A 1153433-nucleotide genomic window follows, 5' to 3' on the forward strand; every position below is an offset into this window, starting at 1 on the left:
ATAAAGGTGATGGAGCTTGTTTGCTCACAGTCCCTTTTAAGGCAAGAGCTGACGTAAAATAATAATAATAATAATTTTTAAAAAGAGCTGACAAATGATAAGTCCAAATGTCCTGAGGCTGCCATTCTGGGAGGAAGTCCAGACAGTAAGGAGAGACCCAAGTTACTGTCCATATCTATAGCCCCAGCTAAAGTCCCAGTATCAACAACCAGACATTTGAGTGAGAAATGCCACCAGATGATGCTGGCCCCAGCTAAGTCGTACCCAGGAATCCAAGCCCAGGACATCATAAAGCAGAGACAGGTATCCTCACTGTGCCTTGTCTGAATTCCTGGTCCACTAGATCCATGAACATAATAAAATGGTTGTTTGAAGCCACCAAATTTTGGAATAATTTGTTACATAGCAATAGTGACTGGAGCATATCCTTATGAATTGTGTCCCCCCCCCAAAAGATACGTTGGCCTCCAAACCTCAGAATGTACCCCAGAAAGTGACTTTATTTGGAGACAGGGTCTTTGAGGTAATCAAGCTAAAACGAAATCATTAGAGTGGACCAAAATTCAGGATGACAAGTGTCCCTATAAAAAGAGGGAATCTGGGGACTTCCCTGGTAGCTCCGCGGTAAAGAGTCCGCCTGCCAATGCAGGAGACGCAGGTTCGAACCCTGGTCTGGGAAGATCCCACATGCCTCGGAGCAACTAAGCCCCCGCGCCGGAACTACCGAACCCACGTGCTGCAACTGCTGAAGCCCATGTGCCTTGAGCCTGTGTCCCGCAACGAGAGAAACCCATCCGCCACAACTAGAGAGTAGTCCCCGCTCGCTGCAACTGGAGGAACACCCAGGCAGCCACGGAAACCCAGCACAGCCAAACATAAATAAGTAACGTTAGGTTTGCTTGTTTTGTAAAAAAGAAGACATCTGGGGACATCCCTCGTGGTCTGGTGGTTAAGAATCCACCTTCCAGTGCAGGAGATGTGGGTTCAATCGCGTGCCATTAGGCAACTAAGCCGGAGAGATGCAGCCACTGAGCCCACGGAGTCTGGAGCCTGAGTTCTACCGCTAGAGAGAAGCCCGAGGTCCCCAACAAAGATACCATGTGATGTAACTAAGACCTCGCGCAGCCAAATAAACAAATAACAAAGAAAATGAGCTAAAAAGAGGAAATCTGGACACAGAAATACATAGACAGAGCACTCCACGTGAACATGAGGTAGGAATCAGGTGATACTTCTACACCCCAAGAGACACCAAAGGTTGCCAGCAAACCAGCAGAGGCTGCGAGAGAGGCGTGGAGCAAGCATTCTTCCTCAGCCCCCTGAAAGAACCAGTCAGCACCTTGATCTTGAATTTCTATCACCCAGCACTGTGAGACAATGAATTTCTGCTAAGCCACCCAGTTGGTGGTACTTTGTTACAGCAGCCCTAGCAAACTAACAGTGTTAGTTGCTCAGTGGTGTCCGACTCTTTGAGACCCCATGGACTGTAGCCCGCCAGGCTTTGCGACCCCACAGACTGTAGCCCACCAGGCTCCTCTGTCCATGGGATTCTCTAGGCAAGACTATCAGAGTGGGATGCCATTATGGAATCATCTAAAATTTTAAAGAGACACTTTGAAATGAAGGAGATTTAGAGGCAGTCAGAACTAAAAATCTGAGAGTCACCCATGGAGAGGAGATCTGTGAAAACTTGGGAAATTACCCATAACCAGCAACTGTAAAGAGGAAAAGCATGGAGTTAAGGCAGGCTCTTAGGAAGAAAAAGTGTAGCTGGTGGACAGAGAGAAGTTACAGGGAGGACCAGGTGAGAAGCAGGAACCAGTCTCAGAAGAGAGGGAGGAAGAGATTGGCTGGTAGTGCCAAATCTGTAGCATTATCAAGGCATCTGGGCCTGGGGACTGGAGGTGTGTCTGTGGAGCAGAGAGTACAGAGGATTAGAAGAGAGTAGGTGATGAGGAAGGGAGGGTGCAGACATTTGGAAGTAGATTAAAAAAAAAGGAGGATGGATTCATTAGTGCAGAAGGCAGTGCCACTCAGATTGGTACCCTAACTTACAGCGTTGGGTACACAGCTGAAAAGCAAAGAGGAAACACAAGGAAGAGAGTGCGGGAAGAGAGCACAGCAAACAGCAAGGAAAGACTGCTCAGATGATAACTATGGAAACGGATCCATTTTTATGTTTGAAAACATTTTTATTCTAAAAGTACTAGCATATTTAAACTTTTTTTTAAAAATTTCCAACCTCCAGATGTACCAAGAAAATTAAATCATAAAAATGATCTTGGAATACGATAAACATATCCTTTCATGTAAACACCCCACAGTGTGTCCCAAAATGGTATTTGCTTTCTCCTGAGTCTTGCATATTGAGGATTTCATATTTTTGCTGTCCCGAAGAGTTCCCACATGCATGTTCAACTGCTCTTCTCACTTTCTTTGCAGTCAGAGAGTCCCTTTTCTTTTTTAGTAACTGTTATTAGCAGTTGCAACAGTAAAGCAGTATGTGTTTACAGTTTAATACTTTTAAGAATTCAAAGACATATAACAGAAAAAATTTAAAACCCTCTCAAACCTAGATCCTTTCCCTAGGAAACTCAGGACCCTTAGGTTCTTTCCCCTCTCAAGTAACCCACTGATGACAGTTTCCTGTGTGGCTTTCTGGTTGTATAAGGAAACAAGCATGATGTGCTTCTTAACTCTCAGTACCACCGAGAGCTGAGGATACAAGCAGTTGCCCAAAATCTACTTGGCGCTGACCTCATGCAGCTTAGCTGACGTAGGCAGAGACATGGCATTGTATCTCTCATGTAAAACAGAACAAAATAACTGAGTGGTACTGTGTTTACTGCTCTGCTCCCGGCCTTTCTCCAAGAATATGTCCTGGAGTCCTCCACATTCTTTTTAGTGTCTGCCTAGCAGCAATTATTTACATGGATGGAGGATGGCATGGCACCCCACTCCAGTATTCTTGCCTAGAGAATCCCATGGACAGAGGAGCCTGGCAGGCTACAGTCCATGAGGTTGCAAAGAGGCGGACACGACTGAGCGACTAAGCACAGCACACATCAGAATACACTTAACTGATCCTCTGCTGACAGACACCCTGATTGTTTCCATTATATTTGCTATAACAAATAATGCAATAATAAATTTCCCTTTAAGTATACCCTTATTCATGTTTATATTTACCTATAGGATAAACTCCCAGGGGTAGAATCCCTAGGTCAACGCTCCTAAGTATCTCTGAAGCAAAATATAGGGCTGGATGAAGCACAAGCTGGAATTAAGATTGCCGGGAGAGATATCAATAACCTCAGATATGCAGATGACACCACCCTTATGGAAGAAAGCAAAGAGAAACTAAAGAGCCTCCTGATTAAGGTGAAAGAGGAGAGTGAAAAAGCTGGCTTAAAACTCAACATTCAAAAAATGAAGATCATGGCATCTGGTCCCATCACTTCATGGCAAATAGATGGGGAAACAGTGGAGACAGCAGCAGACTTTATTTTCTTGGGCTCCAAAATCACTGCAGATGGTGATTGCAGCTGTGAAATTAAAAGACACTTGCTCCTTGGAAGAAAAGCTATGACCAACCTAGACAGCATATTAAAAAGCAGGCATTACTCTGCCGACAAAGGTCCATCTAGTCAAAGCTATGGTTTTTCCAGTAGTCATGTGTATATGCAAGGGTTGGACCATCAAGAAGGCTGAGCCCCGAAGAACTGATGTTTTTTAACAGTGGTGTTGGAGAAGACTCTTGAGAGTCCCTTGGACTGCAAGCAGACCAAACCAGTCAATCAATCCTAAAGGAAACCAATCCTGAATATTCAGCAGAAGGACTGATGCTGAAGCTGAAGTTTCAATAGTTGATCTACGTGATGCGAAGAGCAGATTCATTAGAAAAGACCCTGATGCTGGGAAAGATTGAAGGCAGGAGGGGAAGGGGGTGACAGTGGATGAGATGGTTGGATCGCATCACCGACTCAATGGACATGAGTTTGAGCAAGCTCCGGGAGATGATGAAGGACAGGGAAGCCTGGTGTGCCACAGTCTGTGGGGTCACAGAGAGTCAGACATGACTGAGCAACTGAACAACAATCTCTGCAGCAGACACCTGCCTTTCATTCACAACTGTTCTGCATCTGAAATACTTTTCCATGTTTGGGGAAAATAAGAATCTTGGTGGGAGACCTCCCCTTACAGAAGACAGGTGGTCCAGATACTGTCCCTTCCCACCCCTAACACGTGGGCATGACTGGGCTCCCCCTCAGACTCTGAATCTGGACTAAGCACCTGCATCCCAGAAGCAGGGCATCCCAAAGATCTTATCACCCAGGGCAGTGGCACCAGGCCTGGCTTGTCTCCATGGAGCTCTTTTGGCTGTGGTCCCCAGACACCTGGCTTCCTGCTTATTTCCTAAGCCTAATCCCCCAACCCAGCTAGTGATTCTGTGAGCCCCTCGATGTCTTTTCAGGAAATTCTCCTTCTGTTTAAATCAGTCTGCTTAGATTCTGTTACTTGCAATTAAGAATCCAGACTGATTCTGTAGTAGTAAGCCTCCACGATGGCTCCCGGCGTTTCCTACCAATTGGACTGGACTGTGTAACCAGTAAGATACTGTGGGAATGACAGAGCATGATTTCCAAAGTGAGGTCTTAAAAGACATTGTGGGTGGCTTACACCTCTAGTATCACTTGCTTTGAGAGAGACCAACTGCCATGCTGTGAGGACACTCTGACCGTCCAGCGGAGAAGTCCACTTGGCAAGAAAACAGGCCTCTGGCCAACAGCCAGCACCAACTTGTGAATCACACAAGTGAGTCACCTTAGGGATGGGTCTTCCAGCCCCAGTCAAGCCTTCAGATGGCTGCAGCCTCAAGTGACATTTTGACTGTTTATAAGAGACCCTGAGCTAGAAACCAGCTAAACCACTTCTGAATTCCTGACCCTCAGAAAGGGTATAGCATAATAAATGTTAATTGTTGATTTCAGCCACTAAGTTATAGGATGATTTGTTAAAGCAGAAATTAATGACTGACACACATACAACTCAATTAATTAATTTACTTGACTGCATCAAATCTTAGCTGCAGCATCAGTTCTTTAATTGTAGCATGTGGGATCTAGTTCCCTGACTAGGGATCGAACCCAGGCCCCCTGCCATGGAAGTGTGGAGTCAGCCATTGGACCACCATGGAAGTCCTCACAATTCTAAATTTTAGCAGTCTATCAGATTGCCCTTCAAAAGGACCACAGCAATGTGTACACCCACCAATACCATGTGGCAGAGTGCCAAAAGTGATTGGTTTTGGAAAGGAGAGGAAAGGAGCAGAGACCCTGGATAATGTCCCCTCCCCAGTGCCTTCCTAAGTGGGCGGAATTATAAGTTTGGTCCCCTACAGCACCCCCATCAGTCAGGCTAGTGGGCAGGGATGTAGCCAGAGTCTGGCCTGGTGTACAAGCAGGGGAAGAAAGGAGAAATCTGAGCAGGGACAAGGCCACACTTGTCAAGTCACATGATCCGGCCAGGGGGGATCAGCAAGTGTCAGCTGCAGGGGTGTGGCAGGGGAGCGGGCAGATAGGCAGAAATCTCTCCAGGCTGTTTGGGAAAGGGGACTTAAGAAAATAGAGAAGCTGGGTAAGTAACTGCTTGGGGCCAAGGCAACAGCCAGGACTGAGCACTTCCAGGCAGGAGACAGAAGGGATGTGGATTCGATCCCTGGATTGGGAAGATTCCCTGGAGGAGGAGATGGCATCTCCCTCCAGGATTCTTGCCTGGAAAATCCCATGGACAGAGGAGCCTGATGGGCTACAGTTCATGGGGTTGCAAAGAGTCGGATACGACTAAGTTTCTGAGCACATACAAACTAGCCTGGAGTCTCTTGCACGTGACCTTAAAGACCCAGAGCTCAGGAGGAGACAGAATTGTAGCAGGGGAAGGTAGAAGCTGGAGAGGGGACCCGTATGTCCTGAGCACTAAGTAAATGCCAGACATAGAATCTTCCAGGTGGACAATTACGTTCCCATTTTACAGATGAGGAAACAGAGACTCAGCGAGGATACAGTTCCGGCCTAATTAGTATCTGATTGCAGCTCTTATGACATCGCACAGTCTCCAGGGCAGAGGCAGAGCTGACTTGTTTGCTGGTGTCCCCTACCGCTCAAAGGAGAGCCTTGGGAGTAGACTTGTCGCCTTTCCGTGAGACAGACGTCTGCACAGTCTCTGCTGTCCTGACTTTCAGAGCTGTCCCCTCCGGCTAGGCTCCCATGTCAGGCATCCAGAAGGTCCCTGAGTCAGTGGTAGTGGCCCTGTCTCATCCATCTGCTCCAAAGAACCCGGTACGTCCTTGTGAAACAAATACGCATGGGGTGGGTGGGCGGGGTCGGGGGGACGTGCTCTCACATGCCAAGCAACATGTTAGGCTTGCAACAAAGGGTAAGGCAGAGTTTCTGACCTTCAAAGAGTTCACAGTCCAAAGAAGGAGGAAGGAGGAGGGGGATGGGATGAATTGGGAGGTTAGCAGATTGGGAGATTGGGATCGATATAGATACACTATTGATAATATGTATAAAATAGATACATTAATGGGAACCTGCTGTATTTCTCAGGGAGCTCTACTCAGTGCTTTGTGGTCACCTAAATGGAAGGAAACCAAAAAAAGAGGAGTTATAGGTACAGGTGTAGCTGATGCACTTTGCTGTCCAGTAGAAACTAGCAACATTAAGCAACTATATTCAAAAAAAAATTTAATCTTTAAAACAAGGAGGGAGAGAAGTAAAGAAAAGAAAACTGCACGATGTCATAAGGATTACAGCGGAGAAAAACTTAGGGTAAAATGGGAACTCTTGAGACCGGGTACCTTGAAGCATCAAAACGCTTCTTGAGGATCATCTCTGAGCTGAGTGACAGTGAGAACTCACTGGGGAAAGGAGGGTGTACCAGGCAGAGGGAACTGGAAAGGTCTGGATGAGTGGCCCTTCCTAGGGATCACTGAGCAGGGGCCAGATCCTAAAGGCGGGGAGCCAAAAACTGAAGGAAAGCTGCCTAGAAACACTTTACAGTTTAGAAAGTTGATTCTAACTCAGGGCAAAATGAGGACAGGGAAACCAGTTATGAGGCCACTGTCGAGTCCCAGGAATAAATCAGTGAAGGCCATGACAATGTTGCTGACGAGGGGAGCTGTGGACGGCAGGCGTGAAGGGAACACTGTTTACAGGACTTGATGATGAAGAGGGGGCAGAGGAGACCTGTCCCTGGTCTTCGTAGTCCCATAACCCGACAGTCGTCCTTGTTTCCCTCATAAGTCCTTTTGTGTTTCATTTTCTATCATTTGCAAACAAGAGGTCTTAGCTCTCACATGGAACTAGAAGTCCAAGGAAGGAAAAGGGCATTTGAAGTATTTAAACTGTCATCTCCCTTTCTTCCTTCCTTCTTTTCCCTTTGCTTTATTAATAGACTTTATTTTTTGGAGCAGTTTTAGGTTTGCAGATAACATTGGCGGAAAGTTGAGTTTCACATACCCCTCTCTTCCTTCCCACTGCCTTTCTGCCTGTTATTAACATCTTGCATTAGTGTGGTACATTTGTTACAACTGATGGGCTCCCACTGACACACTATTATTAAATAAAGTCCTTGTAACCTTAGGTCCCACTCTTTGTTGTATATTCTACATGGGTTTTGACAAATGTATAATGACCATTGTAGCATCATGTGGGCTTTCCTGGTGGTTCAGTAGTAAAGAACCCGCCTGCTAAAGCAAGAGACACAGGTTCAATCCCTGGGTCATGAAGTTTCCCTGGAGAAGGAAATAGCAACCCACTCCAGCATTCTTGCCTGGAGAATCCCCATGGACAGAGAAACCTGGCGGGCTGTAGTCCATGGGATCGCAGAGTCGGACATGACTGAGCAACTAAGCACAGCACAGCAGCAGCATTCTTGCCTGAAAAATCCCACGGACAGAGGAGCCTGGCCATCGACATTTCATGGGGTTGCAAAAGAGTAGGACATGATTTAGCAACTAAGACAGTAGCAACATGCAGAGTAAGTTTCACTGCTCTAGAAATCCCCTACTCATCCCTCCTTGCCCACCCCAACCCGATAACCCTAATCTTTTCACTGTCTTCATAAGTTTGCCTTTTCTAGAATTTCACATAACTGGAACCATGTACAATGTAATCTTTGCATATTGGCTTCCTTTACTCAGCTCTATGCACTTATGTTTCCTCCATGTCATTTTGTAATTTGATAACTCATTTCTTTTTTAACACTGAATAACATTTTTTACCGCTTAATTAATACTCCATTGTATGGCTCGACCACAGTGTTAAAGATTCACCTATTGAAGAACACTTTGGTTGCTTCTAAGTTTTGAACTACGAATAAAGCTGCTATAAACATTCATGTGCAGGCTTTTGCATGGACAAAAGATCTCAGCTCATTTGGATAAATACCAAGAAGCATGATTGCTGGATTATATGGCAAGAGTCTTCCCATTCCTCTCAGTTCCTTTTTCTCCATTTTCTTTTCCATGTCCACTTCCTCCAGCAGGGAGGTGGTGGGGTGACCTTCCATGGAGAAATGATGCCATAGAAGTGTAGGTCTTAAATTTGTGTAGAAACAGAAATTGTCCTCCCTGGGGAGTGTTCTTTAAGGCCAGGGATCCTTACCATATTAAGGTCCACTATATACTGTGGAATTATACATGGGAACAAGGGGTCACTGGCCCTCATCAGAATTTCAGGGGGTCTAGGAAGCAAGGAAATGGCAACCCACTCCAGTATTCTTGCCTGGAGAATCCCAGGGATGGGGGAGCCTGGTGGGCTGCCGTCTATGGGGTCGCACAGAGTCGGACACGACTGAAGTGACTTAGCAGTAGCAGGAAGCAAGAGAAATTAAGCTACAGAGTTCATCTGCAGCTGAAAGAATCCTTAGTGATAGGAAAGGGAAGAGCAGGAGACAGACAATCTTCCTATTCAGAATGCCCTGGAGGGAAAACCAAACTTCTAGCCTTCACTTTTAAAAATAATTTTACTTATTGATTTTTAATTTATTGATTTTTGGTTGTGCTGGGTCTTCGTTGCTGCACAGGCTTTCCTCTCGTGGCACTGAGCGGGGAGCTCCTCTCTCGCTGGGGTGCACGGGATCCTCGCTGCAGTGGTTTCTCTTGTTGCAGAGTACAGACTCTCAGGCTGTGGCTCCTGGGCTCTAGAGCACACGCTCAACTGTTGTGGCGCATGAGCTTAGATGCTCCAGGGAGCTTAGCTCCCTCCTGGATCAGGGATCGAACCCATGTCTCCTGCATTTGGCAGGCGGATTCTTTCCTTCTGAACCACCAGCGAAGTCCCACAGGGACCACTTCTAACTCTACTTCAGGGACTCGGTGTCAAACAGGAGCCTGGGCTGGAAGTGGCCCACACAGAAAACATCCTCCTCTCTCCTCCAATTCAAAGAAGACAAGAAGCACGCTGATGTGATGGCTAAGCCCACTTGCACCGTTTATTTAAAAAGAATAGCTGTAAGGTAAAAATGCAGATGTTTTCTTCATTGTAAAAGACAGCAGTTAAAAAAGGGAAGAAATAAATATGACGTTAGAAATTATTTTATCATGTACAACAAACCCCTGATATCTGGGAGCAATCCCAAGAACTCATAACATGTACAAATTTGTGCTGAAGAACAGCTTCACTTTGAACACCTTAGAGCAGATGTTGGAAACTGGCTAGATGGTGAAAATGGTCATAGCTTTTCAGATTCTGAAAGACTCTGGATTTGTTACTCGGTGATGGCAAGGGTCTACTGTAATATAATTTGCATCGAGTCAGAGTTAATAAGAATTGTTCTACTCATTAATATGTTTGTAATCATTCTTTCATTCCTACGGTTAAGTAGCACAGTATTTAGGAGAAGGGGGAAATGGCTGAGAAGTGCAAAGGGGAAGGAAAAGGGAGGGACCTAAGTGGAATGCTAAGGATAAGAGAAAGGTGATGGGGAGGACCAGAATCTCCCATCTCTTCACTCTTTTCTGTCACCTCAGCAGCGTGCTGTGGCCCACTGTGGAGAGGGACCAGGCTGTGGTCCAGCCTGGCCTGCCTTAAACCTCACCATCACCAAAGGGCAGACGATGCAGGAGCATCTGGCAGCATCAGGCGAAGAATGAGAACAAGGAGGCTGGATGAGAAAGAAAGGAGAGACACAGAAAAGGATGACCCAAGGAAATGGATGCTGGCCTCCTGCGGCTCTCTCCTCTGAGGACCACCAAGGAAAGAAGTATCTGCACGAATTAACACAGCAGACCACTCTTTGATGTGGAGGGGAAAAGAGACAGGAACAAGCAGAGGTTGCCAAGTCGAGGCACGTTCTGGCTACAGAGAAGGGTGCAGGAGAGAGACTCGAGGAGGGCAGTGGGACCTTCTGGGAGGGGTTCCCAAATGGGGAGAGCTGCCCCTGCCACCCCACGAGGCCAAGGAGTGTGCACTGGGTGATGGGTGTGGAGGTTGGCTGGGGCAAAGGGTCAGCAGGGGTGAGGGTGTCTGGCCAGCTCTCCCCGGAGCATCTGTGAGGCACAGCTGTGGTCAGAGGTCAGGGTCAGCCCCACTAAGCACTGAAAGCGGCCTTGAGCTCCCGGAAGGCTGCTTGGCGGACCTTCCTCTTCTCTTCCTCCCGCTTCCGCTCATCTTGCTCTGCTTTTAGCTCCGCTTCAAACTTACTGGCACAGGACAAGGCTTGGACCTGCAGAGAAACAGTGAGGGGCGGATCAACAGAGTGAGAGACAAAAGAGACGTCTGGAGAAGGAGCAGCCCACCAAACAGAACTCGGTGGTCTCCAGCCACATGGCCTGGGACCCCGGCCCCGCTGGAGGCAGGCCCCCTGAGCCAATGCGCCCTGCCCTTGGTCTTCCGATGTTTGCTTTCTAACAGCGAGGATATCAGCATTTTACGTGCTTCTGTGTTACAGATGCTCCTTCCATTCTGCTGGGGTTGCCTATTCCACCTGAGCTTCTTTTTCTTTTTTTTCAGCTTCTTTTTCAGGACACTTTTTTTTAAATTAATATTTATTTATTTGGCTGTACTGGGTCTTTAGTTGCAGCATGTGGGATCTAATTCCCTGACCTGGGTTCAAACCTGGGCCTCCTGCATTGGGAGCATGGAGTCTTTGCCAATGGACCACCAAGGAAGTCCCGGGATACTGTTCATATCCATGCCCACTTCTACTTACTTTCCACCTTTAATTTCACAATGGTATTCTTTAGTTCTAGGGAAAGTCAAGAACAAAATGAGCTCCCTGTGGGCATTTTGACTGGGACTGCATCAATCTGCCTGAGGCAAAGGGATATTTTTAGGTGGTGGTGTTTGGTCACTAAGTTGTGTCCAACTCTTTGTAACTCCATGGACTGTATGTAGCCCACCAGGCTCCTTTGTCCATGGGATTTCCAGCCAAGAACACTGGAATGGGTTGCCATTTCCTTCTCCAAAAGATCTTCCCGACCCAGGGATCAAATACCTATCTCCTGCATTGGTAGGCAGCTTCTTTACCCTTGAGCCACCAGGGAAACCCTATCTTTGGGTGTACGCTCTTTTTAATAAAAACGGCTAGATCGCCCTCCAAAGAGCTGCTCCAATTTGTACCCCACAATCATGAAATGCAAGGCTCATTTTCCCATAACCTTACCAACACTTATCATTAACCTTTTTCCTGTTTGCCAATCTGATGTGGAAGAAAAATTGGCACCTTCTTTTATTTCTTCTTTGATAAACTGGAGAAGGAAATGGCAACCCACTCCAGTACTGTTGCCTGGAAAATTCCATGGATGGAGGAGCCTCGTAGGCTATAGTCCATGGGGTCGCAAAGAGTCAGGCACGACTGAGTGACTTCACTAACTTTCTTTCTTTTCTTGATAAACTATCCATTTATATTCTTTGCCTATTTTTTCTATTCAGTTAGTGTTTATTTTTCCTTTAATTTGCACTAATTCTTTACATAATTTAGGTATATATTTTTCAGCTAATTTCCTCCAGTCTTTTTTTTACTTCAAAGAATCTTGGGTCATACATTTAAGTTTTGATGTCATCAAAAAGTCCACTTATTTCCTTTCCAAGTTGGTACTTTATATCATGTTTAAGAAGTTCTTCTCTACCACCCAGGTTCTAAACCCATTTTCCTGTAATTTCTTCTCATACTTGTATGTTTTCATTTTCCCATTTGGCTCTTTAAGTCCCCTGCAATTTATTATGTGAGGGAGCCTAATGGAGGGCTTTACTTCGTTTTCCTAAGTGGATACCCAATTGTCTCAACACCTGTTACTGAATAGCCCATTATTTTCCCACTGATTTGAAAATTATCTTTTCCATATACTCAATTCCCACATGAAGGAGACCTGCTTTTATTATTTTCTACCCCATCCCGCTAACTGGTTTGTTTATTCCTGTGTCCGTACTACATTAGTTAATATTACTGCCTTATAGAATGCCTTAATATTTATAAAGAGAGTAAACCTTTCCTTATGTTGAAGAAGCGTATTTTCTTATTTTCAAATGTGTGATTATGAATATGTATTAAACTTCACCAAATGTTTTTGAGACATCTACTTGCAATGGTCACATTTTTCTAATTTAACCTACCTATGATATGAGTATATTTTAAAAATTATCCCTGCCATCTTAACATAAATTTCAAATATTTTAATTGCATTCCATTTCTTAATGTTTTAGGATTCTTACAGCGATACTTATTAGATGGATATATAAATTGTTTGGTGTTATTTTCATCTGATTTTGTAATCAGAGTCATAATGGCTTTAGAGAATGAATGTGATATAGCCTTTTGTGTAAGTTTCAGGTATACAGCATTACAGTTCAACATCTGAATACCCCACAAAGTGATCACCACCATGAGTCTCATTACCATCCATCACCCCGTAGTTGACTCTCTTCATCCATTTCTCCCATCTGTCCCCCACCTTCCTTCCCTTCTGGTTACCAAATCTGTTTTCTGTATACATGAGTTTCTTTATGGAGCTTGTAATGGTTTTAGGCTGATGTATCATCATCTCTCATTATTTCTACCTGCGGGCATCATCTCCTTGATTCCTCTGTCACTAGCTTCCTTGTCTCACTGTCGCATCAGTCTATCCCTGGTCCACTCACTTCTCTGCAGTGCTGCAGCTCAGATTCACCATTCCCTACAATGCTTTTTATTTAGTCCATTCTGTGTTCATCTCATTACATCCATGGCTGCTGCTGTTTAGTTGCTAAGTCGTGTCCAACTCTTTGCAACCCCGTGGACTGTTGCCCCACCAGGCTCTTCTATCCATGGAATTTCCCAGGCAAGAATACTGGAGTGAGTTGCCATTTCTTTCTCCAGGGGATCTTCCCGACCCAGGGATCGAATCCCCATCTCCTTCACTGGCAGGCAGATTCTTTACTGCTGTGCCACCGGGGAAAACCACATCCACGGTAGCCCAATGCTGAGTCTCGTATTTCAGTGAAAAATCATAATATCCTTTTCAAATCCTCCCTGTACTTCACAAGGGTCCATTTTTGAAGACAAGATACCAATGACATTATCAGTAGGCAGTATGTATTATATTTTCACTCTTTCTGAATCCGAATCCCTAGGGATAGGGTCAAGGAAATTATGCTTTCCAAACTTCCCCCACCCAGGTATTTCTCAGGCCCTTGGGGCCCTGCTCTGACCCAGCAGTTCTCACCCCTGGCTCCCTATGTCAGAGTCCTCAGAGACTGCTCTATCTTGATCTTGGCAAGATGTCCAAGTTGGAGTTTACCATCATCTACCCAGCGTCTCCCCCAAGTATCCCTAGTGGTTGTAGAATCCTACAACCTGGGTTCAAGCTCCTATTCCCTAATGGGCTGGCCTCGCCTTTATTCACTTTCTAACCCAGAACAGATGCCTGAACAATCTTCACAACAGCAGCTGCCACATAGCCTCCAACTGCCAGGACCTGCTCTTCTGCCGGACATGCTCCACCTCCGCCCCCTACTCCCAAGTCCCACCTTTGGCCCAGGGACGTTGTCTGCTCCTGCTTGCAGGCTGAGAATGTGTCTTTCTTAGAAGCCTCACCAGGACCCACTTAGGGTGAGGATTTCCAGTTTGGGCTGGTCCTTCACTGAGGCTCTGCCCTCCTCCCAGCTCTTTGCCCACAGTGGTCAAGCTGATGGCTGCATCCTCAGGGACCCTGCCACCCTGCAGGCCATCTCCTCCCTCGTTTAGACAACACAGAGGAATGCGGTCTGTCCACTCTGGACTCCTCGCCCACCCTCTTCATCCCTCCCCTTTTCCCTGTGCTTCAGGGTGGGCAGGAAGCAGACCCTGGGCGCATCATTGAACATCTCGGGGACCAGAGGCGCACTAGCTGCTACCTGCTTGCAAGCCAGTTGTTTGATCTGCAGGAATTTTATGAGCTGGTTGCTAAATATGGTTGGTGGTGGTTTAGTTGCTAAGTCGTGTCCGACTCTTGCGACCCCATGGACTGTAGCTCACCAGGCTCCTCTGTCCATGGGATTTTCCAGGCAAGAGTACTGGAGTGGATTGCCATTTCCTTCTCCAGGGGATCTTCCCAACCCAGGAATCGAACCCAGGTCTCCTATATTGCAGGCAGATTCTTTACCGACTGAGCTATGAGGGAAGTCCAAGCAACTGTTAAAAATTAGATTTATATACGTTCACAATGAAATTATGTTACAAGCCAAGGTAACACACACTTACAAGTCATCAATTTCTGGTGACTGTGCTTCATTGACTACTATCTGTGTCCTCAAGGTTATCTGCGTCTGTCACGTCTCTAAGGGGGAAACCGTGTATGATGACCTGGTACCATGAATTGTCCCAGCTCCATGTTCAAAGGCATCCTGTGGGTAGCTTCAAAAGCAATCCCAGGAGGGGGATTCGCACCTTGGAAGAATAATGCTACAAACACGGGTTTGATTCTTCTTTCAGTGACTGTCTAAACAATCTTTTCTTAAGAAAGTGATGGCAAAATGTCAAAAATGCAGATTAAAGGTAAACATGTGTAGCGTCTGTAGCCTTCACATTATAAATAGCTCCAACATGGAAAGGCTGTTCTTCCAATATTTAAAAGTGAAAGTGAAGTCGCTCAGTCGTGTCCAACTCTTTGCGACCCCATGGACTGCAGCCTGCCGGGCTCCTCTGTCCATGGGATTTTCCAGGCAACAATACTAGAGTGGGCTGCCATTTCCTTCTCCAGGGGATCTTCCCAACCCAGGGATCACACCCAGGTCCCCCGCACTGTAGGTAGATGCTTTTTACCGTCTGGGATGTTGCTCATGTCATTGAGGAATGAATGAAGTTCTGACACGGCTTTTTACTTTTTTCTTATAAATTATACAAAATACTAACCAACATGCATGTTGGAACTACATTCCTTTGTCAGTTGCAATCATAGACTGCCTACAGACACAAGAGTCCAGCAAAAATCAAGGAGTTATTCTTTAAGAATCAATAGCCTATAAGGGGGACATCCCTGATAGCCTAGTGACTAAGTCTCCAAGCTCCCAATGCTCAGAGTTCAATCGCTGGTCAGGGAACTAGATTCCACATTCTGTAACTAAGAGTTTGCATGCCACAATGAAGACCTGGTACAACACAATAAATAAAAATAAGTATTTTTAAAATACTTTGCTCTTCAGCCTTCCCTTGTAGCTCAGTCAGTAAAGAATCTGCCTGCAATGCAGGAGACCTGTGTTCGATTCCTGGGTTGGGAAGATCCCCTAGAGAAGGAAATGGCAACCTACTCCAGTATTCTTGCCTGGAGAATCCCATGGACAGAGAAGCCTTGAAGGTTCCCAGTCCATGGGGTCGCAAGAGTCAGACACGACTTAGCAGCTAAACCATCGCCATTAAAAAAAAATAGACTATATGAAATCTGCAATAAAAATAGTGTATATTTATTATTTGTATATTGTATGCTATGTATCCTTTTTATCAGCAAAATCTATAATAAACTTAGGCATACATATATATATATGCCTTCTTATATATAAGAACTTAAATATATAAGTTCCCTTCTCCAGGGAATCTTCCCAACCCAGGGATAGAACTCAGGTCTCCCACATTGCAGGCAGATTCTTAACCAGCTAAGCCACAAGGGAGGCCCAAGAATACTGGAGTGGGTAGCCTATCACTTCTCCAGCAGATCTTCCCAACCCAAGAATCAAACTGAGGTCTCCTGAATTGCAAGCGGATTCTTTACCGACTGAGCTATCAGGGAAGCCCATATAAATATACACACACATTATACACACACACACTCTTTGTCCAGAGAGCCAGTTGTTAAACATCGATCAAGTTGTTAAGCATCAGTCTCCTCATCTGCAAAGTGGGATAATAATGCCTACCTGCAGAAAGCTTGTATGAGGATTAGATACAACCTGAATCTGAAGCAGTCAGCAGAGGGTCACCATCAACACTCACATGTTTGGTAATCACCCCACCTACCCATTCCTGGCCAGGTCAGAGGAAAGCTGGGGACCTGTGCAATTACTTTACTTGGGGTCCTTGTCCTCCACTATAAAAGTCCACCTCTCCTCTTGATTATATCATCTCTGAGTACTTGTCCATCAATCACTCCACTCTTTATGTTTTCTTCTCCCTGGATCACTTCCTTGTGACCTAGAAACATGCCAACATCTATCTTCTCTAGGCTAAAAAAAAAAAGTTTCTTTCCTGATCTTAAGCTACCATCCCCACTTTGTCTAGGCCTCCTCTGCCAACTTTCTAGACAAAAAAGCCAGCTATCAGGGCTCTTTCCCCCCAGCTCCCACCCACCCCTTACCCTGTTACAAGCTGCCCTCCCTCCATAGTGAACCTCATCTCTCAGAATGAGTCTCCACTGACCCACTTGCTGGACCCAACACCTCTGCCCCAACCTCATCTGATTCAATCTCTTCTTGAAATTGCTCTTGTCCTCCATATAGCATTTCTCCAGAGTTTCCTTGTATCTCTGATTATTTCCATTCCCACTCTAGTCACCATGACGTTCTGCCCTTGGTCAGTTTCCTTTAGTTCCCAGGTTTCAGTCTATATCCCGTGAAGACAGCGCCTGTAGTCTGTGTGGCTGGTTGTCCAGGAAACATCCATCCTCCCCCACTTTCTTTCTATGAGATGCTTCCTTATCACATGGCCCAAGGGCCTAGGGGAGACTGGCTTCACCCCTGGGCTCAAGGAGAGAAGCCAATCAGAGAAACAATATTCCAGCCCTCGCCAGGAGTCAGTTCAGGAATGGACAAGCATGGAAGAGATTATTCCATGACTACAGTATCTAGTATGCCTGTCTTCCTTAGTATCAGAATTGCAGCTGGGCACATGGATGCCCAGGAAAGAAAAAAACGGCATTCTGTAGCCTCCCATTTAACGGGGTGTGGCCAAGTTCTGTCCAATAGGGCTGAGCAGAACCTAGGAGCAAACAACAGTGTGCCCTTCAGATAAAGGGGCAGGTCTTTCCCTTGCCTGAAGTCACCTAGGACTTAACAGTAAAACCCAGCTTATCGCTTTTCCTCCCGAAATCATTCACATTCAGGGACAGGGGTCCTGTTTTGATTTTTCTTAGTATCACCAACCCCTGGCCCCACAGCTCCAACAGTTTTGTTGCTTTTTACTTTCCACCTCCAATCACATGGTCATGAACACAGAGTTCTGGTTTGTTTGTGTTTTTTTTTTTTTTTGCTGCAGTGTGCAACGTGCAGGATCTTAGTTCCCTGACCAGGTATCAAACCCATGCCCCCTGCACTGGGAGCACAGAGTCTCAGCCACAGGCCCACCAGGGAAGTCCCAACACTGAGAGCTCTAGGGGGTTTGGGATTCATCGCCACCTCCTCTCCAGCCCACTGTCACACTCCTCGCTGGACCTACAGTTCTTCTCCAGGCGTCTACGGAGCCTCCCTGAGTCCAGTCTCTCCCCAGGCAAGTCTGTCCCCGTTGTACCCAAGGCTGATCAGAGCAAGGCCCTGCTCTCCAAGATTGGCCATGCACTGAATCCTCCCGCAGAGCCCAGGGAGAGTTGGATGAGGCCTGGGAAGCTGGTCAGCAGATAATTCTGGTGATCCACAGGCTGGGGAAAGCCTGACCCTCAGGGGAACCCAGAGCTTCCTGTCCAGCTGCGTCCAGTACAGACGGGCCAGCCTCCAAGCCCTCCCTGCCCCTCCCCACCCCATGCCTCAGAGCCTTTGCTCTCACAGTTCCCACGGCAGGAACGCCTTCTCCTCCCTGATTACAAGGTGAATCCCCATTCATCTCTTAACATCTGTCGCGAATGTCAGCTCCTTTATGGCCTTCTCCCAAATTCGCGCGATGGTTTCCTCCATTTGTCATCCATGCCAGCACTTCTTGAGGGCCATTATTAGCCAGGCACTGTAATTACACAGGTGACACACCTAGGCTGCCTTTGAGTCTGCGGGTGAGGAGGCAGACGAATAAACAGAACAAGTTCAGAAAAATTTATTGTTATTCTTTTCATCTTTTCTCCCGTTGTAAAAATAATGCACACATCATAAACCCTCACAAAACTATTTTAAAAAGTCAGTCCCTCTGACATCACTATTACCAATACCTTGGTATAAAATTATCCAGGTTGTATTTACTATTTCACAAAATTGGCTTTCAAGCATACTGTTTTGCCTAATTCATTTTGGGCATCTGTCCACATATAAGGGGATGACAGAGGACAAGATGGTTGGATGGCATCACCGACTCAATGGATATGAGTTTGAGCCAACTCCGGGAGATGGTGAAGGGCAGGGAAGCCTGGTGTGCTGCAGTCCATGGGGTCGCAAAGAGTCGGACATGACTGAGCAACTGAACAACAGCCAAACATAAATGCAGCTGCATCTCATTCTTTAAGAGCTGTAGCCTGTGTAAATGTGCGGGTGAACCACAGTGGACTCAATTCCCGGGTCACAGACATTTCCGTTACGCTCAGTTCTCCTCTATTACCAACCTCACTGTATGAAAAGCTTTGTCTATACATATATGTGCATTGGCACGAGGGTCTCTGAAGGATAAAATCCTCGAGGCAGGGACTTCCCTGGTGGTGCGATGGATAAGGGTCTGCCTGGGGAGGGAGGTGCGAGGGGGGTTCATGTTTGGGAACACATGTAAGAATTAAAGATTTTAAAATTAAAAAAATAAAAAACTAAAAAAAAAAAAAAAAGGGGGTCTGCCTGGAAGAAAGATGCTGGACTCCTATCTCCATGCAGCATCATAGAGCTGCAGAGAGAGCACGCTGCTTTGAGGCCTGAACAGGCTGGGCTGTGTCACCCAGGACACTCTGTTTCTGGGCAAAGAAACTCCTGGGATAAGCCAGGAGCGGTGGGGCTTCCACGGTGGCTCAGTGGTAAAGAATCTGCGTGCCAGTGCAGTAGATGTGCGTTCAGTCCCTGGATCAGGAAGACTAAACAATCAGCACAAGGGGTTGGCCCCTGGCTGGAGCTGCAGGGAGTCCAAATAGCTCATATCATGTACAGAGTGTGCTCAGTGAGCCAGGCACTTGCTAAAGGCTTCAGACGAAAGAAAGCATCTCATCCTCGTGGTGATCTCATTATCAGCTCCAGGGTACAGATGAGGAAACTGAGGCACTGACAGGTGACAGGTAAGTGGAGGAGGCAGAATGTGAACCCAGGTGGTCTTATCCACTGCACCCCTCCACCCGTCTCCCCAGCCCCACCCGCTACCCCATCCCACCCCCGACCCCCACCCGCAACTGCAGAAGGACGTTTGGAGTGTTTTCCTGATCTCTCTTTCTGCCAGCGTGCTCTGTGGAGAGGAAAATGACAGCACCCAGACTGAGATAAAATCTCCAGAAACGTTCAATGACCGTATGAACTCATGAATGAACAGAAGCACCCAGAAGGGCTCCAAGACCACATGCTGGAGGATCCTTCCCGGCTCCCTGGCGTCGTCAACGTTGCACATAACGATTCTGATCCAGGGCAAGCCAACAAGGCAGCCTTCTCGGGTCACTTGTTTACACACAGGTGTCTAAGATGCAAACACGAAGGTAGCTGTTCAAGTAACTCATGTGGTTTGGGGTAGAGAGGAATTCTCTAGGAAAGTCTGACTCCAGAGTCATCTGGGACCATTGCACCAGCAAGCCTGTTTGAATCTGATATCAGGAGCCTCCCTGATGGCTCAGTGGTAAAGAATCCCCCTGTCGATGCAAGAGACATGGGTTCAATCCCTGGTCTGGGAAGATCCCACATGCTGCTGAGCAATTAAGCTCATGCACCACAACTATTGAGCCTGTGCTTTAGAAAACCTGGGAGCCACAACTCCTGAGCCCCCACGCTGCAGCTCCTGAAACGCGAGTGCCCTAGAGCCCGTGCTCCTCACGAGAGAAGCCACTGCAGTGAGAACCTGCACCCCACAACTAGAGAAAAGCCCGAGAAGCGATGGAGACCCAGCACAGTCAAAAATAAAAATAAATCTGAAACCAGGATCCAAAGCATTTGCCATCAGGCCATTTCGTTTTTAATTTTCAGATGGCACACAGACACACACTCTCCTTTCCCTACCATCTCACGTGCTCAATCGAGTGCCGTCTCCCTTGTCCTGATGAGCTGGTCGCCGGCTGGGAGCTCGGCTGGGCAGGGTGCAGGAACAGAGGGGCTGTGCCACGCAGGAAGGAGGCACCTACCTTGGCTTCAAAGAAGTCCTTGGCACCTCTGACGCCCTCCAGGGCAACATCGATCTCAGAAAGCTTCGCCAGTGCCATCAGCCCGCTGTCCTCCTGCAGTTCTCCTGCAGCGGCCTTGTGGAATATAAGCAGGAACTGCGGGGGAAGGTTGGTAAGGGTCAAAGTCAACGTCACCAGGAGATTTACGGTTCCCTCTGACCCAAGCTACAGTCATTACCGCCATGCCTATCACAAAGGGTGTATGCAAAGGGTGTCCACATGACAAGCTATTTACGTCAACACTGGAAACGTGGGGAAACTCCCTGGAAGTCCAGCGGTTAAGACTCCATGCTTCCACTGCAGGGGATGAGGCTTTGATCCCTGATAGGGGAAACTGAGATCCCATATGCCTCGAGATACAGTCAAGAAAACAAGGTGCTTCCCTGGCGGTCCAGTGGTTGAGCCTCTGCCTTGCAATGCAAGGGACACCGGCTCGATCCTGGTCTGGGAAGACGCCACGTGCCAAGGAGCAACTAAGCCCGGGCACCACAAGTACTGAACCTGTGCTCTAAGAGCCTGGAGGTTACAACTGCTGAAGCCTGCTCACCCTAGAGCCCGTGTTTCGCAACAAAGGAAGCCACGACAATGAGAAGCCTGTGCACAGCAACAAAGAGGGGCCCCCGCTAGCCGCAATTAGAGAAAACCCACATGCAGCAATGAAGAGGCACGCAGCCAATAAACAAACAAATACACAATTTTTTTTTTTTTAAAAGACCTATCTTCCCACAGGGATGTAGGGGAAAGGGCACCCTCATGTTGATAAGAGTGTAACCTGAATCAAAATTTTTGGAGGGCGTTTTGGAAATATTTACCAAAGATAAAATGCTTTCACCCTTCTAATCATTAATTCCCCTGCTTGGAATCCATCCCTTAAAACATGCACATAAATGCTATAATCACATAAAAACATTACATAAAATGGTTTAAGAAGAAGCACTATGCATAAAAGCAAGAAATTGGCAACATCCTGCTTAACAGCCATGAAAGAAAAAGTCCAGTAGATTGGTGCTACTTTTAAAACTGAATAACGTAATATTTCTGACATTTTAAGAAGCCATTCCTACTTCCTATTTGTGTCCCATTTTGCTGTTAAACTATTTACCTTTCTCGGTGTTTTCTACTTTACCTCTGTCACTTGCCTTTCAATTTTGTTTACGGTGGAAATGTTTTTCAAAAGCTATCAATCTTTGCTTTTCTCTCACCAGTGTTATCCTTAGAAAACCCTCCCTTGCCACCAAGGTTACAGAAACAATCAAAAACCTGTGTTTTTGTCTACAACTTTTAGGACTCTTTAAAAAAAAAAAAACCACATGTAACTATTTAATCTCTGAAATTTATTCCGATCTGTCATGTAAAGGTGATCATTAACCTTATTTTCTTCCACATGGTTAGTTAGTAATCCCCACACCACTTATTGAATAATCCATCATCTTCCTGAAGATTCAAAATGTGACCTGAATGAATCTGTCTTTAAAGTCAGTCTATCCTAAGAGAATACAATACGTACAAGACTCTGGAGGATACATTTTAAAATAAACAAATAAGTCAACCTGAAAGAGCAGTCCTTGCTCTATCTCACCCCTCGCATGTCCTTCCATCACCCCCAAGGCAGTTTTATGGCTTTTTTACTTCTCTTCTTTAAAATTTTTTTGTGAATTTGTCAAACAGCTTCTATACCACTTCCATAATTTATCCATCTAAGAAGAATAGATCTTCTCAGGTGGCTCAGTGGTAAAGAATCCCCCTCCCAAGGCAGGAGACATGGGCTCTATCCCTGGGTTGGGAAAGATGCCCTGGAGGAGGAAATGGCAAACCACTCCAGTATTCTTGCCTGGAAGAATCCATGGACAGAGGAGCCTGGTGGGCTACAGTCCATGGGGTTGCAAAGAGTCAGACATGACTTAGCATCTGAGCGCATACACACACAAACACACACACACACAATATGTATGCCTAAAGGGAAATTTCAATTTTCCTCTAAAGATTGTCTTCCCCAAGAGGAAAGAACATTTTCTAAAGCAGAGTGAGAGTAAGACAAGCTCAATGAACTTTTTCCAAATTCCAACTTGAATGTCTCTTAACGCCTAGAGGGAAGCGTGTCTCATTAAGTGAAAGTCTGAGCTTCCACCATCACCACCCCCGAAAAGCCTTGCCGACAAGTCCTTCCTTGTCATTCTCGCTTCGAGGGTCCTAACTCCGCTGTGGACTTCGCCAAAAATAAAGCAACCGGTGAAGCAAGATGTTGCAGGACTTTCAGCTTCACGGAGGAGGCCGCCACCGTGGTCAGCTTGGCTCGACAGAAATGCCACGGTCACCCACCTGCAGCTTCAAACTCTCTCACTAGAGGCCGGCAAAGACTCAGTTTGCAGCAGACTCTCAGAGCCAGAACACCGGCTCCAAAGAAGACTTGGAAATCGAGCCTGTTGAAGGAGGAGAGGTTCCCCCAAGAAAAGGATGGGGGACAAGGGGGCTGGGGGATGGTGGTGAGCGGGCTCTCATAGAAGAGACTGAAGATCCCTGCACACGTGAGCCTCAGAGAGAGGGAAAGAGTAAAACACCCAACCGTGCCTCGGTCCCCTATGTATCCTTAAAGCACTTAGCAGAAGCCACCCTCCTTTCCAAGTCTTTATAAGGAGGACACAAAACAGGTTGCCCCTCCGGAGCTTAGGAAAGACGGAGCACCGCCCCCAGCCTAGCACCAACCCTAGTGACCTGGGGCAGGGGAGTCTCTTCTGTAAAATTCATTTTTCTTACTCTGCAGCAGAGATGACAATGTAGGTGTTTACAGGAGGGTTTGGGAAGATCCTCTGGAGGAAGAAATGGCAACCCACTCCAATATTCTTGCTTGAAAAGTTCCATGGACAGAGGAGCTTGGTGGGCTAGAGTCCATGGGATCACAAACAGTCAGACACGACTGAGTGACTTAACACCACCAGCAACAAAAGGGCTTAAAGTATTCCTCAACAGTCCTTTCCCCTGAGTGGATCCCAGCCACAAGTGCTCACTCTCAACTTTGCCGGCTCACAGGTAACCACCAGCAGCTCTGTCACAACTTAGGGGTCTCCCTGCCCCAGCCAGTTAAAGAAAAAAGATCCAGCTCAACTCGAAAATCTCCAGCTTTCCTTAGAGCATGCCAGACTTTCCCATTTAATGTATCACAATCACCAACCCCTGAATGACAATTTCTCCAACTGCCCAGCCTTGTTTGTCTTCCTATTTATAGTCCACAAAGACTGGTATGTTGTAGAGAATTGGAAAGTGTCCTAGCTGTGACTCTGAGCAAAGAGGGGGGAGGGAAGGAGAAGCAGAAAACAAAGAAACAGAGAGAACTCACAAAGCTAAAAAGCAGTTCCAGACATGAGCTAGCAAATGCTTGTGATGAATTTAAGGGAATTTTTAATTTTGTGGCTCTGACTGGTGATACAAACACTTGCCCACATTAGTTGGAGCTTTTAGGTGGCGAGTGACAGAAACACACTTGTTGGCTTAAGCAAAAAGGAGGTATTCATTATACAAATAGGATATCTCAAAAGCCAAGGGCAAAATACAGTGGTCTGGATGAAGATTGGAATGGGGAGAGCCAATGTGTTCAAGACCAGAAGCCACATTCTCTTTCAAGCTCTTATGTCTGGACCACATGGCAGAAAATGGCCAATCCGCACTGAATTATCCTTGCAGGAACAGCCACCTGCAGAGCCAGTGTGCCAAATTCCAGCCCCAAATTCCCAGATACAGAATCCAATTGACCTAATCTGGCCACAGGTCCATCCACGGTCCAATCAACCATAAACAGACAGGGGTGCAACCCAGGACAGCCAGGGCTGCCAGGGACCCTCTTAGGGAAGGTAGGGTGGGAGGAGAAAAGAAGACCTACGTTTCCAGTGCGTGCTTATGCGTGCATGTGTGCTTGCTCACTCGTGCCTGACTCTTTGAGACCCTATGGACTGTAACCTGCCAGCCTCCCCAGTCCATGGGATTTTCCCGGCAAGAATTCTGGAGTGGGTTGCCATTTCCTCCTCCAGGGGAATCTTCCTTCCTGGGTCTCCTGCACTGGTAGGTGGATTCTTTACCACTGAACCCCCTGGGAAGTCACCCAGTTCCCAGGACTGACAGGTGATATAGTAAACCCCTTATCCAGCCTTTGTACAAAACCACCACATGTCTGGTCTTGGAGCAATTCTGCTTTGAGACAGATGTAATGGAGTTAGTAAGGACTACAAGAAAAAGGGAGGAAGATATTAAGGTCTCTCTGTCTGCCTCCAAAGGAGACTGAGGTGAGGAGGCCTAGAATCTGATTCTAGATCCCTAGAGCTACAGAGATAGAACTGCTAACTCCAGTGCATCCTGTGACTTCTCCTACATGTCTGTACATGTACATAAACTATAAATGCAAACAATTATCTTTTACACACAGTTTGGAAATATGCTTTTGTTCCTGCTTCTCACACTGTCAACATTTGTCCTCTGGTCATCAAACACTGTGCTAGATCATCATTTTTAAAGGCTCCTTGTGTGCCATTTTGTTAAATACCCCGAATGTGCACATATAATTTTCATAATTGGAAAACAAATGGTTTAAAAGAAAGATCAATTCCCTTGAACGTTGGGGGAAGGTAGCAAACTGGTGCTTAATAGAAACATATTTTCTGTATCAAAGGGCTTTTCTTTAGATGTAACTCACTTCAGTCAAGTTAACCCAAAAAAAAAAAAAAAAAAGAAAGGGAATATGAACTCACCAAGCACCCACTAAGCATCAGGTCAGGAAGGCACTATAGAAATGAGACATTTTGTCTGTCTGGCAGCTCCTGCCACATATGATGATGGTGGTGGAGCGGTTTTATGATGCCCTGTGGCACATGACCTGAATCTAACCAATCACAGTATCCTGGATGCAATGATTGGTCCAGGAGGTGGGCATGTACCCCTATGAGGGCCAATCAGAAGCCTTCTTCTGAGACTGCTATGGATTCTGGGATGAAGTAGCCCTCCATCCCCTGGGGCAATGAAGCCTGGAGCTGCCAGCAACCATCATGGCAAGCACCAGGGACAACACCCTATTTGGAAAGAAAGGATGTAGAAAAAAGCACAGTCAAGGTACAGCAAGAGGAAATTACTGATTACTTGTGTCTAAAACACTTTCACTTCATCTCCTAGGTATGTGAACCAACAGTCACCTATTCTTTCCTTGTTTAAATTAGTTAGCATTCTCTTTCCATCACTAACAGTCAAGCATTCTAACTGATAGAGGCATAGAAAGAGAACTTTGTCCTCAAAACAGTCCCGAGCAAAAGCTGTTAACAGCCCTATTTTAAGGACATAAAAACTGAGGCTGAGAAATAATGTGTTCCAGTTACGCAGCTCTGTGTGGAAGATAGAGGCTGGAATGTACACCTCTTTTCATTACACAAACTCAGCATCAGCCCACTGGTGGCTTACAACATGGGTGGATACCGGCAGAGTGAAATCCTAAGAGCAGGAGTTCCAATTCTGTACCTCTGGGCACAGCTCCTAGAGATGGGGCCACAGTGGGGCTCTGAATTGACAAAGGACTGAACATGAACACCCCTGAAGACCTGTAGGTGGGTTGAGTACCCACAACAAAACCCTTTGGAAATGTCCAAGCCTCAGATCGAAATGGCCAAACCAACAGCTAACCAAAAGCTAACTGAGCATCTTGGAAACAGAGAGGGGCACATGCAGGAGGATCCTGGGTCAAACAGAGGGGAGGGATTTTCAGTTGGTGACTTGCATAGATGTCTAAGCACCCTCGATTTCCATTCCCCTGAGGTTAAAACTTTGCCACAGAAGTTCTTTCCCCAGCAGTGCCTCCAAAGCTTCACCAAGGCGAAATCCTTTACTTTCTACATTGCAGGGGCACCCAGATTATTGCTGTTGTTATGTGTGCTCAGTCATGTCCGGCTCTTGGTGACCCCATGAACTGTAGCCTGCCAGGCTCCTCTGTCCATGGGATTCCCCAGGCAAGAATCCTGGAGTGGGTTGCCATTTCCTCCTCCAGGGTATCTTCCCAACCCAGGGATCGAACCCACGTCTTCTGCATTTCAGGCTGGTTCTTTACCACTTGAGACATTGGAAAGAAAGAGCTAATGCCTAGCATGATGCATGAATAATACAAAGGATTGATATTATTATTATGATTAATAATTTGTAGTAATACAAATGAGAGGCAAGGGCACCAGAGAGGCAGCCGCCAAGTTGAACGTGGTAAATGATGGTGGCAGGCTGTCTCCCAGGCCCAGCCCTGAGCCGGGATCTGATTTCAGGCAAGTGCTGACCTTCTCGGTCTTCTAGCTCCTTGGCTCTGAAATGAGAAGTCTGGCAGCAGATTATTCTGAGGGTTACGCCCAACACAGGTTTTCCATGATCTACCTCCACATCAGCCAGTTGAGGAAAGGAAGAGATGGGGGATTCTGAAGTTGATCTGTGAGCAGCGAGAGGCATGGTCAGCTGGGGAAGGGGCTCACGGCTGCAAACTCAGCTTCAGAGAGAACCGCCCCTGGCCCCCCGCCCCCGCAACCAGGAAGCGCAGCCAAAGGCCCTATCTAGCCTGGACAGACCAGTGTTTGGCCAAAGTTCTCACCCTCAGAAACCAGGATGCCAGAACTCCACTGTTTCTGGAATAATCAGGGTTAAACACCAGAAGACAAGGACTGTCCTCTCTTCTTTCAGCTTCCAAGGGTCCCAAAAGAGACACGACTGAAAACGAGACCACAGCAGCTGGGCTAATGTCCAAACCTTCAGCCTGGATGGTCTTGCCAAAGTTATTCTAATACCAGGTCATGGATACATCTAAAAACCTTTCAGTAAAACTCAAACACACAAGACATGCAATCCCCTTCCCTGTGGAGCTACATTCTTGCCATGGAAGAAACCCAGTGGCCTTGAGATTTATTCCCCAAAGTAAAAATGGCTGAGGTTTTCACCCATTGGGAAATCAGGTGGATCTATGTGTATTCTTCCAGGAATATATCTATATGTACACAATTTTGCTCACAATTCCAGGGGTCCAAAGAACAAAAACCTATCCTGGACTTGTTTGGAGGAGAAGGTTCAGGGGCAGAAAGTAAGACCCTTTGTTTAATTGCTTTAAAAGAAAACTACTTTAAAATGCTTATTTTAAAAATTAATGGGCTTTCCAGGTAGTTCAGTGGTAAAGAATCCATCTGCAAGCAGGAGATAAGGGTACGATCCCTGTAAAAGGAAGATCCCCTGCAGAAGGAAATGGCAACTCACTCCAGCATTCTTGCCTGGGAAATCCCATGGACAGAGGAGCCTGGCGGGCTATATCCATGGGTTTGCAAAGAGTCGGACAAGACTTAGCGACTAAACAACAACATAAAAATTAACAGTTTAAATATATTTTTAAAGTGTGAAACTAAAAACCACCGAAACTTTGCACCCACAAACATTCACTATGAATGTTTTAGTGAACATCCCTCCAGATTTCTCAATACTCACCATTTTACCCAAAGGAGGCTATCCTCCCCAAAGTGATTTTCAAACTGCTTGCTGAGCATTTTCTCATGCCAGCACTGTGGTTCACTAGCTCCTTAAAGATATGTTAAAAAGCAGAACTGCAGGTTAAATATCCAAGCAGCTCTCCAGAAGGGCCCAAGACATTGTGTAGTCCAGGGGACGGTAAATCAGCGGGTCCTCTCAGGGACCCTCACCCTTCAGGGGCTCACGGCCAGGACGCAGGTACCTCACGGAAGCTGAGTTTGCCATCAAAGTCCTCGTCCACCTCCTTGATCATGCTCTTCAGGCCCAGGTGGGTCTGGGGGGCCCCCAGCTTCTCCATCATCAGCTTCAGCTCCATCAGGTCAATGAAGCCATCCCTTCCAGCATCATACCTGTGGGGTAAAACGCAGGGCGCTGGTGAGGGATAGCCATGGCCAGAAAAGACACTTGTTAACCTACCAGACGTGAAATGCTTTTGGCTTTAGTTACTGAAAAATGACTCAAACTACTCCTGCCTTGCAGTGGCCACCAGGGTCACTGTGTTGGAAGGGTCCCTGGCCTCTCCTTCAACACCTCTGGACTCTGCAGGGTCCAACTCAAAGTGGGTCTTGGACTCCAGGAGTGTTTTCCTATCTGTTAATGCCTTAATTAGGCTGTAAGTTTCCTGAGGATGAAAAATATGCCTGTTTACCTATATTTTTCCCCGTTTTAGTCAACAAACATCCACGGAACTCCTAACGCTGGACAATGGGAGGGCTGCCACAAGGCACCCTATGCACCCGCTCTATTACACTGATGGTTCTGGAAGCTTCCTTCGGTCACCGGTCCCTGGGTCCCCATCACCCCATTTCCATCTACCTCTCCTCTCGTCCGCAGGTCTCCTGTCTCTGGAAGCTGCTTTCCCGACCTGGCACTCTGGTTTCACGCTTAGCCCTCCAGCTCCCAGATACCCAGTCCCCAGGTCTGAATGGTCACGCCCGGATGTTACAGATGAGCCGGGACTTGGCACAATACTCTTGGCCAAGTTTCGACACAGGGCCAGCACCTCTGCTGACGGTGCCCCCAGCCCCCAAGCCTCCCCACGGCAGGGATCCTGGCCCTGCCCTGTGCTCCCAGGTGCCTGGGTCAGCCCTGTGGGACCCTTCCTCAGCCTCTGCTCTCCCCCCAGCCACTCCACCCAGCCCCACCCCCAGCATCCTTCTCGACACTCTTGGGCTGTTATGGAGCTTCTCGCAGACTCCCTGGCTCTCCTAGCAAATCCATCCTGTTCCCCACTGCCCAGAGATCCCTTGTTACTGCAGCATGAACATCAAATCCACTCAGAACAGCCCACTGCCCAGAGATCCCTTGTTACTACAGCATGAAAATCATGCGTTAAAATCAAATCCACTCAGAACAGCCCAAAGGTGGGAACAACCCCAGACTCCCCTGACGGATGAACAGATAAGCAAAATGAGGTATATCCACACAATGGGACATTATATGTTCACGCAGTAGCATATTATTCTCCATTTTAAAAAATGAAATTCTGGTCTTCCTTGGTGGTGAGGTGGATAAGAATCCACATGCCAGTGCAGGGAACATGGGTTTGATCCCTGGTCCAGGAAGATCCCAGACGATGCAGAGTAGTTAAGCCCAGGAGTCACAACTACTGAGCCCGTGGGCAGCAACTGCTAAAGCCTGGGCACCGAAGAGCATGTGCTCTGCAACAAGGAAAGCCGCCGCGATGAGAAGCCCACGCACTGCAACTAGAGAAAGCCCTTGTAGCAACGAAGACCCAGCGAGGTAAAAAATAAATAAATAAAATTATTTTAAAAATGAAATTCTATACTTTGCTGACAAAGGTCCATACAGTCAAAGCCACGGTTTTTCCAGTAGTCATGTATGGATGTGAGAGTTGGACTATAAAGAAAGCTGAGCGCAGAACAATCGATGTTTTTGAATTGTGGTGTTGGAGAAGACTCTTGAGAGTCCCTTGGACTGCAAGGAGATCCAACCAGTCCAACCTAAGGAGATCAGTCCTGGGTGTTCATTGGAAGGACTGATGTTGAAGCTGAAACTCCAATAGTTTGGCCACCTGATGCGAAGAGCTCACTCATTTGAAAAGACCCTGATGCTGGGAAAGAACGAAGGCAGGAGGAGAAGGGGACGACAGAGGATGAGACGGTTGGATGGCATCACCAACTCAATGGACATGAGTTTGAGCAAGCTCCAGGAGTTGGTGATGGACAGGGAAGCCTGGTGTGCTGCAGTTCATGGGGTCAAAAAGAGTCAGACATGACTGAGCAAATGAATTGGATACATGCTACAACACAGATGAAACTTGAGAACATTATGCTAAGATTGAAATAAACCAGACACAAAAAGACAAACCTGCATAATTCCACTTATATGAGATTTCCAGAATTCCTAGAGTAGCTACTAGAGACCAGGGGGAAGAGGGATAGGGTGGGAGTTACTGTTTCATGGTTTAGAGTTTCAATTTGGGATGAAGAAAAGGTCCTGGAAATGGAAGGTAGTGATGGTTACACAAGAATGTGAGTATATGGTGAGCTCAACACTTAAATGGTTAAGATGGCAAACATTATGTATATTTTACTACAGTTAAAAAAAATTAAATACCAACAAACAAAAAAACAGACTTCTTGACTGTCTGTCCTGCCCACCCTCAACTCCACAAAAGAAACCACCATTGTTGGGGAGCACACCACACCCGTAGCCTGTGGGCATCCAGAAATCCAACCATGTGGGCTGGTGGTATTTTGAGGCCCACGTGGTCTTGCTGGAGATGAAGCCTAGTACTCCCCAGGGTGCTGTGTTCCAGCCACAGTGGCCAGCTCATGCCGTTCATCCCACCCACAACATACTCCCACCCCACCCTCCTTGGTGGCCTTTTCTGTCCCCTGGAGCCAAGGAGCTTGCCCCACTTCCTCTGATCTCCAACAGCACGGTCTGCCCTCTGTTATTCAACAGAAGCCACCTCCTCCAGGCAGCTCTGTGCTCCCCCTGGACTCCCACCACCTTCTTGGCTGGAAGGATCATGTTGCAAAAGTTCTGTGCTAAAATTCACAGATGAGTCCCCTGGAAGTTCTTGGTGGGCTCTGAGAACCCTGAAGGACAAGACAGGCGTTCCAGGGCGGTTTCCAGGTGTGCCAGCGTTTCCAGGAAGCAGGCAGAGCTTATAAATCACAGATGGACTGGCTCAGGATCTAGTATCATCAACATGATTTGTGAGCACCTAAAAGAGGAAGCAGTGATTGCCAGGGGTTCCCTAAAAGTGATTCAGGGATTGGCCATATTTTCTTGGTTCTTAGCTTAAAATAATAATAATAATAATAGCTTTATGATTCTTCCCTGGTGGTCCAGTGGTTAAGAATCTGCCTGCCAGTAGAGGAGACACAGTTTCAGTCCCTGGTTCAGGAAGATCCCACATGCCTTGGAGCAGAAGCTAAGCCCGTGTGCCACAACTCCTGAAGCCCGAGTGCCTGCGGCCCCTGCTTGCCACAACTAGAGAAAGCCCACGCACAGCAATGAAGACCCAGAGTAGTCAAAAATAAATAAATAAAAAATTTTTAAAAAGAACTTGAACATTGAAAATAGCACCTTTATTGAGATACAATTTATATACCACAAAATTCACTCTTTTAAATTGAAGTGGAAGTGAAAGTCGCTCAGTCGCGTCCGACTCTTCGTGATCCCGTCGACTATACAGTCCATGGATTTCTCCAGGCCAGAATTCTGGAGTGGGTAGCCTTTCCCTTCTCCAGGGAATCTTCCAAACCCAGGTCTTCCGCATTGCAGGCGGATTCTTCATCAGTTGAGTCATCAGGGAAGCCCAAGAATACTGGAGTGGGTAGCCTATCCTTTCTCCACCAGATCTTCCAAACCCAGGAATCGAACTGGGGTCTCCTGCATTGCAGGTGGATTCTTTACCAACTGAGCTATGGTGGCGCAGTTTAAATTGCACACCTCAGTGATTTTTAGCATATTCACAATGTTGTAGAACTATCCGTCACTGCCTAGTAATAACTCCTCAACATTTTCATCACCCCCAAAAAGAGCTCCATGCCCTGCAGCCATTCCCCATCCCCTCTTCTCAGTCTCCTGCAACCACCAGCTTGCTTTCTGTCTCTATGTGTTTGCCTGTTCTCGGCATTTCATACAAACGGAATCATTCTATATGTGACTTTTTGGGTCTGGCTTCCTTCACTTAGGGTAATGTTTTCAAGGTCCACCATGTTGTAGCACACATCAATCACTATTTTATTCTTGTTATTTATCGCTGAATAATATTCTATTGTATAAATATACCGTATTTTGTTTATCCATTCTTCAGCTGAGAGACATGTAAGTTGTTTCCACTTGTGGCTATGATGAATCATGCTGCTATGAACACTTCTGTCCAAGTTTTGTATGGACATATGCCTTCATTTCCCTTGGGTCAATAACCCAGAGCAGAACTGCTGGGTCACTTGCTTTTGAAACAAGATGGTCAAGCGGGTCCACCAGAACACCAGGACTGACTCTATCAGAATCAGCAAGGCCCTCTATCAGGCTTCTGGAGGGAAAGATAAACAGGGGTAGATGCCCATGCAATTCAGTGGCTGGCCTGTTAGGTAGGTATAGGTAGGCCACCTAGGAAGAGTGCTGACTGTCAAATTTGCTGGGGCAGGGCTTCCCAGCTGGATCAGTGGCAAATCCGCCTGCCCAGGCAGGAGACGCACATTCAACCCCTGATCTGGGAAAAGATCCCACATGCTGTGGAGCAACTAAGCCCACGCACCACAGTGAAGAGTGGGCCCCATCACAGCGTGAACGGATCTTGAAGACGTTATGCTAAGTGAAAGTAAGTCAGATGCGAAAGGACAAATTCTGCATGATTCCAGCTGTCTAACATTCCGAGAATAGTCAGATTCACAGACAGAAAGGAGAATGGTGGTGGAGAGAGTGGGGAGTGGGGAGTTACTGTTTATCATAGTTAGCATGCTAATTCCCTTCACTTGTGAATGACTCTGAGACTCTACGGACTGCAGCCCGCCAGTCTCCTCTGTCTGTGGGATTCTCCAGCCCAGAACGCTGGAGTGGGTTGCCAAGCCCTTCTCCAGGGGATCTTCCCGACCCAGGGAAGGCCGGCTCTGAGCGTTGCGAGCTGCAGTCCACGGGGTCGCAAAGAGTCGGAGGCGACCTAGCGACGGAACAATACCAAGGAAGACCTTCCTGGCAAAAACAGCTAACACAGGACCGGAGGCGAGAAGAGCTCTTACAAACGGGCCGGAGGGACGGTCTCTGTTACAGGGAGTCCTGCTCCAAGTGAACAGGCTTCTCTAGCATGGAACTTTCCAAAGCCTTCCATACGGTCATGTGTCCGAGGGCAACAGCGCTCGGGCCACACGGTCCTCTGCGTTCAGGGACTTTCCACTGGGGGGAGGCTCCTCTAAGGAATCATTCCAAGGAAAACACTTGGGGAAACAGCTTCTCAGAGCAACACTACCTCAGAAAGGCGGCCAGGTGAACGGCCCCTGTGCTCTGCCCTCCAGGCCCAGAGTGTGGACGGGTGTTCCCTGCCCTCTGCTCAGCACACGATGCCGGTCCCAACAAAGTCTGCAGAGGAAACAGAAGCCAAAGATGGGGTGCATCCAAGATACAGATCTTCCTGGGCAGAGGCTGAGGGTTGGGGTCCGAACCCGGAGAAGAAAGGGAGGGAAATGAAGGGAAGACAAGAACAGCTGAAACGCTCAAGGGTGAGGAGAAGGGCCTCGGGAACCGGAGATGAACTGGGACGAGAGAAGAAAAGGTCAGGGAACAAGGCAGGAGTTTGTCCTCGCCCAGCAGGGGCAGGGAGGACCAGGGCCACCCCCCATCACCTGAGCCTGCAGCCAGCACGGGCTCCCCAGCCCAAAGTGCCTTCAGGCTGGGGCTGTGGGCAGCGAGGGGCTCGGAGACCTTACCCCTGCATTTCTCCGGGGTTCTGACTCAGAAGGGCCATGAAGGGTTGGAAAACTTCTCTTAAGCCCTCAAGCCTGAAACACTTTCCAGGCCGAAGAACAAAGGCCAAATGTATGAGAAACAGCCTTGGTGAAGGCTGGGCAACAGGTGAAAGGAATTCACATTTCTTTAAATAGGCAGGAAATTGGGGGTTGACCATAGTGGGTGTAGAAGCCTACCACCTCGGGGCGGGGGGGGGGGGGCAAATCCCAGGAGGAGGAAAGGGCCCGCCATCCGGCCAGAGGGCCAGTTTGGCCCAGGAATAACGCCCGTGTGTGGACAGAGAGGGGACGTCTCCGAGGGAAGAGGGGCAGGGAAGACAGGGGTCACGAGCCAGCCAGCGCCTCCACTCCCAGACTGCATCCCTTTGTTCCTGCCTGAAGCACCAGCCAAGCACCATGGTTAAGTCCCGGCCAGACTAGAAAGAGACCACATTAGTGGTGTCCCCGCCCTCCCCTTGGAGCTGGGATTCGTAATCCTGAAGCACACCCTTCTCCCTTTAAAGTGACCGTCTCCCAGGGTTGGTCCACAGCCACCTCCTCCAGGGCCTGCATTTACAAGGCAGGCAGAAAAACCCTCCCAGGTGGCCCCTCATCATCTCACGGTTTTATCTGCTCCTCTCAAAGCATCCGATGACCGTCTGCCGTCGGCGCAGACAATGGGGTTCAAAGCACCTAGTAACTACCACTGGTCTGCTTTGCAGCTCACACACATTGTCTCATACAGGAACCCTTTCAACTTTCCTATGAAGAATTAATAATAGACGCCTGCGTTTACTCTTTATTGAGCACTTCCTAAGTGCCAGGCACTGTGCTAAGTCACCTTATTTAATTCAGCAGGGCTGTGAGGCAGTTATTAGTCACCCCCCTTGACAGGTGGTGATGGAGTGCATACATGATATTCCAACAAACAGACCACGAGTTAACTGCGAGACTTAGATGTTTTACAGTTTGTATCTGGTGACGTTGGCAGAGATAACAGGAGCAGCGTTGCTGAGTCCTATTGGCATCCCCTTAAGTCCTTGGCTCCTCCTCTACCAACATCTTAGCTCCATTCACCAGTTTTTTTCCCCCTATAATTCAAATTTTAACCCACATTTTCCCTCTTAAAGGCAGTCTAGGATATTAAAAAGAAAAGCCACTCATGGTCCCAAGACACCCCCTGCCCCACCCCAACCTTGTTTGTCTCCTGGGGCTTCTTTCTAGCCCTCTTCTGGATTGGTGAGCTTTTTCTCTTGCTTTTGCTTTGAAAGGTCCACATTCCCTTCCTCTTGCTATTCTCCAGGATCTCTGAGGGGGGACATTCCAGTCCCGTCAGAGGTGCACATGGCCCTGCAGACACAGGCCTGGGTGCAGTCCCAGCCTTGCCATTCATGTGGGAGAGATGGGCTAGCAAGCCCACTGCAGACTATCACTGAGCTGTCTGTGCCTTGCAGAGCTGTCGAGGGGCCAAAAAAGATAACCCACCAGCTCTGGCCCCTGTGCCTGGTAAGCGTGCGGTGGGAGGGAGCTATATTTAAAAGTAGGACCTGTCCGCAGCCATGAAGAGGAAGCAGACAACTTCCAGGGCTGCTGCTGAAGAGGTACCGACACTCACTGGCCTCAAACAGCATCCAACACCATTAGCATTCTGGAAGAAACTGCAGTCCACAGCCTGCTGCGGCCCCTTGGGCTGAATTTCCAGGAAGCCCTTATAGAATAACTCTTGTCACCCAGCCTGTCCTGATGACAGCATCAGATCTGCCCTCCAAGGCCTCACTTGAAGGCTTCCTGACTCTGACTGGGGCCATCACTGGCTGGTGGAATGGGGTGGAATGAAGCAGGATGGTCTGAGGTCCCCAAACTGGGCCTATGACCTGGGAAAGCCCCCAGCCTGGCCAAAGGGGCCTAAATGAGCCCTAAGTCTCACCCTGCCAAAGGCCCTGCCAGTAAGGGAGAGAGGCAAGGGGGCAGGGCCAGTTTCCAGCATCCACCCAGTGCTGGTCCATGAATGGCTTGCTCTCTGGGCTCCACTGTGCAGAGCCCCTGGGTTTTCTTGGGTTTCACCTCCCCAGAATAATCCTGCTATCAAGGAAGAAAGAAGCGGGCCAGCCTTTTGTCTGCCTGGGGCTTGGCTATCAGAAACCACCCTGGGGATCCCCAGAGGGTAGAGGGTTCTCAGGAAATGGCAGCACCCCAGAAAATGCCTTACTCTTAATGTTGGGGGAGGGGTGCCTAGGCCTCAGGGCACCAGGAGCTCGGAACACCTGGCTTTCCCCCAGAAAATCCTGGTACGGGAATCACGCGCTGCCTCTTCAGACAGGCAGGCTCTGGCCACTCAAAGTGTGGTCCCTGGACCAGTGGCCCAGGATTGTCTAAGACGCAGAATTTCCTGTCCCTCCCCAGACCTGCTAAATCAGAACCTGCGTTTTCACAAGGTTCCCCCTGCTGGCAGGCTCTTTCAGGTAGGAGAAGGGCACTGTACCAGACCATGCCCGAAGCATATGGCCTTTCCCAGGGCCTGCGGGTGTCCCAACAGTGTCTACCCAGATGAGCTCAGCCCCCTCCCCCAGGTCAGTTCATTTCATTCACTCAGTAGCGTCCGACTCTTTGCAATCCCATGGACTGTAGCACACCAGGCCTCCCTGTCCATCACCAACTCCCGGAATTTACTTAAACTCATGTCCATCGAGTTGGTGATGCGATCCAACCATCTCGGCCTCTGTTGTCCCCTTCTCCTCCTGCCTTCAGTCTTTCCCAGCATCAGGGTCTTTTCCAAGGAGTCAGTTCCCCCAGGTCACAGGGCTGGGTTCCTCCTCCAGGCCTCCCTTGCCTGCCCCTTCTCTGAGGCCCTGGTTTCCTGTCTTTCGTGCAGTAGTACCCCCAGCTCTCAAATTATCTGCCCTTTCCTCCTCCCTCCTTCCTCCTCTCCCTCCTGATTCACTGCAGACTGAGAAGCCCGTCTCCAAGTGTGTTACCACTGCAGGCAAACTAGGAGTCCGCAGGCTCTGAGGAAGGGGACTCTGAGGAATTAAGCACAAAAGCCTGAGCCCAGAGTCTGATTTCCAATCAGGCTGCCCCCGGCCGCCTCCATTCACTCAGTCACCACCTGGCTCGGGTCTACCCAGGGCCTCTCCAGAGATGAAAGAGAACACAGAGACCGGTCCCAGCGGGGAGGCAGAGGTACAGACGGCTGAGCTGTGATATGGCTGGAGCTTAGGCAGAGCTGGGTCTGACAGCAGCAAGGCTGCAGAGCCCTGGGAGGGAGCCCCAGTTCCCAGCAAGGTCCACAGGGGATAGGATGTCTCAGAAGTGGGCAGGGGGTCTGGCCCCACAGGCAATCTGGGAAAGCTGTGTCTTCCTAAGGGGGAATGGGGGCAACCCCCAAAGAGTATGAAGCAGAGAGGCGACATCAGATAGGTGCTTCAGAAAAGAGCTCTCAGCTCGATGTGCAGGATGGATGGGGAGGTGGGGGTGGGGAGGGGGCCGGTCATGGAGTGAGCAGACTAAGGCGGCTGGGGGAGCACACAGTACCCATCATGGAGAGATGTGGGGAGGGCGAAGGTGGGGTGGCAGTGGCTCTGGGTCAGGTGAGCACCAGCCTCCCCTGTCCCGTGCACAGCCCGTGCTGCGGGAATGCACCTCTGGCTGATACCCTGCTTCTTCTGGAAAGAGGCCAGCACATTTACCATCTCATCCTCTGCCACTGGAGGAGCTGGTTAGATAGTGCTCGATGGACATGAGTTTGAGCAAACTCCGGGAGATAGCGGAGGACAGAGGAGCCCAGCACGCTGCTGTCCTGTGGGGTCGCAAAGTGTCAGACACGACTAAGTGACTAACAACCACAGCAGCCGCACCTCGACAGGCTGCAGGAGACTAGCCCCCCGTAGGTCCATACACAGTGTCTGGAAGCTTATAATGAAAAGGAGGGTGGCAGAGCAGAGCTGAGGCGCCACCCCCACCCCTACAGAGCACCCACTGTGAGCTCAGGGCCCCGCCAGACAGCAGAGAGGATACAGAATCAGGCTGCTGCTACCTAGGGTGTTGAGAGAAGCAGGGAAACCTGCTTTGTCCCAAATGCCTGCAGTGGGAGAGCACTCTCCCCACCAGGGACCCTCAACATGGATTCAGAAGGAGAGGGAACCGAGGGTGAGCTGGGCTTCCCCCAGTCCGTGCTCTCAGGCTGCAAAAGGCTTCAAACTGGGAGGCTCTAGCTACACGCAAATTCTCTCACTGATGCCAGCACCCCAAGCCAGGCACCCCGTGACTACCCCCACCTCAGCCCCGAGAGGAACGTGCCAGTGACACCAGTTAACAGGTCAGGACTGCAAAGTGCTTCAGCCACACGCAGGGTCCAGGTGCCAAGAACCCTCTGGCCACGAGTGACAGGGTAGGGAGGGATGAGCCCTGGAAAGCTTCTGACGTGGCAAATGAAACAGGGCACAGTTGGGCCCACGGGAGCCCGAGTGGGCTCCTCCTGAGGAAGGCGGAGAATGGCAGGAGATGGGAGTGTTTCTGGTGTCAGACATCCCTGGTTCAAGGTCCCAGTGATGTTCTGGGCTATGTGTCCTTGGTTTGGGTTTTGTCTGGGTTTTGCCCCAGAGTGACTCCCTTCTCATGAAGATCACAGAAGGCAGATAAGCTCTCAGCTCATCAGCAAGGGCACCCCCTCTCCTTTTTATTTTTTAAGTTTTAGCTCATTAAGAGAAATGTCTCATTAAGAGAAAGACCGTAATTCTGGGGTCTCCCTTTTGTCCTTTTGAAATTGGAACACCTTTGCTGGGTTTGGATAAGTACAGGCGGCTGGGGACTCAGTGTGGGAACAGGAACAGAGTAAGTAGGCCTGGGAATTGAGAACCACCAGGCTATTCATCCAGAAAGGAGGGTGAGAAGAAGGGGTGTCCCAGGGGACACCTGTCGTGGGTACTCCCTGATGGAGGCCGTGGAGGCCACAAGGACACTCCTGGTCAGCGGGGTGTGGAAATGAGTAGGGTAGGTTCTTTCCTGTAACAATGGGGCGCCTCCCCTTGGTTCCCAAAACAGTGAAAAAAATTGAAAGTCGCTCAGTTGTGTCTGAGCGGCCCCTTGGATTATATAGTCCATGGAATTCTTCAGGCCATAATACTGGAGTGGGCAGCCTTTCCCTTCTCCAGGGGATCTTCCCAACCCAGGGATGGAACCCAGGTCTCCCACATTGCAGGTGGATTCTTTATCAGCTGAGCCACCAGGGATGCCCTTGGCTCCCAACAGCTCCCGTAAAAGCCATGGTGGGCTGGGAAACTGGGCCCAAGGGGGCCCCTGGAAACCTAGTTGTCCTGGGAATTCCCAGGAGTCCTGTGGATCTTGGGAGATGGGTGACCCCAAACCTAGGGGTTTCTACATCCGGACCCGGTCAGGCCTGCGGCAGCCCTGGCAGTAATGCAAACCCCCTTGACTCTCAAGCCCTTGAGTCAGGGAGGGACATTGGCCAGGGGGAGGCCCTGAGGGAGGGCGAGGCCAGGGACCACGGGCCTAGAGGAAGTGGACCGTGGGCGACTCAGCGGTCCCTCCGAACAGAAAGGAAGACACCCAGGCTGGCAACCTCTGGGTCCTCAGAGCCTCCGCCTCCACCCACCACTTCCCAGGCAGCGGCTCCTCCCTCAGGCCCTCCCTCTGGGCTGGCACCACCCTAAATCCAGCAGCCCAGCTGGGGGCCCAGACCTACAGCTCCCTCAGTGGAAAGAACCTGGGGCTGCAACCTAGGAGTGACCTAATTAAGGCTGCCACTGCACACCGAGTGGTCACACGATCTCGGGGACAACCTGAGAAGGTGGTCACTTTCCTTGTTCCACGTCTCACTTACAGGCCCGTCTGAGCCCATGTGGCCTGTGGTTGGTGGCACTGCCAGAGGGCCCTGCACCACCACAGGGAAGGCTCCCACTCCTGACATCCCTGGGGGCTGGGAAGCGCCCCTGCGGCCGTATTTAGAGCCTAGGGACAGCTCCAGAACAGAGCTCAGATCTCTCTACAGAGGTCAAGGCTCCCCCCTCCACCCACCTGGCCTGGGGTCCAGCCCTGGGGACTGGAGAAAGAAGTCAGCCATGCTCAGCCATGAAGGGCCGGGGACTTCCCTGGTGGTTCCTGGTACAGGAACTAAGATCCCACCTGCTGTGCAGCTACTGAGTCTGTGAGCCTCAACTAGAGAGGAGCCTATGCCCCGGAACAAAGAGCTGAAAATAAATATTAAAAAAAAAAAGAGCAGAGCCTGCTTTACCAGGATAAACACTATGGAGGGAGAGGGGAGCCTCCTAAGAATCAACAGAAACAGACTTGGAGATGGGGGTTGGTGGATGGGGGGTGGGGGAAGGTTGGGGACCAACAGCCCAGCGGGAGGGGGGTCCGGCTGGGGCAACCAGCAAGAGAGAAGAATGCAGTAGCCAGCTGTGACTGGCCTTAAGGGTCATCGTGAGAAGTCTGGACTGTGTTCCACAGGAAATAGGGAGCCACCAAATGTTGTAGGCTGTCCCCAACCCATAGGGCTTCTCAAGAGGGAAGCAAGATGAGATCTGGGCTCGGGCATGTAGGATGGATCAGGGGCGGCCACATAGGAGGTAGCAGCCCCCGGCTGGGAGTGGGTGGTCTCTCGAGACCTCGAGGTCAGGAGGCCTGCCATGCAGGGCCCCGCCTGGCTGTGCAGGGGAGGGTGTCGAGGATGGCTGAGGGCTTCCCTGGTGGTCCAGTGGTATAGAAGTGAAGTGACATGGAAGTCGCTCAGTCGTGCCCAACTCTTTGCCACCCGGTGGACCATAACAGTCTATGGAATTCTCCAGGCCAGAATATTGAAGTGGGTAGCCTCTCCTTTCTCCAGGGGATCTTATCAACCCAGGGATAGAACCCAGGTCTCCCACATTGCAGGTGGATTTTTTATACCAGCTGAGCCACCAGAGAAGCCCCAATTCAAGCTGCCAAAGTGGTAAAGAATCCACCTGCCAAAGCAGGGGACAAGGCTTCTGTTCCTGGTCCAGGGAGGTCGCACATGCTGAAGAGCCACTAAGCCTGTGCCGCACAACCACTGAAGCCCTCACGTCTGGAGCCTGTGCTCCGCAGCAAGAGAAGCCACCGCAATGAGCAGCTTGCACACAGCAACGAAGAGCAGCCCCTGCTCACCACCACTAGAGAAAGCCCGAGCGGAGCAAGGAAGACCTCTCTCCAGGGGACCTTCCCGATCCTGGGACTGAACCCGCATCTCTGTGTTGCCTGTACTGGCAGGCAGATTCTTTACCACTAAGGCTGCCTGGGAAGCAAGGAAGACCCAGAACAGCCAAAAACAATTTTTTTTTTTTAAAAAGGATGGTTGAGACTTGGTGGCACAGGGGACAAGAACACGGGCCACCTGGGTTCAAACCCCAGCTCCGCCACTTACGCAAAGTGCCACGTTGGGCAAGTCATCTAGTTTCTCTGCGCCTTGGCTTCCCCATCTGTAAACTGAGGGATGCTGAAAGCACCCACCTCCTCGTGCCGACGATGTATAAACGCTAATAACAGTGTTGCACAGAACAGCAGGTGCTCTGCTAGCAGTGGCTCTGATGGGTAGGAATCAATCAGAGTGTAGATTTCCTACAGTTGGCTCTTGCAGGAAAGGGTGGGGGAGCACGAGTCGTTTAGGGAGGGGACAGAGACCCTGTCACCGAGGCCAAGACAGACAGAGCTGCACAGGATCAGGGCCAGCACCTCGCCAAGGCCGGGACAGAGCTCACCAGGTCCCCGAGGGTGCAGAGTTGGGCTTGTCCTCAGCCAGACCTTGTTGGTAGAGGACAGATGGCCGGGGTCCACCGTCCCAGGCACAGAGTTCAGGGAGCAGTGCCAGGTGGGGCCAGGGGATCCCCGGGAGCTGATACCCCAGGGCTGGGATCAATCACAGCCCTGGGGTCCCTTGCCATTCTGACCAGGAAGGGGCGGCAGGGCCAGCCTTGGACACATGAGAGTTTCTAAGTCCTGAACTTCCTGCAAACCTGACCCAAGCTGGCAGAGTGCGAGGATGTATTGTCAACTAGAGGCAGCCTTGTGCGGGGACAGACCACCCAGCCCTCGCTTCCAAAAATCAAAGAACTGACTTTCGTTTAGCAACATACAGAGCCGCCAGGCTGAGACTGAAAGAAAGCAAGACCAGGTCTGGACACCCTCAGACACACACAGCGACCCACCCACGACTTGCACAAAGGCCTCCCCACAAAGAAGGGCCACCAGCAAGACAACATCAGACAGCCACACTTTCAAAGGGCGCAAGAGCCATTAGTGTAAGGAGACGCCCACCAAAGAGGGTGCTGGCCCCAAGCACTCCCGCCTCTCCACCTGGAGACCTCCTAAAAGAAGAAGAAATCAGAGGTGATAAAGATAACAAAGGAGCATGGCAGGGGGTGAGGGGTGCTGGTCTAAAAACTTGAGATGAAGAATGCCTCCGCTAACCACGGGGCTCAAGGAGGCAGACACCCAAGGCCCCATGGTGCAACTTTGTGCAACCAAGTTAGCTTGCACTTTCCTTTTCATCTGGAGTTTCTAAGCTCGCTCTCTCTCTCTCTCTTTTTTTAGTTGTACCATTCAGCTTGTGGGATCTTGGTTCCCTGACCAGGGATCGAACCTGTGCCACCTGCAGTGGACGTGCAGAGTCCTAATCACTGGACCACTAGGGAAGTCCCTAAGTCCTCCCCGACCACAGCCCGGCTCAAACACACCTTGGGCCACCTCTCAGAGGAAGGAACACCAAGGCAGCCCTTCTGGGGGCTCCCAGCTGCCCGGTCCCCCAAGTTGGCAAGAGAAGCAGACAGACCTGTTGCTTCTGGTCCAGCAACAATCTTCCAGAAGTGACTCTGGGTCCCAGGTTCCAGGCTCACTCTCCCGTCCACATCCACTTCTGGCTCCTTTTCCCCTGGGGGCTTGAGGTCTGCCCCAGCCAGTGAAACCCCAGGCCACAGGCAGGGAGAAAGGCCAAGAAATGAAAGAGGGGATGAACGAGACCACCAAAGACTCACAGGGCTCAGGATTCAGAAGTTTCCAAAACAACTGCCTTCAACAGTGGCCTACACACCACGGCCTGCAGGCAAACCCCGCTCACCAAGTTTTCTCTGGATGCGGCCATGCTGCTGAGTTTAGGTTCCTGGACGCACTCTCTGCTGCTACTGTCTATCACAGCGGCCAAGTGGCTCTAGGGACCCCACAAGGTCAAATATATTTACCACCTGGCCCTTCATAGACCAAGCTGGCCCAACCCTGGCCCAGAAGGAACCTTGAAGGTCATCTAGCCCACCCCCCAGCCTCCCAGGAACTTTCCAACCCTTCCCTACTGCAAACCTCTCACTCCATGAAGACAGACCACCCACCTTCCATCGGAACTCCCGACCAAGGGGCTTACCACCTTTGAGATCATTCCTTCCATTGCTCCACAGCTCCAACCACGAGAGTTCTCTCTTCTCTACACTGTGTCTTTCACTGCTGCTTCATTGCCCACCTTCTGCCCCCTAAGGTCGAGCAGGTCCCCACCAGACTTCAAGCTCTCAGCCCCCATCCTCTGGCTCCAAGAAACCTTTAGATCCATCACGGGCCCGAATCCCTTCCCAGTCCTGGCTGGCTGCTCCTCCCTGACTGTGTCCAGAAAGACCACGACCGCCCTCCTGAATGCAACATCCCCCAGGGTCTGCTAGGCTACACGGGATGTCTTGTACATGAGTGGTGGACAGCTTTCCTGGGATTTGAATCCTTCCCTGTCAAGCAGTATTGTGGTCAATCCATCCCACTGTTCAAAGTTTGTTGAGCGTCTCAAGGGCAGAAACCCATCCAGATCAATCTGTACAACCCCAGTACCTGGCATGTGCTTTGCTGAATGAATGAGAAAGCTGAATGAATGAATAGGTCATGACAGGAGGTGAGAAGGAGATTAATCATTATCACCATTATTACCACTCCACAGGAGCAGGCATCAGCAAACGCACAGACAGTGCTGGTCACGGGAGCCCAGGGGTGGGAGCACTGAGGGAGGGTCACAGAAGGTCCAGGCAGCCTGGGAACCTAGGAAGGATTTACCAGGGAGCCGCAGGTCTGCGTCTTGGGGCCACTGAGTACACGTCGGGACTGCAGAATGGCACAGTCCACATTCCAGTAACTCAGGTCCCCCTGTACACAGGCCTTCCAAGGAGCATCTGACTTAGCACCGGGGTGCCCTTCAGTCATCAACACTCAGGGGACACAGAAGCAGGGGGGAAGGCAGAGGTTTGTTCCAGGAGGACTCTATGATGAGGCCAAAGCTGTGTGTGAGAGAGCGTGAGTGAGCATGCCTCTAGGCACGGGTGAGCCTGCTAGAGTGCATATGATACACAGCTATCCTTGAAGCAGGCAGCTAATAGCGAGCTGTGCAAAAATCCAGCGTGAGGGCTGGGCTCCTCCACTGAGTATCTCTGCCCAAGAAGACAGGCCTGGGATCCACTAGCTCCAAAGATTTGATTCATGCAACACATCCTGAGAGATTCCCTGGGTCAGCTGTACCGTAAAACCACGCATGACGTAGCCCATGTCCACCAAACTCCCCAAATCCAGTGGAGGAAGGTACTTCTATTCACTAGTTAGACTAGGGCAGGGAGGTGTTATAGGGCTAAGGGTGTAAATACAGTTAGAGGCCCCTGGACCTTAAAGCTTTGAGCGTGCTTTGAGCGTCACTCAGTTGTATCTCTTTGTGACCCTACGGACTGTAGCCCACCAGGTCCTCTCTCTCCATGGGATTTCCCAGACAAGACTACTGGAGTGGGTTGCCATTTCCTCCTCCAGGGCGTCTTCCCGATCTAGAGCTCGAACCCGAGTCTCCTGCACTGGCAGGCGGATTCCTTTATCGCAGGCAGATTCTTTTACTGCTCAGCCGTCGGGGAAGCCCTGAAGCTTTGACACCAGGCACTTAATTTTGCATGGGAAAAAGACTTTTTATTTTTGCCTCATGTAGAATTTTAATAAGTCACTCAAATTCTCACAAAACAGGATGCTCTGTAACGAGGAGAGTGGAGGAGACGTCCCTGAGAGGAGATGAGGAGCAAGGAATAAAAAGAAGGAAGCTCTCTGCAAAGATGAAACCGCCAGAAATCGTGCCACCTCCTTCCAGCTCCTCCCACATCACACAACCAGGGCAAAGAAAACCAGTGCTTAAACCCCTGTAAGAAATACTTCCCAGTTACAGCATCTTTCTTCCAGAGACCAAGGCCTCAAACAGAAGCCGACCTGGCTGGGTTCTGGCTGACCACTCACCAGGAATTCACACAAGCCCTGAGTTCTCCTGCCCCACCTTCAACCAAAACACTCAAACAGGCATAATCCCCATGCAGGTGAGGGAATTTCGACTCTAAGGTGGATCACTCTGCACCAAAGACACACTCAGGAGAGTCAGAAGCCCTTGCCTTTCTCTACGGAAGGAAAAAGAAGCACTTAATGTCCGGTTATTTCCACCCACCTTTCTCTGGGTAGAAGGCAATTCACTGGAAAGATACAGATAAGAGTGGGTGGGCTGCCTCCCCTCCCTCTTCCCTAGCAAACCTTAACTCGGCTCCCTTCACCCCTTTTGGCAAATTCCAGCCCTCCATCTCCACATCTCTTCCTCCTTCCCTCAGAGAAAAATCTAGAGAGGAGAAAAAGCAACTGGGGATGGGGGAGACGAGAAATGAAGAATTCCAGGACAGCCCCGCCTTTTCGGAGTTCAGTGGTGACAGGGAGTCGGGTGCTGGCAGGGCGTCCATGACATCATCGTTTCGGATTCCGAATAAAAAGACAACTTTCCCATAGCCAAACGCTCCTCTCCCCACCCTCTCTGTGGGGAATTGAAACACAAGCTTTTAGTATGCTGCAAAAACATCACAGCTGCATTTTAAGATGCTGTATTTAGGTCCTGCCTTTAAGTGGTTCCCCTCATTACCTCCCTTTGAACGGGGCCTCTGGATAAGCGTAGGGTAATTAAAATTTCCTGTCTAACCTTGACCGCTCCACCAGCTCCTATTACAGCCCTGGACACACTCTGTAGAGTCAGTTTCTTCGGGGCCCTCTTCCTCTTCGTTTTAAAATCAGGCCACTATTCTCTGGGCCCAGGCTATCCAGTAACACGCTTGGAGATGGAAAGGGAACTTTTTCTGGCCGGGCTGGTGATGCCTCTGGCTTCCCGCACTCATTAGAAAATTCTCTCTTCTACAACACACCAGGTCCCAACAATATAAAGACAAATGACCCCCACTCCAAGGATCCACTGTGTTCACAGGCTGGCAAGAATCCAGGAGTTCTTAAAATCTTGAAAATGTAAGAAATCCCTAGGCAAAATACTTCTAAATAGTATTAAAGAGATCAAAGCACGTTTTGCAATGTCTATGTGAGTAGAGGCCCAGACAAAAAGAATGGGCCTACTCTGATCCGGTCAAGTCAGGTTCTGGGTGAACTCAAAGGCGACATTACAGTCTGGATCTAGAGACTGATTAGAAACGAAATTCTTGCTGAAAGTAAGTGCACTCCTGGCACAAGTAGGGGTTTTCTGCTGGTTTTGTTCATTTTTTTGCAGTTAGACGGCAACTCCATCTGATCCCCCTTCTGTTGGGGTAGGAATCATTCTGGCTTGGGTTACCTCTCAGACATTCCTAAATCACCTAAATGGCAGAACGTGGTTAAGACTCTGACGTTCCTAAACCTGAGGGCTCCTTGGAAGGGCCTCCCCACCACTGTACTCTCCCAGGAGGCCAGGACAGGACAGTCATGGTGCACACCAACTGGACACCTCTGCCCGCCCTCAGTAATGAGCTGAAGGGGGTCCCCTCGAAATTCACAGCCACCCAGACCTGCAGAACATGACCTCTGTGCTAGTAGGATCTTTGCAGACGTGATAAATTGAGTTAGGATGAAGCCATACTGTGGAATTCCCTGGCGGTCCAATGGTTAGGACTCTGAACTTCAACTGCAAGGGGCAAGGGTTTGGTCCCTGATTGGGGGACAAAGATCACCCACATCCCTGAGCCTGGCCACAACTCCTGGGAGTCACAACTACTCAGCCCGAGTGCTGCACTACTGAAGCCCATGTTCCTAGAGCCTGAGCTCTGCACCAGGAAAAGCCACGGCAATCAGGAGGCTGCGAACTGCTCGCCACAATGAGAGAAAGCCCGGCCAAAGCAACAAAGACCAGCACAACCAAAAAAAATTAGATGGTGAAATCACTGGATTCGGGTGAGCCCTAAATCCAATGACAGGTGTCTATACAAGAAGGCCACACGAAGACAACACACGGGGAGAAGGCCATGCGGCTCTCAAGGCAGAGACTGGAGTGATGTGTCCATAAGCCCGGGATGCCAAGGATTGTTGGCAACCACCAGAAGCTGGAAGAGGCATGAAAGCGTTCTTCCCTAGAGCCTGTAGAGGGAGCGTGGCCCAGCTGACGCCATGACTTCAGTTTCCAGCTGCCAGAATGGTGAGAAAACACATCTCTCTTGTTTTAAGGCACCGGCTTGTGGTCCTTGTTACAGCAGCCTTAGGACTCATATCCACTTACCCCGCAGTGCAGTGAGTGAATCCCTTCAACAACCCCCCTGGGTGCAGTCCCAGAGGGGCCAATAAGCCAGCAAGTGGCCATGCACATCCACGTCCATGTCCGCACTCCACAGCTCAAGCTGCAGGAGAAATCGGCTTCAAAGGATAAAGCAGCCATTGCAAAGTGTTCGCAAACTGTTTAACAAAACGCACAACACAGAATCTGCATGTCCACCCAAATTACAGCCGTGAAAATTAGTGCCGCAAATCTACTGGCCTCACCATGGGCCAAGCATTGCACTAACTGCTTCACACACATGAATTCATTTAATTCCCACAATAATCTCACAAGCCAGGTGCCATTCTATCCCCACCTGACAGAAAGGGAGACTGAGGCACAAAGCCTTCCGGCAACCTGCCTAAAGTAACCTTAGAAGTAGCAAGTGGTAGAGTTGGTTTGAACCCAGGGAGCCTGGTTCCAAGTTCATGTTCTTAACAGGCTCACAACACTGCTTCTGCAATGGATAAAGCATGGAAAGCACGGAAAACAAGTTAATGTGTCATGTGTTCTTTGAGATTTTTCACACGATTTTTTTTTCAGTTTAAGCATAAAAAGCAACGGAAGTAGAAAAAGGGAGGAAGAGGTATTTTTCCAGTAGTCACGTACGGATGTGAGAACTGGGCCACAAAGAAGGTTACGCGCCAAAGAACTGATGCTTTCGAATTGTGGTGCTAGAGAAGACTCTTGAGAGTCCCTTGGACTGCAAGGAGTTCAAACCAGTCAATCCTAAAGGAAAGCAATCCTGAATATTCATTGGAAGGTCTGATGCTGAAGCTGAAGCTCCAGTACTTTGGCCACCTGGTGCAAAGAGCCGGCTCATTGGAGAATACCCTGATGCTGGGCGAGACTGAAGGTGGGAGGAGAAGGGGACGACAGAGCATCAGATGGTTGGATGGCATCACTGACTCAATGGACACGAGTTTGAGTAAGCTCCAGGAGATTGTGGAGGACAGGGAGGCCTAGCATGCTTCAGTGCCTGCGGTCACAAAGAGTCAGACATGACTTAGTGGCTGAAAAACAACAACAACGAGGTACGCTTCAGGTGGAGCAGACACGTGGCAATCACCAGCTGCTGGCTGGATAAGGTGACGCCATAGCAACGCACTCACAGGGCAGGGAGAGGATGGGAGAGGGGTGGGCATGCCTAGGAGGCATAGGTACCTGGAAGACCCCCACGAAGTGCTTTCCTTGCCCAGCCCTCAGAAAGCAGCTGCAGAAGAGGTTCAGTGCAGGAGTGACTGGATGTGAAGGGGGCTGTGAGCAACAGTGAGGTTTTCAAGAGGACTTACCTAGATGTAGTGTTTTTTTTTAAGTCATGCAGTTTTTTTTTTTTTAAAGTCATGTAGGACAGCAGGAAGAGGGAAACATGAAAGAGGGCCAGCAGGAAAGCTGGGCTGAGCTGTGAGCAAAGCTGGGATCAAGGACCTCATCAACTGCAAAGGGCACCTACAGGAAGGTGGCAGTGCCAGGCCAGCAGGTGGCAAATCCCCAGATGCCAGGCCCCACAGCAGCCTTGCGGGTACGAAGGGGATGAGGACTGAAGGGCAGAGCTGAATCAGAGGGTTCCAGGTGACAAACTCTCCCTGGCTGGGAGCTCCTGACCCTGGTGGGGTCGGGGGAGCAAGAGTTCAGCTGCCTCCCAGGGGAAAAACTGGGCAGGAACCCCTGAGGGGGGGACCCCATCACGCTCAGGTGGACGCTCACAGGGGCCAGGGCCAAGGAGTCCCTGTTTGTGCCCATGTGGGTGGCAGCGTGGGGAGGGTTTTGGACATGGACATGGGGCTTGGAGCCAAAGCTGGGGAACGGCTTTCAACAGAAAGCCCCTGTTTCATGTCTCAGGCTGACTTGGCGCTCGTCACCCACTCCTCTCACTCAGTTCTCACCAAACCCTTGAAAGAGGGCTTTCCGGGGGGGGGGGGGGCTCAGTGGGAAAGAATCTGCCTGCCAATGCAGGAGACGTGGGCTCTATCCCTGATCTGCGAAGATCCCACATGTGGCAACTAAGCCGGTGAGCCAGAACTGCTAAGCCTGTGCTCTGGAGCCGGGTGCCGAAACTACTAAAGCCCCGATGCCCTAGAGCCAGTGCTGCACAACAAGAGAAGCTACGGCGGCGGAAAGTCCAGGCCCCACAACTAGAGAAAAGCCGTGCAGCGACGAAGACCCAGCACAGCCAAAAATAAACTTTAAAAATTCAGTTAAAAAAAAACTTGAAAGGAACAGCTGCCCCCATTTTACAGATGAAGAGCGAGACGTGGTTACGCCACTTGCCCACGATCACAGCGAATGACCCTGGAATGAGGGGGAGGGGGGCTCTGTCTGTACCTTCTCCAAACTCAAAATGGATAATTGGGTCCTGATACTAGATTTAAGGGGAGTTTCCCAGATGATGCTAGTGGTAAAGAACCCACCTGCCAATGCTGGAGACCTGGGTTCAATCCCTGGGTGGGGAAGTTCCCCTGGAGAAGGGCATGGCAACCCACTCCAGTATTCTTGCCTGGAGAATTCCACAGACAGAGGAGCCTGGAGGGCTACAGTCCATGGGGTTGCAGAGTCGGACACGACTGAAGCACTTACAGTATAGCATTAGATTTGGGGGGGAGGGAAGGGTTTTTCCAAACCACCGTCAGGGAAAGAATGATTCTCCCAATGGTCCCTGCCCCTGGCAGTCACAGCAGCTACCCAGCCCTCACAGGAAGCTGGTGATTTTACCACAGTGCACACACCGGCTTCCTCAGTAAAAGTCCCACTGCCAAGCCCTCTGCCAGTCACCGCAGGGGTGGGCCACGTGGCTCAGGCCCAGCCAATCAGAGCAATGAATTCCTCTGGCCACAGTAATAGATTCAGAGCCAACCAGAAACAATAGTAAAGCTACAAAAGACACACACACAATAAGGCCTTTGCTATGGTTACCCTTCCCACTGGACTTACTAGAGCTGCTGTGGCCACACCGCCACCCCCAGGGATAAGCCACCTGAGAATGGGGACCACACAGAGAGGAAGCTGGCTCAGAAAAAGACATGAGCCTCTGAGGGCATCATTTGAGCTCCCAGATACAACCATACCTGACACCAGCCCTTTTTTCTTAACTTCTTGAGCCCATTAATGCCCTTTTTGTTTCTGCCAGTTTTGGTTGCAAGTGGCAGAAAACCCCAGCTAGACTTGTGACTGACCCGGTAGCTCTGGAGAAAGAAGTCCCACGCTTGACTAGGCTGCCAGTTCTTCAGGACCCTAGAGCGCACACTGCCTGTCCTTTAGCTTGACCTTCTTTCAGCATCTGTTTCCTCATCGGTGCCATCTTGCTTGATCTCCCAAGCCCCCCTGATTGTGTTCAGTTCAGTCCAATTCTTTGCGACCCCATGGACTGCAGCAAGCCAGGCCTCCCTGGCCATCACCAACTCCCAGAGTTTGCTCAAACTCATGTCCATTGAGTTGGTGATGCCATCCAGCCATCTGATTGTGTGGACTCCCTTTATCACTGTTAGGCAGCCAACAAACAAACAGCCTTTCCAAGGCTGTTCTACAGAAAAAACATAATAAAAATAAAAATAAATAAATGAAAGAAATCTGAATGACCCCAAAGCAAGAGGAAGATGACAGTCCCTGCGATGCCCTCTCTAAAGCCGCCTGGACTGGGAGGAACTGCTGGGCCCTGGGAGCCGTCAGTCGGGGAAGAGTAGGCCAGGAAAGGCATAACCCCAAATAAGTCAAAGGGGTGCTGACAAACCGCACACGTTTCAGTCTCTGCCCCAGTCAGTCTTCCGCCTCGACTCAGCTTTCCTTGCTGGGCTGTCGCTTCAGTCATCTCTGACTCTGTGCGATCCTAGGGTCCGAAGCCCGCCAGGCTCCTCTCTGTCCATGGGATTCTCCTGGCAAGAATCCTGGAGTGGGTTGCCATGCCCTCCTCCAGAGATCTTCCCCATCAGGATCAGACTGCATCTCTTATGTCTTCTTTCCTGGAGAAGGAAACCGCAACCCACTCCAGAAGTTTTGCCTGGAAAATCCCATGGACCGAGGAGCCTGGTGCGCTGCAGTCCATGGGGTCGCTAAGAGTCGGACATGACTGAGCGACTTCACTTTCACTTTTCACTTTCATGCATTGGCGAAGGAAACGGCAACCCACTCCAGTGTTCTTGCCTGGAGAATCCCAGGGACGGGGGAGCCTGGTGGGCTGCCGTCTATGGGGTCGCACAGAGTCGGACACGACTGAAGCAACTTAGTAGCAGGTGTTAACTCCAGAGAACAGCCTGGAAGCGAGGGACCGGGAAATTAGGGTGTCGAGGAAGCCGAGGAGACGCGGTGGCTCCGGGTACCAATCTGCCGACCTTGGTGCCGAGGCTGGAGCTGGACGCAGTCCGGCCTCAGGAAGGGGCTCAGGCTCCCGCCACACAGTGCCGGCCACAGCGCCTTTAAATAGAACCTCCGCGGGTAGGACAAACACATTCCAAGCGCTTTTTAAAACGCCCCAAGCAGGACCTGGCCGGCGGCCTCCGATACCCCCAGGCATTTCCCGGTCTTGGCGAAATTCTCCAACAAATATTAATAGCTCAGTTGGGAGCTTATGGTGTGCAAAATACTTTCTGGCCTTAAAAGGCAGGATGATTTTTTTCTCCCCACTCTCCAGATGAAGAAACTGAGGCCCAGGGAGCTGCCAGGCTACAAGGCCGACTACTAGTACAGGCCACCAGGCAACGCTGCCTCCATCGCCCGGGGTTGGGGCTCCCCCGAGGGGCACGACCGGAATGAACCCACGTCGGACCAGTTGCCAGCTGCCGTGTCCGGTTCCTACGGGCACCTCCTGCCCAAGAGGCAAGAAGGGGGAACACGGCCAAGGCGACGCCCCCAGGAGGCTCCCCAAACGCGCTCGCTCCCGGAACGTACTGATCTTCTGCGAAGTTTAACAAACCCCCAGTTCTCTGTCTCCGCGGGTACAGCAAACCCCGCGCAGCAGCCAAGGATAAGTTTCCTCCTTTGTTTTTAAAAGATAAAGGACAAAGAAGGCTAATTTCTCCCTCGGGAGATAAAGTTGGCAGGTGAGGAGCAGCGCGTCTCGGTTTCCTAGAAGTTGCGTGCTGGGCAAAATCTTCGAGCCAGGCGGCGGAGCGGGCGGGACCCGCCGTCTGGACCCCTGAGCCCAGGATTCGGGCTCGGTTGCCCGAGCGGAACTTGTGAGCCAGGTCAGGAAGAACCGCAGCTCCTGCCCTCGGTGTCCCAGCCCGGCTGGATCACCCAGCACCACCGCGCCGGGATCGCTCGGGGCGTGCGGGATCTTGGGGGCGTTAGGGTTAAATGATAAAGAAACCGCTGCACTGGCCCCCTCCGTCCTACCCCAAACGGGGCCCGGGACTTTGAGAGACCGCCCCACCTCCCCCGCCCCTCCCTCCGGGGCTCCGGGTCCCCGGGGACGCACGGCGCGAGCGCTCACAGTTTGAACATGCTCTCCAGGTCCTTGATGAGGCGGCGGCTGAACTCCGGGAACTCCGAGTAGGGGTGGAAGACCCTGCAGCTGCGGGGCCGCGCCGCGCCCTCGTTGATGTCCAGCCGTCGGTTCAGCTGCGCGCTCAGCTCGGCGTCGGCTCTGGCGGTGGGCGCCCAGGCGGGCGGCTGCGGCTGGGGCTCGGCGTCTGGGGCGGCTCCGGGCGCCGACTGGAGCCCGCTGTCCCCTTCCTCCCACTGCAGTCGCCGCTGCAGCTTGCTCGCCAGCTCCTCGCTGGCCATGGCCTCGGTGGATCCGGAGACTCAGGGACTGGGCGGGCAGCGGCTGGCGACTCTGCGACACTTTGCCGAGACGGCGGGGACCCGGCGGTTGGGTGGAACCGTGGGCAGGCGGGGCGGAGCCGCGGCTTTAAGGAGGAGCTGTGGCTCGGGGACCGCCCGCCCCGGAGGCCACAGGTGCCCGCCTGTCCCGGGGATGTCGACCCGCCGAGCGCTTCCCGGGATGGGGCGCGGACCCTCGGATCAACCCTGAGCTTTCCGCCCGCTCCCGGGGGCCCGGGGACCTTGGGGTCCTCCGGGAACGGCAGCGGGCGAAAGTTTCACTACCGTTCTGGCGGTTCCTTTCTCGTCCCCTAGAAGTGCCCCGACTGCCTGCCGGCGCTCGCGGCCGGTGACAGACTGGGGGTGGGGGGAGCCGAGCGCCCCCGAGTGACACCCGCGCGCCCCCAGGACTGCGGGTGGCATCCTCGCCGCCACTGGTCTCGAGGTCTGGGAGAGGGAGGCGCCCTCAGGGAGCGCGGGGAAGGGCGAGCTGACTTTTAAATACTCACTCTAAAGACATGTTTCCAAAACACACTAAAAATACTAAAAACAAATAAGCAAACAGAAAAAAAAAAAAAAGCAAGCGGGCAGAGACGAACTCCTGGCTCTCTTGTGGTAAGACACCAGAGCCACTTCGGAGACTCTGACTTTTCCTGTGGAACGCAAGAAAGTAAAAAAGAAGCTTGAAAATAAAGAAATAAGTCAGCATTTTAACACCACGGTTAAAAAAAAAAGTCACTCCCTAAGGAAGGCTGATGTGGATGGCTGTTACGTCAGCCAAGCCTTGAGAAAAATCTTGTAAACACCGCTCTGCCCCTGAGGACTCTGCCTTGACTTTGTTCTGACTGCCTAGGGGCTGCTGCCCAGGGCCTGTCCCCACTGCGGGCTGTGGGCACCTGAGATCCAGGACCAGCCTTTGGCACTGGGGTGTGTAGGGCCCAAGGGGGTCCTGGCAGGGATTCTGAGCATCTGGAGAGGCCTGTGTGCTTTTTCCCTCAGTCCTGTAGGACCCTTTGCCGCCCCATGGACTGTAGCCCAGCAGGCTCCTCTAGCTGTGGGGATTCTCCAGGTGAGAATACTGAAGTGAGTTGCCATGCTCTCCTCCAGGGATCTTCCCGAAATATATATATAATTAGGGAAAATATTAAATTTTTAAATAAAGTGATCAAATAGAACCTTTTCAACATCCCTACTGGGAAGCCCCATACATATATATTTTTTTAATTAGGGAAAAATTAAGTTTTTAAATAAAGTGATCAAATAAAATCTTTTAAACATCCCTATTGGGGCTTCCCAGGTGGCACTAGTGGTAAAGACCCTTTCTGCCAATGCAGGAGACATAAGAGACACAGATGTGATCCCTGGTTCACAAAGATCCCCTGGAGGAGGAGGGCATAGCAACCCACTCCAGTATCCTTGCCTGGAGAACCCTCATGGGCAGAGGAGCCTGGTAGGTTATAGTCCATGGGGTCACAAAGAGCCAGACACGACTAAGCTACTAACACACACACATCAATACTACTGTGCAAATATGACCTATATTTTGTAAAACACATTTCTATGCACAGGAAAAAAAAAAAGAGAAAGGGACCAAATTATCATTTTAAAAAATAGTTATATTCATTGATCGGCTGTGCTCGCTCTTCGTCAACTCGTGGGCTTTCCTCCAGTTGTGGCGAGTGGCGGCCACTCGCTGGCTGTGGCGTCTCTTGCTGTGGAGCACAGGCTATAGCGTGCCAGGGCTTGTGGACTCAGTCCGTTTCAGCTACCATGCTCTAGAGCACAGGCTCAGTAGCTGTGGTGCACGGGCTTAGTTGCTCCACGGCATGCGGGATCAGCCCAGACTAGGGGTCGGACCCATGTCTCCTGCATTGGCAGGCGGATTCTTTACCACTGAGCCACCAGAGAAGCCCAGGATCGCATTATTAACTGTTGTAAACACTGGGAGTCCAACCATTTCCGTCAACTATTTTAATTCTCACTTCTCTGAATTTTCTACAATGACCGCACAGAACTGCTATAACAAAACAAATATGATTGCTTGCAACGGAACAGGGGAGCGATGTTAGCTGTGGAGCAGTTGGAAGTATTTTGCCTGTGTCATCCCATGAATGTGTTTCTTTCACTGACATTCCTGGGGGATGGCTACAGGAGATTTTACCTTTCTTCTGTCCATGGAATTCTCCAGGCAAAAATACTGGAGTGGGTTGCCGTTCCCTTCTCCAGGGCATCTTCCCGACCCAGGGATTGAACATGGGTCTCCTGCACTGCAGGCAGATTCTTTACCATCTGAGCCACCAGGGAAGCCCCTTTGCATTTCACAGGGGAAATCAAACGTGTTTTACCTCCAGGATTTCTTTTCAGTTCCCTGTTACTATGTAACAAACCATCCCCAAACCTAAGGCCCAAACAACACATTTACTTTGCTCACAAATCTTCACTTTGGACAGACCTTCATGGGGAAGTCCCTCCTCTGACCCACCTGGTGCAAGGTGGGATAGCTCGGAGGCTGGAGGGGAGAATCCATCTGAAGATTTATTCCCTCCCAGGTATGGACTGACGCTGGCTGATGCTTGGCTAGAACACCTACGTGTGGCCTGTGCTTCCTCCCAGCATGGTCACTGGGTTCCCAGGGCGGGCTTGCAAAGAGACAGAGGGAGGTAGAAACTTCATCGCCTTATGAATAGGATCAGAAATCACACAGCTCGACTCTATTGGTCAGAACAGTCATGAAGGAGAGAGGACGTACATCTCCACCCCTCGGGCTTCCCTGGATGGTGGTCCAGTGGGTAAGAATCCGCCTGCAAATGCAGAGCATACAGGTTCGACCCCTGGTCCGGGAAGATCCCACATGCTGCAGAGCAACGAAACCCGTGTGCCTTAACTGCTGAGCCTGGCTCTAGAGCCTGGGAGCCGCAAATACTGAGTTCACGCGCCACAGCTGCTGGAGCCCACGAGCCCACGAGCCCCTGCTTCGCAGTAAGAAAAGCCGCAAAGGAAAGTCCGTGCACCGCAGCTAGAGCACAGCCCCTACGCGCCACTAAAGAAAAGCACAGCAACGAAGACCCAGCACAGCCAAAAATAAAGAATCTCCACCTCTCAATGGAGGTGTGATAAAATCATCTAGAAACAGTGTATGAGATGGGATATGTCATTGTGATCATCTGTCTTCATTTGAAAAATCTATTGATTTTTTTAAATCGCTCATTTTGTTCTCTTTTCATAAAAAAATAATTATTTATTTGGCTACACCGAGTCTTAGTCATGACACTCAGGGTCTTTGATCTTTTCTGTGGCCCTCGGGATGTTTAGTTGCAGTATATGGGATCCGCTGACTGGGGATCGAACCTAGGTCCCACGCATTGGGAGCAGGGAGTCTTAGCCGCTGGACCCCAGGGAAGAAGCCTCTACTGTGACCATCTTAGGAAAATACAATTTGCCAGTCCTCCCTCTGAAAACCCCTGCAGGCTTGAGGCTCTCGTGGTTCTGTGGCATTCAGACAAGAACAGGTATGCCCTTCAGCCTAGATGGGTTGGCACCAGTCTCTCAGCCCTCTGGGAAGCATGGGCCTGCAAGCTACTAGGAAGTCAGAATGAATCCAAGTCCAGAAAGGGGAAAACGCTTCCAAGTGAGCAGAAACCTGGCTCTGCTTCCCTCTCTGGAGGCATGCAGTCCTGTGTATCTTGGCATTGTCAACCTCTTTAACAAGACAAAACCTCAGGCCTTTGATTCGTGTTAGAGGAAAAGATTTTGTCCTTCGCAAATGAAGTAACTGTTAGTGTCGTGTGCTCTTCCTAAGTCTCTTCATGCACTGAAAACATTCTAAAATTAGACAGTGATGATGACTGTACAACTCCATGAGTATAATACAAACCATTGAGTTGTACACTGCAAAAGGGTGAAGTCTATGCATGTGAATTATATCTCAACAAATCTGTTCTTTTTAAAATGACAGTAATAAGCCGTTACCTATTAACATAAATAGTATAACCGAGAAGTCCAATATTGTTTTACATTTCTGCTTGTCTTTCACACACACACACACACACACACCTTTCATCTCTGCCTTAACAGTAGACTTGGATATCACATCTGTTTCTGCATTAGATTGCTGTGATTTGTGCTTTCTTTGAAATCTGTGAAGAAAATCCAGGCTTCCAAAGACCACTGGGAATGTCAGTTCAGTTCAGTCGCTCAGTCGTGTCCGACTCTTTGCGACCCCATGGACTGCAGCACGCCAGGCTTCTCTGTCCTTCACCATCTCCCGGAATTTGCTCAAACTCATGTCGATCGAGTTGGTGATGCCATCAAACCATCTTGTCCTCTGTCGTCCCCTTCTCCTTTTCCCTTCAATCTTTCCCAGCATCAGGGACTTTTCCAGTGACTGGGTTCTTCACATCAGGTGGCCAATGTATTGGACCTTCATCTTCAGCAGCAGTCCTTCCAATGAATATTCAGGACTAATTTCCTTTAGGATTGACTGGTTTGATTTGCTTGCAGTCCAAGGGACACTCAAGAGTCTTCTCCAAAACCACAGTGCAAAAGCACCAATTCTTCGGCACTCAGCTTTCTTCAGTTCTCATTTCCATACATGACTACTGGAAAAACCACAGCTTTGACCATAGCTTTCACTACTGGACAAACCATAGCTGGGAATGTAGTTGGATGTATAAATGGAAAAGGGGAGAGTGGTTGTTTCATCTTTTCAGATAATTGTGGTTATCATTTTTCTTTGTTACTACACCAAAACTCCTAAGTGATAGTTTCCTGAAATTTAATTGCAACATGGAAGATGAAAGCATCCAGATTATCTGTTACTGTATGAGTATGGATGATAATCACTCTATCTTGCACATGTAATGGGTCCTTGAGTTAGGCATGTTACTTTGTACTGTTACAGGCTTCCCTAGTGGCTCAGTGCTAAAGAATCCACCCACAAGGTGGGAGACTCCAGTTGGATCTCTGGATCAGGAAGATCCCCTGGAGGAGGAAATGACAACCCACTCTAGTATTCTTGCCTGGGAAATCCTATGGACAGAGGAGCCTGGTGGGCTACAGTCCATAGGATCACAAAAGTCAGAAAAGTCAACTCTTTGGAAAAGACCCTGATGCTGGGAAAGACTGAGAGCAAAAGAAAAGGGCAGCAGAGGATGAAATGGTTAGATAGCATCACTAACTCAAAGGACACGAATCTGAGCAAATTTCAGGAGATAGTGGAGGACAGAGGAGCCTGGCAGGCTGCAGTCCATGGTGTTGCAAAGAGCTGGACAGACTTAGTGACTGCACAACATTGCAAGGAAAAGTAATGGAAGGTTTAACATGTAAACCGGAAGAAGATATCAACAAAGGCAACAAAGTATCCAGAACCTCACTGGGCGCTCCTACAGAGCAGTGGTTAAAAAGAAAAACAAACTGATGAGAACTTGGGCAAGGGTATGAGCAAACTTACCTAAGCCGGTTTAACCTAGTACAACTCAGACTTTACTTGGTTGGTTAGTGTATCGGTCAAAGAAGTTTAGAGGGGGTGTTTACTCCCCCACATTCTTGTTATCATATTATAAGGAAAGCCAGCCCCAGACCAAATTCTGCTAAACATAAAATTATTTATTATGGGAATTCCCTGGCAGTCCAGTGGGTAGGATTCTGTGCTTTCACTGCCAAGGGAGAGGGTTCGATCCCTGGTCAGGGAAGTAGTATTCCTCAAACTTCAAAGTGAAAGTTGCTCAGTCGTGTCCAACTCTTTGCGACCCCATGGACTAGGCTATGGAATTCTCTAGGCCAGAATACTGGGATGGATAGCCTTTCCCTTCTCCAGGGGGATCTTCCCCACCCAGGGATCATACCCAGGTCTCCCGCACTGCAGGCGGATTCTTTACCAGCTGAGCCACAAGGGAAGGCCAAGAATACTGGAGTGGGTAGCCTATCCCTTCTCCAGTGGCTCTTCACGGCACAGGAATCAAACTGGGGTCTCCTGCATTGCAGGCGATTCTTTACCAACTGAGCTATAAGGGAAGCCCCTAAGCATCAAGGCAAGTACAAAAAAAAAAAAAGATATTTATTAAACCAACATCCCCAGCAAGCAAACATAGAAATTTGATGAAGTCTCAAGTCCCAGCTCTTGACCATGTTTTAGAAAATCCAACCAAAGCCTTCACCAGAGGCCAGCACACACTCTAGAAACCAGATTCCTTGCCTTACTTATGACCATCACCAAACAACCAGAAGCCCTCCTACATCAGTGGCTGAAAGCTGGCTAATAAAAATCAAGCCTTAGGGGCAGGTTAGAAATTTTGGCGATATCTCATGTCCTTTGCAGTATGGAGGTGGGTGGGGGGGTTAAACTATTTTAAAGCAACCCACATACCTTAAAAAAACAGTACTTTTCATTTCACCAATGAGAGCCTGATTTGACCATTATTCAGTTTAGTCAATGAGCCGCTATATTCACCGATGCTTTTTTTAAAATTTCTGACATCATTAGCTTAATTAGTAATCATGTTTCAGTGATGATCCAGTTATGCATAACAAGAAGACTTGCATAAGCAACATCTGAGGTGAGAGCCTTCCAATATAATGCTGGCTGGTACATCTGGACTGTGTGCCCTTTATAAAAAAAGTTAAGGTAAAATTTGAGCTTCCTAGGTGGCACTAGCAGTAAAGAACCTGTCTGCCAGTGCAGGAGAAGTAAGAGACACGAGTTCTATCCCTGGGTGGGGAGGATCCCCTGGAGGAGGACGTGGCCTCCCACTGCAATATTCTTGCCTGGAGAATCCCAGGGACAGAGGGCCCTGGTGGGCTGCAGTCCAGAGGGTCGCAAAGTGTCGGACACGACTGAAGCTACTTAGCATGCATGCAAGGTAAAATTCACAAAACACACAATCAATCATTTTGAAGTATACAATTTAGTTCAAGTCAAGCAGTGTCAGAAATCGGGGATGAGGGTGGGGGGAATGACTGGGAGGGAACACAGGAGGGCCTTCAGACAGTGTTTTATTTCCTGATCTTGCTGGTAACAATACCAGTGGTTCATGTTGGAAAATTTCATCAAGCAATACCCTCATGATGGGTACTCAGGTTTTGTAATTTTTTGCATCTGCGTCTGTGGTGGTTTGGAAACATGGCCACAAATGATTTGACATCCCTCCCACTGAGAGGGTCTGTGTCCCCACCCCTTGAACTTGGATGGGCCCGTGTGGAAGGGCTTCCCTGATGGACCAGTGCAGAGGACAGATTCCTTCCCTGGTCTGGGACGGTTCCACATGCCTCAGGACAACTCAGCCTGTGTGCCACCACCCTGATCCCATGCTCTGCAGCCTGGGAGCTGTAACTAGAGAAAGCCCAAGAGCAGCAGTGAAGACCCAGCACAGCCAAAAAGAGGGGGAATATGGTGGAAGTGATGCAACATTGCTTCCGAGGCTAGATGAAGAAAGGCCTCTCTGTTTCCTCCTTGCCTTCTTGGAACACTCATTCTTGCCACCCTGAGTCACCGGGCAGGACGCCTGCTTACTCTGAGGTTGCCAGGTCAGAGACGCCCCTGGTGGGGATATCGTCCGTGGGCCCAGAGAAGCCAGTCCATCCCACGTGCCACACATGTGAGCAAAGAGGTCATCTAGGGAGTGGGCTCTGGGACCCAGGTCTTCCGGCCCCAGTCACCAGGGTCGCCCCTGGGGAGGTCCCAGGTTACCTGGAACAGAGAAGGGCCACCGCCCCGTGCTCAGCTCCTGACCCAGAGGGTCCATGAATGCAGTATACTGGTGGTGGCCGTTTCCCATCACTGCGTCTTTGGGAATTGTGGTAAAAACAACAGGGCTTCCCTGGTAGCTCAGTTGGTAAAAGATTCGTGCATCGGGAAGATCCGCTGGAGAAGGGATAGGCTACCCACTCCAGTATTCTTGGGCTTCCCTTGTGGCTCAGCTGGTAAAGAATCCACCTGCAATGTGGGAGACCTGGGTTCAATCCCTGGGTTGGGAAGATCCCCTGGAGAAGGGTGAAGACTACCCACTTCAGTATTCTGTCCTGGAGAATTCCAGGGACTGTATAGTCCACAGGGTCGCAAAGAGCTTGACCCGACTGAGCGACTTTATGAACACCACTGAGTTCCAGGTGTTTTGTTACATCACAGCAAAGACTGGAACAATGCTTGTGGTTCAGTCGTGTCCGACTCTGCGACGCCATGGACTGCAGCACGCCAGGCTTCCCTGTCCTTCAGTATCCTTCTTTTTTGACACCCGGAAGCACAGCTAAGGAAGCCTCACGGGGTTGGGAGAGCATGCCCCCCAATTTCTCAGACAGGCTGCCCCCTGCTGGAGGCCATGGGGAACCACATGGCAAATGGTTCCCTGAGTCACCCAGCTGGTTGGTGGGAACCCTCTGGGAGGGTGGGCCTCCTACTTGCCCCTTCTCTGGATGGCAGCAGAGGCTTCCTGTTGGCACATCGCTGGGACAGTTCGTGCCTCAGGGGTTTCAGATTTAGTTCTTGGAAGCTCTGAGGTTTAGGAGGACAAACAGAACTGCTCTGCCCAAGGGAGGGAGATTCAGACACAGAAGCGGCTCCAACCAGCCGGTGAGCAGCTGGGAGCACAGCTGGCCCACCTGCCACCCTGAGTGTCTGCTGCTGCATCCCAACTGACCGCCCAGGGTGCCCGCTGCGGGGCCGTGCCCGCGGTTTCTTCATTGCCCAGGCAACTGGAGCCCTGTAGTTATAGAAGGGCACGTGACATGCTTAGTCGCTCAGTCATGTCCGACTCTGCGAGCCCATGGACTGTGGCTCACCAGGCTCCTTTGTCCATGGGATTCTCCAGGCAAGAATACTGGAGTGGGCTGCCATTTCCTTCTCCAGGGGATCTTCCCAACCCAGGGATCAAACCTTCATCTCCCGTCTCCCGCATGGCAGGCAAATTCTTTCCCACTAGCCATCGGGGAAGCTCACAGAGGACCTTGTCACAGATGTGATACATATCACACGGGGAGCAGAGACTCTCCCAAGAAGCCCTGGGGGCAGGGTGCAGAGCCTTGTCCTGGCCTGGCTTTAGGGTTCTGGGTAGACTCCCCTAGGCTGCTGTCTTCTCAGGACGGACTCCCTCCATCCCCCCACCCCACCCCTCCCCTCATCCTGCCTCCCCTCACATCTCCAGGATGCATGTGCAATCCAGGGTCACTGGAGGCTCAGTGGGCAGAAGACGGGTCCTGGTGGAGCAGGTGGCCATACTGTTTCCTTCATCCCTGCAGGTGGGCTCTGGAGCCTCCACCCCCATGGTCTGCCTGGAAGGTTTTTTTTCATTCATTTGACAGTATTTACTGGGCATCTGGGATTCCTTGGTGGCTCAGATGGTAAAGAAGCTTCCTGCAATGCAGGAGACCCAGCTTCGATCCCTGGGTTGGGAATATCCCCTGGGGAAGGGAAGGGTAGCTCACTCCAGGATTCTTGCCTGGGAAATCCCATGGACAGAGGAGCCTGGCCGGCTACAGTCTATTGGGTCACAAAGAGTCGGACACGACTGAGCAAATAAGCACGCAGGCACACACTCAGCTCACTTCAGCTCAGTCCAGGCGCTCAGTCGTGTCCGACTCTCTGCGACCCCATGAACCGCAGCACGCCAGGCCTCCCTGCCCATCACCACCTCCCGGAGTTCACTCAGACTCACGGCCATCGAGTCGGTGATGCCATCCAGCCATCTCACACTCTGTCGTCCCCTTCTCCTCCTGCCCCCAATCCCTCCCAGCATCAGAGACTTTTCCAATGAGTCAACTCTTCACATGAGGTGGCCAAAGTACTGGAGTTTCAGCTTTAGCATCATTCCTTCCAAAGAAATCCCAGGGCTGATCTCCTTCAGAATGGACTGGTTGGATCTCCTTCCAGTCCAAGGGACTCTCAAGAGTCTTCTCCAACACCACAGTTCAAAAGCATTAATTCTTTGGCGCTCAGCTTTCTTCACAGTCCAACTCTCACATCCATACATGACTAACTGGAAAAACCATAGCCTTGACTAGACGGACCTTTGTTGGCAAAGTAATGTCTCTGCTTTTGAATATACTATCTAGGTTGGTCATAACTTTCCTTCCAAGGAGTAAGCGTCTTTTAATTTCATGGCTGCAGTCACCATCTGCAGTGATTTTGGAGGCCAAAAATATAAAGTCTGACACTATTTTCACTGTTTCCCTATCCATTTCCCATGAAGTCATGGGACCAGATGCCATGATCTTCGTTTTCTGAATGTTGAGCTTTAAGCCAACTTTTTAACTCTCCTCTTTCACTTTCATCAAGAGGCTTTTTAGTTCCTCTTCACTTTCTGCCATAAGGGTGGTGTCATCTGCATATCTGAGTTTTTTTATATTTTTCCTGGCAATCTTGATTCCAGCTTGTGCTTCTTCCAGCCCAGTGTTTCTCATGATGTACTCTGCATAGAAGTTAAATAAGCAGGGTGACAATATACAGCCTTGATGTACTCCTTTTCCTATTTGGAACCAGTCTGTTGTTCCATGTCCAGTTCTAACTGTTGCTTCCTGACCTGCATATGGGTTTCTCAAGAGTCAGGTCAGGTGGTCTGGTATTCCCATCTCTTTCAGAATTTTCCACAATTGATTGTGATCCACACAGTCAAAGGCTTTGGCATAGTCAATAAAGCAGAAATAGATGTTTTTCTGGAACTCTGTTGGCAATTTGATCTCTGTTTCCTCTGCCTTTTCTAAAACCAGCTTGAACATCAGGAAGTTCACGGTTCACATATTGCTGAAGCCTGGCTTGGAGAATTTTGAGCATTACTTTACTAGTGTGTGAGATGAGTGCAATTGTGCAGTAGTTTGAGCATTCTTTGGCATTGCCTTTCTTGGGATTGGGATAAAAACTGACCTTTTCCAGTCCTGTGGCCACTGCTGAGTTTTCCAAAGCTGTGAAGAGATACCCCATGTCCAAGGTAAGAGAAACCCAAGTAAGACGGTAAGTGTTGCAAGAGGGCATCAGAGGGCAGACACACTGAAACTATAATCACAGAAAACTAGTTAATCTAATCACATGGACCACAACCTTGTCTAACTCAATGAAACTAAGCCATGCCCTGTGGGGCCACCCAAGATGGGTGGGTCATGGTGGAGAGGTCTGACAGAATGTGGTCCACTGGAGAAGGGAATGGCAAACCACTTCAGTATTCTTGCCTTGAGAACCCCATGAACAGTATGAAAAGGCAAAATGATAGGATACTGAAAGAGGAACTCCTCAGGTCAGTAGGTGCCCAATATGCTACTGGAGATCAGTGTAGAAATAACTCCAGAAAGAATGAAGGGATGGAGCCAAAGCAAAAACAATACCCAGCTGTGGATGTGACTGGTGATAGAAGCAAGGTCCGATGCTGTAAAGAGCAATATTGCATAGGAACCTGGAATGTCAGGTCCATGAATCAAGGCAAATTGGAAGTGGTCAAACAGGAGATGGCAAGGGTGAAAGTCAACACTCTAGGAATCAGCGAACTAAAATGGACTGGAATGGGTGAATTTAACTCAGATGACCATTATATCTACTACTGCGGGCAAGAATCCCTTAGAAGAAATGGAGTGGCCATCACGGTCAACAAAAGAGTCTGAAATGCAGTACTTGGATGAAATCTCAAAAGTGACAGAATGATCTCTGTTCGTTTCCAGGGCAAACCATTCAATATCATAGTAATCCAAGTCTATGCCCCAACGAGTAACGCTGAAGAAGCTGAAGTTGAATGATTCTATGAAGACCTACAAGATCTTTTAGAACTAACATCCAAAAAAGATGTGCTTTTCATTATAGGGGACTGGAATGAAAAAGTAGGAAGTCAAGAAACACCTGGAGTAACAGGCAAATTTGGCTTTGGAATACAGAATGAAGCAGGGCAAAGGCTAATAGAGTTTTGCCAAGAGAACGCACTGGTCATACCAAACACCCTCTTTCAACAACACAAGAGAAGACTCTACACATGGACATCACCAGATGGTCAACACCGAAATCAGATTGATTATATTCTTTGCAGCCAAAGATGGAGAAGCTCTATACAGTCATCAAAAACAAGACCAGGAGCTGACTGTGGCTCAGATCATGAACTCCTTATTGCCAAATTCAGGCTTAAATTGAAGAAAGTAGGGAAAACCACTAGACCATTCGGGTGTGACCTAAATCAAATCCCCTATGATTATACAGTGGAAGTGAGAAATAGATCTAAGGGCCTAGATCTGATAGATAGAGTGCCTGATGAACTATGGACGGAGGTTCGTGACATTGTACAGAAGACAGGGATCAAGACCATCCCATGGAAAAGAAATGCAAAAAAGCAAAATGGCTGTCTGGGGAGGCCTTACAAATAGCTGTGAAAAGAAGAGAGGCAAAACGCAAAGGAGAAAAGGAAAGATATAAGCATCTGAATGCAGAGTTCCAAAGAATAGCAAGAAGAGATAAGAAAGCCTTCCTCGGCGATCAATGCAAAGAAATAGAGAAAAACAACAGAAGGGCAAAGACTAGAGATCTCTTCAAGAAAATTACAGATACCAAGGGAACATTTCATGCAAGGGTGGGCTTGATAAAGGACAGGAATGGTATCGACTTAACAGAAGCAGAAGATATTAAGAGGTGGCAAGAATACACAGAAGAACTGTACAAAAAAGATCTTCACAACTAAGATAATCATGATGGTGTGATCACTCACCTAGAGCCAGACATCCTGGAATGTGACGTTAAGTGGGCCTTAGAAAGCATCATGACGAACAAAGCTAGTGGAGGTGATGGAATTCCAGTTGAGCTGTTTCAAATCCTGAAAGGTGATGCTGTGAAAGTGCTGCACTCAATATGCCAGCAAGTTTGGAAAACTCACACACTGGTATCTACTATATACAGACAGAGTCATGGGCACCTGGGCTGCTAACCACTGGTCATAAAAACAATTAAAGCTCCCGATCAGCCAGCACTTGCTCTGTGCTGCACGTGGCACTAGGAACTTTCCATATACAGCCTCACTGGATTTCCCCAAAATCCTGCGGAGTCTTATTTAGTCTTCGCAGTAGCCTGGGAAATACCTTCACCCTAACCAGAATCAGGATCCCTGGAGATGGAGCCTGGGGATTTCTATTTTAGAAATTAGATGTTCTGGGGTGTCCCACGTTTGGAGTATACCAAGAAGGCGGATCTTGTGACCCTCACTTGAAAGATGAGGGTCTGTGCTGCGTGGAACTTGCTCAGGGTATCTCCAGCCCTATGGGTCTCCTCACTGGACCCGCCCCTCAGAGGAGAGAAGGCAGGTGAGTCAGGAGCCTAGGAGGAGGGACAGTGTGGGGACCCCCCCTCACTAATGTTCCAGGTGAGTCCGCTTCAGACTTTTCCTCCCACATCCCAGGGTTTCAGGAGACAGCCAGATCTTACAAGCTTTTAGTTACCAATACTCTCTTCTATGGAGAAGGCAATGGCACCCCACTTCAGTACTCTTGCCTGGAAAATCCCATGGGTGGAGGAGTCTGGTAGGCTGCAGTCCATGGGATCATGAAGAGTCAGACACGACTGAGCGACTTCACTTTCACTTTTCACTTTCATGCACTGGAGAAGGAAATGGCAACCCACTCCAGCGTTCTTGCTTGGAGAATCCCAGGGATGGGGGAGCCTGGTGGGCACAGATCAGACACAACTGAAGCGACTTAGCAGCAGTAGCACTCTCTTCTATACAAGACAAACTCGATCATGGATTTGAAAGCGAAAAAGTCGCTTAGTCGTGTCCGACTCTTTGCAACCCCATGGACTGTAGCACGCCAGGCCTCCCTGTCCGTTACCAACTCCTGGAGCTACAGAGAAGAGGATTTCAAATCTGCCGCCAGGCAGGGGATTTAAAAACTGTAAGTGCCACCCAGTGGTGGCAATGAAGAATTACCGCATCCTTACGCAGCTACAAGAAATTTGCTAGGAGAGTAGACCTTTAACCAAAAAAGAACGGAAAGAAAAAAGATAATTATGTGAGGTGGTGGATATGTTAATTAACAAGATGGGGAATGTTCTCACGATGTATACATATATCAAATCAACACAGTGTACACTTTATATATGTCAGTTATACTTCAATAAAGCTAAAACTAAAAAAGATCAGCAGAGAAAACCATGGACTTTCAGGATGGCAGGGGCTTTAAAGAACACCTAATAAAGAGTGTTGGAATTTTTATGGGAAGCGGTTATTAGTAGTTTACTTGCAGATCACTTTGATCCTTTAAGACTTGTTTTGAAGCTCTTTCAAAGTTGGTCTAGCTTTTCCTCTATGACCAATTTAACCCACTTGTAAGGTGTGGCATGTCTGTACTCTACCCAACACCCTATGCATTCAATGAAATCTCTTCACTTTGGCTGATGGGAATAAAATACAACTCCTCATGCTTCTGAGTTTGGGGAACCATTCAGCTCTGCAGTGATCGCTCCTTCCCTGGCAGTGTTTCCACCTGCCTCACAGCATTTCCCTCCATGCCTGTACAATTTGTATTTAGCCAAAGACTCAGGGAACCCCATGCAAAGCTCTTCATCTGCTTTCCCCCGGCCTGCTTGCTCTGTCCTGTCAGGTCTTGTTGTCTTGACCTCTGCAAGTTTCTATCTCTGACTCTAACTCAGGGAGATTACTGGGCTCTACTTGGGTTTCCCTTCTTTGTGCCAGTTTGGATTTTGCCTTCCTGGCAGAAAGAGAGAATAAGAAAAGAAAGTGTTATTTGCTCAATCCTGTCCAGTTGTTTGCAACCCCATGGACTGTAGCCCGCCAGGCTCCTTTGTCCATGGAATTCTCCAGGTGGGAATACTGGAGTGGATTGCTATTTCCTTCTCCCAGCCAGGGAACTAACCCAGGTCTCCTGCATTGCAGGCCAACTCTTTACCACCTGAGCCACCGCAGAACTCACCTCATTTCCTCCCTGTCCTCCTGCTGCCTGCTCCCCAAGGCCGTTCGAGCATTTCCTCCAGTTATCCAGTTGTTTCTGACAGGAGTGCGGGGGAGGACTGGGGGAGGACTGTCTGATGCTCTCAGGGCAGGAAGCAGAAGATTCTACTCTTCAACGGCTGGCAGTCCCATCCTCTAGCTTGTTTCAACATTTTAACATAAAACAGCTTCAAAGTTACAGAAAAGCTGCAGGATCGGAACAAAGAGGTTCTATACCTCCTCCAGCTGGAGACTATTCACCAAATGTCCCAGGAGCATTGTTTAGGGAGAAGGTTCCAGTTCAGTATCACACATCACAGCCAGCTCTCTTGCCTCTCCAGTCGCTTTCCATCCCAGTCAGCCCCTCAGTCTTTCTTTGACTTTCAGGACTAAGTATTTTTTGAAGCGCAGAGGCTGGTCATTTCACGGAATGGACCTCCATTTGGGTCTGCCCAGTGTCTCCTTGTGGTTAGAGTGTGTCACGTGCACTATGCCCTCTCTCTTGCAATCTGGTGGGTGACACGTGACGTCCCCCGGTCACACAGCTGGCGGTAATGGCTTGATCCACTTGATGAAAGCAATACGTGTCTGATAATTTCAATGTGAAGTTTCTTTCCTTCCTTTTGTATTTAATGCATATTTTGGGGGGAGATATTTTGGGATCATGTAACGAACGGCCTGTCCCTCTCCCCTTTCACCCACTCATTTTAGCAGCCTGAGTGTTTCTTGGTGGAATTAGTTTTTCTATAGTGAACAGAAGTGATGTTCTCATGCCTCATGTCTCCCATTCCTTCTATGCTGCTGTGTCACACACTAGATTTTAATATGTATGTTAAGATCATTTTGGGGGGGCTGCTGCTTGAAGAATCATTGAAAAGTGAAAGAAATTATCCTGCAGTCAACTGATGTCTCCTCCGCCCAAGAGTAGTCACGGAGGAGGGAGCCAGATGTCCAGAGCAGAGCGTGTTGGGGATGGGCTCAGTTTATGTTCAGTTCATTTCAGTTCATCAGTCGTGTCCAACTCTTTGGGACCCCAAGCACTGCAGCATGCCAGGCCTCCCAGTCCATCACCAACTCCCGGAGTTTACTCAAACTCATGTCCATTGAATTGGTGATGCCACCCAACCAGCTCATTCTCTGTCATCCCCTTCTCCTCCTGCTTCAATCTTTCCCAGCATCAGGGTATTTTCCAGTGAGTCAGTTCTTTACATCAGGTGGCCAAAGTACTGGAGCTTCAGCTTCAGCGTCAGTCCTTCCGGTGAATATTCAGGACTGATTTCCTTTAGGATAGACTGGTTTGATCTCCTTGCAGTCCAAGTGACTCTCAAGAGTCTTCTCCAACACCACAGTTCAAAAGCATCCATTCTTCGGCGCTCAGCTTTCTTTATAGTCCAACTCTCACATCCATACATGACTACTGGAAAAACCATAGCTTGGTTTAAGCCCGCTGAATTGGGAATGACAGTGGTATCTGTGTCTAGCGGGAAGGTGGGAAGGAGACGAGAGCCTGGATACCCCCACCCTAGGTGACAGCCATGTATGTCCACGCCCTGCCTGTCTCCTCTCAGCTGCCCCGAGTCGGGAGCCGCTAGATAAAGGGTCGCTGTCTTCTCTTTCGTCCTCAACCAGCGCTCCCTTTGTTCTTGGACCAGGCGTGGGCTTCCGTCTATGGGGTCGCACAGAGTCGGACACGACTGAAGCGACTTAGCTGCAGCAGCAGCAGCAGCAGGCGTGGGAAGAAATGCAGCAAAGCAGAGAGCGACCGCCAGAGGGCGCCGCCACGCCGCTCACATTCGACCTTCAGGCCAGCGAAGTTCTTCCCCGGGCATCCACCTTATCTTGGTAGTGATGGCGGCAATTCGTCGGTCCCCACCACGTCCCAGGCACTGCACAGGCTCCTGTGGACTTTAGTGTACTTGATGCTAAGGGAACCTCAGGCGGAGGGAATCGCTACCTTTCCAGAGGAGGACCCGAGGCTGAGGTCACAGCTTGTAAGCAGCGAAGCTGGCCTGACCCCCAAAGGCGGTACCCTCCCTCGCCGCTTGCCCTGCACTCGCTCTCCCAGGGATTAAACTCCCTTGTTGAAGGTGTTTTTCTAGACGCTCAAGAGTCATAGACAAAAAAAGAGGTAGAAGAGGGTGGGGAACTTTGGGGTCATCGTTTTGAGGACTTGGTCCCTAAGGCTTTAACATGCCCCCGAGACGGGGGAGTGGGGGCTGCAGCTTAGCGTTTGGGTCCCTGACTCTCCTGCGGAAGAAAATGGGGCGAGAGACCAAGGTAGGACCGTGAGACATCCAGGGAGCTGGGACACACTCTGGAGAGCAGGTCTGCTGAGGACTTCTGGGTGCCTGGTGCCTCCCCCCCACCTCTTCCTAGGCTCTGCAATTATCAGTAGATGCTCAGTCTGGTAAATTGCCTCCTTTCCTGGAGCCTCCACTTTCTCATCTGTAAAATGGGACCTCAGTTGTCTGGCTATCAGAGCTTGGACAGACAGAATGAGATTATGTATTAAGGGCATAACCACCCAAGAATGTATGGGTGTCCAGGGGAAGGGCAGCTATGAGAAGCATGTCCAAGGAAGGGTGCCACGGTTTCTGAGTCCAGTCCAGGCAGGCTGAGAGAGGGGTTCTCTGTCTTGAGGAACTGTGGGAAATAGGAAGCTGGAGATGAAAATGAGACATCTAGCTGGGAAAGTCCAAAGAATCAACCACCCCCTACAGACACACACACACACGCATACATACACACACGCATACACACACACACCCCCTACAAACTCAAGAAACTTTAGAACTAATAAGCTGGTTTTCAATAAAAGGTGGTTATAAAAGAGAAATTTACAAAAACAATACTTCTTCCCATCCCTGTATTATCAGTTTAAAACATAATGAAAAAAAAAATTCACAATAACAGCAAGATATAAAGTATGAATTATGTTAATGACTTTGACAAATATGAATAGAACCTAGATTTAAAAGTAAACAAAAATATAACTAAACAATGAAACTTTGCAGAGACTTAACAGAATTGATTAGAGAAGAATATTCACCATGGCCTTGAAAATAATGTATGTTATTAAAATTTTCAGATTTTAATTCCCTTAATTATTTTTAATTAATTAAAAATAAATTCTAATACATGTACAAAAGTAGTCAAGAAACTTTTGAAAGAGAATAATTGTGATAGCAGACTTTCTTACAGTTACTAAAATGTATTAAAACCATGTGTTATAGGCACAGAAAAAGCCATTCAGTGACAAAACACCTTGGGTAGTTTTCTTTGTGTTTTTGCATATTGTAAATGCAGCATCACAGGTAAATAAAATAATAAATTGTCTCTAAAGGTAAAAGGAAAAAAAAATGAATCATTCATATCCAAGAAACTTAACAGAAAATCCATAAATGGGCCCATGAAATGTGTGTTTTGAACTGTGGTGTTGGAGAAGACTCTTGAGTGTCACTTGGACTTCAAGGAGATCAAACCAGTCCATCCTAAAGGAAATGCGTCCTGATATTCATTGGAAGGACTGATGCTGAAGCTGAAACTCCAATACCTTGGCCATTTGATGCTGAGAGCAGACTTACTGGAAAAGACCCTGTTACTGGGAAAGATTGAGGGCAGGAGGAGAAGGGGACTACAGAGGGTGAGATGGTTGGACGGTGTCACCGACTCAATGGACATGAGTTTGCGCAAGCTCCGGGGGATGGTGAAGGACAGGGAAGCCTGGCGAGCTGCAGTCCATGGGGTCACGAGTTGGACACGACTGAACAACTGGACAACAGCAAAATAAGTGCCAAGGGAAGCAGTTCACGGTCTTGGGGAGAATGTTTAACAAACGGGGCCTTAACAAACCTGGCTACTGGGGCTTCATGGTGGCCCAGTGGTTGAGACTTTGCCTTCCAGTTCTGGGAGTGCAGGTTCCATCTTTGGTCAGAAGACTAAGTTCCCACATGCCTTGATGCCAACAAAGCAAAATACAACAGAAGTAAGATGCTAATAAATCCAATTAAGACTTTGAAGAAAACCTGGCTAACATCATAGACTGAAAATATGCTTAAATGCCTATCTAATATCTAAACCAAATTTATTCCAGATTTACTGAGATTTAAATGCAAAAGAAAAAACAAAACAAAAAGCAGCAGTTTTACTGGAAGAAAATACGCTTGGTTAAAAATTCAAAACTTTAAAATAGAAGAACTAAGCAAAAGCTAACAGCAAAAAGAAAAAACTGATAAACTTAACCAGGTAAAAAAAATTAAATATACGATAAAATTCAAAAGAGATGACATTCTGGGGGAAATATTTGCAACACCTATGACAAGAGAATAGTATATTTAATCTCTAAAGAGCTCTTCGGAAATCAATTAAAATGTTTATTTTAGTAGAAAAACTGAAAAAAAAAACTGGCATAAGTAGGCAATGTACAAAAGAAAAAATAGATGAATAACCAACAAATACAGTGTCAAAAATAGAATAATATAATTTCTTACTTATCAAATTGCCAAGATTTTAAAAAATGATAGTAAGACCCAGAGTAGGAGAATGTGTAAAAGATAGGTTTTTCTGGGGGGCAGTTTGCTGGTACATGTCAAAAGCCTTTCAAAGGTGTGTAGGCCATGCTGTGATTCCCGGTGTCCCTGACATCCCTGCCCTGTACTGTGAAGAAACTGGGGGAGAGGGGTCATTTTAGTCCAGCTGGGATAAATTCAACCTCTTGCCACAGCAAGTGGCCAAGTAACCCACGTCCCGTGGCCAAATGTCTGGTTTGGTTGGGCCACTTTGTCCAAATCAAGCCAGAGAGACTCAAGGGAGATTTGCTGGGAATACTGGGAAGGAAAATTCCTTGTTCTTTAGCCAGAGCTCCTAGATGTGTGCTCTCCATCCTTTTCAGGAAGAAATGGAGTGCATTGACAACCCAGGAAGTGTTCCAGCCACTTTGCCACAATGAGGGGCGTTGCCAAGCTGTCTTGAGGCAGGCAGATTGGAGAGAAGAGGATTGGGTCCTTGATGATGTTGGGGGAGCAGCGAATCACAGCAACCCTGAAGCCTGCTCTACCTCAGGACATTCTGGTTTTGTGTGTCAGGGAATCTCCTCTTATCCTTTGGTTTGGGTTTTCTTAGAAGCTATCCTAGAGCAAGGATTCAGGGTAAGTGGCTTATTTGAAAAGTGATTCCAGGCAACACCAGCAGGAGAGTGTGGAAGTGACACAGGGGAGGGAAGTATTGTTTTGTTTTTAAAATAGAATTTCATTTATTTATTGGCCACACCAGTGAGGCACTCAGGATCTTAATTCCCTGAGCAGGAATCAAACCCACCTTGCTTTCTGCTATTGAAGCATGGAGTCTTAATCCCTGGACTACCAGGGAGGTTCCAGGGAAGTGTGTTCTACGAAGCCACTTCAGGGAAGCACACCGAGTAAATAGACTTACATGTAACTGTGATTAAAATTTGTGCAAAAAATAAAGTTAATGCCTTTGGTGACAGCAAAAATGTTGGAAATAAACTAAAATCCAACTGCAGGGACTATCTTGTGCATTACAGCAGTTTACACAGCAAAGTATTATGTAGCCATCAAAGTCCACAGCTGCAGAAATGTAACCATTGGAAGATGTTCACAGTTCATTGCTGAACAAACAGAGCCAATTACAAGACAAAAAAGCACAATTGTGACATTGTCAGTTTCCTAGTTTTGTTCCTGTGATATCTTTGTGCAAAATGTTACCACTGGGGAAGCTGGGGGAAGGGCACTGGGGACCTCTCTCTACTATTTCTGCAACGCCCTGTAAGCCTATAATTATTTTAAAATGTGAAAACAAGAAAAAGATGCACTCCAGGTGATGACTGCAGCCATGAAACTGAAAAATGCTTGCTCCTGGAAGAAAAGCTATGACAAACCTGGAGAGCGTATTGAAAAGCAGAGACATTACTTTGACTCCGAGGTGCATATAGTCAAAGCTATGATTTTTCCAGTTGTCATGTATGGATGTGACAGTTGAACCATAAAGAAAGCTGAAGGCCGAAGAATTGTTGCTTTCCAATTGTGGCACTGGAGAAGACTCTTGAGAGTCCCTTGGACTGCAAGGAAATCAAATCAGTCAATCCTAAAGGAAATCAACCCTGAATATTCATTGGAAACAGTGATATTGAAGCTGAAACTCCAATACTTTGGCTACCTGATGCAAAGAGCTGACTCACTCGAAAAGACCCTGATGCTGGGAAAGACTGAGGGCAGGAGGAGAAGGGGAGGACAGAGGACAAGATGATTGGATGGCATCACCAACTCAATGGACATGAGTTTAAGCAAGCTCCAGGAAATGGTGAAGGACAGGGAAGCCGGGTGTGCTGCAGTCCATGGGGTCACAAAGAGTTGGATATGTCTGAGCTACTGAACAACAACAGAATAATCCCGTTTGTTAGAAATCTCTAACATGTATGTATGTATATAGTAAAGGTTTCACATACCTTGGTAGTTAAAATGTTTTTCTGAGTGAGAGAATGGATTTTTCTAGATCACCTCACCCCTTTTTGTACTTCCTGTAACGGAGCAGTTTTAGGTTTGCAGGAAAATTTGAGCAAAAGTTAGAGTTGCCAGATCCCCTTTACACCCTCCCTAACTTCCCGTGTTTTTCACATCTTAGTTAGTGTCATGTACTTGTCACAATCGACAAGCCAGTGTTGGTGCACTATTATCACACTAAAGCCCATGCTTTACACTAGGCTTCACTCTGGGTGCGGCACACCCTATGGACTTGGACAGTTGTATCATAAACTTACCCACTCTCACCCACCCTTACAGTATCATACGGAAGTTTCACTATCCTAGAAATCCTGTGTGCCTCCGTTATCCTCCCCTCTCCCCTGCAACCACTAATTTTTTTTTTTTTTTTTTTGCTGTCTCCATAATTTTATCTTTTCCCGCATGTCATGGAAACACATGGTACGTAGCCTTTTCAGACTGGCTTCTTTCATTTAGTGATATGCATTGTAAGTTTCCTTCATGTCTTTTCATAGCTCCATAGTTCATTTCTTTTTATGTTACTTAATAACATCCCTCTGTATAGATGGAGCAGTTCATCTATTGAGCACTTAAAAAAAAACAACCCTTCCTTAGAAAGGGGTATAAAGCACATTCAAGGGAGAATGAGACCGTGTGGCAGAGGCACCATATGATAGTGCTGTGGGCGGGCGCAGCCGGGCATTCTAGGGGGCAGGCGCCAGCTTGCCTGGGCTGGAGAGGGGACTGCAGAAGGAAGGGCCCCGGAGGAGGGGCTTCGCTGGCGCCCTGGGCCTCGGGGTCCTGGGAGAGAGGGTGGAGGCATGACAGGTGCTTCTTGTTGACCTGTGTCTTGAGGAATTTCCTGCCCAGCTTATGGTGGGTTTCAAACCACTCATCCTACCCCTTCCTAGCAGCTGCAGCCTGGAAAAGCTCACCACTGAGCCATCATTTTATAATTATGTGTAAGAGTTTCCCAGGAGGCCAGGGGCTCAGAGTCTGGACATTTAGCACCTTTGTGGCCAAACTGGCAGGCTGCTGGTTGTCACTGGGGCTGGGGTGTAAGTCACCAGCCAGCAACAGGCTGAGAGCCTGATGCCACTGCATCTCCAGAAGCAGGGTGGCTGTGGGAGCTGGCAGAGAATCGCCCCCTCAGTTCCAAAAGTGTCAGATCCCAGGAATGACTGTGGCCTTAAAGGCCATCTGGTCTACCCTGGAGTGTGCTATATCTTCATGGTAAATCCCCCAAACACATGATCTTCTGGCCTCTGCTCGTTCACCCGCACTGCCTGCACCAGTCACTCCATCTATAGACAGCTCAAATTATCAGGAAGCTCTTCTGAAACGGAAAGCCTGTCTCTATCTACCCAGAGGCCCTGGCTCCATGGCACAAGGCCACTTTTCCATAGTCAGTGAGCCATTTGGAGCCATTCACCTATGAACATTCCTCTCTCCAGACTAGAGGACTTCTGTGGCCACCCTCCTCCCTGCCAGACCCACCATCTGCATTAAGCCTGTGTGTAGTTAGCTAGAGTCTCTCTTCTTCCAGAGAACCGAATAAGGGTTCTCTGTCTCCGGCTGTCAGCACGCCTCCTATCTCCTGCCTGGCATAGGGCCGGGCATCCATGATTTCTGGGCTCTTGTCTGCTCCCATGCTGCTGGGCCCACCCTTTCCATGCAGAGGAGACAGTTCGATCTTCCTCTGACAATACCATCTTGCACCAATTGGCCCTTATTCCGTTTATGCTCAGATCCCTGGGTTTGGCAGATCCCGTGGAGAAGGGAAAGGCTACCCACTCCAGCGTTCTGGCCTGGAGAATTCCATGGACTGTATAGTCTATGCGGTCACAAACAGTCGGACACCACTGAGCAAATTTCACTTTCACCAATTAAATGATCCTTTCTGTTGCCCGTGATGTTGGCGGGCCCGCGCTCATTTGGGGCTTGCATCTTACCGATGGTTGTTCTAGAGGTCCGGTCTTGGTATGGAGCCCTTTTCCTGCCTTTTCCCTTGGTATGGCTTACCTGTGACCACCTTACCAAGCCTTAACTTGGGAAAAGACAGTCTTACCATTGGCCCATCAGCCGGTGGGGTGCCCCCTTCCTTTAGGCCTCCAGCCCCCTGCCTTGTGTGGCTCACCCAGCACCCGTGCAGGGCTGGTGGGGGGGATCTGTGAGGCTCTTTGACAGGAAGGGCTCTGCCTTCCACTTCTGGGGCTCCCACCTTGTCTTTCTGCTGGCCCTTCAGGAGCCACACCTGCTCTCTAGGGCCCCTTTCTTTACCCTCTGCTCCTTTGGGTCTTCCTGCTTCTCCCCTCCCACTGTGGTTAGGGTTGGGGGTGGTCCTGTTCAGCTTGATAAGCATTTCTTAAAATCTGGGCTCATGGAAATGTTTCCCTTGTGTCAAGTGGGGCTCAAGTTGATTTACCATCGGGCTGGAAACCTACAGCAAATGCAGGCTGGGTGCTGACTTAGGACAGGCATTGGGGAAGGTGGAGGCTGGTGGGTGGAAAACAGGCAGAGTTTCCCCGAGTAACAGGCCTGCGGGCATTCCCCTTGGTGCTGGCACTGATGGAACTTCTGGAACCTGCTCTGGGAGCAGGAACCCAGGCACCACCAAAGAGCAAGGTCTGGGCGTTCAAATCAAGCATCGCCCCTCGAGAAACTTCTTGGGCTTCTTATTTCGAAATAAATTTAGATTTATGCAAGAGTTGCAGAAATAGTACATAAAGTTCCCGTATACCCTTCTTCCGGCTTCCCCTAATATTAGCATCCAATATAACCAGGGTACATTGATCAGAACTAAGAAGTGAGCATTAGTACACTGCTTTTTTTGGGGGGGGTGTGCATGTGGCCTGTGGAATCTCAGTTCCCCTACCAGGCTTCGAACCTGTGTCTCCTGCAGTGGACGCACAGAGTTCTAACCACTGGACCCCCAGGGAATTCCCTGATACACTGTGAGTGTGCTAAGCCGCTTCAGCTGTGTCTAACTCTTTGCAACCCTATGGACTGTAGCCCACCAGGCTCTCCTGTCCGTGGGATTCTCCAGACAAGAATACTGGAGTGCACTGCCATGCCCTCTTCCAGGGGATCTTCCTGACCCAGGGATCGAACCCCCATCTCTTACCTCTCTTGCACTGGCAGGCGGGCTCTACCACTAATACCACCTGGGAAGCCCTCCCTGATACATTACTCTTTACAAAACTTCAGGCTTTCTTCAGATTTCCCCACGTTTTCCATTGGTGTCCTCTTTTTTCTTGTCCAGGATTCCACATTAATCAGTCATCGTATCTCCCTCCTCTCTCTCAATCTGACAGTTTCTGGATCTTTCCTTTTGTTTCATGATGCTGACCCTTGGGAATAGCACTGGTCAAGTATTTTGGTATTTTGCAGACTCTCAGTGTGGATTTGTCTGATGTTTTCTCATGACAGCCAGGTTATGAATTTGGGGGGAAAGACATCAGAGCTGAAGCGTCCTCGACACGTATCAGCACACACGGCGTCAACGTGAGCCAGTGGTGCCATGAACCTGGTTCACTTGGCAAAGAGGGTCTCTGTCAGGCTTCTCCACAACAGTTACTATTTTTTATTTTCCACACATTCCCTCATGAGAAGTGAGTCTTTACTTTTCTTCTCCTCCTTATTCTTCTGGCAGCACCTTGCAGCTTGTGGGATCTTAGTTCCCTGAGCACAGATTTCTACTTAGGCAGCTGGCAGATCATTGGATTTCTCCAGCCGGGTGCAGTTGAGCGCTGGAGGAGAAGAGACGAGCTCTGGCCTCATCTCAGCGGTAGCAGTGTGTTCCCGAAGCTGAACAAGCTCAGGCCAGCTTCCGTCCACCCTCAGACTCCAGCACCAGGTGAGTGGCATCCACCCCGAGGCGCCTCCTTGGTTTTGTATCCTTTGGCCTTGTTAGTGGCTGAGTCAACAATTCGATCGTATTGTTATGATAACTTGCCTGGTTTGTGTCTCCACTTGGACCGTGACCAATGGACAGAAAGGGAATTTCTGTCTATTGAAATGCAGTCTCAAACCTACATTGTTTCAAATCTTCTGTAAGGCTCTACAGTAAGTTTCATCCTCCCCTGGTATTTCACGTGGGCAATGGTCAGTGGAATGCCCCACATGTCCACCATCGGGCTAAATAAAACATTCCAGGCTAAGACCTGGGGTGGTTTCTCACTTCCAAATCTAAATCTTTGAATTCTGACATTCCTCATTCCAAATTCAGAATTTAAGTTATTTGGGTATTAAAAATGTAAATTGTTTTGGCAGTGATCAATATCAATTAGAGAACAGTTTTCTGACATTACATTCATGTAAATGATGCTGGCAGTGTCTAGACTCCTCCACATACTTTGTTCTGGAGCGCACTTAAAGACTCACGTGCTAAAGGGCAGAAGCAGGAAGCAGAACACTACTAGTGCCCCCATTTTCCATTGTATTTGAGTCCACAACCAGGTTCTTGCTGGTATTTTCCATTTATTACTGCAGTAGACAATCGCTCTGAAAGTGCAGCACTAAATCACTCGTCACAGCCTCTGCTCCTCCACTGGAAATTCATCCTTGGGGCATCGTGGACCACAAGCGTCTCCCTGGGTGGAAAGTTGTCACTGCAAGTGACACAGGGCGCGCGCACACACAGACACACACACACACACACAGACACACAGACACAGACACACACACACACAGACACACACAGACACACACACAGACACAGACACACACACACACACACAGACACACACACACACACACACAGACACAGACACACACACACACACAGACACACACACAGACACACACACACAGACACACACAGACACACACACACAGACACAGACACACACACACACACAGACACACACACACACACACACACACACACGGGAGGGTAACAGAAGAGCGCTGGCGAGGCGTGGGGCCAGTTTCTGGGGGTCCCGGGAGCAGCCCGCCTGGGCACAGAGGACGTCCCACCTGCAGCAGCCGTGCCTCACGCGTCTGTGGGTTGACCCTGGTGCACCTGTCTTCCTTTTTCTGTGGAAATGGTGATACCATAACTGCAACTGTGTCCTGTCTGTGTCACGGGGGTCCGTGGAGTCATTAGGAATTGAAAAGATGTCGCCGGCTAGTGTGGAAAACAGGTGGTTTGGAGAAACTGACCCTTCGATCTCTGATTTAAAGCCGTCAGGCAGAAGATCTGGAGAGTTTTAGGGTAAGATGCTGCCTAGCAGAAATAATTCTTGTTCTAGCCAGCATATTTTTGATGGGGGAAAAATAACTTTCAGATACTGCAAAGACAAAGAGGAAGGCGGGGGGCGGGGAGTGACATGAGCAGCTCTAGAAAACACAAGAGACTAAGAAATCAAAACAAGGCCCCCGCAAAATAAAACCCACAAATATGGACAACTAAGCACTCGGCCCGACAAAACCTTCACTCGCGAACATGTTACACACATACGCACCCACACGCACACGCTAACAGTCAGGTAGATGCCCAGAGGGCAAATCCAAACGTCCACTCTCTTTGGAATTTTCATGGCAAATCTGAGTTTAGGCAAAAGTGAAGACCTCCCTGGGTCTAAACTCAGGAGGCAGCCTTTGTCCCCTGTGCTGCTCCAGTACTTGTCTGAGCCCTTCACAACTGTCTGGGCACTAGAGTTTATTCTTCATACTCCTGGAGTTTAAATTGCTGCTAGACCTTCTCTGATCTAACTTCTCCTGCAATGGAAGCACCTCCCTTTTGGTCTCTATATGCCTCTGTTATTTTAGGAATAAGCACCCCAAGTCAGTGGTAATGAGACAGTGTTCAGAAGTCAGAAAGTAGGAAGAGTAATATCGATACCAGAAGGAAATGCCTGTTACTCTATGATTTCTGAGAGCAGGTGGCCAAGGCCCCTGGCCTGCAAGTACAGGTTTTAGGGGAGGCCTTAATTTAAGGTACTGTAATCTGTGCTCACAAGAGCCAAGTAAGATGGCGCTCCTCTGAGGCTGCCAAGGACTGGTCCTCGGTACTAATTCCAACCCGGGGTGCTCCCTGACTTCCCTGACTTCAGTCCTTCTGGAGTCAGATCACCCAGCTTCTCTGGCGTGTGCCTGGTCATTTTTAGAGCCTGTTTGCGCCAGCCCACAAGGTCTGCGATGGGCTTCCTGGATGAGCACACACCAGCTAACACGTTTACCAGGTGATGAGGACTGACAGCAGGTTTCACCATCACCGCAGACAGGCAGAGCCACGCAAAGAAAGCCGTCCATCATGGTCACCTTTTCTCCAGATGTCCCAGTTTCGAGATCATAGAACTGACCATGTTAACACCTGGCAGCAGCCAACTTCTGCTTCCCCTCCTCCATGAGGGGGATGCAAGAACCCACAGCAACAGGCTGGACACAACAGGTCCTACCCGTCTGGGAACTTGGGTCAGAAATAGCCCTCAGCTCCAAATCCTGTCCTTGGAACCTCTAGTATAACCTCGCTCCTCATCAAACTGCAGTTTGGTGCAGTTTAATTTACAATCATACCTTCTAAGCTGCCTCAGTGAGACCTGGGTGGCCCACTGGTTACAATTCTAAGTGCAGCAGTGCCTAAAAGGAAAGAGTCCCACAGGAGGGAAGACTGGAGGGCGTAAAGCAGGAGCCTACACAGTCAGTAACACACGTTCCGAAAGGGTGGTCTTGGGGGACAAGGGGTGTGAGATAAACAAAACGTCCCAATAATTTAATGGCAGATCTAGAAGAGAGCGTTTACAGCTATTGCGGGACTCCAACAAAACGCTTTTCCTGGATGCACAGACATTTGTAATACTGCTCACTCTCAGTCCAAGCTCTGGCTTGTACACGTGGTCACGATGCCCTTCGTACAGCAGAGGCGAGCACGACACAGTGCCCGGGAGGTACCTGGACAGCACACAGCAAGACCAAAGGCTGAACTCCCCCCCAACAGAACCCCGTTAAAAAAAGTCTATTACAAAGCCAAGTGTTCCGTTTATTCTGCTTTATAGTTAGTGATGCTGGAGGGTGTCTAGAGGAATCAGTCCTCCAGGGATGAGTGCAAAAGGGGAGCCCGTGGCTCGGGGACGTCCCTTCGCTGAGCAGACGGAGGGGCTAGCCGGAGGCCTCCCATCCGCGTCAGACAAACACGCACATACAGAAAAGGATTACTGCCAGCTTGGGTACTCTCACAAGGCGATTTCTGTATTTCAAAAGCTTGAATTGTCCCTGAAAGGAAAAAATGGGAGAAAAGAGAGCATGCAATACACAAAGAAGCAAGAGGCAAACAGTGTAAGGGACTGTTTTCTATGCCAAAAAATAGCCGATAATGAGAATGTCTGGATTATATAACTGTTTCATTTCAAATGAGCTTGAGAAACTTCCTTTTCTATCCTGCCACTTCTAACCATCTTTCCTACCGTTCCCCAGTGCTAGTGCTAATCATTTAATTCCCAAGCTTAGATCTCCACTGTTCTGTGCCCTTCCCTGCCCACCACGCAGGACATAATACAAGGAAACGTAAGATCCTCTACAACTCAACTCCTGTCAACTGGCTTCCTCTTTCCCTCTCCCCACCTCCCAGAGCAACCCAGATTCCCACATCTGTGCTATGTGCAAACAACACCCCTCAGCCTAAGGCACCATTCCTCCCACATCTGTTTCTTCTACTAGATAGAGGGGGCCCTAGATTGGTGTCTTATTAACCTTTGTATCCTCAGCAACAATGACAAGATGCTGGATTGATGTTAAATGAAAAAAAAAAAAAACAAAAACAAAAACAAAGGACGGAAGAAATGTCTTCTTGCCTTGTAAGTTTAGTCAAAAGTACATCAGGGGCTACCCTTTCAGGAGCAGTGAAACTACCCTCAGTGTTGTGTACTGGTTTGCTATGACTTCAAACTCACTTATTTCTGACTTAAATGAAGATGTTGTTTTGAGATAAGAATCAAGTGTCAGTTCAGTTCAGTTGCTCAGTCACGTCCAATTCTTTACAACCCCATGGACTGCAGCATGCCAGGATTCCCTGTCCATCATCAACTCCCAGATCTTGCTCAAACTCATGTCCATCAACTTGGTGATGCCATCAAACCATCTCATCCTCTGTCATCCCCTTCTCTTCCTGCCTTCAATCTTTCCCAGCATCAGGGTCTTTTCCAATGAGTCAGTTCTTCGCATCAGGTGGCCAAAGTATTGGAGCTTCAACTTCAGCATCAGTCCTTCCAATGAATATTCAGGATTGACTGGTTGGATCTCTTTGCAGCCCAAGGGACTCTCAAGACTTTTCTCCCAACACCACAGTTCAAAAGCATCAATTCTTCCGTGTTCAGCTTTCTTTGTAGTCCAACTCTCACATCCATACATGACTACTGGAAAAACTATAGCCTTGACTAGATGGACCTTTGTTGGCAAAGTAAGGTCTCTGTTTTGTAATACACTGTCTAGGTTGGTCATAACTTTTCTTCCAAGCAGCAAACATCTTTTAATTTAATGGCTACAGTCACTATCTGCAGCGATTTTGGAGCCCAAGAAAATAAAAGTCTGTCACTGTTTCCATTGTTCCCCATCTCTCTGTCACGACACTGAATGCCATAATCTTCGTTTATCGAATGTTGAGCTTTAAGTCAGCTTTTACACTCTCCTCTTTCACTTTCGTCAAGAGGCTCTTTAGTTTTTTACTGTCTTCCATAAGGGTGGTGTCATCTGCATATATGAGGTTATTGATATTTCTCCTGGCAATCTTTGATTCCAGCTTGTATGTCACCCAGCCCAGCATTTCACAGGATGTACTCTGCATAGAAGTTAAACAAGCAGGGTGACAATACACAGCCTTGACGTACTCCTTTCTCTGTTTGGAACCAGTCTGTTGTTCCATGTCTGGTTCTAACTGTTGCTTCTTGACCTGCATACAGGTTTCTCAGGAGGCAGGTTAAGGTGGCCTGGTATTCCCATCTCTTGAATAATTTTCCATGGTTTGTTGTGATCACAAGTCAAAGGCTTTGTACTGTAGTCAATAAAGCAGAAGCAGATATTTTTCTGGAACTCTCTTGCTTTTTCAATGATCCAACAGATGTTGTCAATTTGATCTCTGGTTCCTCTGCCTTTCCTAAATCCAGCTTGAATGAATGAAGTATATCAGGATAGTATGTGTAGTCATTCATAAACACTAGCCGCTCAGTTAGCCAAGTGGCCCCTGCTGGGTGCTCATCAATAAAACAGATAAAGAAGGAAGCATGGTGAGAGGATATTTAGACTACAAATACTGAGTGTTGTGTGAGGAATATCCGAGTTTCCAACTGAACAAAGCTGTCTTTTGCTGATCTTGCTCTCTGAAGATCTTGAGCCTCTTGCTCCTGCAGTGACCAAGGCGACTCTTTGGTGGGCAGTGGTGTTAAACCCTGCAGCCGTCTCTGAAGAGAAGGGACACTAGCTCTGCTGTGGTAAAGCTGACTCCTTTAGCAGTGGTGACAAAATGTTTAGCGGACCCGCAAAGATCAGCCTGCCCATCCACCAGTGCTGGAGTTTTCTAGCAACAGCTGACTTTTATTTTTGAGCTGGCAGCTGGACTTCAGTTCCTAATTGGCAAAGCCCTCTCACCCAGTGCCAATTCATGTAAAGGTACACCTGGAACTAAATTTGGACTTTATTCCTTTCATCTCCCTATGCCTAGAACAATACTGTGAGTAATCCATCACTGGTTTGGAGTATGTTACGTTATTTCTCTACTAGCTAAAAAGACATCAGCGTGCTACTGGCTTACGAAATTACTGTAACTCACACAGTGGACCTGTGTTAAATAAACTACTGGCAAAGAAAATCTGTCTCTGAGCATATAGTGTCACCCTCCAAAACAAAATATCAAGGCTCTTAGTGAACCTAAAATTCACTGGATCCAGACAAAAAGATAATAGAAGGTGAATCCACAAAGATAGTAAGAATGCTGTTTCGTCTAGAGCCGGACCATCAACTTACAGATCTTTTCTGAAATCACTTCCCTGGCCCTACCGAGTCACACAGAATTTGGCAATCCTCAGGACAGGTACCAGAAGTGGTCAAACTGTAATTCAGACACAGGAATACCTCGGAGCTATTGTGGGTTTGATTCCACTTCACAGCAATAAAGCAAGTATCACAAGAAATGGAGTCACACAGATTGTTTGCTTTCTCAGTGCACTTAAAAGTTATGTTGACACTACACTGTAGTCTATTAAGAGGAAATTAGCAATATGTTGAAAAAAAACACGTATCTTAATTCAAACCTTCAAGTGGACAAACTGCATATGTGTTGGGGTGCCCACTCTGCCCATTTCACAGCCCTGGCTGCAGGATACACTCCGGAGGTCGTGCACTGCACCACACCCAGCCCCAGCCCCAGCCCCTCCCTGGCCAAGGCAGGACGATGAAGGGTACTGGTAGCCCAGCCTGGCCAACAACCTGTGCCTCGGCGCCTCCCTCAGCTTCTTAACCAGGCTGTGAAAGATCTTACAAGATTCAGGAGCTGGGGCAGTCAGTCATATGAGTCACATGTAAGCCATGAGGGAATAAAGACAATTAGCAAAAGCCGAGAAGGCCAGGAGGGGCAAAGGGGATGGAGCAGATGAGCAGAGTGGGGAGGAGAATGGGGTTTTTCGTGACGCTGCCTTCTCTTTGGCTTCCCTGGAAGCCGGGGAGACCTAATGGTGCTTACAATAACTCCTTCCCCATTATGAAATTTCAGTCCATAGGGTTTCCTTTTGAAGAGGGGCCTGTCCTAGCATCCAAGTCCCACAACATTCACAAGCACACTGTGTGTATCAGATGCTATGGAATACCTGACACAGAGTCCTTTCCCTCCTTTTCATCCAGTGGTACCAGCCCACCTGCAGTCCCCAGCCTCACCCCTCCGTTGCGCTCATCACCTGGGCTCTCAAGGAGCTCCTCTTCCCCTACTTAACTTGTCCTTTAGGACCCAGACTAAGGGCCACTTTCTTTTGAAAATATTCCCTGATCTCTCTCTAGGCTGAGTTGGGACCCCGTCTCCTAAACATCCCATATCAATGTTTGCACTCGTCCTCTTCTGTCAGTTTTTTTGTCTCCTGATTACAAATATTTCACTAGTTTTTTTTCTTTTTTTACCGCTTAGGTCCAAGACAGCTCCTAATTCTCTTCTTTAGGGCATACCCTCAGGTATTCAAACCATTTCTCTCTTCTCAGCCCTCAACTTCCCACCATACCATTTGGGGTCCTTTCCCTTTCAACCTTGGTTGAAAAAGGTGCTAGAGCACAGTTGCTCTAGCACCTCACATTTTGCTAGCTCCAAGCAAAGCATGTAAGTTCCCTTCTTTTTAGTGCTTTTGCTGCTAACCACTACTGGGAAACAGAAAAATAATAACAACAATAATTATGTCAGAGAAGAAAGAATGCTATTGTGACCCCTGGTCCCCAGCTCCTGAATCCCTTCTAAAACAGCAACTAGAAACCCTAATGGACCTTCATCTAATGACATTAATTCTTGAGGGTAGAGCTAAGCAATCTCTCGGCTCTCCAGGACAACACTTAAGGCAAGTCATTTGCATCCTATCTTCAGAGGCTGCTCTTCCCAGCTGGATGCTGGATTTGAGCAAAGATACTATCCAGGTGGAAATATCAGTGCTCCTTAGGCTCAGGCAGGCAATGAGCATCTGAGGCTATCCATGCTGAGTGGTGCCTAATCAGCTCACCAAGCTCCTGCCCAGGTATGTCCTCATACTCTGATTAGACAGTTCACTGCAGGTAGGAAATTGGGCTAATTCACCTTCACATGTCCAGTGTCAGGAAACACGAGCAGAAAACAAACATGTTTAACACATGGATTTCTAAAATCAAGGCAATACAAGGCAGAATATAAGTGCCAAAGAAGTGGTTCAGATATTAGGTAAGAATGGGCCAAAGCTAACAAAGGGAGAACAGGGACAATATAAAATCTGGCACCTGGATTTGAAAACCAAGTTCAACCTAGCAGGGACTGCAGAAAGCATCTTAACTGTTTTACAGTTTTACCTGGAAAAACTCCAAGTTTCCCTCAGCAACAGTGGGTCACAAACTAAACTAAAAGTAATTCCACTTTACACGTATATCTCACTATTTAACAATTTACCAAGTACCTTTAAGCACTGGTGAATGCGATTTCATCCCTACCACACCCAGTGCAGCAGCAAGACACTAATCACTAATTCGGTTTGGGTTAACCTTAGAGACTGGGTAAATTTCCTGCTGTCAAATAATGGTAACTGGTGGGTCTGACACTGGAAGTCTAGGTCTTTGGAAAAGAAGATAGATTTACTGCTAGACTACTAGAAGAGAGCCAAGAACGAAAATCTACCTACAGATAGAATCACTGGAGGGAAATGTGCAAAACTATTATGCTCTGCACCTGCAAACTGATGCTGGAACTAGGACTCAAACAATAGATAAGATTTACCCGTTGGGCAAGAAACTGCGATCTGGGAGAGAGTGTTGGAAGAGGGGGAAAGGAGGGGAAGGATACTCAGGAAGATGATGAAAATTTCCTAACAGCGCAGCCGCTGGGCTAAACGCGGCAGTCACATTAAATCACTGCATTCTCGCAACTCTCTGACATAGGCTCTGTTACGGTTTGCAAATGAGAAAACAGACTCAGAGGAGACGTGACCTGCCTAAGCCAGAGGGGTGTGTGAAAAAAGCTGGATTCAGGGGCAGGGCGGCCAGGCTGCGGAAACACCCAAACCGCCGAGGTCTCCGCCACTCCACGCCGCGGTAACCCGCACGCGGGCGGGGCGTCCGAAAACCTCCTTCCGGGCCGCACGGCCAACCTCCTGACCCCCGGACACCGCACTTCGCCCTGGGTCCGTGCGACCCTGGGGTCCCCGAGACCCCCGCATCCCTCGTCCCCAAGCCCCTCATCCCGGCTGGCCGCCCAGCCCGCTGCCCGAGTCAGAGAGCGTGGCCCGCGCCTCCGCTTGCGCAGCCCGCAGTGCGTGCGCGGGTGGGCGCAGAGAACAGATCGGGGGGAGGCGGCGGGCGGCCACGCGCCGCTCACGCGTCGAACTTGTTCACCCTTTCCCTGCTAACAGCGTCACCGCCTCACGGAGTGGCTCCGCCAGGTCCCTCCGCCTTGGGTCCGACCACTTCCGGTTGCTCAGAGCACAGCGGACGGGTAGGGGGCGGATATCCCGGACGCCTTCCTCCCGCGCGGAGGCGCTCAGGTTTGGCGGCTGCGCGGCGTGAGATCGGGTTTCTGTTCCTGCCCCGGTCCTTGTTCCTGCCTGCCTCCCGCCCGGCTTAGCCAAGTGCGTCCTGTCCGTTTCCCGAGGCTAGCTCCGAGAAGGGCCGCTCCGAGTCGTTGTGGGAGCAGGATCTTGGTAGAAATCCCGACTCCACCCACAGTGGGGCTGCGCAATCCTGGACTCTCTCCTAACCTCCCTGACGGTGTTTCCTTGGTACTGACCATGCCATGCTGTAGTACCCGTATCTTCAAGTTGCCTTGGGGATTGATCGAGATAATCGGTGTCAGGCTGTAGACGAAGTAGCCCTCAAGAAATGGTAGCGATTGTTTATCTTTGCTTACTTGTGCCAGGAGCTACAGAGCTCCTCTCCACCTTCGGAGGCAGTCAGAGAGGGTGAGACACTCACCCCAGGTGGCTGAGCTTGTAAGACGGTTACAGGAACCAGCGGTGGTCCCTCCATCATCGAATTACCTGCTGCTCCAGACGCACAGCAGTGCGTGCAGCGCGCACACGCACGCTCTGGAGTAAATGCGGTATACCTGCTGATGAGCGATCCCGAAAGCCAGCAACCCTGGCCATTTCCGGGGTCTCTTCCCCCACAATGTCCCGTTGTCAGGTGTTTATGTGACACTGTAACATATTTTAAATCTTCACCAGCACCTTTGATCCTGTGATGAAGGTAGATAGGAACTGATATCTGTGCCCGTAGCAGATGAAGACGCAGGTTCAGGAAGCGCAAATGTGCTTGTGTCTTGTCACCAGTAGAACTCAGGGCTCAGGCTCCAGCGATACTCTCAAAGCATGGCCTTACCGACACCTCCCCCGCCTCCCTGCCCCAAAGACCAGCTAGCCACCTTGTTTCCTAACAGGCCAGGGAGGCTGGTCAGGGTCTCCTCTCAGCTTCCCTACTTCCCGCCCTTGCTCTTCCTTGTCTTAACCATCCCTTGAGGCCAGTGCAGATTCTCCAGCCTTTGAGAAGAGAAGGAAGAGGTGTCATTTTCCAAGCCATAGAACTTTCTTAGAATGTCTAAGATTGGGTCAGAGTTGGGAATTCTGAACTCTAAACCTTACTTATCCATCATTGTTCTGGCAAGCCCCTCCTACTCTAGGCCCCAATTTGCCCAACCTATACGTAGGGGAATAGTGACTCTTGCTTATCCATGATGCTATGAGGAGCTCTTGACAGTGAAAAAAAGAGAGTAACACTCATAAAATGTTTGGTGCCTACAGCCCCCAGAAAGCAGGCAGATGCCAGCTGGAGTGGGCTGCCTCCCTTCTTTAGAGAGAGCATTGGCCGCCACTCTTCACATCTCTCTTGACTCCCCTCCTTCAAGAGGCTGCAGGGAACTTGTAAAAGGGAAGGGAGGCCCAGGCCTGGAGGGCTAGGGCCTTGTCTACCTGGGGACAGAAGAAACAGAGTCCTTAGGGCTTCAGAAGTGATGGGAGTTGACAACACTTTGCTGAAGTCAGGGGAGTGCCAGGACGAGCAAGCCAGTGCTTCGTGCATGCTGATTACACTAGTGCGCTCTGCCCACATGCCAGCCCCGACCACTCCCAGGTTCCAGCTCTGTCTCTTTATTTCCCCAGCTTTCCTCACATAGCCCCCAAGGGTGTTTCCCAAAGCATATACTCGACCTCAGCATCAGAATACAGCTGATAAGACTCCACGTGGCTAGCAGCGATCTTTCAGCTCAGTCAGAGGAGGGCAGATAGGAGCAGGGGGTCCCCAAGAAATGGCAGGGCGGACACTCGGTTATAGTGGGCCATGAGGAAGATGGGATCGCCCACTCCCCGTTTTCTGCAGGCAGCAGGCTGGGGTGGGCACCAGGACTGGGGGTGGGTAGCCCACGGGACCCAGCTGCAGGGCAGCCAGCCTGTACCCACAGGAGTACCACTCTGCAGAGATGGATGCTCGATGCCCCTCCTGCCAAAACCGGCGTCATTATCAATGAGGAAGATCAGCTTTCCTGGGCCTTTGAAGTACATGCGTTTTATGGCTTACTGTTACTGTTGGCTTCCCTGGTGGCTCAGATGGTAAAGAATCCATCCGGGTTCGATCCCTGGGTTGGGAAGATCCCCTGGAGGAGAGCAGGACAACCCACACCAGGATTCTTGCCTGGAGAATCCCCGTGGGCAGAGGAGCCTGCTGGACTACAGTGCATGGAGTTGCAAACAGTGGGATACGAATGAGTGATATAAATGTTGACATATGGTTTACAGGCGTTTTCACCTTGAGTGACACGAGAGGGGGCGTGGTCTCGGTCTGGCCCCGCTCCCACAGCCAGGTCTAGGAGGAGCCTTGGATGGAATTACCTGTGAAGGCCTCAGGGTCGATGAAAATTCACTCGATGGTCTGACTGTCTTCTTGGCTCAGCTGCAAATTGATCTTGGTGCCGTAGGTCTGGGACCTGGGAGATGGGTGGGGAAAGTGCATAAACTGGAGTGTGAGTAGACTCACCCAGGAGGTCACATAGACCATTGCCTGAGAGCAACTGTGGGCAGTTTTGCCTCAAAAAGCGCAGTCAAGAATTTCTGAGTTCTCCACAAAACCTTGGCATGATATGGGGCGTGGCGGGGCGTGGCAGGGAGTCAGCTCTTCTTTGGAGTCTGGAGAAGTTTGAGTTGAAGGACCAGGAGCCTGAAGCTCCGGTGCGCCCCCTGGTGGCAAGAGCCCAGGTCCCTCTCTCCCACTGCCTCCCGGGCAGGAGGGGTAGATGGTGAGAACAGGAAATACAGCCTGTACCTCTCAGATCTGTTTCCCTTGTTAAAAGAAAAAAACCTGCTCCTCTGAAATACGGGGAAGCCCTCCCACAGACCGCCTTCCCCCCACTGATGGAGGAGGACACTGAAACAACCTCAGCTTCTCCCTGCGTCTGAGGGTGCAGTGGTCTAACCTGTGTGTGCACGCGTGTGCGCACGTGTGTCGTGGGCGGGCGTGTTCCTTCTGGCCCACCCACCGCAGTCCCGGATGGTCCTAGCACCTAGGTCAGAGCCTGACGCTCTGTGTTTGCTAAACAGATGAAGACACGAGGGCTGGCACCTCTTTTGGGTCCAGGAACCCGCACATCAGCTTCAATCTGTCCGAAGCCGTCCAGGATCTCTAGGTTCCCCGGCCCCTATGGGCTCTTCCCCATCGGCTGCCTTTCATTGTAGCGGGGTGCAGCCTGGTCTGCTGCCCGCTTTCACTCGGGCCCACGTTCACTCTGCCTGGTCTGTCCTCTCTGAAGTGCGGGTCTCCCCTGGAGTGCAGGTCAGTGGAGCAAGGCAGGGTTGGGGGTCGGTGGGAACCAGCACGTTCCACAGTTTTCTCTGAACCAGCAGGTGGCAGAGCTGGAGTCTCCCCCTCACCTCCTGCTCCCCTGTCCTTCCTTTTCTCCTCCTGGTTTTTCTGGGGCTGGGGGCAAGTTCTCCGTCCAGGCTGTGGGATGAGGAGGGGCTGTCAGTGACATCTGCGGCCCCAGCTTCCCCGGGCTCCTCTCCAGGCCACAGGCTCCTGCCTGCGAGGTGGGCCGGCCTTGTCTGCTGACCCTCCTGCCGGGCGTGCCCTCTGAGGTCACAGCGGCTCCACCTCACCCCTCCCACAGGTAGGAGCAAAGTCTCAGCCCCAGCCTCGCACCTCCAGAAGGGGAGGGAGACAACCTTGGACCTTTCAGTTGACCTCGGGAAAGCCCCAGCAGGCTCAGATCCGGAGGCCCTTGTGGGCTCTGGTGAGCTGGGCCAGCCCCGCAGCCTCCCTGCTGGCTCCAGGCCCTCTCTTGTATTCAGAGGAGGATGGGAGGGTGACCATGGGCCTCTGGAAATGGTGAGGAGAGACCCAGGCACTTGCCACCCTGGGCTAGAACCATCCACGCCTCCCCCGTCAGGCCCCTCCAGGCCATGGATGTGCTTGCCCCTCCCCTCACCCTAAACCACCCTGACTTTCTGGCCCTGCCAGGGGGTGGACAAAAGGGCAGCTGGGTTGGGGGGTGACTAACCCAAGGTTGACCAGGCCACCTTTGAGGGCAGTGTCCCAGGACGTGAGGGTGGGACCCACAACTATGCTGGCTCTGCTGGCCAAACATGGCCGGCTGGACACAGAAGCGGGCAAGAGCTGGCTGCTGACATATTGACATCTCAGGAGAGGTGGAAGCCAGGCTCTTCGGATGACAGGCTGCTCTGGCTGTGATTCAGAACTCAGGCCTTGGGATTCTGCCTGTACCTCTGGGTGATTTGGGATGAGTCACATTCTATTGAGGGTTGGATTGTGTTCCCCAGAAGATGTGTTGATGTCCTAACTCCCAGGACCTCAGAATGTGACCTGGTTTGGAAGCAGAGCTTTTGCAGAGGTAGACAGTTAGTTCAGTTCAGTTCAGTTGCTCAGTTGTGTCCGACTCTTTGTGACCCCATGGACTGCAGCACCCCAGGCCTCCCTGTCCATCACCAACTCCCGGAGTTTACACAAACTCATGTCCAATGAGTCGGTGATGCCATCCAACCATCTCATCCTCTGTCGTCCCCTTCTCCCGCCTTCAGTCTTTCCCAGCATCAGGGTCTTTTCCAATGAGTCAGCTGTTCACATCAGCTGGCCAAAACACTGGAGTTTCAGCTTCAACATCAGCCCTTCCAATACATACTCAGGACTGATTTTCTTTAGGATGGACTGGTTGGATCTTCTTGCAGTCCAAGGGACTCTCAAGAGTCTTCTCCAACACCACAGTTCAAAAGCATCAATTCTTCAGCGCTCAGCTTTCTTTATAGTCCAGTTCTCACATCCATACATGACTACTGGAAAAACCATAGCTTTGACTAGACAGACCTTTGTTGACAAAGTAATGTCTCTGCTTTTTAATATGCTGTCTAGGTTGGTTATAACTTTCCTTCCAAGGAGCAACCATCTTTTAATTTCATGGCTTCAGTGACCATCTGTAGTGATTTTGGAGCCAAAAACACAAAGTCTGTCACTGTTTCCCCATCTATTTGCCATGAAGTGATGGGGCCAGATGCCATGATCTTACTTTTCTGAATGTTGAGTTTTAAGCCAACTTTTTCACTCTCTCCTCTTTCACTTTCATCAAGAGACTCTTTAGTTTTTTGCTTTCTGCCAAAAGGGTGGTGTCCTCTGCATTTCTGAGGTTATTGGTATTTCTCCCGCCAATCTTGATTCCAGCCCAGCGTTTCTCATGATGTACTCTGCATATAAGTTAGTTGAAGATGACAAATAGGCAATAGGAGACGAAAGTCTGGAGCTTGAGACAGAAGTCAGCAGTGGTGATGTAGATTTGTAAACTCACTGGAAATAAATGATATTTTTAAATGGTGAGAATGGATGGAATCATGCAGGGAGAGAGTACAGAGGAGAGGCGAGAGAGCAGAGGCCTCTGGGAACAAGCCCTCATTAGACAAGTTTGAATGAGAAACAAGAGCCTGGGGAGGGCATGTCTTCCAGGGCTGGGGGTCCAGTGGAGCAGACCGTGGAGCTGGTGACAACCATACGAATTGGTGGAATACATAAGATTTCTCCAAGATCCTTGGGAAAGGGAACTCTGTAAGAGACCAGCTTTCCAGCAATCCTGCAAACAGGGTTCAGTTTATCGTTGCTTGTGTATTGAAAGGACCTTAACCTGTCAGCGGGAGAAATAAGAGGACCTCTGGGTCATTCCTCTTTTCATGGGCCTTTCCCTCTCACCTACCATGAGCCTCCCAAGGGTAGGTGCCCTGCGTCCTTTGCCTCTGTACCCTGTGCCCCCTCAGAACAGCTGTGGTGTGAATGAGGGAATAGAATGAACGTCTAACAGGCCTTGTACAAACTACCCTAAAAGGAGACAATCTGAATAACAAGACCTGAATGCCAGCAGGAAAGGGACACTGAGCAGCTGGGACCAGATGGCTCTTACAGCCCAGCCTGCGAGCCCTCTTTGGGCAGGAAGTAGAGGCGTGCTTTGCTGCTCCTCCCGAGCAAAGGGACACTTTTGCACCCCTCTCTAGAATGGTGGAGAGACCCGTTCATCCCCGAGGAGCATCCTGCAGTCTCACAACACAGACAGGGAACATACGCAGCGGGATTGCTCAGAAGTCCCCAGGGGAGGAAGATGCTGGCTTCTCCTCCCTCTGAACTCCCACCTCAGATCCTGGTGGAGGGGGTGGAGGGGTGCGGAAAGCATCCACACCAAGAGTGGGAGGGGCCCTGCAGCAGATGGGGTGGGCGGTGGGAGGGAGTGGGTGGGGGTCAACCAGAGCAGGGAGGGATGGAGCTCCCACCCTCTCCAAAGCCGGCCTTTGGGTTAGTTCAGCCTGGAGTTCCCTTGGGAGGGGGCAGCCTCATCAGCCATGAGAGCATAGAAGCAGAGGGTGCTGTTTAGGAGAAAGGTTTTGAAAAGTTGAAGTAGAGGTGAGAGAGAACCTTCTGAAAGGTCTCTGATGGCTCCCCTTCCTGACTTCAAGCCTTCCTCAGACCCGGCTGGTTTAGGGTTCCACGAGATACCCCCACCTCCCCCCGCAAATTATGCCTGGGGCCGTCTGAGTTGATTTCTGTTCTTGAACACAGAGAGAACCTCCACGAAGATAACGGAGTAGCCCAGGCCAGTCTTGGCCTGGCTTCCTCCCCTCTCCCAGGGGGGCTGGTGCCACAGCAAGACCACAGGGAGCTCTCCTCTGAAAGTTCTGTCCAGCTGCCCCTGGCCAGATGCCCGTTTGTTCTGTGTATCAGTGAAGATAGCTCCTCATCTTGAGACCCTTGTTTAGACCCTGCTGTCTGTCCTTGTGATGTTTGGGATAACAGGAAACAAGGCCATCCTTCGCTCAAGCCCGTCTGGGAATCACACCTGGAAACACCAAAGCCACAAAGGCAATAAGAAGAACAAAGGAAGTCACAGCCAAGCCCCAGCTGTCCCCTGGAAACCCAAATGCGGAAGTAATAGGGCAGTCTCACCATATAAAGAGGAAGAAACTAAACCACCCTGGGGACTTTGGAGGGGCCTGATCTTCCTCTGGGGCGTGTTGGTGGGGGTGGGAAAGCACACAGACTGGGGCACTGGACGAAAAGAGGGTGCAGCGTCTGGGCCATAGTACGTTCTCAACACATGTTAGCTGCTGGTATTATTTGAAGGGATTCTGAATAGTCAAAAAAAAAGGGGGGGATTCTGGGAAATAAAATACTTCTGGGTTTATATTATTTGAGGAAGGTGTAAAAAATGGTAGTCACCTGTTTAATGTTGGAACAAGAACCAAAGTGAACTCAAACAAGTCAAAGGCATTGGATTTGGGGATGGTGGAGCTGTGGGTCAAGTCTTTCTTCTTTTTGGTTAGAATTCTAGTGATGTTCCCTGAATGTGCTTATGTAACATAACCATCAAAAATTTGTTTATTAAAGGTTATATTTGCTGATTGCTTGGGTTTGTCTGAAGTCCATCTTCCAGAAGGACAGAAAAGGAAGCAGTGGAGACAGGATGGAGGGAAAGGGTCGGGGAGAGGGTCTGCTGAGCATGGGAGCAGGAGCGATGGATGAATGGAGAGAGAGAGGAGAAAGCCCCTCGTGGCCCCCTGATGAGAACAAGGGCATCTATTGTATTTTGTCCTCTTCTATTCTAGCCTGTCCTGTTCTATGTCAAGTCACAGTAACTCATTTCATTTGTTCACTTGCAAAGCTGGGTTGTCCATTCTCTTTTCTTCCTAGAGCACTTCTTGGGCAGCTCTGGCCAGACCGCAAGATGAGAACCAGTCTGACTTCAGCCTCCTTCCATAAACTCCTCACATCCTAGCCCAGGGAAGGGGTAGTGAGATCCCCATCCTGACTGTGTGAGAGGTGCAGGGGATGGCGGGAGGGGTCTTCTGGATTCCAAGAGCTTCACTTCACTTCCTATGCAGAGTGAAGGCTGCTTGTCGTCACTAACACTCCATCCCCACTCGACTCAACCGTGAACCTGGATATGTTCCCAGCTCTGCCACCTACCCTCTGCGTGGCCCTGGAAAACCCCCCTTCTCTCTGGGTCTTGGTTTTGCCATCTGAAAAGGGAGATATTGGATTGAGTAAACTCAGAGGGCCTCTCCAGCTCCGTCGGTCTGTAAGTCTTGGAGATTTCCAAATGACTAGGATAAGAGACTGGGGCCAGGAATCCCAGATCCAACCACCACCTGGGGAATTAAGGTAAAAAGTCATGTATGGATGTTAGAGTTGGACTATAAAGAAAGCTGAGTGCCGAAGAATTGATGCTTTTGAACTGTGGTGTTGGAGGAGACTCTTGAGGGTCCCTTGGACTGCAGGGAGATCCAGCCAGTCCATCCTAAAGGAGATCAGTCCTGGGTGTTCATTGAAAGGTCTGATGTTGAAGCTGAAACTCCAATACTTTGGCCACCTGATGTGAAGAGCTGACTCATTTGAAAAGATCCTGATGCTGGGAGGGATTGAGGGCAGGAGGAGGAGGGAATGACCGAGGATGAGATGGTTGGATGATATCACCGACTCGATGGACATGAGTTTGAGTGAACTCTGGGAGTTAGTGATGGACAGGGAGGCCTGGCGTGCTGTGGTTCATGGGGTCACAAAGAGTTGGACACGACTGAGCAACTGAACTGAACTGAGCTGAAGTTAATCTGGTTACTGCAACAGAGGAAAACTGAAGCAGCCCCGTTATAAGAGCTCCTTTTTACCTGACTGCAAGTGTTACTCTTCTCACTTTATTTCGTCTGTGCTGGGTCTTCGTTGCAGTGTGCAGGCTTCTCCAGTTGTGGCGGGCCGGCTTCGTTGTCCCACGGCGGGTGGCACCTTTAGTTCCCCGATAAGGGATCAAACCCACTCCTCTGAACTGGAAAGCAGATTCTTAACCTCTGGACCACCAGGGAAGTTCCCTTCTCATGTTCTAAATAGGGAAAAGGCGGGTGGGCAATCCACAAAAGGATATAGCCTATAATTTTGAGTTCTCAATGTCATGTGTGTGCCTGTTAAGTCGCTTCAGTTGTGTCCTACTGAGACACCGTGGAGTGTAGCCCGCCAGGCTCCTCTGTCCATGGAATTCTCCAGGCAAGAATATTGAGGTGGGTTGCCATTTCCTCCTCCAGGGGATCTTCCTGACCCAGGGATCGAACAGGGTTCTCTGAGTTCTTTACCACTAGTGCCACCTGGGAAGCCCATATGTCCTAGTGAGTGACACAGTTGGATGTGGACCCAGGGGCCACGTGTTTTATAGTGATCTGTTACGTCTCTCTCACTCACTAGACCAAGAGCCTTCCAGGGGCAGAGACTGTGTTACATTTGAATGCAAAACAGCAAAAGATGTTAGTGGTTGAGGGGCCTCCTTTCTATTCCTGACTTTTGAATCAGTTGAGAAGTATGCCAAATAATACACTCTTATCTCTCCTACTGTAGAGCTGGTGTTGGAGACTATGTCTTAGACGTGCAGCCATAATAGCGAACACTAGTTTCATTCATCCGGTTGGAAATGGCAGCCTGCTCCGGTATTCTTGCCTGGAAAATCCCTTGGATGGAGGAGCCCGGCAGGCGACAGTCCATGGAGTTGCAAAGAGTCGGACACGACTGAGCGACTTCACTTTCTTTCTTTGCAGACAGTGAAAGGAACACGCGCCTATCCCCACTGAGGCCTGTTCTCACAGAACTCGGTGCATGCAGTAGACGTGACTGTGAACCCTCAAAGGGGAGGGAGCGAGGAAGGCACAGGGCTCCACACTCGTGTTCTCTCCCAAGCTCACCAATAATTTAAGTCCTACTTTCTCCCTGCAGGAGGTGTGAGGGGTAAGACCCGAGAGTCTTCACTGATGGGTTTCTTTATATGAAAGAAGGTGTGGGTAAGGAGCATTCTCCCCAAGCACACAGTTCTCAGCAGGTATCATGAACTCAGTATGTTTGATGTAGTGCAGTGGACACTTACGTTTTTGGCTGTGCACGACCCACGCCTCTTTATGTTTCTTTATTCATGGTGGCCCTGGGTCTTTGTTGCTGCACGTGGGCCTTCTCTAGTGGCAGTGGTCAGGGGCTACTCTTCATTGTGGTGCACAGGCTCCTCATTGCAGTGGCTTCTCTTATGGGGGAGCAAGGGGTCTAGAGCACAGGCTCGTAGTCGGGGTGCACGGGCTTGGTTGCCCTGTGTCATGTGGAATAGTCCCAGACCAGGGGTTGAACCCATGTCCCTGCATTGGAAGGTGAATTCTTAACCACTGGACCACCAAGGAAGTCCCTCTATGCTTCTTCTTAGGGGTAAGAGTTCACTCATCCACAGGGAGGTAGGGCCTGCTTCTCACTAGCAAGACAAAAAATACCAGTGGCTTGCATCTCAGTCTCCCTTGATCTGTAGACTCATGGACTAGAATTACCAATCAGCTAAATCTGATTTCAAACCATAAGGTGAAAGTGAAAGTCACTCAGTCGTGTCCAACTTTTTGTGACCCCATGGACTATACAGTCCTTGAAATTCTCCAGGCCAGAATACTGGAGTGGGTAGCCTTTCCCTTCTCCAGGGGATCTTCCCAACCCAGGGATCAAACCCAGCTCTCCCGCATTGCAGGTGGATTCTTTACCAGCTGAGCCACCAGGGAATCATAAGGTAGGGACATTAAAAAGTAAGGATGGAGGAAAATGCCTTTTTGGTAATGGGAGTGGCCTGAGTCTGGTTTTCAAGCTCCCTTCTAAAGAGTCCATGAACTACCCCAAATCCTTTCTATAAGTTTCTTTTCTGCTTTAATCAATTAAAGTCAGTTTCTACTGCATATAATTAAAGCCTGACTGGTGTAGAGGGGTATAAAAGGAGTGGGTGGAGACAACAGACCCTCAGGAAAGGAAGAATCTAAGGACTGATTATTTGGGCCTGTTGGGATTAAGGGCAGTGAAAATCCAGCTTTAAAAAAAAAATCAGTTAGTTAATTTTGGGCAGCACTGGGTCTTCGTTGCTGTGCGTGGGCTTTCTCTAGTGCAGCGAGTGGGGCTACCCTCTAGTTGCAGCGGACACGTTCTTGAGTGTGGGGGCTTCAGTAGTTGCAGCTCATGAGCTTAGTTACCCTGCTGCAGTGTGAAATTTTCCTAGACCAGGGATCGAACCCGTGTCCTCTGCATTGGCAGGCAGATTCTGAACCAGTGGACCACCAGGTAAGTCTGCAAATGCAGCTTTAAGCAATGAAACTCTGACAGATCAGACATATGCTGGTGAAACAGTCAGCTAAATGAAAACTTCCAGTTGCATAAAACGGAGTGCCTATTGAAAGCAAGGCTCTAAGAGGCTGGCTGATGGCCATTCTATAGAGCAGCATGAGGGGCAGAGACTTCAAGCTCATTTACTAATTACTAGGCTCAAGTGTTCACCTGAAAGCTAAGGACTTTTAATGACCGTGATTGAAAAATCTCACATTTTTTGCAGGGGCAGAACTAGGGGAAGAGGTGTCTCCCTGGGGCCTAGCACCCCAAGTCAAACAGTGGGAAGCCAGAACTACAGCAGGTCTGTTGGAGCTGGAATCACGGAAGAGTTGCAGCTGCTGGTGGTGGTGATATCAAAGCAGAGAAGGAGGGGGGAAAATCATCCCAGCTTCTCCCTTTCTCCTGCCCTCCAACCTCTTACTCACACAGAAGTCAGAAACTGTAATTTCATTTTAACAGTTTACCTGTGACATGGAACAGAGGAGGGGAAGGAGAGGAAAGGATCTGAGGAACATGTTCAGACATGATGCAAATGGGAAGCCATCTTTTCCTGCAGTCTGGAGATGTGTAACTACTGTCAGATTCCAGTGAACTTGGAAGGCAATTACAAAGTCAAACCCAAGAGGAGAGGCAAATAAGCGTAAAGCTTTGTGGATCTGTGTTGGCAAAGTCTGAAGAACACATGTGGAAATAGACCTTGAGAGAGGAGACATTGACCCGAGATCCTTATTTCAAGAGGTTATTTTGAGTAGCCAGAAGAGTTCCAGTTGTTTGCTTGGTTGGTTGGCTGAGTCTTGGACCAAAGAGTGTCCACTAAACAAAGATAAGGTGTCATAAATTTGTTGGCATAAAATAGAGTTTGGAGAAGGGAGATTGGAATATTGAAGACATTTTCATATTCAATATTTTCCCCATTCATGAACTGTATTTCTCAAATGATTCCAGAGTGTTCGAGGGCAGAATACTGGAGTGGGTAGCCTTTCCCTTCTCCAGGGGATCTTCCCAACCCAGGGATTGAACCCAGGTCTCCTGCATTGCAGGTGGATTCTTTACCAGTTGAGCCACTAGGGAAGCCCCCAAATACTGGAATGGGTAGCCTATCTCTTCTCCATCAGATCTTCCTGACCCAGGAATCGAACTGGGGTCTCCTGCATTGCAGGCAATCAGGGAAGCCATGAGAAATACATGAGTGAGGGAAACACTGTCAGTTTTGAAAAACACTGTCATGGCTATTCTCTGTAAGGCCGAGGATAGTCACTGGATGCTGTGTTAAAGTGGGTTCCCTGATCTCAGTAGGGCTACCAGGATCCGACGGTGGCAGACTCTAAGCAGGAGCACTAAAGGCCAGGTGGACATGGTTACCAAACAGGCCCGGGAATGGAATTCAGGTGCAAGATGAATAATAAACGCCCACAAATATCTACCTCTTTGCTTGTCCATTGACATCTCTTTTTCCCAATACTTATACTTCAAAAGGAAGCTTCCAATAAAGCTTCCACTATAACACAACCAATCATTTAAAAATAAATTGGCAATGTATTCCAATCATCTTCAAAGGATTTAGTCTAATTCTCATCAGTAACTATGTTTAGATGAGATGGTTGGATGTCATCACTGACTCGATGGACATGAGTTTTGGTGAACTCCGGGAGTTGGTGATTGACAGGGAGGCCTGGCGTGCTGCAGTTCATGGGGTCGCAAAGAATAGGACACAACTGAGCGACTGAACTGAACTGAGCTGTATTTAGTTGCACGTCCACAGTCCGGGTAGGTAATGGTCACCCCTCTGACAACCGCTATTTTGTCTCAACATTCTATAATCTGAGCAGTAAATTGTAAAATTGACCATCCCAACACATTTATTAGATAACATGAAGGAAAGAAGAGAAAAATTAGTTGAAAATAGTTACATGACTGCATTTGATTGAGTCTAAGGATCAGTTGCTAAACAACTTGGCTTACAGATAAGGAAACTAAAGCCCGGGTGAGGGGTACGCTGCCCAGGACAACAGCAGAGAGAGACCCTGGACCTCTGACCCTATGCCTTGTCCTCACAAACACTACCTGTTTCCTCCCAACAGGGAAGAGAGACCTAGGTCCCACCTCTCACGAGGTGTCTTTCCTTGACCCTTGGGTCCTCAACTCTAAGCACCTCTGAGTCTGGCTCCACCCTTGCAGCAGTTCCTCAGCTTGGAAGCACTGTGGCCCTGTGACCTTGCTTCCAGGCCCTCCTGGGTACACTGCGGGGTATGTATCCTGTGGGGGGTTAGGAGTATTGTGTATGTATGTGTGCAGAGGGTGGAGATGGGTTCTGGGTTCCTCTCTGGAAATGGGAGGGGAGCAGAAATGGGAGGTTTCTGAATCTGTTTACTTGGTGGACCAGGCTTCATGCTGAGCTGGGTGGCACTTGCTGTTGCCTGGTCTCCTCCTGCCCCTTTCTATGACCGCAGGCTGGATGACTTCTGACTGCCTGGTGACTAAAGGCTTCTAGTTGCCTCTGATCTCCTGCTTCTTCCTAATCTGCCCCGTTGGGACTCCAGCCTGCCCCTCCTTGCTCATGCTCCTCGGTGACCAACCTGCCATGGGCTCTGGAGGTTGTGCCCCGGAGCATGGAGGAGCTGTCTTGCCAGTTCCACTTCTGTTCTGGGCCTGAATGCCGTCTTCCACTTCTCTGGGCTCAGGGTCCTGGCCCTGAGTCTACATCCCCCTCAGCTTCTGCTCAGAGCTCTCAGTGGCTTGGGATAGCTCTTCTTCACAGGGCTCTATACAGATTACCTACTCCCTGATGGCAACCAAGCTTCCTCCAGCACCTCTTTTTCTTGGGCCCCTGCCTGGATGGGAACATGGGGTTCTGGTTGCCTCCCAGTCTATGGCAGCTGAGGGTCAAGTCCAGTTGCCTTCAGAGTGTGGGGAAGCTGGTTGACATACTCCCAGACTCAGTGCTTGGCCCCTCCTTTGGTGATGCCTGGCCCCCAGTGATGTCAGAGCTGTCATTCAGCTGTTGGCTGAAGACGGCCAGTCCTGGGGCCCTCCAGGGGCTCAAGCTGGGGACTCTGCGTCTGGACCATATGAAGGTGAAAGTAGCTGCAGGAGAGGACTGGGGCTGCAGAACCTGGACACGCTGTCTGTGATCAGCACTGACACGGCCGAGCTGCCCCTTGCAGCTGCAGGAGCTGAATTTGGCAGCCCCCCTGGTGGGGCACACAGCACTGGAGGCCCCGGCTTCCTGCTGTGGCCTAGAGCCTGAGCCAGACAAGCAGTGGCCTGATTGACCTGTCGCCAGGTGTCTTGGCTGCTGTGCCCATCCTTCAGAAGCTGAACCTGAGCAAGTGCCATGCTGGGCACAAACAAGGCAGGGCCGTGTCAGGACTGTGGGCCCTGGCCTCATCCAACAAGGGCTGCATTTTCTATCCCCAGCCACCTTTCCCATTTGCTCCAGCTACTTCAGGGAAACCAGCTAATTTGTCTGAAGGGCCAGGCATTCCAAGGCTTAAGGGAAAACAGCTAATTTGTCTGGAGGGCCAGGCATTCCAAGGCTTAAGGAGGCTGAACTTGGCCAAGAATTTACTGGTAGCCCTGGGTAGGTCTTCCCTGGTGGCTCGGGGTAAATAATCTGCCTGCAACCCAGGACACCTGGGTTCGATCCCTGGGTCAGGAAGATCTCCTGGAGAAGGGAGTGGCCTGGCAACCCACTCCAGTGTTCTTGCCTGGAGAATCCCGTGGACAGAGGAGCCTGGTGAGCTACGGTCCATGGGGTCATGAAGAGTTGGACATGACTGAACTACTAACACTTTCTGGTGAGGGCTGGTTGGCTCTGCTGCCTACACTGACTACCTTAAACCTGCTGAATATCTGAATGTTGCTGAGCCCACCTGGGGCTTCTAGGGTCCAGCACATCTGCACGCCTTGAGCCGGCAGCCCCTCTCTGGCTCTTCTGGGGTACTGTTTTCCCTGCCCATGAGCTTGACTAGCTTGGAGTTTCACGAGGTCTCAGGCAGAAAGACTGGGAAGCTGGCTTCTAATATCTTTCCAGTCTTGTCAGATCTTGACTCTAACAGGCGGGGACTGCAGCTGGGGGCCTGGATGGTTACCAAGGTCTTTGCCCATTGTCAACTCTCCCTGCTTGGGGATAGCTTCAGGCCCTCTGGTCCCAGGACACCCCCAGTCATTTTCTCTGGCAGCTCTCCCAGGGTAAGGGAGGATGGACATAGCCCCAGGCCCTGCTGCATCTCAGGACTGGCTAGCCTACAGGAGCAGAAGCTGCAGGCCCCACCCAGCGTGGCTTGAGGAGCTGATGGGTGAGGCTCAAGGTGCTGCTTCTGGTCAAAGTCGCGTTGGAGACACTGTCCAGGGCTTGGGCAGTCTCCAGGTCTTAGTGCTAGACTGGGAGACAGGCCTCGAGCCAGGTGACAGCCTCCAGGAGCAAAGTCCCCAGGTGGCCCAGTACATGTGTATTCTGAGTGTGTCTTTGGCTTGCTGCTGTGCCGATGCCTGGGGCCCTGGCCTGAGTGGCCTGCCCAAACACACATGCACACAGTACCACACCAGTGAGAAGCTGGGGCTGCTCCAAGAATCCTGTTTTCCCCTTTCTCTGGAGTCACTGCCCTGAGACTTTGGACTTGGAACTCCTTTTTGGGCAGGTCTGTCTGCTGCTTCTGCTCCTCTCTTTGCCCTTCCTACAGGAAACCAGGAGCTCCATCTCTAGGCCTCGTTCAGGGGCTGGCTTCAGGGTCTGAGAAGTTGGAGGGGTGAGGGCAAGAGGCTCCTTTATGATGTGTTTGTGCCCACAGCAGGCAAGACCAGAACCAGGTGATTGGGACCTGCTGCTTACCCTGGAGGGCTGCCCTCCGCTGGGCTGGGGGCTGTGCTTCTGCCTCCCTGGGGGAGGATTTTGAGCCAGACAGAGATGTGGCTGACAAGTTGGCAGAGAGCATGGCAGGGAGCCAGGTCACATTCTATGAGTTGCCAGGCCCTGCATACCCACGCTACCGCCTGGAGCTCCTCCCGGCTGCCTCCCTCCTGCTGGCAGCCCCCAACCCCTGGGGCTGCTGCTGGTCTTCCCGGAGCCCATCTGTCTCCTGCTACTAGCTCCCCTGCGGCCGTAGGCTGGCCTGGCTGCTCCACAGAGGAGACTGCTGCACGGTGGCCCGAGGCAGATGAAAGAAAGGATGAGCTCTGGGCTTGGCTGGGGAGCAGTGTGGGGAGCCCGGGCTGGGCTAGCGTGGGAGCATGTGTGTTGGAGGATGGGAAGAGGAAAAGCAAGTCAGCCTCGCAAGGAGGTTGTAGATATGTGTGGGTGCTTGACACTGACCTTGACCTCTGGTGAGAGGCCAGGGTGCTGTGTGTGCAGGGAGGATCTACCTGTGGGTTTGAGGACACAAGCTTTGAGAAGGCTCCATCAGGAGATTTGGCAGATGGCAGGTGCTGTATGTGATATGATCTCGACATCTCCAAATCCTCAGTAAATCTATTAAATCCATGAAATTCTTGGCTTAACTGGATGTTTTCTTTTTGATGGAAACCCACATGAGGCAGAGAGCAAAGGGGCTACATTCATGGAAACCATAGCCGAGAGAGAAACTAACACTGGGGATTGATGGAGAGTATGGGAAGGAGGGCTCTGAGCACTCATAAGCTGTGGAGTGGGGTCCAGGCCAAGTTCAACTCAGTCTTCAGGGGGCAAACGGGTCCCCTTTGCCATCTGGGTTGTAGAGGAATTGGCAGCTGAGAACCAAAAGGCTAGGATGCTGCCCAAGAGGCAGAAGACTGATGGCCTGTTCCCTCCACACGAGCACGAAGGCAGAGTCATTTCTATCATCTCTGAGCCTCATACCAACACTGGGAGGGGAGCCCGCCCGCTTGACACTAGGGGCTCCAGCCATGCTAAACAGCTTGTAGTTATGCTGTTCCTTCATTCAAGAACACCCTTTCCTCCAATTTCTTTCCTCTGGGGAGGAAAGTAAAAGTGTTAGTTGCTCAGTCCAGTCAGACTCTTTGCAACCCCGTGGACCACACCCCCCAGGCTCCTCAGTCCATGGAATTCTCCAGGCAAGAATACTGGGGTGGATAGTCATTCCCTTCTCCAGGGGATTTTCCCAAGCCTGGGATCGAACCCCAGGTCTCCATAATTGCAGGCAGATTCTTTACTGTCTGAACCATCAGGGAAGCCCCAAAGTAATCTATAAGTATCCTTTAAAATTTAGTTTAGCCGTAACTGGAAGTCATCTTGATCTCCCAACATAGATAAGCTGCTGCCTCTGGGTTCCCACAATTTCCTGCATTTCCTTTTCTCCAGGCACTGATCACACTGCCCTCACAGGTCTGGGAAACGCTGGAGGAGTGGTCTTGAAAGGAGGGTGCACAAGATGAGCCACTGGAGCTTTGGAAGAAAGTGTTAAAACTTCTATTTCTTTTTGATCTATACATGTCAAGATATATATAGACTTAGGTCAAGCCTAATTAATTACTCTACAGTCTTCATCATATAAATGTTCCATGTTTTATTTATTTATCCCCTTATTATTGGACATTTAATGTCTATTATAAACCTGACTTTATATTCTCACATACCTGAATTCTAGAAAGAAGAAGAAAATATTATCACCATTTTACAACAAGGGAAGAAATAATCATAATTATCATAAAAACTTTCTGTTTTATTTTTTGGCTATAAACAGAAGTTTATTTCTCACAGTTCTGGAGGCTGGAAGTTGAACCAAGATCAGGGTGCCAGCATGGTTGGATTTGGTGAGCACCTTCTTCTAAGTTCCTGGTGCGCTGCAGTCCATGGGGTCACAAAGAATTGGACACAACTGAGCGACTGAACTGAACTTTTTCTAGGTTGAAGACTTCAGAAGCAGTCTTAAGACTTATTGTGTCAGACAGCAGAGAGCAGCAGGAGGAAGCAAGCTTAACTGTGACTTTTTAAAAAGAAAACCTTTTTGTTTTATAAAAATATAGTTGGTTAACAATGCTGTGATAGTTTCAGGTGGATAGCAAAGGGATTCAGTCATACATACACATACATCCATTCATTCTCCCCCAAACTCCCCTCCTATCCAAACATAACATTGAGCAGAGTTCTATGTACTATATGGTAGGATCTATCTTTTTTTAAATTTCACTTTATTCTGAAGCTAGACTGCCTGCATTTTAGCCATATGGCTTTAGTAATATTGTATAGTATTAGACCCTCCCTCAAAAGATTTTGAGAGGCCAAGTGACTTATATGTATAAAGCACCACTGAGAGCAGGATCTAATAATGCATTGTAAATGTTCAATAAAAAGCTTTTCATTTAATTATATATTTATAACATGTGTATCACTTATAAGTAGATAAATACACATATGTTGGGAGTGTGTGCTCACAAATGTTTTGCTAATAGGAAACATTGCTAATTTCCTAACAGAACACTCGACTGGGCAAGTTAGAGATCAGCCTCTGAGGACAGGGACTAGGTCTAATTTATCTCTGCATCCTTAGAGCCTTGTTATTGCCCCATACACAAAGGGTCATGATAGATAATTGTGGACAGAAAAAAATGTTGGTGGATGTTGAAGCAGAGAACTGGGACCTAGTCCAGGCTCTGTTGTTTATTTCCATACAACACTGGGCAGGGCACTTGTCCTCTTGGGGCCTTAGCTTTTCTCTCCTGTAAAATGCCAGACATTAATTAGACAAAGGCTAAGGGGTAATCATGGCACCCCACTCCAGTACTCTTGCCTGGAAAATCCCATGGATGGAGGAGTCTGGTGGGCTGCGGTCCATGGTGTCACTAAGAGTCGGACACGTCTGAGTGACTTCACTTTCACTTTTCACTTTCATGCGTTGGAGAAGGAAATGGCAACCCACTCCAGTGTTCTTGCCTGGAGAATCCCAGGGATGGGGGAGGCTGGTGGGCTGCCGTCTATGGGGTCGCACGACTGGAGCGACTTAGCAGCAGCAGCAGCAGCAGCAAGGGGTAATCAAGGAACAATTCCAGGCTGGGTTTAGGGTGAGGGGCGCCCTCTTGTGTCCTAATGGTGTTCTCTCTTTGCAGCCTCCCCTCCGTTCCTCCTCTTAAGGGAGGTGATCCTGAGGAGGATGTCCTTACCTGACCCTTGCAAAGCCGCCTTTCCAGCTTCAGAGCCTCACAGTCTGTGTCAAATGTCTTCAGCTCTCCTAGCCCCTCACACGGCTTCACTGTCTCTCTCCTCACTCAACTCTTCTTATGCAGTGTGGGGCCGAGAAGAAACCTTTGGAGTCAAACGCCCTGAAGTTCAAATCCCAGCTCATATTAGCTATGTGATCTTGAGCAGATCCCATCATCTGTCTAAGCCCTCATTTCCTCCTTTTAAATTGGAATAAAACCCACTTCTCAGGGTTGTGGTGAGATTTCAACAAGGAGTGCTTGTAGGTTGCTGTTAGATTCACTGAGGAAAATCCCATGAATTATTACTACAAATGAGCTGGAACAAATTTCACAGAGAAGAGCTTTAAACTGGGTCCTTAAAATTAAAATATAGATTTTTTCCATAATCTTAAGAACAGCTAACATGTGTTGAGCACGCACCATATGCCAGGTACTGTCGATTTCCCCTGTCTCATAACTATCAGTAAAAATAATAATGGCTAATTATTATCAGGGCTTCCCAGGTGGCACTGATGTCGGTGAGGCAGCAGAGAACAGGGGCATGAAGCGAGATCTTAATTCCCTGCCCAGGAATTGAACCTGGGTATCCTGGATGAAAACTAGGAATCCTAGCCTAGCAAGGGCTAGAGGCTAGAAGCTAATTTTGCCTGGATTTTTGCCCCGAGTGAAAAGTGCATTTATCACAGAGGCAGAAACTGTAAACGCAGGTACAAAGTTTAGTATCAGAGACATAGCAGAACAAGTGGGAAAGCACATAGAGAAACAATTTGTTTAGTTGAGATAGAAGCAAGGCAGAGATGCACACCCAGAGAGTAAGCGTGTGGGCATTCCCGCTAGTGAGGAGCGCCTTAAAGAGGTGGGTAAGTCATTTATATAAGGCAGTTCTTCCGGGTCTTGTCCTCCTTCAGGCCAGTTATCTGGTTTCTTTTTCTATAGCTGATGCACCCATCAGCCAAGATGGATCTCAAAGTGAAGGCTTCTGTTCTGTTTCTGCTGTTACTTCCATTTCCAAGAGCAAATGGGGGGCTGCTTGTAAATTTCTCAACTGGAGCCCACCTATCTCTTACCTCTGGAAATCCAAAGAGGAGGCTGGCTAATGGTAAATGTCCAACCTGGAGACTGTCTATCTCCTACCTCAGCACTAGCGGTAAAGAACTTGCCTGCCAATGCAGGAGATGTAAGAGATACGGGTTCAGTCCCTGGCTCAGGAAGATCCCCCAGAAGAGGGCATGGCCACCCACTCCAGTGTTCTTGCCTGGAGAATTCCATGGACAGAGGAGCCTGGGGGGCTACAGTCCATGGGGTCGCAGAGTCAGGCTCGACTGAAGTCACTTAGCACGTGTGCAGTTATTATTAATCTACTTTGCCAGATGTGACAGGTAGAGACATTATTGTAATTCCAGTTTCACAGGTAAGAAAACTGAGGCATAAAGAGGTTAAGTACTTTGCCCCAGGTTTCACAACTAGTGAAACCAACTACATTCTGCATATGAAAGTAAGAAATGTCAGACACAAAAAGTTTGACTTCAGAGACCTTGCTTTCCCTGCATTATTTCATCTATCTTCACAATACCCTGCAATGTAGGTTCTATCACCTACATTTTACCTACCAAAAAACTGAAGCCAAAAGAGACATAGTCATTCGTTCAAGGCCACATAGCTGTGAAGTCACTGGGCCGGGGTTTGGATCCATATCTGACTACAAAACCCACATTCTCAAACCCATGTTAGATTGCTCTTACTCCAAAGTATTCATAAGGGAGCAAAGCAACTGGATTTATATTAAAATTATTCTGGTGATTATTACTCTAATAACAATTAACACTCTTCCAGCACGCAGGAAGTGCCAAGCTCCCTACTATTTACATGATAATAGCTAATATTCTGTGTGTATTATTAAGACCCCGGTTCTGAGTTAGCCTTTTTACATGTATTATCCCAGTAAGTCTCACAAAAACCCAGCGACACGGATGCTGCCATCTTCACTTCACAGGTGAAGAAAGCGAGATTCACAATTGATCCAAAGATACGCAGCTTAACTGAGAACTGGAAATGGAACCTACCATTGTCCAACTTTCTCCCGCCCTCCAGGTGGGTCACCTCTAGTCACCCTCTCTCCTTATTATTATTTTTCTCCTTATTTTTTATTGTTTCTGCTTTGGTATACCCCCAGCCTCCGGCTCTTGCTCGGAGCTTCAATAGACTCCGCCCCTTCGGCTTGAATGCCCGCCCCCTGGGCGGTGCCGTTATTCCAGAGCCTGTAGAAAGGACCGGGATCACAACAGGCCCCGCCCCCATGCGTAATAATCTCTTCCGCTGGTGCATCTATTGGCTGAAGACACCTGCAAGACCGCAAGTGAGGAGGGGGCGGGGCCACACGCTGGCGCTCGCGCGGTTCCTTCTGGGAGTTGTAGTCACAGATGCGCCATTCTCGGGGTGGCGCTGTTCGGACTCCGCGTCCCAGCATTCCCTGCGCGAGCCCTGGAGCACTTCCGCCCTGTTGTGAAGTGGGTGTCTCGGTGGGTGAGTCCGGGTGGCTGGGCGGGGGCAGCTGAGACTCGAGGCTCTGGGCTGGAGGAGACTTAGGACGTGGTGGTTATCACAGGGGGTCGGGGAAAGGTGAGACGGGAGAAAGAAGCTTTTATGTGGGGTGGGGGGTGAGGGGCGGTCAGAGGATGAAGCGTCCGGAGATGGAAAGGGTCATAGAGGGGTCGGGGATAAGGAGGGAGGTAGAAGGCCCTGGTAGTGAGGAGATTCTTAGAAAGCTCTGTAGGTGACGAGTCGGGAGAGGTTCTGAAGGTGGAAGGATCTAGAGACCTCATAGAGAAGAAGAGAGGGTTCTGGGGCCCTGGCAAGAAGTGAGGGAAAAGGGCCTGAGCTTGAAGCCTGACCTTAAAGATAGTGTTCGAGCCTCTACCTGTTCATCTAAACATTTGATACCCCCATACACTTTCTCTGATGGTCATGACCTCTGGAACCCAGAGGGTGGGGATGGCTCTTGTGCTCTGCGCTCAACCTGCACCGCTTTCCTTCTGCCTGATGGAAGTGAATGTACCAGCATCCTCTTTACCCAGGTGCCCTCTGATTCCCCTTGCGTTCTTCCACATCCAGGGATCTTCAGATCTTTTAATTTCCTGAATGTATCTTGAGTATTTCCTTGTCAGGGATTTCGTTGAAACCTACACTTTGTCACCGTCACAGGTTGGACAGACATGTTGTAGCTGCTGTGATCTGTTGAACCCACAAATCAGATTAGGCTTTCTACTTAAAAACCTTCATTAACTCCCATCACCTATGGAATTAAGTCCAGATAATTTAGCCTGACGTTCAACACCCTTCATGAACTCCCTTTCCATCCTAGTCTCCGTGCTGGCGTGGTTATCACCATATCTTGGGGAGGCTGTTTGATCTTCCACCATTATACATGCTGTTCTCTCTGCTCAGAATACACATTCCCCCCAATCTCTGCTCAGAGACTCAGTCTTTTTTTTTTTTCCTAGAACCAAATCAAATGTTACTTTCTTCATTTAAGTCACCCCCTCACGCCAGCTCCCACAGACCTCTTTTATTGCATTTACCGCATTTGGTAATAATTATCTGTGAGTTTTCTGTTGCTGTTGTTGCTTCCACTATACTGTGAGTATCTTCAGGACAGGAACAGTTTCTGCATCACCTCCATTTCCCCACTGTCCAGCCCAGAGTAGTAAGTACTTAATGTAAATCAAGCAAATCAGTAAATGCTTGATGAGTATGTGAATAAAGATTGTCCAGGGTGAGCACTGCTGTACCAGACTTGAAGACTGCTGCTTCTGGTGAATTCCCAGGGGCTGTGCGCTTCAGTCTTCTGTCGGGGTTGTCTTTGCTGGCAGCTGATTCAGTGCCTGTGGGACTTTAAACCAGAGGCGGCAAATGCAAGGAATATGTGTTCCTTCTCCACCTCCTGTATCTGGCTGTCACAACTCACTGGTCACAGGACATGTTCACATGGGGTGCAGAGTCCTTAGCACAGTTGACTGTAGTTGGTGCTTTAAATGAAACCTGTTTGCTGTCCCTGGTTTAAGTCCTTACGTGTAAGCTCGGGCTGCTCTAAGCAGTAGCCTGGACAATCAGCCAAGTGAGCTTGATAGACTTCGGGAACTCCCAGTTTCTTTCTCTTTGGAGGTCACAGACTAGTCTTGACCTTTCCCAAGAGACAGGGGCACATCTTCTCTTGCAGCCTGCCGTTCACTGGGATGACGCCACTCCCCATGTCTGCGTGCACACTTGGGGAGCTGGGATGCCTCCCTGCTCCCCTGGGTTTATAAAGGGAGCCTGGCTCCGATGACACATCCTTCATTGCTGAGGGACTCTGTACCCTTTCTAAATCTTCCTGGCTATTGGAAGAGACCTTTGAGATCATTTAGATGAAAGGTGGCAGGGTAACAGCCCATGCTGAATGAAGCCTACCATCGCGCTCTAGTTAATCCTCATAGTGTTTGAAACAGTTTTGAATTGGTTGCCAGCATTTAGGAATCCAGAGTTCTGGCTCCTCTGAGAAAAGCTGGAAGGCCTGTGAACACGGGGCCAGTTGTGTTCTGGTGCTCTGTTGCTGGCCGAGTCCCTGCTCCATCCGTGTACTCATTTGCATTGCCTGACCCCGTGCCATGTACATTTGCAGCCAGTGGTTCTAGTCTTCCTGTCCTTTGCTATGCACCCTCTTACTAGGTGGGGAGCCTGGGGCACCTGATGAGTCTGGCTTCTGCAGTCTGGCTAGGTGGCTGCCAAGGCCATGTGACCTGCCCACATCACGCAGCTGGTAAAAGGCAGGAGTGGAGCTGGTACCCCGACCTGCTCACTCCTGTCTTCATGCTCTCTCCACTCTCCATACCATCTTCTCAGGGGTCTGGATGACTGGCTGAGCTGTGCAATGGTTAGGAGAAGTGACTGGAGAAAATGAACGTGGGCTCAGATCTCAACTCTGCCACTTGCTGGTTGTGGAACCTCACACAAATCTTCACAGAAGCTCAGTTCCTTATATGTAAATTGGGGATGTAGTGAAATCATATGTTACAAGGATAATTATATAGTAAAGTCAGCACAGAAGGTGAAAATCATATTTAGCCAAAAATCACAGTCAACTTGAAAATCCTTTTTGGCAGGAAGCCATTTCGTAGCCAACATGCTGTTTCTCAGTAAGCTAATATCACAGCCAGGTTTTCTTGGTTGAATGTTAGATGAAAGAGTTAGCTTGTGTTTAGGGACCACACTGTATGAAAGACATTCTGCTCACTGTCAGTGGAGAGGGAAGCTTGGGGCAGCTCAACCACCCTGGGGACCAGCAGTGTCATGAGGATCATCACCACGTGCTCTGGAATAGACACATAGTGAATGGAACTGGTTGCGTGATTTAAATTATGTTCTTTCATTCTCTTTCTGGTGTTTGTAAGTGTGTAACTTACAGATCAGTATAAGGCAACTCAACATTAATGACCCTTCAGCTGCTTGCCTGGAAGATTCAGGGAGATCTTGAATGTAGAACACTTTGCACCAAGCCTGGCACCCCAAGGGCACTCATAAAATGGATGCTCTTTGAGGTCGCTGACCCTTGTGAGCCCCCAATATTTCTGGTAGTCTCAGGACTGAGGAGGGCCCGTGTCCATTTTCCCTCTGTTCACTCTGCAGGAAGGCTGCTTTCCTGACTGTATTGACCTCCCTCTGTGGCTAGGCTGCTCTTCATATCTAAGTTGCTGCTGCTGCTGCTGCTAAGTCACTTGAGTTGTGTCGGACTCTGTGTGACCCCATAGACGGCCTCCCACCAGGCTCCCCCATCCCTGGGATTCTCCAGGCAAGAACACTGGGTGGGTTGCCATTTCCTTCTCCAATGCATGAAAGTGAAAATTGTGAAAGTGAAGTCACTCAGCCGTGTCCGACTCTTAGCGACCCCAGCCTACCAGGCTCCTCCGTCCATGGGATTTTCCAGGCAAGAGTACTGGAGTGGGGTGCCACTGCCTTCTCCATGTCATATCTAAGAGAGTAGCAGATAAGAGAGTAGAAGAAAAATCTTTCAGATTTTGTTCAAAACTAGCCTTTGCAACTTTCAAATCTTCCCAGAAGAAAAATACGTATTATCAGACTCTAGGTCTGGTGGGACTACTGAGTGCATGTTTTTGTTAATGTTTGCTCTGTGCAGGAGCGTATGCTTTATTTGCTTATCAACTCTCTCTCTCAGTAGATAGTAACTTTGATGAAGATGGAGACTGTCATAGTCACGGTTGGTGACTCAATATAGTGCAAGGTTTGTAGTGGGACTCTACATACGACTTAGTGAGTTAGGCTTCATGTGAGACAGTGATGCAAATGCTTTTGGACTAGTGCATGTTTAAGGCTGTGGTTTAAAAAGAAATTTAGTGACTTCCCTGGCGGTCCGGTGGTTGGGACTTCATCTTCCAATGCAGGGATTGCGAGTTCAGTCCCTGGTCAGGGAGCTGAGATCCCACATGCCTCACAACCAAAAAAAGAAAAAAAAAAACACCGAGAAAACAAAAACATAAAACAGGAACAATATAGTAACAAATTCAATAAAAGACTCTAAAAATGGACCATATTAAAAAAAAAGCTTAAAAATAGAAATTTCATGAAAGGTTAATCCTTTAGCTCAATATAAATTATGTACCTTCCATAGCCCATTAGGTTTTTGGTGTACTTGATTTACCGTTTTCATAAAAGGCAAAGCTTCCAGTGGTCCTGTTTATCAGACGCTAGGTTGGGCACTGTGGATACAGAAATGGGTAAGGTGCAGTAGTGGCCCTAGAAATACAGTCAGATGGGACTGTCAGACATAAGAACAGGAAACTACAATAGTGCCAGGTAACACCTGTGTTAGAAGTGCTTGCCAAGTGCTTTGGGAACCCAGGATGAGGGGAGTTGAGTTTTGGAGAGCAGGGAAGGGGGCTGGGCATGACAAGAATGTGTCAAGAAACTCTTTTAACAGATGAGGGGACTTTGAGCTTGTAGCTGAAGGGCAAGCAGGAGGCTACCAGGTGGCCATGAGTCCTCTTCCTAGCCACTCACTATCTGTGTGGAAGGGCTGAGAGTGCCAAGTAGACCCAGCTTGGTAATGAATGGATGTGGGGGATCTTGGAAAAAGATGATAACTACGTTTCTGGCATGGGCACCTTATTGAAAGGTGGTGCCTTTGCTCGATAGAGAGTTCCAGAAGGGAACAGGTTTGCAGGGGAAAATGATGAATTTAGTTTTTGACTAAATTTGAGTTGGAGGTGCTTATGAGAGTCAGATGGAAATGTCTTGTAGGTGGTTGGACTTTGGGGTCTGGAGACAGGTTCTGGCTGGAGTTTTGGGAGTCATCAGTTTAGAGGTGGTGAAAAATGGCAAATGCGTGGGATGACCAAGGGGGAGTGTAGAGTGAGGGATTTTGCAAAGAGAGCACCGAGAGAGGAAAGCTGATAGCCCAGGAAGAAAGACCTTATGGAGGGGGGTGACATTTGGAACCTAGCTGGAGGTGAGGCTGGACTTGGGACACGTGTGGCGGGAGGAAGGCTGAACGGGGACCAAGCATGCCAGCCTGGATGCCCAGCTAAGACATTTAGGGTGTCCCAGAGGATTTTGTACTGTGTGGTCTTCCTCTGAGGTTGCTGGCTGCTGGTTTTGGGGGCAGACTGTGGGCAGACTCCTCTTCCTGCTTTGGGAGAGGGCATCTCTTAGAAGCCCCGCCCCATGCAAAGCAGTGGAAGGTTTTGTGGAGGTGGGGAGTGGGGAAGCTGAGGCTCCTAATGCTCTTGTTCATACTGTCCCTCGTCTTTGTGCCTTCAGAGCAGGGGGAGCCTTTCCTCTTCCGAGGGCCCCTCGAGGACACACTACAGATGCAGGAAGACGCTGGACATGGAGAGCCCAGCTGAGGGGAGACGTCCAGGAGAGACCATGGCCGTAGCCTTAGAAGCCCGGGCCTCCCCGCAACAGGAGCCTGAAGAACTTGTGATTGTGAAGCTGGAGGAGGACTCCTGGACGCCAGTCTCGCAGCCCAAGAAGGACCGCGATCCCGTCCCCGGCCCCGAGGCTTCCCGCCAGCGCTTCAGGCAGTTCCAGTACAGGGAGGCGGCAGGGCCCCACGAGGCCTTCAGCCAGCTCTGGGCGCTCTGTTGTCATTGGCTGAGGCCGGAGATCCGCCTCAAAGAGCAGATCCTGGAGCTGCTGGTGCTGGAGCAGTTCTTGACCATCTTGCCCCGGGAGGTCCAGGCCTGGGTCCAGGCCCGCCACCCTGAGAGCGGTGAGGAGGCAGTGGCCCTTGTGGAGGATTGGCACCGAGAGGCCCAGGCTGCGGGGCAGCGGGTGAGTCAAAGAGCCTTCTCTCCAAGGAGCAGGCCTGGGAGGCAGTGGGGCTGCTACCAGGTGGATAATGGCCAAAACCACAGTAAAATGTTACCAGTCATCTGATGTGTACTGAACGCTGCTATATCCCGGGCACTGTTCTCAGCGCTTTCCATGTATCTGCTTATTTCATCCTTCAGCAGTTAAATGATGCCAGTACTGTTTATCCTAGTTTTACCCATGAGGAAAATGAAGAAAGGTCATTGGATCAAGGTCACTGGCCTCTAGAGAGGCAGGATTTGAATTCAGGCAGTCTGATTCCATACTCAGCATCTGTAACCGTTGCTCTAAGCTGCCTCCCAGCACCATAGTCACAGTACATTAATTTGTATTGTGTTTTATACTTAGAATCTTTTTTAAGTATGTGATCTCTTTAGTTTACAGCAGGAATGTAGGTAGACAGAAATAGCATCATTGTCCTTATCTCATGGATTAAACAAGGCCTCCGAAGTCAAGGCTCACAGGCTCAGTCAGTATGAACCAGAGCCTGAACCCAGGTCCTGAGGTTCCAAGTTGATTGTTTTTCCTACTATATAGCAGATGCCGTACCTGCAAATCACAGGAATTGAAATACCTCTGAGTCATGAGGCTCAAATGAAATATTAACTGACATTTATTGAGCATTCCCTGGGCCTCAGACACTCTTCTAAGCGTCCTGTGTGTATTCCTTATCTAATCAACCCAGCTGCCCAGTAAGGTACCCCATAAGGTAGGTACTGCTGACATGGCCAGTTTCAAATAGTTCAGCAGACTCAGGTAAGTCACCTGTCCAGATTTATAGAAAGGGTAGAGCTGAGATAAGGGACGTGAAAGTACTGTGGATTTAACATTCACGGTTTCAACAATTTGCAAGAGACTCTGAAAGCCCGTGAAAATAATTGATCATTTTACTACGACACAAATTTTGAATCCTGCTTCGAAGCTGGTGCTTGTAGCACGAGTCCTTCAGGCCACTGTGGCCTGAGCCAGCCAACCCAAACCTTCATCTCCAAGTAACCTTGCTGCGCTAACTTTGTTTTTGTGGATCTTTCTGTTTTACAAATAGGTTTATTCGTGTCATGTGTTGGATTCCACACATAAGTGATACTGTGTGGTATATGCTTTCCCTTTCTGGCTTAGCTTCACTTAGTGTGATAATATCTGGGTGCATCCATGTTGCTGCAGATGGCATTCTTTTGTTCTTTTTTTTAGGACCGAGTAGGATTCCATTGCATCTATGACCCATATTTGATGAATTCTTAATTCACCCTTACCCCAATCAATATTCTCCTGATTTTTTGCCTCCCCATAGGCACTTGAGTCTGCTGCTTTCTAAAATTATTGTTGGGTAATGGCACCCCACTCCAGTACTTTTGCCTGGAAAATCCCATGGACGGAGGAGCCTGGTGGGCTGCAGTCCATGGGGTCGCTAAGAGTCGGACATGACTGAGCGACTTCACTTTCACTTTTCACTTTCATACATTGGAGAAGGAAATGGCAACCCACTCCAGTGTTCTTGCCTGGAGAATCCCAGGGACGGGGGAGCCTGGTGGGCTGCTGTGTATGGGGTTGCACAGAGCCAGACATGACTGAAGTGACGCAGCAGCAGCAGCAGCAGTCCCTAGTACTTCTGTGGATTATAAGATTGTAACTATAACAGAGTTATTTTTCTCTTGAACACAAAGTTACTATTTTCTTAAAACATTGACAAGCAGGTGTTTTCTGTCTAAAAATGTCACAGAACATTGGTGGGTCTCCTCATTGGAAATGGCTTTTGATGATTACAACCCATCCTAATATATTTTCTCAGAGATAAAATTCCTCTCTGTGAGAGTGTATTTGAGTTTTCAGATTGGCCGAAAGGTTTTTTGGAGTGAGTTTTTGGCAAACTCATTAATAAAGTTTGATAAAGGTGAATATTATCTTGGATAAAAAAATAAGGGTCAAGGCATTGTATAATAATAGTTGCTATCTTTAATGTCAAAATGGGGAAAAAATAAAGAAACTCTGAAAGGCTGCAGAAAAACAGTGGTTACCTGTGGCGAGGAGTTGGGGAAGATACTGGACTGGTGGAATGGAGACAGGTGGAGTTTGGGGTATTTTCACTAATTATATCTCTGTGTGTTTTGTTTTTGAACCATGTGAGTGTTGAAAGTACCTATGGAAAAAGTTGAGCAGACAGTCCCACTTTGGTGGTATAAATGCTGGATTGTTTACTGAAGTCAGTCTGATGACTTTGTCATACTTTAAGCCATCTTTTTTTTTTTTTAAGAGCCTGTTAACGTCTGAACCATAGTTGTAACTGTAAAGAACATGCCCTACCCTACCAGTTATTGAACTTATGACTGGGAATTTTGGCCATCTCTGTGTAGGAACTGGAGCTGCGTGCAGAAGATACAAGGTCCTTAAAGACAACGAAGGAATCTCAGAGCTGCGGGCCCGAGGGACAGTCCCAGAAGCAGTGGGTGAAGAACTCGTGTCCTGACCTTCCCAAGTATCTAGACACCAAGATGGTGCCACAGCCTTTGAAGGAGAGTGGTGAGTACCAAGAGTCAGGGAATATCAGAGAAGAGGGCTTGGGGTGGGGGTAAGGTAGAATGCCTCAGGAGGGATGTGCAGAATTCAGTGCAAGGGATAGAATCGTGTCCAGTGGACACCCTGTGAAGTAAGAAGATGAAACTCCCACTGGTATTAGCAGGCCTCACTGTCGCTGAGTCCTGTAGCAGGCTCAGGCTGGGCCTGGGGCAGTTTGGTGAGCGTAGGAGTTCAGGGCTGACATCTCTCCTGGGGCAGCTTAGCAGCCAGAAACTCTCAAAGGAAAGTGAAAGCAGGAATCCATGTTAGCTACAGTGGAAGTCTCAGTGTGATCCAAGCAGGGCTTTAGGAAAGCCAGACCTGACAGCGAGGTGATTTTTTTGGGAACCAGAACTTGGGTTTCAGAGATGCTTTCTCCTTCTCAGCTGTCCTCACTCCCCGAGTCCCTGCTCTCCCAAAGACGGGGAGCATCGGAGATTGGGAGGTGACTGCAGAGTCTCAGGTAAGCTACCTTTTGCTCCTCCTTTCCCGTCATGATTCTCCTGTGCCCTGACCCCAGCTCCTCTCCTTTCTTTGTGGCCTGCTGTCGGGTGCAGGGTGCTAGTCCTCTGCCCCTCCTGCCCTGTGTATTGGGCCTCTTCTCTTGGGTTGAGCTGAGGTTGCTGACTGGCCTCACACAGGCTATTGCTGTGTCCATTATCCTTCCTGGGGCCTGGCGGGATTCCCAGGCTGTTTTCAAAGGTCGGTGACATTTGAGGTCCTCTGTTGTATGTTCCACAGGAAGCCCTGGGCCCCGACAGACACGCCGAGAAGGAATTCTGCATGGACCCCCCAGGAGACAACTGTGGGAACGGCTTGTCCCTGGGTAAGGAAATTGTGCTCTCTGGATAAGATATGGTTGGGTTTGGGTAGTCAGTTCCCAAGGCGCGTTTCCTCACTCCCTAAGGCTCTTAGCTCTGAGAAGTCTCTGGAATTTCAGACCAGGCGAAAAGACATGCTCTTTGTGGCCAGCATGGTGGCTGCAGGGAAAGGGTGTGGGGAGTGGATTTCTGGGCCGGCAGGCTGGCTGCCAAGAGCCTGCCTGCTCAGGGCTCATTATCCTCATATCCTCAGTACTCACCCTCATCCTGGGGCTTCGCCCAGCCTGCCGGCCCAGAAGAAACCCTACTGGGATGACCCAGAGAGATGGGATTGGGAGGGAGGTGGAAGGAAGGTTCAGGATGGGGAACACATGTACGCCCGTGGTAGATTCATGCTTTTTATTTTTTTAATATAAAAAATTAAAAAGAAAAGAAGAAACCCAGTCTTTTCAGCATCAAACAGGGTCCATCTCTCATAGCAGAGTCAAGTGAACTAAGCCCAGGAGATTGATGCGTTTAAATCACAATGCCAAAGAAATACCACAGGGCTCAAAATCCTTGCAGCCCCTATGACCAGCACAGACCCTTTCTCTGTAGGCACGTCTTCACGGGAAGTCAAGCCATAATGAACATTTCCCGGTAGAGTGTAAGATCAGTGAGAGGGGAGTGAGACACGAGAGCGGAATCAGGTAGAGAGTTGGTGCCAAGTCTGACTCTGGGCAGTAAAGTGAGACACTCAGAGCCGTTGGCTACTGCTGGGCAGCGTGTCCTTTTTACACATGATGAAAAGCATGCCTTTTTTTTTTTTTTTTTTTTTTTACAGTGATTTCTGGGGAAAATAGTCTTCAAAGAACAACCTTTGGGAAATGCTGAACTAGATAATCCTTAAGCCTCTTTCACTCTAAACTCTTTCATCTGGTTTTCTTCAAATATTTATTTTAATTAAAGGCTTCCTATTTGTTGGGGTCAGGAGCTCTTGGGACACTTGTCCTTTAAATCTGGCTAAGTGTTTTGACATCCACGGTATTGGATGTCCAGAGGAGGGCGTGCTCCAGCCGCAGTACAGATTGGCTTGGCAACACCACCCAGCAGACCTGGGTGTTTTCTTTCTCTCTCCCTCGCCAGCCTTTGTCTTAGCTTTGTGTTAAAGCTATTTTGTGTAGGTGCAAAAGGTAGGTGCCAGTGGCATTTGAGACCTCAAGTTTCAAGCTAAGAGAAACTCAAACCAGACACACATGTGCACACACAGCCTTCCTTCCAGCCATGAAGTTTATTTTGATTCGTCTTAATTTAGAGTATGTGCCCATCTGTGGACCAGTAACAGCCCCTCTTTTGTATGATGTATTTTATCACACCAACCAAAAAGCAAATAAACAAAGCGGGCAAGTCAGTATATTTCTGGGGAGGTTACCTCTAGTGACCTCTCCATTTCCTTTCAGTCCTTTTAAGGGAATAGCATGCAAATTTCTCATTAGTTTCTTGGAGTCAAATGATGTGTAAACGACTTTTTAGACAAAATGCTTTGCTTAACAGATCATTTCTACTTAATCATGGATCTTCTTCCTTTTGTATAGGAGTTCCGGTTTCAAAACCAACCATCATTGCCCAGCAAGAGCAGGGACCAGAGTTTTGGGGTCCAAGACTTGTAAATTCCGGAAAAAAGAACCCTGCAGATTACAGCTTGGATCCTGAGCAAACAAAACCAGCTCAGGCATTGGCCTGGAGGGACTGCAAGACCTGGGAAGAACGATGCCCGGTGCCCGTGGAGGATGTGAAAGTGTCAGGTGTGCACTGGAGCTACGAGGAGACCAAGACTTTCCTGGCGATTTTGAGTGAGTCTCCTTTTTCTGAAAAGCTCCGGACTTGTCACCAGAACCGCCAGGTGTACCGAGCCATTGCAGAACGGCTGAGGGCACGGGGCTTCCTACGGACGCTGGAGCAGTGTCGCTACAGGGTCAAAAACCTCCTACGGAATTACCGGAAAGCCAAGAGCAGCCACCCGCCGGGGACCTGCCCCTTCTATGAGGAACTGGAGGCCCTGGTCAGAGCTCGGACGGCCATCAGAGCCTCGGACGGCCCAGGAGAGACTGTGGCTCTCCCGCAGTTAGGGGACAGTGACATGGAGGTGGATGAGCAGCAGGAAGGGGGCTGGGAGCCGGAGGAAACGGCAGACGACTGTAACGGTGACCTGGCCACCAACGAGTCCATCCAGGGGCCCGGGATCCCAGGGGGCCCAGCTCTGCTCCAGAGTCGTATTGGTAAGAACTTTGGGGCTTAGTTGGATTCAGATTCCAACCCTCCTACCAACCAAACCTCTGCTGTAGTTCAGGACACAGACTGCCAGTCTGGATCGATGCTGCCGGAGCAAGGTCAACCTCAAGCTCTGATTCTCTCTCCTGTGGTCAGTTCTCCTTGTCTGAGTTTCCTTAGAGAAGCAAACACTTAAAAACTTTTTTTTTTTTTGGATACAGTTTTTAAAGGTTACTTTCTATTTACAGTTATTGCAAAACTGTTGGCTCTGTTACCATGTTGTACAGCTCCTAAGAGTTTGAGCCTGTCTTACAGCCAGTAGTTCGTGCCTCCCGCTTCTTACCCCTATATTGCCCCTTCCCCTCTCCACTGGGTAACTGCCAGTTTGTTCTCTATATCTGTGAGTTGGCTTTTTTGTTATGGTCACTAGTCTATTGTATTTTTTAGGTTCCACATGTAAGTGATATTATACAATATTTATCTTGCTCTGTCTGACTTATTTCACCTATCATAATGTCCTCCAAGTCCATCCACGTTGCTGCAAATGGCAAAGTTTTGTTCTTTTTTATGGCTGAGTAGTATTCTATTCTATATAAATCTATCTATATATATATATACACACCACATCTTCTTTATCCGTTCATCTGTTGATGAACACTTAGGTCATTTCCATGCCTTCACAATTGTAAACAGTGTTGTTATGAACATTGGGGTGCACATATCTTTGCAAATTAGTGTTTTTGTTTTTTGGTAAACACACCCAGCAGCGGGATCGCTGAGTCACTTGGTAGCTCTGTTTTTCGTTCTCTGAGACCCCTTCATGCTGTTTTCCACAGTGGCTGCATCGGTTTATTATTCCCACTAACAATGTACAAGGAGTCTCTTTTTTTCACATCCTCACCAACGTTTGTAATTTGTAGACGTTTTGATACCAGCCATTCTGACAGGTATGAGGTGATACCTCTTATTGCTTTGATTTGTGTTTCCCTGATGATGAGCAATATTTGAGTGTCTTTTCATGTGTTGGTCATCTGCATTTCTTCTTTAGAAGAACGCCTGTCCAGCTCTTCTCTTGCTCTCTTATTTATCGTCTTTGGCTGCGCTGGGGCTTCCTTGCTGTGCCTGGGCCTTCTCTGGTTGTGGTAGATGGGCTCTGTTCTAGCTGCGGTGCTCGGGCTTCTCTTTTCAACGGCTCCTCTTGTCTCAGAGCACAAACTCTGGGTGCGTGGGCTTTCGTAGCTGCAGCACGCGGGCTCAGTAGTCTTCTTCTCATTTTTTAACCTGAGTTACTTGCTTTTATTGATGTACGAGGTGTTCGTATATGTTGGATAGTAATCCTTCGTTAGTCTTCCCTGGTGGCTCAGAGGTTAAAGCGTCTGCCTGGAATGTGGGAGACCTGGGTTCGATCCCTGGCTCGGGAATATCCCCTGGAGAAGGAAATGGCAACCCACTCCAGTACTCTTGCCTGGAGAATTCCATGGACTGAGGAGCCTGGTAGGCTACAGTCCATGGAGTTGCAAAGAGTCGGATACGACTGAGCGACTTCACTACTAATCCCTTATTGGTCATATTGTCTGCAGATATTTTCTCCCATTCAGTAGGTTGTCTTTTCATTTTGTTGATGGTTTCCTTCACTGTGCAAAAAAGAAGCAAAGCCTTAAAACCTTAAGGGACCTTAAAGAGCTAATTCAGTGTTTCTCAGAGGGTATTAATAGTAGTATGGGGATGATCATAAGTGTTACCATGAGTAAACTTTTTAATTTTATGTGCATGAACGCATCAGCCTGTGATTTCACAAGTAGTAAATTTAGGTAAAGAAGGATATTGAGTGAAGTATTTCATTGGTGTAGCAGAAATCATGACTGTGTATACTTGAACAGCATATGTTGAGAAAACACCCAGTCACTGCAAAAGTGGAAACCCAGAAGGCCAGGCTGTGAAGTGTCATCTCTAAAGATACACAAGGACCAGAGCTCAGGGCTCCCGCCTCCACTCCTAGGTGGGTTTCCCTCCACCATGTTGCTTCCCTGGCCACATCCTTTACCTGCAGAGGCACTGAAAATGGGTCACCTCCTTTTCCTTCTTCCACCAAAGAGGAAGGGGCATCCTCAGTCAGATTGTCTTACAACATTATCTGAAGGGATTCTGTTTGTTAAAAAGGAAATTTATAAAGCAAGTAGAGGACATGTATTGAATGGATGTGGAAATACAGAGAGTCTCCTGTATCTTGGTTATAGGCCTTTCCTTGATATAGTCAGCTGAAGCCAGGGGACTGGTCACCTGGTATAATACAGCTCCTTAAGTCCTCCCCTTTAGCCAAGACTCTTAAGTATTTATTATTTATTTATTTTTTACTTCTGGCCATGCCCCACGGCATGTGGGATCTTAGTTCCCTGACCAGGGATTGAACCTGCACCCCCTGCGTTGGAAGTGTAGAGTCTTAACTACTGGACTGCCGGGGAAGTCCCAAGACACTTAAGTATTAATAGACTCTCTTAGGAGGAGGTGGGTGGGAAGCCCTGGCATAGCCTTTCGAGAAACAGGGGTGCACTGTTTGCTGGTGCCCTGGGCACCTGGGTAGTCTCCAGAGTGCCCGTGCTCTAGGTGTTCAGCAGAGCAGGTGACCCTGATCCCTGATGACCTAGGCAAATCTCATCAAGTCTCTCAATTCTGAACTCTTCACTCCTGACAGCAGGTGTGCACTGGGGCTACGAGGAGACCAAGGCCTTCCTGACCATTCTCAGTGAGTCCCCATTCTCTGAGAAGCTTCACACCTGTCACCAGAACAGCCAGGTGTACCGGGCCATTGCAGAGCGGCTGTGTGCACAGGGCTTCCTGAGGACCCTGGAGCAGTGTCGCTACAGATTCAAAAACCTCCTTCGAAGCTACCGAAAAGCCAAGAGCAGCCACCCACCTGGGACCTGCCCCTTCTATGAGGAGCTGGACTCGCTGATGAGGGCTAGGACTGCAGTTAGAGACATGGGGACCAGCAGGGAGGCAGCAGGTCTCCCTACTTCTGATCAGAGCAGTACCCAGGTTGTCAGCCAGGAGGCTTGGGACAAGATGGCAGGTGAAGATGTCATCAGACCTCCAACCCCAAGTCCTAAAACCTCAGACACTGGTAAGTTTTTGGTAATTAGATTGTCCACAAAATCTGCAAGTGCACGGAGACTGTGGGAGCCAGGCTCATTATCTTTTCTTTGAACTGAAAAAGAGAGTGGAAATGAGTAAGAAAAGGATTTGTGTTTTCCTGAGATTATCCAGTCTCTGGCTTACTGTAATTTCCCAGATGAAAAAAGCAGCTGGTCTAGAGTTTTACTTGGATCCATCTGGGCAGTTATAGAGTTCTTTCAATCTCATGTGACGCAGGCCAGACTGAATATACCAGGAGCAGGAGGTGTTCCTTGTTCAGCAGTGGAATAGGGTGGTTGGCTAAGGAGACTGACAGCTGGCTGCTTGGGCTGGGCTCAGTGGTTCCCTGGGTGGAGTTAACCACATCTCAGACTCTGTTCCTAAGCTTAACAAGTCAGAAATGCAGGTGTGCACCAAAACCTGATCAGTTTCATGTTGGTCACATTTATAAGACATGAGATGTAAGACACAAGTACAAATTCAGGTTAGCCAAATTCACAAGGTGCAAGATCCAGGTGTATAAATAGACAGTAACTAATGATTGGATTTCTATCCGTTCTCCAGGTTTTGAGATGAGGTGTGAGGATGAAGACCAGATTTCAGAGCAGGACCTTTTTGAAGATTTTCCCGGAGCCTTATCAAAATGCACTGCTGGGGATGATTGCTACCCTCACGATTGGGGGGAAGACAGTGAAAATGAAAATGAAAGTAAAGGACAGTGGGGAGATCCATCCCACGAGCAGCGGGAAGAGTGTTCTTCTGAAGAGGACTTGGAAAAGCTCATCGACCACCAGGGCCTGTACCTCGCAGAGAAGCCCTACAAGTGTGATATGTGCGTGAAAACCTTCAGCCGGAATTCACAGTTAACCACCCACCAGCGGATACACACAGGTGAGAAGCCCTACAAATGCCTCGAGTGCGGGAAAAGCTTTAGTGACCGCTCCAACTTCAACACCCATCAGAGAATCCACACTGGAGAGAAGCCCTACGAATGCCTTGAATGTGGGAAAAGCTTCAGCGACCTCTCCAATCTTATCGCCCACCAGGGAATGCACACGAAAGTAAAGCCCTATAAATGTGAAGAATGTTGGGAAAGCTTTACTCAGAGCTCAGACCTTCTGAAACATCAGGGAATCCACTTGGGAGGAAATCCTGACCACTGTCGTGAGCCTGGGGAAAACTCTGGCCAGAGCCCATCTTTCAGTACTCACTGGAGGAACTCCACCGAGGGGACAAATCCTGAACAACCTCACAGTGCCAGTAAGAATGCGAATTCTCCTGGACCACAAAGCACCCATGCAGGGGAAAAACTGTATCAGTGTTCTGAATGTGGAAGAAGTTTCTCTAAAAGCTCTGCCCTCATCAGTCACCAAAGAATCCATACAGGAGAGAAACCATATGAGTGTGCTGAGTGTGGGAAAAGCTTCAGTAAGAGCTCCACGCTGGCCAACCACCAGCGGACCCACAGTGGGGAGAAGCCGTACGAGTGCATGGACTGTGGGAAATGTTTTGGGGAGCGTTCCAAGCTCATCACACACCAGAGGGTGCACACGGGAGAGAAGCCCTACAAATGCCTCGAGTGTGGAAAGTTCTTCCGTGACCGTTCCAACCTTATTACCCACCAGAGGATCCACACGGGAGAAAAGCCTTACAAGTGCAGAGAGTGTGGGAAATGCTTCAACCAGAGCTCCAGTCTCATTATTCACCAGCGAATCCACACCGGGGAGAAACCCTACAAGTGTACAGAGTGTGGCAAAGATTTCAACAACAGCTCCCACTTCAGTGCCCACCGGAGAACCCATGCAGGAGGGAAGGCGTCATAGGAAACACTGCCCCCCACAGCAAAAGAGAGAGAAACCTATATTGAAATCTTCCAAGATCCTAAGATGTATGCTAGAAAGAAACTGTCTCAATTTTTAAGCTTGGTGTGTGCCCAGGGAGGTTATCATGGTACCATCGAGGTAATTTGGATGTGAATTACAAACACTTTAGGATCCAGATTTGAAGGCACTTTCTTTTAAGTATAATGTGTTTTTCTCCTGCAGAAAAAATCCCTACATAATCCTCAGGGTGTCCTTACATTCGCTGTTATGTGAGAGCTTTATCAGTCTTGGAGCAAGACTGGTAACTGAGGGGATTAGAGGTAAACTGGTGGCCCTGAGCAGTGATTCGAGACCTTGCTGTGCCTTCACACCGTCCCTGGGCACACATGCCTCATCAGTGTACATTGGCAAATTCTCACCCATGGCAGTTTTCCCCTGGGGCATAACAGCCTGGGAGAATTTTGAGACCTTCCAGTGAGAGGGGACATAATTGAGAATCAGTGACCTAGAGCAGGGGGGTGAGCTTATCAAAGGGTAGGAACAACTGTGACATCATTCCTAGATTATTATTACTAGTAGCAAAAAAGTAGCCAGTGTTCCCTGAGCTTTTCAGCAGGCTCTGAGCTAAGCACTTTATATACATCTTCTCATCTACTCACAGCATCCCCAGGAGGTACTAATATTTCTCTCATTTCCTGGAGAAGAGTGACTTGCTTGGGTCACACATCTGAAAATGGCAGAGACAGGATTCGGCCACATCTGCCTCCGGGGCCTAAGGTGCTCTCACTGCTACACCGAGTCCCCTTTCCCGTCGGGGCGGGTAACTCAGGTGCCAAAGCACTTTGTAGACCACGTTTTCAGTTAAAATGCCCTACAAATTCAGTTTTTAACAAATATGGACATAGAGAATCCTAACCAATCGAAGGACTGGGGATGTTCAGAACTGGCAATGTGCTTTGAGCAAGGCTGAGCTCTTCTTGAAGCACTTGATAAGACTTTCCATCTTCACAGTGATATGGGTGAGAGATGGAGGTGAGTTGAGATTGGGAAAAGTAATATAGTCAAAGGGACGTCTCTTCCACTGAGATACTGTTTGGGGTAAGGAAATTGGGTTTTTAAGAACTTTCCTTTTTCTCAGGAGATCAGCCCTGCTTCCCATTAGACTTGGCTCGATTGTAGGTTAAACCATAAGAAACCTGGGCTTCCTGGACAGTGCTTTCTCACCCCTGTGTGTTTGCCCCCTGGCTCCCTCCCTCTTGGCATGGAAGAAGCTTTGTGGCAAGGCTGAGGCAGAGGAGAGTAACAGGCGTCAGTGGGTGTGGAGCACCGTGGAGGGACTTTGGAAACTTGATTCCAGGCTCGTGGTGCACTTTCACTCTGAGCCACCTCATCCCAGGCCTGTGCGGCACTTTCTAAATGTTGCCCTTAAAGAGCTGCCTCCCACAGCAGCAGGCTCCGTCAGAAAGCTTCACACAGGATGGTTTTTAGTTCTCAGCACTTTGACCTCCAGGCTTTCTCCTTAGGAGGGTTTTTAAATGTTAGCCAAGGACTGTGGTTTGCAAAGGATTTTGAAGGAGGTTCCTTCTCCTAACACCCACCTATTGATACTCTGCTGCCACGTATACTCTGGCTGTTCATGAACCTGGGAAATGCTAGTAAGTTAGATAGTAGATGTGAGGGACCCTCGGAGAATGGAATTCTGTTCACATGTGAGGCAGTCAGGGAGACACTGATCATTCCTTAGCCCCTTTCTCAGCTTCCCAAGAACCAGCTCACCTCAGTCACTACCTGTCCCCCTCTTCCTGGCTTACCTTTCCTGCCTCACCTTACCTCTGAGGAGCAGGGCCCATGGGTGAGCCCTGGCTTTGAACCAGCAGATGTCAGTAACTGCAACAATAAGATGATGGGTAAGATGCCCCCTGAGCCAAGAGAGAGGATCCTGGAGGAGGGGCAGGGACGTCCAGGGAGAGGCCTGGTGGCATGAACTAGCATGGCTTCAGGTGGGGTGGGACCATAGCTTCTTAGGTACTATTGAGGCTTCAAACGGGAGATGGGAAGTGGTAGGAGCTCCGGTTGGAGGGATGCAGGGGGCAGGGTCATGGAGGACCTCGTGGATTCGTGGAGCTGGGACACCAGGCTGAGGGTGCCTGGTCAGATGTGCATTGTTGAAACCTAATAGCTGGACGGAGCTTGGACGTGCTACAGACTGTTGGAACACTATCGCGATATTCCAGTTAGAAGTGAGGCGCTAAGCTAGAGCCGTGGTGATGTTGAAGAGGAGGGGGTTGGATTTGAGAGGTTCCACAGGCAGAGTTGAGGGCAGCAGTGGAAAGCTAGAATGCGTGGGTGACTGTGGAGCCTGCCCTTGTTCAGGATGGACCACAGGAGGCGGTGCAGACAGGGCAGAAGAGCAGAAGGTTAAACTGGGGCATTTAAACTTGCACCTAAGGGACACCCAAGGTACGCCCAACACAGCAGCTCTGAAGGTGGGGGGAGGTTAGGACTGGAGAGTTACCTGTGTGTGTGGGAGGTTACATTCTTGTTCAATTCAGAGAAATGCTGGGTACAGACAGAACTTCAAGAGCACTGTGTGTAGAGGAAGATGCCCCTCAAAGGAGGTCTAGACCCCTCCCCAGCCCTACCACCTCGCAAGCTCCAGCCACCTTGCAAACGCTGCCTCAGTTGCTGCTGACACCTGAATCAATGTGGTTCTGAATTTCTGGAACCTTCCCTGTGGAAGCCAGGCTGAGCTCTGTAGAAGTGAGATGGTAGCCCTCTCCCCCTCGTCCCCCTGTTCTTGGAAGCATACTGGTGTCTCATGTTCTCAGGACAGTTTTGATGTTCGTGACCTGTGGCTCGTCTCTCTGAACTGTAGCTGTGAAACGGGAGGGCAGTGTGGGCCGGGAGAGAACGTGGCCCAGGGAGACCGCCTCTCCTTGTCCCTGACTCTGCCTCTGGAAGAAGTTCTCATTGGGGTGGCTCCCATATTTGGGGCCCACCCCATGCCTCTTACAGGGTGCCTAGCAACCTCCAGCAGGTCTTGGCTGCTCATAGAAACCAACAGCTGGTTTGATACACCCTGAGCCTTGTAGCCTCAAATCTGCTCTTGGGGAAGTAGATTGACTCTGAGGAATGGGCGGTTTATCAGCCTGCATGACCGCAGGTCAGACCCTGGTCCTGGGAAGTGGAAGCGGTGACTGTCTCCCTGGGACAGTGTCTCCTGTGAGCTGCATCTCCTAACTTGATTTCCGTACCCTCCACCCCAGGAAGGGTGTTGGCTCCTCAGAGGTGACTGAAAGGCACCACTTAGACATTCGTTCCACAGACCCCCTGCTCAGCAGACAGCTTTCTTACAGCCCGAAGGAGTGTAAAGCGACTCGGGTGCTCCTGTGCTGGAGAATGTAATAGCAGGGACCCCTGGGTCCCTGGGTTCTCCCTGCCTGGTCCTGTTCTGGGGCCCACAGTGCAGATGGCTCTCCACTTCAGGCTGCAGAAAAGACTTGCTTTTTAGTCAGTCTGTGGAGAAGAGTAATGCCTTTTGTGACCACAAGGTTTTGAAGTATGAATGCGGTGGCATCTGGAAGGGGTATGGGTGGCAGACGGTCCCGTCCAGGCTGCCTTGGGTCTCTAGCCCAGCCTTGGGGCCCAGGCCTGCGTCTCCATTCACTCTATTCCACCTGTGTGCTGACCACTGTGTAAATACTAACTCGGGTTGCTTGGTGACCAGCCCTCCTTGAGTCGATCCTGGGCCCCTGAGGCCCATGTCCACCCACTGCTGCCTTTTCTGGCCTCTTGGTCCACCGCTCAGCATGGGCGATCACATGCACACTCGGGCTCACAGTAAGCTGCCTCTGTCCACCGCCAGCGAGGTGTGCACATCCAGAGGCACGCTGTCCCTTTTAAGGGCATTTTCCAGTTGGGCTGTGTCTGCCCAGTGGCCTGGGAAGTCTTTCTCTGAACAGGCTCAGAATGAATCAAGTGGAACATCCCCTGACCTCAATTTTGAGCCCATCCTCCCTTCTGGACATGCCTTCGCCTCCCCCTCTTAGCAGCAGGTGCCCGTCTTATGCCTCTGCTGCCATCTGTCACAAGTGGTTAGTGCCGCCTGTAGTGGGAGGTTAGGAAGGCTTTGCCGGTGAGATTGGGTTCGGGTTGGGCCTTGAGATCTTCTGCCCATGGCTGCTTCTCTGCACACTCCCAGCATCAGTATTAACTCCAGCTTACCTTTAGCACCATTTCCTCTCCCTCTGGTTTCAGGCGAGTCTGGAATTACCTCCAAATGTGGTTTTCAGGGGCTCGGGTTTCTCATCTCTCCGGGGCTTCCCCCAGCCCACCCTGAGTCTGGATGAAGACCTCAGTGCCCCCTGGAGCCTTGCTCCCCAGATCCCAGTTAGGAACCCTAGTGACCCCCACCTGTGCCGCTGGTGGCGGGGGAGAGGGCAGAGCATGAGAGCCCCTGTTCTCAGCTGAGCTTAGGCTCCCACTTGTCAAGCTGAGAATTGCTTTGTTCTAGGAGCCCTGTGGTTAAGTCAAGGGCAGAATCCAGTTACACCATTTTATGTGAATTCACTGGAATAGCGATCCACCTAGATGTCGATTTTCTCATCGAGCCATGGCTAGTGGTCCTCTTTGCACGTGAAGATGATTCTGATCCTGTCTGCCATTACCTTGAACTTCTTTCTAAAGTCATGTTTATTTTGCACATTTTCATCGTAGGAAAATACTTCATAATCTGGCCATCCAGAGGGTAAGGGCCATGGGAGGGAAGGTGTAGAAAGTCAGTCTGCCTCTAGGCTGGTTCTGGGCCAGCAGTAGGAGACCATCTGAGCTCCAGCAAGAGAGTTGCTGCGGGCAGAGGTGGATGGAGCTGTGGTCACCGACCTCTTGAGAGTCTGGGGCTCAGGGAGCCCTCCTTTGGTGCTGGGTGACCAGTATGTACCTGGTGTCACACCCAGTATGACAAAGGAGGAAGGGCTCCTCTCCTTCCTCCTACACAGGACATGGCTTGGCTTTAGTGCTTTGGGGAATTCGTAGACCAGAGTAACTTCTTTGTGTTTAGAGGCGGCGGAGACCAGCAGGAGTTGGGTCATGGGGGTGCCCTGGAGAGGGTGGTGAGAAGCTCTCAAGGCAGGGGCCCAGGTTGGAGCACCCTCCATGGACAGCACCCAGAAAGGGCTGTTTCAGGATCACATGCAAAGTCCCCAACTCAACCCCACTCCTAAAGTTGCCTGGACATAGAGGGAGGAGGTGAGGCGACCTGAGCTGAAGGTCACGCTAAACCCATCTGGTATCCTCGGGGGAAGGGCAAACACACGTTATCTCAGGGACCTTTCGTGAACAACTAATTCCTTAGACATCTGTGTGACTGTAGCATTAAAATGGGATACATTTTGACCACTAGGAGGCTCAGAGATTAAGGTCCAAATCTAAAGACAGAACAGGCTCTTTCAATTTTCCATTTGCTACAATATTGTAAAGTAATTGGCCTCCAATTAAAATAAATAAATTAAAAAAAATTTTCCATTTGTGCATCAAGCCCTGTTTTCATTTTATTTGACTTTGTTTTCTCTTCTCGATCCTTTATTATTTTCTTCTTGTTACATACATCTCTTAAAATTAGTCAAATCCTATTTTAGGATGAAGTGACCCAATAAATTAATAAATTATGTTAATTGAACCATGAAACATAAAAAAAAAAAAAACTCGTCTTGGGTTTTTCTGGCATCTTCCTGGCTACATCAAAAGGATGGAGCAAAGGAGGAGAGGGGAAAGCCAATGAGCTCGTCAGGGGGGATTGGGGCCTGAGAGCTCACATCCCTCGTATTGGACGGGCATCTTCCTTTCACTGTTCACTGTGGCTCTTCGGACGTGAGTGGCTGTAGCCACCCAGGAGTCGTTGCCTTTTGTCCGTAACAGATGGCTCCTTGGTCTGCTGGTCTTCACACGTCTACTTTGCTATGTCCTCGGCGTCTCTGTGCTGGGGAATCTGATGTATTGGGGACCTAAATAATAACAAGGTTGATGAAGGATAAGGAGAAAGGAAGGTGTTCCCATAGGGCTGAATCTTACCTGACTCCTCTGATGTGTTTCTGAGCTCAGGACCAGAGCTGACACGCTCCACGCTTGAGAAGGAAGAGAGAGCTGGAGAGTCTTTCCGGGGATTCTTCCCCCTCCTTCCTCCACCCACTCCCTGGTCACATTCAGAAGGCGTATTTCAAGGTTGGGGATTCCTCTATAAACGTTTACTCTTTCATCCTGGTTGGATGGGGTATAGGCAATGCTTTGCCTTTTAGACTCTGTTATCCGTGAATTCTGATTGTGAATTAGAGATTGGGGAGGAGTGATAGCTCAGAGTTGGACACGACTTTGATCAGAATCCACAGGAAACCGTTTCTTCTTACAGGAGTCGGAATCTCAAGTGTGGGTTTAGTAGTGGCTGGAATGCACTGATATTCTGTACTTCTTGGGACAAAGATGAGATCTGGGAGAACGTGAGTCATGATCTCCCTGGAGGAGAAGGTCCAGCTCTTATTTACATGTTTTCACAGAACTTCTTTGAGCAGTTGCTCAAACAGTGGCCAGAGACACAAGGCCGGGTTTCCTGGAGGCAGGACAGAGACTGCAGACACTCCTCCTCATTCCCTTGCTGTTTGCAGGGCCTCGAGGTCAGTTACAAATGTCAGGGTCCCTAATGCTGACCAGCCAATCTAGGCAGGGATGGGAACTCTATCTATCTTGACCCCTGGCCAGGGTCAGCACGACGGAGAACGTAATACCTGAAGAGAAACCCTACCCGAGGGAATGCCTGTGGACTGGGCTGGCCCTCTGTGGGCCCAGCATCTACAGGCTGCTGGGTACTCCTGTTGCCCAAAGGTCTGGGCTGGACCGGGAATCTGACTGGCAGGGCACCTCATCTCCAGTTAGACAATAGGAATCACCAAGTGAGGTCTGGGCATCCTTCGGGTTGAGGTCTGAAGAGCGGGCATGTTGGATCTGATGGTTGCAGGGATCAGAGAGCTCAAGGTTAAAGGCAGGACTGAGAGCAGAGAGGGAGCAAATGGGGAAGAATGGTGAGTACCTGGGGAGGGCAGAGAGACAGGGACAAGGAGCGAAGGGGCAGGCAGGGGAGGAAGCAGCCAAGATCGGGGAGAGGAAGGGTAAGAGTAGAAATGGCTGGGTGGCCCGTGAGTGAGGGGGCAGGCAGAGCTGAAGAGGGGGGAGCAGGAGTTAGAGCAGGTGGAAGGGGAGGGAAGTGGGGAAACAGGAGGCAGCTTCTTCATGGTTCCCAAGTTAGAAATGGAGGGCTGGGCTGCTTGGGTCAATAAGCTGTATCCTTCCCGTGTTCCATCCTCCTGCGACCCAGACTCCATGGTAACTGAGATCAAGCGTTCTTATCTGCACTGTCCGCTATGGTAGCCACAGCTAGCTACACGTGCTGTTGAGTCCTCCAAACGTGGCTAGTCTGAACTGAGATGCACTGGGATGTGTAATATATACACCAGATTTGGAGTCCTTATATGAAAAAAATTAAAACTATCAGTAATTCTTATTTTGGTTACATCTTGATAATATTTAGGATATACTGGGTTAAATAAAATATATTATTAAAGTTAATTTCACCTGTTTCTTTTTGCTTTTATAATAATATGGCTACTAGAAAAATTGAAAATGCTCACACAGCTTGCATTATATTTCCCTTTTTTTTTTCATTCTGTTGTTGGACATTTATTTCCAGATTTTGGCTACTATGGCTTACACTGTAAACATTCTTACATGTCTTTTTGTGGACATAAGCCAATCATTTCTACTGGGGGTGTATTCAACAGTGAAACTGCTGGATCATAAATATACTAACTTAGCTTTAGTAAATCCTGCCTGTTAGTTTTCCAAAATGCTTGTTCCAATTTATACTTCTATCATTACAGTGTGGACACCCTGCTTTGTCCATGTCTTCACCAGTACTTGACATTGTGGTGTTTTTAAAAAAAGTTTAAGTCATTTTTGAATGACATCTCATCCTGTGCAGGTTTTTTTTTTTCCTTGGTGGCTGGCCACTTGGCTTGCAATATCTCAGTTCTGCAGCCAGGGGTCAAATTCATGCCCTAACAGTGAAAGCACCGTGTCCTAACCACTGGACTGTCAGGGAAGTCCCTCATGGTGGTTTTCTTAAAAAAAAAATTTTTTTTAATTGGAGCATAATTGATTTACAATATTGTGTTGGTTTCTGCCATCTATCAACATAAATTGCCCTAGGTATGTTCCCTCCTTCTTGAACCTCCTTCCCACCTTCCACCCCATCCCACCCCTCTAAGGTGGCATGGTTATAGGCCCTTTGAACAGGAAAAGAACCCTGAAAGCTTCATCTGATAGGTGAGGAGATTAAAGCCCCGAGGCTCGTTCACGGTCGCCAGGCGAATGCAGCAGCCCTTGGACCGGGAGCCGGGTCCCCTGATCCCTGTCACTGCGGGGCCTTCTCCAGAAGGTCAGGCTGGTCAGACACAGCCAGGCCTGCGCACAGGCGGAGCCCAGGTGTCACGTGAGAAGCATGCACGGCGTACCTGTTGCCTGCCGCCCCCCCCCCCAGCCCCCATCGACCTCTTTTACAAGCCCAGGGCCTTAACTGGCCCCATTATTCCTCTAGTCAGGAAGGTCACTGGATGACGGACTGTATGCCCGGGCCGAAAGCAAGCCTGACCTCCTCAGTGTGTTGTCACTGAGCACAGCTGAGTCCGGGAACCAGGGATTCTGAAACTGGAATCGTTTGAAGGAGAGACGTCAAAGTCACAGTTTCAGTCTATGTGTCACACCTCAGGCTGCAGAATCTTTTCAGAGTTCATCCCATTGAAACCTACTCATGTGAAGAGTTCAAGGGAAGTCATGCCCATTTTCCAGGTAAGGAAACTGAGGCTTAGAGTGGGAACTTGACCAGAAGTCCGTGATCCAATGAATAAAGATCAAGACTAGATCTGTTTCAAGCAGGCTTCCTGACCCTGCCTTAGTGCAGCCAACAGCCAGGTGGCTGGAGTTCAGGGGACTGCACTGCTGGATGCCTTTCCCGTGCTCTTGGTCCTAGTGAGGATAAAGACTCTCGGGACTTCCAGTAGGGACTTTCCAATGTTGATTGGCTCTTGGTCTCTGCCGGATTCTAGAGTGTGGAGGGTAGATTTCACTGACTACCAAAGACACACAGGCAGAGTTCTCATCCTGTCTGGCCTGTAGACTGAGCTGAAGCCAAAGGCCACGCAATGCTGCCCATCCTAGAGCGCCGACTAACCTGACTCAGTTCTCTTGCTCTTCAGCCTCTGCTGTATGGGCTTCCAAGGGGGCTACTGCTCCTCACCTGCTCCTGGACCTCCTCTTGCTGTCCACGGAATAAGAAATAACCATAGCTGAATCTCTGAGACTGAAGTGCTGGGGTCAGGACCGTCTGTCCTAGCCCACCTCACATCGCTGATTCTATTGACCAACCTCTCATATGCCCTGGGCGGCTGCTGCTTCCTTGAGTGGGCCTCTTCAGACTCCTGCCCTTCCCCGATGCTGTCCATCTAGCCCTTTAGAAATCCTGCTCCGCACTGGCCTAGAGCCTCCATCTCTTCACCTAACCCTTGCTGCACCGCTGACCTTGTGGAAGCCTGCCTTTCATGGAGGACTCTGCCTCCGCAGCCCTTTCAGACAGGCTGCTCACCTGCTCGCAGCCCCAGTTCCTCTCGGCGGGGGGCTGCAGTCCTCTTTGCTGCTGCCTCCAGATCATTGCTTCTGTTCCTTCTTTATAGAGAGGAGTCCGTGCTCAGTCCTGTCCGACTCTTTACGGCCCCGTGGACTGTAGCCCACCAGGCTCCTCTGTCCATGGGATTCACCAGGCACGAATACTGGAGTGGGTTGCCATGCCTTTCTCCAAGGAATCTTCCTGACCCAGGGATCGAACCCAGGTCTCTTGCAACTCCTACACTGGCAGGCATATTCTCTACTACTAGTGCAACCTGGAAAGCCCTTGTGCGTATAACCATTTTCCCCTTATGCATGTGACCAGTCATTAAGAGCTAATACCTATAAAAGCTCAGATTTTTAGCTGCCGGGGTCCAGCCCCGGTGGATCCAGGGTGATTCGAAGGGGAGACGGATAGGCGAGGAAAACTTATTTATTTAGAGATATAAGATTAGATTAGGAAGAAATAGTATAGTAGGAAATTTAGGTGGAGAAAAAGAGGCTGAATAACTTGGTTTACAGGGAAAACCAATAAAACCTCGAGACAAGAGGTTTGCACCATCTACGTTAGGCCACCAGCGCCCACTTAAATATCGAAGGGTGCCCCGCCTTACGCTCCCTTTCGCGTGGATCTTAGCAGCCAGGGCAAGTAAGTAGACGTGGTGAGCCTCCCTGCTCCAGATGGGAATTCAGCCGAAAAAGGGGAGAAAAGAACAACATGGGGAAGCCCAGCATCGGTGCAAGACTCCAAAAACTTTATTTTTCAAAATCAGCTTATATACCCCAAGTTGTACATAAAGAAATAATGGAATATGCAGAGTTATGCAGGGGCAGCAGTCCTGACCCTTATTGAGACCAGGCTTTCTTTTTGCATACCCTCCCGTATACAAAAGGTCTCAGGTGGTATACATTATCTTCTGGCCAAGAGGCCTGTTAACATTTTTATGGCTCTCTTCCTGGATAATTGTCTATCAACCAGAAAACTCCTTTTCCGTAGAAGTGTTTTTTCTTTACTCTCTACATCACCCTCAAAGTACTAAATAAAGTTACATTCCTGTAGAACAAAGGTGCAGTGGGTTATAACAAAGAAAGTACTTAACTCAAAGATCTAATGTTGCTAATACCAGGTCTACTACCTGTTTTTCTATATACCAACTATCTCTACAAATAAAAGATATGAAAATTTGGCAGCAAATATTGGCTCAACAAATGAAACCTTTGATCAGCCCTATTCTAATGATTTTGACTCCTCGGAAGCCCCTACATTCCTAGCATGTTTTAAGCTTCCTGTGCCTCCCGCAGTTGGGAGGCCTCAAACAAGCACGTGCGCAGCTGTACGAGTCCTGCAGGCAGCCTAGAAAGCCATCAGAGGGGTTTTTGGATTGAAACACCCTTTCAAATGCAGAAGACTAAAGCTCTGAGTTGACTTTTTCCAGAGTGTGTCAGGAGAGTGGAAAAGCAGAGTACAAAGGCTGGCAGATTTTTTTTTTTTGAGGGGGGGGTACCTGCTCAGGAAATACCAGGGGGAAAGCCTGAGATCTGACTCGCCTTGCCCATCAGATCTCTGCCGCATGGCCTTGTCACGGGTGGGATTCCTCACGCTGGCTCCCGGCAAGTAGCTGAGGGCCAGGCACTGGGTTAAGGATGGTGGATGATGTAGGAGATCATGTTGTTATTGTGCCAAATTCACAACTTGCCTTGGGTCACACACAAAACTGAGTAAGTGGAAAAGCCCAGAGTCTAAATCCAGTAGTTTGGCTCAAGAGCCTGCACTCTTTTAAAATAAGATAAACAAACAAACAAAAACACTTTGTTTTTTGGCCTCACCTTGTGGCAGGTGGGATCTTGGTTGCCCCACCAGGGATCGCACCCATGCCGTCTGCCTTGGCAGCCTGGAGTCTTAACCACTGGACTGCCAGGGAAGTCGCATGGGCTTGTGGTCTTAAGCCTGAGGCCCTGTAATCTCATTCGTCTGTATGATCCAGTAGCCTCTCCCTGCCTGTGCCAGCCCCACCACCTGGACATGCTCCTGCATTACTGAAGACTCCTTCCCCTGGCTGACATCTTCCTCTGCACCCCAACTCTTGCCATTGCCCTGGGTGACCCAGACGTCCCCAGGAAGGCCATGCGGGCCTTGACTTCGTGGGTGCCTCCTCCACTCCAGCTCAGTCACATTTGTCCTTGAACCCACCACCCCTGATGTCATCAGTCTGACTATCAGTTTACTAAACTCTCTCCTGAGTTCCAGTTATGCATAACACATTGCTTGGCCTCTCCTCTGGGCCAATTTCCCCAGCTTGCTCCCCAGCCTTCCACTCTTTTCATTTTCGTCCCAGGAAAGAGTATTGTCATCTGTCCAGTGGCTCAGGCCAGACATCTTAAGAGTCACCCTTGAATCTTCCCTCTCCTTGGCCTGTGTAACCTCAGTCCTCGGTCCTGTGGATAAATCTCCAAAAGAGATCTGGATTCACCCATTTCTCTCCACCCCATTGCTACTGCCCTCATCATAGCTAGCATCCCCCGGGCCTGGCCAACGGCAGCTGCCTCCTAACTGGTATTCCGTCTTCTGCTCTTAGTGTTCAACGCAAGCTCCAGAAGTTGCGTGTTTTTTCCTTACAGTGTAAATCAGGTCGCGTGATCCCACTTCCCATTACAGGTGCATGATTTGCACGCAGCCTCTGTCCCACAGTGGTTCTCCTGCTTTCTCATACCTTAGCCGCTTTGGCCTCCTTTCTGTTCCTGCAACAGGCAAGCCCTTTCCAACCTGTGTCCCTGCAGTCTCCACTTCTTGGTTTTCTTTTCCCTGTATTCATCATGTGATTTCTAATTCCCACTCATCTTTCAGGTCTCAAAGATCCTCATGACCCTCATCCAAGTCTGTTGTTACATGTTTATTTCTCAGCATCTGTGGTGGACACTGTGGGTTGCCTCCCCTTCCTGAAAGTACTGCAATTTTTGTTTAGGTAACTCGTGCCTCCCACGAAGCCCACATACATCCAGGCTTCCCCTACTCCCACTTCCAGACTCAAGCCTTCTCTCTCCAAAGGTAATCCCGTTCTCCATCAAGGAACACAATCAGCTAATCAGTGATGACATTCCCATGATGCCAGGGAATGAATGGACGATCAGAAATGGATGATCCAATTTGTGGCAGCGAGATGAAATAGCAGGTTGCTGGGGGTGGGTAGAAAATTCATTTCTGAACTTTACTACCTTGGGTCCAGGCTACCTAGAGACGCAGCCAGACACACAGCCTAGCTGAAGGAACCCGAAAGAAATGGAGCTGCAGATGCTCGCTAGTTCAGTTCAGTTCAGTTCAGTCGCTCAGTCGTGTCTGACTCTTTGCGACCCCATGAATCGCAGCACACCAGGCCTCCCTGTCCATCACCAACTCCTGGAGTTCACTCAGACTCACGTCCATCACGTCAGTGATGCCATCCAGCCATCTCATCCTCGGTCGTCCCCTTCTCCTCCTGCCCCCAATCCCTCCCAGCATCAGAGTCTTTTCCAATGAGTCAATTCTTCGCACGAGGTGGCCAAAGTACTGGAGTTTCAGCTTTAGCATCATTCCCTCCAAAGAAATCCCAGGGCTGATCTCCTTCAGAATGGACTGGTTGGATCTCCTTGCAGTCCAAGGGACTCTCAAGAGTCTTCTCCAACACCACAGCTCAAAAGCATCAATTCTTCAGCGCTCAGCCTTCTTCACAGTCCAACTCTCACATCCATACATGACTACTGGAAAAACCATAGCTTTGACTAGACGGACCTTAGTCGGCAAAGTAATGTCTCTGCTTTTGAATATGCTATCTAGGTTGGTCATAACTTTTCTCCCAAGGAGTAAGCGTCTTTTAATTTCATGGCTGCAGTCACCATCTGCAGTGATTTTGGAGCCCTCCCAAATAAAGTCTGACACTGTTTCCACTGTTTCCCCATCTATTTCCCATGAAGTGATGGGACCAGATGCCATGATCTTCGTTTTCTGAACGTTGAGCTTTAAGCCACTTTTTCACACTCCTCTTTCACTTTCATCAAGAGGCTTTTTAGCTCCTCTTCACTTTCTGCCATAAGGGTGGTGTCATCTGCATATCTGAGGTTATTGATATTTCTCCTGGCAATCTTGATTCCAGCTTGTGTTTTTTCCAGTCCAGCATTTCTCATGATGTACTCTGCATATAAGTTAAATAAGCAGGGTGACAATATACAGCCTTGACGTACTCCTCTTCCTATTTGGAACCAGTCTGTTGTTCCATGTCTAGTTCTAACTGTTCCTTGCTGACCTGCATACAGATTTCTCAAGAGGCAGGTCAGGTGGTCTGGTATGCCCATCTCTCTCAGAATTTTCCACAGTTTCTTGTGATCCACACAGTCAAAGGCTTTGGCATAGTCAATAAAGCAGAGATAGATGTTTTTCTGGAACTCTCTTGCTCTTTCCATGATCCAGTGGATGTTGGCAATTTGATCTCCGGTTCCTCTGACTTTTTTAAAACCAGCTTGAACATTAGGGAGTTCACGGTTCATGTATTTCTGAAGCCTGGCTTGGAGAATTTTGAGCATTACTTTACTAGTGTGTGAGATGAGTGCAATTGTGTGGTAGTTTGAGCATTCTTTGGCATTGCCTTTCTTTGGGACTGGAATGAAAACTGACCTTTTCCAGTCCTGTGGCCACTGCTGAGTTTTCCAAATTTGCTGGCATATTGAGTGCAGCACTTTCACAGCATCATCTTTCAGGATTTGAAAGAGCTCCACTGGAATTCCATCACCTCCACTAGCTTTGTTCCTAGTGATGCTTCCTAAGGCCCACTTGACTTCACATTCCAGGATGTCTGGCTCTAGATGAGTGATCACACCATCATGATTATCTGGGTCATGAAGATCTTTTTTGTACAGTTCTTCTGTGTATTCTCGCCACCTCTTCTTAATATCTTCTGCTTCTGTTAGGTCCATGCCATTTCTGTCCTTTATTGAGCCCATCTTTGCATGATATGTTCACTTGGTATCTCTAATTTTCTTGAAGAGATCTCTAGTCTTTCCCATTCTGTGGTTTTCCTCTATTTCTTTGCATTGATTGCTGAAGAAGGCTTTCTTATCTCTTCTTGCTATTCTTTGGAATTCTGCATTCAGATGCTTATATCTTTCCTTTTCTCCTTTGCTTTTCACTTCTCTTCTTTTCACAGCTATTTGTAAGGCCTCCCCAGACAGCCATTTTGCTTTTTTGCATTTCTTTTCCATGTGATGGTTTTGATCCCTGTCTCCTGTACAATGTCACGAACCTCATCAGGCACTCTATCTATCAGATCTAGACCCTTAAATCTATTTCTCACTTCCACTGTATAATCATAAGGGATTTGATGTAGGTCATACCTGAATGGTCTAGCAGTTTTCCCTACTTTCTTCAATTTAAGCCTGAATTTGGTAATAAGGAGTTCATGATCTGAGCCTCAGTGAGCTCCTGGTCTTGTTTTTGTTGACTGTATAGAGCTTCTCCATCTTCAGCTGCAAAGAATATAATCAGTCTGATTTCGGTGTTGACCATCTGGTGATGTCCATGTGTAGAGTCTTCTCTTGTGTTGTTGGAAGAGGGTGTTTGCTATGACCAGTGCATTTTCTTAGCAAAACTCTATTAGTCTTTGCCCTGCTTCATTCTGCATTCCAAGGCCAAATTTGCCTGTTACTCCAGGTGTTTCTTGACTTCCTACTTTTGCATTCCAGTCCCTTATAATGAAAAGGACATCTTTTTGGGGGTGTTAGTTCTAAAAGATCTTGTAGGTCTTCATAGAACCATTCAACTTCAGCTTCTTCAGCATTACTGGTTGGGACATAGACTTGGATTACCGTGATATTGAATGGTTTGCCTTGGAAACGAACAGAGATCATTCTGTTGTTTTTGAGATTGCATCCAAGTACTGCATTTCAGACTCTTTTGTTGACCATGATGGCTACTCCATTTCTCCCGAGGGATTCCTGCCCGCAGTAGTAGATATAATGGTCATCTGAGTTAAATTCACCGATTCCAGTCCATTTTAGTTTGCTGATTCCTAGAATGTTGACGTTCACTCTTGCCATCTCCTGTTTGACCACTTCCAGTTTGCCTTGATTCATGGACCTGACATTCCAGGTTCCTATGCAATATTGCTCTTTACAGCGTCAGACCTTGCTTCTATCACCAGTCACATCCACAGGCTGGCTAAGCCGACTACAACTCAGCCACCAGACTTTGTGATGAGAGCCATAGTTTTTCTTGTTAAGTTAGTCTTGAGCAGGGTTTTCTCTTCCTTGCAACTGAGAGAAATACACCAAAGGGCCTGTGGTCCCTAGTACTTTCTTTCCTTGATCCATCACCTCCTTCTTGTTTTCATATCCTTTTCTACCCAGCTTATGTGCTGTAAGTTTAGAATTTCAACTTACCCATAGCCTCGCATTTCTTCCTACTGTCTTTTGTTGCCTCTGCCTGGCATCACCTCAGTTATCTAAGAATCCATTAATGCAACTTCTTTATTACCTGCGTTCATGCCATTGACTTTCGCTGGAAGAAACAAAAAAGTTAGAAGAAAGATAGGTACCGTAATAGATTCATGGTCAATTAGGTCATAAACAATGCTCAGCACTCATGCTATGAGGTTGTTCTTGGCAGCAGTTTGATGATAAAACATTTTATAATCAAAACATCCAGTAAAGGGGAATGTGATACACATTATAGTAAAAGCAGGCAACAGAAAACCAAGCAGCCATTTACAATGTGAAGAAAAATACGCATACACAACACATATAAATATGACCGCAATAAATTGTTAGCGGATAAGAGTAATATTACGAAAGTGTGGGCATGAAACATGATGGAGGATCTACAGAACAATGTTACCATGGTAATCTCCAGGTGCTGGAATTAATAGATTTTTATGGTAGTCTTTTGTGTTTTTTATATAATACTCAGTGTTAATTTGTCATAGAACTTAAAATTATTTACAGGTTTTTAATCATCAAGATCAAAGACGATCTAGACTCCTTGCCAGGCTTCTAAAGTCCACTGCACACTTGTTTTTGTTCTTAGACTGCTTCCCACTGGAGGTGTATAGACCGGGTACTTACTGCCACAGTTAATTTGAAATAGTTCTTTACCAATATTATATATTGTTAAGTTCATTTATTTCATCTGTTTTTCAATTTAGGAAATTTATTTTTTCATAATATGAATTTGCGGGCATTTCCTTCCTTTTCTATTCTCTGGAATAATTTAGGGCTTCACTTGTGGCTCAGCTGGTAAAGAATCTGCCTGCAATGTGGGAGACCTGGGTTTGATCCCTGGGTTGAGAAGTTCCCTGGAGAAGGGAAAGGCTACCCACTCCAGTATTCTGGCCTGGAGAATTCCATGGACTGTCCATGAGGTTACAAAGAGTTGGACACGACTGATTTATATAAGGTTATGATTATATATTCTTTGAAGATTTGGTGAAATTCCTTTGTAAAATAGGGTAGACTTGATATTTTTCTCCTGACTTTTTCTTTTGAATAGTTTCTAACAGTTAATTTAACGTGCTAATAATGATATTGTTTAACTTAATCCACAGTATTTGAGTGTTTCCTTGCTTTCTGTCATGATAAGATGTCTCAGACCTAGCTTGTGCTTAACTTGCCCCAGATGTGGAATCAATAATTTCTCAAAGGAGCCCTGGTTCCTTTGAGTGGAGAATGGTATTTAGAAATCAAGAGGTTGATGTTTAGCGTGCTCATTGCTACCTGAGTGTCGTTGCTTTTGGACAGAGACAGGAAACAGATTCCTAGCCATTTCCTTCTCCAGGTGATCTTCCCTAACCCAAGGACTGAACCCTTCTATGTCTTCAACATTGGCAGGTGTCTTTACCATCGAGACACCTGGCAAGCCCAGGAAATATACACGTATTTTCAATTTCATGAATTCATGTTAATATTTCCAATTCAAATTTTTTATTATACAATTTAAAAAAAACATTTAAAATTTATTTATATTTACTTTTTGGTTGCACTGGATCTTTGTGGCTATGTGCGAGCTTTCTCTAGTTGCAGCGAGCAGGGGCTACTGTTTGTTGCGGTGTGCGGGCTCCTCACTGCGGGCTGGGCTTCTCACTGCGGTGGCTTCTTTTGTTGCAGAGCACAGGCTCTAGGGTGTATGGGCTTCCGTCCTTGCAGCATGTGGGCTCAGCAGTTGCGGCTCTCGGGCTTAGCTGCTACGCGGCATGCGGAATCCTCCCAGACCAGGGATTGAAACCATGTGCCCTGTATTGGCAAGCAGATTCCCATCCACTGTGCTACCAGGTAAGTCGTACTATACGATTTTTATTAACCTATTTTATTACCTATTTATATCTGTTTTACACATAACATCTTGGCATTAATTAACATTAGCATATCATTTGCTTTATCATAAAAATACAGAAAATTATTCCAACATTCCAATGTCAGTATTACTATTAACAATAAACAAAGTAACATTTTAAGATTCTTTGCAGTCTTTCTTATGCTTAGAATAAAAATATCAACTACATCAGAGTTCTGTGTTCAAAAGTGACTTTAAAAATAGTTATTTTCTCTATGTGCTTGTGTTACCATTTTGAGAAACTCTTAGGGCATTTGTTGCTGTTTGTATTCAATTTAAGGATTTTTAAAACTTTTGAATATTTGAGCTATAAGTTTACTTGGTATAAAATTTTGAAACTCTATAAAGGGCAATGTACAGAAGGCTTCTCTTTCCACTCCCACCATTCTCCATAAGGTAATACGGGTTAATCCTTTTTGCCTTTTTTGGCAAGAAAAGCAAATGTATATATAAATTATTTGCCCTCTTTCTTTTATAAAAAAGGCTTTTTTGCTATGGAGAAAATTAAGTATATACAAAAGCAGAAAATGCAGTTAATATTCGGCTTCAGTAATGCTAAACTCATGACTGATCTTGCTTTGCGTACACTGCGGGCTTCCCAGGTGGCGCTAGTGGTAAAGACCTCGCTTGCCACTGCAGGAGCCATAAGAGATGTGGGTAGGATCCGTGGGTTGGGAAGATCCCCTGGAGGAGGGCACGACAACCCACTCTAATATTCTTGCCTAGAGAATCCCATGGACAGAGGAGCTGGTGGGCTACAGTCCATAGGGTTGCAAAGAGTCAGACACGACTGAAGCAACTTAGCCTACATGCATATCATTTCATTCATAAATATTTTTGTATGCAGCTCCAAAAGATGACAATGCCTTTGACAATAAACATATCCACAATATTCTTTTCACAGCTATAATTTAAAAATTATTTTTAATATCATAACATATTCGGCTAGCGTTCACGTTTCATATGTTGTCTCAAAAATTTTAAGAATAATTTGTTAGAATCAGAATTTAGATAAGGTCAGCATATTGCAACTAGGTTTAGGATTAGATCACTTTTTCTGAGGAGTTTTTCAGACTCTATATATTGCTGTTGCTGCTGCTGCTAAGTCACTTCAGTCGTGTCCGACTCTGTGTGACCCCACAGACAGCAGCCCACCGGGCTCTCCCGTCCCTGGCATTCTCCAGGCAAGAATGCTGGAGTGGGTTGCCATTTCCTAGAGATGCCTAACAGTATACAGAGTCTGGATGTTTCTCTGTCATCTGCATCATCTGAAAACTGGTGTTTAGATCTGGAGTTTGGATCAGATTCAGATTTAACTTTTGTGATTTTCTAGGCAAGACTACTTCTCAAGTGGAGTTAAGAAGGCAGATAATGTCTAATTGCCTTACTTTTTGTGATATTAGCTATTATTGATGATCATTGCCAGGGTTTGTTTTAATAGGGGTTTCAAAATGGTGATACTTAACTTCTACATTTCTTCATTTTTTTTATAAAAAGAAACTTCCCCTCCTTAACTATGGGTTTACTCTGATACACATTTTACACAAGAAAAGCAGGATAAATGCTTACATTTTTCCCCCTGGCATTTACTGGTTATTAAAATAATGAGTTGGCCCTTTAGTATTTTTCATAGGTGACCAACAAGTTTTTTAAAAATGTTATTATGAACTCATGGATTCAAATACATTTACTATGTTCCCATTCATTGCCTTTATTGTTCTATTATCATTGTTATTATTATTGATGTTCGGATCGTCCCAAATTTGTCCAGGGGAGGCTTTTGAAGTTGACTCTTGAATTCCCTTGACGGGATACAAGTAGCCTTTGGTAGCTTTCTTGTTTTGGGGAGGATAAGATTTTCCATGTTCATTTTGTACATTTTCTGCCGCAGACCTGAAATCAGCTATTTCTCCAAAAAGACTTTATTCCCTTTACTAGAAAATATTTAGAGACCATAATCTGGAGGTTAGCATGTTCATTACAATTGGATTGTCCCTTGTTTATAGGCCTTTGCAGTAGCTATAACTAGGAATACCTACACACACATATATATTTTAAAGATAAAATACATCATGAGATCATCATGATATTTCCAATCCAGGACTGATAGGTTTTACTTACCCTCATCTATCTTAAAAATGAATCTCCTTTCTTCCCTGAGAAAAATCCCAGTTTCCAGCAACACCAACAAAAATATTCATATACTTTCTTCCCCCATAATACACAAAACTATACCAAAATAAAATACCAACACTATTAACATCAATGTGATTTCTGAAAACAGTTAATTTTTTTGCAGATCTTTTTGTCTTTAGTTCTATCCTGCTAGGGATGTAGAGTTAATTTACTATATTTATAAAATCATCTGAAATAGTTCCTCTCTGGTGATCATTTCAACTCTGTAATTAGGTGTGTTTATTTCATTTTGCTTTCAGTTTGTAAATTTAGTCCCCTTCTTAATATTTTATAATTTTATGTATTTGTTTCTTTTTGACTCTGCTGGGTCTTCGTTGCTACATGGGCTTCTGTCTAATTGCTGTGCGCAGGCTTATCACTACGGTGATGTCTTGTTTTGAAACACAGGCTCTAGGGAGTGAGGGCTTCAGTAGTTCAGCTGCCAGGCTCTAGAGCACAGGCTCGGTAGTTGCTGTGCACAGGCTTAGTCGCTCCGCAGGCAACGTGGCACGCGGGAGATCTTCCTGGATCAGAGATTAAACCCATGTCTCTTGTATTGGCAGGTGGATTCTTTTCACTGAACCAGTAGGGACGCCCTCAACTCCTCTTCTTACTATACAAAGAGTACCAAACTGTACACTCTTCTGCCCTCAGTCTTTTCCATGTAATATTTTATCTTGGGAATCATTTCATGTTAGCTCTTGACCAGCTTCCTCATTGTTTTCACTGTTGTATAATACTTCATTGCATGGATGTACCCTGGTTCACGCACTTGTGTCCTGCTGATAAACCCTGAAATTGTTTCTAGTCTTTCACTTTTATAAACAGTGCTGCTGTGAGCAAACTTGTGGATGTGTGGTTTTATCTTTGAGGAGGTATATCTTCAGAAAAAAATTCCTACAGGTGGGGTTGCTGGGTCAGAGGACACATTATTATGAAGTTTTGTTATACGCAGTCGAATGCTCTTCCCTCAGGGCTGGCCCCGCCATGTGCTGGAGGGCTCCTGCACATCTCTGTAAGCATACTGTGTTATGCAGCTTTCAGAGGTTTGCAGATCTAATAGGTGAGAAACCACATCTCTGAGGAGTGAAACTGAGCATCTTTTCATATATTTGACAGCTTTGCTTATCTCTCTTTTCACTATTTTTGACTATTTGCTTATGGTACTTTTAGTCTTTTTTTTTGTCAGTTATGAGGGATATGTGCATGAGGGTGTCACCCCTGCTTTAGAAAGAACCATATTCTCTAATCTTGGGTTGCACAGTTTGACACATGCTTATTACTAACTCGGGTCCCTGGACTCTTTAATCAGTAGAACTTGATAAGAGGGCAGACTAGGAATCCAGGCAAGGCTTTACTGGGACTCATGTTGCAGTAGGAGGGAATGAAAACAAGTAGGAGGTTCCTTCCCCTGAGCAGCGTGGGCCGGCTCCTTGCATGCGCTTGGGGAGGCGTGGGTCGGTGGGCCAGGCTGGTGCGGGCTCAGTGGTCCTCCCGCGCCCTTGGTGGCGCCGCGTGTGGGGCTCACGGGGAGTGCTCTGCTTTCGCTCCCAGCACGCAGAAGCGGCGGTTGGTTTGTGACATTTTTGTATCTGTTTTGTAGGTTCGTTTTGTACTTGTTTTTCATAAATTGCCCCAGCTGAGCGTGTGTGCAGTGATTTTTAGTCCTTTGTAGTGTCTTTCTATTCTGTTGTTCAAGAAGACTTTGTTTGGGTATCAACACTCCAGTAAAATGTCCCAGGTGCCCGTCTCATATCCACAAAACCTTCCTTATGGTTATTTTGTTTAGGTCTTTTACAACCTTCCTTGTTTGTTACCTTGATCTATTGTGTTCTGAGAGTGATGAATTAGAGCTCCTATTGTTGGTGTGTTTCTATTTCTCTTCGCATGTCTTAGTTTCTGCTTTGTTGGGGAAAAACAACAACAACAAACCACAGTGGCTGCTTCTTATTTGGTGAGTAGTTGATATCTGTGATGTCTTCACTGGGAATTGTGTCCTTTGGTATTATGAAGTGTCCTTTGTCTTGTTTAACGCCTTCGGGCCTAAGTTCAGTTGGCAGATACAAGATGGTGATCCCCGGCTTCTTGTTTGGACCAGCTTGTTGTCCCTCCGCCCATTCTTTTGCACAATTGTAGATGGTCATTCTCTCTTTTGAAAGACTAACAGCTGTAGCAGCTAGGTTTCCTTACGTTAGCCCCAAACCATGCCTCAGGTAATGCTGTGTCCTGAGCTCAGGGTGCCCATATCTGGCTCCAGAGTGTGGGTGTCGGAGCTCCCCCTCCCCCACTAAATGTATAAATGCCTTGGAGCACGCGGAAGCTATGCTTCTTCCTTTGTTTTTAGCTATTTTGCGTCACCTTGCTGCGGGTGTCTTTCTGGTGACAGCCCAGCACTGAGCTTTCCTTTGTGAGCTGATCTGAAGGTCTTCTTTTACAGGTAAATTAAACCTATTAAACGTTTCATAATATAAGGGCTATGTTTGTTTTCGCATCTGTCATATTGTTTTAAGTTGTATTTACTTTGTGTATTTGTCACATTTACCGGTTCCTTCACAATGAGATATTTTGGGTACTTTAAAAATACCTGTATTACTATTCAGCAAAATAGTTTTTATTTTGCTAAATTTTACTTTTGCTGATTTCCTTTATACCAGTGTATTTATGCAATGTCCTTAGCCCTCTTTTTCTCTTCTTCCATCTTTGCTATTTTATCAACTTTGTATCAGTGGTTCTCAGTAGAGGAAGAGTGTGTGTGTGTGTGTGTGTGTGTGTGTGTGTATGAGAGAGAGTGTGTGTGTGTGTCAGTTTTGCTTCCCAGAGGACACCTGGCAATGTCTGGAAACATTTTTGGTTGTTTCACAGCTTGGGGAGGGGAGTTATAAGCATCTAGTGGGTAGAGAGCTGGGATGTTGCTAGGCATTGTATATTGCAAAGGACAGCCAAGTCCTACAACAAAAAACCATTCTGCCTAAAATGTCAGTATTTCCGAGTTTGAGAAACCCTTCTTTATATACCATCATTTGACTCCCACCTATTATCTATGTTGTAGTCAATGAGTTCATTGAACATTCTCCTTTTCTTCCCTTTCTCTATAAGTTAAAGACTTTGAGTTCTAGAAAATTTTCTTAGAGTGTAATTATAAATATCATTTCTGTTCCATTTATTTATATTTCTTCCTTCAGGGATTCGGTACACATAAACTAGTTTGTCTTCCATACTTATCCTTTTATTTTTTAATTTTAGGTTTTAAATTTAATCTTTATTTTATATTGAAGTATAGTTGATTTACAATGTTGTGTTAGTTTCGGGTGTATGGCAAAGTGAATCAGTTATGCAAATGCATATATCTATTCTTTTCAGATTCTTTTCCCATAAAGGTGATTAAAAAATATCGAGGAGCATTTCCTGTGCTATAAAGTAGGTCCCTGTTGATTATCTATTTTATATATAGCAGTGTGTATGTGTTAACCCCAAACTCCTAATTTATCCCTTCTCCTTTTTACTTATTTGATTTTTATTTTCTGAAGTGCTTTAAGTTTCTTTCTGTATGCCTTTATTATACTGTCCTTCTGTGTCTATCATCCCTTGACACTTTGCAACCTGGGCTTAATTTCTTAATGGGCTTTTTCTCATTTTCTTTCTTTCTGTTACATGTCCATTTGTATTTCACGTTTTTGAACTTGTGTTGCACTGTAATATTTGCAGTTGTCTGTTTAATTATATTTAATTAATATTGGAGTTTTCTTCCTACAACACAAGAGATGGCTCTACACATGAACATCACCAGATGGTCAACACTGAAATCAGATTGATTATAGTCTTTGCAGCCAAAGATGGAGAAGCTCTATACAGTCAGCAAAAACAAGACCAGGAGCTGACTGTGGCTCAGACCATGAACTCTTTACTACAAAATTCAGACTTAAATTGAAGAAAGTAGGGAAAGCCATTAGACCATTCATCTATGACCTAAATCAAATCCCTTTCAATTATACAGTGGAAGCGACAAATAGATTCAAGGGATTAGATCTGATAGAGTGCCTGAAACTCTATGGACAGAGGTTCGTGACACTGTACTGGAGGCAGTGATTGAACCCATCCCCAGGAAAAAGAAATGTGAAAAGGCAAAATGGTTGTCTGAGGAGGCCTTACAAATAGCTGAGAAAAGGAGAGAAGCAGAGAAAAGAAGAGAAGCACAAGGCAAAGGAGAAAAGGAAAGCTATGCCCATCTGAATGCAGAGTTCCAAAGAATAGCAAGGAAGATAAAGCCTTCCTCAGTTATCAGTGTAAAGAAACAGAGGAAAACAATAGGATGGGAAAGACTAGTGATCCCCTCAAGAAAATTAGAGACCAAGGGAACATCTCATGCAAAGATGGGCACAATAAAGGACAGAAACAGTATGGACCTAACAGAAGCAGAAGATATTAAGAAGAGGTGGCAAGAATACACAGAAGAACTGTACAAAAAAGATCTTCATGACCCAGATAATCATGATGGTGTGATCACTCACCTAGAGCCAGACATCCTAGAGTGAAAAGTCAAGTGGGCCTTAGGAAGCATCACTACGAACAAAGTTAGTGGAGGTGATGAAATGCTAAATGAGCTATTTCAAGTCCTAAAAGATGATGCAGTGAAAGTGCTGCACTCAATATGCCAGCAAATTTGGAAAACTCAGCAGTGGTCACAAGGTTGGAAAAGGTCAGTTTTTGTTCCAATCCCAAAGAAAGGCAATGCCAAAGAATGCTCGAACTACTGCACGATTGTACTCATCTCACATGCTAGCAAAGTAATGCTCAAAATTCTCCAAGTGAGGCTTCAATAGTACATGAACTGAGGACTTTCAGATCTTCATGCTGGATTTAGAAAAGGCAGAGGAACCAAATTGCCAACATCTATTGGATCATAGAATAAACAAGATAATTCCAGAAAAACATCGACTTCTGCTTTATTGACCATGCCAAAGCCTTTGTGTGGATCACAACAAACTATGGAAAATTCTTAAAGAGATGGGAATACCAGACCACCTGACCTGCCTCCTAAGAAATCTATATGCAGGTCAAGAAGCAACAGTTAGAACTGGACATGGAACAATAGACTGGTTCCAAATAGGAAAAGGAGTATGTCAAGGCTGTGTATTGTCACCTTGCTTATTTAACTTATTTGCAGAGTACATCATACAAAATGCTGGGCTGGATGAAGCACAAGCTGGAATCAAGATTGCCGGGAGAAGTATCAGTAACCTCAGATATGCAGATGACACCACCCTTATGGCAGAAAGTGAAGAGGAACCAAAGAGCCTCTTGTTGAAAGTGAAAGAAGAGAGTGAAAAAGCTGGCTTAAAACTCAACATTCAAAAAACAAAGATCATGGCATCTGGTCCCATCACTTCATGGCAAATAGATGGGGAAACAATGGAAATAGTGACAGACTTTATTTTCTTGGGCTCCAAAATCACTGCAGATGGTGACTGCAGCCATGAAATTTAAAGATACTTGCTCCTTGGAAGAAAAGCTATGACAAACCTAGACAGCGTATTAAAAACCAGAGACATTACTTTGCCAACAAAGATACTTCTAGTCAAAGCTATGGTTTTCCCAGTAGTCATGTATGGATGTAAGAGTTGGATGATAAAGCTGAGAACTGAAGAACTGATGCTTTTGAGATATGGTGTTGGAGAAGACACTTGAGAGTCCCTTGGACTGCAATGAGATCCAACCAGTCCATCCTAAAGGAAATCAGTCCAGAATATTCATTTGAAGGACTGATGCTGAAGCTGAAACTCCAGTACTTTGGCCAACTGATGCGAAGAGCTGACTCACTGGAAAAGACCTTTATGCTGGGAAAGACTGAAAGCAGGAGGAGAAGGGGATGACAGAGAATAAGATAGCTGGATGGCATCACTGACTCAATGGACATGAGTCTGAGCAAGCTCCTGGAGTTGGTGATGGACAGGGAGGCCTGGTGTGCTGCAGTCCATGGGGAGGCAAAGAGGGACATGACTGAGCGACTGCACTGAACTGAATTCTGGAATTTAAAAATTTATTTATTATTTATTTTTGGTTTTGCTGGGTCTTCGTTATGGTGTGTGGGCTTCTTATTGAGGTGGCTTATTTTGTTGGGAAGCAGTCTCCAGGGTGCTCAAGCAGTTACAGCACATGGACTCACAGGCCGTAGAGTGTGGGCTAATTGCGGCACACCGGCTCAGTTGCCCCTTGACACGTGGAATCTTTCTGGACCAGCGACTGAACTCGTATCCCTCATATTGGCGGACAGAGTCTTAACAATTCGACCATCAGGGAAGTCCCTGGAATGTGTTTTAAAGAAGATTCTTCTTTGTTTTTCAGGGGAGTATTTTCATGAACTAAAATATTTTCCTACTTACTTTGTTTTGTTCTTATAGAAGCATTGTACATACATTCGGTGTCCCTTTTCTGTTCATGATAAAATTAGCATATAGGGTTTTTTTAGACCAGGAATAACAGGTGATCTTATTGGAGAGAGGGATGGTGTGACTTGGGTTCTTAGTTCAATGGCATGCTCTTTGGTCAGAGTTAGGTGATCTTACAGGAACAGCACAGCTTGTCTCACAGGCATTGTCCCTTTACATACTCAGGCTTACGAAATCCCGTCCACGCATGGCGTTTGGAAGTGTTCCTCATCCTAAAGGGTGTTTCGAAATTGTCTGCAATTAATCTTAGAGTGTTTCTATGCTGGGTGAATGTGTTCTTGAAACTTGGATGTAATACTTGCTCCTTTGCTTGCCCAGTTCCTAATCCAGCAGTTACCTGTGTTTTACAACAGTCCAATTCCTGACCCTGAACCCCAGCCAAGCTACCCGACATCCCTGATGGGAGGGCTGGTTCCCTGTGGCCGGAAGATAAAAACAAGGCATTACATTCCAGATGAAATGCCATTTTTCAGACTGGGAAAGTTCATGTAAGTCAGGTTGCTGAGGTGATTGGGGGATGAAGGGAGCCAGGACAGTGGGCATCGGGAACTGAAGGTAGTCTGGATGCATTTTCCATGAAAATGATGATGTGTAATACAGTAAACCCACTACATACTAGTGCATTCTAAGAGCATGTTTGTAAATTCAGTTTGTTACGTCCAACAAAGCTAGCCTAGCTACCCAACAATCACCTATATAGTATGGTACTGTAATACGTTTATAATGCTTTTCACACAAATAACACATAAAAACTAACAAACACAAAAATAAAGCAAACGTTTTAAATCTTACAATACAGTACAACTGCTGGCATACAGGGGCATGTTTGTATCTTTCGAAGTTCAAAACACGAAGGTTCCATATGTGGGGGACTTACTGTATGCATTTAGAGGAGAATGCTAGTTTTTACTAGCCTTTACTTTCCTTCCTTGTGTCTCTTTGGGTGGCTTTTGCTCCTGGATGACCCTCCTGATTTGGCCTTTCTCTGCTATAGATTCCTGCTGCCTAAGCCACCTGCCATTTAGACTGTGGTCCTTAGACCCTGACCTCCTCAGTCCAGACCAAGCCCCATCCCTGAAGGGGAGCAGCTTCTTTGTCCCCAGGATCCTGTCCTGAGCTGACCTGGGCATCACTATAATTAAAAACGTTATTATTTATGTCACTGTTTATGTACATATATATATATGTGTGTGTGTGTGTATATATATATATATATATATATATAAAACGGCAGTTTATGGAGCAGGAGAAAGTATTTGCAAATCATATATCTGATAAGGGATTAATATCCAGAATATATAAAGAGTTACTACAACTCACCATCTCCTCACATCTCCTTGAGGTGTGAGGAGATATATATATGTATATATTTAAATATACACACACATACACATTTTCTTTATCCATTCATCCATCGATCCATCAGTGGGCTCTTATTTTCATACCTTGGCTATTGTGAATAATACTGAAACTCATGGGAGTAAAGGTATCTTTTTGAGACAGTGATTTCATTTTCTTTGGACATATAGAAATGGAATTTCTGGATGATATGGTAGTTTTATTTTTAATTTTTTGAGGAAGTTCCACACTGTTTTCCATAGGGGCTGCACCGTTTTACGTCTCATCAACAGTGCACAAGGATCCCAATTTCTCTAGATTCTTACCAACACTTATTTTCTCTTTTTTCTTTTGATAGTAGTTATGCTAATGGATGTGAGGTGGCTCTCACTGTGGTTCTGATATGCGTTTCCCTAACGATTAGTGATGCTGAACATCTTTTCCTGTGCATATTGGCCATTTTACATCTTCTTTGGAAAAATGTCTGTCGGGTCATTTGTGTGTTAGTCATTCAGTTGTGTCCAACTCTTTGTGACCCCATGGACGGTAGCCCGCTGGGATCCTCTGTTCATGAAATTCTCCAGGCAAGAATACTGGAGTGGGTTGCCATTCTATTCTCTAGGAGATCTGCCTGAACCAGGGGATTGTACCCAGGTCTCCTGCATTGCAGGCAGATTCTTTACCACCTGAGCCACCAGGGAAGCCCCTGTCCAGTCATTTGTCCACTTTCAAATCAGGTTATTTGTTTTTGTTGTTGAGTCATAACTCTTTATATATTCTGGATATTAATCCCTTATCAGATATATGATTTGTGAATACTTTCTCCTGCTCCATAAATTGCCTTTATATTCTGTTTGTCCTTTGATGTTCAGAAGTTTTAAATTTTTATGAAGTCCAATTCATCTATTTTAGTTTGTTGCCTGTGGTGTTTTTTTTTTTTTTTTTTTTGCCATACTCTGCAGCTTGTGGGATCTCAGTTCCTAGACCAGGGATTGAACCTGGACCAAAACAGTGAAAACCTGGTATCCTAATCACTAGGCCACCAGGGAACTCCCTTACTATTTGTTGCCTGTACTTTTGGTGTCAGATCCAATAAATCATTGCCAAGTCCAATGTCACAAAGCTTTCCCATGTTTTCTTGTAAATATCATATAGTTTTAGGTTTTACATTTAGGTATTTGATCCATTCTGATTTAATTTTTGCATATGGTGCCTCCACTCTCACTTCTTCTGGGTGTTCCCAACATATACCAGAGGCAACACAAAGTCATTTAAGAAAGAGATTTCCATATTTTTCCCTCTTGGCTTTTAGTTTCACATATGTCTTTCCTCTCCTTCCCAAACACTTGCCCCTAAGCCATGAAAAAGTCCATAAAAAAATAAGAAAACCAATGCAAAAATTTATATTTTATTTGAATTCAAAAAATTTAAAATTGCTTTCAAATTCAGGAAAGTACCATAATGCAGGACCCCAGGGGGAAGCCTCATATACAGAGACAGATAAATTAAGTGTATATACTGCAGACAAGCCAAGAAGGTGTGTAGATTACATATTTACAGCACTTGATGTTTTCTGAAAACCATATTTATACATTTTTATTACATTTACAAAAAAGTCTTCCACTACCATTTACCTACAATAATGAAAAAAAATTTACACCTTTTTTTTTCTTTCTTTTTTGGTACTGTACAAACTTTGTATAATAAAAATATATCTCTGTACAAAAGATTTTTTTTGTTTGTTTTTGTTTTACTTTTTTTTTTTTTTTAACCTCATGGGATGGCGGTGGGTACATGGTGTGAATGGCGGGCGAAGGGCCTATTCTGCCCTGGTTGCTTCCAAGCCTCTGGAGGTGGAGAGAAAATGCCAGAGGTGGGAAAAGGGAATGCAGAGCAGAGTGCTGGGCGCCCCACCAGCATGTGCTCTGTGGGCATCTCCTGGGGCTTCACAAGGGGAGGGGCGGAGGCAGGGCTGGAGGAGGAGTCCACTGGTTGGTTTCCCAGGCTTGTAAGAAGTGGGGAGGGAGCAGCCAAAGAGCTTCCTGCGTTTGCTTCCAGAGAAAGAAAGAGATGAGCGTATGGGGGTGTGTGTCTGAACTGGACCTCTCTGGCCAAGCCCAGGGATGCTGTGATCCAAGAGCAGGTGCGGGCATCTGGGCTCCTGCCATTGGCAGTCGTAGTCACATCTTCAGTCCATTTACACGTGAGTCAGATCTCAGGGTTCCGACTCAGAATCTGCTTACATGCCAGGCGTCCCTCCTGTATGTTTCTGTCATTCCTGGGTTTGGTCTGTGATCTGAACTTCTGAGGCCAGCAGGTCACACATGCACAGGGGCTTGAGCCCACGGGGTCTTTCCCGAGGACAGAGACACTGACTCTTAAGTGCCGCAGTTTGATTTCCAAACTCATTAGCTTCTCAGCAATACTTAAATAGAATTCATCAATGACCCAAGCACAATGAAACGCGAAGTAAATCAAACCTGCTTGCAAGGAGCTGGAGAGGATGTGCCTCATTCACTCCATTCTTTTGATTTTGGAGCTTCTAGGGCTTCTGTCTGCTATGATGAGGGGCTGCAGGGAGCTGAGGGGCCAGCGGCAGCTCCAGGAAGCCTGGCGTACCATCCTTGCCCTGATGCTGCCAAGATGGAGAGGATGGAATCCAGAGAGGACACATGGGGCCCCTGTCTGGCCCACCAGCCCTGGCCACAGTTCCGCTTGGAGATTCACCCACTCTTACCCCCTTGGAGACCTGGGTTTCTGGCAGCTGGTGTAGTGGACTTTGGAACCAGACCCACACTTACTAACCATGTGGCTTACATTTCTTCACTTTCTGCCTTCTCATCCATCCAGAATACTATTTCTTACCCTCCCTGATTGCTGTATAGTCTAGAAATGATCTGCATAAAGTGTCAGGTGCAGAGGAAAAACTCAGTCCCTGGAAGCCATTATTTTTGAACCCTGGGCTAGGTTTGCTCTCCTGTCCCTTCCAGCACCAATCTGATGCCTGCAGACTTGCTGTCCCTGTCTGGGCTACGCTTGTTTCTCTTCTCTTTGTCAGTTACCAGCCAGACTTGACCTTGGGCTTCTGGCCGGCTTCCTGCTCTTACCTCCCCGTGACAGGCCCTACTTTTTCACTGTTGCCTTTGACCTAGGAGGACTTTTGAATTCACTGGGTTTAGAACTCAATAAAATTATCTTAGGAAAAAAAATAAAAGAAACTGATTTCCAAACGATTTCTTCCGATCGTTTCCTGCCCTGGGGGTAATCCTTGCTGTCTTTCTGCAGTTGGTCTCTGGGTACCGACCGCCAGAGGATGCTAACATCTCCACTGCATCGTCTTTCCTCTTCTCTGCGTTTGTGGGGGGAGCAGGGGCATCTTTCACACGCATTTCACTTTTTGAAGCTTCTGTGGTCTCTTCCATAGGACTCACATAAAGGAGAGGTGTCTGTTTGTGTGCGTTCAGGACCTACACACACGTGCACACCCGCAACATCCTTTGCTCTTTTCAATCCACAACTTCCTTCCTCCGGCGGCAGCCCCTCTTCTTTTAGGGCCCCCAGTCAGGGCAGAGTGGGCCTCCTCTCCAGGGTGGCAGGGGCAGATGGCGGCAGGGCGAGGGCCCAAGTCCCAGTGGTAGCAGACACGGGCGGAGAGACAGACGAAGATGGGCACTGGGCACTGTGCCAGGGGAGCTTACTTCCTGTCCCCTGGAGAACTGGGTGCAAACACATGGCACCAGAGTTTGCAAAACAAGAGGGGCAGTGGGTGGGGGATGGGAGCAGAAAAAAGGTGGGAGGAGAGAGGCAAAGCAGAGAAGGAATAAAGGGGAAAGAAGGAAAACAATTAGTTGCCTTGATCTTTACCTTTGAAGATTTTTAATCTTCCTGAACTGAGGGTGGGGATACAGGTAGGAAATGTACACAGAAAAATGTGTATCTTCCTAATGTCACATTTTCCCCAGGCAGGGCCGACTTACCTGTCAGCCACAGGATGTCCTGTGCCTATGGAGCTGCTACTCTTTTAGGGGCCCAGAAAGATGTTTTTAACTTCTTTCAAAATCAGAAGGAAAAAAGTAAATATAATAATAATGGCCATGTAATAATAAATTTATGGGCTTCCCTGGTGGTTCAGATGGTAAAGTGTCTGCCTGCAATGCGGGAGACCTGGGTTCAATTCCTGAGTTGGGAAGATCCGGTGGAGAAGGGAATGGCAACCCACTCCAGTACTCTTGCCTGGAAAATTCCATGGATGGAGGAGCCTGGTAGGCTACAGTCCATGGGATTGCAAAGAGTTGGACACGACTGAGCAACTTCACTCACTCAATAATAAATTCAGCCTGGTTTATATTCATCTTTATAATAGTAAAGTATCATTTTTAATATGTTTTTTTAAGCAGAAGAAGGGGTCCTTGAAAGTGATAGCATGGCCCTGCCCTCTGGTTCTTACTTGCTGAACCTATGGGCCTCGATGACTTCCCTGTGTGGGGTTATTTAATTGCAGCCGTTCTTGTTGGGCATCATTTGAATTTATCACTTTGCCACTCAGGTGATGGGTATGTGTACCTGTGCCTGTTCAGAGTGGTTTTTGGCAAATCGCCTCCCTGAGCCAAGCAGCACCTTCTCTGTTCCAGCTCTAGGTAGGCCAGGAGGGAATGAAGGGGCCTTGGGGGAAGCTGTGGCCTGAGGCCCTGGGTGCCAGCGAGGGGCAGCGTGAGGGCTGCCTAGGCTTGGAGCCACCAACCCCAGAGGACCCAGAGGCGAAACCTCATGCACGCGGGCACCTGGGACCCAGCAGAGCGCCAGCTGTGAAGCAGAAGGCGAGGGCAAGGGTGTGTACGGGTCACCGGACATCCTTGTTCCTTTCTCTCTCTCTTTTATTCTAAGGCATCAACGTTTTTTCTTGGGACACTTGTATTTCTGTCTCACGGATTTTATCAAGGGGTCAGAAATGAAGCCGGCTATCATTTCTCATGTGCTTGGTGAAATATATGTTACAGATATTTGGAATCTGGGCTTCCATGTAGTTTGCAACCTCAATGAAGTAAGCCAATAGTCTTTTTAGTCCCCAGTGAAGAGGGAGACCATACAATTTACCACCTAAGTTAGGACACTTTCAAGAGCAGAAGGGGATGATATTAATTATAATGTTGGAAAAATCAGCATAAACGGTCCTGCCCAAATTGCAACAACTCTACCAGTGAATATAACCTTTCTTTTTGTTTTTCATTGTAAACACTTTTTTTTATATAGTTGCTGGGATATTCTTGTTTCTTTTCTTTTCTGTTTAATAATTCTGCAACTCAAGGTTCAGAGTCACTACGGATCACCTGAGTCAAACTACACACTGACACTCGCCATGGGGACTTGCCGTCTCCCTCTACAAGGATGAAATCACATGCTGCTGCAGCTGCTGATTTTCAGCACTCCCAGAAAAGAGTTCAGGGTGGAGAGCGGACATGAGGCCCTCTGTACTCGAGGAAAGCTGGCAGGACAGGTCTTCAGATAGCTATTTTCAGAAGCTGATGTTATGAGCCCAATCCTTGTATCTCCTCATATCTAGAGAACCACTGAAGTCCTTCATGGTGACATTTGCTCCTTGCGACTAGCAGAAGCTTCCTGAGACTAGTAGAAACACTCTGGAAAGATGTGTGCTTGATGGCTTGTATCCCCGCTTCACCAAGATCACATGAATACTGTTCTTCCTCCACCACCTCTTTGGAGCAGTTCCTCAGAGCTATCTGAGGTGCTTTCTCCCAGGCTGCAGCCCTCATTTTGCCCCCAATAAAACTAACCCACAACTCTCACGTTGTGCATTTTCTTTGAGTTGACATCTGTAAGGCCTGATTTATGTCATCAGAGGGGATTTTGCTTTTTTCTTCTTTACATTTGTATGAGTGGGGGAAAAGGCAGGAAAAAGTAAAGATGGAGCAGAAAGGTGAAAACTCAGGACTAACTTGGATGTTTTAAAATGATCTCACTGGAAGAATTAACTTCCTTCTTTACATATGTGTTTTGGTGCAGAAAAACTCAATAAATTAATTATTTGTATTAATAGTTGCCTTTATATAGTCTGAGGATTCCCTGGTAGCTCAGCTGGTAAAGAATTCGCCTGCAATGCAGGAGACCCCGGTTCGATTCCTGGGTTGGGAGGATCTACTGGAGAAGGGATAGACTACTCACTCCAGTGTGCTTGGGCTTCCCTGGAAGCTCAGCTGGTAAAGAATCCACCTGCAATGTGGGAGACCTGGGTTCAATCCCTGGGTTGGAAAGGTCCCCTGGAGAAGGGAACAGCTACCCACTCCAGTATTCTGGCCTGGAGAATTCCATGGACTGTATAGTCCATAAGTTTGCAAAGAGTTAGACATGACTGAATGACTTTCACTTCACTTATATATTCTGAAAATAATTTTTATTTCTTTATGTATAAATTATATTAAGACCTACACTTTTAAGCTTAGGCTTAAGCAACAGAAATGATCTAGAGGAAAAAAGTGGACCCAGAGCGGGGCGGGGAGGGTCAAGGGCAGCTGGCAGAGAGCTTAAGGCAGGGAGGTTTGAGGGCAGCAGCCCTGACTGTGTGTGTGGGCTGGGACTCTGGCTGAAGTGGTGAAAATCCTCAGGGAGTTGGTGTGAGGACGAAAGGAAGCGACACACGTCAGGGAGGAGGCAGTCAGGGCTGGGTGGACACTTCACAATCCCTCTCACTAGTCTAGCTCCCCTGGCATTTCCAGTCCTGCCATTCCTGTCAGCCTACACGTTTCACCCTTGCCCACAGCGCCTGACCCCTCCAGGGATGGCCCATCACAAACGCTGACACAGACGGGGGCCTGGAAGGGAGAGCTGTCCCTGGGCGAGGCTCTGGTTGATGACTCCCGTGCCCTGTTGGAACCCCACCTCTCTGGAGCCCTGGGACACTTCTCTCCAGAGCTGGGTGTGCTAAGGTTGCAGAGGCACCTGAGAGAGGGCCCTGCCTCGCCCAGAAAGCAATGTCTGCGGAAGACGACATAGCACACCTCGTGGGGGCCCTTCCTGCAGGTTCTCAGCCCCCAGAGGAAGGGATATCAGTGAGAAGGGACATAGCGGGGAAAGAGGACACCTTCCAGATTCATCAGCTCCTCCTGGTCAGGCGTCTGTGTGTGTGTGAGTGTGAAACAGTGTCCAGTGGACCCTTAGGAGCCTCCGTGTGTGTCTTCCCCTCTGTCTGTGTAACGGGGGCCCATCTGTCTTGCTTAATGCCAAGTATGGTGTTGATCTGTCTATGATGTTCTAGGTGATGGTTAATTATCTATGCCAACCTGCCTAGGCTCTGGGGTCCAGCTGCTTGGTCAAACACCAGTCTAGCTGTTGTACTAAAGGAATTTTTTTTAGATAAACAGATTACCCTCCATAATCTAGGTGGACCTCACCAATTAGTTGAAGGCCTTAAGAGAAAAGACTATGGTCTCCTTTGAGAAGATGGAATTCTGCCTCTAGACTGCCTTTCTCAAGATCACAACTTCAACCCCTGATGCAATTGCCAGCCTACCGACCTGCCATGTGGACTTGAGACTTACTGGCCCCACAATCCTGTAAGTCAACTCCTGAAAATAAATTTCTCCTTCTTTATCTGTATCTATGTATACAATATAAATATAATATGTATATATATATACACACACACATCTTGAGACTTTATATATATATGTGGACATACATATGCATATATTGTATATATATATGTCTCTCTCTCTCTCTCTCTGGAGAGTTCTGACTAATACACCTACTTGGGTATTTTGCTGAGCCCAGTGGCTAAGAGCACAGTCTTGGAGCCCCCTGCCTGGGACTGAATTCTGATCCTGCCATCCTACTTCTTGCTAGCTATGTGATCTTGGCCAAGTTAATTCCTTTCTCTGTGCCTCAGTTTTCCCATCTGTAAAGGGGGTGACAAGGGTCCCTGTCCCAGGCGTAGGGAGGTGCCAGCCTCAGTGGCTGGCACAGGGCAGTAGCGGGCACTCCATCCCCCTCGCGCTGGACAAGTCTACAGGGGTGCGGGGCTCACCGGCTGCCGGAGGCGGGGCTCTCGGTGGCGGCGGCGATGGCAGCCGGGCCTGGGGGCTATACCGCTGTACACACCGTGCTGACTGTGAACTCCGCCTCGGTGGCCATGATGTCTGTGGGCTGGATGTTGCGGTCGTACATCGGGTTCTCAAACGTGGCCCGAACGTTCGTGTTCTCGTGGCCAGCGTAGCCATTGAACGGAACTTTGGGTCTTCTCCTGGGAGTGAGGTAGAGCATGAACAAGCTGTCAAGAGAGACTCAGGGCTCTAAGGGGGAGAGGGAGGCTCTGGGGTGGGGTGGGGCACCCGCTGTGGGGCCCTCTCGTCCCTGCCCCGTACCTGTGCTTGTAGAGATAAAGCACGAAGCCAGCAATGATGAGGGCGATGAAAGGCACCAGGATGGCGGCTGCCACTGAGCTGCTGTTGGAAGCGAAGTGGCGGCCGATGGACTCCGGGTCTGACTCCAGCAGCCTGAGGTCTGCAAAGTCCCAGAGCAGAAACCTCAGGTCACAGACACGGTGGCCGCTGCTGGGAAGCGGGGTGCGGCTCGGGGTGCTGCCCAGGGCCCACCGGCTGCCTCCCCCCCCAAACTGGGCCATCCCCTGGAGAAGGGTGGTCAGTCCGCACGTGCTGGTCAGGCCTGCGGAAGCCAGTCTGCTGGAGAATCTGAAACTGTGCCCCAGAGCCTTAAAAGAGTGCAGCCCCTTGGAAGTTTTCAAGCTTCTTTTGGCCCTAGAAGCCTTTTATCACGTGAAACCTTCCAAGGAAGCCAAACTATAAGGCAGATGAAGGTGGGCCCGCTCTGGAGAGTGGGAGATGGGGGAGAGGGTGCTCAGGGCCTCCCCCTCCTCCCCGCTCCCCCTCTCTGACTGGGAGGCCTAGGAAGACCACTGTGAGAGTGCCCCACCGAATGAGGGGGCTGAGGCTCCCTCGGAGAGGGGCAGGGTCTCTCTGGCTTCATCGGTGGTGCAGTCAGAATGAGAACTCGGTCTCCTGGGTCACTCCAGCATATGAGGGGACTACCCTCAAGTCTTCACAAGGCTGCTGTATAGAAGGGGGAGAGCTTTCACTCCTGCAGCTAAGAGGGCAGAGCTGAGAACAGCTCCAGGGGAGGAGTGGGGTGGAGTGGGAGCCACAGGGAAGCAGGTTTCCACTGAAGACCAGGAGGAGCTCTCTGAAGATCAGAGCTGAAAACACAGCACTGCCTTGGCAGATGGGGGTCCCAGGAGACTGGAGTGTCAGCATCCTGAGGGGGTACAGAGCTGACCCTCAAGCACTGGGGGCTGCCTCCTGTCTCCTCCTGCACTGCTTCCCAGAAGCCAGGACCCCTCTCCCCATTCGAGGCTCTGGGTCCAGGCCAATCTCAGGGGTGAGGATGCTTGACACTGATGATGTGTGGTGCAGGGTAAAGATGCTGGGCAGGAAGTAGGGAAGAATGCCTCCTTGACACTCAATATTCTCATCTGTAAAATGGGGACAGGGAAACCACCCTTCTAGGGCTGAGATGCCCCTGTGAGCCCCACGTGGTCATAATGCTTGGGGTGGGCTTAGCAATGCTTCAGGGCTGGCCAGGTAGTGTTGAGGACGGGCACATCTGAGGCCCAGTGTCCCTGAAGCTGGGGGCTCTCAACTCCAGGGCTGAGCAGGAAACGGTTTGGCCGTGGTTGCCTGTATCATGTACTGTGCTTGTTTCCGAGGAGGTATGTCACAGCTTCTATCAAAATCTCAAAGATATCCCTGACCCTAGAGAGGCTAAGAACCGCCCCCCCCCCCCAGACTGTTAAACTTCACCCATCCCCTGCTGTCCACGCCGATACACACATTTCCCCATCACACGCTCGAGCTCACACTCCAGGGACATGTGCTAGTTACCAAGTCTTTGAAAGCCGAACTGCCCGAAGCCTTGGCCCTTGACAGAGCCTTGGTAGACGAAGGTGCCTCCAGAGGACTCTGAGGAGACCTGTGAGGGTGGGCACAGAGAGGGTAATCTGGTTTATTAACACACATATGCACATTCATGTGGCTCCTCACATTCCACCTACACAAACCCTGGAGGGGTGCCAGAAGGAGCCAGAGGTCTTGCCAGCCAGGCCGGAGCTATGCCCACAGGTGCCCGCTGCCAAACACGCTGGCTGGTGACACCTGCCGCTTGTCACCCCCGCAGACATCGGCTCTCTGCCCACACCCAGGTGAGGGCGAGGCGCTGGGGACGGGGCAGGGCTCCGACTGCTTGTAGGAGGGAGGGAGATATTTTTACTTCTTCTGGTCCAGTCACTGAATCTGTTGGTGCCTCAGTTTCTCATTTTAAAAAGGGAACAATAACAGTCCCTATGTCATAGGGTTGCTGCGAGACTGATATGAGTCAGTACAGATAAAGCTGGGAAAGTGCTGCACTCAATATGCCAGCAAATTTGGGAATCTCAGCAGTGGCCACAGGACTGGAAAAGGTCAGTTTTCATTCCAATCCCAAAGAAAGGCAATGCCAAAGAATGTTCAAACTACTGCACAATTGCACTCATCTCACACACTAGTAAAGTAATGCTCAAAATTCTCCAAGCCAGGCTTCAGCAATATGTGAACCGTGAACTTCCTGATGTTCAAGCTGGTTTTAGAAAAGGCAGAGGAACCAGAGAACAAATTGCCAACATCTGCTGGATCATCGAAAAAGCAAGAGAGTTCCAGAAAAACATCTATTTCTGCTTTATGGACTATGCCAAAGCCTTTGACTGTGTGGATCACAATCAACTGTGGAAAATTCTGAAAGAGATGGGAATACCAGACCACCTGACCTGCCTCCTGAGAAACCTATATGCAGGTCAGGAAGCAACAGTTAGAACTGGACATGGAACAACAGACTGGTTCCAAATAGGAAAAGGAGTATGTCAAGGCTGTATATTGTCACCCTGCTTATTTAACTTCTATGCAGAGCACATCATGAGAAATGCTGGGCTGGAAGAAACACAAGCTGGAATCAAGATTGCCAGGAAAAATATCAATCACCTCAGATATGCAGATGACACCACCCTTATGGCAGAAAGTGAAGAGGAGCTAAAAAGCCTCTTGATGAAAGTGAAAGAGGAGAGTGAAAAAGCTGGCTTAAACCTCAACATTCAGAAAATGACCATCATGGCATCTGGTCCCATCACTTCACGGGAAATAGATGGGGAAACAGTGGAAACAGTGTCTCAGACTTTATTTTTTGGGGCTCCAAAATCACTGCAGATGGTGATTGCAGCCATGAAATTAAAAGATGCTTACTCCTTGGAAGAAAACTTATGACCAACCTAGACAGATATTTAAAAGCAGAGACATTACTTTGCCAACAAAGATCCGTCTAGTCAAGGCTGTGGTTTTTCCTGTGATCATGTATGGATGTGAGAGTTGGACTGTGAAGAGAGCTGAGTGCCGAAGAATTGATGCGTTTGAACTGTGGTGTTGGAGAAGGCTCTTGAGAGTCCCTTGGACTGCAAGAAGGTCCAACCAGTCCATTCTGAAGGAGATCAGCCCTGGGATTTCTTTGGAAGGAATGATGCTAAAGCTGAAACTCCAGTACTTTGGCCACCTCATGCGAAGAACTGACTCATTGGAAAAGACTCTGATGCTGGGAGGGATTGGAGGCAGGAAGAGAAGGGGATGACCGAGGATGAGATGGCTGGATGGCATCACGGACTCGATGGACGTGAGTCTGAGTGAACTCTGGGAGATGGTGATGAATAGGGAGGCCTGGCGTGCTGCGATTCATGGGGTTGCAGAGAGTCGGACACAACTGAGCGACTGAACTGAACTGAACTAAATATAGATAAAATGCTTAGAACACTTAATAGGCTCTAGATATGTGTTAACTATTTTATTGTGCAAAAAAAAAAAATGAGTTTTAGAACACAGTGGAACAAACCAAACCATGATGAAAACTTACTTCGCAGACTGAACATACTTTGGGGTATTCATCCCTATTCCAATAAGCTATTAATTTTGGAGGCGGGTAGCTGGGGACATAACTGCTTCTGGCTCCCTCTGCACTTGGCTTCTATGAGGCTTGTGTCCCGGACACAGACATGCAAACTCTGAGGATGTTTGTCCTACTGGCGTCCCTTCTGACTCCCGCTCCATCCCCAGGTGCAGCCCTCTGTCCACTGCGCTCCAGGCTGACCTCCCCTCCTGTCACTTCTGGGTGACACAGAAGTGGGTCCAATGGTTGGCTGTCATCCCAGGCAGCGGCTCTGGCGGTTCCTGGCCCTCCAGAGCACCCCTAACACCTATTCCCTGGCCTGCACTCCAGCTCCCAAGTTTGACCCTTGTTCTCTCGCCTCTGGCTGCCCTCCTCTCAGTATGGGGGAGTCTCTTGTCTTGGCACGGCAGCTGGACTTCTACTATTAAAGCCAGCCAGGACAAGGATACCCAAGGGCATCCACAGAATACTCTCGAGAATCCCCAGGAACTAACCCCATGCACCAGCCCCTGGAGAAGCCACTCGCTTCTCCTTTAGTGTTTATCAGCAAAGTCACTCAACCCTCAGCCCTCTACCAGCTGGTCTTAGCCGTGAGGGTGCCCCCTGACTCAGCTCTCTGTTTCTCTGGCCTCAGGACCTCCTCCTCCTTCCCGCCCCTCCCCTTCTAGCTCAGTAACCCAAGACAGGGAAGCTGACAGAGTGATGGGTGACTGCTCCACATCCCTGCCTGTGAAACTGAAAGGTCTGGGCAGAGAAGTATCCCCGGAGACCTGGATTCCACCTGAAGAAGGCCCGTGCGAGGAACAAGTCTTTCCCACAAGGGGATTTGAGGAGCCGCCTCCTTTCCCCAGGTCCTGGTGACTCAAGCTGTGCTGAATCACCCTCAAGGGTGTGAAGATCCTTAAGTGTGCAAAGACACTCAGTGTGTGCCTGGGACTCACCACCTTCTCCCAGCTCCCACCACCACCTCGTGCCTGACTTTACTCTTGGGCTGCCAACCTCCCATTTCTTCTGTTCTTTTCTTTTTTCATCTTTGGCCCGTTTTTTGTTTTTGTTTTGTTTTTAAACTTCTTACTTCGTATTGGGGCATAGCCGATTAACAACGTTATGATTGTTTCAGGTGCACAGCAAAGGGACTCAGCCATACATACACATGTATCCATTCTCCCCCAAGCTTCCTTCCCATCCAGGCTGCCACAGAGCATGGAGCAGAGTTCCCTGTGCTGGACAGTAGGTCCTTGTGGCTTATAATTCTGTTTTCTGCTCACACTTAAGAATCTATCTCACTCAGATACACCAACCTCTAGACTCAGCCTCCTGGCCCTTTTTGTCTTTTCACTTCACTAGCAGATGGGGACACCCTTGGTCCCAGTCCTGGCCCCATAGAAGCCCTCCTCCCAAGTTGCCACGTCGATCCTAAGAGTTTCCACCCACTTCGTCCCCCTCCTTCCGGCCAGGGACATGGGAATCAGTTACAGGGCAAGGAGGCAGGGAAGTCAAGGCCTGAGAGAGGTTCTGGTGAACTTACATGCCCATCTAAAGCCCAGTGATCATCTTTGAACTTATTCACAAAGATCTCCACAGGCCCTGTAATCTGGTAAACTTGAAGGAAGAGATGGAAATCTTCTTTCTTATAAATTCCTGGGAAGAGAAAGTTCAGAGGGTACACTTGAAAGATCCGGTAAATTTTCAAAACGCAAGTTTGTGGGTATGTGGGTGTGAGTGTCTGAGCAGGATTTTTTTTTAATTAATTTATTTGTTTTTGGCTGTGTTGGGTTTCTGCTGCCTTTGGGGCTTTCCTCCAGCTGCTGTGAGTGGGGGCCACTCTCTAGTTGCTGTGCATGGGCCTCTCACTGCAGCGGCTTCTCTTGCAGCAGAGCATTCTTGGTGCACAGGCTTCAGGAGCTGTGGTTCCCAGGCTCGAGAGCACAGGCTTAAGAGTTGTGGCACATGGGCTTCACTGCTCTGCGGCGTTTGAGATCCTCGTGGAGCAGGGATCAAAGCTGTGTTCCGGTGTTGGCAGGTGGATTCTTTACCACGGGACACCCCCGAGCAGGATTTCATGTGTAGGTATTGCTATAAACATCCACGTATAACTGGAGTTAGGTAAGTGCAGTGCGGCCTGTGAGTTTGTGTAGGCTGAAATGTGAGGATATGCAAGAATGTGCATATGTGTGCTAATAAACAACTGGATTACTGGTCTGTGGTTGTGTTCCTGTTTAGACATGCGTGCTTGAGGGTAAAGGGAATAGGGTTTTGTATATGGTAAGGGTCAGTTAACACATGGTGTGCTTATAATTCAGTGGGTGCAGGGGATACAGGAGGGCACGTGTACCAGAGCGTGCGGATGTGTTTAGGACTCCGTTTTAGAGCAACTGAGTGAATGTGAACACTAGTTGTGTTTGCGTGTGCACGCATGAATGAGTGTGACGCATGCTGGGCTGTGTATCCACATGTACTCATGCTTCTATCGATCTGCCCATTTATTCAATAAACTCTTGCTTTCCAAGACATTTAGTTTTTCTGATTGTATAAAATTTGAAAATTGGGGAAATTTTGGCAAATGCAGAGATGCATGAAGAAAGAAAATTCATTCCTGGTCTCATTTCTGAGAAATAACCACTGTTAACCACATAGGTGTAATTACTTTCAATTTTCTTTCTTACGAATATATTTTTTTCCCTTTAAAAACTGGAGTCAAATTTTAAATGCATTATAGTGGGTGTACTTTCTCCCAAATTGGCATAATATTTTATCCAGCAGACATACTATAATTAATATATCCATTTCTTCTGAGACAATTTTCTATTCCCAGGTGTTATGTTATACAATTAGCCCATTCTTTTTTCACAAATGTTTGATTCCCTCTATAACTATTTCTTCTGATAAAAATTCTTAGCACTGTAATTGATGGGTCCACTCATTTTCATGGCTCTTGATACAAACTGCCAAATTATTTTGTTCAACTACACGCTTTCATACTTGGACCAGTACTACCTTCACTGGACTAGCACCAACATTTATGGCTTAAACAAAGTGGAATAAGCGGAAAGTGACATTTTCCGCTTCTTTTGATTATTGCTAAAAATATTTTTCCATTTGTTTGTTATCTGTACTTTGGCTTCTGGGAGTTATTTGCCTCTATTTTAGGTTCGGTTTTTAGGGATATCTGTCTATCTTTCTTTATTTGTAAGAGTTTTTTTTTTTTTTCCTACTTTCAATTTACTAATGTTTGCCATCTAACCATTTACCTGTAGTCGGTGGTGCTTTTACCATGTAAACAAAGATGAGTGGACATTTCCTCTTCCCTGCCTACCAGACCAATCTGAGCCTTGCAGGACAGCGCAAGAAAGTGACGTTTGAGCGTGTGCCCATCGCCCTCACCATCTGGCAGGTTTCCCGCAGGTGGCCTGCACCTTACCAGACAAGTGCAGCTCCACGCCGCTGTGGTCAATCATGGTGGCATTGACCTTGCTGTTGATGGCCTGGAAACCAGTCACCCTGAGCATGGCTGGCTGCTTCTTCCCCTGGTACTCATAGGCCCCTTTCCATAGGGAATTCTTGGCAAAAACATCCCCAGGAACTACAGGAGTTAAGAAACAGATGTGAGAGGGACTTTCACATGTGCTGGCAGAACTGAGGCCCCCTGATGACTGACCCCAGTTCACGCCCTTAGACTGTCTTCCCCAGCGTCTAACATGCCGGGGTGGGGCGGGGCTGGAGTGCTCTGATCTCCTTGTGATGCTGTGTGTCTCAGAGTGGATGGGTGGAGGGAAAGAGAGGCAGAGAGGAAGTGGATGGAGAAAAGGGAAAAAATCAAAGTGTGTGTTTGAGAGAGAGAAAGAGAGGAAGGGAGAGAGAGAAGGAGGGAGTGAATGAACTAGAAGAGAGAAGGAGAAAAAACAAGAGGGAAGGGGTTGAAAAGATGGAGAAAGGGAAAAAGAGAGGAGAGAAAACCAGCGTTAGTATTAAGCTGTAGATAGGAACATGGACAAAGGCAGTCAGGCAGATATGGACTCTCACCCTGGCCTCTCCCTTATCGGTTGTCTGACCACGTGCAAGAGCCTCCACTTCCTCACCTGTGCAGGCCACACCTGTAGCTCTGTAAATGGGGGCCATCCCACTTACCTCATCAGGGGTTAAATGATTGTTAAAACATAAACGCATAAAATGAATGACAGCTACTAAAACTGCTATTTATCCTTATAGTAATTTTCTAAGGAGAGTATCATGAATCCTATTTTAATGAAAGGTCAACTGAAGCTCAAGAGGTGAAGGTTATTTGTCCAAGGACACAGCTGGTCAGTGACCAAAACGGAACTTGAATTGAGCTTGATGCCAAATCTAATCTTTTTTTTGTATAACACACACACTAATATGGTAAATAAAAGAAAATGGTTCAAAAAAGGATATGATAAGTCTAGAATAATTTTGCATTAGGCCCCACCTGTAGTTCCGAGCCCGTTCTGGACATCACACTTGGAAAGACACAATACCTGTCTTAAAAACATAACCCTTTCCAGCAAGCTCCCTCAGCAGGACCTGTGTCTGTATGGCCACACACTGCCTGGACCTGTGCCAGGAGGGGTTGGGGCAGTCTGTGGCTCCAGAGCTTGAAGCTCTGGACATGTTTCTAGAAGGCTTTGGTCTTTCTTCTGGATGCGTTTTCTGTTTCCCGCAAGCTTACTTCCTCCTGAGGTCCGCCTGGGGTTGGGAGGTAGACGGGGAACTCTGTTGGGCTCTGTAGACTGCTTCCATGCCTTTCCACTGAGTACTCAGAAACTCATGTGCATGTTCCTGGGTAACTAGATGAAGGAAGCTACACCAGTTTCTTGAGCCAAAGCTCTAGACATACCAGAAGCTTGGGTGAGTGGAGGCTCCCGGGCAGTGTTGATGGGTCTCCCACTGGGCCGGACCTCTGCTGGGGAAAGAGAAGGGAAGGAGACAGGTTCAGCCTCTAGTCTCTGCTCTATTAGAAAAAATAAAGGCCACCTCACCGACATTAGGTCAATGGGGTCTTTGAAATCTTGGACTTATCCTCTCAGACCAGGTGGTGGACTACTTTGATGATGCTAGGGACCCCTCTCAGAATGATACGAAGAGTTAGGGATTTCCCTGGTATCCATTGGTAAGAGTCCATGCTTCCAATGTAGGAGGCCTGGGTTTGATCCCTGGTCGGGGAACGAGATTCCACATGAATGAAGAACAGGAGGAGGGAGGTCTGGGACTTCTTGGTGACCCTGAGGGATAGGTGAGTGGGTGCTGTTTTATCAAGGTTATGATATGCATATATGCATAATGCATTATTCCAGCTTAGTGGAACATAAAGTTTTTCTCTGTCTGATGATTAAGTATAACCCTTAAGTAAGTAAGTAAGTGTTAGTCGCCCAGTTGTGCCCGACTCTTTGCAACCCCATGGACTGCGGCCCACCAGGCTCTTCTGTCCATGAGATTTTCCAGGCAAGGATACTGGAGTGGGTTGCCATTTCCTTCTCCAGGGGATCTTCCAGACCCAGGGATCGAACCCAGATCCCCTGCACTGCTGGCAGATTTGTCACCGACTGAGCTACAAGGGAAGCTATACCTAACACCTGGGGGGAGTGTTCAAGCTCAGGTAAAAAGATAAAACTTGGGATGGCTTCACTATGAGCTCTTTAGATTGCTCTGGTTTCATCTCCTAGACTCAGCACCTCAGAAAATCAGAAGCAGATTTTCCAGCCTCTGGAAATAACACTTCTTTCTTTTCTTTGGCCCTCTCACTCAAGCTCAGCTGTCCCCTTTGGCCTCCCACCCTGGAGAGGTTCACCGAGGGGGCACACGCACCCAGGCAGATGGGTGGTTTGCCTGTCCAGCTGCCATCTGCTTTGCAGGTTCGGTGCTCGGAGCCGCCCTTGAGGGAGAAGCCTTCCTGGCAGGAATAGATGAGCGTATAGCCCATGGAGGGCAGGTCCAGCGCCCCAACGTTGGCATGGCTTGGTGTCTCCGGCTGCTTGCAGTGGTGGGCTGGATGAGAGGGAAGACACTGCTGGGTAGGGGGAGATTGTGGTCTCCAGGAGGCCTCTCCCCCATGCCCCTGTTTCTCAATGGAACAGCCCCATCCTTTCCCTTATGGGCCTTTTCATGGCCAGCATCCCCTCCCATACCCCACCCCAGCCTTGATGTCTATGCAAGTGGTCAAGATAGAGGTCATATGGATAATGACTAAGTTGACCCTGAGGGAACCCAGGCACTTTTCCTGAGGGAGAGGGAGTAATTACAGTCAAAAGCCTGAAATTTTCCATCCTGAGGGTGGGCCTTGTCACTGTTGGTATCTGCAGCCATGGGAAAGTTCTTTTTTTTTTTTTTTCTTTGCTAAGGCATAGGAATTGCCTCTGAATACCAGAAAGGCTTTTGTGCAGAAATATCTTCTGGGGGTGGGAGCCCCAAGGGGTAAGGACTACAAAGAGATCACTAGAGTCCCAAGAAAAAGTTGTGAGCTCCCTGTCACTCAGAGCATTCAAGCACATCCTGGAGGCCCAGGTCGGGGAGGTTATGAGCTGCTGAGAGGAGTAATCTGGGAGCACTCACGGACACAGTCAGGTGGCGTTCCGCTCCAGGTCAGGTTGGGGAGACACGTCCTGGAGGTGGAGCCCTGGAGCAGGTAACCTTTCTGACAACGGAAGAGCACGGTGCTTCCAACCTGTGGCCGGGATGGAGGTTCCCAGGATCACCTTCCATCCAGCGATGCTTCACACCCATCCCTCGACTGCTTGCTTCCCCACCACCCTACTGCTACCCACCCTTCTGCTTCTCTGCCTGATTACATCTTGCTTATCCCTTGAGGCAGCTAACATTATGCCTCTTCCTCAAGGCTTCCCCCAGCTCCTTGGGCCAGGTCAACGCTCTTACGGGATATAACTCAGTCCAGTACAATGGACTGAGTACCTGACTCAGAATCAGAAGACCCTGGCTGTGAGCTCTGGCGTCCACTGGCTGCACGAAACTCTCTACATTTCAGCCCCTCTGGTGCAGACTTGGGATGAACGGCCCCGCCACAACTACAGTGGAATGTTGTGACGCACAAACGTGGGGGTGGGTTTGGAAGCATTTTCTAACATGTGAGGAACTGTGGGAAGTAGAATATTACTGGGCATGTCTCTTCCCTCCATGAACATATAAATTCTTTTCAGGACATGTCCCCTGTAGAATCTAGAGCTGCGCTTTGTAAATATCTCATGAGCAGAATTGCCACCCTCCCTGTCATCTCTCCCCCTGCTCCACCCTCACCCTCCACTAGCCCCTCACTGTCTGACTTGGTATTCCCTGCAACCACCAGCTCCATCTCTCCATTTCCAATCCACGGGGCTCAACGCTGCCAGCTCAGCTTCCTAAAGTGCATCTCGGATCACATTGCTTTCCAGCTCAAAACCCTCACATGTCTCTATGATGCCTGGGAGCAAATCAAACTCAAGGTGAAACTTAACTTCCATGGCCTGTCTCCATGCCCACTTTTGTATTTCATCACTTTATTCAACAAATGGCACCTCTCTACACCCAGCTGGGCAAATAAAAACCCTCAGGTCATTGTTGCTTCCTCCCTTTCCTTCCACCCCTCCATCCAATCCATCACTGAGTCTTCTTGGCTCTACCTCCTGATCCCTTTGAATCTCCACCTGATCCCTTTGAATCTCCCCCGATCCCTTTGAATCTCTGTAGGTCCACTATGTCCACTCTGCGTCCACTGTTGCTGCCCCCGCTCAGCTCAGTCTCACTCTCATCGTTCTCTCAAGATGCGGAAGTACTGTCCTTTCTAAGTTCTTCCATTCCTAACCCCTAATACCTCAGGGTCCTGAATGATAGTTCAAATGATGGGTCACATTAAGTCCCTTTTAAATGGTTTCCCATGACATGGAGAATAAAATCCAAAATGCTTATCATGGTCTCAAGGCCTGACCTGACCCAGTTCACGCCCCTCTCTTTTTAAAATTTATTAGGTGATATTTGGTGTGTAAGAAGAATATATGGCAAATATATAGACCTGAATAATCACAATAAAATGGACACTTTAAGTGGAGCCCACTACTCAACTTATGGGCTGGAACAGCATCAGTAAGGTTGTAACTATCTAGGTGTTCCTTATCTGTCATGTTGCTTGGCTCCCTCAGTGATAACCAGTCACTTCAATTTTGTGTTTTTCATTTCCTTGCATTGTTAGAAAGTAATTCTATCACATACGTGCGTGTGTGCATGCTAAGTCTCTTCAGTCGTGTCCAACACTTTGCGACCCCATGGACCGCAGCCCACCAGGCTCCTCTCTCCATGGGATTCTCCCGGCAAGAAGACTGAAGTGGGTTGCCATGTCTTCCTCCAGGGGATCTTTCCAACCCAGGGATCGAACCCGTGTCTCTTGCCTCTCCTGCATTGGCAGGTGGGTTCTTTACCACTAGCGCTGTCTGGGAAGCCCACTATCACACATGTGAACATATATATCTAAAGAGAGTAAGTTTTTCTTGGTTTCAGTATTCCTTGAAATAGTATCCTTTGACATTCAGCACTGTTTCTGAGATTCATCTGTGTTGTGTGATATGGTTCCTTCCTTCTCACTGCTGAGGGATGAACCATCCTGTGGCCACGCCATGGTTTTCCTCATTTCCTGGTAACATGTATGAGAGTGTCTCCGGGGTTGGTTCCTATGACTGGGGCCTCTGGGTCACAGGATGTGTGAATATTTAACTTCATAGGGCAGTGCCAAGTGAAGTGAAGGAGGTTTTCAAACCCAGGCTAGCACTTGGGCTTCACATCCTTCTCCTCTCTCGTTATCCTCTGGACCTGCTGGCAGGCCTGCTTTCTAGTCCCACAACCTGCCCTGGGGCCGACTCTGCCAGGTACGCCCGCCCTTCTCACAAGGGCACCACAGTCCAAGCTCAGGAAACCTCTCCCCTCACTATACTTCCTAAAACAGCACCCCCACTTCCCCGCCACACCCCTGTGTACTGAGCCGCGTGCAGTGCTTGCTGGTTGCAGAAATGATCTTGCTTATTTATCATCACCAGCCCTTAGAGGCACTTGGCTTGTTTTGTTCTCACTGTATTCCTAGTGCCTAGAATAGTTTACAGCAGTAAATATTTGTCAAACGTGGTCTTTGTGAATAAATGTCATTGCTTGGCTAGATCCTGACCTGCCATCTCCGGTGTGGTCCCTGATATTCCCCTGGGCACATCGGGGGCTCCGGTTCATTGTCCTGCCTTGAACATACCCCCTCCTTTCCTGCTTCCTTCTACTCAGAGGGGCCCATCCAGGTCCAAATCCTTTCCTTTTGAAGCTCCCTCTGAGATGTGTCCCTGGAGCCTGTATCTGGCTGGGATGGGCCAGCCTCCCATGTGGCACCTGCTTGCTCTGACCACCGGGTGTGGGCCCCATAGGGTATGGCTTCCCTGGGGACAGGAGGTTTACCTGTCTCACTCATTTCTGTATTCCTGTAAACACCCTGTCCCCATCACATGGGGCTACTGAGCAGTGTCTATGGAGCTACACGTGAATCCTGCTCTTCCACACCAGCTTCTCTGATTGGTGGAAACACCTGCCCATTTCTGCGGGTGGGCGGGGGGTGGGGGGGTGGAGAGGGGCTGCCATGCTGCATGGCTTAAAGAGACAGGCTGCTTCTCTCTTCAGGTTCCCATGTCTCGTCCACCCCCAGTGCTGTCCTGAGGAAGGCCCCTGGGTCCTCTGAGACTGATAGTGACCGGAAGGGACAGCAGGCACAGAGACCTGAGCTTGGTGGACCTCGTTACCTGGTAGCCTTGGGAGCTGTTCTGTATCCCGAACTGCGGCATGCCGGGGTCCACACATGTGGTCAGTGTGGGGTCTGGATTGCAAAAACAAAGAAACAGACCATGGTCACAGAAACTTTGGTGGTCCCTGCACACCCTGAGAAGCAGGCATGAGAAAGGGGATGGAGGCATGTCCTGATGACCCGGCCTTTTGGACTCTCCCCTCGAGTCACCCCCTAGCTGGCTATGATTCCCAGCAGCATATGAACGCTGGCTACTTCACATCTTGTTTTAAGGAGCTCAGAGGAGTACTTGCTCCGTTTTGCAGATGAGACAGGGAAGAAAATTCACCATCTTGGGCCCTAAAGAAGGATGTCCACCAGCAGGGACACCCTGCTCCCGGTCACCTCTCACCTATGCAGCTGGGCTGAGTACCACTCCATGTCCCATCTGACTGGCAGAACCTCCGTGGAGAGCCCACCAGCACCAGAGGGGGCTGGCAGGAGAAGGAGACAGACGACCTGTAGGAGAATCCTCGGTCCTCTCTCCTGCCTCGGGCTGGGACGCCAGGATCTCCGCAGAACACAGCTGGGGAGAAGAGGGAGAGAGGCAGGTCCAAGTCGCTGTCCAGAGCTCAGTCTGCTCGCCCCCCTTCACCGCCACCCAGTCACTGGTCTTTGCACTGCTCTCCTCCTGGCTCCCCTTGAACTCTGGCTGTGGAGAAGCCCTGCCTGAGCGCTGCACCTGCCTCACTGCCGCTCTGTGGCTTCCTCTCCTTTCCAGATTCAAATGCTTATTAGTCATCATATCCACCTAAAGGAGTAACATTACAGGAAGTTCAGACCATCGAGTGAAAATAAACTCACCCGACTACCCACAGGTTTTGCATTTTTGTGCTCCTTCCCTTCTAGCGTTTGTCCAGCTGTGTGGAAACACGTGTGTGCCTGCAAACCTAGTGTCCAGGTGCTGTTGACTTTGCTTTGTTCTCTTGCTATTCTGTCAACATGTCCCGTGTTTATGTCATTATTATCGCTTACCGGCTACACAAATCTGCAGTGAGATGCTGTACAAAATGATTACAGCTGATCACAACCCTCTTCTTAGGCATTTTCTATTATTACAAAGTTACATGTGGCTTTTGTTTAACTTGTATTATTTCCTTAGAAGAATTCTCTAGGAGTGAACTTATTATCTTTAAAGGTTTGAGCGTGTTTGCAGCTTTTGACCTGTATCGCCGAATGTCCTTCCAAAGACTGTGCACTTACCCTACAGTAAGCAGGGTCTAAGAGTGTCCATTTCATTTGGATCAGCAGAGAGGATCTTAAAAAACTGACTATGGAATTCAGAGTTCCCTAAGACATCACTTCAAGCCTGAGGAACATTCTTTGTGCTATGCTTGTGTGTGTGTATGTGTGTGTGTGTGTTTGTGTGTGTGTGTACCCAGAGTTAAGAGGTTGGAAATCAGATGCAAAAATCAAATGGAAGCCTGGTCCTGGAATCTGGAGAGCCTGGATGGACCAATCAGAAGTCCATGAAAGGCTGAGCTGATCAAAAGTCCCCACATTCAGGAAGCAGCAACTCTTGGATGACAAAGAAAGAGCAGCCCAGTTCTGCTAAGAAGCAATGTGATGCCAATTAACATCTTGCTGCTGCTGCTAAGTCGCTTCAGTCGTGTCCGACTCTGTGCGATCCCATACATGGCAGCCCACCAGGCTCCCCCGTCCCTGGGATTCTCCAGGCAAGAACACTGGAGTGGGTTGCCATTTCCTTCTCCAATGCATGAAAGTGAAAAGTAAAAGTGAAGTCGCTCAGTCGTGTCCGACGCTTAGCGACCCCATGGACTGCAGCCTACCAGGCTCCTCCGTCCATGGGGTTTTCCAGGCAAGAGTACTGGAGTGGGGTGCCATTGCCTTCTCCGAATTAAAATCTTAGATATCTTAAAATCTTAGACATCTTTTAAAACTTCTCAGGTTGGTAAATAATATCGGCCGAATAATATTGGCCAAATCAATTGTTTATGAGGGTGTGAGTCAAGAAATATTCTCATCAACTGCAGGTGGGAGTGTAAATAGGAATACTTTTTCTAGAAGACACTTTGGCAGCATGTATCAAGAAGAATAGTGTGCTACATGGCCCAGCATCCTCACTCCCAGGACTTTACCACAAGGGTAAAGAAATGCTCCTTTTGAAGCTGTTTATTGCAGAACTGTTCGTAACATGGTTAAACTGGAGAGATCCAAATTTATCACTGGTAGGTGAAGATTAGAATGGCGTGGCATCTATAATAGAGGAATTTTTTAAAACCATTAAAAAGGATGATGTATAGATTAGTGCATATTGACAGAGCAAGGAGCTGATGGCCTGTCAATGAACATAAGTTGTGAACAGCATGATTCAATACCATGTATAGAAAATTGCGTATATACTGCTACACATGCAAAAATGCTTAGTGATTGTGTGGAAGTGTAATGACAAGCCTAACTGGTTATCTTTGGGAAGTGAGGGTTCGGATGATTATTTCATTCTTCTTTGTATTTTCAGATATAGGACACGTTTAGAAATGATAACCATGATTCATTGTTTAAAAGCAATTTAGCTATTTCCCAAGAAAATGCAAGGTGTCCAGACTGAACCCGGAGACTTGCCATCCTCCTCATGTTTCCTGGAAGGGATGTCAAGGCCAAAAGGCTTAACCATAAAACTCATGCTGCCTGTCCTGGGTCAGCTTTTACTGGCCTTCATCTCTGCTGAAATTTCCCAAATTGAAGTAAAGTTTCAGAGGCCCCCAAACAGTGTCGTGAGTTATGTCGACAGTTTTCTGCAGCATTAGATAAATGCCAAGCAGAAAGAAAAAATAGGTCCTACCATTTGTCCAAAGCATGGGCACGGAGAAAACCTTCCAGAGCCCGATTATGGGGTAAGACATGAATAAGTGACCTGGAATCTCCTTCTCTGGGGGATGTGGTAAGAAACGAGCCCTGGAAAGGACTTGGGGCTCTTCAAGACATAATCAGGGCAGGTAGATAAGAAACGATCCTCTCGCTGGAAAATCTCAAGTGTCCCCGGGCAGGGTCTCATCCTTAAAGTCAGGCATGTCTCTAGCACTGCCCCACCTGCCCACCTCTGAGTCCATCTTTGGGTTCTATCCCATCCAGTTAACAGCTTTTCCAGTTAGGAAGCATCTCCCGTATCTGGTTTAATTTCCCTCCACTGTGATGCCACCCAGTGACCGGAGCCAGGGCTCAATGAAGATACTCTCACATGCTTCCTTTAAGATCCCTTCCTTTCTTAATAGTGATCTTTGACAAAGCTCCCTGATTTGGAGAGGGGAGCCTCATTCTAGGCCTTCCAGCAGCAGAGTTCTGAGCGGGGAAGGAGAGGAGCAAGCAAATGGGTGCCCTGGAGGCCCCCTGTGAGCGACTTACGGAAACACTGAGGCAGCTCTCCAGTCCAGGACCCGTTCCCCTGGCAGGTGAGCACCGCGGGCAGGGAGAGCTGGTACCCCTCCAAGCAGGTGTACGTCACGCTTGAGCCCCACATGAAGTCGGATCCCACCACTTTCCCGTTGGGGATGAGCTGAGGCGGCTTGCACATGATAGCTGGGGGAGACCAAGGTAGGCGGAGTGCTGGGGCTGCCCTGGGGAACCAGGGCTGCCGTCGGCACTGAGGCAACTGGCCTTCCGGGAGCCCGGGCTAAGTGAGAGCAATCAGGAGCCACCCCTCTTCCCTTGGGAGCTTGGTCTCGTTGCACCTTCCAACCACGTGCTCTTCCCTGCACCACCCTGTCCTCCAGGTTCAAGGCCCAGGACCTTCCCACTGCCTCCCTGCAGATGTTCAGGGACCACTCCCACCTCGCACACCCCCAGATAAGACGTTAGGGCTCTGCTTCATCACACCCTCCCTTCCAGGTGTTCAAAGCTTTTGTACCTGCTCCATCCCTGCGTCTACACATCTGTATCCCCCAGACACACCTTTGCAGACTGGCTTGGTGCCGTTCCACGTCTGGTCCTTGGTGCAGCTCAGCACAGACACCCTGTGCGACTCCATCATGTAGCCAGGGACGCACTGGTAGGTGACAGTTTTGTTGTACCTGAAGTCACTGCCCAGCCGGAGGCCGTTGGCTGGAACCCCAGGGTCGCCGCAGTTTATGACTAGGACGTGGAGACAGAGCCTCGTTCACTCCCAGCACAGACTCCTTCCTCCTTAGCATCCCAACACCATCCTGATCACTCCCCACATGTTTGGGAAGGAAAACTGTCAGAGAAGGGATGTCGTGTCTCCTCCTAGGTTCCCAGCTGGGGTGCCGTTCATTCTAACTCCTCGCAGCCAAGTCTCCCTGAAAAGGCTGTGCTACACCTCCGTCCTTGCTACACCATCCTCACACACCCCAGCAACTTGGGCTGGGAAACCCATCGTGTTCATGTAAAGCCCACTCCTCTAAGAGGAAGTATTCAGAGGGCTCCCTGCATAAATGAGGCTGGGGACCAGAGGGAGGGACGTTTCCAGGTTGAAGAGCCTAAGATGTGTTGATGGACCACATGATGGACCTAAGATGTGTTGATAAGACAGTTTGTCTGCTGGGAAGGGCATCTTACTGACTGCTCTTCTGCCCAGGAGGCCTCCGTGGGCCCGGTAGACTAGGAGCAGGGCCTTGTGACTGACACAGTGGTCATTTCTGTGTTATGGTATCAAGTGAGGGTGAGGATTGGTGAGCTCTGACCTCAGAACAACAGTAAAGCTGACAGGGGATTTCAGATGGAGCCTGGAAGCGCAGCTAGGACTCTGAAAGGGAGAATGTTGTATAAGATTCCCTTTTATAATCACTTCCTTCCATCTGGGCCCCACAGCGATTTGCTTTTCAAGGAAAAGGGTCTGGAGTTGCTCTTAGGAGAAGCAAGAAAGAGGAGCCAGGCTGGGGCGGGAATGGACTGAAGGGAGAAATGGAGCTAACAAGGATGACAGATGGCAGCAGCTTTAAGGTAGAAAGAGAATCAGCCTCAGCACTGGGGGTTTGCCCTGAAAGAGAAAAAGAAAGCCCCAGGAACTGGCCAGAGCCTGGAGAACAGCAATGGCACATTCTGAAGCTCTCTTGAGCCTCACTTGTCTCATTTGGGAAAGCAGAGCTAATAGTGGCTCAGCTGGTAAAGAATCCCCTTGCAACGCAGGAGACCTGGGTTCGATTCCTGGGTTGGGAAGATCCCCTGGAGAAAGGAAAGGCTACTCACTCCAGTATTCTGGCCTGGAGAATCCCACGGACTGTGTAGTCCGTGGGGGCACAAAGAATCAGACACGACGGAGTGAGTTTCACTTTCCTAGTTTCACAGGGGATTGCGATGAGCATCAAAAGATCCGAAAACAAAGCACTTTGCTCAGGGGCAGTCCCACAGAACGTGCTCAGTAAACGGAGGCGATCGGTATGATCCTCAATCTGGGTCACGTCCCTTAGCGCCAGCCAGTCTCCCCAGTCTCTGGCAGACGGCCCTCTCCTCTGGCGTGGAGGAGCCCCACTGCCATGGAGCCCAAAGGCTCTCACCTGTGCACTCCGGATCACTGCCCGTCCAGGTGCCATTGACCGAGCAGTGCCGGCTAAGTAGGCCTGTGGCATAGTAGCCTTCCCGACACTCATAGACGATGGAGCTGGAGAAAACCAGGCCGTCACTGAACAGGACTCGGGCATTGCTTGGAGTCCCAGGGTTCCCGCAAGAGATCACTAGGAAGCCGAAAGAACACATTAGTCATCAGAACAACGGCAGGCATCCCCTGGGGTTAGGCTAAGTCCTGCCCAGAGTGGAGGCCACAGGTTACATCAGAAGCCTGTGGATTGAAAGCATCCCTGTTGGGATGCTCCCATGTCTGATCATCTCACCCTCAGAAGGGGAGGAGAGACCTGGAGGGATTTTTAAAGATTTCTGAAAGTTAAAGACCATGTCTGTTTTGTTATCACACCTAAAGTTTTAAACGATTCCTTCGTATCACCAAATAGCCAAGCAGTGCTTAGGCTTCCTCAAGACTCTGTCTGTATCTCTTTTTTTAAATAGTTGATTTGTTTGAATCATAAAGGTCCACATACGACATTTGATTGGCATGTCTCTAAGACTCTCTGAATCCAGAGGTTACTGGATTACCCTCTCCTATAATTTATCTGTCACAGAAATCAGGGCATTTAACTGGTAGAACTTCCCACTTTCTGGATTTTACTAACTTGGTGAAAGAGGCATTGTTCAATACGCTCCTCTGTCATTACCGCAGTCAAGTTCTACTTCTTGACAAAGGTACTTTGCAAGTGGTTTTGTGTTTTTCTTATCACATCACATTAGAGGCACAGAATGTCTGGCTGCCTCCTTGTTAATGATGTTGAGGCTGCTCAGTGGGTCACGTCTGCCTGCCTCATCTGGCATTATTAAGCTCCTATTAGTTGCCATTTAATGGTTTCAGTAGAAAGTAAACATTGTTGACCAGATTCATTAGGGGATAGAAATGGCATCATTTTAATTCTATAATTCTTTTTAAATTAAAAAATTTTAAATTATTTGTTTAACTTTTTATTTTATATTGGAGTATAGTTGATTATCAATGTTGTGATAGTTTCAGGTGTAAAGCACAGTAATTCAGTTATTCAGACACATGTATCTATTCTTTTTTAAGTTTTTTTCCACTTAGGTTGCCATATAATATTGAGCAGAGTTTCCTATGCTAGACAGCAGATCCCTGTTGATCAATGCCACAATTCTTTCTGCTTTAGCTTGGGTTCTTTAGTAAAGAACTTGCCCATCATCAAATATTTGCTTACCCTGAAATAGAGTTCACACAGGAAGGTTGGACTAATGCTTGATTAAAAAAAATAAATCATATATGAGAATAATTAGTTGGTTCCCTAGCAAGCTCCAAAGGACAATCATTTGAATTCACAGATTTAAGTTTCTTTGTTATGTTGCCTTCTGTTGTCACTTTTATTTTTATTCACATTCAAACTATTCCGTCTCTGATGAATGGAAACCCTTTCAAGTTGGCTCCTGAGTTCCTCTGACATGACCCAGTTGTGTTTCGTAGATTCCTTGCTGGAGTGACAAGACTTTCCATGTTAATTTTGTGTGTTTCCTGCCCCAGTCCTGGAATCAGTCATTTCCCTAAAGAGCTCTGGTTCCTTTTAATGGACAATGGATTTAAAACCTACAGTCTGGGCATTAAGGGTACTCCCTGCTACGGAGCTGGTCATTGATTCTAGACTTAGATTGGGAAAATAACTTTTCAGATTGAAAATACATTATGAGTTTATACTGATATTACAAAGCCAAGTTTAGAATTAAGAGTTTTTCCTTAACTTTTTCATCTTTTATTTTAAAATCTTGGTTCTTAATGACAATAAATAATTTTAACTTGCTTTATCTATATAGAGTATGGTATTATATATGTAACAGTTTCAGAATTGTCACTCCAATTTGATTACCAGCAATATGATTGCTAAAACCATACAGTTTTAGAACCAGTTTAAGATTTCATTGCAGTTCTTTGTCCTTAGGATATATATACCATATTCAAATTTCATTTTTTCAAGTCAACTGAAATAATTCTCTGGGTTATTAAATCACCAGCTTGACACATAGTTAAGTTCATTTGTTTCCATTTTGATAGTTGATAGAGATTACTTGTTTCTAATTTTTCACTTAATTTTATTTTGTAAGTATGTATGATATTTACATGGTCCCATAGTCCCAAAATGATAAGAATCATTTTGCAAAGCAGATAAGCCCTAGTACCCATTGACTCAACAAGTATTGTGCTGCGTAGGTATTGGAAGTGCAGTGATCACCAAGCCATGACCCCTGCCTTGGAGGAGCCCAGTCTCTCTTAAGAACCTACCTATAAACAGATGAATTAAAATATGATGTGGCAGGTGCTACACTTGAAGGGAAAGAAGCACTAAGAAGGGAGTGGCTTACTGGGGCTGGAGATAAGAATTTGAGTAGAACCTTGAAAGGTAACTGGGAGCTTGTCAAGGGAAGTCACAAAGAGTTGTGTACATGTTACATACACACACAACCTTATTCAACAAATACTTGCTTCCAGGTTGAAACTCTTAGCCACCTACTTTCTGTTCCCTGAACCCTCCTGACATGGTGACTGATTCCATCCTGGGGTCTGGGGGGCAAGAAAGGGAACCTGGTCACAGCGGATATGTGAGAATATAGTAAATTCTTTCCTTGCCAATACACTCATTACCACAAGCTTACTATGCCTCTTACTATGCCTACAAAATCCTATAAAAACTAACTTTGCACCCCCAGAAAGGCAGGACTTTGGAGAGACAAGCGGGAGAGGGCACTGACCCCATCTGTGTCATTTCCTGGGCAGGTGTCCCCGAACATGGGCCAGAGCATCTCCCCTTGCTCTCCAGGACCATGCCGCAATCTCAAGTCCATACAGCCTGTTCTCTAACCACTGCCATTTATTTCTTTAGCTCACTCCCTCTGAATTTGTTTCCTGGTGATTGGGACCTATAATCCAATGATCTTGTCACTTTTTCATAGCCTCTTACTCCACTGATGATCCTATTCCCTCCATCCCCAGCCTAGACGCTAACATCCGTCACAAATCACTGCTTTGTATATATCCTCCTCTCCCTTGCCACTTTCTTTATGCCTTAGTTACCTATGCTTAATTACTAGTTACCTAGTAAAACCCTAACTACACATAATGCTTCACCTACCCTGTGTCCAAAACTATGTAACAAAATGTGCTTGAACAAAAACCCAGACTAATGCTGACTGTCACTTTAAGTTAATGGCGCTTACCTTAATGAACCCTTGGTGCTGCCGCCTGGTAATTATATATTTCCCTGTTTCTCTATTCCATTCCCACTTCTCCCTAGCTAGATGATGACTGTATATTGTGTCTTTCCTCTTCCCCTACTGAGGCCATCCCAGGAACCATCATTAAGGGCTTATATTACTTTTAAAGTGTTTTGTAAAATTGGATTTTGTATTTTTTTTTGGCACTTTGGACGTTTGTTTAATCTTAAACTGTAAGCTCCAGAGGGGAAAGTGTGTCTGGCTTGGCCACCACTGTGTCTCTAGCATATACTATATCATTTGGCACATGGTTGTTGAATGAAGCTATATGGAAACAAGTGAGCAACTATGCAAAACTTAATTTATCCTGTATCTTCCCTTCTGAGGTTAGGGTGGGGATTATGTTTGCCTTTGGATGACTAATGAGATGAACGTGAACTCTCTGTTGATGTCCACTCATCACCTGGCCAAGGGTTTAAATGGGGCCTTTGATTTTATCTGTGCAGGTGAGGGCAGGCGCTAGGGAGTAGGAAAACAGGGGAAGACCTTGGGGCAGGCAAAGGGGAGAAGCAGAATGGTCACATACATTACCTCCACACTCAGGCTGCACGCCGCTCCATGAGCCGTTGGGTTGACAAGTTCGCTCTGATGACCCCCGGAGCACATGGCCAGCTTCACAGCTGAAACGCATTAGGCTGCCCGGGGCAAAGCTGTCCCCCAGACGGATGCCGTGGGCTGGGATGCCAGGGTCACCACAGACTCCTATGCTGGTTCCTATGGACCAGAACCAAAAAACCCCATTGTTTTTAGCAGGGAAGGAAAGAGTGGCAGAGTGGAAGAAAGACGTTGGAGCTCTGTTATGGGGAAGCAGGGGGCCCTAAGAAAGAGGGCAGTGAGACCGTGTGTGTGCCTGAGTCACCTGAACAGGCTTCTGTCTGAGTACTCAGTGGCCAAATGACACACAGATCTGAGGTTACGCGTGAGGCCCTGGGGCCCGAACCACAAGGGAGGAAAGAAGGCAGACGGAAGCCTTTGTGCAAGAGGTCCTGCCTCCGTTCTTGGCTGATGCCAGTGTGGTCCAAGCTGACCTTCTCCCTTTCACCTCTTCTCCACCATCCGCTGAGCCGGTACCCTCTCCATTCCCCGTTCCACTGTCTTAGCTCAGATGCTCAACATCTCTTGCCTGAACTTGACTGCAAGAGCCCTGTAACGAATATGCCCTTCTCTTAAACTCTCCCTCTAATCCATCCTCACTTTCTCTTTAAATCTTAACAATGAACAACCACAACTATTTGATTTTTGTTCTCTCCTGCTGAAATACCTCCTCTGGCCTCCCACTGCTGAAAGAATAAAGTTCAAACTTCTAGCAGAGTTGTTGCTCAATAGTCAAGCTTGAATTTTGATCCTGGGCCTTTACCTGAGGCTTTCTTATTCACAGATTATGCAATACAGGTAAGCTCTGGATTAAATATTTTTGATCTCATTTCATTCTTTCTTTGCCCTCTGACTCCTGCCACATTTATGCATTTACCTGATTTGTGATCTTGTACAAACCCACCCAAGAGAGTTTTAAGGACCCAAGAGGTGAAGGAAGGTAAAGAACAGGAGATAAAGCTATCTACTATCTGTGGGAGCCAGCTCATCTCAGAATGCAGAAATTCATGGGAGACACCACTAGATCAGACTTGGTCATGGTGAGCTTGAGGAAGGAGAAAGAAAATTGAGGGCTAAATGGTAACTGCATGAGAAGATAGTTTCCAAGTGATGTGGAATGTATCTCCTCATGAATCCATGTATGTAGGCATCAATAGAAACATCTGTCTCAATGACCACATTTTGGGGCTCCCCTGGTGGCTCAGTGGTAAAGAATCTGCTTGTCAATGCAGGAGACGTGGGTTCAACTTCTGGGTCGGAAGATCCCCTAGAGAAAAGCATGGCAACCCATTCCAGTACTCTTGCCTGGGAAATCCAGAGGAGCCTGGTGGGTTACAGTCCACAGGGCTGCAATGAGTTAGACATGACTTAGTGGCTAAAGAACAACCGCAAGACGCATTTGGTTAGTCGGTATAAATAAGCGCTTAAGCCATGCACCTCGTCATCTACTGCTGCTGTATCTGCCTCTCAGTTTTGGGATTATTTCCTCTCCTAGTCTAGTTTCGGAATATAAGAATACTGCATAACCCCATGTTCCCCATTCTACTACCTACCAAGGAAGGGGGATTCACTCAGCCTTTCAAAAATATGAGAAAAGAGAGCCCCTCATATTTGGCCAGGTTTTCTTATCTTTTGACATTTTCCAGATGTAGTTCACACAACAGGCAGTACCGGGGCCGCTTGAAGGCAGTCCTGACGGTGAATCGCTCTGATTCCCTCCCTGGCTAGCTGGCCTCAGCTGGAGGCAGCACTATTGTACAACAGGCCCAAGGGTGGATTCTCTGGTCCTGGGCATTATCTGACAGAACAGCCTCCACTGAAGTGTTCAGCCTCGTTTCAACAATATAAGGAAGTCTGGCATAGAATACTGCACTATGGGGGCAGGCGGCGACTGTTGACTCTTTACTGAAGAGGTATGCCAGCAAGACGACGCTACAGAGATGGGCAGTTAACTTCCTGCAGTGTGTCTCAGATGCCAGAAATCTCGGCAAGTCCTCGATGGCCCAGAGACGTATGACTTCTGTTTTGCATCATCCAGGTGCACTGACTGCACTGAATGAGGCTCAAAAATTTGGCCTTGGAACTCCTGAATGTGTGTGTGTGTGTGTGTGTGTGTGTGTGTGTGTGTGTGTGTGTGTGTGTGTGTGTGTGTTTAGGACTGACAGGAGATGCTGCTGCAAAAGATATCTATGAGTCTCAGGAGTGGAAGAACTGCAGTCTGCTCACTAGGGCACACCTAGCATTACTTCCTCATCACCTAGTCTTGTCATCTCTCACTTTCTTATCTAAGGTAGTTAAGATTCATTCATTCCTCAGCTGCAGTATTTATGGAATAACTTCTAATCTTGTCCTCAGAAGTCTCCAGGAAAGGTCTGCCTGTGATTCTGGTCTCCTAAGTCTGTCATCCTTGAGGAAGACATGGGAAAATGGAGACTGCAAACTGTTCTTCAGAATGTTCAGGATCAGAGGTCAAACAGCTTCATGAAACACATTCTCCAATGAGTGGGGTTCGCGTTTTCTGAAGGTTCCTTTCTTGCTTCTTACTTTTTCATGTTCCCAAGTGTCAGCCTGTTTCCAGTCTCCCCTTGACCTGTGATGTGGCCGAGGAAAAGTCTCTTCTTCCAAATGCAGGATGAAGACTTAGGAAGTCAAAGAATTATGAAATCTGACAAGGCTTTTCAGAGGTTTTAAAGCTCAGTGGTGTAGCTTTGACAAGAATTATTTTTATATTTCTATAAGGTCATTTCCCAGCCTTTGCAAACACAACTTCAGAGAAGGACAATTACAAATTAGGAGAAAGGACTTTGGATTCTGGGCTTTGGGTCAGGAGACTTAACTGTGGTTAGTTACATATGCTAGTAAGTAGGAGATGCTGAAGGCTTTCTGGTTTCTTCTTCCCCTACCGCGTACTTCCTTTTCCCATGGAGAACAAGGATCCCTAAATAGATAATATAGACCCTAAGGACACCATTAGCCTTGTGTCCTGTAAAAGTGTCTAGAGGGAGGAGCTTTATGCAAAACACCAAAGAGACTGGGGCAAATGCATGTTTGGATGGTATTTGGATACAAAATGCATGCCTTTCCTTTTTGGAGCATTTCTTCCTCCTGGTATTTGCTCTGTGGATAACTTAGGAGGCCTCAATATACATGATCCTTGACTTCCCCATGCCAGCCTCCCAAGACACTTCCAACAGAGGTCCAAACACACAGAAGTCTGGGGCCTGGCTAACTGGCTAAGGGAGTCCCAGTGGCTCGTACACAGTCTTGCCAGTTCATGAACTGGGCAATCAATGAGATTAACAAGGGTGAGAGGCCAAAGTCTTGGGTTGTAACAGAGTGATGTGTCTGGGATTGTCCTGGGCAGCCCACAATCCTTTGAAACAAATTCCCAGTGCTTCAGGAATTTCTCCTTTCTTAGGAGACTTAACTAATATCTGGTGGGTATTCTGGTCTCATCACTTCATGGCAAATAGATGGGGAAACAATGGAAACAGTGACAGACTTTATTTCTTGGGCTCCAAAATCACTGCTGATGGTGACTGCAGCCATGAAACTAAAAGGTGCTTGCTCCTTGGAAGAAATGCATATTAAAAAGTAGAGACATTATTTTGCCAACAAAGGTCCATATAGTCAAAACCATGGTTTTTTCAGTAGTCATGTATGGATGTGAGAGTTGGACCATAAAGAAGGCCAAAAGCAGAAGAATTGCTGCTTTTGAACTGTGGTGCTGAAGAAGACTCTTGAGAGCCCCTTGGACTGCAAGGAGATCAAACCAGTCAATCCTAAAGGAAATCAACCCTGAATATTCATTGGAAGGACTGATGCTGAAGCTTTAATACTTTGGCCACCTGATGTGAAGAGCTGACTCATTAGAAAAGACCCTGATGCTGGGAAAGATTGAGGGCAAGAGGAAAAGAGAATGACAGAGGACGAGATGGTTGGATGGTCAATGGACATGAGTTTGAGCAAGCTCCGGGAGGTGGTGAAGGACAGGGAAGCCTGGCGTGCTGCAGTCCAGGGGGTCGCAAAGAGTCGGACACGACTGAGCGACTGAACAACAACAACATGCTGGCAGTGCCCTCAATTTTGGAAGACAGGCTCATCTGGGAATCTCAAACTGCAGGAGCAGATGCATGTCTTATGGGTGAGGTCCTACTTCAAGGAGAAGCCTTCTATATTAGAAGAAGGTCACCAGTCAACCCTGAAATTCACTGGAAGCTCTGATGCTGAAGATGAAGCTCCTATACTTTGGCCACCTAATGCAAAGAGCTGACTCATTGGAAAAGACTCTGATGCTGGGAAAGATTGAGGGCAGGAGGAGAACGGGGTGACAGAGGATGAGATGGTTGGATGGCATCACCGACTCAATGGACATGAGTTTAAGCAAACTCCGGGAGATAGTGAAGGACAGAGAAGCCTGGCATGCTGCAGTCCGTTGGGTCATAATCAATCGGACATGACTTAGCAACTGAACAACAGGATCCTTATGTCTCGAGGGCATCTGTGATGGGAAGGGGTAGGGGTTAATTTCAATGCCAAAGTGGGCTTCTTGAGAAGCATCAAGCCGCATGAACAGTTGCCCTCTTCGGGTGACATCCTATGTGGGATCCCTTCTTAAGGCCAGGCAAGCTCACCCCAAAGAAGCGAAAGCTGTGGGGTGCTAATTGTTTTGCCTTGGTGGCTTCTGTCATTAGTAGGACAATTCAATTTCAAATATTTTTGTTCTTTTATGACATTACGGAGGAGTATCTGGAAATATGGACTTGGGAGCTCTGTCAATTCCCTACATTTGCTGTGCTGATTACCTCTCTCCATATCCCCACAGAAATTAACAAGAAAATAAATTCATTCACAGGAAAAGTCTGGGGACTGGTGTGTTAAAGCTGAAGAGGAGAACTGTATTCACTGGGCCAAGAAGGAGACAGGACAGACAGAAGAAGTGATGATCCAGAAAGGGAAGCAGGCTGGGGTCCAGGAGTCCCACACAAGGAAGGAGAGAGCACCGGAGTGGGTTTGGATCTGAGCCAACAACAGGAAGGCTTGGACTGTTCCTGGGACCTCATGGTAATAAGTGTCTGGAGAGGATTCTGGCCATAGGTGACCTCAGAAACCATATCTTCATTGGTTCTGCAATCTCTTGGCTGTCTCAGCTTGGCCAGAGTCTAAGGGCATGAAGCTGGGCTTGGACCATCAAGGGATGAAGTCCCGTTGGGACCTCTGGGAGCCATGCTCCCTGACTAGCAGGGATGGGTTCAGTTCATTTCAGTTCAGCCGTGTTCTCTGCCTGGGAGGGATGGGATGAAGGTCCAAACGCTCTGCTTCCCACCCCTCCGTTTTACTCCCACCTCGGAGCTGCCCCTCTCCCACCAGCCAAGTGTTCCACTGGAACCCCTCCCCCCCACCAGCCCCTTACCTGAGCAGTGCGGGAGGGAGCCAGTCCAGTGTCCATCCAGCCCGCACATGCGGGTGGCGTTTCCCACCAGGGTCCGCTTGCTGGTGCAGCTGTAACGCACGACTGCCCCCACTGTATAGCTGTCCCCGGACATCTGGGAATGCGGCGGGGAGCCCGGATGGCCACAGGACACCACTGTGGGGAAGAGCAGACATCTCAGCAACTCTGCACCGGGATGGATCATCCTCACAGGACGCACGCTAGGCTTTTCAAGACGACAGGGAGAAGCTGGGGTGTCTACCGAAGCAAACCTCCTGCTGGCTCACCCACACGGTATCAGCAAACACTGACTTCCCACCTCCCTGTCCAGTTTTCCATATCTGTGAACTGAAGAGCAACGTCTGTTGTTTTAAGAGTGGAGTGAGATAATGGGAACGAAGCCACTCAGCACGTGGTAGGGATGCAATAATAGCCATTTCTTCTCTTTCTTGCCTCTTGTGCATACTAAGACGTCTCTGGCAGAAAGGTGGGATATGCCCTATACATAGTCAGACCGAGAAAGACAAATTGCATATCACACTGCTTTTATGTGGAATCTGAAAAATGATATCAAGGAACCTATTTACAAAACAGAAATTTCATCACAGATGTAGACAACAAATGTATGGTTACCAGGGGGGAAATCGGGGGAGGGCATAAATGGGGAGACTGGCAGTGACATACACACATTACTATATATAAAACAGATAACTAGCTACTGAGTAGCACAGGGAACTCTCTCTGGTGCTCTGTAATGACCTATATGGAAATGGAGTCTAGAAGAGAATGGATACACGTACATATACACGGCTGATTCACTTTGCTCTACACGTAATCAACTACACTCCAATAAAAAAAAATAATTTAAAAAAGGGCAAATGGGCGATCTCTCATCCTGCGGCTGTTGGGACTGGCCACAGGATCCAGAATAAGGGCCAGTTATAGTCCTTTCCAACTGCATCTGACAACTGCCCACGACCGTGTCTCTAACTTGTCCTCTTTAGCTGCGAGCTCCCTTTTCTGAGACAGCAAACTATGACTGGAAACTGGTTATGAGGTCAGAGTGTAGCCCTGAGGTGGACGGGCCAGGGCGGACAGTGCTGTCAGTGTTGCTGGGTTTGCCTTCCTGTTGTTCTTCCATGGGCTGATCCCAGGCTCCTTCACTGACTCAGCACATACGTACTGTGCCTGTTATTTGCGAGGCGCTGCTTTATGCGTCTGCGAGAACAAAGTCCAAGCGCTCGTGGAGCTGATATCTAGCGGGGAAGTGAAAGAGTTAGTTTCTCAGTCGTGTCTGACTCTTTGCGACCCTACAGACTGCAGCCCACCAGGCTCCTCTGTCCATGGAATTCTCCAGGCAGAAATATTGGAGTGGGTAGCCATTCCGTTTTCCAGGGGATCTTCCCGAGCTAGGGATTAAACCTGGGTCTCCTGCAATGCAGGCAGATTCTTTACTGTCTGAGCTACCAGGGAAGCCCTGTGGGGAAGAGAGACCAGGAATAAGAAAATACTAGGGGTTGCTATCAAGGAAAATAAAGCTGCATCAGGAAAGGGATGCTCAGAGGTGGGGGGGGGGGACTGTTTATGAGTAGGGTGGTCAAGGAAGATCTCCCTGAGGAGGTGATATTTGAGCAGTGGTCTGAGTGAAAAGACCAGCCATGTGAGATCTGGGGAATAGTGCTCTGAGGGAAGGGACTTCTAGTAGAAAAGCCCAGAGGATGAGCGTGGGGTGTTTGAGGAACAGCAGGAAAGCCAGGGTGGCTGAAACAGAACAAACAAGGAAAGAACAGAAGTGATACGGGTGGGGAGGTTGCTCGGAGCCAGATCATGGCATATATATTGGGTTTTATTACCAGCAGGATGGGACCCCTCCTGAAGTGATATGATCTGACTTACATTTTAACAAGATCATCCTGGCAACTGTGTGGAGAACATTCTAGGGCAGGGTGAGAAAGAGGGGGCTGTTGCAGTAGTTCAAGAAGAGATGGTAGTGATTTGGGCGGACTAAACCTTGGGGTCTGGTATGTAAAGGGGAAGGATATGTACTGTGGTGGCCAAAGGGCTGACCACCTGTGAACACGCCCCCCCTCAACTCTCCGCATCCTGGCCCAGGCCTGCCACTCCTCCCCCTCCCAGAGGCGGGGTCTCTTATTTCCTTCCTCCTTGAATCTGGGCTGACCTGTGACTTGCTCTCATCAATGGAATGTAGTGGCATGAGGTTTTAGGAATTCTGAGCTCTGGCTTAAGAGATCTTTTAACTTCTTTTTCTCTAGGAATTCAACCTCCAAGTAAAGAAGATCAAGTCAGCCTGCTGGAGAGATGCCACTTGGAGGAGAAGAGCCAGCAGCAAGTCCTCTAACAGGCTGTTATCATTCAGCTGCTCAGTTGTGTCCAACTCTCTGCAACCCCATGGGCTACAGCACGCCAGGACCCCCATGGGCGACAGCACGCCAGGACCCCCATGGGCTACAGCACGCCAGGACCCCCATGGGCTACAGCACGCCAGGACCCCCATGGGCGACAGCACGCCAGGACCCCCATGGGCTACAGCACGCCAGGCTTCCTTCCCTGTCCTTCACTGTCTCCTGGAGTTTGCACAAACTCATGTCCATTGAGTCAGTGATGCTGTCCAACCATCTGATCCTCTGTCACTCCCTTCTCCTCCTGCCCTCAGTCTTTCCCAGCATCAGGGTCTTTTCCAGTGAGCCAGGTTGGTGGGGCCATTTTGGACCCTCCAGTCCTAACTGAACCACGGGGGGCACAGGTGAGCCAGCTCTGCAGGGATGGTCCACTGTATGTGTCAGCTTGAGTAGGCCACAGGATGCCCAGATACTTGGTCCAGCATTATGCTGGGTGTATCTGTGAGGTTTCTGAATGAGACTAACATTGAACTGGTAGTCTGAATAAGGCAGATTGCCCTCCTCAATGTGGGTGGGCCTCGTTCAGTCTCTTGAATGCCTGAATAGAACAAAACGGTGGAGAAAGAGAGAATTCTGCCTCTGTCTTCAGTCTGGGATGTCAATATTCTCCTGCCTTTGGACTCAGACTTGGATGGGAATTGACATCTTTGGCTCTACATACTTCTCAGCCTTCAAAGCCAGACTGGAACTACGCCATCTGCTCTCCTGGATTCACAGCTTGCCCAGGGCAGATCAGGGGGTTTCACAGCCTTCAAATTTGTACAAGCCAATTCCTTATCATATAACTATATATTTCTATCTGTATCTATGTCTATAAGAAATTGGCTCATATGATTAAAATATATATTACATATATATATTTAGAAATAGATATGTAGATGGCTCATGGTTTCCTTAGACACAGATATATAGATATAAATCTTATATAACTATATCTATGATAGATATAGATCTTATTACACATCTATCTATAAAATACATGTTTATATATATATATATACATATATCCTATTGGTTACTGGTTCTTTTTCTCTGGAGAACCCAGACTAATGAGATTGCTAAGCCTCGTCTAAATTCTTGACCTTTAGAATTGTGAGACAACAAAAACAAATGCTATTATAAGCTTTGAGATGGCTTATTACATAGCAATAGATAACTGATTCAGTGAGTTTCGAGGTTTATACTATCCGTTTCTTAAGACAACCTTAGGAAGTAGGTGCCTTTTTTTTTTTTTTTTAATCTCCACTTCCTGATGACACAAATGAGGCCTAGTAAGGCAAAGTAACTTACTGAAGGTCCTAAACCTAATCAGCGGTAGAATTAGTTTTTAAAACCTGGCAGGTTGATTCCAGAGGCCACACTCTTAAGCACTATAATTGACTCCTTTCGCAGTGCTGTTTGGAGACTACCAGTGAATTCTCTCCTTGTGGAAGGAATGGAGTCCCTGATTATAATTTAAATGATTCTATGACTTTATTAGAAATGTTTAGATTTTAGAAATTGCCCAATTTTAACTCTCTAATGACATTTTAAATAAATTCTTTTTTAAATGGAAATACAAAAACACAATAACTGTGAGTATAGAGCTTAATGAAGTGTCACAAAGTGAATACACTTATGTAGCTACTGCCAAGATTAAGAAAAGCCCCCACCAGTGCCTCAGAAGCCCCTCTCACCCTGTCCCTATCCCTGCCTCTTTTCTTCCCTCCTCACATTAAACTACTCCCTTCACTTTGTACATCATTAATTAGTTTGCCTGTTCTTGAATCTTATTTAAATGAAATCTTTTAGTGTCTATTCTGCTGTACTGGCTCTTTTCACTTAACATTATGTCTGTGATATTTGTGCTCTTTTGTAGCAACAGTTCATTATCATTGCTATGTATCGGGAATTGGCAAACATTTTCTTTGGACCCTTTAAGGGTCCAGACAGTAATCATTTTAGGTCTCTGTTGCATATTCTTTTGATTGTCTGTTTTTTTGGTACAATATTTAAAAAAATATTTTAAAACCCTCCTAAGCTCAAGGGGATACAAAAATAGGACATAGGCTAGATTTGTCCCAGGAGCCAAAATTTGCTGACCTCTGCTATATAGTACCACTTGCGTTAGTTATCTATTGCTGTGTAACAAATTGCCCCAAAGCTTAGATGACAATAAACATTTATTTTGATGATGTGGGTCAGGAATTTGAGAGTGGCTTAGCAGGTGGTCCTGACTCAGAATCCCCCATGAGGCTGTAGCCAGGGAGACAACTGTGGCTCCATTAATCCGAAGGCCTGACTGGCTTCCCCCAGAGCGGCTGATCCAGGAAAGCCTGGTGGAGATGGCATTTATTTTATAACCTAGCTTTGTAAATCACACCACCTCACACAGACTAACCCCAGTATAAGTTAGGAATACTCTACGTAAAGGTATAAATACCCGGAGGTGGGGGTCATTGGGGTCATTTTCAAGGTTGACTGTCACAGCACTATGGAGATGTATATCACATTTTACCAGCTATTTCCTATTGATGGATGTTTGGGTTATTTCTAGTTTCGTACTCTTATGGATAATGCTGATAAGAACATTTCTGTTCATGTCTATTGGTGTACATACGTACACATTTATATTGGCTATCCATAATGATTTTTGTAATAGCAACTGATTGCTTTTTATGATGTTCTTGTTTGGTTTTAAAACGTTTCTTTGGGGAATTTGAGGATAGTGTCAAATTATGGTAATATTGAATTTGAGGATAGTGTCAAATTATGGTAATATTGAATAATCTCTGAAAAACCATATACAGTGCCTAAAATTATTTTTTCTTTTGTTACTGGCTTGATCTAGGCTAGTTGAATGTCTGTAAAATTAGCAACTAGAGTATACTCTATTGTTTTATTCCTTTCCCAAGATTTGTTTGTTTAAAGGAGGAAGAAATGAACAGTAATAATGCTTGGAGAAAAGAAAAATTACCGCCAGTACAATTTGGCTGCTGTGGATAAGAAAAAAAAAAAAAAAAAGAAAAGGACATATGATATAACAATAAAGAGAAATGACTTTCATTTAAGGTATGTTTGCATAAAAGCCTAAGAGGTGAAGAACAAAGACAAGGTGAATAGATATTGCTGCATTTCTCAGTTTGTCAATATAAAAAATTAATGTTTTCAATATTCATGCCATGTCCAAATGGGGTCTCTTTGGATCATTCCAGTTTCTGCAGTGGCTCTTTAGCTGCTTACTATGTATTAAGCTTAAATGTGTATATAAAAATAGGCAAGATAGATATTTGTTACTCCTAATAATAGCAGATTTCCCTGCATTACACGGAATAACAAGGGATTAAGAAAATATAAAATTGTAATTAAGCAAAAAGCAATAGTACAAATCAGCAGTTCATGCTTGGGTGTAGACTATGCTGAATCCCATGGCAAAATGAAAAGGATCTCCCACACTGGTTCTTAAATCCTAAGAATAAAATTTGTATGATTGGTTAGCCACCTCCAGAGCTTCCACTTTTTCTAAAGCATTTTATCAGGGAAACAGCATATAGCATAGGCCCAGATCATGCATTTCCCTTGGTACCTGCATATCCACACCAATTAAAGCAGTTTGCTGTCACCTGGAACGAACAGGTTGACTAGGGGATATGTATAGTCATCCATAGTTTGCCACAACCCTATTCACAGGTAATTGGATCTTCTAGGAGAAGGCAATGGCAACCCACTCCAGTATTCTTGCCTGGAAAATCCCATGGATGGAGGAGCCTGGTGGGCTGCAGTCCATGGGGTCACTAAGAGTTGGATACGACTGAGCGTCTCCACTTTCACTTTTCACTTTCATGCATTGGAGAAGGAAATGGCAACCCACTCCAGTGATCTTGCCTGGAGAATCCCAGGGACGGGGGAGCCTGGTGGGCTGCCGTTGATGGGGTTGCGCAGAGTCGGACACGACTGAAGCGACTCAGCAGCAGCAGCAGCAGAAGTAGAAGTGCAATTAGTCCACTAAAAAATGTTATGATGTTCCGGAAGCCAGTGTGAGGAATCCCGCCCGTGACAAGGTCATGAGGAAGGAAGCTGACATACACAAGGCGTGCTCAGACTTCAGGGACCCCTCTGGAAATTCCTAAGCATGTACCTCAACAAAAATCTGCCGGCTTTTGTGCTCTGCTTTTCCACTCTTCTGACATCTTCTGGAAAAAGTCAATTCAGGGCTTTAGTCTTCTGCATTTGAAAGAGTGTTTCAATCCAAAAACCCCTCCGATGGCTTTCTAGCCTGCCTGCAGGACTCGTACAGCTGTGCACGTGCTTGTTTGAGGCCTCCTGACCGCAGGAGGCACAGGAAGCTTAAAACATCCTAGGAATGTAGGGGCTTCCGAAGAGTCAAAATCTTTAGAATAGGACTGATTAAAAGTTTCATTTGTTGAGTCAATACTTGCTGCCAAATTTTCATATCCTTTATTTGTAGATATAGTTGGTATATAGAAATGCAAGTAGTAGACCTGGTATTAGCAACATTAGATCTTTGAGTTAAGTACCTTCTTTGTTATATCCCACTGCACCTTTGTTCTATAGAGATGTAACTTTAATGCTTTAAGGAGATGCAGATTAAAGAAAAACACTTCAGGGGAAACAAAATTAACATTCATTAAGGAAGAGAGCCAAAAAGTGTTAACAAGCCTCTTGGCCAGAAGATAATGTAAATCACCTGAGACCTTTTGTATATAAAATGATATACGGAAAGAATCTGGGTTGCAAACGCTACATAATTTTGTTACCCATTGATCTCCATATTTTATCAAAAGTATAAAAGGCCTTCTGAACAATAAAGGATGGGACCAGCTTTTCGGACCAGTTTCTCGAACTAGTCTCTCGGCCTGGTTTCTTGGGAATCTGGCTCCCCCCGTGTCTTTCTCTCTTTCTTCTCTTCTTTCCCTCTCTCTGCTCTTTACTTTAATTTCAGGCTGAATTTCCACCTGGGGCGCGGAGTCTCGCCAGGTCTACTTACTTGCCCTGGCTGTTAAGACCCGCGTGAAAGGGAGCTTAAGGCGAGGCACCCTTAGATATTCAAGCGGGCGCCGGTGGCCCAACGTAGATGGTGCAAATTCCTTGCCTGGAATTTTATTGGCCTTCCATGTAAACCAAGCTATTCAGCCCTCTTCCTCCACTTAATCTTCTTACTACACTATAGTTTCTTAATCTAATCTTATATTAATAAATAAACAAGTCTTTCCACGCCAACGCCGTCCACTCTTCGAATTCCCTGGATCCACCGGGGCTGGACCCCGGCAATGATGACCATGAGACATCAGTGAAAACGGTTTTACTGAGAGTCACCTGGGATCTAGAGCCCTACAGTCGGTGGAAGTTCCTCAGGGCTCGTGTTTCTGAAATAGTCTTACAAAATCAGCAAGCTCCAGGAGATGGTGAAGGACAGGGAAGCCTGGCATGCTATAGTCCACGGGGTCACAAAGAGTCAGACATGCCTGAGAGACTGAACAGCACCAAATCACAGGGAAAACGTCTAGATTTCCTCTCATCAACAAGTGAATAGCCTAACTAGGTTCTGATGCTAGTATATCCCTTTACTGGGAATCTTGCTGAAATTCATATTTAGACTAAATGATAAACATGGTTGTCTTTGAATGGGGCCTTCCTTGGAAAAACCTGCACCTGCTCCAAAAAGAACAGTCTGTCCCTTGGTTTCCATGTCCTTAATAACAATATAATGTGGCGGGCTTACTAATTAGTGTAAGTAGAGTTTGCTTGCTATTTATGCATGCTAAGCTGCCTCAGTCATTCCGACTCTTTGTGGCCCCATGGACTGTAGATTGCCAGGCTCCTCTGTCCATGGGATTCTCCAGACAAAAATACTGGAGTGGGTTGTCATGCCCTCCTCCAGGGGATCTTCCCGACCCAGGGATTAAACCCACATCTTGCATCTCCTGCATTGACAGGCAGGTTCTTTACCATTAGCGCCAGTTTAGCACCTTGTAAATCCCAACAAGAAAAAAAAGTGACCATTCGGTTCCTGTAATAAAATATATATATATATATATCAGCAACTGCTGGGCATTAGCCATTTTTCTTTTGAGAGATAATGCCTAGCTGGTTTTTAGACTTTGGTTTCTGTCAGACTGAGACCCTGGTTCCTGATTCCCACAGATTAAGAGGAAAGATCACAATGTAAACATAATAAAACAATGAGAAACAAATCACCAAGAGTGAGGACAATAGCAGAATTAGACTTGAAAAGAAAATGATATTGGAAGTATCAGATATAGAATAAATAGTAAGTACATTTAATATGTTAAATATGAAAAAGGAACAAGTTAATATAGGAACAATACCCTATGGAGATAAGTAAGCAAATGTGAAAAAACAAATAATGCATTTGTTTCTCAAACGCAAAATAAATAATTGGAAACAGGAACTCAGTTAAACCTCAGCTTAGACCTAGCTAAAAAGATAATCACTGTATGGTAAAAAACAGACCTTGAGTAATTTATCAGAGATGGAAAATATGAATGAGAATTTCAAAGACAAAGAGAAAATCACAAGAAGATCTAATGCTGGGGTTCAGAAATAGTAAAGGAGGAGAATGAAGGGGGAGACAATGTCTACTGAAACAGTAGCTAAGAATTTTCCCAGATAGCAGAACAATCCAGGAAGTCTAATGAATCTTAAGAAGGGTAAACAAAATATTTAAACATAATGCAGGAAAATTCAGAATGCCAACAAAGGAGAGAGAAGCTTGAAGTCAGTGAGGGAGAAAAAAATGGACTACCTAAAATAATTTAGACTTCAGAAGACTTATCACGAAAAATGAAAGTCAACAATAGTGCCAAAAGAAAATGTGTCAGCCTAGACCTTTGATCCAGCAAACTTATTATTTAATAACTAGGAAAAATTCAAAACACCAAAGAGAGAGAAAGACTTTACAAAGGAGTGAATGACTGACAGCTGGTTTTTCAACAGCAACAAAAGAGGTCAAAAGATAATTAGATTCCTTTAGTGGGCTAAAAAAATTAACTGCCAACTTGAATTTCTAAACATATCAAAAATATCTTAAAAAATGAGAGAGAAATAAATGTATCACAAAAACTGAGAATGTTTGCCAACAGCAGATCTTCACTAAATAAAATTCTAAAAGATGGTCTTCAAACTGCAGGAAAATAATCTCATATGGAAGGTGAAGATATGAGAAGGGGAATGACGAGCAAAGAAAGTGACAAATATGTGAGTAAATCTAAGTGAACAATAACTGCAGAGAACAACAACAACACATTGTGGGTTTTAAAAATAAAATAAAGAAGTAAAAATAAACTAATAGGCAGAACAAACAGAAAACATAAAATAAGATGGTAGATTTAAAACTCATCAGTTCAGTTCAGTTCGGTCGCTCAGTCGTGTCTGACTCTTTGAGACCCCATGGACTGCAGCACGCCAGGCCTTCCTGTCCATCACCAACTCCCAGAGTTTACCCAAACTCATGTCCATTGAGTCGGTGATGCCATCCAACTACCTCATCCTCTCTTGTCCCCTTCTCCTCCCACCTTCAATCTTTCTCAGCATCAGAGTCTTTTCAAATGAGTCAGTTCTTCACATCAGATGGCCAAAGTATTGGAGTTTCAGCACCCCACCCCCCATACACCAATAATCTGACCTATTTACAGTGATGAAAGCAAAGACTTTCAACCATGAAATCTATATCCAGCAAAGCTATCATTCAAACATGAAAGGGAATTTAAAATATTTCCAGAAAAACATAAACTGAGAAACTGTGTCAGCAGCAAACCTAGAAAGAAATTTTAAATGATAAAGAAATTCTAAAGGAAGTCTTTTAGGGTTGAAATGAAAGAACTTGAAGCCATGTGAAGAAATAAAGAACACTGGAAAAGGTAACCACATAAGTAAATACATGATATAGCATAAGCATACTTTTTATCTGTAACTCTATTTTCTTCCTGCTTGAGAAACTGCATTAAGCAATAATTAGAAACCTTTGTTGATAAGCATACAATGTATAAAGATGTAATTTGTGTAACAATAACAATAGAAAGGATATAGAGGCAATGGAGCTATATAAGGACAATGTTTTTGTATACAATTGAAATTCAGTTGGTATTAATCCAAACTATGCTGCTATAAGTTAAGATGTTAATTGTAATTTCCAGAGTAACTATTAAGAAAATAATTTAAAAAACATACACAGTGAAAGAAACAACAAACATTTAAAATGGCATACTAAAAAATATCTATTTAATGCAAAAGAAGCCAGCAAGAAAAGAAGAGAGGTCCAACAAAAAAGACACAAGATACATAGAAAACAAATAGCAAAATGGAATATATAAAACCTACCTTATCAATCATCACATTAAATGTCAATTAAACATGTGAAAGGCAGATATTAGCAAAGTGGATAAAAAACACGATTCAAGTATATTCTCTCTACAAATGACACACTTCAGAGCCAATGACACAAACAGACTGAGAATAAAAAAGTGGCAAAAAGATATATCATGGATATAATAACCAAAACATAGCTGGAGTTATCCTAATATCTAACATATTTTGCCTTGAAGACAAAAACTGTGGCTAGGCACAAGAAGAACATTCCATAGTATAAAAAGACATTCTATCAAGAAGATACACAATTATAAACATATATGCATCTAATAACATAGCCCCAAAATATATGCAGCAGAAACTAACAGAACTAAAGGGAGAAACAGACAAATCAGCAATAAGAGCAGGAGTCCCCAACACCTCATTTTAAATCATGGTTAGAACCACCAGAATATGGATAGATCAACAAGGAAATATAATAAACAATACTAGAAACCAACTAGACCTAACAATCATCTGTAGGGCACTCTGCCCAACAAGAGAAGAATAAACACTCTTCTCAAGTGCACATGAAACGTTATCTAGAATAAAGTGAAAGTGAAAGTCACTCAGTCATGTCCAACTCTTTGAGATCCCATGGACTGTATTCTCCAGGCCAGAATCCTGGAATGGGTAGCCTTTCCCTTCTCCAGGATATCTTCCCAACCCAGGGATCGAACCCAGGTTTCCTGCATTACAGGTGGATTCTTTACCAGCTGAGCTATGAGGGAAGCCTCACCTATTTAGCGTAGACCATATGTTAATCCATAAAATAAATCTCCATAAACTTTAAAAGACTGAAATCATATCAAGCGCGTTTGGTAAGCAAAATGCAAATGAAACAAGAAATCAACAAAAGAAGGAAATGTGAAAAATTCACGGATATATGGAAATTAAACAACACTCTCCTAAATAATCAGTAAGTCAAAGAATAAATCAGGGGAGTGATTAGAAAATACTTTGAGGTGAAAAAAAATGAAAAAATAGCATACCCAAACTTAAGAGATACAGTGAAACAGTGCTTGGAGGGAAATTTATAATTGTAAATGCCTACATTAAAAAGAAGAAAAATCTCAAGTCAACAACCTAAACTTCCCCTCTAATAAACTAGAAAAAGAGAGCAAAATATACCCAAAGCAAATAGAAGAAAAGAAATTAAAAAGGCTAAAGCAACGATAAACAAAATAGAGAAACAATAGAGAAAATAAACAAAATCAAAAGTTGGTCCTTTGACAAGGTCAAGAAAATTGACAAATGTGTCTAGTCTGATGTGTGTGTGTAAGAGAGAGAGAGAGAAAGAGAGGGACAGAGAGAGGGGGAGAGAGAGAGAGATACAGGGATGGGAGAAGAATCAAATTCTAAAACCAGGAATGAAAGTGGAGATGTTACTGCCACCTGAATTTACAAAAGCAAAACGCATTATAGGAGAATATGATGAACGTGAACGGTTATATACCAATAAATTAGATAAACTAAACAAAATGGAAAAATTTCTAGAAACACACAAACTACAGAAACCAACTCAAGAAGAAATGGAATATCTGAAAAGAATTATATCAAATAAATAGAATCAGTCAATAATAAAAAAAACTTTTAACAAAGAAAATCCAGGGCCAGATGATTTTACTGATGAAGTCTATGAAAATTTTGAAGAAGAAATAATACCAGTCTTTCTGAAACTATTCTCAAAAATAGAAGAAAAGGGACAGTTGCCAACTCATTCCATGAGGTCAGCATTGCCCTGATATCAAAGCCAAAGATATCATCAGGAAAGAAACCTACAGACCAATATTCCTTATGAATTCAGTTGCAAAAATCCTCAACAAAAATACTAGCAAACCAAATCCAGTAGCACATTAAAATGAATTTTACCGTGACCAAATGTGATTTGTTCTAAGAACACAAGCGTTGTTCAACACATGAAAATCAATCAATGTAATACACCATCCTAATTGAATGAGGGGGAAAAAGCACCACATGATCATCTCAATAGATGTAGAAAAATCATTTTAAAAATTCCAACACCCTTTCATGGGAAAAATGTCCAACAAATTAGGAGCAGAAGGGAATTTCCTCAATCTGATAAAGGAAAGCTGCAAAAATCCCACAGCTAACATCATGCTTAATGGTGAAAGAGTGAAAGCTTTTTTTCCAAAGGCTATTTTTATTTGTATTCTCTAAACACAAGAATCTCAGCTGCCACTGCTGTACACAGGTGGTGGTCCATTTCCAAGCCCAGATGATTCGTCAGTCATAAATGGGGCTGGATGGCCAGGGTGGGGTCCTCAGAGAAGGGAAGTTAGAAATTAAAAAGGCTAAAATTAAAAATGGGCAGGTGAGTAGGTGAACCAGCCTCCTACCATACCTAGAGGCTCAGGGGCATAAGGAGATGGAGTCATCCCGACTGAGGGGCCAAAGTATGCATGAGCCACCACAGATAGGTGGACTGCAGAATGGCCTAACTCAACGCCCATCAGCCCCTCTGGACTGCATCCTCACCTCTCCTATTAGGAAGACAGGAGACAGAGCAACCCACAGGGCTCATGGTTAGCAACAAGATGCGGGAGCAGGGGCCTAAGGAACTGTTTTTTCCTTCAGGATGTGAGGCTAGCAACCCGATGTCAGGATTCTTAGTGCCTCCCTCATCCTTTTCCCCCCCACATGTTGGCCCTGTATTTTTTCCCAAAGCAGTTATTGTTTATTGAGCAGCGACTAACTAGGCACTTTTAATGGGTGTTCTCACTTAATTCTCTAAGGCATTAGCATCATTGATATAGACAAAGAAACGGAGGCTCTCAAATCACACGGCTTGTTTAGGGGCAGAGCCAGAGTTCAAATCCAGGTCTGTCTGCCTCCAGGGTCTGCTGCATTCCTGCTTCAGTCCTTTAAAAAAGGGGGTCACGTGATGTCTTTCTGGAAAATCAAGGAGGGAGTAAAACGGGAGACAGGTTTCCACCAGGCAGCCAGGACCCCTGAAGGAAGGGAGCCTTGGAGACTGAAGGGGTCAGTCACGGCATTAGAGAGGAAAGGGAGTAAGCCTGTGGCCACGAGAGAAAGTGAGAACCGGTGGGCCATCGAACCCAACGTGTTAGATGCTCAGTCGTGTCCAACCCCGTGGACTGTAGCCCATCAGGCTTCTCTGTCCATGGGATTCTCCAGGCAAGAATACTGGAGTGGGTTGCCATTCTCTTCTCCAGGGGATCTGCCAGACCCAGGGATCAAACCCAGGTCTCCTGCATTGCAGGCAGATTCTTCACTGTCTGATTGACCAGGGAAGGGAAGAGTTGTACACGACTGAGCACACACACACACACACACACACACACACACACACACACACACACACACACAACTAACCAAAAGGAGCCCAAGATGGGCTCTGACATCCAGAGAGCAGTTTGAGTGACCGTCTCCGTGACCACACACACACACACACACACACACACACACACAGGAGGGCTGTCCTTTGACATGGACCATCCTGTCAGTGTGCTCGGGTGATCACTGTGAGTAAATGACGTCTACTTACAGAGACACTGCGGGCGGGGGCGATCCCATGTGCCATCTCCCTGGCAGCTGAGCACCGGGGTGCCTAGGAGGTAGAATCCGTGGGTGCACTGGTAAGACACAGTCGTGCCGTAGCTGAACCTGTGTGGGCCGCTGGCGTGGATCTGACGAACGCTGTTTTCTTGGTGCCCAGGATCCGTACAGTTGATGACTGCAATGGAACAGGATGATTAGATGCAGAGACCTAGACGTGAGGATTTTTTTTTTTATGCTTTTAAATGGGAATTCAGAAGTCCAAACAGGAATGTATTCCCAGTAGAGCAAAATTTCCAGACCAAGAGAGGCTACACAAAGCAGATTCCCCTCAACTTGGCCACCTGGGTAAGGGATTCATCCTTCTGTGTCCAGCTAGACATCACTCCCCTGCAGAAGCCTCCCCACCTCCTCCCAGACTGGTTAACCTCTCCCTCCTTGGTCGTCCTGGCATAAACCTCTATTGCTTGATGGTGTGTCAAACTTCTATCGATATGAATCCCTTGAGGGCAGGAATGCACCCCTGTCTGTGAACCCATCCCCAGCACAGTGTGTCTTCCACAGTGGAGCTGTGGAAAGGGGATGGGCTTCTCTAGAAACTATTTTAATCACTTTTATGAGTATTTCAGGGGGAAATCAATTTTCAGGGATCAATTTGACTTTTAAATGCTGAAATGGTTCCAAAGCAGCTTCTCAAAATCAGAGTGAGGTTTGAGAGTCATGCTAATACTGTTCATAACCCATGATGTGAACTTGGACTTTTGAAACACTTTCATATCTCTTGTTAACCTGAACCTCCTATGAGTTGTATGAGGCAGGCAGGGTCAGTACTTGAAACCTTTGATAAGCTTTTAAAGTGCGAGCTATTTTTAACTTCTGATGACCCTCTCTGAGGCTAAGAGAGGTTGGAGTCACAAAACAGGTAAGCTGCGTTTATTCACTCATGCTATTTACTGTGATATACTGAGTGTCAAGCCTCGTGCTGGGCAGTAAGGACATGACAGAATTTACAGTCTGGAGCGGGGTTTCTCCGCCTTGGCACTGTGGATATTTTGGGCTGACAATTATTTATGGTGGGGGCAGCTCTGCGCATTGTAGGATGTTTAACAGTGTCTCTGGCCTCTGCCCACTAGATGCTAATAGGAACTCTCCAGTTGTGGCAACCAAAGACGTCTTTTGACATCTGTCCCCCGTTGGAATAGGGGAGCAGGAAAATCACACCCAGTTAAGAACTGCTGGTCTAGAGAGAAAGGGACAAACCAGCAATGCTACTGTTTGGTAAGTGCTCTGATGGGGCAGCAGAGAATGTTCTGGAAGCACAAAGCAGAGCCTCTAGCCCAGTGCATGGGGCAGGGCAGGAAAGTCTCCCCAGAAGGAGCAACCTTCAGGCTGGCTCTTGATGACTGGGTAGAAGTCACCTGGACAAAGAAATGGTGGGAGGGGACAGAGAAGAATGCATTTGAGGAAGCTGTGTCTGGTGCCCTGAGGGGCTTCCAGGCACAGGGCCCCTGTGAGGAAACAAAAGAGGCTCGGTGTGGCTGGGACCCAAGGCAGAGGTGAGGCTGGGGGCCACGCAAGTGGAGAAGAATGAGGCTGGATCAGAGGCGGACACGACTGGGCGACTGAACTGAACTGAACTGGATCAGAAGCTGGGCCAGGTCCCATGGGCCCATAAACCAGCCAAGGAGACTATTATTATCCTAAGGGCAGTGAGAAGTCTTAGGAGGTGTTTCAAACAGGGAGTGACTTGATCAGATTTGTGTTTTAGGCAGGACATTCCATCAGGAGAATGAGCTGGGGCTGGGGTGGGGAGCAGGACCAGGGGCCACGATTTCTAAGATTTTACCCCAGTCTTCTGTTTTCCAAGACTGGCTCTTGAGCACAGCACCCTGGGAAGGGGCTGGGGTTTGGGGAGCTGAAGTTACAGGACAGAACATGTCTGGGAGAGAGAGCACAGTTCTTGAGGAGAGGGGATCATGGGATAACCATAGCCCAAAGCATCAGTCTCAACGCCTTCCTCCCTGGAGAGGTGATGGAAGCGGGGCACAACACAAGGTCATGGCAATTTCCCCTGCACTCCCTGGATTCTCCTCTCATTCACAATGGCACCTTGAAGTGTTGAGCGGAATGTTATTTTAAGGTTAGCTGTGAATGTATCTTGATTGATTCTAAAGCATCATTTGAAAAATTTGGTCCTTTAATATCAACTACAAATAAACTGTGACACATTGCACAGCCAGTCACCATGCACCGTCAACACTGGAGGAGGAGCCATCAACCTAGGGAGTCTAAGCCCTCACCCCTTACAGCTGCGAAGACTTGATCAGCCTCCACACTAGGGCAGGGGTTGCTCCTGTTCAGCCAGAATGACCCTCCACTCAAATCTCAGCGAGCTTACCAGGCTACTCGTGGGCAGAGGCAGACGGCCCCAGGGTCCCTTGTCGCTGGGTGTGTGCACGTGTGCTTTGTTGCTAAATTGTGTCCAATCTGGACTGCAGCCCACTGGGCTCCTCTGTCCATGGGATTCTCCAGACAAGAATACTGGAGTGGGTTGCCATTTCCTCCTCCAGGGAATCTTCCAGACCCAAAGATCGAACCCGCATTTCCTGCATCTCCTGCATTGGCAGGCAGATTCTTTACCACTGAGCCCCCTGGGAAGCCCTTCATTGCTGCGAGAAGCCTGTAAAAGCTTCAGGAGCTATTTCCTAAAGTCTGGGTGGAACTGGAATACCCTCCATGTCAGGTCTGCCTCTTGAGTCTTTAGTTTCTTTTCTTCTCCTCCTCTTTATCCCAACCCCTAGATTCTGCTTTTTATGTCTCATTTCAACCCTTCCTTTTTTTCTTTCATTAAGAATGGGGCTCTATATGATAATGATGAATCATCGGTTCTATGAAAAGTAAACAAAAGACTGCTTTCCATTTCTGTTTTTTCTATAACCAGTGAAGAATTTTGACATGGCTCTATCTTGGGGGAGAGAAATGCTCCATCTGTGACCCTTCTCTGCCCCAAGTCTTCCCTATTTGAGTCAATGTAGCACCAGGAAAGAGTCCCCTGACTTCCGCTCGTGGGTCACAGACACAGGTGGCAGCGGGACTGGGGGTGGGGGGTTCGGGGGGAGGAAGGGTGGCTCACTTCGACAGGTGGGCAGCACGTCGCTCCACTGCCCACTGGCCAGGCACTGGGATCGAGCAGCCCCCTCAGCCACATAGCCCGGGTTGCAAACAAACTTGACCACGTCGTTGAGGTTGAACTGGTTGCCCTGGGTGAGGCCGTTGATCGGGTTGCCTGGGTGTCCACAGGTAATTGCTGCAATCGAAACAGACGAGAGGTCAGCCCTCCTGTTGTTCCCCATCCCCAGTCTTTCCTGTCCTCACCTGACCTCTCTCATGCCCAGCAGCGAAGCACAGCCCTAGGTCTCACTTTAGTTTCTTTTGCTACACAACTCAGTTTTCGTGACGTCAGCATGGGGACAGTCCCTTTTCCTTGAAGGTGTGTCCACAGCGTGGACCGCTTGAGAGAAGTTGTTTGAGGACCATAGGGCATTAGGGCGTATCATCCTCCTCCTTCGCCCAGGCAGCTGGTCCTGCCTCAGTTCCTCTCCCCGATCCCTTCAGCTACTCATCTCCATTCTTTGCCAGATACCCTGGTGACTACCCTTCCGAAGAGTCAGACTAGCCTAAGTTCCTGGGCCAGTCTTGATGGAGCCAGAGTCAGTACAAACCACGCCTGTGCGGAGGGACTGGTCACCCCGACAGACCAGCGGGCATCGGAGTTCTTCGGAGGGCACAGTCCCTCCCCTACTTCTTCCATGTGAAGGGAGTTCAGCTCATAGACTTCCTGGCCTTTCCCTGTGCTCTCTTCTCTATCCTGCCTGGGGTAACCGGAAGTGGCCCCTCTGTGCAGTTTGGGAAGGACGAAGGCTCAGCCTTGCCTTCCTCCTCTTGACATGGGCAGCCTGCAGGCAGCGAGGCTCCCCGCAAGCCTCCAGCAGAGGCAGGTTCTCCCCTGCCTTCCCTTCCCCTACAATGGAGTCATGCCCAACCCAGGGCAGTGCTGCTCTGACTGTGAGAATCTACCCCTCCTGGGGTTTATTGAGCAAGTTCCGTCTGGCTTTCACTTTAAGCTACGGCTCCAGCTGAGACTTTATCAGGAATGAGGGTGGTATTCTGGTGTCCACACATGACTCTGTTTCATTGTGTAACTGGTTCAGCCCTGGGCAGGGAAGGGGGAGAACGCTTGGTGCTTACAGAGCTCAGGCTCACCTCCTCCTCTCAGGAGTGGAGTTCACTCCACCAGCGGCACTGGTCTCTTCGACTTTTCTTGAATGTACTAAACAAGGTCCTGCCCCAGAGCCTTTGGACTAGCTTCCTCTTGGCTGAAACAGTCCTTGGCCTCTGCCCTCATATCCTCAAGTCTCCCCTCAAATGCCACCATAGCAGTGAGGCCTGCCATTACAACCAGATAAACGGCCACCCAGCACCGCCAAACCTTCTTGCCCTGCTTGCTTTTCTATACGGCGATCGCCCACTCTGAGCACACTGCTTTACTCATTGCTAGTTTTTCTGCACCTGAATAGAAGCTCTCTGGGGCAGGGACTCTGTCCCCCTCCTTGCTGTATCTTCTGTGTCTGGACCGGTGCCTGACATATAGGAAGTTGTTGTTCAGTTGCTAAGTTGTGTCCAGCTCTTTCGTGAACCCATGGACGGTAGTTGGCCAGGCTCCAACTACATGGGATTTCCCACGTAAGAATATTGCAAGAAGTCCATGGGATTTCCCAGGCAAGAATATTGGAGCGGGTTGCCATTTCATTCTCCAGGAGATCTTCCAGACTCAGGGATCGAACCTGCGTCTCCCGCATTGGCAGGTGGATTCTTTACTGCTGAGCGACCAGGGACATACAGGAAGACCTTGATAAGTAATTCCAAAGTGAAACAAAAAAAAAAATGGCAGAGTGAACTAACAAATGAGTGTCATGAACGGACAGATGCCTGGCTTTTGCTCTGCTCCTGAGTCCTTGGTTCTATTTACTATCTGCTTGGTCCCTAGTCTCTTTGGGTGGGAATCTGACTTGATGCTTTTGAGGCCTCTCCCTTGGTTCTGGCTTTTCAGCTGTGAGAGGCTGAGGAACTGTGAGGAATGCTTTCTTATCCTAACACATGGATTTATGAGGACCTCACTCCAAACCCAGGGCTTCCCAGGTGGCTTAGTGGTAAAGAATCCTGCTAATGCAGGAGATGCAGAAGATGTATGTTTGATCCCTGGGTCAGGAAGATCCCCTGGAGGAGGAAATGGCAACCCACTCCAGTATTCTTGCCTGAAAAACCCCAGGGATGGAGGAGCGTGGCAGGCTATAGTTCCTGGGGTCGCAAAGAGTTGGACACAGCTTTGAGACTAAACAACAACATCCCAAACCCAAATGGTATGGATGGAGGTCGGGGAACAAGAATAAGTAGGATCCAGATTTGGCTGTAGACACCTCTGCTGTCTCTCTGGGCCAGTTCTCTTTTATAGATCTCAACAGAAGTATCCTTGACTCTAGCAGACAGCCTGGCGTGGTGGGATGAGAATGGATGAGGAGGCCAGCAGACTGGATTTACAACTCAGCTATGTCCTCTCCTTACTTTGGACCCCTCGCTCTGAGCCTCAGTTCCTGTATCTGTAAAGTAAGAATTTCAATATGCATTGAACAGGGTTGCTTTGAAAACAGACCCATCCTTTTGCTCTTCATTAAATACTTACTGGATGCCTTCTAAGTGCAAGGCACACTGCTGTGCACACTGATGAAATGCGAGGAGCTCAGGAGCTCATTTCTCAGCCTATCAGGAGAGCAGGCAGGGGCGCAGACTGTCACATCACTGTGGCTGGTGCTGGAGCAGGCTTCCGGGATGGGCACCTACCCTCCACCCGGGAGGGAGTGGTTAAGGAGGGTCCCCAGAGAATGTGGCATACCCTTAGCTGGGTCTCAAGGCTGAGCAGGATTTTCCAAGTCAGTGAAGTGGTGAGAGAGTGGAGGGAAGCTTCAGAGGGCCTGTGAATGCCCTGAAATTATGTGCAAAATATGGGGTGTTTCTGATCAGCTTGGGAGAAGATGCATTGTTCCCACCAGACTTACAAAGGGTCACGATCCACCTCCCCAAAGGCTAAAATACCTTTGTATAAAGGTGTTTAGCAACTTTGTATAAAGTTAGAGGGGAGGGCTGAGGGCTAAACCTTTGGGAGTAGTAACAGCTTTTGAACTGCAGATTGACTGAAATGCCAGCACAGGACATAGAGGGGTGGTCACCAAAATTCACAGGAGGTGGGAGTGTCACAGGCCCATGGGGACAGTTCATGACTTATCAGATGTCCCAGGGAGCTCTGTTTCTCTGGAGAGCTCTGATGGACTCAGACACAAGGGGAGAAGGGGAATACACTGATGGGAAAGAGAGGAGGGGTCCTGCTGGCCTGGGGCTCTCAACTAGACCTTGAACACATGTGCCAGCAGACCCAAATTTCCTGAGGGCCGAGATCGTGGTACATTTAACTCATCTTTATGCACAACACCATACAAGCACCTGGCACAAAGTAGGTGCTAAGGAAAGGTTTGCTGGATTCGGTCTTATAGGCCGAGGTAAATTAACAGAAAAGGAAGATGCGCAGTTCAGAGGAGAGAACTGAAAACAGACTAAGCTCACGAAGAAGGCAGAAGGGAAGGTGATCCAGAGACTCATGGAGTGATTAGCCTTGGGCTTGGAGAGACTTCTTGATAGGAGGTAAGGGTCAAGGGTGAAGGTAGAGAAGGACAGATGGACATGTGGGAGGGGAAGCAGGAAGCGGAAGGGGTTATTGTCTGATGGCTTCTGTTCTCTCTGCACAGTAGAAAGTGAGATTATATCATTAACTAAGAATTATTGGGGTCTATATGGTTTATTGCGCTTAATCCTTACAACCCCGTGAGATAGGCACCATCATTATCTTTGTAGGGAAAAAGAGGTTCAGAGGGGTCTGGGGACTTGTCCAAGGGGCACAGTTTCTAAGTGACCCATCTGAGTTCTGAACCTGGCTTCTCTACTTTCAGGCCATCCTCACTACGTGTTTTAACTATCTGCTGAAAATATAGCAAATGTGTCTCTGAGTAGGTAGACTATGGGTCTTCGGGAAGTAGGTGAGATTATGAAACAGCTGTGTGGGCAATAGACAAGGTCGCTGACTGAGGAAGTGGAGACAGGCAGCTGGAAAGTTCTGAGTCTAGCTGATATTGTAAAGCTTGAATTCATAGGTGATGGCATCTAACATGGTACCTGCCACCGAGCAATTGCTTGTAAATGTCCTGTTATTCTTGCCTTCCTACCCCAGGTACTTCTTAAATCTCTGTGCCTCAGGAGAGAATGGAGCTTGGTACAAAAGATCTTGGATTCAGTGATGTAGCAGGGCGGTGGTACATCGCCCACCACACCACCATCACGGGCCTCTTCACAACAGCAACAGCAGCATCTGATCAGTTCACATGCGTTCTCTCATTTAATCCTCGCAGTAGTCTCTGAGGTGCCTGCTTTTCATAAGTTAGGAAACAGACCTAGAGAGGTAAGCTACCTCATCTAACATCACACAGCAACAGGCTATGTCGTGGTAGACCTGGAACTGGAACCCAGGCAAGCTAGGTCTGGGGTGCAAGTGTCCACCTGCTTGACTCTGCTGCCTTTCTGTATGGACCAGGCATAAAATTAAGTATCTTAGGTTCGGCAGACATCTTCCATGAATTCAGAATCCAGCATTCTCTGTTACTTGTAACTCAAACCTTTTCACATGTGTAATGTGCCAATTTCTTGAAGGCATTTGAATTTTCATTTCCTGGATAAAACCAAATATATTTTGTTTAGAGACATCTACAAGACTGACTAAATGTGATAGGTCTTGCTTTCTGTAAACCTAGTACTTAAGAAGCTATTAAGACTAATTTTCATGCATTGTTTATTAAGTCTCACTATTTCATTATTTCATCTCATATAGGGAAAGCCAAGTGAAGAAGAATTAAAAACAAAAGCCTGCCTTACAAAAATTAAGACCAAAACACTGTACTTTACATAAAGGCTCACTTTATGGAACTTTAGAAAGTGAAAACTTTTCCAAATTACTTGCAGGCTAATTAGAATAACAGTGGCCATCTAAATCCAAAAATGCAGACTAATAAGAAGAAATAAAACCGTAGAGAGCCCAGGCCCGCAGCATAACTAGAAGACAGAAAATGCTATAAACTTTAAATTACATGTAAGTAGAAAAACAAACACTAAACCTGGGCAGAACTATTTCTCATGCTTCTGTTGCAAGGCTTAGCAGAGAGCAAGGCTGTATGGAAAGGAGATGAGAGAAGCAGGGGAATACTGATCCAGAGTCACTGCTAGAAAGAGAAAGCCCATCTTAAAGGTGAACATATTGAAAAATGACCCTGGTATGTCAGTGCACCAACTATAGGAAAGAACATAAATGTTTACAACCTTTTCTGAATACCAATACCAAAAGAAATGAAAAAAAGAGCAAAGCAAAGCAAAAAAAGCAAAGAAAACATGTCATACAGAGAAAAAACATTGTGTATTATATTTTATACATAATAACTAAACAAAATTAAAACTAAACATATAAATAATAATATATGTGAATGAATTTGACTAACCTATTAAGAGAAAAGATTTTCAAATGGACTCAGAAGGCAAGGTCCAACTCTATGATATATACGAGAGGCCCATCTAATTTGAATGATTCAGAAAGGCTAAAATAAAGTGATGGTTAAAGGCATACCAGGCAAATGGGAGAAGGATGAAAGTAGAGAGTGTAAGCCTAATGGTATTAGGTACAGTACAGTTCAAGCTAGAAAATATTAAAGTGATAATGAAGACATTTTTAAAGGCTAAAACCACAATTTTCAATGTAGATATAACAGTTATGAATATCTATGTGCCAAGTAACACAGCAATTATCCTTATGTAACACAAACTATGGGAAATACAAGGAAAAGTAAATAGAAGAACACTAATATGAAGCCAGGCTTCAACAGTATGTGAACTGTGGCTTCAACAGTACGTGAACTGTGAACTTCCAGATGTTTAAGCTGGATTTAGAAAAGACAGAGGAACCAGAGATCAAATTGCCAACATCTGCTGGATCATCGAAAAAGCATCCAGAAAAACATATACTTCTGCTTTATTAACTATGCCAAAGCTACTTGTGGATCACAACAAACTGGAAAATTCTGAATGAGATGGGAATACCAGACCGCCTTACTGTCTCCTGAGAAATCTGTATGCAGGTCAAGAAGCAACAGCTATAACCAGACATGGAACAACAGACTGGTTCCAAATCAGAAAAGGAATACATCATGGAGTATGTGATATTGTCACCCTGCTTATTAAACTTGTATGCAGAGTACATCTTGTGAAACGCTGGGCTAGATGAAGCACAAACTAGGATCAAGACTTCTGGGAGAAATATCAGTAACCTCAGAGATGCAGATGACAACCACCCTTACGGCAGAAAGTGAAAAACTAAAGAGTCTCTTGATGAAAGTGAAAGATGGGAGTGAAAAAGTTGGCTTAAAACTCAATATTCAGAAAACTAAGATCATGGCACCAAGTCCCATCATTCCATGGCAAACAGATGGGGAAACAATGGAAATAGTGACAGACTTCTTTTGGGGGGCTCCAAAATCACTGCAGATGGTGACTGCAGCCATGCAACTAAAAGATGCTTGCTCCTAGGAAGAAAATCTATGACTAACCTAGATAGCATATTAAAAAGCAGAGACATTACTTTGCCAACAAAGGTCCATCTTCAGAGCTACGGTTTTTCCAGTAGTCATGTATGGATATGAGAGCTGAACCATAAAGAAAACTGAGTGCTGAAGAATTGATGGTTTTGAACTGTGGTATTGGAGAAGACTCTTGAGAGTCCCTTGGACTGCAAGGAGATCCAACCAGTCCATCCTAAAGGAGATCAGTCCTGAATATTCATCTGAAAGGACTGATGCTGAAGCCGAAACTCCAATACTTTGGCCACTCATTGGAAAAGACCCTGATGTTGGGAAAGATTGAAGGCGGGAGGAGAAGGGGATGATAGACGATGAGATAGGTGGATGGCATCCCCGACGCGATGGGCATGAGTTTGACCAGGCTCTGGGAGTTGGTGATAGACAGCGAAACCTGGCGTGCTGCAGTCCATGGGGTCACAAAGAGTCAGACACGACTGAGCAACTGAACTGACTGAATAATATGAAACTTTAAAACACATCTCTCAGAACAAAACAGGTCAGGTAGACAAAAAATAAGTAAGCAAACATTAAGACATAAACAACAAAATCAATAAGGCATATCTTATGATTATATATAAAACTTTACACACTAATGCCCTTTTCTCTCAAATGCACATGGAAGAGTCATAACAACTGATCAAATATTAGGTCATAAAGGAAGCATCAGTAAATTCCATGAAGCAGAAATACTGATTATGGTGCAATAAATTAGAAATGAATACCAAAGTAAAAATCAAAACTCCCTTCCATCTGGAAATAAAAACCACACACTTTCATTTAAAGAAACTTCTAAGTGAAAGGGGAAATTAATATCAAAAGGACAGAATTTCTGATACATAATAAAACACTAATTTTTATAATCTGTGTGATATAATTAGAGCAGTGATCAGAAGAAATTTTATAGCCTTGCATACTTATATCTATAATAGTCAATAAAAATAAAAGACTGAAAATAAATGAATGAGATTTCTAATTCACAAGCAAAAAAGTGAACCAAAAAGTTAATTGCAAGGAAGAAAATAATAGAGGTGGAAGTAATAACGATGCAGAAAACTGAAAACATAGACATTAATGATTGTCATGAACAAAATACAGGAAATCGTCCCGTTAACCTAATGAAGACAATGCAAGGGGAAGTCCATTTTGCACTTGAGCTGGTGACTAGGGAGAGTGGGCACCATACTTACGCACACAGAAAGGGGTCTTGCCCGACCAGTGATGATCCTGCTGGCAGATGCGCACGGACATGCCGATCAGGCGGAAGCCAGCATTGCACTGGTACACCACACTGCCCCGGTAGCTGAAGTTCTCCCCGTTGACGTGCCCATTGACGATGGGCTCAGGGGTCCCGCAGTGTCCGGCTTTGGTGAGATGTGAGAAGAGAGGGTAAATTGCACGGGAGCATACAGAAAATGAGGTGAGGCTTGGTAGGGGGAGGGGGAGACAGGCACGATGGGGAAAAGGACCACCCATTGTTTTTCCCTCCTCCCCTGACAGTGGCATCCAGGAGTGATTTCAGGAATCTTAGACATGATAGAAAGTGTTGAAGATTGAAAGTGAAAGTTGCTCATTCGTGTCCAACTCTTTGAGACCCCGTGGACTATACAGTCCATGGCATTCTCCAGGCCAGAATACGAGAGTATTTTCCCTTTCTCTTCTCCAGGGGATCTTTCCAACCCAGGAATCGAACCCAGGTCTTCCACACTGCAGGCGGATTCTTTACCAGCTGAGCCACAAGAGAAGCCTAAGAATACTGGAGTGGGTAGCCTATCCCTTCTCCAGCGGATCTTCCTGCCCCAGGAATCGAACTGGGGTCTCCTGCATTGCAGGCAGATTCTTTACCAACTGAGCTGATTTGGGAATCCCACATCCCAAGTATGCATACAGCTGATTCACACTGTTGGACAGCAGAGACCAAGACAGTATTGTAAAGCAGTTATACTTCAATTAAATTTTTTTTTAAAGCCCAGAAAAGAGCTGGACGTTAAAAACAAATCCCAAGGTTGCATTCCAAATAGCTAGCCATCTTGAACTTTAGTTACTGGGTCTGTTCATGGGTGAGAAATGATTGCTCTTATGGCCCTGCCTCTGGGATCACCCCTCTTTTTCTCATCAGCATTTCTAGAGCGTCTGCTATACGGAGGGCACTATGGCCTACACTAAGGCACTCAAAGCTTGGTTGTGCTGAAAATGACCAAGTGAGGACAGGTAAATTCATCCTTCTTTCTCCTTGAGTGGCAAGGAACACAGACAATATAAACCTAGGTGAGTTATTTTCAGTAAATGGGATTTGGGTGGAGTATGTTCCTAGTGTTTCCACTAGCATTTGCTCGGTTCTGTGTAGACATAGCTCACGGCTGTGTCTCTAACAGAGGCCTGAGACAGAGGGAGGGCGTTCACTTAACACAGAGCTGTTCACTTCAGAACAGACCATCCAATCTATGTTGCTGGGTCTGTGTAGCTGGGACCCTCCTTTGGCTTTGCAGGATCCAAGAAAAGAGTAAGAGAAGAGACAACTTTAGAATCTAAGGTTTAGGCAGGGAATGGATTGCCCATGGGAGAAATGGCAACTTTGACTTTTGTAAACCGGGTAAGTATGCTTTTGTCCTACATTGACATATTTTTGTCATGAAACAAGCTAATGGCAAAAAAATTTATATATTATAATATATAATGTAGCACATATAATATAGTATTTTTATAAAATATTTATATCTGCAAAATTTGCTGTGTGTGTAGTCGCTCAGTCACGTCTGACTCTTTGTGACCCCATGGACTGTAGTCCGCCAGACTCCTCTGTCCGTGGGATTCTCCCAGCAAAAATACTGGAGTGGGTTGCTATTTCCTTCTCCAAAAATTTGCCAATATATAATATAAATGCTATTTTAGATGTGTTGCAGGGATGTGTCTCTGTAAGTTTCCCTGGAGGTAAAGACTGGAACTTCACCCATCATACAAGAGCCAAGAAGAAGGGAGCATCTTTTTTGATCAGAATGAAAGCCCCACAAAGGTTTGTCTCATCAGACCTGAAGTTTTCTCATTCTTTTGGATGCTCCAAGGGAAGCTAGTTCAGCATTTTGCTTATGGTAAATAGCATCTGACTCATTTGAAAAGACCCTGATGCTGGGAAACACTGAGGGCAGGAGAAGAAGGGGATGATAAGAGGATGAGATGGTTGGATGGCATCACCGACTCAATGGACATGAGTTTGGGTAGACTCCGGGAGGTGGTGATGGACAGGGAGGCCTGGTGTGCTGTGGTTCATGGGGTTGCAAAGAGTCGGACATGACTGAGTGACTGAACTGAACAGAAATACCCAACAGCTAGAGTTTAGATTAAGCATTTTATAATCATAGGTAAAATAGTACTGTTCAAAGATTGGGATCCAGCTTTGGAAAGATCTAACTTGTCCTGGAAAGGGAAAAATGGACAGGAGAGGCCCCGGGGTGGTCACTTACCCAGGCAGCGGACTTCGGAGCCACTCCAGAGTCCATTGGCCATGCACTCGCGCACCCTGGAGCCCACCAGCGTGTACCCGGAGTTGCAGGAGAAGATGGCCGTCGCTCCATAGACAGACAGGGTTCCGATGCGGTGCCCATTGGGCGGGATGGGGAGCTCTCCACAGGAGATGACTGCAAAGACCACAGAACGTCAGGAAGCCAGTCCCGAAAGACGGGACATGTGCTGCTTCTCATTAGCAAGAATAGTGACAGAAGGAAGATGGGTTCAACCTACTCTAATGGGACTCATGACCAGAATACGGGTCACCATGGTGACTGTCGCGCTATTACACTGCACCCATGATTCTCAACAGGGCTGTCACCAGAAGCACCCCCCGAGGAGCTTTTAAAATGTCCAGATCTGCGGTGCGCTCCTCGGTGTCCAGGGCGGACGGCGGGCACTCCCCCGTCCTCTCTGCTGAGCCGAGCAGCAGCCTCACAGTCTTGCTCCACAGAGCGCTGCAGACACCACTGGCTGCACTGAGACGTAAGCCCCTGCTTGTAATGAAGCTGTCCCATGCCTGTGACCTCTACTTGGTCACAAATACACCGCCGAGTCTGCACTTGGAGGGACAAAGGCCAGTGTCTTGCATCATGGGTGTTGGGAAGATACCACTCCTCATACCCAGTCTCAAAGATGCCCTTGAGCACTGACAAATGATGTCCTTCTGATCCTTCACAAACATTTACTTCCTCTAACACACCCTTCTGACTGAGTAAACAGCATCAGTATATCCCTATGGGTGGGCGCTGTGCTGACCCACTCAGAGCCCCCTTGAGGACTGAAGGGCTTCTTTCTCCAGATTGTAGCTGCTGGCAAACATCCCTTTGGTGTGAGCCCTCTTCAGATGGCCTTGGTTAAAGAGTCCTCACATCCAAGGTCATGCTCTCTTCCTCGGGCAGCTAGAACCCAGAGTTCGGTGAATGTGGAGGTATAAAGCCCCTCTGCCTTAACTTGTGGCAATTCTGAAGGGCTGCCCAGATTGAGAGCTCTTAGCTGGGTCAGCTGAGGCATCACCATCATCATCAGAGGCCACCTTCTCCATCTTCCCAGTCCTATTTCCTCCCCTCCCCTCCCCTTCCCATTCCTTTCCTCTTCCCCCTTCTCCTCCCCTCCCCCTCCCTTCCTCAGAAGGTGATCCCAAGAGCACTGCCTAACAAATCTCCACCTTAGAGTCGCTTCCCAGAGACCGTGACCTCTGAAACTATCTCAAAGAACCAAAGAAAAGCAATGCACAGTGGAGAAGGAGAAACAGGCACCCTTAGGTGGCCTGTCCCTTGCACTCTATTCATTCCTCCCACACACACTTCCATTATAGGTCTCATCACACTTTGGCATCCTTGCTTCTTTATTTGTCTGCCTCTCCAGTAGACTCTAAACTCCTGGTGGGCAGGAACCACAAGCTTTTATCCTCATACCTCTATACCAGGTACCATATACTACCTGGCATGAAAGTTGGATAAATGAGTTAGTGCATGTTCACCTGGACAGAGGCAGCTTTTTAATAAGACGGCAAGAGGCTGAGAAGTGCTTCCTTAAAGGAGTAGGCCTCTCCCCAGCTCCTGGTTCTAGGTGAGTGTTTAAAAAGAGGTTCACTGCAATCCCTGGCTATACCCTACTCTTCCCCCTCCCGAATTCAGCCCACGTTATGAGACAGTTCGAGTTGGAGGCACTGTGCCAAACTTGCCCACCCTTTCCTCCTGGGCTTACTTTGGCAGGTGGGCATAGAGTTGTCAAGGCTCCATTTGCCATTGGCCTGGCAGTGGATGACCCTTTGGCCAGTGTAGTAGTAGCCAGGGTCACAGATGAGCATCAGCTGGGCCTGGAACTGGTACTGCGTCTCAAAGATGAGCCTCCATCGACCGTGTTCCACACTGACGGAGCTGATGTCAGGACAGGTCACAGCTGGGGAGGTACAAAACGGAAAGGAAGATTCATTCATTAATTGTGGACGACACAGGCAAGAGCCCAGCGTTGGGGACTGGGGGACCATAACGCAGTCATGGTGACTCTCAGAACCTTCAGGCCCCAGGCACATGTGGTCTAGAATGAAGTGAGCTGGGTGGGGAATGTGGCAAGCAACTGGGGTGGCAGATCTGCCAAATTAAAAAAAAACTAGGGGGGAGCTGGCACTCTGTTGGTTTTGATTGTGGATGTGAGACTCCAAATTCCAGGTGGTCAGATCTACCTTTTCCAAAGGAAGCTAGAGATAGGATTTTTATGTGAAAGTCTTCTGATTTAGAAATGTTAGAAAGAAATTCAAACTATTAATTTTATTTTTAATCACAGGGTAATTGCAATATTGTGATGGTTTTCGCCATACATCAACATGTATTGGCCATAATGTTACAAAATATTTTTATAAAGCACTGCACAGGCCAAAGAGCCAAACCAAAACCAAAACCAAAACCCTCCTATCATCAGACTGGATAGCCCATTAGGCTGCCCACTGGCCTTCAAATACCTCTGTTGTTTTGGAGAAGGAAATGGCAACCTACTCCAATATTCTTGCCTGGAGAAGTCCATGGACAGAGGAGTCTGGCAGGCTACAGTCCATGGGGTCACAAAGAGTCAGACACGACTGAGTGACTGTCACTCACTTGTTCTGTTGTTTTAGAGTCTTGCGATCAAAGGACATTCACGTCGATTTTCTAATACTTTTTCGATCTAAAAGGAAGCGGACCAGTCATCCTGAGGTTCTGTGATGGTTTATGGATACATCTCAGGGAACAGTGGTCTGTCGATGTTTTGAAGCAATTTCAAACGGGAACCCAAATTGGTAGATGGAGATATCCATTTGTCTCAGATCTGAGTCCCAGCCTCTATGGGCATGTTTTTCCTATTTCGCTCACTCCTTGCAGGACTCTTTTCAGCTGCTTACCCAGTGCCCCTCACATACCCGCCTCCCCTACCCAAGCACTCACGGACACACTGCGGGGGAATGTTGCGATTGCTCCATAGGCCTGTCTCCAGACACTCTGCTGTGGCTTCAGCACCTGCCTGAAGATGGTAGCCTTCACTGCAGCTGTATACAGCCTTGGTCCCCACTGTGTACTCTTTGCCAAACACCATTCCATTCTTGGGGGCCTCAGGAAGCCCACAGGAAAGAGCTGGCAGAGGAGAAAAATGTCATGAGCCTGTCTGCTTCAAGATGGTGTTTCTGAGAACATAGTTTTATTTTTCCTCTCCCTTGAGGCCCTAGTAGAATGATAGTAAAGAGTAATAAAAGGGAAAAGCCTCATAACAAAGAAGAAAATGGGAAGATCATCAGCAGAGGAGATGGAAAAAGAAACTTTGGAAGATGAAATACGGATAGAAATGTGTCACTGGGTTAAACGGAGTTGAGAAGCTGCAGCACAAAATTTATACAGGAGGGAGCTATGAGGTGAGACCAATTCTCCATCCCTTCACACAAATACAGTGGAGAGGCAGCCAGGCAGCCATCTTCCAAACTAAATAGAGATGGTTTTAAACCGACTTAAGAAGAAAAAAAGAAAGGAAGGAAGGAAGAAAAAAAAAGAAAAGAACCCCCTTGAGAGAATCGGGGATGCTCAAGTAGGAGCAGGTATCCGAGTAAGCTCTTTTAATTCTTAGATATAAAGGCTCCCACCCTCAAGGCTGACCCTCTGCCTGCGTATCTCTGCCATATACTCAGTTTGATAGGGACAGAGTAAAGAGACATTGACTATGCTAAAGCCTTTGATTGTGTGGATCACAACAAACTGTGGAAAATTCTTAAAGAGATGGGAATACCAGACTGCCTCACCTGCTCCTGAGAAATCTACATGCGGGTCAAGAAGCAACAGTTAGAACCAGACATGGAACAATGGACTGTTTCAAAATTGGGAAAGGAATATGACAAGGCTCATATGGCCTATGACAAGGTATATTGTTACCCTACTTAATTAACTTATGTGCAGAGTATATCATGTGAAATGCTAGGCTGGATGACTCACAAGCTAGAATCAAGATTCCTGGGAGAAATATAAACAACCTCAGATATGCAGATGACGCTACTTTAATGACAGAAAACAAAGAGGAACTAGAAGCCTCTTGATGACGGTGAAAGAGAAGAGTGAAAAAACAGGCTTAAAACTCAACGTGCAAAAAACTAAGATCATGGCATCTGGTCCCATCAACTCAATGGCAAATAGGTGGGGGGAAAGTGGAAGCAGTGATAGATTTTGTTTCTTTATTTTCTGCAGACAGTGATTGTAGCCATGAAATTAAAAGATGATTGCTCCTTGGGAGAAAAGCTATGACAGACATAGAGTATTGAAAAGTAGAAACCTCACTTTGCTGACAAAGGTCCATATAGTCAAAGCTATGGTTTTTCCAGTATTGTGTATGGATTGTGAGTTGGACCATAAAAAAGGCTCCGTACAGAAGATTCGATACTTTCAAATTGTGGCACTGGAGAAGACTCTTGAGAGTCCCTAGGACTGCAAGGAGATTAAACCAGGCAATCCTAAAGGAAATCAACCCTGAATATTCATTGGAAGGACTGATGCTTAAGCTGAAACTCCTATACTTTGGCCACCTGATGTGAAGAGCCAACTTACTGTAAAGACCCTGAGGCTGAGAATGATTGAGGGCAGAAGGAAAAGGGGGCAACAGAGGATAAGATGGTTGGATGGTGTCACCAACTGAATGGACCCGAGACTGAGTAAACTCCGGGAGATGGTGAAGGACAGGGAAGCCTGGCGTGCTGCAGTCCATGGGGTTTCAAAGAGTCAGACATGACTTAGCGACGGAACACCACCAGCAAAAGGGACTAAGTAGGTGATTAAACAGTTAATCCCACTAGAGGACTGTAAGTAAAGAAAAACACATGGGAGGCTCCTGTAAGTTAGCGATCATTCGAGAAAGCAGGTTTGCTTATCCACAAAAGTGGGCGTACTTAGCGAAAAAACCATGCAACAGGAGCGTAAAGCATGCCCCCAAACAATAAAACTGGAGGCATGAGACCCACATCCTGCCCAGTAAGCTCAGTGAGTTAATGATTCCAAGGCCACGCTCCTCTGGGCACACTAAAACAAAAACATAAAGAAAAGGTGGCAGTATACTACAGCCTGAGATGATTTACCATTTTTAGTATAGATGAGTGCCTTTTTGCTCCTTTCCATTGTGCCATGACAGTCCCAGCTTGACCATGTAAGGACGAAAAATCTCCCCTGCTCACCATGGAGGAAGAGCTGATGATGGAAACGTGACATCTACTCAAGAATGAGGAAGAAGGTGATCTTCTCGCCCTCCCCACTTTCCCTTTCATTATAAAACTGTAGCCCACTAAGTTCTTGGGGCATGGCATCTTCTCACCTGCCTGCTTGTAAGCCTCAAAAGTGTGCTATTCTAATAAGCCACTTCTTATCTATCACTTTGCCTCTCGCCAAATTCTTTCTGCAGAGACATGAAGAATCAGAGCTCCTTGGAGCCCCTATGAAACGCCACCTCAGTTTAGTTCAGTTCAGTCGCTCAGTCGTGTCCGACTCTTTGCGACCCCATGAATCGCAGTACACCAGGCCTCCCTGTCCATCACCAACTCCCAGAGTTCACTCAGACTCACGTCCATCGAGTCAGTGATGCCATCCAGCCATCTCATCCTCTGTCTTCCCCTTCTCCTCCTGCCCTCAATCCCTCTCAGCATCAGAGTCTTTTCCAATGTGGCCAAAGTACTACCTAGTGGTTTCAAATTCAACTTCTTATTCCTGGGAGAGACCTAGTGGGCAAGGATGGCTGTATATAATAATAACAAAGGTAACTCACATCTTTGTCTGGAAAAATCAACCTTGCCTTTAAAATATGAGCAAAGATCACTATACGTATGAAGAAAACCAGCAGCGTGAAAGAGACAAACAAAGATAAGATTAAAAATAGAAAAGTCTCCTTTAGGAAAAAGCTAACTCAGGTAACAGCAGACTTATAGTCTTTAAACCCCTGATTAGCAGGATCAGATGCTCTAGAGGGAGCTCAGGATGGAGACCAATGGGCTGCCACCTCAGCCACTGAGGCCTCCCCAGCAGTGCACCATGAGGGGATCCCTGATGGGAAAGAACAGGATGCTGGCCCTAGATAGCTACTGAGAAAGTCAAGGTGACATATAATAACATGAGAAGAGTGCTTTGAAAAGAGAACAAGCTGAAAGTAAGCAAGGAAGGGCCCTTTTAAGTTAAAAACACCATCAACAAAATAAGCAATAAAAAGGAGTGGCAAGTGAAGACAAAGATATGGCTGCCTGGCACATCTGGAAACACAGGATGTTGCCATCAAGTCATCCACTCCTCCACCACTACAGTCACCCCCAGGGGTGGGCTCTGAGGACACTCCTGTTGGAGACAAATAGGCTGACCCCTCTGCCCCTGCAGCCACGCCAGTAGTGCACCCTGAGGGGATTCAGGATGGGAAAGAAGAGGATGCTGGCCCTAGATAGCTAAGGTGCATATCAAAGGAATGATTTCAATGAGCCCCGACTTCTGCATCTTCCCATATATAGAAGGGCTTCCTCCACCTGCCAACGCAGGAGACACAAGAGGCAGGTGCAATCCCTAGGTCAGGAAGATACGCTGGAATAGGAAATGGCAACCCATTCTGGTATTCTTGCTTGGAAAATTCCATGGACAGAGGAGTCTGGCAGGCTACAGTCCATGGGGCACAAAGAGTCAGATGCAACTGAGCATGCACGTACATAAAAGAACGCTAAACTTATTAACCTGGGATGCTTGGTTTTCTTTAATTAACAGTAATCTTTTGATGTTCTGACTACCTGGTTTTTATTGCAAAAACTCATATATTTCCTGGCTCCTCCCTTGCCTCTTCAGAACAGTCCTTCAGAGCTATCTGAAAGGCTGTCTTCTGAGCCTAAGTCTGCCATATAAAACATAATTCTCAACTTTCAGGTTGTGAAATAAAATTCATATTTTATGACAAGAAAAATGTAAAAATTTTCTCAGCCCTCTGGCTTCCTCTCTCCCTCCCCATCAGTGTGCATAGTGATCTGCCTTATGCATCAATGAAACCTCCCCCATTGCTCAATAAAGAGCAACATTCTCCTAGCATCAACAAGTTGTTGTTGTTCAGTCACTAAATGGTGTCCTACTTTTTGCCAGCCCATGGACTGCAGCACGCCAGGCTTCCTTGTCCTTCATTATCTCCTGCAGTTTGCTCAGATTCATGTCCATTGAGTCAGTGATGCTGTCTCATCATCTCATCCTCTGCTGCCCCCTTCTCCTTTTGCCTTCAATCTTTCCCAGTATCACTGTCTTTCCTAATGAGTTGGCTCTTCATATCAGGTGGCCAAAGTATTGGAGCTTCAGCTTCAGCATCACTCCTTCCAATGAATATTCAGGGTTGATTTTCTTTAGGACTGACTGGTTTGATTTCCTTGCAGTCCAAGGGACTCTCAAGAGTCTTTAACACCACAATTCGGAGGCACCAATTCTTCGGCGCTCAGCCTTCTTTATGGTCCTACTTTCATGCCCGCACATGAGTACTTTGGAAAACCATAGCTTTGGCTCTACTGACCTTTGTTGGTAAAGTGATGTCTCTGTTTTTTGAAAAAAATTAGAGACAAACATATGCTATCTATGTTTGTCATAGCTTTCCTTCCAAGGAGCAAGCATCTTTTAATTTCATGGTTGCAATCACTGTCTGCAGTGATTTGGGAGCCCAGGAAAATAAAATATGTCACTACTTCCACCTTTTCCCCATCTATTTGCCATGAAGTGATGGGACTGTGAAGGTGACTGGTAAATTTTTTTCTTTCTTTTTTATAATGCAGTACACAATGCTGAGAATGTGGGAGGAGAGACAACATGCCACAGTGGAATTATAAGAGAAGAAAAACTTTCTGGGTAGCAAGGAGTGTCAAAAGCTGTAGACTTTATATAGGTATGATTCAATAATTTCATTTCTGGGAATTTACTTTAAAGAGATAAATATGGATGTCCCCAAGGATGGAATTATAAGGATTTAAACAGCCGCACTGTTTATAGTAGCAAAAAGTACGGAAGTTCAAATGACCAACAATAGGTTGATACTTGAACAAGTGAGTTTTTCTACAGGACTACAGATCATTACAAATATTGATAACAAAGTGTATTTAATCATGTAATAAATGCTAACAAAATATGAAGAGCTTTGTACACCAACAATACCATTTTTATCAATAATTTATGAAAGACCAAAGGAAATGTTAAAAGTGGTGATTTCAATTGACGGGGTTATAGGTCTTTTATACTTTTCTTTTGCATTATCTATAGTTTTTTTTTCCTTCAGATTTCTTGTCTGAATGTATATTTCTTTAAGAAAAAAAAATACCACAAATGACCAAAAGCGATGCATGTGAACTGCCTGGTTATGTATGAGGTGCTTGATCACTGACGATTTCGCAGGTGATGCTCACTGTTCATTCTGGGTCCCCTGGCCGCGCGTCTTCTGCTACCTGGCATGCTCTTTCAGACACCATCCGTTGTGTGGCATATTTTGTGATCTCTCTCGTTGTCTGCGGTTTTGCAAATGCTCTTGCTGTTGCCTAGAAAGCTTTCCTTGCCAGTGCCTGGCTCTTGACTTCTCTTGTTCTATGAGCCCAAGTGACCCCTCTTGTGGGAATTCCCTAGCTGTCGAGGAGCAGGTAGGTCCCCTCTTACTCCCCCAACCCTGTTTGCACTCCTGATACAGCACTTCCTTCCTTCTTGCATTTCTGTGCTACATATCTGTCTCCTTAAAGACATCAGTCCTGAATATTCATTGGAAGGACGGATGCTGAAGTTGCAGCTCCAATACTCTGGCCACCTGATGGCAAGAGCCGACTCACTGGAAAAGACCCTAAGCTTGGAAAGATTGAAGGTGGGAGGAGAAGGGGGCGACAGAGGATGAGATGGTTAGACAGCATCACTGACTCACTGGCATGAATCTGAGAAAACCCCAGGAAAGAGTGAAGAACAGGGAAGCCTGGCATGCTGTAGTCCATGGCGTCACAAAGAGGACATGACATCAACTGCACAACAACAATCCATCTCCTTCTCTGCTCTGAAAACACCGAGGCTTTGTTTCACACATATGTATCATCTCTCGGGCTTCAGACATTACGGATCCTCAACACGTTTGCGGAAAGAATGAATTAATCATCCATGAGTAATTCCACATTTGGAAGTGACTGGTCCTGGGACAAGCCCAAGTTGTGGGTAGGACCCAAGCACCCTGTCACCTCTCTCCCACCAGCTTCTTACCTTGACAGAGAGGAATGGCCTCACTCCACAGGTGGTAGCCCTGGGGGTGCCGGGTACAAATGGCCATGCTGTGTCCCACCAAGCGGTAGCCGGCATTGCAGCCGAAGTGGATGGAGCCTCCGGGCTGGGTGGTGGTCTGGCCCAGAAGGAAGCCGTGGAGGGGAGCCCTGGGTAGGCTGCAGTAGGAAGCTGCATGGCAAGACGAGGGTCAGGGACCACGTGCAGCGGGAAGACAGAGGTGGTCCTTCTTCATGCAGCCCCCCGCCCTCCACCCCCTCCCCCTTGCTTCTCCCCCTCCTTCCCATCTTCACCACTGCCAGGTGGACTGCTAGTTAGGAAGTCGATACAGAAAAGCAATCAGTCTAGGACAGCCAAAGAAAGGAAAAGAGAAGGGAAGAGAAGGAAGAGAAAGAGGGGAAAGGAGAGGGATGACAAGAGAAGAGAGAAAAAAAGAAAGTTCTGTGAGGCACTGGGTCGCCTTTGGGTCTGGAGGCAGCACAGGTTGTGCAGCTAAGTTCACGCTCCCAAATCCTGCTAGCTCCCAAAGAGACACAGAAAACAACCTGATGTGGTTGGTTTCAGAAAGATGTGACTGCAGGGCTGAGGCCTCTGGAGTCAGGGCTGGGCTTGAGTTCCACTTCCCAACTTTCCACAGGTCTGTGACGTGAGACAAACCTCCCAGGCTCTTTTAGCCCCACTTTCCTCACCTGAACGTTGGGACTGGCAATGCCTTCCTCATAGGTTTTGGGATCATTTAAATGGGATCTTGTCTGTAAAGCCCCTAGCCTGGTGCAGGGCACTCTGTGCTCAGTAAATGGTCCGAGTCCTGCTTTCTGTTGTGTAGGGGGCGGGAGGGGGAGAGGCAGTTGTGGCAATCCAGGACGTGAAACCCACAGTCCTCATTTCCCCTTGACATACAATCTCAATTTATTTCATTCATTTATCCAACAGACAGACATCAAGTGTCTCTTATATGTCAAGTGCTATTCTAAGTGCTGGGAATATGACAGTGAAGAGAAGAGACAAAGAGCCCAGCCTCAGAGACACTGCAACACAAACCTCTGCCAGGGAGCCTCAGGGGGAAGTTCTGTGCGGTCAGGAAAGAGGCCTGACCAAAGGAGCGCAAAGGGCAAGCCTGTCCTTCTGCTTTCAGCATCCCTGGTGCGGGCTAAGTCAGGACAGAGGTGCCAGGACCCTTCCTGTATCCGCTGGCCTCCTACGTGATTACATCCCTCTGCTGGTGAAACTGATGTTCTCAAACCTCCCCTTCCGAGGCAGACACCCTCCTTTGCTTCTGCTTTGCCAGCTGTGTCCTGTTTATGAGGTACCCACAAGTCTACCTCAGTCACGAACAAGAATCTCAGTTATAAAATAAACTTAGTGATAGAGGCATGGGCAAATTACAAGATTCTCCTCTGTTTCCATTAAGGACTCATTGTTTCACCATGTAATTAATTCACTTTCTGCAGCGGCATATGCATTATAAGTGACTCATTACCCACAAACATGTGATTAATCTTTAAAAACATCAAGCCAAGGGCAACTCCTTAATGACTTCTAGTTCAGGGGGTAGCAATTGGCACAGTGAAATGCTACTAAATTACTTTATTTCTCTTTTGTGTTACTAGCTGCTAGGAAATCAGCCTGAATCTCCCTGACATTACCTTAATGTTTCTTTTCCACCAAGAAGAACTGAGACCAGAAGAGGCTGAGTGACTTGCTTAAACATCATTCAACTAGCGGGTGATGCAGCCCAACTAGCTGGAGGGCGTGAAGGGCCACCCTCCCTCTTGTGTGTATGTGGGGGGAAAGCAACTGGGGTCTACTTTGCAGAGGAAATGGACTCTGAGAAAGTAAAGCTCCTCCTCCTCCCAGGCTCCCTTCAGCTTTCCTGGTTAGCCCTCACCTGGAGCCATCCCTACTCAAGAGTTTCTTAAGATTTCTAGCTTTATATAGCAATAAAGCTAGACCAGCTAAGTTTGCGCTGGTCTTCCAAGTGGGCAGCCTGTGCAGAGATGGACTGAGATAAGAGGCAACTCAGGCTACGTTTTGACATCCCTCCTAATCAATATTCTTTGAAAATTTGCCCAACATTTGTTTGGAACACAGGCCAAATGCAGTTTCCACGGTGGCTCAGATGGTAAAGAATCTACCTGCAATGTGGGAGACCCAGTGTGATCCCTGGGTGGGGAAGATCCCCTGGAGGAAGAGGACATGGCAAGCTACTCCAGTATTCCTGCCTGGAGAATCCCATGGACAGAGGAGCCTGATGGGCTACCATCCATGGGGTCGCAAAGAGTTGGACATGACTGAGCGACTTTCACTTTTTTCAGGCCATATGCAGCCAGGGAAAGAGTGCTGTGAGAGGACCAGCCCCTGCTGGAACTGGCTATGGTCTTAGGTCATTTATTTCTGCCCCCAAGCTCACAGAAGCGGCCAGCAGTTCAATGGATCCACTACCCTGCAACATGGGCAGCAGGTAGTTTTTCACGTTTTCTTCCCAGTGATAGACAGTAGACCCCAGATGGGAGCTGTTAGCCTTGATTTTCTCTGCCTTATTACCTCTCTAAGGATAGTTTTGTGTCCTGGCAGATAGTTAGCTGGCGCGGCCCTCAATCTGACTCTGCCTATGAGGCGGCGCTCACAGAGCACAAGGGAGGCTCCTGGACTAGGAATACGGCCCACTGTTTGCTGCTTGTCTAATATCTGCCAGTTGGAGACCCACATCTTTAGGATTTTTCAGTTTTAAGGGACTTTTCCTAACATTTCAACAGTGTTAGGGACAGGACCACCTACAGGCATTATCAACTCATATACGATAAACTTATCTAAAAGCCACAGGTTGGCAGTGGGAGCAGCAAGAAGGAAGAGGTTAAAACTGGGGAGGTAGGGAGGGAGGAGGTGGGATGTCAAGGATGCTCTGCAGCTACAGGTGAGAGAGACTCAGCGGACGAGAAAGGCTGCCGGTCTCCAGGCTCGTGGAGAAGCTGCACTGCAGTCGAGAATGTGGCCCACGGCTTATTGTTTTGGGTGAGAAACTTAAGGGGCTCAGGGGCTGCGGCCCTTCCCATGAGTCCTTATGTTTCACTCACCTGAATACCGAATCTTAAAGCCCTTCCGGTTGTAGGCATGGTCAGACGACCAGCGCAGGTAGACGGAGTTGCTCGAGCTGGTGACAACCAGGGGAGCCGAGTAATTCCCACTGAGGGCTTTCAGCAGAGGACTCTGTCCCGAGGGCCCTGCGGGAAGATGGCGGACATGGGATCACAGACTATTGCGGTTACCAGAGATACTAACCTTGATGCCTTAAACATAACTGCCTTCCATTTCCCCATCCTCAAGAGAAGACGTGAAGATTCGAGACCGTAACTCAGCACCATCATTGGTCTGTCCACTCCTCTCTCGCATCCACAGGCCTTGCAGGAGGATATCTTCCTCCTGAACCCTAAAGCAGGGATCGAAGAAGTCCCTGCCAACACAGAGTGGTTGGCAGGTGAGATGACATCTATTTGCCATCCTGGGACCTGCCCAAGGTCAAGAGGCTGGTTAATGGAAGAGCTGGTTTTTAACTTGGGAACTTTTTCTACCTTACCATCTTACTTGTGCCTATTAAAAAACAGCTCAGGGCCTGCCAGATAGGAAAAAAAATATGAATGAACATATAGCAATAAAGCTAGAGGAAACATCAGGTCTCAGTGTCATAAATAACACAGCTCCCCAGTATTGCTTCCCAGGGCTCTTCCAGAAGTGCCTCCCTCTTCTTTGTTTTTTTCCACCTTAAATGCCTGGAAGTGCATTCCAAGAGGGCCGATTCAAGGGCTGCAGAGTACAAAGCTGGATAATGCCAAACACAGGATTTATTATCCTGCAAAGAGCCCTGAGTGATAGTTCTCATATGCTGCTGAGACAGCGCTTGGGAGCGTGGGAAAAGTAATGGACCGTATTACATATAGGAAAGTCATCAGAACTGCTGTGACAGCTCTGAAGGAAAGGGTCAAAGGGCTCAGAGAAATGGCATGCTGGGATAGGTCTGCTGATTTAGACCAGAACACCCATCAGCTGACTGTGACCTTCAGAAGGATCTGGGGGACACATAGTTTCCTAAAGCAATAAGAAATGCACTGTGGAGCGGGTGAGGACCAGCATCATCAACAACCTGAGTAATAGCTATCCTCTGTAGGCAGAAACTGATGGGAGGAGATGCTGTCACAGGGCTGAGCTTCCCAGTATTGCTGCGAAGGAGAGGAGTCTAAATGCAGAAGCCAGGTGGAAGCACTGAACAGTCAGGAGAAAGGCTGCAAAGTTGGGAGGGCAACCAGGAGGGCCTGATCTATAGGCTTTATGGAGATGGCTCACAGAACGTGATGTTCCTCAGGGCAAGATAGATGGACAGCCAAAAACAAATGAACATCTGAACAAAACAGATCATGAATATATAACCAAAAGGGCATAGCAAGTTCCAATCACTGGAATAATTTGGAGACTTGAGCCAGAACAATTTGGCTGAAGGAGAGGCTGGGTCCTGATAAACACGTCCTTGCAAAACACCACCAATGTATATAGTGCTGATTCCCCAAGTCTTTAATCCCCAAAGACCTACCACTAGTAATTCAGATAACTGAATACTGGAGAAAAGGGAATGTCTGGATATTTAGAAGACTTCTGTATACAGAGCATGTGAATTCGATGCTGCTACCCAGAACCCAAAGGACTCTCAAGGCTCCTTTGTTACAACGGGGGTATATATGGCTAGGATTGGTAAGAAATGGAGTCTTGTTTCCGCAGCTTAACCCCATGGAAGCCTCAACTGCAGTAGCTATGCCAGACATAGTAGCCTCATTAGAGTAGATTATCGTTGCCTTGGTTATATGGAATGCAGGTACTGATCTAGCAAGGAATTCTTTTCTATACCCACCAGGAAGGAGAATCGTAAGCAATTTGCATTTACATGAAACAGACAACAGTATACATCCATGTCTTGCCCCAGAGCTATGTTAATTCTCCTGCTCTGTCGTAATGTAGTAGGAAGATATGTGGACCATCTGGACTTCCTGCAGCATACAGCTTATTGATTTACTATGTGGATGACATTGTATTAACTGGATCTGATGTGCCAGAAGGAACCACCAGTATAGATGCCTTTGCAAGACAGGTACTCCAGAGGGTGAGAGAGAAATCCTATAAAGAATCAGGTGAACTTTTTAGGGTCCTATGGCCCAGGGCATGCTGAGACATTTCCTCCAAATTAAAGAGCAGGTTATTGCACCTTTACCCTCCTACCACCAAGAAAGAAGCACAGTGTTTGGTAGACTTCTTTGGGTTTTGGAGGCTGCATACTCTTCACTATGACCCATTTACTGGCTAGCATTCAAGGTGCCAGCTTTGCGTGGTGGCTAGATTTAAGGCAGGGTGTTATAGCAGGTTCAGGCTGCAATACCAGCAGCCCCACTGTTTGGATCATATAACTCTTCAACTTCTATGGTACTGGAGTTTCTGTGGTAGAGAAAGACCTTGCATGGAACATCTGGAAAGTCCTAACTGGGAGGCTGTGTCATAGATTCCTAGGGTTTAAGCCAGTCGGTACTGTGTGCAGCGGGAAACAATTTAATTTACTTACCATCAAAGATCTCAAACTCATCATACTGCTTCTCACTGAGAAAGTACTCCACCGTGATGGAGATGTTATATTCGGGCTCCACTCTCACCAGCCAAGAGCAGACCTGGAATTGGGGATAGCTGCCAGGGTAGCTCTGACTCAGGATCACGCCTGTGGAATCCGTCAGAAGCTCATTCGTTGGGCAGTGCACTTGGAGAAAGAAAGAGAAATACCAGGTGTGTGGGATGAAGGTGGAACAAATGCCAACACAATGGCTCGTCCCTGGTGTAGAGGACAACCCCTGGAAAGCCAGCCGGCATTTGAGCACATCAAGCAAAATTCCGACAGCCCTCATTAGACTGCTCCGTGGTGTGAGCTGGTCTCTGATTCCGTGTCAGTGCTGCTACACTGCTGAGACTCAGGCTTGGCCAGCTGGCTGGAATCACTTGTTAACTCACATGTGGGGATGATGCATGCATACAGACAACAATAAGGCAGCCTCTAACCCAAGAGTTAACTGGATTTGATCTGTACAGAGTATAGGGCAGAGGTGAGCACATGGGATTTTAAGTCTAGTCACGGCTATGGTTGTTCCAGTAGTCATGTATGGATGTGAGAGTTGGACTATAAAGAAAGCTGAGCACTGAATAATTGATGCTTTTGAACTGTGGTGTTGGAGAAGACTCTTGAGAGTCCCTTAGACAGCAAGGAGATCCAATCAGTCCATCCCGAAGGAAATCAGTCCTGAATGTTCATTGGAAGGACTGATGTGAAGCTCACGCTTCAATACTTTGGCCACCTGATGCAAAGAGCTGACTCATTTGAAAAGACTCTGATGCTGGGAAAGATTGAAGGCACGAGGAGAAGGGGATGACAGAGGATGAGATGGTTGGATGGCATCAATGACTTAATGGACATGCGTTTGAGTAAACTCTGGGAGTTGGTGATGGACAGGGAGGCCTGGCATCCTGCAGTCAATGGGGTCACAAAGAGTCAGACACGACTGAGCGACTGAGCTGAACTGAGCACCTGGATTTAGACTCCACCTCTGTCAATTACTACCTATGTGATCTTGAACAAATTACTGCCTTTCTGTGCAAATGCCTCTCCATTTCCAACCCAGAAAGAGAACCTGTACCTTACAGTGCTGTTGTATTACACCAAATGTCATATACATACATATATATGTTATGTTATATAATTATATATTAAGATGATACATTATATGATAGTATACATTATATGATACTATGTTATTTCATTATATATTAAGATTATATTATAATATACTATAAATTATAGTATTAAACTAAATAATATATGTAAAGCGTGAAACATATAGCCTCCATAAACTGTAGCAATGATGCCTGTGATTATACCAGGAACAGAAGCAAACAGCCTAGCATGCGGGATCTAGTTCCCTGACCAGGGATGGAACCTGGGCCCCTTCACTGGGAGTGTGGAGTCTTAGACACTGGCCCACCAGGGAAGTCCCATGAACTTCTTTTTAAATTCAGATTCTTAGAGGAATAATTTACGTACAATAAAACGCACAGTGATGCGAACAAAGCTAGTGGAGGTGATGGAATTCCAGTTGAGCTGTTTCAAATCCTAAAAGATGATGCTGTGAAAGTGCTGCACTCAATATGTCAGCAAATTTGGAAAACTCAGCAGTGGCCACAGGACTGGAAAAGGTCAGTTTTCATTCCAATCCCAAAGAAAGGCAATGCCAAAGAATGCTCAAACTACCGCACAATTGCACTCATCTCACATGCTAGTAAAGTAACGCTCAAAATTCTCCAAGCCAGGCTTCAGCAATATGTGAACCATGACCTCCCTGATGTTCAAGCTGGTTTTAGAAAAGGCAGAGGAACCAGAGATCAAATTGCCAACATCTGCTGGATCATTGAAAAAGCAAGAGAGTTCCAGAAAAACATCTATTTCTGCTTTATTGACCATGCCAAAGCCTTTGACTGTGTGGATCACAATCAACTGTGGAAAATTCTGAAAGAGATGGGAATACCAGACCACCTGACCTGCCTCCTGAGAAACCTATATGCAGGTCAGGAAGCAACAGTTAGAACTGGACATGGAACAACAGACTGGTTCCAAATAGGAAAAGGAGTACGTCAAGGCTGTATATTGTCACCCTGCTTATTTAACTTCTATGCAGAGAACATCATGAGAAACGCTGGGCTGGAAGAAGCACAAGCTGGAATCAAGATTGCCAGGAAAAATATCAATAACCTCAGATATGCAGATGACACCACCCTTATGGCAGAAAGGGAAGAGGAGCTAAAAAGTCTCTTGATGAAAGTTAAAGAGGAGAGTGAAACAGTTGGCTTAAAGCTCAACATTCAGAAAATGAAGATCATGGCATCTGGTCCCATCACTTCACGGGAAATAGATGGGGAAACAGTAGAAACAGTATCAGACTTTATTTTTTGGGGCTCCAAAATCACTGCAGATGGTGACTGCAGCCATGAAATGAAAAGACGTTTACTCCTTGGAAGAAAAGTTATGACCAACCTAGGTAGTATATTCAAAAGCAGAGACATTACTTTGCCGACTAAGGTCCGTCTAGTCAAGGCTATGGTTTTTCCTGTGGTCATGTATGGATGTGAGAGTTGGACTGTGAAGAAGGCTGAGCGCAGAAGAATTGGTGCTTTTGAACTCTGGTGTTGGAGAAGACTCTTGAGAGTCCCTTGGACTGCAAGGAGATCCAACCAGTCCCTTCAGAAGGAGATCAGCCCTGGGATTTCTTTGGAAGGAATGATGCTAAAGCTGAAGCTCCAGTACTTTGGCCACCTCATGCAAAGAGTTGACTCATTGGAAAAGACTCTGATGCTGGGAGGGATTGGGGCCAGGAGGAGAAGGGGACAACCGAGGATGAGATGGCTGGATGGCATCATGGACTCGATGGATGTGAGTCTGAGTGAACTCCGGGAGATGGTGATGGACAGGGAGGCCTTGCGTGTTGTGATTCATGGGGTCGCAAAGAGTCGGACATGACTGAGTGACTGAACTGAACTGAAAATGCACAGATTTTAGGCACACAATTTGCATTTAGGTAAATGTATACACCTGTGTAACCACTACCACAATCAGAATATAGATTATTCCCATTGCCCTGGAAAGTTCTCTCGAGTCCTTTTGCAAACAGTATGATCTTCCCCAATGCTCCAGGGAATCAATGGTGCTATTTCTATAAACATAGAGGAGTTTTGCTTGTACCAGAGCTTCATGCGAATAGAATCATATATGTATTGTTTTTTTGTCTGGTTCCTTTTGCTAAATGTAATTTTTGTAGGAGTCGACTGATGCTGATCTATGTATCACCTTTCCTCTGTTTTTATTGCTCTCTAGCAATCATAGGACAATTTGCTTATGGATTCTACTGAGGAACATTGGGGTTGTTTCCAGTTTTGGATTATTACAAAATTAATATAAAAGTCTTATTATGGATATGGGTTTTCATTTCTCTTCAGTAAATAACTAGGAGTAGAATTGCCCGGTGATAGGGTAGATGCGTTTATCTTCAGAAGAAACTTCTATCAGTTTTCTAAAGTGACCATAAGATTTTATATCTCAACTAGCAATATATGAAAATTCTAATTGCTCCACATTTTTTCTAACGCTTTGTATTGTTAGTCTTAAATTTAAGCTATTCTGATGGGTGCATAGTAATATTTCATTATGGTTTAATTTGCATTTTCCTTGTGATTAATGATGTTGAGCATCTTTTCATATATTTATTGGCCGTTCATTATTTTATTTTACAAAGTGTCTGTTCAAGTCTCTTGTATATATTTTCATTGGATTGTCTTATTACTCAGTTGTAAAAGTTCCTTACATAGTCTACGTTCAAGGCCTTTTAAAAAATATGCATACTCTGAATATCTTCTCTTATTCTGTAGTTTGTCTTTATTTTTCACGTTCATTCCTCTTGGCTTTTCCTTCATGTGTTTGTAATTTGCTTTATCATCTGCATATATACTTATACATCTCTCAATGAAATTAGCCTATTTGTCATTTTGAAATATCTCTATTTTTGGTAATATTTCTTGCTTGCAGTATTCTTTGAAATTTCTTTATGTTTCTTATGTTTACCATTTTTATGACATATCTTTTTCTCTTCTTTCATATTTCATATCTATCTGGTATTTAAAGCGCAACTTTTGTAGCAAATAAATAATTACTTTAAAGCCTCTAAACTTTGGCATGGTGTTTTGCAACAAAAATTCATTTATATAACTGTATTATGCAAATAATATGTTAATCGCTTATTCTTGGTCATTGACAGAGATGTTGAAGTCTACCACCGTAACTGTGAATTTGTCTCTTTCTCCCTGTAATTCCATGAATTTTTCCTTTATATATTTCAATACCATTGTTAGGTACCTAGACATTTATGACTCTTACATAGTCTTGATAAATTATGTTATCAGCATGAAATATTCCTTTATTCCCTTTGATGGCTTCTGCCTTAAATTCCATTTTGTCTAAGATTAGTTTTGCTGCACCAGATTTTAGAGGTTAGTACTTGCTATCTATTTTTAAAAAATATTTCGTTTCAGATCAGGGGTGAGTGATACTCTAGAGAGGCAAATGAAGATGTTCAATTCTAAGTTCATCGAAAGCCTATAACTAGACTTTGAAATTTTTACCAGTCCAAAAATCTCTGATCCCTAATTAGCAGTTTGATTCAATTGTATTTATCATGGTTGCCCATATATTTGCACTTAGTTTTGCAATTTCATTTTGCAATTTTTGTTAACCATGATTTTAAAAAAATTTCTCCTTTAATGTTTCCTATTGGATTAACCATAGGGCTTCCCAGGTGGCTCGGTGGTAAAGAATCTGCCTACCAATGCAGGAGCCACAGGAGTTGCAGGTTCGATACCTGGGTCAGGAAGGTTCCCTGGAGGAGGAAATGGCAGCCCACTCTGGTATTTGCCTGGGACAATCCCATGGACAGAGGAGCCTGGATGGCTGTAGCCCACAGGGTTGCAAAGAGTTGGACATGACTGAATTACTGAGATGCACGCATTGTATTAATCAAATTTTCTTTACTCTCATTATTTTTGATTATGGATTTAGAATTTATATATATTGTGGGCATACATAATTTAAGAAAACTATGTATGCATTTAAACATTGTATTTAAATGTATATATTTTTAATAATGTACATGGTTAATCAATATTTATGATTTTCCTTAGCAAGAAAGGGTCCTTAACTCATTTTTTCTTTCTTCTAAATAGGTTCTCCAGTGTAAGTTATTTGTCCAGTTGTCTTCTGAGTTTTTATTTTCTACAGTCTACATAAACATATTTACTTCTATATTTTACTGATTTCTTGTTATTGTTGTTCAGTTGCTCAGTCGTGTCTGACTCTTTGTGACCCCATGAACTGCAGCAAGCAGTCCATGCAGGAACACTGATTTCTTAGCTCACTGTTAATTTTTATATCTGAATCATTCTACCTGTATTCATTTTCTTGCTGAACACCAAAAGAAAAAAATGTATAAATTAGAATCATCAAAATTAAAAACTTCTGTGCTTCAAGAACCCCATTAAGAAAGTGAAAAAACAATCCACAAAATAGGAAATAATTCTGAAAATCACACATGTGATTAAGGACTTGTATTTAGAATATATAGATAAATCCTACCACTCAATAATTAAACAGATAGTTGCTAAATGTGGTAGAGATTTCTGGGGTTTACCAATATCACGTTTTCTTTTATTTCCTGAGCATAAAACTTCACTTTCCCTCCACGTGCCTATTTCTGGCCAATGAGATGTGAGTAGAACCACGCGTGGCACTTTGGGGCTGAGGCGGTGAAAGGCCCTTATGGGAATGTCCATTTCTGTCTTCCTTTGCTGCAGTGGAGGTTGGAAGAGCGGGCCTAGTTTTCAGACAGCAGCACAAGATTCAAGCAGCCTGGATCATGGAGTCAGCAGCTCTATAAAGCTATTGGGACCACAGAAAATTTTTTGAAGAAGATATAAACTTTTGTTGTGTTAAGCCACTGAGATGTGGGGATTGCTTGTCATTGAGTAATGCACTGAAGTGTATCCTTTAATTCTGCTTTTAGTAGGGCAGTAACTTAGTCCTTGTGTATCTGAAGATTTCATTAATTCATTCTCACTCTTGACTGGGTTTATCATTTCAGTTTACAATTGTATTTCCTGCTGCATTTTATCTTTTGGTAGGTATTATTTTTGATTCAATAGTGCTGAGTCTGATTTAGCTTTTACCCATGAAAAGATAAATATATATTTAAATATAATGCTTTCTCTTTATCCTTGATATTCTATAATTACACTGTGATGTTTTAGGCTTGAATTTCACCAAATTTTTTATGTTGCCATAGCAAGCCTTCAAGATAACAGAAAAATGTCTGATCCTTGTCAGAGGAGAGTAGGACTTCATTGGAAAGGCATTATCTGAGGCAGAAAAGAGAAGAATAAGCCGAAAGGTAAAAGAAAGTTGTACAATGAAGTGGTTATGAATGGAAAATCATCTCTGTTGAGGGAATGGAAGATAACATAGTTAAGATGGCAGTGAGACCCAGACTGGCCCATTGATTCAACTCAGTCTCTATAAAAATCTCAGTTCATTTCTTTGTAGATATTGACAAGTTGATCCTAAAATTCAGGAAATTCAGCAGACTCAGAATATCCAAAATAATCTTGAAAACGAAGAACAAAGTTGGAGAGCTCACATTTTTGGATTTCAAAACGTGTGACCAAGCTACAGGAATCAAGATGGTGTAGTTCTTGCATAATGATAGATTCAAGAGAATAAAATTGAGGATCAGGAAATAAAACTTTCAATTTACTTTTCTGTGTCCCTGGGGCTAGCATGGCATGGTGGATCAACTATACTCCAATAAAAATTGTCTTAAAACCCCAATTCATAGTCAATTGAATTTGACAGGGTGCCAAGACAATTCAATGGGGAAAGAATAATCTTTCCAGCAAGTGACGTCAGGACAATTAGATATCTATATGCAAAATCATGAAGTTGGACTCCTACCTCACACTATATATAAAAATGAACTCAAAACAGATAAAGTCCTAAATGTTAGAGCTAAAACTATAAACTCTTAGAGGAAAACATAGACGTCAATCTTGACCTTGGATTAGGCAATAGCTTCTCAGATATGATACAAAAAGGACAAGCACCAAAAGAAAAAATACATACACTGGACATCATCAAAATTAAAAACCTCTGTGCTTCTAAGAACACCACCAAGAAAGTAAAAAGACAACCCACAAAATGGGAAATGTTTTTAAAAAATCACACATCTGATAAAGGACTTGAATCTAGAATATATATAAAAACTCCTACAACTCAATAAGTAAACAGATAAAAAACAATCAAAGATGGGCAAAGGATCCGAACAGACTTTTCTCTGCGCAAATGAACAATAAGCACATGAAAAAATGCTGAACATCTTAGCCATCAGAATATACAAATCAAAACAATAATGAGATACCCACTACACTCACTAGGATGGCTGTAATTAAAAAGACAGATAACAACAGAGAGGACACGGAAAGATTGAAATTCTCATACACTGCTGGTGGGAATGGAAAATGGTTCAGCCACTGTGGAGGATACTCTGGCAGTTCCTTAGAAGCTTAAACATAGAGTTACCAGTTACCATATGACTCAGCAATTCCACTCCTAGATGCATACCTAGGAGAAATGAAAACGTAGGTTTCACACAATAACTTGTACATGAATGCTCATAGCAGCAAGTGGAAACAACTCAAATACCCATCATCAGTGAGTGTATAAACAAAATGTGGTACGTGTACAATGGAATGTGTGTGTGCTAAGTCACTTCAGTCGTGTCCGACTCTTCGCGACCCTATAGATTGTAGCCCACCAGGCTCCTCTGTCCGTGGGATTTTCCAGACGAGAATACTGCAGCGGGTTGTCATGCCCTCCTCCAGGGGATCTTCCCAACCCAAGGACTGAACCTGTGGCTCCTGCACTGCAGGCAGATTCTTTACCACTGAATCACGGAAGAAGCCCACAGTGGACTATTACTGGGCAAAAGATAGGAATGAAGTGTGGATACATGCTGCAACATGAATGAACTTTTAGAAGATTATACTACATGAAAGAAGTCAGTCACAAATGACCACACACTGTAGGAATCCATTTACACTAACCCAGAATAGGCAAATTCATAGAGATAGAAACTGGTTTGGTGATTGCCTAGATCTGAGGGGGCTGGAAAGAAATGGGAACTGACTTAACAGACTGCAAGAGTTCTTTTTGCGGGGGGTGGGGGAGGTGATTAAAATGTTCTAAAATGGATTGTGACAATGGTGGCAAAACCCTGAAGGTGCTAAAAACCATTGATGCATACACTTAAAGTGGATGAGCTGCAAGGCATACGAGTTATACCCTGACAAAGCTGTTATTACAAAAAAGAGACTACAAAGGGTCATACTTTGGGAAGCCAGCATGACACCAAGTCCCAGAGGAAAGCATGAGGCTGAGAATGGGGAGTAAAGCAGAAAGACTGGAGCCACGTAGACACAGAAACAGAGCCAGGGATGATGAGAAACTAGGGCTGGAGCTAATCAACGATGAAGACTAAAGTTCACTGTAATCGGGGGCTGGTCATTTGGTATGTGGGTGGGTCAGCTCAACCGAAATAGATCCTGAATTTCGCAGTGTATCAGCAGCCTAATTCTGGGGCTTGTGGTCCCTCTCTTCCTGGCTAACAATCCATATTACAGATTCTACCTACTCTTGTTTTCTGAGAGATGGGGGAGAAGCCGACCTGCTTCTCCATAGGCTACTAACTATCTGTTGGTGGCAACAGCACTGGAAGCAGTAGCAGAACTAGAGACTCAGTAACGGCCCACACCGAGCAGTTACTGCGTGCCAGGCATAGTTCCAAAGTGCTTTACACTGCTGACTCATGTATCCTCATAACAAGGCCATGGCGTTAGTAATATCCTTATCCTTATTTTACCAGTTAGGCCCAGGACAGTTAGGTGTCTTGCCCCAGGTCAGACGCCTCGTGAGTGGAAGGTATTGTTTTGGGGTGTTAGTTGGGGTGACTTGGTGAAGCACATCCCCCTTCAGTCAAGTCACTCCACTGGAATAAAGACGACCGTGGTCTCTTGGTTGCCTAGCTCAGCACACAGGGTTTTGGACACACCTGTACTCCAGTAAGGCAAGGCTGGTGTGTGAGCCTCGACTCCCACCAGAGGTCCCATGACCTCCTTCCATTTCCAAGGAGAGTCAGTTAGAGAAAAGGAAGGAATTTCCCTGGCAGCCCAGTGATTAAGATTCTGCGGGGTGTGGGTTCAATTCCTTGTCAGGGAACTAAGATCCCACCTACCTTCCAGCAAGGCCAAAATTTAAAAAAAAAAAAAAAAAAGCAAAAAGGACAGAAATAAACGAGGCCTCTATGGCCAATTCAAAGGCCTGGATCTAGAAGCAGAGCAGAGAACCTACCTGGAACACTCACTCACTCGTTCCAGCATTTGCCAAGTGACCTCTTACTTCACGGGCAGGGGCTGGGAATACAGAGAAAGGCAAACAGGGGCTCTGTTTGGGAGAAACTCCAAGGCACGGTTCACTGCGATTACCTTCACATATCGGGGGCGGCCCTTCAAACTGCAGGTACGTTCCAAGTTTGCAGGTCAGGATCTCATTCCCCACTAAGGTAAAGCCAGGGAGGCACCGATAGCGTACAATGTCACCTGTCAAGGAAAGATCAATATGGGGATTTCCTGGAGAAGACTGGGCAGGGCTGACTGGCACCCCTTTGTACCCATTTGAACCCACTTCCAGGCAAGATGATCAGCGGCAGGGTGTGTTCTGTTGAGTGAGCAACTAGCTCATCTCCAATCAAATGACACAGATGACCACGGCTCCCCTCTTGCAGCTCAGCCTTGCTGAGCCTAAGAATGGTCCACGTTCCAGGAACTTTTTATAGTGTCCTGTATGGACTTATTTCAAAAAACATCCTGACTTGAATCATGGAAGAAAATCTCTTTTCTAGCTCCTCTGGCTATGTATGGCTAAAAGAAAGAGTGATTGTATTTTGAGTGAACCTCAGTTGACAGACTGTCAACCCTTTTGCATTGAGTCTATTGTTTGTCTTCATGGACAGAAGAGAGAGATGAGCCCCACCGGCCAGAGCTGCCCCCCACCCCCGTCCCTCCTCCACAGCCCAGTCCTTGCTGGCGCGGGAGATGTTACCTATGTTGAATTCTTCATTCTCTGTGACAACTTCGGCATTGGGGAGGATGGTGGGAGGAGGGCATTTGGTGAGTGGATAAGCTGAAAAGACAAAGGCAGACAAGTTGATGTAAGAGCATCGCTCTTGGGACACACGGTCATTCATTAGTTCAGTGCCTCGTGTTTTCACTCCTCATCTGTCCACACAGCAGATGTTAACGAGTATCTATCTGCACACAGGAGAAAGTTAGCCGAGTACTATCTTGCTTACCTGCTGCCATCTTTTTGTTGGTTTGTTTGCTTTTGATGCAAAAACCAGGAACTAAAATATCAGTACTAATCATAAAGGAGAGAGGATATAAGAAGTTGGTGGCAGGGCCCAGTGCTGAAGGGAGGGGAGAGAAGCATTGCTGAACACCTACTCTATGTCACTATGTTGTAGATCTGTATAGTCAAAGCTGCAGTCTTTCCAGCAGTCATATACGGATGTGAGAGTTGGACCATAAAGAAGGCTGAGTGCTGAAGAATTGATGCTTTTGAATTGTGATGCTGGAGGAGACTCTTGAGAGTCCCTTGGACTGCAAGGAGATTAAACCAGTCAATCCTAAAGGAAATCAACCCTGAATATTCACTAGAAGGACTGATGCTGAAGCTCCAATACTTTGGCCACCTGATGTGAAGAGCTGACTCATTGAAAAAGACCCTGATGCTGGGAAAAACTGAGGGCAAGAGGAGAAGGGGGCGGCAGAGGATGAGATGGTTAGCTAGTGTTACCAGCTCCATGGATATGAACCTGAGCAAACTCCGGGAGATAGTGAAGGACAGGGAAGCCTGGCGTGCTGCAGTCCATGGAGTCCCAAAGAGCTGGACACGACTTAGTGACGGAACAACAACTGTATCTCAGGCACATTCGTGCTCTGCCACCTTGAATTTTCACAATAGCAGATTCCCCTGTGAGCTGTTCTCACTCTACTCATGAGGAAGCTGAGATTCAGAAAGGTTCAATTACTTCTCTAGGGTCACACAGGAAGTAAGTGGCACAGGCAGGGTTTGAACCCAGGTCTGGCTGCTCTCATATCCCATGTTCTTTCCACTAGTCACCACCTAAATGTTGTGTGTGGTCTAGGTGAGGGCCAGCACGACTGCTTATTTCCCTTTTGACCTTGGGCCAAGTGCTGTGGCTTCAGTGGATTTTCTAAGCCGACAAGCATCTCCCTCTGGGCAGAGACTGGCCTATGCATGGAGGGTATCACTGAGGCCAAGTTCAGCGTGGGCTTGTAACAAGGCTGCCTTTCATTATCTGGCACAGAGTCGAGCGCTGAGTGTGTTGGTTAGCTGCTGTTGCCACCACTATAGCTGTTATTCTCTCCGAATCACTTCAACTCCTGCTATGTTTTGAAAAATAGTACTCTCGTTTGTTTTTGAAATTTACTGCTGGCACCACTTGCGTGCTCAGTCACTCGGTTGTGTCCGACTCTTTGCGACCCCATGGACTGTCAAGCTCCTCTATCCCTGGGATTGATACTGCACCATAAACATTAAAGGCACGTTGCAAACTTTTCAACTTGAGATTGAAACCCTAGGCAGAAATACGGGCTAAATATGAAAGATACAGCCAGAAAGTGCTGGGGACAGTGCTAGGTGGCGGGGTGCCCTTCACGGTGAATATCACTCTAGGATGGCGTCACTCAGAGCCCGAGGCACCTGAAACACGAGTTCCAGATGCTCACAGGGCCTTCTGACATTCTGCCAATGCAAAAGTAAGCGGACAGTCCTTGCCTCACAGAACTTAGAGCCAGCAGAGGAAACAGTCACTAAGTTTTGGTGGTCCCAGTGCAGGGGACACGGGTTCAATTCCTGGTCTGGGAAGATTCCACATGCTTCGGAGCAACTAGGTAAGTGCAAACCAGCTAATGACTGAGGCTAAGGGCTGCATACTGACGCCTGGGTGTCCCAGAGCCCAGGGCTCTCCAACGAGACAGCCACCACAATGAGAAGCCCGCACCCCTCAACGAACAGTAGCCCCTGCTCACGGAAACTAGAGAAAGCCGGAGCACAGCAATGAAGACCCTGTGCAGCACCCACCCTGCCCAAAAGCTATAAATTTCAATCCTCGTCAACTTGACAGACAACAACCACTTCTTTTCTTTTAGTTGGCATTTGACAACTAGTTAGGCAATATTAATAGACTATTTGCATTTTTATTTTTAACTCTCTGTTCATGTCCTTTGTTTCTATTTTTCCTACAAATTTGAAAAACTCTATGTATATTCAGGTTGATCTTTGCCTATTAAGTATATTTCCCAATTTTTCATTTGCTCCTGATTTGTTTATGGCACTCTTCTGGTGTGTACAAGCATTCAATTTTTATTTAGCCAGTTCTCAGTGTTTTCCTTTGTAGAATTTTTTAAAAATTGATATCTTCCATTCTCAGCCTCATGCTTACCTTTAAAACATACCTTCTAAAACTTTCTAAGACACACTTTGCTTTCCCAGAAAAAAAAAAAAATCTTTAAAAGAAATCTCTGCCTAAGCACAGCCTGGGTATTTTATAGTTTGTGGTTACGGTTTGATAGACGATCAATTTCTCATTACATTTTAAAAATTAATTTTTTTAAATTAAAAATTTCTGCTCAATGCATAAAGCTGGTGGAATACTTAAAAACAATAAAACAATAATTCTCCAAGTCCCACTACCTGGGTATAACCATTGCTAGCATTTTAGTGTATGACTTTGGATCTTTTACAGACAACTTTCCTCTCCCCACAAACACACACTGGATCAGCCATGTTATGACTACAGACCTCGAGGGCAGGGGGACATTCAAAACTCCTCTGTTTCCTTTTGTCTGCATCCCCTTGTTCCCCTGGGGGGTGAGGCACTGACATGGATTAGTCTCCAGTACATGTTAACATGCCAATAGGTAAGCAGAGCCCTCAGCTCCAGCAGTAGACATAGTGGGTCATTCACTGCACATTGAATTCTTTCCCATTGATTCTCTTGATATATTCTTCCTTGGGCTGAATTGGCCTTACCTCTGATACTTTTTGGGGTTTCCCAGGTGGCTCAGTGGTAAAGAATCAGCCTGCCAATGCAGGAGACCCAAGAGACTTGGGTTTGATTCCTGGGTTGGGAAGACCCTGTGGAGTAGGAAGTGGCAACCCACTCCAGTATTCTTGCCTGGAAAATTCCGTGGACAGAGGAGCCTGCTGGACTACAGTCCATGGGGTCACAAGGAGCTGGACACGACTGAGCAACTGAGCATGCACACTGAAGCTTTTAAAGCCTAATTGGCTTAGAGAGAAACATAGTCCACGTGGTTCAGTTCATTTTACCTGATGACTCTGGGCTCTGCACTTGGATTTGGGGTCCAAGCCCAGCTGATATTAAAATGCCTTCCCTTGCCATTGTTCCTTGTATATATCTCTTTCTCAAGAAACTCACAAAGATGGGGTGGCTGTGATCTGTTAGGGATCCATAATCATTGCATCCTTTGGCTATACCACCATCTGAAAATGTTAGGAAAGTGTCAGCTGCTCAGTTGTGTCTGATTCTTTGCAACCCCATGAACTGTAGTCCGCCAGGCTCTTCTGTCCATGGGATTCTCCAGGCAAGAATACTGGAGTGGGTTGTCACTTCCTTCTCCAGGGGATCTTCCTGACCCAGGAATCGAAGCACAGGTCTCCTGCGTTGTAAGCAAATTCTTTAGCACCTGAGCCACCAGGCAAGCCGACCATCATCTGAGCCTTCCCCCCACCAAAAATCATATGCTTTTTTAATCCAACAATAGAAAATAAACATTTCCCTTAATCAGTGATTGTATTCCACATGAATGACTTTTAATGGCTGTATTTTCCTCTATTTGCATGTATGTATCATAATCTGTACACCCAATCTCCTATTACTTCACATTTGGATTGTTTCTAATTTACCTGTTACAAATAGCACTTCAAGGAATACCTTTATACACAAAATTTTGCACAGTTCTCAGAATTAGGATTGATGGGTCCTAGATAATTGTTAATTAGGAACCCTGGGTGTAAGTAACACAAATCAGCTCAGGGTAGAAGAAGAGATAAGAGAACCCAAGGGTGGCTTTGTACGCTGACTTCATAAAGGTAGAGGACAAGCAACTGTAGGCCCACCAGGAGTCCAGGAAACTTTCCTCTGTGTCTGTCGCAGTGGGTCTCCTTCTGTACGCAGGAGTTTTCTATTTCTCAGTCTCCATGAATGGTAGAAGACAGGCAATCCACTGCACTTGGCTTTATACCCTCCCTCTTCAGCAGACAAGCCCAGGTAGAAACAGAATCGCTCAGGTTCAATCTCGAGTTCCCGAGAGAGAGCATCTGGTTTCTCTCTGCTGGAATCAGGGCAGGTGCCCACCTTTAGTTTCAGTTCCCGTTCCTGGGGTTGGGGCTGCATGTGGAGGGGAGTCATGATGTACAAATACAGCCGACAGATGCCCGCGTGAGTGGGGAAGTTAAGGAGAGCATTATGAGCTGTGGAGATACCTGAAAATGCCTTGACTGTGGCTAATCACGTTGTGTTAATCTTTTGGAATGTATTCTCAGACTTCCCACCACTAAGTGGGCTGCTCTCAGCAACCTCCACAATAGGATTATCATTTTTAAAGGGTCATTACAGATTATTCTTTAATATGAAAGAATCCACTTTTTCTATCGAATGCTTTTGCTTTGAATTCTTTTCTTTGACTGTTATTATTGTGGTTATAAAATATATCACCACCAGCTTTGATTTTAAAGCTGTCACACTGTCTTAGTTGTACTCCTGATACGGAAAACTCTATTATAAAGTCTACTTATATTGTATTCAGCCTAATATAAGAGTCTCTGTGTTTTTAATAGGGAGTTGGGCTTTAATAAATTTTTATTTGTCATAATAATTGAACTTTTTTAAACTTGTGCTTATTCTGTGTTTTCTATAGCTTTGTTTCTACACAGCTCCCTTTGTTTTCTTCTTTTTATCTGTGAATTATGCTTTGCTTCATTTTTTTTTTCTTTTAGCAATTTGGAAGTACTGTAGTTGAGTTTTAATTTATTGATGGCTAAAATATATACTTGGAATCCTTTTTCTAATTATAAAATCAATAACTGAATAATATCTATTGATTCCTCTACCATGGAAGATGAAGACATTTACTTTTTCTTCTCCCTCTTCTAAAAATATCTGGCATTTGTTAATATGAAATGATTACTTTTAAACTTCTGGGAATTGTATTTGGATTGTTTTGAATCTATATTTTCAATTATTATTAGACCTAAATCTGTGATTAGTCAATTCATCCCATTTTGTCTTTTCTTTTATACAGTTTCTCTATAGAGTTATTTATAGTTATCTCTATATTGAGTATTTTGTTCATCCTTTGTTGGGTAGCTGCATCCTCAAGTTAACAATTCAAACTGAGACTTTGGTTGACACTCATCTTAAGCTCTTGTATATCTCATTTTAAGTTCTTGGATATCTGCAGATGACTATCTCTCGCTGCATATACAAAGCTCCCAACAATTTTTTTTTCTTGAACAACTCTAAAAATATCTCTCCTTCATTTTCTGGAATCGAAAATTTCTGGAATTTTCACGTAATCTGAGAATTGTTGATTTTGGCTTCTTGTAGTTTTCTCAGCCTGGGTTCCAGTAGCTTTCTTCTACCCTTCACCCTTATAAATTGGAAAACTTGCCAGGCTGGTTTTGATTTCTCCTGATACACAGTGAACTCTTTATCCTATATGCACATATTTTTCCTTAATCTCAGAAGAGTTTTATTTTATTATTTCTATCCCATCCATCAGGTTCTTCTCAGAAATGCTTCTTGTCAGTATGTTGGTTCTTTGGCCACTGGGTCTCTTTATTTACCATCTTCTCCTTTCTCATTTTCAAGTCCTTGTCCTTTTCTCTCTTCATATGGCGCTTTTCCGGTTTGGCCTCCACATCTCTGAACTGTTTTTCTATAGCGTCAATTCTGCTCTTTGCTGGTTCGTATGCCAGTTTAAAGTGTGCAACTTCATTTCTTTAAAACCTTTGTTTTTTATAGCTGGCTCCCCTCATAAATAAAACTTTTAATTTGTAACAATCACAAAGGTGTAGGAAAAGTTGGAATTATAGTTACAAAACTTTCTCCATGAACCAATTGAAACTTAAGTTGCCAACATGACATCCCATAACCACAGAATAGTTCAGTGGGTATTTCCTATAAATAAGCACATTCTCCCACACAATCACAATACAAGCACCAAAGGAGGAAATTAACACTGATACGTTACTGCCATCTAATCCTTACATTCCATTCAATTTCTACCACTTGTCTCAATAAAGTCCTTAATAGCTAATGCATCCAGTTCAGAAACATGCATTGCATTTCGTTGTTATGTTTCTTAGTCTCCTTTAGACCAAAGCAGTTCTAAAGTCTTGCCTTGACCTTCCTTGACTTTCACACTTTTGAAAATTATACACCAGCTAACTCCTAGTATGTAACACTGTATTACATTATCCTCAGTTTAGGCTGGTCTGATTCCTCATGATTAGATTCAGGTTGTGCATCTTTACAAGGAAGTGATGGGTTCTTTTCACTGTATCCTAACAGGTGGGTATGATTTCCCCTTCTATTAATCTCTCAGCCAGATAACTCTTACTTGGAGTCCACATTACCTAGACTATTATGCTAGAAGTAGATGCTTTCTAAAATTCGCGTCTATTTCCCAACCTGCATGTTTCTAAGGGCATTTTTCTCTGCAATTCAAATCCGATTTTGTCATTTTTGAAAATACTGTAGCATATTGTCATAAGTCTCCTTAAGGTACTTTTCTTCTTTTTGGTTCTTCTATGAATAGAAATTTATTTAGGGCTAATGTTTGCCTATAAAAGGGCAAACATTCTTTCCCCTGCTCCATTCCCAGTTTCTACTCTTTGCAAGTCTGGCTCCTTCCTTTTCTTTAGTTCTTGTCTCAAATACCACCTCTTAAGACATGTTTCCCTCAATTATTCTACATGAAGTAGATTCTCTATGCTTTTGTTTGCTATCTTATCTGTTTCTTTCATAGCATGTTTTACAAATCACAAAGATTTTGTCTAAACTTTTTTATTCCCTCTCTCCTTGGGGAAAGAAAGCTGTACGAGGAACAGACATTTCGGAGAGCAGGAAGCACGCATAGTCAACGATGATAAGAAAGAATGCTTACCCTCATCATCAACAGAAAAGTGAAATGCTATTCACCAGGCTGGCAAAAATTTAAAGTCCAGTAAAACCCAGTGTTTGCAAGAATGTAGTGCTACAGAAGCTCTATCTCCATGACAAGGAAGAGTGGGAGGTGTTAAAACTACTTTGTGAGGTGGATTTGGCCTTAGCTAGTGAAACTGAGTATGTGAATGCTTACAGCCTCTCAATCCCACACAGGCATGTACCCTAGAGAAACTCTTGTTCGTAAGAAGGAATGTGCAACAATGCTCATATTGTTTGAAATAAAATAATTTAAATGCCTATTAAGAGTAGACTAGATAAACCACTATTTTCACACAATGGGATACTAGACAGCATTGAAAAGTGAACCTAATCTAGTCACATGCATCAGCATGAATTTCTAAAGCTTAATTTTGAATGAAAAAAAGCAGGTCACAGAAGAACACTTACAGAACAATTCTACTTACATAACAGAAAAACCATGCTAAATGAAACAATATATATTTTTGGAGACAAACACCTATGGAGTAAAATCATAGTGAAAAGCAATGAAAGATCAGCAGAAAATTTAGCAAAATTCATAACCCTGATTAACTCTGGGGGGTTGGGCAGGGGGCGTATTGGAGGTGGTGCACGGGGCTTCAAGAGCACTGGTGATCTTTTTTGCAGGCTCAGCTGTGGGTGTTCATCTTATTTTTCTTCTTTAAATACACACATGTATGTTACACACTTTTTACATATTGCTAATATTCTACAAGTTTTCAAAAACCCAAGGAGTGGGTGGAAGGTGCCTTCTTGTTCACTTGATCCCTTGCAAAGAGTATTTCCCACCTGAACCTGCTGGCCTGTGTTGATCCTCTCACCCAGGCCCTTGCCTGCTCCTCTAGCCTGTGAGGCCTTGGTCTGAGCTGGCACTGAAGGGTCTCATGTCTTATCTGAGGGCATCGGGGGCACAGTGGCCAGGACACACAGAGGAGCAAGGGATGTCCTGGGCAGACTTACTCAGGAGAACTCGGGAACAAGGACAGCCCAGGGCAGTGCTGGGCCTCCTTCACCTGTGCCTGGACCAGGTGGGGATAAGAGACAGGAGCAGGGATAAGAAACCTGGCTTTAGGAGGAGGTGACTCCATACAGATCCTGTTACTCTCCAAATATAATAAGAATGATGATCATGACAATGATGATGATTAAAACTGCCACTTGTTGAGTAACTTTGCTTTTTACACAAATTTTATTTCTTAATTGAATTTTTTGAGATCATTGTAGATTCACATGCAATTGTAAGAAATAATACAAAGAGATCTCATGTGTTGTTTACCCAGTGATTCCTAATAGAAAACCTCTTGCAAAACTATGGCATAATATCACAGCTGGGGTATTGACCTTGATACCATCAAGATGCAGAACATTTCCATCACTGGAAGGGTCCCTCATGCCACTCTTTTATAGTAAAGACATCTACTTCCTTCCCATCCCTAACCCCTCCTTAGCCATGGCAATGACGAATCTGTCCTCTTTTCATATAATTTTTCAAATTTCAAAAATGTTGTCCAAAATTATATATGGTGCAAGAGTCACAGAATGATGGTGCTGCTCAGTTGCCAAGTTGAGCTGAAACCCCATGGACTGCAGCACGCCAGGCTTCTCTGTCCTTCACCATCTCCTAGAGTTTGCCCAAGTCCATGTCCATTGAATTGGTGATGCCATCCAACCATCTCATCCTTTGTCACCCTTCTCTCCTTCTGCCTTCAATTTTTCCTAGCATCAGGGTCTTTTCCAATGAGTCAACTATTCGCACCAGAGATCAAATTGCCAACAGTGAATGAAATTTAACAATACAAAGGAACAAAGTCCTATTACATGTAACCATCTCACGAGATGGTTAGATAGCATCACTGACTCAATGGACATGAATCTGTGTAAACTCCAAGAGATAATGAAGGATAGGGAAGCCTGGCATGCTACAGTCCATGGGGTCGTAGAACTGGACACATCTGAGTGACTGAACAACAATTAGTACATGTAATAACTTGGATTAATCTCCAGGATTATATTGAGTGAAGAAAAGTCTATTCCCAAACATTACACATTATTGAGTATCTTTAATACTCTCTGCCTAGAGCTAAGCATTCCCCTGCATGAGTTCATTTAACTCATTTAGGCACTGATAAGATTCCCATCTGTGGGTAATGAAGTTGAGGCTCAGAAAAGTCAAATGACAGCCTCATGGTCACGCAGCCAATATATGGCAGAGGTCTGAACCCAAGTCTATGATGCTGGAGTCCACACTCTATCAGTCTGTGGGCAAGTTCCATAGAGTCAAAATACCAGAGCCTTCAAAGCTGGGGTCCTGGGGCTTCCCTGGTGGTCTAGTGGTTGAGAATTCACCTGTCAATGCAGGGGATATGGGTTCAATCTGTGGTCTGGGAAGATCCCACATGCCGAGGAGCAATGAAGCCTGTTCATACAACTACTGAGTCAGCAATGAAGATAAGACAAAACCCAAAACCCTGGGTTCTGTTCATCGGGTGAGAGGTGTGCCCAACCAGGGGGGTGTGGGCATGAAGGCAGACTGAGAGGGCAGGGTCTCACCACCATGTCATGCTCACCCAGGCCAACACTCCTGGGAATGGTGCCTGGAGCTGCCCGTGCTCTCAACAGTGTTGTTGCAGTCTCTTTCTGCCTCAATTTCACTACCTCTCCCGAGGACTTGGGGCGGAATGCATTCAAATTTCGATAAATACACGTGTGAGGTGTTAGCACCACGTGGTCTCACCCCAACAGCCAGTGCAGAGCTGCAAGGGCTGGGTTCTCCTCCCAGTTCTAGCCGTGTGGTTCTGGGCAAGCCCTCCTGCCTTCCTTGGCCCTCATTTCCTCGTTTATAAAGTGGGGGTAATAATAGCTGCCTCACTAACTCACAGGATCCTTAGAGGTCATGAACTCCAAGCCCTTTGTTCTGCAGGTGAAGAAACTGAGCTAGGGAGAGACCTACACAGGTCAGACACTTGGTCTGAGGTGGAGCCAGGAATAAAGTCAAGCCTTCCTGATTTCCAGTTCATAGAGATGTAACGTTCTGCAAATCGTAAACATGGGGGCTTATTTCTCGGCTGGGCACAGGGCCAAGGAGAACTTCCTATAAGTTTTCCTAAGCTGTGTCCACTGTAATAAAAATGAGGCAATACCTGGGACCATAATCTTGGACTTTTACGAGAAAATAGGCTGTTGATAAGGACAGACACACCTTTCACTGTTCATGCTCCTATACTTGAATTTTCCCCAAGTTCTTTTGTGCACAGTACTTCCTGGGGGTCAACAGAGGCTCTAGATACCTTTGGAGTGAGACCATTCTCTAGAATGTGCTGAGGGATGAGGTGGGGCACAGGTAAATGGATAAAACAACCAGGGAGCTGATATGTGAAAGATGAATAAGAAGACTCACCCTGCTGCCTCTGAACTTGAACTTGGCACCAAGGATCAGCCTTGTGGGCTTCTCCACCCTACTAGTGTGGCAGTGAAGGAAAACTCACATTTATGGAGCCCTGTGCTGGGAGCTCTCACATTGCTACAGCTGAATTCTCATAACCCTGGGGGCACTGTAGGTTTTCCTGGTGGCTCAGATGGTAAAGAATCTGCCTGCAATGCAGGAGACCCAGATTCAGTCCGTGGGTTGGGAAGATTCCCTGGGAGAAGGGAATGGCTACCCACTCCAGTATTCTAGCCTGGAGAATCCCATGGACAGAGGAGCCTGGCAGGCTACAGTCTATGAAGTAGCAAAGAGTCAGACACGACTGAGCAAATAACTCTTTCTTTCTTCTGAGGATACTGAGATGGAGAAGCTATGCCACTCATCCCCAAACCCCAAACTGGCAAATGCAGGAGCCAGGAGGCAAGCCCAGCCTGGACTGAAAAGTCTGGCCCTCTTGTCCTTCCCGGACCAGGCTTTCATACTGACCAGAGAAAGCTACGGCGAAGATCCCGCCCATGGCTGACTCGTGGTGGAACTTGAGCAGGGCCTGGTTGGAGGAGCTGTGCATTGTCTTCTTGGCAAAGCTCCGGCTGAAGGCTCCAAGCTGTGGGGCTGTCTTCTGCGGCCCATCCCTGCAAGAGGAAAGAAGACCCTGCATGCCATGCGTCACCATGCCTGCCTGTTCTAGCTGGTGCATCAGTGGCCTTCAGTGAGCAAAGAGACACACCCATGTTGCCTTCCTGGGCCCAAGGATTTCTTCCCTGGAATTTCACCTAGTCCCTTCCATCTGATCTCAGCCATTGTCTGGAAACTCAGTGAGAAATCCATTCAGGGCAGTCAGGTGACAGTCACCCATCTCTGGGAATTTTGAGAACAGAATGCTACTATCTCCTACTGATTCCCAGAAACTCCAAACAAAGGAATTTTTAAAAGATATCTTTGTTTAGAGATTCAGCGGTTTGGAAAAAACTGTCGAGGAAACTGTGGTAACCGACTAGCAATTCACATCCACGTTTTAAAATTAACACAAGAAACTCTAACTGTAAAACTCAGCGCTGAGCCGTCCAACTTGGTAACCACTAGGCAACATGTGACTATTTACATTTAAATTATTTAGAATTTAATCAATTTAAAAAATCAGCTCCTCAGCCACTCTAGTCACAATCAAGTGCTCGAGGGCCACATGTAGAGAGGGGCTATCATATTGGACCACCCAGATATGGAACGTTTCCATCACTGCAGACAGTTCTGAGGTCAGCACCAGCTCAGCATGAGTTGCCAGCAGGACTTCATTAAATCCCACTGCACAGCTCTTGCCTTAGGCTGGGTAGCTTATCCGGTAAATGGAGAATTTTGGTTTGGACTCTGGAAATACTGAGAAAAGTCTACTCATTGATCCAGAGTCCCACATCCACTGGTATTTTGACTGACCCCCAGCAGAACTCCAGGTGGGGAACCTCACTGCCCTGCTAGTCCTTTCCCATCAAGGAGTCAAAAAGGCTAATGGAAGCTGAGCTCTTATGCCACTATGTTTGAGACCCAGGAGGCTGACAGCCATTTAAAACTATCCAGCCCTTGGTTTTCTGGACTAACAGATGGGTGACCCAGCTGAGAGCCCAGCTTGAGCCCCTTTCCCTGCCGACCCGGCAGCTGGCCCTACCAGACTGTGATGAAGTCTCCAGAGGGCTCTGCCTGCAGCAGGCTGAGGTTGAGGCGGATGCCGTGACCGATGGGGACGGTGATCAGCCAGATGCAGTCCTGGGAGCTGGAGTAGGGACTGGGGAAGCCCGGAGAGTACACCGTGCCATTGAAGGAGGTGATGTTCCCGCCGCAGGGGACTGCCAGGGAGAGGACACAGACACAGGAGTGCTCAGATCACCTCCCCCGTGGGAATTCAGGTGGCTTCCTGCAGCATGAATCCTCCTGCTCCAGGAGGCTGGGTGGGATGGGGAGAGGAGGCGGGGCCAAGGATGGCCGGGCCTGGCTTTTCCTGCTGTTCCCAACACGTCACATCCCGAGAGGCCCCCGATCTTCAGCACAGGTGCCTCTGTGGGCCTGTCTCAGCCCCGAACCCTCTTTTCTCTTTCTCATGAAAGAGACCTGTCCAGGTGGAAGAACACACCAGAGCTGCTGCCTCTTGTTCTGTAGGAACGCTAGAGTCAGGGCTTCACTACACTTACTGGGAAGGGGCAGAAAATTATGATGCTATCTCTTTATCTTATTATTCTGAGATTCTTGGATTGGTACTTTTGACCTCGACTTAAGAGTTGTGGATTCTTGCGACTTTCCTGGTGATCCAGTGGTTAAAAATCTGCCTTCCAATGCAAGGAACACAAGTTTGATCCCTGGCGGGGGAATTAAGATCCCACATGCCACGGGGCAGCAAGCCCGTGTGCCGTATCTACTGAAGTCTGTGGACTAGAGGCTGTGCTCCACAAGAGGAGCCACCACAGTTAGAAGTGTGAGCACCACAACTAGAGGCTCGTCCCTGCTCACCACAACTAGAGAAAGCCTGTGCACAGCAACAAAGACCCAGAACAGTCAAAATAAATAGCTATCAAAAAAGCAATTGTAGTGAGGTTAAGGTTGGATTCAAATCATGGCTCAACCATTAACTTGACTAGATAGCTTTAGATTAGTAAGGCAGTCTCTCTATCTTCACCTGAAAAATAGGACTAAGACCCCCTCTTCACAGGATAGTGGTTGACCATCAGATGAACTCATGCAGATAAGATGCTCAGCCAGTGAGGGCATGAGATGCTCACAGAGAGGGCCTCTGCTACACAGACATGTGCCTCTCCCCATCTTCTGTCTCCCCAGAGCAACACCCACTCTTAGACTCAGTCTGATCTAGGCTTTAGGCTGGGCTTCCCTGGTGTCTCAGATGGTAAAGAATCTGCCTGCAATGTGGGAGACCTGGGCTTGATCCCTGGGTTGGGAAGATCCCCTGGAGGAGGGCATGGCAACCCACTCCAGTATTCTTGCCTGGAGAATCCCCATGGACAGAGGAGCCTGGCGGGCTGAAGTCCACGGGGTTGCAAAGAGTCGGACAGGACTGAGCAACTAAGCACGCACACAAGCACATAAAGAGTCCTGGAATTCTCCATGGTATTTGGACTTGGTCACCCTGGAGGAAAACGAGAGATTCTGGGCAAAATCCTCCCGGTCCAGAACAATGAGTGTATTGGCTGGTATGGGTCATCAATCAGACTTGTGGATAGGGGCAGACTGACCTGAGAAGAAAGCGTTTCAACACCTCCAAGCAGAGGCCAGGGCTCTGGGCTCCGGCGAATGTGAGCACATCCTGAAAGTGGGCACGCCATCCCTCCTCCATGGACCAAACCACCACTCGCTGCCAGATGCAGCCAGGGGAGACAAAGGACAGCAAGGATACCACGGCATGTGATTCTGATCTGTGGCATCACAATCTCCCGGGACATGGTGGAGTGTACCCGTGTGGCATCACAATCTCCTGGGACACGGTTGAGAGTACCGGTGTCTCCCGCCCAGGGTGCAGCGTGCTGTCAACATGGAGTGTCGAGGGAACATTTTGGGGAGAGCCCCTTATCTGATCCTGGGGAGGGGGAGGGAGTCCTGGCAGAATTCACTTTTAGACTCAGACCTGAGGGATTGCAAGGGCTACACAGGTAAGGCAGGAGAGGAGAGCAACGTTCTATGAGGAGGGACCAGCATGCGCTCAGAACCAGGGGCAAGAGGGGCAAAAATGGAAAGCATTTCAGCTGAGCTGGAGCGAAGTGTGAGAGTGGAGAACACGGGGAGGTCAGCGGGGTCCAGGTCCCGAGGCACAGCGTGCGCTGGCTCCAGGGGGCTGGACAGTTACCCCAAGAGAGGTGGGAACAGCTTGCTAGCTTCTCAGCAGGGCCGTGTCTGGAGTACAGTAAGTCCCCTACATATGGATGAGTTCCATTCAGAGTGAGCATTTGTGAGTCCAATTTGTTCATAAGTCCAACAAAGTTAGCCTGGGTACTCAACTAACACAATCGGCTATATAGCACTGTTCTCTAATAGGCTTATAATACTTTTCACACGTAATACACTAACTAAAATGTTAAAAATAAACAAATACAAAAAATAAAGAGAACATGTTTAATCTTACAGTCTAGTACCTTGAAAAGCAAAATAGTACAGTACAATAGCTGGCACACAGGGGCTGGTGTGAACAGGCAAGAAGAATTACTGATGGGAGGAGGGAAGGGAGGAGGTGGGAGATGGTGGAGCTGAAGAATCGTCAGCCACAGGAGGTGGAGGGCAAGCCCAGTGTCACTCTTGCCGGCTGCCGATGGCACAGGTTCTGGCTCATTGCTGGAATTAGATGCACTTTCGCATGTTTGAAAGTTCGCCACTGTACATGAATAGCTTCAACGGCTCACCACCCTCCCCACACTGTGAAAAGTGGACTGAGGAACACAAGACTGAAGGCTGGGAGCCCAGTGATAGGCCTCATCTAAGTGACCTGGATTAGGGTGGAGGCAACGCATACGGACAAGTGGATGTATTTGAAGGGCAATTAGGATGTAGAATTAGCAAGACTCAGTGACTAGACAGGATAAGTGAGAGGCAGGCTACCCAAACTGAGTAACGAATAACCAGGGGACTAGAGGGGCCTTTCACTCTAGTGAGGATTTCAACGTAATGGCAGAAAGAGGATGGCTTCCATTTTAAATACATTAGGATTTCGGTGCTTCTGGATAAGTGAAGATATTTAGTAAGGAGCTGAATGTACAGGTGAAGAATCGGCAACGAGATAAAGGTTGCAGACACAGAGAACATTTGGAGATGTGAGGGAAAGAAGAGAAGAGAGGGTGGGAAATAACTTCAAAGAACAAAAACACTTAAGGGACAAAGAAAAAGATGACCTAAAAGTTAGCACAGGCAGAAAGATAATTGGAAATGCAAGAGAAAATGATGTCCTCGTCGAAGCTAAGGGGAGCGCTGTCTTAGGAGGAAGAAAGGTTCATGGCTAAAGATGTCTGATGGGGGAAACTGCTCTTCCCTCTCCTGTGACGCCATAAAAAGGAGCAAAAAGGAAACAAAAGTCCACAATGAAGCTTGTCATAGAGAGGGTGGCCAGCCAACAATTCCAGAATGGTAGGCTGATTATGCATGGGGATGATTTTGAAAATTTGAAAATCTAACTGGGAATTTAATAGTTTTAGCGGTTACGATCTTATATTCTAACACCAGAATAGTTCAGTTGTGCAAGCAAGGTGTCTTTATCTATGGAGAGTTAATACTTTTCCAACTCACGGATTTTGAACCAGTTACTGTGCTGGGCACTTGACATGTGCCATCTTGGAATCCTCTCAGCTCTTATGAAGAGAAGCCCCATCATACTAAGGAAGAAACTGGAGCTCAGAGAGGTGAAGCAGTTCAGAGGTAAAGCTCTGATTCCAGAGCCGGGGCACTTTCTCCTGAATCATACTGTCCTCCTGCTAAACCTTGCCCTTTCCAGAAAAATCTCAGCTTCTCCTCAAGGAAAAGGAAGGGAAAATGGGACGGAGGTGTGTAGACAGGGATAGAGACAGCATGAGCTCCTGGTCCTCCTCCACCCTGATTCTGGTTAATGAAGGCCCAGGAAAGTATCCCCTGTAGCTCTCTGATACCCTCAACTCAGATCTCTCTAGGTTCCTGCAGGAGAAGGGGAGTAAGTTGGGTATGAAGAGAGGAACAAAACTTTTCTAGGAAGATGCTTTCTTCTCTTCTCCCTTTAGGAAAGCACCATGATTGACTCTCTACCCCTCAGCATATCAGTGTCTTCACTTCTGACTGGGATATCTAGCCCATGAGGTTGGCTGTTCCCAAGGGCTGAGAATGTATTCCTTTGGCTTTGACCTGTGTCTCCTCCAGGTCCTCCCTAGTGTTGGCCCAGAGCTCAGTCCCATCCATATGAAAACATGATGGACAACGTTTGCTAGGATCTCCTAGCATGGGTGATCCCACGGAGCAGGCACATGCGTGAACCCTGTCCCGAGAAAGAATCACCAGGACTGACTGAGGAACATACCTTCACACCTGGGCAGGGGGTGGTCCCAGTTCCGGTTGGTGCCATGTTGACATGTGAGGACAGGGTGGCCCATCAGCTGATACCCTGGGAGGCATTCGAAGGTCACTGACTGTCCAACATTGTAGCCAGCTCCCCGAACAATGCCGTTGGCAAAGGGCTCTGGGTCTGGACATTCTTGGAGTTCATACGCTGGGAAAGAGTAAGAGAGAAGGTTTTTTTTTTATTCTCTCTGGGCATTTTCTCCCCATCTAGGTGTGCCAGGAAACTGGCAGGTAGCGCTAGTGATAAAGAATCTGCCTGCCAGTGCAGGAGACAGACGAGATGTGAGTTCTTATCCCTGAGTTGGGAAGATGCCCTGGAACAGGAAATGGCAACCAACTCCAGTATTCTTGCCTGGAATATCCCATGGACAGAGGAGCCTGGAAGGATACCATCCACGGGGTTGCAAAGAGTCAGATACCACTGAGCACAGAGACACACAGGGAGTTAGCAGAGTGCTGGAGAACCGAGGCAGGGACTCAGACAGGCCTTTGTCATTTTCTAGTTGTTGGCTCTGGCCAAGTGACTTCAGTTCTGTATGCCTTTGTTTACTTACTTAGCAAACAGTTACTGTGAGAATCTGATAGGATGATACATGCACACAGCTCTTCACACAGTCCTGGCACGTGGTAAGAATGCAATAAGCATGCTGTCTGTTATTGCTGCTTTCATGGGAAAGGGCGGCCCATGGAAGACAAGGTTAGATGGAACCATCATTCCTTGAGCACCTCGTTGGGGCTCAGCATTGACTTTGGCTCTTTTCTGTTGCTTATTTCATTCAATCCCGATAACCACCAAGATCACAAACACAGGAAGCAGTCAGATGAGCACTTGAGTGGGGTCCTTCTGACTCTGAGCAGTTAGAACCTCTCAGAAGGAAGAAACACGGGAGTAAGCCCAGCCTGTGGCAAGGAGAGGAACTTTCCGAGGGAATCGCTGGGTTAAAAGGAATGTGTGGGGACTCCCTGGGTGGTCCAGTGGTTAAGAGTTTGCCTTCCAATGCAGGGCCTGTGGATTCAATCCCTGGTCAGGCAGTTGGGATCCTACATGCCTCGTGGCCAAAAACAAACAAACAAAAAAACGTAGGACAGAAGCAACGTTATGACACATTCAACAAGAGACTTTAAAAATGGTCCACATTTAAAAAAAACAATAAAATAATAGGAATGTGTGATATTCGTACAAGGGAGTCCCTCCAAAGAACAAGAAAGTTGCTTCCCTGAGAATGGGTGTGCCTGCCTTGAAAGGAGAAGCCTTAATGGGAGCAGCTGAGCCAACAGGGAGAAGTCACTGAGGGGTTTGCCGAGCACACGTCAGACAGCCAGAGCCCTCAATTATTAATAATCGGATCCACAGGACAGTAATTGGACCCACTCAGCAGGGAATCAGCAGAGGGAGCGTTCCTACAGTGGGAATTCTCGGGGGGAGTGGTTGAGACCAATGAATGCTCGATGCAAGTCGGTGCCTCATCACGTGCGATAACAATGTAAAGAACGATGATCCCGGAGCAGCCCCTTCGCGTGATGTGTTTCCTCTCAGTGCCACGCAGGGAGGTCCCTGTGGGCAGAACTGGGCAGGTTTCACTGGGAAATCATGAAGGTAGGACTCCCCTGGGGGCCCAGTGGTTAAGAACCCATCTGCCAATGCAGGTGACTTGGGTTTGATCCCTGGCCCAGGAAGAACGCACATCCCGGGGAGGCAACCAAGCCCGCGCACCGCAACCACCGAGCCTGCATGCCACCGCTACTGAACCCTCGTGCCCTCAAGCCCGCGCTCTGCAACAGGAGAAGCCGTGGCAATGAGAAGCCCGCACAATGAGATGCAGAGCGGCCCCCGCCCGAGGCAACTAGAGAAGGCCCACGCAGAGCCACAAAGACCCACCGCAACCAAAAATGAACAAGCAAAAATTTAAAAAATAGGCAAAAGTTTTCTTTTCTTTTTTTAAAGAAATCATCAAGATAGTTGGGTGCGTTGAAAAATCGAGCAGTTCCGGAGAGACTGGGTGGGCTGGGCGGCCAAAGGGCCATGGCTCTGTCAGCAGAATCGGGTTTGGGCGATTTAGCAAGTCTTAGCAGAAGTGAGGAGCCTGTAGGGAGGTGACTGAAGGATGAGTGGGGCCTTTAAGGAGAAGTCTCAGTGGGAAGAGAGGGACCCAACGATGTGGGCGGGCCTGAAGACCGAGGGCTGGTGAGAGGTCACAAGCAGCCTGGAGGAGAGCGGCTGGGTCTCTCTCACAGGAATCGTTTCCAGGGGAAGGAGCTGGCTTTTCACAAAAAGACACTGAAGTCAGGGCTCCGGGACCACTTTCACAGGGAGAGGAGTCTCAGTCTCTTCCACCAGAGGAAGCTTCAGAGGGAGAGGTTGGGCCTTGAGGCAAGACAAGACCCCTGAGGAGTGGAGTCATTAACTTCCCCAGAAAAGGGTTCTGCGGGGAGAGGAGCAGTGGAGGCTACAATGCGAGCAGATAGTTTCAAACAAACACACATATTTAAAAAATCAGCCACGATGAGGCCTAACATTCTGGAACAAGGCCATTTTGCTACATTCTTAGAAACACAATCTCCTGAGAAATTTTAACGGAAACATTAAGCCTATCAGGCTAGGAGACCTGGCAGGAGTAGCTTGTGCTGCTACTAAAGACGCTACGAGGATATTTACCTGAAGAAGGAGAAAGAAAACTCCAGGTTAGGAAGTCCAGAGTGTCTAACAGGAGGGATTTTGAGGAAAAGTAAGGAGTTGTATTTCTTCCAAAGAAAGTCTGGGGACCACAAAGAGCTGGGACTGCTGGACACAAACGGCCTGAGTGGAGATGTAGGTCTTTTCATAAAAGAAAAACCTGGGGCGAGTGGTCAGGTGAAACTCCACGGGGCCAAGAACATGGGTCTAGGGGGCAGGGAGAATTATTTGGGCCTGACACATGGCGGGGGCCTCAGTGGGAGCAGCTGGGCCACCGGAACTGGAGACCACCTCGTCCGGAGGATGGGCCATCTTGAAGGAGAAGCCACAGGGCAAGTTTCAGAGGCCACGTCTGAGTGGGGGCGGCCACCCTGACACCAAGGGTGGCCCCACAAGCCCTGTCAGGACTGTGGCAGCGGGCAGGTGCTGAGGAAGCAGCTGGGCCTGTGACCCAAGGGGAACATCCGGGCAAGTCCTGCGGAGAAATGTGCGTGAGTCGGGGGAGCTGGCCCACCACAGAGTGGGCATTGCTGGGGCTCTCATACACTTGGGGCAACTCAGGTCAAGGTGCCGGTCCTCTGAAGGTGAGCTCGGGACCCCTCCTTCCTCTTTCCACCCTTCGCCCCTGCCTCAGGTTCTTTAGAGAACCTGGCCTCTGAACACGTGGAGCCTCAGTGTGAGTGACGTTAACGCAGAGTGCTGGCTCATGCCTGGAAGCCTCAGGGAGGAGCCCGTGAGCCTCAGGTGAAGCTCCTCAGAGAAGAAGGTTTGGTGAGTCTGGGAGGGGCTGAGGTCAAGGCCCCTACCTACTACTTCTGTAAGGAAGCAGGGCATCCGAGGAGTCTGCAGGACTCAGAGGGGCAGCTCTGACGAGGACAAAGTGGGCTTAACACACGGCAATGCAGGGAGTGTGTCTGCTCTCACCACCTGAGCTCCTGGGCAGGGCTGTGCCCCTTACAGGGCTGAAGCCAGTGCACGGGGAGGCCCCAGAGCACGGGCCCCACCACAACGGTGGCGTCATCAGGCCCTGCCTTCATCCCAGAGGAGGAGCTCAGGGAGAGCCCTTGGGCCCAGCTGTGTTCACCTCAAATTCATGTAGAAGCTCTAACCCCCTGCCCCTCCCCCACTCCTCAGACGTGATCATATTTGGAGACAGGATCCTCATCTACCTTTGCCTAAATTAAAATGAGGTCTTCAGTTAGGTAGTCTTAGCCGTGCCTGACTCTTTGAGACCCCATGGACTACTCTGCCAGCCTCCTCTGTCCATGAATTCTCCAGGCAAGAATACTGGAGTGGGTAGCCATTCCCTACTCCAGGGCATCTTCCCAGACCCAGGGATCGAGCCCAGGCCTTCTGCTTTGCAGGCAGTCTTTACCATCTCTACATTTCCTGTTTTCACAAGAACACTGGTGATATTGGATTAGGGCCCACCCTAATGACCTCAGACAGCCAGGCAGAACGCCACATGAGGATGAAGCCAGAGATGGGGGTGATGGTTCCACAAGCCGAGAAATGCCGACGGTCAGCAAACCGCCAGAAGCCGGGGGAGAGCAGGGAACATACTCCTCCTCTCAGCCCTTGGAAGGAGCCAGCCCTGCCCACCCCCGATCTCAGGGCTTCCAGGCTCCAAGACTGTGAGAGAGTAACTCTGCTCCTCAAGCCCCAGTCTGCGGTATACTGAGAGAGCTGACCTCGGAGCCCAGTACACGTGAAGCCTGAGAGGCACCCTGGCCTCGCATGTGGGCCTGAGTCTCTCCTGGGATAGACTGTGGCCCTGGGACGTATGGTGACCACTGGACAGGCCTCACTGCCCGCCGGGGTTGTGCACCCTTCTTAGGCACAGGTTTGCCCAGGTAAGGCTGACCGCTGCCACGAGCCCATCCACAGCCCGCCGGGGTGGGGGGCGCAGTTGCATTACCGCCAGTGAAGTGGCATTTACTGGGAAAGAGGCTGGGGCTTCTCCCTGCTCCTCCCTTGGCGTGAAGAGCCCAGCTCCTTCTCCTGAGGCGTCCCAGGAAGGAGATGTCGGGCTGCCCCAGGGCCCTGGGTACAGCTGCCCAGGTGGGCACAGCTACACAGGCACAGGAGAAGTCTGAGCTGGGGCGGATGGGGCTCGATCCAGGAGGAGTGGGCTAACCACAGGACTCCAGCTGAGGACGGGGGAGCCGCGGGGAGTGTGGTCCAGCCTCACACAGGGAAGCCCTCAGCGGGAGGAAAGGGTCCTGCTCCTGTCTCATTGCGACGGCTCAGCGGGCGCTCCAGGACTGTTACCAGAATCGTTACTGGAAACCTCCATTGTATCACAGGACGAGCTTTGCGGGGTGTAACTGACACACAGGGGAGGCCCTGGAGGAGGAAGTGAGGCTTTGGAGGCCCTGGGGCAGGGGGGAGGGGGTGGTTGGAGGGGGAACTGATGGGTCACTTGCTCTGAGGAAGCTGCTGACTGTTGGGTCTGGAGCTGAGATGGCACTTTGGGCTGCTGCCCTGGGAAGCTCTTGTCCAGGGGGTTTGATAGCCTCTGTGGGGCCAGAAAGACATGTCACAGCGGTCAGGCCTGCCTTCCACTACTTGGCCTTTGCTGGGTCCCCTCCTCCCCTACATGGAAGGCTGGGAAGATAGGTGATGGTGGGTTAAGAGGTGGGGATGGATGGACCCTTCCTGTCCTCACCCTGATACTCCAGCTTGAATCCCGGCCGGTTCTGGGAGTGGTCGCTGTGGAAATAGACGGTGGTCTCGTGTGACGTGGAGAGCAGGGCGCTGGGAAGCTCACTCCCGCTGAATCTGCCCATCATGCGGCTGGTCTCGTAGGGGCCATTCCGGATTTCTATGAAGTCGTGGTTGGGCTCAGTGGAGAAGTTCAGGAACTGGATGTGAGCTCCTGGGAGCAAGACAAAGACAGACAGTGCCCAAGCAATAGAGTCCTGCATCCGACGTGCTGACTCCTGAGAGCATCACCTGCCAGAGCCCACGTGTCCCCACCACCGACTACCCACCCTGTTAGGGGTCCAGAACACACATGGAGAATCGCTGGTCAGCCCAGTCTCTCATCTTCAGGCAGGACTGAACTTAAAACTGTTATTATTCACTCAAAATGAAAGGCATCAGTCATATCAGAGCTCCACCCCCACTCTCTTTTATTTCATGGAAAATGAAGTTCAGGGTTAACACCTGACTTAATTTGGAATTCATATGTCTAGTATCAGTATAAGGGCAGCTTTGATAAAATAATGTTTTAACTGGAAAATACTACCATTTAAACACAACTACACCTGATCAAAAGACATCACCTTCAATACTAGTATTTTCTAGAACACTTACAATAATTCAGAGATTAGAACACTACATCATCCCATTGGTCCTATTAAGATGCCAAGTGAAGTTTATACTTTGGGGTCTTATTAATGAAGATCTAACAACGCTACAGGTTAAATGGACTTCATTAGGATCTTAACTTACATATAAATATATTCTTTGAAGAATAAGTGGGAGACTATTGATATCAGCTGATTGATAAGATTTCTCAAAATTAGATTACTATTAAAAACGATATTGAAGAAATATATTTCTGAGCATAGGACAATGTGCGCAAGGTTAACTGTAAAAATCTGACTGCAAAGTAGTGTGTCGCATACAATTCTAACAGTGACTGGAAGACTGTTCACTGACTCACTAACAATGTTTATCGAGCATTTGCCATGCCCCAGGGCTGTGCTAGGGGAGCGTTACAAAGGGGGGAACAAGGTCTTTACAGGGCCCTCGTCTTCATGATGGTGAGGTCTAAGCTGTGAGTGATGATCTCTGCATGGTGGGGCTACAGATACATTGGGATTTTTATAATTTGCTCATCTATACCTTCGAATTTGCTTAGAATAAGCGCATAGGAGTGAATTTTTTGCATCTGATTATTTAAATTAAGACTTGACATATACTGTTGAAGAGACCCTTCGTATCTCCTGCCCTCTCCCACTGCTCTTCTCCCTACAGAGGCAGTCGGTCTCTTGAATGCAGAAGATATCCTTCCAGTTCATGTGTTTAGATTCCTAAATGTATATCTGATTTGTTTTAAACATCTGCATTTATTATTATATTATATATATAGTTTTACAAGCTTAAATTCAGCATGTGTTTTTCAAGGTCTTCCCTTGTCAATGCAAAGATACAGTTCATTGATTTTTAACTACATATTAATTAATTCCATTTAATGAATTACCCAACCACACTATTCATTCTTCTATCAACACGTAGATATTTTCCAGATTACAGATAACTTGACACGGAGCACCTCTGTACATATCCTCGGAAGCTACAGTCTACCTCCCATGCGTCATCCCCACAGAGGTTGCTGGTCCATTGAAGGGGCTCTTTAAGGACGGGCTTCCCTTGTGGCTCAGCTGGATGCCAAATTTCTGAATTGCACTGTCTGACTGCCGCCATCTAGTGGCAGACGTTTGTAAATGCGGTGGTTTTTAAACACTGAGACCAGGGGGCATTAGGGACTGTTTGGAATCCAACAGTAACTCGAAAGCAAGAGGTCTGGTCTTCTGCGACTGGTCCCTGCAGGAGGCTGACTGCCTGGAGGACTTAAAGATAGAGGTCTCTGGTGGCTGAACATCAGGCCTTACAGAGAAAGTGATGTGCCTCCCACTTAAACTTCTGTTTTCCTTTGGTTGTGGTCCTGCCTCCATCCTTCTATCATCTGAGGTTCTTCTGGTTCATGTCTGATGCAGAGTCAGAGGGTCTCCCAGCTCCTCTTCCCTCAATATCTCAAAATCTGGAGTTCCCAAGGCTGCCAAAGTCATCATCACTTTGCAGCCTGATCATACACCTCCGGTTTCCTTCAGAAGATGGTACTTAATATAACTCTAACTACTGAGGGAAGATTTAGAGACATCCAAGTAGGTCGCTTTCTCTTGAAAGCCTCTTCTCCATCAGAACACCCACTTTAGGATGAATAAAAAAGGACAAAAGAGGTGGTCTTGACTTCTGGGGTCACAGACTGGGGGATCACAGGCCTGTGCAGGAGTGATCCCCTTGGGACATTTCATTCCTAGGCGCAGAGCAATGACTTGGATGACCTATGTGTACAGCCTATAATTTCCACGTCAACACAAATTCTTTGTCACTTCAACAGAAATATTAGGGGTTAAATTATATTCCCAGTGCACAACACATGAACCTTCAGTAATTTCAGTAATTAAATTTTGTACCCAGATCAGTGTCCTCTACACCCACTAACCTCCATGTCTACACACACACACACACACACACACACACACACACACACACATGACATTTCCCAACCTCTAAGGCCAGTCAGAATGTGAGTATAAAGAATGCAAACTCAATTTCACATTGACCTTGGCTCAATTTAATTAGGATGAGAAATTGGATATTGGAGTTAAAAGCCCAGGTTGAAGTCCAGTCTCAGTAAAATAGATTGTCTTTTTCTTTTTTCAACCATCCCTGAGCAATTTCTCATTCCACATTCCTGGATTTTAGCTCACTGCTCTAATGATAAAAATAATAATGGTAATCCCTGAAGTTTTTTCCCTACTTTATGTTCCCAAAGCACGTTCATCTCTACCATTCCTAATTGATCCTCTGGACTGCACAGGAGCTCAACAGCTGAGGAAGCAGAGAGGCAGAGAGCTGAACTGACTCGGCCAAGGTTATGCTAAGTGATGGCGGCAGACAGTTGCTTTAAGCCCAGAGGCCTGGGCGTGAAGACTTACCAAAGCCCACGGGCAGCGCTATTTTCCAGGAGCAGTCCATGTTGCTGGGGTAGTTCCCTGGGAAGCCGGGGCTCAAGATCACCCCCTCCATGTCATCCACTGTTCCCCCACACTGCGCTGTGACAGTGAGACCAGACTGGGGGTTAGCACAGCAACAAGGCAAGAACAAGGCCACATGGCATTTGGACTTTCCTAAGTTAATTTCCCTTTGAGAACCCAAAGGAACCTTTAATTCACCTCCCTAAAAAACTGCACACAAGAGAAAACGGAGTATTACATCCAGGAAGGGAAGAAGTATACCCTATGTCTGCCCTGCTGTCTACAAACCCAAGTTATGGATGCTTGACCTTCAGCATGCCCTTCAAAGGTCAGTTTCCTTAGTGAGGTTTGCAGCAAAAATGGTGTGCCCCAAGAGAAGTGTGACTGTCTCCTACAGGATTCCCCAAATCTCCCTCTTTTCATTGTCCAATCAGCTCTTCTGGGACTGGAAAAGAGGAGGAAGGAAGGGGACAGACAGCGACATGTTAAGTCCCTGCTCTGTGCCGGCATCAGCCCAGGCTCTTATTTCACAGGGCTGGGTTGTCAGCAGAGGGGCCTCCCCATGAGCCCACCCTTAGAACGCTGACATGTGCCCTGAGCCAAAGTGACTGTGAGCCAACCACAAGGGGCTGGGGCATCTGAATCTCCAATCAAAATGACTTCAGGGCCAGAGTCGCCTGAAGTTGCAGGCCTGGGGCACAACTGCAGCCTGGCCAGTTCATGTGGATTCTTTTTTTTTTTTGGCTTAGATGGTAAAGCGTTTTCCTGTACTTTGGGAGACCAGGGTTCAATCCCTGCATTGGGAAGATCCCCTGGGGAAGGAAATGGCAACCTGCTCTGGAAAATTCCATGGATGGAGAAGCCTCATAGTCTACAGTCCATGGGGTCGCAAAGAGTCGGACACGACTGAGCAACTTCACTTTTCAATTTATTAGGAAAGGCTGTATGTGCAGAAAGGGGTTAGCCCATCACGGAAGGCCAGAAGAAGGAGCCGAGGGGAGGAGGATGTGCCGCGCCTATGTGAACCCCTTCTTGGGAGAGGGTGGCTGGAGCACACAGATCTGAAGGGAACAGTGCTGCACGCAAAGCGGGGGCTCCAGCACTGGTCCCCCCACCCCAGCCCCGGTCCCAGTGCCAGCGCTCCCACTTCCTGGGTGATTGGGGCCGGCTCTAAGTTCCCCCGCCCCAAACCTCCAGACCTGGTTCCCTGCCCCTCCCCAGCACTTGTGTCGCAGGGTGGTTATAAGGTTACAACAGACAGGACTTCACTTCACTTGGGACAGGGCCTGGCATGCACAGTAAACCCTCAGCCCAGGGTGGCTGTGGGGCTCTGAGTGGTTCCCTGGGCAAGGCCTTCGTCATACAGGATGGGGAAAAGGGTGGACCAGTCCCATTGCTGACTGCTCTGCAGACAAACAGGCCCTGCACCCTGGGGAGAGCACAGAAGGGCAGGGCCATGTGCTCCAAGGACATGCCCTTGGCTCATCTTGCTTCCCACTCCAAGTTTAGCCTTGCACCTGCCAGTTGGCGGGCATCAGGGCATCCTGGATTCTCATTCCTCGCTGTCACTTTCTTTTGAATCCTAAAAACCTTAGTTTTCCTCTTTGCAAAACTGAGGGTGATGACCCCTGCCCTGAAGAGCTACAGTAAGGAGACATATAACTCAGGGTCTGGCACTTGGCAGACCCTTGATAAACAGATATTCCCCTTGCCCCGACCTGACTAGACGCTTCTGAGCATGGAGACTCTGTCTTTCCTTGTACCCAGTACTCTTCATCAGTACTCAGCACAGAAACCAAACCAAACCAAGTCCTCCTTCCACGGGGCACGCTCAGCCTTTCTCCATCAGTGTTTTCCATCTGTCTGTCCCATGAAAAGTCACAGGGGGAAGCCCCCAAATGCCCAGAGGTTCCATATGGGGTTTGGGGTTATACGGAATCAGAATGGTCATCACCAGGTTTTGGAATGGACAAGCCACTGCAAATATTTCATTTGGTGGACAAAGGTTTCCAAAAGTCGTGAAAAGCCTGAGAGTTAAAGCTTACAAAAACCCTCAGTCTAAAGATCCCACCTTCGAGCAGACCTGCAATACCAAACTTCCTTTGGATTTGAACTTAATCCCAGTGGGATGTCCCTGAACTCAAACCCCTGGCAGAAATGGATTTGAGTGAACTGGAGAAGTAGGTGTTCTCTTACCAATACAGAGAGGCGGAGGGTAGTTCCAGCGCCGCACGGTCCCAGGCATGCAGGAGATGTGGGCGTGGCCCTAGAGGAATCAGGAACAGGGTGGGCCAGCTGCCCACACAGGCACAGCGACATGTACAGGCTGGAGGAGGGGCTTGTTCTTAGGCTTTGGGCTAAGGAGCAAGATACATGGTCCACCGGGGGTTGGGGGGAGAGGTAGAGGGAGAGAGCTGGGGAAGGACACTTATTAACAGCCATTACTAAAGAAATCTCATTACTAAAGGTTCCTCATGAGACTCCTTTAATTACTAGATTCTTTCATTGCCTTCAAAGAGGAATTAAGTTTTCCTAGAGTCTAATCAAACCGAAACTGCAGGAACACATGTGAGGCTGGCTTGTGCCAAACAGCCAAAGTCAGCACTCTGTCTCGTGCATGAACAGCTCCAGGAGGGGACAACAGTCCCTGAGGGATCTGGGGAGCTTCTCTCTGTTCTGCGGCGACTGCAGCTCTGCTGGGAGAAGGCTGGCTGATCCCCGCTCAAGGAGGGGATCAGTCCTGGGGGGGCGTCAACGGAAGGTACCTGGAGGGCATATCCCGGCTCACACTGGAAGGAGACCACGTCATTCACCAGGTAGCGCTCACCAGTCTTCACCCCATTGCTGGGCACAGCAGGTTCTGGACAACTGCTCAGGCCCACCGCTAGACCAGACAGAGACAGACGACAGGAGGACAGACAAGTCCGTCAGGCTGACGCACTAGTAGGCTGCAGGCAGTGCTGGCAGCGAGGAGAAGCTGCCTCCAAGCTGTGTCCTCTCTGCTTTCTCTCCTCCCAGCCTCTAGGCCCGTGTTTCCCAAGCCTTTCACCTCCCAGCACGTGGGAAAAATCAGAATGTGTATATGGCACAGAGGCCCAACAGGTGAAAGCCTCCTGGAGCAGGTGGGTGTCATCTGGGGGCTCTGACTGTGCCTCCAGGCTCAAAATGATACAACCCTGCTGCCACCCCAGGAAGTTCCTTCGTCTCTTCCCATGCAACTCCGTGGGCTTTTAAGAAGTGGATGTGATGCTTAGAAATGAAAGCCACTTGGGCCTGAATCCACAGATCTCAGCATCTGGGACAAAAGATTTCAAGGACAGTATCAAAACAATCATCAGAGTGAACTGGAAGTGCTTCATCTCAGCTGTCATCTTGTCTCTTTTTTTCTCCACTCTTTCCCACCCTCCAAGTAAAAGGCAACTCAGTATTTACTGAGGTGATCACAAGATAGTAACCTAAGACCTACTTACTGGAATGGAAGTGGTGGACAGAAGGAGGAGGAGGGGCAGAGGGAAAAAGAGAAAGCAAGAGCAAAAAGTGTGGTAGGAGAAAGATGGGATGGAGAGAAAGGTCGAGACAGAGAGAGAAAGATGGAAGGACACGGAGAAAGGTCCATTCTAATTTCTTTAATTGAAAGTCCATTCTAATTTCTTTACATGGCAGTGGTGAATTTTATTTAAGCCAAGTTTACAACAAAGGAAGACTTTTAAAAAAAAATCGTAAGAAATTTATTACTTTTGAAAGCAGACTGGTCATTTCCATTTCAATTAAATACACATCAAATGTGAGTCATAGCAATAGACAGGAATTTTGTATCCTGCAAAACCCTTTGCCTCTACAATAGCAGTTAACTCTTCCTTTCTGTACTCTCTTTGTAAATGATCTACAAAATGGAAACGTAACTACAGGGTCCTGGCTCCTAGGAATTTCAGTCTCCAAATACTAACGGAGACTTCTGATATCCCCTAGCTTCTTCCACTGTGAGAGGACAGTGCATGATAAACACCAGCTACTGAGAAACCACCAGTTGTCTTGAACAACAACAGCAGAAAAAGAAAAAAGAAAATTTCAAAGAGGTGAATTTTTCCTGGGAATGAGGCAGTAGAATAAAAAGGAGATTTAGGAAAGAAGTCTCTCTTTGGAACAAGAAAGAAAAGAGAACATTCAAGGGAACATTAAAGGATTCAATTTTAAATATTGGGTAAAGAAACAAAACTGGAGAGAAAAGAGGAGAGAGGGTGAAAGGAAAAATGTAAATTATTCAAGAGCCTAGGATACTTCAGCCCACCAGGTGACTGAGGTCTGAGAGGTCCGTGGGAGGAAGGTCTCAGAGGTCCCTGTCCTGTCCTCCACCCTGCAGGGTCTTGGCTTCAAGCTGCCCTGCACTTTCTGACCAGCTCACCATTTCAGTTCCTTCAGGTGATGAGCATCCTAGGATCTAGCCAATCCCCTCTCCACTACCTGGATGAGACGCATTTGTTCTGATACCAGCTGGGTGATGCTGACACCAGTTGGGTGAAGCAGCAAGTGGGGCTTCCATCTGTCCATCTTGTTCAGAGGGTCCAGTCAAATACCCCTTCCCCTCTTTCTCACTTCTCATCCCATACCTGAGTCAGGCGCTCCTTCCGTAAAGTCTCACCTGGCCAGGGCCGGCGCCCCTCTTCTGTACTCTCTTAGCCTATCAGGTTGCACTACAATGACTGTCTCCATGTCCCTCTCCCCCTCGACTCTGCGCTTTGTGCTTGTTCACGTTCGTTCTGTGGGCGCCTGCCACAGGGCATGCCTCCTGGCAGGGGTCCCGTGTTTCTTCAGGACAGTCACCTCCCCTCCAGCTCCGGGGAGAACTGTTGCCCCTCCTGGGGACACCCCTGAGAGACCTGCAGCTCTCATGCCCTTCTCTGTCCACATGCCTGCCTCTCTCCCACGGACTCAGAAAGGACTCCTCTCTCTTGATCTTACGCAATCCTAGCAAAACCAGCACTGCACCTGGCACACTGTAAATATTCAGTAAGTATTTGCTGAATGAATGGGTGATAGACCCTGCTGCCAACCCATTCCTGCACCCGTGCAGAGGGGATGGGCAGCCAGTCTCAGGATGAAAGCAGCCACCCCAGCAACCTCTGTCTTTGTTGCCCCACAAGGCACATCTGCAATCCTTTTTCGTTTTTAAAAATTAAAAAAATTAATACAATTTTAAAGGTTACTTTTCACTTCCAATTATTATGAAATATTGGCTCTATTCCCCGCGTTGTACAATACACCCTTGAGCCTATCTCATGCCCAGTAGTTTGCACCTCTCTCTCTCCCTGTAACCCTTTTCTTCAAGGGTTTTTAGTTGTGATCACTTAGGGATGCTGGAAACCAGGACGTAAGGTTTTGAGGATGGAGGGAGAAATCTGATGGGAGGGGAGTAAAGTCTGCAACGAGAAGAGGACATTCAAGGACAGCTGCATCACTGACCAGAGCTTAGAGAGGCCAGTTTTTAGACTGGAGCACCTTACACCTCCATTATTCTCTAAATAATATCCCGGGCCCCTTCCCATTCCTGTGGGGACTCAGAGGGAGCACACAGGTTTCTGCATAACAGACCCTTGGGTAAGAACCCTGGCTTCACTGCTTCCTGGCTGTTTCTGACCTTCTCTGAGCTTGAGCATCCTCATTTAGGTCTGTGTGAGGCTTCAGCAGCGTAGAGAATACACAGCCCCAGAACAACCCCTGGTTCCTCGTGGGGAACTCAGGCCCTGTCGGTTCCCACCCTGAACCCTGCACACTCTGAGACTCTGGATTCTCACTTTTGTACTCCAAGTGGAAGCCGGCTGCAGACACACTGATGTCTGAGTAGAAATGCAGGTAGAGCTGGTTGGAGGTGCTGTTCAGTAGGGCAGGCACGGTTGTTCCTGGGCAAGGAAACAGGGACCAATCAGGCTTAGCCTCTCCCACCCCTGGGCACCACCCCTGTTGCAACCTGTTGAGGTTCTCATCCCAAGGTCCCCATGTGTCCCCAGCTATCAAACCCACTGAATGACAAGTTAGCTCCCCTCAGAGTGCTGGGTTTCTAATACCTACAGGAGGAGAGACTCTGAACAACTTCTGGCAAAAGAGCAGTGAGCACGCCACACGCCAGCAGCAGGTGGCCTCCTTCGGGGGCCTATAAGGTGGTCCCTGCCAGGTGTCTTCAAAGCGATTCTGACATGAATAATTCTCTGGCCCATCCAGGCACTGTAGACAGTCTATCTGGGGCATGTGACTGATTACTAGATCTTGGCAACAGGGAGTTCTGGGGCCTACGAGGCCCAGATAAACTGCCCTGGCCTTTGGGCAAAATCATACACTACACTTAGAAGCCCACTGCTGGAATGGAAAATGGTGTGGCCACTCTGCCGGCAGTCCTTCAAAAAAATTATATACAGAATCTCCATACGACCCAGGATTTCCACTCCTAGGTATACATATACCTAAAAGACTTGAAAACATGTTCCCGTGGAAACTTGTATGTGAATGTCCACAGCAACATTATTCATAATTAGCCAATGACTGGAAACAACCAAATGTCCTTCAACTGGTGAATGGATGAATGAAATGTGGTCTATCCACACAGTGAAGGGTTGACCCTTGAAAACATTACACTGAATGAAAGAAGCCAGACCCAGAAGGCCATATATTGTAGGACTCCACTTAGATGAAATGTCTGAAACAAGCAAATCCATAGAGACAGAAGGTATGTTAGTGGTTGCCAGGGGGTGGTGGTGAGCAGGCCGATGGGGAGTGTGTACAGATGGGTACCTGGTTTCTTTGGGGGCTGATGAAAATGTTCTGGAATTGGATAGTGGTGATGGTTGTAGAACCTTGTGAATATACTAAAACCCACTAAATTGTACGCTTAAAAATGGTAAATTTTATGGCATATGAATCCCATTTCAATAATGATAATAATAATTCTACCGCCGCCCTGCGAGTCCAGGTTCCTGGAAGCCCCCATCTCACCTGAGAAACTCCCCAGCATGGTTACAGTGTTGTCTGCACCGTCAAACACTTCCAGGGAGTCCCAGTTCTGCTCTGTGACAAAACTGATGACTTGAATCTGGGAAGGCAGGGGGAGTGAACTGCTGGTTAGGCAATCCTCTCTTCCCCACTCCCTTCCCCCTCCTCCTTTCAGTTACTGAGCACCTCGTCTGGATCACACTGTGCTGGGAACTTTGATAAAAGGAAGACGCAGACCCTGTTCCCAAGGAGTTCATTGAGGGAGAGAGAGGTGGGATGGTTACGTGACAGTGGGGTGCTCTGTCAGGCAGAGAAGCGGGAAAGGACAGTCCAGGGCATAGGGCTACTTCAGGGCGACTGGTCTTCTCCTCACCTCTCCAGCACTCCTTGAGTTTCCTCACTGTCCTGTCTCCAGACATCCTGCAGCTGCGGGCCAGTAACCCACCCCTGGGTGGACCTGTCCACCGGGAGTCCCTGTGGTTTCCGCCGGCCTTGGGGCCTGGCCCCCTCCTCCCAGGAGCAGCAGCTGTCCAGGGGGTCCTCCACCTGCTCCATCCGCACCCACCAGTCTGACCCCGATTCCGCTGCTGCCTTGGGCTGCGGGCGCAACACCCCCGATGTGTGTGAGAGGGTGCCTGTCGGTTTGCGCCTTCCCCTCACCTGCAATGCCTCCTCTCCCAACTCCCCCAAAACCTTAAGAACAGTACCCTTCAAGTCACCTGAAAAACACCTCCTGTGACTCCTCCCAGGCTTCACACTCCACCTCCAGGCCCACCTCCTCCTCTCGGCGGCTTCCCCGACGGCCCAGCCAGCCCCCACACCTCATCTTTCCTGAGTTGGGAGGTGTTGTGTTTTTCTGATTGTGGGCCTCCACTGCGTCCCTGCCCCGAGGGGCTGGAGACAGGCTGTGAAGTCTCCCCCTGGCTCCTACCTGGATGCCAGCGCCTTCTGGGACCATGATCTTCCACACACAGTTGAGGCTGTTGAGGTAGGGCTCGGGGAAGCCGGGGGAAAGGATGGTGCCCCTGCGCTCCGTGAGGTTTCCGCCACAAGGCACTGGGAGAGAGGCAGCTTTCATCTGGGTGGGTCCGCGGGGAGCAGACCCCGCCCAGGGCTTCCGGCCTCGCTGTGACTCCGCCCCTGCTGGCTCCGCCCACGTGCACAGCCCCGCCTCCCTCCCCTGGGTGGTCCCCCTACAACCCTTCCTCAGGGACCTGGACTCTGGCCCGCCACCCCCACCCCTCCCAACCCCATCAGCGGCTCCCACTGCCCCTTCATACCCACTCACAGGACACGGGTTGACCTGGAAGGGGCCACCCGCTCTCTCAAGTTACCCTGGCAGACAGAGCTCGTGTGTCTTGCTGGGCATTTGCTGGCCACCCTCTCCCCCAAGCCCTGGTTGTCCATGACTCACCCACACACGTTGGTGCTGAGACATTCCACTGGGCCAAGGCCCCAGGAACGGGGAGGCACTCAATTTCTGGGGAGCCCTGCAGGGCATAGCCAGAGTTGCATTCGAAGCGGACGATAGCCCCCACCGAGAAGTCACTGCCCAGCCTCCGGCCGTAGCGGGGTTCTGGTACTGAGCTGCACTGCGTGGCGCTGGTTCGGGGCACCGCTGCAGGGAACAGGGGTGCTGAGAGGTAGGCCTCACCCCTCTAGAAACGGGTCCGGGGATGGACACATCGTAGGGCTGGAACGGGGTGGGACTCTGAGGCTCTGGGTGCTTTCCCTTAGGGCGGGGGTAGGGGGCTTTCTAGGATGAGGCCCATCTTCCTGAAATACAGTTGGACGCACCAGGTAGCACAGCTTCTGGAAACTATGGAAAGCAGTAACAGCCTCAGGCCCAGCCTTTAGGCCCAGTTGTGCTCTTCGCCTTCCCAATGAAGCCCCTTGCCCGGTAGGGTCCGATGTCCCCTAAGACCCTGCCCAGGGCCCTGCTCTCACAGACCTGAATTTCCCTTCCCCACCTAAAGGGGGCGATAGGAACTTGGACCGCCCCAGGCCCAGGAAGGGTGTCTCTGGGGCAGGATTACCCCTACACAGGGCAATGCAGGTCGTTCTGGGCAGTGGAATATACAGGACCTCACTTGGAACCTGAGCCCCAGGAGAGCGGACACTATCCTCAGCAAAGAGAGGCTGAGGCCTGCAGGGGAAGGCTAGGTTGCTCTGAGACTTGGCCTTTCAGGGCCATAAGGAGGGGAACACTGATTACCCACTTTGTGCCAGCTACTTTGTGATGTGACATGGTCACCCTGATTTTATAGGTGAGCAAACTGGGGCTCTGAGAGGGGAGTAGCTGATGCCCAGTTAGACAGTGCCAGGGCTGGGGTTCAAATCCATGTCCAGCTCACTCTGAAGCCCATGTTTTTCCTGGACCTTTATAGGCCTTGCAGGCAAAGCCGTACTCCATGGGAGAAGGTCTAGGTAAGAGGCCTGGGCTGATCCTCACAATGCCATGAGGACTGTGCCACACAATGGGGAGTGGGGGAGGGCACAAATTAGCTTCCCTTCTCTGATTTCTCCCTTTATCCAACATGGAGTTGGGTTCAAGAATTGTCTATATTGGATGTATAAAATTCAACAGTATTTCAGGGAATTGCCCCACAAACACAGTAAGAATGAGGCTCAGACTGGGGGGGTCAAAGGTCCCTGTTCTCCTTGATCCCCGAAGATGGAGATTGCCTTCACACCTCCCACGTCACATCCTGCATACCTTGGTAAACAAAGTGGAAGCCTCTGGCTGGTACTTGGCCTTTGGCACTGAACTTAACAAGGACTTGATTGGAGGTGGCCAAGGGCAGCGATTCTCCTGCCAAGATAAGGGGTGAGGAGAAGAGGAAGATGGTGAGTCCAGCAGTCAGTCGGGCCTGGTAGGTAATATCCAGGCCAGGACAGAAGTGCTACCCACATCCCACATAGCAACCCCTTCCACCTCCCAGGTCTTCCTGAAATAAAACCTCACATTTATACTGTACTTTAAAGTTTACAGAAAGCTTTCACATCTATGGTCTTATGTTGACCTATATCAATGCAAGGTTAGCACTCAGTACCCACAGTCTATAGATCAAGAAAGAAAAGTTCAGAAAGATCAAATGACCTGTTTAGAAAGGAGAAAGTTCTAAAGACATGTTGACCCACAGGGATGGGGAGAATGGCCATTACCAAAGTGACTGGTGGTTTACTTAGAAAACTGATGTCAATCTGATAAAAACAAACAAGCAAAAAGGCCCCAAGTTCTGGGAAGGAGGGTGATGTGATCATCAGAGAGCATCCCAGGCTTTTCCCAGATGCCCTGTGAAATGACTGATAACCAGAGAGATCATATAATTTATTGCTCACACTAGGGCACTTCTGAGAGTCAAAGGGCATGTTATTAATAATTATTATTCTGAGACAACCGAATGAAAGCTGGGACTATACCAGGCAAAGCAGGGTGTATTGTCACCCAACCGATAACACAGAAACTGGGGAAAGTCTGCCCAGGCACAGGAAGCTAAGGAAGCCCAGCAGCCTCTCTATCAGAAGAAAAAGGTGTGTCTTCTGTTTGATGTGGTCCAGATGGACCTGCATCTGTGAGGTGGAGTCCTGCTTACCATCCGCTTCCTGTCGAAGCTCTTGGAGAAAGTGGGGTGATGGGCAATGGCAAGGCCACTCTGCATGCTGCCCCTCCACAACCTTAGGGACCCCTGGAAATGTCTGCTGACCCACCCTCAGAAGGGAAGCAGGGCTGTAAACAGAAAGCCAGGCTATATCTCTACTGCAGCGAGGTCTGACTTTGGAACCAGCCAAGGAGGCTTTGGAAGGCACATCTGGGGCCAGCAGTGCTTCCAGAAAGCCCATGTGATATTCTTGGTTATGGGGATTAGAGACCCTTTTTCACAACACATTTAGATTTACAGAGATCCCAGATGGCTGAGCCTAGGAGTTACTTCCCCAGCTAACGTCTGGCTGCCAAAGCAAAAAGAAACACTTGAAGAAAAGCTTTTCTTGATTTTCACCACCATCTCTAAGTCCCCCTTTCAATAAATGTGAGCAGAACAAACTCAACTTTTCCATACTCCCAGCTGGATATATGTGGAATGAAAGTGTTGTCTTCAGTCATGTTCAACTCTTTGTGACCCTCTGGACTGTAGCCCACAAGTTTCCTCTGTCTATGAAATTCTCCAGGCAAGAATACTGGAGTGGGTAGCCACTTCCTTCTCCCGAGGATCTTCCTGACTCAGGGATTGAACCCGGGTCTCCTGCATGGCAGGTGGATTCTTTACTGTCTGAGCCACCTGGTATATGTGGCGTAGGACCTCATAATCTCTCCCAGATCCTGTTTCAACTTTCAGTCCTAGACATAGCAATCTCCATCTCCAGGGATAAACACACAGTAAAATCCCTGGACATAAGAAAAGACTCCAAAGGTGTTAAGGGAAGAGAACTCACAGAAGTCAAAGCAAGTATCTTTATGTGAACTACAACAAAGAACAGGTGAAAAATCTCAGAAGATTTTCAATCGCGGTTGTCACAAGATGAAATTCTAGCACTGTATCTCTGAAAGTAGAGGAGGAAATGTGTCAAAGGTCAGATCTGAGATCAATAAAGCCCGCAAAGAGATGAAAGCACCAGCACAAAGAACTAGATTCTGCAGAAATCAAACAGAAAAGTGGAGATTAAAGTTGGGAAATTCTTCCAGAATCCACAAGGATGGAGAGATTAAACTAATGAGAAGAACGACAAGTTACATGGAAGGGATATGGGAAAAAAAATCCGATATGCATATATTAAGAATTCTAGAGAGAGAAGATGAGAAATTGAAGGAGAACAAACAATGTAAGAAGGACAACATTCTAAGCTTAAGAAAGATTTGAGGTTTTAAGTGAAGCTGTTCACAAAGTGCTGGATCTAAGTAATGAAAAGCGATTTCCACCACAACGCATCCTAGTAGCCTTTTCAATTTTAAAAATAAAGAAAAATATGAAAGGTTTTTAAAAGAGAAAAACATGGATTGCTTACAAGGACAAAGAATTAGACTGGACATCAACTCATCCATAACATTAACTATGGGAATAAAGTAACCACTGTGGTTTTGAAATAAGTTGGTGACCCATAATTTGATTTATAATCAAGTTGTCATTTATATGATACATCAAAGGAAAGGCATTCTCATACATGCAAGGTGACAGAAAGTACTGCAGTCAGGAGCCTGACTTTTAAAAAATGAACAAAAGTAGGGAAACCAAAAGGCATCAGGGATAAAGACAACTAGCAAAATGTAGTTCAACCCAATTAATTATTGTTAGGAAGGTAACAGCACTAAATGCAAGTGGAGAAACTTGTTCCTGGGAAAGAAGTCCATAATTGGAACATAATTACTAACAACATTGATAAGGCACGAATATATCCACAAAATTTGGGAATTAGCTGTGGGTCAGGTATGAATGGAAGGGTGAAGAAGCAAAAGCGAAACAAACCAAACAAAACCCCAGAATGAACCAAACAAGGTTATCACATGCTTCACTGATAAAACAAGGAAACTTCCTTTTAAAAGAAAAAGACTCGCAGAGAAAACGAGGAAAGATAAATGAGGCAAACATATACAAACACGAAGACAAGAAGATAGCACAATTGTTCTCACTGACATAGCAGGTGAAGTTACTCAGTCGTGTCCGACTCTTTGTGACCCCATGGACTGTAGCCTACCAGGCTCCTCCGTCCAGGGGATTCTCCAGGCAAGAATACTGGAGTGGGTTGCCATTTCCTTCTCCAGGGGATCTTCCCAACCCAGGGATCGAACCCAGGTCTCCCGCATTGGAGGCAGATGCTTTAACCTCTGAGCCACCAGGGAAGCCCTTCTCATTGACATATCAAGTAGAAAAACAAAAGGAAGACTGTTGAGTAGCGATCCTCAAGCTTTTCTTTTCCTCCCTGACAACCTCAGGGACAGGGACACAGTTCACTCCCATCATCACCAATGGCTCCTCATCAGTTTTTCTCTACATAAGAGACAATCTGAGGATATTGATATTAATGTATACAGGTCCTATACTTCTATTAATCATGTATCTATCTATCTATCCATCCATCCATCCATCCATCAATCATCTATGTCTAACTCTATTTCTATTTCCACTGGTTATTTACATCTCTATCCATCTCTCTTTCTATATCCATATTTATCTATAGGCTTCATATGTATACCTATCTTTCTACCTGTACCTATACTATACTTCTGGAAAAGGCAATGACAGCTCACTCTAGTACTCTTGCCTGGAAAATCCCATGGACGGAGGAGCCTGGTAGGCTGCAGTCCATGGGGTTGCAAAGAGTCGGACACGACTGAGCGACTTCACTTTCACTTTTTACTTGCATGCATTGGAGAAGGAAATGGCAACCCACTCCAGTGTTCTTGCCTGGAGAATCCCAGGGACTGTGGAGCCTGGTGGGCTGCATCTATGGGGTCACACAGAGTTGGATACAGCTGAAGCAATTTAGCAGCAGCAGCATACTATACTTCTCTATCTATGGTTATACTTTAATCTATCATGAGATTCTGAAAGCAATCCCAATTTGCCTTCCAAATCCCTACCCTCCAAAATCCCGATTTACCTTCTTGGTTGAGTGTGTATGTGTGGGGTTGTTTCATCTCATTGAAAACCACTAATATATTGGGTTTGAATAATAAAACTGAGTAAGACTGATCTAATGGCTACTACAAAGCTTATTTAATCTGAACAGTAACTCTAAGAGTAGAATGTTTGCTTTCTTCACTTTACACTTGAGGAAACTGATGCTCAGAGTGGCCAAGCACTATGACCGCAGGCACCGACCAAGCAAGTGGGAAAGCAGGGAGCAGAGACCAGGAAGTGTGACCAAACCAGCCCACCCTAAAGGAAATCAGTCCTGAACATTCACTGGAAGGACTGATGCTGAAGATGAAGCTCCAATACTTTGGCCACCTGATGCGAAGAGCCGACTCACTGGAAAAGACCCTGATGCTGGGAAAGATTGAGGGCAGGAGGAGAAGGGGATGACAGAGGATGAGATGGTTGGATGGCATCACCGACTAAACAGACATGAATTTGAACAAACTCTGGGTGATAGTGAAGGACAGGGAAGACTGGTGTGCTTCAGTTGATGGGGTCTCAAAGAGTGGGACAGGACTGAGGGACTGAACAACAACAACAACAGTCCCTCTCTGTGGACTTTCTACATGACTAAGAACACACATTCTTCTCAGATACTTAGGTAATTAAAAAGAATGCCTTTGGCTATTGAGATGACCTCATTTAATCTCTAGAGTAGGGCTTCCCTGGTGGCTCAGAGGGTAAAGTGTCTGCCTGCAATGTGGGAGATCTGGGTTCAATCCCTGGGTTGGGAAGATCCCCTGGAGAAGGAAATGGCAGCCCATTCAAGTATTCTTGCCTGGAAAATCCCATGGACAGGGAAGCCTGGTAGGCTACAGTCCATGGGGTTGCAAAGAGTCAGACACGACTAAGCAACTTCACTTTCAACCTCTAGAGTAGATATGGTACAGGCTGGCAATAAAAAAAGAAATTAACACAAATGTTTAAATGTAAAAACAATAATGTTCAAGTTCATGGGGGAAAAGAAGAGATATCGTTAAATAACTCTTGTGCAGAAAGAATAAATCATGATCACAGATTATTAGAGAGTAATGATGATGAAAACAGTACATATCAAAATTCATGGTGTGGAGCCAAAACTATGTCTAAATGTGAATATATATGCTGTAACCTAGACAGCATATTAAAAACCAGAGACATTCCTTCACCAACCAAGGTCTGTATAGTCAAAGCTATAGTTTTTCTAGTAGTCATGTATGGATGTGAGAGTTGGACTATAAAGAAAGCTGAGCACCAAAGAATTGATGCTTTTGAACTGTGGTGTTGGAGTAGACTCTTGAGAGTCCCTTGGACTGCAAGGAGATCCAACCAGTCCATCCTAACAGATATCAGTCCTGAATATTCACTGGAAGGACTGATGCTGAAGCTGAAACTCCAATACTTTGGCCACCTGATGCAACGAACTGACTCATCTGAAAAGACCCTGATGTTGGGAAAGATTGAAGATGGGAGGAGAAGAGGACGACAGAGGATGAGATGGTTTGATGGCATGACTGATTCAATGGACATGAGTTTGAGTAGGCTCTGGGAGTTGGACAGGGAAGCCTGGCATGCTGCAGTCCAAGGAGTTGCAAAGAGTCAGACACGACTGAAATGAACTGAACTGAAGTGATATCCTGTAAACATGCTTCTTTATTACATGGAGAAAATAACAAACAAAACTCTCAATTCAGAGAGTTAGAACAAGAAGAACAAAATAATCTGAAGAGAAAAAAGGAGAGACTTTATGAAACAGGGATCAATTAATTAGAAAACAAGTCTACAGAAGAATTGGCACGTATTAATAGAAGCAATAAAAAATCAAATGAAGCAAATAAAACAAAACAAACTAAACACTATAAAACCTCTGGTCCAGTTGAAAAAAAAAAGGGCAACAATGAATCTAGCATTCAGTCTGTGGAGTTTGTTATTATTTTCCAATTAATTATCCTCTGCTTTTGTTTTATAATATCTCTCCTGTTTTTCTTCAGGTTATTTTGTTCTTGTGTATAACCACTAATACAAAGGAGACTAAACATTATCATAGGATGTTATGTAAGCTATGGTGTTACATTTAAAATAATTATAAAATGGATTTATTTTTACTAACATGAAATATCAATGTTGATGTTAAGGTAATATACCTGATCAGACCAATAATCATGGGAGAAAAGAAAAGAAAAACCACTTAGAAGAGAGAAAATAACGAGACAAATTCATTTGCAGATGGTATTGCTTCTTGCCTAGAGGACCCAGGAGAATCGTTTGGCAGTGTTAGCATAATTATGGAAGGGTCAATAACTTTACAAGATGAATATACTCCAAATACCAGTCTTTTAATATACCAGCAAAGACCAGTTAGAAAATATAACAGCGGGGGGCAAGGGGAAGACTCATTTATAGTTGCAACAACAAATATTTCCATGAAATTTCTAGGTATAAAGTTAACAAAAAATGTATACTGCCAAAATGAAAATGATAGCACCTTTCCAGAGTTTTTTTTTTTTTTCTTTCAGAAGATAATAAATAGAGAGACATACCATATTCTTGTTGGGAAATAGAGTTACTATTATGAAGATGTAAGTTCTCCTCCAATTAATCTATAAGTTTATTAGAATTATGATGAAAATTCTGATGCAATATTTCTAAAAGTTATTTGGAGGCAAAATTAAGTAAGAATAGCCAATAAAAATTCAAAACCAAGAATGATAATAGGAACTTACAGTACCATATGTTTAAAATTATCATAGTGTTAAGCATTATTATAATTTTATACTAATTAAAGATTTTTGATACTGATAGAAGAATAAACAGACATAGTGGAAATACATACAAAGTTTAGAAACATACCTTCAACTTTATAAAAATATATGTAAATCTGGCACTTTGAAAATTCCATTAGGGAAACTGATCAAATTTGTAAGAATGTTGGTTAAATATTCCTCATTTCAAATAATAATAATAAATTCCAGAGGTATTAAAAGAAATAATGAAACTAAAAAAGAAGTAAAAGAAAACATAGAGGAATATTTATTTAGTCATCAGAAAGGTGAAGGAGAAACTTATAAAAGATGGATTGATCTTTGATCATTGATAGATTTACATGGTAAATTTAGATTTTCTGACATTTAAACATACCCTGAAGAAAATTAAATGGCAAATGACAAACTGTAAGGGAAGGTTTTTCGTATCATATACTATAGCTGCTGCTGCTGCTGCTAAGTTGCTTCAGTCGTGTCCGACTCTGTGCGACCCCATAGACGGCAGCCCACCAGGCTCCCCCGTCCCTGGGATTCTCCAGGCAAGAACACTGGAGTGGGTTGCCATTTCCTTCTCCAATGCATGCAAGTGAAAAGTGAAAGTGAAGTCGCTCAGTCGTGTCCAACTCTTCGCGACCCTATGGACTGCAGCCCACCAGGCTCCTCCGTCCATGGGATATTCCAGGCAAGAGTACTGGAGTGGGGTGCCATTGCCTTCTCCGACAAGAGGTTTATATGGCATGTAATATATATAGCTTATAATAATATGGAACTTTACTAAATAAATACTGAAAAAAACAAATGCTAATAGAAAAATCAACAATAACTTACAAGTATATTCACAAATAAAAACCATATGGGCCAATAGTTACCTTATAAAAGGTTAACCTAACTAGTGATTTTAAAAGGGCAAATTAAAAATGAGATACCAATTTTACTTTTCAAAATGATGTTTTCATTTTCTTAATTACCTAGTTTTTGTGAGAATAAAACATGCCTTATATGTTGGTGAACAAAGTGGCAAGAACTTTCAAGAGCGATATTTAACAATCTTTATAAAAAGCCTTAAAGATCACATATTTCCTTTAACTTAGCAATTCCATCTCTAGATATGCTAAGGTAACAGATGTATACAAAAATATATGTATACTATATTAAATTACTATTCATGAGAGTGAAAAATAAGAAACAATCTAAATGTTCAATAATAGAGAATTCATTACATAATTTTTACATAACTATGATAGACTATTATACAGCATTTAAAAATCCTATTATAGAGGAAAATAAAGAGGAATGCTCACAGTGAACATTTTAATAAAAGTATGTATATTTTTATGTTCAGTAAAAATGTAAAAGATGAAGTAGATATAAAGACTGGAAGGAGATACACTCCATCTTCTCAGTGGTTCTTTCTGGGTGGTTTTTATTTTAATCCTTTATGCAATTATTTTGCCTCTATAAGTTTTCCACAATGAAAATGCAACGTGTTTATAATTAGAAAAACATGTTGAGTCTCAATGCCAACCCACAGGGGAATGCTACACCACTTGGCGGGGGTCGGGGAGGGGGTGTAAACACATCCTGGGGTGAAGGTACCCTCTGAAGCGCCTTTCTTTTTTTAAATTTTAATTGGAGGCTAATTACAATATTGTGGTGGTTTTTGCCATACATTGACATGAATCAGCCATGGGTGGACATGTGTTCCCCATCCTGAACCCCTCTCCCACCTCCCTCCCCATCCCACCCCTCAGGGTCATCTCAGTGTACCAGCCCTGAGCGCCCTGTCTCATGCATCGAACCTGGACTGATGATCTATTTCACATATGGTAATATACATGTTTCAATGCTGTTCTCTCAAACCATCCCACCTTTGCCTTCTCCCACAGAGTCCAAAAGTCTGTTCTTTACATCTGTGTCTGTTTTGCCGTCTCGCATATAGGTTCATGTTACCATCTTTCTAAATTCCATATATATGCGTTAATATACTGTATTGGTGTTTTTCTTTCTGACTTACTTCGCTCTGTATAATAGGCTCCAGTTTCATCCACCTCATTAGAACTGATTCAAATGCATTCTTTTTAATAGCTGAGTAACTGAAGCTCCTTTCTACGTGGGGATATTAGCAGCCGACAGACACAAAGGGGTGGTTCCCCCTGTGGCCATGCCCCATTCCCCTCCATGTCCCCGCCCCACCCTCACTGACTGCCCAGCCCTGGGTTACCTGTGTGGGAGCCCGAGAGGGAGCTGAGGAGCCTCGAGTGCTGGTTGTGGCCGTCATGCACCTCCACCACGTCGTTGAGGGCCGTGTGGAAGAAGGCAAACTGTCCAAACACCACTGTGGAGCAGAGAGAGACATGGTGTGGAGATCTCGGGGGGAAGACGGGGCGGCCGTGCTCAGGGGTGGGGGAAGCCCTGGTGGGCTGGGGGCTGCGGACCAGGGGCAGGGCCGCCTCAGTGGAGCTTGTTGGTTCATGGGGGCTAACTGCTTGCTGAGCCTTTCCACTGGCTGATTAGACACCTGGCACAGGGACACAGGGAGCTGGGAAAGGCCCAACCAGAACTCTCCCATAGGGGTCAAGATGATATGGTGGACTACACCCAGCAGCCAGGCTAAACGCTATTGCTTTCTCAGGTTGCAGCAGCAGCTACTCTAGGACACGGAAGAGCTCTCCGTAATATCCCCGTATTCCAGGTTGATCTCAGGACCCCATATTTTCCTTAATTTCTCCTTCAAAGATCTAGCCTCTGAGGGCATCCCCTGGCTACAAGATCCCCCACAGTTAAGAGGAAAGAGCGATTGTCATAGGTTAGGCAAACCTCTCTACCTCATTTCCCTCTGGCAGATCCAAGCAAAGAAGCAAAGTGACTTTTCTGAAGCTCCTACTGTGTGCCAGGTACCATGCTTGTAATGCATACGATCTTCTTGAATCCTGACTCTTCCAGATACCCAATTTTAAGCAAAGAAACTAAATCTCAGAGGTTAAACGAGTTCCACAAGGCCACTCAGCTAGCTCATGGGAGGGGGCTGAAAAGCTGGTGGACTGTGGCCTTGAGGAGCCTCTTTTCAGGTTAAGACCTAAGGACCCTGCCATTTGATGGCTACTACAGGCTCTTTCCTCAATTATCGAATCTCTGCCAGTCACTGCTAGAGGGGCTGGGGTTGCTGACACTTTGGGGCCATAGGGGGCACAGCTCCATTTCAGACCCTGGTACATTCTGCTGGCACTTATCTCCCAGTTGGCCAGGTGCATGTGAGAGCAAGTACCAGGGTGAGTCCTTCTCTATTTTGGTTCAAGTCTTGAGCATGTAGGAAGTTGGGTGTGTGTGCATGGGTGTGTTTGGTGTGTCGCATGTTGGGGCAGGGAGGGACTTGGGCCATGGGATTGACTTCCTGGGGGGAAAAAAGGCATTTTCAATGATGAGTGTAGCAGTGAGCGGTGTTAGAGACTCTGAGATCCCAACTCACGGGCAGAGGAGCAAGAGGGAAAGCCTGTTTCAGCATCCTGAAAATGGACACTGAGCAAGGGGCGATGGCAGAAGCATTTCCATGCTCTCTCCTATGGAGGTGAACAGGATGGGCAAGGTTCACGCACTGTACATTCTAGTGGGAAGAGGCAGTCAAAAATGAAAATAACAACTCTTAAGCAAATAGATAAACAAGGTAATTTCAGATAGCGTTGAATTTTAGAGGAAATGGGGAAAAAAATGACAGACCAAGGCAAGCCACTTTAGATAGGGGATCAAAGAAGGACTCGGGCTTGGGACAAATACTTCAGGCCCAAGAGAAAAATCTGCACTTCATCCCTGGGCTTAGCATCACTAACAAAGAGAAGATGCTCAGGACAGGTCATGACCCCGCCTAGAACCAGCTCTTCAGGTACAGGTTTCAGCTCAGGGAGACTGCTCAGCCTGGGGCTGGGTGCCTACAAGGGCACGAGCTCTTTATTTCTGGAGAAATTCAAGTATACTCTGCATGCCCACCTGTCAAGGACTAGGCACTGGGTGGCAGGTGGGATTGGAGAACCTGCCAGTACTTTTCTAGCTCTGATTTTGCAGGTCACAAGCTCCTGCCACACTAGTGTGTTGGGGAGCGGGTGTGTACACACAAATGCGCAGGTCCTGGCGTGGAGCTGGTGGTGCCAGATGGTGGGAGCTGTGAGTAGGTGAGGCTGGGAGTTTACAGAGGGCGGAAAACACGTCTCTCTCAGCTCTGCAGCTCTGGTTCCCAGCAGAGCGTGAGGCCGCTAGGAGGTGTTAAATTAGTGTTTAGCGAGTGATCAGCCTTGCCCCATGCTTACTCCATCCTGTCTCTCGGGAGTAAGCAGCCAGTTCTCTGCAGGATGGGCAGGACACACAGATGCCCTTTACCTTACCAATGCCAACCCTGTTTAGAAACAGTCGTTCCTCTTCCGACAAGCAGATTCAGGGAGAAAGCAGTCCAGCTGCTCACTGATTGCCCAGGTACAACCAGCTTGTGCCCCTCAAGAACTTCCTGAATCCTCCAGGGCTGTTGGACTCCTAACTAGCCCACTGCCAACCAGGTGACAAGCCTGGCTTCTTTCTGCCTTGGCATCTGGGGGCTCTTCTATCTTTCTAGGGCACTGACCCGCTCCTCCATTTTTTTTTCTTGCTCATCCTACCAATTGCTGCCGGACCAGCTTCTGGCTTGCAGATGGACTAGCAGGATAACGTGGCACCCAGCTTCCTCCCCTGTACTTTCAAGCCCAGCTCCATCCCACTCCTTTTCTTCCTGCCCCACTGCCACTCTCTCCTGGGTTTCCAGGCAGCCTGGGTCTGCAGCACCTCTATTCATACCCAGGCTGTGCTAGGGAGGCCCAGGTGTACCTCCTTCTCTCTGTCTTGGCTGCTTCCTCTCTAATCACCCCATCCCTTGGTTCCAGTGGGTCTCACTAGCCTTCAGACTGCTCCGTTCATTTCCCAATAGGAGCCATGCAGCTGAGAGTGGGATTGCGGTGCAATTGGGAAGCGCTTGAGAATTGGAAGCAGTTGGAAAACAAACAAACACACAAAACAAATCCATACCATAGTCCTTGGGCACGGTGACAAAATACAGGCAGATCTGTCCACTGGTGTAGTTCTGAGGGTAGTTGGGGGACAAGACCACTCCATCTGAACCCACATACTGTCCCCCACAGGGGGCTGAAAGAGAAATCAGGTAGAGGCCAGGTGACCTCGGGGGGCCTCTCACCAGCTGTCCCCCTCTGTTCTGCTCACTCCCAGCCTGAGCTTCTGGCCTGGTGGGGATGCTCTGTGGCCCACAGCCACTAATGTGGGGGAGGGAGCTCTGGGAACATTGCCTGGTCCTGCCCAGGCACATCCATCTCTGGCCTGGCACATGGCCTGAAACCCACCCTGATGCTATCAAGGGCCCTCCTGTGTGCCTGCCAGTCCTTGCCCTCTAACCAGTGATGCTGGCAATGGTCCCTGGAGGCCCAGCCTTAGGGAGCTCTTTAGGAACCTCTGCTGCTGCCAGTGGGACCCGGACATGGTTTGCTGCCCACTGTCTGGGCCTGGGCAGTCAGTGTCTCCATGGCTAAGGAGTGGAGGCTTCCCCGAAATAGACACCTGGGGACAGACAGCTCATGTGACCCAGCCATGGTGCCCACTCCCACAAGGGGTGGACTGCAGAGCCAGCCCTTCTCACCTGGGCAAGGGGCCTCCTTACTTTTTCAATTTAAGTGGCTGCCATGCCCCCATCATTCTGGCACTCCATCTGCTCCCTCTCATCAGGGTCCCATGGCTAACCCAGATGCCCATGGAATTAGCCCACCCCACTGGCCTTAGTTCTAACCATATGAACTCACAGGGGTTTTCCCTAGGACGGGGAACAATCTCCGGGTCATTTTTAAACTCCCTTTCCCTGGTGTCTCAGACAGTAAAGAATCTGCCTGCAATGCAGAAGAGTTGGGTTTGATCCCTGGTTTGGGAAGATCCCCTGGAGAAGGAAATGGCAATCCACTCCATTATTCTTGCCTGGGAAATCCTATGGATAGAGGAGCCTGGTGGGCTACAGTCCATGGGTTTGCAAAGACTTGGACACGACTGAGCAACTGGCACAGCACAGCACAAGGACACTGTGTGATCTGAGAGAGATGCCACATTGACAGGGACTGGCACACCTGGTGAATCTCCAGCCTCTCTCATTCACAGTGAGCCCAGGGAGCCCTCCTATGAGGACCATGTCCCGCCTGCCCCTTCCCCTAGCCCCTCCCGCCTCCCTGTGCGTCCTCGCTGCCTCTGCCCCAGCCCCACGTTCCTCCACCTGTGCACACTGGCCGGGGATGGTTCCACACTGGCTTCCCATCAGGCCCCAGGATGCAGCTCAGGGTTGAGGAGCCCTCCACCTCGTAGCCCCCATGGCAGTAGTAGGTGATGGAGGAGCCCAGCTTCAGGTCGGACCCCACTCGCGTGCCGTTCTTGATGGAACCAGGATCGAAACACGACTCTCGTGGGTTTTCTGGAAAAAAGAAAAATAAACACATTTACACAGAGAGCTGGCTCATCAGTGGCCTAATTCCAGGGCACAGCACCTGTGCGGAGACCCTGACCCTGATTAGCCACGGAGGATATGGGGATTGGGGACTGACAGGTCTGTTCAGGTCTGGAAACCTCTCTAAATTTGGTGAAAAACTGGGACTGGAGAGTGAAATTATGCCATTTGCAGCAACACGTATAGACCTAGAGATGATCATACTAAGTAAAGTAATTCAGACAAAGATAAATACCACACATATCACTTAGATGTCAAATCTAAGAAGGGATGCAAATACACTTGTTTACAAAACAGACCCACAGACTTTGAAAACAAATTTATGGTTACCAAAGGGGAGGAGTTATGGGGGAGGGATACATTAGGAGTTGGGGATTAACAGATACCACCGCTACAACTAAAACAAGGGGATGGCAACCCACTCCAGTTCTTGTCTGGAGAATCTGCATGGACATAGGAGCCTGGCGGGCTGCAGTCCATGGGGTCGCAGAGTCGGAAATGACTGAGCCACTAGGCACACTGTAGAGCACGGGAAACTCCACTCAATATTCTGTAATCACCTGTAGGGAAAAGAAGCTGCAAAGAACGGGTGTATGTGTACGCATATCTATCAGCTTGCTGTTCATCTGAAACCAAGACATACTGTGAAATCAACAGTGTGTGCATGCTCAGTCACTTCAGTCCTGTACGATTCTTTGCATCCCTATGGATTGTAGCCCACCAGTCTCCTCTGTCCGTGGGATTCTCCAGGCAAGAATACTGGAGTGGGTTGCTGCACTCACCTCCAGGAGATCTTCCTGACCCAGAGATCAAACCCACGTCTCTTATGTCTCCTGCATTGGCAGGTGGGTTCTTTACCATTAGCACCACCTGGGAAGCCCATAAATCAACTATATTCCAGTATAAAATAAAAAGTAAATTAAAAATTAAAAAAAAGAATGTAGGGCTAGAAGTCCTTTTGAAGAGTGAAATCTCCCTTCTCTCCACTTTCTTGCCCTAACCCTCCAAGGAGGGAGTTCCTGCCGCCATTTCGAGGCCCTCTCTCACCCCTGACTCACTGCTCTCAGGGGAGGCACACGCTGCTCTGACTGATGGGAACTGACACGCCGTGGTTCATATCTCCGTCGTGAAGGTCATCCCTTTGCTCAGCTTTGAGCCTTCACCCTCTGCATGGAGCCTCCTGGTTTCTAGAAGCTTGCATTTGTGCCCTGATGATGGGATGGCCCTGCTCATTGTCTCTGCCGAGGGCTTAGGGTGGAGCAGTTCCAGACACACTGCTAAGTTTAAACTCAAGTGGGATCCAGAAAATGGCCCCTTGCCTAACAGAGGGCCCCTCAGTGGCTTCCTCATGTGTCCTGTGTTGCATTTCCTTGGCCCCCACATCAAATCTGTCCTTCCCCAAAGCTTAGCGTCTCTGGCCAGGATGCAACTGACTACTGGGTGACCCATTTGTGAATTGCAGAGATACAGGGAAACATCACCAGGGCTTATACTTCATCTTTTCTTTTATAAATTCAGAGTGGGTCAAATATTATTTAAAGTCCAGAAAACTTAAGTAACTGGAACCAAGTTCACACAGCTCATATGAGGCAGAAAAAGCTGTGGCACCCAAAATTCATTCCTCCCACCTGATCCTTTCAAGTAATGGAACCCAGGGTTTATCCAGAATATCAAGGCACCAGCTAAGATCTATACCTTCCAGGCTCCCAGGCAGCTAGATCTGGTCAAAGAGTAGTAAACACAGTCAGGTCAGATCACTGCCTCCAGAATCACTCAGAGCAAAAGCCCCAATCCTTGCAAGTCTCCAAGGTCCTGCACATCCTGCCCCAATCGTCCCTCTGTGACCCTGATTCCTATCGTCCCTTTGTTAACTTTGCTCCAATCACACTGGTCTCTAGGTGCATTCTCCCATCCTCCTGGCTCCCTTGTCACTTCTTGCATGACTTAGCTCAATATTGCCTTCTCAGTGACACTTCTCTGACCAACTCTTATTGTTTCTTTTTAATTTAAACAAGTTTAAACAATTTTTGGCTGCGCCACATGACATAGAGGTTTGAACCCACATGCCTTGCAGTGGAAGCACAGAGTCTTAACCACTGCCAAGGAAATCCCCTGGCCAACTCTTTAAAATGTGAATTTCCTCTCCCCAGCACACCCCATCACTCTTCCCTGCTTTATTCTCTGCACTTCTCTGCTTTATTCTCAATACTATCTCATACACCATATAGTTACCTAATTTCTTTCTATCTCCCTCCACTAGAATGTAGGTTCCAGGAAGGCAGTTTTCCAGTTTTGTTCACTGCTGTTGTCCAGTGCCTGGCATATGATAGGCACTCAATAAATATTTAAGTGGAGAAAACTCTTGAGAGTCCCTTGGACAGAAAGGAGATCAAATCAGTCAATCCTAAAGGAAATCAACCATGAATATTCATTGGAAGGACTGATGCTAAGCTGAAGCTCCAATACTTTGGCTACCTGATGTGAACAGCTGACTTTTTGGGAAAGACCCTGATGCTGGGAAAGACTGAGGGCAGGAGAAGGGGGTGACAGAGGATGAGATGGTTGGATGGCATCACTGACTCAAGACACATGAGTTTGAGCAGCTCTGGGAGATAGTGAAGGACAGGAAAGCCTGGTGTGCTGCAGTCCATGGGGTCGCAAAGAGTTGGACACGACTTAGCAACTGAACAACAAAGTGGATGCATGTGGGACTCCTGGAAAGACTGCTGAAGGGAAGGCAACTCAGCTAAGAGAATATTCATTGACCCTTCTTTCTTCCTTTCCTCCTTTGCACAGTTTGGAACTCAGATGTGGTGGATGGACCTCCAGTCGCCACCTTGGATCCTGAGATAACCTTGAGGATGGGAGCCACGTAGCCACGATGCAGCAGAAAGACGCAAGGAGCCTAGATGGAGACACTTCAACAGCTTTGGGTGCAAATCTTCAGATTTCTTTCACATAAGAAAAATCGACTTCTACCTCATATAAACAACTGTGCTTCTGGGTAACTGCCACACCAGCATCCCCAGCTGGATATGACTGCTCAGAACATTACTCTATGTCAGAGAGTCCTTTCCTCCTTTCTGTGTGTGGCAAATTCCTACACTTTTCAACGCCATGCTCTCCTGAGCAAATGTCCTGAATGTTGCCTTCTTTCTGGCAGAATTTCATTTTTCTCTTCTTGATTATCTTGGTAGGTCGGGTAAGTGCATTTCTTTCCAGTGGGTTCTGAACTCCTAAAGGATAGGGATCCACCATCTATTCTTCTCATAACCCTGGCAACTAGCACAGAACTTGGCACTAGGGCTGACTCTATTTGGCACATAATAGGAGCTTAATAAATGGATGCTGAGTTGGTTGGCTGAACACCTCCAGACAGAAAATCAACATCAATGAGCCAACTACAGACTCTCTTCTCTCACTGCTCACATGTCAGAGCAAGAAGAACTCATCATTCCAAGCATTGTCACATTAATAATAATGACAAGGCTAACGATAATGATGATAGCCTTTTACACAGGAATATCGTTTTGTAATTTTCAAAGCACTTTCCAATCTGTTATCTTGCTTGTACCTCACAATACCCTCTGCAATAGCGAGGGTCAGGTATGCTTCTGTTCCGGTTATAGATGAGGAATGTGGCGATCAAGAGGCTAAATGAGTTTTCCAAGCCATTCAACTATTAAGAGTTAATACCAAACTCAGGTCTTCAGGCTGCCAAACCAGAGCTCAGCTGTGAATGATAAAACTAAATGACTAAAACATCATGATGATAATAACAAATAAGCCCCAAGCCCTCCAAAAGGAGAAAATTAAAAGAACCAGATTCTTTTTGTCCTAACAGATAAGGCCTGTTTCCAAATGCAGTAACAGCAAAATGCTGAAAATGACAACCCAAACAGTAAGGAACTGGTTTGACAAAGTTGGATTAGAGCCATCCACTGAAATGTAAGCAACCTTTGGAAAGAATAGCAATCACTTCCTGGCCTTTTGGCTAAGATCAAGTAGAAAGAATAGCAAAAGTCTTTGAATACTGATATGGAAAGGCGCCCAAGATCTATTGTTGGGCAAAACCCAAAACAAAGCTCAAAAAAGAAAAGCCAATCCATATTACAGATTATATACAGTGTGACCCCCATTCATATAGACAGGGATCTGTAAGCTGCAGTCCACTGACTCGCTACTGCCTGTTTTTGTAAATAAAGTTTTATTGGAACACAGCCAAGCCCATTTGTTTACATAGTGTCTATGACAATTTTAGCATTATAACAGCAGAACGGATAGTAGCAGAGGCCACCTGGCCTGTTAAACCTAAAATATTTACTCTCTGGTCCTTTACAGAAAAGTTTGCCGACCTCTGGTATAGAATTTATATTACTTATATATATATAATATCTGGAATGAGATAACAAGCCATTTATACTGGTACTTTAGGGAATGGTAGTATTGGGAGATGTTAAGTTTTTAGAGCATATCTTAAATGCTTCTGTATTAGTTGAATTTTTCTAATAAACATGCTACTTTTCTTCTATATTTATTTTTGTAGAGCATCTTACTTTTATTGTTTTAATTCATTATCCTTTCCACCATAAAACTATACCTCAATGTGTCCTCTATTAGTCATAAAATGGCATTAAGGGCACATAATCCAGACAGAATCTCTGGAAAACATAATTACCCTAATTTTAATGATTATTCCAAATAAGATTCTAAAAGAGAGCATACATTATTTTATTTTCCAGAAATATGACATTGCTGGATCAAAAAGTTAGAAGGATAACATATTGTACACATGAGGCCTCTCCTTTCTGACTTGGAAAAGGTATAGAAATATTCAACGTATTAAAGACATCAATATTAGTTAATGATGATATGATAGATTATCACTGAGCTCTGATTTCAAAGTCAGTAATTTCTGTCTTCTCCTTTAAATAGTCTATTTGTCTTGCTATCCAGTGTTATAATAGTTATAAGGAATACTGTATTCATTATTTGAAAAATGTTTACACTTAGAAAAATCTGAAGAAAAACATGTGTTAAGTTGAAAGTAAGCGTAAATGAAGAGATCTTGAATTTGGAAAGACCAGGGCAGAGCTGAGTGGGGGGAGCAGATGCGGAAATCTGGTAGGAAAACCTAGGCTTACAGCGTTACTTTTAAGGGCTTGAAAGAGAAAATAGGTACTTTTTAGTACATTTTGGAAAAGCTGACTCATCCTGGCATTTCCTGAGTTGTTTCAGATTCTCTGACCCTTGCTTTGAGCTCTTCTTCCCTCTGTCTGGAACCCTCTCCACTCCCGCTCTTACGCAGCGGGCTTCTTCTCAACCTTTAAGCCTCTTTTCGAGTTTCGTCTGCTTGGTGAGGCCGTCACCATTCTCCCCGTTTCTCTTTCTTATGGTAGTTTGTTCTTCCCTCACTTCTTATGCTTCTCGCTTCTTGTTCACTTCCTCATTTACTGTCTGTTTCTTCACCTTCATGTTCCCCTCAAGTTGGGACTGTGACCCTTTTGCTCACCGCTGTGTCCTCTGCATACAGCGCAGGGCGTGTCATGAAGCAGGAGTTTAATAAACATTTGTTGAGTGAAGGAAGTTTTCTAGACATGTGCATGGATGTCCTAGCCTGTCCCGGCCCAAGAGGAAACCACCACACCTGCTGGAAGATGAGAATAAAGGTCCCTCCCAACCACCTTACTGGTTTTTCTGGTCTGGAAAGATACGAAACCTCCCTGGGGCTTGTTTTTCAAAACTGTGTTCAAAAGACAGGATTCTCATTCCCTCTGCACCCTTCAAGCAGACGGTAAAACTACCCAGGAGGCTGCCTTCAGATAGGAAGTGCGCCAGAGCATGGGATAATAGAGACCCACAGCTGACACGACTGCATTCACAATCATCTCTTAAAAGGGCTGCCCAGAGATGACTAAGACAGCACAGCCACCTTCCGGGAGCAACTGAACAGAGACACCTACAATCCCAGCCCACCCACCCATCTTCGCCTTATATAGGTGGACCTCCAACATTCCACTGTAGTAGAAATGCCTGCGAGCTCTGGATGTGAACTCCATGGGGCCTGGACTTTGTTTTGTTCCTTGCTCTGTTCTCAGCCTCTGCAGCAGTGTCTAGCACATAGGTGGTGCTCAAAAAATACTCAGTGAGAAAATGAATCAAAATGCCTGATGGTCCCTTGCCCTTTATGCAAAAGCTTAATCCTATGACACCACTCAGGGGACCTCTGACTTAAACTTGTCAATCTGATGGTTCCTTTGGGATACAAACTGGGAAGTGATTCAAAGCCAAGAGGGAGGCAGCCCTGCTGTCCTAGGAGAATGGAAAAGCAAAGAAAACTAACCTACAAAGAAAAGTGAAGTAGCAAATACTCAGAAAGGAGCAGGGAGCAGGCCGAGTGGTTCTGCAGATGGAGGAGGACCATCCTCGCATTCAACCTCCGAGGCTCCCACCTTGACGGTAATCCCCTTGGGACATCACGCTTCCTGCCCTTGGGGCTCTTATATTTTAAAAATGTATTCTGTTTTTGATGCTAAGTGAGAGTGAGTTTTTATCATCTATATTGTTAAAATATAGAATACTCTTTAGCTTAAATCAGCTTGGCTGTTAGTTTTCTTTTTATAATAAAGTCTTTCTGTCTCAAGTTGGTTTAAGTGTTTTTGTTTTTCACCTTTTTATAATAAATTACTCCTTTTTCTTCTTAATAGTTTCTTCATAGGAACTAAATCATCCCTCACTAAGATTGGACCAAATTGTTTTTGCTTTTCCCTTAGGAAGTTGGCAGAAAATAAGGAAAGACTCCTGGTCTGTTCACCCTGGATCAAAGAGGGGTTGACTTGGGTCAGAGAGTGGTTTTCACTGCCCTAAGCCCAGCTGAGTCTGGCAACCTCTCTTGAGGTGGATGCTCACACCTCCCAAAGCAGAACCATTGAAACCACAGCTCCATGGAGACCCAGATCCTTAGCATTAGTGGAGCCCTGGATCTCTCTAAAAGACAGGATTCTGCCTTTGGACAGAAGATGGCTTCTAGATAGATGCAGCCAACTATTCTTTTCCTAGGAATCCACACCTGCCTCAACGTGCAAGTCCTCTGTGGGCTACCAACTCAACCTAGGGTGTTCTACGGATTCTCAGAGTGTAGAGTATCTAAATTCTTTGCCAAGGACTGGAGAAGTATACAGGACACATGCATACCACAAATCACAAATATTCATATATTTTAAATATATGTCCCATTCTACCAGGCTAGTTCAATGAACAAAGGTTCTACCTTCCAGACAAAGGCAGACCAAATGAAATATCTATCACACAGGAGGAGAAAGGCAATGGGACGGAAGAGCAAAGATCAAAGTGTGTGCCAACTACTATTGAGCCCACTGCCAGGGGCTGTGCCAATTGACCAGTCCTTACAACAACCTCTTCATAGAGTACCACTGTCCCTCTCTGACAGACAAGGAAGTGATTCTCAGAGAAGTTAAGTAACTTGTTTAAGGCCGTATAGGTGATAAGTGATGGCGATCTCCCTTATATAGATATTGAACGTGAGGGGATATCATTAAGGTCTTGGGATCCGGTAGCAGAGTAGACCCATTCCAGGAACCCAGGGATATGGAGAAGGAGACCATGGGATCTCCCTGGGTTCCACCAAATGGGCTACCTGTGCAGAGGGCTGGGACGTAGTAGAGAGGTGTCCAAATTTGAAGGACTGATGCTGAAGCTGAAACTCCAGTACTTTGGCTTCCTCATGTGAAGAGTTGACTCATTAGAAAAGACTCTGATGCTGGGAGGGATTGGGGGCAGAAGGAAAAGGGGACGACAGAGGATGAGATGGCTGGATGGCATCACCGACTCGATGGAAGTGAGTCTGAGTGAACTCTGGGAGTTGGTGATGGACAGGGAGGCCTGGCGTGCTGTGATTCATGGGGTTGCAAAGAGTCGGACATGACTGAGCGACTGAACTGAACTGAACTGAATCTGAGAAGGAAGGAAGGAAGGTCCAGGTCTCACCAGGTACCTCCCACCCCAAGTAGACACATTCGCTTGGCACTTGCACCTCGGATCCTCATAAGGTGGTAGACGGTGCATGGGGGGCTGTGTCTCCCCCCTTGCCCTTCCCCAGTAACTGGCCCCCTTTGGCTGCTTGGCAGGCTCGGGTGGCAGCTTGGAAGGCCCTATGCCCTGGAGCTTTGTTTTGTATCTGACGACCCTTCCAGATATGGTCTTAGGCCAACAGCTGAAAGGGGCTTCTTTGGGAACGAGGACCTAGAAGTGTGGCTCTAGCACACAGATTTGTAGAGAAGACCTGGGGGAGAGGAGACCACAGCCAGGTTGTCATGACAAGGGGACCAGGGAGGAAGCTGAGGGAGTTTCTACCCTGTAGCCACTGAGCCCAGGGATGATGAAATGCAGTCATCTTACAAGAAGGTTGAAAATGGTGACACTTGGGGTAAAATTTTAGAATCGCTGCCACGTAGAAGACTCAGGTGGGACAAGCTAGACGCCGCTCTGATTGTTGCGAAGGCCTGGCTGGGGTGGCTCCAAGCGCCACATTTGTGTGAGGTCTAGCTGTGCTCAGCCACTTGACAGGGAGCTTAACAGAAGGGGCAGCTGTGCAAGGTTTATGCAGCTGAGGATCAGGGAGCAGGAAGATCGAGGGTACTGATGAAAGTGTAACTAAAGGGATGAATAATAAAGGGTGGAGATGATGACACGGCAGGGAGGACGGTGGTGGGCGGAGCAACGGGGGTCCCGGCTGAACCTAAGACACGCCTCCGGCTAGCGCTCCACAACTTGTGACTGCGTTCGTTCTGACATCGGCATGTGGCGACTGAGGGCAGGAGGTTTACCGAATGGTGGTTATCGAGAGGAAGACAGGATGGCAGAGAATCCAGGCCAGTCCCACGAGGAAAGACGACCACAGGCAAAACTTTCTCTAACCTGTGCCCCAAGCACCTTCGAGAATTGTATCTGTCACATAGCAGGCGACTGAGACTTCCGAGGATTTCGGTGAGTCAGTGGATGCGGACTGCTCAGGACACTGCTGGCTGTTGGCAGACGACCAAGTTACCCACTATTATGATTAGGATTATTTGTGAGCTCGTGTGAACTATTCCCAGGAGTTGCCACAAATATTTAATGAAGGGACACTTTAAAAGGTTGCTGAGGTCCCACATTAAACAAGTGGGGGACGTGAGCCAGGAACTTTTTAAATTTTTAACTGGTACTGTGACCCCATTTGTACACATAGGCTGATGAGTCTGGTGCAACTTGGGTTACAGTAGCAATAACAAAATCCATCATCTCTAGAGTATCTACCGAGTACTTAGTCCATCCTGGGCACTATCTTCCTACATTTCATTTATATGTATAAAATATCTTTTAATTTAACCTTCTGCAACATAACTATTATGATCACCACTGTATAGCTGGAGAAATGGGTTCCGAGAGAGAATATCTAACCAAGTTCACAAATCAAGCACAAGATGGAGCTAGGATCTGGATAATGGGGCCTGGGATCATTAGAGAAAAAGAAAAGGTCAAAAAGAGAATAACGGAGTAGAAGAAAGTGAAGTACCCGAGAACCTGGAATGTGTCTCCTGCTGCTGCTGCGACTGGAATATTACAGAATGTTTGCAAGGTGCCAGGCCCCAGACCTGGGCTTTCATGCACGGATTCGTCAAGGACGGTTCTGTGCGGTAGGAATCATCATTTGTCGATGCAGAAATAGAGTTTTGGAGAGGTTAAATAACTTGCTCCAGGCCATACACACTATTGACCCGGGGATTTTTGCAGAAACAAACACCTGTGGCTGGTGATTTGCCATGTAAATGCCGGGAAGGACTGAGGGCGGGAGGAGAATGGGGTGACAAAGGATGAGATGGCTGGATGGCATCATCAACTCAGCGGACTTGAGTTTGAGCAAACTCTGGGAGACAGTGAAGGGCAGGGAAGACTGGCGGGCTGCAGTTCATGGGGTCGCAAAGGGTCAGAAACGCCTGAGCAACAGGACAACAACAACAAGAGGTGAACATGGAAACAGTCCAGTCAGTGGCACTTGGGTAACAAAGGACAGTCATGCGTCTCTGGTCAATGAGTCCTTAAGGAGCAAACACGAGCCCTGTACCTGGTTGATCTGACGTCAATGCTCTTGCCCGAGCAGGGACCGAGGCCTGTGTCCGTGAGCAGATTTTTATGCGAACACAGCCATTGCCCATTCCTTTCTGTTCCATCTTTGGCTGCTTTTGTGCTATAGTGGCATCAGTAGCACGGAGGAACTGTGATATAGACTGCATGGCTCACAAACCTGAACTATTTACTGTCTGGCCATTCAAGAAAAAAAAATCTGCTGACCTTGGCTCGACCCCCATACCCTTCAGCTTGCTTTCATTAATCCAAAAGCGGAATGAGAACAAAAGGATGGGATAGCTGGAGGGACCAGAAAATGTGATCAAAAGGTGTCATTCCGTAGTGACCTACATGGGAGGAGAGTCTGATAGGGAATGGACCCACATATATGGGTGGCTGAATCACTTTGCTGTGCACCTGATATTAACACAGCACTGTAAATCAACTGTACTCCAATATAAAATAAAAATTGGATGAAAAAAAGTGTCAGAAAGTGTCCAGTTTATGACACGGTGCCAGAGGATGGCCAGGGAGCGGCCCTGGGACAGAGATCCAGGCACTGTGACCCCAGGACTCGGGTGGGCCCTGCGTTTATCCAGGAGGGTGGGAGGCTTTGGGGTAGAGAGGGAGACTGAGCCTCACGTCAGAACCCTCAGCAAAAGCAGGGGCGTGGCCTTGAAGATGCCAGCTGACCGCTTGGGCTGAAGTTATGAGACTGAAGAAGATCTAGACTTGACCCCGTAGAAAAGAGAGTAAGTGGGAGTAGTGATGTCAAAAGCAGGTGCAGGAGGAAAGCGAGGCCCCTTTCCTCCTGGGCCTGGGGCAGCTGGGTGTGAGGGCCCACCCCAGGGCCACAGAAAGGCAGGGGCTCTTCAGGTGGCAGCAGGCTCCCCGTGACCCCGTCCAACCTTCTCCTCGCCACACTGCGCCGCCCCCATCCCTGGCCAGGTGTGGTTGGCCCTGCCCACGTTGTCTCTGCCTCCCCCGGCCCCTTACCGGTGTAGTCGATGACAAAGCCGGTGTTGCTCACTGAAGCATCGCTGCGGAAGGCAAGGAAGAGACTGTTGCTGCTGCTCTCGATGCGGCCGGGAAGCTGGGAGCCGTAGAAGCTTCCTATGAGGGGGCTGAGAGAGTCCCGTCCGTCGTAGATATGGAGGAAGTCATAGCCAGGCTCCAAGTTAAAGCTGGGGAACAAACACATCCCGACCCCACCCCGCTGAGGTCACATAAAGGCTGGTACCCAGCCTCGGGCTCAACCAAAGGACGGCCCCCGCCCCCCCCCCCACAGCAAGTCCTCCAGCCTCCTGGTGCCCAATCCCAGAGACCTCCTGGCAGGGATGGAAGGATGAACCCTGCCCCACCCCCAACCCCCCGCCCTGACCTCCCAATGAGAGAGAAGATGGACAAGGCAGGCTTGGACAGAGCCGCCAGATTCTAGCATCAGGGTCCAGAAAGCTGGAGCCAAAAGCCTAACACCCTCTTTTTTTAAAAAAGGTGTTTTAAAAAATTGAACTATATTTGACATGGCATATAAATTTGAGGGGTACAACATGCTGATTGACTACATTTATATATTGTTATATGATTTCCTTTGTAGCGATAATTAGCACCTCTGTCATATCATATAATTATCGCTTCTCTTTAGTGGTTGGAATAATTAAGATCTAGCCTATTAGCAAGTTTGATGATTATAACACAACGTTGCTGTCTATATTCACTACACCGTGCACAGAAGGGAAAATCAGTTATCAGCTCTACACATCGAGGGGTCAGAACCCACAGACCCAGAAGCCAGGCCTCTTATATGCCTCTATTATTCTTTACACTGTCCTAAGCTGCACCTACTTTTCTGAGGGGTGAGAGGCACTCAGGGAGCCATTCACTGGCAGGAAGGGGCTCGCTCTCATGAGGGACCCTCGCTTCATTCATTCCCCCCATCCCCCAGCCAGTTTTCAGCTCACCCCAATCCTGGCTCCCCCAGGTGTGTCTCTTTCTAAGCAATCCTGACCCTGGTCTAGAAAAAAACAACAACCCATTTTACAAACCTTCTTAGCTTAGCAAATTGAAACTTAGAGTTCTTGAGTGTCATTTATCCTACTGAAATGGCTTGAGTGAAAATGAGGGGAAATACCAAGGACCGGCAAGAATGTGGAGCCGCTGGAACGCTCACCTCCTGCCGGCGGGGGTGTGAATTGGTTCAACCGCTTGGGGAGACCGTCCTGCAGTATCTGCTAGACCAGAACCTGTGCCCGCCCTACAGTGCAGCACCTCCACTCTCAGGCATACACCCAGCAAAGGCGACTGGTGCCAACCAAGATGCCAAGATGGAAACCACAGAAGTAAATGGGTTTGTGGAGAACAGCAGTCTGATGCCAACGTGTTCACAGCCCAGGGTTGGGATATTTAGATCCTCCACTTGGCTGGACTGAGAACCAAATGGTGCTTCTACCCTTTAAGACATGGCAGAGACAGGAGGCCATTTACTATCTAGGACATAGGTGGGGACAGAGCTGGCAGAGAGACCGGGGGTCTGGGAGGGCTAGACGTGGAGTCACACACGCACTGGTCTCCCTCCTGCACAGCGCCCTCTCACACGGCTGTCAGTTACAGGGTCACCCCCCATGGCTGGGTGGTATGGCCTTCTCGCCCCCATAGTTCAGTTGCTCCACCTGCTCTTTCAAAGGTCACTGAGGAAGGGTTTGGGAGTGAGTCAGTTTGGATTCATTTCCAAAAGCCCTCCATCTGCCCCCGTGTCTCTGCAACCATGGGGTTTTATCTGAGCACCCCCAGTATGCCGGCCACTGTACAAGATGCCCAGGACGCAGGCATGTCAGACACCATCCCTTCTTCAAGATGGTTCTGGATTTGAAGGCAGTGACGGACGTGAAGACAACAAAGTCTAAAGTCTGTGCAGGCTAGTGGGAACACAGCACCGAGCTCATCAGGGAGGATGGGAGAGAAGTTTGTGCCGGGGCCTTAGAAGATCCTCGGTGATTGGACAAGGAGGAGAAAGGAAGTCACAGTGAGGGGATGAGCAGAAGCAAAGTCACGAAGTATGAAATAGTCTTGGCAACTGTGAGTAGCTCAGTCTGGCTGGAGCTCAGGGTTAGGACCGGGTTGAGGAACTAAGGGGAAAGGCAGGCCGGGGCCAGATGGTTTGGAATGAAACTCAAAAGACAGGACCAAAAATAAAAACCCCAAACAAACAACTCCTCCCCACCCCCAAATTAAAACCGAAAACAATGTCTCCCTCTTACAGAGAAGAGGAAGACTTTGAAGTATTAAAAAACAAGGGATATATCTGTTTCTATCTTTGTTTTTAAACCGAGGTATACTTTATACATGCTGAAATGATCAGCTCTTAAGGATACCACTCCTTCAGTTTTGACATGTGTCTATCAAGACCCAAGGTTTTCACCATCCCCCAAAGTTCCCGGGCGGGGGGCGGGTGCCTTCTCAATCAATCTTCCCCACCCCCAGAAGATACCACTGAACTGACTTTTTATCACTGTAGATTGGTTTTGCTGATTCTAAAACTTCATTCAAGTGGAATCATACTTTATGTACTCATGTGTGTCTGTCTTCTGTCGCTCAGTGCGATATTTCTGAGACTCACCCACGTTGCTGCACGTGTCAGTAGCTCATTCCCTTTTACTGCTGAGTAGTATATCATTGTGTGTTAAAATGGTAAATGAGGTGCATATTTCAGCGTTTTCCAGTGACAGCATCACTCCGACACCGAGCTAGAGATGAGATTGGCACAGAAGGCAAGATGGGGCAGAGGAACCAGTTAGGAGCCTGAGGCAGTAATCTAGACAGGAAGCAGTAAGGGCATCAACCAAGACAGTAGCTGGGAGGATAGAGAAGAGGGGAAAGCGAAGGTTAGCACAGCTGAGGCTCTATGCCTTGGCCACTAGCAGAAGAAGCAGTGAAAATGGACAGTGTGGTCGCCCCCAATTTTCAGAATATTGATCAGCTGGGGGAGAAGCAAGGGGCTTAGTTCTGTATGTGTTGTGATCATGAAGCCTGCAGGTATCAGACAGAGACCGTTCAATAGCTGGCTATGGAGCCCGCAGCCCACAAGAGAGTCTGCGTGGACGGCAGACTGGAGTCTCCAGTTTACAAGAGGTGAGTGAAGTGTTGGAGTGGACGAGCTTGTCCAGGGAGGAGGTGTGGCAGGCAGACAGAGGGGCCTGTGACAGAGCCTGGCCCAGGGCGAGGGGCATGAGAAATAATCCAGAAACTCGCAGAAGAAGCTGGAGAGCCAGAGGGGGTAAGTCCACAAAGCCAAAGGCAAAAGCAGGAGAAGGATACAGGGAGTGATAAAGAGATGTGGTTGGACAAGGGTGGAAAGTGCAGCTTGGTTTGGCAGCCAGGAGTGCAGAGGAGTTGCCAGTGGAAGCAGGGAGTCAGAAACCGGATGTCAGCGATTTGAGAGTGAACAAGAGGTGAGGAAAGGAGAGGAAAACAGAGACAATTCTTATGAAGAGTTTGCTTCTAAAAGAAATCAAGGAGATAGTGTTGGAGCTTGGTGGGGGAGTGGCTAAGAGATTCCTGGGCTGTTCCTAAACTGGAGAGGGTGGTAGAAGAAGCTGGTGAGAGCAGAGGGGGAGAATTCAGAAGAGCAGGGGCAAAACGACCCATTTCTGAATCTTGGCATCTTCAGAGGTTTAAAAAAAAAAGAGAGAGAAATCAAGAATAATAGCTACTTTATAAATTATCATAAGGATTAAATAGGGCTTCCCAGCTGGCTCAGTGGTAAAGAATCTGCCTGTAATGCAGGAGACGTGGATTCGATCCCTGGGTTGGGAAGATCCCCCGGAGGAGGAAATGGTAACCCCCTCCAGTATTCTTGCCTGGGAAATCCCATGGACATAGGAGCCTGGCGGACTGCAGTCCTAAGGGTTGCAAAGAGTCAGACACGACTGAGTGGCTGAGCACAAGGATCGTATACGAGAATACTAGGTATGAAGCCACAGCGCACAGTGCCCGGCACACAGGAGATGTTCAGGGAATGCTGGTGTCTCTCCTCTTCTGGACCCGTTCACTTCCCCTGGAATGGAGTCCTGCTCACACAGGCCCGATGTACGCTCACCTGGACCCAGGTCTGCACCCCGACCTACGCTGAGCCCTCCGTCTCCCACCCGGGGGAAAGGTACATACATGTTAAATACCAGGGCGATGACATAGTCTGGCGAGACGGTCACCTTCCAGTCACACTCCTTGCCCGGCGGGTAGGGTTCTGGGTAATTTGGTGATAGGATGACTCCTGATGGTCCTGTCAGGTCTCCCCCGCAGGGAGCTGAGGAGAGAGGAAGACAAGGGTGAGGCTGTCCCTGGCACCTGGTCACCTTTCCACCAGCGCTGGAAGAGGAGGGACTGCATCTGATCGGCCTGTTAGAACTTGGTTCCAGGGGCTCAGGGGAGGGTGGCGTGCCATGGGGGTGAGGTCTCACGTTAAAGTGATGGAGCTGTTTGGAACTGGAGAAAGGAGGGGCTCGCACAACATTGTCAGAGCACTAAACGCCACCGAGATGTCCTTTTCTAATGGTTAATTTTATGTTATAGGGAATTCACCTCGCTAAGCTATTAAACAACAACGTCAAAATACCTGGCTCTGCCACTTCCTGGCTGTGTGACCTCAGGGAGTTTATTTAACCTCTCTAGACCTCAGTGTCCCTCCTCTTTCGCAGAGGTAACACCTCTTTCATGGAGCGGTTGTAAAGATTCGGGAGATGTCTGTGCAAGCACGTGGCATACTGGACCTCGTCCATGTATGAAGCCATTACTAGGCTTTCAGACGTATGAAATACTCGGTCTCCTTTCAAGGCAGCAGATCCCACTTCCGGTTGAGCTTTATGGGTTATTTACCACTAATCCCAGTGCACTCGGTGTCAGGAGGAGCAGAAAACAACCATGTGTGTCTGCCAAGGGTGCCTGGGCGCCTATGCTGCCAGCGCTCTTGGCACCTGCGTGGGGCTGCAGATACCTTCCAATTTTCTCAGCGGCCTTTGTCCAAGAGAGCATGTGCTCCTCCGTTGTATGGAAATATTACAAATCCCCAATTAGTCCACTGTGGTCCCCCTCCCCTGAGATGACAGGCCTTTCCAGCAGGTGGGGGGGGGGTGGTGGTGGGAAGGTGGCCGGGAATATAGCAAGCTGCTCATCTGGAGCCCTTGCTGGGGGCAAGTCCCAGATCCTGAATCTGGTTCTCCCCCAAAGGGCTGGGTTATTGGACCATAGCATGAGGGTCTGATACAGTGAAGGTTGGGAGGTTGTATGGGGATGTTAACAGGAAAAGATGGCTGAGACTGCAGACATGGCTTGGTCTGAAAACCTCAGGGTACCACAAGGTTGGCGGTAGAGTAGGCAAGCAGTGAGCCTGCAGAAGGGCCAGGGCAGGATGTGGAGGTGGGAACTGAGGGTACATCCAGGACTGGACTTCAGAGCAGCCATTTGCTTGTCCCAGAACTAAGCTTTGCTGCCTCAGTGCAGCTTTTACGAGGGGTGAGCCTAAAGGGCTGGATCAATCCCCAACGGGGTCTCTTTAAAAAATGGTAGGTCTTCGGATGAGGCCATTAAAGCCCTAATGTGGCTGAACAGAAAACCTGAGGGGTCATGAGTAGTGTGGGCTTTTTCTTGTGGGAAGTATTTCTCAAGTCCCAACTTGAGTACCAGACACACTCCAGCGGACACCTGTGGAAACACAGTGGTACTGCCAGGAAGAGCAGAAAACTCTGCTCGGGGCAGTGGTCCCAGCTCCTGGGGCATCTTCCCAGTGCTCCCTCCGCTAGGGGAAGGGCTACCAGGCTCCACCGTCCTTCACAGCCCAGAGGTTCCTTCCCGTAAGTTTGCACAGATGAGGTGAATCTGCATATTTCAAAACCACTCCCCCTATTTTTCCACCAACCCCCCAAATGCTCTCAGTCTATTTGGGTTTGAGGCCCTGCTCTGCCCCAGCTCCCTGCGTGATGGCCCCCCAATATCAGGCAGTCAGGCATCTGCTTCCCACCCAGGACCCCGGCGTGGGCCTTGTCGCTCTTGGCCAGTTGTTCTCAAGGCTGTGGCTGGACTCCTGGGATGCTGCACCTGCAGGGTGGTCAGGTCCTGCCGCTCGGGTGGGGCTGGTTGAGGGGCACAAAGTCCCCCTTCCCCTTCTGCTGCTGCTGCTGCTGCTGCTAAGTCGCTTCAGTCGTGTCCGACTTTGTGCGACCCCAGAGACGGCAGCCCACCAGGCTCCCCCGTCCCTGGGATTCTCTAGGCAAGAACGCTGGAGTGGGTTGCCATTTCCTTCTCCAATGCATGAAAGTGAAAAGTGAAAGTGAAGTTGCTCAGTCGTGTCTGACTCCTAGCGACCCCATGGACTGCAGCCTACCAGGCTCCTCCATCCATGGGATTTGCCAGGCAAGAGTACTGGAGTGGGTTGCCATTGCCTTCTCTGCCTTCCCCTTCTAGGCCCAGGTATTGGCCAGGAGGACAGCTGAGCTGCTGGAGATTAAATGAAGCCTTGGCGACAAGCCAGGGGCACCCCATCCTGTCGAGTCGGTACTCAGGGCTGGGCTTGGGATGCCAAGCTGGACCCAGGAGCCAGGTCTCCCTTCCAACCCTGGGCACAGCCTCACTCTGGCCCTGTCCACTTCCCACTATGAGTTAGAGACAGAAGACAGGCTCTGCCCTCAGATCCAGGCTTGATCTTGTGAACCACCATGGCCAGGTGTGAGTCGGGGAGACAGGCACTGGTCACTCCAGGTGGCTGAAAAGTGGGCCAGCTGTATCGAGGGGTGAGAGCTGTGGAAAAGACCATTGACCTTGACATTATACAGTCCTGGGTTCAAATTTTGACCTGGCCTCCTCCTAGTTGTGACTTTGGGCAAAGCTATCCCACCTCCCTGAGCTCCTGTTTTCTTATCTATACAATAAAATTTAAAGAATAATGTCTATAAAGGCCTCTGACATACATAGTGTTTACTATGAACCAGGCATGGCTCTAAGCGCTTTATAGCATTAGCTTATTCAATTCTCCAAACAACCCCAGGAGCTGGGTACTATTATATTCCCTGCTTTACAGGGCAGGAAACTGAGGCATAGGGAGATGGTATGATATGTCTAAGGCCACACAGCCTGTCCTCGTGAAGCTGACTTGAACCAGGCAGCTGGAATCCAGAACCCAAGCTCTAAACTCACTGCACAGTGATTTCATTCATGAAAATGTAGCCACATCCATGGAGAAGGCGATGGCACCCCACTCCAGTACTTTTGCCTGGAAAATCACATGGATGGAGGAGCCTGGTGGGCTGCGGTCCATGGGGTCGTGAAGAGTCGGACATGACTGAGCGACTTCGCTTTCACTTTTCACTTTCATGCATTGGAGAAGGAAATGGCAACCCACTCCAGTGTTCTTGCCTGGAGAATCCTAGGGATGGGGGAGCCTGGTGGGCTGCTGTCTATGGGGTCGCACAGAGTCGGACACGACTTAAGTGACTTAGCAGCAGCAGCAGCAGCAGCCACATCCAGCCCAGAGCCTATGGTGGGGAGGATGCTCACAAACGCTTGTTACCTTCCTTTGCTTCCTCCCTATAATGAAAGGGCATGAAGGCCAGCCAGACCCATCCTGGCAGACGGCCAAGGGAGCTGGAAATGAGGAGGGGCTTGTCATTTCCAGAAGAGGCAGACGCTCATTTAGTTGCGAGGAACATTTCCCCACGCCAAGCAGAGGAGAATGGGTAATGAAAGCCAAATTAACCTCTCTGCCCTGCCGGCTACACATGCACTGCTCTCGCTGGCTCAGCTCGGGGCCTCCCCCTGCTCCAGCCGGGGCAGCCTTGTGTCAGGACCCTCTTTTCCGAAAGACAAACTGAAGGAATCCCAGCCTGAGACAAGGCTGAATTTGGACGGCGCCTCAGAGGTCGTCTGACCCCCTCATCCCCCTCGCCTCATTAGAATTCCCTCCACCGGATGGAAGTCTGGTTCGGGAAAGGGAAGGGAGTCCAAGAAACGTGAAAGAAGAGAACAAAGAAGGGAAGGAAGGAGAGCGGAAGGAAGAAGGAGGAAGAGAGGACAGAAGGAGAGAAGTGACTATTTCTTGAGGTCAGGGTTAGTGCTGCCCCACCCACAACGCCACGAGGGAAGCGTGTTTACCTTCACTTTACAGATGAGGAGACCGAGGGTCAGAGAGTTGAAGCAATTTCCCCGCAGCCACTGAACTAGTAAACAGCAAAGCCCCGAACCCCCCCGACCTGTCTTCTTCAATATCCTCTGCTCTCTCTCGGTGGATCGCAGCTGCAGTTGACAAGCGAGCGGGCTCTGAAACCCAGGCCTCGCCTTCCTGTCCACGGCACTTGCACTGAGCTCCTGCCACACACACCCATGTGAGTCCTCGCTGCCACCGAGGGTCAGCACCCAGTGCTCGCCATCAACGCCAGGCCGCAGGGCACGGCCGGCAAAGGCCAGTCCTCAGCTGCCTGGACGGCACCTCCCACTGAGGCTGCATGCAAAGAGGGGGCTGGGCATCACTGGGGTGGGCACTGCTGGGGAGCATCTCAGGAAGTCCCTGGAAACCACTCTGGGCTGGGCGTCAGCAGCGTGAAAGGCGTCGCGTTCAGGCTGATGTGGGGGTGACTCTTGGCACTGCTGTATCCTGGCTCTGAGTTGAGACAAGATATTCAAAGTTCTCAAGTTTCAGTTTCCTCTACTGTAAGATGAGGGGATGGTGCTCACTACAGAGAGCTGCAGGGAAAGCTAAGTGAGGTTGGTGAGGAAACGTCCAGTATGGGCCTGCATGCAGGAAGGAGCCCAGGACTCCTGGTCTCACCTACCATCCATTGGCGACACAGTACAGAGCTACACTCTGTGTTTTGCCTGAGGAAAAGAGCCATGTGGCCCTGGAATGTCTGTTTCTATCGATTTCTCTTTCTTTCCTGTCCTCCTCTCCTTTCAAGTTCCTTCCTCCTCCCACCCTTCAGGAGCCAGAGAGCGGGACTGATTACTCAGGCCCCAACCTGCACGAGCTACGTGACCTTGGACACACTGCAGACCCTCCACTTCTTTATCTGTCGAGTGGGAAAATCTAAGGGTTAAGGACAGAGCTGGAGAACCAAAAGCCACGTAAGCAATCATTTCCTTGTGAAGAAGAGCAAAGGTCTTCCCTTTACATCCAGGCCTGTGAGTGCCCTCCCAGTGCTTCAGGTAATAGAAGGGTCATTTCAGAACCTGGGGACCCTTGTTACCCAAGGTGACCCATGGTCCTCCTCCCAGTCTATATGGATTGGGCCAGGAGAAAAGGGACAAACAGAAAATTTGGGGACCATTTTGGAATGGAAAGAATTTGTAGTGTGTAGAGTGTGAGTGAGGCTTCCCACGTGGTGCTAGTGGTTAAGAACCCACCTGCAAATGGAAGAGACATAAAGTTTGATCCCTGGGTGGTGAAGATCCCCTGGAGGAGGGCACGGCAACCCATTCCAGCATTCTTGCCTGGAGAATGCCATGGGCAGAGGAGCCTGGCAGGCTGCAGTCCATAAGGTCACAAGGAGTTAGACACGTCTGAAGTGACTTAGTACGCACAGCACACGCACAGACACAGGGTGTGAGTGTATGACTGTGAGTGTGTGTGTGTGTGTGTCTGTACATATGCAGGCAAAGCAGAGTAAATGTGGAGGCTTCTGCTACTTTCAGCTATTCTGACTCTCCTGGACAGACTCCAAATGCAGCTGCCACTTAAGGGTCTGGGAGACCTGGAGGATACAAGTGGTGGGACCAGAGAGCGGGGGTCACACTGCAGTTGCTCCCTACCGATGCAGGTCGGCGGGCTGGGCTGCCAGAAGAATCTGTTCTCGATCTTCACGCAGCTGATCTCCGCGCTTCCCTGCAGCGCGTAGCCGGGGTCACACTGGAACACCGTGGAGTCGCCGGCTTCCCAACTGTCGCCGCTGCGGCTCCCATTCTGGGGGATCCCAGGGTCGTTGCAGGATGTTGCTGTGGACACTGGGAGAAGAAAACAGAGGAGAAAGTTGCCTAGGTGTCTGCCAGACAGCGAGGCTCCCAGCTCCCCACGCTCACTGATGCCACATTTCCATCGCCAAGGTCTCTGCCAGAGTTTCCATCGCCTCCCGCCAGTATCAGCAGCTGCAGCAGCAATGCCACCACCTCTGTTCTCACGCCCGTTCCTGCCACCTCCACCACTGCTCCTGCCCGTCACCTGTTCTACCCGTAACTTCACCATCACTGTCGTCCGTCTGTCATGAGACACTATGCTACGAGTTAAGCATAACTGCCCTGCTACGGCAGTAGAACTGAGTTCAATTTGATTTAACGACACAAGCCTTGTTACAGGGAGCTTTCCAATTCTGCAAAATGTCGCTAACATGGTCCGTATGAGGGAGTGACAAGGTAATTAAGAATAAACTCTAATAATGCAATCAGAAAGGTCTGCGAGGGAGTTTGGGAGTTGGCCTGCCTGCACGCTGAGTCGTGGTTGAGAAGATGCTGGAGTTACTAAGGTCAGACGAAGGTCATATTCTCCCTTGCATGGCAACCAACCCATCACTCATCAGACTGAAACAGAGAGAAATCTGGTGTTTACAGCAAGTGGCATGGTAGAGTTCAAAATAAACATTACTAGCTGGAATGTTTTAAAAATTCAATAGACCTAGGAATTTGGGAGATATTTGTAGTCTAATATCAGACAGCATAATATAGAGAAGCCCGTTTATTTTAAAAGCAAACATCAAATAAATGATGGAAAGGAGGAACAAATGAATAAAAGCACGACTGAAGGAATAAATGGACAAAATGCAGGTGAGAAAACACACCAAAGGAAAGAGTATGAGAGGAAGCCCAGAGAGAGGGTTCTGGGGCAGCCGCATCAGCCCCTGCTCTTCCAGGGTCCCCGCCTGTGTCCCGGTGCATAGACTGTACTCGGCAGGCCCTGGGAATAGGGGACTCTGGGGCACACAGGATCAATACAGTCATTGGCTTGGAGAGTCATTTTTTCTCAGAAATTCTGGGAAAAATAACTTTTACATGAAAACAAACAAATTTATTATGGAATAAAATGTAAAATTCACAGTAGTTCTTTTTTTAAAGAAGATTTTAAACATGTGGACCATTTTTTAAAGCCTTTATTGAATTTGTCACAAGGCCGCTTCTGTTTTATGCTTTTTGGCCATGAGGCATGTGGGGTTTTAGCTCCTGGATCAGGGATCAAACCCACACCCCCTGTATTGGTAGGCAAAGTCTGAACTAACCACTGGGTCACCAGGGTAGTTCCCACATTAATTGTTAAGCAAACCAGGAGGACTTAGAGAGAGTTTATGCTTTCTACATCCTCCAGATCTCTTGGGACATGCATCCACTCTCTTCTGTTACTCGGTGCAAAAGCCCAGGGCAACTGTACACACTGATATCATTAATTATAAGGTCTAGGATTGCATGGGAAGGTCCTGGAGCTGGAGTGCCTGACAGTACACAAAAAACTGAGGCCCACAGCCAAATCTGGCTGCGTGCCTGTTCTTGCAAACAAAGTTTTACTGAAACACAGGGGTGCTCAATTGTAAACATGTTGTTTATGGCTGGTTTCATGCTCTGATGCCAGAGTTGAGTTGTTAAGACAGAGATCACGTGGTCCACAAAGCCTGAAACATGTACCACCTGGACTTATACAGAAAAAGCTTGCCGACTCCTGGTTTATGGTACCTTAAAGTCTCCTCTTTCAAAAGCACATATTAAAACCTGTCCTTTGCTTTGATCCAGCTTTAATCATTAACACCCTCAACGATCTGCTATCGCTGTGTTTCAGCCACAGTTGTAAAATCTCCCTCCAGCACAGCCAGCCCAGTGTTCTCTCTCTCCGACATCCCCGCCCCCAGGGCCTTTGCACCTGCCACCCCTTCTGCCTGGAATGCTCTTGCCATAGGTCTTTCTATGCCAGCTCTGTCTTGTCATTCAGTTTTCAGCTCCAACATCCTCTCCTCAGACAGGCTTCTTTGATCACCTTCTTCTGGGCTTACCCTTTAACCCCTTTCCATCAAATTTGTCGTATTACCATGCTGTGTTCCCTTCATAGCACAACCTGTAATCATCTTGCTAGTTCACATGTTTTCCTCTTTATTGTAGCTCATTGTGCATTACGATGGGAACAGAGACCTTGGCTGTTTTGCTTCCAGCTGTATCTCCAGGGCCTAGAGTGGTACCCGGCACACAGTGGTGTTCAGTAAATATTTCTTGGGTGAATAAATAAATGAACAAACCATCACCATCAGACACTTACTGAATTTATTTATAAAGCCAAACAAGAACCAATCTTCTCCCTTCCCAATTAAAAACAGACTTAGCTTTCAACTCCAGCTTTACAGCATATACATGTAAATGATTCTCTGGAAGAAAAATAGCTCACTGTTCTGACCATACAGGGGAGGCAATGGAGTGCGATGATTAAGGGCCTAGGTTTCAGAATCAGACACAGGGAATTTGACCCAGGCTCTTCTACTTATTAACTCTAGATGACCTTGTATGAGAAACCTCTCTGGTCCCCACAGCCCACATCTGCAACAACATGGATTAATGATGATGCCCGTGCTTTATGGGTTTTGTGAAAATTATAAGAGATAATGTCGCAGAGAGTTTAGGGTGGTGCTGGCTCTATAGATGGCCGTGATTATGCGTGCCTCTCCTTCAGGGCTCCCTCTCACTTTTTATTCATTTTCACTTTCTCCCTTTAATGCTCCTGAATGTGAGCTGCTCAGCAAAGCCCCCAGGGAGAGGCTGGATCCATGTGGTGCAGACAGGATGTTCGATGTTACACAGTCGTGTTTACTCAATAAAGCCAAGCCTGCACTAATCATCCCTGGCATTTCTGTACAATCCCCTGTCAAACACACACGATAACGTTAACGTGGGGTTAGCCGTTCCCTCTTCCCTAGAGCAGTGCTGGTATTTGCTAAGTGATGACAGCAACAGGGAAGGTGACCTTTCCCAAACCTCGGGTATACCAGCACGCCAGGCCAGGTTGGCATGGCCTTGCTGGAGCCTAGACCAGGTAGTTCTGCCCACTCCTCTCTTTGTGGACCTAAGTGATACTCAGGGTGACTTGCCTAGGGAAACCCTGTGTTAAGAGAAAGCCATCCATTGTTGATGTCTTCATGTACCCAGTGGTCTACTGAGTAGTGAGTGGGCTCCTGCTGCAGGAGTCTGATGAGGGGCACAAGGCGGCCCCCACCCCCTAAGAGCTTCCTGTGGGCTGGCAAGTAGGTGGCCAGGTCCCCAGCAAGGCCGAGTGCTTAGAATTGGCAATGTGCTGAAGAAACAGAAGTGCTGGGGGTCCAGGAGTGACAGCAATCTATTCTGAATGGGGAGCTTAGGAAGAAGCGGCATCTGAGATGAACCATGAAGGAGGAAGAGAGCGTCTATGAGCTGAGCAGTGCGTGAGAAAGTAGCTGGAGCTGCTGGGTGAAGGCATGGCTCACGGCGCCCAGGGACTCCAGCCCACGTGGCAAGCCTGAAGACACGCTGGAGGTCAGATATCGCAAATCCGTGGGGGAAATCTGCCAGTACAGTGATGGGCCTTTTGCAAAACCGTACCCATCAGCTTCAACACAGAGAAAATACATATCTGGCTTAATTATTCCTAATTCTCCTTTCCCCAGTGAATGGACTGAGCTGTCTCTTTAGCATTCCACTTGCCTTGCTACTGGGAGAGCTTTCTATGGCGTATGCCAGCAATCTCCAAAAGTTTGTTTCATGAAATGCTAGTCTTTTGAGATAGCCTTAGAAAAAGTCACGCACGATTAAATATGTTTGAGAACTGTGGCTTGCCCAACACCTTCAGAGTTCATCTGCATTAGCAGAACAGATGTTCTCGGAGGCTCCAAATTACAGATAATCTCTTTAGGTCTGCCTCAACCTAAGCACCTTCCTGACATAATTTGATCAGGCAGACTTCCTTTTTCTGCAATACCAATGATCTGTCCATGGACCTCATGGGGACAGATGTCGGGAAATGCTTATCTAAAATGACTCTTGTGGCCCCACAGTGGGACTCTAATCTTAGGTCAGTTTGGTGTTACTAGGTGATCACCAGGGGCCCTCCTCTCCCTGGATAAGTGGGTGCGGGCTTTCCAGTAAGAAGACTCCCAATGAATCCCACAAGGAGCTATTTCTCATGAGGCTGGCAGCCGGCGTGAATGTTAAGTGGGCAAATTACTGAGTACATAGAAACATGGTCCTGGAGACCCTCATGTGTGCCAGCCCCCCACCCCACACTGCTAAATGCTGGTCTCCATGGGGAAGACAGATGCCTAAAAGAGCTGGAAGTAGGCTCTGTAATGCCATTACAGTCTTACTGGTGCTAGAGATATACCCAACCACCCTTAGCTGATCTATCTACCAGGTGAGAAAGTGGAGGCAAAGCCACGGCCCAGGTGCCACACAGCCTTGCTCTGGCCATCACCATGGAAACCACCCCCTCACACCCACCGTGGAGTAAGGAGATGGTAATGAGACAGCTGCTGTATACTAAACATAAGCGTAGACAGAGGCGGAGTCACCCGTGCAGGCAGGTGAGTGATGGAAGAGGCGCTTCAGAGGATACGAGATGATGCATCGCAGGAGAGGCAGGACCAGCACAGACACGAGCTCTTATCGGGACTCGGATGTCTGAGCACTGCCCATTTTTGGTAGCTCTCTGTGACGCTCCTCCATCCTTGGCTACCGCAGTACGTAAGTAATTGAATTTAGATTACTCGTATTTGGCTCCCAGTCCCTACTGAGACCTGCGCTAAACTAAGAATCAGAGAGTGGGGTGTGTCAGGTCAGTTCTTCCGTGACTGCGCCCCAACCACTGTCAGCTTGTTCCTGCCCTGCCTCCCTCCACACACTCCAGGTTTCAGCCAAGGACAACCCTCGACATCTGAAGCCCACGATCCTGTCTCTGCTCCTCTTCACATGCCCTTCACACCCAAGATGCCCTTTTCTCTCTTACTCATCTGATAAGGACCCAGGAATCCTGCAAGTCCAACTCCACAGCAACTCTACACCCACGTCATAACTGACCACACTCTCCTTGAAATACTGTCTATTCTTCCGTAACTTTTACTCATCATTTGGGCCAAAGCTTGAGCATTGCCTTTCCTGGAACAACTTCCTTGATGTTCCAAGGTGACCACTGTAGTTCACACTTCTCTCTCCACATACTCGTCGATTGGCATGGCAGTGTCTATTCGCCTGCCTGTCTTCCCTTTAGAGTAGGCTCAGCACGGATGTTAGTACCAGCAATGCCCATAAACCAGGCACGGAGCAGATGCTCAACAAACATCTTTACCCGAGCGGAGAGATGGTGGAAAGAGGGGACCTGAGGGAGGGGGACGGGGAGCCGAGGCAGGACTGATGGAGGCAGGTGGTGGAAGGCAGGCACAGACCTGAGAACTGAATGGCGAAACCCTGCTTGCTGGTGAAGAAGTCGGTGCTGAACTGCAGAACGACGGAGTTGAAGGTGCTGTGCAGGTCCTTGGGCAGGGCCGGGCCACTGAGCTCCTTCAGCAGGACCCCACTCTCCACCGGCCCATCCCAGATGCGCAGAACGTCGTGGACCTCCTCCGTGTCGAACACCAGGAAGTGGAGCCTGCATGGAGAGAAGAGGAAGGTGGTCACGCAGGGCTCAGCCCCTTCTTTCCAGTGGTTTCCCGTCAGGGCAAGTCATACACCGAAGAAAGACTTGCAGGAAGGAACAGGAAGCGGTGTCCGGCAGTTATGCTCTCAGCTTCCATCTAGACTGCTCTGCCCACTGGGGGTCACTAGAAACGGGGACAAGAGCGAGGGAGGCTAGATTTTGTGCATCTGGTTTCTTATTATGGAGCCTCCTGTTTCCATCTCCTCAACTCTACACAGCAGTCCCCAGACCTCACTCCTGAGTCTAGTCTGGAAAGGGATGCTGAGAAGGCAAAGTCCGGGAAAAAACAAATACTCAGTCAAAATCCCAGCAGGTTATTTGTGGATATTGACAAACTGACTCTAAAGTTTATATGGGGAGGCAAAAGGCCTGGGAGAGCCAACACAGTATTGAAGAACAGGTCTGGGGAACTGACACTCCCAGACGTCAAGACTTATTAGCGAGCTACATTAATCAAGACAGTGTGATGTCAGTGACATAACAGACAAATAGATCAAAAGTCCAGAAATAGACCCATATTAATATAGTCAACTGATCCTTAACAAAGGAGCGAAGGCAATACAATGGAGCAGAGAGCGCCTTTTCAACAAATGGTGCTGGAACTATTGGACATCCACGTGTAGAAATAAATCTACACACAGACTTTATACCCTCCACAAAAATGAACTCAAATAGATCCCAGACCTAAATGTAAATGTAAAATTATAAAACTCGGAGAAGATCACATAGGAGAAAACTCAGATGACCTCGATTATAATGATATAATATTAGATACAACACCAAAGACAAGATCCATGAAGAAAGCAGGTGATAAGATAGACCATTAAAATTAAACATTGCTGTTCTGCAAAAGATAACAAGATGCCAAAATCCGAGGATGCTCAAGTTCTTCATACAGAATGGCCTAGTATTTGCATAGAACATCCTCCTGTGTGCTTTGAAAACTTTTAGATTACTTGCAATACTTAATACAATGTAAATGCCATGTAAATAGTTGCCTGTGCAGGGCAAATTCAAGTTTGCATTTTGGAGCTTTCTGGATTTTATTTTTTGTTCTTTTTTTACCATATTTTCCATTTGAGGTTGGTTGAATCTGTGGATCTTGAATATGTAGATATGGAGAGTCAAATGTATAAAACTTAACAGTAAGAAAACAAATAATATGATTAAAAATGGGCTAAACCTTACCAGATACCTCACCGAAAAAGATATATGAATAAAAATGGCAAATAAGCACATGAAAAGATGCTCTACGTCACAGGTCATTGAAAAATGCAAATGAAGACAGAAGCAGTAAGATACCACTACACACCTATTAGAAAGTCTAGAATCCAGAACACTGACAGACGCTGATGAGGCAGTGGGGCAGTGGGGACTCTCATCATTGCTGGTGGCAAGACAAAATGGTACAGCTTCTTGGGAAGATAGTTCGGCAGTTTCTTACAAAACTAAGCATACTCTTACCGTATGATCTCTGGATTGCATTGTGCCCCTCAGTATTTACCCAAAGGAGTTGAAAATTGATTTCTACACAAAACCATGCACACTGTTGTTGGAGCAGCTTTATTCATAACTGCCAAAACCTGGAAGCAACCAGGACGTCCTTCAGTAGGTGAATGGGTAAATAAACTATGGCGATCCAGACAACAGCATAGTTTTCAGCCCTAAAAAGATATGAGCTATGAATCCATGAAAAGACATAGAGGAACCTTAAATGCATATTACTAAGTGAAAGAAGCCATTCTGAAAGGGCTACATATTGTATGATTCCAAATATAGAATACTCTGAAAAAGGCAAAACTATGGAAATAGCAAAAAGATCAGGGACTGCCGGAGGCTAGGTCAGGGAGAGGGGAAGAACTGGTGAGCACAGAGGATGTTCAGAGCAGTGGAAATACTCTTATGATACTATAATAGTGGATACATGTCATTACACATGTGTTCAAACGTTTAGAATAATGGGTATGAAGAGTGACCCCTAATGTCAGCGATGGACTTTGGGTGATAATAATGGGCCAGTGTAGGCTCATCAGTTGTAACAGATGCGCCGCTCTGATGGGGGATACTGGTAACGGGAGAAGCTGCGCATGTGTGTGTCAGAGGGTCAGTGGGGAATCTCTGTGTCTTCCTCTCAGCTTTTCTGTGAACCTCTGCATGCTCAGTTGCTCGGTCGTGTCTGACTCTCTGCGGCCCCGTGGACTGCAGCCTACTAAGCTCTTCTGTCCGTGGGATTCTCTGAGCAAGAATACTGGAGTGAGTGCCACTTCCTTCTCCATGGGATCTTCCCGACCCAGAGGTTGAACTCTCATCCCCTGTGGCTCTTGCATTGGCAGGGAGATTCTTTACCACTCAAGCCGCCTGGAAACCTAAACCTGCTCTAAAAATCTAAGTCTTAAAAAAAAGTGTGTGGTGGGGAGCAAAGGTCATAGGTAACGTTAGCATCTTTGGGAAGCTGGTCCAGATGCAGTGGGGGCAAGGGTGAGCCTACATCTTTGTATCCCAGAATAAAACTTGGATACCAGCGTGTCTCTCTGTTTCTCTCTCCTAATGATTTTTTTTTTAATTTGAAATAATTTTAGACTTACAAAAAAGTTGCAAAGATAACATAGAGAATTCTTACAGACCCCTCACCAGCTCTGCCACTGTTAACATCTTACATTTTCCTGTGTACACTGTCACAACTAAGAAACCAACACAGGTACGTTACTGTGATCGCAACTCCAGGCTCAATCTGGACTTCATCGCTGCCACTGATGTCCTTCTGACCCAGGAGCCAATCCACTCATCACTGTTGGCGGTTTGGCTGCGAAGTTGCGTCTGACTCTTGCGACCCAGGGACTGCAGCCTGCCAGGCTCCTCTGTCCATGGGATTTCCCAGGCAAGAACACTGGAGTGGGTTGCTATTTCCTTTTCCAGAGGATCTTCCCAACCCAGGGATTGAACCTGGGTCTCCTGCATTTGCTTATGGATTCTTTACCGCCGAGTCACCAGAGATTCTCCCCACTTATCACTATATCTGTTTAAAAATGTCTTTTAAAATTCTAAAAATAAGACATGCTTGAGGCAGAAAAAGGCTAACAATATACAGATGTCCTGAATTTTTAAAAAGTCTCACATCAACCAATCTGTTCTCTAGAACTTTCCACGTGATTTTAGGTTTGTGGCACATTCTTCCAGATTTTTTTCAATGTGGATACATCCCCCCACCATGGGGACTATATTTTACACAGTTTTGTGTAACTTTCTTCACGTCATACTATATAATAGAGAGCTACATCTGCTTCATTTTTTTTCCCATAGAAAGGTATTTGGCTATATTTCACTATTTCGTATAATACTGCAAGGAACATACCCATCTTTATGCAGTGTTTTTCATTTACGTTAAGATTTCAGTTGGATTGTAGGAATAATTTGGGGGTGAATGGGTATATATTTAAAATGATTAATAAAAAACCTGATAAATTATTCTCTTAAGTAATTGTGTCAACTTGCAAAATCATACGACTCTTCTCTCTAAACTTCCCCTTACAAACATCAGATATTACAATGTAAATATATTCTATATTAAAATACTTGCCCATCTGCTAAACTGAAATGGAATTGCACTAGAGTTTTAAATTTAGATAATTTAGTAAGGTTGCATCTCTTTGCATATAGTTATTGGTCATTTGTATATATTCACACCTCTTATCCATCTTGAGTTATTTGTCTTTATGAATTCTGTTCACACATTATAATTTTAAAATATTTATTATCCTTATACACATATATTCCTTTTTTTTTTCATATATTCCTCTTTGTATATTTGTTGCTAACATTTTTTCCTAGCATCTGGTGTCCCCTTTTCCTTTAAATTTTGCTTGTGGTGTCCTTTATGGTATAGGAGTTACTCATTCTATGTAATCAAGTATGTTAATATTTTCCCTTAAGGATACTAAATGTCATGATAGGCTTGGGCAAACCCTCTTCTTCTCCCAATGATTAAAAAGCAAAACTTTAATATTTTCTCAGAAGTTGTATAGTTCAATTTTTCAAGGGTTATAGGTTCATGATTTTCCCAAATGGGCTACCTACTCAAAGTAACCTCTTCCATATTCTATCTAAATGCTCAGCTTACTTCCTTCTTAGTATTTGTTACAAACAAAGGTCTGTCTAGTCAAGGCTATGGTTTTTCCAGTGGTCATGTATGGACGTAAGAGTTGGATTGTGGAGAAAGTGAACGCCGAAGAATTGATGCTTTTGAACTGTGGTGTTGGAGAAGACTCTTGAGAGTCCCTTGGACTGCAAGGAGGTCCAACCAGTCCATCCTAAAGGAGATCAGTCCTGGGGTTCATTGGAAGGCCTGATGCTAAAACTGAAACTCCAATACTTTGGCCACCTCATGTGAAGAGTTGACTCATTAATGGGAAAAGACCCTGATGCTGGGAGGGATTGGGGGCAGGAGGAGAAGGGGATGACAGAGGATGAGATGGCTAGATGGCATCACCGACTTGATAGACATGAGTTTGAGTAAACTCCGGGAGTTAGTGATGGACAGGGAGGCCTGGCGTGCTGCGATTCATGAGGTCGCAAAGAGTCAGACACGACTGAGCGACTGAACTGGGCTGAACTAACCTTAGTTTGTCGATTTGTTCACCACCCCTCTCCCCAACAAGAACATGACTTTCGTGTGTGGGTCCTGTTCACCATGGTAGCCCCACTACCTGGGCTAGGTCTGACCCTTCCAAGGATGCTCACGAGTACCTGAATGAAGAACACCTGTGACTGGGTATCTGGGCTAGCTCTCTCAGTGGGTTTGAAACCTGGACCATGTGGTCTGAGTCTAGACTCTTCTCCATTCCTGGGCTCCCTTCTCAGCCAAAACAGAATTCAACTTGAGGTACCTGGAGCGCAGCTCCTTGGCTAACCTCAGTTTTCAGTCTCAATTTTGATAATTCTTCCAAGGCAGGCTCCCCTTCATATTTCCTCCCCCACTCAAATTTCTTAGCTAATTTCCCAAATTTACCCTTTCAAGTTTCTCCCAATCCCATGGATACTATCGTTGAAACTACACACATTTGTTGATGGATTTGGGCGAATTGCTATCCTTACTTATTTTCCCAGCCGAGAACACTGTAGACGCCCTCACTTATTTAGGGCTTAGTTTATGTATTCTGGTCAGGCTTCACAGTTTTCCCCTTTGTACTCTTCCTCTTAAACTCATTTTTTCAGTTTTCAGCTCCATTGGGAGTAGAGTCTAATTACCAGTTACGTATTTGTTGTTGGATATGTGTGTGTGTTTCTCGTGTAAGTCCAGCAGGATTCAAGCTAGTTCCTGGATTTCTGAGATAAACTCTTTCATAGGTACAAGTGGAGCTTTCTCAGTACCAGAGCTGTGGGGATTTCTTCAGTGGCCATGTTCTAGGCCCCCTGGCAGGCCTCCCCTCCAAGGGCTTCTGACGGAGTGAAGACAGAGGGGCTTCTCTTCACGGTGTTTCATGGGCAACAGGTTGGCAGACTGGGGCCCAACACTTGACTGAAAGGGAGAAGGAGCCCCCCAGCAGGCAGAGCAGACAAGTGTCCTCCCTGTTGTGCTGAGCTGACCGTGGCTTCTCTGCTTCCTCCGTGGTCCGTGATGCCCTGGGAAATCGACACCACCCACCGGGGCAGACCGTGTGCTGGCCCTGTGGTACTGCTGCATGCTCTCAGGGAAGGGAGGTTCTCATGGACCAGGCGTGTCAGGGGATGGAGGAGGAGATGAGGCTAGGAGTCTGGGTGGCGTGAAAGGGAGGGTGTCTTCTTTGGATGCAGTAACGCAAACAAGACCCAGAGGGGAGGTTAAGGTGCCTGGGAAGAACGGGGACTCCCACACTGGACTTCCGGCGGGGTGAGGATGTCATGGGGACAGAGCTGGACTGAGAGGGACCCCAGGATTAGCTGGCAGAGTTTGGGTTTAATCCTCTGGTTAGAGACCGACTGAGGTCCCTGAGGGTGAATAATGGAATGAATGAGTGAGTGAACTGAAGAATCAATAAATGAAGCCTCAGGGGGGCCAGACTGATGGGACGTGTGAAAAGAGAGACTACGGAGACTAAGCGGAAATGAAAGAAAACGTATTCATACAACAACCGCCGTGTCCAAGGCAGTTTCAGCTGATCCCATCTAGTCCTCACGGGTATCTTTACTTTGTAGGTAACATCACATCCTCTTTAAAAATGAAAATACTGAGGTTCTGAGAAATTAAATAACTCACTCAAGGTCAAGGGCTGGTCAGAGAGCAAGCCAGAACCACATTCTATAATTACAGACCAGGTCAGAGCTTGGCACTTGCTCTCTTTCCCCCGACAACACCACCTGCACCTTCAGAAGGAAGAGGCTGTGCCGAAAGCCAGGCCTGGCCCCGTCGGTGATCAATAGTTTACATGTGAACCAGACATAAGGTTAAGGGGCTGATATGCAAGACCTGGAATTAAAAGTGCCAGTTCATTGCATTCAGCTTAACTGGTGTGATAATCAGACAAAGTCAAAGGCTTGGCATTGATGAGGTCAACAGAGGTGAGAGGAGGAGACCCGAGGCGGAGGAGGGGCCTGGGGTCCTTTGCAAGCAGAAGCCACGCTGCTTGGCAACGGAGAGGAGAGAAACTGAAGTTCCAGACCTCTTGCTGCCTTTGTTTATGTAAACACCTCCTGGATGCTGGGTGCTGGAAGATAAAGGCAAAGAGGACAGACAGGGTGCCCTCTTCTAGTTGTCTCTGGAAATGGACAGTCCTCCAGCACACACACACAGCCTCATCAGAACGGCTGATGGCACACTAAATGGAGGAAGCAGCGGAGCACTGAGTTAGAGTCATCGGGTTAGACAGGCTGGCCGGGAAGACCTCTCCAAGGAAGTGACATTTAAGGAAGAGGAAAGGCTCAAAGGGAGGCAGCCACGTGACGAGCTGGCCAGGGCAAGAGGCGGGAGGACGCTTTCAGTGGATAAAGGGCAGCACAGGCAAAGGCTCCGAAAGGGAAGCAGCTCGGAGCATCAGAGCAGCAGAAAGGCCATCGAGGCTGTCCCTGGCCCAGGAGAGGCAGGCAGAGGCCAGGTCTGCTGGGGCCTGTGGGTTGGAGAAAGTGTTAGATTTTATTCAATGGATGAAGGAATGTCATGGAAGGATTTTAAGCTGAGGCCTTCCAAGGTCCCATTCACATTTGAAGATTACTCCTGTGGCCGAGTAAGAACAGCCTGGTAAGCGCAACATCGGATGCAGGGAAATTAGCTCAGGGGCTACTCCAGGTGCTGGTGACCTCTTTCATGATACATCCTTGAAGCTAGTCAGGGGCTTGGCCAAGCCAACCACATGTATTAAGACTCTTATTGAAGACATTTTTCATCCCATAGAAACCCAAGTCTAATAAAATGCTAATTAGAGGTTGTTGTTGATAAGGGTACTTCTGGACCCAAGCAGACATTTGGGTTTGCCTAAGCAGTCCCCCTGCAGGTGACCATCCAGTCTCCTGGCTTCTTCAGTACTGAAAATCGTCTGGGGATCCCATGCCCACCAAGCTGTGGGAAGGTGATCCTTCATCTTGACGCCTTGCCCGTTTGTGCACTTGTTTCTTTGGGCCTCAGACACGACACCCGGCACGGAAGAGGGAGGGGCGTGCACATCACGCTCTGGGCTGAGAGCTGCCCAACTGTGGAAGGCTGTGTCTTTGCCCTGGAGGCTGCCGCTGTTTATTGAAAGAGACACCCACAATATAATAATACGTGCAGGAGGTGCTAAGTGCGTGGGATAAATAAAGTGCCATCGAAATAACCGGAGGAAGAAGAGAGCTGATCCTGTGCTGGAAATCTATGTGCCAAGTACTTTGTGCGTATTGTCTGATGTGCTCATGGCAAGCCTGTGCGCTGGAGCCCGTTTTTTTGCCATCTTGCTGAGGCTGGAGCTAGAGTCCCCAGGGGTTAACTGGGATGACTTGCTGAGGGCCAGGGGTGCATCAAACAGCTCATAGGGTCAGAGGTGGTATTCAAACCACATCTGTCTGGCACCAAAGGCCTTTCGTTGTCTTCTAATTGAGAGAGGCAAGGGAAACTTCAAGGAGGAGATGTCTTTGAAGCCGTTTTGGAGAAAGAAAAGCAAAGCACAGGGGGAGTGAGACAGGAAGATGACCGGGAGAGCGAGAGAGAACGGTGTCACAGAGGCAGACACAGACAAGCTAGTAATTGGCCTTCCTGCACCCAGATGCTTCGCTGCCCTTTCAGTCCACCTTTTCGACCAGGGCCGGCTGGTTTTTCTGGACCGCGTATCTGACCAGTCATTCGCCTTTGCCTACAGAGTACAGGCAGGCTTCCTAGGGGGTAACTGCCTCCTCCCCTTCCTCTCAGTCTTCACGCATTTCTCTTCCTTCTCTGGCTCTGGGGACTTCCTGCTGCCCAGATGTTTCCAACACCTGCATGTTCCCTCACACCACCTGTAGTGGCTTGCATGGTCTCCCACCAAAAGACCTGTTCAAATCCCAATTCCCCGTCCCTGTTAATGTAGCCTTATTTGGAAATAGGGTCTTTGTAAATGTCATCAACTTATGATCTGGAGTAGGATGGGACCTGAGTCCAGTGCCTAGTGCCTTTCTAAGAGAAAGGAGAGGGAGATTTAGAAACAGAGGCATCAAGGAGACGCAGGGATGACGCCATGTGAAGATGGAGGCAGAGATCGGAGGGATGTGTCCACATGCCGAGGAAGGCCAAGCATCGCTGGCAGCTAACTACCAGGAGCTGGGAAGTGACACAGATCCTTTTCTAGACCTACCAGAGGCAGTGTGACCCGATGCACACCTTGGTTTTGGACTTCTAGGCTCTAGAAGTGTTTGAAAATAAATTTCTGTTGTTGTTTAGTCTGTTACGGCAGCCCGAGTGAACTAATACACCATCTGACTAACGTGTCTTAGTAGAAACCCCACCTCCAGCCAGGGAGCTTTTCCACTGGCTTCTCCATATCCTCCCCGGGGCCCCAGTCTGGTGGGATGCTCCCTCCGTGTGCTCCTGTGTATCAGAGCCAGCCTGTCTCACTCACCTGTCTTGCTGAGTTCCTTACCTGCTGTGTTAGTGTCTCCTTCATGTCTGTATCCTTAGCACCCAGGACTAGGCCTCATCTACACTAAGCTTCTGGTTTGGTTGAACTGATGAATTCAAGAATGAATGGCTCATCAGCATTCAGAGACACCCACAGTTCAGCCACCTCACCCACAGCCCTTGCTGTGTGTATCCCTTGACGAGTGGCAGCTTCAGTCCGACATGCTAAGGAAGATACTTCTTTCATTACAGGCTCCGACATCGCCCTTTACCACCCACATCCAGCCCCTGGAATCTCACTGCTACGTCTTTGGCATCCTGTCACCACCAAAGAGACAGGACCGACTGCATGGACCCTGGGCCAGAGCTGACTTTGCTTAGAACCAGGAGACACACAGATGCTGCAGCCATGGTCTCACACTCTCCAAGCGCAGCTCTACAAGCCTTCTGACCAATACGCACACTTCTAGTCAACGGATCGCAGCTACTGGGTGCATATACATGCCGGGCACTGGTGATACAGGCAAGAACATGGCTTGTTTCTGCCCCTAAGTGTGGTGTGATGAGCACTATGGTACAGATAGGCAAAGAGAAGGCCCCTACCTCAGGCCGAGGGGTGAGGCAAGGCCCCTGGAGGAGGGAACAGCTAGGCTGAGTCCTGCAAGATGAACAGGATGTGTCCAGAGAAGGGGTTGTCAAGGACTGTGACAGGAAAGGGAATGGTCAAGCAGAGAAGAGAGGCTGCTCAAGGACTTGGATGGGATGGGGAGATGGGCACGCCCAGGACACTGCAAGTTCTCCAGGAAGACAAGAGCATGCGTGCAGGTGGCTGAGACCTGAGGCTGTGGGTTAGGACAAATCCACCCAGTGAGTAGGCAGTGTGAGCAGCACCCAGGGAAGGGCGTCCTGGAGATGCAGGGTGTTAAGGATGAACAGAAGAAGAGAAACCCATGAAGGTGACCCAGAATGAGGAGTGGAGGAGGTAGAAGGTAAACCAGAAAAAGGTACATCCCAGGGAGTCAGGAGAGGCGACAGTGTCAGGGCAGGACAATGCTGTCTGAGCTGCGAAAGAAGGCAAGGCGGGCATGGCCCCTGGGGTCCTGGAGAGAGGAGTTTCCATGGTGCTGGGGTAGGGCTGGGGATAGGGACCTGGGAGCCCCGTTCCCACAAAGGAGGGCCTTTGGCATGCAGCCTGGGCCATCCTGAAAGCCGCCAAGTACACCAGCTCAGCTCACCAACCCCGCGAGTCTCTTTCCCATTCCCCTGGGGGCTGCCTGGAAACTGCTTGCTTTCTCTCTGGGGCTAGATCTTCATTTCCGATTGGCTGACACTCTTTCTAACTCCAGGCTGCCAGGACTGCAGGACCAATTCCGTTCTGGGGTTTTTTTTCCTACGGAGTCCCACTTTCCACCACAGTGTCCTGACAGCAGGTCCCCAGGTGAGGGGGTCCCCACCTGACCCCCACTCCCTCACCTCTGCCCACCAGTCTACCACTGAGACTCCCCCTGGGCTTTGTGGGTAAGGCTCATGACACTCAGCTTCAAGCCCTGCCAGAACTTTCATCTCAAAAGCTAGGAGAGCATCGAATTGTCATTGTAGGAGGCTACACTCCTCAGATGCTGTCTGCAGGCAAACTCGAGTCTGAACTTCAGCTCTCAGTTTCTGAAGGAAACTTCAAACAGTGGCCGTTTCTTGGGGACTTCCCACCTCCATCATTTGTATCCATCGCATATTAGAAAGATGCATAAACGAGAAAAGACTAAAAAAAAAAAAAAATCACAGCATCTTTATGTTGATTTCACTTGCCTTCCAACTAGCCCCAGAATACAAAAAGGGTTTCGGGTGCTTTCAAGTCATCACCACTGCGTGAACACAGTGGATGCTGTACCAAGAACAGTCATAACAGCGGGTTATCAGGGGAAAACAGCATGAGAAAGAACAGCTGCTGCAGGGGGAAGGGGGGTCAGAAATCACTCCTGTCCCCAAATGAGAATGCAGCTTAAATTATCCTCAGTGACACTGGAAATTACAATAAGAAAATAATACTTGTTTTACAAAATGCCCCCCTCTGAGCTATGGCACTGCAAACCAACAATTAAACCATGATGATAATAGCAGACAATAATAATTAAAGCATTGTGCCATCCAAAGAGCGAAGGCTGAGAAGACGGACCAAAGCCCAAAGCATGCATTGGTGTCTAGAGCGAAATCAGAGGCCCTCCTTTCCTGCTGCCAGCTGGTCTTCAGCAGACACAAAGGTTCTTCTTTTGTTATTTTCCGAAGTGAAAAGGAACAGGGTTTAGGTCACTGAAGAAGCTGCAGTGACTGGTGTTCTGGGAGGTCAGGGCTGCGTGCAAACGCACTTAAGCTACTGCCTCGTGTTTACTTGCCAAGTAAACTTGGACTTGTTCTCTCGTCATCATCACCCTGTAAATGAAGGCTCTGCGACTGTCCATCGTTAACCAGAACCTGCCCTGGAGGCATCAGGGATTCTTTGAGGGCTGGAGCGTCTATGTCCTTCTTGGAAGAAATGTTTTCCATGAAACGAAGCTCTGCTTTCTCAAGAGGCTCTAACAAACTGGCTATGGAGTCAAAGACTTGGGTTCAGAGAGTTAATACTAGTACTTGAGAGTTAATTGAGTAACCTGGCAGAGCCTTAGTTTACTCCTCTGTAAAATGGCAGTAACATTATCATAAAGTACCTAGCACTGTCTGATATAAGCATAAAATCAAAAAATGGTAAAATCACCTAAAACAAATTCCAGTTTAGTTCTATTTATTTATTGGACGCCACTAAGAGAGGTGCATTAAAGTCTATGATTGTCAATTTCTTCCAGTTTTTCTGACAGATTTTGCTTTATGTTTTCTTGTTAGGTTAAGCGAAAGTATTAGTCGCTCAGAAGTGTCCGACTCTTTGCGACCCCATGGCCTGTAGCCCACCAGGCTCCTCTGTCTGTGGGGTTTTCCAGGCAAGAATACTGGAGTGGGTTGCCATTTCTTTCTCCATCTTATTAGGTTATTTGGTGCATAAAGATCCATGACTGTTGGCATAATTGTGGACTAAGCATTTTATCATATTTTATTCTGTGTGTGTGTGTGTGTGTGTGCGCGCGCGCGCGTGTGTCTCCTGCGTTAGCAGACAGATACTTTACCACTGAGCTACTAGGAAAGCCCTATATGTAGGCAGCACCTGTCTGGGGTCCCCGTGTTATATAGCAACTTCTTTATTTATGGGTGTTTTCAGGCTATTCCTTTGCCTCAAATTTTACGTATTTTATGTTTATTCTGTTTAGCGGCATCTTTCTCCTTTACGTAACTTGAGAATCTTTTTCTTACAACATGGAAGTTTAACTCGTGGGACCAGCTCATGGCTCCTTGCAGCTCCCTGCCTGCCCACAGGCTGGTCAGCAAATGCTCCCCACGTAACTGTAGCGGCTTCCTTTTCCTGGGTACCTTCCCCTCAGGGCCTGCCTCTGGGACGCCCACACGTCAGTTTGCCCACTCCTTCTGCAGACTCTTAGCTCAGCATTTCAATCTCACACCCTGCTCTCCCCCCGACCTTGCTTCTAGGCTGATCCTTCGATCGCTCCCCACTCTCTCTCCCTACATTCCTGAGCTCCTGCAGCCTTGGCCTCTCCAGGGACCACCTCTTCTCTTCCCATCTCTCCTACCTCACACCGTGCAGTGGTCAGACAGAAGGGAATTTAGACTCATTATCAGAACTGATACGCTTGCTCTTCAAGCAGTGATGGTGTTATGTGTCCGTCGACTCATGCTTCTTCTTCCTGCTGGGCACACCTCTCTTATGATTAGGTGAGCTGGGAAATGTCTTCTGGTTAATGGGAAATGGAGGAAGAGCTGACTCTTAAACAAATTTGTTCCACTCTCTAATGCTTTTTCTTCCCTTGCTCCGTCGGCCAGATTTGAGGGTGCACTGGAGGATGGTGAGGCTCTCATGTGGAAAGAGCCTGGACCCTTGAATTACTCAGTGGAGGAGGCATCCCCACCCACACATGCCCAGGGCCCTGCTCCCTGCATGGGATTGTGAAATGAGTGAAAAATGAACCCTAATTGTGTTAAAACACTGAGATCTGGGGGTTGTTTGTTACATCAACTAATTATTGGGCTTCCGTGGTGACTCAGATGGTAAAGAATCTGCCTGCAATGTGGGAGATCTGGTTCAATCCTCGGGTCTAGAAGATCCCCTGGAGAAGGGCATGGTAACCCACTCCAGTATTTTTGCCTGGAGAATTCCATGGACAGAAGACTGGTGGAGCTCAGTCCAACACTGAGATTTGGGGGTTATTTGTTACATCAGCTAACTATTACTGCTGACTAATACAGGTTTGTTTCCATCATTCTATTTTACGCTTTTTGTTTATTATGTTTTCTTGCTATTTCCTTTTTTCTTGGTAACATGTCTTGGTTTTCACACTTCCTTCAGTGATTTGCAAAATATACATTTTGTTTTTAATTCTACTTTAGGCATCTTTAAACATTTTCAAAACTATCCCTAAACTGGCATTTTCTCTAATTATCAAATTGAAGAAAAATCATACAACATTTCATTCTCCTTTATGTAAGACAAAAAGGCTAAAAAGACTTTACTTTCCTCTCTGATTTCCTCCACTATCAAACCACTAATAATACAAGCAGGGACTAGAGACTCAAATTAAATATCGTCTTTCATGGTCTTCAATTCTGAGTCTAGTTTTCCCCTACACATCTGTGCAGGCCAAAAATTACATCTGCTTTAGTTTCTCCTGCAGCTGCTGTAAGAAAGTACCATAAATGTGGTGACTTCATGAGAATCTGTTCTTTCACAGTTCTGGAGGCCAGAGGTCTGAAACCAGTACCACTATGCGGAAATAAAGGCTTCTCAGGCAGCGACAGTGGTAAAGAACCACTTGCCCATGCAGGAGATATGAGACGCAGGTTCGATCCCTGCGTTGGGAAGACCCCTGGAGTAAAGCATGGCAACCCACCCCAGTATTCTTGCCTGGAGAATCCCCATGGACAGAGGAGCCTGGCGGGCTGCAGTCCATGGGGTCATGATCAAGCGACTTAGCACACATGCTGAGATCAAGGCGTTAGCAGGGTTGCACTCCCTCCAGTCTCTGGAGGAGAATCTGCTCTTTGCTTCTTTCCATTTCTGGTGGCTGTCAGCATTCCTTGGCCTGAGGCTGCATCATTCCAATCTCTGTGTCTGTCTGTCTTCACATCACCTTCTCCCCTGTGCATATAAAATCTCCTCTGGTCCCTTCTTATAAGGATGTATATGATTGCATCGAGGGCCCATCCAGATAACCCATGGTAATCTCCTCATCTCAAAACCCTTGATTTAACTACATCTTGCGCAGATCCTTTTTCCCAATGACGTAACGTTTATAGGCTCCAGGATTTAGGAACTGTTAACTTTGGCGATCTGCTGCCTTGTCTTCACAAGTTTTTTCAACAACTAGGGTGGGCAATTTTCTGTCGCTCTTGGTCATATTATATCCTGGCTGAATCAGTGATTCCTCAAAGGCTTTGGCCTTTGATGTTACAGAGAAGAAACTTTGAGAGGGCTGGAATAGTTTTGACTGTTTGTTGTAAATGGCTGCTTTATCGGATGAGGGCTGATTGCGTGCATACCTATGTGGCTGTGTTTTGTCAAATGCTTGTAGCTATTTATTTTTATTTTTTTTGAAAAATAGAAGTGTTTAATTTTTCATCGAGTTGTATCTTACTCATTTTGCCTGGAACTCAGTGAGTCTTTTCGATTCACCAAGGATAAGAGGAGTTTGCTGTCATGCTGTGTTTCATTGCAACTTTCTGTTAATAGTTCCATTTGTTGATTACTCTTCATCTATGCTGCCTGGACTGTGCTCTGTCTTCAACATTGAGCAACTTTTCTTTCATTCCTTCCTCACCTTCACCCATTTTCTCTGCAGTTTCAGAGAGATTCGCCAGCTTGTCGCCTATTTCAACGCCTCTATTTCTTATAAGACAAATACTGTGACTACAAATTTTAATTTTTATTGCGTATTTCGTTTCTTTTCATTCTTCACTTGTCTTTGTCACTGTCTTTCCAGCTCAGGAGCTTTCCTCCTCCATTTTGCCATTCATTTTCTGCTACTTCTCTTCCCTACTTCTGATGCTTAAACAAGAATATTATCTCGGACTTTCCTGGTGGCTCAGTGGTAAATAATCCACCTGCCAGTTCAGAAGATGTGGGTTCAATCCCTGATCAGGGAAGATCCCACATGGCGTGGAGCAACTAAGCGCATGCACTACAAGGATTGAGCCTGTGCTTTAGAGCCTGGGAGCCACGACTACCGAGCCCACGTGCCTAGAGCCTCCGCTCTGCAATAAGAGAAGCCATGGCAACGAGAAGCCCGGGGACCAAAACTAGAAGGAAGCCCCTGCGTGCGGCAATTACAGGAAAGTGCAACGAAGACTCAGCACAGCACCCCCCACCCCCACCCCCCCGCCAAATACAGCATTATCTATACACCCATTTAAAATTTCTTCTGCCTCCTACGGTAAAATCTTTTCAGTGGAAAATGGTTCTCTTTTTAAAAGAATGGTATGTTTTAAGTGGCATCACAAGTTTTTAATTTAATTTTTGCTTATTTATTTCTTGAAAGGGAGAGATATATACTGGTCCAACATGGCACACCAACAAGATTTGCATTTCTTTGGTTGAACTGTTTATTCTCTTCCTAAGAGATGCTGGAATTCATTTCTGGGCTTCTAAACTGGCAGTTAAATTGATGTATTCTGGCCAATTCAACTATTCAGTGAAGCTCAGCTGGATTATCATCTTTGGATAATTTGAAGTAGTTTGTATTTCTTTTTCCAGAGGTAACCTATGAGAAGCTAAATTGCCAGAGAGCATCACCATTCTGAAAGCTATATTTATACCTACCAGGTTACCTACATCCTCTCCTTCAAACACTTTTGAGCTCCTTTTGATTATTCTGTGGTTTGCTGAAACCGTAAATCTGACAAAGCAATACCCCATTGTGTTTGTGCTTATCTGTTCAGTTCCTTCAGGAGGTCAGTTCTTGCAGTGTGAGTACATGGACCTTCTCTGTTTAAGGTTTGACTTACTGTCACCACATGAAAATAAACCTTCTGGAAGCTGCTAAACCAGCAGCCACGATTCCTGGCAAAAGCTGTGAACAGAAGCTTGACTTCTCGTGCTTCTGCCTCCTTGGGGCCAGCTGCCCGCTTGTTGGGTAAAGGGAAGCCACGCTGACCACAGTGGGGGATTGCTGCTCTCTGATTGATACGAAACTGCAGCAGGGGCATCTGGGCTTCAGGCACAGCCAGATGTTTCGTCTAGTCCAGCATCCTCCCAGGAAGACAAGCTCCACTGGGCAGCAGTAATGGGTAATCAAAACCATGGCCCCCTCTCTCAGTAATCCCACTGATTCATAACCAACAGCCAAGAACAGAGTTTCCAGGTTGCCCTGGCATTAATCATCAAGAAGCACATCCATAGTTAAAAATCAACAATCTAGGACTATTAGCCAAATAAGAACTTTATGACTAAATGGGCATTAAGAGCGGAAATCAGAGCTTCCAGGAACAAGGGGTTCCTCCACCCTCCAAGTGCCCCAGATCTCCTTATGGAAAGCATACCAGCAAAGGACTGTGTCTTATCCCTGCGTGCCTTCCCTTCTTAGAGCCAGCCACACAGAGCTCTCAGCCTCAACTTATACTCAGTTCTCCTGAGTGTAACCAGGACGCCTCGGATAGTTACACTCGATTCCTGCTTGGTTCTCCAGCTAATGCATCCTCCGCAATGCTGCCACTGAACCGCCAAAGTGGAGAGACTATCATGACCAGCAGACGATGAGCTCTTTCAGAAGCAGCTGTGCACACCCACCCCTTCCTCTCTTTTACATGCCTGGAAGCGCTTCACTTCCACGCTGCATGGCGAACCACTACTGCTCTGTAATGTGTGGCTAGAATAGCACCTCCTCTCTGTAACACCTTGCCCCAAGCTGCCGCCTGGAATTATGGACTGACCTTGTAAAGGCTTTCTATTGCGCTTGCACATACTTCTACATTAGCATTTATTTCATTATATAAGAATCTAAGTAGGCACTATAGGCAGGCTTACATGTATTCCATTTCCAAACCTCTCATCTGTCTTTACTATTAAAACTGTAAAAGCCAAACGAAACAGATTTCAGCCAGGCACGGCAAGTTCAGACTAACGAAATGTAGGACGGCACCTGTAGGTGGCGCAGAAGTAAAGAATCTGCCTGCGGATGCAGCGGAAGCCGCGCAGGAGGGTTTGACTCCTGGGTGGGGAAAATCCCCTGGGGTAGGGCAACCCACTCCAGTATTCTTGCCTGGGGAATGCCGTGGACAGAGGAGCCTCGTGGGCTACATACAGTCCAAGGGGTCGCAGAGTCAGACACGACTGAGCACGCATGCGCGCGCTCGCCTGCACAGAAGAAAGTTCGCTCCCTTTGCTCTTCTCTCTTCTTTTAGACTGGAATGCAGACACAATAGCATCGTCAATGGACATGAACCTGAGCAAACTCTGGGACATAGTGAAGGACAGGGAGGCCTGGCATGCTGTAGTCCATGGGGTCGCCAAGAGTCGGATACCGGATACGACTGAACGCCTGAACAACAGCCGCAGACACAATGCCTGGAGCTGCAGCGGCTGGCTAGGTCACTGTGAGAATGATCGCCTAGGGATGCAAGGGCAAGAAGAAAAGCAATGGCATCCTTAGCAGCTGTACTAGGTCTGGATGGGACCATCAGATGCTTTTTCCAGGAGAAAAGTGAACCCCCATCTGCTGAAGCCAGCTTTAGTCAGTTTTTCTATTTCCATTCTTAATAGAGAAATTTTCTATCTGTAAGATCGAGATCTTCAAGGGAAAAGACTGTTTCTTATTTATATTTATACCCTCAGCACCTGGCAGGATGCCCAGCACTGAGTAAATGTTCCAAGCTTCTAAATGAACTGAGTGTCGTTACTGTCTTCAGAATATTCCAGTGGCTCCTCATTATACTGAGGAAGCCATTCAGAGTTCTCGTCTTGGCATTCAGGGTCCTGCAGAGCCCTCTTTACCCACACATCTTTATCTCCCCACATCCATCCACATCAGCCGAGTGCCCTTTCCTCCTTTGTGGACATCCCCTAATGTCACTCCCCTTCCCCTCCATTGGAATGTTTGCCTCTCCGCGTCCAAGCAAGCTCTGCTTGTCTTTCTTTTCTCCATTACTGAACTTGACTTGCAGTCAATTACAGCACCTGGCTTGTCTTCGAGGTACCAGTTTATTTGCCTGATTTCCCACTAGAATGTGAACCCCCAGCAGACAAGGACTGTCTGTTGTCTGGTCTTTGTGTTTCCCACTGCACGGCACCACACAGTCTGTGGCACAGAGAAGGTTCATAATGTCCTGGTGTGCTAAATGGAACCAATCCAGGGTCAGAATGGTAGACCAGGGCCAGACAGGACGGGCTTGAAACTTGTACCACTGGGTTACCGTGAGACATTTGTCACTCCTGGGCCTCAGTGATCCCATCTATAAAACAGGGACCATCATAGCTGATCCAGAACCTGGTGTGCTATAGAGACTGGAGACACATTAAGCAGAGGGGAGAATCAGGAGCAAAAAGGCTTTGCCTCCCTCTCCACTTGTCATCTGAGCTGGTCCACTGATTATAAAAAGGAAAGCTGGAACCCAACATTGCAATCTGAGAAGAGGCCCCACCCACGTGGGCTGAGCTTTCCGCCCTCTAGGTGCTGATGGCATACTTAGGGGTGACATGCAGGCCGCAGCTCACAGGTCTGCTCTCCTGCTGTCAGCGGCCAGGCCTGGACAGAGTTTGTCAGCCAGCCTCTCCTGTTCTTGGCTCTCAGGGAGAAACATTCTGTCAAATGCCTCCCCCATCCTGTGCTCAGGGGCCGGTATGACCACCAGCCCACTCCTGTGCACATCCAGGAAGGGCCCACTTTCCTGCTTGGGTCAGCCTGACCATGAATCCCTGCAGCCACCTACAGGGTGTAGTTCCTCCTGGGCACTCCCGGAAAGGGACTCTCTTCGCCCAGCTTGCTGGGGTAAGGTGACAATAGATTCCTCTGGTCACCTCCAGCACTTGGTTGAGGCAGGGGCAGGGTGAGGAGAGGCACCTTCAGGCCTCTGTCTGAGCCCCAGGGACAGTCTCATGGGCTGGCATACCCAAGGGAAAACCTGTGTGACACCCACCCCCACCAATAGCATGGCACCTGCCATCTGCGACTCTCAGGGGTGACCTGTCTCCTATTGCGCTCTGGGATGCCACCTGGGTCGAAAGCACAACCCCCCCCACCAGCCTATGGAGGGGGATTTTCTCCATATTTGGGAATTTTGCCCCAGGCACTATTCTAAGTGTTCAGACACATTAGCTCACTTCATTCCCAGAGGAGCCTTAGATGGTAGGTGCTATTTTAATTGCCAAGTTACAGATAAGAGAACTGAGGCACAGGGTGCCTACTTAAAGGATTTCACAAGCTACAGCGCGAGTAAAGAGTGGTAGGTAGTTTGGTGGCCGACTCTGGCTTTCTGCTGCAACTCGATACCAAATGCAAGACAACTGGGGGGACAACCGGGACATAAAGATAATCAGCTCTTCCAAGGAACGCAGCTGAATGATCAGCCCAGATGGCCCAACTGCAGAACGCAGCTGATGTAGGAAAAACAGGAGCCATTGTAAAACAAAACATAAATAATGTTCTCCGAGAGATGCAAGATGACAATACACTGATAAAAACAAAAGTGGGCTGTCAAGAGCAATCTGAAAACAGAAAGCGCAGTTTTCTTGAAATAAAGATGGAAACAAAAACAAGATTTCCAAAAGAAAGAGGCAGGAATAACAGAATAAATACTGTTGAAAACAGAATTAATGGAAACACAAGATCACTGGCAGAATGAAAATGGGATAGAGATCTATCAAATCGCTAGAGGAGAAACAGAGCCAATTAAATCAAATCAGCTAACGATAGGAAGAGTTACAAATAAAACAATAAAAAAAGCATTGTATATTTTGTTTGAAAGAAAGCATAATACATAGGATGTAAGAGAAATGTATAAAATCCTTTCTTTTAAAGGGTTTCTTTCTTTTCCCTTTCTTCAAATATACACAGAACACAAATAAGAAAAAAATTCAAAAAGTAACAAGGGCACAGTGTAGTGAAAGTGGAATTGATTTACAAAATCGTACAAAATGTGTAACTTAATAACTTTGAAACATTCTTAAATACTCAGCTTATAAAGAAACCTAAACTAAAATTATAGACTAGACACAAACCCAGATGAATAGTCTATATGGAAAAAAAAAAACTTCCTCAAAGAAAAATATACAAAGAACTTGAAGCAGCAAAAACAATTAAGTACCATTTTCTCCATTAAACAGGTAAACACTGTCAGGATCGACAGCATCAAGAGACACAGAGCGGGGAAGCAGGCTTCTGGCAGATGTATACATTACTGTAATAGCTGGAGGGAAATTTGAGGTCATGCATAAACATTTGCCTTCTGAGAATCTATCCTAAGAAACTAATTGGACAACTGTTCAAAGATTCATGTGTAAGGGTGCTTACTGGAGTGAAAAAGTGAAAATATCCACTTTATCAATAGCAAAGTAGTTAAATAAATTATGGTTGTACAGACAATAGAATTCCCTATAACCATCAACCAGGATGGGGTCGATCTATATATATTGACATAATAAGATGATGGTATGTGGGTAAATGGTAAAACAAAAAGCAAGCTACCGAGCCACTCGAAGAGGTGATCTTGTTTTAGCAAGCACGATTATTGCCTTTGCTCTCGGTATACGCCAGCATACAAAATGCCTAAGAGGGGAAGTCAAACAAGTGGGTCTCAATGGCTCTCTTATGAAGGGTGTACGGAGAAAGGAGTAAGATGATGGGGACTTTTGATTTCTACTCTGTAAACTTTATAATTTTTTAAAACGAGTATTTGGGGACTTCCCTAGCTGTCCAGTGCTTAAGACTCTGCCTTCCAATGCAGGGGGTTCAGGTTCAATCCCTGGTTGTTGAGCTAAGATCCCACAAGACTCATGGCCAGAAAACCAAAACATAAAACAGAAATAATGTAACAAACTCAATAAAGACTTTACTGAGTGGCCCACATAAAAAATCTTAATAAGTATCTCTTTTTTAAATATATAAGCATTCTATAAAGATATTTTCACTTAAAAAATAATGATGAAGCCTTGGGACTTCCCTGGTGGTCCAGTGGTTAAGAATTCACCTTCCAGAGCAGGGAACGGCATTCAATTCCTGGTCGAACTAAGATTCCAGATACCGCAGCTAAGCCAGCGCACCACAGCTGCTGAGCCTGCGCACTCTAAAGCCCATGCACCAAAAACAAGAGACGCCCACGTGCCACATGAACACCCAGCACAGCTCCCCTAAAAGATAGTAATAATAAGGAAGTCTTCCTCTGAGTAAGGGCACAAACACCGAAAGGGCTGTTTGTGTCCGTCTAAAGGTGGTCTGCCTATGAATTCCCTTAACTTGGCTGCTGGTGGTTCCAGGGAGGGGTGGCAAGGTGTGGGGGTCAGTGAAGGAGAGAGGTGGCGAGGGACTGAGAGCAGGCGGGGGGACAGGCGTGGTGGATGCTGCAGACGCCTGGCTGGGACGGCAGGCTGGGCGAAGGAACGGCAGGAGGAAGGGAAAAGGGGACCGTTGCTCCGTCCCCATCTTTCACCTGCTCTCAGTGCAGCTGGGAAGGAAGCCCTTCTCTTCTCTTCTCCTTTGAGGCTGTGAAGCACCAGGGAGCCTTTCCAATGGGGACTGAGGTCACATTTATCCTTTCCCAGCCATTCCCCACCTTGGCGTCCTCACACACCACCCCAGCAGGCCCCCTCTAGAGTTCCTGCTGTCTCTGGAGAGATTATTTCCTGTTTATCTGGATTCTCTCTTTTGGAGAGCTAGGAGAGGATCCTCTGGTCTTCCCCCCAGCCCAGCTCACGCCCACCATTCCTCTGAGTGACAACAGTTCTCATGTCTGCCCAGAAAGCCCGTCACTGATTTCTGGTGCTCTCCTTGCCAAACTCCATGATCTCTCTGCTCTCCTTCCAGCCTCCTCCTAAACCTTAATACCTGGAAACTAACAATGCATGTCCTGGGGATGCTCAGGTTACAGTATCATGGAGGAGATGCACGCCCCAGTACTTAAGAAGCATCAGGATGCCTACAATTACCTTTGTGTGATTCAGCAAAAGCAAAAATGAGGACAGAAAGGAAAGAAAAAAGAGCAAATCTGGTGGCATATTCACAGCAGCTGAATCCAGTGACAGGGACAGAGGTGCTCAGCAAACTGTTCTTTCGACTTTTCTATTTTATGTATTGTGTGCTACATAGCAAAAGTGAGGAAACAGAAGCCTCAATTTCCATGTTTCTTGAGGAGAGTGAGACTGGCTGGTGCAACTCCTTGATGAAGGTCCCCTGAACTCATCCCTTCCTCTCCCCCATCGCCACTGGCGGGGTTCAGGCCTCCTCGCCCCAGTGACACTCTGGAGAGAGCCAGCCTCCTCCTCACTGGGCTCCCAGCCCCCATCTGTCCTCTCTTCCATAGGCTGCCAGAATGGGACCACGGACCACAGCACCCATGGACCTCCACACCGGGCCACGTGCAGTCTGCTCCGCCAGCTTCATTCCCCTCTGCAGCCCACCCCTCCACCCAAGTCTCTGGCCATGTGGACCCATGCCCAGCCCCTTGAGTCCGCCCACCGTCCGGTCACCTCTTCTGCCTAGTAGGCCCTTCTGTCCTGCCAGCCTTCCTCCTTGGCTACAGGACCACCTCCTCTCCACCCGGCATGACTTACTCCAGTGTCACCATTTCCAGGACGGGACCATGTCCAGACTCTGGCCTCCCGTCCTGCTGTTCAATCCCCTGCCCACTCCTTCTACCACCTCTCACCACATACACAAGCATCTCCTCTTTGGGACTCCAATACGCAATTCCTATTAGGCATGGATGCGGAAAGGATGCTATATTTTGAGGAAATATGTACAAAGTGCCGGACAGCATGCTGGACTTTTGTAACTATTCCCTCCACAGTCCTAGAGCACAAGCATTTTTGTTGCCATTTTACAGATGTGAAAACTCAGATTGAGAAAGGGAAGTGATGTGGGGTGAGACTGGAGTAGTAGGCAGACTCTCACTACCATCATAGAACCATGGTTAAATATTTACTGTGTTTCAAGCACTGTGCTGAGCACATGGCCTACAATGGCTAATTGGGGTTTCCTGTCCTAAGAAGCCAGTATTATAGCCCATATACCCCAGAAGGAAAGGAGGAGAGACTTACCCAAAGTCCTGCAAACGGTAAAGGGCAGAGCTGGGATTCAAGCCTGTGCCCTCAGCTACTGTGCGGTCACTGTGTCACCTCGGCAAGTGCCTCGTGTGAACTTGGATTGCAGCCCTGTGATGCTCAGGCTGGCCTTTTCTGGTTTTCCACAGGCTCTGGCCTGAGCCTGGGGTCATAGCGATGACTGTTTATCACAGGGGCCTTCAGGTGAGGTGGGCAGGGCCAGCCACTGGCTAGCGGACTGGTAAGGATGTTGGTGACGAGTCCCTTGAACGGCTGGCAGTGGTCAGTTTGCCAGCCCTGACACTTACCCAATGGTGCAGCCGGCATCAGCCTCGATGGTCCAGACGCAGTTGAGGTTGTGCTCGTAGGGAGCTGGATACCCAGGGGACAGCACCTGCCCCAACACCTCTCCTCTCACTGTCCCTCCACACTCGGCTGAAAGAAATCCCAGAAGAGTGAGTTTCAGGGGGCGACCTGCGCACAGGGGCACCCCCTGGCTCCTCCTGCCTGTGTGCAGGGCCCCTCTTGTTCATCCCAGGTGGCTGAGCACAGCATAGAGGAAGGCTCTTGGATGAGGCTTGTATCTGGGATCTATAAAAGCCCCTATAAGTCAACAATGAAGAGACAAACAGCTTGGTTAAAAAGTGGGCAAAGCGTTTGAACAGACATTTCTGCACAGAAAGTATACAAATGGCCTCTGAGCACATGAGATGTGTAACATCACAGTCATTGGGGAAATGCCAATCAAAACCACAATGAGGCCCCACCTCACAGTCTCTAGGATGGCTGTAATCAAAAAGACAGACTAACTAATGTGTAGGTGAGGATGTGGAGACACTGGAACCCTCAGCTTCCAGTTTCCAGCTGGTGGGAACACAAAACGTTACAGCTGCTTTGGAAAACAGTTTCCTAGATACCTCCTCAAAATGTTAGACATAGCTACCCAAGGGAAAGTGAAAGTGTTAGTTGCTCAGGCGTGTCTGACTCTTTGCGACCCCATGGACTGTAGCCCGCCAGGCTCTTCTGCCCATGGAACTCTCCAGCAAGAATATTGGAGTGGGTTGCCATTTCCTTCCACAGGGTATCTTCCCGACCCAGGGATTGAACCTGGGTCTCCTGCAGTACAGGCAGATTCTTTACAATCTGAGCCACCAGGAAAGCCCCAAAGCTACCTAATGACCCCAGCAGTTCTGCTGTTGCATACACACCCATGAGAAATGAAAATGTAAGTTCAAATGAGAATTTGTACACAAATGACCATAGTATCATCATTCATAAAATCCAAAAAAAAAAAAAAGGGAAAAAACCCAAATGTCCATCGACTAATGAATGGATTAGCAAATAAGGTATATCCATAAAACAGAATATTATGTGTTCCTAAGAAATAAAGAGGTACTGCCACACAGTACAACATGGATGAACAGAATGTTGAAAATATTAGCTAAGTTAAAGAAGGCAGGCACAAAAGGCCACATACTGTGTGTTTCTATTTATATAAAACATCTGGAACCAAAAAATTTACAGAGACAGAGAGTACGTTTGTGGTTGCCAAGGCCTGAAGAAGAGCAGGCAGTGGGGAGGGATTGCTAATGGGTTAGGGTTTCTTCTGGGGAGACAAGATATTCAGGAATCAGATTGTGGTGATGGCTGTACAACCCCATGAATATACTAAAAGGCAACTAAATGGGCCAACTCTATGGTATGTGAAGTCTCTCTCATTAAAGTTATTTTAAAAAGGTCCCTGGGGGTTCAGCTGATGGCCCACTCTATGAGCAAACTCCTTGAAGCTTCCTGGAGGATGTGCAGGAACTCAAATCTGGTCATTGACAAGAACTGGTCATTGACAAGACGTTGCATTCTTCCTCCCAGAGAACTTGTGGTCTAGAGGAGGAGATGGCCGCAGTGTATGCCCAGGGCCCCGACCGGGCCATGTTCATGGCAAGCGGTAGCACAGAGGTGGAGGTGACCAGTTTCCTCGAGTGCAGGGTCGGGAGAGGTGGGGCGGGTGGGAAGAGTGGAATGGAGAGGCCCCGGAAGAGGACACTGCTGACAGGGAAGAGCACTGCAAACCTCCTGGGGCTGTGAGACAGCACGGCGGCTTGAGGGACAGCATGTGGGATGGGGCGTGGTGGGGAGATGGGGCTGAGGAGCTGGGCGAGCATCCTGCATGGAAGGGCACTGCACACTCGGCTGTTGCCTACTTCCTGTGTTAGAAGAACCACAGTGCTTATGCACGTGAGTAGAGTCATCACTTTTACACACTTGCCTATTAGAGAGAACACGCTGGGAGCAGTGTGCCGGAGCACAGAGGGGTGGACCTGGAGGCGGGGACCCAGTGAAGAGGTCCGCACTTGCCATCAGAGCAGCCCGCTGGGTCAGAAGCGGGGGACCCCCTGGCCTCCTTCCTCCCCATCGTCTAACCCGCCTCCGAGCCCCTGGGTCAGAAGCGGGGGACCCCCCAGCCTCCTTCCTCCCCATCGTCTAACCCGCCTCCGAGCCCCTGGGCCTGAACCTCTGTGATCCTTTTCACACCTGACCCCCTGCCCCCATTGTTAAGAGTGGCGGTTCTGTCCCTTACCATCTCTGGGGGGACAGAGTCCCCAGCCCCCAGCAGTGCCACCAGAAGGATCCTTGTAAAATACAGAGTGGCCACATCCCTGCTTAGGTTAAACCCTCCTTCCCAGGGTGAAGTCCATACTGCTTAGGGGAGCCCATTAAGCCCCCAGAGGGCTCCCTTTGGCCTTTCCTGGCCCTCTCCTGGCACCTCTTGGTCCAGTCAAGTATGATGAACTCCACAAGCCCAGGCACACTGAGCCTCTTCAGGCCTCTCCTCGGACTCGCAGCTTGACAGCATCTTCCGCATGAGACTCTCCCCGCCCCACGCGGAGCTGACATTGTCCTCTTTGGTGTCTCCATTATAACCTGAGCAGGATCTTATCATAGCCTATATATTGTCACCCTGCTTATTTAACTTCTATGAGTACAGAATATGAAATGCAAGGCTGGATGAGTCACAAGCTGGAATCAGGACTGCCGGGAGAAATAACAACAACCTCAGATATGTAGATGATACCACTCTAATGGCAGAAAGCAAAGAGGAACTAAAGAGCCTCTTGATGAAGGTGTAAGAGGACAGTGCAGAAGCTGGCTTAAAGCTCAACATTCAGAAAACTAAGGTCATGGCATCAGGTCCCATCAGTTTATAGCAATAGATAGAGAAACAGTGGAAACAGTGACAGATATTATTTCCTTGGGCCCCCAAATCACTGCAGGTGGTGACTGCAGCCACGAAATGAAAAGATGCCTACTCCTTGGAAAGCTATGGCACACCTAGATAGCATATTAAAAAACAAAGACATCACTTTGGCCACCTGATGAGAGAGCCCATTCACTGGAAAAGACCCTGATGCTGGGAAGATTGAGGGCAGGAGGAGAAGCGGGTGAGAGAGGATGAGAAGTTTGGATGGCATCACCAACTCAATAGACATGAGTCTGAGCAAACTTCAGGAAACAGTGAAAGACAGGGAAGCCTACTGTGCTGCAGTCTATGGGGTCATAGATACAACTTGGCAACTGAACAACAATCTCCTTTACAAGACTATACACTCTCTGGCAGTAGGGATCTTGTATTACTTATCTCTGTACATCAAGTGCCCAGCATGGTGTTTGGCACATTATGTGCTCAGGTGCTTAGTCATGTCTGACTCTTTCTGTGACCCCATGGACTGTAGCCTGCCAGGCTTCTCTGTCCATGGAATTTTCTAGGCAAGAATACTGGAGTGGATTGCCATTTCCTTCTCCAGGGGATCTTCCCAACCCAGGAATTGAATCAGTGTCTCCTGCATTGCCAGGTGGGTTCTTTCCCACCAGTGCCACCTGGGAAGCCCTTGGCATCTTACAGATACTTTAACAAATGTTTGTTGAATGAATACATGGGAAGATAGAAGATCAAATGAATGACAGAAGCTTATTGCTTTCCAGGCAAATGACTATGAAGGGTCTGAATCAAAGGAGCATGAGTTAAAATGAAGAGGAGACTTGCCACAAAACTTCTTAGGAAAGATCTGATTAAGCAAGACCTTAGAAGAGGTAAGAAAAGATAGGGTCAGGGCCACAAATGGGAGACTGACTTTCATCTGTTGCTACAAAGGACCCGTGAAGCATCTCTTGGGCCCCATGGCTTAACACGAGCCCGCTAAGGCAGGGCAGGGGAGGGGTCCTTCTGCAGTGAGCCTGCTCAGGAGACTGGACCCTTTCTTTCAGCATCACTACCCTCGCGATGATGTTGGGATGGGTTGTGCCAACCCAACTGAGAGATGCAGGGCTGACAAGCCTGGAACAGGGAGTAAGGTGTGGGTGGGAGGATGAGCTCAAAGGAAGCCTGTTCAGCTTCACAAGTAGCTCAAAGGGTGGGCAGGACATTATCCATGTTCTGGGCTGGAGCTTCCTTCCATATTCCTGATGGAGCAGCCCCTCCTGCATCCCAGAGCCACATGTTTGGAGGCAGCGGCACCAGGAGCATTTCCTCATGGACACAACTGCCTCTTTCCTCAGGGGTCGCTTCATCTGGGGACTGGAAGGGGGCAGGGGCTGAGCCTGGGGGCCAGCAGGAAGCAGATTTAGCAACAAGACCCCAAGACTCTGGTCTTTCTGATCTTCTCTCGGATCTCCATCCTAGAGCCCCAGCTGCTTCGTTTGGGCTGTAGCATCCACCATGGACCAAGAAACCATCTGCGTGTTGCAGCTGTAGCAGTCATCTCTGACAGGCCACGATCAAGTCCACACAATATGACATATGCAAAAATACACACACACAATTCCAAACACACAGCCTCCCTCCCCTACATGGTGCCTGAGGGAGTCTCAGTGCGGCAGGCCGCTGGAGGTTCAAAGTATAAATATTTTTCCCAGCACCGCTTGAGCAGATCCTTTAAGTTCCATCCGACTGGCAGATTAGATATTCAGAAGGACTTTATGGGGGAGACTTTCTGCAAAGCAAATAATTGTTTTGCAGTGTGAATCATCACCTCCTTCACATTTTGTTTGCTCTGGCTTGCCTATGGCCTCAGACAGTTGTCTGTTTATGCCTGTGTCTTCCTTTCTGGCCTGGGACCTGCTTTTCCTTGTATTCCCAGGGCCTGGCAGAGAGCCTGGCACACGAATGAAAGAAGGAGATAGAAACAGGGATGTAGGGAGAAAGGGACAAGGTGTGCCTGCACTTGAGCACAAAGAGAGAGGAAGACTCCAGAGGCCACTGTCCTGTTTTGTCCATAGTCAGGTTTAAAATCCTTGCCTTTAGACCCTCTGTTGTGTAACAGTGTCAAGATCCTGTTAACATACAGTTGTCTGGGTGGTGGTGGGGAGAGTATCACCCTTACCACCTCCCCCCCATGCTGGTTCACACCTCCAGCTTCACACTGGCTCAGGCTGGAATGGGCAACTCTTCTCCCTTCCCCTCTGGTGGGTGATGCTTACCCATCCTTTCAAGTCTCAATTAAAATATCACCTCCTAAGCACAACTTTCTTGTATTCCCTCCACCCTCTGGCACCTACTCTTGTTACAATGCTTATCTTGTACAATGATCTGTTTTGGGTCTCTTCTCCTTGCCGGGGTGTGGGCTCTCCAAAGGCAGAAAGAATGCTTTATTCTTTCTTTTTTTCATTTCTCTGCTTCTGCATACACCCAGACATACATCTGCACCAATTCTGCCCCTTGGCACTCGGTAGGTGCTTACACGTCCTCCCGGTTGCTTTTATAAGATCAGCCAGAGCTGCACAGCCATGCTGAGGTTGTGGGCCATGGGACAGGGGAAGGGATGAGGGAGAGGCCTGAGGATGCAGGACCAAGCGGCATGGTAGGACTCCTGCTCAGCAGGGAGGGTCATACATGCTGTGAGGCGGGTGGGCCAGACAGACAAAAGGACGAGCGTGAACTGTTCTCCACTTCTGCCTTGGACCAGGTTTCTCTTGTCCTGTGACATGTGGGTGGAGCCTCCCAACAGCCTGTGTTGACATTCTGGAAGCACCACAGGGTTAGGAAGGCGCTAGTTCATCATCACATTCTTAAGCATGACATACATCTAGCTCATGATCTGAAACTTGAGGACAAGACAGATATTAATTCATCATCCTACTTTCTCTTCCAGCATGTCCCCAGAAAAGGGAGCACGAACCCCATTTTGTCTATGGGGAAACTGAGGCCCAGAGTGAACTGGAGATTTATTTAGTCATGGTGTGGCAGGAACCCTTGGAACCAGGCAAAAAGTTCTTCTTCCTCTTAATTGACTCTGCCACCTCTCTGTTGTTACCAGCACTACGACTCTGAGAGCATAACTTGGCCCTGGTGCCACTCACTAAGTGTGTGATGGAGGCGAAACACCGCCTGGTGACTGTCATGCGGGTGTGATGAGGTTGAGAGTCAGGGCGTGGGTGGCACAGATGCAGGGCCAGAGATGGCCCCCATGAATAGGAGGGTTCAGACAGCCCCGAGGCCCTGGGACGTGGGGACCAATGGGGGACCCTTAGTGAGCCCAGAGCTTGGAACTCTGCATTAGGGCACAACCAAAGTGGTAAAAAACAAACAAACAAACAACCACCAGCCAAAGCAGGAGACATAAAAGATGTGAGTTCGATCCCTGGGTTGGGAAGATCCTCTGGAGGAGGGCATGGCAACCCACTCCAGTGTTCTTGCCTGGAGAATCCCCATGGACAGAGGAGCCTGGCAGGCTGCAGTCCATGGGGTCGCAAAGAGTCGGACACGAAGGAAGTGGCTGAGTACGCACGAGGGGTCACCTGCAGAGCAAGAGGCCTCCTACCGACACAAGTGGGCAGCGGCTGGTCCCAGGCCCTGCGCTCCCCGCTCAGACACAGCAGCTCCTCACTGCCCCGCAGGCTGTACCCGGGGTCACAGCTGAAGGACACGGAGCTCCCAGCGAAATGGCCTCCATCATGAACCTTGTAGCCAAACTGGGGGGTTCCTGGGTCCTCACATTTGATGAGTTCAAAACCTGGGGAAAAGAGAAAAGAGTGAGCATGATATGCCTGGCACAAACCACATCCTGCAGCCCATCCCCCCCATCCCAGAGTGTGCAGGTCCTTAAGAAAGCCACTGGCACGTGCCTTACGGAGCACTACTTCGGGGCCACATGACTGTGCTCAGGTCAGGGTCTCTGTTTACAGAGTGTCCCCCCTTGCCTGCCACTGTATATAAACAACTTCACTTATTTCTTCCAGGACAGCTTTTAATAGTTTTCAGGTGTAGGGTCTGGATTTTCTGGGTTTTTCTGGTTTGTTTCTTTGAGCCATAGCATTTTGCTAGCAGGAGCTGCTTTTCCCACTTTGCTCCCTGAGACATTCTGATAGGAAATACGGAAAAGTCACTTTGTGTATATGTTTCACAGCTCAGCTTCATCCTGCTGAAGTATATACTCTATTGAATGAGCCTGGAAAAGGACACCTCTGTGAGCTTACACAGAGCTCCTCAGGCACAGTGGTCACCTGGATCAGCTCTTGTGTTTTATTCACAGGATTCCTTTAGGGACGAGTGACTATGCATTCCACAGCTGAGAATATTGACTGAGGAAGGTCACACAAATTGCCTCAAAGTCACCCAATCTCAGGTGACAGAGATGGAATTGGAAGGCAACTCTGTTTAATTCTCTTCCATCGATGTGCCTGCAGTGACATGCACAGACCCCATGTCCAGGCAAGAGGCATTTTGGGTAGACTCATTGTGGGGTTTTTTTAGCACTTTTATAGAGATATAACTTACATACCAAACACTTGCCCATCTACAGTGTACAATGCAGTGTCTTTTCGTCTATTCAGAGTTACGCGACTCTCAGCACAATCTACTTTTAGACACTTGCATCACCCCAAACGGAAAATGAATTTTCCCCAACTTCTTCATCCCCAGGCAACTAACAATTTTCCTCCTATCTCTGTGGATTGGTTTATTCTGGACACTTCATATAAATGGATCATGCAGTACATATGTCTACATGTCCTATGACGGGCTTCTTTCACTTAAAATCCTGTTTTCAAGGTTCAATCATGTTGTAGTATGGACTCAAACTGGATCCTTTTCTATGGCCAAATAATACCCCATGGTATGGATGGATATATCCACTCATCAGTTGATGGATACTCACTGGATTTTAAAGTAGCCTATAAAAAGCACATTTCTTTGTAGCAACTGGGCAAATAGAAGCTCAAATCAATGAATAAAATAGCTGTGAAGCAAAAGAATGGAGATACCACCCCAAGTATTCTGTAGCTGTGGACAAACCTCGGGTGATTTTTCTTTTTGCAATCTCAGGAATAAGGGAGGGAGTTACAGTCAGGAAAAAAGGGAATCAACACTTGACTCTTCAGGGAGTGGTAAAAAAAGAACATAATTATACATCAGTGTTTGCATTTTTTACATCTGACTGTAGCCGAACATTATTTTATAAATGTCATGATTAGGAGAGGCTATCTTTGGTTGATTTAATTAAAAGACTCCGTGCTTATTATTTTTAGTGAGTTAAAGGTGATGAGTGAGTAAAAGCTGTGCTGTAACTCTGAGCTCAGCTAATCACGGGTGTAACCATGGAGCTGGATGCCAAGTGGCAACCTATCCACATCACGGGCACAGGGTCTTAGGGGAAACAATCAGCTAAGTGTGCACCAGTTAGAAAAAATCAAACCCACTAATTGACGGGTGACATCCCGGAGCCCAGCCTCCCAGTGTGCGGAACCAGGGAGAGCCTGATTTCATGGTCCACTCAGAAGTGAGAAAGACTTACTGGAAAAGTGCAGCTCAAAGCCCTTGCTGGTGTTCTCAGCATCAGTGATGAAATCAAGCCACAAACTGCTGGACGTACTATTCAATGTCACCCCCAGCATCTCGGTGCGGCTGAACACCCCGAGCAGACGGGCAGAGTTGTTATTGCCATCGTAGACCTGGACACAGGAGAGACCCCAACCCCATGTTATCAGCATGACCTTATCTGGAACAAGAGCTCCCGAACCCACAGCCCACATTCCCAGAGTTCAGCACAGATAACAACTGTTAGAAGGGCACTGAGCCCCTGGATGCAAGGAAGACAGCAGAGTGGAGTTGGCCACCATGTGGTTATCAATCTGTCTCACCTTCACTTGGTACCAGTTTTGTGCTCACCCTATCTTGGTGTGAATCCGATCTCTAGGAACTGGTTGCTGTTCTAACCTTTCCAGGGGAGTTCTGGTCTAGTTCCCCCAACCCCCATATGGCACTCTTCAGCAGCTGGGGGAGGCCAGGTTGGGGCAGCCTGACTGCCCAAGCCAACTGTTTCTGCAGACACATAGGCTGCAAGCGGAGACATTACTTTGCCAACAAAGGTCCGTCTAGTCAAGGCTATGGTTTTTCCAGTGGTCATGTATGGATGTGAGAGTTGGACTGTGAAGAAAGCTGAGTGCTGAAGAATTGATGCTTTTGAACTGTGGTGTTGGAGAAGACTCTTGAGAGTCCCTTGGACTGCAAGGAGATCCAACCAGTCCATCCTAAAGGAGATCAGTCCTGGGTGTTCATTGGAAGGCCTGATGCTAAAGCTGAAACTCCAATACTTTGGCCACCTCATGTGAAGAGTTGACTCATTGGAAAAGACTCTGATGCTGGGAGAGACTGAGGGCAGGAGGAGAAGGGGAGGACAGAGGATGAGATGGCTGGATGGCATCACCGACTTGATGGACATGAGTCTGAGTGAACTCCGGGAGTTGATGATGGACAGGGAGGCCTGGCATGCTGCAATTCATGGGGTTGCCAAGAGTCGGACACGACTGAGCGACTGAACTGAACTGAACTGAGGCTGCAAGCATTTGGCATTTCTGCACTGCAAGATATGCTATCTTGTCCTTCCATGATCTGAGACACCCAGGAGATGAGATAGCTGTCCTCCTCCCTAATCCCACCCTGGTAGCTCAGTGGTAAAGAATCTGCCTGCCAAGGTAGGAAACGCAAGAGATGGGAGTTCGATCTCCTGGAGTAGGAAATGACAACCCACTCCAGTATTATTCTTACCTGAAAAATCCTGTGGACCGAAGAGCCTGGTGGGCTACAGTCCATGGGGCATCAAAGTCAGACACAGCTGAGCACACACACATACTACCTCCACCCCACTGCGGCAGCGGCCTCGGTCTCACACTCTGCAGGACCAGGGCCCTGGGATCCGGCAGGATGGAGTTAAAATGTCCAGGGTGTCAGATGTCACATATCTTCCCATTCCCCAAACTCAGCCTCTGCCCCTTCCCTCCTAAAATGAGGGCTCCAGCCAGGGCCTGCTGGGCTAGCCAGGGGTGGAATCATGCAGGCATCTGGTTTCCCTGACTCCCATCTGTCCCCTGAACTTCTGAGCACCAGCAAAGACAGCAGTCATCAGAATAATGAACTGGCTCCCCAGGTTCCGAGGTTGCCGCTCCTTTCCAGACAATTGTGCAAATAACAACAGAAGTTGTGATTGAGTGAAGGACCCCCTGGTGCGTTGGTAAATATCAAAGATGGGATCTATGGGTGGGTGATGAATATTTGTGCATGGCACAGGATGTGGTGCCAGCTGCCAGCAAATTGGAACAATATTTCCATCCTACTATTTATGAAGCAAAGCTTTCTAAAAGAAGTCATCCTTCAAGCTAACAGTGCTTTATATTACAGAGATTTGTTCAGGCCCCTGGGAGCCTCAAAAGTCTGTTTCCAGATCCTGTATGCAATTGCTTTATGTCATGGATAGACTGGGCGAATTCCAGAGCGCCAACAGATATAGAGATGACACCAATTCAAAGAGTTTTGCTCACTGTTACATCCAGATTGCTATAAAAATATTTTTACCCATTAACACATATATTTTCTAATTGACTGATCAAGGAATTAGTCATCAACATTTGCCAGCATCACAATCAGAGAGACAGCTAGTCACCATATGTTTCTTAATGGAAGACACCAATAACTATGGGGTCATTTCGTCAAAAGAAAAATTAAACCTAAGATCAAGCTACTGTATCGAATTTCCAAGTTATAGGAAATATGGAGGACAGAGGAACATATGAAATGAATAAATTACAAATAAACAAACAAGTCACAAATAAATAACAAGTAAATTATTCCCAGGTGGCTCAGTGGTAAAGAATCTGCCTGCCAATGCAGGAGATGTGGGTTTGAGCTTCCTGGGTCAGGAAGATCCCCTGGAGGAGGAAATGGCAGCCCACTCCAGTATTCTTGCCTGGGAAATCCCATGGACAGAGGAGCCTGGCAGGCTACAGTCCACAGGGCACAAAAGAGTTGGACATAACTTAGTGGCTGAACAACAACAAAAAAAGAAGAGATGGAGGTAGAAACCTAAACACACAAAAAATACTTGAGGCAACTAATCTAGTGGGTAGATTTTATTTGGATCCTGATTCAAATAAAGTGCAAATTTTAAAACTATTATGATAATATTAAAAAATTTTAAAATATAATTATGAATTATATTTAAAAATATAATTATTGGCATATCATTGTCCAGAATATATGGAAAATTCCCTGGTACATAAGAAGCACCTAATAAATGTATGAAAGAAGTGAAAGGGTTAGTCACTCAGTTCAGTTCAGTTCAGTCGCTCAGTCGTGTCCAACTCTTTGCGATCCCATGAACCGCAGCACGCCAGGCCTCCCTGTCCATCACCAACTCCTGGAGTCCACCCGAACCCATGTCCATCGAGCCGGTGATGTCATCCAACCATCTCATCCTCTGTTGTCCCCTTCTCCTCCTGCCCTCAATCTTTCCCAGCATCAGGGTCTTTTCAAATGAGTCAGCTCTTCACATCAGGTGGCCAAAGGACCGGAGTTTCAGCTTCAACATCAGACCTTCTGATGTCACTCAGTTGTGTCCAACTCTTTGTGACCCCATGGACTGTAGCCAGCCAGGCTCCTCTGTTCATGGGATTCCCCAGGGAATAATACTAGAGTGGGCTGCCATTTCAAATAAATAACACAATAGCTTCTTTTAGTAATTTTGCCTTTAAATCCACCTGGAATTTTGGCATATGGTAAAAGATAAGATGGGCTCCCTAGGGGCCACCAGTGGTAAAGAACCTGTCTGCCAGTACAGGAGACCTAAGAGACATGGTGTGATCCCTGGATCAGGAAGATCCCCTGGAGAATGGCTTGGCAACCCATTCCATTATTCTTGCCTAGAGAATCCCATGGACAGAGGAGCCTGGTGGGCTACAGTCCACAGGGTCACAAAGAGTTGGACACAACTAAAGCGACTTAGCATGCACAAAAGATAAGATACATTTTCTTCCTTGTTGATTAGCCATTTTTAACTAATTAACTCTGTAAATATTTTGCCCATTATCAACTTTAAAGCCACCTTTATCACATATATAGTTCAACAAATTTTTGGGGTCAACTTTCCAGGCTACCACAGTTATTTCTTTGTCTATTCCTGCATGTGAGCTGGACTTCTGAGGTGGTGCTAGTGGTAAAGAACCTACCTGCTAATTCAGGAGACATAAGAGATACAGGTTCAAACCCTGGGTCAGGAAAATCCCCTGCATGAGGGTCTGGCAAGCCACTCTAGTATTCTTGCCTGGAGAATCCCATGCACAGAGGAGCCGGGCAGGCTACAGCCCAGTCAGACATGACTCAAGCGACTTAACACGCATGTACATGAGCTATACTGTTTTAATTATGATAGCTTTGTGATATATTTAAATATTTAGTAGGGCAAGTCCCTTCTCATTTGTCTTCTTTTAACTTAAGAAATTCTTCTCTCATATTTATTCTTTTAGATAAACTCAAGAATTTTCTCAAATTAAGAAAAACAACAACTCTCCGTACTCCCCTCAAAAGACCCAAAATAATTTCTATAATTCTCACTGATTAACATTAAATATACAGATTGATAACAGAGAAAACATATATCTGCATGATATTAAGTCTTCCTATCCATATATATGACATCTGATTCCACTTAATAAAGTTGTCTTTTATATCTCAGTAAAGTCTGTACTTATTCCTGGGCACTTTAATATTTTTTATTGATTTTGGCATTTGGGTCTTTGCATGCATTTATTTCCTAACAATATTGCTTGTACATAAGAAAATGGCTTTGATGGTTCAGTTCATCATTATATATAGGTGATGGATTTATCCCTGACAAATCTGAGAGAATCTGTACACAGCCAGTACATCTAACCTTCTTTTTTCTGTATTAGATGCTTCCAATCTAATACAGCTTTATTGAGGTGTAATTGACAAATAAACTTGATTTTTAATATGCATGAAACCACTACATCTAATAAGACAGGTCAGCAAGATGGCTGCCTTCAAAATATGTTAAGTGTATCGTGTTTAGCACACAGTTACAATGTAACATTCCTACGAACATCGCCGCATGCATATCTGCTTACACACCTATTCAAGTTTCTCTTTGGCGTACATGTAGAACTAGAATGGAGAAGCAGGTCACACAGGGAAGGTACATCTTCAACTTTGTTAGATACTGTCAGTCTGCTCTCCGAAGAGTACACCAATTTAATCTCTCTACCAGCAACGTAGGGCAGCTTTCATTACTTTATATCTTGGCCAACACTTGCTCTTTCCAGGAACTCTAAAATTTTCCAATATGATGAGTGCGAAATGGTTTCTTGTTTTAATTTTTATGTCCCTGATTATCACCAAAGTGGAACATCTTTTTGCATGTTTATCAATTCTACACTCCTCTTCTGTGAATTGCCCGTTCATAGACTTTAGCCGGCCCTGAATATGAAACCTCCCTGCATTTATTTTAGTTTTATGTCCTTCAGAATAAAGTTTTATAATTTTCTCAGTTAATGTTATATGCATTTGTTAGGCTTATTCCTAGGTGTCTGAACAGTTTTTGTTTCTATTATGAGAACCCTTCCTCCTCTCTTATTGCGTGTTTGAATTGGTTGTAGAAACATCAGTGGCTTTGCTAAGCTGTCTTATTGGTTCTGACAATTTATTGGTCGGTTGTTTTGTATTTCCCAAATAAGAGACAGTTAGGATATTCCGTTCTAATTGTTACGGCTTATTTGTTCTTTTCTTTGTATAACTGTAGTGGCTTGGATCTGAATACTATTGATGGTAGCAGAACAGCTGGTCCTGTTCCTGACTTTACCGGTAATCCTTAGGAAGTTTTGTCATTAAGTATAATGTTTGCTACAGGTATTGGTAGAAATTTTTTTTTATCTGATTGAGAAAGTTCTGTCCATAGCTTTATGAGATATTTTTACAAGTCATGAACAAGTACTGACTTTCATCACATGTTTTGGGATACGTTGGCAGGATCTTATATTTTTCTCTCCTAATCTGTTTATGGGCTTCCCAGGTGGTGGTAGCGGTAAAGAACCCGCCTGCCAACGTGGGAGGCATAAGAGATGCATGTTTGCTCTCTGGTGCTGGGAAGATTCTCTGGAGGAGGGCTGGCAACTCACTCCAGTGTTCTTGCCTGGAGAATCCCATGGACAGAGGAGCCATGATACTCTGTTAGGACTCCTGGTCTATGATCATAAGTGAAACTGGCCTAATATTTTATACTGTCCTTATTCAGTTTGATATAAGTATTTTTATTTGTCCCATTTAAATGGGTGGAGATATGAGTGCTAATTTTCCTCTTTTTGAGACAGTTTGATTATTGTAGGGGTTAATCGTCCCATGAAGTGTTCTGAGTTTATCTGTAAGACAGTCTAGGCCTGTGCACTTTGAGAGAGAATATGGGAGAATTCCCATGTTTTAAATGGCTATTGGTTTATTCCAATTTGTATTTTTTCCTGATATCAGTACTTATTATCTATTAAAATTTTCCATCCCATTTAAGCTTTCATAGTTTTTGGCTTATGCTTTTCCTAAGCATAGTCAAAAGCAGAGACATTACTTTGCCAACAAAGGTCCATCTAGTCAAGGCTATGGTTTTTCCAGTGTTCATGTATGGATGTGAGAGTTGGACTGTCAAGAAAGCTGAGTGCCGAAGAATTGATGCTTTTGAACTGTGGTGTTGGAGAAGACTCTTGAGAGTCCCTTGGACTGCAAGGAGATCCAACCAGTCCATCCTAAAGGAGATCAGCCATGGGTGTTCTATGGAAGGAATGATGCTAAAGCTGAAACTCCAGTACTTTGGCCACCTCATGAGAAGAGTTGACTCATTAGAAAAGACCCTGATGCTGGGAGGGATTGGGGGCAGGAGGAAAAGGGGACGACAGAGGATGAGATGGCTAGATGGCATCACCGACTCGATGGATGTGAGTTTGAGTGAACTCCGGGAGTTGGTGATGGACAGGGAAGCCTGGCGTGCTGCGATTCATGGGGTCACAAAGAGTCGGACACGATGAGCAACTGAAATGAACTGAACTGAACTGAACTGAAACATTTTCTAATTGTTTTCATAATCTGTACCTTATCTATGACTATGTTTCTTTTTCATTATTAAAATTATACATTTGTGGCTTCTTTATTCCTTGATCAGTCTGGCATATTCTGTCTAGAATTCTGTCTATTCTATTCTGGTTTTTTTTTTAGTTTTCTTTTTTCAGTCATTTTTCCTTTTATCTTTAAACATATCTTTCTTCTACTTTCTTTGGATTCATTCTATTATTCAAGTACCTAAATCCTTATTTATTTTTAATCTAGATGATATGCCAGAGAGTAACAGATGTATATTAAATCTTCTACAATGACGGTGACTTTATTAACATTTTTTACATTTCTAGCAATTTTGATTTAATTTATTCATGCTATGTTATTTGGCACATAAAGTTTTACTGTGGATTGATTGTACATTTTATTAATATAAAAGAACTCTCTTTTTCATTTCATTATGAGATGAGCGTTCTCAAATTTATCTTATAATAAAGTGATTTCATTTTTCTGTGGTTTGCCATCTTCTGTTCATTGCCTCCATTCCATTTTTAATTGGGTGATCATGTTTTTCATCTCTGTTCAATCTTTCTTCATCTCAGATTGCCCTGTTTTCATTATTGCTTATTTTTGTGTCATAAATATAATATCCTCTCAAATCCTGCTAAGAATACAAATTAAGAGCTTTTAAAGTATTTTTTTTTCCTTTGTTGCTTACAGAGGGGGCGATTAAGTGTGACTCCTCAGACAGGTCCCGTCTTCTGATCTACTGAATGTTTGTACATATCCGGTTCATTTTCCTGTTGGCAAATCACCACAGGGGGAGAAGAAGAAAGGGCAGTGGGAAGACTCAGTCATCTCTAAGGGGGAGAAGAAGAGCTGAGCCAGAAGAGGCTGTAACAGAGCAGAAGCCTTTCCTGGTGCTAAAGTGTGTGTGTGTGAAGGAGTGCGCGTGCGTGTGTGTGTGTGTGTGTGACTGCGGCAGCCTCTTCTCTAATAAGCCTGCCCACTCTTGTCAGGTGCCAGCCAAGGCAGTGCTCTGCTTTATCCTGCTTGCCAAGGACAGCCAAATAAACTTCAGCATGTTGTGTTGGGAGGGAGCTTGGCTCTGGAGGTCTCTCTGGCCAAGCGCAGTTCCCAGAAGCACTAGTGGGATTGAGACCTGGCTCCTGCCAACTGTCCCCTGGTGTGTCCTTGGCTCCAGGCCCTGCTGCTCTATGCGGCCTTCGAGGCCTTCGTCCTTGAGGTTTCTAGCACTGCATCCACAGGAAAAACTTCACTTAGGTGAAATACAATTTGATCAGGCCCTTTCTCAATCTGGACCCCCTTTGGCGGGTATTCCATTTGGCAAACATGCCTTTAAGTTGTATGTGAAAGGCACCCTTACCTAATTTCCCCTGTTTCATGTCCCTTTAGTCATTTTCATGGAAACCTGCATGTAGTTATACACATGAGCTTCCTGTGCCATCTTGAGCCGGGAGTTGTCTTTCCACACTATGGCACCGAGAGGCCCTTCCTGTCTTGCAGATATCAGAGGTCAAGATTTTGGTGGGAACCTATATAGGATTAATCAGGAAGTTCTGGGAGACAAGCTGGAGTATGTGCAGGGTGAGGCCTAAGAAACATTCAGTTATTAAAGGTAAGGAAAAGACCAGGAGAGGGGAGGGTCACAAGAGCCAGAAAACAGTCATTTCGCAGGTTAGAAATACGAGCGTGTATGACAGGTGTAGAGGGTTGATCAGACGCCTGTGTTCGGGAGATGATGGGTCTCCTTGGGCAGGAAGGAGTCCAGGTACATGCTGGGGCTTCTTGGGAGGGTCAGGTGTGTCCTCGGGACTGGAAATATACCGATGTTCTGGCAGATTACACAGGGCAAGGGCAGGATGCTTCTGGGGGTGACTTGAGGTGCTGCTTCCTTTGCGTCAAGGGAGATCAGAGTGACAAGGGTAAACGGCCCTGCCGATGCAGCTGACGGCGGCTGCAGGTGGAGACTGTCGCTGTGTGTTTCCTTTTGCTCCCACACCGCTCGTGTCCCAGGCTCTCCTTTGGGAGGGCAAGGGTTCTGAGGCGAAGAGTTAGAATGGGAAACCACATGACCTCCCGGGGCCCTGCCCTCTCCCTTCGTCAGACCCCCTTCTCTGTGGAAGCTCTGGTGGATACAAGATCATGTGACTAGTCCAGAGCCACAGTCCAGTCTCCTGAGGAGGACCCTACAGAGGCCTAGAAATGGGGGAAGAGGCTCTTCAGCAACAAGGTCAAACTCAGTATTAGAAGGCTGGTGGCAGGGTCCCTGGATAGGCGGCTGCAGAGACCAAATCTGAAGTCTTGGGAAGATCTCTCCAAGAAGCACAGAAAATCAGCCCTTCTCTCCATAGCCCTGAAGAACCATCTGCGGTCCTGATGCCTGCCTGAGCCCTCCCTGACCTCTGGCCTGGGGATAATGCCCCAGGTCCCTCCCTTTTGACCTGAGTGCATTCAAATGTCTCCCTGTGGTCTATTAAGCTGCACCACTTGACCCTCAGGCAGAATCCAGACAGTGCAGTGGGGTGTGCACGCCTGCTGACCATGTCTTAAGTGCGCCTCTGAGTCCAGACCCCCTGGAGAGGATGCTCGGGCCCTGGTCAGGCTCCACATGACCTCCAGCCACCAAGGAAGGGACCCCTCTGCTGATCCCCGCAGGCCACATGCACAAAACTGCTGCTCACATTCCCTTCAAAACCTGAAAATTACATTATGCCTCAAAAAGGCCTTCTTTTCCTGCATGGTGAACAACAGCTTTTCTTTAAGATTTTCTCTGTATTGTCCAGCTTTCATCAATTCCATCTGGAGTGCTAGAGCGAGGAGGTCACCCTGGCCTTGCTGTCCCTGGGTGTGTTCTCCGAGGCTCTGCTGTAGGTGATGAAGAAACGGACGGAGGACACTGAGGTCAGGGGGTGCCTGAAGACACCTCCCTTGGAAAGCACAGGGCCTGGGTATCGCTCACTTATGGGGAGAGGCACTCTGCTTTTCTGTGGTCTGGGGAGCTCAGAGGTTGAAGAGCAGAGCTGAAGGGACCAATGATAGGGCTCCATTCCCTCCTGGGCCACTACCATATTCTGTTCTATTTCAGGCGTATCTCGTCCCAGCTGGTCATCTCACAGTACGGCCTCTTGGATTTAAGAATAATTAGATAAGATTGAAAAAACCTTCCGAACACACAGACACACACACACAAACACATGCCCCAGATGGGAGGGTCAAGAGTATCATCTCTATATACAAAGCACAGTATACTCATTATATCTAGAGAGAATCCTAAGGGGTGGGGATTGCTTAATGGTTTCTCTCTGGATTTTCTAAAGTCTAGACTTCTCTAGTTACAGGGAATGAAACTATTCTAGAACATGCACAAAAACAAAAGTTCTTAGCCTAGGATGAAAATGAACCTACTCCATGGAGATTTTCCTTATAGTCCCTTTTAATAAGGCGTCTCTTTGATAAATTCTCCAGAGTTAAGGCTTTGGTTACACACATACACACATCATGTATTACTGGAAGTACACAGTTAACCACATGCACACAAAGAAACGCAAGTCATATGTGTGTTCAGCGTCTTAACAAGGCCCCCTCTATAAGCCTTTCTTTAGTCCACGTCCTTTCACCTCTTTCTCTTATGGAGATCCTGAACTCACCTTCTTTAACCCCACTGCCACCCGTAGACCGCCGCCATGGTGCACTGAAGCTGCTGAAACAGCCAAACCATCTACTGTAACATAAACTCACAACATACACAGATGCGCCCACACAAAACACAAAGATGCATAGACGCAGATCCCTCAGACCAAATACACACACAGACACAGATGCACACACATCAAGAAATGTACATATAAACATATGTATTTATGATTTCTTCTATCCACATTGACGGTCAGAGTTCATAATGGAAAACCTGATCGCTGACCTGCTACCGCTACTCCGTCACATACATGTTTGAGAGCAGTTGGCTCCTAAGCAAACTCTAAATCCACGTTCTTTAGAATACATGCATCCTACCCTTCTCTCTTAGGTTCTCACTTCTCCCGGATGAGTGAGGACAATATCTTGGGACTCAAAGGGGAAGAAGAGAAGCTAAGTCCTTCGCACAGAGATAAATGGGCATGGTGACCACACTTTTGCAGCCCGTAATGTGTGTGCACGGCGACATCTCTCAGTGTTACCTTGAGCACATCTCCTTCAGAGAGTTCAAATGCCTTGGCTTTGAGCTGAATCCCCTTCCCTGGCTGGGTCTGGATGGAGTAGATGCATTCGTGGTTGTTGCTGTAGTTCACAGGAAAGTTGGGGGACAGCAGAGCGCCCTGAGTGCCCGTGACCGAATTCCCACACTCAGCTGGAAACGGAATCACAATAATAGCAGATTAATGCTGGCCAGCTACATCCGGGACACAACGCACAGCGCTGGGGAGCCTCAAAAGATGACAAGTCGCTTGCCTCTCTACCTGCCGACGCGCCTGCCCACCTGCCCATTTGTCTGCCTGTCTATAGGACTGCTAATCAACGTGGTTTTTTTTTTTTTTAATTAACCCCAGACTACCTGTATTTCTGCTTGGTCCCTTTACTTCTCTCCTTCAGTTTGTCTGTCTTTCTTCTTCAGGAACAGAAATGAACCCACCAGTCACCCTTTACTTTTAAAGTGTCATGAAGCAGCTACTCTCCCATCTGCCCATATAGTATCATAGCAACAGAAATGACCAAGGAGGGCATCAGGGGAAGCTGGGGGCCACCAAGTGAGGAGGGATGCAGCCTTTCCATATCAGAGGATAGCAACCAAGAGGGGACGCATTTGAATAATAATCACTAGCATCTCCCAAGCTTTACAAAAAACGTTTCAGCCATTAATCACAAACTGATTATCATTCCTGTTTTAAATATAAAGACTCTGGTACTTAGCAGTTTAGATTGTCTCTCAACTCAAGAAGAGGAGGGGGCTGACAACTCAACCCTCTTGATCCTAGAATTTAGGGCCTCCGAGGCTCTGGAGAAAGGTTTGGCACAGACCCATGGAAACCCTGTTTCGTGCAACAGCTAATGAATTCACACCTTCCTCTCAAAATCTGTCTCTTCCTCCAGAATTAGTCATTCTTTCCCCATTGTTCCCATACCTTTATTTTTAGTACTTGACTTGTTTGTTAACATTTCTCTCTCCTCCACTTCACTGTGGATGCTTCCGGACTTGGTCATATTTCTGCACCCTCAGCACCCACCCGTTCACTTGGCGCCTGGGCAGGACAGGCAGCAGCGAGGAAAGGGGAGGTATCTCGGGGCAGGCGTGTGCTGAAAGACTCTGCAGTCCGCTCCCTAGGGGCTTCAATAATTAGGAAGCCACTTCCTAGGCTTCCCCGTGGTAGAGCATCTACCAGACTGCACCCTGATAGCTTGTTACTTGCCTGTACCCCCTACCCAAACAGCGAGTTACTTGAAGGTCAGGGTCATGCTTAACGAATCCATGAATTTACAAGGCTTGGCCCAGATTGTCTGTAAAATAAATATTTGCCAAATAAATGAATGAATAAACATGGAGGACGCTGACCTCAGAGGATGGACAGCTCTAAAAATAATTAGATTCTGGAAGGACATAAATACACATCCAGATGGCAGGCCCATTATTTGTCTGGACATATAGGGAGTCTGGAGCAAGGCTTAAATCTCTGAAGTTGATGGTAGCAAGTCTGCTTCCTCCAAACTACTCCTCAGTGTCCCTGTTCTAGGCACAGTCATTGGCTAGAAGGGCCCTGAGGTCAACCAAGGGGCTGCTGACCACACATTCAACTCTGCTTGTCTATGCCTGGAGTATCCTGGGCCACAGCAGTGTGGAGGAAGCGTGTGATGCAAGAAAACTCAGAGTGGAGCCTCTTGTGGGCTTAATTGTACCTTTGTGTGTTCTCTTGTCCCCAGGTCTGCTCCTTATGATCATGTTCCACCCACCAGTCCCTACTTTTTCATCCAGCCCTACTCCCTGGGTTCTTTTCATTTCAGGACCAGCTTCAGTTTCCTAAGACTTTACCTTAATCATTACTGTGGACTGTGTGTTTGTGTCTCCCTGACAAATTCCTATGCTGAAGCCCAGATCCCCAAGTATGATGAGGTGAGAGCCCTCAGGGTGGGGTCAGTGCAAGAGGAACAGCAGAGGAACTGAGCAGAGCCCACAATGCAGCAAGAAGGCTGCTATCTGGCAGCCAAGTGGAGGGCCTCCACCTCACACTGAACCTGCTGGCACCCTCATCTGGAATTTGCTAGCTTCCGGATCTGGGAGTAAGAAATGTGCATCGTTGAGGCCGCTCACATGCTGGTATTTTCTTACAGCAGCTCACAATGAAAAAGAGAGCCATCATCTCTCTTGGAGGAGAAATCTCACTTTGTAGGACTTTCAACTCAGCCTGTTTGCAAAGCGTTTGAACCTGCGTAATAAATGTCTTAGGCTGGGGCATAAAACTAAAGTGGGGGTGGTAGACAGGAACCCTGGGGGCCGCTGATACTTTAGGTGGATATTATGTCTAACGTGTGGATATATTTTGGGTGCCCTCCGATGAAGGTGGGTATTTGGGCAGGGTGTGCTGAAGGATGTGCGTGTTTAGACATGTATTATTCCTCAGTCCCATCACGTGGGCAGCCCTCTGAAGCAGCTCTCCATCACCTCTGGGGTCACACGGTATTCCCTTCTGTCTAGGGAATGGCATGTGGTACACTGGGATGAGCACAGACTTTAGACACAGACAGACCAGTTATATCAACTCTCTGAACCACTGTCTCTTCATCTGCCTCCAGCTGGACAATAACAGCATCCACATAAAGCTAGAGAGGATTCGGCTATGAAATTTCATGATGAAAAGGGTGAATATGTGTGCTTCCTAGGTGGTGCTAGTGGTAAAGAACCTGCCTGTCAATGCAGAAGACATAAGAGATAAGGGTTCGATCCCTGGGTTGGGAAGATCCCCTGAAGGAGGGCATGGCAATCCACTCCGGTATTCTTGCCTGGAGAATCTCATGGTCAGAGGACCCTGGCGGGCTATGATTCATAGGGTCACAAAGAGTGGGACACAACTGAAGTGACTTGGCAGCAGCAGCAGGTGAGTATATCGGAAGTGGTTTGCACCTGGCTGCAAATGTAACCACAGCCATGAAATTAGAAGACGCAAGCGCTCCTTGGAAGGAAAGCTATGACAAACCTAGACCATGTATTGAAAAGCAGAGATGTTACTTTGCCAGCAAAGGTCCTCAGAGTCGAAGCTATGGTTTTCCCAACAGTCATGTACGGATGTGAGAGCTGGACCATAAAGAAGCTTGAACACCAAAGAATTGATGCTTTCGAATTGGGTTGCTGGAGAAGATGTCTGAGAGTCCCTTGGACTGCAAGATCAAACCAGTGAGTCCTAAAGGAAATCAACCCTGAAAATTCATTGGAAGGACTGAGGCCGAAGCTGAAGCACCCATACTTTGGCCACCTGAGGCGAAGAGTTAAGTCTTTGGAAAAGACCCTGATGCTAGGAAAGATTGAGGGCAGCAGGAGAAGGGGGTGAAAGAGGATGAAATGATTAGGTAGCATCATCAACTCAATGGACATGAGTCTGAGCAAACTCCAGAAGATAGTGAAGGACAGGGAAGCCTGGTGTGCTGCAGTCCATGGGGGAGCAAAGAGTTGGACATGACTTAGCAACCAACATAGCACCTAATAGGCCCTCAACAAGTATTATTCCTTTCTCTTCCCATCTAACCCAATGAATCTGCATAGCTTATCTACTTTCATTTGGAGCCCTAACTGCCCGGGCTCTGGGACTGTCAGGTAGCCCATGAAGCTTCCTGGGAAGCAGGTGTTCGTTGCCTGACATTCACAGCGCCCTCACTGTTCCTGATGCCTCTTGCTCACCACCTAGTTCCTGAGAGTTGGTTTTCATTACACATGGGCCTTGGTATAGTTTGGCACTTCATTCCTGCCCCTGGCTTGCTGCACAAGAGCTAGAGGCCATTTCTGCCCCAGCATGGCTCTCTCCTCTGTCCCACATGCCCCACTCCTCGATAAGGAGGGAAAGGGGGCCAACAGCTTCAGATGGACCCTTCTGCCAAGGCCTTTTTCCAGGGCACCAGGGAGTGTCCAGGAGGTAGAGGGACATGGCGCTGGCTCCTGGGAGGGCTTCTGAAGTATTAGGGGAGGTGAGCAGATGCATTGAAAAGTCAAACACAAGCATAAGTGAAAACAAATAAACATTCCAGAGAAACACAGTCATCTGTGCTGGCAAGTACTGCGGCTGATTCAGGCATCTTCGACTTCTGCCGTCCCGTCAGAAGAGGTCTCATTAAGGGCAGGGGCATGTCAGTCCCTCAGTCCCTCGGGGAACCCCCCGAGGTGGAGAGTTAGGGCTGCTCCATCACACGGGGCTCCCAAGGACAGGGTCATTCTGCAGAATGGGGTCCTCTGGGGTCAGGGCTGTCCCTTCTATCTCCAGTTTAGGGGACCCTGAGGTCAGGGGCTGCTGTGTTGCCCGCCACACCATGAATTAGAGCCCAGAGATGTTTATCTCCTTCTCAGGGGGGCATGTTCCTGGTAAGTCATCCAATTTACACCTCCAGTGCATACGGCAACCGGGAGCATCTCCCGAGTGGGCATTCCCATGATACCTCCAGCCTGAGGCTCTGTTGTGGGCCTGGCGGTAATTAGAGGTGATTATAATTGCTATGCAGTATTAATACATACAAAACAGAAGACAAATGGAATAATGAAAATATTGTGAGGTGCCATGAACAAACAGTAATTGGAATAATAAGTTACAGAATGAGTTTATGGAACGAGATCGATGAGGTGAGAGCTAAGGGCGTGAGCACATCTGCGGTCCTGGATAATCCCATTCAGGAAAAACTCCCCTCAGAACCACTGAGCTGAAGACATTTTTCCAGAGAAGAAAAGAGCTTCTAGCAGCCAGGTTGAAACTGAACCTACACAGTGGGAGCTACATGTGTGTCTGCACGTATGCACAGGTTAGGGTGGCCGGATGCTCTACGGCAGGGGTCCCCAGCCTCCAGGATCTAAGGCCTGATGGGCTGAGGTGGAGCTGATGTAATAATAATAAAGTGAACAACGAATGTAATGCATTTAAATCATCCCGAAACCATCTCCTGCACGTCGGTCAGTGGAGAAACTGTCTTCCGCAAAACCGGTCCCTGATGCCAAAACGGTTGCAGACTGCTGCTCTGGGGAGGATGAATAAAATTTGAGATCACTTAATTGATCAAAAATGGGATTCTTTATCTATTTGTCTTAATGCTTCCCCTCTGAGATCGTGCAAGGGTGTTGGTTGTTGGTCATCGATAAATAAGGATTAAAATGTTATTGGTCAAAGGATGATAATCGTATGGCGCCCTCCTGCTTGATGTAAACCATGCCTTCTAATCTGGAGTAAAACCTGTGAGCTGGGTACTGCTATCTCTGCTTTATAAATACAGAGAAGCTGGGGCCGATGGGATTGGGTGGCCTGCCCAAGATCCAGTGGCTGGTAAATGGCAGAGCAGAGAACTGACCTTGGGCCCATGTGATCGGCTGGCCCGAGCCCAGCGCATCTTGCCATCCTGTTTATGACTGTCCCCTCCAGAGCCCCCAGGGCTCTGTGGCATTGTCCCAGGCAAGGCTGACCTCATGGACCCTCAAGGTGCCAACCGCTGCTTCAGTCAGTGCAGTGCTGTCTCGATCTGTTTGGTATTTTGGGGTTTTCTTTAATATTGAACATGCGTTCCTAGTGGCTAACAGTGAGCATGGTAAGCACTCCACTGAGCCAGCCTGTGTCCATCTACCCCATGGTGTCAGTATCGAGCGATCAGTGCATGAACCTTATACACGTGGGGCAGCCAGCAACTGCCCCAGCTCCCTGGAGTATCACCCCATTTCTCTGCACCCTCTGGGCCTGGGGCTCTGAAGAGTCTTCTCCGGCTCCTTGGCAAGGAGCCCGGCAGGGCCTGGGGTCATAGGGCTCCTGGTCTCAGCTCTCTCAGCTACCTCTTCGACCTCATCATCTACTGTTTTTCCATCGCTCACTCCAGACTGGCCTGCAAGCCGTTCCTGAAGCAGTGAGCACCTTGTGGCTCAGGGCCTTGGCACTTGGCCCCCTCGTCTCCCATGAATGCCTTGGTATCTCCTTGGATGCCTTCAGATCCCTACTATATATTGTTAACCCATCCGAGAAGCCTTTCCTGATCACTTTTTATAAACACTTCCCACACTTTCTAAGCTGACTTACTCTTTCTCTCTAACCCTCAACACTGCCTGCCACTACACATCCACATGCTTGTAGCCCATCTCCCTCCACCAGAATGCGAGAGCAGGGGTGGAAAGGCTTCCTCCATGACGTTCAGTTTTATATTCCCAGCATCTAGAAGCATGTCTGACCTGCAATGGGTGCTCTAGAAATGAACTTAGCTCTTGCTTCCCTCTGCCCTCTGTCCTCCCCAGTTGAAAGGATGGAGTCTTTCTGGAAAGTCTCAAAAGCTAGCACACTCACTGAACTAGTAAAATCAGCCCTCTCTTCCACCATATGGGGACTCTTCATGGGCAAAGGTCATACCTCCTTCCCACAGGTCCACCCACGCCCCACCCAGATTTCCCTGCAAGAGGCATCCAGAAGCCATGGGAACGTGCGTTAAGGGTGGGAGTTGACGGTACGGAAGTTGATTTCATCCGAGTGCCTCCTGCGGACTCACTTTGCAAAGGTCAGCTCAAGCTCCCAAACAGCCCATGAAGCAGGTGTTGGCTGCCATCCCTCCTGTACAGGTAACGAGGCTGGAGCGGAAGGACGGTAGGCCACCCACCGAGGTCCCACTGCAGGTCACCGTGTGCTAAGACACTTCTCAAGCCCAGTCCCATTGGCCTCTTGGCCCATGTGTGTTCCACTACCTCACAGCAATTGACTGAAGTTCGGCCAACCCCCTTAGTGAAGCAAAATGAAAGCACGTGACCACCTACCAACACACCTTGGCAGAGGCGAACTCCACAGGCGCCGTCTGCCCCCCAGGCACGTGATGCGGGCCGTGCCCTCCAGGCGGTACCCGGGGAAGCAGGAAAAGGTCAAGGTGTCGCCTACGCCAAACTGCAAGCCCTTCCGGATGCTGTAGGCTGGGACCTCGGGCTCCTCGCAGGGTTCCAGGTCATACTCTGGAAGGGAGGCAAGAGAGCCGGGGTCAGAGACAGAGGAGGGGCACACAGACAAAGACGCCAGGGAGAAGAGGGCGAGAGAGGAGGACAGACAGGGGCACAGGATGTGCAGGGATCCAGGAAAGGCAAGGAGAGGAGAGAGAACTTGAGAGGGACAGAGGCAGGGGAGAACAGGCAGGTTGTGCTCCGGGCGGTCTGAGCGCTTCCCAGCCCAGAGGAGTGGGAGAGGGCACTGTGTTTCTGGAGGCTGGCTTCCCAGGGGGATTTATGAGGCTGACCTGTCCCTCCTCTAACCTTCATCTCCACATGAAGCCCAGCTTCAGGCCTGCAGACCTTCCTGCCTCTTTCTCCCTGGATACCGAGCCAATTCAATTCAATTCAGCCTGGTTCTAGAGGGGTCAGAGTGGAAGACCCAGCCTAGGGCAATTTACATTTGGAAAAAGAACCTAAGAGCTGAATTTGGTTAAAGCTGTGCCTCAGGAGCACTGACACTTGAGGCAGATGGCAAGTGTGACGGAGCAGCATTGCTGGACCAGGGACCGGCCTCTAGTGACTTGACGTCTCTAGCGATGACACAGAAGTACTTCTCCCCTTGTCCTCATGGGCAATGCCCTTCTGGGACACTGTACCCCAGGGCTCCGTGTGGTTGGGAAAAACAGACGGGATAAGGCAGATGGGGGTGCCTCAGAGGTAACGAACCCTTCTGCCAATGCAGGGGCCACAGGAGATGTGGGTTCTATCCCTGGATGGGGGAGATCCCCTGGAGGAGGAAATGGCAACCCACTCCAGCATTCTTGCTTGGAGAATCCTGTGGACAGAGAAGCCTTGCAGACTGCAGTCCTTAGGGTTGCAAAGAGTTGGACACGACTGAAGTGACTTAGCATGCACACAGGCACAAGGCGGGCCGGCTGGATATGTCCCATCAGCCAGCGCATGGCAGAAGGCATCTGCTGGAGGGACGTTGCGGGGCTGAGCTGGGCCACGTCCCATTTCCTAGAGGTCAGATATCTCTTGCACATCCCAGGAAAATCTACCAGCTACCTCTGCTCCTGGATGGGAAGGAGGGTGCTCTGGGAGCAAGTGAAACGAGCCACAAAGGAGCAAAGGGTCCTCTTTCCTCCCTGAATGCAAACTGAAAAGCTTTCGTTTCAGGATTCCTAAACACAGTGAAAATTATCCATCACTACTAAATTAGCGTTGGGAAGCAGTCTCCGAATGAGACCAAAACACTCCAACGTGTTAATTTCCATCTCCCTTCTTTTTCTTTGTTTTTGGAAATTGCTGTGGTTGTTAAGTAGTGGAAGTGGAATTAAAGAAGGATCTGGACTTGCTAGGGCTGGAAGGGACTTTGGTAAATGGCAGCCCACTCCAGTATTCTTGCCTGGAGAATCCCATGGACGGAGGAGCTTGGCGGGCTACAGTCCACAGGTTGCAAAGAGTCGGACACGACTGAGTGACTTCACTTTCACTTTCACTTCACTAGTTCATCAGTTGGGCCGGTCACATTCAGAGAGAACCCTGAACACCTTCACAGAAGGAGATCCCCCCACAGATCTGCTAATTCCTTCCAACCCACTATAAGCAATGTTCATCCTTGTATCTAAACAGACTACTTCTGCCACAGCACTGAGGTTCCCCTCCTAGAGGCTGGGGAGCGGACTAGCGCCACCTGCTGGCTGACAGTGGGGGTGGGGTGGAGGCCCAGAGTGCCCTCTTGGCCTGAGGGACCCTCAAGTGCTGTACCTGAGAAGGTGATGTTGAAGCCTTCGTAGGACATAGAGAAATCGGAAATGAAGCGGACCTGGGCGGTGAAGTTGCCATAGAGACCGGCGCTGATGGGGGCCGGCAGCCGTGAGCCCGTCAGCTGGCGCAGGGGCTGGGTGAAGCTGCCGTTCTCCGTGATGAGGAGGTAGTCGTGGCCGCTCTCCAGGTGGAAGGTGTGGAAAGTGAAGAACACACCTGCCGGGAGCCAGAGGGTCAGGGGGCAACGGTGAGGGGGGCCCAGCTGCACGCGGGGGTCTGCCGAGCATTCCCCGTTTGTAAACATCTATCGGTGTGCAGAAGTCTAAGCAGCAACACGCACAGGCCAAACTGACCGAAGGGCCCAGGTGAGCCGGACACCCTCTTGCCCACAGGCTCACTTAGGGAGGAGGACTCTGCTTCAGGCTTGTCCCAGTTTGAAAGGGAGATTTATGGTTAGGGCATTCATTCAGTCAACAGGTTTTCGTATATTGTTGGGTGTTTCCTGGGCTAGGACTCAGGGCTAGGTGGGTGCAATTGGGATAGAACCACCGTGCAGAGTGACCTTCGCTGTCATCAGTATAGGCCAGACTGCACTGGGGGACAGAAGGGAAAGAGGGAAAGGCAGGATGGCCTCACTAAAGAGTATTTGTTTGGGGTCTTAAAAGGAGGCAGGGGAAGTAACCGGCTAAGAGGGGAGAGGGTGCCCCAGGCAGGGGACAGAGCTGCTGTGGAGTCCAGAGCTTGGTGAGCCGGGCCGTGCTGTTGGACGTACTCAGCTGGGAATATCCAGAAGAAGAGCTGGACACGTAGGCCCTCTGGGGCCAGACTGGATATTTTTTGAGAGCTGTTGAGGGCCTATCCTATCCAGAGTGTACCAGATTTCAGATTAGCAAGATGTTGGTGGCTTTGAGAAGGAGGAAGTGGAGTGAGGGGAGGCAGAGAGAACAGTTAGAAGGATGTCAGCCATGCACTGAGGGGGGTGGATGGGGTCGGCCAAGCGGACAAGAGCAGGAAAGGGACGTGCGACACGGGAGGCGAGGTGGACACGGATCAGAGGCAACAGAGGCAACGGAGGAGCCAAGGGGTGACAGGGAGGGTCCTGACCTGAAGGACAGTGATGTCTTTCGTGAGCCGGGGCTGGACACATAGGAAGAGGAGCAAGTGGTGGCAGGGTAATGACTTTGGCTTTGAACACTCTGCACGGTCAGCATTCAAGAGGCACCAGCTAGCAGGAGGGAACTGGACGTGCAGATTGGAGTTCAGGGTTAAGGTCGGACTGCAGCAGTAGATCTGGGGGTCACTGGCAAACAGGTGCTAGCTGAACCCCCAAACACGAAGAGGAAGGGAGGTGGGCAGGGCAGTCATCAGAGAAGGGTAGATTGGAAGCCTGGGGGGAGGTGGCATCACACAGAAGACGGGAGGAAGAGGAGCGGTCAGAGAGGGGCCAGGCAGCTATCTGAAAGGGAGAAGGGGGAGGGGCCATCCACTGAGGGGGAGGGGCTGAGAGCCCCCACTAATGAGAGTAAATTTCAGCCCTCAGTATGTGTGTGTCACTGTTCTGAGTTGCTCTGTAGTTGGCCCCTATCAATGGGAAGGGAAGATACAACAACATTTCATCCTGCTACTAACCCTGCAACCTGGGTACGATTCTTCTCATCTCCATGTTACACCCGAGGAAACCGAGGCACAAAGCAATGAAATCATTTGTCCAAGGTCACCCAACCTGTAAGTGGGAAAGCTGGGTTCTGAACTGAGGCAATCTGGTGGCAGAGGCTGTGCAATAAACCACCCCAGGATGCAGCTTCTCCTGCGATGAAAAGAGAGTCAAAGGTGGGTGGGTGGCTGGGCAGGCGGTGGGAGGGGCCAGGAGGTGAGCAAGGTCATAGAGCAGCAAGGTCTTAGCACCTAGAGCAACGCTTCAATTTGTCCAGACGGCAGCTGAGTTTGGGTGGACAGATGTACAATGCATGTCCGCCCACGAGCGAGTGTGCCTAAGGGAATACACCCCATGGATGTGCCAGGGCGGGAATGCAGGGAGGCAAGGAATGCTGTGCCCACGTGCTGTTCAAAGTCCATGGACCTCGGCAGCCTGGGCATCGCCTGGGAGCTTGTCGGGAATGCAGAATCTCGGCCTCCACCTCAGATGTCCTGAATCAGCACTCGCATGCTAACAAGATCCTCCAAGAGATGTGGAGGTACATACGAGTGTGAGGACTACTTCTCTAGATAACCACTGATGTGTTCAGGATAAACGGTGGTTAGATGCAAGGTCTTCACGCTAAAGCATTTTAGCTGTTTTCACTACTTTGCCTCTCTGTTGATAGAAACTGGCGATGCAGAGGACTGGGGCTTCTACGGGCGGGGGCTGGGAGAACAGAACCCCGCAGAGGTGGTGGAAGCAGTTTGTAAATGTCCTGTGCTCAGGCAGCTGACATGCATCCATGTATCTATTTACTCAGAGAAATAGAGCCTGGGCTTCCCTGGTGGTCCAGGGGTCAAGAATCTGCCTTGTAAGGCAAGGGAGGATAATCTGATTCCTGGTCCAGGAAGATCCCACACGCCACACAGCACCTGAGCGCGTGTGCCGCAACTACTGAACCAATGCTCCAGAGCCCGAGAGCTGCAACTACTGAGTCCACGTCCTACAACTACTGAAGTGTGCTCCCTTAGAGCCGGGCTCCACAGCAAGAGAAGCCGCTGCAATGAGAAGCCCACAGACTGTAACGAAGAGTAGCCCCCGCTTGCCACAACTAGAGAAAGTCTGCATGCGGCAATGAAGACCCATTACCACCAATAAATGAATCAATCTTAAAGAAAGAGAGAGATCTCGAGTGCCTGCTAAGTGCCAGATCTGTGCTAGGTACTGAGAAAGATTCCCCAGCCTGGTGGAGGAGACTGACACACCAGTAGTGAGATCCAGAGCGGGGGGCACAGAGGGAGAGTGGGTGACCGTGCCCCCAGGGTTGGGAAGGTGTCACAGCGGTCACAATCTGTGACATGAGGGGTGTAAGCACGCGTGGAGTCCCATGGGCACGTGTGCCTTCAGGAATCCCATACTCCTGACACGTAAACACGTGTGCATACGAGAAGACCATTTTCCTTCTGCAGAGCTTGGCAAGAGGCTTGCTGGAACAGAGGGCTGCGTGGAGGCCAGGTCAGACACAGTAACAGGCGGAAACAGAGCTGAATTAAGCACTGTGCTTTCTGTTTTTCGAGCGTGCAAATACAACACCCTCAAAGGAGGAAACACTTGGCAGGCATCCTAAGGATCAGTAAACAGTGGAGATGAAACCTCTGGCTTTCCCAGCTGTGTTGACCGCTCGGGGCTCCTTCGGCCATTGTGTGAAAATGAAGACATTGTCACAGAAATAGAGAGGCAGTGTTGGAGTCTGACTCCAGATTTGGTGTGACAGATGCAGAGTGAAACGAGGACTCCACTGGAGTGAAGCGTGCAGAATCGTGTGAATCTCTCACTGGAGCCGAGAGAGCAGGGTGCTGGGAGAGGAGCGGGTCTGGAGGAAGGCGGCCCCGGACCCAGAGCTCATCTACCGGTGGAAAGGTCTGGGCTGCAAAAATATGTGCCGATTAATGTAGCCTGATGTTTTAAAAAGCAGTCTAATTTGCAAGTGTGAGATAATTATAATTTTCCAATTTGAAGATATGTGTATATATACATACACAGGGAGTCTCAGTACTTTTTAGTATATTCTGTACTTTTCCTTTGGAGAAGGAAACGGCACCCCACTCCAGTATTCTTGCTCGGAGAATCCCATGGACGGAGGAGCCTGGTAGGCTGCAGTCCACGGGGTCGCAAAGAGTCGGACACGACTGAGCGACTTCATTTTTAGACCTCATTTATAAGATTTGTCATCCTAATTAATTTATCAATAATAATAAAAAAGCAGAGACATCACTTTGCCAACAAAGGGTGCAGACAAAGCTATGGTTTTTCCACTAATCATGTATAGATGTGAGAGTTGGACCATGAAGAAGGCTGAATACCAAAGAATTGATGCTTTCAAACTGTGGTGCTGGAGAAGATTCTTGAGAGTCCCTTGGAGAGCAAGGACATCAAATCAGTTGATGCTAAAGGAAATCAACCCTGAATATTCATTGGAAGGACTGATGCTGAAGCTGAAGCTCCAATACCTTGGCCACCTGATGCAAACAGCTGACTCACTGGAAAAGACCCTGTTGCTGGGAAAGATTGAGGGCAGGAGGAGAAGGGGCAACAGAGGATGAGATGGTTGGATGGCATCACCAACTCAATGGACATGGGCTTGAGCAACTCTGGGAGATGGTGAAGGACAGCAAAGCCTGGTATGCTGCAGTCCAAGGAGTCATGAAGAGCCAGACATGATTTAGTGACTGAACAACAATGAAGATTTGAAAAAAGAAGGGTCTGGGCCAACATCGCTCTGTACCTGCAGTTCAGTTTAGTCGCTCAGTACCTTTACGTGACATTCAGTCCCTGGAGAGAGGAGCCCTTGGGGCAGCACGTTCAAAGCCCGCAGCACAGTGCCCAGCACACAGGAGGCATCCTCTGTGCTCAGTTCATCTGACTTCCAGATAGTCTTGTGGGCTTAAAGCTGTCAGTCCCGGGGTCTTAGCGAGGACATGTTATCTGGACTCCGGAACTGGCTCTTCCTTTGGGCCGGGCATGTGGCAAGTTGAACAATCCTGACTTTCACTGAGTTTTGAGTTCCCCAGTTGTACTTTTACTGGTGGGGAGCAATCAAGTGTCAGCAGCCTCACAGTTCTGTTAACTGGAGATACTGTTACAAGCAGAGCCTGAGGGGTGCCTGCCCTCTGGGAAGGGTCTAAGTTCAGTTTACTTCGATTCATAGAGCTATTTCTTGAGTTTCTTCTGGGCCAGCATCAAGCCAGCAGTGGGGAAAACAAGGCAGACATGTCTCTGGAAGAGCTGAGTCAGTCCGGGAGATGGATGATGGAGATGCGAGTTCGCTACAGGCGGAGTGAAGACTGACGGAAAGGGAAGGATCACGTGGTGGCCCGTGGGAGGGAGCACCCCCCCAGACCCAGGGCTGAGGGCAGGGGGTCTGGAAGGCTCCTGAGAAGGATGAAGGAGCTGGCCATACGAGGGGAATGCTGGAGATGGTGCGGGGAGAGGAAGTGTTACAGAAGAAAAGTGCCCCATTGTGCAAAGTCTAGAATGGCGTCCCCCAATCTTTTTGGCACCAGGAACTGGTTTTGTGGTAGAAAATTTTCCCACAGACCAGTGTAGGGATAGTTTGAGGCTGTTTCCAGTGCATTACATTTATTGTACATTTTATTTCTATTATTATTTTATCAGCTTCACCTCAGAGCATCAGGCATTAGATCCTGGAGCTTGGGGACCCCTGTTCTAGAGGGCAATGAAAGCCTAGGTACTGAAGGAAGTTCCATGTAGCTAGATCTTAACTCTTTAGAGGGCTCACAAGGAGGCTGAGAAAGGTACAACCAGGGCCATAAGGGGCACACTAGCTATTTCACCATTTGGGGCTCAATGCTAAGGGCTTGGTGATGCTTTCCATGGTTCTAAGGAAGAAGTGACCTGGTTATACGCTAGCGACCTCCTGATGATCCCAGCTAATTCCTGTTCACCCTTGGAGACAGGCCTAAGTCTCCACTCAGGACTCCTGCCTAACCCCTGGGCGAGCCTCGACGCTTTTCTACCTCTGCCTGCTCTGTGCCAGCTTTGGGCACGATCTATTGAGAGGTCTCTCAGGCTGGATCTCTGCCTCTAAACCACAAGGTGGGCAATGCCACAGGGCTCACTCCACTGTGTCTGTCTAGGACCCACAGTGAGTGCATTCGTTAAAAATTTGTTGAACTGTGTTGACTTCTAAGCAAAAACACACACAGAGGCATGGATGGACCTAGAGTCTGTCACACAGAGTGAAGTAAGTCAGAAAAAGAAAAACAATTATTGTGAATTAATGCATATGTGTGGTATCTAGAAAAACGGTACTGATGGGCCTATTTCCAGGGCAGGACTAGAGATGCAGACGTGGAGAATGGGCGTGTGGCCACAGAGAGGGACGGGGCAGGTGGGACGGACTGGGAGCTTAGGATCGACACATATACACCACCACGTGCAAAACAGAGAGCTAGTGGGAAGCTGCTGCACAGCGCAGGGAGCTCAGCTCAGCGCTCTGTGATGGCCTAGAGGGGTGGGTCGGGGAGCGCCAGGGAGATCTAAGAGGGCAGGAATGTATGTGCACATATAATTGATTCAATTCATTGTACAGCAGAAACTAACACACAGTGTAAAGCAATTATATTCCAATAAAAATAATTGTTACAAAAAAGAAAGGTGGAGTGGAACATATACCCCTATAACTAGAGACATCAGATGCAGAGAGAATCAGGACTACAGGGGGTCGCTCCTCTAGGGATCACGGGGGGGACTGCCATTCTCTCTCTCGATGCCTCAGAGTAGCTTCTGGCTCTGACAGTGGTTAATTCTGACCCAGGCATGGTGGAGACAGCTCTGCAGGATGAACAAGGACACTGCCTCCACCATCCCTCTTCTCCTTGGGAACAACACCCTGGAGAGAAGGGGCCAGCCCCATCTCGCCCTGACTGCTGGGGGGTCCTGTCTTGGCCAAGAAGCCCCAGGCCATCTTAATCCTGGCTACATTAGGCCTACTGAAAAATGAAGTTGCTCAGTTGTGTCTGACTATTTGTGACCCCATGGACTGTAGCCTGCTAGGCTCCTCCATCCATGGGATTTTCTAGGCAAGAATACTGGAGTGGTTTGCCATTTGCTTCTCCAGGGAATCTTCCTGACCCAGGGATTGAACCCAAGTCTCCCACACTGCAGGCAGACTTTACTGTCAGCAAAGTGAAAGTTGCTCAGTCATGTCAGATTCTCTGCGACCCCAAGCACTATACAGTCCATGGAATTTTCCAGGCCAGAATACTGGAGTGGGCAGCCTTTCCCTTCTCCAGGGGGATCTTCCCGACCCAGGAATCAAACTGGGATCTCCTGCATTGCAGGTGGATTCTTTACCAACTGAGGTAAGGCAGCAAAGTGGTTAAATAGATCCGGTGGGATTATATGTGACTTTTCTTTTAAAGATTTTTCTTTTGATGTGCACCATTTTTCTAACATTCACTTAATTTGCTACAATGTTGCTTCTGTTCTATGCTTTGGTCTTTTTGGCCACCAGGCATGTGGAATCTTAGCTTCCTTACCAGGGATTGAACTCATGCTCCCTGCATTGGAAGGCAAAATCTTAACCATTAGACTATCTAGGAAGTCCTCCCCTTTTATTTAAGATTTTTTTTTTTTGATGTGGACCATTTTTATACTTAGTGACTATTTTTAAAAAATTTTCTTTTTAAATACCAATAGTATAGTTTACATGGGATATATATTTATTGTTCAAAATTAGTAAAAGGTCAAAAGATGAAAATAAGAGTCAACTAGTATTAACCTTTGGGGGTATAGCTTTTCAGGCTATTTTTTCTCGGTACATATCCTTGGTAATTTTTAAAAACTAAATATATTATTTTGGCAAACTTCTTTATTTAGTCAATAATGTATTACAGCCACTTGTAAAAAATTTTTAAATATTCTTTCACACCATTCCTTTAGCTGCATGGTAAGTTTTCATTATTTGGCTATACCATACACTGACTTAATGTGTCCTTACTGATGAATATCTGAGTAGTTGCTAGTTTTTCTTTTTCTTTTTTTAAAATGAATAAAGTATTTTAGGGGATATCTTGGAGAAGGCAATGGCACCCCACTCCAGTCCTCTTGCCTGGAAAATCCCATGGATGGAGGAGCCTGGTAGGCTGTGGTCCATAGGGTCACGAAGAGTCTGACAGGACTGAGTGACTTCACTTTCACTTTTCACTTTCATGCATTGAAGAAGGAAATGGCAACCCACTCCAGTGTTCTTGCCTGGAGAATCCCAGGGACGTGGGAGCCTGGTGGGCTGCCGTCTATGGGGTCGCACAGAGTCAGACACGACTGAAGCGACTTAGCAGCAGCAGCAGCAGGGACATCTTTGTAGCTAAATCTTGATATAAAGTTTATTTATTTTCTTGAGATAAATTCCAAGAAGTAGAACTGCTGGGTCCAGAGCACATACATTCTTCAGGCTTTTGATTCACTGCTTAATCATCCTCTGGGAAGTTTGAATAGTTTCACACAACATCGGCATCAAAGAATAGCATGCCTGTCTCCACATGGTCCCCACACTGTTATGATATTCTCTGCTGACTTGAAAAGAGACATGGCATTTTGTTACTGGGTGAAGATGCACTTTTAAAATTGTTAGTGGGGTTGAGGTCTTTCCATTCGTATTTCTTCTGTTATGAAGTGCTAGTTGATAGCTTTGCTATATCAATAACCTCAGATAGGCAGATGACACTACCCTTATGGCAGAAAGCAAAGAGGGACTAAAGAGCCTCTTGATGAAGGTGAAAGAGGAGAGCGAAAAAGCTGGCTTAAAACTCAACATTCCAAAAACGAAGGCATCCAGTCCCATCACTTCATGGCAAATAGATGGGGAAACAATGGAAACAGTGACAGACTTTATTTTCTTGGGCTCCAAAATTGCTGTGTATGGTAACTGCAGCCATGGAATTATAAGATGCGTGCTCCTTGGAAGAAAGGCTATGACAAACCTGGACAGCAGATTAAAAAGCAGAGACGTCACTTTGCCAACAAAGGTCCATATAGTTAAACTTATGGTTTTTCCAGCAGTCATGTATGGAAGTGAGAGTTGGGCCATAAAGAAGGCTGAGAGCCAAAGAATTGATACTTTTGAACTGCGGTGTTGGAGTAGACTCTTGAGAGTCCCTTGAACAGCAAAGAGATGAAACCAATCAATCCTAAAGGAAATCAACCATGACTATTCACTGGAAGGACTGATGCTTAAGCTGAAGCTCTAATACTTTGGCCACCTGATGCGAAGAGCTGACTCATTTGAAAAGACTCTGATGCTGGGAAAGATTGAGGGCAGGAGGAGAAAGGGATGACAGAGGATGAGATGGTTGCATGGTATCACCAACTCAATGGACATGAGCTTGAGTAAACTCTGGGAGATGGTGAAGGACAGGGAAGCCTAGCATGCTGCAGTCCATGGCGTCACGAAGAGTTGGACATGACTGAGCAACTGAACAACAACAACCCAGACCTGTAGATCAGGTGTATTTCTTTCTTAAAAATTTTAAGGGCTCTTTTTATATCAGGCTAGCAGAGAAGGCAATGGCACCCCATGCCAGTACTCTTGCCTGGAAAATCCCATGGACGGAGGAGCCTGGTAGGCTGCAGTCCATGGGATCGCTAAGAGTTGGACACAACTGAGTGACTTCACTTTCACTTTTCACTCTCATGCATTGGAGAAGGAAATGGCAACCCACTCCAGTGTTCTTGCCTGGAGAATCCCAGGGACAGGGGAGCCTGTGGGCTGCCGTCTATGGGGTCGCACAGAGTCGGACACGACTGAAGCGACTTAGCAGCAGCAGTAGCAGTGGTCCTTAGATGATTGCATAGATTACAAATATTTTTGTTCATTAACTATTTAAATATTTTATATGAATATTTTAAATATTTATACACTTATCTTTTTAAAAAAAAAAACCCTAAATCCATTTAAAGTATTATTTAATCAAACATAACAGTCTATGCCTTTAAGGAGTCTACTCTTGCTGCTGTTCTTCAAGTATGTCCCACCTGAGGTTAGACTTTCATATCCTTCTGTTACTAGAATTTGTGGTTAAATGTGTGAAGTATGATTTGGTTTTTTCTTGTTTCCAAATGGTTAAGCCCACGGTTTCAAAACCATTTATTAAAAAATCCATCCTCTCTTTAATGGATTGGAAATGACACATTAATCATACACTAAAAACTGTCTCTCTCTCACACACACACATTCACACATGCACACACTTACTCTCTCACACACACATGCACAAACACAGGGGAATCTATTCTGGATCTTTATTCTCCCCCACTGATTTGTGTGTCCGTTCCTATATTTATACTACATCATTAAAAGTATTTGAGCCCATAATAACATTTTAATATCTGGAACAGTTACTCTTCCTTTTAAGTTTTTTCTTGACTCTTCTACACTTAATTCTTCTAGATCAGAGGTTCTTATTTAAGGGCACGTATCACAGTTAGCAGTGAAGTGTCCTGCCTGGTTTCCACCTCCAAAGTAGAAAATCTAAACCTCTAGCGTAGGGTCTAACATTGGAGTAGTTGCCAAACTGCAGAGAACCTTGGCTCATGAACTTCAGAGGAAGCTTCTGCAGGTAGAAGTCATATCTGCCTGATTAGTGTATATTCCTAGCCCCAGCATCTACTACACAGGGGGCATTCAATAAATATTTGCTGAATAGAGACTGGCATAATGTGTCTCCCAGCCAAGGAACACTATGGACTGCTGGCAGTCACCAGATACTAGAAGAGAAGCAGGGGACAGTTTCTCACTTAAAGGCTCCAGAAGGAACCAGCTCCTTGATTTTGGATTTCTGGATTTCTGAACTGTGCAAAGAATAAATTTCTGTTGTTTTAAGCCTGCCTCCCCCCAGCAAAACCAAAACAAAAAATATTTGCTGAATAAAAGAGTATATTAATTGATGTTTATTTATAGCCAGCATCTTACTTTGAACTTGGGTTCCCAAGGGTCATTTATGTCAGGGAAGGTAGAGCAAGAGGCCTGACTGGTGAAAAACATACATAAAGACACTCATCTGAGGAACACTGTGAGTTCTGTGAGAGGAAGATGGCTCCAGACAGTATCTGAAGATTGGGTGTGAGGGGCAGGGAGCAGAAGCAGCCTACGTTCCATCAGCAGTCGGTATAAAGAACTCAGTCTCAGGTTAGCAGGAGGGGTCAGGCCGATCAGAAAACGAGAACAGGTAGCCCTCTGCTGAGTGGGCTGACCCCCTCTCTACCACCGGGGGTGTTTACTCAGAAGGTGTGCTGCCATCTTGTAATATAGAGAAGATTCCCTCATTAAGTAGGTTTTGAGAGCTGGTATTCTCTAAGATCTCTTGCAGAATGGAGATTTTTAGGTTTGAAAAATATTTGCTAGAGGATGAGTTCTGTGATTCGAAGAGATAGGAATGTTCTGAGAGTTTTCTGGTTGGTGAGAAAAATCCAGACTAAGCCCAGAGGTCACTGCAGAGGGGGAGCCTCGTGGAGGCCGTCGGATGCGGGGACCGTAGGGCCCTGGCCACGTCGCATCCCAGTGCCTGCCATGGGCCTAAACACTCACCCTTGCCATGTGATGTTTCAATAATCCAGGTGCAGTTCAAGTTGTTGGGGTAGAAGTCCGGGAACCCTGGTGACAAGATGGTCCCACTGGAGCCTTGAATGAAGCCACCACAGAGAGCTGGAGAGGAGGGAGAGAGGACCCTGAAAGACTGAGGTGGCCCCGGGAGCTTCCCCCAGAATCCCCCTAGGATCCTAGCCCCCCTCTTGTTCAAACCTCCCACTCCTCACTGACAGAGGGTCTTGGAGTCCGTGTCTGGGTTTTCACGGCAGAATAGGCGCCTCTACTTTAGCGCCCCCTCCTGGTGAGGCTCACCTTCACAGCTGGGCAGGGCCCGGCTCCACTGGAAGTTGGGCTCACACTCCAGGGGCTCGCCGTCGCTCAGTGTGTAGCCCGAGTCGCAGCTGAAGGTCACCAGGGCACCCACGTAGAAGTCGTTCCCATGACGTTGCCCGTTGACGGGGATCCCTGGGTCCAGACAGTGGTCTGACTGCAGTGTGATAGCTGGAAAAGAGAGCCCACGGCTGGAACAGACAGTTCCCTGCAACCACAGGGGGACCCCAGTGACTCACAAAGGAAGGGAGAGAGTCCTAGCTGAGAGAAGGCTGGAGCTGTCATCCGCCCCCTCCGCAAATGTGGCTGTCGGTACTGGGTGAGGGTATCTGAAGACCCATCTGTCAGGGACAACCAGTTGGCTGCAATGATTCATTTGCTCATCATCCATTCAGTAAACATCAGCGGAGAGACACACATGGCTTGGACACCATGCTAAGGGTTACAGATAGGATCACCGGTAAGAAAACAACCCTCCTCCTGGTGCTCTCGGCCATAACTTTCTGCAGTGGTCTGCAAAGAACTCAATCAACAGTCTCTTTCAGAATGGATATGTGTATATGTATGGCTGAGTCCCTTTGCTGTTCACCTGAGACTATCGCAACATTGTTAATAGGCTACATCCCCATGCAAAAGAAAAAAGTTTTAAAAAATATAATAAAATTGACTTTGTCTGATATTAATGTGGATATATCAGCTTTATCTTGACCAAAAAAAAAAAAAAAATCTTTCAATTGAGGCACCAGCGATGAACGCAGGCGATGGGAGAGGGTGACGGAGAGTGAGATGACATCTCACTTCAACATCACCATCCGTCAAGCACTCTGTTCCCGGGGTGCCCAGCAGGCTGGTGCCCAGTCATCTGCACACAGAAGGAGACCTTTCATTCTTTCTGACATTGAGCTCTGAGAGATGCTGAGAGCAAGGAGGACCTCCTGAGGAGCACAGCCTAACTGAGAACTGCCCTGGGGACATGGCAGAGTGGGTCCTCCTGCCGGAGCTCAGCCCTGAGTCCTCCCCAGCACCCAGCTGGCCCCATCACTGCCGCCCTGAGACTCACTCTCATAGCGGAGCTGGAAGCCGATGTCCGAGTGGCTCTTGTCGGTGGAGAAGAGGAGGTAGAGGTGGTTGCTGGTGCTGATGAGGAACTGGGGGACCTGGGTGCCGTGGTAAACCCCAATCAAGGGCGCCGAGTACGTCCTTCCATCTCGCACTTCCAGGGTGTCGTAGTTGACCTCGGTTTTAAATCTGCCGAAGATGGAGACGAAGACTTCTTCAGAAACCCAAGGCTCATTAATTTGCAAATGACAAGAGGCCCTGCTTGACCCAGGGCATCAGAACAACTGGGTTTTGGCAGGTTGGGCTATCTTAATATAATCTGAACACTTTCACTGGAGATGCGGGAGAACCCTCCCTACTGTGTTGAACCTTCCTCCTTCTTCTCCTGTGGTTGGACGCAGCTCTCCCAATCTTCTCTGCTGCCTGGGCAGTGACCCATCTTCAGAGCTAGAGGCACAGTGCCTTGGCTCAGGGAGTCAGAATGTTCCAGGCCAGGGGTCAGCCAGCTACAGCCCCAGGGCCAAATCTGGTCTAGAGTCTGTTTTTGTATGGCCTAAGGGCCAAGAATGGGTTTTGCATTTATAAAGGCTTTTTTTTTTTTTTTTTTTTTTTTTAGAGCAAAGACTATGCAACAGATATCTGCAAGTGTCCCATACAATCTAAAGTATTTCCTGTGTGGCCCTTCACAGTAAAGTTTGCAACTGCTCTTCTGGGCCATGGAAGCTTTGTCTAGAAGAAGTTCACACTCATACTTGGGTGGCTGCTTTCCCCACCAGAGGGACACAACCAGGCTGGGAGTAGAAGTGGGCCACATGAGCAGGATTTGGGTCAGAGGTGAGGAAGATCACCTTCCCACACCGAAAATGTCAGGGTAATGGTCCTCAGATGCTAACAGTCCCCTAAACAGCACAAACCCCACTTCTGAACCAAGGCCAAGAGCAAAGCCAGTGCAGCCTGTCCCTGCCCAGAGCATCTGCTCCAGTGCCCTCTGACCTTGTTGACCTTGCAGCATCGGTGCTGGTCCCCCACCCATCCCAGCTTCCTGGCCACCCCACAGCAGAGCTATCACCCCTCACCCCCACCGCCCAGGCTGTGGTTACAGGCACCTGTCGAAGGTGATTTTGATGGGGTAGCCTGGCTGGGCTTCGATCACCCAGGCACAGCTCAGGGCATCCTTGTAGAAGCCAGGCCAGCCAGGAGACAGGATGGTGCCACTGGGTGAAGTCAGATGACCGCCGCAGGGAGCTGGGGAAGAAGGGAGACAGGCGGTTTTCTTGGGGGAACAAGGAATAAAGAAAAGTCTCTCTATAAAATGTGTCTGCCAGCAAGTATTTTTTTTTCATTAATGGAGAATTACATAAACCATCTAAACTGTGAGTTCTGTCTTTTGGGACTTTTATGGAAATGTCCAGTTACATCACTTGGAATTTTATGAAGGGCTGGAGGGGAGGAATGAAAAGAATCCTTTAAACAAAGTCCTCTGCCATTCTAGAAGGGTTGAAGTACAGCTAATATTGGGTCATACTGGTTCTTTCTTTGTTCTTCACTCAATTATCAGGCCTCTGACAGAGGCCTGAGCCTGGCTCCCGCCCTGCACACACAGCGCTGGCCCTGGACCGTGGTCGGAGTCCCAGGCTCAGCTCAGAGCCTCACACAGTCCACTCCACCGTGAGTTCCCCAAGGGCGGGGGCCGTGTTATTTGTCTTGAACAACTCGGAGTCCCCAGCCCCTAGCCTCGTGCTTGGAAGATGGGTGTAACACTGAGTGACCGCTGCTTGAATGAATAAATGAGTGGATGGAAGCATGCTCCATCCAGGAGCATGTAAACCATGCAGGTAAACCACAGGCCCACAGGGTCCAGGCACACGTCACAGCTGGCTCTGAGCTTGCAAACCTGTTATCTCAGCCCCCAGTCTCTCTCCATCCGTCTTCCCACTCTCTCCCACCTTTCCCATCACTCCTGCCTTTTCCCGCCATCAGACCCTTGGCCCTGAGATGGTGATTAGAGCTAGTCCAGGGCTCCACCTTCAGGCCACATGGTTGGACGTCATGGTCCACCCTTTGGGTTAGGCAAGGTCACGCGACCGCCCTGACCAATCAATCAAGGGCAGAAATGATGTGTGTCATGTCCATGTGGGAACATGAAGAGCCAGCGTGGGATGTGCAGCTGGTGACTGTGAAAGTGAGGGTCTAGACGGAAGTGACCTTGAGGAGTAGAGCCCCATGACCCCATTACACATGTAGCCTGCGTAGCCTGTCTTTAAGCCACTGAGATTCTGGGTTTATCTGGTAGCACAGTCTAACATCAACCACCCTGATAAGACACCTCCCTCCCTGGGACCGATGATGAGGGTGTTGGTCATGACCAGCCCCAAAGCCGCTCCCACTGCCACCATTGTGGCCACAGACTGAGTGTTACACGCTGAGCTTCAGGCTATGTCCACTCTTCACAAACACAAACACTTCTCTCTATCTTACAGCAAAGAAAGCAGAGCCTTAAGGAGATTGAGTAACTAGGCTTTGCTAACTAACTAAGATTAGCAAGTAGCAGAGCTTGGATTCAGACCTAGGAAGACAGCATAAATCCAGAGACTTTACCCTAAACCACCTCCTCATTTTAAAAGAAACTCTGCTTTCTTAGGCTCCCCTTACCATGGTGCTACCAGCTGCCAAAATGTGCTGAACAAGACTGGAAAGGAAAGGGAATAAAGAGCTACACAACACTCCTATCTTTGCAAGTTTTTGCAGATTTCCCCAAGTAGTCAAGACTCATAAAATAATAGCCAAATGTACCACAGCTTTCCTCTCTCAGTTCTAGAACCCTTCGGAGAAATTTAAAATAACCATCAGGCATTCTTCATAGTAAATTACAGTAGAAAGTTCACTTAACAAAGAAGATAAAGAAGAAGAAGAATTATGAGGTTAATAGTAGACAACTCACACTGCTGATTTAGGATACTAACTGCTTTTACGTGTATTATCTTATTTAAATGTGCACACCATTCATGAAATCACCCCCATTTTACAGAGGAAAAACTGAGGCTAAGAGAGTAGATTAAGAGCTAACAGAGTTACAGCAGGAAAGTGAAAGTCGCTCAGCAGTCATGTCCGACTCTTTGCAACCTCATGGACTATAGCCTGCCAGGCTCCTTTGTCCATGGAATTCTCCAGGCCGAAATACTGAAGTGGGTAGCTGTTTCCTTCTCCAGGGGATCTTCCCAACCCAGGAATCGAACCCAGGTCTCCCACATGGCAGGCAGATTCTTTACCAACTGAGCCACCAGTTAACTTCAAATTTTCTGTCTCCAAATTCCCCTGCAGCGCACAACAGCACGACAGCCACAGCCAACTGGTATGAGCTCCCTGGAATTGAGTTTACTATGTGTTGGGCTTAATGTGGATTATCCTCCTGACAACTGCAACACTAAAAGGTAGATAAAACCATTATTATCCTGATTTTATAGGCAGGGATTATTATCCCATTACCAGGCAGTTGAGGCTTGGAGAAAACAAGAAATTACACAGCACTTCTATCAAACACTGAAAGAACAAATTGCCCATAGGTATTATTATTTCCTGGGTAACCCGTTTTCAAAACCCATCCATTCATGTTGCTGAAATGACTGTGTTGTCCTCTGCTTTCCCAATGGACTTGTGAGACCCCTTGGAGGAGGGGAGGGGCCTGCCTCCTGCTATATGCCTGGGTCCCCAGGCAGGTAATGAGTCTCAGGAGAGAGCGGGGACTCCCTCTTGGCTTCCATTCATCACAGGCCCAGCCTCTTTGGTGGCTGGACTGTGACGTCCTCACTTGCTTTGCGGGAGGCCAGAGATCACAGAGCCACTATTGCCTGCCAGGGCCACTCTCGATTCAGTGGTACACATCATCAGAGCCCAACCTCCACTCGCCAGAGAGGGAAGCTCAAGCCTTTTCTTTGATGGTCACTATTTTGTTCTCTTTCTCTGCTATACTGTTTTATTACTTTGGCTAAGACCTCTCTTCTCTGCTTTAGGTGCTTGGCAAGCAATCTCTCCATTCATTCGTCTTTCATTCTCTCTAGTTCATCTTCATATCCCAAGGTGGCAGTTGCTAGGCAGGGAGAGGGAGGGGAGCATTCCTAAGTACAGTGTCTCTTTAACATTTCAGAAGATTTAAACCTCGCTCTTACCAAGAAAATACAAATCAAAACTACACTGAGAAATTATTTCTCATCCCTCAAGTAGGGAAAAGGCAAGGTCTGACAACACATGAAGCTGAGGGAAAGCAGGAATTCTAGTGCTCTGCAGCTAGACACGCAAAAGAGCACAAAATAGGCAGGGAAATTTGGTAGCATCTAGCAAAATTCAGTCTTTTATTCTCTCACCTAGCAACTCGACTTCTAGAACTCTATCTCAGAAATGTGTGTGTGTGTGTTAGCTTCTCAGTCAAGTCTGAATCTTTGCGACTCCACGGATTGTAGCCTGCCAGGCTCCTCCATCTACGGGATTTTCCAGGCCAGAATACTGGAGTGGATTGCCATTTCCTTCTCTAGGGGATCTTCTCGACTCAGGGATCGAACCTGGGTCTCCTACATTACAGGCAGACTCTTTCCTGTCTGAGCCAACCATCCTAAAGATACACTGGCAAAAATATGAAAGGACATATATATGCACCAGGCTATGTAAGGCAGCACTATTTATAACAGCCAAAGAATGGAAACAAGCCCAAATGTTCAGTGATAGGGAGCTGACTGAATGAACTGGAGTAATCAACAAAAATGGACTATTTATGCAGTTATGAGACAAGAATGAGGAATATTATATGTAACATCATGGAGTAGGCCCCAGGATATTTTATTAAGTGAATAAAAGCAAGATACAGTGGTAAAAGCAAGGGTAAAGTATGATTCCATTGGCCTAAGAATAGGGTAGGAGACACACGCGCATTTACTCACATTAATGGTCAATGAAAGTGCAAAACCCAAAGACAAAAGATGACCTATGGATGGAGGGAGGGGGTTGGGGTAGAAAGGAAAGGGATTGAAGCTGGACTTTCTTAGAATATGCCTCCTTGTAGAGGTTTCGCTTTGGAACTATGTCAATATTTTACATAAGTAAAAGACGACATATGTGGAATCTGGACAAATGGTACCGATGAACCTGTTTGCAGGACAGATAGAATAAAGATGCAGATGTAGAGAACAGATTGTGGATGGGGGGTAGGAAGGGGAGGGGATGATTTGTGAGATAGAAACTGACATATATGCACTATCAGGTATAAAATAGTGGGAACCAGCAGTATAGCGCAGAGAGCTCAGCTTGGGGCTCTGTGGTGACCTAGGTGGGTGGGATGGGGGTTGGTAGGAGGAGGACTCAAGAAGGAGGGGATATAGATATGTATACATACAACTGATTCACTTCTTTGTACAGCAGGAACTAACACAACATTGGAAAGCAACTATACCACAATAAAAAGATTTAAATTTGATAAGCAATTTGTCAAAACTTAACAGCAGTGTACAGTGAATGAATAGAATACTGTATCAGTTGGTAGCATAATTATACATAAAGAAACTAAAGAGATTTTTAAAACACAGTAATTTGATAGTCTATCCCTAGTAGGATGTAGAGACAAGAAGAATTGGAAGGAAAAGCACAAAAACAATTTTCAATAATCATACAGCGGTCTGCGGCACTGGTATCACAATTCTGAGACTCGGGTGTATATCAGGGGATGGGAAGCTATATTGGTGTTGGGAACTTGGATTACCAGCAAGAATGAACGTAGACACAGCTATGATATCAAGGAAGTTCAATGAAAAAGAAAAATGCACTTACATTTGAAATGAAATGAACCCATGATGCATTTTAGTGTTTAAAAAATATTTCTTAGCTCTGTTTGTTGAAAAGGCTTAGAAACAAGGACCTACTCAATGGTAATAAGCACTGCCAGTGCCCAGATTCTAACCAGGGCTCCTTGGGGAAATAGCTGATTGTAGGTCAGGGACAGAAAATGTACAAGATGAGTATGGGCCAATTTCAAAATGTTCCCTCTGGCCAACGGGACGATTTGAGTGTTGAGCAGAGTGGATTTAAATGCACACAGTACATTTAAATCCTTTGGATTGCAATGATATTAAATTTTTTTCAACTTAGGAAGATGCTAGAGTCAACCCATTAAGATGAAAAGTGGTAAATAAAGGAAAATAATTAAGTATTTCTCCTGTCTTTCCTTTATCAACTATACCTCAGGGTAACCAAATAGTTGTTGGGGGCAAGTTTTCTGTAAGTGTTTCTGCATATAACAGAAGAGATAAAATGCTACTATTTTGTAATCTCTAGGCTATGATCGTTGATGTCTCCTATTAATAATATCACCCAAAGAGTAACAACTAGACATTACATGCCTCTGATGGAGGCGCAGAGCTCTGCTTATAAAACATTTTGGCCAAAAACCAGAACCTGAATCTGATTAGGCTTCTAGATCTTACTGCCAACTAAAGGAAATGTAAGAGAGAGAGAGAGGATCGTGTTAAACAGTCTCCTAGGGACATAATCACCAGAATTCAGACTGCAGGAGACTCCTCAGGGTAAACAACCTGCCTTCCTCAACAAAAATACCACAAGGGAGTGGGGCTGCCCCCTACAGAGGACTCGAGGCACATCAGCCAATGGTAACGCATAAACCTCACCAGGGTTCTGACTTAAAATGCTGTGAAAGAAAGTTTAGCTACAGAATCAAGGAAACTTGATTGTATTAAATAACTAGCTCCATAATGTTAAAGATAATCGTATTGAAGTTCTGTTTTAGTGTTATTTTCATCTATTAGAGATACACACTAAAGTGTTGATTACATATTATGCCTGAAATTTGCTTCACAATAATCCCAGAGGAGGGTAATGGAGAGAGATGCTGGTAACGCTGGGGTATGAATGAAATGAAATAGGCCATGAGTTTATAATTGCTGCAGCTGGGTTATGGGCACATGGGGTTCACTATATTACTCTCTGTGTTTGAAATTTTCCATTAAAAATGTTAGGCTGATGACTTCCCTGATTTCCCAATGGTAAGGAATCCTCTGTGCAATGAGGGGACATAGGTTTGATCCCTGGCTGGGGAACTAAGATCCCACATGTTACATAGCAGTGAAACCCAGACACTGTAGCCACCAAGCCTGAGCACCACAACCAGAGAGTCTGTGTGCCTCATTGAAAAGATCCTGTATGATGCAACCAAGATCCTGCGTGCTGTAACTAAGATTCAACGCAGCCAAATAAACAAATAAAATAAAACTTAAAAAGAAAGAAGATAGCCCTTCTTCCTTTTAACAAAATGTTAGGCTGAAAAGATACGCACACAGGTACACACACATGCATACAAGGAAAAGACAAAAAAAAGAGAAGAGGAAAGGGTTCCGCCTTGAACAGGGAGAAGGATTCAGCAATAAGAGGGACCCAGTGCCTTACCCCAGTGCCCAGTACAGAGTAGGTGCTCAATACATTCTTGATGGAAGGAATAAAATACTGCATTAGGACCCTGCAAAGTCACAGGTTGAAATCTTAGCTCCCATGTGACCGGTTTTGGAGATGGGACTTGAAGGACACAATGACGGTGAAATGAGCGCACAAGGCTGGGCCCTGATCCAAAAGGACTGCTGTCCTTAGAAGGAGAAGGGAAGGAGTGCATGCACACAGAGAAAAAGGGCGCGTGAGGACAGAGCACGACGGCGGCCATCCGCCAGCTAAGGGGAGAGGAGCCGGGAGGGAGCGGCCAGCCCTGCTGGCACCTTGGTCTTGGACTTCCAGCAGCCAGAACCGTGAGAAAGCACATTTCTGTTGTTTACATCACCTGGCTTGTGGTATGTTGCTATGGCAGCACGAGATGGCTAACACGCTGGGCTTCCGACGAGGGGCTGGGGTCCCCTGGGAGGGAGGCCCCACCTCTCCTGACCTCAGATGCTCCGGGGAGAAGAGCACCTGGGACGGGGATGGAGTAGAGGGACCCCAGAAACTCGGGCTCACTGAGCCCTCACAGGGCGCCAGCCGCCAAGCGATGTGCGGTCTGCTCTTCCTGGGTGTTCACCCTCACAGCAGAGTTTAGGGTGGGTGCTGGTCTCAGCCTCATTTCCAAGTTGAGGAAATGGGAACAGAGGGCTTAGGTTAGTCTAGAAACACACAGCAGAATAGTGGCAGAGCCAGGATTTAAACTTGGGAAGTCTGGTTGGGTCTCCTTGCTGGACTCGCAAGGAGATCCGACCAGTCCATTCTAAAGGAGACCAGTCCTGGGTGTTCATTGGAAGGACTGATGCTGAGGCTGAAACTCCAATACTTTGGCCACCTCATGAGAAGAGTTGACTCATTGGAAAAGACCCTTATGCTGGGAGGGATTGGGGGCAGGAGGAGAAGGGGATGACAGAGGATGAGATGGCTGGATGGCATCACCGACTCAATGCACATGAGTTTGGGTGAACTCCAGGAGTTGGTGATGGACAGGGAGGCCTGGCGTGCTGCAATTCATGGGGTCGCAAAGAGTCGGACATGACTGAGCGGCTGAACTGAACTGAACTGAACTGAGTCTGGCTCCAGAGCCCGCGTTTCTAACCACTGAGGGCGGACTCGAGAATGCCGACCCTGAGCACTGCCCTCACAGGGCTCTCTGTGTGACTCTCTGGAAGCCGTGGAAGCCTTTTCCTCGATTCCCTCCAACCCTGCCTCCCCATGGCCCCTGAATCCCTCACCACTCATCCTCCACCATTCTGTGGTCAAACAAAAGGAGAGCGAACTCTGGAGTCAGACTGCATTTGGTGGTTCAAAGCCATCACTCTGGTATCAAAATATCTGGACTGGGATTCCCATCCTCCCGTTCACTGAGCTGTGTGGCCTTGGGCAAGTTCCGCGCCCACTCTGTGCTTCAGTTTGCTCAGTTGTGAAGTAAGGATCCTAACAGTGCCTCCCCCGTGGTTGTCAGGAGGATGTAACAGAACAGTGTTTGTAGAACACCTGGCCTAGTATTTAGCACATAATAACTGCTCAATTATTACTAGCTGGGCGATCTCAGGCAAGTCAGCTCACCTTGCTGCTGTGCAGATTCCTCATGCATAGAGAATGATAATCTTTCTCAACAAGAGTGGTGAGAAGATTTAATGAAACATTGTTAGAAACTCAGTCACTACCCTCCTTCCTTAGAGGCCCAGATGACTTACCACCATCACTTAGTTCCCTCTTGTGGGAGTGGGGAGAACAGATTTTTCTTTTTTTTTATAAGAAATTTTTTTTAAAGTATGAAATGAACACATGAATTTTACATACAGATAGGAAAAAAAAAAACGTAGACGTGTCTACACAAAACTAATAGGCCATTTTGCTCGGGGATGTGGGCCTAGGAAATGAATATTTCCACTTTAACTTTATTGCACTCGTGTAGCATTTAAATTTTTTACAACCATCAAGTATGAGTTTAAACACGAAAATACATACTTACTGCAGATAATTTATCTCCTTTTCCCCCGTGCATGTCTTTTAAACAGCATATTTTTGAAAACCCAGTTTGAGAGTCTTCGTCTTCTAATAGGGAGTTTAATTGCCTTTATTATCGTAACGGATAGGTTTGTCCTGCTGCTGCCATCTTTTATGCTGTCAGCTTACAACGCTTCCGTGTGTCTTGCTTTCTTTGTCTTTGCGATAGGCAATATGTTTCCTTTTGTTTTAATTTTCTACTGGGATATGGAAAGTAGAAAAGCTGCTTTTCATCCTGTTTGTAGACGCTTTTAAGTCTTTTACAAACAAGTTTGAAATCACATTCTCTCTAGTCATATAATTCAAGAAAGATACAGTAACGGGGTAGCCAAGAACCTGGATTTGGATTCTGGTTCTCTCACTTACAAGCTGGAAGGACCCTGGGCAAGTGACTTAGCTTCTTTGTGCTTTAATGGGACAATTACAACACCTACTTCCTAGACTGGTACATGACCAATATGAGGTGACACCTCTAAACACCTATCATAGTGCTGTAAGAATCGGTCCCTGCTTAAAAGAGAGAGGGAGAGATGAGTGTGCGGGTGAGAACCAGATGTTTCTCTGTGGCTGCTTCACTACTTGGAAGTCTTTCCTAGGAAATTTCTGATTTTAAACACACGGATCCCGTATGTCCTCTGTTCTGTAGATCAAGGGTCAGCAAATTATAGCCCAGGGACCAAAGCCGACCCCTTCACTTCTGTTTTGTCAAAGCTGCTTTCCCATAATGATGGCAGAGTTGAGCTGAGACCTTAGGGCCCTCAAAGCTGAAAACACTTCCTAGCTGGCCCTTTAAGAAAAAGTTTGCCGACTGACTTCTGCTTTATATCAGCCAGATGATCATCCTTCTTTCTAAATTTAGGAGAAGAAGCCATTTTCTCCCTTGTCCTATTACAGCCTCTCGAAAGCTAAGAGGCTCTTGGCATATATTAAAAGACTTTTAAAAAGACCATTAGCTTCCACGTTTAATTGTCCACAAGGTGGGGATACTTAATCAAAAACAAAGCTAGAAAAAACGGAAAGACAAAGATGCTGGTTACAAAGCAGGGTTCTCCCAAGACTCAGCACAGGAGGGAAAAGTGCCAAGGAGGGCCAGATTCCAGGGGCTTCTTACCCGGTGTGCTCCACGGTTTCAAGTCCAGACCTGGCCAACCTAGGTGGTGTCCGGCTCTCACCCTGGCCCTCTGATCTGCTGCTCCCCAGGTCCCCGAAACCATGGTGGCATCAAATGCCCATAATTCTAGGAAGACTGAGCAGACTCTCCCTGGTGCCAAGTCAGCCTCTTTCCACCAGAATGCCCCTTATTTCTGGTTGCCCACTGTCCCCAACCCTAAGCGTTTCCCTCCCCAGGGACAGAATGAACAAGACAACTGTAATTTCAAAATTAAGACTCTGCCTGTGAAACAGTAATCCGCTTCAAGGTCCATGAATGAAGGCCGAGTTCTCTTGGGCATTCACCCATGGTCTGGAGTAGCTCACTGCTCTGGCACAACTGTGGTCTAGGAGCAGCTGATTCAGGAGAGTGAGTGGTGGAGAGAAGGCTGCCTCTCAGGGGTGTCAGCCCCACTGGGACTGAGCCCCCCCAGGCTCAGGGGTACTGGAGTCTGGGCTTCTGCCCCAGAACTCCCACAGTCTTGGTGGGGAAAGAGGACCAAGCCCCAGGGAACCGGTAAAGAAAATGTAGCCATGGTGAGGCCCAGTGTCTGATAGAGTTCTCTGCCGCTGGTTAAAGAGGAACAAGGGAACCAGGAGAGAAGAGAGACCAGGTGAACAGGAGACAGCAGGGAAGATGTCCTGGGCGAGACGGACCGGAGGAAAATTCAAGAGAGGAGGTTGAGGAGCACAATGGAGAATGAGGAGCCTAGCCTAAAGGGAAGGCAAGACCCCAGACCAACAAGCCCCCAGACCCTGGACTCTGTCTTGTTCCCAAAGACCATCATCAGACACTTGGGTTTATCCCCCTGCTGCCAGGGAGGGAGTTACCCAACCCATCAGGTCCACAGCTGGGCGGGGGCGAAGACAGGAGTTTCATGCTTCTCTGACACCAAAGCTTATGCTGTTTCCAAAAGAGCTCACTCGCTGGGTAAAATGGCAGAGGGGGCGTTGTGGACGGGGCTGGGGGGCTGTGAGGGCAGGACGGCACCTGTCTGCATCATGAGCGGGACAGGCACCTGGAAGGAGGAACCCACCACATGCTCCCCAAAGTGGACTGCTATTCTGCTGGGCCTGGTGAAGAAATGGTTAATATCAGGTGAAAATCATGCTCGCTGCCAACACTGACGGAGCACTGCCTCTCCGCTCATGACCACCCTGGGAGGGGGCTCCCCTTCTTAACTGCACTTTACAGATGGAGCAATTGAGGCACGGAGAAGTCAAGTCACTTGCCCCCCGGGGTGACTCAGTGGGTAAGTTTCAGGGAGAAGATACAAGGCAGTCTGATGAGAGTCAGGGCTCTGGAGGCCATTAGGGAGGCTCTAGTCTAGTTAAAAGGTCATTCATTCATTCAGTGATTCATCAGCCAGTGTTGACTGAGCACCTAGCGGGTGTCAGACCATAATAAGCCAGCTGTGGGGCTACAAGGCCGAGGAAGGTTCCCTAACCTCAGGGAGCTTACCAGCCAGCAGGAGCATGGCCAACACTTACACTAGCAGCTCAGCCTATGCTGGGAACTACACTTTACATGTGCATCTTACTATCTCCCCACTTTTTTTTCCAGCTGAAAATAAACAACAGAGATTCAGAGGGAAAAGGCAGCTTGCCATGGTTCCAGCGCAGGTCCTTCTGACCTGAAGGCCCCACCTTGATGCCAGACCCTCTGTCACAGGCTCTGTGCTCTTGGGCGTCTCCCTGCCCCCTGCCTGTCAGCTCTGGGGCTATGCTCCCTTTAAGGCACACCCCATTCTTTGGGCTCCCGACCTTCCCTCTTGCTGGCTGGGGTGCTCAGAGTTGGGTCTGGGGACTGGGTATGGAGAGGTCCCTTAGGTCTCACCCTCTGTCCATCATGTGAGATGAGAGGAGGCAGCTTTCTGGCTCCCAGAAGGAAGGGGCCACAGCCCTTGCCTCCTCCTTGGACACCATCACTGCCTTCAAGGACTCTGTGGGAGACGCACTTTTCATCCGCTGTTCACAAGTATTTATCAAGGGCCTGTTCTGTGCCAGGTATTGTGCTTGGTGCACAAGTCAAGAAGCTTTATTCATGTGTTCCATGACTGAAGCTGGGTAGACCAGATGGCTGGTCTCTGAAATGGAGTCAAAACCTGTCTGCGTGGCAAGGCAGGACTGAGGACACACCACCACAATCCTGTGCCTGCTTCAAGCTGTGTTTTCTTTCTTTCTTTTTTTTTTTTTTCTGGCTGGCCTGCCCCTAGCCTCTTGGAGATTGACTACAAAGATGTCAAGGCAGTGTTTAACAGGGGCACCAAGGCCAAGCCTGGGAGACGTCCTAGGGAATTGAGGGAAACTAGCGTGTGGAGACGGAAAGAGTGGCAGGCATTTTGAAAGACACGCAGACTCACAGCACTGCCAGGCTGCTTCAGGCTGGTGGCGCTCCCTGGGCGGGAGCTGCGAGCAGGGCTCCTAACCACTGTGCTATTGAGAGCATTCCCAGTTGAAAGAAGAGGTGTTTTTTGATGCCTGACAGTCTAGATCCAGCGTTTCTCCAGTTTAATCTCTGGTTATAACTCAATTTTCGGTGCAATGTTGTTCTAGAAAGACTCGGCCAATCCAGGGTGAGGGTGAGAGGTTGGTCCCCAGTCCCGGGAGAGGAGGACCCCCGGGTTTCGGGTTGCTCGGTCCCCCGCCCCCGCGCCCCGTCAGCGTCTCCGGCTCCAGCTCCGCCCCCTGCCCCCCTCCTGCCCGCAGGCACGCACCTTCGCACCGTAGCACCGCGCTGTTCCAGACCACACTGCCCTCCTTCAGGACACAGGTGATGGTCTCCGAGCCCTGAGTCCCGAGGAAGCCTTCATCGCAGAGGAAAGAGATGGAACTGCCCAGCTGGAGGCTGTCACCGAACCGCTTGCCATTCACTGGGACGCCAGGATCAGGGCACTCATTGTGTCGGAAGGCTGTGCGGAGGAAGGTCAAGGATGTGATTAGACAGAGCTGGTGTGCAGATGGACTCCCAACCAAAAGAAGCTTCATTATGAAGGTCAACCCTAGACTTGCCCCGCTTCCCCAAGAGACTGGCATGCTGGGGGGAGAGCTGTCTGCCTAGACCACACTGGGCGTAAAGCAGGTCTTGTTGAACTTGATGTCCTTCCTTCCTGAGCATCTAGTCCAACTTCATTCTAAAGCACACTTATAGGTCAGGAAGCGGGCTGTTTGTCCTGTCAGTTCATCAATATCAAATATCGATTCCGTGAAATAGGTATTATTACCCCATTTTACAGATGAAGAAACTGAGGCTCAACATGGTAAAGGAGTACATCTGTGTCCTCAATGTTGAATCCATTCTATGTGTCCCTAACTTCAGACAGTTAGGGGATCACTTATGTTGCAGGTAAGCTGGACTATAAATCCTGTGACAGTAATAGATATCGAGTACCATAAAGCACGTGCCCTGGGGTCAACGCTGTCTGAAGCCATTCCCTTCACTTTCTTGCCTCAGGCCACCTCTCACTCCACCCACGTGGTTGATCATACAGTTGGCGGGTGGAGAGGAAAGAGAACGCTTGTGGGGTTAATCAAGTTCTGCCTCTTATTAGTTACATGGTTCCGGGCAACTGATATCATCTTTCTGAGCTTCTGTTTCCTGACCTATAAAATAGAGATCATCCTTCACTGGTCGGGTCATTCTGAGATAGCAGGAACGTGAAAGTTGGTTTGCATTCACAAGTGGAGAATGCTGGGTGCAGCACGTGACAGGTGGTGAGTCCTCTTAAGTCTGGGTTCCCTTCTTTCTTCCTGTTCCCCACCTTCCTCCATCAGGGGTGCCCAGTTCTCACAGTCAAGTCTGAGGCTACACCCTATTTGCATCCTGGCTGTTTTAAGGACAGTGGCTTACCAGTGAAGACCAGGCTCCACAGCTGCCTGGGCATGGGCCGTTTTAAAGAACTCAGTGTGGAGCCCTCTGAGATTCCCTAGTGACTGAAACACCTGCACAGTCAGAAACAGGAGTAGCCACGGAAGCTGTCAGATCATCTAGCTGGAGGCAGACCTGGCAATCCTTCCTACAGAGGCTGGGCTGCAGGAGCATCTGACATGGAGATGACCATGAGATCCCTGCTGAGCCCCGATGCAGTCCCCCTTCCCTCTGAAGTGCAATTTAAGTAAGCCTAGACTTCTGTCTCCCAAACTTTGCTTATCAGGAACTATGACCATGAGCTTGCCCTGACATTTAGAAAAAAGGGCTGGGGAGAAAAGTGATGCGTGGGGCCCATAGTCCAGGCATTTGTCTACTCAGAACCCTATCAGTCACACACACACACACACACACACACACGTGTTCACACTGCACAGGGATATGGAGCTATCTCCAATGTCTCGGAGCAAATGCTCTACGTCAAAGATTTAAGTACTGCCCAGTTTTGCCTGCGTCCTGTTTCAATCTCAGCTTCCTGGCAGGTGAAAGGGGATGGATCTTAACCTAGGAAGCTGATGCCGTGGGGCTGGGTGTGATGCCTGCAGGATTGCTCACAGAGTAGGTGCTCAGTAAACAGCAGTTACTGTCATCAGCTTTCAAAACACTCCACGTGGAACAAGGGTCAGTTTACTCTAAGGAGCTCCGGGGGTGGAAGCGGGATCTCTGAGCCTTGTTACAGGGACAAGGATTTCATGTTAGCATGAAGGGTGGCCCTGAGAGCTCTCCAGCTGTGGAGAGTGCTGTCTGGGGGTGGGAAGCTTCCTGACACTGGGCACATTCCAACTCTGATGATCGTTGTTGGGACGTGGCCAAGGAGACGCACACGCTGCAGGGGAGAACACTAGTTCATAAACACTTGCTCGCAACTGTGGTTGCACTAGCTGCAACAGAATCATCTCAGAAGCCTGTGAAAAATGTAGATTCTACGGCCTCCTTCCTTAGACATTTTGACTCAGCAGGGCTGGAATGGGGCCCAGATTTTGTCCCTCAGACAGTAAGGAAATCTAACCAGTCCATCCTAAACAAAACCAACCCTTAATATTCATTGAAAGGACTGATGTTGAAGCTGAAACTCCAATACTTTGGCCACCTGATGTGAAGAGCTTACTCACTGGAAAAATGCCCTCATGCTGCAAAAGCCTGAGGATAGGAGGAGAAGGGGACGACAGGGTGAGACGGTTGGGTGGCATCACCGACTCAATGGACATGAGTTTGAGCAAACTCTGGGAAACAGTGAAAGACAGGGAAGTCCATGGGGTCACAAAGAGTCAGACACGACTCAGCGGCTGAAAAACAACAATCCAGCTCTGTCTGTGTAAATGCACAAAAAATTATCTGATGTTTGTAACAGTGTTCATCTCTGGGTGAGGGGGATCTGAGGTGGAGGTCAGCACTTCTTCCTTGAACTGGCCTGTTTTTGACTGTTGACATATTGGATGTGTATCACTTTTACATGGTGGAGGAATATTAGAGAGGAATGCAGGATAAGAGTTTGATCCTCAGGTTAGGTTTGCTGTTTTCTGCCTCTTTCTCCCAAGAACTCAGGATTTGCTTCTCTCTTGGAAAGTGGGGACCTACTAGGATTTGGTTTTCCTTGGAGACTATGAGATTCTTCCCCTCCCCCCGCTGCCCAGGTCCTCCATCAGTGTACCCATACTGCTTTGAGCCTGTAGGGTCCTTGGTCCTCCCCATCCTGGATAAGTAGGCTTCCCTGGGACAGCTCTTACTCATCTTCCCACTCCCACCAAGGGGAGGAAAGATCATTCAGCCGTTCATGAATCTTTCCACTCAATAAATATTTACTGATCCTCATGACCTACCAGACCCCATGCTGGGCAGAAGGGAGAGAGAGATAAGTAATACATATCCCTATCTTTCCAGAGCTCAGGATCTCATGGGAAAGTGGGGATGAGGACAGATTGTCTGAAGCCAGTGCTGCAGCGCTAGACCGTGAAGACTGGGGAAGATAGGACTGGGCTGTGTTTCCTCCTGCTCACAGGTGATGGGAAGAAGAGTGCCCTGGGAGAGGTGCCCCTGAGAAGATGGACGGTCTCTAATCCAGTCCAGTGTCCCAAGGAAGGTGTTGAGGGAAACACCAGAGACACATTCTAGCTTCAGTGGTCCCTTGGAATCTGGGGTCTCCAAAGACCCCCCCTTGGCACTTATGGTCTTCAGCTCAGCTAGACTCTGGGGACAGGTGGGGCAAGGAAGCAAGACCTCTATGCCAAGTAGGGCTGGGTGGAGATAAGTTCTATTAGGAAGTGCCAAAGGGACCAGCTCTGGGTGTGCTGTGCACCCGGGGCAGGGCTTGACTTAGGGACTTGCATTTCATAAGCAACCTCTGGGAAAGGATCTGGTTAATTGCTCAGGGGGACCCAGCTTCAGCCCCCATCTGACAATTTTCCATTGCCCAAGTTCATCGGGTCTGGAGCTGATTCTACCCGCTCAGTGCCTCTTGCTACCTCTGGCAGCTTGCTGTTTCCAGCGTCCAAACTTCTGCCTTCACCCCTAACCCTCTGAGACACAGAAACGACAAGAATCACTGCTTCAATCTGCTTCTAGAGAAGGGGCCCAGGGTTAAAACCAGAGGCGACAACTTTGGGACTGGGTCTGGGAGGAAATGCCCCCAAAGTGGGCTCAAATGAGTCTCAGAGCCAAACAGAAACACTGTTCCAGGCCCTTGTTTCTGATTTGATGGTGGGGATAGGAATTGGCAAAGCAAAGTGTGAGCGGCCTCATGGGGAATACGTGAAGTTGGCAGCAAGAAGGCGTCCAAGGACTTGGAGGAGGACAGCAGAGAGGCGTCAGTAACCAGGGGAAGATGGCGGGGCCCTTCCTGATTCTAGCTGGGCCTTCTAGGAGGGGGAGGGTGGGGAGGAGAAATGGAGCCCCAGGCTCCTTTCACATTACGTGGCACATCTATTAGAAATAAAGGCTCAAAAGTGAGTGAAGCCACAAAAAAGAGTGCTTTCTGTTTTTCCTGTCATTCTGGAGCCCCATGCCTGGCTTTGCAGTCCTTGGAACTGGTCCACCCACATCACCACTGGCCTATGCCCTGCACTGGACATCCTCAGAGGGACGGTCAGTGAGGGCCACAGGGCAGACTCACTGGTGAAGGTGATGTTGAAGCCTCTCTTCCCCGTGGAGTGGTCAGTCTGGAACTCGAGACGGGCCACGTGGCCACTGCTGGTAATGGAGGAGGGGAGCTGGTTTCCTGAGAAGGTGCCCAGGACAGGGGCCTCAGCTGTGGCCCCATCCTTGATGACCAGGAAGTCAAACTGAGGCTCTACGTCGATGTCATTGAAGGCCAAGTGAATGCGGCTCTCGGGCCGGGCGAGGATGAGCCAGACACAGTGGAGGTGGTTGCCGTAGTCCTCCGGGTAGTTGGGCGACAGGACGACCCCAGAGGGGCTGGTGAAGTTGAAGAAGCAGGAAACTGCAAGAGAAGAGCCGTGGAGGTCAGTGAGCATCCCTGGCGCTGTGCCCGGGCCACTGAGGGCAGGCAGGGGGGATGTCCTTAGTCTAAAAGCAATAGAGAGAAAAGGTGACCGGAGGGTTGGGCTGGACTGGCTGGGCTCTGAGCTCTAGGCAGCAGACATGCTGGGTTCCATGCTGCATGCGGTGCTGGGAAGGGTCCCTCTGGCACACTGTGGGCAAGGCAGAGTTGCTCTCCTCCTGGCCTTCCTGCCTTTGCGGTGAGCCCATCCCAGGAGTGTCTGCCTGCTCTCAGTCCCTCGTGTTGGGGAAAAACCACCATTTAAGCTGAAGTGGAGTCCCAGTGCCTGGTTCCTCTTAGCTGGTGGTGATCCCCTGAGTGGTAGCCAGGGTAGAGATAGTGCCACTCCATTTCTGTCCTTTAAACATTCTCGGTGGGGAAATGATTGTGCCCTGGGGATTCTGGCAACTGGGAAGCTACAAAACTATGCTAAGAAGGTGCCCAGTAGGCGCCATCTTTCAGAGACCAGAGCTTTGGAGGAAACTGGCAGAGAGAGGGAACAGCACCTTATCTTGAAGCCCCACCTACTTTCCAAGGATCGACTCTTCTAAAAAATCTTGATTTTAAACCCTTGTCATGCCCGTAACTAACAGACTCTAAGAGTAAGCCTGAGGCAAAAGAAAGTGTCATAAATGGAAACATAAACACTAAACCAATATTAAAAAGGAAAATAATAGCATGAAAAAACTGTTGCAACAAATATGCCAAAGAGCAACTCTCAATACTGAATTAGAGCTTTTGTAATTTATGCAAGAACATCACCAAGATGAGCAAAGAATATGCTCAGAGGATTCATATGAGAGAAAATAGAATTAATGTGAAAACGCAGTCCATTTCCCTAGGGGGAAAAATGAACAACTCATATTGCTGAGGCTTCATGGAAACTCATATGTATTTCTTGCCAGCTGCACAGTAAGGTTGATATAGCTCTTCTGGAAGGGAGTGAATGAGCTCTTATCAACAGCCACAAAACTATTCAAATAGTCTGACTCCATAATCTCCAGGACTTAATTCAAAAGAAAAGGAGCCACATGGACAAAGATGTTTACAGTGACATAATTTTATTATAGAGGAAAAAATGTGAGCAACCTACATGTCAGCCCAATACTGTGAGGTAAATTATAGCGTATAATGTGGTGCGGTTTGAATGCAATCATTAAAGTGATAAATATGATCCTGTAGAAGGAACAATGTTAAGCATTTTAAAGTCAAACAGTACATCATAAAATTATATGCACACTTTGGATTATAGCTAATAAATATTTACATATATATGGGTAAAGACTGGACATGAGCCCCCAAATAAAAACTGTACTAGGATGAAAGGTTTGGGGGTGATATTTTTCAATGTGAAAGCAATATTTGATATTTCTGATTACAAAAATGATATACGGTCATCGAAACATTTTTAAATATATAAAGTGTAAAGGAGGTAAAAACTAATATGGACAAAAATTCAAATGCCTTTATAATATTTATAGTGATGTTGGATATTAATAATATTGAAATTAAAGTATGATATTTGACTTATTAATTATAATGAAGTGAAAGTGAAAAATAATATTAAAATCATGTTTGCAAAATAAAAAATAACACAAAACAAAGGAACTGGCGATTCCTTCTGTTGAGTTTCTCCTTCCTTTCCCTGGCTACCCACCTTTCCCTTTTCTGCACTGGGTGTTACTTTTCCAACCTGCTACTCAAAGCCCTCCCATCAAATTTAGCAAAGTGAAACTGGTCCCTAGGACACGTTCAGTCTCATTCCTGTAATCTCTGTATTTATAGGTATGGAAAGTTTGAGCCAAGGGGAGAGAAGGCCATAACCTCACTTAAAGATAAAAGACACTGCAGCTCACAGAGATTAGGTAACTTGCCAGGCTCACACAGCGAGTAGATGGTAGCAGCAAGTTCCAATCCATGCAAACCCTTGCTAGTTCAAACCCACCTGACTCCAGGGGCCAAGCCCTTAGCCACCCAGCAACACCGCCTCCCAGTATGAGAACAGTATTGCTCACAAGTCTAACAGATGAGTCCTTGAGGGTATTCTTAGAATCTGCTAAAGATCCGTTGACCCCAAGCATTATATCAGCCCTGAACTAGAAGCTCTAGGCTGGACACAGATGTCCCCCGACACAGCTATCCCACCCATAGCTTTGTGGCAGTCCAGCTGGGAGCATAATACACATAATGAGGAATATGAAACCAATGGAGCCCGCTACCTGAAGACAGAGAGAGGGTAAAAACCACACAGCTTGCCTACTAGAAGAACAACATCAAGGTAGACCAAAAGCAAAGAAAAGCTCTACAATTTCAGAGGAACTGAAAGCATGAGCACACATGCATTTGCCGCAGAGGATTTAATTAATGCCTGCTGAGTCCCCATCCCCACTCCATCACGCTACCACATACTTTCCTTATACCCTTTATCCAGAGTTGCCAAGTGGTAAATCTCCAGGAGCACCACTTTCAGCAGCTCTATATGGTAGCTTATCCTATCACTCTTCAAAATGATCTTGTTCACTAGTTTCTTGATGTTTTGTCCTTCCCTCTCCCCAACACACACATATGTACTCCATGAGTGCAGAAATCTTGTCTGTTTGATTCCTCTGAATCCCCAGGGCTGCCACAATGCCTGGTACATTATCTGTGCTCAATCAATATTTGCTGAATGAATCAATGAGTATTTAATGGTTGATATCATCTAAAAATGGGTTTCCAGGGTGGCTCAGTGGTAAAGAATCCACCTGCCAAGCAGGAGATGCAGGTTTGATCCCCGCATTGGGAAAATCCCCTGGAGAAGAAAATGGCAACCCACTTCAGTATTCTTGCCTGGGAAATTCTATTGACAGAGGAGCCTGGTGGGCTACAAGTCCATGGAGTTGCAAAAGAGTCAGACATGACTGAGCAAGTAAACCATCTGAAAAGATGGTGATGTGAGTATATATGCCTCATATCCCGATCCTGTTCCAAGTCCCAACCAAAAGAACTGACCAAAGTCTGTAAAGCGGACACCTGTGTCAGCTCTGGAAACAAGGAAAAAACACTATACCGTGATCCTCAACACATTTCTGTTAGACACAGTGCAGATCTGTTCCTGAATAGTTTAGAATAGAAAAGGGTATGACCAAGCCAAATTGTTAAACAGCAAAGACAACAGAAACTGCTTCCAGTATCAAAGACCTCGAAAAAATATATTATCCATATAATATAAAAAAAAGAAAACACTTGAAGATGTTTTCTATCCAACCAAGAGATGAATCAAAATACAGAACTCGAGTATGGGAACGTTATGGTTAATAAAAAATGAAACAAAATTGGCAATAAGCAAATAGAGCATATAGTAAATAATCTAAATAATTGCTATAAACATAGAAAATAGAATGCAAGTGTAACAAATATTTGTTGGAAAAGAACATAAAAGATATTATTCCTGCCCAAACCCCAGGGTAAAGTAATGCAGATTATTCTGATGTAAAGTATAAAGTTTGAAGCAAGGAGATATGCTAATTTTCTCATTTTGCAAGAAGTTCTGTTATATGGTTTCTGTGGTTAATTACAGAAATATAGGTTAGAGCGTGTCTTTAAAGATGTTAAGTGTAATTAGTAATAGACTATAAAGTAGCTTATCTTCAAAATTGCCAAAGGGGAAAAAGCAAAGCAGTCAATTTAGCAAAAAAATGGAATTCAAAGGAAACAACAAGGAATCATAAAGAGGAGAAATGTAAAATAAGATGCTAAAAAGGGGGGGAAGAGGCAAAACATCATTTATGATAATAAATGTATACAGGTTAATCTATCTTAGAAAAATATAACCCTCATTTTGGGGAAAGATACACTTTAAAGAGACTCAGAACAGTCAAAAATAAGGAAAAGGGCCAAGATAGCTCAGACTTCAGATTAGAAGAGTGTTTCAGTCTACCAGTGCTCAGGCCCCAAGGGGTCCTGTTTATTTGGTGATGGGCACCCAGTGCAACACAGGTGCTCAAAGCTCCCTGGGTAACCCCAAGGTGCAGCCGGGGTTTGAGAACTACTGGTGAAGGAAAATGCAAACTATAAAAAATTAGTTTTAATACTAGTATTAGACCCTTGGGTGTTATCATATCATAACAGGCTCTTAATGATTCCCCCCCCCCCGTTTTTTTTCAGACCAAGAGACCCCTGAACAGCTATCAAAACATTTCCTTTCACACCTAGAGAGACAGAGGCGATAAACTGACAGATAGAGGTGACAAATAGAACAGAAACTTGGTCCTGAAAAGCTCAGCCTTCTATCCCAAGGGATAATTCAGACTTGTTGCAATAAATGCAGGAAAAAGGAGTGTGCAGAGTTCAACAAACGTCTAATCTCTCTCACTCTGGAAAATTAGGTTTACATGTTACATCAGAAGGTTTCTCTTGGAGAATTTTCTTCTCAGTGTGCCAAATGAGGATTAAAAAAGTGCATGGTGATTGGATCTCATCACTGTCAATCACCCAGGTAAAGGAGGGACGTGAAGTACCTTCTCCCTTTGGAAGCAGTTACCAGGTTGTGCTCAAGAATCTTGACCTTGAATAAGCCTTTAAAAGGTTTGGACTTTCTAAAATTAATAAAGGTGGGAAACTCATTACCAAGTAGATGCATCATTTCTATGCTTAATATTGGATTATTATTTAATAGGACCTTGAGTAAGAAATATAAGTTTTGTTGAAAAATGCTCTTTTACTCTCTTTTCTTTCGGTGTCGTCACTGCTAGTTTCAGTGCTTTTAAAATGATAATTCAATTACTAGAGACCCAGCGAGGCAAGACAAAAGCCAAAATCCAAAGGTGACATTTAAAAAGTGGGTGATATGCACATTCCAAAATGAAGATATGACAGCTATGATACATTTGGCCCAAAGCACTGAAACAGACAAAATAAACCATTTTAGAAAACATAAGAGTTGGATAAAAAATACTAACCTGATGGCAAAAGTAAATAAAGATAAAAAAGAATTCTCTAGAATTCTATGAGTGGGTATATGTTATATGAAACTTTGTGACCTGCAAACAAGGAACAGAACCTTCTTCACAAGCGCCCAAGGAATATTACAGAAATGGCCTCTATACTGGGCCAGAAAGAACTCTCTGTAAATGCCTCTACAAAGCAAAAACTGCCAGGACCCATTTCTATTCACAGCGCAAATAAACTAGAAATCAATAATAAAAGAGTAAAGAAAAATTCCTAGTCAGCTGAAAATGTATGAAATCCTTTCCTAAGTAAGTTCTTGAGTTCAAAGAGGAAACAAAGGCTATCAATCAATACAGATTATTTACAATAATGATAATGATACTAGGCCAAAGCTGTGTTTAAGGGACAATTAATAGCCTTATTCATTACTAAATAAAAAAGGAATAAGTGAAACGAGAGCTCAAACTAAAAACATGACAAAGAGAATAGCCAAACAAGATTAAGGACAGAAGGGAGAATAAACTTAATAAAGATAAAAGCAGAGAAAAGTTAACCAAAGAGACCAGTAAAAGAAAAACTTCTCACTGGGGTCCTCAAGAAATAAAGCGAGAAGATATATATACATAGAGACTGGATAATAAAATTAAGGAGATATGCCAATTATAAAAGAATAGTATGTACAACACACTAATAAAATGGAAATATTCACAAAACGCAGAATTTCCAAGGAAATCTTAAATTGAGGAGACCGAAAAATATTTAGGGAGTAGGTAGTCTTAGGCCGAGAACTTTTAAATGTTAACCAAGCTGTAGCAGCCACGCTATTTAATTAATCTTGATACAAATATTCCCACAAGACAGTATGTGGGAATACTATCACACTCACCTACTCACACATCGATACATCCACAGTGTAAACATAATCCTATATGTAAAGTGCTATCAAACCAAATTCAGCCCTAAAACACTAAACAAACATGAGCTATAATCAACAAGCCTTTATTGATAGGTAGAAAAGAAAACTAACAAATGAGATAAACTTTTTTTCTGGGTGACGAGTTCATATTGTTAAGATAAAGTGTTAGTTGCTCAGTAGTGCCCGACTCTTTGTGAGCCCATGGGCTGTAGCCTGCCAGGCTCCTCTGCCAATGGGATTCTCCAAGCAAGAATACTGGAGTGGGTTGCCATTCCCTTCTCCAGAGGATCTTCCCAACCCAGGGATCGAATCCAGGTCTCCTGCACTGCAGGCAAACTCTACCATCTGAGCCACCAGGGAAGCCATGTTAAGATAAAAGTTGTCTTCAAATCATTGTACAAATGCGACATAATTCCAGGCAAAATTTAAAGCAATTCCAGGCAAGATCCACATTAATTTTTTTTTCTGGAGTGATTGATCTGTTGGAATAAATAGGTAAAAGGATCCAGTCACTCCTTGAGAGAGACAAGGAAAAAACAGCATATGAGGTGGTAGCTGGCATTCCAAGATGTCATATGTCTTGACCCACCCAGCCTCACAATGGCCCTCTAAGATGAATATTATTATTATTATCCCATTTTATCCCATTAACTTTTTATCCCATTAATATTATCCCATTTTACAGAGGTAGAAGCCAAGTCTGGTGGTCAAGTAACCTGCCCACTGTCACAAGATATGTAAGTGATGTAGCTAGGCTGTAAACCCAGGAAAGCTGGTTCTAGAGCCCAAGCTTTCAACCATATTACCTATTTTTTCCAGTGGCAGGGAGGTTTGTCAACTCAGATACTGAAACATACTACAAAGCTGTAATAACAACATCTGTATTGTTATCAAAAGAGAAATCGGTAAGAACCAAAAAAAAAAAAAGAAAGTTCAGAAATGGACAGACATCCAAAAATGTAGTATATGATAAAGGAGACTTTTTAAATTAGCAAGGTAAATGTTGCTTGATCAATAAGGGAGTCTTGGACAAACGGCTAACCAGTTGTCGAAAAAATAAACCCACATTTCACTCAGCATACAACAGAAATACCAGAAGAAAATATAAGGAATATTTGCATAATCTCAGACGTGGGGCAGGAGTTGCTTAACATTATACTAAAGTTAGGAAATAGTATTTTAACTTACAGAAATGAAACCTTTTTGGATTTCAAAAATCACCAGGCTTTCCAGGTGGTACAGTGGTAAAGAATCTGCCTGCCAAGGCAGGAGACACAGGAGACATGAGTTCAATCCCTGGGTTGGGAAGATCCCCTCTGAGAAGGAGATGGCACCTCACTCCAGTATTCTTGCCTGGAGAGTTCCATGGATAAATCAGTTTGGAGGGCCAGTCCATGGACTCACAGAAGTTTAACAGTGAGGACCAAATGACAATCTCTTTAACAAGTGGTGCTGGGAAAACTGGTCAACCACTTGTAAAAGAATGAAACTAGAACACTTTTTTCTAATGCCATATGCAAAAATAAACTCAAAATGGATTAAAGATCTAAATGTAAGACCAGGAACTATTAAACTCCTAGAGGAAAACGGGCAAAACACTCTCCGACATAAATCACAGCAGGATCCTCTATGACCCACCTCCCAGAGTATTGGAAAGAAAAGCAAAAATAAACAAATGGGATATAATTAAACTTAAAAGCTTTTGCACAATGAAGGAAACTATAAACAAGGTGAAAAGACAGCCTTTGAAATGGGAGAAAATAATAGCAAACGGAGCAACTGACAAAGAATTAATCTCAAAAACATACAAGTAGCTCCTGCAGCTCAATTCCAGGAAAATAAACGACCCAATCAAAAAATGGGCCAAAGAACTAAACAGACATTTCTCCAAAGAAGACACACAGATGGCTAACAAACACATGAAAAGATGCTCAACGTCACTCATTATCAGAGAAATGCAAATCAAAACCACAATTAGGTACCATCTCACGCCAGTCAGAATGGCTGCTATCCAAAAGTCTACAAGCAATAAATGCTGGAGAGGGTGTGGAGAAAAGGGAACCTTCTTACAGTGTTGGTAGGAATGCAAATTAGTACAGCTACTATGGAGAATAGTGTGGAGATTCCTTAAAAAACTGGAAATAGAGCTGCCATATGACCCAGCAATCCCACTACTGGGCATACACACCGAGGAAACCAGAATTGAAAGAGACACGTGTACCCCAGTGTTCATCACAGCACTGTTTATAATAGCCAGGACATGGAAGCAACCTAGATGTCCATCAGCAGTTGAAAGGATAAGAAAGCTGTGGGACATATACACAATGGAATATTACTCAGCCATTAAAAAGAATGCATGTGAATCAGTTCTAATGAGGTGGATGAGACTGGAGCCTATTATACAGAGTGAAGTAAGCCAGAAAGAAAAACACCAATACAGTATATTAATGCATATGTATGGAATTTAGAAAGATGGTGACGATGACCCTATATGCAAGACAGCAAAAGAGACACAGATGTAAAGAACAGACTTTTGGACTCTGTGAGAGAAGGCGAGGGTGGGATGATTTGAGAGAATAGCGCTGAAACATGTATATTGCCATATGTGAAACAGATTGCCAGTCCAGGTTTGATGCATGAGACAGAGCGCTCAGGGCCGGAGCACTGGGATGACCCTGAGGGATGGGATGGGGAGGGAGGTGGGAGGGGGGTTCAGGATGGGGAATACATGTACACATGTGGCTAATTCATGTCAATGTATGGCAAAAACCACTACAATACAGTAAAGTAATTAGCCTCCAATTTAAATAAATTAATAAAATAAAACAAATAAGAAAAAAGGAAATATTGGCAAGTGAGTATAATCAAATATTTACTATGTTTAACATATGAGTGAGTGAAGTCACTCAGTCGTGTCCAACACCTTGTGACTCCATGGACTGTAGCCTACCAGGCTCCTCCATTCATGGAATTTTCCAGGCAAGAGCACTGGAGTGGGTTGCCATTTCCTTCTCCAGGGGATCCTCTTGAGCCGGCGATCAAACCTGAGTCTCCCGCATTGGAGGTGGACACTTTACCATCTGAGCCACCGGGGACGTCCTAACACACGAAGAACTACTCACACATTCAACGAAAAGATAAATGCTCAGAATAGAATTATAAGCTAAGGAAATTAAGGGACAAGGTTATCAAGTTGGCAAAGAAAAAACAGACAGCATGGAACATTGCAAAGCTGTCCATATAGATTACTTATAATAATGATAACGATACTAGGCCAAAGCTGTATTTAAGGGAAAATTAATAGCCTTATTTGTTATTAAATGAAAAAGAAATACGTGACATGAGCATTTAAACTAAAAACATGACAAAGAGAATAACCAAATAAGATTAAGCAGAGAAGGGAGAATAAACTTAATAAAGACAAAAGCAGAGAAAAGTTATGGGCAGGCCAGATGGAGACAAAGCAGTTGAAGGTAGGAGGGAAAACACAAGAGTGGTTTCCAGAAGGAGGGAAAGGCTAGCTGTTCTGAATAGAGTGGAGCCTCTGTGTAAAACCCATTGAGTTTTAGCAACAGGAGGCTCATTAGTGACCTGGGTGAGAGCAGTTCCCAGGTGTGGTGGACACAGAGGTCAGAACGTATGCGGTACGAAGGGACTGGGAAGTGAAGTGTGGCTACAGAAAGGGAAGACACCCCGTCAAAGGGTCTGGAGGCGTTAAAGAACTTTACCCGTAAGAGGAGAGGGACCTGAAGAAATTCACATGTTGATGGGAAGGATGTGGCAGAAGGGGAGAGGCTTCTTCCACACGGAATAAAGAGGATGGGTGGCTAAGGCTCCCCACTCCCAATGCAGGGGACTGAGGTTCGATCCCTGGCTGGGGAACTAGATCCCACATGCTGTAACCAAAGGGTTCACACACTGCAACTATGACTTGGGTCAGTTAAATAAATAATAACTGAAATAAATATATATATTTTTTAAAGAAGAGGATGGATTACAAGAGGCATAGATTCCTGAGAAAGCAGGAGGTGAGGGGGAATCAATAGCAAAATTTTTGAAACAGTGACTCATCGTGAAAGCGATATGGTGGGTCATGATGCTAAAATAAAAGGAAAAAGGAAAAAACAAAAGGAAGAGAATGGAAAATACCTGAGTGCATTACAGGGTTAAAGGTAAATACTGTTTGTGAATCTGTTTCAATTATGTCCAGTGTGTGTGTGTGTGTGTGTGTGTGTGAATGTATTCTGTACTGCATCTTACTGTTAGTTTAAAGGCGCTTGAATCCCTGATCTAGATCCCTGATCTAAAGCCTAAATGGGAAGTATAAGCTACAGGCACATTGGTTTTGATGGTAGAGAGGGCCGAGCATCTCTGTATAAGACGTGGGAAGGTGAGAGGAAGGATGGGGATGGATGGTGATGAGCTGCAGGCTTGGTGTCTTTTGAAATTTGGATTTTGAGCATGCTGCCTGCCAGGCAGAAGACAAGATGATCATTCTCCAGGGTAAGGTGAGGAGGTGGGCTGATCCCAGGATGGAGGAGGGTGGAGAAGGCTTGGCAGAGCTTCCACAGGGAAGAATAGAACAGACTGACTTGAGGAACACAGATGGATGCTGGGCACCGTGCAGGCTTCATTGAGACTAGTGACCGTGAATGTGTAGCAGTGCCAATTTGCCTGGTTGGGTGATTTTCTCCAGCAGAACTCACCCAAGCAGTAGAGGCCCAATTAGATTGTTCTTGCTTCACTGTGCATCTCTGGACCAGTAAACTGAGGCATCCCTGCTGATGAATGCTAGAGCTGAGTGGGCGGCAGGGGCTTTACAAACCCACTAGTGAATCCCTTTCACTTCCTTCTCCTCGGAAGCTCAAGGTACGGTAGTTTTCATCGGAGTCATTTTAACATCTCTGGCACTGGAGCTGGTGAAAGTTATTAACTTTCTTTGGCCCTAGGAAGCTGGGTGAGGTCTTCAAGGTCACACACATAAGGCTGAAACTGGCTACCCATCTGGGCTCATCCTTATCGCAAACAAGATGAAGTTAGCGCTTGGTTTTCTCCTTGAGAAGAATCCTGAGAATGCTTTCTAGAAACTCACACGAGCATGCATGAGTATGCGTGTCGAGTTAAGTCGTGTCTCACTCTTTGTGACCCTATGGACCGTGGCCCAGCAGGCTCCTCTGTCCATGGGATTCTCCAGGCAAGGACACTGGAGTGGGTTGCCACGCCCTCCTCCAGGGGGTCTTCCTGACCCAGAGACTGAACCTGCATGGCAAGTGGATACTTTACCCCTAGAGCCACCTGGTCAGCTCCTTAGAAACTCATACGCACACATTTCCAAAAGGAGCATCAGACATAGAGGGATGACGCTGCCCGCGTATTTACTGAGCATGGACCATGTCCCCTTCGGTTAATATTTGATGTAAAGCCATGAATTGCGTTAAGTTTTTGCATTTCTTTGTTTTCTCCTATCCCCACCTCCTAGGCAGGCACGAGCACTGGCCCCCTGCACTATGTGAGTAGGGCCTTTGACAGAGCTGAGCCCTCTCTTGTTCTTGAAATGCTTCCCCTCTGTCTCCGATCACACCCACCCCAGGCTTTCCACTCCAGCTCCGACAGCCCCTTTGAACGACCTTGGAATGTCCTTACCAAGCTGGCATATTCACTGGGCATCTGCTGTGTGACAAAGACTAATTTAGACATGGTGGGGGAGGGGGTGGGTTACAAACCAGACAGATCGGCCTCATGAAGTTTGCATTCTAAACGGTAAGAAAGAACACACGGTGGAATGGGGGTAAGAGTGAATGGAGGGGGGATAGCTTGCTTTCAAGGCGGGGTCAGGGATGGCCCGTCTGAGGAAGCACCCTCTGAGATATGGCCTGACGATACAGAGTCAGCTGGCCTAAGGGAAGATTGCTCCAGGTGGAGGCGATTGCAAGTCCAAAGGTCCTGAGGTGGGCACAGACTTGGTGACTGTGCGGGAGAGAAGGGAGGCCAACAGAGCGGAGCTGGGTAAACCACGGAGCTAGGAGCACCAGACAAGCTGGAGAGAATGACGGGTCTTTTAGACCCAGGAAGAGGGGTCTGGATTTTATCAGAGCAAATTAAACTAAATATGGCCCAAACTGAGCTCCTAGTCTTCTTTCCCCAGCCTGGTTTTCCTAGAATCTTGCGTTTGGAACATTCCCTGGCATCAGGGAGTGACTCAGGCCTGCCCAGTTATGGGTTTTCCCTTGGCCCCATCTCACTCCACAGCACCTTCCTCATGCTCTTGCCTCCTAAACGACACTGGCAGCCCAGACCCACCTGCGTGTTCAGACTTGGTGTGTAACTGTCTGACATGCTTCTCCACTGCAGATCCCACCAGCACCTCGGATGCATGTGCAGGACTGATCTCTTTATCTGTTTTCCTAAGCTTCCTTCATTCCCTATCACCATGAATGACAATGCCCAGTTGCCTAAGGGAAACATATCAACTCCTTTCCCTTGCTTCCAAATCCAGTCTGTAACTAGCTTCTGCTGATTCTCTCCCTTCACTGTCTCTTGAACTCGCCACATCCTCGTCACACCCTATTAAGGGAAAGTCTTCTTCCTACTGCAATAGCCAACTGGTTTTCTGTCTTTAAATCTCATTCTTTTTGAATCCATCCTACATGTTGGCTCCAGAATGGATTTTTGTAAATCACAAATTCTCATGATGTTTCATCTTTGCTTGGAACTCTTGAAAGACTCCCTGTTGCACTGAGGATAAAGCCTGAACTTCTCTAAAGGGCACAAAAAGACCCCAAAGACCAAAGGCCCTTGCCAACCTCTTTTATCTTTATTTTCCCACCTCCCACTGCCCATGACATTCCAGTCATATTGGACCACTGAAGTCCTGCAAATGTGCAAGTCAAATGCTAGGTCTTGCTCTGGCTATTTTTTTCTTTCTAGAGTGTTCTCTCCTCCTGTCCATCTGGAAAACTCTGTTAAGCATCTTTTCCATAGAGTGGTGTGGGCTCCCTCCCCCCATTTATGCTTGCTAGCTGCAGCCATAGAGTCTGTATGCCAGCATCATTCTGCTCAGCGCCCACTGAGGTCTGAATGTTTGAGTCTCCCCCCGCCCAGATTCGTACACTGAAATCCTAATGCCCATGGGTGATGGTAGTAGCCAGCAAGGTCTTTGGGAACTACTTCAATAGTGAGGATGGTGCTCTCATGAATGGATAGGGTCAATGCTTTGTAAAAGAGGCCCCAGAGAGATCCCTGGTCCCTGTCCATCATGGAAGGATATAAGGAGAAGACTGAGACCAGCAGGAGGGCCAGGAGGAGGACCCTGGCACCCTGGTCTCAGAATTCCAGCTTCCAGAGCTGTGAGCAATACGTTTCTGTGGTTTATAAGCTACCCAGTCTGTGACATTTTATTATAGCAGCCTGAAAGCACTAAGGCAGCACCCAAGCCAACCTTGACCATTACCCCACTGGCCTGAGAGGTGTAGAAACTCCACGTTAGGAGGCGCTGGCTGGCCAGGTGTCCTCCAAACCAAAGCCTCTCTTATCCCTACCATTTTGGCTTTGTCTTTATAATAAAACTGACACGAACATGATTAGTAATAACTATAATAAAACAGGAAACCAGTACTTATCAAGTATTTGCTATCTGATTGGTACTGTAGATACAATAGTGAATAAGACATATATTGTTTTAGGAAATTTACAGTGTCGTGAGGGCACAGGCAATCAACAAGTAAAAAAGCATTGCTTACTGTGCTCGAGTATATTCCCTGCCCTTCCTTGCTGCCTTATAGGCAGAGCCCTCTTGCCTATTCCATCGACTTTGGCCTGGTGACTTCGCCCCATGGAAGGCGAGAGGGCATGACATAGGGACGTTCAAGCAGACACCTCCAGAATGAGAGGCTATGTAGGGATCCCCTGAGCCCTGAGGAGCTGCACCTGACCTACAGCCCTTATGGGATGCAGGTGAGAAATAAATCCGTGTGGGATGCAAGTGAGAAATAAATATTTGTTGTAATTCGTTGAGATTTTTGCACGGTTGATGCCATAGCAAAAGTTGACTCATACACTTAGGACAAGGGATGGAGAAATGGGAAAGTGAAGGATGGCTCTTCTGGATGGGGTAGTCAGAGAAAGCCTCTCTGAGGAGGTGATGGTGGTGATGAGAAGGATCCAGCTTCCTGAGGAGCATTCCAGCACGGTGAACCTCAGGTCAAAGGCACTGAGGTGGGAAAGAGCTGAGTACCCAGAGGTCTGAAAGAGGGCCAGGGCACCTGGGAATGGTGAGAGAGGGGAGGGGGCACGGATGACGGGAGAAGGAGGAAAGAGTCCATCTCTGCACCTCGTAGATCTGTGGCTCAGAGACCACCTTCGGCATCCAGGGTGCTCAGCTGAGGCTCCATGCCTTTCTTGGCGTGGAGTCTGTCGGGTCATGGTTGGGGAGATCACAGAACATAATGCCCCAACTGGGACACTTTTGAGAACGAAAGATGGGACCACTCAATAATTGCCTTAGGACGGAAGATGTAAACTGGGATGGTCCCAGGCAAATATGGATGGATGGTCATCCCCACACGTGGCCTTTTACTTTCCTTCCACAAAACCGTCTTTTATCCTGAGCAAGTAGTTCCTCATTCACAATCCAGTCCCTTCTGGAAGAAAATCTTAAACAAAAACTCACCGGGAGGGCTCTGACAATGGCTAGACTCCTGTGTCCTGCGATTGGACCTTGACTGTGACCCCTGAGAGACTGGCTAGGTTCTTGGTATAAAGTAACTGCTCATCAGCACCAGGCCAGCCTGTGGGAATTCCCTGCTGCCTGAAACTATCCTGTGTCGTGATTGACTTTAGCCACACCTATGGAAAAATGCCCACTCAAACCACTCCTAGAGCTTATTCTGGGGCTTAGATCCTCTTTAGACCTGCTCGGAGGTCCCTGCCAAGGCCAGGCTCTGAGCTGGAGGCTCATCCTGAGCTGATGACTGAGGATCTCCTATCACCAGCAGGCAGGACAGCTCTAGTCCCTGATGATCTCAAGTGTGAGGACGGCGCCTGCCCTGTACTCCTGGGAAGGAGTTCACTCTGCACTCCCCGGGGCTCAGCTTTTACCCAGAAGAAAGACCATAAATTCTTAGGAAAGTATATGTAGACAGATCAAGCCCCTGGGCCCCCAAATTTGGGTTTGTCTGGTGTTGTTTAGGGGAGGAAGTTTCTGTACCTCACTTTCTACTTCCACATGTAGCAAAATTCAACTAACCACTCTGAAATCACACCTTGGTTGTGAAGATGCATTACGATGAAGCTTCTGAAAGGCAAGGAGTACAGTCCTGAGCCTGGGCACCCGGGTATTATACGACACATCAATTTTCGCTGAATTGGAAACAAGGGCCATGTCCCAGTGCTCCTGTTGGAGACCACAACTCCACAAAGGCCTCTGCTCAGCGTACCTCTGAGTCTCAACCAGCCTGCGGGGGTGACAGCAGGGTCTCCCCACCTCTCCCCAGCATAGCCCAGTCCTCAACCAGGAAGGCTCCAGACCAAAAGGTTTGCACTCTGATCCTCAGTAGTTCTTCACCTATTCTTCATTAATGTCATCAGCCAGACATAGCTATGAGCTGGCAAGAAGTCTGTGGGCATGATCAGCCCCAGAACCCAAGCCTTCCTATGAGTTCAGGAGAATGCAAGAAAGGGTATAATCTACATTCCCAACAGCTCAGAAGGTGCTCCTGGGACCCTCTTGGAGAGCCCCACCAGCTTCTCCAGAGCATCTTCCCTCAGGGAGACTAGAGCTATCCATGGTCCTGGCCACTCTAAGCCCAGTCCTAACTGCAGACCAGCAGCCATTGCAAAGTGGAAAATCACACTTAGTGGACGTCCCTGGATCATAAGGAAGTACACTCGGATCTTCTTCCAGGAGAATCCAGTGATACAGGTGAGTTTATAGTTAGCCTGAGAGAGCTACCTTCAAGACCATGGTCGGAGCAGGTGGGGGCGCGTGCTTGACCTGTTTCCCTGAGTAAGATGTGAGTTAACGAGGTAGCCGAGGGGAGTAGTCCTGTCACCGAGCCCATCTCCGGAGACCCCCAAGATTGCCTTTGTTGCCAGGAAGGAAGGAAGGGTCATTGTTCCCCCAAGAAGGGTAGCCCAAGGCTCTGCTTGAAGTCCAGTCCCTACAAAAGGCGAGCAGTGTCTCCCCGGGAACCTCAGAGCCTGAGAATATCCGCAGCACCAAGAGCTTGATGGGGATGCGCTTCCAAGCGAGACGGCAAGTCCGTCTAGAGGCTCACAGATGGGGGAGGGTATTGGGAGAGCTTCGGGCCCCAGCCCCTGAGTCAGCAGCTGTGGAAACAGACCCTGATTAGAGAGGCTCTGGGTCTCTCCCATAGCTCTCTGAGCAGACATCACGGAGCACCGTGGAAAAGGCACAGTGCTGCTGCGTGGGGAATGCACTTGTTGTACACAGAAATTCAAAAATTTTATAAAGGGAAAAGAACCTGTTTGCTCTGATCCCCAAACTGAAAGCCAAAGTGAGAAAAGCAAATATACCCACTTCCCCGGCCCCAACCCTCAAGGAGAGGTCACAATGCAGGATAAGACCCCTAAAGTTTAGTCAGTTTTCCCAGTACACCCAGGTGACTGTGGTGCCCAGATACCTTGGCCCAGGACTCTTAGGTGTAGGAATATGGCCTTTGGTCTGGGCCTTATTCTAAGCTGTTTTTGCAGTTTGGTTCTGGATAGATTCCTGGGTTTGACTGGGCTGAAATTTTGCCCATGATGCTCAGAAGAAATCTTCTGAGAATCTTCCAGTTGGAATGAATTTTTCTTCCTTACATACTGGCAGCACTTTGTGGCCACATCTCTAAATTGTAGTGGTTCAAAGATTGATTTACATTAAAGAATGTGCTTATCACACTCACTAGATCATGAGGTGCTGGAGGACAAGGACCACATGAGAATTATTCCCATCCCTGTCCTAGGGTCGAGCAGCACTGAGTCAGGTGTGGAGCAGGACCTCCCCTCCACATTTGCTGCATTCAGAGAAATGAAAGGCAGGTGATTGAAACACTGAGTTGTGATGTCACAATACTGAACTTTGCACCCCATTCCCCACCAGGATATCAACATGGAGGTCAACATTCCTTGAACCCCAGAAGGCCAACACCATCATAACCACCCACATTATGCCAGCCTCATAGCAACAACGTATGACCACAACATATGACCACATAAATTCTAAACCCATGCCCCAAGAGGCTGCCATCCTATCAGGGGACCAAGCCCCTCAGGAATGACCCCAAACACTCCTGCAAGCAATCAGCACACAGAGGGTATTCCTTATTAGGGGGTTTACTATTCTGATAAAGATCATCTAGGAAAATTTTAGAACAATAATTCCTGGCTCCCATCCCAGACCTGCTGAATCAGAATTTCTGGAGATGAGACCAAGATTCTCTATTTTTAAAAAGCCTATGAGTGATTCTAATAATTAGCTGGGTTGGGATTCATTTTATATTGGGCAGGGCCACCAGAGATACTTTCTTCCCCCATAAAGTATCAATTTAAAAATAAAGGTAACAAGTGATGTTTGTGACCCACACTAGCCTGGTGGGAAAAGTGTAGATTTTACTTCCTTGGATGTGCTGGGTGCCTCCTTTGTGAGCCACCCCTGCCCATCCAGTCTTTGCCTGATGAGACCCTCCACCCCAACTCTCCAGTACAATGAATACCTTGGTTCTACAGGCTCAGTTCTTACAGCCAGATCCTGAGCCAAGCCCAGCCAAGGCTGACAGTCACAGGAAGTCCCATCCCCTCAAACATATGAGTATGGCTCCCCAGAGTCAGCATTTGGTGGGCTTGTGAGGAGCCTGGCACACCCACAGGCGCACAGAGCTTCCAGACCCTCCCCACCTGCCATCCCTGCCCTACCATGTGTGCCCCAGCCCACGGACTGGGCTGCTTTCCTGATTCGTGGTTTCCTCTCCAGTCCCTGCTGTGAGAGAAGCTCTTAATGAAAAGGCAGCCTCTTGCCCGGGCTGGGATGGTCTGCCTGGGTAGACGCTCTTCCCCTGGTGAGGACCAGAGGCCACCTTCCCCCATCAAGTATCTGCCTATTTAAGAACAACAGTTAACAAGCAATATAGGACCCAATCTAGCCTGGTGAGACAAGTGTTAAAGCTACTTCCTTGGATATTCTGATTGGAAATACTGGCAGGCCTCTTTATGAGCCATCTGTTCATCCACGGTCAGTCCTCCCAGCCCCAGTCTCCCTCAACTCCAGGTTTCTCTCCCCAGGCTGCCCCTGTGGCCCCATCAGGCTTCACAGCCCTGACTTTAGTGCCCATTCCCCATTGCAGGAGCAGATACAGACCGTTCCCACCTCCTGTCACTGCCAGGACTTTCTGCTCTGGAAAACGAACCCTTTGAGTTACTGCAGACCGTCTACAGAGCAGGCACCCCCAGCTCCACCACAAGCTAGCACACGTCTTCAGTGTCCATGTGCTGGGGGACCGGGTAACAGAGGAAGGGGGCCTGAAACCATCTGGTTTCAATTTCTAGGAATTGACCTGAAATTGACAAAGTTGGACCAAAGCAATCTCCAGGTTCTCTGTTACTCTTCCAGGGGCACATGAAGGTTCACGGGACCTTTATGGAAGCCCAGAGAAGTAAGAAGAACGTCATATCAGCAGAGGGAGCTCACACCACCCTTATCGTGACCCCTACCCTGATTACAAGCAATTACCAGGAATGTCATCTGTCATACTGACGCTGACACTTTCAAACCCCAGCTGATTCCAGTTCTCTCTGAACATTTGAAAGAGGCAGTTTCCAAGGACTCTAGTTATCGTGATCATATTTTCTGGGATGAAGGAAAGGATGCTTGAAACTACACTTGTCCTAGAAAACCTGGGGTTAAATATTTACGGGGAATGTGAGGATTCAGCCACGAAGAGCAAAACTGGGCATGCCTCACGTGTCAACAGGGCATTGCGGTTGAGGTGGGAGGGGAGTGAAAAAGCAGCTGCCTGTTTAAAAATACAGCTAGCAAGCGAAGGATGTGACCTATATGAAGAAAACCACAAAGCTGTTCTATTTGGAAAAATGAAAGTAGATGAACAAAAGAGTGACGCATCGCGTTTCAGGATGGGAAGCCTGCGTACTATAAAAATGCCTATTTTCCTGAAGTTAATTTATAGTTTAATAGGAGCACACATACAAAATCCCAATAGGATTTTTTTTTTACTATGACAAAATGATTCTAAAATTAATCTTGAACAGCAAACAGATGAGAATAACAATGAATATTCTGAAAGAGAAAATAATTAATGGAGGAAGGAGTAGTTTCCAGCTCTGCTAGATATTAGAACATATTATAAAACAACAATTAAAATTATTCAATACCGGTGCTAAGATAGAAATGAGCAGCAGAACAAAGCGGTGAGTCAAGAAACAGACTTAACTACATCAGAGGATTCAGAATGTGATAGAACAATTCATTTGCCTCAAATCAAAAGGGAAATGAATTACTTAATAAATTGTGTTGGAAAACTGTGTAATAGTTTGGACAATATCATACATTCATCTAAATAAACTCCAGATGGATTAACAAATTATATTTAAAAAATCAAATTACTGACAAATAACCAAAAATAGAACAGACTGTTCTTTCAGATCGGTGGCAGAATGATAACTTTGTCAGCTTTAAAAAGAAATCACAAATATCGAGAGATGTGTCTGCATAAATATGTAAAACAACTGTACAATGCAAACTAGCAAAACAGAAAGAAAGAAGAAGAAGGCTGGAGACTGGGGAAAATATGTATGTCAAATGGAAAGAGCCTTCAAATTGAAAAGGAAAACACCAACGCGACACTCTCATAGCCACGTGTCAGGACAGACAGTTGCTACCCAAGGGCTGCAAACAGCAAATGCTCCAAGTCCCTGCGGGGCAGGGCTGCACCCAGGCCAGCTGGAGAAAGGCCAGGACCAGAGTCCTGTAATGAAATCCTGACACCTCGTGCTCCAACAGGGACATGCTTCCAGCCACACATACCCAGCAGTCTCTCTCTAGATCCTCCTCCATGGACCCTACCTCCCTTCTTTCTTTCACTCACTTTGGGAGCAGCCAACTCCTTTCGGAACCACTACACACCAAGTACGTAGAGACTGCGCATGTGTGTGTGCACACTTGCGCATATGTGTGTCTATGTATCCAATGAACCTCCTCCTTTTGCAGAGCCCCAGACCCCCTGGCTTCTCTCAGAACCCAGTACTGCCATTAGAGTAGCTTTCTTCCCAGCAGGGCCCCCACTCCGTCCTCCCATCTTTGAGGCCCAACTGTTCTAACAGCATTGATGAAAGTCTATGCTCTAGGAACAGACGGGTTGTTGTTCCCCTGTCACACACCTCCTGTGATGCCTGCCACATCACTGGACCTCAATGAATATGTGTCAAATAAAAGAATGAACCTTCATGGGGCTGTTTCTAAACGCATCTGATTCACCAATGCTTTCTAGATGGAAAAGTAAACTTTGAACCACAAGAGCCCACTTTAATTTACATAATTATGTCTGTCTTCATGTGAAGGCGAGCTCTTTGAGGTCAAGGGCTGTGCCCAGTTCCTCTCTAGATTCGCAGCACTTATCATAACATTTGGCACTTCATGGAAGCTGACAAGGGTGTAAGTTGACAAGTTGAAAAGGCCACACAAATACTTGAGATTTGGCGATGCTGGTAAGGATTGCAAGAGATACATGTGACCTATATGAAGAAAACTATAAAGTCGTTAATATTTAGAAAAATGGAAGGAGATGAACACACAGAGAAATCTATGCCATATTTCTGGATGGGAAGGACATGTGTTATACGAATCTTAGTCTTAATCTTCAAGCTTTTGTTACTGACATTATGACCTGGCAGAACATTTTGGGGGAATGATATGAGTATTTTTAAATGTTCCTACTCTGGCCCAACAACCTCATTTCTGGAAATTTACTCAAGGACAGAATTCAAGAAAAGATATAAAAAGGTCATATGCTTGAGGATGGGGTTCCAGGTGGCTCAGCTGGGAAAGAATCTGCCTGCTAATGCAGGAGATGCAAAGGACGCAGGTTCTATCTCTGGATCAGGAAGATTCCCTGGAGAACAAGTGGCAACCCACTCCTGTGTTCTTGCCTGGAAAATTCCATGACAGAGGAGCCTGGTGGGTTATAGTCCCTGCGATCACAGAGTCAGACATGCTTGAGCACACGTGAGCACGCATGCTTGAGGGTGTTAAAAGCTTATAAAAAATACTTGAGCTATATTGCATTTCCCCCAGAGGATAATTGGCTAAGTCATGGTCCACTCACTAGACAGAACGTTCCATAGATTTTAAGACTGGTAAAGCACGAAAGACATGTCGTAACATGACAAGATACGCAATATAACATGAACTTCAAAAGACAGAATGCAAGGCGGTATGTTCACTTTGATTAAAACCATGTGAAATATGTGTGTGCCTGGGTAAAAATCAAAAAGGAATGGCCAAATTGCCTTTGGTTGAAGGAAGTGAAATTAATATCTTATTTATTTAAACTTTTAAAATACTAGACTATACCAAAAGCCTGTGCTGAGTAGAGGTCCTTGGACTCAAGATACTCCTTGAAAGAATTACAGTACCTTGTATGGACATGCCACTAAGATCTCTCCCCTTTAGCCTGAGCAGGATCATTCCCAGAGGAGCCCCAGTTTAGAATTTTACCAGGATTGGCCACACCTACTCACGCGGCTGATTTGGTACATAGTAGGTGCTCAATACATCAAAATGGGTGGATAAATGGATGGGTAGGTAAAAGTAAAGATGAAAAAAGTAAAGGAAAAGTAAAGATGAAAAAAGTGACTTCAACAAAGGTATATTGCAACCTGAATACTCTTCGGAAGGATTGATACTGAAGCTCTAATACTTTGGCCATCTGAGTCACTGGAAAAGGCCCTGATGCTGGGAAAGACTGAGGGCAGGAGGAGAAGAGGGCAACAGAGGATGAGATGATTGGATGGAGTCATTGACTCAATGGACATAAACTCGGGCAAACTCTGGGAAACGGTGAGGGACAGGGAAGCCTGGCGAGCTGCAGCCCATGGGGTCGCGAGGAGTCAGACACGACCTGGTGACTGAACAAGTGCAAATACTGGTGTAGTCCCAACACGGGTCACGGATCTAGCCCTTGTGAATTTGTTTCACTCTTGTCAGTTTCTGTTACTTCATGGGAGTGGCTCAGACCACTGTTTGTTTCTCAGTCTGGACTAATGTTGCCGTCCTAAGCCTTCCATGTCCTTACTGACCTCTTGAATTCTGGAAATCTGGGGCAATAGAGAGAGCGTACATTTGGAACAGACGCCAATGCTGTCAGTTAACACTTCAAATTCCAACCCATCATCTAACGGTTCTATAACCTCTGAGCCTCGTTGAGCTTTGTTTTCATCTGTAAAATAAGGCAGTAACTATTCCATGATGCTGTAGGGAAGAGTCCTATCTTCCCAATGACAAAACATGTAAGAAACACTGGCATCTTCCTTTGCCCCATGCTTCCTCACTGTCACGGTTCAACAGTTTCTGATCATGACCTAATTTAAAATGCAAATACACAGATTTCATCATATTTAGAATCTGACAAGACTAGCTTACCCTATACTGGTGGTTCTCCATCCTGGGTGACTTTCCCCCCCAGAGGATACAGGCAATGTCTGGAGACGTATCTGGTTGTCACAGTTAGTAGTGGAAGGGGTGTGTGTGCTTCTGGCTTCTAGTGGGTAGAAGACGGGAGGGGTGCAGCTAAAACATCCTAAAATGCACAAGAGCACCCCTCATAAAAGAATTATCTGGCCCCAGATGTCAGTAGCGCTGAGGCTGAGAATCCCAATGATCTGAGGACTTAGTCCATTCTTCTGACCAGAAATCTGAGTGTGTGTGTGTGTGTGTGTGTGTGTGTGTGTCCATGTCCAGAGCGTGCAGAGGGAGTGGTTGAGGGGAGTAACTCAGCGGAGAGAGGATGGGAGGGTGCTAGGAGAGGGCCATATCCTGCAGCATCCCTGTATGGAGCACCCTCCTTTACCTCCCAACCCTCCAGCCCCGTATCCTCTGTGACACTTTCCTTGAGCCCCTGAGGACCCACGTCTCCCTTCCCTGGTCTCTCAAGGACCGCTTGCTGATTTGTAACTCACGCTGAATGCATCCCTGTGTATCCTCATTTCACACCTATGCCATATACATTAGGAACCGAGCAATTAGGATTCACGCCTTCTCGTGGTGGCTTACAAAATGGCCAACGGAAGCTGGCATCTGCAAGGTCTTGGCATTTTCCTGGCGAAGGCTGTTTTGAAGCTGCTTCTGCAAGTGGCTGCTAATGGACCGATAATTGGTTTCCTGGCTTCCTTACGAGGTGTGAAGAGTTCTGCTAGCCTGTCAACAAAGCATCACGTGTTGTGCAACCCACCATCAGTTATTTGTATCTTCCTTCTATTGTATCTCTTGTTGTGGAGAAAGAAGGGGACAGGGTTATATGGGAGAGGCTCCCACATGGTGCTTTTGTAAGGAAGCCAGTGAAACAGGCCGAGTTTCTGGGAAGGTGAAGGGTGCTTGAAACCCGGGGGGCGCTTTCTCACCAGGACCCCGGGTTGAGTCCTGCAGGTGGAGCCCGGCACAGGGCAGACATGCAATGGGAATACTGTTGAATGGATGGGAAGTGCTACTGCTGCCGCCTGCTTTGGAGCAGCGATCCCTGGAGATGTGAATCAGCCAAGGAGGAGGAGCGCGGAAGAGAAAAGACACCGGTTCCATCTTTTCCTCCAGAATGCTTCTCACGGTAAGGAACCGAGATGAAAAAAAAAGACCATCTACTGACCATCTATGACTGCGAAGGCAGCTCGCAAGCCAACATGATTCCAAAGTCCCTGCTCGCTGCAGAGAATGTTTTGGGACATGAAGGCGAGAGTGTACTTGTGTCGTCTCGGCAGGGCCATTCCTGAGTCAGTAACAGTTTTGAAGAAAATGTTGCAAGAGAAGGACAATGCAAAGCTGTGCACTTCTCTGGACAAGCACTCAAAGAAATCTGAGCCTTCAAAACACCCCCAGCTTCAAGTCCTCTGCAAAACCCTCAGAAGGAAAGAACGACATTGTTTGCTAAATATTGTGTTAATATTTACCGTGACTAACATGGAAAATTAGGGCACTGAAGCTGACATTTGCTAGAGGTGCTTTTCTGCATACATTTATGACCATATGATAAAGCAGAGACTGACTGGACTATTCTATATTGTTATAAATGCTTACAGATATTGTCCTTTTTTCTACGGACCACACACTATTATAGGATCACACATCTATTATAGGATCACACACTATATTATATATTTGATCTGGGGTCAGGAGGAGAATGCCACATTTTAACTGCATCCCTCGAAGAATGAGCTCTGTATAAATGACCCACTTTAGAAAGTGGTTTGCAAGTGTTCATGATGGAAAATGTGAGGCCCGTCCGTGTCATAGTTGTCTTTTTCTGTAAATATGATCACAAAGGCTTAGAATTGGGGAGTACAACGCTGTAAGATAGATCAGCAAAGCAAACTTCCGAGAGAAGCTGCCCTGGCCAGAGCCAGGAAACTGAGCCAAGACTGACACAGGTCTCCAGATGCTGAATCCCTAATTCTCTCAGCGCACCCAGATCATCTTAGTACCGTCTTTCACCATGAGTTAGACCGGGAGTTCCCTGAAGGCAAAGCCTGAGACCCAGGGATGCGTCAGATTAGGGGCTGGGGTCTCAGTAGAAGCTGACAGATGGCACTCACTTGTGACCTTCCTCATGGTGCAAAGGCCTGGGGCCAGCACGTCCTCTCTGGCCTCCTCCACCAGAGCCAGCATTCCTGAGACTCCAGCCGTGTCTGCTACATCAAGACAATTAGAAAAACCTGAGTGGTGGCAGTACCTTGGGGATATCACCCCCCATCTCCCAGAATCATCTGGAAGAAGAAGTGCCATCCTCCCCCCTCCCCCCATCCCCAGAGTGCCTGCTTCACAGTTCTCATCAATAAGCCTCAGGCTCCTCTTCCTTGTTTTAAACCACAGGGAGCACTGGCCCGTACCCGCCAGGACTCCTCTGCCCTCTGCTTCTTCTCAGCTGATTGTAAGCAGTGCTCAACATCCTGTCAGCTTTCCTCCTGGAAGCAGAGAGCCTGCTGAGCAGCACTGACTGAAGTTTTCAGAGAGATTTCCTGAAACTACTTCTAAGAGCCAAAAGGGCAAATAAATTCCTGGAGGGCTTGAGTGACAGACCTCCTCGCCTCCCGGAGGCAGCATTTCTCCCGGAGGCCTGCGTTTCTCAGTTTGTGGAGTAGGGAGCTTTATCCTGGTTCTGAGTTACTGGCTGGCTCTGAGGCACACTCCACTCCTGCCAGCTCTCTGCCCTAAAGTCTGACCCTTTCCAGTTCTCTCTGCTTTGTTTCTCCCAGATGGATTTCAGAGATGGAGCCCCCATGCTCCCTGGGACTCCTGCAGCCCAGACCTTTTGCCTTCTGAGGACTTGACTCTGACCGGCTCTGCAGGGCTCCGTTCGACCTGCCCATTCAGCCCTAGGCTCATCTCTGAACCTGCCCAGCCCTGGTCCCTGCTAACCTCCCCTGCCCCCTGCCTCACCCCCAGCTTCCAGGGTGCACGTTGTCAGCCACTATATTCTAACCACATCAGGCCAGAGATCCGTGACTGATTCCACACAATATATTTTTTGATAATTTGATTTGCTTAATGTACATCTAAGAGCAATTTGATCTTTAAAAACCTCTGCAAGAATCTTTACATAAAACTCACAAGTCATAAAAAATGCTTTGCCAACTACACAAAGTGATTTTTTCGTTGTTCGAGAAGTAGTCACTGTGGTATGACCCGGCTCAGCCATTCCCGAGCCAAACTCTCCATCATCACAGATATTCCTTATAGTCTCCCAGGTTACTCCTCTCCCCGCCACCAGGGGCCAACCTTGTCTGTGAGGCAGCACCTGAGAAACCCACTGAGAAGCGAGAAGAGAAGTCAGGCTGCCAGCCCTTCCCTGGGGAAAGCAGATTGTAAGAGACGGAGGGTGGCGGGGGTGAGCGTTGGGAGAAAAAGAGACGACAGCCCAGAGAGGGAGAACCTTTGATGCCTGAACAAAGACCAAATCAGACCGCTCACGCTAGCTGATTTCCCTGGGAGCCAGGACTTAAAGTATTATTTGCGCCGGAAAGCAAAGTCAGACCATCCCAGAGGAGGGAAGAAAAGAATCCTTGTTGTCCCCAGAGAACAGAGCACTCAATTCCAACCCCTTCTCCCAAAGATCAACAATTCAAAGACAGCTGGATCCCAACCCCTCCCTACATCTGATGCAAGAGGAAGCAATTGGATGAAACCCGCATGTCCCAGCACGGCCATGGTATCCCACAGTACCCCGAGGCTGGCAGAGCGTCTAGAGTCTTACGAACTTTGCCAGCACCTTCCACCCTGACTCGACTGTGTGGTGTCACCGACAACTAGAACGGTGAGGAGGAAACGTCTGGGTTTGACAGTGCTTGCAAGGGTCACCAGGAGGAAGGCGGTGTCGAAGAAGCCCCAGGTGTCAAGAGCAGTCATGCTCAGTGCCACACCATCCACGTCACTGCCAGAAATGAGGACTCAGCCAGAGACGTTTCAAGAAAGAGAAGAAACCAACCAGAGTGAAACTGTGGTTACAACCCTACGAGGTTCCCAAGGACAGGGCCCCCAGATAAGCTAGGACATGGGTCCCCGGCTTCTGAGTAGAAGCGACCCCCCTCCCTGCTCACTTACACACGCAGCCTGGCTTCTTAGCCGACCACTGGTTATTCTTTTGGCACGTGATTGCCTTCTGCCCCACCAGCTCAAAGGCAGGCTGGCACTCAAACTGGAGGGTGTCCCCGTGGCGGAACCGGGAGCCTTCCCGCCGGCCGTAGGCAGGTACGCCGGGATCTCCGCAGCTGCCCTGCTCGATCTCTGCAAGAGAGGAGAGGAGAGAACAGACACACGTGGTGACTCCACACCGCCTGAGGCTGGGGCGCCATGCTGCACCTCCGCCACGAGGGCTCGGCTCGGACAGATCCCGTGGGCGTCTGATGAGAAGCCCTGCAAGGTCCTGTTTAAAACAGCATCCTGGGAGGAACGGGCCCTCTGGCTCCGGGACTCCGCACCCATGAGGAGCCCTCCAGGTGCTTGGCTGTTTTCATTCTGGGAAGGTGGTTGTACGTTCCCTGTGAGACACCGTCCTAGGGATTCACGGGTTCACAGGGTTTGAAGCCTTCTTTCCTGACTGGACTCTGCATTCAGATTACGCCTGTTCCCTGGTAGGTTTCAGGCTCAGTCCCTTCCTGAGCGGTGAAGGAAAGAACAAGAATGGGAGGGAGGCTGCCTTTGTGCACCCAGAGATGATGTGAGAATCAATATCCACTGCCTTCTGACCTGGAAGCACTTTCACAAAGATATATTTTTAATTCTGTTTGAGACAGAAGCAGATAAAATGAAAAAACACAGGACTCATCAGGTATGCTTCTAAAGTTCATGGGATCCAACAGTGGTGAGTCACACAGGCAGTGGGTGCCCCCAGACAGCTCTGGAGGTCTGGGCTCAGGGGCATGATGGGTGGACGGCCTGGCGGGAGAGTCAGTCAGGACTGAGACACCCCGGGGAAGTCCTCTGTCCTGGCCACGGCCCTGGAGTTTCCTCCAGAGTCAGCCCCCACTTCTCTGAGCTTGGTGCTGTGAGAGACGAAGAGCAGGAGCGGAGGAGGGGAGGCGGTGGGGAGGAGGAGCTCGGATCCCAGGGAGGAGGGCACCCCGCAGGAAGGACCCCGAGTCATGAAAGAAGTGACAGATGGTGAGGCGAGGACCGCAGGAGTCCTGTGATTCAGGGGCCTGGGGTAGTGGGAGTGTTTGGTCACCTTCCCAGGACTGTCAGGCCAATGTGACCCTGCCTTTTCCGTGGGCACCGCTATGGGCTGTCGGAGTCACAGTCCCCAGCGTTGCTGTGCATGGCCTGACGGGGGTGATTCTGCAAAAAACTCTCTCACCACAGCTGTTGGGTCCTGCGTGCAGATCAGGCGAGCCCCAGGCACTGCTGCCTTATCTGGACGGTGGCCGTGAACACTGCCACCGTCAAGCAGGCAGAACAAGGTGCTCTTTTGCTGGGATTGCGTGAGTGTGTGTGTAAGTGTGTGCAAGAGAGAGTCAGAGTGTGTGTGTATGTGTGAGAGAGCATGTGTGTGTGTTAGAATCAAAGTGTGTATATGAGAAAGAGAGAGTGTATGAGAGAGAAAGTCATTGTGTGTGTGTGTGTGTGTGTGTGTGTGTGTGTGCATGTATGTGTGTGAGAGATAGATCTAAGTCAGACAGCTCTTGCTGTCCTTGGTTTCAGGGAAAAGAGGGTCTGCGTGACCAGGCATGAGGCCTGAGGACTCCAGTACGGGTCAGCTCGCCCTCCTCTCATCTCAGGCATGCCCCTGATGGCTCCCTCTGCACACGCTTGAAAGCACAAGCCAGCCCTCCCCCGAAGCCAGCTCTCCTGCCAGGCTTGGGGGAGCGCGGCCATGGAGGTGCTCCCGGGAAGGTGGCCCCTCTGCTCCAGGTCGTGGAGCCCCAGGAGACCTGAAGAAACAGAAGCAGGGGCCCCGAGACAAGCCAGCCTGGAGGAGTGAGTGGCGAGGCCCCCCTCCTCCCTGCGCTGTCCCCAGGCATGCTGTCTCAGGGACACGGGGCCTTGGCGAAGACTTTCACTGTGGGCCCTCTGAGAGCTGGAGGAAGTCACCCACGTGTGAAGACAGAGCTGGAACTCACTGTCTGGGAGGGGACCCAGGTGTGAGGCATCCTGGAGAGGCCCCGGTGTGCTGCAGAAGAGGTGAATGTGGGTCTGCCTGCCTGCGCCCCAGACCACACCAGCTAGTCTGGGGGTGTGATCAGCTTGAGAGAACAAGCATCCTGGGGGGAGGAGGGAAGTCACTCTGCTCTCTCCACTCTGAAGGCCTGGCCCCGTCCACAACCATTCCATTCTGGCTGCTGTCAGTGTGATCAGAAGCATAGGGTGAGCACCTACTATGTGCCAGTCTCTGTGCCAGACACTTGGGACCTGGACGTGGGCTCTGGTCCCAAAGACTAAACCGTCTGGACCAGGAAGCTAGTATTCGTGACACAGGTGCACACAGCTCACGCTGGGAAGGTGGGGCTGGAGATGGGGTGTGGGGGATGGGTGCAGAATTTCAGGGAGCAGCAGGCACTCAGTCATCTAGGCAAACATGATCTTAGTGCAGCGTCTTGATTTTTAGAAAATCAAGATTGATGCCTATAAATCAAATCCAACAGGACGAGAGATACTAGAACTTAATAAAAAGACCAGATCTGACTCAGCACTTGATCACTCACCTTGCTTGCCTCATCCTAGTCCTGGGCATCAGAGTCATTATTGCATTTTTTTTTAAAATTTTGGATATTTTGCATTCATCTTGGTTTTTAAAGACTAGAACAGTAAAATATTGAGCTGGCCAAAATTTTATTCACACTTCTCCATAAGAGGTTATGGAAAAACCTAACATGAATTTTTGGCCAATCCAACATTATTTATTGCTGAGTTCTTTGGTGCCCCCACACCTCTCTCTTCTTAGCCCAGGCATCAGGGGAGACTTCTTGGAGGAGGTGACGTCTAAGCTGAGGCCTGAAGTCTGTGCGGGAGCCAACAGGTAAAAAGAACAAGTGGGATTCGTTCCAGTAATATTCGCAACAGCCAAGACCTAGAAACAACCTATGTGACCACTGATGGATGAACGGATAAAGAAACTTCGGCATACATGCACATTGGGATGTTTTCAGCCACAGAGAAGGAAATTCTGCCGTTTGTGACATGGATGAACCTTGTGGGCGTTATGCTAAGTGGAATAAGTCAGAGAAAGACACATGCCAGATGATCTCACTTATAAGTGGAATCTAAAAAAAAAAAAAAAAGAACTCACAGAAACAGCAGAATGATAATGATGGTTGTGGGTGGAGGGGTGGAAGTGTGGAAGTGGGGAAATGGGTACAGGTGTTTCAAAGACACAAAATTCCAAGTATAAGATGAACAAGTCAGGGGAGGTGCCGCACAGCATGGTGATTCTGGTTAATGACACTGTTGTTGCGTTCTTGTAAGTTACTAAGAGAGTGGATCTTAAAAGTCTTCAACACACACACACACGTTGTAAGGTGATGCGTGATGGGTGTATTAACTAACCTTCCTGTGGTACTCATTTCACAATATATGCACATATTTAATCAACACGTTGTTCACCTCAAATTGACACAATGTTATGTGTTAATTACATCTCAATAAAGTTGGGAAAAAGAGAAAGGCATTAGTGGGAGGGAGAGGAGAGGAAGGACCTTTCCTGTGCTGCAGGAGCCCGAGCAGAGGCACAGAGGTCAGGCTGTTGGCAGGACTGCAGCCCTAGCAGGGACAGCAACTCATCCCTGTGATCACAACGGATCAGCAGTTCTGACGATGTGCTGGTGGCCGCTTGGAGCACTTCACACATGGTTGACTCCTTTCATCCTTACAGTGCCGCTGTAAGCTAGGTACTACCACTCCCATCTTAAAGGTGAGGAAACCGCGGCACAGAGAGGTCATGCAATTACCCGAGGTCATATAGCCTGGAAATGGTGGATCTAAGGTCCAAACCCAGTTTGTACAGTTCCAGGGCTCTTCACCACCACGCCACATTGCCTTTCTATAAGCACGAGTACTTTCCACAAGGTGATGAGACGTGAGACGGGAAAAGGCAGGCAGGGTCAACCCACAAAAGGGCCTGTGTGGCTGGCTGATGAGACTGGACTCCAGAGTGTAGGCAATGGCAGAGGGTGGGGACTCGAGAAGGGGTTTCATTTCACTAGGCATCTCATGATGTGGATTTTAAACGGTCACCCTGACTGCTACCTGGAGAATGATCTGGGGGTAGTGATTCTGGAGGCAGGGAGATCACTCACTCACTCAACAAGCATTGGAGCGTCTACTTAGGGTGATCCTCTGCACTGGGCAGGGTGTGCAGAGCACATGGCAGACACAGGTCCTGCTGCCTGGAGCTTCCTTTCTAGAGGGAGGCTCCTGATCTCTGGGGGCTGTGTGGAAGTTTAGAAAGGAGTGGCCGCAGGGGAGTGGAAGGAGCTTGCCGGTTACTGGCAGGAGGCTGAGTGTGACAACGGGGCGGGCACAGGGTGGGAGAAGGGGAAGATGATCCCCAGAGAGGAGATGACTCGAGAAGAAAGCGCTTCTTCAAAGAGAACAAATAGAGAGAAGTCAGGTGGCAACTTACGAGGACTGTGGACTTGAGGGGGCAGTGGAGCAGGGTTTTTAAGGTTGAATAACTTGAGGGGGCAGTGGAGCAGGGTTTTTAAGGTTGAATGAACCAGACTGTAATTACATGATGGGGAAGGGGAGAGAGGGAGAGACAGAGATGGAGAATATGGACTGAATGAGAGACACTGAATGGTCAGCTGAAATGGACAGTGACAGCGTGAGGTTCTGGAGAAGGCAGGAGGCCTGGGACCAGTGCATGCCTTAGAGATCGGGAAGCGCCCCTTCCCTCGTGATGCGGGGAGGGCAGAGGTGACCACAGCGACCTTTCAGGAAGGAGAGCAGGAGGCTGAAGGAGCTCTTGTGAAGACACAGGCTCTACATTACAAGCGGAGGAGGAGGATGGGTCATGACGTTTGCTGAAGGCGGGGGACCGCGCGTGGGGAACAGGAGGCAGCGCTGAGCAGAATGTCTGCCATAATCCCCTGGAGAAGAGGATGCACGGCCATGGACCCTGGGTCCACGGAGGGGCTCAGCTCGTTTTCAGGGACACCTGTGAGCAGGGCTGTGTGGCTTGCCCCAGAGCCCTCATATTCTGGTTCACATGCACGTGGAGAGAAGGAAGGGCAGTGGGCAGGGAGGTGAGGCTATTGATCGAAGCACAGCTGATGGGTGATGCTCGGGCCCGAGGCTGATGGTGGAAGGTCATGAACAGAGTAGGCGGGGGAGGGGATGGGGAATGGAGAAGCCAAGAGAAAGACGTGAACAGAGTAGAGGGAGGAGGGAGTGGAGGAGCGGGTGGAGGAGCAGAAGGCGAGGTGCGGAGAGTAAGGTCCTCACCCACAGGAGGTGAGAGGGCTGAGAAACAGAAAAGCAAGTGACAGCGAGACTCAGGATGGAGAGGAAGAGGCTGGTGACCTGGACGAGGAGGGAGTGAGCAGCAGAGGTGGAGACAACCGATTCAAAGCAGAAGGGTGTGCATGTAGGTGGAAGGCACGGGAGAGCAAGCACACGAGCCTGCCTCTCAGGGGTCTGTGGACAGGAGCTGCCTGCTCTGGAGAGGGCTCCTAGGAACGGTGACCTCGGTGGAAGTCAGGTTTAAGGGTGCATTTGGTGAAGAGGTCCAAGACATTGGAGAGAGGGAAGTGCAGGCTACAGAATCAGGATTGGGTGGGGAGAGAGGAAGAACAGAGGGGGTGGCTCGAGAGTGCCTTTTGGAGGACTGAGGGCCTGGGGGCTGGCCCTCAGCACCCCATGTCTTGATCTAGACCTTCCCTCCAAACCCAGGGTCAATCCCTGCTGGAAACACACGGGAACCAAGTCCCCATTGCCCTTCTGCCGGAAAGGCACGTGAACCTGACCCTCCTGGCTGATGCTGACCAAATCTGAGGTCAGAGCCCAGAACTGAATCCCTAAGTCAAATTCTGACTTGGAGAAGATCATGCATGCAGATTCCTGTTATCTGGCTTAACAGAATTCTATTTTAAAAGTGTTTACCTGTCTCCCTCCCTCCTTCTGCCGATCAGAAGTGAGCTGGCGAATACCAGATGTGAGCTTCAAAGACCCTCAGAATTCCATCTCCACTTGCGTATCCGCTTTCCCTCTTCTCTGCTGTTTTATCCCTATCGTCTGTGATCAACCGTACCATCTTCTCCCCAGGTTTTCCCATTTCTAATACCAAACTGGAATCCTCTTTTATGACAACATCTGTAGAAAAGGAGCTGCGTCTTGTGTCTCTATAAATTCACTATTTGATGAGCTCCAAGAAGGGAGCGCCACACGGAGGGAGAGGGGCGGTGAGTGTGAGCTAGGATTCATGGTCTTTCCAATGGGGTGGGGCGCCATTCTTTCCTTCACTGACTCACTGTCCCCTCGGCCTGGGCTACAGCGTCCTCTCCTCCCTGAGGTCCCAGGGCCCACCGCTCACGTGACAGACTTCAGCCTAAGACGGCACCTCCTCCGAGCTCTCTCCCTAACCAGGCTCCCGAGATGCCTAAGACGTCACCTCCTCCGAGCTCTCTCCCTAACCAGGCTCCCGAGATGCCTAGGACGGCACCTCCTCCGAGCTCTCTCCCTAACCAGGCTCCCGAGATGCCTCCCTTTTCCTTTGCCGTCTTTGCACTCTGGTCTTTCCTTTGTGCACTGATTTGTAAGTATCTCTTCAGTAGTTACTTTTCCAGACACTGCACATGTAGCAGGGAAAGAAAAGAGCAAACCCCTTCACCTTCCTGGAGCCTACTGTCTGTGGGGCATCAGGAACAAGCAGATTCACGCCACAGCCCCTTGGTGCCCCGCTGGCCGCCAGGTGGCCTCCTTGTTGCTCCTCTCCCCACCCCCTGGAACGTAAGCCCTGCAGAGGCAGGCATGGTTTCTGCATTGTTGATCTCTTACTACAGTGCCTGGAGCACAGAGCACGCTGCTCAGTATGTGAGCACAGCTGATATGTGTTGCACGGGAACTGTGCCAAATGCCAGGCTCAGTGCTAACGATGCAGAACTGCCCGACCCATGGCCCCCTGCCCCTGCCCACTCACAGTCAGGTGGGGCTAGAGATAGTCACAGTGTACACGTGGGATGCACCTTATCACACCACCCAAGCAGGTGTAGTAAGGCAGCTCCGACTCAGCCTGGGGCTGGGAGAAGCGGAAAGACTTTATGGAAGTTTCCCAGGCAAACAGGGGAATCAGCCCTTGCTGACCACTTCCTGGTGGATCCTCTTTGCACCGTCTGTTCTCCATCCCATCCCTCGTTGCCTCAGCCCACTTCTCCTAATTTCTCACCTGGGCATGTCATCAAGCAAAAACTGTTCCCCTGCCCCTCCCCTGGACTCCGTACTCTGCAAAGCAGTGCGAGATCGCTAGTAACAAACATCTGATCATTAGTGTGCCCTGCTCATTGATTCTCCCATGGTTTCCCATAACCCACAGATGAAAACCCTAACTTCTTGGCATGGCAGGACCTTTGCTAACTCCTCCCACCCTGGTTCCATCTTTGTCCATCTTCGACCTTGAGATTTAAACACCATAAAAAGGAGCCACCTGCAGGGAGGCAAAATAACACCAGGATGACAAGCAGGGCTCTGAAGTCAGAAAGTCCTGGGTCTGTATCCTGGCTCTGACACTAAGGAGTAGGCCTTGAGTACCTTTCCTATTCTCCCTGAGCCCTAGGTTTGTCACCTGTAATATGGAAATGGTAATAATAACAGCCACCTTGCAGCATTGTTTTGAGGATTAAATGAGTATAGGTATATCAGACAACTGTCAAAATGTCCAGCACGTGGCACGTAACCAGTAGCCAGGAGGGGTTTCCTCAAGGTCATTACTGGTCTGTTGCTAGCAGACTCCAGCCGGCTCACACAAGGCCCTAAGTTGGTACCTGCTGTCTGCTCGTCCTTAATGAACACCCCCTGCTTGTCTGTCAGACAAAGAATCTTCTTTCAGTGTCAGCTCAAGTGGTTCCCACTTGGGGATGTGCCCTTGAATCATTCAGGCAGACTTAGCTTGCCCTCTTGCTCTCTCTCTCTGTCACTCCCAGCCCCCCTTGGACAATTTATTTATTTCTTTATTTTGAAGAACAGAAGTTCAGTGTGGCAGGAAGTGAGGATGAAAAGAGATGAGCCTGGAGAGATGGACTGAGGAGACCATGAAGAGCCCAGATCGGCTCCTTACAACCAGAAATCCCACCCCTTCTGTTCTTTGTATCTTCAGAACCAAGCACAGTGCCTTATGCATCCTGAGGGCTCCAGACCCGTTGTTCAACCAGCATAGTCTCCTGACAGGTGACCAGGACACCTTGGGTGCTTTAGACGACCTCTGGGCATGCCTGGATCCCATGGATTTCCTGGGAACCACGTCCCGCTCCACGTTTCTCCTGATGATGGGAAGGTCACAGTCAGGCAAGAGGCAGAGTGCGCCTGTCTGTGTGTCTCTGGGAATCTAGGCACCGTTCTCTGCACACAGTTGTCACAAATGGGATGGAGGTGTGGGTGGATGGGGTGCGTGACATTCGTCCCTCCCAGCTCCCTCCTCCATCACACTGTTACGGGTGTGTCCACAGGCTGAAGGACGCTGGGAAACGGGTGAATATGGTGAATACGGGCGAAGATAAACATAAAGAATATCCAGGTTGCCCCATACTGTTTGCATCAGCCCCAAACTGGAGCTTGCCATCTGCAAAACCCCATATATTCAAAGAATATATTTCATTGGCAGACTGTTGCAGTTTAGTTGCTAAGTCATTTCTGACTCTCTGTGATCCCATGGACTGTAGCCCACCAGGCTCCTCTGTTTATGGGATTTCCCAGGGAAGAATACTGGAGTGGTGGCCATTTCCTCCTCCAGGGGATCTTCCTGACCCAGGCATAGAACCCACGTCTCCTGCATTGGCAGGCGGATTCTTTACAGGGAAGCCACCAGGGAGGCCCCTGCTGGCAGATTACTTCCTGCCAAGTTTTAATGGGGCAATACCCTCTGCTGTTTACCACCCCTAGCAAACCTCTGGGTCCTGGTCCCTGAGGAAGTGTTAAGGGTGCCATGGAAACTCAGTGAGCATCTTGGGACCATGCCTGATGTCATTCCTTGTTGAACCTGGAAAGTCTGGGCCTTTGAAATTATGGGGGTAAAGCAAGAAGAGGGAGAGGTCCCGAAAGTTACAGACCTGGGGCTGAAAATGGCCACGTGCTTGGCACTCTGAAAAGGAAAGGCGGGGTCCAGAAAGGAGCGGAGTCAAGATGCTGGGCTGTCGCCCTCAGCCTCCTTTCAAGCTCAGCTCCAACGCCATCTCTTGCAGGGGCCCCCTGATGCTCCCGCCAGCATTCAGTTCTGGAGAAGGGGATGAAGGCACCGCCTGCAGAGGGCTAGACTTGCCCACTTCCTCCTGCTTGCTCTCAGACTTCATTCTGCGGAGGTTTTCGCTTCAGCCCTAGGCATGTGTCTGCTAGGTTAGCCTGTTCTCCCTTGGGGATGTCAGATCAACTGCTTTCCATCCTACAAGCAAGTTTTAGTTTCAGACATCATCTCCTCCAGCGAGCCTTCCCTGATGCCCTCGAGTATTGTTGGTGGCCCCTCCTTGCTATGTCCCATTTCCTCTGACTCGAGTGAAGACAGACTGTGACTTGGGTGAAGGCACAGCTTGTCTTTTTACCCTTGTATCCCCTTGCAGTCTGAACAGTGCCTGTAACATAATAGGGGCCTAGATGATGCTCAATGCACAGATGCCCTTATTTCCAACGTGAGTCCCCTGGACTATTTCGCATCCTTCCTACATGATCGCTACCGCCCTGATCCTCCTTATCTCTAGGGTCAAGGTCCCAGCTCCTTCCTCCTCTGGGCCAGTCTCCTAGATTCCCCATGAGGCCACCAGATTCTAGGCTAAGTCAGGAGGCAAGGAGACTCCCAGATTGATGCTAAAACTTGTTAGCAAGTTGTATGTAATTTTATAATGTTTCTGGTAAGTGCTAATTGCCTGTTCCTTAAATATTTCTTGTTCTGCTGGGAAGCAGAGCATTTGCAACTGTGAATGCGCTTCCTACAGCTGGCTGCCCTCATGGAGGGGGCCTGAGTTTCTAAGATCCAAGGATGTGGATATTGACGGAGTTGGAGGCTCCTCCCTCACCCCGACCTGGGATTGTGACACACAGAACAAGAAGAATTTCTGGGAAATAAATCCCTCAACTTTTTCCACCCAGGGGCTTGAACTTTTAATGGGTGGGGATGGTGATACTGTGGTACCACCTGCCTGCCCCAAGGAAGCTTCTCTCTATCTCAACTGGGGCACAAGGGGTATTGATGCTGATGGGGTCAGGTATACCTAGGGGAGGTTTCTGCCCTCAAATGCCCCATGACACCAATGGGAACATTTGTATCCCTGCCAACCTCCCATCCCTGAGCCAAGGTGTCTTGTCCTGTATGGAATTTCCCAAGAGTTGGGACAAAAGGAGGCTAAGATGGGGGTGGAGGTGATGCTGAAGCTTTGGGCCATGAGTGTAGGTTGGAGGGAGAGTTTCAGGACTGGGGAGGCAGAGGAGGGGAGCAGGCTTTTAAGCTGAGTGTTTCCTAAATGCTAGGCCCTATGCTGGTGGCGCAGTGGTAAAGAATCTGCCTGCCGTTTCAGGAGGCGCAAAAGACGAGGGTTCGATCCCTGTGTCAGGAAGATCCCCTGGAGAAATGGCAACCCACTCCAGTGTTCTCGCCTGGAAAATTCCATGGGCAGAGGAGCCTGGCAGGTTACAGTCCAAAGGGATCACAAAGAATCAGACCTGAGTGGGCTACTGAGCACGCGCGCGCGTGCGCGCAAGCACACACACACACACACACACACACACACACCACAGGCCCTATGCTGGGGGCATCACTCTATGGAGTTCTCTCAAGACTCCTGTGAGATGAATGCTTATCAGTCCTTCTTCACAGATGAGAAAGCTCAGGCTCAGGGAGGCTGAGGGATTTGCTTGAAGATCACACACACAGCCAGTGGCAGAACTCGATTGTAAACTGCGTTTGTCTGACCCCAGAGCCTATGGGGACAGTGGAGAATGTGGGCTCTTGGCACCTGAGTGCTGGGAGGTGGTAAAGCAGGCCAAAGGGAATTGAGAGGGTGTAGGGGAAGGGTGCCTGACTGTGCCAGGCCCTGGGATAGGCCCTGTAGGACCGGATACATGAATAAACTGTCATCTGCCTAGAATGGGCTTTTATAGAAGCCAGCATTTGGCTTGGAATTATCATCACAGAGGGCCTTGGATGCCATGTGAATGAGTGTTCTTTATCCTGAAAGCAGTGAGAAGCTGTCATCTGGGACTTCCCAGGCGGTCCAGTGTTTAAGAATCTGTCTTGCAATGCAGGGGATATGGGTCTGACCCTCGGTCAGGGAACTAAGATCCTACATGCTGTGGAGCACCTAAGCCTGTGTTCCACAACTGCAGAATCCTCAAAGTGCAACGAAAAATTCTGCATAATGCAACGAAGATCCTGTACGCAGCAACTAAGACCCGATGGAGTCAAATAGGTAAATAAAAATTTTTTTAAAAAGGGGTTTTTTCTTTTTGTGTGTGTGTAGCAGGAACCATGCCAGATTTGGATTCTAGGAAGATCACTGAGCTGCCTGAGGCAGATGGCTGGGGTGGAGGGAGAGGTGACGAAGGCCTCGGTCACATCCGTGACAGAGGAGCCAGGATGCTACAGAAGAACTGACAGAATCTGGGGACCGAGTCAGAGACGGGAGAAGGAGGAAGCGGAAATGAGGCTGCGTGATGGCGTGGATGATGGCGCTGGGTGTGGAGATGGGGTGAAGGGGGTGTAGGCGTGGGGTGGAGATGGAGAGCTTGGCTTTGGATGGTGTTATTGGACTGAAAGCTCGTGTCGCCCCAAATTCATATGTTGAAGTTCTAACCCCCAATGAGGCTGTATTTGGAGATGGGGCCTCTAAGGACGTAGTATAGGTTAAACAAGGCCATAGGGTGGGGCCCTGATCTGACAGGATTAGTGTCCTTATGAGAAGAGACAGCAGAGAACTTGCACTCTTCTTCCCTCTCCATAGGCACATATCCAGGAGAGGCCTTCTGAGGACACAGTGAGCAGTCACCTGCAAGCCAGAAAGACATCTGCAGCCATCTGAAGCCAGCCCGGACCAGAGCCTGCATCAGCTGGTGCCCTGACCTTGAACTTCCAGCCTTCAGAATCGTGACAAAATAGAGTGCTGTTATTTAGGCTCCCCAGTCTACGGGGTTTTGTTACGGCAGCCAGAACAGGCCTAAGCTGGATGTGTTGGGCTTGAGATGTCCGAGGGGGAAGCTGCGGAAGATGCGTCACAGGTAGACTGATGTCTACTGGGGACCAGATCTGAAAGTCCCCAGGGTTCAGGCTAGGCTGAAGCCATGCGAGTAGATGTGATCAATGGTGGAAGGTTCTAGAAACAGGATGAAAGCTGAGGGCCTGAGAAGTGCCTGCCCTGAGGGAACCATGCAGGAGCTGAGAGGGAGCAGCCAGGGAGAAGGAGAGGACCCAGGAAGCTGCAGGGAGGGAAGCCCAGAGCAGATGGAGGGACCAGTCACACCAGGGTTCCAGGGAACGTGGCCACCCACCCTTTCCACAAAGAAGGCATTGACTCATCGTGAAGGTGTGAGACCCTCAAACACAAGGTCAAAGGTGGAAGGACAAGAAGGGAAAAGCAGGCCCATCCCAACATGTAATCCTTCCTGGGCTCTTCTGCCTGCTGGACAAGTGCCAACTCTTTCTGAAACCCTGATTGAGGCCCTTGGAGACAAGGATCTGCCTTCTGCACTTCTGCCTCCATAAGCTTCACTGTGGCCACCATGAACGACTTCCTTTCCCAGCCAGCCTAGGGAGTGAGGGGGAGGCAGGGACCTAGGACCAGGGCTATCTGAGGAAGCACGGGACCCCTGGGGGACAGGCAGGAAGACTTGTGTCCCTGCAGAGGAGGGTGTACCCCCGAGTGGAGGGCAGTGCTCATCAGGGCCTTTCTCGGCCTCCGGGGCATGGCACCTCTGTGCTCCAGGCAATGTGCCAGGAGCCTTTAGTAATCTCATTTCATAACACTGCACAACAGTGTGATATGGTCGACTTTAAGGTTGCACATCTGGGGCTGTGCTGGGATTCACCAGCTCGGGTCCAAGTCCAGAGTCCATTCTCTCTCCACAGAACCTACTCCCTCTGTGCCCAGAACCTGGGTAGCTCCTGTGAGTTAGTGAGGCCTCTAGATGCCCAGACTCTCTTCTCTCTTCCTACTTTGTCATGGTTCTGAGGAGAAGTCCTCCGGCCCACACTTAGTTTGCGATCAGCAGTCACATAGCATTACGTTTTTAGGTTAAGTCTACGTGCCCCTATTGTAACCTCAGCACCCAGCTTCATATAGGTCATGTATCAATTAATACTGTGTGAAATGGACAAACGACCTCATCCAATCTCTAGTAACAAGGGACTGAGGCTCACGATCTGTGGCCCACTTGATTAGGGCAAAACTTTGGTTTCCATAAAGATTTTGTAAGGAATTGAACTTTTGCAACTTTGGAGGGCTCCTGGTATAAGAGGAAAATCATGGGCTTTGAAGCCAGAGAGACTGGGGTCGAATCTCAACTCTGCCAGGTCCCACACTTCTGTATGACCCTGGGAAGGTCACTTACCCTCTGAGTCTCTGATTCCTCTTCTATAAAAGAGCAGCCACCATCACAGAGCTGCAATTATGGAATGAGATGAAGCGGTACTTTTCAAACTAGTGCTTAGCCACAAACCCCCTCTTAAAAGAGGGCTTAGAGGAGGAGATGGAGGCGGGGTCAGAGGCCTCCCTGCTGGGCATCCCCATCCCCATACGTGAGTGGCCCCCAAGGGATCTCAAGTCTTTGCCTGACACTGTTCAACAAACATTCAATGAGACAGTGAATGTTCAGCTTCTGTACATCACAGGCTCTCCACAAACGATGGGCCCCTTTCTTTTAAAAGGAAATCACACCAAATGAGCCCAATTCCCCTTTCCCACAGAACAACCCTCCAGATATTTGGACACAGCTCTCAACTCTCCCCTGAGTTCACTTTTCCCTGAATAAGCATTCAGGGGGCTGTTAACCTCTCTCACGGGGTTTGACTTGAAGTCCTCTCCTTATTCATCTCAAGCTGGGGTCTCCACATCTCTGCCCATTTCTCTGATGCCTGATCAGATTAGAATAAAGAATCACTCACTCCCTGGGATAAATTCTAGTAGCCAATTTTTGAACAGTCAAACAGGACTTGATATTTCTCCCCATTTCATCTTATCCTGGTACTTTAGCCAACTGCTCCACCCTGTTGAGCTCTTTCTGCATGCTGTTTGCTGACTGTAGCGACCATCATCCATCTCAAACTCCTGTGACTTTGGTCTTATTCAAGCCATGAATAAGATATGGAAAGATTTGGGAGTAAGATGGAAAGATCTGGGAAGGTGGATGGCGCAGAATCATTCCTCCTCACTTTTGGTAGCTGCTAAACATCTACACAACTTCCAAAATGGGGAAACCTAGAAACTTTGAGTCTAAATCCACTCTCATGTCCAAAGAAGTGAGTGGCAGAGCTTGGGCCTGAATCAAGGTCTCTTGATTTCTCGTCTGGGACTCTTTCCTGCATATATATAACTTTCTGTGCCAGAAGAGCACATTCTTTTAACTACCTCTGTACTCACTCACTGCTGCTGCTGCTACTGCCACTTAGTCGCTTCAGTCGTGTCCAGCTCTGTGCGACGCCATAGACGGCAGGCCACCAGGCTCCCCCGTCCCTGGGATTCTCCAGGCAAGAACACTGGAGTGGGTTGCCATTTCCTTCTCCAATGTGTGAAAGTGAAAAGTAAAAATGAGGTTGCTCAGTCGTGTCTGACTCAGCAACCTCATGGACTGCAGCCCACCAGGCTACTCCGTCCATGGGGTTTTCCAGGCAAGAGTACTGGAGTGGGGTGCCATCGCCTTCTCCAGTACTCACTCACTAGTTACTCGCTAACCACCTTATAATTTGCAACACTGTCCCCAATGGCCTGTTATTATCTCCATTTCACAGATGAAGAAACAGAGCCCTGGAGAGGCTAGAAAGGGACAGAATCAGGATTTGAACTTAGCACAGGTCACCCAGTAGGTGTTCTCTGTCTGCTGGTCTATCTCACTCAGAGGTGTGCTTCCTATGCTGAGGACAGTTCCTCTATCATCCTGACCCCAGTGGGCATCAAGGTGTGACAGTGTTCCTGCAGGAAATAAGGACTAGCCTCCTGTTATGCGTTGAATCGTGTTCTCCAGAAAAGATGTGTTGAATCCTTACCCCCTGGTCCCTGTGTATGTGACCTTCCTTGGAAATAGGGTCTTTGCAGAAGTAATCAAGTTAAGATGGTGAGTCCTCAATCCATTATGTCTGATGTCCCATGGGAAGAGCAGAGAGACTCTTGGGGATCTGCGACATGAGGGGCAGAGATTAGAATGATGCAGCTACAAGATAAGGATTGCCGGCTACCACCAGAAGCCAGGAAGAAGCAAGGAAGGGGTCTACCTAGAATCTCACGGAGAGCATGGCCCTCCTGACATCTTGAGTTCAGACTTCCAGCCTCGAGAACTGTGATGGAATAAACTTTTGTTGTTGAAACCACCCAGCTGGCGGTGGTTTGTTAGGGCAGCCCTTAGGGGATGAATACGCTCCCTGTGTCCCAAGTGTGGTCACAGAGTCCAGTCCTCAGGAAGAGCCCTTGGTCCACAGGAGGTGCGAGGTACCCTGGGTGGAGTGGGAGCCCTTTGGAGTTGCTCCCCCTACAGGGTCCTGTGTGGGCTTCTCTGGTGGCTCAGCGGGTAAAGAATCTGCCTGCAATGCAGGGGATGTGGGTTTGATCCCTGGGTTGGGAAGATCCCCTAGAGGAGGGCATGGCAACCCACTCCAGTATTCTTGCCTGGAGAATCCCAAGGACAAAGGAGCCTGGTGGGCTATGGTCCATGGGGTGGCCAAGAATTGAACACGACTGAAGCAACTCAGCATGCACGCACACACGCAGCATTCACAGGGTCCGCTGGAGAAGGACACCGTCTCTGAATGAGGTGGGGAAGGGTGCCCCCCTCCCCAGCAGCCGCCTCCTGTCTGGTAGCCACCTTGTCATTGTAGACTCACAACTCACTTTCTTGATAAAGCCTTTCCTGACACCCCAGAAAGGATGACCACCCCTTCTCTGTGCTCCCACTGGCTCTGTTGGCCATGATGATCTTGCTTTAATAATAGCTTATTTGTACAGGAAGCTCAGCTCCGTGCTCTGTGATGACCTAGGGGGTAGGACGGGGCTGGGGTGGGAGGGAGGTCCAAGAGGGAAGGGGATATATGTATGCGTGTGGCTGATCCACTTCATTGTATAGCAGAAACTAACACAACGCTGTAAAGGAGCTCATTTGTTTTTCCCTCTGACCATGCAGGTCAGGTCCTTTACGGGGAAGGTCTCGATCTGCTGCATCTGCTCCCCGAGTGCTAGTCTAGGGTCTGATACCTAACAAGGCCTTCTCAAAGACTTGGGGGTGTTGTGATGGGGATCTTTTTGTGGGGATCTGTGTTGGCAGTCATCTGCCATCAGGAGGTTTGACTGTATACAAAGATGAATGATGGCAACAGTATCTCTTGGAGCCCAGATTGCTGTTCCCGTAGTGCCTATTCCCACCAAGCGATGAAGGTCACCTTCGTCTGCACCTCCTCAGGTCACCAATGGTGTGTGTCTGGCCCTAGCCCTGTGCATACAGTCACTCATCACCATGACAGCCAAACAGGGTAGCTTGGGAAGCTACTGTCTCCAGTCCAAAGATTTCAAAAAGTAAAGTAAGGCTCAGAAAGTTTATGAGGACTTGCAAAGGTCTACACAGGCCAGGTGTGAATCAGGGGCGGAACTGATGTTGTGCCTGGTGCTGTGAGCCAGCACTTTAAGTGACTGGCCCCAGATAATCCTCAAAACAGCCAAGGAGGCCCACTGGACCAAGGAGGAGGCTGGGGCTCAGAGAAGTTGAATAACATGTCTAAGGAGAGGAACCTAATACAAGGCAGAGCCAGGATTCGAACCCAGGGTCTGCTGACTCCAAGAGACCCCAAGCGTCTGACTCATTGGCTCCCCCCGGGCAGTCAGTTACCTTCATAAGAAGCCTTGAAGCCCAGGGAGCTGCCACTGCCATCTGTCTGGAAGAGGAGCCACATTTGATGGTTGGTGCTGACGATGAGATCTGGGACTGACGTACCTGTCAGGCTGTCAGGAGAGAGAGATTTAGAGGTGTGAACCCACTGTGGAACCTCAACGGAAAGACTGTGTGACTGGCGGCATCTAAAGGAACATCGAGGAGCCAGGGTCACTAGGGTGAATCCTGGGTCCCAGTGTTGCTGGCTCACGTGCTGGGAGACTCAGGACTGCTCCCCTCTGCACAGGCCGAGTTGCTTCTGCACCGCGACTCCCCTCCCCAGACCCCTGGGCTCAGGGGAGATATCTGCGTCCTCACTTGCATAGGGAGGGATGGCTGGAGCCAGGTACAATCAAGGGGGTGTGTACATTCCCGCAACCTCCCATCTTTCATGTGAACGGGACTGCAGGGAAGACACAGACAGAAACCCATTTCCCCAGTTGGAACCCAGCCACTCCTTTTAATGAAGCATCTCTTTCCACTCCAGCATCAGAAAGCGAGGCTTTAAGTGCAGCCCCCACCTTGGGCAATACTCCTTTCGAGAAAACAAGTTTAGACATGGCGAGGATTCTGATTCAACTCGCATTCACCAGGCACCTACCCAAGCCAGACCATTTCCCTTCCATTATCTCATCTAGTGTCCCCACAGCCCAGCGAGGTAGGGGTTGTGTCACCCCCATTGTACAGATGAGAAGATGGAGGCACAAAATGGGCAGTAGCTTTCCCAAGGTCAGCCTGCTGGAGAGTGGCAGGGTCAGAGTCCACTGCGTAGGCTGGGGTACTCAGAAGAAACCTGACTTCCTTTTTCTGCTGAGACCAGACAAATCTCCAGCACAGATGGGGTGTGCGAGGCTGGGGAGGGGTGGTTAGATTAATGAGCTCTAATCTCTGCTCCACCATAGGGTCTCAAAGCTTGAGGGGGTGCTGAGCTGATTGCAGAGAGATGATCGGTACAACGTGAATGGGATAAAGCAGGGGTAGACTGCCTGGGATACACTAGCCTGGCCCATGTGCCATCCCTGGCCTGGGGACCCTGACATTCTGCAATGATGGGGACCCTGAGATTCTGCAGTGAGTAAGGAATGACCCTAGGAGAGTGGTGAGTAAGGGAGAAGACAGGCTTCTGCTTTCCTTCCGCGTGACCCTATGATGACAACGAGCAATCATTTTGCATCGTTTCCCTGAAGTTTTTTTAAATTTATTTTAATTAGAGGACAATCACTTCACAACACTGTGATGGCCCTGCCACACACCGTTCCTGAGGTTTTGAACTTGACACTGGTCTAAAGAGATCTGAGGGTGGTGGGAGAGTCTCTGGGCTGCTGCAGAACTTGTTGGGATCTCATTCAAGCTAGACTGGTCCAGAGACCTGGGTGCAAGCCCTGGACCTGCCATTCGTTTGCTGTGGGACCCCGGGCAAGTGGCTGAGCCTCTCTGCGCTTTTTCACTCCATATAAATGAGGGGTTGAACTGTATGATCCCCAGTCTTTTCAGCTCTGCTGTTCTAAGGTTTTCTCTATGACAAAGCACACTGGGGCATGAAGGAGACAGAGTGGGATCCTGGCCTCTTGGGTACACTGAGCTGATGTATCACACAGGTCAGCACACCAGGGCAGGTGAGTGGTGGGGACGCACTGAGAAGAGGGGAGGTGTTGAGTGTGGTGGGTAAACTATATGACAACCTGATGGGGCCACAGAGAACCCAGATATCAGGCCAAACACAATTCTGGGTATTTCTATGAGGGTGTTTCTGGATGAGATTAGGATTTAAAGTGGAACTGAGTAAAGCAGATTGCCCTCCCCATGAAGGTGGGCCTCATCCAATCAGTTGAAGACCTGACTAGAACAAAAAGGTGGACTCTCTCCCAAGTGAAAGAGAATGCTTCCTGCCTGCCTGCCTTTCAGCTAGGACACTGTTCCCGCCCTGCACTTGAACTGAACCTCAACTTTTCCTGGGTCTTGAGCCTGCTGGCCTTTGCTCTAGAACTCCATCATCAGCTCTCCTGGGTCTCCAGCTTGCTGACTCAGCCTGCAGGTCTTGGGACTTGTCAGTTCCCATTATCATATAATAAATCCTTTTCTTCATATGTACATCCTATTGGTTGTTTCTTCGGAGAAGCCTGAATCCTGTTGGCTATTTCTTTGGAGAAGCCTGATTACTACAGTGGAAAGCAGGCCGTGGGGAGGTTGCCCTTCAGGCTGGCATCCCATTCCTTTCTCTCAAGAGATTCTAAATCACCTAACATGTCACCTAACATGCCAGGGGACCTCATTCAACTGCCCTAATAGGATCTTTCCTGGTAGATGTGGAGAAGGTATGAGAAGCACCCAGGACAGAACAGCTTCTGGACAAGTCAGATATTACAGAATGGTCATTTTTTGCTCAGCATTATGACCAGAGGGCGTTGGCTAGGAGCGTGTATGGCAATAGCATGGGTTGCTATCCTTGACCAAAATTGAAAGACACAAACTCAAGCGCTAGTTCTGCCGCCAACCACCCTTGCACCCTTTGGGCCTCAGTTTCTCCACCTGTTAAATGGGATAATAGCACCTTCCTCACAGGGCTCCTGTGGGAATTAAATGAGATAACTGATGTGTCTGGGCACACAGTAGGCACCAAATGTATGTGAAATCTCCCCTCCTTCTTGGCAGGGGAGGTGGACGAGGTCAGGTCTGTCTATCTCTCTGACTCTGGGTCACACACACTGAATAGGAGCATACTCCCGCTTTTAAGCCAGGCTAATCATGGTGGACAGAGGAGTCAAATGGCCCCCGACAGCTGAGTCCTGGTGTGATGAAACCCAGGACAGCCTGACACTATCCCCCACCTTGACTAGACCATGTCATTCTAACCTTTCTGGGCTCAGAATATGCGGTCACTATGTCCACGTGGTCCCAATTCCCGGAAACCATCCATCTCCCAGACAGTTCTGAGCATGCAGGGAAATTAGCAAAACACTTCCACTACCTCTGTCTGCAGTCGGGCCACCACAGATGTACATGGCCTTGAGGAAATACTCCTGGTGGCAGAAGCAGGGTCTGCACAGACGCACACAGCCAAGTGCAAGCCAGGCATACACGCCGAACCCCTATCACCCTGGCTCCCCAGGAGCCGGGGTGCACACCTCCCCTGATCTTTCCTCCTGGGAAGTGCTCTGTTTTCCCTGGTAGGCGTAGAGAGAGATGGGCGGACTGCTGCTGAAGCCAGCAGCGCCGCAGGCCACCTGTCCTGCCCAAGCAAGGTGGCAGGGAGTGTGGCAGGAAGACGCAGCGGGCCCATCCCCCTGCCCTCAGCCAAGGCACACGTGCCCCTGCCTTGCCCACCGCGTGCTCCGCGCCACTCACATGTAGAGCACCGTTTTCTGGTCCCCGTCCTGCCCGCCGTCCCCGACCGTCAGGGTGTCGTAACCCCTCTCCAGGTCAAACTCCTCGAAGGCCAGCTTGATCACCTGCGGAGGGAGCAGGGATTAGGCAGCAGGCAGGGGCCACCGGGAGAGCCTTCCTCGGCCTTGAAGACAGCTAGAAGCTCCATGTCCCGACGCTCAGAGCACCGTGATACCCCCCCCACGAAACCCTCCATCCACGCCGAGCACTTGCGGGCCACCTTTTAGAGTGGGAACTTTTTCTCTTCTGGGCCACACAGCCTCTGGGGTTCCCTGATGTTTTCCAAAGTGGATCACAGCACATCTGGCCAATTCTGGGGGCTGTCGTGGCAACCTCAGGCACATCTGGCCAACTGCGAGATGATTAAACTCTGCCTCCAAGCTTTAATGCACAGAAATCCCTGTGGAATTGGTGGCAAATTTTCAGGCCACATGTGGAATCTCAGCTATGTGGTCCCCGGGGACCTGCAGAAGTTTCTCTCAGCCTCTCCTGTGCCCGCTTTTCTCCATGCACTTTGTGTATTTGTTGAATAAATGAATGCTCCAGGAAAGACATTTCAACAAGATTCTTCTCTCTTACTTGGTTTAGTCCTGCCTGCCACATGTATGTACTAAAGACCTACCACGTGCCAGCCTAGGAGGCAGGGTTTCAGTGGTCAGCACGACATGATCCCTGCTTTCGGTGAGGAGGGAGAGAGAAAAACAAACCGATAATCACAACCCCAGGTGACAGACGCTACTTGAAGCCGGCAGCTCACCCAGCCTGCGGTGAGGGGAGGAGAGGAGGCTGTTTGCGATGAGGATGGGGTAGGTCCTGAGAGTTCTGACAGCTCTGGAAGACTGTCAGGTCAAAAGGGGATGCTGGGAGAGGCAGGGGTCAGGTGCAGAAGGCCTGAGCTGTGGCTGAGATGGAACATTCCAGAACAAGCGCTCAGTGTCCATCAGTGCAGGTCTGCAAACTGAACATAGTGGCTGGCTGCCTCACTCTGGGGGACAATGTGATTGGGCCTTCAGTGCAAGGAGGCGACTCAGGAACGTCTAGAACTTGAGAAGGCTGCCTGCGGCCAGGTGCTCATAGCCTCCCCTGCCCCAGAGAGCTGCGTTCATCTTGAGGGAGCAGCGGCAGGAGAGCGGTCCACAGTGGGTGACGGGGACACTCAGGTGTTGGAGGAGAACATTGGTCTGGTGGCTTGTGTGGAAACTGACACAGCAGCGGTGAAGCCCAGGTGGTGAGGGTGGTTCCAGGCTTCAGGGGCAGTGAGGTGAGTGATGCAGGAGGGTGATGCAGATGGAAGAGAGAGTCAGGCCCTGGAGTGTCTAGGGTTTTATGACTGATGGATGTGGGCACTGAAGGAGGGGTGGTTTGGGATGACCCGCAAATTCCCGGCTGGGGAGGCTGGGGTGGTGGGTGGTGGTGCCATTCACGAAGACAGGATGCTCAGAGTCATGTTGCCTAAGCATCTCAGCTGGTCCTCTTTCTGTCTGTTTCAGTCTGGTTTCAATCTGACGAAGATCTTCAGTCTCCCTGCAGGGAGGCTGAAAGTGCTTTGTATTCTCTTCTGCTACTCAAGGAGTAAAGAATTCCCGTGGATAGATTTTCCTATGGCTGTGCAGGCTTCTGCTGCCCAAATCAAACAGCGCAGCAGAGCCTCACCCCAGGGTGTTCTCAGGGTCCCAGGAAGGAAACCTCTGCTGTGCTTGGGTGTGAGCCCGGTACTGCCTGTGCAGGGCCCTCGGCACCGGGCCTGGGACCCATGGTGAGGAGCTGTCGACAGGACAGGGAGGAGGGGTAACGCTGGCTGGGAAGAGGCCACAGGAGGCTTCCTGGAGGACATGAAGCCCAGGCTGAGTTTGGGAGGTGGACTGGAGGAGTCCAATAAATGGAGAAGGAAGGGAAAGTGATCCAAGCAGAGAGAGGAGCAGGCGCAGAGGTGTGGGGTGCATGACTTGTCCAGAAACTCCGGGTGGATCTGGAGTTGTGTGGCTGAGAGGGAAGCAGAGGGTGGGGACATGAGACACGCAGGAGGAGCCGGATGAGGAAGCGCTGCCTGTCATATCACAGAACTGGGCTCTGTCCTCCAGTAAGAGATGTAAGTGAAGGTGTGGGGTGAGCTTTTTGTTTTAGGAGAAACAGCATTGAGGGCTGGTGGACAATGTCTGGGCTGTACAGAAGTGTGGGTAAAGGAGGATGTGGGCCTGCAGTGGTTGGGGGCTGTTAGAAAACAGGGGATGGAGCGACTAGAGGTCCTGGCCTGGAGAAGAGAGACTCTAGGGCAGAGGCAGGAGCAGCAGCACCAACGCTGCCTGGCCCCGTCCAAGGGCAGAAGGTGGAGACGAGAGGCACTGAAAACCAACCCTGTGACTGTCAGAACTGTCCCACAACGAAAAGGACTGTGTTCAGAGGTAGTGAGCACCCCAATCACTGGTGGTAAGTATCATAAGGAGGGGATCCTGCTTGGGACTCTCAGATAGTTTTAACAAAAATACTAGACCTTCCTGATAAAAATCCTCGTTGGCTATATGGACATGTATTCCAGGGAGCACTCTACAGTGAGTGGGGTAGCCTTTGTTATTGTTGTTTAGTTCCTAAGTTGTGTCTGACTCTTCTGTGATCCCATGGATGGTAGCCCACCAGGCTCCGCTATCCATGGGATTCTCCAGGTAAGAATACTGGAGTGAGTTGCCATTTCCTTCTCTATGGGATCTTCCCTACCCAGGGTGCAAACCCGCGTCTCCTGCATTGGCAGGCAGATTCTTTACCACTGAGCCACCTGGGAAGCCCGGGGGGAAGCCTTAGTCCCTGTAGCTTTCCCACCAAGTAGGCAAGCTCATTTCCCATATTCCCTGATGACCAATCATCATTGGATCGTCTGCTCAGGATGGAACCGGCTTCCTATCTCTTACTGTCCCTAATCCTGCCCCACAGAATGATGTTGCCATTTCCTAGCCTGGTACATAAGGAAGGACCCTTGGCTCGTGCTCCCTGCTGCCATCCCATCATACTGCCTATGTAGCATTCTCTCATAGCAGCCCATTCATGACCCTGGCTTGCACAGTCCCCTCCCTTGCCCCCGGCTCTCCTAGCAATATCTCCACATCCTTGAGCTCTCGTCCAAGGGCTCCCCGATTGCCCTTCCTCTCCTCTTCATGTCAGGACTTACCTGCTGTACTGTGACTGAGCTGTTTACCTGGTCTCCTAGGGAAACTACTTCATGAACTTCCTGGAGGGCAGGGGCCAGTTCTCATGGCCTTTGACCTGCCAGAAGCTGTCAGCGTGCCAGGCACATGCCTGGCACTCAGACCATGCTGAATGGGAAAATACTTTTCAAACCTTCCCTCAGCCTCCAGCATGGATGGATCTCCAGGCTCTTGGGTCTCTGACAGGAGACACCATCTGGAACAAAGGTCGGCAGACTGTTCCTGTTGAGGGCTAGGTGATAAGTATTTGCACCTAAGCATCTTATATGAGGTCTGTCGCAACGACCCATCTTTGCTGCTGTAGCGTGGACACAGCCATGGCTGCATATGTTCAGGCAGCATACACAGCCACGGTCCACGTACACTGACGTGTATGCCAACGAGCGTGGCTGTGTCCCGACAAAATTTAGTTTACGAAAATAAGCAACACACTGGATTTGGCTCAAAGGTGGTAGTTTGCAGACCCCTGGTCTAGGAGATTCTTTGAGATACTTAATCACAGTTTTTGATCATCTTCTTTTGAGATACTTCATTAGCGCGAGAGCTGACACCTATAATGTGCTCGACTGTTCCGAATATTTTACGAATATCAGCCTACTAAAGACTCAGGACAGCCATGGGCACTGTGAAGACCTCCATTTTACAAATGGGAAAGGCCAGGCGTAAAGACGTTAGGCAGCTCACCTAAGATCACACAGCTAAGTGGTAGACCTGGGACTCATCAGGCAGAGGCCAGGCCCTTACCATCCCACTCTACCGTCTCATAGCCTCCCAGGGAGGCCTCAGGCCCATACGATGGGGCCGTGACTTATCCACTCAACCTTCCCTAAGCTCCTTCTCTGGATCCCAGCAGCTCAGCCAACACTTGCTCATAAAATACTCTAACGCCAGCTGTGCCTTCTGCAGACCCAGGGGCCTGGCCTCCGCAGGGAGAAGTCAGGGTCCTGCCTGTACATTCTTGCCACCATCACCCCTTCCGGGAAGCCCCAGGTCACCAAGCCAGTGCCAAAAAAGGGAGTATGTGATTACTACGTCCAGGATGGGAAAACATCGCCTTGCAGGCCAGAACCCAGCGCCATAAAATGTTTCACATCAGCGAGTAGAGCACCATTGATGTGAGCTGCATTTTAGAGCATCTGACCCCAATGTGGAAGCTGATTACACCGAGCAGTCGGCACAAAACACTCAATGTTGAAGCCTTGGGATGGGCCCCCGGTGCGCAATGTGCTGGCGCTTTCATTTGTTTCCCTTTCTCTCTGGCCTTTGTTTAAAGATACGATCCTGTAATGATTCATTAACTAACATGCAGATGAGTGAAGCTGGCAAAGTGTCTTTCTAAGGCAGCAGAGTGACAGCACATGAAACAGGCGTGATTAAAGAGGCACGTGTGTGCACAGCTCAGACACCCAATTTGCACCCATTAGATAAATGAATAGAAGAACCCTTCGCTAGGATGTAATTACTGAGCACTGAGCGCCCGCCATGTGCCGAGCACCGAGCTAGCTGCAGCCTGTAGGTTACCTCACTTGTCTGATGATGTGGAGCAGAATCTAAATGCCAAGGGCATGGTACAGATGGAGAGTGCTGGAGGATGGCAGAGGATGAAAGGCGGCCACACAGAGGAGGTGGGCGTGCTGGGCCCTGCAGGCAGAGAAGAGTGTGGGCTCCATCCTGGAGATGCTCGGGGAACGAGGACCAGCAAGGGCGGCTGGGGGGGGGTGAGGGGAGGAGACAGCAGCCTGGCTGAGTCTGCAGTTGGCTTTTGCCTGGCAGGCCAGAGCAGGTAGCCTGGACTTGAGGGTGAAGATGGTGGGAGGCTGTCACTCAGCATGGAGGGAGGGGCTAGGGGCAGAGAGCCCTGCCAGGAGGCTGGTCCAGGGTCCAGCAGCAGCAGGAGGGCTTTGGTCCAGGGTCCAGCAGCAGCAGGAGGGCTTCGGGGAACACAGCCAGCTGTGATCACTGCAGGGTGGTGGAGGGAGTTGAGTCCTGGAGACTGCACCCCTCAGGACCTTGCTGCCTTTCCCAAGACCTGTGGCGGATGGGAGTGGGACCATGGAGGGTGCCCACCCTGGGCCCGGAGGACATTCCTTGCTTCCTGAGCATCATCCAGGACCAGCTAAAGACAGGAATCCCAGTCTTGTCAGCCTGTGCCCAAGGTTTCTGCGTAGCTGCTGAGGATCTGACCACTCTTAGGCATGTTTTGGGAAGCGCCAAGAGATCTAGACTGAGATTGTTTTGTCCAGTGACTGCATTTCTATAACCATCTCCAGTCTGCTGCCCACCCTTCACTCTGAACCCCAGACTCTGTGCCCCACGACCCTTTTAGAGTGAGGGTTGGGTAACCATGGCTCTTGGGCCAAATCAGGCCTGAGGCTTGTTTTTGTTTGGCACCTTGAGCTAAGACGTATTCTTACATGTTTAAAGGGTTAAAAAATAAGTAAAGCACTACAAAGAAGGATGTGCAACAAAAACCTCACATAGTCCTCAAAGTCTAAAATATTTATGATTTAACTCTTTGCAGAAAGTTTGCTGACCTCTGACCTAGAGCAGTGGTTTTCCAACCGGGTCCTCAGGAACCCCAGGGATCCATAAAGATACTAAAGGGGGCACAAACAAAGGTGGGAAAAGACCAGAATGGCCTGGATCTTGCTCCAACCAGAGCAGTTCCTTTGGATCTAGTTCATGGTTGGGATTCTGTGACAGACACAGCTAATGGTTCACTCACTGTCCCTCCCACTGCTTACCATTCTTAATAGAATGCTGGCTGTTGAAATGTAGCAATGGACCTGGCTAAGTGCAGAGCTAAGGACAGGGAAGTGACAGGATTCGGGGCATAGGACATGAGCTGAGGAGTCCTCAGAGCATTTTCCCACCTTTCTCCTTGCTTTCCTGGAATACAGATGTGAGGACAGAGGCGGAGCAGCCTTCTTGTGATCATGAGGATAAGAGCAAAGAAAGACAGAGGGGAAACTAGGAGGTGCTCAAGACACTGAGAAAACTGCTAAACCAGCCCTGGAGTCTTCACTTTTGGACCCCTGGGACGTGGGGAAAATAATCTGTGTTTTGTGTAAGCTTCTGCGGAGCTTTCTGCTACTCACAGCCAATCACAACCTAATGACTGTGGGTTCTGAAGAAAGGCTATTGTTACCATAGAAAAATTAATCAGCTCTTGACCCTCAGGATAAAGCTCAGTTTCTTGCATGGAAACTCTAGACTTTTCATGACCCGCTCTTGGCCCTTCCCACCTCATCAGAGCCCCTCTGCAATCTTCTGCTCCGGGCCTGCTTCCCTATTCCTCCTCAGAGCACCGGCTCCTGAGGGGTGACCTCGGCTTCCCCAACCCTCTGCCTTGGGGTCCTAATGCCGTGGGGCAGCCCGACTCTTAGCTCCAAGAACGGAAGGTAATTCCCCTTCCCCAGGCATGGACTGCATGGTGACTTCTGCAGGGGTCTTGCTGAGGGCCCAGGGAAGGGCTGGAGAACTGGTTCTTGGCGGGGGAGAAGGGGAGGTCGGTGGAAGGGCTGGCCTGAACCCTCAAGAGAGACCTCTCATGCAGAGAGGTCTTCAGCATCTTTGAGAAATGCTTTTGAGGAGTTTGGGTAAGAAAGCTCAAGGGCAAAGACTGAGAAGGTTCAGAGGTTGTAGGACTTTGGTCAGTACCTCAAATTGAATTTTGGTGGCTCTGAGAGTAGTAAGCCCTTTCATGCGTTCACTCACTTGTTGGTCGATGGATTTATTCAGCTGTTAATATGCCCTTGCCAAGTGCTAGGCTTTGAAGAAGCAACAGAGCCAAGACAAATATGAATACCACCCAAGACCTCACAGTCTAGAAGAGACACATGGGTACATGGGGAACACAGTGCGGGGTGGTGGGTGCTGAAGTCAGGGCAGCTGGGGATGCGGCAGGCATGAGGGGCACAAAGTCCCATCGAGAGGAGGGAGCAGGCTTTGTCTTCACAGAGGAAGGCGCGTGGGGACCCGCAGCCAGCTCTAGGGGAAGGGGGATGCCGAGATATGCTGGGAAGTGAGGACAACTGTGGAAAGGAAAGGGATCCGGGTGAGGACCTGCAGGGACCTGAACGGGTCCCTCTAGAGCCGCCCCCTCACAAGGAATGAGTTAGGGGTGCTTAGGGAAAACCTCTCTGATCACCAGCTGGCATCCTTCATGGGGCCCAGCACAGAACACACAGGAGTAAATGTTTGCTGAACGAATAAGTGAGTGAACAATTGGGCCAGCACAGGGGTTCCTGACATTTGCACAAGAGAGTGACAGCTGCCTGGAGAGTTCTTTCTCCGTTCTCCAGGTCTACAAACAGAACAGTGACACGGCTAATCCCCAAGGAGTGAGTAATCGAAACACTGTTCTCTTCGGCTTCGAAGCTCATGAAATGCGCTTTCCTTTCCCTCTCCTCCCACCTCGCTCGTTCTCTCCTGCCTGCCTTTTACTTCTTTTCTAGCACAGGTGAATTAATGTCCTGGTCAAATGCAGTGAGGATCGTTTGCAAATTGCCTCGCATGGCCTGATTTCATACCGAGAAGCTGTGAAAGGAAGGCAGATGTATGTAGGCAGGGGGCACCGACTCAGGCCTGGGTTTCAGTTCCGACCATGAAAATTTCATCAGCCATGTTCTTTTGGAGACTAAGCTGAAAGGTCCTAACAGGAGGAGGCTCTGGGGCCCAGCGTGGGTGGGGCCGTGCCTGAAGAGCTACCTGACCCAGGGACAGATCTCCTCCAGCACTTGGTAATGTATGCAGACACCTGCGGATCTCCTCCTCTGTACCGCGTGCTGTGCTAACTGCAGGAGCGAAAAACAGATACCGCCCCTGCTTTGGGGGGCCTCTCCTGAGCTATGGGGGAAAGAGATTCTAAACCCAGTGTAACGTCACATGCACCAAACAGAAGAGGTTGATGAAGCGCTGGAGGGACAGAGGCAGCACTAAGACCTGGTGGGGTCTGGAAGGCTTCTCTGCAGAGCGGAAATCTGAACTGTGTCTCAAGGGCGGATAGGAATTTGCATGGAGGAGAAGGGCAGATACTCTGGGATAGGATGTGCTGGACAGAGGTTTTAAAGGGCCAGCTGTGTCTGTGATCCAGGAGCGCAGTGTGGCTGAAGCCAGGATTGCTTGGGGAGAGGTGGGCAGCAGGGCCCTGTGTGCTTTGCTGGGACAGAAAGGGGTTGCTTTTTATCATACAAGCTGAGCTGGTCAGAACCACAGGGATGCTCTTTAAAAGTGCGAGTTCCAGGTTCTCATCTCACTTCCACTAATCAGACCTTTGAGGAAAGGATTTTGGAATTTATGTCTTCAAACTCTCTCCAGGTATTTCTGATGATCGACCAAATTTGGGAAATATTATTATGGGCAGAATGACTGCAAATACTAAGATAGTGCAACCGGCAGAGGCAGGACTCCCGTTTCTCCAGACCATCCCAGTCCAAGCGAGACGGTGGAGCTGTGCGCCCAGCAGAGCGGGCCAGCCTCACTTGCTCTGAGCTGCCGCTCCTCTTCTCCCTGAATCTGCCCAACTTCTGGGAGGATGACGGGGTGGTGTTTGTTGTTTCATTCTTAGTTCACAGAGGAGAGACATACCCTTCACCGGCCTCTGCAATGAGACTGTCAGTTCTTGCTCCCACAGGGTAGAGCTGCTCAGCCCATCCCGCTCAGTCGAGGCTGGCATCGTGACATGGTTCTTGGCCATTGCCATGGCAGGTCATTGCTGGACCTTGTTTGGAGCTTCTGTTTACCCTTGGAGGCCCTGGTCACTGGAACGTTCCCAGCTCCCTCTCAAGCTCAAAGGAGATGAAATGTCCACACATACACACAGGTGCCAGGGATGTGTAATCATTCCCTGATTATCAGGAGACCAAAGGGACGTGTGTCACACTAAGTTAACCTTAAAAATGCATCCCAATATACAGTAGGTGCAGAAAAATACTGCTTGATCCCATTTATGTGGGGTGCCTACAATAGCCAAATTCATAGAATCAGAAAGTACTCGGGTAGATAGATGTCAGCGGCCGGGAGTGGAGGGTGAGGAGCGAGAGTTGGAATGTAGGGTTTAATGGGGCCAGAGTTTCAGTTTGGGGAAGTGACAAATTTGGGAGATGGATGATACTAAGTGATGCACAACCATGTGAATGTATTTACTGCCATTGAACTGTACAATATGATTAAGTAATAATAAAACAAATATGATTAAAATAGTATATTTTATATCGTGTGACTTTTGCCACAATAAAAAAAATTTTTTTAGAAGAGACATATGCCCTTTCCTACATACACATATTCTACAGGTAAACTCTCAGCCCCTTTTCATGGTGGTATTTTTCCTCACCTGCTCCTTGTGAAAGGAGCTGCTGCACTCTCAGTCCAGTTTGCCTGTCACTCACTCCAGGTCCTTCACTCCCCATCCTCTAATCCTACATCGTCAGTCTCTTCCTCTGCGCTTGCTTTGCCCTCAGTCTACAACCACACTCAAAATTTCAATCTTCTAAACAATAAACATCGTAAGTAGCCCAGAGCTTTCTGTGCTCCCAACCTCCCTCACGTGCCCTTGCTACTTCCCTCCCTTTACCACAAAGTTGTCCAAAGGGCTGTCCACATGCCTGACCTCTATAGCAACCTGCTCCCCATCCACGCACTCCCCATCCACTTTTGCTCAGGTGGCCAAAGTATTGGAGTCTCAGCCTCAGCATCAGTCCTTCCAATGAATATTTAGGACTGATCTCCTTTAGGATGGACTGGTTGGATCTCCTTGCAGTCCAAGGGACTCTCACGAGTCTTCTGCAACACCACAGTTCAAAAGCATCAATTCTTCGGTGCTCAGCTTTCTTCACAGTCCAACTCTCACATCCATACATGACCACTGGAAAAACCATAGCTTTGACTACATGGACCTTTGTTGGCAAAGTAATGTCTCTGCTTTTTAATATGCTGCCCCACAAAGCGCCACTGAAAGATCTTCTTCCAAGGCTAAAGCCAACAGTCTTTTTCCAGTCCTTTTCCAACAAGATGTCTTTCAGCATCACCACTGTCAGACACATCCTGATTGGAAACCTCTTGCTTTTGCAACTCGATTCCCCTGTCAGTGGCTCTTTCTCTGCTTCTTTCACTGGATCCCAGTCATCTGTAAGGATTGTGTTCCCAGACCCATTCTGAATCTTTTCAATCTCTTTGCTCTTTCCAAGAAGCGTCGTTCATTCCTTACGCTTGTTCCCTACTGCGTGTCAATGCAGTGATACCCACATCTCTCTCCTGAACCCTGATTTATTCACTTTACAACCAGTGATTCCAAACGTCATTGGATGAAACACAGGCACTTCAGATGCACGTTTCCCTCTTGACTGCTGCCAAGCTTGTTCCTCCTCTTGCATTTCCTTTGAAAGCCTCCCAATAGTCCAAGTGAGAAAACATGGAGTTGTCATGTATTTGGTCATTGAGCAAATGTTTACTGAGTGTCTACTGTATGTCAGACACTATGGTGGTCAGTTGGGGGACAATGGTGAATGATACCTCTCCTTCTCCCTCCTTCACACATCCAATCAGCCACCAAGTCCCATCTCATTCCCTAATGAGTGTGAAAGTCACTCCGTCATGTCTGACTCTTTGTGACCCCATGGACTGTATAGTCCATGGAATTCTCTAGGCCAGAATACTGGAGTGGGTAGCCTTTCCCTTCTCCAGGGGAATCTTTCCAACCCAGGGACTGAACCCAGGTAACCCTCATTGCAGGTAGATTCTTTACCAGTTGAGCCTCAGGGGAAGCCCTCATTCCCCAGATTTCTCTTAAATCTGTCTTCCCCTCCATATTTCCTAAGCCTTGGCTAATGACCCCCTTTTCCTTACTTGGGTAACTGCTTCAGCCTCCTAACTGGTCTCACTCCCTTCAATATCCCTCTCTAATATCTCCACTGCTGCCACAGTAATCTTTCAAAAATTCTTTCTGCTATTGCTCTGGTACAGAAGAAAGAGTGGCCCTCATCCTTCCCAAGGCTTATCCCACTGCTCCGGGTCCCAACCCCTCCCATCGACTCTGAGACCATGTTCCATCCAATAGCACAGCACAGCTACTTAAGTTCATGGCTTTAAAGCCCAGTGCTGCCACTTAATACTGATTATGTGCTGTGACCAAGTTTCCTAACCTTTGACTTGCCCATGATTCAGGTTTTTCATCCACCAAATGGGTATTTTAAAACTTAATTATTTGTGCTATGAAGAGAATGAAATAAAGTCATTTATACAGAAGGCCTTGCTCAGTTCTTGGCATATAACAGGCATAGAATAAGAGATAGCTATTACTGTTATCACAAATAGCCTAACACTTCTACTCTTAGAAATCTGTTTCAGAATAAAACCTAAGCCTCTCTGTCAAGCCTGTGGGCTCACCCTGATCTGGATCTTGCGGACTTTCCAGCCTCACCTTGATACAGGCATGTTGAGTTATTCTAAGACACTGTCCCAAGCCTCAGTGCCTTGGCACCCAAACCTCAGTGCCTCGGCACAGGTGTCTACTCTGATATCTTCATCCTTCAAGACCCCGTTCAAATGTCACCGCCTTTGTACCAAGTTCCCCGGCCTTCCATTAGTGTCTCTTTTCTAGATTTCCCGTCACACTCTGGACACAACTCCATTAGCACTTGTCTGAACTCTAGCTTCACGTTTCTACCCATCCTCCTTTCCTGAGTGCACGTTCCTCAAGGGCAGAGATCATACCAACGATCAATGAATGAATAAATGCTAAGCTCATGAAACATACTGTGAATGTGGAAAGGCTGTGATTTTTGCTGAAGGAGAGGTCCCCAAGGTGACCAGACAGGCAATCCTTGAATGCACTAAATCTCTCCTGTTGGCTGCTGAACAGCAGTAGGAATACACTATGCATTTTCTCTGCTGTTTGCAGGAAGGCAGCTCCTACCCTTCAGCCTCAGACTTTGAGTTTCTATACTTATACTCTCCTTTCTGCACTGTATGCTTCCTGGCTCTCCTCCTGGGTTGTGCCAGTGAGGAACCCCCTTCAGTCTTCCTGGGGCTTCCCTAGCACTATCTGAAGCCCACCAAGAATGCACGAAGATCCCATGAAAAATGTCCTTCTGTATAACCTAACTCTGAGGCAGTGCCTTTCAGGGGGACTGGCTTCAGAAACCCAGGCTGGAGTGACCTCCTGCATGGCCTGTGGGGTGGTGACTAACATGGGGCCATTGACCTCCACACACCAGCCAAGGTTAGGTCTTCTGAAGGCAAATCAGACTGTTTCTCAAAAAATGTTCAGGACTTTCCTATGCTTCACCCTCTACCCCATCTTCAGATTCAAAAGCAAACATAGATAAGCATCTGTACTTCTTTAACAATGCCCATGATATAGCCCTCTAGCCAGCAACTTAACAACTTCAAGGTCCTTCTTCCGGGTTAGCCTCCATTTCCACCCCTATGTGGCCGAAGCATCCTTCTCCACTGCCTACGTTCATCCTCAGATGGTTTGATAAAATACAATTCTTCATTTGCAAAATGACTTGCAGAGGAAATCTGTCTCCAGTGTTCCAAGTATTGTGGTCCTAAGCACTTTTGAGCAAACAGTTTTAAAATGTTGAGTAAAACTTAAAAAGAAAAAGAAAGCTTTTTACAAGTTAATTAGTGGTATAAACTGAATTATACTGCCCTAAAACTCATATGTGGAAGCCCAAACCCTCAATATGACGATATTTAGAAATGGGACCTTTAGGAAGGTGACTAAGGTTAAATGAAGTCAAAGGATGGGGCCCTAATCCAGTGGGATTGGTGTCCTCAAAACAGAGGAGAAGATACCAGAACGTTTCTCTCTGCATGTACACAGAGAACACAGAAAGACATGCTGAGAAGGAGGTCCTCTGTGGGGTCATCTATGAGCTGGCAGTAGATCTCGCCAGGTTTGCTGGCATCTTGATCATGGACCTCTAGCCTCTAGAACTGTGAGAGAATGAATGTCTCTTGTTAGAGCCACCCCATCTGTTATATTTTGTCACGGAAGCCCAAGAAGACTAGGATGGCAAGAACTCTCAGAGTCTAAACCCCAGTGAACGTAGAGATGCAAAGGGTGCTTTGGAGCATGAAGCACATTTTTAAAACCTGGTGAAGCAGAGCTTTGATTTTCAGGGTCTTGTGGAGAGGGGGGAGCAGGAGACAAAGGTCAGGGCCCCCCAAGGTTGGGAACTTCCGATGACATCCCCGAACAAGGTTGAACTGGTTAAAGTTGCACCCTTAGTGTGAGGCTGAGCTAGAAATAGGCCTACTTCCTTCTCACACAGCTCTGCTAACCTCTGGGTAGATCTGAAGGCTGATTGTTTATTTCAGATTTTGACACTGAATGAAAGCAAATAGAAAACTTCCTCTGAGACTCTCTCATGATAAATCTGTCTTCATATGGATTTGCAGCCTTCAGATTACTCGGGTGGTTTGAAACCTTCATACTGAGAATTTAATCTGAAGAGGTTTCTGACTGTTAATGGCCCCAAGCACAGAAGAGTAACAAATACACCAGTTTCTACCCAAATCTCAAAGAATTCCCCCACAGTTTATGATTCTAACCACATAGTCAAAAATTATACAACAAAGAAAGAAACATGATTCTGAGGGCAAGAGGTGAGAAACAGCTGGCAACAGAGTGAACCTTGCAAAGATTTCATATACTGAGATTAAGAGACACAGAATATAAAATAAATGCCCTTAATATATTTAAATGACTTAAATATATGTAAGGAGCCAGAGACTATAAAATAAACTCAAAAGCAATCAAAAACACTAAATAGGCTTTCATAAATGCAAAATACTAAGATTTGAAATTAAAATGAATCTTCAGAGAATGAATTCAACAGAGGTTAGACATAACTGATCGAGAATTCTTGAACAGAATGAGAGAAAATGATAGACGTTAAGGAAAGAAGATAGAATGAGCCACATTAACATGCCTTGTCAGACTTCCAGAAGCAGAAAAGAGAATAAAGAGAGACAACAGTTGAAATGGCAATAGCTAAAAATTTTTCCAAACTGATGAAAGATGTCATCCATAGATTCAAGAAGTTTAATGAAATCAAGTAGGATAAATACCAAAATATCCACAAGACATCTGATGATCAAACTGTAAAACACTAAAAACAAGTAGTAGGATAGAAAGAGATGAAAAAGTCTGAGTCATGTTATGAGGCTAGCAATATCTTGGGCTTCCCTGGTAGCTCAGAGGGTAAAGCATCTGCCTGCAATGCAGGAGACCTGGGTTCAATCCCTGGGTCAGGAAGATCCCCTCGAGAAGGAAATGGCAACCCACTCCAGTACTCTTGCCTGGAAAATCCCATGGACAGAGAAGCCTGGTAGGCTACAGTCCATGGGATCGCAAAGAGTCGGACATGACTGAGCAACTTCACTTTCACTTTAGCAATATCTTGATATAGAAATCTGGCAAGTGTGTGTGTGTGTGTGTGTGTGTGTGTAATGTACATAGAATATATTTTATTTTGTTAAATCTGTAATATATAACAAAACAGAAGCAAAATCACTATATAAAATGCTAGCAATTCAAATATAGGTATATTTTAAAAATGATAATACTAAATGACCAGATTGGGTTTATCCCAGGAATACAGGGTTGGCTTAACATCAGAAAAATCAAAGTGGAATTCACCACACAGGAGAATAAAGGGAAAAAAATCCTATGATTATATTAACAGATGTAGAAAGGTGCTCAATAAAAGTCAACATCCATTCACAATACAAGCTTTTAGTAAACTAGGATTAGAAAGGAACTGTAAATTAAAACAAAACTTTAGCAAACATCATACTTAATGGTGAAGAAGTAAAACAATCTGTTTGACATTGAACAAAGGCAAAAGTGCCTACCATCATCACAATGATTTGACATTATACTGGAGATTCTAGGTAGAACATTGGGGCAAAAAAAAAAGGTTGATGAAAAGGTATAAGATTGAAAAAGAAGAAACAAAACCATCATTCTTTGCAGATTATGATTGTTTTATGTAGAATATGCTAAAAATTCACAGATAAATTACTATGGGATAGCTGAACATATAAAAATTAATTGCATATCTAACCACTATGCAAGAAACAGGTAGAAAACTAAATTTTAAAAGATATGATTTATAAAAGCAATAACAAAAATATCTAGAAATAAATGTATTATGAAATGTACAAGATTTATAATGAAAAAATTATACAAATTTATTGAAAGCTACTAAAGAAGCCCTAACTGAGTAAAGATATACCATATTAATAGACAGGAAGACTTGGAATCATAAAGGTACCAGTTCTTCTTCAATTTATCTGTACTTTTTGTATAATTAAAAATTCTAACAGGTTATTTTGTGGATCTTGGCAAGATACTTATCAAATTTATTAGCAAACAAAGGGTACTTCACAGGAAAAAGTACCAAATGAGAAAGATGGGAAAAAATGTACAGAGCAGTACAAAATGATACATGGCAATACAGAAAAACTTTAAGGACATAATTTTGAATAAAGCTAATTAAGACTATATATCAATACAACATGATTACGTTTACATGAAGTTCAAGTACCGGGAAGCTAAACATTGCATTTTGAGGGATACATAATTATGTGCTAACTATAAAGAAAAGCAAAGGAATAATAAAGCACACAGTTGAGGTAAATGGTGGCCTGAGGCTTAGGGAATGGAATGAGGTTACTGGGGGACAGATCACTAGGATATCTGTGGGGCTTTCTGTTTTCCCTTGAGCTTTCTCCCCTTGAGCTGGGAGATGGCTACACAGTTGTATCTTGTATTGACATCCTTTATATTATATTTTACAAGTATGCTTTTGTATCAACTTGATATTTAATAAAAACAATTTTTAATAATTGTCTTCAGAAAATCTATGAGGACCACGTTCTGGGTTTGAAATCCCCGGTAGAACAACGGTCTCCAACCCAGTCCTGCCCATAGGACACGACCCGCCCTCCCCGCGAGCCTTACCTTGGCGGGGTTGAGTGCCGTGATGATCCACACACAGTGTGCGTTGTTGTCATACTGAATGGGGAAATTGGGGGAGGTGATGATGCCCGAGGGGCCTCGAAGGTGGGCATCACACATGCGGGCTGCAGAGAGGAGACGGAAGACAAGCACTGTAGTTTAGACGAGGACCAGTTCCCATCCCCACCTCCCAGCCCCGGCCCAGAAGAGCTTCAAGTCTGTACGTCGTATCCCAGATAAAACCTTCTACTTCCTATTTCCTTCCTCCATAGCTCCTAGTGGGCTCAAAAGTAGCCACAGTTCCCAGAGCACTGGGGGCAGGGGTAGACCCCACATGCCCTGGCCTGCTGCTCTCTAGGCAATGATGGACTCACATGGTCCAGCTCAGCAAGTCCCCTTGTCCGGACTCCACTGTGACCCAGCACCACATCTCTTCCAAGAGGATGTGGACTAGTACTCCTCACCTTGACCTCAAGCTAAGCGGATCCCAGACACCTTCTCACCTGCTAAGCTTTTTCCTTCTGCTCTGCTGACCTTTCCGCATTTTCCCATGTGCTCTCGGGTCTGCTGAAGGAGAATCTCAGGGTGTCCTTGTCAAGGCCACCCCCACTAGGTATCAGAATGTCTGTGCCCAAGAACTCTGCAAGGCCCCTGGCTTAGCCTGGTGCTAGGCACCCGGAATGATTTCAGGGACAGTGAAGTACTTTCCCAACCCTTCCCCACACTTAGCATGTGCCTGAAATAGGCTTTTGACTGGAAGCATAAAGATTCAAGGTGAATTAGAAGAAGTGCTCTCCTCAAGTAGATATAAAGTGTTATCAATCACAGCTTAATTTAATTAAGCTCTTTAAAATAGCTTCTAAACTAATTAGATTAAGTAGTGATTGATACCAGTTAAGGTACTACATTGTATCTAGGTGTTTGCCTTCTTTAAAAACACGTTCTTTAGTTCCAGCCACTTCATTCTTCAATGTTAGCACTCAGCTATTTTAATAAAAAGTTCTATGAGCCTGTTCTGTTGCTGCCCACATGGCAATTTATCCTAATTGTAGATAAAGTGCCTAACAGTAAAGAAATAGTGAGCAAACTCAACAAGCCTAAGTATATAAAATGAAAGTGGCGTCAAACCTGGTTTCCTCTGATGGGACAGCATATCCTAGAACTGCTGTCTGTGTGCAGACAGGGCCCTGATAAACCTTTCCCAGGAAACCCTTCCTAGGAGGGCCTGGGAAGGAAGCTCCCCAGTTCCTGGACATAATTAATCTCTTCTCATCTCACACACTCATTCCTCTGCTCATTCATTCCCACATACGTTGAATGCCTATTACAGGCCAGGCTGAGTGCGGGAAGAGAAAAATGTCTAAGGCACAATCCCTCTTCTCTAAAGAGCTGCTAGCAAGCGGAGAGAACAGATGTGAAAACAGTTACAACTGAGCAGAATGAGTGTTGTTAGGGGGTTACTTGCAAGAGACCCTGGGTCAGAACTGCCCCTCCTGTTCTATGAGCTCACACACTCCAGTGGGGAAGTTCCTTCTGTCCTTCTGGTTACTCATCCCAGTCCTGAACCTGAAGGGTATTCCTCTTCATCCTGAGCTCAGATATTGTTTGAACCAAGTTTGAACCAATTTCTAGGGGAATCCCCTCCCCTACTCCTCCCTGTGCATCTGATTGCTTTGTAATTCTGTCCTGAGAAACACTGACATTCACTGGCTGGACTTGATACAACTCCACCTGAAGTCAGATTGGCATGGTGAGGAGATAGCAGGCTATGCATCTGGGGCTTGGCATTTCGGGTTTTGTTGGTTAAGTCTGAACTGAAAGTTTAAGTGTCAGTCGCTCTGTCATGGCTGACTCTTCGCGACCCCGTGGACCGTAGCCTACCAGGTTCCTCTGCCCATGCAATTCTCCAAGCAAGAGCACTGTAGTAGGGAGCCATTCCCTTCTCCAGGGGATCTTCCTGATCCAGGGATCAAACCCAGGTTTTCTGCATTGCACAGATTTTTTACCGTCTGAGTCATCAGAGAAGCCCTGGTAAGTTAGAAAACCTCTCTGATTCTACTTCTTCATCTGTAAAATGGGACTAGTGATATTGACCCACTGAAGCATGATGAGGGTGAAATTCTATGAGATCTTGGATATGAAGGCTCACCCAGGACCTGGGACACTGTCAGTATTTAACAAAGGGAAGCTGGGACGGTGGACTCAGATGCCATATTCATTCCGTCTCACAATCTCCAAGATTTCCCAAGGCCGAGGATCTTTTATTCTACCTTTTGTGAAGTTTCTTTATAGGATTTTTTTCCCCCCACGACCACATTTGAGACTGACATCATCACTAAACAAATTAGAACAAGATAATCAAAATCAAAACTCTAATGCTAGCCCACCATTGCAAAGCGGGCCTGAGGTGTCAGAATGCTAGCCCTGCAGGGGATCCTTACAAGCCTCTACTGGTACCACATTACACCTCTTCCGGAGATTCAGGTTTTGCTGCCAAAAGCCCTCAGCTTCAGACTTAATTCATCTTGCACTTGTTTCCAAAAATTAGATGGTATTTGCACTTTGTTGAAACGTGGTGAAGGTAATTAGGGAGAAGAGGTCAAAAAGCCATTTACCACTTTAAGGGCTTAGAGGGGTTTAATTAAAATATTATACTTGGCAGCTAGTTAGCATGGAGCACCTAAAAATAGATTCGGGATGAAGAATCAGCTTCTTTTCTCCTCTGCTGTCTGGGTAAGGTCGGGAGGTCTGCGGACAGACAGACTTCCCTCTGAGCAGCCAGCCCCTGGGATCCCACCAACAGATGGATAGTTCATTGCTGCAGCCTACACGGGCTGGCAAAATGGTAGATGCTCAGACAGTGACTGAATAAATGAATAGACACCAGCTTATGTTTCTGTATTTGCCTTTTCCCACTAAATAAATGCCCTGCTGGATAACTTTCAGGAGGTTTTTTGGGACCTTCCAAGCCCAAGCTCTGTAGCCAATTCCATTGTTTCTCTGAACATCACTATACCATGGAGCAGGGGCCAGTGTTCCAGGGGACTTTAGGAAGAATAATTTAGACCCACAGCCATTGCTGGCATCAAAACAGCTTGGTACCAAAAAGAAAACTGCTCTAGATGCAAGTGCCTCTGGTCTTTTATCTTCTCCCCAAACCTTATTCCCAGCCTGCTCCATGCCGGCTTCACTACCTTCCCCTACTCTCGACCTTCCCCCTCATCCTTTCCACAGCATTCTCTCTAGAACCACCTCCTGACCACCAGTCCTAGGGCAAACAAACTCTGCGTTGTAGCTGTAATGTCTTTAGGGGCCGCCTGCTTTAACTCTGCCTGGACTGAAGCCCGTCTTCCCCTTGCAGGTCCACCACTTCCTCTGCAGCGCTCGGCAATGGAGGGTTTCCTCCTCTCTCTGGTGTGCCCTTCCGCAAACAACTGCTAACGCCCCGGAGGACGTTTTCTTTGACCTTCATCTGTATCTCACTCCACTGACACCAACTTTCCACCATCAGCTCCCTGTCTTCTCTTCCCAACTTGGATCTCATGGTCCACTGTTAGGATCATTTTCTCGCAAATCCACCGCAGTCCTTTAAATGGTTGCCTGGAAGACATCAATTGTGGATGAAGCTCTCCACCTACATCCTCCAGCCCTTCCCCAGTGCGGTCAAGCTTTGCTGGAGAAAAATCACCTGAGTAGGAGGATGTCACTATGAATTCATGATCGCTCACCTCAGAGAGTTGTGGATATTGTCCAGCAAGTCTGCCATTTAGCTCACTCCCCTACTCTGTTCAAAGCCCTTTCATGCCTCTTGCATGTCCCTTTGACCTCTCGCCCTTCCCTCACCTCCCTTACACTCAAGTGATGACCTTGCTTCAGTTTTTGTGGGTGAACCAGAGGACATTTGGCAGACGTGCCCTGTCTCTCATCCCTCAAGTCTGCAATCCCGTCTGCTTATGTTCTCTTCTTCTTCCTTTTGGTTCCAACGGAAGAATGGTTCCTTCACTTTTCAGAGGTCAGCCCCTCCTCCTAAGATCAGGTGCTCCTGCCGAAGACCAACCATGTTCCTACCATATCCGGAACCTGCTGTTCTGGGACCCGGGAGAGTCCACCTGTGAGATCTTAAACCCCATCACCTGGTTCCTCCTCCGGCTGCTTCCTCATCCAGCAGAGTAACTTTGGTCTCAACGCACCCCCTGGTGTCCTGAACCCTTTGTCTCTCCAGACTCCTGGCTCCCTCAGTTCTCCCCATCTCTCCACCCTCTCCTGACCCTTCCTCTCACTGCTTAGTCTGGACCACAAGACCCTCTCCAGCAGCTCCCACCACACTCTCCTGTCTGCCTTGGATGAATTCTATTGTCCGTCTTTATCCCTGATCCTGGGTGCCGCGGGGCTGCAGGAGAACGGTGGATTCGCAGACAGACTCATGAGCTGCCATCGTATCGGAAGCTTTGGTCCAAGTCCGCCCTCTCCCTTGTCTTTGTTCTGCTTCCTTGACTGTTCCTTACTGGCAACTCCAAGCGCCCACCACTTAGTGGAGCCACTTAACCCCGGGGGCTGCCTTCAGGTTTTTGTTGTATTTGACCTTTCTAAAGTGTCTGACCCTACTGACTCTTCTGTCTCTGTGAACCTTACATTCATTGGCTCCCATGATGCCTCTGGCTCTTCTCCAGTACTCTGACTGATTCCCCTTATCCAATAACTACCTAAAAGTAGTTGTTTAAATCTGTGCAAAGAATATACAATATTTTGCATAGTTTTTTGCCAATTTTTTGCGAGTTCATAATGAGATCAAAATGTGTTTTAGTTGCTCAGCTGTGTCTGACTCTTTGTGACCCCACAGACTGTGCCCGCCAGGCTTCTATGTCCATAGGATTCTACAGGCAAGAATACTGGAGAGGATTGCCATTTCCTTATCCAGAAGATCTTCCTGATCCAGGGATCAAACCCTGGTCTCCTGCATGGCAAGCAGCTCCATTTGAGCTATAGGAAAGTCTCTGAGATCAAAATAAAGGTTACCAGAAAGTGTGTGTAGGGGCAGTTGTTCTATGCGATTCTGTCTAGTGTGTTGACTCTGAATTGGTGTTCAGGTGAATTTTTCAAGTAGAAGTATGGGCCTTTGGTCAGCAGTGGAATTCCAGTTCAAAAGATGAGCTTTGTGTCCTTGGGCAAGCTGGCAGACCATTCCAAGCTTGAACTGAACATAAAATATGGATATTACCTCTTTCCTTGTAAATAAATTATGAAAAATGCTTATTATACTGCTTCATACAAGTATAAATAGCTTAATAAATGGAATTTTTAAACATTAGCATATATGTATGGGTCAGGGACGCAGGGAATAATGGGACATATATTCTGGTGCAGTCAGTATATCACCCAGCAGAGAATAATGACAGAGGAGGGGTGACATGCAGGAGGGGAGAGGGAAGGGGGGAAGAGAGAGGAGGGGAGGGGGATGAAGAAAGAATTCTGAACAACATTAACGTTTAAAGGGGAAGCCCAGGAAGCTGATCCAAGGAGAAAGACGATCACCTGTAATTTTCATGCATTTAATTCAACGTGTGCATACTGCTATATTTACAATGGATAACCAACAAGGACCTACTAAGCACAGGGAACTCTGCTCAGTCTTACATGGCAGCCTGGAGTGGAGGGGAGTTTGGGGGAAAATGGATACATGTGTATGTATGGCTGAGTCCCTTCACTGTCCACCTGAAACTATCACAACATTGCTAATTGGCTATACTCCAACATAAAGTAAAAAGTTAAAGAAATAAATAAAATACTGGGTTCCTTATGTAAAATAAGTTTGACAAGCCCTATATTATAATACCTGTCTCTGGGCCTGAACTGAATTAGTATAATGTTATAACATCATTTCATGTTGTCCTCAATCTCCTTTGGATGATCAAAATTTTCTAGTCGTCAACTGAGAAGCTTATTTCTTCTGGTCAGAGGGCAAGAAAAAAATAAGGCCTGTGAATTCTTAATTTCAAATTCCAAAACGAGGGCACAGTTCCACATTGTTCATTCATTTCAATCACTGATTCATTCAGGTTGTCCGCAAACATTTGCTGAGAACCTATCATTTGCTGAGCCCCATGTTTTAGTAGAATTAATTGTGTGGAAAATGAATGTTTAAAATCAAATCATATTTTAAATGCATTAGACAAAAAATAACATCACTATGTGTGGTGGTGAATCCTTTTCAGACTGTGGTCTTTTGGTAACCTGCTTATTAGTGGAACTATCATGGAATTCTGAGTCTTGTCCCTGTCTATTTTTAAAGTGGGCTTAACTTAAACTCTCCATTAAAAAAAAAAAACACAACACTTGTAGAATAGTGAAAGTCAAAGTTGCTCAGTCGTGTCTGACTCTTTGCGATCCTACAAGGGAAATCCAAGAATACTGGAGTGGGTAGCCTATCCCTTTTCCAGCGGATCTTCCTGACCCAGGAATTGAACCGGGGTCTCCTGCATTGCAGGCAGATTCTTCACCAACTGAGTGAAAGTAATTCTGAGTAGTAAAAAATAAGAGATTTTGAAAGGAAAATGTTCAAAACTGCCAAAATTAAAGGACTTCTGAATTTAAGATCTATCTCAGCCTTTGGTTTTCAGGGAGGACCAGGACAGATTATCCAAGTCCAAACTCAGGAACCTCTGCTGCTTTCTTCCTCCCTCACAATGACCTTGGGAAAGAAAGAAAGAAGGAGAGAGTGACAGGAAGCTGAACGTGCTCTGGAAGCCCCTCTCCACTACAGCTGGTGCTGGTCACTTTCTGTAAAATGGCTTGTTTAAATCTGGCAAGCACTAGGCAAAGGAGGTTTTGTTTCCCCAGTTCACAAATGAGGGCCCTGTGGCTTCAAAACATGAAGAAACCTGCCCAGAGTCAGCAAGCTAACAGGTGGCAGAGTAGGGCTCTAAGATCAAAGCCAAGGTGGGCTTTCCTGGTGGCTCAGATGGTAAAGAATGCCCCTGCAATGCGGGAGAGCTGGATTAGATCCCTGGGTTGGGAAAATCCCCTGGAGAAGGGAACAGTGACCCACTCCAGTATTCTGGTCTGGAGAACTCCATGGACTGAATAGTCCATGGGGTCACAAAGAGTTGGACAGGACTGAGTGACTTTCGCCTTCACTTTCACTTTCAAAGTCTGCTTGCCTCCCAAGGTGTGTGACTGCACAGGACGGTGAGAGATCTGGGACCCATAAGAAAGCTGGAGCGACGAGAGGCTGTGGGTGCACTCCAAGACGTGGGGAAGCTACATCCCCAAACAAAAACTGAACACGCATGCGCACAGACTCACAGATCCGCTGGGCTCATCTCTAAATTAGGCCTTCCATGTTCACTGCCACAGTAACGCTATAAAGCAGTGCTCTATAGTCACTGCCTTTTATTTATTTTTTTAATTTTATTTTTAATTGAAGGATAATTGCTTTACAACATTGGTTTGGTTTCTGCCACACATCAACATGAATTAGCCATAGGTATACTTATGTCCCCTTCCTCTTGAACTTCCCTCCCACCCTTTCCCACCCTTTCAGGTTGTTACAGAGCCCTGGATTGAGTTCCCCAAGTCGTACAGCAAATTTCCACTGGCTATCTATTTTACATATGGTAGTGTATGCGCTTCCATCGGTCACTGCCTTTTAGCCAAAGCAAAGAGATTCAGAGAGGTGAAGAGATGGGCCCAAGGACACCCAGTTAAACAATGGAGATTTACACTCAGTTCTGTGTGGCTCTGTTTTCTGGGATTTTCCCCCACTTCCCAGGGATAGAGGATGGGATGGGAATGGATGTGCAAAATCTCAGCCTGATGCTTAGTCAATAACGCGGCAGAGAATGCAGAATCTAGTGGGTCAAAATCACTGGAGGGGCTTGACTGGGGCACACAACACATCTGGAGAAAAAGATGAGCATGTTACTTGACTGTGAACTTTCTTCTGAAACACCAGCCCTCCCCAACCCTGGGCTTCTGGGTGTAAACACCCAGCATTACTAAGAGAACAACCTGCCTCCAATGAAAAGGTTTTGGGGAGAGATCAGATCCCACCACCGCCTGAAGGCATTGCTGTTCTGGCTCCTCAAAAGGAATTTGGAAATGACCGACTGGCAAAGCGTCCCTTGATCCTCAGACTTGATGATTCTGTGCCTGTCTACTCAGCGGGTGTCTCGGTTCCCTGGAAACGGAGTGTTGTGCTATTCATATTTATTCAGTCATCATTCAACACATGCCACTGAGCACCTACTATGTGCCCAGTCCTATTCTAGGCAGTGAACAGTACAGATGTCCTTGATCTGCAGAGACATTGCTCGAGCACAAGGATGTTTGTTTTCTTGTCCAGCACTTCCCAATTCATAAAGTGTTTCCATATCCACAACTTCATTTGATCTTCACCTTAGTACAAGATGGGTTACTTAGGTAGGAGCCATGAGCTACATTTACAAGTAAAAAAAAAAAAAAGCCCAGGGAAAATAGGGGCTTTGCTGAATTGCCTGTGGCCAGTTGGTGGCAAAGCTGAGAGCAATACCCAAGAACTCTTCTTTTGTTTGAGTTTTTAGAAAAAAATCAGCTAAGTGGAATTTTTGAAATAACTACAATCAGTCAGGGTGCAAGGCACACTATTAACGGTGGATTGCAGGCACCCCAAAGCTGAGTGGCCACGAGTACATCTAAGGTTTATTTGAGAGATTTCCATGACCCGCTTCCAGAGCTTGTTATCAACACAGTAAAAACAGTGGGTCTCAACTCCAACTTGCCCGCTGCTCAGGGGTGGCAGTGATCTAAGTTCTCATCCCAGACCCCATCTTGCCCTGCATGAATTTCATTTTCATGCATGTGCCTGGAAAGAGGCAAAGGATCTCCTTAAACTGGAAGGATTAGGAACGCAGTTTGAGCAGGCAGCACACTTTCTCTTCCAAGGGGGTACGCAAAGGAGTAACTGTTGTCCGTGCTCACAAACTCTAGAATGATTCCTTCCACTTGCACCCAGAACCCCTGAGTCCTGGTCATGTGTGAAAACAACGGAAGAAGAGAGATACATGCAGTGTGGGATAAGAAAAGCTGTCTAGTAGAGCCCTGGGGAAAGAGGCCAGGGGCTTCTCTACCCTAGCAGCAGCTGCTGTCCTGCCCCAAAGAAGAAATACACCCAGGTCTGCTATTTTAAGATCATGTTGGGGAGGGGGACTCAGCCAGCCCAGATTTGGTGCTTGTGATTCCTGGGACGGCAAGGCCCTTGAGAACAAGATGTTCAGGTGTGGGGCTAGAAGAATCCCACAGAGAGTAGCGTGAGGCCCTGGTGCGTGTTACTCCTGCAGAGATCAGAGGATTCTTTCAGAGGTGAAAGGTCTGCTTATTGCTGAGTATATGAAAAGAAACAAAGGCACTGAAAGAGAGGTTCAGGATGGCTATGTGCTCTGTGGGAGGGATTCCAGGTGACATGATACACGCTGACTTCCCTTCGCATCTAGGTGTAGCTGTAATGTCTTGGTACAGTGGGCCAGGAGCCTGCTCACGTCTGACTGCCAACTAGACTGTCAGGTCCAGGCAAGGTAGGAACCATGCCTCTCTCCCCCATCTCTGTATACCCTGCTCCTCTATAGGCCTATGGGGTACAAAGGAAGTGATAAATAAATGTGTTGATTTCATTGGTCAATGGGTGTCGAACCTGGGGCCTGGACAGCAGCGAGAGGGAGGTAAACCAGTCCAGATGAGAGCCAGGACCCTGGTATCGGGAGCTGGGCTCCATCCCTCAAGCCCCACCCAGTTTGTTGGCCAGCCTCCCTTTCCAGGGACCTGCTTACCTCGGCACACTGGCCTGTGGTCGCTCCAGGCTGCAAACATGTCACTGACTTTCATACAGGTGATCCGCTTGGACCCTTGCAGGTCATAGCCCTCGTTGCAGGTGAACTGGACACTGGATCCTAACCTGGGAGACAAGGCATGTCTGTGAGCCCCGCCCCTAGGCCTCCCAGGCCCACCCCTGAATCCTTCCTAGTTCCATGAAGAGCACCACGCCAAATTTAATTTCTCTCCTGGCCCTTGATCTCTGCTCCACCGTTTATCAGTTAAAACTTTCATTGGAAGGAACACCTGCTCTTCATCTCTTTTTTTTTTTTTTTGGACCATTTGCTTTTAGGATTGAGTTAAAGGTGACTTTGTGAGCAAAACAGCAGTCCTCTGAGATAAGCATCAATTAGGACAGCTAGGCATGGGTGGATGACACCCAGAAATCTTCACGAAACTGGATGATTATGAGAAGATGTCTTGTTAGTTACAAACTTTACAAAAGGTACCATCTCAGTGCCCTGGGGTCTCTGAGATGATTGGCGGTGTGAGCTGCCTGCTGGCTCATCATTACTGATCGTGGTGGCCCTTCGTACCCTGGGTATAGGTCTGCCGGGTGACACTGGCAGTCTACAGCCCGCCCCTCTCCCTGAAGGTGCGGCACTATTCCCAGGATTGGACAAGAGAGAACGTTAAAGGTCAAAGCTCTTCTCCAGGAAGTGAGCCCATATCCACATGGTCCCCGCTAGTCCATCTCCAGGAAGGCCAGCTCCTGTCTGACCCCTGAGCCAGGCCACCCGCCCTCCCCCCTTTCTACAATTAGAACGTTTCCAAACAGATCTTACCTGAAATCCGAGCCTAGTCTTTTGCCCCTTTCAGGTATGCCAGGGTCTGGACACATATTATGCCCTTGGGACACACCAACCTGAGTTACTACAAGGCAAAAAAACAGCACATACAGAGATGGGTAATTACGGGAAGGCACCCGCTGGGGCCATGTCTCAGGATGGGAGGTGGACGCAGAGACAGCAGGAGGCCCGGCTCTGCTCAGGCCTGCGGGGCTGCTGGGACCTACAGGGCTCGGGTTTCCTGAGTGTGCAGATGGGGAGCTGCTGTTGACAAATTCCTTTGGGAGCCAAGTCCAAGTGAAATTCATCAAGAGCATGTGGGCTCAGAGGCACCCCAACCCAACAACCACCCCATCCCTTTGCCCTAGACCAGCGACCAGAGGTGGACAGTCCACAGCCCCCGGTGACCTCCCCCATCCTTCCAATCTGCTGATGGCGACTCTAGATGAGATGAGTCCCCCAACCTTGCCCCCAATGGATAAATGACTCAAAGAAAGTTAAATAAAAGGTGGATGCGTGGTCAGAAACGGTAAAGAATGTAAGAGAAAGCTGCAGTCTGAAGTTCGAAGCAGAGACTTGAGCTAAAACACGGGAGAGAAACCTGCTGAGAAACCTCTTCCCACCAGACAGTTCTCAACACAGAGTAAGTGGTAACCAGAGCATTCCCGGCCCAGAGCATTCCCGGCCCAGAGCACTGAGGTAGCACCTGCGGCGGTTCTGGCAGGCGCTGCGATGCCTTCACGTTGCCAACACCAGAGTCCTGTTTTTAAAAAGCCACATGTGCGTCCTCTAGGCTAAAGGAGAAGCTTGGTCAAAGGCGGCGGATGCATACAAAACTCAGTTTTCTCCTGTCTCCAGTGGAGAAGGCAGAAACTCTCGGGCCCCTGCAGTCACTGTTCTTGAGATGCTGTGAGATGAGAACTCCCTCGCACCTCTGGAGTCCTGGCCTTCGATGACCAGGAACTGGAGTTCCAATCGAACCCTCACCAAACCCACGATCAACACAACCACATCTAGGCTGATGGGGAGTCTGGAGCAATGCTCTCTGAGTTGGTCCATTATCCTCCCACCCACTCAATATCCCATCAAAAGAGCAATGTGCTCCATCACTCACTCACCCACTCACTCCTACACATGGTACACAACATGCATTCAGTGAGCTCCTACTGTATACAAGACCCTACTTGGATATGGTGGGAGATGTCAATGTCAGATATCAGATATGATCACTTCACTGTCTTCAAGGAGTTCCAAATCCAGTGAAGATATGAACTATGGAAAGAAAGTACGGAACCACAGTGGGGAGGTAATGAAAGATGCAGCTACAAGGAAGTTCAGAGAGAGGACCTATCTCATATTCCTGAGAGAAGCATGGAAGTCTGCCTGGAGGAGGTGGCATTTAACACGGATCTTCTGAGATAGTAGAATTTAGATACATGCTAACAAAGAAATGGCATTTCAGGCAAACAGATGGGCCTGGGGAGCAAGGTGGAGACATGGAAACAGAATTGCAAGTTGTGCCAGAAAAGGAGGGAGGGTAGTGAATGGCCTGGAAGAGTGAAAGTGAGGTTACAGAGGTCAGACTTTGAAGGAACTTGAGTCTGATCCTAAAGAAGATAGGAAGAGACCTGAGTGGAGAAGGGCATTGTAAGAACTGGATTGCTCTGGATTGCTCAGGAGGAGGGCAGATACTGAAAAATGAATTAGGAAGTTTTGTGTTTGTTCAGGCAAAGGACAGCAAGAACCTGATAGTGGGGACAGACATGAAGTGATGGGAACGTCTGTGGCAGAGAAAGAGTTACCAGGGCTCATGGCAGAGCAGGGCATGGGGAGAGGGGCCAGGGGCCGTCCTGGCCTGGGAACCTGTGAGGATGCTCATGAGTGATGGAAGTGGGCAGGGGGAGTTCCACTTTTGACTCATTTAGTTTCATTTCAGGCCTGGTTTTGAAGCTCATTTTTACAGTTAGAAACCTGTTCGAATCTCCAGGTAGCCCAGGGCGTGGCTGGCCAAGGTAACCTCGGCCACTGGACAGACTGCGTGCTCAAGCCAGAGACCGGACGCCCTCCTGGTTGTGGGGCGATGAGCACAAGGCCTCCTGGGCAGCCTCCTTTTACCCAGCGTTCCACACTGCCAGGTTAAAGCCAGTCACTCCCACTGGACGCTTGTCCCCTGCTCCCATCCCGTTCCCCACCAAACCTCTACTTCCAAAGCTTTTACATCCTCAGCTGAGCTGCATCACCATCCCCTCGGACCAGGACCCTTCAGGCTGGGCTGATACCATGGAAGTGTCATCTCCAAAAGCTGAGCGAGCCCCTGCCTCCTGGAGTCTCCTGTTTTGCAATTAGGAGAAAGGCAAGAGAAAGGATCTTGGATCCCCAGGGGGCAGGAGAGAGAGGGGAGCCCTGAGCGGTACTTGCTGGTTCATCTGCTGGCAAGCTGGCCTCACCACCAATCCATCCCTCCTGAGGGCTTCTGAGCTAAGCGCCCACATTCTTTAGGCCCTGTCTCCCCCACCCTGCACACCAGTCACTCTCCTCCCAAAGTCCCTGCTGCCTAGGAACCACACTCTACCTTCCAGCACATTCCAAACGCACTATGGGTTCTTGCCTCCTTCTCTCGCCCTCTCGTTCAGTACTGACACCACTCAGCGAGCAGAGCTGACGCTGACAGATGAGGATGTGGCTGGATGGTAGAGCCGAGGTCACGGTGAAACCCACCCACCACACCACAACCCCTGACATGTGAAGGAAACCCCATTGCAACCCCTTTAATCAGCCAGCCCGAAATAAGGCTCAGGTGCCATGCGGGAAGTTGTGAGCCCAGCTGTGATCAGGCCCCTCCTTCCCACTGCACCCTCCCCCCCAACCAGTGCTCTCTCTCTTTCCGGGAGGACTGAGCAGGTGACAGCATCCCTACGTGAGCCTTCAAGGCTCCCCAGAAACAAGCAAACCCAAATCCCAGCCACCAGTTTACTGTCCAAATTACAGAGGCAAAAACTTTCCCCCTCTTTCCTGAGTTTCAGCCTCCCCCGCCTGCTGAAAACCAGCCCCTAGTGCTTGTAGCATGAATTTGTTGTTGGCTACAGAGAGAAAAGATGGGAAGGTGGTCTGTGCCCCGGTCTCTATGACGAGGAAGAAGCCACAACACACTCAGAAAGACAATGCCTCCCACCAAAAGGGAAGGAAGGCGCAGATGCGTGGTGGTGAGAACCGGCGGCCGGGGTTCAGGGTGCCCACAGACTCTCCGATGAAGGCAGTAAGTAGGAGCTAGGAGATGTAGGTGTGGCCCACGCCTCCGCTGAAGTTCAGAACATCTGTCCACAGGGAATCTGGGCAGAACACAAAGGGCCAGGGCCACACACTCGGGGACCTGATCATGGCAGCTCAAGCCACACACCCATCCCCCTCTGTGAGAATCTCAGAAAGGAAAGCAGCACTTTGTTGAGAATGGTAATTTTTTAAAAGAGCTTTTGCATTATTTTATTAAAATAGGATTTCTTCATCTTTTGGAGGGAGTTTTGGGCTCCTCTGAGAACTAATGAAAACCACAGACCCTTCCCTGCCATCCCCAAATGCACCCACAACATCATACGTGATTTCCTTGCGAGTTCATAGACCTCTTGAAGCCCTGGGTCAGGAACGCCCATCTCAGATCTAACACCATCCTTAGGGGGAAAGAGGGTAAAGTTTTGCCGCCCCATTTTACAGCTGTGGAAACCAAGGCACTAGTTTAGTACCTGGGGTAACACAGTTACCCAAGGATACAACTGGGATAAAAACTTGCTCCCCAAATCAATTTCCTTAAAGTCTGCCTGTGGACTCAAGGCCTGCCTTGGATCCTCTGGTCCTCTGTGGCTGCAGAAAGAGCTTATGCAGGCCCAGCCTGTGTCTCGAGTCTTCTCTGCCAACTCTTGATCTGACCCTCTGCTCCACCCCTCAGGCCCCTAGTCAAATGCAGAAGCAGGGCCTCCCAGCTGCCCTCTGCCACCCAGTCCCCTTGTGGCAGGCTGACCAGACACACTCATATCCAGGGGTGAGGAGTGGTGCCCATCTCCAATTGGAGGACTTGAAAGACTAGAGAAAAGTCACAGTCAGGCTCGGTGTTGTCAGGACATTGGGACCAAACTGCCTCTCTCCCTGCTCCCTGCCGCCAAACCACGGCGCTCTGGAACCACCCACGCCTGCTCTTCACCTCTCTCCAGCAAGCACTTCTAGCATCATGGGAAAAGTGAGCATGTGGAGGTGAAAGAGAAATGGAGGGGTTCAGCAGGAAGCAGAGTAGAGAGAAAGAGAGGGGAAAGCAGATTGGGTGAAGGGAGAGGAAGGTGGAAGGAAGAGGGACAGTGGAGGGGGAAAGTGAGGGAGAGAAAGGCATGAGACAAATAGGCAAAGGGAGGGAGGAGGCAGACCAGAAGGCCAGGCTCCGAGGCACAAGGGAGGCTCCTCATCTCCACTTTCAGAATGAAAAAGGAGTGTTTCTTGGAAAAATCTGCTCTGCTTTCAAGTCCAGCCTCCTGGAGTGGCCCAGAATCTTCCAGAAAACCTTCTTATGCTCTAGATCAAAAGCCCCCTTAGCACAGGCTCTGATCAGGTTCTTCTGGGGTGACGACATTCCAGACCATTCCCCAGCATTGGACATCACCCTTTTGATCTTTCAAATACCAACGGCAGGAGCATGTGCTCAAGGACAGAATCCACCCGGTGTCTAAGCAGAGAGCCCCCCCAGCACCGCCCCGTGGGCTCAAGACGCCAAACCCCCACCCTCTAGTCCACGCTTTGCCCAGCCAGGTCCACAGACCATGGTGGAAGGTTCTAGGAATTCCTCTCTCTCCCCTTCCCAATCTTGCCTTGGGAGCTGGAATCAGGGCCCTGAAGCCTCCAGTATCCCAGCTGGCATTCACTGACTCCTAGACGAGGAGCCAGAAAAAGGATTGTTTTAGCAGGTGGAAGTGATTCAAAAGGAAAAATAAAGAAAGAAATGTAGCAGTAATGACTCCCTGGACTGTAGTTAGAATGGGAAGGGAGGGAGGAAGAAGAGGCGGGAGGGGATGTGAAGGAGGAACTCGCGAAGACAAACGGCAGGCCCCGGGGCTGCTCACTGGCCATGAGGTCAGTGTGCGCATGCGCAGACCCGGGCCGCGGGCAGCGGGGCTGAAAGGACACCGGTTGCAGCAGCATCTGGCTTCCCCGCGGTCGCAGCGCCGGCGGGTCTGACCTCAAGCAAGAGGCTCAGCAAGGCGGACACTTACACACAGATGTCTTCTGGCTGTTGTCTTTGCTGGGCATCAGCTTCACGCCTCGAGACTTCAACTCAATTTGCTTCTTGACTAGAAAAGAGGTGAAGGAAAGAAAAATCAGGTTAAGTTTTCGTCTGGGACTGGGGGTAGGTCCCTCTAGAATGGTCCCTCTCTTAGCTTGGGAAATTCCATGATGGGTCACAGTCAGAAGCCTCTATGTGCAGAGATATGCCAAGGGTAGGGTTCAAGTGCAGCAGGGTCTCAAACATGGAGAAAGAGGTGCTATAGAGGCTGGCACTTTATAGCACCCTGGAGGCAGCCAGGGTGATCTACCTGCAAACTGGTAGTGAGCGACATGGGAAGCCCTGCAGCCTGCCCTCTGTAGCTCTGTTCACCTGATCCAGTCTGACCAATTTCTGAACCAGCCCTGGCCAGGTGTTACATTGGATTAGGTCCCCAAGTTGTCACCCTTGCTGTATCCACACCCACTGCAATGTGACGGTAGTCCTTCCTGCTAAAGAGGTGGAGTGTATTTCATCACCCCGTGACTTTGGGTTTGGTCATTATGGAGGCCTTGACATGTCCAAAGACTTGTAGGGTGCCTGACAGATTAGGCATGCCGGCTTGAATCTCAGCCATCACTGGGAGGAGACGTGGCTGGCCCAGGAGCATGAGAACATGAGGAGCAGAGCCAGCCTGCCTGGCCAAGCCCAGCCCATAGCAGCCAACCTTGTGGGCAGGAGCAGCTGAGCCTGGGAGGTCACTAGATGGTTTCTGGCACAGGTGGTAGCCTGATGGATTGAATTGGTTTTGATCAAATACTGAGTCCAGTCCATAGCTCATCAGGACTTGGCCAAATAGGACACAAATAGCCCCAGAGCCAGAACTCCACAATTTCAAAGGTCATTCCTCTGAATCCATCAGTCTCCTTTGGGTCTCAGTATCCCTGTGGACCCAAGGCATTCTACTGGTTACCCAAGGCTTCATCCTGTCTCTGATTATATGGCTTGGTTTTCTGCTGAATCCCAGACAACCCCCACCAGACAGCTCAGCTCTGCTCTGACTGGTACCAGCAGTGGTAACAACTGTGACTGTCACTTCCTACATACCAGGCCCTGGACTGAGGACCTTAGAACTTAAATCACTATCACTGACCTCTCTCTTTCTCTTGCGCCCATACATGATCTATCAGCAAACTTCCAAATACATCCCCAATGCAGTCTGCACATCTATCTCCCTGGTTCAGATCTCTGAGACTTTTCCTCTTGTTGCCATGGTCTTCCATCATCCACGCTTGCCCCCGTCTAATCTAGTCTCAACATGAGATCCAGAGGGATCTTGTTAAAACAGAAGTCAGACCAAATTACATCTCTGCTCAAAACTCTTCAGGGACAACCCAACTCTTCTACAGTAAAAGCCAAAGTCTTTTAAAGGGCCTGCCTGGACTAATCGGCCCTCTCTGAGACCTCTCTGACCCCATCTTCCACCTCCATCACTCTTCTCCGGCTGCAAGCGCCCCTCTGATGTTCCAATAATACAACAGCTGCTCGCTCCAGCCTGCCAGTTCCCTGGAAGGCTCTTCCCCAGATATCTTCATAACTTGCTCCCTCTTCTCCTTGAAGCCTCTGAAGCAAACACTACTTTCTCCTCGAGGCCTTCTTTGACCACTCACTTAAAACTATACCTCCAAACCCATCTCTCCCTATCCCCTTCCCTAAAGATAGGGACTTTATCCCTAACTTTTGGTCATACATATCATTTTCTTAGTGGTTTTTGTCACTCTACGTTGCAACGTAAGCTCCACGAAGGCAGAGATTTCTGTCTGTTTTGTTCATTTGTCCTCAATGCCTAGAACAGCGCCTTGTCCATACTGGGCCCTCAATAATCATTTCATTTGGTCCTTACATGTTTAACAACCCTAACCGGTAGTTATTATATATACTGGGTCAATAATAAAATTGGGGTGCACAGCGGTTTAAGTGACTTACTGTGGGTCACATAGCCAGGAGGCAGCTTTGCTCTTGGTGGGACCTCAGCATCTTCTCGTGTGACATGTTCCCAAAGTTATCCCAAGGGCATGGTCAACCTCTTTCAGCATCTGCCCCCTCCCCAGCTCAGCCCTTGGAGACTCAGGGATTCACTCTGCACCTGAGATAACATGGCAGTACAGGAACTGAAGCCCGCAGTGTGGTGTGCAAAGCGGTCCATCTCCCTGCAGCCCCCACCCCCCTGCTCATCCCTGCTCTGCATATATTAAAAAGCTCCCCAGAGGTTGGTATCCCAGCTAGCTGCTGTCTAAGCTGAATGCCTGATAAAATTCAGTCACTACCACGGAGTCACCACTTCTCAACATGCATTCAAATTCTTTTTATAAATGTGCATTGCTCTCCATGTGTATCCAGCAGGAAAATTTCCAATGAACACTAACGTAGGTCCATTATCAAAGAGTGTATTAGCAGGGAAACATGCATTATTCAAGCCTAGCTAATAACGGTGCAGCAAGGGAAAAATGTCCTCTGATTCAGCATCCCTAAGAAAATAGGAGGGGCTCCCCAGGTGGCGCTAGTGGTAAAGAACCTGCCTGCCAACACAGGAGATGTAGGAGGCGCAGGTTTGATCCCTGGTAGGGAATCCCCTGGAGGAGGGCATGGCAACCCACTCCAGTATTCTTGCCTGGAGAATCCCATGGACAGAGGAGCCTGGTGGGCTACAGTCCATGAGGTCACAAAGAGTTGGACACGAAGTGACTTAGCATGCATGCACGCAGGAGAACAGAAGTGGTCCCAGCACTGGGCAGGGGTGGGGAGAGGGGTCTTTACGACAAAGGGCAGCCCGTCTGAGGGCAGGTCTGCAGAGATGGCTCAGGGCATCTGGTGAAGGAGGAGGAGGCAAGCCAGTCCTCCCATGCCCCTAGTTTCAGGTTCTAGTGTCCACTGGAGGAGGCGGAGCAGAAGGAAGCCAGAGCCCCGGGATGGGGGCTTTCCCAGGGCAAACACTGCTTGAGTTCCTTGTAGCTGCTGAAGGGGGACCTTGAGATGCCAGTGGACATGAGAGGTGTCAAAGTGGGAGCCCTCTTCCTCTCTTCCCCACGTTGCTTTGAGAAAGAGGCTCCTGCCCCTTCCCCACCTCCAGGCCCCAAAGGGCAACCTATGTCCATTCTGTCCACTGGTCCTCTCCAAGAAAGACTGTCTAACTGATACATCAGTGCTTATAGTCACTGGATGACGCCATCACGCCTTGCACCAGGAACTAACTCCACTCTTCCTCTTGTGTGTCTTGCTACTCGCCACAGGTTAGAATCTGTTAAAGTGATGGCAAGAACCTGTGAAGAAGGAATCTGAAAAGCTGGAGGGAGCTCCTTATACAAACTTTGGGACCCTCTGCCCGTCTGAGCCAGGTCTGAGAGGCTGGGTCACTCCCACAGTCGGTGGGCCTCCCACGTAAGCTTGGGAAATGCAGGGGCCGCAGCTCTGTAGGCAGAGGCTCCTCACACCAATAATACAACCTCTCAGAAAAAGTATGTCCAGGCCCAGCTGGCCCTGGCCCAGCCTCTGGGGAGGTGGCGCCTACAGGTGGCCCATGCCATCGCCAGAACTGAAGAATGGGTCAGGAAAGTGACCTGGCTGGGGGATACCACTCGACCACGTCACCAGGGATCTTAGCCTCCAGAAACCGCCTCCATATGGTGGGGTCACAGTTTTGGGACAAGCCAAGGGAAGCAGGTGCACCCTGGATTATGGACAGCTAATCTGTCTCAGCATGACCAAGTGTGTGGTGGCTGCCTGAATGAGCTAGCTGGACAGACGAGGGCAGGCCTGGCGTGAAGGAGAAGAGAACAAGGGCGCCCTTCTCTCTAGGTCTCCACTGCAGACAGACCGAATCATAACCCAAAGGCAAAACAGCAAGGACCTGGAGAATTTCTGGGGTGCCTTTGGTCTTGTTTGAACATTCATTCATTATAGCGCCCACTAGCGTAGCACCTATGACATTACGCTGAAGCGCTGGTCTCAAGAGGATTCTGTCATCATTGGTGAAAGGGAGAGAAAGTGAGCCTGGGGCCGGCTCCTTGGTCCCAGCAACACTTGAACGCACAGCCCCAGTGCACACGTGCATGCCACACACCCATGTATATCCGTCTACAACCAGCGTACCCACGAGAACACCTCTGTGCTCCTGAGTATGCGTGGCTGCAAACATTCACATACAAATATAATTCACACTTCTACCTGTGTTTGCACTGTTTGTGAACAGAGTCAGGACTCCCAAGAGAAAAGTGCTGGCTTTAACTGGTTGATGGAAATCTTGGTAGGTACATTCGTCTCCTCTGAATGATAATGACTGCAGGAGACTGCCAGGCTGCTCCATTCATCCTTTATATTCTGGTTAATTACTAGACATTTTTCCCGCTGTTGTAAAGGTTAGCGGGACACATGGTACACATTTAGCTAGAAGAATCTGGCAATACAAATGCCTCTCTAGTCGGCAGCATCAGTTATCGGCTGAACTAGGGGAGACAAGGACCTGCTGGGGAAGGAGACAGGGGAGGGTGGCCTAATCTGCCACCACGGCTCTAGGAACCCAGAAGTACATGGAATATACGGCTCCTCATTCCAGCGCATTCAGACTTCCCTGAACAACAGGGAGCCCCTGCACTCACCTGACCACTCGCCTTTCCCCAGCACCTGGCTGTCCTGCTGGCTGGCCCATCCCTTCATCCACACTAAATCGAGCCCATTCAACCTCAGAAAATCTCTCCAGTGTGTAGCCTTCTATCTTCTACGCCACTCCTGCCCTAAACACATCCTTTTCTGCTTGGTTTTTGTTCACTGAGTCACTGTCTCTAGCCCATCTTCAAAAAGGTTACTTAAAGATGGAAATCTGAGACTCCCCTGGTGGTCCACTGGCTAAGACTTTGCGCTCTCAATGCAGGGGACCTGGGTTTGATTCCTAGTCAGGGAACCAGAACCCACATGCAACAACTAAGAGTTCCTATGCTTCAGCTAAATCTCCTGGGTGCTGCAACGAAGACCCAGCAGAGCCAAATAAATAAATAAACCAACATTTTAAAAAAATGTGGCCTGCTGAGAGGCCATAATTTTTTTTTTTTTAATGGAAATTTGATCACCACTTTGGAAACTTGGGTGTGCGTGCTGTGTTCCACCTCTCCCTCCTCACGGAGGGCCTGCCTCGCTGCCTGGCCGCCAGCGCCCTGCAAACATGCTCTCAGTACTCTCTGCCCTTTGCTAGACCAAGCCAGGGTCTGGCACACTAGCTCTTCATCTCACGGAGATTCATGCCAGAGATACAAAATTTGGTGAAGATGCCTAAGGCCTAATGCCTCAAGGTGTAGACCTTCTAGCAGATGGGGAAATCCTTACTATGAAGAAGAGTGGGAAGAAGAACGATCACAGAACAGGGCTGGGGACACCTCGAAGTAACAAAAGATGAGGTATCTGTTGCCAGGTCAACTGACTTAAAGGATATAAAACTATCACGTCAGATGTGATCGGGATGCTGCCAACACACAAATGAAGAAGCTGGGATGGCAATACCAATGAGAGTGCACTGGCACTCTTGATTGCCATGGAAGGCTTTGAGCTTAGCAAAGGTGCTAATCCGGTGGAAATCAGGAAAGGTGTGATGCTGCGTGTGGACACTGTAAGTGTTGAGCTAAAGAAGCAGCCCAAACCTGTGATAAACCCTGGAGAGACTGCTCCATTTGCCACAATTTCTACAAATGGAGACAGAGACCAGCAACAGAATTTCTGCTGTAACCACAGAGGTTCAAAGGGCGTGCTTACAATAGAGGACAGGAAAACACTGAATGCTGAATTAGGAATTGAAGGCACAAGAACTAAGATTACCTACCTCCTTCCTTGACTAATACATCAAAAGCTAAGAAGCGGGGATTCTAGGATACTGGTGGCTTCCAGTGTCCAGTCCATCATGTTCACTTTGGAAACTGCCAATGCCCAGTGAGTCTTTGGTTGTAATTACTGAAAATGCTCTCCGTACACTCATTTGAAACAGGATGAAAGTTGACTTAGGGGTTATAACAGCCCAAGCTCCATGCTGGGCTGGCCATCAATGCCCTGCAGAAATGCTTTCAGTACACACTGTCCTTTGCTAGACCAAGCCAGGGTCTGGCACACTGGCTCATCTCACCAAAATTAATGCCAAAGATACAAAATTTGGTGAAGATGCAAGCGAACTCTTATTTGGTGCATGTGGGATCTAGTTCCCTGACTAGGGATCGAACCCAGGCCCTCTGCACTGAGAGTGTAGAGTCTTAGCTCTGGACCACCAGGGGAGAACCAGATTTCCATTTTTAAGTAATGAAGATCATGGCATCTGGTCTCATCACTTCATGGCAAACAGATGAGGAAACAGTGGAAACAGTGACAGACTTCATTTTCTTGAGCTCCAAAATCACTGCAGATGGTGACTGCAGCTGTGAAATTAAAAGCCACTTGCTTCTTGGAAGAAAAGCTATGACCAACATAGACAGCATATTAAAAAGCAGAGACATTACTTTGCCAACGAAAGATTCATCTAGTCAAAGCTATGGTTTTTCCAGTAGCCATATATGGATGTGAGAGTTGGACCATAAAGAAAGCTGAGCACTGAAGAATTGATGCTTTTGAAATGTGGTGTTGAAGAAGACTCTTGTGAGTCCTTTGGATAACAAGGAGATCAAACCAGTCAATCTTAAGGAATTCATCCTAAATATTCATTGGAAGGACTGATGCTGAAGCAGAAGCTCCAATACTTTGGCCACCCGATGCAAAGAACTGACTCATTTGAAAAGACCCTGATGCTGGGAAAGATTGAAGGCAGGGGGAAAACAGAGGATGAGATGGTTGGATGGTATCATTGACTCAATGGACATGAGTTTGAGCAAGCTCCAGAAGTTAGTGATGGATAGGGGGGTCGCTAAGAGTTGGACACGACTGAGCGGCTTCACTTTCACTTTTCACGTTCATGCATTGGAAGAGGAAATGGCAACCCACTCCAGTGTTCTTGCCTGGAGAATCCCAGGGATAGGGGAGCCTGGTGGGGTCTCACAGAATCAGACACGACTAAAGCGACTTAGCAGCAGCAGTTGCAGCAGGGTAGCCTGGCGTGCTGCAGTCCATGGGGTCACAAAGAGTTGGACATGACTGAGTAACTGAATTGAACTGAACCGAAGCTCCAAGGTTTGGTGTCATAGAATGAGCCCAACAAAGCTGCTGCTACTGATGGTACAGGGTTTGGAAAAATAAGCCAAACCCTCAGTCTTTAAGATGTTTTGCTTCATGACCTAGGAAAAGGTGGAGAGGTTATTGTGACCAAAGGTGATGCCACATTCTTGCAAGGAAAGGGTAGCAATATTCAAATTGAGAAACATATTTAAAGAGTCACTGAGCATTTAGAATGTTACTATTAGTGACCAGGAAAAAGAAAAACTAAGTGAGCATCTGGCAAAACTTCAGATGGAGTAACTCTGCCGAAGATTGCTGGAACAAGTGACGTGGAAGAGGATGAAAATAGTCCCAGATGCTCTGAATGCTGCGAGAGCTGCTGTTGACAAAGGCATCACCTGGGTGCTTTGCTTCAGTGCATTCCAGGCTTGGATTCACTGCTCCAGCTAAATGAAGAGCAAAAAACGTACCAAAATCATGAAAAGATCCCTCAAAACTCTGGCAATGACCACTGCTAAGAATGCAGGTGCTGAAGGATAATGGATAGTTGAGAAATTTTTGCAGATTCCCTCCAAAGCTGGGTGATTTTTAAAATATGGTGGGAAAGGAATCATCAACCCAACTTAGACTGTAAGTAGTGCTCTGTTGGGAGCTGCTGGTTCAGTTTCTTGGTTAACACGCAAAACTCACCATGCTGCTGGAACTTCTAAAGTAGAGAAGGACTCTGGCATAGTAGAAGGGGGACGGCATCAGGGGTGGCCCATGGTTTATGGGTAACAGTGTAAGAGGGGACATGTTCTAATTCCTAGGGGAGTGCTTTGCTATTTAAAAAAATTTTTAATTTTATATTGGAGTATAATTAACAATGTTATGTTAGTTTCAGGTACACAGCAAAGTGACTGTCACACACACACACGTGTCTAACCCTTACCCTATTTTGTAGCACAAGGAACTCTGCTCAATACTCTGGAATAAGATAAATGGGAAAAGAACTTGAAAAAGAATAGATAAATGCTTGGCTATTAATAATGGGCTGTGCAGCCATCTTCATGAGTAACTTCCCAGAAGTCAGCTGGAGGAGATGACCGGAAGACGGATGTTTCAGGGAATCACTATGGCCATGGATTATTGCTTTTAGTCGCCTTTGTGATGCTGTCGTTTCTCCCTGGAATATCCTTTCTCCTCTTCTCGTCCTGGCTCCATCTCGCTCAGAGGTTATCTTCTCTCTGTCTCTATGTCTCAGGGAGAAGGCAGTGCCTTCTCCAGGCTTCACTTGGACCTCTGCTGAAACCCTCATTACATGGCCCCATCAGATCTGGTTCTAGCAGTTTGGCGCACGGGCTCCTATGTCTGCATCGTGGGGCAGACACAGAGCCAGGCACATAGAAGGTTTCCAAAGAGTCTGATGACTGAGCGGATGAATGACCCACGGTTAACAGAATTTGTGCTTTGAATTCATTTCTGGAAAAAGAAAGGGGTGACACTTGAAGCCTGGTAAGGAGAGGGGGTGTCGCATGTGTGTTCACCCTCACTTTTCACTTTAGGCTCACTATTGATTGAACTCAGGAGCTTGGCTTTGTGAGTCCTCAGCCCCCGGGATCCTGAGATTCATGCTGAGGACCCCAGAGGCCTAAACTTGGAAATGAGGCCACCAAGGGTCTGGCAGCAGTTCAGAAGGCCGACAAGAATAGAGCAAATAAGTCGGACCATGGACCACGGGGTGCCTGAGGCACTGGCCCGGGACTGTGGATCAGTCACAAGCAAAAACTCAATGTGTGTATGTGAAAATCAGAAGCTTCAGCTTGTTTACTATAAAAAGCCTCCAGCATCTCAGTAAATGCCAGGTGTTCTCAAATGGAAATGTTTCTTGGGCAGACAATTGAGACTCAGCACGGGACTTCTCGAGAGCAGAAAACCTTCCAATCTCGCAGTCACTAGGGTGGACTTGAGAAAGGCAGCGGGAGGGACTGTGTGGCCAGGCTAGGATCTGGCTGCAGGGAGGTATCGGGTCAGAGCAACAGCAAGGGGGACACGTGAAAGCAGCCAGAGCCATCAGCTCACTCTCACTGCTTGAGGGTTTCCCATAGAACAGGGGTCAAGGTGATGAATTGGGTAGGAAGCTTCAAGTTCCCATTTCAAGAGCGCCTGCCAAGTGTCAGGCATTTTACCAGGAGCTCCTTTAACTTCTAGTCCCCTTGTGGGGTTAAAATGACTATTCCCTCTTCAGATGAGGAAAGCAACAGTGAAGGGGGTCAACCTTCCCTCCAGGGTAGCCCCTCACCCCTTGTGATCAGCGGCCACTGTGGGCATTTAAGAAAGGCTCTTCTCACTGTCCTTCCTTGTAGGGTTAAAAAAAGAAAACCAAAACCAAAACACCCAAGGAAACAGTGAGAAGGACTGGAAATATTCCTCACCTGGAGACAGAGGGTTTGAAGACACAATGTCAGTGCTCTTCCAGAACAGGAAGGAATTTTATAGAACCTCAACTCTTGGGCTTGCCAAATACTTTAGGTAGAGGAACTTATTCTAACCTGCTTAGGTACATGCCTGCTACAAACAGATCAAAGAGGGTCTGCTCTAGGTGAAGTTGGGGTGGAAATTCCACCTGCTCAGCCGTTTGCAAAACAGCTGCTGGGAGAACCCCATGGTCTCCAAGGAACCCACTTGGAAAGCCCATTCTTTTGACCCACTTCTCTCCTGTTATATGCATGGGAGGACTCATGCCTTAAGATGGGATTGGTGACCTCAGCCTCTACTTTGCCTGAAAGCTTTTACATCTTTTTCTCTAGCCAAGACCCTTCTTCTCTGAGCTACAGGTTGACAGAAGAGACAACTGTCTATCAAATAGTCTCCCAAACCCTGGCATCCCACACTACCTCAGAATCAATGCATCCCAAGCACGCTCCGTCCCCATCTGCCTCTGCCAGGGACCATCTTGGTTAATATTGTCATTTATTTCACTCACTTACTCAAGCTAAATACCCAAGATTCATCTCTGACTCATTCATCTTCTTTCCCCCATCCCCTCTCACTCCCAAGCCTGACACATACTGAGTCCAGGGTGGCTGATCACAGAAGGAGCTCTTCTGGTCTGTCTCCCCTTCTCCATCTCCTACTGCTTCTGCCTAAACTCTGGATCTTCACTGTCATCATTTAAAAAGATTTTTTTTCAGCCATGCCATGAGGCATGCAGGATCTTAGTTCCCCTTTCAGGGTTTGAACGTGTCTCCCCTGCGTTGGGAGTGCAGAGTCTTCACCACTGGACCACCAGGTAAGTCCATGTCAGCTTCTCATCCTGCAAACACGCGTATCTGTCTCCCATTATTTTCATTCTAGAGCAAAGATTTTTCAGAAATGAAAATGTGATCATGTCTCTGCTCTCGTTAAAACTTCTGATCAACCTCTCGCCACTATGGGGGGGCTTCCCCCATAGAGGTAAAGAATCTGCCTGCTAGTGCAAGAGATACAAGAGAAATGGGCTCGATCCCTGGGCCGGGAGGATCCCCTGGAGACGGAGACGGCAACCCACTCCAGTGTTCCTGCCTGGAGAGTCCCATGGATGGAGGGGCCTGGCAGGCTACAGTCCACGGGGTCACACAGGGTTGGATATGACTGAGCGCTGAGCATGAGCACAAGCACCACTCTGGGATGGAGCCCAGCTTCACAGCAGCTTTTTATGACCTGATGTGACTGCCTACCTCACTTTCCAGCCTCATAACTCTAGCTGCCCATCACCGTTCGGGACCGCAGACTTCACTCTGGGTCAGCAAATGTTTCCTGTAAAATGCCTCATCTCAGTTGCAAACTATCCAACGCCGGCAGCACTCAAGCAGTCATAGAAAATTTGTCTATTAATGAGCGTAGCTGAGTTCCAATCACCTTTCATTTATGGACACTAAAATTTGAATTTCATATGATTTTCATGTGTTGTGAAATGTTCTTCAACTATTTATTTTTTTCTTTAACTATTTAAAAATGTGAGAACTCCCCTGGTGGTCCAGCGGTTCCAATATATGCTTCCAGTACATGCTCCATGCTTCCAATACAGGGAGTGTGGGTTTGATCGCTGGGTCAGGGAACTAAGATCCTGTGTGCCACGTGGTATGGCCAGATTAAAAAAAATAAAATAAAGTAAAAAGAAGCGTAAAACCCACTTTTATCTTGAAGACCACATGAAAACAAGCAGAGAGCTGAGCCTGGCCTGCAGGCTGTAGTTCACTGACCTGTGCTATAGACACTCAGGTATTTGTGGTTCCGTAGACTTAGCACTTTCCTGTTGTCTTGCTTGAGCTCTACCTGGAAGGCTTTTTCCCATTGTCTGTCTGGCCTCTTTTTGAGACTCACACTGAAGTCTGGCTTTCCTTAAGTGTCTCTGACAACATGAATTGCTCCTTTATCCACTCCCAGAACCTTTCATCAGGCCTCGATTATAGCTCTTCTCATATAGCACAGAAGCGACAGACTCATGTCTGCCCCTCTCTTTAACCTGCTCTCTTTGAGAGCAGAGATTGGTCTGGTCATGTGGGTCCTTCTGTGCTATCATGCGGTAATGTCACAAGGGACACATTTCTCAAAAATGAAATGCGACTGCCCACCTTCCGACAGTCAGCTCCAGGCAGCACCAGCCTAGAACTCAGATCCTCTGCTACCACGTGGTTTTGGTTATAATTGTGTGCAGCCATGAACAGCCCTAAATTCTGATGGGATTGAGACAAGAAGGGAATGCGTTGTGTTGTAGGTTCAGTTCAGTTCAGTCGCTCAGTCGTGTCCAGCTCTTTTGCAACCCCATGAATCATAGCACAGCAGGCCTCCTTGTCCATCACCAACTCCCGGAGTTCACTCAAACTCATGTCCATCGAGTCGGTGATGCCATCCAGCCATCTCATCCTCTGTTGTCCCCTTCTCCTCCTGCCCCCAATCCCTCCCAGCATTGGAGTCTTTTCCAATGAGTCAACTCTTCACATGAGGTGGCCAAAGTACTGGAGTTTCAGCTTTAGCATCAGCCCTTCCAATGAACACCCAGGACTGATCTCCTTTAGAATGGACTGGTTGGATCTCCTTGCAGTCCAAGGTACTCTCAAGAGTCTTCTCCAACACCACAGTTCAAAAGCATCAATTCTTCAGTTACATTTATTTATTTTAACTTTCTTACTGTTTCTCTGGGACAAAACCTCCACTGATAACAGGAGTTGGGAATTACTGTCTCTGAAGTGCCCTCTATCCCTTGAGATTCCAAGGCCATAAAGCTGAGCACGGGTGAAGCTGGTCCCATGCAGATGACTCCCTAGACCCATTCTTCTCCGCCCTGTCCTGTGCCCCAGAGCCGGACCTCTGTGGATAGCCAGAGAACAAGGAAGCCTCCCAGTCCAAGTGGCCAGCTGCCTAGGGTACAGAGTAGACCAGGGCAGGCCCTCTGTTCCCTTGTTCCTGGTTTCCTGTTGGGTTGGCAGGTGGGAAGCATAGCAGATGTGATGGAGAGAAGGGCAGGATCTGGTTAGTGACTCCTGCACTGGCTACAGATTCCCAGCACCCCCTCCTGCCCTGGAGGTTGGCAATGGTCAGCCTCCTCAGTTCTGCCAGGCAGCCCCTCTTCAATGGCTCCAACTCCTGCTCCCCCTCCCCTGACCCCTCCCCTACTGTGGTAAAGGCTGCTTGGCTATTTATTCCCTGGGCACCTCATCCTTGCTCTGGGTTCCTTTAATCTCACCCTCCTCTTTGTAGCTGGACCGTTCACTAAACCTTCAGTTACAGCCACGCAGGAAGTACGCTCCCGTCTCCTCCTAGACCCCTGCCTGAAACCTACCTCTGCTATTCTTTGGGACTGAATTTACAAGTAGCAAAACTTAGAATGTTCCTTAGCGGGCCCAAAGTTTTCGTTTCTTTAGAGCAGTGGTTCTCAACTGGGGGTGATTTTGTGCTCGGGGGACATTTGGCAAAGTCTGGAGAATTTATGGTTGTCTTAACTCTGTGTGTGTGTGTGTGTGTGTGTGTGTGTACACACACATGTGTGGGTGCTGCTGGCATCTAGCATTTTGTGGGTACAGGCCAGGGATGCTGCTAAACTGCCTGCAGTGCCTGAGGCAGCCCCCTACCGGAGGGAATTATGCAGGCTACAATGTCAACAGTGCAGAGGCGGAGAAACCCTGCTTTACAACGTTGTCAATTAAGTTTCCAAATGATTGCTGTAGACCCTTGCACTATGTACGCACAGTCTGGAAAACACTAGAGAAATTTCCCAGGGGAGAATCATGTATTAATACAGGTGGCACACACCACAGTGTATTAGCATGCCAGATCCAGATGAGCTTGGCTGGCGTTCAAACCTGGGCTCCAACTTTCCATGGCTGAGACCCAGAGCCACCACGGAACCTTCTCTGCAGCTCTCAGTCCTCATCTGTAAGATGAGGCTGATAGTAGTACCTGCTTCACACAGCTGCTGTTAGAACTGAATAAACTAATATTTATTAAATGCCAAGTTCTTGGAACACTGGTACACTGGTGCACACCAACGTGCAAATCTTGTTCTGGGCTATGCTGTGGGAGGATAAGGGAGGACAGAGAGAGGATAAGAAAGAGCCTACTTTTGAGAAGTTTGTAACTAACACCATTTTTCAGACTGTGGGTTGTTCCTTGCTACAGACTTGTGAAATCGATTTAAAAGTTACAACTAATACTAAAAATTGGAAAAGGAATTTTCAGGGTGCATCATACTTACTAAGGGTAAATAGCACCTGGTGACATTTTCCTTTTAGGTCTACAGATATATATGTGTGTCCAGGTTGTAATAGAAAAGATGTATTTTTTTTATGGTAGGATGAGATTAACAAAACAAAGTTTAAAAGCTACCAGTCAAATAAGAAAAGTGAGGCAACCATAGCCCCATAGGAGAAGGCCTTGTGATTTTGCAGAAAAACTCACATAGGCCTGTGAATGAATTTGAGCTTCATCACTGATATGCTGAAAAAGCAGAGACATCACTTTGCCGACAAAGGTCTGCATAGTCAAAGCTATGGTTTTTTCAATAGTCATGTATGGATGAGAGAGTTGGACCATCAATGAAGGACGTGTGCCCAAGAACTGATGCTTTTGAACTGTGGTGCTGGAGAAGACTCTTGAGAATCCCTTGAACAGCGAGGAGATCAAACCAGTCAATCCTAAAGGAAGTCAACCCTGAATATTCACTGGAAGGACTGATGCTGAAGCTGAAGCTCCAATACTTTGGCCACCTGATGCGAAGAACTGACTCATTGGAAAAGACCCTGATGCTGGGAAAGACTGAAGGCAGGAGGAGAAGGGGACGACAGAGGATGAGATGGTTGGATGGCATCATTGACTCAATGGCCATGAGTTTGAGTAGGCTCTGGGGGTTGGTGATGGACAGGGAAGCCTGGCGTGCTGTAGTCCATGGGGTCACAAAGAGTCGGACACGACTGAGCGACTGAACAACAGCAGCTGATAGTCTGTGTGATCTGTGTGTGTCTGGCGAGGTACACAAGCTCTCTGAGCCTCAGCTTCCTTCTGAGATACGGGAATTAAAAAACACATTCATCACTGTGCTGAGGGGAGGATGGACACGCATGCAGGGCCTGGTGCAGGGCCGGTGCAGGGCCTGTGCTGGCCTGGTGTAGGCCTGGTGCAGGGCCTGGTGCAGGGCCTGGTGCAGGGCCTGTGCAGGCCTGGTGCATGGCAGGCGTGCAATGGATGCGTGCTCCCGACCTTCTCGAGACTGCCTGGTCGGTGTTCTCGTTGCCTGTTGTCTGGCAGCAAACCCTAAGCCATGACCACGGCACATGGGCCCTCAGAAACTTGACTTCTATAAGAAACACCTGGAACCTCTTTAATCAGATGAGACAACGGCGTTCATTTCTGCTTCTCTGTTTTGGAAAACATGACAGGAAGAGCCAAAGAGGTGCTTCAGTCCCACAAAGGCCCGACCTCCGGTGCAGCAGAAAACAAACAAACAAAAATGTCTCGAAGAAAGTTCTTGGAGCCAGGGGTTGTGAAGCTTGTCAAAGTTGGCTTCCTGTTCGTTTTTTAAAAATAATTGCAAGGGAGTCCTGCTGCCCAAGGCTAAGGATGAGGCTGTGCATAGAAGATTCAGATTCTAGAGGTCATGTTTCTGCTCCCAATGCTGCTTTTATCCCAGTTCCCAGCCTGAAAGCCTGGCCCTGGGGGCCCGTGCCCTGCCGGTGCCACGTCCGGGGTGGGCAGGGTGCTCAGTGTTCAGGCCGAAGCCTCAGCGCCTCCGAGGTGGGGCATGGAAAGACAGGCTGCCCGGCTCCTCCCCAGGAGTTGGGGCTCCCTCCTAACGGTGGTGTGGCCTTGATCACAGCACCCTCTTCGTCAGGCCTGTGTCCTATGCACACTGATTGAAACACGTACTCTCTCACTCCCAATATAGCCCACTCTTTATTCCTCAGGGCCTCTTACAGGGCCTCTACTTAACAGGTGGGCAAGACAAATTCACACTGAATCTATCAGTACCAGCTTCCGTTTTTAATTGGTGATTTTTGTTGTTTAGTCACTCCGTTGTGTCTGACTCTCTTGGGACCCCTTGGACTGTAGCCCACCAGGGTCCTTTGTCCATGGGATTTCCCAGGCAAGAATACTGGAGTGGGTTGCCATTTCCCCCTTCAGGGGCTCTTCCCTACCCAGGGATAGAACCTGCGTCTCCTATATTGGCAGGCAGATTCTTTACCACTGAGCCACCAGTGTGTGCACGCATGCTAAGCTGTTTCAGTTGTATCCCACTCTTTGCGACCCTATGGACTGTAGCCTTCCAGGTTTCTCTGTCCATGAGATTATCCAGGCAAGAATACTGGAGTGGGTTGCCATGCCCTCCTCCAGGGGATCTTCCTGACCCAGGGATCGAACTTGAGTCTGGGAAGCCCATAACTGGTGATAGCAATGGGTTAATGAGCAAGTTTGAAACCAATCCTTACGGTTTATCTCCATGGATAAATTCTGTGTATTTTGGACAAACTCAAGGTTGAAAAAGAAGGTTGTCATCTACACCTACCATCCACCGGACTTTGCGATCTCCTGCAGGTGTGGAGGACTCCCTGCCTTAGGATTAATGCACTCCTTTTCATGGGCAACTCTCCTCTCAGAGCTCGGAAATTCATCACAGATGGAGCAGAAATCTGCTTACCTGCAGTTTCCACCTGCCATTTTGGGTCTGATCTCTTGCCCCCAGAAAGCTCTTCCCAGATTTGAGCATCTAAGCTGGAGAGCTCCCTAAAGGTTCACCTGTCGTTTGTCAAAAATTTGTGTTCTACATGAAATGAATGAGAGGTAAGATATGGGCAGCTCTCCTACTTCACCCTGGGGTAGGCTAAACTCTGCCAGTAGGAGGGTGGGCTCTGGATTCGAGCAGCAGGAGTTCAGATAGCCTTGGGAAACTGGTTTAATTTCTCTGAGCCTCGGCTCCCTTGTCCATCAAATGGAGATGGTGACAGTATTTGCTTCACAGGGTAATGACAAAGATTAAGTGAGACGATGCTGGCCAAGTGCCAAGCACAGTGCCTGGCTCTCAGGAGGCCTCTGATATAAACTATCAAGATTCCACTGGTCTGAAGAGGGGCGGCTCAGGGCACACAATTCTACACAATTCGAGAAGTGTCCTCCCTTAGGCAACAGAGCACAAGAGCAGATGCAGAGATGCTGAAATGCAGACCTCTGGGTCTGCAAATAAGAGCAGGACCACAGAGGCAAGTACACCCAGTCTGGGGACATCTCTGCCGCCCGGCCCTACCTACCTTGGTACTGGGCACTGAAGCCGCGCTGGCGGTGGTTGCCATCCGATGTGAAGTGCAGCCGTAGCCAGTTCTTGCTGCTGATGACGGGGGCTGGGAGGCTGGCTCCAGTGAACCTGTGGGGACAGGAAGTGGGGGAGGGGGAGGTGAGGGACCACAGCTGCCTGAGACTGGGCACCCGGGAGTCTCTCCACTGCCCACATGTGCTGGGGCCTCTGCCCTGGCAGAAGGGAGGGCCACGAGGCCCCAGCCGCCCTGCAGCAAGGAGCCTGGGACCTGGGTGGCTTGAGCTGGCTCCTCCAGGGGTTCTCTCCACTGCTGAGAGGCTGGGCACATGTGCTTTGTTGCTTAGTCATGTCTGACTCTTTGGGACCCCATGGACTGTAGCCCACCAGGCCTCTCTGTCCTTGGGATTTCCCAGGCAAGAATACTGGAGCAGGTAACCATTCCCTTCTCCAGGGCATCTTCCCAAGCCAGGGATCAAATCCGGTCCGCTGCATTGCAGGCAGATTCTTTACCACCTGAGCCACCAGGGAGATGCTGAGAGGAGGGGGCCGTGCTTCAGGCCAGGAGCAGAGGACTATTTCTCCCAGTGAGGTCTGGCCACCCCGGAGAGAGACCCAGCCCTCCAAGCAGAGGCCCACTGTCCCCCCAGTAGACGCCCACACACCCACCTCCAGCAGAGCTCCAGATGCACCACAAAGATTCAGCCCCAGACAGAGGACCAGCCCCAGCTCTCCAGCAGAGGTTCAGCCCGTGCCCCCACCATCCCCCCTGTACTCAGGGGCAGAGGTTCAACCTCCCCAAGTAAGCCCCTCGGGGCCTCCGAGAAGTCAGGCGAAAGGGCTCAGGCAGCCACTGTGTGCAGCGCGCCCTTCCCAGGTGTGAGAGCCCATTTCGGGGTCACTCACTAGGCCCTGGGTCTCCTCTGCCTCCTGCCCCATCCCTGCTGCCTCCACAAGAGGCCTCCCCCCTGCCCCTCACTACCCCTCCTGCTTCCAGGCTGCCTCTCCTCCCTTAACGTAGCCCCGTCCAAGTTCTAGCCAGTCCGGCTCAGTGGGTCGACACCAGCATATGCCCCCCTGCTGCCAGTCACAGCCCAGCTGCACCCTGGGCCAGCTTTCACATCAGTCAGGTCTTTCCTTCTAGAGTTGCTCAGAGCTCAAGAACCTTCTGTGGTTCCCCACTGTCCACACAAAACTGGCCTTCCAAACTTCTTATCCTGTCTCCTTCTTGAAAAGGAGAGGCTCACCACAGGAGGGTGCTCCCCACTCACCACACTCAGGTTAAGCCCCCAGTGCCCCTCCTCTCTCTGCTCATTGCCCCCGGCCCGCCCTGCACTCTGGGAGCACCCCCTTCTCTCCTGGACCCCACAGCCTCCAGCAGCCAAGAACCAGCGTCTCCCTGCTCCTCCTCCCTGTGTCTGAATCAGGGACCAAACCTCCTGACGCATCCCCTTCAGTACCATCCCTCCTACCCTGGCGAACACCCTGATCACACCTAAGCATGCCAAGCTTTCTCCTTCCCCATGTCTTTGCCCTTTCATTATTATTATTTATTTGGCTGTGTTGAGTCTAAGCTGCAGCATGCGGGACCTTCATTGAGTCATATGGGAACTTTCCTTGTGGCATGTGTGGGTTTAGAGTTGCCCCGAGGCATGTGGGATTTTAGTTCCCTGACCAAGGAGGAACCCACGTCCCCTGCACTGGAAGGTGGATTCTTAGTCACTGGACCAGCAGGGAATTCCCACGCCTTTGCTTTTTCTGCCTGGAATATACCCACGAGTAACCCTCTCCCCTGCACCAGCCGTGTCACCCGAGACGACTCTGGGACACCCGCAAATACCACGTCCCCACCCAGGAAGGTCTTTCCTACTCTCCTGGGCTCTGATACCACACAGATTTAGGTCCAGATTCAGGTTTCACCACGTCCAATCAGTGTGACCAGTTACTCCATCTTTCTGAAGATGGAACGATAACACCAGCCTGGAGAGTCCACGGGAATAAGTGAGGGGACTTCCGGGCACAGGACCTAGCCCAGTGTTTGGCACGTATTAACTCAATAAACATAATCCCCTTTTCCCTCCTCCGTGATGCCACAGCAAGTTACTCAGATTCTAATTCCTCATCCAGGTGTGTGTCTCCCTAGGATGATGCCTCCAAGAGGGCAGTGCAGACAGGTGGGTGGGTGGGTGGAGCGGGGGGAAGCTGGGGCTCTGAAGGGATTGGCTGTGTTATCTTATGAAAATTACTTACATTCTCTGCGACTTTATCTGTAAAATGAGGATAATAATCCCTCCCTGAAAGGGTTGCAAGGACTGGATGAGATAATACACAAAAAAGACTTTAGCACCATCTCCAGCAAATAGAAAGCTCTCGGTAAGTGGCAGCTGCTGTTTTATTCTCCATCACCTTTGTTCTTCATCTTTGTACTGAGCACCTAACACGATGCCTGACACAAGCAGGTGTGTCAGGATTTCAGCAGAAAACAGGTGGCTCGGTCATCTGAGAATAATTCTGGGTGAATGAATGTTCTCTTCACCATCAAGGATGGGGCAGTATTCTGAGGCTGGTAACAAGGGTATGGCTAACCCCTCACAGACCTGGACAGAAATGGTGAGCCCTGAAGCTTAGAAAGGACCCAGATCTTTGGCCAGCTGGGACTACAGCTCCTTTGCACAGATTCCCCCCAGGACGGAGCAAGGAATGAATACCCGGAATTCACTCTCCTGCCTCCCCTGCTCCCATCTACTGCTGATGCTTCTGTTGATCTAGCACAATTGGAAGCCAGAGAGCAAGGAAGATTACTGGTGTAGTCTGACAAGTCTTCCTAAGCATGGAACAGGGTAGAAAAGGGAGGGGAGATGATCTGGAGGCGTGAAAGGGAGAGAGATCCAGCAGTGGGTCTCCATAAATGTGTATTAAACAAAGGAACTAACCAAGGAGCCTCTCACCCTGAAAAACTGAGTTTTTACTATAATGAAAATGCTGACACACACCAAACTCCAGGAATATCACCCACACTGCTATAGTAAGAGCTATAACAGAAACCAATTACTGTATTTTACCAGATCCCATTTAAAATAGTTTATTACAGGCAGAGTCATTTAAGTTTACTAAGGAGCCACAAACAGTATTGTGGGTTTTTCCTTCCCCAGGCCAAATTCAATTCTATCTCAATGACAAAGCTTGGAGGCTATTTACATAAGGAAGTAGAAATAGGGAGAATTTACCTGAATAATTCAGAACCAAAGGCTGTTTATTGCAAAATGGAATGAGGGGAGAGTGCCGGGGTTCCAAGAGCAGGATGAGAGTAATGATCTGGGTTGTAACTGGAATACAGGAAGTCAGCGACTCTTCTCCAGCCCTGGGATCAGCTTTAACCCCCAACTGTACAGACAAGAGGAGCCTGAAGGGACATCACTCCGTCCGATTTCTCCCACACCTTCACCTGCTCCCAGGAATCTTACAGCTGTTCATTCTCAAGGCTTCAACTCGGGGCCCTGTGCATCTTAACTCTGTTCTGCTCCTGCCTCCTAGGACATATATGCTTACTTGAGAGTTTTCTTGGTATCTATCAGAGAATTCGGGACTTAAATGTTGGAATTATCACATTAAACTTTGCCATCGCGATGGCGTCATGCCTTACTCAAAACTCTAATAAAAAAGAACTACTAACACCTGCAACATGAAAGATGCTCAAAAGCATTATGCTGAATGAGAGAAGAGTATATAGGTATGAGTCTGTTTATATGAGACTCTGGAAAAGACGAATCAACAGTGAGAGAAAGCACCTCAGTGGGTGCCCGAGTTGGGGGGGAGAGGATTGCCTGGGAAGGAATACAGGGAACATTCTAGGGTGCTGGAAATGGTCTTATATATAAGATGGTCTTGTCTTACATAATAAGATATGGTTCTATCTTGTATGATAAGACATGGTCTTACCTTATATTATAAGATGGTGGATATACGGCATGCACAGATTTGTCAAAGCCCCCAGAACAGTACATTTAAGATGGGTCATTTTTAAATTGCTTCCTGCAAAACCTGTCTGCAGGTCAAGAAGTAGACGTTAGAACCGGACATGGAACAATGGATTGGTTCCAAATTGGGAAAGGAGTACGTCAAGGCTGTATATTGTCACCCTGTTCATTTAACTTCTATGCAGAGTACATCATGAGAAATGCCAGGCTGGAGGATGAAGCACAAGCTGGAATCAAGATTGCTGGGAGAAATATCAATAAATTTAGATATGCAGATGACACCATCCTCATGGCAGAAAGCAAAGAGGAGCTAAAGAGCCTCTTGAAGAAGGTGAAAATGGAGAGTGAAAAAGCTAACTTAAAACTCAACATTCAAAAAATGAAGATCTTGGCATCCGTCCCATCACTTCATGGCAAACAGATGGGGAAACAATGGAAACAGTGTCAGACTTTATTTTCTTGGGCTCCAAAATTACTACAGATGGTGACTACAGCCATGAAATTAAAAGACACTTGCTCCTTGGAAGAAAAGTTATGACTAACCTAGACAGTATATTGAAAAATAGAGATGTTATCACGCCAAGAAAGGTTCATAAAGTCAAAGCTATGATTTTTCCAGGAGTCATGTATGGATGTGAGAGTTGGACCATAAAGAAGGCTGCACATCAAAGAATTGATGTTTTTGGACTGTGGTGTTGGAGAAGACTCTTGAGAGTCCCTTGGACTGCAAGAAGATCAAACCAATCAATCCTAAAGGAGATCAGTCCTAGGTGTTCATTGGAAGGACTGATGCTGAAGCTGAAACTCTAGTATTTGATCACCTGATGTGAAGAGCTAACTCATTAGAAAAGACCCTGACGCTGGGAAAGATTGAAGGCAGGAGGGGAAGGGAATGACAGAGGATAAGATGGTTGGATGGTATCATTGACTCAATGGACATGAGTCTGAGCAAGCTCCAGGAGATGGTGCTGGATGGGGTAGCTTGGTGTGCTACAGTCCATGGGGTTGTAAAGAGTCAGACATAACTGAGTGACTGGACAACAATTTTTAATAAAAAGTATACATTTTTTGTTGTTCTTCGATAGCCAACTTGTGTCCAACCCATCGCAACCCCATGGATTGCAGCACGCCAGGCTTCCCTATGCATGCATTAAATTATGCACTAATAGAGTTAATTAGGGCTTCCCTGGTAGCTCAGATGGTAAAGAACCTGCCTGCCAATGTAGGAGGTATAAAAGACGTGGGTTCTTTCCCTGAGTCAGGAAGATCCCCTGGAGAAAGAAATGGCTACCCACTCCAGTATTCTTGCCTGGAGAATTCCATGGACAGAGGAGCCTTGTGGGCTACAGTCAAGTCCATGGGGTCACAAAGAGTTGTACATGACTGAGCAACTCACACTTTCACTTTCAGAGTTAATTAAAATCAAACCTTCAATGGCTCTAATTCTTACAGCCAAAGGCTTCACCAGAGTCTCCAAGTCTTAAAAAGCCAGCGTGTCTTCACCTCTCCTTTCCTTGTTCCTTATTCCTCATAAAAGCCAGCGTGTCTCCTCTTTTCCTTATTGTTTATACTCTAGCCACAAAGGCCTCCAGGCTGCTCAAAACCGGCCACACCCACTCCTGCCTCCGGGCCTTTGCATGGGATCGTTTCTCTGCCCGCTGACTGGCTCTTCTCCCAGACTGCCATCTGGTTCACCCTCTCACTTCCTCAAAGTCTTGTATCAAATGTCACCTTCCCAGTGAAGTCTTCTTGGCCTGCCTTCCTTCTCTGAGTACGTCACACAGACAGATGTAGACACACACACACACATAGACACACACACACATCACTGTGCACCCAAACAGAAGACCTTATGTGCACTGCTTTTTTGGGGCCTCTCTGCCTTTGTACAGGCGGCACAGTGGTAGAGAATCCACCCGCCAAAGCAGGAGATGTGGGCTTGATCCCTGGGTCAGGAAGATCCTCTGGAGAAGGAAATGGTAACCCACTCCAGTATTCTTGCCTGGAAAATTCGGGACAGAGGAGCCTGATGGGCTATAGTCCATGGGCTTGCAAAGAGCTGGACACAACTGAGTGTGCACGCATCTACGCAAGCCTTTGTACCTGCTGCTGTCTGTGCCCTTTCCCGCTGCACCGCCTGGCTGCACAGAGCCGTTAAGAAACTGGCACAAGTTCACACAGCTAGTAAGTAGCAGAAGTGGGATTCAAACTCATCTCAGATAGAGCCTCTGTATTCAGGGAAGGCAGTGGAATTGTTGAAGCTGAATTCCATTCTGTTCCTTTACTTTCCCTCCCTCCTCCCCGCCCAGGATCCTCTTTAATTTTGCTCCCTGTTAGAATCATAATTAAAGGAGAGAACACACAAAGAGAGATCCCCCACTTCAAATCTTTCTGTCCACATTAACTTCACCATGGGGGGCTTGGGGAATTCCAAGTTCACCCAGTAAATTGCTACCATAGTACAACATAAAATGTATTTAAGCAATTATGCTCAATTTTTTTTCTTTTTGGTAAATTGACTTCCGTTAAATGGGGCTTCATTAATGGAATCTTGCTTGGAGAGAATAAAAAAAAGAATCACTCCCTCTAATGTATGTAGTTGATTATGGAAAAAGTGGCTTTGAGTTCCTCAGCAGAAAGCTCTAGGTTGTGCTTCTGGTAATAGAGCTCAGAGCAAACTGCGTGGAAAACATTTCTTCTTAAGAAGCTTCTCATACAGTCCGCATGTGGGGTGCTGAGAGACGCGCCCCACAAGATGACAACAGTAATCTGCAAGGAATTGCTGCCTAATTTTAAACTGAGAGGGAGGAAGATGAGGAGGTCTTGGTTTAAATCTCAGCATCCCTGAACACGGACAGCTTCAGGGGAACATCCATTCATTCATTTACTCACCAAGCACATACTGAGTACAAGGCACTGTGCTTGCCGGAGGTACCACTTGTACCACGGTTCCCTAGATACAGAAGTTCCTGCAAAGCCGACTATCTACAAGGTTTGGCTTCACCGTCTCCTTCTCTGTGCAGCCTCTCTTCCTCGGTCAATAGTCTCTGGCTTCTGTGCTCCCAGCACACCTTCTATGGGCTTTATCTCTTACCCAAGCTACATGCACAGCCTGGATCTGATTCAGGCTTGAAGAATCTTTCCAGGCCACGCATAAACCACCCTTCTACTGCTCAGGCTGAGCGGGGAGAATGTGACATATGGGATGTGCTCGCCACCGCACTCCCAAGCCCTCTACCCTTCCCACCCGCTGTCTGCTCCCCTCCCTGGGGGATGGCAAGAACACCATGATGCAACCAGGGAACCCTTGTGGGAACGTCCTGGCGACGGCAAAGGGCACCAAGGCCCTCCTTGGAGGCTGCTTCCCACTCCCCCGCCCGAGCTCCCTCTCACCTTTGAAGCAAGCCTTTATTGACTCAGCCCTGACATCCAGTCTCATCACAAATGATTTCCACATTGGTTTTTCTTTAGCCAAAAGCCTAGGACTCTTGCTGTATTGAGAAAAAAACCTTTTCCCAAGACAAATCCACGATGTTACTTATTTTCCAGGAACTGGGTGAATGCCTGGGGTGAGTACACGTCCCTTTGGCTGCTGGAGTCCCCCAGCCTCTAGACTTGTCTTTGGACAGGGGCCGCTTGGCTTCCCCAGGCTCTGGATCCCAGCAGCGCCTGTCCCACCGCGGGTGCCCAGGCAGTTCTGAGACGCCTGAGCTACCCTATGAAGACTCAACTCCTGGCTCCCTAACTATATGTCTGGGGGTTGTTTACTGTGCTCTGAACAATCCAAAGCTTCCCCTCCCCATCACTCCTGCTCCTCAGGGTTTCCTCTCCCGGTGGTCTGCACCGCACTCCCAGCCACCACACCCCGGCTCCATCCCGACTCCTTCCACTCCTTCAGTCCCGTGGCCAACTGCGGCCACGTCTTTTCCCCCTTGTGACCGTATCATTCCTCACCCTCGCTACAGAGACAGCCTTCTGATGGGTCCTCTGCCCCCATCCATCTTCCATCCTCTGTGATGGCATCTGCTCAAGTCACTGCCTCACGGGAAACCCAAGGTCCACCGGCTCCAGGACAAGGGTCAGTCTCTCAGTCATGTCCGACTCTTTGCAATCCTGTGGACCTGCCAGGCTCCTCTGTCCATAGATTTCTCCAGGCAAGAATACTGAAGTGGGCTGCCATGTCCTTCTCCAGGGAGTCTTCCCAATCTAGGGATCAAACCCGGCTCTTCTGCACTGTGGGCAGATTCTTTACTGTCTGGCTCCAGGATAAAGCCTAACCTTTTTTATGTCTTCCTTCTTCCTTTTGTGACACCTACTTTGAGCTCCAGACACTTTCCAGTCTCTATGTCTTTGCATTTGCTGTTCCCTCTGCCTAGAATGCTGTTCCCTGCTGCCCCATACTACCTGGGAAAATATCACTGATCTCCTAAACCTAACCAAATCCCTCCTGTGCTCTCCTCCCCCTCTCGCTGCCCCCATGGGAGCAGCAGTGCCCTGCGCGTTTCCCTCTGCACCTGGGACTTGCCCCGCCGTTGTTCTGAGCACAGCAAATAGTAATCATCTTCTGACTCGATGACCACCTCGCTCACTCAGAGGCGAGCTCCACAAGCACCAGAGCAGAACTGTCTGCTCCGTGTGTTTAGCAGCGCAGCAGAGTGCCTAGCACACGGAACAAACCAGTCCCCGAGAACCGGGCTGATAAGCTACCCTGAGCTGTCTCTTTTGTCAGTGAAGTTTCACTGGGTCACAAGCGGGCTCGTTCATTTACATATCATCTGCTTTCATGTTACAAAGGCAGTGCTGAGTTGTGACAGCAACTAGAACCCGCAATGCCCAAAATATTTATCTTGCCCTTTACAGAGTTTATGGACATTGACTGTAGAAGCCTTGCAAGTGATGCATTTGGTTTATAAGAAATCATTTCTAAGTGCATACTAAGTCGCTTCAGTCGTGTCCAATTCTTTGCGACCCCGTGGACTGTAGCCCATCAGGCTCCTCTGTCCATGGGATTCTCCAGGCAAGAACACTGGAGTGGGTTGCCATGCCCTCCTCCAGGGGATCTTCCAGACCCAGGGATCAAACCCACGTCTCCTGTGTCTCCAGCATGACAGTTGGGTTCTTTACCACTAGTGCCACCTGGGAAGTGGGGGATAATAAAAGCATACTTTCATAGCTTAAACCTTTCATTACAGTATAAAGATACTTCAAGGTACATTTTTTTTTTTTCCGGCCAGTCCATGTAATGCCAGAGCAAGGTCTTTCGTTTGACCAGAGGTTTCTCCTCTATCTTATATAAACCCCACCCACAAGGCATCACTCACCAGTTTCAATTTTGCCACCGCTCATCCAGTCTACACATATTTATGGGGCACCTGCGATGTGCCAGGCATTGTGCTAAGCCCTGGGAATGCAGCAGCGGGCAAGACAGGCCTGGTCCCCACCCTGATGGAATCGGTTCAGCAGCATGCTGTTCTCTCCCTCATTCACACCTAATATTTAGGAAGCAGTTCTTTTCAGAGCTTCTCCTTCATGGAACTATGCCAAAGCATTCAATTTAGTTTCTAGAGGCGCAACTCTACTTCCTTTCACACTCATATTTCATCAGTTTATGTGATGTTTAATTTAAGTCACATAATTACAATAACAAGTATGACTGGCACCAAGAGAGCTGGCAACGAACCTATCCGATTCTCAGAAAATCCCAGGCTCAGCTGGTGGGAGCGTCGGGTGCGCAGGCGTTGGAGGTGGGGGTGGGAGTCGGCCCTCAGGCAGCGGGTGCTGGGAGTGCCGTGGGGCCTCGAGGAGGAAGGTCTGTCAAGCCTGAGAGTGCCAGCAACCCCGGGAGCTGCCTGGGGGGAGAGGGTACAAGCACTTATGGCGCAAGTTTTGTGAATGATTGAATGAATGAGAGATCATGCAGATGGCAATCTCTTGCTTTCCACAGTGAAGTATCTTTTCTTTTTTAAAAAATACTTGTTTTATTTATGTACTTGGCTGCACCAGGTCTTAGCTGTGGCATGCAGACTCTTAGACGCTCTAGTTCCCTGACCAGGTCCCCTGCATTGGGGGTGTGGAATCTTAGCCACTGGACCACTAGGGAAGTCCGGGGGCATCTTTTTGAATGCTGTCCCCTTTGTGATCAAGAGAATGGGGTCAGCTAGTCTTTTGTGTTTGTTTTTGGCCACATGGAGAGGCAGATGGGATCGTCCCTGACCAGGGATGGATCCTGGGCCTCCTGAAGTGGAAGCGTGGCGCCCTAAACACTGGACAGCCAGGGAATTCCCCGGAAACAGCTAGCCTCAGAACTCGGAGAATTTCAGAGGCCTCCCAGGCCCGCTGCCTGGCAAGGCACAAATTCCAGCTCCAGCATTCTGGACACAGGGTCAGTCAAGGTCTGTTCTTAGTGTTTCTAAAGACCAAGAGCTCACCTCCTGGCCAAACTCTCCCTGTCTACTTTGACGCACCCCCATCGTTTTTCTAGCTACTTCCTTTCGACCCCCCCGGGGCCATCTTATAGCCACTGGCTCTAGGAAGCCTGGTGGGCTTCTCCTGGGTATCTCATTTTCTCTTGCAAAGAATCCTTGCACTTTCTCCATCAGAGCGCTTGTCTCATCACACATCACACAAGAATCTGCTTCCCCACAAAGCTGCGAGCTCCCTGAAGACAGGAGCTATTTCCTTCTCACTTAGTTCTCTCAGTACTTCGTGAGTGCCTGACACACGGGAAGGGCTCAGGAAATGCTGCTCACCGGAAAAAGGAACGCTTGACTCAATGACTGAAAGAATGAATGAGGTCCTGCTGGAGGAAGCAGCAGGCACAGGTGGGGACAGCAGAGGAAAAGGCAGATGGGCAGGGAAGCCTGGGGACACTGGGGAGCGGCTCGGGGGCAGGCAGGTTTCATCTTGGTCCCCCATGGAGATGTGCTGCTCCCTGTTCAGCCCCTCAGACCTCGCTGTGCTCCGCAGGCTCCTGGCAGCTGCTGGTACCTTTTGGGGAAGCTTTTCTCGTGGTGACACGGCCCCGGTGCAGCAACAGTGGAGTCTGGTAATCGACGTGGGCAAATGTGCTCTCTTCCCCAAAAGCAACTCAATAAACTCGACAAATTACCAGGGTTCTTCTCTGCTCAGCTGACTGTGAGCTCCAGCGACCCACACAAACTACAGCAGGGAAATGCACTTCCTCCAGACGCTCCGGTCCTTGGAAGGCATGTGGCTGAGCCACCGAGGGCTGGGGGACAGGACCCCTGGCTGTGTTTGCTGCTGGGATGAGAGTGCCATCGCGATGGGCTGTGGGATGAGCGAGGAGCACACTGAGAACGTCCGGGGACTGGCTTGGGGTGTCAGTTCCTTCTACCCCTAGCTCAGCTCCCCATTGGGCATGGCTTCCTGGTGAGGGTTCTCCTGCCTCTGGGGAGAGGCTGTGCCCTTGAGGCTAACGTGAACAGAATGGGGTTGGGTCTGGAGATGGGAACTTGTGCTGGGTACCAAGATCTGGGCATGAGGGCTCGTGGTGAATCCCCCACAGCTTCTCAGGGGATGCTCAACTCTCTTTTTCTGTCTCCAGCTCTAAATCGGGCAGCTCTACTCTTTTCTGAGTAGAAGCTTTGACGATCAGTCTCCTTCCCTCGACCCACAGCTCCTGGAAGGGGCAGCTGTGTGGCCCTGGGCCATAGCTGGATGGATTGGGGTTGGCCATGTGACCCACACTGGACCGATCAGCTGATGGGACTCTACACGCATGTTGGTTACAGAAGGCCCCACAGGCTTGGCTCTCCTGGTAGAGACTGGGGAAAAGCGTGTTCCAGCGTCATCTCTCCCACCTCTGTTGCTGCCTCTCCCACCTCATTGCATCACTCTTATAAGATGTCCTAAGCCTCGTACGTCTGGACGCCTCCATCCGCATGTGCTCTGGTCTGACTGGGACACAATCTAAGAGAGGTCTGGGCCCTGGCCCCCAAGGTGACCACTCCCTGCCCCCAGCTCAAGTCTCTGTTGCTGCAGATAGACCTGAGATCCAGCCTGGAGACCTGATGGCTCCCATACCTGAAGATGCTAAAGTCAGCTCCCGCCAGGCTTGGCCCAGGAACAGGGCACTGGCTTCAGGAGCTTGGTGACCAAGGCGTGCTCACATGCTACCTAGACCTTCTCTCCTTCCTGGTTCCAGTCTCCGTCTCTCCCTGTATTTGAATCTGGGCTCAACAGTTAAGTAGCTGTGAAATGTAGGCATGTGCTGGCAGTTCTCTGAGCCTCAGTTTCTCCATTTGTGCAATGGGATACCTGTGCTCTTGCATATAATGTGTCCAGGACTACTGACACACAGTAGGTGTCTTGCAAATGGGAACTATTTTACTCCCTTGCTTAGATTTGAGAAGAGAGAAGATGGGGTCAGTGCCTTGAACGTGACACTCCAGAGAACACTGGGGGACTAAGCAGACCCCAGCACAGCCTGGCCTCATCTCCCTGGGGAATAAGGATGCCCACATTTACTCTGGTGATAGCACGTGTAGGGCCACTCTGTGGCCCCCAGTGTCACCAGGACACTTGGCGGTCACCTCCCCCCGCCACCTCCGGCAGCCCCAGCCTGGCCTCCATCAGCTCTGCCTCCTCAGCCTTGCCCAGCTTCTGCCTGTCACTGCAGACAGGACTCGGGAGAAGGGACCTGCCCTCATTCCAGGGAGGGAGGCAATGCCTGCCTTCTAGAGGCCTCTGGGGATTACATTTGGATAATGCTTCTCATCCCGAGGCAATGTTTGCAGATAGCTGATGGAGGAGACTCCCACGCCAGCCTTTGCCTGCCGCTCGACTGCCATTCTGAGTCTGAGCATCCTCAACGCTCCTTCTCCTCCTCCACGAGGCAGCTAGCCAGCCCCGCCTGATGGTTCAGCAGCTCTGAAGCCATAGCTGAGGGAGTGAGTGTCCCAGGTGGCTGGAGAATGGGTGGGCTAAACTGTCCTGGGGATTGCGATGCTAAGGTCAGCAAGGAAGCTGTCCTAGAGTCAGATGAGCTGGATTCTCATTTTGCCACCACATGCATGGGCTCTGTGACCTAGAGGATGTTGCTTTCCCTCTCTGAGCCTCTCTTTCCACAGGGTGCATCTTACAGTGTGACTGCGGTGATTCAAGATGACGCTCATAAACTCCTGCTGAGCCTCCAAGACACAGCAACCATCATTCGTGGCCAGGTCATAGCTCCGTGCAGCAAGGGAACTAACATTTACTGAATCCAGCACAGTTTGGGGCAGAGTTAAGCATGTGGGCCCTGGAAGGCACTTATCTGGGTTCAAGTCTCAGCTCTACACTTCCCAGCTGTCTAACTCTGGGCTAGTAACTGACCTGCTTTGCATCTCAGTCTCCCCATGTATTTAATATGGATAACAGCACCCTGCTCATAGAACTCTAGGTGGTCTACGTGAGATAATGGGCTTACAAGCTCTCAGTACAGGATGTGGTGCGTATTAAATGCTCAAGAAACATTCACTCTGATGGACGGGCCAAGAGGTGCCAATGCTGTCCATATACTCTCTGAACAGCAAACCAGAGACCCGGCCATGATGTAGAGTGCCAGGAGCCAGTGTGAGGAATTCTACCCGTGACAAGGTCATGCAACAAGAGCTCTGATGGTTTTCCCCCTGGAATTTTCCTGAGCATCCACGCCCCCCAAAATGAGAATCTGCCGGCCTCTGTACTCTGCTTTTCCACTCTTCTGATATTCTCTGGAAAAAGTCAACTCAGGGCTTTAGTCTTCTGCATTTGAAAGGGATGTTTCAGTTAAAACCCCCTCTGATAGCTCTCTAGCTTGCTTAACAGGTTCCCCAGACTTCTTACAGCCTGTGAATTGCTTACAGCCCCCAACTGCGACAGGCACAAAGCTTAAAAGCATCTTAAAGATACAGAGCCTTTTCTAAAGAGTTAAAAATCATATTGGTGACGGGTTTTCACTGTTGGCTCAAGGATTGCTGCCAGACCTCCATATTCTTTATCTTTTAGGCACCTGGAAGGATGCTACTCAATGTAAGCAGGATGCAGAAAAAGATACATAGTAGTTTTGATGTTAGCAACACTAGACTTTTGAGTTAATTGCTTCTCTTTTGCTGTAAATCACTGTACTCCCTCTATTTGTTATAAGTTGCTGTATCTTTGCTGTGTAAGAATGTAACTTTATTTAGTGCTTTCTGAGAGTGGCACCAGACTTCGGGAAGATCAAAACAAATAAGTCTTCTAGTTAACAAACCCTTATCAGAAAAAAGGTTGTAAAATGCTAATTGGCCCTTTTGGCTGGAAGATGATGTAAATTACCTAAGACTTGTGTATACAATTAGGTATGCAGAGAGAGAAGCCTGGTTTTGATAAGAGTCTGGACTGCTAACGCTGCACAACTTTGTGTTACCCATTGATCCCCATGTTTTATCAAAAGTATAAAAGGCCTTCTGAATAATAGGGGCCAGAGCTAGTTGCTGGACTGGTTTCCCCCATGTCTCTCTCTCTTTCCTCTCCTCTTCACTCTAATTTCAGGCTGAATTCCCATCTGGGGCACGGAGGCTCGCCAAGTCTTCTTACTTGCCCTGGCTGTTAAGACCTGCGCGAAAGGGAGCCTAAGGTGAGGCACCCTTAGATATTCAAGCGAGCGCCGGTGGCCCAACGTAGATGGTGCAAATTCCTTGTCTGGAATTTTATTGGTCTTCCGCATAATCCAAGTTATTCAGCCCTCTTCCTCCACTTAATTCTCCTACTACACTATTTCTTCCTAATCTAATCTTATATTTCTTATATCAATCAATAAATAAGTTTTTCTCACGCCAACGCTGTCCACCCTTCGAATTCCCTGGATCCACTGGGGCTGGACCCCGGCAGTAGAGCAGACACAAGGAGACAGGGGAGAGGAAGGAGACAGGAAGGAAGCCTTGGAAATGGGGGAGGGAAGGGTTCCTGGGTTATATCACTCACCCCCATCACACCTAAGCTGATGCCTTATATTCATGGTTTCAAGTGGCCGAAGTCCAGACCAAATCAGACTGGGGCAGGGAAGAAATTACTGGGGGCTGTCGTCACACCATAGCTGGCTCCAGGGATGGCAGATCCAATGACTCAGATGCCATGGGCCCCTCTTTCTGGGCCCATCTCTGCTGTACTCTGTCTGCTGGCTTCTTCCACTCTTGCAGACGGCAGACTAGAGGCTGGCACTACGGCCACAATTACCAGCTCCCTGATTTACCCTCCTGACTTCACCTCCAGAGAGATAATCTCTTCCCTTGGGTCCAGTTAGAACAAGCTTACTGGGAGCCTCTGAGTAGTCTAGCTGGGGAATGTGTCCACTCCTGGGGTCTGGGGCATGGGCTCCTGCTGGAACCCCCAGGACTGACTTTGGGGACCACTCTCCCAAAGAAGGAGTGTGCTTGAAAGAAGGTAGCCAGGCACTGTGGCTGGAAGAGGCAGGGGCTTGGATGGAAACAGGGGCCAGGCTTCTTACTCCAGGTGTCAGGAAGGGCTTCTGTCAAGGCCAGCGAGAGGTACCCACAGTTGGCTGGGGGATTAATTCCCCAAATTTGGTCTTGTTCTAGATCTCATCGTCTCCCCCTTTGCTGCATCCAGCCAAAGGTGAGCAGGGATGCCTGCCCCCACCACGCCGACCCTATTCTTACACCTGATCACCTGTCCCATTTCCTGTCCACATAGTCCACTGGGCTGGATGCTGACCCTGTACTTGGCTTTGGCCAGCCTCGGCCCCGGGAAATGGACCCAGGCTCTGTGTGTACATGCAGATGCTGGTAGGGTTCAGCCATCTATGTCAGTCCACCTGCTGGACTCAGGGCATCTTATGACCTGGAGATAACCTCACCAGATGTGTCTGCAATAAGGATCCACCTGACGGGAAAAGTCTCCCTGAGCTCCGTAAGTGCTGAGATGTTGACACCTTCTCTTTTCACCTGCTCCCCTCCTGTAATACTTGGCCTTATTCCTTCCCAGCTCCGCCTTCTCCCTGGCCTCAAGGAAGTTCCTAGACCACCAGCAGAGGCTAAACACACAGACTTCAAACAAACTTGAGTGTGAGAACTGACTCTTCCTCTCATTGCTGTGAAATATGAATAGTTGCCAAGACAGTACAGAAATTTCCTGGACACCCCTCCCCCAGCTCCCCCTAATATGAGCATCTTACATAACTATGATTCATGTATCAACCTAAGAAACCAACATTATGAAGTATGCATGGGCATAATTTTCTCTCTGGGCTTTTGGAGGTGATCTACCTAAAGCATTATCATCATTTTTATTGAACTATCACAGTCACATATGATTGAATAACATTGCTTGGCATGAGGTCAGCACCAAAGAGCCTAGATCTACCTACGACCCTGCCTCCTTCGCCATCTGGCTTCCAGGAAGTGGCAGATGCTTCTCTCTACCACCACCTTCCTTCCTGAAACATATCCGTCCCTCAAACATTGCTCATTAACCGCCATGAAAGCAGCAGTCACACTGCTCCAGCAACTCACAGCCACTGATTGAGGGTGTGTGTGTGTGTGTGTGTGCGTGTGTGTGTGTGTGCGTGCACGTGTGTGCACATGAGTGGTGAGTGAATGAACTGAAAGGCTGTAAGCGTGAATTAACTGGTAAGCCAATGAGTGAATTAGTGACTTAATGAGTCAGCCAGTGAGTGAAGAAGTGTGTAAAATTGAGTAGATCACGCTCCCTGCTCCCTCAACTAATCCAATCAGCAGTGGCATAAATTTCTCATCTTTATTAACACAAGCAGGGGTTAGAATAGCACCGGGATAGTCACGGACCTCTAGCTGGGTGCGAAAGATAACCATGTTCATTTTCTAGTGCAGCTTTCACAAATCACTGCAGATTCAGTGGCTTGAAGCAACACAGATTTATTTTCTGACGATTCCGGAAGTCAAAGTGGGCATCGCTGTGCCAAGGTCAAGGTGTCTGTGGGGCTGCACTCTCTCCGGAGGCTTTCGAGGTGAAATCTGTTGGCTTGCCTTTGCCAGCTTCTAGAAAGTCACCTTCGTTTCTCCTCCTGTGGTCTCTTTCCGTACCTTCAAAGCCACCGGTGCCGCCTCTCCAAGTCTCTCTGACCCTCTACGTCTGTCATCGCATCTCGGTCTCTAACTCTGAAGCCCCTGCTTTCCTCTTACAAGGACCCATGTGATTACATCGGGCCCACACGGATAATCCAGGATAATCTTCCCATCCCCAAACCCTTAACATAATCCTATCTGCAAAGTTCCCTTTGCCATGGGAGGTAATAGATTCACAGGCTTTGGGGCTTAGGACATGGACCTCTTTGTGGAGCCAGTTTTCCACGTGCCACAAGTGCCTTGCTCAGAGGGCAAGAGCAGCATGGATCCTCACCCCCCAGGAGGAACCGCGGCAGGGGAGGCAGGAGAGCGCATCACGGCAGTTACCACGTGCCTCTGCCAACTACTTTTTTGGGTTGCTGTTGTGACCTGGGATTTTTAAAGTTCCCCAAAGCTGATGCTTGCCCCCAAATTAGAGAAACGCTGTGATGAGATCTGCCAGGAGCATACAACTGCTGCAAGTGAGGGTAAAAGGTGCTCCTAGGATTCCCGGAGAAGGATTAAGAACAGGGTGCCTCCACCGAGGAAACCAGAATTGAAAGAGACACATGTACCCCAGTGTTCATCGCAGCACTGTTTATAATAGCCAGGACATGGAAACAACCTAGATGTCCATCAGCAGATGAATGGATAAGAAAGCTGTGGTACATATACACAATGGAGTATTACTCAGCCCTTAAAAAGAATACATTTGAATCAGTTCTGATGAGATGGATGAAACTGGAGCCGATTATACAGAGTGAAGTAAGCCAGAAAGAAAAACACCAATACAGTATACTAACACATATATATGGAATTTAGAAAGATGGCAATGATGACCCTGTATGCAAGACAGCAAAAAGGACACAGATGTGTATAATGGACTTTTGGACTCAGAGGGAGAGGGAGAGGGTGGGATGATTTGGGAGAATGGCATTGTAACATGTATACTATCATGTAAGAATCGAATCGCCAGTCTATGTCCGACGCAGGATACAGCATGCTTGGGGCTGGTGCACGGTGATGACCCAGAGAGATGTTATGGGCAGGGAGGTGGGAGGGGGGTTCATGTTTGGGAACGCATGTACACCCGTGGTGGAGTCATGTCAATGTATGGCAAAACCAATACAGTATTGTAAAGTAAAATGAAGTAAAAAAAAAAAAAAAAAAAAAAAAGAGCAGGGTGCCTCAACCCTGGGCACACATTCCTATCAGCTGGGGAGATGAAACCGAATAGCAAAGACGGTACAGAAATGTCCTGTGTACCCCTCCCCCAGCTTCTCCCCAAACTCGCATCTTACATGAAACCATGGGCCATGTAGCAAAACCACACTGGTGCAGCGCTATTGGTTCAGTGGAAGACTTCATCCTCATCTCCCCCAGGTTTCCCACCAAGGCCTCCTTTTGCTCTAGGATCCAGTCCAGTATTTCTTGGGCACGGAGTCACTGTCTCAGGATCTCCTCTAGTCTGTTAGTTTCTCAAGCTTTCCTTGTTTTCTCAAGACTTTGACACTTTTGTACTGATCAAGTATTTTGCAGACTGACCTTTAATTTGGGTTTTGATATTTTCCTCCTGATTACACCAGGATTATGGATTTGGGGGAAGAATACCACTGGGTGAGATGCTTTTATCACATTGTAGAAGGCGGGTGTAATAATCAGTTGGTCTATTACCAAGAGCCTTCAGGTGGATCCTTGGTCACTGGAGCATCTGCCCCCTTCCTCCACTATAAAGATGTCACCTGTCCCTGTCCATACACTACTGGTTAGAAGTCAGTCCCAAGTCCTGCCCACACTGCAGGGGAGGGGCCGTGTCAGACACGCTACTCCCATCCTCTCAGTTAATCCTCACCTTGATCATTTCACTCCACATCCAGCCAAGACTCTAACAACCCAGACTTGCCAAAAGTCCCCCAGCTGCTATGTGGCAAGGCTTGCGTTGGAGCTCGGTGTCTGTCTGGCTCCAGAGGCCATGCTCTTTCCACTTCATGTTATCACTGCTGAGTGAAGAGGCTCTCACAGCCTCTGAGGTGGGGGCTCCATCCCAGCCTGCCTACACAAGTGATTTTCAAATCTATCCCTGGATTGTGACCCATTCACAAGATCAGACTGTGGGGTGCATTTTATTTTTATTTATTTATTTTTGGCCAGGCCACGTAGCATGCAAGATCTTAATTTCCTGACCAGGGATCAAACCTGTGTGCCCTGCATCAGAAGGCATAGTGTCTTAGCTACCTGACGGCCAGGGAAGTCCCAGGGGTGCATTTTAGAAAAGAAAAGAAAGTAGAGCAGGTTACAAGAGTATAGAATGGAAAAGAAAAGAGTACATCACACACGTAACTAGTTTATTTTCATAAAACTTTTTTTTTTCCTGAAAACTTTATGTGCTCAGAGACTTTATAATGGGGGCAAAAATAGCACCCCTACCCCCACCTCCCACGCAGGGTGGTCACAAGGATGAAACGAGACGATGCAGGTGATGTGCTTAGAACAGAAGCACCCACTAGCGGCACTGTCTGCGTGTACATGAATGGGTCATGGTATAGAATACATCGGGCTTCCCTTGTAGCTCAGTCAGTAAAGAACCTGCCTGTAGTGCAGGAGGCCCAGGTTCGATCCCTGGGTTGGGAAGATCCCCTGGAGAAGGAAATGGCAACCCACTCCAGTATTCATGCCTGGAAAATCTCATGGACAGAGGAGCCTGGTGGGCTGCAGTTCATGGGGTCGCAAAGAGTCGCGTACGACCGAGCAACTGATGCTTACTTACTTATAGAATACATTTCCTATTGTAGACTGCAATCCAAAAGTCTGCAAATACTGAACTCACATCTCTAGACTGGAGTGGTCAGGCTTATGACCCTCAGCCCACACCGCCTGTGCTTGTGATGTTTTATTTGGGCACAGCCACTCATTCGTTTGGGTGTGGTCTCTGGCTCCTTTTGAGCTATGACGGCAGAGTTGAAAACTAACTTGCAACAGAAAATGTGTGGCCCATAAAGCCTGCACGTGGCCTCCAGAGCAGCGCCCCTGTCTGGAGGTCATCTCATAATACAAAGGACATTAGACACTTCCTCCTAAGCCACATGGCCTTGTCCTGCCTGCTCCTGGCTGGCACAGCAGCCCCTGCAGGCCCTTCTCCACTGTGGTACTGCCCAGCACACAGGCCTCCAGAGCTCCACACCCTTCTGCTTTGGAGGGATGCCCGTGCTTGCTTTATTTCTCCACCTCCACGGCTGTTTGCTGTCCATGTGGAAGGTTAGAAGCATGGCATACAGGTCAGGGGCCCAGCAGGCAACAGATGGCCACTCAAATCAGGATAATTTGAGGAGTGTTTAACAAAGCGGCTATTTACCAAGGGAAGGGCAAGGTGTTGGAAAGCCACAGGGGAGAGCAGAGGCCTCAGAGGCTAGTAAAGGTGGAGCTCTTACCCCCTCAGCTGGAGGGGGCAGGACAGGGAAGCTGCAAGGAGAGAGTCATTTAGAGAGGATGCTTAAGAGGAGTCAAGACTTACAGCCCAGGGATGAAGTGCCAGCTCCAGGCAACCCTGCAGGGAGGGAGCCAGATCCCTCCCTCCGTGATTGCCTGTCGGGGTCCCATTGGCCAAACTGAAATGGAAGCCGGAGGGCACAGGAGCCACTGATATGGTCCATATGGGTCAGCTTCCCAGGACAAGCAGCAGGCAGGAAAGATGGAAAGGAACAAACCTCAGATACCCGTGCACATGGCATCAGTTGAGAAAGTCAGGTGCATTTATTCTTCCTGAGGCTCCACCAGACAAAGGAGTCCCCCGCTTCACACAGCCAAGTTGGGAGTGTGGCCCCACCACCAAAGGCCACACTCCCTTCTCTTCCTAGATCTGCTGGGCTCTGGCAGACAGTTATCATGGGGCTGATGTTTCTAGATCTTAGCCTGATGGTGACGGGTAGAAGGTTGTGAACGGAGACAGAGATAAGCTGCTGGGGTCTTTGGTGCATCTGAGCTGAACCTGAGGAACATGTATGCACATTAGACAAGCTCTTCTTCACAACCCATCCACTAAAGTCCAGCAAACAGATGAGCCAACCTCTAGCCTTGGGAGAAAGAACCAGAGTGGGAAAAAAGCTCCCTAGACTAAGAAGTGTCCCCAGAGTAACCTGTTCCCACAGGCCAGACCTCTCTGCCCCCACTGCTGGCCTGGATTGCTGGGGCTGGCATCTGGCATCCTACAGCCCTCCCACTCCAGCCACAAAATTACAGCAAGTCACTGGGATGATGCTGCCTGGCCAGTAGAACACATTGACTCCACATTGCTGATCCCACAGATGAGACATCACAGGCTTGGGAAGGGACTGGCTGAAGTAGCCCAACTATACCGTGTTGCAATTTGGGGCTAGGAATTAGGCTTGAAGACTCTAGCCAATTTTACATAAGACGGAACTTGCAGTCAGTCATGGAGTCCTGGGAAAAGTCTTGGCAAAAATCCAAAATGTGCTCTAGGGACCTCCCTAATGGTCCAGTGGTTAAGAATCTGCCTTCTAATGCAGGGGACTCAGGTTCAATCCCTGGCCGGGGGACTAAGATCCCACATGTTGTGGGGCAACTGAGCTCACACACCACAACTAGAAAGAGCCCACGCGCTGCAACTAAGACCGACACAGTCAAATAAATAAATAAAAATAATTTTAAAAAATGTGGTGGTCTAGTCTGAGGCAAGTTTGCCAGGCTCAGCTGCTGAGGCCAGGCACCCAGACCCCGGCCACCAAGGCCGCAGTACCTGGGCAGGCGCGATGCAGCACAGGTTTGAGCTGGGCTAATCGGTTCAGATCCAGACTCCAGCCTGTTAGTGGCTGTTCCACCTTAAATATGTTAATGTTTATGTTAATGAGGCTCAGTGTTCTAGCCCCGTAAACTCGGTTCTATCAACAACCCCTGAATCATAGCAACTCCATGACCATTCAAGGAAGTACCCTGCAGTGTCCAAAGGTCAAGAAATGGCACTCTTCTTTTCTCTTCCCTCCAGTTGGAAGACTACTGGAACATTTGCAGCTTTTTTCCAAAACGCCAGAAGCTGACTAGGTTGAGTGTAGCTGCTAGAGCTTTGCGCTCTAACCCCAAGAAACGGGGACCCCTGGGATGAGAACAGGGAGCCTCCTGTTAGGCCAAGGATTTTCTATCTCATTTTCATGGGCTCTGGTGTAATATTAGTAAAACCTTAAGGTTCTCCTCCCTTCTTCTCCAATCCCCAACCCCATCCCCACCCAATTCATTTCAGAGAAAGGAAGAGTTCAGACTTAGAGGCCAAGTGCTTGGGTTTTATTTTAGGTAACTTTGTCCTGACAGGAACCGAGGCACAGCTGTCATACCTGATTATTTTTAGAGTTACTACTAAACTCTTTGTATGGTAGGAGCTGCCCCTGTTCAAGGCAAACGGAAAAACTTCACATTTTATCATGACAGCTCTGGAGCCATCCACCTCCTCATGTTCATTATTTCCAGGCTGTCTTTGGAAAGGTTGAGGAGGCATCTTGACAACTGTACGGCGAGGAAGGCAGACCCTGTGGTTCGTTACTGCATCCAAAGGATGGAGAGCTCCCCACCTGAGCCTAGCACGCTGCCCCCAGGAAGCCAGGGAGAAAGACTGCAGGGGGTACGGTTGCTCTAGAGCCTTCCCTGGATAACCCATCATCTTCCACAGGAAGCGAATGTGACCTCCAAGTAGCCAACCAATAAGAGCACCTGTATGCAAATGCCACCAGCACTGGCCTGGAGTGGCTGACCTGTGAGTGACGTCACAGTCCCCTCTGACCCAACAATGCCACCACCACTGAAAAGGCTGACCCCTGCCCACAGCTCAGACAGACAGAAAATTTCACCGCCAGCAGAGCAGCTACTAAGTACTTCTGGAGTGTGGGGGACAAAGGTCTCTGCTGTTCAAATTATTGCGTCCAGAAAAGAAAATGAATTTATGAACATGGGAAAAAGAGATCACCTAAAGCCTAAGGCAAATGTCTCTTCTTACATCCACTTTTTGCTGAATTACAGAAACAAGTTCAAGGAGCAGCAGCCCAATACCTACCTTGGCTTTAAAGAGTTTTCTAGAAAGTGTTCGGAAAAATGGAGATCCATCTCAAAGCATGAAAAGGCCAAATATGAAGCCCTGGCCAAGCTCGACAAAGCCCGATACCAAGAAGAGATGATGAATTACCTAGGCAGGAGGAAGAAAAGGAGAAAGCGGGACCCCCACGCACCCAGACGGCCTCCATCGTCCTTCCTACTCTTCTGCCAAGATCATTACGCCCAGCTCAAGAGTGAGAACCCAAGCTGGTCAGTGGTACAGGTGGCCAAGGCCTCGGGGAAGATGTGGTCTGCAAAGACGGATGTAGACAAGCAGCCCTACGAACAAAGGGCAGCTCTCCTGAGAGCTAAGTACCGAGAGGAACTCAGCGTCTACCGTAATCAATTCAAGCCCCGGAAGACGCGCTTGCAAGAGTCAGCTACGAACCAGTGCAGAGGGCTCGAGCAAGCTGAGTCAGACACAACCGACGGATCCAACTAGAAATAAAGGGCCATTCCGTGGTATGCCTGTCTCTGGTCTTGTGTTCGGTGTTAGAGTGGCCACGGCGGCCACTTTGGGAAACGAGTGAGTGGCAAGGTGGAGTCGAGAGCGGGGTTTGGGAACTGACCCTGGGAGGGGCTGGGTGTGGGAGAAGCAGCTACAGTGTCTGAAGAGGTGTGTGGCCAGTGTTTGCTGCGCTTGGCTTGCGCAGGTGGGGTGGGGTTTGGGGGTCTCCAGGTGTACAGAAGCTAGGAGTCCTAGGGGTAGGAGCATCTGGGTCCCAAGCGGTTCTCCGGGGTGGAGGACCTTGCTCACAGAGTGCAGTGCCCAATATCCAGACCTACTGCCCTCCTCACCAGGAGGGCAAAGGGCCTGATGTCCAGGCCAGGTTTCCAATTCAGGCCCCAGCAGAGGGTGGGAAACTGGAGTTAACAGGTGGGCCTCAGGGGAGTCAGTGTCTTCAGGGATTCCAGAACTCGTCCTCCAGGAAGTCTTAGATACTATTTGTGGGCAAGGATGAGACCTCAGGGGTGGTCCCCGTTCTATTCACTAGGGTGAAGCTTGAGGTTGATTTTACAAAAATAGCTTATCTGACTCTGCCTGAGTACTATGAGCTGAAGAAAACCCTTTTCTCGACATTTTCATGGGCATCTACTGGGTGAATCTTCTGTGGACGCAAGCATAACTCACAGGGTGGACACTTGTTGCCTTTATGATCACTCAGAACCCATTTCTTTTCCTCCTGCTCACAGCACACCACCTCCATCCTGATCAAGACTGGACACAGTGATTGGCTCACTGGTGGGCACGTGATCCAAGTTGGTCCAATCAGAGTGGATCTCAGGACTTGTATAAGGAGTCCTAGGGGAGGATGCTGTCCTGGGGGCTGTAGGCAGTCATTTGCCTCATTCTTAGGCCAAAATGTTAGTCCCTTTGGCTTCTCTTTGAGTGAAGATAAGCCCACATGTTTTAGTTTTTATCTAAGATGGTATGAGTTAGGTTTTCTGCCACTTAAAATGAGTCAAGACTGGTCCTTGAATACAAATGGGATTGCACTGTGTCTAACTGTATTTTCCAGGCGGCAATACACTGTGGGCAACGTTTCCTGCCAATCTAAGTTGATATGGGTTGTTTTGAAATGGTCCTTGACTTCTGATAGCAGAGAGACCGCAAAACTGCTGCTTTTGTTGCCAGGTCATGCACGCAACAGACTTCCCTAATTCTACCTCTAGCCCCTATTCCATGGTGGATTTGTATCTTTGTAACCTGCTGTTGTTTAAACTTTTCCTCATGGAACAAAAGTAAAAATACATATTTTGGATAGTCTTTTCAAACTGGGTCATTTCTCACCCTTTAGAGGGTAAGAAGTAACATGGTGGAGTGACTTAGAAATTCAGGGTCTGGAATCAGGCCGAATTATTTATGAAGGGCTCCCCTGGGCCAGACCCTGTGCTGGGGACCAGGTGGCCCAATGCAGTCTACTGTTGAGTTCCTGCCTTCACGGGAGGCTGGACACAGGCATAAACCCCAGGCCTGCAATAGACTGCACAAAGAGCTAAGGGCGGCGGGACTGAGGACCACTACCAAGGCAAGTGCTGAAGTCTGCCCAGAGGAAGCAGCTTTCTCCTCCTCAGCAAACTTGTACTCGGGCTGGCAAATTTTCCCATCCCCCCTTCCCATTCCCTAAGCTGCTGTTCCAACTTGGCTCTGCTCCCCCTCCAGCCCAACCTCCAGTGTCTCAGGAGACACCCTCATTTTCTGCTTCACTGGCAAAGTTGAGACTGTCAGTTTTCTTCTTTCTCAACTTGAAAGCCACAGCCATTGTTTCTCCTGGTCTTAAGCCTCATAGCAAGAACCTTCTTGCTCGCCTCTTCCCTTCCCTCCCTCGGGCCCTTGCTCCTCATTGTAAAGATGCTGACACTCTAGCCTCTAGCTTTAGTGTCCTGACACAAGTGGTTTCGATCACTGGCAGGACCTTGGGCCAGTAAGTTCTCCCCCGTCTGTCTCAGATTTCTCATCTGCACAAAGGGGATGATGCCTGCCTTGCAGGTGGTTTTAGCGATTAAATGATGTAATGCGTGTAAAAGCATTTGGCATGGTCCTGAGCACACAATAGGTTCTGCGGGCGGATCCTCCAGAGTGACGGCTACTCCATGATTCCCCTCTCCTGGGGTTCATACCCTGGTGTGACCCCTTCCCATGAAATGTGGGCAGAACCTGCGACTTGCCTTCAACCAACAGAACCAGGGCAGAGGACATGGGATGTGACTTCTGAGATTATGCCATGGTATGTAAAATTCTATCCTGCGGGTTGATTTGCTCTAAAGATCTTCTTTGCTGGCTAGATGAAGTAAGTGGCCAAGCTGGGAAAGCCGGTGTGGCAACAGGCTGTGGGGAATCTCTAGGAACCGAAGGTGCCACAGACCAGCAGCCAGCAAAAAAATCGAGAGTCAAGAAACTAGCGCAGCAACCTCATGAACAGAGTAAGTGTATCCTTCCCCAGGTGAGCCTCCAGAGGAGAACTCAGCCCTGGCTGACACCTCGAGAACTTGCTTGGCCTTGTGAGATGTCAAGCAGTGGACTCAGCTAAGCTATTAGGAGATTCTGACCCACAGAAATGATGGCATAATGAATGTGGGATGTTTTAAGGCAACAAGTTTGCGGTAATTGGCTATACAGCAGCAGATAACTAACAGTACTCATTAAATGACAGCCTCCTTGCATTCTAAAAGGAGCCATCTTTAACCTTCTTTCTCCTTCCAGACTCCACCCTACTTGTTTAATTTCTTTTCCTTTGTTCCCAAACTCTTGAACGGGGAGGAGGGGCCCCCAGGGCTAATTAGATCCTGACCTGTACCACTCTGCCGTGGTTCCAGTTAGGCTGTCTCGTTTCCAGCCTGGTTTGTGGACTCTTGATGGGCAGTGGCTGTGCGGCCCACCACGGTCTTCTCTGGGAAGAAGGCCCCTGCAGAGCTGGGCCCCAGCCTTCATGCCACCCTGTTCTGCTTTCCTGTGTGATTAATTATGCGAATGAGGGTGGCCAAGTCAGAGTTTTGACAACGGCTTGCGGTACTCCTGCTGAAAACTAACTCTATTAACATTCCTTTATGAAAAAGCCGGCAGGAGGGTGTGAATCTGCTCGCTTCTAATGACTGGAATGGAATGACAGTGTAGGGAGGGAGGGTAGAGGGGGAGAAGGAGGGGGAGCCTGGGCCTAAGATTATGGGGGAGAGGAAAAGCAGGCGGAAAGCCTGGTGTGGTGCCCGCATTCCCTTCAGACCCTCAAGGCTGGACTCGTGTGCCCCTGCCCTCTGCCCTCAGGAAGAAGGAGACCAAATCTTTGGGCCCATGGCTGTCTAGATGCCTGAATCACTCCACTCTGAACCTTCTCTCCCAGAGCATTTTCGTTCATTTATTCAGCAAATATTCACATAAATCTTATGCCAGCGACATACCAGGAGCTATTCTAGTGCTAGAGGCAGCAGCATCCCTGATCTCTCATAAATATGTAAACAAGTCAACAAATAAACACACCAGGTCATTTTTTTTTGAGAGTGTCAAATGCTCTGAAGAAAATAACCTAGGGTAATGAGATAAATCATGACAAGTGGGATTGCGGCCACTTTAAATGGGTGTTCAGAGAAGATGACATCTGTGTTTGAGAGAGGAGATATATATGTATCTACACACACACACACACACACACACACACACTTATGGCCGATTCGTGTTGCTGCCCAGCAGAAACCAATAAAACAATGCAAAGCAATTATCTCCTAATTAAAAATTTAAAAAATAAAGGACAAGAAGGAGCCAGGCTTGCCAGGGTCTTAGGGAAGAGCTCTTCAAGTAGAAGGACAGCAAGTGCAAAGATCCTGAGGCAGGAATGGGCTTGGCATATTGGACAGAAGGGAGGCTAGAATGACCAGAGGGGTGAGTGAGTGGGCAGATGCGGTTGGAGAGGGACAGGCCTTGGCAAGGAGTCTATGGTGAAACCTCAGTGCAAAGAGGAGTCAAAGAGGCTTTCCTGCTTCCATTCCACTTCTGGCTAAGTCATTCTGGAGCTTACCAAGTCCCACTAAGGGGATGCTGGTCCCTCCAAGGTCTGCAAGAGAAGGAGGCAAGGCCAGCACATGCCAAATGCATGGCACCCCTCCCTTTCATGAAGTGAAAGTCATTCAGTCATGTCCAGCTCTTTGCAACCCCATGGACTCTACAGTCTGTGGAATTCTCCAGGCCAGAACACTGGAGTGGGTAGCCGTTCCCTTCAGGAGCCTCCACCTGCTCCTCCTGGGAGAGTTCTCAGCTAAAAACCAAATGTGGAAGCTATGAAACTTCTCTCCTATGATTCATTTTCTCAGAGATTGGAGGAAGGGCAGACGAGGATGGCAAAACATTCTAGGGGAACACTGATTCCTAGGGCTCAGATTTTCAGGTGGTGCAGCTCCGACTAGACCAGTGGTTCTCAGCTTTGAGCCTTCATCAGAATCACCCCAGACCTCATTCAGACACAGAATGCTGGGTCCCACCCCTAAAGTTTGAGTCCATTTTTCTGGGAGTGGGGCCTAACATGTGCATTTCTGTAAGTTCCCCGGTAATAGGATGCTGCTGGTCCCAGGATCACGGAGTTCTTTTCTCTCATGCAGCCCTGGCATTTACGCTGATGAGGAGGCATCACTGATCTGCCAAGTGAGTCTTAGAGGAAGGGCTGACCTGCTCTCCTCTCTTCTCCCCCACCTCCCTGTCCCCCTCCTTCAACCCTGGCTGCAAAGTTTACTCAGGTCTCCTCTTCAACGGGTTCATCAGTAACAAAGGTGAGAGGCTAATCCTCATCTGTCTGTCTTCTTCATCTGCCAACTGATTCTGAAATTGGCAAAAGAATATGTATGGGCGTCGATGTGTACACAAATGTATGGGCTTCTCTGGTGATGCAGCGGTAAAGAATTCACCTGCCCTGCAGAAGCTGCAGGAGACAGGAATTTGATCCCTGGGTCGGGAAGATCCCCTGGAGGAGGACATGGCAATCCATTCTAGTATGCTTTTCTAGAGAATTCCATGGGCACAGGAGCCTGGCAGGCTACAGTCCATAGGGTTGCAAAGAGTCAGACATGACTAAAGTGACTTAGCATGCATACACGTGCGTGCACACATATACACACATACATACATATAGATTGGGCTTCCCTCAAACCACAACAGAGAAGTTGATCCCAGTTGCAAACAATGATCGATTAGCCCCTGGGCCACACAGAAGTATTGGGATCTTAGCATTAACTTCAGTCTTCACTAAAGCATCAGCTGCTTGGGGACCAAAAGGTCCAGTTTCTGGGCCTATGGGACGGACTGAGGATCAAGTCTGTGGCCAGGGTGAGGTCACAGAGTGAAGTCACAAAGCACTGGCACCCTTCTGTCCTGTCCTGCACCTCTAGTCACAAACCCACAAACAACACCTGCACCTCTAGTCACAAACCCGCAACCAATCACAAACCCACAAACAACACCTGCACCTCTAGTCACAAACCCGCAAACAATCACAAACCCACAAACAACACCTGCACCTCTAGTCACAAACCCGCAAACAATCACAAACCCACAAACAACACCTGCACCTCTAGTCACAAACCCGCAAACAATCACAAACCCACAAACAACACCTGCACCTCTAGTCACAAACCCACAATCACAAACCCACAGACCACACCTGCACCTCTAGTCACAAACCCACAATCACAAACCCACAGACCACACCTGCACCTCTAGTCACAAACCCGCAAACAATCACAAACCCACAAACAACACCTGCACCTCTAGTCACAAACCCACAAACAATCAGAAACCCACAAACAACACCTGCACCTCTAGTCACAAACCCACAAACGATACCTGGAGAATAAATGAAATGTCTGGGACATCACTGTGAATGAAGCCTGGTATGTGATGAGTGCCCAGTGGATGGGGTTGCCTGCCCTGGTCTCTAATGAATGGTTTAAAGAAGGAGAGAACAAAACACAAAAGAGCAGCTCAGGCAAGAGAAAGAGCTTGGCTAAAGGCCAGAAGGGGGTCATGTGATCCTGCAAACTGGCCTTGGCCTCGGGTGGATCAGCAGCGATGCAGTGAGCGCTCTCAGGAGGCCATCTGCTTATAAGGGTTGCCTTGTACCAGCCCCGCTCCTCTGCTGCCCTCTCCAGTTCCTGCACTGCCCCGCTGGCTGAGCGGTGGCTGGACAGCGGTGGGGTTTCGGCGGCTGGGCGTCCCGACGGGAGGCTGACGTGGCATAATCCAGCCACTGCCGCCTTGTTAGTGCACTTTCGCCCACATTCAGCTCCTGAAGTGGTTCCCGGTGAGCCCTGCCTCCTCGCATTCACACCCTTGTGTGATTCCTCCCTTTGAGTGTGGGCTGGACTGAGTGAGTCCCTTCTAATGAACAGAACAGGGAAAAAGTGATAGGATGTCACTTCTTCAGAAGGGACTAGACTATAAAAGACTATCCTGGTCTCTCCTCTCTCTCTCTTTCTCGCTTACTTGAAGCAACTGACATGTTGAAAGCCACCCTGTAGAGAGGTCCACATGGCAAGGAATTCAGGGAGGCTTCTGGCCAGTGCCCAGCAAGGAACTGAGGCCCTCAATCAGACAACCTGCAAGGACATGAATCCTGCCAGTAACTGACTAAGCTTGGAAGTGGATCACTCCCCAGCTGCCATGGATACCTTTATTGCAACTTTATGATTGGCCCAGCTAAGCTGTACCAGGGTCCTGACCCATAGAAATTGAGATAATGCATGTTGTTTTACGGCACTAAGGTTTGGAGTAAATTATTACAAACTGAAATAGACAATGAACACAGATTTTAGTATTAAGAGAGAAGCAGTGTCATGAAAAATATCTCAGAAAGTGAGATGGCTTTGGAACCAGATGGTGGGCAGAGGCTGGGAGTATTCTGAGGAGCTTATTAGAGAAACCAGAACTTTGAGGATGCTGCTGGGAAAGGGTCAAAGGAAGTGAGGAACATCTTACTGGAAGCTGGAGAAAGGGGACCCTTGTTATGCAGTGAAGGAAACCTTGGCAACAATGTCATCTGCAGGGATATGGAAGGGCATGGGCCTCATCAACTTTGTGATCTGGCTAAAGAGATAGCTAAGCAAAGGGGTGAAGGTACTACCTGGTTTCTTCTTGCTGCTTATGGAAACAGTGGCAGATTTTATTTTCTTGGGCTCCAAAATCACTGTGGATGGTTACCGCAGTCATGAAATTAAAAAAATCTTTGTTCCTTGGAAGAAAAGCTATGACAAACCTAGACAGCATATCAAAAAGCAGAGACATCACTTTGCCAACAAAGGTCTGTCTAGTCAAAGTTATGGCTTTTCCAGTAGTTGTGTATGGATATGAGAGTTGGACCATAAAGAAAGGTGAGCACTAAAGAATTAATTTTCAAACTGTGGTTCTGGAGAAGATGCTTGGACAGAAAGGAGATCAAATCAGTCAATCCTAAAGGGAATCAACCCTGAACACTCACTGGAAGGACTGATGCTGAAGATCTAATACTTCGGCCACCCGATGCGAAGAGCCGACTCATTGAAAAAGACCCTGATGCTGGGAAAGATTGAGGGCAAGAGGAAAAGGGGTGATAGAAGATGAGATGGTTAGATGGAATCATCAAATCAACGGACATGAGTTTGAGCAAACTCCAGGAGACGGTGAAGGACAGAGAAGCCTGGTGTGCTGCAGTCCATGGGGTTGCAAAGAATCAGACATGACTGAGCAACTGAACAACAGCAATGTGAGAAGAGAGATAAAATGAGGGAAAGGTGGTGGGGAAGGAGCCAGATTTGATAGTTTGGAAAGCTCTCATCCTCCCAAGACAGCAAAGGATGCTAAAATTAAGAGATGGCTTTGAGCACTGTCAAGAAAAGGTGGTCTGGAGATAAAGCCAAGGGTGTGACTGTGCAACCTGTGGCTAAGATCTCAGGAAGATCAAAGGATTGTAGTATTATTCAGCCTCACAAAGGCCCTTTAAAGAGATCAGGGTGGGCTTTACAGATTCTCAAGATCAAACAGTAGGGCCTCTGGGGAGAGTATTAGCGTTGTCCCTTGGCCATCAAATGGACACCCAAGGTAGAGAATTTCAGTTCAAAGAAATTTGCAGTTGTGGTTTTTGTTGTAATAATAGAGTGAATCTCCATGAAATTTATAGAAGACCCACGAAATTTTGGAGAACACTGTTATCAGAAGTATCACTGTCAGATTGGAACAGAAAGGACAGAGAGGGTGCAAAATAAAAAGAGGTCATTGGGCTCCCCAGATTCTCAGCAGGAAGCCAGCTGAAGAAAAGTAAGCTTCAAACATACATTTCCTTTCATGAAGAAAACAGAAGGACGACTCAGAGGGAGAAACCAAAGGTAGAGCTGAATACTCTCAGATTTTGAAACTAATCAAGAAACTTCCAATATGTTCATTGGTGGATTTCAGAATTGTTATGGGCCAGGGACTTTTCTCTGCCTCACTTTCCCCTCTTGTGAGTAAGAATGTCCAAACCCATGGCCCTGTGCTTGTTCCACCACTGTGTGTCCCGTGTGTGGGGACAGAGAACTTCTCCATCTGGTTTTGCAAAGCTATAGCTCCAGAGTAACAATATTCTAGGACCTGTACTTAAGGAACTACACCACGTCCATCCATACCTGAACTTGATTTAGATGGTGCGATTCTGGACACTGAGCCAATGCTTTCATGGGATGAGGCTTTTGAGGGGGCCTTGGGAAGGATTAACAGTATGTTGCATGTGGAAAGGCCATGAAATCATTGCAGGATGGGGGCAGCTTACGGTAGGCAGCTTTCAGTTCAGTTCAGTCGCTCAGTCGTGTCCAACTCTTTGCGACCCCATGAACTGCAGCATGCCAGGCCTCCCTGTCCATCACCAACTCCTGGAGTTCACTCAAATTCATGTCCATCACATCTGTGACGCCATCCAGCCATCTCATCCTCTGTCGTCCCCTTCTCCTCCTGCCCCCAATCCCTCCCAGCATCAGAGTTTTTTCCAATGAGTCAACTCTTCGCATCAGGTGGCCAAAGTACTGGAGTTTCAGCTTCAGCATCATTCCTTCCAACGAAATCCCAGGGCTGATCTCCTTCAGAATGGACTGGTTGGATCTCTTCGCAGTCCAAGGGACTCTCAAGAGTCTTCTCCAACACCACAGCTCAAAAGCATCAATTCTTCGGCGCTCAGCTTTCTTCACAGTCCAACTCTCACATCTATACATGGCTACTAGAAAATCAATAGACTTAACTAGACGGACCTTTGTTAGCAAAGTAATGTCTCTGCTTTTGAATATGCTATCTAGGTTGATCATAACTTTCCTTCCAAGGAGTAAGTGTCTTTTAATTTCATGGCTGCAATCACTATCTGCAGTGATTTTGGAGCCCAAAAAGATAAAATCTGACAGTGTTTCCACTGTTCCCCCATGCATTTCCCATGAAGCGATGGGATCAGATGCCATGATCTTTGTTTTCTGAAGGTTGAGCTTTAAGCCAACTTTTTCACTCTCCTCTTTCACTTTCATCAAGAGGCTTTCTAGTTCCTCTTCACTTTCTGCCATAAGGGTGGTATCATCTGCATATCTGGGGTTATTGATATTTCTCCCGGCAATCTTGATTCCAGCTTGTGCTTCTTCCAGCCCAGAGTTTCTCATGTACTCTGCATATAAGTTAAATAAGCAGTGTGATATTATACAGCCTTGACGTACTCCTTTTCCTATTTGGAACTAGTCTGTTGTTCCATGTCCAGTTCTTTAGAAGTGACTAAACGATTTTTGTCTCCTGGCTTTCACACCCTTGTATAACCCTCTCCCCTTATGTCTATGTAGATTTCAGAGAAGACAGGGCTGGTCAATGAGAGGTACAGGTACACACCAGTTTTTTTCCAAAGGAGGAGCTCAGTGCTTCTCATAAGTAGAATACAGCAAAAGTGATGGGCAGCTGATTCTGAGATTAGGTTATAAATGACCACGATTTCTGTCTTTCTCTGTCTTGGACTCCCTCTGATGAAGGCAAAAGCTGTGTTGAAAGCTGCTCTATGGAAAGGAACTGAGGCACTCTCTGGTCAACAGCACTGGGGACATCAAAGTCCTTCAAACCACCCCGACAATAAGCTTGGGGCAAACCTTTTCCCCCAGCAGAGCTTTGAGATGATCAGCACCTGGGAAGGCTCACTGTTGTGAGAATCTGGCTGAACCACACCCAGGCTCCTACCACACAGACAAGGGGAGATAAGAAACACGGCTTCAAGCGGTAAGCTTTGGGGTAATTCGTTACACAGGAAATAGATACTTAGTGCCCCCACCCCAAGGTCCTGTGCTACAACACTTCCTCCAGAAACACTCTCACACTCTCCTCAGGACCTTTGCACATGCTGCTGCAGGCGGAACTCCTTCCTACCTTTGAGGTCTGGTAAATTTCCACTTGTCAGACAAGACTCAGCTCAAATGCCCCTTCCTCCAGGAAGCCCTCTTGGACCCTTTCACCCTACTCAGTGCTCCCATATCACATCCTCATCTCGTTCATATCACATCTAGTGTTTGTTTCAACTTGTGCAGGAGAGCGGGGGCCTTGCCTTATTCAGCCTGCTACTGAGTCGCTTCAGTCATGTCCGACTCGGTGTGACCCCACAGATGGCAGCCCACCAGGCTCCCCCGTCCCTGGGATTCTCCAGGCAAGAACACTGGAGTGGGTTGCCATTTCCTTCTCCAATGCAGGAAAGTGAAAAGTGAAAGTGAAGTAGCTCAGTCGTGTCCGACCCTCAGCGACCTCATGGACTGCAGCCCACCAGGCTCCTCCATCCATGGGATTTTGCAGGCAAGAGTACTGGAGTGGGGTGCCATTGCCGTCTCCATTATTCAGCCTAGTGCCCTTAAAAATCTCACAGTGCGTCACATGCAGTAAAATAATAATATAAAACTGATTTATGCACCTGTACATACCATGCCTGGTAGTGTTTGAGGTCATTTGCATGTAATGTGTGAGTGTGTGCTCAGTCGCTTCAGTTGTGTCCAACTCATTGTGACCCCATGGACTGTAGCCCGCCAGGTTCCTCTGTCCATGGGATTCTCCAGGCAAGAATACTGGGGTGGGTTCCCTTCTCCAGGGGATCTTTCCGACCCTGGGATTGAACCCAGGTCTCCTGTGTCTCCTGCACTGTAGGCAAATTCTTTACCCACTGAGCCACCTGGAAAACCCTTATATGTAACAATCTTACTTAATAATAAACTCAATCAGGCAGAAACTTTAAACATCCCCATTTTGCAGATGAGGAACTGAGGCTCTAGGTGAGGTGCTCAGTGCTGGAAAACAAGCAATGGAATCGTGAAAGGTTCCTCCTTCCCGGGCCTGCTGTCAGTCACCTCCTCTTTTTGGAGCTGGACACACAGCAGACTTGGGCCAGGAGGCCTCCTGAGACAACACCCTCTGCTTGACTGCTTACATAATTTGGCATTTCCAGAGAAACACCAGGATCTTTCCCTCGGCACCTCCTCGGAAGGGCTTGGCTCTCACCCAGAGAATTTGTTGGGCACCAGAAATCACACCTTCAAGCTCTCTGCTCACAGCTGCGCCTCTGGCCCGCAGGCAGAATGAGCATGTTCCTCCCCTCACACCCTGTCATTATGAACCACGTAAATTCCTCGATACTCGTGTTGAAATGAACAGATGCGGCTCTGTATTTTTAATGCATTATCTGCAATTAGTGGCAGTGGGCATGAAAGAACTCTGTGGTCCCTGGGGCTGCCCCTGGCGGATGCAGCTGTGAGTACATTTGTACTGAAGGATCTAGCCTGGCTCCTCTGGCCCACACAGCTCTGGTGAGTGGGTGAGGGAGCCTCCATTTGCATGGCGTCTGCCTGGCCAGGAAGCAGAAAGGGGCTGCTGATGACTGATGGTGACTCCACTGCCAACCTGGCCCCTTGCCATCCCTCCTAGGCTGTCTAAATACCCGAGAGGAGGTCCTCCACCCAGATTTTACAGGTGATAAAAGTTTTCACAGGATTGGGGTCTGTGAGAAGATGCAAAGGGGGTGTGCTGCAGTGCCCGGAACAAACCTAAGGGGCTGTCTGCAGATTTCCACGAAGACAGGGCTGGTCGATGAGATATACGGGTGCACACCAGTTCTGTCCAAAGGAGGACATTTATGGTCATAAATATAACGCTAACAACTAGCATATAGACTGTGGTCTAGTGCATATACTATAGGGGCCACATATATTTGTGGCCATAAATATAATGCTAATATGGAGGAGGGCATGGCAACCCACTGCAGTATTCTTGCCTGGAGAATCCCCATGGACAGAGGAGCCTGGTGGGCTACAGTCCACGGGGTCACAAAGAGTCGGACACGCCCGAGCGACTAAGCACAGCACAGCACGCTATGGTCTCAGCGCTCTGCAGGCATCGTCAGAAGGCAGCGTCGAGTCCTCACCCCTCCACTGCCCCCGGCCACAAAGCACAGCTGAGAGCACCAGGAGTCCACCCGCAGTTGAGCGAAGTTGGGATTATTGGCTCTGGGCCATGAGGGAGAATGCACAGCCCGGGGAACTGTCAGGCATCTCAGTAAGTGGAGGGCTTTTCTGGTGGCTCAGATGGTAAAAAATCTGCTTGCAATGCAAGAGACCCGGGTTCGATCCCTGCATCGGGAAGATTCCCTGGAGGAGGGCATGGCAACCCACTCCAGTATTCTTGCCTGGAGAATCCCACCAACAGAGGAGCCTGGGGTTGTAAAGAACTCACTAGGAGTTAGGCTTTCTGTTAGGCGATGTGGGGGAGGGTTCCAAGCAGTGGACTGGTTGCTATCAGGAAGTGAATATACTTCTGTGAATGGGTACTGGTGGGAGGAATGAAGCAAGACTAAAGTTGTAACTGGTAAGTAAGCAGCTGTTGAGAGTTCCCTGGTGGTCCAGCGGTTAAGGATCCGCCTTGTAAGGCAGGAAATGCAGTATCCATCCCTGTCAGGGAACTGAATTCCTGTATACTACAGGGGAACTGGGCCCTTACACCAGAACTACTGAGCCCATGGGCCACAACTAGAGAGACCTCACACTGCAACAAAAGATCCCACATGACGCTAAGAACACCAGACGCAGCCAAATAAATAAATAGAATATTTTTTACAAAAGAAGCAGCTGTCACTCGTGTTAGCCAAGATGCAAAGGGAGGGGGAGGTGGGGTCATGGTCTTTTGGTAATATCCTCGTTTGAGTCTGAGTTCAGACGTGATTATGAAGTGGCCTTGTTTTGTCTTGCTGCATTGCGGTCACGGAGCTCTAACAAGAGGACGCCAAAGTCTAGGTGCTGGGGGGCCAGGCCAGCTCCCACCACTCAGTCCGTCTCTGGCTCTCAGGGGGCTGCTCTTGTGGCAGCTTTCAGAAACAGAGAAATGCCAACTCAGAGCTGCCAGAGCTGAGAAGTGGAGCTGTGAGTCTACCATCACTGGAACTGGAGTAGATGCCGAGAGATTCAGAGGACAAGGGTGCAACGGGTAAGATTACGGAAGCCAGGCTGACCACGAAGGGGACTGGCCATGATGGTGAATCAGAGAGAACACAGGATTTGGAGTGAGAGCTCTCCACTTGAGAAATCTGTCCCGGCCACTTGCTAGCTACTCAGCCTTGGGCAATTTACTGAACATCATAGATTCAATTTCTTCTTCTGCATAATGGGGATACATAAATCTGTTTCCCACAATTATTGTGAGAAAAAAATGAACAGACTCATATAAGGCACCTACGCAACTTCCAGGAACAGGAGAGTCCCCTCTGAGCACTTCCTGTGTGCCAGCCAGCCACTGTTCTGAGTATCTCACCTGTACTGACTCATCTCATACAGCAACCCCTAGAGGCAGATTCTATTATTAGAGTCCCTGGTCTGCAGGAGAGATGATGGAGACACAGAGAGGTTAAGCAACTTCTCCGAGGTCACACAGCCGTCCAGGAACAGAACTCAGGCAAGCTGGCTCCAGCACCTTCACCTTTCTGCCTCCTCGTGGCTGCTAGATCACTGCTCCTCCCATTTCCTAGGGCTTCCCTTATGGCTCAGATGGTAAAGAATTGCCTGCAGTGCAGGAGACCTGGGTTCAGTTCCTGGGTCAGGAAGATCCTCTGGAGAAGGGAATGGCAACCCACTCCAGCGCTCTTGCCTGGAGAATCCCATGGACAGAGGAGCCTAGCGGGCTACAGTGCATGGGATAAGCGACTAAAACACACACCCCTTTCCTGCTGCAGGGACTTCAGCCTCAACAGGTCTGGTCACATCTCGATGGTGACTGCATGCTCGGGAACTCCCCGGGTCCTAGACGTTTGCTTGTGGAAGGGTCCAAGCTGCTTGCTTGGCTCTGGTTTGGAGAGCACTTGTTTCCTTTTAGAAGGTCAAAACACTCTCAGCATGATAGATGATATAGATTCAGGTCGCTGCAGTGGATAGATCAAATAAAACATAGTATTGCCTTGTTGGTATTTCTGAACCTTTCAGTAAGTCCTGAAGGCAGAGAAACAAGTAAAAACGGAAAGGGCTGGAGGTGGGGTGGGAGGGACAACTCAGTGCTGCAGCCAAAGCCCTCCTGTGCCAAGGCTGAAGGGCGGCAGAGGCTGCCAGAGAGGAAAAGGGTCAGAAGTGACCATGCGGTGCCCTTCCATACCACAGCAGCAGGAAGCTCTTCAGCGGCCACAGCATCACGGACCAAGGCCGCATCAGCGCTGGTTAGCTCTAACTGCTCGAGTAGGTGTAGAGGTTGCGTGTTGGTTCTAGGAGACTGGAGGCGAGGACTCCTCGACCCAGTGATGCCAGTAACCAAGGTCCTTCCTGCCACTGACCCCGCTCCAGGCAGTGTTCCGCCACCACTTGGGGGAGATGAAGTCCTAGAACTCCCATCAACATTCCTTTTGCCGTTTCATGCAACCCCATATCATAGTCATCAACCTTCTTGAGGCTCATCTGTTCTTAATTATATCTCTCAATCCCAGGGCATTACAACTGTGTGAATTGGGGAAATTTAGCTGCTTAGAGGATTCACAATAATCACAGTAATCTCTGGTATTTACAGAGCTTCCTTTTGTCGACTGTGAGAGCCAGACAGACAACACTGTAGTGGTGAAGACACCCTGAAATTGCTCTCAAGTTCTCTTCACAGAGTGCCAAGCCCTCAGTTGGTCTCATTTTACTTTGCTCAAGGAGGGACGTGAGAAAAGTAGTTTCCTCCATTCCTCCTTGAAGGAGATGGAAGAGAAGATGGAAAGTTGAGCCCCATGGAGAAGACAGGCCTCGGGCTGCATGCTCAGCCTGCGCCCCCTCCCCTGCCCGCCTGCCCCCTCCCCTGCCCGCCTGTCCCCTCCCCTGCCCGCCTGCCCCTTCCCCTGCCCGCCTGCACCCTCCCCTGCCCGCCTGCACCCTCCCCTGCCCGCCTGCCCCTTCCCCTGCCCGCCTGCACCCTCCCCTGCCCGCCTGCCCCTTCCCCTGCCCGCCTGCACCCTCCCCTGCCCGCCTGCCCCTTCCCCTGCCCGCCTGCCCCTTCCCCTGCCCGCCTGCCCCTTCCCCTGCCCGCCTGCCCCTTCCCCTGCCCGCCTGTCCCCTCCCCTGCCCGCCTGCCCCCTCCCCCGCCCGCCTGCCCCTTCCCCTGCCCGCCTTGGGAGGGGTGGGCTCCTTCTTGCAGTTATGTTGTTCCAATTGAGCACTTCTTTCCTTGGTAGCAGCTGACTGGACAAAGAGCTAACGTCGACTGAGGAGCTGAGCCAACCAGATTCCCTTTTTCTTTTCGTGGCATTGGGGAAAAGAATTCACCTGCCATACAGGAGATGCAGGAGATGGGGGTGTAATCCCTGGGTTGGGAAGATCCCCTGGAGGAGGAAATGACAACCCACCTCAGTATTCTTGCCTGAAAAATCCCATGGACAGAGGAGTCTGCTGGGTTATAGTTCAAAGGGTTGAAAAGAGCTGGACAGGACTGAGCGATTGGGAATACAAACACAACTTAATTCCAAAGAATTTCTAGCTGTAATTCTGGAAGTTACATAAATTTGAATTATATATAATTCATTTATGTGTATGTACACAGATGAATTTCTGAAAACATTGTTAGTGCTAATTCAAGACAAGAGATATAGAAACTGGGAGCCAGTCAGTTGGTTCCTATAGCTAGAAGGTCAGGCAGACTCAGGGAGTGGGGTGGCCGGTTCACAGTCAGAGAGAAGGGGAGGAGGCCGCGAGGCCCGACTCTCCAGCACTGTCTGTCCCGTGTGTTTATTCAATAAGCCCTCTGGATTCCTAAGCCAGGAGCCGCCCCCATGAGGCTGTTACTGCACGAAGGGGAGGCACTGGCAACAAACCGAGACTCCTGCCCTGCTTCTGTGACGCTCATGCCTTCCCTTCAGCTTCAGCGGGACAAGGGGCCAGGTCCTGTGGGTACATTAGATGGAGCAGCCACACTTCTTCCCCAGTGGGGACAACACAGAGGGGTGGGGGCCAGACTGGGCTCCATCCCAGAGACCCCTGCTGATCCTTATCAGAAACCAACATGGGGCTCCCGGGAGTGCTGGGGTGTGGGGCACAGCTGACCCTGACCTCCACAGCTTGACAGAGAAGGATACGAGAAGTCCCTGCAAAGAAGCCATTGTCATGACACAGCACAGCCATCTGGTCCCCTCACTGATCTGACAGCAGCAGCAGGGGCAGAAAGAAGTACACACGGAGGCCCCAGGAGCACAGTCCTATGGAGAGGGGCATTGATCCGTGTTCCCGCCCGATGACGGGCCAGACTCTCTGTGTTTAAAAGACATTCACGCAAGGTCAGGGCTGGAAGGGCACCTTAGGGAGGCCCCCAGGACAGTCCAGTATTGTCACAAATGGGAAAAGCAAGCCCCAAAGACACCTTTCCATTTCAATCGAGAGAGTCCAAATAGCTTCCATTGTTTATTGGGCAGTTTTGTGGGCCAAGGGGGATGTTGTTGTGCTTTGCAGCCCTATGTAGTCTTCCCAAAGGGAGAAAAGCAAAGAGAATATATATGTATGTGGAGTCTATAGGACTGAATCATAAGCACTTGGACTAAAAAACAACAAAAAAACAAACATAAAAAGCACAAATACTACCAAGGTAAACAATGGGTGGTCACTAATTCAGAAGCCCCATGCCATCATTCACCCCCACTCCAAAGGACATCGACAAGCAAACCTGAGATTTATCCCAGCTGGTGGTTCTGAGTGTGTGGACCAGCGGCCCCTGTGACACCAGCATTTGCCCAGCCTTTGCTCAGCCACAGAGTCAGTTTCAACCTGCCCTGTCCCCGTGCCAGTGAGTCTCTAGAAGAAATCCATCCTGAGCTCCCATCCTCAAGTCAGGTGGATTCTGGAAAGAGCCTGCTGCCCTCCCGCATACCACCCCACCACCCCAACCCAAGATGTCACGGGCTCTGTGGGACTCAGCCCTTGGGGCCCTTCAGCCTTCATATTTGTACAACCATCTTGTGGGCCGTCTGCCCGACTGGTCTGCTCTAGTCTCTGCTTCTCACCCCTACTCCCTCATAGTTCTGGCACTTCTAGGGTTTGGCCCCATTCTCCTGAGGGCTGGGATTCATCCTTCCCCTCTCCACTCACCCACAAGTGCTCCTGACCTGAGTCACACAGGCACCTGCTCCACATGGCCACCCCACTCTCAGAATTTGCCTTTCTAAAGCTTCAGGCCCAGGTGGGGGCTGAATTTGTCTTTTTCCCTTGATTATCAACTCTGGAGGAGGAAACGGCAACCCACTCCACTATTCTTGCCTGAAAAATCCCATGGACAGAGGAACCTGGCGGGCCCCAGTCCAAGGGGTTGCAAAGAGTCAGACACGACTCACGGACTAAGCACACTCACACTTGGTTGTTAAGATGGATAATCCGCCTGTTTTAAAGCGGCATCATCACAGTTATGAATGTTGGCTCTCAAATGAAAAGAGCTGGCCCTGAATTCTGTTCACACTACTAACCAACTTGGGCAAGTTACCAGATTCCATTCTTCTGAGCCTCATTTTCCTCACCTGTGTAAAGTGGATGTTAAAACCTGTTCCACACGACTGGTACAGAGGAAATGAGAGCATAAATGAAATAATGGATAGAAAGAACTTAGCACAGTTTAGCATACATAACACTAACATGTAACATTTATTGAGAGCTTGCTGCTAAGCTGCTACTGCTAAGTCACTTCAGTAGTGTCTGACTCTGTGTGACCCCATAGACGGCAGCCCACCAGGCTCCCCCGTCCCTGGGAGTCTCCAGGCAAGAACACTGGAGTGGGTTGCCATTTCCTTCTCCAAGACATGAAAGTGAAAAGTGAAAGTGAAGTCGTTCAGTCGTGCCTGACTCTAGCGACCCCATGGACTGCAGCCTACCAGGCTCCTCCGTCCATGGGATTTTCTAGGCAAAAGTAGGTTAAATTCTTGGCAAAGTGCTTTACAAGCATTACCTTAGTTAATTTGCACAGTAATCTTTTGAGATCCTATTTTCCCAAAACTTTAAATGAGAGATCTAAGGCTTAAAAGGTTAAGTAAATTTCCCAAGGTCAACAGTTGGGTAGTGGCTGAGCAAGCACCAATTGTGATCTTGAGGAGACCAAAGATTATGATTTATCTCACTTGATGTTCTAGTACAACGCCTGGCGGGCTTCCCAGGTGGCTCAGTGGTAAAGAATCTGCCTGCAGTGCAGGAGACAAGGGTTTGATCCTGGGTGGGGAAGGTTCCCTGGAGAAGGAAATGGCAACCCACTCCAGTATTCCTGTCTGGGAAATCCTGTGGACAGGGGACCCTGGAGGGCTACAGTTCATGGGCTCACAAAAGACTTAGCAACTAAACAGCAACGCCTAGTATGTAGTGGTGATGTGGTGATTTAGTTGCTAAGTTGTGTCCAGCTCTTTGCAGCCCTGTGAAGAGCAGCCCACCAGCCTCCTCTGTTCATGGGATTTTCCAGGGCAAGCTACCAGAGTGGGTTGCCATTTCCTTTTCCTGGGCATCTTCCCCACCCATGGATCGAACCTGGGTCTCCTGCATTGCAGGCAGATTCTTTACCAACTGAGGCACCAGGGAAGCCTGCCTAGTATATAGTAGGTGCTTAAAACATGTGTGTTGACTTCATGCATGGCTCCCAAGTCAGTGCTCCTTTGCACAACTGGGTTGAGAACTCACCTTTATCAACTTATTTTTTCTTTTTCTGTCTTTTTTATTTTTGTAATGGGGGACAGAAAGCTGTTCATTTATGTTTTAATACATCCAAACCTTCTATCTGAATGGACACAGAATTTCCATACCACCTACTCTTTAATCAGAGTACTCACAGGTTCAGCACTTTGGACAGAGCCAGGATTTTTTACCTAATGTGCAGTCAGTATTGTATTGCATTTAAAAAGTATTTACAATAAGTGTGTGACCCACATATCAGAAAATACTGCATTCCCCACTTCTTGCTCAGTGGTTCTGGCTTCTTCTTCCTTTTCAGTCTATCAGATGAGAAAAGATGGCCATAAAGATTTTATGAGTCCAAGAGAAACATTACTCAAACAGGATTTATTTCAAAGACCTCATTCTGAAACTGTGGCATATTGTCTAAAAGAGAATCAAAGCTCATATTGCTGGGGTTTTTATACTCAAATGAAGTCCAGAATGTTGCAGAAGTCTCAAATGTTTCAGAAGATCCTCTTATGCCTACTAACTGAGCAACTTCTTCAATTTGGTTCAATTCAGCAGACAATTTATAGAGTATGTATTTTCAGCATCTCTGGGCCCACACTTGAAACCAGTGATAAGAGACAAGAATATGATCTTTGCTCATTTGCACTCAGATAAGGAGAAAGGTAATTATGGTATTTGTACTTTCAGACCTTCACTCTGGGACAAAAATATTTTTGTGATGCCCAGTATGTGTCAGGCACTCTGCGGGACATTGTAAGGGAAACGAGGCGCAGTTTCTACGCTCAGGGACCTACTGTCTGGCTGGGGAGACACACATGCCCCGAGGCAGCGCACTATGCAGTGAGATAAGGGTTATGCTGGAAACAGGCATAAGAGCTTGCCAGCAGGGAGCTTGCTCTAGAACCGCGTGAGATGTCCACTGTTCTTTGTCTAGTTGACAAACCCCTATTCATTCTTCAAGAAGCTAAATCAAATGTCTTCTCCTCTGAATGCCTTCCTCCCTCTTCAAGAAAGAGTTGGCCTTCCCTCCTTGGGGTTCCCAAAAAATCTTGAATAAAGGGAAAGTGGGAGTGACAGACACTGTATAAGTATTTAAAAAATGCACTCACACATTTCTGCAGGAGTAGAGAGCAGGAAATAATTAACTGTCAAGGAAGAGGTGGAGATACTTGAATTGATTCTTGAAAGATGTGGAGAAGGTCATTACAGATGGAGAACGCAGGAAGGATAAGGGCGTGACAGGATGCATGGTTACGATGTATTTATAGAATGGCAAGTAGCTGGAGTGGCTCAAGCAAGGCACAGGGGAATGGTGTGGGGAGCCGGTGACAGTGGGGAGAGGTGGCAGAAGATGAAGCTACTGCATTAAGGATGCGGTCAGATTATGAAAATCCTCTGGTAAAAAGTTTGCTCCTCATCCTGCAGGTGGTAGGAGCTATCAAAAGGCATTTTAACTTTTATTGATTTTTCTGCACCCAGGAAGTAATATGTGCTTGTTATAAATCTTAAAGAGAATACAAAAGAACATAAAAAATATATTAGCATCCCATCCTAAGCTCATAGTGTTAATATTTTTTCCTGTCTTCTTTTAATGACTACTATGTATATATGTGGAGACGGCAATGACACCCCACTCCAGCACTCTTGCCTGGAAAATCCCATGGGTGGAGTAGCCTGGTAGGCTGCAGTCCATGGGTTTGCTAGAGTTGGATACGACTGAGCAACTTCACTTTCACTTTTCACTTTCATGCATTGGAGAAGGAAATGGCAACCCACTTCAGTGTTCTTGCCTGGAGACTCCCAGGGATGGGGGATCCTGGTGGGCTGCCGTCTATGGGGTCACACAAAGTCGGACACGACTGAAGAGACTTAGCAGCAGCAGCCACAGCATGTATATATGTATGTAAAAATTTTAGTTCATACTATATATATTTAGTTTTGTAGGTTGATTTTTTCACTTCATATCATATTAAAGCATTTTCCCATTTCCGTGAACATCCTTTGAAGTTAATTGTTCCATGGTTTATCAGCCACATGTACACAGTTTATGGAACCAGTAATTCTGGACATATACAGTTTCCTTTCCCCCACTGTAATAAATGTTACTTCAAGGAATATCCTTGTGTATCCCATTTAACAAAGACCTCTTGCTATTTCCTCAAGGTAAATTCCTAAAAGTGGCACATACTTTTTACATTTTAATCACTATATGCTGTCAAACTATCTTCCCAAAAGGTTGTGCCAATTTATAAAACCACCAACAGGGCATGAGGCTCAAAGAGGTTACATGACTTGCCTAAGATTAAACAGCTGGGGAATGGAGGGCTGGAAGTCAAATGTGGGCAGTGGTATCCCCAGGGCTATGACAGAACTTTTGTGGGAGATGGGGAATGGGGTGGCCGGAGGTAACTGAGTCTGGAGCACTGAAGCTAACTTGGGTGAAGATGGATGGTCTAATGAGACAACTTCAAAAGGGCAGGCTGTTCAGTGGACAACACTTGCCATTTCATACTCTGTATAAAGCTGCCAAGGTCACGACTCTTCCCATTTGAGAGTGTTCAGACCAAAGAGAAATGAAACACATCTCCCTTTCTCTCGACTGCTATGTCTTTGTAGACTCAGCCCTCGGCTGGATTTAGTGAGCGTGGCACGTGCGAAAACTTGCCTGGTCACCTGAAGTGTGATTCCAGGAGGATTCCTCATTCATGCCCTGAGTTCACTGAACAAGTCCATGCTAGGTATATCCTTCCATCAACCATAATGAAGTCAGAGGCATCCATCTCGCTGGGGACACAGTATATCTTCTCAGTTGTCACATAACTAAGTGGCTAGATGAGGGATAAAAGAATCAAGGTCCTGGCTCTTTCCATCCACATATCTTGATCTCCTAGCTGACTTCTTTCCCGACTCCCTCCCACTCTTTCCCTTCATGGCCACAAACGCAATAACGTAATTCTAGGCAGAACATGAGGACCAAACTCAGAGTCATCTCATCAAAGCACCGTAGGTTAGACATTACAGAGTTGAGAGGGATTCAGAGTTGCATGGCAGCAGACTCCATCAATCCCCACTAGGACAGCTCCAGCTAGTGTTTGTCCAGTATCCACTTAACTCCAAGAGTCCTCCTGCAGGAAGCTGTTCTCAGCTAACTACAAGGTCTTACGCAGAGTCAAGGTTTGACTCTTGCATCTACCCACTGTTTCAGTTTCTGTCGATGATCTAAACTTTCTTCCATATGATGGACACTGAATTATCTGAAACCAGGTGCCATTTTCCCTGCCGTAGTGAGGTGCTGAATCATAAGTGTTTTAGGCTTTGGAGTCAGACAGACCTGGGGCTCCACCTCTGACTCTAGTAAGCAGCTGTTCTTCTTTGGGCAAATTGCTGAACATCTCTGATGGTGAACACCATCTCAGTCTCAAATTATTTCCTGGACCAAAAATAATGATGATCACTGGAGACTGGTGGGGACTTAATAAAATGTCAATAGTATGGCAAGTGGTGGGTGGTTGATAGGTGTTGAGTCCCCTCACAATTGTCTCTTTCGAAGCCAGTATTTCTCAAAGGCACTCTCTGACTTGTTGCATCGAGACGGCCAAGGGTGGGTATTTAAAATGTAGATGTCTGGGTCATAGCCCTAATCTATGAGTCACATTCAGTGAGAGTGCTCTCTGGAAATGTATTTTTTAGTTCAGAGAAGTATCCATATGCCGAGAAGTTGGAAGGATTAGAACCTAGGGGAACTCTCCAAAGTTGCCCAGGGGTGCACATTCAGAGGCCTGTCTGTCTGACCCCTGGGTAAGACGCTCCACTGAGGGCACGTGCCATCACTCCCTTTGCCACCTCTTGTCATCCACCAGCCATGCAAAGCAAGAGTGGGGGGCACCTCTCCTCCTCCTCCTCCGTCCCTCAGGTTCACTGGATCACTAAGCAAGTGATGCTGTGTGTACCATCCTGCAGACTCTACAATCCACCCCTCCACTCAGTTTCTGCTGTTACCATCCATGTTCATTCAGACCTCACTATTTCTTTCCTGGGCTACGGCACCTCCAATGGGCAGCTTGAGTCTGGGCCTGCATCCACGCCTGCATCCTTCCCTCCATCCATGCCTGCATCCTTCCCTGCATCCTGCTCTCCAGCAGCAACCAGAGTGATCTTTCAAAAATGCAACGCTGATCGTGTCACTTGCCTGCTATGAACCTTTCAGTATCTCCTTTTTGGCCCCAGAACACCATACAAATAATCTGGCTTCCACCTGCCTCGTTAGGCTCATCCTCTCTCCCTTTTTCCATATCCTTCAGCTGCATTTCCAGGAACCTGGGAACTCCCGCCTCCTCCCAGAGCTCCTAGGCTGACCTGTCCTCCCTGAAGACTAGGCTTCTGATTACCTGCGCTGCCCTTTCTTTGCAGTCACTGCCCTCAGTCCACCTCACTATTCAGCGCAGCACACACAGGAGAGATGGGGAGAGAAGAACAGCTATTATAATTATCAAAACCTGTGAGCTCTTCCTGTGCAGCACTGCGGATATAGTGAATGCTCGACGCGCAGTTTCTCGTGGTAATCCTCACCATATGCTGAAGGGACAGAGACACACGAGGAACCAAGGCTCAGAGAGGTTAAGGAGCTTGCCCAAGGTTGTGCATCAGTACAAGTGGTGCGGATGATCCCGCAGCCCCGGGTGTCTGACTCCTGAGCCTTATCAGGAAACTGCATCAGAGGACACAGCTCAGATCCATTTCCCATGGTCTGTGTGGAAAAATTTACCCTGCCTGAACAGAGACCCCTTAAGATATACTATCCTCGAACACCTAAGTGCTTAGCCTGGCTTACAGAGGAGGCAGTGTTATCTACCGCAAGATGATTAGGACAACAATGAACTTAAATCCCAGCCACTGCTGGAGAATATCTGCTTCTGAATTCAATTTGGTTCAATTCGATCCAATTTAATTCAGTGCAGTTATCGAGTGCTCGCTATTCACCCAGTAAGGGCTGGCTACGGAAGGCCCAGAGAGAAAGGCAGAGATTCCATTCGGGAAATCATAACTACTTGAGGCGTGGGGCATTACATGAGGACAGGGGACCTGGGGTGTTGAATGTAGGGAAGATTCTACCAGTTTAGTCTAATAGGAAGTCTCAGGCATAATACATATGAAAGAAATTGGGATTAATGAGTGCTTGAGGGCAAGACTCCAGTGACAGAGAACTTGACTCTATTACTTCCTAGCGGAGTCACCTAGGGCAGCTTATTTAGCTTTCTGAGCCTCAGTTTCCTCGTCTGTAAGAGGGGAATTAAAATAATACCTGTCTTACAGATGGAAAGGGTTAAGAGAGATGATTCATATCAAGTGCTTCTTAGCACAGCACCAAGGGCCTGGAAAGAGTACAAAAAGTGTCAGCCCACACAATTCTTGTTCTGGACTAGATATCTTGAAACAAATCATAATTCCAATGCCTGGCCTAGTCCCTGATACATAATAATGGCTCTTAAATAAGCAAATGCATGAATGGAATGCACATCTCAGGAGTGCGAGGCAGCTGGAAGGGCCTTGGATGCTATGCTCAGAGTTGGAACTATACTCTATGGGGAACAGTAACCCCTGAAGGTTTGCAGCAGGGAGATGGTGCGGCCAGACAGGACCACACTGGCCAGAAGAAAGGGTGATGGGGGGAGAGGGAGATACTGGCGACTGGTGGGAGCAGTGTTCCAGGTGTGAGAGCACCTGAGCGAGGTGGGGATCTCAGTATTGCACTGAAAGGGACAAACTGGAAAGACATTTGGGAGGTAGAACTGGCAGGACTTGGCCACCAAGAGATGTCAGCGGATGACAGCTGCCCTGCTGCTGAGCGGGTTCATTGCCCATGAAAGAGATGATCCGGTTAGTAACTCGAGGAGAAGCAACGTCCTCCCTGGAAGCCCCTGGCCACTGTTCCCACTGGGAATGCTGGCCTTGTTGCCCTTTCTCATCTGCAGGATCACGAGGGGCCCATTCACAGAGTGGGGCATGGTGGGCCGTCCACAGGAAGTCCTCTTACAAAAGAGGCTTGCGATTTCCAGTGGGGGCCAGAGGCCTGCAGCAGGAAAGGACTGCCCTCTTGGCAGATGGGAAGGGGCAGAAGTCACTCTAATTGCAGCCCGTTTGGCAGGGGATGTCTCCAAAGCTGGTAAGGAAAAGAAAAACCTCTCAAAATGGTCCAAAGAAAAGGAAGAGCATGCTCTCATGTTTATACCTACTTTGTGCAAGCACCATCACTGATTTCTTCTCATGCAGCCTCTAGCACGGCTGCAGAAAGGATTAGCTGCCTATTTTACAGGGAGGAAAACTGAGGCTCACAGGGCTTTTCTTATATTGTACACCTGTAATTTATATATTGATAATATTGTACATCAACTATACTTCAATAAAAAACATTAATCAAAACAAAAAAGGTAGCAAGGATATGAAAAAAAACTCTGACCCAGTTTGTCAATGGAGGAACTAGGATTCAAACCCAGCTCTCTGACTCCACAGCCCATTCTATTTGCTCCATGACACATTTCATAATCTTTAATTTTAAAAGTCCCATTTCTTCAGACATTCACGTACTGCCGGTGGCAGTGCAAAATGATCGAATGCTTTTAGAAAGCAATTTGTCAATAAGAATCAAGAGTTTTTTTTTTTTTTTTAAATATTCATTCTGGGAATTGCTCCTAAAGAAATCATCATAAATTCAGAGGGGGGAAAAAAAAAGCTTTACACCCTACAATGTTCTTCACAGCAGTATTTATAACATGAACAACTGGAGATGATCTAAATATCCATGGAAGGAAGAATGGTTAAGTAAGATTTGATATATTCATTTAACGGAATATTTGGGGGCTTATATTACGGTTGCTGGTGGCTCAGACATTAAAGCGTCTACAAGCAATGTGGGAGGCCCAGGTTTGATTCCTGGATCAGGAAGATCCCCTGGAGAAGGAAATGGCAACCCACTCTAGTACTCCTGCCTGGAAAATTCCATGGATGGAGGAGCCTGGTAGGCTATAGTCCATGGGGTTGCAGAGAGTCAGACACAACCGAGTGACTTCACTTCACTTTCTGTATTAGGGTTTATATTAATAAGGAAAATACCAATGTTACAATAGGAAAATAACCAGGATGCAAAATTACACACACCGTCATCTAATGATGGTGCCAGAGAGCCATGTGAGGCTCCATTATCGGCACCTCCCCCTCCAATCTCCATTGGCCCCTTCTGAATCACTCTAAATTTTAAAAATTAATAACATTATTTGACATGGACAATGCATGATTGTCCCACTCTGCACAATGAATCTTATGCAGAGTGGAAATATAATCATCTTTAGAAATTTTGCTATTTGTGTTGATCTGTAATTCAGAATTTAGAAAAAACTATGCTTGCCTTTTCTGCATATAAGTTAAATAAGCAGGTTAAATATACAGCCTTGACGTACTCCTTTTTCTATTTGGAACCAGTCTGTTGTTCCATGTCCAGTTCTAACTGTTGCTTCCTGGCCTGCATACAGATTTCTCAAGAGGCAGGTCAGGTGGTCTGGTATTCCCATCTCTTTCAGAATTTTCCACAGTTTCTTGTGATCCACAGTCAAAGTCTTTGGCATAGTCAATAAAGCAAAAATAGATGTTTTTCTGGAACTCTCTTGCTTTTTCCATGATCCACCGGATGTTGGCAATTTGATCTCTGGTTCCTCTGCCTTTTCTAAAACCAGCTTGAACATCAGGAAGTTCACGGTTCACATATTGCTGAAGCCTGGCTTGGAGAATTTTGAGCATTACTTTACTAGCCATGCAGAGTACATCATGAGAAACGCTGGACTGGAAGAAACACAAGCTGGAATCAAGAATGCCAAGAGAAATATCAATAACCTCAGATATGCAGATGACATCACCCTTATGGCAGAAAGTGAAGAGGAACTAGAAAGCCTCTTGATGAAAGTAAAAGAGGAGAGTGAAAAAGTTGGCTTAAAGCTCAACATTCAGAAAACAAAGATCATGGCATCCGGTCCCATCATTTCATGGGAAATAGATGGGGAAACAGTGGAAACAGTGTCAGACTTTCTCTTTTTGGGCTCCAAAATCACTGCAGATGGTGACTGCAGCCATGAAATTAAAAGACGCTTACTCCTTGGAAGAAAAGTTATGAGCAACCTAGACAGCATATGCAAAAGCAGAGACATTACTTTGCCAACTAATGTCCGTCTAGTCAAGGCTACGGTTTTCCCAGTAGTCATGTGTGGATGTGAGAGTTGGACTGTGAAGAAGGCTGAGCGATGAAGAATTGATGCTTTTGAACTGTGGTGTTGGAGAAGACTCTTGAGAGTCCCCTGGAATGCAAGGAAATCCAACCAGTCCATTCTGAAGGAGATCAGCCCTGGGATTTCTTTGGAAGGAATGATGCTAAAGCTGAAACTCCAGTACTTTGGCCACCTCATGCGAAGAGTTGACTCATTGGAAAAGACTCCAATGCTGGGAGGGATTGGGGGCAGAAGAAGAAGGGGACGACAGAGGATGAGATGGCTGGATGGCATCACTGATTCGATGGACACGAGTCTGAGTGAACTCTGGGAGTTGGTGATGGACAGGGAGGCCTGGCGTGCTGCAATTCATGGGGTCGCAAAGAGTCGGACACGACTGAGCGACTGAACTGAACTGAACTGAACTGATGCTTGCCTTTAAGCCTCCTCAGTGGAGAAATCATGGGACTGCCAACTCTATCATTTTTCTTTAATACAGTTCTGGAGGCACTGGGCATATAAGAAGCCAGGGGAACAAAAAGCAAACATATTGGAAAGGAAGAAGCAAAATCACATTACTTGCAGCTAATATGATTGTCTAACCTAGAAAATCTGAAATAATCAACTTTAAAACTATTAGGGCTAATGTGAGAGTTCAATAAGATGGTCGATTACAAAAGAAATGTATAAAAATCAATGGGATTTTTATTTACAAGCAATAAACTATTAGAAAATGCAATGGAAAAATGACACTATAACAATAAAAGCTATAAAACTACCTGGAATAAACCTAACAAGAAATTTACTAGGCCTAAATGATGAAAACTATAAAATTTTATTAATGAATGTAAACAAAGATCTGAAAAATGAAAGTTATACCATGGTCCTGTACAGGATTATTCACTGTTGCAAAAATGTCAGTTCTTTTCAAATTCACCTAAAAGTTCAGTGAAATTCTAACCAAAACGACCATGGAATTTCTTAGGAGAAAACTGAAAACATTCTAAAATTTATGTGGAAAAGTAAATGCACACGAATTGCCAATAAAACGTTTTTAAACTAACAGTAAGGAAGGATTTTTCCTACTAGAAAACCAAAATTACTATATAACTATGGCAATTGAAACTACGTGATTTGGGCACGTAAATAGAAAAATAGATAGATGAAATAGAAGGAAAAAATCCAGACACAGAACCATGAATAGATATGAACTTAGTCTATGATAAAAGGGCCATTTAACAACAGAAAGGACAGGCTTGGGAACAATTCATTATTCTTCTGAAACTCAAGTTATATCTATATCTCACATCTGGCACAAAATATATAATTCAGGCAGATTAAGGGGTTACCTGAAAAATATAAAACTCTGAGAGTTCTAGAAGAAATACAGAAGGCTCTATTTGTAATCTCCAAGTGGGGAAGTACTCCCAGCCCAGACACAAAACCCAGGAGTCGCAAAGAAAAAGGACTGATTTGATCATAGAAATGTAAAATGTCTACTCTGAGGAAAAACAAAACAAAGCTGAAAGACAAGCTACGCAATGATAGAGAAGTTTTATAACACGTTGAACAGACTGGTATGACTATATGTTTGTGTCTCCCCAGATTCATGTATTGAAACCTAACCTCCAATAATATTGGGAGATGGTGTTTGGAGATGGGTCTTTGAGGGTTCATAAGGTCCTGAGGGTGGATCCTTCACAAATGGGATCAATACTGTTATCAAAGAGGCCTTAGAGAGCTCCCTTGCCTCTTCCATGATGTAAGGACACAGCAAGGACATGGCCAGCCATGAACCAGGAGGCAAGCTTTCACCAGACACAAAGTCTGCAGGCACTTTAACCTTGGACTTCTCAGCCTCTAGAACTGTAAGAAAGAAATTCCTGTTGTTTACAGGTCACCAGCCTGTGGTATTTTTGTAATAGTAGCCTGGACAGGCTAAGACATAGTATTAATATCCAAAATATACAAAGAGCTCCTAAGAATCAACAGAAAAACACATACAAGCCAATAGAAAAACAGATAAAGAAAATAGATAATTCAGAAAAGAAGTAAAAATGAAAAGATTATCAACTACTAATAAATGAAGGAACAGAAATCAAAAGAAGAATGAAGTGTTATTTTTCACCCATCAAGATGTATAAAAATAACAGTTGTAATCTGAGAAGATGTAGTGAAAGAGGAGAGCGAAAAGTTGGCCTAAAGCTCAACATTCAGAAAACGAAGATCATGGCATCCGGTCCCATCGCTTCATGGGAAATAGATGGGGAAACAGTGGAAACAGTGTCAGACTCTACTTTTTGGGGGCTCCAAAATCACTGCAGATGGTGACAGCAGCCATGAAACTAAAAGACGCTTACTCCTTGGAAGAAAAGTTACGACCAACCTAGATAGTATATTCAAGAGCAGAGACATTACTTTGCCGACTAAGGTCCGTCTAGTCAAGGCTATGGTTTCTCCTGTGGCCATGTATGGATGTGAGAGTTGGACTGTGAAGAAGGCTGAGTGCCGAAGAATTGATGCGTTTGAACTGTGGTGTTGGAGAAGACTCTTGAGAGTTCCTTGGACTGCAAGGAGATCCAACCAGTCCATTCTGGAGGAGATCAACCCTGGGATTTCTTTGGAAGGAATGATGCTAAAGCTGAAGCTCCAGTACTTTGGACACCTCATGCAAAGAGTTGACTCATTGGAAAAGACTCTGATGCTGGGAGAGATGGGGGGCAGGAGGAGAAGGGGACGACCCAGGATGAGATGGCTGGATGGCATCACGGACTCAATGGACATGAGTCTGAGTGAACTCTGGGAGATGGTGATGGACAGGGAGGCCTGGCGTGCTGCGATTCATGGGGTCGCAAAGAGTCAGACACGACTGAGCGACTGAACTGAACTGAACTGAGGGAAATATCCAGTCTCATACATGGTTGATGGAAATGTCAAATTGGCACAGCTTTTGGGGGAGTATACTTAGGCAGAATCTAAATTAAAAAGACATACAATATGACCCAGAAATTCTACTTTAAGGAAGTTATGCTATAAATGCTCCAAAATGTGAACCAAGATATATACATGAAGGTGATACCCACAGCACTGTTTGAAATGATGAAAAATGATAACTATTAGGCAATTGTTTAAAAAATAGTGAGGCAGATATAGGTACTGACATGGAAAAATGTCTAATAAGTGCCCTTAAGAGGATAGAAACAAACTGTAGGATGACGTGTTTAACTCCCTGTGCAGAGCGTGTGTGTGTGTTGTGTGCATATGTGTGTGTGTTGTGTGCATGTGTGTGTGTGTGTGTGTAAACGCATAAAGACAGGTCTACAAAGCTACGGAACTCGTTAACAGTGTTTGCCTCTGGGGAAGAGAGGAGACTTCAGGTAGGGGGTTGACAAACAAGATGTGAACGTTTTATTTTGCACCCTTGGGTATGTTTTGCATTTTCCAGAATGAGCATGAATTGCTTTGGTAAATAACAAAAAAGGATAGATATATAAACTCCCAGAACATGACTCTTTAAGTGAAAAACAAAACAAAGCCAAGCCTAGAAAAAACAGAAGGAAATACATCAAAATGTTCACATGTAAGTTAATTTATCAAAATTTTCTAAATTTTCTTTAATGACTTTGTATTATGCTTATAGTGAAAACAAACAAAAATGAATGCTCTGTAATTTTTGAAGTCATTTTTCTTTTTCTGGAAACCAGTTCAGTAAAACAAGTGTGTTTTCACTCTTATCCACTGAGGCTGGTCAGGAGATCTGACCAGAAAGTGGGAATTTGGAATTCTTGGGCCCCACGCACGGGCTTGAGAACACTTGGTGAATGACCAAATGCAGACAGGAATCAGAGCAAACACGATAGGCAGAGGGCTTATGTCATCCCCTTAAAAATGATTAGTGGAGTGTTCCTTGTACCCTAGTCAGTGTGCAATAAGTTAGTGAGTCTGTATTATGATGTGAATGGACCCTCACACTATCCAGCCAGCCACTCCCCACATCAATAGAAACACCTGGATCACGTCTCTGTCTGGTACAAGGTGGTTGGCCAAGGTAGGAAGAACAGGAAAGCAAAAAGAGAACTCAAGTTACTTTTAAGGAAGGAAGTGGGTGAAAAGTAGCACTCACTGAGCGTCTACCACGTTCCACTTGTCTCTTGAACATCATTTTTGGCTGTTTTACACCCACTTTGCAGAAGGGAACACTGGGAGATTAGTCCTAACCAAAGTTGCCCAGAAGAACTCTGTTTAACTGAGTCCAGGTCCTGGCTCTGCCCACCAGCCTCCCAGCCAGAGGGTCGGAGGGGAGGATGGATGGAACAGTGAAGTGGGAAGAAGCTTTTGCTCACAGACTAGAGAAGAGTAAACACACGGGTCATGGATGTGTTTGAACTCTGAGCCCTTTTCCTGCTCCCTAGGCTGAGTTCTGAAACTTCTCATGCTAGTTCCAGAAATGATGCAGTGAACACTGGGGCACATCTAAATAAAGCCCCCATGTGGGTGTCCCTGCTCAACTATGCATGAGCTCTCTGTGACTTCACCCCCAGTGCCTCCACCTTGTGGAATGAGCACAACTTCACTCAATGCACAACCAGGAAAAGCAAAACTTTCCAAAAATACTTGAATGTTGACAGGAGATTCTTGCATCCCAGTGAATAATTGGTTTGTGTCAACATGTCTGTGTGTGGATGTAACCTAAATTCACAGAACTTACAATTCTGTAACTACAAAACAGGTTTCATGGCCCCAGTTTTCCAAATCTCAACGGCTAACTGCCAAGCTAGCAGGCAGCCTAACCTTTCCCAGGACCCTCAGGTGGTTGGTACTGGTCCCCAAAAGGGTCTTCTTGCATGCTGGCTGCAGCCTGCAGAAAGGGCAGACCCTGATATTGGGTCTACTCCTCCTCCTGTCCTGAGAGGTCTCCATCACTGTTGCCTGACAGATGTCACAGAAGTGGGACCACCTGAACAACGGGGTCCTGCTGTCCCCTGGACCTGCTCACCAGAGACTCTGCAGACTCCTCTGTGTTTGCCCAGTCTCAGTGGTTTCTCATGGCTTAATGGAAGATGCTCCTTCCCCAAGGTCATGCCCAGTGAGCTGGGTCCCACCACAAAGCTACCTAAGCCTCAAGTGTTACAGCTCTTTCAGTTCACCCCCACATTACCCTGGGATACCTTTAAACCAATAGCAGGTGCTGCCCTCTGGCCAATTATCCTGGGTCTTTCAGAGTGGGCCAGTTGAGTGCCAACTGGCTGAACAGTACTCCTATGCCCAAGGGCATTTTCCCCATGGAAGGCCACTCTGCCCATGTGCACAGTAGGCTGGAAGGACCAAGCACTATTCATTCCCCAGGAGCAGCCCTCATTCAGTGACTTTTGGGAACTGGTGTATAAATACCCCGGCTCCCTTTTCTTTGGGTGGGATAATTCTAAGACCTGCGTTCTACACATCTGAGTTTCCCAGAGTATTCCTGTGGGGTTATGCCCCAGGTCCTTACTGTGACGACTGATGTGATCATATGCCCTTTACCGGCTACTGTCCCTTCCTGTATTATGTCCACCTCCTCAACTGGTGTTACCTGCATCTCAGAAAACCACCTGCCCTTGAACATCTGTCTCAGGTCTGCTTTTGGGAAAAACCAAATTAGGTCAAGAGTCTCATACCAGGGGCATCAGAATCCCAGCATCAGACACAGATGTGCCAAGAAGCAGCCCTCCTCTGCAGGGACCACCATCTTGCTGGGTGGTCCAGGTCATTGACCGGGTCGCCATCGGCTGCAAGGCAGGTCTCCTCTTGGGAACTCCCATTTTCTGCAGGGTCCCAAATCCTTTTCTCCCCAAGGCTCAAGGTACTTCTGTGGAGAAGAGGTGCTGGCTTGCTCCCCTCAACTGCATCCCAACCACAGCATCTTTGAGCTTTCCATTTCTCCATCACGAAAGTGGGCATGCCTGTCCACCTCAGTCAGTGGCTATGAGAATGAACAGCAGTAACAGCTCCTGCCCAGCTGAGTGCTAGCTGCACGCCAGACCTGCTTCTTAGTGCCTTAAGCAGTGTCAACGATTATTGCTGACAGCCCTATTTTAAAACTAAAGAATCAGAGGCTGAGAGAGGTGAACTCCCTTTCCCAAGTCCTGGAGCTAAGGTGTGAATGCACCTCTGACTCTAGAGCCCTCTAGGCCTGAAGTCCGAGGCCACAGTACCTGGCAGGAGACCCTATGGGGTGTGGGTGCGCCTGTGGGTTTGTGGGTTAGGGATGAAGGGGGTGGAGAGAGGCAGGCCAGCCCTCCCTGGGGGTGTGAGGCACTGACCGAGTCCAAGGAAGCATAGCAAAATTGGTACAGTCTGGGTCCCCAGCAGAATCTGAAGGGGGAGGGACAGATTGCATGGTGAGCAGGGCCAAGCAGGCTGGGGGCAGGATCTTAAGTGGAAGGCATCTCAGAAATGACAAGAGAGGAACTGCAGCAGGGCGGGCTCCGGGGACCGGAGCTGTGGAAGGGAGCCTCGAGGCTGCTGGGGGAGTCTGAGTCTCTCCTCTGCAGAGGCGTGGGGACTTGGTGCAAGGACCAGGCTTCGATGGCCCTGGCTGGGAGGTGGCTGGACACACAGGCTCTACAGAAAGGCTCAGAAGGGGGCTGCTGTGTCTCCCACAGGGTCCCAGACATGCAGGCAGACTCTCCCCAGCCACTGGGAGTCGTAGGGTCGTGAATAATGGACAGCTTTGCAGCCAGGGCTTTAGGGTTGACGAGGCCGCAGGGTGGAGGCTGAAGTGCCATGCATCCCGGGGCCTGACCCTGAGCAGCCAGCACCCTCTCAGTGGAGGTGCCTCCTGGCACCTTGACTCATCTGCAACGAGCGACGCAGCATCTCCTGCACTCTCCAGAACCCCTGAGGCTGGGAGCCACGCAGGTCCCTCAAAACCAAGCTGGATTTTCTCTTGTTAAGTCACAGGATAAAGCACTTTACATATTAATCAGGTTAGGAATCTGAGAGCACATATCAGGGGATTGAAATATGTAGATTTTGATGATGAATTCATGCTCATCAGAAAACCAATGAATCATCCTAACTTCATTATCAGGAATTATTTGATGGGGGAATCGGCAGGGGGGCTGGGAGAGCGAGGAGGGGAGTGCCAAGGGGGCGAGGATTTCTTGGTTCTCAGCCCAGACTGTGTTGTCTTCTAGAAACAGACTTCTGCAGCAGAACCACTTGTTTCCAGGATGGGTGTCCTCACCAGGGCTGCCTCTGGGAGGCCTCAGCGAGGTTCAAGGGCATCGCCTACTGAAGTCAGACCCTGAGGACCCAGGCGAAGTATGTAGACAGACACAAATAACCCTGAGAACACAACTCCCTGCACAGTTGCTTTAAGGGACCGGCGCAGCCACTTCTGTGACACGAACCCCCTCAGGGACCTGGGGTAAGGTCTGCTGCCTCTCTGGGTCTGTTTCCAGAGATGGATCCAAGGACTGAAACCCCCAAATTCCAGGCCTCTTTTAGGCGTGGGAATCCAGCTGAGAAAAATACAGACGTTTTAAAGAGTAGAAAGAAGCGCTCATGTTTTTAAATAGGGGGTCGGGAAGTCCTCCCCGAGAATGTGACCTTAAGGTGCCACCTGAAAGGCATGGAGGAGTGGGGTGACATCTGGGAGGAAGAGCGTTCAGGTGGGAAGGACAGTGTGAGCAAAGGTCCTGAGGTGGGAGGGGCACGCCTGGTGTCCAGGCAACAGCAAGGAAGCCAGCGTGGCTGCAGGTCTAGATGGGGAGGTAAGGTCAGAGGGGTCATGGGGAAGGGAGTAGGGTCAGAGGGTGCAGGGACATTAAAGTGGGGTACGGACAGACTTAGAGAATGAACTTCTGGTTACCATCAGGGGAAGAATGGGAGGAAGGGATAGCTAGGGAGTTGGGGATCACATGTACCCACTGCTGTATTTAAAATGGATAACCAACAGGGTCCTACTGGATAGCACAGGGAACTCTGTTCGATATTATGTGGCAGCCTGGATGGGAGAGGGGTTTAGGAGAGAAATGGATACATGTATGAATATGTATGGCTGGTCTCCTTTACTGTCTATCTGAAACTATCACAACATTGTTAATCGGCTATACTCCAACACAAAATTAAAAGTTAAAAAAATAAAACAGAGTGTTGAGATCAAAAGAATATTAAGGAAAGGTGAGACGAGGACCCAGCAGATAAAGGGCCTCCTCTATTGGGGTAACCCGAGGCACTGAGTGCCACACAGAAAAGGGGGAGTCAGGACAGGCAGTCGGCAGAGGAGCGTGGTGTGACACGGGGTTTGCGTGGACACACGTCTTACAGAAGATGACGCTGCTGTGACTGTCTCACGTGAAGGCTGGCACACGCTGGTCCAGGGGCAGGGGGCCTGGAAATACCGAGGTGGTGAAACAGCGCTGCATCAGGCCTGGAGAGCCCGCCTCCATCCTGGCTCTGGCACATGCCTGCTGAGTGATGCTGGGGCTCGGGGTCGTTACCCACGGAATGAAGCAGGAGAGCAACAGCATGCTTCTTCCGAGCTTTCTGGAAGCCTCAGATTCTGGTGCTCTTCCTGGCCTGCTCTTCCCTGGGATCCACGGGCTGTGGCTGTTCTCCTGAACAATGCAAATAAAATGTCTTGGGGCTTACACCGAGCGTGTCTACATCCTATGGTTGGGTGGACTTTGGGCATGGGGGCCCAAGCTGGGCGGGGGTGGGGAGCAGGATGACCTCTGAGGTCGAGAGGTGACCCCTCCCCTTTCTGGACTGCTTCCTTTGAGAGCCACAGAGCAACAGCCCCGGTGTACTTTAGAAGCACTCAGGGAACTTAACATCCATGCCCCACTCAGGACAAAATGGAACTTCCTTTTCTCAGGGTGGGGGGTTGGGAGCAGGAACAGCTCTCTCCAGGGATCCTCATGGGGCTTCGAGAGAGAAATACAAAGTGGGTTGATTCCGGTTTGACAAACACATATTAAGTGGCCTCCCTGAGCACGGTGCTTTCACCTGCTCTCATTTCCCAGTGCCTTGGAGGAGGGAATTCTCTCCTGTTTTGCAGATGAGAAAACCAGGGCTCAGAGGTGAACTGGTCAAAGGACTCTGGCTGGTCTATGTTGATGTCAGGCCGTCGCAGTCAAAAGCTTAGTCACATTATTATATTGCACCAATTGACTCCTAATTCTCTCCCTGGCCCTGGGAGGTAGATTTAGAGAGGAGGAGATTGAAGATCAGAGAGGTTAAGCATCTGGCCCAAGGTCACAGGGACAGAATATGGCAGAGCTGGCCTTTCCTGCCAGCCCATGAATCAGGATGCTGAAAAACACTGTTTCTCTTGCAGCCTCCTAACCAAACGTCCCACTCCCCAAATATCCATCTGGGGCTGTAGTTCTTACTAAAGGGATACAGTGGAGTCATTACCAGACTCTGAAGAGATAAAGCATTGCAAATTGAACGAGAAAATCTATTTTCACATCCTGATGAAGACATAACTGACACTGAGTGAATTGTTCTAGAGGAAAACACAGCCCCTGGTTTTCTTTAAAAAAAACTTGGAGTTATGGCTTTAGAAAAATAGGAGCAGCTGACTATCACAGATAAAAATGCCCTTTTGCCTAATTGGATCTTTAATAAGGAATCCTAATTAATTCCCCTGAATAGAGAACTTTTACACTGGTGTTATCTCAGCCCTGAGCTGATGGGCCTGGTTATTTCCAGATACGGAATAATGAATCTTTCCCAGCCGGACTGGAAGTCGCCAGAGATTTGTCAGCTTCCCTGTGAAAGCAATTACTTGCCAAGGCACCGGGGGAGGTGGAGCTGGGGGAGGGGTTGGGGGAGGGTAACTACAAGCAGAGGGATTGAGGGGGATGTAGGGGAGCTTAAGAGGGCATCGTGGGGCAAGGGTTGGGAGAAGACGTACAACCGTGAAGAAACCCACTGGTGCAAGGATGGGGGCCATGTCAGCTTCTGGGGTGCCGCCTCTAGCTCCGAGCGCAGCCGAAGGGACATTTGCCTTCATGCGGAAAACATCACTTGATAGAGCTTGACAGATACGGATAACTGTAAGGGCTGAACGGGCAGCACGTGGAAGTCAGGAAGCAGGTCTGTCTGCGTCTCCTCTTGGCCGGGGCAATGGCTGAGCTGTCATGGCCCGGGGGCCTTCGTGGCATCCGTCAAGCCAGCATCCAATGAAAAGGGTTATCTGGACAGCTCAGGCCACAGACCAGCGGCGGGGAGAATGTGGCTGAGTGACACGGGCCGTTTGTCTGTGATGACAGGACTCTCTTGCAGGAGAAGTCTGGGGGCAGTCTGTCCTGTGCTCCCGGAGCATCTGCTGGGCTGGCTGCACGTGGCAGTCAAGGTCTGGGCAAGCTGGAAAGCCAGCCTGAAGCTTCTGGAAAGCCAGCCTGAAGCTTCTGCCGAGCACAGCTCAAAGGAGAAGAGCCACACCAGGGGAAGGAGTAGGAGCCAGGGCTGGAGCTTCAGGGGCCCCCTTCAGTCTCCTTCCAGCTGGAATTCCCACCCCAATCCAGGGCACAGGTGGGGGGCACGAAGACCAAGAGGTTGGAAGGAAAGGGCGCTGGCTCGGCCTGCGGCTCGCCAGCTCTGTGACCCTGGCCTGGTGACCTTGCTCACTCTCTATTTCTCACAGTGACTTGAAGATGCATAGGAAGCAATGAGTGGAGACGCCTGGCACGTAGCTGATGCTCTAACAAGAATGCTCCTCTTTTCTTCAAACCCTCCCAATGCCAGAAAAATCACCGCCATGGGCAGCTCCTGCTCGAAGGGAGTCTGTGGTACTGTGTTCACATGTGAAGAGTTAGGAAGTCTGTGCGCAAGGCTGGGGTCAGGGAGGGAGAGGGCGAGGGGAGACTCACCATCCGCCTGATAAAACTGGGGCCGCTGAAGTTCAGAAAGCTGAGCGCCCTGCTCAGAGGAAGGGTCAAAACCCTGTTGTTCATCCCTGTCTGTCTCCGTGCGCCCTTGAGGTTACTGCCAAATGGCCTTGGGACCTCAGAGCTGCCTGGCCCAGAGGGTCATGACAACCTCCTGCTGTGGTCTCCCGCTGGGGGCCAGTCTGCAGCTGCCGCCTGACCGATCAGCTGCGGAGGCTGAGACCCAAGGCTCCTGAAGGGAGGTGTGCAGCTGTCCGTGTGGAGCACCTGCTGGGAGGCTCCGGGAGTGGGAGTGTGGCGGGGGGAGAAGGGAGGCGGCCCTTCCAGGTGCTCAGCTATGCAAGGTCAGAGGAAGGACATAAGCAGGATCTAACAGCTGGGAAGCTGGTCCCCTTCAAAGTCTTTCTTGCCACATGTTTCTTGCAACTCTCTGCAAGGCCCCAAGACGGTGAGTAAGTTAACTGAGGTCACCCAGCAAGTTCGCAGCAGAGCTCATATCTGAATCCAACATGGACTTCTAAATCCATGCTCTTTCTCTTGTTCAACACTGCCTTTCTTGAGGTTCAGGGGTGAGCAGGGAATCCTGGCGATCTTTCCCGGGATGATGAAGGGGAGACCCTGCTGTGTGGTCCCTCTCTCAGCAAGGTCTGCAGACCTGGGTTTGGAGCCCTTGCTACCTCCTTCCTGACTTGGGTCATGGACACCTGGAGCTGAGACTTCTTGGGGAACAGCCAGCAGCATTCACGTAGGAGAATCAAGCCTACCAGGGACCCAGCACGGGGCTGGGGGTGCTCAGCACCAGCTTGGGAGTTAGCAATCCAGATGCCCTTTGGACAAACATTCTCCAGGTTCGCCTGGCACAAACGTCCTTCAAGGAGGTCTCACATCATAACGGAGCTGGCAGAAAAGACCGCAGGAGGGAAAACTGAGGGAAGGGAGAAACGTGGGGGCAGAAGTCACATTACCCCAGCTCTCTACACAGGAAGCAGCCTGTGAGCCTCAATAGACTGTTGCAGGAACAGAGCCCTGGAATTCCCTGGTAGTTCAGTTGGTAAAGAATCTGCCTGCAGTGCAGGAGACTTTGGTTCGAGCCCTTGGGTGGGGAAGAGCCCCTGGGTGGGTAAAATCCCCTGGAGAAGGAAATGGCAACCCACTCCAGTATTCTTGCCTGGAAAAATCCCATGGACAGAGGAGCCTGGCAGGCTACAGTCCACTGGGTTGAAAGAGCTGGACACAACTTAGCAACTAAACCAAAAAAAAAAAAAAGAAAGGAATAGAGCCAGTTCAGTTCAGTTCAGTCGCTTAGTTGTGTCTGACTCTTTGCGACCCCACGGGCTGCAGCAGGCCAGGCCTTCCTGTCCATCACCAACTCCCGGAGTTTACTCAAACCCATGTCCATTGAGTCAGTGATGCCATCCAACCATCTCATCCTCTGTCATCCCCTTCTCCTCCTGCCTTCAACCTTTCCCAGCATCAGGGTCTTTTCAAATGAGTCAGTTCTTTGCATCAGGTGGCCAAAACATTGGAGTTTCAGCTTCAGCATCAGTCCTTCCAATGAATATTCAGGACTGACTTCTTCTAGGATGCCAGACTCCAGTATAATTCTAGGCAAAACTGAATGCTTAGTTCAAGAGCCGGGGACTTGCTGCAACGGGGACTGTCCTGGGACATGAGAATGGCGTGGGAAATGCAGTCCTGGAGGATCAGTGGTGCACAGTGGGCAGGGGCCGCCCTCTGCTGGCTGGGACACAGGACTGAGTCTCTACAGACCCTTGGAGAGAGGACAGAGAGGACCTGAGACTCAAGAAGAGCGAGCCAAAAAGCCACTTGAACAATGCAGTCAGGGCAGAAAATGAATCAGAGCTCAAGGAGCAGAAGAGAAGGGGTAGGCCAGAACTCAGAGTCTGGCGGGGACAGTGTCCGATTCCTGGCTCAGATGCTTGCTAGCTGTATGACTTTTCACAGGTGTCTTTACCTCGTGGAGTCTTAAGTTTTTCCACCTAAAAAATAGGGATGATGGTATATTCTTTACAAGAGCTTTGTAGGGAATGAATGAGATAATGCATGTGAGACCCTTGGCACAGTGCCTGACACCCCCTAGCACATAAAGATCATGCAGCCCTGAAGGTGTATTCAGGCAGGAAGGAGAAGATAATCAGAGACTCCAAGAGGCCAGGCAGAGCGCACCAGAGCCTGCTCCAAAGGCAAGGAACACTCCCAGGAGTGGTGGCCTGGGGGGAATGGATCGGGCAGAACCCAGATGCAGAGGAGAGGAGAGGGTGCAGTGGGGAGGATGCTGAGCCTCTGAGGTTCAGTGTCTTCTACAAGACATGATTCTGCACTCATAGATGCTGATGAAGATTCAGTGAGGTAGTAAGTGCAATGACATTCAATTTGCCTGCAATGCAGGAGACACAGGTTCCATCCCTGATCCGGGAAGATCCCACATGCCCTGAAGCAACTAAGCCGGTGCGCCCCAGCTTCCAGAGCCTGTGCGCCGCAACTACGAAAGCCCAGGCACCCTAGAGCCTGTTCTCCAAAACAAGAGAAGCCACTGCGACGAGATAATCGCGCACCACAGCTAGAGAGTAGTCCCCGCTCGGCACAACGGGAGAAATGCTCCCGCAACAGGGTAGACCCGGCACAGCCAAAACATTATAACTAAATAATGGTAAGTTAAAACAACTAAAGGTGATGTCATTCAGCCCAGGAAGCAGCTGGCTCACAGAGGCAACCAAGACATATTTGGCTGCTAATTTATCTTGATACCTGCCCCCTTACCAAAGGGCTCTGAGGCGAGGCGAGGTGGGATGAAGTGCTACCTGACTTCCTTTCTGGTGGTGGTGAGATGGGGCGGTAGGAGGGTGCTGAGACTCTAAGGTGTCAGAGGCTCCATGTATTCAACAAACTGTCAGCAAACGTTGATGCCTGCCTGTTGCCAGGACTTTGGCTGAGCCCTGAGGATTCGGGGATGCTGGATTCAGTGGATGCTCTTCGAGCGTTCATGTTGGGAGAAGAATGCTAGAGAACCATGGCAAGTGCCAGCTCCGCAGGACCCAGGCGGTGGAGGGGCAGTGCAGGGAGCTGGCGGAGGGGAGGCGGAGATGCTGCCACAACTCACAGTTCCAGAAAGGAGACAGCCTTTGCGTGGGCCTCCACCAGGAGACAAGGAGTGAGGCTAGCCTTCAAAGTCCCAGGGTTGAGACTTTCTAGTTCATCATTGTAACCACAGGGCATATCACAGAGCAGGATAAGAACCTGGCACAGAGCAGGCAGGCAAAAAGCTCTTGCTCGATAAATTCATAACGTCCGTTAGGAGTCAGCGAGCTTTGTTTTAGGAAACAGATGTGCTTGTCCGGCCTTGTGCCTAAACTAAAACTAAACATGTAAGTGAAATATAATCTGGGAATTTCTGTGCCAAGAAATCTAATAATGGAGCCATTCATAAGAAGATTGAGCATTTCTTAACGGGCAAAAATCCACCCCTTCCCTATTATTGCCCTGGCAGGAATTTTGTTCAAGCCCAGGGTGGCTCTCAAACTTGCATCTATTTCAGAACACCTGAGAGAATAGTTACAAACACTGAATTTGGGCCCAACCGTCAGCAATTTTGGAGCTAGTCCTCTAGGGTAGGATTGAATCTGCATTCCTTACTGCCTTCAAGGCAAGTCTTTTGATTCAGGGAATTGGTTGGTGCATCACAATTTGGGAAACAAAGGCTGCATTCTAGAGGGTGTTCTTTTCAGTTGTTAAAAACATTTATTAGGCTGCGCCAGGTCCTAGTTGTAGCACATGGGATCTTTAGTTACAACAGTGCAAACTCTGTGCTGCATGTTGGATCTAGTTCCCTGACAAGGATTGAACCCAGGCTCCTTGCAAGGAGCACAGAGTCTTAGCGACTGGACCACGAGGGAAGTCCCTAGAGGGTATTTTTTTAAATTGGGGGTAGAAGTGAGAGAGAGCGGGGGTTTAGGGGCTCCTGGAAGCTGCCATTCTGGCCACCTCTTCCCCCCTCACCACGCCCATCACAAGACCGATGTTCCTCAGTTTCTGGGGAAGACAGTCAACTTCTGAAAAGCCCGCTTCCCACTTCACTGTCTGATGGCCTTCATCATCTCTTTCCCCAAAGCCACCCACTCTCCACCAGTTTGTGGTCCTCCACTTTAGGGCACATGGGGACCCCCTGGGAGCTTTACAGACATCTGGCTCCCACCTCTGGGCATTCTGACTTAACGGATCTGGGTGTTGGTCCTAACGGGCATCGGGGTTGCACTAACTGCTCTTCATCTTATATCCCTGGTTTCCCTCTGGCCCAGAGATCAACATCGACGGATCATTCTGCTTTCTCTGAATCTCCCCCTCGGCCATGTCACCAGTGACCAGAAGAGGGATCTGGAGGAGAAAGATGAAGCCATACGGAGGACCAGACTTGGAGGATGGAGGTTGCAGACTGAGGACTAAAAAGAGGGTCCCGGAGGCCGCAGAGCTCATGCCTACAGTGGGGCGCCGGTCCATCACCCCATTGCCTTTTCCCCTGTCTCCCTGGGGTTGGTAGGCAGGAGGCAAGGAGCACTAGAAGGACCCCTGGTGGGATAGGTCGCTGGCAAATTGATTCTGCCCCAACCCTGGGGCAGGTGGAGTGAGCAGCACTCATCAGACCTCGCGGCCTTCTTCCTGCCAGGCCCAGTGTGCTGCTGCTCAGAGGAAGGACGGGGAGGCTGAAACTGACGTGGCTGCAGAAACTGACATCAGGCGCCAGACAGGCATTTGCTTAACAAACTGGCTAATTTTAACCTCTGTCTCCCAGACCAAAACTCTTTTGAAGGGAGAAGGAACAAAAAAGAGAGTGATATTTAACGCATTTCTATTTCTGTGCTACATAATGTCTCTCTGAGGTGGCAAGTTTGAGCCTAATTGATTTCTTAGTCAAAAGGGAAAAAAAAAAAAAAGACGAAAAGGAAAAACAACAACTGAGAAACCTAACCTCACGTTGCAATCAAACCTCTCCAAGTCCGCCGACTGCTGAGCTTTTTTATTTTTTTAAGACTGGCCAAGTGACTTGCATAATTTAAGATCCTTTCTAGCACTGATCAGCCTGCTCTGGCCAAGCAGTTTGCTGATTAATTATTAATCAGACTGAGTTTAGGATGAGTAATCAGCAAGAGTCAGGGCTAATTTGCAAATGTCCCCCAGGAAGGTTATTACTTAAAATACTTGGTGGAGAGGCTCCATGTTAACCTTTGTAATTAGCCACAGGACATTGTTACTGGTGAGGCACCAGTAGGCTTCTCCTCCCAACAAACCACTCCTGGACACCTACTAAGTGCCAAGTCCTGCCTTTGTAGCTTTCCAGGTTCTGTATGCAGTGGCGGGGAAGGGAGAGGATAGAAAAGAGACAAATACAGAAGCCAGAAAACACCAGGGCTTCAGAAATACCTAAAATAAAACAAGATGTCACGATAGAGCGAGGGGTTCCTTTAGGTTGCATGGGGAGAGAAAGTCTTATTTTAAGGAGGGGAAATTTAAATTGAACTCTGCATTTCAAAACTGCAGAGGTCTTTGTGTGTGTGTGTTTTTTTGTTCTTTTAACTATGAAGAAAGAGGGTCTCAAACCCTGGAAATAGCTAGTGCAGAGACCCTAGGAGGGAATCTGCTTGGCCCATCCAAGGGACAGGAAGAAGGTGAGTGTATCTGGGGCAGAGTGAGTGGGCGTGGGTGACTGGATGGAAGTCAAAGAGGTGGGCAGGAACCCAATAGTGTAGATCTTGTAGGATTTGGTTCTAAGTGTGATGGAAAGCTGTGGCAAGCCTTAAATAGGGGGGAGATAATGTGATATGTAAACATCAGCTCCTCCAGTTGCTGTATGAAGAATGGATTACAGAAGGGGTAGAAGCTGGGAAACAAAGCCCTTGAGCAGACAGATGCTGGTGGCACAGAAGCAGAGCAGCTTCCTCTGGAGATTAAACAGAGGTGGAGAAGGCTGGGAGAGGACAGATTGGGAGTGGGGAGGAAATGTCCTACGTCCATAGACAGATGAGTAAGTAAATAAAATGTGCCACATACAGACCATGGAATATTATTCAGCCTTAAAAGGGAATGGAATTCTGATACACGCTATAATAGGGATGAGCCTTGAAAACATTATGCTAACACAAAATGTATGGATGTGAGAGCTGGACTCTAAAGAAAGCTGAGCGCGAAGATTCGATGCTTTTGAACTGTGGTGTTGGAGAAGACTCTTGAGAGTCCCTGGGACTGCAAGGAGATCCAACCAGTCCATCCTAAAGGAGATCAGTCCTGGGTGTTCATTGGAAGGACTGATGTTGAGGCTGAAACTCCAATACTTTGGCCACCTGATGCGAAGAGCTGACTCACTTGAAAAGACTGTGATACTGGGAAAGATTGAGGGCAGGAGGAGAAGGGGATGACAGAGGATGAGATGGCTGGATGGCATCACTGACTCGATGGACATACGTTTGGGTGGACTCCGGGAGTTGGTGATGGACAGGGAGGCCTGGCGTGCTGCAATTCATGGGGTCACAAAGAATCGGACATGACTGAGTGACTGAACTGAACTGAACACAAAAGGAACAAATATTGTATGATTCCTCTTGTATGAAGTGCCTAGAGTAGCTGAATCCATAGAGATAGAAAGTAGAAGGGTGGTTACCAGAGAATGGGAGGGGATGGGGAGTTACATTTAATGGGTTCTGAGTTTGGCTTTGGGAAGGTGAGAAAAGTTCTGTAGGTGGACAGTGGTGCTGATTATATAACAATGTGGATGTGCTTCATGACACTGAATCGTACACTTAAACATGATTAAAATGGCCAATTTAACGTTATTTTACCACAGTTTTAAAAAGTCTGCTTTGAAATGTTCATTTTGAGATTCCATTAAGAGTTTGAGATTCCTATTCATACATATGGATCCCAAAAAGGTCCTTCAGGGCTGAACATTTACACTGAGAGTCATTGGTGTGTAGGTCATATTGAAAGTCAACCTGTGATTCATTGAGATTACCTGGGAAAGAGGGTGAATGGAGAAGAAGAGGGTCCCAGGACCCCCTGCACAGTCCGTGTGTAAAGGGTGGACAGAGGTTGAACCATGGAGAAGACAGCAGAGGTGACAGAGCAGCTGGCTACGGGGTTGAAGGCAGCCAAGAGAAGGAACTAGTTTCAGGGCAGATGGCCCGTGTTGGATGTTGCCAAGAAGCCACGTCACATGAAGACGGAGCAGTGACACTGGTCACTTCCCAAGGCCAGCTTCAGTGGCAGCTGGGGCAGATACTGAGAAAGGGATCTGTCTCAGCAGGTGTGGTAGCAGGATGGAGCTGAGTGATGGGGGAGTTCGGGGCGTGCTGGTTTTGACTTCAGATGGTAGATACAGAACACGTCTCTATGTTCTTAAACATTAAACAATGTTTGATAGGAAAGAAAAAAAAATGACGAGTGCAAAAAAAAAACCAGGAGATGATTCCAGCAGGGAAATCTTTGGAGAAGAACAGATCTGCAGCATAAAGGAGAGGCTGTTCTTTGACAAGAGCTACGGCATTTGTCTCTTGAAATTTGAAGTGTGGCAGAGAGACTCGCTCACCAGTCATTTCATCTGCTATCACGTTCCCAGGCTCCCTTATGGTTAGGTTGAACCATGTGAATATTTCTTTTTTTTTAACTTTTTATTTTGTATTGGAGTATAACTGATTAAAAATGTTGTGACAGTTTCAGGTGGACAGCAAAGGACTCAGCCGTACATATACATGTATCCATTCTTCCCCAAACTCCTCTCCCATGCAGGCTGCCAAACAAGATCTAGAGCAGTTTTCTGTTCTATACAGTGGGACCTTGGTGGTTATTCATTTAAAATATATCAGTGTGTACACGCCCATCCCAAACTCCCCAGCTATCCGTTTCCCCCCTCCTTGCCCTCTGGCAACCAAGTCTGTGAGTCTGTTTCTGTTTTGTATAATAAATAAGTTCGTTCGTATCTTTTTTTTTTTAAGAAAAGGGATGTCACGCTGTGTTTCTCCTTCTCTGTCTGACTTACTCCATATGACTATTTACGGCCAATGAAGTGTGAGTGAGAGTGATATGCATCGTATCTGGGCTGCGGCCGTGAAAAGCCCATGTTAGATCCGCCACTCTCTTTGCCTGCTATGCCATTGGACAAGGCCACATATTCCAGCTAGTGGAACTACAAGATTCTAGATCCTGGATACTCCTGGGTATGACTGTGTGGATTAGAGAGACTCCCAGAACAGACGTGCAGCATAAGCAGGAAATAAACCTTTGCGGTGTGATACTACTGAGTGTGAGGGTTAATGGAGTTCAAAGAAGGAAGTGGCAAGGGAAGAGGCTGGGGTGGCAGGTAAGGGCTGGATCAAGAAGGGCCTATCAAGGGCTGGAATTTTGTTCTATAGACAATGGAAGATGATTGAAAGCTTTTGCCTGGGGCTTAGCATGTCAGATCTGCATTTTAATTAAACCATTCTGGTAGCAGTGGGGAGGATGAATTGGAGAGTGCCAAGAAGCTGAGTGATCAGCAAGGAGGCTATTATAACCCACAAAGAAGAAAAGATGATGGGCTGAACTGGGGGAGTGGTAGTCAAGACTGTAAAGATAGGCCACGGGGGGTTCATTGGGGGGAACGTCCCAATTAACTGAATGTGACTGGTGAGAGAGGAGGATTAGACAGGACGATTCCCAGAGCTGTGGTTGACTAGGTAGAGGATAGTGCCATAAACCAAGAAAGGAAACAAACCCTGCCCACTTTAGTCATCAGTTATGAATGAAGTTGGGATCCGTTGAGTCGGAGGCATTGGTGAGACATGAAGGGAGAGTTGTCCAATAAGTACTTGGCTCCAAAGGCTGATACCCAGTGGGAAGGACGGGCTAGGGAGCCACATTTGAGAACTGTAAACAGACAGGTGGCTTATCTGAAGCCGCGGGAGCAGATAAGCTAACCCAGGAAGAACATGGGGGAATGGGCAGCGCAGTTAGGTGAGAACAGAATCTTGTGGTCATTGAAGAAGACAGAGAAGGAATGGTCAGAGAGGTTAAGAAAAATCATAGCGAGCAGCCTCAGAAAGAAAAAAAGAGAAAAGGAAAGTTCTGGAAGGAGCAGTAAGCAACAATGTAAAAGAATGCAGAAGTATCCAGTAGGGCGACACCTGAAGATGACCTTTCGGCTTTGGCATTGGAAGTGGTAGTGTTTGGGGTTGGGGGCTGGTTCTCTGATGATGATCTTAATGGGAATAGTTTCAGGGCGAGGCTGGGGGTAGAAGCCACAGTGAAGTAGGTAGAAGTTACTGGGGCCAGAACCCTGAGAGGCAGCCGGGACAGACTGCTCTTCCAAGAACTTCGATGAGATTTCCCAGAGACGCTGGAGTTCTAGTATCCCACGAAGTCTCTCCATTGTGTTCAAACCAAGCCTGCCTTCTCCCTTCCCAAATGACAAAATCCACTGAGTCTAACCATGTCATTTGCCACTTCATCAGATTATCAAATGCTAGCTTCCTGCTTGCATCTTGCTTCTCTGGCGGGTTGTGGGTATCACACATCAGCGACTGGATGAGGAGGAACTGGGGTTACAAGAAGTATAAGCTCAGGGACAGAACTAGGTCAGTCTTAGGGAGCCAGGAGAAGTTGTGAAAGCAAGGGACAGGCAAAAACCAGAGTGAAACATGGGCTAGGCGATGCCAAGAGCACGCAGAACAAACATCCGTGGCCAGGTGGGAAGGAGGAGACCAGGACTGGGGCCTCGAACATCGTTCTGGAAGGCGGATGGTGCCAGAGTGAGGGGCCTCTGGAAGGGCCCAGAACAGCACCTTCCATCTATCTTCGCGGCTCCATCGGGCATCTGGCAGCTCCTCCAGAGAGGTCGACAAGAGCATCTCACTGTCTGGTGCCCTTCACGGTCCTGGCACGGGCTGCTACGCAGACGCCGTGCTTATTACCAACCTGTTGCACGCAGTCGGACCCGTGGGGCGCAGGCCAGCTGCCCGACCTCAGCTTCCCACACATAGAACTTGGCCAAGTCGCCAGCTCTAGAGGAGACGCTATGCCGAGAGCGGACGACCCCGGCTTGCTTCCTGCCCCGTCCAGCTGCAGCTCGTGTTCTCTTTCTGAGAACAAGTTCTCAGCGACGCAAACAAGAAAGTCATGTGGTGCGTGCAGAAGCCCCAGCCTCGCGCTCCAGATCTCCAGGCCCGGGCTGCCAGCAGCATGCCAGGGCTCTAATCCTTTCCCACTGCTCAGCTGCAGAGCCCGTAATGCCACTTCCAACTCCGAGAGATACGGGAGATGAGATTTTAAAGGGCTGGTTATTTATGGCCTGGCTCCTGATGGAAAGAACAGATGTAATTTCATGGGCTCCATCAGAAGAGAACAGCTTCTCAGGCTGGTTTAAAGCATTGTGATGTGGCAGGAAAGGAGAGGGAAGTGAGGTTGTCACAGACCCACAGGGAGGCAGGAGGTTCTGAGTCTAGGCTGGAACAGGCCCATCCCCTTGCCAGTCCGGGTGCCACTGGGCTTAACGGCCTCAGTCATGCACCATCTCAGCTGTTTCATGAACATCTCTGCCAGCCTAAGACCTTGACCCTGCCTTGCTCCTGATATTCAAACAGACTGAAACCACAGAGAACAGGCATAGACCTTACATCACTTGCCTGTATGAAGTTCAAAGGAAAATAGGGCATTGTGACATGGGTCTTCACACGTGTAATTTCCTCTGCCTGAAATGCTGATCCTGAGTGCCTCCCACGGCGGCTCCTTCTCAACAGTCACGCCTTAATCTTAGATCCCGTCCCCTCAGAGAGGCCGGCCCAACCCCCTTTACTTAAGGTCTCCAGAGCTATTATTCCCCATCCTGTTCATTTCCTTGGTACTCATCACAGCTGTATTTTACATATATTCTGTGATTCTTTTTTCCATAGCCGTCTCCCTGGAGTAGACCAGAAGTCCCACAAAAACAGACTTCATTTGTTTTCTCCACCACTGTATTCCCCGATGCCAGGCTCAGTGTCAGACAATGGAAGGGCTTAAGTAGTTTGAATGAATGAATGATGACAGAAAGACGTTGGCAGGGAAGATGGAGGTGGTAAGGCTGACCGAGGTGCTGAAAGGAGACACTGCTGATAATGCTGCTGGTGCTGATCCCTGAGGATGACTTCTCAAGGCCCTGCCAGAATACATACTTAAACACCAAACTTTTCAGCCATAGTCATTCCTGTCCCACGACCATCTCCACTCGTCTCATCGCAAACAGTGTATATCAATAACCCTGTCCCTGTATCTTCTTCCTTGCTGTGGCCTTAACTTCCCTCTCTGTGCCCACTTCATGCTGGGGAGGCCAGCACCCCCTGGCCCGGCTCCTTCCCCTGTGTTCCTCTGCTGAATGACCCCACCACAGCCATCAAGCCGGAAACAGGATTCACCCCAGACTCCTCCCCTGCCTTCATTCCTCCTTTCCAGTGAAGCCCCCAAAGCAGCCGACTCTGTATCTGAGGTGTTTTCTGAGGTCACCGTCTCTGCTCCATCCCTTTACAACTACCATACTTTAAGGCTGGATGATCTCTCGGCTGAGTGGTCACCGAGTTTTACAGCTGGCTTCTGAACCTTCTATGAATCCAATTAAGATTCAGGGTGATCATGTTCCTTCTCTGCCTAAAATACTTCAATAGCTTTCTTTAGTCTACGGACTCCTCTCCCCGTTTATGAACGTGGGGACAAGGTTCTTCACGACCCTTGCTCTTCCTGTGCTTGTCTCAGACCTTGCATCCTGCCCTTGCTCTCTTGCACCCTGCACCCCACTTGCAATGCTGCAAACACAGCAGGGCTCTTTCTGGCTCCACGTCAGTGATAAACGTTTGCTCACCCCTCAGTTCAACTCCAAAGTCACCCCATCTGGGGCTCATTCATCTGGGTCCTCCCAGGAGCCCCTCTATTGTGAGGGAAGACTCAGTCCTTTCAGGAGGATGCTTTTGGCTTCTGTCTTCCTAGTGACCTGGTATTCCTTTGGTGAACCACTTCTTTTCCACTCCCAGTCAGAGGTTTGGGTAGAACAGATAGCTATGTGACCCGGGCCTGGCCAGTAAGAATATCATCTAGCTATATATCGATGTTGAAGGCAGAGCACATGATTCAATTCTGGTCCAATCAAGGACCATCTGAGGGCTTTTGTGGGAACCTTTAGGAAAGACACACTGTCTTTCTGCTAGGACTGCTAAATCAGTAGGATGGGGGAAGCTGATGGTGGTCAGCTCTGCTACCTCATGGGGAAAGTTTGCCCGAGAGTGAAGCCAAGACCCAGGAAGACAAAGCTGGGTGAGGGGGAGAAGCAAATACAGGTGACCTTATCTACACGCCTTGATCCAGCAGTGCCTGAAGCCAGTTGGACTTCTCAGTTATAGAAGACAACATATTCCCTTTCTAGTTTGAATCAGCTGGAGATGAGTTTCTACATCTTGAAAAAAAAAAAAAGAATTGTAGCTATTACATTTCTTTTTTAGCCCCAGGGGAACTTCTGTATACCTCTAAGAAAAGTACCTAACACATGCTATTGTAAAGCACTTAATTATATGCTTAATTATATGCCTCTCTGACCTGATTGTGAGCTCCAGGGTCCTGTACAATGCATGCCTATTACATAAACATCAGTGGAGTAAATAAATATCTCCCTGGGGATGGGACTGTGTTTCTGTCTCCCTAGCACCTAGCAGAGCCTAGTTCACAGAAGGCTCTCAATAAATGATTACTGAAAAAAAAAATAGGGAAAAAGTAACAAAGAATGAAAATGATCTAAACCAATGGTTTGACAAAATATATGTGAATGAATAAATAAGTGAATAGTTATTAACAAATCCCCATTGGCATGCTGTTTCATACTAATTATATCTGAATCTAATGACTCTTGAATGAAATATCTAGTTAAAAGTCGCTGAGATCAAATGGTTCTAGTTGGCTCAAATTCCATGGGCAAAATGCTTAATAATTAAAACTCAGTGTTTCAAAAGGAGAAATTGTTACTAGCAAAATTTCAAACTGAATGTCTGTATAGTAGATGGGAGTTTTTGTATCCCCACCTATAAAAATAAAAGCAAACCAATGAAGGGAAACAAAGTAAAGAAAAATCCTCAAAGCTGAATCCAGAGAGTAGGTTAAACCTGCTTTCCAGAGAAATTCTCTCTTCAGAAACAGCTGAAGGGACTTTCCTGGTGGTGCAGTGGTTAAGACTCCACACGTCCATTACAGGGGACACGGGTCTGATGTATGGTTGGGGAATTAAGATCCCACATGCCTTGGAGTATAGCAATAAACGAAAAACAAACAACTCCCCCCACCAAAAAAAACCAAAACAGCTGAAGTCCACTGGGCGGCCCTGGGGGCAGGACCTGGGAACACTAGGCGTTGGAGTCAGCCTTCTCCTCTTTTTTCCCAGGTGGAAGGGGCTACTGAGGCTCAGATGTGGATGGCAGAGTCTCCAGGGTGGGTGCATGCTGGAGAGAATCCTCCCTAGAGAATCCCTGGGACCAGAATTCCTGGGCCTGTGTCTCAGGGGTCAGGAAGGGTGCTCCTACATTGGCCAGGAGACCCAGGCAGCAGCCCTAGAATGACGCCCTCCCGCCCCTCATCTCCCTCTCTCATATCAAAATGGTACCCACCTTCAAGGCCCGGCTCGAATGCAGGCCCTGCCTGGCAGCCCCAGTCTCCTGCCCCAGGACAGCATCCTCCTCTAAAACCCTGCAGCGTGTTCTCCTTCCTTTTCTTATTTTGCATGTTCAGTGGAGGCAAGGTTGTCACACAGAGGCCTGTGGGGGGCTAGACTTGAGGGCACAGAGGCAATGGGCAGCAGATCCCAAATGACCGCAGTGAAACGAAGCATGAAATCCAAGTAGACTGAAGGAGGCGAAGAAGAGAGGCCGAGGGGCTGCGACTCCCGGTACAGGCGGAGCCACAGAAGACGGGAGAGTAGTCTTGAGTCTACACAGAAATCGCGGACGCAGGAAGGAGCTTTGAACTCCCTCTACCATACACACCCCCGTGACACACCCCTGTGGCTGGCACTTCAGCTGGCCCCAGAGAAAGGGTGGCTTCCACCTTGAGTGCAGGCCAGGCCTTGCCTGCCCTCCCCGTCACAGGAAGAAACGGCCACAGGGGTGGAAGAGGCAGCGGGAGAGGAGCCAAAGAGGGAGGAAGGCCCAACAGATTCTGCATCCTCATCAATCCGAGACGGTGAGAGGGGCTGCACCTCCCCCGTCTCTACAGAATGTCTTCTCCACACGCTGCCCCTTCTTCCCAACCCTGCAGACTCCTTAGGGCTGCCGGGGCACCGCCCCTGCCCCAGGCCGGCTCAGAGCAGCCATCAGCAGCTGAATGAGTTGAACTGGCCAGCCCAGGGCCTGGGTGTAGGCAGAGAAAAGTTGCTGCTTTTCACAGTGCGCTCACAACGTGCAGCTCTGAGAAGACAGTTGCAACCAAATCACCCCCACCTGCTGACTCTGCAAGGGTGTCCTCCTGTCTGACTCAGGGGCTCTCTGCCAGTTCCCCTTACCTGGTGCCCAGCTAATTCCCCAGAGCTGGATCAGGCAAGTGTCACTCTGCCTGGTGAGATGCCACTGGGCTTGCAGGCTGGGCCGTGGCTGTGGTGGGGTCACCAAGAATCGGGCGAAGCACAGAGTGGCCTCATCATACCCTTTTTCCCTCAGAGAGTGAGCACTTTGCTTCTAGTCCCCATCCCAGGACTAAGTCAGGCAGCAGTTTACATGTTTATCCCTTCCAACATGCCTTGTAGGTTGGTATAATGAGCCCCATTCTTCAGATGTGGAAACTGAGGTTCAGGAAGGTTAGTAAATATCCTAGGATTCCACAGCGATGAAGAGGTGGATCTGGGTTTTGAGCTCATGTCTGTCTGAGTCCCAAGTCTGCCGTCTCTTCAGTTAGATGCCAAGGGGCAGGCTCAACACCTAAGGTTGGAGACACTACGCAGACCTCGCCCCTGTTCTCAGAGGGATGTCTGGCTTTCTCTCCTCTCATACAGCCCAGGGGAAGCTCCTGCTGAGATGCCAGGGGACAGAGTTCAGCATGAAGCAAAGGGGAGAGATTCTGGGTGGATTTTAACTCACTGATTTTCTCCATGATGGAGAGGCCGCTTCTGTAATGGCCTGGCAATTACTTCTCCTCGTTATGATAACATGATCCTAATTCCCTCCAGGGACCCAGAAGCCCGGGCTTTAAGAGACTCTTCTGCATCCCTTAGTCCCAGCCCTCCGAAAAATCCAGGGGCCTCATGAGGAACTGGAGCCGTGGTGAGCGTATTTTCATAGAATTGGAGAGGAAGGAATAGGGCTCCCTGAAGATCACTGCCAACAGATGGGGTCAGAGCAGAACAAAGACCACTATCCACCCCTGAGAAGGATCAGTGAGCAAAAATTGGTCCCTAAATTGAGTTCAGTGAACTAGAAGTATGTATGTGTCAGGGGGGTTGACTTGGTGATGTGTATATGGCAATGACTTGGAGGAGAGTGTGTCCTTTGGCTGTGTGTGTGTGTGTGTGTGTGTGAGAGAGAGAGAGAGAGAGAGAGAGGAGAGAGGAGAGAGAGAGAGAGAGAGAGAGAGTGTGTGTGTGTGTGTGTGTGTGTGTGTGTGTGTGGTAGGGGAGTAATACCAAATCTGCTATGTGGATTGTAACTCTCAAGTCAATTCAAGCCCAATTTGGCTCCTGGTCAATCACACACACAAAAAGACAATTAACTTTAGGGAGAGCAAGTCTAAGACACTTGGGACCTCCTCAGCATGGCAGGGTTGCAGGGTTCAGTGCTCACTACAGTAACAACATTTTCCCACTCAAAACATGTATGGTCGGATTCTCAGAAGCCAGGGATGGACAAGCACAACAGGAAGCGGTAGTCCACCGATTAATGTATATACATCACAGGACTTTACGGTTACGGGCAGACACCATTGTTATGTACCCCTCCCACCCCCGTCTTTCAGTATGTCAGTGCCATTGATTATATCCTGCCACATTTTTGGCTTTGAATTGTCCTTTGTTTTACGCAATCATGTCCTGAAAAGTTGGCAGGGTTTTTTATGTTGTTCTCTAATATCCTTATTTGGCAAAATAAAAAATTATCAAGCCTATGTTTTCCCAATCATTTGGAACTTGAAGTCCATGAAGTCCAAACCCTAAGTTAAACTCTCCTGCTTACATTCTCCTTGGAGGGGGAGGAGAGTGTGGGAACTGAGTCAGGGACAGTCCATGCCACCATCCTCTTCTGAATCATCACAAATCTGCCACCTGATAGAGGAGGTGTGATTTAGTCGCTAAGTCGGGTTTGATGCTACGAACCCATGGACAGGGGCCCATCAGGCTCCTCTGTCCATTGGATTTTCCAGGCAAGAACACTGGCGTGGGTTGTCATTCCCTTCTCCAGATAAAGGAGATAGTTTTCTTTTTTTCCCCTCTAAAAGGTGTATTTGTTTTCTCAATAGATGAAGGGATGTCTAGCTGTTCAAATTCATCTTTCCAGATGTTGTCTTTCTCTGCTTGGTGAAGAACTCAAGCCGCTGCTGCTGCTAAGTCGCTTCAGTCATGTCTGACTCTGTGCGACCCCACAGACGGCAGCCCACCAGGCTCCCCCGTCCCTGGGATTCTCCAGGTGAGAACACTGGAGTGGGTTGCCATTTCCTTCTCCAATGCATGAAAGTGAAAAGGGAAAGTGAAGTCGCTCAGTCGTGTCCGACTCTTTGAGACCCCATGGACTGCAGCCTACCAGGTTCCTCTGTCCATGGAATGACTCAAGAGAACGTCCTAAAATCCTATTGCTTTTTTCCGCTGATAAAAGCAATACACTCATAAACCAGGAGCACCCCATTTTCACATGAGTCCAGGGATCCATAAAGGAGAGGGGCTGGGGAGGGAGCGGGTTCTTTGCACAGGCTTCCTGAGCCTGCAGCTTTGTTCATCCGTAACTGCTATGCAGGTATAAATTAGAACAACAAATGCATCCTGCCTGGCAAGGGTGACACAGACCCCGTAAATGATTATAATTTAATCTTACAGCAGAGTTCTGAATGACTCCCTTAACGATTTCCTCTGCTTAATTCCTTCCCCACTGAGTGACTTAATAGGAAAAGGAATACTCTTTCACTTTTGTTTCCCTCCAGAAGTTTGGACAACCGCGTAGATTCACACCTTGGGGTGAGGGTGGAGGCTGTGGGAGGCTATTTGGCCTACGGATAAACAAGTGCATCGCAGAGGCCTTGGGGCTGGAAGAGAGAGAACCAGCAAGGCTATCTGTCTTGGTATCTGTTTGCAGAAGTGGAAACTTGGATACAATCCATCAAGAGACCTGATGGAGTGAATTGTGGCAGTCTCACAAGGGAATGCACACAGCCATCACAGTCCTTCACAAACATTGCATGACGTAGTGTGCTGACGTGACTAAGAAGATGGGCTTTCAAGTCCAGCTAACCTGGGGTTGAATCCCAGTTCTGCTCCTTACTACCTGTGTGACTTCAAGCCAGTGACCCAACCACACGGGGCCTCATTTTCCTCATCTGTAAAAGGAGGAAGATTATGCCACCTACTTCATAGAAGTCTAAATGAAATACAGCTGCAAGAGCTTAGAATCAGCCTGCCACATAAAAGCTCAATAAGTACTGTTTATTTACTAAATAAATTCTATTCTCACACCTATTACATTTAGGAGACATGTGTAATGAGATAGGAAAAATTTTCATGATATAATGTTCAGTTAAAAATATATAGTTACTGACATTTTTCAGATCTTAATTTTTTAATATTAAACATATATATAAATGGCCAGCTAGCTTGATCTAGGCAAAGCAAAAAGGCCAAAGGGGAATACATCAAAACGTTAATCCTTGTGGGACTTCGCTGGTGGTCCAGTGGTGAAGAATCTGCCTTGCAGCCTAAAAGAGGGGGGAGTCTGGAGGAGAATAGATACATGCATATGTATGGCTGAGCCTCTTTGCTGTTCACCTGAAACTGTCACAACACTGTTCATTGGCTATACCCCAATACAAAATAAAAAGGTTTTTTAAAACATGAATCTGCCTTGCAATGCGAGGGACGTGGGTTTGATCCCTGATTGCAGAACGAAGGTCCCAGATGTTGCTGGGCATCAAAGCCCACAAGCTGCAACTCCTGAAGCCTGAGTGCTCTGGACCCTGAGTGCCACAACTAGAGAGCCTGCGAGCCATAAGGAAGGATCTCGAATTCTGCAACTAAGACCCAATGCAACCAAGTACAAACAACGTTAATACTTGTTATTCATTTCCCTATACCTTTTAACATTGCCCAAGTTTTCTATAAGGAGCATATATACGACATAAACGATCAGAAACATAGGTATTTTACAAAAAGAGGGCAGGGAGGCAGAAGGTCTTCAGACTGGGCAGGTCACTGGGAGTGTGGTTTGGTGGACGGTCATCTAGACTTTCATCCCAACACCAAGCACCAAATGTTCAGTCACTGCCCCTGGACCAACCTCCACACAGCAATCAGCCATCGGCTCACGTCTGCCTGTCTCAATACCCCATCCAGGGCAGTAAATGACCTGACTTGGCCAAGTTTTTGCGACATGCTTTTGACACCAAGGTCTTCTGACCCCCGGCTTAGCACAGCTTCTACCACTACATGAAATTTGAGTTTCCTGGTCCCCGAAGCTCAAAGTCCATATCTGGCAGGAGTCTGTTCCCACTTTATCCCTCTCAAATAGTCATGTTTGGGGCCTGTGGTGGATTTGTCTGTTTTCCTCACTGTCAAAGGGCCATGTCTTACTCAACGGGCCTTTCTACAACAAAACCTGGTATAAAAGAAATGTTCAACATCAGCCGCTCTTTTTCCTCCTCTCCCATCCTTCCTCCCCTTCCCCGCCCATGTCTCTAGCCCGCTGACCACTATGTCTGTCTTCCCAAGGGACTATCCATCCCTGACGCTTGCAGCTGCCACTTTCTGCTTCACTCAGGCCCCTCAGTGACACCTCCTCCTCCTCAGTCCCAGGCAGCGAGCCCCACCTTTCCCGGCAACACACAGCAATCAAGACTGCAAAGAAGCACGCCTGAGTGCATCCTTCTATTGGCTCCCGATGTTCTGACCCAGGTCCCCCTGCTGCCCTCGTCCTGATGACAGAACCACCAGAACACAAGAGCACATTACGAATGTCACACCACCATTCTCGAGGCTTGTCACCCAATCAGAAAGCACGTCACTCCCTAAGCCAGCCCCAGCTAGGGCCCACCCCATGGGTCCAAGCCTGGGAGACCACAAACAACCAAGGCCGGTAAGCCTTCATCATCCATCTCCTCCCAAGCCTGCCGACACCAGAGTCTCCATGGCAGCAGAACACAGCTCACAAAAGCCCTGCTTTGTGGTGAAGCCAAACAACAGGAAGTAGGTTAGCCCTTCCCTCAGGAACCAAGACGTGATAATGCCTCTCCCGTCTCAGAACCCTGGGCATGGGAAAAGCAACTGCCACGCAATGTTCTAGGCCCTTTGTTGGATGCTTCCAGAAATGGGACAATATTTCAAATCATTTCACTAAGACCCTATCCATGTCCTGATACCACTGTTAGTCGTAATGCAAGTTCCTTGACCAAATCCCATCCTGATATTCTTCAGCGAGGACATGCTTCAAATCAGGTACCAAAATCACCGTGAAAATTGAGCCCAGCTCTGAAAATACACACTGACTTCTCATTATGCGGAAAGGAAACTCTCCAGCAGGGGGCAGAACAGGTGGCAAAGGGATCTCTGGCTGCAGGTCTAGGCGCCGAGGGGACCGCGTCCCAGGAAGCCACAGCTGCAGGGACAGGGGAGGGGGAGGGGAGGGAAGGCGTGCTTACCAAAGGGAGGAGCCTTCGGTCCCCGTGACTTCCAGGAAGTCGTAACCGTCCTCCAGCTGGAAGTCAATAAAGACCAGGGCTATGGTGTCCCCCAGCTCAGCCAGGATGGTCCAGGTGCAGTCGGCGTTGTTGTGGTACTCCGAGGGGAAGTGTGGGCTGGAGATGATGCCGCTCTGGCCCCGCAGGGTCCCGCCGCACGCATCGTCCGCTGTGGGCAGAGACAAGAGGCTCATGTGAGTCCAGGTCCTGGTACTTAATCGTGTACTTCATGCATGAGAGGCAGAGAGGACCCTGGGACATGACCTGCAGAGACGATGTGCTACAGACTTCCAGAGCCCTGATCATGCCCAGGCCCTGTTCCGAGAATTTTAGTTCTTCTTCTTCTCATTGAACAGATGAGGAAACCAAGGCACAGGGAGGTAAAGCAACCTGCCTGAGGTCCCACAGCCAATGAGCTAGGTCAACGAGCTGGGTGAGCTCTGCCTATTGAGCATGTTTCTAGCTACTACACCACACTGTTGCGCAATGACCAAGAAAAAAGGAGAAATCAGTTATCACACTTATTCCCACGGTCATGACTGTGGTGACCAGGACCTTGTTTCCTACCAGACCCTAGGAAACTTCGGATGTGGAAGTGAAAGCATTAGTCGCTCAGTCACGTCCGACTCTTTGGGACCCCATGGGCTGTAGACTGCCAGGCTGCTCAGTCCATGGGATTAACCAGGCAGGAATACTGGGGTGGGTTGCCATTTCCTTCTCCAGGGGAATCTTTCCAACCCAGGGATTGAACTTGGGTCTCCTGCATCTCAGGCAGACTCTTTACTGCCTGAGCTACCAGGGAAGCTCTTGGATGCAACGGAACAAAACGAAAGCTCATCACAGTTCCCTGAGGGCAAAACTCAAAGGGCATTCACAGCCTGGCCAGACCTCTGCAATCTTCCCTCCTGCTCCTCGGGCCCAGGTCAGCTCCGTTCGAGTGCTGGGCGTGGTCACACCTCCTGGGCTTTGCTCACACCGCACCATCTGTCTAGGATGCCCCTTGGCCAGAGGAAGTCTTCCAATGCTTTGAGATCCAACTCCAGCGCCACTTCTCAGTAAAGCCTCATTCCCCCATGCTTTTAATAACTGTTCCCTTCTCTGCGATCCTGCAGCAAAGTATGTGACTTCAGACATCGTACTTGGCACTGTGTGAACGACCTGTCACATGTCTGTCTGCCACTCTAGGTTCTGAACTTGCTGGAAATCCCAAGGGCAGGGACCATGTCTTCCTCATCCCCACAGCACATCCTGATGGAATCACTGCTCCAGCCTAAATTCCAGCTGAGACTTGATATGCAGAAACAATGATCCCAAGACCATGCTCTGATATATAATAGTTAAGAACACTGGCTTTCCGATTTTTGCACACGTCAGTGTGCACCCCTCCCCTGCAGGTTATAGCTGGGTGGCTTAGTGGAAGTTATCCAGATTTCCTAAGCCTGCCCTCCTGGAGCTTGTATCCAAGTGGTGGGGGTGGTTTAGTCGCTAAGTTGTGTCCAACTCTCGTGGACCCCATGAACTGTAGCCCACTAGGTTCCTCTGTCCATGGGATTTCCCAGGCAGTAATACTGGAGTGGGTTGCCATTTCCTTCTCCAGGGGTCTTCCCCACCCAGGGATCAAACCTGCATCTCCTGTATTGCAGGCGGATTCTTCACCATTGAGCCACCAGGGAAGCACCTTGTGTGAGAGTAAGGGATAGTAATCCACTTAGCAAGAGCTATATCACAGATGTGGACTAAACTGTAAAGGAAGGAAAAATGTAATATCAGGATTCAAAGGCAGCAGAGGCAGCAGAGTAACAGTAACCAAAGTTACTATTTATTAAGCACGTACACGGCGCCAGGTGCTATGCTAACTCTCTACAGATTTCATGACTCTGTGAAATATCATTCCCATTTTACAGGTAAAGAAACCAAGGCACAGAGAGTTTCAGTTATTTGCCAAAGGTACAGCTTATAGTGAACTTCCCTGGTGGCTCAGACGGTAAAGTGTCTGCCTAAAATGTGGGAGACCCAGGTTTGATCCCTGGGTTGGGAAGATCCCCTGGGGAAGGAAATGGGTAATTAAAGGAGCTGGGATTTTTAAGCTCAACAGTCTAATTTCAGGGCCAGTGCTCTTAACCAACATTCCCTTATCTCGCAGGAGTACAATTCACACTTTGAGGACAGAGATGAAGTAGCACGTTACTTTGCTTGGGTGAGTCAGTTTGGGCAAGCTTAACAGAGGCAGTACTGTCAGGGCAGGGTTTTGAAGAATGAACCGGAGTTTGCTACATAGAGAAGAAATGGAAGGGCGTCGAAAAGAAAAGAGAGCCAGAGGTCATAACCACGGAAGCACAAAACCACAAGGCAGACCTAAGATAAGTCGTTCGAGATGGTCTGTCTAGAACAGAGCGAGCAGAGAGGAGTGATGGGTGGTGGTGCTGGAGATGGAGGAGCCAGACGACAGAGGACACTGGGCTCCAGAAGATCGGAAGCAGTGGGCTGTATTGGAAAGAAACTGGATTTTCGGGTCAGGAAGGTCTAGACTTGAATTTGGGTTCCTCAGTTCTCCAGCCCATGGGACCCTGGGTGATTTATTCCTCTAAGCTTCATTCTGCTTCTCTGCAGAACGGTTTCTTGTGAGAGCTGAATGGGATAATGAACATGACAGTACCGAGCATCAGCCAGGGACAGGCGTGTGCCTGATGCCCAACTAAAGGCAAATCCTCCCTTTCCTTCCACTTCATCTTGAGGATCAAAGACAGTGAGGAAACAGGATTATATCTGCATCTTAGACCACTGTGCCATAGACGAGGTCTGAGCTGGGGCAGTGGGCAGGATGCTCTCGGTAGCACAGAGTCACCACAATCAAGGTAAGGCCAGATGCGATCCGAGCCAAAGGACCCGAGGAGGGTGGGAGTTGGACCTGCTTGACAGCTAGTGAAGAAGTAGAATCTACAGGACTAGCAGTCGGGAGGCATGAATGAACCCCAAGCTTCAGGCACGAGCATCTGGAGGGACAAAAGATGCCACTTCCTGTGTCGGGGAGCCAGGAGGAGGGGGGTGCCTTGTGATGTGGAAGGCAGGCAGTTTGGGACACCACGGGGCAGAGTGCGTGCAGGGGGCATCCCAGTGGAGAGATGGAGCTGACAGCTGGATACACAGAAGCAGTGTGGGATGGGGATAAAAGTGGGTTTATTCAGAGGTCCTGAACTATCCTTACTAATGTCATTCTACAGGGGTAAGGTCTATTCAAGACAATGAGCCCATTTCCTCTTTCTTTTTTTATTTTTTTGGCCGTGCCATGCAGCATGTGGGGTTCTAATCCACTGACCAGGGATCAGACCTGTTCCCCCTGCAGTGGAAGTGTGGACCACCAGGGAAGTCCTAAGAATGAGCCCATTCTTAAATGTTCAGCTCCTTGGTATGTATGAGCACAGAAGTGAAGGCATCTCACTCAGTAGGTACTCAGGAAAGTTTCCCTCCCACACCCACTAGGTGAGCAGCTGCTGTGTGCTAGACACTGGGCCAGGCCCAGCACTACATCACGAAAAGCATGATCTCATCCCTGCCCGGAGAGTTTCTCTGAGTGGGGGTAGCCAGGCAAATACGCAGTGGCTCCCAGAACTGTTATAACCAAGGGGTCAAGGCACAGTGACAGCTGAAGGGACTTGAGAAGGCTTCACGCAAGAGGCAACATTTGTGTTGAGATATACATTCATTCATTCAACAAACATTTACTGAGTATCTCTTATGTGTCAGGCACTGTTCTAGGTACAAAGGACTCATCTGCAAATAAAATTCCTACCCTTGTGAAGCTGACATTCCAGTCAGAAGAAAACAGACAATACTCAAGATAAATAAGTAAACTTCTTCCCTAAGTAAACTTCTTTCCCAGCAGTAAAGAATCCACCTGCCAATGCAGAAGATGAGGGTTCAACCACGGGTTTGCTCCCTGGGTCAGAAGATTTCCCTGGAGAAGGAAATTGCAACCCACTCCAGTATTCTTGCCTGGGAAAGCCCAGAGGAGCCTGGTGGGCTACAGTCCGTGGGATGGCAGAAGGGTCGGACACGACTGAGCGACTAAGCAACCAGGAATGGTAAGTGAAGTGCTGACCAGTGCAGGAGGGGATGGGAGGACCTCGCACTAAACAGGGTCAGAGCAGGCCTCGTTGAGAAGCTGACATTTACTAAGACCGGGGGAGGCAGAGGGGAAGCGCGGCGATTATCTAGAGGAACAGCATTCGAGATGGAAAACAGCAGGGTGTGCAGAGGCCTGGCACTGCTGAAGAGCATCAAGAAACCCAAGGGGATGGCACCCTGGGAGTAAGGAGGAGAGGGCAGGGATGGGGCTCCATGGACGACCTTCGAGGCCACTGCTAGGTCTTGGGGTTCTATCGGAATGAGATGAGAAGTCAGCGGCACGTTCTGAGCAGAGGACCTCATCTGACTGGTGTGTTAACAGGATCCCTTGAGCTGCTGTGTAGACAACAGACCAAAGAGGAAGAGGGCAGAAGCAAGGGGCTTGTAGAGGCTACTACAGTGATTCAGGAAAGAGATGTTGTTGGCTTGGGCCAGGCGGTACTGGGGAGATGGAGTCAATGTCTGGCTGCGTTTTGAATGCTGAGCTGGTGGGATGGAGGGCTGACTGCCTGGTAGGGTCAGGCCAAAGCGTGTCCTAGGCAGAGCAAAGGCAGGAGCAAGGCGGCTGCAGGGGCACGTGTGGCATTTAGAGGCACAGTCAGGACTGTCGGAACTCAAAGGGCAACACAGAGATGGCAGAGCTGGGTGGGTGGGAAGGAGGGGCTGCCTGGTGAAGGGCCTCGGATGCCATGTGAAGGCCTGCAGTTCTGTTCTCCTCATTTCCTCCCTTTTTTCTTCCTGCTGCCTCCAATCCAGGTGACCTGCCCCCGTAAAGCAGGGTGGGAGGAAAGGTAGACACATTTGCTTTGCTCAGTTTTAAATTGAGTTTTCCTGGAGCTGTTTGTCATATCCAGGTGCACAGCATTTCCTGGGTATCTCTCTGGCAGAAGCCTGTGAAGTCTGACATCCAAGGCAGTTTGTCTCCTTAACTTCACCGTGACCAGTACCAAGGAGATAAGCCCCAGGAGCCAGTCAGCAAGCAGGAGATTTGTCAGCATCGCTCCCAGCAAGCGCAGGGCCTGCGGGCTGCAAGAGTCCCACACTGGCCCTGTCTATCCCAGGTGGAAGTGTCTACACTCAGCCACAGTAGCTTCATCTTGACTCCACTGAAGGTTAGGAAAGTCACGGTCAAAGAAGAGACACTTAGCCTGGACCTTGAGAAAGGAATAGGCAAGTGTGGAGGGAGAGAAAAGAAAGGGCTTCCGCGCAGAGGAAACGGCATTTGAGGGCGAGGGGGGCCCTAATGGGCTTGGTGCGCTTGGGAAGTGGGCCACTTTCCCTCCAGGTGAAGGTGTAGGATGCATGAGATGAACGGTGGGGTGGACGTGGAAAGGGAGGTGGAGGTCCACTCGGAAAGGCCTCGGAGGGCTTGCTAAAGGGAGAGATTCTGCCCTGCTGGTGCTGGGGAGACTTGCAGGACTGTCAGCAGGGAGTGAAAGCTGGGTCTGCTTTAGAAAGTGACTCTGGTCCCTGCATGATGGATGGATGCTGTGGTTCGGGGGGTGGCAAGGATGGCAGGCGGGGAGAAGTAGTGAGGAGAACGGTGAAGAGGCCATTCCCATCATCAGAGCCTGAACTCTGGGCCATGTGAAAGAGGAGGAGCAGAAGAGATTCAAGAGCGAGTCTGGGGGAGAAACAAGAGGATGTGGCCTCCACCCGGAGTGGACTGCAAAGGGGAGGAGGGAAAGCGGACCCGGAGATCTGTAGGGGCCAACAGCGCTGATGATGGCAGTGATGGGGACGGTGGGGGAAGGGCGCTTCCCCAGCCCCACGCCGAGGGTGAGTGCAGAGGGGGCTGAGAAGTGGCCATGCACACGGGCTGGCGGCACCGTGGAGAGGACCCAGAGCCTGGAGCCCAAGAGGCTGGGAGTGGGCCAGGCTCCATGGGAGTGGAGAAGGCTGGGAAGGGAAGCAATATTTAATGGGCAGCAGACAGAAGCAGGGACTCCTGAAAGGAGGCAGAGAAGGAGCAATGGGGTGGATGTTAGAGGGGAAACCTGCAGGTGGAAAGGTGAGGGAGCAGGGCAGGAGTGCAGGGACCTTGAGCTGGCCCCAGGGGTGTGTGGTCTCGAGCCTCCCTCCTGTCTCCAAGCATCCCTCCTGCCCTTGCCCACCCATTCCTCACACAGAGGCCAGTTCAGTTCAGTAGCTCAGTTGTGCCCAACTCTTTGCGACCCCATGGACTGCAGCATACCAGGTCTCCCTGTCCATCACCAACTCCTGGAGTTTACTTGTGATGCCATCCAACCATCTCATCCTCTGTCGTCCCCTTCTCCTCCTGCCTTCAATCTTTCCCAGCATCAGGGCTTTTCCAATGAGTCAATTCTTCACATCAGGGGGCCAAAGTATTGGAGTTTCAGCTTCAGCATCAGTCCTTCCAATATTCAGGACTGACTTCTTTTAGGATGGGCTGGTTGGATCTCCTTGTTGTCCAAGGGACTCTCAAGGGTCTTCTCCAACACCATAGTTCAAAAGCCTCAATTCTTTGGTGCTCAGCTTTCTTCGCAGTCCAACTCTCTAGTAATCCCAGTAAGAACAGACCTGGTGACACCGCGCCCCTCCACAGGAACCTTCGACAACTCCACTGTCCTTCAGGAGAAAGCAGAATCTCCGGGGGCTGACAAGCACCTCACAGGGCCTCCCCTCATACCAGCCGCTCCCCCACCTACTTCCCATAACCACACTGGCCTCCTCCCAGCTCTTCTGCGCCAAGCATCTCCCTGCCCAAGAAGCTGTGAAAATGCTGTCCTCTCTTTCTGGAACCTTCTTCCCTACCTCCTTGGGCCTGGTTGGCCCCTCCTTAGTCTTTAGGTCCCAATCTAAGAGTCATTTCCTCAAGGATGTTTCCAGATACAGAATACCCCCTCTCTCCCCATCATACATTTTCAGAGTACCACATACTTTACCATAATTAACTGATCAACTGAGTAATTTATTTAATGTCTAGACAGTAAGATCGGTGAGTGCAGGGTCCATGTCTGTTCTGTCCCCAGCATCTACCACACTTCCTAGTATATAGGAGACACCCAGTAAATACCTGTTGAACAAATACATGAAACAGGAAACTGAAGCTCAGAAAGATTCAGTAACTTTCAGAAGATGATACAGGAGGAGACCAAGCTGGGATTCCAGCTGCGTCTCTCTGGTACCCGGACTATGGTTTCCTCTACTGGGGAAGCTGGTAAGGAATCTGCCTGCAATGCGGGAGACCTGGGTTCAATCCCTGGGTTAAGATCCCCTGGAGAAGGGAAAGGCTACCCACTCCAGTATTCTGGCCTGGAGAATTCCATGGACTATACAGTCCATGGGGTCACAAAGAGTCGGACACGACTGAGCGACTTTCACTTCAGTTCACTTCACTACATCACACCTCCTGAAACTGAGCAGGACCCTGCAGGGGTCCCTTTTCAGAGACAGAGCCTCCTCTCTACCCTCCCCCGCCCCACCCTCGGTATCCCCTCCCTCTTATTTCCTTAGCCTCCTAGGTTTTCCTCCAATTCCAAAGAGTAAATTTAATGAGAAAAGTGATAAAATCCAAAAACAAAGGAGAAGAGTTAAGGCAGACAAATTAGTACGTCTACATCTGTGTCTTCATTTCTTCTCTGTAAATAGGTTCATCCATACTAATTTTCTAGATTCCATATACATGCATGAATATAGGATATTTTCCTCTTTCTACTCTGTGTAACAGGCTCTAGGTTCACCCACCATACTTCCACTGCCTCAAATTCATTCCCAAATGTCCCAGTTTTAGTCGATGACTTCTAGACTGTGCCGAGCTGAGGACTCGGGAGTTTGAGACCCTCTAGAGGGTAGAGGCTCAAGTCTGCTCTGATGACGGCATCTCTGCTGTTGGAGTCTTCCTTGCCTCTTAGGCTCCTCTGACACTCTTGCTCCTGCCATCACCCAGTTTTGATTGAAGATGCTGTAAAAGTTGTTTGGAGATTCTCTCACACTTTAAACAAGGCATCATATTTCATGGTTACAACCTCAAGTCGTAAAATATAACCTTCAGCTGACACCACACTCCTAAAATATTAATTTACACCTCCTCCATCTCTGGCGATGGGCATTCTCCATCGCCATTAAGTCATGTCTATTCTAGGGTGCAGGTGTGTTATGCTGATAGTTGCCTTTCCAAGTTTATGAGTTTATTTATGATCGTCTTTAAATTCCACCGAAATTTCCTCAATTAACTATAATTTCACAGAACTCTCCCTCAGCCCCCTTTGATGTCTGCTAACTCTCTGGTGACTCACAAATTTCAGGTAGGGATGGAGGAACTTGCATCGCGCCCGTCCCCACCCTCCACCATCTGAAGCCAACTCCAGTGCACTCTCTTGCATGCCTAGAAGCTCTGAGGTCTTCTGCACTGGGGTTCTGTCCATGTCTTCCCTGCTCAGGGGTACTCAGCTTCTGAGAAAAGGAAAATCTCAATTGGCCCCTCTTGGAGAGGAGCCGCCATCTGACAACTCAAGTGCAAGGCTGAGAGAGCCAGGGCATGAGAGCCCCAAAGCCACCAGCAGCGCCCCCCTCTTTCCTTCTACTGTGAAGCTCAGTGTCCCTCACCAGTTCCCTCTTCTGGGGGCTCAAAATTCTGCCCTTTTTGTTGTTGTTGTCCAGTGGCTCAGTTATGTCCGACTCTTTGTGACCCCATGGTCTGCAGCACGCCAGGCTCCCATGTTCTCCCCTATCTCCCGGAGTTTGCTCAAATTCATGTCCGTTGAGTCAGTGATGCCATCCAACCATCTCATCCTCTGTCACCCCCTTCTCCTTTTTGCCTTCAATCTTTGCCAGCATCAGGGCCTTTTCCAATGGGTCAGCTCTTCACATCAGGTGCCCCTTTATCCTTGGCTTTATCAAGGACACCCCTTCTTTTTATTCAGCGGGAGTATAACTGCTTTACAATGTTGAGTCAGTTTCTGCTGTACAACAGTGTGAACCAGCTGCCCTCTTGGCCGCCCCCCGCCCCGGCCCGCCCCCTCTAGATCAGCGGGGAGCACCGAGTCGAGCTCCCTGCACTGTGCAGCAGCTGCCCTCCCACCAGCCATTGTATACACGGTAGTGGACCTATGTCGATGCTTCCCTCTCAATTCATCCCACGAGGACACCTCTTTCTAAAATGAAGAAACTTCCAATTGCCCAAGAGCATCGCTGTTTCTGCCACCCCCAGACTCCTTCCATAGACACTGCCCCCGAGGTGCCGTTCTGAGAGGATGACATAGACGGGACACGGCACTCAGTGAGGTGCCGCTTCTTTGCTGCACTTTTTTTACAGGCCAGATGCTTCTCCTGCATCTGCATTTTCCCATTTGATTCTCTAACTGCTCAAAGAGACAGGTGTTATGCCATCCACACCTTCAGTTCAGTCCAGTTGCTCAGTCGTGTCCGACTCTTTGCGACCCCATGAGTCGCAGCACACCAGGCCTCCCTGTCCATCACCAACTCCTGGAGTTCACTCAGACTCACGTTCATCGAGTCGGTGATGCCATCCAGCCGTCTCATCCTCTGTCGTCCCCTTCTCCTCCTGCCTCCAATCCCTCCCAGTGTCAGAGTCTTTTCCAATGAGTCAACTCTTCACATGAGGTGGCCAAAGTACTGGAGTTTCAGCTTCAGCATCATTCCTTCCAAAGAAATCCCAGGACTGATCTCCTTTAGAATGGACTGGTTGGATCTCCTTGCAGTCCAAGAGACTCTCAGAGTTTTCTCCAACACCACAGTTCAAAAGCATTAATTCTTCAGTGCTCAGCTTTCTTCACAGTCCAACTCTCACATCCATTCATGACCACTGGAAAAACCATAGCCTTGACTAGACGGACCTTTGTTGGCAAAGTAATGTCTCTGCTTTTCAATATGCTGTCTAGGTTGGTCATAACCGTCCTTCCAAGGAGTAAGCGTCTTTTAATTTCATGGCTGCAGTCACCATCTGCAGTGATTTTGGAGCCAAAAAAATAAAGTCTGACACTGTTTCCACTGTTTCCCCATCTATTTGCCATGAAGTGATGGGACCAGATGCCATGATCTTCGTTTTCTGAATGTTGAGCTTTAAGCCAACTTTTTCACTCTCCTCTTTCACTTTCATCAAGAGGCTTTTTAGTTCCTCTTCACTATCTGTCATAAGGGTGGTGTCATCTGCATATCAGAGGTTATTGATATTTCTCCCGGGAATCATGATTCCAGCTTGTGCTTCTTCCAGCCCAGCATTTCTCATGATGTACTCTGCATGTGAGTTAAATAAGCAGGGTGACAATATACAGCCTTGACGCACTCCTTTTCTATTTGGAACCAGCCTGTTGTTCCATGTCCAGTTCTAACTGTTGCTTCCTGACCTGCATACAGGTTTCTCAAGAGGCAGGTCAGGTGGTCTGGTATTCCCATCACTTTCCGAATTTTCCATAGTTTATTGTGATCCACACAGTCAGAGGAGAAAACTGAGGCTCAGAGAGTTTTTAAAACTGGCCCACAGTCACATGGCTACTAAATGTTGGGTCCAGGATTAGAATCCAGGATGCTCAGACTCCATGCCGTTATCCACCTCTTTCTCTGCCACTCAGGTCTCGGCCCCTGCGATGCCAGTCCTGACACAGGCTCCTGGAAGCCCCAGACCCCGGAGGCGGGTTTTGCAGGTGGGAGAGGTCTCCTCCTGCTCTCCTTCTCTCCTCCTGAGGGGCCTGAGGCAGGGGCTGTGCGCTCTCTCCGCAGGGAGGGCCCCCCACCCAGGCTCAGGTAGAGCTGGGTGAGTTCTTGGGTCAGGTTTCTTCATGGGAAACCCTGGTCCCTCAGACCCAGGCCCCCACCCTCAAGCAGCAATGCCCAGCAGAACCACCTCAGGTGCTTCCCTGAGGTTTCTCCTAAGGAGCTTCTGGGACAAGTTCAAGAGGAAGGTCAAAGGGAAACCGCGGAGACAGGGCAGCCCCTGGCCTGGCTGACCTGTGTAGGGGATGTACCTCAGCAGGGACCAGGGTCTTGGGCTCTGACCAAGCTGCAGCAGCTCTGGAAGGAGCAATGCCCCCATGAGTCTCCTGCCATGGGTCATAAGCCCCTGTCCTCATCTGCGGTAGACAGGGGTGGCCAAGATCATGGCCGGTTGGCACACAGACTTGGGTGGAATCACCTTCTAGCTGTGTGACCACCAGCAACCTCTTCAACCTCCATTGCCTCACTGTAATATCTTAATCTCCTGAGGTTTTTTTTCGTGAGGATTAGATAACACGGGGTCTGGCACCCAGTCCGTGCTTGATAAATGCTGGCCAGTGGTAGCCATGGCTATCTGAATCATGACAGCTAACTGTCACTGAGTCATTACTGTGAACAAGGCCCTGCGCTCCATGTGGAGTGTTTATCAACTTGAGCCTCCCTTCGCCTTAGGAGTTAAGTATGGCTCTTCTTATCATCCACAGGTGAGAAGACCAGGAAGTTGAGTAGCTAGCCCAAAGTCACTCAGACAGGATTGGAATCCAGGTGACTGGACTCCAGAGCCCACGTGCTGTGTGGTTTCACTACAGCAACAGTAGTGATGGCAATAAAGTGAAGTGAGCGTGTCAGTCGCTCAGTCGTGTCTGACTCTTTGCGACCCCATGGACTGTAGCCCTCCAGGCTCCTCTGTCCATGGACTTCTCCAGGCAAGAGTATTGGAGTGGGTAGCCATTCCCTTCTCCATGGGATCTTCCCTACCCAGGGATAGAGCCCAAGTCTCCTGCATTGCAGGCAGATTCTTTACTGTCTGAGCCACCAGGGATGGCAAAGACAACAGAAGTAGGACCAGCGGTCCCAATGGCAGTGGAGGGACACTGTAGTTAGAAAAGCTCTCTGGGAGCCACGGTCCCTGCTGAGGCCCCATGGTCAGAAACACTCGGTGTCCACGCTGCCGGCCGTGGCATTCAGTGCCTGCTGTATGTCGGATAACTGGCTCAGCACAAGGGGCCCAGCATGCAGCGCCCAGGCCCTCTAAGCTATCTCTATCACCATGCTGGCTCTCTTACCCCTCTCCTGATCTTTCTAGCTCTGAACTGCCTCTAGCCATAGAACTGATACCCTCTGCTTGGAGATATCATAGGCTTTTCAAACTTGACCTAGACAAAATGAGCTCTCTTGACTGTCTTTAAGATACACACTTTCTGCTCCCTGCCCCAGTCACCCCCATTTTGGTTACTGGCATCCCCACCCTGCCAGCACTCCAGAAAGAGCCTAGGAGTCAACCTTGACCTTTGTTCCACCAACACCTGCATTCATTTCATCACAAGCCTGCTGGCTGTGCTCTAAACCCAACCTGCCCCCTTCCCGCCATCTCTGCCATGGCCGCCCTTGACTGAGATGCATCAGCTCCAGCCTGCACACCTGCAACAGCTGCCTCCTGACTGGCTTCCCAGTTTTGCCTCTTGCCAACTAAAATCCCTCTCCTTTATATCATCCAAACTTTTTTTAAAAAAGTCAGTTCAATTGTGCCACTCCTCTGCATAAAGCTCTTCCCTGGCTACCTCCTGAACTTTGAATCAAACCCAAACTTCTTGTCCCAAACTTGTCCACAGCCCCATCTACTCCCCTCATCTCCTCCCCTGACTCTACACTGCCCCATGGACTGGTTTTCTCTTCTTCTAACATGCCAAGCTCTCTCCCACCTGAGGGTCTTTGCATCTGAGGTTCCTTTCCCCAGGTCTCCACACAATAGGCTCCTTCTTGTCATTCAGGCATGCTAAGTCACTTCAGCCAAGTCCGACTCTATGCAACCACATAGACTACAGCCTGCCAGGCTCCTCTGTCCATGGATTCTCCAGGCAAGAATACCGCAGTGGGTTGGCATACCCTCCTCCAGGGGATCTTTCCAACCTAGGGATTGAACCCGCGTCTCTTGATATCTCCCACACTGGCAGGCAGGTTCTTTACCACTAGCGCCACCTGGGAAGCCCTGTCACGCAGGACGCAGCTCAAATGTCACCTCCTGAGAGTCCTCTCCTGATAGCTCCCTCCCTTGTCACTAGCTATTTCATCTCCCTCATAGTTCCAGTGGTAATCTGAAAATTGTTTCTTTGACTTTTGCCTGTTTCTGCCTCCCAGATGCTAAAGGGTAAACTCTATGAGCTCATGGAACTTGGTCTGACTTCATCACTGCAGTTCTCTGCATCTAGAACAATATCTGGCACTTTACAAGAATTTAATAAATAAAGATTGAGTCAGTGACTAGCTAGCACAGAGTAGGTACTCAATCAGAAGCTGTTAAATTAACTCCTGGGACTTCCTTGGAGGTCCAGTGGTTAAGACTTTGTCTTCTAACACAGAGAGTGTGGGTTCAATGTCTGATTGAGAAGCTAAGGTTCCACATGCCTCATGGCTAAAAAATCAAAACATAAAACAGAAGCAATATTATAGCAAATTCAATAAAGACTTAAAAAAGGTCCATGTCAAAAAAAAAATCTTTTAAAAAAGTTGTTAAATGCTGAGTGAATAAATGTGTACACAATCACCCTTTAAGGCTAGTACTCATGTCCTGACTTTAAGATTCGGGCTTGGTGGCAGGCCGGTGAGCCACAGCTCTGAGCTGGCATGGCTCGAGTTGAATGAAGGTTTGAATCCACGCTCTCTCCATGCCTGACGTTCTGCTTCTGTCTCATATTTTGCAGGTTCCTCTCCCTGGATCCAGAACATTTGGAATACAGCTGAGCACTAGCCACCCAACTTGCTGCAGACCAAATGCCCATCTCCCTGGGTTTAGGAGCAGCCTGGACTTGGACCTTAGAGACCAAGTCTTTCTTGTTCAGACTGCTTTCTTTCCACCATCTGCCTCTCAGCCCCCAGAGCATATGAACCCCTTTCTTTCCCCCATGCAGCCTTTTTTGATCCAGGGCAATGCACCTCACAAGTCAGAGGCCCATTACTGAAATCCACATGGCCTTCCTTGTGAATCAGAAAGGTTCAACAAGTTTAGGGCTCCCAAGGACATCTGCCTTTGAAAAGATGCCCCAAAATAACATAAACTGATGGGAAATCTTGCCTCCTTCCCTTTGCCAGCTGGGCCAAGCCTTGATGGACTAGTAGCCTCGGGATGGGCCTCCCGAGAGGCCAGACTCACACCTGCTCTGCCCCCAGGCCCCGGATGGTCCCTGTTCCCTCTTGGTCTGGGCTGTTTCTCCAAGTCTTCCTTTCAGCCAGGCGGGTGGCATATACTGTTTGAGGCAGAGGTACACCACCCTTCAACACTCTCTGTGAAGCCTTGGACCCAAAGAGCTCGTGTCACCCCAAGCTGCTGGGCAGGTGGGCTAACCCAGGCCAGTAATTTCTCCTTTGGGCTCGTAGGCCTACATAATTCTGATGGTGAATTAGACCCATCCAGCCATCCATTCACTCAGCAAGTATTTACGGACCACTGCCCAGTGGATGAAGTTAACCCACTCACAGATGCCATCCCCCAAGAGTTTTATGAGAAAGGAAGAAAGGCCAAAAGGCTTTAATCCTCCCCAAGTCTGTGCACACGAGGAACACCCTTCTCTGTTCCTTTTGGTTTGGCCTTCTAAGGAAGGGCATTTTGGAAAATCACTTTCAGAAAATCATGGACATTATTGGGAATGCTTCTTAGCTCTTCATGCACCATGTAGTGAATAAGAATAACGGACCCTGAAGTGTAGGGAATGGGGGGCTCTGAGGGCTCCGAGAATGGGACAGTGCTTTGGCCCCCACCCCAGTTTTGAACAGAGCCTTATCTCAGCCCCCTTGGGCCCTTAGGAATCTCTAAGGCTCGAAGCCCTCCTGAAAGTAAGATTTCACGTGCTTGGCTGACTTCCTTAGACTGTGTGTTCTGGAAGGGAGCATTTCTGATGTGGCTAACTGCAAGCTACCTAGAAATGACTTAGAAAGATCGGTCTGGGACTCCTTCCAGAAGGGTCTTGTGCTCCATGCTAAGGAATGTGAACTTGACCCTGTCAGTGATAAAGAGCCACTGGCAGGAATCTAAGCATGAAGTGATGCTGTCAGATCTGTGTCTTAGGAAGTTCACTCCTGCAGTGGAGAATGTGTGCGGTGAGAGGGCTGGAGGGCTGGAGATCCTCTGCAGTGAGACGGCGAGAGCTGAGAGAGCCTGGACCATCAGCAGCGTGGTCCCCTGAAAAGCGGCAGAGGTGTGGAGGGGAAGGTCAGTGCAGAGAAGGATTTGTCAGGACATGGAGACTAAGGATGCTGGGAGCAAAGAGGGTGAGGAGTGTCAGATGCCCCTGGCACGTCTGATTTGGCCACCTTGAATGGTAACACGCATCACCGAGTTGGGGAGGGCAACAAAAAGAGCAGGTTCAGGAAAATAGAAAGTGTTAAGTTTGGACATGCCTCATTTGAAGGGAGGGCTTCAGGAGAGTTTGATATAATTGTGGGCCAGATGCTTAGGACAGAGGGAGGGTTGGAGATCAAAGTGTCACTTCAAGCAACAGCGCTAGTGGGCTTTCCCAATGGCTCAGTGGGTAAAGAATCCACCTGCAATGCAGGAAGTGGGAGATGCAGGTTTGATCCCTGGGTTGGGAAGATCCCTTGAAGAAGGAAATGGCAACTCACTCCAGTATTCCTGCCTAGGAAATCCCACTGACAGAGGGGCCTGGTGGGCTATAGTCCATGGGGTCACAAAGAGTCAGACACGACTGAGCGACTAAGCACCCACAGCAAAGTGGGTGAGAAACTCCAAGAGATGCCAGAAGTGCCCAGTGAAGAGGCCATGCTAGACTCTGGCATTTAAGGTGAAGATGGGGGGAAAAGCCAGTGGAAAAGGAAGGGGGGAAGAATTATCATCATCTGAGAGGCTGAACAGGAGTCAGGAGTGAGCTGGGGGAGAGTAGTGACCCCTAAAGGCTCCGCACACCCATGAACTACTGCTGTGATGTGAGCACTGGGGAGAACCATCACCCCAGCCCACTCCATCCCCGGGAAGACCAGCCAAGAGTTGGCCATGACTGAGCATGCGCACACACACACATAGGTAGAGTCTAAGAAGAGTGATATGAATGAACTTATTTTCAAAACAAAAACAGACTCACAGGTGAAGCAAACAGATTTAGGGTTACCAAAGGGGAAGCCAGGGGTGGGGGAGGATAAATTCAGAGTTTAGGATTACTGGGCATACACTATTACTTATAAAATAGACAAATAACCAGGTCTTACTCTATAGCACAGGGAACTATTAATATGTTCAACAGCGTGTAACAACCTATAATAGAAAATAATCTGAAAAGGAATCCATATAGATATATGTACATCTGAATCACTTTGAAAATGAAAGTCGCTCAGTCGTGTCTGACTGTGACTCCATGGACCACACAGTCCATGGAATTCTCTGGGCCAGAATACTGGAGTGGATAGCCTACCCCTTCTCCAGTGGATCTTCCTGACCCAGGAATCGAACTGGGGTCTCCTGCACTGCAGGCTGATTCTTTACCAACTGAGCTGTCAGGGAAGCCTGGATCACTTTGCTTTATACCTAAACCTAACACAACATTATAAATCAGCTATTCTTCCATTTGAAAAAGAAAAAAAAAAAACCAGGAAGAATATGGGAAGGGAATATTTGAAAATCATGGTGAAAACAGGCAAATTTTGTTTCTTTGGTCTTTTCTGTATTTGCTAAGATCACTTAAAATGATCATGCGCTATTTTTGTCATCAGATAAGAGGCATGAGAAATTATTTTAGAAATAAGCTTGATTATTGTGGGGAGACGGAGAAATAGGCTGGGAAAAGAGTGATCAACTGTCTCTGTTTGTCTGGAACTGAGGGGGCTGTCCATGATGCAGGACTCTGGGAGCTAAGAATTGGGAATGTGCTGGGGAAACCAGGACAAGCTGGTCATCCCAGCTGGGAGGCTGAGGTCGACGTAGCGCTGAAGGGAGGTGGGGCTTCCTGGGGGGCAGTGTTGGGGTAAAGAGGTTCTGAGCATATTTGAAGGCTGAGAGGAGGACACCATAAAACAGAGAGAGGGGCTGAATTTAAAGAAAAGAACTGCCAGGGTGAGGTCAGGGGGAAAGCAGCTGGGAGAGAGCCATTCATGGGAGACACGTCGGTAACAGGAAGAGAAACGATGTCTCTTCTAAGACAGGAGGGCATGAGCGGAGGGCAGACCAGCTAGAAATAAATTTGCTGATGTGGAGGAAGGAGGCTGACAGAGTACACATCTGAGGGCTAGGAGGTCTGATGAAGCCTAAAAGCCCCCAGAATACGTGGGGCCCCTGAGGGCCCTGGGTGGCTCCAAGACACATACTCCCCATGGTGGGGACCCCACGCCCCGCTGGAGCAGACAGAGACCAGCTCCCACTGGAAGGTCCACCAGGCCTCCCAGGGGCCATCCACCCCTGAGACCCGCCCTGGCCACCTACCTCGGCAGGAGGGCAGTGGGAAGTCCCACGTGGCACTGTTCTCGGAGCCAGCGTGGCAGGTGAGCACAGCGTGGCCCTCCAGGAAGAAGCCGGGGTTGCAGCTGTAGCGGACCTTGTCACCGAGGTTGAAGGTAGAGCCCTGCTGGACGCCGTTGGGTAGCCGCCCGGGGTTCCCACATGTGTGGCTGGGGAGCACTGTGAGCAGAAAGAGAGATGCAGCCCGTGAACGGGGCTCCAGCCCTGACCCCCTGCCTCCGAGCGCCACCTCCCTGGGCGACCCCCCTCCCCAAGCCTCCTCTCTTCCTTAGGATAGGACTGTGCCCTCCCAGCTGCCTGGGCCCTGAATACTCACAGGGGTCACGTGCTCAAAAGGATCCCCAAGTGCAATTTATTCCCGGACATCCAGGTTTCCTGCCCTTTCTCATGAGCAGCCCTGGGTGTGAAGTATGTTTGAAGCTGTGGATCAGTTCAATCAGTCACAGCTGTATCCTGCCTTCGCCACTCAGGTTCATTTAATCTGTTGCTACAAAAGGTTTGCATGTCCTCCTCCAAGGAGCACAGACCCCAAACCACAAACGCCTGCCTGAACTGTTTTCCAGGAATTTGTGTCTGGTTGAGCTAATCAAGACTAAATAACACCACCCACTTTCTCACTGGGCATGTGTGAGTGAACACTCAGTGACCATTTGATATCAGAGGGCTAAAAAACTACACCCTCAGAAGGTGCTAAGTGCCCTCAAAATGTGCAGAGGCCTGTAGCTTAGCTACATGTGTGCAGAAGGGTGATCACTGCACCTTTACCCAAGCACCTTTACCCATGCTCCCCAAGCCTCAGACCACCTTGCTTCTCTAGTCTCTATCCCACAAATATCCTGAGGCCCTTGTCTTTGAATTAAAAGATGCTTACTCCTTGGAAGAAAAGTTATGACCAACCTAGACAGCATATTAAAAAGCAGAGACATTACTTTGCCAACAAAGGTCCATCTAGTCAAGGCTTTGGTTTTTCCAGTGGTCATGTATGGATGTGAGTTGGACTATAAAGAAAGCTGAGTGCCGAAGAATTGATGCTTCTGAACTGTGGTGTTGGAGAAGACTCTTGAGAATCCCTTGGACTGCAAGGAGATCCAACCAGTCCATCCTAAAGGAAATCAGTCCTGAATATTCATTGAAAGGACTGATGCTGAAGCTGAAACTCCAATCCTTTGGCCACCTGATGTGAAGAGCTGACTCATTTGAAAAGACCCTGATGCTGGAAAAGATTGAAGGCAAGAGGAGAAGGGGATGACAGAGTATGAGATGGTTGGATGGCATCACCGACTCAATGGACATGAGTTTGAGTAAACTCTGGAAGTTGGTGATGGACAGGGAGGCCTGGCGTACTGCAGTCCATGGGGTCACAAAGAGTCGGACATGGCTGAGCGACTGAACTGAAGTGAACCAAACTTCCCGTTGGGAAGGCAGATCCGAGACTTGTTCTCCCATCTCCTCGCTCGGATACTTTGTGAATAAATCCTCTCTCTGCTGCAAACCTTGGCATCTCAGCCCTGTGGCTTGCTGTGCGTTGGGCAAAAGGAACCTGGTTCAGTAACACGTATATCCCATCACTTGAGATGCCCCAGGGAAATCACTTTAATCTCTTGGGTTTGATTGCTCTGATCTCAGACTCCACAGTCCTTCCCACTAAACACCGTGGCAGGGACACAGACAGTGGCATGGAGTAGGCGCTCATTCAGCCCGGCGTCCTTTCCTCATGCGTATCTGCCCCGGCAGCCAGAAGAGGAGTTTGGCCCAGTGGGTTTAGGGGAGTTGAAGGGGTAATTAGTGCTGGAAAGAGGCAGTGAGGTAGGGAGACAAGAACCTGAGTTCTGATCAGACTGATCCGTTTCAAGGGGAAAATGGGGAGCCGGAGAATACCACACCTGAGCCAGAGCAGCAACGGCCAGCTGCCAACGTTCATTCATTATGCAGAGGAAATAGTCTTGCTGAGGGTGCTAGAGCATCGTGACTGCCAGTCAGGAGGGAGAAAGGGAGCGTGCATCACCTGTGTGCCTGAGTCACACCTTCACCCTGACTCAGCTCCCCCTACTCTGTGCCTTTCTTCCTCAAGGTGGAACTGCCTGTGCCCAGAAGGTCCCACCTCTCACCATTCCACACCTCCCCACAAGGTGAGGACAAGTGTTCACAGCTGCGTCCAGACCGCCATCCAAGTGCACACATGCTTGCTCAGTTGCTAAGCCATGTCCAACGCTGCAACCCCATGGAGTGTAGCCCTCCAGGCTCCCCCATCCATGGGATTCTCCAGGCAAGAATACTGGAGTGGGTTGCCATTTCCTCCTCCAGGGAATGTTCCGGACCCAAGGATCAACCCCACGTCTCCTGCATCTCCTGCTTGGCAGGAGGATTCTTTAGCACTGCACCACCTGGGAAAACTTGCCTTAAAAGTACTTCTCCATTACTTCATCTGACGATGGTTTATGGCCACCAGCCTTGAGAGGCCATAGAGTAAGACAGTGGAAAGTAGAGGCCTAACAGCCTCAGTGCTTGGGTTCACATCCCACCCTGGTGGCTTACTACCTGTGGGGCCCTGAGCAAGTCTCTTCACCTCTCTGGGCCTCAGTTTCCTCGGCAATTCACAACAGTACCTTCCTCTGGAGTTGTTGTGACAATTAAATAAGTGGAGGTATATAAAGAGCTTAGAGCCTGGATACAGAGAGTACCACACAAGAGAATCTGAGTTCCCAGGCCAGTGGGACATGCGTATGTTTAAAGGTATTCTAAGTCCCTTATGATGAGATAGGAACCAGGCAGGGGACCAAACCCTGTCAGGGGTTAGTCAGAGCCAGCTCCCTGGAAGAGGAGATGTCTATGCTGAACCTTGCGAGATTAGTAAGAATTAGCTAGGTCAAAGAGTGTTCCAGGCAGAGGAAATACCATGTGGAAAGACCCTGAGGCCAGAGACAACCTAAGAGTTCAGGGAGCCTGGAGTAAGAGGGGAAGGGTGGCAATGACGAGAAATAAGGAAATGGAGATAACCAGCCTGGATTCTAGAAAGCTTCCCTGGTCCTTGATGTACCCTCTTCCAGCCCATATTGCTATTTTTCAGGACCATCTCAGCCATCCACACTGATCTCAGAGCCCTCAGAAAGGAGGCTTTCCCTCTGCCTTCTCCTCTCCTCCCTCCTTGTAGAAGGAAAGGGTAGACTTTGGTACTAGCTTAATCTGGTCTGAAGCCAGGTGCTGTCACTGTCTTATTCCCTGGCCTTGAGTCACGTGACCTCACTGAGCCTTACTTTCCTCAACTGAAAAAGGACAGGTTACTGACCATGGCCGATGCATGGCTGGCACAGTGCCCAGCACAGAGTAGGTGCTCAAAAATGGCAGATGTTGTCCTTCCACTGTGAGGTAGGGCCATGCAGTCCCTGTGAGCCTAACACAATGTCTGGTACTTGTAGGGATATATTTGAGTGCCCATTAATTAGTTGTTTGGAAAAATTCCTCTTTGATGCATTAATTCCTTCATGCAATGAAAATGTGTGGGCCTGCTGCACTCTAAGCTGGTAATAGACCAGTGAACTGGACAACAGGGTCTCTGCCCTTAAATGGCTTATGTTTTTGTGAGAGAACTCTCTTAAGGGCTAAAGAGCTCTTCCCTGCCTATTTTTTACCTTTGACAAGTGAGATGACCCAGACAAAATGACTGACCTCATCACCCTATTAGCCTAGCTAAGAATGTAGTCTTTGGGCTGCTGGATACCTTAGCATTTCCCATGATCCCATGATGCTGGCTTCCTTGGCATTTCCTATAATCCTTTGCTGCCGGCTTCCTTGGCATTTCCCATAATCCCTTGCTGCCGGCTTCCTTGGCATTTCCCACAATCCCAAGCTGCTGGCTACAGCGGAGGGAGAGACTGTGATGTGAGTGTGAGTACTGGGGGTGCAAGTGGGTGGGTCAGGTAAACATTTGGAGAAGAAAGCAAGCTAAGATTAGGGGAGGGAGCCAACCTGGGGAAATGGGCTAAGAACTGGTGTAGAACTAACGTTTCATTTTCCGCAACGAGACGCCAAAACCCCATTTAATTAAATTACTAATGTCAAATTTTTAATGAACCGACTTCTGCTTTGGGCTTTCTTCCTTTGAAATTAATGACTGAAACATCACTATAAATAAAATTCGATTCTTTTTAAAAAGTCACTCTCAAGTGCTCACTGCTCTTTACTTAATGAGCTGTTCATAATCAGACCACTCTGACCTGGCACCTCCACTGGGACTTGGGTGTGATGAGTGGGGAGCTCATTTCCAACCCCACCTCCTTTTTTAACTTGAGCTTTGCTCCCGAGAGGCCACACAGGGCATGGAGAGAGGGCAGATGTTGGTCCCAGAGAGGCCTGGATTCAAATCGCAGCTCATCCACCTCTAGCTGAGTGATCTTGAGCCATAAACTATACCTCTCTGGGCTTCATCATTCAGTTATTCATCTGAAATTGAGGATACTTTCTTTTTCTTCCTCTAGAGTGAAGGGGTGGATTGTATTAGCTTCCCAGGGATGCTACAACAAAGTGCCACAAACTGGGTGGCTTAAAACAACAGATACTGTCTCACAGCTACAGAGGCTAGAAGTCCAAAATCAAGGTGTCAGCAGGGTCATGATCCCTCTGAAACTTGTAAGGGAATCCTCTTAGCTTCTGGTCATCATCTAGAAAACTTTACTGTTCCTTGACTTGTCCAAGCTTCCATCCAACCCTTCACCTTCACTGGGCATTTTCCCTTTGTTTCCCTGTGTCCAAATTCCACCTTGTTAAAAGGATACCAACCATATTGGATTAGGACACACTCCAATGGCCTCCTCTCAACTCCATCATCTGCAAAGGCTCTATCTCCAAAGAGGGTCATATCCACAGGTCCTGGGGTTAGGTCTTCAGCATCTCTTTGAAGTGAGTGTGAAAGTCGCTCAGTTGTGTCTGACTCTTTGTGACCCCATGGACTACACAGTCCATGGAATTCTCCAGCCAGAATACTGGAGTGGGTAGCCTTTCCCTTCTCCAGCGAATCTTCTCGACCCAGGAATTGAACTGGGGTCTCCTGACAGGGCTGATGAACAGATGAAATAAAGCTAGATTTATAATACCCACCACTGAGTCCCTGGTATGTTTTGGGCCCAAGGCTATAAATTTATTTTACTTAATCCTCAAAACAATCATGTGCGATACTTATTATTCTTATTTTATAGATGAAAAAATAAAACAAAAACAAACTGAGGCACAGAGAGTTTAAGCAACTTCCCCGAAGGCCACAGAGCTAGAAACGGGCAGAGCTAGGCTGTGAATCTAGGTCTTTCTGGCTCCATCATTCAACACTCTTCATTGTGGAATACAATACTGCTTCTGACAGAGACAGCATCCAGTACACAGTAGGTGCTTAATGACCAAGAGTTCCCTTCCTCCCTTCATTATTCTAGACCCTGAGACAAAATGAAGGGTGATTACCTGACTGTCCAGATTTAATTGTCTGTCTTTTTTCTCCAGTCTGATTTGCCGATCTTGTACTTTTTAATAATGTCAAGGGCAGCATTTAAAGTGTGGTCTTTTGTAATGTGTCTGATGCACAACTTGCTGGACAGACAGAGATTGGAGATAAGCCACAAAGCCAGACTTTCTAAGGCACAGTGTTCTTTGATTTTTGGATTTTGCCCGTGTGTTTTTTTTTGGCACAGATATTATAACTGTTCATGCTCTCCTGTCTATAAAACTTCCCTTTGATTGCTTACAAAATGAAGAGTGGGATATTTACATCCAAGGCAGCCGAGAACAGTATTATTAAAGCTGTGCCTGACATTGAACAATTCCATTGTAGATTAGCTGTGGGGAATCTTGTCCCTTCTACAAAGCCAGCCTCTTGCCAATCAACATGATATTCTCAGTGATTGTATGACAATGAATCTCCTTTGTGGTTGGAATGCAGCAAAAGCTACATCATGCCTTCTTTTATTTTTAATCTGAGACTTTAGTTGCCATATTATAATGAAGAGTCGTTTATGCTCTCTGGACAAGCATCCTCCATATGTCTGATTCCTCATCTTCCATCAGGTAGCTTGTTTGATCTTCATGGCCATACGGTTGATACAAACTGACAGGGTGGCTGGGAGAAAGGATGCAGGAAGGATTGCTTCTTCCCCAGCCCTCAGCATGGACAGGGGAGATGGTGGTGTGTGTGTGTGTGTGTGTGTGTGTGTGTGTGTGACAGAGAGGGGCAGTGGGCATGGACAGGGCAGGAAAGAATAAGATCCATTACCTTCTGAGTGCCTATGCCAGGCTAGGCACTTCTTCATCTCACATTATATCTTAGTTAACATTTGCAACCCCCCTTGCTTTCAGCTGTTTGGCCTGGTAAACACAACTGCACACTTACTATGTGGTATCCTCACTGTCAAGGGCTCCGTATATCGTTCCGTCCCAAAGAATTATCTGTACTTGTCTCCACTTCCTCTCCTCCCATCTACATCTGATACAGTAGGTACCTGATGCATTGTTTATTGTTTGTCTCACTCGGCTACGATATAAGCTCCATGAATACAGGCATCTTTTGAATCTGTTTTATTCCCTTTTGTATCCTAGTTCCTTGAACAGCGCCTGATGTATAATGACACCTTGATGAAAGTTTATTGAGTGACTTAATGATCTTATTGAATCCTCGCAATAAACCACTGAGGGAAGGGCTATTATGCCTTGTTGAGATGAGTATGATGCCCAGAGAGGCAGGAGCACATTTCCCGAGACCCTGTAGCTCGCTGGGGGTGGAGCCGGGGGTCCGCAGCAACGCCTGGCTGCTGAGCCCATGTACTTTGACCTGTGCTAGGCCGTGCTTGCACTGATGGTTCCACATCGAGCTCATGGTAACTGGTGTACCTTGAAACGTCCTCAGAGGAGACTCACACTCATTCTCCTCATGGGAATGACTTGGGGTGAAAACCAGGCAAGTCAAACCCTAGTTCAGTGTTAGGCACTCATTCATGTCTGACTCTTTTGCGACCCCAAGGATGCAGGCTCCCCTGTCCATGGAATTCTCCAAGCACGAATAGTGGAGTGGGTGGCCGTTCCCTTCTCCAGGGGAGCCTCCGGTCCAGGGATCGAAACTGGGTCTCCTGCACCGCAGGTGGATCCTTTACCATCTGAACCACCAGGGAGCCTGGTCCTGTATGTTTCCTGCTACCTGTCAATCAAACGAACGCAGGGGTGCCAGGACCTCAGACAGGGTATGCCACTCACACGTCCACAGAGCCCTGTCCTGCCAAGCCTCTTCCTGCCCAGCATCTGGCATAAACTCTCCCCCGTGAGCCTTTCTCTTGGCTCATGTTTGCAATTTTGCAACCTTCGGCATCAGGAGCACATGGGGAGTTTTATAAAAATACCAACGCCTAGGCCTGTCCCCGCACCTATTGAACTGGAATTTCAGACGAAGAGCCCAAGCTCCTCTGGGTGACTGGAGAGCGCAGCTGAAAGTGAGAACCACTCGCGGTAACTTACTCATGTCGGTTATTCCATTAGCCTGGTTGGGTTATCTCTCTCAGCTGTGAACTGTTCAATTTCCAGAGCCTTTCTTGTTACTGGGCTTTGACTTCCGAGAGCAGCAAGCCTGGCTTCTCCCTGGGACATCGCTGTCCTCCATAAGTCACACTTGCCCTCTCTCTCCTTCTCACTTGAGGACCCTCATCATCTCTCCCCTGGGCTTCTGCACCCCAACTCTGATGGCCCTGCCGCTAGCCCTGCCCCCTCCAGTGCACTGTCTGCACTCACACTGCAGTAAGCTTTCTAGAATGGCAAGTTCACCACGGCCCTGGCCTGTCCTCCCTTTCGGAGCACACGTGCCCAAGGTGGGTCCCCTACCACTGAGAGACACAGGCAAACGCAGGTCCTCAGTCCTCTGCATGATAAATGTACGAATAAATAATATTTGAAACCATCAAAATTAATAAAAGGAAAGAGAAAAGAAAACCACGAGAGCCCTCCTATTGCTGTCAGAATAAATCAAATCTTAGGCTCAGGCAGCTCCTCCTTCTATAATCTGACCCCTGCTGACCTTTTCTACCTTATCTTCTGTTCCCCTAATCCTGCCCCCCTCCACTTCCTCTGTGAAGCCCTCCTTGATACCCTTAGGATCTTGTCTAAACTGGGAAACTCCAGGAAAAGACATCCTGATAGAATATAAATTCAGGTTTAATGTCATTGGCAACCAGCTCCCAGAATCCTGGAACTCCCAGCCCACTAACTACATAGGCTCGTTCCGGTCATTTGGTTAATTTTGCAATCTCACAGGCCCACATTTTACATGATTGGATTTTTTGGACCCACTTGCAGAATTAAGTCGGGGTTTTACTTGCACTTCAATTCCTGCACTTGTCATACGACATTACAATTCAATCATTCATTAATTTACAACACCCTGGCTTCCAAACGGGAGCTAAGCCTGCCTGTAATTGTTTGTTTAGGTGTCTATTTTCATCTCTGGACTTCCCCGAGGGGCAGGAATGACGCATTCTTTATTTATCTAGCGTTTGATTTAATGCCTGGCAGGAAGGGAGTACCCTAATGGAATGTGTTGAATATATGTGTGTATATATATGTAATGTATACTATGAGCATATAAAATGAGCATTATATATAGGGAGCAACAAAGCAAAGCAAAGGGTTGGCACACTTTTTCTGTAAAGAACCAGGGAGGAAATACTTCTGGCCTTGCCTAATGGTCTCTGGCCCAATGATTCAGCTTTTTTCACTGTGCTACAAAAGCAGCTGTACACAGTACCTGATCCAACCAAGCTTTACTTATACAACAGGCCCCCAGCCCATGGGCCACAGTCTGGTACCCGTGAACTCGTGACTATTCAGTTACCGTCTCAGGAACCTCCTCTCATCTCCCACAACTGAGAAGGAAAACTAAGCAAAGATCAGTTTTGCTGGGAGTCCAGGATGGGAAGGGGCTTTAAGGGGAGGAGGCTGTAGGTGAGAGACCTTGACAGAGGTGACTGGCAGGAAGAGGGCAGAGAGAAGACAAAATAGGCAGTTCGTACCTGAGGACTGAGACCAAAATCCCATTTCCATTTCCCATCAGTGTGGCACTGGGCAAAGCGGGCATTGTGCTGGCTACGGGATAAGGCTTGTGTGTGTGTGTGTTCAGTCACCACTCTTTCCCATTAAAATAGAATTTATGTTAGTGCTCAGAGCTACTCTTTAGGTTGGTATTATGAACCTGGTTTTACCCTAAAGAGCTGAGTTTAGAGAGCTGAAGGGTCATGCAGCTAGTTGCAATAATAACAGTCACCTTTTGGGTTTCTCATATGAGCTGGGCACTCTGCTCAGTACTTTACCTGGCTCTCCTGTTTCATCTTACCTGTTGTGAGGGGCTCTGACTATTCCCTTTGGGGGGACAGGGGAATGAGGAACAATGGGGCTATTCTGACTCAGTGTCACGTGGCTGGTTGGCATCAGGGCAGGGGGTTGACACTTGAGCCCTTTGACCTCAGTGTGTGTGTGTGTACTAAGTCACTTCAGTTGTGTCTGACTCTTTGTGATCCTATGGACTGTAGCCGGTCATGCTCCTCTATCCTCGGGATTCTCCAGGCAAGCATACTGGCCTGAGTTGCCATGCCCTCCTCCGGGGGACCTTCCCAACCCAGGGATCGAACCCGTGTCTCTTACGTCTACTGGCATTGGCAGGCAGGTCCTCCACCACTAGCGCCACCTGGGAAGTCCTTGGCCTCAGCACCTGCGTCTTAATCAGGCTGCAACCTTGACCTTCAAGACCCGTGTTTGTTTCACTGCGTTCCCAGCATGGAGGCAGTGCTCTGGACACCTGCACAGTTCTTCTCCTTGCCAGGCCTAGAACAAGCCTGACCTGCACCCAGTCAGACCCCTCAGCGGCCCTACCCTCCCACCATCACTACCTGGGGCTTCACAGACATCCCTCATCCCACTAGCAGAGGGTGCAGAGGGGCTGTCAGTGGGAATTCTCCATGACGCTTCATAACCATGGGGCCCCATGGCCTCCTGTTTCACCTGAGATTCTTTAGAAGCAATATCAAAAAGGTTACATCCTAGGCCCCAGAGTAGAGCTGCCAGTTAAAATCCAGGACTCCAAGTTAAATTTGAATTTTAGAGAAACACACAAATCTGTTATGTTTTTAAAGTATAAGTATATCCCATGCAACATGTGGGATATACTTATACTAAAATCTATTTGAAATTCAAATTTAACTGGGCACCCTGGGTTGTAATGTGCCAGTTTTATCAACTCTGCCCCAGAGGGGAATCTTCTCTCCATCAGTGGCTTCAGCTTCTTAAGGTACTAGGGGTTTCTGTGCAGAAAAGGGGATGAGGACACGAGAGAGACAGCCTGGCTTTAAGGAACTCGATACTGAACCAGAAGAGGGGTTTCAGGGGGCAAGCTCAGAGACCCCCCGCGTGGGACCTGTGGAGGTTTAGGTACAGCAGGATTACAAGGGAGGAGTGAGCTGTGCGGCTTTGCTCCTTCCCCTAATCACTCTCTAACAGAAGTTCTGAGTCTTATTCTGTACCCAATTCTCCCTCTCCTGTTTCAGGAGCCTATGGCATGCCTTAGCCTCTCTGATGAACAGCTTTAGGCTGGCACAAGGTCCCCTGTGATGCAGCCTCTGTTTGTTCCCTCTTCAGCCCGCCCTGCCCCATCACACTCCAGCACCGGGATGCTCCGCCTTGTCTAGACAGAGCAATGCACGCAGCATCAGTGGTACCCTATGGGGAAAGATGGCAAAATACCACTGTGTTAGGCTTATAATAGCCAACTATGCAATCTGGGGTCAAATTTGGTTAATTGCAGAATGATGCCTAGAAATGTTTCCCAAAGTATATTCCATAAAACACAGGCTGAGAAATAAATTCCGTGAGAAGAGCATTCAACTTTGAAAAATGCTACAGAAATTCTCTCCTCTGGAAGAAACCAATGCTTATGCATTTATCTCAGAGGTGCTGCAGGAGAGAAACCTGTTTAACCTTGCTTTAACCAGAATCTCCACAAATTTGACGACAGAATCTCTCCTCTCTTCCTTTTCTTTTTCTCTCAGAAATACCTATTAGCTTCTGAACTGTTCTGTGGAATACACCTTGAGAATTGCTAGGTTCTAGGTACTAGCAAACACCCTCTTCCAACAACATAAGAGAAGACTCTACACATGGACATCACCAGATGGTCAACACCAAAATCAGATTGATTATATTCTTTGCAGCCAAAGATGGAGAAGCTCTATACAGTCAGCAAAAGCAAGACCGGAAGCTGACTGTGGCCCACATCATGAACTTCCTATTGCCAAATTCAGACTTACAGTGAAGAAAGTAGGGAAAACCACTAGACCATTCAAGTATAACCTAAATCAAATCCCTTATGATTATACAGTGGAAGTGAGAAATAGATTTAAGGGACTAGATCTGATAAATAGAGTGGCTGATGAACTATGAACGGAGGTTCGTGACATTGTACAGGAGACAGGGATCAAGACCATTCCCATGGAAAAGAAATGCAAAAAAGCAAAATGGCTGTCTGGGGAGGCCTTACAAATAGCTGAGAAAAGAAGAGAAGCAAAAAGCAAAGGAGAAAAGGAAAGATATAAGCATCTGAATGCAGAGTTCCAAAGAACAGAAAGAAGAGATAAGAAAGCCTTCCTCAGCAATCAGTGCAAAGTAGTAGAGGAAAACAACAGAATGGGAAAGACTAGAGATCTCTTCAAGAAAATTAGAGATACCAAGGGAACATTTCATGCAAAGATGGGCTCGATAAAGGACAGAAATGGTATGGACCTAACAGAAGCAGAAGATATTAAGAAGAAGTGGCAAGAATACACAGAAGAACTATACAAAAAAGATCTTCATGACCAAGACAATCATGATGGTGCGGTCACTCTCCTAGAGCCAGACATCCTGGAATGTGAAGTCAAGTGGGCCTTAGAAAGCATCACTATGAACAAAGCTAGTGGAGGTGATGGAATTCCAGTGGAGGTATTTCAAATCCTGAAAGATGATGCTGTGAAAGTGCTGCACTCAATATGCCAGCAAATTTGGAAAATTCAGCAGTGGCCACAGGACTGGAAAAGGTCAGTTTTCATTCCAGTCCCAAAGAAAGGCAATGCCAAAGAATGGTCAAACTACCACACAATTACACTCATCTCACATGTTAGTAAAGTAATGCTCAAAATTCTCCAAGCCAGGCTTCAGCAATACGTGAACAGTGAACTTCCAGATGTTCAAGCTGGTTTTAGAAAAGGCAGAGGAACCAGAGATCAAATTGCCAGCATCCACTGGATCATGGAAAAAGCAAGAGAGTTCCAGAAAAACACCTATTTCTGCTTTATTGACTATGCCAAAGCCTTTGACTGTGTGGATCACAATAAACTGTGGAAAATTCTGAAAGAGATGGGAATACCAGACCATCTGACCTGCCTCTTGAGAAACATATATGCATGTCAGGAGGCAACAGTAGAACTGGATATGGAACAACAGAGTGGTTCCAAATAGGAAAAGGAGTACGTCAAGGCTGTATATTGTCACCCTGCTTATTTAACTTCTATGCAGAGTACATCATGAGAAACGCTGGGCTGGAAGAAGCACAAGCTGGAATCAAGTTGCCAGGAGAAATATCAATAACCCCAGATATGCAGATGACACCACCCTTAGGGCAGAAAGTGAAGAGGAACTAAAAAGCCTCTTGATGAAAGTGAAAGAGGAGACTGAAAAAGTTGGCTTAAAGCTCAACATTCAGAAAACGAAGATCATGGCATCTGGTCCCATCACTTCATGGCAAATAGATGGGGAAACAGTGTCAGACTTTAGTTTGGGGGGCTCCAAAATCACTGCAGATGTTGACTGCAGCCATGAAATGAAAAGACACTTACTCCTTGGAAGGAAAGTTTTGACCAACCTAGATAGCATATTCAAAAGCAGAGACATTACTTTGCCAACAAAGGTCCATCTAGTCAAGGCTATGGTTTTTCCAGTGGTCATGTATGGATGTGAGAGTTGGACTATAAAGAAAGCTGAGCACCAAAGAATTGATGCATTTGAACTGTGGTGTTGGAGAAGACTCTTGCGAGTCCCTTGGACTGCAAGGAGATCCAACCAGTCATTCTGAAGGAGATCAGTCCTGGGATTTCTTTGGAAGGAATGATGCTGAAGCTGAAACTCCAGTAATTTGGCCACCTCATGCAAAGAGTTACTCATTGGAAAAGACTCTGATGCTGGGAGGGATCTGGGGCAGGAGGAGAAGGGGACGACAGAGGATGAGATGGCTGGATGGCATCACCGACTCGATGGACGTGAGTTTGAGTGAACTCCGGGAGTTGGTGTTAGACAGGGAGGCCTGGCGTGCTGCAATTCATGGGGTCGCAAAGAGTCGGACACGACTGAGCGACTGAACTGAACTGAACTGAACTTAGGTAAGATAAATCTGAGTTGCTTTGTTTTCCTTATTCATCATTATCATCACAGAACAACAGCAATGATACGTGACATTTATGCAGCCCTTTCCCAGTTACCATGCACAGTTTTTACAAACACATTCTCCCATTGACACCTCCAGACTTACGTTTTCTGTGGTTTAGGATGGTCCCTAGCTTTGGAGATTGGAATCAATTCTTACCTAAGCAGCCACCATCGCTTCCAGTTGAGAGCAGCTTGTGATCGTGGGTGCGTGCTCAGTGACTAAGTGGTGTCAGACTCTTGCAATGCCATGGACTGTAGCCCGTCAGGCTCCTCTGTCCATGGGATTCTCCAAGCAAGCATACTGGAGTGGGTTGCCATTTCCTTCTCCAAGGGATCTTCCCGACCCGGGGGATCGAACCATTGTCTCCGGTAGTGGGGCAGGCAGATTCTTTACCCCTGAGCCACCTGGGAAGTCCACAGCCTATGTTACAGAAGTGCAAAGGCAGAGGTTCTTCCTTTTCATCTGATAACTTTTATAGCAGGGCATGGCCTGCTTGGCTGGGGAAGAATGCCCCCTGACCTGCTGAGACCAGATTTCCGGAGGTTTGTGGCCAGGGCTAGCCAAGTTTGGTCTTCATCCGTGCCCAACTACAGATGGGAAGTCATGAATGCTGAACCAATCCTAGCAAAGGGTCTAGTAGAGAATGCAGTGACCCAGTTCATCTGGGGGTCCTGTGGTGACGCTGGGGCTTCTAACCCTGGTTGAGGCGGCCCATACGAAAGGTTACCCCGTCTCAGGCTAGGGCTGCCCCTGGCTCCATAACTGGCTTTGCTTTCTCCTTAACTGCCCCCAGACTCTACAGCTCCCTCCAAGTCTGGGCCTTAGCCCCCTATATCCTACCAGCCAGCAGGGAAGTGCTATGCATCATTTGGGACACCCATGGTGATATCCTCTCTGCCAACTCCAGCCCTGTAGAATCCTGGAGCCCTGTCCAGGGCCAGGAAGCCCCCGCATACCTTGCACCCCAGAGGAAGAAGCACAATATTCCAAAGGCTCCAGACCCCTCAGCTTCCCACTCTCTAAGAAGAACTAGACAGAGGGGCCTGAGGAGGAGCTGGGATGTGAGGCTTCCAGCCACTCTCACCCATTTCTTGTACCTTCTGCAAAGGATGGGGGAGTCGGTGACTACCAAGGGCCCTGAGTAAAAGCTGCCTCTGAGTCCCAGTGGGATCGTTGTAAATCTTCATCAGCAGCACCATCACTTACTGACCACTTGTATGGACTAACTCCATGTTGAACCCTGTCTCATTCACTCATCATTACAACACTGTGAAGTGGGTACCACCCCCACTTTACAGATGACAAAATGAGGCTCAGAGGAGGTAAGGCGCTCCATTCACACGACTAGAACTGGGGGGGCTGGAGTGCCCGCCCAGTGGACTGACTCATGCACCTTCTTTCTTAGCTACTGCATTCCAGCGAAGAGGCCGAGGAAGGGCTGTTGAGACTGAGAAACTGGCTTCGAGGCTCCATTTCCTGCAGGTTCATCAATGGGGCCAAGTAAGGTGCCTAGGGAACATTTTGCAGCTTGAGAACCAGGAATGGGGCGGGAAAGGAAGACTTGTTTGTCTGTTTGTTCTTATTCATCTCTGAAGCCCAACGACTTCTCCAAAGGCTTCATGGAGGCCCCAGTGCAGGTAGGACCCTCAGTCCAGGTCCTCCAGGGTCAGGAGGCGGGAGGGTGGACAGGGTCTTCCCGGGGGCAGCTCCTTACTTGGGGGGCACCACACTCTCTCACATAGAAACAGACGTCACAGCCCAAGGGCACAAATCCGTCCATTCAGATACTCGCCTTTCCACACAAACATCCACACGTGTACACACAAGAGCATATTCTCATACACAAACATGCACATCTAAAACCAGACCTCCAGAATGCGCTTGTCTGAGCTCTTGTGTTCACATGTATGACAACAGACACAACGCCTTCTCCCACACACACCAGTGAACAACCTCTGTTTCTATAGCAAAATAATGATCCCCTTCTGATTAGCCTCTTCTGGGCTAAAGACCCTCTCTCTCCCATGTCCCCTTCTACACCCAGAGCTCCTCTCGGAAGCCTGGGTCACCCTCCCTCCCACTCAGGGGCCGGCCTGGCCCCTGTTTAAGGTCTCATCATCCTGGGCACAGCATGGAATGTGGGGGCGGGGTGGGTGCCATCTCACCCTGCAGGTGCTTCAGGCAGCTGTTGGCTGAGGCCATGGTCTGGGAGGGGGCCTGTCAGGGTCTGGGAGGCACTGAGCGGCGTGGCTCAGAGAAGGGCTCTGGCATCCTGCAGACGTGGGTTTGGACTCACCTGTGCCCCTCCTAGCAGGGGCTTAGAGGTTGTTTACAGGAGATAGCAAGGTGTGCTGGTTAGCAGAGGGGACTCTGGAGACAGATGGCCTGGGTTCAAGCCCAGCTCTGTTGTCTCACAAGCAAGTCACTTCACCTCTTGCACCTCAGTTTCCTCACCATTAGAATGGGGGTCATAACAGCACCCAGTTCAGAGAGCTGTTGAGAGGCTGAAGTAAGATCAACCAGCAGAGGGCTTACCTCAGTGTCTGCACATAGCGCATGTCGGATACATTTGGGAAAGTCATTATATATACGTGGACTTCTGCAGTGGTTCAGACGGTAAAGAATCTGCCTGCCACACAGAAGACCCGGGCTTGATTCCTGGGTTGGGAAGATCCCCTAGAGAAGGGAATGGCTACCACTCCAGTATTCTTGCCTGTGAAACCCCATGGACAGAGGTGCCTGGAATGCTGCAGTCCATGGGGTCGCAAGGAGTCGGACACGACTGAGTGAATAACACAATATATAAATACCTAGAGCTCTCTGGGGGAAGACGCCAGGGCGATAAGAAAGAGAAAAGGCTGGAGAGAGCAGAAGAGCCCCAGGAGCCGGAACCCGGGAAGCCAAGCAGGGGCCTGCTGCTTCCGGTCCAAAAGGCCTCCTTTAATCCCAATAAGAAGACTTCAGGGGACTTCCCTGGTGGTCCACTAGTTGGGGTTTCACCTTCCGATGCAGGGGGCACGGATTTGATTCCTAGTGGGGGAGCTAAGATCCCACATGACTTGTGGCCAAAAAAAATCCCAAACGCAAAACAGAAACAATATTGTAAAAAATTCAATAAAAACTTTAAAAATGGTCCACATTAAAACAAACAAACAAACAAACAAACAAAAACCACTTTAGAAACAAGAAAGAAAATTCGTGAATGGTCCTGCTCAGCCCCAAAGCAATGAGAGAGATGCAGATGACACAGAGGCCCAGGAGTGGACTGATGCCAGCCCAGGACCCTGCCCCTCTCGTCCGGATGCTGTGCCGCCCTGCCCGCCCACGGCACCCAGCCTCAGGGATGATGGGAAGGAGTAACTCAGAGCCATTTCCTGGAAGAGGCCTTCGGGGTGGTCTTGGCAGGGAAAGGAGGGTGTTCCAGGTAGTGAGGCTGGCACAGGTCCAGGAGCACCAGCCCCCATGTGAGTTTCAGGCTCTTGTCCCTCATGTGACTGATTCCTAAATCTGTCTCTGTCAGAGTCCCAGCCCGGACTCTCCTCCACACCACGGATCCAAGTCTCTGTGCCTCTGGGGGCTCCCCGTGGAAGGCTGACTCACGTCTCCACCCTTCTGCAGCCCACCTGAACTCCCGGTCTCACCCCCAGCCTCCTGTGCCCTGGTGCCTGGAGCCCGGCACTGGCCTGGGGTCCATCCAGTCCCACTCGGTCTCTTGAGTCCGCATCCTTTCATCTCTCCTATCTGACCCCCTCTCCAGCCCTGTTGCTAATGCCCAGGGCCACCCCCCTCCCATCTCACCTCCTACTCGGGGACTTGGAGACAGACCCCTCCTCACTGTTCTGTCTGTAGACTTGCCCCAGTCCACTCCATTCTCCTGGGACCATGGCACTTCTCTCTGAAGGCCCTGTGGTGACTCCTGTGTCTTACAGGTGGAGTTCAAATCCCTGGGATGTCGCTCAAGTCCTCCACAAGCTGACCGGGCCCCTGCCTCCATCCTTAGTCCCACTGTCTCCCCTCACACCTTGCATTCCCACAACTCTGCACTCCTCAGGTTTCCTCCAGCACACTGTCTGTGGTGTGTGTGTGTGTCAATCGAGGCATGTGTGACTACAGCCGAGCTACTGTGTTGGTGTTACACGTGCCTATGTACATGTGTGCACATGCGTGTATATGTGCATATGTCTACATGTATTTATATGGAAGAGCCTGTTGAGGATGGGGACCAAGGAAGACAGAGTTAGGAAGCCAGTGGTTGGCACAACTAGCTGGCGAGACTAGACACTGACAGCAGAGATGGGCTACTGACGGCCTCAGGGGAGGACTTCCCAGCCCCCACCCTTCCCACGTGAAATCAGCAGAGCTGCGCGCCCTGCAGACCTGGCCTGGGGCGCAGGGCACGACCATGGAGCCAGATGGTGGGTCCTTGTGTACCATCCAGGGAGGACGAAGGCCAGAGTCCCCAGGGAGCCTGCTGTGACTGCTCCCCAAGGGTGGACAAGCTCCTAATTCTGGATTCAGCCTCCTAGTGCCCGGGGTCACAGCTTCACCCAGAGGCTCCAGGAATTTTCTAGACACCAGAGGACTCCAATCACTCCTTATCCTTTATCCTTTGTCTGAACTTGACCCACAGTCACTCCTACTTGCCCTGGTAGGGAAGGATTTCTGACCTTCCCACCCCCTTTCCCTTAAGCCAATCAGAGAGGGCTGGAGGAGAGTTCTGGAAGCAGGGCTAGTTATCTGCCCAGCAGAGCAAAGGGACAAGAATCTGTCTAAAGGCTAGGGCCACTGTGATTCCACACTGCCATCTCCCAGGAGGCCCACTGGCTCACAGTAAGAGCTCTTCATTCTTTCATTCCACCAACGTCTTCACTTGCAGGTGGCATGCTAGGGGTCCTGCTGATGAGCACCCTCCTGCCCTCATTATGCTTACACTCTGAAGATGCTGGACTTCTATTTAAGAAACTACCAGAGCCCACCCCAGGCTGCAGCCCTACAAAGAGGTGAGGCAACGGCATGTGAGGGTCTGCTCTGAGTCAGGCATTGTGCTATGCTTGACATACCTGACGTCCAAGGACGGTTCTCATTCCAGGCGTTCTCTGCCAACCCACCCAACCTCCACGGCAGGTCCCCTGCCGCCCTCAAGCTCTCTCCAGCCCCCTACACTGCTTTTACCATCACCTGCTCCCAGGCACCATCCTTAAGCTTTCCGTGGCTCCTTGAGGCTGGTGGGGCAAACTTTTCAGCAAAACATTCAGTCCCTCATCAGGACTCAGCCATCTGTCTAGGCCTTGCTCCCACGCATTCCATCCTTTCCCCGCCATCAGCCACGCTCACCCCATCCCTTTGGAATGGTCACCTCTCCTTCCCTGACCGCGCCTTTGGGGCTCTTCATGCTCCTGGCCTCTGCACTTGCCATCCCCGCCCTCTGCAGTGTCTTCCATCCTTTCTATCTGGCAACATCCTAGTCTGCCTTTAAAGACTCCGTTAGAAGTCTTAAAAGTCTTGAGAAGTCTTCTTCTCAAATGTCCCCTTCTCCTTTGTGTAGGCAGATAGTCCTGCAAGCTTGGCACTGACCTCTGTGAAGACACGCAGCACAAGAAGCTGGTGGGGGTGGGGGTGAGGGGGGAGGGCGTGGAGCTACAGCAGCAAAGGCAGAGAGGACAAGAAATTTGTGCAAATAGGGATGGGCGGGCCAAGGGGACCGTGGTGCCTAGAGGATCTCGAGAATCATCTTGGCTAGCAAAGCATGAAGTGCCACTGACAGCTCGAGGCGAAAGGAGAATGAACAGAGCCCTTGAATTTGGTGGCCCAGTTGCAGAAGCATTCAGCAGAGGAGTCGCAGCGGAGCGTAGAGCCAGAGGTCCGAATAAGCATGATCGAGGCGGTACTGGATGATTCTTAAGTACATAGAGCTCTTTGCTGCCCCAGGACCTTTGCACAGCTTTCCCTGGCCCATAGGTGCTCTTTGCATGGCTTATCCATGCTCATCAGTCAGATCTCAGTTCAAACGCCACCTCCTTGGAGAGACCTGCCCAGACCCCTAAACTCAATTATCCTCTGTCTCACCACCCTCTGTGTGACCTTCAGAGCACTGACCGCAAAGTGTAAGCATTTTATCTTAATTGTTTCTGTTGTTATTTTTCCTCCCCACTTCCTCATGGAAGTTCTGTAAGAACTGGGACCTTATCTGACATTTTCCACTTCTGTATCCTAGCACGCACCGCACAGTGACCAAGACAGGGCAGACACTCAGAAACCCTGCTTTGAATGAATGACTCTACGGATGAATGGATGAATAAATGAGTGGATTGTTGGCAACCTCCACGTACCCGGTTTTCTGTGCCCTTATCATGCACCCCTTTTGACTGAGCTTGCTCCAGTGGGCTTCTGTTCCTTAAAGACTTCCTAAGGCAACAGGCATCAGAAAACGCTTATCAAATTGGCTGCCTGTGACTTAAAAAAAAAAAGCTAGCTGTCCACAAAAATTCATTGTCCCTTCTCTGGAAGTATGATACTTCCCAGACTTCCCTGCAGTGGGGTTCTCTCTGGTGGAATGTGGGCAAACGTGATATATACCACTCCCAGGCTTGGCCCATAAAAACCTCCACTGCCTCCTCTAGGCTCTTGCACATCGGTTGGATGTGGGTGACCAGACCACACTGGGGAGCCTTCTCCAAACAGAAGGAGGCTTCATCCTTTAATTACCACATGAAAGAAGCTACCCCACCAAACTGAACACCTACCCAGGACTGATAATCGGGATAAGAAATGAGCTTCTCTATTTGCTGGCCATGGAAATCTGAGTGTCTCCTAAGTACCATGGTTTCCTCTACCACCCTCAGAGCCCTGACCTGGTCATCCTTATAGTCAGGACTAGCTTCTCCCACATGACCTGAGTCCTGACTAGTTCTGTCTGTCCTGTATCCATGACCTGTGCTGACTGCCCGTGTTTCCATGACGACTGCAGCCTGGCTGACCCAGGAGCTTTCCCCCTCTCTGAGCTTTCCGCATAACATCACCTCTGGGATCCATGGGCTGAGAACCCAAGGGGATCTCCACCACTCTGGAATCAGGAACCTTTTGAGAAATGATGAAACACATGGGTCCTCCCCTTCCCAGGATCACAGGACTCACAGGTCCCTGAGATCAGGGATAGATCTCCAGGGCTTTTGCTCAGCATGGCAGACCTGTCAGCCTGAGTTCAAGTTCAAAATGTTCAAACCAAACAACAGTCTTGCCCGATAAAGCCAACTCTGCTGCCTAGAGGAGATGAGTTGATTCCATCAAACCAGGAGCCAGTCATGGCTGTGTCCATGATTTGCCAGACTGGACCTCGTTTGCTGGCCACTTCCTGTGGACTAGACCCTGTGCTAGAGGCCTTCCATGTAGAAGGGGCAGGGTAAGGTATTAGACAAGAGTGCAAGCCCAGTACTCTTGCCTGGAAAATCCCATGGATGGAGGAGCCTGGTAGGCTGCAGTCCATAGGGTCGCTAAAAGTCAGACATAACTGAGCGACTTCACTTTCCCTTTTCACTTTTATGCATCGGAGAAGGAAATGGCAACCCACTCCAGTGTTCTTGCCTGGAGAATCCCAAGGACAGGGGAGCCTGGTGGGCTGCCATCTGTGGGGTCGCACAGAGTCAGACACGACTGAAGCGACTTAGCAGCAGCAGCAGCAGCAGCAGCAAGCCCAGTGCTCAGAAATCCCAGCATCATCCCTTACTGGCAAGGGCATCACCTCTCTGAGACTCAGTTTCTTCATCTAGAAAGGAGACAACTTTGCAGATTAAGTTATACTAACTTTAATTAAGGGGATAACTGCTGCATAGCATAGTTATGGGGGCAGATAATCCATGCAAAGCACTAACACGATGCCTGGCACAGCGTAAGGGGCTAATACCACCTTCTCTTAGCTGTGAGGCAGGTACTACTACGCTTCCAGTTCTACAGGTGAAGAAACTGAGATCACAGACATGAAGAACTTGCCTGAGGTCACCAACCTGGTAAGGGACAAGCCGAGACTCAAGTCACTCCAGCTGACTGCCTTTCACAGATGACTGACACAGGGTCACTATGGAAACCTGTAGCACCTGGGGTGAGCTCTGGTGAGGAGAGCTGAGAGGGGTGTGGGGGCACTGTGCAGGGTAGCAGTTCCTGGGGGGGACACTGATGCAACCTGGTCACCTCAGTACCCTGAACATATACAGTTATGATCAAGACTGGGGTGGGGAAGCAGGAGGCAAGTTCACGGAAGGATTCTCCCAGCAGCCAGAAGGCGGATATAATGTGAGTGTCCATCAGTGGATGAATGGATAAACCAAAGGTGGTATATCCATACAATGGAATACTATTCAGCCTTAAAAAGGTAGGGAACTCTATAACATGCTCTAACATGGATGAACCTTGAGGACATCATGCTAAGTGAAATAAGCTGGTAACAAAAAGATGAATGGTGCACATTCTGCTGACATGAGGTCCCTAGAGAAGTCAAATTCACAGAGAAAGAAGGCGGAAGGGGAGTTGCCAGAGGTTGAAGGACTGAGCAATGGGGATTAGGATTTTATGGATATAGTTTCAGTTGGGGAGAGGAATAAATTCTGGATATGGAACTCAGCGATGCTTGGAGAACAATGGGAATACACTTGATGCTCCTGCTATGCACCCTTGAAAATGGAGCGCTTTGCTATGTCTATGTTAACATAGTTTAAAAAAGTGATTTTTCAGAGGAGGAGGCAAAGATGCCTGCTCACCCTCCAGGGACACCAACTCCCTGGCTGCTCCAAGAAGAAGAGAGGGTGATCCCAAGTGGAAGCGGTCTGCTGAGCCGCTCTGCTCAGATCACCATGCGCCTCCCTCCTGCCTCATTTCCAATTCTAGAACTATTTATCATCAAGGAGCTGCCGGAGATGGAATGCGAATTAGGAGCTCAGCATGATTTTGTTTTATCTTGTTTCTCCCGTGAGGTACTGCCTGAGCAGGGCAGGGCGGGAGTGCGCCCATCCCTGTTGTGACTTGTTGCCAAGCAAAGGCGGTGTTGGCTTCCATGTGGGAGGCTGAGTGTGGAGGATCCTGGAGTTTGGGCAGAAGATGCTCGTTACAGGAAATAATTACTCTGTGTTTCTTCAAGTTGGCCCCAAAAAATAGAACTCTGAGAAGCAGCATGGATATAACCTTCTTAATTAGTCTCCTCATTTAACCTGGGCTATTACTAGAACAGCATCTGGAGACAGACAGGCCATGCTTTACAGTTCACTCCTGCCATCTGGTAGGCGGCTTTGGGTGAGTCTCTGAATGCCGTTTGTCCCCAGTCTTCCCATCTGTGGAATGGGGATAATGCTAGAGTGTGCATTAGATCACGGGGTGGGTGTGGCACACACGCGTTCATGTGCGGGAACTGACGTTTCATCGCTTTGTCTCTGTCATCATCACCCTCACGGCCACCTGGAGTAGCATCATTCCTAAAGGGCTGCGTTGGGAAAAAAATAGGAACACAAACACAAGCGCACTATTAGACAAAATGAAGTCTGCTTTCTGCTGTTGCCCTCTCCACTCAAATGTCCACAAGAGGCACCAAGCCATCCCCACACAGGGCTCCTGTCCTCCCCTGGTGCCCACACAAGGTATGGCCACTATCACCTGGGCGCTGGGGAGGCAGGTGAGCTTGCACACGGGCTGGGGCCCTGTGTTCCTGGAGGCAGTTCAACACACCAGATGTGGAGTTTGCTGGGCCCAGTTCAAAACCTGGTTTGACCTCTTTTTAACAGTGTGATCCCTGGCCTGCTTTCCTTTCCTTTTTTTTTTTTTTTTACAAATTGTGAAAAAACATGCATAGCATAAAATTCACTGTCTTTACCCCTACTAAGGCACAGTTCAGCAGTGTTCAGCACGTCCATGTTGTTGGACTATCCTCAGCAGCATCCATCCACCACATTCTTCATCGTGTGAAATGAAGACTCCATAACCGTTAAACACTTGCCTTATCCCCTGCACTACCCACCCCTGGCAACCGCCACTCTCTCCTTCTATGACAAGGCTACTTGTTATCACTTAGCATAAAGTCTTCATGGGCCATCCACACTGCGGCTGATGTCAGGTGACCGTGGGCCTGCTTTTGTGACTTATGAAATGCAGCTGACAGGCCACCTTAGAGTTCTTACAAGCATGGAATCTCCCCTGCTGCTCGGTCCAAATTCCTAGGAATATTCCAGAACCCTCTTCTCCACCTCCATGTCCCAATCATCAGCCATCCCTGCTAATGACACCTGAATGCATGCCCTTCCCTCCAGCTGCGGGGCTGCCTCCATGGCCCAGGCCACCAGCATCCTTCCCCCGGTCCCCACAGACGTCTGCTAATCTGACCCCTGACTCCACTCTTGTCCCCGCCCAGCCATTCTTCATGGAGCAGCCAGAAGGATCTCTTAAAACACAAGTGAGAGCATGCGCCTGCCTTAGTGAAAGAGGTACATAAAAGCCATGCTCCCCACCCAACCTACAGTCTCCTTGGTCAACGTCCACTCCTGCCCTCTCTGCCTTACTTGCTGTCCTCCAGACACGCTGGCCTTTCCTTCTGTTCCTCAGGCTCACCAAGCCAGCTCCTCCTGCCCTAGGGCCTTGGCACCAGCTGTATCTTTTCCCTGGCACAGCCTTGTATTCTGACGTCTGCTTAACTTCCACCTCCTCAGAGAGGCCCCCACTCACCACACAAATGAAAGAAGCCCCCAGGTCCTCCCTCCAACTGTTCTAATTTAGTTACTTATTTTTTAACCTTTCATCTCATTTCATTTAAGGCTGCACTGCACAGTGCGCAGACATTTAGTTCCCCAACCAGGGATCAAACCCCTGCCCCCCGCAGTGGAAGTGCCAAGTCCTAACCACTGGACAGCCAGGGAATTTCCAAAACTGTTCCATTTTAATTCTTTGTGAGGCACTTACCACAATGAGTCATTTCTCCCCTTTCATTTACTGTCTGTCTCCCCAGACTAGAATATAAGCTCCATGTCTAATCACTTCACACATGTAGACCCAGAGCCTGGAACAGTCATCACACAGTAAGTATTTGTTGAATGAATTGACAAATGAGCAATTAGACACAATGGATACAAAGACCCACTTTGCGTATGGCCCGGTGAGAAGTCACACTAGATGGCAGTCATTATGAATATCACTGTCAACATAGTTACTACCCTGGACCTCCAGTCTCCTAGATCTATGGGGACAGCCCTTGCTTCAAGATTTGGGAAGAGACAAGTTAGTTTCCAGGGCTTTCTGCATCTCGATGGGAGCTGAACTCATCCCAGGGGCTTAGTGAGCAGCACGTTTAGAACCTTCCTGAGTCCTTTGGGCTTGAATTCTATGAATGCTACACTGGCCTCACTTTCCCTCTGGTTGACCTATGGCAGCAAGACAGCTGCTATGAGAAGGCCCAGGAAGGGCGTGGCCTGGATAGAGCCAGGAATGAGGTCTGGTAGAAGCAGAGAAGGGAGCAACTGGGAGCCAGTTCCCTCTGGGCCCGTAGTCAGTGAAAGCTAACAGAACCCAAATAGACCCCTGGATCTGAGTTTCCTGCAGCAGAGGCACTGACCAGCCCCGACTGTGCCAGTGAACATCTTCCCTTATCAATTGACCTTCCAGAACTCCTCCCATGTACCTGGAGCTTGACCCATGAACTCAACCACAGTGTGTGTGTGTGTGTGTGTGTGTGTTGGTGCTGCTGCCTATGTGCTTGCAGATGCCACCCTGAAAAAAAAATCAAATAGCTCTTTAAATGATGCTTCATGCAGGGTTTCCATGGCAATGCTTTATGAAACAGCAACGGGAAGTTTGGCGGGTTCCCTTCCCCTCCTCCCCTGACTGCCACAGGCCCCTGGCTCCGGGAGACTGTGCTTTGCTAAAGCACCGGCTCTTCCTAGTTGCAGACCTCAGACTTCTTACCCTCTCTTGGCCTCAGTTTGTTTACTTATAAACTGGGGACAATAGCAGTATCCATCTCATAGGATTGCTTGGAGAATTAAGTGAGCTGATGTGCATAAACTTCTCAGGTGGCTAGTGTGGGAAGCAGAATTCTAAGAGCCCCACCCTCATAATGCCCTTCCCTTGGTGTGGGTAGGACCCTGACTATGGTGGGGGGTCACATCTGTGATTAGGTATCTGGAGAGGAAAAGTAGAGGAATATATATATATTTGGCAGATGTAATTAAAGTCCAACTCAGTTGTCTTTGAGTTAGGCAAACAGGAAATTCTTCTGGGTGGGCCTGACCAGATCAGGGGAGCCTGAGGGTTTGATGGTCTGAGACTGAAGGCTGCAGAGATTCTCCTATTGATCTGGAAGATGCAAGCAGCTGTGGCTCTGGGCTGCAGGGAAGTGAACGCTTCCCTCAGTCATGTGGGCTTGCGAGAGGACCCCGAGCCTCTGAGAAGACGCCAGACTCAGCTGACACCTTTGTGAGACCCTGAGTAGGGAACCCAGTGGAGCCGTGCCCGACCTTCTGACCCAGGGAGCTGTGAGGCGCCGGCTGCGTTCTAAGCAGCCATGTGCATGGCGGTGCGTGGCGTGGCGTGGCAGCAGGAAGGACGCACAGTGAATGCTTCAGAGACCTTCCCCGTTGCTGGTGTGACAGCGCCCTGCCCACACTGCCACCACGGCCCTCACCAGGCTGCCCTGGGTGTCCCCCTGTCTCCGTCTCCTGGCTGCCCTGTGACCTTCCAACTCAGGTGTTCAAAGGGAAACAGGGTGCGATTTCTCAGGTGATCTGGGCTGCAGCGTGAGATCAGATAGCAAGCATCCCTTCCCTGTCGTGACGAAATATCTGGAAACCGTGTCCTGGTGATCCGGATGGGAAAGGAGGACGCCTATTCTGCTGGCTACAGCCGAGCCTTTTCCTTTGTTTACCTCAAGCCTGGCTGGAAATGCTGAAGAGAAAACGCACGGTGACAGTGGCTTCATTCCCGGCGTAAGAGACCACAGGAGCTCAAAATCCACGAAGGCAGACTGCGTGCCTGCCACTCCTGCTCGCGGCCAGTGCAGCTCCAGTCGCAGAGGAGGCGCTCGGAGACACTTGGCACGTCAACAGGGAGTTGCTCTCTTCCGTTCCCATCAAATATAGAATAAAGCCCAAACCGCTCAGTACAGCTTCAGAGGTGGCCCCACGTGTTCCGGTCCCGTCCTCCTCTCTGTTCTGCCCACCTCGAGGTGACCAGTTTGGTCCCAGTTTGCCTGGGCCCAGGTTTAGTACAGCGAGTCCCATGTCCCGGGAAAGCGGGGTCAGGACACAGCCGCCCAATGGGTCCCCTGCCTCCTCTCTTCCCACCGAGCCCCTGACCTGGGCAGTTCAAGTCTTCTGGCATTTCCTCAAACGTGTACAACTCGAAGCCACAAAAGCAGACGCGTTGGCATCCTTCAGGTGTCTGCCCAAGGGCCAGCTCCTCGCAGAAGCCCTTTCAGACTGGCCTGTTCACAATAATTCAACTTGCCATGCTCTTTCCCTGACCCTGTTTCTGTGTGCTGCTTATCCCAATCTGAAATTCGATTATTAATCTGTTGACCTGCATCCACACTGGAAATCCACCTCCATAAGGGAGACCACTATCTTCTCACTGCTAGGTCCTAGCGCCGAGCATGCATGTCAAACGAATGAATGAAGGCTTATCTTCTAATAGGACTTCCGGCCCCCCTCCAAACACTGGTCGCAGTAAGACAGCAGCCCTCTGGGCCTCAGGGTCCACCTGCCCTGCCCCTGCCCCCTTCTGTGGTCCCTGGTGCTCCCAGTGCCAGGCTACCCTGCCCTCTTCCTCCACCTGAAACCCCTCCCCCTCCCCTTTCCTCCTGAAGAACCCCCCAGGGAGAGTCTTGACCTCACCCCCATCCCCTCTGTACTGAAACTGTCTTTTATTTGTTAGGTCTGCAAAACCTCACATCAGCTCTGCCTCTGGCCTCCCTTGCTCAATTATTCAACACGCAGAATCCGTGGGAGCCTGTTGCACTCACAGAAACATTATCAGGCCACTGGCTCGGAATCCTGGTACTCTCCGGCAGCCGCTTCTTCCTAATTATTCATAAATTCATTTCATAACTCTACGGAGAAGCCCGTGCCAGGCATCGGAGACAGGACCACGGTTCAGACTCAGACCCTGCCTTCCAGGGGCTCATGGCCTCATGGGGGAGACGGATGGATAAGCAAATAATTAGAGGAAGAGGAAAGAGGGACTGGAGCATAAGCCTGCCCCCAGTGCTGGGGGTGACTGGGGGCCACAGTCACTTCCCATGGAAATGGAAACTCATCTGCCCACCGTTGTGAGCTCAAGAATCAGATACTTCCCCTCCCAGCTAACACTCTCTGGAGGATGAGAGTTTTGCAGTCCTTTTCTGGTGTTTTGCAGAATCTCTGCATAGGTGTTTAGAAATCACCCTCTCATTGGGAATAAATCTGATTTGAAGATGACTCTGAAATTAGTAAAGGGCTTTCCTGATGGCTCAGACAGTAAAGAATCCACCGGGATTGGTTAGGTATTGCGAGGCAGCACTCCAGGTGCATACCCACTGGGAATAGGGTCTGGAGGGGGCTGTATCGCCCATCCTTTCTCTGATCTCTGTGCTAGCTCAGACAGCCCTGGGTCAGGGTTTCTACCTCCATCTCCTGTCCTTCTCTCCCATTCTCAGCGAGCACTGGACCTTGAAATAAATCCAGTCTACCAACGTGACAGAGAGCATCACTGTCTGCCAACCCCTCTCTGGCCAGCTGAAGCCCTACTTTCAAAGGACAGTACCCAGAACTCCCTGGCTTGAGGCATTCCTCTGCCTGATCTCACCCACTGTATCAGACCCTGCAGATGGAACAGGGAGGCTTTGGGGCTCTGCAGCGATGCCGTTGGGCACCTTCATTCATTACGATCAGCACTGTGGTCCCTTTCCCCAGTTCAAGCTTAGCCTAGACCCCAAACTCACCCCTTCCCCACAGCTTGCCACCCATGTCCTGTTATGCCATGGACAGCTGTGCTCACTGAGAATGGGGTCTCCTGGCCTGGCGTGCCCTCTCCTGTTTGGAAAACAGTGGCTGCCAATGTTTCAGTGGCAGTTGGGAAACGGTGGCAATGTCCCTGGGGCAATGTGAACCCTAGGCAGGGTTCTGGAGTCGAGGCTCCAGTTGAGCTGTGTGACTTTGAGAAAGCCACTGCACCTCTCTCATCCTCAGGTGCCTCATATGTGAAAGAGGAGTTATTAAGACTCAGAGGTATTGAGAGAATTAAATGAGAGTTCATATAATGCACTAATCGCTGATCCTGGTACCTAGTAAGTGCTCGGGAAATGGTACGTAGCTGTTCAGGCTGAGATGGAAAACTTTAAGCAAATGCAGGTGGGCTGGGCTAGAGAGGGAACATGCAGGCTCCTTTGTTAGGAGCTCTGACCACAGTGCCTAGGAGCCTCATGCTCACCATTCCCATCTTCTTTGCATCTCTCCTCCCCTCTTTGCCGGCTTCATCCACTTTTAATGAGAGTAAGCAGAATCACCTGGAAGCAGTCCCGGGGAAAGAGCGGGTGCTGTAAGTGGGCAGTGTTGCTATTTGAGGGGCTGGTTTTCTCGTTCAGGGGAATCGGCAGGGACATAAAGATTTCAATTGGTAAAAGCAGGTCTCTGTAAATGCAACTGTTCAGTGGGAACCAGCTACCTGCAAGCAAGGAACGTTAGGTCAGCTTGGTTCTCATAGGGGACTTGAAGCTGGACTCAGCTGATTTCCAAACAACTCTGCAGGAATACATTTATCGCCACTCCTCTGCTTGAATACTCCAACAGCTTCCCCTCTCAGAGTAAATGCCAGAGTCCTTGCAAACGTCCCAGACAAACTCTCCCTCCTCTACCCCTCCCCCCACTCCCCAGCCTCAGGGCCTTCGCACTTGCAGTTCCCTCAGCCTGGAACCATCTTCCTCCAAAGATGAGACGGTCCACTCCCTCATCTCCATCAGCTGTTTCTTCAAAGGTCAACTTCTCAGTGAGATCTTTCCTGAACATCCTGTTCAAAATCGCAAGCCCCACCCCTCATCTGACCTCTTCCCAACTAATACATCCTGTAGTCATTTAAATTTGGCATTTATATTCTCTAGAATGTGAGCTCCTTTGGGGCAGAGGTTTCCGGTTTGTTCATTCCTGTCCTTAGAACGGTGCCTGGCACATAGTTGGTGATCGGCGTCTGCTGAATGAATGAATAAGTGATGGAAGGAAGAAAGGGCAGGTACCACGTGCCCAGATCCTGCCATCACACGGTGAGGGCTCCCACCCTCCAGCCTTCCTCACCACGGCTCCCAGAGTGATCTCTCAAATGCACCCCTGACCATATGGCTCTCTTCCTTGAAGTCCTTTATTGAACCCCTCACCCAATAATCCATGCTGCACCCGAGCTTTCCCAGGAGACAGAGAGCAAAGTCTGGGATGCACTTCTCCCCTCGTCCATCAAGGAGACCTTCAAGATAAAGGCCAAACTCCTCTGCAGGGCCCGTGCCCAGCCTCTGTGGCCTTCCCTGCATTCTTTGCTTTACACACCCAAGTTGTAGGCAATGAGCCACCTGGATGGGTGTTCCTGCTCAAAGGCTGTTCTCTCCATCCTCTGTGCCTTTGACCCTGGGGCTGCACGTTCTGTCTGGACCAGGCCTCCTCCACCCACCCTACCCTTGAAAACTCCTGTTCAGGCTTCTAAAGGCCATTGCCTCATTCATGATCAGCTGTCACCTGGCTAAGACATTTTCCCTGACTGCACCCATTGCATTGGGTGCGTCTGTAGCTTGGCAGCCCACTGGAGTCTTTGGGGAACTTTAAAAACACCCATGTCTGGGTTCTACTGCAAGAGCCTGATTGACTTGCTCTGAGATCAGGTCTGAGCATGTGTGTTTTTGTGTTCTTTTCTACAGCTTTGCTGAGGTATGATGGACACACGATAAATGGCATATATTTGAAGCACACACTTAGATCAATCTTAACCTGTCTTACAGGTTAAGACCTGTAACCTGCTAAATCATCACAGCTGGGATAAGGAAGATATCAACAACCTGTGACAGTTTCCCTGGAACTCCCCAACTCCCCACCATTCTCTATCCACCCCTCCCTTCAGGCAACCATGAATCTGCTTTCCCTCCCTCTAAATTGATTTATAATTTCTAGAATTTAATGTAATGAATTTAATGATCCCATATAAAGGGAATCATACGGTAAACACTGCTTTAAAAAAAATCTTTTTTAACTGTGACAAAAGTCACATAACATAAAACGTACTCTTTGCACTATATCTAATGGTACAGTTCAGTGGCACCAAGCACACTCACATTTGTGTGCAACCCTCACCATCATCCCTCTCTCAGATTTTTCACTTTCTAAACTGCATTCTTTTTTCTCAACTTCTTTCACTCAGGACAATTCATCTGCAATACATACAAGCTGTGTCTCTCTGTCTTGGATTGTTTATTGGGTGCGTGCATGCTCAGTCATGTCTGACTCATTGCGACCCCATGGACTGTAGCCCACCAGGCTCCTCTGTGCAAGGGATTATCACAGCAAGAATACTGGAGTGGGGTGCCATTTCTTACTCCAGGAGATCTTCCCAACCCAGGTTGAACCCGTGTCTCCTGCATCTTCCACACTGCAGGCAGATTCTTGACTGCTTAAGCCACTAGGGAAGCCTGTGTCTCTCCGTAGTTCACTACTTACTGCTGAGTAGTGTCCCATGGGATGGGTATACCAAAGGTTGTTTAGTCATTGTATCCAACAGGCATGTTGATGGACATTTGTATTATTTCCAGTTTTCAGTTCTTACAAGTAAGGCTGCTAAACATTTGACTACAAGTCTATGTGTAAATATAAGTTTTATTTTTTTGAGGGGGTAACATCTGGGAGTCAAACGGCTGAGTCCAAGGGTAGATGTATGCTTAACCTTTTAAGAAATTGCCTGCAAATGGCTTCTCAGTACCCCTTTTCTAGGTTACATATATATGTTAATAAACGATATTTGTTTTTCTCTTTCTGACTTACTTCACTCTGTATGACAGACTCTAGGCCTATGCACATCACTATGAATGATGCACTTTCATTCTTTTTTATGGCTGAGTAATATTCCATTGCATATATGTACAGCGGAAGTAACAACACTGTAAAGCAATTGTACTCCAATAAGAAAATAAAAAGGAAATTTCCCAACTTCTTCCCATAGTGATTAAACCATTTTTGTGTCCTCATCCACAGTGTAGGAGAGTCTTAGAGTGCATGAGGTTTTTTAAAACTCCCTGCTGCTCCTGCTTCTGTTTTGTCCCTAAGTTGTTTCTGACTCTTTGCGATCCCATGGACTGTAGCCCATTGGGCTCCTCTGTCCGTGGGATTCCCCAGGCAAGAATACTGGAGTGGGTTGCCATTTGCTTCTCCAGGGGATCTTCCCAACCTAGGGGTTGAATGGTGGCTCTTGCTGCACCTCTTGCATTGCAGGTGGATTCTCTCCCACTGAGGCCCTGGGGAAGCCCCCAAATTCCCTAGGTACTGCTAATGTACAACTGGGGCTCTAAACAGATCAAAATGCTCTTTGAGATGGAAGTGCTGCCATGTGGGGATTGAGAAAAGGCTCTGGGGTAAGATCCCCATGAGTTCAAATCCCAGCTCTGCCACTTACTCCTGGGGATTGAGAAGAGGCTCTGGGGTAAGATCCCCGTGAGTTCAAATCCCAGCTCTGCCACTTACCCCTTCTGACACTCACCCTCTCTGTGCCCCAATGCGTTCATTTATAAAATAAGGATGATTAATAACAGCGCTTACTCAGAGAGTTACTGTGAGGATGTACATAAAATGTATTTACAATAGGCCCTGGGGTGTGGTCAGCACCTTCCAAATATTTACAATTACCTTTTAATCTCTGCACTTCTGGTGCTGAGTAAAACTTGCCCAGCACGTGTGGGGCTCTCTGGAAATGTCTGCGGGATGGACAATTAAGCAGCTGGAGTGAGGCAATGGCAAAGTTTCTAGAATCCTCCAGGTGCTCACGTTCCAGGCTCTCGAGGTCCTCTGAGGTAACTGTGGGTCTCACTGCTCCCAATCCCACCAAGACTTCTGCTTTTATGTTTCTGAGACTGGGGAACCAAATCTCCTCCCTCCTTGGGTCCTGCCCAGGAAGACTGACTGATGCACAACCCATTCCCCTCCTATGAAAGGTCCTCCTCTGGACCCAAGGCCACTGAGACTCAGCAGGGGCTTCCTGGCCCCTGGGGGAGGGCCATTGAATTGCAGCACCAGATGAGTCTGGTTTACATCCTTGTTCTGCCGCCAACTAGCTGGGTGACTGTGTGCAGGTCATCAGATCTCTCTGGGATCTGTCTCCTCATTTAGAAAACAATGACACTCCCAACACCTCCCCCAAAGGATTGCAGAGGGCCGAATCAAAACTGGTACTTTCCACATAAGCATTCAGCACTGTGACAAGTGTCACATGGAAAGAGTTCAGGACACTATTATTCTTTAACCTCCAAGAGGCAGAAGGGAAGGGCAGCTTGGTCTGGACACCTGCTGTCTCTGCCCCCTTGCTCACCCCTATTCAGGGAGCATCCCCTTGGTCAATCTCATGAACTTGAATCAAAGTGGCCCAGGATGGAGGCAGAATGCTTCTCCCCACTTATCCTCTTCCCTTGACCCTGGAGCTGAGGCGCCCCGCTCCCCACTTCCCGCATGAGCCCTCTTGGGACAAAGCCTGATAAGGAGCTCCGACTTATGGTGAGGTGTCCCAACTGATTTTTGAGGCCTCATCAGAGCCTGTCATCCCTGGCTTTCCACCGTCTGGCTTTGAAATGATGCCAGAGGACAAATGCCTTCCAGGACCTCCCTGGTGGCCCGGTGGCTAAGACTCCAAGCTCCTAATGCAGGGGCCCAAGTTCGAACCCTGGATCCCACATGCCACAACTGACGATCTCCTATGCCACAGTGGAGAGCGAAGATGCTGCGTGCCCTGACAAGACATGGTGCAACCCAATAAATAAATACATTTATCCCCCTCCCCCTCCCCCCACACAAAAAGAAATGCCTTCCTTGCTTAGTGCCATGAACAATCCTTAGGAGCAGGTCCAGGGTTCCCATTATAGAGTCTCCTTGGGTGCAGGGAACGCTCTCCTCATTTTCAACTTGCCCCAGCCAAAGCCAGGGAGTAAAGACCATGGTACTGATGCCCCTGTGCCTAGGCCAGTGCTGGGTGCTGTCAGAAAGTTCTGGATAACTGTGGTCCCTCGACCCGAGGGATTCTCATCTAATGTCTAGGTCTAGTCTAAGCCTCCAAAATCACTTCCTGGTCATCAGTGTATTACGCATGCAGAAACAGCTGTATAATTTGCAAAGCCCAGTGCAAAATACAGAGCCCTTTTTTCAAAACGTGGTTAAGAATTGCAAGAGGGCATGAAACCAGGCATGGGGCCCTGGTGCCCTACATGACTGCAGAGGCCTTATACCCCCGAGGGTGGTCCTAAATGTAGGGGGCTAAAAAATGGCACGTCCTGTCCACGAGCCATGGAACAGCAGGATGAAGGTCAGGCTGAGGAGGACGAGAAGACAGTCTTGACCTTCAGGAGTTCACAGTCTCATGGCAGATGCAGAGAGAAGTCAGTAGGTAAGCCTAGCACTGAGCTACAAGCCCAATGGCAGAGGCATGATGCGAGTGGAATGAACTTATGGGAGGCAGCTTTCCTGCTGTGTAGAGGTCAGGGATGACTCCTAGGAAAAAATTATTCAAGATCTGGATTTTATACGGTAGGAAACCTATGAGGGATCCTGAACTCCCAGGGATTCCCTGGTTCATGAAGTTACACCTTGGATCTCTCGTCTTGACCCCAGGCTCCAGCCAGTCCACTAGCCATGAAACCTTCTAGATCTCAACTCCAGGCCAACCTTGGTCCCACCTGCACATCTCAACCACAATCATGGGAGCTGACTGTCCTTATGGCTGCAAATCCTCGAAGATTCAGTCTCCATAAAGTGAACTTTGATTTGGGCCATCATTCCTAATGATGCTGAGGCTTAGATGTGAATTGTATGGAAGGGAGACACTCAGCTAGTGAGCAAATCTAGGTGACCACTGGACATCTCTGGCTCTCTGGGGTTCTCTTCTTGGGTTTATGCAGTGATTCCTTTGAAGTGATGAAAATCTTTATTTTATTGTGAAGAAGCATTTCCCAAAATAGAGCCAACTGCCCGGGGTGGTAATGGAAATAAAAAGTAAGTGAGGAGTCTAAGGAAGTAATGGGTTTTAGCTAGAAAATAGAGCCGTGGGTGAATTAAGGAATGGATGTTGAATTTGATGGTAGCTTTGATTCGCGAGTGTTTGAAAACAAGGAAAAGATGATTTATGAAATCATTTCAGCAAGCGCTTCAGCCAGGGCAAAAATTGCTCATTGAGTAGGAATGAATACTTTGGTGACAGCTCAAAAGGCAGTTGAGTGTTGTAAGAATTTGCCCAGGGAACCCACAATTCTCCAAGAAAATGCTCTTGGAATACAGCTGGGAGCCCCATCAACATTTCCATAAAAGCGCTGGGTGGTGGAGGCAGTTCTGCGGCAGTCGGCTGACCTCTGAGCACAGGAGGGTCTTCAGTGTTCTACAGAGTTTTTTCCCTTTGCTGCAGAAGTTAATAGGGGTGTGGCACTGTCATCCATCATGATGCCATTTCTGCTCAGAAGCTTTGCTGAAGCTCCACATGAATGCTGGTCGAGGAACGATATGAGGCAATGCAAAGGGAAGTTTATTTTAGTGGGGAATTAATTTTAATATTTTATAAATGGCTCTGGTCTTTAGTTATGGAATCATTAAAGATATGAAGAGGACATCAAAATACTTTTTTCAGAAGTACAAACTCTGCTAATTTACCGGAGGAAATGTCCCAAGCTATTGGAGGACTTGGGAATGTCAAGTTCTCAGAATATACCCTACCCGAATTTCAAGGATCTACCAACAGAGAGGTGCTTGCCCACCCTAGTGGGAGCGTATCAACCACCCTAGTGGGAGCGTATCTGGGCGGTGTGTGGGCATGTAGGCATTTAGTCATTCAGTCATGTCCAGCCCCTTGTGACTCTACGGACTGTAGCCTGTCAGGTTCCTCTGTCCACAGGATTTTTCAGGCAAGAATACTGGAGTGGGTTGCCATTTCCTTTCCCAGGAAATCCTCCCATCCCGGGGATGGAATCTGCATCTCCTGCATTAGCAGGCGGATTCTTTACACGGAGCCACCTGAGAAACCCTTGAACATACCCAGCTATATATATTCTTGCTTAATGACTGAGCACATCCGCACTCACAGAGGACCTCAGGTTCAAGTGTGCACACCCCTTTTCCCCTTACATCACACAGGTATCTCCACAGACTTCTTTCTCTTTCTGTGTGATGCCACTTCCTCCCCTCACTACTTCTCAGGTCAGATCCTAGCCAAAGGTACATAAAAGCCACTCAATAGGTGTTCCAGAGGTATCACAAGGAAAAAGCATGAACCTCTTGTGACCACCCCTCCCCTGCCCCCACCACACACACACACACACACACACACACACACACACGTGCTAGCTCTGAAGTCAAGGCTTCCATGTTGGGAAGAAACATCCCAAAGGGCCTGCCCAGGGAGACTGGGGCCAACTGGCTTAGAGTAACCTGATCAAATGCCTTATTCAGTGGGTGTCTCAGAAAATCCTAGGTCGTACTCTGCTTCGTTCCTATTGTATTTCCAGACCTCTGAGCTGTGAAAAAGAGCCTTGGAGCAGAACACTCTTGAGACAGAGGGAAGAGGGCTGATTTGAAGGACTCCATTCTCTAGGATGACAGAAACTCAGGGGACACCAAGTGTTCCTTGGACAGTGTTCTGCAAGGAAGTCAGAAACCATGAGACCACTCCGTGGGAGCCTCCCTGGATGCTAAAGCCTGGGACTGGTGCACACCTGCTATCGTTCCACCTCCTGACCAACTGTCACATGCAAGGTAAATGTCATGGGACATATACTGAGTCCACTCATGCTGGCTCAGCACCTAGATGCTCTCCAGCTATGATGTTAACAGCCTACTCAACTTTCTCTTAGGTGGACTTAAGGAATAGCCGCAGATATAAACGAGAGGAAGGCTGAGCTGCTCTGCCCTGCTCTTCATCCTGTGGCCAGCGTCGGGGACTAGATGGAGAAGTGGAAAACCTGGCTTCAAGGGCCAGTCATGCAACAATCAGCAGAGTCACGTGACTGCTCAGACCTTCAGCTTTCTCATTTCCAAAATGGGCACGCTAGTTCCTGTCTTGACTGTTGTTATCAAGATCCAGTGCGTCAGTGGCCATGAGTGTTCAGGAGACTACAAACTCCACTGCACATGTGAGAGGTTATTTTCTATTATTATGTAGCAGTGGGCATGGCACTTGCTGCTTCAGAATAATTGTCAATTCCTTTTACGTTTATTGAGGGCAGGTCCTTATCTCTTTTCTAAAGAGGGGGGGACATATCTGGGTTCTTTCCCTGCTCTCTCATTTCTTCCTCTTCAACAAAAGAGGAGCACAACTGATCACTTCACAGCCCAATATTTATCAGGCCATATTTTCAAGAGCAAAAGGACTGACTCTCGTGTTTTGCTCTGATTTAATCTGCCTTCTAGAAGAAAGCACCATTCTGTCCTCATCCACCCTTTCCATGTGTGACTGGGTGGATAAATCTGGTCAACCTTGCCCCTTGTGACTGCCAATCTTTTCTTTGAGAGGAAGATGGGCAGTTCTGTCTTATTCCCCAGTCTAGCCCTACCCAAGTCCCCCACTTTGGGGAGCTTGTCAAATAAGAAGTTAATAAAGCTGGCTCTCTGACTCCTGTTTTGGCAAGTGATCTTTGCAATATTTATTTCTTTGACTTAAAACTTAGATGGGAAGAGGAATGTCTTAAGCCACCTGAACTCTTGTTACTCATCTCTACAGTGTTTTACAAATCCCAGGTGGCAGATGGACCCCAAGATGATATCCTCAAATTCCCCACCTTCTGATGTTCCTACCTTTGTGTAATACCATGCCCTGAAGTGTGGGTGAAGCCTATGGTTTGTTTCTAACAATAGAACATGGAAAAGGCGACAGGATGTCACTCTCATGATTATGTCATATTAGAAGACTGGATATAGAGACTCCCCTTGCAGTTTCATGAACTAAAATGCCTTGCTGGAGTAGCCCGTGTGACAAGGAATTAAAGTGACCTCTAGGAACTAGGACCGAGGGCTTCCTCTGGAACACAGTGCGGTACCCAGCAATCTGACAGAAAGCTGGGACTCCTCAGTAATAGAGCTACAAGGACACAAAGTCTTCCAGCAACCTGAATGAGGGGATTCCAACCTTGGAAGGGGATTCCTCCTCAGTCAAGCCTCCAGATGAGAATGCAGCCCAGCTAAGACTTGACTGCATCCTGTAAGACCCTGAGCAGAGGATTCCGTTAACCTATGCCCAGCCTCCTGACCCATATAATTGTGTTAGTATTATTAACTGTGAGATAATAAGTGTGTGTTCTTTTAGGCTGCTGTGGCAACATAATACTTGTGATAATCTCTACTTGTTATCACTGATTATTGTGATGATAACTATTGCATTCATTTTCTGTTGGGACTTTACCTTCTGGAGGCTACATTCTTAGGCCTCTGCTAACCCTCGCTCTTGTTGGTTGCATGCCCCTCTTGGAGAGTTCTGTGCACATCCTGTCTATTCCCTGGAGAAGGCTCCGTAAGGCTCTCCCATCATCCTTCACTTAGAGGTGATAAATGAAACTGTGGGGATCAGTGAGATCATATGAGAAAGAACTGGAAAAGAAAGAACAGAACAAGGACCAAACCTTGGGGAACGTTCCCATTTAGAGGTGACTGATCCAAGTTGAGATGTGTTATAAATATAAAATACATGCCCAATCTTAAAGACTTAGTATGAAAGGAATATGAAAACACATCCATGTGAAATATACCATTAATATTTTTTACAATGATTACTTAAAGAGTAATATTTTGATTGTGTTAGCTTAAATAAAATACATGATTAGATTTAATTCAGCTGTTTCTTTTTACTGTTAGAAATTTAAAATTACTTATATGGCCCTTTCTGAGGTTTACATTGTATTTCTATTAGATCTATCACTAGATATTTTGGAATTATTTTCTGGTGCTTGGTGCTGTGCTAAAGATTTATGACACTATGTCATCTGATGCTCATGGTAACCCTCTATCATTTCTATTTTACAAATAAGAAAGCTGAGGTTTGGAGAACTTAAGCGACTTTCCCAATATCGCGCTAGAAGTTCATCAAGAGACAGAAGTTCAAAATCAAGTCTACTGGACTCAGAATCCCTTGCTGGTAGCCACTATGCTGACTCCTTAGATAAATGAATGAGGGAAGGAGTAAATGAATGAGTGTGTATGTTTCTGATGGCGATGAGAGGTGGCGTGATTCCAGCTCTTGCTACCAGACTCCGCAGGCAAAGGCAAGCCCTGTTGCAGACATGGCACCCCAGGCTCCCTCCCTCCCACCTCCCCCATGTAAAACTGCCATGCAGCCAGCCTCCCTGGGGAATCCCTGTGTCTGCATTCATTGATGTGACCACAATTCCAGATCTCCCCCAACCCAACCTCTGTTCCCATCAAGAGAGCCCAGCTTTGCAGAACTACAAGGTGATGTCGGATGGCATCTGACATTGAGCTCAGGCCTGGCACTTGGGAAAGGGTATTTCTATAGAGGCTCCCGTGGCACACACTCCCACTCCTTGCCCTGCCTGGCAGGGGAGAGCAGATGCCCACTGCACAGAGCAGCCATGCCTGCCAACCCCGGCCTTCCCAGGAGGGAGGCAGCTTCCTGTAAACCGGCAGGGATGGTCCTCACACATGTGGGTGCAGGGCTGAACCCCCGGGGAGGTGGACTGGTTCGTGCCCAGCCACTTTCTCCCGCCTCCCTGAAATCCAGAGCCAGGAAATGACTTCCCAGATCCCTTAACTGGTGAGTAGCAAACTCTGGATTCTAATCTATATCTGTTGAACTGCAAAATGTGTGTTATGTTTTTCACAACCCGTGCTGCCTCCCATGTGCGTCATCCGTGGCTTACTTCTCTAAGCCTGTTTTCTCGTCAGTAAATCGGGATGGTAATAATCGGGCTGCTGGGAGGATTCACTGGAAAATGCATGTAAGGAGCTCGGCACAGGCCCTGGCATAGCACAGACACTCTGGAAACCAGTGCAGTTATCATCGTCAGGATCACCACTGTCACTCTGGCAGCCCCTCCCCCGGTGTCTGCGGGCACACTGGGACACCACTGGCAGTTGAGAGGATCTCCTTCAAGGCTTCTGGTGTGGCCCAAGGATGCCTTTCTGTACAGCATGACTCAAGATTAACATGCAGGGGATGAGCACAGTGTTCGTCCTCCCTGGAGGCCCTGCTGGGGCCACATCAGCCATGACCTCCCGAGTCCCCCCAGGCCCTGAGACCGTGGGTGAGCTGGTGTCAGTGGCCTCGTGGACACTTACGACCGATACTCCTCCAGCCCCGTGGATGCGGTGGCCAGCCAGCCTGCCTCAGTGGGGCTGCTCCAGGACAGGTGGGTCTGCAGACCCCTGGAAGCAGTGCGCCTGTCTTGGGCTTTCCTCCTGACCCGATCGTTTCAGCTTTTGAGTGATGCCACACTTCTGACGTCCTTTCTATCATGTGCATGGGTGGGAGCAGGGCCACCAGCTTCCAGCAGCTCCGGGAGATGCTGGTGTGAAATGTGTGAAAGCGGGGAGACTGATTGCTCCTTTGCCTTTTCCAGAAGCTTTGGGCGGGCCAAGTGGGATGTGCACGTGCCCTCAGCAGGATAGCTAGGCTTTACTCTGGGGGCTGAGCGAGGAAGCCTGTCTCCAGGATCTCAACTCCAACCCTCCTCACTTTCCTGCCCAGCTCCTCTGGGCCCTGGGGAACCCTCAAGGGCTGGTGCTAAGACCTGCTCCTGGAGATCCTCCAAAGAAGAGAGTCTACTGTTCACAGAGATGCTGAGGACTCTTTTCCAGAGGATTTGGATGGACTGGAGGCAGACAGCACAATTTGCCAAATAAAATCAGAACTTGATACTTCTATCAGCCCAGGAGACAAATATTTATACTATTTATATCACTGACACTCCCTAGGGAAGCTGATCTGTATAGAAGCACATGCTGCTTAGGAGGTAAAAAATATTTTAAAGTTCCTGAGGGTCACTTTCATGGTTTAGCAATGCTTGTGGCTTCCCCAGTCAGGGATGGGGTGGTGGGGGGGAGTGGGGGCAGGGAGGGGGGTGGGAAGAATGGGGATGGATGGAGCATGGATGCAGAGATGGACTCCCTGGGGACTTTCAAATGGTAAACTGTGCAGTGAGAAGTGACCCAGCTTGAGAAAACATGGGGGAATGTGGCCCAGCATTCACTGCCCCCCATTAGACCTCTCACAGAACAGAGAGGGCAAACCATCCATCCACGGTTGCACAGCTCTAAGTCAATCTTGGCATCTGATTCCACATCTTAGCTCCCAGGCACCCACCCTGACCCAGGCCTTGTCTGCTTCTAACTCTCTCCTCAACCAGACTCCAGCCGTGCCAGGCCCCACTCTGGCCACGCTGACAGCCTCCGGATGCTCTGGGCCTGCTGCCTGGCCCTCTGGCGTGGCCCCAGGCGTCACTGCCAATGGCACCAACGTGTCTGCTGCAGGAAGGTCTCTCCAGCCAGGCAGGAAATAGACCCAAAGGAGGGAGCAGAGAAGCCAGCCAGCAGGGGGGCGTCCCTTCCCCCTGGGAGGCTGGCCAAGGGGGCTGCAGGGCAAAGGAGATGGGGTCTGAAGTGCTTCGAGGGGTCAGCAAGGAGGCTGAAGAAGAGATTCATTATTCACACATTCATTCAGGCCGTCTTGCACCCCACCAACACCAACTGAGATCAAACCAGTCAATCCGAAGGGAAATCAACCCTGAATATTCACTGGAAGGACTGATGCTGTAGCTGAAGCTCCAATACTTTGGCCACCTGATGTGAAGAGCCGGCTCACTGGAAAAGACCCTGATGCTGGGAGAGACTGAAGGCAGGAGAAGGGGGCAAAAGAGGATGAGATGGTTGGATGGCATCACCGACTCGATGGACATGCGTTTGAGCAAGTCTGGGAGATAGTGAAGGACAGGGAAGCCTGGCGTGCGGCAGTCCAGGGGGTCACAAAGAGTCGGGCTTAGAGACGGAACAACAACGGCCCCAGGCCCTGAGTGGGGTCAGGTGGAATGAGACAACTTCCCGCCCCCGGGCTCCCAGGTCAGTAGGGGAGGCAGCTGTGAGAAAGGCAGTGAGGAAGTGAGGAAAGGCTTGGCTGCCTGAGGACAGTTCCCTCTGCCCTCCGCCGGCTGTTGCATGCAGTTAACTGTGCTCCCGGGAGCTGGAGGCAGGCCCTAGAGGAACGGCCATGCCCCCTGCCCTCGGGGCCTCGGGACCTGGCTGGGGAGACAGGACTTCTGCTTTGGAAGAACCTGGGCTCCCAGGATGCTGGAGCCCAGGGCAGATGCTCCAGTCAGAGGCACACAGAGCAAGTTCCTCTCTAGCTCAGGGAGGGGGCAGACCTCAAGGAAAAGGCTGGGTCTTTCATAGGAGAAAAACTTAGACCAGCCGAGAGGAGCAAAGAGAGAAGGGATGGCTTAGAAGGGGCTGCTGCAGTTTTAGCAGGAACTGTCCCCTAGCTGGCCGTGGCCTCTGGTCCCCTTCCTCTGCCCCGCCCCCTGCAGAGCTGACAGCCCTGAGCACAGGCTGGGACACTGTAAACACACATCATTCATTTGCCTACCTTAAGGGAGGCTTGTAAGTCTTTCTTTGTGTGTGGGTTTTCATCAAGAAGTAATCTTTACAACCACAAAAATTGTCCAATAACATTTCTCTCCCTTGGCAAACATCTCCCCGTATATCAAAGGCTCAAATACACAGTGCGGAGGCTCACGGGGACAAGAGCTGGAGAGAGCTTTACAGCAGTCCACAGGAGCCGTCTGAGGGTCACGTGGGCTCATCCAAATCTCACGTGGCTCCCGGAACTGATAACCGGCCTGCAGGAGAGATTCCTCCCACGTGTGTTCATTCTGCCTCTCTTTTGGAAACACTTCTCTGGGGCCAAGCACTGGGCTGGGCGCAAGAGACACAGACATCACCAGGTCACGCTGCTTGTCCCCGAGAAGGTGGTTTTGCCTGCTATTTCAAGTGCTTTGTATATTGTAACTCATCTAACCCTTGCAAAAGCCCCGGAAGGTACTCTGACTCTCCCCATTTTACAGATGAGGAAACTGAGCCCCAAGGCAGTTTAAGTAACTTGCCCAAGGTCACAAGGCTGGTCAGTGGCAGAGCAGCTTTGCTTGTATGTTTCATCTATCGGACTGTGAGCATCTCAAGGTCAGGGCTGAGGGTTGTTCGTCATGGCACAGGGCCCAGCATAAAGGAGTTCTCAGGAAAATGCTGGCAAATGTATGAGCATGAACAAGACAGCCAGAAGGGCACACAGGCCCACCTTAGAATCTAACTTCTACCTTGCACAGTGAAGCCACCAAACCCCAGAGAGCAGAGGAGCTTCTCTAAGGAGTGACCTTCTTAGGACCAGTCTCCCGGCCCCTTGCACACCGGCGTGCTTGGGTGTTTGCACACTTTCTGTCTGTGAGTGCCCCAGAGGAGGATGCATTCTATGGATAAAGCAGCCATTGTGAGCCAGATACGACATCAGCTGATTGATGTGCCCACCCAGCTCACCTCTCCAGGGAGGAGGGGGCTGGACTGACTCAGCTCAGGGAGCTCTGAGCTGGGGTGCTTTCCACTGTACGGAGCTCCACTCAGCCTGCCTCTCGCTGGGTAAGCTTCACCCCACCCTTCAGGAGCCTGGCACAAGTCTAGGTGCAGGAAGGAAGCTCTAAGAGGTCCACCCCCATCACCAGAGGACATGGCTTACAAAGACAACTGGCTCACACCTGCCCCTGTTCTGCAAGGAGCAGTAGGTCCAGGGACGCACTTCACATGGGCTAGAATCGCCTTTGTCTCCATCAAGGGCTTCTGATGGTTTGGGGTCACTCACCCAATAGCACTATTATCAATCCCTCTCCATTTTCCTTACCTAGCTCTATTCTTCATGACACAAAGACCCATCAAATACAGTACTGATGTGCTTGGCAAGTATTTGTTCTATACTCTCAGATTTATTTATATTTTATATAAATTTATGTTTTATACTCCTGGATTAGAACAGCAACACACTATTCACTGCCATATTCTAACTGCCTACAACAATGCCAGGTTCCAATTATTTTTTCAAAGTAAATGAAAGACAACAAAAGAAAACACAAGATATCAACAAAAGACAAAACCACACGATCATCTCAATAGCTGCAGAAAAAGCATTAGATGAAATTCAACATCCATTCACGGTAAAAAATCTTACCAAAGTGGGTATAGAGGGAACAGATCTCAACATAATAAAAGCTATTTATGACAAACTCATGTCAACATAATACTCAACAGTGAAAAGCTGAAAGCCTTCCTGATAAAATCTTGAACAAGACAAGGATACCTTCTCCTAACCACTTCCCGTCAATATAGTATTGGAAGTCAATTAGATAAGAAAAAGAAGTGAACACTTTCCAGGCTGGAAGGGAGGAGGCTAAACTGTCATTATGTGCAGATGTGTGTGCATCAGCTCAGTTCAGTTCAGTTGTTCAGTCACGTCGACTCTTTGTGACCCCATGAACCACAGCACACCAGGCCTTCCTGTCCATCACCAACTCCCGGAGTCCACCCAAACCCATGTCCATCGAGTCGGTGATGCCATCCAACCATCTCATCCTCTGTCATCCCCTTCTCCTCCTGCCCTCAATCTTTCCCAGCATCAGGGTATTTTCTGATGAATCGGCTCTTCGCGTCAGGTGGCCAAAGTATTGGAGTTTCAGCTTCAGCATCATTCCTTCCAATGAACACCCAGCACTGATCTCCCTTAAGATGGACTGGTTGGATCTCCTTGCAGGTCAAGGGACTCTCAAGAGGCTTCTCCAACACCACAGTTCAAAAGCATCAATTCTTTGGTGCTCAGCTTTTTTTATAGTCCAACTCTCACATCTATACGTGACCACTGGAAAAACCATAGCCTTGACTAGACAGATCTTTGTTGGCAAAGTAATGTCTCTGCTTTTGAATATGCTGTCTAGGTTGGTCATAACTTTCCTTCCAAGGAGTAAGTGTCTTTTAATTTCATGGCTGTAATCACCATCTGCAGTGATTTTGGAGCCCAGAAAAATAAAGTCAGCCACTGTTTCCACTGTTTCCCCAACTATTTGCCATGAAGTAATGGGACCAGATGCCATGATCTTTGTTTTCTGAATGTTGAGCTTTAAGCCAACTCTTTCGCTCTCCTCTTTCATTTTCATCAAGAGGCGTTTAGTTCTTCACTTTCTGCCATAAGGGTGGTATCATCTGCATATCTGAGGGTATTGATATTTCTCCCGGAAATCTTGATTCCAGCTTGTGCTTCCTCCAGCCCAGCGTTTCTCATGATGTACTCTGCATATAAGTTAAATAAGCAGGGTGACAATATACAGCCTTGACGTACTCTTTTTCCTATTTGGAACCAGTCTGTTGTTCCATGTCCAGTTCTAACTGTTGCTTCCTGCATGCATGCATGCTAAGTCACTTTAGTCGTGTCTGACTCTTTGTGACACTATGGACTATAGACCGCAAGGCTCTTCTACCCATGGGGTTCTCCAGGCAAGAATACTGGAGTGGGTTGCCATGCTCTCCTCCAAGGGATCTTCCTGACCCACATGTCTTATGTCTCGTGCACTGGTGGGCAGGTTCTTTACCACTAGTGCCACCTGGTAAGCCCATATGCAGATGACATGATACTGTATAGAGAGAAACCTTGGAAACCCCACACCAAAACTACAAGAGCTGATGAAGAAATCATCAAGGTAGTTGGATGTAAGATTAACATACAGAAATCTGTTGCATTTCTTTGCACTAACAATGAAATATCAGAAAGAGGGGGAAAAAAGTCCCTTCTGAAATTGCATCAAAAAAGGAAAACACTTAGAAAGAAACCAAACCAAGATGATGAAAGAGTTATATGCTGATAAAGGAAACTGAAGGTGATTACAAGGAATAGAAAGATAGCCCATGCTCCTGGACTGGAAGAATTAATATTGTTAAAATAGCCATACTACCCAAATCAATCTACAGATTTAATGTGACCCCTTCCAAATTACTGTCTGGGGTGGTTAAAAAGGATGTATAGAATTGTCAAAAACTCACTGAATTGAACACATAAGACCTATCCATTCTATTATAAAAATTATGCTTCAATTAAAAGAGAAATAAAAGTGATGAAAAAAAATGAATGAACCCCTTTGAGAATTTGAAGAAATTCAACTGATCTATGGATCCTCCCTCTCCCAAGAGTACACACACACACACACACACACACACACACAGCTGCATAAGTATCTAAGGGCCATGGGTTACAGAATTCACCACAATGTCATCTAGGTTCCTCCCTGATACAATTCCTGGCAGCCAAAATCTGATTTACTCTAAGCAGAAACAATGCCACACAGGTGCCATCTTTAAAGAAGCCAGCTGGGGGCCTCCTCTCCCAGTGGGACAAGGACATTGTGAAGCCATGTGGGTCTCCTTCTGATGCTCCACATGGCCCCCGGGGACATTCTCTCCATGCCTAGCCATGGACCTGCCTAGTGGATGCTGAAATGAGTCTGAGCTTTGCTTCTCTCCTCATAGGGAGAAACGCAGCTGGTGGAGCCCATTTACTCTCCATTGGCCTTGCCGCTGCCTCTGAGCGTGGCTAATGAGTACACTTGACCTCACATGCTCACCCCAGCAGCTCTGCAAATGTCACTCAAGATCCCGCCTGACATCCAAATGCAGAGGGCACAGTATTTTAAGTTAAAAGTTATATCCTCACATGTTCCATTTCTCTACTCTTCCAAAAACAACTTGTTGATCATTCTGGGTCCTTTGATGCCAAGCTAAGGGAGCAGGGTCGCTTGCTCACCTGAGTAGAAGGTACTAATTTAACTTTCAGAGGAAGCTCAGGCTGCGGATGGCCCAGGGTTTCTGCTGGCCACGGTGAAGCGCAGAACAAAAGCATACCCGTCCTGATCAAGGGGGGCTTCCCAGGGGGCACCAGCAGTAAAGAATCCACCTGCCAATGCAGGAGACTTGAGAGATGTGGGTTCCATCCTTGGGTCGGGAAGATCCCCTGGAGGAGGGCATAGCAACCCACTCCAGTATTCTTGCCTGAAGAATCCCATGGACAGAGAGGCTAGGCATACTACAGTCCATAGGGTTGCAAAGAATTGGACATGACTGAAGTGACTTAGCACGGATGCATGCACATGATCAAGGGCTGTGACTGAGGTGTGGAGACATAAATAGGAGCTAGGGTAGGAGATGATTGAGGACAGGGTGACATTGATCCAAATGGAGGGCTTGCTACAAGGGGATCTCAGGAGCCGTCAGGGAGGGCATCCCTGGCATAAAGGTGTAGCCTTAGGCCCATGCTGCATCTCTGGGGTCCTGGCCCTGACCTCACTGCTACTCTGGCTCCAACACCACCTTCACAGCTCTGCCTAAGTCAAATGTTCATTCTGTCCGGGGTACCCTCTAACCCAGGGGAGCTGATGGTCTATGCCGGGCTCAGACCAGGCCTTCCCTGACCCGAAACAGCAAGAGAGGCATCATAGCTTGGGCGTGATCTTGTGAGTGATCTGGGAAGGTCTCCCTGCTCCAAAAGTTCTATCCACTGTCCCGTTATGAAGCCCAAAGTTCCACCACTATAGACATTTTCTTTGGATGAAGCCTCTGGTTCTGCCATAACGAGACACTGGACAGTTCTGAACTGCTCTGACTCTCACTGATAAGATGGAGACATGAATATCTGCCTCCTTGAGTTGATTGGACAATTAAATGCAGTAATCCATGTGAAGTTTCTAGTGTGGTTCCTGGCAGATAAAATGGATGTTGGTTCTTCACACTCTTCTTTACCTTCCTCAAGTGTGTCTGGGTTCAGAACTTTTCCAACAAAAAGGCGGCAGGAGATGGGATGAGAGGAGACGGGGAGGGGAAACAGGAGAGAAATAAGTTCATAGTCCAAGCCATTAATCAAGGAAAGAGGTAAAAAGGGAAGAAGGATGGTAAGGTTGTGAGTTAGGAGGAAAGAAGTTAGGAAGTCAGAGAAAAGGAAAGAGGAAGGAAGGAAATACCTTGACTTCCTCTGGGCCAGGCTCTGTCCAGGGTGCTGACGGAAAGAGGCAGTAATGACCTGCCCTTAGAAGTATCTATCTGGTGTTAGTGGATTTTTTGATGATAGCCATCTGACTGGTGTGAGGTGATATCTCATTGTAGTTTTGATTTGCATTTCTCTAATAACTAGAGATGTTGAACATCTTTTCATGTGCCTGTTGGCCATATGCATGTCCTCTGGAGAAATGTCTGTTCAGGTCTCCTGCCCATTTCTGGAGTGGGCTGTTTATTTTGATGTTAAGCATAAGCTGTTTGTGAATTTTGGAGACTAATCCCTTATCAGCCACATCATTTGCAAACATTTTCTCCAATCTGTGGGTTGTCTTTAAATTTTGTTTATTGTTTCCTTTGCTATGAAGAAGTTTTTGAGTTTAAATAGGTCACGTTTGTTCATTTTGCTTTTTATTTCCATTATTCTGGGAGATGGATCAAAAAAGATGTTGTTGTGATTTATGTCAGAGAGTGTTCTGCCCATGTTTTTCCTCTAGGAGTTGTATATGTCCAGCCTCAATTTGATAGGAATTGCATTGAATCTGTAGATTGCCTTGAGTAGTATAGTCATTTTGACAATATTGATTCTCCCAATCCAGGAACATGGTATATCTTTCCATCTGTTTATGTTTTCTTCTATTTTTTTCATCAGTATCTTGTAGTTTTCATAGTACAGGTCATTTATCTCCTGAGGTAGGTTTATTCCTATCTTCATTTTATTCTTTTTGATGTGATGGTAAATGGAATTACTTCTTGAATTTCTCTTTCTGATTGTTTGTTGTTACGGTATAGGAATGCAACAGATTTTGGTATGTTAATTTTGTGACCTGCAACTTTGCCAAGTTCATTGATGAGTTCTAGTAGTTTTCTGGTGGCATCTTTAGGATCTTCTATGTATAGTATCATGAGTGCTGGAGAGGGTATGGAGAGAAGGGAACCCTCCTACACTGTTGGTGGGAATGTAAATTGGTGCAGCCACTATGGAGAACAGTAGGGGGCTCCTTAAAAGACTAAAAATAGAGCTACCATGTGACCCTGCAACTTCACTCCTGGGCAAATACCCGGAGAAAAGCATGGTCCAAAAGCACGCATGCACCCCAGTGTTCCCAGCAGCACCGTTTACTGTAGCCAAGACACAGAAGCAGCCTAAACATCAGCCGAGAAAAGAATGGGTAAAGAAGATGTGGGACATATGCATGGTGGAATATTACTCAGCCACTAAAAGGAACGAAATCTTGCCATTTGCTGCAACATGGATGGACCTAGAGAGTGTCACACTGGGTGAAGTGAGTCAGAGAAGGAGAGACATGGTATGACATCCCTCATGTGTGGAATCTAAAAAGAAATGATACAGATGAACTTACTTACAAATCAGAAGGAGACTCACAGACTTAGAAAAGGAACTTATGGTTGCCGGAGTGGAAGGAATAGTTAGAGACGTTGGGGAGGGCATATACACACTGCTATATTCAAAATGGATAACGAACAAGGACCTATTGTATAGCACACAGAACTCTGCTCAACGTTATGTGCCAGCCAGGATGGGAGGGCGGTTTGGGGCAGAATGGATACATGTATATTCACTTCGCAGTTCAACCGTAACTACCGTAACAATGTTAATCGGCTATACCTGAACAAAAAACAAAAAGTTTAAATTCCAAAAAATAGAAATCAGGGCCCCCACAGGTGGGCCTCATGACCACTCCCCTCAGAAAAAGAACTACGTGTCTGTTAAGAGGGCTGGGCAGGGCGTTGCCAAGCAGCAGACAGGCTGGGCTAGTGTGGGGCAGGGGGTGGTGACTAGGGAAGCAGGAGACGCGACCGGGCTGCTCAGAGACCACCCCGGGGTCACCCCCTCCTCAGGGTGATCGCCAGGACCTCCCTGCTTAGTCTTCCGTGGTACACTGCTGCCTTCCTATGGCATTCCCAACCCCCACCATGACCCGCTGTAATCCACTCTGCTGGGGCCCCATCCACCTCTCAGCCCCTCCTCCTGCTCCCCTGGCAGCAACAGGACCACTGAGCTGCACATCCTACTCACACACTTCCCAGACTCAAGGTTCTAACCCTCTGCTGGCTCTTGTGCCTAAAAATCCCTTCCCCAACCCAATCCTCCAACTTGCTGACCCTATGGAAGAAGAGTTCAAGAAACAGAACCTATTATTGTGGGCCTGGAAGTCTCAGCTCAGATACTCCTTCCTCCCCGTGGCCTTCTCTGCTGTTTCCTCTGCTCTGCTTCCCCGGTACCCCAATCACCTGCCATTAATCCCATATCTCACTCACCATTGAATCCACCACAACCAGCTCCATGCCTAGTAGTTTCTAGCAGGGGCGCAAGGAAAGTGTGTTGATGATGAGCACTGGCTGGGCTCTGGGATGAGTAAGCAGATCAGGCCTTTCCCTCAGGGGGATTCCCATGAAGTCCAGTGGATAGATATGGCAATCAAATAAAAATGCTAATTGATTAATGGCCTGCCTGGCTCCTCTGTCTATGGAGTTCTCCTGGCAAGAATACTGCAGTGGGCAGCCTTTCCCTTCTCCAGGGGGTCTTCCCAACCCAGGGATCAAACCTGGGTCTCCTGCACTGCAGGCAGATTCTTCACCACCTGAGCGGCCATGGAGGCCCCAGTTAATAATTGTAAGCAATGGTAAAGCTGATGGAGAACAGATTCTGGGAACCATGGGAATGGGCATCAGGGAAACTGTATCTAGTCTTGGGGGTTTTGAAGGTGTCTCTGAGGATGTGACCTTTGAGCTTGCAGCAGGATAAGAGGAGATGAAAGGGGAGGGGTGGCAGAGACAGCATTCCAGGAGGAGGGAGCAGCACTGCCAAGGCCCTGAGGAGGAAAGGGGGCCTTCCAGAAGCTTACTGAAGGTCAGTGTGGCTGGGACACAGAGAGCAAAGGGAGCAAGTCAGGAGTGGGGGCTGAGCACTGAGAGCAGACCCTAGGTCTCTGGGACCTTGACAGCCATGTCGGCTTGATTCTGAGTTCTAACCTTGATGGGTGTGGCTTTCAGGCAGGTCTGGCCCTTCATGGGAGCTGGTGCTGCTTCCAGATCTGACCTGGGGAGGCATTCATGCCAGATTTGGGGGCAGTGTGGGGCGGAAAGGTTGCCAGATTTATGCCAGAGGAGGCTACGATAGCAGCTGAAGGAATGGAGAAAAGATCCAGACCAGAGGAAGGGGCTGGTGAGAGCTACTGGGACCCAGACAAGCAAGCTAAAGTTTGGAGGAGACAGCCTCAGCCAGAAACCAGCTGAATCAGGAAGTCCAGGAATAAAGACTGAAGTCACATGGTGTGGGGGTTGGGGGTGGCGGCAGGAGGCAGGAAAAGCGATGGCATGGCTCACCCCTCCTTCCAAGACACACAGAAGCCAGCATTTGTTCACAAGGCATCCAGCTGAGGACAGCCTGGCCAGTCCACAGCCTGGTAGCCTTGGGCCTTCTTAGCCAGCCTGAGATGCCTGAATGGGGCTGTCTTGGGCCCTGGGGGGCTGGGGACTGGACCTCATCAGAAGCAGCAAGCCCAGCCACCCAGATGGGGCCCAGCAAGCTTTGTCCCACGTGCTGTGCTAAGTTGATTCAGTCGTGTTTGACTCTGTGCGACCCTATGGACTGTCGCCCACCAGGCTCCTCTGTCCATAGGATTCTCCAGGCAAGAATACTGGAAGGGTTGCCATTTCCTGCTCCAGGGGATCTTCCTGATCCTGAGGATCGAACCTGCGTCTCTTGTGTCTCCTGCATTGGCAGGCAGGTGCTTTAACACTAGTGTCCAGGGCTCAAATTTAAGATCCTGCCTGCTTTAACCAACGTGGCTTTCATCTCTTTTTTGAACCTTATACATTTTCTTGTTTGCTTTTGGTTTGGACATAAAAGGATACCAACATTGAATTAGGAAAACCGTAGCAGCTTCCACAACCTACTAAAACAGTCAACAAAAGAGGGAAAGGGGCCCACATGGGGAAGACACGATTCCCCACATGGGCTTGGTTCCCCATGTAGGCTGGGGGTGTTGAGTGCAACGTGTCCAAGATGACTAACTCTGAGCTTACTCAGAGCTCATTCTGGGCCAGCCCCATTCTAAGTAATTTTAGTAGACTGGTTTGTTCATCTTGCCAACAAGTCTTCTTATTAATGGTCTGTGGATAAGGAACTTGAGGAAGAGAAAGGTTCCGTGACTTTCCCAAGGTCACTCGGCTTCTAAAGGAAGGACAAATTGGAGTCCACAGCCTCTGCTCTTGACCACGTCACGCTCGGCATCTCAGTGTGTCTTCAAGATGCTAAGAGACGTGCCAGTTTGGTCTTTGAGAGCACTCAGGTTTGATGGGACAAGATCTGACTTGAGTGGTTCTTCCATGCAGTCCCAATATACTCCTTTAGCACTCACTGTAGGAACGAATCTGGAGAAGAACCAGGGAAGAGTGCTTAGGTGGAGGGAATAGCACATGCAAAGGCCAAGAGAGGGCAGCAGGTCATTTAAGAAAGTGCAGGAACTCGGGGTGGCTGGAGTGATACAGGGATGCTCAGAGCCAGCCTTGCCTGGACACAGTACCTTCTATCACTCTTTCCCTGCATCCTGCATCTATCCCTCTTTCCCTGCAAACTGCATCTATCCCTGCTTCCATCTCTCTTTTCCCAGCTGCATCCCCATCATCACTCATATTACCATAATAGGAGCTAACATCCATTGCTTGCTGAGGACATGCCATTTAAGCTCTTTGCAAGATGATCGCATTAAATCCTCTCCACAACCCTTAGGGGTGAGGACTATGGCCACCTCTATGTCACAAGAGAGGGAACTAATGCACAGAGTTAAGTAAGTCGCCCAAAGCCAAACGGCCAATCAGTAGAGGAGGCAGGATCCACAGCAGTCTCCCCACCCTCCCTTCAGTCTTCACCGGCTGCACCCTTGTGACAGGTATGTGCCCTGCTCTAGAAGCACCTAGCCCTCATCCTCACATTCCCATCACTCTGTGCACCTGTCTGCCATGCTCCCATCCCTTCCTCTGGTTTGCTCTGCCCCTTCTCAGTCCTGCTCAGGTTCCCCCTGAACCCCCTGCCAGGCCCTGCAGGTCAGACGCTTTGCCTGGCAAGAAGCATGCATCTCCCAGCCCCCTGGCTTCCTGCCTTGCTGGGTCTGATGCAGGGTAGAGGAAGAGGTGGTGGGCGGTGCAGAGAGCCAGAAGACCTATTGTGTTTTCTTCCTAACAGGTTTCCTAGGCATCTTTGAATTAATGGGACAGAGATAAAGGAGGCATTTTGGCTATTACCCAAAGCAGCAGTCAAGCCAGGCCAGGGACTGGCTGAGAAATAGCTCTGCCCCTTCCCCTCCCCCACCGTGGGTACCTGTATCCAAGGGAACTGCAGCCTCGGTGCTTTCCGAGCCTCACTTCCAACCTGGCTGGCAGAGACACTGGGGAAGCCAATCCATCTGAGATAGGAGCCTCCTGGTAATGAGGGTCCCTTTCTGGCTTTGTGCAGAGCTGCCAGCCAGCAGAGCCCCAGTATGCTTCAGGAGAGGAGACAGGAAGCAGGCGGGAGCCATTTTGTTGGTTTCCCTGAAAAACCCTGTGTGTGTGTGTGTGTGTGCGTGCGTGCGTGCGTGTGTGTGCTTTCCCCTGGTGGCTCAGAGGTTAAAGTGTCTGCCTACAATGCAGGAGACCTCGGTTCAATCCCTGGGTCGGGAAGATCCCCTGGAGAAGGAAGTGGCAATACTCCAGAATTCTTGCCTAGAGAATCCCATGGACGGAGGAGCCTGGTGGGCTACAGTCCACGGGGTCACAAAGAGTCGGACATGACTGAGCGACCTCACTTGTCACTTGTATCTGGCAGTGGGTGTGTCTGGGTGTCTCAGACTATGATGCAGGGATCAGGAGGAAGGGCTCTGGAGCTCACCTGCCTCAGTCCAAAGCCCAGCCCTGTTACTTACAGCTGTGTGACCTTGAGCAAGTTCCATAGCCTCTCTGAGCTTCCAATGAGAGCAACTTGCTAGTGTTTTACCAGTTGAGTACTGTAATTATTTTTCCAGTAGTCCTGTATGGATGTGAGAGTTGGACCATAAATAAGGCTGAGAGCCAAAGAATTGATGCTTTTGAACTGTGGTGTTGGAGAAGACTCTTGAGAGTCCCTGGGACTGCAAGGAGATCCAACCAGTCAGTCTTAAAGGAAATCAGTCCTGAATATTCATTGGAAGGACTGATGCTGAAGCTGAAACTCCAATACTTTGGCCACCTGATGAGAAGAGCTAACTCATTAGAAAAGACCCTGATGCTGGGAAAAATTGAAGGCAAAAGGAGAAGGGGACAACAGAGGATGAGATGATTGGATGGCATCACCGACTCGATGGACTTGAGTTTGAGTAAACTCCAGGAGGTGGTGAAGGACAGGGAAGCCTGGTGAGCTCCGGTCCATGGGGTCGCAAAGAGTCAAACATGACTGAGTGATGGAACAACAACAAAGCACAATTATTTAGGGTCTTATGTCCCTGAATCTGGGCTCTGTACCTGATTCGTAGATCTGTGGGATTCTTGCAAGCAACTCAATGCCTAGAACCTATGGCCTGAAGCCAGGAGAGCTTTCACGGCAGACCCTTTCCAGGCTGAGGTCATGGGCATTGATGGCCAGACTCCTGGGAAGACCCGGCTGGTTCTAGGATGAACGTGCAGGGAGCTCTCAGAGAAATCAGTCCCCAGTTCAGACTATCACAGCTGGCATCGTCCTCAGGGATCACCCAGGAGTCCAAATCCCTCTCTTAATGATGGGAAACTGAGGCACGGGGTCCTGGGTTCCTTCCTTGTTGTGTCTGAAGAAGGGTGAAGGGTGGTCAGTGCAGAGGGTTGTGGACCTATTTTGTTCTTTCCCAGCAGATTTCCTACCAGGCCAGGTCTTCAGTGAAGCAGTGGCTGAGTCAGGGTGGGGATCAAGGGCTTCTGCCTCCTGGAAGAAAGACGCAAGCATCTTCCCCACTAACGAGAAGGGGACAACTTCTGCCAGAGCCAGGTATACCCCAGGCATACGTAGCTATATATTTTTTGCCCCCAACTTCATGGAATTCTCTGTTCCTTCTCAGCCACCACTTCAGTCCCTCCATCCATCCCTGTATCCATCTCAGAGTTAAGAGCACCTACTGTGTGCCAGGTTCCAGGGCTGGGTGGTGAACACAGTCATGTTCTCTTGAAAGGCTTACGGCCCAGCAAGGGAGATGGGCATGAATTAGGGGAGCTCACAAGTCTATGCAGATGAAGGAAGGGTAATTACAATTCTCACTGTGGAGGAAGAAGAGGGGAAGACACAGGAGGAGAGCCCAATCTCGTCCTTCTGATAAAGTGATGCTGGAACTTGGATCTGAAGGATGGGCTGGGTGCCTCCAGGGGAGGGACCGGCACCCGCCGAGTGACTGAGAGTGGACAGCTTGCCTGGGACACAAGAAGGGTGGGAAGAAAGAAGTCACTCAGGTGATCAGATGTGCACCGGACTTGTCTGTGTCCTCAAAAGGGACGCCTGTGGGGTCTCAACCCACTCTGCATGGAGGGAGGAGGATGTGCGTGTGTGTGTGCACGCACGCGTGTGTGTGTGGGGGCTGGCTACTGGCAGAAGGAGTCTGTGGCTGGTGCGGGAGAGCAGCCCACCCCCGACACACACTTGCAGGCGCACCTGTCCACCTGCCGTTCTATTCCCCAGTTATCTGCAGCCTCCCGTCCGTTTGTTTGCAGCCCTTGCTCCCAGGTGTTTGCAATTCAACACTCTAGCTGTTTGCAGTCGCTACCCGCTTATTTGCAGACCGTATCCTCAGGGGTGTGCAATTACCACCCCAGCTGTTCACAGCCAGCACCCTTAGACAGTTGCAGTCACTACCCCAGCTGTTCAGTCACCTTCCCAGCTGTTTGCAGCTACCACCCACAACTCTTGGCTAGGAATCCCTCTCCAGCTGTTCACAGCCGACACCCCAGGGATCTGCAATTTTCACGCCACACGCCGTCCCCCTCACCCCCGGCTTTGGGCATCAGGTAAGGCTTGCTCAAGATGAGTTCTAACAACAGCAGTTACTATCAGCTAACAATTGAGCGCCTGTTTTACGCAAGGGAGAGTACCATGTGCTTTTACATGCTTTCTCCAGTCTGATCTCACAGCAACCCTGTCATTCACTCATGGAATACTTCTGAATATTTCTGGCATGTCTGCTAAACACTGGGCACTGCCTGGTGCTAGGTACACAGTGAAGAGCAGAACTAGCAAGGACGCTGTCTTCCAGGAGCTTTAAGTCTCATGAAGGAGACAGGTGTTAATAAAGTAATAACACTCATAAGTGCATAATCACAAAGTGAGACGGTTCCAGTGGGAAGCAGAGGTATTGGAGCTGAACAGGCGATCCGAAGAAGTTCTCTGGGTGATGAATCTTGAACTGGGAGCTGAAGAATGGGCGCAATTAGATGAGACGCAGCTAGGGTGGAGGGGGGATGAGGGATGAGCAGAGCCGCCAGGCAGACGGGGCCACACGTGCAGATGCCCAGGGGCAGGGCTGACAGATGGGCCGGTGGCGGGAGCACAGGCAGTGAGGGCGGCACGCGAGGCTGATGGGAGCCCCGCTGCAGTGACCTGGAGTGAGACTGGCTGTGAACTGGTTGCTCTCGGTAACGAATGACGTGTAGGGCTCAAGACTGAGAGAAGCAATAGTCCAGGTGGGAGACGAGGCAGCCTTAGACAAGGAGGCAGCAGGGACTGGAGAGAGATTTTAGGAGGTGACGGGCAGGGCCGGGTGATGGGGAGGGCAGAGGTCAAGAGACAGCTTCCAGCTTTCCTATCTGGGCTACTGGATGCCCAGCGGTTTGCTCCTCTGTGCTGGGAGTAGGGAAGAGGACCAGGGCAGGGGAAGGGGCCGCAGGAGAACAGGGGATGAGGAGCTTCATGCCGTTAAGAAGAGGCCCTGGCAACAGGGCTGCCCAGTGGCAGGCGCCTATACCTGGGCTCCAAGTCAGACTCTGCATTCCAACCCCAGACTTCCCGCCTGTAGTTGTTTATCCCGAGCAGGTCCTCGGACCAGTCTGCCACTGCTTCCTCATCAGTGACATGCAGGGGGTGGGTGAGGAGAGGTTATCCCGAAGCCTACTGGTCTGTGGATGCTTCAGTTGTTGCCATTTACACCCCAGACTCTAGCTTGGTGCACGGCACACGGTAGGAACTCACTGATTTCCTGCTGAATAACTGAATGAATAACAGGGCAACGAGGTGGGTCCTGGGGTGAGTTGGTTTAGGAGACCTGCCGGTGGGTGGGGGAAAGGATATCACTGGAAGAAGGAAGAGCAAGTGCACAGGCAGAGACACACGGAGGGGCATGGTGAACTCAGAGCGGGAGACAGAAAGTCTTCTAGTGGAGCCTAAGACACCTGGGGGACAGGCAGACTCAGGCTGGGGAAGCAGGCAGGTCCTAGGCAAGTCCTGCAGAGGCATCTGAATTGATCGTGAGAGTTCCGGGGAGCCCCAGAGGACTCGGAGCAGGGAGTGGCAGGGCTGGGGGCTTGAGGAAAGATGCATTAAAGCAGGAGAGAGGGGGTGAGGGCTCATTAGGAGTCTTCTACAAACATCCAGGGCTTTTCAATATTCATTAGAGTTTTTGTGCACTTCTGTTGCTGTTCAGTTGCCAAGTCGTGTCCAGCTCTTCACGACCCCATGAACGGTAGCCCACCAGGCTTCCCTGCCCCTCACCATCGTTCAGGGCTTCACCCTCCAGGATGTGGCTAATCCAGTTTGTCTGATCACCTGTCTCTCCCTTCCCTCCCACCTCCGCTGGGACATCATCTCTCTCCTTAGGAGCACTTTTCCCTATGGGAAGATGGGAACAGAACAGGAAGAGCAGTGAAGAACCTTGGCGAGTGGGTTATGGAGGATGTGATTCAGAAGAGTCTGTGGATCTGGTCCGAGACCACAGCTGCTTCTCTTGGGGACAGGCCTGGTCCCCAGAGTGTCCACCGTCAGTCCTTCTTTCTCTGCCGCTAAAGAACGTCTCCACGGTCAAGGCCAAAGGGGAACACATGAGAAGCTGTGGGTCGCGGGTGAGTTTTTCCCCAGGCTAAGCTTGAAGAGGCTGTCACCCATTCCCCAGGGGTCAAGGACCTCAAGGGAGGAAAGAAAGGAGTTTCAAAGGAAAGCTTGTTTCTCTGTACTTGCTCACCCACCAGCCTGCCTTCCTGATGCACTTAGCGGAGTGTGAACAGTACTATCTCTGGGAGCAGACAGAGGGCCTGGACCGTGGCTGGAATGCTCTGAAACACCTAGATTGCTCGGGCCTTGCCCTGCTTCTGAATTACAATCTCATGGAGCCAGGCCTTTCACAAAGGCAGTCGTCTCATGAGTCTGCCTTTTGCAGGCTCCCCCAGTTTGCGGGGTATGCTAAGGCAGTGCTTCTAATAGCAGAGAACTCGCCTATGGGCTTTCTAAAGCACAGATTCTGATCTGCTCGGTCTGGGATGGTGCCCGAAATTCTGCATTTTAACAAGCTCCCAGGTGAGGTCCATGCACCACACCCTGAGTACCAAGGCTGAAGCTTCTGATTCCCCAGCTTTTTTCTTTTCAGGGAACAAACCCCACTCAAAGAAAACCTTGCACGGAATTTCAATATATGAAACAGATGACATTAATATCAAAGTACCATACACATACAAATGCGTGAAGCTTGCTTATAACAAAAGCTGTCAGTGCAAACGAGGCAGTTTGGATGAAGACAGAAGTCTGCTGTTGAAGATTTCAACTGCTGTTTTACACAGAGCTCATCATCCATCATATTCGACCCAAGTATGTGCAGCAGTCCCAGAGCCACGGCATTGAGACTGCACCTGCGGGTGATGGAGGGGAGGCTGGCCTGGCACTCCCTCTCAGTGTGGGGACTCAAGGCTTCAGACTTTGCCTTCCCTCCTCTCTAGCCGGCCCACCCCTCCCTGCCAAGTAGCCGCTGCTAAATATAGCCTGCAGTGGCCAGGCTTTCTCGGGGAGGTGTGATTGGAGGTAAGCTGCAAGAACCATCGTGAGCACACATTGGAGTCTGTGATGCCAGGCCCACTAATGAGTGGTTTGGCAGCTGGGGAGGACAGGAAGGACTGGGATGGGCCAGCCCCTGCAGCTGCCCGTCATCCTCTGGTGGAAGGCAGGACGACGCAGCCTCCTCTTCAGGCTTGGCAGCGGCGTGGGAGTGGCCCATCTGTTGGGAAGACACGAGGCTGGCAGAGGGGGCATGTGGGAAAGATTAGGTTGGTGGAGCCGGAAGGGCCCCAGTGGGAAGCTTGGCGGTGCCACTTGCTTTCTGCATAGCTCTAGGCAAATTACTTGACCTCTCTGGGCTTTGGATAAAAAAGGGATATGTTAAGGGATCCTCTGTACATTCAGGGCAGGGGGGATAATGTTTGTGAAAGACTCTGCTCCCCATAGATCTTGGGATCTTATGTTTCCCCAGGTGGAGGTCAAGGTTCTCAGGTCGCCACCCAGCTCAGTCCTGCTGGCACAAACCCACGCATGCTCTCTTCTCGGCATCGAACCCCTGACCCTTAGGAGAGCACAGGGGTCTCAGTCCTCCTGCAGGTGGCCAGGCCACAGCAAGCAACACATTGATGGAAGCACCGGACAGAACCAGTCTGCTTTCTCCTGAGCTCTGTGGCCCTGGCCCAACCCCTGCTCATTACCTAACACCTTGGTTGGAAATGCCCCATTACTTCGTCTTATCACCAGGAAGCTCCTTGAGGGCAGAGGTGGCACCTCATTCACCGTGGCGCCACTCAAGTCCAGCCCCAGGCCAAGTCTACAGCTGGCATCAGTGAGGATTTATAAGCTGGCAGTAGCTGGTTCCTTCCCTCTTTATGTGTGGATGGCTATTAACCCCTTCAATCACAGCACCCTTTACACTGCTAATGCCCAGGGCTGCAAGGCCCACACCATAAACAATACTGTCTTCACTCTGCTCTCCCAACTCACAAGCTTCCTTGTCTTCAAAATACTGCTGAAGGCTTGCCCTCCCCAGGATGTCTCCCTTCCCTGGAGAGGCAGGGGTGAGGGAAGGGAAACCTACCAGGACCTCCCATGGCACTGCACAGAGTTCTCACAGCAACCCTGGGAGGGCTGTACCAGAGTCATACCTGTTTTACAGTTGAGGAAACTGAGGCTCAGAGAGGTCAGGCATCCTGTGACAGAGCCTGTAAGGGCTGGCTGTCCTCCTGTTCCCCACTGGGCCGTAACTCAGCCGGCTCCTTAACACCAGCTCTTGTCAGAACCCCTGGCCTCTATTTGAGCTTTATTTGCTAATAGCTCCAAGTCCTCCCAAGTCTGCTCTCTGGCTGCAGCCCCAGGCTGCCACACTCTCTCAGTCAGGGCCCCTGACAAGCTCTCTTCTCCAGATGGGCACCCGGAACAGAAGGCTGGCCACTGGGCATGGAGAACAGACTTTCTGCGGCACTGGCACAGAGGCTCCTCCGTCCCTCCATCCTGAGACTGAGGGCGGGGACACGCAGCACCTGACTCGGACACCGCACCAGGTACAAGAGGAGCACCATGCCCTGGAGTGTCAAAGGTTGGCCACGTGCACACAAGCCCCTGGGGAGTGGGCTGGGCTGCCAGAGCAAGGCTGCCTACAGGAGGGGTGCTCCTGGGAACTGCAGTGGCCAGGGCAGGCTTCCTGGAGATGGTGGGGGGATCTGGATTCTCAAGAGTAAGGGCAACTGAAGGAGGCAGAAAAGACAGTCCTACTCATGTGGGCAGAAGGCCTGCAGACTGGTCTGCTGGGTGGGCTGGCTCTAGGCTGGGGGCGGGAAGAAGCTGGTGGCACAGTGGGGCTGAGGGCTCAGCCAAGTGTCAGAAATCCTCTGCCCAGATTGTCGCACTCCTGTTCAGTCGTATCCGACTCTTTGTGACCCTATGGACTGTAGCCCACCAGGTTCCTCTGTCCATGGGATTCTACAGGCAAGAATACTGGAGTGGTTAGCCAGTCCCTTCTCTGGGGATCTTCCTGACCCAGGGATTGAACCCACACCACCAGTGTCTCCTGCATTGGCAGGCAGATTCTTTACCACTGAGCCAACTAGGAAGCGCCCCTCTGCCCAGAGGGGCTGAGTTATTCAAAAAGTCAAGGAACGCCCAGGCCTTGGTCCATCATGGGAGTTACGTTTGCATGGTAGACTCTAGAGCCATGCAGACCTGATTTCATATCCTGGTTTCACTTCCTGATTCTATGACCTTGGGCATGAACTTGTCAGACCCTGGATCCCCCTATCTGTAACGAGGGAATGATAAGTCCTATTTAATAGGTGTCTTGTGAGAATTAAAGGGCATTATGGAGAAGGAAAAGGCAACCCACTGCAGTATTCTTGCCTGGAGTATCCCATGGACAGAGGAGCCTGTCGGGCTATAGTCCATGGGGTCACAAAGAGTTGGACTCGACTGAAGCAACTTAGCATTAGAGATACCAAGGGAACATTTCATGCAGAGTTTCAAAGAATAGCAAGAAGAAATAAGAAAGCCTTCCTCAGTGATCAATGCAAAGAAATAGAGGAAAACAACAGAATGGGAAAGACTAGAGATCTCTTCAAGGAAATTAGAGATACCAAGGGAACATTTCATGCAAAGATGGGCTCGATAAAGGACAGAAATAGTATGGACCTAACAGAAGCAGAAGATATTAAGAAGAGGTGGCAAGAATACACAGAAGAACTATACAAAAAAGATCTTCATGGCCCAGATAATCACGATGGTGTGATCACTCATCTAGAGCCAGACATCCTGGAATGTGAAGTCAAATGGGCCTTAGGAAGCATCACTATGAACAAAGCTAGTGGAGGTGATGGAATTCCAGTGGAGGTATTTCAAATCCTGAAAGATGATGCTGTGAAAGTGCTGCACTCAATATGCCAGCAAATTTGGAAAACTCAGCAGTGGCCACAGGACTGGAAAAGGTCAGTTTTCATCCCAATCCCAAAGAAAGGCAATGCCAAAGAATGCTCAAACTACTGCACACTTGCACTCATCTCACACGCTAGCAGAGTAATGCTCAAACTTCTCCAGCCCAGGCTTCAGCAATATGTGAACTGTGATCAACTTCCAGATGATCAAGCTGGGTTTAGAATAGGCAGAGGAACCAGAGATCAAATTGCCAACATCCGTTGGATCATCAAGAAAGCAAGAGAATTCCAGAAAAACATCTACTTCTGCTTTATTGACTATGCCAAAGCCTTTGACTGTATGGATCACAACAAACTGCGGGAAATTCTTAAAGAGATGGGAACACCAGACCACCTGATCTGCCTTTTGAGAAACCTGTATGCAGGTCAAGAAGCAACAATTAGAACTGGACATGGAACAACAGACTGGTTCCAAATAGGAAAAGGAGTATGTCAAGGCTGTATATTGTCACCCTGCTTATTTAACTTATATGCAGAGTACATCATGAGAAGTGCTGGGCTGGAAGAAGCACAAGCTGGAATCAAGATTGCCGGGAGAAATAACCTCAGATATGCAGATGACACCACCCTTATGGAAGAAAGTGAAGAGGAACTAAAGAGCCTCTTGATGAAAATGAAAGAGGAGAGTGAAAAACTTGGCTTAAAACTCAACATTCAGAAAACTAAGATCATGGCATCTGGTCCCATTACTTCATGGCAAATAGATGGGGAAACAGTGGAAACAGTGTCAGACTTTATTTTTTTCAGCTCCAAAATAACTGCAAATTGTGACTGTAGCAGGGTAATTAAAAGACACTTGCTCCTTGGAAGAAAAGCTATGACCAAGCTAGACAGCATATTAGAAAGCAGAGATATCACTTTGCCAACAAAGGTCCGTCTAGTCAAGGCTATGGTTTTTGCAGTGGTCATGTATGGATGTGAGAGTTGGGCTATAAAGAAAGTTGAGTGCAAAAGAATTGATGCTTTTGAACTGTGGTGTTGGAGAAGACTCTTGAGAGTCCCTTGGACTGCAAGGAGATCCAACCAGTCCATCCTAAAGGAGATCAGTCCTGAATATTCAGTAGAAGGACTGACTCTGAAAATGAAACACCAATACTTGGGCCACCTGATGTGAAGAACTGACTCATTTGAAAAGACCCTGATGCTGGGAAAGATTGAAGGCAGGAGTACAAGGGGAAAACAGAGGATGAGATGGTTGGATGGCATCACAGACTCGATAAACATGAGTTTGAGCAAGTTTCAGGAGTTGGTGATGGACAGGGAAGCCTGGTGTGCTGCAGTCCATGGGGTCGCAAAGAATCAGACACGACTGAGTGGCTGAACTGAACTGAAATACTCCCACGGTGTATATTTATTATTACTACTCTTTTGTAGACAAGAAGCAGAGGTGTAGAGAGGGGAAGGGAGTTGGTGGTGTTTGGAAAGGCTGAGGTATGAACAAAAGGAGTTGAGTGTCAGAACCAGATGTGTTAACCTCTATACATTTAGTAATGTGCTGGATGCTGAGGCTGACACAGAGTAAGTAACTATATAGATTCCTCCTGGAATGATCTCATCCGCCTCTGGCATCAACCATGATCTCCATGTGGATGGCTCGAAAGACTTGACCTCCAGCCCAAACGTCCATCTTGAGCGTTAGACCTTCAAGTGCAGCAACGCTCTGGACATTTCTACCTGATGTGCCTTACAGCAGCCCCGAAACGAGCGCCTCTAAATGAGTTCCTCCTCACCCCAGCCACCCATTCCAAACCCAGTCTTCCTCCTGTGTTGCCTAACCCATCTCTGGTACCATCAGCCCCCTCCATTCACGTGAGAAACCTGGAGACTTTCTCCCCTCCTCCCCACCTCCACTGCTTTAGTTCATACCTGCAGCCTGGCCCACCTGGCCTATGGCAACACCTCCCAGGCTCAGCCCTACTCGTTCCCCATTCCCTCCACCTCCCCAAACCCCAAATCTGATAGCCGCACAGCAGCAAGAGCAGTCATGGCCTCAGCCATTTCATGGAGCTCCCCTGCCTCCAGGGGACAGACCCAACGTCCACACGTTTAAGACTCTTGTTCAGTTGGCTCTTGCTGAAGCTGTGACTTGGGCCCCTTCTCCAGCCTTCTGCCCTTTATCCATTCATCTCTGTCTCCCCAGCACCGAGCACAGTGACCAGCTCGCTTAGTGTGCTTCAGACTTGGCCTTTGGTTACAGAAATGCATGAAGGAGTGCAAGCTGTTGAGGTCATTCCCAGAAAACTGGGCAGCAAAGTCACCGCTTTAAGATGCCGCTTTAAGATGCCGCTTTAAGATGCCGCTTTAAGATGCCGCTTTAAGATGCCGCTTTAAGATGCCGCTTTAAGATGCCGCTTTGTGAGAAGTGGCTGAGCGGGCACTAGCGGGGGAGTGGTGTTTGGAATGAGACTTTTTTCTCTCTCACTCTTTTTAAATACTTATTTATTTCGCTGTGCTTGGTCTTAGTTGCGTCGTGCAAACTCTTAGTTGGCAGCACGTGGGATCTATTTTTCCCGACCAGGCAACAAACCCAGGTCCCCTGCAACGGGAGTGTGCATCTTGGCCACTGGACCACCAGGGAAGTCCTTTTCTCTTAAGTGCCCATCTGCAGAGAGCCCCGGCCCTGCTCCTTCCACCCCTCTCACTCCAGCATGTCCTGCTCCTTTCTGTTCCTGGACCCTGTTTGCTTTTTCTTTCTAGTACTTGGCTCACTATAATTATTGTTGGTTAAATTGTTGATTATCTGACTCCTTCCTCTAGACTAAGATTTCCATGAGATCAGGGTCTTTTCCCATCTTGTTTACCACTGATGTTCAGCACTTAGAACAATGTAAGATATGTAACAGAAACTCAACAGAGGTTTGTTGATTGGAAAAAAAAAGGTGAAAAATTAAAGGGCTAGTAAGGATTTAATCTGGGCCTCCCAGGTAGCTCAGTGGGTAAAGAATCTACCTGCAACGTAGGAGACACAGTTTCCATCCCTGGATCGGGAAGATTCCCTGGAGGAGAGCATGACAACCCACTCCAGTATTCTTGCCTTGAGAATCCCATGGACAGAGGAGCCTGGGGGGCTACAGTCGATAGGGCTGTGCAGAGTCGGACATAACTGAAGCAACTGGAAATGCACATAGGGAATTAATTATGTTGCATCTTAATAAAAACATGATTTAAAACAGTCTTTTCAACCAATGGTGCTAGAAAAATTATATATATATATTTATTACATATTATGTGTATTTATTAGATACTTATATATACACATACATATATTTTATATGTATTATGAATATGTGTAAAAGTTTTATAACTCATTCATAAGACAAACAACTCAACAAGTCAATTAAAACATGAGCAGAAGACAGAAGACTTGAACAGACGATATTCAAATGGCCAATAAGCACATGAGAGGATGTTTGCCAGCACTGGCCACTGGGGAAGTGCAAATCAAAGCCTCAGTGAGACCCACACTTATTAGAATGGTTAAAAGTTGCAGACAGAGAATACCAAGTTTTAGCAAGGCTGTGTCCACAGGTGGCTGATGGGAATGTAATATAGTAAAACTGCTTTGGGAAATCATTGAACAATTTTTTTCTTTTTGGTCGCACTGCTGGGCATGCAGTATCTTTGTTCCCTAACCAGGGGTGGAAACTGTACCCCCTACATTGAGAGTGCAGAGTTGTAACCGTTAGACTGCCAGGGAAGACCCTGAGCAATTTTTTAATAAAGCTAAACATACTCCTCTCATGTGACCTGGCAATTTCATTCCTAGGTATCTCCCCAAGAGAAATGAAAATATGCAAAGACTTCTATACAATGTTCATCCATAGTTATTTATGAAGGCTCAAAACTTGGAATAAACCAAATTTCCATGAACAGGTGAATGGATAAACAAATTGTAGTATGATAACACAACAGAATATTATTTGGCAGTAAAAATGAGTGTACTACTGTACAGGTAGCAACAGGAATTAATTTCAAAATCGCTACACTGAAAGAAACCAGGAGTACATCTGTTGTATGACTATACTATCTCATTATATTACATGAGACTCCATTAAGACAAATCTGATCTGAAGTCAGAAAACTGGGTTGGGAGAGGGAGGAGAGTGACTGAAGAAGGGACACAGAGGACCTTCTCCTGGTGATGGAGGCATTTGTGTCCTGACCGTAGTGGTCAGTGAGGCAGATAAACAAACTTGTCCGAACTTGTCCAACTGTACACTGAAGATCAGTGCATTTCACTGTATGTTAATTATACCTCAGTAAAGGTAATTTGGGGCTTCTCAGATGGTGCTAGTGATAAAGAATCCACCTGCCAATGCAGGAGACATAAGAGATTCAGGTTCCATCCCTGGGTGGGAAAGATCCCTTGGAGGAGGAAACAGAAACCCACTCCAGTATTCTTGCCTGAGAAGTCACATGGACAGAGGGGCCTGGTGGGCTACAGGCTGTGGGCTTACAAAGATTCAGACATGACCGAACGTCTGAGCACAAAGGTGGTTTCAAAAAAATTTAGAAAAAGTATATTTAAAAGAGTGGAAAATAAATAAAATTCAGAGGCCCAGAGATGCATACATGGGCTGTGAACTCACTCCTGGAAATGGAGTCAGAGTCAATTAAATACTTACTTAATTTGAATTAATGCAGATTCACTCCATTTAAGGTGATAAGAGTCTTGAAGAAAACACACATTACTCTCTCTCTATCAGTCCCCTCTGCATTATAACTACTCTGTCTCCTCACATCTTTTGCTGCTCCTGGACCTTCTCTTGTCCTGCATGGTGAGAGGCCATTAAAAGGGGACTTGCACTCCCCCAATTCAGTGCACATGGGAAAAGTCCTGGGCTCTTGTCTCAGAAACATCTGATCAAAATCTCAGCTCTGCCATGTTATTTGATTTCTTTGTACCTTAAATTTCTAAATCTAAAAGTCGAAGGCATTTAAAGTGTCACCTTTTGCAAAATATTCTCTGACATAATTGTACCCATGTTTTCTTAGTTCAGGGTCCCAAGGCAATAGTAACAACCGAAAAAAATCAACAAACGGGACCTAATCAAACTTAGAAGCTTTTGCACAGCAAAGGACACCATAACCAAAATGAAAAGACAACCTATAGAATGGGAGAAAATATTTGCAAGTGATGCTACCCACACGGGATTAATTTCCAAAATATACAAACAGCTCACACAACTTAGTAATAAAAAATGCAATCCAAAAATGGGCAGAAGACCTAAACAGACGTTTCTCCAAAGAAAACATACAGATGGCCAATAGGCACATGAAATAGGCTCCACGTAGCTAATTATTAGAGAAATGCAAATCAAAACTACAAACCACCTCACACTGATTAGAATGGCCATCATTAAAAAGTTTACAAAAAACAAATGCTGGAGAGAATGTGGAGAAAGGGAACCCTTCTACATTGTTGGTAGGAAGGTAAATAGGTGCAGCCACTATGCAAAAAAAAATATTGAGATTCCCCCCAAAAACTAAAAATACAGTTGCAATATCATCCAGCAACACCAGTCATAGGCATATGTCCAGAGAAAACTATCATTGAAAAGATACATGCACCCTTATGTTCATAGCAGCATTGTTTATAATAGCCAAGATATGGATGCAACCTAAATGTCCATCCACAGATGAGTGGATAAAGAAGATGTGATATGGAGAATATTTAGTCAGTTCAGTTCAGTTGCTCACTCATGTCCGATTCTTTGCCACCCCATGGACTGAAGCATACCAGGATTCCCTGTCCAACACCAGCTCCCAGAACTTGCTCAAACTCATGTCCATCGAGTTGGTGATGCCATCCAACCATCTCATCCTCTGTCATTCCCTTCTCCTCCTGCCTTCAATCTTTCCCAGCATCAGGGTCTTTTCTAATGAGTCAGTTCTTCCTATCAGGTGGCCAAAGTACTGGAGATTCAGCTTCAGCGTCAGTCCTTCCAATGAATATTCAGGACTGCTTTCCTTTAGGATGGACTGGTTGAATCTCATTGCAGTTCAAGGGAGATGAATATTAATAAAGAATTGTTACTCACCCATAAAAGAATGAAATAATGCCATCTGCAGCTACAAGGATGGACCTAGTGATTATCATACTAAGCGAAGTAAGTCAGAAAGGGAAAGACAAATACCATATGATATCACTTAAATGTGGAATCTAATATATAACACAGATGAACTCTCCTATGAAACAAACAGACTCACAGACATAGAAAACGAAGAGTGGTATTTGCCAAGGGGTAGTTGGGTAGGGGAGGGATGGATTAGGATTTGGGACTAGTAAACCATTGCATACAGAATGGAGACAACAAGGTCCTACTGTGGAGCACGGGGAACTATATTCAGTATCCTGTAATGAAATACAATGGGAAGATGCCACTCACTGCTTGAGCCTGGGGCTTAGAGAAGGGATCCTGAGCCTCCTCAGGTGCCTGACCTTACCCACCTCTTCCAGGTGAGGTTTGCCACAGAAAACACATGTCCCAGGTAAGTGCAATTTCAGATCAAAAGTGAAAGGACTTACGGTATACGTAAACATTGCATGGGGCATTACAAATACAAGGATATCACATGGGATGGGACTTATAATTTTAAAAAAAACCATGCTGTGTATCTGAAATTCATATATCAGATGAATTGTTACTTTTATTTGTAAACTCTGGCGGCCCTATTCCAGGTGGCACTGATACACTAACCTCGAGCCTGTTGGGCTCCAGCAGGTCCCAAGCCAACAGGAGCTGTGGGTTGGTAAATCTTTGAAATTTTTCCATTGAATTTAGAAGGGAGATGGAGGAGGTGGAGTGGATCTGAGCAGGGGCCACCAGCATGGGTCTCCCTGCCTCACCCAGTTCTGCAGCTCGATAACACTGTGTGTTCAACTTTACACACCTCCCCAAACGGGGGCCAGGAGGACACAGCCTTGCCATCTGCAGAGGGGTTCTGGATCTGGTGGAACAAATGCTGGGAATCCGAACAGGTCTGGGTAAGTCACTTAAAATGTCTCTCTCTGACTCAATTTCTTCATCTCTAAAATGGGCTTTGGGAATTCCCTGGTGGTCCAGTGGTTAGTTCTCTACACTCTCCCTGTTGAGGGCCCAGGTTCAAGCCCTTGTTGGGGAACTAAAACCCCATAAGCTGCATGGCACTGTCAAAAAAATAAATAAAAGTAGAAATCTAAAAAATAAATAAAATAAAATGGGACAAAAAACGTTAAAATACAAGTCATAGAAAAGTAGCAGAAACAAGTCACAATGTGTATAAAGGACAAAATAGTTTTGCCCAGAATATAGCAAGAGCTCCACAAGATAAGAAAAAAGCAAATGTCCCAACATGAAAAAAAATGGGCAGGAGATACAAGCAGGTAATTTACTGGGGAAAAAGTACAAATGGAGGACAAGCATATGAAAAGAGGCACCTGATTAATAACCAGGAAAATGCAAATCAAAACTACAATGAGATAGCACTATTTGACAATCAGATGGGCAGAAATGAAAAAGCCTGATAAAATCTAGCGTGGGGAAAGGGTAGAGAAATCAACTGAGGTCACTGGTGGGAATGTAAATTAGAATGGCTCTGGGGAAGACAATTAGAGATATAAAAGTGATAGGCTGCCTACTCTTTGACCAGGCAATTCCACTTCTAGCTGTGCATCCAATAGACATTCTTACAAATGCACACAAATCCACGTGGGCAACAGCCCGCCCTGCAGCATTGCTTCTCACAGACGCCACTGCAGCAACCTCGATGTCCATCAATAAAATAGATAACTCATGGCACAGAAATCCTTAGAGCCACCACGAAGAATGAATATGAATATAGAAAGAGGTCTAAAGACATATGACCTCTGAAAAACATGGCAAAGTTTCAGCAGAGTACATTTTGAAACACCCCACTTACACAAAAAAGCACTATATCTGTGTCTATGTATCTGCACCTATGTGGGTGTACAGATCTTCATCTAGGTATCTGTACAATGGCATAAGTGTTTAGAGAAGACGTACAAGACTGCAGATCAAACTGAGAAAATCGTTGAGAGGCAAATGGGGGAGAGTTGGTAAAGGGGGAGACTTCTGCACTGTTTGAAAAATTTACAGCAAGATATTATATCCACATATTTACACGGATCATTTAAGAGCTTGGCTTGCAGAATTGGGCAGGGTTGTCTCTCCCTCCCTCTGTCCCGTATGTGGCTGGCTTCTGCTCATCTCCTGTCTCAGAAAAAGCCTCACTATCGAGGGTGAAACACTGGCCTTGGGGCCTGCAGCCCATCTTGGCCACCTCTGTCCCTTCTGCTTCTTCTGAGCCCTTCCCTAGCAGACTCATGCATCCTTAGCAACCCCCCACCACTTCCTTCCCTCACTGCTTCTGCTTCATCCAGCTGCCGCCTGGCTTGCTCCTCTTTCAGATCAGACCTCTGAAAGAGGACTCCCTCCCCTTGACTCCCAGTCGCACGGGATCTAGTTTGTATTCCTGCCAAAGAAGGAAACACTGCTCTGAACATTTCCCAAAGTTGCCTTCTCTCGAGCTCCATGCTCCCGGAGCCACTCAGCAGTGTTTAACATCACTCTTTGTCCTCAGTGGCCTCCTCCAGCCACCACTGACAGCCAGGAAACCCAGCCCCTTCTCCCTAGTAAGTCCCATGGTCTCCTCAGTGTCTGGTTCATAACCACCTCTCAACAGGCAACTGAATAACAAATGTCTTCTGCAAAGAAGGCTTTTGACAATAAAGGGAGGCAAATCCCTGCTTCTAGGATGTGTGAATGAATGAAGGGAGATGCTGGAGGGCAGTACGTCAAGGAAGGCATCCTTAGAAGAAATTGGAGGCGAGGTATAAAGATGACTATACCGTGGAGGGAGCAGATGAAAAGGGAGTTAGGTTGGAGGGACTGTTGGGAGGCAGAATAAGCATGACGTGTGCCAACTAGATACAGCAGGTCTGCTTTGGGTTAAGAGAGTGAGGAGGTGAGGAGGAGGAAGGGGGGATGTGTGATGGGAGGGTGTCATCATGGAGCTGGGAATGCCTACCTGCCCTGGCTGAACCCCACGTCCCTCCAGCTGTGGGCTCAGCCATCCCCACCTCCCACCAGGACAGTTCCACTGGCCTCCTGCTCTAAGCCCCTGGGCTCTGCCTGTGTGTCCTTTCCACAGTTGTCATGGACGTGTGTTTGTGAGTCCTTGTGTAATTTCTGCTGTAAGATCCACCCAGAGAAGGACGGCACCTCTTTTTGTCTTTCATTATATCTCCAGAACCCAACCCAGGCACCAACCCACCAGGCTCCTCCATCCGTGGAATTTTCCAGGCAAGAGTACTGGGATGGGTTGGCATTTCCTTCCTCCAAGGGATCTTCCTGACCCAGGGGTCAAACCCGGGTCTACCACATTGCAGGCAGATGCTCTACCATCTGAGCCACCAGGGAAGCCCCCAACAGCCAACACATGGTAGATATTCCATAAAGAGTCATTAAAAGAAATGAATTTAGTCAGCGGCTGGTTCACGCTCTCTTTATCCTGTAACTTCTTCCTCAAACCACATTCATGTCTCACACACTGATGCCACCAGGAATCTCACCTTATGGACCCGATACCCCAAACAGCTGGTTTAAGCCCTTAAGATATACCTCCCACAGCTCCCATCAGTTCTGAACTGATAAATGTATTTCCTGACGATGAAAAGAAAGAGATGAAAAATTCTCTGGTGTGGCAAGCTCATCACGGATTCAGGTAGACTCCTTCAAAATTCACAGAACCAGGGCTCTGAGCCGTATACACACAGCAGGGCTGGGGGTGGCCTTGACGTTACCAAGGCTGGAGTCACGCTCCTTGAGCTCACATCTTCAGGACTGCTATGCGGCCACCATCAGAGGCTGCCAAGTAGCTGATTCAGGCAGAGCTGGGGGCCTCAGGGCTGGGCTCCAGGACATCATCCCTGGTCCTTTTGAATGTCACTCCTTACTAACCCAGCAATCTAGGACCAGAAACCACTGACCACCTCCTGCTGTGGGATTTTGCTTCTGCAGTCAGCCTCTTGATCAAGATCGCAGACCCATGCAGAATCTTTGTGTCCCCAAAAACCAGATGTGAAGCTTGGCTTTCAGGAAGTAGGAAAATGTGGTAGCTCTCTCGCCAATACCCCCTGCCTCGATTATTTTCTAGTGATTTTGTTTCCACCTGGTTCTCAATCACAACAGGATCGAGAGAGCTCACTATGTCTCTACTCCCCTGACACCTGGGAAAGAAACCAATTTTTTTCCAAACAGGAAAATCAGTGCTTTAGAAATTCCACGTATCATTGGAAAGCAACTATACTCCAAAGAGAAATCAGTGAAAAATAAAAATTCCAAAGTTCCTATTCGGTCATTTGGAACGGCAGTTAATTTAGATTTTCCTGTTGATGTACACCTGACAGTTCTTATTCCCACATGTGACCCCAGCTGTTCAAAGGTGCATCTGTATCCACCCTGGGGCTAGTGCATGCCTTACTGAGATCCTTGGAGTGAAGTGTGTGGTTAAAAACACAACTGACCAAGTCAGGATGAGCAGCCAGCTGGAAAAAAAATATGCACGATGTACGTAACAAAAAAGAATGAATGCGGGAATATTATTAAGAGCTCCTGCAAATGACTGAAAAGGGAAAAGAAATTCAAATGACCCAAGAAAGCAGGCAAAGGAAATGCACAGAAAATTCACAGGAAATGTATTACAAGTGGCCAGTCAGCACAGACAGATGCTCAGGATCAGTGAAATCAGAGCAGCATGTAAGGACCATATCCTCTGGCTAGATGACCTCCCTCCCCTCCCACCCCGAACCAGACACATACTGTTCTCTGAAACGAAACGAGGCACAGAGGACGAAAATATGTCTACCGATAACGAGAAGCTACGTTCTGTCAAGCTTTGAGTCCCTCTCTCCTAGTTGGTAGCTTTTCCACAACAATCTCTTTGCCCGCAGATCCTGGCACAGGCGTGAGGGTTCTGTACGTATCAGCTGTCAGGGCACAAAACGCGGGGAGTAAACAGAACGTCTTGGCAGTGGGGCCTCAGGGTCCTGCCGTTACTGAGAGCTGGGTGGACAAGAGGGCTGAGCCAAGCACACACGCCTCCACGAGAAAGGGGACAGAGAAGCTTGCAAAGGGTGTTCGTAAAAGGGGTGCCACCCTCGGGGCGGTTCCGGGCAGGCAGTCTCTGAAAGGCACCTTCTCTGAGTAGGATCGATTTGTGCACCTCCTCTGGATGATCAAATTAGAGAAATCATGCAGTCATTTTTATGAATCAACTTAGAAATCGATTCCATGAATCAGGAAAGAAAAAGGAAGGAAGGAAATCATAGCTAATATTTACTGCATCTGACACTATGCTTTGCATGTATTATTTCATTTAATCCACAGAACCACCTTTGGAAGACATTATCCTTAACCCCTGCAGAAACTGAAGTTCAAAGCAATCGAGTCACTCTCCCAAGGTCATGCAGTGGGCCTGGGAGAGCATCAGCTTATCAGACTCTGGGTCTTGTGCTCTGGATCATCCCAGATCACCCTGCATCTCTCTGAAGCTTGGCCTGTGTGCAGCACTGAGCCCTAAGTATCAAGGAGACGGTGAAGAAATCAGAGTTGGATTTCCTGCTCATTGGTGGCTTGGAAACTGCCTGAGCAGGCCAGGCTCAGTGGAAAGGCAAAGCAGGGATCAGTTGATGGATTTGGACCCGGCTGAATGGCTGGGTCATGACCCATTGCCCAGAGATGATTTCCAGTCCAAGTCCAGCTCCTGTGCCTCCCTGCGGGTGCCCCTGTGTCCTTAGTAACGGCATTCTTATTCTCCTCTTTCTGAGTCTAGTCTGATTAATCTAATTTGCACATGTGAACGAGAAACTGCTCTGATCCATTTAATATGTTGGGACTGCATCCCAGCTCATTTGCATGGTGGGTCTGGCCAACAGAGGTATCTCCTGTTCCCTGCCTTCCTCCCTTCCCTCCTCCCACCCTCCCACCAGGCAAATTCTTGCTGAGCAGGCAAATGGTGATCCTTGCTGTTGCTTTTAAGTCTTAAAACCCATTAGGAGTGTATTAGCAGACGTGCTGAGAGCTCATTTGAGTAATAAAAATCTTTTTTTTTTTTTTCTGTGCAGCTAATAAAACAGAGGAAAGAAAAGAGAGAAGGGGAGAGACTTGGACAGGGAGCGAGAGGGAGGCTGTCTTCTAGCCTGTTAGGTAGGAATGCTGGGATCTATCTGCACAATTATTAAAACTGGCTCCTTTGCTTTGGTGATGCTACTGGTGATGGGAGAAAAGTGAGGGAAAACCCAACGAAAAACTTCTCTCCTAGTAGCCTCCTTCAGCAGGCTGCAGTCCTGGCAGGCAGAATAGGCATCTCGTCTGCCCTGCTGGTGCAGCCCTGAGATACCCCCACCCCAGCGGTGCTCTTCACAATATGACCAATGGTGGCTACTGGGCCAGAGGATGCTCCCCTTGCCCAGGTGTTCCTCCATCTGCACAGCTGTATTAGCCTCCCTTCAGTTCAGTTCAGTTCAGTCGCTCAGTCGTGTCCAACTCTTTGCGACCCCATGAATTGCAGCATGCCAGGCCTCCCTGTCCATTACCAACTCCTGGAGTTCACCCAAACTCACGTCCATCAAGTCGGTGATGCCATCCAGCCATCTCATCCTCTGTCATCCTCTACTCCTCCTGCTCCCAATCCCTCCCAGCATCAGAGTCTTTTCCAATGAGTCAACTCTTTGCATGAGGTGGCCAAAGTATTGGAGTTTCAGCTTCAGCGTCAGTCCTTCCAAAGAACACCCAGGACTGATCTCCTTTAGGATGGACTGGTTGGATCTCCTTGCAGTCCAAGGGACTCTCAAGAGTCTTCTTCAACACCACAGTTCAAAAGCATCAATTTTTCGGCACTCAGCTTTCTTCACAGTCCAACTTTCACATCCATACATGACCACTGGAAAAACCATAGCCTTGACTAAATGGACCTTTGCTAGCAAAGTAATGTTTCTGCTTTTGAATATGCTATCTAGGTTGGTCATAACTTTCCTTCCAAGGAGTGAGTGTCTTTCAATTTCATGGCTGCAATCACCATCTGCAGTGATTTTGGAGCCCAAAAAAATAAAGTCTGACACTGTTTCCCCATCTATTTCCCATGAAGTGATGGGACCAGATGCCATGATCTTAGTCTTCTGAATGTTAGCCTCCCTACTGCTCTCAATACCAGCTCACCTGGACCGCGCCTGCAGGATTTGAGGACTCCCAGCCCAGCAGCTCTCAGATTCAGGTCTCCACTGCTTTCTACTTTCTACAACAGCCTACCCAGGTGCAAGAGCTCAGTATAGTATCTGGCACATGAATGACCAACTACAGATCAGTGTCCAGTGCAAAGTGAAAATATAGGGTCCCTTGTTCAAACATGATTAATAATTTCAAGCAGGCAATAGCAGAGTATTCAACCAGGCTAGGACCTTTCTAAGGGCAGTGCCTGCTGCATTGGACAGGTGGTATGCCTGTGAGGCTGACCCTGGGTACCTGTTAGGTACTCAATTACTTGCCATCCATGTGTGAATGCCCACTAAAGAGTTTATCCTCAGTTTGAAAGTAAAAGTGTTAGTTGTTCAGTCATGTCTGACTCTCTGTGACCCTGTGGACTGTAGCCCTCCAGGCTCTTCTGTCCACGGAATTCTCTGGGCAAGAATAGTGGAGTGGGTAGCCATTCCTTCTCCAAGGGATCTTCCTGACCCAGGGATTAAACCTGGGTCTCCCGCCTTGGAGGCAGATTCTCTTCTGTCTGAGCCACCAGGGAAACCCATCCTCAGTTTAAGAAAGTCCAAATATGAGGATCACACAAATTAGCCTAGACTCCTGACATCTGGTCTTTAAAGAGGAGATTGAAGAAGAGGCTATGGAAGGCCCTTCCCAGGTGAGTCCCAGCCTCCCTGACTCCTCCCTCTGGTTAGAGTTGGCCCCAGATTCTCCAGTCTCCCCTAAAGGCCCATTAAGGCCCCATAAGCCAAGACTTATCTAAGTCCTTTTGTGTGAATCCAGGAGAAAAGCTGCACAGAAATCCTCTTACAGTTAATCCCTCTGAGAACAGGGGTTAAGTCTACAAGAATGTGGAGCCAGAGGAGGAGACAGTGAAATGTGAGAGGGCGGGCAGTGGGAAGGGTCTTTGCTGGATGAACAGAGATGCGGACTTGTGGTGGGTGGACAGCTTCAAATGGGTTCTCCCAGCTGGGCTTACATTCGCAGGTCCCACTAGGAACTAGATATTTGATCTTGGGTGAACCTGCTAGCCTCTCTGAGGTGTCCCCACAGTTCTTTACAATGGGATGAGGCAAGTAGACAGCTATCCAAGGATATTCATTGTGACTTTGTTTATATCAAAGAAACAAGATGAAAAGGCGTTATAAATGGTCTCCAACCAAGACTTTTAGTAAATTACATGTTGCTAATTGGCAGAGTGGAATTCTATGCAACCATTCAATGATGCCACAGAAGATTTCTTTTTAAAGATGTCAAGCAAAGGCACTTACACTTTTTATTTCTCTCGAAATCCACTGACAACAGAAAGAACAAAACTAGAGGAGAATAAAACCTGCATCTTCAGCAAAGAAATGGTCTCAGCACAAGCTATTAGCATATTGGCCAAATACTGCAGAATTTGGATCTAAATGAGGCGGGAATGTTGACAGCATCCTCAGACCTTCAGCCAAATGCAGATTTCCCTAAAGTCACACATCTCAGCCCCCTAAAAGCTTCAATGAACTTTTGATGAGAATGACAAGGTGTTGGAATATGAACCGGACAGGGAGTGTCCTGCAGAGACCCCATCAATATATGAGGCAGGAAAGGAGGTGAGGAAACTGAGAACTAGACCCTGCTGCCTTTCTCAACAACCCAGAGCCCCACCGCTGTCTTAGAGAAGCTACAGAGTAAGTCAGCAAATGAACAAGGCATCCATCTCTAGACCATCACACAGAGAAGCTTTGCCTCAAAGTCAGCAGAAATACTGAGAGGATATCTGAGCCACAAAGCCTGACCTGCAATGCAGAAGCGATCAGTTCACAATCCCTCCTTTTTTCCCCAGCCCCAGAGTTCAGCACACTATTCTTCAGCAAATATCTGATCCTATTCAAAAAACAGAGATAATTAGTAGCAGACCAGCCTGAGGAGTACAAGTAGAAATTTTTTTAAAAATGAACAAAATAAGGAAGGAAGGAATTAATGGAGGGAAATGTTATGGAAAACATATACTTCAGTAGGAATTGCCAAAAGAAACAATATGGGCTCAGAAAACCAGGGTTCTGTAGTCTCAGAGAAATTACAGATTAAAAAAAAAATAGATTCAAAGAAGAGTTTTAAGAATCTGAAAGGGAAATTATAAGATGACCAAAAGACAGGGAAGTGAGCTTGTCAGTCAGGTCAGTTCAGTTCAGTTCAGCTCAGTCGTTCAGTCGTGTCCGACTCTTTGCGACTCCATGAATCGCAGCACGCCAGGCCTTCCATCACCAACTCTCGGAGTCCACCCAAACCCATGTCCATCGAGTCCGTGATGCCATTCAGCCATCTCATCCTCTGTCATCCCCTTCTCCTCCTGTCCCCAATCCCCAAATCAGAGCTTTTCCAATGAGTCAACTCTTGGCATGAAGTGGCCAAAGTATTGGAGTTTTAGCTTCAACATCAGTCCTTCCAAAGAACACCCAGGACTGATCTCCTTTAGGATGGACTGGTTGGATCTCCTTGCAGTCCAAGGGACTCTCAAGAGTCTTCTCCAACACCACAGTTCAAAAGCATCAATTTTTCGGCACTCAGCTTTCTTCACAGTCCAACTCTCACATCCATACATGACCACTGGAAAAACCATAGCCTTGACTAGACGGACCTTTGTTGGCAAAGTAATGTCTCTGCTTTTGAATATGCTGTCTAGGTTGGTCATAACTTTCCTTCCAAGGAGTAAGCGTCTTTTAATTTCATGGCTGCAGTCACCATCTGCAGTGATTTTGGAGGCCAAAAATATAAAGTCTGACACTGTTTCCACTGTTTCCCCATCTATTTCCCAGGAAGTGATGGGACCAGATGCCATGATTTTAGTTTCCTGAATGTTGAGTTTTAAGCCAACTTTTTCACTCTCCTCCTTCACTTTCAAAATGGGGTAAAGAGAGTGAAAGATTGCAATGAAAACAATAGAAGGCGGGGGGGAGGGAGAAGGAGAAGGAACCTGAAGGGAAGGAGGGAGGGAAGAAGAGTGAATCAAGCATGTCTGGAAACCCAAACCACAAACTTGGCAGACAAGTCTGAGAAAAGTAAATAAATAAATGACAGCAAAGGAAACCATAAACAAAACCAAAAGACAGATTACAGAATGGCAAAAAATATTTGCAAATGATGTGGTCAACAAGGGACTATTTCCAAAATATACAAACAGCTCATACAACTCAACAACAAAAACAAACAAACAATTCAATCAAAAAATGTGCAGAAAACCTAAATAGATGTTTCTCCAAAAAAGGCATACAGATGGCCAAGAAGCACATGAGAAGTTGCTCATCATGTCTAATTCTTAGATAAATGCAAGTCAAAACTACAATGAGGTACCACCTTACACCAGTCAGAATGGTCATCATTAAAAAGTCTACAAATCACAAATGCTGGAGGAGGAAAGAGAACCCTCCTATGCTGTTGGTAGGAATATAAATTGGAACAGCCACTATGGAAAACAATACGGAGATTTCCTCAAAAAATAGAAGTTGCTATATAATCCTGTAATCCTACTCCTGGGCATAAATCTGGAGAAAATGCTAATTTGACAAGACATATGCACTCCAACGTTCACAGCGGCACTACTCACAATAGCCAAGGTGTGGAAATAGTCTAAATGCCCATCAACAAGTGAATGGATAAAGAATATGTAGTATATATGTCCAGTGTAACACTAGTCAGCCATTAAAAAAAAATCCACAAAATAATGCCATTTTCAGAAACATGGATGGAACTAGAGGTTATCATACTAAGTGAGTAAGTCTGAAAGAGAAAGACAAATACCACCAGATATACTTTTATAGGGGCTTCCCTGGCAGCTCAGCTGGGAAAGAATCCGCCTATAATGCAGCAGACCCCGGTTCAGTTCCTGGGTCAGGAAGATTCCCCTGGAGGAGGGATACGCTACCCACCCGAGTATTCTTGGGCTTCCCTGCTGGCTCAGATGGTAAAGGATCTGCCTGCAATGCAGGGGAACTGGGTTTGATCCCTGGGTTGGGAAGATTCCCTGGAGGAGGGAATGGCAACCCACTCCAGTACTCTTGCCTGGAGAATCCCCACGGACAGAGGGGCCTGGTGAACTAAAGCCCATGGGGTCACTAACAGTCGGACATGACTGAGCGACTCCGCACAGCACAGCATACTTACATATGAAATCTAAAATGTCACACAAATGAACCATCGTGAAATGAAGGAAGCTCACAGACATAGAGAAAAAGCTTGTGGTTGCGAAGGGGGGAGGCGGGGTAGGAATGTCCTGGGAGACTGGGGTTAGCAGGTGCAAGCTATTACATACAGAGTGGATAAACAACAAGTTCTTACTGTATAGTATAGGGAACTGTAATCAATATCCTGAGATAAGCCATAATGGAAAAGAATATTTAAAAGACTGTATCTATGTATACATAACTGCAACACTTTATTGCGCAGCAGAAATAACACCTTGGAAATCAACTGTATTTAAATAAGTAAACGGTAAAAAAAATCCACCATGTTAACATGATTATACAGATCACAGATATGAAATAACTGATCCAACATATCCATAGGGGAAATATCCAAAGATACAATCAGTGAAAACATCCTAAAATAGAAAGAGCTGAATCGGAAGATCAAAGGGTACATGATGTGTCCAAGACTCCTATAGATAGCAATCATCTGATATGGTCAATTTCAAGGGAAAAAGTGTGAATCATAAGGACTGTGTCATGTTGCACTAAGTTGCTCAGTCGTGTCTGACTCCGTGTGACCCCATGGACTGTTGCCTGCCAGGCTCCTCTGTCCATGGGATTCTTCAGGCACGAATACTGGAGTAACTTGCCATGCCCTCCTCCAGGGGATCTTCCCGACTCAGGGATCAAAACCGCATCTCTTAAGCCTCCTGCATTTGCAGGCAGCTTTTTTTTTTTTTTTTTTTTAACCATTAGTGCTACATGGGAAGCTTGAATCAAATGGACATCCAAGCTAAAAAGCAAGCCAAACAATAGAAAAGGAAGTCTGGTTAGCCTTACAGCAATTTATAATTGAATTCGAAGGAGAATGATGGCTTAAGAATTGTATACAGGGCGACGTTATCATCTAAGCATTTAGGCAACAGGCAGACCTTCTTGAGCGTGTAGGAATTCAGAGACTACAGCACCCTGGAGCCCTTCTTGAAAAAGGAATGTGTTAGGGGACTTCAGCAAACCAAGCCACCCATCAGAGCACAGAGCTCCGGGATCTATAATAGGAGGTCAGAAGGTCGGTGGTGAGTGTTAAACGCATTTATAAATACAGACTTTTAATGAAGGTTTTGTTTAAGATAACGCACTTCTGAGAGAGACTGTACAGAAACGAATATAAATGTTACAGACCTTGCCAGGTAAAGTAATTTTTACAGAAAACCTACCCAAGAGCCTGAGGGAACAAGAACAAGAGCAAATGCGCTAGCCTCCTTATCTTTCAAGGCAGGAGGTTAGCAAATATCGCAAAAGAATAATCAGACAAACAATAAACGCTGGAGAGGGTGCGGAGAGGGGGCGCCCTCCCACACTGCTGGTGGGCACACAAATTGGCGCAGCCACTATGGAAAACAGGACGGAGTTTCCTTAAGAAAACTAAAAATAGTGTTGCCATATGACCTGCTCCTGGGCGTATGTCTGAAGAAAACTCTACTCTGAAAAGATACATGCTTCCCAGTGTTCACTTGCCACTACTTACAACAGCCAGGACATGGAAACGACCTGAGTGTCCATCGACGGATGAATGGATAAAGATGCGGTCCGTATATAAAATGACATGACTCATAAAAAGGAATGCAATTGGGTCATTTGTGGATGAGAGATGTGGATGGACCTCGAGTCTGTCGTACAGAGTGAAGTCAGAAAGAGAAAAACAAATACTGTATATTAACACATAAAAGTGGAATCTGGAAAAATGATAAAGACGACCTTATTTGCACAATAGGAATAGAGACACAGACAAGGGGACAAATGTATGGACACCAACTGGGGAAAGAGGGGGAGGTGGGACAAGATTGGGATTGACATGTATACACCATTGACACTAGGTCTGACATAGATGACTAATGAGAACAACTGAATAGCTCAGAGAACTCGACTCACTGCTCCTTCCCTAAATGGGAAGGAGACCCAAAAAAGAGGGGATATATCTATACATATAAACAATTCACTTCGCTGCATGGTAGAAATGAACACAACATTGTAAAGCAATAACACTCCAGCAAAAATTAATTTAAAAAGAATAATAATAAAAAATAACAGTAACAATGACTGCACATCTCAGCGTGTCCTTTAGTCTCTGTTCTTTAGCAGTCTATTTTAGAAACTAATGTCTATTTATCTGAAATTTAACAATTCCTTTCAGTTTTAATTTTTTCTCATCTGTTAAATTCCAGTAAATTTTTCAAAAAGTAAAAATAAAATGGAGTAAAAATAAAATGGCAGCAATTTTATTTTTCTGTAAAATTCTTTCTTTCCAGCAGTCTCATTAGCTGGTTTTCACCCCCCAGGTGGCTGGATGTTCAGGATGATGCCCTCAAAACGTTAACAATGCTGTACTTTTGGATTGTCAGAATTTTGTGCAATTACAAAACGCACGGTTGATACGTGTTTATAAAGCTGCTGTATCTCTTGGCTGCTCATAAGAGGCATGAATCATTTAAAAGGAATAAAATCATGGTTCCTTGTTACAGGCTGATGAGGTGTCTCCACACCTGTTCCCACTTTAGGACAGTGGCGGGCACCAGCTCTGAAGTCAGACTATCTGGTTTCAACACTCTGCCGATCTATTAATCTCTTGGTGCCTCAGTTTCTTCATCAGCAAAATGGGGACACTAATAGTGTCTAGCACGTAGACAATAATGGTCTGTAGTTTGGAGAGGCCAGTAAGATAATGATCATAAAGCATCAGGCAATGTAAGCACTTAATATTAATAAATGTTCTATTCACAGCAGCCCCACAGTCTCCCTTGTATGCTAATAAGAGGTGATTTGTATGCTTCCTTCTATTCTCCACATAAATTTAAAATGTCCCTATGTTCTATGGGGAGCAGCGGCTGTCTTTTGGTCTTCAACTGTTGTTTGGCAGAGCTGTTATTAAGCAAATAATTAGCAAAGGACCTAATCTGACGCGTGGGGACTTTGGAGCCACTTGGAATTGCTATGTGGGTACTGCCACACAATGTGTTCTTGCCAGCTCTGTTAACTGAAAATATAATGATTTACAAAATTGTTTTAAATAGTTCTAAGACAGTGTATGTTGCTAGATGGCAATGGGTAATGGGCCACGATTTTGTCAAATAGGTCCCAAGTCATCAGTCTAAAGGGGGCCAAGTGAGGTAGCTGAAGGCAGGGGTGGCTAGGGAGGGGAGGAAAAGGAAGAGGAGTGGGCAGGGTGGTTTGGCCTTCCTAAATCAAAAGGAATGGATTCCCATGCACATCAGGTCTGGTCTTTGCCTCGAGTCCGTAAAGGCAGAAAAGTCAGAGTCAAGTCCTAAGCGGTCTCCAAGGGGACACTTCTGCCTCTGCACACCGATGCCCTCTTGATTCTCCAACTTCCATTCTCTCCAATCTGCAGCCTCCAACACACACACACACACACACACACACACACACACACACACACACACATGCATACACACATGCTCCCAGGTACCTAGGGGCTGGAGGAGAATTATCCTAAAAGCAGCAATGAGATCTGTGGGAATTATATCCCCTCCTTCCCCTGGAGGTCTTAACAGAGGACTTGGATTTAACCTCTGAGAGGGCTCTTGCTTCCTAGCGGAAGAAACAGCAGCTGTTGATTCCCATGAGGTAAGATCCCTCTGTGGTAACATAGTTTTGTGCTTTTCTGTCATTGCTTTTTATAAGGTGACTAACAAATAATCCCCATTACACAAACCCAGCCTGCATCCATCAGGCCCAGGCTGCAGGCGCTGAGGGATGGTCTCTAATGGGTAATAGTAATAGCTGCCATTTATTGATTGGGCGTTGGGTGCCAGGCACTGGACTAAGCATCCCCATGCATTATCTTCATGGAAGATGCAGTCTCCCCTCTGCCTCTTCCTTCCTATAGACTCAGCTTAAGCTGCCGTAAGCCTCTCCAGCTATTTGGCTTCTCAATAGACACTCCCTATAGACACTTTTCTTGGGCTCCAAAATCATTGCAGATGGTGACTGCAGCCATGAAATTAAGACGTGTGCTCCTTGGAAGAAAAGTGATGACCAACCTAGACAGCATATTAAAAACCAGAGACATTAAAAACGTCCATCTAGTCAAAGCTATGGTTTTTCCAGTAGTCATGTATGGATGTGAGAGTTGAACAATAAAGAAAGCTGTACACTGAAGAATTAATGCTTTTGAACTGCGGTGTTGGAGAAGACTCTTGAGAGTCCCTTGGACTGCAAGGAGATCAAACCAGTCAATCCTAAAGGAAATCAGTCCTGAATATTCATTGGAAGGACTGATGCTGAAGCTGAATCAGCAATATCTGGGCCACCTGATGAGAACTGACTCATTGGAAAAGACCCTCATGCTGGGAAAGATTGAAGGCAGGAGGAGAAGGGGACGACAGAGGATGAGATGGTTGGATGGCATCATTGACTTGATGGACATGAGTTTGAGCAAGCTCCAGGAGCTGGCAACGGACAGGGAAGCCTGAGGTGTTACAGTCCATGGGGTCGCAAAGAGTCAGACATGACTGAGCGACTGAACTGATAGACACTCATGTCCCCTCTGTGGGGACACGCCCAGTGGGAGCTGTGACCTGGGAGGACACCAAAGCAATGCCACCCTCTGCTTCCTCCTCTCTGCATCCTCTGTCACTCTGATGGGCTATGCCAGCCAGGACTTTCCTTGACCAGAGGTGCTAAGAGTCAAGTCTCAGATGAAACTTGGGTGGGAGAATTCTGGTTCTAGACCCTCAGGCTGACCCAAGAGTGGACAGCTGTACCTTTTCTCTCTCTCGTCCAGCATCTGTCTCTTCCCTTTGAGCAAGAGATCTGCTTCCATCCCAGGTGGCTTTCTGCAGACCGTCAGTCAAACCACAATACCCTGCCTGACTTCTGGCCACATGTGGCTCACCAGTATTGCATCTCATCTCCATTCTATTGTGATTTCTCTTGAAGGTGGTAATGATCCAGGCACGGCCAGCAACTGTTTTTCTGTATAGATTCTATATGGATGTTGGGAGAAATGGGATTTCTGTCTTTCTCCAGTATCTTTTAAGACCAAAGCTCCCAGAAGCCATTCTGTTGCCACATAAAAGACATAAAGCAGAGCTGAAAGATCAACAGGGTCCCAGTAACTGGATCCAGCTCTTCCTGAAATCATTCATCCTTCAAACTTCTTTGGAACCCAACCCAATAGATTCTCTTCTACGTTCAAGTTTCTCCAACTTGGCTTTCTCTCATGGACCACCAAAAGAATCATGGAAATAAGCTAAAGACAGCTTCACTGGAATCCAGTCAGTTCACAAGAGCATTTGGAACCAAGGGTTCGTTTGCCAGCTTCATTCTTTGTATATATACCGTAGTTCCTTGATTCAAGCCTGCCATCAGTAATGACATGTGCTGTCAATTGAATTATAGCTTTTTTAAAAAAAGAAAAATACAACATGAGCTGCATGTGTTGACTGTTTCAAGTTTTGTTTCGATTTCAGAAGGATTAAACTGTTGGGTGGAATGTAGATGGGGAAGAGGTACATCTTAGGATCAAGGAGAGAGAAAGATTTCCTAGAGGATTTTTGAGGAAGGGGTGGTCTAAGGTAGACTCCAGGTAGTCCTGTGACCTAGGCAAGCACCATCTTAATTCCATTCGATTCCATTATTTCCAACTCTCTCCTAGACCTGGGAGCGTGGCATCATTCCGAGGTGGGTTCCCTGTCTGATTCACTAATCCTCACTCCCTCCCTCTTCGACAGCAGACACGTCTGCTTCCATCCTTTCCGGGCAAGGCAGGGCTGCCCAGGTCCTGCTGCTATTGGTCATTCACCAATTACCATGAAAACAGGGCACACGGTGAGGCTGCCGAGGGAACACGATCTCCTTCCACTTTCCCTCCGTGGCTCTTCCCACTGACATGGGCAACCCACGAGCCGAATCCCCATTTAGGGAAAATGATCTCTCAACAGGGAAGCTAATCAGTTCTGAGATGGAGAAATCTTCCCGGAGAAATACAACATGATCAGACATGCTCAGACAGAAGCACTTTCTGGCTCGGGGTGACCTCTCTCAATGGCCAAGGGGCAGAGGGAGAGGGAGAGAGCTGCTTCTTGGACAGAGATAGGTCACGTGCTCATTTCTGGTGTGGACATTCTATGCGACCGCCTCTGATGGTGGAAATGTAGGTGGAGCTTGGGATACAGGAGAGGGTTTCCTTGGGGAAGAAAAGGAGACATTGTTTTCTTCTTTTTAAAAAAATATTCTGCTATTTTCTTTTAAATTAGAGGATAATTACTTTACAATATTGTGATGGCTTTTGCCACATATCAATATGAATCAGCATTGAGTATACAAGCCCACTCCCTCTTGAACCCCCCTCCCACCTCTCTCCCATCCCACCCCTCTAGGTTGTCAGAGAGCCTTTGGGTTCCCTGCGTCATAGCCATACACTGAACTCCTACTGTGTATCTATATTTTACATATGGTAATGTACATGTTTCAAGGCTATTCTCTCGCTATCATCCCACCCTCTTCTTCCTCCACTGTGTCCAGAATGGCTCTGTTGAAAAGCAGACTTTTAAATGCTCCTCAAACCTTACTTGCCAGAACTACTTCTAATTCCCCCAAATATGGCTGATCCATGACATGCCTGTGATAAGATGAAATCCATGCAGCCCCAGTGGGCTCAGTCTCGCCCAAGTCCTGATTTGGCCCTGAACAGGGCAGGGAGATCCTGAGAAGGTAGAGTCCACAGGCCCACCATCATAAGCCAAGGGAAGCCTACTGACTGGAGCCTTCCCTGCCCTCACCAGATTGGCCTGGCGCATATGACTGGGCTCCTGTCTCAGTTTCCCTGTTGTTTCAGCTCCTTTAAGACTGGAACCTTATCTGAATCTGATCACCAAGCCCGGGACCCTGATGCTCTGCTAAACTTGGACAGTCTTTCTTCCATGGACGGCTCCTGCTCCTCTGCCACCTCTGATTGGTATGTCTGTGGAGCCAATGCAAGCTCCTCCCCAGGAACTAATGGAAATCATGACACTGTTCTCTTTGCCATCCAGAAATAGCTTCCGTGGATGCCTGAGATCAGGGATGACAAAAATAGCATACACGCCACTATTCCTCCCATCCATCCCCATTCAGACATCACTAGTTGATCTCCACACTCTTCTCAGTGAATCCAGATGTGGCCCCAACACATGGTCCCTGGCAGCCACCACCAACTGATTGATACTGCCATTCAAGGTGAGACCCATCTGCCCTCTCTGCCAGACTCTTCTATCAGCCCATATGTGGCCCTCTGTCTTTTAGGCTCCCACTCATCTCGGTTCATCACTAAGCCCATCCTGATTCCCAGGCAAATCAGACACGTAGGGGCAGTTGTCCCAGGTCACCTGCACCTGATGCCCTCAGTCCCTCACTCAGAGGCTAATACCCTGCCTCCTAGGAGGGAAGCCTTCCACACCACACCTGGGGAATTCTGTGGCCTCCAGGCCCTACTCAGACATCTCTTAAATTCCAGGAGCTTCGACCAAGGGTTGCCAACAGGCCAATTGCTCATACCTGACCCATCCCACTCCAGTCCTCATTACCTGACTCTGGTTCACCATCCCACACTGGCTTCCAGAGGAATGCTATTTCCTAAAGTGCAAATAGCAGGTGAAAAAGATAGGAGGGTAGCTGAGCCTCCAGAACCTCAGGAGGTTTTGGGCTCTGGGCTCACCATTCATGCCCATGTTTCTTATTGCTGGCTATGGACTTGTCTGTCTGTCTTGGTTGTGAGCTCCTAGGGGCACCAAAGGACCTGGCCTTTGAAAATCCTTCAAAGAAAAATCTTCATTTTTCTCCTACTCTCAGCTTGAGTGATGGATAAATGAATGCTCCCCAGTTCATTCGAGGGTACCAATTCAAGAAGTTTCCATTCTCTGCCTCTGCTTCTCCCTTGGGCCTCCAGCCACATCCAGGGTGGATCCATGACCATTAGTAAGTGCAGCAGGGCACTGCCCCAGCTGTGGGAGAGTGGAAGCCCCCAAGGAATAACAAGAAAGCACTCAGGAGGAGGAGGGTGAGCATCCTCCAGGGAACGAGCCGGCCAGACTCTCTCCAGCAGAGGCACTCTGAACGCCCTGGAAGCTCGCTGCCTCCAGAATGTCTGCTTCTAGTCTGGAAAGTGTGGGTGGAGCCGCACGACCATCATAGCATGCGAGTCCAGAAGCGCATTCAAGAAGATACGCAGGGCATCGCCCCTCTCCCTCCTGGCATGCTCTCTCTCGCTCTGCCTCTTTCTCTCCCCACTCCAGGACTCAGACACCCCTGAGCCCTGTGACCCTGTCAGGCCTGACCTCAGCCTCTCTAGAGTGTCCCACTCTGGGCCAAATGCAGAGATACACTGGCTTGGTCCTCAGTGAATGAGTGGCGGGCCCAGAGGTCCAGGCAGTGGCCACAAAACTACAAGCTCAGGGGCTCCTCTGTGATTCCTGCAGCTGCTGGATTACAGGCGACCCCTCAGGACTGGCCTCTTCTGACCTCCTGTTGGTGAACCATCTTCTACCTGTCAGACTGGCAAATCACTGTTTAAACATGTTAATACTCGAGTGTCAGGGAGGGTGTGAGGAAACGGGTATACACTGCTGGCAAGAATATAAATCTTTCTGGAAAGCAATTTGAAACCGTCTACCAAAAGTCTTTGAGATGGCCATGCCCTTATGGATTTATTCTGAGAAGATAATCAGATGCACCCAATGATTTATGTATAAACATTTTTCACTGCGGCATTATCTATCATGGGAGAAAAGTGGAAACAAATTAACTTTTAAACACAGGGGATTAGTTAAATAATTATACATATATATATATATATATATAAAAATTCTAATTTTGTACTCCATATACACACAATGCCTGGAAGAATAAACACCAACATATTAATTATGGTCCTATCTCAAGCATCAGATCATATAGTTGCCTGTAATTTTCTTTGTGCTTTTTTGCGCATTCTCCCATCTTCTCCCATGAACATATAATAGTTCTATAATCTGTAGAAGCAAGACATGTGCTCTTGCAAAAAAGACGAGCATCTCCAAATCTGGCTGTCAAGCTGTAGTTTGAGTATAAATTGTCTGACTCTTTGAAAAAGCTTAGAGATCTCGCTTAAACTAACAAATGCTCATGCTTTATAAAACCTACAAAACCAAATCAGGGCCCTGAAGTGTGCAGGCAGTTCTCTGCACTTAACTTAGTCAGTGGCTCAGACTCCAAGAGGGCACAGGAGAGAAATAAAACCCACAGCTTGATGTTTTACCAGGTATCGTCCGACAGGTTCTCCATTTAATCTTCCCCAATACTGTATGAAAAAGTCATGGCAGAAAAAAAAAAAGTCATGGTAGGTATTAGCCCTAACCCCATCTTTATAGAGGAGGAAATTCAGGTCCCGCAAGGTTAACTGTCTCATTCAGACAAGTCACTCTAGCAAGGAGCCAGGCTGGGGCTTTAACCCAGGCTTCCTGCCTCCAGCTCCCAGACTCAGCTGAGCGGATGCCTCTTAGCATCTGGAACACAGGATGGCCAGACGTTGCTGCGAGGAAAGACGGAGAAATATCACACCTCAGGACTAGGAAATTGATCTAGGGTTTAGTCAGCTGACTTTCATCCATCTGAAGGCAGTCTTCGGTGCCGCCAGGCCTGGTGGCAGATCTGTTGAACGGGAGAGCTAAGTAGAACAATAGGTTTATTAGGTACCAAAAAACCAAAATCTTTCTCAACTAACCACCAGGATTTTGTCATCCCTCTCTCTCCTTTCCAGCAAGTCTCAGTTTTCAAGCCCACTCATGTCTCTCCTATAGTAAAAACAGAGACAAGCAAACCCAGAACCTTGCTTGGCCTGACATCTCGCCTTATCATTCAAACATCTCTAAAGAGGTGCCAAGACCCTCTTGTCTCTCCTTCCTCACCGCCTCTTCTCGTCGCAGCTCTCTGCTTTGGGGGTGAGGGAGTCCTGCACAGCTAACTCCACTCAGCCTGGAGGAGTGTCCCCAGAGCCAAGTCCAGCAGACACTGGGTAATCTCGATCTTCCTGGATTCCTGGCTGTACTAACCACTACTGCTCCCCCTTCTCCTGGAAGGCCCTGACCCCTGGAATCCATGCACCTGCCTCTCAGCTCTCCCAGGACCTCAGTGATGGTCCTTCCATGTAAAACTCTCCTCTGCACACCCAGGCTACCTCCCAAGCTCCCAGCTCTGCCTCCTGCCCTCCCCACTGTGACTGCCTCCCCCAGGCGACCTCACACTCTTTCATGATGCTGGCTACCACGTCATGATGATTAACTTTATGCGTCAATTTGGCCACAGAGGTGCCCAGATTAAACATTATTTCTGGGTGTGTTCCTGAGGGTACTTCTGGAGGAGATTAGCATTTGTGTTAGAGGGCTCAGTAAAGCTGATTGCCCTCCCCAGTGTGGGAGGCCTGACTACGCCAAAAATATAGAGGAAGAAGGAAGGCAAGCTTTTTCTTGCCTCACTGTTTGAGCTGGAACATGACATCTCAGACTGGCACTGACATCATCAGCTCCCCTGTTTCTCAGGCCTTCGGACTCAAGATTGCATCACGCCACAGTCTTTCCTGGGTCTCCAGCTTACAGATGGCAGGTTCTGGGGTTCTCAGTCTCCAAAATCACATGGGCCAGTTTCTCATAAGAAACATACATCTGTCTCCTATTGGTTCAGTTTCTTTGGAGAACTCTGACTGTGTACCCACTGTGAGCCAGATTTAAGGTGGGTATGTTAGAGAAGGTCTCCCACAGGAAGCAGAGACCCAAAGGGTAAGAAGACGGACAATATCAAGCCTTCCCAAGGTAGAGGGAGGCTTGTAAACAAGTCAATAAGAGCCATGTGGCAGGCTCTGGTGGTTTAAATGGATACCACACAGCCCTGGTCACTGTGTAATGACTGGTCCATCCCTGAGCAATATGAGGTTCAGGCAAAGGCTGCTTTGGGTTACCGGTGAATTCCTACTGCCTTGCACTATGCCGGCGATTCCTAATCAAATTACTACAGGCTTTACTTGTTGTCCCACTGGAGGCTGAGCCCTAGTTAATAACTCCATCTAATAACTTCTAGATATAAAGGTGGGTAGAGGTAAACTTGAGTCAAAACTGTCAAGAGTCCAGGAATCAGTCTGGGAAATGGGACATCAGAAGTCCCCATTTCCATTTGCTGTGGGGTAATGTTTTTCAATGCTTTCCTCAGGATGGGACGGATAAACAGTCAATGAGCACCCTCTCGTGAGAGTCCATCCTTTCCCTACCCTTGTTTTCTGGGTCTCTCCATCAGTTCTGCATGTTGTTCATTTCTGCTCGTGAATGAAATGTCTCTAAATGTTTTCTAAATGCTGAAGTGAGTTGAATGAAAAGGAATAATCTGGATGTCAGGGAACCTGAGTGTGAGAATCAGATCAGCTCCTTAAAGTGAAACTATGGACAAACCACTTTGCCTGGTTGGGGTCAGTTTCCTCATCTGAAAAACTGGGAATTTAGGTGGAATGGCTCAAAGTTTTCTTCTAGTTGTAAAACACTCTATCGGGGTCTGTGTCATCCATGGCCTCTCTGATTCTGCCTCCTATTCATCTCATGTCCGCTCACACCCCCTGCTGTTCCCTGAACATCTCAGGCCCACCCCAGGGCCTTTGCACTTGATATTCCTGCTGCCTGGAACACTCTGCCCAGACATTCCCCTTGCTTCCTCTTTCCCCTCTTTCAGATTTTTCCGCAGTGATCACCTTCTCCAGAGGCTTCCTGAGCTATCCAGTCTAAGACTAGAACCTTCCCACCCTGAACCTGTCTTGCCCTCTTTCCCTTTTTAGTTTGCTTTGCACTCATCATCATCTATATAATTCTATATATCTTACTCATTTATTTTGCCCATTATTTGTTCCATATTCTAAAATGTAAGCTCCATAAGGGCACTTCTTTTGCTCAAAGACCAAAATTTGCTTTAAGACCAAAATTTCAGATGGTGCCTGGCACAGAGTAGGTCCTCAGTGTGTATTTGTTGAATGAATAAGTGATTCTCTGTCAAAAATGCACAGTCCCATCAATGAAGCCAGCAAATCATCGCCGAATCCCAAACGGCTTTTTCATCACAGCTGTCAGGCTTCTGGAATAAGGGTGACGCATCTGCCTCTCCCGAGCTCATGTGCGTTTCTCTGTAACCACGGCCAGCCATCACTTTCCTGGGGCCAGACCTGTGAGGTGTCCCCAAGGCCTCACTTCTGCAAACCAATGTTTAGCCTTGAGAAAAAGTCCAACGCCCAGCCCCAGCCCCAGTTTCATTAATTGTTCTCGGCAGGCTCACACCAGCAAGCCGGCTGAGCATTTGGGGACATCTCCAAAGGCACAGCTCTAGAAGCCAGGCTCAGATTGGCATTCCGGGGACTGTGGCTTTGAAAGCCGGTGTCGCGGATTTCCTTTCAAGTATTATCACTCACTGTCACACCCGTGATGGATTTTTCAATCCAAAGTTCCCTGGGCAGCAGGTGCCTGCCAGGCAGAGAAGAGCTTTGGCTCCCTGCGCTGCAGGCGATCCTCTGTCTGCACTGCCCCAGCCCCCCAGCACCCACACAGCCTGCCTTGCTGCTCTGAGGGGTGTCTTCTCAGCACCACGGGCTTCCTCTCTGGACCTGGAGGCAGAACCCACCAGCTCTCCCACTCTCCCAAGATCCTGTATCCCTCTGCTCAGCCAGCATTTCCTGAGCACCTGCTGGATGCTGGGCACTGCCTCCAGAAGAGACGGAGGCAGCTGGTAAGCCCTCAGGGTGGAGACCAGCTGTCCTCTGCCAAGGCCAACACCACCTTTGGTCCACAGCCCTCTGCAAGCTGCCCTGCCCTCTCCCAGATTTCTGGGAGGAACTGAAGCAACAGCCACTGAGAGAACCAGGAAACAGACATAACTGGGTCCCACAGGCATGCCTGGGGAAAAGGGGTGATGGGCCCTCTCTAAGTATCCTGGACAAATGCAGTTTGGGGAGTAAAACAAATCTCTCTTTTCTCTCTCTACCCCTTCTCAAAGTCATCTCATCTACCTCATAGCTTTATGTGGGCAGAAGCTCCAACTTATACCCACAGACAGGCTCTCTCCATTCACCTGCCTAAACACCAGGTCTTCCTGATGCCACACAAGCATCTCCTACCTAATAGTTCCAACAGAGCTCCCCATCTCTGCACCCCAAGCCTGTCACCCACAGGTTCCCTGTCTCAGGGAAAAAAAAGGGTTAGGGTTAGGGTTAGGGTTAGGGTTAGGGTTAGGGTTAGGGGTTAGGGTTAGGGTTAAGGGCAGTTAAGGGCAGCTCCACACTTGCCAGCTGATCTGGCCAAAACCCCAGAGCTACCTTGATTTCTCTCTAACACCCACATCCAATCCACCAGCCAACTCTGCGGGCTCCACCTGCAAAATCTACCTGGAACTGGCCCCCTCGTCATGCCCTTCACTGCTACTACAGTTGTCTAGGGCCCCTCATCTGTCATCTGCATCGCTGCAGCCAACTCCTACCAGTCTCCTTGCCCACACCCTTGCCCTCATTTGTAGGTCAGATCAGGCCATCCTCAGCTCAGAACCTGCCAGGGAGCCCCATCACGCTCAGAGTAAAAGCTGAGTCTTTCCCATCATGCAGAACCCATGCCTGATCTGGCCCCTTCTTCTCCCTGACTTCACTAACTCTTACTTCTCCCCACCACCCGCTCTACTCTGGACACATGGCCTTATCTGTGTTCTTCAAGTGAACCAGGCAAACTCTCGCCTTGGGGTTCACGAATGGAGGGTGCTGGTGACTCAGCCTGGTGGTCGGCCAGTAGGTCCCTGGTGGCTCAGACAGTAAAGAATCCGCCTGTAATGCAGGAGACCTGGGTTTGATCCCTGGGTTGGAAAGATCCCTTGGAGAAGGGACTGATAGTAGTATCTCGAGAATTCTCTTGTCCTGGAGAATTCCATGGACAGAGGAGCCTGTGGGGGCTATAGTCCACAGGGTTGCAAAGAGCCAGACATGACTGAGCGACTAAGCACAAGCACAAGGTGGTATGGAACCTGCTGAGAACCTAAGCAAGCAACCACCGTGCCCCAGGCCCTCAATTCTCAGGCAGTGATCGCATCACACTGCATCACAGCTGTTTGATTTCTTATCTGTATCCCCAACTAGATCATGGTTGTCCAAGGTCAAGGATTGGGTCTTGTCCACTTGTGTTTTCCCAGGCCCCATTCAGAGTAGGTATTCAAGGCACGTTTCTGGTTGGATAAATTTGGCCTTGGAGTATAGAATGAACCCAGATAATCACGATGGTGTGATCACTCACCTAGAGCCAGACATCCTGGAATGTGAAGTCAAGTGGGCCTTAGGAAGCATCACTATGAACAAAGCTAGTGGAGGTGATGGAATTCCAGTGGAGCTATTTCGAATCCTGAAATAAGATGCTGTGAAAGTGCTGCACTCAATATACCAGCAAATTTGGGAAACTCAGTAGTGGCCACAGGACTGGAAAAGGTCAGTTTTCCCTGCAATCCCTAAGAAAGGCAATGCCAAACAGTGTTCAAACTATTGCACAATTACACTCATCTCACATGCCAGGAAAGTAATGCTCAACATTTTCCAAGCCAGGCTTCATCAATATGTGAACTGTGAAATTTCAGATGCTCAAGCTGGTTTTAGAAAAGGCAGAGGAACCAGAGATCAAATTGCCAACATCTGTTGGATCATCAAAAAAGCCAGAGCGTTCCAGAAAAACATCTACTTCTGCTTTATTGACTATGCCAAAGCCTTTGACTGTGTGGATCACAATAAACCGTGGAAAATTCTTAAAGAGATGGGAATACCAGACCATCTGACCTGCCTCTTGAGAAACCTATATGCAGGTCAGGAAGCAACAATTAGAACTGGACATGGAACAATGGACTGGTTCCAAATAGGAAAAAGAGTACATCAAGGCTGTATATTGTCACCCTGCTTATTTAACTTATATGCAGAGGACATCATGAGTAACGCTGGGCTGGAAGAAGCACATGCTGGAATCAAGGTTGCCGGAAGAAATATCAATAACTTCAGATATGCAGATGACACCACCCTTATGGCAGAAAGTGAAGAACTGAAGAGCCTCTTGATGAAAGTGAAAGAGGAGAGTGAAAAAGTTGGCTTAAAACTCAACATTCAGAAAACAAAGATCATGGCATCTGGTCCCATCACTTCATGGCAAATAGATGGGGAAACAGTGTCAGACTTTACATTTTGAGGGGCTCCAAAATGACTGCAGATGGTGACTGCAGCCATGAAATTAAAAGATCCTTACTCCTTGGAAGAAAAGTTATGACCAACCTAGACAGCATATTAATAAGCAGAGACACTACTTTGCCAACAAAGGTCCGTCTAGTCAAGGCTATGGTTTTTCCAGTGGTCATGTATGGATGTGAGAGTTGGACTATAAAGAAAGCTGAGCACAGAAGAACTGATGATTTTGAACTGTGGTGTTGGAGAAGACGCTTGAGACTTCCTTGGACTGCAAGGAGATTGAACCAGTCCATCCTAAAGGAAATCAGTTCTGAATATTCATTGGAAGGCTGATGTTGAAGCTGAAACTCCAATACTTTGGCCACCTGATGTGAAGAACTGACTCATGTGAAAAGACCCTGATGCTGGGAAAGATTGAAGGCAGGAGGAGAAGGGAATGACACAGGATAACATGGTTGGATGGCATCACCGACTCAATGGACATGAGTTTGGGTAAACTCAGGGAGTTGGTGATGGACAGGGAGGCCTGGCGTGGTGTATTTCATGGGGTCTCAAATAGCTGGACACAACTGAGCGACTGAACTGAGCTGAACTACGGTTGGATGGATGGATAGATGGATGAACCATAACTACACCATTTGGGACATTTTCTTCTGTTTGTACTCGACTAGACAGTGAGATACCAAGAAATCTACTCTGTGTCCCAAGAAGCCTCAGGCAGAAGCCAATCAGTTCACGTGCTGCCTCACAGCAGAGTCCATGCTGATCTCCAAGACAGCTGAGTATGCTGCATAGAAAAGAGAATGCTCTCCCCAGTTCTCAAAGGGTGGAACTGCTGCAACCACAGCCTCCCAGACATATCTCCCAAGGCAGGAAGTGAATCGTCCCACACCTCATCCTCCATTTGAGATGGACAAGGAAGCCTTAGAAGACTTGCATGTGGTCATGGGGTCCCAGAGCAAGAATGGGCCCTGGAGAAGGAGCACACTTTACCGCATTTGAGCTTAGCTACGGATGAGCACAGACATTCTCTCACTGCATTCATATGTTAACTCCATTCTACAGATTAGAAAACTGAGTCTCTGAGATATTATCAAGCATTCCCTAGATGACATGCGGTGCATGGCAGGTTGACCCAAGAACTCTTTGGTTGCAAAATGCAAGCTCATTCTCCTGTCCTGGCAGTTTTCTGCTTTCCTCTGTCTCCAGAAGAGGGTGGGAAACTGGCAAAGTGAAAGGCACGGGGTCTAGGCTTGCCTGTGCCTGCACAAGGCTGATGCTCCAGGCGAGGTCGCCCTGCCTTGCCTTCCCAAGCCCTTTGCAGCCTCTGAGATCACACAAGGCTGCCACACTTCCACGGGTGCTGGAATGTGGGTCAGGAGAGGGCTGTGGGATGGGGGTGCCAGGCACGTGCCTGTATCACTGCCACCTCAGAGTCAATGGGACTTGATTGGCAGGGGCCAGGCCAATACCAGAAATTAGAAAATGCTTTGCAATCAAAGTCAATTGAATTAATAGATGGTGAATTGCTGATTTAAAGTAGTGAGTTACAGAACCACAGAGCCACTGAATGAGCGACTCTTAGATTTGTCAAGAGTTTTAGAAGGCATTCAGGGAAACACACTAGGCAATTCAGCCAAGCTGCTCACACCAAAAAATCTCCATTAGGAAACGAACATGTGTGCATGCATCTGGGACTAGGTGCTGAAGCTAGCTAGTGTGTAGGTCACCAGCAGGACCTGCCTCTGAAGTTTCCTGTTTTTTAAAAACATCCATTTGCATTTGACTCACTCTGCCCCCCTTGTGTGTGTGAATGCATAGGCGTAAGGGTATTTTTTGTTTCTCAGTGGTACATAAAATAATAGTGTATCTTACCACTGATGGGATATTAAGATGAAGTCCAATGCACACTCTACTTTGAGAAGTATGCTAATAGCACCTCTGGCAGATCTTGATAAATCAAACCCTTGTTTGATTACCTCCAGAGATGAGGAACTCATTCTCTCACAAGGCAGCCTAATCAAGATTATGATAATTAAGGCAATGTAAAATTTCTTCTTGATTCTTGGCTGAAATTCACTTACCTCTAACATCTATGCATTGGGCATTGCTTGGCTCTTCGGAGCAATCCAGAAAAAAAAAAAAAAATTGCTTTTTCTGTGGCTAGTTCCCAAGTCACAACCAGGCCTTCTCTTTAATCATTCTTTGTGGGATCATCACTACTCCGCTCATTCATTCCTCCGAAACACCTACTGTGTGCTGGGTATTATGGGACTTACGGTCCCAGACCCTCAAAAACACCTCATCCTGATCACCGCTTTATTATGTGGGGAGTCCGTATCTCTATCCATCCAGCCATGTGATATTTGGCTCGCCTTATTCACAGCCAGCTAAAACCTATATGTCGTTTTCACATAAACCAGGACTTCACTGCTGTGAATTTTGGTTTACTCTTTGATTTTGGATTTTCTCCCATTTGTTCTTTATCACACAATCACACTAGAGCAGCCACAAAGAGGTGACTTTTAAAAAACTCACCCACAATCTCACTGCCCTCCCATATCAGTTCTTTCCTTTTTAACTTCCATCTAGTTTCTGTCCACACAAGACCTACTTTCCACAGTTGTAATAAATATGGGGAAACATTTTTGCATTCTGCTTTTTTCACGGAAAAATAATATCATAAACATCTTTCTAGATTACTAAATAATGCTATTGTAATTGTAAATGGCTGCATAAATCCATTAGGTAGATATACCATCATTTTCTGGGTCGTTCCCCTATTGTTGGACGTTTTTACAGTTTCCAATTTTTCATCATTATAAATAATGCTGAAATCAACACTTTCATGCATATAACTTTCTTCTGCTGCTGAATTATTTCTGTAGGATATAATCCCAGGAGGAGAATTACTGGGTCAAACGACATGAGTACTTTATGACTGTTGACACATGTTGTCAAGTTGGATCCCCAGAGGACTCGTTTCCATCGCCACCAGCAATGTGTGAGCATGCCCGCTTCTCTGCAAACACCCCAGCACTGTATCATGTCCTCGCAAGGCTTTTTGAGCTAATTGACCAGGGATAAAGGCTTCCCTTGTGGCTCAGCTGGTAAAGACTCCGTCTGCAATGTGGGAGACCTGGGTTTGATCCCTGGGTCAGGAAGATCCCTTGGAGAAGGGAAAGGCTACCCATTCCAGTATTCTGGCCTGGGGAATTTCATGGACTGTATAGTCCATGGGGTCGCAAAGAGTGGGACATGACTGAGAGACTTTCACTTTCACTTTCTTCTAGGTGTTGCTTCATTTGTTTTAACAAGTTTGACATGACTTTCGTTACTAGAGAGACAAAATCGCTTTCCTGTGTATTGAGTTGCTGGCTTGATTTCCTCTGAGATGAACTCCACATATCTGTCTTACCACTCTGGACAGGCTGGTTACATAATATCGAGATTAACCCTTTCTTGCCCTAGCTGGCATAATATTCAACAGTCAACTGTGTCTCTTTCCATTGTTAGATTTTTTTTTTTTTGGCTGCACTGGGTCTTTGTTGCCACATGCAGGCTTTCTCTGCTTTGGAGTGTGGGCTTCAGTCTAGTTGTGGGTCCGGGTTTCTCACCACGGCGACTGCTCATGTTGCAGAGCTCGGGCCCAGTCTTGGCGGCACACAGGCTTAGTTGCCTGGCAGCACACAGGCTTAGTTGCCTGGCTGCACACGGCATCTTTCAAGATCAGGGATCGAGCCTGGGTCTCCTTCATTGGCAGGTAGATTCTTAACCACTTGGACCACTAGGGAAGTCCCTATTCATATAGATACACTTTTTATTGTACAGAACTTTTAACATTTGAATATAGCCAAATTAGCGCATCATTTTCTTTTTGTTGTTAGGTTCTCTAAAGTACAAGGGCTTCCCAGGTGGCTTAGTGGTAAAGAACCCATCTGCGAATGTAGGAGCTGCAGGAGACATGGGTTTGATCCCTGGGTTGGGAAGATCTCCTGGAGAAGGAAGTGGCAACCCACTCCAGTATTCTTGCCTGGAAAATCCCATGGACAGAGGAGCCTGGCGGGCTACAGCCCATGGGGTTGCAAAAAGTTGGATGTGAATAAACACACACACACTAAAGTACAAATCTTGGCACTGCTCTCTACAGTAGTGGAATATTTTACTTTGATTCAATAATCTCAACTGTGTGAAACTATCTTACTCTTTTTTGCAGGCTGATGGCCAAATGCCTGGGGTCAAGCCCACGTTCTACCTCTTAAGTAGCTGTGTGACCTCAAGCAAGTTACTTAAATTTTCTGTGCCTCAGCAAAATGGGGATAATAATGGTGCATACCTCATAGGATTGTTGTAAGGATTAAATGCTAAAATGTAAGGCACTTATGAGAGTGTCTGGCACCTGGTAGGAGCTGAAGCAATGTTAGCTTTCGTTGTCATCCTTACAGTCCTCATTGTCCAGTGCATTGGCTTGGAATCGTCTGCCAAATTTCCAAGTATGATCTTAAGGGCTTCATCCACATCACTCATCACTAGAAACCCCCACCCTTGAACATTCATCTCTTCACTGGGACTCTTAAGGTGAGCTTGTTCAGTGAGCTACAGGCACATCAAGAATGCCTGCAGAACAGACAAGAATATAAATGTTTTTGTTTAAGCTACTGGGGAAGCCAAACTGCTCCATCTGTGGGCCATTCCTTCTGCTCCAGCCAGCTTAGATGCCCACCCACAGGGAATGTGGGCAGTGTGATGTGAGCCCTGCTGGCTCCCTCTCTGTCCTGGTAGCCTCTCCGGGGCTGACAAAGGTCCAGGCATATTCTGTGCAGGACAAAGCCCCCCGCCTGTGACTGGCTTCCTTGCCTCCAGTCGTCCCCCCACCCTCCTCACCATCTCTAAAGCAGGTATCTCACGACATCACCTCCCTGCCTAAAACTCTTTGGTGGGGACTTCCCTGGTGGTCCAGTGGTTAAGAATTTGCCTGCCAACTCAGGGGACATGGGTTTGATCCCTAGTCCAGGAAGATTCCACATGCCTCAGGACAACTACTGAGCCCGCGCCCTCTAGAGCCCATGTTCCACAAGAGAGGCCCCTGCAGTGAGAAGCCCATGTCCCGCAACAAAGAGCAGCCCCTGAAAGCCTTCATGCAACATTGAAGACCCAGCACAGCCAGAAATAGAAAACACTTTGGTGAAGGGCTGGCTGTCTCTGTGAATTAAGCCCAAACTCCTTCCGGCACCTCCCAGCTCCTGCATGAACTGAACCCTGACCCACATCCAGCTGCTTCCCTAGCTTCTCATCCTTTATTAATACCTTTCCACCCATTAGGATTTCTTGCAGGAAATCAAATACTCACATTCTTTCTTTCTTCTGGCCTTTGATTTCATTCATTCGCCAAATATTTATTAAGCACCTAATATGCATCAGAACCTGTTCTAGGCACTGAAGGTTCATCAAAGACCAGCAACGGCAATGCAGAAGAGACACAGACCCTGGCCCCAGGGAACTCACATTCTGGTAGCAGAGACAGACAGTAAGCACATAGGCAGATAACTGTATTATATGTCGAGGCGCGGGTGACAAGGAGTGGTGGAGTGGGGGCAGCTGTGTTATACAGTGTCATCAGGAAAGGCCTCTTTGATATGGGATGTTTGACCAGAGAATTGAGCATGAGGACAGGCAGAGCCATGAGGTCACTGGCGTGGGGCAGTACAGGCAAAGGAAACAGAGTGTACGGAGGCCCTGAGGCTGGAGAGTGCTTGGCTTGCCATCCCTCTGCACCCCTTCACATCACAAGGCCAGCTCCTGGTAATTTATCACATGATCAAGCCTGATCTGCATCACTCCTAGTCTGGGGCTGGATGCAAGTCTTGTGGGAGGGGCGGGACGTAAAGAACTGGAAGGGAGGCGAAGAGCATGGAAGTGAAGCCATGCCCCACAGGACAGGGTCCCTTGGTAGCAGCAGGGTCCTCAGCAAGGCCTGGCAGAGGAGAGTCGGCCCTGGAGGTGCTTCAGCGTCAGGGGCTACCTGTCCCCGCCCCCCGCCTCTCTATGGCCCCTCCTTTCTCTGGGGTCCGGAGACATGGGTGGGATAGACTCAGAGAACCGTATGGCAGCGGCCCCCAATCTGTTTGGCTCCAGGGACCTGGTTCATGGACCAGGGAGGAGGGGATGGCTTTGAGATGACTCAAGCAATTACATTTGTGCTGTGCTTAGCTGCTCAGTTGTGTCCGACTCTGTGATACCATGGACTGTAGCCTGTCAGGCTCCTCTATCCATGGGGATTCTCCAGGCAAGAATACAGGAGTGGATAGCCATTCTATTCTCCAGGGGATCTTCCCTACCTGGGATTGAACCCAGGTCTCCTGCACTGCAGGTGGATTCTTTACCATCTGAGCCACCAGGGTCTCAAGATATTCCACCTTGACTTTGGGGTTAGGGCTCAAGCTCCTGTGAGAATCTAATTCTGCTGCCAATTTGGCAGGAGGCAGAGCTCAGATGGTAACGCAGGTGATTGGGATCAGCTGTAAATAGAGATGAAGCTGCTCACCTCCTGCTGTGCAGCCTGGTTCCTAACAGGGGGCTGGGGACCCCTGCTGTATATGGGGCTTATCTGGGGAGGCAGCATCAAGTAGAAAGAGGTGGGCTTTGGAAACAAACCGATTTTCAAACTGTGCATGACTTTTCAGTCCAGTTCAGTTCAGTCGCTCAGTTGTGTCCGACTCTTTGCGACCCCATGAACTGCAGCACGCCAGGCTTCCCTGTCCATGACCAACTCCCAGAGCCTACTCAAACTCATGTCCATTGTGTCGCTGATGCCATCCAACCATCTCATCCTCTGTTGCCCCCTTCTCCTCCCGCCTTCAATGCAGCATGACCTTCAGGTGCTGTATAACCTCAGGCAAGGTAACTAACCTCTCTGGACCTTCTTCGCTCTGTATACAGTGGGAATTCCTAAGGTCTTGCTTGCCAGTGGTGTAGCAATGTCTTCGAAGCTCCCACTGCATATCTGGACCTGTCATGTCGAGGGCGCTCAAGAGCTGGTCCCTTTGTTTTCTTCATCTCCACGGTTGAGCCTGGGCTCAGAAATCCAGAGCATGTACAAGGAAACAACACTCATCATTCCACAGAGTGGAAAGGGGAAGGAGAGAGGTCATCTGTCCACCACCAAATCTCCAGATCAGAGCCCTAAGTGCTTTTCTCTCTTGCTGCTCAGTGAAATGGCAATGGGTCTAAACCTCAATTATCCACACTAATGAAGAGTAAGGCTGGAAAGAATAAGTCAAATCAGTGGCTAATCACACCCAAATTATCAATTAATAGAAAGCCATGGGATGGGAATATTCAGTCCTGATACTTCTATTTGGAAGTGTTCTCTCCCTGCTGATGACTGACTCACGAGTGGGAGACAGGTTTCCACAAGCAAGAGACAGTAGAAGGACATGTGTCCCCTGGCCTCCAGGACAGAGGTCAGTGGAGGAAGCTCTGATAGGGCCACCTGACCTAAGTCCACAGGAAGGAGACAGGTGAGGATATCCAGCTACAGTCACGGCCAGAGGAGCAGCTGAAGGCTGACACTCTCATCTCCCATCCAAGAGGGAGCAATCAGGTTCTGGTCCCCATCCAGTGGTATTCCTGGTGCCTTGGGAGCCACTATGGGAGGGGCTGGCAGGGGGCTGGCGGTGGTCCTGAGGCACCCATGTTTGGGTTATGTGGGTTCCCCTGTCTTCAGCACAGATACAAAAAACAGGATCAAGACTGGGGCATCCCACTGCCTCCCACAAGAAGGTCATTTATCAGCTCAAGACCTGTGCTAATAGGTGTTAAATAGAGTTCAATGCAGAAAATTGAGAAGTAATGAGACTTGGAGCTGAGAGAATGAATTAAGAGGTGATCACATGTCCAGCGAGAGCCATCACCTGAATGCTGAAAAGGAGGAGCCTGATGGTTGGAGAACTGTGGGTCAGAGCAGAGGTCAGAGTGATGAGTCCACCCCAAATGGGGTGAAGGGTGGTCAAAAGCAATTAAGCCATTATCATCCTTCATCAATTCCAGGGAGCACAATTTTCCATGTTTTAATATCTTTTAAATTAGGATGTATCTTAAAATCAATGGCATGTCATACTTCAGTCGGGAGCATTTTTTTTTCTTTTTGAGTGGTACATACAACAACACGGAATCTTTTACTGAAGACATCTTGAATTCGATGGAACACAGTCCCAGGTGAATGGATGGATGGTGTGAATGTTCAGTCATGCTCAACTCTTTCCGACCCCGTGGACTGTAGCCTGCCAGGCTCCTCTGTCCATGGAATTTTCCAGGCAAGAATACTGGAGTGGGTTGCCATTTCCTACCTCAGGGGATCTTCCTGACAGTCCAGGGTACCTTAAGCAAATCTCCTTCTGTTACATTGGGTGAAATGACCCCTATCCACTCATTTATTCCATCATTATTTACTGAGCATCTACCAGACGTCAAATCCTGGGCTAGGTGCAGCTGTGAACAGTGATCACACGTCTGCCTTCTCAGTGTTTATCCCACACCAGGCACCGTTAGGAACCCTTGACATGTGTTGTCTCATTTGTTCCGGGCAATGATCCAACAGAGTAGGGATTACTATTATTATTATCCCTATGACAGTGGAGGTCAGAGGAGGTTAAGTGACCTGCTCAAAGCCCCACACTAGCTCCTAACTGGCTGAGCCGAGAGTGGATATTTCCTCTAGACCCTGAGCTTTTGTCTCAGTTCTCTCTACTGTCAAGGAACATACACCAGAGGGAAGAAGGCACACACGGGAAAGGAAATACACAAGGACACTGGTGATTGGAGGAGATGCATGGGAGCTAGGAAGGAAAGTAAGGGAGTATTATGCACCAGGGGCAGTCTCTGGATTTGGTTTAAACAGACTAGAAGGAAACAAAGAGGCAGAGAACAGTGGCTGGGTGGGTGGGGAAGGCTCAGTAGAGGGACTCAGCATGTCTGGAGGATGGGTGGGGAGACGGAGCATGGTGTATCTGAAGACCAACAAAGCTAGTGTGGCTGGAGGAGGAAGGGGATGGAGGTGCAGCTGATGCCAGGTTTTAAGGGCCAGGTAAGGAGTTTGCACTCCATCTGGGAAGTAATTAGAGCATTTTAAGTGAAAGCTCCCTGAGATCCTTGAACCCTGCCTCTAATGACTCTTTGAATCTGCTGTTGCACAGCAGGTAACTGTAGACTCCTAAGAGGAGAGCCTTGGAGTAAGGGCGCCATGTGCAACTACTCAGGTTGAGTACTGCCAAAGGGTGCCCAGGCAGAGGGGCGATGGGAACTGAAACTCAGCCTCTAGTCCACCCACTAAGCTGTACACGCAGATGACCCCTCAGGGTGGCCAGTTGTGCTAGTTTGCACAAAAGCCTGATATGGACTCACAGAAACTCAGGTTAGGACAGGCAAGCAGTGGCTAGTATTGCAGCATCCCTACTGCGTGCCAAGCCCCAGACTAAGGCTTTGCAGTGACAGAAGAAATAAAAAAGAAATAGGAGACATTCCTTGCTCTTGGAGATCCACAAAGCTTGACAAAAGATTTTGTCACAGGAAATAATTTTTTTTTCATCCCTACGAAACACATCAGGCCCTATTATAAGAGAGTCCTTTGATGCAGCACCTACTGTGTGCCAAATGTCATGCTGGGTACTTTCTGTACCTTACCACAAATGTTCACTCCCTCCTTGAAAGGAAGAGAGAATGATCCCATGTCCCATAGGGGGGAGCTGAGGGGCTCAGACCTCATCCAAGGTCACACAACAGGGACACAGCAGGACGCAGACTTGAGACCCAAACAGCCAACCAGGCGTGAGAGCAGTGTTCTCCACTTGGTCAAGGAATGCATGTTTCTTGACTAGAGACGGTACTGAACACTTTCCAGCCATTAAGCTTTCCTTTTCCCAGGGTATGGTTGCTTCATAATGTTGTGTTAGTTTCTGCTGCACAGCAAAGTGAGTCAGCTATGTGTATATATACAGCCCCGCTTTTTTGTATTTCCTTACCATTTAGGTCACTACAGAGCGTTAAGGAGAGTTCCCTGTACTATACATCAGGTTCTCATTAGTTATTTATATACATATATAAGTGTATGAGCTTCTCAGGTGACTCAGTGGTAAAGAATCCACCTGCCAATGCAGGAGATGCAGGTTCAATCCCTGGGTCAGGAAGATCCTCTGGAGTAGACAGTGGCAACCCACTCCAGTATTCCTGCCCGGGAAAATTTCCTAGACAGAGGAGCCTGCTGGAGTACAGTCCATGGGGTCACAAAGAGTCAAACACTGCTGCATGACGGAGCACAGACACATGCATATTAGTGTCTGTATACATACATACACATACCTGTGTATATCTACACACACACACGCGCACACACACACACACATATATCGATCCCAGCCTCCCAACTCATTCCACCCTTTCTTTCTCCCCTTAGTGTCCATATGCTTGATCTCTACATCTGCATCTTTATTTCTGTCTTTCAAACAAGTTCATCTCTACCATTTTTCTAGATTCCACATTTATACATTAATATACAATATTTGTTTTTCTCCTATTGACTTACAACTCCTTTGGCCCTCATTACAAATCACTGAAGTGGATGCTGCAATTTCTCTTTTGCCAGAAACCAGCTCAGGGAGGTTGGGAGATGCACAGGTGTCGGAGCTGGCCAGGGTTGAAGCTACCTCTTCCTGGATTCCCTTCCTCTGCTCTTACTCACTGTAGGTCTCAGAGCTCCTTGAAGATGAGGGCCACTTATTATTCACCCATATTCCTCAAAGTCTACTTTAAAACCTGGCAGAGAGCAAGTGAACAGGAAACATTTGTTGAAAGAATGAATGAGTGGACAGGGCCAGGGAAGTAAAGTGGGCGCATCTGTCCCCCGCGAGCCATCCGGCCACCTGAAAACCATCTTCTCCTTCATCAACCTGTCTTCCGACACCTTGACACAAGAAGGGTCAGGGCACTAGAATCTGGTATGATGTCATCTTCAAGCCATGTTAATATCCTTCCCCAAAGGGGTAAAATATCACTGTGCATGATGAACTGTTTGTGGGATTATTGAGGACGTGATATGAAATTCATCCTGACTCCCCACTTACGGAGAAGTGCTGCCCAATTTGTCTCAAATGTCACATCTCTGTGTATTAATTTGCTACTCCACTGTATTGATTAAAAGGAATGTTCTCCAACTCCCAAGGCAGAGCCCTTGGAAATGGAGCAAATTCACTCAGGAAGCACACACACCATCCCCTCCCGGGCAGAGGAAATGGATATTCACCACCTCCCCTCAACCGATGGCCCAAATGGTACAAATTGCATATTCAGTGTATGTATGTATATGGTCAAATAGCTTCCATTAGCCCAATTTTGAGATGCCTGCAGAATGCCCCCAAATTGGGGAACTCTTTCAAAATGAGGAAATTGTCGGAAAGGCCAGGAGAGGGGAATCAGCAGGTCTAATTACAGGAGTGTATAAAACCAGGAAGGGTCCTTTTTTCTGGACCTCAATTTCCTGGTGTGCAAAGTGACATGATCACCTCCACTCCACTCCCCCTCCAAAAGCCAGGAAAGCACACTCTGTCCCAACCTGCCTCTCTTGGTAGCGCAACAACAGGGCGCTCCATTTCTATCCATCTGTCCCTCGCGGATGTGTCTGTTTGACCCTGTTCCATGATGCTGTGGTCCTTATGGGCCTTCCTTGGTGACTCATATGGCAAAGAATCTGCCTGCAAGGCAGGCAGAGGTGACATAACAGGCTTGCCCTGGGAGCAAAACTCACCAAGAAGCGGCACTAAATTGAGCTCCTCCCTGTTCGCTTCCCTTTGTGCGGGTGGGTAGGGGTGGCAGGGGTGAATCGTGACAGTGAGGATGGTGCTTAGCTGAAACACTGGGCATCGCACACAGCACCACTCTATATGCGTCAGCTCGATATGCATCAGCTCAATATGCATCAGCTCAGTATGCATCAGCAGAATGAAAGAATCTCTACCATCCACTTCATGTGTTATGCCAGCCTCTCTGGGCTGTTTTTCAAGTGAACCAATGGTTCACAGATGGGCTTCAGGGCATCTGAATTATATGAAAAATATATGGGAAAGTGTTTTGTGTGTGTGTGTGTGTGTGTGTGTTTGGAGACAGTCACAACTTTCAGGTCCATGCTCCCCAAAGTCTCAGGTCTGGTGGATGAGTCATTAGCATCATGAGCCCTAAAGCCAACATCTCTGACACCAGGAGAAGAGGCCATGGAAAGACTAGGTTGCTGGCATTGGCCCTGTGAGCTCCAATTCTCCAGGGGACAGGGCCCGCAACCTCACCCCTGTGAGGTGGGCGGTTTCTCCAGCAGCGCTGGAACTCACGGATACGGAGGCATCTCTGCTCCTCCCCACAGAAGCCAAGGTCTGTTCCTCAGCCCAGGCACACCATGAACAACTGGGTTGAGGATTTTATGCAAACACAGGGTCAGGGCACTGGGGTGGGGCTGGGACTGTGACCTATAGAGTGAGCATCTCCCAAAACAATCTCAGTCCAGTGAGGTTAGGGAGAGGGTGGCTTCACTCAGTAGCTGATATTTATCAAACACTGACAATCTGCCAGTCCCTGTGCTGAGCACATTATGTGATTTGTGTATTTTCTTTTTAATCTTCACCACTTTATGAAGTAATCTCTTTATGCTGATTTTACAGAGGCAATGAGCTCAAATAAATGAAATAACTTGCCCAAGGTCACACAACAAGTGAGTGGCTGACATGGGGTTTGATTCCAGATAACGCTGGAACTCAGAACCTGAAGTCTTAATCACTGTATTATTCAGCCTCTCCCTTATGGCAACCAGGGAATTTGCAAAAATAAGTGTTCCTCTTCCTCCTAGATTCCATGTGAGGATAATAAGTGATTTTGATTTTTAAGGAAGCCTCTTGTATTTTTGAGAGGGAGAACCCAAGATGATAGATTTAACAAAACAGAAATACCTCTTTTTAGATGCAGATGATTAAATTGATCTAACAGACTGGGAACCAGTGGTCAGAGATGGGCCGTCTTGCACCAAAGTGTCAGAGTGACTGCTTATGAATGATGCTGCTAAAATGCCAAAGGCGCCATCAGGATTAAGCATCAAAACCTGCAGAGACTCTAATTGACATTTTGATCTGCTTATAACTCTTGTCTGTCTGTTGATCAGCCTGTGAGAGACAGAAGCAATCCCCTACATCTCTGAGAGTCATATGTGGGAAAGGTGTGAATTCCACGGGCTCAGCTGGGAGAAGCAACGTCTAAAGGGCAGTAAGACTAGAAGTGTCAGGGAGAGACACCCCGGGGACTGGGCAGGAGGGAGGCACACCAGGGAAGCAAGAGGCTTCCACACGTTGAAAGGCAGACAGAAGGACACAGAGAACATTGGAGAATCAGAGACAGACTCCCTGAAGCCAAGAAAAACACAGCTGAATTCCAGAGGGACTTAGAAGTAAAATGGAAAAATTAAATGCTGAGAGAATTGGAGGAATGTCTAAATGACGATTCAGCTGCTGTTGGCATGGAAAGGGCCTTTCTAAGCAGAACACCAAAGGTAGAGCATCAAAGAGAAATTAAACATTTAAAAATTGGTGACATAAAAATTAAAACTGCTGCCCATCAAAAGGAAACTCATAAAACTCATAGTCTTAATATGCAAAACCACTTACAAAAAGGAGAAGAAAAAAATACTAACACCCGAATAGAAAAGTAGGCAGAGACAGGGACAGGCAATTTACAAAATGATCTACAAAAGGCCGGAAAGTGATGACAGGTGCTCAACCTTCCCTATCATCAGAGAGGCGCAAATTATAACCACAAATGTGATCTCATCACACCTATTTTAATCAATGGAACTAACTTAAAACTCCCCAACGTGCAACGTAGGTAAAGAGCAGGGATGGGCCCTCTTACATCCTGGTAAGATCTTCCTACAGATACCATGGGATTATGCATTAAAACAGAAGATCGACACACTCTTTGACCCGGCAACTGCACTTTGAAGAATTTATCCTAAGGTAATTAGATGAGGGTTTAAGTTGTATGTACAAGGATGTTCTTCACTTAAATGTCCCCAGAAGATGACTGGTTAAATACCTGGGGTATAGGCAAACCACAATGGCTCCTTCACTGATATTCATTAGAAAGAACAAAGCAGGGCTATTTTATTAACGCAGAAAAGTGTCAGCCTCATTAACCAGACTACAGAACTACACACACAGTGTAACCCCAAGTGCACACGGATCCGCATCTGTGCACACACGCGTGGAGGTGCAGAGAGCTGTCAAATGCTCACTCACAAGGGAGGAAGGGAAGCTACATCCTCTGCAGCAATGGGGCAGCCGTGCTGGGCAGACGGGGACGTGGGCAGGTCTGGGCAGGAAGAGGAGGGAGGGGGAGGAGATGAGTGGGGTTAGAACTCCTGGGGGTCAGTGCTGGGAATGAGGCTGCCAGACAGCAGATAAAAATACCGGACACTGGGACTTCCCTGGTGTCCCAGGGGTTAGAGTGTCTGCCTGCAAGGCGGGAGACCCGAGTTCCCTCGTGGCGCAGAGGTTAGAGCGTCTGTCCGCAATGCGGGAGATCCCTTCATCGGGAAGATCCCCTGAAGAAGGAAATGGCAACCCACTCCAGTACTTTTGCCTGGAGAATCCCATGGAGGGAGGCGCCTGGTAGGCTACAGTCCACGGGGTCACAAAGAGTCGGACACGACTGAGTGACTTCACTTTTGCAGTGCGAGGGACATGGGGTCAATCCCCAGTCAGGAAACTAGGATCCCGAGCCCGAGCGCCACAATAAAAGATACCACAGCCCACAACTAAGGCCCCATGCAGCCAAAAAAAATTTTTTTTTAATACAGGACACTCTATTAAATTTGAATTTTAGACAAAGAATAGGTAGCTTTTTTAGTATAACTGTGTTCCATGACCTGGTGCTCTGTGACAGCTTAGAGGGGTGGAATGGGATGGGAGGTGGCAGGGACATTCAAGAGGGAGGGGACATATTAATATGTATACGTATGGTTGATTCACGTTGGTGTACGGCAGAAATTAACACAATATTGTAAAGCAATTATCCTCCAATTTAAAAAAAGTATGTCCCATGAAATACCTGGGATATACTTATGCTAAAGAAATGTTTTTTAAAATTTAAAAAATTTGAATAATATAAAATACAGATTAATTGGGCATCTTGTAATTTATCTGAAACTTTAGCTGAGTCTGGACATATCTTTTATTGCCTCTCTGAGATGACCCAAGCCAGACAGCAGGAAGCTGAATCCAAGGCAGGCTTCCTGTGTCCACCCTGCTTCTGACTTAGTTCCAATCCACCTGCCCATGAGAGAGAGTCACCCATCTCTGCTTTCCTTCAGGGGTTTTGTGGGGAGTACAGTGTAGGAGATGAGCATAGTCTTTAGAGCCAGAGAAGTTACTTTAAAACTCCTGGTCATCAAGTAGCCTTAAGCGGAACACAAAACTCCCGAGTCCCAGCTCCAACATCTGTAAGATGGAGATAGTGAGGTCTGTCCACGGGGCTGTCTTGGGGATTAAATGAGATAATGTATGTAAAGTGCCTGGCATACAGTCAGCGCTTAACACAAGTTGATCCCCTCCCCTCCTGTCCGCGGCCACAGCCCACACTCTTGCCCCCGGGGATTACGAATCAAGCATCTCCTGTCATCTCGGGCTTTGACGATTGGCCTTTTGGATCTTTTCTTTGAAGCGGCAGCAGCTCTGAGCTGACACCCTTCACCTGACTTCACCTTTCTCCCAAATCCCTAGCAACAGTTCAGTTCCTTATCTGTACTTTTCACTCTCCCGAGGAGGGTGGAGGAGGATGAGACTGCTTTTGATAGCTGACTTTCGGGGATGTCAGCCAGGGTAGCTACCGAGAGTGGGGCCCTGATGGCATTTAGAAAGGGCCAGCGATGTCCAAAAGAGCGCAAGTGAGGAGGCTGCCCGGGCTGGGGGCAGCCTGGGCTGATGTTGGGGAGGCGAGGGGGTCTCTAGAGCCAGTCTGTCTGCCTGCATGTTGTCTAGCACAAATGACTAAGGGGGCTCTGCGTGGCAGGGAGGGCTCACTTCTTCCCCAGAGAGCCAAATCTTCAATGTCTTTTGGATCATTGGATCACCCCCTCCCTCCAACGAGGCTCAGAGAGTTTAAAAATCTGCCCAGCATCACCCAGTTACTCACTTCCAGAGCCAAGCAGCTAGTATTAATCAGCAAATCTCTAAACAGGGGGTTGTCTTATGTCTTGCTGAGAAGTCCAGTGATAGAGTGGACCTCTGACCACTGTGGATTTAACATGTCACGTGGTTCATCCCCAGCTGTGGCTGTCACTGCTGGTCTCTGCCACCTGCCCTCCTGACCCCTCCACTTTGGATATCTCAAAACTCAGCACAACTCACACCTTCCCGGATGCACAAATTGCCCCGTGGTCCAGTCAGTCCCGAGCCAGATCAGTGAGATCAAGCCACAGCCTCGGCTTCCCTGCTCTTGCCTCTCCTGTTAGCACAGACGCCTGCATGCAAGTCACTCTGCTGGGCACAAAGACAGAGCCACACAGACCGTGGAGTTGGCGGAAACCCTGCCCAGGTGACTGCAGAGTCGCTCAACCACAGCAACCTGTTTGCATCGTCCAGGGTCTGCCCGGGCCTCACCTGGAAGCTTTGTCTTCTCAATGCCGGTGACTTAGCGATCTGGTATCATTATGCAAGGGCTTCCCTGCTGGCTCAGTGGTTAAGAATCTGCCTGCAATGCAGGAGCCACAGGAGATAAGGGTTCAATCCTGGGGTTCAGAAGATCCCCTGGAGGAGGGCATGGCAACCCACTCTAGCATCCTTGCCTGGAGAATCCCCATGGATAGAGGAGCCTGGCAGGGTACATACAGTTCATGGGACCGCAAAGAGCTGGACACAGCTGAAGTGACCTAGCACAGCATAACACAGTACCATTATGCAGCTGAGATAGGGCAGGCCCTTCCTTCTGTACCATTTATCCTTTATGTGTCTGGGCTGCTACCCACCAGGCCAGGCAGGTGGGAGGAGGGACCTGCTGGCCTCCACTTTATCTTAAAGTGTAATCTCATTGAATCACAGACACTTTGTGAATCTGATGGAAGTCCAGCTCGCCCTGTCTAGGAATCCAGAAGCATTCTCTGCAGTGATACAAATGTTCTTGTATTGCCCAATATGGGAGCCACAGCCACACATGGCTACCCAACACTTGAGAGGACGGTGGTGCAACTGATAAAAGGAATTTTAAATTTTATTTAATTTTGTCAGTGTAAATATGAAAGTGGCATGTGGTTAAAGGCTACTGTACAGGATAGCACAGTTCTAGACTGCTGCTGCTAAGTCGCTTCAGTCGTGTCCGACTCTGCATGACCCCATACACTAGGGGTCATCAAACATTTTCTGTAAAGGGCCAGATAGTAAATATTTTCAATTTCCCAAGCCATGTGGTCTTTGTGGCAATAACTCAAGTTTGGAGTTGTAGTACATACAGACAGTCATACACAACAAGAGCAAAAGGGCTTGGCTGAGTTCTAATAAAACTTTTTTTACAAAGACAAGCCAGAAGCTGGATTTAGCCAGGTGGGCCATAGTTTACTGATCCCTCTTCCGGACACTTTTAAGAAAAAAAAAATGCACATACCCTTATATTTTCAGAATGTGGCTTCTAATTATAAGGGGTTTTCACACCTTTGATGCCCCTGTAGACCTTCCCATGAATTTCTGGATAGAACCTCTGATTTTTAAAGGGCTCTGGCTGGTGGAGAAGCTCTTGGCATTGTTTCCCAGAGCAGGTAGTATGGTCAGGGATCAATAGGACCCTTTCTGCCTAAAACCTCATGAAAGTCCAGGCGTCATAGATCCACAAACACTGCTGAAGGAGGATGCCTCGCACAGGTCACCTCATGCGTCAGCCCCTCCTGGGATCCCTGCAGCAACCAGCCCTAGTGTCCATGACTCTTTCCCTGCACCATCCTCAGGCCCCGCCAGCCTCCCCATAGCTGAAAGACTGTGGACGAAGCTTCTGAAGACGTCTCTCTTCATCAAGAGGTTATAACTGAGACTCACAGAGACTTAGTTTGGGTTAATGGCCAGAGGATCCGGCTGAGGACACAACCAGGATAACAAAGATCACAGTCTTGCTTTGGGGAGGAACTGAGTGTTTGTTTCAAAGAAATTGGGATATCCCAGGACACTTCACTTTAAAGACAGGTAGGTCTTTTCAGGAGCTCTCAGTTAAAGCAATCTGGAGTTATGTCAGAAGCCCTCAGTTAAAGGCATGTGAAACTTCCTCTGGAGCCTTTTTAGTATCATTAGTTAAAAATAACTGATACCCCTCCTCAGGTTCCTTCTCAGCAGCTCTAAATCACTTAAGTTAAAGCACCATACGGTGTCCCCTCCACCCAATACCATCAGGCATGAATTTTGCCAAGGGAGGTAGGATTTGCCCTCTTTCTGACGTGTATTCCTAGCCAAGACAAAGGTGGTATCTATTTCTATATTCCTATAATTCCATTCAAGAAAGCATCACTTATTAAGTTCTTAGAGGCAAGAGGAAGAAAGCCTTCGCATAACCGGCATGCTTTACTAGGGTGTTATGTCATGACTGTTATTAATTATCATTAACAGTCTTAAAATATGCCTATTAATGATCTCAACACAAAATAGCAGTGTGGGTCTTAGCCAAGAGCAGCATAATTACCTATTAATGAGATGTAAATTTCACAGGGAAATGACAGCGATCTCGATGTACCACCTTCTGAACTAATATAATAAAGTTAATAATAATAATAGTGTATAATCTGAGGATATTAGTGTTAATTTGAATGCTAACACCATAGTTAAACAGGCTGAGAGAAATGGAAATTATTTGCATAACTCAAACCAAGAAACCCTAATCTCTGCTATTAAAGAAAAATTGATTGTTCTCCCCTGAATGATATAGAGCTAGTGAGCCAAAAAAAAAAAAAAATTCAAGCTACTTCTTTTATGTTTTCTACTTAGGGTTTATATCTCCCTTCTTTCTAAAACCAAGTTGAGGTATTTGGTAATACAGTGAAGCCCAGGAGAAAACAGAATTAAAAAAATTAGAAACACAACAAAACCCAGTTAAGGGGAGAGAGCAGATGTTACCAGACCCTCAAGATAAACTATTGCAGCTCAGGTCTGATTTCAAGTCTCAGCTTCCTAGAAACACGGCAGGAGCAATTTAAGTAACTGAGTTACCGGTTAGTAAGCAGCCTCCTTAGGACAGGCACAAGCTTTGAATCTGAAGAAGCCCTTCTCGGCAGGTGAGAACCATGCAACCCTGCCTGTGGCTATTCGAACCTCACTCCCCAGGCTCCCATAGGCCAGGCCGAGACACCTACCCTCATAGCTGGCGCGGAATCCCTGTGCGCTGACCGCATAGTCACTGATGAGGCGCAGAGAGAGCGTGGTGGCCGCACTGACGATGGTGGCTGGCAGCTGAAAGCCTGTGAGCCTGAAAGACAAAGAGGTGAGCTGGAGGGAGGATGAACCCCCGGGAACCGCACTTCCCTGACGCATTTATTGAGTACATGCTGGATGCATGATGCCGATCTAGGCACAGGGAAGGATATGAAAGCTGAACACCAGGCACACGCAAGGTGTTCCAAGATAAAGTAATTCCCAGCAAGAGTGCTGGAGACCAGTCACAGAAATATGGAGGCCTACTCTCCCAAGCCATGGGCCACCCCTAATCTGCAGGTCTGCCTCATTTGTGCCCCTTCTCTTTCTCCTCTTCCAGTTTCTTCTCCTGATGTACCCAAACAGGATCCTATGTAGCCTTCCTAGAACAGACTCCCTCCACCCATGCCCTCCGCCTGCATCTTATCTGTAGATAAACTGCAGCCTCCTAGGCCTTCCCAAAGTTCCAAAGGGTAAATTCAGTTAGAGAAGCGAGAAAATGCAGAAAGAAAGGAAAACAGTCAAGCAAGACAAAATAACAAAAGTTTAGCCATTAGACAAAGTCAAGGCCCTTCAGTTCCTCCTCAAGGGCTATAAAGAATATTCTGCTGCTGCTGCTAAGTCACATCAGTCGTGTCTGACTCTGTGCGACCCCAGAGACGGCAGCCCACCAGGCCCCTCTGTCCCTGGGATTCTCCAGGAAAGAATACTGGAGTGGGTTGCCATTTCCTTCTCCAAAATAATATTCTGAGCCATGTCCTTCGAGCTCTTTAGCAGATACTGAAACACCCGCCAGGTGGAAGAAGTTAACTGTATGCAGCCTACCCAGCACATAGATCCCCAGACTGATTGCAAACAGAAGCTTGATGATGCTGACTCCCAGTGATCTCACCACCAACCAATCAGAAGAATGTTCACTGATCACTTACTCACAACCCGTCTCCATCACCCTGTCTTTAAAAGCCTTTTGCTGAAAGCCTTTGGGGGTTTGGGGCTTTTTAAGCACTAGCAGCCTGGGCTCCTTGCTTGGTGTCTTACAATAAACCACAGTCTGGTGTCAGCGGCATTACTACATGTGGGCACCAGACCCAAGTTTGCTTCAGTGACGCTGACTCTTCCCTTCCTGGCTGGGGTCCTCTGAGGCTCTGGGTAGACTTTGCCACAAATTTACAATGAATGATCACCAACAGACAGTACTTATTTATTCACATACAGAGGAAAATATATCCAACTCTAAGTAGCAGAATGTGGATCCTTCTTACCATAGACTTTATCCTTTAAAAGGAATAGGTCTACTGCTTTTATAGAAATGATAAGTGCTTATTATTTTTAAAAGATGAAAGCAAAAAATAAAAGCCCAATGCAATCTAGAAATAATCATTCTTGACAGTTGACACACAAAGAGATGGAAGGATCCTTAGTTCAGATCATATTCAATGAAATAATTTCATACAAATGGGATCATATTGTACATGCTTTTAAAATTAAAATGCGTAATTTCCCCCCCACTAGTTAAGTGAAGAAAAAGAAACAGGGGTGAAACAAAAGGAATTGTTGAATCTGAAATAACATGCTTTCAGCATGAGAGAGTCATCTTTGAAAGAGTCTTTTAACGTTAAAAAGATAAAACAATGGAGCCTTCACTGAACACTTGAGGACACATTTTAGGAAAGAAGTCTGCTTCCAGACATCCACACAGGTTGGCCCCCACAGGCAATGAGATTGTGCACAAAGGTGGTGGTGGGGTGGCCAGGCTCCTGTCCACCTCTGTCTTCTATTCCCTGTCTCAGGCTCATCTGCACACACTCACGGAGGAATTCAAGGTACAGCTTTACCTCCATTTTCAAGCAGTAAGGGATGCTTGTGGTGCCCCCTGGTTCACCTCCGTTCCTCCCATTGCTATACTATCTGGACACCCAGATGTCCCCTGAAGGGCATGGGTATTGGGTTCAACCAAATTAAGTCAGATGTTTGTAACACGCACCGTGAAAAGCCCTGTGCAGGGTGAAGCCCTTGTCTTTCCCACCATCCTAATCTTATAGGATTCAGGTTAACACAATACATTGAAGGAAAAGAGAAGGCAAAGTCACCAAACTAAAATGGGAGGCCAAATACGTTTCAAGGTCATCTTCTTTGCAGGTATACAAACACCCAGCAAAGAGGCTCTCCATCATCCCATATTCTCTCCCTATCCCTGCCCCTGTCTTTCTGTCTCTATCTCCCCCATTTTCTCATAAGGGCAAAATATTCATATGTCAAATAATGAAGCCATACACATTAGAAGAAAACAAACTACTGTTTAATCTACTTACTGAGGAAGGTCTTTCTGAGTATGGTTAGAGGGCTGCTTTGGCTTCCACCCACCCATCATTCTTTGAGAGAGCTGTCACTGCACTGGGTTCCGACAGGTACCCTACCCACTCACTAGCCACAGAACTGGGCAAATGACCAATCACAGCAAACCCTTCATCTTTATGGAGTGGCTCAAGGCATAGGGAAGGAGGAGGAGGACACCTAATCCAAGCAGAGTCGTTCTGAGTCCTTCCATGGGATGTGATATACAGCCTTCAAGTGTCTTTTATCTGGGGGTTCTAAATCATTAGACTGTCATCAGTCCTGTGTGTCATTACACAGACACTATCTGCTGTAGAGAAAATGATGTCTCATGCAGATGGAGACGAAGCTGACCAGTGAGGAGAGGGACAGAGTCCTGTGATGCCTCGTGGAGACACTTCCCGCAGCCATGCAGAGTGACCCACTTCTACCCGAGCCAGCATTCTTTATTCCTTCCTTTTCTTTCCCCTTTTTTTCTTTTCCTTTCTTCTTCTTCTTTTTTTTTTTTTTTTGTTCAAGTTAGTTTGATTTGGGTTCTATCTCTTGAAATTGATTGAATACTGCTGGATATAGCATGAAACCTCATATGTGTTAAAGGAAAATACTGATTGATTTAATTACATGAAAATTCAAAGCATGCATGTGAAGCAAAAAACAAAAACAAAAACAAAACCTGTAAAAAAAAACATAAGAAGTGCAAATTTGGAAGACTACATATAATATATATGACAGGAATTAGTTTAGTATTCATAATCTATAAAGAATACTAACAAATCAATATGAAAAAGAAACAGGAAAGGAAAAAAAGAGCAAAGGATATACACAGAAACAGAAAGATGCTCCACCTAAATAATATAAAAAATAGGAAACTCAGTCCCAAAGCCTCATTTTTCATCTATCACATTAGCAAACGTTGAGGAAAACAGAGCCTATAGTTATCAAAATGATAATAAGAAAATACCACAAATTACACACATACAATTGACAAATTGGATGAAATGGACCAGTTCCTTAAAAGCACAAACTACCACAACTTTTCAACATGAAATAAATCATTTCAATAGCCCTATGGCTATAAAGGAAATTGAATTAGTCATTTTAAAATTCCCCCAAAGGAAATACCCAGACCCAGAAGGTTCCAACAGAGAATTCTACCAAATGCATAAAGAACTTAAACACCAATTTTATACAATGTCTTCCAGAAAAAAGAAAGAAGGAGCACTTCCAAACTCATTTTATGAGGCAAATATTACCCCCCAATACCGAAACCAAAGGTAGTACAAATAAAAAAGGCTCAGGACTAATACCCCACAGAATATAAACACAAAATGACTTAACAAAATATTAGCAAAGCGAATTCAGCAACACAGGAAATAATTATACACCGTAACCAAGTGGGGTTTAATTCCGAGGACACAAGGCTGGTTCAATTTCTGAAAACCAAAGCAATTCACTATATTAACAGGCCAAAAGTAGAAAAATCACATGATCATATCAACAATGAAGAGAAAGCACTTGGCAAAATTCAACACTCATCCATAGTTAAAAAAAAAAAATATGTTATAGACTCACAGAGTGCAGTCATGCGGTTGCCAAGGGGAGAAGGTATAAATTCAGAGGTTGAGGTTAACATACACACTACTATATGTAAAATAGAAAATCAGCAGGGACCTAGTGTATAGCACACAGAACCCCACTCCATGCCCTGTACTAACCTGTATGGGAAAAGAATTTGAGAAAGAATAGACACATGAACGGCGGAGGTGGTTTAGTCCCTAAGTGGTGTCGGACTTTTGAGATCACATGGACTGCAGTCTACTAGGCACCTCTGTCCATGGGATTTCATAGACAAGAATACTGGAGTGAGTTGCCACTTCCTTCTCCAGAGAATCTTCCCAGCCCAATGACTGAACCCAGGTCTCCTGCATTACAGACTCTTTACCACTGAGCCGTAAGGGAAGCCCCCAGATACGTAGGCATGTATAACTAACTCACTCCCTGCACACCTGAAACTAACACAACACTGCGAATCAATTATCCAGTTCAGTTCAGTCGCTCAGTCACGCCCAACCCCTTGCGACCCCATGAATCACAGCACGCCAGGCCTCCCTGTCCATCACCAACTCCCGGAGTTTACTCAAACTGGTCCATTGAGTTGTGATGCCATCCAACCATCTCATCCTCTGTTGTCCCCTTCTCCTCCCGCCTTTAATCACTCCCAGCTTCAGGATCTTTTCTAATGAGTCAGTTCTTTGCATCAGGTGGTCAAAGTATTGGAGTTTCAGCTTCAACGTCAGTCCTTCCAATGAATATTCAGGACTGATTTCCTTTAGGATGGACTGGTTGGATCTCCTTGCAGTCCAAGTGACTCTCAAGAGTCTTTTCCAATACCACAGTTTAAAACCATCAATTCTTTGACACTCAGCTTTCTGTACAGTCCAACTCTCACATCCATAAATGACTACTGGAAAAATCATAGTCTTGACTAGACCTTTGTTGGCAAAGTAATGTCTCCGTTTTTAAATGTGCTGTCTAGGTTGGTCATAACTTATCCTTCAAGGACCAAGCGTCTTTTAATTTCCTGGCTGCAGTCACCATCTGCAGTCATTTTGGAGCCCCCCAAAATATAAAGTCTGTCACTGTTTACCCATCTATTTGCCATGAAGTGATGGGACCAAATGCCATGATCTTAGTTTTCTGAATGTTGAGCTTTAAGCCAATTTTTTTACTTTCCTCTTTCACTTTCATCAAGAGGCTCTTTAGTTCTTTACTTTCTGCCATAAGGGTGGTGTCATCTGCATATCTGAAGTTATTGATATTTCTCCTGGCAATCTTGATTCCAGCTTGTGCTTCTTCCAGCCCAGCATTTCTCATGATGTACTCTGCATATAAGTTAAATAAGCAGGGTGACAGTATACACCTTGACATACTCCTTTTCCTATTTGGAACCAGTCTGTTGTTCCATGTCCAGTTCTAACTGTTGCTTCCTGACCTGCATACAGGTTTCTCAAGAGGCAGGTCAGGTGGTCTGGTATTCCCATCTCTTTCAGAATTTTCCACAGTTTGTGGTGATCCACACAGTCAAAGGCTTTGGCATAGTCACTCCAATATAAAAATTTTTTAAAAAGAAACTTTCATAAAACTAAGGATAGAACGAAACTTTCTGACTTGATAAAGAGCATCTCCAAAAACCCTATAGCTAACATCACACTTAATGGTGAAAGACTGAACGTTTTTCTCCTAAGACTGAGAACCAGGCAAGGATCTAACAATCCAATTGGAAACCTGGCAAAAGACATGAAAAGACATTTCACTAAGAGAGGATACATGGATGGGAAATAAGCACATGAAAAATGTTCAACATCATTAGCCATTAGGGAAAGGGAAATTAAGCCCACGATGAGATATTACTATACACCATTAGAACAGGTAAAAATAAGGACAGCGACAACACTGAAGGTTAACCAGGAGGCAGAGCAGCCGGATCTTTCATACGTTGCTGGCAGAATGTAAGACGGTGCTAATATTCTGGAAAACAGACAATTTCTGTTTTAAAAATACTACACATATTACTAGTCATACAATTCAGCAATCACAACCATGGGCATTTATCCCAGAGAAATGAAAACTGGTATCCACATGAAAACCTGCAAATGATTCTTCAGAGCAGCTTTGCTTGTTTGTTTTTGTAATAGCGCCCAACAGAAAACAACCAAATATGTCCCATAAAGTGAAAGTGAAGTCATTCAGGTGTGTCCAACTCTGCAACCCCATGGACTGTAGTCTGCCAGGCTCTTCCATCCATGGGATTTTCCAGGCAAGAATACTGGAGTGGGTTGCCATTTCCTTCTCCAGGGAATCGTCCCAACCCAGGGATTGAACCCAGGTCTCCTGTACTGCAGGTAGACTTTACCATCTGAGCCACCAGGGAAGCCCCAAAATGTCCTATAATAGGTGAATAATTAAACCAACTGCAGTACATCCGCGCTCAGTCATGTCCATGGGACCCCAGGGACTGCAGCACGCCAGGCTTCCCTGTCCCTCACTATCTCCTGGAGTTTGCCCAAGTTCATGTCCACTGAATCAGTGATGCCATGAAACCATGGTATACTACTCACTGATAAAAGCAAATGGGCTATTGATACATATGACTGGGATGGATCTCTGGGGCACGATGCTTAGTGAAGAAAACGCTTATCTCAAAAGATGATGTAGCAGATGATTCCATTTATATCAACATAACATTTTGGAAATGACAACATTAAAGATATGGAAAACGGATGAGTGGTTGCCAGGGCTTGGGGATGGGGAGCGGGGTGGTTATAAAGGAGCAGCACGAGGGAGATCTTTGTGGCAACAATTCTGCATCATGATTGCACTGATGGTGACAAGCAGGATAAAATGACACACAAGTACGCACACACATTGCACCAACATCTGTTTCCCAGTTTTGAGACTGTACCACCCACACTCTAGATGCACCTGTTGGGAGAACCTGAGTGAAGGGTCCGTGGAACATCTCTGTATCACCTTTACAACTTCCTGTGAATCTATAATTACCTCAAAATTAAAAGTTTTTAAAAATTGGATATGTAGCTCACATTATATTTTTATTGGCCAGTCTACTTAGTTTGAACCTTGGCCTGCTACTTGGTCCTCGGTGGGATCCTCCCTTCAGCTACCTCCTGTTCATTCCAACCCCTACATTGTCCCTGCCCGCCCCCAACCACCAGCAAACACACACACCTGCACCCCTGGCTGGGTCCTCGCTAGAAATGGGCTGACCACACACAGCCCATCCCCCGGCCCCCAGGCCGCCACTGTCTTATTCACTGACTTCTCACGGACTTGCCCACGCACCTTCTCCACCCCCAGATGTTCGTATATGATGTTGCCAGACTGCTGCTCCCAAAGGACCCTTCTATCAAAACACCAGAACATCCCGCTAGAGGTCAGACCTCTCTCTGGATCTGACCCTCAGTCCTCATCTCAGCTGGCCTTCTTTATCTCTGCCTCCATGTGGGCCCAGTTCAGAGCACCTGCAACTTGCCTCCCATCACGTGCACCAGAATTATGCCTCAGGCGCTCTTCCCAGACCCTCGACGACACTCGGCTTCACGGAGAAGTCTCACACCTCACCACGGCTTCTCCCCTGAAGTCGTCTCTGGAAACGGCATCCTCCCCACCGAGCAGAACATGTTGATTTTATTCCCCTAGCTCGTTCCATGTTTTTGAGCTGCCGTTAAAGATTCCTAGACCCTAGTTTCTTAGTATTATATTGACACAAGCTGTGGAGAGTTAATGTACACTGTCAACAAACAATTACAGTTTTATCACTTACAATATATGGAATTGCAGCTTTCTAGGCATTTTCTCTAATCAGATATTTACCACTGTTCTGCTCTTTCCCAGGCTTGGGAGATAAATTCTAAGATGGAGAGTTCCTCAGTGGCACGAAAGCTGGAGGGGGTGGGAACTCAAGTCTCCCCACCTGGAGACCTGACTCATCATGCTTCTGCCCCACTGCCTGCTTCTCCCTCACCTGCTTCTTACCATTGAATCGATTTCAGACGAGCTGACGACCCCCTAAGTCAGGAGGAGTTATCACGTTGCATGTCGGAATAAGCAAATAAAACTTTCAGACTTGCACATCTTTTATCTGACAAGTCTAAATACTATATTGAAAGGAGTGAGGTATTGTTCACTAGTGCAATCCAGACTTATTAGAGAAACGGGGTACAATGATGGCAAGAAGGGCAACAGGTTCCTGCTGCCGCTGCTGCTGCTGCTGCTAAGTCGCTTCAGTCGTGTCTGACTCTGTGCGACCCCATAGACGGCAGCCCACCAGGCTCCCCCGTCCCTGGAATTCTCCAGGCAAGAGTACTGGAGTAGGGTGCCATTGCCTTCTCTGGCAACAGGCTACTACTATCATCTTGTTGACTATCGAATGTGCAGAGAACAGCTTTTGCAAACAGGTGGCATGGCCACAGATGTAAACTAATACTCTTCTTTCACTTTACCAAGGCTTCTTGTCTTTCCCACTTCTTCATGAACCTTCTCTGGGCTTTTTTCTCCCTGCTCAGAGGAACCCAGAGTCTTGGAGACTGGTGATGTCATGACCGCAAATTTCTCACTGTCACAATTCAGAATCCATCAGTGGCTTCCAACTGTCCTTACGACTAAGACTTCCATAAGGAGGTCCACAAGGCCTGTCCCACTCAGCCCCTGCCCACTCTGCCCTATATCCTGCCTGGCTCCAGTCTACTTTGGTCAAGGGAAGGGGCAGCCGTACACAGAGGGCAGGCAATAAGGGGTACATTTCCTGCTGAGAACTTGAAAACAGCAATAAAACAGACTTGAAAAGCCCATGTATGATCCCATGAGTCCGCACTCCCGTGCCAGTGGTAAGATCCTTTTCCACACCTCTCTGCCTGATACACTGCCAGCTTCCATCCCATCATATTGGCCAACCCATCATCTTTAGGCCTTTGCACACATTATTTCCTTTTTAGAACACTTTCTCACATCCTCTCCACCTATTTGTCTAATTAACCCCTTCTCATTATTTGAATCTCATCTCAAATGTCAACATTATTTTCAGAAAGGTACACTCTTTATCTCCCAAACTAGTCTATCTATTTTGCATTCTTGAAGGTCCCCATGCAGGTCACTGCTGGGCTTCATATATCTCCAGCTTTCCTTCCAGACACTAGTACAATGGCCCTCCCCACCGCTGCTGAGCTCATGATTGGCCCCGGCACTGGAGTTGCCAAAGATGCGCGGGTAGCAGCGGAGTGTGCTGTTTCATGGAAGGAGTCTCGAGGAACCTGGGTTCCTTTGGCCCAGTTCCCCTTCCTTTTTCCCCTGCTGCAGTGAACTTGGGTCCCAGTCAGCCAGGGTCTCTGAGTGACTCCCCAAGCAGGGAGCCCCTGCAAATATTTTTTGTGTGCATTGGGTTGGCCAAAAAGTTCGTTCCAATTTTGCCATAAAAGCTTGTGGAAGGAATGAACTTTTTGGCCAACCCAATAGAAGAGCAAGAAAGAAACTTTTAGTGAGATTTGAGATTTCAGGGTTGTTTGTTACCCTCAATGTTTCAAAATGTAGAGTTTTATTACTCTTCAGATACCAACACATGAGGAGGCAATTGTCACTGGAAAATTAGTTTGTTACAGTTCCCAAAGTTGGGGGAGGAAGCATGCCTTTTGCAACACAGGGCCAAGCCAGGAAGTGCCAGGGTAGGTGGGGATGTAGAAGGGACAGGAGCCAATCGTGAGCAAGGGCTGACTGAGGTTTTCATGGGGGAAGGAATGGGTGAGGAGGGCGGCGAGCAGGTGGGTGGCCGCCCTTAGTTGCCTGACTCTGGGGTGATTAGCACAGGGGACAGCTACTGAAAGGGTGAGAGCCTAGTAGAGCACCTGGGTGAGCTATGGATTGGTTGATTTGCATATAAAAGGCTCACTCCCAGAAGAATAGTTCTCTACATCAGACTGGTTCCAAATAGGAAAAGGAGTACCTCAAGGCTCTATATTGTCACCCTGCTTATTTAACTTCTATGCAGAGTACATCATGAGAAACGCTGGAATGGAAGAAGCACAGGCTGGAATCAAGATTGCCGGGAGAAATATCAATAACCTCAGATATGCAGATGACACCACCCTTATGGCAGAAAGCGCTAAAAGCCTCTTGATGAAAGTAAAAGAGGAGAGCGAAAAAGTTGGCTTAAAGCTCAACATTCAGAAAACGAAGATCATGGCATCTGGTCCCATCACTTGATGGGAAATAGATGGGGAAACAGTGGAAACAGTGTCAGACTTTATTTTGGGGGGCTCCAAAATCACTGCAGATGGTGACTGCAGCCATGAAATTAAAAGACGCTTACTCCTTGGAAGAAAAGTTATGACCAACCTAGATAGCATATTGAAAAGCAGAGACATTACTTTGCCGACTAAGGTCCGTCTAGTCAAGGCTATGGTTTTTCCAGTAGTCATGTATGGATGTGAGAGTTGGACTGTGAAGAAGGCTGAGCGCGGAAGAATTGATGCTTTTGAACTATGGTGTTGGAGAAGCCTCTTGAGAGTCCCTTGGACTGCAAGGAGATCCAACCAGTCCATTCTGAAGGAGATCAGCCCTGAGATTTCTTTGGAAGTAATGATGCTACAGCTGAAACTCCAGTACTTTGGCCACCTCATGCAAAGAGTTGACTCATTGGAAAAGACTCTGATGCTGGGAGGGATTGTGGGCAGGAGGAGAAGGGGACGACAGAGGATGAGATGGTTGGATGGCATCACGGACTCAATGGACGTGAGTCTGAGTGAACTCCGGGAGATGGTGATGGACAGGGAGGCCTGGCGTGCTGTGATTTGTGGGGTCTCAAAGAGTCGGACACGACTGTGTGACTGAAATGAACTGAACTGAACTGAGGAGGCGCCACCCCTCTTGGGTCAGCAAAGCCCCAAATTGTCAAAGCATCAAAAATATAAAAAGTATTTGTATTATTTGTGTGATTAATACACATAGCCATACATGGTCCATCCTGACTGTTACCTTTTTTATTTTCTTTGCTAGCATTCATCACAGTTCCAGGATTTCCCAGGTGGTGTAGTTAGTAAAGAATCCACCTGCCGTTGCAGGAGATGCAAGAGACATGGGTTCGATCCATGGGTCAGGAAGATACCCTGGATTAGGAAATGGCAACCCATCCGGTATTCATGCCTGGAAAATTCCATGGAGAGAAGGGCCTGGTGGGCTACAGTCCATGGGGTCACAAAGAGTCAGACACAAGTGAGCACACGCACCGCACCCAGCACAGTGCTGTTATTAAAAAGCAGTTTCTAAGCAGATGTTTATCAAGGGAGACGTCTCTTATTTTTTGTGTTTGATTATTCTGTTCAGATCTCCAAGAAGACAGTGGCTATGTTTGCTTTGCCCATCCATGTCCAAGCCCCTGCATATTTATTTTTGAGTGAGTGAATGGAGGGTTATCTGTCACTTCCAGGGGCAGCTGCACGGTGTCACAGTTCATCCTGCCGCTGCCAGGATGGGCAACAGGACGGGGAGAGAATAGGACTTAGTTAAGAAACACTTACTGACTTTGGTGACCTCCCTACATACCCACAAACTGGAGTGAGACACAAGGGAAAACCAGCCGGTTCTGAATATCTTCAGGAAGCAGAGAGGCTTTTACAGGGGCTGTCAGTAAGAGGGGACAAAGGAAGTTACGGGGATGGTGGAGAGGAAGCGAGGTGAGACTGCCCCCCACTTGGACCCACACCCTCTGCACTCTGTGAAGGCTGAGGAAGGGGTAGACCCTGAGAAGGGAATGGCTCCGTGGGGTACCAAGCAAGGCTGGACTGCCCACCAAAGGGCTGGTACTCCCCTACGCAGGTCAGCACGGATTCAGCTGAAGGGTGCTGTCCACCTGCAAGAAGCTCTGAAGCTTTGAGCAGATCAGCAGTGGCCAGTATGGCCTGAAGACTGGGGGGCTCTTGTGGAATATTAGGATCTGTGCATGACTTTGTGGTAACCCCAACATGGGCTTAAACGGACCTTTTCACCTTCCTGAGTGGGGACTCTAGGTCGATTTTTTTTTAATGCAATGATATGATACTTCTTTCACCCAAGGGAAGCATTTGCATATTCCTTTCTGTAAAAATAAATAAAATAGTCTTATAACTCCAGAAGGTGGTACCTGTGTTTGAGAAGGCTCTTAGTTAACTGACTACCCACTACTTAGGCTAGAGCCTCTGGGCTCTGAAATGCAAAGGTTGGAATAAGACCATGAAGGGAACCCTGTCAGGTGAGCAACAGTTGAAGGAAGTGGGCATGAAAAGTGAAAGAGAACTGGTCAGAATGAGAATAGTCTTCAAATCCTGGAAAGACCATGCCCGACACATCACGTCCTCATGAAATGATGAGCCAGAACCAGAACCACCAGGACAGAGGCTCGGGGGTGGGGGCGACTTGGGTCCACAAACAGAAGAACGTGGGCAATCACACATGCTTGGGGAAGGAATGGGCTGCCTCTCAAGGTCAATCCAATTTTAATTTCTCAGTTACTTACTGAGTGCCAATGGGTCTCAGATGCTGAACGTCAGAGGCAGGCCAGAGCCGTAGGCCAAGCTCACCAGGACATGGCTTTGCTTCTACTGGTCAGAGGACCCATGGGGAAGATCAGAATGGAATTCTTATCTTTACAAACTCCAGGCTAAAGCCTTGGAATCCATTATTACAGAGAAGTGACTCCATTACTGGCATATGTGTAAATCCTGATCCCCAATGTCTAGAGAAACAGGTCACTCCTAAAGGAAATCAACCCTGAATACTCATTAGAAGGTCTGTTGCTAAAGCTGAAGCTCCAATATTTTGGCCACCAGATGCAAAGAGCTGACTCACTGAAAAAGACCCTGATGCTGGGAGACATTGAAGACAAGAAGAGAAGGGGGCAACAGAGGATGAGATGGTAGGATGGCATCATCAGCTCAATGGACATGAGTCTGAGCAAACTCTGGGAGATAGTGAAGGACAGGGAAGCCTGGTGTGCTGCAGTCCATGGAGTCACAAAGAATTGGGAAATGACTTAGCAACTGAATGTCAAGAGAGACAGGAGGATGGGAGAGATGGAAGAGTAAGGATTTGCGCAAATGTCTTCCAAGCACACGGTGGCCTTCTGAGGATAGGGGACAATACAAGGAGTTGCCCCTGATGCATATTGCTGTGGCTGGACCTCTAAACCTCAAGTGAAACCAGAGATCTGGTCACCTCCCAGGGCATGATGACTGGGAGTGACAGAGACAGACCATCCCTTGGGTGATGGAGCTCAAGGCTTTGCCTCTGTAGTACTTGGTCTGCATCGACACTGGCCTTCACACTTCCCTTGAATGTGCCCCAGGGCCTTTGCATGTACTGCCCCTAGGGCTGTGAGCACTGCTGTCCCCCTGAGCCACCCAGGCAGCCACCACCTGACCTATCCATCTCCCACTAACTTCTGGGGGTCTCTGTTTGAATGCTAGTTTCTCTAGGAAAGAGTTTTGGAACCTCTGATAAATCTTCTCCAAGAACAGAGTATTTGTTTATAATATGCATTCCAATCATAATGAATTGATTTTCTTATTGAATTGCTTGAGATGTATCTGTCTTTCCTTCTTGATAGGAAATCCCTTCCTAATTTCTCCGCATTGCTAGCACAAATGAGGCGAACTATGCCCCTCCCAAATTCATATGTTGAAACCTAAATACCTGCAGGTAACACGATGGTATTAGTCTGTGGGGCCTTTGATTCCTAATTAAGGAATCAAGGAGGTTGGGAGGGTGGACTCCTCTTGAATGGAATTAGTGCTCTTATGGGAGTCACAAGAAAACTTGTCTCCTCTCTCTGCTCTCTATCCACCACGTGAGGATACGATGAGAAGGTGGCACAACCCAGAAGAGGGTTACTCATTGGAGGATCTGCAACACCAGATCTTCGTTGTGCTGGCAGCACCCAAGCATGGGAAATGAATCTCTGTTGTTTATAAGCCACCCAGTCTAAGGTGTTTTTGTTCTAGCAACCTGAGGTGATTAAGACAAATATGTAAATGAATGAACGAACAACCATCAGAGAGTAGACAGAAAAGGCTTGACTATTATCCTGTGAAAGGCCAATCTACAAGGCTGGCCCTTGGCTGGGGTCTGGGAAGACAGACTTCAGGAGGGTCCCCATCTTTCCCAGAACTGTTAAGAGCGTCCTAAACTATCTGTACAAACACAGTGGTTTCTCCTGAACACCTGTTTTCCCTCCAAACCTGGAACTTCGACACATGCCAGGCAGAGGGTGCCCATGCAATCTGCCCCCAGTAAAAAACTCTGGGCACCGAGTCTCCAGCTGAGCTTCAGTCTGTGTGTTCCCACTGGGAGAGGACTCTTGGAAGATTGTACCTGGTTTCTGCCCCCAACCTTCATCCCATGAACAGTTTTCCTTTGCTGTTTTGCGCTGTATCCTTTCACTGCAATAAATCATAGTCAGGAGTGTGACTATATGCTGAGTCCTCTGAGCCATCCTAGTCAAGCATTGGACCTAAGCTAAAAGAAGTAGTCTTGGGGCCGCGCAACACAGGGAGTGCTGAACGAACGCAGCTCAATTCTCCTGCAAAGTACAGATACTAGATTCTTTTCCAAAGGATATTCCAGGTGTTTAGTGGTTAAAAAGAAATGGGAAATGCAGGGTTAAACAAGGTGAAGCAAGAATTTTTCAGAAAATAGAAAAAAAAAAAGGTTTATGGGGGCTTTTAATAAGCTAATAGCAAACTTCCAAGGCAGGAACAGATTATATAACAGTTGCCCAATACATTCAATCATAAACCCTTTCATTCTTTTTTCAATACAATATTGTAATTAATCTCCAATTAAAATAAATAAATTTATATTTAAAAAAAGAAAAAAGAATTAATTTGAATTCTTTTTACAATTAATTTAGCTGCCTCGGGTCTTAGTTGCAGCATGCAGGATTGCATTTGCTTCACGCGGGATCTTTCTGATGCCACGTGTGGACTCTCTCGTTGTTCCACACAGGCTCAGTAATTGTGCGGGTGATCCATGCACGTCTCTTCCTTGCAGTCTTAGAGAGCCCAACTAATACAGAATTATTGGGGAATAGACAGTAAAGGAGCAAATTGGGCCTTTATTAAGTGGCTCTCATTTAAGGCACTTAGCACGCCAAACAATGATATTAAAAAAGAGACATGGCAATTGACCTTGGGAATAAAAGAGTAAATGTAAGCAACATTTGTCACACTGACAGGCTTGGCAAACAGTGTTTTGATTTGCCAGCAGCCCTATAGACAGCAGCCACTAGTTAGATAACATAAACCATTAAGCTAAAAACAGAACTATCATTACAGGCATCATCCAGTAATTTTCAGGTAATTGATGGACATTAGTCATAATCACACTTAATACACAGACACACACAGACACCCCTACTGAAACATGTTCTCACTGATACCTTCTATTTGCATTTCATCAAGAGCTCCTAAAACTAGGAAACTTGGGAAAATTGGGCCTTCTCTGCTTTTAAGTATATGTTATATGTGTGTGCTAAGTCGCTTCAGTCATTTCCAACTCTTTGGGGACCCTATGGTCTGTAGCCCTCCAAGCTCCTCTGTCCATGGGATTCTCCAGGCAAGAATACTGAAGTGGGCTGCTGTGCCCTCCTCCAGGGAATCTTCCCAACCCAGGGATCAAAGCTGTCTCTTATGTCTCCTGCACTGGCTGGCAGGTTCTTTACCACTATGTGTATATGCTGCTGCTAAGTCACTTCAGTCGTGTCTGACTCTGTGCAACCCCATAGATGGCAGCCCACTAGGCTCCTCTGTCCCTAGGATTCTCCAGGCAAGAACACTGGAGTGGGTTGCCATTTCCTTCTCCAATGCATGAAAGTGAAAAGTGAAAGTGAAGTTGCTTAGTCGTGTCCGACTCTTAGCAACCCCATGGACTGCAGCCCACCAGGCTCCTCCGTCCATGGGATTTTCCAGACAAGAGTACTGGAGTGGGTTGCCATTGCCTTCTCCAGTATATGTATATATGTATATACAAACACACATTTTTTCCTCAGAGTATCCTGTAGGTTGGGATTCCATGAAGCCTTCTGGGATATGAAATGCCCAGAGCAGCAGGTCATAGAGGTCATGTTGCTGCTACACTGGATATAAGAGCACTGACCCTCCTGGTCTCAGAAGTCCTGACACCCACAGTAACCAAAATTCTGCAGAGATGGTTCTTGCGCTGCCAAGATCTGGGGATCTTTGTAATAAACTTCCATTTCTGGGAGTGACCCAGCAGTAGTCAGATAGCTGTTGAAAAAGCCTAGCTTAAGTCCAAAGGCTCTTCTCTCAAGTGATTCCGTCTCTCCAGAGAACATCCATGGGCTGTATAAACCTCTGTTTTCAGCTGCCCAAGTCCATTTCTTTTCGGAGGCCAGAATATCTGTCTTAAGTACATGGCTGGGTGGGAACAATGCTAGGCTTCTACGTCTTCATATATACTTTCTAGGAGGCATGCAAGCTGTAGAAGCAAGGTCTGGAGTCTTAACAGACCCTCCTGCTGAGGTCTAAAATTAGGCTAGCCCCACGCTATATTGGAAATGCAAATCCTCTCAATACAAATACTCGGTCAACACCCAGGAGCATTTCCCATAGGATTGTAGCTTCTGGTTCTGCAGCAGGGAATTCTGGGTATTCTCTTCCAGCTCTCTCCCAACAGTTCCCCAGAGCAATCCATGGAATACTATCCGGTGTTATATTAATAGCTTTGCCTGCGGCTAAGTCACTTCAGTCGTGTCCGACTCTGTGTGACCCCACAGACAGCAGCCCACCAGGCTCCCCCATCCCTGGGATTCTCCAGGCAAGAACACTGGAGTGGGTTGCCATTTCCTTCTCCAATGCATGGAAGTGAAAAGTGAAAGTGAAGTCGCTCAGTCGTGTCCGACTCTTAGCGACCCCATGGACTGCGGCCCACCGGGCCCTCCATCCATGGGATTCTCCAGGCAAGAGCACACTGAGGGATATTTAAAATTTCCCAGGGACACTGTGATAGTCAGTATCTGTTGGAAACACAAAGGATTAGCTGAAAGTAGTTACAGTTTCAATATGAAGCGACATTCCATGAAATGATATCATTTCTTTGCAGATGGGTGTTTGATGGTTGCTGTGATAGAAAGTAGGTGCCGTGTGACAAGCAGTATGGAATAAGGTGAGCTAGTGTCCAACCTTTTTTTTCCTTAATTTATTTGGCTGCACCAGGTCTTAGTTGTAGCACGTGGGATCTAGTTCCCTGACCAGGGATCGAACCTGGGTCCCCTGCAGTGGAGCACAGAGTATTAACCACTGGACCACCAGAGAAGTCCTGAGAGTGTCCAACTGAGAAGTTCTGTAGAGCCCAACAAGTGCACATTCCATTAATTACTTGCAGTTTTTAAAGGATGAAATAAAAGTATAATTTTTTCTTTCAATTTATATTGATTATTTTTCAAAGAGCTACAGAGTTGTTAGGGTGTAAGTACTTATTCAGCTAGTCAGACCTTGCTTCTTAACAGATGGAGCCATTAGGTATTTCTTCTAGCCATGGCGCACAATGGAAAACTTACTGAAGCATTTAATGGCTCCTCAAACTAAGAAGTGTTGGGATCCTGAGCATTACGGTATTGAAGGCTCTGAGAAGTCCTGCAGGAAGAAAAGCAGAGTTGGTGCCCCACACTTCTCAGTCTAGCACACCCATGAATGGCCTTCTTTACAACATTAGCTTAGGAAATCTAGGTGGATATTACCTGAGATTATGATTCTATAAGTTCAAAAGAGAGACCAGAATTTGACTTATTCCCACCATTAACATTGAAAAAGTATTTCTCCTCAATCATTCAGTTAACAAACATCCAGTGTGTGCCCTATTACATATCACGTACTATGCTTGGTTCTGAGGATAGATATTTATAAGACCTGGACTTGGCCCTCAAGCATTCACATTACTTTATCTGGAAACTCAGCCACTCTCATCACCTTCATCACAGTCCATGTGTATGGATAGACACATATGCCTCTTGCCCCATTATTGCAAGAACCTCCTAACTGGTCTCCTCATTTCCCCCTCGTCCTCCTACAGGTCATTCTCAACAGAGCAGCCAGCATGATTAAATCCAACCGTGTCCCTTCTCTGCTTAGAATTCTAGAAGTGTCCCAGTTTCACAACAACCTAAAAGCCCTGGGCAGTCCTCTGCTACCACTACCCACTCCCACCCCATTACTTCTCTATCTCCAACTCGTCTCCCTCTGCTAAGTCATTCCAGCCTAATGGGTCCTTACTGTTTCTCAAACACCCTTGGCAAAGTTTCTGCCTCAGGGCCTTTGCACATGTTGCTCCTGTAACTTTCTCCAGCTATCCCATCTCTCCCCCCAACATGTGCAAGGCTGGTTCCCTCATCTTTTTCAGGTTTTCGTTCACTTTTACACTGAGGTTTGCAATGAAAATGCCATTTAAAATTGCAACCCTCCCCACCACCACTTCCTGGTTTCTGATCTCTGTCCTGCATTTTCTCTCCATAACGCAAATCACCATCTGACACATATTTGATGAATCCTTGTTTATCAAATCCATCTCTCCACAACAGCATGTGAATTCCCTGATGGCAGGGATTTGTATTCATCGGATTCCCTGGACTATACCCAGCATTAGAGAACAGCGCCATGTACTCAATAGGAGTTAATAACTAAGTTTATTATTGCCGAAGACACAATGATAATGCAACACAGTAAGCGCAGCGATAGAGATGCGCCAGGGGATTTTGACACCACCAGCCTGAGCCGATGAAAAAGATAAATTATTAGCCAGTCATGCAAAGGATATGGATGGTAGTGAGAGGACAGGAAGGTCAGTGGAAGCAAAGAGGACGGCATGCGCGGAGGAAAAGATAACACCCAACTTCATGCGTAATTTATGAAATTGTTCTCCAACCAGTGCCAGAACAAACAGAGACAACCAGCTGCTCCTCCTTCACTTCTTTGCCATGACTGCTTAATTACCAGTCTCCCCGAGAGAGGGGGTTTTTCTGGAGGCTGCTCAGGCACAGACTTTATTTGCTTCTATGGGATGCTAGAAAACCCTGGCCCAGCCTGATCCTCCATGGCAGAGGTTGAAACATCCAACTTCAGGAGGCAGGTCAGGAGGGCGTGGTGGGATGGACATGGGGAAGGGGGCTTTGAGCAAGAGGGGCCATCGTGTTCCAGAAGACTGCTGCCTCTGTAGCTACCTCCCCCAAATCGGGCCAGGGACTTCCATCAAGGCTGCCCTCCAAGTCTGAACGCCCTCAAGGGGCTCCATGGAGCAACTAGGATCTACCTAGGGCCTGAGATAGTGCCGTCTGAGAACAGGCATTATCCAGAAGCGCTATGCATTTCCTGCTCCTTGCACACCAAGGAGACAAAAACAATGGCTATTCAAATACAAGTGACCAGCCCAAGTGTCTCTCCCTGGAGATTCTCCATCCTGGGGGCTTGTGCCTGCCTAGCCTCTGGTGGGTGCTGAGGCTACCTTGGGAAGAAAGCAGGCAAGGTCTTTGTGAGCTCTGGGTGCGTTGAGATGCTGAAAGTATCTGCAAGAGGGCGGGGAGACTGCACTGAGAATGGGGTGGCCCGCCTGACCTGCTCCTGCACCACCATGCTCTTCCTGTTGGCCCCCAGAGCTGGCTCTGCGCCTGGCATCTGGTCTGCAGGGTCGGGACTCCATATTAGAGACAGAACTTCCAGGATGCCGCACTGTGCCAGGAAGGACCACTGTGATCATCACCAGCTGCTGCACACCCGCCTCCAGCAGGTGACAGGTAAGAAGCCGAGGAGCTCAGACCCTCTCCATCCCTGCGACTGACCTGGGCACTGAGGCCCCTTGGACACAGTGGAAGGCAGGGCAAGGCCCAGGCCACAGGGCCACATCTGCTGTTTTCCCATGGTTCAGGTAACCAGGTGCACAGACGCCTCCAGAACCATGGCCTTTGACAGGCAGTGCACAGACTCCCTTCTGAGCAAAGAAGTAACAGGGCCTCTGCTCAGGCTGGGTCCCCAGGCCAGGCTGGACTGTGGAAACAAGGCAAGCAGGGCCCACAGCTGTCCAACGTGAAGCACAGCACTGAGGACCAGGCCACAGGTGACGGGTGATGGAGCAGTGAACGGCGGCGGATCAACCTGAATTATCACATCCACGCCAGAGCGAGATCGTGGTTGATAGTAAAACGTCCCTCCCTGTGTCCTCACCTGGGGAGACCCAAGAGGAAGGAGCCGCAGGGGCAGTGAGCTTGGTCACCCTGGATTTTTTTGCAGGGGGTTTGGGGCTCTGCCAGTGTCTGTATGATTCTCTAACTCTATCTGCTTTCCAGGGCCACCCTGGGGCACAGCTCCTAGGGGTGCCATTCATATGGCGCTCCAGCTCTGGACTCAGAACTGCCTCCTTAACCCTGAATTCTGTCTTCTTATCTAGAGCATTAGACTAGGTCAACTGGCAGCTTGAATTTGGAACTAGGTTTTACCCCCCTGGATGCCATCTTTTTGGTCATCTTTGGTGCCACACTTTGCAAAGTGGAGACTGATCCAGAGAAATCCCTTAGTCCCCAAGACCCTGCCCAAGTCTATGGAGAGTGAGATGATACACGGGAAGAGGTGGGAACCTGGAGACAGTGGCAGGATGTAAGGGACTGACGTGTGAAAGTGATGGAGGTACCATGTCCAGAGAGGCTCCCGTTGGCCTCACCTCCCATTTGACCCCACCTTGTCATCATCCTTCATCTGTCACTCAACGTATTTTCTCATACGCCTCAACGGCTTCTTGATATGCATTTATTTGCTGACTGCCCATCTTCCTCTGCTTGAATGTAAGTTGGAGTAGGACTTTGTCCATCTTGGTTAACTTTATGTGTTCAGGGCCCAGCACGGTGCCTGGCACACAGCAGATGCTCAGTAAACACGAAATGGAACAAACAGGTGAGGAGTTGCTGGTGTCAGAGAAGCTAGAAAAAGCAAGTGTCTCAGGACAAGGAGGTGAATGGCAGCAAACACTTTTGACGGGTCTGGTGAGGGAGGGTCAGAGGGTCCATGGCAAGTAGTGCCGTGGGGGCTTTTCCCAGAGCAGTATGGTGGAGCGGTCAGACTGAAACTGGGTTACAGTGGGGAAGCCATCACTAGCAAGGAAGTGGAGGCACTGAGACTAGGCGGTTGTCTCAAGAAGAGGGACTGAAAGGAAGAAAGCTATTTTTAAAGATGATCCTTTTTTTTTTTACCCCCTAATCAGAAGATGCTCATTTCTACCTTCCTCTCCTGCCCATCCCTTCCTGTGGCTCCTCTCAGGACACACACCATTAATCATCTCTCATTACTTTATTTTTTAATAGAATAAGCAAGTTCATGGGCCTTTGTTTCAGTCTAATAGTCATTCTCTTGGCAGGATAATAATTGATACCTTAAGTGACCTCATTAATCAGCAGGGACAATTAGAACAAAGTAAGGGAAGACGAGTTGCCATGTCGCCCGCCTAGGAAAGATGGAAAGGCCCCCACTATCTCTAGGTCAGAATGGGACACCTCCATGGGTGACTAACTCCTCATTACTCTACCTACCTGGGTCCCTCCGAGCAAAGCAGAAACAAGAAATCACCAAGGAAGGTACACAGAGGCTCACAATGGGTCCCTTTCATTGCTGGGCTCTGCCATCCTTGAAATCCTCTTCCTGTCTTTCTTCCTTGGGGAAAACAGGTCTGCTCTGTTCTAGAGATTTCTGAAAAGATCAATGAAAGATAAATCTTTCATAGATTAACTTCTAAAAATGTGGCAAGACAGCATGCCACTTCAAGGCAACCTCTGATGAACTTTTTGATCCAGTGGTTTTCTCTCTCCAAGAGCACCCTCATTACCTTCATTCCCGTCTCGAAAGAGTTACCAGTTGGGAAAATCAGGAAAATGTGACAGGTATGGAGTACCCAGGTTTCAATAAGGTATAAACGCACGAGAAGAGGAAAGGTGGGCTAGACAGAACCACAATACCGGCTCAACGACCGTGCGCAGATGTCAATTGGGAATAGGGCTTTACCTTAGAGCCCAAGCCTCGGTCCTGTAACGTCCACCATGACTTTTAAATAAAGACATTGTTTTGGAATAATTTGAGGTTTATGGAAAAGTTGCAGAGATAGCACAGAGGGTTCTTGCACACCTTTCATCCGGTATCTTCTAGTGCTGACGTTGTCCATATCCACGGAACTGGCCAAAATGAAGAGCTGAACAATGGCATTTCACTCCAAATTTCGCCAGTGTTTCCACTTCTTCTGTTCCAAGACCCAGCTGATGACACTACACTGCACTTAGCACCATCATTTTCAAAAACTACCTATTATTTGGCTGTGTTGGGCCTTAGTCGTGGCACAGTCTTCGCCGTGTCACGCGGGGCCTCTCCTTGCAGTGCCCGGCCTCTCTAGTTGTGGCATCTGGACTCCAGAGCCCGTGGGCTCAGTAGCTGTGGCATAGGCCTTAGCTGCCCTGCAGCATGTAGGGTTTTAGTTCCCCAACACAGGGGTTGAACCTGAGTAACCTGCATCGCAAGGCGGAATCTTAACCACTGGGCCACCAGGGAAGTCCTTAGTACCATCGTTTTTAATTTCCTGGATGGGAACATAGATGGTACCCTGGTCAGTTTATGACTGGTATGATGGAGACCCAAATCCAAAAGGTCCCTTCAGGCTTAATTTAGGGGACTTGAAGATGGGTAAATTTTTGTCCTTGGGTCCAGACCCAAACTGTAAAAGTAGTTGCCAAACATTCCTAGAGTTCAAGGTTGACTCTGATTGTGTGTCCTGGTGCCAGGAAAGCTTATGAGACTTTGGGATACTTTTGCAGGGCTAGAGTGTCTGTGGGACGAGAGCAAAGATTCTGGTCTATCCAGGTGGGTTGTTTACTTCCTAATTGCTTTTATGTTTTTAAATCCTTTTTATTTTTTTTTCCATCAGAATGGACAGTTCTAATATACCTATCTCAGTAGTTGATAGGTCAAGCAGACAAAAAAAATCTATAAGGACAATGGAATTAACAAGCTTGACTGAACATATATAATCCTGAAAATTAATAAATAACAAAAGGGATATTTAAAGTTAATATAAGATATATGTAAGAGAGAGACATTATCTCTAACTTCCAACATTTTCTGCTATACAAAATCTTTTAAAAGATTATCCTTTAAATGATCATCCATGCCTTGCTTACAAGATGTGAAGAAATCCAAAAGACTCTTGGAGAATTCTCTCCCAACAGTGATCCTACTGAAAGATGGAAGTTTCAGGTTGTTTTAAAGTCACAGAATCAAATATAATGTACCTTGCCAGCCACAATCTTTTCCAGCATCAGGGTCTTTTCCAATGAGTCAGCTCTTTGCATCAGGTGGCCAAAGTATTGGAGCTTCAGCTTTAGCATCAAGTCTTACAATGATATTCAGGGTTGATTTCCTTTAGGATTGACTGGTTTGGTCTCTCTGTTTTCCAAGGGACTCTCAAGAGTCTTTTCCAGCACCACAATTCAAAAGCATCAATTCCTGGCACTCAGACTTCTTTATGGTCTGACTCTCACATCCATACATGACTATTGGAAAAAACCATAGTCCAATGACTAGACAGACCTTTGTTGGTAAAGTGATGTCTCTACTTTTTAATATGCTGTCTAGGTTTGTCACAGCTTTTCTTCCAAGGAACAAGCATCTTTTAATTTCATGGCTGCAGTCACCGTCTGCAGTGATTTTGGAGCCCAGGAAAATAAGTCTGCCACTGTTTCCACTTTTCCCAATCTATTTTTCATGAAGTGATGGGACTAGATGCCATGATCTTAGTTTTCTGAATGCTGAGTTTTAAGCCAGCTTTTTCACGCTCCTCTTTCACCCTCATTGAGAGGTGTTTTAGTTCCGCTTCATTTTCTACCATTAGAGTTGTATCTAATGGAATCTGAGATTTTAGAACTGTCTGCAAAATATTGTCTTATGCCCTAGACCACTGAACATCCAAAATATTTATTTAGATGCAGATTCCTGAGTCTTCATGGGAATTAGCTCCTATGTTGCTCCAAATAAGGGATTTTTCAGAAATTTTTCTCCCAAACTGGGTGTGACTTTCAGTACTCAAACTGGTTCCATACTTTGATGCTATGTGACACGTCTCTTTGCTGCAGTCATATGCATAACATATGAGAACTAAGACCTGTGTCTGAACCGTAGCTCTCTAAGCAGGAAATCTAAATTCCAACCTCAAGACTCCCAGTTAAAAGGGGAAATTTACTAACAATATCTGTTAAAAATAAAGCTTTATAAATTGCTAATCCAGTTCCTGGGTGATTGCTTCAAGTTCTACAATGAAAATCTTCTAATCTTCCAATTTATAGTAGAAACATTTTGTTTCTAAACTGTCTTCACGTACCCCTTTATTTTTAAAAATTTTATTACAAGAATATTTCCAGGAGGGAATATTAGTACCTCCATTTTACATATAAAGAACAATGATGTATCAAATTATAAAGTGATAAGAAGAGTAACATGTTAGAGTAAAAATTTTTTTAGTTCTTTTATTTTTTTTAATTTATTTTTTACATTGTTGTGTTGGTTTCTGCCATGCTGCTGCTGCTGCTGCTAAGTCGCTTCAGTCGTGTCTGACTCTTCACGACCCCATGGACTGCAGCCCACCAGGCTCCTCCGTCCGTGGGATTTTCCAGGCAAGAGTGCTGGAGTGGGGTGCCATCGCCTTCTCCAGGTTTCTGCCATACAACAATGCAAATCAGCCATAATTATACATATATCACCTCCCTTCTAAATCACTTTTTTAAAGTAGGAATCTTTCAGTAATATAAGAAAGGCCAGAGAAGAATATAATATAATGAGCAGCCTTGTGTTCAACACCCACAAAAGAAATGAAGCATGACAAACAGTCAGAGCCCCGGGGAGCTTTCTCTCCCCGTAGCATGGCAAAAGGACCCTCCATAATCTAATTTCTGCCTCTTCTCCCATCAGTCACCAGTACCCACCTTGAACAATAATCACAATAAACAAACAAGCAAAAAAACCAACTCACTCCCGCACTCCAGCCATATAGAATACAACCATGGTGGACACTGGTCCCTTTAAACCCACTGTTTCCTCTACCCGGTCTCTTCCCACACATTCATCCCCTGCCATCTTCCAGTTCCAACTTCTCCTTTAAGATCAGACTCAAGTGGCACCTCCTTAGTCGCGCCTTCCTGATTCCTCTAGGTGCTCTGCCTCTAAACTCTCCCTGCTCTGGACACACCTCTCAAAACTGCATTGACTTGTCTATTTCTTGTATGTTTCTATTTTGACCTCCGCAAGGTTAGAGCCCTTGCCTAATTCACCTCTAGATCCCAACATACAAACACAAGGCCTGAAATAAAGAGGTACTCGGGGAATATCCGAAAGGCCTGCAATTCAGTGTGATGATTAAACTGGGGCTTCCCCAGCGGTTCAGTGGTAAAGAATCTACCTGCAAAGCAGGAGCTGCAGGAGATGAGGGTTCGATCTCTGGGTCAGGATCCCCTGGAGGAGGGCATGGCGACCCACTCCAGTATTCTTGCCTGGACAAGCCCACGGACAGAGGAGGCTGGCAGGCTATAGTCCCTAGGGTCTTAAAGAGTCGGACACAACTGAAGTGACTTGGCACACATGCATGATTAAGAGACTAGTCTCTAAAGTAAGCAATGCTCTTGGCTCTGCTGCTTCCCAGCTGTGTGACCATCGTTGGGTTCCTTAACATCTCTATGTCTCTTTTTCCCCTTCGTCAAATAAGGATTAATAATGGTATCACCCCTATAGAGTGTTGAGATGACTCAATGAAATCACACTCATAGACTGCTGAGATGACTCAATGAGTTAATACAGGTAAAATGTTTAGAATGGTGCTTGGCACATTGTAAGCGCTCAATCAGTTCCGTTCAGTCGCTCAGTCATGTCCGACTCTTTGCGACCCCATGGACCCCTGCACGCCAGGCCTCCCTGTCCATCACCAACTCCCGCAGTTCACTCAAACTCATGTCCATTGAGTCGGTGATGCCATCCAACCTTCTCATCCTCTTGTCCCCTTCTCCTCCTGCCTTCAATCTTTCCCAGCATCAGGGTCTTTTCAAATGAGTCAGTTCTTCGTATTGGAGTTTCAGCTTCAGCATCAGTCCTTCCAATGAATATTCAGGACTGATTTCCTTTAGGATGGACTGGTTGGATCTCCTTGCTGTCCAAGGGACTCTCAAGAGTCTTCTCCAACACTAGAGTTCAAAAGTGCTTGATAGCTATTACTATAATCATTTCTATCAAAGTTTTTAGCACCTGGTAGCTATAATCACCCAAGGTGGATTTCCATAAAAGCAAGACCTGCCTTAAGGGTTCAAGTGCAAGTGAGTTGATCCCAGGAAGCACAGTGAAGGAGAAGGGACATGAGTTGGAAAGGAAATGCACCCCCTAAAGGGGTCCTAGTCACACAAGGTGCCACGGTGAATCCCGCTGGGGGATCCCGCTGCAGGTATGGAACAGGCAGTGTCAAGTAGTCACACTTGCCGGGAGAGGACGCTGGGGACTGACCAACCCCCTTCTTTGCTGGTTGCTGGTTGCTCCTGGGGACCCGGGCTCTAATCAGTGAGCTGTGGTCAGGGGTCCACTGGGCCTGCTGCATCTCCTCCACTCCCACTGGACACTTAAGCGCTGGCTCTGTGTGGAGGGTGGGGGTCAAATGCCCAACAGGACTTCCGATTGTGCCCCTGGCCGCCTGCCTTCCTGCTCTGCTCTGGTCTGTGGGGTGCCGCTGGCCCCCTGCCCATCTCTCCCCTTGATTCCATACTGCTTACACCTTCCCAAGGGCTGCCACTGCAGATACGCAACAGCACTGGAAACGATCAGGTTAACCGCCCAGCAAGCCAGGCCATCCTCAGCACCAGGCTGACGACTAGCAGAAAACACCGCTTCTCCCTCTCCTGAACCCCGCATCCCTGGGCTTCCCTCGCCAGCCTCATTCTGACTTTTTTTTTTTTCCTGCAGCTTTAGTAGCAGCAGCTCCTGGCACTCTGGCAGGACCCATAGCAACAGATACAGCCCATTATGGTGATTTGTGGCCAGGTCCCCACCCTCCCAGCAGGTGGCTCAGAGGCTGGGCCTGAGAGAGGTGGGCTGAGAAGGGATCCAGCTGCCCACTCCTGCCCTCCGCCCCCTCCACCACCTCCTGTCTGGCTGCTGGCTTCCTGCGACTCCCTTCCACAGCCCCCTCTCTTGTTTGTCCCTGGTGCCTGCTAATTAGGCTGTGTTTATTAAACCATGGGCTCTGGCTCTGATCACCCGCACTCTGCTTACCGTAGATTTTCCTACGAGGACTGCAGAGATCGTAAAAACAACAACCCACCTTGTCTCTCTGGCTTATTTACTAACCTGGCCATAAATAATCAGGGTGATTTGCATATTACTACTTGGCTTTTTATAGCGTCACACATCTGAGCACTGGCAGGCAAGCTGGGGGCTGGGGAGAGGAGGGGAGCAGTGCTCTAGACTGGCAGTGACTGGCTGGAGCAGCTTTGGTCTTCCTCCTTTAATCTCGACTATCTGGCAGACCAAGCTTCTCCTGGCCTGAAAGCAGAGGAGGACCCAGTGTGGGGGTGCGGGGGTGGGGGGAAGCCAGGCAGAGCCACTTGATCAGGGGCAGAGGTGGGCACAGCAAAAGAGTAGGAGGTGAGAATTCCCAGAGGCCCCTTTGCAAAGGATGGATGGCCTTTGTGCTGAGGGCAGAAAGGCCCCCTCCCCAGGACCCTCCATCCCGCAGGAGCTGGTCCAAGCCCAGCACTCGCACACTTGAATCAGACCCCGGCTCTGTCATTTACTCCCTGTGTGACCCGACGCAGGTCGCCTCCCCTCTCTGATCCTCATTTCCTCACCCGCAGAACAGAAAGAATGATGGAGCCCTCCTCGGAAGAGCTTTGTGATGACTCAGTGAGTTAATATAGGGAAGGTGCTTAGCACGATGCTGGCAGCGAGTAAGTGGTCGATATGACGATGATAATGATATAAAAACAAATCCTCTACATTCCTACAGCCATAGAACACAATTTATGGAGAAAAATAAACCAAGACGTACTCTCAGGAAAGAGAAGGAATTAGCTGTCAGGCCACAGTCTGCAAGGCTGTGGATCAAGATGGAAATATGCGAAGGGCCCAGAGGAGCAGAGGGACGCTGTGCTCACCAAGGCCGATGGGACAGGGAGAGGCCGGGTTTAGAGCCGTAACTGCTGCCTAGGTTTGCTGTCTGGGGGCCTGCCTCACACGCCCATGGACCACCCTGCCCTGGTTCCCTAGGCACAAACCTGACTTTCAGTCCTGCTCATCCGGCCTCACTAAGCTCTGATCAGCCCTCTTCCCCTGAAAGATGGGACTCTGCTCCCCAAACCCCAGCCCTGAACGGGATTCTTATTCCACCCTCTGCCAGATGGGAAACATCTTACAAACAGGATGCTATGCCCTTAGATCCCAACTTGTTTTGAACCTTAGGGTGGGGGGACCCCAGCCTGAACCAGCTTTAGAACTGTCTGTTCTAAAAGTGAACATCCCAGGCAATGATACCCAACTCTCCACCCCAGCTTCCCTGGTCCCATATTTGAGGTCCCCGCACATCCCGAGACTGGGCTCCTGGCTCCTCCCATGGAGGTCAGGCATGACACAAAGAAATGAGTGACCACCAGAGTACTGCGTGGCTTAAGTGCTCAGAAACAGTGTGGACACCCAGTCAGGTCGCTGCTACGCATGTCAAAGGATGAAGCTATCAATATCACCAGGAGCCAAGGTGATTTCAGCAACCACGATGGCTATGCCCCAAAGGCTGGGGCAAGAGGGGCCTTCCTTCTGGGCCTTTTGCCACATGTGTCTCTGCCTGGGACCCTCTCCCCTCTGCTCTGCCCACCCTACCCTTCAGATCCCTTCTGGGAAAATCACAACCACATTGTCCCTCCCCTGCCCCGTACTCTCTCTGCTAGCACCCTACTTTTGTCCATCAGAAAGCTTACTAAAAGCTGTGATCGCTTTGTTATTTGTCTCTTCGTTTGCTTAATAATCTCTCCAGCCACAGGCTAAATCTGGGCAAGATGGGAATCTGTGTGCTTTGTGCCCCCACTGTTTTCCCAGTGCCTTGCTCACCCCTGCAGGGTGACCACATGGCCAGCGTAATTAACACATTACATGGCGCCCCTGGTGCCTGGCCCTGATAGGTGCTTCATGACTGGGGAGTGGATGAATGGATGAGAGAAGACAGGCAGTGGAAGCCACTACCATGGTTACGGCAGCTCACCCCTGGTCTTTGGCGGGGATGGGGTGGCTCTTGCTTTCCCAATCCCCCTACCCCACAGTCCTGCGGTGCAACTCCTCATGAACCACCACTCTTGGGACTCTCACCTGGCTGGTCCCACCTCTTCTGCGTCAGTTCACACATCCAGCCTTCCAGCCCCTCACCATGCTGGACCATCAAGCATCTTTTCATCTTCACCCCTGGGTGAAGCCACAGGCATGGCTGGAATAGACCCCTTGGGTTTCGCCACATCTGTGAAATGGAAGGGAAGGAGCAAGGAAAGGCGGAGAGGGGTGCCAGGAGCTGAGGATGAGGACCAGCAGGAAGGCTCAACAGACGTGATGCCTCAGAGGGCAGGAAGCGTGGGCTAAGAAAAGACCCCTGCGTCAGGGGCTTGAATGTCTGCAAAGAGGATGTGCAGATGGGGGGAGGGTGCGGGGCTCAGAAAAAAGACTTCAGGAGATGACACTGACAAGGACAAAGAGAACAGAGATTTCCTAGGGGACTGTTTAGAAGTGGAGGGAGAAGAGAAAGAGGGCATCGGGGATGGAAAGGGCGGTAGCTATGCAAGAAATGGATTTTTTAATTTGCCTTTGAAGAATGGCAATAACCTAGCCTCTGTGTAGAAAATAAAGGAACAAGAAGAGGGTGAATGAGAGCACAGAAAGAGACAGTCAGTGGAAGCAGTCCAAGTGGGCCTGACCACTTGGGAGAAGGGTGGCCTCAGAGCAAGAGGGACAGATGGGAACCTGGTGGGTCTCCGAGGCAACGGGGCCTCTAAGACAATCTTCATAAAATGAGAAGTGAGGCCTTCTGCTGAGTGAAGGACCAGCCACATAATGCATGGGGCCCCAAGCAAAATGAAAATGCAGGCCCTGATGCAAAAATTCTTAGGAATTTCAAGACAGTGACAACATCAACCAAGTGTGGGTTCTTTCCAAGCTCAGGAGTCCATGTGACCACCCAGATCACCCACCATGAAGTGGGCACTGGCTGTGCACCAAGATGAGAAGGGTAGAGGGTGTCAGGAGGCCAGAAGAGGCTTTGAGAGGCCAGCTAAGATACGTGATCCTGGATGCAGGATGAGATAACCCAGGCAGTCTAGACCACAGGGAGGACACAGGTAGCCAGTACAAGACTGAAATGGAGATGCCCGGGCGGTGGCTGCAGCTCCAAGGATGTGGAAAGCAGATGGTGGGAATTATCCAGGAACTGTTCATCTTCATTGTGGTCGGCAGGACAGAGGGCTTGTTTTATGGAAGCTCTGTATCTTACTTACTTCTCAAGATCCCTGCAAACCTACCTGGGCTGCCCCCAGCCCAGTCATTGCTCGCACCACGCCCGCTCCTTGGCAGGCCCTCCCCTGTCGCATCCTTCCAGCCAAATCTGAGTGATTCTTCAAAGAATCAATCCATCAGTCATTCAAGCCTGGGTCCCTCCAGGAAGTCTTCAAAGATAAGACGCCGTCTGTGGCAACATTCAGGCCATCAGTGGTCCTGTATCCCTCCCCAGCCTGGGAGGGCTCCAGGGAGTTAGGGTGGGGCTGGGGGGCTCCGGTCCTCACTCATGTCTGCCCCCACAACACTGAGCGCCAGGGAGTTCCTGTTTGATGGGATGAACGGCAGGGGGACTCCAGAAAGGCTGGATTCCTCCCATTGGTCTAGGACAAATTAAATGGGGAAAAAAGCAAGCTGTTATAAAATAGGATATACAGTATGATCTAATTTAGGTAAACTCAATGCCAAAGCATATGGGGGTGGTATTAGTGGTTCTTTTGGGGGTGGCAACATTACAGCTGACTTTTTAAAAGTTCTCCTTTATAATAATCTGTATTTCCCAAGTTTTCTATAATTAGAATATATTTATATAATGAAAGCCTATGTATCAAAGGAAGAGAAGGAGAAGGATGAGGAGGCAGAGGGTGGAAAGGCCCTGGAGAAGGGAAGGTGGGGAGGCCTGGAGGGAGCTCTGAAGGGCGGAGCCTGCCCCCTGCTCCTGGTGTACAGAGCCAGCCCCTGGGCGGCTCGGAATTCCTTCTCGTGGGATGCCACGCTGCTCAGCTCCCAGGCAACAAAAGCAGGGTTTGTGCAAGTCAGGGGGCTCCCTGTTTTTATTTTTTTTCCTCTCTCTTCCACTTCGTATTTTGTAAGAATCTAATTTTAGGCTCACCAGATGCCATATTTTTTATCGTTTCAATCGATTCTTTACAGAAATGGAGTAACAGAAGTGCCATGCATCTGGCTAATAGAGGGAGGCAGTCACTGCCTAGTGCCCATCGCAGCCAGGCTTCACCTCCGTGCCCTTAATGCACTTCTGCCTCAAAGCTGGGATCCACAGAGGCACTCCCCACCTGCATCCCAGGGACCAGAGAAGCCGGCTTCTGGCCACAGTTGCAAGCAGTCAGTTGCATGAGAGACCATAGACAGTGAAAGTGAAGTCGCTCAGTCGTGTCCGACTCTCTGCGACCCCATGGACTGCAGCCCACCAGGCTCCTCCGTCCATGGGATTTTCCAGGCAAGATGCTGGAGTAGGGTGCCATTTCCTTCCTGAGAGACCATAACCCACAGGTATAGAAGAGACCTTGAGACAGAAAGAGGACTTATTCTCTCTGACCCCTAGACTGGTGGGCCTCATTCAGGGGTAATTTTGCCCTCCTCAAAGGAATTTGGCAATGTCAAGTTGGATATATTTTGGATATATATATATATATATATATATATATATATATATAATATGTAGTCTTGTCTAATGGGGAAAATAATAAACTGTGGAAAATTCTGAAGGAGATGGGAATAACAGACCACCTGACCTGCCTCTTGAGAAACCTATATGCAGGTCAGGAAGCAACAGTTAGAACTAGACATGGAACAACAGACTGGTTCCAAATAGGAAAAGGAGTACGTCAAGGCTCTATATTGTCACCCTGCTTATTTAACTTACATGCAGAGCACATCATGAGAAACACTGGGCTGGAAGAAGCACAAGCTGGAATCAAGATTGCCAAGAGAAATATCAATAACCTGAGATATGCAGATGATACCACCCTTATGGCAGAAAGTGAAGAGGAACTAAAAAACCTCTTGATGAAAGTGAAAGAGAGTGAAAAGGTTGGCTTAAAGCTCAACATTCAGAAAACAAAGATCATGGCATCTGGTCCCATCACTTCGTGGCAAATAGATGGGGAAACAGTGGAAACAGTGGCTGACTTTATTTTGGGGAGCTCCAAAATCACTGCAGATGGTGACTGCACCCATGAAATTAAAAGACGCTTACTCCTTGGAAGGAAAGTTATGACCAACCTAGACAGCATATTGAAAAGCAGAGACTACTTTGTCAACAAAGGTCCGTCTAGTCAAGGGTATGGTTTTTCCAGTAGTCATGTATGGATGTGAGAGTTGGACTATAAAGAAAGCTGAATGCCGAAGAATTGATGCTTTTGAACTGTGGTGTTGGAGAAGACTCTTGAGAGTCCCTTGGACTGCAAGGAGATCCAACCAGTCCATCCTAAAGGAGATCAGTCCTGGGTGTTCATTGGAAGGACTGATGTTGAAGCTGAAACTCTAATACTTTGACCACCTGATGCGAAGGCTGACTCATTTGAAAAGACCCTGATGCTGGGAATGATTGAAGGCAGAAGGAGAAGGGGACGACAGAGGATGAGATGGTTGGATGGCATTACCGACTCAGCGGACATGGGTTTGGTGGACTCTGGCAGTTGGTGATGGACAGGGAGGCCTGGCGTGCTATGGCTCATGGGCTCGCAAAAAGTCGGACACGACTGAGCGACTGAACTGAACTGAATGGGGAAAAGGGTGCTACTGACAGGGCTTCCTTTGCGCCTCTGGCTTAGTCGCTCAGTCGTGTCCGACTCTTTATGACCCCATGGACTGTAGCCCACCAGGCTCCTCTGTCCATAGGGATTCTCTAGGCAAGAACACTGGAGTGGGTTGCCATGCCCTCCTGCAGGGGATCTTCCCAACCCAGGGATCAAACCCAGGTCTCCCACATTGCAGGCAGATTCTTTACCATCTGAGCCAACAGGGAAGCCCATGAATACTGGAGTGGGTAGCCTATCCCTTCTCCAGATGATCTTCCCAATCCAGGAATCGAAATGGGGTCTCCTACTCCTACTTACTAGCTGAGCTACCAAGGAAGCCCCTGTATATTGTCTTATCTAATGGGGAAAAGGGTGCTACTGGCAGGACTGGGATGGCTAAATATCCTAACACGTGGAGGACAGCACCCCCCCCACACACACACAATGAAGAATTACCCAGTCTCAAACGACAGTGGTGACCCCATGGAGAAAGGCTCCAGACAGGTCCTTTCAATGTGCACCTTCTCATCCTGGCAGCAAGGCCTCTATCTCTGCCCATTCTTGGGTTTTTCAGACACTCATCAAGGCTCTCACAGCGGAAGACAAGGCCCTGGCCTCGCCTGGTTACCAATGGCCTCTAGTCATGGCTTCTGCACCAACTCGCTGGAAAGCATGGGGCTCAGGGGATGCCCGAATTCAGTGTCCAGCACCACGCCTTACAAGTCACTTAATGTCTTTGGGCCCAGCTCCCTCGTCTGTAAAGTGAGGATGCCTACTTCACAGAGTTGTTGTAAGACACAGAGTTAATACAAGCGGAGTGTTTACAGCCGTGCCTGGCACCCAGCACGTGCTCAGTCAAGAGTAGCCACTGGTGTAACTCAGGTGAGTGAAACTGATCACGAGGCGCCACCGCTCACCATGACCCCAGAGCATCCCCACCACACACACACAGTGACAGACACTCTGGCTCTGCTTCCCACAGGCCTCTCTGCGGCCTTGCAGCCTGTTACTATGATTGCTGCCCATATGCACAGCCCAAGTATTACCCTTATTTTGCCGGTAGGAGATGGTTGGCTTGGTTGGGTGAGGGGGCTTCTCCCAGCCTCTCCATGTCTGGCTGTGGGATCTCTACAGCAGGGATCAGGGGCCAGGATGAGACAAGACCCATTTCTGGAAAATCTGCTGGCCTCCCCTCCAGTGGAGGGGCTTCCCAGGTGGCGCTAGGGATAAAGAACCCGCCTGCCAATGCAGGAGATGTAAGAGACACAAGTTCAATCCCTGGGTCGGGGAGATGCCCTGGAGGAGAAAATGGCAACCCACTCCAGTATTCTTGCCTGGAAAATTCCATGGACAGAGGGGCCTGGTAAGCTACAGTCCATAGGGTCGCAGTGAGTCAGACATGACTGGTGGTTGAGCATGCACACACACAATTCCAGTGGGGAGTCCACCAGGAAATATGCAGCTCTTAGGACCTTCAACTCCTGATCTTGATGAATCTGAAATCAACCAGAGCACCTTCTAGCATGCCGTCTGACCTTCACCAGGACCTAGGAGCTGGCCACGGCTCAGGACCTGACCCAGAAAACATCCACCAGGCCCTCCGAGACTCTGCAGTGGCATTTTCAGGCATTGACATTTAGACTCAGCCTAAAAATACACCTTAAAACTTTCAGTTATTTTTATTACCAAGTAATGACTGTCATTGGCATCTACCAAGGGTGTCTATGGCACACATGCCTGGCTACAAAAGAGTGGCCTGTACTTTCCGTCAATGTCACTTTACTGTGGATGCTTTAAAATGGCCACACCAGGAAGTCCTGCTGGGGCCGTGTTTCAGGATCCACATCTGAGCTGGCCTGAGCTAGCCACGTGGAAGACAGGGGATGCAGAACACTGGGAAGATGGACAAGAAAGCAGAGGGAGGGGGTGGTGGGAGCACGACCATGAGCACGAGAACAGAGAATCAGGACCCGTGCCGAGGTTAGGGCGGCAGCCAAGGGCAACCTCCAAACTTCTGCCTTAGAACCTTGCCCCACTGGCCTGTCCTCCCTCATGGTCCCCAGCCCCACTCTCGCTTCTGCTGGCTTTTAAGACCCTTCTCTGACTCCACAATTCAGTCACTGGAGAAGAAAGCTGGAAGCAGAAACCAATGCCCCAGCCCTGCCCTGCGAGCACACAAAACCCTTCCCTTGCCCACGGCCCCCCTCCTTCCTGATGGTCTGTCTTCTGACAGTGCCCTCTTGATTTCCTGGAACAAACCTTCCTCCTCTCTCCCAGGCCCAGTTCTGTCTTGGGGTCTCCCAATCCTTGCCGTCTTTTCCTCCTGCCATATTCCTGCTCTCAAGGATGCAGTGAATTCTGCAGGATATGTGCAGAACCCACAGGGCCCATCAGGCCTGGGTTGGGGTCAAAATATTCGAGGATCATCTGTTAGAGATCATCCCTCCAAACCTCCATGTCTCTCCTGCAGGTCTAGGTCAGCTGGGGTACAAGGACATGGCCCAGTGCCCTACAAGGTGCCTGCAGGGCACATGGGCCCCAGTCAATAGACCTGGGTTTAAGTCCATCTCTGGGGCTTACCAGCTGCTAGAGCTTAGGGTGGTGACTTGATCTCTCTAAATCTCAGTTTCTTTCCTGCATAATAGGGGTGATAGTTCCTTCCGGAATTACTATGGAGAGTAAAGGAGAGCATTCCCAGAAACCCTTAGCACTGTGCCCAAAACATAGTAAATGCTCACAAAGTATCCATTTCTGTTACTACTCCCATTCATGTGCACAGCTTCTTATAGCAAGAGTTGTGAACCCAGGGCTCAAAGATGGGGCCTAAGGGGTTTGTGTCCATACATGAAATTAAATGCACATGGTTAAATGATCATGCGGGCACATCTAGCAGGAGAGTAGAGTTCATAACTACCATCAGGAGTTCAGAGGGGTCCATGATCCCCATCCTGCCACACTAGGAACTTGGGACAGTATCGCACAGCATGGCATAGCAGCTTTGGCTCCGTCGCTTCATTCTTTCTGGAGTTATTTTTCCACTGATCTCCAGTCGCATATTGGGCACCTACCGACCTGGGGAGTTCATCTTTCAGTGTCCAATCTTTGTGCCTTTTCATACTGTTCATGGGGTTCTCAAGGTAAGAATGCTGAAGTGGTTTGTCATTCCCTTCTCCAGTGGACATTTTGTCAGAACTCTCCACCATGACCCGTCCGTCTTGGGTGGCCCCACAGGGCATGCCTCAGAGTGTCACTGAGCTGGACAAGGCTGTGGTCCATGGGATCAGATTGATTAGTCTTCTGTGATTGTGGTTTACAGTCCGTCTGTCCTCTGGTGGAGAAGGATGAGGCTTGTGGAAGATTCCTGATGGGAGAGACTGACTGAGGGGAAACTGGGTCTTGTCCTGATGGGCGAGGCCATGCTCAGTAAGTCTTTAATCCAATTTTCTGTTGATGGGTGGGGCTGTGTGCCCTCCTGTTATTTACCTGGGGAGGAGATAATGAAGATAATGGCAACCTCCTTCAAAAGGTCCCATGCAGGCACTGCTACATGAGAGATGGAACCAAAGCAAAAACAATGCCCAGTTGTGGATATGACTGGTGATGGAAGCAAGGTCCAATGCTATAAAGAGCAATATTGCATAAGAACCTGGAATGTCAGGTCCATGAATCAAGGCAAATTGGAAGTGGTCAAACAGGAGATGGCAAGAGTGAACGTCAACATTCTAGGAATCAGCAAACTAAAATGGACTGGAAAGGTTAAATTTAACTCAGATGACCATTATATCTACTACTGTGGGCAAGGATCCCTTAGAAGAAATGGAGTAGCCATCATAGTCAACAAAAGAGTCTGAAATGCAGTACTTGGAAGCAATCTCAAAAATGACAGAATGATCTCTATTTGTTTCCAAGGCAAACCATTCAAAATCTCAGTAATCCAAGTCTATGCCCCAACAACTAACGCTGAAGAAGCTGAAGTTGAATGGTTCTATGAAGACCTATAAGACCTTCTAGAATTAACACCCCCGAAAGATGTCCTTTTCATTATAGGGGACTGGAATGCAAAAGTAGGAAGTCAAGAAACACCTGGAGCAACAGGCAAATTTGGCCTTGGAGTTCAGAATGAAGCAGAGCAAAGGCTAACAGAGTTTTGCCAAGAAAATGCACTGGTCATAGCAAACACCCTCTTCCAACAACACAAGAGAAGACTCTATACATGGACATCACCAGATGGTCAACACTGAAATCAGATTGATTATATTCTTTGCAGCCAAAGATGGAGAAGCTCTATACAGTCAGCAAAAACAAGACCAGGAGCTGACTGTGACTCAGATCACGAACTCCTTATTGCCAAATCCAGACTTAAATTGAAGAAAGTAGGGAAAACCACTAAACCATTCAGGTATGACCTAAATCAAATCCCTTACGATTATACAGTGGAAGTGATAAACAGATTCAAGGGATTTAGATCTGATAGACAGAGTGCCTGAAGAACTATGGACTGAGGTTCATGACACTGTGCAGGAGGCAGTGATCAAGACCATCCCCAAGAAAAAGAAATGCAAAAAAACAAATTGGTTGTCTGAGGAAGGCTTAAAAATAGCTGTGAAAAGAAGAGAAGCAAAAGGGAAAGGAGAAAAGGAAAGATTTGAATGTAGAGTTCCAAGGAATAGCAAGGAGAGATAAGAAAGCCTTCCTCAGTGATCAATGAAAAGAAATAGAGGTAAACAATAGAAACAGAAAGACTAGAAATCTCTTCAAAAAATTAGAGATACCAAGGGAACATTTCATGCAAAGGTGGGCACAATAAAGGACAGAAATGGTATGGAACTAACAGAAGCAGAAGATATTAAGAAGAGGTGGCAACAATACATAGAAGAACTATACAAAAAAGATCTTCACAGCCCAGATAATGACAGTGGTATGATCACTCACCTAGAGCCAGACATCCTGGAATGTGAAGTCAAGTGGGCCTTAGGAAGCATCACTACCAACAAAGCTAGTGGGAGGTGATGGAATTCTAGTTGAGCTATTTCAAATCCAAAAAGATGATGCTGTGAAAGTGCTGCACTCAATATGTCAGCAAATTTGGAAAACTAGGCAGTAGCTACAGGGCTGGAAAAAGTCCATTTTCATTCCAATCCCAAAGAAAGGCAATGCCAAAGAATGCTCAAACTACCGCACAATTGCACTCATCTCACATGCTAGTAAAGTAATGCTCAAAATTCTCCAAGTCAAGCTTCAACAGTATGTGAACCATGGACTTCCAGATGTTCAAGCTGGATTTAGAAAAGGCAGAGGAACCAGAGATCAAATTGCCAACATCTACTGCATCGTCGTGGAGAAGGCAGTGGCACCCCACTCCGGTACTCTTGCCTGGAAAATCCCATGGACAGAGCAGCCTGGTGGGCTGCAGTCCAGGGGGTCGCTAAGAGTCGGACACAACTGAAGTGACTTAGCAGCAGCAGCAGCAACTGGATCATCGAGAAAGCAAGAGAGTTCCAGAAAAACATCTACTTCTGTTTTATTGATTATGACAAAGCCTTTGACTGTGTGGATCACAACAAACTGTGGGAAATTCTTAAAGAGATGGGAATATCAGACCACCTGACCTGCCTTTTGAGAAATCTGTATGCAGGTCAGGAAGCAACAGTTAGAACTGGACATGAAACAACAGACTGGTTCCAAATAAGGAAAGGAGTACGTCAAGGCTGTATATTGTCACCCTGCTTATTTAACATCATGAGAAACGCTGGGCTGGTTGAAGCACAAGCTGGAATCAAGATTGCCAGGAGAAATATCAATAACCTGACATATGCAGATGACACCACCCTTATGGCAGAAAGTGAAGAGGAGCTAAAAAGCCTCTTGATGAAAGTGAAAGAGGAGAGTGAAGAAGTTGGCTTAAATCTCAACATTCAGAAAACTAAGATCATGGCATCCAGTCCCATCACTTCATGGCAAATAGATGGGGAATCAGTGGAAACAGTGGCTGACTTTATTTTTGGGGGCTCCAAAATGACTGCAGATGGTGACTGTAGCCATGAAATTAAAAGATGCTTGCTCCTTGGAAGAAAAGATATGACCAAACTAGACAGCACATTAAAAAGCAGAAACATTATTTTGCCAACAAAGGTCCATCTTCTCAAAGCTATGGTTTTTGCAGTGGTCATGTATGGATGTGAGAGTTGGACTATAAGGAAAGCTAAGAGCCAAAGAATGGATGCTTTTAAACCGTGGTGCTGGAGAAGACTCGAGAGTCCCTTGGACTGCAAGGACATCCAGCCAGTCCATCCTAAAATAAATCATTCCTGAATATTCATTGGAAGGATTGATGTTGAAGCTGAACGTTCTATACTTTGGCCACCTAATGTGAAGAGCTGACTCATTTGAAAAGCCCCTGATGCTGGGCAAGATTGAAGGCAGGAGGAGAAGGGGACGACAGAGGATGAGATGGTTGGATGGCATCACCAACTCAATGAACATGAGTTTGAGTAAACTCGGGGAGTTGGTGAAGGACAGGGAAGCCTGGTGTGCTGCAGTAGATGGGGTCGCAAAGAGTCAGACATGAGTGAGCGACTGAACAGGACTGAAGTGATTGCATACCAGTGAAGACTCTGAGCTCTAAAGTTGATCACCTGGGTCCAAATCCTGGCTCTGCCACTTACGAGCTACACAACCTACTCCAATACTGCTCATTCCAGTCTCCATCCATAATACAGGATAGTAATAATAATTCCTCCCTCGAGGGGCTGTTGAGAGCACCAAATGACATGCTGCATGTCAAGCTTGGAAGAATGCCAGGTACATTATGTCTGTGATATGTGTGTGCAGTTGATACAAAATTATACATATATAATTTTATTGCTATTTTTTTATTATCAGAAAGCACTGTCCCAATGCCTTTTTTTAAAATATAAATTTATTTATTTTAATTGGAGGCAAATTACTTTACAATATTTTAGTGGTTTTGCCATACATTGACATGAATCCGCCACGGGTGTACATGTGTTCCCCATCCTGAACCCCCCTCCCACCCCCCTCCCCATCCCATCCCTCTGGGTCATCCCAGTGCACCAGCCCTGAGCACCCTGTATCGTGTATCAAACCTGGACTGGTGATTCATTTCACATATGATAATATACATGTTTCAATGCCATTCTCCCAAATCATCCCTCCCTCACCCTCTCCTACAGAGTCCAAAAGACTGTTCTATATATCTGTTTCTCTTTTGCTGTCTCACATATAGGGTTATCATTACGATCTTTCTAAATTCCATATATATGCATTAATATACTGTATTGGTGCTTTTCTTTCTGACTTACTTCACTCTGTATAATAGGCTCCAGTTTCATCCACCTCATTAGAGCTGATTCAAATGCATTCTTTTTAATGGCTGAGTAATACTCCATTGTGTATATGTACCACAGCTTTCCTATCCATTCATCTGTTGATGGACATCTAGGTTGCTTCCATGTCCTGGCTATCATAAACAGTGCTGCGATGAACATTGGAGTACACGTGTCTCTTTCAATTCTGGTTTCCTTGGTGTGTATGCCCAGAGGTGTGATTGGTGGGTCATATAGCAGTTCTAGTTCCAGTTTTTTAAGGAATCTCCACACTGTTCTCCATAGTGGCTGTACTAGTTTGCATTCCTACCAACAGTGTAAGAGGGTTCCCTTTTCTCCTCACCCTCTCCAGCATTTATTGCTTGTAGAGTTTTGGATCGCAGCCATTCTGACTGGCGTGAAATGGTACCTCATTGCGGTTTTGACTTGCATTTCTCAGATAATGAGTGATGTTAAGCATATTTTCATGTGTTTGTTAGTCATCTGTATGTCTTCTTTGGAGAAATGTCTGTTTAGTTCTTTGGCCCATTTTTTGATTGGGTCGTTTATTTTTCTGAAATTGAGCTGCAGGAGTTGCTTATATATTTTTGAGATCAATTCTTTGTCAGTTGCTTCATTTGCTATTATTTTCTCCCATTCTGAAGGCTGTCTTTTCACCTTGCTTATATTTTCCTTTGTTGTGCAAAAGCTTTTAATTTTAATTAGGTCCCATTTGTTTATTTTTGCTTTTCTTTCCAATACTCTGGGAGGTGGGTCATAGAGGATCCTGCTGTGATTTATGTCGGAGAGTGTTTTGCCTATGTTTTCCTCTAGGAGTTTTATAGTTTCTGGTCTTACGTTTAGATCTTTAATCCATTTTGAGTTTATTTTTGTGTATGGTGTTAGAAAGTGTTCTAGTTTCATTCTTTTACAAGTGGTTAACCAGTTTTCCCAGCACCACTTGTTAAAGAGATTGTCTTTTCTCCATTGTATATTCTTGCCTTCTTTGTCAAAGATAAGGTGTCCATAGGTGTGTGGATTTATCTCTGGGCTTTCTATTTTGTTCCATTGATCTATATTTCTGTCTTTGTGCCAGTACCATACTGTCTTGATGACTGTGGCTTTGTAGTAGAGACTGAAGTCAGGCAGGTTGATTTCTCCAGTTCCATTCTTCTTTCTCAAGATGGCTTTGGCTATTCGAGGTTTTTTGTATTTCCATACAAATTGTGAAATTATTTGTTCTAGTTCTGTGAAAAATACCATTGGTAGCTTGATAGGGATTGCATTGAATCTATAGATTGCTTTGGGTAGTATAGTCATTTTCACTATATTGACTTTTCCAATCCATGAACATGGTATATTTCTCCATCTATTTGTGTCCTCTTTGATTTCTTTCATCAGTGTTTTATAGTTTTCTACATATAGGTCTTTTGTTCTTTAGGTAGATTTATTCCTAAGTATTTTATTCTTTTTGTTGCAATGGTGAATGGGCATGTTTCCTTAATTTCTCTTTCTGTTTTCTCATTGTGGTGTATAGGAATGCAAAGGATTTCTGTGTGTTAATTTTATATCCTGCAACTTTACTATATTCATTGATTAGCTCTAGTAATTTTCTGGTGTAGTGTTTAGGGTTTTCTATGTAGAGGATCATGTCATCTGCAAACAGTGAGAGTTTTACTTCTTCTTTTCCAATCTGGATTCCTTTTATTTCTTTTTCTGCTGATTGCTGTGGCCAGAACTTCCAAAACTATGTAAATAGTAGTGGTGAGATTGGACACCCTTGTCTTGTTCCTGACTTTAGGGGAAATGCTTTCATTTTTTCACAATTGAGGATAATGTTTGCTGTAGGTTTGTCATATATAGCTTTTATTATGTTGAGGTATGTTCCTTCTATTCCTGCTTTCTGGAGGGTTTTTACCATAAATCGATGTTGAATTTTGTCAAAGACTTTCTCTGCATCTATTGAGATAATCATATGGTTTTTATCTTTCAATTTGTTAATGTGATGTATTATGTTGATTGATTTGTAGATACTGAAGAATTCTTGCATCCCTTGGATAAAGCCCACTTGGTCATGATGTATGATCTTTTTAATATGTTGTTGGATTCTGTCTGCTAGAATTTTGTTAAGGATTTTTGCATCTATGTTCATCAGTAACATTGGCCTGTGGTTTTCTCTTTTTGTGGCATCTTTGTCTGGTTTTAGTATTAGAGTGATGGTGGCCTCATAGACTAAGTTTGGAAGTTTACCTTCCTCTGCAATTTTCTGGAAGAGTTTGAGTAGGATAGGTGTTAGCTCTTCTATAAATTTATTGTAGAATTCAGCTGTGAAGCCGTCTGGTCTTGAGCTTTTGTTTGCTGGAAGATTTCTGATTACAGTTTCAATTTCCTTGCTTGTGATGAGCCTGTTAAGATTTTCTATTTCTTCCTGGTTCAGTTTTGGAAAGCTGTACTTTTCTAAGAATTTGTCCATTTCTTCCAAGTTGTCCATTTCATTGGCATAGTTGCTAATAGTAGTCTCTTATGAGCCTTTGTATTTCTGTGTTGTCTGTTATGATCAATCTCTCTATTTTCATTTCTAATTTTGTTGATTTGATTCTTCTCCTTTTATTTCTTGATGAGTCTGGCTAATGGTTTGTCAGTTTTATTTATCTTCTCAAAAAACCAGCTTTTGGCTCTGTTGATTTTTGCTATGCCTGCTTTTGATTTCCTACCCTCTTCCTCACCTGTTTCCTCCTTCACCCCACTCTTTACCTTGGAATTGCTTCTCCCTCTGCATTCCCTGCTTGTTGGCATAAAAGAATACCCCCTAAATTGGCATTGGGAAGGGGCAGAAGATGGAGGCGGGGGGATGGAATCAAACCTTGAGGATCAGCAACCAGCCTGGGGGGAAGGGGCAGGAAGGGTGGCTGGAGGCCTGGGTGCAGGCAGGGCCCTGGGGAACCTGTCCTACATGGAATCAGGAGTCAGGACCAGAGTCCAGCCTCTGGGAGAAGTGGGTTAGCAACTGTCAAGTGGAGTCGAGCCCCTGGCTTATGGAGCCAGGGCTCAGGGCAGATTGAGGCCCAGCAGGTAGGGGACCAGCCAGGGGGCTTGAGGCACCACAGCCCAGCAGGTACCAGAGTGTCCAGGATACTCAGCATTAAGGCACCCGCCAGGAAGGATGGAGGCCTTTCCACAGTCAGACTGGGCAGGATGGGTTGGGGTGTGGGCACCAGCACTGTCTGCAGCTGAGCAGGCATGAGGACAGCAGACAATGATACTAAATAACCAAATTAGAAACATCACAAATTCCTGGAAACAGAGTGCAATGATTCTGCTCTGAGGGACCAGAGATCGATGCTATTGGCAGGCCTATCAAGCCCGGCTGGATTCATGGAGGAAGCCACACTGACTGTGTCTGCCAGCAGCAAAGGCACTCTGGACGATGAGCAGGCTCGCCCCTACGGGGTCCTGGTGGGCAGCCAATGGAGGCTGGCACAAGGGGATGGTCTCCAGAAAGCATCTCGTTCCCTCACACACAATTTCTTCCAATGACTCACAGCCCCGGGTAGCGATTAGAGGGGAAGATATTGAGAAATATATGTTTACTCAAATTCTACACTGGATCAGAATGAAACACACATCATTAGCCATAAAAGCAGGATTAAGACAACAGAGCATTATTTGCAAATGATCAGCAACCATGGGCACAGACATAAACATGTGCTGAAGATGTAAATCTAAGCAATGAATGCCTAGTTCTATTGCCACTAGAACACATTTCTTATGTCCCGCCCAGATTCATTCGCGCCTGGGTCTTCATTCTTATTTGGCTCCTCTCCATTTAACAGACTCTATAAAGGATGGACCAAGGACTCATACATAAGCAACCAACATGTTGCTGTTCTAGGGAGCCAGGGCCCCTGGAGCTGCTGGGAAGGGTTCAGAGACCCTCCTGAACAGACCACGAGCCAGCAGCACTGGTTTATCACCTGGATCCTCACTGGGAGAGGCAGAGTCTTGCCCTGCCCTGCCCCCAGACCTGCAGAATCTGAACTGGCACTTTTCTCAAAAACCCAGGTGACTTGCATGCACATTAAAGTTTGTGAAGCACCCATCTATACCACAGTATGTCAATCTTCTGACACCCTGGGGCCCCTGGTGATCCACATAAAATGATCACTTCCTTTTTCATGTGGTTTAAAATTTCAAAATAAAGTGAATACAAATAAATCAAAGGACTGGTTACTCAAAAGATGCTTTTAAGTTGCATGTATACCTCCCCTGCGGCTCTTTTCTGGAACATCAGATGCAGTAACCACTCCCCGCCATCCAAGGGTCAGGGCTGGGGAAGGCACATTGCCACGTGGAGCATCACTGATCCACATGCAGAGCAACAGCCCCTTCAGTACCGGAGTGGCGGCAACTGTGGCTCTGAGAGAGGCAGCGCTAGAAGCACCAAATTCTGCAGGGATTCTTCCAGAAGCTAGAAGTTCAGTGCCTCTTGGGGCTGGGAGCCCCTTCCATGTCACAACCTGAGTGCCATCATCTAATGTCAGCTTTGGAGTCCTTTCCCCAGGCCTGTGACCACTGCCATCATTTCCCCTAAAGGTCTCCTTCCTCCAAGTAAACACCCCTGAGTCCTTCAACTTCCATCCTGCAACATGAACAACATCCCTCTTCATCCTGGTCATTCCCCTTTGAACCCACTTTGGTTTGTCAATATCCCTCTGTGGGTACACATGCATAGTAATAGAATTAAGTGTTTCCTTTTCTTCTATGCTGAACTTTGTATTAAATGAAAATGTATTCTTATTATAAAAATAACATCACTATATTACTAAAAAATTTAAAGATTAAAAACAATCTATAAGCAAGTCATACTAACACCTATATTATTAGCATGCTGGTTTGTTTTCCTCCAATTGCTTTTACCTGTGTATATCTTCTTAAATAGTGGTATTTATAATGTACAGGCAATGCTATAGCCTGCCTTGCTTTTTTAAAGCCAATATTTTTAAATGCTGTAACAGATGACCACAGATAATCCTTAGCATCCCCTTCCAGGCTGTAATGGAGAAGTAAACTCAGTCTCCCAGCCTGGCTTGGCTAGTTCAAAAGGAAGGAGGAATCACTCAAACAGGGGTGCTGTATCAACGTAGAGGGGTAGGATGGGGAGGGAGGTGGGAGGAAGTGTCAGAAAGGAGGGGATATATGTATACCTATGGCTGACTCATGTTGAGGTTTGACAGAAAACAGCAAAATTCTGTAAAGCAATTATCCGCCAATAAAAAATAAATTAAAAATTAAAGAAGAAAGGAGGACAGTTTCTCCCACCGATGATTCCAATGGCAGCCCCAACCTCACGCTTTATACTGTGTCCAGTGGGTGACCAAGTCCCTTCAAAGTTTCAAGAATGGAGCCTCTCTGCTACTCTGTCCCAGTGTCCCCTATTTGGCGGGGGGTGGGGGGGTGGGGAGTAGGCAGGGGAGGGGGGACCTAAATGCATAGGGTATTCATTCATTCATTTGTCCACTGAACAAGCATTTGTTGAGACCACCCATATACATGCAGTGCACCAGGGGCTATTTTGCAGTGGGGAGCAAGATGGTTCTGGTCTCGACTTCGCGGAGCTTCCGTGGTGGTACCTCAAAGAGGTGACAGAGCGCAGGAAGAGAGAAGAACTGACATTTGGTGCAAACCCACTGCAGCCGGGCACTAGATACGCGTTCATCGGCTCATCTGTCATCAACAACTGTCCCGTTTTACAGATGAGGGGAAAAAATGGTGCTTAGCCACAATCACAGGCTAGATTCAAACCCAGGGACTGTCTGACTTCAAAACTCCTTCTGAGTTCCCTAAATTCACACCGAGAGGCTGTCGTTCGCTCCTGACCCTCCATGGGTTCCTGGAGTCTCATAAGGCCATTATAAGCCACTCCAATCGTGTGCTTCAATTATTTCACAAAACAGAATATCGTCTGATCTTGGGGATGTGATTACATTTTTAGAAAGGAGGGGAAAGGGAACTTTTCTACAGAACCACATCAGCCAGCAGCACGATTTAGACGAAAGTGTAATTTAGGGACCTTATTTTTCAGCCAACCAGCTAGCAAACATTTGTGCAATTTAAACCTTTTCACAATCCACTTTGACAACCGAGTATCCAGGGGTCGACTCAGTCTGCTGCTTATCGCCACCAGACTGAAACTTCTACTTCCCCCTTCATAATTACTCTAGGCAATCAGCACCAACTGATCAATCAAACAAAGAAAATTGCAGGTTTGAAGCTTTAATTAAATCTATCCGGCACTATCTAATTAAAGAAAATCTTTACACTTCTGCATACTCCAAAATAGAAGGAACTCACTCCTTTGAGGTTACAAATAATTCACCATGTCAAAGTCTTCACCTAGTTTATGTTGGAGGAAGACCACAGCAGAGAAAAGACAGTCATTCCACCCTCCTGTTTTTTTGGCCCAAGTTCAGGTAAATTCTAATATCAGTGGGGGGTGGGAGCTATGGGAGAGGAATCAGTCACATCTCTGGTCATTTCTCTCTCATCCACCGAGGCCCTTGAGGACGGATGGCTCTGCGTTCAGGCTGCCTTTCTCCCATCCCCCACTGCACTAGTCACCTAGGCAGCTGAAGGACGCTGAAAAAGCGCAGGGATAAAAAGCTGGGAACTTGGCTACCTCTGGGGCCACCTCTTGTTAACACAGTACTTATTTGCCACCTGGAACCTCAGTTTTCTCCTCTGTAAAATGAGGCCAAAAAAAAGACACTTTGGGGATTGTTGAGAGAAGCAGATTAACACAATGCGTCTGGGAAGCTTAAACAACCAGAACTAGGAGGAGCAACACTCATCACTCAAAGTGGATGATTCCAAACCTTGCCTTAGTTTGCAATAATTCCTCTGGCATTTATTCCTCCACCTACCAAGGGCCTTGACAGCCTTCTTGCTTTCTGCAATTATCTGTGGACAGTGATGAATTCTCGTTATGACTGAAATAGAGCTAGACTCCTGGAGCCAGGACCTGTCACCTTTCCCCTTTGCTGGGTAGGGGTTATGTAAGCCTGAGATACACTTGGCTGTGATGTGTTGCTTCAGGGCTTTGGAAAAGAGGGAAGTTGAATGTGCCTCTATCAACTGACCAGGGGATCATGAAGCCCCCAGACCACTCATCAAGAGTGCTTTGAGACAAAATAATCAAATTGGAAAGGTGGAGTCAAAGGTATACACTTTCTTCCTTGATTAGATTGTTTAATAAGACTGCCACTGCTCGTTAAGGGATGAGAGTTGCCATGGTGATAGGGAAGACTAAATCAGGAGGGGACAGGGAAGACCTCCCAAGGTGCAGAGGAGAATGCTGATATAAACTGATGGGCAGGATTTAAGACACTGCCCTGCCAGTCTCCAAGATGCTCAAGGACAACATGAGGGCCTATGACTTCACCAGCCAGAAACAGTCTACAATTGACCTCGCTGCCTTCATTGTGTTATCCTGGGAGCCTGGGTCAGTGCAGCTCTGGGGGACAGGTGCCACAAACATGTGCCTATGTGTCTAACATGTCACTTGAAGCTACCAATGAATATGTTTCCTCTCCCTCGAATTTCCATAATAGAATCTGCTAGGCCCTGAGAACGGAGACACATGTTAAGAGACACAGAGCAACACAGCAGGTACCACGGAGCCACCTAACGACAGGTGGGGACACCAAGCTCATCTCGGGTTTGCACCAAAAGTCTCCTTCTTAGTGCAGCAGCCCCCTTGGCCACCCCGTTAAAATCTCACCACTTGCACTTCACGTGTTTTCTCTGATGTGCGTTTCCTTCGTGTGCTCATCTAAGTAACTTTCCAGATGAGTGGAATCCCTAAGGCTAAAGGTAGAAGCAGCTGCATGCGATTACTGTACTCTAGCTGCAACATTGCTTCCCATGGAATACAAGTCAACAATTCTGATATCACTCTACATGCTAGAATTGAACTGTTCAGTCAATGGATGGTGGATGGTGGGAACCACGTGTCTCACTGCTGGAGTGGAAGGTTCCAGATAAGCAAACGGAGGAGGCTAGAATGATCCATGTGGTACTAGACGAGAGTTGGAGACTTCAGTATGAACTCTCATTTAGCGATGATATACATAAAAATATTTATAGATATGTGCATAACATGACTTAGGACGCATACACATATTTCCTTGCTCTGTCAGCTGAGAGGGCCTAGAAGCAATGATACCTCAATAGTAATGAGCACATCTAGCACCAGATCTTGGTTTCTAACACCAAGGATGCAAAGCTCATTTCTTCAGAGAGCTTCAGTGAAACAATAACAGCAACAACAACATCAATGGGAAAGCTCACAATGATGGGGCAATGCCAAAGAAAACAAGAGGCGTCAACTGAAAGAGTCCCCCCGTGGCCAAAAACTTTCCAGTTTGAGCAAACAAAATAAATAAACTAGTATTGGATCATAACCCAATGTAAAAAGTAAATATCCATGCATCCATCTGATATAAATAAATTAAGAAGTGTAGGAAAATAGATTTTTCCTGCAGAAGAATTCCAAATAATGTATGCAGCTACTCTGCCCTCAAGATGAAGCTGGCTCTCAGCTCTGTCAGCGTGGGCTGCACACAGGGACTTCCTTCCAAAGAGGACAGCACTCCACAGTGGAGAAGACTGACAACCTGAACTCAGCCAGGTGGTCAAGGCCAACATCAACGTAGGTGAGCCATGCTGACGGTATGTATTCTTGAGATGATGTGAAGAAAAGGGAGCCCTCCTGCCAACAACACATTCCTCCAGTCTAATCATGAGAACATCAGACAAATCCCAACCGAAGGACATTCTACACAGCACCTGATCAGTATTCCTCAAAGCTGTCGATCATCAAAAACAAGGAAAGGGGGCAAAACTGTCATGGCCAAGAAAACCTAAGGAGATGCAAAGACTAAACATTACGTGGTTTCCCTGGATGCCATCCTAGAACAGAACAAAAACGTTAGCTTAAACACTAGTAAAGCTAAAGCATTAATTGCTCAGTCGTGTCTGACTCTTTGTGACCCCATAGACTGTAGCACAGCAGGCCTCTCTGTCCATGGGATTCTCCAAGCAAGAATACTGGAGTGGGTTGCCATTCCCTTCTCCAGGGGCTCTTCCTGACCCAGGGATCAAACCCGAGTCTTTTGCATTGCAGGCAGATTACCATCTGAGTAACCAGGGAAGTGATCCCTGGGTAGGGAAGATCCCCTGGAGAAGGGAATGACAACCCATTCCAATATTCTTGTTGGAGAATCCCATGGACAGAGGAGCCTGGTGGGCAACAGTCCATGGGGTCGTACAGAGTTGGACACGACTGAGTGACTAACACACCCTTCACTCAGATTCCCTTATTATTTAGACAGAGACTCCTGAGAAACCTGTATGCAGGTCAAGAAGCAACAGTTAGAACCAGACATGGAACAACGGACTGGTTCCAAATTGGGGAAGGGGTATGTCAAGGCTGTATACTGCCACCCTACTTATTTAACTTATATACAGAGTGCAAAATGTGAAATGCTGGACTGGATGAAGCAAGCTGGAATCAAGACTGCAGGGAGAAATATCAATAACCTGAGATATGCAGATGACACCACCCTTACAGCAGAAAGCAAAGAGGAACTAAACAGCCTCTTGATGAAAGTGAAAGAGGAAAGTGAAAAAGCTGGTCTAAAACTCTATTCAAAAAACTAAGATCATGGCATCCGGTCCCATCACTTCATGGCAAATAGATGAGGAAACAATGGAAACAGTGACAGCCTTTACTTTCTTGGGCTCCAAAATCCCTGCAGATGGTGACTGCAGCCATGAAATTAAAAGACTCTTGCTCCTTGGAAGAAAAGCTATGACCAACCTAGATAGTATTTTAAAAAGCAGAGACATTACTTTATCAACAGAGGTCCGTCTTGTCATAGCTATGTTTTTTCCAGCAGTCATGTATGGATGTGAGACTTGGACCATAAAGAAAGCTGAGCACCTAAGAACTGATGCTTCTGAACTATGGTGTTGGAGAAGACTCTTGAGAGTCCCTTGGACTGCAAGGAAATCAAACTAGTCAGTCCTAAAGGAAATCAACCCTGAATATTCATTGGAAGGCCTGATGCCAGAGCTGAAGCTCCAATACTTTGGCCACCTGATGCAAAGAACTAACTTATTGGAAAAGACCCTGATACTGGGCAACACTGAAGGTGGGAGGAGAAGGAGGCGACAGAAAATGAGATGGCATCACCAACTCAATGGACGCGAGTTTGAGCAAACTCCAGGAGATGGTGAAGGACAGGGAAGCCTGGTGTGCTGCAGTCCATGGAGCTGTAAAGAGTCAGACATGACTGAGCAACTGAACAACAACTTCAAAGAGCAGGGAGACTGGGAAGCAGGCTGTTGTGACAATCAAGGCAAAAGATGATGGTAGCCTGGATCACTGTGGTGGCAGTGGAGGGAGCTGGAAGGGATGGGCTGTGGACCCAATGCTTACTATGTGTCCAGCATCTTCTGCACACTTTATGCCTATAGGGTAGTTGAATCTTCACAACTTCCCTAAGGGTAGGTACTACTTTAATCCCAACTTTGTTGATATAGAAACTGAGACTGAGAGAGAAGTGACTTCCTCGGCATCTCACCACCATTAAGAGGCAGAACTGGGACTCGAACCCAGGCCGGCCTGCTCCAAAGCCCCTTTCCTAACCACCATCCCACACGTGCATGCTCAGCTGGGGCTACAGGCAATAGGAGAGAGAGGACGACAACCAGAACCACATTTGGTGCCAAGAAGAGTCCACCAAAATTCAAGAGCACAAATAAAGTTGTTTAAAAAATACTGTATTTTATCCATCAGTGACCTAACTTTTAGGCACAAAGGCCAGGCCACCAGGAGCTTCATTTCCCTGAAAGCAAGTGTCAATTCTGGAAAGCTAGTGGACAGTGCTATTTAGACTCCTCACCTACCTCTAGGTTCTAAAATAAATTCCAAAATGCCAAGACAGAATTTGCAATGGCTAAGGAAGCACTGGCTACAGTGACAGATAAACCCTGGACTCTGGGAGGTCCAAGTGTGTACACAAGTTTATGTCTCACTTTGGTACAATCCAGTCAATCAGCAGTCAAGGGAGGGGGTGGGTCCTACTTCCTAGGATCCACCAGGTATCCAGGCTTCCTACACCTGTCTCCAGGGAAAGAGACAGAGCAGATTACAAGGGAGCTTCTCTGGGCCATGCCAGGGGTGAGGGGGGTACCATTACTTCATCCACTTTCTACTGGCCACTAAGGTGTACAGCTCCACCTTGATGCAAAGAGGCTGAGAAATATTGACACAGTCTGGCATCTGTTTCCCACAGAGAGCACTGCCCTGTGGAAGAGAAGCAAGAATGATGGCAGACAGTTAGCCTTCTCTGCCACCCTGCTTAACAGGCCACTGGAAAATAAACCCTTATGCCAAAGACAAATGGTGAAATTGTTGAAAAAGCCAAGAGCAGTACCTGAATATGGCAGAAATAATCCAAGAAGATCAGGAGTATTTTATAGCCCTTCCACATACATCTCTAGTATCACTCAATCATACAGCTTCAGCACTGGGAGAAGCTTCAGAGTTCTCTTGGACTTAAGTCTTCAATTTATAAGTCAGGAAAACGCAGCTGGTCCTGAGAAAGGACGGGACTTGGTGAAGGTCACAAGCACACCAGTGGCTGTGCCGGGCCAGACCCCCTGTCTCCTTGCCCCAGTTCTCACTAATAGTGGCTCTCTGTTCACTTAAGAGACCAAGAATTGGTTTTCTTTTATGTTTACTTTACGTGAATGAGGCGCGCAGTGCTTGGGAGATGCTTACTTGGGTACCATTTCTGCTCACCAATGGAGTAAATGCTAAAATTACCAGACCTGCCTCCCCCTGAAGACAACATCCCAGGGTTACCAGGGAGCCTTGTTCCTTGATTTCTGCTGTCCCAAAGTTTCAGGGAATGAGCTGAGGATACAGAAGGGGATACACTCCTATCTCAGCAATACCCCTATTGGCCACCACTTGCAAGAAACAGGCAAAGGAGGGTCAAAGGGAAACCGACTCCATTCTGGGTAAACTCACATCTTCGACAACGCTTGGTGACGCTGTGGGCAGGACTGATCACGGCGAGGGAGGCAGGCAACACAGTCTTTTGGTCCAAAACTCGGGCTGCAGGGGGCCTCATATTCTGGCTGCTATTAAACAGCAGACTTGGCGAATGAGCAAGGCAAGGCTTTGCCACAAAAATTCACTTTGACCTTGAACCACAGGGCCCTACTGTGTAGGGAGAGATTGCTCAGGACCCCGACACTGCTGCCCACCTGGCTTTGTATATCTCCTGCTGCCAACCCCTCCCCCACCACGTCTGCCCAAACCCACCCTCTGGCATTAGGTGATGGAGCACACGGCTGCCCACGGGCCACCGCAGTTGCAGACCCTGCTCGCTCCTTTCTGCAGCCCCCTTCAGCCTTGGTGTGGTTGTACAGACCTGTGTGAATATGTGCTTTAAAAAGATTTTTGTTTTAATTGAAGTGTAATTGCTTTACAAGGTTGTGTTAGTTTCTGCTATACAGCAAAGTGAACCAGCTATACGTATACACAAGTCCCCTCTCCTTTGGATACCCTTCCCATCTAGATCACCACAGAGTAGTGAGTCCCCTGAGCTACAGTAGGTTCTCGTTAGTTGTCTATTTTATGCATAGCATCTCTATAGATAATATGAGCTTTTGAATACATCCTCCCCAAGGCACATAGCCTCTTTGAGACTCGGCTTCCTTAAAATGGAAAAAAAAAATGGATAAGAAAAAATGGAAAAATGGATAAAAATAGAAGTAATAATTCTTACCTATGGGAAAATTGTGAAGACTGGATGAGCTGTGGGACTTCAAGCACTCGGCACACAACAAGTAAATGTTCCAACCACTCTGATCCTCCTCTGTGTCCATCTAAGTCATCAGAGCTCATCGTCCAGGGAGATAAACAGAATGCTTTCTCCAATGTTCTACGGTGTTTCTTGGGCCAGAATTGTTCCCCAGCTGTCTGGGCCCATAAGAGGGGTCAGTGGTTTCACTGGGGGCCTTAGCAGGTCCTCCCCCAAAGCTGGCCTGGGGAAAGGCCATGTACCAAACCGACTGTGGTGACCCAGAAAGACAGGCAGCTGCCCTGTTCCAGGCAGCCCCATCCAGTGGCATTTGGAGGCCTTGGCCTCTGCACACTTCAGCTGACTCCATGTTAATCAGAGATAACTTCTTCGATTAAATGTGAAGCTCCTACCAACAGGTTTGCCTCTGGATGGCAAATTTGCCCGCATTTAGGATGAATCAGACATATTTACTTTTCAGATGTTATGGGTTTGATAAAATCCATAATGCCTTTGGCCTCAAGCCCTCTTCCTATTAATTATTAAACCCTTGTGTGTTTCGAGGGTAATTGAATCCATGTTTCTAATTAGTTTACACTTAATTCATCAGAACAATTTTTAAGGGGCTGATGGATGTCCCAATAAGCCTCATGGGCAGTTTAATGAATCTTTATTTAAAAAGAAATTGGACACACACCAAACTGCTAACAGCAGTGACCTCCAGGGAGCAAGGTTGGGACAGGGCCTGGGAAAGGAGGCACTTATGTTTTTTCATTCTATACACTGCTGTACAGCTCGACTTTTTAAATTTTTTTCTTTTTAAGTACTGAGTTCCTGTTACTTTCACTATTTTAAAGAAACTGCTTAAAAAAAGAAAACAGAATGAATTTTTTAAAGGGAAGTGGAGTGAATGCAAATGAGTCCCAAGCAGTCAGAAGGCATTTGGACATGGAAAAGCAAGCCTGGCTTCTACCAGGAGACTTGTGGCCCTTTCCTCCACTAGCCACTCCGTATCTAAGAGACCTTAGCCACATACACTTACTTCACCTCGGCAAAGAAAATGAATACTCCTCCTCTCCTGGGGGTATTGTTGAATTTTTACATATAATGTGTAATGACTGCTTAGGACCTTTAGGCGTGTCCCCATTTCCATCCTGTGAGCTCCCCAGCATGCACACGGGGCCCCTGGTGATCCGACCTGGCCACACCCCAACCTCCCACAACACTCCACCCCTAGTGAATTCTCTGCACCTTGCCTTTCTCTTGATTTCGCCTTGACTTGAGCACATATTATTCTCTCGACTTCAAACAGTCTCCCCATTCCTCCTTCGATGCCCTATTAGGGGATCCCTTTCTCCAAAGGCCATTCACTCATTCACCCCATAAATATTTGTTGAACGCCTCCTATGGGTCAGGCCCTGGAGATGCAGGGGAGAATAAGACAAGTCTCTCTAGTCAAGTGGAGAAGGCAATGGCACCCCACTCCAGTACTCTTGCCTGGAAAATCCCATGGACGGAGGAGCCTGGTAGGCTGCAGTCCCTGGGGTTGCTAAGAGTCGGACACGACTGAGCGACTTCACTTTCACCTTTCACTTTCCTGCATTGGAGAAGGAAATGGCAACCCACTCCAGTGTTCTTGCCTGGAGAATCCCAGGGACGGGGGAGCCTGGTGGGCTGCCGTCTATGAGGTCACACAGAGTCGGACACGACTGAAGTGACTTAGCAGCAGCAGCTCTAGTCAAGGAGCCCACAATCTTGCGAGGGAAATGGGCAGAAATCTAAGAATCACAGAGCACGCACATATGAAGCCGTGAAGGACAGACACACAGCAATCTGAGGGATATCACAGGAGGCTTGGACCGGATTGAGAAGGAGGGGTGTCACAGAGGATTTGCCAGGTGAGAAAGTGACAAATGAGTTGAGATAGGAAAAATGAGTGAGCGTTGACTCAGCAAAGGGGTAGAAGCAGGGCTGGCATCCCAGGCCCACAGATCAGTATCTGTGCAAGTATCTCCCCACGACTACGTACATCAGGTTCCCCAGCCACGGCCTCCCGGACTACCTTCACCTGCTTATTTATCTGTTTCCTCAGAGACTGTAAGTTGCTTGAAAGCAGAAGCTGTCTTGTTAACTGTTGTATCTCTGACACCTGGTATTCCTGGTGGGCATTCAATAACGTTGAAGAAATGACAAGTGAATGAGCGTGTCTAGCATGGTTGCTGGCCCACAAGAGGTGCGCGGCGTCATCGCTTCTCCTTTCTCTTTTCCAGTATCCTTCCTCTGCTTTAATCTTAAACAGGAATGCTCCCCTCATCCCCATGGGTCCTCCCAGCCACCTCCTGACCACAAGAACACATTCTCAAGGCATTCTAGGGATACAATCCTCCAAGGACAACCGTATTGGTGTGTAGGCACACTGTTAAGAAATCCAGTAGGCAGGTCCTTTAGCGGGCCTCTGCTGCAATACACAGTCATAAGGAGACAGTAAATCTGGCAAATTTCTGGATTTTTTACAACTTCCAAACAGGTGTCTAATGCCAGTTGAGTGAAATCTGCAATAAGCCCCAAATGACTAAAACTGCATTGCACCTTAGGCGGATGACAGAATGTGTATTGCCAGCAACGGAGGAAACCAGTTGCAGTGTTTCCCATAACTGGAGCCCAAATCTCTAAATTAAGGGATGCTTAGCTGTGCTTAACTGGTGCACTCATCACCAGCGCCCTATAAACCCTCCAATACACAGTGATGTAGTTTATTAGCAGCAGCTCCATAGATTATGTTCGCTCATGTTCCATTAGAAAACTTCATCCCACATTAAAATGCAATGCAACAGGATGTCTGCCAGCACAGAAAGGCCATCTAATTGTGCAAAAGCAGAGACGTGGGGACTGTTTCAGTAATTCATCCAGGCAGGGCTGACACTGCATCGTCTAGGCGGCTTTTGGTTCTTTCCTGGCTAATTTCTAAACTCCTACAGGCTCCTCAGACTTCAGGACCAGTTCCTACTCCCATTTCCCACCCTGATCCTTTATGAGAAGAATCTGATGAGCTTCTATTGTCAATTTAATTTCCAGCAGCCAGACGCTGCCTTCTGGCACCCTGGGATGCTGCTTGTGAATAGCTCTAGATGAAATGTGAGATGCTTTCAAGAAGATGGCTGTGAACTCCTGGTGGAGAAGGGGAGTGGTTGGGAGAAGAAAGACATCTGCATATAGAACAAGCTGTGTGCAGTGTGCCTACCGGCACCTCTTCATTAGCGATGCTAGGTGCAGCTGTCAGTACAGAGCATCACTTTAGAGGTCCCCATTTTGCAGAGGAGGAAACTGAGGCTCAGATGGGTTGACTTACTTGCCCAACATCACTGACACAGAAAGAGGATTCGCACCCACGTACAGCTGATGCTAAAAGTCTAAACTCCACCTTAAACGCCTACCTTGGGATTTCTCAGCCTCAACACCACTGGCATTTGTGGCTGTCTTGTGCATGGTAGCACTTAACAGCATCGCTGGCCTTGACCCACTAGATGGCCCCTCTCCAGCTGTGACAACCCAAGATGTGTCCAGACATTGCCAAATGTTCCCTTGGGGTCCAAATCGCCTTCAGGTGAGAATCACTATTCTACCTCGCGTCTTGTACATTTATTGGGTTCATGTGTGTGTGTTTGCTTAGTTGTATTTTCTAATTTTTTTCTACCAACATACAAGTATTTCTTTTGTTTACATCTCATCACAATTTAAAACAGTTTACACACATTATTTAATGAAATCCTTATCAACCAACCTACGAAGTAGAAAATGATACACTCACTTCATGGATGAGAATACTGAGGATAACAGTCAAAGTGACCTGTCTATGCCAAGCAGCTAGCAAGGAGCTGGAATTCACTTCTTGCACGTGCGTGGCTCGGCCACAGCCAAACGTGGTGGGAGGCTTGATTCCCAGCCTCCGAGAACTTGACTCTAAGCAGGAAGGAAGTTCGCTGCTCACGACACAACCCATGAGCTAGCAGCTCGAGAAAGATGTGTATAAAGAGATTCAGAATTGGGGTGGGAAGGTGACTCCAGTCTTTTGCTCGAATGCATCCATAAACAGAGTGAAAAGGATTGAGAGAAAGTAAGGGAAGAAAAGAGAAATGCATTAAAATGCACAAAGGGCAGAATTATGAAACTTATGCCTGTCAAATCTGAGACAGAAAACCCCAAGCAGTGCAGAGAGAACCATGCAGCAGGCTTCTTGCCAGTCCCCCAGGCCCACTGCCGGGCCACCGTGGGATCAGCAATGCCGCCCGCAACGAGTGACTTCCCTTCAGCCCAGTCTCTCCTTCAGTGCCCGTCCTCCACGTCTGCAGCCCCCCAGTGTAAACAGCCTAATGGTGGGCCACAGGCACCAAAGCGCCCTCGTGCAGTCTGAGTTCCTAAGAGAAGGATGCGAATAATGCGTGTGGGCACTAAGGGCCCTACCGCAGGCGACTCGGGCACAGCGCCCTGGGAGGCGAGTCAGCGTCACCACCATTGTGTACGTGAGGCTCAGAGAAGCCAGACCTGGCACAAGGCACGGCACAAATAAATGCAGAGGCCAGCTGGCATAAATCTGGGCTCTGTCTCCCAGGAAAATGCAGTGAGAGAGGTGGCCTGACTGCTCTGCCGGACAAATGAAGACAGACAACGTGCACAAAACCCTCACCTCTCCCAGGACGCCACAGAACACATTTTCCTGGAGCCTGGATTTCGCATTAGGCTGATCTGGCTTGCTTTCTGCGTCCGAACCAGACACTGCACACATATCCTCTACCCCTTCCTTTTTCATACTCCCACCATACAATCCCTACAAACCCACCCTTAACGCCGAGGACCACACTTTCCCGCAGCATCATACAAACCCGTGCCTTCTTTTCTATTCATTATTCTAGCTCAGGTCACCATTGTCTCTTGCCCGACCTGGATGTCACCAGTCTGGCCCCCAAACCAATGCATTTTCCACACTGAAGCCAAACCATGCCAAAATCCTCCACGTAAAGACCTTCATTTGAAGGGCATCTACCAAATACCTACAGCCAATATCACACTTAAAACGTGAAAGGTAGACTATTTTAAGACCAAGAACAAAATAGGGATGTCCACCCTCACCACATCTATGCAATATTGTATTGAATATTGGATATGTTCAACATTCTATCCAATGCAATTAAGCATAAATAAATAAATAGCATCCAGATTGAAAAGGAAGAACTAAAGCTGTTTTTATCCACAATTATTAACAAAGAAAAGAACTATCAGCAAGGTCATGGGATACGAGATCAATATACAAACATCAATTGTATTTCTATATATAAACAATGAATCATCCAAAAATAAAATAATTCTATTCACAACAGCAAATCAAAAAGAATAAAAATCTTAGAGATTTCCAGTTCAAGATGGAGAGCCAAGACAATATGTTAAACTCTTCTTCAATCTGACCTCCTAAATTGTCAAGGAGATAGTCCAAGGTATAGGAAAAGAAAGACTATATACATCCACGTGGAAACGAGGAAAAAGAGATAGACACCTACATGCTACAGGCTCTAAGGAATTTCTACAAGATGTAGTGCCGATGAGACCTGACTAAGAAAAGGCTCACGAGCCCACTAGACAAGACGGTGATGGGGAAACACAGCTTAAAAGGTGTTCTCAAGAAGCACCTTTAACCGTCAGTAGAATAAAAATCAGAGACGAGGCAAGGAAAACTTGTGCTTAAGGATGGAGAAATGGAAAAAATAGTAAGGAAGCTTAAAAACAGAAAGTAGTAGCTATTATACAAGAACAAATAAACAGTTACCAACAAAGAGTGTGAGTGAATGAAACTTTTCTGTTACAGAATAAAAATTCTTATGAAAGATTTTAAAAACAAAAATCTAAGAGATACATGAAACAATGATATAGAAATATTAAAATAGAGGAATTGGCAGATGGTTGATAAACGCAAACCTAAAATAAAACAAGTAACAATACTTGTATCACAGGAGAATTTAAGGCAAAAAGGGGGGCATAAATATAACTTTTATATTGGGAAAATTAGAATTGACTCAATATCTGCTACTTAAAAATACTGACATGCTAAAGAGTATACATCAAAATATATAAAGTAAAAACTTAGAAATAAAAGGAGAAATTGATTTAAAAAAAATAGTGAAAATGTGAAGACAATCACTTGCACTTAGGCAACAAATAAGAAATCAGAAAAATTAAGCAATATTAATAACATGAATTTCTTCAGCCTTCCACCATAGAATATATGTTTCTTTCAAATACTCAGAATGTTTACCAAAAATGATCTTATACTGAGAGAAAAAAGTCAAAAATTCTGTAAAATAGAAATCATAATCTGAACATAAAGCAGTACAATTTGATAATAACTCAAGTATAAAAATATTACTTGGAAATTTTGATGGAAAAAAAGAACTTGAGAGTCAAGGAAGAAACGAAACTGCAATTAGAGACTATTTCTAAAGTAACAACTATCCATCAAAATTTATGGCATATGGTCAAAGCTGTGCTTAGGGAAAAATGTCTCTTAACGTTTTTCATATCAGACAAGCAGTAATGGAACTAATTCAATCCGTGAAAACAGCAAAAGAGCAACACCAGCCTAAGGTAAGTGGGAGAGAAAGATGAGGAAAGATAGAAGCAGAAATCAATAAGTTAGGCAACAGGAAAGGAATGAAATTGATAGCCCTAGAGTTGGAGCTTTAAAAAGACCAATGAAATGGGCAAAATTCTGGCAGGACTGAGTATAAAAAGAAGAAAATGCAACTGCACAAGCCAGAAGCAAGAAAGGGGGTGTGATCCCATAGAGTGCGGAGGTAGAGAAGCTGTCTACGAAAACTACAGGCAGTGAAGGTGAACCAAAGCGAGCACAGGAGGACCACAGGGATGAGGAGCCAGGGCAGGGAGGACCTCCTGAAGGTACCAACCCCAGGAGCCTCCTCCTCAATCACGCTGCTTGGTCAGAGTGAACACATCCAGGGCGCCGCCCCCCTTGCCAGGACTGCCTCCCTAGGCCCTGGAAACCCCCACCCTTCCCTGCCAGAGTCATCCCCACCTCTGGGGGTCTTCTACACTTCGCTCGCAGAGCCAGAGAACCCAAATGTCAGGAAACAGAGCTTTGATCACCCGCGTGTGCATCCTGCTTTAAGAGTAAAGAAAGATGGAAGAACTTCAGGATGCAGAATCTGCCTCCAGCCATCTGCACCCCAACCAGCCACTCCACTGGCCTGATCTGATTTTCTTCTTCTTTTTTTTTTTAAATAATTATTTGTTTTCATTTATTTGTTTGGCTGCACTGGGTCTTAATTGCAGCAGGCAGGATCTCCCGTTGTAGCATGTGGGATCTTGGTCCCCAACCAGGGATCAAACCCAGATCTCCTGCGTCGGGAGGGCAGAGTCTTAGCCACTGAACCGCCAGGGAAGTTCCCAATCTGACCATCTTGCAAACCTTCCCCGAGAGTCTATGTGGGTGTCCCACCGATGGGATCACCTGAGCTCAACATCCGACAGTCCAGGCTTCTGGTTTTCGGCTCTGCCCAGTCCCAGTCTCCTAATTCTGTATCTCTAGCCCCACCCGATGTCCTTGAACTCTAAACTCACATATTCAAGTCCAGGCCTACCTACCCTGTGCCCCTCACCCCTGTGACCAGCATGTAACCTCCACAAAGACAGTGGCTTTGTTTTGTCCACAGCTGTGTCCCCAGCACTCGGGCCAGTGTCTGGAACATAGTCGATGCTCATGAAATATCTGTGGAATGAATGGACGGAGAGGACTCCAGTCTCTTCACCCAAGTTCAGTGAACACCTACTGTGTGCTAATCCCTGTGGAATGTCAAGGGCGGATGGACAAGCCTGGTCTCGTCAGGAAGGACAGAGTCAGGGGAGCCCCAGAGGCCCACCCCTGTGGCAGGTGTGGTGGCCTCGCCTCTGCACTGCCCTGAGAGGGCTGGGAGTGAGCAAGAGGGCTGGCACTGTCCTGGGGGTGCTGTCTGTGACTCCTCTCCAAGAGCATCTTAAACAATGCCTTGAGGTTAAGGACTTGGCAGGGAACCTCTCATCAGCGCACTTCCAATTAGCATTCTGACCTCCCCAGGGATTAGCTGACGTGCCATTGATTCTCTTTCTCCCTGGGAGCCCACGGTCCTTTGGGCAGAACCAGGAGGAGTCTTTCGAGGCAGCACAGCAGGCCATCAGGTCAACAAAACCTGGAAAGCTGTAACTCTGGGGCCTTGACCTTGACCCACCAAAGTCTGCTCTTTCTGCAGAGGTGGTACCCTCCCTCCCTGTCTTCCTCCTTGATGTGAACTCTCCCCTCGGGAACCGGGTCAGGAGTACCAGAAAGCAGTCTCATCCTCTCCAAGGTTTTCTCTTCCATCATCTGTGATGGGGTCTAAAACACTGGGAACTTCTTAAATTCTCAATTCTATGCTCAGAGCCAAAGCCACGCAAATGCAAGGCCGTTTCCAACAAAGTATTGATGGTTTTCAAACACAGGATGCAAGACACAGTCGCTACTGGCCTTCAGCTCATATCTGCTGGGTCCCAGGGAGGTATGTCCTGCGTATGCATGCAAAGTCAGTTTCAACAGAAAGACTTGACTTGCTCTCTATGTTTTCTATCTAGTCTTCCCAAATGCCCTACTCATCCATCCTGCCTATTGGGAACCTCTAAGTGGGAGAAAGAGCTTCATAAAGAGCTTTATAAAGAAAGAGCAATTGAGGGCAGGCCTCATAAAAACAGAGGGCTTTGTTGACTACCATTCACCCTGCCTTGTTCTTCCTCCCAGTCAGCTTGGCTCAGGCCCAGCTATTGGCCACGGGCAGGAGGGGGTGGTACCTGGTTCGCAGGTTCTCTGGCTGGGGTGGTCCATCAAACACCGACAGGACGTCGAAGTCCTCCTCCAGGGCAAAGGACTGGAACACAAGCTGGATCCGGTGCTGGTCCTCTGCGGTGATGGTCCACGTGCAGTTGGCGTAATTGGGGTAGCCATAGGGGAATCCCGGGCTCTCAACGGTGCCATTGGGACCCTGCAGTTGGAAGGTGCAGTTCTGACCTGGGAGAGAGAAAGGGAGCCATTCAGTATGGCCAGCAGTACTCTGAGACTCTGCCAGAGGGATGGGCGCAATGTGTTAAATGATCATGAAGCCCCTTTTCCAGATGCTCCCTCTCGCTGCAGAGGGAGGGGAGTGCAGTGACTGACCCCGAGTGCAAGCTAGCTTGTGCTGTGCCCTGTCCAGCTGATAAAATGAGCATTGTTGGACTCAAGCCCCAGAATGATTCTGTGAGGTAGGAAACAAGCCTCAGAGAGCCTGAACTAAAAGCCAGCAGACCAGCAGAACTTCCTCTTTACAACACTAAATGCCAGAATGCTGTTTTCAATTGCTCTCCATTTTCCATGGCCCCTTGACCCTCTAGTTCCTCCGCTCTGCTCCCACCCTCTCTTCCCATCTCCACAGAAAATAAAAGCCATCAGCGGGGACCCTGTTGTCTTCCCAATTCCACCCCACCCGTCCAGCCCACCCCACTTGGTCTTTCTGCCTCCTGCAGATGAACCAGCCCTCCTTCCATCTAAAGACATTTCTCCCCTGTGCCCATTGCCTCCTAATCCTCCCTAATCTTCACGAACCTTATGCATGTTTCTCTCTCAACTATATTACACGTGTTCAGCTGTTTCCTCTCCATCGGAACTTCCCTGTTTTAAATGTGCTCGAGAATCTATGACTAAGGAAGCAACTCCGCATTCCACTCCTCTTTTCCCTCCAGCTTTGTCTCTCTCTTCTCCTTCACAGCCTAATTTTCAGAAAACACCATCTGCCTATTCTTTCCGTCTCCATTTCCTTCCTATCTTCTGATCCTATCGATCCACCAGAGCAGATCCACTAAGGTCACCGATGGGTCCAGTGGATACTGTTTAGTCCTCATTTCAACAGACCTCTCTCTCAGCGGCCTCTAACGCTGTTGCTCACCCCTCCCATCTGGAAATGCCCCTCTCAGAGCAAAGCATCTCAGACTACACTGAGCATGAGCACCGCCTGGGGGCCTGGCTCATGTGGATGCGGAGGAACAGCACCCGGGTGGGGAACTCATCTACCTGGAGCCCTGGCGATGCAATGATGCTTTGAACAGCGTGGTCTCCAGCTTCCGCCCACATCACTCACTTTCCATCTTTCCTCCCACTGAGCTTTCTCCGGCTCCTTTCCAGGGTCCGTGTTGGGGTCTCTCCTCCTTTCTGTCTATTCTAGAGGATTTTCTCACTTGTGCACTGATGACTCATACACTCCATGTCAGACCTCCCTCTGAGCTCCAGACCTGACCTCTCCTTTGGAAGATGCAGGCTCCCAGTGTCCTCCACCTACCCCTTCCTGACGCTTTCCTCTTCTTCACAGCCCCATGGACAACTTATCACCCTGTCTCTATCTCCACTTCCCTTGACCCCACAGCATCTCTCCCCTAGACCACCGTAATAACCACCTCCTAACTGGTCAACCAGAGAAAGCAATGGCAACCCACTCCAGTACTCTTGCCTGGAAAATCCCATGGACAGAGGAGCCTGGTAGGCTGCAGTCCATGGGGTTGCTAAGAGTCGGAAACGACTGAGCGACTTCACTTTCACTTTTCACTTCCCTGCATTGGAGAAGAAAATGGCAACCCACTCCAGTGTTCTTGCCTGGAGAATCCCAGGGACAGGGGAGCCTGGTGGGCTGCCATCTACAGGGTTGCATAGAGTCGGACACGACTGAAGTGACTTAGCAGCAGCAGCAGCAGCAGCAGCAGCAGCAGCAGCAGCAGCAGCAGCAGCAACTGGTCAACCACATGTATTACATTTACACTGCAGCCGGGGATGTCTTTTCAAAAGAGAAATAAAATCAGGTCACCTCCCCTTCCCCTCACCAACATCAAATCTCCCATAGCTCATCACTGGTCTTCAGTAAGGAAAAATTACTTGTAGACCTATGAGGGTCTCTGCATGGTTTGACCCTTAATGACCTCTTAGCCTTGAGTCCACTAGCTTTCCACCCAAACCCCATACCTCTAATGAGCTTGAATAGATATTTCTCCAAAGAAGATATGCAAAGAGAAGACCAACAGGTACTTGAAAAGATGCTCAACATCACCAGCCAGTCATTAAGGAAATGCAAATTGAAACCACAAGGAGGTATCACTTCATACCTGTTAGAATGACCATCCTCAAAAAGATAAGAGATGACATACTGGCAGGGACATAGAGACAAGGAAACCTGTGTGCACTGTTGGTGGGTATGTAAACTGGTACAGCCACTACAGAAAACAGTACGAAGGGCCCTCAAAAAATTAAGGTTAGAACTACCACACGATGCAGCAATTCCACTTCCAGGAATACACCCAAATGTAACAAAAGCACTAACTCGAGAAGACATCTGCCCCTCCATGTTCGTAGAAGCATTACTTACAATAAAACAGACGTGGAAACAATCTAAATGTCCATCGATGCATGAGTGGATAAATTACTTGCGAGATATACACAGAGGAATATTCAGTTCAGTTCAGTTCAGTCTAGTCGCTCAGTTGTGTCCCCCATGAACCGCAGCACGCCAGGCCTCCCTGTCCATTACCAACTCCCAGACTCCACCCAAACTCATGTGCATCGAGTCGGTGATGCCATCCAACCATCTCATCCTCTGCAGAGGAATATTCAGTTCAGTTCAGTTCAGTCGCTCAGTCGTGTCCGACTCTTTGTGACCCCATGAAACACAGCATGCCAGGCCTCCCTGTCCATCACCAACTCCTGGAGTTCACCCAAACTCATGTGCATTGAGTCGGTGATGCCATCCAGCCATCTCATCCTCGGTCGTCCCCTTCTCCTCCTGCCCCCAATCCCTCCCAGCATCAGGGTCTTTTCCAATGAGTCAACTCTTCTCATGAGGTGGCCAAAGTACTGGAGTTTCAGCTTCAGCATCAGTCCTTCCAGTGAACATCCAGGACTGATCTCCTTTAGGATGGACTGATTGGATCTTCTTGGAGTCCAAGGGACTCTCAAGAATCTTCTCCAACACCACAGTTCAAAAGCATCAGTTCTTCGGCGCTCAGCTTTCTTCGCAGTCCAACTCTCATATCTATACATGACCACTGGAAAAACCATAGCCTTGACTAGACAGGCCTTTGTTGGCAAAGTTATGTCTCTGCTTTTTAATATGCTATCTGGGTTGGTCTTAACTTTCCTTCCAAAGAGTAAACATCTTTTAATTTCATGGCTACAATCACCATATGCAGTGATTTTGGAGCCCCCCCAAATAAAGTCTGACACTGTTTCCACTGTTTCCCCATCTATTTGCCATGAAGTGATGGGACCAGATGCCATGATCTTAGTTTTCTGAATGTTGAGCTTTAAGCCAACTTTTTCACTCTCCTCTTTCACTTTCAAGAGGAATATTACTCAGTCATTAAAATAAGGAAATGCTAACATTTGCAACAACATGAATGGACCTTGAAGGCATTATGCTAAATGAAACAAGTCAGAGAGAAAAAAATAAATACTGTATGCTATTACTTATATGTGGAATCTAAACAAACAAACCTCCCCAAAAACAAATTCATAGAAAAACATATTAGACTTGTGGCTATCAGAGGCAGGGAGCAGGAAAGGGGAATTGTAGGAAGGTCGTCAAAAGGTACAAACTTCTGCTTATAAAATAAATAACTACAGGGGATGTAATGTACAACAGGGTGACTATTGCTACATTGCTGTATGATATACAGGTAAATTGTTAAGAGAGTAGATCCTAAGGGTTCTCATCACAAAGAGAACAGCTTTTTATTTTCCCTTTCTTCTTTTCTCCTCTTCTTATTGTTTCTGTATGAGAAAACGGACAGTAGCTGAACTTATGTGGTAATCACTTCACAACATACCTCAATCGAATCATCATGCTATATGCCTTACGTTTGCACGGTGGTATGTGTCAATTATATTCTCGACACATCTGGGGGAAAACAAACACCCCACCCTTCTCAGTCCTTTGTACTGATCACGCTCTCGCTGCTCAGCCACAGGACCTTTGCACATGCTGTTCTCTCTTCCTCGAATACGCTTCCCCTCCTTCCTGGCATATTTTGTTTCAGCTCCCAGTCAAGGGTCTTTCCTTGACTAGTTCAAACCCTTTGTTATATGCTTTCCTGAAACCATCACCTCTCCTTGGCAGCACTTATCATAGAAGCAAATGTCCATGCTTCTAGGTGACACAGTCTTAAGTATCTGTCTTCTTGCCAGGCTGAAAGCTTCATAAGACAGACCATACTTGAGTTTTCCCATATTTGAATCCATACCCCAAGCTCAGTACCAGACACACGGTAAGTTCTCAATAGTTTAATACGGTGCTTGTATTTAGTGAGTGTTTGGTTAGACACTCCTCTAAGAACTTTGCATATGTTAACTTGTTTGACCCTCACAACAGCCCTAGAAGGGAGGTACTGTGCTTACCATCTCTATTTTACAGATGAAGAACTAAAGCAAAGAGAAACGAAGGAAGGGAGCCCAAGTCACGCCATTACCCAGAGATGGGATTTAAATGTCAGCAGTCCACTTCAGGTCCACTGTCTCAAATACCGAGTTGATGAGGAAGTTCATTCGGGTTTTTCTATAATATGAAAAACACAAACAAACTTTTTGGCCAATCCAATATAATGCTGAAATATTGACTCAACACTAATTTTTTTAAAGCCCACTTTAGGGATTAACTAACAAAGGGCAGTTAATCTCTAAAATGACTTTAATATTGAAAAATCTCTTTTAATACAAAAGAGGGATAACACAAAGTATCCCATTTTAAAAGGGGAAAAAAAGCTAAAGTCTTCTGAATAAATGCTAAATGAACATTTAATAAAATTAGACATTTAACCCTGATTCAAGTAAGCATTTGGAAGCAGGAGAAAGACTGCTTCTTCAGCATGACAGAGCATCCATTTTAAAATAATAACCTACCTCCTACTCACAGTGAAGCATCTGATTAAGACCAGGAATGAGATACAAATGCTACTACCACCTCTGAGATTTCATTTCTTGTTAGAAGAGCTAATCCATATGAGGCAAGAAAAAGAAATGCAAAAAGAGCAAGCAAAACTGTGGCTTGCAGGTGAGGTGCTAATATACCCAGAAAACCCAGGAGACTCAGCTAGAAAGCTATCAGAACTAATAAAATATTTCAATAAGGTAGCCGAACACAAGTAAACGAAATCAATGACATTTCCGTATGTCAGTGACAGATTAAAAAAATAAAGAAACAAGGCCTTATTTATGATCACTACAAAACGCATATAATGAATGGAAATAAACTTAAATAGGCAGTTACTGTACAAAAATAACTTTTAGAGAAGGATAAAAAAATTTGAATAATTGGAGAGACATATGTAATCTTGAGTGGAAGACTAACTTCCGAAAGGTTAATTTGGAATATTAACCTTTTGAAAAGTTATTGAAAAGTTAATTTGTAAGCTTAATGCAATTCTGATCAAAAGCCCAATGACCTGCTTTAAATTTAGTAAAACGGATACCTAAGTTTAACTGGAAGAAATTGACAGTCACAGACAATGGATACTTTTTGAAAAGGTATTAAAAAGTAGTATTCTTATTCTACAAGATACTAAACAGAATCACCAAATGGTGCTTATGAAAATAGCGTGAAGGTGGCCCAAGAGTGGACAGGCAGAACATGAAACAGCATTATAGGAACAGCCTTAAACAGACATAAAAATTAAAATATGTATAAGATAGCATTAAAAATCAACGAGAAAAGAAAATCATTTTATAAGGTCAACTAATTAACTGAGAAAAGAATTAAGTTTTATCTCAATTCACACCATATAGCAAACTAAGTCTTAAAAAAAAAAAGTCAAAAAATAATTAGAAGAAAACATGCACAAATAATTATCTGCCTGATTTTTCTGAATGTAAAGCTGTGGAAGATACTACAAGATCAACAGTTTATACAAAAAGCATGTGTAGGTCAAAAATAGAAACAAAAGCAAAAGCCACAGAAAAAGATAGAAAAGTAATATATGTAATACAGAAAGAACTATTACTAACCAGCAGGAAAACAGCAAGCACCATAGTTGAAAAGCTGGATAGGGTCTTGAATAAGTTAGTTCGCAAGGAAGACATAAGCGGCCCAGAAACCAGAAAAGTATTCAGCTCCAATAATAATGAAATAAAGCTCCTAGCTCCACAGCTTTCCCTTGATTCACCTTCCTGAATTTCACCCCACGAGCACCAGCTCTACTCAGCTCACCCCTCGGGCACCAGCTCTACTCAGCTCACCCCTCGGGCACCAGATCTACTCAGCTCACCCCTCGGGCACCAGATCTACTCAGCTCACCCCTCGGGCACCAGATCTACTCAGCTCACCCCTCGGGCACCAGCTCTACTCAGCTCACCCCTCGGGCACCAGCTCTACTCAGCTCACCCCTCGGCACCAGCTCTACTCAGCTCACCCCTCGGGCACCAGCTCTACTCAGCTCACCCCTCGGGCACCAGCTCTACTCAGCTCACCCCTCGGGCACCAGCTCTACTCAGCTCACCCCTCGGGCACCAGCTCTACTCAGCTCACCCCTCGGGCACCAGCTCTACTCAGCTCACCCCTCGGGCACCAGCTCTACTCAGCTCACCCCTCGGGCACCAGATCTACTCAGCTCACCCCTCGGGCACCAGATCTACTCAGCTCACCCCTCGGGCACCAGCTCTACTCAGCTCACCCCTCGGGCACCAGCTCTACTCAGCTCACCCCTCGGGCACCAGCTCTACTCAGCTCACCCCTCGGGCACCAGCTCTACTCAGCTCACCCCTCGGGCACCAGCTCTACTCAGCTCACCCCTCGGGCACCAGCTCTACTCAGCTCACCCCTCGGGCACCAGCTCTACTCAGCTCACCCCTCGGGCACCAGATCTACTCAGCTCACCCCTCGGCACCAGCCCACCAGATCTACTCAGCTCACCCCTCGGGCACCAGATCTACTCAGCTCACCCCTCGGGCACCAGATCTACTCAGCTCACCCCTCGGGCACCAGATCTACTCAGCTCACCCCTCGGGCACCAGCTCTACTCAGCTCACCCCTCGGGCAGCTCACCCCTCGGGCACCAGCTCTACTCAGCTCACCCCTCGGGCACCAGCTCTACTCAGCTCACCCCCCCCCCCCCCCCCTCGGGCACCAGATCTACTCAGCTCACCCCTCGGGCACCAGATCTACTCAGCTCACCCCTCGGGCACCAGCTCTACTCAGCTCACCCCTCGGGCACCAGATCTACTCAGCTCACCCCTCGGGCACCAGATCTACTCAGCTCACCCCTCTAAAACCTGTCTTGTCATTGCACCACATCACTTATTCATTCATTTAGACCCTGTGATGGGTCTTGGGACCTGGATCACAGACCAAACATAAGCAAATGCTTTCACGTGGCAGTACTGTGCCACAAGGGTGCACGGAACAATCCTCGAGTATAGACCCCACAGGGGTTACACGTTGAGGACCACCCTCACTCATGTCCCAGACATCCACTGAAACCATCCTTCACAACTATCGCCAGCATCCCACTCAGACCTGTGTGGGTCTACAGTTTCTAGCTCAGAATTTGTGTATGAACAGTACGTCCTGTTGCAGAGAAAGAAATTGGGGGTTGGGGGAGGAGGTTCAGAACAGAGCCCGTGGGAACACTTTCCATGCATGGGGACGTGAGAGGTGATACAGTAGGAGGCGGGGAGGAAGGCAGAACAGTGGAGGAGAACCGGAGGGCAGGCCTAAATAGGAGGTGACTCAGCGCACTGAGCGTCACAGAGAAACTGAGGTGAGGGTCTGGGAGGAGCTCACTCGGTTTGATGTCTAAATGGTCCCTCCGGAAGTGAGGATGCTGAGAGTGGGCGCTCTGTCCTGGTTTCTGCCGCACCCACAGTGCCTAGAATTCAATAAGAATTTGCTGAATGGATACATGAATTTCAGCAAAGACAGGTGGCAGGTGGCACAGAGACAGAGGCCAGACTGTCATAAGTAAAGGCAAGACGGGCTGGTGAGAAGGTAGAGGCCATTATATTTTAAACAATACTGTAAAATAATGTGTGTACCTGTTAGTCGCTCAGTCATCTCTGACTCTTTGCAACCCCATAGACCATAGCCCACCAGACTCCTCTGTCCATAGAATTCTCCAGGCAAGAACATTGGAGTGGGGAGCCATTCCCTTCTCCAGAACATCTTCCCCGCCCAGGGATCGAACCCAGGTCTCCTGCACTGCAGGCAGATTCTTTACTGTCTGAGCCACCAGGGAAGCTCCATACCTTTTGCTCATTATAGAAAACTTGGAAAATACAGACAGGAATTTAAAAGGAGGAAACATCACCATTTCACCTTCCTCTCAGAGGCAACTGTTGTTAATATTTTCTTTTCTTTTTTTTTTTTTTTGCTAGGTTTTTCCATACATATGTCACATCATTGAGATAGCACTGTATATTTAATTTTGTGGGCTCTTTTTTTCAGTAAATTATTCTTCAGTCTTTAGTTACAAAAGGCAGTGTCACTTCTAATATGCACGGCTATGCATAAATGCAACAGCAAGACGTATGAAGACAAAAAGGCCCCCAGTCTCTCTCCTTTCTACCCACCCCAAAGCTACCAAAGTTAACAAGCAGGTAACTCTCTCCTGTACAACCTTCTCATCCCTCATGCAAACAAATGGACACATTCCGAGAGAATTTTTATTATTTTGTTTTAAAAATGAAATCGCAGTTGTGTTCAATTCTCCACAACCTGCTTTCTCATTTAACAATACATTGGGGACACCTTCCAGGTCAGTAGATCCATATCTAACTGATTTTTTATATAAATGTGTAATATTCCACAGCCTGGATGTATCTCAATGTATTCAACCACTCCCCTGCTGATGGGCGTTCAGGTCATTTCTTGGTTTTCTTTTGCAACAATTCAGTAAGCATTATAACATGAGCTTTTCCGCCAAGATATTGAATCTGTTCACCAACAGCATTTTAAATGGATGTGCCACATTCCAGTATATGGTTATACTAGAATTTACTCAACCATTCTCCTATTCTCAAACACTGAAATTGTTTCTGGATAATTTTTTCTGTTATAAATAAGACCTGGCCTCTTAGTGAAATCTGGTGACAGCATGCTGGTCAGTGCAGTGGAAAATGCTTTTCCATGGCCAGAGTCCCAGAACGAATGTTCACTTAGGCGGTGAGTGCGTTCAGCTTAGGTTTCGGGGGCGGCGGGGGCGGGGGGGTGGTGGTCACCATCCATAGGAGACTGGCTGACTTCTGTGGCAGGTGCTGTTGGAGCTCATTAGACAGGGCTGGAAGCCGGACTCATTTGGAAGTTTCCCTGGAGTTAAATGTTGGTTAGTGAGTTGACAAAGTTATAACCCACAGTGGCCACTCCAGATTGATAGGCTAGTAGAGTGGGAGGGCATGGCAAAAGGGCCCAATGTTCCTTCACGTCTAGAAGGTGCTGAATTTCCCCCAAGGAATGGACTACCTGTTCTTCACTTCCAGGGACCTGCTCTAGAGACAGGACCACTGCTATCGACTTTCATCCAAGGAAATCATGCTTCTCTTTCTCAGGAAGAAGCGTGGGTTGCCTTCTCTCACCCCTACCTCCTTCTAGTCAATGAAGCTACCAGACATAGCCAAGACCTGCTTGGGCTTCAAGAACAGTCCTGGAGAACATGCATTTGTTTTTGGACAACTTCCCTAGATAGATGCAGAGACTGCCAAAAGTGCAGGTTCCCGGGTCAAAGGGTAGGAATATTTCTGCTGCTTTAGCTCTGGATCACACAAATACTTTCGAGAAAGCACCCGCCAATTATGTTTTGTTTTTTTAATTAAAGTATTTATTCATATTATCACAAATAACAAGCTCTGTTAAATTCAACCCTTTCATTTTTATTTTACTTATTTTTGGCCACACTAGACAGCATGTGGGGGCTTCCCAGGTGGTGCTAGTGGTAAAGAATCTGCCTGTCAACGCAGGAGACCCAAGAGATGCAGCTTCAATCCCTGGGTCTGAAAGATCCCCTGGAGAAGGAAATGGCAACCCACTCCCATATTCTTGCCTGGGAAATTCCACAAATAGAGGAGCATGGCAGGCTACAGTCCATGGGGCCGCAAAGAGTCAAACACGACTGACCACTCAAACACACACACACACAGCACGTGGGATTAGTTCCCAGGCCAAGGATCCAACCCTCGTCCCCCGCACTGGAGGCACGGAGACACCCGCTGGGCTGCCAAGAAAGCCCCTACCAATGATGCTTTTAACAGCCATGTCTAGGCATGCCTATCTTAATGCATGTTTACCAACACTGTGTATTATCTTATCGAAAAGTTTTTGCCTACTTGATAGGTGCCAAAAGATGCTCTCTCGTCCTACTTAGCATCTGTCTCCTTATCATTCAGCTTCAACATCTTTTCAACTTTCCCCAGTAAATTTAGTTCCTCCCTTGAGGAATTAAAGCACCTGTGGCGTGCTTTTCTGCTTCGTTTAGATTTTTCACGTAGAATAAAATGTTTGGTTTCTATGAGCAGTCACATTTATCTGTCTTTTCCTTGGTAATGTGTTTCTCTTTATTGACATTTAGAAAGATTTCTCTCTGGCTTCTCATTCTACGCAGCATAAAAGCCAAATTCCTAGCCACAACTCAAAAGCCCTACCTGAAGGGCCACCTCATTACCCCTTGACCTTCCCTCCTGTGTCTCACCCCTTTATGCTAGTGATCAGCCATGCTGCTTAAGCCCATGTCATGCCACCCTGGGACCCTGCATCTGCTCAACCTTTGACCCAGGAAGCTTTTCCCCAAGAGCCGTGTGACCCACTCGCTCACTTCCTGAGTCAAGTGTTACCTCCCAGAACCCACCCCTCCTCTCAAATGAGTGCTCCGGGTTCCTGCTTTATTTTTTCCCATAGCACTGAGCATCGTCTGGCATCTAATTTCCTGTTTGTTTTCAGTAACCTCTCACCCCAACAAAACACCACCTTTATTAGGGAGTGGAGCGACTTTGTTCCTACTGTCTCTCTCGGGCTCCCAGACCTGTACCTGGCACACAGCTGATGCTCAAAGAAGAGCTGGTGTTGAATTACCAATTCGTGCAAATTAATTGTCCACCCAGCTCTCTGTGCTTGGAATGCTCTCTGTCTAGTTCTCCCATCCAGCTGACTCCAAGCACTTTAAGACTCATTACCTCCTCCAGGAGGCCCTCTTGGACCTCTCAAGATAATGGCAAGCATTCTTCCTTTGGTTGCTTATCCTTAGTGAGTGAATTAGAACAACAGTGTCCGACCTTTTTGGCATCAGGGGCTGGTTTCACGGAAGATAATTTTTCCACAGACCAGGGTGGGGGATGGTTTCGAGCCATCTCAGGTGCATTTCATTTATTATGCCGCCACTGCCCTGACAAGAGGGGGAGCTCAGGTGGTGATGCGAGAGAAGGGAGCTGCTGTAAACACAGAGAAAGCGTCCTTCCCTCGCCTGCTGCTCACCTCCTGCTGTGCAGCCCAGTTCCTAAGAGGCCACAGCCCTGTACCAGTCTGTGACCTGGGTGCTGGGGATCCCTGAATTAGTGAATATCACTGCCTTCTCTAATGGTGATAGAACGGTACGTAAATGTGGCTTCTCCAGCCATAGACTCCTCAAGGTCTCATTCACACTTTTATCTCTAGGACTTGGCTCAATACTTGTCCCTCGTAGTCCTTCATATCTTTTTCTGAATGAATGGACGAGTAAAACGGATTAACCTTTTGTAACACCCAGACAACACCTACCAACCTACCATTTGTGATGCATGGTGTATTCTGAAGGTGGCTTCATGAAAAGGTTAAAAGCTTGGGTTTTGGAAACAAAAAGCCTGGGGTTCAAATTTCAGTTTCGTCACTTAATACTTTGTATTAATACTTAATTGTCACTTAATACTTAAGTGGCAGTTTATGTAGACTCTTTAAACCCTCATTTTGACATCTTTAAAATAAATACCTGCTTCTAGGATGGCTGCATAGATTAATGCGATAATATCTGCTAACTTGCTAAATACTCAGTACAATACCTGACACACTATAAGTGATCAAAAGATATCAGCTAATCTTTCAGTAAAGGGTTCTAGTGTTCTCTGTATAGGTCTTGGTCGCATCATAAGGTTATTCCTAGACATTCAATGCACTTTTTCTTGCTTTAGTAAATGACATTTTTTCCTGTTATTTTTTTCTAGCTGGTTATTACTGATAAACAGAAAACCTATTGATTTTTATATATTCATCTGGTATCCAACTGGGTTTTTGAACTCTTATTAATTCTAAAGATTTCTCAGTTGATTCCCTTGGGTGTTTTAGGTACACAATCATGTTGTCTACAAATAATGATAATTTTGAGGAGATAACTCTTTTGAGAAGTTTGGCAGGGAAATTCAATTGAATTCTGCAAATATTTATTGGCTGATAAGGTCAATTTTGGACAAATTTAGTTGCAGAAGCCAGTGGGACATCCAGAGACGGCCAGAAGGCAATTAGGGCAGTAGACTGGAATCTAGGAGTGCAATCTGGGCTGGAGATACGGATTTGTGGAAGCCATGCAATTAATGAGACTGCCCACAGAGGAAAAACAGAGGAGCATTGCCGATGCCGCTAAATCATGTCCACTGAAGACGTCTCACCTGCACATGGGGAGTGCACTGTACACCTCACATCTACGATGGGACCCTGGACCATCTCTGTGCCTGCCTTCTGCAGGACCACCTTGTCTGGACAGATGGGAGGAGCAGGGGCCAAACAGTATCTCTGGCCTCTTCAATCATCCTTTAGTTGCAAACAAGAGGCCAGGGTCATAGAGATGCTGGCACTGGGCCTCACCTTAGTCCCTCTTCCCTGCACATTTTATGCTTGTCACACTAAATAGCTCATCATCTACAAACACCGCAGGATCTCTGAGGCCTGTGCGATGCTTGGCCCATTGCCTGGAATGCCTTTCCCCTACCTCCTCGACCTAGCAAACCTTACTCACTGTTCCAAATTCAGCTCATACAGCACCTCCTCTGAAGAGCCTCCCCTGGATTCCTGGGCAGTTAGTAAGGTTCCTGTCTCACACACACACCCACACACACACACACACACCTCTCTCTTCCACACACACACACACACACACACACAGCAACAGCCATCCACCAAATCCCATGCCTCGTCCCTCCCAAACTATCCCTTTCAAAAAGACAAAACGAAACAACAACAAAAACTTGGTATGCCACTTTTGCTTAAAATCCTCCAATGGCTCCTCTGGGAAAAGCCCCCAATCCTGAACATGGCGCACAAGATGCGCCCTGAGCCAGCGCTGCTCGCCCCCAGCTTCTCCTCTTGCCATTCTTCCCCTTAAGCGGCGCGCCAGGCTCTCTCTGCTTGGTTCCTCTGATGCTCTGCGTTCTTTTTCCCTCTGTCTTCAAACTTGCTGCTCTCTCTGATTGAAGCATTCTTCCCACTTTCTCTGGTCTGGCCAACTCCTATTCCTCTTTCAGGCCTCAGATGAAACTTCAGCACCCCCAGGAGACCTTACTTACCACTGCACTAAGGTGTGACCCCCACACCCAACACATGCCCCAGCACACGTCCCGCTGCCTGTCCCCTGCATCTCTGTCATCACTCCCAGCACACGTCACGGCACCGTTTAGCGCCTGTGTTCCCTGAGACGTGTGGATTCCATAGAGAAGGGGCTGTGATCGGTCACATTCACACAGATCCGTAGCACCCAGCACGGTGCCTGAACAACAGGTGCCCCGCAGAGATCTGCTTAATAGCTGCACCTCGCACTCAGCTCTCCTGGGTCACACGTCCTACTGAACAGCAGATCTGGAGCTTTTCCAGGGTCGTACTCCTCCCTGTAACCTTAGTGCCCGATGCCTGGTATATACCGCGGATGCACATTCGATGTTGGAACAGAGAATTATCCCAGATCTTTCTGATGAAGTTGTGCATTGATTTCTTTCCCTAGAAGTCTTAACAATCTGAGCTATCTCCATTAATGCGTGCTCATCCAGTCCAAGGTTTCTCAACCTCAGTACTGTTGACATTTGGGGAAGGACAGTTCTCTGTTGGGAGGGCTTTGCTATGGATGAAGGATGTTTAGGAGCATCCTAGGCCTCTACCCTCTGGATGTGAAGCCGCATCTCCCAGTTGTGACAACCAAAACTGGGTGACCCCATGGACTGCATAGCCCGCCAGGCTCCTCTGTCCAGGGAATTCTCCAGGCAAGAGTACTAGAGTGCATTGCCATTTCCTTCTCCAGGGGATCTTCCTGACCCAGGGATCAAACCCAGGTCTCTTGCACTGCATGCTGATTCTTTACTGCTTGAGCCGCCAGGGAAGCCCCAAACTGTCTCCAGCCATTGCCAAAAGTCCGCTAGGAAGGAAAGTCACATATATATAAGAACCTAGCCTCCCACTTTTTTTCTTTCTTTTAAGGGATTTTCAGGCCAAAGAAGCCCATCCATGGACTTCATAGACCACAGTTTCTTCACCTTTCCCACACCGTGTCCCCCTCTGGCAGCCTGGTGAAGCTGTCTCAAATGATCTTTATAAATGCATACAACAAAATCCATAGAATTATGAGAGAAATTATATTGAAATATAGTTTTCAAAATATTTCAAACATTTGTCATGTTAAGTGTTCCTTCGTTAGCGTATTATTAACAAGATCCAGCAGTGGGCCTGAGAAATACTACAGTTCAAAGCACAAATGTTCTTTCTAGATAGCTGCAACTGCTGTAATGTTCTTATGAAAATACTTGTGATCTTATCAGTGACAAATTCACAGGTACTGCTAATACTGCTGTCCTTTGTTGCCTACATTCATGATCAATAGAAATGCTGGGTTTCAGTGGGAAACTAATGAAAATAAAGATACAACTTTCTCCATCCAAGTTAGAAATGCCCTGGATTCTATCCAGAACCCCAAAGGCCCACGCCAAGTTCAAGCTTTCATTCAGCAAGTCTGGGGAGGCCAGGCTGTACATGTGTGTGGGGGTGAGTGCATGGGAGTCTCCGGGGGTGGCGGTGGGGAAATGGGAGGGATAGATCGTGTATAATATGATCCATGCCCTCAAGGAGTTCACATGGGAGTATAGAAGGACAGATCCATCTTACTAACCATGTCTTCACTTGACTGTCGAATCCCAGGGGAATAGCAGAGCGCACACATAAACACACCCTGAAACACTTTTGTGGGGGTGCTTTTGCACAGGTCTAAGCAAAGAGTTGGACACGACTGACTGACTGAGCATGCATGTGTGCAAAGAAGGGCACTAACATTATCCGCGTGCTTCCCCTAAGATGATCTCCCTAACATCAGCAATGACTCTGAAGATGGCTGTCGTGCCCCGACCCTCACCACTTTACAGGAGAAGAACCGAGTTTCCTCAAGGCTTAAGAACATGCTCAAGGTCAAACAGGTAGCAGTGGAAGGACCGGGGTTCACACCCAGATCTGTGTGAAAGCAAAGTTCAGGCCCCTCCCTCTGTCAGGCTGCAAAGATTCACACAGCATCTGGAGACACACTTCCAAAGCACCGGTCCTGTTTCCACTCTGCCCCCAGCTCTCGCGGCAAAGCCTGGGATTTATTGAAAAGAGCTTAGTGCGGTTGCTGTGCCGCAGGGACATGGAAACAAAGCAGGGTCTCCTTCTTCCTCTCAAGCTGGGGAGGCATGCAGCGAAGGCCCGGAGCAAGGCACAGCAGACGGGGTCAGGCAGCAAGCCTGGCTCTGGACCACATCCAACCGCTCTGTGGGAATAATCCCATGCCGCTCAGCTTCCTAATTCTCACTCCAGGCTCTCTGATTCTCCAGGACATGCTGAACACAGAAGCCACCACAGTGGACCAAATATGATTTTCCCTGCCTGGTGATACAGATGTAGCTCGTTTGTCATCATTTTCAGGCAATGCCAGCCAGGGGTTGTTTGTTATGTTGACAGAGAATCCTGGACCGGCAGACGTACCTCTGCATTGCTGACGCAGAGCTTTTCATTCTCAGGATGTGCTACGTTCCCAGATCATCACCAAGAGAAACAACCCGGTGGAGCTGGGGACAGACACCTATTCTGGGCTAGTACTACTCCTCCTGGGTGTCTCAGAGCAAACACAGGGAGCTACCACTGAGTCCTCTCAGCTGAGAACACCCTTGAGCTGTGGCTTTGGATCAAGAGATGGTGCCTGAGCACAGGGGCTAACACACAGAAGTACAGGTCTTAGCAAATTCATTCATTTACTTACTTAGAAAACAGGACTGAGGGACTCCCCTGGTGGGCCAGTGGTGGAGAATCCACCTACTAATGCAGGGGACATTCACACCCCTGGTCCGGGAAGATCCCCCATACTGCAGAGCAACTAAGCCCATACGCCGCAGCTATTAAGCTCACGCTCTAGACCCCAAGAGACGCAACTACTGAAGTCCGAACACCTGGAACCTGGGCCCTGCAACAAGAAAGGCCACTGCAGTGAACAGCCTGCGCACTGCAATGAAGAACAGGCCCCGCTCGCTGCAACCACAGGAAGCTCACAGGCAGCGACAAAGACCCAGCACAGCCAAAAATAAAGAAAGAAATTAAAAATAAAGCAAAGCCAAAATGAAACAAACAAACAAATGGTATTGAGCACTCACTGTCCCAGACACTATCCTGGCCCTCATGGAGCTTATAATATCACTAAACATTTTTCCATGCAAAGGGCTGTTTTATGCACCTGCATCTAATAACTCATTCTATCCTTACAACTGTATTAGATAAGTACTATTATAATTCCTTTTCACAGGCAAGGAAACTGAGGCTCAGGAAGGTTAAGTATTAAAAGCTGCCCAAGGTCAGACAGCTGATAAATGGTAGAAACAAGATTCAGCTCCAGGCCATTTGGTGACAAATCCTATCTTCTTAACCACTACTCCATGGATGGGTCGATGGATTGGGGGTCAGGGGGTGACTGGATATCTATTTTGGCCAATGTAGTAAGCCATATCTCTTTCTAGGGCACTCTGATAGACAGAGAACGTTGTCTTGGGGTGCTCCTTTCCTAAGTGTCAATCATCTCAGCTCAAACGCCTAGGTTTTTGCCCTATTGCCTGCCTTTTGGAGGCACCACTATGCTGAGTCTCTGTGTAGCATCAGAAGGGAGGTCACATGCGGAATTCTTCATACACTGGGCTTCCCAGTAGGAAAAAAAAAAATAGCTTGAAAAATGGGAGTGATGGTCAAAACTCAGCTTGTTTTGAGAAACTGTAAAACCAAGGTTACATCTCTGTCTCTCCCACCTGCCTGAGTGCCTCCTGATGGCAAGGACCACATCTGATTTACTATTAAATCCCCAGCACGGCATTCGGCATTTCACAGACACTCAGTTAATACTCATCGAGTAAACAGATTAACATGTCCAGTTGTCGTTTGTGCTTCTTTGTTTTGTCTTGCTTTTCACTCGTTTCTTTATCCATCAAAAGCTCACGGCTGCTATTCTTTTTCTACTACTCATACTCATGGTAGAACTGGCCTCATCTCCAAGGGAGAGGCAACTTCAAATCCTTTGGTCTCAAGTAACACATATTTGAAAATTAATTAAAAGTGGCGTTGGCGGGGGACTAACATGGTGCAATGGAAAGAATCTGAAAGCCGAGGTTCTTAGTTTTGCTCTGTCACTTCATAGCAAAGAATATGGTCAAGCCCCCTCAGTCACTAAGGTTCCCCACCCCTCCTTATAAGAGGGGCCTCAAGGTCACTTTCATGTAGATATCCTGAGTCAGCTGACCCAAGTGAATGATTGGTGCAAATGAGCCCTATCCATGGTCCTGAACCATTACTGCTCTCAGAAACTGTAAACTGTTGTTTCTCCTGACTCTGGACCACTGAGGTGCCTGTCCAGCCTCTCGCGGGGTTTCAGCTCAAGGTGAGAAATGAAGAAGGGAGTTGGCAAAGTGGAGAACCAGAGGGAGAGAGGAAGAGCTGGGGTAAGGGGCTGATGGCACAGAGGTGAGGGCAGAGAGCCCTGGAGCGCCACTCAAGTCCCAAGTGCCTGACAACATCCTCCAGCCTTAAGCCAGAGAGAGCTAGATGCCACACTAGAGATGGTCTGCTACAGGTTGCCTGGGGTGAGGTGGGGTGGTCCCTTAGGAGTGTATTCCTGAGATGTTCCTAACACTGAATCCTCAGCAACCAATAAGGAATAGGATAAGTAGCTCTCTGGAGATGAAGGGCAGGAAGGCTTGAGCTACAGAGCAAGAAAGAAACTCAGACCAGACAAAAGCCAGCGTATGGGAAGATGTGCTGTGTGGTCACCGGCAGCTGAGTGCAGGCTCTTCTTCCTCCTCCGTAGATGGCCCACCCTCCTCATTCCTCCAGCAGCTTCAGACCAGACATCTGTCAGGGATCCAAAACGCTCCTTCATGGAGATTTTCACAGCAGTGACAGGGAAAGTTCATTCCAGAATTTTCTTTAAATTAGGCACTCAAAGGTCATCTGTAATTTCATTCTGTTTTCCCCACTCTTCAGCAGATGTGCTGTTCTTTATACACACTACGGAAAGGCCATTGTGCTTTGATGCCCCCAACTGCACATTTGAATTTTATATGAGCTCTGTTGGTGATCTGAAAATTATTCCTATCAGAGAGTTTAAGTCAGCTCTCTTTGTTCAAAAAAAAAAGAGTGTTGGGTTAGTTGTGGCCTGGCCAAGCTCAGATCAGCCTAGGTGCCAGTAATAATTCATTCAACCAATACTCACTGTACTTGTACCACCTGCCGGACACAGGGTAGACAACGTCTCTGTTCTCATAGAGCTTCCCTGTCTGGTTCATCCCTCCCCAGCCGTGTCTGCCTCCCTCCTATTCCTCCCACAAGCTGGCATGCCCTCACGTCATGACCTTTGCATTTACTGTTCCTTGCAGAGTTCTTTACCCCAGATAAGGCAAACCTCTTCTCTTCCTTTAAGTCTTTGTTCGACATTCCCTTCTCAACGAGTCTACCCTGACTGCTTTTTAGAAGATCACATCCCACTTCCCCACCTCCACCCCCCGCACCTCCAAGCTCCCTCATCTGTTCGTACTGCCTTCCTCCAGTAGCGTGCATCACTCCACAGCATCCTACGAGTTTACTTATATGCTGTGTTTATTGTCTACTTCTTCCTGCTAGAACATTCATCACATCACAAGAGCAAAGTCCCTGTTTTATTCACTGATGGTCCTAAGTACCTGGAACAATGCCTGGCACAAAGTAGGGCAATAAATGCTCAGTGAATGAATCGAGGACCTTCCAGGACACTCACAAATGCACAGCTCATACAAACCCCATTCGCCTAAAGGCTCAGGAAGTCGGACCAGCTGGTGTGGCTCTGTCTTAAAGCAGTCTGGGATGAAGGAGCCTGAAGATCCAGCCCAAGGTGGAATTAGAACTGGGGAGGGAACGCCGTTGCCCCCAAGGACTCCCCCAGGGGCCACTGCCCGCTGCTTCCAGGCCACCTCCCCACCTGACTGAGCTGCTTGAGGGCTGAGAACATAGTCTGCCTTTTTCACCAGTACATCCTTGAAGACCCAGCCCAGAGCTGCCAAGGAAGTAAATGTTAGTAACCGCAAGGCTGAAGGAATTTCAGTCATCACTGATCAAGCACTGACTATGCAGCCCACACAATACTGAGCTCCTTACTCACATTACTTCTTACAAACCTCAACATAGACCAAAGAGGTAGGTATTATGTTTTTAACCCTGTTTAACAAATGAGGTTTAGACCAAGTAACTCACCCAAGTTCACACATACAGTAATAGATGGCAAAGGAGATTGTCAAACACAGGCTTGTCTGACTCCTGAGGGTTAAGATCTGAAAGTATATGTTCTGCCACTGTACTGGGATGAAAAAGTGGGAGGGGGGAAAATAAAGAGAGAAGAGAGAGAATGAGGAAGGGAGAGAGGGATAGAAGGAGAAAGAAGGAAAGATGTGGACAGGCCATATGCCAGGTGTAGCAAGGAGGTCTAAAAGAGCTGACCAGAGCTAAGGAACTTTCCGTCTTGGCTGGACATGACTCCACTACAGCCCTGTCCCCCGTCTCCATACCCAGAGAAAACAGAGATGATACACCTGTCCTAGAAGAGACTTCATTTTAATTCTTTTATATCCTCTCTCTTTTTGTCTCTCTGAACTTGAATAAACTGAGGGGTAAGTATATCTTAGTGGGAGACAGATAATCTAAAAACTGTGTTAGGGAGTAACAGAGAAATGTACTTCCTCTTCGAGTCTCTATAAAAGGAAGTCACAGCTACATTGTTGCTCCTCATCCATACATATGCAAGCAACGATGAACAGCATGATGAGGCTGGGCTTGGTGATCTCAGACTTCTGCTTGGAAGACATCCCTATAGCTGTTCTCCCAGATGCCCAGTGCTGACCTTAGCGGTCTTCACTCACTCTGGGCCTCCTCCAACCTGGTCACCCACAGCCCTGGCCTATACACCTGCCTGCTGTCCCAGGAGCACCTGTGCTCCAGAGAGCACCCCACCCACAAACACTCAGCACCCAGGGTCTCTCAAAGGCTTCCCAGAGGACTTCTCTGCAGAGTTTTATGGACGAGAATCCTGGAAACACAGTAGGGCGTCCAGAAATGCTGCCAGTGTGGCTCCCTTCTCCTATAGGCACACTAAAATAGTGTTAGGAATTCCCAGGGCCATCTGCTTAGTGGCCTTGAGAAAATCAAAGTATATGTTGAATAAATGGAAAGTCTAGTAGGGGTCTCGCAAATCTACTTGGCCCCAGTGCTGGGGATATGTGGGAGGAAACACACTGGCTGGAGGCTATGGAAAGAACAGAATTCAAGCCCAATTCAGTGGATATTTACTAGGGCCTTCTACAAGGCAGTCTGATCCTTCCTTGACAACACTCTTGGCTGAGCAGAAGCTGACAAGCAGACGTTTAACAGGGAAAGACAGAGACTTTACAGAAAGGAGAAAGAGAGGGATGTGGAGGGCAAGGCAGGAGTCAGCTTCATCCTTACTGCTGTGAGCTAAGCTCTGCTCTGGCAGGGCCACCCCTTCACTCCAGTCTCTTCGCATAGGTTGGGAACCTGCTTTGTCCTTGCTGGCTATGCCCTCCTGGTGCCACTTCCCATGTGGATTCTTGGGATCTAGAGGTATGCATCTCCTTGTGCCTCCCAAGAGGGAAGTGTGGGTCTGATCATGCGTGACTAGAGAGAATCCAGAAGTGTCACTTGTACCGCGGGAGGCAGAGCTGATGCCCAGGACCTCTGACTCCAGACAGACCCCACAAATACAGCATCCTCTCAAAACACATCTGTGCCTGAAATGGCTAAGAGCACACGTTCACTTGCAGCATGAAGACTAAGCAGAGCGCACTCGATCAGACAAAGCAGAAATACACTCATATTCAACACGCCTCGTGGTCAACGGCTGGATGGGAGACTGTTTACTGCAGCTCAGCAAAGACTTTTCCCCTTTGCAGGGAAAGTGGTGTCGCCAAATGCTTTATAGTCCAGTAGCCTCTGCTGAGGGGCAGTGGGGAAGGTTGCCTGGACGAGGTGCCCTTAAGAAAAGGCTTGAGGAATGACATTAGCCAGATGGCAAAATAAGAAGCTCTGGACTTCATTTCCCCATAGAGATGCCAAGTTAACAATATATAGCCCCAAAAGTCTTTATGAGAACTCCAGGAACCTACTATGAAGTCACAGTAGCCCGGGCAAGTTCAAACTCAAGAACAGTCACATTGAAACAGGTGAGGAAAGCCATTTCACACCAACCACAATAGCTCCAACCCAGCAAACCTCAGCAAGACTAAGAAGAATAGCCCAACTAGCAGCTTCTCTCTTGGGAGGAAAGAGAAGAAGGGAGCATAAGTCCAGGCTTCCAGACTTTCAGAGACCTGCCCAAGAAACTGGTTTCTATCTTATTGAATCTGAAGTGCAAGCAGGGAATCAGTACACTTTAGATGCCTCAGAGCCACAGAGAGCAAAAGAGAGCTCAGTGCTTGCTGAAGTACCAGGGAACCTGCAGTGACACAGACAGACACCAGAGGGCGCAAGAAACTATAAGCTCTTGGAAAAGGAAATGGCAAACTTCTCTAAGAAAGGATATGCACAAGCCCAGAGGAGACATGTCCTTGGAAAAGGTTTGAGTGCTATAGCCAGACTAACTGATGGTCTTCCCCTATATGAAACCAGTCCATAAAGATGAGAAGGAGTAGCTATTTTTTTCAAATGAACAAATCATAGCAAAAAATAAACAGGTACATGGAGAAATAGGGAAATACGGTTCAATCAAGGGTCAAAATAAATCTCCAAAAACTGAACTTAAAGAAACGGAGATCCATTTTCTACTAACAGAGAATTCAAAATAATCATGGTAAAGAAGTTCAGTGCACTACAAGAGAACACAGACAACTAAATGAACTCCGGAAAACAATGAATGAATAACATCCTAACGTTGGCACAGAAAGTATTAAATAAAATTTTTGTTGTAAAAAGCTAAAGGCTACAATAAATCAATTTAAAAAATTCACTAGAGGGGTCCAGCATCAGACTTGATCAAGCAGAAGAAATAACCAGTGAACTTAAAAGATAAGCCATTTGAAATTATCAAGTCAGAGGAACAAAAAAGAAAAAAGAATAAAATGAAGAAAACCTAGGGGACTTAGGGGACATTATCAACTGGACCAATATATACATCATAGGAGTCCCAGAAGGAGAAGAGAGAAAGGGGGCAGACAGCTTATCTTAAGAAATAATGACCAAAAGTTCCCAAATCTGAGGAAGGAGATGGACACCTAAATTCAAGAAGCTCAAAAGATTCCAGCTAGAATGAACCCAAAAAAGCCCACACTAAGATGATGATCAAACTGTCAAAAGTCAAAGAAGGAAACAATCTTGAAAGCAACAACACAAGAATCAACTTGTTATGCACAGTGGAGTTCATAAGGTTATCAGCAGATTTCTCAGCCGAAATGCTGCAGGCCAGAAGGGAATGCAAGGATATAATTGACAGTGCTAAAAGAAAAAAACTTGCCAACCAAGACATTTCTGGCAGAACTGTCCTTCAAAAATGGAAGAGAAATAAGAACCTTCCCAGATAAAACAAAGGCTGAAAGAGATCGTCATCGCAGCTTTCTAAGAATTGCTAAAGGGAGCCCTTAAAATTGAAACGAAAAGGCACTCCACACACACACATGCAAAAGGACAGTACAAAGCAATGCTACACAGAAGTACAAAATTAGAAACCTCCCTGCTGCTGCTGCTGCTGCTAAGTCGCTTCAGTCGTGTCCGACTCTGTGCGACCCCATAGACAGCAGCCCACCAGGCTCCCCCGTCCCTGGGATTCTCCAGGCAAGAACACTGGAGTGGGTTGCCATTTCCTTCTCCAATGCATGAAAGTGAAAGGTGAAAGTGAAGTCGCTCAGTCGTGTCTGACTCTTAGCGACCCCATGGACTGCAGCCCACCAGGCTCCTCCATCCATGGGATTTTCCAGGCAAGAGTACTGGAGTAGGGTGCCATTGCCTTCTCCATAAAGCTCCCAAGTAAAGATAAATATATACAAAATAAAGAATACTGTAATTTACAGAAAATAAAGAATCTTGCATTACCATAATGGCAGTTTAAAAAAATCAGTTTTAATTCTCATATAGAATTTAAAAGATAAACATAAAAATAACTAGGACTATAAAAATGAGTTAATGGATGCAAAATATAAATAACTATAATTTGAGACACTGATGACGAAGTGGGGAGGAGAGATGTAAAGGAGCAGAGTTTCGTGTGTGCTTGAGGTTTATCAATTTAAAATAGATTGTGTTAACTATAAGATATTTTGTTATCCCTACTGTAACTACAGAAGATTAACAAAATGAAATGAGGAAGGAATGAAAATATGTCACTGCAAACAAATCAATGGAAAACAAGGACGACGGTGAGAAAAGGGCAAAGTAACTGGCAGCACACATAGGAAGCAATGTAAAAAACGGTGAGAGCAAGCCATTCTCTCACCAGCAATTACTTCAAATGTAAATGGATTGCATTTCCTAGCTGAAAGACCGGAAGTGGCTGAATAGGAAAAACAACAATATCCAACTATATGCTGTCTAGGAGACTCACTTCAGATACAAGGACATACATATGCTAAAAGTATGGAAAAATAGATTCTATGCAAATGGTAACCAAGAAGATCAAGGATGACCGTACTTATACAGACAGAATAAACCTCAAGTCAAAGACTCTCGCAAGACGCACACACACAAATGACATTATGTAATAACAAAAGGGTCAATTCACCAGGAAGATAGAATAATTAAATATATACATACTCTGTACCTACCAGCAGAGCACTCAAATATATGAAGCAAACACTGAAAGAACTGAAGAGAGAAACAGACAATAATACAGTAATAGTAGGAGATTTCAATACTCACTTTCAACAATGGATAGACCAACCAGAACAATGTCCAATAAAGAAAGTACTTAATTACAACACTATAGGTGAATTAAGCCTGGGAAACATATATAGAACACCCTACCCAACAAAAGCAGAATAAATATTCTTCACAAGCACACACAGATCACTTTCCAGGATAGATCACATGTTGGGCACAAAGCAAGTCTTAACAAATTAAAGAAAATTGAAATCATACTGAGTATCTTTTCTGACCACAGGGAAATGAAATTAGAAATCAATGGCAAATGGAAACTGAAAAATTAACAAATGTGTGGAAATTAAATAATACACCACTGAACAACCAACAGGTCAAACAAGCATCACAAGGGAAATTATAAAGCATCCTGAAATAAAGGAGAATGAAAACACAACACACAAACCTGTGGGAGGCGGCAAAAGCAGTGCTAAGCGGGAAGTTTTCAGGAGTAAATGCCTACAGTGAAAAAGAAGATTTCAAATCAACAGCATAACTTTATACCAGAAGGCAATAGAAAAAGAAGAACATGTTAAACCCAAGGTTAGCAGAAGGAGGAAATAATGAAGATTAAAAGGTAATTTTTAAAAAATAGAGAAGAGAAAAACAGTAGAAGAAATTGACAAAACTAAAAATTGGCCTATTGAAAAGGTCAGCAAAGTTGTCAGAACCTTAGCCAGACTAAGAAAATAGGGAGAAGACTCATATAAAAATCCAAAATGAAAGAGGAGACATCACAACTGAAATAAAAAGGATTAAAGAGACTTCTATTAATAATTATGTCAGCAAATTGGATAGCTTAGAAAAGAAGAATAATTTCTAGAAACATACAGCTATCAAGATTGAATCATAAATTAAAAAGTCTAAACAGACCTATAACTAGTAAGGAGGTTGAATCAGTAATCAGCAGATGTCTCATCAAAGAGAACCCACAACCCAGCAGCTTCCCTGGAGAATTCTACCAAACATTTAAATAAGAAGTAACATTAATCCTACTCCAATTCTTACAAAAAACTGAAGAAGGAACTCCTACAAACTCATTTTATGAGGACCCACTATGATTTTGATTTGATGTCAAAATCAGATAAACATACTACAGGACAACAAGACCAATCTTCTTGCTAAGTATTGATGCAAAAAATGCTCAAAAAAAATACTAGCAAGCTGAGTGAACGAGACATTAAAATGATCATATTCCATGACCAAGTGGGATTTATTCCTAGAGCACAAAGATGGCTCATACAAAAAATGATCACTGCACAAACATACGAAAAATGACCACGTAATACCCCACATCAACAGAACAAAGGTTTAAAAAAGCTGATAATCTAAGTTACTGCAGAAAAATCATTGCCAAAATTCAAAATTTCATAAGAAAAACACACAGTTACCTAGGAATATAAGGAAATTACATCAACATAATAAAAAGCATGTGCAAAACTTGACAGTAAGATTATATTCAATGGAGGAAAAATGAAAGCTTTCCCTCCAAGATCAGGAACAAGGCAAGAATGCCCTCTCTCACCACTTCTGTTCAACATGGTACTGAAATTCCTAGCCAGCGAAATTAGTAAATAAAAGGCATCCAAACTGAAAGGGAAGAAGCAAAATTATCTCTGTTCACAGATGACATAGCCTTTTACATACCAAAGGCCAGAGACTACCAACACATACACACACAGATACACACACACACACACACACACACACACACACACCTGTTACAGCAAATAAACAAACTCAGCAGAGTTGCAGGATACAGAATCAACATACAAAAATTGTTTCTATACATTAACAATTACAATCCAAAAAAAAAAGAAATTAAGAAAACAATCTCATTTATAATAGGACCAAAAAGAATAAAATACTTAGGAATGCACTCCAAAGAGGAAAAAAAAAAAAAAATTACACACTGAAAACTAGAAAACATTGCTAACAGAAATTAAACACAATGAACAGAAAGATATCCTATTTTCATGAATTAGAAGACTCAATATTATTAAAATGGCCACACTACTCAAAGTGATCCACTGACTCAATTTAATACTTTATCTTTCTTCAGAGAGCTTATCCCTACCCAACATGATGGTATACATTTATTTAACTTACCTGTTTATTGCCTGCAAATAACCAGGCATGCAAGGTACCTGTGGGCAGGAATTTTTTTTCTTTCTTGTTTATCACTGGATCTTCAGTCTACAAGAGTGTGTGGTCCACAGGTGCACAACGGATACTTGGCGGATGAATGGATGAATGACTATGGAGACGGGGGCCCCAGAGACGGGGCATCTGGAGCCTGGGGCATCTACCCTGCATCTGCCAGTCTTCTTGGTAAAGAGAGAAGAGGAGAAGAAGGAAGACAAGAACAGCCTAGGATGACCAGAAGGTGTTTGGTTAGGCTTGTGGGGACAACCAGAGCAGCGGGCAGTGCATGAGGGATCGGGAAGACCCATCCCCTAGAGGGCCTCGGCCCTGGTCCCTTCCGGTTTGTGAGAGAATGGAGACTATGTCCACTAGCTCTTGCCAGTTTGGTTGAACTGCTTTTCCTAAAGGGTGCTGAATCAACAGACTCTACCGGCCAGACTGAAAAGTTGTCAGTTCTCCCACTTTTCATAGCCTACATCACTCCTTCTCAGACTTTCAGCTATGTGCAAACCACTTGGGCAACCACAAGGGCTGTGTGTGGCCTGAGAATCTTCATTTCTAACAAGCTGCCAGGTGATATTGATGCAAAGCCTAGATTACGGTGGCTGGTTCTCAACTTCATGGTACTTGAGAAGCTTTGTGGACTTCCAGTCAATGCCCAGACCCACCCCACCCCCCGCAACCCAGACCATGTAAATCAGAACTCTGGAAGTGGGACCCCAGCAGTGGTTCAGCCCAGGCTGAGAATCAGGGCTCCAAGGACTCTCCAAGGCTGCTAACTCACGTGGAAGCAGAGCCACTGCTCTCACGCAGCCGCTGTGCCCTCCCTTGACTGCCTCCGGGCCACTGAAACTTCACTACTGCTGCCGAGAGTCTGCTGAGAGCCTCGTGTTGACACTGGCCCACCCTGCTCTGGCACGTGCGAGAGCGTGAACACTCCTAGACAGCTGGAAGGAACCTTCCTGTGTTTCCCCACCTCCTGACTTCCCTTCTCACTTCTCTTTCCAACTGGGAGAGAGCTGTCATCCTCTCCAGGTCTAGTAGAACGATGGTTCTCAGCTGTGGGAGATTTTGCCTCCCAGGAGACATTGACAAAGTCTGGATATGTATTTGATAGTCCCTGATTCAAAACCCCTGCTTTCTCTTAACTCTCAAGCTACGGAGCCCTGTCTGGCCCCTTACTCATTCAAGGTAAATTTTCTCTCTGGTGCCACTTTATCTCACCCAGCACTTTAATACTCATGAAGGTCCCCCCACCCACTGGACTGGGGTCTACATATATATAAACCCCATCTGTGCTCAGGATTCAAGTTCTTCCTCATGAAATTACTAAACCCCGTGCAAACCAGGATGTGGCGAGTAACCCCCAAAACTTCATGAGATGTAAGGAGACATCTGAGCAGGGGACAGAACGCCCTATCAGAAAGGGTGTAGCCTGGCTCCTAAATACTTTTATGTCTGAATCTCAGCTATGATTCAGCCAAGACGCTCTGTCACACATGACCTGGGCACCCGCTATATGCCCGTTCCTGCTTTAAATACTTTGTCTCATATAATCCTCCCAACAGCCCTGAGAAGTAGGCACCACTCTCACTCCATGTACGTAGACTGATATACAGAGACTAAGTAGCCCAAAGTCACACAGCTAGGAAGTAGTCAAGTAAGAATGTGAACCCAGGCAGTTTGAGTCCAGAGTCCATGCGTTTAACACTCCATACTATATGACCCCTCGTGCATTTCACCTCAACAACAATGCAGGCAGGCTTGGATTCTGTTCTTGATATTATAGATGGAAACTAGTTTTTCAAAAGAACCTTCGAAAATCACTCAGCTAGTGAGTGGGGGACCTAGGATTCAAATCTAAGATAGACTCAACAGTCCATGCTGAGGTCAGGGGAGAAAACAAGAGGCTACAGAAGACAGAACCGTTCATTCATTCACCCGATCATCACGCGCTCGGCACACATGCGCTGACGCTTCTTGAGGTCACAGGTTGCATGTTAAGGATCCAGGGAGAAATCAGCAATGATCCCTCGGTTCGAAAGCTCACATCAAGCTTGGAAGACGTGCTGCAGACTCATGGGTGGACTGGGGAGGGTGGAGAGGACACAGAAGGGCAGGGGAGTCCTCTAGAAGACTAGGCAGCTGTAGGGAGGAAGTGTGGGGACGTCTAGGTGGGCACTGCTTCTGTCCTCTGATGCCACCTGGGTCAGACGATCCAGGTGACACCCCTCTCCCAGCACAGTCATCCACACATGCTCACATGGTCACATGGCCTCCCCATCCTTCCTCCCCTGGCTTGCTCAGGATTCCAAATTCATAAGCACACCAGAGGGAGAAATCCAAAGGTGCTGTACGTTCCCCCCATGGATCAATGCAGGCTTGGCATCCCAACTTATCATCCTGAGGTCCCACAGAGAAACCAAATCGTAACTGTCAGGAACACGACAGAACTGTCAAAAGCAGACAAAATCAGCCCCATAAATTGTGAAACCGAAGTCACAGTTCTATTTGTTCTGCGAGAGTGAACACCTCACATTTTTTTGTCAAGATGGAAAATAAAAACAAAGACTAGGAGCCCAGCAAGTGTTCCATCTTTGTGGAAAAGCCTACCATCCCCAGCTCTCAGTCCCCAGCCCCAGCCCCCTCCCCATACACCCAAGTCTACTTCCATTCAGTAAACACTCGGGGGGCCTTGTTATGGGAGTGGATGGGTCCATCATCAGAAATGGCTATGAGTGAGTCCTTGCCTTTAGATAAATGGGCTTTCCTGGTGGCTCAGTGGTAAAGAATCCACCTGCCAATACAGGAGATGCAGGCTCGATCCCTGGGTCGGGAAGATCCCCTGGGGAAGGAAATGGCAACCTACTCCACTATTCTTGCCTGGGAAATCCCACGGACAGAGAAGCCTGGTGGGTACAGTGCACGGGATCACAAATGAGTCAGACATGGCTTAGCAACTAGACAACAGCTGCTCAAAAGACAGTCCCATCTCCAGCTAACAAAATTAGAACATAGTGCCAGACCAGAACGAAGCAGAACAACTCAGCGGGTGATGAATGGCGCTATGCTAGAATCAGAGATGGCGTCTTGAAAGAGGTAACATCAACACTGAGCCTTAAGAGATGAATACAGTTCCACCAATTCCACCTGGAGGAAAAGGGAGGGAAGGAGACTCCAGGGGCAGGGGAAGGAAGCAGTGAAGGCACAGAGGCTGGAACAACATAGAGAAATGGACAGAGAACCAGGCAGTCCTTTGGAAGCTGAATCTCCGCTCTGTGACGAGGCTAGGTAAAGTCACTCCTGCCGGGGATGCTGGGCCATCAGGCATCCAGGGCGCCCTGCTTTGGCGAGTGGGGGCAGCCCTCCCGGCCGCTCCCAGGCTCATGCATATAGGCTGTGCACAGGCAGTGCACACATCCTTCCCATCAGCCCCCAGCCATGCACGTGTGTGTGTGCGTGTGTGTGTACATGTGATGGTGGCGATCTGGCAGGCCGTGCTGCAGAAGCCCTGCCGCACCGCTACTGCTCACCAAAATAGCATCGAGCAATTTAGGTCAGGAAGTAAGGACTGTGTTATTATTACTAGTTACGGGTGAAGTTATTTAATAAGAATGTCACATGCAATTGAGACCATGGTGGGAACTGTCAGCAGGGAGAATGTAATTACACTAACTGGAGGCGCTCCAGGCCCCTGCCGTTTGCACACCTCCATAGAGCCACACGGAGATGGACTTTCTCCCGGCCCCACTGATGCCTGGAGGGCACTGCCTCCGGCGGGAGCGGGGGACACCGTGCCAGGTCCCGGAACAGCCAGACCTACGCTGCTCCCGTCCAGACCCCAGGAGAGGCTCTCAAGGGGGGCATCTCGGGACCCACTGGGCCCCTCGGCATCACACCATGTATGGCCCGATACCCCAGGGGAAGGTAGAAAGGCAGAAAGACAAAGAGAAAACCAGAGACTCAAAGGGAAAATGGGCAGAAGAGAGACGGGCAGATAGAAACACACACGCAGAGGTAGTCCCGGTGAGAGAGCTCAAGAAAGAGGCAGACAGAAGAGGAGAGGGAAAGAGAGAAAAAGGGGCGGCAGGGACAGAGGCAGACACGCAGACCGAGACCAGCTCAGGGGCAGGAGAGGCACCAGTAAAAAGAGGGACGTGGCCTGGGAGCCTAGAAGAGCCGCGCGTCCCCAGCCTCGTGACGAAGGCTGTCAGTGCCACTGGTCACTCAGGCCCCGCGCGGGTTAACTGGGAAGAAGTGGGGACTGAGTGTGGCTATTGGGAGCAGCTCAGACTTAAACGGAAGAAGGAGAGGACAGGAGCCAGAGGAGTTCCTGGCCCACAGAGAGCCCCTTTTTTATTCGGAACACCGTTTAAAGAGTAGTCAGTGGAGAAGAGAAATAACATGGGAGCAACGGAGGGGAGAGAACCGACCCCATGGGTGACAGAGAGAGAGGCAGGGCAGGATCAGAGGCCTGGGAACTGGGGACCCCTGGAGTGACCCCTGTCTGCTCCCCCAGGGAGCAGGGGGAGGGGAGGAGTGGCCACCGAGGCAGGTGACAGGCAGGAAGGGACGCAGGACTTGGGAGAAGCCCACTCTTGGCATCTGGATGTTCTCAGTGGGGTTCCGGTCGGGTCATCCATGTGACACACCTGGGAATCTGTGTCTTGGAATGGCCACTCTCAGGATGAAGTCAGGGGCTGACCTGGCAGTCGAAAGGATAGCAAGCTGGGCAGGCCATAGGACGCAGTGGCCGCAGGATTTACAGCCCAAGAAAGGAAGGGGCAGCTCGCCCTGGGCCGACTGTGGGGAGCTGGGGCAGCAAAGGACTAAAGATGGAGGGTCCCAGGGGACACTCATTCAAGGGGTGGACCCAGAGGAAGCGGCTGCTGGAACGGGAAGTCTCCAGTTTCTAAAGAGGACTTGCCCAGCTGGGCATTGCTACTGCTCCATCATCAGCCTCCTCCACCTTCTGGTTCCCAGGCTCTCCTCTGCCTGCACTCACCAGCCATGACCTCAGCTTGCCCTTGGCTGCGTTCTTGGTTTGTCTCTCTGGAGAAACAGCATGTCCCACCACCTCCTCAGCTGCTGCCTGGCTCCACGTTTGCTCCACACCAGGGCATGGACAACCTTTCTCCCGAGTTCTCTTTGGACTTGGAGCTCAGTCTAGACCGGCTCAAGGGCTTCTCTGCTCGAGATTCAGCATTGATAACTCAGAGGCAGAAATAAAGTCCAGGCAGCAGACCCCTCCCAGAAGTTCTGGAAGCTTCTGAGAGTAAAGAATCTGAGGCCTGAAAAGCTTTTGAAACTCATGGAAACTAGGGCATCATGTCCTCTGAAGCCTGGACCCACAGGCAGGGCTGCTTTGCAGGGGTCTGAGGGTATCCCCTGCCCTCTCCTCCCCCAGAAAGCACCCACAGTGTGGGCTCCAAGCCAGCAGGTTAGGCAGGGGCTCCACCGAAAAGCCAAAGCTCTGGTGTTTCCAGTAGTCACGTATAGATGTGAGAACTGGACCATAAAGAAGGCTGAGTGGCATAGAATTGATGCTTTTAACTGAAGTGTTGGAGAAGACTCTTAAGAGTCCCTTGGATTGCAAGGAGATCACATCAGTCAGTCCTAAAGGAAGTCAGTCCTGAATATTCATTGGAAGGACTGATGCTGAACTGAAGCTCCAATTCTCTGGCCACCTGATGTGAAGAGCCGACTCACCGGAAAAGGCCCTGACTCTGGGAAAGATTGAAGGCAGGAGGAGAAGGTGGTGATAGAGGATGAGATGGTTGGATAGCATCAACGACTCAATGGACATGAGTTTGAGCAAATTCTGGGAGATAGTGAAGGACATGGAAGCCTGGCGTCCTGCAGTCCATGGGGTCACAAAGAATCAGATACAACTTAGCAACTGAACAACCACCCCCACCACTGAAAGAGAGGTCGTATGTTCCAGGAGGGCTGAAGCTCAAGCAGAGGCACATAGACCCGGTTCTGCTGAGCTCGGTGCACCAGGCCCCCACTGTTCCGAAGTACCCAGGCAGCCCAGTGGGCTCTGCACAGCAGCTGGCCTGGTTGGGCCCTGGCCATTGCCAGGCATGGTTGCCGCACACAGACTCTCATCCTGGGTCACTGAATAGCTAGCTGGAGGTGGGACAAAAGCCCTCAGGTGTGTCTGGGAGGGCAACTTCAAGGTCAACGCTTGGTCCATTGCTAGAATTGAGAGCTGGGAGCTGGGACCCAAGCTGTGCAAGACCCTCTGCACACAGAATTCCCTGGCACAACTGGCATCTCCAGACACAAATGTCCATGTCCACTACATACACACGCACATTCCCTCACCCATACACACACTTGCTCACATGGCTCTACCACATGCAGAGCTCTTTGGTACAGGGGTGCGTGCCCCACACTCCCAGGCTGTCCCTCCGCCATCCCGATGGAGGGCTCAGTGGACCCCCTCCCTCCACCAAGGCCCTCGCAGTCTCCTGAAAGAATCAGTGCAAGGTTCTGAGTGTCTCTTCCACCTGGTGTGATGTTTGTAAGTGGCAGACTATTGTGTGTGTCTGGTGAAACTCTGCTTACACACAGAGCTGAGAATCCACAGAAGGATGCATGGAAGTATGGGGGAACTTAGAAGAGCCCACGAGAGCTACAAAAAGCTGACTCATTGGCAAAGGCCCTGATGCCGGGAAAGATTGAGGGCAGGAGGAAAAGAGGGGTGACAGAGGAGGAGATGGTGGATGGCGACACAACTCAAAGGACAGGAGTTTGGGTGGACTCCAGGAGACAGAGAAGGACAGGGAAGCCTGGAGTGCTATAGTTCGAGAGGTCCCAAAGAGTCGGATGCAACTTAGTCACAGAGCAACAATGAGAGCTACGATCTAATTTGCACTGCCCTACGCCGACCACTGCAGACACACACTTTCCAGGGCCACTCAGACCTACTCCCTGCTCCCAGCATAGGACAAGCTCAGCCTAGGAAGTCAAAAACACCTGAATTCACTACCTCACTCTGCCACTTGCTGGCTGTGGGACACTGGGCACTTTGCTCACCCTCTCTGAGCCTCAGCTCCCTCATCTGTAAGGAAGGATAATAATAGCTCCCTCACAGGCCTGCTGGGAAGGTTAAATGAGATTATGGACGTACACCAGGCACAAGGGACTCAATAAGCATTGATTACCACTCACTCTTTCCCTTCCACTCACCCTTGTGCCTTTCATTCATGCAGTGGCTAAGTATTTACTAAGCACTGTGTGGCAAGTCTGCTGTAGGCACTGGCGGTGCAAATCGCCTGTGACATCCTCACACAGCTCGTTCTCTAGTGCTGGGACAGATGGAGACAAGTAAACGGTAAGCAAAGGATGGAGGGAGTGTGATAAGAGTGAGAAAGAAGGTGGTGGGGCAGAGCTTCATCTGGGGTGCTCCACCTCCGAGGGCATCACACCGGAGCAGAGACCGAATCGGGGAGTAAGAGTCAGCCATGGCACATCGCGGGGGAGCGCATTCCAGGCAGGGAGAAGAACAGGCAGAAATGCCTGGAGCCAGGAACAAGCTTGTTGTTTTTCAAGGTAACAGCAAGAAGGCCAGCACTCCTGGTGGAGAGAAGCCAGCCAGAGTGGTGGGAGACGAGATGGGGTAGATCTCGTCTACCAGATTAAATCGGGATGGTTTGAACTGTGTGCGCGTGGGGGGAGGGGTGACCTCGTCTGATCGGATCTGCATATTTCCGGCTCTCTCTCTGAGTGCTGCGTGAAGAAGCCATGCTGGTGAGCACAGGGGAGAAGTCGGCAGAGCAACCAGGGAGCTGTCTGCACCAAGGAGAGGCAAAGAGGGTTATAGGGACTCACCCTGCTCCACCTCTATTCTAAAGCCCTCTCTGCTGACTACCTACCTCCTACCCCCCACCCATCCATGGGATCCTCTCTCAAGAAGCCTTCTCTGTGACTCCAGACTACAGAGGCCACGTTTCAACTCTTTGTAAGCAATGTTTTCAAAGGCCAGTGCCCCAGGAGACCCTCCCTGGCCGCACCTCTGTGAATCCACAGCTCTAGACTCCTGGTTTAAAGGACAAAGCATCCTACCTAAGACGCAAGAACCAGTGTGGTTTGATTCTCCGTTATGTACCTACCCACTAGATACAGCACATAGGTGTTCCATCATGTATACCTGCGAGATGGCACCTGTCCTTTTCTGCCCAGAGTTTTGCACCCGTTCCCCAGTGTCTCCCTACCTCTGACATCACCAATGGATGCTTCATGTTAGCAAACATTTTAAGCACTTGAATGTGCTAAGTCTTTCCAAGTACATGTCCTCATTTCACCTTCCTGACCATCTTGTGACAGAGGGGCTGTTATAACCCCACTTTATAGATGAGGAAACTGAGATGCAGAAAGTCAGTAACTTGCCCCAGGTGGCACAGCCGGCTAGTGGCAGTACCGGATGAGAGCCAAGTGGTACTTGCACGTGTGTTCAGCTACTTCAGTCGTGTCTGACTCTTTGTGACCCATGTACTGTAGCCCTTCAGGCTCCTCTATCCATGGGTTCTCCAGGCAAGAATTACTGGAGTGGGTTGCCTTGCCCTCTTCCAGGGGATCTTCCTGACCCAGGGATAGAACCCCTGTCTCCTGTGTCTCCTGCACTGCAGGCATTTTCTTCACCACTGAGCCACCGGGGGAGGAAGCCCACAGCTGTACTTGACCTGGAGTCACAGCTCTGCCTGCTCCAGTGGGGCACTGGTGGGGACAGGGTGGGCAGGGAAGTGGTGGAGAGCATGTCTTAAACTTTCAGATAAACGAATGGGTGCATATACCTTGCAAGGTATTTACACAGGCCAGCCTGGCCTGGGGTTGTCTCTATCCTTTCTTCTTCGAAACTAGGTACAGACTAGACAGAGCCTCAGCATCCTGAACCTTCTCCCTCGACTCCATCCCAGCATCCAGCTGCCCACCTCCAGGAATGGCAGAAAGTGAAGAGCAGGTTGGAATGGCAGACTCACCCTGCTCCTACTCATAGCTGCCCAGCCCAGGCCTCCTTGGGAGTGAGCCCAGAGTGGGGAAAGGTGTGCCCAGGGAGCCCACCGTCACCAAGCTGCTCATTCCCTTCCAGGCCTAAAACGTCCTTCTGAGTTTTAGATGGGCCAGGGTGCACCTCTCAGTCTTCGCACAAGCTCAGCTCTCAGTCTATAGTACCCTTCCCCAATATGACACAAGCATCAGGATTTTCGTGGCTTCCCAGGTGCAGCTAGTGGTACAGAACCCGCCTGCCAATGCAAGAGATGTAAGAGATGTGGGTTCAATCCCTGGGTCGGGAAGATCCCCTGGAGGAGGGCACTGCAACCCACTCCAGTGTTCTTGCCTGGAGAGTCCCGTGGACAGAGGAGCCTGGCCACAAAAAGTAGGACATGACTGAAGAGGCTCAGCACACATGGATGCTTCAGGATTTTCTGACAATAGCTCTGGGTGCTCATTCAAGGTCCTCTGAACCATGAGCTAGCAGGAACCAGAAGCACTCAAGCTCGGCTTCCCAAGGGCCAAGGGACACTCCAACTTCCCATGGGCTGCAAATTCCCCAGGTATGGGACAGTTGACCTTCCCAGACAAATCTTATAGACAGCCCACTCCCAAGCAGCTTGTCCCTTCACTGAAAAGGCAGCTCGTGTGCTTGGCCTGTAAGAAAGAAGAGCAACAGACAGGGGTGCCCCACTTCTGGAATACAGACCCCCACTGATGTCAGACACAGCACCAAAATTAGACACGGCCCCTCTTGCTGACCCTGATTTGTTCTCTTTCCCCAATACAGTCTACGCCTTCACCCCTGCCAAGTGACATTACGGGATTCATCCTGAGCCCCAGTGAGCAGTGGGTGACACCCACAGAGACTCGCCTTGCTTATTGCCCACTTTTTTTCTGTAATACTTCTTTCTGTTAAGACTCAAATATCTCTTCCTCTTTTGCCTCCCTGAGCCCCAGTACTTGCTCCCTCCTCTTCTCCCTCAAATTCACTCAGTCAATCATCAGACATTGGTTGAGCCCCTACATGTCAGGTTCTGTGTGCTAGGTGCTGGAACAGAATGATAGAGATGACGTGGACCTTGCTCTTGTACAACCTAGCATCTTCCTTTAGCTCCTCTCTCCCTTAAACATGTACCACTCATGACCATATCGAGCTGTCCACTAGACTGGCAGTTCCTCTGAAGCTGGTACAATGGCTGGTTTAAGGATGCTGTCTCAGCATCCAGGACCTCCAAAACCCTGTGCATGAAGTGGAATAATAGAAAAGGCAAGCCTTTCAAAATCATAATGGCTCCATTAATTCAGTCAGCCCACGTTTATCGACGCATACTTTATTACAGGTTGTATAAAAAGGCTGCTTCAGTATTCCTCATTCCCAGTCCTCTTTTCCAGTGGGAAGCAGATCAGTGGAACAAGGCATGTCCAGGGGCACGAGTGTGCAGGGAAGCCTGGGTGGCTCTGGCGTCAGACTCCAGTTCGGGAGGGAGATTTGCTGGCTCTGGTGCCTCATGCCTGTGGCCTCTACAGTTCTGCCTGTGCCCTCTCACTTTGCAAGCATCTGTTTGTCTGAAAACAGCCTACACACTTTGCCCTCAAACTTCAAACTTTTTTTTTTTTTAAATCTCAACTCATCATAGCAATAGCCTGAAGAGGAGGAAATCATCAAAGGAGAGTTTCTTTTCCCTCTTACAGACCTGAGGGATATAGAGGCTGAAAAGATCCCTTCAGGTTAATTCAGAAATGTGAAGACTTCACATTTCCATTTTCAATTAAGTGATTACGACACTGCCATAGTAACACTTGCTGCCCTATATTAGATTAGAAGTAAAAAAAGAACAAGCATTAACACAGATTCATTGTTAACGTCTATATAATTTCAAGTGGTAAAGATCTTTCTCTAAGTATAACAGAGAATTAGAAGGCAAAACAAATGGACAAATCTGATTGCATTAAAACATAGAACCTCTGAATGTACAAGCAAAGAAAGGAAGGAAGGAAGGGATGGGGAAGGAGGGACGGATGAAGGAAGGAATCACAGAGCCTAAAGACAAACTCCGAACGGAGAAAAAGGTTTGGCATATGACCACAAATAACGAGCCAATGTCCTTTATATGCAAAAAGTTCTTATAAATCAAAAAGAAAAACACAAACAATGCCTTAAAAAACAAGCAAGATGAGGAAAGTTCATGAACAGACAATCTGAATGACAAGAGATAAAGTAACTAAGAAGCCTGAAAAATGATCAATTTTATTTATGATTAAAGTAATGCATTAATGAGATACCTGATATACATCAGAATGGCAATTTTTAAAAAGCTGTTGAAAAGGTATAGAGCAGTAGTTGTTGGACCAGCATACCAGCCTCACCTGTGAACTTGGTAGAAATGCAAATTCTCTATCTTATACCAGACATACTCCATTTCAGATCTACTGAATCAGAAAACTTTTGGACCCAGAAATCTGTACTTTTGCAAGCCCTCTTGGTGATTCTGGTGCACTCTAATATGTAGAGAACCCAAAAACTCTCCAGTTCTATTGGTAGCATTTAACGTCATCTGGCACTTTTATGAGCATAAATGTATATATCTGTTGAGGCACCAAATCCATTCTATATAGACTAGTTCATTCATTTTGAAATCACTTTCTCTCCTGCACCTGCACACACACACACACACACACACACACACACACACAACTACTTTACCGTGGTGTTATTTGGGGGAGCCAAAAGCTAGAAAACGCCTAAATAATATGGGACTGATGGAATCATTTCTGGTAATTTGTGAAAATCTATGCAATCATAATAAGAATGAGATGAATCAATACATGCCAACCTAGAAAGCTGTATAAAGAGATACTGTCAAGAGAAAAAGCATAGTGTAGGATAGTATACTTGATACACAGAATAATCCCATTTGTGTGAGATGTAAAGAATTTACATCGTATTTCTACTTACGAATTTGAACATCTCTAGAATAAGCGGGACTGGGGACCTGCAGTGAGCAGAAGACCTTTTTCGCCAGATGCCCTTCTATGTTGTTTGAATTTCTGCCCTGAGGATATACCACTTTCATAGCAACGGAAAGCAGTTATAGCTAATTGAATTATAGCAAACAGAGCAAGTGAGCAGCCTGGTTGAGAGAAGAGGAAACGCAGAGCATCTAAGCAACTGTATCCTGGGGACTATTCAGTCCCCCACCTGAGATCCCAGGAGGCATCTTCTGGGTTTTTTCTTCAGCCCTCCAGGTTGCTTTGATAAAGAACAATAAAAGCCCTGTTGCACTGAACTGGTGCCCCTCAAAATATTTTACTCATTTAATAAAGAGTAAAAATCCCACATTCATTGAACAAGGCAAGGGTCCCTGGGCCACTTGATTTTCCTTTCTGTTGGTCCATCCCAGCCGGGTGTGCTGTGGACCGTTAGTCACTGAATCTCATTCCGTTTCCAGCAGAGAACAGACACACCATCTCCATTACAAATTACAAAGGAGTGCCAACGCCAGTGTGGACATGTCTCGCATTTGCACGTCAGAGGCAGTAAAGACTCCGTGTGCGCATTAGAAGAGACACAGAGGCATGTGAAGGAGTCTGTATCGGTGTCTAGACCTGATATAGAGTTTTCGCAAAGGACATCATGGGAATTGACAAGGAGAATGATGCAGAGGAGACCAGGTTCCTATCCCCAGGCATTCCCTCTAAGAAGCCAAGATATTTGATTCTCCCCATTCAGCCTGTGTCTCCACTTCTGACCACACAGTCTCCACATGGGTTTGCTTGAACAATAAATTACCAAAGCCCTGATCCATCCATTATCTAATCATCCTTCTATCCATACATCCCTGGGTGCCTTCTTGTATCCATTCATCTATCTAAACACTCTTGGTTTAGTCACTAGGTCGTGTCCAACTCTTGCGACCCCATGGACTGTAGCTCCCCAGGCTCCTCTGCCCATGGGATTCTCCAGGCAAGAATACTGGAGTGGGCTGCCATTTCCTTCTCCAAACACTCTTAAATCTACCCACCCCACTAGTCTCCTCATCACCCAATCCCTCAGTCTTTTCATCCAACCATCACACTTCATCTGTATAATCCACCAAGTCAGTCCTTCCATTTATTCAACCATCTTTCATTTATTCCACCATCTTTCCATTTATTCATCTAATCCATTCACCAACCCTATCTGCCCCATCTCTCCTCCCACTTTACCATCTGGCAGCCAATCCCCATCTTTCTATTCTAGCCATCTGCGCAATCACCACCACCTCCATGTAGTAGCCCACCCCTCTGTTCATCCATCCCAAATGCCTCCCCAGCCCATCTAGCTTTCCATCTCACCCACCCATCCACCAACCGTCACTACTATCCTATTCATCCATCCTCTCATCCGTTCATCAGTTGTATCTCTTCATCCCACGCCACAGCCTGGACCTGGTTATACCTCTGGAAGTAAAGACACTAGGGCAACCAAGGTCAAATGACTTTACAAGACAAAAAGTGACTGAAACCGTGCTCCTTTCCTCAAGGCCTGCTAAGCTCCTTTCACCTGGGATGTATCTGAGCACTCTTAACAGCAAGTCTTTATCCAAACCTCACGTCTCTCCTTTTTATCTTTCACGCCCAGACTCTCTTACTGGTCTTTTATCAGCTATGGCCTCGAGGCACCACCAAAAGCAAAACATCAGCCTCAAAGCCTGCCTGCAATCTTCCGTGCCCAACCCGGGCCCACACTGCTTTCCCGGCCACCCCACACGGCACTTTAAATTCTAACCCGGGGTGAAGTCCCAGCCATGATGTCTGCACCCCAGCCCTGGTTACAGCTTGGTACGGCCTGGTCCAACCTGGCCTAAAACCTCTCGCAAAATAGTGCCATTCAGCAAGGTTTCAACTAAAGAATATACCTTCCAACTGGAAAGGCAAGCACCCTAACGCTTAATAAATACCTTCTGCAACACAAGAACTATGTTCAGCACTTATTACCTGACATCTAGTTTCAGCTTCACTGCAAATCTGCGACTCAGGCAAAGAGGCTCAGAGGAGAAACCGAGGCTCAGAGAGAGGGTAATAATTGGTCTGAAATCACACAGCTGCTGAGAGGCAATATCAGAATTCACACTCAGATCTGTCTCCAAAGCTTTGGCTCTTTATGCTCCCATATGCTGCCACTAAGAGGGCAGTTTCCCAGGTAACCCAGAGAGAAGATATTGGAATCACAAAGAAGAAAAAGACCTAGTTTTCTAACTGCTTCTCTAACCAAGGAAAAACGGTGATGTGACTTACAATCTATAGTTTATTGTGAGTGCTAACTCTGTGCCATCTGGTGCTGGCTTAAGGCTTCTGTATACTATTTTGTTAAAAAGAAAGTGAAATCATTGTGATGATCTTTCAGGGGCTCCTCCACTCGCTATGGTCCAACAGGTCCCAACTCAAGGTGTCAAGGGTTTGGAGCATGCGCTGTACCACTTTCTCCAGAAGGAGAACTTGAACAGCAGATATGCACCCTGTTGGCAAGTATACCCATAAGGCAGGAACGCTCACGTTTTCGCGAGTGCATAGGGGTTGGAAACCTGCTGCACCACTTACTTGTCAGGTGACTATGGCCAACTTGCTTCCTCTTCTTTTTTAAAAAATATCTGTTTATTTTATTTCTTTATTTGGGTCTTAGTTGCAGCATGCGGGATCTTTAGTTGTGGCATGCAGACTCTTAGTTGTGGCACGTGGGATCTAGTAACAGTTCCCTGACCACGGACTGAACTCAGGCCCCTGCACTGACTGTGCGGAGCCTTAGCCACCGGACCACCAGGGAAGTCCCTGCTTCCCGTTTTAAGCTTCTGCTTCCTCCGTCTGTAAAATGGAGATGCTAAGAGTCATCCTGTCTACAGAACTGTCGTGAGACTGCAGTTGAGTTTCTGATATAATGTTTTGTTTCACCTCTCTCTTATTGTTGGCTATTTAGTTTATTCCCGTTTTTCCCTCTGTTATCAAGAATGCTATGCATCTTATACATAAATGGTTGACTGCAACTGGTTGTTTCTTCAGGGTAAATTCTTTGAAGTGAGTACTCGAGTCCAAACACATGAATATTTTTAAGGCTGTTGATAATGTATTGCCGAGTTGCTTTCCAGAGAGTTTGTAACAATTTACACTCCCACCGGCAGTTTACAAAAGTGCCCATCACACTGCACCCTTGCCAGCATCTAGTACTTTTTTCTGGAACAACTTTTAAATTTCTTTTTACATACACATTCATACACCATCTCGCATGAATACGTAAAGTACGGTCTTATTATGCATGCCGAGTTTTAAAGTGCAATTTTACTTTCTACTTTCCCCCTTTTCACTTGCCTTTCTTCCCCCCACTTCACCACCTCACCCACCCAAACTTCCCACTAGCCAACACACACCCCTAGGTAACCCATATTAACAATCTAGTTTATATCTTTCCATATCTTTATTCTTGCTCATAAACCATATGTAAACATAAAATTACACACTCCCATACATACACATTTACATATAGAGTGGGGGGTTGACATTGTTTATCTTTTTTAAATTGGATTGGGTTATACACATTTCTCGGCTTCTTGCTTTTCTCACTCAATAATAATGACGTTTCAATTAAATGAAGTAATGTCTACATAGTACTTAGCATAGCAACTAGAGCACTGAGTATGTGTTATTTATTGTTGCTGTTGCTGCTGTAAATTTAAAAAGAACCGGCATCCCTCCTAAGGCTGTGAGGGTCACAGTTAAGGCGCCTCTCTCAGTGTTCCCAGTCTTGTTTGGGGAGAGACAGGGTAAGACTGAGACAAGGTCACTACAGCGGTGTGTGTCTCCTCTACCTTCACTGAGTCATTTATCCTATGAATGGAGACCTTGCTATTCACCAGAGACAAAGCAGACACAGTCCCTACCCTCTGTCTACAGTCCAGAGACAAAGCAGACACAGTCCCTACCCTGCTGAAGCTTACAATCTATAAGGAGAGCTATAATAATACGTTAATGACTATGATTGAGGCACAGTCATTACCTGAGATAAGCGAAGGTTTCCCAGGTGGCTCAGCGGTAAAGAATCTGCCTGCCAACGCAGGAGATCCCAATGCAGGAGATGTGGGTTCAATCCCTGGGTCAGGAAGATCCCTTGGAGGAAATGGCAGCCCACTCCAGTATTTACTGCCTGGAAAATCCCATGGACAGAAGAGCCTGGTGGGCTACCGTCCATGGGGTCACAAAGAGTAAAACAGGCCTGAGCAGCTAAGCACACACTCATGAGATAAACTATTCAAGGTCAAGGAACACACTTCTTTGAAAATGATCTAGACGGAGGGTCCAGAAGGAGGAAGTGAACCTTGAGCCAGGATGAGTCTCAGTTAATGAGGTGAAAGAGGCAGGAATAGTCCAGACAGGGGAGTCGATATGTGCAAAGGCCCAGAGGCAGGAGGGGGCATGGCCCTCTAAGGACCTAAAGGAAGGAGCCGGCTGGAGGAAGAGTCTCTGAGCAGAGGGGTCCTGGCAGGCCAGCAGATGTCTGGAGAACCCCTGCGGCCCGCCAAGAGCTTAAAGAGCAAGTTCCCTCCCAACACTCCTGATGCCACTGGATTCAGCAGGCTCGTTGCCTTGACAACCATGACGGAGTACCAAGCCAGACCTAGGTAGGTGCTTAACATACATCGTCTCACCGCATAGTTACAAAGATATTGTGAATTAGGGATTATTGTTCTCATTTTAGGGATGGGAACTGAGGCCAAAAGAGATCATCCAGTGTCTTATGCAGGCTGGGGCCTGGGAGGACCAGGGTTGAAGCCCGAGTCTCTCTGGAGCACCAACTTGTGTTCTGGAAACACCCCCGCGCGGTGCTCTGAGGTCCCGTGTGATGGTTTTACAGCACCTCAAACGGTGGCTTACAAGGTCTGCTATCAGGGCTGGGATGTGAACCCAGCTGGGCTGGCTCCAGAGTCCAGGCTCGTCATCACTTCACAGGGAGCGGCCCGCTCTTCCCCTCCACCACCACCTGCTTCTCTCCCAGCTCCCAGCTCCCAGCTCCCAGCTCCCAGCTCCCAGCTGGATGAGTGGCCCCAGTCACAGCACAGGGCACTCTCCCTCCGCACAGAATTTCTCCTCTGCTGCCGTCAAAAGTGGGCCCCTGGCGGTCTAGGCGCTCTTCCTGGGACTACATTCCCGCTTTCTTCCCCTGAAAACTGCCTGCTCCTCCTGCGTGTCCCACTTCCCATGTCACCTTACCGAATGACCCTTACCCCCGACCCAGTGACCCCCTACTCACCCACCCACACATGGAGCTGTTGGCTCCATCTTTTGGGTTTCCATCAGCCTTGGTTCTCTCTCTATATATATCCATTCACTCCATGCCCAAAGAGTCACTGAGTCCTGACAATGTTCAGACACTATTCCTTGTTCAGTCGCCAAGTCATCCCCAGCTCTTTTCAGACCCCATGGACTGTAGCCCACCAGGTGCCTCTGTCCATGGGATTTCCCAGGCAGGAATACTGGAGTGGATTGCCATTTCCTTCTCCAGGGGATCTGCCAGACTCCGGGACTGAACACGTATCTCCTGCACTGGCACGTGGATTCTTTACCACTGAGCCACCAGGGAGGCCCCAAACACTCCTCTAGAGCTGGGCAAAACCAACAAGTTCCTTGATCTCCTGGAACTTACTTGAGGAGGCAGACAGTGAATGGGGGAAATGTATACACAATACATCAGGCAATGAAAGGACTGTGCAGAACCCTAAGCCAGCATGAGCAAAGGAGGGTGTACCTATGGATAAAGGATTCGGGGAGGCCTTTCCAAGGAGGCGACATCTGAGCAGGAGCTGATGAAGGTGATGAACTGAGCCCTGTGGCTATTCTGGGAATGTTGAGCCCAAGACCACTGACCTACAGCCTGTTTGTCTAACAAATAGCAGGGGAGCTGCTGGCCGAAGTAAAGCAAGCCAGGCGGTTCTCAGGGGAGATGAGGTCAGCGAGGAAGCCAGGAGCAAGAACGCGGAAAGAACTTTGACTTATTTGTGAGTGTGATGGGCACAACTGGACGGTTCCGTGCAGAGGAATGAATGATCTGATGGCTGCTCATAGGGCTCCCTCCAGCTGCTGGGCTGGCAAGAGTGGGAGGAGGGAACCCGCAGAGGGGTGTCTGCAGGAGCCCTGGCAAAGGAGATGCCGGCTCGAACTCCAGGCGGTGATGGAGGTGGTAAGAGGGGGTGGATCTGGAATGCATTTTGAAGGTTGAGAGTGGTGAGGGAAGGAAAGGAGAAAGGGAAGCATGTGTTCCATTCACACCTCCCCATGGCGATGTGAGCTCCTCAAGGCAGGAACAGCATCTGTCACCTCAGTGACACTGAGCGGAGCCAGGTCCACTGGCGTGAGCCCTGAAGCATCCCCAAGAAGCCTCTCTGCCCCTTCTGGTGCTGCCCTGGCCTTTAGGGAAGAGCCAGGGGTCATCCTGTCCCACCTCCCCCGTCTGCCTCCAAAGATGCTCTAATCCTCCCCCTCCCCCGTCTGCCTCCAAAGATGCTCTAATCCTCCCCCATCGGGTGTCCACATCCGAGAAACGATGCATCTGAATGATCAGATCAGACAGATCAATCAGACGACTCATCCCTGGAGCCGAGGCCCACAGTGGCTCATCTCCAATCCCTCAGTCTCTGCCCAGACAGACACCCAGCCCTGGGGAGATGCTCAGTTCACTCAGTCGTGTCTGACTCTTTGCAACCCCACGGACTGCAGCACGCCAGGCCTCCCTGAGATGAGAGCCCTACATTTCAGCTACAAGTGTCTTACGAGTCCAGTGATATTGGCCTTTACAAGGCCCTGGTGAACCTGCCACCATCTCTGTTCAAGGCAGGCAGGAGTGACAGATGAGAAAACTGAGGCTTAGACAGAAGCAGGAGCATGTGCCAGGGGTGGACAAGATAAGAACAGCCCCTTCCCTGCATTCTTGTGTGAAATCATAGAGGAGGAAGTGAATAATGAGCTGCTTAGCACCATGAGCTCGGGGGTCCTGCAGTTTCACATTTTCATCTAGTTCTGAACCTCAGTTTGCCCACCTGCAAAATGGGGGCAATCATGCCATCTATCTTACAAGCCAGTTGTTAGACTTCTATTCAATGGTGAATATAAAGTGGTTGGCACACTGCGTGCTCAGTCGCTTCAGTTGTGTCCGACCCTTGGCAATTCCATGGACTGTAGCCCGCCAGGCTTCTCTGTCCATGGAATTCTCCAGGCAAGAATACTGGAGTGAGTTGCCATTTCCTTCTCCAGGGGATTTTCCCAACGGAGGGATCGAACCCAAGTCTTATGTCTCCTGCATTGGCAGGCAGGTTCTTTACCACTAGCGCCACCTGGGAAGCTCTGGCACAGTGGCTCAAAGTAGAAACTGAAGGCATAAAGATAATATCATCATCATTATTATTATAAAAACTGTTTGTGATTAGTGCCCATCTGGACTCTCTCCAGGGATCCTAAGTTGTGTGCCACGGTGGAAACAGCTGTTGAAACAGTGTCAAGAGACTCTGTGTGGGTGGTAACATGTAGTAGCAACAGTCCCAGCCCCATAGTCTACCTGCTATGTGATTTTTGGACAAGCAATTTCATTCCTCCAAACCTCAGTCTCTATTTCTACAAAATGGGAATAACTATATGACTTAGCTCAGTGGGGTCTTGTGGCCCAGTGACTGGGTGCAGTGATGTGCCCAACACAGAGTCAGAATCACACGAGGTCCTACCCAGACTATGCACGTGCACCCCAAGAAGTGTCCTCCCGGCCATCACCAGCAGAGCTACCAGCTCAAGAAGCCACGGGTTACACTTCTCTGTCTTCCCTGATCCCCACCGGGCACAATTGGTTCTACCTTCAAAATCTATCCAGGAAGTCATTCCTGGTGGCCCTGGCTGAATTTCCGCCCTTCCTCTGTGCTCCCGTAACTCCCATCCCTGTCCCATGCTAAGCTCTATCGTGGTGCACGTCACGCTGCATTTAAGTTATGTTTAGTCATGTATCCACCCCAGCGGTGATGCATTACAGAGAATGAAAGCTTAGTGGGTGGGACTGGGGAGAAAATATCTTGCATGCCATCACGTCTAGGTACCAGACTCCTACACAGAGTCCATTCAGCACAGGGCAGGAGTTCAGCACAACACGGCTGAGCGGACGCACAGATGGCTGGATACCTGGAAGGAAAGGGAAAAAAGAAAGAAGGCAGGGAAGGAAGGTGGACGGAGGGGACATGCAAAAAGGAAAAAGTCTCGGCATTGCTACTGTTAGGCTAGGAAACTGTCCCATCATCCCCCACCTGCTCTTCTTGCCCTACCTTGCTATTCCAGTCAATTGTGGTCCTTCATCTGCAAAGCAAATGTATGGTGCCCGGCCCTAATCTGACATCAGTTTCTATCAAGGAGTTAACCAAGGAGAATCAAGTCTGACTCCAGAGCACCGGCATTTTAAACAGCAGCCCTATTTCCTCACAATTCTCTTGGATGAAGCACATTCTCCATCTACTCTTGCAGGGGACAATGAAGGGAAAAGAAAAATGAACAATTTATTTCTTATTTAATATGTCACAGAGATAAGCAGGCCAGACGATCAATGTCTTAGTCAACATCTCCTCTGGGTCTGGGGAAGGGCTTTGAAAGATCTCCAGGGTTGGCTGGCATCTACAGCTGCACCTGAGGTGGGTGGGGCTCTGACCATCCCTCCCTGGTTGAGAGAGGGTACAGGTCATGCCTGCTCCCCTCAACTGCAGGTGATGCTGACCCACTCTGACCCAGATCCACCTCGGCCAGGTGGGAGAACATGGGCTGGCCCCACCCCCATCTCCATAGAAGGGAGAGCATTCACACTCCAGGCCCCAGAGGACAAAGACCTGCAGACGCAGGTGCATTCCTCTGGTCTCCCTGACCCCTCACCCTCTCCCCGTGCAGGATGGGAATGACTGGTCTAAACAGTGAGTTTGAAGGGAGAACTTGGCAAGACCAGCTCAGGCTTCCCAACCCTGCAGCTCCCTAAATTTAGTCCAACAGGCCTGGCCCCAATGAGGGAGGCTCCAGGTTGTTCCCTTGTGCTCCTGAATGGGTAGGTAAGTTTCTCCCACTCAAGAATGACATTTGAAAAAGCCAATCTGGCCAGCTATCTGAAGTCACATCCTCCAACCAGCTCCATCAGTAATGTGCTGACATTTTTGATCTCTCTGTTTGACTCCTCTTGTGTTTTTCACTCGATTGGTTCCAAACTTGAGAAGGAAAGAAAGGTGTGGCAAGGAGCATGCAGAGGGGGAACTGGACAAGATCAGGGCCCTGTCCCGGGTTCTCAGACCCCTGCGAGTCTTCAAAGGCACTAATGAGTTTGTGAGCTATTTTCAATACTTCAAAGGGCCTAACAGGAACTGCACTCATCCACAGTCAAAATGCACAGGCAAATAAATGCCAAGTGTCTGCCCGAGGCTGCAACTACTCCCACTCAGTGAGGTCACAGCGCCCTTTGTCCATCCTGATTGGCGAGATGGAGCTGAGGCCCTCATGGGGCCCCACAGGCTTGACAATTAAGGGATGTTGGTTTTCCCAGCCCCTCTGCTTGCTGCATGAGAAACATTAGCTCCTTGGCAGGGCTGTCTGCTGCTTTGAAAGGGAAAATGCAATGAGGTGCATTTGGGAATGAATGGAAGCACCTCAACCTTGCATAAAGGAGTAACAGTGAGTTCCCAAAAGGATGCCTTTTCCCAGGGGGGGAAGATCAGAACAGCCCAAGTCTGGAAAGTGAATATTTAATGAACGGCCTGCACTCGGAGAATAAGAAACAAGGAAGATTGAGGCCAGAGGAGGTGGGAAGGGGATGGGGCCCTGGGGAAAGGAAGAGAGGCTCTCAAGAGACCGGCAGTGACTTTGCCTGCCTTTGTCCGTGGGCAGATCTGAAGGGAACTGGGATCTTGAGTGAATTTTCTCTCACCACTTGGCACAGTCTCCCCATAACTGTTCCCAGGCAGGTGAGATGTGGGGAGAGAGCTGATCAGGGCCAATAGACCTGAGATGAGATGGTTGGATGGCATCACCCATCCAATGGACATGAACTTGGGCAAACTCTCAGAGATTGTGAGGGACAGGGAAGCCTGGGGGTCAAAAAGAGTCAGACACGACTTGGCGACTTAACAAGGAAACAGACCAACAGCCACCAGTTACATATGTCTTTCAGGAATAAAAATGGGAAAACGAATCCATGCTCCTTTCGACAAATGCAGACGGGCGGAAACTGTACCTTGAAATACAAGTTTCTTGGGAGGATCTCAGAGAATGGGAGTGTCCCCAGTCATAACATGGTTGGGCTGTGCTGGGGGAGGGAGACATTTAGGAGCCTCCCCTGCCTTCCACCACTCAGCTTCAGCCCGCAGAGAAGGGGAGACCTCCCTGCCTTCTTCTGCCACCTGCCGGCTCCTTCCTCATCCCTTGCTGGACCGTGATTTACCCGTGGGCAGGGGCACTGGACTGAAGGCAAAGCGTACCCACCAGGTGCCCCCCATCCCTCCTAAAATCATGGGTAGAGTATGTCTGCTGTTCTCACGCTGAGAGCCGGCTGGGAAATGGGGCACAGAGTGCACTCTGTAGACCCAGGCCCAGTCCCGATTCTGCAGATGGTCCCAAGTGCTCAGCTCTCAAGACTAACCCCCACAGCGGCATGTGGACAGCACCACTGGGCTCAGGCTGGAGCCACGCTCTTCAACACGACAGACCCAAAGCCTGTGCCCTGGGGGGTGTCAGGCACACGCCCGGTCTGTCCTAAATGAATTGCAACTTTCCCGTCCTCTCAGCTGGCATTCTCTTTCTTCCAGCCCATGAATCCGAGCCCCAGAAGGAGTGGGTGACAGGATCAGATATCCATGGCACGTCAGCTTCAACTCCTCCCCAGCCTCCCTCTTATCCAAGAGCCTCAGAGTCTCTGCCACTGCTTCAAGGGAATGCCAACTTCTCACTGACCTTTGTCTTGCCTTCCTGTTCCATCCTGAGAGGAAAGCCGCTCTCCTGTATTTCTCTGACCAAACCTTGCAACCATCAGTTGCAGGAAGACGAGAATGGCTGTGAGAGGCCACACAGTTGCCACTGCCAAGGCCAGAATGCTAGGTCCCAAGGGTCCAGGAGCAAAGGGTAAATAAAGCCTAAGCTTCAGCCATACTAGTGAGAATGTGGGGAGGCTGGAGAGTTATTTGGGAGGCAGAATCCACTAGATCTGATGACTGAAAGGGTGTGGGTGGGGGTGGAATTCAAGGATGGTTCCTAGATTTCTGGCACAGGAAGATGCATGGAGATGGGACACAAAAAATTATGGGATGGTGAGACTGCTGGGGGTAAGGGGTGTGACACGGGTAACAACAGAAAGGAAGAATTCGGTAGATATCCTGCTGATGGTGAGGCCACGGACCAGAGTGTGGCCTTGGAGTTCAAAAGCAAGGTCTTCCTCTAAACATGGAATGAGGGGATTACCAGCATTTGGAGAGTAGCATAAAGCCGCAGGGAGAAATGAATGTAGAATAAAGAGAGCTCAGCTAAGGCCTGGGAGCACCAGTTCAGTTCAGTTCAGTTCAGTTCATTGCAGTCGCTCCAATATAGGAGGAAATTTTATGCGGGAGGGAGTGATAAGCAGCGTCAGATGCTGAGGAAGGGAGAAGGCAGATGGAAGGGTGAGAGGCAGGCTGTGGCCAGTCTGAGAAAGGTCTAGAAGCCAAAAGAGAGGCTTGGCTTTGGAAAATAGGAAGTCATGTGGCACCCGGGGCTGGAGCATTTGCCCAGAGTGGGGAGGGTGGAAGGCAGATGACAGGGGCTGAGAAATACGTTGGCAGACACTCTCCCAGGAAGCAAGAGCAGGGAAGGAGAGAGACAGGGTGACAGCCAGAAGCGGGTGCAGAGTTAAGAAGGGGTGTTGTTTGCTGTGTTTTTAAGATGAAAACAAAGTGTGTTTCTGGGCTGATAGAAAGGAAACAGAAGAGGGAGGGGCTGGAGAAATGGGGAGCGGAGTCTCCAATTAGCCCATCACAGCAGCAACGTTCCCAGGCAGCAGGTCACGGCACCCTCAGGGCTTTCCACCCCGAATTCGGCAGCAAGGTTCACGCAGCTGTTTCCTTTCGTGTCCACGTTCTGTGAGGTAGGAAACAAGGGTGTTTGGGAGGACAAGTGGGTGAAGCTGCCCCAGAGACGAGAACGGTCCCGAGACAGAGCCTGTGGCTCAGAGTGACATGGAGCCGGAGGCAGGATACGCCAGGACTAAGCTGAGTGGGAGAGGCCAACAAGAACCAGATCAAGAGGAAAGAGAGGAACGAGGCTGGGTCAGATTACCTTCTAGGTTCCGGACTTCTCTGATGGTTAAGACTGCCTGCTGGTGCACGGGATATGGGTTTGGGGACGGGAGAATTCCACACGCCACGGGGCAGCTGCACACCCCGTATGCCACAAGCCCTGAACCTGCGTGCCCTACAGTCCATGCTCTGCGACAAGAGGAGCCACCACAATGTCTAGCCACCACTAGACAGCAGCCCCTGCTAACCGCAACCAGAGAACGCCCATGCGCAGCAACAGACCCAGCGCAGCCAAAAATAAAACCTACTAGCTACAGCCTTAAAAAAAAAAGGAAATGTGAGTCAAGAACAAGCTAATTCAGTTACAAAAAAAAAAAAAAAAAAGAAACTTCTAGGTTCAAACTCTGAGGCCTGGGGACTTTGGGTGGGTCCAGATACACACAAATTTACCCTTTACTACCCCATATGACCCTAATCTCTCCAGACTGATCAGTTCTTTTTTTTCCTTTCTTTTTTTTTTTTACTAAGGTGTTAATGGCTAACAGTTCTCAAAATACTGAATTTTTAAACAATGCCTTCCAACTCAAAGATTCCAGCAACACCAGGATCTTCCTGAAACACAAGCTGACCCAGAGCAGCTCTTCCATTGCTCTGCATCGAAATCCCACCACCTCCCTGCCCAGCCTCTCAGCAGTGCTTCACCCGGGAAACGCGCTGTGTCTGGCGCAGCAACCGCAAACAGGAAGGAAACCTACACCGTGTCTCTGCTGCTGAGAAAGCGGCTTCCAGCGGGGTTCAGCTAGACCTGGCCACCACCTGGTGAGCATTCACTCATTCAGTCAGTACTGACTGAGCATCTACCAGGCTCCAGGCACTGTCCTAGGTGCTGGGGACCCAGCGGTGAATAAAGGAACCCAACACTTGTCAGTGGGGCACAGCTTTATGTGGACACAAGGCAGGAAAGCTGCATGCTGAGAGCTGGGCCATCATAGACCTTTGCAGGCAGGACAGTGAAGCTGCAATTCTAGGAAGCTTCCTGGCAAAGCCTTGGGCCACACATTGGAAATCATGGACCTCATATTTCCCAAACTTATCTGATTATGAAGTCTTTTTCTCCCACTTCCTGAAACTCAAGAAACGCCTGGCTAAATGAATGATGCTTCCCCACCTCCCAGAGAACTTCCTGTCTTAGCATCCCTGTTTGCATAACTGGCCCTCTGCCTTGGTTTCCCTGCAGAGTCCCTGACAGCTCACAGGGACCCACAGACTTCCTAAATGCCCCTCCACTGGGTTAAGGCCCCTCCCCCTGGCAGCTGGGTCTCCTCCAGCCAGAAACAAACCTGAACACCTTGGCCCCACCCTTGGGAGCTTCCTCTCCAGTGTGCCCTGACCCTGATCCTGACCGCACCTGGCTGCCTGCCTTAGCCTACCTGCCCTGCCTCTGTCCTAAATTGAAGCTGCCTTCCACCAACAGGCCCCAGGACAAAGGCATTTAGGTGTTTTGTGTCCGCTCTTCAAATCAGGAATAATAGGAGTTAGTACAGAAGGAAGTCAAGGATAAGACTCCCCTGAGTGTCCTGCTTTCTCACCTAACAGATCAGGGACTGGCAGAAGGACACGGTGACTCAGGAGCTCAGAGCTGCCAGGCCCATCCTGACCAGCGGGCCTTCTGTCACGTGCACTAAGCAGTTCAGAAGTGGAATGCAGGCCTGTGGGGCTAGGATGCTTTCCCAGTCCCCCAGGGGGTCTGCTGAAGCACAGCAGCACTAATCTGGTCACGTCTGGGGTCCCTGCTCCATCAGGGCTCAGCTGAGAGGAAAGGAGTCGGGATGGGGAGCAGGAAGCCCTTCCTCTGTTGATTCTTGGGCGAGGTCAAGGTCAGGATCATTGCAGAGGAGTGGATGGTTGAAGGCCCATCTCCTCGGGGTTCCACCTTCAAGCTGGGGAGCTACATGTTTTAGAGGTTCGTAGGAGTTGCTAGGACTCAGACACGACTGAGCGGCTTCTCTTTCACTTTTCACTTTCATGCACTGGAGAAGGAAATGGCAACCCACTCCAGTGTTCTTGCCTGGAGAATCCCAGGGACGGGGGAGTCTGGTGGGCTGCCGTCTCTGGGGTCGCACAGAGTCAGACACGACTGAAGCGACTTAGCAGCAGCAGCAGACAGACTTCATGTGCAGGCTTTCTTCCTTCCTAGCTATACGATCTTGGGCAAGTAACTTGATCTCCTTAAATCTGTTTTCTCAGCTGCAAAATGAGTGCTTTCTTTGAAGGGCCAGGAGGTTTAGGGAGGGGAGCGTGCTGCGCTCAGCATCTCCCGAGTGCTCCTTAAAGGACCACTTCCAGCTTCCAGGAAGGTGGTGCTGATGGACAGGATGACGATGCAAACTCGACATCTCCCAGTCACAGCTTTCTGCCTCGAGCCTTAGTGCAGGCTACTCCCTCTGCCTAGGACCCCCTACCCTCATATGGAAAGAAAGTGAAAGTGGGACGTCTGCTTACTGTTGGAGAGCCTGCTTATTCTCCCGGGTGAAGCCTGTCCTGCCGCCCGTCCCCCTCCTATATTCTCTTTGAGTTCCCTGGGCCTTTGGGAACATGTCCTTGTCCTTGGGAAAGGCACTTGGTTGTAAATGCTATTTGTATCCCTGACCCCTGGGCCAGGGCCACTACACTAAGGGCCCAGTGAATGTTCCAGTGACCCAGTCCGCAGGTCCTAAGCAGACGGGAGCAGCTAAAGGCCTTGAAAATCCTCCTTGTTGACGGAGATGCTGGGCCAAAGTCTGGCTAAAGGAAAGGCCATGGAGATGGCAGGTTCTAGGTGGGGAGAGGGTAGAGGTCAAAGGTCTACCCTTTGAGGGGGTAGAGGCAACAAGGTCAAAGGTCATGAGGAGGCTCAAACTGATTGTGAGGCTGGGAGTATGGAGGAGGATGACTCTACAATGAGAGTGAAGAGTCTCGGTGTCAGGAAAGTAACAGGGCTGGGAAAAAAGGAGGGAGCAGGAAAGGAAACGGGCAGGAGAAAACTGGAGTTTGGAAGAGGAGTCAGGAGGGAACAGAGGAGGCAGAATGGCGAAAATGCACGGGGCACACACGACTTGGACAAGGCGGAATTCAGCAGGTGTCTCCAGGAGATGAGAATGTTGAAATGGCCTGCGATGCCATCCCCAAGCAGGTGGACGAACTATTCTTATTTTCTTTCTTGAAGAAAGCTGTGGGATGTTCTCACTGGGGCAGGATCAACAGAACTGTGATTCACAATCCACAATTTATTACACGAGCTTCGTGGACTTTGGACAGTTCTAGCAAATGTTTTACCCTCTCTGGGAAGGCGGGGAACAGGGTAGAAAAAATGAGGAAGGCAGAGGATGCCCTCATCTCCTCCTTGCTGACCTCTCCCTGTGGGGCACCAAGACCTGCCTTCCCCAGCAGTGCCCTGGTACCATACCCGCCCTTGTCATCACCTGCGTCAGCCCACCTAGCTGACAGTGCCACGCTCCTGCTCCAGACTCCATCCGGTTAGCCGACCTCCATGTCACACTGAGCTTCTTCCAGACCGTGAACATGCCTCACTGCCACCCAACCAAGAGCTCGTGCTGGTGCGTTTCCATGCTGGAATCCTTTCCCCTTCTCTTCGTTTGCTCTCTGCTCTCTGTCCCGCAAGTCTCAGCCTAAACATCGCTTATTCTAGGAGCTTCCCTTACCCCTTGAGTCTGGATGGTTGTTTCTCTTCTGTGTGGGGGGCAAAATACATATAATATAAAAGTGACCATATTAGCCATTTTTAAGTGTACAGTTCAGGAGTGTCAAGGGCATTCCCATTGTGTGTGACCATCACCACCATCCATCTCCAGAATTCTTCTCATCTTGCAAAACTGAAGCTCTGTTCATTAAACAATAACCGCCCCCATTCCCCTCAATCCCTCAACCCTTAGTTCCAGTGACCACCATTCTACCTTCTGTCTCTATGGATGTGACTTCTCTGGATACTTCATATTAACTGGACTCATACAGGTTTTATTCTTTTGTGGCTGGATAATTCCTTGGTGGCTCAGCTGGTAAAGAATCCACCTGCAATGCGGGAGACCTGGGTTCCATCCCTGGGTCGGGAAGATTCCTTGGAGGAGTGCATGGCAACCCACTCCAGTATTCTTGCCTAGAGAATCTCTATGGACAGAGGAGCCTGGCGGGCTATAGTCCATGCAGTTGCAAAGAGTCGGATATGACTGAGGGACTAAGCACAATTTCACTTAACATAATATCTTCAAGGCTCATCCAAGTTGTAGAATATAGAGTCTCTTCTCTTAAGGCTGAATAATATTCCACTGTATGTAGATGCCACATTTTGTTTACCCATTCATCCATTAATAGATACGGGTTATCTCTACCTTTTGGATATCATGAGCATTGCTGCTATGAACACTGGATAGTTATCTCTCTTATGTTCCCTTATCTTTGAAACTTGTCCATAGCCCCCAGTGCATTCAAAAGCTGAGGCCCGGCACACATGCTTCAAAAACACCCCCTGAAGGACTGAGTGAAGCTTCACATTGTCTAAGTGTGGTACACATCAAGTAATTAAAGTGTACTTTAACTGGCACCTTCCAAAACACAGGGCCTTGAGCCAAGAGAAAGACCTCTCATAGGATTTGAGAGCCCAGTGTGTACAGGAAGATTCAAGGATTCCTCAAGCCCTCCATACAGAGCACCAGCCCGCTAGGAGGATGGACCAGGTGGGCCTGCAAGCCCACCCAGACACTTGGCTCATCAGGGCCCCCATATGTCCCAACTTCTGCCTTCCACAAAACACTGATGGATCTGACTACCTCAAAACAAACCATCTCTGTCCAAAGAAAAACATCATAAACAAAACAGACAGATGGAAGATTCGGAGAAGTTATTTGGAATCTATAAAACTGACAAAGGGCAATATCTGGAATATAAAAGAAACTTCTACAAATCAAACCCAGGTTTTTCTTTAAATTAAGATAGGAAGTCTAATTAAAAGAATAGGCAAAGGATATGACTAGGCAATTCACAAAAAAAGAAGCTCAAACAACAAGCATATAAGAGATATTCACATTTGTCATAAGGGAAATGCAAAATCAAACAGTGAGATGGCACTTTAAACTCATCAGAATGGCAAAAATTAGAAATGTGGACAGTATTAAGTATTGGTGATGATATGGGAAGATAGAAACTCTTGTGCACTCTTGGTGGAAGTGAGCCCTAGCTCAGCCATTCTGTAAAACATTATGACAGAACAGAGAAAATTAACATGCTAACTTAGGGATCCCAATTCTCCCCTTTGTATTGCCCAGAGTTATTCTCATGCAGGGTTCCAGGAGAGCATGTACGAGGATGCTCTTCAGAACTGCAAGTGTAGCCAGGAGCAGCTACAGGCAAGCCAAGGGTCTGTTCCCAGGGGAGCTGATACAGGAAACGTGATGGGTGCACAATTCATAACACAGTCAGGACTAGACACATACGAGGAGCAGGGCTAGATCTGTAAAATTATAGTACTAAGTAAATAAATCAAGAAACCGAATGAAATTTACAGTTCACTATATTTGTATAAATTTACATAGGCACACAAAACAATCCTACATATTTTATAAGGATCCATGCATATTTCAAGATATGTATAAAACATATTGGGCTTTTCTTGCGGCTCAGCTGGTAAAGAATCCGCCTGCAATGCAGGAGATCTGCGTTCAATCCCTGGGTTGGGAAGAGCCCCTGGAGAAGGGAAAGGCTACCCACTCTACTATTGTGGCCTGGAGAATTCCTGGAGAAGTCCATGGGGTCGCAAAGAGTCAGACATGACTGAGCGACTTTTACTTTCACAAAATATATTAAGAGTTGTTACTGATGGAGGAAGGCAACAATAGCCTTGGGATCAGGGATAAAGGAAGGAAAAATTTTTTAAAAATAAAACCAGACAGGAGCCTCTCATAGACCGATGATCATAAAGTGTCATGATCTGAGGGTAGGTCAATTCCATGTTATGCTCAAAAAAAAAAGGAAAAAAGCAGGAAGCAGAAAACCCCCCAGCTGTTCCTTCCACATGAGCAGGAAAACTATCCTTGCAAGCACTCTTCCTCTTTCCATGTTTCTAGGAACAAAGTGTCACAGGAGACGTGAGCCCCAGTGGTTGTCGAACACAGGGAATTTTTCTTGCTAGAATTAGAAGGCCTCGGGGTAAATCTTGTCCCTTGGATGGATGTGTTAGTGAAAATGAAGCCCGAGCAGTCACCTCTCCCAGATTGAGCTCAGGAAAGCTGCCCCAAGGTGGGTGGGTAGGTCGGGAGGAGACCGCAGTAGATTGTCTGAGGAGCAGTGGACGGGAAGTCCTGCGTCTTCTCTTCCAGTTTCTCAGGATCAGGGCCGGGAAGCTGAGCGAGTCTGCCCTTCTTCACCCCCTGCCCCCACCCGCTGCCGCACAGCCAGGCAGGCCACCTGCAGAGACAGGGAGACGCACATCCCTGGGATGCCGAGCCAACCTGGCCCCTCAGCAGGGTCTCCCACTGGGCGAGGGGTACACTAGTGACCTGTTCAAAAACCTCTGGAACCTTTCTTGTTTTGTTGATTAAACAACTTCCAAGTCCAGTATTACATAGACATGGTGGGTATTAATATCCTCCTTTTACAGACAAGGAAATCAGGCCTGAGAAGGAGAAGTGATATGTAGAGGAATACCCAAAGCTGAAAAACTAGTTTCCTGACTCTTAGGCCAAATTTCAAGAAGCATATCAAATATTAATATACCAGAACATCTTCCTTCCAGCTGTGAGCCTCCCATAGGTCAGCACTTCACAAACGACCAGGCCAGGAAGACAGGGCCACACAGGTCCCCAGGAGGAGGGAGGCCACCCTTGAGGTGGCAGTTTTCATGCTAGGAACATTCTATTTTCTTTTTAAATTTTTTATTTTATATTGGAGTAGAGTTGATTAACAAGGTTGTGTTAGTTACAGGTGTACAGCAAAGGGACTCAGTTATCCACAGACATGTATCTATTCTTTTCCAAGTTCTTTTCCCATTTAGGTTATTATAGAATACTGAGCATAGTTCCCTGGGCTATACAGTAGGTCCTTGTTGGTCAGGGATTGAAAATAAATCATTAAACTTTCACCTCCTTTTTGTTGCTGAGTAATGATTCCCAGGTGGCTCAATGGTTTAAAAAATAAATAAATAAATCCGCCTGCCAATGCAGGAGATGCAGAGGACGCGGGTTCAATCTCTGGGTCAGGAAGATCCCCTGGAGGTGGAAATGACAACCCACTCCAGTATTCTTGCCTGGAGAATTTCCTGGACAGAGGAGCCTGGCGGGCTACAGCCCATGGGGTCACAAGGAGTCAGACACGACTGAGCAAGCGGACGCACAACGTGCCAGAGCCCACACACCATCACCACCCTCAGCCAATCTCTGAGCCTCTCTCCACCCTGGGCTCCCACCCCCGACACGGCAGTGGAGGAACACTGAGGGCCAGGAGGTGGTAAGACTCCAGCTGGAATGGAGAGTCAGGCAGCAACTCACATACAAACCTCCTGGGCCCTGAGTCGACTCTACCACACTAGCTCATCTCAGAAAGGACCATCAATCACTCCACACAAAATGCCTGCACATCCTCTGATAATTCATTTGTATCTCAAATGGTCTAACTTTCAAAGTCTCTGCTTTCTCTCTTTCAAGTTACAACTGTCACACTTGCTTTCTTTCAATCAATAAATAGATGTAGCTACTTAATAATGGACCTTATTCTATTTCCTATTTGAAAGCCAATAAGAGGGACACATAATTTTTTGAGGTTTCTAGATTATAATTGCACTTAATTGAGTATAAATGAGACATGGGCAGGGAGCAAGGCTATTTGTGCCGTAATATGAACCCTTATTTTCTGCTCCAGACCACACAGAAGATTCTCAAATAAGTTTCTGGTGCTGTCAGTAATTTAACTATACATACATTATTTTTAGCATCATAAGAGTTCCTTATAATGATGATTTTCAAGGATAAAATTGACATCCCCTAAGAGATCAATTCAGTTTAAAAATTTTCCAACAATAAGAAACAAATAGGGAGAAAGTGAAAGGCAGTTTCCGGAGAGGGGGCCTCCCAAAAGAGGACATCAGAGAGGTGACCCCCTACGGCACCCAGAATTTTGCTTTCTGTGGGTATAGCCACCCCGCCAGCTCTGTGGTGAGCACAGTACCTTTCTCTGATGCTGGCTTTGACGTGAGCTGCACTGGGGCTCCTGCCATGTGCTAGCACATTTCTCTGATAGAGTTCATGGTGGTGGCTATGCAGGAACCCCACTTTCTCCCTTAAGATTGACCCCCAACAGTAGACAGTGGGGTAAGCACCCCTTTAGGATCTACACCAAGGTGGAACCAAGGGCTAATGGGGACTTTCTATCTGCTAGAATTTCAGGGTTCAGGCACATGAGGCACTGAGGGGTTCTGGGAAGGAAGATGAAGATGCTACAATAACGGGAGGCAGGTTAGGTTGTTTCTGGTCCCCTCCTTGATTTCCCATTTCCTCACAACACCCACCCAACTGGATACTCCCGTCACATCTCGCAGTCCTTCCTTCCAATTCACCCAACCCAAGCCACTCCAATACATCCTAACTCCCCCATCCCACCCCATCCCACCACAACACAGTCACTCCACCCTACCACATTCTGACTGTCCCACTACACCCCAACCCAACCCACCATCCCATCTTATCCCATCCCATCCTGGTCCCCTCTGAGTCAGTCTTTCCCACTTCACTCTATCCTACCCCAGTCAATTTCCTGAACACTCTATATCTCACCCACTCAATCCCACTTCAAACCATCATATTTTACTCAGTCTTATTCCGTTTCATTCCACCACCCATCCCAGTCCATCCCAATTCTTTCGCTCTATCCCATCCCAACACATCCCAGTTTACTCTTGATCCTACCACAACTCACTCCTTCCTACTTTACCTCAGTCCATCTCAAATCCTCCTGTTTCTTCAGTCCCACCTCCATGATATTCCATTCCATCTACTCCCTTCCCATCTCCCGCTTGGCCAAAGTTCTCATTTCTTAACGCACACAGGGTATGACCATTCTTCATGTCACATGAAACTACATGAGAAAAGCCAAAGGACCCTGGAGATCTAAAAGTTGAGTGTATATTGGGATAGAGGAGGGGAAAAAGATATAGAATCTTATCCTTATTTTTTTCAAACTTCTAAAATGCCTACTCTATCAATAGGGAATCAAAAGCATGCTCTAAAAAGAATATGTAATTCTTATTATGTCTTGAATTTGTACAGGCAAAAAAAAAGAAAGTATCTCATCTTTAAAGATGGGGTATGAAAGGGGAGTTGAGCTCCCGAGCCCAGAAAGGAAATAAGTATGAGCTTCATGTTTCCTTTACCTTAAAAGAACTAGGGAAGAGCCTTAAGAAACACACCATCGTTTTCTAGTTGAGAATTCCCCACACTGTAGAGCCTACCGTTTGCTTTCTTTGGGCCCAAGGGGAAGCCAAATTCTGTTTAAAGTCACTGAATCTTGAGACAGTGTCTCTGTAAGGCGGAAAACTCTGAGATAACCCTGCATTTGCAGGTTCACCCAGATGTTCCCCTGTTGTCATGGAAAATCTGTAGCAGGTAGAGAAGAGAGATTGGGAAGCCATATCCCAGGGGGCACTCAGTTCAATTCAGTTCAGTCGCTCAGTCGTGTCCGACTCTTTGCAACCCCATGAATCGCAGCACGGCAGGCCTCCCTGTCCATCACCATCTCCTGGAGTTCACTCAGACTCACGTCCATTGAGTCCGTGATGCCATCCAGCCATCTCATCCTCGGTTGTCCCCTTCTCCTCCTGCCCCCAATCTCTCCCAGCATCAGAATCTTTTCCAATGAGTCAACTCTTCACATGAGGTGGCCAAAGTACTGGAGCTTCAGCTTCAGCATCATTCCTTCCAAAGAACACCCAGGGTTGATCTCCTTCAGAATGGACTGGTTGGATCTCCTTGCAGTCCAAGGGACTCTCAAGAGTCTTCTCCAACACCACAGTTCAAAAGCATCAATTCTTCAGCGCTCAGCTTTCTTCACAGTCCAACTCTCACATCCATACATGACCACTGCAAAAACCATAGCCTTGACTAGGCGGACCTTAGTCGGCAAAGTAATGTCTCTGCTTTTGAATATACTATCTAGGTTGGTCATAACTTTTCTTCCAAGGAGTAAGCGTCTTTTAATTTCATGGCTGCAGTCACCATCTGCAGTCATTTTGGAGCCCCAAAAAATAAAGTCTGCCACTGTTTCTACTGTTTCCCCATCTATTTCCCATGAAGTGATGGGACCAGATGCCATGATCTTCGTTTTCTGAATGTTGAGATTTAAGCCAACTTTTTCACTCTCCTCTTTCACTTTCATCAAGAGGCTTTTTAGCTCCTCTTCACTTTCTGCCATAAGGGTGGTGTCATCTGCATATCTGAGGTTATTGATATTTCTCCTGGCAATCTTGATTCCAGCCTGTGCTTCTTCCAGTCCAGCGTTTCTCATGATGTACCCTGCATATAAGTTAAATAAGCAGGGTGACAATATACAGCCTTGACGTGCTCCTTTTCCTATTTGGAACCAGTTTGTTGTTCCATGTCCAGTTCTAACTGTTACTTCCTGACCTGCATACAGATTTCTCAAGAGGCAGGTTAGGTGATCTGGTATTCCCATCTCTTTCAGAATTTTCCACAGTTGTAAAGAAACCGCCTGCCAATGCTGGAGATATTAAGAGACATGGGTTCATTCCTGGGTGGGAAGATGCCCTGGAGGAGAGCCTGGCGACCCACTTCAGTACTGTTGCCTGGAGAATCCCCATGGACACAGGAGCCTGATGGGCTACAGTCCATAGGGTCACAGAGTCGGATAGGACTGAAGCGAGACAGCATGCACGCCACGAAGAGGGAAACCAAAGGAAGGCAATGTCAGTGATGCTCTCCAACCTCTAGGAGGCGCTAGAGAGCCTTCCCTTTTCAGCCCTCAGCTGCTGCTGCTGTCGCTTCAGTCGTGTCCGACTCTGTGCGACCCCATAGACGGCAGCCCACCAGGCTCCCCTGTCCCTGGGATTCTCCAGGCAAGAACACTGGAGTGGGTTGCCATTTCCTTCTCCAATGCATGAAAGTGAAAAGTGAAAGTGAAAGTCAAGTCGTGTCCGACTCTTACAACCCCATGGACTGCAGCCTACCAGGCTTCTCAGTCCATGGGATTTTCCAGGCAAAAGTACTGGAGTGGGGTGCCACTGCCTTCTCCATTCAGCCCTCTAGGGGTGGCAAAGAGTCAGACACCACTGAGCGACTAAGCACAATACGGCACAGGAAGAGATATGATGACCTGGGCTGATGGACGGACGAGAAGGCCAGGTTCTAATGAGCGTGCTTTCAGTGGGAGGAACAAGAAGAAAGACTCTTGCTGATGCATCTAACGGCATCTTAGAGTGGTACAGAATCAGACCTGTTTCTCACAATTCTAAGAGGCTGGTGCAGAAAGCCAAAAGACAGTAGTAGCAGCAGCAGCAGTAGTGGCAGCATCTAACATATAAAACACCGAGTGCTAACCACAGGTCCCGCACTGTGACAGATCTTTCCACGAATTAAAAGGATGAGTCCTAGAGTCAAGGTGGCTCTGAGGTTCAGTCTTGCTTCCTCTCCTATCTGCTCTATAACCTTGGCCAAACTGCTTAATTTCTGAGTCTCAGCCTCTTCAAACATGATATTATAGCACCTAAATTGTTGTGAGAATTGAATAGTAATGTCTGTAAAGCACTTAGCCAGCACTCAGTAAAAGAGAGTTATTATTAGTAATATGCAGAAGGACCTAGCGCTGTCTCCCACACAGGGATACACCTTCAATGCTTCCCACTCCTCCAAGCCCCTTGCCTTGGAAAAGTCCAGGAGTGCAGTCAGAGAGAACGAGAGAAACTTGGGCTCTAGAGAGCCTGCCTCTGATCCTTTCAACAAGTGTTGACTGAGTGTCTGATCTGTGCTGTGTGTTCACAGAGCCTTAGGGAATAAAGGCGGACATTGTCTCATTAAACAGGAAATTCCAATATGTCCTGATGAGTTTTACGATACAAAGGGTTTTACAACCTGGGGAGCTGTGAGAGCTCACAGCAGAGTTCAATTGAAAGGAACTGAACTCTGGGACTAGAAGCAAATCAAGGATGACTTTGCAGTCATCCCCACGGAGCTGTGAGGGAGACGGACGGACCACAGCTGCTTGAGAGGCTGGAAGTTTGGGATCCGGGCCTCAAGTGCCAAAGCAGCAGAGCATCACTGATGCACAAGCCCAGACGGAGAGGCAGGACAGAGACAGGCCACCTGTGTGGAAGGCTTCCCGGGCTGTAGCATTTCTCCTTAGACCCCAGATAACAGCGTGGATGCCAGTGAAGGATTCTGGATCAGGCAGACCTGTGTTCAATCCCTGGTTGACTGGTTATGTGCGTAAGTTATGTGTCCTCTCTGAACCTATTTCTTCATGGATAACAGAGGGAGAATGATATTGCCAGCCTCACTGGGTTGCTGTGAGGGTCGAGTTAATACACGCAAGTGCTTGGATTGCCATCAGGACTCAGCGGACCCTGGCTGTTAGCGTCACTCCCCTGGGTACCCAGACAGTTTTCTGAGCAGGGTGAGTGGAGGAGAATACAGACTTCCTAGCAGAGTCTTTTGTCCTCGGTGTTCTTGTTCCAGGCCCATCTTCCACACCATGGGCACAATGGGTATGTATATGCTGAGTCTGTTTCATCTCTGGTTTTTCTAATCCCTTCCACAATGCAGTGGTAACTTGGCCCTTTCGCAGGTGGGCAGCCTGAACCTTGGGGAGGTCTGAAGATCAGCTACTTCTCTAGCAAGGAACAGCTGGCTCTGCTGAGCCCTCAGCGTCCCTTAATCCTGATGGTATGACAACGATGATAAAACAGAGGCAGGTGAGATGCCTGAGGCGAGATGATGTCTCTGAAGCCACCTGCTGGACTCTTCTAGACACACCCAAACCTTGCAGTGTCCAAGCTCTGGCAATCCAGTTCTCTAATGCCATTCCACATCTCCTTAAACAATGCTCACCTTGAACAAAACGACACTGTCACCAGCCCAAGATACGGTCAACTCTCTCTGCTATGGTCAGCTTATTTTTTAAAACCATAAACCCACAGCTTTATCACACATGGAATTTCAAACCTATACATCACTGCCTTTCCTGGGCAGGGTGGGCAGGGTGTATGCTCAGGGCATGTCCTTGTGTTGGTTCTAGAACCTAAGGAGCCATCTTATCAATCTCTGACATTGGTTCTGGAGGGAAAGCAACTGCAGAACAGGTCTTTGTCATCTCATCACCTCTGCAAACCAGCTGGCTTCTTTGATCCCTAAAACTCTTGATTTAGCCTTATCAGACCCTAGAAAACTGTGCACAAAAGAAATATTTTTAAAAATCATCAGCCAATTTAACAACCATCTATCAAGCACCAGTTCTATGCCAGGTCCTGAGCTGGGTGCTGGCGATGCCAGGAGAAATAAAGCACTGGCCCTGCCCTCAGGGAGCTCACAGTTCCCCACAAGAGGCAGAGGAATAACTACTTTGAATATGATTCCATGGGGATGGCCAGCGCTCCAGTTTTTAAGAGGCAAAGCAGGGAAAATTCTTTTTTTTTTTTTTATAACGATGTTTGATTTCTTTCAAAGCAATGAAGTGGTTAGCACGGGAAAAATCAGAACTTTGTAGGCATGTCTCATATTTACAGTTTAACATTGCCTTTATTTTAAATTACTTATTAAGGAAATGGGAAGCATAACAGCCTTTTCAGTGCTCAGAGCTGCTTAATCCAGAGAAAAGTAGCTGGGTTTGAGAACAATTGAGAGAAATGAAACTGACAGAAAGTGATGGATAAGGATGGATTTGAGGATGATCCTAAGGTTCCTGGCTGGGTAACTGGGAGGCTAAAGGTACCAGCAGCCTCCATGGGGGATACTGGAGTTTGGGTGCAGAGCTAATGAGTTTCCTTTGGAAGAGAAACATCCAGGTGAAGATGTCCAAGAGTCAGCCGGATATGCAGGCTGTCTAGATCCAGAGCTTCCGTGGGCTCGGAAGCCAACAGACATATATCGGGAGAAGCATCTTGGCAGGGCAAATCTGTCTGGAAGCTTCAGAGTGTGGCAGAGGAAGAAATGGGCCTGCATGAGCTCACCCAGGGAGGAGTGAGAGGAAATGAGGAAAAGCATAAGAAATGGAACACCGCAGGAAGCCAGATTTTCAGGAGGGGCATAAGTGCTACTATTAGAAACTGGGAAGGAACAGCCAAGAGGTAGGAGGAAAACCAGCCAAGCACGGTGTCCCAGAAGCCCAAGGAAGGGAAATTTTCAAAGGAGTAATCCAGAGTTCACAGTCACAGAGAGGTAAAGGAAGAGAAAGGAAAAGTTGATGGGTTTGGCAATTAGAGTGGTCGGCAGTGATCTTTCCTAGAGAAATCCAGTCCTGGGGACAGACGCCAGACAGCAGGGAGTGAACAGTGGCACAGAAAGTGAGCTCAAGACCAATTCTAAGAGAGTTGACTTGTAAATCAGAAAGATGGGACAGGAGCTGAAAGGTCAACAGGACCAAGAAGCCAGGTTGGCCTGTTTTCAGTTAAATTGTTCAGGGGAAACAGAAGGCAGGAGAGTGACTGATCTATTATAGGGAGAGAGAGGACAAGGGTTGGAGGGTCTCTAGGGAGGCTGGGGGTGGGCTAAGTGTGGCGGCATGGCTGAAAGGGTCAGGGCAGTTAAAGGCAGATAAGGAGGTTCCCCCTTTCAAATCCCATACTCATTTTATCCAGTCATCACTGGGCCAAGGAAGGGAGAGAGCCCAGTCCTGAGCGTCTTTTAAAGTCAACAGTGTGAAGAGAACACAAAATAAATGTGCTTCCCTCTAATGTGCCAAATCCTGCCATCATTTGTCACCGAGTCCGTTTCCAAATCTCTGCTGCTCGCAAGGCCAGCAGCACATCTAAATGCGGGAAGGGTTTAAAAAGAAATGCATTTGAAGCAGGGGAAGCCAGAGCAGGCAGGCCAGAGAGCAAGCATCCCCTCCCCAAAGCCACTCAACACCCCCACCCCAACTTCTCTGGCGACCCAAGAGCTGCACGCCAACAGTTCTCCAGCACAGCCCAAGGGTGCAAGCTCCGGTGAGTTGGCCTTTTTCTTTCCCTGGGGGCATGGCATGCCCAAAAGGCAGGGACAAATCTAGCTGGAAAAACAGCTGGATCGTATGAAGGGTCGTCTCAGGTCTGCCAAGCCAGAGCCGGGGCTGCACCTGCTCACACTTCTGAGAGGCCTCACAGCCAGGTAGCAGCCCAGCCATAGCCCCACCGCTCATGTGGCAAGTCTGGGTGACCAGCGGCGTCGTTGTGAACCGCGCAGCCACCCAGTGGGTGTGGGTGTGCACGAGGGCTGAGCTCCTAGGCGCGCGCGCCGCGGGCGCCCCTCTCTGGGTGTCGGCGGCTATGACTCTTTGGAGGAACTGACAAAGTCCGGTCAAGTAGGGATGGGAGAGCTAGGGCTGGCTCCGGGCGCCCTTCCTCACCAACAACCCTATCATTCCGTGCTAAGGAGCTGGCGACACGGTCTGCGGAGACCGGCTCACCAGATGCTGGAGCCCAGCGTGGACCAGAGAGCTCCCCGGGGAAGGGTCGCACTTTCCAAAAGGGGAGAAGAATCTGGAGGTTCGGATGGCCGAAGCCAAGCTTTCAAAGGTTCAATCGGTGGTTTAAAAAATAAATAAATAGAAAACCAACACGGCTCCAGGCCGTAGGGGCCCTCAGTCAAAGCCTGGGCAGCAGGTGTTACGGGTCCCCCCCCACACACCCCTCCCCGCCCGCCACACACACACACACTGGGTGTCAGCCTCCTGGCTAAATGAAAATGCGGTCCCAGGCATCGCCGATTGGACCCGTCCCCACCCGGGGACGCAGAACTTTCTAGGCTGTGGCTAGAGCTGAGCCTCAGAGGGGAGCAGGGGGGAAAAGTGGGATGGCATTAGTTGAGGCTAGTGATCCTCACTGGGGACTGGGTTCTCTCGAAGGTCCGCTTGCCTTCCCGGTCCGCAAGCCTCAGCCAGATATCGGCGAAGTTCCGGGACTCGCCGCGCCCGCCAGGTCGGTCCCCCTCCCCGACTCGGTCGCCAGGAGCAGGTCCCGCCGCCCGCGCCGCCGCTGCCGCAGCCCCGGCACTGGGCTGCAGCAGGGCGCGGGAAAGGGCACTTTGGCGCGGAGTGGGAACCGCGGGGAAGGTGGCGGCGCGGAGCCTGGCGGCGACACTCCCTCCCCCGCCCCCGGGCACAGCCCCCGCCCCCGCTGGCCCGTCTCTCAGCACCCTCTAGCCCCCACCTGAGTCCTCCGGCTCGGCGAGCTCGGGACCCCCGCCCACCTGACCCCCCGCTCCCAGCGCAGAGCGCCGAGGAAGGGGGACACTTGGGGAAGGGGGGAGGCGGCCGCAGTCTCCGGGCGGCTTCGGCGGGGGCGCGGGCTTCCGAGGCGAGAAAATGGGCGGGGGCAGGGAAGGGCAGACCCTGCAGACGCGCGAACGGGGAGGGGGCGCGCCGTTCCTCTCCAGCCCCCCAGGACGGGTGTGCCAACCAGGATTGGGAGGCGGGGAGGGCTCCAGGAAAGTTTATCGGGGAAAAGCCTGGCGCCTTGGGGGCTGGGAGGCTGAAGAAACTGAAGCCACGGTCCGGGTGCCCCGCAACGCCGGGCGGGGATGTCTGTCTCCCAAGGCCCCCCACACCGGCCGGATCCGGTCAAGTTGCGGCTGGGCTTGGGGATAGCAGGGAGGGTGACGGTAGCGCGGAGGACCGATGAGGATGGGGGTGAACGGGGGGCGACCGAGGCGAGGCTGAGCAGGAGGTTGGGCGTTGAGGGGGGCGGGAGGTTAAGGAGAGGGCGGAGGAAGGGACAGGGACCGGGTCGGGGATGGGTGGGCTCAGGGCTCGGGTGGGGTGCTCGGGTGGCCGGACTTACCCGCGGCGGCCGAGGCGCTGAGCAGCCCCCAGCCCAGCAGCAGCAGCAGAGGCGGCGGCGTCAGCAGCGGCGGCGGCGGCGGCTGGCGGCCCCAGCGGCTCCCGGCGCCCGGCACGAGCGCCGAAATCTCGGCTTCGGCGCGAGCCCTCCCCGCGGGGCAGCCGCAGCGCCCCAGCTCTCGTCCCCGCGAGCGCGGCATGGCGCGGCCGGCAGCGCCGAGGGAGAGGCTCCGCTCGCCGCCGAGGAGAAAGGAGGTCAGGAGAGCTCTGGAGCTTTTTTTTTCTGCTCGGAAAAAATCCCGGTACGAGGGAGCCCTGAGCTTCTGCGGCTGGAATGAACCAAGTGTCCGCCCGGCCGGGGAGAGGCGCGCTGCGCTCTCGGAAATGACTCGCTCCAATCGCGCTTCGCGGGGTTCGCGCCGGGGGGCGGGGGGGTGGGGGTGAATTATCCCCGGATTAATCACTCCGGAGCCGCTTCTCCGCCGCTCCAAATGCTGGGGGTGGAGGCGCAGCAAATAAGAAAATATTGGGGGGTGGGTGTTCCTCTTCAGCGCCACCTCCACCTCCAGACAAACCGCAAATCACATCTAAAGGGTTGTTTATTCCTGTTTGTTTTACAATTGACCAGTTTCTTTTAAGTTCAGTTCTTTCGTCTCCATTTATAAGATCACCCATTAATACACCCCCCCGCCATACACACACGCGAGCACACACACGGTGATACTGACACACAGGCACTCACACACTGGCGCGAGCGCGCGCGCACACACACACACACACACACACACACACGCCTCTTTCACGTTTGGAAATTAGAATACTGTCTGGGAAAAGGTAACCAAAGAAGGATGCAGTTCCCCAAGTCACAGCTCTCACGAGCTGATCTTGGGTGGCGGCTTTGAACTTGAAATCTGGGGCGGGGGGCGATGCTTAGCAGCCCCATTGGCAGCAGCCTGCTACCCATCCCAGGAGAAGGGTGTGTGTACATAGACCCAGGATTAAGAATTGGGGGGCAGATGGGGCGGGGGCGGGGGTGGGCGAACCCGCGGGTTCCGCTCCCTACGGTCCTTCCCTTACCCTAAGGCAAAAATCTCGGGCTGGAGGGAAGACTGAGTTTGTCTGCTGGGGTGGGGGTGGGGTGTTGCAGGTGAGCTTGGTAGAAAGACGGTGCAAGAGTAACTTGTACAATTTATCCTCAAATTAAATAACAGGACCCGGTTTCTTCTCGTTCTTACCCTCCCCCTCCCAGCCTTGGCCCCAGACCAGACGAGTTTCTCCCAATGGCGTGAGCCCCTCCCCACGTCCTCTCCGCCGCCGCGGCCGCCAGGCCCCAAGGGCTCAGCGCCGGTCCCCACCCCATCCCCCACCCCCACTCCGTCGCCGTCTCCGCCTCGTCTCTCCGAGGCTCCTCCGTCAGTCACGATGGCTCCTTTGCTGTCTACGCCAAACTCTCAGCGAAAGGGAACAGACGCTGGTGGCTTGGGAGTGGGGGGTGGGGGCGGGGGACCAGGGAGGGCAGAGCCTGGGGACGAGGCCCCCGCCGGCGGGCCCGGTGAAAAGGCACTAGCTGCTGGGCACCCACCTGCTTTGCCCGAGGCCCCCGGGAGAGGCTGCGCTAGCTCTAAGGGGTGGCTAGCCTGAGCTCTAGCATCTGCGAGCCCGGGCGTCCGTGGCCCGCGGTCGGTGGGAATTCCCCGGGAAAGAACGTGGAAAGGGCTTCGGGGCTGACGAGCCGAGTAGGGAAAGCGGCCGGCAGGGCCGGAGGAGTGGATGCTGGCCCTTGTCCCCCACGCAAAACTTGCTCCCCAGAGCCACGACCTCCCAGCTCCCTCGATGCTCGGCTCCCTCCTCCACCCTGCGTCGTTCCGGCTTCCAGTATGAGCTCATCCCGCAGCTGGGGAGCCAGCCCCAAGGGCCCAGGTCCGGTGAGCGTCCTCAGAATCGCCGGGCCCCTTCCCCACCCCCTAAACGCGCTGGCTTTCTCGCCCCTCCCGACGCCGCCTCGCTGGGTGCCAAGAACCGACCGAACTCCACAGTGAAAGGCCTGCTTTATGTCCCGGGAGCGGCGGGGCGGGGGGGCTTGTCGCTTCCCATTGTCCAGGCCCAGCCCCCCAAAGAGAGGGCTCAGCTCAACCAGCCAAGCTTTGGCCTTCCAGCCTGCGCCAGCGCTGGAGAGAAGGGAGGGACTGGCTGGGCCCTAAGTGGGGGTTCTGCTGGTGGCCTCTTCCCTGGGGTGCGGTGGGGAAGGGGGGGAGCCCTGGTTCCTAAACTTGGGCCTTCTCCTCCCCTGCGGGAGGAGTCCGCTTCCAAAAAAATATAGGGGCTGGCAGAATCCACCCGGCATCCCACAGCTGGTCAGGAAAGAGTCTGGGCTGTTCTACAATTCTGGGGCTCCAGGCCAGTAGGCTTCCCCCACCCCCTTTTCAGCCCCAGAACTCTGCTGCAACCCACAGCTGATGTTTACCCCAGAAGCCTCCTTGGCAACGGGACACTTGCCATCCTCCTCGCTGGGGGCAGGAGCACCCTTTTAATCCCTGACACCGGCCTGGCTCCCGACTTCCTCTGCCATTCCTCCCTCTCTCTGATCTATCTGCGTCCACACACATTTCCTGAGGCCTCCTGAGCTCTGGGCCCTGTGCCAGCCTGTACTGTGGGCAATGCAGAGATGCACAGTGTGTGGTCCTGCCTGGGAAGATGTGGGGCAGAGATGGAAACCCCCCACCAGCCCATACAGTGGGGGCAGTGTTGATTGCCAGGATGGAAAAGTCACGTTCCAGGTTACAGATAGTAACAAAGGCACATCAAGACAATAAGCTTTTCTTGGACTTAAGGGATCATAAGGCTAATTTAAGGAGGGAAGTAGGATTTGGGCTGAACCCCGAAGCCTGGATAGAGACTTGGACAAGGTAAAGATTGATTTCCTCAACAGATATTAATTGCGTGTCATTCCATGCCAGACTGTGCTGTATACACCGGAGTAAACTATCCCAGGCTTGATGAAGACAGGTGATAAATAAACAATTATATACAAAGTTACTAATTAAGGATGCTATTTTTAAAAAGGTCATAGTTGCTGTGAAAAAGAATACTCAGGGTATACCTTAATAGGTAGGTGGTCTGGGAAGGCCTCTCTGAGGTGGTGACCTTCAAGATGGCTTTGGAAATTAGGCAAATAGCCATGCAAAGAGTTGGGAAATGGAAGGGCAAGGCCCTGAACAGGGAGGGGAACCGGGGAAGGAGGCTGGGTCTGGGTCAAGGTGAAGAGCAGGGACACCTGTTATTCACAGAGGTGAGGGGAGGATGAAGCCAGAACCAGACCCTACAGCGTGTCGCAGGGGATGGTGAGGAGACTGGAGTTCTGTCTTAGGCAGGGGGAAGCACAAGGTGAATTCGCTTGCTAGGGCTGCTGCCATCATAAAGGACTGCGCACAGTGTGGCCAAAACAACAGAAATGTATTGTCTCAAAGTTCTGGAGGCTAGAAGTCAGAGATCAAGGTGTTGACAAGGTTGGCTGCTTCTGAGTCCTCTCTCCTCAACTCGTAGACGGCTGTCTTTCCCCTACATCTTTATATTGTCTTCCCACTGTACATGTGTGCGTGCTAAGTCGCTTCAGTCGTGTCTGACTCTGTATGACTCCATGAACTGGTGCCCGCAAGGCTCCTCCATGGGAGTTTCCAGGCAAGAATACTGGAGTGGGTTGCCATGCCCTCTTTCAGGGGATCTTCCTGACCTAGGGATCGAACCCATATTTCTTATGTCTCCTGCATTGGCAGGCAGATTCTTTACCACTAGCCTCAAGGAAGCCACCTGGAAAGCCCTCTGTACATGTCTGTGTCCAAATTTCTTCTTCTTACAAGGAAAGCAGTCATACTGGGTTAGGCCCCCCCTTATAGATTTAGTTTTAACTTAATTACCTCTTTAAAGCCCTGTCTCCAAATGGAGTCACATTCTGAGGTCCTGGGGGTTACAGTTTCGATGTAGGAAGGGACACAGTTCAGCACATCACAGGAGGGGAGGACTGTTCAGGTGGAGGAAAGAGAGATAAGGAATGCAAAACAGTCAGAAAATATATTTAAAGAGAGGTCCATTAGGTTGCATGGACTGCTTTATCAAGAAGGAGTCTGCAAAGGTGGATGCCTCTGAAGACCAAAGATGGGGACCCTGGTAACATTTGCAGTCCAAGGGAGAGGCAGGGGTCCAAGAGATGATAAGAGGTGGGGTCCAAGAGCTAACTCCTTCTAGCCTAAGAGAATGTGACTCAGCCCAGCCCCTAGGGCTGGCTCCCTGCCCACCCCTTCCAGTCTCCAGGAGCCAGAGGCAGCCATGGGTCAGAGTCTCTCCACAACATCAGGTAGCACAAAAAAAAGCCCAATGTGTGTGGTGACTCATCAAGATAAGTCTCGTTCCCGGATAAGATCAGAGTTTGTTTCAGAAAGAAAACAAGGCCCAGCTCTGGAGAACTCAGCCTGACTCAAGTATAGGGGCTGCACCCGTGATGCCCTGCAAGTTTCATTCTGACCCAAGAAGAAGATAAAAGACCCTTCTAAAGCCAAAAGACAGAAAACGAGCAGGCAAATGGATGTCGTAGTAATGAAGGCAGAAACGGAGGCTGAGGGGGAGGCAGGATGGCAGAGATGGGCTGCAGAGCCAAGACCAGCTCAGAGGAAATGTTTGAGGTCTGAGTGGAGGGTGGGAATTTTTCAGTGAGTGGCACACTCACACAGAAGCTAGTATTTCCCAAGAGTAAAGCTGTCACCGTAGAGATGACAGCTTCCCAAGGAGAGGTGACAGCATTCAGGAAGAAAGAGCCCAGAACAAACTTGGGGGAGGCTGTGGACCCCTTGCAACTAGAAAGGAAATGTGAAAAGGGCTCATAGTCTGGGCCATTCCTCCAGTTCTAGCAAATGCTGGGGCCACCGAATTTTGGCATTTCTCGCAGAAAATCCACAGTGAAACAAAGAAAGCGACAGAACTTGAGTTAGTGGCAAAAGAAGTCCAAGTTCCCTCCGCTTGTCAGAGGCTATAATCCACAGGAGAGGAGCCATGCTAGGCTCTCATCTCTACTTGAAGTCCCTCCCATCAGCTACCTTATCATAGCCCCCAGACTTTCACTCAAGCTGCTTCCTGACTGCAATACCGTTCCTTGTCTCACTGTGCAGAGTAGACGATTCCCAGTCACTCAGCTCAAGTGTCACCTCCTTCAGGTAGCTTCTCCTAACTAGCACCCACCCCCACCAACAAACACACACCCTCTGCTTACTTAGAAGACCCTTGCTACATGGCCAGCTAGCAGAACATCCAAACAGAATGCCTCCCGTTCCATGATATAGAGCAATCACCCTGGTTCTCCACTCAGCAGGGTGATTTGGCCCTCAGGGGTCACTGGACAGTGTCTGCAGACATTTTTGGTTGTTACCACTGGAGGATGCTACAGGGTAGAGATGATGGCCTCTAGGGCGTAGAGATGATGCTAAACATCCACCACCCGGGAATGCTTCCCTCCACCCCAAAGGATCATCTGGCCAAAAATGGCAGTAGTGCTGAATTATCACTGAAAAGTGGCTGCTCAGCCAGGACTACATTTTCTAGTCCGCTTTGCAGTTGAGTGCAGTCGTAAGACAAGGTTCTAGTCCAAGGAATTTAAGCAGAAGTTGTGTGTGTGTGTGTGTGTGTGTGTGTGTGTGTGTGTGTGTGTGTGTGTGTGTGTGTGACTGCAAGGCTTATCCCATAAAATCCTCCAACCCTTATTCCATTTGCTGGCTGGACACGGGGCATCTGGAGGTATCTAGGGGATGGCAGAACCATGAGATGGGGGAAATCTGGATCCCAAACCATGTAGAGGAAAGTCATCCACCATTTCGGGACATCTGAATTGGACTGTTAGGTGGGAGCTGACCTTGAACAGCAAAAAGCCAACAAAATCTTGCAGTGTATTACAGCAGCTAGCAACAACCTCATACACTCCACCATGTTTTTGCTGTAGTATCATCTGCAATCATTTGCTTACTTCTCACTCTTCCCTTCATTTGTGCCAGCCACAGACGTTAATCTGCATGCCGGGCCCCAGTGCTAGGTGTGGAGTAAACAAAAATAAAGGAGGATAAGACATCACCAGTGGTCCTTGCCCTCAAGGGATGGATAGTTTATTAAGAAAAGAGTTAAACAGAAAGCATAATGACTCTGGGAGAACTGCAGGATGTTACAGAAAAGAGAAGGGCTTCTAGCTCAGCCTGGGGAGAGGGTGAGAAGTGGCACCTTCCAGAAAGAAAGCAGTGTGGGCAGTTGTGGGGAGGAAGATGTGTCGTGTGAAGAATCTGCTTGCTCACAGCCATCCAGGGTGTTGGGGAGAGGGTGGGAGGAGACCTCTGTCCTGCAACCCCCCAGTCTCTCTGTACTTGATGGCTTGATGACTTTCTCATTTGCCACACCCTAGTGAAGGCAGTGGTACCCCACTCCAGTACTCTTGCCTGGAAAATCCCATGGGTGGAGGAGCCTGGTGGGCTGCAGTCCATGGGGTCGCTAAGAGTCGGGCACGACTGAGAGACTTCGCTTTTGCTTTTCACTCTCATGCATTGGAGAAGGAAATGGCAACCCACTCCAGTGTTCTTGCCTGGAGGATCCCAGGGATGGGGGAGCCTGGTGGGCTGCCGTCTCTGGGGTCGCACAGAGTCGGGCACAACTGAAGCGACTTAGCAGCAGCAGCAGCAGCAGCAGCAGCAGTGGACGAGGAGTTCCTTTTGGCAGAAATCTTCTCCTGGAGGTCTCCTGAGTCTTAGTGCCCATGGAGTGTCTGGTCTTCTCTGCAGGAGGCTCTGCCTCAGCCTGCTCACAACCGAACTCACCCACTTTTAACCCCACCCCACACCCTGCCCCTCTGCTCGCTCCCGGCTTCGACATCCACCCAGTTCCTGAGCCAGACACCCAGGGGATCATGCTGGACTCCTCTCTCACTCAGGCCCCACGTCCAGACAGCTCCCAAGGCCTCTAAATTCTGCCTCCTTAAAGTCTCCCAGGTCCTAGCCAGGCCCCCACCTTCTCTCTTCCAGATTTCTTAGAGCAGCCTCCTAACAGGTGCCTCCAACTCCTCTCTTGTCCCACTTAACATACCTTCCTCTTTTCCATTGGTTATCTTTTAAAACACTAACCTGATTTCACAGCTTTCCTGCCTTCCCCGGATGTTTCTCCAGGGCCTGCAGAGTGAAACCCAAGCTCTCTGCCAGACCTTCCCTACCTGCCCCTGCCTGCCCTCATCCTGTGCCTCCTGTCTTCCTGCTCTGCACCCACCACACTCGCTCCAGCCATTCTGAGGCCCTTGCAGTCCTGCAATGAGTGACACTTTCTCTCTCCCTTCCCTCTAGGCCTTTATGCACCCTGCTCCCTCTGCCTTCTATGTCTGGCATTCCCCTATTTGTCCTTCAAAACTCACTCCAGGCGTCAGCTCTTACAAGCAATCTTTACCAATGCCCTTCAGAGTGCTTGGTACATGGTGGGCATTCAGTAGATCTTGGATGGATGGATGGATGGATGGATGAGTAGGTGCTCAGTAATGTTTATGGAATGGACCCAAAGGTATCTCTCTAGACTCCATTATGTGAATTCCTTAAAGCAATGCCTTCTCTGACTTATGATTTAATGTTATGCTCTCTGTCTTCAGAGAACCCTGATGTGAGAAACTGACCAACTTAATGGCATTTCTGTCTTTATGAAAACAGAATTGAATATATCGCCCACTCTGTCACTCAGTGTCCTTTATACAAGGACTCATGATAAATTCATGCTTGGGGTTATTTCCAGGAAACACTTTGTCTCTGCAGATGAAGATGTGTATTTTCTGCTGTCAGAAAATAAAAACTCTGCCTTCCGACGTGTTTCCATTTTCGCTTTAGCTGACAAATAGGGACACCAGTTTTATTACCTTGTTAGCTCCATGCATTCTGGCCAGTTCAGGGACCCGAAAGCGGCAACTCTTTTCTGCTTTCTTTAGATGAAGTCAGTCCTCGTTTTATTCTTTGATGCTGTGATTTTTACTTTTTAATCTGAACACTGCCTCGAATCATCTCAGCAGTAAACTAGTATGAATCTTAAATGAATGCATACTGGTCAGTGTCCAGGCCTGGAAGTTAGGGGAGGCAGGGCAGAACCCCAAGCTTCTCGTTGAGAAGGAGCCCATACAGGGCCTCGCCGGGGATTCTTAGGGATCCTGTCAGGACAGGAGTCTAGCAAGCAGGCCAAAGCAGAAGTGAGAGGCCAATTGTATGCTGATCCTGTCTGTTTTCATTTTATGGGCCACTGCTGACAAGATATATTCTTTTGCTCCACCAACTATGGCCTTCCTCCCCTCACTTTAAATGGAGATCTCATTGGCTGCCATTTTTACATTAATAGCTAATAACAACAATAATAGATGATATCACTCCCATGGCAGAAAATGAAGAGGAACTAAAAAAACCTCTTAATGAGGTGAGTTGGTCCAAAAAGAAGGTTGAGCGTTGAAGAATTGATGCTTTGAATTGTGGTGCTGAAAAGACTCTTGAGAGTCCTTTGGACTGCAAGGAGATCAAAGCAGTCAGTCCTAAAGGAAATCAAGCAATCAGTCCTATTCATTGGAAGGACTGTTGCTGAAGCTGAAACCCCAATCCTTTGGCCACCTGATGTGAAGGGCCAACTCACTGGAAAAGACCCTGATGCTGGGAAAGATTGAAGGCAGTAGGAGAAGGGGATGACAGAGGATAAGATGGTTAGAAAGCATCAAATTCAATGGACATGATTTGAGCAAACTCTGGGAGATAGTGGAGGACAGAGGAGTCTGGCATGCTGCAACCGATGGGGTCACAAAGAGTCAAACACAACTTAGCAAGGTATATTTTATGGAGGTTGCAACCATGTGCCAGGCACTGTGCTGAGAACATTCATGGATGTCCCTGTTTGAATTTCTCCCCCTTCAAAGTGTTTCCATCCATTTGCAGATGATGAAATGCCAGAAAAGTTGAGCGTGTGCAAAGCCACCCTTCAGTAAGTAGCAGAGCAAGAATTCAAATTCAAGTTGTGTCTGCTGCCACCGTCCAAGCTGTTACCAGTCTCCTCACAAATGGGCAAGAGTTGGAGGCAATAATAAGGAATGAAACACCCAGGGAAGTGGTAGGCAGGGATTGCTGATGGTACTGCCAGGAGAGAGGAGCCCCTGAGTCACAGCTTTGCTTCTAGAACCCTCCAGTGTCCTTTACAAAGTCGTGGAAAGGGCGAGCTACTCTGTCTTTTGTTTGTTTTTCTTTTTTGGCCATGCAACTTGTGGGGATATTAGTTTCCCGACCATGGATTGAACCTGAGCTCTGATAGTGAAAGCCCAGGATCCAAAACACTGGTCCACCAGGGAATTTCCCAGGGTTGGATCCTCTGAAGTCAGGTTCAGTTGGGAAAAAACATCCAGGGGAGGGCCATTCACCCGACAAACAGCTGCACCCTCCACTCAATCCTGTTCTGAAGGTTTGTCGCTTAAGAAGCCTGCCTGCAGTCTCTCTAAGCTTGGGCTCCCCCTCTGGGCAGTTTGACCCTTTAGGCATAATCTGCTGTTGGCATCACGCCTCCGCAGTTTTCAGGGTCCTGCAAAAAGTTTTAGGCCTGGAAGTGTTATTAGCTCCATGATACAAAGAAGAAAACCACAACACTGAAATCAGTAAATATTGAATATAAATGTAAAATGCACCATTATGTCAACTTCATTAACTGTTGAATTTAGTAGTCATAAAAATTTCATTACATCTGATAACAGTCTGTAGGTTGGAGTTTTCTCACTGCACAAGATCTCCCAAGTAGGCACCAAGATTGGTGAGAAATCATAGCCAACCGTAAATTAAATAAATTACTCATGGCCAAAAATTTGCAAAAGCAAAATGACAAAAAAAAAAAAAATCTTTCAATTTTCTTGTACAGCCAAAAAGTTCTATTTATGGTGAGAGGTGGGTGTGTTGAAAATATGCTAGCAGAGGAATAGGGCCTCCATGAGGAAGCTATGAATTGAGAAAGAACATAGGCTGGGCCCACCTTTCCGAGTTCTCCATCCTGGCCATGTTTGTGTCTGTGATAGAAGCAGGCGAGGGCAGGATTTGGCTTGAGAATAGGTAAGGAGAGTTGCCTCCTCCTGAGGATTTCCTGGTTTCAAATAGAAAAACCAACATCCCAGAATTGTAAATTATAATAGCTAACATTCCTTGGGTACATAGCATGTGCCAGACTCACCATTATAAGCACAGCTCTTGTAATATCTCAGTTGCCACAAAGCAACTCTAGGAGGTCAGTATCTTATTATCCCTATTTCACAGATGAGCAAACTGAGGCATCAAGAGGTGAAACAACTTGCTCGGGCTAATAGGGGTAGTAATGGGTACCCTTTCTCACAAATTAAACCCACTGTTCAAGGTACTGAAGATGCAGTAGTGAAGCCCGTGTGTGTGCGTGCTGAGTCACTTCAGTCGTGTCCAACTCTGCAGCTCTACGGACTGCAGTCTGCCGGTCTCCTCTGTCCATGGCATTCTCCAGGCAAAAATACGTGAGTGGGTTGCCATGCCCTCCTCCAAGGGATCTTTCCAACCCAGGGATTGAACTCACATCTCTTACACCTCCTGTACCACCAGTGCCACCTGGTAAGCCCAGTGAAGCCTAGTGCCCGCCTATTTTAGAGCTTGAAGTGAAGCAGTCAGTGGTCTTGGACACCATTTCACGTGCTGGGCACATAGATATTTATCAAGTTTCCCCCACACGTGCTGTGTAGCAGGCACTTCTGGAAGGCTTTGCTCCCTTCATCAGCCTGTGACAATGTGTAGACTTAGAGGTTGTATTCCTCTCCTAGCCCAGCCCTGTACCTTGCACAATCAAGAAAACTTAGTTGATGATTCGAGTCCATTCCTCCATCACAAAGCAATCTCCCCAGCACTTCTAAAGCTCTCCCTCTTTACACGTAGCACAGAAGCTGTTACTGACAAACTCCAGTGTCATGCACGTCAATGTAATCTACAAGGAAAGTGATACGCAGCGCTGCTATGTGTCTCTTATGTGCCAGGCATTGTTTTAGGGACTTCCGTGTGTTAAGGAATTACTTAGTAATAGAACGTGTACAGTGGTTCTACAAAATAGGTGTTCTTTACTGTCATCCTATTTTACAGATGAAGAGATCAAGTGTTATGAGCTGAATGGTGTCCCTCCAAATTCAAGAGTTGAAGTCTTAACCCCTAGACCCTCAGAATGTGGGGTGTTATTTGGAGATAGGAAGTTTGAAGAGTGGATAAGGTAAAATCAAGTCTTTAGGGTGAGTCCTAACCCCACGTGGCTGGTGTTCCTATAAGAGGAGGAGATTAGGACATAGACACAGAAGGGAGACCACATGAAAACATGGGACGAGGACAACTGTATGTGAGGTGACGAGAGAGCATCAGGAGGGACCAACTCTGTCCACACCTTGATCCTGGACTTCTAGCCTCCAGAACTATGGGGAAATACATTTCTGTTTTCTAAGCCACCCAGTGCGTGATACTTTGTTGTGGCAGCCCTAGCAAGTGAATACACCAAGGCACAGAGTCCTACAGATACATTTCCAGAAAGCGTGAACTCGTAATTTGAATCCAAGTAGGCTACAAAGGAAGCTGAGCACAGAAGAATGGAGGCTTTGAACTGTGGTGTTGGAGAAGACTCTTGAGAGTCCCTTGGACTGCAAGGAGATCCAACCAGTCCATCCTAAAGGAGATCAGTCCCAGATGTTCATTAGAAGGACTGATGCTGAAGCTGAAACTCCAATGCTTTGGACACCTGATGCAAAGAACTGACTCATTGGAAAAGACCCTGATGTTGGGAAAGATTGAGGGCAGAAGGAGAAGGGGATGACAGAGGATGAGATGGTTGGATGGCATCACTGACTCAATGGACATGAGTTTGAGCAAACTCTAAAAAAAGAAAGTGGAGGACAGGGAAGCCTAGTGCACTGCAGCCCTTGGGATCACAAAGAGCCAGACATGACTTAGTGACCGAGCAACAGCAACAAAATTGAAATAGCCACAAGTGGCTAGTGACCAGCAGACTGGACATAGCTTTCTTTTCACTGGCTCTAAGTATTCCACTTAAGTTTTTTTTTTAATTGAAGTACAACTGATGTACAATATTGTATAAGTTACATGGGTACAATATAGTGATTCATAATTTTTAAAGCCCCTACTCTATTTATTGTTGTTGTTATTTATTGTTGTTAAGTCACTTAGTCTGACTCTTCACAACCCCATGGGCAGCAGCATGCCAGGCCTCCCTGTCCCTCACCATCTCCCAAAGTTTGCCCAAGTACATGTCCATTGCATCAGTGATGCCACCCAAACATCTTATCCTCTGATGCCCTCTTCTCCTTCTGCCCTCAATCTTTCCCAGCATCAGGGTCTTTTCCAGTGAGTCAGCTCTCTGCATCAGGTGACCAAAATACTGGAGCTTCAGCTTCAACATCAATTCTTCCAGTGAGTATTCAGGGTTGATTTCCTTTAAGATTGACTGGTTTGATCTCCTTGCTGTCCAGGGGACTCTCAAGAGTCTTCTCCAGCACCACAGTTCAAGGGCATCAATTCTTTGGCACTCTGCCTTCTTTACGGTCCAGCTCTCACAACCTTACGTGACCACTGGGAAAACCATAACGTTGACTATACGGACCTACGTTGGCAAAGTGCTGTCTTTGCTTCTCAACACACTTTGTAGCTTTGTCATAGCTTTCCTGCCAAGAAGCAGTTGGTCTTATCTCGTGGCTGCAGTCACCATCTGCAGTGACTTTAGAGCCCAAGAAGAGGGAATCTGTCGCTGCTTCCAATTTTCCCCTTAGCTTTGCCATGAAGTGATGGGGCCGGATGCCATGCTCTTAGTTTTTTTAATATTCAGTTTTAAGCTGGCTTTTTCACTCTCCTCCTTCACCTTCATCAAGAGATTCTTTAGTTCCTCTTCACTTTCTGCATTAGAGTGGTATCATCCACATATCTGAGGTTGTTGAGGTTTCTCCCACCAATCTTGATTCCAGCTTGTAACTCATCCAGCCTGGCATTTCTTATGTCTCATGATGTGCTCAGCATATAAGTTAAATAAAGAGGGCCATAACAAACAGCCTTGTCGTACTCCTTTCTCAATCCTGTTCTGTACAGGGTTCTGACTGTTGCTTCTTGAGCCTCATACAGGTTTCTCAGGAGACAGGTAAGATGGTCTGATATTCCCATCGCTTTAAATACTCCATTTATAGTTACTATAAAATGTTTGCTCTGCTCCCCATGTTGTATAATACATCCTGGGAGCTTATTTTATACCTACCCGTTTGTTTCTCTTAATCACCTGCTCCTTTATGGCGCCTCCTGGCTTGCCTCTCCTCACCAGTGACAACTAGTTTGTCCTCTGCATCTGTGAGTCTGCTTCTTTTTTCGTATATTCACTAGTTTGTTGTATTTGTATTTTTCAGATTCCAAATGTAAGAGCTATCATGCAGTCTTTTTCTTTCTCTTTCTGACTTATTTCACTTAGCATAATGCCTGCTGCAAGTGGCAAAATTTCGTTCTTTTTTTATGGCTGAGCATTCCATTGTAGACATGTGTACGCTGTGTATGTGTCTCCAGTCCTCTTTATCCATCCATCCACTGATGGACGCTTAGGTGACTTCATACCTTGGCAATTATAAATAATGCTGCTATGAACACTGAGGGTACATGTATCTTTCTGAATTAGTGTTTTGGGTATTTTTTGGATGTATACCCAGGAATGGAATTGTTCAGTCATATGGTAGTTCCGTTTTTAGTTTTTTGAGAAACCGCCATCCTGGTTGCTACTTAAGTTTTTTGCAGACTCCTCTGCCAACAAAGGTCCGTCTAGTCAAGGCTATGGTTTTTCCTGTGGTCATGTATGGATGTGAGAGTTGGACTGTGAAGAAAGCTGAGCACCAAAGAACTGATGCTTTTGAACTGTGGTGTTGGAGAAGACTCTTGAGAGTCCCTTGGACTGCAAGGAGATCCAACCAGTCCATTCTGAAGGAGATCAGCCCTGGGTGTTCTTTGGAAGGAATGATGCTAAAGCTGAAACTCTAGTACTTTGGCCACCTCATGCAAAGAGTTGACTCATTGGAAAAGACTCTGATGCTGGGAGGGATTGGGGCCAGGAGGAGAAGGGGACGACAGAGGATGAGATGGCTGGATGGCATCACTGACTCGATGGACATGAGTCTGAGTGAACTCCGGGAGTTGGTGATGGACAGGGAGGCCTGGCGTGCTGCGATTCATGGGGTCACAAAGAGTCGGACATGACTGAGCGACTGAACTGAACTGAACTAGGCACCTCAGCTGTCTGTTTCAAGAAACAAGCCCCTGTCTTTGTTCCCTATCACTGTTGTATTGCTTTTGTTTTTTGGCTTTTTTTTTTGTTGTTGTTTTTGCAATCCTTGGCCCCTGCTGCCTGGTCTCCTGCTGAAAAGGAGACAGAATAGAAAGAATGAGTAAACTGGCTAACTTTCCAGAATCCTGCAGCCTGGGCAGTGCAGAGTTGACAGTGTTCTGCTCTAAGCATAGGTGTTAGCCAACCAAATGCCAAGCAGCACAAACACTGAATGACATTTTCAGAACTATTAATATTTCATCAGAAATGATCACTTTTCCTTTAAATACACTGTCCTAAAAGGTTTTCTACATTCTTAACTATAATTTTATTCAGTCTAGGTCCTCGGAATTTTCCCCAAAGGAACACATCTTCAATTTTATAATGAAAATCAAAGGGGAATCAAGCTTGGATTTCAAAATTTAGAGTCAACATTTCCAGGAACTCAGGCCCTCTGTAAAGAGCAAGGCTGTGTATTGGGCACCTACTGTATGCCAGGCACTTCATATAGTATCCCATAACTTCATCCAACACATATTTATGAAGTACCTACAGTGTAGCAGAAATGTGATCTCCCTAATTATTTTTTAACACCATTTTACAAAAAAAAAAAGGACCCTTTCTCCATCCGTTTCATCTCCAGTGTTACCTTACCTATTCAAAGAGGCCTGCCTAGACTGGCATCTGAGGCTGCCACCCCTCTTCTCCCCAGCACTTCACTTGGTTGGCTAGTTTCCATCGGAGCCCCTATTTCATCTACAATTATGACTTATTTACTTGCTCTGCTAGATGGTGATCTCTCCCCCTCCGCTAGAATACAGGCTTCCTGAAAGCGAGGAACGCGCCAGTTTTTTTCATCTTCATCCTTCCCCAGTGTCCAGCAACTCACCAGCAGAGGGGAGGGCTCCAGGAATATCTGGGGAATGAATGAAGGAGGGCAGACGTGGAGGAAGTTGTTAGGGTCACACAGCTAGGAAGGCGCAGTGTCAGGACCCAACCCTCTACGCTTTTGGCTGCCATCTCAATTCAAGCCCATGCCTCTTTCTTCTTTTGAGGGCTCTTGATCATCCTTTACTGGGGAAACACCCGGAGGAACAATTATAGACTCCTGGGGCCAGAGAGCCCTGTAGGTTGCTTAAGGGAGCTCCTCCAGGGAGGGGAGGAGCCCACCGAGCCGCAAACGGTTTAGCTCCTCTCTGCACCTCCGCCCACCCCGGGGACCACTGATCCCACCGCTAGGGGAACTAGTCTTTCTCAGTAGCCTGGGGTGCCTGGGTTTGAACCCCAGTTCCCCACTTCTGGGTGGGCCTTGGATACACTCCTTAGAGACTCGGTTTCCTCAAATGTAGAAGGAGAGGACATGATGGTACTAACTTCATGAGGTTGTTCGGAGTGAATAGGACACAGAAAAAGTCCAGCGCCAGGCACATGGTAAGCCCCCGATCAAATGGCAATGAGGGGTGAAATCAGCGACTCAGGGGCAGCGCCCAGGTGGGTGCGGAGGAGCGGCGGGCCAGGCGGGGGCGCGATGTGCTGGACTTCTAACGGGGGCAGCGCCCTGGAGTCCTCCGGGCCCCGCCCCCACCCCCTCACCCCCGGAGGGCCTGGGGCACCGACCGAACCCTGAGCGTCCCGCGCACCTGGCCGTTGCGTTTGAAACCCACCAAGGAATCCCAGCGCTGGACGGGAAGCGTCCACAGGCAGGGAGCCACAAGCAGGCAATTTGGCCCAGCCGCCCCGCGGAGAAAGCGCCCGTTTAAGGCTTAGGGACCCTTCCCCGACAATCCCAAAGCCTGGCGAGGCGGGGAGGGGGGTCGTAGCTGGTGTCTGCTGGGGACAGCGGGCGGGCGCTGGGCACTGGGGGACTGTTCCTGCGGGCGGGCAGCTGAGCGGCAGGGAGAGGGAGACCAGAGGGGCTGGTGGGGCGAGCAAAGCGGGGCTCAGCCGGGCGGGGGGCCTGGGAAGACCCTCTCGGGAGAACCCGATGGCGGGCTCCCAGCCCCCGGTGCCTCGCACGATGCCAGGCCCTCACCCCCGCACCCCCAGGCTTAGCGGGCACTGATGGACTGAGCCTAGGGCCGCGTGGCAACGGGTGAGGGCCAGGGACTGTGGGGAGAGCCAGCCCTCCCCCTCCAGCTGTTCCCAGATGTCATTCTGCCCGCCCAGGCGCCTGGTTCCTGAGCTCAGGGGGATTCCACGGTTACTAAGCTACTGGTTTTTGTTGACTTTTAAATATTTTCTTCTACGGGAGAGGGGGAGGGGGGCAAAAGTCAGGAAAGAGCAACTAAAAACAGATCAAAATAAGCTCCCCCTCCCCGCAAGAAAGCTGTCCATTCACCTTTCAAACACAAACCAAGGGCCTCTGAACGCAGTCACCTTTCTGGACCAGTGGTCAGGCAGAACTGACCTCCTTCCTCCCCATCCTCACTGCCCTTCCTGGTGAATGAGGGGTGGTGGTGGATGGTCACCCTGTCTTCGAGCCCTGGGTGGACAAAGGGGCTTCTGGAAAGAGAGGAAGAGGATGGCCAGTGGCAATGGGCTGGCTTCGTCCTCGGCCCTGGTGGCCAAGCGCCCCTCCGCCCTAGGCCCATTCCCCAGATACATCTGGATCCACCAGGACACACCCCAGGACAGCTTAGACAAGACTTGCCATGAAATCTGGAAGAGAGTTCAGGGCCTGCCAGAGGCCCTGCAGCCCAGGACCTCCAAGGAGCAGCTCTCTGCCCCCGTGGCTGGCACTCCGAGAGACGGGCTCAGCTTCCAAGAAGAGTGAGTGTGCCCTTACTTCACGCAAGGGAGGAGGGAGGAGATGAGGGCTGACTTTCGGGGTCCGGGGGGAGTGTTTTGACCTGTTGTTCTGCCTGGCTAAACCCTAAAGGCTGTGTGTTTTCCCCCACCCACCACGACCCTTTGACAGTCTTTACAGGAACAAAATGATTGGGGTCCTGAAGTTACCTGGGTGAGGGGCCAGAACAGAACTATATTTCTGTTCCTGTACCAGCCCACTTCGAGGACATTTCTTGTGCAGAGGCATAGACAATACCAAGGTAGATCCGAAGACCTTGAAAAACCACCCTAGCCAGGGAGAAGATTAGATGTCTGTGGCTTTCCCCAGAGGCAACTAGAATATGCTTCTCCCCTCCCGCCCTGTAAAGCTAGGCATTGGCACAGATGAATTTGGTGGTTTTAAACCACATCTGGAATTCCCTAATACAGGGAGCAGCTGTCCCATTCAGCCTCCACAGAAGCCGCTGCAAGAGCGCACATCAAAATATTTACTGGGAAGGCATTGACATATTCAGAGGACATAATAGAAAATTAAAGTGCGGGAAGATGGCTGTAAATAGCCCGTTTCCTGGATGGGAAATCCTGTATCTGGGAAACACAGAGCTAAATGTTTCTCCACCAGGGCAAATTTGGGCAGATATTGTTGGGGATGGATATTTTAGAAAGGAGAGGGAGGAGCAGAGAGGAAGAAAGGACCTTGTTAGGAAAAGCGAATAAATCTGAGTTATTAATGTCACCTTTGAGCACGTGTTCACTGCTTTGCATCTTCAAAGAGGGCTGCAAACATTAATTAATCCTCCCAGAGTCCCAATAAGGCAGGTATTCGTGTCCCCATTTTACAGATGGATTAAGTGTTAATAATTAAGTGATCATTAAAGACTAGGTGATAACTAAGTGTTGCCTGTTCCAACACATGCTCCAGCTCAGCTCAGAGATGCTCTGAAGTGGGGGGACCCTTCAGGCAATTATCAACTGTTTCTGGTTTCAGGGATTTCTACGCAAGAGCTAGGAAAGGCAAAGTGTAACTGCTTCCCAGTTCACACTCCCTGAAGTCTGGTCCTTTTGGGGCTCATTCAGTTACTACACATAAGGGAAGAAGGCACTTTGGCTATTGCTGCCTCTCTGCCCCTGCTCAGCAGGACATGGCTGGGATGGGAATGGCCTGTCTACAGCCAGATTCCTGCTATCTGGCCCTCCGGTGGCACTGAGACCCACTGCCATCTGCTCTGGGACAAGGACTGGGCAGGGGGCCTGTGGGGCTGTGCTCAGCTCTCAATGGCCAAAGAGCTGATTGTCCCCTTTGTGAACCAAGGGTCAGTGGCAGTTTCCAGTAGCTGGCACCCTCTCTGCCAGGACTCACGGACTTAGTGGAAACAGACTCTACTTCCAGTCTGCACTTGGCTGGAAAGTGAACCTGGCAAACCTTTGGCCGGTCCGTTTGGCCTTGATTTTCTCATCCGCAAATGGAGGCTGATATGCCCTGCCCTGTCCACATCGAGTTGATAATGAGGATCAAATGTGATGGGGACAGGAAACAATCAGCTGCATTATCCCAGTGAGGCTGTCCCTAAATGCAGTTCTCAGGGCTTGGAGGTGTGGGTTGTTTTTTGTTTTGTTTTGTTTTGTTTTGTTTTTTGTGATCTGGGGTTTTCACATGATGCTGATAAATGCTAGAGTACTTCGGAGGCCACCTTCAAGTTGAGTGGCCTGATTTCTGGGTCCCAATCCCCACCTCAGCCAGAACTGTTCAGCTTTTATGGCTTTTGCTCACTGGAGTTCAGAAGTAAAGTCGCCAGTCCAGGTCCGATGCATGAGAGAGGGTGCTCAGGGCTGCACTGGGATGACCCAGAGGGATGGGATGGGGCTGCAGGATGGGGAACACATGTACACCCATGGCTGATTCATGTCAGTGTACGCCAAAACCACTACAATATTGTAAAGTAGTTAGCCTCCAATTAAAAAAAAAATCATTAAAAAAAGTAAAGTAAAGGCTGCACTGAAATAGAAGATTCTGCCATAAGAAAAGAGCTGGGAAACCATTGCCGTAGCTGAATAAACGATATCATAATTGCGCAGATCTCAACCAAGTAGAACACAATGAGCTATTCTTGAAATAAAGGCAGCTGCGATGGTGGAGTCCGATAGCTCTGGTTTCAGATCTCATTTCAGCCCTGTGCCAGCTGCGGGATTCGTTTAATTTATGTGAGCTTCAGTTTCCTCATCTGCCAAATGGAGATGATTACTATGCATTTCATGGGGTTGTTGGGATGATTAAATGGGATATTTAAACATTCCCAGTAATAACTAGGATTTGTAAAAATTCCTTATAATGATGATGGTGATTTCTTTAAGCCCTACAATTATTACATGAACTGGGGACTATTTTTAAACTCCCCTTCTTTTGAACTTTTTGTTATGCAAATGTTCAAACATGTAAAAGAGAATGGTGTAGTGAATGTCTGTCAATCAACTTCATTAATTATTAACTTTGGTCCATTCTTGTTTCAATTCTTCCTCCCCTATTTTTCAATCAAATCCTTTTTACAGATTAAATAACTGGTTTGGAGGGCTTCATTTCTTCTTCTGTAGGCCTGAGGTCCTACAGTTAGGAAGTGGTGGAGTTTCAGAAAACAAGCCTAGGACCATCTTACCCACTATGCGCTGGTGTTGGCTCCAGGAACTGAGACATCTTTTTGGAAAGTCAAAATACTTGGCAGTCTCATGTTCTGGGTGAGCAAACATAGCTAACAGAGTTCATATCCAGGGAGCTGTCCAGCATATTTGTCAGATGGCTTCAGGCCCACAAGATAACCTCTCACCCTCTCAGCTAATCTGTCTAGTGTTTCATTTGTAAACCCAGTTTGGGTTTTGGTAATGTTAATTGCTATCAAGGCAGCTAGACAAGTAAGTTCTAGAACTCTTATTAGCCAGAATTTTTTTTTTTTTTTTTGGTCCCCATTTATCGTGGAAACCCAGACATCTCAAGTTTGAAAGAGAACTTGGAGGCTGTTTTCTGTTGCTTGAATCCTTTCCTTGACATCCTTGCTAGATGGTTATCCACTCTCTTAGATGAGAAGCTCACTACTTCCTAAGGTAGCTCCTTCCCTCGATATGATCTCTATCAAAAAATCATCTTCTTTTAGTGCTGAAATCTGTCTCTATCAAACCCATTGACCTAGATTCTGCCCTTAGGGCTCCAAACCGAACCTATCCCCCCTTCCTCTCAGTAGCCCTTTTAGTTCTTGAAAGATGGTAACAACATCTTCCCTAGGATTTCTTGTCTTTGTAAGCTGAGTGTCTTTGTTTTCCTGAGCTTCCCTTCATGTTTGGTCAGTTTCCTGCCCACGCTGCTGGTTCTTAGGGCAGTGCAGCAACCAGAACCAAGTACGACAATCCAGGTATGATCCAGTCTGAGCAGACTGGGTTCTCCTCTTCTATAGCCTATATTCCTGTTCATGGCAATTAACACCACATTCATTTTTCTCCCCAAGCTGACTTCAGCCTATGAACACACTTCGAGTTCACTCATCCAATTCTTCATTCAACACATACTTATTAAGCCATCTACTGTGTGCCTGGCACTGTGCTGAGAGCTAGTGAAATAGAACTGTAAACCAGACAAGGCCCTCCTTTCCTAGAGCTTGCGTTCAAGTAAGGGAGAGAAACACAAAGCAAGTAAATAAAAGAATATAACTTTAGGATGGAAAAAGGACTGGTGTTCTAGTTGGAAGAAACCAATCGTAAGCACATTAAAGTTAAACCAATAATTTCAGCTAGGGAGGAATGAGCTTATGGAAACAAAACTGACTAAAGTACTAAGGGGACTTTCTTTAGATGGAGTGGTCAGGGAAGAACTCTCTGAGGAGAGGTAGTCCTTTGAGCCAAGACCTGGGTGCCAAGAAGGAGTCAGCCAGGTGAAAATCTAAGGAAGGATGTCCAGGTAGAAAGGAAAGAAACCGCAGACTCTGAGGTGTGAGTGGGCTTGGAGAGGGACAACAGGGCTGGGGTGTGGTGAGTGATGCAATGTGGCTCGAGGTGATATCAGAGACAGGCGGGCAAGGTCTCAGGGGCCTGGAGGACCTAGTGGGGAGTTCAGATTCGATTCTTCATGATATGAGTTATGGGACACCTTTGGAGGATTTTAGGAAGTGGGTGTAACATGATAGCATGGACTGGTTTTTAAGGATGCCACTAGCTGCTGTGTGGAAATGGGGCGGGTGAGAGAGCAAGCTGGGAGGCCTCTGGAAAGACGTTCAGTAGCCCAGGGAACACAGTGGTGATGGCGACTGGTCCAGAGTGAGGGCAGTTTCAGTGGACAGAGGGGGATTTGGCACATATTTCAAGGGGGACCAAAGGAGCCTGCACACAGACAGAGACATCAAGGCTGAATTGAGGTTTTTGGCTTGAGCACTGGTTGGACAATTTATTGAGGAAGAAATGGAGAGAAATGGGCTGTGAGGGAGAAATGTGTAGCTCTGTCTAATGTCAGTTTAACTCCAGAATCTCATTCAGTCATCTTTTAATTAGTTTTAAATTTGGGCCGAAAGAATTGTGGCAAGTCACTTACTGACTCATATTCTAGGATTCCCTATTCATTCAGTTTCCCTGTTACTAACACTGCACAGTCTCGGGATGGGGGTCTGGGGTTTGCTGTTGACTCCATTGGCTGGCCCGTGAAATGGCGTTTGCTCATGCCTTCATTTATGGAGTCAGTCAACAAACACTCGTAGTCGCCTTCTGGGTGCCAGGCCCTGTGCTGGGTCCCTGGGATACACAGATGACTAGGACAGAAGGCCATCTCTCTGAGAGCTGCCAGTCCAGGGGGTGGGATGGACACAGGTCCCCGTGGCAGCAAGGACATTCAACAGATACTTGTGCGTCTACTGCTTCCCTGGTGGCTCAGCTGGTAAAGAATCCACCTGCAATGCAGGAGACCTGGGTTCGATTCCTGGGTTGGGGAGATCCCCTGGAGAAAGGAAAGGCTGCTGGAATACTCCAGTATTCTGGCCTGGAGAACTCCATGGACTGTATAGTCCCTGGGGTCGCAAAGAGTCGGACACGACTGAGTGACTTTCACTTCATTTACTGCTTGCCTGACAAAAGTGGGAAAGAAATACAATGGCGAAAAAGATGGGGAGAATCTACGAACTCCCATAGGGATCTTCAGTGTCTTGAGAAAGGCAGATCACAACATAATAGGTTAAAGGTTCTGGTGAAGTGCCAATTCCATGGGTGACCCAGACTTGGGGTTCGGGGAAGGCTTCCTGGAGGAGGCTGGGGGAGATGAGCTGGAAGGATAAGTCTACAGAAAGAAAGGAAATCCATTTAAGCATCTAAAAGACAAATGATTTCCTGGTTGGCAGACTTCAGAGGTATCTGTTGCAAGAAGAAATAGGGCTGTTTTGCACTTGCTCTAGTAAATCTTCACTGTTTGCACCCATCGGCCAGACCTCCAGGTGGGAGAGCCGCTGGGACTTGGAACCCAAGGCACTGCCTCCTTTGAGCTGCTCTCTCAATAAACCAGTCCTTTGTCGCTGCCTGCATGCTCAGCAGCTCAGTCATGTCCTACTGTTTGCCTCCCTATGGACTGTAGCCTGCCAGGCTCCTCTGTTCGTGGGATTTTCCCAGCAAGAATACTGGAGAGGCTTGCCATTTCCTCCTCCTGGGGAATCTTCTCAACTCAGAGATCGAACGCACGTTTCCTGTGTCTCCTACATTGCAGACAGATTCTTTACCGCTGAACCATCGGGAGACCCCGTGGCTTGTTGCTTCTGTTATTTAAACAGTAAGACACCCACCTTTCCACTCCCATTCCCACACAATTTCCCATCACCCCGAGGGAACTCCCCATCTTTCCCTGCATTTACAGGACTCTTTCTGGACACTTTCTTCTCAAGACCCAGCTCAGGAAAAAATGGGATGAATCTTACTTTTCTGTAACAGTTGTTTGGAATATATCCCCACTTTTATTTATTAATTTTCTTAAAAAAAAAAAAAAAGCTTGAAAACTAGTGATGGGAGTGATGAGGAGACTTGCACATGAGAACTCAGACCGTTGCCCTAAAGCCAGTTCTGCTCCTGGGTACCATCCTCTTCCCTTGAAGAGGTCAAAGTCCTCTTTGAAAATCTGAGGAAGCTGCCATACACCATTTGGCCTGAAACACATCCTCACATCCCTTGACATTTTGGAAGGTGAGAGAACCCCCGCTCCCAAAGTTGGAATCCTTTTCTCATGGACACTTGAGTGTCCCCTCCCTTAAGCTTCCCAGGGCTTTGTCTCAGCCACTGCTGTGATCCCCATCCCACTGACACCGATGCATCCTCCAGCCTGGTTGTCAGGTGAATTAGTGCACATCCGGTGCTGCCGACAGAGGTTTAAGGGCCTCAGCCCTTCCCTCCTCCAACCTCCTTACGCAACTGTTGGTCGCCTTCGTGATGGTTTTTGATTCCTTGCCTCCCTGCAGGCTTCTCTTCCCCCATTTTCAGACCATCTTGTCTTACTGTTCCTGGTTCCTTTCCCTCTTGGATGTCCTTCACCCTTTGCCAACTTCATCTTCCTGGAACACATTAACAGCACTACTCAGGCATCCCCATGTATTCCTCCTCGTCTTCTGAACTGCCTGACCTGGTCTTGAAGTGTCTCTCTAGTTGGCCCTGCCTACTTCTCTAGGTGTAGCCCTGAGTGCTCTTCTCCAAACTCCCTGTAAACCAGGATGTGCCATGAGCAGGCATACAACTCCCCTGCCGTCACTCAAATTATTCCTCTACCAGGAATGCCTTTCTTCCCTATGTCTACTGAAATCTTACCCATCCTTAAAGACCTGGAATTAGCATATCATCCTCTAAAATTCTCACTTCTGACCCCATTTAACATTTTTCCTTTCTCCCTCTTCTATGTTCCTTTTTAAAAAAATTTAAATAAGCGATTATATCCCCTCTCTTTCCTAAGAGTTTAAAGGTGGCTCAGATAACAATAAAATGAGGAGACAGGTGGATTTAGAATCCCAGTATACTTCCCAGCTGTTGCCAAGTTGCTCACAATTTCTATGCCCCATTTTCCTCATCTGAAAGGTGGAAAAAGTCATAGTGACCACCTAAAGGACTGTTGTGAAGGTTAATGAAAGAATGTATGCAAAGTTTGCACAGCACCTGGCAGAAAATAGTGATTCCAAATTCACCATCTTCGTTGTCACTCTGCTATCATGAGTATCAAGGATAAAGTGACAGGGGTTAAATAATCAACAATAGTGTGGGAGGAGGAGACTTATATACCAGAAAACCTAAGCCCAGGGAAAGTGCTCAGTGGAGGCCAGCATGTTGGTCTGAGACTCTAGGCAGGTGGAGCCAAAAGTGGGAATATAACAGTTGGTTTCTGTAACTCATAGCATCTCATAGGAGAAAGCAGGACGGACAAGTGCTTCCTTAGCTCTGAGGACCAAATGGCAGAGGTCTTTAGATGAGGGTGATGGGACAGAAGAGTCAGTTTAAAACCAGCTCTTGGGCTGACTGATGGCCAGAGGGGAGGACACAGAGCTGCAGTGAGATGCATCAGGCTCATTCTGGAGCAGGGTTTCTGACGAGGCGGCCCTCTGGCAAGTACTGTACTCTGCCGGTGGCAACAGTCTCCCATCCCCCACTTGACCATGGCTCCTTAAGGGCAAGGGCTGTGTCTTACTCATCATTGTCTCCCCAGCGCCCAGCCGAGTTCCTGGCACTCGGTGGCAATGCAATGTGTATGAATGAATGAGTAAGTGAATGACGGATGAGCCATAAAAATGCCACTGCAAGGAGAATGAGGCCCAGAGGTGGCCAGGGTCCAAGTGAGAGGTCACAGTCATCAGAGGAAACTTTAAGTGATGTAGGGACAGGATGTCAGGAAGCCAAGACATTTCGAGCTCTTTTCTTCCTTCTGCCTTAAGCCTAAGAAGGGAACTGACGTTTTCGTGAGCAACTGATACGTGCCAAGCTCTGTTGTTTCCATTTTCTGTTTATCTCATTGTCTTAGCAACCCTTCTCCGTCGATGGTTAATATTATTCGATGGTTAATATTATTCCCGTTTTACAGGTGTGGAAGCCAGGGCTCAGAGAAGTTAGGCAACTTGCCCAGAGTCATCCAGCTCGCAGGGACCAGAACAGGGATAGGAACCTGGTGAAGCTTCAAGGCCAGAGCTGATTCCTGGCACCAGGGGCCCTTCAGAATAGCCCTTGCATGTCTGCTTAGTACCGGGAGCCGTGAACGATGAAGGCCAAGACGAATCATGATTAACATCCCACGTCCCGTGTCCCCCTTTTTAATTTAATTTTATGGTTTCAGGAGCCGTGTCGCAGGTTCTGGGAGCCTGCAGAGATGGGCCACCAGTGGTTTGGTTTAATCCCCTTTTTAATATCTTTGTTGCAACGTTCTTTCCAATTCAGCTCCCAAGTCACATTAAAAAAAAAACCTCTTCCTTAGGGTAAGCCTCCTCTTATTAAACAGATTCAAATGAAAAGTTTTAAAGATAATTTGAACAATAAGAATCACTCTGTAGCTCCCAGCCGAAGTTCCTTTATTGCTGTATTTATTCCCCAGTATTTCTTGTCTCATTCCCCAGCTCACTGAATCCGTCATTCCCCACCCCGCCACACACCCTCACCCTTCCTGTCCAAGACCTGACTTCTGCCCGCTAGTCTCTTCCTCTCTACTCCCTTCTTTCACCTCCAGGGCATGGCGGGTCAGGTTGAGGGCAGAGTGGGAGGTCTCACTTATACCAGCCAATCTGCTTTCTAAGACTGTCACACCTGCCCTGAGGGAAACGGGGAGGGTGCAGAGTCCTCCCTGTCCATCACCAACTTCCGGAGCTTGCTCAGACTCATGTCCATCGAGTCAGTGATGCCATCCAACCATCTCATCCTCTGTCATCCCCTTCTCCTCCTGCCCTCAATCTTTCCCAGCATCAGGGTGTTTTCCAATGAGTCAATTCTTCCTATCAGGTGGCCAAAGTATTGGCGTTTCAGCTTCAGCATGGGTCCTTCCAATGAATATTCAGGACTGATCTCCTTTAGGATGGACTGGTTGGATCTCCTTGCAGTCCAAGGGACTCGCAAGAGTCTTCTCCAACACCACAGTTCAAAAACAGCAATTCTTCGGCTCTCAGCTTTCTTTATCGTCCAACTCTCCCATTCATACATGACTCCTGGAAAAACCATAACTTTGATTAGGTGGACCTTTGTTGGCAAAGTAATGTCTCTGCTATTTAATATGCTGTCTAGGTTGGTCATAGCTTTTCTTCCAAGGAGCAAGCATCTTTCAATTCTGTGGCTGCAGTCACCATTTGCAGTGATTTTGGAGCCCAAGAGAATAAAGTCTGTCACTGTTTCCATTTTTCTCCATCTATTTGCCATATAGTGATGGGACTGTTGATGAAAGTGAAAGAGGAAAGTGAAAAAGTTGGCTTAAAGCTCAACATTCAGAAAACAAAGATCATGGCATCCAGTACCATCACTTCATGGCAAATAGATAGGGAAACAGTGGCTGACTTTATTTTTCTGGGCTCCAAAATCACTGCAAATGGAGATTGCAACCATGAAATTAAAAGACGCTTACTCCTTGGAAGGAAAGTTATGACCAATCTAGATAGTATATTCAAAAGCAGAGACATTACTTTGTCAACAAAAGTCCATCTAGTCAAAGCTATGGTTTTTCCAGTGGTCATGTATGGATGTGAGAGTTGGACTATAAAGAAAGCTGAGTGCCGAAGAATTGATGCTTTTGAATTGTGTTGTTGGAGAAGACTCTTGAGCGTCCCTTGGACTGCAAGGAGATCCAACCAGTCCATCCTAAAGGAGATCAGTCCTAGGTGTTCATTGGAAGGACTGATGTTGAAGCTGAAACTCCAATACTTTGGCCACCTGATGGGAAGAATTGACTCATTGGAAAACACCCTGATGCTGGGAAAGATTGAGGGCAGAAGGAGAAGGGGACGACAGAGGATGAGATGGTTGAATGGCATCACCGACTCAGTGGACATGGGTTTGGATGGACTCCAGGAATTGGTGATGGACAGGGAGGCCTGGCGTGCTGTGGTTCGTGGGGTCGCAAAGAGTTGGACACGACTGAGTGACTGAACTGAACTGCACTGAACTGATGGGACTGGATGCCATGATCTTAGTTTTTTTAATGTTGAGTTTTAAGCCAGCTTTTTCACTCTCCTCTCACATTTATCCAGCAGCTCTTTAGTTCCTCTTTGCTTTCTGCCATAAGGCTGGTGTCATCTGCACATCTGAGGTTATTGATATTTCTTCCAGCAATCTTGATTCCAGCTTGTGCTTCATCCAGTTTGGCATTTCTCATGATGTCCTCTGCATGTAAGTTAAATAAGCAGAGTGGCAGTATACAGCCTTGACGTACTCCTTTCCTAATCTGAACCAGCCTGTCATTCCATGTCTGGTTCTAACTGTTGCTTCTTGACTTGCATACAGGTTTCACAGGAGGCAGGTAAGGCGGTGTGGTATTCCCATCTCTTGAAGAAATTTCTAGTTTGTTGTGATCCACATAGTCAAAGGCTTTAGCATAGTCAATGAAGCAGAACTAGATGTTTTTCTGGAATTCTCTTGTTCTTTCTATGATCCATCTGCATCCAAACCGAGGCCTGGAGGCAGAGGGTGGAAGGAGGGAATCCTGGCTCAGAATGCAGATGCCTGGGTCCCATTCTGGACCAACTGAACTGCCATTTCCACAAAGGTGCCCAGAAATCTGCATTTGAAACAAGCACCCCAGGGGACTCCTGTGCATAGCTGTAGAAAGTTCTCTGATACTTTGAGGGAACCTCAGGCTTCAAAGGGACACAGCTTTGAGAAAGAGGTATTCCAAAGAAAAGCTTGAAGGAAGGAGATTGACTCTTTTTGCCTTCTAAGCAGATGCCAGGGATACGGTAGAAAAGGCACTCCACCCTGTGTGAAGACCTTTGTTGAGAAATGAGATAAACATGGAGTCCAGGCTCGGGCAGCTGAGGGATTCCACAGTGCCACCTCCCTTCACCCCGGGTGGTGTCACCATCCCCTCGGGACAGATGACCAAGATTTCTGTGACCTCCTACCCCCAGCCAGCCTGGACCCTGGGCTGTGAAGGGTCAGCAGGCCGCTCCCCGCACTGCAGGTCTAGAGGTCTGAGCCGCTAACATTTGCATAGCGCCCGTCACAGTTTACCCAGTGCTTTCACATTCATCATCTCACTTAATCCTCGGGCAGCCCGGAGAGTGGAGGAGGGGTGGGAGTCAGAGTTTCTGCAAGCCTGCGGCCCACTCTGCCCCCTCACTAGGGAGGGCCCCGGAGATGCAGCTCTGGGTTCCCAGGTACCTTTGGGATTCAGGAGCATGGGCCCTGGGTGGCAATGGAGTCTGTAGCTTCTCTCCACTCCCCTCTTCACCCCGCAACCTGGAAAAATCGGCCCAGTCCTCTCGGCTTGCAAGGGGGGAGCCCACCCTCCTTCCCCCTTTCTTCCTCCTGGGTTTCTATGAGCTATGGCCGTGTTGTGTGCACATGCACGTGGGTGTGTCTACGTGTGTACATGGGTGTGTGTGCACAGTTGTGAAGTATGTGTACAGGTCTGTGCTATGTTTACCTGTGTAGGTATGTGTCCATCTGTGGTGTGTGTGTGTGCATGGTGGTAGCATGTGTGTGTGTGCACGGCTGTGGTGTGCATGGTTGTCTGTGTGCACACAGCTGGGTGTGGTTGTAGCATATCTGTGTGCCTGGGTGGGTGCGTGTACATGGTTATGCTTTGTGTGTGTACGTATGGGTTAGTATGTATGTAAGTATGACTGTGGTGTGTGGGTGTGGGCATAGATGTGTGTGGAGGGGGTGGTGGCATGTGTGTTTGCACGTATGGCTTGGGAAACGTGCGTGTGCACATATGTAATGCTGTGTGGACACGCATAGGTTGGTGTGTGTGTGTGTGCATGGTGTGGTGTGTGTGTGGGAGGGGGGACTCAGGGCAGATTGGTGACTCCTAGGTCTGGGGAGAGGAGAGATGAGGACACAGGTCGCTCTTGACAGAGCCTTTGTCCACACTGGACAGAGGCTGCCTTTGGTGCTGTGATGTAGGCTCCAGGAGAAAAGAAGATGGGTCCTTGCTCCCCAGGCAGACGAGAAGACCCAGAGTGTCCGAGAGCCTTGGTCAAGTGAGGGTGGGGGCCAGACGGGGAGTGGGGCCCTTGGCCTCTTCGTTTAGGAACTGGGATAATTGTGTCTCCGTGGGCTTTTGATGAGCAGCCGTTCCCCCTCCCCCTCGTATAAAACGGCCTTGTATCTGCACATAATCTACGTGCGCCTTCCGTGCTTCCACGTGCACTTTAGATCACCTCTTGATCACTCACAACACCTAGTACAATGCAAATGCTGTGTAAGTAATCGTAAAGTACAACAGAAAAGCTATGCAAGTAGTTGCCAGTGTGCAGCAAATTCAAGTTTTGCTTTCTGGAATTTTCTGGAATTTTTTTTCAAGTATTTTTCATCTGTAGTTGGTTGAAGCCACAGATGCGGAACCTGTGACTGTGGAGGGCCAACTGTGTAACAAGCTACCTCAAACTTTAGTGGCTCTAAACCACAGCTTCCTACTCAGCTCTCCCCAGCTGAGCAATCTAGTAGGCTGGGTTCTGCCAGTTGGTTCTTCTGGGTGGGGCTGGGCATGCATGGCAGGACGTGGCTCATCCTTACCCACATGTCTGTGGTCATCCAGGCCTGGCTAGTCAGCTGAGGATCTTGGGGTTTTCCTCCACGGGATGTGTTATCCTCCTGGGCTTGTTCATGGGGAGGTCGCCAAAACCCCCAAGAAACCAGAGGTTAAGCCCTAATGCCCAAGCGCTTGCCACATCTCTGCTTCTTTGTTGAACCAACCAAGCAGGCGCTACCATAGGGTCAAAGCTATAGCCGGTCTTCACACCACCCCATTGCAGTTGTTGTGAGGATTCAGATAAGAGTTTTTCACGGAACGTGTTTAGCGCTGTGCCTTGCTGGTTAGTTCATCCTCCATAAATACTCACTCTTCCGATTTTGTGAACTGGAACCAGAGGCTTAGACATATTCGACAGCTTGATGGAGGTCTGGCCTCCATGCAGCCGTGGAATTTGAACTCAGCTCCTGCCTCCTTCCAGGCAGCGAGCTCTTAGCCACTCTGCTGCTCTGCCCACGCAGACACACAGAGGAGTCGGTCTCACCTGCCACCACGAGGCTGGTCAGTCTCTGGATGGAGCCTGAGCCCTTCACTTGCTTCCATCTTCAGTCAGCCATGTTCCCCGGGCACCAGGCCTGGGTACCATGTTTTGTCATCGATCTGAAATGCCATGGTGGGAAGAAAATATTTGTTTTGGTGTCCTCTTCCAGCACTAACAATTTTCTGCTTGCATTTTTCTGTTGTTTGGCTCAGATGAATAGCAGTTTTCATCTTTGCTCTGTGTTATCATGTACACAGAACTGCTGTCGGGGAGCTAACAGCATGCTTGCTTAGTCATTATTCTGGGAAGGGGTGCCAGCCAGTCAATAGCCTTTATTTTTATATGACTCTGTACACTGCAAATGCTGAAATGTCACGCCGCGCCCGCGTACAGAGTCACCATCAGACACCTATCATTTCTGGAGGCGGGCGGAGCGGAGGTGGTGGCCACCATTGAGGCCAGGCACCAATTCTGACTGGCTTCCTCTGTCAGCGCCCAGGAGCTGGGTTAACCACCCTGAGTGATTCACTGTGATAGAGTCTGTGGCAGATTTTATGGTTTTTACCCACTCAAAGGAGAAAGCAAATAGCACCTGAGAGATGCCAGCCTCGGCAAAACTTAAAGAGAGAGGAAGAAAGATAGATGCAGGCAGGCAGGCTTGGTGTGGGACCTAGCACCGTCGTGGGAGAGGGAAAATTCTTTCTGGGAGCCCCACGGTGGGCTCTAAGAGGTGGGCAGGATCTTTGTGGGGTCTGCGGTGGGACTGCCTTACCGGGGTTGGGAGTTCTTAGGACGAGGTCAAACAGGCTGGTCATTGTCATCCCTTCAGCTCACAGGGGTGCCAGGCCCGCAGTAAGGACATGAGACGGAAGGCCAGAAAAATGGAATCAAAACCAGGGAGTCTGCAACCAGTAAAAGGAGCTGGGTGGTCTTTGGCAACACAGCTTTTGATTTCCAGAGTTCCAAGAAATGGACGAGGATAAAGATAAATTCATGAGCAAGTTCATTTATTTATTCAGTAAATACCTATTTAGCTTGGAGGTGGTGCCCAGCACAGCTCAAGGTCTTGAGGCTTCCGTGGTGGACAAGATACAATTCCTGCCCTCAGGGAAGATGTGTTATTGTCGGAAATAAAGACATTAAAAAAATCTACTTTGCGAGGGTGACGAACACTAGGAAGGAAATAAACAGGTTGACGGAGCAGAGAGTGCTTCGTAAGAGTTAGTCCAGGGATGGACTAGCATCCAGGAGGTGCAAAGACCCCGGGTTAGAGTGAACTCGATATGCAAAGGAATATTTCTAAGACCAGAGGGGCTGGAAGAAGAGGAATCTCAAAGCAGGAAGGCATAACTGGGCCACTTAGCGGGGTGCCCTGGGGGTCAGAAAGGGGTCTGGATTTTTATTGTGTGCAGTAAGAACCCACATAAGGATTTAAGTGGGGGAATGGTGTGATCTAAGTTCTGAGGATGTCTTTCCTCGGCCGGCATGCAGTTTTCTAAGGAACAAATGAATCATGTTTTCTTGGGGGTGGAAAGGGCAGGAAGGGGAGACCCTTGCTTAGGGACTTGTACCTGTGTGCTGAATCTTGATTGCAGCAGGTGTTTGATAGAGGCTGTCTAGGAGAAATGGAGATGGAGTGATAGTGACTGGATTGATTTATTCCCCCAAAGTGTTGATCCAGGATTACTGTCAGGCTCGGGGTGGGGGGGTGGGGAGGGTTTCCAGCAATGTCCCTAAGGCTCTGGACTCTGGACTCTCTCACCTTCAACATTCCTATCCGTAAATTGGCGGGGGACCCAGAAGGCAGACTCATCAGACATAGAGCTGACACAGAGCTGTCAGGGACAGCTAAGGCCACGGATGACAGGCTCAGGACTCACCATGATGATCCTCCACAGGCTGGAGTGATGGGATGAGCCCAGCAATATCCTTGATTACATTCAGACTGGGGAACGAAGCCCAGCCTTGGAGCAGGGAGACCTCGCTGGAGAACTTTCCCTGAAAAGGAAGCTGGGGTGGGGCAGGAAGAGGTCAGAAAGTCAGCTGGACCCAGGAGCATCCCCACAATAGCCTCTTCACTTCCTTGGTGACAGAGTCCTTAGCCTCTTAGCAGTTCACTTTTCTCATCTGTAAAGAGAGAATGATTTTGTCAATTGCCCAGAGGCATGGAGAAGATTAAACAGAAGCATATATGTGGATGCCTGGCTTCCAGTCTGGCCTTCCAGATTCATGGCAGATGCAAAGGAAATAGGAGTTTGTAGAGACTGTCCCAGGGAGGGTTGGGTGCCCTGGACCAGTCTTTCAGAGGGATGCAGGGGACCTGAAGCCCAGGTGAGCCCCTCTGTTCTTGGCACAGACTCTTCTGGGAATGCAAGCTGCTTAAGAGGCCCATTGATCCCCATGATGTTCCAGAAAAGAATGGCCGAGGAATATGAGGAGGAGTTTACACTCAGCTCCTTCTGGGTCCTCTCCATCAACCTGGCTCTGGGGTGTGGGAGGGGTAGGAGTGTCCTCTCAGGTGCTGAGGAGGGACCACCTGCAGGGTGGATTTGGTACAGAGACCTCAGGCCTCGTGAGTCTTTTAAAAGCTGCTTTGACTTCTCCTTGGAGCTGGTGCTTTGAAGGATACCGTGGCGAGACTTGTGTGTCTGTCTATTATAGCACTTTTTTATTTTCAGAAAAAAAAAAAAATGAGAAGCCAAACAGACAAAAATAGAGCTAATAGTACTTGGTGGACCCATGTACCTCTCACTAAGCCTTAGACCCGGTCAACATAAGGCCAGTCTTGCTTTATCTACTCCCCAACCCCTATCTTTTCCCTCCCCCTGCTAGATTAAGTTTAAAGCTAACCCCAGATGTAATGTTATCTGTAAAGACTTTAGCATGTATCTCTAAGAGATAACGCTTTTATTGTTTAAGTATAACCGCAATACCATTATTCTGACTTTTAAAAATTAACATAATTGTGATGTCTTCCTAATTCAGAAGATCTATTTGTATATAGCTTGCTTTGCAAGTTTTGGAGGGGGACAGTTCAATTCAGGTCAGTCGCTCAGTCGTGTCCGACTCTTTGCGACCCCTGGCACGCCAGCCCTCCCTGTTCATCACCATCTCCCAGAGTTCACTCAGACTCACGTCCATCGAGTCCGTGATGCCATCCAGCCATCTCATCCTCTGTCGTCTCCTTCTCCTCCTGCCCCCAATGCCTCCCAGCATCAGAGTGTTTTCCAATGAGTCAACTCTTCGCATGAGGTGGCCAAACTACTGGAGTTTCAGCTTTAGCATCATTCCTTCCAAAGAAACCCCAGGGTTGATCTCCTTCAGAATGGACTGATTGGATCTCCTTGCAGTCCAAGGGACTCTCAAGAGTCTTCTCCAACAACACAGTTCAAAAGAATCAATTCTTAGGCGCTCAGCCTTCTTCACAGTCCAACTCTCACATCCATACATGACCACAGGAAAAACCGTAGCCTTGACTAGATGGACCTTAGTCAGCAAAGTAATGTCTCTGCTTTTGAATATACTATCTAGGTTGGTCATAACTTTCCTTCCAAGGAGTAAGCGTCTTTTAATTTCATGGCTGCAATCTCCATCTGCAGTGATTTTGGATAAGTCTGCCACTGTTTCCACTGTTTCCCCATCTATTTCCCATGAAGTGTTGGGACTGGCCATGATCTTCGTTTTCTGAATGTTGAGCTTTAAGCCAACTTTTTCACTCTCCTCTTTCACTTTCATCAAGAGGCTTTTGAGTTCCTCTTCACTTTCTGCCATAAGGGTGGTGTCATCTGCATATCTGAGGTTATCGATATTTCTCCCGACAATCTTGATTCCAGCTTGTGTTTCTTCCAACCCAGCGTTTCTCATGATGTACTCTGCATAGAAGTTAAATAAGCAGGGTGATAATATACAACCTTGACGTACTCCTTTTCCTATTTGGAACCAGTCTGTTGTTCCATGTCCAGTTCTAACTGTTGCTTCCTGACCTGCATACAGATTTCTCAAGAGGCAGATCAGGTGGTCTGGTATTCCCATCTCTTTCAGAATTTTCCACAGTTTAGTGTGATCCACACAGTCAAAGGCTTTGGCATAGTCAATAAAGCAGAAATGGATGTTCTTCTGGAATTCTCTTGCTTTTTCCACGATCCAGCGGATGTTGGCAATTTGATCTCTGTTTCCTCTGCCTTTTCTAAAGCCAGCTTGAACAGAGAGGCAAAAACTGGTCCTTCTAATGTCTGGTTTCTGTGACTAGAGATTCCCCTGTTCCCTTTGAGGGTGATGATGAAGAATATGGGGGATCAATATCTTGGGACCATGGATTGGCAGCCTCTTTATTCCAAGTGTTCCCAGGGACACAGCAGGAAAGTGAAGTGAAATAAAAGTGTTAGTCGCTAAGCTGTGTTGGACTCTTTGTGACCCCATAGACTGTAGCCCATGAGGCTCCTCTGTCCATGGAATATTCTCCAGGCAAGAATACTGGAGTAGGTAGCCATTCCTTTCTCTAGGGGATCTTCCTGACCCAGGGATTGAGCGTGGGTCTCCTGCATTGCAAGCATGTTCCCAGGGACACAGCAGCAGAGGCATCCAGTTGATAGACTGAGTCTAGATGTGGGGAGGAGGAAAGATGGGAGTAAGGAGAGAGAGCCGGGAGGAGGGGAAGAACTGAGTGAATGGCCTTGTCCCTTCCATGGCGCCAATGGCCAGCATCCACACCAGCCCGCTCCCGCTGCCAGCCACCGCGTGCCCAGTGCTCCTGTGTGTGTGTCTGTTCCAAGCCTGCACAGGGGTCACTGCACCAAGTGCTCATCCCACCCAGGGGCTGGGTGCTTGTAGTGCCATAGGTGTCGTACTTTGTCACAGGGGAGTCCCCAGGGTTCCAGGATGTGGCAGGAAGTGAGCAGTAGGGCCCGATTCTGATCTCAGTCTGTTTGACTGGAGCCTGCTTTTTCCTGGCACAGCTCCCAGCCTCCAGGCCTGGGGAGACCACATGCAGGGCTGGTGTTCAGGAGGTGGTGGCTGTCACCGTCATTAGAATAGTGACAAGCTCCCATGTTTTAAACTCTTCCCTAGGCCTCCCAAGTGCCCTGGCCAGCCGCGACCTTTACCAGGACCCCTTGGGACTCACCAGTAACCATCAGCTATGGGATTAATGCCAGCACAGTAGGAGTGCCTGGGACTGTAGCCTGTGCTCATTCTGACTGGTTGTCAGATACAGAGACCATCCCCTGGTTTTATGTGTGATGACTGTGAGTCATTTTGCACGTGTGTGTGTGTGTGTGTGTGTGTGTGCATCTGTGTGCATGTGTTCACATACAGAGCATTACCAGGAAGGAACATCCTTGCTGGGAGCATTTGCTAGTCATTGTTTTGAGGGCTCACTGCATCCACAGAATGGGCTGTCAGGGCAGGAATATACTCTGAGCCTGCCCAAAGATCTATTCACAGCATGCTTTAATTTTCCCCTCTGCCTCTTTTTTCACCATTTTCACCAGCGGTAGAACTCTGAGCAGTCTCTGGAATGCTCTATGTAGGCCAACTTATCCACCCTTCCCGGGAACCCACCCAGGAGGGAGAGCAGGGTGGGCTGCCACAGTCCTCCTGGGAGTACCAGGGAGGAAGGTCCCCCCTTACCAAGGATGCTGGTGGGGCAGTGTGGGCCCAAACCAGTCCGGCAGGATTGCTACCCTCTCCCACGCCTGGAGACAGCCAGCATCTAGGAGCTTAGAGTCCATGGGACCATTAGGCCACATTAGAATGGTACTGGCCACCAAGGGTGTAGTTGGAGGTCCCAGGTCTCAGGTGTAGGTAGAGGCCAGTGTTTATATACAGGAAGATTATTGTGAATCAGTGCAGGGATCAAGCAATTGCTGGTGCTCCCAGGCAGCCCAATCTGTTATCTGGTCAGAAGTCCATGCCAGCCAAGGTGGACACGGGTATCTATGGAGCCACTGTGCAGATTTCAGGATCCAGAGGCCCAGCCTGGCTGACAGAGGTGTATATAGACTGGCTGTCCCTTTAATTGCCTTTACTGTGCGAGACACGGTCTGAAGTGTCTCTGTGACACTCTGCTTCACCAGGAAGGAAGATAACGGTACCATGATGCTGAGCAAGGGACCCAGGATCACATAGCTGGGAAGTGACTGAGCCAGACTGTGAGCTCCAGCTGCCACCTTGCTGTCCCTGCTCTGACTCAGACCATCCTGCAGTGCCTGGGGCCCCGGGACCCTGGACGCCACGTCCAGAGCTGTTGACTCAGTCCTGTCCCCTTTGCTGCTGGTCTTTTAGTGCTTTGGGTCCTGAGCACCACCAAACAGGGAGCAATGGACAGAAATCAAGACTCGGCCCACTCAGCAAGATGGAGCACTGGGAGAGGACCCAGGGGTCCCGATTCCCAGAACCAAGCTCTTAGGACTATTCCTGTTCAGTTCAGTTTAGTTCAGTCGCTCAGTCGTGTCCAACTCTTTGCGACCCCATGAATTGCAGCACGCCAGGCCTCCCTGTCCATCACTAACTCCAGGAGTTCACTCAAACTCACGTCCATTGAGTCGGTGATGCCATCCAGCCATCTCATCCTCCGTCATCCCCTTTTCTCCCTGACCCCAATCCCTCCCAGCATCAGGGTCTTTTCCAGTGAGTCAACTCTTCGCATGAGGTGGCCAAAGTACTGGAGTTTCAGCTTTAGCATCATTCCTTCCAAAGAACACCCAGGACTGATCTCCTTCAGAATGGACTGGTTGAATCTCCTTGAAGTCCAAGGAACTCTCAAGAGTCTTCTCCAACAACACAGTTCAAAAGCATCAATTCTTCAGCGCTCAGCTTTCTTCACAGTCCAACTCTCACATCCATACATGACCACTGCAAAAACCATAGCCTTGACTTAGACGTAACTTTGTTGACAAAGTAATGTCTCTGCTTTTTAATATGCTGTCTAAGTTGGTCATAACTTTCCTTCCAAGGAGTAAGCGTCTTTTAATTTCATGGCTGCAGTCACCATCTGCAGTGATTTTGGAGCCCAAAAAAATAAAGTCTGACACTGTTTCCACTGTTTCCCCATCTATTTCCCATGAAGTGATGAGACCAGATGCCATGATCTTCATTTTCTGAATGTTGAGCTTTAAGCCAACTTTTTCACTCTCCTCTTTCACTTTCATCAAGAGGCTTTTGAGTTCCTCTTCACTTTCTGCCATAAGGGTGGTGTCATCTGCATATCTGAGGTTATCGATATTTCTCCCGGCAACCTTGATTCCAGGTTGTGCTTCATCCAGCCCATTGCCTGTTGGCATGGTATAAAAACCCTGTGGGTCCACGTATGGCCCAGTTTCTCTCGTGGAGAGCAATAGGCTTCTCACCTTGGCAAACATGTTTTCTCTAGCCCCTTTTCCTGGGGTCTGTGCCGCACTGCAGAGCCACTCTCAGGGAGCGGCCCTAAAGCCATCTCTCTTTCTAACCTGTTTGCAGGGCTCTGGAGCTCACCAGTGGCAAAGACGAGATCTCCTTGTTGGTGGAGCAGGAGTTCCTGAGCCTCACCAAAGAGCACCTCCTCCTGGTCCCCAAGAGCTCGGGGGAGCTGGAGGCACCCAGAAGCAACACTGAGGGGCCCAGACAGCCAGCCCCCTGCCTTCTCATGCCTTCGCTGGTGGCCAGCAGCAGTGAGCACCCAGGAGCCTCCATCATGGCTGGTGAGAAGCTCCTGGAGCCGAAGGTGGCCGTGTCAGTTGTTGGCAGCCAGCCAGACTGTGATTCTGCCACATCTACGGTCACGGGCATCCTGCGTGCTGCCAAGGTCAAGAGTGCCAAGGGGACAGAGGACAGGAGCCGCAGCGTGGGGGCCTCCAGCTCGGAGATCAGCAAGCTCCTGGCTCAATTCCCACTGAAGTCCACAGAAACGTCCAAGGCCCCCGACAGCAAGATGGTGTTGGAGGAGACCAGGGTCATCAAGGACTTCCTGCAGAGCAGCATGTTCAGTGGCCCTGGACCCAGAGAGCCCGCAGGGCTGGGCCCGTTCCTTCTGCTGCCTCCCCCGCCTCCGCCTGTGACTCCCAACAAACTCCCCGAGCTCCCTGCTCAGAAGAAGCAGCTTCCAGTGTTCGCCAAGATCTGCTCCAAGCCCGAGGCTGACCCCATCGTGGAGGGGTACCAATTGATGGGTGAGTGGGGCTGGGAGCAGGGCTAGGAGGCATGCTTGCTAGGAGGAGAAACTTAGCACGTGGGCTGTGCAAAGTAGGGCGAGGTAGCCTGGCTGATGAGCGTGGTCCCAGGGTGCAGGCTGTTTTCAGCCCCCACAGCCCTCCTCTGCTGAATGCTCATATACAGGGCACGACTCATGTAACCAGACATGGTGGCCCTGAATCCAATACACTTTGGGAAGAGGGAGAGGCCTGTTTTGTAACTGACTGGGTTTTTAAATCCATAGGCACCCGAGGACATTGAACGAAGCATTTACCCTTGCTGGATCCAGGGTGAAAGTGCAGCCAGGGGACTCTGAGCTGAATAGGAGGGAATTTAACTGGCTTCTGATGGAGGCTCCTGTCCTGACCATGATGCCTGGTCCCCTCTCCCGGGGATAGGGGGTGAATGTGTAAACTCTCCGGGTGCAGGCAGACTGCTGGCCCTGGGGTTTGTTCCCAGGGACTCCAGGGCTTTGGCAAAGTGCATTCCCACTCCTAAATTGAGGAGTCCGCACCCTTCCCGGATTGCCTCCCCAAATTCCAGGATTCTGCATTTTGTGTCTGTTCTGATCCAGCTACTCAGCCTGGATAGTTCCAAGAAGGAAGACTGGCGGCAGTGACGCTTGCCATCAGCAGTCACTGGGAGGAAGCTGGAAGAAAAACTCCCCCCAGGTTGTGACAGATGGGTAAAGGAGAGATGCCTGTATTGGGAGGGCCCAGATCCATCTTCCTAAGAAAACAGGGACACAGTCACCCTAGAGAACATTCTGTAGGAGCATTTTAAGAACCCAAGGACTCCAAACTGTAAATGGCATGCTGGACTCTGGGTCCTGGGCAGGCCTCCAGGGGTCCAGGGGCTCTGGGGATGATAAGCTGTGTATGTGAGATGATGGGGCATACCCGGGGGAGGAGACGTGCCTCCCACCTCCTTCTCTCCTCTGTCAGACAGGGCTGCTGGTTTGGAGACAGTTCTGTCCCACACACCTTCCCACCATTTGCGTGTGTGTGTACAGGTGTGTGCGTGAAGGTGTGCTGAGAGGAACTTTGCAGATGGAAATGCAGTCTGGGCACATCTGAGTGTAACCCTTCTGTGTGTATAGCTGTGTATGTGTGTGAGCACGCGAAGGGAATGGCAGGAAGGGATGTGTGTGTGTGTGTGTGTGTGTGTGTGTGTGTGTGTGTGTCTGTGTATATAGCCTTTGGAAGAGGGAGCTTTGGAGATGAGTGAGTGGCAAGTGTGTTTCGGGTGGCTGGGGTGGGGTGTGATGGCAGGTGTGTGGGCCTCTGGGGAGAGGGCTATTATTAGTAGGTACTGTTATCTCAGCACTGGCTGGGGGCCACACTCTGCAACCAGACAAGCTCTAGGAAAAGACACCAGGGGCATGTTTTGCTAAAAACTCATTTTCTTCTGGCTCAGGCTAGAGCAGCTTTCTCCTTTGCTGGGATGGCAGTAAGCGGGCAGGCCCCAACCTGTCCAGACTCAGCCCCAAGGCCATGGGCTAGTGGGACTAAGAGTTGGTGGGATCGTGTCCACTCCCAACAGGCGATTCTGGGCACAAGCCCTCTGATCCTATTGCTACCAGCATGATCCACTGTGCCTGTCATGTGTCCAGTGCCATTTCACAGCCAAGCTCAATGGAGACCAGGACCTCCAAGCTGGGAGAAACATGAAGGTGCTGAGAGCAAGGCCCTCTTCTCTGCTTCAGCCAAGCAGTGCCTTAAAATACACACACACACATATATATATATATATATATATATATATATGTATATATATTATACGCTTCTCTGGTGGCTCAGCAGTAAAGAATTGGCCTGCAATACAGGAGACCCAGATAATTTGGGTTCAGTCCCTGGATCGGGAAGATCCCCTGAAGGAGGGCATGGCAACCCACTCCAGTATTCTTGCTGGGAAAATCCTATGGACAGAGGAGCCTGGCAGGCTACAGTCCATAGGGTCACAAAGAGTTGGATGTAACTGAGCATACACGAACCATGTATTTACGCTTGCAGTATGATGCATCCCCCCACCATACTTTGTTGGAAGAAAGAGTTTTGTTGGAAGAAAGAGTTTTGTTGGAAGAAAGAGTTCCATTGCTCAAAAGGAAAATTGGGTGAAAAACCACTGTTGTAGGGGGATCCTTGGTGGTCCATGCAGTGTCCTTGCACAAGGGAAACTTGGTCTGTTTGGAGAGAGAGAGCTGAGCCTGGCACCGACAGCAGCCAGTGGCTCACTCGTGCCTCTGTGCCTTTGCCTGTGGTCACCCATGGCTCTGGGTGTAGGGCCTCGCTGCAGACCTCCTCCTCCTGGAATCCCTCTGGTCCTCAGACAGAAGCTGTCTCAGCCGCCCTCTTCCCCCGCTGTGTCCCTCCGTCACCTCAAGGTCCCCATCTGCCTTGTCCCAGAGCTATTTCTGGGTCTGTCTCTCTCTTCCTCCGTGTTGTGAGTTCCTGCCGGGCCAAGTCTGGCTCTGACTCATCCAAGTGTCCCCAGGACTCAGGTCAGAGCCTGGCACTGATGAGTGTGCTGAATCGCCACGACGACTTAGCAAGAAGAGAGTCTGTGACGAGGGACCAGCTGCGTGTTGTGTGGGAATGTGTGTGCGCCAACCACCCCCCCGCCACCGCCCACCGCCACTAAGCCAAGTGTGCTCCCTGAAGACAGGAACTATCCGGAACCTTTGTGATCCAACCTACAAATGGTTAGCGGGAAGGAAGGGGGGAGAAAAGAGGGAGAAAGGAAAGAAAGAAAAGAAGGTGAGAAGAGAGAGGGAACTAGAAGGGAGGAAGTTTTTTAAGGAGGAGAGAATGGGATTAGGGAAGGGAGGATGATGAGTGGATGGAAGGAAGAAAAGATGGATGGGTGGATAAAAGAATGGATAGATGGGTGGATAAAAGGATGGATGGATGGGTGGACAGACGGAAGAAGACAAGAATGGATGAATGCATTCATGCATGCAAGGGTGTGAGACCGTCATGGGCGCTGGTCAGGGAGGGCTTCAGGGACTGGACTTGGACTGAACTTGGTTGAGAGAGAGCCCAGAGTGGTGGGAGTCTCAGGTGTGCTGAGGAGGATCCATGACTGTCCACAAGACCATGCTCCCCCCATCCAGCATGTGGTCTTCCAGAGTCACTGACTCAGCTTCTCTCCTGCTCTAGAACGGAACCCAGGTGCCAAGGAGCTGACCAGGGGCCGAGAGAGCCTCTTTCTCAGCCAGTGGTCCCCGAGCCGGAAGGACACCTGTGGTGAGGAGGGTGGCAGTGACCCCATGGGTTCCATGTCCATGGCTCTGCCGGCCAAGAAGCCTGCCTGGCAGGCCGAGAAGAACCTGCTTTATGAGTTCCTTGGGGCCACCAAGAACCCAAGCGGGCAGCTGAAACTTCGTGGCAAAGTGGAGGTGGACAGGCTGGAGCTGAAACGTAAGCTGACCCTGCCCACATCTCTCTATGCAGGAAGAGAGTCTATGAAGGAAGGGATTTCAGAAACCCTCATAGGCCCCTGGAGTAGCTCTGTCCTCAAACGGCTGTCATCCATGGGCAGGTCACTGTCTTTCCCTAGTCCTGTAAAATGGGGAAATAGCTTTCTTCCTGTGTCACCCCTACAGGGAAGAGCTCAAGAAATCTAGCTGACTTTCAGGGGTCACATGGGCCTTATTGGTGGTTAATTTGAATATAGCCCTGACTCAGCATGTCTTATGTCCCCTCAAGTTGCCTGAGCCAAAGAAAATCCCGTGCTTTAAGATTATTTCTACATTTCGAAAAAAAAGAAAAAAGATTATTTCTACATTTCGATTATTCACGTCTCAGCTTTCTCTCCCTTGTACATCTAAAACTGTTTTAGTAAAACATTCTCCCCTCAACAAAAGGTGCTAAAAAGGGGACACTGATACGCCATCTCTAACTCTTAAGCCCACAGGACATATTATAGAAGGAAAGAATCCAGGATTCATATCCTGAAACAACTCCATCAAATATTCATTCAGACTAATTTGGGGTCTTACCAAAGGGGATTATATAATATTTTCAAATATTTTAAAAAACTGACTCTGGCATAGATGCAACACCTACACAGGGTCCTCGCTGTTGCCAAGCACATGTCCCCAGTGGGGTGCTTTAATAATTTGATAAGAATGGCTTCCCACAGCGTAGCAATTGTTTGTATCAAACTGGATTTTTCCGAAGCACTTGAAGGAATATAGTTTTGCACGTAGGTGAGACAAGCTGGTTGATTGTATCTCTTGCTAAACTGCCTTCTTACTTGTGAGTCATGAAGGAGATGCTCCATGGCAGACCATGCTGGGCCTCTCACCCCTTCCACGTTGGCAAGGTGTGAACTAACAGTGTTTTCCTTGAGCTTTGAAGAACGCTCTGGGAGCCTTAAAATACCTGATCTGTGAGAACACTAACCCTGGGGGCAGTCATGGAGCCGGGGCAGGCTGGCCTCTCCCTTCCTCAATCACGAAATGCCCTACCTCTCCTGTGACTTACAGTTAACCCACCTGTGACCGGGGCCGACAAGAACAACCTCAAGTACACGGGGAATGTGTTCACCCCACGCTTTGCCACCACTTTGACCTCAGCAACCCTGAACCAGCCCCTCTGGCTCAACCTGAACTACGCACCTCCGCCCGTGTTCACAAACCCCTCCACCTTCCCCCAGTACCAGGTGAGTGAGCAGGTCCGGGCCCAGGTATCCGGTGGTGGCCGTCCAGGGAGGCCTGTGGCTCACCAGGAGCCTCATTCACAAACAGCCGTGGACTCATTAGTTACTTTCTTCATAGGGGTCCCATCAGACCGACTGCTAGATACGCGTGCGCATGCATCTCACACACACACACACGCACACACACACACACACACACACACGTGTGCCTGTTTCTCATTTTCCTTTGTCTGGATTCTGGCTCACTCTGTGCTGTGTCTTTCAGAGCCGCTTGGCTAATCCTGGGCTGTGAAGTACCTGGGCTCCCAGGGAAGCCTGACCCATGGCACAGTCCTTGTTTCCCACCGCCTCCTGGGGCTTGCTTTGTAGTCGGATGACACGTGTCCTGGATTACTTGGGACAGTCCCTGTTTTGGTCTTTTGTCCCAGCATAATTATTCATTGTACCCCCTTTCACTCTCAAGTGTCCCGCTGCAGATGACAAATTATGTGGCCGTTTTATTTCAACTACAACCTAGCAATCTTAGCTTCTACCGGCTGAGGTGGCTTGCACACAGTCTTGGTCTTGGACTCAGAGCTAAGAGGCGTCAGGCACAAAGGGGCGGGGGAAACGCTTGCAAGGCTGGCGGTTTTACTCACGCAACTTATTTACTCCGGGAAAATGTAGTTCCGTTCGTTCGTCTGTTTAACTTAATCTCCTGTAAGAGCTGCCACCCACTGGGTAGAGAGATGGAAAAAAATCAAATAAATGTCCATTCTGATTTAAACCATAGTCCGAACCAAGAGCTTAAATAGTCCCTCCAGGTAGTGTTCCGTTGCTCCAGGACAGGTGCTCAGCGCCTAAGATTTCTCAGTCTTCTCTCCCCTCCCTGGCTGCTTGCCAGAATGGCATGCAGGTGTACAGAAGGGGCAGGCCCCTGGGAGCCTGCTGCCCCAGCCCAGCCTGGCCGAGCCCAGGGAGGGCAAAGAGAGAAGGAGATCCAACCTGCAGATCTTCTCCTCCTGCCGCTGTGCCCCTCCCCCTTCCACTGCCCCTGGGCTCCCAGTGGTATTTCCTCCTCCTCGACTGCAGCAGGCTTAGCATCCTGCATGAGAGGTGGGTCTTCTCTACTCCATGTGAAGCCCCTCTGAGCTGGCCCACTGGACTTAGCCCCTGATTCTTAAAACAGGAACTGAAATAAAGGGGTTTAGCATGGTCTCTTTCTCTCCAAAGTTTTGGTTTCAAGTCTTCTTTAGGTTTGCTAAAGACAGCCAGTGGCCACCCTCTTTCTCAAGCCCCACCTTTAAGGTGAGACGGTGTAAGGAAGCGTGATACATGGGAAAACCCCAGGTGCATCCATCCTGAATCTACCATATGCTCTCCTGGAGAAATACCCTGTTCACATCCTCATTGGTTCACCAGCTCCTTCACTGAAGTTCCTCCACCCTTGCACATTTGTTATTGAGTCATTTATCCCTGATGTACTCATTTGTATGTATTTATTTTCTCATTTAAACAATTAAAAAAAAAAAAACAAAACTCCTTGCTTCACACTGACTGCAGGCTGGGGATTCCAAGGTGACTAGGAAGCTTGGAGTCCAGTATGAGTCAGGGACAAATCCAAGGCCAGCACGGTGTGCCCCTCACCTCTGAGAGAGAAACAACTGCATAATTTTATTTAGTGTAAATTGATTCACTCTCAAATGCACTCACTCAAGGGGGCTCACATGTAAAGCTAATTTGCAGTGGTTTGTTTTGTAAAGAGGCGACAGTCTCTCTGCTATGTTAACTTCTTCTGACTTGACTTTTGGCATGGGTGAGATTTGGAAGTATTCTTCTAGCAAGAAGGTCCTTTGTCTTCAGAGATGCTGGTGTTTGCATCACAGGGCTGACTCTGAGCTTCCTGGGCCTCTGGGCAGAAAGGCCCTGGCTGGTAGGGCCCCTTGCTTCTGTGCAGCAGTTTAGACACTGACTGAGCCCAGCCGAAGTCACTTGTACACGCTGACCCTCCCAAGGGGTAACAACAGACAGCGTGACTTACCTTTTCCCAGCTTCTCATGATTTCATGATACCAACCAGCTTCAAGACAGCTGATCAAAGGGTCTGATATGATAAAAAGAAGGTAGGTTTTAGAATCATCAGAATTGGATTTAAGGGAATTGTGCTACTTTCGAGCTGTGTGGCCTTGGGCAAGTTAGCCAAATGTTCTGAGCCCTGGTCTCCTCACCTATGAAATGGCCTCATAATAATTACAGCGGCAGCAAATACTTGAGTCAGTTGTAAGGTTAATTGAGTCCATGGATGGGAAAGGGCTTTGTAAAATCTCAAGTATGATACAGATGTTGGTTCTTATTGTTGTTCAGCCCTGGTCTTCCTGGGACACGGGGTCAGGGAGGTCTGCAGACCTTGAGAAGGCACACAGGAGAAACAGGGAACAGTCCATCCCAGTCTCTCCTGCTTGACGTTAGGAATAAAGATGAGGTCTCAAATCCAGTCCAGAGCTTTGCAGTGGACGGATGAAGAGCCGTGGAAGACTAACTCCCCAGCACCCAGGAGCTCCAAAGAGAATCCCAGCTGCTTGGCACAAAGGAATTCTGCTCCCAATTAAGGAGGGCGGACACATGCAAAGAGGTCACAGCCTCAAGCAAAGAGGAATGGATGCGTATTTCCCTTTGCTTGTGATTTCATAGAATTGCAATTTGAACAACTAGAAATCCCCTTCAAGTCACTGAGGGTGGCTCGTACTGATGAATACGGCGTCGTCTCCTGAAAACCCACCCCATGATGGAGCAGGGATGAGTGGCTCACATATCCTAAGGGTCGCCTCACGCAGGCAGGCATGGGGAGGACGGTGGCCAAGGGGAGTTGGCTGTGGAAAGCAGGGCTGAGCGCTGGCGCGGAGGTGGTGAAACAGAAGAGGGGCACTTAGAACGTGGCCTTGGAGCCCACTGAGGCCTGGGCACGGGCAGGGCAGCCCCATTAGCTGACTTCCTTGCCCCAGTTCAGACCATGCCCGGGCTCACAGGCTGGTTGTGGGGGTAAGTGGGGCTGCCCTGGGCCTTAGAGCTTGAAGAAAAGGCAAGCTCGTGCACTGGATTCAAGCGATGGAGGGGTTGGTGGATGTGGGGGAGGCCCGGCCACGGTCAAGTGCAGTTGCATGGAAGCAGAGAGCAAGGAAGGCCCCGAGAGGATTTGCGCCCTAGGAGAGCTGGGAGGCCTTCCCCGGAACCCCACATCAGGGATTTGGAGCCTTTTACGAGCAGTCCAGGGGCCCTGAGGAAGTCATCAAGGGCAGCTCAGCCATCAGCGCTTTGATGACTGTCTCTGCTGAGTGCATGATGGAGGCAGCATCTCTGGTGTGGAATCTTCTGGAAAGACATATTCTGGTCTGAGGGGTGCCTTGGGTTTGAGCCGCATCTTATGGATTAACTCTGGATTGGCAGGTAGGGGCAGCCTGGGCCTGGACGAGTCATGAGCCGACCCCACCACACAGCAACAGTTCTGCTGTGTGTGTGTGTGTGTGTGTGTGTGTGTGTGTGTGTGTATGCACAGGGACACCAAAGGTCACTCTGGACAGAGTTGTGAATAAAATTTCTACTTACGGTTGGGCTGAGCTGCCAGGCAGCTTCTTCAAGTGGCGGGAGCAGTGGGGATAGGGGGCAGACAGTGAGAGATGGTAGAAGTACCTAGCACTGGCAGAATCCTTACTACATGCTGGGTACTATTCTGGGCCCTTTAGACAGATTAGCTCATGTAGCTTCACGACAGTCTTTATCATCAGGTACAGACACAGGTATACTTGTGGGCAGATAGACACCCAGCAACAGAGACCCAGACTAACACACCTGGGTTCACAGTCGCACGTTTGTACACAGAAACACATGGCCGCAGACACAGATGGAAGCCCACAGGCCAGTGTGTTTAAATAAACATGAGGGAACCTAGCACACACGACACAGACAGCCTCAGCACCTCCTGCCTTGGGCCAGGAATGGGCTTTGGCGAAGGGCACTTAGAAAAGGGCATAGACACCAACAGAGATAATCTGGCTACCTTCACAGGCTTTGCAGGCTTAAACACACATTCAGACACAAGGGAACAGAGGCTCAGAGAGGTGAAATGATTTGCTCAAGGTCACACAGCCTAAGGAGCAGATCTGGATTTCAAAAGACAGCAGGTCCCTAAAGCTCATGTCTTACGTATTCAATCAAAAGGCTGTGAATCCTGCTAACCAGGGGCTTCCTGTGTGGTGCGAGGCATGCCCGCTCAACCTGATTCCAGCTGGACTAAGCAACTGGGGGTCATGGGTGGTGGGCTGGACTCTGCTGTGTCTGGAGATCCAGGCAAGGGAGCTGGAAGCTGAGTTGAGTGGCTGCCATTCTCTGGCAGGAAGCCTATCACCCCATGGCACTGAGTCCCTCCTTTCTCTCCCCAGGGCCTGTATCCTCAGCGGGCAGCCAGGATGCCCTACCAGCAGACCCTGCACCCCCAGGTGGGGTGTTACTCCAGACAGGTGAGTTGATGACCTCCTCACCCCTGTCCCAGCTCATGAAGGCCTTCAGGTCAGAAGGATGTCTGCCCCCTTGTCTTTGTCCAGCTGGTCACCACCCATGCTTTCTGGCCCACATTTGACCCCAAGGTACAGATGCAAGCACCAAAATGCATGTGGCCACAAAGCAGTGTCCCCAGGAGACAATGCTGGCTGGTGCTTACAGAGCCGTTACTGTGCGCCAGGGCCTTACCTGCATCCGTTTATTCCTCAGAACCACACTACGAGGTAGAGTCAAGATGAGGAAACGGAGGCACAGAGAGATGAAATAATTTGCCTGAGTTAGCTTTTGCTGTGGCAACAAACAGCCTCAATGTCTCAGAGGCTTTAAGCAATACGATGTTTAATTTTTACCCAAAGGTCTACAGGTTGACTGAGCTGCACTGGGGTTGGGATCAAGCCTTTTTAAGTGTCCGCCTTCTGGGCCCAGGCGGAAGATCGCTTTTGTGCCTGCCATGCTGGATGGGGGGAGTGTGGGAGGGCTCAGAGCTGGGACGGGGCTGTGTTCGCCCACCTTCCCCCGGCCCAAGCTGATCACACGGCCTGGCCCTGCATCGCTTGGGCTGGGAATCACAGCCCTCCCATGGTCTCCTCAGCTAAAATACAAGACACCTCAGTCCAGTTCAGTCACTCAGTCATGTCTGACTCTCTGAGACCCCATGAATTGCAGCACGCCAGGCCTCCCTGTCCATCACCAACCCCTGGAGTTCACTCAAACTCACATCCATCGAGTCGGTGATGCCATCCAGCCATCTCATCCTTTGGTGTCCCCTTCCCCTCCTGCCCGCAATCTTTCCCAGCATCAGGGTCTTTCCAGTGAATCAACTCTTCACATGAGGTGGCCAAAGTACTGGAGTTTCAGCTTCAGCATCATTCCCTCCAAAGAACACGCAGGGCTGATCTCCTTTAGGATGGACTGGTTGGATCTCCTTGCAGTCCAAGGGCTCTCAAGAGTTTTCTCCAACAACACAGTTCAAAAGCATTAATTCTTCAGCGCTCAGCTTTCTTCACAGTCCAACTCTCACATCCATACATGACCACTGGAAAAACCATAGCCTTGACTAGATGGACCTTTGTTGGCACAAAGTAATGTCTCTGCTTTTGAATATGCTATCTAGGTTGGTCATAACTTTCCTTCCAAGGAGTAAGCGTCTTTTAATTTCATGGCTGCAATCACCATCTATCTGCTCCAGGTAGCAGGTCATCGAGTGAGTTTGGAGGCCCCCAAAAATAAAGTCTGACACTGTTTTCACTGTTTCCCCATTTATTTCCCATGAAGTGATGGGACCAGATGCCATGATCTTAGTTTTCTGAATGTTGAGTTTTAAGCCAACTTTTTCACTCACCACTTTCACTTTCACCAAGAGGCTTTTTAGTTTCTCTTCATTTTCTGCCATAGGCATAGTATCATCTGCATGTCTGACGTTATTGATATTTCTCCCAGCAATCTTGATTCCAGCTTGTGCTTCTTCCAGCCCAGCGTTTCTCATGATGTACTCTGCATAGAAGTTAAATAAGCAGGGTAACAATATACAGCCTTGACGTACTCCTTTTCCTATTTGGAACCGGTCTGTTGTTCTATGTCCAGTTCTAACTGTTACTTCCTGACCTGCATATAGGTTTCTCAAGAGGCAGGTCAGGTGGTCTGGTATTCCCATCTCTTGAAGAATTTTCCACAGTTTAGTGTGATCCGCACAGTCAAAGGCTTTGGCATAGTCAATAAAGCAGAAATAGATGTTTTTCTGGAACTCTCTTCCTTTTTCCATGATCCAGCGGATGTTGGCAATTTGATCTCTGGTTCCTCCACCTTTTCTAAAACCAGCTTGAACATCTGGAAGGTCATGGTTCATGTGTTGCTGAAGCCTGGCTTGGAAAATTTTGAGCATTACTTTACTAGTGTGTGAGATGAGTGCAATTGTGTGGTAGTTTGAGCATTCTTTGAAATTGCTTTTCTTTGGGATTGGAATGAAAACTGACCTCTTCCAGCCCTATGGCCACTGCTGAGTTTTCCAAATTTGCTGGCATATTGAGTGCAGCACTTTCACAGCATCATCTTTCAGGATTTGAAATAGCTCAACTGGAATTCCATCACCTCCACTAGCTTTGTTCATAGTGATGCTTTCTAAGGTCCACTTGACTTCACATTCCAGGATGTCTGGCTCTAGGTGAGTGATCACACCATCATGATTATCTGGGTCATGAAGATCTTTTTTGTACAGTTCTTCCATGTATTCTTGCCACCTCTTCTTAATATCTTCTGCTTCTGTTAGGTCCATACCATTTCTGTCCTTTATCGATCCCATCTTTGCATGAAATGTTCCCTTGGTATCTCTAATTTTCTTGAAGAGACCTCTAGTCTTTCCCATTCTGTTGTTTTCCTCTATTTCTTTGCATTGATTGCTAAGGAAGGCTTTCTTATCTCTTCTTGCTATTCTTTGGAACTCTGCATTCAGATGCTTCTATCTTTCCTTTTCTCCTTTGCGTTTCACTTCTCTTCTTTTTCATAGCTATCTGTAAGGCCTCCTCAGACAGCCTTTTAGCTTTTCTGCATTTCTTTTTCTTGGGGATGTTCTTGATCCCTGTCTCCTGTACAATGTCACGAACCTCTGTTCATAGTTCATCAGGCATTCTATCAAATCTAGTCCCTTAAATCTATTTTTCACTTCCACTGTATAATCATAAGGGATTTGATTTAGGTCATATCTGAATGGTCTAGCGGTTTAGTTAAACTTAAATCTAGGTAAATGGTGAGTAAAATTTTAGTAGAGCTATGTCCCAAATACTGCATGGACCATACTTAAACTAAAAAAATTTTTTACTGTTATCTTAAATTCAAATTTATCTGGGTGTTACCTATTTTTGTTAGCTAAATCTGTACCCCCTACTCCCATGGGTAGGTCGGGGGTCGACATCTGCTTGACAGTAACGCAGTGGCAGGTTGGGGTTTGACCTTGAGCCGGCTGGCTTCAGGGCCCATGTCCCCAGTAACTATGGCTTACTGCCTCTTGTATGCAGACTCACAAAAATATAGTATCAAAGTAAAGCAGCAGAGGGACTTCCCTGGCAGTCCCGTGGTTGATTCTTCACCTTCCAGTGCAGGGGATGTGGGTTCGATTCCCCATCTGGGAGCTAAGATTTCACATGCCTTGTGGCCAACGAGAAACAAAACACAAACAGACACAATATTGTAACAAAATAAAGACTTTAAAAATGGCCCACATCGAAAAGATCTTTTAAAAAAAATCAAGCATCAGAGATGAAAATACAAACACACACTCAGACACAAATAAAGATGTGTTTCCATACATCCCACTGGACTGGATGTTGTGTGGGCCTGAGCACACACAGGCAACACGAAACAGCACTTCCAGAGGGTCTGAGTGTCTTGCATGAGGGGTGGGCTGTGAGGAGAAGAGCTGAGAACAGCCTACATTCCCAGTCTGGCCTTGCACACTGCCCCCTGCAGCGCACACACCCAGGTGAACAGAGCCCACCCTCAAAGCCACGGACTCCTCGGCCTCTCCTCTCTCCCCAGGTAGCCCTACCCTTTCTCTTCAAGCTGCACCTCTGCCCTGAAGGATGTTAGAATGTTCTAGAAGATAGAGAAGGGACTATAAGTATGGGTCACTTTATCATGTGGGCCAGGGCTGCTCTTTTCAGCAGTAGCAGCTTTGCATCCTGAGATGAAGTCGCGAGGGGAGGCAGTCAGGCTCACAGAATCCCAGTCTTGTCCCTTCCACGCCACGAGCGGTGATTCTGTCCACCTAGCTCCTCAGCAAATGCTTTTAGACGAAGTTGTGTATGTGCATATATTTGAACCTGTAACATTAAAAACCTGGTATCAGATTTTAAACACCTTAGAGGCGATCACTGTGGCTGGTTTCTTAGGTGTCCTCCTGGTGATATCTGTCTATACAGGCGTTTTTGTGCGAATGTGGCATTCTGGGCACACTGCTCTATCATTGCTGTTGTCAGCAAAGAGATGACAAAAGATGTCTTGGAGATGGTTCCAGAGCCCTCTACACAGCTCTGGTTTATGGTTTTTATCAGTGACATGTAGCTAGGGTACAGTTTTGAGTGAAGCTTGTGTCAGCTCTAAGACCTACGTCTTCTTTTTCATGTCTGTTTCCTCTCAAGTCCCGGGTCTGGGACTCCCACCCCCTACAATGGAAAAACCAGGTTTTTTTTTTTTTTTTTCTGCCATGCTGACCCTTGGGTGTCTGTCCTGGGAGGTCCCTTCCTGGATTCTCTCTGTGAGCTCTTGGCACTTTATGACCTTCAGCTCATCCTCTTGGGGGTTTGGCAGCCACATCCAGCATCACCGGATCCTGTCTGTCCACTGGGGGAAGGATGGGGAGGGCCAGGAGGGATGGGCCCAGACTTCCAGAAGGAGCGAGCACAGTGGTGGAGTCATGGGACGCGGGGACTCTGACAAAACTCGGACACTTGAAACACTTGCTAGGCAAGTTCCTTAACTTCCCTGAGCTTCGGTTTCCTCGTACCTAAAATGGGCATCCTAATGGTCCTACCTCACGGGGGCTGTTCGGAGTTTAAATGAGAGAATCCGCATGGAGGGCCTGGCACACCCTTATTATCACTAGGCTTTATCATCTTTTTAAACTAGATAAGGGTGTGCAGGGTGAGAGTGGGCAGTCAGTATGCTGAACAGCTGAGCAGCTTGGACCCCACTCTTGCTGTGAAAGTGGAAATCCAAGAATTTCCCTAGGTTTGACCAAAACACACAGGAAGATGGATATCAGCTCCACATAAGACATTTGGAGCTGTCAGTGGTAGAATACAGTGCTCACAGTGTAAAGAGCTCCCCATCATTTTAGGTATTCAGGTGGACATTGGTCTTTTCTTTCCTCCATCCACCGCCTCTTTCTTTCTTTACTTTTTTTTACTTATTCGCTTGACACATGTTTATTGAGCAGCTGCTGTGTGATGGGCACAGTCTCAGGGCTGAGGATAAGTCAGTAAATAAGACAGATGGGGCCCCTGCCTTGCCAAGATGGCAGTGGGAGCCCTGCTTCTTGGCGAGTCTGATCCAGGTGGTCTCAGAAACCCAGTGGATTCCTACTTGTCTCTAGGGTTTGAGCTGAATCCCATTTTCCCTTTTTGGCCTTTCTCTTGCACTCACATTGTCCAGTAATGTAACCAGCAGCCATGTGTGGTTCTTTACATTGAAACCAACTAAAATTAAGTAAAATTTAAAATTCAGTCCCACTAGCCCATTTCAAGTGCTCAGTAGCCACATTTATGTCTGGTGGGTACCATTTTGGGTGGTATCCAGTGGAGACCCAGAAGATTTCCATCATTCATCATGAGAATTTCCACTGGGCAGGGCTGTCTCAGACTTGGGGTTCTGTTGAGATCCTGAGCTAGAAGCCAGGGATGTGCATATCTCCACAGCCTTGACTGAGATTGTAAATGACAATGAACCAGGGGCTTTTGAGATGTTATTGACTGAGGGAAAGTTAGGGGACAGGGAAGAGAAACAATAATGGAAATAATATTCATTTGTTATGTGCCAGTCTCTCTACTTATACCAATTGGCTCAGTCCCCATACTAACGAACATAGTGTTTGCCCATTTTATGGATCAGGAAACTGAGGCTCAGATAAATTAAATACCTTGCTGGTCTCCCATAAATAAGCTGAGCCCTGTGCTTTTCCCAGTCTAACACATTGTCTTCTGTGAGGGGCCAGAGGGGCTGAAGGGTGGGACCTGGGGTTTGGGTCAGGGCTGGGGGACTGTGGTGTTTAGAGGCAGCAGGCTCTGCTGGACTCAGCGCCTCTCTCCTCTCTGCCCTGCAGGTGACACCATACAACCCCCAGCAGATGGGACAACAGATTTTCCGCTCTTCCTACACCCCCCTGATGAGCTACATCCCCTTCGTCCAGCCCAACTATCCGTACCCTCAGAGGACACCTCAGAAGCTGGCCAGCAATCCCCGAGACCCTTCCCCCATGGCAGGAGATGGGCCGCAGTACCTCTTCCCCCCGGCATACGGGTGAGTCTTCAGCCCGTGCCGGAAGCCCATCTGCCTTCCTGAAAGCTGCTGGAGAGGGGAGGTGGGCGCTCTGGGCCCCACTCATGCTTCCTTGTTACGTATGTTCCCTGGTGGGGAGGAGGGGAGACCCCGGGCCTGTGTTCAGAGGCTGTGTGTGTGCTGGACAGAGCAGGTGTGGAGGTAAGCCTGGTGGGCCCCCTTCAGGGCCAAGTTCGGGGCTGGAGTCCTCAGTCTGGTGCAGAAAGGCAGCTGTGTGTCAGCAGCAGAGGGACATACTGCCTGCAGCAGGCAGCAGGCGCTGGAACTGGACGCATATGCCTTTCCCCATTTGCCTGGTGTCCAGCAGGCTACGGCCAGGTAATCTCCTTGCAGCTCTTTCCCCCACTCACCGCGTCCCGAGCTCCTTGCCAGGCTCATCTCTCCAGCAGCCCCGTGAGTTCGCAAGTGGCCCTGCTGAAGCTTCTCTCACAGCTTATCGCACTGCTCACACTTTCCCCCACAAACTACCCCAAACAGCAGAGGAGAGGGGCTTAGCAGCCAAGAGCCAACGCAAACTCAACCTTTTTCACTGACAATTCCACACAAACTTTACACGCCGGTCAGTAAGAAATTTGTGTTTGTTGTTTTAACACAACACAGCTGCTCATTTCCGCTCACCAAACCTTCACTTCCATGAGGCAGCAGGGGCCGGGTCAGTCCTGAGACCCCAGTCCTGGGCACCCCCCGGGGAACGTGTGTCTCAGTGCCTAGGGAATGTGTGCCCCACTGTGAGAGCCTCCCTTTACAGAGTCAGGGCCAGACTCCCCAGCCCAACAAGGATTCCCTTCCTCCCCCTCATGGCCCCTCCCTGTCATGTCAACGGGTGTTTCCTGGACTCTGACGGCTTTCAGTCGGCGTTCCCCCTGAACTCTTGTTGTAGAGGGTGAATCCTGGAAAGAGGTGTCCACAGTCAGATCTGTTTGGGATAAGAAAAGTAGAAACAAAGATAAAAAGGTTTCTCAACTGTTGGAATTCACAGATCACTTAACTTACCAGGGCGCATGGGGAACATTCAACAGGGTGATGGTCAGTAGTGCCAACTGAACGTAAAGCCCATGGCCGTGGCCTCTTCTTTCTTCTTTCTCCTTATTCTTCCCCTCCCGCCCTCGCCTCCCCTCCAGCCTCCTTTCCTCTGTCCCTCCCTTCCTCTGTCTCTCCCTTCCTCCCCACCCTTTTTCTCCTCCCCTTTCCTCACAGCGCAGTGTGTTCCACCAACACACCCGGGAAGCGCTGTGTCTGTTGACGCTCGTAGTGACGATGAACTTAGCCTGTGGGGCCCCGCCAATGAGTAGGACACGGCTCGTCCCTTCAGAGATGAGAGTGGACGAGGAGGGGGCGCAGTGATGTTAGAGCCGTGACAAAGTGCCATCAAAGTGGCCCAGGGACAGAGGGAAGGTCCCTGCTGGGTGGGCAGTGAGGGCTACAGAATGGTGTCAGTTCGGTCGCTCAGTCGTGTCCGACCCTTTGCGACCCCATGAGTCGCAGCACGCCAGGCCTCCCTGTCCATCACCAACTCCCAGAGTTCACTCAGACTCACGTCCATCGAGTCCGTGATGCCATCCAGCCATCTCATCCTCTGTCGTCCCCTTCTCCTCCTGTCCCCAATCCCTCCCAGCATCAGAGGCTTTTCCAATGAGTCAACTCTTTGCATGAGGTGGCCAAAGTACTGGAGTTTCAGCCTCAGCATCATTCCCTCCAAAGAAATCCCAGGACTGATCTCCTTCAGAATGCACTGGTTGGATCTCCTTGCAGTCCAAGGGACTCTCAAGAGTCTTCTCCAACACCACAGTTCAAAAGCATCAATTCTTCAGTGCTCAGCTTTCTTCACAGTCCAACTCTCACATCCATACATGACCACTGGAAAAACCATAGCCTTGACTAGATGGACAGGATGGGGAGGGGGCAGCAACCTGGGGAATCAGGCCCTTGGGTGGGAGGTTGCATGGCAGACTAGAGAACTGGGGAATAAAGGCACCTGGCTGAGGTATGAGATTTACTCCTTGAATGAGATAGAAAATAGGAAAGGGAAGGCCAGACTTGGATTATTAAAAGCTCTGACTGGTGGGCCTGGGGGTCCGATGCAGAGCTGTGAATGCTGGAATGAACTGATGGGCCAGAGGGGAGAGAGATGGGGGAAGAGAGATGACTGCAGGGTCTGTAAGAGAGGTGAGAGCAGATGAGAGTGCAGAGGGCGGGCAGCCCACCTGCTGGCCAGCAGATGCCCCTTCCACGCTGTAACTCTGGGCTCGGGGGAAGAGAGACTCGCCCAGAACCGGCCACGCAGAGGGGTGTGCTCCTATTCTCGCTGGCCAGCTCTTGGGAAGCACTGGTGGGGAGCAGAAAGAGGGCTGGTGGAGCCCTGGTCTTGAGCTGTCTTCAGAGAGACAGGAAGGGGAGGAGACTGAGGAAGGAGCGGCCTTAGAAGCGGGCGGGAGCCGGGGGCCAGCTGGGGACACTGTGGGCAAAGGAGAGAAAACGGAGGTGCAGCGGTCAGCAGGCTGCAGGGGTGGCCTGAGAGGCTGGCTGGAAAGAAAGTGGGGTCAGAAAGGTGAAGCGAGGAGTGCAGGCCTGCATCCCTCAAAGGGATGGTTCATTTATTCAAAAAACCATCTGTGGCCTCCTGCGTGTGCCTGGCTGGCTCTAGGCATGGGTCAGGGGAGTGAGCAAGACAAGCGTGTTTCCTTCTGTCATTCCAGGAGGATCGATAGACACTGCAGAAATAAACAAGCATCATGCATGTCAGGTGCAGGGAAAGCAGGGATATCTGAATGCAACGAGAGAAGGAGCCGTGTGTACGTGCAGTCGATGAGCACTCTGGGCAGAAAGGACAGAAAGCGTAGTGGCCATGAGGTGGGAAAAGCAGCCGGAGCACTATTGGTGGGGGAGGGGCGGATTGGAAATCAGGGAAGTGGCAGGCCCAGGCTAGAGAGGGTCTGCGGGGCCAGGCAGGAGAGAGACGTGGGCGGCTGCGAATGTTCTAGTTCTCTGGGTAAGAAGACGACGTGGGCCAGTGTACAAAGAGAGGGCTGTGGAGTAAGAGCTGATGGAGGGGACCAGGCTGGGCACCTTTATAGTTGCCCAAGCAAGAAGTGCTGGAGGCATAGACGAGGCAGTAACCCTGGAAAGGAGGCGAGAAAAATCTGAAACGTTTATCTTCTTTGTAGAATTGATGGGACTTGAAGGTTGGATACGGGATAAGGAAAAGAGAGGAGTCAAGTGTGATTCCTAGTTTTGTTTGTTTAACTGAGCTATTTTATTTATTTTTAATTGGTGGAAAATTGCTTTGCAATTTTGTGTTGGTTTCTGCTGTACAACAACATGAATCAGTCATATATATATATATACACACATATGTCTACATACATACATATATCTACATCCCTTCCCTCCCTCTCTTCCCTCTCTTCCCCTCATCTCACCCCTCTAGGTCATCACAGAGCTCCAGGCTGGGCTCCCTTTGTTATTTAGCAACTTCTCACTATTTCTTTTACACATGATAGTGAGCAAGTAGCATTGATGTGTAGGATTTTGACTTGCGTGTCTGGATAAGTGGCAGTACCAAAGTCCGGATGATCAGGAATTTGGTTTTTGCATATAATTTTATGTATGTATGTATGTATTTTCGGCTGTGCTGGGTCTTCACTGCTGCGTGGGCTTCTTCTCTGGCTGTGGTGAGCAGGGCTCCTGTCTAGCTGTGACACAAGGTTTCTCACTGGGGGAGCTTCTCTCATTGCACAGCACAGGCCCTAGGTGCACGGGCTTCAGTAGCTCACAGCCAGTGGCTCCCCGGAACCACCAGGGAAGCTCTGCTTATGTGAAATTTGAGATGCCCGTTAGATACAGGAGTGGAGCTGTCGATGGGCAGGTGGGTGTCTGCATCCGAAGCTCAGGGGAGAAGTGGTGGCTGATAATATAAATTTGGGGATCATTAGCATACAGACAATGTTTAGAAGCATAACGTGGGACAAGATCGCCTGGGAGCACATGTACAGAGGGAAGAAGAGAGGCCCAAGGACCGAGCCCTGGGCCTCCCAACATGTAGAGGGGTTGTGGGGATGGAGAGGCGTAAGCAAAGGATCTAAGAGATGGGAGAACAGGAGAGTGTGGAGCGGAGGGAGCCAGAGGAAGAGACGGAGGGATGGCAGTATGGCAAGAAAACCTGGGCACCACAGGGTGCGGGTAGGGAGCCCTGGGCTCAGGGGCAGTGTTGGCGGTTACTTGTCATGCTGGACGGAATAAGGTCTGGAAGACCCTGTCATGGGCAGGGAGGGGTACAAGGGCCTAGGTGGAGAGAGTTTAGTTTGGGAGACAAGGAGGGTCAGTGTTTCCTCTGGCTCAGGAACAAAGACGAGAACCAAGAGACCAAACTATATGTGGTGGGAGAGGAAGGAGCAGGTGGCCTCGGTGTTCTCAGGGAAGGAGGAGGGAGCCCTCTCTGACCTCTGCTAAGTCCAGGATCACCATACAATGTATCTTTCAAGCAGTAATAAGCTTAAGAGTCAAAAGAAGGCAAATAATAATTGCACGGTGAATGCCAGTGGAAAAACTGTCCCAGGCAAACCAAGACCTTCCAACGGTGCTCGGTGCTCAAGAAGCAGTTCAAGCTCCTCCTCTTCCTCCAGGAAGCACTCTGGGATAACTATAGTCCACATGGATTAGCCCTCTTCCTGGCTCTCTAGGGTACATCCTGTCCAGAGCATACCCTTGGCAGCTGACCCCATCAGAACTTTTCAGCTGGAAGGGCTCAGATGCATGGGGTGTAACAACAGATATGAGATGTGTTATAACTAATTTATTGCTGGTAATTGTTAAGTACTGAAGTATGTGTTATGGCCTTTATTTTACAAACCAGAGTGGAATTCAGAGTATCCTTATAGTAGCATCGCTTCCAATAATTTCTTTTCCAATATGATTTTTGAAAAAGAGAAAAAGAAACAAGGTTACCACTGACATGAATTGCTTATCCAGCACCCTACCTCGTGCCAGGTCCTGGACTGGGTGCTGAGTGTAGAATGATAAACAGTCCAGACAGTGTCCCTGTTCTCAGAAAATTTATTGTAGTGAGAAGAGATGCGGACCACCCAAATCCTCAGTTGTCCACGGCTGCTCGCTGTGAGCGACGGATACCGACACCAGCTGAGGCATTACAAATTAATGCGCTGGTTCGTCCCATTGCTTCTCCCCTCCTCTGCCCCTGCTCCTTTTCTGTTTCATCAATTCATGGGAGGGCGCCACGAACGTGAGCATCTTCTGTAATATGCATCTGCCCAGCTGAAAAGCGACCGAGAATCCCTGGATTAGACTAAATCTAGCCATTTGCTCTGCTGTGATTTGTCTTGAGCTCTGTTCCATTCATTCAAAGTATCCTAGCAGATGGGCAAAGAAATTGCAATAGGATACCAGAAGTGTGAGTAAATGATTCCATCTGGAGAGGTCAACGAAGTCTTCACACAGAAGATGGCTTTCGAACTCTCTTTCGAAGTATGACTAGCCAGGGAGAAAAGGCAGAAGAGTGTGTATTTCTGTTCTTGGAGGTTGAGGCTCAGGTCTTCTCGGCTCTTCCTTCCCTGGGGGTCTAGCAAAGCTGCGGGCAGTCAGGGGTGCCTCCGGGCTTCCTTGCCAGATTGGGGTTGAAATGCAGGGCCTGATTGAACGTGGTGCTGAGAAGGGGATCAGGAGCCCTGGGGTGGGTGGATTCTGAAATCTCACCCTAGGACGTGGGTCTGAGCTCTCTGATGTGAAATTTCTTGAGGGGCACACAAGATCCTCTAAGGCGAGTATAGGGGCTATAGGCCCACAGGTAAGGTGCTCCGATCCAGAGAGGCTTCCTAGGCTGTGGTCCCGGATATGGAGAAAGCATAGGCTGGACAGAGTCCCTACAGGCTGCCAGGGCCTTCCTGACCTAAGGGAGTGGCAGAAGAAACTCTTTGTTGTCTTCCAATAATATCATTTCAATATTTTGTTTTCTCAGAGCCAAAGCTCTCTGTATTACTGCTAAAGCTTTCAGTTTCTAAGCCTCTCATGATCTTCCCAGTCTTTGACAGCCCCCACATTAACATATTACTTTCCCTAATATCACTACCAACATCAGGAATTCCGTCACAATGCCTTTTTTCTCTTTTAATTTTTAAAAAATGTATTTGGCTGCACTGGGTCTTAGTTGCGACACGCAGGCAGAATCTTCATTACCACACGTAGGCTCTTTAGTTGCGGCATGCGAACTTAGTTGTGCCCCGTGTGATCTGGTTCCTTGGCCAGGGGTTGAACCTGGGCCCCTTCTTTGGGGAGGGTGGTGTCTTAACCACTGGACCACCAGGGAAGTCCCATCACAACGTCCTTTTCTTTCTCCTCCAGGTTCGGCTCAACGTCCAGTGGGCCCCTGATGAACAGCCCCTACTTTTCCTCCAGTGGGAATGGCATAAATTTTTAGATCTCCTTCTTAGATCCCTCCTCCCACCTTAGCCCCTGGAGCAGGGCTAAGGGCTCTGGAATTCTGGATTCTGCAGCAGCTTGGTATGAAGTTTGGAAAGCCAAGGTTCCGACCAGGTCACAGACAGAAAACAGCAAGGCCAGAGGCATCTATGGACCAACACTCATACACGCACACAGTCCGCCCTCAGGCAAAGTGCAGACCACACACTCCCCCCTTGGATTCATATGCACTTGCTCATCCACATATGCATCTGTATTTAGCTAACATGAGTGATTTTTGTTTTTGTTGTTATTGGTAAAATAGAAGTAAGACACTTAATTTTAGAAAGTTTGTATTTTCCGATAAAAGTATGAGCTGCTTGACATAGAGTGTGCCTGTTTATTTTCTGTAATCATCACTGCTCCTTCCCCCGCCTCCCGCCCCGGGAGACTCAAAGTTTACTGAGGACATGGGCTACCATCCTCCAAGTGCTTCTCTGTAAATGAGGGACCCCAGGGATCGTACACTTGAGGGCTTACCTATTCTTTTGTGTGTGATCCACTCACTTCTCAAGAGCCCAAATTAAGCATCTCAGGAATGGATGAAGAAGAAGGGCATCCTGCTGTGCCCTGTCCAGGTGACCACTTACAGAAAAGGCTTTCTTGGATATGAGATGGGAAAATGTGTCCTGAAAATCAGTTCTAAAAGTAATCCTGAATATCATGATAGACAAGATGATATCTGATGATTGGAGATCAATGCTGAACTAGAGGTCAGTCTCAGAACTGCCCCTCATGGCAATGTCCCTGGATCATTCTCAATCAGCTGTTGTCAGCAACTTGGATAGGGATGCTGAAAGCATATGGATCACATGGATGGAAGGCACAAATCTGAGAAGAGGAGGGGTCCTGAGTCAGTGAGACGCATATATTTTAACTCTCCTATTCGATACCCTTGGCAGGTACCATTAGGCTGTTCCTCTGAGCCTGGACAAAGCCACAGGACCATTCTCCCTGTGGTGGTCCAGGCAGCCATCACTAATCAGGGATGGTCTATGAAATGAACTATTTTTTGGCAAACCATCATAAGATGAAATTAAACAGAAGGTTAATCTAAGGACCTCCACCTCTTGGGTTAAAAAATTGATCCATGTACATGCAGATGGACCAACACTGTCAGTTCTAAATTGCCCTATTACCAGTCCTAATACTCACCCGAGAGCTTGGCCTCACCTTGACTGAGGTCAGTGAGGGCCAGGTCTGGGAGACGTTAGGAGCCCAGTCCTGATTGCAGTGAGAGGCTAGGGATATGCAAGTCCCCAGTGTCTCAGGATGGGCTTAAGTCCAGGATTCGCAAGAGCATTTCTCTTGCCTTCACTGTGTGACACAGCTGACCTTTCTTCCTGGGTCCCTGGAAGTCAATTTCTTTTCCAGGCACCACTCAGTGACTAAATAACAGTAATAACAAGGAGACTAAGAACATTTATACCAACTCCATTCTCAATGAAACTAAGAGAAGCCAGCGATTTTATCTGCTATGTTCAAAGGCAGAAGTAGGATAGAGTAATGGCGAACGCCTTAGCAGAGGAGCGAAAGATCAAGTTGAAATGCCTGCCAATCAACAAGAAGCAAACCATTTCCTCCTGCTGAGCCTGAATAGAGATGAAAGCAAGGGGCTGATATATAATAAGAGGTATCTCCTATCCTGGCCCCAAAAAGCCAGGGGCCACAGACAGTTTCATAGGCGACAGGATGCACTTTTTCTGGAGAAACATACAGAGCATGCATAAGGATTGTGGAGATGAGGGTGCAGATAGAAAATGGGCATTAGGTGAAATAGCCACAGCCAAAGCCAGCAGCTGGACTTTACCCAAGAGGCAGGGGTTTGGAGAGTTCTCTGAAGAAACTGAAATGCCCCATAGGCACTTGGAGGTACCAATGAAAATTACCCCGTGATTATGCTCTTTCACAAAGAGCTTCCAATCATCGTTTAAGGTCTTCATGCTTAATAGGAACGAATAATCTCCACCAAGAAAGACAAAGGTAAGGGAGTTCCCTGGTTGCCTAGTGGTTAGAATTCTGGGATGTCACTGCCATGGTCCAGGTTCGGTCCCTGGTCAGGGGACTGAGACCCCACAAGCCACCCCTCACCAAAAAATGTAAGAAGAACTAAGAGGAAAAAGCATAGCACTCTCAGGGAGAGAAGAGAAGACAGTATATTTTAAAAATAAGACAATATGCCATATGATTATTTTTAAAAATCGGAACAAGAAAGCGCTTCTGAAATTAAAACAGTGATAGCTGATTTAATTTTTTCAGTAGAAAGGATTGGAAGCTAGCATCAAAGAGATCTTCCAGAAAGGAGAATTTTTAAAACATACAGTGACGGATTATAGGAGATAAAAGGTAAGAAAATGAGAAGCCCAGTCCAGGAGACCAAGTACCTGGTTAACAGGCGTTCTAGGCAGACCAATGTAAAGAGAGGGGAGGAAAGTACCAATAGGAATACAAAAGAAATTCCCCAGATTGAATGGCCCAGACTTGTGCTCAGCAAAATGAATGAAAAAGATCTACATCAAGCCACATCATTGTGAAATTTCAGCATATCAAGGATAAAGACAAAATCCTAAGGTTTTCAGAAAATCCTACTCACATACAAATGTTCATAAATGAGAATGGCCTCATATTTCTCAGCAGTAACATTGGAACCTAGAAGAGCCTGGAACAAAGCTGTCACCACTTTGATTTTCTTTCTTTTTTTTTTTTTTTGTCACTGAATTTTACACTTTAAAAAATATTGGAGTAGAATTACTTCACAATGTATCAGTTTCGGCTGTACAACAAAGTGAATCGGCTATAGGTATACATCTATCCCCTCCCTTTAGGCCTCCCTCCTACTCACCGCACCAAGCCCCAGCCCTCTGGGTCATCGCAGAGCGCCAGGCTGAGCGCCCTGTGTTACACAGCAGCTTCCCACTCGCTGTTGTGCACACATGGTGTATACACGCCAACGCTGCTCTCTCAGTGCGCTCCACCCTCTGCTTCTCCCCCTCCGTGTCCACACGTCCACTCTCACATGGAAACGACTTCTAATGGAAAACTAGACTCTCACCCGTGGAGGTAGAATGACGGTGTCTTCAGATGTGCAGAGCCTCAAAAATTTCCCTCCTTGAACCTTCGTCAGGAAGCCATGTGCCCCATTAGACAAGTGGGTAAACCAGGGCAGAAGACGTGGAATCGAGAAAACAGGTACCCTCAGTGGGAGGGAGGCTGAGGAAACTCCTGGGATGATGAAAGAAGATCTTAGAACCATGAAGCAAAACCTGGAAAGCCACACCATTGCCAGCCCAGATTAGGGCAGGAAATTGGAGGCCTCAGATAAGAGATGTGTGGGTGGTGGTGGTAGGGGTGGGTGCTGCGAGGGGCTGGAGGAGAAGAAAATGACTGATCATTCTGACAGAGTTGACTGTGTGGAAAATTGTATTGAGAATTGTTTTATAGCGGTTTGTAGGGGAGGGAAGATTTAGCTATATATTCAAATAAGAAATGAAACAATTGTTATTAACTCAGCAGTGAACAATATTTACGTGATCATCATAATAAAAAAAAAACCCATATAGGAATTTAACCAAAATTAGTGTGATAACTATAGCGGGAGGATGGAGGTGAAGAAAGGGGTGTGAAAAGAGCTGAAATCTTTTTGTCATCATATGAAATCAGTAGGTAATATCCAAAACGGATGATTTGAGAGAGAGTGGAATTCCCATAATTCTCTGGAAATCTGGAGGTAAACTCCAGAATAAAGAAAGCTCCAGGAGCACTGAGTTACCTATGAGCAGCAGTTACCTATGAATGGGTTTGTAAGGGATGATGGTGTGGGGGTCACGGCCTTGTTTATGATTCTTTGAACACTATTTGGCTTTTTACTTATTTATTTTTTTGTATTGAAGTATAGTTGGGGCGATTCCCTGGTGGCTCAGACAGTAAAGAATCTGCCTGCAATGTGGAAGACCCCATTTTGATCCCTGGGTCAGGAGGATCCCCTGGAGAAGAGAATGGCTACCTACCCCAGTATTCTTGCCTGCAGAATTCTATGGACAGAGGAGCGTAGTAGGCTATAATCTATGGGGTCACAGAGATGGACACGATTGAGCAACTAACACATAGTTGGTCTGCAATGCTGTGCCCATCTCTGTAGTACAGCAAAGTGACTCAGTGATACACATTTAGACATTCTGGTTTTAATATTCTTTCCCATTAGGGTTTATCAGAGGATATTGAACATAGTTTTCTGTGTTATTCAGTAGGGCCTTGCTGTTTATCCATCCTATGCATAATAGCTTTTGTCTGCTAATCCCAAACTTGCAATACTCTCTTCCCCCACCTACCCCCTCTCCCGGCAACCACAAGTCTGATTTCTGTCTGTGAGTCTGTTTCTGCTTCCTAGATAGGTTCATTTGTGCCATACTTCAGGCTCCACACGTAAATGATATCGTCTAGTATTTGTCTTTCTCTTTCTGACTTGCTTCACTTAGTGTGATAATCTCTAGCTGCATCCAGGTAGATGCAAAGGGCATTATCTCGATCTTTCTTGTGACGGATACGCCTCTGTGCGCATGCACCCCGTCTTCTTTGCCCACTCACGTGCCGCTGCGCATTTAGGTTGCTTCCATGTTTCGGCTGTTGTGAATAGCATTGTTTGGCTTTTAAAATGTGTGTGTTTAACTTTAATAAAAATAAGTATTCGTTTTTAAAAAAGAAAAAAAATGCATGCAGAACAACATCTGGTGTGGTGCCTGGCACACAATGGTTATCAAACACACTTGTGAAGTTGTGTTGAGCTGCAACTCAATACAGGGCTCCAGTCCCCATCCTGGCATGTCTAGGAATCAGATTCTCAGAAGCCTCTACGGATTTTTTTTTTTTCCCTAAGAAACTCTTTAGGAGGAAACTTAAGGAAGGGCTGGAGCCAAAGCCCAAAGTCTTTCCAACACGTTGTACTCCCTGACTCTGCTCACCTCTCAGAGAAATCCAGAAACGGATGCAGACTGATGGGAGCTGGGACTCAAGAGTTGGGATCCTGAAGTCTGGGAAGGGATTGAAGATCCCCATGTCCTCCGCGTTCCTTCCAACCAACTCTCCCCTCTATTCAGCATACAATCACTGAACCTTATTCTTAAGGATACATCTTCAGATGTATCTTAAGGTTAAGATGATCATCAGTGAGGAAGACAGACATAGCACCTCTCCCATGCATTTTGCACTTAGACATTAACTCATAGTTACAATGAAAGGTTTATTAACAGGATATATGAGAGCAAGATAGCACCTCAGTTCAGAATATCAGATAAGTGACATGTGACATTTTACATTCCTGGACTCTGCAACTAATGCTCATCTGATACATTTTCAAGTCACCACCCCCTTAGACTCTTTCCTCAGAACATTCTTTATTTGCAAAATTTAAAATGAATGATAGTCCATGTGTGGTTTAAGTGAGGAGTAGCAAAATTGTGGGTTCCTGAAATATTTAATAAAATAAAAACAAAAGGCACTTGCTCCTTGGAAATAAAGCTATGACAAACCTAGACAGCATATTCAAAAGCAGAGACATCACTCTGCAGACAAAAATCCATACAGTCAAAGCTATGGTTTTTCCAGTAGTCATGTACGGATGGGCGAGTTGGCCATAAAGAAGGCTGAGCACCAAAGAACTGATGTTTCGAACTGTGGTGGTGGAGACGACTCTTGAGAGTCCCTTGGACAGCAGGGAAATCAAACCAGTCCATCCTAAAGGAAATAAACTCTGAATATTCACTGGAAGGACTGATGCTGAAGCTGATGCTCCAATACTTTGGCCACCTGATTCAGAGAGCTGACTCATTGGAAAAGACCCTGATATTGGGGAAGATTGAGGGCAGGAGGAGAAGGGGACGACAGAGGATGAAATGGTTGGATGGCATCACCGACTCAATGGACATGAGCTTGAGCAAACTCTGGGAGATAGTGAAGGACAGGGAAGCCTGGTGTGCTGCAGTCTATGGGGTTGCAAAGAGTTATACACGACTTAGGAACTGAACAACAACAATAGCTAATCATTTAGCGCTTATGCTGGAACAGGCACAATGCTGGATACATCACATTTATTATCAAATGTACACTCACAATAACCTGTGGTAAATAGAGCTGTTACAACTGTAGAAATTAAGGTTCAGTGTGATTAAGGGTCTTGTTTAAGGTCACGTGGTAAGTGACTCAAAATCAATATTCTTACCCACTTTTCCTATCACTTCCCTGTTTCTAGTAACATGGCCCAGAGTGAATGAACTTTGTTGGCACAGATATCACATGGTTAATGACTGTTAAGTTTTCAGGCGGCTAAGACCTCTAGGTCATTTTCCAGGATGAAACCGTGGAGGGAGAAGTGGGAGGCAGGGCCTGAAGACTCAGGGTAAGCAGCTCTACAGAAAGGGAAGGGAGTTCATCCGGAGCAGCTCCTCCTGGCTGCTTCAAGTTCTCTTGTCTCCTTCCTTCGGGAGGGCATCCTCAGGTCTGTGTTATCCATCCCTCCCTAAGACAGGAATTTCCAATTGGCATCAAATATATATTTTCCCCTTCTCCGCTTTGTAACAGAACTCCCCTTTTCAAATTGGCACATGACCACCCAGAAAATGTGACTTAGTTCTGGTGGATGAGATGAAATGTAGGCAGAAGTGTTATGTGCGATTTCTAGAAATCGGAGATATATTATGAAGTTGATGGAGCAACAAGAGAGAAGAGTGAGTCTCCAAAGACTGTGGTGGTGCCAGGCCAGCACGAAAGTGCCTGTCCCTGGACTTTGCTTACGTGAAAAGAAAACAAACACTTTTGAAAAGCCACTGCTATTTTGAGTTTCTGTCACACGCGTGCATACGTGCTCTGTCTGTTCACTCGTGTCCAACTCTTTGCAACCCTGTGGACTCTAGCTCACCAGGCTCCTCTGTCCATGGATTCTCCAGGCAAGAATACTGGAGTGGGTTGCCATGCCCTCCTCCAGGGGATCTTCCTGATCCAGAGATTGAACCTGTGTCTTCTGCATTGCAGGCAGATTCTTTACCCACTGAGCCACCTGAAGCACTTCTTTCACACATAACCAAAGCTAATCCTATGTGACATGCTCAAAAATGAAATAACTCCATTCTTTCAAAAAGACTTCTTTCTACTACTAGATATTCTCAAGATAACATCATCTTTCCATCTGCCAATCCATTTATCCATCCATCTTTCAATTTATTCATCACTTAGTAGACATTTATTGAATGCCCCCCATTGCACCAGACATTGGGTTAAGTCCTGAGCTACATAATTGGATAATCTTATTCTCTGCCTTCACAGAGCTAACTGTGTAACAAAGAAAAACTTTGGAACAAGGAAGGTTTTGCTTGTCACAACCATACTTCCCAGCTGCCACTGAAAGAAAAGGGAAATATTAGCTTAGTGGGATCGGTCTCACCCATAAAACATTTACCCTTTGCTTCTCTTTACAGGGAGAGAAACAGGCCTAGAGAAAGTGAGAGTGGCCTATTTATATTTGGGGAGATTGCATCTTTCTGTCAAGTCCCCATTCTCAGTCACTAGAAGACAGAACCATGTTAGTTATTTTAACAGAAAAAATATTAATATAAATAAATAATTTTTAACTCTACATTGAAAACCTGAAAAGAAAAAAAATTCCAAGGATGACACAGAAGTAGCAACTGCAAAAAGGCTGCCATCCAAAGAGAAGGCAGACTTATCCATATGTAGAAGCCTAGAGGAGGAGCGGAGAAGGCAATGGCACCCCACTCCAGGGCTCTTGCCTGGAAAATCCCATGGATGGAGGAGCCTGGTGGGCTGCAGTCCATGGGGTCACTAAGAGTCAGACTCGACTGAGCTACTCCACTTTCACTTTTCACTTTCATGCATTGGAGAAGGAAATGGCCACCCACTCCAGTGTTCTTGCCTGGAGAATCCCAAGGATGGCAGAGATTGGTGGGCTGCCGTCTATGGGGTCACACAGAGTCGGACACAACTGAAGCGACTTAGCAGCAGCAGCAGCAGCGGAGAAGACGTGAGGAGCTGAAGCTCAGACATGTGAATCTGGGGAGCAGAAAATATCTGGGTGGTGCTAGTGTCTCTGGACTCAGAAAAGGCTCCCTGGGAATAGGAACCCATATCTTTAAGGAGGAGGCATCAGATTACTGGTGTTAATATTCTAAGATGCCTCAGTGAGACTGGTTCTGCAAGTATTGGAAAAATAGTAAGCTGACTGCAAATGCTACTACTGAGCAAAGTTGTCATTGTTAGAGTGATGCTGATCAGAATAGGAGCCAAACAGGAATGAACAAGTCCCTTCGTCCTCTTCTAGCCTGGGGTCTCTCGCGAGGGCCCCTGCTTCACAGAGCCTAACAGATCCAGCAGACAAAGTGGAAATGTGGTTTGCAAGGTTTAGGATTATCAGGCGATGAAATCCTAATAACTGGTGCATGGCTACACTCCAGTAATTCTTTCTTGGAGAATTCCAGGGACAGAGGAGCCTGGCAGGCTACAGTCCATGGGATGGCAAACAGTCTGACATGACTCAGCCACTAACACTTTTTCAAGCCCCACTATGGCCTGAATGTCCATGTAACCACCACATCCGTATGTTGAATCCCTAGTCCTCAATATGAAGGTATCCGGAGATGAAGCCTTTGGGAGGTAATTAGGGTTAGGTGAGATCAAGAGAATGGGGCTCTCATGATGGGATCAATGCCCTTAAAAGAAGCGACATCAGAGAGCTTGCTCTTCCCCTCCACAAGCACCCAAAGGTGAGGTAATGTGAGCATATGGCCAGATGGTGGCCCCCTACAAGCCAGGAGAAGAGGCCTCAGAATGAAACCTATCTGGCTGGCACCTTGACCTTGGACATTCTTGACTCTAGAACTAAAAGAAACACGTTTCCGTTGTTTAAGTCACCTGCTGTTGTTCAGTCACCTAGTCGTGTCCAACTCTCTGCGACCCCATGGACTGCAGCACGCCAGGCCTCCCTGTCCCTCACCATCTCCCGAAGTTTGTCCAAGTTCATGTACCTTGCATTGGTGATGCCATCCAACCATCTCATCCTCTGTCTTCCCTTTTTCCTCCTGCCCTCAGTCTTTCCCAGTATCAGGGTCTTTTCCACTGAGTCAGTTCTTCGTATCAATTGCCCCAAATACTGGAGCTTCAGCTTCAGTATCAGTCCTTCCATTGAGTATTCAGGGTTGATTTCCTTTAAGGTTGACTGCTTTGATCTCCTTGCTGTCCAAAGGACTCTCAAAATTTTCTCCAGCATCACAGTTTGAAAGCATCAGTTCTTTAGTGCTTGGCCTTCTTTAGGATCCACCTCTCACACCCCTACAAGATGGGAGAAAAGGCCTCAAAATGAAACCTATCTGGCTGGCACCTTGATCTTGGATGTTCTTGACTCTAGAACTAAGAGAAATAAATTCCTGCTGTTTAAGTCATATAGTTTATGTTTTGGTTTTTTTTTTTTTGTTGTTGTTGTTATGGAAGCCCTAGCAGAATAAGACATTCCACAATGACCTTGGTGTAGAAGCTTTTCAAGGTTGGTGAGGTGCTCTAAAGTCAAATATGGAAGTGACCACATATAAGAGTTATTTTCTGAAACTCACCTCAATCAATTTTCCAGAACTTCAAGAAGAGTGAGTGTGTGGGTCTTCATGGAAATTAAGCTTCCCAGGACAAGATATTTTTACAATGTTTCTCCAAATCTTCATTCTTCAGAACTTCCCCCATTGTCCTTCAGGAATCACCCCCAGGAAGCACGGGGAGGTGGTTGGGGGACGATCAGAAACTATTAATCAACAGCCAAGTCGTCTTCTTTCTGCTTCATAAAGTCTCAAGGCTTAGCTTCAGCAGTTTATTAAATTACCAGAACGCCAAGAAAAATAGCTTTAATAACACATTTCTGCCTATCTATTATTTTTTTATAACCCAGAGTGGAGAATTAAAAGGCTCCCTACCATTTAAAATAGCATTTTTGAAATTAAAATGAACATGTTAGAGGGATCTTTTTTTTTTTTACTTAAAAAATAAGCCATTGATTCAGGATGTGATTACTCTAAGCTGAAATTTTATAGCTAAATCTTTGTTTGGTGTAAAGGAAGGAGGAGAAATGGTTTTTCCTGAGAAGCTTAAAAGTATATTAATTAGAACAGGTGGATGGGCAGGTCACTTTGTCCTCTCATGTGGTTTAGTGATACAAACACTAGTTTCAAGAATTACGATGTTAAAGGAGTTGAGATGAAATTGCCATCTAGGGGACCAGCTGGCCACCCAGATGGGACCTCATGGGGGGCAGAGCTATGGTGAATGAACAGCCCACAGTTGAGACTCTTGTTTCTGAGCTTGAAAATTCAAGAACATTATCAGGGCTCTTAGATATGACCAAAGTTCTAGGTTGATGTATAAACTCAACTACAATTTATTTCTAATGAGGTAAATTTTTGACAATCACACACTGAGCTCCACCATGCTATGAAGCCTAGATAAAATGGTAAACTAATTATATACATTATATTATATAAATATATTATATAAATATATACATATATAAACTAACTAATACAGAGGGTTATAGTATTCCTTTCCTATGGTAATGTTCCTGTAACAAATCATTCCAACACGTGACTTAAAACAACCTAGAGATTGTCATACTGAGTGAAGTAAGTCAGACAGAGAAAGACAAATATCATATGATATTGCTTATTTGTGGAATCTTAAAAAAAAAAAGCACAAATGAACTAACCTATAAAACGGAAATACAGATGTAGAAAACAAGCTTATGGCTCTCAGCGGGTGAGAGATGAGAGGGATAAATTAGGAAGTTGGAACTGACATATACACACTGCATTGTGCTGGGCTTAGTTACTCAGTCGTGTCCGACTCTTTGCAATACCATGGACTGTAGCCCACCAGGCTCCTCTGTCCATGGGGATTCTCCAGGCTAGAATACTGGAGTGGGTAGCTATTTTCTTCTTCAGGGGATCTTCCCAACCCAGGGATTCAACCAAGTCTCCCACATCGCAGGCAGATTCTTTACCATTTGAGCCACCAGGGAAGGCCAGGATTGCTGGAGTGGGTTACCATGCCCTCCTCATAAACACACTGCTGCTGCTGCTGCTGCTGCTGCTGCTGCTGCTGCTGCTGCTGCTGCTGCTGCTGCTGCTGCTGCTGCTGTTAAGTCGCCTCAGTCGTGTCCGACTCTGTGCCACCCCATAGATGGCAGCCCACCAGGCTCCCCCGTCCCTGGGATTCTCCAGGCAAGAACACTGGAGTGGGTTGCCATTTCCTTCTCCAATGCATGAAAGTGAAAAGTGAAAGTGAAGTCGCTCAGTCGTGTCCGACTCCTAGTGACCCTGTGGACTGCAGCCAACCAGGCTCCTCCGTCCATGGGATTTTCCAGGCAAGAGTACTGTACACACTCCTGTATATAAAATAGATAACTAATAAGGACTGCTGTATAGCGCAGGGAACTCTACCCAATATTCTGTAATAACGTATATAGGAAAAGAATCTAAAAAAGAGCGGCTATCTACGGGTAGAACGGATTCACTTTGTTGTACACCAGAAGTTAATACAATATTGTAAATCAACTATATTCCAATATGAATTAAAAAACAACCAAGCAAAAACACATATGATCTCACAGTTTCTGTGGGTCAGGAACTTGGGCATGGCTTAGCTGAGTCTTCGCTTCAGCATCTCCTACAGGCTGCAACCCAAGTGTCTGCCATGGCTGCAGTCTCACCAGAAGGCTTAACTGGGAAGGATCCATTCCCAAAGCGAGTAGGCATGTGTTTGTCGGCAACGTTCAGTTCCTTACAGGGGCCTCCCTTGGTTTCTTTCCACGTGGACCTTTGCATACAGCATTTCACAAAGGCAGGAAGCAAGCAAGAAGGCAAGAAAGAGTGCCAGCAAGGGTCCACCAGCAAGATGGAAGTCACAGCCATCCTGTAACTAACCTAATCATGGAAGTAGTGAGTGAAAGTCACTCAGTCGTGTCCAGCTCTTTGCGACCCCATGGGCTATAGCCTGTCAGGCTCCTCTGTCCATGGAATTCTCCAGGCTAGAGTGGGTAGCTATTTTCTTCTTCAGGGGATCTTCCCAATCCAAGGATTCAGCCCAAGTCTCCCACATCGCAGACAGATTCTTTACTATCTGAGCCACCAGGGAAACCCAAGAATACTGGAGAAGATAGCCTATCCATTCTCCAGCAGATCTTCCTGACCCAGGAATTGAACCAGGGCCTCCTGCATGGCAGAGGGATTCTTTACCAGCTGAGCTACCAGGGAAGCCCAATCACGGAAGTGGCATCCCATATTTTTGCCATATTCTATTCATTAGAAGTGAGTTACGAGGTTGAGCCCCCACTCAAGAGGAGGGGAGTACACAAAGGCCAGGGGGTTCCTGAAACAACGAAGCCAGAAAGCAGAGCATTAGAAGCAGTTCTAGAATCATTTGGCCTAAATTTAAAGCCTGGATTCAAAACTTACCGTCTTTTCCTAAGACTGTTCTCCAAAATGGACGTACTTTATTCAACACGTGTTTATAGAATACCTACCATGTGCCAAGTCCTGTTGAAAGATACGAGGATGGGTAGTGAATGGAACCAAGTCCCTGCTCTGATGGAGTCTGCAGTCCAGTGAAGGAAGGAATGGACCTGACTAAGGGGTCATGCAGAAAAGTAAAACAGAGGAAGGGATGGAAAGCGGGTAAGTAATCTATTCTTATTCTGTTTTCTTTGCTTTTGGCAAATTTTATTTTAAAATTATTTCAAATATGCAAAAGTTGCAAGATTAGTTGACAAGGAACTTCAGTATACTTGTCCTGCAGTGTTACTAACTGTGAACACTTTACAATTTTATTGTATTATTTATTTTCAGAACCATTTGACAATAAATTGTGGATACAAAGCCCCCCTTTCCCCTAAATACTTCAGCGTATATTTTGTAAGAGCAAGCACATTTTCTCCACACATTCACAACTACCAAAATCAGGAAATTAACTTAATACTATTATCTATTCTGCAGACCTTATTACATTTTTAGCAGTTGTACCAATCATGTCCCTTATACTATATATTTAAAAAAAGCTCTTTTTTCTGGTCCAGAATCTGATCCAAGATGACATATTCCATTTGGTTGTCATTTCTCTTTAATCTCCCTTAATCAGGAATAGCTCCTCAGCTTTTTCTTTGTCTTGACATTTTTGAGGAGTCCAGGCTAGTGATCCTGAAATTTGGGCCTTTCATGTAAGACAGGAAAATCATAGAAATAACATGGCCTTCTTAGCGCATCATCCTAGGAGGCACATGAAGTAGCTTTATCCCTTTACTGGTGATACTAACTCTGATCATTAGTTAAAATGGTGTTTACAAGCTTTCTCCTTCACAAGGGCTCCAGTTTTTCCTCTGTCATTAATAAGTATTTTGTGGGGGGATACTTTGAGCTTGTATTAGCTATGCTGTTCTTCATCAGAATTTTGCTCACTGATTTTAGCTCTACTGATGATTCTTGCCTTCATCAATTACTAATATGATGGTTGCCAAATGGTGATTTTCTAAGTCCATCATTACTTCTCTATTTATTAGTTGGTACCCTACCATGAACTATTTTTAGGTAGAGTCATCAGGGAAGGCATCTCTGAGGAGGTGATGCTTGAATGGAGGTCAGGAAGAAGTAAAGAATGAAGTTTATCTGGTCGCGTGTCAGGCAGAGGGAACTCTAAGTGCAGAGAATAAAAGCAATATATCCTTCATATGGCTGCTGTGCAGTACGGAGCTACATGTACAGGATGGTGCTCAGGGCTCAGCCGCGTGCTGCTCTTTGCTGCCCCATGGAGCCTACCAGGCTCTGCTGTCCACAGGATTTTCCAGGCAAGAATACTGGAGTACCACTGTGCCACCTGGGAAGCCTCATAAAGGGTAGTGCACCGACTTTAGAAATGATCCGTAAAAGAAACTACTATTGTTGTTAGATAGTGACGTCTAACGTAATCGATCTAAAAGGCAAGAGGGCTCGTGTGGTGAAGTGGAAGGGGAGTGGGGGAAGTCTGACTATGGTGGGTAGAATTTTAATATGATCTCCAAAGAGCCCCATCCTTGTATAATCCCCTCTATCGTGAAGTGGGAGGAACCTGTGGAGAGGATGGGATATTGCTTCTGTGATTAGGTTATGTCACCTGGCACAGTTGACTGAGAACATGAGATTATCCTCATGGAGCTTGACCTCATCACAAGAGCCCTTCGAAGGGACAAGTTCCTTCCCGGAGAAAAGGATCAAAGTTGGAGAGATTTGAAGCAGGAGGGGGATTGCTGTGTGAGAAGTTCTCCATTGCTGACTTTGAAGATGGAGCTGCCCTTGTGACAAGGACAGGAGAGTGGCCTCTTGGACCTGAGCGTGACACCCTGGGTGCATAGTCAGCAAGGAACTGAGCTCTGATAACCATCTGAATGAGCTTGGAAGAACACCCCAGACCACTGATGAGAATGCAGCCCACTGACACCGGATTTCAGATCCATGAGAACTTGAGCAGCAAGCCCAGGCACTGTGTGCCTGGACTTCTGACCTACGGAAATCAGGAGATGATAAACAGATGTCACCTTAAGTTGCCACGTGTATGGTAACTTGTGATGCCCTGATAGAACATCAGCCCCCCTAGGAAACAAAGGTAAGGAAGATCCCAAGGAGAAGGAGAGCATGGGACCCCTGGGGACAGGAAATAGCTCAGCACAGTCAAAGCGCAGTGGTGGAACAGGAGTGGGCTGTAGAGGAAGACAGCCCAGGTGTTCACGTGACTCCGGGTCCACGTTTACTGAGGAGCTCAGTGTCAGGTCTTGGCTGAGAAAGACTGGAGACCCAGAGACAAATAACACACAATGGTGCTGTCACGGTGCTCATGGTCTGGTGGAGAAATAATCTCAGTGGAGCATCAGAGGCATGATGACTGGCAACTCTCACAGAGGTTTTATTCACTCAGGCAACCCAGGGCCTAGAACTGTGCCTTGCACATAGTGGGTGATAATAACCCTTCATTGAGTTGAATGAAATTGAAGTGATATTTCATCTCAGCCAGTGGCTTTCATCCAGGAGCAAATTTACCTACCAGGGGCAATGTCTCCAGACATTTTTCTTTGCCACAACTAGGGAGGTCCTGCTGGCATCTAGTGGGAAGAGGTCAGCGATGCTGCTAAACATCTCGCCATGCACAAAAAAGCCTCCCTCCCCCAACTAAGACTATCTGGTTCAAAACAGTGCTAAGGTCGAGAAACCATGATTAGACAATGGTGAGATCTGATGAACCCTTTGCTCTTCACTCAGAAAACAGTTCTCTAATGCTTGTTATTCTAATGCCCGTGTCCTCTCACTTGCTCAAGATTAGATAAACAGTGAAATTCCCCTTTTCTGGATCCTCTCAGGACTTTGTGAAGTTCAGCTTCCTTCCATCGACCTTTCTCCCAATACGATCAATGTCACTAATTAGAACCCAGTGCCCTCTTTTGCTCTTTTCTCAGTCCCTTGCTTTGGCCTAGAAGGTATTAAGTGGTGGGCTGCTCAATGTTTAACAACCAGCTCTCAAAAAAAAATGCATATCCAATGCATATGTACATGTATATATTTTTAATATTCTACTGATATAAAGGATGTTTCACACGATTTGCAGACAGTTTAACATACAACATTAATTATCATGACTCCCATATAGCCAACTGATCCTCATAGGATGCTTTCACTGGTTTTTGCTGAACACTTGTATATACAGCCAGCCTAAAGAAGCATTGGTGGGTGGTGTAGTTCTGACATGAATGTTGACTGCTATTTTCTTTTATATTAACAAGTGAGATGAAAGTGAAACCAGAAAGGCATGCTGGAATGCCATTCGTTTGTCAATGATGTATCTGCTTTGTTGAACCAGATAATTGTTTTCAAGTAATGGAAGAATATTTTCTCAATTTTTGTGCCATTAGCAACGCAACATTTGCAGATAGGACAGGCTTTTAAATTTAATCTGCATTGTTAACATTTTCTTCATCGCTTTCTTAAGTATAGACAATCAACAGAACAATACATGGAGTCCTGACGTGTAGCGCCTTCTGATTCCCTTGGTGTAAATACTCCCACCGTGGCAGATGTAAACCACCAGTGTGATGTCCCTGAACACTGAGTTAGGAAGAGATGGTTGTCACACATCTTTATATGGTATTTCCACCATACAGGTGTAATAGAAATAAGTAATTCCAAGAGAATAGATGATAGCAAAATGCAAAATAATGGGGAAGTATGAGTTCTGAGTATTTTTATCTTTGCTTTTAGTAAAAAAATGCATTTAATTGTAGTTTAGAGATTGGATTTTAAACAATGTCAATGCTTATCAACTGGTTTACAAAATTCCAGAAAATTTAAAAATTGACTCTCGAAAGCTGGTATATTGGTGCTAGCACACCTCTGCTTTACCTAGTTAGCGCCGTGTGCTGACAGTCAAGCTTACTCTCTAGTTAACACTTTAAACAGATACACTCATAAAGAGTTACCTTACATCTGAGTTCTGGGGATCATACACTGACTGTGCACACACAGTGTGAATATAGGGATCCCGTAGGAAATCATCTTGTCTTCATTTCATGTCTGCCGGCCCTGTTGCTCTTATTAGCATAATAGGGAAAATGATTTTGTTGTTATTCAGTCGTTAGGTTGTGTCTGACCTTTGCGACCCCGTAGACCGCAGCATGCCAGGCCTCCACTGTCTCCCAGAGTTTGCTCATGCCCACTGAGTTGGGGATGCTATCTAACCATCTCATCTTCTGTTGCCCTCTTCTCCTTTGGCCTTCAATTTTTCCCAGCATCAGGGTCTTTTCCAATGAGTTGGCTCTTGGAATCAGGTGGCCAAACTGTTGGAGCTTGTTTCAGCACCAGTCCTTCCAATGAATATTCAGCATTGATTTCCTTTAGGATTGATCAGATCAATGGGAAAAAATCTGGTGGAGACTATTGGCATTTCCTTGCCCTGCTTCCTGGGGGATTCTCTTCTAGGTAGCAGTAATGATGAGTGGGACAGAGGAGGAAATGTGACTTCACAAATCCTTAATAGGCAAACACTGGCTGCCTCATGCTTGCAGGGGAAACATGCAAGAAAATACCTCCTCAAGAGCCAGACATCCCGCATAGAGAGGCCAGGCAGGCCATCCTGGCTAGACAGCCAGACCCTAGAGCCAGATAACCTGGAATGTGAAATCAAGTGGGCCTTAGGAAGTGTCACTATGAACAAAGCTAGTGGAGGTGATGGAATTCCAGTGGAGCTATTTAAAATCCTAAAAGATAATGCTGTGAAAGTGCTGCACTCAATATGCCAGCAAATTTGGAAAACTCGGCAGTGGCCACAGGACTGGAAAAGGTCAATTTCATTCCAATCCCAAAGAAAGGCAATGCCAAAGAATGCTCAAACCACCACACAATTTCACTCATCTCACAATCTAGCAAAGTAATGCTCAAAATTCTCCAAGCCAGGCTTCAACCGTACATGAACCGTGAGCTGGATTTAGAAAAGGCAGAGGACCCAGAGATTAAACTGCCAAAATCCGCTGGATCATTAAAAAGCCAAGAGAGTTCCAGAAAAACATCTTCTTCTGCTTTATTGACTATGCCAAAGCCTTTGACTGTGTGGATCACAACAAACAGTGGAAAATTCTTCAAGAGATGGGAATACCAGACCATCTCACCTACCTCCTGAGAAATTTGTGTGCAGGTCAAGAAGCAAGAGTTAGAACTGGACATGGGACAACAGTCTGGTTCCAAATTGGGAAAGGAGTACATCAAGGTTGTATATCGTCACCCTGCTTATTTACCTTATATGCAGAGTACATCATGTGAAATGCTGGACTGGATGAAGCACAAGCTGGAATCAAGATTGTTGGGAGAAATATCAATAACCTCAGATACACAGATGACACCACCCTTATGGCAGAAAGCAAAGAAGAACTAAAGAACCTCTTGATGAAGGTGAAAAAGGAGAGTGAAAAACCTGGCTTAAAACTCAACATTCAGAAAACTAAGATCATGGCATCTGGTCCCATCACTTCATGGCAAACAGATATGGAAACAGTGAGAGACTTTATTTTGGGAGGCTCCAAAATCACTGCAGATGGTGACTGCAGCCATGAAATTAGAAGACGCTTGATCCTTGGAAGAAAAGCTATGACCAACCTAGACAGTATATTAAAAAGCAGAGACATTACTGTGCCAACAAAGGTCCATCTAGTCAAAGCTATGGTTTTTCCAGTAGTCATGTATGGATGTGAGAGTTGGACTATAAAGAAAGCTGAGTGCCGAAGAATTGATGCTTTTGAAGTGTGGTGTTGGAGAAGACTCTTAAGAGTCCCTTGGACTACAAGGAGATCCAACCAGTTCATCCTAAAGGAAATCAGTCCTGAATATTCACTGGAAGGACTGATGCTGAAGCTAAAGCTCCAATACTTTGGCCACCTGATGCAAAGAATTAACTCATTTGAAGAGAACCAGATGCTGGGAAAGATTGAAGGCAGGAGGAGAAGGGGACGACAGAGGATGAGATGGTTGGATGGCATCACTGACTGTATGGACATGAGTTTGAGTAAACTCCAGGAGTTGGTGAAGGATAGGGAAGCTTGGCATGTGCAGTCCATGGGGTCACAAAAAGTCGGACACGACTGAGCAACTGAGCTGAACTGACCTCCTCAAGACAATCTCAAGCATACATGCTCAATCTATTCTTTTATTCATCATGCCTCAGTGTCATCTGATGTGAAGAGCATTGGAAAATATTCCGATGCTGGGAAAGATTGATGGTAGGAGGAGAAGCAGGCAACAGGAAGAGATGGTTGGATGGCCTCACCGACTCAAGGGACATGAGTCTGAGCAAACTCTGGGAAAGGAAGCCTAGTGTGCTGCAGTCTATGGCGTCACCAAGAGTCAGACAGGACTAGCAACTAAGCAACAACAACAAGAACCTCAGTCATCCCCATATTATGTTATGTTTTATTCTCACTCTCAACCCCTCTTATTTCCATGCAAATTCCTCTTTGGAGTGGAGCTAAAAACTTGACTTCTTGTTGAACCATTTGAAGGATTTTTCCCATTCTGATGTAAATAGCAAGCGGAGCAGGGCAAGCGGCCACACTACAGAACCTTTGCTTTAAGGTCCTCCGTTCTGCTTATTTGGAATCCAGCCATGTCCATGGCTCACTTCACTCCTGTGGCCTCGAGGAGGCAAACACAGCATCCTCTGAATTATCCTGCCTGATTTGTCCATGGCCTTGGCGAACTCTTCATGTTTTCTTGAATTCCCCGTCTTAACAGATTTTAAAATTTTCCACCAGCAAAACACAAAACACAATTAATCCTAAACATTTTAGCCACATAATTATGCCTTCTCCACTACCAAACCTCTTACCAAATGTATTCAGTACACTTAATGCATAACCTACAAAATCTCTTCTTCTAATGCAATGCATTTCCCTCTTAGCCAATTTTAGACATTAAGGACATTATTTGCTTTATTTGCTTTATGAGAAGTATTTATTTATGCTTTTTAACAAACATGAATGAGCGCCAGGCTCTGGGCTAATTGTGGGGAGTGTATCAGTGAATAAGAAGGATAGACCTGCTCCCTCCTCTTGGGGAGCTTTTAGTCTGATGGAGGAAAATGACATTAAGGAAACACACATGCGAATATGTATTCATGGTTAAAAAGGTGAAAAGTGCTATAGGGGCAAAGAATGGAATTCTATGATGAGGGGATACAGTTTGTGCTGGGGGCCAGAGAAGGCATTCCTGAAGGATTTGAAAGAACCAGCCAGAGGAGAGATCGGGGCAGAGAATGGGGACGAGGCCTCAAGGGACAGGGAGCCACTTCATTCAGGACCCTAAGAAAAAGAAGGAATCTCCAAATCAGGGATGGAGGAGGTGCGGAGAATGAGATGAGCAGTGAGGTGGACTCAGGTCCAGATGACAGTCAGGTAAGCTTTGCAATATCTTTTGGTCAAACCTCAGTAAGGCATTCAAGTCTTAATACAGGGGAGTGTTCCAATTCACTTTCTAAAAAGATCCCTCTAGATAATACATAGAAAGTGAGTTGAGGAACACTTTCCTGCTGGTCCAAGGCTAAGACTTTGCACTCCCAATGCAAGGGCCCGGGTTTGATCCCTGGTCAGAGAATGAGATCTCACATACTGCAACTAAAAATTCCACATGCTGCACCTAAAAAAAAAAAAAAAAAAATCACATGGACTGCAACTAAGATCTGGCACAACCAAATAAACAAATAATTTTTTTTTTTTTAAAGAAAGTGGGTTGGGGAAATTAGGGCAAAAGGAGAAACAGAGTGATAGCCAAGAGGCAGCTATAGCAATCCAGAATGGAGATAATGATGGTGTGAACTATGGTGATTGGAGTGGGAGGAACAGAAATGGACAGATTTGAGAAAACCTTCAAGAGATGGAAATGACTGAATATGCTGGGGAAACTGACATGGTGAAAGGGATGAGTGGAAAAGACGTGTCAAGGATGGAGGCTGGCAGAAAGAGGGATCATTCACTGAAAGGATGGTGTAAGCACCAGCCCAGAAGGACAGTGTCGACACAGGAAGGGCAGCGCTGCAGGAAGCAAGGAGAGAAACAAAATGACTTGAGCTAATTCCTTTTATGTTTCATCAGACAGAGAGGTAATTTTCTGTTGATAAAATGCGCTGCCTGTTTTTCCTCCCAATTCCCTCACTAGCCAACTAGTCCTCAATCTCTCTCTTTGGCCATCCACTCGACAATTTTGACCAGGTTCAAATGCTCCAAAACAGTAGTCCTCAAAGTGTCAGGCCAGGAGCTGTAGGGGTTTACCAGAAGGTTGCAACTGGCATGGAGAATGACTTTTCAGTGCTCTATGGATATGGCAAGCCATCACATTGAATCAGAGGGTGAGAAAGTAATTTCCTTTTCAATTCTTTCTTAGGCTTTTTGATTACATCAGGGAGAAAGGCTCAGTTTGGTGTTCGTATGTCTTTACACCTCTCTAACACTTGATAATCTCTCTTTTTAACAAAGAGAACAAGACCGCAATCTCAAAGCATTTTAGCAGGCCGCAGTCTCTTTCTGGAATTTAATAACATTGTTTTGTTTTTCACTGTCAAAAAAGTTTGAGATTACCTCCTATTTATGGCAAGTAATATTGATTTTCCATTTGCGGCAGTGATATAAATACATTTATTTAAAAATAAGGGTGTGAGTACAAAAAGGGAGTGGTGATAATGCAAGTTAAGTCATAGTGCACGTGATGCATGGAAATGGCAAGTGTCACCCAGGAGCACAGTGATCAAAGTCTGGAAAACAGAGCATGACAGTGAAATGGATGTTTGTTATTCTTGCATCTGCTTTTCTGACTTGGGGCAACATTTCCTGATTTACTTTGGTGAATCATCTCTCCCCTGCTCTCAGACCACCATGCTCTCTGTAAAGCTGATCTTACTCCTGGGTCCCAGGGGGGCAGCGCTGGGTGTTCCATCACTTGGGCCAGTGATTGGCTTATTGATGGACACCTGATCAAATCAGGCCAATCAGGCCCAGAGCTGGGACTTGAACCCAGACAGTTTGGCACAGGGACCATGACCCAAACCACTGCACTCGCCCTCTTTCCCACATACTGTGCCTTTTGAACTGAGAACTGAAGGATGAGTAACAGAATTAAGACAGCAGACAAGGCAGGAGGGAACAATGTGATGAGGCTACAGATGTTCTCAGGACCAGATTGCAGATGCCTTGCAGACTTGGGGAAGAACCCCATTTTGAACTCTATCCTAAGAGCAATGGAGACTTTCCCAGGTGGCACAGTGGTAAAGAATCCACCTGCCATTGCAGGAAACAGACGGGACATGGATTCCATCCCTAGGTTGGGAAAATCCCCTAGAGAAAGAAACAGCAACCTGCTCCAGTATTCTTGCCTGGAAAATTCCATGGACTAAGGAATCTTGCAGGCTACATACAGTTCGTGGGGGTCTCAAAGAGTCAGACATGACTGAACACACACACACACACACACACTCACACACTAAGAGCAATGGGAAACCCTCGACTGTTTTTCTGTAAGAGGGCGGCAGACCTAGATTTGTTTGTTTAAAAACTGCTGTGGTTTTTGTACAGCATTTAGCATGGAATCGAGCACCTAGTAACTGTGAATATTAAATTGGAGAATGCCCAGTATTTGCAGCAGGTACAGAACTGGGGCTCAGTAAATGTTCGTCTCTACCTCTTTTGCCCTCTGCTTGTTCCTGAGGCTGCTTCTTTAAGAAAGAGCCTCCAGGGAAAGCGGAGTCTTAAGTAGGACGTAGCCTCGCCCAAGGGCACTGACGTTTAGATGGAGCCCGTTAGATGAGGCCAAAGGCGGAAAGCAAAGTCGTGTGCTCTGGGTACTTTTAAACCTTTGTAGTCACTGAGTTTCTACAGTGAAAAAGTGGGAGCATGGAGTGAAGAGTTAATGAGGCAAATAGGAAGTTAAAAAAAGAAAGTAAGAGGAAGGAAACCCAGTGACTGATGGTTAAGAGAGGAGGTCTGACTTAAACACAGGTTACTAGACTCAGGAGCGCTCCTTTTCTGGGTCACGGCCAACAGGCGGACAACACGTTTGGCCTGCAGGAAGCAAGGCTTGTTGGCTTGCCGTCCCTGTCTGCATGTGGGAATGAAGCCACAGCTACAGGAGGAAGATGAGAGTGTAATTTGGAGACAGAAGTAGTCAAAGGAATTCAACTGAGAAATAACATCCTGGCACAAACTTAAGACATAAAAATAAAATCAATTTCACAAGACCCAGAAAGCCTGGTTCTTGTGAAGTGTCCTCGTGGAATCTCAACAAGCTTAGGCATCTCCAGTCTCTGAAACCCTCCCAAAACGGCACCTTTGCTCCAGCCCCTGTGGAAATTTGCAGCCTCTCCATCCCTCACCTGCCTTTGTCCAGACCAGGCTGGGGCCATCGATCCTGCTTCTGTACCCTCCCGATCCCAGGCCCCCTGAGTCCAGGGGTCCACCAGGCCTACCTCACTGAGCAAAAGCACCTCCCCTGTGCCATCCCACCCCTCCTGGCCTCTGACTGCCTGGAACTTGGACTAGCATCACTATCTTCCTGACACCTGTGCGCCCTCCCATGTCGGGACAGTATGAGTAGTTAAGCACAATATGTCAATCAGTGTCTGGAGTTGGATAGACCTGGAGTCTTGAGTAGTGGCCAACAGAGCAAGTTTTGGTGTCAAGTTGCAGGGTCTAATTCATAGCTTCCCCCACTGACCATGTGTGCTCTCTTGGATAGGTTATCTAACTTCTGTGGGCCTCAGTTTTCTCATCTGTATAATGGAGATAAAATATTACCTACCTCAAGGAGCTAAGGGGTTATTTACACAAAGAATTCATATGTGTTGTGAATAGAGAACAGTTTTTGACAGGACTGCAAGGAGATCCAACCAGTCCATTCTAAAGGAGATCAGTCCTGGGTGTTCTTTGGAAGGACTGATGCTGAAGCTGAAACTCCAGTACTTTGTGAAGAGTTGACTTATTTGAAAAGACTCTGATGCTGGGAGGGATTGGGGGCAGGAGGAGAAGGGGATGACAGAGGATGAGATGGCTGGATGGCATCACTGACTCGATGGACATGATTTTGAGTGAACTCTGGGAGTTGGTGATGGACAGGGAGGCTTGGCGTGCTGCAATTCATGGGGTCACAGAGTGTCAGACATGACTGAGCGACTGAACTGAACTGAACTGAAGTGTTTCATGCGTGTTAGATACTAGTATTTGAATCCTCTCCGTGCCAGCTGGGAAAACTCATGAACGTGGTTTAATCTAAGTCTCAGAGTCAATACTTCCCTACTTGTTCCCCTGCAGCCCTGCAAACAAGCCTTTCACTCCCATGAGCAAACAGAAGTGGTTAACAGACAAGTCTTGTTCTCTAGGCCCAGAATGTTTTCTTTTGGTTGGGTCAATGACTCAGATAATGACCACACCTGTATTTAGTAATGTGTCATTCGGTCTCTTCTCTCCCTGAAGAATTCATTAGTTCACTTTGCTCCTTTTGCCTCCGACGTTTGGTCAAGTTTTCGTGCTTTTTTTTTTTTTTTTCCAAAGCAGAGTTCAGTGATTTGCAAATGCAGAGCCCAGGCTGTCTTAACAATGAGGTTAATCATAAGATCACCAGAGACATCGCAGGTAGCCTGGAGATACGGCCTCAGCAGCTATGAGAGCTTCAAACCTGGAGTCATTCAGGGCTCCTCCTTCACCTCTGACATCCATCCAGTCACCAAGTTCCCTCGACTCTCTTTTTTAATGTAGCTTTTTTTTGATATGGATTTTTAAAAAAATCTGTATTGAATTTATTACAATATTGCCTCTGTTTCTTAATATTTTGGCTCTTTGGCCATGAGTCATGTGGGATTTTACCTTCCCAGCCAGGGATCAAGTCTGCATCCCCTTCACTGGAAGGTGAAGTCTTGATCACTGGACCCACTAGAAAAGTCCCTCCATCAATTCTGACTTTTAAACATTTGCAAATTTTGAAGATAATTTTCAAGAGCAGTTTTCAGTTCACAGCAAAATTGAGAGGAAAATACAAAGATTTCCCATCTCTCCTCTGCCCACTCGTCATTACTGTCTCCCACTAGAGTGGTACATTTGTTACAATTGATGAACCTGTATCGACAAATTATAATCACCAGAAGCTCATAGTTTACATTAGGATCCAGTCTTCTGGGTGTACATTCATGGGTTTGGGCGGGTATTGAATAACATATATCCATCACTATGGTGTCATGCAGAGTATTTCTATTATCCTAAAAATCCTCGGTGGTGCTCTCCACCTGTTCACCCCTCCTCCAACTCATCTGACATTTTAAACCCTCTTGCTTATGCCTCTCTCTGCCATCTTCAACACCGTCCACCTGTGTCTCTCACTGCGTCACTGCGAGAGTCCCCAAATGGATGGCCCTGTTTCCAGTGGGGCTTCCGCTCTGTAATCCGTCCTGCCTCCTTGGTGGTCAACGTGACCTTTCCAAAACAGAGACTCGACTCTGTCCCTAGCCGACTTAAAACTGTCTCATTTCTCCTCGTTGCCTCAGAGGATAGAGATTTCAATGAGGAGGATCTTTCATACTGAAAATGTCTCTAGACACCTCCTAGCACCCCAACCCATGACAGAGGTTGTACTTCTAGTTACTGTCAAATGGGAAGATGCATAATGCTCAAACATACTTTGACTATTAAGTGCATACGAATTTTAAATATTATGGCGATATTCATTTACATTTAAAAATAGTATCGAGAGGATATGTATTTACTCCATATATTCAACACGCAATGTCTGGTGTGCATAAGAATTTAATCATTCCTTCCACATAAATTTATGGCCCCCTAAAATTCTCTGGCAGCTCACAGGAAACTTAAACTCTAAACTCTTTTTCCCTCCTGCTCTCCTTAAAGTCTGCTATGTACACTACCTTCCCATGTACAGTCAAGCTCCAGCTGTGGGAATCTCATTTCTTCAGCATACCCCACAACCTTCCACACTTTCTCAAAGGGCCTCTGTGCCCACCCTTTCTCGCTGGCAAATCCCAACCCCTTTAAATGGGATTTAAATGTTATGTCCACCTAAAATGTCATGTTCTTCAGTGAGCCCAGGAGTTTGCTACTTTTTCCTCTGTACAAAACTCAATTAGCATCAAGCTTAGTGTGTTGGAATCACATGTTGATAAATGTTTTTCTCTCCTTATAAACTTTTCATGAGAAAATCCCGTCTGTCTCTTCATCCTTGCACCTCATCCACTGCCGCAGCTCCTACAATTGGTAGGTGCTTAATAAATGTTGGGCTAATAATGAGTGGAGGGAGGAAGAGTCTCTAAAGAGATTTGATTTCATCGGAGCAGATGTGCTAATGGAAGAGAGCCAAACAGGCTGTCCAAGGTAAAGGGTATGCATTCTGATACAGTCCTACAGGAGTAACAGATAATGGGTCTCTCATGCCAACTAGGAGGGTAGGTGGCCCAAGGAAACAGTCTTTTCCAGAGACAATCATGAGCCTTCTCTTTTATCAGAAGTGATTTTCTGACTGTGGCTACTGAAGGGAGGGATCCCAGTGGTCAGCTCCTCATCTCTTGGAGAGCTTGCACCTGAGATCCAGGCTGCCTTAGGATAAAATGAACATTTTGAAGTGCTGGTACCCAGCAGCTTCACTGTCCAATACTTTCACTAGGAAGGAGAAAAATCCCCACGCATCAGGGATTTAACCTGTGTAGGATCTAATCTATTTTCTAATGTCAGAGGAGATATTTGATGGAGAGAAGAGGCAGATGATATTAACAATATCCATGGATGCTGGGAATAACAAGGGGGAATCAGTTTCCCCAGCCATCACTGCACTGCTTGCCTCCCCCCAAATTCAACTTCAACCTAGAAGCAGGATGATAAAATCTACTCTGCTCAGTGTCCGTAGAGTCAGAGGTTTAGGTTCAAGTCCCAGTTCTGCCAAGGAAAGGCTATGTGATTTAAAAATTTTATATTCATAAATATATTTGTACAAAAGAATAGTTCAGGCAGATTCTTTACCAGCTGAGCCACAAGGGAAGCCCACAGTTACTGGAGTGGGTAGCCTATCCCTTCTCCAGCGGATCTTCCAGACCCAAGAATCAAACTGGGGTCTCATTCATAGAAGTAGATTCTTTACCAACTGAGCTATCAGGGAAACCCTAAAGAATAGTCACAATATGTCTAAAGAAGAGGAAGAAAAATCTATGCTACCACCATTCAGCATAAGAGATAAAATATTGCCAGCATCACTGACTGTTGCTTCGTGCCTCGCTGTAAACCCATATTCCTCCCTAACCCTCCCAAAGGTAATCAGTCTATTGAATTTTGCGTTTATCATTCTCTTGCTCTTCCTTATAGTTCTCCTACATTAATAAGCATGTAGATGATAGATATGTTTGTGCACTTTATACGTGGACTTTAATCTGTGCCTTAAATTTTCTTTTTTATTTGACTGCAGCAAGTCTTACTTGTGGCACATGAAATCTTTAATCTTAGTTGAGGCGTATGGGATCTTCAGTTGAGGCACGTGGGATCTTTAGTTGAGGCATGTGGGATCTAGTTCCCTGACCAGGGATTGAACCCGGGTCCCCTGCATTGGGAGTGTGGAGTCTTGGCCACTGGACCACTAGGGAAGTCCCTGTCCCCTTTTTCCCCCCAGTTGATGTTATTCATTTATGTTGATGCCTTTAATAGTTATTCATTCATACTGATGTATGAATATACTACAATCTTCCTGAAGTTGGGTCTTTGGGATGTTCCTAACTAGGGCTATTGGGGGCCTTCCCAGGTGGTGCTAATAGTAAAGAGCTCGCCAATGCAGGAGGCATAAGAGATGCAGGTTTGATCCCGGGTCAGGAAGATCCCCTGGTGGAGGAAATGGCAATCCACTCCAGTCCCATGGACACAGGAGCCTGGCTGCCTATGGTCTGCAGGGTCACAAAGAATTACACATGACTGAAGTGACTTAGCAGGCACACGCACGCACGTGAATAAAGCCGCTATGAACTTTTAAGTATCAGCCTTTGTGCACACAGATGTGTTCATGTCTCTTAGATAAATACATAGAAGTGGAATTGCTAAGTTTATGAAAAAGGTAGGTAGGTTTAACATTATAAGAATCTTCCAAACTGTTTTCCACAATAGCTGTACCATTTTACATTCCTACCAGGAATCTTCAAGGGTTCCGTTGCTGGTTTTCCTTGTCAACACTTAGCATTATCAGTCTTGTTAGTTTTAGCCATTTTAAAATTGCTGTCTAGAGGTTATGATGCTAATTTTATTTTCCTAATGACTAATGATCAACATATTTTTATGCATCTATTTTTCATTCATATATCTTATTTGGAGAAGTGTCTATTCAAACCATTTGCCTATTTTTTAAACTGAATTTTTTCTCTTTATGTTATTGAGTTGTAAGAATAATTTATATACTCTGTACACAAACCTTCTGTCAGATACAAAAATGTGAATATTTACTTCTAGTCTGATACTTGATTTTAATTTTTCAATAGCATCTTTGGAAGATCAGAGATTTTTAATATTGATACAGACCCACTTGTTTTTTTAATACTTTGAATCTTTTGTGTCCTAGGAAATCTTTGCCACCCTTTAGATCATAAAGACTTTCCTCTAAATTTTTTATAGTTATGATTTTAATTTTTAGACATATGATCTTTTTCAAGATAATATTTGTGGGTGAAATAAGGTAATGGTCAAGGTTCTTTTTTCTTTATGGATATCCAATTGTACCAGCATCATATGTTGAAAAGACTACCTTTCCCCCATATAATTACCTTAGCATCTATGAAATAATAATGCCCCTCCCCATAAAAGAAGTTCATATCCTAACCTAACACATGAATATGTTAGGTGACAAAGCAAAGAGAAATTAAGGTTATAGATGCCATTATATTTGCTAATAGAGTGACCTTAAAATAGGGAGGCAGAGGGCAGCAGAGGATGAAATGGTTGGATAGCATCACTGACCCAGTGGACATAAGCTTGGGCAAACTCTAGGAGATAGTGAAGGACAGGGAGGCCTGGTGTGTTGCAGTCCATGGGGTCATGAAGAGTCAGACATGACTTAGCTACTGAACAACAACAATATAGGAAGATTATCCCAGATTGCTTGGGTTGACTCAGTGTAATCACAGAGGTCCTTAAAAACAGAAGAAGGAAGCAGAATAAAAGTTAGTCATGCAATGTGAAAAGTACTTGAACAACCACTGCTGAGTTTGAAGACAGAGGAAGACATCACAAGCGAAGGATTGAGGACAGCCTTTAGTAGCTGGAAAAGGCAAGGAAACATTCTCCTCTAGACCCTCTAGAAGGAACATAGCCTTGCTGACACTGTGACTTTTGCCCAGTGAGACCTGTGCTAGACTGCTAATTTATACAACGGTAAAATAATAAATTTGTATTGTTTTGAGTCGCTAAGTTAGTGGTGCTATTGTTGTAGCAGCAATGAAAAATTAATATAGCACCGTTAGTTGACCATATATGTAGGTTTATTGCCATACTATTCCACTGATCAATACATCTCTCTGCCTTGCTTACGGTACCTTTATATTCAACTTTATAGAAAATCTTGAAATCAGATAGTATGTCTTAAAAATATAGTCTTTGGTACTCCAATTCCTTTGCATTTTCATATATACTTTAGAATCCCCTGTTCACTTTCTGTATAAAAGCATACTAGAGTTTTTTATTGGGATTGCACTGAAACTAGAGACCAGTTTGGGGAAAACTGACAAATGTCATAACAATTTTAAAAACTGATTTTGTGAACATGATATATTTTCATTATTTAGTCTTCTCCACTTTCTGTCTTGGTTTTGAAGTTTTCAGTGTATAGGTCTGAATACGTTTTATTAAATTTATCCCTAAGTACTTCATGTTTTGTGATATGACTGTAAATGGCATGATTTACTTATTCCAAATTCCAGTTGAATGCTTGCAGTGAAAGTGAAAGAGGAGAGTGAAAAGTTTGGATTAAAACTCAACATTCAAAAAACTAAGATCATGGCATCTGGTCCCAACACTTCACAGCAAATAGATGGAGAAACAATGGAAACAGTGACAGACTTGATTTTGGGGGGCTCCAGAATCACTGCAGATGGTGAATGCAGCCATGAAATTAAAAGACTCTTGCTCCTTGGAAGAAAAGCTATGACCAACCAAGACAGCATATTAAAAAGCAGAGACATTACTTTGCCGACAAGGGTCTGTCTAGTCAAAGCTATGGTTTTTTCCAGTAGTCATGTATGGATGTGAGAGTTGGACTATAAAGAAAGTTAAGGGCTGAAGAATTGATGGTTTTGAACTGTGGTGTTGGAGAAGACTCTTGAGAGTCCCTTGGACTGCAAGGAGATCAAATCGGTCAGTTCTAAAGGAAATTGATCCTGAATATTCATTGGAAGGACTGATGCTGAAGCTGAAGCTCCAATACTTTGGCCTCCTGATGCGAAGAACTGACTCACTGGAAAAGACCCCGATGCTGGGAAAGATTGAAAGCCAGAGGAGAAGGGGACAACAGAAGATTAGATGATTGGATGGCATCACCGACCTGATAGACATGAGTTGGAGCAAGCTCTAGGAGTTGGTGATGGACAGGGAAGCCTGGTGTGCTGCAGTCCACGGGGTCCCAGAGTGGGACACAACTGAGTGACTGAACTGAGTTGAGTATCAGTTCAGTTCACTTCAGTCGCTCAGTTAGGTCCGACTCTTTCCAACCTCATGAATTGCAGCACGCCAGGCCTCTCTGCCCATCACCAACTCCCGGAGTTCACTCAGACTCACGTCCATCGAGTCTGTGATGCCATCCAGCCATCTCATCCTCTGTCGTCCCCTTCTCCTCCTGCCCCCAATCCCTCCCAGCATCAGAGTCTTTTCCAATGAGTCAACTCTTCACATGAGGTGGCCAAAGTACTGGAGTTTCAGCCTTAGCATCAGTCCTTCCAAAGAAATCCCAGGGCTGGTCTCCTTCAGAATGCACTGGTTGGATCTCCTTGCAGTCCAAGGGACTCTCAAGCGTCTTCTCCAACACCACAGTTCAAAAGCATCAATTCTTCAGCCCTTAACTTTCTTTACAGTCCAACTCTCACATCCATACATGACCACTGGAAAGAAGTACAATATAATTTGCATGTTGACCTTGCTAAACTTGCTTAATAGTACTGGTGACTTTTTTGGGTACATTGCTTAGAATTTTCTACCTAGAGCCTTTTAAAATCTTCCTGTCATTTTGTACTGCCTAGGACTGCCAGTACAATGGTGAATAGAAACGGTGATAGTAGACATCTTCGTCTTTTTCCCGATTTAGAAGCTAAAGCATTTAGTCTTTCTCTACTAAGTTTGATGTAGGGAGTGTTTGTCCTGTAGAGTTTTTTGCAGATGTCCTTTTTCAGGTTGAGAAAATTCCTTTTTAGTCCTAGTTTGCTGAGAGATTGAATGGGTCTTGAAGATTTCAAATGCTTTTTTTCTGTTGAGGTGATAATAAAGTTTTTCTTTTATTCTGTTAATATGCTCAATTACATTGATTGATTTTTTTTCTTTTTATTTATTTATTTATTTTTTTTATTTTTTTTAAATTTTAAAATCTTTTTTTAATGTTAACCAGTAATGCCTTCCTGGAATGAACCCCAATTAGTCAAGATGTATTTTTTTTTTTCTTTTGCTGGAGAAGGGAATGGCTACCCACTCGCATATTCTTGCCTGGAGAATTCCCTGGACAGAGGAGCCTGGTGGGCTACAGTCCATGGGGTCACAAAGGATCAGGCATGACTGACTGACTAACACAACTGCAATTATCTTTTTATATACTGCAGGATTAAATTTGCTAATGTTTGTTAGGGATTTTGTGTTTAAGTTCATAAAGGGTTTGTTAGCATAAAGTTGTTAGCAATATTCCCTACATGATATATAGTGATGGTCCCTCTTTTATTCCTGATTTTGATAATCTTCTGTGTTTCCTGATCAATCTCACTATGGTTTTATCAACAATTATATATATATATATATATATATATATATATATATATAGCCTTTCCATACTGTTCATGGGGTTTTCAAGGCAAGAATACTGAAGTGGTTTGCCATTCATTGTACTATTTTCTCAATTTTCCATCTGTTTCCTATTTTACCATTTTCTGTTCTCATCTTAATTGTTTCTTTCCTTCTACTTGCTTTGTTCTTAATATATTATTCTTTTTGTATCTTCTTAAGATGAAAGCTTAGGTAACTGATTTTAGAATTTTCTCCTTTTCTAATGTAAGCATATAAATTATACATTTTTTCTTGAAGAGCTCTTTTAGTTTCATTTCACAGATTTTGATATGTTTTGTTTTTGTTTTCATCCAACTCAAAATATTTTCTGATTCCTCTTATGGTCTCCTCTTTGATACGGATTATTAAGAAATGTTGCTTCAATTTTCACATATCTATTAATTTTCCAGGTATATTTTACTAACATGTTTAATTCCCTTATATTCAGAGGATATCCTTTATATGATTTCAATTATTTTAAATTTGTTAAAATTTACTTTATGGTCTAACACATGGCTTAGACTTGGTGAAAGATCCACGTATACTTGAAAGAACGTGTGGTCTGCTGTTGTTGGAAAGAGTGTTCTCTCTTTAATAAACGTTAGTTCCAGCTTTGTGATAGCATTCGTCAAGTATTCCATATCCTTTCTGCTTTTCCATTTGTTCTGTCAGTCTGTCAGTTACTAAGAAAGTAACTGGTGCTCGCTCCATTGCCGATTTGTATCGTGCATCTGTCTGCCTCTCTTCTCTGTTCTCTCAGCTCTTGTCTCGCGTATTCTGAAACTAGTATTGTGCGCAGGCACACTGGAGATGCTATGGCTCCTTATTTAATGCTCCCTTTACCTTTATGAAATGATCCTTTTTATTTTTGGTGATATTTTTTGTGCCATGCCTACTTGGTCTGATAGTATTTACATGGTGTACCTTTTTCTGTCATTTTATTTTTAACCTATTTTTATATTTAAGTTGTGTGAGTGGCACACGTGCATGGTCTCCAGCTCTGCTGACAGCAGGGTTTCTGAAGCGCACAGAGGGAGGAGGGTCCACCACTCGCCAGACTGAAGGCCAGAGGCAACTTGACGTTCAATTAGTCAACATCTTCCCTCCCCAGGCCCCTTCTCTTTTCGACCTATTTACTCTCGAATGGCCTCTCAAGGCTGAAGGATCTGTTGCCTTAGGCAGGCGGAGAGCTTAACTCCCAGTTTCTACACCAATCTCAACCCTGCGGTTCCTCAGTATCTATTGTGTGGGCTACTGACTTGACATCTTCCTTCCTCTGGCTGAAAGCTCACCTAGCATTTTTGGATTATAGCATTCTTACCTCCCGCCTTGAAACTTTGGAAATTTTGAATTTCTTTGCTTTTGTTTTTAAGAAATAATCTAAAATTTCCTACAACACTAAAATGCTACTACCTTTCAAAAATAAATAAATAATTTTTCTTATAGACAGCATATGACTGTGCTCTTTATTTTTAATAATTTTCCACTTCTAAACACCACTTTGTCAAAGAACAATTGATATTCAAAATGCCATACATGTTTAATAAATGTAACTTGATGAGTTTGAAAGTAAGTATATTTATAAAACCATCTTTACAATCTATGCTGTAAACATATCCATCACCTCCAGAAGTTTTCTCTTTGTTATTGCTATTATTTTCTTTTAGTGATAAAAGAACATTTAGCTTACACTCAAAATTCTGAGTGTTTACACATTATTGTTAACTCTAGGCTGTATGCTGTATGGTAGATTTCTAGGACTTATTTTTCTTGCATAATTGAAACCACACCCTCTGACTAGTATATCCCTGCCCCGTTTCCCTTGTTTGCAGCCCTGACATTCACCATTCTATGTTCTGCTTCTGCGTTTGACGATTTTAGAGTTCTCATACAAGTGGCATCATGTAGTATTTATACTTCTATATCTGACTTATTTCACTTGGCATAATGTCCTTCATCCATGTTGCAAATGGCATAATTTTCTTCTTTTCTAAAGGCTGAGTGATATTCCATTATAGGTATACATCATTATTCTTTCCATTTGTCTGTCAGCAAACATTTAGATTGCTTTTACATCTTGACTATTGTGAATAATGCTGCAAAGAACATGGGAGTGAAGAGAGAGCTCTTTCACACCTTGATTCCAATTTCTTTTCTTTTGGTTTATTAAAAACTTTTTAATTTTTATTTTATTTTTTAATGTTATATTGGAGTATAGTGAAATGAAAGAGGAGAGTGAAAAAGCTGGCTTAACGCTCAACATTCAGAAAACTAAGATCATGGCATCTGGTCCCATCACTTCATGGCAAATAAATGGGGAAACAGTGGAAACAGTGACAGACTTTATTTTTGGGGCTCCAAAACCACTGCAGATGGTGATTGCAGCCATGAAATTAAAAGACGTTTACTCCTTGGAAGGAAAGTTATAGCATATTCAAAAGCAGAGACATCACTTTGCCAACAAAGGTCCGTCTAGTCAAGGCTATGGTTTTACCTGTGGTCATGTATGGCTGTGAGAGTTGGACTGTGAAGAAGGCTGAGCACCGAAGAACTGATGCTTTTGAACTGTGGTGTTGGAGAAGACTCTTGAGAGTCCCTTGACTGCAAGGAGATCTAACCAGTCCATTCTAGAGGAGATCAGTCCTGGGTGTTCTTTGGAAGGAATGATGCTAAAGCTGAAACTCCAATACTTTGGCCACCTCATGCGAAGTGCTGACTCATTGGAAAAGACTCTGATGCTGGAAGGGATTGGGGGCAGGAGAAGGGGATGACCCAGGATGAGATGGCTGGATGGCATCACTGACTCGATGGACATGAGAGTTTGGGTGAACTCCAGGAGTTGGTGATGGACAAGGAGGCCTGGTGTGCTGCGATTCATGGGGTCACAAAGAGTCGGACACTACTGAGCACTGAACTGAACTGGTAGTGATTTACAATGTTGTGGTACTTTCAGGTGTGTAACAAAGTGATTCAGTTATACATAGCTATGAATCTATTCTTTTTCGAACTATTTTCCCATTTAGGTCATTACAGTATATTGAGCAGAGTTCCCTGTGATATACAGCAGGTCTTTGCTGGTTGTCAACTTTAAATATAGCAGTGTGTACATGTCAGTCCACAAATCTCAATCTTTCCCTCTCCTCCACCTTTTCCTCATGGTAGCCATAAGTTCATTCACTAAGACAGTGGGTTTGTTTCTGTTTTGTAAATAAGTTCATTTGTATTTTTTTAAGACTGTACATATAAGCAATATTATATGATATTTGTCTTTACCTGACATACTTCACTTAGTATGGTAATCTCCATGTCCATCCATGTTGCTGTAAATGACATTATTTCCTTCTATTTAATGACTAAGTAATATTCCATTTTATATATATCCTTTTGGAAAAATACCCATATGTGGGCTTGTTAGATCATATGGTATTTCTATTTTTACTTTTTTGAAAAGTGTCCATACTGTTTGCCATGGTGGTTGCACCAATTTGTATCTTATCAACTGCATTTATTTTTATTATTATTGTTTTTTATTTATGTCCAACTGTTTTAATATACAGGTATTTTTAATCTGGTTTTGTTTTTTTGTCTTTTTTCTCTCTCTCTTTTTAATTTTACTTTACAATTCAACTGCATTTAATACTTATCCTTTTTTAATATAATAGCCATCCTAACCATACATGGTATAAGATGATACCTCAGTGTAGTTTTCATTTGTATTTCCTTGATGATTAGTGATTTTTAGCATATTTTCACATGTATCTGTCTCCTTTCAAGAAATGTCTCTTTAGTTCCTTTGCTGATTTTAAAATTGGGTTATTTGTTTTTTTTCTATTTCAGTTCAGTTCAGTTCAGTTCAGTCGCTCAGTAGTGTCCAACTCTTTGCGACCCCATGAATAGCAGCACGCCAGGCCTCCCTGTCCATCACCAACTCCCGGAGTTCACTCAGACTCACGTCCATTGAGTCCATGATGCCATCCAGCCATCTCATCCTGGGTCATCCCTTTCTCCTCCTGCCCCCAATCTCTCCCAGCATCAGAGTCTTTTCCAATGAGTCAACTCTTCGTATTAGGTGGCCAAAGTACTGGAGCTTCAGCTTCAGCATCATTCCTTCCAAAGAAATCCCAGGGTTGATCTCCTTTAGAATGGACTGGTTGGATCTCCTTGCAGTCCAAGGGACTCTCAAGAGTCTTCTCCAACACCACAGTTCAAATGCATCAATTCTTTGGCGCTCAGCCTTCTTCACAGTTCAACTCTCACATCCATACATGACCACAGGAAAAACCATAGCCTTGACTAGACGGAACTTAGTTGGCAAAGTAATGTCTCTGCTTTTGAATATGCTATCTAGGTTGGTCATAACTTTTCTTCCAAGGAGTAAGTGTCTTTTAATTTCATGGCTGCAGTCACCATCTGAAGTGATTTTGGAGCCCCCCAAAAATGAAGTCTGACGCTGTCTCTACTGTTTCCCATCTATTTCCCATGAAGTGATGGGACCAGAGGCCATGATCTTCATTTTCTGAATGTTGAGCTTTAAGCCAACTTTTTCACTCTCCTCTTTCACTTTCATCAAGAGGCTTTTTAGTTCCTCTTCACTTTCTGCCATAAGGATGGTGTCATCTTCATATCTGAGGTTATCGATATTTCTCCCAAGAATCTTGATTCCAGCTTGTGTTTCTTCCAGTCCAGCGTTTCTCATGATGTACTCTGCATAGAAGTTAAATAAGCAGGGTGACAATATACAGCCTTGACGTACTCCTTTTCCTGTTTGGAACCAGTCTGTTGTTCGATGTCCAGTTCTACTTAGTTTTTCTATTTAGTTGTATACATTCCTTATATATTTTGAAATTTAACTCTTTATCAGATATATAGTTTGCAAATATTTTCTCCCATTTCACAGCTTGCCTTTTCATTTTTTTGATTGTTTCCATTGCTGTACAGAAGCATTTTAATTTGATATAGTCCCATTTATCTATTTTTGCCTTTGTTGCCTATACTGTTAGCATAATTACCAAGAAATCATTGACAAGACCAATATCAAGAAGCTTTTTCCTGTTTTCTTCTATAAATCTTATGGTTTCAGTTTTACAATTAAGTATTTAATCCATTTTGAATTAATTTTTGTGTTTGGTGTAAGATAAGGATCATGTTTCATTCTTTTGCTTGTGGACATCCAGTTTTCCTAACACTATTTATCGTAAAGACTATTCTTTCCCCATTGCGTATTCGTGATACCCTTGTCAAAGATCAGTTGTACATGCATGGGTTTGTTTCTGGGCTTGCTGCTGTGTTTGTTCATATCCACGTCTGTTTTACCGCCAGTACCATAGTGTTTTGATTACTGTAAGTTTGTAATATTTTGACATCAGGGAATGCAGTGGTCCCAACTCTGTTCTCCCTCAAAATTGCTTTGGCTATTCAGGGTCTTTTGTGGTTCTATATGAGTTTTAGGATTGTTTTTTCTATTCCTGTAAAAAGTGCCAATGAGATTTTGATAGAGATTTCAGTGAATATGTTGATCAGTTCAGACAGTACAAATACTTTAACAATATTAATTCATGAACACGGTAGAACTTCTTTCCATTTATTTGGGTCTGTTTTAATCTCTTTCATTAGTTTTAGTTTCTTCCAGTTTTATTGAGACATAATTCACATACAGCACTGTATACATTTAAGGTGTATAGCGTAGTCATGTGACTTTTATACATCATGTAATGATTATCACAATAAGTTTAGTGAGCAACCATCATCTCATATAGATACAAAATTAAAGAAATAAAAGAAAAATTTTCCTTATGATGAGAACTCTTAGGATATACTCTCTTTACAATTTTCATATATAGCATACAGCAGTGTTAATTATATTTATCATATTGACATTACATATCTCATACTTATTATCTTATAGCTGGAAGTTTGTACCTTTAAACTGCCTTTATCTAATTCTCCCTTGTCCCATCCCCTGCCTTCAGTACCACAAATCCAATCTCCGTTTCTATGAGGTTTGTTTTTGAAGTACAGGTTTTTACCTCCTTAAACCTTTGTATTTCTGTAGTGTCAGTTTAAGTTTTGCTTTCATTTCTGATTTCATCTATTTGAGTGCTCTTTCTTTCTTAGGTTTGTTGATTTTATCTTTTCAAAACACAGCTCTCAGTTTTGTCAATTTTCCTATTGTTTTTCTATTTAATATTTCATTTATTTCTGCACTAATCTTAATTATTTCCTTCTTGTGTTATTTTGGACTTACTTTGTTTTTATTTTTATAGTTCCTTGCAGTATAAAGTTAGACTGCTTATTTGAGATCTTTCTTCTTTGTGAATATAGGTTTTTATTACTATAAATATTCTTAGCATTCCTTTTTTGTAACCTACAAGTTTTGGTATGTTGTGCTTTCATTTTCTTTTGTCTCAACATATTTTTCTAATTTTCTTTCTGACTTCTCATTAGCACAATGGTTGCTCAATAGTTTATTGTTTACTTTTCATGTATCTGTGAGTTTTTTCTTTCTTTTTTTTTTTTTTGTTACTGATTTCTAGTTTTATACCATTGTGGTTATGAAAGATGTTTAGAATGCTCTCAATCTTCCTAAATTTGTTAAGCCTTCTTTTGTGACATAGCATGTAATCGATCCTGTAGAATATTCCATATGCTCTTGAGAAGAATGTGTATTAACACAATACCTTTTCCACCCTGTGAGAAAAAAAAAAAAAAAAAAGACAGTTTTGCTGATGTGAGCCTTCTGATTTTGCAAATTTTTCTTTTAACACAATACATCATCCTATTTTTTTCTGATCTGGAAGGTTTCTTCTGAGAAATATGCCAATTGTCTTATGGAGGGGAGCCCTCTGTACATGATTAGTTGCTTTTCTCTTGCTGCATTCAAAGTTCTCCCTTTAATTTTGACTGTTGACGTTTCAATTACAGTACATCTCAGTGTAGACTTCTTTAGGTTCAACCTATTTGGAGTCGTTAGGTTTCATGGGCCTGGATGTCCATTTCCCTCCCCAGATTTGGGGGGCTTTCAGCCACTGTTTCTCTAAATAAGCTTTTTTTTTTTTTTTGAAAGTTTCATCTTTTTTTTTTCTTTTTCTTTTTTTACTTTACAATATTGTATTGGTTTTGTCATACATTGGCATGAATCTGCCACTGACCCTCTCTTTTTCTCTTTTCCTTCTGGGACTTCCACAGTGCATATAATGGTTTTCTTGATGGTGTCCTCATAGGCTTTTCTTCTCACTGGATAATTTCAAATGGCTTGTCTTGAAATTCACTGATTCTTCCTTCTACTTGATTAAGTATATTGTTGAAACTCTTGACTGAACTTCAGTTTAGTCATTATATTATATTATTCAGATATCAAAATTTCTGTTTCATTTCTTTAGTGATTTCGATCTCCTTTAACTTCTCATTTTGTGCATGTATTGCTCTCCTAGTTTTACTTAGTTGTCTGTGTTTCCTGTAGTTCATTGAGCTTCAAGATAATTACTTTGAATTCATTATCGGTCAGTGATAGATATCCATTTCTTTAGGGTCAATTACTGATGCTTTACTTTTCCCCTTTGGTGGCGTCATGGTTCCATGATTTTCATGATTCCTGTGTCTTCTGTTGGATTTTGCACATTTGAAGAGGCAGCAGTCTCTTTCAGTCTTTACACAATGGTGTCAGCAGGGAAAGCTGTTCAGCAGTCAGAATAGCCAGAGATTCTGGGTGGGCCAGGTGACAGAGCCCATAGGGAAGGTGGGCCCATAAATGGGGTGTATAGGTAGGTAGGACAGGCACAGGGCTCCACATGTGACTTGCTATCTGTTTTCCCCATGGGAGGACTCTTGAGTCAAGGGGATCTTTCTTGGTGCTTCTCTATACGATGTTGGGGGAGAGGTGATGTGGATGAACTAAAATCATTTTTACCCCTTTCAATCATCTTTTCTCATTCTGTGTTTCACAGGGGTGCTATAATCTCTCATCTCGATTCCAGAGCTCTCATAAAGGTATTTTCACCTGTGGATGGCTAATTAAATTGGCATTTCTGTAGCGAGACAAGGGCTGGGACCTCCTACTCCTCCATCTTCCTGATGTCACTCTAGAATTTGCTTTCTAAATCCAGTCTGACACTTTCTGTCTTATAATTGGAGTGACTAGACTATTCACACTTAATTTAATTATTGGTATAGTGGTATTTCAATTTACCTTCTTGCAATTTGTTTTGTTTGTCCCATCTGTTGTTTATTTCTTTCTCACTTTTTCCTATGTTCTTTTATATTGAGTTTTTAGAAAACTGTTCCACTTTGACTTATTAACTATACATCTATGTTTTTATTTATTTTTTAGTGGATGCCCTGGCATTTGCAATTTACTTCTTCAACTTATTACATCTGATTCAAGTAGTACATAGCACAAGACCTCGTGGGCTGATTGACTTAAGAAGACTGTATAGATAGACAGATAGATTTTCCTGAGAGCTCAGAAAGAAAACAGGAAAGCTGAAGAGAAACAATCTATTGTCTTAAAGAGTACATAAAGCATCATAAATAGAATTTTGCTAGAAATATGAATGTTAAAGATGCTTTGGGTGAAGCCTAAAACAGAAATGAGGGTCATATTGTTGAAAATTAGAGGAAAGGAAAAGGATTTGGCTAAACTATGCTTTGTTGGATGGAACAAAGCACTTCTAGGTGATAAACCTGGATAGTTAGCTGAGGTGATTTCTAAGCCAAGTGCAAAAGGTGCAGCAGGATGTCTCCTTGCTATTCGAGGAGAGAAATACACTGAATAAATAACTTACAGGCAACAATGAACCAGCACTGGACAGTTGGGAAGAATCTCAGCCTATCCAGATAGCATGCTCTGGAAATGAAGACAAGGGTGTGGCTAGACAACCATTGGCAAAAGAGACTAGACATGTGACTCATGGATCAAATCTTTCATCCCATCAGAATCCAGGAATGCAGTTATTCAGGAAGGATATGTGAAGTCCATTAGTCTAATGATTTGATCATTCATGGATTTCATGTGAGACCAACACAAGTTCTGAGAATTTTACATCAATAGAAACACTGCCAGCCTGGTCTGAATGGGACAAGTGATGGGATGAAATGCAAGATTTATTTTAAGGGAAGAGCCACACATGCTGAGACTGGTGAGGTTGCCACTGTTCTCATCTAAGGCTCAAGGCTGAACAGAGCTGCCACGCAGGACTGAGGTTGGGTCTGAAGGGCAAAGCACCAGGCCAAACAGGACTGTTGACTAGTCTCAAGTCACGAAATTTAATGGAATTTTCCCTACTGGTGTTCAGACTTGATTGGGACCCATGACCCTACGTTTTTCCTTTCAATTTTACCCTTTTGGAATGAAAATATCTAGCTGACGTTTGTGCCCCCATTGTAGTTTGGAACCAGATGCTTGGACACAACTGAAGGATCAAACGGCAGCAGTAACAGGTAGGTCCACAGATGGAGAGGAATTGTGTACCAGGATGAATTAAATCTTGTTTCACCCACAACTGATTTAGATGATATTAAATGAGAGTTTAGAGTTAGATTGTGGAGTGGGACAAAACTTTTGGAGATGGGGTGAATGAATTTTGCATGTGCTCAGTTCAGTTCAGTGACTCAGTCATGTCCGACTCTTTGCAACCCCATGGACTGCAGCATGCCAGGCTTCCCTGTCCATCACCAACTCCCAGAGTTTACCCAAACTCATGTCCATTGAGTCGGTGATGTCATCCAATCACCTCATCCTCTGTTGTCCCCTTCTCCTCCTGCCTTCAATCTTTCCCAGCATCGGGGTCTTTTCAAATGAGCCAGCTCTTCGCATCAGGTGGCCAAAGTATTGGAGTTTCAGCTTCAACATCCGTCCTTCCAATGAACACTCAGGACTTATTTCCTTTAGGATGGACTTGTTGGATCTCCTTGCAGTTCAAAGGACTCTCAAGAGTCTTTTCCAACATCACAGTTCAAAAGCATCAATTCTTCGGCGCTCAGCTTTCTTTATAGTCCAAGCATCACATCCATACATGACTACTGGAAAAACCATAGGTTTGACTAGATGGACCTTTGTTGACAGAGTAGTGTCTCTGCTTTTTAATATGCTGTCTAGGTTGGCCATAGCTTTCCTTCCAAGGAGTAAGTGTCTTTTAATTTCATGGCTGCAGTCACCATCTGCAGCGATTTTGAAGCCCCCCAAAAATAAAGTCTGACACTGTTACCTCATCTATTTGCCACGAAGTGATGGGACCGGATGCCATGATCTTAGTTTTCTGAATGTAGAGTTTTAAGCCAACTTTTTCACTCTCTTCTTTCACTTTCATCAAGAGGCTCTTTACTTCTTCACTTTCTGCCATAAATGTGGTGTCATCTGCATATCCGAGGTTATTGATATTTCTCCCAGCAATCTTGATTCCAGCTTGTGCTTCATCCAGCCCAGCGTTTCACATGATGTACTCTGCATATAAATTAGATAAGCAGAATGACAATATACAGCTTTGACATACTCTTTTCCCTATTTTGAACCAGTCTGTGGTTCCATGTCCAGTTCTAACTGTTGCTTCCTGACCTGCATACAAATTTCTCAAGAGGCAGGTCAGGTGGTCTCGTATTCCCATCTCTTCCAGAATTTTCCACAGTTTATTGTGATCCACACAGTCAAAGGATTTGACATAGTCAATAGAGCAGAAGTAGATGTTTTTCTGGAACTCTCTTTTTTTTTTGACAATCCAGCTGATGTTGGCAGTTTGATCTCTGGTTCCTCTGCCTTTTCTAAAACCAGCTTGAACATCTGGAAGTACATGGTTCATGTACTGATGAAGCCTGGCTTGGAGAATTTGAGTGGTGGCTATGCCATGGAGCAGCAAGTGGCCGAGAGGAGATACCCCACATCCAGGGTAAGAGAAGCCCCAGTAAGATGGTAAGTGCTAGGAGAGGGCATCAGAGGGCAGACAGACTGAAACAACAATCGTAGAAAACTAACCAATCTAATCACATGGACCACAGCCTTGTCTAGCTCAGTGAAATTAAGCCATGCCATGTAGGGGCACCCAAGATGGACGGGTCATGGTGAAAAGTTCTGACACAATGTGGTCCACTGGAGAAGAGAATGGCAAACCACTTCAGTATTCTTACCTTGAGAACCCCATGAACAGTATGAAAAGGCAAAAAGATAGGACACTGAAAGGTGAACTCCCCAGGTTGGTTGGTGCCCAATATGCTACTGGAGATCAGTGGAGAAATAACTCCAGAAAGAATGAAGAGACAGAGCCAAAGCAAAAACAACACCCAGCTGTGGATGTGACTGGTGATAGAAGCAAGATCTGATACTGTAAAGAGCAATGTTGCATAGGAACCTGGAATGTCAGGTCCATGAATCAAGGCAAACTGGAAGTGGTCAAACAGGAGACGGCAAGAGTGAACGTCAACATTCTAGGAATCAGCGACCTAAAATGGACTGGAATGAGTGAATTTAACTCAGATGACCATTGTATTTACTACTGTGGGCAAGAATCCCTTAGAAGAAATGGAGTAGCCATCATGGTCAACGAAAGAGTCCAAAATGCAGTACCTGTATGTCAACTCAAAAACAACAGACAGATCTCTGTTCGTTTCCAAGGCAAACCATTCAATATCACAGTAATCCAAGTCTATGCCCTGACCAGTAACGCTGAAGAAACTGAAGTTGAATGGTTCTATGAAGACCCTTTAGAACTAACATCCAAAAAAAAGATGTCCTTTTCATTATAGTGGACTGGAACGCAAAAGTACGAAGTCAAGAAACACCTGGAATAACAGGCCAATTTGGCCTTGGAGAACAGAACAAAGCAGGGCAAAGGCGAATAGAGTTTTGCTGAGAGAACACGCTGGTCATAGGAAACACCCTCTTCCAACAACACAAAAGAAGACTCTACACATGGACATCACCAGAGAGCCAACACCAAAATCAGATTGATTATATTCTTTGCAGCCAAAGATGGAGAAGCTCTATACAGTCAGCAAAAACAAGACTGGGAGCTGACTGGCTCAGATCATGAACTTCTTATTGCCAAATCCAGACTGAAATTGAAGAAAGTAGGGAAAACCACTAGACCATGCAGGTATGACCTAAATCAAGTCCCTTGACTATATAGTGGGAGTGAGAAATATATTTAAGGGGCTAGATCTGACAGAATCCCTGATGAACTATGGATGGAGATTCATGACACTGTATAGGAGGCAGGCATCAAGACCATCCCCAAGGAAAAGAAATGCAAACAAGCAAAATGGCTGACTTAGGAGGCCTTACAAATAGCTGAGAAAAGAAGAGAAGTGAAAAGCAAAGGAGAAAAGGAAAGATATACCCATTTGAATGCAGAGTTCCAAAGAATAGCAAGGAGAGATACGAAAGCCTTCCTCAGTGATCAGTGCAAACAAATAGAGGAAAACAATAGAATGGAAAATACTACAGATTTCTTCAAGAAAATTAGAGATACCAAGGGAACATTTCATGCAAAGATGTGCTCAATAAAGGACAGAAATGATATGAACCTAATAGAAGCCTAAGATATTAAGAAGAGGTGGCAAGAACACACAGAACTGTGCAAAAAAGATCATCACGACCAAGATGATCATGATGGTGTGATCACTCACCTAGAGCCAGACACCCTGGAATGTGAAGTCAACTGAGCCTTAGGAAGCATCACTATGAACAAAGCTAGTGGAGGTGATGAAATTCCAGTTGAGCTATTTCAACTAAAATAACTGAAATAACTCCAGTTGAAATAACTCTTAAAAGATGATTCTGTGAAAGTGCTGCACTCAATATGCCAGCAAATTTGGACAACTCAGCAGTGGCCACAGGACTGGAAAAGGTCAGTTTTCATTCCAATCCCAAAGAAAGGCAATCCCAAAGAAGGCTCAAACTACTGCACAATTGCAGTCATCTCACACGCTAGTAAAGTAATGCTCAAAATTCTGCAAGTCAGGCTTTAGCAGTACGTGAACTGTGAACTTCCAGATGTTCAAGCTGGTTTTAGGAAAGACAGAGGAACCAGAGATCAAATTGCCAACATCCACTGGATCATCGAAAAAGCAAGAGAGTTCCAAAAAAAACATCTATTTCTGCTTTATTGACTATACCAAAGCCTTTGACTGTGTGGATCACAAGAAACTGTGGAAAATTCTTAAAGAGATGGGAATACCAGACCACCTGACCTGTCTCTTGAGAAACCTATATGCAGCTCAGGAAGCAACAGTTAGAACTGGACATGGAACAACACCGGTTCCAAATAGGAAAAGGAGTACATCAAGGCTGTATATTGTCACCCTGCTTATTTAACTTATATGCAGAGTACATCATGAGAAACACTGGGCTGGATGAAGCACAAGCTGGAATCGAGATTTCCAGGAGAAATATCAATAACCTGAGATATGCAGATAATACCACCTTGATGGCAGAAAGTGAAGAGGAACTAAAGAGCCTCTTGATGAAAGTGAAAGTGGAGAGTGAAAAAGTAGGCTTAAAGCTCAACATTCAGAAAACGAAGATCATGGCATCTGGTCCCATCACTTCATGGGAAATAGATGGGCAAACAGTGGAAACAGTGTCAGACTTTATTTTGGGGGCTCCAAAATCATTGCAGATGGTGATTGCAGCCATGAAATTAAAAGACGCTTACTCCTTGGAAGGAAAGTTATGACCTAGACAGCATATTGAAAAACAGAGATTTACTTTGCCAACAAAAGTCCATCTAGTCACGGCTATGGTTTTTCCAGTGTTCAGGAGAGTTGGACTGTGATGAAAGCTGAGCGCCGAAGAACTGATGCTTTTGTTGGACTGCAACGAGATCCAACCAGTCCATTCTAAAGGAGATCAGCTCTGGGATTTCTTTGGAAGGAATGATGCTAAAGCTGAAACTCCAATACTTTGGCCACCTCATGCGAAGAGTTGACTCATTGGAAAAGACCCTGTTGCTGGGAGGGATTGGGGGCAGGAAGAGAAGGGGACGACAGAGTGTGAGATTGTTGGATGGCATCACTGAGTAGATGGACATGAGTTTGGCTAAACTCCAGGATTTGGTGATGGACAGGGAGGCTTGGCATGCTGTGATTCATGGGGTCGCAAAGAGTTGGATACGACTGAGCAAATGAACTGAACTGAACTGAATATTCCTCTGCAGAGGATGTGATGGCTGGATGCCATCACCGACGCAATGGACATGAGTTTGGGCAAAGTCCAGGAGTTGGTGATGGACAAGGAGGCCTGGTACGCTTGGGTTCATGGGAGACATGACTGAGCGACTGGAGTGAACTGAACTGAACTGAACTGAACTGAATATTCCTCTGCAGAGGATGAGATGGCTGGATGGCATCACCGACTTGATGGACATGAGTTTGAGTGAACTCTGGGAGTTGGTGATGGACAGGGAGGCTTGGTGCGCTGTGATCTGTGGGGTTACAAAGACTCGGACTCGACTGAGCCACTGAGGTGAGCTGAAGAACCCTAGCAGATCATTTTAGTTATTTTAGTCTTTTTTAAGCATTTTCTTTGGACTCTCCTGATTATCTCTAGTGCACATATTTCTAATTTTAGTAACTTTGTTCTTCTCAGTATCTCCTCCTTTTTACTGTCTTTCAGTTTATTCTAATTAACAAAGTTGGAGAAAGCATAGTTCATAATTTTCAACCTTTATGAATATAAGCATTTTACTATAGATTTTCCTATAAGTACCATTTTTGCTGCATTCCACAAGTTTTTATATGTTATATTTTCAATATTATTCAGTTCTGAGTATTTTCTAATTCCCATTATGTTCTACTTTTGATATATGGGTTATTTAGACATGTGATTTTTGGTATTCAAATGGATTTTTCTAGTTATGCATTTGTTATTGTTATCTAACTTAATTGCATTTTGGTCACTAAACATAGTCTATGCAATACAAATTGTTTGAAATTCATTCAGTTTTTTTTAGTGTTCTTTATTTATAAGGGAAGATTATTATTCTCCAACAGTTGATATAGATTTCAATTATACCAAACTTTTAGATTTCACATTTATATCTTCTAATTCCTTACTGAATTTTTTCTTGCTTTGAACGTTTGTTAATACAATACAAGAATATTTTAAAATATTCCATTATGAAGACATTTATCAGCTCTCCTTGTGGTTCCACGGGTTCTTGTTTCATTTATTTTGAAGTAATATCATTATATTACATGCAAGTTTAAAATAGTTAAATCTCCCTATTGAATTGAATTTTTACCAATATGTAGTGACTCCTATCGGAGAAGGCAATGGCAGCCCACTCCAGTACTCTTGCCTGGAAAATCCCATGGACAGAGGAGCCTGACGGGCTGCAGTCCATGGGGTCGCCAAGAGTCGGACACAACTGAGCGACTTCACTTTCACTTTTCACTTTCATGCATCGGAGAAGGAAATGGCAACCCACTCCAGTGTTCTTGCCTGGAGAATCCCAGGGACAGGGGAGCCTGGTGGGCTGCCGTCTGTGGGGTCGCACAGAGTTGCACACGACTGAAGTGACTTAGCAGCAGCAGCAGCAGCAGCAGCAGCAGTGACTCCTATGATCTCTAGTAATACTTTTTACTTTAAAGTCTGTTTAATTAGATAATACTAATAGAGCATGAGCATTCTTTTATTTAGTATTTAAATGATGTACCTTTTCCCATCTTTACGCTTTAATCTTTGTTTGCCTCTATATACTTTTTGTCTTAATTACAGTATATAAGACATTATTTTTTCTGGTAAGCTTTTATTACTCTGGTAACATTTTAAAAATTCTGGTAACTTTTTAATTTTAACTGGAAGATTCAGTCATTTTATGTTTGGATCACAGGTAGAGTTGGACTTATTTTGCCATTTTGTACTTTACATTGGTCTTGTCCTTTTGTCTTCTCCCACTCAGTTTTGCTCTTTTGCCTTCTTTTGGATTGAAAGTTATTCGAATAGTGAAGGACGGGGAAGCCTGGCATGCTGTAGTCCATGGAATCACAAAGAGTCAGACACGACTTAGTGACTGAACGATGAAATATGGAGTTTACACATATTATTTTTGTTCTTTTAATGTTATGTTAGAAATTATATTTTGCATCTTTAATGGACTAAATTAAATATATGCTTTCCACCAAAATGATTCAAAATTTTTAACAACATTTCGTTTTAACTATAATTAATCTCCTAACTAAAAGCTACTGTTATTCAGTGTTTTCTAACACCCCAAATTAGACTTTATTATAACGATTTGTACAGCCAATATTTACTTGGGTTTACCCACATGTTAATATGTTTCTTTATAATTCTGGGAAATTCTAAATTACTATTACTTTGCATATTGCCACTCTTCAATTCTGCTATGAAAAAGGGCCAGAGGCAGAAAACCCATAGAACAGGTGCAGTATATACTGTAGGGTCTTCTCCCTGGCATTCTATCCCCATAGGCAGGAAAGAACCTCACACTCCAGGAGAGAGGCTCAGCCTTGGCCTATAGGAGCTGGGAAGTTCAAAGGACTAGCGGTAGGGTGAGGGTGGTGGTCATTTTGGGCTGACTGGAAGCTGAATGCTCAGAGAGAAAAAGACACGAGAGGGACTATGAGACTGCCGAGAGAAAGAGCAAGCTTGGTCTCCAACTGGCCAGTTTCTGTCCCTGCAAGGATGAGCTGAACTCTGGGGCCAGGACTCTCCAGTCCACTCGCTTGTCCAACCAGAGCTAGCTTGAGTGGTTTTTGGCTTTTTGAACCAAGAGTCCTAGAACTAGAAAACACCTGAGCCTTACCTTCCTGTATCTGTAAAATGGGACAGCATCTGCCTAGCCAACTGCATGAAACAAAGTACAATGGTGAGAAGTAAAAACACAAACAATAACTAAGAAAACATTCACAGCCCAAGCAGGACTAGACTGTCCACAGGAAGCCACGTCACAGGGCTTGGTGGCCATGGCAACAGTACATCCCTTCCCTAAAACAGAGGGACCTAACTAGTTGTCCATTATCTCTTTGAGAGACTACCGCCACTCATATCTGTTAGCTAATCGTCTCTCTGTATAATTATTACATGCACCCAGTATTCATGTTCTGTGAGACCATAAAGTAGATAGGACTTTGAAAGGAAGTTAAAACTTACTGAATATTTTATAATGCCTGGCCTGCTTTTTTACATACATGATCTAATCTATTCCATCCTCATAGCAACCTATCAAGATCAAATTAATATACCCATTTTATAAGTGAGGAAACAGGCCCAGAGAATTGTATGACTTTTAGCTAGAATTTGAGTCCAGGTCAATTAGATCAATGGCCTGAACAAAACTGTTCACTGGACTTTAGGGATACCAGTCACCCTGGTCCCAAAATCTTTATGTGACCCTCTCACTACTGAATTGGAAATTTGGAAAAGAAGGGTCACTCTTTTGCATTGTTCATGAGGAAAGTCAACGAACAAGGGGAACAGTTTTTATAACAGTCCTTCATTCACAGTAAGTGAAAGTGAAAGTGAAGTCGCTCATCTGTGTCCGACTCTTTGCGACCCCATGGACTGTAGTCTGTAGACTGTAAACAGGCTCCTCAGTCCACGGGATTTTCCAGGCAAGAACACTGGAGTGGGTTGCCATTTCCTTCTCCAGGAGATCGTCCCAATCCAGGGATTGAACCCGGGTCTCCCGCATTGTAGGCAGACTCTTTACCGTCTGAGCCACCAGGGAAGTTCATTCACAGTAGACACTTATTAATAATAAACAGGAGCTTCCCAGGTGGCTCTAGTGGTAAAGAACCCAATTGCCAATGCAGGAGACATAAGAGATGCCTGTTCGATCCCTGGGTTGGGAAGATTCCCCAGAAGAGGGCATGGCAACTCACTCCAGTATTCTTTTTTTTTTTTTTAGATTTATTTGTTTTAATTGGAGGCTAATTACTCCAGTATTCTTGCATGGAGAGTCCCATGGACAGAGGAGCCTGGTGTGTTGGGAACTACAGGAACCCATAGATGCCATATGCATATGAGTGAAGCAGGCTGGAATGTGTAGTAGGTACACACTCAGATGCTGGGGGGGTTGCTCTGTCCATCTGGAGAACACAGCTTATGTCCCAGTTAACAAGGGCAGCCATCACTCAGCTGCACAATTACTCAGTGCTATCGAACCATTGCCAAGTGAAAAAGCAGGCTAACTTTGCTTCATCTTCCAATCTTTGTAGGCTCCAGACATCCGGAAATTTGAGTTACATCGCCAGTTTTTTTTAATTTTTGCCTATCATACTAGGGATATGGCATAAGCTCTCTTGGGGGAGGTTGCCATCAACCCCACCATAGAGCCACAAGAACTTACACGGGACTAGGAAAACAGGCCTCTGGAGGGCACAAATAAAACCTTGTGTGCACCAAGACCCAGGAGAAAAGAGCAGTGACCCCACAAGAGACTGACCCAGACTTGCCAGGGAGTGGTCAGGAGTCTCTGGCAGAAGCACGGGTCGGCCCTGGCCTACTGCAGGCTTGGGGCATGCATGGGCCCTTTTGAAAAAGGTCGACATTATCTTCATTACCTCCACCATAGTTTGGCCTCAGGTCAAACAACAGGAAGTGAACACAGCCTTGCCCATCAACAGAAAATTGGGTTAAAGATTTACTGAGCACGGTCTTGACCATCAGAACAAGACCCAGTTTCCTCCTCAGTCAGTATCTCCTATCAAGAAGCTTCCATAAGCCTCTTATCCTTCTCCATCAGAGGGCAGACAGAATGAAAACCACAATCACAGAAAACTAATGAATCTGATCACATGGATGACAGCCTTGTCTAACTCACTGAAACAATGAGCCATGTGATGTAGGGCCACCCAAGACAGACGGGTCATGGTGGAGAGTTCTGACAAAACATGGCCTTGAGAACCCCATGAACAGTATGAAAAGGCCAAAAAGATAGGTCACTGAAAGATGAATTCCCCAGGTCGGTAGGTGCCCAATATGCTACTGGAGATCAGTGGAGAAACAACTCCAGAAAGAATGAAGAGATGGAGCCAAAGAAAAAACAACACCCAGTTGTGGATATGACTGGTAATGGAAGCAAAGTCCGATGCTGTAAAGAGCAATATTGCATAGGAACATGGAATGTTAGGTCCATTCAGTTCAGTTCAGTTCAGTTCAGTTCAATCGCTCTGTTGTGTCTGACTATTTGCAACCCCATGGACTGCAGCATGCCAGACCTCCCTGTCCATCACCAACTCCAAGAATTTACTCAAACTCATTCGAGTTGGTGATGTCATCCAACCATCTCATCCTCTGTCATCCCCTTCTCATCCCGCGTTCAATCTTTCCCAGCATCAGGGTCTTTTCAAATGAGTCAGTTCTTCACATCAGATGGCCAAATTATTGGAGTTCCAGCTTCAACATCAGTCCTCCCAAAGAATATTCAGGACTGATTTCCTTTAGGATGGACTGTTTGGATCTTCTTGCAGTCCAAGTGACTCTCAAGAGTCTTCTCCAACACCACAGTTAAAAACCATCAATTCTTTGGTGCTCAGCTTTCTTTATAGTCCAACACTCACATCTCCACGAAGTAAGGATCTTTTAATTTCATGGCTGCAATCACTATCTGCAGTGACTTTGGAGCCCCCAAAATAAAGTCTGTCACTGTTTTCACTGTTTGCCCATCTATTTCCCAAGAAGTGATGGGACCAGATGCCATGATTTTAGTTTTCTGAATGTTGAGCTTTAAGCCAACGTTTTCACTCTCCTCTTTCACTTTCATCAAGAGTCTCTTTAGTTCTTCTTCACTTTCTGCGATAAGGGTGGTGTCATCTGCATATCTGAAGTTGTTGATATTTCTCCTGGAAATCTTGATTCCAGCTTGTGCTTCATCCAGCCCAGTGTTTCTCATGATGTACTCTGCATATAAGTTAAATAAGCAGGGTGACAATATACAGACTTGATGGACTCCTTTCCTTATTTGGAATCAGTCTGTTGTTCCATGTCCAGTTCTAACTGTTGCTTCCTGACCTGCATATAGGTTTCTCAAGAGGCAGTTCAGATGGTCTGGTATTCCATCTCTTTCAGAATTTTCTACAGTTTGTTATGATCCACACAGTCAAAGTTTTTGGCATAGTCAGTAAAGCAGAAGTAGATGTTTTTCTAGAACTCTCTTGCTTTTTCGATGATCCAGCATATGTTGGCAGTTTGATCTCTGGTTCCTCTGTCTTTTCTAAAACCAGCTTGAACATCTGGAAGTTCACGGTTCAAGTATTGCTAAAGCCTGGCTTGGAGAATTTTGAGCATTACTTTACTAGCATGTGAGATGAGTGCAATTGTGCAGTAGTTTGAGCATTCTTTGGCATTGCCTTTCTTTGGAATTGCAATGAAAACTGACCTTTTCCAACCTTGTGGCCACTGCTGAGTTTTCCAAATTTGCTGGCATATTGAGTGCAGCATTTTCACAGCATCATCTTTTAGGATTTGAAATAACTCAACCGGATTTGCATCACCTACCTTTGTTCATAGGGATGCTTCCTAAAGCCCACTTGACTTCGCATCTAGGATGTCTGGCTCTAGGTGAGTGATCATATCATCATGATTATCTGGGTCATGAAGATCATTTTTGTATAGTTCTTCTTGCCACCTCTTCTTAATATTTTCTCCTTCTGTTAGGTCCGTACCATTTCTGTCCTTTATTGAGCCCATCTTTGCATGAAATTTTCCCTTGGTATCTCTAATTTTCTTGAGAAGATCTGCAGTCTTTCCCATTCTATTGTTTTCCTCTATTTCTTTTCATTTATCACTGAGGAAGGCTTTCTTATCTCTCCTTGCTATTCTTTGGAACTCTGCATTCAAATGGGTATATCTTTCCTTTTCTCCTTTGCTTTTCACTTCTCTTCTTTTCTCAGCTATTTGTAAGGCCTCCTCAGACAGCCATTTGGCTTGTTTGCAATTCTTTTTCTTGGGGATGGTCTTGATCCCTGTCTCCTGTACAATGTCACGAACCTCCATCCATAGTTCATCCAGCACTCTGTCTATCAGATCTAGTTCCTTGAATCTATTTGTCACTTCTACTGCATAATTGTAAGGGATTTGATTTCGGTCTTACCTGAATGGTCTAGTGGTTTTCCCTACTTTCTTCAATTTCAGTCTGAATTTGGCAATAAGGAGTTTATAATCTGAGCCATAGTCAGCTCCCAGTCTTGTTTTTGCTGACTGTATAGAGCTTCTTCATCTTTGGCTGCAAAGAATATAATCAATCTGATTTTGGTATTGACCATCTGGTGATGTCCATGTGTAGAGTCTTCTTTTGTGTTATTGGAAGAGGGTGTTTGCTCTGACCAGTGCATTCTCTTGGCAAAACTCTAATAGCCTTTGCCCTGCTTCATTCTGTACTCCAAGGTCAAATTTGCTTGTTGCTCCAGGTGTTTCTTGACTTCCTACCTTTGCATTCCAGTCCCCTATAATGAAAAGGACATCTTTTGGGGGTATTAGTTCTAGAAAAGACCCTGATGCTGGGCAAGATTGAAGACAGGAGAAGAAGGGGATTACCGAGGATGAGATGGTTGAATGGCATCACCGACTCTACGGACATGAGTTTGAATAAGCTCTGGGAGTTGGTGATGGGCAGAGAAGAATGGTGTGCTGCAGTCCATAGGGTCACAAGGAGTCAGACACAACTGAGTGACTGAACTGAACTGATCACTAATCAGAGTCCAGTTTGCAAACAAGCATTAGTCCTTCTGTCACTTTCTTCTTTTCCCCAGTTCCTTGGGAAATCAGAAAGGCACCCAGATACCACAGGGGATATGAACAAGCAGGACATTGAGAGAAGAGGGAAAATCAGGCCCATATTCCTGAGATGTGTCTTCTCTCAGTTGGGAAATAGTTTCATAATCTTGGCTTGAATTGTAGGTGCTCACTCAGTACAGCTTTTTCTAATATTGCTTTAGATTTGAGGCTCATAAATGTAGACTTGGGAATAGATGAGCTTATGTTGCCTGTGTTTCCCATTATTTCTAGAAGCACTGTGTTTTAAGGACATGATTCTCAGAAGAGTAAGATAATGTATGATTCCATGAAACATGAGAGGATTGCAAAAGTGAACTCAGTTATGAAGTTTTGATTCTACTTGGGCCATGATGGTGTAAATATCGCCAATTTTTCATCAAGATGGAGAACAAAAATAGCTTTTTCAGAAAAATGTCATGAGGATTCTTTTATACATTTCCCTCTCTATATCTGGATCCCTCACTTTTCCTTATTTTCTAAGGGTTAAGCCTAGGGAAGGGTCTTCTAAGGTAGAAGGCAGGTGCAAAGCAAAGACAGGTCACTTAGGAGTCATATAGCCCTGGTGTGGTAGACCATTTCATTCCACTTCAAGATTCCCTGAAGGAGAGCTGGATATGTCCCCCATCCACCTACTCTGGGCTTTGCCATTGTTTTGGCCAATGTAATATAAGCAAACTTGACATATAATACGCCTGAGCAAAAGCTATAAGTGTGTGGTTCGTGTTAACCTCTTGCTCATCACTTCTGCACTGAGAATGAGTGTGGCCCACACAGAGGAGGCTTCTTTCACTTGGGTCCCAGAATAAGTGGATCCACAGAGCAGACACACAGCTGTCTTGCAGCTGCTGACATGCAACGTGATTGTAAAGTAAATGGATGTTGTTTTATCCTGGAGATAGGGAGTTTGTTATACTTCCAAGTTAACTCATATACCTGGCTCTATCACTTCTCAGATGTGTGATTACCAGAAAGTTGCTTCCTTTTTTCAACCCCACGGCCCCCTCCCCCCCACGCAATTCACTGATGCTTGTGTGATCAGTCTTGTTTTAGACCCAGGAGATCAAAGAGGAATAAGACAAGCCCCGTGATGGGGGAGCTCAGTGTAGAGTGGAAGATAGTGAGTTAAGGGCTGTAGAAGGGGCCAGCATGAGAGTTAGGGGAAGGATCCCTGACTCTGTGAAATCAGGTAACCATGCAAAATCTTGAGGAACAGATAAGCCAAAGGTGGGGGGTGGGGTGGGGGCAGGGGAGAAGAAGGGTTGGGGAAGTTTTTCTTGCAGAAGAAACATCATAGGCAGAAGTTTGTGGCTTCATATGTGAACCTCACTGAGAAAATGCAGACTTGCCTCCCAAGTCAGTGTGGTCCCTGGTTTGTACCTGGGGCTATGTCCAGACCTGGAGATGGCTCCTGTGAAACATGAATCACTTCACTTTGGGAACTGGCTGAGAAGCAGAGTGGCAGTTCTCAGGACTGAACAATTTTGGAGTGGCCCCTCTACTAGGCGCCAGGCACCAGGGCGGGAGGGGGAGAGGCTGTTGCATTCTCACCACGGTGACAAAGAGTGACTGATTCTGAGTGAATAATTTACTTGTGTTTCCACATTCATCAGCCCAAATGAAGAGTTCCCTCATCTGAACAGAACGGATTGCCCAAGTTAATCCCAGAGTCTGTCTGAGGGAAGTGAAGCATGGTAGAAAAGTAACATGGAAGGCTTGCTGCTGGGAAATATATTGAGTCCAAACGGGAGAGAGATGAGAGAGGGGCGAAATAACCGTCCAGAAGAACAAGGTTCCTAAGTGCTAAATCCTGTATTAGCTCCAAACAAGTTCAAGCTATTTCATTACAGTCCTGACTATACTCAGTTACACCTTTTTCTTTTTTTCTTTTGTTATAACTGAGGGCAAAGGATTTCAGCAGTATTAACCCAGACTGCTTTGTTTTCTCTCTCTCATTTTTGGCTAATAACAAGCAACAACACTTGGGTTTCACTGGCTACTTCACCTGGGTTTTGAGTGCCTACGCTGTGCCAGTCACCGTTCCAGGCACTGGGCAGACAGCAAGGATAAGACCAAGTGTCAGCTCCACGGAGCTTGCACCCTTCTAGACAGTCTTTGTCCTTTGAAGTGACATCAGTCAACATGCCCACCAAGACAGCATCTGGAAACTCTGTCCCTGCTCCAAGACTGTAGAGTTTCTCCGTACCAAGTCAGCTTCAAGAATGTTCTCTCATTTGATCCCGACAATACCTCTGCAAGGTGGCAGTTACTGATCCCATCTCAGATCAAGATCAGCAAGACTCAAGGTCAAGGAATTTCCTTGGAGTAAAGGATATAAAAGGGTGTGGGGACCGTTGCTGCTCTGAGCTCTTGTGCCTGTCACACATCCTCACTGTTTGTTTTCTTTTCCATTATAGTTTATTACAAGATATTGAATAGTCCCCTATGCTGTACAGTAACCCCTGTTGTTTGCCTGTTTTATATACAGTTGTGTGTATATGTTAATCCCGAACTTCTGATTTATCCCTCTCGAACTTTTCCCTTTGGTAACCGTAAGTTTGTTTTCTATGTCTGTGAGTGTTTCTATTTTTCTAAATAAGTTCATTTGTATCTTTTTTTTAAAGATTCCACATATAAGTAATACTATATTTGTCTTTCTCTGACTTTCTTCACTTAGAATGATAATCTCTAGGTCCATCCATGAAGCTGCAAATGGCATTATGTCATCCTTTTTTCATGGCTGAGTAATATTCCACTGTCTATATAACCACATCATCTTTATCCATTCATCTGTCGATGGACACTCAGGTTGCTTCCATGCTTGACTATTGTAAGCAATGTTTCTATAAATACTGAGATGGATGTATCTTTTCAAATTAGAATTTTCTCTAGGTATTTTCCCAGGAGTGGGATTGCTGGAATCCTTACTTTTCTAACTCCTGCTGCTCTTGGCTGTGAAGTAAAGTCTACATGGGTCCCAGCACACTCCAAAAAGTCCCTTCATAAATGGGACAGTATGGGTGAACTTTGAGAACATTATGCTAAGTAAATACAACAGTCACAGAGGAATAAAGACTGTGTGATTCTACTTATGTGAGATATCGACAATAGTCAAACTCAAGATCCAACAAGTGGAATGGTGGCTGCAAGGGCTGAGAGGGAAGGGGAATTGCTGTTCAAAGGGCATGAAGTCTTGGTTTTACAAGATGAGTAGGTTCTAGACAGCTGCTGTACAATATTGTTAACTTACAGTTAACAATACTGTCCTGTACAATAAAGATGCGTTAAGCAGGTAGACCTCCTCCTACTTGTTCTTATGACATACACTTCCCTTGTGGCTCATAGGGCTTCCCTTGTGGCTCAGCTGGTAAAGAATCCACCTGCAATGCGGGAGACCTGGGTTTGATCCCTGGCTTGGGAAGATCCCCTGGAGAAGGGAAAGGCTACCCATTCCAGTATTCTGGCCTGGAAAATTCCATGGACTGTATAGTCCTTGCAGTTGCAAAGAGTCAGACATGACTGAGCAACTTTCACTTCACCACATACACACAGACACACAAAAGAATACTTTCTATTATCCTGTGAGCTGGAAATGTGAGCCAAGTAATTAAGACCCAGAGTCTTGAGTGAGTGGGGAGAAGGTAATGAAGAGGAGGGCCACTGGCCTCTCCCCTCATATGTTGTTACTTATTCAATCAGTCAGTAACTATTGAACACAGACTCTGTGCCAGGTACAAAGCAACGGCAGAGCACACCAACAAAATTCCTGTTTCCCTGGAAATTAGATCCTAGTGAGAAAGGCAACAACGAGCAAGTAAACAAACATCCAAAAATATGAGTTCAGACTAAGATAAGGGCCCAGAAGGAAACAGGGCGGTAGGCTGTAACTGGGGCTGGCTTGTAGACACGGTGGCCTCTGTGAGCAGATGCACTTGGACTGAGACCTGAGGGGTAAGAATAAATCAGTCATGCAAAGAACAAAGAATCCAGGCAAGAACATTCCAGGCGGAGGGAACAGCAAGTGTAGCCTCTAGGGGTTGGGGAGGCCCATTGTATTCAAAGAAAAGAAAGGGGCAAAGCATGGAAAGGAGCCTTGTGAGCAAGGAGAGTGTTGCAGGATTGGGCTGGAGAAGTGAGCTGGAGTCAGGTTATTCCAGGCCTGTGTGTTCCATCAGCACTCTGGGCTTTATGCGAAGAGCTATAGGAAGCTAAGGGAGGATTTGAGCAGAGGGCTGAGGGATAAATCATGAGCCCATCTTCCTCTTTTAAAAAAATATCACTCTGGCTGATGAATGGAGAGTGGGCTGTAAGGGGGAGGAGAACTGAAGAGAATACTTTGGAAGCTATTGCAAGGGACAATGGTCAGACTTGAGCTCTGGAAGTGGGATTGGGGAGGGAGGCAGGAGAAAAGACCTGAGATACATTTTGGAGGTGGAACTGATCAGACTTGCCCCTGGATTGGATATACGAGGTAAGGGAGGACAAGGATTCCTCAGATTTAGGTCTGAGCCATTGAGTAATTGAAGGTGATGTTTCAATGCCGTGGAAAACTGGGGGCAGAACAGAGCGAGGACCCATGGGGAGTGGAAATCAAGAGATGCTGACTGAACACCCACTTGCAGACAATCAGCTATGTGTCCAAAGCTGAGGCCAAAGCTGAGGCCAAAGGCTTTGACCAGACCCTGTGGTGTGTCTGGGAGAGATGCTCAATATCGAAGTGGTTGGGCATTGTTAGAAATCTACCTTTCCTTGGGGGAAAGGATTTATTTCAGGATGGGTAGAGTCAGAAGTAGGTTTCTTATTCTCACAGATAGTGGTTTTTTTTTTTTTTTTCTTGAATTGTCACCATCTCCCCTCACCTTTGGAAGCTGGGTTTTTTTCCCCAAAGGCAGAGGAGCTGTTACGAGAGGCAAGGCTCTGGACCCAGGCCCCTTATCATCCCTGAATCCCTCATTACCAGGCTGTCCCTGGGATCCCCAGAGCTGCAAAAGACTTAGAGACTGCAAAGCAGATGAAGAAAGCAACATTAGCTAGAGCCTAATGCCCCGACTCTCCCCAGCTGACCCCTCCACCACCGTCTTCAGCTGCTTGCGTGCAGGAAAGGCATTCAGTGAGCTTCGGGCACACTATCCTTGAGCTGCCTATGGGCAAGTCACCATCTGGTTAAGGGACCTGATGTCCCAACCCAGAGGTCAGCAGACTATAGCCCATGGGCCCCATCCAGCCTGTGCCTATTGTTACGAGTGGCGTTTTGTCAGCTCACGGTCATATCCATGCGTTCACACATTGCCTATGACTGATTTTAAGCTGAATCATTGTGACAGACTGTTTGGCCCTCACAGCTGCAAATATTTGCTATGTGGCCCTTCATAAAGAACATTTGTCGGCTCCTGGCCCAGCTGATTAGACCGGGAAGCGTATCTGTAGAACTTGGCGCTCACTTCCCTCCTCTGCAGGCTTCCCTGGTGGCTCAGCTGGTAAAGAATCCACCTGCAATGTGGGAGACCTGGGTTCAGTCCCTGGGTTGGGAAGATCCCCTAAAGAAGGGAACGGCTACCCACTCCAGTGTTCTGGCCTGGAGTATTCCAAGGACTGTATAGTCCATGGAGTTGCAATGAGGCAGACACGACTAAGCGACTTGCCCTCCTCTGCATCTTTGGCATCCCTGTCCTAGAGCAGCTCCCTGGGCAAAGCTTCTTGTCCTTCCAGCAGACCCTAGGTTATAGGAACGACCCTAGGAAACACCTCCAGACAAGGTACCCTAGGACCAGCCATATGGCCTCACAGCTTCTAGACTGGACAATAACTTGGGGGTTGGAAGATCCTCTAGGATCCAACACTGCTTATGTGCGTGCTGTATGCTAAGTCACTTCAGTCATGTCCAACTCATTGTGACCTTATGGACTGCAGTCCACCAGGATTCTTTGTCCATAGGATTTTCCAGACAAAAATACTGGAGTGGGTTGCTCTGACCTCCTCTAGGGGATCTTCCCAACCCAGGGATCAAACCCGTGTCTCTTACATCTCCTGTGTTGGCAAGTGGGTTCTTTACCACTAGCACCCCCTGGGAAGCCCCCAGTCCTGCTTAACCACCAATCATTTTAGTCTTACCCGTGTGTCCTCAGAAAAAGAGTGTGTCCAGTGCTTCACCGTAACGGTGACAGGACACACTCTCATCTCAGCTCTCCCTGCGTGTCCTCCTGCTTCCGCCGTTGCTACCCACTGTCTAATCTCTGCCTTGTTTTACTCCCCCCACTACAGAGAGTGGAGTTTGACTTGCAAGATGACATTTTCCTTTGAGTAGAGCTTTCTGGCTAAACCAAGTCAGAGGCTAGCTCATCTACCCCTTGGCTTAGGTGCTCGCCTATGCTGGCATCTGTCAGGGTTGGGTAAGCACGGTTGCATAATACCAGCATGACAATTTTTGTAGAAAGAATCCAGAGTCATGGGCTAATGGGACTGCCTGTTTGGAGACTGCATCTGCTCTGTATTTTGAGGAATATTGACATAGGTATTGTGTCTTTCAGGTGGATTGGAACAGTCCTCAGAGCTTCCCTTGTTCAGAGGTAGGGGTCCATAGGACCTGGCTGGACAGTATACCTGCCCCATAAACCCAACATCCATCACCAGTAAACTATCTGCTCCCAGGAGCGATGGTTCTCACGGGGACCTGAGGTAGATGCAGAGGTGATGGGCCAGGGCAACATCTTTCATCTGACTTGCTTGGGAGCCTCTTTTCACTCCCTCTCATACCTTTCCTCAGTAGGGCATTTCTCTCATTCTTTCCCACAGACTTTCTACCCAAGTCAGCTTCTCCACAAAGCTCACAAGCTATTCAGAGAAATCTGAACTCCCCGTTCCTCAAAGTCTTCAGTGAAGCATGTAAAATTCAGTCATTTGGCTCATTCAGACTTTCCAGATGTCTGATATTGGGCAAGAGATGCATACCTCTGATGGATGGCACGTTTTTACCTTCTACCCACGTTTGACATGGTGCAGATGTAGGCATTTGAGAAAGAAGATTGATTTGCTTTATTAATGAAAAAGTGATGAAATAACACAGGGGAAAGTTTTGACAAGCCACGCCTAATCCCACTGTTCTAACACAACCACCATTTCCACTTCTGCACATTTCTTTCCGGTTTGGTTCATCTCAGATGTGTGCAGAAATAATTGCAAATACAATGGTCCCACTGTTTGGTGATCTGCTTCTTTCCTTCATTATTTCATCATTTATATTCTCACCCCCTGTTTTCACATTATCCGTGAAATTGTTGCTCTTGACTTCATAATAGTCCTTTGGAGTAGATATACCATTTCCTTAGTGTAATGATTAATGGTCTTTGGGTTAGCCTGCTTCATTCAAAACCGTGCTCTGGGATCTTGGGAAAATAAGCAATTTAACCTCCCTGAGCCTCAATTTTTACATCTGTAATGTGAAATCAACATTAATCTTCGAAGGACATTTTCAGGGTTAAAATGAGATGATGTGTGTGTATTAGTATCAGTCAGCATAAGCTGAATGTTGTGTTAACAAACAACCCCAGGTCTCAGTGGTTTAAAAAACAAAGGTTTGGGACTTGCCTGATGGTCTAGTGGTTAAGACTCTGTGCTTCCAATGCAGGAGGTGCACCTTCCATCCCTGGTCGGTGAGCTAAGACCTTACATGCCTCGTGGCCTAAGAAACAAACTGTAAAACAGAATCAACGTTCAAATAAAGACTTTAAAAGTGGTCCACATAAAAAATCTTAAAAAAAAAAAGTGTATTTCTTCTTCAGGTTAATTGGTGATGGGAGGGGCTGGTGGTGGTGTGGTTCTGCTCATTGCAGTCACTGCAGGACTCAGAATGGTGGGGTAACCACGTGTCTGCTGTTTATAACTCTCTCCACAGAATTATACGGCACCACCTACCAACATTGGAAAAGACTCTGATGCTGGGAGGGACTGGGGGCAGGAGGAGAAGGGGACGACCCAGGATGAGATGGCTGGATGGCATCACGGACTCGATGGACGTGAGTCTGAGTGAACTCTGGGAGTTGGTGATGGACAGGGAGGCCTGGCGTGCTGCGATTCATGGGGTCGCCAAGAATCAGACACTACTGAGCGACTGAACTGAACTGAACCTACCGACAAAAAGGATCAGAATGATAATCTTACCTTGTTTGAAAGGGAGGAAACTAGAAGCATTTGATAATTTCCCCAACAAATGACTGTGGGATTATATGTTATTATGCTTATTTCCACAGCATATAATTAAAATGGAAACATACATGTAAAGTTCTCAGCACCGTGTCCTAGGAGCAAAGGGAGCACTTTCGTAACTGTTGCTGTGCTTGTCAACTTTCTTTGCAATAACAGGTAGTATTTTGATGACTATCCTTAAACGCAGAAGTTCTTTGCTCCTACTGAATAGTTACCTAAGAATGAATCATCAAAAGTAGTATTAAATGACTAAGCTTTGGGGTCAGGCAGAGGAGAAGTCAAATTCTGGCTCTAAAACTTAACCATACAGGGAACCAACACCAGAAGGTATGTGAAATCAGTGGGAACTAAACCACTGCTTCGGTTTCATTGCATAATCTGACTTAGATTTTTTACCCTTAACATAATGTCTCCTGTTCGTGTGTAAAATTGTCTAATTTATAGCCTTCGGTAATAGCCAGAGCTAATGAACTCTTTCCGTTCTGTATAGCGTGCCGCCCTCTCTACAGCTCTAGTTTAATTTCTGTCCTGTGATGCTAGTGTGTGCAGGCGGCTTTGTGTATCTCACTGAGGGTGAGCTCGCCCTTGCTGTATTCTTATTGGTTGAATGTACTTGAGGTCTGCCAGCCGGTGATGTCATTCACAAGACCTGAGTTTAAAGAACTTCTTTCGTGGAAACAAGAGTGATGTGTACACTTAAAAAGGAAGCATATCCTTATTTTCTGCACTGGATATTGGTCGTGGCCCGTAGGCTCTTCATTGCGTTGTGTGGGCTCTCTAGCTGTGGGACACGGGCTCTCTAGCTGTGACATGCAGGCTTAGTTGCTCTGCAGCATATGGGATCTTAGTTCCCTGACTAGGGATTGAACACATGCCCCCTCATTTCAAAATGGGTTCTTAACAGCTGGACCACCAGGAAGATCCCTGACGTGCACATATTACAGGGCATGTGTTGCCGTCATCTAGCCCAGACACAGGGTCTGGCCTGAGGCCCCGGGTTATGACCTGCTCTTAGAGTCTGCCTTGCGGTGGGTGAAAAATTTGCTTCTGACTTTGAACAAGCTGCTTAACAAAGATATGCCTTCATTGAATCCTCGGTAAAACAGACACAGTAACATGTTGGCATCTAATATTAATAGATGCAATGAGCCTGACTTCCTTTCTGCTGCACAGAGACAAAATATCTTCGTGGCTTTTGCTAAGCACATTCATGCTGGAAAGAGGATGTTTGTGGATTTGTTTATTAAATATTTAGATCAGTGGTTCAGAAACCTCAACTTCTATCAGAATCACCTGGATGAACTTAAAAACCTAATGCCTGTTCCTCCCCTGGAGACATTCTGATTTAATTGGCCTGGAATGTGGCCTGGCCATTGGGATTTTTAAAAGCTCCCCAGGTGATTCTAATATTCAGTGAAGTTTGAGAACTGTTGACTGGACCAGTGGTTCTCAAACTTGAACATGCTGCAGAATTCCCCAGAGGGCTTATTAAAACCCAGATTGCAGGGACCCACCTCCAGAATTTCTGATTCAGTGTTTAGTAGATATGAGGTGGAGCCTGGGAGTTTGATTTCTAACAAGTTCCCGGGGAATGCTGATGTTGCTGGTCCAGGGTCCACTCACTGACAGGCATTGATGGATGATACCATTTGCTCTCTGTGCATTTCTCTCCTGTGAAGGGCTTTGAAAGGGAAAATGGGGGCAGGCCTTTTGGAAGCAGGAAAAACGGACAGAATGTCCTCTGCATCTACCCCAGACCCGAGGACTGTGGGACTCTTTCCTGAGATGCTGTCACGACAGGCAGCCTGGTCCACTGCTTTTTTCTTTTAGAAACTAGCAGCTGGCTGAAGAGCTCAGCCCACTTGGCTCAGCCAGCCTGAACCACCAGCCCTCTTGTGAACTAGAGACATCAGTCTCCCTCCTTCCATTACCTCCATTAGCACAGTTATTTGCAGCAATTCCTCTTCCTGGCTGCCTGGGATATAAAATGCTGACTGTGAAGCCACACTTGCTGGATGAAGCTTCCAGGATGGAAAGGAGGGATAGGATGGTCTCTGACCCAGGGGACCAGAGTGGCACGAGGCAGAGGGGGAAAAACAGGATGTAGTTGTAGCCCCTGATCAGGGGGGTGTGTGTGGGAGTACTGCAGGCAGAAGAGGAACCTGGGCAGAGCCACTCTGAGGCAAAAATACTCCCAGATTAGCTGGCCTTAAGATACCTGGGCAATTTGAGGATAGAGCAGGGAATTTATTTCTCTATCACTCTCCAGATAGTTGTGAGAAAGTGGTGTGAGAGCATGTCTTGGGGGTAGGGGCTAAAATGTGGGGAAATAGTGGAGCAAAGATAGGGATGGATATATGTCATTTCTGCATTTTATTAGAGTGATGAGTGTGTACATTCTGTGGCATAGCTAAGGGATAACTTAAATCATCCTCAGTTTACAGAGGGAAGACGCTCAGTCCTACAAGCCCGCTGCTTTGGCAGACAGAAGCGTCTCCAAATGAACAATGGCGAAAGCAATAGTAATAGCTACACTTACACAGCACTGTCTCTGTGCCAGGGGCTACGCTGAGCGCCTTCGGTAGGTTCACTCGTTTCATCCTCACATCAACCCTAAGAAGGTAGCGACTCTTATGGTTCCTACTGTATAAATGAAGAAAGTGAAGCTCAGGGAGATGAACTGATTTGCTCAAGGTCACAGCTAATACGGACTTGGTCCCAGAGTCCCGGTTCTTTGTCCTGGAGTGGCTGCTTGAGAGGGATTCCAGCACCTGTAGTGATGTCCACTGTGAGTTCCATTTGAAATATGGTCAGTTTCTGTGGACTGGGAGAAAGAACCCGGCTCCTTTCTGGCCATGCCACTATTAAATCAAGTGTGCAGGCTGAATTTCACTCCTTTCAAAGGTTGCTTCTTTTCCTGAAGTTTCCTCCTGTCACGTGGTTCCTGGTGTAGCTTAGGCAAGAGTCCGGAGCTTCTGTGTGAGCAGGCAAAGTTACCCCATTATCTCCTCTTTCTGCGTCCCATCCCTCCTCCTCTGGGTGCCCTCAGGATGCCCCAAGGCCCTATCATCTTGCCTCCCCAGACATCCCTCCCACAACCCTTCCCAAAGCAGCCTCTCCTGACTGTCTTCCAGAGACCTCATAATACCCTCAAATAAGTCCAAAGCATCTATCACTAGAGGGAGAAAACAGTAGTACATTTTCCCTCCCAAATTCTCACCACCTCAAGCATAAACCCACTCTGCCTTTCACCTCTCATGCTCCCTTTTTCATTCTTCCATCCTCTTGTCATCACTCTTTTCTACTTGGAAGACTCAGGAGAGGAAAAATGGGTAGTTGATCAAGCCAAGGTCTGGTCCAGCTCTGACATTTATCAACCATGATACTAACAACAAATCCCACAATACGATTACAAGCAGTGACTGCGGCATCAGACCTAGGCTCAAACTCCGGCTCTGTCGTTTTGGGGCCTGGGGCAGTGACTGAATCTCTCTGTTTCTCTGGTCCCTGGTCTGCATGGTGGGGCCAGTAACTCCGATCGCGTGGGATACGGGGAGAAGCAAATGCCTACCCACTGTGGAGTGCTCAGAGCAGCGTCTGGCATGGAGCACAAGCTTTCAATTAACGGTAATTATAAGAGCTGTTAAAATGATTACTCTCTCCCTGGCCTCAGTTTCCTCAGGGTTGGACTGCTTGATTTCCCAGGGCCCTCCCAGCTCCGGCATCCTCTGACTCATTGGCATCCTTCTTGTTTCGGGTTTTTTATTAGATTTCTCCAACTGACTCATCTTTTTCCATCTCTCTCCCTTATCATCGCCCTCCATGAAAAAATGAACCTTCCTCCCTGTTGTGCGCAAGCTACTGCCCCATCATCTCTGCCTAGGGGAGGGGTCTGGGGTCGAATCATCCAAGCCAACCAGCCCCCTGTGCACCACCACTGCTTTGAGTCAGATTCCTTTGGATTTATAAGGCACCGGAGGAGTAGGTAGTCGATATGAATAACCATTACATCGGGGAGGGCTTTTTCTTCTCCCTCTGACTGATGACAGCTAAATTACTGCTAAATATAGGCCCTGAATTTGCATGAATCTGCAGCTTGCCACAGCCAGGCTGGGGGTTTTATTGACAGCCAAGGCGCTGGAGGCAGGCAGGCACCTGCTCTAACACACCTCTTCCAGAGGAAGCATGGAGTCAGGCGGAGCACCCTCCCTCACCTCCTCTCCAAGGCTTGAACTCTTCTCCCCTAGCCTCCGGGCCTCTTGGTTCCCAGGGAAGAGCCTGGGCTTTGGGTTTGAATCCTAGATCTGCCCTCTAGCAAAATGTGATACTGAGCAGATGATTTAACCACTCCTCACTCCCCCTCTGGGGCTTCCCAGGCGGCGCTAGTGGTAAAGAATCCTCCTGCTAATGCAGGAAGCTCAAGAGACTGGGGTTTGATCCCTGAGTCGGGAAATTCCCATGGCAACCCGCTCCAGTATTCTTGCCTGGAGAATGCAATGCACAGAGGAGCCTGGCAGGCCCCAGTCCATGGGGTCTCAAAAGAGTCGTTCACAGCTAAAGCGGCTGAGCATACACACACACACCCCTCGCCTGGCCTCAGTTTTCTTGCTGGCACAATGAGTTAATTATAGCATAGAATGGCTAGTCCTTATCTCAAATGCCTAGTTTCCTGATCCTAGTGGCTCAGATGGTAAAGAGTCTGCTGCAATGCGGGAGGCCTGGCTTCAATCCCTGGGTCGGAAAGATCGGATGGAGAAGGAGATGGAAACCCACTCCAGTATTCTTGCCTAGAGAATCCCATGGATGGAGGAGCCTGGTGGGCTACAGTCCACGGGGTCGCAAATAGTCGGACACGACCAAGTGACCAGCACTTTACTAAATCATGTAAAGAGACGTTTGGAACTAGGCTGTTCTAAGTTTCTATCCCGCAGCTGTACCAGCACATGTGTGCTTTTGTCCTTAGGTCACTGTTTCAAAATTCCAATGGAACTTCCCAGGTGGTCCAGTAGTTAAGGCTTTGCCTTCCAATGCAGGGGACTCAGGTTCAATTCCTGGTTGAGGGGCTAAGATCCCGCTTGCCTAGAGGCCAAAAAATCCAGAACATAAACAACAGAGGCACTACCGTAACAAACAGAGGCTTTAACTCAAATCAGTCAATCCTAAAAGAAACCAACTCTGAATATTCATTGGAAGGATTGATGCTGAAACGGAAGTACCAATACTCTGGGCACCTATTGCGAACAGCTGACTCTTTGGAAAAAAAACAAAAAAACCAAAAAACCTGATGCTGGGAAAGATTGAGGGCAGGAGAAGGGGTGACAGAGGATGAGATAATTGGATGGCATCACCGACTCAACGGACATGAGTTTGAGCAAACTCCAGGAGACAGTGAAAGACGGGGATGCCTGGCGTGCTGCTGTCCATGGTATGGCAAAGAGTCAGACATGACTTAGTGACTGAGCAACAATATAGACTTTAAAAATAAAGATTTTTTTTTAAGTCCATATTTTAAAAATCTAGAAAAAAAAACCCAACATGGCAGGTCCAGGTATCAAATCTTATCACAATCCAATTCAAAGCAGAAAAAAGGCAGCTGCTTTCCTTGTCACCTCCCTTTTCATCAAGGAGCATAGTCTTGCATAGAAACTCCCAGGAGACTTCCCTGTTGTAGCTCATGGCAACCGCAACAATAATAAGCATCATAACAATAGTTACATTGATGGAGCACTCGGGCATCTTCTAAATACTTGCATGGGTTAACTTGAAAGTAAAAGCATTAGTCGCTCAGTCATGTCCCTCTTTGCGACCCTATGGGTTAGCTTACTTAGGAAAATAATCCCAAGAAATAGGGGCTATTTCTAAGATACAGAGAGGTTTAAAAATCTTGCCCAAAGCTATTCAGCAGATAATTGTCAGAGGTGAGATTTAAACCTAGGGAGTTTATCTATAGAGCTCAGGCTCTGTCACTGGGGTTGAGTGAAGGTCTTGCCCAATTGTTCAGTCTTAGACTCTGACTGGTGAAAGCTGCGATGCTGGAATGGAGAAGGAAACCACTTCCCTGAGCACATTAGGCTTGCCAAATACAGAGGCCAAATAAGGGTCCTATAAGCGAAGGATGAAGTGGGGAATGGCTTGGTGTGCCTGCCTTCCTATCTCACGGGGTTATTAGAGAGTCAGAAAGCAGAATGACCCTGTTGCGGTCTGCTCTCTGCCAGAACAAGGCGCCCCAGACTGGGTGAGTGGAAAGCAGACACTTATTGCTCATGGTGTTGGAATTTTGGTAAGTCCAAGGTCAAAGTGCCAGCAAGGTAAGTTTCTCGTCTTGAGCGGTAAGCAGCTACCAGCTTGTTGTGTGCTCACAAGATGTTTTTCTTTGTGTGTATATATACACAGGGAGAGAGAGAGAAAGAGAGAGAGCGCTCCCTGGTGTCTCTTTGCATTAATATAAGGGCACTAATGCCATTATATTAATGGAGGTGGGGCCTCATGACCTCATCTAACCCTAATTACCTCTCCAAGGTTTCATCCACAAATACCATCACATTGGGGTTTAGGGCTTCAACATGTGAATTTGAAAGGGGACCCTATTCAGTCCATGGAAGTCCTTTAGTGCCTTTCTCAAACTTGATGTCCAGTAAGACAGAATTTCCCTCTCCTATTCCTCCAATCATTGATTCAACTTGTTATTTTGAAGACATAGTCTGAGACCAGCCTTAAGACACTACAGTCTAGTTGGACAGAGAAGACAAGCAGTGAAGTCACCTCTCATGATGGTATCAGCTGAATGCCTGGGCTTGTTCAGAGATGCGCCAGATGGAGCAGCTGGTCCAGCTTCTCCTGTTGACCACAATGGCCAATCTGCTGAGTGTCCAGATCTATCCTGAGCTGAGATGCAGCAGAGCAGGCCTCAGTTAACTCAGTGACAGATTTCTGGACATCTTGGTCTAGACCATTCGGAGACACAGAATCTCAGCTGCCAGATAAGAGTTTTGGAGAAAGATGATTTTCTACGGCAGAGAAAGCTGAACTAAATGTGGGTGAAGCGCTGGCTTATGCCTCTGACATCATCAGATGATATTTATGGAGGGATCACAATGAAGGGGACACACAGTGAAATGGGATCAGGGCCAGCCAGCCTGCCTGTTGTGTCTCAGCGGGCAGGGCTGTGGGTGGGCTGATACTCAAGTGAGGATTAGGCAGAGCAGTAGCGCTGCTGTGAAGTTTGGAAAAAATTGAAAGAGGAGCGTTTGCATTAAGGGTCCGCAGCATGGAGGTGCCAGTTGCCAGGTGGAAGAAGCCAGAGCAGGAGTGGAAATGCAGGGGTGCCAGCTGCCTGGAGCTACCGCTGCCATCTGAGGGAGAAAGCCAGAGACCTGACCATCCAGAGGCGGAGTCCAAATCCTCATAAAGAGTGTGGTTGCTGTATTTATCCAAATGCCAGAGTATGAAAGACTGTGAAACAACATGCCCCTAGGGCATCGATGGAAGGGCCAGGCCAGGACTAGTGATAGGGGGCAGGGGTGCCCAGCGGTGCAGCTCCAAGACTGACTGGGCCTGAATCCCAGCTCTACCGCGATTCACTTGTGGTCTCAGATGATGACTGAAACCCTTCCCCTGGCTCAAAAAGATGATGATAGCCAAGGATCATGGGAGAAGTGTGTGCAAAGTGGTCAGAAGCATCTGGCATTTAGCAGAAGGGACACTCTGGGCTCTGTCTTTTTGAAGCTGATGGAGAGGTGGATGGAGGCAGCTTGTCTCCATCCTATGGGCCTTTCTGCCAGTGAGAACAGCCACCCCTGGCTTTCATGATGAAAGACCAGTGCTGGAACAACGTCACCCAGGGAGAAGTGCTTTGAACCCCTTCTTTATGGAAGATGAATCAGTGGTCAGCTTCACGTTGGAGGCAGACCCTCTAATCTCAACTTCTCATCTAGTTTTCTGCCGCCTCCATGGTCTCCTCAGGGAGGGTCTCAGCCCCTTTGTTCTGCAGGGTCCCAGCCCTCTTTTCCCCGCCATGGCCTGGACTGACCCTGGAGCTTGGATGCTGGTGGCATTTCTGAGGGTTCCAGGCAGCATCACCCATTCAAGTTGCACCCCTCTGGAGCCATGGCCAGCCCTGACCTCCCATGGTGCCCAAACAGCAGGAGATTTTGTCCTGAAAACAGCAGCGAGTTAGAAATAGTTTTGACTGCTCTTGGCAGAGCAAAGACAGAGAAATCCCTGTGGGAGACTGGAGTCGCTGCCTGGCTCTTCTCTGACCAGATCCTATAGATTTTTCTACCCCCTTCATGTAATCCTCCAAAGCACTGGTGGGTGACTGAGGGTGCTCTGCTCTCTGCTTGCATCCTCACCTTTCCCCTCTGCCATAATGAGCCTGGTTTTACTTCTGGAATCCCGAGAAAGTCTCGACTCTGCTTCTCCCTCTCCCTCTTGGGCCCTGATCTGCTGGAGCAGGGCTGCTCAGGCCCTCCTAGCTCTTGGATTCTGTTGCCCTGGCAGGCTTCCCTGGTCACCAGTTCAGTCCGCAGTTGCTCTGCATACCTGCTACCTCTGTATTCTTGTCCCCGGATGTGTCTGCCATCTTCCCAGCCTGGCCAGCAGCTGGCCAATCCCTGCTCAGCTGAGTGGGCCTGGGAGCTAAGAGGTTGGAAGCATGGACCCTAGGACACCATCTCTCACTCCTCTGTGGACTTCAGATTTGGATATAAAATTTTGTGCCAGTGTGCATAACCAAAGGTTTGTTTGAGTGGTACCTGACTCCCTAAGAAGTTAAAACTCAGTGAATAAGAGTTCTTCTGAGTACCCCTGATGTCACAATGCACCTGTCAAGGGGAGGACAGTGTCTTATTCATCTTTGCCTCAGTTGTTCCTAGTTCAGTGTCTGACACACAGCAGGTCCTCATAAAATCAATGGTCAGTGAATGAATGGACTAAGATGTGGTACATCCTGAACCCCTTGGAGAAAGAAGGAGCTTCCTTTCCAGGGCACCTCTAGATCAACGTACATTTCTGCAAAGATGCTTCCAGTTACAGGGAGCTCCCTCTTTTCCAAGTTAACGCTCTCCATTGCTTTTCCTCTACAGAGCTGGGTTCTGTCCTTCTTCAACTTTTCCTCTCGGCTCATGCTTTGGCCTGAGAGGCTGCCCAGGATTCACTCCACCTTTGGGGCCCTTTAAAGGACCATTACATCAGAAGTGTAGGCGTCACCTTCTCAGCCTCTGCCAATGGATGTGACTGATGTTTGCTGTACCCAACCAGTCCCCTCCCAAACAAGCAGAGGGATAGTTTCCACCCTCTGGGAGGTGTCAGCCTCAGACAGATCAATCCATGACAAGTCTCTGTTCCCAGATGGAACATAATTCTCTTGATACAACAAAGAGTGTCAGAACAAAGGAGAGCTTTTGAGCTCATATCAACTAATCACCTTAATATACAGACAAGAAGACTGATGTCACCAGAAGGGAAATGATGTCCTGTGGCTCACGTGTCTGGAACCAGGGCCAGTTCCCCTGGCTCCCAGCCCTGTGTTCCTCTTTCCGAGCTCTGCAGCCTCCTTCCTGCAACACACAGGAGTGACCAGAGCCTTGCGCTTTCTGATTGGTTCCAAATATACGTTCCTACTGGACTGCCGAATTTTCCTGGATCTCCCAGAGTCGGGACACCTTCTCGCTTTACTGAAGTGAGGAAGGTCTTGGGGGTTAATCTTCAGTTGTTTGTGGATGTATTCATGGCTGCCAACTTCAGATACAGTTCTGAGTAGTGTTTACGACACAGTCTCAGGGGACATCCCTGGTGGTCCAGTGATTAAGACTTCATCTTCCAGTGCAGGGGCTGTGGGTTTGATCCCTGGTCAGGGAGCAAAGATCCCACATGTCTTGCAATCAAAAAACTGAAACATAAAACAGAAGCAATGTTTTACCAAATTCAATGAAGACTTTTAAAAAAGACATAGCCTCTGGAACCAGACTTTCTGGGGTTTATCCTGATTCTGTCACCTGGTCCTTCCTAGCTTTGTGATCTTGGGCAAATTGTTTGATGTGCCTGCACCTCATCTATAAAATGGGGTAAATTTTCACTCATAGGGCCATTTGGCACATAAATGAGGAAGAAGGGTTTAACTCAGCACTGGCTACGGGCTAGCTCGTGAGTCCTGATTTCCCTGCATTCGCTGGAGCCAGTTTACCTGTACAAAGGACTGATCTTACAGGGACCCCCTTCTGTGCCACCAAGAATGGCTCCAAGCATATTTGAAGTGGAGCTCCGCAGTGTTGCCTGTCTCTAAGGAACTGGTTTGCAGTGTTGCTTCTAGCAAACCCTCCTGAGGAGGCTGCTTCGCTAGGCAGTGGAGTGTGGGGTTTAGAGCCAGAAACGGCTCTGACCCCGCTGCCTGGGTTTCAGCCCCACCACTTTAGAGACATCAGACCCTGGCCAGGTTGCTTTGCTTCTTTTTCCTCAGTTTTCGTATCTGCAGAGGGGGGTGGCCATGCCTCTGAGCACTGGATGAGAATCAAGTGCCACATGCGGAGGACAGTGTTTGATAATCAGTAGATGGTTGTTAGTAGTGATATTGGCTAATATTTATTGAGCACTTAGAGTGTGCCAGGCACCATTTTAAGTGCTCTTAGATAGATTAATTCATTTAATCTTCCCAACAACCCTATGAAATAATACGAGTTTTATCCTCTTTTGCCAGTGGAAAAAAACTAAGTCATGGAGAATTAAAGCAACTCATTTGTGAGTGAGGTTTCCAGCCAGGTGCTCTGGCTTTGGTACTCACCCACTGAGTTACCCCTAAACTCCATGGGGTGGGAGCACCACACACAACAGCTGTGGCTACAGAACTTTCCACTTGGTGTTATAATTTGTGATGTATCCCATTCAGGCCTGAGTCTACCTGGAGCCATCTTTCTCCAGAAAGCCTGGGTCAGCATTGGTATACAGATTAGCATGGGGAAGGAGTGGGAGAGAAAATGATCCCTGGCAGAGAATGACTACTAAATTTACTGTGTACTAAGCATTGACCATGTGCCTAGGTTGGCAACCCCGGGGCAAACCAGCTGCTGATGCCATCTCCTAGGGTGCACCTGGAAAAATCTTTGGAACAGTTTAATTATAGCTGTGACCTAAATTGTTGGAGGAAGGGGTGGACAGTGCAGGGGCCAAGGTGGGGGGAAAGACAAGGTCTTGGATATTATGACTAAGCCTAGACTCCCCACTCTGTGGCCTATAGGACACTCAAGGGTTTCTTTGACCCACACTGGAACCAATTTCCCATGTCTTGGGCTCCAATCTATCAGCATTCACAACCAATCTCAGATCTGCTGGCTTCTCCTGAAATGAAGTCAATCCATCTTTCTAACCTCAGCTTTCTGGGAGCTTGGCCAACCAAGATCTATATCCTGGTTGTTAAACTCACTCTGAGCAGCTCAGAAAGCTGCCAGACCACCTTGTACACATTTAGGTGAGATCTAGTCAAGAAAGCGGATCCTGTCCTTTGCCGTTGCTGCTAATCCTGTAAGGTTTCCACCGTACTTAGCACACAGTCAGTACCAAGTTACCACCGTGCCCTGCACATAGTAGGTGTTCAATAAATATGTTACTGCAGTTGCAGGGTAGAGGTACCCTGGGGAAGATGCTTAACAGGAAGTCATAGGGCAGGAAGAAACACAATCTGGTCTGAAGCAGTAGTGGCTCATGATGAGGTGGTAGGGGTGGTGGTGGGCATCCCTCCCAGTTTCCAGACACAGTGATCACATCTCTAAGAGACAGTGCTCAAAACCTTCAGCACACTTGACCCTGAGGTCCATGCATGTAGTTCTCAGCCCTTGGGAGCCCTGCTCAGCTTCTCAGCAGCAAGTGCTTAGGACTTGCTGAAGCATCCTGAACTTCAGGCAAGCAGTGGTCTGTGATCCAGACAGAGGGCCATCAGCAGTCCAGGCAGAGAACTCAGGACCCCTAGACACGGCACTGGGAATGGCAGACATCTGCTGGGGCTGATGAATCTGGAAGCTGGTACCTAGCTCACTTGAGCGCAGAGTCCAAAACTCCAGGAAGCAGTGTCTGGCATTCCAGACGCAGCTGCAAATATTCCAAGGGGGAAGCTTTCATGCAGGAGGTATTACTTAGGACTCTAAGAGCTGTGCTGGGTATTCCACGCAGACTGCACTCCACATATCAGAGCAATTGGCAATGGAGACACGTATCCTGGGAATGGGTTTCTGCCTCAAGGCTGTGAGTTAGGATCACTGCACCTGCCCCATGCAGCTCCTTGCATCCATCCTTGCTGTGGACCTGGTTGGTCAAGCAGATTTTGGATGACAACTAGACCTTCCATTCTCTAGGTAGGGTTGGCCTGCAGGGGATCAGAATGATCCTTTTTACTGTGTACTTTTGGTCCTGGCAATTTTTCTTCTAGATATATTCTATGCATATATAGATTTTTTGCATCAATGTTGAGACATTCAGTATCTTACTCTAAAAAATTGATATATTTTGGAGGCATCTATATCAGCTGCCTCAGTCGTTTTCATTACTGCCTGATTGTCCATGGCATGATGACCTATAATCCACCTAGTTCTCTATCTACTGATATTTAAAATATTTCTGTCTTTTGCTAGTGCCATCAGTCTTATCCTCATGCATGTCTTTAGCACATATGTGAGCATATCTAAAAGATAAATTCCTAGGATAGGATGCTGGCTTAAAATGCATATTTCTTTGGGGAATGCTATAAGATTCCCTATGTAAAGACTAGTGGAAATATTCAAAGAAAATATGGTGGATGTTTGGTACAGCTTACACACGATGGAGAGATTAGTTCCATGTTCGCCCTGTTCTTTGATGGATAATGAGGACCCATCAAGTAATGGACCTCAGAATTTGTGAATCCTCAGGATCATTTGGGTTAACAGTCTGCCTGTGCAATTCCTTTTAAAAGCAGAGTCACAGTCTTGTTCAAGTGAAATGCACACTTCCTTGCATTCCACCCCACTCTCATTTGCCGCGGGCTGCTTTCTGAAGGAGGATGGCCACATTGTAGCTCCCTCAGGGTTTTTGGCTTCAAAGCATGTTCCCTCCCATAATGGGATTTGAGAAGAAACCCTTTGGCAGAGTTCCCTAAAGCCACTTCATCCTCGTCCATCTGGTAAACCAGGGACAGTAAAGGCAGGAAGTGCAGAGCTCCAGGTTGGTCTAGGGTGGAAGGAGGTCTCCCAGTGCTCATGGTCATTCAGGGGGATGTGAGGTCCTGGCAGGTGGCTGAGGAGAGGTGGCCTTGGGGACCTGAGGGACTGGCCAGGGATTAGCTCAACCATTGCTGAACTAGCAATCTGCATTGACTGAACCTCTGATCCATGATTTTCATTTTGATAGATGTCGCCAAATTCCCCAGCAGAAGCCTGAACCAATTTAGTTTTTCCCAACAGGAATGAGAGTGTCTCTTTCCCCACCCCCTGCTACCACGGTCTCATCAAAGTTCTGAATTTTGCCCATTGAAAAGTGAAAACCAGTTTAAAATGTGCATTTCTTTCATCATGAAAGATGCCATAGACACCTTTAAAGAAGATTATCAGTGGCCTGTGGGTCTCTTTTTCTGTGTTGTCTGCTTTGGGTTTGGGTTTGCGTCTTGCACACATTTTCCCGCCCCCCCCCCATTGGGTTGTTGTTTTCTTATTGATCTACAGGAACTTTTGATATATTAAGTCAGCCAGGCCTTTGTCATATAAGTTACAGATATTTTTTCCCAGTCTGTTTGAAGACTTTTGAGGTTATTTACAATATTTTTTGAAGTTCTGAAAATTTGATTTTTCTATTCAAATGAACCCATTCTTTACTTTTTCTCTTCAGAGCTGGTGTCTTGCTGAGAAAGGCTGTCTCCACTCCATAGTCATAAAATGTCTTCCGCATTCCTTTCTAGTATTTTTTATGAGTTTATTTTTTCTGTAGAAATCCTTGTTCCATCTGGAATTTGTTTGGATGTGAAAAGTGAAGACAAGATCCAATTTTACTTTTTTTCCCAGATGGCAAGCTAGTATTTTCAACACCCCTTGTTGAATAATCCTTTTTTGCCTAACTGATTTGAAATGCCATATTTATTATGTACAAAATTCCTGTGTGATTTTGGATTTTTATCTGGATTTTATCTTCCTTTATTTGACTGGTTTATCTCACTCTCAAACATTTTTAAATATTAACTTTTTTATTATTTTTAATATCTTATAAAGTTTGTCATTTTCTTTGGTTCTGTTTTCTAAATTTCAGAATCTTTCTCACCAGTATCACACATTTATTTCTCCAGGTTAACTTTAAATCAGTTCCTCTGTTCCTCCTCTCTCTCCAGGTCTCACATATATATTCACTGGATTTACATTGCCTCATGAGTATCTCCCTCTCCCAAAGAGAGAGAAAACTCTTTGGGCCAAGGAGGAGGGGGAAGGTCTGACTCAAGCCAGCCTCAGGGAAACCAGTGTCATCAGTCCAGCTCGTTGGCAGAGACCCCCAATTTTCCCCAGATCTAATGTTCTCAGGTGCTATAGGGGAAGGTTTAACAATTAAACAAGGTTGACCAGGGATAAGGGAGGGGGAAGGACAAAATTAGGAGATAGGGCATTAACACACACATACTACTATGTATGAAATAGATTACTAATAAGAATCTGCTCTATAGCACAGGGAACTCTATCAGTACTCTGTAATGGCCTATACAGGAAAAGAATCTTTAAAAAAAAGTGGATATATGTATAAGTGACTCACTTGCTGTACATCTGAAGCTGACACATCATGGTTAACCAAAGAGTCCGAAATGTAGTATTGGATGCAGTCTCAAAAACCACAGAATGATCTGTGTTCATTTCCAAGGCAAACCATTCAATATCACAGTAATCCAAGTCTATGCCCCTACAACTAATGCTGAAGAAGCTGAAGTTGAATGGTTCTATGAAGACCTCCAAGATCTTTTAGAACTAACACCCCCAAAAGATGTCCTTTTCATTATAGGGGACTGGAATGCAAAAGTAGGAAGTCAAGAAACACCTTTGGGTAACTGGCAAATTTGGCCTTGGAATATGGAATGAAGCAGGGCAAAGGCTAATAGAGTTTTGCCAAGAGAATGCACTGGTCATAGCAAACACCCTATTCCAACAACACAAGAGAAGACTCTACACATGGACATCACCAGATGGTGAACACCGAAATCAGATTGATTATATTCTTTGCAGCCAAAGATGGAGAAGCTCTATACAATCAGCAAAAATAAGACTGAGAGCTGACTGTGGCTCAGATCATGAACTCCTTATTGCCAAATTCAGACTGAAATTGAAGAAAGTAGGGAAAACCACTAGACCATTCAGGTATGACCTAAATCAAATCCCTTATGATTATAGAGGGGAAGTGAGAAATAGATTTAAGGGACTAGATCTGATAGATAGAATGCCTGATGAACTATGGACAGAGGTTCATGACATTGTACAGGAGACAGGGATCAAGACCATCCCCATGGAAAAGAAATGCAAAAAAGCAAAATGGCTGTCTGGGGAGGCCTTACAAATAGCTGAGAAAAGAAGAGAAGCAAAAAGCAAAGGAGAAAAGGAAAGATATACCCATTTGAATACAGAGTTCCAACGAATAGCAAGGAGAGATAAGAAAGCCTTCTTCAGCAATCAATGCAAAGAAATAGAAAAGAACAGAATGGGACAGACTAGAGATCTCTTCAAGAAAATTAGAGATACCAAGGGAACATTTCATGCAAAGATGGGCTCGATAAAGGACAGAAATGGTATGGACCTAACAGAAGCAGAAGATATTAAGAAGAGGTGGCAAGAATACACAGAATAACAGTACAAAAAAGATCTTCACGACCCAGATAATCATGATGGTGTGATCACTCATCTAGAGCCAGACATCCTGGAATGTGAAGTCAAGTGGGCCTTAGGAAGCAACACTACGAACAAAACTAGTGGAGGTGATGGAATTCCAGTTGAACTATTTCAAATCCTGAAAGATGATGCTGTGAAAGTGCTGCACTCAATATACCAGCAAATTTGGAAACCCAGCAGTGGCCACAGGACTGGAAAAGGTCAGTTTTCATTCCAATCCCAAAGAAAGGCAATGCCAAAGAATGCTCAAACTACCAAACAATTGCACTCATCTCACATGCTAGTAAAGTAATGCTCAAAATTCTCCAGGCCAGGCTTCAGCAATACGTGAACTGTGAACTTCCAGATGTTCAAGCTGGTTTTAGAAAAGGCAGAGGAACCAGAGATCAAATTGCCGACATCCACTGGATCATGGAAAATGCAAGAGAGTTCCAGAATACATCTATTTCTGCTTTATTGACTATGCCAAAGCCTTTGACTGTGTGGATCACAATGAACTGTGGAAAATTCTGAAAGAGATGGGAATACCAGACCACCTAACCTGCCTCTTGAGAAACCTATATGCAGGTCAGGAAGCAACAGTTAGAACTGGACATGGAACAACAGACTGGTTCCAAATAGAAAAAGGAGTATGTCAAGGCTGTATATTGTTACCCTGCTTATTTAACTTATATGCAGAGTACATCATGAGAAACGCTGGGCTGGAAGAAGCACAAGCTGGAATCAAGATTGCTGGGAGAAATATCAATAACCTCAGATATGCAGATGACACTACCCTTATGGCAGAAAGTGAAGAGGAACTAAAAAGCCTCTTGATGAAAGTGAAAGAGGAGAGTGAAAACATTGGCTTAAAGCTCAACATTCAGAAAACGAAGATCATGGCATCTGGTCTCATCACTTCATGGGAAATAGATGGGGAAACAGTGGAAACAGTGTCATACTTTATTTTATTGAGCTCCAAAATCACTGCAGATGGTGACTGCAGCCATGAAATTAAAAGATGCTTACTTTTTGGAAGGAAAGTTATGACCAACCTAGACAGCATATTCAAAGGCAGAGACATTACTTTGCCAACAAAATTCCGTCTAGTCAAGTCTGTGGTTTTTCCTGTGGTCATGTATGGATGTGAGAGTTGGACTGTGAAGAAGGAGCACCAAAGAATTGATGCTTTTGAAGTGTGGTGTTGGAGAAGACTCTTAAGAGTCCCTTGGACTGCAAGGAGATCCAACCAGTCCATTCTAGAGGAGATCAGTCCTGGGTGTTCACTGGAAGGACTGATGCTAAAGCTGAAACTCCAGTACTTTGTCCACCTCATGCTACGAGTTGACTCATTGGAAAAGACTCTGATGTTGGGAGGGATCTGGGGCAGGAGGAGAAGGGGACGACAGAGGATGAGATGGCTGGATGGCATCATCGACTCAATGGACAGGAGTCGGAGTGAACTCCGGGAGTTGGTGATGGACAGGGAGGCCTGGTGTGCTGCGATTCATGTGGTTGCAAAAATCAGACACGACTGAGCGACCGAGCTGAACTGAACTGAAGTGAAGCTAACACAGCACTGTTAACCAAATATACTGCAATAAAAATTTTAAAACATATTAAAAAAACAGCTAAATAAATTTGGAAAAGCTTGGATTGAATAAAGTTAAACAGTTTTTTCTTAATCATCCATTTAGCAGATATTAATGGATACTTGCCATGTACCAAGTGCGGGCCCAGAGCTCAGAATGCCACGGGGAAGAAATTGGACACATCCTACCTGTCATGGAGCTATGGTCTAGTTGAGGGAAAAGACATTGAACAAAAAACAAACTCCAACATTCATTGCAGCTGTTTATAATAGTCAAGACATGGAAGCAATGTAAATGTCCTTTGGATGGATACAGAAGATGTGGTGTACCTATATGCAAAGGAATATTACTCAGCCATGAAAAAGAATGAAATGCCATTTGCAGGAACAAGGGTGGACCTAGAGATTATCATGGTAAGTGAAGCAAGTCAGTGAAAGACAAACATATGACATCACTCATATATGGAATCCAGAAAAATGATACAAGAGGAACTTGTTTACAAAACAGATTCACAGACACAGAAAACAAATTTATGTTTTTGGGTTTGAGAAAAGGAAAGGTGCCAGGGGGAGGAGGGATAAATCAGGAGTTTGGGATTAACAACATACACATTACTATATTGAAAATAGATAATCAACAAAAACCTACTGGATAGCATAGGAAACTCTACTCAATATTCTGTAATAACCTACATGAAAAAGTAGTCTGAAGAAGAATAGATCTATGTATACATATAAGTGATTCACTTTGCTGTATAGCAGCAACTAATACAATATTGTACGTCAACTATACTCCAATATAAAATAAAAGTTTAAAAAAAAACTCCAAACACACATTTACTGGGGCTTGAGATTTTAAGTGTGAAGGAGGGAAGTAGGGAAGGTACAATGAGAAGGAACAGCTGGGCTGAGAGTGAGCACAGGTCTTGCTGAGGAAGTGAAGGTTAAGTGGGTTTCACTGAGCTTTACCACATATGCCGGCAGAGAGGACCTTCAAAGCAGGGCCCCAGCTTTTTGACTATGGGATTCTATTTGGTGGGCCTTTCTGGATGTGTCTTGGCAGGTGCTCTTTGGAAAATCCTAACCTTTTGCTTCTCAGGATCTATAACCCAGATCTGTCTCATCCGAGCCAGATGTCCTTAGAGAAGTTGTTCACCTTCTCCGAGCCTCCTTTTTCTCATGTACAAAATAGTGTAATAGAGAGAAAAGTAAATATTGTATATTAATGCATATATGTGAAATGTAGAAAAATGGTACAGATGAACCTGTCTGCAAAGGAGAAACAGAGACACAGACATAGAGAACAAACTTATGGATACCAAGGGCAGAAGGGGAGGTGGGATGAGCTGGGAGATTAGAATTGACATCTATGCACTGATATGTATAAAACAGGGTAACTAAAGAGAACCTACTGTGTCGCACAGGGAACTCTGCTCAAATGCTCTACGGTGACAAACAGTGGGTATATGTACACACACAACTGATTCACTTTGATGTGAAAATAACACAACACTGTGAATAAACTCCAATTAAAAAGTTGCTGCAAAGTCAGTGGTTTAAAACAGCAGTAACTTATTCTCTCATAGTTTGACGAGGCCAGAGAGTGAAATCTAGGTGTCAGCAGGGCTATTCCTCCTCTGGAGTTTCTAGGGGTGGATCCTCCATCCCCTCTTTCAGTTTCTAGTGGCTCCCAGAATTCCTTAACTGTGGCAACATCACTCCAGTCTCTGCCTTCATCATCACATGGCCTTCTCCACTGAGTCAGCTTCTCTCCTGTCTCTTATAAGGACACTTGGCATTCAATTTAGGACCCGTCTCATAATTCAAGAAGACCTCATCTCAAGACCCTTACCTCAGTTAAACCTGCAAAAACCCCTTTTTCCCCCAAATAAGATCACAGTGACAGTTCCTAAGACATACCTGATGGGGGACCGCAATTTAACCCACCACAGATGGGAATCCGAGAACTTGTCTTAGAGAATTGTTTTCGTGGTTTGACAAGACAGGGTCTGAGAAGCTGCCTGCCTCAGAGTGGGCTGGATGATGGTGCTAGTTTGCTCCTCACTTCTCCATTTTCAAGTGTCTCTGTCCTCAAGAGGGTTCAGTTCAGTTCAGTTCAGTCACTCAGTCATGTCCAGCTCTTTGAGACCCCATGGACTACAGCACACCAGGCCTCCCTGTCCATCACTAACTCCTGGAGCTTGCTCAAACTCATGTCCATCGAGCCAGTGATGCCATTCAACCATCTCATCCTCTGTCATCCCCTTCTCCTCCTGCCTTCAGTCTTTCCCAGCATCAGGGTCTTTTCCAATGAGTCAGTTCTTCACATCAGGTGGCCAAAGTATTAGAGTTTCAGCTTTAGCATCAGTCCTTCCAGTGAATATTCAGGATTGATTTCCTTTAGGATTGACTGGTTAGATCCCCTTGCAATCCAAGTGACTCTCAAAAGTCTTCTCTAACACCACAGTTCAAAAACATCAATTCTCTGGCACTTTCTTTAGAGTCCAACTCTCACATCCATACATGACCACTGGAAAAACCATAGCTTTGACTAGGCAGACCTTTGTTGGCAAAGTAATGTCTCTGCTTTTTAATAAGCTGTCTAGGTAGGTCACAGCTTTTCTTCCAAGAAGCATGTGTCTTTTCAATTTCATGGCAGTCACCATCTGCAGTGATTTTGGAGCCCAAGAAAATCAAGTCTGTCACTGTTTCCATTGTTTCCCCATCTATTTGCCATGAAGTGATGGGACAGGATACCATGATCTTCATTTTTTGAATGTTGGGTTCGAGAGTTGAACACGACTAATTTACAATGAAGCAGGAGGGGCCGTGGAGTTTCTTAACCCACCCACCTCCATTGGAGGGAATTTTCCTTTTAAATGAGGAGTCAGGGGGAGGAAAACTACTCCTCCTCTTTTTCTCAGAGCTTCCCCTTTCTGAATTCTGAGTCCCTACAGGAGTCATTTATTATCTTTCCTCCCAGGGGGTCCCTGCCAGCTGCTCCTATGCAGTGCTGGTTATCTCCAACCTGGACTTAGCCTTATCAAGACATCTCTCAACAAGACATTTCTTCTTATCAAGACATCGCTCCTTATCAAGTCATCAGCACAGATGTTTCTGGAGCTGAGGGTGGGGGAGCCAGCAGACCCTGCCTGAGCCATTTCCCACTTCTCTGACAGCTCCCAGGAGACTCCCATCTTCAAAGAGCCCCTCAAGGCTTTTCTTCCCGTCTCCTGGGTTTTCACTGCAAAGCAAAGACTACCTCTCTGACCTCTTCCTTATTCTGACTTGCCGTGTTGAGATGTGCTTGTCAAGCTGACGTTGAGGAGCGTGAGCCAGATCCTGTTCGGGGGAGAGAAACAAACGTGCCAGGAAGCCGTTTAAAGGCTTCTGTGCCTGTGGGATGTGTTAATGGCCTTGCGCGGCATTCCTGTTCTTCAGGGACACTGACGTCTCCAGGCAGCCTGCCTCCACAGAGGCAGCCCCTGTACTCCTTGGTGCTTGGGTTGCTCTGTCCCTGGGCTCTTCTGCACCTCTGTCTCTTGGCTCCACGCCCTTCCTCCCATCCTCCCCTCATAATGACGAATCGATGGTAATTGCTTAAGTGCAGCTGTTCAATCCTTGGACTGTTGCGAGAGAACTTAATGTCCAAAGAAGTCCCCAAGGAGCCACATGCTGCTTAAATTATGTAAAGGTGAGCAGAGAAAGGTGAATTTCACATGCAGAAATCCTTTTCAGCATTAAAGTTTCATGGGAAAAACTGAACCCTTGGACTCGTATTTCTGGCCGAAGCTTATCTTCTTTCATTCTGAACATGTTTGTTGGTCTCTCGTTATGTACAAGGCCACACAGTCTAGGCAGCATAGAAGGAAAAAAGAGATTAATTAAGAAATTTCAGATCTTTCCTTTGGGATCCCTTACTGCCACATGAAATACCTTTCAACAAGCTAGGGTATCATATCATCCATCTGTATATCCGTCCATCCCGGCACCCACCCTCCCATCTATTTACTCACCCAGCAAGTATTTGTTGAGGGCCTGCTCAGAGCCAGGTTCTGTGACAGGCTCCAGAAGTACCCAGCTAGGTGAGAGGCAAGACATCTGTTAAAAGGCAGAAGTGATGAAGGTATTAGGGATGGTCCTATAAAAGAGCTGCTGTTTAAGCTGGATTTTGAAGGGCAAGTACAATTTGGGCAGAATACTTATGTCCATGCCTGTAAAATATGAGCAAGGTCAAGCCTCTCATCTCATTTCCTTTCTTCCCCAGAATTTGTGTGCATTCTCAAGGGTTATGTTCACTCTCAAGGTCAGTTCCTGCTCCCTCAGGAAACTCAGCCCCGCGGGCTTTTCCTACCTGTGGCTCTGCTTTCTCTCTGCTTCACATTGACCCCAACATGGCATCAACCTCTTGCTCTCAATTTCCACAAGAGTTATCTTACCTGGAGAATCCCAGGGACGGGGGACCCTGGTGGGCTGCCATCTATGGGGTCGCACAGAGTCAGACACGACTGAAGCGACTTAGCAGCAGCAGCAACAGCACCAACACAAAGCATCTGCGTGCAGGTAGCAGTGGGTCCCTCAGACATTTCTGGCTTATTCAACCTCCAGCCCAACTTGCACATCCAAAGAGAGGTAGGAGTGCCATCACTGTCTCATCCTCAGCGGATCTCAGTGAGACAGCTGAGATTCATCTTCCAGTTGACAGAAATGCACGCCTCACAAGGGTGGGGAGTTGGCCTTTTCTGCTCACTGCTAATATTCCCAGCATCGGGTTTTTTTTTCCAATGAGTCAGCTCTTTGTATAAGGTGGCCAAATATTGGAGCTTCAGCTTCAACCCCAGTCCTTCCAATAACTGTTCAGGGTTGATTTCCTTTAGGATTGACCAGTTTGATCTCCTTTCTCTGATGCTGGGAAATACTGAAGGCCAAAGGAGAAGAGGGCGGCAGAAGATGAGATGGTTAGATAGCATCACCGACTCAATGGACATGGATTTGAGCAAACTCCGGGAGATAGTGGAGGACAAAGGAGCTTGGTGTGCTGTAGTCCATGGGGTTGCAAAGAACTGGACATGACTTGGTGACTGAACAACAACAACATTCCCAGAACCTAGACTGAAGCCTAGAATAGTGCCTGGCACATGGTAGGCACTCGAGATATGCATGCTGAGTTTGTTGAATGAATTAGTCCTGCCCCAACTCCCTTAAAACATTTAAACGGAGACTACGCAGAGGCGCAGCTGCAGCAGCAGCAGCAGTGGCTACGGCACAAAGCGCGCCAGCGCTATCCCATCACCTTTGGAACAAAACCCAGAGGCCTCCACGTGACCTAGATACTCTCCTCGGTGCACTCCACTCCGGTGGCACAGGTCTTCTTGAGTCTTCCTTGACCACACCGAGCATACCACTGCTCCAAAACCTGCTACAGAGGCCGTTCCTATACCCACATTGCACTTCTCCGTTAACCACAAGGCTCACTCCTGCACCTCCTTCAGGTCTCAGCTCAGACTTCACCTCCTGCCTGAATTTCCCCATTGCATGTGTTCAGTTCAGTTCAGTTCAGTCGCTCAGTTGTGGCCAACTCTTTGCGACCCCTGTGGACTGCAGCACGCCAGGCTTCCCTGTCCATCACCAACTTCCAGAGCTTACTCAAACTCATGTCCATCAAGTCGGTGATGCCATCCAACCATCTCATCCTCTGTCATCCCCTTCTCCTCCCGCCTTCAACCTTTCTCAGCATCAGGGTCTTTTCCAATGAGTCAGCTCTTTGCATCAGGTGGCCAAAGTATTGGAGTTTCAGCTTCAGCATCAGTCCTTCCAATGAATATTCAGGACTGATTTCCTTTAGGATGGACTGGTTGGATCTCCTTGCAGTCCAGGGGACCCTCAAGAGTCTTCTCCAACACTACAGTTCAAAAGCATCAATTCTTTGGAGTCCTGTCAAGGCAGATGGATTAGCCCAAGAGCAGCTGTCCAGGATGGTGGGAAGTTCAAGACCTCTGTGGGCCCATGTGATGCCCTGGTGTAAATGAGAGAAATGATGTCCCTTCCTCTAGCTGGATGTAGCCTTGGGCAGGGGGCACTTACATAGTTACATAGTGAGTGCAGCTCAGACCAGATCTCAGGTGACACCCACCCCCGTGTTAGGCATAAATGTGAGCGTCCACAATGGCATCTCTCTGTTGTTAAGTTTGAAAAGAAAAAAGTAACCACCACCCTGAATTTGAGCTCTGTGAGGATTGGCATGAAGTCACACAGCTGCTAAAGGGCCGAACTGTGACCTGGGAGCCTTCCATTCAGTCAGCTTGGTGTGTCGATTTGCACTGTCCTCTTGCTATTCAGAGTGCACCCCAAGGACCAGGTGTATTGGCATCACCTAGGAGTTTTACAGAAGTGCAGAATTTCAGGCTCTGCCCCAGACCTACAGACCAGAATCTGCCTTTTTACAAGCTCCTCAGATGATCTTTGTAGGTGCTGAAGTCTGGGAAATACTATACTGCTCCTGGATCTCTGGCTTATATCTCTATTATCTTTCTGATTCTCTTGAGGGTGAATCAGAAAGGGTCACCTTACTTCATCTCTCTGGCCTGCCACTAGACGTTACCCATAGGGCCAGCCAGCCTGGAGTTTTAGAAAGAGCCCAGGGCATTTGGTTGTGTTTCAAATGCTGTGTGACGTTGGACAGATATTTCACTCCTAAGAGCACAGTCTTCCTAACCTGAAGAAAGGGGGGGAGGGTATGTGTGTGGATAATGATCCAGCACTTTTATGGAACTCAAACGACATGATGGATGTGAGTGCCCTTGTCAACTGAAAAATTCTATCCAAACACACAGTATCACTGCTCCCATATAATGCAATATGAAGGCCCTCAGCAGAGACCTCTCATTCTAGAATGCTACTTCAACAAATTAGAGGGAGGGAGAAGATGAATGGTCCGGGGTCAGTAGACTCTAATTAGAAGACTGGGACAGACACAGGAGTCCACAGTTTCATTTGGCTTACACGGGTGACTAACTGACGCCTGGGAGTTTCACACAGGGCTTTGGTCATAGGCTTAGCTCTAGTCCAGGGAAATGATGAAGGTGGTAAAAGTTAGGTGGGGTATTTTCCAGAGTGAGAGACTTGTAGGGGTGCTGCGTGTGGTGAGTTACTGGGAGGGGAGAAAGACTCCTGCAGATAAACGGCCTATACCCCAGCACGACCAGGGGACACCTTATCAATTCAATGATCGACCACTGTCTGAGTATCACACTTTTCATGCTGTGTCTAGATGGAAGTGCCATGTGGAAGTGGTCAGTAGCGTTGCAGCCACTTAACTGCTTATGAGCTTGGGGAATGCCATTTGTTAGGGGAAAATCGCTCAGACCACGGTGGTGCTCTTGGGATCCTTGAGAGAGATGGCTGGCTTCCCACTTCTATCAAAAGAGTGGACACTGTAAGTGGTCAGTAATTTCTCAATGGCATCTTGAGAAGTGGAAACCTTTGCCTTTAGGAAGCTTTCTCAGTCTCAGTGAGACCTCCTTTAACCATTCTGTTTTAAACTTCAGCTCAGCCATCCATGCAGTTCTCCAGCCCCCTAATCCTACGTTATCATTTTGTTTGTATTTATCCATAGCACTTATTCACTCTTAACATACTATATACTTTGCTTATTCATTATTCACTATCTTTTCCCACTTCTTAGAATGGAAATCCACTAGAGCATGGCTATTCATCTCTTTGAATTCATTGATACATCCCTAAAACTGTGCTTGGCACAGCATAATATATGCTCAACAAATATTTGTTGAATCAAACTGAATTTAGTGAATTAGACAGAGGGGCCATGTCAGATTTAAGTTCTTGTCTGGTTCTGCCACCGAATTATTGTCTAACAAAGGGGCACGCCTTTTGCTTCCTGAGCCCCAGTTTCCATACCTGTACCATGAAGGGGTTTGGATCTATCTCTGAGGACACTTACAGCTCTCATTCACTTGCCTTTCAGGATGGCTTTGGAAGCTTATTTGCATGAAGTGGTGAAGAGAGTTCTATAAAGGAAATGAACAGACCTGGGTGGGAGTTCTGCTCTGACACTTCTGAAGTCCTGCGACTTTGGGTGAGACATTGACTTCTATTCCGTATATGCTGCTCCTAGCGCTGTCTCTGGCATGTCTTAGAAATTGACTGAACGTGAGCTTCTGCCTCCTTCTCCCCATCTGGGCCCAAGTGTCTTGTTGCCAAGTGAGTCTCAGCTCACAGTCTTGTAACAGGGGGCTGAAAGGACTTCACAAACTGTAAAGTCTTCCTCAAGAGTAAAGGGGTTCCGAGGGTCACATACACACCCAAGCCCCGACCTTCCTCCATGCAGATGAGACAGAGACTATCACTGCTATTTATACCCAAGCCACCTCATGATTCGCGGTCTCACTGCTGTCAGAAATGTTGCACCTGATGAGATCAAATTCACATTGGGTTTATCAAAGTCTAATTAAAACTTGATCATCGTGTCTCACATGTTGCCTTATTACGTTGGCTTAATTAGAGTGATGAGAGGAGGCTGAAAGCAGCAATTCCGGCCGTGCTCTGATGCAACATCTGGAGAGGAATGGATCTCAGCCAGATGAGCAATTAAGTAGGGCTATACACGTAGCGAGGATCTTTGCATCTGACAGCTGCCTGGCCAGCCCCTCCTCAGTACAGGGTTTGTGAAAGATAGACCCGGGTGGTCTTCTCCACCTTGCTCAAGTATCAGGATCTAGTCAGACCCTTTGGAGAACGTGGTGGAAGAGCCGCTGCTGTGGGGAAGGTTCTACTGTCATGGTTTTTAGTCACTGGGGGAAGGAAAAGGGAGCATCTGGCAGCTAGGAGGAACCAATTCACCGTTTGGCCTTGGATCTGGTCAGCTGTGGTCATGATGCTGCTGTGAATCATGCCAGGTGAACTCAGGCCTCTTTGAAATGTCATCACTCATCTATTCAGCTCTAAAAAACTTGAAATTGGGCGTTTCTGCCTCTACTTCCAGGAATAGGCAGGAAGTATGGGTAGAGTGTTTGTTATTCTGCAATAATTTATATAGGAAAAGAATCTGAAAAAGAATATATATGTATGTTTGTATGTGTACACTTGGATCACTTTGCTGTACACCTGAAACTAATACAACATTGTAAGGCAACTATAGTCCAATAAAAAGTAAATTTAGGAAGTCTACTACTTTAATCATTATAAGTATATAATTCAGTGGCATTCATACACTCACATTTTTGTGTGCCCATCACCACCACCCATCTCTAGGGATGCTTCATTTTGCAAAACTGATGGACAAGAATTTTAAAGAGCCAGGCCTGGAAGTAGTGCACATCATCTCCTCTCCTATTTCAAGGGCTAGTATGTGGTCTCATCTGATGCTGCTGCTGCTAAGTCGCTTCAGTCGTGTCCGACTCTGTGCTACCCCAGAGACGGCAGCCCATCAGGGTCCCCCGTCCCTGGGATTCTCCAGGCAAGAACACTGGAGTGGGTTGCTATTTCCTTCTCCAATACATGAAAGTGAAAAGTGAAATTGAAGTCACTCAGTCATGTCCGACCCTCAGCGACCCCATGGACTGCAGCCCACCAGGCTCCTCTGTCCATGGGATTTTCCAGGCAAGAGTACTGGAGTAGGGTGCCATTGCCTTCTCTGATGTGGTCTCATCAGTTCAGTTCAATTCAGTCGCTCAGTCAAGTCTGACTCCTTGTGACCCCATGGATTGCAGCACACCAGACTTCCCTGTCCATCACCAACTCCCAGAGCTTGCTCAAACTCATGTCCATCAAGTCAGTGATGCCATCCAACCATCTTATCCTCTGTCATCCTCTTCTCCTCCCGCCTGCAATCTTTCCCAGCATTGGGTCTTTTCCAATGAGTCAGTTCTTTGCATCAGGCGGCCAAAGTATTGGAGTTTCAGCTTCAGCATCAGTCCTTCCAATGAATATTCAGGACTGATTTCCTTTAGGATGGACTGGTTGAATCTCCTTGTAGTCCAAGGGACTCTCAAGAGTCTTCTCCAATACTGCAGTTCAAAAGCATCAATTCTTTGGCACTCAGCTTTCTTCACAGTCCAATTCTCACATCCATATATGACTACTGGAAAACCATAGCTTTGACTAGACGGACCTTTGTTGGTAAAGTAATGTCTCTACTTTTTAATATACTGTCTAGGTTGATCATAGTTTTCTTCCAAGGAGCATGTATCTTTTAATTTCATGGCTGCAGTCACCATTTGCTGTGATTTTGGAGCCCAAAAAATCAAGTCTGTCACTGCTTCCGTTGTTTTCCCATCTATTTGCCATGAAGTGATGGGACCGGATGCCATGATCTTAGTTTTTTGAATGTTGAGCTAATAAGTCAGCTTTTTCACTCTCCTCTTTCACTTTCATCAAGAGGCTTTTTAGTTCCTCTTCCCTTTCTGCCATAAGGGTGGTGTCATCTGCATATCTGAGGTTATTGATATTTCTCCTGGCAATCTTGATTCCAGCTTGTGCTTCTTCCAGCCCAGCATTTCTCATGGTGTACTCTGCATATAAGTTGAATAAGCAAGGAGGTAATATACAGCCTCGACGTACTCCTTTCCCGATTTGGAACCAGTCCGTTGTTCCATGTTCAGCTCTAACTGTTGCTTCTTGACTTGAAAACAGGTTTCTCAGGAGGCAGGTCATGTGGTCTGGAATTCCCATCTCTTGAAGAATTTTCCAGTTTGTTGCGATCCACACAAAGGCTTTAGCATAGTCAATGAAGCAGTTTTTCTGAAACTCTGTTGCTCTTTCTATGAGCCAACAGAGGACGCCACTCCTAACTCAGAGGGAGACTGTAAAATGTAGTCTCTCTGAGTATCCAAGAGGAGAGGAAACCATGCGGTTGCGGTGAGAAACTGTGTGCCTACGTACAACGGTATCTACATTCCAAAATAATACCAAGCCATTATTAAAATGCCCACACCGCTAACTCAAGGACAAACTAACCCACAGCCCACATGATTACACTGGCTCCACAGTCCCTTACTGATGTGCACTTCATTTCAGTTCATTTTTGAATGATTTCGCTTTTGTATTTATCTTGGCTGTGCCATGTCTTTGTTGCTGTGTGCACTTATCTCTTGTTGCGGGGAGTGGGGGCTACTCTGGAGCTGTGGTGTGTGGGCCTCTCATTGTCGGGCCTTCTCTTGTTGCAAGGCACAGTTTCTAGTGTGTGGGCTTCAATAGTTGTGGCTCCTGGGCTCTAGAAAGGGAAAGTGTTAGTCGCTCAGTTGTGTCCGACTCTTTGGGACCCCATGGATTGTAGCCCACCAGGTTCCTCTGTCCATAGAATTCTCCAGGCCAGAATACTGGAGTGGGTAGTCATTCTCTTCTCCAGGGGATCTTCCCAACCCAGGGATCAAATCTGGGTCTCCTGTATTGCAGATGGGTTCTTTATCATCTGGGCCACCAGGGATGTCCCCCAGGCTCAAGAGCACAGGCTCAGGTTGCTCTGCATCACGTGGACTCTTCCCTGACCAGGGATCAAACCTATGTCTCCTGCATTGGTAGGCAGATTCTTTACCACCGAGCCACCAGGGGAAGCTCTGCACTGAAGTTTAGAATCAAAGATTTTTAGGAGGAGGCAGTAAAAAGGTAGGTGGCAGAAGATTCCTAAGTGTTTCTCTGAGAAAGTTTGTAAACTGTTCTAGACCTGTTATAGCACCTTATCACCGTTCGCACCCTGCACACTTCCAAATGGTTTTTTTAATTGCTTGGGACACATACTAGAACCCAGGATTTTGTTCTCAAAAGACTCTCCTTTCCTGAAGGCAGCATTTTTCACCACTGTCTCATCACATCAAAGTTGGCTGGAGTGGAGTTGATGGCCCTGCACCGTATGATGCCTCCCCTTGCCCAGCAGGATGATGGCAGCCTCTGAAATGGGGCTCTGGGGAAGCCCTGCCCATCCAGAGAGGGTTTGCTTTCACTGTCAAAAGCGAAGTGCCCTTTTGGGGCCATTTGAATTTTGCATTGCCTGAGATATGGCCAGAGAGATGGATTCCATTCCTTAAATCTCTCATTTCCAGCACCTTTTAGAGTCTGTTTTCCTGAAAAAGTGTCAAGCAATGAAATAAAGAAGAAAGAGCACAAACCCTGTAATCTCTTGCAGTTTCTCTTCAAGCCCACATATTAGAGGTTGGGGTGAGTGACTTTGCAAATTCCCTGACTGTGAAAAGTTCATTTTTAGGACCCATTGCCTTGGAAATTGCCAAATGGACTGAAATTTCCATTTCTGGATGAATAGCTGGCATTTCAATCAGTTTTAGGCATTCCGGTTCTACTTGCCTCACATTGGGTAGTGCCATGGTGATATCTTTTTGGTGTATATCAGCTTTGGTGCCTGGCTGGGTGAGCTGAACCTTGCACCCAATGACCCCATTCCTGGGGCCAGAGTTCCTGTCTGCAGGAGTTTACAGTCTGTGGAGGGACACAGTTTCAATACAGTGAGGTGGGAGTAGATACAGTTTGCAGGGGATACTGCGGCAGCAGAGAGGAGGGCCATCTAGTCCATTCTGGGGGAAGAAGGGAAAGTCAGAGAAACTTCCTGAGGAGGTACTATCCAATCAGGCTTCTAAAGGATAGGTAGGAGTTAGCCAAGAAGAGCCCAGGGAGGCAATGTGTAAGGAAGAAGAGTCAACGTCAGTAAAGTTAGAGACATGAGAGTGTAGACGTACTTGGAACAGCAAGCAGGGAGGAAAGGCACCCGAGTGGTGGACGCAAACCCTTCATCTACCAATCCCTGCTCTGTGACTATGGGCATGTCACTAACTTCTCTTGTCTAGGTTTTCTCACTTGTAAGATGGGGTAATGGAAAAATCCACCAAATAGGGTGGTTGAGAGAATAAAGAGAGAGATATGTGTGGCACCTGGACCACACAAGAAGCAGGATAAATGCTGTGGTCTAGTAGCATAGTGTGCCTGCTCAGTCGTGTCTGACTCCTTGTGACCCCCTGCACTCTAGCCCACCAGACTCCTCTGTCCATGGGACTCTAGGCAAGTATAGTTGTGAGTCTGGCCTTCAGATGGTGTATCTATGCTAGCGATAGCATCTAGCAAATGACCAACACAGAGATGACCATTGCGACATGAGGAGGAAGTGGAACTCTATCAGTTAACTTTTGCTTATTGCAAATTATCCCTGAGTGTAGTGATTTCCATGAGTTTGTAAGTTATATCATCTTGGCCAGACTTGACTGACCTCAGACGGGCTTGTCCACGTGTCCACGGTCAGCTGGTGGGTTGGCTGAGGCTGGTCTCAGACAGCCTCACTTACCAGCTACTTGATTGGTAATTGGCCGAGGTGACTAAGCCATAGACTCTCATCATCCAGGTGGCTAGCCCAGGCTAGAATCTGGTACAGTTTTGCTTTGCCATCTTGTATGGGCCAAAGTAAGTCAAGGCCAGTCCAGACTCAAGAGGTTAAAAAAAACAAATTCTACCTCTTGAAAGGAGGAGTTGCAAAGTTACATTAAAAACAACATAGATACAGGGAGGGGTAGAAAATTGGGATCATTTTGCAAATACCCTTGGATACACAGAATGCATCCAAGATTCAAGTACACAGGGAAAAGAGAAGAAAGCCCAGCACAGAACTCTGTCATCCAAGGTCAAGAAGGGGAAGACTAAGTGATATCCTAAGTATTCATATGAAGACCAGGAGAGCGTGCCGAGGGGAGGAGAGGGTTTCCAGGAGGAAGGAGTGGCTGACAGCGTCAGGTTGCCAAGGATCCAAGGTGCATAGTGATTGAAAGATGACAGCCAGGACTTTGAATGGAGGTCATTTCAAGCAGGGACCAATGATGAGGGCAGGCTCACCGTGAAAGCAAGACTGTGGCAGTTTATGAGACAGTGCTCAGTGACAACTGGTGACACATACAGTGCTGGCAGTATTTTCAGAAAGTTTTAATAAGAAAAAAGGAGAAGGGGACTTTGCTGGTGGCCCAGTGGCTAAGATGCTGTCTTCCAGCGCAGGGGGTGTGGGTCTGGTTGGGGACTTAAGATCTCACATGCCTCATGGCCCAAAACCCAAAACATAAAACAGAAGAGATATTGTAACAAATTCAATAAAGAGTTTAAAAATGGTCCACATTAAAAAAAAAAAAAAACTTGAAAAAAAAAAGGCAGAGAGATCTGGCAGTCACTAGTTAGGGGAAGAAGAGAAGGTTCTTTAAAGAATTTTAAAGATGGGGGGAGGGTGACCTGACAAATTTCAGTGCAGTTGGGAAGGAGCTGGTAAAGGAATGGGCAAATAATATGGGGAATAGAGGGGATAAAGAAAGATTTCTGAAAATAAAAGGGAATGAGATCCGAGTGGAAGCATTACTTTTACACAGAAGAAGAGATTTGTAACCAGAGAGCGGTAAGAGAGAATAGTCCTAAACTTAAGTGAGGCTGCTAGAAGGCCGAGGTAGCTCTCCTTTTTGACAGCTTGTATATTCTCTGGGAGGCAGTCGTGAATTAAGCTGCTCAGAGAGAAGGGAATGTGGCGTCTGAGAGAGGGTTAACATCTGCAGTGGCCACTGTGGAGAAGGCGAGCTGGCAAGGGAAACAGAGAAGGGTTGCCAGGCAGCGTTGAGGGTCCATGTGAAGTCGAAGACCATAAATTCAGAGCGGCATCAATGATTTATAGCAACACCGATCGGTATGGATTTCCAGCAGTGCTTAGCAACCAGAGATGAGTGATAATTGGATTCATCCAAAGTTGATGCTTTGCCAGAAGTTCCACTGGGGGAACACTGGGGCACGGGTATTGGCAAGAGCATGATAAGAAATAGTATCTATGCTGGGTAGGGAAGGAAGGAAAGGAAGAGGGGCTGGTCTGCAGAGAGGAGTGATGCTCGTGTTATGGTCCAGCAAGGCTTAACACTTCAGATTCATCTCCAAGGGGTGATTTTTACAATGCTTTCTATAGGCCATGCCCCTCAATCTTCTCTATACTTTGGCATCTTTCAGTTTGCTCCTGATCAAGCACTCTACACCCCAATTACTTTAGCAACTCACATCCCACGAATAGCTGGAAGGGCAGGTGATCAGTAAAGATGGGACAATATGCCTCCATACCTGAGCCTTCCACAGGCTTTCAGTAAATGAAGGCAGCACCCACTCAAATTGCTCAAGTCAGAATCTTAGGGGTCATTCTCAATTCCTTCATTTCTCTCACTCTCTGTCACTGAATCCATGACCAAATCCTATTGGTTCCAGCCCCCGCTGTATCTCTACATGTCTATTTCTTTCCATCTATAGTGCCATAACGTGGGTCCAAGTCACCATTGTTTCTTACCCGAATCTCAGAAATCTCCTTCCCACAATGGTCTCTGCTTCACCCATTGCCCTCATCTATTTACTATTCACTAGTAGCCAGGGTGCCATTTTAGGAATGTTTCAGATCATATGCAGTCACTTTCATGCCTAAGAATCCTTCAGTGATTTCCCATTGCTCTTAAAATGAAATCAAATTCCTTTCTAGTGAATTTAGGCCAAGGAATCATGTGAAAATTTCTCATGATGAGCGAGTAATACAGGGTACTGTGAGGCCAATGTAGGTGAGAGAGGAAGGTATCAGAAAATGAGGGATACTCCATGAGGCAGGAGAGTTAGAGGCTGGAACCCTGGAGCTGTGGAGGTGGTGGTAGCAAGAAGCTGGAGGAGGAGTCACAGTCTGAAAAAGCTATTCAGTCTGCAGTGTGGAGACCAGACAGATAGGAGGCAAGAATGAGCACAGCTAGACCAGTTATGAGGACATTACAATATCCGGGCAGGAGCTGATGGCAGCTTGGAGCAGCGGGTGTTGGAGATGGAGAAAAGCAAATGTCTTTGAGAGATAGTTTAGGAGGAAAAATGAAAGTCTGGGAACCCCATCCTATGCCTTGTTCCTGCATCTGCTCCTCAGAGCCCACTCATTGTTCTGAGGTCAGCTTCCACATTCTCAGCGGGTCTTTTCCTGACATGCCAGGCAAGGTTATACAGAAGCCAAGTAAATGTCTGTGGAGATGACATGATGGAGAATATTCCTGTCAAGATGAAAGAGACCTGAGCATTATATGGACTAAAGGGAAAGATCTGGTAGACAGGGAAAGAGTAAAATATCAAAGAGGAGAGGTAAGTGGTGGGGTGAGGTCCCCAAGAAGGAGGGGGGGTGTGGAATCTAGAACCCAGGTGAAGGGTTAGCTCTGGACCAGAGTCCACTTGCAGTGAGCTGGGATCGCACTGGGAAACAATGATGCGATGACTACACCTGTGATCACCAGCTCTTCCTTATTTTAAGCTCTTTTTGAACTTCAAAATACTTCCTGGATTCCCAAATGCAGCTATACTTTTAATATCCGTTGATGGGGAAAATACATAATGACAGGAAGCTACGTGAGTTCAGAAAATCTTTTAAATGAGCTTTCTTTCTGTTGGTCATAATTTTATCCACTCTCCTTTAAAATAGCACATACATATGTGAGATGACTTTTTGTAGAAAATGCCTAGCACAATAAAACTTTGCCTTTCTGAATGCCCTCTGCCCCAGGCTCCTAAGTCTGCAGGTTGGGAATCAGAATCTAGTCTAGACCGTGTTCTAATGGGCATTGATGCCATCTTTGACTGTCTGTCTTCCCCCTTAACTGGGAGATCCTTAGGGAGAGGAGTCCTGTCTTTCTTAAGTTCCCAGGAACTAGCGTTAGACATGAGACAAAATAGGTTTTTGAAAATTATAGTTAAATAAATGAAAATAGAATTATCTCCATAACGATTTTATCATTATTTAAAATGAGCTGCCCAGATATTCTCCTATATTATGTTTCTTTCTTTCTTTAAGTCTTGATTTCTTTCCTCCTGGTGATTAAGATCATTCCAATTCAACCCACCTCCTTTAGGTCCTCGTTCTGGGATTCCTGTCTATTTAAGCTGAGGGAGCCTGCCCTGGTTCAGGTTCCTTCTTGGTTTTCGACAGTCTTCAGCAGTGCATCATCTTACTAAAGTGCCTGGCTCATTCCACGGAGTAAAATGTACTAAATGTGCAGGCACAGCCTGTCCTTTAGATGTTCCAGCTCAAAACTCAAATGTCTGCATCTGCACGTGCTTATTTGGCCAAATGTATCTTGTGGAATTAGTTTAAGCCACGGTACAAGCTGACTTTTTATTTTGAACATTAAAGTACAAATCTGAAGGGAGCAATCACCTGACCTCACGTGAATGAAATAAAAAGGCATTTCAGCCTTTGGCACTTTAATTGGATCTTTTTGATGAGAAAGACCAACAGAGACGCCAAATCCCAGGATATGATTCTTCAGCTTCAGGCTGTCTTTGGAATAATGGAGAGAAAGTGGGTTATGTGTGCTCTTGGGGGTACTTCTCACCAGGAACAAATTGACACACGGATTTGAAATTTCAATCGAAAAGTCACCTGCCATTTCATAAGTGGCCCAGTCTTACCACTGAGTAACTGTGGTTCTTCCAACCACCAATTTAAAGTGGTGAAAAGGTCTCACAAGGATAGTAGACAATGAGAAGTATTGCTTTGGTGATGGGGACGCCTGAATAGTGGCTTTGATAGAGATGGAACTTGCACGCGGGCATACACACATGCAGAGATGCCGTAGGGATGGGGCCCAGATACCGCTCGTGTAGACTTCTGCTCTGGTGGGCAAACTCCCCAGAATCCTCAGCTTCTTCTCCCAATATCCCGTCTACCTCCTGCCCTTGTGGAAACCTGGCTGGCCCCTGACACTACCACGGCTCAGACAGCCTCTCAGGAGAAAATTGCATCTTCAGGTTTGTATTTCCAAATGCCTCTGGACCAGGGATGGAGGCCTGGTTGTTCTTACTCCTCATGGCCGCTTCCTAAAGACCTCACTCTTTTCAGAAGCCGCTGTCCTTCTGAGACGCAGCTCCCCTCACACACCCCCCTCCATTGCTGTCGCCTCCGGCCTGGTCAGGCCTCCATTCACTGACCGCTTAGGCCCTGGTCTCCGGCTTCCTTTAGGTCTGAGTTGCTGAGTACCCTCAAGTCCACAAACAATTCCCCATTGCCACCGGGTGAGCTGTGCCCCTCCAGCTCACTTGTTGAAGTGCTCACCTCTAGGACCTCAGAATATGACTGTAAGCAGATCAAAAACAAAACCAGCAAACAAAAAGAACAGGGCTGTACTTGAAGACTGTTAAGAACGTATTTATGACACTTGTTGAAGAACACAAAGGCAGACTGTTCAGCAGACTATTGCAATAGGTCCAGGGACTCCCCAGCTGGAGTTTTGCGATAGAGGAGAGACTGGGCTCCACTCCAGATATGATAAGGAAAAGTGGGGGTTTCTATAGTCAAGGAGCCAGGCAGGAGGCTGATGGATAGAATATTACTAAGGTGAAGCATCAGGGACGTAATGAGATTCTTGCTTAAGGCAGGTCAAGGTGATCAGACATCAGCTGGGGCATGCGGAAGGATGAGGAATCTGATTAGATATCGAGGAGATTTTGGTTAAAATGACTTAGCAGGATTCTTACTAAAACTGAGTGATGCATTAAAAGCCAAAGTCAGGACCTATTTAAGAAGAGAGTTCAGAGGATCCTGGCTAGAGTTTGGGCAAAGAGAGAATCTTTGCCAAGTTAGTGCCTTTAATGAGGTAATCAAGGTAAAATGATTACATGTGGGTGGGCCCTAATCCAATATGACTGGTATCCAAGGACAAAGAGAAGAGATTAGGGTACACAGAAGAGGGAGGGACCATCCCCTGAGCACACAGTGGGAGGACAGCCACCTAAACACCAAAAAGAGAGAGCTTAGACAAAATGAAACCAAGCCATTAAAGTTTTGGACTTCTGGCCTCCAGAATGCTGAGAAAATAAATTTCTGCCAAGTAACCCAATCTATGGTACTTTGTTATGGCAGCCCAAGAAAACTAATACATCCCCCCTTTTTTCCGTATCTTAGATACAATTTATTCTCATTAGCAGCCCAAAAACAAATGGAAGTCATTTGATCTTGTTCATTACACACATTTAAAACCATTCTACTTAAAGCAATATAATAGACTTACAGAACTAAAAACCAAGGACTTTAATTTCAAATATTGTCAAAATGACTGAATGTGTTTATCTTTTTTTCCCCTTTGCTGTAATACCACCATCTTTTAGGTTTTTGTACCTCCGCATCTCCAAGGACACTTTTCTTCCACTCAAAAATGATGCCCAAGGCTTTCCTCTGGACTCTAAAATATCACCCCAAATGGTACTGCTAGCTCCAAAATTGTAATTCCAGCACCTTGCCCTCTGACTACAACTTATCCATCATTCACTTTTTCAAGTACACCCACATTGTATTTTGAGATATAATACAAAATTGATTCTCATCTCCCCCAGCACATATACTTTCCCACCCTCATCAGCTCCCCTTTGTCATCAATTCCCTTCTTTTATCAGTGAGATTCTGGGGTACATTGCTATAACCACTGCCTTGTAAAGAGCCTCAGCCCCCTTGCTGATCTCTTCATTTATCAGTTCTTCTGAAAAACTCCAGCTGTGGATAGACTCAGTCATTTGTCTCCTCCATGCTTGCATCCAAGCAGGTTAAATACACCACATATCCAAGCAGATCAGCTTCTCTTTGTGTCACTTTTTAATTTAACTCCTTTCTTCACCAAGACCTACGCTAAGAAATCTCATACTGAATGCACATGGAAATTAGCTGTCTGCAGGAGGACCCTCATCACTGGCCAGCAATCCCTCTTCCATCATGCTTTCCCTCTCAAAAACCTTCTTCTGCAGACCAATTCTCTTGAGTCCCTTCATAGTAAATATTCTAGAATGGGAGGGCCACATCTACACTATCCTTGCTCGGCTTCCAGGTTTGATTTTATTCAGTGCAGTCTGGCCTTAGCTTCCACTGCTCAAACTTCCAGGTGGCACTAGTGGTAAAGAGTCCACCTGCCAAAGCAGATGTAAGAGACACAGGCTAGATCTCTGGGTCAGGAAGACCCTCTGCAGGAAGCCATGGCAAGCCACTCCGGTATTTTTGCCTGGAGAACCCCATGGATAGAGAAGCCTGGCAGGCTACAGTCCATGGGGTCACAAAGAGTCAGACACAACTGAAACGACTTAGCAAGCATGCACACTCAATCTGTAAATGATTTGTCAAAAGCGAAAGTGAAAGTCGCTCAGTCGTGTCTGACTCTTTGTGACCCTATGGACAATACCATCCATGGAATTCTCTAGGCCAGAATACTGAAGTGTGCAGCCTTTCCCTTCTCCAGGGGCACTTCCCAACCCAGGTCTCCTGCATTGCAGGTGGATTCTTTACCAGCTGAGCCACAAGGGGAGCCCAAGAATACTTGAGTGAGTAGCCTATCCCTTCTCCAATGGATCTTCCTGAGCCAGGAATTGAACCAGAGTCTCCTGCAATGGGGATGGATTCTTTACCAGCTGAGCTATCAGGGAAGCCCTTTACTGCCTCACTTTACTCTTACATGATCTCTCAGCTTCTTTCAACAGAGTTGATGCAACTCTTTGGACACAGGTAGGCCTCTCCTCCAAGCACTGCCTGGCACCCCTGTCTCCTGTTGCTCCCGGTCCTCTGGCTACTTGGCTCCCCACAGTGCCCTCTCCTGCGTCCAGTAGCTCTGCGCTGGACTCCTCTGTGGGCTTCTCTATGTTCCTCCAGGACTCCTGGGGACTTTCGCTCTCTCTTCGCCCTCATTCACTTCCAGAACCTTGAGTGGCGTCACAGGTTGATGACTCCTGAATCCATATCCCCAGATGAAACTCTCTTCTGACTATTACACAGCATGTCATTGACCTCTCCATTTGATTCTCAGATTTAACGTGTCCAGATGTCCTCAGGCTCCTCTCTCTCCCCACACAGGAACTTCTCCTAATCTTTCCCACCTTTGTGAATGGCACCACCTTCTACTCAATTTCTCAAGTCAGAAACCTGGATGCCATACTTGTTTCTCCCCACCCCTTAATCCCTTCCTCCATATTCAATCCATCTCAGGTTCAATTATTTCCATCTCCTATAGCTTGAAACAAGATACTTTCCTCTCTCTACTATTGCTAACTCCAAGTCCCACTAACTTTCATTTCTTGCCAAGATGACTGCACTGGCCTCTTCTAGTTTCCCTGGTTTGGCTCTTGGCTGCTCCAATTTATTCCCCACATGATGGCAAGAGTAAACACTGGATCAAAATGTTTCCCTGCTTAAAACCCCAATAGCTTTCCATTACACATTTAATATGCCAGCAAATTTGGAAAACTCAGCAGTGGCCACAGGACTGGAAAAGGTCAGTTTTCATTCCAATCCCAAAGAAAGGCAATGCCAAAGAAGGCTCAAACTACCACACCATTGCACTCATCTCAAATGTTAGTAAAGTAATGCTTAAAATTCTCCAAGCCAGGCTTCAGCAATATGTGAACTGCGAAATTCCAGATGTTCAAGCTGGTTTTAGAAAAGGCAGAGGAACCAGAGATCAAATTGCAAACATACGCTGGATCATCAAAAAAGCAACAGAGTTCCAGAAAAACATCTATTTCTGCTTTCTTGAATATGCCAAAGCCTTTGACTGTGTGGATCACAATAAACTGTGGAAAATTCTGAAAGAGATGGGAATACCAAACCACCTGACCTGCCTCTTAAGAAACCTGTATGCAGGTCAGGAACCAACAGTCAGAACTGGACATGGAACAACAGACTGGTTCCAAATAGGAAAAGGAGTACGTCAAGGCTCCCTGTATGCTCCAAGTACGTATCGTCACCCTGCTTATTTAACTTCTATGCAGAGTACATCATGAGAAACACTGGGCTGGAGGAAGCACAAGCTGGAATCAAGATTGCTGGCAGAAATATCAATAACCTCAGATATGCAGATGACACCACCCTTATGGCAGAAAGTCCAGAGGAACTAAAAAGCCTCTTGATAAAAGTGAAAGAGGAGAGTGAAAAAGTTGGCTTAAAGCTCAACATTCAGAAAACTAAGATCATGGCATCTGGTCTCATCACTTCATGGCAAATAGATGGGGAAACAGTGGAAACTGCGTCAGATTTTATTTTGGGGGGCTTCAAACTCACTGTAAATGGTGATTGCAGCCATGAAATTCAAAGACGCTTACTCCTTGGAGGGAAAGTTATGACCAACCTAGACAGCATATTAAAAAGCAGAGACATCACTTTGCCAACAAAGGTCCATCTAGTCAAGGCTATGGTTTTTCCAGTGGTCATGTACGGATGTAAGAGTTGGACTATAAAGAAAGCTGAGCGCTGAAGAATTGATGCTTTTGAACTGTGGTGTTGGAGAAAACTCTTGAGAGTCCCTTGGACTGCAAGAAGATCCAACCAGTCCATCCTAAAGGAGATCAGTCCTGGGTGTTCATTGGAAGGACTGATGCTGAAGCTGAAACTCCAATACTTTGGCCACCTGATGCGAAGAACTGACTCATTTGAAAAGACCCTGATGCTGGGAAAGATTGAGGGCAGGAGGAGAAGGGGATGACAGAGGATGAGATGGTTGGATGGCATCACTGACTCGATGGACATGAGTTTGGGTGGACTCCGGGAGCTGGTGATAGACAGGGAGGCCTAGAGTGCTGCGGTTCCTGGGGTCGTAAAGTTTCGGACACGACTGAGCGACTGAACTGAACAGACACTTTAAATAAAATGTACGCTCATTCTGGCTTAGCTGGGCCTGCATGATCTGGACCACATCTAGCTCAATGGCTTTCTCATTCCATGCTTATCAGCTTTTCTGGTCCTGTCGACCTTTTACCATCTCAAACAGAACAAGCATTTTGTTAGAATCAAGATTTACGGATGCTGTAATGTTTGTCTTTGACTTTCCCTCTCTACACATGGCTGGTTCCTTCTTATTTTATATTTTATTTATATTTTTAAAAATAGTTTATTTTAAAAATAACATTCATATATATGTTAAAATAAATAAAAACTGTATACTTTTTTTTAACTTTTCATTTTGCATTGGAGGACAGCTGATTAACAGTATTGTGATATAAACAGCAAAGGGACTCAGCTAAGCATATGCAAGTGTCCATTCTCCCCTAAACTCCCCTCTCATCCAGGCTGCCACATAACACTGAGCAGAGTTCCATGTGCTGTGCACTAGGTCCTTGTTGGTTATCCATTTTAACTACATCAGTGTGTACATGTCCATCCCTGTACTATCCCTGGACAATCTCTTCCCCCATCCTTCCCATGGCAACCAAAAGTTCATTCTCTAAGTGTGTGAGCCTGTTTCTGTTTCTAAATAAGCTCATTTGTATCATTTCTCTTTTAGATTCCACATAAAAGGGATGTCCTGTAATAGTTCTCCTTCTCTGACTTACTTCACTCTGTATGGCAATCTCTAGGTCTGTCCGTGTTGCTGCAAATGGCATTATTTCATTCCTTTTGAAAGGTTTAGGAACACTCTATGGTATATATGAACCATATCTTTGTCCATTCCTCTGTCGATGGACATCTAGGTTGCTCTCATGTCTTGGCTATGTAAACAGTACTGCAGTGAACATCAGGATGCCTGTATCCTTTCCGATCATGTTTTTCTCTGGATGTATGCCCAGAAGTGGGATTGCAAGGGGTCCTATAGTAAACTGTGTAGTTTTGACAAACAGGTACATCTTTGATACATCTTTGCTATCCGCATCTCCATCAAAAAATTCCTTCATGTCTTCTCCAAGTCAATTCACATCCACAACCCAAAGGCAAACCTTTTTTCACCATTGGTTGTGTGTAACAATATAATATGAAAATTTTTGTGTCTGGCTTCTTTTGCTCAATATAATATCTGTGATATTTAACCATGTGGTGTGAATCAATGACACATCTTTTTTTATTGCTGATCAATATTCCATTGTATTAATATATCATAATTTTAGAAGCCCATTCTCATACTAGTGGAGGTGATGGAATTTCAGTTGAGCTGTTTCAAATCCTGAAAGATGATGCTGTGAAAGTGCTGCACTCAATATGCCAGCAAGTTTGGAAACCCAGCAGTGGCCACAGGACTGGAAAAGGTCAGTTTTCATTCCAATTCCAAAGAAAGGCAATGCCAAAGAATGCTCAAACTACTGCACAATTGCACTCATCTCACATGCTAGTAAAGTAATGTTCTAAATTCTCCAAGCCAGACTTCAGCAATACGTGAACCGTGAACTCCCTGATGTTCAGGCTGGTTTTAGAAAAGGTGGAGAAACCAGAGATCAACTTGCCAACATCTGCTAGATTATGGAAAAAGCAAGAGAGTTCCAGAAGAACATCTATTTCTGCTTTATTGACTATGCCAAAGCCTTTGACTGTGTGGATCACAATAAACTGTGGAAAATTCTGAAAGAGATGGGAATACCAGACCACCTAACCTGCCTCTTGAGAAACCTGTATGAAGGTCAGGAAGCAACAGTTAGAACTGGACATGGAACAACAGACTGGTTCCAAGTAGGAAAAGGAGTACGTCAAGGCTGTATATTGTCACCCTGCTTATTTAACTTATATGCAGAGTACATCATGAGAAACACTGGACTGGAAGAAACACAAGCTGGAATCAAGATAGCCAGGAGAAACATCAATAACCTCAGATATGCAGATGACACTACCCTTATGGCAGAAAGTCAAGAGGAACTAAAAAGCCTCTTGATGAAAGTGAAAGAGGAGAGTGAAAAAGTTGGCTTAAAGCTCAACATTCAGAAAACTAAGATCATGGCATCTGGTCCCATCACTTCATGGGAAATAGATGGGGAAACAGTAGAAACAGTGTCAGACTTTATTTTGGGGCTCCGAAATCACTGCAGATGGTGAAATTAAACTGCAGCCATGTAATTAAAAGACACTTACTCCTTGGAAGAAAAGTTATGACCAACCTAGATAGCATATTCAAAAGCAGAGACATTACTTTGCCGACTAAGGTCCGCCTAGTTAAGGCTATGATTTTTCCAGTAGTCATGTATGGATGTGAGAGTTGGACTGTGAAGAAGGCTGAGCGCTGAAGAATTGATGCTTTTGAACTATGGTGTTGGAGAAGACTCTTGAGAGTCCCTTGGACTGCAAGGAGATCCAACCAGTCCATTCTGAAGGAGATCAACCCTGGGATTTCTTTGGAAGGAATGATGCTAAAGCTGAAACTCCAGTACTTTGGCCACCTCATGCGAAGAGGTGACTCATTGGAAAAGACTTTGATGCTGGAAGGGATTGGGGGCAGGAGGAGAAGGGGACGACCGAGGATGAGATGGCTGGATGGCATCACTGACTCGATGGACGTGAGTCTGAGTGAACTCCAGGAAATGGTGATGGACAGGGAGGCCTGGCGTGCTGCGATTCATGGGGTCGTGAAGAGTCGGACACGACTGAGCAACTGAACTGAACTGAACTGATTCTCATACTGATATACATTTAGTTGCTTTTGGTTTTGGCTTTAGGACTAAAACTGCCATGGACAATTTTTGTGATTGGACATTTGCGTTTATTTCTCTTGGGTAAACACCTAGTACTGTAATTAGTGAGTCACGGGGTAGCTGTAGGCTTAACTTTATAAAAACCACCAGAATGTATCCCAGAGTAGATGTGCTATGGGGTACCCCTATGAGTAATATAAGAGAGTTCTGGTTTCTCCTCATCCTTGGTGATACTTTGTTGTCAATCTTTTGAATTTTTACTGTTCTGATGAGGATGTTGTTGCATGTATCAGATGTTAGACATTTTGTTATTGTCCTACAGGTTTCCAAGGCACTATCCGTTATTTTTAAACTCCTTTCCTTCTGTTGTTTGGATTAAATCATTTCTTTATTGATCTATCCTCAAATTTCTTTTTCCCTCTGTTGTCTCCATTTTGCTGTTGAGCCCTTCCATTGAAGCTTTTTGTTTCGGGTACTGTGTTTTTCAGCTCAGTTTTTTTTGCTGAGAATTTTCATTTTGCCATTTGTTTCAGGAGTGTTTACACTGCTTGTTGGGGCATTTTAATAAGAGCTACTTTTAGTCTTGTCATAATCTGAACATCTGTGCCATCCTGATTTTGGCATCTGTTGACTGAGGGATAGAAGTTGAGCTTTTCCTGCTTCATTGTATGGTGAATGATTTCTGAATTGTATTCTGGACATTTTGAATATTATGTTATGAGACTTTGAGTCTTGTTTAAATATTATGCAGATGTTGATATTGTTGTTTTAACAGGCAACCAACCAGGTTAGCAACAGGATTCAAGGTCAGCCCTTCTGTGGATTGTGGTTGCAATGAGGGTTCAACTTTCAAAAGATTCTCAGTGCAATTTTAACCTTTCCCACGTGTGTGCTACCTAGAGAATAGGCTTGGGTTTGGATGTTGAGCTATCTGTTAGTTTAATTCTCAACTTCTTTGATATGTTGATTAAGATTGAAATCGTACATGTGCAGCTTGAGGGTGAGCCCAGAAGTTCAAAACAACCTTATGGAATTGCTCTACTTAATTCCTCCAAATACTAGTCTTTTGCTTGGTGTGTGTTTTGCAAATATTTTTTTCAGTCTTGTATTTTCATATTTTTCATCTGACCTCTCACAGAACAAAAGGTTTAAATTTTGATGAGATTCAATTCATCAGGTTTTTCCTTTTAGAAATCATGCTTTTGGTGTCAAGTGTTCAGACTTCTTTGCCTGCCCCCTATTCCTAAGATTTTCTCCTATGCTTTTTTTGTCTTATCTATTCTAGGTCTTTTGCCTCTCCACAGCAGATTTAGAATCCCTTTCTCTACATACATAAAATAATTTGATGTGATTTTGATTGGCATGGCACTGAATCTATACATCAAGTTGAGAAGAACTGACATTTTGACAATATTGAGTTTTCCTTTTCCGGTATGTGAATATCTCTCCACTTACTTAGATCTCCTTTTATTTCTTTACTATAGTTTTATCATTTTCCTCTTGTGTATCTGATACATATTTTGTTAGATTTACATTAAAGTATTTCACTTTGGGGGGCTTCCCAGCCGGCTCAGATGGTAAAGAATCTGCCTGCAGTGCAGGAGACACAGGTTTGATCCCTGGGTCAGGTAGATCCCCGGAGAAGGGAATGGTTAGCAACTCCAGTATTCCTGCCTGGAGAATTCCATGAACAGAGGAGTCTGACAGGCTACAGTCCATGGGCTTGCAAAGATACGGACATGACAGCCACTAACATATTCACTGGTGATACTGTAAATGATACCAGTTTTAAATTTCATATTACAATTTTCATTGCTTGTGTTTATAAAAGCAATTAACTTTTGTATGTTAACCTTGTAACCTGAAACTTTGCTATAATTACTGATAGGTTACAGGCATTTTTGTTGTTAGTTCTCTGATTTTCAGTCAGTCAGTCAGTCAGTCAGTTCACTTGTTCAGTCGTCTCCGACTCTTTGCAACCCCATGAATCACAGTATGCCAGGCCTCCCTGTCCATCCCCAACTCCTGGAGTTTAGCCAAACCCATGTCCATCACGTCAGTGATGACATCCAACCATCTCATCCTCTGTCATCCCCTTCTCCTCCTGCCTCCAATCCCTCCCAGCATCAGGGTCTTTTCCAATGAGTCAACTCTTCACATCAGGTGGCCAAAGTATTAGAGTTTCAGCTTCAACATCAGTCCTTCCAATGAATACCTATGATCTCCTTTAGGATGGACTGGTTGGATCTCCTTGCAGTCCAAGGGACTCTCAGGAGTCTTCTCCAACACCACAGTTCAAAAGCATCAAGTCTTCAGCGCTCAGCTTTCTTCACAGTCCAACTCTCACATCCATACATGATCACTGGAAAAACCATAGCCTTGACTAGATGGACCTTTGTTGGCAAAGTAATGTCTCTGCTTTTTAATATGCTGTCTAAATTGGTCATGATTTTCCTTCCAAGGAGTAAGCGTCTTTTAATTTCATGGCTGCAATCACCATCTGCAGTGATTTTGGAGCCCAAAAAATGAAGTCTGACACTGTTTCCCCATCTATTTTCCATGAAGTGATGGAACTGGATGCCATGATCTTAGTTTTCTGAATGTTGAGCTTTAAGTCAGCTTTTTCACTCTCCTCTTTCACTTTCATCAAGAGGCTTTTGAGTTCCTCTCGACTTTCTGCCATAAGGGTGGTGTCATCTGCATATCTGAGGTTATTGATATTTCTCCCAGCAATCTTGATTCCAGCTTGTGCTTCCTCCAGTCCAGTGTTTCTCATGATGTACTCTGCATAGAAGTTAAATAAGCAGGGTGACAATATACAGCCTTGACGTACTCCTTTTCCTACTTGGAACCAGTCTGCTTTTCCATGTCCAATTCTAACTGTTGCTTCCTGATCTTCATACAGGTTTCTCAAGAGGCAGGTCAGGTGGTCTGGTATTCCCATCTCTTTCAGAATTTTCCACAGTTTGTTGTGATCCACACAGTCAAGGGCTTTGGCATAGTCAGTAGAGCAGAAATAGATGTTTTTCTGGAACAATCTTGCTTTTTTGATGATCCAGCGGGTGTTGGTAATTTGATCTCTGGTTCCTTTGCCTTTTCTAAAACCAGCTTGAACATCTGATTTTATCTACATAAAAAAACCATATCATCTGTGAACAAACACGGTTTTTTAACCTTCCTTCCCAGTGTGTATACATTTTTTGATAGGACTTCCAGTATGATGTTGAAAATGAGGAGCAAGAGGGGGAATTCTTTCTTTGTTCCTGATGTTAGCAGAAAAGGATCCAGTTTCTCACCATTAACTGTAGGTTTTTGTAAACCTTCTTTATCCAGTGGAGAGAGTTTCCCTGTGTTTATAGCTTTTTAAGAGTATGTGTTGTGAATGGATTTGGGATTTTGTCAAATGTTTTAACTGCATCTACTTTTTTTAAAACTTTTAATCTTTTTAAATAGCTTGTTCATTTTGGGCTGGTCTGGGTCTTCGTTGCTGCACACGGACTTTCCCCAGATGGGTTTTGCAGGCTTCTTGCTGCAGCGGCTTTCCTTGTTGTGGAGCGTGGGCCCTGGGGTCCGTGGGCTCAGTAGTTGTAGCGCGTGGGCTTTGTTATCCTGAGGCACTGAAGTCATCCCAGAGCAGGGATTGAACTGGGTCCCCTACACTGGCAGGTGGATGCTTAGCCACTGGACCACGAGGGAAGTCCTTTTCAGCATCTATTGATATGATCATATGATTATTATTCTTTAGCCTGTTGCTGTGATGAACGTGAAAGTGAAGTAGCTCAGTCGTGTCCGACTCTTTGCGACCCCCGTGGACTGTAGCCTACCAGGCGCCTCCATCCATGGGATTCTCCAGGCAAGGATACTGGAGTGGGTTGCCATTTCCTTCTCCAGGGATCTTCCCAACCCAGGGATCGAACCTGGCTCTCCTGCACTGCAGGCAGACATTTTACTGTCTGAGCCACCAGGGATAAATAACATCAATTAATTTTCATCCTGACAGTTGTTTAATTTATTTATCTTAAATGAAACAAAGATGAGTATTTTTAATGATGAAATGTATGATCCACAAAGAAGATAGACATCATAAACCATTAGATACCTTAACTTACAAAGATACATAAAGCAAAAATCAGAAGGAATATAAAGGGAAAAAATGTACAATCTTAGTGAGACATATTAGCATTTCTCTGAGAATATTTTATCAAGTGTAGAAAAAATAATAGGAGCATCTTGAATGATGTCACTCATAATTTAATATAATAGATTTATAATTAATTTACATTAATCATATCCTGCTGCTGCTACTGCTAAGTCACTTCAGTCATGTCCGACTCTGTGCGACCCCATAGACGGCAGCCCACCAGGCTCCCCTGTCCCTGGGATTCTCCAGACAAGAACACCGGAGTGGATTGCCATTTCCTTCTCCAATGCATGAAAGTGAAAAGTGAAAGTGAAGTCACTCAGTCGTGTCCAACTCTTGGCGACCTCATGGACTGCAACCCACCAGGCTCCTCCATCCATGGGATTTTCCAGGTAAGAGTACTGGAGTGGGGTGTCATTGCCTTCTCCATACATAAGTCTATTTAAAAGCTTGTATTTCATACATTGTTATTAGACATCCATAAGACATTTAAAAAACTGGCAAAAAGATGAACACTACCAAATTTCAAAGAGTAGAATTCTTTCTGCGTGTGTGTGACTCAATTATACATATATACATATATTACAGATAGTTTTTAATAGAATTTATCACTAGTTGAACACGTACACTTTCGTGTTCATTTTTTTTGTTCTCTGTTATCTCCAACAAACTGTAGACTTGAGCACTTAGTTTATTATATATTCAATAAATATTAGTTTGGTGAATGAATTACCCCCACTTATATTTATGTATATCTATGGAGAAGCTATGGGGAGGATGGCAGTGCATTGGACTCCAGGTGCAGAATAGAGATGAAAAAAAAAACTGAGAGAAGAGACGCCATGATATCTACTCTTCCCTAGCTCCAGATGCTAAGTTTAAGCCTCACTGGTTAAAGGGCTAAAGCCAAAAGCTGATTGAGTTGTTTTGTTGAGAGATATCGTGGACTCGAGGAACAAGCAGAACTGCTTTGGGCCCAGGAGACAGAGTGTGACAGAGTTGTAAAGAAGACTATGGTCATGTTTTATAAATGTTGTAATCCAGCAGGTGGGAGCTTGGCGTTGCGGTAATTCAAGCATTAAGAGTGACCTCCTTTGCATCTGCAGTCTGCGTCTGAGGCATATACAATGCACAAAAGAACCAGAGCTCTGTTTGATATGCCTTAAAATATGTCTAGACTAAAAAAAGAAATCCAACCTGTTTCCCTTCAGAGCAACTCATCTTTCTGAGTTCTATAGTCCCTGCTGCTGCTGCTGCTGCTGCTGCTGCTGCTAAGTTGCTTCAGTAGTGTCCGACTCTGTGTGACCCTGTAGATGGCAGCTCAACAGGCTCCTCTGTCCACAGGATTGTCCAGGTAAGAATCCTGGAATGGGTTGCCGTGTCCTTTTCCACCTATAGCCCTAGAAACCTTAGTTCCATTTGGCTGGTTTCACAGTTTCTGATGTATCAGCCAGAAGTATCCAACTGTCAAGAAGATCCCTTTCCTGAATCCCATGTTCAGAAGACCTGAACTCCTATACTCCAGAGCCCTTGCAATCCACAAGGAGTTCTCCAAAAAGTCTACTCGTAATTTGGCTGATTTCACAAAATTAATCATCTAGACCCTTGTCTGCTTGCAACAACTTTTACTCTTTGTTTTCAGAAAATCTTCAACTTGTAGGCTGGAAGGATTCTGATTCTTGTTCCATGTTTCTACCCACAGCTGCCTGTAGTGAACATCTCTGGGCTCCGCCTCTTAATATCTACAGGGGCTTCCCATGTGGCGCTAGTGGTAAAGAACCCACCTGCTCATGCAGAAGACATAAGGGATGTGGGTTTGATCCTTGGGTCAGGATGAGCCCCTGGAGGAGGAAATGGTACACCAGTATTCTTGCCTGGAGATTCCCATGGACAGAGGGTCCTGGTGTGCTACAGTCGCAAAGAGTTGGACATGACTGAAGCAATTTAGCATGCAGTATCTATTGGCTCATCTTCTGATTAAACAAAAGAATCTTGGGTTTCCTTCAGGGAGTTACTTTTTCTCCACTAAATTCTAAGAGTTTGGGAGGAGCTGAGCCTTACCAGCTCTCAGGGTAAGCTCTAATCAGTTTAAACCAATCAGTGTATTGTATAATTTCAGGCACTGGGACTGATCAAATATGATCAAATGGCCTAACTGGACCAAAAGGAATCAGACCCTGGAGTTCGTATACACTGTTGAAAGAGAAGCTCTCTCTTCCTTCCAGGTTTACATTGCAGCAGATGAAAGATCTGATGCAATTGTAGCTTCTCATGCCTGGAAGGAGAAATCTGTCAATGACAACATCAAGGAGCGCAAGGCTGAACTGAGACTCAGAGCAAACTGGGTCCTGGTGACATTGCCGCTGCATAAAGCCATGCCTTAATCCTACTCCATGAATTTCCAGTTTCGTGATCCACTAAATTCCCTTTCAGATTAACGCATGCTAGAAGGGGATTTTCTGTGATTTGCAACCCTCAAAATCCTGAACACACCATTCACATTGTTTTTAAACATCTTCAGAAAAAGGGCTCCTGCTGGCTTTATTCTCTGTCGTGTGCTAGCTTTGGTGCTGCCCATGGGTGCGTGGTCCTTGACTCTGATTTTCCCATTGACTTTAAATTTATAGTCCTTTGATGGGCTCGATTTTGGTGTCCTTTTGTGGAAATGCCTGGTATTAATTCCACAGTCCCACAGTCCACCCACAATGCTGTCTCCTGGGTTACCGACACTATCTTAAGCCATACTCCAGATTTTGGTTTCTAACCTGGTAGAGCCTACATTCCTTTTCTGGAACAAATTTCATTCAGATTATTAAAATTCTTTCAGAACTATGCACAGGAATAGTTTCACTCCATTCAACACTTATACTGATTTCTGTGTGGTCAGAGGAGGCAAACAACTCCAAGCAACTTTTTCCAGAAGGACCCAAGAGGAAAGAAGAGAGGACCAGGGTGCATGTTCCAATAGGATGCTTGGACTTTGTTTAAGAGATGTGATGGGGATTGCCTGGGAGTCACTTTCATTAGTTCCGTCTCAACTTCTAATATTAGCTGAAAATCTGTATGTTCACATATGCTGATAAAACTCAATGAATTATCACAAAGCCAGCATCTCATGGTGTCTGTTCCTGCTGCATAGACTCTCAGGTTCTTAAAAGTATCTGGAAGCAGAGGTGCCACTGAGGAACTAGCACTTCATCCTTTTGGATTATCCTGTGAGACAGAAAGAACCGTGACAAATTTCTTGCTTTATAGATGAAAGTAGCGGAGGCTGAAAATCATGAGAGTATAGTACATGTCAGAGCCTGAAGGGCCTAAAATTAGCTAAGCTTGCTTTTTCAATATACAGATTAAGGAACCAAGGTCCAGAGATGTCAAGTGACTTGCCCACAGCCACACTGTCAGTTGGTGACAGAGTCAGGATGAAGATTTGCTCCCAAAGCAATGCTCTTTCGGTCATGGGCTTCCCTCATAGCTCAGTTGGTAAAGAATCCACCTGCAATGCAGGAGACCCTGATTCAATTCCAGGGTCAGGAAGATGCACTAGAGAAGAGACAGGCTACCCACTCCAGTATTCTTGGGCTTCCCTGTGGCTAAGCTGGTAAAGAATCCACCTGCAACGTAAGAGATCTGGGTTTGATCCCTGGGCTGGGAAGATCCCCTGAAGAAGGGAAAGGCTACCTACTCCAGTATTCTGGCATGAAGAATTGCACGGACTGTATAGTCCATGGGGTCACAAAGTGTCGGACGTGACTGAGTGATTTTCACTTTCACTTGGTCATATCCCTCTGTGTGCTTTATAATTAGCAGTAGAATTGAAGGCAGGAGGAGAAGGGGGACGACAGAGGATGAGATGGTTGGATGGCACCACTGACTTGATGGACATGAGTTTGAGCAAGCTTCGGGAGTTGGTGATGGACAGAGAAGCCTGGAGTGCTGCAGTCCGCGGGGTCACAAAGAGTTGGATACGACTGAGCAACTGAACTGAACTGAGAATTTCTTCAGGGTCCTGCATGACATCTGACTTCTAAGGACATATTGCTTTCAGTAGAAGTTCAAATTTAGTCCTTCATAAGAAGTACATCTGTTAGCTACTTTAAGGTAAAAAAAGGTACCTTAAACTTAGTGACTTTAAACAGCAATCATTTGTTATTATTCACAAGCCCATTAATTGGCTAGACAACTCTTCTGACCTGGGCTGGGTCAGGCCACTTGCTGCAGGATTCCCTGATGTATCTGCTGTCTGGTGGGAACTGACTTGTCTAGAAGGGGCTCAGCTAGCATGGCTCATCTCTGCCCTCTGTGGTCTTTTATTCTTCATCAAGAAAACCTGAGCTTTCTTGATGCTGGGCAAGTTTTTTTTTTAATTTTTATTTTTACTTTATTTTGCTTTGGGCAAGTTTTTAAGAAAAAGAATGGGAGTGTTCAAGTCTTCCTGAGATGTAGGCTTGGAACTGGTACTTTTTCACTTTCATCCCATTCTGTGGGCTAAAGCAATTCATAAGACCAGCCCAGATTCCTGGGATGAGGAAAGAGGCTCTACTTCTAGATGGGAAAAGTGCAAACTCACATTTCAATAGGCAAGGACACAAGAAAGAAAATTATTGTGGATTTTCAAACAGCCTACCCCAGGAGATATGATTGCCTTTTCTTTCCAAAAAAGGACCTAAACCATCCTAGTTCTTGGCATAAATATTGCAGGAGTTTAATGCACACATATTTTGCCACCTCTCTATTCATGAAAGTATGTGTGGATGAGTTTATGATGTATATGTGTCTCTAGGGCAGTGTCTGTGCATGTACATGTGAATTTGTGTTCTTTGGGGGCTTTTGAGATGCAGCCTTCTGCAAGGACACATTACAAAGACAGTTCATTTCAGGACCAAGGAGAGCAGCCTAAACTGAGTGAGCAGATGATGGCAGGCCCCCAGCGGAGCCCATCTCAAGTGTCAGACCATAAATCAGACTTTGTTTCTGGTAGCAACAGCACACTGGGTGATACAGTTTTCATTTTGTGACACCAGAAAACACTCAATTCAGGATGGTGGAAATGGTTGAGGCAAGAATAAAAGAGGTTACTGGCAGTACACACACACACACACACACACACGTGTGCACTTCCTCAAAACCAGAAAACCTTCTCAAACACACTAGGGAAGGAAGATCACTTCATATGCAGCCACTTTCAAGAGTCTTGACCCTCAGGAATAAAACCCTTTCAGCCCTATCCCACAGGTTCTGAGGGATCATGGCTACCACCTCTCTCAACATTCCAGTAAGTTATAATTTATTCTAGCTTTATGGCCTTAGGATGGACAAAGTTCATGTCCTTTAGCTCAATGACACTGAGGTTACAAGCTTTCCCACAGCTAACATCTTGAGGGGCTTCCAGGTGGCTCAGTTGTAAAGAACCCACCTGCCAATCAGAAGACGCAGGAGATATGGGTTCGAATCTTGGGTTGGGAAGATCCCTTGGAGTAAGAAATTGCAACCCACTCCAGTATTCTTGCCTGGAAAATTCCATGGACAGATGAGACTGGCAGGCCGTAGTCCATAGGGCCCCAAAGGCTCAGACAGGACTCAGTGTCTGAGCACACTCAATATCTACCAAATAGCCACTTGAGTACCAGGCACTTGTCTAGGTGATGGGTTGAGTACCAGGCACTTGTCTAGGTGATGGGTATATAGAGTAAAAATAACAGTCATGGCACCTGCCCTTAAATTTCTCATGGTATAGTAGGAAAGTAGACAATAAGCAAGAAAATGTTCCAACAAATAAATGAATATGCAAAATTGCAATAAGTAATACGAAGTGAAACAGCAGGAGAAAATAAGAAGGGACACTCAGTTTGGATCGGGTGATTGGGAAAGCCCTCTTTGAAGAGGCGATGCTGCAGCTGAGAGCTAGATAATGAAAAGGGTCCAGCGATGTAAAGGGAGGGGGAGAGGACCTTTCTAAGCAGAGGAAGCAGCAGGTGCAAAGGTCCTGAGGCAAGACAAGCTGTGGTGCTCAAGCACCTGAACGTAGTTCAGTGGAACTGAAGTCTAGTGAGTAGAAGAGAGAAGCTCAGGAAGAGTGTAGAGACGGCAGAGGTCAAATTGTACACATCTAGTAGGCTATGTCGTGAAGTTGGATTTTATTGTAAGAACAATAGTTTAGTAAAAAAAATGAAGTGTTTTCTCAGATCTTAGGAAATTCAGATATGTTCACCTTCATCTCCTGTTGGGAATTCCTGGGTTAAGAAATGCTGTAGGAAACCAAGAGGGAAACACCTCCAGTCCATCTCTTGTCCCCTAAGTGAACAGCTTTGCAGGTCAACTTCCTTCTCCTCTGGGCCTCCCAGACACAGGTCCACAGGATCCAGCCTTCATGGACCATCCTCCACAACCGTGAACTGCATGTGGTTCCCCTTCCAGGCCTGGTGGGCTCCTTTTCTCTCCTAAGACTTCTACTCTTCTCATGCACTGATAGCGCAGAATGTGCTGCTCTGCCCTACCTCAACCTTATTCAGTTCTGGGCATGTTCACCTCTTCCTGCCTGGTTCCTACAGTATATTCTAGATTGTTCCCACTCCCCTACTTGGAGGCAGAGTTTAGTTCTCTGCCCTTGAACCTGGCAGTGCTGTGACTCATTTGTAATCAATAGAATGCAGTGGAAGTGACAATGATTTCTGAGCCTCTACCCTAGAAAGGGGTGTAGCTTTTTCTTTTTAGCTGACACTCTGTTTTGAAGCTCTGAATTGCAATGAAGAAGTCCAGCCACGAGACTGCCCAGCTGGAGAAGCCATTGTAAGCACTCCAAGGAGCAGTCCCTCTGTGTCTGTAGCCAACAGCCAGCACTGACTACCAGCTACAGGGTGAGCATCATGGATGTCCAGCTCTGTTGAGAATTCAGTGGCCCCGGATGACATCTGGCTGTGATCAAAGGAGAGCCTCCAGACAGATCTGCTCAACCTTGCTTTCCCACAAATTCAAAAGTGATTGTTTTAAACTGATACACTTGGGATAGTTTGTTACAAACCAACAGTAATCAAATCAACAGATATTGGTATGGCCCTGATCTACAGTTGAGGAGTCTGAAATCAAGGTCAAAGAATTGACAAGGGATGGAATCTTGGGTCTATCACACCACTTGGCCTGTGCGGTTAACCTGTGTGGTATCATTGTCCTTCTATTAAGCAATATCTGTGCAACCTGGTTATAAGGATGCTTACCAAGTTTCCTAACTTGTGGACCCATTCAGGGATGGATTCCAAGGCTAAGAGCTCCTGTTCGGAGCTCATATTGAATATTAACTTTGGTGATTGCCCTCTGGCCCCCAAAGTGGACCCACATGCCGTGGATGGTCTATGTACTATACCTAACCTCTCCTGTAACTAGCAAAGCTGTTCTCTTCTCCTTTCAGAAGGCAGCATGAACTGCTAAAACAGCTAAGAAAATGGACTGGGTTCTGCCATTAATTGCTGTATGACCCTGGAACGAACCTTTCCCCATCTCTCTGAGACAGGTTTCTCAGCCAGAAAGTGGGATGGCGGTACTGTTAATTATTAGGGAAAGGCAGATCAAAACTATATGAGTGAGAAGTATCACTTCTCACCAATCAGAATGGCTGTCATTAAAAAGTCTAAAAATAACAAATGCTAAGCAGGATTTGGAGAAAGGGAACTCTTTTACACTGTTCATGGGAATGTAAATTGCAACCACTATGGAGAACAGTATGGAGGTCCTTAAAAAAACTAAAAATAGAGTTACCATATGATCTAGTAATCCCACTTCTGGGCATATATCCAGAGAGAACTCTAATTAAAAAGATACATGTACCCCAATGTTCATAACAGCACTGTTTCATAGTCAAGACATGGAAGCAACCTAAATGCCCATTGACAGATGACTGGATAAAGAAGATGTATATATATTACTCAGCCATAAAACGGGATGAAATAGTGACATCTGCAGCAACATGAATGGGCCTACAGATTATCAAACTGAGTGCAGTAAGTCAGACGGAGAAAGACAAACGTCACATGATATCACTTATTTATGCAAACTTTTAAAACGTGATACGAATGAACTTATTTACAAAACAGAAGTAGACTCACAGACATAGAAACACACTTAGGGTTACCAAAAGTGAGAGCGGAGGGAGCGGGGACGAAGAGATGGGATGAACGTATGCACACTGCTTACACCAGATTGAGAAGGCGATGGCAGCCCACTCCAGTGCTCTTGCCTGGAAAATCCCACAGAGGAGGAGCCTGGTGGGCTGCAGTCCATGGGGTCGCTAAGAGTCGGACACGACTGAGCGACTTCACTTTCACTTCTCACTTTCATGCACTGGAGAAGGCAATGGCAACCCACTCCAGTGTTCTTACCTGGAGAATCCCAGGGACGGGGGAGCCTGGTGGGCAGGCGTCTATGGGGTCGCACAGAGTCGGACACGATGGAAGCGACTTCGCAGCAGCAGCATACATAAGATTAGTAAACAACAAGGGCCTAGTGTATAGCACAGGGAGCCATATTCAATATTTTCTAATCACCTATATTGGAAAAGAATCTGATAAATCATATATCTGAATCCCTTTGCTGTACCCTTGAAACTAACAGAACATTGTAAATTAACTTATACTTCAATTAAAGAATAAAAAGAAAGTGGGATGATGATAGAATCTGATTCATAAAGGGTGCTTGAAGTGTTAAATGAAATAATGTATATACTTGTCACATTTCTTGGCATTTGATATGCTTCATTTAAATATTCCTCCAGGCTAGAGACAGATACCCATTGTGCCTGGTGGAAAAAACAAGCCCCCCTCCCCACTCTTACTACTCCATGGAGCCTCTCGAACAGTACTTAATTCACCTGGTTGTCCTCACAAAAGCAGTGATTAAAAGTATAGCATCTTCCCCAAGTGGTTAAAAAAAAAAACACCTAGAGTGAGGAAGGGTCTTGGCACAGGGTCCCACCTCCTTATTTCATCTCCTGAACACAGGATTGTCTTAACCGAATGATTGAGAATTTGGGTACCCAACTTCTCTGGCTCTCAGTCTCCTCAGATAGGGGATGAAAATGATATTGATGACCTCATGGCGGATGTGAGCAGTCAATGAGATGATGAACGTCTAGCACCTGGAACACAGAGCTTAGGGAAGAATAATATTTCTCACCCCGCCTCTCCACTCTTCCTGGGCCACTCTCTAAAGCTCAGCCAAGTATGATACCTCTCACTCTCTTCTCTCACTCTTGCCAGAAAACTGCAGGCTTGTGGCAAGGGCTTCGAGGGGCTGAATTCTTTCTATAGAAACTCAAGCTAAGCTGGGAGCACTCTCCTGCTCCATCCTTTCTGAGGCACTCAGAGAGCCCTCTTCCCCTGGGGGGACAGGAAGATCAGCGTTTGGACATGGACTTTGGGAAGGGCATGAGAAAGGAAATGGATGGGAGCACCTTGGGGTCATGGGAAGAGCTACTGTCTTTGAGAGTCTTTCCTCTTTTATCCATCTCTCCTTGGCAATGACGCCGAACTTCCGTTTCTTCATCTGTAAAAATGGAGACAATAGCATGCCTGTCTTGCCAGTACTGCAAGCTTATTGTGAGGCTTGCAAAAAAGAAGCGAGTATGACAGTCTCTGCTGATGCCCATTATTGCTGTTAGTCTCAGGCAGGAAGCTAGTCTGCTTACAGGAAACTAAGACAGAATCTGCAGGAGTCCTCAGAGAGATGCTTAATTCTGTGCACTGGGTACCACTTCCATTTTCCTAGAGGGGAGTAGACTTTTTGGAGGATTCTCAAACTTCTTGCCCCTGGGAATGGCAGCTTGCTAGCCAGCTCTGTAGAAGCGAGTTGAGACTCAACTTCTAGCTCACTGTCCACCTGCAATCATCACAGGTCTAATGGATTAAATGAGAAGAATCAGTAATTACAGAGCATTTGCAATGTACCAGCGGTGGTTCAAGTGCTTTACATGAATGAACTCATTTCATTCATAGAACAACTACAATGAGGTAATTGCTTTTATTATCCTTAGTTTACGGATGAGGAAAGTCAGGTGCAGAGAAGTAAGTAACTTGTCCAGGATCACACAGCTGGTAAGGAACCTAGGCAGGCTTTGAGTCCTGGAGGTTGACTCCGGAGCCTTTGCACGTAACCACTGCACTAATGCTCTCCCGCCATACCTGCCATTATCTCGCCAAGGTCCCTGCAGCATCTCTTAGGTGGTGTAACTGCTCTGGTCTTCCCCATCTGTAAACCAGCCCCACATAGCTACCAAAGAACTCTTTCCAAAAGACAGTTCTGATCACATCACACTTGGCCAGAGCCTTTCAAGGACTCCCCCTTTCTCCGCTGGATGGAGTCCAGGCTCCCCCAGCAGGCCCATAAATCCCTGCATGGTCTGGCTCCCAACTGCTTCGCTTCAGCTTGCTTCTCACTGAACCCTGTTCGTCCTATACTCAGGGATGCTGGAGTATTCTCTGCTTTCTCATCCTGCAACATTGTGGTGTACTCACTCCTTAGTCCTCCTGAAATGCCTCATCATTCCCGGAAAACTCCTACTCATCCAACCCATATATGAAGCCCTCCCACCCAGGGCCCTCACCTCTGCTCTCTGCACATCCTGGGCCTGTTCCCACAGTGTGGTTGCCTTGGAATGCAACAATTTCTCTGCAGCTCTATCTGTCCCAACAGCCCTTGTGTTCCTGGAGACAGGATCCTCGTCAGCTCCCCCACACCTCCCACAAGGCCAGTACAATAAGGCATTAACAAGCAAGTGTTAAAAAGTACTTTTCGGTGTGAAAACCTGTTATTATGCTGGCAGAATACAAGTAACAATGACCTCAGGACTTCAGCCTAACACCTTGGCTTCCTACCAGAACACAGCAGCCTCGGCAACACTGACTGTGTCTATCTGCTCTTCCTAGGTAACACCAAACCCCAGAAATGCGTGGGTCTCAGCATCCAGAAACATCCTCACTTCATCTTTTCATCTGTCTTTCTCTTCCCACTATCCCAGTCCCCCAGGCTCTTTTCAGTCCTGGAGAAGAGTTTGCTGCTTCCATTACCAACCCAGGACAGGCAGGGTCCACCTTTAGGACCTCTTGCTTTCTCACTAGGTTTAGTTAAAACAGGAAACAGTATTTGCAAGAGAGGTGTTTAAGAGAATTCCGTGGTGGTCCAGCGGTTAGGACTCCACGCTTCCACTGCAGGGTGCATGTGTTCGATCCCTGGCCAGGGAACTAAGAGCTAATATGCCACTTGATGCAGCCAAAGAAATAAAAATAAAAAGAGAGAGAGATGCATTTAAAACTAATGAGAGTTAATTGATCAGTTGAATCTGTCTCTTTGCAACCCCATGGACTGTAGCTCACCAGGCTCCTCTGTCCATGGAATTCTCCAGGCAAGTATATCAGAGTGGGTTGCCACTTCCTCCTCTAGGGGATCTTCTTGACCCAGGGATTGAACCTGAGTCTCCCACATTGGAGGCAGATTCTTTTCTGTCTGAGTAACCAGGGAAACTTAAGTCCTAGGTGGTGCTAGTGGTAAAGAGTCCACCTGCTAAGGGTTGCCCACCTTCGCAGGTTATTTGGCTCAGTGCTCTTATCAGGACCCTGCTAAGGGCAGCCCTGCTGATCCCTGGTGGGAGGGCCACTGGAAAGCACTTTGCACTTCATGCGAGAAGATCCAGAGACACAGTTTTGACCCCTGAGTCGGGAAGATCCCCTGGAGGACCCACTCCAGTATTCTTGCCTGGAAAGTTCCATGGACAGAGGAGCCTAGCGAGCTATAGTCCATGGGGCCTCAAAGAGTCAGACATGACTGGGCATAATCACTTGTCATGAGAAGTCTTGGTCGAAAGGAGGCTGGAGTAACACAACCCTGATTAAATCTTAAGTAAGCTTTGGGAGAAGAAATACAAGGAAGTCATTCAACCTCAAGCATCCCCTTGTATCTATTTTAAAATATATTAATTATCTTGTACTATCTTATTCTATTATCACCATTACCTTAATAAAAGGGAAACAAAGAGATGTTTTTATTGAGCAACAAGGGAAAGCAAAGAAGAAAGAGGTGGTTAGAAAAGGTAGGGTTTTGTGGACCCCAGGCTTCTGCTTGTGTCTGCCCTTCACACAAGGCTCTGAACTTCTCCAGGGCATCTTAGAACCATGGGGGATATTTGTGGAGTGAGTGAGTGAATGAATGACTTGGCTTGTCCATCTGGGCGGATTATTCAGCCCTGCTGGGTCCCATGTGTGAGAGTTGCTGGCAAGCACTTTGCACTTCCTGCAAGATTGTTCCTTCTAGACTTCCCAGGGCACAGGATGCTTCAGAGCCATCCCAGTCAGGGAGAGGTGAAGCTGGAGAAACAGCAACATTTTCCCACAGCCCCAGATGGGGATTCCTGCTCTACCATTTGAGAGACCAACATCCAATGTCTTCCCACTCCAGCCCTCAGGGTAGACCCACCAGAGGCAGTCAGGGAACCTGCCAGGTGCTTTTTTTTCCCTCAACAGTGTATAAATGACGTCTCGCTGCCTTTTCGGCCAGAGGGCGGCTTCTACTTAATTCAGACTCCAGAGAGACGGCTCCGGCATCCTGCAGCCCGGCGGGGAGGTTTATCTAATTGCACACGCAGGCCCACCTTCATGCTCTGCTTCAGGAGTCTCTTGCTCTTTATTGCACACCCCACGACACACGAGCTGTCACCTCTTCTGTGAAGTCTTCCCAGCCACGTGGCTCACAGTGCTGACTGGAGCCCCCCCACCCCCACCCCAGACTGCATCGCCTGCACAGAACCCATTCAGGCACCCATTAGTCTTTGCTGTGTAACAGCCAGCCCGCAACCCGTGGGCTGAAAACGCTAGGCGTCGTGAGCTCACAGCTGGGTGGGTGCTTATGATGGGCTCCTGTATTTTTGGTCACTTGCCAGGCAGTTAGGTTCTGTGGGCTGGGGATGGGGCCACTATCCAATATCGCGCATCCTCCAGGGGGCTAACCTGAGCTTGTTCACATAAGCAAGGTTCCCAGATGAGGGACCTCTCAAGACCTAGGGGTGGAACCGGTGCCACATGCCTTCTGCCCCATCGTAATGGTTAAAGCAAACCACGATGGCCAGTGCTGATTCCAGGGTCAGGGAAACCCATTCTACTCTCAAAGGGAAGAGTTTCGAATCCCCATCACACAGAGGTGTGCATATTAGGGAGGAGAGTAGAATCTGCCATCAGCGGTCTATTACTACTGTTCCATTGTTTCAAGTTGACCCTGATAAGGTCTGAGGTTGAAATCCTGGAACATGAAGCTGGTGTAACTTTCAAGAGAACATCTAATGTTTAGCCTAGACCTTGTTTGGGGGAGTCTTTAGGTGGCTGTTTGAATTCTGTCTGCACATACCTACAGTGTGACCTTGAGCAAGTCACATGTGCTCTTTTTGAGCTTCCATTCCCTTCTCAGCAAAATAATTGTTGTTAGTCACTAAGTCATGTCAGCTTCTCTGAACCCTACAGACTGTAGCCCTCCAGGCTCCTCTGTCCATGGGGCTTCTCCGGCAAGAACACTGGTGTGAGGATATCTCACAGAACTAGTGTGTAAAGCCCTTAGCACAGTGCCGGGCACAAAGCATATGCTTAATGTAAGTGGCTCTTATTATCAGTATTTTCATTAAAAACAACTGGCATCATTTTTTCCCCTGCCATACATGAAAGTGATGGTATCTCTGTCCCAGTTTCTTGTACTGTGAGTTCCTCAAGGGTGCGGATGGTGTGCACAAAAATATTCACTGTAGCTTTGTTATAACAGGAATAGATTTGAAAGCAGCATGAATAGCCAACAACAGGGGCTTGGTTAAATGAATTTTAGAATATTGACCCAAAGGATTGCGATGTAGTCATTAAAAATGGTGTAGAGCTGGGTGTGCTGACATTGAAAGCTGAACACGAAGTATCATCAAGTGGAAAAGAAGGTCACAAAATACTACACGTAGCACAAACCCATCTTTGTAAAATATATTTGTGTGAAGATAAACACATGGAAATCTTGGTGAAAAGGTAAAAGTGTTAATGTGTCTCTCTGATGGGAGTGGGAATATAGGTTGTTTTTTCCCTTTTAACCCTAGTTTTTCTAATTGCTCTGTAATGAAATGTGTTACTTCACTAAACTTGTGAAAAAAAAAAAAAACTACAGCAGGAGAGCCACTCTGGGTCACCATGAAGGCAGGCTGTAGAACCACAGCCACGTGCCAGGCTTTGAACTTGACACTGGGGGTTTCTGGGCCTGTTGCTGTCAGGCCCTGTGCTGGGGGCCTGGAAGGATGAAGCTGGTGGCTCTGTGAGGCTCTAAGGTGTGTTCGCCAGGAGCTCCTCAAGGGCCACAGCAGTTCACGCCTGACCCTCCCTGTGGGGCTTTTTCTGAGGGCGCCTTCAGATGCTAATTCTTCTTTTTGCTCCTTGCAGCTTCACAGTACCTGTGAAGTCAGTGTTGGGGGAGAGATGCTGTGGCTTTCCTCAGGGGCTGCCCCTTCCCGACCCAAGCAGCCTGGGACTAGAAGGAGGAGGGCTGCACTCAGCTGCCCAAGTTTGCAGCCCAGGCCATGGTGGTGGATGGGAGATGGAGGGCTTAGGACATACGGGTGGAAGCCGCCAGCTCCCTGCCCTGCCTTCATGGCCGATTAAGAGCAGCACTACCCACCCTACAGGTCTGAAAGGAAGGGGGAGACAGCACCTGCCACTGTGCGGAGAAGGGCTGAGCTATTTACAAATCAAGATGTCCATTAGCCACCATTTCATCAGGAGAGCCCTCAGGCCCTTGGGGAAATGAGTGGTCCTCCCTGGCAATGGTCCACTCTCTCCCAGTCTCACCTACATCCCCTGCTGACTCTGCGCCACGGTTCTGTGCACTCTCCTGGGCCCCGAAGCATCCCCCTTAGGTCTTTCTTTTACCAAGAGACCTCGCTTCTCCTGGAAGAGCCTTGTAGGTCAGTTTGTCCTCTTTCGAGTTTGCTGAAAGCAAAACCAACAATTCCGACCACTGCTACAAAAGAAAACCGGATGCTTTTTACCATAAAGCTATTTGTCACGTGGGGAACACGCACGCACCGGTAAACGGTGGATTACCTTGATGGAGCAGCTGTGGCTCGGTTCTGGCAGCCGAGAAAGGCTAAACAGCTGCTGAAATGGCAAAATGACTGGGGGCTCGAGGGGCATGGGAATGAGGGGATTAAGATGATCAAAGAGAACAGGCTTTAGGGCAAGAATATACTGACATTTAGAACACTTAGCTAAGGCACTTCCTGAAAATCTCTGGGTAGATCAAGATGTCATTTCCCTGGTTAGTCACCAGGAAGCCTGGTGGATGTGGCATCCACCCTTGGAGTGCCAAAATGCAGACGTTTGTGGGCGTGTGTGGATGTGCTGCTGAGTCACAATATTGTTAATTATGAGGAAGTTTAGGAACTGAGGCAAACTTTCTCCCACCCCCATTTGCTGACAATTAAGGCAGGCTGGCTGTGAATTACCAGCCATCATTCTTTCCGTTTCCAACTCCCGTAATTGGGTTAGAACGCCTATGTGAAACAAGCATGCCTCCAGAACTTGAGCTAAGTTAGAGCCCTTTATAAATTAGGCAATAAATTGGAGTATGTTTCCCCATCTGGTACCCAGACGTAGGAAATCTGCGATGTAGCGTGAGACACCAGGATCTACAACAAAGCCCTGTGGTGTTTACGTTTTGGGGTGGCATAGAGGAGTGATAGAAACTCTGGGGTTCATAGTAGCTGCCGAGATGCCACTTCCCGCCCTGCCATTTATTACCTACCTCATCTTGGACAAGGGTTTTAAATCTCTCTGTGTGTCTCAGTATTTTCATCAGCAAAATGGGAATAATAAGAGCACCTGCTTCATAAGGTTGTCGCAAAGTTTAATAAGATCATCCGTGTTGAGTGCTTAGGATGCCATCTGGCAGAGAGGCAAACGTTAACAAGCTCTACTGCTACAATTAAAGTTCATAAAATTCCAAGAGTGCAGAGGCATTCTGGAGACCTTTCAATCAACGCAAGGCAAAAGTGGCATCAGTGAGCTCTTTCTCAGGCAAGGTGGCCGCCCTGCCACAAGCGTCCACCCTAACCAGCTCAGGCGAAACCCAATCTCTGCCCAGTTTCATGGCTCTACCCTTACAGCTGGGTGAGTCTGGAGAAAAGCCCCACACCATCCTGACTGCTCCCTCTCTCAGGGTCTGCCCCCAACCCCAGACAAGCCTTTTGTGCAACCTGGTAATTATCCTGCATGCTCCAGGCTCAGTCCCTTCCCCCGCTTCTAGAAAACTGTTTCTGATTCACGCTGCCTCCCTCCTCTGCAACCTTGGCTTCGCTTCCTAGTAATCTCGCTTCCTAGTTCCTTCAGAAAATGGAAACACTCGGAGAATAACTCACAGGTTTCCAGCAGCTCAGCTGACAGCTAGATTGATACCTGTGTCTGCCCATGAGAGCTACCTGTCCTCCTGCTGACCTGCCCATGCTTCTGTTTCCAGCCACCCTCCCACCACCCGTGTACTGAGTCTCATCCCCTTCTTGCCTCTGAAGAATGTCTGTCAATGTGAAAATATCTCCTCTGTTTTCCTCATATCAATTTCCTTTTTCTTTTGGATCGTTCTCATAAGCATCCAAATATTGACTTAAAAAAAAAAAAACCCTCTTGATTACAAGTGCATGGGCCTAGATACCGCCCCATTCCTCCACCCTCCTAGGTCAGCGTAGCTTTTCAGAAGCCTTGCCAGTTCTGGCTGTACCCATGGCCTTTCCTTCTGTTCTCCTTGAACCCACTTGAATTTGGTGTTCCTATGGCTCCACCAAACAGCTCTTGTCGTGGGCACCAGCGGCTTCATGCTGACTGATCCTAGGTGAGGTGTCAGACCTCACCCTTCTTGGCTTCTCAGCAATCATTGGCTCAGCTGATCGTTCCCTCCTTCCTGAAATACTCTCTGCTCTCCGGTTCTGATTCTTCTCTTGCCTTCTTGGGCAAGAAGTCTTCTCATCCTCCTTTGCTGGCTCATTCTCAGCTCTCTTGCCTTTCAATGTGGAAATATAGTTTAACTCAATCTCAGACTTTCTCTCTTCTCTGAACTAGGCTGTCTTATCATGTCCTGTGACTTTGAATTGACCATCTCTGCTTGAATATCTAATAGACATCTCCAACCTAAAGTAACCAAAACCTGAGCTCTTGATAGCTAACCCCACACCAGCTTCTCTTGAGGTCTTTCCTGTCTAAGAAAATGGCAACGATATTCTTCCAGCTGTACAAGCCCCAAATCTTAAAACCATCCCCACCTCTCTCTCTCTACCTTCTGTATTCAGTTTGTCAGTCCATTCTTTCAAAACTTCTACCACCAGTGATGCTTTTACCCTGGCAAAAGACTTTATCATCTCTTACCTGGACTCTTTCAATAGCCTTTTCTATAGACTGGATATATGTTCCTGCAATGCGTGAAACTGTAACAGCAGGAAGACTGCGTGGGGCCCTTGGCGGAGTCAGCGGAGAAGGTCTTTCCCCATATCCTCCACTTTAGCTCCAAAGGGTGCCTTGTGTGCATGCTCAATCGTGTCCGACACTTGGTGACCCCATGGACTATAACCTGTCAGGCTCCTCTGCCCGTGGGATTTTCCAGGCGAGAATACTGGGGTGGGTTACCATTTCCTCCTCCAGGGGATCTTCCCAATCCAGGTATTGAACCCACTTCTCCTGAGTCTCCTGAATTGCAGGCAGAATCTTTACCACTTGAGCAGCTGGAAAGTATCTAGACAATAGTATTTGATGCACATTTCCTGAGTTGTTTTGCAGATGTTAGAAAACCTCCCCCCTCCAACAAATGCAAGATGTTAACTACTTGATGACCATGAGCACGTAGCCCCAGGCCTCCTGGAGCCTAAGGACAGATAATGTTCATCCCTGTGATACCACCCTGCTCCCTCACCATTAGCCAATCAGACAATTGTGTGCAAGCTGACCACAGACCCTGGGACCTGCCCCCTCTTCACTTGGCTTTTAAAAGAGCTTTACTGAAACCCTTTAGGGAGTTTCAGAGGCTTTTTAGTAGGGCTTGAACCACCTGTCTCCTTGAATGGTCTTGCAATGAACCTTTCTCTGCTCCAAACTACAATGCTTCAGTTTGTTAGGCCCCACTGTGCATTGGGCGTATGAACTTGCAAACTTGTGTTAACAAAACCAAACGCCCAAAGTGATCGTAGTAGGACAAGGGGCCTCTGGGAGGTGATTAGGTCATAAGGGTGGAGTCTTCATGAATGGGATTAGTGCCCTCATAAGAGGCTTCTTCCCTCTTGTTAGGACACAGTGAGAAGATAGTTGTCTATAAACAAGTAAATGGGCCCTCACCAGGCACTGAATCTCTCAGTGTCTTGACCTTGGGCTTCCCAGCCTCTAGATAATAAATAAATGTTTGTTGTTTATAAGCCATCGAGTTTATGGGTTTTATTTATTTATTTATTTATTTTTTTGTCATAGTAGCCTTTTCATCAGTCCTCCGGTTTCTATCATCACACTCCTACACGTATTCTCAACATAGCAGCTCAGTAGATTTTTGATCCTTTAAAAATGTACATCAGACCACATTACTTCTCGGCTACAAACTCTCCCTTAACTTCTATTTCACCTGGAGAAAAGGCCAAAGGCCTTGCAATGGCCTATAAGGACCAAATGTTTCCACTGTCTTTCAGACTTCAGCTCCTGTGACTTTTGTCAGCATTGACTATTCTTTTTCTCTTAAAGTTGACTTACAATGTTGTGCTAAATTTTGCTGCACAGCAATGTGATCCAGTTACACATATATAGATAGATACATTTTTGAAATATTCTTTTCCATTATGGTCCATCATAGGATATTGAATATAGTTGCCTGTGCTTTGCAGTCGACCTTGTTGTTTATCCATCCTATATATACCAGTTTTCATCCGCTAATCCCAACCTCACACTCCATCCCTCCCCCAACCTCTTTCTCCTTGGCAACCGCATTCTGTTCTATGTCCACGATTCTGTTTCTGTTTCACAGACAGATTCATTTGCGTCGTATTATAGATTCCAGTAACATGAATGCACCTAGAGATTGTCATACTAAGTGCAGGAAGCCGGAAACATAAGTATCATATGATATCACTTATGTGTAGAACCTAAAATATGACACAAATAAACCTACCTGTGAAAGAGACCCAGAATCATGGACTATTCTCTCCATTCTGCCCTCTTTGCTGTTCCTCAAGGGCACCCAGCAAGCAAGAGTCCACAAGGACGCTCAGAACTTTTGCACTTACTTGTTCTTCTCCCTCTCCTGGAACCAGAGGAACCAGAGGAAGAGCTTTCTTTCTCTGGATGTCCATGATTGGCTTCACTCAAGTCTCTGTGCAAATGTCGTCTCCCCAGAGAGAATTTCTCTGACCTCTCCACCCCTGTTCTCATCACCACTCTCCACATTACTTCTTCAACACCAAGGCTTCTAGTCTGTTTTGTTCATTGAGATAGCCCCAGAACCCAGCACCCTTAGTCATTCTCAGTGAATTTTTGCTCAATGGATGAATAAATGAACCTACCCTCCAACCCCTTGTCATGGGTGTCCAGAAGTTAGTGTTAGGCTGGAGGCATGATAGGGTCCATGGGAAGGAGCTGGGAGGTGGATACAATTTTCTAGCTTGTACCTTATTTATGACAACCTCTTTCACAGGGTACACTTTGGCCCAGGGTATGGAGACAACCAAGTCTTCCAAGGTTCTACCATTCCAACATTCCTGTCTTGATTTACACAACTCCTGGGCCATCATGGCTGAGATCAGAGAGGATCCGTGAATGGTGTATGTACCAAGCATTTGCTACAGGTCTCCAGACCACCATGGAATGTCAGTCTGTGGGCATGTTACGTGTCCCTTAGAAACTCCTCGTGGGCAGGGAGAGATGATTCCTCTTTGTGTTGTCCTCCCCTGAACCCAAGGGTTATAACATGAATTGGGCATATAGTAAAGGATTATTGAAAAATGATTGCTGTAAAATGTAGGATCTATGAAAGGCTGAGAGATGTTCTGTCACGGGGTTTACCATCTGACTCTGCAACTAGCCCTTTAACTAACTGATTGCCCTTTGCAATTATGGTGAGCCTGCTTACCTATGTTCTTGTCCCAGCAGAGATGTGTCAGTATCACCCCAAAATTTCAGTGGCTTTAAAAAAATAAAGCTTATTTTTCACCCATGAATAGTCCAATCAAGTGTTTAGACAGTGGCCTTCCATGAAGGAATTCTGTGACCCAGATCTGTATATCTTGTGGTTGCACCACCTTTTAGGGTCTAGGGGTCCTCTGTTAGACCCTCTGCTGTCAGGCAGGGAAAGAGAACATCAAGAATGGGAGGAGTGTGTGAGTCAGGCTTAGACATGTGAACATACTCACGCTCATTCCATTGTCCACAACTTAGATCACATCTAGCTCCAAGGGAAGCTGGGAGAGACTCTCTATCCGTGTGGCCTAGAGAGCAAGGAAATGGTTTTGATGAGTAGCAGTTTAGTCACTGCCACAAAAGGAAGATTGAAGGTCAACATTAGCCTGCCCCAGGCCACATACTGACAAATTCTGTTTCTTGGATAACCTTGGCTAGTTAAAATCACTACGGTTCACTTTTCTCTCTCCAAAATGTCCTCTTCCCCCATTCCCTTTTCTCCTAATCCTATACCTTCCATGAGGGTAAAGAGTATTATTTATTTGACCACTACTTGGCTGTTTTTCAGTTTTTAAGTTTCTTCTGGCTGGCCTAGTTCACAACCCAAGCTGATATCTGAGATCTGGTGCATGGAAGAAACGTCCATCTGTGACACTGCTGCTGCTGCTACTGCTAAGTCGCTTCAGTTGTGTCTGACTCTGTGCGATCCCACGGACTGCAGCCTTCTAGGCTCCTCCATCCATGGGGTTTTCCAGGCAAGAGTACTGGAGTGGGGTGCCATTTCCTTCTCCAATGCATGAAAGTAAAAAGTGAAAGTGAAGTCGCTCAGTCATGTCCAACCCTCAGCGACCCCATGGACTGCAGCCTTCCAGGCTCCTCCATCCATGGGATTTTCCAGGCAAGAGTACTGGAGTGGGGTGTCACTACCTTCTCCATCTTGTGACATCTTGTTACTGAGAGTGTCTTACGCAGAAGCTTCCTCCAGCCCAGCGTTTCTCATGATGTGCTCTGCATAGAAGTTAAATAAGCAGGGTGACAATATACAGCCTTGACGTACTCCTTTTTCTATTTGGAATCAGTCTGTTGTTACATGTCCAGTTCTAACTGTTGCTTCCTGACCTGCATACAGGTTTCTCAAGAGGCAGGTCAGGTGGTCTGGTATTCCCATCTCTTTCAGAATTTTCCACAGTTTACTGTGATCCACACAGTCAAAGGCTTTGGCATAGTCAATAAAGCAGAAATAGATGTTTTTCTGGAACTCTCTTGCTTTCTTGATGCTCCAGCAGGTGTTGGCAATTTGATCTCTGGTTCCTCTGCCTTTTTTAAAACCAGCCTGAACATCTGGAAATTCACGGTTCACGTATCACTGAAATCTGGCTTAGAGAATTTTGAGCGTTACACTACTAGTGTGTGAGATGAGTGCAATTGTGCAGTAGTTTGAGCATTCTTTGGCATTGCCTTTCTTTGGGATTGAAATGAAAACTGACCTTTTCCAGTCCTGTGGCCACTGCTGGGCTGGAGAAGCACAAGCTGGAATCAAGATTGCCGGGAGAAATATCAATAACCTCAGATATGCAGATGACACCACCTTTATGGCAGAAAGTGAAGGAAAACTAAAGAGCCTCTTGATAAAAGTGAAAGAGGAGAGTGTAAAAGTTGGCTTAAAGCTCAATATTCAGAAAACTAAGATCATGGCATCTGGTCTCATCACTTCATGGCAAATAGATGGGAAAACAGTGGGAACAGTGGCTGCCTTTATTTTTCTGGGCTCCAAAATCACTCCAGATGGTGATTGCAGCCATGAAATTAAAAGGCACTTACTCCTTGGAAGGAAGGTTATGACCAACCTAGACAGCATATTGAAAAGCAGAGATATTACTTTGCCAACAAAGGTCCATCTAGGCAAGGCTATGGTTTTTCCACTGGTCATGTATGGATGTGAGAGTTGGAGTGTGAAAAAAGCTGAGCACTGAAGAATTAATGCTTTTGAACTGTGGTGTTGGAGAAGACTCTTGAGAGCCCCTTGGACTTCAAGGAGAGCCGACCAGTCCATCCTAAAGGAGGTCAGTCCTGGGTGTTCATTGGTAGGACTGATGTTGAAGCTGAAACTTCAGTACTTTGGCTACCTCATGTGAAGAGTTGACTCAGTGGAAAAGACCGTGATGTTGGGAGGGATTGGGAGCAGGAGGAAAAGGGGGCAACAGAGGATGAGATGGCTGGATGGCATCACTGACTCGATGGAGGTTAGTCTGAGTGAACTCCGGGAGTTAGTGATGGACAGGGAGGCCTGGAGTGCTGTGGTTCATAGGGTCACAAAGAGTTGGACACGACTGAGTGACTGAGCTGAACTGAACTAGGCAGAAGCAACAACATATCCAAGGGCCTGGAGGGTGGCTGAAGACCTTCTCTGTGAGGGCTCCTGTATCAGTCGACCCTGGAGTCTAGCACTCAGTTAGCTGAGTGAGCTTAGATGGGTTATATGATATCCAGGACTGTTTTCATTTTTGTAAACTAGGATAATAGTGGCATTGATCTCGTAAGCATATTAGGAGAAGTGAATGAGATAGCACAGCTAGAGCACTTAGGGAGGTGTCTGGCATGTCAGCTCTCATTATAGTTATTATATCACCAGTGTGTGTGTGTGTGTGTGTGTGTGTGTGTGTGTGTGTGTGTGTGTGTGCTCAGTCATGTCCGACTCTTTGTGGCCTCATGAACTGTAAGCCCACAAGGCTCCTCTGCCCATGGACCTTTCCAGGCAAGACTACTAGAGTGGGATGCCATTTCCTACTCCAGGGGATCTTCCCAAACCAGGGATCAAATGTCTCTTGAGTCTCCTGCATTGGCAGGCAAACTCTTTACCACTGGCGCCTCCTTGGAAACCCAATATTTTATCATAATTAACAGCCATTCTTTGTCTGGATCCTTGGTTCAGAGAACTATTCCTCCCAGGCAGTTTCTACCTTTCTAATCCAGTGCCCAAATGGCGTAACTACAGCTCCCTGAGGCAGATTGCATTTTTCTTACGGATGCTGCTGCTCAGTTGAAATCTAAGCTCTAGCTTTGTGACCTTACTTTTCAGGTAGCATGTGCCCTGAGTGCTTGAACTTTGATCAACATAAGATTCATCCAGCTACTCCTGCCCTGCTTTTCCATAATTGCATTGGCTTTGTGCAGCTTGGGTCAGAGTTACATTCACTGGATTGGCCATTCTAGAAATCCTGACTTTGCCAGGAATTTCATGTTCATCTGTGCTGCAACTGTGTTGAAATTTCCACTCAGAGTCAGAGCCAGTATTGTCTCTGAAGCCCATCAGATTCAAACCTTTGTGAATGAGAAGAGTGTGGCCAGGCTCTCTGATGCTGCCCATTGGCCCTCTTCCCCAGGCACTCTCCCCTGCTCCTTGAGGGCTAGCTTCAGACAGACAGGGTTCCATAGGATTGCCAGAAATTCTGCTAGGTCAGGCTCTCTGGAAACAAGAAGTCTCTGTACAACCAAGGGAATCTCTAGCCCCCTATCTAATGGCCTTTCATTCTAAGCAACAGGCAACAAACAGCCGTTCCAACAGGACAAGGGATTCTGACAGCTTGTGGAGTTCATTGCAGTGAGGCTCCAAGCCGAAGAGAGCTCATTTGCTACTGACATTGTCTACAGAATTCTCCTACACACACACACACACACACTCAAACCAGTAAGGTTTAGCCCTTCATGGAGACTCTGTAATTTAGCTCAGGAAGAATTTGATTAACTTGTATTATGTTGGCAAGTACTAAGATCAGCATTAAGAACATGCATATAAGTAAGGCTGCTACTTTCCTTGAGGAATCCATAGTCTAAATACACAACAGATTACATAATAGTATACAAAATGCTGCAGTGAGAGTGAGTTTTAAGTATGATGAGAACACTTAAGAGAAAGGGGACACATTTTTTTCCTGCCAGAGGAGAGCGAGTCAGATACATCTTCATGGAAAAAGGGACACAGCCAACTTGAAGAGAAGGACAGAAAATCAGGAAATTGTTGAATCAGGTTATTTTGGTTGCAAGTAACAAAAATGAACTAGTTAGTTAAAATAAAAGTGGGTTATTGAACGAGTCCTGATTTTTTCAAAGAATCCAAGGGAGAGAGGAGCAAGTAAATGTCAAGAATGGCAAGAACCCAGAAGCTTGGGAGACCCTGGCAGCAAGAATATATGATCTACCTTTCTAGAAGAGTGTGTCCAAACATAACTCTCCTCCATCAGCTCCCAGCCTCTTGGCATCTTAGTCCAAAATTCCCGATTCTTAGAAGAACCTGATTGGCCCAGCTTGAGTCACAGCTTGATTCTTGGTTTATTTACCTGAACCTGAAACCTGAGTTCTCATAGTTCAGAACCAAACATTGAATCCAAGGCACTTCCCAAGAAGGGGTCATCATATGGGCTTAATGTCCACCCCTGGAGATGGCATTATCAAGGAGAGAGAACATTTGCTTCGAGAGGGCAGTGTCTGCAAACTCATTCAAGCATGGAGGTAAAAGGGTATATGGCATGATTGTGGCAAAACAGTGACCTTGTTGTTATTTCTTTGTGCCGTCTCTGTGACATGACATGTGCACGGAATATCCATTGATCATATCACAATTTGTATGCACAAAAGGAACCTGCTATTTACAATCCTTTCAACTAAAGTTTGTGGGCTAACTTAAAAGGGCATTTATTAGAAACCTATTAGGGGTAAATGGGTTGCAAATGGAAAGGAAAGGGATCGGGGAAAAAAGCCACAGTTGAAATTAGCAGCATCTGGACACCTCTTTGCAGCCAAAGATGGAGAAGCTCTACACAGTCAGCAAAAACAAGACTGGGAGCTGACTGTGGCTGAAATCATGAACTCTTTATTACTAAATTCAGACTCAAATTGAAGAAAGTAGGGAAAAACCACTAGACCATTCCGGTATGACCTAAATCAAATCCCTTATGATTATACAGTGGAAGTGAGAAATAGATTCAAGGGACTAGATCTGATAGACAGAGTGCCTGATGAACTATGGACAGAGGTTCGTGACATTGTATAGGAGACAGGGATCAAGACCATCCCCATGCAAAAGAAATGCAAATAAGCAAAATGGCTGTCTGGGGAGGCCTTACAAATAGCTGTGAAAAGAAGAGAAGCGAAAAGCAAAGGAGAAAAGGAAAGATATAAGCATCTGAATGCAGAGTTCCAAAGAATAGCAAGGAGAGATAAGAAAGCCTTCCTCAGTGGTCAATGCAAAGAAATAGAGGAAAACTACAGAATGGGAAAGAATAGAGAACTCTTCAAGAAAATTAGAGATACCAAGGGAACATTTCATGCAAAGATGGGCTTGATAAATGACAGAAATGGTTTGTACCTAACAGAAGCAGAATATATTAAGAAGAGATGGCAAGAATACACGGAAGAACTGTACAAAAAAGATCTTCATGACCCAGATAATTACGATGGTGTGATCATTCACCTACAATCAGACATCCTGGAATGTGAAGTCAAGTGGGCCTTTGAAAGCATCACCACTAACAAAGCTAGTGGAGGTTATGGAATTCCAGTGGAGCTATTTCAAATCCAGAAAGATGATGCTGTGAAAGTGCTGCACTCAATATGCCAGCAAATTTGGAAAACTCAGCAGTGGCCGCAGGAATGGAAAAGGTCAGTTTTCATTCCAATCCCAAAGAAAGGCAATGCCAAAGAACGCTCAAACTACCACACAATTGCACTCATCTCACACACTAGTAAAGTAATGCTCAAAATTCTCCAAGCCAGGCTTCAGCAATACGTGAACCGTGAACTTCCAGATGTTCAAGCTGGTTTTAGAAAAGGCACAGGAACCAGAGATCAAATTGCCAACATCTGCTGGATCATCTAAAAAGCAAGAGAGTTCCAGAAAAACATCTATTTCTGTTTTATTGATTATGCCAAAGCCTTTGACTGTGTGGATCACAATAAACTGTGGGCAATTCTGTAAGAGATGGGAATACCAGACCACCTGACCTGCCTCTTGAGAAACCTATATGCAGCTCAGGAAGCAACAGTTAGAACTGGACATGGAACAGCAGACTGGTTCCAAATAGGAAAAGGAGTACATCAAGGCTGTATATTGTCACCCTGCTTATTTAACTTATATGCAGAGTACCTCATGAGAAATGCTGGACTGGAAGAAACACAAGCTGGAATCAAGATTGCTGGGAGAAATATCAATAACCTCAGATATGTAGATGACACTACCCTTATGGCAGAAAGTGAAGAGGAACTAAAAAGCCTCCTGATGAAAGTGAAAGAGGAGAGTGAAAAAAATTGGCTTAAAGCTCAACATTCAGAAAATGAAGATCATGGCATCCAGCCCCAACACTTCATGTGAAATAGATGGGGAAACAGTGGAACAGTGGCTGCCTTTATTTTGGGGGGCTCCAAAATCACTGCAGATGGTGATTACAGCCATGAAATTAAAAGACGCTTACTCCTTGGAAGGAAAGTTATGACCATCCTAGACAGCATATTGAAAAGCAGAGACATTACTTTGTCAACAAAGGTCCATCTAGTCAAGGCTGTGGTTTTTCCAGTGGTCATGTATGGATGTGAGAGTTGGACTGTGAAAAAAGCTGAGCGCAGAAGAAGTGATGTTTTTGAACTGTGGTGTTGGAGAAGACTCTTGAGAGTCCCTTGGACTGCAAGGAGAGCTGACCACTCCATCCTAAAGGAGGTCAGTCCTGGGTGTTCATTGGTAGGACTGATGCTATAGCTGAAACTCCAATACTTTGGCCACCTCATGCAAAGAGTTGACTCATTGGAAAAGACTCCAATGCTGGGAGGGATTGGGGGCAGGAGGAGAAGGGGACAACAGAGGATGAGATGGCTGGATGGCATCACCGACTCGATGGACATGAGTTTGGGTGGACTCCGGAGTTGATGATGGACAGGGAGGCCTGGCGTGCTGCAATTCATGGGGTCACAAAGAGTCAGACATGACTGAGTGACTGAACTGAACTGAACTGAACTGATCTGGACACCTCTAGGAAATCTTAGTGGTAGACACCTCCCCGCCTTCCTCTGATCACCTCTGCTGGGATGAATAAAGTTGAACAGTGCACAGTGTATGTGATAAGGCTTCTGGTGAGCTGGCAAATTGAGGTTTTGTCACGACTTAGAGGATGAACATGAAAGAGTGAGTCATATATCTCCTCTGTATATGACACCTCCCCACCCCCCTCTCTTCCTTGCCTAGCATTCATCACCCTTTTCTAACACATTCTCAATTTTTTTTTTTTAAGTATTATCTCCTTCTAGTGGATCTTTCCCCTCAGGGCTTTGGTGCAGTCAAAAGTAAACCTGTGAATAAAACTTACTTCTTCAGACTCTTGTCTCCCTGAACTTTGAATCATGAACAAGGGCACAAGATAGAACACACTGTTCTTGGTGAGATGTTGAGTCCAGATGTCAGTGATCCAGCAGAGAAACTGAGAAGAGACCCAGGGGAAATGTGGCTGTGGCCAGTCTTCCTCTCTCTGCCCTGGTTCAGCCAAGGGCAGGCCTGAGACTGGGACTCCATGTTCAGATCCCCCGTCTCCGTCTTTATTGGGAGCCTATATTAGGGAAAGAGGGAGGCAGAAAATCACCCTCACTCAGCAAAGCAGGTGTCTGTTCTTACTGACTATGGTAAAGAAATTAACTGGAACATTTTAGAGTTTTCAGAGAAAGGGGCAAAGGAAAATTGTTTAGGAGTTCATGCTAGCCAGTCGCTGCTTATTAAACCACTGTGAGAGTTATCGGGAGAACCCAAGGGTGTTGCTTTGTAGGTCTGTTTGGGCAGTCTTCCATTCTTATTGGACGGGGCTCTGTTCTGATGGGTCAGTACATCTGCTGTGATTGGCCAATGCAACATGTATCTGCTGTGATTGGCCAATGCAACGCGCTGACTGGTTGGCAGGAATGCCATGTGTGCATGTGTGCTAGCTAAGTTGCTTCAGTTGTGTCCAGCTCTTTGCAACCCTGTGGACCATAGCCCACCAGGCTCCTCTGTCCATGGGACTCTCCATACAAGCATACTGGAGTGGGTTACCACGCACTCCTCCAGGGCATGAGTGTCTTCAGTTCAATTCAGTCGCTCAGTAGTGTCTGACTCTTTGCGACCCCATGAACCACAGCACGCCAGGCCTCCCTGTCCATCACCAACTCCCTGAGTTTACCCACACTCATGTCCATTGAGTCGGGGATGCCATCCAGCCATCTCATCCTCTGTTGTCCCCTTCTCCTCCTGCCCTCAATCTTTCCCAACATCAGGGTCTTTTCATATGAGTCAGCTCTTCACATCAGGTGGCCAAAGTATTGGAGTTTCAGCTTCAACATCAGTCTATCCAATGAACACCCAGGACTTATCAGCTGGTAAATATGTTGGATCTCGTCTGTGCTTACTATGTATAAGGCACTCTGCCCAGTGCTTTACAGACATCATTTCTGTACAAATCTCATCATCTGTACATCATCAAATCTTTACAGATTTCATTAAACCTTTATTAGGTATGGACCTTATTTTTGTGAGTTTTATTGATTCCCATTTCATAGATGAGGAAACAGAGATTCAGAGAGGCTGTTTCCTTGTCCCTTAGTAGAACAACTAGTGAGTAGTGAACTGGGGACTTGAACCAGAGCCCACACTCTTCACTGCTCAGCTATCCCACCCCAGTTACCTAAGATTACTCCCTTCTGCATAACAGTCTCCTCTCTGAACTTACGACTCTTTGAGCCATGTCTTGAAGTATTATTACCTTGACTTTCATTTATCAGATTGGCAAATGTTGGGAACACAGGTGCAGGGGTAATTTGAGACTATTAGAGAAAATGGCCTTGTCTGGAGATTTTCAACCTTTATTCTTAATGAGCAGGACATGCTGTCCAAACATGATCTCATATGGAAACTCGGTGCTGAGAGCCCGGGGACTCTGGCTGAAGAGGGGCTCAGGATTGCATTGTGAGAAACACTTGCCCAAGAGACCACTGAAATCCTCCTGGCTTGGATGCCCTCTGACGTGAGGGAAGCCGAGGTGGCGTGTACACGTGCCAGTCTGCCTGTGCACACTGCTTGGCAAGAGCTCTGGGGCAGGTACCTGCTATCACAGACTTAGCACTGCACAGCCCTGCATGCCCTGACCCAGGCTGCAGAGGCTCTGGGCACCTCAGCCACCAGGAGGCATGGCCTGGAATTGGTTTTCTTTCTGGAGAGCTGCAGACCCCATGGGAACCATCCCACTCCCACAGTGGCCCAAGAGAACATTGGTGCCTCCAGTACTGTCCCTATTCCTCTCCTCGAGCTTTTGCCTCCATTTACTTCTTTCCTCCACAGCTACCTCTGTGCCAGAGCCTTGTCCTAAATCCCAGCCTACTTGGTGGGGCCTCAAGGTACTGCTCAGGCATTTGTATGACCCAGCCTTCACCTTTTCTTATATGCTTCTCTGAACAGAATACTTGAATCACACTACAGGATGGGAGGTTGCACCCTCCAGAAGAAGATACCAAATATTACTATGAAAGTGATTCATTTTGAGCGGTTTTCAGTGGGGGAGTGGGGGAGTGGGACAAATGATGGAAGAAGCCAGGCAAGGTGTGCTCTCAAGCTAAATCCCACATAGGGTAACTTGGCCTTAATTCCATTAGGGAGCTTTGAAGACAATCCAAGTCACACTTCAGAGTGGTTCCTATCAGAGGCAAAGGAGGCCCCTGGCTCTCTGTGAGCACAGGCAAAGTGAGCTCCTGTAGCCCATGGCCACCCTCCAACAAAGGGACACAGGATCCATGGAAGGAGTGAAAGCTGGAAGCTGGGTGCACAAAATGAGTTAAGGTGATGGACAGGGAGGCCTGGTGTGCTGCAATTCATGGGGTTGCAAAGAGTCGGACACGACTAAGTGACTGAACTGAGCTGAACTAGCACACGTCACCCACCTATGGTCATCAAATGTGAGGCAGAACTGTGATGGCATGGGTCTTGCATGCTGGGTTTGGGGTGTAGCCCCTCATTGGCCATCCATACATCCAGAGAAGAGTGTATCCACGCTCCCGATGGTTAACTTTCTTGGATTTGAAGGTGGGCAGACTGTTTATTGCCTACTCAACATCCATTCCCTCCTTCCTCCTTGCCCACTGATCCCTGATTTTGTTCATTTCAACAATGTGCCCAGCCTTTGGAGATGAGCCGTGATTAATTTTTAACCTGAACTTAACAACAATAGCCCTTGATTTTCTGACAATAAAGCTAAACTTTTGACATTTGGGGGCTATGAAATTACATATATATATATATATATATATATATATATATATATATACCCCCATTTCCTGTGATAGAGTTTCTAAATTCCTTGGAATTTCCTGGGTGATAAAAGTGTCTTTTGTTTTCATGAGGTGAATCTTGGTGGACCCCTGGATAGCTTCAGGATGGGGGCTGGTCACCAGAAAGACTCTCCTCTTCTAGGATGGGCAGAGCACCTGGAGATTAAGCAAATGATTGATCATGTCTATGAGACGGAGTCTTCATAAAAAGTATGGGGTTTGGAGAACACATTCATGTGCTGGAAGAGTGAGGTGCCTCAAATCCAAGTAGACAGAAGCTCCTGCATTCAGGATACTTCCAGACTTCACCCAGCATATTTGTTCATCTGTATCCTTTATCATATTCTTTATTAGATAAATCAGTAAATAGGAATAAGCATTTCCCTGAGTTCTGTGAATCATTTTAGTGACTTATCAAACCTAAGGCACCCCTAAATCAGGGAAGCCTGATTTATAGTTGGTTAGAAGTACAGATGACAACCTAGGGCTTGTGATCAGCATCTGAAGTGGAGGAGGACAGCCTTGTGGGACTGGGCACTGAACCTGTGGGATATGGTGCTATCTTCATGTGGATAGAGGCAGAACTGAGTTAAATTATTAGACACAAGGCTGGTGTTGGAGAATTGCTTAATGTATGGGGGTGGGTACATTTGATGACCATAGGTGGGTGATGTGTGCTAGTTCAGCTCAGTTCAGTCGCTCAGTCGTGTCCGACTCTTTGCAACCCCATGAATCGCAGCACGCCAGGCCTCCCTGTCCATCAACAACTCCCAGAGTTCACCCAGACTCACGTCCATTGAGTCAGTGATGCCATCCAGCCATCTCATCCTCTGTTGTCCCCTTCTCCTCCTGCCCTCAATCCCTCCCAGCATCAGAGTCTTTTCCAATGAGTCAACTCTTCACATGAGGTGGCCAAAGTATTGGAGTTTCAGCTTTAGCATCATTCCTTCCAAAGAAATCCCAGAGCTGATCTCCTTCAGAATGGACTGGTTGGATCTCCTTGCAGTCCAAGGGACGCTCAAGAGTCTTCTCCAACACCACACTTCAAAAGCATCAATTCTTTGGCACTCAGCCTTCTCCACAGTCCAACTCTCACGTCCATACATGACCACTGGAAAAACCATAGCTTTGGCTAGATGGACCTTAGTCGGCAAAGTAATGTTTCTGCTTTTGAATATGCTATCTAGGTTGGTCATAACTTTTCCTCCAAGGAGTAAGCGTCTTTTAATTTCATGGCTGCAGTCACCATCTGCAGTGATTTTGGAGCCCCCCAAAATAAAGTCTGACACTGTTTCCACTGTTTCCCCATCTATTTCCCATGAACTGATGGGACCAGATGCCGTGATCTTCGTTTTCTGAATGTTGAGCTTTAAGCCAACTTTTTCACTCTCCTCTTTCACTTTCATCAAGAGGCTTTTTAGTTCCTCTTCACTTTCTGCCATAAGGGTGGTGTCATCTGCATATCTGAGGTTATTGATATTTCTCCCAGCAATCTTCATTCCAGCTTGTGTTTCTTCCAGCCCAGCATTTCTCATGAGGTACTCTGCATATAAGTTAAATAAGCAGGGTGACAAGATACAGCCTTGACATACTTCTTTTCCTATTTGGAACCAGTCTGTTGTTCCATGTCCAGTTCTAACTGTTGCTTACTGACCTGCATACAGATTTCTCAAGAGGCAGGTCAGATGGTCTGGTACTCCCATCTCTTTCAGAATTTTCCACAGTTTATTGTGATCCACACAGTCAAAAGCTTTGGCATAATCAATAAAGCAGAAATAGATGTTTTTCTGGAACTCTCTTGCTTTTTCCATGATCCTGCGGATGTTGGCAATTTGATCTCTGGTTCCTCTGCCCTTTCTAAAACCAGCTTGAACATCTGGAAGTTCACGGTTCACGTATTGCTGAAGCCTGGCTTGGAGAATTTTGAGCATTACTTTACTAGCATGTGAGATGAGTGCAATTGTGCGGTAGTTTGAGCTTTTTTGGCATTGCCTTTCTTTGGGATTGGAATGAAAACTGACCTCTTCCAGTCCTGTGGCCACTGCTGAGTTTTCCAAATTTGCTGGCATATTGAGTGCAGCACTTTCACAGCATCCTCTTTTAGGATTTGAAATAGCTCAACTGAAATTCCATCACCTCCACTAGCTTTGTTCATAGTGATGCTTTCTAAGGCCCACTTGACTTCACATTCCAGGATGTCTGGCTCTAGATTAGTGATCATACCATCATGATTATCTGGGTCATGGAGATCTTTTTGTACAGTTTTCTGAGTATTCTTGCCACCTCTTCTTAATATCTTCTGCTTCTGTTAGGTCCATACCATTTCTGTCCTTTATCAAGCCCATCTTTGCATGAAATGTTCCCTTGGTATCTCTAATTTTCATAAGAGATCTCTAGTCTTTCCCATTCTGTTGTTTTCCTCCTTTTCTTTGCATTGATTGCTGAAGAAGGCTTTCTTATCTCTTCTTGCTATTCTCTGGAATCTGCATTCAGATGCTTATATCTTTCCTTTTCTCCTTTGCTTTTCACTTCTCTTCTTTTCACAGCTATTTGTAAGGCCTCCCCAGACAGCCATTTTGCTTTTTTGCATTTCTTTTCCATGGGGATGGTCTTGATCCCTGTCTCCTGTACAATGTCATGAACCCTATTCCATAGTTCATCAGGCACTCTGAGCTCATTTTTCATATACATCGGCCAATTGCACCTGCATGGAAGTCTTCTGAATGGTTCTGGGAAGGCTCTACTACCTTGATTAAAAGGGGAGAAAGGCAGGGTTGGAGCAGGCTCTCCATTTCCCCTATTCCTGCTTTTTCCTGCCTTGAGCATGTGTGCCATGTCCAGAGCTGTTAGCAATCATCTTGTGACCAAGAAGCAAAATGCAAAGATAAAGTCCAAGAGCATGTCAAAGGCCAAATGCATCTCAGAGATGCCAACTCTGGCATCGTTCAGTTGCTGAGGCATTTCCAGAAGCCTCTTGCCTCTAGGCTCCTTGCGGTATGAGAAAAACAATTCCATCTTTGTTTAAACCACTTTTAGCCAATTTTCCTGTTAATTGAAGCTGAATATATTCCTAAGCAATACAGAAGCCTATGGGAGTCCAGTCTGACCTCTCCATGCCCCTATGAACACTACATACAGGATGGATGGCAACCTCTCTGGGAGGCCAGCCCCAGAGTACAGCCACCTGCTCAGTCCTGGTCCCATCTGGTCTTGTCTCCTTCCAACTCCGGGTGGATCATAAAAATGCAAATCTCTTGTGATCAATCATACATAAGGAACAGGCAAGTTGGACCAGCAGAATCAGGAAGCAGAGCTTGGGAAGGTTCCCAGAGGAATAGTGAGAGAAACCTTTTTATGGGGTGTTTGTTTTTAAGCCCATAGGCAAAGAGAGAACCAGCACAGACACTTTTAGGCATGATAGTAATACTGATATAAAAATACAACTGTAAATGCCACTGGCATTTATTGAGCATCCACTATATGCTTGATGCTTCATCAGTTCAGTTCAGTCGCTCAGTCATGTCCGACTCTGTGACCCCATGGACTGCAGCACGCCAGCTTCCCTGTCCATCACCAACACCTGGAGCTTGCTCAAACCCATGTTCATTGAGTCAGTGATCCCATCCAACCATCTCATCCTCTGTCGTCCCCTTATCCTTCTGCCTTCAGTCTTGCCCAGCATCAGGGTCTTTTCCAGTGAGCCAGTTATTCGCATCATGTGGCCAAAGTATTGAAGCTTCCGCTTCAGCATCCGTCCTCAGCATCAGCATCAGAATATTCAGGACTGATTTCCTTTAGGATTGACTCGCTTGATCTCCTTGCAATCCAAGGGACTCTCAAGAGTCTCCTCCAACACCACAGTTCAAAAGCATCAATTCTTCAGAGCTCAACTTTCTTTATGGATGTGAAGATGTCATCTCACATCCGTACATGACTGTTAAAGAAACCATAGCTTTGAGTAGACAGACCTTTGTCAGCAAAGTAATGTCTCTGTTTTTTAATATGCTGTCTAGGTTGGTCATAGCTTTTGTTCCAAGGAGCAAGTTATGCTTCTTACTTGTCATCTTTGCACAACTACTCAATGATATGATTACTGTTGTATCCATGTTTCAGATGAGAGTAATGAGGCTTAGAGAGGTAAGTCATTCACCTAAGGTTGATCAATTAGAAAGGGGCAGAGTCTGAATGCATGCCCAGACTGCCAAAGTCCAGTGCCCACGGATTTAACCTCACTGAAACAGGCCACCAGTAGGTGTGAGGTAAAACATGGGTAGGGCAGGAAAGGGGATGCCTAACCCAGTACTGTCTGCAGTTCACTGCACACTCTCCAAGCTCTGTAGGGCTCTTGGCTCTTCCTCAACAGCCCTGAAGCAGTGACCTGTCCAGGTGATAGTCTGTCTGGATACTCTATATCAGTATAAGCCTTTTGGTTCTTAGAACAGACACTCCACTCCTCCACAAAACAAATGTTTATCTAATATTTGCCCAAGCCAGGCCTTGGCAAGCTGTTCACCTGAAGAAATCTGAGTTTTTCTACCTACCATCATTCTTGAGGTTCTGCTGTAGAGCAATGTTTATGGGAATGAGAGAATTCTTCTCCCCCACCCCACCCCTCCCCCATCCCCATTGCTTCCTGTCTGTCTAACTTGCATGCCTCTAGAGGCATCCTCATTAGGTTACTCCAAGCATCTCTTGAGAGAAAAGTCAGTTTTGACTACGAAAGACCAGGACCATGGAGAGCTCCTTCCTGACTTGTAGCCAGTTCAGATCTCCCGGATCCCTTTATTTCTCCCTGAGCTGCTGCAAGCCTTGTGGCTAATTGATGACTTACGGCTGTGACCTTCTGTGGAGAGCTGGCTACTAGGAACACCGCCCCAAGCCTGAGAAGCCAAGGAAGTTGCATTCCCTCCCCCAAGAGCATCCAATGCCTGCTGACATGAAGGAACGATCACCTGCCCCTTTGTCTCACTAAGGGGCCACTCTACAGCATGACTTACACCCTGGAGCATCCCTTGGGTGAGACAACACTAGGTTCCACCTGAGGCCACAGCCTTGCTTGACTCTCCCCTTTCTTATTCTGCTTCCCTCCTTCCTTTATAGGTTTTCGTCAAGAGCCCTCCCTCAACAATCCACATGGATCCAATTCCTCAGACTCTGTTTCTAAGGAATCAGACCTCAGACAAACCCTGTACTGCAACCAATTTTTGAAAATGTCATTAAACCTTGGGTACCATTCAGGGACTATTGCCTGAGATCCATTTGAACTGTGTAGCCAGGCAATTCCCCATCTTTGCAGCCTTGTCATGTATGACTGTTCACCTTTCGGATGAAAGACTCTCTCTCACCTCCTGTCTCTGTTTTCTGCTGCCCTCTGTTTCCCAGGCTGCTCTCTGCTCCCTCAATCCTGATCCAGCCTCATATTTTCCAGTCCTTCCCAACCAGATTCCCAAACAGATTTGCCTATATGCTCAGACTATTCTCAGAACACTCCTTTCACTCCTGCCTTAAGTGAGAATGAGATTCTTCCACCCCCACCACCACTCCCCAGAGGACACTGCTGTCCCTGAGATTTTCTCAAGCCCAGGCTGCTCATTCTGCCAAGGTACAAAAGGTCAGCATTCTCCTTGCTCCTCATGACCACTTCTCAAGTCATTATGCCTCCACCCTCATATTAAAATACATCTTTGTTTCTCATGCCATCTGGCAATATCATTTAAATCGACCAATTGCATATCCTTTGACACAGCAATTTCTCTTTATACAAAAATATTAGTGTGAAGTGAAAAGATATATGCAAGAACACTTGTAATGGCATTGCTTGCAACAATAAAAAAAAACAATAGAAACTGGAAGTAATCTAAATATCCATCAACAGGAATCTGACAGAAAATTATAGAGCAGCTGCACAGTGGGCCACTACACTCCTCCTAGAAGGAAGCGGTAGAATTTTTTGTAGTGACATGGGGAGATTTGCACATGATATGTAACAATGTCCAGCAGAAAAGTTGCTTGTGGACACATATAATATCATCTAATCCTAATAAAGAAAAAAACACATATTTTTATAAGATTAGGAAGATTGTCCCAGGCTGAATGAGCCTTAGATAGAGATGTCCTTGCAGTTGCTGCTACAGTTGTGGTTATGGTTATGGAAGTTCTCAGAAGGGCCACACAATCTTCAAAGCCCATAAAATGAGACTAAGAAACATTATGTTCTTGATACAATATGCTGATGATTGCTTTGTCCTCCTGGCAGGGGTTTACCAGGTCATAGTGATATTTAATGGCTCTGAAAGCCCCATGCTTAAAACTCTTTTAAATACACTGTGAAGTTGTGTATACAGTGGAGTCCCCATCTCATTCTTCCAGACAGGAGAGATCCAGGGGGAGGATAACAATTCTGAGTGCCAAAAAACTGTAATGAAATTCAAGCTTTATTGTCTTCTCTTCCTATAACAACAGCAACCCCCCCCCCAAATAATAAGCAAGTCAGTCTGGTATTGTCACCTCCCCTCCTATTTCTTGTCAGTAGGGCACTCATGGAAGCATGTGGGGCAGAGACACCCATAAGGATGAATATAAAGATGGGGGAGGTTAGGAGAAAACTTTGGCAGTGTTTGAATTTGCTACTAGAGTATATCTCATCTTTTAGTAACAAATAAAGACTAAAATTAAATTTTAAAATACCACTTGATCCATCGTAACACCACACTCTGACTGAGGAGAAATCTCTGATAGAGTCCCATCAAGTACAGGGGTAAAGAACAGAGGCTCTAGAACTACATTTCCTTGGTTATAAGGGTTGCAACCTTGGGTAAGTTACTTAACGTCTCTGCAGGCTGACTATATGGGCTTCGCTGGTGGTTCAGGCAGTAAAGAATCTGCCTGCAATGTGGGGGACCTGGACTTGATCCCTGGGTTGGGAAGATCCCTTGGAGGAGGGCATGGCAACCCACTTCAGTATTCTTGCCTGGGGAATTCCCACGGGCAGAGGAGCCTGGTGGGCTATAGTCCATGTGGTCACACATGAAATCAGACGGAAGTGAGCGGTTAAGCACAGCACAGGGTGACTGTACAGTTTGTGCCCTGTATACCTCCAGGGGGCACCATGTGCATAGACCAAGTGAGAATGACAGGCATCCTTGGAGTTGTGTTATGTGGCACAGCAAAGCCCTGAACCTCTGAGGTTTCAGCTTCCCCATCTGTAAGATAAGGATAATAACAGTCCCCACCTCTTACATTTATTCTGGGCATTTGGTGAATTAATCCATAAAACTGTACCTGGTACATTGTAAATATGCAATGAATGTTAGCTATCATAATTATTACCATCTCCATCACTACCATCAACATCATCATCATCAAGATAAGTCCAGGGAAGGGCTCTATGTCCTCATGGACCAATCTGATCTCTTGAGCACGAACTCCAAGCCAACCGTTAACTCTATGGAGAAGAAACACCTTTGCATTTTATCAGGAATGAAGACCTCGATGTGTAATTTCTCTGTTAGAGAACTGTTCTCCAGAGAGGCTGATGGCCTGAAGGCAATGGTCCTGCAGGAAACGGAGCTGATCTGGAATGCTCCCTGAAAGTACTACAACGTGGGATGGAGCTCTCCGTGGTCCTGGACTTAAGAATTCAAACTTTGCTCTCTCCAACCCTCTGTGTTCTGACTATTGGCTTTGCCACAGGCAACCTCACCCAGAAACTTCCCCCTTTAAAGTTTGCCTCAGCTCTGATAATGTATTATCCTTATTTATTAGAAACATTTGCACTTTAAAGGATTCTTAATTCAAATTAAAATATCTTTGATGGTGGAATTTGTAGACCTTTAATAGACAAAAGGAAGTATTTTGGACTGAAGGGGCTTCCTAAAAGTTCATCCTGCAGGTGGTTGTCTCCAGTTAACCCTGAGAGATATGTGTTCCTGTTATCCTTACAAAGGTCTTTCTGTGGGCCCATGTCAGCTTGAGTCAAATATTCAGGAGCAGAGAGGAAGGAGATGTGTACTTGTGCAGAATCTGTGCAGAGAAGCTGTTCGTACTGGATCACACTCAGTGTGTTCTGTTCCAGAGTGCTGCTCATGGGAATAATAGACAGGATCCTAGTCTTACAGGACTAAATGATACAAGGGGAGGAAGTAGTAGGTTGTGGGGAGACTTGGAGTTGTCCCACCTAAGGCTTATCTCTGCCACAGTGACTTATGGATCTGGTTGGTTACAAAGAAGACTTAGGGGAAACATCAGAAGATTAAGTTGCAGACTGTCCTTATATCTCAGGATAGGAAGTGGACATAAACTTTGTACTCTCTTGATCATGGTTGGAAGTGGTGGCAGTATGGTACAGGGAAAGCTGTCCCATATCCTGTTAGGTCCTAGCCCTGCAGCAGCTTCAACTCACAGCCTTACAGAATCTGAGATTCATCTCCCTGGGGATAAGCTGGCGTGTTTCATATCACCTCCTTCCCACCCTGTCACTCACCCTCTCCCTCACTTACTTACCCATACTCCTCCAATGCCTACGAATTCACTGGTCACACCTCTTCTATCCCATATTCCAACTGTCAAACTACTGGGTCACCACCCACCCCTCCCAAATACCTTCCTAGTACTGGCAGCAAATAAATAGACACATTTGGGTTGTTTTCTGGAGACTTCTCTATCATCTTCCATAACATCGATGTGCCTGGAATTATCCCAAGCCTTGCTTAGTAGCTGGGTTTAGTCTTCATAGCAAGTCAGTGAAGTTTCTTATTACACCCATTTTAAGGCTAGAGAAATGGAGGCCCAACACTCTTCATCTGTAAGATGGGGAGACTAAGATCTACCTTGTTTGGCTACTGTGAAGTCTGGAGATAATGCTAAGTGGTGTGCACAGTATAGGATAAGTTGCTCCACACACTTTATCACACACTTGCACCATATCCAATTCCCTTTCTAGACTATAAGCTCCTTAAGATCTGGAAAAATGTTTTTTTAGTTTTGAATTATTTATTTAAAGGAGATTTTGCTTCTGAATAGGGTCCCTAATAAGCTGCAGGTGAAGATAAACAATTCATAGAATAAGTCTCTTTTGAGATAATTGCTTGTTATGGTCCCCCACATCAATGTGCCAACTTATTGGGGTAGAATAATCATCGTAATCATCACCATCATAATTATTATTATTTATTGAGCATTAACTATAGACCTAGGACTGTGTTTTGCATTTTAAAAGCACAGTGGTATTTAATTCAAGCAATGTAGAAGTCAGCCCAAGTTCAAGGTTGCAGAATAAGTAGGTTACATCTGCATACCCCCAGCCCCTTCCTCATATTCAGAGGTGTATCCACCCTTACCTCCAGGCCCCATTACTCTTGAGGTGCATGCCTGAAATATTCTCACTATTCTGATTTTCTTGGCAGCTTAATTGCCCAGCAACTTATTTGGAGCCTGGAGAAAATCAAGGTCTCAAAATGCTTCTGCTTCCCCTCCTTCCTCTCCTAGCATCTCTAGCACTGAGTCTGAAACACACTATCAAACTCTTGATTATCAATCAAGATATTGACTTCTAGAAACCAGTAGTAGTACTAACAGTGTTACTGTTGATTGAGCCTTTACCACATTAGTGCATTTGACACCATAACTACTCTGAGTTGTTACTATTACAATTCCCATTTCACAGATGTGCAAATTAGAGGTTATGTCATTTAATTAAGGTCGCCAGAATTTAAAAAAATGGCAGAGTCAACTGTTGAATTTTTATGCGCCTCGCTTTATAAACTAAGCTCTTTCCTATTGCGGTTGAACCATTCTACCTTAATGTATGTCTCAATATTGCTGCCCCAACAAGAGTAGACATGCATGGAGGACATGGATGTCTCCATGGAGGTAGTCTAATATTCAGGAAAAGATGTGAGTTTTCCTTTTGGAAATAGTCATGGACTTGGAAGATCCTCTGGAGAAGGAAAGGATAGGCTACTCACTCCAGTATTCTTGGGCTTCCCATGGCTCAGAAGGTAAAGAATCTGCCTGTAATGCGGGAGACCTCGGCTTAATCCCTGGGTTGGGAAGATCTCCTGGAGAAGGGAATGGTTACCCACTCCAGTATTCTTGCCTGGAGAATTCCTTGAATAGAAGAGCCTGGCAGGGTACAGTCCATGGGTTGCAAAGAGTCAGACTTGACTGAGCAACTTTCACTTTCATGGGCCTGAATCAGAGTTTTCAAGTTACTGGCTGAGAAATATGTCTAGTGAAGACAGAGGGGTAGATTGTGAATTAAGGTTGCATTAAAGGAATAAAGATGAGATATAAGAAGATGGGCTATGACGAGTTGAAACTTTGGGGCCCCAGGTAAGAATGTTTATAAATAACTCCCCTGTTCAGAGGCTCAAGCATTGTGACAGACATTACTAGAACTTATAAATATCTGGTTCTTTTTTTCTTACGGGGTATTTTTTAAGCTGGGTGGTGAAAAACGAAGTGAAAATGTTAGCCACTCAGTTGTGTCCAACTCTTAGCAACCCTGTGGACCATAGCCCACCAAGCTCCTCTTTCCATGGGATTCTAGGCAACATTACTTGAGTGGGTTTTCATTTCCTTCTCCAGGGGATCGTCTCAATCCAGAGATCAAACCTGCATCTCCCTTCAGTTTAGTTCAGTTCAGTCGCTCAGTTGTGTCCAACTCTTTGCGACCCCATGAATCGCAGCACACCAGGCCTCCCTGTCCATCACCAACTCCTGGAGTTCACTCAGACTCACGTCCATCGAGTCAGTGATGCCATCCAGCCATCTCATCCTCTGTTGTCCTGTTATCCTCCTGCCCCCAATCCCTCCCAGCATCAGGGTCTTTTCCAATGAGTCAACTCTTTGCATGAGGTGGCCAAAGTATTGGAGTTTCAGCTTCAGCATCATTCCTTCCAAAGAAATCCCAGGGTTGATCTCCTTCAGAATGGACTGGTTGGATCTCCTTGCCGTCCAAGGGACTCCCAAGAGTCTCCTCCAACACCACAGTTCAAAAGCATCAATTCTTTGGTGCTCAGCCTTCTTCAGAGTCCAAGTCTCACATCCATACATGACCACTGGAAAAACTTTAGCCTTGACTAGACAGATCTTAGTCGGCAAAGTAATGTCTGTGCTTTTGAATATGCTATCTAGGTTGGTCATAACTTTTCTTCCAAGGAGTAAGCGTCGTTTAATTTCATGGCTGCAATCAACATCTGCAGTGATTTTAGAGCCCCAAAAATTAAAGTCTGACACTGTTTCCACTGTTTCCCCATCTATCTCCCATGAAGTGATGGGACCAGATGCCATGATCTTTGTTTTCTGAATGTTGAGCTTTAAGCCAATTTTTTCATTCTCCTCTTTCTCTTTCATCAAGATCTCCCTTACTAGAGGCAGATTCTTTGCTATCTGAGCTACCAGAGAAGCCCAAGTTAGGTGGTACAATGTGAATTCTGGCCAAGACTGTGAGCAGAAATAATGTATAGCATTTGGGGGATCAATACGTTAGAAAGGTCCTAAATGCTCTCCACCACTCTCCCCTACCACAGCAAACAAGTGTTAAGAGACTAGGGTCACAAGATGGAAGCTCACCAAATCCCTAAATCACTGCTTAGAAGGGAACTGCCTGGAAGAGCCACTGAACCTGCTTCAGACTTTGCACAAATAAGAAGCAAATCTTTCTTGTATTAAGTGACTCACTGGTAAAGAATCCACCTGCTAAGGCAGGAGATACAGGTTCAATCTCGGGGTTAGGAAGATCCCCTGGAGAAAGAAATGGCAATATGCTCCAGTATTCTTGCCTGGGAAAATCCCATGGAGAGAGGAGCCTGGTGGGCTACAGTCTATGGGGCTGCAGAAGAGTCTGACATGAAGAGGTGGTAAGAATACATAGAAGAACTATACAAAAAATATCTTCATGACCCAGGTAACCACAATGGTGTGATCACTCACCTACAGCCAGACACCCTGGAGTGCAAAATCAAGTGGGCCTTAGGAAGCATCCCTATGAACAAAGTTAGTGGAGGTGATGGAATTCCAGTGGAGCTGTTTCAAATCCTAAAAGAGGATGCTGTGAAAGTGCTACACTTAGTGTGCCAGCAAATTTGGAAAACTCAGCAGTGGCCACAAGACTGGAAAAGGTCAGTTTTCATTCCAATCCCAAAGAAAGGCAATGCCAAAGAATGTTCAAAGTACCTCACAATTTCACTCATCTCACACGCTAGCAAAGTAATGCTCAAAATTCTGCAAGCCAGGCTTCAACAGTACATGAACCGTGAACTTCCAGATGTTCAAGCTGGTTTTAGAAAAGGCAGAGGAACCAGAGATTAAATTGCCAACATCTGCTGGATTATCAAAAAAGTGAGAGAGTTCCAGAAAAACATCTATTTCTGCTTGATTGATTACACCAAAGCCTTTGACTGTGGATCACAAGAAACTGTGGAAAATTCTGAAAGAGATGGGAATACCAGACCACCTGACCTACCTCCTGAGAAATCTGTGTGCAGGTCAAGAACCAACAGTTAGAACTGGACATGGAACAACTGACTGGTTCCAAATCAAGAAAGGAATACGTCAAGGCTGTATATTGTCACCCTGCTTATTTAACTTATATGCAGAGTATATCATAGAAATGCTGGGCTGGATGAAGCACAAGCTGAAATCAAGATTGCCAGGAGAAATAACAATAACCTCAGGCATACAGCTGATACCATCCTTATGCAGAAAGTGAAGAGGAACTAAAGAGTCTCTTGATGAAAGTGAAAGAGGAAAGTGAAAAAGTTGGCTTAAAGCTCAACATTCAGAAAACTAAGATCATGGCATCCAGTCCCACCACTTCATTGCAAATAGATGGGGAAACAATGGAAACAGTGACGGACTTTATTTCGGGGGCTCCAAAATCACTGCAGATGGTGACTACAGCCATGAAATTAAAAGACGCTTGATCCTTGGAAGAAAAGCTGTGACCAACCTAGACAGCATATTCAAAAGCAGAGACATTACTTTGCCAACAAAGGTCCATCTAGTCAAAGCTATGTTTTTTCCAGTAGTCATGTACAGATGTGAGAGTTGGACTATAAAGAAAGCTGAGCACTGAAAAATTGATGCTTTTGAACTGTGGTGTTGGAGAAGACTCTTTAGAGTCCCTTGGACTGCAAGGAGATGCAACTAGTCAAGCCTAAGAGAAATCAGTCTTGAATATTCATTGGAAGGACTGATGCTGAAGCTGAAACCCCAATACTTTGGCCACCTGATGTGAAGAACCGACTCATTGGAAAAGACCCTGATTCTGGGAAAGACTGAAGGCAGGAGGAGAAGGGGATGATAGAGGATGAGATGGTTGGATGGCATTACCGACATGATGGACATGAGTTTGAGTAAACTCTGGGTGTTGGTGATGGACAGGGAAGCCTGGTGCACTGCAGTCCCTGGGGTCACAAAGAGTCAGACACAACTGAGCAACTGAACTGAAATGAGGTGTGTGTGTGTGTGTGTGTGTGTGTGTGTGTGTGTGTGCGTGTGTGCGTGCGTGCATGCACTTAGTTGCTGAGTCGTGTCCAACTCTTCTGTGACCCCATAGACTGTAGGCCACCAGGCACCTCTGCTAAGGGGATTCTCCAGACAAGACCACTAGAGTGAGTTTCTATGCCCTCCTCTGAGGGATCTTTGCAAACCAGAGATCAAACCCAGTTCTCCTGCTTTGCAGGTGGATTCCTCACCATCTGAGCCACTAGGGAAGCTCACGAATACTGGAGTGGTTAGCCCCATTCTCCAGGGGATCTTCCTGACCCAGGAATCGAACCAGGGTCTCCTGCATTGCAGGTGGATTCTTCATCAGATGAGCTACCATGGAAACCCTAAAGTCACTGATATTAGGGGGTTATTTGTTATTGCAGCATAATCTAATCTATCCTGACTGGTGCCTCAGAATGCCTTATAGAACTCACCTGGGATGATGACCAGAGGGTTGGGGGAAGAATTGTCTGGTGAAAATCAGTAACTGGGCTGAGATGGAAAGATAGGGTGTAGTCAGATTCCAAGAATGGAGACTAAGCAGCCTCAAATGCCTCCTGAAGAAGGAAAGGATATTTGAGAGTGAACACCAAGGGTGAGTGCCAGGTTTACCCAAAAGCCAAAATCATAGGCAGATCACCAAGGATGAGAGTTGATTTTTCATACATCCCATTCCCCCACGTAAGGTCCTATGCAAGCAGATGCAATTGCTATAGTAACTGGCTTTTCCATTTGTAGTGAGCTTCTGAGAGAAAGGCCCCACCTCTTGTCCTGATTGGAGGTTCCCTCAGTGCTTTGCTCTCTTCATTGTACATCTTGAGTTGGGTGGATCAGAAAAACTTGCTGAGTTAGCAAAGGAAAGCTGAGTCTTGCTTGATCCAATTCTGATTTCTGCCCTGAGATTCATTTCTTGGTCCTTACAGTTGACATTCTTCACAGTAAAAATTTTTTCTCTAGGAGGCTATTTGGTTAATATCTATTGAACTCACATTTAACTCCACCAAACCAGGGCCCATGTCCTGAATATTTCTAGATTCCACAATGGGATCTTCAATAAAGGTGATGAATGAATGACAGATGCCTGATTTGTGAACTCAAGGTGGAACATTTCTGCTTCTTGCCAGGTGGATCTGTCTCCTAGGCCTTCTGTTTCCAGTCATGTTCTTTGCCAGGTCTTCAAAAGAGGTCATCCAGTTCTGACCCTCTTTTGTCTCTGATCCGCTGACCTCATTGACTTATGAAGAGAGATCTTCATCTGAAAATTCTTTGGCTTTTCAGGACAGGAGCAGTGAGAAATGGGCCCTTCACTTAGCTGATTGAACCAACAAAAGGGAAGTTTGAGACAGAAAATGAATATAGATCTAGCTGCAGCAATTAGAGGGGAAATCGATAGAACATCATCAACAGCGTCAGACCCGTGTACGTTGGCGTCTCCAGGGATGGAGTGGCAAAGCCCCGCTCATTTCGCTGTTGTTTTCCTAACTTAGTCCGCAGCAAGTGAAGAGGGACAGGTGTGGTGGATGAGGCGGCAGAGGAGAGGAAACAGGGAGGATGAGATGGAGGAGAAGCACACCGTTGCTTCTCACACCACTGCCGCTGACCATGGTACCAACGTGATAGGAAGTCATCCCTCACACAAGACCAGTTTGAGATTCAAACAGGCCTGGGTTTGCATCTCAAGCCCCTATGTGCTAGTATGTCAGTGTCTACAGACAAATGATGGAGCCTCACTGAGCCACACTTTACTCAGCTGTAAAATGGGGATTTTGAGGCTACTCCACACATTTCTCATGACGAGGAAACGAAAAACATATGCTGAGTCCTGAGAGCAAGTGCTGTTGAGCCCCAGTAGATGCCATTTTTCCTAATGCTCCTTTACCTGTACTTTGACCCAATAAAGCTATTTTCCTTTTTTTTTTTGGGTGGGGGGGGTGCTTCTTCTTTGGTGAAATTTTATAGTCTTTGTTGGGTCATAAGTGTCTTTGAGACTTTAATAATCAAACGTGAAGTTTTGAGATTCACAAAGATCTGGCTTTAAACACCAGTTCCACGTCTTGCTGGCTGTGTGATCTTGAGTTATACTACTCAATCTCTCAATGCTTTAGTTTCTTCATGAATAAAATGAAGTTAACAATAGTGCCTGTCTTGTAGGATTATCACCTATAGTGATAAGGATTAAAACAGTTAATATATGCAAATGCATCAGTGATTAGAACAGTGTCTGGTACACAATAAGTTTGAGTAAATGTTTGCTATAATTAATAAAAGTCATAGAAATGCCTCTATTAAAATGCACACAGGCACACACATATGCATACAATCTCGTGAAAGGAATCTCCAATCCTTGTTTAGTGATTCTTGCAGGGTGGAGTCCAGATGCTATCCTGGCATTGCTATTGTGCATTTTCTGGCTCCAGTCTTCAGAACTGGGTCTGTAAATTTACGGAGGCCCCACTTCTGCCATTGTAACAGGACACCTCCAAACTATCCCACTGGAAATCAATTGCACAGCTTTCAGCTCTGTCCACGTAGAAGTCCAGATGAGGCCTCTGCCAGGCAGTGATTTAGGGCCAAGGCTACTCAGGCTTGAGAGAGGGTCCAGCAGTCTAAATTCCAAAGTTCAACCAGTGAACTTTGTCTGATCTTGGCCAAGATCGATACCTAAAGTGTTGCTCTCAGAAGCAGGAAAAAGGCAACCATAGGTGGCCCTGATTATCTCAGGCTGAGAATATACTGTAGGAGCCTGCAGGCGGAAGTATCAAGGCCAGTCTCGAGCGAGGCATGGAGGAATCTTAGCAGATGAGAGGCAAGGCCCCAGTCAAAACAAGCTGCTATAATTCAGGAGTTTAGAACTGAAGGGGAAAACCAGGGACTGGGTCAGAAGCTGTCAGTAGGGCAGGGCACATATCCAGAATAGGGAGACTGTGCTGTGAGACTTACAGGACCCGTCTCAGCTCATGTGGCGGGCATGACTCTCTTGCTAGCGGGCCAGGAAACTGATCCCAAAAGGTCCTGCTCCACCAGTGGCACTGAAGCCAAAAGGCCGACCCATCTTCTCCAGAAGCCCTGGAGACATTGTTCAAGACTGCTGTGCCCCCAAATCAGAGAGAGCTGGGAAAGGATGTGGCAGTTGGTGAGGTCAGGAGGACTCGCAGGACAGCACTGACCGCTCAGATGTAGCTGTGTGAGTGGTGGGTGAGCAGGAAAAACCAGGCTCAGATGACAGAGCTGTCCTCTCCCAGGACAGGCAGGCAAGCCAGACACTGTGGGGGACCATCCTCGGGGACCGTTAGCCTGGATTGGTTATATCTAAGGGTACAATAGAGAAGTAGGCTGTGTGAGCATCGTCTGGGAGGCCCTACCCCGCAGCAGGCACCACGGAGGTAGTTCCAGCACAAGGTAGAATCAGCCACCTCGTTAACCACAGGCCCAGTGTCTTTCTGTGGAGATAGTGGAGTGGGAAAAGGAAAGGATTTGAGCATCAGTTAGTCCTGGATTTAAATCCCAGCTCTGCCCCTTGTTAGCTGTGTGACTTTGAACAAGTGACTTAACTTCTCTGGGCCTCATTTTCTTAAATCTGTAAAATGAAGGAGAATCATACCAGTCTAACTAATAAGGATGCAGACTTGAGTCTATGAAATCCGGATATATGTGGAGGGGGCTCGCCAGAAACTATTCGGCATAAGAACTGATTCAGTATTTTATCCGTTTAACTAACCAATCATTTAACAGGTATTTATTGAAGGCCCACTCTCAGCCAGTTAGGAGAAAGTCCTGAGAAAGGAGAATCAGACATACAGGACTTGTCCCTGTGAAACAGTCTTTGGGTTGAGTTTATGGAGTAGAGGGAAGAAGGAGAAAGAGAAAAAGAGAGAGGGCAGGGAGGTGTGCTTCTTGAGCTCAGCGTGGTTTCTGTCGCTTGTGCCTTTTTCCCAGCCTAGTTCCCACTGGTTTCAAACCAGCACACAGTGGTTAAGGTGTGTGTGATGGGGTATACAATTCAGTCTCTGTATTGTATCTGTGCACACATGCCAAGTCGCTTCAGTCATGTCTGACTCTCTGCAGCCCTGTGAATTGTAGCCTGCCAGGCTCCTCTGTCCATGGGATTCTCCAGGCAAGAATACTGCAGTGGGTTGCCATGCCCTCCCCCAGGGGATCTTCCCGACCCTGGGGTCAAACCAACTTCTCTTATGTCTCCTGCATTGGCAGGCGGGTTCTTTACCACTAGCGCCACCTGGGAAGCCTGCTGTATTGCATATCAGGGCACAAACAGACCTGCTCTAGGGCCCCACTAACAGTACATGGCAGAGCAGAGAGGAGGAGCGAGGCGATGTCCCCAAATGTGCCACCACGCAGTGGCAAGAAACACAGCGCCTCATGGCTCAGTGGCGAGGACCTGGGTGCAACAGGATGGAGACCATGGAAATCTTGGCAGAGCCTGTGAGCCCATATTAGATGGGAACCCACAGATACATTTTCAGGGGGTGGAAGATTATGCCCCAGAATTTGCGGGCAACAAGTCTGTGAAATCTGAGTGGTTGTTAGTAAAGTGATCCCATTTGGATATAGAGGCGGGCAAAGACTGTGGTGAGCTCAATTACACTATACTGCAAAGCTACTGTGCAGACATGTGGTGATTCAGTTAAAGGGTTTGGTGCATTGTAGACCTTTAAAGTGGAAGTTGGTTTCATAGCGACTGTTATTGTTGTTAGTGGGATCGTTATTACTGCACAGATCTGGGCAGTAGTGTCAGTGACCGCCAGTTCTGGCTGGCTGAGCAAAATCCATGCTGGGAAGAAGAGGAGAAAACCCAAATCGCAGTTTTCTAGGTTTGCATCAATTTCAGATATGTGTGGCCCAGAGCTCTGGAATGAGGAGGAGTGGGCTGACTTGCTGACAGCTGCCAGGACTGCATGAAAGGAGGCACAGGGAATCTAGGGGAGGGGCTGGTAGATGAAACTCAGGGACACAGAGCCCCTGCTGGGCTGCTGAAGTCTTGGAGGGCTTCCATGACAAGCTCACACTGTGTGCTCTGTCGGGGTGGGGTCCTGGAAGTAGCAATTACTGATGACAACTATGTGCCAGGTGGTGAAGAAGACATGGTCTGCCATGGGCATCTGTCCCTTGTGCAAATCAGCATCCTCACCCTTCTTCTAAGATACCCAGCCTCTCTCTGGGCAAAGACCTCTCTCCCAGTCTAGTAAGCCAGTCGGAAAGCTCTGCCTTCATCTGGCCACAGTGATTGGCTCAGGAATAAGCACAAGGTCCTATCAGAAGCTGAGGATGAAATAAGGCTCAGGCGGTGAGGGGAGGGAGAGCTGATTCTAGAATGTCTCCTTGTCTGAGCTTAGAGCAGAGAGGATGTGATTGCTGGAGCTGGTGCAGCTCTTTGGCTGCACAAGGGAACTGTCTGTCTGAGAACAGAGCCAACCTGAGAGAAAGAAGCACAGACATGGAGAGAGAAACCAGGTCTTCCTTGGTGAAATTGCCTGAACCCCTGAACCAAACTACACCTGAAACCAGTCCTATCCTCTGGTTCATAACAGTTATAAGAGACATAAATTCTCTTGTGCTCAATCCAGTTTGGATTGGGCTTTCTCTAACCTGCCCCCGAAAGATAACCGACTGAATCAAAAATCACTGTCCTCAGAGGATTCCTTGTCTAGAATGGGAGGCAGATAAGCACATATACAGGACACACAATGGCAGCTTCTCTGTGGATACAAAAGACGGCAGTGAGAGCTCCAGGCACTGTGGTCGGGGTGGAGGTCAGTCCTTCCTGAAGAAAGAGGGAGGGCTAGCAGAGGACCTCCGGGAAGGTAAGACAGAATGGAGGGCAGCTCAGTCCGCATTTGTCAATGTTCCCAGTCACTCCCAGCCTTACCCTACTTCCCAGCTTCTACCTTCTCTACTCCCCGCTTTTAGCTAAGTGTGACCTGATATCCATCCATCCATTTGTTCGTCCATCCACCTGCCCAGCACCCAAGCTTAGCTACGGTTTCACCATCTATTCCAGTAGTAAAGCTGAGTCATCCAATGTGTACTGGGGGCCCTCAGGCATTTCATGCATCTGTACGTGGGGTCCAAGGTTAATACAAAACCTCTTTGTGTAGAACAGCCAACTGTCTCTACAGTGAAAGACGCAGAATTAGACAAGAGTGGGGAGGGGGGAACAGGCATGGGGAACAGAACTGGTGTGGAAAGTGGCCTCCATCTGGTCTCAACCTCTGCTCAAAATCGGGATATCTTGGTGAAAAGAACACTGTTTCCCACAGGAGCAAGGAACAAGCTTTCTTATGCAGTAAACGAGAGAGGAGGAGGAGAAGGCAGGCTTACTCACTGTGCCAGTCATTAGTGCCTTCTCTCAGCTCATCGCCTGTTCTGGTCACAGAGATGCTCAGGAATCATCCTTGCAATCAAGCCGCCTATGGTCTTATACCATCAATAACTTCACACTGGGCCTCTTTCGTGGGATTCAGGTGAGCTTCCCTCTGGCTGTCGGTCCTCAGCTTCAAAAGTGAGACAGGTCCAGGTCTAATCCACCTTGGCGTCAGGGGTCCATTCCTGATACTCATAAAACTATCAATTACATTATTTTTACTAATTTAACCAAATTCAATTATTTTGTTGTTGACATTTTATTTCCTAAATGCAAAAGTAGTTCTTTACTAATAGAGACAGCTCGCAGAGAAACACAAGGGAAATGAGACTGGTAATCTGCTGCCAAGTGAAAAGTAGATATTTAGAAAATAAATGTTTCTAGGTACACGCACACACAAACACACACACAGTTATGGTGTTATCTATATTATTCTATAGCCTGTTTTTTCCACTTACTAATATATTACAAACATGTCAGCAAATAATCTGTAACTTCATTTTAATGGTTCCGTAGCTTCCCACAGTATGGATATTCCATAATTTAACCAACTGCTTATGGATATGCAGATTATTTCCAGGTTTCACCAACATAAATAATTCTTTATGGAATATACTGATCCACATATAAATAGTTGCACATATATTTGCTTCGATCATTTAAATTCCTAGAAATAAAACTGCTGAGTCAAAGATCTGCATGCAATGTTTTTAAGACTTTTGATAAATATTGCCAAATTGCCCTCTAAAAAGGTTGCACCAATTTGCACGCCCTCCAGCAGGGTCTAAGAATGCCCAATTCCCCACACTCATTGTTGATTTAATTTGCATATCTTTTGTTTCCAGTGAGGCTGAATGTTTTCTCATATGTTTATTGTCTACTTGTAATTTTTCTTTAGTGAATTGCCTACTTATGTCAATTGCCCATTTTTAGGGGGGTGGTTATCCTTTTCTTTTTGACTTCTGAAAGCTCTTCATATACATTAACCTTTTGTTTATAATATATGTTTATTATATTTCCCCCAGTGTGTCCCTTGCCTTTCAGTTTTGCTTATGGTGGTTTTTTAGGTGCAGTGAAAATTTTCTTTTTAAGTAATCAAATTCATCAATCTTTTTCTTTACTGTTTTTGCTTAGAAATGTTTGAATGCTTAGTGACACTTAGTAATACCTATCTAAGGCCTAACCAACCCCAAGTTTATATAAGCATTCTTCTAGAATGCTCCTCTAATGTTTTTATGATTTTAATTCCTTTATATCTAATGCTTGAACCAGCTGAATTTTATTTTGTTGTATGCTATGCAATAATGCTTTAACTGCCTCCCGCCCCCAGCCCCCAAAAGTTGACAAACAATCCCAGCCAGCATGGTGGCTTCCCTGATTTGAAGCCATCTGTGCCATTTAAACCAGGTCCGACAGCTTTGGAGGTAACAGTGATCTCTCTGAATGGGGAAGTAGTTTAAAAAAGAGGATAAAGCATGATGTTTTCATTGTTGCCCCCAGTTGGTCCTGCATGTCCGTCATCATTTAGCCAGCAATATTTACAAAGTGCCAACAATGTGCAATCTGGGAGCTGCTGGGAATAGGAGTAAGACAGCATTTCTGCTCAGCACCTTCCAGTACCCACATCAGATGTGCAGTGAACGCTGTGGTGTGCCACACAGAGCTCTCCTGCAGGACAAAGGCATTTACTCCCCAGGCGGTCCAGGATGTTGCTGCTGACAGCCCCAGGTTACCTCCCTGGGAGTTGCCCTCCTTCCTTCAGAGGCTGCTGCCCTGCCAAGTTATATGCCTTCCCAAGGGACAGTCCACATCCCTAGTCTATGAGTAAGTTCAAAGGCCCAGTCACCTTATTTTAATTCAGGGCAACTCTGAAGGGCCGCCCCAGTTCCAGAGCTCCCTGTGGGATCTGCTAAGAGCTGTCAAAAGTACTACATCTCAGCTCAGTCTCTCTCTGCTTGACCCTGTCTCTTTCATTCATTCCCTTTCAGGGGCCCCTGAGAGCCCCCCTCCCTGCCCCCACCTTACCCCACTCTGGGACAACTAATTTCTTGTATGCAAATCTCTCTCTCTGGAGAAAGATGCAAGACTCTAGCTTCTGCTTTCCTGGAAATGATGGATAGATGCAAAGGTGACTCCTGAGACCCCAGCAGGCTGGCATGGGCAGGGCTCAATTCAGCAGGCTTGGCACCATCTTCCTCATAAGAACTTTATACGTCAGATATGTTGTATCTCTTGAATTACAAAATGAGCTTTGAACAGAAGGACCATTTAGCATTAAAATTACGAGTTTCAGTTTTAGCAGCAGAATTATGGTTGCCAAAGCCCTCTTGTAGAAAACTTGCACCAATTAGTCCCTAAGCTCAAGGACAAGATACTAACAAATGCCACAATTTAATTGGCTTGTTTCACCCAATCCCACCTGGTGGTGCTTCATTTCCCTGATCTGAGCAAAACTGGGCCCTTGTTCTTGGACTTTAAGCATAACTAGGTTCTTCTTGTAGGAATATTCACATAATTACCTTCATTTCTTGGCTGATGTTGACATGTGTCTGTGTGAGTGGTGTGAAGCACATGGGTGTGTGTGTGTGTTTACAGGAGGCATAGCACTTGACACTGAGGCCCGGATTTCTCTTTAGATCAATCACCATAAAGGAGACAGGAGCCCCACAGCCCCTCCTGAGATGTCTACATCTATTCATGCATTTTGCTTTTTCCTTTTTGGCTGCAGCAAATGCAACTCAACATCTCCAGACAATGGGAAGATTTATTAGCTCATGTTACAACCAGTCCAGAGGTAGGGCAGCTCCCGGGTTGATTAATTCAGTGGTCCATAGATGTCATCAAGGATTCAGCCTCCTTTTATATTTTCCCTGACACCTAAAACATCTTAGCTTTGTCTTAAGTCTGGTTCTTCCCATAGCTATGACCATTTCCAGCACCACATCAACACAATGAGAAAAAGACAATACCTTCTTTACCAAGGGTCTGTTTTCAGGAGCAAGTTAATCCCTCTCAGAAACTCCCCTGCAGGCTTGAGGTCCAGTTTTCCGTGGTGCAAATTGGAATAACCAAGAATGGTTTAGACTCAGGAGGCACCTGAAGGCTGTATCCACTCCTCCCAAGGCTCAGGGCAAGAGGAGAAAAGTTAATAGCCAACAAAATAGGGCTCCTCTGGGAAGGGGAAAGTCTGGGGAGGGAATGGAGGTTGGGAGTGGGCAACCACGATGCCTGCCACATTTAACCAGCTCATCAGGCAAATAGGGAATAGGGATGTTTTGCTTCGAGGCAGTGCAGGGGAGAGGAACACGGCATGGTGGGGGACAGGTAAGAGGAGGGGATGAGCCTCACACTTCACAGGTGTGTGGGCACCTCGATGCCCTCGTGCCCAGTGAGCTGTAATCCCGTTGTTCCCAGAGCTCTCCCATCCCCCTCTCTAGCTGGGATCCAAGGCCTGGTCTGTTCCACATCAAACACTGAATGCATTCCCGTCTGCCTCTGTTCTTAAAGATTCTCCTCTAGTTAAGTGATGGCAGAAGAAGGGGCTGGCTGGAAATGAGATAAAGAAGGCCCTCCACAGCGGGGTTCTCTGTGAGCTGCCCACAGATCTTCAAAGGCCTTAGGGCTATCACACACGGCCCCCAGTCCTTTGGACAGATCTTTAGCATAGTCTTTAGACTTGTAAAGGTTAGAGCAAATATTAGTAGGGATAAAAGACTTCCGAAAGAAGAGGAAGAGGTCACTACAATCCAACACCGAATTACTATGCTTGTCGCTTGCCTCTTGGCCCAGACGAATGACGTGCTAGGGTATTTAAAAACACTTGCAAAGGCAATTGCCCAACCACAATTTGTTGACCCTTGAGGGATTGTGCAAGTCTGGTTGGGACTGCAACTCGGAAACAGGCAAGAGTCATTTATATTTTCAAAGCCTTGGAGAGAATAAGTCTCTGAAGCCATTGTCTGCACCCAGGAAAGCACCCAGGGTCTGAAGGGGCTGGACGCTGAATGCCCAGATGTGGACTCAGGTGCACTCTCTGGCTGCACAGGCACATCTAGAACAGGTCGTGTCAGACTGACCTGGTTTCTGCCTCTGTCAGGACACTCGAGAGTGAGGGCAGGGACCCACTGAGATCACTCTGAGAGCAGAGTGGTAGACACGAGGTCAGGCCCTGTAGGGCCCCAGCTCTGCCCAGTTGCACAAAACGGCAAGTCTCAAGTCCCTCAAGCCAAGCTCACTTGATCTGGGCAATGACTTAGGTGCTGCAGAGGCGTCTGTCTGGATCACCTGTTTGTCTCCTGCTGGGATATCCTAGCCCTATTCACTGAGGTCCCCAAACAAGACGGAGTTCGAAGATCAGCAGTCATCCATTCACTCATTCACACACTCAGTTACTCATTCATGCATCTCTCTGCTGATTATTTACGAGTGCTCACTATGTGGGAGGCAGGATGCCAAGAGCTAAGGATACAGTAGAGAATAAAACAGGCACAGTCCCTGCCTGCATGGCACATACAGTCCAGTGAGGCCTCAGGGGAAGGTTGTGGAACTGCCCCCTGCACCGGCATTTAGATAACAAGTGAGGTGAAGTGAAAATCTCTCAGTTGTGTCCAACTCTTTGTTACCCCATGGACTGTAGCCTCCCAATTTCCTCTGTCCATGGGATTCTCCAGGCAAGAATACTGGAGTGGGTTGCCATTTCCCTTCTTCAGGGGAGCTTCCCAACCCAGGGTTCGAACCCGGATCTCCTGCATTGCAAACGGATTCTTTACCAGCTGAGCTGCCAGGGAAGCTTTAGATAACAAGAGTGCTTCTCAAACTGTAATGTACATAGAAATCACCTGGGGGTCTTATTAAAATACAGATTCTGATATAGTACATTTGGGACAGACCTGGGATTCTGCATATCTGATAAACATCAGGGCTGAAGCTCATGCTGTTCCTCCCGGGACCATGCTTTGAGTAACTAGAAACTACAAATGCCTCGTGTGACAGGATGCTCGTTCTCTTTCGTAAAAAGATAAATGTGAGCCATCTCGGCAGCAGCCTGTATCGGTAACCATCTACTGGTGAGCCCCACCCTCCTGGATGTCCAGAATTTCTTCCTATCACTGATCTCAATCCAGGGAATGATTTCATTCCAGTCAGCTTAATGCTAGTTCCCTGGAGCCTCCTTTGCATAGACATAGAATCACAGCTCCAAGGACAGTGAAGGGAAGATGATCCAGAAGTAATCAGTTCAACCAATGCCCATCTCACTTCCCTCCCTGAAGCTGCCCACATCACCATCATCGCCATCATCCATCAGTCTCATGATAGCAAACACTTACACTGTACTTACTGTAAGCCAGGCATTGTTCTTAGCATATTAACAAGGTTATTGACACATTTTAACTCACCAACAAGCCTATGGAGTAGGTCCTATAATAGGTAGGTACTTATTAGTACTTCTGTTTTGCTACACTTAGGAACATAGGCACAGAGAGGTTAAGCAACTTGCTCGGGTTCACACAGCATAAAATCCAGGTTTCCAACCTTCAGAGCCCATGCTCTTAGCCATACTATGCAATATATCAGAAACCCTGAAGACTTTGCATTCCTCCATTATGAGTTCCAGTGGAAGGTGCCAGAGCCAAATGTGGGAGAGCCTTGGATCCCTCTAACAGGTCTCTGCTGTGATGCAGCTTGGGAGGAGGAGAAGGACAGGCAAAGAAAAGCAGAATTAGGGTGTGTTGACTGGATGGCTTTAAAATTTTGGTGAGATTAAATCTGCCTGTTAAACTGCCTGCAACTTGTGGGTGGATTTGGGGAGTCAAGGGGAGGCAGAGGTGTGGAGGCGGGATGGAGCTGTGCTTGCATAAAGAATAGGCACTAAAGGAGACCATTTTCCTGGTTTTTGCTGCAGAATCTGGGGAGTGATACAGTCTGGACTTGCAGACCATGGGCATCTAGTGACCCTGCAAGATGGGAGGGCCCCTTCCTATCTCAGTGTGGGAACCACTCTCTAAAGACAACCTGTGGACTGGTCTAAGTAAAGGAGAACCCTCGGGACCCCAGACATAGCATCACTTTGTTCCCAGCTTCATCCTTTCCCTTCTAAACCTTTGCTCAGTTTAGGAATGAAGCCATGAAGGTGGAGGGGGGACCAGAGATAAAAAGAAGAAGGAAAAAAAAAACCATGAACAATGAAATGAATTCATTTAAAATGTATTAAAGAGCCTGCTTGTTTACATTATTATTGTCCCCAAACTATCTCATAAGCTTAAACTGACTTTTAAATTTAGCCTCGGGTTTCCCAAACCAACTTTGATCCATTGGAATAATTGACAATTACATGGAAACAAACTTCACTCTAATTGCACTGTCCCTGGTGGAAGCCTCAGGAAGACGAGGCTGATAAAAGACCCATTCGATCATCCAGGCCTCAGAGGCTGGTGCCAGATGACAAGTGAGCACAGTGGGGAGGGCCATCTGATCCCTGGCTATTGCTGCTTTGCATGACCGGGAGGAAGTCCAGCACAGCCCCCTGGGCTACTTTGACACGAGTGTCCAGTGCTTGCTTATTTTGTAGGTAGGTGGGATTTCACAAACAAAAGAACCATGATTTTTTCCTCTTCTTCTAACTTTCCATGTAACCTGAAGTTTGTGACTTCATAATTCTGGGATTCCCTTTTCCCCCTCTGCAAAATGGGTGAAAATTTTGACCTTGGAGTTAAGTGAAACTGTCTTGAATCAAGTGACTCGGACTCTCCTAGTTAAGCCATTCTATGGTATGTGAACACGAGTCATTAATGTCTCCTCTCTGGATCTGAGTGTCCCAATCTGTAAAACTAGGGAGCTTGTGTCCAAGCATTCACCTTCAGTGAATTAGTAAGAGTATATCAGGTGGCAGAAACTTAGGATGGGGGGCAAGGCAGGAGGTAGGATTGGATAGGTGGGGTGGGGTTGAATGGGAAGCTGGAATATGGACAGTGCAGCCACACTGGAGAGCAACATGGCAGGACTTCATCAACTGAGGAAGCAGATGCCCCACGACTCCACAATTCTGCAGAAAAATTCTCACACCAGTCCACAAGGATATGCCAGGAGTACTCATGGTGGTATGATGTGTGGAGAGGGAGCAATGGAAGCAATGGAACCAGGCACAGGCACAACAGAGTGGGCAAGAGTTAACACAGTGCTGAGTAAGGAGAGAAGAAACAGGGCAGGTCCTGAGCTCCGATCTGTTTAATGGCGATTAAAACCGTCCTTACTGCCCAAGGATACATACAAGTGAAAGAATATACATTTTAATGAAGTACACTTGTGTGGCTGTCATAATAAGAGGAATAGTGAGAAAGGAGACTGCACATACATAACTGAAATCCGAGGGGGTCTTGTACAGATCATGACACGAGCATCTTTCAGAACAAGGAGTGTGATAGCCTGACCCTTTGTACCTGAGATCCGAAAATGACCCCCAAGCAAAACAAAGCAAAAAACCCACATTCACAACAAAAAGCATTCCTTGCTTTACCCTGTAGGTAATAGGGAAATTGTTTTGTTTTGCTCTTGTTCTTTTTAAGCAGGAGAGTTCAGTTCAGTTCAGTTCAGTCGCTCAGTCATGTCCGACTCTTTGCAACCCCGTGAACCGTAGCACGCCAGGCCTCCTTGTCCATCACCAACTCCCAGAGTCTACCCAAACCCATGTCCATTGAGTTGGTGATGCCATCCAACCATCTCATCTTCTGTTGTCCCCTTCTCCTCCTGCCCTCAATCTTTCCCAGCATCAGGGTCTTTTCAAATGAGTCAACTCTTCGCATGAGGTGGCCAAAGTACTGGAGTTTCAGCTTCAGCATCAGTCCTTCCAAAGAACACCCAGGACTGATATCCTTTAGGATGGACTGATCAGCTCTCCTTGAAGTCCAAGGGACTCTCAACAGTCTTCTCCAACACCACAGTTCAAAAGCATCAATTCTTCTGCACTCAGCTTTCTTTATAGTCCAACTCTCACATCCATACACGACCACTGGAAAAACCATAGCCTTGACTAGAGAGACCTTTGTTGACAAAGCGATGTCTCTGCTTTTTAATATGCTGTCTAGGTTGGTCATAACTTTGCTTCCAAGGAGTAAGCATCTTTTAATTTCATGGCTGCAATTACCATCTGCAGTGATTTTGGAGGCCAGAAAAATAAAGTCAGCCACTGTTTCCACTGTTTCCCCATCTATTTGCCACTAAGTGATGGGATCAGAGTAATACAATTTTATTTACGTTTTAGAAAAATTGTTCAGATGGCTATATGGAGAATGGAGTGGAGAGAGAAGGTCTGAGGCCTGGGAAACCACTGAGGAGGCTGCAGCCAAGTCTAAGAATAAATGGTAAAGCTCAAACGAAGGTCACAATTTGGAGATGGGGCGCGGCAGCTGAGCCTTTAAGGAAGAGACTGGCTTATGAGCTGGTGCCACACCCAGTGGGTCACAGAGAGAATGCTAGCTCTGGGTAAGGAAGGGTATGAACCTGTAGATTCAGGGGCAGAGGTGCTGGAAGGAGCAGAGCCTGGGAGAACTCACTGCGGACCCCAGGTCTAGATGGGAGTCTGGCAGAGGTTGAGCTAAGGGGTGCCCTCCAACAGGATATCTGGAAACCAGGATGGGTAGGGTAGGCACAGCATGGAGGAGGCACTGGTGTGCTGGAGCCAGCTCATACTGGCTCAGGAATTTTTCAAGCCATTGGCAGCTTGAAATGGCCAAGGTGGAAGTATTTATACAACCAAAATCAGCAAATATTACTACTCAGAGTTCTTTTCCTCAGAGAGCTGGATAGCCAACATACCACTGGGGAGTAAAAGAGAGAGACTGACCCCAGACTGATCTTCTCAGAGGCCGAGCCTCCTCCACTCATATTCAGAGGCCCTAGAGCCAGCCTGCACCCAGAGAACAAGGCCTGTGGGGGTCGGGGGAGAGAGGAAAGAGGCCTGGGAAGAGCTTTCAGCAGCAACCAGACTCTGGTACAGATGGGGTGTTCAGGACCAAGCTTTGCCTTCCACCTGGAGCTGGAGGAGATGCTGAAGGAGCTAGGTTGGTGCTCATCAGAAAGATGAGAGAACTTGGCTGAGTAATATCATATGTCAATTTTTTAATGGGGGGAGGAAGTAACACCAATAAAATGGACAGCAACTTTTATTTTGGCATAGGGTGGACAGTCATTAATAATTACACTATTGCAGAATCTATAGAATGATAATCTCTGCTTTGCAATTTCTGCAGCAGGTTTACTATACTCAGGACAATTTTCATTATGTTCCAGACACTTAAAAGCTATATCTTTCTGGGAGCTTGGGAACAAAGGGGACATAGGTCCCTCTCTCCATCCTAAGTCTTATTTATAATAATGAGAATAATGACATTTTATAAATCCTCCCCGTATACTCGACTGCATGACCAATACTTTACAAGTGTGACCTCTCTAGATTTTTTTCCCTGTGGGAATTATTAATCTTGCCCTTTACTCTTTTATTCTATGAGAAGTAAAATGGAGGCTCTGAGAGGTTAAGTAACTTGCCCAGGGTCACAAAGCAAAGAGGAAACAGAACTGAATTAAACTTGAGTCAGCCTGCTCTTAACTTATATGTGCTATTTGCCTCTTTTCCCAGATGCTCCTTACTTGGGGAGCAGGCTAGAAAGTCTCTGTCAGACCAGCATTTATTATTCTATCTCTTCTACATGTCCCTCTTTCCAGCCCTGAAATTCTCCTTCTTTCCTTATTCCTCTCATTTGAACAACAAAGTCTAGGCTGCAGTTTCCTGCAAGCTTCTGGGAAAAGATGGTGTTACTTGAGTTGTAAAGAAAGACTCAAGTCTGGCTTCACCCATAAACATCTATGCACCTAATCCAGGGACTGGCAAACATTTTCTTGTGGAAGGCCAGATAGAAAATATTTTTGGCCTTGTGGGTCATGCAGTCTTTGTTGCCATGACTCAACTCTGCAGTTGTGTCGTGAAAGCAGCTACAGACTGCATGAAAGTGGATGAGCATGGCTCTGCGTCAATAAAACTTTATTGACAAAAATAGACAATGGGCCAGATTTGGTCTGCGGGTCTTATCTGCCTTAGGAAACCAGAGGAAGAGCATCTGCTGAAGGGGCTGCTGATGGAGAAGGCTTTTGGTTGGGTTGCTGCCTAGGGAAGATCAATTTTGGCCACACGTTGTGGGAGACCTGAAATGGCCAGGAGTCCAGTTGAGGGCTCAGATCACTGAGGCAAAAGAGAGTCATTGCAATTTGATTCTTCTGTCCTTTGCCTGATTCATATTCTTCTGACTCAGCCCATTTATCAAGCCCTCTGAGACAGGGCTTTTCATCCATTACCCCATGTAATCCTTATGCCATCTTTGCAGGATTAGAGTCACAGCAGTCAACCTTGACCCCGGGCTTTTAAACCAGATTTTCCCGCTTCAGCCAGGTACAGATAAACTTGGATCTTGGGCATGTCAGACGCTCTTCCACGTGTCCTCCCCGGCTCCAGCAAGCACAGAACTCTTCACCTGGTCCCCTGCCTTTCTCACTCTGTACCTGCCTCCACCCCTCTTTCCCTGCTTACTCCTTGAACTCTGCCCTGGGAAACGCTGGCTCTCGCACTCTGACTCCAGGTCCCACGGACACATCATCAGGCTCACCCATCCTGTCCACTTACCCCTGACCTTCAAGAACCCACATTGGTACCTCCTGGACAGTGGCTACGATCGTCACACAGGTGAACGAAGCTCACTCAAGGCCACATAGCCAGTGTAGCAGGTTGAGCCCAGGTACAGCCACTCCAGGCTCAGCTCTTCGGACACCACTCGGCTCTGGGGAAAGAGCAAGGTCAGGCTGCTCATCTCCAAGGACATTGGTTTGCTCCCTGCCAGGAGGCCGGGGAACCACTGGAAACAGGAGCGCAGGGGAAATGACTTTTCTGCAGCAGAAACGAGCCTCAAAGTTGATTTCCCAGGAGGAATCCAACAAGGCCCTTCAAACGTGGACATCAAGGAGGAAAATCAATCGTCTTTTAAGTTTTCACCTTGATGATTGATCCACTGCTTCCAGCCCCTTTTTTCTCTCTCTCAAGTCCGTGGACGTGGCCTCTCTCTCACTTCCACATATTTCCTCCTTCTTATCTTTAAAGTGTGGGGTTTCCTGGTTCTGATCTGAAACCAAAGTACATTGCTTTATGCCAACTGACCAGGTATCTGTCCCGTGCTATCAAACTTTTTATTCTGTCTAAAAGAAAGAATCCTTGAGAGCCTTCTAGGAGGGAAGAGAAGAAAACTAGCATTTTCTGAGTGCTTCTCTACTCTGGAGCACCTTGTGACATTGCCGGAGTTAATTCTGCCCCCAATCTTGTCCAGGAATAACATTGAAACTCCAACATCTCCTGCCAAGGACCGTGTCAGTCCCTTAGGGCAGAGACTGTTTTCGAAGCACCTTTTGTGTGTTAATTCATTTACTCTTTGCAGGAGCAAGTACTGCAGAAGAAAGGGAGGGATGGAAGGGGTTCATTGGACCTGGGGCAGAGGCTTAGTGAGAGTGGGGGCTGCAGAGGAAGGTGGGGCTGGGGTAGAAGCCTGTGTAAACAGAGCAGGCAGAAACAGTTCAGGACACCCAGTTTGAATTTCAGATAAATAAATTTTGATTTTCAGTTCAGTTTCAGTTCAGTTGCTTAGTCGTGACCGACTCTTTGCGAACCCATGAATCGCAGCATGCCAGGCCTCCCTGTCCATCACCAACTCCCGGAGTTCACTCAGACTCACGTCCATCAAGTCCGTGATGCCATCCAGCCATCTCATCCTCTGTCGTCCCCTTCTTCTCCTGCCCACAGTCCCTCCCAGCATCAGAGTCTTTTCCAATGAGTCAACTCTTCTCATGAGGTGGCCAAAGTATTGGAGTTTCAGCTTTAGCATCATTCCTTCCAAAGAAATCCCAGGGTTGATCTCCTTCAGAATGGACTGGTTGGATCTCCTTGCAGTCCAAGGGACTCTCAAGAGTCTTCTCCAACACCACATTTCAAAAGCATCAATTCTTTGGTGCTCAGCTTTCTTCACAGTCCAACTTTCACATCCATACATGACCACTGGAAAAACCATAGCCTTGACTAGACGGACCTTTGTTGACAAAGTAATGTATCTGCTTTTGAATATGCTATCTAGGTTGGTCATAACTTTCCCCATCTGTTTCCCATGAAGTGATGGGACCAGATGCCATGATCTTCATTTTCCGAATGTTGAGCTTTAAGCCAACTTTTTCACTCTCCACTTTCACTTTCATCAAGAGGTCTTTTAGTTCCTCTTCACTTTCTGCCATAAGGGTGCTGTCATCTGCATATCTGAGGTTATTGATATTTCTCCCGGCAATCTTGATTCCAGCGTGTGCTTCTTCCAGCCTGGCGTTTCTCATGATGTACCCTGCATAGAAGTTAAATAAGCAGAGTGACAATATACAGCCTTGATGTACTCCTTTTCCTACTTGGAACCAGTCTGTTGTTCTATGTCCAATTCTAACTGTCGCTTCCTGACCTGAATACAGGTTTCTCAAGAGGCAGGTCAGGTAGTCTGGTATTCCCATCTCTTTCAGAATTTTCCACAGTTTACTGTGATCCACATAGTCAAAGGCTTTGGCATAGTCAATAAAGCAGAAATAGACGTTTTTCTGGAACTCTCTTGCTTTTTCCATGATCCTGCAGATGTTGGCAATTTGATCTCTGGTTCCTGTGCCTTTTCTAAAACCAGCTTGAACATCTGGAAGTTCACAGTTCACATATTGCTGAAGACTGTCTTGGAGAATTTTGAACATTACTTTACTAGCGTGTGAGATGAGTGCAATTGTGTGGTAGTTTGATTTTAGTATGTCTCAAATATTTCCCAGGACACACTTACACTAGGAAAGTATTTGTTGTTTATTGGAAATTCACATTTTACTGGGAGTTCTGTATTTTTAGTTGTTAAATATGGCAATCCTCCTTTGGAGGCCACTTGGAAGGATTTAGGCTTCAACCTCAGCACAATGGGGGCTCTTGGAAGGTTTTTAAAAGGGGAGTGATGTGGCCAGCTCTGTGCCATAGAGAATTGTGTTGGCTGCATTACAAATCGAGTTCAGAGGCAGGAAGGAAGCTTCGAAGACACACTTTCAAGTCCTTGGCAAACCCCTGTCACTCAAGGAGCACATATCAACCAGGTGTGTTGCTGCCTTTCCCATTCCCAACCCCAAACGCCTGGGTGCCCATTAAATAGGCATTGGACACCTACAATGTACCAGGTGCTATCTGGGGAATGAAAATTACATGACAGGTTACCTGGCCTCCTCCTGCCTCCCAAACTGGGTTCTTAGACCTGGACAGTCCAGTGATGCCAGAGTGCACTAAGTTCCTTGAGGGCCCAGGTTTTGAACAGCAGGTGGCAAAGAAGACCAAGGAAGGCTGGAGGAGGTGAGGCTTGAGTTGGGTTTTAAAGGATGCATCAGGAATTTGGGTCTTTCTGTGACTGCAGTTAAAGTGAAAAGTGAAAGTGAAGTCGCTCAGTCGTGTCTGACTCTTTGCGACCCCATGGACTGTAGCCTACCAGGCTCTTACGTCCATGGGATTTTCCAGGCAAGAGTGCTGGAGTGGATTGCCATTTCCTTCTCCAGGGGATCTTCCTGACCCAGGGATCGAACCCAGGTCTCCCAAAGTGCAGGCAGACTCTTTACCGTCTGAGCCACCAGGTTTAAGCTAGATTCTAAATAATGCCCCTTTGGACTGGGCCTGCTGCCGTATCTCCTCTCTGTGTGGTTAGTTGTATCCTTTACTTTATATTAAAGAAATTAATTTCCTCTTTCTGCGACTGTTAAATTCTTCTCGTCAATCATATCACTGTCACCTTGACCATCACATCCCAGGGAGCAGGGGAGAGCGCACAAGGGATATACAGCAGGAGCATTAGTGAGTGGCAGCAGGATGACTTAGGGAGCTCCAGGTGCTCTCTAGAGTCAGGGGCAGAGGCGTGGGGAGCGGAAGCTGGCAGGCGCAGCAGAAGCCAGATCAAGAAAGGCCTTGTGGATTCAGCTAAGAGAGGGGAACTTGCGCTCAATACTTACAGAGAGCGCTGAAGGCTTGTATGCATGAGGCTGACATGGTCAGTTAAGATGTTCTGAAGAACAGCTAGAACGACAGCTCTGGCTCCCTTTTAGAGAGTAGTTTGAAAAGAATTTTTGCTGGTGAGAGAACACAGAAGCTGCAGGTCCTGGAAGGAGCTGGCCCGCAGGTCAGATGGAGGAGGCACATCCAGGCAGGTGCCGAGCCCACTCCTTTTATCTTTCAGGAAAAAGAGGCTTCAAGAGTCAGAGCCTCCCAGAGGAGAGGCTGGGTCCCCACTGTCCCTATTCATAGGCCTGAGTTCTTGTCCAGTAGATTTGATTTTTCCACCAAGGACTTAAGAGATGCTGTAAGGCACAAGTGGTGTTTTGGGGGTATTGGTGTTAATTGAAATACATTAAAATCAGTCCCCAAATCTAATAGCTTAAAATGGGACTCCCTTATTTTCAAGCCTACAGTTCTATAGGTTAGCCAGGAGGGGCTCTGCTTGTTGACTGGAGAAGCCCTCCTCCATGTGTCTCATTGTACCCAGAATGTTCTTGGTATAAGTTGGATATTCCCACAGAGGTGAGCAGAGTGTGGGATACCTGTTAAGACCTCTCATCCTAAGACACAAACTGCACACAGTGTCACTTCTGCCCACATTCCGTTGGTCAAAGCAAGTCACATGACTAACTTTAACATCAACAGGGTAGGGGACTATAATCCTTTCATTTCAGTGGAGGTAGCAAGGAGAAATTACCTGCGGAACAAATATTTAAGTCTCTAAGTTCTCATAGTTCCTGGGGCTTCCCTGGTAACTTTCCTCGCAGACACTAAAGAATCTGCCTGCAATGCAGGAGACCTGGGTTTGATCCCTCGATCAGGAAGATGCCTTAAAGAAGGGAATGGTTACTCACTCCATTATTCTTGCCTGGAGAATTCCGCAGACAGAGGAGCTTGGCAGGCTACAGTCGAGAGGCTCACAAAAAGTCAGACATGACTGAGTGGCTAACACTTCAGTTTCATAGTTACCACCGAGGAGCACAAGTGTGACCCAAGGACAAGTTCATCTGTTGAGCACAGAGAAAATTACCACACACGGTCCTGCTCCTCAGTGCCCCATGAGAGTCCAGCTGGGGGAGATTCACCTAACTGCAAGAAGTCTACCTACTTCTCAGTCTTTTTAAGGGGCCATCTCAAAGGAAGACCAGAAATGGGGTATAGATCATACGCATTTTACAGGGAAAAGAGGAGGTTAGAAATCATGACTCGATCATGAATGGTCTTCATCCTAGTATTGAGCTTGGGGCTGGTTCACTGGGGGCCTCTTCTGATGGGAGGCAGAGGAGCCGATAGGGAAGTGAGTCCCCACAGGAAAGACTGGGTCAAGGTGCATGATGTGGAGAGAGTTCAGGGGGAAAGAACAGGAAAAGGAGAGCCTAGCAGAGTGCTTCATCCGTTATGCGACATCACTCAGCTTCCATGAGCTTCCATCTGAGCACAGGACAAAGGGATCTCCATGGACAGTGAGAAAACCTCAGAGACCTGTTGCTGTATAGTTTCCAGAAGCTTTGGAACCAGGGTTCCCAGAGCAACTGGTATGTATCACCATAGGTTTGACTGCTTATAACATAAAGATCCAATGAAATAAGTTAGACAAGAAAAACAAATACTGTATGCTCTCATTTATGTTTAGAACATAAAAAATAAAAACCAAAGCCAAACTCATAGATAGAGAGAACAGATTTGTGCTTGCCAGAGGCAGGGGTTGAGAATGGGGAAAATGGGCTCAAAAGGTATAATTTTCAGTTATAAGATAAATAAGTTCTGGAGATGTGATATACAGCCTGGTGACTCTAATACAATGCTGTTGTTGTATACTTGCTAAGAGAATAGATCTTAAAAGTTCCCATCACGAGAAATTGTAACTAGATGTGGTGATGAATTTTAACCAAAACTTACTGTTTCACAATATATACATATATCAAATCATTATGCTGTACATCCGAAACTAGCGGAGTGTTACATGTCAATCATATCTCTCTTTAAAAACATGAAGATGATGTTTCACATTATAGGAGACAATAGCTATTTGCATTTTCTAAGAACTTATTTAATAAATATGAAGGAAATTAGCTTGGCTTCTATTAAAAAAACAAAAACAAAGACTTAAAGTAAAAGTGGTATAAACAAGCTGATACAGTGGCTCCATGGGCCCTTTAGGGAGCAAGTCTCCATCATCCTCAACCTGTGGCTTCTATTCTAAGGCCATCTCATGATCTAGGCTGCTGGAGCTCCAACCATTACATCAGCTCCATTCTGGGCCAAAAAAGAAGGAAGGGGAAGGGAAGTACCTTCAAACCTTCATCATTGTAAAGGAAGTCTCTGAAGTCTCCCAGAGTATTTCAGGTTAAACTTCATTGGTCAGAACTTAATTTCACAGTTACATGTAGCTGCAAGGAGTTGGGAGATACAGTTTTCCTGCTAAGTGAAAATATGTCTAGCTAAAAGAGTTTTTTTTACTTAGAAAAAATATATGTAATTGGTATTGGAGTCCACAGTCATCCTCTTCCATAAGGAAAAAACACCAGTGTAGATACCACTGATGCTGGGCAGCATCCACTATGATCTTGAATTGGCAGCCATCCTGGTAACTGTTGCAATGTTGGTGTCCTCAGCATCCTTCCCCGTATGAACTTTGCTGTTGTTGGTGACAGAAGTCATTTCCACAGTGACCTACATGGATAGGAGGAAGATGATGAACTTTGATTGCTGCCAAAAAAAGAATATCTGGGGCACACATGGACCATGACAGGAGACCACCAGGGAGTCCCATAAAGTCTATGAAGTCCAAACTTTGGAAAAACTGCATGGGCCTGAAACTGTGAGCTCTTCCCTATTCCTGGTGAGATAGCCCAAGAGACAAAGGATACAAGCCTTTGCCTTGCCCTATTAATGCTTTTCTTGGTCACATGGCATCCCATGCCCTTGGTCTCCCTCTGTGTCAAATGGCTTTGCCCCTGCTTCCTGGCTGCCTGGGTAACCAAGCTATGGAAATTGTATTCTGATCCACAGGGATTTCTTAAAGATAAGAGCTGCTTGTGGGACCTGAAATTGTCTTCACGGTGATTTCATTCAAAGTAATAACAGCATCTGATGCTATAGAAATCTCATCCTCATGATCATAAGCATGTGTAATAGCCCATCATCGAGCAAGTGCTTACATTGGAGAGGAATTTCCATGGAGAAAGTCAATCTTTTCAAAAATGTTAATTTTTTTGTGAGGGAATCAAATGAGATGCCAAACTGTCTCTGTCATCATGTTGCCCTTCCCTCCTGAGCACTTACTGCTCTGATCAGTATCATATTTTCACATATAGCAATGCAGATGGGAAAATTTACCTCCTGATGGAGACCCCTCATTTGCCCATTCATCAGCTCCGTTTAAGCAGCCATTACCTGTTCTGGCTTTACAGTAGGTGGAGCATAGAGGCAGTGACTCCCAGACTGAAGGTTTGCCCATTCTTTGGAAGAGGTGTAAGAGAACTCTCCCCACAATAAAATCAAACCTTTGAGAGACAGTGTTGGAATATGTGAATGAGGAGATTGGGGACACCCAATTCTTGATATGTCTTCCTTAAGATGGTGGAGTAGAAGGGCGTGTGCTCATATTCTCCTGAAAGAACTCCAAAATTGCAACTAACCGCTGAACAACCATCGAGAGGAGAATGTTGGATCCCACCAAAAAAAGATACCCCACATCCACGAACAAAGGAGAAGCCCCAATAAGACAGTAAGAGGGGCAAAGTCACATTTAGAATCAAACCCCGTACCAGCCAGAGATGTTTGAAGGGCTCAAACAAAACCTCGTGTGCACCAGGACCCAGGGACCCCACAAGAAACTGAGCCAGACCTGCCTTTGAGTGTTTGCGTGTCTCCTGCAGAGGCACAAGTCAGCAGTGGCCCACCACAGGGACAGGGGCTCTGGCTGCACAGACCTGGGAGCCAAGGTGTGTGGCATAAGTCCTCTTGGGAGAGGTTGCCATCTGCCCCACCATAAAGCCACTGAGCAGATGACCCACAAACTGGAGAACAATTAATTCTACAAAAGAAGCTCTCATACTGTTGCAAAAGTTCTAGGGCCCACAACAGATTTCCCAACCTGAGAATCTGGCAAAGGGACTGAGAACCTCCAGGGAACTTGACTTTGAAGACCAGTGGGATTCGATTACAGAGCTTCCACAGGACTGGGGAAACAGACTCTTGGAGGGAACAAGCAAAACCTTGTGCCCACCAGAAACCAGGAGAAAGCAGCATGACCCCACAAAAGACTGAGCCAGACTTGCCTGTGGGTGTCCAGGAGTCTCTGGCGGAGGCTTGGGTCAACAGTGCCCTGCCACGGGGTTAAGGGTATTAAATGCAACAGTCCTGGGAACTGTGGCATGCTGGCATAAGTCCTTTTGAAGGAGGCCATCATTACCACCATTACCCCTACCAGGGAGGAAACATAGCCCCACCCATCAACAGAAAATTGGATTAAAGATATACTGAACCTGTCCCTGCCTGTCAGAGCAAGACCCAGATTCCCCCACAGACAGTCCCTCCCATCAGGAAGCTTCCACAAGCCTCTTATCCTTATTAATCAGAGGGCAGACAGAATGAAAACCACAATTGCAGAAAACTAGTCAAACTGATCACATGGACCACAGCCTTGTCTAATTGAAACTATGAGCCATGCCATGTAGGGCCACCCAAGATGGATGAGTCATGGTGGAGAGTTCTGACGAAACATAGTCCACTGGAGGAGGGAATGGCAAAGCACTTCAGTATTCTTGCCTTGGAAACCCCATGAACAGTTTGAAAAGGCACCAAGATAGGACACTGAAAGATGAACTCCCCAGGTTGGTAGGTGCCCAAGGTGCGACTGGAGAAGAGTGGAGAAGTAGTTCCAAAAAGAACGAAGAGGCTGAGCCAAAGCAAAAATGACGTGCAGTCGTGGATGTGGCTGGTGATGGAGGGAAAGTCCAGTGCTTCTGTAAAGAACAATATCGCATAGGAAACTGGAATGTTAGGTTCATGTATCAAAGCAAACTGAAAGTGGTCAAATGGGAGATGGCAAGAGTGAACATCAACATTTCAGGAAGCAGTGAACTAAAATGGATGGGAATGGGCGAATTTAATTCAGATGACCATTATATCTACTACTGTGGGCAAGAATCCCTTAGAAAAAATGGAGTAGCTATCACAGTCAATAAAAGAGTCCAAAATGCAGTACTTAGGTGCAGTCTCAAAAATAACAGAATGACCTCTGTTCATTTCCAAGGCAAATCACTCAATATCACAGCAATCCGAGTCTATGCCCCAACCACTATTGCCAAAGAAGTTGAAGTTTAACAGTTCTATAATAACCTACAAGACCTGCTACAACTAACATTTTTTTAAAAATGTCCTTTTCATCATAGGTGACTGGAATGAAAAAGTAGGAAGTCAAGAGATACCTGGAGTAACAGGCAAGTTTGGCCTTGGAATACAAAATGCAGCAGGGCAAAGGCTAACAGAGTTTTGCTTAGAGAATGCACTGTTCATAGTAAACACCCTCTTCCAACAACACAAGAGACGACTTTACACATAGACATCACCAGATGGTCAATACAAAAATCATATTAATTATATTCTTTGCAGCTGAAGATGGAGATGCTCTATACAGGCAGCGAAAACAAGACCAGGAGCCGACTGTGGCTCAGGTCATGAACCTCATATTGCAAAATTCAGAGTTAAATTTAAGAGGAGGGAAAACCACTAGATGATTCAGGTATGACCTAAATCAAATCCTTTATGATTATACAGTGGAAGTAACAAATAGATTCAAGGAATTAGATCTGATAGAGCCTGAATAACTATGAATGGAGGTTCATGACACTATACAGGAGGCAGTGATCTAATCCATCCCTAAGAAAAAGAAATGCAAAAAGGCAAAATGGTTGTCTGAGGAGGCCTTACAAATAGCTCAGAAAAGAAGAAAAGCAAAAGGCAAAGGAGAAAAGAAAAGATATATCCATCTGAATGCAGAGTTCCAAAGAACAGCAAGGAGAGATAAGAAAGCCTTCCTAAGTGATCAATGCAAAGAAATAGAGGAAAACAACAGAATAGGAAAGACTAGAGATGTCTTCAAGAAAATTAGAGATAACAAAGGAATATTTCACGGAAAGATGGGCACAATAAAGAACAGAAATGGTATGGACCTAACAGAAGCAGACAATATTAAGACGAGGTGGAAAGAATACACAGAACTATACAACTATAAAAAAAAAAATCTTAATGACCTGGATAACCATGATGATATGATCATTCTCCTAGAGCTAGACATCCTGGAATCGAAGTCAAGTGGGCCTTAGAAAGCATCACTACAAACAAATCTAGTGGAGGTGATGGAACTCCAGCTGAGCTATTTCAAATCTTAAAAGATGATGCTGTGAAAGTGCTGCACTCAATATGCCAGCAAATTTGGAAAACTCAGTAGTGGTCACAGGACTGGAAAAAGTCAGTTTTCATTTCAATCTCAAAGAAAGGCAATGCCAAAGAATGTTCAAACTACTGCACAATTGCCTTCATCTCATGCACTAGAAAGTAATGCTCAAATTTCTCCAAGTCAGGCTTCAATAGTACATGAACTGACAATTTCTAGATGTTCAAGGTGGATTTAGAGAAGGCAGAGGAACCAGAGATCAAATTGCCAACATCTGCTGGATTATTGAAAAAGCAAGAGAACCAGAAAAACATCTACTTCTGCTTGATTGACTATGCCAAAGTCTTTGAGTGGATCACAACAAACTGTGGAAAATTCTTCAAGAGATGGGGATACCAGACTACCTTATCTGTCTCCTGAGAAATCTGTACATAGGTTAACAAGCAACAATTAGAATCAGACATGAAATGACAGACTGGTTCCAAATTGGGAATGGAGTACATCAAGGCTGTATATTGTCACCCTGCTTATTTAACTTATATGCAGAGCACATCATTCAAAATGCCGGGCTGGATGAAGCAAACGCTGAAATCGAGATTGCAGCGAGAAGTATCAATGACCTCAGACATGCAGATGACATCACCCTTATGGCAGAAAGCAAAGAGGAACTAAAGAGCCTCTTGATGAAGGTGAAAGAGGAAGAGTGAAAAAACTGGCTTCAGTTCAGTTCCATTGCTCAGTTGTATCCGACTCTGCCACCCCAGGGACTGCAGCACTCCAGGCTTTCTTGTCCCTCACCAACTCACAGAGCTTGCTCATACTCATGTCCATTGAGTCGGTGATGCCATCCAACCATCTCATCTTCTGTCATCCCCTTCTCCCACCTTCAATCTTTCCCAGCATCAGGGTCTTTTCCAATGAGTCAGTTCTTCATACCTGGTAGCCAACGTATTGGAGTCTCAGCTTCAGCATCAGTCCTCCAGTGAATATTCAGGACTGATTTCCTTTAGGATTCACTGGTTTGATCGTGCAGTCCAAGGGACTTAAATTTGGCTTTAAACTCAACATTCAGAAAACTAAGATCATGGCATCTGGTCCCATCACTTCATGACAAATAGATAGGGAAACAATGGAAACAGTGGGAGATTTTATTTCCTTGAGCTCCAAAATCATTGCAGAGGTGACTGCAGCCATGAAATTGAAAGATACTTGCTGCTTGGAAGAAAAGCTATGACCAACCTAGACAGCATATTAAAAAGCAGAGACATTCTGCTGTCAACAAAGGTCCATCTAGTCAAAGCTATGGCTTTTCCAATAGTCACATATGGATGTGAGACTTGGACCATAAACCTTTGAAGAATTGATGCTTTTTAACTGTGGTACTGGGAAAGACTCTTGAGAGTCCCTTGGACTGCAAGGAGATCAAACTAGTCAATCCTAAAGGAAATCAGCCCAGAGTATCCACTGGAAGAATCGATGCTGAAGCTGAAGCTCTGATACTTTGCCACCTGATGCAAAGAGCCAGCTCATTGGAAAAGATCCTGATGCTGGGAAAGATTGAAGGCAAGAGAAGGGGAAAACAGAGGACAAGATGGTTGGATGGCATCAACAATTCAATGGAGATGAGTTTGAGAAAGCTCCAGGAGATGGTGAATGACAGGGAAGCCTGGTATGCGGCAGTCTGTGGGGTCACAAAGAGTCAGACACGACTGAGCAACTGAACTGAATTGAACTGAGTTCCTGACCAAAGATTGCTTCCTTGGTGGCTTAGTGGTGAAGAATCGCCTACAATGCAGGAGATGCAGGTTCAGTCTCTGGCTCGGGAAGATTACCTGAAGAAGGAAATTGCAAACCGCTCCAGTGTTTTTGCCTGAATAATCCCACGGGCAGAGGAGCTGGTGGGCTACAGTCCATAGGGCCACTGGCAGGCTACAGTTTATAAGGTTACAAAAGAGTCAGACATGAGTTTGCAACTAAACAACAATTTTTGACCAGTTTTGCTGCCTTTATAAAAGGCCAGCCCTGGACTATGACCCTTGTCTTCTTAGCTGTGACCTTGGGTCCCTCTTTATGACCCATTCCAACTCCATGCCCCAGTATCCTGCATCAGACTACCTTGGGAAATGCCCATCTTGGGGATTGTGTTGAACCTGGTGGCCAGGCAGACTCCAACTCTCCCACCAATCACCTCGAGAGTGAATATAAGCATCCAGCAGGGAGTACTGGGTACTGGCTATTCTACCCCTTACACGCTCAAGTCATCATCTATAGTAGGAACTGCAAACTCCTCAAAGCCCTACAAAATTTATGTGATCCAAAAAAGACAATTATTGGCCTCAATACACAAAAATAAAGAAACAAAATAAAAATTAATAGGTGTTTGCTTAAATGTTTGTGAGGTGCAGCATTAGTTCACATTCATTAATTGTCAAATTTCATATTCATAAAAATGTCATTACTAAATTGATATTGCTACTATGGAGAACAGATATGAAGTTCCTTAAAAAACTAAAAATAGAACTACCATATGACCCCACAATCTCATTCCTGGACATTCCCCCAGAGAAAAACATGGTCTGAAAGGATACATGCACCCCACTCTCCATTTCAGCACCATTTACAGTAGCCAAGACATGGAAGCAAATTAATGTCCCTCAACAGAAGAATCAATAAAGAAGATTAAAAACTCAACAGTGGCTACAGGACTGGAAACCGTCAGTTTTCATTCTAATCCCAAAGAAAGGCAATGCCAAAGAATGCTCAAACTACTGCACAATTGCACCCATCCCACACCCTAGTAAAGTAATGCTCAAAATTCTCCAAGCCAGTCTTCAGCAATACGTGAACTGTGAGCTTCCAGATGTTCAAGCTGGTTTTAGAAAAGGCAGAGGAACCAGAGCTCAAATTGCCAACATCCACTGGATGATGGAAAAAGCAAGAGAGTTCCAGAAAAACAACTATTTCTACTTTATTGACTATGTCAAAGCCTTTGTGTGGATCACAATAAACTGTGGACAATTCTGAAAGAGATGGAAATACCAGACCACCTGACTTGCCTCTTGAGAAACCTGTATGCAGGTCAGGAAACAACAGTTAAAACTGGACATGGAACAATGGACTGGTTCCAAATAAGAAAAGGAGTACATCAAGGCTGTATATTGTCACCCTGCTTATTTAACTTATATGCAGAGTACATCATAAGAAATGCTGGGCTGGAAGAAGCACAAGCTGGAATCAAGATTGCCAGGAGAAATATCAATAACCTCAGATAGCAGATGACAGCACCCTTATGGCAGAAAGTGAAGAAGAACTAAAGGGCCTCTTGATAAAAGTGAAAGAGGAGAGTGAAAAAGTTGGCTTAAAGCTCAACTTTCAGAAAATGAAGATCATGGTGTCTGGTCCCACCACTTCATGGGAAATAGATGGGGAAACAGTGGAAACAGTGGCTGACTTTATTTTTCTGGGCTCCAAAATCACTGCAGATGGTGATTGCAGCCATGAAATCAAAAGACTCTTACTCCTTGGAAGGAAAGTTATGACCAACCTAGACAGCATATTAAAAAGCAGAGACATCACTTAGCCAACAAAGGTCCATCTAGTCAAGGCTATGGTTTTTCCAGTGGTCATGTATGGATGTGAGAGATGGACTATAAAGAGAGCTGAGTGCTGAAGAACTGATGCTTTTGAACTGTGGTTTTGGAGAAGACTCTTGAGAGTCCCTTGGACTGCAAGGAGATCCAATCAGTCCATCCTAAAGGAGATCAGTCCTCGGTGTTCACTGGAAGGACTGATGCTGAAGCTGAAATTCCAATATTTGGCCACCTCATGCAAAGAGCTGACTCATTGGAAAAGATCCTGATGCTGGGAAAGATTGAGGGCAGGAGGAGAAGGGGATGACAGAGGATGAGATGGCTGGATGGCATCACTGACACAATGGACATGGGTTTGGGTGATCTCCAGGAGTTGGTGATGGACAGGAAGGCCTGGCGTGCTGCAGTTCATGGGGTCACAAAGAGTCAGACACAACTGAACGACTGAACTGAACTGAACTGGTACATATATACAATGGAATATACAATGGAATATCACACAGCCATCAAAAAAAATGAAACAATGCCATTTGAAGCAACATGGGTGGGCCTAGAGATTGTCATGCTGAACGAAGTAAGTCAGACAGAGAAATGAAAATATCATATGACAACGTTAATATGTGGAATCTAAAAATAAATGATACAAATGTACTTATTTACATAACAGTAACAGGCACATAAACTCAGAGAACAAATTTTCATTGCTGGGGGAGAGATAGTTAAGGAGTTTGGGATCAACATGTACACTCTACTATGTTTAAAATGGGTAACCAACAAGAACCTACTCTGTAGCACAGGGAACTCTGCTCAATGTTATATGGCAGCCCAGGTGGACGAAGAGTTTGGGAGAGGATGGATGCATGTATATGTATTGCTGAGTCACTCTGCTGTGCACTTGAAACTATCACCAGATTGATCTGCTATACTTCAATGTAAAATAAAGTCCTTTTCTAAAAAGTCATTACATTTACATACTTTTTGCCTGTTTAATTGTCCCACTTTGTGAGAATTCCTGACTTTGCATGATGACTGCTGAGAAATTATAGTCAATCACAAATTAAATTAGCCAGAGCCAAATAATTTATAAAGCAAAATTATTTTAAAAATCCTCTTAACTTTTTACAATAAAAATGTATATGATATGGAATGTGGGTGTACTTACATATGTTTGATGATGATGTCAGGTATACATTCCAAAAATGAGTTTCACAGGCCTATGAAAATAATAAAATGCCTGTCAGTGTGTGGCCTTGGGAGAAATGATTAACTATTAAAGAATCTGTTATACACTAAGATATCTAACTGCCATTATGGAAGAGGTTATAGAAATTGTGGTAAATATTATGGTGTATTATTATAGAAATTCAGTCCATGGGGTCGCAAACAGTCGGACATGACTGAGCGACTGAACTGAACTGATGGTAAAATTATGGACTACTGTGTGTGTGTGTGTGTGTGTGTGTGTGTGTGCACATTTAGTCGTGTCCAACTCTTTGCAACTCCATAGACTGTAGCCCACCAGGCTCCTCTGTCCATGGAATCTTCCAGGCAAGAATACTGGAGCAGGTTGCCATTTTCTACTCCAAGGGATCTTCCCAATCCAGGGATTGAACCCCCACCTCTGGTGGATTTTTTACCACTAGGGCCATCTGGAAGCCCTATTGACTACACTCCCTCCCCCATCAACTTCCAACCCCTCATTTCTGATCTTCAGAGATAAATTATTGTTATTTCAGTAGATTTTTTCAGAATTTTCTACACATAAGCTGCTATACAGTTACATATTTGTGTACATACACAAATATTTTAACACAAAATTAATTGTACTATAGATATTGTGATATAGCTTACTTTGTTTCTGTACAAATATATATCTTGGTCCTCTTCTCCTACTGATACACATGAATATATTTTGTTCTTTTTGAATGTTTGCATGGACCATTATGCACATTCTGAAAAGATCCACAGATATAACAGGAGAAGATCAGAAGTGAGGGGTTGGGAGTCGGTGGGGGAGGGAGTTCTATTTTCATGTTCTAACACTCATCCGGATTGCAAGAAAAATATTGAGTAAGAGCATTGATTAATTTATAATTCTGAGAAACAACAACAAAATTTCAGAAGAGAATAGTCTGCGTGCAGACGTGAAAGGAGATGTTTGCAAACAAGGAATTAGCTTTGTTAACCTGGCACTGTCCATGGGGGCGCCATGAAAAGGGGCAGGCCTGAGTACTCATCACTACAGAGGTGGGCAGAGGCAGGGTTCAGGATAGTTCAACAGACTGCCAGCAATAGCCCTCTGGACTCTTGTCTTTCCTTCCACACTTGTAAAGCAACCTTCCAATTCAGTATAATCTCATGATTCAACCGGTATGCAAGTGTTGTTTGTCTTAGTCTCTTGCTGGTGCTATGACAACCAACACAAACCTTGTGGCTTAAAACAATGGAAATTTATTATTTTACAGAAGTTCAGAAGAGAAGTCCTCAGTGGGTCCCACTGGGCTAAAATCAAGGTGTCAGCAGGGCTGTGTTTCTTTCTGGAAGTTCTAGAGGAGAATTGTCTTGCCTTTTCCAGCTTCTAGAGACCACCCTTATTCCTTGATCTGTGGTCTCTTTCCATCTTTAAAGTCAGCTGCATCTTCAAATCTCTTTCTGATTCTGGTCTCCTCTTCTACTTTTAAGGACTCTTGTAATTACATGTGGATTACAAAATCCAGATAATCTCCCCTTCTCAAAGTGAGCTGATAAGAAATTAGCCACCTTAATTGTACCTGCAACTTTCATTGCTCCTTGCCTTGAAACCTAACATATTCATGGTTTCCAAGTATTAGGACGTGCATATCTGGTGGGGGGTGGGGGAGGGGACATTATTCTGCCTTGTTGTTCATTCACGAAGTCATGTTCAGCTCTTTGTCACCCCATGGGCTGCAGCACACCAGGCTCATCTGTCCTTCACTATTTCACAGAGTTTGCTCAAATTCATGTCCATTGAGTCGGTAATGTCATCCAACCATCTCATCCTCTGTTGCCCTCTTCTCCTGCCCTCAGTCTTTCCCCAAATCAGGGTCTTTTCCAATGAGTTGGCTCTTCACATCAGGTGGCCGAAGTATTGGAGCTTCCGTATCAGTCCTTCCAGTGGCATATTCAGGGTTGATCTCCTTCAGGATTGACTGGTTTGATCTCCTTGCAGTCCAAGGGACTCTCAAGAGTCTTCTCTAGCATCACAAGTTGAAAGCATAAATTCTTTGGCTCCCAGTCTTCTATTATGGTCCATCTTACATCCGTACAAGACTATTGGAAAAACTATAGCTTTGACTACACAGACCTTTGTCTGCCGAGTAATGTCTCTGCTTTTTAATACACTGTCAAGGTTTGTCATAGCTTTCCTTCCAAGGAGCAAGCATCTTTTAATTTCACGGCTGCAGTCACCATCTGCAGGGATTTTGGAGCCCAAGAAAATAAAATCTGTCACTACTTTCACTTTTCCCCCTTCTATTTGCCATGAAGTGATGGGACCAGAGGCCATGATCTTAGTTTTTTAATGTGGAGTTTCAAGCCGGCTTTTTCACTCTCCTTTTTAGTTATTCTGCCTACAAGACCAATTAAATGGTAAATGCAGCTTGAGGAGCTGAGTTGTTCACAGTTGTTAAAAGACACAATCCCTGTCCTCAGGAGCTCTCGGTTTGGAAAGGAGGCAGATGCTTGAGCACCCATACGGGGCGTATAAACAGGAAGGCAAGGCCGAAACCAGTTTTGAGAATGTTAGTTTATCATCCAGGTCAAAGATATAAAGAATTCAATTTGAAGTGTTGTAGGGTGAGAGCTGGAGCAATTTATTGGAGAAGGCAGTCACTGTGTGTCCATCACAGCCCAAGGGGAGGAGAACATCCCCCTTACCTTAAGCCAAGTAGAGTAAGGGGCTTTGAGGGGATCTCTTAGAAAGCTTAGTATGTGTCCCTTGGAAATAGAGGAAGACAATGATCTGCTGTCTGACACACATCTGAGAAATGTAAAGCAAGAGATCAAGGCTTGGCTGATGAGGTGAAGGAGAAAGGGAAAGGCCAGGCTGCACTGAGCCTCACTACATACCTACCAACCAGGCAGAGTGAAGGGATGGCCAGGGTTCCCATGAGCCAAGAGGACCCAGGGAAAGAACTGATCTGGAGCCTTCTTCGAAAGGAATATCCCCAGGAAGGGTTTCTGTGTTACTCTGAATGTCATCAGTCAAGCTCAAAACAATCACAGTAAGTCCAGCAAGACCTTGCCTGCCCCAACCTTCTCTCTTCCTTCCTGCTTTATCCCCAGAGGAGCCAAAGACAACTTGGTGGGGTGGATGAGGTGGAAGAAAAGTGCAGAGAGAGGAAAAGAGAAGAAGAGACAAGCTCTTGCTTTTGCCCCTCCTGTGCTGAAGCCCAGCCTGGGGAAAGGGAAGAAGCTTTGCATTTTAATGATTGTACAGGACTTGGGAGTTTAATTGCCAAAGAGAACTCTATTATAAAAGAGTGGCCAGTCCTGACTAGGCGATCACCCCAGAGGTGGGAAAGGACAAGTGTGAGAAAGCAGTTGTTTTCTGCTTTTGCTGGGGTCCTGCTCGTTCAGCAGCAGCTAAGTACTCCACTTCTGTTTCGGTGAAAAGGAAAAGAAGAGAAATGAGTTTTTTTCTTTCCCTTTCCAGAGAACAAAGAAGATAAAGAGAACAGTGAGCAGGCCTGACTATTTCTAGTTTTCTTTTTTTCTTTTTCACTTTAACTGCTCCTAACTTTGCATGTCTGAAACTAAGTTCGCTTTTCTGCCCCCTAACTCTGCGGGAGCCACACTTTGCACCTGTCTTCCTCTTCCTCTATACTACATCCGTCCTGTATCTGGTGATTTACTCTTACAGCACCCTTCCCCTTGTAGTTGCATGTCACAAAGAGGCCACAGAGACACCGAGTTTCCAGACTCAGGGACTTGCTGGGTTCCTGATGCCAGCCTGTGACTGTCTTTGAAACAATGCAAGAGGAACAAATCAAGATCCGAACACATTTGTCCCTCATCCCTGACTCCTGGTTGTGAGCCCTCATCTTATATCAGCCCCTAGACTCCTTATGGAGTAGGGGGCACAGTTCTTGAGGCAGAAGACTACTGTATTCCCCTCTCCACCCGCTGAGAATTAAAGTCACCTTTCTATTACCTCCAAACTCTGTCTCCGTATTTTTCATTCAGCTTCCGTGGGCAGAAAAAGCCACGATTTTGGCCGGCAACTTTTCCCCACCAACCGAGCCCATGTTGAGTTCCACCTGGCTGGGGCCCTGGCATCCAGGCCACTACTTGTCAATGCCACCTTAGGATTCAGGTCCACAGTCTGGAATTCGTCCTGCTGTGTGGCCACTCCCATTCCAGTCCTGAAGCCATCTGTGCCTTTTCCTTCAGCCTTAGTGATCAAGATGAGGGCACGTGAGGCTGATTCCTCATCTCTGGAGGGCAGGCCGAGCCTGCTAGAGATGGCCAAAGCAGGGACTAAACCTGAGGCTGAGGCTCTGAGAGAGCTTCCATTCCACAGGTCCAGGGCACCGGCATATGTAAGCCATCCCTTAACTGAGCGGCAGGTCTGTTTACGAAAATTCACCCAAGGAGAGAAGGGTTGAAAGCTTAGCTGGGCCTGCCATTCCCGATCTGGCTCCAGTTTCTCTTTGTGATCTCCAGTCTGACTACTCATCTACCTGCGGTCTCACAGAGTCCACACTGGGCAACCCATCAAAGATGATGGCGATAAGAACAATAAGCAGCCGTAATAGTAATAACAGCTAATATATCTATAAGGCTTCCTATGCGCTTGATCCTCTTCTAAGCAGTTTATGTATATTAACTTTGAAGATTGCCATTCCAATCATATGAAGTCAGTACTTTTATTATCACCTCTTTCATAGCTGAAGGGACTGAGGCACAGAGAGGTTAAATAATTGCCTGGGGTCACACAGCTAGTAAGAGATGGAGTCACTTAGTTCTTCCAGTCTAAGAGCACAGTCCATTTATTTGTATCATGTTTGATTTCCTTCATAAGTGCTTCATAGTTTTCAGAGTATAGGTCTTTCATCTCCTTGGTTAATTTTATTCCTTTTGATGTAATTTTAAATGGGATCAGGTTTGTTTTTTTTTTTTTTTTTTTGCTTGTTCTTTCTGATAGTTCATTATTAGTATGTAGAAAAGCCACAGATTTCTGTATGTTAATCTTGTATCCTGCAACTTTACTGAATTCATTTACTAGTTCTAATAGTTTTTTGGGTGGATACTTTAGGATTTTCTATATTTTGTCATCTGAGGCTGTCTCTCATTTTCCTAACTCGAAAACCCACATCCTATGTTTCCTGAAGCTCTGCCCTTCTGGAAGGAACCCTCCTGCCCATAGGCCTTGGGCAAAGCTGTGACCCATCTATCTGTGGTCATCGAGGTGGCTGCAGTCCTAAAACCAGCCAGACTTGACAGACACCCTAACAGTCCTTCCACACTTCAGCCCTTGCTCTGTAGTCCACATCATCTTGCTGCAGTGACTTGATCAGGAACTCTGAGGATTTCTGTTTTCCAGTCAGTGAAAAGCTTAGTTTGCAGAAATTCAGATGACAATGCAGGATAATTTGTCACTTCATCTGGGCCAGTATGGAGCTGAAAGCTTGCAGACATATCAGTATGCAAGCATGAACATCAGTACATATATATTTAGCTGGAAAATGAACAGAAACTTCACCCTCAGAACAAAACCCTTAGCCAGAGGGAGGACTTAGTGATCTAAGTAGTGTCTTTTAAGCCAGAATCTCCCTGGAGCAAAAAGTGGAATTATTCCAAGGTAAACAAATCAGTCCTATTCTTCCAGGGTCAGGTAGCTTTGTGAACTTTAGTGACCCCAGCAACTTGGATAGACTATTAGGGCTCATCTGTAAATCTGAAAAAAAATCCTTCTTCCCTATTCAAAAGAAGACCTTTGAAATGACATTGATTATTGTCCCCCTCCCTTAAATAACATTCTATTTTATTCTTAAATTGTGTGTTTATTGAAGAAAATTTGAAGGCAAAGGATAAGAAGAAGAGAATTATCACCATTCTCTAACCTAGATAGCAAAACCACTGTTTACAGACTTCTTTCTCTCTTCCACACCTCCACCCTCCCCATCCCCCTACTCTGCTTCTTTCTTTCATCATCTATCCTTGTTTTCATAGGAGAAACATATGTTCTATATGTTTTTTTCATGAAGTCATGTGGCCACATATTTGGTACCCTGCTCACGCTTATGCTTACAAATTACTGTGAGCAAATATTTCCTGCCATATCAGTAAACAAGGATGTCACAGTCATCAGTGATTACTGCCCTCCAATGTGAGCTGGTGAGCCCTAAGGGAACTCAGGAAAGAGAAGAATACCTGCCATCTAGCAGTCATCAGACCGCAGCCACTCCTTATGATGAGTCCTGAGGAAAGGAAACTCAGGAAGTGAAAACACAGGAAACCGGCCCCATACAGCCAAGGTGCCTATCAAAGGAATGATTTCAGTGAGCCCAGACTGTTGCATCTTCTCATATTTAGAAAAGCATTAAATTCCTTAACTTGGGGTATCTGGTTTTCTTTAATTTGCAAAAAAAGCTTTTGACATTTATACTGCTTGTCTTTGTTGCAAAGCTTACATGTAACCTGGCTCCTCCCCTTACTTCCTTGGAACAGTTCTCTCTGGGTCACTTGAGATGCTTGAAGTCCTAAAAATTCCCACTTTTAGGAACTCTCAACTTTTAGATGGTGAATTTTTTTAAGTCAACAATATTCTCTGAGAAACATACTTTTCCATGACTCTACTACATTCATATTATTTCTGTTCTACGACATGTGTAGCCATCCTTTTTTGCTGGGCATTTGAGTTGTTTTGATCTTCTATCTCTTTATCCATTAAAGCAGAGATAATAACAGGATAGACCTCACATGGCTGTCTGAAGATAAGATGAAATAATGCACAAATTTAGATTTATTATCATCGGTTTTGACCTACTTTTAAAATGCTATAAAATTCATCCTTACAGGTAAGGATGTTTCACTTCCTGCATGCACTTAGTACATGTTTCCTTAGCATAAATTCCTGGGAATGGGATTTATACACTATAACGATTATGAACAGTTTTCAGGATTTTTATGTATATTGATAACATCTCCACCCATAGGTGTGTAAGAGTGTTTGCTTCCTGCGCCCTTTCCAGCACCCAGTGATTGTGCATATGTTATTTATTTCAATTTGACAGTCATGTTTATTGAATTTTAATGTCTTTTTTCAACTTATGATTTGAACATTTTTTATATGTTGATTGGTTACTTGGGTTTCTTCGTTGAAATTCATCAATTTGTGCATTTTGCCCAGTTTTCCCAGTTAGGTTTTTTTTTTTTTCCTAATCGATATTAATCTCTATATAATCAGGACATTAACCTTGTGTGTGTGTGAGAGAGAGAGACAGAGAGAGAGAGAAATCAGTTTCTACTTTTGCTCATCCTCCTTTAAATTTGATTTATGCACTTTTTGAAAAAAAAAAGGAGTTATTATTATTTTAACATTTATGTAGTCAAACCCTACATTTTATGCTGTTGTGTTTTTTTATCCTTTTGCATTTTGATCTAGAAATCCCTCTCCACCCAGAAATCAAGCAAATATTTGGCCTTATTTTATCTTTATTTTATTTCAGTTGTTTTACTATTTTATCTTTTATGTTTAACATTTTAATTAAGTTGGTCTTCATTTAGGTATATGCTATGATATAGTGATATAATTTTATTAATTTCCAATACTTAGAAAGTTTACTCACCACAAATATTGAACAATCTATTTTTTACCCAGTAGCATGAAACGTTGCCTTATTTATGTAGGTCTATTCTGGTGATTGCCAACATCCGCTGGATCATGGAAAAAGCAAGAGAGTTCCAGAAAAACATCTATTTCTGCTTTATTGACTATGCCAAAGCCTTTGACTGTGTGGATCACAATAAACTGTGGAAAATTCTGAAAGAGATGGAAATACCAGACCACCTAACCTGCCTCTTGAGAAATCTGTATGCAGGTCAGGAAGCAACAGTTAGAATTGAACATGGAACCACAGACTGGTTCCAAATAGGAAAAGGAGTACATCAAGGCTGTATATTGTCACCCTGCTTATTTAACTTCTGTGTAGAGTACATCATGAGAAACGCTGGGCTGGAAGAAGCACAAGCTGGAATCAAGATTGCTGGGAGAAATATCAATAACCTCAGATCTGCAGATGACACCACCCTTATGGCAGAAAGTGAAGAGGAACTAAAAAGCCTCTTGATGAAAGTGAAAGAGGAGAGTGAAAAAGTTGTCTTAAAGCTCAACATTCAGAAAACGAAGATCATGGCATCTGGTCCCATCACTTCATGGGAAATAGATGGGGAAACAGTGGAAACAGTGGAAACAGTGTCAGACTTTATTTTGGGGGTTCCAGAATCACTGCAGCCATGAAATTAAAAGACACTTACTCCTTGGAAGAAAAGTTATGACCAACCTAGATAGCATATTCAAAAGCAGAGACATTACTTTGCAGACAAAGGTCCATCTAGTCAAGGCTATGGTTTTTCCAGTAGTCATGTATGGATGTGAGAGTCGGACTGTGAAGAAGGCTGAGTGCTGAAGAATTGATGCTTTTGAAGTGTGATGTTGGAGAAGACTCTTGAGAGTCCCTTGGACTGCAAGGAGATCCAACCAGTCCATCCTAATGGAGATCAGCCCTGGGATTTCTTTGGAGGGAATGATGCTAAAGCTGAAACTCCAGTATTTTGGCCACCTCATGCGAAGAGTCGACTCATTGGAAAAGACTTTGATACTGGAAGGGATTGGGGGCAGGAGGAGAAGGGGACGACCCAGGATGAGATGGCTGGATGGCATCACTGACTCGATGGACGTGAGTCTGAGTGAACTCCGGGAGATGGTGATGGACAGGGAGGTCTGGCGTGCTGTGATTCATGGGGTTGCAAAGAGTCAGACACGACTGAGCGACTGAACTGAACTGAACTGATTCTGGTGATATCTAGGATTTACTATGGTATTTTATATCCATACCAGACTCCTTCTATTAATGTACCTTTAAAATATATTTTAATGTCTAAAATTAAGAGCCTTTTTTATTCCACTGCTTCAATTTCTGTTTCGATTCTCCTATGTTTACTCTCTCAGAATAACTTAAAAATCATCTTGCTAACTTTTAAAAAATTTATTAGAATTGTATTGTATTTAAGAGTCAATTAGAAATAAATTAAACCTTTAAAATGTTGAAACTTCTTATCAAGGAACATGGTGTATTTTGACCATGTAATTCACTTTCTTTCATGTTGTAGAGTTTTAACTTTCCTGTGATATAAACTTGATGGATTTCAAGTCATAATTTATTTAGAGTCTTTTAATGTTAACGAGGAAGCTTAGCTCATTCACATCTGTTTTAACAATGAACTCTAGGCAGTTTTATTTCTGTTAAGTTTTTGTTTTTATGCTTACTTGTTATCTTCTTTGTTCCTCCTTTGTTGTTGTTGCTGCCTAGAAATGAATTTTCTCTGTTCTTGTCTGATGAAATTGAACTTTAATATCCTGTTATTTTTTCTAAAATATTGTTTTTAAATGTAAAAAATGACTCTCCTTCAAGTCAGAAAAAGGACCTATTATCAATACTTCTTTGTGAAAGAGGAGAAACTAATACATTTTAAATTCACTACCATCATCCCCATTTCTCAATTAAAGAAAAAATCAGTTCAGTTCAGTTCAGTCGCTTAGTCGTGTCTGACTCTTTGTGACCCCATGAGTCGCAGCACGCCAGGCCTCCTTGTCCATCACCAACTCCCAGAGTTCACTCAGACTCATGTCCATCGAGTCAATGATGCCATCCAGCCATCTCATCCTGGGTCGTCCCCTTCTCCTCCTGCCCCCAATCCCTCCCAGCATCAGAGTCTTTTCCAATGAGTCAACTCCTCGCATGAGAGTACTGAGAGTTTAAGCTTTAGCATCATTCTTTCCAAACACCCAGGGCTGATCTCCATTAGGATGGACTGGTTGGATCTCCTTGCAGTCCAAGGGACTCTCAAGAGTCTTCTCCAACACCACACTTCAAAAGCATCAATTCTTCAGCACTCAGCTTTCTTCACAGTCCAACTCTCACATCCATACATGACCACTGGAAAAACCATAGCCTTGACTAGATGGACCTTTGTTGGCAAAGTAATGTCTCTGCTTTTGAATATACTATCTAGGTTGGTCATAACTTTCTTTCCAAGGAGTAAGCATCTTTCAATTTCATGGCTGCAGTCACCATCTGCAGTGATTTTGGAGCCCCCCAAAATAAAGTCTGACACTGTTTCCACTGTTTCCCCATCTATCTCCCATGAAGTGATGGGACCAGATGCCATGATCTTCGTTTTCTGAATGTTGAGCTTTAAGACAACTTTTTCACTCTCCTCTTTCACTTTCATCAAGAGGCTTTTTAGTTCCTCTTCACTTTCTGCCATAAGGGTGGTGTCATCTGCAGATCTGAGGTTATTGATATTTCTCCCAGCAATCTTGATTCCAGCTTGTGCTTCTTCCAGCCCAGTGTTTCTCATGATGTACTCTATGTAGAAGTTAAATAAACAGGGTGACAATATACAGCCTTGACGTACTCCTTTTCCTATTTGGAAGCAGTCTGTTGTTCCATGTCCAGTTCTAGAAAAAATAGAGCATATTAGAATGACTATTATCAATAAGACAAAAAATAACGAATGTTGGCCCGGATGTGAAGAAAGGGGAACATCTGTGCTCTGTTGGTGGGGATGTAAATTGGTGGAACCACTATGAAAACAGTATGGAAGTTCCTCAAAAAATTAAAATTAGAGACTTCCCTGGTGGTCCAGTGGTTAAGAATCCACCTGCCAATTCAGAGAGGACATGGGTTCGAAGCTTGCTTAGGGATAATTGCATTTGCCACAGAGCAACAAAGTCCATGCACCACAATTACTGAGCCCAAGTTCCAGAGCCCACAAGCCACCACTACTGAGACCCCACGCCTAGAGTCCTTGCTCTGCAACCAAGGAGGCCACCACAACAAGGAACCTATACACTGCAACCAGAGAGTAACCGCCGCTTGCTGCAACTAGAGCAAGCCTGGGGGGAGCGATGAAGACCCAATGCAGCCAGAAGTAGATAAGAAATAATTAAAGAGAAAAGAATAAATAAAGTTTAACGAATAAGGTTTTTAAAAATCTAAAATCGGAACTGCCATATGATCCAGCAATCCTGCTTCTGAGTATTTATCCAAAGAAAATAAAAATGCTAACTTGGAAAGATATATGCACCCCCATGCAGCATTATTTACAATAGCCAAGACTTGGAAGCAACCTAAATGTCCATTAGCAGATGAATGGGTAAAGAAAATGTGTGTAATATATATATGTATATATATTAAATTTAGCCATAAATAAGAATGAAATATTGTCATTTGTGACAACACGAATAGACCTCAAAGGCATTATGCTATGTGAAAGAAGTCAGACAGAGAAAGACTCAGGACCTCACTTAAATGTGGAATCTAAGGGGAAAAAATACACACACAAGCTCATAGATATGGAGAAATGATTGGCAGTTGTGAAGGTGGGATTGATTGGGAGTAGGAGAAGCAGGTGAAGGGGATCAAAAGGTACAGAGTTTCAGTTATAAAATAAATTAGTCATGGGAAGGGTATATACAACATAAGGATTCTAGTTAATAATACTGTACTGTATATTTGAAAGCTGCCAAGAAAACAGGTCTTAAAAATTCTCATCACAAGAAAAAAAATTTTGTGATTATGTCTGGTGACAGATGTTAACTAGACTCATTGTGATTATTTCCTAATGTATACAAATATCAAACCATTATTTTGTACACTTGAAACTAATTTAATATTACATGTCACTCATACTTCAATAAAAATATTTTTAAAAAGAAATGCATGTTATTGGATCTGGGTTTGTATTAACTTACTTCAAGGTGTTTTTTTATTTTTGCACATAGTAAAACTTCATTAAAAATAATCATTTGGCTTTAGCTTCATCTTAGTTCTCTAAATCTGAACTGAACTCATTTCTTAAGCAGTAGGCCGTATCTTCAAGTGATTTTTTTTTCATCACCCTCATGGCCCCATGGGAAGTGTACTTCTGAGCCCTTTTGTGTAAAAGAAAACCTTTCTGCTGCCCTGAAAGGAATGTTAAATAGTCGAGAATGACAATCAGAATTTGCCATCATGCTTTCCCTGTCCTACTGCTCCTTCTCGTCTGGTGTTGGTTTCGTGGAAAGATCCAAAGGTAACCTGATGTTCTTCCTTTGGAATGGATGTTTGTTTTCTCTTGCATCTGTCAAATCATTTTCCTTATCCCTGTGATTCGAAATTCTCACGAAGCTGTTTCTAGTTGTGGGTGGTGTTTTCCTTTCCCGTAGCTCAGTCCGTCCTTCCGATTTGCAGAAAAACTAGAAAATGACTTCCTATGTTTTAAAAAATAATTAATCCAATCACATTTGCTCTAATGTCACCTACCTCACTTCCTGCCTTGAATGTATTGCCCCGGTAATATATGCCTCTCTATTTTTTAAAGCCTTGTTATTTTCACTTCTTATTTCTTTTCTTTTGAAATCAAGGAGACTTTCCCCAACTTGATTTCCACTGTCTCTCGCATTTCCTGAAGAATCTAACCTGCTGTTCGTTGCTTTCATTGCAATCTTTAAATTAGGCAGTCACATTCCATTTTCACTCACTTTCTCAAGAAGAACAATGTATGTTGGGTACTTCTTGAGTGCCTGGCATAGTGCTAAGTATTAATCATACACTGGTATCTTGTTTAAGCCATGCAACCTTCTTGGAAGAAGCACTCTTTTAAATTCCCCTTTTATAAGAAATTGATGAGCTCTAGGATTTGCCCAGGATCGCAGTACCAGCAAGTGTGGAGCCAATATTTAGCCAAGTCTTCTCGTCCTCACCCTTATACTCTTCCAGTCTAGTTTGTCCTAATTTGTCCTCCCTTCGTATTTTCAGGGCTGCCTTTCTGATTTAGATTCATAGATGCAATGACATTTTGAATCTCATCGAGAGGAATATTAAAAGTTGTCTAAAATTATCTCCTGCTCCTTTCCATAATTTTCCTATTTAGGAAGACATATTCTCCAATGTCAAAGATGGACCTCTTCTTTTGAACTTTAACTTTTTTTCCGGTGTCTTGTGATTTTCTGTCCCTTCATCCTCCCAGGGCCAAGGTTGGTTCACTCAGTATTGAAAGTTGAAATTAGTTCTGGCTGAGATGGTCAGGATGGGCCCCTATTCTTATCTGTCAGGTTCAACAAAAGGGAGAAGAGTGATCAGGTTTATTATAAATATGCCATATGATCAGAGATCAAGCACTTTGAGGGGAGGATGGAGAGAGGGAGTCAGGAGCTTCAGGACGTTGGGCCTAAACACAAAGAGGTAACCTGGCTGTTTCTGGTGGGGGGCCCTGAAGCAGTGGGACACTGGCTCTAGTTTCCGTGGCCCAATCTGATGTCACTGATGAAACACGTGTCCCTGGCATGCTTCTCCAAGCCCTGGTTGAATCCATACATGCCCCTGAAATGCCCATAGTCCATGCTCACCACCAGGCCTTCCGTTTGAGATGAGGGGAAGGAGCTGATAAGAATGGAGCTCTGCTAGGATCTCTTTCTTAGCTTAGGAGGGCCCTGAAGTCTGTTCTTCAGAGACTGGGTATTTCATAAAAAGTGTAAACCAGCTTGGTCCATAAAAAAGGCTGAGCACTGAAGAACTGATGCTTTTGAACTATGGTGCTGGATAAGACTCTTGAGAGTCCCTTGGACTGAGAGATCAAAACCAGCCAATCCTAAAGGAAATCAACCCTAAATATTTATTGGAAGGACTGTTGCTGAAGCTCCAATGCTTTGGTCACCTGATAAAAGAGCCAAATTGGTGAAGGGCCATCTCATTGGAAAAAAAACTGTGACGCTGGGAAAGACTGAGGGCAGGAGGAGAAGAGGGTGACAGAGGATGGGATGTTTAGATAGCATCACTGATTCAATGGACATGAAGTCTGGGCAAACTCTGGGAGGTAGTGAAGGACAGGGAGGACTAGCATGCTTCAGTCTATGGGACCACAAAGAATCGGACATGACTTGGTGACTGAGCAATGATAACATAAACCAGTTCATGTTATTTTACATGAACCCTTCAATATGTCCCCGCCACTCATCACGTAAAATCCAGACTCCTTCCCATAGCCTGCAGGGCCTTCGTGATTTGCCCTTTTTGCCTTCCTGGCCTCCTTTCACACTATTCCAGCACTCTCTGTGCACACCCCAGCCACTCTGCCCTCCTTCCTGTTCTTCCAGCATGCCAGGCTGCTTCCATTCCAGAACCTGGTGGGGATCTCCTTGTGAGCCCTCCCACAGCTGGCTCCTTCTTATCATTCAGGTCTTAGCTCTGAGCTTGCCTCCCCTGAAAGGCTTTCCTGACCCCTGTGGAGATAACTTGCTGCCCCCACCCACACATGGACACCCTCCATGGTGTCTCACAGCAGTTCTTATCCTGAAATACCTGGTTTCTATCTATGTTTATTAGGTTTCAGCCTCCCGTGAGAACAAGGAGTGTGCGTTTCAGGTTCTCTCCTCCATGTTCCCAATACCTAGAGTGATGCTTGGCACTTTTTAAACGCATGAATGGATTGTAAGCCATTGCTTTGCAGGAAGAGGCAGCTCTTCTTCCATCTGGGCCAGTCTGCCTTCTCTCTCTCAAATATCCCCTTACATCCCCATCTTGCTGCCTGCTTTACAGGGCCAGTGCATGCTCTTCCTATGTTTATATTCCACTGGTGATTTTAACCTGACCAGGGGTGGAAGGAGGGAGGTGGGGGTAGGTGGAATCTCCAACGAGAGCTCTGGCTCTCCTGCAAGTTCAAACTGAATCTAAATCAAATCCTCTCCCTCTTTGCCTGACCTCAGAGGTCATGTTCAAGAAGTCAGTGAGATCTTTGGGGAACTGGATGAGGCACAGTTCTGCCTGGACCGACACCTAGTGGACCAGGTGACTTCTTGGAGGGGCCTTCACACCCGGGCTCCCTACCACTGTTCCCAGCAAGGAGGGTTCCATCAGCTGCTGCAGAGAGTCTCCGGGTCACTTTGAGGAAATCAACTCTCATTGCACGGCAGGGCATCCCTTTGGATGTGCCTGTTCTGTAAGCCATCAGTGAGAAGTTGATGCACCCCCCTATTCAGTACCCTCCCTACCTGGAGAAACCTGACACACCATTTTCTGAACAAGGACTCCAGGGAGGCCTGAGTACAGATGCAAGGTCTCTGCTCTGCCCAGCATGCGCAGAGCAGAGCTGGGCATGCGTGGATGAAAGCTGAATCCCAAGTTCATAGATTAATAAACTCTGAGCTGGAGGAAACATAACCATCTTACCTAGACTCCTCACTTTATAGATGAGGCAGTTCCAGCCAAAAAAGGAAGAAATTTGCTCCCAGGCTCATAAGATAAGCAACTGGCCGAACTCCCACTTCATCCCTAGTTTCCTGATTGCAATCCAGAACATTCTCACTCCCCTGTGCCTCAGATTCCCCAAAAGTGCATGATTCCAAACTAGGGAGAATGGAAAGCAGCAAGTGTCTGTGACCCTGTACCTCGAGACTTGCCATCCCAGAGTTCATCCCCCAGGAAGCAGACAGGCTGCACTAACTCTGTCCTCCTCTGCTCAGGGAGGCCAGGTCCCTTTGCAAGAAGGGGGAGAAGCCTGCTAGGACACTGCAGAAGGCCGGAGGGAGGGCATTGGTCAGCATCGAAACAGGTGTAGCCTAAAGCCTCACCCAGGTCTGCTGATGTGAGGGGCTGACTCACAGAGGCGGGGAGCTCTGGACTTGACTCTGGGCAGAGTGTGATTAGCTCAGTTCTGACTCATGCAATGATGTCAGGACAATTCCAGGGCACATAATCAGGCCCTCTGGAGAAGAAAAATGGCCATCATTACCAGTCGGGAAGGAATATTTCAAACACCTTAAATCGACAAGGCTTAAAATTGGGGGCTGTTTCTCCTCCTTTCTCAAGGCAGAAACTGTCATGGAAAACCCCAGGGCTGTAAAGCCTATCCTTCTTTTAGCAGGAATATGTCCAAGGGCCTCTGAGGGAGAGGTGCCCTGGGAGGAGCCCGGGGTTAGGAAGCTTTGAATTTTAAGTGGGGTCTGACTTCTCACCCACAGTTTAGCAGGGCCCATCCAAGGAGTGCAAGCTGCCCATTAATCTCCATCACAACATTTCATTTGGGGGTGCGCTAAAGAAAACCACCTGATTGGCAAAGAGTAAACTCACTTAATAGGCTCTCTCCCTGCCAGACATAGATTAAAAGTGATTTTTTTTTTTTTGCCTAAATTACATTTTATTTTCTCACCAGCTGCTAACTCTCTGAGACAGATTGGGAGATAAATTATCACAGCAGTGAATGAATCTAATTTTTCAATATAATTCACGGTAATTCTATATTTTCCACACAAGATGGAAATAGAACTGGCTCTTTGCCAAGAGCCAAACTTTCAAAAAAACACAATATCCTGGACTCCCAGAAGTCTGTGAGTTTGGAAGGTATAGACCGAGGAGCTGACAGAAACTGAGCTGACGGGGAGGGGATCAGGGAGAAGGAGGGGCGTAGAGAGAAGGACAGAGCAGAGAGGGAGACACATGTTTTTAGGTGCTTCCATCCTTCCCCCAGCTCATGACAACCTAACCCCACAAGCCTCCTTTCATCCTCCACAATCTTGGCTTGTCACTTCTTTCTGGAATGTTCTTTCCCTGATTTTTTCATATAGCTGTTTCCTGTTCATCATTCAAGTTATGACTCAAAAGTCACCTCCCCAGAGAGGCCATGCTTGACTGCTCAATAGGATATAATCTCCTGCCCCCATCACCTTCTATCCCACGAGCCCACTTTGTTTCCTTCACAGCACTTCCCATTGTCTGCAATGGTAAATTTGTTTTCCTTTGTTTGTGTCTGTGTCCCTCCACAGAATATGAGTGTCACACAGAGAGGGCCCCTCCCAGTCTCGTTCACTGTATGCCTGGCACAAGGTGGACACTCCATAAATATTTGTGGACTCTGAATTATGAACAGTAAAGGAAAGGAGAAGAGCAGAATTTATTGCAAACACCTCATCAGGTGCTTAGTCCCAACAGCACAGTGAGGGTGTCATGTAGCAATTTGTTATTGTTAGCGGGTTATTGATGGGAATTTGGGAGAGGGAACGGATAGAGCAGCCCTTGCTCAAGCAACCTGGCTTGGCTGTGAGCATGACTGCACCTTGTGTCAGTGAATAATTTCTCAAGGTTCATTTTTCTTCCACAGGGCCTTCTCCTGCCAATGAAATTAAAAATGGTAACTTTTAGGGAGGTTGTTTACTAACAAGTCTTTCCCAATAAGAATCAGACTGAACACAGCTGGGGCCAGCCTGGTGCTGCCTGACCTGCCTTCCCGTCGCCCCTGGTGACCTGAGGCATGGGCCTGAGTACTTGTCTGGGCAGCTGGACCTCATCATTGGGTCCAAATGAGCTTAAATAATTGAAGGAAGCAGCATCTGCCGTAAGGGAGAGATGTGGCCGCTCCTGTTTGCTTTAAAGAGGCTGAGACCAGATCTGCCTTGAATCTGTAGGGAATATAAATGATGCAATTAATTCCCTGTAATTTACAAGTCATCATTTGCACAGAGCTCTGCAAGAAAGGGGTGGAAATAATACAGTGTATGCTGTGGGCTCTGGGGCATCCCCATCACTCTCTCTACCTGTGGAAAATGAGCCCAGTCTCGAGGGCTCAGCTCAAGTGCCGGGTCTGCAGAGCCTCCCTAGCGTGCGCTCCTCCACCCCAGTTTACCTGCTCTCCTCAGGTCATTTCACCTGCATTTAGCCCTGGCTTCAGTTTTGCTCTCAATTATGGTTGTTTGTTTCTGTCTCTTTCAGTGAAAACTCACTCAAGGGTGAGACCACATCTAAACCCTCTTGATGGCTTCCCTTTCCTCTCAAGCACCATTGCTCTTTCTTTGTCTAATGTACATAATCAATAAATATGTACCACATGGTGTTATATGGAAATGAGGCTGGCTAGCCACTCTCTGCTCTGCCCAGCCAAGGACCATAGGTATTAGAAAAACAGTCCTTGATGAATTCAGTGAACCAGAGAGGGTGAGAGAAAGAAGGGTTATTTATTTATTTCTTTAGTGGTGAAAGTTTCAGAGGAGGCAATGGCACCCCACTCCAGTACTTTTGCCTGGAAAATCCCATGGATGGAGGAGCCTGGTAGGCTGCAGTCCATGGGGTCGCTAAGAGTCGGACACGACTGAGCGACTTCCCTTTCACGTTTCACTTTCATGCATTGGAGAAGGAAATGGCAACCCACTCCAGTGTTCTTGCCTGGAGAATCCCAGGGATGGGGGAGCCTGGCGGGCTGCCGTCTATGGGGTCGCACAGAGTCGGACATGACTGGAAGTGACTTAGCAGCAGCAGTGGAAGTTTCCCATTTTTGCACCAGTGTGATAATGGTATCTCAATGTTCAGCTGAAGCTCCCTGCTTTCCTTCTCCTCAGTTCATTTCAAAAGAGGCTGACCCTAGCCCTAGTCCCAGGGACAGACTGTGTGACTCAAAGCCAGGCCAACAAGAGCCCTACACTCCTGAGGCCTGGCTCAGATCACAGAACCAATGGGCTTCTGGTGTGATTTCTGGGCAGGGCAGGGTGTATTTGTCAGCTGCACCTGACGCTGAAAGGAGTGAGCTCTGGAGTGGCTGCCGCTACGAAGTTATCAATAGGAGCTTGAGATCAAACACACAACCCAGGACGAAGCGGAATTAAGGATGACAGTGAGACACGAAGCCCAGAAAACATCCTCTGGGCCTTGAATCCAATTACACCTGAATATGACTTTTCTTCCCCTGGACTTTTCAATTATGTGAGATGGGTTGTTTGTCACTTGCAATATAAATGCCCCACACCCTGACTAGTATAGCCTTCATGCCAGCACAGGTGAACTGTGGCCACTGTAATGACTTGGGAAGAGTCACTCAATGCAGTCAAGGAAATGTTCAACCTCACTTATCATCAAAGAATAGCCAATTAAAACAATGAGACAACACTGTTTGCCTGGAAACCTGGCAAAGATTAAATGCAAAGATAATGCTCCATGGTAAGTAGATAGATAATGTTTAATAAGAGTGCTGTGGAAAGGGTATTCATAAACTGCTGGAGGGAGGGTAATTTGGAGAATGATTCATAAGTGCATATTAAAATCCTTTAGAACATGCAAACCCTTTACCTGAATCTAGGAAAGTATGGTAAAGAAATAAGAAAGTGTGTGCTTGGCTAACAGAATAAACATATACAGTAGGTGTTTCTAAAACAGTGAAAAATGGAAAATAATTTAAAAGTCTAACAATAAAGAATGGGAGAAGTAATTCCGATGCATTCCATAACCAAAATTATGTATTTATTAAAATTCTGTTTTACAATAGAATTTATTTTGGGGAAAATATTTTTAATATATAATAAAGCAGCAAATAAAATATTAAAACACATATAAAAAAACCAAGATAGACCTTCTGGAAGAAGAGATTAGAAGTATTTAAAATTTTTCTTCTTGTTTTTAAATTTATTTATTTTTAATTGAAAGATGGTTGCTTTACAATTTTGGTTTGGTTTCTGCTATACATCAATATGAATCAGCCACAGGTGTACATGTGTCCCCTCCCTGTTGAACCTCCCTCCCACCTCCCACCTTTTTCAACTCTCTGCTAAGTTACTTCAGTCGTGTCCAACTCTGTGTGACCCCATAGACGGCAGCCCACCAGGCTCCCCTGTCCCTGGGATTCTCCAGGCAAGAATACTGGAGTGGGCTGCCATTTCCTTCTCCAATGCATGAAAGTGAAAAGTGAAAGTGAAGTCGCTCAGTAGTGCCCGACTTAGCAACTCCATGGACTGCAGCCTACCAGGCTCCTCCATCCATGGGATTTTCCAGGCAAGAGTACTGGAGTGGGGTGCCATTCCACCCTCTAGGTTGTTACAAAGCCCCAGTTTAAGTTCCCTGAGTTAAATTTTTTTCTTCTTTTGTATTTTTCCAATTGGCTCAGGTTTCCAAAGATTGCAGTGAAGAGGAAAAAAAAAAAAAGGAATGAGTGTTTCCCTTTTTCTTTCCTAAGAATGAGGAGGATGAAGAGAATAGAGAGCAGGTCTGAAGTTCCCTAGTTTTTTTCACTTTGAGTGCTAAGTCCCTTCAGTCTCGTCCCACTCTTTGCTGCCCCATGGACTGTAGCCCTCCAGGCTCCTCTGTCCATGGGATTCTCCAGGCAAGAATACTGCAGTGGGTTGCCATTTCCTCCTCCAGGGGATCTTCTCAACTCAGGGATCATACTCACATCTCCTACGTCTCCTGCATTGGCAGAAAGGTTCTTTACCACTAGCGCCACCTGGGAAGCCCCCAAACTGAATCTACCGACAGTGAGGCAGATTAACTTCTCTCAACTCCGCCTGTCTGTGACTAAGTTTGCTATTCTGTCTCCTAACTCTGCGGGAGCTATAATTCACATTTTGCCTTTGACTCTGTGCTATCCCCTCTCTGGCGATTATGCTTACAACACCCTTCCCCTTGTAGTTACATATCAGAAAGCAGGCCGCAGAGCCACCAAACCGCCTGACTCAATTACTACGCCAGTTTATGACTGTCTTTGAAACAACGCAAGAGGAAGAAATCAAAATCCTACCATCTTTGCTCCTCATCACCGACTCCTGACCGCCAGCCCTGACGGGCTTCCCAGGTGGCCCTAGCAGTAAAGGAAAGTGAAAGTGAAAGTCGCTCAGTTGTGTCTGACTCTTTGCAACCCCATGGACTGTATAGTCCATGGAGTTCTCCAGGCCAGAATACTGGAGTGGGTAGGCTTTCCCTTCTCCAGGGGCTCTTCCCAACCCAAGGATCAAACCCAGGTCTCCGGCATTGCAGGAAGATTCTTTACCAGCTGAGCCACAAGGAAAGCCCACCTGCCTGCAAATGTAGGAGACATAAGAGATGCGGGTTCAATCCTGGATCCGGAAGATCCCCTGGAGGAGGGCATGGCAACACACTCCAGTATCCTTGTCTGGATTTTCCCATGGACAGAGGAACCTGTCGGGCTATGGTCCATAGGGTTGCACAGTCAGACAGGACTGAAGTGACTTAGCACCCACCCACCCTCTCTCTCTCTCTCTGTTTCCTCTTATCCTGCTTTAGGGCACTTAGCAACATCTGGAATCATAATTTAAATAAATATACTTTGGTTCATCATGCACCTCTCCCATTTAAATTTTAGTTCCTTGAGGATAAATGTGATTTTTAATTTATCATTTTCTCACCAGTACCTGGGCTTCCCTGGTGGCTCAGCAGTAAAGACTCTGCCTACAACGCAGGAGACATGGGTTTGATCCCTGGATCAGAAAGATCCCCTGGAGGAAGAAATGGCAACCCACTCCAATATTCTTGCCTGAAAAATCCCATGGACAACTGAGAACTCACACCAGTACCTAGAATTGTCTGGAACCTAGTAGACACTCAGTAAATACTTGTTGACTAAATGAATGAACCAGAACTATTTTTATCTATTTAAATTTTTTTTCTTTCGATTTTCATGGACTATATACATTTAAACATTGTATACTATATACTTTTTAATCATTCAGGCATAACGTTAAAAACCAACTCAGGGACGTCTGTTTTCCACTCCAACACATTAAGAGCTTGGAGATTGCACTCATCTCACAACAAGAAAAAAGCTAACAAAACTGAAGTCAACAACTCTTCTTAGATCAAAAAATTATGATCACAAGCAAAATGATCCCCCTTCAAATCTGGAGAGACAAGGGAATAAAAGAATCACAGCTTACTGGCAGTGGAAATTGTGGGAGCCAAGGAAAAGTAGGGGAAAAACAATTCTGTGATGGATACACTGCTTGAAGCTTCAGTTCAGTTCAGTTCAGTCTCTTAGTCGTGTCCGACTGTTTGCGATCCCATGAATCGCAGCACACCAGCCCTCCCTGTCCATCACCAACTCCTGGAGTTCACTCAGACTCACGTCCATCGAGTCAGTGATGCCATCCAGCCATCTCATCCTCTGTCTTCCCCTTCTCCTCCTGCCTCCAATCCCTCCCAGCATCAGAGTCTTTTCCAATGAATCAACTCTTTGCATGAGGTGGCCAAAGTACTGGAGTTTCAGCTTTAGCATCATTCCTTCCAAAGAAATCCCAGGGATGATCTCCTTCAGAATGGACTGGTTGGATCTCCTTGCAGTCCAAGGGACTCTCAAGAGTCTTCTCCAACACCACAATTCGAAAGTATCAATTCTTCAGTGCTCAGCTTTCTTCACAGTCTAACTCTCACATCCATACATGACTACTGGAAAAACCATAGCCTTGACTAAACCGACCTTTGTTGGCAAAGTAAAGCTTAGTGGGGTCTAGTTTGAGAGTTAAAACTCCTGGGAGCCCAGTCTTATGGAGCTCCCACACATTTGTGTTTTCAATCCAAGAGCCCCACCAGGTTTTCATTCTGAAGATCATAGAAAAAATTCCCTCTGCTTCTAGCAGGTGGGAGGGGAAGTAATTATTTTGAAATATGCCTAGAATTTTTTTTTTCACCTGCCCTCAAGGGAAACTACCTTAATAGAGCCTCAGCTGCCTTGTAACCATCTAAAATGAAGAGCCAACTCATTGGAAATGACCTTGTTCCTGGGAAAAATTGAGGGCAGGAGGAGAAGGGGTTGAAAAGGATAAGATGGTTGGATGGCATTGTCGACTCCATGGACATGAGTCTGAGCAAACTCTGGGAGATAGTGAAGGACGGGGAAGCCTGGTGTGCTGCAGTCTGTGGCAGTGAAAAGAGTCAGACACGACTGAGTGACTGGACAACAAACAACCATGGTTACCTGGAGGAAGGAAAACACCCACCTTCAGCCACTGTACATACACTCTTTGTCTTGCGTAAGAGTGGAGAGGGTATGGAGAAGCACTTGTGAAGGTCACAGTCCTGGGACACAGGCCCCTAAGGCACTGTGACCTAATCATAGGATTATGCTTCTCTTTCCCCTGCACATCATCACCACGATAGAGTTCCTGTATAACAATAGAGAATTACAGAAGAAACACTGCAAGCTTCAAACCCCATTTAAAACACAAAGACAACGGTGGAGACAAAAGCAAGGACTAGAGAAACTGAAGGCTTAACTCCCACAATTACAGCAAATATTAAACACAGTACAACTTGATAAAATAAACTCCCACACTAGAAGTTTATTTACCTCCGTTCCTGTTACCCGCCTGTATGGGTATAACCAGCTTTCAGCAAAAAATTAAGTCACGGTAAAAGGCAAGAAAAAGGGGTTTCTGTGGTGGCTCAGTGGTGAAGAATCCACCTGCCAATGCCGGAGACGTGGATTTGATCCCTGATCCAGGGAGATACAATATGTCACAGAGCAACTAAGCCCACGTGCCACACCTACTGAGCCTGCGCTGCAGAGCTGGGGAGCCACAAGTACTGAGTCACATATGCCATGTGTGACCGCATGCCTGCATGCCCTAAGCCCGCGCTCCACAACAGGGGAAACCACTGCAATGAGAAGCCTGCGCCCTGCGACTAGAGAGGAGCCCCCGCTCTTTGTGCCTAGAGAAAAGTCTGCACAGCAACAAAGACCCAGCACAGCCAAAAACAAATAAATTTTAAAATTATTTTTAAATAAATAAATAACTTGTTCTCTCAGAAAGCATGAAATGAAAATAAAAGACAAGGGGAAACAAACAGTCCAAAGAGAATAAAGCAAGCATCAAAATTAGAATCAGGTATGACAGAGATTTTTGAATCATCAGACCAGGAATTTTAAATAACTAAGATTAACATGCTAACGACTCTTATGGGAAAAGTGTATATTATGTAAGAACAGATGGTTAATATTAGAAGGTAAACAGAAATTCTAAGACTCGAAAAGTAATGCCAAAAATAAAAAACACATTACGGTGTTTCTATTACAAGAAATTTTTAAATGCTTTTAATTGTCTCAGCAATAGATAAGACATACCTGAGAAAAGAATTGGTAAACTTTAAGAGAGGCTAATATAAACTCCCAAGACTGAAATGTAAAGAAGAAAAAGAATGAAATAGATTTAACAGAATACCAATAACTGTGGGACAATAACAATAGGTGAAATATATAGGTGATGTAAATCTAAGAAGGAGAAGAAAGAGAGAAAGGAACAGAAGAAATGTTTGAAGCAATAACTGAGAATTTTCCAAGATTAATGACAGGCATCAAACCACAGATCCAGGAGGCTCAGAGAATACCATATAGGATAAACACCAAATATAACACACACACACACATACACACACACACACATACACACACACACACACGCACACAGAGGCATATCATATTCAAACTGAAAAAAAAAAAAAAAACAACCAAAGGCAAAGTGAAAATCTTGAAAGAAGCCAAGGGGAAAATGTAAAGTGATAGAGAAAGATATGCCATGTTAATCAAAAGTGAAAGTCAAAAAAGCTGCGTTAATTTCAGGCAAGAAGACTTCAGAACAAGGAAAATTATCAGGGATAAAGAAGGTGACATTACTTAATGACAAAGAGGTTAATTCTCAACGAAGACACAACAATATTTAATGTGCATGCCCTAACAACAGAGTATCAAAATACATAATGCAGAAACTGATGTGAGTGCAAAAAGAAATAGACAAAGACACTGTTATAGTTGGAGACTTCAACCTACCTCTAACAGCAATTGACAGATCTTGCAGGGAGAAAAATCAGTTAAAAATAGCTGAACTGAATAGAACTATCAATCAACTATCTTTAATTAATATTTATAGAATATTTCATCAAACAACACCAGAACACATATTCTTCTCAAACTCACGTGAATACTCATAAGGATAGACAACATTCTGGTCCATAAAACCTATCTCAACAAATTTAAAATAACACAAATCACACAAAGTATGCTCCCAAAGCAAAATATATACCAGAAAGATAGCTAGAAAATTCCGAAGTATTTGGATACGAAGCAATACAATTTTAAATAACATATGGATCAGAAAAGAAATCTCAAGAGAAAAACTGCTCCTCATGCAAATCCCTGTTAATTATGAAAAATCTAGTTCATGTCGCATTTGTCTAACATTCACGAATTATTGCTTTTATGACCTTAAAATTCAAGGATTTTAGGGATGATTTTCATTAAATTTAATGGTGTTCAGAAACTGATTTGTTTTTTTAATATAAATTTATTTATTTTAATTGGAGGTTAATTACTTTACAATATTGTATTGGTTTTGCCATACATCAACATGAATCCACCACAGGTATACACGAAGATGAGAGTAATTTCCCATTGAGTCCTGAATATTCATTGGAAGGACTGATGCTGAAACTCCAATACTTTGGCCACCTGATGCAAAAAACTGATTCATTGGGAAAGACCCTGATGCTGGGAAAGATTGAGGACAGGAGGAGAAGGGAACCACAGATGATTGGATGGCATCACCAACTCAATGGACATAAATTTGAGTAAGCTCCAAGAGCTGGTGATGGACAGGCAGGCCTGGTGTGCTGCAGTCCATGGGGGTGGCAAAGAGTCAGATACAAATGAGGAACTGAACTGAATTGATACTGAGTTGATTTTATTTAGATGAGACACTTCATTTCTTTCTACTTAATTGGACAGGAACACTGTGACAACTTTTCTTTAGTTATTGTATCTTTCCCTTCTTTTAAGCGACATTGTTAGATTTATTAACTGTGACAATTTGATCAGGTGAAAACATGGTGAATTTGTAAGTCATTGGATTGTTTATATAAAAAAAGTTTAATATGAATGAATTAAACTGAAAATATAGCACCATAATTTGTGGAATACAGTAAAATTCATGCTTAGATATTTAAAGCATTGTATGCACATTATCCAATAATAAATATCTAAAATCAATCATCTAAGTTTTCACTCTAGAAAACTAGAGTAACAACATAAACCTTCAGTTCAGTTCAGTTCAGTTCAGTCGCTCAGTCGTGTCCGACTCTTTGCGACCCCATGAATCGCAGCACGCCAGGCCTCCCTGTCCATCAACAACTCCCAGAGTTCACTCAGACTCACGTCCATTGAGTCAGTGATGCCACCCAGCCATCTCATCCTCTGTCTTCCCCTTCTCCTCCTGCCCCTGATCCCTCCCAGCATCAGAGTCTTTTCCAATGAGTCAACTCTTCGCATGAGGTGGCCAAAGTACTGGAGTTTCAGCTTTAACATCATTCCTTCCAAAGAAATCCCAGGGCTGATCTCCTTCAGAATGGACTGGTTGGATCTCCTTGCAGTCCAAGGGACTCTCAAGAGTCTTCTCCAACACCACACTTCAAAAGCATCAATTCTTCAGCACTCAGCTTTCTTCACAGTCCAACTCTCACATCTGTACATGACCACTGGAAAAACCATAGCTTTGACTAGACAGACCTTTGTTGGCAAAGTAATGTCTCTGCTTTTCAATATGCTATCTAGGTTGGTCATAACTTTCCTTCCAAGGAGTAAGCATCTTTCAATTTCATGGCTGCAGTCACCATCTGCAGTGATTTTGGAGCCCCCAAAACTAAAGTTTAACACTGTTTCCCCATCTATTTCCCATGAAGTGATGGGACCAGAGGCCATGATCTTCGTTTTCTGAATGTTGAGCTTTAAGCCAACTTTTTCACTCTCCTCTTTCACTTTCATCAAGAGGCTTTTTAGTTCCTCTTCACCTTCTACCTCCTCTCACCTACTGCTATTCAATATCATTAGCTAGGAATTACAAGCAATAAATATGAACTAAAACAATAAAAGGAAGTAAAAATGTATGCAGATTGAGAAAGAAGACATAAAATTTCCATTGTTTATAGATGACATGATTGCCTATGTAGAAAATCCCAAAGACTCAACAAGAACTAGAGCTCAAGTAATTATAGAAAAGCCTCAAGAATACAAGGCTAACATACCTAAGTCAACAGCTTTCATATATGTAAGCAATGAACAACTAGAATTTGACATCTAAAATGCAATACAACTTACATCAGTACCTTCCCAAAATGAAATGTTGTTCAGTCACTAAGTCGTGTCCAACTCTTTGTGACCCCACAGATTGCAGCACACCAGGCTCCTCTGTCCTACACTGTCTCCCAGAGTTCACTCAAATCCATGTCCATCGAGTTGGTGATGCTGTCTGACTGTCTCATCCTCTGCCACACCCTTCTCCTTTTGCCTTTAATCTTTTCCAGCACAGGGTCTTTTCCAGTGAGTTGACTCTGCACCAGGTGGTTAAAGTATTGGAGCTTCAGCTTCAACAACAATCCTTCCAATAAATATTTAGGGTTGACTTCCTTTAGGATGGACTGGCTTGATCTCCTTGCCATCCAAGTGACTCTCAAGAGCCTTTTCCAGCACAGTTGGAAAGCATCAATTCCTCATGGCTCAGCCTTCTTTATGGTCCAACTCTCCCATCTATGTGACTACTGGAAAGACCATAGCTTTGACTAGATGGACCGTTGTTGGCAAAGTAATGTCTCTGCTTTTGAATATGCTGTCTAGGTTGGTCATAATATTTCTTCCAAGGAGTAACCATCTTTTAATTTCATGGCTGCAGTCACCATCTGCAGTGATTTTGGAGCCCCCCCAAAATATAGTCTGTCATTTTTTCCATTGTTTCCCCATCTATTTGCCATGAAGTGATGGGACCAGATGCCATGATCTTAGTTTTCTGAATGTTGAGTTTTAAGCCAACTTGTTCACTCTCCTCTTTCACTTTCATCAAGAGGCTCTTTAGTTCTTCTTCACTTTCTACCATAAGGGTGGTGTCATCTGCAGATCTGAGGTTATTGATATTTCTCCCGGCAATCTTGATTCCAGCTTGTGCTTCATCCAGCCCAGCGTTTCTCATGATGTATTCTGCATATAAGTTAGATAAACAGAGTGACAATATACAGCCTTGATGTACTGCTTTCTTGATTTGGAACTAGTCTGTTGTTCCATGTCCAGTTCTAACTGTTGCTTCCTGACCTGCATACAGATTTCTCAGGAAGCAGGCCAGGTGGTCTGGTATTACCATCTCTTTCAGAATTTTCCACAGTTTGTTGTGATCCACACAGCCAAAGGCTTTGGCACAGTCAATAAAGCAGAAGTAGATGTTTTTTCTAGAACTCTCTTGCTTTCTCAATGATTCAACAGATGTTGGCAATTTGAGCTCTGGTTCCTCTGCCTTTCCTAAATTCAGCATGAACGTATGGAAGTCCACAGTTCACAAACTGTTGAAGCCTGGCTTGGAGAATTTTGAGCATTACATTGTTACAATGTGAGATGAGTGCAAATGTGCGGTAGTTTGAGCATTCTTTGGCATTGCTTTTCTTTGGGATTGGAATGAAAACTGACCTTTTCCAATCCTGTGGCCACTGCTGAGTTTTCCAAATTTGCTGGCATATTGAGTACAGCACTTTCACAGCATCATCTTTTAGGATTTGAAATAGCTCAGCTGGAATTCCATCACCTCCACTAGATTTGTTTGTATTGATGCTTCCTAAGGGCCACTTGATTTCGACTCCAGGATGTCTAGCTCTAGAAGAATGATCACACCATGATGTTTATCCAGGTCATTAAGTTTTTTTTTTGTATAGTTGTATAGTTCTGTGTATTCTTGCCACCTCTTCTTAATATTGTCTGCTTCTGTTAGGTCCATACCATTTCTGTTCTTTATTGTGCCCATCTCTGCGTGAAATGTTCCTGTGTTATATCTAATTTTCTTGAAGACATCTCTAGTCTTTCCTATTCTATTGTTTTCCTCTATTTCTTTGCATTGATCACTGAGAAAGGCTTTCTTATCTCTCCTGGTTATTCTTTGGAACTCTGCATTCAAATGGGTATATCTTTCCTTTCCTCCTTTGCCTTTCACATCTTTTCTTTTCTGAGCTATTTGTAAGACCTCCTCAGACAACTCTTTTGCCTTTTTGCATTTCTTTTTATCAAGGATGATTTTGATAACCACCTCCTGTACAATGTCATGAACTTCTGTCCATAGTTATTCAGGTACTCTGTCTATCAGATCTAATCCCTTGAATCTATCTGTTACTTCCATTGTATAAATGTAAGGGATTTGATTTAGGTCATACCTGAGTGGTCTAGTGGTTTTCCCTACTTTCTTCAATCTAAGTCTGAATTTGGCAATAAGAAGTTCATGATCTGAGCCACTGTCAGCTCCCAGTCTTGATTTTGCTGACTGTATAGAGCTTCTCCATCTTTGGCTGCAAAGAATATAATCAATGTGATTTCAGTATTGACCATCTGGTGATGTCTATGTGTAGAGTCGTCTCTTGTGTTGTTGGAAGAGGGTGTTTGGTATGACCCGTCCATTCTCTTGGCAAAACTCTGTTATCCTCTGCCCTGCTTTGTTTTGTACTCCAAAGCCAAATTTTCCTGTTACTCCTAGTATCTCTTGACTTCCTACTTTTGAATTCCAGTCCCCTATAATGAAAAGGACATGTGTTTGGGGTGTTAGTTCTAGAAGGTCTTGTAGCTTTTCATAGAACTGTTCAACTTCAGCTTCTAAGTTCAACTCTGCATATGAGTTAAGTAAAAGTAGATAGTGTGGTATTGGGGAAAAAATAGACTAATAGATCAATTTAACAGAATAGAGAGCTCAAAAGAGAGCTCACACAAATATATGTAACTTATCTCTGACGGTAGAGAAAAGAATAAGAATTTCAAAATGTGTTTCTGGAATTTATAGGGCAGCAATGGACAAACAGACATAAATAGACTTTGGACATGGGAAGAGGGGAGGAGAGGGTAAGATGCAGGGAGAGAGTAACATGGAAACTTACACTACCATATGTAAAATAGAGAGCCAATGGGAATTTACCGTATGTCTCAGGAAATTCAAAGAGGGGCTCTGTATCAACCTAGAGGGATGGGATGGGGAGGGAGATGGAAGAGAGGCTCAAAGGGGAGGGGATATATGTATACCTATGGCTGATCCATGTTAAGGTTTGACAGAAAACAGAAAAATTCTGTAAAGCTATTACCCTTCAATTAAAAATAAATGAATTTTAAAAAATATGTTTCTGGAACAACTAGGCATCTAAATGAAAAAAAAAAAGAATATAGACATAGGCTTTACACCTTTCATAAAAATTAGTTAAAAATGAATCATAGGCCTAAATGTAAAACACAAAACAATAAAACCTTTTAAAAGATAACACAAGAGAAAATCTAGGTGGTCTCGGGCTTGGAAATGGGTTTTTAGATAAAACATCAAAAGCACAACCCATGAAAAAAATTTTGATAAATTAAACTTCATTAAAATTTAAAACTTTTGCTCTGAAAAGATAAATCATAGACTGGGGTAAAACATTTACAAAACATGACCCTGATAAAGGACCATTATTCAGAATATACAAAGAATTCTTAAAACTCAGCAACATTTTAATTTATCATAGTCTATTTCAGATTAATACCAGTCTAATTCAGGTATAATATAGAAACTTTGCTCCAATAAGGCTCCATTCTCGGCCCCTTTCTTTGTGCCGTCATTGCCACACATATTGCATGCGTATTTGGGGGGCTCCAAAATCACTGCAGATGGTGACTGCAGCCATGAAATTAAAAGACGCTTACTCCTTGGAAGGAAAGTTATGACCAACCTAGATAGCATATTCAAAAGCAGAGACATTACTTTGCCGACTAAGGTCCGTCTAGTCAAGGCTATGGTTTTTCCTGTGGTCATGTGTGGATGTGAGAGTCGGACTATGAAGAAGGCTGAGCACTGAAGAATTGATGCGTTTGAACTGTGGTGTTGGAGAAGACTCTTGAGAGTCCCTTGGACTGCAAGGAGAGCCAACCAGTCCATTCTGAAGGAGATCAGCCCTGGGATTTCTTTGGAAGGAATGATGCTGAAGCTGAAACTCCAGTATTTTGGCCACCTCATGTGAAGAGTTGACTCATTGGAAAAGACTCTGATGCTGGGAGGGATCAGGGGCAGGAGGAGAAGGGGACGACAGAGGATGAGATGGCTGGATGGCATCACAGGCTCGATGGACGTGAGTCTGAGTGAACTCCGGGAGTTGGTGATGGACAGGGAGGCCTGGCGTGCTGCGATTCATGGGGTCGCAAAGAGTTGGACACAACTGAGCAACTGAACTGAACTGATGACATAACCCCACAATTCCATGTTATAATTATTTCTTTTTACAGTCATTTATTTTAAGAAATTAAGTATAATGAGAACATATTTATAGACTTTATATGTTAAATTACATATTTCTCATTTCTGGTGCTCTCCAAATCTTTGTGTTTTGCCATCTGCAGTCATTTTCTTTCAGTCTGAAGGTTTTTCTTTACTATATTTTATAATACTGCTCTCATTCTTTGCTTATATAGGAGTATCTTTATTTCACTTTCATTTTGGAAGAATGGTTTTGTGGGATATAGAATTCTTGACTGATTTTTTTTTTCTTTCAGAACTTTGAATATATCATTCTACTACCTTCTGGTCTTCATTGTTTCAGATAAGAATCCAGTTGTTAATCTTACTGTTATTCCACTGGACGTGATGAATCATTTTTCTCTTACTGCTCTCAAAAAATCTTGAAAAAAAAGAGATTTGTTGTGGATTTCTTTGTATTTACCTTTTGACAGATTTTATATATTATATTATGTCTTTGTATTTATATTGATATATTGATAAATTCTACCTGGGATTTGTTGAGCTCCTAACTTTGTAGATTAATATGTTGTGTTTTTGTTGTTATTGATGTTACACATGGTGTGTTTGGTTTTTTTTTTAATCACTATTTCTTCACATAACGCCCTTTTCTCTCTCTCCGCATCTTCTGGGACTCTCATTACAGATACGTTGTGTATTTGATGCTATTGCTGGGTAGATCACCTTGATTTATTTTTGAATCCCTGGTTAGCTTTGTATCATAAACTTCACCTAGTCATAGTGTATATAGTTCTGTCTACACATTGCTAAATTCTATTTCCTAATCTTTTGTTAAAGTTATTTGTGCTTCTATTCACAAGGGATATTGACCTATTTGTTTAATACTGTTTTTCTCTGGTTATCAGCTAGCTTCATAAAGGAGATGAGAAGTGTCCTTCCTTCTTCCGTTTTCTGGAAGAGATTGTTAGGACTGTTAGCTATTCTTTAAATGCTTGGTGGGAGCCTCCAGTGAAATTGGCTGGGCCTGAAGATCTCTTTGGGGGGAAGTTTCAAAATTAAGAAGTCAATTTCCTTGGAAGCAATAGGCCTATTCAAGGTATTTTTCATTTTGGGTGAGTAGTGGTAGTTTCTGTTTCTAAAGGAACTTGTCCATTTCATATACATAGTCAAAATTTTGTTCACAGTATTCACAGAAGTGTTCGTAAGTATTCTTTTATTATCCTCTTGATGTCTATTGGGTCTGTAGTGATATCCTCTGTTTCATTCCTGATATTAGGACTGTGTGGCTTTGCTGTGTTTAAATTTATCAGTCTTGCTAGAGATTTGTCAATTTTATTGACATTTTCAAAGAAGTAGCTTTTTTCTTCCATTATTTTCACCATTCTTTTTCTTTTTTATTTGATTGATTTCTGTTCTTTATTACTTCCTTTGTTCTGTTTGATTGGGGTTAGCTTTGCTCCTTTTTTCCATTTGGTGGGAAAAAAGTTTAGATTATGAATTTGAAAGTTTCCTCTTTTTCTAACATGTACATTTAATGTTATAAATTTTCCTCTCCCATTGCTTTGTGACCACTCAAATTTTGGTATGCTGTATTTTCATTTAGGTTAGTATTTTAAAAATTTCTTCTTGAGCTTTTCTCTTTGATTCATGAATTATTTGAAGTTTCCAGTGTTTGCAGCTCTTCCTTTTGTCTTTCTGTTAATGATTTCTAGTTTAATTCAGCTGTGGTCAGAGAATACACTATGCACGATTTCAATTATTTTAAAATTTTGAGGTTTGTTTTATGGGCCAGGATATGGGCTATCTTGGTGTGGTTCTGTGGGCACTTGAAAAGAATGGATATTCTGTACTTGTTGGATGGTTGCTCCATTAATGTTAATTAGTATTTGGTAGTATTGCTGAGCTCTATATTCTTGCTGGTTTTCTGTCTAGTTATTGTATCAGTTATTGAGAGAGGAATGTTAAAAGCCAGCTATAATTGTGGATTTGTCTATTTCTCCTCCCAGTTATATTCATTTTTGCTTCACATATTTCATGGTTCTGTTGTTCTGTGCATACACATTACAAATTGGTTGTGTCTTCTTAGTGGATCAAGACTTGTTTCATCATTATATAAGGTCCTTCTTTGTCTCGGGTAATTTTCTTTGTTCTAAATATATTTCATCTGATATAAATATAGCTACTTCTATTTTCCTTTAGTTAATTTGCAAGATATGTACTCTTTTACTTCTAACTTTCCTATGTTATTATATTTGAAGTTTCTTATGAGTGAGTGAGTGAGTGAGTGAAGTCGCTCAGTCGCGTCCCACTCTTTGCGACCCCATCGACGCCAGGTTCCTCCGTCCATGGGATTTTCTAGGCAAGAGTACTGGAGTGGGTTGCCATTTCCTTCTCCAGGGGATCTTCCTGAACCAAGGGATCGAACCCAGGTCTCCCACATTGTAGATAGACGCTTTACTGTCTGAGCCACCAAGGAAGTCCAAAGTTTCTTATAGAAGCATGTAACTGGGTCATACTTTTTAATACATCATGCCAATATCTCCTTTTTAATTATCACATTTAGACTATTTATGTTTAATATAATTATTGATCTTCTAGGGCTTAGATCTGCCATTTTATTGTTTTTTGTTTTGTTTTGTGTTTACCTCTATTCTTTTTATTAATCTATTTTTATTTTTTCTATCTTCTGTTGATTATTTGGACATTTTTCTAGGATTCTATCTTCATTTATTTATGTTTTTTCAAGTGTATGCCTTTGTATAGACTTTTTAGTTGTTGTTATAGGCATTACATTGTATTTACATAATATATTCTACTGGTATCATTTTACCAGTTCAAATGAGGTATTGAAGTCTTACCACTCTCTATATCCCTTTACTTTCTCTAATGTATAAAACAAAGTATCTTAAGTATTTCCTCTATATAAATTTTGAATCATATAAGAAATGTTTAAATTTTTTCCTCCAACTGTCAAATATTATTTTGGAAATTCAAGAGGAGAAGAAAGCCTATTGTATTGACCCATATATTTTGCTGATTTTTTTTCTTCTAGATATTTCAGAGCTCCTTCTTTTATTAATTTTCTATTTCAAAAACCTCCTTTAGACATTTTTTAGGGTATGTCTGCTCATAACAAACCCTCATATTTTTCCTTCATTTGAGTATGTCTTGATTTCTCATTCATTTCTGAAAGATAGTTTCACTGGATATTCTGGGTTAATGCTTCTTTTCTTCAGCACCTGAAAAAGTACTATGCCAGTTCTTTTTTGGCTCCCTGGTTTCTACTGAGAAATCCAATGTCATTTGAATTTTTTCCCTTATATATAAGAGATTATTTATTTCTCAGTGTTTTCAACTTTTTCTTACTTTCTAGAACTTTAACTCTGATATCTTGGATATATCTTGTTTGGAATTTGATTGACTTCTTATGTTTATGTCTTCTGTCAAATTTGGGAAGATTTCAGCCATTGTTTCTTTGGGTGATTTTTAGTACTGCCCTCTTGCTCTACTTCTTCCAGGACTTTGCTGATATGAATACTATAATCCCACAGGTCCCTACGGCTCCACTCGCTCACTCATTTTTAACTCACTTTTTCTCTGTTGTTCAGACTGGGTAATTTCCAGTGTTTTATCTTTCATGCCACTGATTCTTTCCTCTGTCACTTCCATTTTTCTGTTGAGCCCATCATGAGTTTTTAATTTTGGTTACTGTGTTTTATGGTTCTAAAGTTTCCGTTTGATATATCACCCATCTCTTTGCTGAAATTTTCTGTTTCTCACTTGTTTGAAGTGTGTTCATAATTTCACATTGAAGCATTTTTTTATGATAGTTGCTTTACAGTTTTCATCAGATGATTCTAATCTCTGTCAGTGTGATCATCTATTGATTGTCTTTTTTCATTCAGTTTGAGCTTTTCTTGGGTCTTGGTATGACAAGTAATTTTCTATAGAAACCTGTACATTCTGGGTTTTACATGATGGATCTTATTTAAATTTTCTGTTTTAGCTGGCGTCTTCTGAAACTGTTCTTCCAGAGGAAGGGGAATGGGGCAAACTCACTATCATCAGGTAAGGATAAAAGTCCAGATTCCAAACTGGGCCTCTATTAACACCTGAGAGATATGTTCTTCATTGTTGCCAGGAGGGGTTGGTGTCTTGGCTCTCCACCTGGCTAATACCTTCCTGACCAAGAAGGGTAGAAGTACCTGTTACAGCCAGAAAAAGGTGGAAAAGTCTAGACATCTCATAGGTCTTTGCTGTTATGTGCTGGTTGGGACCACCCCTTTTTCTGTGGTGTTTGACAAGAATATAGTGGATATTGTTTAAAAGTCTTGCTAGCATGACCTTCTCATGGTCTTTTGTCAGAACTATTTATGAGTTGCTTGTCTTCTTCAGCTCCAATTCAGGGATCTATGAGCTAAAACTTTAGAAAATTAAAGACAATGAACTCAGCATTGTGTCATACCTCAGGTCCTGAGCCTTCCCTAGCCAGCCTCACTCCTCTTCACATTTTAGAGGTTTCTTAGACTTGTTTTATATGTAATGTCTAGAGTTTTCAGTTGTACTTGGTGGAAAGAATTGGAAAAGTATACGCACTCCATCTGCCCAGAGCAGAAGTCCTGGAGCTCTTTTTAATACATAACAAATCATGTCACTTTCTTGCTTAAAATGTTCCAGTGGTTTCACATCCAACATAAGCCAAAATCCACACTTTTTTCACTGGTTTGCACCTTCCTGAACTGTCTCATGTCCACTTCTCTGGATTCATCTTTTACCACTGTTCTTGCCCATTCAGCCAAGCTGACCTTTATCTTATTCAAATGTCTGAGCTCATTCTGCATTAGAATCTTCACACCAGTGCCCTTGCTGCCTGGGGTGATTTCCCTATATTTTCAGACCTTATTATAAATATGGTCACTAAGAAGTTACCTTCCTGAAAACCCAAGCTCTGTTATATTCCAGTTAAGCAATTTTTTTTTCTGGGTGCTCTTATTTTTGTATGTTATACTCAGATTTATGTGCTTGTCTCCCCCATTAGAATAAGCTCCATGAAAATGGGTTTTATGTGTCTTATCCATTTCTGAATCCTCAGACCCATCGCCAGGCATGCTGTAAGCCCCACATAAATAATGGTTGAAAACAATGAAATGAACAAATGTATCTACATCAACCATTTATATACTACCAGTGCCAGGGAAAGACAAGTCAGAACCAGTAAAGAGAGCAGATGCAGAGTTGGTGGTAACAAGTGTTAATGATCCAATTTCCTCCAGATCTGGTGGTCAGGTAAATAATGCTCTTTCAATAATATAAGTTAAAACAGTCAAAACGTTTTTAAAGCTTATAAATGAACAAATCCTTCCCAAAATGGCCTTTAGATCAACTAATAATAAATGCAGAAAATAAAAATAAAAACACTATATATAAAAACCTCCCTAGTACACGGTCAGACTGATAAAAAATTAATTCTTTATTTTTTAGTATCATATGATTGCATTTATCTGATTATAAAATAATGCCCTCTCATTGTTTAAAGAAAACAAGAAGGAATAAACAAGGAAAAAACTGCAGATAATCATGTCTGATTCATTCCACCAAAATGAGGAAATGTATTCATATCAACCATACTTGGCATAACATGTGCTGATTTAGAAGATCTTAGTAGTTATTAATATTGCCTATTTTATCCATTCATCTGTCAAAGAACATTTAGCTTGGCTTCCATATTCTGGTTACTGTAAATAGTGCCGGTTCATATATGGTGGCTCAGACGGTAAAGCATCTGCCTACCATGCAGGAAACCTGGGTTCAATCCCTGGGTCGGGAAGATTTCCTGGCGAAGGAAATGGCAACCCACTCCAGTATTTTTTCCTGGAAAATCCCAAGGATGGAGGGACCTTGTGGACTACAGTCCATGGGGTCGCAAAGAGTCGGACACAACTGAGTGAATTGACCTTCACTTTTCACTTTCTGGTACATATATGTAATGGAATATACGTATACTCCTTAATATACTCAGCCTTAAAAAGGGACAAAATTGGGTCATTTGTAGAGATGTGAATGGACCTAGAGACTGTCATACAGAGTGAAGGTAAGTCAGAAAGAGAAAACCAAATATTATACATTAACGCGTATATGTGGAATCTAGAAAAATGATACAGATGAACCTATTTGCAATGAAAGAATAGACTCAGATGTAAAGAACAAATGTGTAAACATGGTGAGGGGAAGGGGCAAGATGAATTGGGAGAATGAGATTGAGATTTATAACTACCATGTGTAATCCAGTGGGATCCTGCAGTATAGTGCAGGGAGCCCAGCTTGGTGCTCTGTGATGACCTAGACGGGTGCAATGGGGGGAGCATGGTGGGAAGGAGGTCCAAGAGGGAAAGGGTATATGTACATACGTACATATATATATATATATATATATATATAGCTGATTTACTTCATTGTACAGCAGAAACTATCACAACATTGTAAAACAGCTATACTCCAATTAAGAAAATGTTGCTGTTTTATTAATTATGCACATATTATACTGTAAATGAAATTAACAACCATATTTCTAGTGCATGCATGCTCCGTTACTTCAGTCGTATCTGCCTGCCAGGCTCCTCTGTCTGTGGAGTTCTCTAGGCAAGAATACTAGAGTGGGTTGCCATTTCCTTCTCCAGGGGATCTTCCTGACCCAGGCATTGAACCTGCGTCTCTCATATCTCCTGCATCGGCAGGTGGTTTCTTTACCATTAGTGCCACCTGGGAAGCCATATTATATACATTTCATGAGTCCCGGAGAAACCTCTCCAGAGAGTCATGCAGTGTCGCCTGTGACTAAACACAGGTTTCCAACACTACAAGGTGATTCTGTCAAAAGCCCATCCTTGTAACAGGCACAGAACCACACACAAGAAATCCTTTTAAGTTTCAGTTCAGTTCAGTTCAGTCGCTCAGTTGTGTCCGACTCTTTGCGACCCCATGAATCGCAGCACGCCAGGCCTCCCTGTCCATCACCATCTCTCGGAGTTCACTCAGACTCACGTCCATCGAGTCCGTGATGCCATCCAGCCATCTCATCCTCTGTCCTCCCCTTCTCCTCTTGCCCCCAATCCCTTCCAGGATCAGGGTCTTTTCCAATGAGTCAACTCTTCGCATGAGTTGTCCAAAGTACTGGAGCTTCAGCTTTAGCATCATTCCTTCCAAAGAAATCCCAGGGTTGATCTCATTAGGATGGACTGGTTGGATCTCTTTGCAGTCCAAGGGACTCTCAAGAGTCTTCTCCAACACCACAGTTCAAACGCATCAATTCTTCAGCGCTCAGCCTTCTTCACAGTCCAACTCTCACATCAGTACATGACCACTGGAAAAACCCTAGCCTTGGCTAGGCGGAACTTAGTTGGCAAAGTAATGTCTCTGCTTTTGAATATACTATCTAGGTTGGTCATAACTTTTCTTCCAAGGAGTAAGCGTCTTTTAATTTAAAATAGGTGAAATATTTAACATTACACCTTACTGAAGTGCTAAATTAATTTTCAGTACAGTTCAGTCGCTCAGTTGTGTCCAGCTCTTTGTGACTCCATGAATCCCAGCACGTCAAGCCTCCCTGTCCATCACCAACTCCCAGAGTTCACCCAAACTCATGTCCATCGAGTCATGATGCATCCAACCATCTCATCCTCGGTCGTCCCCTTCTCCTCCTGCCTCCAATCCCTCCCAGCATCAGGGTCTTTTCCAATGAGTCAGCTCTTCGCATGAGGTGGCCAAAGTGCTGGAGTTTCAGCTTCAACGTCAGTCCTTCCAATGAATACCTAGGACTGATCTCCTTTAGGATGGACTGGTGGGATCTCCTTGCAGTCCAAGGGACTCTCAAGAGTCTTCTCCAACACCACAGTTCAAACGCATCAATTCTTCGGCACTCAGCTTTCTTCACAGTCCAACTCTCACATCCATACGTGACTACTGGAAAAACCATAGCCTTGACTTAGACGTAACTTTGTTGACAAAGTAATGTCTCTGCTTTTTAATATGCTGTCTAAGTTGGTCATAACTTTCCTTCCAAAAAGTAAGCATCTTTTAATTTCATGGCTGCAGTCACCATCTGCAGTGATTTTGGAGCCCCAAAAAATAAAGTCTGACACTGTTTCCACTGTTTCCCCATCTATTTCCCATGAAGTGATGGGACCAGATGCCATGATTTTCGTTTTCTGAATGTTGAGCTCTAAGTCAACTTTTTCACTCTCTGCTTTCACTTTCATCAAGAGGCTTTTTAGCTCCTCTTCACTTTCTGCCATAAGGGTGGTGTCATCTGCAGATCTGAGGTTATTGATATTTCTCCCGGCAATTTTGATTCCAGCTTGTGCTTCTTCCAGCCCAGCATTTCTCATGATGTCCTCTGCATAGAAGTTAAATGAGCAGGGTGACAATATACAGACTTGACACACTCCTTTTCCTATTTGGAACCAGTCTGTTGTTCCATGTCCAGTTCTAATTGTTGCTTCCTGACCTGCATATAGGTTTCTCAAGAGGCAGGTGAGGTGGTCTGGTATTCCCATCTCTTTCAGAATTTTCCAGTTTATTGTGATCCACACAGTCAAAGGCTTTTTGTGATCCACACAGTCAAAGGCTTTGGCATAGTCAATAAAGCAGAAATAGATGGTTGTTTTTTTTTTCTGGAACTCTCTTGCTTTTTCAATGATCCAGCAGATAATTAATTTTCAAATATTATGTAAGTAAACATTTAAATACATTAAATTCTTTTAAATACTCATCTGTTGCCAGTCTGTCCATGTCAATGTTTTAAAACTAGTAAGAGTGATTTCAAATCATCACTTGGCCCTTGTTCATTCACTGGTTGGAGTACCCAGAGGAACATCATCTAAACTTCCCTACCCTTTAATGTATGTATGGAGGCTACAGGTAGAGATAGGAAATGACAAGAATAAAAACCCAAAGGAAGAGAATAACAATTAAATGGTAAGATAAGGAAGCTTAACCTAACAGATCTTAGTAAGAACAAATGCTTAACACTTCAGAAGTTAAGCAAGAAACAACACAGTCATTTCAATGGGTGATACAGTTGGTGTATACAATTGGTGTACAAAACATTTGATGTTAAAAACGTTAAAGAAAAGGACAGAAACATACGCTTTTGTATAAAATTAATATTCATTGTATATAAAACCCAACTGAACATTTAATGATAATTCTAAAAATACAACTTTAAGATAAGCAACAAAACAATTTTGCCAGATACTCTTTTAATCACTTGTCATTGTTGTGGGAGTTTTAGATAAAGCAATAAGACGTGAAATTGAATTACATGAAAAGATTTATTCTCAGATTTTGGTCAAGATAAAGTGTACTGCAGAAGAATTAAGATGATAATAAAACATAGATTGCTAACACATGTAGTACTTATTTAATTCTCATGACAAACCTATGAGCTAAGATTACTATCATCCCCGTTTTATAGGTAGCACAGAGGGTGTAACTTCTCAAGGGTTAAATAGCTAAAATGGGATTCCAGGGCAAGAAGTCTGAATCCAAAAATAATGCTCTCCACCAGTCCTGTGATATGCTAGACACTGGGCTAAGCACTCCATGTACATATAACTCTCCTAACAACTCTGAGAAGTGGATATTCTTTCCACTATGGGTTGTGACAGCTGTGAAGTAAAATATAGTTTATAAACTCAATAGGCTTTTGTGAATATCTTAAAATTATGATTACAAAGATATAACTATATAGAAAGATTCTGAAAATAAATTTTAAATTAAAAGGCCAGATATCAAATAGTATACTTGGTATAGTTACAAATAAGGGAAAATGTATCCATTTGGGCCAAGACTAAAAGGGACTGCACTGAAATGAAGATAGGTGTTGGGGCAAAGTGATGGGAATGTGGTAATATTTTTTTCTTTACCAATTGCCCACAGTGAATATTCAATAAATACTCTGGGACTGCAAAAAATGGTATGTAAATGATGAAACTAAAAAATACTGTAAGGATTTGTGTTGAAGCATCTATTAAAGCAATAAGTCAGCATAAGGAGATGTTTAATTGTGGAATTTCAAGTATAGATGTTGGAGAGGGTGGAGAGAGATGGAAAAAGTTACCAATGCAAGCAATTGCTTCCTCTGTTACTCTGGGGGTTGTCTGTCTTTGCTCAAAGCAATCTCATTAAAGCACTGTGTCCAGCTCCCTAACCCAAGGCAAGACTGCACCTGAAGCAGACCAGATGGATTGGGAGTTCTCTGGCCTCCAGCGTTCAAAATTCACTTCCTTCCTGGCAGCCACACTATTGGCCATCACGGTTTATACTAAATTGCTTCATACACACGTTAAACTTGGGTGAATTCAATTCTATCCACAAGTTACCAGAAACAAAATGTTGGAGTGGGAGAGGAAAAATTAAGCATATATCAAAACATGCTTTTCAAAATAAAGTTATTAAATATCAGTTCTCACCAAGAGTTCAACCAGAGATGCAGTCAATGTTCAATGCTGAAAGAAAACACTACTGCATTGGACTTATTGAGAGTATTAAAATGTGTTCTGAATATTAACCATTTTTACCTTAAAGCTTAACCTAAGAAATTAACCCCAACTTAAGATGCAATTTCACTCTATAATCAAGAGTGAAACAGGGATGGGAGAATAATCCAGTTTGTAATCCATGCAGTTAAAAATTAAGAGTCATTCCCTGAAATAACATTAATCCTTTTGCAAGCATAAAACTGAGTAATCACCCTCTTGTTGTGAGCATAGTTGTATTAATTAAGGTAAAACTATGCAGCTTCCTCAGTAAAAACACCTGGAGACAGAGTGGCTTAAGTAATGAAGAAACTTATTTCCCACTCTCATGACAGTCCAGACAATCTAGCCTGATGGGCAGCTCTGCTCCATGAAGTCAGTCAGGAGCCCGTGCCCTTTCCATCTTGTTGCTCTCCTATTTCCCTGGATATTCCCCTGATTTGTACTGTTGAAGCCAGGTTCTCTGAAACACCAGCATTCCAGGTTTCTGGAGGGGAAATACAGAGCCACAGCCAGGAAAGGCAGCTTGCCTTCAGCTAGAGATGACCCTGGAGCTACACATATCACTTCTGCTCACATTCCACTGCCCTATACTTGGCCATGCGGTCATATCTACCTGCAGAAGAGGTTGGGGAGCTAGCCTCTGAGTGCATTTGTGTTCAGGAAGGAGTGAATGAATTTGGGGGAGGGGCAATGAAGTTTTCAGGGAGAGGACAACAGATTTAGGGGATACAGCTAATAATCCACATCTTTGGGGGAACCTAAGTTGCCATTTAAGATCATTTCCTTCCTGATCAGGAATGGGATATTTTCCTGGCCCTGAAAGCTGCCACTGCCAGGAAAGTTTAATACCCACTAAAGTCTCTTCATTCATACACAGCCCTACTCCTATCCCTCAGCTTCATCAATAGACCAAAGACCTTCAGAGAGCTCCATGCTTGACACTTTAGGTCAAACTCAGCCACCAGATGTGGGCTCACAAAGGAATCAAGCTCTCACATATGTGCGTGCACAAGCACACTCACACCACACATATACACCAGACACAAGTATTTAGGAACATGCTGATCGCAAGCCCTCAGAATCTGCTTATAGGGACCCTCTGAGAGTTGCCCCCTCATAGGAGAGGAAGCACGCCAGAAAGTCAGCAGCAGTGGATGGAGTTGGGGAAGAGGTCTTCCATCTTCTTCAGGCACAATTGTGTTTGCCTGGGGATATGCTATCAATATGCATCAATAACACCAAGTGCATGTTCCTCTTTCAGCAATGACAACAGATAAACAGAACGCAGGTATCTCTTGGATGTGAGGGGATGGGATTCATGGGGGCATGTGGCACTGATTGGAGTGAGAAGGAATAGAGATGAGTGCTATGAAAGGAAACACTTTGTGGCCATGTTCTCAGGAAGTTGTCATAAAAGAAGCAGAGATTATTTTTTTTCAGATCACATGGTTCTGGGATAGAAACTGTTGCTCCAAGACAAATCATTTAGCCTTTCTCAATTTCCTCCTCAGCAAAAAAGAAGACAACCATACCTGGGTATATGGTTAAACCGATTCTTTGAATGGAGTCTAGAACCAAAAATAAGGTCTCAGTAATAATAAGTAGTTATTATTATTACTTCCCTCTGCGGTGGGAAGCTTAAATGAGTTACCATGTGAAAGCACCGTAGGCAGTGCCTAACATGTTAAAAATGTTATTTTCTGTGGTTAGGGAGCCACAGAAGGGATCTATTAGACTTTCTCACATTAGAACCTATATTAGGAAGTTTCTCCTTTGACAGAACCTAAAGAAAAAACCGAGGGGTCAGCAGGGGATAGACTGAAAATTGTGAGACGGGGAAGAGTAAAGGAAAGACATTTGTTAAATGTCTAAACGTGTGGACTCTAAGAGGGGAAAGGGACGGCGGGATGCACTGGGAAACTGGACTTGACGTGTATACACTCATTTGTTTAGTTAAGTCATGTCAGGCTCTTTTTTGTGACCCTGTGTGCTGTGGCCCCCCAGTCTTCTCTGTCCATAAGATTTCCCAGTCAAGGATACTGGAATGGGTTGCCATTTCCTTCTCCCGGGGATCTTCCTGACCCAGGGATAGAACCCACACCTCTTATGTCTCTTGCATTAGCAGGTGGGTTCTTTACCACTAGGGCCACCTGGGAAGTCCAAAGCCACCCACCACCACACACACACACAGACATACAATAGCTAACTAATGAAAACCTGCTCTGTAGCACAGAGAACTCTGCTTAATGCTCTGTAGTGACCTGCATGGGAAGGAAATCCGAAGAAGAGGGCATGTATGTATACATATAACATATTCATTTCACTGTACAGCAGAAACTAACATAACATTGTAAAGCAACTACACCCCAATTAAAAATTAAATTAAAAAATCAAAATTTAAAAAAATGTCTACTATAAATCAGGCACTGTCTCAAGTATGTGGGGTCACTGGAGCTTTGCCCTCTCAATTTTTTCTAATTTGGTTTTGTTTGTTAGTTCCTATTGCTGCTATAACAAATTAACACAAACTTGGTGACTTAAAACAACATTATTATTATCTCACAGTTCTAAAGATCAAAAGTCTAAAACAGCAGGGCTCTTTTCCCTCTGAAAGTTCTAGGGAAGAAGGTTTCTTTGCCTTCTTCAACTTTACAGGCCTCCTGCATTCCCTAGCTAATAGCCCTTCCCTCACTCCAGCTGTCTTCTCTGACTGGCCCTTCTGCCTCTTTCTTATAAGGACCTTTGTGATTACATCAGGCCCACCCAGGTAATTCCAGATAATGTTTGCATCTCAGAATCATTAATCACATCTGCAAAGTCCCTTTTGTTGAGTAAGGTAACATATTCACGGGTTCCAGAAATTAGGAAGTGGATGTCTTAGAGGGGTCATTAATCTTTCTACCACACTTATTTATCTAGTCTTTATACACAAAAAAATCCATGAATCTCGGGAGTAATCAAGGTGGATGAATGCCAAGAACAATATTTGTGTCCTCCAACACATTTACACGATGTATTCAGCATAGGTAAAATCCAACTTTGAGACCAACAGCTAGCAGAATTGAGGGTGTACGCACCCTACAACTCCATTCCACACTCTTAGGGGAATCCACCAGAAGTTTTGTGCTCTGGGACACTGGCTCATTGATCTTCAGAGGAGCATTCTTTCTACTTGTGGAGAATTACAGTGTGTTTCTCCATGAAAATGAGTTTAGAAATTCCCACAATGGAACACCACATGGAGCTGAAAGATCCAAAGCTACCTAAAAGAGCCTGGAGGATTCTGAGACACATAACAAAGAAAGCAAGTCACAAGAGAAAACATACAATATCATCTACACGTACACATAAAATGCAAAAAATTACAGATTACTTCAGTTCAGTTCAGTCGCTCAGTCATGTCCGACTCTTTGTGACCCCATGAATCGCAGCACTCCAGGCCTCCCTCTCCATCACCAACTCCCAGAGTTCACTCAGACTCACGTCCATCGAGTCTGTGATGCCATCCAGCCATCTCATCCTCTGTTGTCCCCTTCTCCTCCTGCCCCCAATCCCTCCCAACATCAGAGTCTTTTCCAATGAGTCAACTCTTCACATGAGGTGGCCAGAGTACTGGAGTTTCAGCTTTAGCATCATTCCTAAGCACAAACTGGAATCAAGATTGCCGAGAGAAATATCAATAACGTCAGATATGCAGATGACACCGCTCTTATGGCAAAAAGTGAAGAGGAACTAAAAAGCCTCTTGATGAAAGTGAAAGTGGAGAGCGAAAAGGTTGGCTTAAAGTTCAACATTCAGAAAACGAAGATCATGGCATCTGGTCCCATCACTTCATGGGAAATAGATGGGGAAACAGTGTCAGACTTTATTTTGGGGGGCTCCAAGATCACTGCAGATGGTGATTGCAGCCATGAAATTAAAAGACGCTTACTCCTTGGAAGAAAAGTTATGACCGACCTAGATCACATATTGAAAAGCAGAGACATTACTTTGCCAATATATTACTTAGGAATACATATTTGGGTGACACTATGAAAAATGATGCATAAGAAGGTAAGTTGAGGGTACTAGTTTCTCTTGGGGAAGAGAGGAAGATTCTGTTTGGGGAAGAGACCTATTTATTAAGTGGAATGTACATGAAGATGCTCATTAGATCACTCATTTTGTAGGTCTGAAGTATTTCATAATAAAAATTGTAAATGATGATCTTGAAATTTTTAAGCAAAATCATAAACAATTTCATCCAAGTACCTTTAACACTTGAGAAGGGATTCTTGACAGGGGTGCAGGAATGGGCAGGACCCTATTTCTAAAAAGCGCTAGAAGGAGGCAGAAGAGTAGGTTTGTCAATATACTGAAGAGGAAATCTGCTAGGCTGAGGAGGGCTTGGGAGAGGAAAGAAGGGTTGGCACTGCTTTTGAAAACTGTCAGTCAAGATTCTTTCCATCTCAAATCACAAGAAACCCAGCTCAAACTGACTCAAAAAAAATGAAAGAAATACATAGGCTCAAGTAATTGAAAAGTTCAGATATAGTTGGGTTTTTCAGCTGATTATCTACAAGCCCTACTGAACTTTTGAGCCAAGTAATTCTTTGTTGTGAAGGGGCTGTCCTGTGCCCGGCAGGATGTTTCTCAGCACCCCTGGCCTCTACCCCAGATGCCAGTAGTAAACTCCAAACTGTGACAACTAGAAATGCCTCCAGACACAGCCAAATATCCCCTGGGTGGGGTGGGGATTGCCACCCTCACCTCCTCACTGAGAACAACTGCCTTAGAGAAAGCTGACCTTGTGACTCAGATGATGTCACCAGACCTGGTCTCTCACGATCAAGGCACATACTTTCTCTAGTCTCAGCTTCATCCTCATGGCTCACGTTATGGTCCCCAGCAGACCTACACCATCACCTTGTGGTCGCAAACTGGCTGTCCCAGCTCCAGCCCTTTCAGCCTCATACCCCACTGTACAGATGGAGAAAGGTGGTTTCTCTGGCCATTATCACAGAACAGAGACCACATTTCTCAGAGCAGAATAAGCAGTGTGTGTCTCCTCTCCCCTCCCTGCTCTGATTGTTTATGTGTCTGTAGCTGAGCCAGTCCCTGTGGTGGAAAGGACAGAAGAGGCTGATTAAGTGAAGCCCAGAGTATCTACCGTGGAGCTGGAATGAAGTTAAGACACATGACTAAGGAGAGAGTTAGGATTGTGGTTCAGCCACTAAGTCATGTCCAGCTCTTTGCAACCCCAGGGACTGCAGCATGCTAGGCTTCCCTGTCCTTCACTACCTCCCTGAGTCTGCGCAAACTCATGTTCAGTGAGTCGGTGATGCCATCCAACCATCCCATTCTCTGTCACCCCCTTCTCTTCCCGCCCTCAATCATTCCCAGCATCAGGGTTTTTTCCAATGAGTCGGCTCTTCGTGTCAGGTGACCAAAGTATTGGAGCGTCAGCATCAGTCCTTCCAATGAATATTCAGAAGTAGGTTGACTTCCCCAAATGTCCATGCCCCATTCCTCAAGCAGAGCGTGCTAGCCTGGAGCTGTCCAGATACTGCCAAGGGACCATCTAGACCCAAGCAAAGGGGCCCCAATGAGCTGATGCTATATGGTCACAAAACCAGATGCTAGGGGTTCTACATGAGGCTGGGTAAACTCCCTTCACCCTGAAAAACCATTCCCTCCCCTCAATCCCACCACCCTCTTGAGCCAAAGGGATTGGAAACCTCAGAAATTTCCAGTTCAGGTGGAAGAGGAGGAGAATTCTGGGTCAGACACTGGACAAAGACCCTACCCCTTCTCCAGAGGTAGAGGGCCTCTTTCTTGGGACACATTGTGACATGGAGGGAGAGGAAGCTGACAGTGAAACCAGTTCAGAGAATTTTTATTATCTAGGACTAGACCACTTTAATTACTGCATTGAGACTGCGTTTGTAGTGTAAAGTGACCAGAGATCTTTTTATTACCGAAAAGCCAGGAGAAAATTATGGGGCCTGCCTGAGACAGAGATTTCATCCTCAGGCAAGGGAGGAATGGTCCTCACTGAATAAATTTTAAAGGGCGAATGGGAGCAAAAATAAAACTATACTTCAGTCGTATCCGTGCGTCTTGCTCGCTCAATACACCATTTCCATGCCTCTTAATGGAGCCCAGGAAGGGGGATCCGGAAGGACTGTGGACGTACATGAGGCCCTGGGAGGCAGACAGTCCCTGCCCCCAGCCCCTGCCAGAGAATGTGGCCTGACCCAAGGATCTGCAGAGCCCCTGGGAAGAGGCCGCAGCAGGAACCAGAGAAGCAGTGGGTTTAGGGGCAGCCGCTAATGGCAGCCCCTAATGTCAACCCCAAGGCTGGGCAGGGGCAGAAAAGTGTCACGTCACCGAGAACAGCAGCCCCAGCAGAAACACTTTAAAGGCCATCCTGGAACCTCCATGGAACTATAATCTCCCTTCTCCCCCCAGGACTTCCACCAGACAACAAAGCCAACACCGTTATTATTTGCCATCTGTCCTGATTGTCTTGCTTCTGTCACAAAGCACTGTGACCCGTGAAAACAGAGTTTTCATCAAGTGCTTCTAGACCAGGGGACTGAGGGATCCTGGGATGGGACACTCAGTTACCTTGTTCTGAGGAAAAAGGCGTGCAGACATTCAATTCTTCTCTCTCCCTCGCTGGACACAGATGCTCAAGGGCCGGGCCATGCTGCTCACAAATGCTCTCCACTGACTTACTGTTTATTGTACTGGTCTGGTCCTTGATGGGACAGAAAGCCAATGGAATTGCACAAATCAGCCCAGTATTAAAACTGAAGCAACACAGGGCTCACAAAATCTTCTCTTGCCCTGACAACTGTATGCTCATTGCATTCTGTCTTCTTCTTGCAAATTACAGCAATTCCTTGGGTTAAAAAAAAAAATTGGATATTTCATTTTGGTTGCAGCAACTTCCTGTCTCCTGGAGCACTGGGAAAGTGGAGGGGGTGGACATTTGAGGGCAGACTCTGACCTCACAGCAGGGGACACAGGTGCTGCCTTAGGATTCAGGGTCTTTGACTGAAGTTAAATTCTTGAACCCAGATGATATACGGGGCCTTTCTACTTCTGGCAGATTTACACAAAGAGGATCCAAACCTTCAAATTTCACAGCTTCTATATGGACTCAGGGCCCTTCCTGTAATTTCTGCAATTTCTCGACCATGCTTCTTCCTAGGTTTTGCTCCTCCGGCCAGGTGAACCATTCTGACTTGTCTGCACACCAACTGATACACGTGTCTCAAGAAACTGGATCACAGTTGTGATTGCATCGTTCAAGGCCTTGTCTGAGGGCCTGAGGAGTTACTTCAGGAGTTCCATTGCAAACTACATTCTATGTCCCTCGTTCAGAGGTTCTGCAAGTGTGGTCTAGGGACCCGTGGGATTTCTGAAATCCTTTCAGGGTATAACCACACTAGGACATCATTTGCCTTCCCCTGACACTCCGTCTGCAGCGTACAGAGAAGTTCTCCAGCGTCTACATAATGTCTGATGATGTCACCCTTCTGAGGGTTGATGGAGGGTGTGCTTGTGTCTTCCGGTGTCTTAAAATGTTCTAACTTTGAATTTCTGACATAGTCAATATCAGTAAATCTAACTCACGTAGACAAAGGTTCTTTGGGCTCCACAATAATTTTCAAGAGACCAAAATGCTCTGGGGTTTCCCCTCAAGCCCTGCTTTCTTTCAGAGCTGCTATTCCTGCCAAGAGGCCTTCACCCTTCTACTCAGCCTCTGGGGAGATGGGGTCAAGAGAGCTCTGCTCCAGTTACCTCCCAAACCAAGAGCAGCGTGAGGCTGATCTGCCTTTCACAGCCCACTGGAAGTGCGGGGAGTTTCTCTACCTCAGTGCAAAGGTCTTCAATCTGGCAACTCACAAGATCCATGACATTCTTGGGAAGGAAAGGAGGTCTCGTGGAATGATCACATTCTTGCGATTATACCTAAGTCCTTCGTGGGGAAGTGCAGAGAGAGGGTTGGGGAAGAGTTTGCTGCTGCCCATTTTACAGAAGGCAAAACTGAGACTCTGGAAGCAGATGGTGGAGACAGGATTAGAACCCACTCTCCTGTGATTGTTGGTTTGAAGGGCTGCACCATGGACATTCAGCCCAGAAATATCGTCTCCTCCCTGGTGAGCTGCTTCCCGACCTTCTTCTGCCTTTCCTTTTGCCCCTCTCCCTCCTCCCTTTCATTCTCCTTCCCTCGCTTTCTTCCTCCAACTTATTTCAAGTGGTGCTGTTTGTATTTTTGTCATTCTTTCCTTGGAAAGAACAGTGAATTTCAATAAATGCAAATGATAGCGAAATCTGGACAGTAATACTTGGACAGAAGCAGGGGGTGGGCCAGGCAGAGCTATTTCATCACTCCCCTGGCTCCGGGCAAAGCCAGAGTCCTAATATGACTCTTCAGTCCCTTAAGTACCTCTGGCTTTCAGTGGAAACTCAACTGCTGCTCCCTGTTCAGTCCATATGGGGGCTCATCCAGCCCCCCTCTAATTCTATTTCCACCCTGATCCAAAGAAGGGGTTTTCCAACAAAGGCGACAGATCCCCACACTTTTTCATTACTCCCTTTGAATCAGGATCTGAGGAGAGGAAGTTGTATAAGATGCAATCTCTGCCCTAGAGGAGTTCACAGACCCAGGAAGAGACAGAGACACAATCAGATAAAGACCGTGCAGCAGAATAAAGGAGTGAAAGAAGCCTGGATGGCTTGTTGCCGGGCCTGTGGACTTGGCTGTGGGAGTCACTGGGATTCTGTGGTTCCTGGGGGCTCTGATGGGGTGGGGAGGGGAACTAGGATGGCAGCAGAGGATAAGGAGGTTGCCAGGTTAGTTGAGAGGCTCCGGATCCCAGCTGCAAACTTAGAGTTACCACAAACTCCAAACTGACAGTAATAACTATATATTAGAGATCTGAAGGGGCTTCCAAGGTGGTGCTAGAGGTCAGGAACTCACCTGCCAATGCAGGAGACGTAAGACTCGGGTTCAATCTCTGGCCCAGGAAGATCCTCTGGAGTAGGGCATGGCAACCCACTCCAGTATTCTTGCCTGGAGAGTCCCAGGGACAGAGGAGCCTGGAAGGGCCTGGAGAGCTACAGGCTATAGGGTCGCAAAGAGTTGGACACGACTGAAGTAACTTAGCATGCACACACACAAGGATCTGAATGTGTGTCTGGTATTGTGTGTGTGTGTGTGTGTGTGTGTGTGTTTGGGGAAATGGAGGTGGCAAAAAATAGAAAGAGAAACAGGAACTTGTAGGCTGTTTTCATGGAGTTAATACAGGGTAGTGGTAAAGGGCACCAGCTGTGGAGTTAGATGAACTTAACCGTGACTCACCGATTTGTATGACTTTCGGCAAGTCCTTTAAACTCAATTTTGCCATCTATAGCGTGGTGATGATACTAGTGCCTCTTCTTAGACTTTTTTTTTTTGGTTTCATTCACTTTTTTATTCTTAGACTTTTTATAAGGATAGCATAAATTAATATATGCCAAATTTTTTAGAAAGTGCCTGAAAAATAAAAGGTCATAGGTAAATAGCACATCAGTTGCTATTAGAATTGTATTAAAAATTAACTGAAATAATCTATGCCAAGCACTCAGCACAGAACCTACAGCAGGGGAGGCCACCCATAGTGGGGACGGAGGCGCAGCTTGATGCTGTTGTGGATATTAGGAGCTCGGTTCCTCAGGGACAACAGACAGGAGGCACGATGGGAACAGGTTCCCAAACCCCTTCACTGGAGGGTGTGGGGCTCCAGACAAGCAGGTATTTGTTGTCTGATGAGCCTGAAGGCTGGCGGGGAAAGGTAGGTGAGGGGAGGCTTAGGCAGGCAGCAAATGCCCGTGTTTGAACATCACTCATCAGTGGTCATCCTCAGATGAAACACAAAATCAGGCCCAGGGAGATCAGAGCAGCCCTCACCCAGGAGGTGACATTTCATTTAGATGTGAGAAGGTAAGTAGGTGTTTTCCAAAATTATGTAGAAAACAATTCACATCAATGTCACTTCTCCCGCATGTCTTTAAGTAGTTTCACCTATCTTTCTAAAATGCTGTGTTATCCCTTTCAAAGTTCAGATCTGTTATCACGTTGCTTGAACTTTTTATTTTATATTGGAGTATAGCCGATCAACAATGTTGTGATGGTTTCAGGTGGATCGTGAAGGGACTCAGCCATAAATATGCATGTACCCATTCTCCCCCAAATCCCCGTCCCATCCAGCCTGCCGTATAACATTGAGCAGAGTTCTCTGTGTTATACAGTGGGTCCTTGTGGGTTATCCATTTTAAATACAGCAGTGTATACATGTGGATCCTAAACTCCCTAACTGTTCCTTCCCCCTTCCTTCCCACCTGGCAACCAAAGGTTCCTTCTCTAAGTCAGTGAGTCTGTTTCTGTTTTGTAAATACGTTCATCTGTATCATTTCTTTTTAGTAGAATCTGTCATCTTAATACAACTACAGATGACTGGCAATATGTGAGGAGCACCAGTCTTGTCAGTGAAGACATTTAGAACTGGAGGCTGGTGCTTATAAACTGATTCATAATCTTTATGAGAAAAAAAACTCTGATACATCTGTACAGAGCATTACAGCTTACAGGTCATTGCCAGCTCATTTAATCCTCAAAAACACCCTCTGAAGTTAAGTATTAGGATCCCCATGTTACACTGGAGGCGCCACAGAGCTCAGTTCTTTGGGGCTTCTGCCTGGAGGCTACATAAATCCTTCTATTGAAACTTCTGGGAAGATTCGTAGCAACCATCTGTGCTTCCTCAGTTGGGCTCTTCCTTAACTCAGGTGGCAGTTGATAAAAAGCCAGTTCTGGAGCTTGTTCCGTATTGTGGCCACAAACAAGGCAAAGCCAAAGGCTTCTGCAAGCTCTGTTCTCTAGCGAGTCTTCTGAAATATCAGAGTCTCTGGAATAAGCAAATAGAAAAAGCCCTTTGGGATGGCCAATTTTACATGTCAATTTAACTAGACTACAGTCTCCAGTTATTCCATCAAACACCCAAGGTGTTGATATTTCACAGATGTCACTCAAGCCCATAATCAGTTGACTAGAAGTAAGAGATCAACCTTGATTATTCACTGGAAGGACTGGTGCTGAAGCTGAAACTCCAGTACTCTGGCCACCTGATGTGAAGAGCTGACTCACTGGAAAAGATCCTGATGCTGGGAAAGATTGAGGGCAGGAGGAGACGGGGGCGACAGAAGATGAGATGGTTGGATGGCATCATCAACTCAACAGACATGAGTTTGAGCAAGCTCTGGGACGTGAAGGACAGGGAAGCCTGGCGTGCTGCGGTCCAGGGGTCATGAAGACTCAGACGCGACTTAGTGACTGAACAACAAGAGCAAAAAGATTACCCCAGATAATTTGGGTGAGCCTGGCTCACTCAGTGAAAGGCCTAAGAGCAGGCAAGGCTTCCCTGAGGAAGAAGAAAATCTGCCTGAGGGCAGCGGCTTCACCCTGGGCCCGCAAGCTTAGCCGGTTCTTCCCTGCACTCAGCTCAGCAGCTTTCAGACTTGCATCCTTCACACCCTTCCAGGGGACCCATTCTAAAACACAGATCTGATGCTTCTTGTCTTCAATCCTGAGACCCTCTTACCATAGTCATGATCAGGGTCGCCAGGGCCCATGTAGAAAAGACTGAATCCTGTGGCTTACAGGCCTCAGGAAACTTGTTAAGCTGCTGCTGCTGCTGCTAAGTCACTCCAGTCATGTCAGGCTCTACGACCCCATAGACGGCAGCCCACCAGGCTCCCCCGTCCCTGGGGTTCTCCAGGCAGGAACACTGGAGTGGGTTGCTGGTGATTAAAACCACTGTTCGCTCACCTTCCTCCCTCTAAATTCTAGGAAAGGGACACAAATTGCCCCGAGAACCAATCGTCAGCTTTATCTGGGGCTTTCTGATAGCAATGGCATTGAAGAAGACGGCTTGGACCTGAGGTCACAATGAAACAGGCAGCTCTGCAACCTGTGAGTTGAAAATAGCCAGGTCCCCATCGTAGAACCCGTCTGACTTCTTCCCCTGGCTCCAGAAGGGAAATGGCATTCCTTGAGGGATAGACCTGCTGTGCTGAGCTGACAGCATGTAGGAGGATCAGAGGAGGCCCTGGTTCTTCACACTTCTCTTTGGGGCAGGCCGTGAGTGTGTAACATTATGGGATGAGAGCGAGATCAGCACTGCTGCGTGAGGCAGCGGCCCTGCTCCCTGGTCAGCATGGCCAGCAGGTGTCAAAGTCACAGACAGAAAGGACACAGTTCCCAGAGGGGGCACGGTGATGTGGGGCAAAGGGAAACCGAGAGTGAGTGCTTGCTCCGACACTCACCCAGCTTGGGATCCAGGAATTAAGGCCCTCCCTCCTCAGTGGGAGCAGAACACAGGCGGGCTGGTTAAGGCTCCCCCGGTAGGGGCTGCCATCTGTGAACACACCTTCGTCCCAGTGCAAACTCCTAGGGACTCCACGTTGACAAAGGTGCCGCAGGTGGAACGCTTCCAAACTCTGTACTCTCTCACAGTTCCCACCCGCCCAACGTCCTCCCGTTATGTCGACAGGAATTATCTAGGGAGTTGGGAGATGGCAACTTGAAAATGCAGTTGTACATGCTTTTTTTTTTCAGAGACATTTGTCCTCAGAAGTTTCATTGTCAAGTCACATCGCCCCGTCGTGACTTGTGATTACAACCCTAACAGAGGCCCTGAGAACGACCTCCAATCCATTTGGATCCCCCAAACTCTTGGCATCAACCGTATCGTTCATATACGTGGCCGCCAAAGTCCAACAAAATCACCGTTTCATTTACCTTAAGAAGCCCAGCTCAGACTGTCTAACTGCACCCCCGTCACAACAGCAGGCTTTTAAAATCTTTAAAATAAATCCAGGCCTGGGTATTACAGAGTTATAAAAAGCATTATCGAGGGAAACAAAGATAACGAGGGCTGAGGCCAGCTGACGGCAGGCCTTTGCCTGGGAAGCCGAGTGCCCAATATAGCTCTCCCCAAACCCCCCCAAGGATTTCCGTTTTGAGCATCCCCGGTGCTGTGCAGCTGAGAGAGGCCGGCTGCCTGCACAATGCTGAAGGATAAACTCCTAATTCCCAAGCAAGCCTCACAAGAAGCTTCCCAGGGCGGCCTCCTCGCTCTCGGCTCCCTCTGCCATTCACCATCCTGGGCTCCGACTCAGGGGTTCCTAGAGCGTGCCTGACATCTATAGGTCTCCAGGAAGCCAGTGAGCCTGGAACAGCCTTCTCTCTTCTCCGCCTCATTGCTTACTTTTTCTTCAAGTCCCATCTCAAGATTTTCCTCCTCTGCAAAGTATTTCCAACATTCTGTGGCAGTCACGAGTGCTATTCATCAGATGTTTCATTTTTCCACACTCAGGGCACACGATAGGGTCTCATTTCAGGACCTCTTTTGTTTGAGGCCATGTGACTAGTTCTGGCCAAGGGGTCATAATTAGGTATGACATGTGTCCATCCTGGCCTGAGCATCTGCCCACCATGTGAGGCCATCCTGCATCTTCCTCTCTCTGTGGCATGGCAACCAGCATCATATCAGATGGCGGCTGCTCTGATAACCTGGATCCCAGAATAAGAATGGTAATTACAGTCCTGCTAACCTACAATGGAGAAGGAAACCTTAGTTTTAAACCACTACGACATAGGAGTTGCTTACCCAATTGAAAAATGAGCAGGTGACTGAAATAGACATTTATCTAACATACAGATGGCCAATAGGCATATGAAAAGATGCTTATGATCACTAATTATTAGAGAAATGCAAATCAAAACTACCGTGAGGTACTGCCTCAAACCGATCAGAATGGTGATCATTAAAATGTCTACAAATAACAAATGCTGGAGAGGGTGTGGAGAAAAAGGAACCTTCCTATATTGTCGGTGGGAATGTAAAGTGGGGCAGTCACTGCAGAAAACAGTATGGAGGTTTCTTAAAAACAAAAAATAGAGCTGCCATATGATCCAGCAACCCCACTCCTGGGCATACATCCAGACAAAACTATAATTTGAAAAGATTCATGCATCCCTATGCTCATAGCAGCACTATTCACAGTAGCCCCGACATGGGAACAAACTAAACGTCCATGAGCAGATGAATTGGTAAAGAAGATGTTGTGTATATGTGCAATGGAATATTACTCAGCCATCAAAAATAATGAAATAATGCCATGTGCATAAACCTGGATGAACCTAGAGACTATCCTACTAAGCAAAGAAGAAAGAAAAAGACGAATACCACATGACAGACCGAAGACAAATACCAGCACTCATGTGTGGAATCTAAAATATTACACAAAAGAACTTATATATGAAACAGCAGCAGACTCACTGACATAGAAAACAGTTTTATGGTTGCCAAGGAGGAGGAGGGTCAAGGAGGGCAGGAAGTATTGGGAGTTGGGATTAGCAGATGTAAACTATTATGTATAGGATGGATAAACACCAAGGTCTTACTGTATAGCACAGAGAACTAAGTTCAATATCCTGAGATAAACCATAATGGAGAAGAATATGAAAAAGAAGACACAGATGCATCACTGAATCTCTTTGCTATACAGCAGAAATTAGCACATTATAAATCAACTATACTTCGGTAATTAAAAATACATAGAGAGAAGGGTTGCTTGCTGCTGCTGCATAACCTAACTAGTGCTAGCAGACACACACTCCCTGACCACGCTGGTTGGTCTCACCTCTCCAGATTCCAACAGCACTCCTCATTGTGTATTTTGTTTATATGCTTCCATGTGCCCTTTCAACCTCAACTAGACCAGGACTCGTTCAGAAACCACATCTCACGTGCTTTCACATCCCATTATGCAGCCCAGAGCCTGCCACGTAGCAGGCATCAATACACAATCATTGTGTTGTTATTGGCTCGTTTTTTTCTTCTCTTCCCTGTTGTGCAGGTGAGAAAATGACCTTGACAGTTTCCCGTTACTCTTGCTGGCTTTCTCCTGCTGCTCAGGTTACCAGAATTGATTTCACTTCTCCTGTTGCCAGTTCAATGGGGGGTCAGGGAGTCAAACTTGTTCTGGTTCATACATCCTCATCACCCATAAAAGTCCCAAGGATCTGGCTTCTGAGCAGTTGTTGTAAGTGAGGGATAGGACCCTTGGGACCACCAATAACTCTGCAGCAGCATTAGCAGACAGCAGAGGCAGCCCAGCCTGCTTCCATCCTCCTAGGACGTAGGAGGAGGGGAGGAAGTAAGAAGAAGCTCTCTCCTGGATATCCAGACCTCCTGATGCTTGCTTTTGTAATACCTACCTGTCCTAGGCTCACTAAAGCATGATGATCAAAATAAACACACACATGTAAGCTCCACCCCAGGGTCCTGGGCCAGTGGGAGCAAGGTCTGGAAGGAAATCAGGGGCTGCTCCAGGACTGGGAATCATGTCCTGTCCCATTTCTTAAGCCTGGGTGAGCAAAGCATCAGATCCTTACGGGGCTTGGAACTAGAGCCTCTCCTGCTACTACTTCCGCTGCTGTGACTGCCCTTTGGCACGGACCTGGTGCTTAGCTCCTGTGCCAGCTGTCTGTTGTACTGGGGCCTGAAGCTGGCCCCCAATTTGATCTGCTGGATTCGACTCCTGGTCTGCTTCACAACAGTCCCTCCTCCTTCCTTGAGACAAAGATCCTTTCAGCATCCTTCACATTGGCCCCTGTAGACTCCCGGTCTGGCAATGTAATTGATGCTGAGAAGTACCACACCCAGAAGCCCTAATGCTGTGCCCACCATACCCCAGCTCTGCAGACAACCTCACTGAAGGCAGCTCTAGATGGGAGGGGTAGAGAGTCTGCAGATTCCCTTGAATGTGGTGATTTGGACAAGTTGCCAGGGACAGTCCCACCTTCCTTGGCCAAATGAATCACTTTCTCCTTATCAAGAGTCTAGGCTGTCTTGAGAAGGAGAAATATCGTATGACATCCCTTACATGTGGAATCGAAAAAGAAATGATACAAATGAACTTACTTATTAAACAATAGCAGACTCACAGACTTAGAAAATGAAATTAGGGTTGCCAGAGTTGGGGGGGTGGGGGGATAGGGAGTTTGGGAAGGTCATGCACACAACTGTTATATTCAAAATGGATAAGCAACAAGGTCCTACTATACACCATATGGAACTCTACTCAAATTATGGGCCAGGCTGGATGGGAGTGGGGTTGTGGGGGGGTGGGGGGGAGAATGGATACACACACACACACACACACACACACACACACACACACACACATATATATATGGCTGAGTTCCTTCTCCATTCATCTGAAACTACCACAACATTGTTAACTGGCTATACCCCAAAACAAAACAAAAAGCTTAAAGTTTTTGAAAAAATTAAGTAAAAAAAATAATTTTTTAAAATGAAGAGTCTAGGCTGTCTTCTGGCCCCAGGTTTTCTGCCACAAGAAAGAAGATGCAAAGAAGAAGTTATGTTAGTCACCAAACCTATATTTTAAAGTCTTATCTTGACAGGAATTATTTCATCATAAGGGGAGAAAAACCTATTTAAATAAACTAAAATAAAGGGAGTAAAGAGCGTACCACTGAGTCTCAGAAAAATGGAAAGTTTCAACAGTAGAGTGCATTAACGACCCCAAATCTTCACTGCTGCTTTATTTCCAGGCCCTTTGCCATCTGACTTGCTTTGACCCATGAAATGACAACAAGCGTCTTGTGCTCACAGCTTTGCACTGGGCTTGTCTTGTGCTTCCCCATCGCCATGAGAAAACATGTCTGGGTTGCCCGTTTGTCCCTGGAGGAAAACGAGAGCCAAGTAGAACTGAGCCACCACCCAGCGTAGATCAGCCGATCCCCACTGATCAAAAGAGTCGCAGGCGAAATGAATACTTGTCGTCTGACACTGAGATTTGGTAGCAATTTGAGACAATAGTCCAGCTGCCGAGTGGTGGTTCTCCCCATCTCTGTTTCTGCTTTCAGATTCCTCATGTTCTCTCACCTTTGGTTTCCTCTGCTCTTCTGCTGCTTCTAATTTTTTTCCCCTAAAGATCAGCTTTTTCACTTTCTCTTCCTCTCATCATTGGTTCCCTCATCACTGGTTCTCAAGAATCTGCTATCAACATCAGACCATCCTTTTCAGATTCTGAGACACAGAGGACTTATTCCACCTCTTTACTCCATGGTGGAGCTTGATGGCCCATCAGGAAGAAAGACAACCTCAGAGACATAAAGGCATGGTCCATGCTTGCCAGGGAGTAGGGTGGAGAGTGAGGGAGCGCTGTCTCTTCCTATGAGTCCACCTCACCCCTGGGGAAATTTAAGGAAATGTCTTGTACAGCAGTGAAAAACCCAAAGCAAGTTCTCAACAGGTTACTCTGCTATTCATGGAAATAATTGTCTGTTGTAGGGAGGGGAGCATGCTGGGACTTCTACCTTAGTAGGCTGATGTAGGGGTGGAACGGGGTAGCAGCTGGAATGAAGAGAACTAGGGAAGATGAGACCACTATAGCTCTGGCCCTGAGGGACAACACTGTAAAGAAGGCAGGAGCTACATTTGGAGGAAACTTAGAGAGGGCCAAGAGGAAGACTGATATGGCGGGCACGTCAGCCAACACAAGAACAGCACCCCTCCCTCTGGGCCCTACTCAGTGCTGATGGGTGAGTTTGCTCAATCAAGGTTAGATAAGTCAAGACAGACAGAGAATGGGGGAAATTCACAGGTGCCACAGGGAAGGGAGGGGCAAGGCCAGAGCTTGGCTATGTCTTAAGGCCAGCAGCAAAGGAGGAGCTGCCATCCTGAAGTAGGAGACTGGCTCAGCCCTGTGGTCTTGTAATTCCCTCCCTTGGATAGCAAGCCATTTCAAGAGAGCTCCACCATTAAACAATGGAAGGAACAAAGTGTTGGAGAAAAAAGCAGAGAGAGATGGGAACCCCTTCTAATTGGTGGAGGCATTTTGCAACATGTAATGGAAATATTTAATGAAACTCAGTTTGTTAAAACCTATAACCTAGCAATCCACAAGCCTTCGCTGGGTGTAGAGCCTGAAACACTCCTGAACAGATTCAAGAGGCCCGTGTACCAGAATGATCACTCTGGTGCTCTTTCTGGTTAGCTGAAGCCTGGTGTCATGGATAACAAAAAGGCAGCGGATGCATCTTCAGCAATGAGCTAGCTATGTAAAGACCAGCAGGAATAGATCTTAAAAACAGAATGCAGGGTGGGAAAAAAAGGTAAGAAACAGAACAAGATTTATAGCACAATACCATTAGTGTAAATTAAAAACACATACACACCACAAAACAACATCAGATTTTAATAAGGATCCATGAGTATGGGAGGCCATATATCAAACACACTGAAGCGAATAGCTAGAGGAAGAATGGAGCAGAAGTGAAGACTGAGGATGCAGGATTCAGTGGGGAAAGCCCATAAAACAACGGAAGGCCTTGAAGGCCTTCAGCAGACAGGTAATGAGCAAGACATGAAGACTCTGATTAACGTAATTTCTGTGTCTGAGATCTGGTTGTTTTATTTTTATTTCATTTCAAGTGAGCCTGCTATGGCGCTGCTTGGAAGTAGGACCAACTCATCTCTGACCATTGGGGTCATAAGGGGACAAGGTGCCATGAAGATCTCTGGGGGAGATAGTCACACTCAAGTGTGTGAGGGCAGGGAATGGAGGGGTCTTCAGCACAGGCTTTTACATCAGACAGACCTGGGTCTCAGTCTTGGCTTTGTCACACACTACTTGTGCAACCTTGATCAACAGGCCACTTGATTCCCCAAACCACCTCATCTGTAAAATGGAGATAATGATACCCGGATGGTGGAAATCAAACAAGATGATACTTTCGAGGTTATTAGCACAGCACCTGGCTTCATAAATAGCAACTCTTACTCTCTTAGGTTTTTCACCCAAGGTCCCCAAATCCCACTACCTCTCAGAATCTAAAATGTAGCTTCATTCCCATATCTCTGGGCCAACCGCTTTCAGCTGGGGGTGCTGCTGGACCAACAGCTCCCAGGGTCTCTAGTGGGATGGGAAGGAATGCCCATGACCAGGTTTGGGGGCTTGGTGGAAGCATCCCAGGAACTGGAGGCTCTAGACAGATCTGGAAGCTTCTGTCCAGAAGCAGACATGTGAGGTCAACTGGGGACAAGGGCACAGAGAACACCCACCAGAGCATTGGCAAGGAGGGGGTTGGGGTTGGGGGATGGGAAGATGTCACATGCTCAAGAGAGCCAAGGAAGATCAGGTGAGATGGAGACCCAGAGCCCCTTCTTCTTATCCCTTGCCACAACCCTCTCCATCTCTACCTGCCCATGCAGAGGCCCCTAGCCCCAGTCTTAAAGGCACCTGCACTGGGCTACCTCCCTTTTAAGCTTCCTTCTTTCAAATAATGGAGAAGGAAATGGCAGTCCACTCCAGTACTATTGCCTGGAAAATCCCATGGACAGAGGAGCCTGGTAGGCTACAGTCTATAGGGTCGCAAAGAGTCGGACATGACTGAGTGACTTCACTTTCACTTTCTTTCAAATAATGTCACAATTTGTGTGTTTTTTTTTCCCCCCATGTTGCAGGAAAACCCGACTACAGTTTTCTTTGAAGAAAGACAGAACCCTTGCCCTCTGGGCATTTCACTCCACACCGTGTAAATGCTCTGTGCGTTTTACATCAAAGCCTGAAACACCTTTGTACATTCCTTATGTGGGAGACCCTCCTTCTTGGCATAAGCTCCCCTGGGAGGCATGGTCTATCCTCTCTGGAAATCTCATGGGTCAAAGGCCTGCCTCAAATCTTTGTTTGCCCCTCTCCTTCATCCCCATATCCCTTCTATCATACAGCTGCATCATTCCAATTCATAAATATCTCCTCATTCTACACACCTCTCTCCATTTCCTAAGTCAACATCCTTACCTTGGACCATGACAACAGCTGCCTCTCTCCTCTCCTGGGCCTCAGGCGGCTGCTGTCCCATCAGTTCTCCACGTAGCAAGAATGATGTTTCTATAATATAAACACAGCTATGTCAGTCTCTTCCAGAAAGGTTTTCAGCGTCTTCCCATTACCCTGAGAACAGAACCAAACCCTTAACAGGTAACGCAGGGCTCTGCACCATCCAGCCCCCATCCAATCCCATCATGTCACTCCTAATGTTAATCAATGTGCTAGCCAGACTGCACGACCTTTACTGCCTGAGATGTTTCTAGCTCTCTCCTCTGCCCAGACCTCATACATATTGGTCCCTCCTCCTTCTCTTCCTGACTAATTCCTACTTGCTTTCAAAAGTTAATTTCATTTCCTCTGAGAAACCTGCCCTGATGATCCAAGTCCATGTTAATGGTCTTGTTGAGTTGAATTGTATCCCCCAAAAAGATATGTCCTAAAATTCCCAGTATCTATGAATGCAATCTTTTTCTTCTTTATTTTTGGCTGGACTGGATCTTCACTGCTACGCAGAGGCTTTCTCTAGTTGTGGCGAGTGGGGGCTACTCTCGGTTGCCATGTGCGGGCGTCTCACTGCAGTAGCTTCTCTTGCTGCAGAGTACAGGATCTATGGTGCTGGCTCAACAGTTGCGGCCCACAGGCCGAGTCAGTCAGTGGCCTGTGGGATCTTCCTGGACCAGGGATCGAACCTGTGTCCCCTGCATTGGCAGGTGGATTCTTAACCACTGGACCACCAGGGAAGTCCTGAATGCGATCTTATTTGGAAATACAGTCTTTGTAGATGTTAACAAGTTGAGAAGAAGTCATGACTTCTAACCCAAAGCAGGATACGGTCATCAGAAGGGGGAGATTTGGACGCAGACACACAGGGAGGATGCCGTGTGACCATGGACGGAGAGATGCAAGGAACACCAGGGATCCCCAGCAACTAGCATGAACCAAAACGCAAGGAAGGATCCTCCCTTAGAGCCTTGCCAGGGAGCATGACCCTGCCATCACGTTGATGCTGGACTTCTGGCCTCCAAAACTACAAGAGAATTAACTTCTGTTGTTTTAACCCACCAAATGGTGGTTATGTGTTACAGCAGCCCCAGGAAATGAAAGCAGGCCCAGCTAGGCACTCACAGAGCACCCTTCACTTTCTCATCAGAGTATATACACTTTATGTTTTTACTGGTTTACTTGTCTGCTGCAAATCAGTAATAAGCCATGTAAAGGCAGGGACCTTATTTGACCTATTGTAGCCCCAGTAGGTAGTTAGAATCTATATGCTGCATTTGTTGAGTGAATGAAGAATGAATGAAACAGCAGAGTGGAGAGAAAGCTCAGGTGACAAAACAGGGAGGGGGTGGGAGGCAGCAGGCAGGTCAGGAAAGGCCTCACGGTTCTCCAGGGAGTTCTGGACCCATACAGGGCAGAAGCAGGCCAGTAGGAGGGCAGGGCCATGGAGGGGACATCTCAGGACAGCTACATACTGGTGGTCCTGGATGCAGGAGAAAAAAAAAAACCCTCTTATAAGCCTATAGGGGTGTCTCCCCCTGGTACTTGTGAGAACTTAGGTCAAGAGACTTGTGATCAGGGCGGTGTTTCAGCATTAACACTTCCCAGGGCCCTGCACCCCAGCATGGCTGTTTGCTTGAGAAAGCTGCCCAATATCCAGACCAGAGCAAGCCCCGCTCAGCTCCCTGCTGTACCTCTCCTCCACGGCTGCTGCCCTCACCACAGGAAGCCGCCCCAACTCAGCATGCGGCCCCACCATAGCTGCTCTCAACCTCTGCTTGACCTTCTTCCCACCTGGGCTCAAGAAACCCACACTGAGAGTTCATTTGGCACATCCTCTCCGCCTACTCCAGGCTCTGCCCCCCTTACCTTCATGTCCTCAGTTCCCGGCCTGTCCCTCTCTCTACCCAAGTAGTGCAGGGGCTCCCGAGTGGAAGTGCCAGAGATGATTTGGCAGATAGGAAACAATGCTCCTGAGGTTTGATGCACCTTCAAACCTAGACAATGTATTAAAAGGCAGAGACATCACTTTGCCAAAAAGGTTAGTATAACCAAAGTTATGGTTTTTCCAGTAATCTAGTATGGATTTGAGAGTTGGCCATAAAGATGGCTGATAGCCAAAGAATTAATGCTTTCAAATTGTGGTGCTGGAGAAGACTCTTGAGAGCTCCTGGAGTGCAAGGAGATCAAACCAGTCAATCCTAAAGAAGGTCAATCCTGAATACTCATTGGAAGGACTGGTGCTGAAGGTGAAGCTCCAATACTTTGGCCACCTGATGCGAAGAGCCAACTCATTGGAAAAGACCCTAATATTGGGAAAGACTGAGGACAAGAGGAGAAGGGGATGACAGAGGATGAGATGGTTGGATGGCATCCCTGACTCAATGAACATGAGTTTGAGCAAGCTGAGGGAGATAGGGAAAGACAGGGAAGCCTGGCATTCTGCAGTTCATGGGACTGCAAAGAGTCAAACATGACTTAGTGACTGAACAACAATAACTAGCACAGGTGACCCAGCCCTCGGTTAGAGTAGGTGTGGGTTGGGTGAGGGGTGTGGAGTGGCTTAGGAATAGAGAGGGGTCTTACACAGCTGCTCCAGGCTCAGGGAAACCTTCTGAGTCAGTAGAGTGAAGATGGCTGAGCTCCTTCTAATCACATGTTCATGACATGGAGCAAGCTCAAGTTCAGCCTTGGCTTTAAGAATTCTGGTCCAAGGGGCATGAGATGAAAAGGGATGTTGAGTGGCCTCTAGAGTTCTGAGCAAAGCTTGGGCTCATTGTAGGGTAGGAGGCCTCCTCCACTTTGCTAAGTGTGTCCTGGGAGATACTGAAAAGTCCTGAAAGCAGATTCCAGCTCCAACAGAGGGGCCACCAGGATCTGGAAGATGGTGAGCATCCCAGTTTGCATTGGGTAAGACAGGGAACAGGGGAGTGCAGGGGCCCATTCCTATGGGAGGCGGAAAGCCCAATGGGCATCTCATAACTACTCTAAGAGGCTAAGACTTAACAGCAAATGGGCCCAACCACAGGCACTTAGATATTCCAGAGCTTGCTTGCTAGAGGGAACGAAGCCTCAGCTACCCTCTTAGGTGGGCTGAACAGGACTGTGTCTGGCTCTGGCAGGCAGCAGGGGCTGGGGCAGCAGCATGGTCATCCATAGCCCCTAGATGTGTGGGCAGAGGAGGTCTGAAAACTCCTTTCCCAAATTGCTCCTCAGGGGCCTTTTCCTCTGTCTGCTCTTAAGAGAAGACCAATCCCCACTCTTATTGCCTGAAAGGGGAGAGGACACGTGGTCAGTTACTTCTGATGAATCATGTGAACAAGATTTTGACATCTTGGCATATAAGAGTTTTCCCAAGTTCCAGCGGATGGAGCTCAAACTCAATGCTGAAGGGCAGTGACTTTATAGGCAGACCCAGGCTATAAAATGCGGGATGGTGGGTGCAATATTTATGGAAAGACCATCATTCCCAGTGCCCAGAGTTTGCCTTGCCAGAGAGGTTTTACAGATCTCAGAATGGGCACATGTCATTTTAAAAGGCACCTCAGTTCTTGCGGCCTTTGGCTGCCCAGGCAGAGCAGAGAGTGCCAGGAGAAGGTAGGTTCCATGCTTTGATGTGTGCTGATCTCGTCATTTCACTAGGGCCTCAAGTCCATTTCTATCAGGAAGCAAATGGAATTCTGCAGAATTCTTACGTAGGGCCAGAGAGGCAGGCAGCCTAGGGAGGAGGTTTTGAATAAATCCCTGACACCAGAAGTGGCATCGAAGGTGCACTCTTGGTCAGGTTTGGTGTTTTACAGATTTTCAGCAAATATCAGCAAAGTGCATGACTCTCCCTCTCACCCAGACATCTGCCAGCTCCGGCATCTTGGCCTTGAGCTGACCCTCTGGATAACGGGTATTGAAAGAAGTGCTTAGGATGGAGATGAAGAAGTTGTTTTAACATTTGACAAACAGTCCAATCCCCAAACTGCCCTAATCTGCTGTGCTATGACTGTTTCCTTGTTAGACACCCATCAGGTTGACTACCATCGAGTGACGTGTAAACAACAGATGGGAACTAACTCTCATAGGAAGGCTGAGAATGCAGAGCAGGAGATTCAGGGGGTTTGGACAGAACCTTGGGAGTGGCCCCTGTAGTCAGGGAAGGGGACCTCACATGCCACTGATTTCCTCTCCTCTTCCTTAGAACTGGAGTGTGTTAAGACCAGAAGCTCCATCTGAGATGTCTTTGGGAAATACTCCTTTCTCCTGATGTTAGAATTACACATGGCCTGGGACTTCCCTGGTAGTCCAGTGGTTGATAATCTGCCTTCCAGGGCAGGGCATGTGGGTTTGACCCCTGGTCAGGGAACTAAGATCCCACATGCCTTGGTGCAACTAAGCCCTCTTGCCACAGTGAAAGATCCTGCACCCCAAAAGTAAAACCTAATGTAGCCACATGTAAATAAATAAATTCTTTTCTTTTTTAAAAAAGAAAAAAATTACCTATGATTTGATTCTGCTTGCTGTTGACCATAAGTTGGTGATTCCAGGAAGATATCCCAAAGAAGGAGAACATAGAGGGACTCAGGGACCCCTTTTTCTCATAATGGCCTTGCATTGTTAGCACACTCATTTAAAAGTCATGCCAACCTACCTTTAACCAGGCCTTCTGTGGCTGGTCTGCATACCACACCTGGGCAGTGCAGGGTAGTGGGTGAAGAATAAACAGGTTTGGTTGTTCTAAACAACCAGAAGCGTGGCTACACCATTTCCTGGTTAAATGGGACCGGACCACTCTAAGCTTCATGCCCTTCTCCGTAAAATGAGTACAGTGGCACTCACTTTAAAGAGAGCCTCCAAGTTTCCTGTGGGAGTTAAACGAAGACAAGTACGTAACACACACACTCTGCAATCAGAGCTGCCTGGTCTGTAATAGGAAGAAAGAAAGAAAAGAAAATGAAGTCGCTCAGTCGTGTCTGATTCTTTGCGACCCCGTGGACTGTAGCCCACAAGGCTCCTCCGTCCATGGAATTTTCCAGGGAAGAGTACTGGAGTGGATTGCCATTTCCTTCTCCAGGGGATCTTACTGACCTGGGGATCGAACCCAGGTGTCCTGCATTGCAGGCAGACGCTATACCGTCTGAGCCACTAGGGAATAGGAGCTCAGTGTATTCTAGCTACACACTTGCGAGCTAAGTTGCTTCAGTTGTGTCCAACTCTTTGTGACCTTATGGAAGTAGCCCACCAGGCTCCTCTGTCCATGAGAGTCTCCAGGCAGGAATACTGGAGTGGGTTTACACGCCCTCCTGCAGGAGATCTTCTTGGCCCAGGGATTGAACCCGCATCTCCTAATGTCTCCTGCATTGGCAGGTTGGTTCTTTACCACTAGCACCACTTGGGAAGCCCATCAAACCAGACTTAATGAATGACTTCCTGCTAGTCAGGACCCTTTTGTTTGATCAAAGGTGATAGAAACTAATCCAAACTAGCTTTAACATAAGAGAGAATGTGTTGGCTTCATGTAACTGGAAGTCTGGAAACTCCAGGTCCCAGCAAATGACATTGTCATCATCAGTGCCATTCTCTGCCTTTATCATCCTCATTCTCTCCCGCCTCCCTGCCCTCTCTCTCTCTCTCTCTCTCTCTCTCTCTCTCTGCTGCTGCTTTCTGAACACTTGCTTCACTATTGTCTTAGGCAGATGAGTCTCCGTGATGGCGGCTTGCAGCCTCACTCTGGTTGTAAGCAGTCTTAGGCTTACACCATCCCAGCTACCCCACTCCACAGTAAAGGGGAAACTTGTCTCTTCTGTTTCCCGTGCACCAGATCCCAAGGAAGGAGTCTAGGTGACTCCCCGTCTCGGGCCAACTGTCACGGCAGGGCAGGTGGGTATGCCAGTATTAAAAAGGAACTTTGTCCACGCCTGGGTCAGTTGTCCATCTCTGTGGCTAGGGGGATAGTGCTCCAATTGGCAGCCCACTTTCTTTCCAAAGGAAGGTATGATAGACTCAAAGGATCAAAACTCCTTTGGCATACCTCCCACTGAAAGGCGAAGAGTATGTCTTCTCCCCTTGAATCTGGGCTGGTTGGTGACTTTCTTAGACTAATAGAATATAGTCAGTGTGGTGCTATTTGACTACCAAGGGACTTAAGCAAGCTACAATTTCTGTTTTCATGTGCTTGGAATGCTCACTCCTAGAACCCAGCCACCCTACTGGGAAAAACCTAAGCCACACAGACAGGCCTGTGGAGGAAAACAGAGGTGCTCAGTTCAACAGCTCCAGTGAGTCCCAAGAGCTGGCCAGAACCAACCACCATACGAGCAAGCACTTGGACACAGCAGCCTAATCAAGCCTCAGATGACCACAGCCAGCGAATACCAAGAGGAATAGAAGAAAGGCTTAGTGGAACCCAGTCAATCCATAGAATCATGAGCAATAACATAAAATGGAAATGTGAAGCCCCCAAGTTTCGGAAGGATTTGTTATACAGCAATTAATAAGTGAAAAGAAGCAGATTTGGATATCAAAAGAAGGAAAGGAATGCTAAGTAGAGAAACACAATGGATTCCATTATGTCAGGTAAAGAAAGCCAAGGATCCGTCCTTCTCAGTCCCGTTGCCCACTGAGGTGAGTGCTGGACAGCAAGACAGTGGGGTTACCGTGTAGGCGCGGCATTCCTCAAGTACCCGCAGGAGGCAGAGTGCTGGGCCTGGTCCCTAAGGCAGTAAGGAGGCATAGCCTTGCTTCAGGGTCAAGCTCATTCAGCTCCCAGATCTAGGCTCTTTCTGCTACTGTAGCGGCACAGAAGTGCCATGTACCACAAGTAAGATCCCGTGCTACTAAACAAATTGAAAATAATAATAATAAGGTTAAAACTGAAAGACTGTGCAAAGCCTTGAACAAAGCAAAAGCTGAATTCTGAAACACAAACAGGGAGATGGGAGGAGCCACCAACTTCAGGGCTCAAACAGGTGTGAGTGCTGGCAGCCAGGGGCCGGGATCTGTGATCACAAGTCTGAGGGCACCAGGGGAGGGGCTCCTGCCGGCCCAGGGTCCTCTTGTTGCCACCGACAAGGCATCCTCCTCCCTGTTTGTCCACTGCCCACCATGCCTGTTGAGGGGGAGTCTCCTGGGAGTTCAGTGGACGTGCTCCAGCTGAGCATCTGACTCCAAATTTGGACAGGACACACTTTCACATCAATGACTTATGAGACCTCGTGTGTTAGAGAGATGAAATGCTTGCACTGGGCTGCTGATTGTCATATTGAGTTAAATTTGATCACACTAGTAA

At 47.1% G+C, this 1153433-nt stretch overlaps 5 protein-coding genes across 9 annotated transcripts; 3 read left to right on the forward strand and 2 right to left on the reverse strand.

The window, feature by feature from the left end:
• Nucleotides 9471-53522, reverse strand: EFHD1 (EF-hand domain family member D1). 2 transcript variants are annotated; one of them, XM_018041119.1, is made up of 4 exons: nucleotides 53133-53490; nucleotides 28422-28569; nucleotides 20663-20797; nucleotides 9471-10728 (listed from the first exon to the last, which is right to left on the reverse strand). In XM_018041119.1, exons 1-4 carry the CDS (start codon nucleotides 53423-53425, stop codon nucleotides 10594-10596), a joined length of 711 nt encoding a protein of 236 aa, XP_017896608.1. In that variant the 5' UTR covers nucleotides 53426-53490; the 3' UTR covers nucleotides 9471-10593. The 2 variants fall into 2 exon arrangements, with proteins under 2 accessions (XP_017896608.1, XP_017896611.1); XM_018041122.1 differs by lacking the exon at nucleotides 20663-20797 and having other exon boundaries at nucleotides 53133-53522.
• On the forward strand, nucleotides 109795-131775 carry ZSCAN20 (zinc finger and SCAN domain containing 20). 4 transcript variants are annotated; one of them, XM_005678735.3, is made up of 8 exons: nucleotides 109795-109832; nucleotides 115119-115634; nucleotides 118025-118190; nucleotides 118613-118689; nucleotides 118968-119052; nucleotides 120622-121305; nucleotides 123990-124418; nucleotides 124994-131775. In XM_005678735.3, the coding sequence occupies exons 2-8, from the start codon at nucleotides 115188-115190 to the stop codon at nucleotides 126250-126252; spliced, it is 3147 nt and encodes a 1048-aa protein (XP_005678792.2). In that variant the 5' UTR covers nucleotides 109795-109832; nucleotides 115119-115187; the 3' UTR covers nucleotides 126253-131775. The 4 variants fall into 4 exon arrangements, with proteins under 4 accessions (XP_005678792.2, XP_013818468.2, XP_017896620.1 ...); XM_018041131.1 differs by having other exon boundaries at nucleotides 109805-109828; XM_013963012.2 differs by having other exon boundaries at nucleotides 109820-109928.
• On the reverse strand, nucleotides 156021-772921 carry CSMD2 (CUB and Sushi multiple domains 2). The gene is made up of 71 exons (XM_018046480.1): nucleotides 772897-772921; nucleotides 772076-772292; nucleotides 709952-710064; nucleotides 596153-596347; nucleotides 578650-578857; nucleotides 496890-497002; nucleotides 479963-480040; nucleotides 474711-474798; nucleotides 473883-474007; nucleotides 464086-464207; nucleotides 447874-447977; nucleotides 444487-444599; nucleotides 427381-427563; nucleotides 400334-400660; nucleotides 396014-396208; nucleotides 383762-383900; nucleotides 382657-382844; nucleotides 381579-381767; nucleotides 381267-381383; nucleotides 370021-370236; nucleotides 368089-368277; nucleotides 361304-361473; nucleotides 350515-350671; nucleotides 348544-348735; nucleotides 342037-342163; nucleotides 318106-318308; nucleotides 312485-312676; nucleotides 306860-306998; nucleotides 302693-302880; nucleotides 291344-291538; nucleotides 290104-290220; nucleotides 287282-287395; nucleotides 278401-278496; nucleotides 277099-277302; nucleotides 276616-276740; nucleotides 275688-275784; nucleotides 274496-274600; nucleotides 271469-271587; nucleotides 270900-270969; nucleotides 268665-268781; nucleotides 265601-265810; nucleotides 260218-260406; nucleotides 255853-256030; nucleotides 254679-254824; nucleotides 243553-243633; nucleotides 242937-243050; nucleotides 233329-233517; nucleotides 230804-230950; nucleotides 227712-227900; nucleotides 221409-221594; nucleotides 220195-220389; nucleotides 218442-218615; nucleotides 216171-216344; nucleotides 208335-208508; nucleotides 205191-205379; nucleotides 190857-191030; nucleotides 185381-185563; nucleotides 181534-181710; nucleotides 179972-180151; nucleotides 179426-179599; nucleotides 176415-176588; nucleotides 176022-176095; nucleotides 172819-172930; nucleotides 172075-172254; nucleotides 171107-171169; nucleotides 169673-169834; nucleotides 167780-167892; nucleotides 164175-164262; nucleotides 162642-162780; nucleotides 162305-162520; nucleotides 156021-157982 (listed from the first exon to the last, which is right to left on the reverse strand). The coding sequence occupies exons 1-70, from the start codon at nucleotides 772919-772921 to the stop codon at nucleotides 162361-162363; spliced, it is 10659 nt and encodes a 3552-aa protein (XP_017901969.1). The 3' UTR covers nucleotides 156021-157982; nucleotides 162305-162360.
• On the forward strand, nucleotides 519768-520487 carry HMGB4 (high mobility group box 4). The gene has a single exon (XM_005678734.1). It carries the CDS (start codon nucleotides 519874-519876, stop codon nucleotides 520462-520464), a length of 591 nt encoding a protein of 196 aa, XP_005678791.1. The 5' UTR covers nucleotides 519768-519873; the 3' UTR covers nucleotides 520465-520487.
• On the forward strand, nucleotides 856760-900304 carry C3H1orf94 (chromosome 3 C1orf94 homolog). The gene is made up of 7 exons (XM_005678733.2): nucleotides 856760-857258; nucleotides 877922-878610; nucleotides 881791-882051; nucleotides 883122-883297; nucleotides 887709-887786; nucleotides 893639-893835; nucleotides 900229-900304. Exons 1-7 carry the CDS (start codon nucleotides 856933-856935, stop codon nucleotides 900302-900304), a joined length of 1803 nt encoding a protein of 600 aa, XP_005678790.2. The 5' UTR covers nucleotides 856760-856932.

Source organism: Capra hircus, chromosome 3 (assembly GCF_001704415.2).
Source record: "Capra hircus breed San Clemente chromosome 3, ASM170441v1, whole genome shotgun sequence".
NCBI classification, from domain to species: domain Eukaryota; kingdom Metazoa; phylum Chordata; class Mammalia; order Artiodactyla; family Bovidae; genus Capra; species Capra hircus.

Coding starts and splice junctions, on each gene's coding strand:
- EFHD1 (XM_018041119.1), bottom strand. CDS start 53,425: ATGGCCAGCGAGGAGCTGGCGAGCAAGCTGCAGCGGCGACTGCAGTGG. Junction 28,570..53,132: donor CTGGAGAGCATGTTCAAACT/GTGAGCGCTCGC, acceptor TTTACCCCACAG/GTATGATGCTGGAAGGGATG. Junction 10,729..20,662: donor AGGACTTCTTTGAAGCCAAG/GTAGGTGCCTCC, acceptor GTTTCTCTGCAG/GTCCAAGCCTTGTCCTGTGC.
- CSMD2 (XM_018046480.1), bottom strand. CDS start 772,921: ATGGAGAGGAAACAGCTGAACACGT. Junction 596,348..709,951: donor ATTCCGCGCCAGCTATGAGG/GTAGGTGTCTCG, acceptor TTCTGCTCACAG/TGCTCCCCAGCCACACATGT. Junction 277,303..278,400: donor CTTCCACTTTGTTTACCAAG/GTATGCAGGATG, acceptor TGTTCCCTGCAG/CGGTGCCCCGAACCAGCGCC.
- ZSCAN20 (XM_005678735.3), top strand. CDS start 115,188: ATGGAGAGCCCAGCTGAGGGGAGACGTCCAGGAGAGACCATGGCCGTA. Junction 118,191..118,612: donor ACAGCCTTTGAAGGAGAGTG/GTGAGTACCAAG, acceptor TCTCCTTCTCAG/CTGTCCTCACTCCCCGAGTC. Junction 118,690..118,967: donor AGGTGACTGCAGAGTCTCAG/GTAAGCTACCTT, acceptor TATGTTCCACAG/GAAGCCCTGGGCCCCGACAG.
- HMGB4 (XM_005678734.1), top strand. CDS start 519,874: ATGAACATGGGAAAAAGAGATCACCTAAAGCCTAAGGCAAATGTCTCT.
- C3H1orf94 (XM_005678733.2), top strand. CDS start 856,933: ATGAGGGGTGGTGGTGGATGGTCACCCTGTCTTCGAGCCCTGGGTGGA. Junction 883,298..887,708: donor CCACCTTCCCCCAGTACCAG/GTGAGTGAGCAG, acceptor TTCTCTCCCCAG/GGCCTGTATCCTCAGCGGGC. Junction 893,836..900,228: donor CTCTTCCCCCCGGCATACGG/GTGAGTCTTCAG, acceptor TTTCTCCTCCAG/GTTCGGCTCAACGTCCAGTG.